The following is a 1,153,433-nucleotide window of genomic DNA, read 5'->3' on the forward strand; positions in this document are numbered from 1 at the left end:
ACACGAAGAATTCTACAGATGCTGGAAATTCTTGCAACACACATCAAAGTTGCTGGTGAACACAGCAGGCCAGGCAGCATCTCTAGGTAGAGGTACAGTCAACGTTTCAGGCTGAGACCCTTCGTCAGGACTAACTGAAGGAAGAGCTAGAATAAGGGAACAACATCCGCAACCCTCCAATCCTCCGGAGCCTCTCCTGTCTTCATTGATGATTCAAAGATCATCACCAGAGTCTCAGTAATCTCCTCCCTCACTTCCCACAGTAACCTGGGGTACATTCCGTCTGGTCCTGGTGTCTTATCCAACTTGATGCTTTCCAAAAGCTCCAGCACATCCTCTTTCTTAATATCTACATTCTCAAGCTTTTCAGTCCACTGTATGTCATCCCTACAATCGCCAAGATCCTTTTCCACCGTGAACACTGAAGCAAAGTATTCATTAAGTACCTCCACTATTTCCTCTGGTTCCATGCACACTTTCCCACTGTCACACTTGATAGGTCCTGTTCTCTCACATCTTATCCTTTTGCTCTTCACATACTTTTAGAATGCCTTGGGGTTTTCCTTAATCCTGTCCGCCAATGCCTTCTCATTGGCCCCTTCTGGCTCTCCTAATTTCATTCTTAAGCTCCTTCCTGCTAGCCTTATAATCTTATAGATTCCTATCATTACCTAGTTTTTTGAACCTTTCATAAGCTCTTCTTGTACCCTACCGTCCTTTCCCTGTCTCATTGGAACGTACCTATTCAGAACCCCACGCAAATATCCCCTGAACATTTGCCACATTTCTTCTGTACATTTCCCTGAGAACATCTGTTTCCACTTTATGCTTCCAAGTTCCTGCCTGATAGCCTCATATTTCCCCTTACTCTGATTAAACATTTCCCTAACTTGTCTGTTCCTATCCCTCTCCAATGCTATGGTAAAGGAGATAGAATTGTGATCACTATCTCCAAAATGCTCTCACACTGAGAGACCTGACACCTGACCAGGTTCATTTCCCAGTGGCTGATCAAGTACAGCCTCCCCTCCTGTAGTCTTATCTACATATTGTGTCAATAAACCTTCCTGACACACCTAGCAAACTCTACCCCATCTAAACCCCTCATTCTGGGGAGATGCCAATCAATATTTAGGAAATTAAAATCTCCCACCACAACAATCCTGTTATTGCTCCTTTCCAGAATCTGTCTCCCTATCTGCTCCTTGATGTCCCTGTTACTATTGGGCGGTCTATAAAAAAACACGCAGTAGAGTTATTGACCCCTTCCTATTCCTAACTTCCACCCATGGAGACTCCGTAGACAACCCCTCCATGACTTCCTCTTCTGCAGCTGTGACACTATCTCTAATCAACAGTGCCATGCCCCCACCTCTTTTGCCTCCCTCCCTATCCTTTCTGAAACATCTAAAGCCTGGCACTTGAAGTAGCCATTCCTGCCCCTGCGCCATCCAAGTCTCTGCAATGGCCACAACATCATAGCTCCAAATGCTGATCCACGCTCTAAGTTCATCTGCTTTATCCATGATACTCCTCACATTAAAAGTCAGATCTCAAACCATGGGACGAAGCGCATCCCTTCTCTATCACCTGCCTATCCTCCCTTTCGCACTGCCTCCAAACTTTCTCTATTTGTGAGCCAATCTCTGTTTCCTCCGTCGCTTCAGTTCGGTTCCCACCCACCCCTAGTATTTCTAGTTTAAACTCTCCCCAGTAGCCTTAGCAAATCCTCCCGCCAGGATATTGGTACCCCTCGGATTCAAGTGCAACCCGTCCTTTTTGTACAGGTCACACCTATCCCAGAAGAGGTCCCAATGATCCAGAAATCAAAATCCCTGCCCCTTGCTCAAATCCTTCAGCCATGCATTTATCCTCCACCTCATTCTATTCGTATTCTCACCGTCATGTGGCACAGGCAGTAATCCCGAGATTACTACCTTTGAGGTCCTGCTTCTCAACTTCTTTCCTAACTCCCTGTAGTCTGTTTTCAGGACCTTCTGCCTTTTCCTACCTATGTCATTGGTACCAATATGTACCATGACCTCTGGCTGTTCTCCTTCCCACTTCAAGATATCATGGACATGATCAGAACCATTTGCTTTTCTTTCCTACGTCCACAGAATCGCCTATCTGAACCCTAACTATAGAGTCCCCTATCACTGCTGCCATCCTCTTCCTTTCCCTAGCCTTCTGAGCCACAGGGCCAGACTCTGTGCCATAGGCACAACCACTGTTGCTTCCCCCCGGTAGGCTGTCCCCCCCCCAACAGTACTCAAGCAGGAATACTTATTGTTAAGGGGGATAGCCACTGGGGTACTCTCTAGTACCTGCTTCTTGCCCTCCCCTCTCCTGACTGTTACCCACTTCTCTGTCTCCTGTGGTCCCGGGGTGACTACCTGCCTATAGCTCCTCTCTATCACCTCCTCACTCTCCCTGACCAGACGCAGGTCATGGAGCTGCATCTCCAGTTCCTTAACGTGGTCACTAAGGAGTTGCAGCTTGACGCACCTGGTGCAGATGTGGTCGTCCGGGAGGCCAAGTGTCTCCAGGACCTCCGGCATCTGACACCAAGCACAGAAAACCGGCCTCACACACACAATTTCTGTCTTTAAACAGATAACCTACCTGGCTTCGACCCTTTATCGCCGAACCCCCGTTGAGCAAAAGCCTTCCTACTCTGACGCCTGCTCTGTAAATCTGTCTTCCTTTTAAACTCTTCCCGCTATTCTCACTGGCCGACCTCCACCACACGCTTGCACAGTCATGCCCCGTTCAAACCACTAGTACCATTTTTACTATTTCTACTCTTGGGAGAACAATTCTATCTACCTCATCTATGTCTCTCATAATCTTATCAACTTCTGTCAGGTATCCCCTCAGCCTCTGATGTTTCAGTGGAAACCATCAGTTTATCCAACGTCTCCTTATAGCACATTGCCCTGTAATCCAGCAAGTAAACCTCAAGTATCCTTTCTAAGGCTGCACATCTTTCCTAGAATGGGACAACCAGAATTTCAGAAAATACACTTAAGTTAAGCCTAACTAGAATCTTATATCAATGAAATAAATATATTTATCTGAAAATGATGTATGTAGTTTTTAAATTTAAAATGAGTAATTATTTTGGGAAGGTTCTAAGTGATCATGAGCTTTGAAAGCATAGAAATTCCTCAGAATTAAATTTCATGATCAAATGGAGGGAAAATCAAATTTAGTCCTATTAATTGATGACTTTAACTACTTCAACAAAAGGATTGATTCCCTGGCCTTTTTCAGAATGTTGCCTGCAATTATTGAAGCTCTATTTCAAAAAGTCTTTTGTTAAAAAGTAGGAATTTGGAAAAAGGTAATTCAATATGGAAATAGTCATACTTTCTGAAGATTCAAAGCCTTTGTTCTTCAGACTTTTGTTTTACCTTATTTTTAAACTTTTGAAAAGATATTAAACTGGGTGTCATAGAGGCACAAGTAGAACTGCCGTCTCATAGTAAAAATAATCTGGATTCCATACTGACCTCCAGAGCTGTCTGTGTGGAGTTCTGACTTCCTCCTGTAGCTGGATATCATCAATTGCTCCTGTTACATTTGTGAAGAGTAAAATGTTGAAGAGTTGATCGGAAAAAGAAGAGATTAAAATAGGATTAGTGTCAGATTAGTGCAAATGGGTACTTGATGATTATCATGGAGATGGAGGGCCAAAGGTTGCCTTCTGTGCTGTATGACTAGAAAGATGAACATGGGGGAAAAATGATTTGGAATAATCTTTAAATTACAAGGAGTATAGAAAAAGAAAGTGAGTAAGACTATCAGTCAAAGCACATCACAAAATAGGACTTGCACGTAACTTGATTAGCTGTGGGGTTATTTGATGCTCAAAGTATTATGAATGTTGAACTTAAGCAAGTAACCATGTCAGCCATTTTGCAATAATTCACATAAGGTTAATAGATTTTAGATGGTTGAGAATTCAGGCTAGGACATTCCCACTAAACATTCATGCCTCCAGGCTGGTTATAAGCTGAGGACAATTACTGTGCCTTTTCTCTAATGATGTCATGGGTCACATTTGGGTGAGTGCAAGCTTTATACACAAGTGATATCCTCAACCACCACAGCACAAGATGTTAAGCAGGGAACAGCAGCTAATTTTTATGGAGATGTCGGGTTTACATCAACCACTTGTTCAAAATGCACAGTACAGTGGGATTTGAATCCATAACTTCAATGACAGATACACTGAAGCTATAATTCTTTCATCACTATTATAATGGGATTTGACAAAGTAGGCCATAGTCAGTATGGTTTCCATAAAGGGAAAATCTCGCCTCACAAATCTGTTGGAATTCTTTGAAGAAATAATAATCAGGATAGACAATGGAGGATTGGCTGATGTTGTGTACTTTGATTTTCACAAGGTCTTTCACAAGTTGCCATACATGAGGCTGCTTATCAAGATGAGAGCCCATAGTATTACAGGAAAGATACTAATATGGATAGAGCATTGGCTGATTGGAAGGAGACAGTGTGGGAATAAAGAGACTTTTTCTGGTGACTAGTCTTGCACAGTCGTCTGTGTTGAGATTGCTTCTGTTTACGTTATGCGTCAATGCTATGGATGACGGAATTTGTGGCTTTGTGGCCGTGTTTGCAGATGATACAAAGATAGGTGGAGGGGAAGGTAGCGTTGAGGAAGCAGGCAATCTGCAGAAGAACTTAGACAGATTAGGAGAATGGGCAAAGAAGTAGCAAATGGAATATCGTGTTGGGAAGTGTATGGTCATGGACTTAGTAGAAGAAATGTGTAGGCTATTTACTAAATGGAGAGAAAATTTTAAAAAATCAGAGATACAAAGGGACTTGGGAGTGATCATTCAGCGTTCCCTGAAGGTTAGTTTGTAGGTAGAGTCGGTGGTCAGGAAGGCAAATAGAATATTATCATTCATTTTGAGAGGACTGGAATATGAAACATGGATGTAATGTTGAGGCTTTGCAAGGCACTGGTAAGGCTTCACTTCAAGTATTGTGAGCAGTTTTGGGCCGCTTATCTAAGAAAGGATGTGCTGACACTGGAGAGATTTCAAAGGAGGTTCATGGGAACGATTCTGGAAATGAAAGGGTTACCATATGAGGAACATTTGATGACTCTGGACCTGTACTCACTGGAATTCAGAAGAATTAGGGAGAATCTCATTGAAACCTATCAAATGTTGAAAGGCCCCGAAAGAATAGATGTGAAGAGGGTGTATCCTATCTTGGGGGAGTCTTGGACCAGAGGGCACTGCTTCAGAATAAAGGGATGTCCATTTAGAACAGAGATGATGAGAAATTTCTTTAGATAGTAATGAATTTGTGCAATTTGATACCACTGGTGGCTGTGGAGGCCAAGTCATTGGGTATATTTAAGGCAGAGTTTGATAGATTCTTGAGTAGTCATGGCATGAAGTGTTGCGGGGAGAAGTCAGGAGACTGGGGCTGAGAGTAAAATTGGATCAGCCGTGATGACATGGCAGAGCAGACTCGATGGGCCAAGTGGCCTAATTCTGCTCCTATATCTGATGGTCTTAGAGGGTCAATTGGTAAGAAGCAACAGTGAAGCGGACGGCTGACACAATCCAGCAGATTCTGCTCCTCACCCCAGTTCATATCCACAGTCTACTAATCAGGTCCCAATCGGGCAGGCGGAAAAGCACTTCTGCAGCAAGGGCATTGACTGTTTTTCTTCCCTACAACAGATTTCACAATCTGAAGTTGTTTTGCCCAATACTGAGTCAAGTTTATTCAGATGGAAGTTTCAAAAATCATGAGAAGCATAGTTAGTCTAACAGATGGCTGCCTGTTTATCTGTTATTTTTCCCCCCAGTGTGGAAATGTCTAATACTGGAGGGCATGCATTTCAGGTGAGAGGACGAAAATTCAAAAGAGACGGACGGGGCATTTTTTTTCTTTTTTTTGTTGCCGTTTGTTGCCCGGAATGGATCCAAGTCAGGTACACACACCATTTACAATATTTCCTGTGTTCCTAAGAAACATCACTAAGAATTTTGTTGAGTATAAGAGTTGAGATGTCATATTGCAATTGTACAAAATCTAAATTAAGGTGCACTTAGAATATTGTGTTCATTTCTTGTCAACAAGTTACAGGTCGGATGCAGTAACATTAAGAAGAGTGCAAAAGCTTCACCAGGATGTTGCCTGTAATGGAAGGCTTTATTCTGAAGGTGCGATTGGATGGGCTGGGTTTATTCCTACTGCAAAGTAGGCAGGTGAAGGGTGACCTTATTAAGATTTATGAAATTATGAGGGGTACATAAGATACCTCGGTGTTCTTTGACAGGAGTACCAGGGTGTGGGCCTATTGTGGGCAGATGGGATTAGCACAGATAGACATCAGTCAGCATAGAATAGTTAGAATGATGGGCCTGTTTCTGTGCTGTGTAACGCTATAAACATGCACAATGGTATGAAAATTTATAAATATGTTATTCTATAGAATTTTCACAAAATTTGTCATAGAGTCATGGAGGTGTACAGCAAAGAAATAGGGCCTTTGGCACATCACTTCCTTGCCAAGTGGATAAATATTTTCAGGTCTTAAAGAAAAGCCACTATTTCAAACAGGGCTTTGGCAAGAAGACTGGAAGACTGATTATATTCAATGGACATTCTCATTCCAGTGTTCCTCTGGTGCACTTGTTCCCTTTATCATGCACTAGCTTCAGAGATCCAGATCCAGGTCACTGTGAAAAGGAGCCAGGCATTCTAGCATTTTCCTCTTTTACTTGGCCTTTACGTCCAACAAGCATGTAGTTCTAAGATCACAAGGATGAGGGAAATTCGGCGTGTTTAATTTGGCACATTCTGAAGTGATGTTCCTCCATGAACTTGCAGTTCATGCATAGTTCAACTTGCCTGCAAGCAGCTCTTGCTCAGCGCTCTGGCCAGGAAAGATAGTCTTAATCTGTCTTGTAAATTGTGTTCTAGTCTTACACTGTACCCTTTGACACTCAATCAATGCCGGTGCTTGTTCTGCAACTAGAAAGACTGAAGCTAACATGAAGAAAATGTGACACACTATTGAAAATTTAACACCTAGCTCATAGGCTGCAATAGTCTACAATAGTTTGAAAATGTGTGTTTCACCTTCCATAAGACCATAAAATATATGAACAGAAGTAGGCCATTTGGCCCATCGAGTCTGGTCCGCATTCAATCATGGCTGATGCAATTCTACCAGTCATCCCCACTCCCCTGCCTTCTCCTGATACCCTTTGATGCCCTGACTTATCAAGAACGTATCTATCTCTGCTGTAAATGCACCCAATGACTTGTCCTCCACAGCCACTCATGGCAACAAATTCCACAGATTTACCACCCTCTAGCTAAAGTAATTTCTCCGCATTTCTGTTCTAAATGGACATCTTTTAATCCTGCAGTCGTGCTCTCTTGTCCTAGACTCCCATACCATGGGAAATAACTGTCATATATAATCTGTTCAGGTCTTTTAACATTCAGAATGTTTCAATGAGTTCCCCCCTCATTCTCCTGAACTCCAGGGAATACAGCCCAAGAGCTGCCAGACGTTCCTCATACAGTAACCCTGTCATTCCTGGAATCATTCTTGTGAAACTTCTCTGAACCCTCTCCAATGTCAGTATATCCTTTCTAAAATAAGGAGCCCTAAACTGTGCACAATACTCCAAGTGTGGTCTCACAAGTGCCTTATGGAGCCTCAAAATCACATTCCTGCTCTTATATTCTATACCTCTAGAAATGAACGCCAACATTGCATTCACCTTCTTCACCACCAACTCTACCTGAAGGTTAACCTTTAGGGTATCCTACACAAGGACTCCCAAGTCCCTTTGCATCTCTGCATTTTGAGTTCTCTCCCCATCTAAATAATAATCTGTCCATTTGTTTCTTCCACCAAAGTGCATGACCATACACTTTCCAACATTGTATTTCATTTGCCACTTCTTTGCCCATTCCCCTAAACTATCTAAGTCTCTCTGCAGGCTCTCTGTTTCCTCAACACTACCTGCTCCTCCACCTATCTTTGTATCATCGGCACAATTCCAACCACAATTCTTCAGATTCTTTGAATGAAGGCGCACAAGTTATTTGATAGAAGGGCTAAAGGGGAATTGAGAAAAGGTATTTCAAAGGAGGTCTAGAACTCACTGCCTGAAAGAATGATGGAGACAGAAACCCTTGCTATACTTAAGAAGTACCTGAATGTGCTCTTGAAGAGCCAGACCCAACTGTAGGGAAGTGAGATTACCTGAAAGCCCATTTCCAGATGACGTGGATACTGTAGTAGAACAAACTCTGATGCTGCAAACTTCTGTGATTCCACAGACCTAATGTTTCTTTGATTACACTGTAAGAGCCGTAGGTACCAAAACGATAAGAGGAACAGTAGCCGTTTGGCTCCATGAACCTGCTCCTTTATTCATCAAGATCATTGGCACCATGATAGAGCAGTGGTTAGCACAACACTATTAGAGCCTGGGGCATCGGAGTTTGGAGTTCAATTCGGGCACCATCGTCCTTCCCGTGGAATGCGCGTGTTTTCCCCAGGTGCTCAGGTCCCCTCGCACTGTCCAGAGGTGTACCGGGTAGGTTCACTGGGCATTGTAAATTATCCCATGATTAGGTTAGGGTTAATTGTGATTGTTGGGGTTTGTTGAGGGGGTGTGGCTTGAAGGGCTGGAAGGCCCTACTCAGTGCTGTATTGCTAAATAAAAATGAATTAAAGTAAAATGGTTCATTCTTAATTTTCCAGGATTATTGCACATCTTTTGGTTCCCTTAATATTCAACAATCTATCAGTCTCTAGCAAGGGTTCCTGACCTGGGATCCACGGACCCCTTGGTTAATGTTCACAGTCCATGGCTTAAAAATGGTTGGGAACCTCTGGTTCAGAGAAAACTCTAGAGGTAATTCCAGATATTCACTGAAAATCCACAGTGAGTTTGTAAACTTTAATCAACATTGATTTGTTCATTGAAAGCAGAGGATAGTGGTGTAGGGGTGCTTTTCTGAGTGGAAGTCAGTAACCATTGTTTTTCTACAACAATTAGTGCTTGGGCCTCTGTTGCTTGTAATATTTAATAATGATTTGAATAAAACTGTAGGTGGTCTGATTGATAAGTTTGCAGGTGACACAAAACTTGGTGGATTTCTTGGCTAATTGTCAAAGAATAGAGCATAATGTATCGGAAATCAGTTGGAAATTTGGATGGAGAAATGGCAGATGGAGTTTGATCTGAACAAAGTTCTAAGTAAATTTTATTACCAAAGTACATATATGTCACCATACACAACCCTAAGATTAACTTTCCTGTGGGCATACTTAGCAAGTCTATATATTAGTAACTATAAAAGGATCAATGAAAATTCGGCCAGAGGGCAGAAGACAACCAACCGTGCAAATGCAAATATAAATAAATAGCAAAAAATAATAAGAACATGAGATAATGACAATAAAGAATCCTTAAACTGAGATTATTGGTTTTAAGAACATTACAATGATGGGCAACTAAATGCCGTTCTCCCCTTTTATTCAAGAGCCTGATGGTTAAGGGGTAGTAACTGTTCTTGATCCTGGTAGTGCAATCCTGAGGCTCTTGTATCTTATACTTGATGACAGCAGTGTGAAGAGAGCATGGCACAGGGGGTGGGGATCTCTGTTGATGGATATTGCTTTGAAACAGTGTTTCAGGAAGATGGTTGGGAGGGCTTTGCCCTTGATGGATTGGTCAGATTCCACTACCTTTTGTAGGATTTTCCATTCATAGGCGTTGGTGGTTCCATACCATGCCATAATGCAGCCAGTCAATATACTCTCCACTGCACATCAACTAGATAGTGTCGCATTTTGGAAGGTCCAATACAAGGAGAAAAAATATAGTAGATGCCAGGACCAGAAGTTTTGAGTTGAAATCTTGGGATGCAAGTCCATAGCTTCTTGACAGTGATAACACAAGTGGATTGGTTGGTAAAGAGGGTATGCAACATGGCTGCACTTATCAGTGAGGACATTAAGTATAAAAGTTAGCAAGCCATGCTACAGCTGAATAGAACTTCGGTTAGACCACACTTGGAATATAGTGTGCAGTCCAGTTTGCCAGCCTGTAGAAAGATTGTTGAGTCTTTGGAGAGCGCACAGAAGAGGTTCATGACAATGACACCGGATTGGAGAGTATTAGTCCTAAGGAGAGGAGTGTCAACTATGGACTGTTTTCTCTGGAGCAGCAGAGACTATGGAGCAATCTGACAGAAGTATGTAAGATTATGAGATTTATAGACATACCAGATAGTTCTTTCCTCTAAGACAAATGTCAAATACCAGAAGGCATAGGTTTCCAGCGAGAGGAGGAAAACCTAGAGGAGATTTGGAAGACAAGTTTTTTTATACACAGGGAGTACATGGAATATCCCAGCCAACACACTTTTCGTCCCTCTTCCCTCAGGGAGAAGGCTCAGGAGCTTGAAGACTCGTACAGCCAGATTTTGGACCAGCTTCTTTCCAACTGTGATAAGACTGCTGAACGGATCCTGACCCAGATCTGGGCCATACCCTCCAAATATCCGGACCTGCCTCTCGGTTTTCTTGCACTACTTTACTTTCCCTTTTCTATTTTCTATTTATGATTTATAATTTAAATTTTGAATATTTACTATCGATTTGTCCTCCAGGGAGCGGGAAGCGCAGAATCAAATATTGCTGTGACGATTGTACGTTCTAGTACCAATTGTTTGATGACAATAAAGTATAAAGTACTGCTATCGGGTGTGACGGGGTAGGGGAGGATGTCTGGGATTGGTAGATGCAGATATAATACTAATGGTTAGGATGCTTTAAGACATACTCTACAACATGAAGAGACAGAGAATGGAGGGATACAGGCCATGTTCAGACAGACCCAGGTTCATTTGATTTGCCATCACAGTCAGCCCAGCCATGATTGGTCAAAGGGCTTGTTCCTGTCCTGTACTGTTTTGTTTCACTATGAAGGAATTTCTCCTCATCTCTGTCCTAAATTGCCTACTCTTCATTTTGAAACTGACCTCTGACTGTAGATTTCTCAACCAGGGGAAGCATCCTTTCTTCTTCCTGCACATTAAATTCCATGAGAACCTTCAAGTTTAGTGAGATCTCTCTCACTTTTCTAAGTTCTAGGGAATATGGTGTCAGTCTACTCAATCCCTCTGCATCTCTGTCATCCTTGGAGGCAGTCTGGTAAATCTTTACACTTTCTCTGTGGCAAGTACAGAGATAATCCTAATGATTCATTTACAACAAAATTATCATCTGCCTACAAATGTTTCAAAGTTCTGGCTCTTTATTGTGCTACTGAGGAGCATCAGTGTTGTGTTAATGAAAACGAACCAATGCTGAATCCAAGAACTCTCTCTGCAAAGCTGACAGGAGTGCTTGAGGGAGAATCAGGTCAATAACCAAGTCCTGAAGCCAGAGTTCATTGAAGGAGGTCCCAATTCTGCTTCCTTGGTCAGGAGGCTGTTTTTGATCTTGTGCAGTCCACAGATGCTCAGTCACCAATCCTTGTGCAATGTTTCACAATTGATAGAGTAGGTTGTCTCCCTTGTTTATCTGCTCAGAGACATGGCAAGGAACCAGTATCTCTGGGATGTGAGCTTTCAGAATTCCTTGCAGTTTCCCATTTCTGTGTGGGCTGTTGAGCCATTGTCAAATTCTGCAGTTGATGATCCACTGTTCCAGATCATGACCTTGTTGGGGAAAGGGGTGGTCTGCCTAAAGAGGTATTCACATGGCATGTAAGTAAGTCAATCATAAAATCTCTTGACAGAACAAATGTAGATTATACTTGAAAAATGTTTTTTTTTTAATAAGAGAGCAACACACAGAAAGCTGGAGGAACTCAGGCAAAATGGACAGTTGATATTTTGTGTTGAAGGGAAGACAGTGGAGAATGGAATAAAGGGAAGGAAGTGAAGAAGGGAACCAGTGCAAGGGAGGCGTGGTGATGGGCAGATCAAGAGGATGTGGGGGAGGGGTAGAAATGGCTGTTGGGAGCAGTGGGATAAGGAAAAAAGTGTACAAGGTGAGTGGTTACCGGAAGTTGGAGAAACTGATGCCCATGCTGTCAGGTTGGAGACCACCAAGCCAAAATATAAATGTAGGGGAGGGAGGAGGTGCAGGGGCAGATGTCACATTTAGCCTGGTGAAGGGATAATTGTTTGGAGTGGGATCAATAGGAGGGAGGATGAGCGGACAAGGGAGTCATGGAGAGAGTGATACCTGTGGAAGGTGGAGAGGTGAAGGTAGGGGAAGTTGTGTCTGGTAGTAGGTTCCTATTGGAGATGAGGGAATATTGAGTACAATGATATGTTGAATGAGTGGCATCGTGAGGAGCTCAGTAAAGACTCCGGGATTTCTATTCCTGTTTTGTTGGTGGGGGTGTTGGAGTGAGGCAGACATGTGGGAAATAGAAGAAATGTAGGTGGGAGCTGCATCAATAGTAGTGGAGGAAGTCCTGTATTCTGGAAAATAAGGACATTTCAGATGTCCTGGAATGGAAAGTCTCATCATGAGAACAGATATCGTGGAAATGGAGGAGCTAAAAAAAAAAAGGTAAGAGGTGTAGGCAAGATAACTGTGGGAGTCAGTGGGCTTGTAGAAGATGTCAGTGGCTAATCTGTCCTCTGGAGATGGAGGCAAATCAAGAAAGGGAAGAGAAGTGTCAGAGATGGACAAAGTGAATTTAAGGGCAGGATTGGTAGCAAAATTGATACCATTGACGTGCCCCTCATGGATGCAGGAAGCAGTACCAAAGGAGCCATCAATATAGTGAAGAAAGAGAGTAGGGGAGCATTTCTATTATAGGTTTGGAACATGGATTGTCCCACATAGCCAGCGAAAAGGCAGTCATGGGGCTGAATCAAGTTTCCATCACTACATCTTTGGTCTGGAGTAAGTGGAAGGAGCCAAAGAAAGATTGTTGCGAATGATACCAGTTCTGCCAAAGAGAAGTGGGTGGTAGTGGAGTAGAACTGGTTGGATCTGTTATCCAGAAAGAAGAGTCCTGGGGTCTTGCTGATGGGGATAGAAGTGTACAGGGACTGAACATCCATGGGAAAATGAGGTGGTTGGAGCCAAGGAACTGATAGTTGTTAAAGTGGTGGAGATCATACAAACTGTCATGGACGTAGGTGGGGAGATGGAGTCAAGATGCAAGGACACGAGTTCAGAAGGGGAGGAGCAAGCAGAAGCAATGGGCCTTATATGGTACTTTGGTTTTTGAATCTTGGGTAGGAGGTAGAAACAGGCAATGTGGGGTTGGGGATCAATGGGGTTGAAGGCTGTACAGGTAATGTGGATACTGGTGGTGCAGGAGACAGTGGCCTGATATTTCTCAGTGGGGTCTTGGTTCAGAGATATTGTAAATAAGAGGAAGTGTCCAAGACCAGGATCTACAGTCACTTATGTCTCCTTGTTAAATTACAGTTCTGAAAGCAGGATTTTTCCCATAATGTCCATGCAAAAACAGGGTTTTTAACTTTTGAATTAGATAAAGAGGTAGGATGAGTTATTATTTCCAGTGTTCATTGGTAAATTAAAATTCTAGGTGTTGAACATCTCTGCTGGCTTACATTATTGGTTTGTGATGGGCAAAGTACGAGAGGAAATCCTTTAATTAGGGGATAAAAGCAACAATTAATGTTGGACATACTGAAATGCAGGTATGGACATGGGAATCAAGATGAAAACACATTTACAGTAGTGCAGTAAAGTTCAAGGGGGAGGAAATACCGAGTAACGAGACAACATACTCTGAGGCTATAGTTACCTAATGCCTAGTCTTGTGTAGTTTGCATATTACTATGTTATTTAACATATAGGAAATTCTACATTTCACTGAAAATGTGATCATCCCAGTGCATCCATAGTCTTGTAAATGTCAAGGCTGAAATAAAGGAGGCCTTTTCTGGTTGACTGCCGGTGACTAGTGGTGTGCCACAGCAGGCTTTTCACATTTTATGTCAGTGATTTGGATGAAGGAGTTGATGGCTTTGTGGCCAAGTTTGCAGACAGTGCAAAGATAGGTGGAAGAGCAGGTAGTGTTGAGGAATCGGGGTGTCTGGGGGAATGGCAAAGAGTGACACTTGGAATATAATGTAGGTAAGTGAGTGATCATGCACTTTGGCAGAAAGAATAAAGGCATGGAGTATTCTAAATGGGAAGAAAGTTCAAAAATCAGAGGTGCGGAGAGACTCTGGAGTCATCATGCAGGATTCCCTAAAGGTTAACTTGCAGGTTGAGTTGGTGGTAAGGAAGGCAAATACAATGTTTGAATTCATTTCAAGAGGGCCAGAGTACAAAAGCCAGGATGTGATGCCACACATACCAAACTTGTGAGCAGTTTTGTGCCCCTTGTCTAAGAAAAGATGTGCTTGTATTGGAGAGGGTTTAGAGGAGGTACATGAGAATAACCCTGGGAATGAAAGGGTTAACAATGAGGAGGGTTAAATAATTCTGACCTTGTATTCATTGGAGTTTAGAAGAATGAGGGGGATCTCATTGAAACCTATTGAATATTGAAAAATTGAATAAAGTGGACATGGAGAGGATGCTTCCTACGATGGGAGAGTCTTGGACCAGGGGACACAGACTCAGAACTGAGGAATGTCCATTTAGAACAGAGATGAAAAAATACTTCTTTAGCCAGAAGGTGGTGAATCTAGAATTCATTGCCACAGACGGCTGTGCAGGTCAAGTCATTGGGTATATTTAAGACGGAGGCTGACAGTTCCTTGATTAGTCGGGGTGCCAAAGGTTATGGGGAGAAGGCAGGAGAATGGGGTTGAGAGGGATAATAAATCAGCCATAATGGAATAGACTCAATGGGTTGAATGGCCTAATTCTGCTCCAATGTCTTATAATCTTTTGGAAATGCCTTTCTCCACTCATCTGATATTCATTATGAGATAGATTTCACTATCTCAGAAAACAAACTTTAGCCAGATCAATTCACTCCAGATGATACTGATCATATAATGGCTGAGAGAGCTGATGTACCACAATGTTATGGGTCTCAGCAATTTTCAGACAGTTGTAATCCATCCAATTTATCCCCAATCTGCTATCAGTTATTATCAATTAGAAGGTATAATTGGGTCTCTTAAGAGACTTTTGGATAGGTACATGGAGCTTAGATAAATAGAGGGCTATAGATAAGCCTAGTAATTTCTAACGTAGGAACATGTTCGGCACAACTTTGTGGGCCAAAGGACCTGTATTGTGCTGTAGGTTTCTATGTTTCTATGTCCACAGACTTGATGGTTCTAGCTCAGTCCTGCTCACCTGACCTGGAACATCTAGCAGTTAAATATCACCCTTTATATCTGCTGAGGGATTTTCCTTCATCATCCTGGTGGTGGTGTGCATTCCAGCTCAGGCCAGCATCAGCCAGGCATCGAAGGAGCTAAGCTCCATAATCAGCAGGTGCAAAAATGCACACCCTGATGACGTTCCAATCATTGTGGGGGATTTCAACCTGGCCTGCTTGAAGAAGTCTCTGAACAACTATCATCAACATATCAACTAGAGGAGCCAGCACACTTGACCATTATTATACCAGCAACAAGAACACTTCCTGTGCCACCCCACACACACACACACTTTGGAAAGTTCAATCTGCTGGCTGTATCTCTACTCCTAACGTATAGGCAGAAACTAAAGACAGCATATCAAGAAGGTATGGTCAGAGGAGGTGGAGGAGCACTTATTCAACTGCCTTGAGTCAGTGGTCTGGACAATACTAGGAATTCATCATCAAGTCTGAATGACTATGACACAGTTATCACCGACTTCATCAGGACCTGTGTGGATGAGTGTGTGCCTTTGAGAGCATACCAGACATATGCGGTGGATGAACAAAGAGATTCATAGGCTGCCGAGAGCTAGATCTGTGACATTAAAGACCAGTGATCCAGAACTATATAAGAAGACATGGTATGATCTGTGGAAGACTATCTTAAGAGTGCACAAGCAATTCCAATTGAGGCTAGAGACTGAATCAGATGAACATCAGCTCTGGCACGGTTTACAGGCCATTACTTCCTACAAAGTGGAACCAAACATCATGAATGGTAGTGATATGTCACTCCCAGATGAGCTCAATGTCTTTTATGCACACTTTGAAAAGGAGAATAAAACCACAGCTATGCGAATCCCTGCAGCATCTGGTGACCCTGTGATCTCTGTCTCAGAAGCCGACGTCAGAACATCTTTCGAGAGGGTTAACCCTCACAACACATCAAGCCCTGATGGTGCATCTGGGTAGTGCTCTGAAAACCTGTGTCAACCAAGTGTTGAACGTGTTCAAGGACATCTTCAGTCTCTCATTCCAGCATTCAGAGTTTCCCACCTGCTTCAAAAGGGTGACCATCATACCAGCGCCCAAGATATAGCGGGGTGAACTGCCTCAACAATTTTCACCCAGTTGCACTCACATCTGCTGTGATGAAGTGCTTTGAGAAGTTGATCATGGCTCGAATCAACCCTGCCTCAGCAAGGACCTGGACCCACTGCAATTTGCCTGTCACCACAATAGGTCTGCAGCGAGTGCAATCTCACTCGGCCTTGCATCACCTTACATCGGGCTGCTGCTTACTTACTACAGCTCAACAATCAACGCAATCACACACTCGATTCTGAAAAAAAGCTCTAAAACGTTGGCCCTTGTACCTCCCTCTGCAACTGAATGATTCACTTCATCACCGAGAGACCATAGCCTGTGTGGATTGGAAATAACATCTCCTCCTTGCTGACAATCAACACAGGCATATCTCAAGTTTGCATGCTTAGCCTACTGCTCTACTCTCTCTACACCCAAGAAGTGTGGCTAGACACAGCTCAAATACCATTTATAAATTTGCCAATGGCACAACTATTGTTGACAAAATTTCAGATGGTGAGGAGGAAGCATACAGGAGAGAGATAGATCAGCTAGTTGAATGGTATCACAATAACAACCTTGCACATAATATCAGTAAGACCAGGGAACTGATTGTGGACTTCAGCAAGGGTAAGTTGAGGACACACACACCAGTCCTCATAGAGAGATCAGAAGTGGAAAGAGTGAGCAGTTTCAACATCTCTGAGGATCTATCTTGGGCTAAACATATTAATGCAGTTTACGTAAAAGCCATGACGGTAGCTATAATTCATTAGGAGTTTGTGGAGAATTAGTATGTCACCAAAGACACTCACAAATTTCTACGGGTTTTACTCTGAAGAGCATTCTATCTGGTTGCATCACTGTCTAGTATGGAGGGGCCACTGCACAGGATCAGAACTTGCTGCAGAAATTTGAAATCTTAACCAGCTCCGTCATAGTTGCTAGCCACCTGGCATCCAGGACTCCTTCAAACAGTGATGCCTCAAAAAGGCAGCATCTATTATATAGTCATAGTCATAGTCATAGTCATATTTTATTGATCCCGGGGGAAATTGGTTTTCATTACAGTTGCACCATAAATAATAAATAGTAATAGAACCATAAATAGTTAAATAGCAATATGTAAATTCTGCCATTAAATTATGAAATAAGTCCAGGACCAGCCTATTGGCTCAGGGTGTCTGACCCTCCAAGGAGGAGTTGTAAATTTTGATGGCCACAGGCAGGAATGACTTCCTATGACGCTCTGTGCTGCATCTTGGTGGAATGAGTCTCTGGCTGAATGTACTACTGTGCTCACCTGGTACATTATGTAGTGGATGGGAGACATTGACCAAGATGGCATGCAACTTGGACAGCATCCTCTTTTCAGACACCACCGTGAGAGAGTCCAGTTCCATCCCCACAACATCACTGGCCTTACGAATGAGTTTGTTGATTCTGTTGGTGTCTGCTACTCTCAGCCTGCTGCCCCAGCACACAACAGCAAACATGATAGCACTGGCCACCACAGACTCGTAGAACATCCTCAGCATCATCCGACAGATGTTAAAGGACCTCAGTCTCCTCAGGAAATAGAGACGGCTCTGACCCTCCTTGTAGACAGCCTCAGTGTTCTCTGTCACCTAGGACATGCTATGTTCTCATTTCTGCCATTAAGGAGAAGGTACAGGAGCCTGAAAAAGATGTGCAGGTTGGTAGAGTTACTGGCCACTTTAAGTTGCTTCAGCTGTGTATGTGTAGGATCTCGAGAAAGTTAATGGGAATGTGGAGAAAATAATATGGGATTAGAGTAAATGGATGTTTGATGGTTGGCTTGGACTTGTTGGGGAAAAAAGGTCCTATTTCCATGCTGAAAGGAAAAACAGCCTTGAAACCTATTTTTTAATGTTTAGTTAATGTTTTAGAGCAAAGATAAATATGCTGTAAGTGAGTTTTTTGAGTTGTAGTCCTGTCATAACATCACCATTCAATGTAATCAGACATTGAGTTAAAACAACACTGAGAACTCACGAATTTAAAATGTAGAAATGTGTAAGAAGCTGTTTTGTACCTGTGCACTAATCCATTTGAAAACATTGATAATAATTGGGTAACAACGCAAAGTTTCTTCATATGGTTCTGAAAGTGCACTCAGACCCAGATGGGTATAGGCTGTCACAATTCTCCTATTCAACATTCTTGAAATGCAAAGCCACTTTATCCCAGGCAATTTTAGTGTTTACATATGATGTTTAATCTGTTGTTACAGTTTAAATTAAAACTTCTTTAATTTACAAAATTGTGTTTGGTTTATTTAAGTATGTAGACCAACTTACCAAAATGAAATTGGATAGATAAGACTAACAAGAAAAAATTGAGAGCTATAGAAAAAATGCAGTGAATTGAAACTGATTGGATAGCTATTCCAAAGCACTGGCAGAGCCACAATTAACTGAATTGCATTTTATGAGCAAGGCACATTAATCTGTTTTCCTTTACCGAAAACTAGTTCAGTGATCATTGTTTGAGCCACTATATTCCATAATCACTCTCGCTGATCTTTTTTGTACCATCCCAATGTATTTATATCCTGTTTAGGGTAAACTGCCAAGAATTTCCACCATTTCAAAATACAAGATTGAAGCAACCTGTTATGACTTGTACATAATTGCCATTAAGATACATAGCAGTATGCAATAAACATTTCTTAGTATTCAGTGATAAGGTAATTACAACTACAGATATATAATACTCCTCAAATCCTGTTAGTTTTCCATAGTTTGTCAATGAAGACTTCCTTCTTCTCCTGTCCCATGGGCATTAGATCTAGAGAAGCAAACAGTGACCAAGGTGCAAATCAATCCGAATAATCTGCTGCAGTAACTGAACTCTTCGTGTGGGAGGAAAGGAATTGTTGATGTTTGCAGTCAAAACCGTGCATCAGGACTAAGTGAGGAGGGGCAGGATGATCAATATAAAGAGAAGAATTTAGAGTAGTAGGATCTTATCTTACTGCTCCACCTCTGTGGTCTCTCCTGCACTCTTCGACTTTCTCACCATTCACCTTCTCCTCTGAGATTAGATCACCCAGAGGCTGCTTGAACGTCAGCTCCAGTTTGGTAAGAGGACCTCTATATAAGAAGCTATTTTTATGTGTGCATTCATCACTGGAAAGTACTGGTAAGGATTTGTAGAGGCAGGGTACATTGCAGGGATAGGCTGCAACAAGTCTATAGTCAATAATGATGAATTAGCCCACTGTTTCGCCAGTCCTTTGCTGAAGCTGGTGACTGTGGCTGAGATAATGGGCTGCAATCTACTACCAGCCAAAAACCACCCATGATTGCCACTGACCTGTGTGGTAAATGGAACTTACATTTTGCAGCTCCACCAGTGTCAGCCGAATGTGCTAAAGGTGGCCTCATCCTCAACAGTAAGACCCTGTGCAGAGCCAGGTCTTGCACCAAACCATGTCATCATGTAGACCATAGGGCAGGCAGGGGAGGGGCTGGAGGGGACAAGATCAGAATAAGCCCCAGGACCAATTCTACTGAGAGGTCTTTGACAGCTGGCTATAAAAGGCTTTTTGCTTAACCAACAATCAAACTTATCAAAAAAATTATGAATGCTTCTGTATTTCTCTGACCATTCAAAGATCAAAACAATACATTTTTCATGAAAACACAGTGCATAAAATCTTTTAAGCAATTGTATTTATCTGAATTCATTTAATTCAACACAGAATGTATATTGACTCAATAATTTCCACATTCGCCGATGAGATTCTGCCACCAAGCAGATCATGCCCTCTCCTCCCACTACTACAAAGTTATAATTCACTTTGTGAATTCCTTGTCAACTTCCATTTCCACCAATCATTCTCTTCATGGCACTGACCCACACGGATGCAGGAGATACAATACCTACCATTTTTCCTCATGTATTCCCACCACGAAAGAAATTGATACTATTCTTCCAGCTGAAGCTGTGACTTATTTGCATTTCTCCAATCATTTAATGCTCCAGTTGTGTTCCCTTCTTCTTTGGAGAAAAACAGCCAGAGAATGGGAAGCCACCTTGTAGAATATCTTTGCTCAGCTCACGAAGGTGACCCTGAGCTTCTAGTTGTCCATCATGTTAATTCTACTTCTCACTTCAATGCTGGCATCTCCACCTTTGGCCTGTTATTATATCTACCTCATCATCTGTCTGGTCAAGTTCCAGCCCTTGTGACTCAATGTTGAAATTAACAATTTCAAATAACCAGGCTTTGATATTTGTGTTAGGTACTCATTGAGGTATAGAATAACAGAGTAATACAACACATAAAAGCCTCTCTCCTCCATAACCCTCCAAGCCCCTCTTCTCAATCTACCTATCCAAATGCCTCTTAAATATTGCAACCTGCCTTGGTCACTTCCTTTGGCAGCTCATTCCATATACTCACTACCCTCTGTTACCTCTCGGGTCTCTTTCAAATGCCTCCCCTCTTACCTTGTATCTGTGCCTTTTAATTTTGGATTTCCCAACACTGGGGATAAGAACATGAACATCATCCACTTCATGCATGCCCTTCATGATTTTATAAAATCCTTTGAAGTCACCCTTCATTCTCCTACACTTCAGGGAATAAAGATGCAGTGTGGCCTTCCTCCCCTTATAACTCAGGCCCTCAGAGCAAGGCAACATCCTCATAAATCTCTTCTGCACCTTCACCAGATGAACAATGTCTTTCCTGTAACAGGGTGATCATAAATGTGAACAATTCCCCAAGCACTGCCTCACCAGTGACTTACATAACTGCAACATAATGTCCCTACTCCTAAATGCCTGCTTCGCTGCCGCTGCTACTGTGTGGTAACCGGAATCTGCGGAGCTGAAGGCCCCGAAATCCTCGGCTTTGCGTGTTTTAGCGGCTGGGGAGATGTCAAAGGTGCTCAGCAGAGGATGGCGCTCGGGAGGCTGTATCAGAGAGGCTGGTTGGAAGCTCGGAGTTTTCAGACAGATGGACTCAGTGTCGGCTGCTTCCAAAGTATCGGCAAGTTGACGGTGCCTGGAGGTTTAAGGCAGGGAGTTTCTCCCTTTCACCGCCGCTATCAGGGACTCGGGAGTCGATCGACTCGGGGACCTTGAGACTTTTTTTTACCGTGCCCATGGTCTGTTCTTTATCAAATTATGGTATTGCTTTGCACTGCTGTAACTATATGTAATAATTATGTGGTTCTGTCAGTGTTAGTCTTTGGTTTGTCCTGTTTTTTGTGATTTCACTCCAGAGAAACATTGTATCATTTCTTAATGCATGTATGCATTTCCAAATGACAATAAAAGAGGACTGAGTGTTCTCATAATCTAAACTTGATACCCTGTCTGATTAAAGCCAGCATGCTAAACATCTTCACTGTTGTTCACTTCACTTGCGTGGCTGCTTTCGGTGTAGCTGTGCACTTGTACTCTCAAATTTCTCCGTCCCACATCACTCGTCACTGCCCTGCTACTCACTATTTAGGCCCCACCCTGGTGTGACTGTCTAAAATTTTTCACCTTATACTTATCAAAATTGAAATTCATTTGTCATTCTTCAGCCATCTCTCCACTGATCAATATCTCTTTGCAATTCATTGTAACCTGCTTCACTATCAACAAGACCCCCTAATTTAGGATCATCAACAGACTTGGTAATTGTTTCATGTACATTCACATCCAAATTATTCACATAAGATTTATGTGATAATTATTTACGTCATAAATAATGAGTAACAGAGGTCCTAACACTAATCCTGAAGTACCCCACTAGTTACATGGTTTCAACTGGAGAATTGATCTTCAACCAGCACCCTTTGCTTCCTAGCATTGAGCTCATTTTGAATCAATCCCAGTTGCTCCTCTTAAATCCTATGTGACCTATTAGTCTTCCATGGAAGACCTTGTTAAAGGGGGTGACCTAACAGAGGAAAGTCACAGTGATCAGGTCTCTGGCATTGAGCCTGCCTGTGTTATTCAGAAGGGAAGTGGGAGAAAAGGCATACTGTGGTGATAAGGGATTGATTAGTAGGGGAATGAACAGGAGTTTCTGTGGGCAAGAATGAGATTCCTGGATGGTATTTTGCCTCCCGGATGCCAAGGTCCGGGATTTCTTGGATTGAATCCTCAGTATTCTTAAGCGGGAGGGAAAACAGCCAGAAGTCGTGGTCCATGTATGTACCAATGACATGGGTAGGATGAGTCTCCAGGTTCTGCAGAGGGAGGTCGGGGAGTTAGGTGCTAAGTTAAAGGGCAGGACCTCCGGGGTTGTGATCTCAGGATAGCTACCCATGCTACGTGCTAGTGAGGCCAGAACTAGGAAGATTATACAGTTTAATATGTGGCTAAAGAATCATGCTAGTGAGGCCAGAACTAGGAAGATTATACAGTTTAATATGTGGCTAAGGAATTGGGGTAGGAGGGAGGGCATAAGTTTTTGGATCATTGAGCTCACTTCCAGGGAAGTTGGGACCTGTACAGAAGGGATGGTTTGCACTTGAACTGGAGAGAGACTAATATCCTAGCGGGAAGCTTTGTTAATGCTGTACTTTGGGGGTTTGAACTAGAGTTGCAGGCAGATGGGAACCAAAGTGCCAAAACAGTTAGTGGAGAGGTTGTGGAGGCAAATGTTGGTAAGATTTCTGAAAAAGTTAGGAATCAAAAGGTTGATCATGGTGCAGCTATTGTCCTGAGTTGCTTGTATTTCAATGCAAGAAGCATTGTAGGAGAGGTGAATAATAGTGCTGAAGATGAGGTAGCTGATTTAGAAACAGAGGCATGTGTAGTGAGGAGAGGCTGTTGAAAGGGCAAAATTGCAGTCAACAGGATGAGTTGCAATGGAAAAGGTGGACAAAATCGAAAAGGGTGAATACAGCACTGAAGACTTTGTATTTGAATGCGCGCAGTATACGGAATAAGGTAGATGAACGTGCAGCACAGTTACAGATTGGCAGTTATGATGTAAGCATCACTGAATCATGGTTGAAAGAAGATTGTAGCTGGAAGCTTATTGTCTAAGGATACACATTGTATCAAAAGGACAGCCAGGAAAGCAGAAGGGGGTGATGTTGCTCTGTTGGTAAAACACAAAATGAAATCATTAGAAGGAGGTGACATAGCGTCAGAATGTGTTGAATCATGATGGATGGAGCTAAGGGACTGAAAGGGTAAAAAGACTCTGTTGGGAGTTGTAATACAGACCCCCAAACAGTATAAGGATGTGGCCTACAAATTACAACGGGAGATAGAAAATGCATGCAATGTTACAATAGTCATGGGGAACTTCAAAATGCAGGTTGATCAGGAAAATTAGGTAGGTGCTGGATACCAAGAAGAGGAATTCCTGGAGTGCCTACAAAATGGCTTCTTAGAGCAGCTCATGGTTGCGCTCACTAGAGGATCAGCTAATCTCGATTGGGTGCTGTGCAATGAGCCAGAACTGATTAGAGAGCATAAGGTAAAAGAACCCTTAGGAGAAAGTGATCATAATATGATCGAATTCAGTCTGAAATTTGAAAAGGAGAAGCTAAATTCAAATGTATCAGTATTACAGTGGAATGAGGGGAACTACAGAGGCATGGGAAGGGAGTTGGACAGAATTGATTGGAAAAAAACCACTGGCAGATACGAAGGCAAAGCAGCAATGGCTGGAATTTCTGGAAGCAATTCACAAGGCATAGGATATATACATCCCAAAGAGGAACTATTCTGATGGAACGATAACACAATCATGGTTAACAAGAGAAGTTAAAGCTAACATAAAAGCCACAGAGAGGACATATAATAGAGCAAAAAATCATGGGAAGTTAGCTTTTAAGAACCAACAGAAGGCAACTAAAAAGTCATTAAGACAGTAAAAGTGGAATGCGAAAGTATACCAAGAGAGGATATCAAATGTTTCTTCAGTTACATAAAGTGTAAAAGAGATCCAAGAGGGGATATCAGACTGTTGGAAAGTGATGCTGGAGAGGTAGTAATTGGGGACAATGAAATAGCGGATTATCTGTCAGTCTTCACTGTGGAAGACACTGGCAGAATGGTGGAAGGTCCAGGTGTCAGGGTCATGAAGTGTGTGAAGTTACCATAACTAGAGAGAAGGTTCTTAGGAAACTGAAAGGTCTGAAGGTAAACAAGTCACCTGGACCAGATGGTGTACACCCCAGGGTTCTGAAAGAGATTGCTGAAGAGATTGTGGAGCAATTAGTAAGGATCTTTCAAGAATCACTAGACTCTGAAATAGTTCCAAAAGACTGGAAAATTGCAAATGTCACTCCACTCTTCAAGAAGAAAGTGAGGCAGAAGATTGCGGTTGGGAAGATATTGGAGTCGATCGTTACGAATGAGGTGTCAGGGTATTTGGAGGCACATGATAAAATAGGCTGCAGTCAGCATGGTTTCCTCAAGGGAGAATCTTGACTGACAAATCTGTTGGAATTCTTTGAAGAAATAACAAGCAGGATAGACAAAGGAGAATTGGTTGGTGGTATGTACTTGGATTTTCAGAAGGCCTTTGACAAGGTGTCACACATGAGGCTGCTTAACAAGCTATGATAGTATTACATAGAAGACTGCATAGATAAAAAAAATGGCTGATTGGCAGGAGTCAAAGAGTGGGAATAAAGATAGCCTTTTCTGGTTAGCTGCTGGTGACTAGTGGTGTTCCACAGAGGTCTGTATTGGGACAGGTTCTTTTTTGATTATATGTCAATGATTTGGATGATGGAATTGAAGGTTTTCTTGCAATGTTTTCAGACAATATGAAGATAGGTGGAGTGTCAGGTAGTCTTGAGGAAGTAGAGAGGCTACAGAAGGATTTTGACAGATTAAGAGAATGGGCAAAGAAATGGCAGATTGAATATTGTTGGTAACTTTCTGGTCATGCACTTTGGTAGAAGAAATAAAAGGTTGACTATTTTCTGAATTGGGAGAAAATACAAAAACTGAGGTGCAGTGCAAAGGGACTTGGGAGCCCTTGAAGAGGATTCCCTAAAGGTTAATTTGCAGGTTGAGTCTGTGGTAAGCAAGACAAATGCGATGTCAGCATTCACTTCAGGAGGACTAGTATATAAGAGCAAGGAATTAATGTTGAGAATTTATAAAGCATTTGTTTCACCTCATTTAGAGTATTGTGAGCAGTTTTGGGATCCTTATCTTAGAAAGGATGTACTGAAACTGGAGAGGATTCAAAGGAGGTTCATGAAAATGATTCAAGAATTGAATGTCTTGTCGTATGATGTGCATTTGATGGCTCCAGGCCTATATTCACTAGAATTCAGAAGAATCAGGGGTGACCTCATTGAAACACATCAGATGGTGAAAGGCCTTGATGGAGTGGATGTGGAGAGGATGTTTCCTATGGTGGGATTGTCTAGGACCACAGGGCATAGCCTCAGAATAGAGGGGTGTCCTTTTTGAACCGAGTTGAGGAAGCATTTCTTTAGCCAGAGAGTAGTGAATCTGTAGGATTATTTGCCACAGGCAGCTGTGGAGGCCAAGTCTTTATGTATATTTAAGGCAGAGGTTGATAGATTCTTTATTGGTCAGGGCCTGAAGGGATATGGGGAGAAGGCAGGAGATTGGGGCTGAGACGAAAATTGGATCAGCCATGATGAAATGGCAAAGCAGACATGATGAGCCAAATGGCCTAATTCTGCTCCTATATCTTATGGATTTATCTCAGAGTTCCAGCCCATTATTTTGATTTTTCCCAAACCCACCCCCCCACCCCCCTTTCTAACTTTCATTTGTTAACTAGACTGTACTGAAAGCATTTGCATTATTGGGACCCTATTTGTCTCCACATAATTGAAATTATTCCCTCAGACTTTTTCATCCTCTCCCTCCTTGCAAATTGAAAGCATCTTTGTTTTCTGAAACATTGGGATCAGTTTCTCAGTCTATTGATGCTGTCTGACCTGTTGAGTACCTCTAGCACTTTTTGTCTTACATTGCCTTATAAGTTTGTTTGGTCTCTAGCAGTCTTCCTTTCCACTGAAATTAATAGACAACTGTTCCTGCATTGAAGAATATTTCTCAGTGTAAATGCTGGACAATTCTCTAAGTTCTGTTCAGCTACTGAACTCCATGTTGCAGAGCAGCCAGGGAAAGGGAATAACAATTATGGCCTATCAATTTGGAAATAGTGTTTAGCCCTGGAACCATAAAGTTATTAGGACTAACATGAAGAAATGATAAACTTCTATGTGAAGAACAACCATTTTCCTGCAACAGCCTATTTCTTCTCATACACGTCGCATAGATACTGCTGTGGGTTTGTTCTTGCCAACAACAGCCATGCACCATCAGTCGACAGGACACAGGAACTTGGGCTATATATTTTTTTTGTGTGACTGTGTGTTTACAGCTATCTTATTTGTGCTATATGACCTTGTGCAGTGTATGACCGTTGATACTGAAGTTTGCACCTTGGCCCTGGAAGGACATTGTTTTGTTTAGTTGTATTCATGGGAATCCGTGTAAGGCTGAATGACAATGAAACTTGAAATTAAACTTGAGATATGTTAGCAAGCAAGACAAGATAACTCACTGGAGTACATTTCACTAGAAAGCTCAGTGATAACTTCAAACAGCACCACCTCTTGTAAGTGTCCAAGTATTGCCCTGTACATTGTATGTGGTCTCTGAGTAATTATCTGGGATTCAACAGTAATACTCTTAATTATCCTACATTCATGAAAATTAATGAGCACAATACACATAGAGGATCAAATCCATATATTTTTACATTGTGGGTTTTTGAGGTGAAGACTTTTCTCTCTGAAGCAGTTATGCTGATTTCCAATTATATTACCTGATTGTAATGTTACCATGACAACGGAAGTCAAGGAAGCAAACAGATTGAAAGGTCTGATAAAAACTCATGAAGTTGTATTTTATTTCTTGAGTTCTATACCATGATAACATATCACAGATGACTTGACTTGGTCCAACCAAGCAGAGTTCACTGTCAAGAAGGCCCAACAGCGCATTTACTTCCTGAGAAAACTAAAGAAATTTGGCCTGTCCCCTAAAACCCTCACTAATTTTTATAGATGCACCGTAGAAAGCATTCTTCTAGGGTGCATCACAACCTGGTATGGAAGTTGTCCTGTCCAAGACCGAAAGGAGCTGCAGAAGATCGTGAACACGGTGCAGCACATCACACAAACCAATCTTCCGTCCTTGGACTCACTTTATACTGCACGCTGTCGGAGCAGTGCTGCCAGGATAATCAAGGACACGACCCACCCAGCCAACACACTTTTTGTCCCTCTTCCCTCCGGGAGAAGGCTCAGGAGCTTGAAGACTCGTACGGCCAGATTTGGGAACAGCTTCTTTCCAACTGTGATAAGACTGCTGAATGGATCCTGACCCAGATCTGGGCCGTACCCTCCAAATATCCAGACCTGCCTCTCAGTATTTTTGCACTACCTTACTTTCCATTTTTCTATTTTCTATTTATGATTTATAATTCAAATTTTTAATATTTACTAATTTTACTATTTTAAATATTTTAATCTTTAATATTTGTAATCCAGGGAGCGGAAAGCGCAGAATCAAATATCGCTGTGATGATTGTACGTTCTAGTATCAATTGTTTGGCGACAATAACGTATAAAGTATAAAGTATGATGTGTTAGAGAGAACTAATTCACAAACATCAAAGTTCATGTGATAAAAAGTTAATTGGCTGAAACATTAACCTGATTCTCACTCCACAGATACTGATTGACCTGCTTATCTCCAACATTTATTGGCTTTAATCACAAACTTGAGACAATGGACAATTTCTTTGTAATTCAAGAACTTATTTATTATTTTCTTCTATATAATTTACAGAGTAACTTTAAAATAATCATATTTCTCAGTGTGATAGCACTTCTTCATTTTAATAGTATCCATAAACCTTTGTAAGCTCTTCTAGCCAGTACAAGGCAACTTTCTTTATATATCATGAACCTCAATACGAAGTTACATTGTTCTGATTTTAAAAAATTATTAAACTTAACTTTTGGAACAAATCAAATCCAAGCTGATGCCTGTCATTCCCTGTATGATTTTTGTAAGATGAGAATGTGTTTCTAAATGTGATTGTAGGCATTGGTAGACATCTTACAATTTGATGATTAGGTTGTCTATGGGATTTGAAGGATGCAGATATTATCAATGAGTGAACGGAAAGGAAACAAACCAGACTGTAGGAAGGACGGAAGTAAGTTCGTTCTATCTATAAATGACTAGAATGTTACTCAACTGAAGTCTTTGAATCTGAGACATCAAATGCTCAGAGTTCAATCTTGATTAACACTGTGAATTTTCACATGAATTGTCTCTATTTTGATTTTAACATCTAGTGGCAGTTCAAGACTCCAACATTGAAATCTGATTGAGAAACAATCCAAGAATGAATCCGTGAAGATGAATAAAGTTGATAAGTGATGAGAATTGGAATGCTATGTTCAATTTCTATGAGATGTTGGTGAGGCCTAAACTGGAGTATTGTGTGCATTTCTGGTCACCTACCTACAAGAAATGTTTCAATAAGATTAAAAAGAGTACAAAGGAAATTTACAAGGATTTTACCAGGACTTGAGGATTTGAGTTATAGGGAAGGGTTGAATATGTTGGACTACATTACATGCAGCATAGGAGAATGAAGAGAGTTTTTGAGTGGTATAAATAGGATTAATGAAGCTGGCTTTTTCACTGAGATTGGGTGAAACTAGAACTAGAGGTTATATGCTAAGGGTGAAGGTAAAATATTTCAGGGGAATTTGAGAGGAGGCTTCACTCAGAAACAGGTTGAATTTCAACATTTGAGACAAGTTTGGATGGGTACTTGGATGGGAGGGTTATGGAGGGCTATTATCCAGGTGTTGGTTGATGAGACTAAAAAGACCCTGATGGGAGTTATACATAGGCTTCCGAACAGTATCCAGGATGTAGGCTACAAATTACATTGGGAAATAGAAAATACATGTAAAAAAATTGCTGCAAAAATCATGTGGGATCTCAATATGCAGGTAGATTGGAAAAATCCAGTTGGTACTGGATCCCAAGAAAGGGAATTTGTAGAATACCTACAAGAAGGCTTTTTAGAGCAGCTTGTGATTGAGCAAACTAGGTGAATGGTGATTCTGGATTGGGTGTTATGTAATGACCCAGATTTGATTAGGGAGCTTAAGTTAAAGGAACCCTTAAGAGACAGTGATCATAACATGATAGAATTCCTCCTGCAGTTTGAGAAGGAGAAGCTAATATCAGATCTATCAGTACTACAGTGGAAGAAAGGGAATTACAGAGGCATGAGAGAGGAACTACCCAAAGTTGAATGGAAGCTTAAGTTTTGAGGAACAATTCATAAAGCACAGGATAGATACATCCCAACAAAGAAGCATTCTAAAGGCAGAATGACGCAATCGTGGATGACAAGGGAATTCAAAACCAACATAAAAGTGAAAGAGAGGAATTATAACAGAACAAAAATTAGTGGGAAGTTAGAATATTGGGAAGCTTTGAAAAGCCAACAGCAGACAACTAAAAAATGCCATGAGGGAAAAGATGAAATAGGGAAGGTAAGTTAGTCAATAACATAAAAAGGATACAAAATCATTTTTCAGATATATAAAGAGTAAAAGAAAGATAAGAGTTGATATTGGACCGCTGGAAAATGATGCTGTAGTAATGGGGGACAAAGAAATGACAAACAGAACAGGTATCAATCTTCACAGCAGAAAGCACTAGTGGAATGCCAGCAATGTGAGAGTGTCATGGGCAGAAGTGAGTGTTGTTACTAAGGAGAAGGCTTTTGGGCAGCCAAAAACTCTGAAGGTAGGTAAGTCCACTGGACCAGATGGAGTATCCCAGGGATATGAAGGAGGTAGCTGAAGAGATTGTACAGGCGTTAATAATGATCTTTCAAGAATTGCCATATTCTGCAATGGTTCCAGAGGTCTGAAAAACTGCAAATATCAACCCACTCTTTAAGAAGGGAGGGAAGGCTGAAGAAACAAAATTATAGGCCAGTCAGCCTGACTTCAGTGGTTGTGAAGATGTTGGAATTTTGCCTGACTAATTTGTTAGAATTCTTTGAGGAAATAACAGGCAGGATAGACAAAGGAGAGTCAGTGGACATTGTTTATTTGGATTTTCAGAAGGTTTTGAGAAGGTGCTGCAAATGAGGCTGCTTAACAAAATAAAAGCCTTTGGTTTTACAGGAAAGATGCTAGCATGGATAGAAAATTGGCTGACTTGCAGGAGGCAAAGAGTGGGAATAAAGGGTGCCTTTTCTGGTTGGCTACCAGTGACTAGTGGTGTTCCACATGGGTCGTTGTTGGAACTACTTCTTTTGACACTATATGTCAATGACTCTGATGAATGAATTGATGGCTTTGTGGCAGAGTTTGCAGACAATATGAAGTTAAGTGAAGGGGCAGGTAGTGTTAAGGAAGCAGGGAGTCTGCAAAACAGATTGAGAGAATAGGCAAAGTGTCAGATGGAATACAGTGTAGGAAAGTGCATGGTCATGCATGTTGGTTGAAGGAATAAAGTCATGGACTATTTTCTAAATGGGGAGGAATTTCAAAAACCAGAGCTGCACTGCGACTTGGGAGTCATTGCGCAGGATTCCTTAAGTTGATGGCGAGGAAGGCAAGTGCAATGTTGACATTCATTTTGGGTGAATTAGAATACAAAAGCATGGATATAATGCTGAGCTTTTATAAGGGATTGATCAGACTGCCTTGGAGTATTGTGAGCAGTTTTGGGCCCCTTACCTAAGAAAAGATGTGCTGACATTGAGGAGGTTCACGAGACTGATCCCAGGAGTGAAGGCATTAGCAAATGAGGAGTGTTTATCGACTCTAGGGCTGTAGATGAATGTTTAGATGAATGGGGAGGGGGGGAATCTCAATGAAACATTTCAAATATTGAAAGGCCTAGATAGAGCAGATATGGAGAGGGAGTTTCCTATAATGGGGGAGTCTAGGACCAGAGGGCACAGACTCAGAAATCAGGAACTTCCACTTAGAACAGAGATGAGGATGAGGAAAAATTTCCTTAGCCAGATGATGGTGAATCTGTGCAATTCATTGCCACAGATGGCTGGGCGTGCCAAGTCATATACTTAAGGCGGAGGGTGATAGCTTCGTGATTAATCAGGGTGTCAAAGGTTAAGGGGCAAAGGCAGGAGAATGGGGTGGAGAGGGATAATATATCAGCCATGATGGACAGACTCAATGGACTAAATTCTGCTCCTATGTCTTATGGATTAGGCAGAATAACAATTTAACATGGGCTAAGTGAGCAAAGGGTGTGTTTCTCTGCTGTAGTCCTCTATGACTCAATAACTCAAGTAGAATATTAAACCCTAAGGACTAAGGAAAACTAGCTTCTGTTGGACAAGGGAAGAGTTTTAAAAACCAGAATGTGGGAATCTGCCAAAGTCAAATTGACTCCTAAGAAGTCATAATCAACTGTACAATCGGATGAAAAACTTTTTTCCATGTTGTAGCTCTACTGAAGGAAACCAGCACTGAATAGCTACGGCAAATGGTCCAGAAAGGCAGACCACAGTCAAAATATTGCGAAGTTGCGAGGGAAAAGATGCAGGTCCACGCCACCACTGCTAAAGACCCAGGGCTGTTACTCGGTATTATTGTCAACAGATTGGGATCATCAGTACCAAACCACAAACCCAGACAATAGTCAATTTAAATCCAGCATTTTGCTCATTATATTGAGATTCAATTATTAAATAGAATTCCACCATTGCACCAAGGGTTACAATCACCCTGCAATGGCCTCTGAACAACGTTTGATGAAATCTGCAGAACAAAAATGTACTTGCCTGTAAACAAACTGATCTGTTCAACTAAAAAGCTTTTACTGTTACAACTGCATGTTTTGCTCATTATGCCTTTTAGATCCCAAGTGCTTAAAATCTTTTCATGTGTAAAACAGCAATGCAATAAATGGTTTTCCCCTTTGTTCTACATAATCTGCAGCAATACTTTGTGTATCTACACTGTAATGAGTGGGCTTAATTGAGCAAAAATATTTGTGGCACAAACTTTTTTTCTTAATTAATACCATGTCCCTTCTGACAGTTAAGTTTCAACTTGCATTTCTATGCGATACTAAATGCAACAAAAACATATAGTGGAATAACTACCTTCTCTTACAATGATGTATTATTGAGACCGCACAACACGGCTCGCTGTCACTTCTGAAACACCAGAACAAAATACTGTCCACATGCAATTAAAAAAGATAAAATAAAGAATATACAACAAATAACTGTACTAATTTACACTTTCATCATATATTAACAATAATCGTTTATAAAAGAAAAGAGGAAATATAATCCATTGTCAATTTAGTGCCTTTTCTATATTCAGCTCCATTGAGATAATGTTTGAAAAGTGCCATTAATTCATACTTGTATGTACAAAATTATGGTCATGAATACTGAAATACAGAAGGCCAAAGAAGGAAAATAATAATTAAAAAAATGTTTTGAATAGTTAAATATATACTATTATCTTCAATGCAGTTTGATCAGCATAATCCCATGTAAAACATTGTTGAAGACCTGGATTTTTGGCTGTTCAGAGGCGCAGAGTACTGGCTCACTCCCAGGCTCTGTCTCTGTGCACCAGGAGCACAGTTCATGTCTGTCCACAGTCTAAGCAGTTCAAATTCTCTTATCTGCATTGAACCATCAAAAAGTCTCCTATCTGGTTTGGCACCACATCCGTATCAAATCATGGGCGACAGCAGTGAGCAAAATGAAAGTGAAAATGTCCAGACTGTAAGAAAATATCTTTAAAGATAGTCAGAATAGGGACGGCTGTATTTCAGCTATTTGGAGCCGGCAAATGGGTTTCGGGCAGCTTGTAATATTAGAATGGAATTTATTTTTAAACAAAATTTTGTCAGAAGGATTTTGTTCTCTTTTCTGTAACAATTAAGATTTTTTTTTACAGGTATTCAGTGTTTGGATGACCAGGGTAGCCCAACTCTCCCACCTAAATACTGGCCATGCTCAAACTCAAAAATGTTGCTCATGCATTAGGGCAGGTTTTGTACAGTATTTGTTTTCTACAGGTATGTATCTGATGGCTGTGTTGAAAGTCGGGTGTATTTCCTACTAACTGGGGAGGCTGTAGTTGTTTATCTTATCTCACTGCTTGCTCCAGTCATTCACATTTACTGACATACATTTGCACTGCTTGACTCGCTGGATTTTCTTGTGTCTAAAGGGAGGCTGCAGGTCAGGGCAGTCCAGCTTGACAGTCAGGGTAGTAAATTTCTGTGGTTTACAGAAGGCACAGGACTGGAAAGATTCTTGATCCCTTTTAACATGCCTGGGGATATAGAAGGAGTTGCATTGTCCATAGCAGAATCTGTTGATGACAGTTTGGCTCAGACAACCATCCTCGTTAATGGTTTGCCTGAGGGGCTGGGTCTTACACCAGTCACTCTTCAGGTACTTGCGCTCTGTCACCACTAGCGCCTCTTGGCTGGACGCTAGGACGTCGGATCTCCTGCGCTTCTCTGAGCTGTTGGTATTTCCCTTGTAAAGGGGAGGAATGGCTCCGGGAGGCCGGTTTTTTTTCAATTCCACTGCCACCATTAATGTCCCAACAAGGAAGAGGAGGATGATGAACTTCTGATACATCCTACAGAAAAAAAAAACAGAGAGTGAAGTAATATTCTATACAGTTAAATACCGATTTCATTATCATTCCTTGACTTCTGACACAATAGGTGCATTACTGTCCTTACTTCAAAGGAAAATATAATTATTCCAATCAGACCTATCCAGTGCCAGAATCACTTTTAAATGTGATCGAGTGCAACTTATCTATGCCCTAGGTTTCAGAATCAGAGGGTGAAAGTTGGTGTTTTTTTCTGAGGTGGGACCACCCCAGACACCAGTTCCAGTTCTTCTACCTTACCTTGATGTTCCACATCTAAAGTAGGAGGTCACCTTGATTATGGAGCTAAAACATTGGCCAACTTGAACCTGAGCACCAGCAGTTCTGACTTTTCTCCATCTCTGACCTAACCTGCCCAGCACTGAACATATGCAGTATAATGCTTCTAAGCAGTCTAGGTACACTTATATGTAGTCTAAGTATACTATTCAGACTTGGTAATATTAGGCTGAATTGAGCCGGATAAAAGTATGTGCAAATGTATCATTAAAGCATCCAGTTTGATCAGAGCTCACTGGTTTTGGATCATGTTCAAATGATGAAAAAGAGAACTGAATAGATTGGGTAAGGGGTTTTACAATTTGAAACCTAGATTTAAATTTGATTACACTTTCAGGGGTACATTAAATATCTCCACAGATGCCCTTGTTCCTAATGTTATTGTGGAGGCCTATACCTCTCAAACTCATCCCCTTCACTAAATCCAACATCTGAACATGCTAATGCTTATTCTCTAGTTAACCATCTACCTTTCATTGGCAAAAGATCCCCTCAGCCATCCCTAATAGGACAACATGTGGAACATATAACCTTGAGAATTCAGGAGTCGAATTCAGGGACTGCTCTATCTACCAGTTTGCTGTCCTCATATAGCTACACCAGTCACAACTAATATGAGTCTTCTCACAAGCAGGAGATGGCTCTTTTGAGTCCCCTGCCTAATTTTCACCTTGACTGCAGCATTAAATTGATTTTATCTATTCACCTCTAGCCCCTCCACTAGATGGAGCACTGCACAGAGTTGAGAGTTTCCCCCTTGGGAAGGAAGGTTGACCTTGCTCCTATGATTATATTTTGGTGTCCACCCTTGACTTAATATTGTAAAGGTGAAATAGATGCCAGCCTTCTGCTGACATCTGTGGTATCAGATACCATTCAAGGGAGAAAAGTCAGACTTAAGAATTTTTTATCATCCTTTTGCAAAGTACGTGAATTGTATGTGGAGTCAAAGTTTGAAGATGTTATCCCTACCTATTGCAAATTGAACTTCATCATTAACTACAAATGGGCTCATTTTTTCCAATGAGCTGAAAGAAAATTAAAGAGAAATAAGGCAATGCATCTATTAGGTAGTTGAATTAATGAAAATTACTTTGTTTTAATATCAAAGCTACAAGACCAAGACCTTTATTGCAAACCCAGACAAAGCTAACAAATAAATAAGATGTAAAAAGGACATCATGTTCTTATTTTAAAAGGGGGCGGGTATTATGGAGGAAACTCAAATGCTGAAGATCTGAAATAAAAGTTTAGGTGAAGCACAGTGAAGGTTTGCTGTTAGCAAACAAAACTATAAATTACTGCATTAAATGGTCTTTTTTAATGGGTTTGATTGAGTTTCTTAGTTTTGTGGCTGAGTATAAGGAGTTGAATCTCAAGGCTGTATATTGTATACATACTTTGATAATAAACTTTGAACAGTAGGTCCAACGTCATCTGAGGAATGGGAAGCTCAGTTAACTAGGTTAAGGTTGACCATAATCTTTCATTAGAATTCTGCAAAAGGCCTTTTGCCTGCAAGGAGAGAGATAATTTTCACTCCACCGATGTTTCTTGGTATCTCTTTTTTCTTGTTTTGTTTTGTTCTTGCAGGTTAGATTCACATGAATAAGAAAGCAATGTGTGCAATAGTATGGGAAAAGTTCAGCTTAATAGTTTACGAAGAAAAGAGCAGGCTTAAAAAGTCATTCATCTAATGCTGTGGCTGGAATGGTCTTATCTTTTTAAACTCTATGCCCTTTATCCCAGTAAAACATTTCCTGGAATGCTATTTGCATGTCCATTAATGAGTGCTGGCCAGAGTCATAGATTTTACTAAACTGTTTACTAATGGTTTCTTAATAGCAACACTGAAAAGCAGCAGGACCACATTACAGTGACAGCTCCACACTATGGACTCACACAGAGATCTAGCTTGGGGAATGCTTTGTCCCAATCTTCCATCAAAGAATAATAAAGAGTCAACTATCTTTAACTTTATTTTTATTAGAAAAGATTCCTTCATGCCAGTTACACCACAGTTTAACTGGGTCAAAATTTCTATTGCTAGTACTATAAAGTGCCAAACTGAAGCTACAGTTATGGTTTATCCATGTTAAAACTCATCTACTGAAATCCTCATCCCTGCCTTTGTTACCTATAAATTCTACTATTCTATGATATTCCTGAGTAGTCCAACTGTATTCTAGTGTCCTAACTCATCCCATTATTCTATCTCCCCTCTTCCCGAGGACCAACATTGGTTTCAAGTTATGCAATGTCAAGTACCTTCTTGTACTTCTATCATCTTGTTCCTCCCAATTTCTGAATTAGTCTCCAGCTTTTTAACCTTTAGAGACTTCAGTACCCTCTTACTTTGACCTCTGCTGATCTATTCATCCCCAAGTTTCACTTTTCTACTGTTACGTTCAGGTGCTCTGAACCCAAGCTCTGAAACATCCTGCCTCAACATTCCTACCTTTCCTTCCCGCAAATTTCTACAGATGTACCATGGACAGCATTCTAACTGGACGTATCACTGTCTGGTGTATAGAAGGCACTGCACAGGATCGGGAAAAAACTGCAGAAAATTGTAAACTCAGCCAGTTCCATCGTGGGTACAAGTCTCCTTAGCGTGGAGGATACTGTAAAAAGGCGATGCCTCAAAAAGGCAGCATCTATCATTAAGGACCCCCATCACCCAGGATATGCTCTTTTCTCCTTGCTACCATCAAGGAGGAAGTAAAGGAGCCTGAAGGCATGCATTCAACATTTCTGGAACAGCTTCTTCACCTCCGCCATCAGATTTCTGAATAGCCCATAAATCCATGAAACCATGTACTCTGCCTCACTACTTTTTCTCCCTCTCTTTTTCCTCTACTTATTTAATTTTATATTTACATATACTTCTTACTCTAATTTACAGATTTTTAAATGATGTATTACAATGCACTGCTGCCAGAAAACACCAGATTTAATGACATATGCCAATGACATTAAAGTTGATTCTGATTCTCTCTGTTGAAGTACTCCCAAAATCTCATCTCTCTGAACAAGTCTTGTCTCACTTCTGCAAACATCTTTCTCTGCGTCTCATCTTCATTTATCTTTTGCCTGACAACTTGATACATCTAAGCGTTTTTTTCATCTGTTAAAGGTGCTATTTTAATTTGATGTCAATAGTACCTGATTCAGCAACAAGACCGTTCAGTGAATAATGAAGAGCATGAAGAATAATGAATAGCGAACATATTTGTTCTACCTTACTCTGTAGAGCATGTATGCTAACCATGTTCAATAAATAAAGGGGATAAAACCTTGTTGAGTGCAGATAATTCTAAATAAATCCAGCACATCTCTTCCACTTCACACATGTCTGCTCTCACCCCATCCTCCTGCCACCCCCCCAGGGATAGGTAGGGCTCCTCTTGTCCACACCTACCACCATACCAGCCTCTGCGTCCAGCACATAATTCTCTGTATCTTCTGCCATCTCCAACGGGATCCCACCACCAACCACATCTTTCCCTTCCCCCTACTTCCCACTTTCTGCAGGGATTGCTCTCAATGTGATTCGTTTGCCCATTGTCCTCCCCACTGACCTCCCTCCTGATACTTATCGTTGCAAGTGAAAGTGCCACTTGCCCCTACACCTGCTCCTTCACTACCATTCACGGCCCCAAAAAGTCTTTCCAGGTGTGATGACGCTTCACCTGTGAGTGTGTTGGGATAACCTCCTCACAGTATGGCCCGGTGTACTCCCGGTGTGGCCTTTTATATGTCAATGAGACGCAACATAGAATGGGAGACGGATTGGGCGATCTATAACGTTAATGAAATGAAATGCAGGAAAAGCCAATGAGAAGTGGAAAGTTGAGGCTGTGTATATATTGTGGGTTTTTTTTGCCAATTACATCATCCTTCAGGTTTTGGCAGATAGCTGAGGACCACCAGTTCACCACACAGCAGGCCTGCACCTACATGCATTTCCTCTATTTAGAAAAATTATAACCGTTAACTCAGGAAATTCAATACATTCTCATTATGAATAAAAAGCAATCTGGATAAAATTATTTTAACTGCATGCCACTGAGTTCATTGTTGCTGTTAAATGTAGATGTTATGTAGTTCAACAATATATTTAAATAAACATTGAGTGATTGGGTCTGATTCCAGAGACAAGCATTTAGGGTCCTGAGGAAGGTTATTTGTTTTATTTATGCATTTCTCAAGTCCTGGCCTAACATCCAGGCCCGAATTTATCCACATCTGTAATTGACAGTGAGGAACTTGACGGTGAGTTATCTTTTTCCGGTGAAAGTACTCCCACATTGCTATTCAGGAGGGAGCTCGAGGATTTAGACCCAAGGATAATGAGGGAACAACAGTATATTTTCAAGTCAGGATGGTGTACAGCTTAATGAGAAACATGCGGGAGTTCCCTGGCACCATCTGCCCTTGATCATCCAATTGACAGAGACATTGGCATTGGAGTAGCTCGGAGAAGTAATTTTCTATTTTGTAGACTATATACATTGCAGCCACAGCAGGTGGGATAGTTGCTTTGCCCTGCATCCTGCTGGCTTTCTTGTGTGTCATTGGAGAGTCCTTAAGGATAGTCCTGACTTGTGCCTTGTAGATAGTAGAATGCCCATGAGGCCTCAAGCGATGAGCTGCTCAATTGGGAATACTCATCTTTTAACTACAGTTTTGACTGGCTGGTCCAGTTTAGAAACATAGAAAACCTACAGCACAATACAGGCCCTTCGACCCACAATGCTGTGCCGAACATGTACTTAGTTAGAAATTACCTAGGGTTACCCATAGCCCTCTATTTTTCTAAGCTCCATGTACCAATAGTTTATTTATTTCCAGGTGGTAAATGCCAGGATATTAATGAGGGCTGGGTGGAGGTGCTCGGTACTGTTATGTCATTGAATGCCAAGGGTGGGTTGTTATTTATTTATTTATCTTCCAGCCCCTCAAACTGTGCCGCCCAGCAACACCTGATGTTCTTAATTTAACCCTAACCTAATCATGGGGCAATTTACAATGACCAATTAATCTACCCGGTGTGCCTTTGGCCTGTAGGAGGAAACCGGGGCATCCGGGGAAAACACATGCATTCCATGGGGAGGACTGACAGAAACTCCTTACAGAGGTCGCCAGAATCGAACTCCAAATTCCGATGCCATAAGTTTCAATAGCCTTGTGCTAACCACTATGCTACCGTGGTTCCCAAAAGCTCTCCTTGGAAGATAGAATTTTATGTGTCATTCATCAGCCCCTTTGTGAATGTTGTCTAGATGCATACAGGAATAAGCTGGTCCATTTGCTGAAGAACTGCAACTGTGATTGAACATTGTACGATCATCAATAAACATCCCATTGATTCTTTGATGGAAGTATTTTGCTGAAGCTAAAGATGCTTAAGCCTAGGACACTGTCCTAAGGATATCTTGGGGCTGAGAAGAATGTCATTCAATAACATGACTCAAATCATTGGATTGTTCTCCCCTGGAAGCTTGATGCCACAGTCAGCCAAATGCTGCCTTGATGTCCAGGGCCGTGCCCTTAACTCATCCCTGAAATTCAGCTCTTTGATCCATATTTGGATTACAGCTGAGTTGAGATCTGTAACTGAGTGGGGCTGGTAAAACTTAAACCGGGTACCTGTGAGTAGATTATTGTTGAGTAAGTACTGCATGATAGCACCGTGGATGACATTTTCCATCATTTTGCAGAAGTTTGAAGATACACTGACAGGGTTTCAACTGTTTTTTTTTTAAACAGGATGTACCTAGGCAATATTCCACATTATTGGGTAGATGCTAGTGTTGTAACTGGTTTAGCCTGCAAGAGACTTAGAGAATTTTGGAATCAGAATTAGTTTTATTATCACTGATATGACATGAAGCTTCCTGTTTTGCAGCAGTAGTACAGAAAAAATCAGAATAAAAATACAATAAGTTATAATTTTTAAATATTTAAACAGTGCAAAAAGAACACAAAGCGAGATAGTGTTCATAGGAACCATGGTGGATGTAGCGTCAATTTCAACATGTAAGAGAAATTTGGATAGGTACGTGGGTGGGAGGGGTATGGAGCGCTATGGTCCCAGTGCAAGTTGATGAGACGAGGCAGATTAATAGTTTAGAAAACTAGATGGGCTGAGGGACACGCATAAAATGCTGGAGGAACTCAGCAGGGCTGAGGGGCCTATTTCTGTGCTGTAGAAAAAAAAATAAATATAAGTGTTTGTTCTTAGTGTGTGAGTTTCTATCCAATGTGGATAAAAGGCAGACTGTGTTTGCACACTATTACATTATGGAAATAGTCCATGAAGATCATTAACTGAGAATGTTGTCACATATGGTTTACACTGTAGCCTACTTTGTGCTCAGCTGAAGGTATTCACCTATAATCTGACAGCATGATGATGACATACCCCTGAATTTACAATGATCTGAAAGTTATTTACAGACATCAACTTCCTCCCAAATTATTTCTACAATTGTGCCAATCGTATATCTGTGCTGTATCTCTCTCTGATCCTGTGAATCAATAATACAAAACCTGCACTTTTAATATACATAGCTCTGCATTGCAAAGTGCTTTGCAGGAATGTTATTGAACAGAATCTGACACTGACCACTTAAAAAGAGATTAGAATAGCTGGTGAAAAGATTGGCAATGGATTAGGTTCTATGAAGTGATTCTGAGGAGAAAAGAAAGTTTTAAAGAAGGGATGCCAGAGTTTAAGAGCCTAAACAATCAAAGTTTTGCATTTAATTATGCTCAATCTTTCTGGTGTTTATCTTTCTCCATGTTAATAGGTGATTTATGCAAGAATTAGTCTTTAACTATGTACAGTAAGTACATTGCTAGTGTTGGGATAGCACCTCCCATGCACCAACCATGAAATGACTGACATTAAGTACAGCATGTTAATGGGACATTTGGCCCATCATGCCCATGCTGACCTTTTGTGCCCATCTAACTAATCCCATTTGTCAACATTGGTACCATAACCTTCTATCCCTTGCATTTCGTTTTAAAGCTGAGCAGCGCCATCATTCCTACGTGCTTCAAGGCTGCCACCATCGTCCCTCTGCCAAAGAAGTCTTCAGTGTCCTGCCTCAACAACTACCGTCCCGTCGCACTCACATACATCGTCATGAAGTGTATCGACAGGCTCGTCATGAGGCACATCAAGACCCTGCTGCCCCCCTCACTGGACCCCCTGCAGTTCGCATACCATCCCAACTGTTCAACAGATGACGCCATTGCCATCACCCTCCACCTGGCCCTAACACACCTGGACAAAAAAGACACGTACGTTTGAATGCTGTTCATAGACTTCAGTTCAGCATTCAACACAATCATTCCTCAGAAACTGATTGGAAAGCTGAGCCTACTGGGCCTGAACACCTCCCTCTGCAACTGGATCCTAGACTTCCTGACTTGGAGACCTCAGTCAGTCCGGATTGGAAGCAGCATCTCCAACACCATCACACTGAGCATGGGGGCCCCCCAGGGCTGAGTGCTCAGTCCACTGCTGTTCACTCTGCTGACCCACGACTGTGTTGCAACACACAGCTCGAATCACATCATCAAGTTCGCCGATGATACGACCGTGGTGGGTCTCATCAGCAAGAACGATGAGTCAGCATACAGAGAGGAGGTGCAGCGGCTGACGGACTGGTGCAGAGCCAACAACCTGTCTCCGAATGTGAACAAAACAAAAGAGATGGTTGTTGACCTCAGGAGGACATGGAACGACCACTCTCTGCTGAACATCGACCACTCCTCCGTAGAGATCGTTAGGAGCACTAAATTTCTTGGTGTTCACCTGGCAGAGAATCTCACCTGGTCCCTCAACACCAGCTCCACAGCAAAGAAAGCCCAACAGCGTCTCTACTTTCTGCGAAGGCTGAGAAAAGTCCATCCCCCCCCCACCACCACCATCCTCACCACATTCTACAGAGGTTGTATTGAGAGCATCCTGAGCAGCTGCATCACTGCCTGGTTCGGAAATTGCACCATCTTGGATCGCAAGACCCTGCAGCGGATAGTGAGGTCAGCTGAGAAGATCATCGGGTCTCTCTTCCCACCATTAGTGACATTTACACCACACGCTGCATCCGTAAAGCAAACAGCATTATGAAGGACCCTACACACCTCTCATACAAACTCTTCTCCCTCCTGCCATCTGGGAAAAGGCACCGAAGCATTCGGGCTCTCATGACCAGACTATGTAACAGTTTCTTCCCCCAAACCATCAGACTCCTCAATACCCAGAGCCTGGACTGACACCAACCTACCGCCCTCTACTGTGCCTATTGTCTTGTGTATTATTTATGGTAATGCCTGCACTGTTTTGTGCACTTTATGAGGTCCTAGATAGGTCTAGTGTAGTTTTGTGTTGTTTTTTACGTAGTTCAGTGTAGTTTTTGTATTGTTCATGTAGCACCATGGTCCTGAAAAACATTGTCTCGTTTTTACTGTGTACTGTACCAGCAGTTATGGTCGAAATGACAATAAAAAGTGACTTGACTTGGCTTGACTTGACTTATGTTTCTGCCCTAACTAGTTATTTTCTTAGGTTATGAGAGGATTAGGCTTAGAGTTCCATGATCCTCTAAAGTATAAGAATGTTTATCAGCATTAACAGAACAGTTAAGGAAAGCACCTCTGCCTCATATTTGGAAACTACAGTATAATTTCCAATCATCCTTCTATCTTCCCAGCAAGCCCCAGCAAAATCTTATAACACTACAGTGTTTCATGTCTACAAGCTATTAATGATAATTCCGCTTATCTACCCTACTTAAGATCTTAAGATTATAAAAATCTATGGCCTGATTCTTTTTGGATTTTGAGAAAAAAGTTCATTTATTCTCCTGAAATTAATTTGTATTCCAATATATTCATGTAGGAATGTGCATCTGTTTGCTTAAACAGTCTAATGCAAATTATTTAGGTAAGCCAATTGAATTCTTGGTTTTCTGAGATTGTGCAAGGCAGGTTTATATATCTTGCTGTAGCTTTACCCCCTTGTAGTAATTCAGTCCATGAGTGAATGGATACAATTAGACCAAGCTGGTTTATTCACATTTAAAATATGCTTAACCCAATTCACAAGCCTCTGTAGAATGTTATTAGTTTGTTTTAGCATACTTGCACTGGTTTCAGCCTCCTGGGTTTCATCCTGTGCTATCAGTTCTGAAACAGGCCATCATATGGCAAACTGAGCTGTCTCCTGTGTGTGACAGAGCTGTCTAACTATGATGGACTCATGGACCTATGCCAGAGGATCTTGCAGCTCAGACTGAGAATACATGAGAGACATATCTGTAATGGAGATTATTTGCAATTTTTCATACTTCCTGATTTCTTAATTCTGCTCATTCCTTGACAAAATATCTTCAGCAGTATTTCAGGAGACCCAGATAACTCTGCACTGAATAAAACAGCAATGATGCTTAATTGGAGTAAAGTTCTTTAGGTATCATTATGCACTCAGGAGTTAGGAACATCCTTTCTTCTTTCTCAAGCCTTTACAATGTGAAGTAACTGAGCAAAAACCTAACTGCTAAGAAAACCCATGTGTAATGAATAATGCACTGGCCTGGAACAGAAATTTATTTAGGAGCTATTGGCTGTAGCGCTTCACTTATTGAGTAAGTAGACAAGAGCAAGCTAATTTCTTTGTTAAATCAAACACATTTGAAAGACAGCACTTGTTCATTAATTTATGTTGCCTGAAAGCTTACCACTATTAAAACTTAAGAGACTTGTTTTGCAATATGTCCTCCAACACTGATGCACAATGCCTGCAGTGAGTACAATCTGTAAAATTCACTGCAACAGCTCACCAAGGATCAACTGAAAGGAGCTCACACATCTACAGCATCCAAGGACTGAAAGGATCAGGACAGCAGGAGAGGCCCACCTGCAGCTTCCATCTCATTCACATGGTATCCTGACTTGGAAATATATTGCTGTCCCCTCTGGGCTTAAATCAAAGGATTTTCTTCAAACAGTCGTGTGGAAGCATCTTCACACAACAGATTGCAAAGATTCAAGGGGACCCATTGTTTTTTTGCAAGAGCAATTGGATTTGTGCACTAAATGTTGCCTTTGCGAGTCACAACTGCATCACGTAATAAAATTAAGAAAATACAGAGTGGTTACCTACATATATAGTTATCATTCTGGTTAGGCGCGGAAAAGAACAATAAACAATCACTGAGGTTGAATGCCAGTGTGCCTGGTTCTCTCCCTGAAAATGTATAATCAGTGTTCCTATTCAATGAATGGATAGCAAAATTAATTATTTACATTGGAAGTGAAAGACTACTAGACAGGTATATGGAGGAATTTAAGGTGGGGGGTTATATGGGAGGCAGGGTTTGAGGGTCGGCACAACATTGTGGGCCGAAGAGCCTGTGCTTTGCCACAGCTCCAACTTCCAGTTCCAGACACTGGAGGCTGTGGAGGCCAAGTTATTGGCAGAAGACTTGATGGGCCTGGCACACAATCTATGCTGTGAGGCAAAATGAGAAGAAAAAAGACTAAAATTTTAGTCTGGAATTTGAAGGGCAGCACAGAGGTTATTGTGCTGCCCCATACCTTCAGAGACCTGTGTCCCTGCTCTGAAATTCACTGTTGTGCTGTGCTTGCACATTCTACAGTACATTCTCTCCCTGTGTCTATATGGGTTTTCTCAGGGTGCCCTGGATTCTTCTAACGTCCTAAAGACATGCTCTTGTGCCTGCGTGTGTGCGAGTCTGTGTGTGCGTCTGCGTGCGCATTTGAGTGTGCGCGTCTGCGTGCGCATTTGAGTGTGCGCGTCTGCGTGCCTGTGCGTGCGTCCGTGATGATGGACTTTTCATTGCTTTTTTACAAGGCGTGGAGCGAGAAAGAGAGAGACTGTGTGGCGTGCCACTCCTCACACAGACACTTTTCGCGGTATTTTCTCTTTGTTTTACGAGGTCAAGTTGTGATCTCGACACTCACCCCGGCACAGATGGAAAGCATACTCGGGGACAGACCTGACTAGTTTCGAACTCGGGAACCTCCGCTCCCGGGTCAGGCGCCTATGTCATTGCGCTACCAGCCGGCCCCTAAAGACGCGCTCTTGTGTTATTAGATCAGAATAAAATACCTCTCAAGGGAGGGTTTCACAAAATCAATCAAAGGGGATGGATTGGCATGTGTGAGAGGGAGTAAATTGCAGAGATATGGGGAGAGTGTGAATGGTATGAATAGCATTGACTCCTTGGGAACTAGCATGGAAGCAATGGGCCGATAAGCTGCTGTGCTGTTTTAGGAAGGGAGAACATTGACTGTGTGAAAATGTATTTACAAATCTTTGTTTGTAGCCATCGAAAATCAAAATGTCATTTTCATCATAACAAAGTAACCTCCAGTGATGTTTTAATGAGACTTACTCTATTTCATTCTGTGTTTATTAAATCACTTCTTGAATAATGGCCAAACATTCCTGCCTTCTCATTCCAAGTAAAAAGTTTTACAATAAACATGGGCCAGAGAGTAACATCCAATTTCAATATAAAATTAAATTACAAAATAACTGGTGAAAGTGCCCTTCGCACTCGGAGAATTTGCTCGTCTGAGAGTCCAGGGTCAAGGACTGGAGGAAGACCCAGGAGTGCCCTGTCCTGTCCTGTCTGTGTGTGATGAGTTGGGTGGGTGGGAGGGAGGGAGGAAAAGGGGCTTGCTTTGCTGTTGTTTTGTTCTGTTCTTGTTGCTGCTGCTGCGGTTGTTCTTCTGAACGTTGTGGGCATGCTGTGTAGGCACTGTAATACCTGGTGACACCTGTGACTTTCCACAGCACGTCCTTAGGTTGTGTTCTTGTTGATGTAAATGATGGATTTCAACATATATTTGGATGCATGGTGCATGTCATAAATAAATCTGAATCTGAATTCTGTTCACTTCTGCTGAGCTCACCATAGAAAGGATGTGGAAGCTTTATAGAGGGTGCAGAGGAGGTTTACTGGGATGCTCATTGGATTGGAAGGAGGATGAGAGGTGACTTGATACAGGTGCAACGTGCTGTAAGGTTTCACTGCTAATGTAATGGCCTCTCTGTAATATTTCACTGCTAAGGTAATGGTTTCTCTGTAGCAGCAATGTTTGGGTTATGACTAGAGATAATGGGGGCTTTGGAATGTATGCTAACCAATGAGCGGGATGTTGTTCTTTCTTGTGGGTCTGGGAGCAGGGATTCTGCCAGGGAGAGATTAGGAGAGAAGATGTGAATGGGGAGAGTTGGTAGACGACTGGATGGAGTGGAGGAGGAGCGAGGGTCCGAGCGTTGGCTACGCTCAGAGGAGGTCAACGGGGAACAAATGAACGGAACCGTGAGCACGGTCACATTCAACGTTAGATTGTTTCATGAGAATAGGCCCTTTTCTTTTTTTTGTTTCTTATAGTCAAATTAAGAATTATAAAGCTTAATCATTTAATCGCATATTGTGTATTGTTTGTTATTTTGTGGTACTGATTTGTAACAGGGGACATATTGTGCAGCATCCACCCAAACAATATTTCTTATGTTTGGCTGGGCCGACGGCTGTCTTCCCCTAGATTAAGTCGCTAGCCAAACCAAGAATTACACAGGTGTACAAGATGATAAAAGACATAGATAGTGGGTAGCCAGAGACTACTTTTCCAGGACATAAATGGTTAATACAAGGAGGCATAACTTTACAGTTTTTGGAGGAAGGTATGGGGGGGGGGATATCAGAGATAGTTTTTCCACATAGAAAGAGGTGCGGCGAGGAATGCACTGCCAAGGCTGATGATAGAGGCAGGTGTATTTAAAGACTCTTACACGGATGAAAGAAAAGTGATAGGATATGTGGGAGGGGTTAGATTGATTTTGGAGTAGTCTAAAGGGTTAGCAAAACATTATGGGCTGAAGGCCTGGTACTGTGTTATATTCTAAGTTCTATTTTCTTATCTGGTTTACCTTGCAAGGCAAGCACTTTCCAAAGCAAAGTTCTGTAAAACTGCCTATCTTAACACTGTGTGCTTAGGAGCAGCCACCTGAATCACAGTGTGACCTTCAAGCCTTTCACACTCGAAACTAATCAGTCGAATTATGACTGAGTCTATGACACATTGGATGCTGGAATGCTGTGTGCAGTCTCTGGAAATTCTACGGAGGAAATTTGAAGCATGAGCTTTCAGGTGAACAAGAGAGAAATAAAAAATCACATGATATTGTAATCCAGGATCAACAGGTGACACTGAAATGATAGGTATTAACAGAATTGATTCCTGGGAAGCAAAGGGCCAATGAGTTACTGTGCTGTTATAAGAAGAGGGGGCGTTAACTGTGTGAAAATGTATTTACAAACTCTTGTTTGTATCAATTGAAAATCAGTATTTCTCAGGATACAAGCCCAATTTTCAGACGCATGATTCAGAATTACACTGATATACCAGACAAAAGTAAATCTGCATAAGAATCTACAAACCGTTTGTAAAATACGTTTGCTTCAGTCCAATTTTATTTCTTGTAATAACTCTACAGACTGTGCGTTAATGAAGCAAATGCAACCTCTGCTTTTGTTCAAGTCAATCTACTACCAATGGTTCAGAGAGGTGGATGCTAACCTCCCCTAACTAACATAACTATGAAACCATTTGTCATTATTTAGGCACATGACCAGATTACCAGTCACATCATATCTCCAATGCCCAACATGTTTTGCTCATGCCTTCCTGAAAGCTTCAAAATTCAGTAATATTACAATTGATGTCAAACCCTATAAGGAGAATGGTGATGTTGAATGTGATGTGTCACAATGCAAAATTCTGAAAAAGCACGGCAGAAGGGTAATGGTGAGGAGAAATCATACAGATTTGGTTACCAGTAATCATGCTTATCCTGCAAATTTAAGAAGTGGAATTTTGATTATGGTTGGTGTGCACCAGATAAAGTACTCATGAAAGTATTCAGGCTGCTGTAATCATTCTAGAGGCTTATTACTGACGTCTGAGCCACTGGCAGCCACAGTGATATGGTCTAAGTGTGCTTCCAGTTTTTACTGTACAATCTCTCCCTATTTGACCATGAAATGGCCCAACAAGTCAATCAACTGTTTGGACAATCTCTCTAAAATTCAAACCCATTGTCACCTCCCGTAGCAAATGAAAATGGTTAATAAATCCTTCTCTGCCAGACTCATCTGCACTCCAGTGCTAAATTAATTTAGGCTGTTCATAATTCATTGAGAATATGAAGTTGCTTTTTGTTCAATACTGAGACTTCTTGCAGTTTTGCAGATCGCACATTACAGTGCTTTAGCCCATATTGAATGCTTGGTTTCAGTCTGTGATGAGTTTCAATAAAGAAAAATCTGCTGATACGAATCATTCAAGAACCATGAAATAAACACAGTCAATGGAAACAAAGAACAGATAAACCATTTAATTGTATTGATCTTATCAATGTATCTAATCAATGTTGAGTAGCCATACTTTCCATTTGCACCGTACTACTGTACTACAACAAATAATTTTCTCAGATTTAGGAATAACGTGACATCCATATATTTCTTCCACCATCCCATCCCAAACTATTAATTCTAATTTTAGGTCAACTTTAATGAAGAAAAAATAACTTTGTTTCTATTATAAGATCATAAGACCTAGGCGTACAATTAGGTCATTCGGCCCATTGAATCTGCTCTACAATTCTATCTGTTTTATTTTCCCTCTGACCCCTTTCTCCCTGTAACCTTTGACACCCTTACTAATCAAGAAACTCTCAACCCCCACTTCAAATATACCCCATGAGTTGGCCTCCACAGCCATCTGTGTGCAATAAATTCCACAAATTCACCACCCTTTGGCTAAAGAAATTTCTCCTTATCTCAGTTCTAAAGGGATGTCCTTGTACTTTGAGGTTGTGCTTTCTGGTCCTAGACTCTCCCACTATAGGAAACATCCTATCACTGAAGGAGAAAGCATTCATGGATATATAGTTTTTATTGAAGGAAAATTGTGCCCATACACTGTGTACAGACCTGTTTGTAAAAGGAACTGGGAGGTATTTTAGACTGATAAAAATTCACTCAGTAGCTACAGATGTTTCTTGCTGTTTGCTTTAACATGGTATTGGGAGATTGCATATGTGGCTTCTAATTACCTTTTTGGTAGGACACTTTAGCATGTTACTGGATAACTTGTCAAACCATCAATAGTAAGCAATGAAAAGCACAGGGTTTATCAATTAGTGACAGTCCCAGGATTCCCTCATAATTAGGAGCTACTGCAACATGCAGAAAATGTTCAGTTTAGCCATTGCACCAATGCAGTGTCAGTGTACAGCACACACAGAAAGGTTTGGTTAGTGGGCATTAGGGAATTATGATACATGTGTCATGTCATTGACCGAAAGATTAGAACTTGAGAAACTCAAGACAATGGTGACTTCTGATACTAGGGAAGCTGCAAGCTAATGTAAGAAGATGGGAGTATTAACGCAACTGTATCCAAGATAATGAGTGTCTAAAACCTAGATGATGTTATTCAGACAATTTATTAGACTGGTAAGTTGTTTTATTATTGTCACATGTACTGAAATGCAGTGGAAAAACGTTGATTTGTGTGATATCCATGCAGATCATCTCATTACATTAGCACATCAAGATTCAAGGGAAAAGTAATAACAGGAGACAAAATAAAGTGTTAGAATTACAGACTGCCTGTAATTCTAACACTTTATTTTGTCTTCTGTTATTACTTTAATAAATGATAGCCAGACAATAAGTTACAAGGCCATGACAACATAGGCTACTTCATATTCCAGCATCTGCAGTGTCTTCTTATTCCAGACATAGCAGTAGATATTCTGGTTTTTATTCAACCCACCGCCCTCCCTAAACCTACCACTAGCATCATTCACCGACAACCAATTGTGGATTTGACTCCCAAAAGAGTTATCTAACAACTAAGTGTGAGTTAACAGACAATGCATTTGAAACTTTCTATAACGGGCTGCTCAATTAGTCCTATCACGGGCTGCTCAATTAGTCCTATCACAAGCTGTTCAATCCATGAGACAGAGAATGAGAGTTTGTGCTCTCATTTTAGTCATTGCTAATGAAAGATTTCACCTCGAAATGTCGACTGTTTATTCTCCTCCATAGATGCTGCCTGACCTGCTGAGTTTCTTCACCATTTTGTGTGTGTTGCTCTGGGTTTTCAGCATCCTTATAATGTCTTGTGTTTAAGATGAGAATTGTCTCTCTTGTTGATATTTCCCTGAATTTCTCTACCTCTCTCCTTCTGGATAAAGTTCCAAAACTGAGGAAGTGGGCATGGTCCCTGTCTGGCAAAATGCAAGAAACAGTGGTGCAACTTATAATTGAAGTATGTCTGTGGAAAGAAATGGGAAACTGACTAACTGGTTGCTAATTTCAATGTGATATGTGATCTGTTAGTATGAATCTTGTTAAGTGAGGGAAGGGGCAAAATGGAGCTCCTGTTCATGGTGACAACAGCTCAGTAAAGTAAAACAGCACTGACAACATCTCTGTTACCAGCAAGCATTGTGCTTTCCTGACATCCCTTTACTCACTGGTAAATCTCATTAAGATATCATTCAGTGGAACAAAATGATGGATGGGGTATTTTGTGGGGAAACTATGACATCAGCCCTGCCCTGCCCCACACCACTATCATTTGTCCAAGTTAACGTCAAGCTGTATGACAAGATATCACCAGTATTGTCTTTTGAAGGACTTCAGCAACGTTCAAGGTCAGCGCTTCACGCCCCTGGCTAAACTCAGAGGATCTGGGAAAATAGTTTCTAGTAAAGACCGGTGGTTAAAAAGATCACTGCAGTACATGGGGCAAGGCACTGACATTGCTAGTGAGGTGCAGTCAGATGTCTCCCTGCCACTTTGGTGTCTCTCTGCCGGACTCAGTCTGAGTTGAGATGCAAGGGCTGACTCTGTAAGTGAGACTGGGAATAGGTTGCTGGGAAGCAGCCCAGAGTTCAGTCCAAACTTGACATTAATAGGCTGGGCGACTGGTCCTAAGTGACTGCAGCTCAGTCTCACTTATCCCAGACAGTGCAGTACACTATTCATTACAATTTCAGGTGTTTTGTTTTTTTTAATATATCAAAATAAACTTAATTTTTAAAAAATACAATAAACCATGCAATGCCTTTTCATTCTTCTGTTCTTAGACAATGCATTATGGACTGTTTTATAACACTTTTCAAAACCAGTAGCAATGCTGTCACTCATGTGGCTCCCTGGGGCGGTACAACACTCTAATAATTGAGAGGCTTCCTCACCCCATCCATCCATGAGACCATTATACAGAGAGCAGAATATGGCCACTTGGTCCATCAAGTCTGCTCCACCATTCCATCATGGCTGATCTATTATCCCTCTTAACCCCATTCTCCCGCGTTCTCTCTGTAACCTTTTGATGCCTTTACTCATCAACAACCTAACAACCTTCACTTGCAATTCACAGCCGTCTGCGCAAATGAATTCCACAGATTCACCACCCTCTGGCTAAGTAAATTCCTCCTCATCTCTGTTCTAAAGAGACGTCCTTGTATTCTGCAACTGCGCTGTCTGGTATTAGACTCCCCCCACTAAAGGGAACATCCTCTCCACATCCACTCTTTTTAGGCCTTTCAATTTTTGATGGGGTTCAATGAGATCCTCCGGGCTTTGTCTCTCCGTCAGTCTGTAATGGAAGAATTCTATACTTTGGTCTAAGGTGCTTAGTGTGTTGTCACTGTTGTAGTGATGGAAATATGGTGACAATTCTTACTCAGCAATCTCCCACGTCATTGTCATAATAACCTGATATTAGACATTATTATATGAGACATGATACTCTGCAGTCTGGAACAGCCCACGTGCCCAGCAGCATCCGTGGCGGAAATCCCTTTCCCCACGGAGGCTGCTGGATCCTCCAGCAGACTGCTTGCTTTTTAACCTGATGATCAGTTTGTTGAGCAACTAATACTGGTCAAGGAGCCTGGTATCTTTTGCGATAAGCATCTGGAGTTAGCACCTCGGACAGTGCAGCTCTTCCTCGGTATTGCGCAGGGCCCTAAACCGGATTTTACAGAATAGTTGCGGCACCGTCAGGCGGTCGTTCGGTCGATTGAATCCATACAGGTCTTATTTAAGAGAGCGCCAGCTCGTTTCACTCTCAATCCCTTCCAAAGTCCTTCATTCCGCATACTTACCAAGCTCCCGTTTGTAGATACCTGTTGAATCCCCTTTCCCAGCACCGCTGTCAGTGCAGTGAACTGACCACGAACAAAGAAAAACAATTTTCTTATCACGTTTTGCTTCGTTTGGCAGTCGCTTCCACATATCTGAGCTTCAGGTCTTAGAATTCAGATACAACAGCGGCACTCTCTCGGCCACTTCCGTTACACTACTCATAACTTTGCTAAATTTCACCGTTAGCCTGAGATCCTCGGCTACCCATTCAGATCAATACCGCCCGCCAACCCTCCAGAGTACGAGCGAGCAGGAGGTCTAGTAGGTGAGGAGCGGAGACACTTCAGCACCAGCTGAGTCACCGAGTTCCTCCAGCGGCCCCCTAGCGGCTGCCTTGCGTGAGCAACTTCAATTTGCACCAACGGGCAACGCGGACTGTCAAAAACTGCGCAACAAGTATCCTGCCAACTCGCTGGATATGAGAGGGGGAACTCATTGCAAATCTTCCAGTATCACTTTTAAGTGTCTCTTTCCGCTCTTCGATCCAAATTTCCTCTGCGCCGCTATCCTGGGGCAGTAGCTACGACTTGCTATTTCCGTGCGTTTATGTGAAGAATGACGAGAAATTGGTGAGTTTCAACCCAGATCGGACAGCAATTGTGAATAACACTGAACCATAGAAATGATGGGCGGGCAGTACTTAACGTGTGTGTGTGTGTGTGTGTGTGTTTTTAAATTAGCTCGGAAATAAAACTAAAATCACTTGCACAGAAATGTCCCCTTTCCTTTGCTCGGCGCCGCACTCCCAATTCATCAACATTCCCCATCCGTTTTATTCCAACATGAGCTGACAGATATAATGGGAAACAATACTATTTAAAGACTCGTTTTCTAAATTATAGCCTTGTCTAAAAAAAACTTCCAATATCAACCAGGTTACATATAAAAAAAATCCACCAGGTTACTTAGTGGTTTCCATCCCTGTCCATGTGGGATGTCGCACGGGCTGGTAACCCATAATCAGATAACGATATACTTCCATTAATAATTGATACAAGATTAGGATGGAGAGACCGTCACTGTCACCTGGTCATTAGCTATGAGTTACTATATACATACACACACTCATACACACACACACACTCACACACACACACACACACACACACACACACACACACACAGGAGAGAACTGGATGTATACATATACATACATACAGAGCTGTATATATATATGTGTGTGTGTGTGTGTGTGTGTGTGTGTACATATCCAGCTCTCTCAGCCTGATCCCTAAGCCACTTGGGAGCTCTAATTTACTGATCCAATTTCAAGTTACTAAGATGCCACTTGAAAGAGCCAAGAAAGCGAGCCTGCGTGTGGGCGCATGTTAGAAGTGACCGACTCTTGTGTGGGGAAAAGTACACCACTCAGAGGTTAACCAGAGACGAACGCGTGGTCCATCCGTAGTGCACTGCGAGGATTACTGAACTGTATACAACAGAATGAGAGAAGTTTACGACACAGAAGGGAACCACTCAGCCCATTCAGTCTCCGCTGACTCAGTCATGTCAGTGTCAATGCCCACTCTGCTTTTGTAGACCTGTAAATAATTATCTCTCCAATGTCCCTATTTGCCTCGGTAAAGGCGCGAGGCAATTCTGCCTCTATCATCCTACAGCCTGAATTCAGATCCTAACTACCCTCTGAATATTTCTCTAATATTCCCCTTGTATCTTTTGCATAAAAATAAAATAAAATTTCCCCTGGTCCCTGAAACCCCACTATTTGCAGCAGGTTCCCTTTGATTTACTCCTAGTACGTAGAAAAAGCACACTCTCTCGAAAACGACGTGCTGCCCCAAAGGAATAACAATTGCAAGATCAGGCAACCTGCATGAAGAATCATCCACTTTTAATCTTGAAAACTCAGCGACGATCCGTATCAACCCGCAGGCTGGTTTGATACTGCATATTGTCGAGTCGCAAGTCCCTTGGCAATGTTTTATTGTCCTTACCTGGAGAAGAAATGCTGGCCGGCCGCAGATTTGGTATCTGGAATCGGGGGATGTTGATGTGCACTGAGATTGTCAGGAGTGAGCAGCGCTGTTGCCTGAAAGACTGAATCCCATATACGTACTCAAGACGAGGTGAAGAGAGCTTCAGACAGCTCTGGTTGTACAGCCAGCGCCGTTCAGTCTCACTTCTAGTTGATCAGAGAGTCTGCATGTGGATGTTATCAGAATGTGGGGCTCGGATTGGCTGTGATCAAACACTCAGCCAAAAAAACAAATCACACACTCCTCTGACTAATATTACACAAGCAACAGCCCACGGTGCCGGGGAGGGAAATTCCTTCGCCGCACTCTGCAGGGCACAAGCACGGTTACAGAGTACTCCGGCTGGCACATACCCACAACATGCCGCCGTATCTGTCAAACAAAGGACCTCACGCAAATGTTCCAGACTGGCAGGCGGTGTTCACAGTAACACTAAGGTCAGGGCACAGACACTCGTTTGAAGCACGATAAGCTCCAAGCTGGCGACAAACTCAAGGGGCACCGTGTCGGTCTTCTACATTCCCGGCTAAAATGGTAACAAGAAGTTCCCCCAAATTGAATAAAGTGGTGTCACACATTTATCACGCGATTCTTGACGGGGGTGGGGCCGTTGAATTTCATTTGCACACCGAGCCATTTTTGAAGGCTCTCTAAATGTTTGGACTATCAATGTTCGTGTACAAAGCCAGAGAGATATCAGTGGGATAAGCTCACTTTCTCTGTCATTGCAGCTAATAAGTACTTCAGATGCCTTAATTAGCTGCAGGATAACGCTCCTCTCCACTGTGCTTCCGAAACAAATTATTCTTCGTCTATTTAGTCGTTGTTTATGAATTGGCAATCAATTCGTTGAAAGGTGTTTCCCTCGAGATGGTGTGCCTAGATTCGGGGTTGACTGCCGCAGAGTAAGGGGTTCCTTTACCTTACTCTACATTCAAAGTAGCTACTCTCCAGATGAACGGGGAAGAATTGTGTTCACCCATAGGGTTGTGCTTTGAATTCCCTAACCAATAGGGCAGTGGAGGCACAGTCGCTAAGTGTATTCAAGACAGAGAACTGATAGATTTTGCGATGTTCAGGGGATTAAGGAATGTGGCGTAAGTGCGGGAAAGTTGCGCTACAATAGACGATCAGCCGCGCTCTTATTGCAGGATGGAGGCACCGGGTCAGATGTTCTAGCTCTTCATGTCCATGGACACTGTCAGATCACATGGGGTCGTGTTCCCTTGAGCCCGAGCCCGAGCCCACGCTAACGTGATGCCACAAGATAGCAGCAGAAAATAGGGTGGTCGGTCACGCGTGCTTGATTGGGAGGACTCGAGCCGGCACGGAGACTGTGCCGAGTATCCGCGTAACCAGCCACACTAGTGTACTTCTCAAAACTTCGGGGAGCTCGCTTGGATGGCACTAGGTCCAAACGGCGCATGTTTGCAACAAACTGCTCCTCGTCTCCAATCACATGCGTTTTGGGTTTGCGGTGTTAACTCTGAGGGAGCACGCTTCATATGCTTACCAGAACTTTCTGTTAGTGCAAAATAATTGCAAAACGTCCATTTGCAAACTTCTAAAATGCTTGGGGGGAAATGATGGAATATAAAACAGGAATGCTTTCCAACTAAATTTTTCATGAATGTATTCTTCTAACCACACTTACAGATGAAATGCAGGGGTGCTAGGACCGTCTTGCATTCTGGTCGCGTTTTAGTGTAAGTGCGCTAACGTTTAACACATCTTTCAACAGGGAGCAAGCCAGCGAATCCCGGCCATATTTTATGTACAGATCCTGCATCTTGTCAACGGCGACGCTACTAGAAGTTGGACAAGCTTCTGGCATGCAATTAATTCCTTAAACTTTTTACTTGTGAGGCAAGAAAGGGAGACAGCAAAATTTCTTTACAATATATATAGAAATGTGTTGGAAGTGATGCGTCCAGTCCCATCGGCTACTTGTCATTCTTGGCATGTTGCATTGGAAATTCCGATTCAGTGCGAAGAAGCGTCCGCCCCTTGCCAACAAACAACCAAACACTTTACGAAGTGCTGACAGAACCTGGGCTTGGTCTACGTACTTCTAATTCCCTTACTAAACCCTGTCCTGCCCTCGGTCAGTTCTGGTTCAAGTGGCCCAGGGGGTAACGTTTGTCAGTTTAAAACCACTTTCCGAGAGTTGCTGCATTAACCTTCAACGTGGGGAAGAATTCACTCCCAGAGCCCCAAGTGGATCTGATTCACATCTGTTGGGAGATCGCCTACAATTAAAATGTATCAACGCCAATTGGTATCTTTTGCAATCTGAAGAGATCCTCGGAGGAAAGAAGCTCTGATAATTGATTATAAATGACACCCAACTTTGTTTAGTGTTTATGATTGCGTTTCCAGTCCCCTCTTCTAACTGCTTTCCCCACGGGGACTGCGTCCTCGCTGTATGACACCTTCTACAGGACACTGCCCATATACCGTCACCCGCTGCTTTCCCAATATAACAGAGCTGTAGGAATCTTCTCCCACAGGACTTCTTTCTGCAACCCCGTCCTCTTCCATGATCTCCCCATTTCAATTTCTTCTTCGCCATTTCGTCCCACCCCACCAACTTCATACGTGCTCCACAATTGTACGTCTTGTTCTCGCCCGCGAGTGCTCATTCCTACTGCTGTCCCCGCAACTTGAGTCAATATGCCCGCTTTCTACTTGCATAGCTTTCCCCTACATAATTTCTTTCTCTCACTTGACCATTTCCCTTTTCAATACAACTCGTCTGCCCAATTACAATTGATGTGTGTGGTTGTTTACTCCGTAATTACTGCTCTCTTAATTTATAAGCGACCGGCTTCAGCGCCTTACAAATATAAACTTTTCGTATAAGTAATTGCTCCACGCTGCGTGATTGCGTTCTCCACCTAGATGCTGCCTTCTCCCGCTTTATACCCACCCCTCCTGGCTGCTGATGATCTTGTATTTCCCTCAGGTGGTTGTTTGTTCTTTTCCACATGCTCCCTACTTTGTTTTGCCAATTCTTCTTTTCAATGTGTGTTTTTGGATATTAGTCGAATACGGCTAGTGCAAGAAAGTGGAACTGAAGTCAAAGATCAACTATGTACTTCATTGAACGGAAGGATAACCGCCAGGGCCGAATGGCTTTCCGTGATTTTTTTTTTCATTCGTTCCTTCCCAAAGCACCACTTCCCCATGTATGCTTTTTGCCTAGCAGGATCCTAATGCATCTTCTCAACTCTTTCCTGATACAGTACCGACTGTGGCTGTTTTATATTGAAGTATTCAGCAACTTGTCTTTCTCCTTTATGTAATTGCTGCCACTTCACATGTGAGTGCTCTCGAAAAAGAACAGACCCGCCGGAAGGACTCAGCTGGCCAAACAGCATCCGTGGAGGCAAAACGAATATGCCGACGTTCCGGGTCGAGACCCCTGCATCGGGACTCCCAGAAATGTTTGCTGTCTCGCGTGTGGCACTTTGCACTTTTATAATCGCGCTTCCCTCCCATATGATTACTCCTTCCGCTGGGAGTTCGCTCCGATGCGTTTGCTTTACCTTCTCCGATCTGTCGCTCTGAAACGATTACTGTATCCTCCTTTCTAATGTGTTTTCCTCTCCAGAAAGAGTGTCTTGATCAAGGTGGTAGTGACAGTTCTTCCACCGCAACTATCTTTTCCCGTCGAAATACTATCTCTTGAGGTATAATATTTTCCGGAATTACAATCTTCTGTTGGACTCCTCGCTCTTGTTTTAGCTTCGCTTTTTCTAATTGTTCACTGTTAACCCATTGCCCTAGCTCATTTTATTCTGATTTGTTATGTTTATTACGTAAACGACAAATTTGACATCATACAGTATGACAGTGATAATAAGTCTGATGCTATTATTCTAGATGATCATTACTCTTTCCAGCTATCGCCGACCTTGTTCCGCTACTCAAACAATGACGTGTTTGCCTATTTCTCGGATGTCAATGTGGTGTTCTCCCAATCTTTCCTGTGATCGATTGCTTTGTTTCCTTGACCTATGTGCATTTTTCTAATTACAAATCCCTCCTACATTCTCATCATTTATTTTCCTGTCTATATTTCGACCCCACGTATTTTTCGTGCTCACCCCTGTCCCCGTCTCCTTCTCCCCCCTCCCTCCTTTTAATGAAGCTGGTCTTAGAATGACTTCCTTCTTTCAGAAGAGGCAGAAACATAAACTTAGCGACACTGTTGCACCTGGAGTTGTTACGGCCAATCATTCCCCTGGTCGGAAAGTTCTTTTGCAATTGGATCAACAACGGAATTAATCAAAGTGCTGGGAAAATTAATCTGATTCGCCGAGCGGATCCAAATGTTTGAAGTATAAAGGGAGAAACGATTTGGTGTGTGTGTGTGTGTGTGTGTGTGTGTGTGTGTGTGTGTGTGTGTGTGTGTGTGTGTGTGTGTGTGTGTGTGTGTGTGTGTGTGTGTGTGTGTGTGTTAATGAAGCGATTGCTACAGGCTCGCTTCGTTAATCTCAAATATTATCTGGAGCCCACAAGTTTTTTTTTCGGCTGATATTAATGCCGGCTGATGTGTTGATTCTTGGAAAGTGGCGCCTGGTTTCAGTTATTCTAAGTGACTGTATAAACACAAAAGTAAAGAAGACGCAAATTTACAATCTCGCTTCTTCCCAGACGAGGCCTTTCTCCAGATATTTATCTCTCACTTCAGTCTGTGTTTCTATTTCGGGTTTAAAACAAACCAAAGGAGTACTGACTGTCTGATTGCACTGATAACAATTTGTTCTGCTCTAGGGGGAGAGAAAGGTGAATTGGTCCGACCCACACACATTTCACTCACCCTTTCGGCTGGTGTATCACTTGTGATGGGAAGGTTTAATGCAGACGCGTGGGTCAGCGCCTACCTCCCACTGGGGAAGGGAAGGGGACGATTCTAACGGAGAGAGGGGTTGTGACAAGTCATGGTTTGAGTTGCTCTCAATCCGCTCTAAAAAATGCTGCCACTTGTCGGAATAAAGAAATGTGCCATTTACAGTAACCATAGTAAACCGGGCAGCATCAATCCCGCTATTTAGGCATCAGGACAATAAGCACCGTCGTGATATTGCAAAAAAAAAGGTGCCACTGTGAATTGATTCCCATGAGCGCCATTAAAGATCTGCGGTGTGCGCTGAATGCAGTCTAACTCTGGGATAATTCAAAGATCCGAAGTAAAAGGTTCATATTTAAAAGCGAGCCATTTTGGATCTATAGCCTTAGAAACATTTATTATGTTCTAAACACAGCAACATTCTCAGAGAGCAATGCAACAAAATCATTCCGGCGAGACTGCATCGACCATGGTCAAATACTAGATGTCACCTTAAACCAGGTGATGTTTTTTTCCCCTCGACCTTAGCCCTTCGCTAAAACTCCTGATTTTCTCTTACTGCATGCTCTTTCGAGTTCCATTCTCGAGTGGTTTCCCATCGGTCGTAGGATGCGCTGCCTCTGGTGTTTCGGCTTGTCCGGTATAATGAACAGTTTGAACTGTTTCAGGTGAAATGTTAATCAGACAGCGGCAGTGAAAGTCATGGCGTTTAGCAATTGCCATCCAGCGCCCTCTGCCGCCACATCCAATCAACTGCTTCAGACTTCAGTATTTACGCTGAGTTTTTTATTTTGATCTTGTATATTGCAACTTGAGAAAGAGATTGCGTATTTCATTAAACTAATCTCCCTGTTACTTAGTAAATGCCCCCAGCTATGAAATCTGAAAGATTTTGTTATTTAGCCATATATACTGTCATTGACGGCTGTGGTCCTGATGAGCCGCAAGCCGGAGATTGAGAACTCTTCCAAGATTTCTGAACTGGCTTCAACTTCCGAAGAAAGATAAACTAATTTAAACAACATCTGAGGAATATGTTATTATATATCCAGCATAAAAATAACAGTAGACAAGAACCAATCTATTGAAATAATGTTTACATTTATTGTCAATTCTTCTTTTAATCATAATCCCAATAGAGGTTTATTGCAAATATAAACCAACTTTTATCTTACATAAGGGAGCGATAACAACATTTACATTTATTTCCAAGTTCCTCTGGAAGCTATATCTGGAACAGCGACATGATGTAACTTCTACGACCTCTCTCACAATGGCTTTTCAGTGACGACAAATACTGTCCATACCCTCCCCATCAAATTAATTCACCATTTACCCAAAACATCTTATATGGAAGCAGACTTTGTGAAGCATGGCCAGATCAGTGTTTGACTGCTGCTGCTGGATCTACACCAGTATTTACCTTCTAGCCGCATATTGGAATTGGATTTGGTTTATTGTCACAGTGAAAAGCTTGCCTTGCATACTGTTCATACAGATCAAATTATTGTAGCGTGCATTGAGGTAGTCATAGAGTCATGGAGCACTAGGGTCATACAGCACAGAAACAAGCCCTTCGGCACGACCAGTCCTGTCTAATCTATTTCACTGCCTAGCCCCATCTATCTGCACCTGGACCATAGCCCTCCATAACCCTCTCATCCATTTACCTAAACCAAACTTCTCTTAAAGGCTGCAATTGAGCACCCTTCTTTCCACACTTGCACCACCATCTGAGTGAAGAAATTCCTCCTCAGGTTCCCCTAAAATATTGCAGTTTTCACCATAAACCTATGGCATGTAGTTTTAATCTCACCCAACCTCAGGTGAAAAAAGCCTGCATGTATTTATCCTATCTATACCCCTCATAATTTTGTGTGCCCTTATTCTCTTATACTACAGGGAATAAATTTCTAACCTATTCAATCTTCCCCTACAATTCAGGTCTTCAAGTCCTGGCAAAATCCTTGTAAATTTTATCTGCATTTTTAAAAAACTTATTGATACCTTTCCTGTAGGTATGTGATCAGACCTGCACAGAATTCTCCAAGGTCAGCCTCACAAATGTCTTAGACAAGTTCAGCAAAACATCCCAACTCCTGTGCTCAGTGCTCTGATTTATGAAGGTCAATGTGCCAGAAGCTCTCATTGTGACCCTATTTACCCGTCATGATGCTTTCAAGGAATGACAGGCCTTCTGCTCTCATCAGTGCCCTACCTTTCACTGTATAAGTCTTATTCTGGCTTGACCTTCCAAAGTGCAACATCTTACACTTGTCTGCATTAAATCCTATCTGCATGTTTCAGCCTGTTTTCCCAGATAGTCCAGATCATGCTATAAGGTTAACTAATAAAAATAAAGTGTAATAGCCATAGTGCATTGACAGTAAGGTGCAAGATCATAACAGGGCAGAAAGTGAGGTCAAGAGTCCATCTTTAGTTCAGCATTCAACACCTTCATACATTCAACTGGTGGTGAAACTGTCCTTGCTGCGTCTCAAAACCTCCCTCTGCAATTGGATACTGAGTTTCTTAACAGTAAGGCTATAGTCAGTCCGTGTGGGCAAAGTCTCTCATCCCATTACGCTGAGCACAGGTGCTCCCCAAGGCTGTGTGCTCAGCCCACTACTGTTCACACTGCTGACGCACGACTGTGTTGCAGGACCCAGCTCAATCCATGTTATCACATTTGCAGATGGTTGGCCTTATCAAGAATGATAACAAGATGGAGTATAGAGAGGAGGTGGAGTGGCTGGTGGGTTGGTGTGAGAAGAGCGACCTAAATATGAATATTGAGAAGACAAAGGAAGCCATTGTGGACTTCAGGAAAGTACAGACAAATGATCTCCCTCTGCGAGTACGTGGCTCCTCCGTAGAGAGAATTGAGTGCACCAAATTCCTGGGAGTTCATGGATGACTTAATCTGGTCCCCTAATATCACCTCCCTGAACAAGAAAGTACAGCAGTGCCTTCGCTTCCTAAGAAGATTGAGGCAAGTAAGGCTCTGTTCCCCGCCCCCACCCCGCCATCTTATACGTGTTTTACAGGTGCACCATTGAGAGCATCCTAACAAGCTGAACCACCATCTGTTATAGGGGCAGTGGAGCATCTGAACAGAAGTCCCTACAATGCTCTGTGAGAATGGTTGAGAGGACCATAGAACTCTCCTTACCATTCATCTCCATTTATCAGGAGCGCTGCGTATGTAGGGCCCTTAGTATTATTAAGGTTCCCACTGATATATTCAGCATCCTCCTTGACTTCCAATCATCAGGCAGCAGAAAACAATGCTTAAAAACAAGAACGGTCAGGATGAGAAACAGTTTCTTCCCCCAAGCCATTAGGTTTCTGAGCTCCTTGACACATCTTATTCAAAGTGTCACTGGTTAATCTGTTCCGTACCTTACAATATTTAATATTAATGCCCTTTAGTTTGTTATTTATGTGTGATTCATCTGTAGATTTTATCCTTACCTTCATAAGTTATCGTGTTATGCTTTACACCCTGGTTTGGGGAAATGTTGTCTTGTTTCTCTATACATTATATGGTTATATATGTTAAATACATATATGTAGTTAAATGATGATAAACTTCACTTGAATTATTGTACTAGGAACCATTTAGTAGAATTATAACAGCAGAGTAGAAGGTGTCTTGAGCCTGGTTACGTGCTTGTGCCCGATGTTGGGGATTGGGAGAAGAGAGAATATTCAGGGTGGGTGCGGTCTTTGATTACACTGGCTATTTTACTAAGGCAGCAAAGAGAATAGACAGACTCCATGTAGGGGAGGCTGGTTTCCGTGATGTACTAATTTGTGTCCACAACTCCACATCTTCTTGTGATCATATGCTAGCTAGCTTGTTACATGGAAGCAGGAAAATTCTTAAGTGGTTCTCTTAATCTTCAATTGGTTCTTCAGGTATTTCTCCAAAATCTTAAGAATCATCTACAACAACTTTTATTTCTGCAGACTCATGCCATTTGTGATCAGTTGATGAAGAATAGATCAGAAATGGCAGATACTTCCAAAGGAGAAGGAGAGTGATAAAATATTTCAACAGTTCACCCAAAGTCAAAGGTCAACATCCATCTTGAACATCAAGAATTGTGAACACTTTAGTATTATTTAAGTGAATACAGTAATAGACCACATCATTCCTGTTCTCTCTTAGATTCATGAAGTCATTGAGAAATACAGCATGGATGCTGGCCTTTTGGCCTAACAAGTCCATGCTGACCATTGTTCCCACTCATCTAGGCCCAATTTCTTGTGTTTGGTTCATATCTCTCTAACCCCACTGCCTCATCTACATATCCAAGTGCTTCTTGACTAATGCTATGTTAAGGCAGCTGGTTCTGTATTTGACTCTTAATAGCTAAATTCAAGACCTTAGGATCTAAAATGGCATATAGTGATCCTTCTTTCTTATGCACTGCTACCAACAAATTGGAAATTGGTTATTTACCAGTACTTAATGGTTACAGGTTTATTACCACATTTACTGAAATACAGTGAAAAACCTCGTTTACAGGCTATCTACACAGATCATTTCAACACATATCAAGAAGGGACAATAGAGGGAAGAGGCAATGGAGGACAGGTTAGTTTTCATGATGTGCTGAGCTGTGTCCACAATTTCTTGTAGTCTTGGTTAGAGCAGTTGCCATGGCAAGCTGTGATGCGTCTGGATAGGGATAGGATGCCCCTTGGGTAAGAGTGACCATAAATATGGTGGAATTCTTCATTAAGATGGAGAGTGACATAGTTAATTCAGAAACAAAGGTTCTGAACTTAAAGAGGGGTAACTTTGAAGGTATGAGACGTGAATTAGCTAAGATAGACTGGCAAATGACACTTAAAGGATTGACGGTGGATATGCAATGGCAAGCATTTAAAGGTTGCATGGATGAACTACAACAATTGTTCATCCCAGTTTGGCAAAAGAATAAATCAAGGAAGGTAGTGCACCCGTGGCTGACAAGAGAAATTAGGGATAGTATCAATTCCAAAGAAGAAGCATGCAAATTAGCCAGAGAAAGTGGCTCACCTGAGGACTGGGAGAAATTCAGAGTTCAGCAGAGGAGGACAAAGGGCTTAATTAGAAAGGGGAAAAAAGATTATGAGAGAAAACTGGCAGGGAACATAAAAACGGACTGTAAAAGCTTTTATAGATATGTAAAAAGGAAAATACTGGTAAAGACAAATGTAGGTCCCCTGCAGACAGAAACAGGTGAATTGATTATGGGGAGCAAGGACATGGCAGACCAATTGAATAATTACTTTGGTTCTGTCTTCACTAAGGAGGACATAAATAATCTTCCAGAAATAGTAGGGGACAGAGGGTCCAGTGAGATGGAGGAACTGAGCGAAATACATGTTAGTAGGCAAGTGGTGTTAGGTAAATTGAAGGGATTGAAGGCAGATAAATCCCCAGGGCCAGATGGTCTGCATCCTAGAGTGCTTAAGGAAGTAGCCCAAGAAATAGTGGATGCATTAGTGATAATTTTTCAAAACTTGTTAGATTCTGGACTAGTTCCTGAGGATTGGAGGGTGGCTAATGTAACTCCACTTTTTAAAAAAGGAGGGAGAGAGAAACTGGAGAATTATAGACCTGTTAGCCTAACGTCGGTGGTGGGGAAACTGCTGGAGTCAGTTATCAAGGATGCGGTAACAGCACATTTGGAAAGCGGTGAAATGATCGGACAAAGTCAGCATGGATTTGTGAAAGGAAAATCATGTCTGACGAATCTCATAGAATTTTTTGAGGATGTAACTAGTAGAGTGGATAGGGGAGAACCAGTGGATGTGGTATATTTGGATTTTCAAAAGGCTTTTGACAAGGTCCCACACAGGAGATTAGTGTGCAAACTTAAAGCACACGGTATTGGGGGTAAGGTATTGGTGTGGGTGGAGAATTGGTTAGCAGACAGGAAGCAAAGAGTGGGAATAAACGGGACCTTTTCAGAATGGCAGGCGGTGACTAGTGGGGTACCACAAGGCTCAGTGCTGGGACCCCAGTTGTTTACAATATATATTAATGACTTGGATGAGGGAATTAAATGCAGCATCTCCAAGTTTGCAGATGACACGAAGCTGGGTGGCAGTGTTAGCTGTGAGGAGGATGCTAAGAGGATGCAGGGTGACTTGGATAGGTTGGGTGAGTGGGCAAATTCATGGCAGATGCAATTTAATGTGGATAAATGTGAAGTTACCCACTTTGGTGGCAAAAATAGGAAAACAGATTATTATCTGAATGGTGGCCGATTAGGAAAAGGGGAGGTGCAACGAGACCTGGGTGTCATTATACACCAGTCATTGAAAGTGGGCATGCAGGTACAGCAGGTGGTGAAAAAGGCGAATGGTATGCTGGCATTTATAGCGAGAGGATTCGAGTACAGGAGCCTGGAGTATTGTGTGCCGTTTTGGTCCCCTAATCTGAGGAAAGACATCCTTGCCATAGAGGGAGTACAAAGAAGGTTCACCAGATTGATTCCTGGGATGGCAGGACTTTCATATGAAGAAAGACTGGATGAACTGGGCTTGTACTCGTTGGAATTTAGAAGATTGAGGGGGGATCTGATTGAAACATATAAGATCCTAAAGGGATTGGACAGGCTAGATGCAGGAAGATTGTTCCCAATGTTGGGGAAGTCCAGAACGAGGGGCCACAGTTTGAGGATAGAGGGGAAGCCTTTTAGGACCGAGATTAGGAAAAACTTCTTCACACAGAGAGTGATGAATCTGTGGAATTCTCTGCCACAGGAAACAGTTGAGGCCAGTTCATTGGCTATATTTAAGAGGGAGTTAGATATGGCCCTTGTGGCTACGGGGGTCAGGGGGTATGGAGGGAAGGCTGGGGCGGGGTTCTGAGTTGGATGATCAGCCATGATCATAATAAATGGCGGTGCAGGCTCGAAGGGCCGAATGGCCTACTCCTGCACCTATTTTCTATGTTTCTATGTTTCTATGATATACCTACAGGAATTGATGAGGGTCAGTGGGAACACGCTGAACTTCCTCAGACTTCTTAGGAAGACATGTGCCATTGTTACTAATGATGTTGATTGTCAAGATCATCCAGGATGCCCTTCTGCTTAACCCAAGCAATGACTTGCATTGAGCCTGCATTTTAGTTGAGCTTGAGTTGTAGATTCATGGAGTGTGGGAACAGGCCTAAGGTTCACCAGATTGATTCCTGGGATGGCAGGACTTTCATATGATGAAAGACTGGATGAACTAGGCTTATACTCATTGGAATTTAGAAGATTGAGGGGGGATCTTATTGAAACGTATAAAATCCTAAAGGGATTGGACAGGCTAGATGCAGGAAGATTGTTCCCGATGTTGGGGAAGTCCAGAACAAGGGGTCACAGTTTGAGGATAAAGGGGAAGCCTTTTAGGACTGAGATTAGGAAAAACTTCTTCACACAGAGAGTGGTGAATCTGTGGAATTCTCTGCCACAGGAAACAGTTGAGGCCAGTTCATTGGCTATATTTAAGAGGGAGTTAGATATGGCCCTTGTGGCTAAAGGGATCAGGGGGTATGGAGGGAAGGCTGGTACAGGGTTCCGAGTTGGATGATCAGCCATGATCATACTGAATGGCGGTGCAGGCTCGAAGGGCCGAATGGCCTACTCCTGCACCTATTTTCTATGTTTCTTTGTTTGTATGTAAACCACAATCTCTGTACCGACCATAATGCCAGTTTAAACTAATCTCATCTGCCTGCATGTGGTCTATGTCTTTCCATACGCTGCTATTTCTTGTGTGTCTCTCTAAATCCCTCTCATACTCAGGAATCTGCTTCCACACCTTCTCTGGTAGTGTGTTCCAGGTACCTAACACTCTCTGTGTAAAAATCTTGCCTCTTAAATCTTGCTTAAACTTTCACCTTAAAGCTATGCCCTCTGGTATTTCGTGTTTTCATTAACTTGTCCAACTGTGTTAGTAAACATAAGAATTAAATACTCCTTACTAAGCAACTTGTAGTCATTTATCAGCAGAGAATGTTCCATTAATTTCATCATTATTATTTGAAAATATATACACCTAAACAAGTCATTCCTACTAGCTTATATTATCAACAAGCTTACAATTTAATGTAGACTTACAATCAAAACATTGGCCTAAGATTTATTTCTGCCTATTTAAAGGGAAACCTGCCACAAGCTTTGAACCACAAAATTTAGTGATACTTTTACAAATTTATCAGTGTAGTTTGCATAATATTACACCATGTATTTAAAATCTCAGGTAGTTGCCTTGCTTATATTTTAGCATAAAATGCTTCTCTCATTCACATCAAATGCACTGAACTCCACAGACAATATATTTGAATTTACCCTGAGTGTGTAAGAGGGTGGGAAAAATTTGATGGGAATATGGAGAAAAAAAATTACAATGAAAATTAGTGGGGTACAGGCCAGCATAGACATGTTAGGCTGAAATAATCTCCTTCTACATTGTAAGGAAATAAATAAATAAAGGCATCCGTTAGTCTTGCGAGACTATGGACCTGCGCCTGGAAAGTCTTCACTTTCCAGGGTGCAGGCCTGGGCAACGTTGTGTGGAAGACCAGCAGTTGCCCATGCTGCAAGTCTCCCCTCTCCATGACACCAATGTTGTCCAAGGGAAGGGCATTAGGACCCATACAGCTTGGCACCTGTGTCATCGCAGAGCAATGTGTGATTAAGTGCCTTGCTCAAGGACACAACACGTTGCCACGGCTGGGGCTCGAAATCACAACCTTCAGGTCGCTAGTCCAATGCCTTAACCACTTGGCCACGTGTCCACTGTAAGGAAATATGGAAATATAAATGTTCTCAGTAATTCCTGGGTTTTATTCTCCCCATTATCCAGAATTTACAGTCGGTGGTGAAGTGATCTTGAAGAAAGATTTCAGATTTCTGGTGATCCCTGTGGCAAGATCTGCCCTCCCGTCAGGTGACAGTTCATGGTGACTAGCTATTGTAATAGCATTAAGCTGGTGCACATTGAGGAACCCTTATAGATAGCCTACCAGTGAGTTAAGATGAAAAATGGAGCTTGCACATCTGCCTATGGTGTGATCTGAAATATCAGAAGTAAATTCAAGATTCAAGATTGTTTAATGTCATTTCCAATACACGAGTGTAAAGGAGAACAAAATGATTGTTACTCCCGATCCAGGGCAGCACATAAACTACAAAAGATAAAGAACATGAAGATAATAAAGAAAACACAATAAGTATAAATACAGACGATAGTTTATATACATTGATTGTGTGTCAATAAAGTGATGCTAGGATGTACACAAGATGACTGACAGGAGATAATAAAATAGTGGTGGAGTTAGTGGGTGGAGGTGTTGATCAGCCTTACTGCTTGGGGAAAGTGATTGTTTTTGAGTCTGGTGTTCCTGCCGCTGGGTGATGGGGTGGAGAGACATCGCTACCAAAGGAGGTGTAAGGCACTCTCTTCCTCCTAGCCTACAGGTCACCCTTGGGCAAGGTGTAGCATCTGCTTTAACCCACCCGATCAGGGTCATATGAAGCTATGGGAGCAGGTAGTGGATGGTCAAAGAGGTTACTTGTTTGGCACCTTTATGTTGTTTTACCTTTAACCATGACATTTTACCTTTACAATCCTTTATGTTTAGTAGTTATGTGAAGGAACCACAATACTTGTGCACATACAGTCTGTAATATATATTTGCAAAGCAATAGCCATAGATTAATACCTTGCTAAAGACTAGATTAAAGCCTGACATTAGCATGACCAGTCCAAACTTGTTCTGAGGTCAACCGCTTACAACTGTCTTCCTAATCCAGCGTAAATGCCGTAAATCCAACAGGTTTAAACATGCTGTTCACATGCCTGTAATATCGAGCAAACTATCCTGGTTCTGGATAAAGTCAGCATGGCCTACACTGATCCAAGTGTGGATGTTTCTCAAGAACGTCCACCCACCCCACTATCGACCTGATTTATGTAAACAAGATGATCAGGCCGGGATTGGCAGGCCAGACTGTCATTTAGATCTCATGTAATAAAGCAGAGGATTATCAAAGTATTTTACAGCAGGGCTAGTTTGCAGCTAACTTAAAATCATAACAGCTCAAATGATTACACTTGTGGTCTGCGGTGGACTGCTGAATCACTAACTGCAGCTACTTAGCTTCCATATTAAACCACACACATGTGGAAATACCAAAGATACCCTCAGTTTCATTAAATACGGACAGTGATGGGTAAAACTTTCACTGGCATTTACGACCACAGACTCCCAGTATATAGCTACTTTATAGGGTCACAAATGTTATACAGAATAGTTTTGTAAATTTATTTACTACTTTTAAAAATTTCTGTAAGCTCGCTGCAATGTGCAAACTACACGAAAACTAGTAATAAACTGCTCAGACATCAGAGGAAGCTGATTTTATTTATTTTGCCATTAAAAGCCAAATTAACATTTCTGTAAATCTTCATAAAACCTGGATCATCTGTTTTGTTTCTTCTTCTATTCATCATCCCCTGTTCTATCATTTAATTTCTTATGATCTATACTAATTTTTACCTCATAGACCCAGTGTACAGCATGAGTAGATTTTGGCAATGAAACGTGAAGGGTTACTACATCTGAAGTGTCGTGTTACACCCCTGGAACTTATGGAAGGCCGGGGAGGAAATCACAGAGGCCCTTGTAGAAATATTTGTTTCTTCGTTAGCCACTGGTGAAGTTTCAGAAGATTAGAATGTGGCTAGTGCTGTTGAATTGTTCTAGAAGGTTGGCAAGGAACTGCCAGGCAACTACAGGCTGGTGAGTCTGCCTTCAGTTGCAGGGATGTTAATGGAGGGAATTCTGAGGGATAAGATCTACCATTGTTTGGATAGCCAAGGCCTAACCTGAAATAGATTATGTTTTGTGATCTTGTCAACCTTCTTTTGTGAGTGGGAGGTCATATTTAATGAATCTTTTGGAGTTTTTTTGACGAGGTAACTAAGAGGTTAGATGAAGGTAAGGGTAGTGAATGCTGTCTACATGGACTTTAGTAAGGCCTTCGACAAGGTCTCACATGGCAGGATGACCTGTAAGATTAGGTTGTATGGGATTTAGGAGGCCCAGTCAGACCTGCTTACTTGCTATAATACTCTGTGATTCTATGGCTTTATGACAGTGAAAAATTAAAGTTAACAGGATATAATATAAATATGTTTTCCATAATTTTAACTGTATAGGAAACTGCACTGAAGCAATTATTATTAACTCTTGTCTTTTGATTTTAATTGATTAGCAATGTTTGTAAGCTAGACATAAAATGGTAACAAAGCAAACATTACATTTTACACACAGATTAGACAATTAGGGCAAAGGGTTTGCTTAACATTGTAGATATGTTATTGCAGTTTAATAATCTAAAATGCTAAAGATCAAACTTTATATTTTCTTACTTGTGCCTAGGTATTCTGACCGGCTTTGGATTGTAATTAAGCTTGCTTTGGTTCAACATTTTGTGAGATCTTGTAGATCCTATTAAACATAACTTCTTAAAATTAATAGCAAATGTTAGAACATAACAAAAAATTAACAAGATGATCCCTGTTGGACCAAGACTACAGTATTTTGGCACAAACATTTACAACTGGAAAACTTCTGCATCTTTGAATTCATGGCTTCCTTTGAATTGTTGCAAAGGCATGCAGAGTAAAGGACACAGGTTATTGTTTCTCAATTTCTAGATGCAGATTCAGGACCCTACTATTACCTTGTTGGATATAAAGCACAGCTTTACATAAAAATAAAGCAGGCAGCAGTGTAGGTAGCAGTTAGCGTATCACTTTACAGTGCCAGTGATCACAATTTGGGGTTCAGTTCCTGCTGCTTGTAGGGGGTTCTCCCCATGACTGCTTGGGTGTTCCATTTCCCTCTCACATTTCAAAGATGTATGGTTAGGGTTAGTCAGCTGTGGCATTCTATGGTGGCGTTGGAAGTGTGGAGACATTTGCAGCCTGTGCAGCACCATCTTCGCTGATTTGATTTCATGCAAATGACACAGTTCACTCAATGGTTCGATGTTTTGATATGCATGTGATAAATAAACCTTCTCTTTATAGCTTCTTCTCATCGGGATGAAGACCAAGCCAGTTGAATGCCCTGTCATGTTAATACTTAGTGAGGTGAGTGGAATACATTAGGCATGAAGAAATGTGTGAAAACACAAGAGACTGGTGAATCTGGTGCACAAAATACTGAGGAACTCAACAGCACAGACAATATTTGTTGAGGGAAATGTACAGTTAATGCTTTGAGTCAAGACCTTTGAGACGGAAGAGTGAAGGGAGATAGCCTGTATAAAGAAGTGAGTAGAAGGTGTGGGGCAGGTGCCATGTGCTTTGGGGTGATTGACAGATGGGGAAGGGATAGGTGGAAAAAGTATCAGATATTTGAAGGTGAGGGTAGGTGGAGGCAACAACGGGCTGCCGATGATGCATTTGATAGGAGCATGAAGCAAAATAATGAAGGTTCTTACTCTTGAGGAATAACATCTTTCCTGATGGGGGGGGGGTCACTTGGGGGTGGGGTGGGGTGGGGGAGACTTGTCGTTGTGAAACAATCTCTGGTTCTGGGACCTCCTCCATGGTGGTTGTAGGTGTTGTTTCTGGGCTGCAGGAAGTGGTTCTGACAGCTCTGGATGCCTTTCTTCTCTTCTCTTCTTTCTTCTCCAAGATGCACTTCGCATCTTCTGGATGTGTTGGCATCCTAAGCAGTGCATGGCAAGCTGCTCGATCTGCTGATCTATCTCAGGCCACCAGACAAAGCTTTGAGCCAATGCTTCCATTTTGACCCATGTCTAGATGACTGGCATGTAGCTCCTGCAACCCTTTAGCTCTCTTCCTAGATGGTACAACAACTCTCAATCCCCACATAAGGCAACCCCTGTCAAGGCCAAGTTTATCCCAGTGTTTGAAAAAATAGTGGAAGTGGGATGTCTGCTGCACATTCCAGCCATGTAGATCTGAAACAGTGTGGAGTCTTTTCTGGATTCCCTTTGGATCATCTCTGCCGTAACAAGGAGACTTTCAATTTGTATTGGGGAGAAAACATGCTTTGAGAGGAGTGTCCTCTTCTATAAATGTTTCAGGTATTTCTTTTCTCAAGGGTAAGTAGGACAATTGATCAACATTTCCATGAATGTGGGACACCTTTCTGTGGATTGAAAATGGATACTAGTGGTTGATGGTCAGTAATGAGGTTAAACCCTAAACCGTACTCAGTGGTCGGGAACATGATACAAAGGCAATAGGGTGTTCACTTCCATCACTCGTAACGTGTGACATGACTGCACCTATACCATAAAAAGAGACGTCACAGGCAAATTTCACTAGATGGTGTGGATCATCAAGTGCGAGTACAGTGTCTGAAGTCACCATTGCCTTTACCTTTTGGAAAGCAACCTCACACTGCTTTGTCCGCTGTCATTTCTTTCCGATCTGTAGTAATGAGTTCAAGGGATGGAGCACAGTGGTGAGGTTTGGTAGGAACCTGCTATAGTAATTGACAAATCCTAAAAAGGACCAGAGCTGTAATACATCCTTTGGCCTTGGAACATCCACCACTGTTTGAATTTTCTCACACACTTGTATAATCCTTGTGCGTCGATGGTAAGACCGCAGTAAGTGATGATTAGTTTAAAGAATTCACACTTGTGGCGTCATGCATTGAGAACATAACTTTCTAATCTTTGTAACACTGTCTTGAAATTTTGGAGATGTTCCTTTCATCCTTACTGGTAACAATGATGCCATCCAGGTAACAATGAGTGCCTGAACAGCCTTGCAGTAACTGGTCCATACATTTCTGCCAGAGTGCCAGAGGCACAGAAGCTACTCCAAAAATAATCCTATTATAGTGATAAAGTCTTTTGTGAGTGTTTATAGTAAGAAACACTTCGGACTCTTCTTCCATCTCCATCTGTAGGTAGGCCAGAGCTAAGTCCACTCTGCTGAAATGCATCTCTCCAGACAGGTTTGCAAAGATATCTGGTATCCTGGGAAGATAATCTACTTGCAGTAGATGGTTACTTTAAAATCACCACAGATCCTGACAGATCCATTCTGTTTTGCTACTAGAACCACTAGCATTGCCCAAGGGCTCTACTCAAACTTGGAAAGAATTTCTTTAGCCTCCATGTGATCTAGCTCACTGGCTACTTGATTAAGGATAGGAAAAGGAACAGGACAGGCTTTGTAAAACTTGGCTGTGGCATTTTCCTTTAACACTATTTTACTCTTGATAAGTTTGACTTTTCCAGTGCCATCTTTGAACATTGCTGTGGCATCATCCAGTATCTTTTGTAATTTGATTTCAGTTGACTCTATTGCAGGGATGTGGCATGCAAATTGCGGATGGATCTCCAACTAAATTGTAGTTTTCTCAGCCACTCATGTCCCCACAATACTGGCCTTCCTGTTTTTACCAGATAGAAGCACAATGTGGCTTGTGAGTTGTATTTCACTATTACAAATCTCATTCCCACAGGACTTGTCTTTTCTTCAGTATAGATTCTTAGTTGGATACCTACAGGTTTCAGTTTAGTATCTTTGACCTGCCATTCAAACTTATTTTGTGGAATGCCTGAAATAGCCGAGCCAGTGTTCAATTCCATTTTAATTAATTGCCGTCCACTTCAACTAGGACAATTTTGCTTGTCTCCTGTTAGCTTTCACATTTTAAATTTCAAGGCTACTCAGCCTGTGTCACTCTCATCATTTCTCTTCCCTGTGCAGTCCGTTTATTTTTTGTTTGCCTGACATGTTGTTTGTATGTGTCCTACTTTGTTGCATTTTCTGCAAGTTTTGCCTCTAAATCTAATTGGTCTGGTATATGTGAGCTCCTGCCACAACAGTTTGTTCAGTTGGGCTGGTTTCTGCTTAGATGCTGCGATTTTGTTCATGCTCATTTTTGTTCCTGACTGCAACTCAATTGGATCTCTGTCTACTGTTTCTATTGATAGGCCTATTTCAACTGCTCTTTTAAATGTAAGTTGCATTTTAACTAGGAGCCATTTTTGAATGCTTTCTTGTAAGATTCCACAAACTAAATGATCTCTCAGTACATCATTAAATCCATTACTGAACTGACAATGCTCAGACATCTTCAATTCAGCCGCCTAAGCTGAAATGGACTCCTGTTCCTTTCGATTCTGCTGATGCAACCTAAGGCATTCTGCAATCAACAATGAGTCCTGAAGAAGAGTCTTGGCCTGAAACATCAACTGTTTATTCATTTACATAGATGTTACCTGTTCTGCTGAGTTCCTTCAGCATTTTGTGTGTATTGCTTTGGTTCTAAATGTTCTTGCATTACTTTCATTATATCAGCAAAGCTTATTCTGGCTGGTTTGGTTGGAGTAGTTAAACATCCAACAAAACTGTATGCTCTTCCACCAGGTACACTCAGCAAAACTGGTACTCACTTTGCATTGGCTATTTTATTTGATTTAAAATACTGCTCAGTTTGCTCAGTATACAGTATTCAGTTATTCATTGTGCAATCAAATGTGTCTATCTTTCCAATGTAGCCAGCCAATTCTGCTTTTTAAAATTTATGACTATTATCACCTGGTACTCACCATTTATGACCCTGTGAATTTGTCCATTTTCTGGCTGTTCTTTTAGCTCAATCATCTTTCCTATTCTGACAAAACTAGAGTTGCGCTGTTGTTTTTTACTCGACCCTTTCTTGCTGTGTTTTTTTTAACTTGAACATCTTGCTGTCCTTCAATAGGTAGGGCAGTCATCTCCAGTTCATTTAAAACTTCCTTATCACCACTGTTACCTTTTGTAACTTCAAAACATAAAACACTGAGCTGGGAAGTGTGTGTCTTAGTTTCGCTTTTACTTTTAGTGAGAAGTGCATATATGACATTGTGGCATAATGACATATGCCATTCATGTACTTTTACACACCGTATAACCTATAATGAACTATTGAAACAAAAAAAGAATGCTTAATCACAACGAAAACACGAGGAAATCTGCAGATGCTGGAGTTTCAAGCAACACACACAAAAAATGCTGGTGAACGCAGCAGGCCAGGCAGCATCTATAGGAAGAGGTACAGTCGACATTTCGGGCCGAGACCCTTCATCAGGACTAACTTCTTTCAGTTCCTCATCTACCTTTGTTTTATTTTTTCTTGTTTGGGTTTTATGTTGTAGAACCAGGTACTTAATTCCTTTGAAAGAACATAGAACATAGAACAGTACAGCACAAGAACAGGCCCTTCGTCTCATATGTTGTGCTGAACCAATTAAATTAGTAATCAAATGGCCAACAAAACTAATCCATTTTGCCTACACAATGTCCACAGCCTTCCATTTTTCTTACATTCATGTGCCTATCTAAGCATCTCTTAAAAGAGCCTAATGTATCTGCCTCTACCACCATCCTAGGCAGTGTAATCCAGGCACCCACCTCTCAATGTGTAAAGGAGTTTCTCCTCATATCTCCTTTGAAATTACCACCTCTCACCTTAAATGCATGCCTTCTGGTATTATATATTTCAACTCTGGGAGAAAGATACTATCTGTCTACTCTATCTATGCCTTTTATAATCTTATGAACTATCAGATCTCCTCTCAGACTCCACTATTCCAGAGAAAACAACCATGTTTGTCCAACCTTTTGTCATAGCAAATGCTCTCTAATCCAGGGAGCATCCTAGTAAACTTTTTCTGCACCCTCTCCAAAGCCTGAATATCCTTTCTATAATGGGGCAACCAGAACTGTATGTGATATTCCAGATGCAATCCAACTAGAGCTTTATAAATCTGTAATACAATTTCTTGATTTTTGAACTTAGTGCATTAACTAATAGAGGCAAGCATGCCATGTGCTTTCTTAACCACCATATCACCCTGTGCAGCCATTTTCAGGGAGCTATAAACTTAGACCCCAAGATCCCTCTGTTCCTCAACACTGTTCAGGATCTTTACCTTTGACCTACCAACGTGGAACACTTCACAGTTGGCTGGGTTAAACTCCAGCTGCCATTTCTCTGTCCACATCTGCAATGATTTATATCCCATTGTATTCTCTGCCAGTCTTCTACACTATCCATAACCAATTCCCAAATGTACTAACCCACTCATCTACATTTTCACCCTGGTCATTTATATACATCACAAAAACAGAAGTCCCAATACAGTCCCTGAGAAACACCACAAATCACAAACCTCCAGGTAGAGAATAAGTCCCTTTGAACACTATCCTTTATCTTCAATGGGCAAGCCAGTTCTGAATAAAAACAGCCAATCCACCATATATCCCATGCATCTTAAACTTCTGGATCAGTTTCCCATGAGGGACCTTGAGCAACAGCTTATTTAAATCCATGTAGATAACATCCACAGCTCTACCTTCAACAATCACCCTCATCTCCTCCTCAAAAAAAAATGAAGTTAGAAAGACTTGACTTGCCATGCACAAAGCCATGCTGGCTTTCTCTAATTAGGCCAAGAATCCTAACCCTAAGAATTCTCTCCAAACACTACCACTGATGTGAAACTGAGCAGTCTATAGTTTCCAGGATTATCGCTGTTTCTCTTCTCGAATAATGGTACAACATCAACTACTCACCAGCCATCCGGGTAAGGGTATGGTCAAGGCCCCAGCAATCTCATCTCTTGTCTCTCTCAGTAACTTCGATTATATTCTATCAGACCCTAGGGACTTATCCACCATAATGCTCTTTAAGAGACCCAACACTATGCCGTCCTTTGCAATTCCATAGCATATTAATACACTTGGCACCGATCTCCCTGTTGCCTATCTCCTTCTCCTTGGTAAACACTGATGTAAAGTGCTCATTAAGGACCACACTCACATCCTCTAAATCCAAGCAAATATTTCCCCCTTTATTCTTGAGTCGTCCTACCTGCTCCCTTGATTGCCTCTTGCTCTTGATGTATATATAGAATGCCTTGGGATCTCTTTAATCCTATTTGCCAAGAAAGGTAGATCGAGTGGATGACGTCAATCAAAAGAAAGGATTACTTCTTTTATAAATAACTCTGGCCTGAAGATAATAAAAAAGCAGCCAGATAGTGTCTAATGATTGGATGATTTATACATGAAACTTGCTTCATAGTCAAGAAGGGTATCTTACAAAATTTCCCTTATGCCATAAAAGTCTATTATAACTACTATAACTGTGTAACTTAAAACACAGAATACAAACAAGAATTATGATGGAATACTTCCAACTTACCCACATGAGTGTAATGTATAACTCAAAATTACCCTACGGACAAATGACAAATTACTCCTTAGTTGGCTATGAAGCCTGATCTGATAGTCTGTTCATGTTGGTTTAATATACTTAAGATGAGGAGAACTAATTAGAAAGTTAAAATTATGCCTTCTAGAAAACTAGTATTAATTAAAAAGTCAAGATAGAAAATAAGGATTGGGCATTCTAGTTAATACTGTGTCGATCCATGGAGAGGTAGGTGATCTATTTTGTGTCCCAAGAGATAAATCAGTGGAACCAGGAAATGAAACATCACAGAATTAAGAACAGATGATGGAAAAGTGAAAACAATTTACCAGAAATGAATTGTGGAGGAGGTCTCAGTGCATCACCCATCTGTGGGGAGAATATAATATGACTAGTATAAATGGGCGCTAGAGGTTAGCAGATATCTGAGGGCCAATGAGACTACTTCTGTGCTGATTGCATAACAGTGTGTTGTAACATAACAACCTATTCGAAAAGAGGCTGTAGTCAGGTGGATAAACAAGGTACTTTTGCTAGCTACCATCCAGCACAAGTTCATAAGCTTCATAAGTCCATGTGATCAAACAAAAATTTTAATATTGTATGGTTTCTAGATACAGTATTTGTAGTATTCATAGAAACATAGAAAACCTACAGCACAATACAGGCCCTTCGGCCCACAAAGCTGTGCCAAACATGTCCTTACCTTGCAAATTACCTAGGCTTTAATGTGATGAATCTCATCTTTATTCATATAACCATATAACAATTATAGCACAGAAACAGGCCATCTCGGTCCTTCTAGTCCGTGCCGAACTCTTACTCTCACCTAGTCCCACTGACCTGCACTCAGCCCATAACCCTCCATTCCTTTCCTGTTCATATAGCTGTCCAATTTAACTTTAAACGACAACATCGAACCTGCCTCAACCATTTCTGCTGGAAGCTCGTTCCTCACAGCTACCATTCTCTGAGTAAAGAAGTTCCCCCTCATGTTACCCCTAAACTTTTGCCCTTTAACTCTCAACTCATGTCCTCTTGTTTGAATCTCCCCTACTCTCAATGGAAAAAGAGTCAACTCTATCTATCCCCCTCATAATTTTAAACACCTCTATCAAGTGCCCCCTCAAACTTCTACGCTCCAAAGAATAAAGACTCAACTTGTTCAACCTTTCTCTGTAACTTAGGTGATGAAACCCAGGTAACATTCTCGTAAATCTTCTCTGTACTCTCTCTATTTTGATGACATTTTTCCTATAATTCGGTGACCAAAACAGTACTCCAGATTTGGCCTCACCAATGCCTTGTACAATTTCAACATTACATCCCAACTCCTATACTCAATGCTCTGATTTATATAGGCCAGCATACCAAAAGCCTTCTTCAGCACCCTATCCACATGAGATTCTACCTTCAGGGAACTATGCTCCATTATTCCTAGATCCCTCTGTTCTACAGCATTCGTCAATGCCCTACCATTTACCACATATGTCCTATTTTGATTAGTCCTACCAAGATGTAGCACCTCACATTTATCAGCATTAAACTCCATCTGCTATCTTTCAACCCACTCTTCTAACTGGCCTAAATCTCTGCAAACTTTGAAAACCTACTTCATTATTCACAACTCCAACTATCTTAGTATCATCTGCATACTTACTAATCCAATTTACCACCCCATTATTCAGATCATTAATGTACATGACAAATAACATTGGACCCAGTACAGATCCCTGAGGCACGCCACTAGTCACCGGCCTCCAATCCGACAAACAGTTATCCACCACCACTCTCTGGCGTCTCCCATCCAGTCACTGCTGAATCCATTTTACTACTTCAATATTAATATCTAATGATTGAACCTTCCTAACCAGCCTTCCGTGTGGGACCTTGTCGAAGGCCTTACTGAAGTCCATATGGACAACATCCACTGCTTTACCCTCGTCAACTTTCCAAATAACATCTTCAAAGAATTCAATAAGATTTGTCAAACATGACCTTCCACGCACAAATCCATGTTGACTGTTCCTAATCAGACCCTGTCTATCCAGATAATTATATATACCATCTCTAAGAATACTTTCCATCAATTTACCCACCACTGATGTCAAACTCACAGGCTGATAATTGCTAGGTTTACTCTTAGAACCATTTTTAAACAATAGAACAACATGAGTAATACACCAATCCTCCGGCACCATCCCCGTTTCTAATGACATTTGAAATATTTCTGTTAGAGCCCCTGCTATTTCCACACTAACTTCCCTCAAGGTCCTAGGGAATATCCTGTCAGCACCCGGAGACTTATCCACTTTTATATTCCTTAAAAGCTCCAGTTCTTCCTTTTCTTTAATCATCATAGTTTCCATAACTTCCCTTAGCATCAGCTTACTTCTGATGCATTGAAAACAAAATGACAAGAATCTTCCTGATAACCTGACGTCCACCCAGTCAATAACAGCCTTATGGGGTCCAAAACATCAAAACCATCCTGACACTCACCATAATTAACCTTTTTGAACAGATGCTTGGCCTCTCCACATGAATAAAATTCAGGAATAGTTTGATGACAAAGGGAAGTTTAAGGAAATCCAGAGCTAACTATTCACGAAGTTCTCTTAATCTGAGAGCTCCTGCACTCGGAAAAAGAAACATCCACTGTAAACTGTCCAATTGATTGGTGCATTGTAGATCCAGGGAGGCGTTGATGGGGATATGGGAAGGTTAAAGTGAGATCGCTATAGGACCAGAGTAGAAGGGTGCTTGATGATTTGTGCAGACCTGAGAGGCCAAAGGACTGCTTCCTTGCTCGGTGACTCTATGACTCTTTTGCCTCTCAGAAAATGGCACACCAATCACCTTGCTATTTAAGTTAGCCATCTCCTGCCTCTTGCATCTCACTTAGGGTGGTGTTGCTGATATGTGAGTTCCTGAGTTCCTGGGTGATGGTAGTGGAGGGACTGTTCTATCAATGTTGTTTTTGTCCATGAGGGTCCAAATATTTGAGGTCCCAAAGTTCATATGGAGAAGTGGCAGCTGCATGTAAGAGTCTTCCAATGGAGACTGACTTCTGTATTGACATTAACACACAGAGTGGGTTCAGACTCAGTCACCATTGATTCCATCTTTCTCCCCTCATCTAAATCCAACCCAGCTTCGACTTGACGTCTTTTACGCTCAGTCCTCCCCATTCCTGAATCTCCAAAGTCCTCCCACTCCTCTAACCTCCTCCTACCCACTCTCAGGCTCCCTCCTCCGGCCTCTGTAACCTTCCACCTCATTCCTCACCAGTAACCTCAACCTCTTTTCTTTCCTTCCGTTCATTGGTCTGTGTGGTAGCTGACGGCAGAACCATTGGCTCAGTAGCTGGGCGCTGTGAAAGGACCTGGTGTGTGGCTTGTGGGCATTGTGGGATGGGTATGAAACCAGATTGTCTGCTGAATCTCTCCAGCATTGTGTGGAGAGAAATATCAGTGTTACAACTGCTCCTGAGGAGATGCCTCCCATCCTCATCATTTAACTAGTCAAATACATCTCTGGTATTTCTTGTGCTATCTAGCTTTCCTTCAAAATTATCTGTGCTGCCATTTATCCCAACCATTCTGGATCGATGTACCTTCTGCCTTCTCACCACTCCCATCCCAAGGATTTTCCTCATTTCTTATTTTTTCTGAATGAACTCTTGAGAGAATAGGGGCTGTACCTACAGGGTCAGTGCTCTGTTCTGGGCGTCAGATGTGGGATTTCCGGGAGACTACCAGCCTCCCTGATGGCCACATCTGCGCCAGGTGCATAGAGATGCAGCTCCTTAGAGACCGTGTTAGGGAACTGGAGCTGCAGCTCGATGGCCTTCAGCTTGTTAGGGTAAGTGAAGCGGTGATAGACAGGAGCTACAGGGAGGTAATCACCCCAAGGCTACAGGAGACAGATAAATGGGTAACTGTCAGGAGAGGGAAGGCAGAACATCAGATATTGGATAGCGCCCCTGTGTCCATCCCCCTCAGCAATGAGTACTCCATTTTGACTGCAGTTGGGGGGGATGACCTACCTGGAGGAAGCAACAGCAGCCGTGCCTCTGGCCCTGTGGCTTAGAAGGGCAGGAAACTGAAGAGGATGGCAGCAGTAGTAGGGGACTCTATAGTTAGAGGGGCAGGTAGGCAATTCTGTGGACATGAAAGGGAAACATGAACGATAATTTGCCTCCTAGGTGCCAGGGTCTGCAATGTCTCTGTGAACGCATCTACAATATCCTGAAAAAGGAGGGTGAGCTGCTGGAAATTTTACCAAAGTGTAGTGAATCTGTGGAATGCTGTGCCACAGACTGTGGAGGAGGCAAAGTCCGTGGGTATATTGAGAGTAGAAGTAGATTGATCCCTGATTGGTTGGAGCATCAGGGGATGTGGTGAGAGGCCAGGTGTCTGGGGTTGAATGGGATCCAGGATCAGCCATGATGAAATGGTGGAGTGGGATCTATGCTTTATGAATTGATTGTAACATGGACAAGTCACTAACGTTCATTTACAGCATGCAGTCGTTCCTGAAATCTGAAGTCTGGCTGACAATTTCTTGAACATGTAATATAGATTTTTACCTCAGTACAGTACTGTGAGAGCACGACATTGTGTTGTCACTGAAAGGAATCTACTTGCTCTCTCCAGTGGAGTAGATGATGCTGTGCTGCTATTTTGAAAAAAAAACAAAGAAACTTTGTCCAGTCTCCTCGGCTAATAGCCAATCCTTCACCCCTAAAAGTCATCTTAAAACAGACCAGCAGAATTTTTCAAAAAGCAAATCTGCAGTTGGTCTAAATACAAAAAAAAACATTCAGTAGGGTATACAGTATCTTTAGGTCAGTTAACTTTTTAGTTCTGATTACAGATCATCTGAAGCAGTAACTTTGATTCTCTCAACAGATGCTGCCTTATCTGTCAAAAACGTCCAGTATTCCCTGCTTATATTAACTGAATATTTCTCATTCTGCTGTCTGCAAGATGTCATTTTGTGTGAATTGCTAGATAAGCTGGACTAAATAACAGTTCTGATTGTTCTTCAGAGACTGCAAAATGCTTTGGTGCATACTCTAGATGCAATCATTTTTATCCCTGATCCTTCTAGCAAGTATTAAGCTGTCTCATTCATTGAAGTTGTGCTCTGGACAGGTGTTGTTTGATTTGCAATCAAAATATTTTAGAACAGGTAGGAAAAGATAGGTTTAAAGCAGAGTTAAGGCATCATACATAAACATTGAAAATTAAATGTAAATGTGAATCAAATCTTCAAGAATAACTACGTAAATGAAAGACTTATCCAACAGTGTTCAACCAATTCCTAATATTTCTAAAATAACATAAAGATTGTGCAGGATTTATGTCTTATATGCTGTGGCTGATATTTGTTGCTGGCAGGGGGGGGGGTGCAGGGGTGGAGATTTATGATTAAGTGAGATAAACCTAGCAGAAGATCTAAACCACTACTGAACCAGCTGACATCATTGATAATCTGTCTGATCGTTGAAAGTCACAGGACACCAAATGACACCTCCTGAATGCAAATGTGAAAAGGTAGAAGGCCCAATCTTTGTACCACAGGCTCTTTAAGCAGCAACTTGTCCAGCAAGGGGTACAGCAGGAAACAGTGAACAAAAACAGATCGTGCACTGAAATCATTACACTCCTAACTCTTGCCGTTATCCTCAGGATAAATTCAGTAGCAGACTAAGCATACACTGCTGAGTATTAAAAAAAGTGAATAATTTGGGGAGCATGTTATGCTTGGAGTGGAATTCTGATTTGCATTTTGTATTTATGTGTTATGTCTGGGGAAGGAATTGTACCAAATTTGAGTGCATGGCTTGGCACGTTGGATCAAAATTGAGCTTTGATCTGAGGTACATTTATTTGAAGTTGACAGCACCGGCCTCCATTTATGTTTGTACTAAGTGAGCTCGCAGCTCCAGTGGTGGAACTACGATAATACGTTTTGAAGTCAACACTATTGTCAGATAGCTGCTGTCTCAGATACAGACAACTGGAAATTTTATAAGTACCATATGAAACAATATCGGTCATAAAGTCAGAGACAAAAGCAGTGTACTGATTCTCAAATTGTTCCTTCTGGGAATAATTTTGTCAAGGTTTCTAGACAGAAAAGAGAGAGCATGTTTGTTCCTGTGTCATGATAAATGTGCTAAATTTCATCTTTATTTAGTTTATTTCTGATGCATAGTACATGAAGACTTTAAAAAATCAGATACTGTATGTTAAATGCTATGTATATTGTCATTCAATGTTTAGATTTCAAATATTTAAGGGAAATAGCTGTAAAGCATCCAGTTAACAGTGAAGCAAAGACTTCATATGAACTGTTCTCCAGATAAAGTACTAAAACCAAAGTAGATAGCATTTCTTTGATGTAATCATTTCCTCTTACGTTCAAGGAGCCATTTTGAATTGCTGTTCATTTCTAATGATACTCATTAAACTGCTCCTGCTGATACACAATGCAGAAATCCAGGAATGCTTGGGCTACAAATGTTTATGTGCCTTAAATTAAAGTGTCCGTGGAATAAACCATAATCAGGATTTGAATAAGAGTGGAAAAGAAGGTCAGATAAACCTCAAGGCAAGGACTTGCTAGCATCTGAAATGGATGGATCTTCAATGGATCCCAGAGTAACTGGGACTCAACATATGAAAAGTTCTTGGAAGGGACTGTCATGGTCCGGTCCATGAAGTCCATATTCCAGTTCATGGTCCAGTCCATCGACCCTTGCTCCTTGTTTTCCTGTCTATCCTGTTCCTGTTCTTGTTGAGCTCTAATTGAGGCAGCTGATGCTCGTTGGGGCTGGCTGCATAAATACCTTCAGAGACCAGGGCATGGCTGCTTGATTGTTCTTGTCCTTACACCTTGTATCCCTTCACCTGCCTTCTGTTTCCTGGCTTGGAGCCCTGCCTTGTCTTGCTGGTAACTCTCGCCTCGCCTGAAGTTCTGTCTTGCCTTGCATTGCCTGAAGCCTTACCTTGTCTTGCTGTCTTGTCCTGGAGCCACCCTGTACCTAGCTCCCTTCCTGTCCCTTGCCTCTGCCAGGTAGCCAGGCCATATTGCCATTACCTACGGTTGGTTCTGTCCCTTCCTAACCCTTGCCTCTGTCGGGTAAGCCAGGCCGTCTTGCCGTTACCTGCGGTTGGTTCTGTCCCCTCCTAACCCTTGCCTCCGCCAGGTAAGTCAGGCCGTCTTGCCATTACCCTGTGGTTGGTTCTGTCCCTTCCTGTCCCTAGTCTCCGTCGGGTAGTCAGGCCGTATTGCTGTTACCTATGGTTGGTTCTGTCCCTTCCTAACCCTTGCCTCCGTCGGGTAAACCAGACCGTCTTGCCGTTACCTACGGTTGGCTCTGTCCCTTCCTGTCCCTTGCCTCCGTCGGGTAAGCCAGGCCGTCTTGCCGTTACCTGCAGTTGGTTCTGTCCCTTTCTGTCCCTTGCCTCCATCGGGTGGAGAACCACACCCTGCCCAGGAGGAGCCTCCAGCCTCCAGCCCCAAGCCTCGTCTCCAGCCTCCTGCCTAGTCTCAAGCCTGAAGACTCCAGTCTCCTGCCTAGCCTCAAGCCTGAAGACTCCAGTCTCCTGCCCCCTGCCTCACCTTGCCTCTAGTCTCTAGCCTCAAGCCTGAAGACTTCAGCCTCCTGTCTCCTGCCAAGGCTCACCCCTAGTCTCTAGCCTCAAGCCTCGTCTCCTGCCTCCTGCCAAGCCTTGCCTCAAGTCTCCTGCCTCCTGCCAAGCCTCACCTCAAGTCTCTAAGACTCCAGCCTCGTCCTGCCTATCAGCCAGGCCTCGTCCTTGCCTAGTTCTGGGGTCTGAGCCAGAGGAAAGACCCAGGTACTGGGTTCTTGTCCAGTCTCTGGCTTGGAGTCCAAGCCCGGGCTCCTAGCTGTCTTGTCCAGTCCTGTTCCGGGATCCCAGTTTTCGTGTCCATGTCCTTGCCTTCACCCTGTATCCTAGTCCTGTCCCTAGTCCTTCAGTGTCTGTGTCTTGCACTTGGGTCCGTTCCCAACCACCACCTTATGACAGGGATTTGGGGAAATAAACAATTTCAGAGTGAGAGGTGGTGATCTGGGACACAAGAGCTGCGATGTTAGTGTAAACAGAACTCTCCTTCACCATGATGCAACTAAAAGTTTGCAGAGAGTAGGGATTAGGTAAAAATTTTATTTTTTTCAATAAATAATATCCTGTCTGAGCTGTAGCACCACATTTGTATGAGAAATGGGTTAATCCTTAGAGTAGGCCATAATCAGCATGGTTCCTTAAGGGGAAATCTTACCTGACAAATCTCTTGGAATTCTATGAAGAAATAACAAGCAGAATAGACAAAGGAGAATCAGTAGATATTGTGTACTTGGATTTTCAGAAGGTCTTTGACAAGTTGCCACACATGAAACTGCTTAACAAGTTAAGAGCCCATGGTATTACAGGAAAGATACCAGCAAAGTTAAAGCATTGGCAGGAGGCAAAGAATAAAGGGAGGCTTTTCTGGTTGGCTGCCGGTGACTACTGGTGCTCCACAGGGGTCTGTGCTGGGAGCATTTCTTTTATTTTATATGTCAATGACTTGGATGATGGAATCAATGGCTTTGTGGCCAAGTTTGTGGACGATAAAAAGATAGGTGGAGGGGCAGGTAGTTTTGAGGAAGTAGAGAGGCTACTGAAGGTCTTAGAGAGATTAGGACAATGGGTAAAGAAGTGGTAGATGGAATACAATGTTGGGAAGTACGTGGTCATGCACTTCGGTAGAAGAAATAAAAAGGTAGGCTATTTTCTTAATGGAGAGAAAATTCAAAAGTCTAAGGTACAAAGGGACTTGGGAGAAAAAATGTGCTGACATTGCTGAGAAGGTTGAAAGGATGAAAATGATTTTGAATTAAATGGCTTGTCATATCAGGAGTGTTTGATGTCTCTGGGACTCTACTCACTAGAATTTAGAAGAATGAGGGGTGACCTCATTGAAATACAGTAAATTGAACATTGAAAGGCCTCAGTAAAATGGATGTGGAGAGGATGTTTTAGATGGTGGGGGAGTCTAAGACCAGAAGACACAGCCTCAGAATAGAAGGGTGTCCTTTTAGAAATGAGATGAAGAGGAATTTCCTTAGCCAGAGAATGGTGTATCTGTGGAATTCATTGCCACAAGTGAGTGTGGAAGCCAAGTGATTGGGTATTTTTAAGACAGGGCCTTAGATTCTTGTTTAGTCAGGGTATGAAGGGCACAGGTAGAAGGCAGAGAGGGAAAATGGATCAGCCATGATGAAATGACGGAGCAAACACAATGGGCCAAAATGGCCTAATTCTGCTCCTATAAATTATGGTCTTATGGTCTTTATTCAGTACAATTTTATGATGATTAGAGAAAGAAAAAGTGATAACAACCTCAACCAAAATCCATATTTGTCACCAACTCTGCCAGTTCTATAAGCAATGTTTGTTGTCTGTTGGAGGCGTGTGGCTGGAAGAGGGTGAGGGTTAAGTCTGCTGTCGAAAGTTAGTTTAAGATTAAATATTTCAGTGCAGTTTTTGTATCAGACTATATAAACAAACACTTGAAGAGTAGCTTTCCTGGGAATAAGTAGGGTTTGTGGCCCAGGAGGAGGGAGAGAAGATCCTCTCCAAACCCTTCCAAGATAAATTAGTTCCATGCTTATCAGGGGCAAAGTAATTGAAGTTCTTACCGGATTGCCTTCTCACAGCCACAAAGAACATCTGAATGAGCACTTGTATCACCAAGGCAGTGAAAACTAGGGACCAAAAGCTGGAAAATGGGCTTAATATATGTAGATTGGTATCTAATTTTTATCATGTATGTGATGGGCTGAATGGCTAGTTTCTGTGCTGGGTGACTAAAACACCATGGCTTGAAAATTTTCCTATCAATATACTCCACTGGTATACTGTCTTCTCTGGTTCTTTTGATTGGCCATGCTCCTACAATTGTGACAGCTGATTGACCATAAGACATAGGAGCAGAATTAGGCCATTTGACCTATTGACTCTGCTCTGCCATTCAATCATGCCTGATCCTTATTTTCTCCCCTTCTCAGTCCCACTCGCCAGCCTCCTCCCCGTAACCTTTGATGCTGTAGCCAATCAAGAACCTATTCATCTCCACCTTAAATACACCCACCGACCTGGCCTCCTCAGCTGCCTGTGGTAACAAATTCCACTAATTCACCACCCTCTGGCTAAAGAAATTTCTCTGCATCTCTCTTTTAAATGAATGCCCCGCTATCCTGAGTCTGTGAAATCTTAGACCAAAAGACACTGGAGCAGAATTAGGCTATTCAGTCCATCGATTCTACTCTGCCACTTCATCATGGCTGATCCCAGATCCCACTCGATCCCATAAGCTACCTCTCTTGCCGTATCCGTTGAAGCCCCGACTAATCAGGAATCTATCAACTTCTGCTTTATATATACCCATGGACTTCACCTCAACTGCAGTCTGTGGCAGAGCATTCCACAGATTCACCACTCTTTGGCTAAAACAAAATCCTCCTTAAACTCTGTTCTAAAAGGTCGCCCCTCAATTTTTAGGCTGTGCCTTCTAGTTCTGGATACCCCCACCAGAAGAAACATTCTCTCAACATCCATCTTTTCTAGTTCTTTTAACATTCAGTAGGTTTCAAAAAGATCCCCATGCATTCTTCTAATTTCCACTGAGTACAGGCCCAAAAGCTACCAAACGATCCTCATATATTAACCCCTCCATTCCTGGAATCAGCCTCGTGAACCTCCTCCAGACTCCCTCCAATGATAATACATCCTTTCTGAAATAAGGGGCACAAAACTGTTGACAATATTCCAAGTGAGGCCTGGCTAGTGTCTTATAAAGCTTCAGCATTATCTCATCATTTTTATATTCTATTCTCCTTGAAATAAATGCAAACATTGCATTTGCCTTCTTTACCACAGACTCAACCTGTGAATTAACCTTCTGGGAGTCTTGCATGAGGACTCCTAAGTCCCTCTGCACCTCTAATGTTTGAATCTTCTTCAAATTTATATAATAGTCTGCATTATTGTCCTTTTACCAAAATGCATTCTCATACATTTCCCAACACTGTATTCTATTCTGCCACTTTTTTCTCATTCTTTCAATTTGTCTACATCCTGGTGCAATCGCATTGCTTCCTCAGCACTACACACCCCCACCCATCTTTGTATCATCCACAAATTTTGCCACAAGGCCATCAATTCCTTTATCTAAATCATTGACAAAGAATGTGTAAAATGTCCCAATGACCCCTGAGGAATACCGCTAGTCACTGGCAGCTACCAAAAATGCACGCCTCATTCCCACTCGCTGCCTCCTGCCTGTCACCAATTCCTCTATCCATGCCAGTATATTTCCTGTAACACCATAGGATTTTATCTTGTTAAGCAGTCTCATTTGAGGCACCTTATCAAATGCCTTCTGAAAATCTAAGTAAATGACATCCACTACCTCTCCTTTGTCCATCTTGGTTTATCCACCACTGCCTCTCCTTTGTCCACCCTCTTGTCCTAGACTTTCCCAACATGGGAAACATTCTTTCCACATCTACTCTGTCTAGACCTTTCAACATTTGGAAGGTTTCAATGAAAATCCCACTCATTCTTCTAAATTTCAGTAAGTACAGGTGCCCAGAGCTATCAAACGTTCCTCATATGATAACCCTCTCATTCACTGAATCATTCTTGTGAACCTCCTCTGAATCCTCTCTAATGCCAGCACATCTTTTCTTAGATGAGAAGTTCAAAACTGTTCACAATACTCAAGGTGAGGCCTCATCATTGCCTTATAAAGCAAAGTATCACATCCCTGCTCTTATACTCCAGACCTCTTGAAATGAATGCTAACATTGCATTTGCCTTCCTCACCACTGACTCAACTTGCAAGTTAACCTTTAGGGTGTTTTGCACAAGGACTCTCAAATCCCTTTGCATCTCAGATTTTTGGATTTTCTCCCCATTTAGAAAATAGACTGCACATTTATTTCTACTACCAAAGTGCATGACCATACATTTTCCAACATTGTATTTCATTTACCACTCTCTCTCCCATTCTCCTAATCTGTCTAAGTCCTTCTGCACCCTACTTGTTTTCTCAACACTACTTGCCCTTCCATCAATATTTGTACAATCTGCAAACTTGGCAACTAAGCCATCTATTCCATCACCTAAATCATTGATATACAGCATAAAAAGAAGCAGTCCCAACACTAACCCCTGCGGAACACCACTAGTCACTGGCAGCCAACCAGAAAAGGATCCTTTTATCCCCACTCACTGCCTCCTACCAATCAGCCAATGCTCTAACCATGCTAGTAACTTTCCTGTAATACCATGAGCTCTTAACTTAGTAAGCGGCCTTATGTGTGACACCCCGTTAAAGGCTATCTGAAAATCCAAATATACGACATCCACTGCATCCCTTTTATCTATCCTACTTGTAATCTTTTCAAAGAATTCCAACAGGTTCATCAGGCAAGATTTTTCCTGAATGAAACCACGCTGACTTTGTACTATCTTGTCCTGTGTCATCAAGTACTCCATCTCCTCAACCTTAACAAATGACATCTTCCCAACCACTGAAGTCAGGCTAACTGGTCTATAATTTCCTTTATGCTGCTTTTCTCCTTTTTTAAAGAGTGGAGTAGTAATATTTGCAGTTTTCTAGTTCTCTGGCACCATGCCAGAGTCCAATGATTTTTGAAAGATCATTTCTAATGCCACCACAATCTCTAACACTACCTCTTTCAGAACTATATGGTGCTGTTCCTCTGGTCCAGGTCACTAGGTCTTTCAGCTTTTTGAGCAACTTCTCCCTTGTAATACAGTAGTAACTGTACTTATTTCTCTCCTTCACACACTTCAACACTTAGCAAACTGCTAGTGTCTTCCACAGTAAAGACTGATACAAATTAATCCTTTAGTTCATCTGCCATTTCCTTGTTCCCCGCTACTATTTCTCTGTCTTCATTTTCTAGTGCTCCTATATCCACTGTAATCTCTCTTTTTTTTAATCTTTGAAAAGGCTTTTTCTATCCACCTTGCTGGCTTGCTTTCATATTTCATCTTTTCCCTCCTAACTATTCATTTAGTTGCTTTCTGTAGGTTTTTAAAAGCTTCCCAATCCTTTCTCTTTCTGCTAATTTTTGCTTTGTTGTATGCCCTCTCTTTTGCTTTTACTTCCTTATCAGCCACAGTTGTCCTATTTTGTCATTTGAGTATTTCTCTTTTTTTGGAATACATCTATCCTGCTCTTTATCATTTTTCCCAGAAACTCAAGCGATTCCTGCTCTGCTGTCATTCCTGCCCCATCTCCTTCCAATTTACTTTGGCCATCTCTTCTCTGATACATTCACTCACTGAAGTACTGTAATTTTTATTGCTACATATCAAATTTCAAGTTGAACTCAATCATATTGTGATCACTGTCTCCTAAGGGTTCCTTTATCTTAAGTTCCCTAATCACCTCCAGTTCATTACATTACACCCAATCCAGTCTTGCTGATCCCCTAGTAGGCTCATCAACAAACTGCTCTAAACAGCTATCCTGTAAGCATTCAATAAATTCACTCTCTTGAGATCCATTACCAACCTGATTTTCCCAATCGACCTGCATGTTAAAGTCTCCCATGACTATCATAACATTGCCCTTTTGGACCTGTCTTTTCTATTTCCTTTTGTAATCTGTCATCCACATCCCAGCTACTGTTTGGAGGCTTGTATATGACTGCCATCAGGGTCCTTTTACCTTTGCAGTTTCTTAACTCAACCCACAAGGATTCAACATCTTCTGATCCTATGTCACATCTTTCTAATGATTTGATGCCATTCTTTACCAGCAGAGCCATGCCACCCCGTCTGTCTAACGTTCTATCACTCTGATACAATGTGTAACTTTGGATATTCAGCTCCCAACTGCAACCATCCTTCAGCTACGATTGGTGATGGCCACAACATTATACGCAACATTCTGTAGTAGTGCAACCAGATCATGCACCTTATTTCCTATTCTCCGGGCATTGAGATAAACACTTTGAGTACTGTATTTGCTACCCTTTTTGGTTCTGTATCACAAATGCACTGATACTCACCCTGCTGGCTGCAATTTTGTCCTATCATCTTCCGGCCTTTCTTGACAGTCTGTCTCTATGTTTTCTTTGTTTTTTACCATCCGTCCTATCCTGAGTCCCTTCACTCCTGTTCCCACTTCCCTTGCCAAATTAGTTTAAACTCTCCCCAACAGCTCTAACAAACTTGCCCATGAGAATATTTATCCCTCTCGGATTCAGGTGTAACCTCTTCCCTTTGTACATGTCATACCTCCCCCAGAAGAGATCCCAGTGATCCAGGAACCTGAGGCCCTGCCCCCTGCACCAGCTTCTCAGCCACGCATTTATCTGCCAAAACATCCTGATTCTACTTTCACTGGTGTGTGGCACAGGCAGCAATCCAGAAATTACTACCCTGGAGGTCCTGCTTCTCAGCTTTCTACTTTGGCTCTCTAATTCTCTCTTCAGGACGTCATTGCTTTTCTTTCCTATGTCACTGGTATCAAAGTGTACCAAGACATGTGGCTGCTCTCCCTCCCCTCTCCAAAATGCTGTGGATGCGATCCGAGACGTCCCTGACCCTGACACGTGGGAAGTAACATAACATTCGGGTGTCCCGTTCAAGTCCACAGAATCTCCTGCCTGTTCCTCTGACTATTGAGTCCCCTATCACTACCGCTCCCTTCTTCTCCCTCTTTCTCTTCTTCACCATGGACCTATGCTCAGTGCCAGTAATCTGGTCTCTGTGGCGTTCTCCGGTGTGGTTATTCCCCACTTCAGCATCCAAAACAGTATACTCAATATTGAGGGGACTGGTCACAGGGTGCTCTGCCTACTCACCTTCCCATTCCTTCTCCTGACAGTCACCCAGCTATCTGCCTCTTGTATTTTAGGGGCAACTACTTCCTTGTGACTCCAATCAATGATCTCCTCACTCTCCCGTACAAGCCTAAGGTTATTCAGCCGCTGTTCCAGATCCCTAACACGGTCTTCAAGGAGCTACAGCCGGATGCACTGCATGCAGATGTAGTTCCCCGGGAGACTTCGGGTCTCCCAGGACTCCCAACATCTGGTTTGAAGTGTACACAATGGCCATTTAAACTACACTAAATACCCCTGGCAGAGTAAGAAATAAAGGAAACTTATCATAAACTTACCTGGACAACTTACCCAGAGACAACACCTCTCCTAAGCTGAAAGGTCCTTTGAGCTGAAGCCTTCTCCCACTCTCACCACTGGCGTACTCCCAATAATGGCCACTTTGCTTGTCCCTTCTGTTTTTTATTTCCTTGTCTCTGCTCTGCTCCCACTGCTGATTGTGTTGTTGAATGAAACCGAGCGCCTGTGTAACTCTCCTTTTAAACAATTACTCCCAGTATTTGTCTGATCGCTCCCTGATCTCACACGACCTCCAATAACCATTTAACCTCTGGACCTCCCAGTGATCTGTTGTCTCACCACATTTTTCATGCCTCCAAATTTTCCCTTATCTTCACTCTGCTTTCTAACTAAAAGTTTATGTCATAGACCACTGCTGCTCCTTCCTCTTCTCATGATACCTGTCGAGCCTCAACAGGCGAAAAACCAGCTTAACATTATCCACATTTTCAGGTCCCCAAGTCACTTAAGCCTCACCACAACCCCTTTCAATAAGCATCACATATACTTATGGAGTCCTCTGCCTTACCAGGAGGGAAGAAACTAAAATGATGTGAAGTGATAATCGCAAAAGTTCTCAAATGTACAACAGGTTTGAACTAAGTATTATCTCCAAACTTACTTACTTATTGCCTGTTACACCACTGGCACTTAGGAGAGCAATGAAGATCCTCCTTCTCTATCCATAGCCACTCAGATGTCAAAGGATTCTTCATTGCTGTTTTTTTAACAGTTTTGTTTTACCAGTCAGGGTGGTTAGCCCTGAGGTAAACACCTGAGCCTGGGGGAATGGTGGACAACTCTTCGTCTGCCTTCTACCCTTTGACCTGTTTGGCATAGGTGACCCTACCAAGAGCCAAAGCATAAGGCCCTGACTCCAGTCAACGTAGCTGTCCGGGTCATTGAGGCACGCAAGCCTCCAAACCACGGCAAGGTTATGGTCCTCTTGGAGGTGTATCCCCAAAGCTTTCCCTCTTTTCCAAAGCCCAAGCTCTTAATATTAGGTGGCATGGTAGTGCAGTGGTTTGTGTAATGCTATTATATTGCCGGTGACACAATTCAATCATGCCACTGTGTGTAAGGAGTTTGTATGTTCTCTGCGTGACTATGTGCTGCTTGTGATACTGCTAGAGCCACCTTTCCATGCCAGAGATCTGTGTCCAATCCTGACCTTGGGAGCTGCCCGTGTGGAATTTGTACATGCTCTCTGTCTTTGTCCATGCATTTCCTCCAGATATTCTGGTTTCCTTTTGCATTCTAAAAGTTGAAAGTTTACTAAGCATTGTAAATTGCTCTTAGTGTGTAGTTGGGGGAGCTCATATGGTAGCATTGATGACCATGAGAGGAGAATTTTAATAAATACTTCAGGATTTGTGTAAATGGGTGGTGGATGATTGCATGTGACTTGTTGGGACCAAAGGTCTGTTTCCTTTCTGGATGACTCTATCTCTAAGGTACGAATCAGGAGCAGGAAAAAGACCTTCGGTCCTTCAAGACTGCTCCACAGTCTTCACAACAGTCCTGAAGAAGGGGCATGGCCCAAAACATCAACTGTCTATTCACTCCCATAGGTGCAGCCTGACCTGCTGAGCTCCTCCAGCATTTTGCATGGGTTGATTTGGATTTCCAGCATCTGCAGACTTTCTCATGTTTTTGCCTTACATTAAATAAGATTGTGGCTAATCTGAATGTAATGTCAACTCCTGGTTTTCACCTGCCCATTGTATCTTTTTACGCTCTTGTTTACTCAAAGACTCTGCTTCCAATACCCTTTGAGCAAGACAGTTCCAATGACTCATAACCCTGTCCAAGAAAATGCCACCTTATCTAAAATAGATATCTGCTTTTTTTTAATTGTGATCCTCACAAATTCATTGTTGATGATTTTTTTTTCTAAGAGATTCCCCTCCTTCCCTGCATGGGTGGTGTTTTTCCCCCTGCACCCTCAACATTATTCACTATTTGAACAGGCAGTTTATTTTTAAAAAATCAACAAAAAATAGACATCAAAGTTGGTCATAATTCTTTGTAACTGCTTTAGTTTAAAAGGGGTCTTGGTGGCGCTAATACTTTTTTAATGTAAACTGTCTTGGACCAACGCTCTCTATTTCTCGTATTATATTCCACCAACTTTTTTTGTCTTATGTCAGACGATCATTCAGTAAATATACCATTTGCCATTAACACTAGTTTTATTGTGATCTGTTTGACAGTATATTAAACAGTTGTCCCACAGCTCCCTGGTTAATGTCCATGTTTAATTAGAGTACACTGGCTCCTGTGTAAAAATGAGATGTTAAACTTCAATCTTAACACAGTTTGCATGGAAAAAAAGGGATAATATTTAGGCACAAAAAGATAGCCATGGAACAGTGATCATACCCAGGTCACTTGTGCATTCTCTTGTTCCCAGACGATGTGTTCGTTTCATACTGGCACCTCATTAAAATGAGTCCAGTGTGCAGACAGCTCCAATCAGACTGTTCACTGGCTGCTCTCCCCTTTGGAGAGGCTGGCTTTCAATGCCTAAAAAGGCAGCTAACCTTACCGGAGAGGTGTAGAAATGCTGGCTGTAGAAAAAAGAGGAATGCCTCAAGTTGTAAAACACCTTCAAGTGCTTGCCATTGGAAGAGGTCACAGAGGTTAATATCGCAGTGCCAAGTACTGTATATGGTTTTAATGCAGAAAAAAAATTCGAATCTTCAACAAGGTTGTGAAACTATGATGGCTGTTTTCTTAGTCTGTTTTTCACACCTTCACCACCACATCCTCGGTGCATGCAACACTTCTTTAGGTAATTCCTTTTAACTTCCTGGCAATTACTTCAAAAAATTTTACCCCATTTCTTTCCATTCCAACTAACACTCTCACTGCAATTTCTCACCATCTCTATTTTACAAATGGTGCAATAACATCTTCACTATCTGGCTCATTCCGGGCATAACTGTCAAGATGGTCCTCAACCTACCTGCACCGTGTTTTGTGCAAAGTAGTCATGTGTGACTTGAGACGAGAGGAGGCTGTGTTCCTCCACATGCCTCTAAGCATATCATAGTAAATTTCTCTGCTGATTAATTAATCTAAATGTTTTAAAATTGATATATTATTCTTCACTTTTTAAATAATGTTTTTTTAATTGCATTCCTAGTCTTTCTAAATATTTATGATCATCAGGGACCATCCAAATATATTGAAAGACCATCACTGTGATCTGTGGGTGGGGCCTCAGATTTTACCTCCTCAATTATCAGTGACCGACTACGCTGCTTCCCAACATAAACCTCCACAAATCTGTGAGTTGTGTGGGCACGGAAGACAAGTGCAGGAACCAGTAGAAAGGCCTAGGCCAAGTCAATGTCTGTCTGCCTCATTAACTCCATTTCCTTTTCCACAGAAGCTCTATGGATATGGGGATTCCCACTGTTCTTCATTGCCAGTTTGGATTTCTGGTAATTGTTCCATTTTAGCTTGGGACTATTTCATAATAAATTCTATTGCTGGAAGTTGACAACTCTCACAGTTAATTGTAACAGAAAAAGGAAATGCTGGAAATATTCATCAGGTACAGCGGCATCAGCTAAGTGAAATAATAATAGCAGAGAAATAAGATTTACTGTGTCAGAACAGTGGCCGTTCATCAGTTATAATCATTTTGTTCACTATGAAAGAGCAGAATATGGTTGATGTGTATAATTACAACGTGTTACAATGCTAAATTAATTCATAGTAGTAATCACAATGTGGACTATGTGAGGGATCCATCAGAAGGAACATCATCGAATAATGGTTCTTTAATTATAATTAATTGACTGAAATTGTTTTCTTTTTCTTTTCCTTATAAATTATGGAGCTAAACTTCAAAGAATATTCGGAATAAACACTTTTATAAATCGATGAGTTCTATTTCATATTTTAAAACTGGATACCTTAATGGGAGTTTTTTTGGCAAGTGAAAGCAATAATTTTTTACTATGTGACAGTCGTGAATTTTGTTTTTATAATAAAGAAAATTTCTCGACAGTTGTCAATATTTAAAATGACCAAGTAGATTAACATTGTTTAATCTTCACAATCATTTTAAGTTTTTGGAGATAAGCACCAGGTCTGTGATAACCAATGGATTATTTTTAAATACAACTGGGTAGTATAATATGCATATACTTCAAAACTCTTATCATTCAAGTATAAAGAATATGGTTATCAATCTATACTGCTATAAGTTAATCAGGAGGGAAATGTGTATAATAATCAGGTACATATGTAGTCACAATTGATCGGAGTTTAAAACAATTTAGAGAGTGCAAGTGTAGACCAATGGGACTAAAACATTTTTGTTTACTTTACACAAACATGAAAAATCTTCTAACTAATGCCATAACAATCACTGTCTTGGAATTTGCACATTCTAATGCTGTACAGTTAATTATTGCAGTAAACAGGTATTCACAGATTTTTTCACTACAAGGGAAATTTTACCCTATCCACTCACTGGCTACTCGAACACAGAGTTCAAAAGTACAATTATTGGAGTGCTGACAGTGCTGTCAGTTATTCCTGGAAAATGAAAGAAGAACACATTTAGATTTACTTGAAAATCTCAACATATGGCACATCTGTAACACAGCAGTCTGAATGAGGCCAGACAGATTGATAATGCAAGTGACAACATTGTTTGCTTCAGGGGCTTTGTGGTCTTTTTACCAACCTTAAAGCCTCATAATGACCCAAAATGGCTGCACATAAATGCATTTGCTGTGGTTCAGTTAACTGAATTATGTGAAGCTGTGAACTTGCAATGTGTGAAACAGAGTCTGCATAGATAAGATTGCTGCAGTACCATTGCTGTACATAGAACTACAAAGGTTGCATTAAACTGAAGGGATGTTTGGATAAATAGTAGGATCTAGGTGTACAAAAGTTTCCAAAATGATACATGAATGTTTGCAAACCTGCTGTAGGCAAAAGAACAGGTGACTTTTTACAACCCATTTGCTTGGAAATTTTTATCTTAATCCACTACAACCACAGAGACAATAAGTTTCTACATTTTATTATCATTCTATAAAGAGTAATCACAATTCCTAAAGAATTTGTAAGATATGAAAATTGTTCAGGCTCTCCATATATGTTCAATCAGTGAAGATTTAATTATAGTTCTGAGTTAATTATACTTTACATTTCTTGTAAGATGCCTTAATGACGAACACCCCTACTTCTACAAGTATAGTCTGTGACACAATTCATAAGAAAGTTGTGTTTTACGTAAACATTAAACAATTGTGAGCAACCGTAAAACAACTTGGCTTAAATATTTTACTCAGTTGTTATCATTAGTCCTGATGATCAGTATGCTTCAGAAAGAAAAAGAATGTGGATGCAAAGTGTCCTAATGAAAAGACATATCTCTATTGTCACAAATTTACTTCTAATTGAATTTGATGTCAAAATCAGACTCTAGGAAATATAATGTGGGATCTTAGCAGCAGAAAATCCATTCAAGATTGCATTCATCAAAATGGGTAATAATAGTTGACACTCTACTATTTACCAATCTAATGTACATATGTACATTAACAAACAATGATAGCTCGACATGAAAGGGATATTTCACACTTTATATCCACTTCCATGCCAACTGCTGCTGAGTTTGAGGAGGTGGAAGCCTTAGTACTTAGGTAATGCACTGTACTTTCAGAAAGCATGACTCTGTTTGGAAATCTTCTTACTGAAGTTGAAAACCGTGCCCAGTCCACTCCACCACTGAATGGTTGGCAGAATGAGTGTGACAGCTACTGCCAAGGTAGTATATGGTAATAAATTTACTTTGAACTTTGACCCTGGCTGAAGTAGACACCAGTGGACTGAATCACTTGACATCACCGTCTTGGTAAGAAGAAATAACTGAAAATAATAAAAATGAATTAAAACTGCTTTCAGTCAATCTGGATAGATTAAAATTTAACTAATTTGAACTCTGCATTTATTGTCAGGTGGTGTTTTAATCAACAAGTTGGAAAGAATAGAAGTTGAATTAGAACAACTGGAGTGACTGGCAGAATTATCAGACTGGCTTTCATTGATTGGCATTAGGTTGCTACTTTATTGAGCTTCTTGGAGCAGGCAGGCTTAAACACCTACCAGTGAGATGAAAATCATGTTCAAGGAATGTATTGCAGACAAATGCACAATGTTTTTGCTGAATTAAAAGTGATATTTGAGATTAGGGAGCTTCTGCAGGAATAAGTAAATTAGTCAGAAAGTAGGTCACATCTAAATGATTCCTGTGGTATCTGAGTTCTGCATGACGGTATGCTTCCAGATGCTGGCTATCAGCAGAATCTGTAAAACTAGACACTTATTTCCTTGTTTCAGTTGTTAAGTCCTACTGACAGCTAATAAAACCACAAACTCCATTTTCTTAGCTACATGGGCAGCCTACAGTCAGTACACCTGTGGCTGCAATCATTAATCTCTCTCACATCAGGTACAGTCCCATTAAAAAAGCTGCAGATCACCTGCTGCAAATACTTTTTCCTACCAACCATCCTCGCAGTGAGATAATCAAATGCTTTAAAATATTCCATTTGCCCTGGCATGATAAACCATGATGACTGTTGAACTTAATTTTAAATCCAAGGTTGACAAGGTACAGGGTGGAGGCATTAAGAAGCAATTTGATGATTCTGTGCTTACAGTAAGCATATTCTGGGCACGCTGCCCATTGGCATTACTCGCTTTCAAGTGAACAGATGGAAAATTATGTTTGCCTGCAATGTCCTGTGATGCATTTTCAGCAAGTGCCGAAAAGAACTTTTTCATCGCTTGGTATATTTTGGAGTCAAGCTGAAGTCCCAAAGGTGAAAAGATAATTAATGTATCATTATTCGCCATCTCTATTCAAATTGTAACACCTCTCTCCAATAACTGCCTTTTTAATATTAAATCAATGCTCCTGAAATCATTAGTTTAATAACCCATGCTAACTCAGCCAATGATGACTAATCTTTATTTGTGTTTTCAACTTTCTTGAAATGATCAGGTTAGTTGCAAAGCTCTGATGCATTTTGACACATAACTCTGATTAATTTCAATTACACTAATCCATCCTCTGACTGACAGAAAGAAAACCAATTCTTTTTAAAATGGATTATAACCCACTGACAGGGATTTTGAAGTTTTGTTGGTGTCATCAGCGTAAAGGTTGAGTCAACAGAGGGAAGGGAATATGAGTTAGGTTATTAAATCGAGATAAAATAACAGAAACAAGAGAATATAGTCTCAAATAGTGGGACAATATTTATCCCCAGTTTGCAGTATTATGACTTCAATTACATCTACATCTGGAAGGAAACGGCCTTGACATCAATGCAACATCACTTTGGATGAACAATGTGCATTCACTGCAAGTTATTGAGCACAGATATTAGGATTTCAAGGAGTATATTCCATAATAGTTTTTATTCAGAATAATATAGGAATATTAAGTGAATCCTGAGATCCAGTGTGTTAAGTTAATAGGTTGCATTGATCTGAAGAACTGCAGTGCATTTAGCAATGGAAGTCATATTTCCACCAGTGGTATAGACAAAGCCTTGGTCATCTTGCGGGGCTTTCTTCTTCAATGATTGCTCTCATGCCAGATCAATTTATTTTTAAAGACTATTTAACCTGCTCTTGTACTCGTCTTTATTGTTCCTCTGGTGGGGCATCTCATTATGAATGCCACATTGCTGTCCCTTCCTCAGCAAATAGTTACATGGCTCTTTCTTCAGGTTATCCTCATCCTATCCATTTTAATCAAGGCTACATCCCTCCATGACTTTCGTTGTTTAGTACTGGAGCGCCAGCTGGTTTATTTGGATATTTCTCCCAGGTGGAAACCGTTTATTTTATTCCTGAAAGTAGCTTACATTGGAACCTCTTATTTTATAGTCAGATTGGCATTTTGCTTCCTTGCTGATCACTCATGAACCTGGACTGAAGTACTGCAGAGACAAAGGAGGTTTTTCAAAATTTACTGCCTGCTGACAGTTTTTTGCCTATAGTTATTTGGATAACTTTTTGCATCTTTTTTTTTTGTTTTCAAAAATAAAAATGCCTGACTTGCAAATTGCTTACAGGAAAGGAGAGGAAGGATAGTAAGACTAAGGTCCTGAAAATATTAGGAATTGTAGTTATCACTTATAAAGGGGCTGCTGTACTTTAATCGCTCAGTGAAACAGATCTGCTCATTAGAAACACTCTCATACAGCATGGAAACAGGCCCTACATCCCAACTTGTCCATGCTGACTGTGAGCCCCCATCAAAGTGAACCACAGTTGCCTGCATTTGGCCCTTGTCCCTCTAAACCAGGGGTTTCCAACCTGGGGTCCATGGACCCCTTGATTAATGGTATTGGTCCATGGCATAAATGAGGTTGGGAACCCCTGGTCTAAACAGTTCATATCCATGTACCTGGTGAACTGTATTTAAAATCATATTGTACCTCCCTCTACCACTTCCTCTGGCAGCTCTTTTCATATACTGACCATGCTGTGTAAAAAAAGTTGCCCCTCACGTTCCTATAGGATTTCCCTTACAACAGGCTGATCCGAGATGTCCTTTCTTTTTAGTGAGTGAATTAGCAAATACATGTTAAAGCAAAAGTAAGATCCTTGAGATAAGCTAATATTCCTGCAAGAACTCTTCTCAGTGATTGTCACAACTTAGTTATTAAAATACATGCCTGCTTTTCAGCATTATCTGCAACAGACTTAAATTTTCTTACAAAGAAAATATTAAACAAACTCTGAACTACTTTAAACTCATTATATTTATTTTATTTTGACTTACCTAGTTATTAAGAAATAAACCTAAAATTTACAAAATATCTCTATGGTGCTAAGTGCTTTTCTTAATATTCTTCAAGCAAGATTGACTAGCCATTTGCAATATCATATAACTGCTTTGAAATTTTAAGAAATGAAACGAGCTGACTTAATTAACATGATGGCTCTCGTCTTATGAAACAATATCAAAACAATGAATAACTAACTTAAAAAAAATTTGGAAAATAAATGAACATGAAAAAATAAACAAAAAAAGACAAACTTTAATAAATCTGGAATAAATAGTGAATTGTATAAAAATAAGACACAAAAACACTGAAGTTGTAGCACAGATTATTTTCAGCAAGGATACTCTAATAAGCCTTGTAATAGAATCTTTCTGTGCTCATTGTATTTTGTGGTGCAACATATCGTTGGATTGTGGACAATAGCGTATGTACTATGTACATAATAATCCTTTCTAACATCTCGCTGTATGAATCATAAGCATTTAATGACTTTCTGAGTTAGTTTGGTGTATAAATCATATTCTGAGTTGGAGTTTTAATGTTATGATGAACATTAACTTATTATCAGTGGAGGTCAGCACGCATCGACTGGTTGATATGGCAATGGATGAAGTAAACGTAAAAGATTTGGGGAGCACTCGTCCCTCCCTTCCCACCCTCTCCTTATACAATATGTCTGCAATGTCTTTGTACACACGCAGAGGAAACAAAAGTCAGATCCTCATTCATGCAAAGAATGGTGTAATGTCTTTTGGGTTCAGGATACACAGTGAGTTATAGCTTTGAACAACTGATCAGACTTGCTCCTCAGCAGAAGGGTGAGTGAACTCATCAGTAAGACTGCACCAGGCTTGTCAACCGCTTCGAAGTAAGTGATTTTCCCTGTGCAAGAGAAGCAGAAGATTATTTTCTGGTTAGATCAATGGCTGTAACATCCACTTGCAGAAAATTAACTTCAAATCCAAATGAAGCAAAATTGCTATTGAATAGCTACAATAAACAGAAGATGAAACAAATCTATTAAACATTACCTATGACATACACTCATTGGCCACTTTATTAAGTACCACCTGTAGCTCATAATGTGGCCACTGAGTATACATTCATGGTCTTTTGCTGCTGTAGCCCATCCACTTGAAGATTCAATATGTTGTGCATTCAGAGATGCTTCCCGGCATGGTCCCACAACACATCCTGCACAATCAAGGAAGCTCATCAATGCCTCTACTTTCCGAGAGGGCTGAAGTGAGCTGGATCTTGCATCTCTGTACTCGCATTGTACTACAGATGCAGGATAGAGAGCATCCTAACAAGATGCAGCACTTCAGCATGCGGAAACTGCACTGTGGCAGACAGGAAGGGTCTACAGCAGGGAGGCAGAATTGTCCGATGCATCACTGGCACCAGCCTACCCGTCATCAGACATATAGACAGAAAGATGCCGGAAAAGGGCCAGTAACATCACAAAGGATCCCACTCAAGCTGATTATGGAGTGTTTGTCCCACTCCCACCAGGAAGGATACTACATAGCGTCCACACCAGGAGCACCAGGCTCAATTGCAGTTCCTTTCCCCAAACAGTAAGGCTGATCAACACCTCCACCCACTAACTCCAACTCTACTGTATTATTTCCCATCAGTCACCTTGTGTACAGCCTGGTGTCACTGTATTGACTTGCAATCAATGTATATAAACTATCTTATGTATTTATATTTACTCTTTTTTATTATTATTTTGTGTCTTCATCTTCTGTTTTTTCGTGCAGCGTCTGATCAGGAATAACAATTACTTTGTTCTCTTTTACACCTGTGTACAGGAAATGACATCATACAATCTTGATTCTTGAATCTACTGTTGTACAAAATACAAAATCCAAAGTTCAAAATAAAATTTATTATCAAAGTACATACATGTCACCACATACAACCCCGAGATTCTTTTTCTGCAGGCATATTTAGTAAATCTACTGGACAGTAACTGTAAACAGGACCAATGGAAAACAAACTATGCAAACACAAATTTAAATAATTAGCAATTAATAACAAGCATGAAATAACAAGATAAAAGAAAGCTTAAATGAGTGCAGTTATCTCCTTTTTAAGAGCCTAATGCTTGAGGGGTGGTAACTGAGGATCTTGTACCTTCTACATGTTGGCAGCAGCAAGAAAAGAGCATGGCTTGGGTGGTGAGGATCTTTGATGATGGCTGCGGGTTTACTACGGCAACATTTCATACCGACGCGCTCAATTGTTGGGAAGGTTTTACCTGTGACGTACTGCGCCAAATTCACTACATCTTGTAGGATTTTCCGCTCAAAAGTTTTGGTGTTCCCGTACCAGGCTGTAATGCAGCCAGTCAGTGCACTCTCCATCACACATCTATGGAAGTTTGTCAACGTTTTTGATGACATCTGCATCTCTGCAAACTCCTGAGGAAGTAGAGGCACTGTCGTGCTTCCTTTGCAATTATATTAACATGATGGGTACAGGACAGGTCCTCTGAGATAGTGACAGCCAGGAATTAAGGTTACTGACCTTCTCCAAATTATGTGTGGTTATTTGAGTTACTGCCACCTTTCTGTCAGCTTGAACCAGTCTGCCAATTCTCCTCTGACCTCTCGCATTAACAAGGCATTTTTACCCACAGAACTGCTGCTCACTAGATGTTTTTTTGTTTATTGCACCATCCTCTGTAAATTCTAGAGAGTGGTGTGTATGAAAATTCCAGGAGCTCAACAGTTTTTGAAATACTCAAAGTTCAATGTAAATTTATTACAAAATTACATATATCTCACCATATACAACCTGGAGATTCATTTTCTTGCAGGCATTCTCAGAAAATCCAAGAAACATAATGAAAGACCGCTCCCAACAGGATGGACAAACAACCAATGTGCAAAAGACAGAAAACCATGCCAAATACGAAAGAAAAAAAGAAATAATAGTAATAAATAAATAAGCAATAAATAACAAGAACATGAGATATAGAGCCCTCGAAAGTGAATCCAGTTCATTGAGAATAGTTAAGTTTTGGGGCGAATAAAGTTGAGTGAAGTTATCCACTCTGATTCAAGAGTCTGATGGTTGAGGGGTAATAACTGTTCCTGAACTTGGAGCTGTGGGTCCTGAAGCTCTTGTACCTTCCCCCGAAGGCAGCAGTGAGAAGAGTGCATCACCGGGGTGGTGGTTGTCCCTGATGATGGATGCTGCTTTCCTGTGAAAGCACTCTATATAGAAGTGCTGAATGGCAGGGAGAGCTTTACCCATGATGGACTAGGCTGTTTCCAGCACTTTTTGTAGGCTTTTTCATTCAAGGGAATTGATGTTTCCATACCAGGCCATGGTGCAATCAGTCAATATACTCTCTACCAGACATCTATAGATGTTTGTCAAAGTTTTATATGTCATGACAAATCTTTGCAAACTTCTAAAGTACAGGCATGCCATGCTTTCTTCACAATTGCACTTATGTGCTAGGTGCAGGACAGATCCTCTGAAATGATAACATTTAAAGTTGCTGACTCTCTCCACCTTTGATTCTCCTGATGAGTACTGGCTCATGGACCTCCAGTTTCCTCCTCCTGTGGTCAATAATCAGCTCCTTGGTCTTGCTGATATTGAGTGAGAGATTGCTGTTGTGGCATCACTCAGACAGATTTCAATGTCTCTCCTTTCTGCTGATACATCACCTCCTTTGATTTTGGCCAAACCTCCCTGTCTGGCACTATCAATCACTTCACCATCAAAGTCACTTAGATCACATTTCTTTCCCGTTCTGATGGTTGGTCTGAACAACAACTGAAAGTCTTAAACATGTCTTCACGCTTTTAAGCATTGAGTTGTTGCCACATGATTGTCTGATTAGATATTGCAATAATGAACAAGTGTACCTAATTTAGTGGCCACTGAGTGTATATGAAAGGCAGACATGATGACAGAATAATATTTGCACTTTGCATTTTCCAATTACTGTGTTGCATTAGACCTTCTTCCTCTAAAAAGTAAACAGTAATCTGATTTGACAATTGTAGTAACCAGCATCCCTGCATAATGAATGATATTTTCATTCTTAGAAGGTGAGTGTATTGCGTCTACAAAGTAGGGCGACTCCAAGTTAAATGAGAATAAAGTAGAGAAGCCGCAGGAGGAATGTAGCAGGTCAGCCAGCATCTATGGAAAGGAGTAAAGAGCTTATCAGGTTCCTCCAGAATTGTGTGTGTGTAACTCTGGATTGCCAACATCTGCTAAATCTCTTGTGTTGATAAAGTACAGATCCAGAAACAATGGGTAAGAAACTACTACTGTCTTCAAATTCTCCAGCCATACAGCATACTGATTTCTAGTTTATCGTCATAGGCATGCATACACAGGATATAATTGCAGCGGAAATTTGCTTATGCAGCAACAGCAGAGTATATTACAAATACAAGTTAACATAAATTATACATAATTTAAATGACAAAAATAAATCAAATACATATAATAATATTAATGCATCACTATAAAGTAATAAGACTAATTTTATTATTAATTCTAGTTCTCTCGTCATGAATCCTTTGTCCTCATGGTTATTAGAATGAATCAAATTGTGCCTGCCCTAACTTAATTTCTGGAGAACGTTGATAGGTGTGGGAGTTTGTTGGTTTCTTTTCTCTTAGGTGGGGCTGTGACTTAATTGCTAAAGAGACTAGTGGTATAATTTTGATCAGTGATTCAGTTTTTAATCAAACAAAAACTTTTAAAATATGCTAAAATCTGTTGAAATTCTACAAATTGGACACACTGCAGGGAATGAGTTAGGATCAGATGTTAAAGTGAATCCTGCAAAATATCTGAGTGCTTCCTGGTGCCGTCTAATGGGAAAAAATGTTTATTATTTTTGAACCTGCGGAACAGGGGCAACGGGCCAACCAAATACACATTCACGTGGTCGAAACGCTGCTCAGGGACGGTGAAAAGAGTTAAAGGAGCCGTGACGTGTCAATGCATCTTTGTGTGTTGACATGCCAAACAAGCACTAGTCCCATCCCTGACATCCTTCTTAAGCCCGTGCCACACAAACTTTTCTGTCACCAGTTTCCGCCCTCTGGCCCGAGTAAGAAAGCCCGTGGACTCGCCACAACCAGCCTGGGTCGCCTCATTGACACATCACACAGTAGTAACATGCCGCTGTCACTGAAAGTAACGTCCACTAATTTCAACCCCGTGTCTGTCGAATGCAGCGCCTGCATGCTCGTGTCCAAAACCTGGTCTGCTACCCTCTGAACGTAGTCCACGCCCAAATGGACAGCACCAGTGAAGGACCGGGAAAGGCAGTCAGCCACTAGGTTATGCTTCCCCGCAACATGCTGGACGCCCGTGGTGAACTCTGAAATGAAAGAAAGATGGCGCTGCTGTCGAACAGATCGAGGTTCAGAGACCCTAGCCGTGGCGAATATGAGGGGCTTATGATCCACAAAAGCCATAAATGGACGGGCCTCTAGGAGAAAACGAAAACACCACACTGCCAAGCACAGACCGAGAACCTCACAGTCAAATGTGCCGTATTTGCGCTCGCGCAGTTGAAGCTTACGGCTAAAAAAGGAGAGAGGCTGCCAAACGCCGTTGACCAACTGTGCCAAGGGGGTGCACCAGCAGTGTTGCATTAGCTAATGCCTGCTTAGTGTCCGAGAATGCCTTGAACCTTTCCTCCATGACGTGCTTGGCTGCTTTGCCCTTAAGGGCCTCTTAGAGGGGGCACATGAGCTGATCTACTTTGGGAACAAAATGGTGATAAAAGTTCACCATGCCCAAAAACTCCTTCAGGACCTTAATGGTGACTGGCCAAGGAAAACACTTAATGGCCTCAACTTTAGCCAGGAGGGGCCTGCCCCTGCTGCATTGAAGCGGTGTCCGAGGAAATTGACCACGGACAGTCTAAGCTGGCACTTCACCGGATTCACAATAAGACCATGCTGACTAAAGCATTTGAAAAGGGTTCTCAAGTGTAAGAGGTGTTCATCACTAGAAGGACTGCGACCAAAATGTCATCTGGGTAAACAAACAAGAATGGCAAATCCCTGAGAACACTGTCTATGAGGCACTGGAAGGTCTGGGCTGCGCTCTTCAGCCTGAATGGCATTCGAAGGAACTTAGACACACCAAACAGTGTAATAACAGCAGTTTTAGGAATGTCACTTGGGTGGACAGGGACCTGGTGATAACCGCGAATGAGGTCCACCTTTGAAAAAATAATTTTCCCTGCCGGGTGGGCAGAAGAATCCAGGATGCACAGGATCTGGAATCGGTCAGGGGTCGTGGCATTGTTGAGGCAGTGGTAATCCTCACATGGACCCCACCCACCATCCAGTTTTCGCATGATGTGGAGAGCGGAAGCCCATAAACTGCTCGACCGCCTGATGATGCCCAGGTGCTCCACAGCATCAAACTCAGCCTTGGTGACAGCTAGTTTCTCTGGATCAGGGTGCCTGGTGCAGTTGTGCACGGGCGAGCTGATGGTGAGGGTGTGGTGCTGCGCCCCGTGTTTAGCGGTAAAGGAGGAGAAGGTGGGCTTGGTCAGGTCCGGGAACTTAGTGAGGAGGCGGAGGAAGTCGTCGCAGGCGTAAAGGGCACTGGACAACTTTGAAGTGCCGGTGGTGCTGAGTGTGCCGGAGAGGGGGGAGGGGGTAGGAAGTCTCTGCGTTGACAAGGCCCCGGTTCTGGACATCAATGAGAAAGCTGTAGGCACAAAGGAAGTTGGTGCCCAGCAGGAGTGTAGACGCTGCTGCCAACACAAAATTCCAGCTGAACTTCTGCCCGCTGAAGCACAATGTCACCTTACGCTTAGCAAGAGTCTGAATGGTGCTGTCGTTCGCAGCCTTAAGAGACGGTCCATATTACCTAGTTTGTATGTCCAATTTAGATGTGGGTAGGACACTCATCTGAGAGCCCGTTTCACAGAGGAAATGGCGCCTGGAAACAGAGTCTGTAGTGAACAACAGACTGCCTGACCTGCCGACGCCCATAGCAGCTAACGGGCGCTGGCCGTCGTTTCCAGACTCCTTGAACTCGCAGGGTGGGCGGCACACCTTAGCTCTAGGCCCAAACCTCATGTGGTAGAAACACAGGGTAGGAAACCGTCGTTGAGCCGCGGAGATTGTTTCATGTTCAGGTGGCGGCAAGGCTGCGAAGTCATCCAGCCGCATAGTCGCACAGGCCCTCTTGGTGAAGGAAAACACTTTGTCAGCTTCTCTCGTTAGAGCCCGGAGGTCTTTGAGGGGAGAGCCAGCCAGAGCCAACTGCACCTAGCCCGGTAGTTGTTGCAGGAAAGGCTCTCTGAAGATGAAAAACAGCTGGTATCCGCTAAGGAGGGATAACAAGTGGTCCATCAACTCCGACGGCTTGGAGTCGCCTAAGTCGGGCAGTGAGAGGAGCCAGTGGGTGTGCTCAGACTCGGAAATTTTGGAAGTCTTGTACCTGCCAACTTCCGGGGGGTGCTGTAGGACACTCATCATCCTGGTTGCCGGAGAGCTGTCTAACGCTGCAATGACATAGTAATATTTCATATCGTCCTGCGAGATTCTCCGCACTGCAAACTGGGCCTCTGCCTAAGCAAACCAAACTGCGGCATGCTCTTGCCAGAATTCAGGGAGCTTGAGAGCAAAGGAGTTTGCAGTCATGATTGTAAAATGAGCGAATTCACTCCGGAATCATCTGGAGGAATGCTGGGGTCACCAATATAGGAGTGTTGACAAAAATTGACACAAGTGTAATTACTTCTAACGCACACTTTATTCCCTCAGCCAACAAATGTTCTTATCTTTCTGCTGCAGTCCCTTTTTGTTCACCCACAAGTGAAAAGGGGAGCAGGAAGAGACCAGCAGGTCCCCCCCAGTATGTCTCATCATTCAATATGATCATGGCTGAACTACTCCAGGCCTCAACTTCTGCTCTGTGTTGAATCCTCACAGCCCTCAATGGTCAATCTTACAAACATTTGTTAAATTCCACTTTAAGTACTTCTAAAGAACCGCAATCTACAACTTCCTGGGGTAGGGTCAACATTTACCATACAATAAGAGCATCTGCCATATGTTTTGTAAAGTTGTAACATAACATCCCAACTCTTATATTCTATGCCCCAGCCTATAAATACCGTAAGTCTTCTTCACCACCCAATCTAGCTATGTTGGCACTTTCAGGGAAATATGGATTTGAATCCTAGTGTCCTTCTGTTCATCAACATGCCTTGGTTACATTGGCATTCCCTGCAAACCATAGAGGCCTCTACAGGACTTGCTAGAACTGATAAGACTGAGTGCACGTTTTTGGGATCCTATACATATCTGTGATAATATGGTATGAACTGATGTTAAGTCAAATATAGCCACCAATTTCAAAGGATTCAAAGGGTTATTATCAAAGTATATAACTCTGAGGTTCTTCTTCCCCTTATAGCCGTGATACCAAGAATAAAAGAGAACTGTGACACAAGCATCAACCCCCTCCAAATCCCCCTCCCCTGCACACAAAAAGTGATTTAAAAAATGGACAAAAGCTCAGAATATAAAAAACTATAAGATTTAAAAAAAACTCATAGTCCATTGTCCAAAATCATATCCACATGCACAACGCAGAAAACCTCAGTAACATCCTCCAGGCCCACCAGCAGGCCACTGTCACTTGCATATTTTACTGAGAATTGCATATTAGAAAGAGAATGGCATTTGTCCTCAATAGAAGTTGTTTCTGCAAAGATTTGAACTCGTTTAAACATCAAGATTTGAACAAGCGAAATCGAATTTTCTTGGGTAAGAGCAGGCAAGCACTGTACATTGGCCACTATTGAAGATTATAAAATATTTAGACCTGTACAAGTTCCAACATAAGGTGATATTACGTATCTTGTATTCCATTTTGGAGGGTTCTCAGTGGGAGATCTGGCTACAACACTGCAAGTCTTACTCTTTAACTGGGGATCTTTGAGTATTAGAGTTTAAGGAAAGATTCAGTAGCCATCAGTCAATATAGGTTAAATGTTTTAGCAAGGAATTAGAGAAAGTACATCAGGATTGAATTGCATTAGCAGGCACATAGAAAAACAATGTTAACACTGAATATGAATGTTTAAAATCTGGATAGCAATTCTTGCGTCTGACATTCATTTGGGATTGGATCATTTTGCAGTTAAAATTTAGAATTTTATTACAGTATTTATGCAATTGTCAGACAATTTTACTGCTGGAATATTTGATAAAGCCATGGTGCTTAACTTCACAAAATATGTATTTCAGTAACATCTGACAAGATAACTTATAACTGCTGCAGGGAAGTTGGATCCAATTGCATATGTTTGTCATATGCAAATTTTTCTTGAAACTGGTGTCAGAGAATCATTTTGAGGTGAAATTGCACCTATTGGGAGGCTGGCGTGCCCATGTCAATACACAATTCACCTTAGCACAAATAAAACTTTATTACTGCCACTTGTACATTTAATGCTCCTGCAAGACATACATAGCTCATATCCACATTATATCAATGTTCTAGGATACAACCCAGGACCTCCATTGAGATAAGCAAAACAAGGAGGCAAATTACACAGGCATTTGCCACTGAGATATCAATTACCATGATATCAATATTTTTGCACTCAGTCGCTGATGCCTCAGTCTTCAGGATTTTGGAAACTGCAACAGTGGTGCTTCCTTCACACCTCAAAGCCTTTTTCATATCAGAGCTTCATTCTTAGGTCTCTATCCCCTGGATCAAATGAGTCAAGGTTACTCGCTGGCACGGGCAGTTGGTTGGACCAGATTTGGAGGAGGGAGGGTAAGTGAGGGGTAAATAAAATAAAATATCACATATCACTATGTCTCCCTTGCTCCTTATTTCCCTTGCCTCCATGGCAGCCTTTAATGCTGCTGTCCAGCAGTTGCCAAGGAAGGTGTTCCACTGAGATCTAGTGCTCTACCCAGTGACTATAGCTATAAAGTTATTATTCCGTATTCTGCTGGGAACTATGCAGCTCCTTTTTTGGAAGATGGTTTTGCAGGCAAACCTGCACAGTGTGGCATTTAATATATTCTTACAAAATGCAGAAGGAACTCAGCAGGTCAGGTACCATCTATGGGTCTCGGCATGAAATGTCAACTGCTACTCTTCTCTTCTTGTAGTTAGGGATGCTTTTGGAAAGAGTAATCACAGTATGATTGAGTTTCTCATACAAATGGAGGGTGCAATGTTTCAATTGAAAACCAGTGTATTATGCCCAAACAATGGAGACTACAATGGGATGAGGGAGGATTTGGCTAGTGTAGACTGGGAACACAGGCTTTATGTTGGGACGGTTGAGGAACAGTGGAAAACTTCCAAAGAAATTTTTCATGGTGCTCAACAGAAGTATATTCCAGTTAAAAGCAAGGGCAGTAAGGGTGGGGACAGCCAGCTTTGGATAACTAAGCAGATAAAAAAAGGCATCAAACTAAAAGCTCGTGTGTACAAAGTTGCCAAGAGTAGTGGGAAACTGGAAGATTGGGAAGTTTACAAAGCAACAAAGAACCAGTAAGCAAGTAATAAAGAAAGGGAGAAAGATTATGAAAATGAACTAGTACAAAATATAAAAATGGACAGTAAAAGCTTTATAATTATATAAAGCGGAAAAGGGTGGATAAAGTGAACAAAGTTCCCTTGGGGGACGGGAAGGAGGAATTAATATCGGGTAATGTGGAAATGGCCGAGGCTTTGCCATGACTATTTTGTGCTGGTCTTCATGGTGGAGGACACATCTAACATGACAAAGAGAGATGGTATGAATGTGATGGGAGGTGAGGACCTTTATACAATAGCTATCACTAAAGAGGTAGTCTTGAGTAAACTTGTGGGCCTAAAGATAGACAAGTCCCCTGGTCCTGATGGAATGCATCCCAGGGTACTGAAAGAAATGGCAGAGGTTATAGTAGAGGCTTTGGTGATAATTTACCAAAATTCTCTGGACTCTGGGCAGGTCCTGGCAGATTGGAAGATAGCAAATGTCATGCCACTGTTCAAAAAAGGATGTAGGCAAAAGGCAGGTAACTATAGGCCAGTTATTTTAACATCTGTAGTTGGGAAAATGCTAGAAGCTATTACTAAAGAAGAAATAGCAAGGCACCTGGAAAGAAATGGATCCATCAGGCAGACACAGCATGGTTTCAGCAAAGGCAGGTCCTGTTTGACAAACTTACTAGAGTTCTTTGAGGATGTAACGAGTGCAGTGGATAGAGGGGAACAGATGGACCTTATTTACTTGGATTTCCAGAAGGCATTCAATAAATTGCTGCATAAAAGACTTATCCTTAAGATAAAGATGCATAGAATTGGGAGTGATGTATCAGCATGGATAGAGGATTAGTTAACCAATAGAAAGCAGAGAGTTGGGATACATGGGTGTTTCTCTGGTTGGCTATCAGTGGTGAGCGGTGTGCTGCTGGGGTCGGTGCTGGGCTCGCAACTGTTCATGATATACATTAACAATCTGGAAGAGGGGACCAAGTGTAGTGTATCTAAGTTTGTTGATGATACTAAATTGAGTGGAAAAGCGAATTGTGTAGAAGATATGGAGAGTCCGCAGAGAGATATAGATAGGTTAAGTGAGTGGGCAAAGGTCTGTCAGATGGAGTACAATGTTGGTAAATGCTAGGTCATCCACTTTGGAAGGAAAAATGGAAGATCTGATTTTTATTTAAATGGTAAAAATTTGCAGTATGCTGCTGTTTTTCAGAGGGACTTAGGAGTCCTTGTGCATGAATCACAAAAGGTTGGTTTGCAGGTGCAGCAGGCTATCAAAAAGGCAAATGGGATGTTTGTTTTCATTGCGAGTGGGATTGAATTTAAGAGCAGGGAGGCTATGCTGCAACTGTACAAGGTACTGGTGAGGCTGCACCTGGAGTACTGCATGCAGATCTGGTCTCCTTACTTGAAGAAGGATATACTGGCTTTGGAGGTGGTGCAGAGGAGGTTCACCAGGTTGATTCCAGAGATGAGGGGGTTAGACTATGAGGAAAGATTGAGTTGCCTAGGACTGTACTCACTGGAATTCATAAGAATGAGTGGAGATCTTATAGAAACATATAAAATTAGGAAAGGGATAGATATGATAGAGGCAGGAAAGTTGTTTCCACTAGTTGGTGAGACTAGAATTGGAGGATATAGCCTCAAGATTTGGGGGAGTAGATTTAGGATGGAGATGAGGAGGAACTGCTTTTCCCAGAGGGTGGTGAATCTGTGGAATTCTCTGCCTAATGAAGCAGTGTGGGCTACATCAGTAAATATATTTAAGACAAGGTTGGATAGATTTTTGCATAGTAGGGGAATTAAGGGTTATGGGGAAAAGGCAGGTAAGTGGAGATCAGCCATGATCTTATGAATGGTGGAGCAGGCTTGACGGGCCAAATGGCCTACTCTTGCTCCTATTTCTTATATTCTTATGTTTCATAGATGCTCCCTGGCCTGCTGCATTCTTCCTGCATATTGGGTGTGTTGTTAGTATATACAGCGTCTGCAGATTTTCTTGTCTGATGAATGAATTCTTCCCTGGGGTTTCACTGGCTGTTAGCATTCCATCAAGCACACTTTAGTGGAATACATCAAAAATGGATGAAAGCCAAATAATGGGACAATAAAGACACAGGTCCTCATCCAACCTGTTCACACTACACCAGTTCCAACAATTATGATTCTTAGTGACACACTGCAAAATGTGGATCATATCATACGGAAGACAGACATGGACAGTGAAGTGCATCACTGACTTGCATGTGCCAACAATTGAGGAGTTGGGTATTTGAAGCTCTAGATAGTAGAGGTATCACAAAATATCAGTGTTCTCTTCTGGGACAACATGGGCTATGTTGGTGTGATTGTGTTATTTTCATGCCTGACACCAGACAATAAGACCATAAGATATAGGAACAGAAACAGGCCATTCGGCCCATCGAGTTTGCTCCGCCATTCAATCATGGCTGATCCAAATCTTCCAGTCATCACCACTCCCTTGCCTTCTCCCCATACCCTTTGAAGCCTTGGCTAATCAAGAACCTATCTATCTCTGCCTTAAATGCACCCAGTGACTTGGCCTCCACAGCCACTCATTGTAACAAATTCCACAGACTTACCATCCTATGAGTAAAGTAATTTCTCCACATCTCTATTCTAAATGGACGTCCTTCAATCCTGAAGACATGCTTAGTTGTCCTAGACTCCCTTACCATGGGAAATAACTTTGCAGTATCTAATCTGTTCAGGCCTTTTAGCATTCAGAATGTTTCTATGAGATCCCCCCTTCATTCTCCTGAACTCCAGGGAATGCAGCGCAAGAGCTGCCAGACGTTCCTCATATAGTAACCCTTTCATTCCTGGAATCATTCTCCTGAGTCTTTCCTGAACCCTCCCAATGTCAGTATATCCTTTCTAAAATAAGGAGCACAAAACTGCACACAGTACTCCAAGTGTGGTCTCACGAGTGCCTTATAGAGCCTCAACATCATATCCTTGGCTCTTATATCCTATACCTCTAGAAATGATTGCCAACATTACATTCGCCTTCTTCACCACTGACTCAACCTGGAGGTTAACCTTTAGGGTATCCTGCACAAGGACTCCCGAGTCCCTTTGAACATAGAACATAGAACAGTACAGCACAGTACAGGCCCTTCGGCCCACAATGTTGTGCCGACCCTTAAACCCTGCCTCCCATATAACCCTCCTCCTTAAATTCCTCCATATACCTGTCTAGTAGTCTCTTAAATTTCACTAGTGTATCTGCCTTCACCACTGACTCAGGCAGTGCATTCCACGCACCAACCACTCTCTCAGTGAAAAAACCTTCCTCTAATATCCCCCTTGAACTTCCCACCCCTTACTTTAAAGCCATGTCCTCTTGTATTGAGCAGCGGTGCCCTGGGGAAGAGGCGCTGGCTATCCACTCTATCTATTCCTCTTATTATCTTGTACACCTCTATCATGTCTCCTCTCATCCTCCTTCTCTCCAGAGAGTAAAGCCCTAGCTCCCTTAATCTCTGATCATAATCCATACTCTCTAAACCAGGCAGCATCCTGCTAAATCTCCTCTGAACCCTTTCCAATGCTTCCACATCCTTCCTATAGTGAGGCGACCAGAACTGGACACAGTACTCCAAATGTGGCCTAACCAGAGTTTTATAGAGCTGCATCATTACCTTGCGACTCTTAAGCTCTATCCCTCGACTTATGAAAGCAAACACCCCATAAGCTTTCTTAACTACCCTATCCACCTGTGAGGTAACTTTCAGGGATCTGTGGACATGTACCCCGAGATTCCTCTGCTCTCCACACTACCAAGTATCCTGCCATTTACTTTGTACTCTGCCTTGGAGTTTGTCCTTCCAAAGTGTACCACCTCACACTTCTCCGGGTTGAACGCCATCTGCCACTTCTCAGCCCACTTCTTCATCCTATCAATGTCTCTCTGCAATCTTCGACAATCCTCTACACCAGGGGTAGGCAACCTATGGCCCGTGGGCCAGACCTGGCCCGTGAAGGTAATTTGACTGGCCCGCAATCAAATATTGGGATCCTATGCTTCTCCAGCCCGTGAGCGATTTTTCCTTATTCTGAGTGTTTCACGTGACCACACTGATGGACATGCATGGCATCTTGTTACACTGGCCCCAGGTTCCGTTTTGTTCCAAACCACACACTGGTGTATACGAATGACGGGAAGGCAGACTTCCTTATTACTATGCATTAGATACTCTCCGTGCATGCGCAGGTTTTCAGATGGAATTGTTCAAATTTGTAAACATAAACAGCGCCACTGTGTTTTAACAAGAAATCCACGCTAAATATCCAGCTATTTACATGTGCTACGATACTTGTTGAATAACTCGCGTTTTGAAATAAAATCAAAGAAAAAAAAATCACTGGCAATGAATGCAAAACGCAGGAAGGTAGACGCCGAGTGCTGAAAAAGCAGTGAAAAGGAAGGAAATACATGTGCCAGCTATGAAGTCTCAAAACGCATTGCAGAAAAGATGAAGCCTTTTACAAATGGAGAGTTTGTCAAAGAATGTTTACTGGCAGTGGTGGATATTGTCTGTCCTGAAAAGAAATCTTTATTTGCATCTATCAGCCTGTCAGCAAGAACGATCGCACGACAAGTTGAAGAAATGTCAGCAGATGTTAAAAGTTGTTTAAGGGATGCCTGCAATGAATTGCATCTTTTTTCAATTGCACTTGATGAGAGTACAGACTTGAGAGACACTGCTCAAATTGCAGTGTTTGTGCAAGGAGTGACCTCAACTTTTCAAATTTTTGAATTGTTTATTCAATTAATTCCTATGAAGGACACGGTTACTGGAGCAGACATTTTTGAAGCTTTGCTGAAAATGATGTCAGAAATGAAACCTAATGTGTCGAAGCTAATTGGCATCACAACTGATGGGGCACCTGCAATGGTGGAACAGGAAAACTAAACTGAGTTCTTTGATTACTAAATGGCATCCTTGGTTAAGCACAAATGATTTTCTAGCATGTGTTATTCATTAATTTGAGGCAAAACATAACTAGATGTATTTAAATGGATAATTCCCATATTTCAAGATTTTTATGGCATTTATCTGGCCCACCATCTGCTCATTAATACCCGATCCGGCCCACAGAGGCAAAAAGGTTGCCGACCCCTGCTCTACACTATCCACAACATCACCAACCTTTGTGTTGTCTGCACACTTGCCAACCCACCTTTCTACCCCCACATCCAGGTCGTTAATAAAAATCACGAAAAGTAGAGGTCCCAGAACCAATCCTTGTGGGACACCACTAGTCACAACCCTCCAATCTGAATGTACTCCCTCCACCACGACCCTCTGCTTTCTGCTGGCAAGCCAATTCTGAATCCACCTGGCCAAACTTCCCTGGATCCCATGCCTTCTGACTTTCTGAATAAGCCTACTGTGTGGAACCTTGTCAAATGCCTTACTAAGATTCATGTAGGTCACATCCACTGCACTACCCTCATCTATATCCCTGGTCACCTCCTCAAAAAACTCTATCAGGTTTGTTAGACACAATCTGCCCTTCACAAAGCCACGCTGACTGTCCCTGATCAGACCATAATTCTCTAAATGCTCATAGATCCTATCTCTAAGAATATTTTCCAACAGCTTTCCCATCACAGAAGTAAGGCTCACTGGTCTATAATTATCTGCATCTCTGCATTTTGAATTCTCTCCCCATCTAAATAATAGTCTGCCTGTTTATATCTTTCACTAAAGTGCATGACCATACACTTTCCAACATTGTATTTCATTTGCCACTTCTTTGCCCATTCCCCTAAACTATCCCAGTCTCTCTGCAGGCCTTCTGTTTCCTCAACACTACCCACTCCTCCACCTATCTTTGTATCATTGGCAAATTTAGCCACAAATCCATTAATCCAATAGTCCAAATCATTGACATACATCGTAAAAAGCAGTGGTCCCAACACCGACCCCTGTGGAACACCACTGGTAGCTGGCAGCCAGCCAGAATAGGATCCCTTTATTCCCAATCTCTGTTTTGTGCTGATTAGCCAATGCTCCATCCATGCTAGTAACTTCCCTGTAATTCCATGGGCTCTTAACTTGCAAAGCAGCCTCAAGTGCGGCATCTTGTCAAAGGCCTTTTGAAATCCAAGTACACCACATCTACTGCATCTTCTTTGTCTACCCTGCTTGTAATTTCCTCAAAAAATTGCCGTAGGTTAGTCAGGCAGGATTTTTCTTTCAGACTCTCAAAACAGATATTTTAATCTAAGCTCCATCATGGGAAGAAATCATCAGGGGGATGGAGAAAAATCTATTGAAGCAACTGTTCAAAACATTCTTGAAAATATGAAACATGCTTAAGCAGTCCTGGGACTCTCCAGTCCTTAAGAAGGAGCATTTGCGATATCAGTGATTGGTCATATGGGTGTAATTGGATGGCACGAGGGCATTGAGCTGGAAGGACAGCTCATGATGCTGTATCTCTAAAAAGCTCCAATTTACAGGATTGATTGAGACTACAGAGGGTTGTAGACTCCGCTTGTTCCGACATGGCCACTAGCCTCCCCGTCATCAAGGACATCTTTAAAAGGAGGTGGCTCAAGAATACAGCTTCCATCATTAAAGGCTCCTCACCATCTGGGACAAGTCTTCTCATTGCCACCATCATGATGGAGGTGCAGGAGACTGAAGACAAACACTCAACAATTTAGGAACCGCTTCTTCCCATCTGCCCATCAGATTTCTGAACAGTTTGTGAACCCATGGACTTTAATTCACTATTCATCTTTATTTATTTATTTATTATTTATTTTATTTTTTATTATAATTTATGTCTTGCACTGTGCTGTTGTCACAAAACAACAGATTTCGTGACATACTGTATGCTAATGATAATAAGCCTGAGTGCCACTAATGCGTCCACAAATCCCTGAAATTCACTGGATGAGGAAACTAATGTTCTCTTCCCAACCTGCATTCCCACCTCTGAGACCTTGGTTACACTCAGAGAGATACATTGGGAAGCCATCTGAAAATGTTTTTTTTTCTCTTTAATAAGGAATTCTTTAGGCCAAGATTTAAAAAACAACTCTCCCAATAATGAACCTCACACATAGGGAGAAGATCCACCCCATAGGGCTTTTGGACCCTGAGATGAAAAGAAACGGTGAATATGGCCGTAATATGCATTCTCAGCAAACAAAGCCAGACGTTAATGCCAAAGTACTTTAGGATATTCTTTTTAATGCAGTACTGCGAAAGTTCTTTATTAAATTTGCTGTTTAGTGATAGCAGCATCACTGAATGCTGAAAAAGACTGCCATAATTTTATTGCTACCACACTGTTGTTTAAACAGCTGCAGAAGTACACTTGGTAGCCACTTTATTGGGTGCCTCCTGTAGTGTATGTTCGTGGTCTTCTGCTGCTGTAGCCCATTCACTTCAAAGTTTGATACGTTGTGCCTTCTGACATGTTCTTCTGCACACCACTGTTGTCAAACACGGTTAATTGAATTATCCATGATCCTCTCATATCCCCTTTGCCAATCACCTGTCCAGCTCTTGGCTCCATCCCTCCCCCTTCTGTCTTCTCCTATCATTTTGGATCCCCCCCCCTCCCCCTCCCACTTTCAAATCTCTTACTATCTCTTCTTTCAGTTAGTCCTGACGAAGGGTCTCGGCCTGAAATGTCGACTGTACCTCTTCCTAGAGATGCTGCCTGGCCTGTTGCGTTCACCAGCAACTTTGATGTGTGTTGCTTGTATTTCCAGTATCTGCAGAATTCCTGTTGTTTTAATTGAATTACTGTTGTCTGCCAGTCAGCTTGAACCAGTCTGGCCATTCTCCCCGACCGCTCTCATTAACAAGTTATTTTCTCTCCCACCGAAGTGCCTCTCACTGGATGTGGTTTTTTTGGGGCTTTTTTGCACTATTCTCTGTAAACTCTAGAGACTGTTTTGTGTGAGAATCCCAGGAGATCTGCAGTTTCTGAGATATTCAAAACAACCTGTGTGGCACCAACAATCATTCCATGGTCAAAGTCACTTAGGTCACATTTCTTCACAATTCGGATGTTTGGTCTGGACAACAACTGAACCTCTTGATTACTTATGCATGTTTTAATGCATTGAGTTGCTGCCACATGATTGGCTGATTAGATATTTGCATTAATGAGCAAGTGTACAGGTGTACTTAATGAACTGGTCACTGAATGTACATGCCAATGGAATAACAAAAGGGAAATTAGATTGATAAATTATGAATCTGATTTAATCACCAGCCAATATTATACATGGCATTTTAAATTCAAAGATGATTTTCTTTGCTTTTTTCCACTGTTCCAATACTTATCCTGTATCTCCAGTGTATTATTAAAGGCTTGTCAGGTGCAGACAAAACAGAACTTTGAACAAGTACCTTTTTTTTAGCCTGGAGCAGCTCCTGATAGGCACTGGAACGTATGAAACGAGGGTAGGAATCACTTTTCATCAGTTTGTAAATGTGCTCCTGAAACAACAAGATGTCAGCTGTAAACTTAAATAAGCTCATGTAGCACACCTATAGTGAAGTCTAACAGTGAGAACACATTGTAAGAATACAAGAAAATAGCACTCTGTTTGTCCCTCAAGCCTGTCCCACAATTCTCATTGATCTTGGCTGATCTGCCTCGATTTCATCTCCTCATATCATCAACTTTCTGGTATTTAAAGAGGTGTGGCACAGTACAGGCCCTTCAGTCCATGATGTCTTTATCTAACTTTGTTGTATACCCTCAGTCAAATAGCCTCCATAACCTGCAGGTGCTTCATTTTTCTTGAGTTGGCCACTGTAAATGACCCTCAGTATGTAGGGCATTAGAGTGAAAGATTTAAGAAGTACCTTTGTGGTAACTTCTTCAAGCAGAATGTGGTGTGCATATGGAGTGAGCTCCCAGAGAAGGTGGTTGAGGTAAGTAGGGTGGTTGATATGGGTGGCTCACTGGCATAGTGGTTAGTGTAACACTTTTCAGTGCCACCAATCGGAATGTTGAGGTTCAGTTCCTGCTGTTAACTGTAAGAAGTTTGTGTGTTCACCCCGTGACTGTGTGGGTTTTCTCTGAGTGCTCCCATTTCCAAGGACAAACACGTAGTCAGGCAAATATGAAAAAATCTTCAGCTGCTGCAAATCCAAAGCAAGACACACAAAATGCTGGGGAATTCGGCAGGCCAGGCAGCATCTATGGAGAAGAGTAAGCAGTTAGCGTTTTCGCCCGAGACCCTTCCTGATCCTGATGAAGGGTCTCGGCCCAAAACGTCAGCTGTTTAGTCTTTTCCTTGGACGCTGCCTGGCTTGGTGAGCTGCTCCAGCATCCTGTGTGTGTTACGTATAGTTAAAGTTAGGGTTAGCAAGTCGCAGCCAGAAGCAAGACAGCACTTGTGGGCTGCTCCCAGCATATTTTTACATTGTATTGATCATTGAGCAAATTCATTGTATGTTTCAATGTACGTGTAAAATATAAAGCTAATCTCGCTTTAAATTCCCTTCTCTTTAGAAGAACAACATTACAAAAAAAATTTGGATAAGTACGTGGGAGCACTTGGAGGAAACCCATGTTGTCGATCTCAGCAGAGACAAGACCCGAGGTTTCCACTGAACCGGGTTTAATAGATCCCTAAAGCAACATCTATACCAGCTGTTCCACTGTGTTGCCCCATTTGCATTCTGCTTCTTCTTAACCTTTGATTGATCATCCTCTCAGTTTTGGAGTACTTCATGGGTCAGGTGACACTCTGTAGGCAAAGGAGTAAATTGGCAATCTACTCATGGGCCCGTGAAATAGCCGCAGAAAGATCTCAGAAGAGACACTTATGGTGATTCGTCTTTTGATTGCTACAAAATGGGAAGATGGATGATGGCATTTTCTGACCCCACTCAAATAATCTATGCTCCACTATCACTTCCCTTCTTGTAGAAAATGTGCAGTTTCATAATGCAGACAACAAGAAGGTTATTTATAAGTTATGAGTAATCCAGTAATAGCCACATACCTTCATTCACTGCATGATGCCTATTTTCCCTGGACACACGCAGCTTACATCAATGTACATTTCCTGCAGCAATTCTAAAAATAATGAGCACTTTTTACCTCAGCGATGTAAATTGCTCACCTGAGCATCTTCAAATGCATATCTTCCTGGGTCTTTCACATTTTGTGTGGTCTTATCATAGCTTTTGGAATCTACATTTATGGCACTGGGGGCTCCTGGGGCTAAAAACTCCAGCCAGATTTCTTGAACACGAGACGGCACCTCACGAATGGGCCTTTTCTTCAGGTCCAGGACAGCTAACCAGAACCTGTTCAAATGTTAAACGATATTCTGTTATTACGGCTTGCATTGCTATGATTTAGCAGTTGTTAGCTAATGAGATAATGTGAGAAACCCGAGCAGGAGTAGGCCTTTCAGCCTTTCAAGTTAGAGTTATTGAGCACGACAGCCCAGAATCAGACCCCTCAGCTCATTTAGTCCGTGCTATACTATTATTCTGTCTTGTCTCATCGACATGAACCTGGACCATAGCCCTCCATACCCCTTTCATCCATGTACTTATCCAAACTTCTCTGAAGTGTTGAAATTGAACCCGCATCCACCATTTCTGCCGACAGCTCAATCCATACTCTCACCACCCTTTGAGTGAAGAAGTGCTCCCTTTAAGCATTTCACCTTTCACCCTTAACCCATGTCCTCTAGTTCTAGCTCCACACAATCCCTGGTTGATTATCCACCTCAGTACCTTGTTCCCGCCCTTTCCTCATATTGCCGGATCACTTCAGCACTAAGCAATAAATTTACTCACTTTAGCTTCCAGTGCCTTCTGTGGTGGGTAATTCCACAGGTGAGAAAAAACTTCTGATCTCAGCTCTAAGTCGTATCCTGATGCTGTCATGGATTCCCCACCTATTGGCACCATCCTCTTTGTGTTTAGTCTGCATTGTCCTGTAGGATTTTATATGTTTCTACAAGATTCCTTCTCACAAAAACCTACAAAATTCTAACAGGTCAAGCAGGATAGAACTCATTCACTCCTCCACACTGAAAATAAACCTAACAGACTCAGTTTTTCCTCAGACGTCATTCTGGCAAATGAAAAGAGAAACAGGTGGAGGTAATAAGCCTGATGGGATAATTCCCGTCAAGGCTTAGCTGAAAATGTACCTTTATGTAATTTCAGGCAAAAGCTAATGACACAGCCCATTACCTAACTGAGAAAGCATCAAGATGTCCTGAAATAGAACAAGAGACTAGGAGAAGGATCTCACTGATGGCCATAGGAAGCGAATACTTGTATAGTTTTGAGTTTATAATCCAGACTGTATAGTAATGTATAGTAATGAATACGGACTGAGATGGAGCAAGAGAGAAAGCATAAGTTAAAAGATAATCAGCAATATATTGTGAGGAAGTGACCACAGAACATAGGACCATTAAGACATAGGGGCAGAATTAAGCCATTTGGCCCATTGAGTCTGCACAGCAAACCGTCAGAATGGGTGCTGTCGGTATGTTTTTCAAGGAAAGTATCAACTCATCAGATAATTTTCTGATCAAGAGATGCTTCACCTGTGTACCAGTAGTTAGTTTGCAAATTATGCATATGTGATCAAGAATAAAATGTACTGAAAATGCTGCATAGCAGGGAAAGCATTGATTTGCCTCAACTTCCAGCTTGCCTAAACACATGTACTTCCCCTAGACGCATGCTCCTTTATTTCCTTTCAACTGCCTGCTCAGCTAAACTATTCTTAAACAACGATTTGGTACCTACTTAAATCATTAATTCTAGACATGTATTTTGTGGTTTTATAACCAACTGCTAAAGTCATTCTTCTGCTTCCTATCCAAGATAGTTCATGTTTAATATAGTATCCAATTGTATCTAACAGGTCAGCCTCCAATACGTAAGGCAAATTACTTAAATATTTTTGTAAAAAATGTCTAACTTGAAGGTATTGCAAAAAGTGTGTATATGAAAAAGAATATTTAGCAGTTAATTGTTCAAAGGACATCAATCTATCTTCTTTGAATAAATCCAAAAAAGAATTAATACCTTTATTTTTCCGAAGTAGAAAAATTGGATCACTCAAAGAAGGCTTAAAAAAGTAATTTCGGTAAATTAAACTACAAAGTTTAAATTTTGTAAGATTAAAAGAATTGTGGAATTGGAGCCAAATTTGTAAAGAATACTTAATCACAGGATATAAGTTTAAATTAACAACTTTACCTAATTGCATAGGTAAAGGAGCCCCCAATAATGAAGTTAAATAAAACTGTTTTACAACTTTTAGTTCCAGATCTACCCAAATTGGCCGATCAGTCTTATCAACCCGGTATAACCAAAAAGACATATATCGCAGATTAACAGCCCAATAATACATTCTAAAATTAGGCAAAACAAGACACTTCTCTCAAGTGATGCTATGTCTTAGTTTGGAGAAAATTAGAAGTTGAACCTTTGAACCTTTTCTCAAATGATTTTGACAAAAGATGGGGCTCATTTGCTCGTTATTATCATTTGAGTTAATTGATATAATTTTTCCACGATCTAATTGTAAACTCTTTTAGTATATTTTCTTTTCTTGCTGGCGGTTTGATGTTTATTTTTAGAAGCTTTTTGTATGACGCATGTCTCCGGGGTTGTACACCTAATGGGTTCTCTTTTTTTTTCTCACTTTTCTGCTCAGTAGGTTTCTTTTGTTATCACAAAATTTTGTTTTCAATCTTTAAGATGATGGGTTTTTTTTGAGGCACTGTAAGTGTTTTTTCTTTGATGTACTCATGTTATTTTTCCTATATATATATACAATAAAAAGATTTGAAAAGAAAAGAATATAGTATCCAATTTTTTGACCACATATATTTCACCTTCAAGGTAACAAAATTCTCCAAAGGACTTCACTGGAGTGAAATTAACCAAAAATGACTGGAAACAGTCTATTTCTGTGTCTACATTACTCTTTTTGCATTATTTAATATTTCTCTATTAAAAACAGTTTCTGTGGTTTCAGACTGGTATTAATGTTCTGTCTCGACGTGAAGAGGATTAGAGGTGACTTGACAGAGGTGTGTAAGTTGATAAGAGGCATAGATCAAGTGGACAGTAAACATTTTCATTATTTTGAAATTTACTTCTCAAAAAGCACAGTAAGTTTTCTGTAGCATCATTTGTTTCATGATACTCACATGCTCTTTTCTTAGCTCTTACTACTTTGTGGGAAGACTTTAGTCTAATTAACTCACTAGAACATAGAACAGTACAAACCCTTTTGCCCACGATGTTGTATCAACCATATAAACTACTCTAAGATCAATCTAACCTTTCCCTCCTATATAGTCCTCATTCTTATATCATCCTTTGCTTATCCAAATCCCCTAAAATATTTGCCTCTACAGCTACCCATGGCAGCATATACCATGCACCTATCACTGTGTAAAAAACTTAGCTCTCACGTCCCTCCTATACTTCCCTCCAATAATCTTAAAATTACGCTGTCTTGTATTAACCATTTCCACCCTGAGAAAAAAGTGTTGGCTTGATCTATGCTTCCTATCAAATCTCTTACCCATGCCAGCTCTACCAAATGACCAGTCATCCTCCTTCACTTTAAAGAGAAAAACCCTAGCACGCTCAACCTATCTTTCTTTATTTTTATTTAACAATACAGTGTGGAGTAGGCCCTGCTGGGAATATGATAACTGCCCCAGCAACCCCACAATGCTGATTAACCCTAACCTAATCATGGGGCAATTTACAATGACCAGTTAACCGACCCAGTTCAACTTTGAACTGTGGGAGGAAATGGGAGCAGCCTGGGGAAAACCTATGAATGCTGTGGCAAGGATGTACAGAAACTCCTTACAGAACGGTGCCAGAAATGAACTCAGAATTCTGGAATGCTCCGAGCTGTAATAGTGCTGTGTTGACCGCTACAGTAGCATGGTGCCCACGGTATATTATCCTCAGAGGACATGCTCTCAAACCAAGCAGTGTCCTGGTAAATCTCATCCACACCTTCTCTAACCCTTCCACATCTTTCCTATAATGAGATGATCAGAAATGAACACAATATTCCAAGTGTGTTCTCAGAAGAACTAATTCCTCTCTTTTGTTTATCTTAATATTTCTCACCGTTCTTTCAGTTGATTCTGGATTTATCATATTCCCAACCTTTTTGTCTTTTACAAACACTGGAACAACGAAAGTATTAACTCATCCATCTACCATCAATTCATTATTTTCCATTCTCTGGATCCAAATTCCCATTGAATAAACATATCTTTACTGCTGGTCCAGGCAGTCAATCCCAATGAAGAGACTGTGAAGTCAGAAGATTCATCCCTTTGGAGTAGTTGTGAACATGCAGGTACAAGGATTTTCTTTATTTCCTCATAAGAACTCTGGAGCTACAGCTGGTACAAGTAAAGTTCCAGAGGTTCTAATTTCAAACTACAGGGTGAAGGAGCCCAATAGATTCACGAAAATCCATTCCCAGCATTTCAACTCATGTAAGTAAATGTGATATTGAGAAAACGCTTGGCACTTGATTATCAGAATCAGAATCAGGTTTAATATCACCAGCATATTTCATGGAATTTGTTGACTTTGAGGCAGCTGTCAATGCAATACATAATAATAGAAAAAAATGAGAATTACAGTAAAAAAATATATAAAATAGATAAATAAGTAGTGCAAAAATGGAAATGAGGAAGTAGTGAGGCAGTGCTCATGGGTTCAAAGTCCATTCAGAAATAAGATGGCAGAGAGGAAGAATCTGTTCCTGAATCATTGAGTGTGTGCCTTCAGGCTCCTGTACCTCCTCCCCGATGGTAGCAATGAAAACAAGGCATGACCTGGGTGATTGGGGTCCCTAATGTTGGATGTCACCGTTTTGAGTCATCACTCCATCGATACTATGACGCCAGTGCCCGTGGTGAAGTTGACTTAAGTTTATATCTCTCTCCAGCTTATTTTGATCATAGATCCAGATTAGGCTAAATCGAACTTTGTGAAAAATGTGCACTAATACCATAATGTTGTTGAATATGCAGTCCATATCAGCATAGGATTTTCATCAGTACAACACAGTTACGAGCCATTCGGCCCATGATGCTGTGCTGAACTAAATAAACTAGTAATTAAATGCCCAACTAAACTGGCCTATTCTGTTTGTATATTATCACATCCTTCCATTTCATGTGCCCATCTAAGAATCTCTTAAATGTCTCTATCATATTTGCCTTCACCTCTACTGCTGGCAGTTCAGTCCAGGCACTCTTCGCTCTCTGTACAAAAAAAAAAGACTTGTTCGCCTCTCAACTTGAATGCATGCCCTCTCATATGAGATATTTTGAGCATAGGAAAGAAGACACCAACTCTCTATCAGCACCTCTCACAATATTAAACTTCTATCAGGTGTCCCCTCAGCCTCTGCCACTCTGGAGAAAACAACATAGGTTTGCCCAACTTAACCTTACAGCACACACGCTGTGATCCAGCAGCAGCCTGTAACTCTCATATGTGTCCCCCTCCAAAGTCTCGACATCCTTCCTATAATGGAATGACCAGAACTGAATGCATTACTTCAGATGCAGCCTAACCGGAGTTAAATTTTATTTCATTGCTTTTACTGAGATACCATGTGGAATTGGCTCTTCTGGCCCTTTGAGCCATGCCACGCAGTAATTCGCCAATTTGATCCCAGCCCAATCATGGGGCAATTTACAATGGTCGATTAACCTACCAACCGGTATGTCTTTGGACCGTGGAGGAAACTGGAGCACCAGCAGGAAGTTCACATGGTCACAGACAGAAAATACAAACTCCATACAGGCAGCACCGGGAATTGAACCTAGGCTGTATCCACTGTAAAGTGTTATGCTAACCACTACGTTACTGTGCCGCTACATAAAGCTGCAACACAGGTAATTCAGTGGCCCTTGAACTCACTGCCTTGATTAATAAAGGCAAGCATGCCATATGCATTCCTAACCATCCTATTAATGTGTGCAATCACTTTTGGGGAGGGTGGACGTGGACCCCAAGATCCCTCTGCATAGCAACACTGTTAAGGGCAGTGCCATCACTTTACATTTGATTATCCAAAGTGAACAGTTCACACTTGGCTTGATTAAACTTCTCCTGCCTTTTCTCTGCCCATATTTGTAACTGATCTATATCCCACAGTATCCTTTGGCAATTTTCCACACTATCCAAAACATCACCAGTCTTCGTATTCTCTGTGAATTTACTAACCCACCCATCCACATTTTCCGGCAGTTCATTTATGTGTAACCACAAACAGCAGAGTTTGCCGCATGGATCCCTGTGGAGCACCACTAGTCACTGACCTCCAGGCAGAATAAATCTCATTGACCACTTTAGTGGCAACTCAAACAAGCCAATGCCGCTTCTGGTCATAGAACACACAGGGTAATGGTTCTACATGGGTAGTTATCTTTATGTGACGCGCCCTCTGATCAATTCAATAATAATGTTCAAAAAAGTAGAAGAAATGTATTCGATCCTTTATTGGCAATGAGTAAAGCACACAATCTCGAAGCGACAAAAACTTATGGAACTAAAGCCAGCGATAATAAATGTACTTAAGCAATTTCAAATATAATTAAGCAAAGTTAGGCAGTCAACAAAAGATATGACAGCCAACTATCCCCAGATCTAAATTGCCCAGAAAAAAGAATGACTATGTAACTACCCTTCTCACCCACACCCACGTGACTAACTACTATAATGAACATAATAAACATGCAACACAGAACACAATGCAGATAGAAAACAGGTGCATGCCCACTACTCTCTATCTTCTATGACCAAGCCAGTTCTGAATTAAAATAGCCAATTCACCATGGGTCCTATGCATATTACTCTTCTCAGTGAGCCTACCATGAGGGGCCTTATCAAAATCCTTACTAAAATCTATATTGACAATATCCTTAGTTCTGTTGCAGCCTGTCTCATCTATAATCAAGTTAGTAAGATACGGCCTGCTCTGGACAAAACATTGCTGACTTTCCCTAATGGTTTTCCAAAGGCTCATAATTCCTTCCCTAAATATCCCTCCAATAGCTTTCCTACCACTGGTGTGAGACTCATTGTCTATAGTTTCCAGGATTTTCCCTATTTCCTTTTTGAATAACAAAAGAACATTAACTACTCACAAGTCCTCCGGGACCTCACCTATGGCTAGAAAGACACAAAGGTCATGATCAAGTTCCCAACAATCGCATCCTATGCTTCTCTCAATAATCAGAGTTATATACCATTAGGCCCTGGGGACTTAATGCAAGCTATGAGAGGATTTTACCAGGGATAGACAGTTTTGATATTAGTTTGACTACTTTCTCCTGGGAAGAATGATGTTGTACATACCGGAGGTTTTCAGAACTGAATTCAGACTCCACAAATTTAAGAAACTGCTCACGGCCAACAGGATCTTTTAGAACTTCATCAATACAGAAACCCCATCGCTTTACCCTCTGTCCGTATGGTTCCTTGCTGCAAATACAAGTAGTAAAGATTCTTAAGCGTTATTAACAACAGCAGCAAGTTGCACTTGTGCATTTGGGCTTCAAAAAACTACAAGCGTTAATAGGATCCTCAGTCAATGCACTACCGTGGAAACGATAAATGCTTCTATCACTAGCCTTTAACAAAAAAACATGGTGAAATGGATGATCTCATTCAGTTTCTTCCTTTTAAAAATTAATGATGATGGTGAAGTTGACCCAGACCTGAGAGGCCAACGTTGGGCATTTTCATGCCTTACAAGGCACAGTTCAAGAGACTGTGTGGGGCGCCACTCCTCACACAGACATTTCGCGGTATTACTTTACGAGGCCCAGTTGCGAGCTCGACATCAACCCGGCGTGGATGGAGAGCGCACATGGGGGCGATCTGTCACTGGATCGAACTCGGGAGCCTCTGTTCTCGAGCCTGGCGCTGATCTCACTGCACCACCAGCCGACCAGGGTGGGTGCTTTATACTTACTACCTGATTTTTTTAATCTGGGAAATCTGTACGTAGATGGATTGGATTTATAAATGTAATTTCAAACTGTTTCATGTTCCTTATATTGACAAAAAATCCCAGCATCTAGGAAAGATAGCCAATATACAATCACTTAATTTCATCCTTTTGCCTCTTTCTACACATGGGTAAATGTTTGATTTCCAAATATTTATCCATTTTACTTTTAAAATGCTTTTTGGAAACTGCTTCCTCCACTGCATCTACAATGATCAGCATTTCAGTGTGAGAAGAATTCTCTGATTTCTCCCTCTGGATTTGTCATGCTGATCCTTATTTTATGCCCTTTGGTTATGAACTCACTAACCAAATGGAGATATTTGTTTTCCCTTTTTTTCCCAAAACATTTTAACATTATGAATAACCTCTTGGATCTCCTCATAATCTTCAATGATGCGATGGAAGTTCATTCTGGCTGACAGTGTCAAGCAACATAAATTGGGTCAATGGAATTGAAAGCAGCATGCAGACACAATGGTACATCCTGTTTAGTCCTATAAAATCGGAATAGATTTCTAAGTGCCACACATTTTCCAGGCTCATCCAGGTACTTTGGATCTGGGAGAAGGGGGGAAAAGCGACCTGCTACAGACTGTGAAAACCAGTGTAGATTAATAATGCAGAACTCTGGTTCATCATGAGAGGAAGAAATCTGAAGGTTGATAACAGAACAACTTTCCCTGAACTCACCTATTCGTTTATATTGGCAAGATATTGGTGTTCATTCTCTTTAGCCTGTGGTAAATTGACACCAATTGAATGACAAGCATAGAAAATCAGGGAATTGGTAGAGAAAAAAAAATCATTACAAGGCTTCTTAACTGAAATCCTGTCATCAATTTTTCTCTGAGTTGTTCTCAATAGCAAATGTCTGCACAAACTGCAATGGCCGCATTACTAATGCATTTACCACAAGGATGAAACTACTCTTTCCATAAAAGGCTTCCATGGAAGTGAGGTAAAATTGTTGTGCACTCTCTTCTGTGGAAAGGATGTGTCCCCATTCAGTCCCATGACATGCAACATAAGTTTATCAAAGAAACAATTATCATAGTACAAAACGCCCTGAGTAACAAACAGGGTTCATTTTTACAGATTTCATCTATTAAATCAGAAAATTACTCAGAATGGTAACCATACTTCCACAATATTGTAATGAATGAAATTAAAAGCAGAAGATGGGTAATTACTAAATGTGGAGGGAGAGAGACAACTACTTCTGCCACTCGTAGGAACAAGCAAATATTCCTATGTCAGACTTTTGAATTTAATAATATAATGGGAGCTCGCTTGTACATAGGTGTATCAATAAGTTAGATTGTTATAAACTGGGGACAGTATTAAGGTGCATAATGTAGAGGTGCAGAGATCATTGTCACTGATGCTTGGGAAAAATGAGTCTGGCAGAGAATGTCGGCAAATTGTCATTTCCTTGTGGAACACTTTTAATTTGCATCTCTTTGCTGATTCCTTGTGGGGCTTACACCTTGATTTACTGCAAATGAAAAGTATAGGTCACAGGTTTGCACCTTTTCAATTCTGTTTGTAAAATGCTGAAGCGATGGCAATAAACTTCAATGCACATCTGATAGTGGGTGTACTTCAGAGGCAATAAGGTGAAGAGCATCCTGAACTGCGATTATTGTATGATGGTTGCTAATTGACCCAGACCGATCACTGGCACAATCTAATATGAATGAAACAGCCTTTACATGCAAATTATGTACTAAATGGGTTCACCTTCCAGGCAATTTTTAGAAAATAAATGAACCTGTTTGTATTTTGGTTCCTTTAAAGATTTATATATCAAAAAGCAAAACCTATTCATTAGATCTATTAAATTCAACAATCAACACTATTATGCTGATGATTAATAGGCAAAATAAATGGCATTCTAGCAGCAAAATATACTGTCTTAATTTAACATCCTGTTTCTTGATATAATATCCTTTAATGTACTTTAATAAAATGATGCTTTTAAAATATTCTGGTTGGAGGCATGATATAAGCTATGATTAAGGAACAATTGTTGTCCATTTAGTGTTGGAATGTTTAATTGAGGACTCAGAAATATTTAGAAAACTCTAACCAAGTTTTTAATGTATGGAGATATGACAGTGTAGGGATAGAGAGATACATGGAGGTAAACATATTTCTTCTCCTTTAAGGACCATTACGTTATCCTTTGTATTAAACTTCCTTAGGAAGTGTTCTAGGCAGCCTGATGTTCTCTGCACAAAAGACTGGCACAGACACTTTACCCTTTAAACAGTGCAGCTACGCAATAACATTCCTGTAGCTATTGGAAGCTTTCCCTGTTATCTCAGAATCCATTTGATATTAAAATAGCAAACTGAAGTATCTGAATTTTGGAACCTCGGTGTCTCAACTTATCTAAACACACATTCCACAGAGACACTTAGTGAGACAGTTCTGGATCTGAATCTGCCGTGGGTGTCTTTTTCATGATTAAGAGTTTCTGTTTTCCTTGAATTAAAAACTTTTTTACTTTCTTTTACAAATTTAGAGAAATTTAAGAAGATTTGATACATTTTCATCCTAATCTCTAACAAGATGTACTTAATAGAATTTAATATAGCAAAGAAAGTGGAGACTAAAGACTTTTCAGCTATAGCAGTATTACAAGTAGTAAGCAAAATAGAGTTTAGAAAATTCAGGGTCTGGGTCAATTAAACCAAACTGGCAACTTTTGATACATTTACTACTTAAGCTTCACTATAGTTTAACCAATACTGGAAGTTCTTCATTAGGGAAAGGAAAAGGAAAGTAACAAAAACTTTAGTTTTTAATGTCCCTGGTCTGAAGTAATCCACATGAAACAATTAGCTCAATGTGATACAGCTGTAATTTGGTAACTCAACTGGTGGTGGCATCTGTTCGTCTCGCGAGACCATGGCTCTGCACCTGGAAAGTCTTGCCTCAGTCTGTGTTGGTACAGCAGCGTCTGTTGTGGCTGTAGAGGTCCACACGGGAGTGACAGTCTCGGCTGCAGTGACTGCACTTGAAGGTGCTGTCCTCCAGTGTTGTCTTGGTGCTGTTTTCTCGGTGAGTGTGCTTTTCTTTAGCAGCAAGCCTCAGCTTCTCTTCTCCTCTTTTTAGACCTCTGCGTAGTTCCAGCCTCTAACAAGAGTGATCGTCTGCAATGTCCTCCCGCCTTTCGACGTTCATGTTCAGTGACTTAATGTCTCTCATGCAGACATCTCTGAAACGAAGATGGGGCCGCCCTTGTGCTCTCTTGCCGGAGGCCAAGGCCTCCAGCAATTCAACTGACTTTATAATATAAGACCTGTCAATATCCCTGTTAGATGTAAGCACACATGTTCCAGTGGAGGGCACAGGAGTGAGTATTTTTTAAAGTCAGATATGGAGGTCCATGCAATTGAACATTTACAGTTGGTTCCTACAGATTTCACACTAATTTAAGTCAATGGAAAACATTATTATGACTTGTTTGGAGAGTGAAATGGATCAATATCACTTGTAGTCAACTTATTGAACTATCAAACATTTTCAAATGACACACAATAAAGAAAACTTTAATGAATGGTAGTAAAAGTGCATAATTTACCACTTTGTATCTGTTCTTTTCTCTTGCTATCAGAAAGTATGAAATCCCAGCTCTAATGAGAACTGATATTTGAAGTAACTGAAAACATTTCAACGATTTCTATGTTGTTTAGAATGTGATACATGTGCAAAAATCTATCTAGTAAGTATTCTAATGTTCAAAGTTATCAGTGCTGTATAAAAATTGAAGTCTCTTCCCTGACTCTCTATGCCAGCAAGCTAAAGGAGTCAACACGGACTGTCTCTGCTGAGCAGCAGTTTACCTAGTCAACGTGCAATACAGGCAGTGACAAACAAACAAGCCATTGTGTTGGAAAAGAATACAGAAAGGCAAGGTATAATGTAAAACCAAAGGTTTCTTAAAATTTTGAATTACATACTTAACAACATTAAATTTATACGGCTCCTTTAAAACCTGATATATTCAAGGGTATACAGACTTTGGGCAACTCAGCTTATGTAATTTAAGGAATGCCTGCCATTTTTCAAGTGGAAGAAGCAAAGTAAAGACAGACCTTGCTTCCAGCTCCCAGAAGGAAATGTCATCAGACGTCCATGGGTTTGAAGGTTCAGGGCTTATGAGAAATGGATCAAATTCCATATACTGCTCTGTGTATCCTATCAGACTAAAATCAAAATAAACGCTCGTGAGATAAAAACATCCTGCATGTGTGATTATAGTACCAATTACTACAGTTTATAAATAAAGGGTTAATTGGTCTTCAAATATAGCAATAAGAAATTCAAATCAAGATGACCACTCCTGGAGTCTCTGTGAATATGACGGAAGAGACATTAAATCTTTTCTGCATGATCCAGTATATAGCACAATATGTCTATGATTTGTGAATATCTTATCCATCCAACTTCGATGTGTGCAGATTGGCAAGTGCGGATTGGGACAGGCTGTTTTCTAGACAAGGTGTACTTGGAAAGTGGGAGGCCTTCAAAAATGAGATTTTGAGAGAATAAAGTTTGTATGTGCCTGACACAATAAAAGATAAAGATAACAAGTGTATGGGACCTTGGTTTTCAAGAGATTTTGAGGCTCCTGTTAAGAGAAAAAAAGGAGGTGCCTGGCAGGTATAGGCAAGTCAGAATAAATGAGGTGCTTATGCAGTACAAGAAATGCAGGAGAACACTTAAGAAAGAAATCAGGAAGGCTAAAAGAAGGCATGAGGTTGCTCTAGCAGACAAGGTGAAGGAGAATCCTAAGGGATTCAACAGCTATGTTAAGAGCAAAAGGACTGAAAGGGACAAAATTGGTCCTCTGGAAGACCAGAATGGTAATCCATGTGTGGAGCCAAAACAGATGGAGGAGATTTTAAATGTGTTCTTTGCATCTGTATTTATTCAGGAGACAGATACAGAGTCTATAGAAGAGAAGAAAAGCAGCATCAACTTCATAGACCTGGTACAGATTACAGAGGAGGAGGCGTTTGCTCCCCTTAGGTAAATAAGGGCAGGTAAGTCCCCAGGACTTGGCAAGGTGTTCCGTCGGCCCCTACGGAAGGCAAGTACAGAAATTCCTGGAGCCTTAGCAGAGAGATTTAAAACATACTTAGTGGCAGGGGAAGTACCAGAGGATTGGAGGTTAGCCAATGTTGTTCTGCTGTTTAAAAAGTACTCTAAACAGAAGCCAGGAAATTATAGGTCAATGAGTCTGACATCAGTTGTGGGAAAGTTATTGGAAGTTATTCTAAGGGACCGGATATTTAATTATTTGGATAGACATGGACTGAGTAAGGATAGTCAGCATGACTTAGTATGCGGTAGGCCATGTCTAATCAACCTTAGAGAGTTCTTTGAGGAGGTTACTAGGAAGGTGGATGAAGGCAAAGCAAGGCAGTGGATATGGATTTTAGTAAGGCATCTGTCAGGGTCCTGCATGGGAGTCTTCTCATGAAGGTTCAGTCGCTTTGCGTTCAGGATAAGGTAGTAAATTGCACGACATTGGCTTTGTGAGAGAAGCCAGGGAGTGGTAGTAGATGGTTGCCTCTCTGACTGGAGGCCTGTGACTAGTGGTGTGCTGCAGGGACTGGTGCTGCGTCCACTGTTGGTTGTCATCTATATCAATGATCTGGATGATAATGTAGTTAACTCACACTACAGGCTGGAGGAACTCAGCAGGTCGGGCAGCATCCGTGGAAACGATCAGTCAACGTTTTGGGCCGGAACCCTTCATCAGGACTCCAGCCCCTTGGTATGAACATTGAATTCTCTAACTTCCGGTAATTCCTTCCCCCTCCCTTCCCCATCCCAGTTTCACACTGCCCCCTCCCCCAGCTGCCTACTACCTCCCTTATGGTTCCACCTCCTTCTACTACCCATTGTGTTTTCCCCTACTTCACCTTTCCTGCCTATCCCCTCCCCCACCCCTTTATCTTTCCCCTTACTGGTTTTTCACCTGGAACCTACCAGCCTTCTCCATCCCACCCTCCCCCCAGCTTCTTTATAGGGCCTCTGCCCCTTCTTTCTTCAGTCCTGATGAAGGGTTCTGGCCTGAAACGTTGACGGATCGTTTCCACGGATGCTGCCCAACCTGCTGAGTTCTTTCAGCTTGTAGTGAGTGTTGCTTTGACCCCAGCATCTGGAGAATATTTTGTATTTATGATAATGTAGTTAACTGGATCAGGAAATTTGTGAATGACACCAAGATTGGAGGTGTAGTGGACAGTGAGAAAGACCATCATGGCTTGCAGCAGGATCTGGATCAGCTGGAAAAATGGGCTGAAAAACATCAGACAAGTGCGAGGGTTTGCACTTCAGTAGGACCAAACAGGGTAGTTCTTATATAGTGAAGGTAGGAAACTGAGGAGTGTGGTAGAACAAGGGGACCTGGGAATAGAGGTACATAGTTCATTGAAAGTGGTGTCACAGGTAGACAGGGTCATGAATAGAGTTTTTGGCACATTGGCCTCCATAAATCCATGTATTGAGTATAGAAGATGGGACGTTATGTTGAAGTTGTATAAGACATTGGTGAGATTGTGTGCAGTTTTGGTCACCTATCTATAGGAAAGATGTAAGCAAAGGTGAAAGAGTGCAGAAAAATTTACAGTGGCATTGTCGGATCTGGAAGACCTGAGATATAAGGAAAGATCAAATCGGTTAGGACTGTATTCTTTAGAACCTAGAAGACTGAGAGGGAAGTTAATAGAGGTATACAAAATTATGAGGGGTATATATAGGGTAACTGCAAGAAGGCTTTTTTCACTGAGATTGGGTGGGACTATAACCAGAGGTCATAGGCTAAAGGTGAAAGGTGATAAGCTTAGGGGGAACATGAGGAGCAACAACTTCATTCAGAGGGTTGTGAGATTGTGGAGTGAGCTGCCAGCTTCATTTCAACATTTGAGAGAAGTTTGGATGTGGACATGTTAGTAAGTGTATGGAGGGCTATGGTCCTAGTGCAGGCTGATGGGAGAAGGCAGTTTAAATAGTTTCGGAATGGACCAGATGGGCCAAAGGGCCTGTTTCTGTGCTGTACTTCTCTATGACTCAATGGCTTATTCAAATGGGAAAAGAAAGAAGTCAAAGTACAACGTTTGTATTTGTTTCCTGAGGAGAAATCAAGATTGTCAGAACGTTCTGTTGATTTGGAATGAGTGGATGATGAAGAACACTCAAAATTCTGGAGAAACTCCGTGGATGAGGCAGCAACTCTGGAGGGAAATAGAACATTAACATTTGTGGGTCCTTCATCAGGATTGTTTCGTGAGAGGGGAGAGAGCCAGGAGAAAAAAGCAAATGGATGAAAATGGGTGAAACAAGTGTTGGCAGATGATTGGTGGATCCATCTGAGAGGGGCATGATAGGCAGGTGATTGGACAAGATCAGGAAAGATGTAAGAAGCTGGAAATTTATAGGTGAAAGTGACAAAGAACTGAAGTAGATTGACTGAAAGGAGAGGGGAGTGGACTGGACCATGGAATAAAGAGTAAGAGCTGAGATGGGGAATGGGAAGGAAGAATCTGCAGGCGATGGGCAGATTAAAGGGTGGGGAGGCGAAACAGAAGAGGTAATAAGGTTGGTGGGATAAAGGGAAATGTTGTATTTATATAGTATTTGATGGTATTTATATAGCAGTATTTACCCTGTAATAAGTCCCAAAAAGACTGTGCAGGACAAAGAGCAGAGCTATGAATAACCAGTCAATTGTCCTTTATCGTATATTACTAGATGTTGGCCATGATTTTGATGGAACTTACTTTTCTTTTTGAAACTGCAACCAGATCTATATTCTGATTAATACCTGATGCAAAAGGTGATTGATCTCACAATGCAACACTCCTTCACTAAAATTTCAGTCTAATTAATATATTTAAGGTCCAGATTTGGATTTGAATGCAAGGTATTCTAAGTACTACCAATTGATAATTGATAAAGAACCGGGGGTGAAGGTCTGATGTAAGTATTGGAAGTAATGGGCTAACATATGCAGGTACGAAGCATAATTAACTTATTATGCCTAGTATAGAGACGATGGGCAAAAAGCAAAGAAACATCTGAAAATTATGAAATGGAAAATAGAACCCTACCTTTCTGCAACTTTTGACATTTTTAACCGATGCCTGTCTAGCTGCATTTGCCAGAATTTTATCTGTAAAAGGAAAGTTCATCAAAATAAACTCACAAAATTGTACAACATTGCTCTTGTATAACTCACACCTGATCCATCCTACTCACCTGCTGATGTAGCTCTTCTACTGTCGGCTGCTTTGCTTCCGGCGCAGGGACATGAGTAGGACTGTGACTTCGGACATCATTTTGTAATCCATAGACAGACTAAACACAAGACGGAAATAAGAATAATTTGGAAGTGGAAGTCCCTGGCTTGCCTCATATCTAGCTGACTTTGGCTTTTAATACACATGGGGACTTAAAAAATAGAAGCAGGAACCCTCTACAAGAGAGTTCACCATTTAATAGGAGTTTTCTAGAGTCCTTTCATGGAGTTACAAAGTATTTGCTTAATTTATCCACCATTTACTGATTCACCTAATTTGACTAGTTTAAAGCAATTGGAAATTTAGAGTTACTTACAGCTAACTAGACAGGGATACTAGATGAAGTACAGTTTAAGAAGCTGTCAGAAAAATTCTAGGAAGTTTCACTGCCTTCCTTGATCCAAATAGATCAGCATTAAGGTCCAAGGCCTAAGAAGAAATCACATTTGGTGTCTGGCATAATTTATGTTTTGTGTATTGTTTTGCATCCATGCTCCAATGCACAGCAAGCAAGTTTTGCATTGCGCCTATCCCTCACTGTACAGTACTTGTACATATGACAGTAAACTGAACTTGACATGTGATTATGATCACTATGAAAACTATGCCTACTTTGGAATAAAATGGATTGCTTTATTAGTCATAATTATATATAATTTATGTTTAATTTATGCTTTTCTTATTAATGTTGCTTATATGATGTTATATGCCTGTGACGATGCTGTGAGTAAGTTTTTCATTTCGTCTGTACTTTTGCACTTGACAATAGAATCAACCTTGACTTTGACCACTCTTCATTTCCAACTGAATTACAGGCTTGTTGATCCTTCAGATAATTACTGCATGGAATGCTGGCATCAGAGAGGATCTTAATAGTATTATTATATTCTGCAAACAATGAGTAGTTTGGACTGCTGTTATGAGTCTCTCACTTTTCAATGACTCAGCAATTTATGCCATCATGGGTTCTAACATTACCAATTTTAACATAGCTGTTTGCAGTTTTATAAGATGTCTAATGTAATAAAATATTCCAATATCTTAAAATCAAAATCAGGTTTAATATCACTGTCATATGTTGTGAAATTTGCTGTCTTTGTAAAATGCAATTCATAATAATAGAGAAAAAAGTGCATGTGTATATATAATAGTTAAATTAAACAAGTAATGCAAAATAGAAGGAAGAGGTGGTGAGGTAGTGTCCATGAGTTCAATGTCCATTTAGGAATCGGATGTCAGAGGGGAAGAAGCTGTTCCTGAATCACTGAGTGTGTGCCTTCAGGCTTCTGTATTTCCTTCCTAATGGTAGAAATGAAAACATACCATTTCCCCTACTTCATCTATCTGGCAGATCCATAATTTGGAGCATTTTGATAAAAAGGTTTTTTATAACTTTTCTATAAGTTGTCTATCAAGAAAACTGGCCATGGTGGGGTATACTCTTTATTGTTTCTTATTTGTTTCCCAGGGTGTTAGGTTCTATATTGGATACAATGCTTTTCCAATGGATGAGTGATACATCCACTCAGCTCTACGTTGGTCTCTCAGTAAACTATGCCCTACAATATTCCGTCAACACATTTCCGCAATGAATTAGGCACCACTATATTCTACCAGTTCTTTAGGTTTCATGTTGTTCTGCCAATACATTTGATTGTACAATGCTCTGTCGATATATTGGATTTCTCAGTGTTCTGCCAATATTCCGAATCTACAATATTTTGTTTCAGTACTCTGCTTCACATTGGACCCTATATTGCTCTTGTCAGAATAGTAAGTTGAATAATCTTTTCTCAGGTGTTTTGAAAATATATTTTACCTTTCTTGTTTTGTGAGGATTTCTCATTCTGGATGATTTCTTTATGTCCACTTCTGTAGTATTTACACATCCTGGCTAAAAACAAGAAGCATCAAATTTTAAATTTATACTTATCATACTTTTCCACATCTACAGGTATCCGACATAAGGTACAACATGACAATTATCGGAAAATGTTGATCTTCTGTACATAAGGCATATGAATAAAGCAAAACTTTGTACTAATGCCCTGAGGTTTCAACTGTTCTTAAAATAGCCTAATTATATAGGAAAAAAATGAAGCACAGACTAATAAAATGACTTTACGTGCACTGGGACCCAAAAATACATTGCAACTCGCAGTATGGAACCGTACATCAGTATGCTACAGAATACCTGCTGGGCTTCTTTTGTGTAATATTCATCCAGCTCCTTTGTGTTGTAGAAATGATTTGACCCAAAGTAGATAATCAGTTAAAAAAGTACAGTGACGTCAGGTTTTCCCAGAGAAAATGCCCATTAGGCTCCCAATAGAGAAAAATGGTTAATGAAAATAAAAGAACTTAAAATGGTACAGTACTTCAAACACGTCAAGGCAATCTCACAGCCTAGGAATTCCACTGTGCACTATGATACACAATGGACCTTCAACAGGAGAACTGGCTGTACACTTATCACATTGATTTTGATGTTTGCAATTTTGCTCCCAAGTATAAAAACTAAATCTCAGGTTGCTTAGATATTTGATGGCATCCAACAGCATAAATTACATGAATTTCCCTTATGCAGGCACAGCAAGACAGAGGGGTCATGTAAGTGGATGCCAGCCTTCATAACAAGGCTAATGTTGCTGATATTTAAATGGAAGATGCCATGGAGGTCCCAGCCTGTGGTTCAGGGCCAGGAACTCATTTAAGGTAGGCTTCTGTTAAATTAAAACTGCAAGATTCAAGATTGCTTAATGTCATTTCCAGTATATATATATATATATACACACACACACACACATACACACACACATATATTTATATATATATATATAAAAATATAAATATATATAAATAAGATAGATTATATATACATAGATTGATTGTATATACAGTACATAAAGTGATGCCAGCTCTGTACATAAGATGACTATGAAAAAGTAGTACTGTTGGCGTGGGACAAACAATCCAAGAGCAGGGTGGGTTGGATCTTTCATGACGTTGCTGGCCATTTTCTGGCACACTTCTGTATATATGTCCTCATTGGTGCTGGTGATGCATCGGTCAATTTTGCCTACTGATTTGAGAGCCTTCCTATCTGCCGCAGTGCAGTTTCCATACCATACAGTGATGCAGCATGTTAGGATGCTCTCTGTTATACATCTGTAGAAGGTCGTGAGTATTGGCGTGCATAGTCCAGCTCTCTTCCGTCTCCTCATAAAGTAGGGCGTCGGTGTGCTCTCTTGATTGTGTGGGATGTGTTCTGGGACCATGAGGAGATGTTCACTCCGAGAAGTTTGGCAGTGCTCGCAGCTTCCACTGCTGTGCCGCTGATGTAAAGAAGGGTGTGAATGGTGCAAGTTCTCTTCAAGTCAATAACAATCTCCTTTGTCTTATTGACATTGAGGAAGGAGTTATTTGCCTGGCATCAGACACCTCCTCTCTGTTCCCCGTCTCATCATTGCCATCGGCAAACTTGACAATGTGATTACTCTGGTAGTTGGTCTTGCAATCGTGTGAGCAGAGTGTGCAGCAATGGGCTCAGCACACAGTCCCTGGGGGAACCGGTGTTGATGATGACGAGGAGGGAGGAGCATTGCACATCCCGACTACCTGAGGTTTGTTAGTTAGGAAGATTAACACGCCGTTACACAATGGTGTGTTTAGACTGACAAGCAGAAGTTTGTTCACCAGGTCTGTGGGATAATATTGTTGAATGCCGAATTGAAATCCTGAAACAATATTCTGACATAAGTGTCCTTGTTTTCTAGGTGTGTCAGGGCCAGTTGCTGACAGATGCTATGGCATCTGCCGTAGAGCAGTTTTGTCGATAAGCATATTGGTGAGTATCTGGTGTGGCAGGAATGGAGGTTTTTATGTGTACTATTACCACCTGTTCGAAGTACTTCACCCCTTATTGCAACATTCCCTCCCTCCTAACCTACTAATTCCCACGACACCATACCATAACTTCACTACACCCCGCTCTGTATCACAGCAGATAAAGACCACAAGAAGTGGTGTATCATGGAACACTACCAATTTCCTCATGCAAGTAGTGAGCCCCCACTCACTACTTCTCTGACCTCTTTCCACAGACCAAGTGTCTGGAGAAAGTCCTTTGGGTCAAGTACACAAAAGAATTATGCTGTTCTTGTACAAACCACCCAATGGTTCTGTTTATGTGCCTTTGTCATTCTGAAGTATTTCTAGGCGTGGATGCCAATTATCATCTGATGTAGACCCCATAAAAACTGAAGGAAATGCATTTCTTTAGGCAGCCTATTTAATAGTCCACACAGTTACAGAAAGTAGTTGTCTTTGCTCTGTACGTTTCTCTCTCTGAGCTTGTTTTCCAGAAAGAATCTGTGTTTAGCTGATAATTTATTTCCAAATGGCACACCTGCTCTGCCCAGTCAATACCTTCAGGTGGCAGTGTGGCCTCAGACCCAAGCACAGTGGGTCCTGAGACTGTTATCATGCTGATGGCAGTGATCAGTTGTAAAGTTTAGTTCATCAGCTAATCAGGTGGGGCTTTAGACATTTAGCATTAAATAATAAGCATGTTTAGTTCTGCGCCAGCTAGCAATCTCAAACAAAGCAGTGAGAAATTTGCCAAGACAAAAATATGAAGTGGGGCAACAGCATCATATTGAGGGAATGTTGCCAGTTCTGTCTGTGGAGAAGTTTCCAAGATGGCAGAGTTGTGACTTCCATTGAGGTCGTACCTCCGATTTAGTTGTTTTTTAGCTGGTTTTTAGGTTTGCAGGGATGGTTTTGGGGATAGAGAGGGGAGCTAGGGGTCTGGTTAGGGTTTAGGGACAGGAATGTTGCGGATTTAGAGGTCAGGCAGAAGTCTAAGTCTTCGCTCTGTGCTCAAAGGCTTGTAATGTGGACTTGGGACATTTGTGGATGAGAGCTGGTGGACCAACCCCACTACCATCCGGGTCAGCGAGTAGCTGGCAGTTTTCGGAGTTGGAGTTCTGTGCAGACAGGATGAATGAGGTCTGATGACCCCCTGAGTTTGTAAATCGGTGAGACCAGAGTTCAAGGTCTAATGCTTGTGGTCCTGTCTGCAAAGAGTCTGGAGTTTGTGGCCTAGTGAGAGTGTCCCTGAGGTTGATGCTGAGGACAGAGGCTTGAGGATTGAATCAGAAATCCAGAAGTCAAGGCCCGTTGGCCAGATCCCCAAGTCTGTGACTCTCTGCAATTGTGTTGGGGAAGTTAAGTCCCAATGTCCACAAGCCCCGAGTCCAAGTCCAAGTCCGCCAGAAGCTGAAGAAGATGACCCTTCCTGGCATTAGAGGACTGTGTATGTGTGGAAGTGAGGAATGGTACCTGTTTTGCTTTTGTTGCTTTGTATGTTCTGTTTGTCTTCCTTGTTCTGTTGAGCATTGTGGCATGCTAAATTGGTGCCAGAATCTGTGGCACCACTTGTAGTGGACCCCAGCATATCCTTAGTTGTGTTGGTTGTTAACCCAATCTATACATTTTGCTGCATATTTCAATGTGGTGGTTGGCATCCATCTATCTTGAAGGATCATGGGCAATCATCATCGTCAGCACAAGCCTGGGTGGAAGGGAAGATTGTGAAGCAATATGTTTGGCACCAGTTTGGCTGTAGAAGCTGCCAGAAGGATTATCAATGATGTCCAGCCACCTTAGGGGCTCCACTCCGGATCTGCTGGCTGGGTTTACTCCCGTAGTCTTTGTCTCTCCTGAGGCTGCCCACAAGGCAGTGGGGCTGGGGATTTCAATGCACATGTGACAAATAAACTTGAATCTTGAAATCTTGACTCTTTCCTGTGAAAGATTAAGGCAGAGGCTCCAACTGCTACCTCAGCTGGATGCTACAGATCTAATTGCAGTATTTTTTACCCTGTGAGAGATTACTTAGCAAGGCCATTGTTAAGCATATACATGGGAGGCTGGTACAGAAGGTTTAGTCACTTGGCATTCAGGATGAGGTAGTAAATTGGATTTGACATTGACTTCACGGAAGGAGCCAGAGAGTGGTAGTACATGGTTGTCTCACTGACTGGAGGCCCATGACTAGTGGTGTGCAACGGAAACTGGTGCTGAGCATGTTGTTATTTATCAATCAGATTAATGATTTGGATGATAATATGGTAAACTGGATCAACAAAGATATGGATGACACCAAGATTGAGAGGATAGTGGATAGTGAGGGGTCTGGACCAGCCGGAAAAATGGGCTGAAAAATGGCAGGTGGAATTCAATGTAGACAAATGTGAGGTGTTACACTTTGGGAGGTTCAACCAGGGTTGGACTTAAACAATGAAAATTAGGGGACAGAGAGATGCTATACAATAAAAAAAATCTGGGAATACAGACCCATAATTCCTTGAAAGTGGCATTACAGTAAATAGGGTTGTAAAAAAAACTTTTGGCACAATAGCCTTCATAAATCACAGTATTGGTACAGGTTCTGGGCTATTACGCTGAAGTTGTATAACACATTGGTAAGGCCAAATTCGGAGTATTGTGTGCAATTCTGGTCACCTACCTACAGGAAAAATGTCAATAAGACTGAAAGAGTGCAGAAAAAACTTACAAGGATGTGGCTGAGGACTTGAGCTACAGGGAAAGGGTGAATAGGTTAGGACTTTATTCCATGGAGCATAGGAAAATGAGGGGAGATTTGATAGAGGTACACAAAAATATAAGAGGTATGGAAAAAATACTCCGCTTCAGTAAATAAGGCACCTAAGTTCAACTATGAGCCTCCTCTTATGAAATGTGTCACTAGCCTCACCCAGGAAATCAGCCCAGGGGCTCACCGTTAAAATGAAACTTACCTTAATGTGGGAGCCAGCATGGTCCCAATTTCACACAGGATGAGCCAGTTAGAATATTCTGCATTTTGTCCTTTTTTCCCTTTTGTATTACCTTGATCTGTCTGGATGGCATGCAAGCATAAACTTTTCACTGTGCAATAATTAGCCAATTACCAAGCACTGCTGGGCCACCTTTAAAGTATTAATTTTGAGGAAAATCTTGACCCACTAACTTAACTCCAGTTGCAGCAAGTTGGTGAATCTAAGTTATGGTTTAAAAGAAATATGTTTGGAGAGAGAGGCAGCAGGGAATGGCCTCAGCTTGAATCTGTTCTTCCCTCCACAGATGCTGCCAGACCTGCTACTTCTTCCCAGCATTTCTGTTTTTATATTCTCTGTGGCTCCTCTGCACATGATTATCATGTCATAAAGCTCAAAGAATTACTGAAAACTCTGACAACTCACCCTTGATGACGCAGTTCCTGGATTAATAACTTGCCTCTACCACATAGTGCAATGCAGTGATTAGATTCTATTTCTAGAAATGCTAAATGAATGGCTGAGCATTGCTTCAATTATGCCCTGATCGTTTCATTAAAGCCAAAATACACAGCAGCTTGCAAATCCTTTGTTGGTGGAAAACTAAAATATGTAAAACTGCATAAGCTATAAAAGCTGTTTTTATTTGTTGTTATGATTAATAAGAGGTTAATCTATTGAAGATTATTCCTGTTTAATTTAAAATGTGAATTATTTAAGGTCAACCCAACAAAAACTGAGAAAAACAACCCAAAAAAATTGAAGACAATGTTCGGGTTTTTTTGTCATCAGACAAAATATAAAAACTAAAATTATATCTATTCACAAACATTTTGGCTTCCTCACTTTAAACTGTTAATCATTATGGAAGTTCTCTAATTAATCATAATTATTTTTGAAGAACTTGGTGAAATGACAGAAGTCAAGTATATACTGATTCCCTGGGCTCTTACTGATGGTGTGGCAGAAAATCAGACAACTTTCTCACAGCAGTTCTATATCTTTGAATATAGAACTGTCCTCCACTTTCTCCACACACTGCTCTCCAATTGCTCTGCACCAGCCCCAACCTTATCATCAGACTCGCAGACAGAAGGGGTGCTGTTGTAGTGTGGCAGACCAATCTTACCTTGCTGAGGCCAGGCAGCAACACTCAGACACCTCCTCTTATCTACCCTTTGAAAGGGACCCTCACTGGACCAGCAAAAAACTGTTTCCAACACCATTACTAACTTCATCAACTCTAGAGAACTCCCATCCACTGCCACCAGACTCATAGTTCCCTTACTCCACACTACTTGTTTCTACCTCCTACCTAAGATCCACAAACATGACAGTCCGGGTTGGCCCACTGTCTCTGCCTGCTCCTGCCCCACTGAACTCATATCCACAAACCTCGACTCCATTCTATTCCCCTTGATTCATTCCCCTCCAACCTATATCCTTGACACTTCATATGCTCTCTCGATCTCCACAACAGAATTCAGTTTCCTGGCCCTGACTTCCTCATTGTCACCATGGATGTCCAGTCCCTGTATACTTCTATCCCCCATTAAGGCGGCTTTGAAGCTCTCCATTTCTTTCTCAACAAAACCTAACATTTCCCACTGTAATCTTGAAAATACCACTTCCTGCCATCTCCTGTAAAAATGCTATTCGCTTTTCTCAGTTCCTTTGTCTTCATTACATCTGTTACCAGGATGAAGCTTTCCTTTCCAGGACGACAAGGATGCCCTCCTTCTTCAAAGAATGGGGTTTCCCTTCCTTCACCATTGATGCTGCCTTCGCCCACAGCGCCTCCATTTCCTGGACATCTGTGCTTACCAATTTTCTTCTCTGCCCCAATCTCCTGCCTTCCTCCATATCCCTTCATGCCCTGATCAATCAAGAATCTATTGACCTCTGCCTTAAATATACATAAAGACTTGGCCTCTGCAGCTGCCAGTGGTAATGAATTCCACATGTTCACCACCTTCTGGCTAAAGGAATTCTTCCCTACTTCTGTTCTAAAAGGACACCCTTCTATTTTGAGGCTGTGTTATCTGGTCTTAGGCACTCCCACCATAGAAAACATTCTCTCCACACCCACTCTGTCAAGGCCTTTCACCATTTGATAGGTTTCATTTGGTCACCCCTCGGTCTTCTAAATTTCAGTGAATGCAGGCCTTGAGCCATCAAATGCTCTTCATATGACTAGCCATTTTATCCTGGAATCATTTTCATGACGCTCTCCAGTTTTAGCACATACTTTCTAAGATAAGGGGCCTAAACCTGTTTAGAATACTCTAAGTGAGGCTTCAACAGTGCTTTATAAAGTCTCAACATACATCCTTGCTTTTACATTCTAGTTTTCTTGAAATTAATGCTAACATTGCACTTGCCTTCCTCAGCACAGACTCAACCTGCAAATTAACCTTTAGAGAATCCAGCACAAGGACTCCCAAGCCCCTTTGCACCTCAAATTTTTGTATTTTCTCCCCATTTAGAAAACAGTCAACACTTTCATTTCTTCCACCGAAGTGCATGACCATACATTTCCTGACACTGTCTTCCATCAGCCACTTCTTTGCCCAGTCTCCTAATCAGTCTAAGTCCTTCTGTCGCCTCCCTATTTCCTCAAAACTATCTGTCCCTCCACCTATCTTCATATTGTCTGCAGACCCTGCAACAAAGCCATCAGTTCTGTCATTCAAATGATTGACAAATAATGTAAAAGGCATCAGTCCCAACACAGAGCCCTGTGGAACACCACTAGTCACTGGCAATCAGCCAGAAAAGGCTCACTTTGTTCCTACTCTTTGCCTCCTATCAATCAGCCACTGCTTTATCCATGCTAGAATCTTTCCTGTAACACCATGGACTTGTTAAGCAGCCTTATAAGGGGCACTTTGTCAAAGGGCTTCTGAAAATCCAAGTACACAACAGCAACTGATTCTCCTTTGTCTATTCTGCTTGTTATTTTTCAAAGAATTTCAACAGATCTGTCAAGTAAGATTTTACTTTGAGGAAACCATGCTGACTACAGCCTATTTTATCACGTGTCTCCAAGTACCCCAAAACCACATCTTTAACAAATTACTCCAACATCTTCTGAAGTCAGACTAACTGGCCTATTGTTTCTTTTCTTCTGCCTCTCTCTCTTCTTGAAGAGTGCAGTGACATTTGCAATTTTCCAGCTGGTAAATTGGTATTCCCTCGGACCTTGAAGGAAACTAGTGTTGAAATTGCAGGGGCCCTGGCAGATATATTTAAAATGTTGGTGTCTATGGGTGAGGTGCTGGAGGATTGGAGAGTAGCTCACGTAGTTCCGTTGTTTAAAAAAGGATCGAAAAGTAATCTGGGAAATTATAGGCCGGTAAATTTGATGTCGGTAGTGGGTAAGTTATTGGAGGGAGTACTAAGAGACAGAATCTACAAGCATTTGGATAGACAGGGACTTATTAGGGAGAGTCAACAAGGCTTTATGCATGGTAGGTCATGTTTGACCAATCTATTGGAGTTTTTCGAGGAGGTTACCAGGAAAGTGGATGAAGGGAAGGCAGTGGACTTCAGTAAGGCCTTTGACAAAGTCCCACAAGGGAGGTTAGTTAGGAAAATTCAGTCGCTAGGTATACATGGAGAGGTGGTAAATTGGATTAGACATTGGCTCAATGGAAGAAGCCAAAGAATGGTAGTAGAGAATTGCTTCTCAGATTGGAGGCTTGTGACTAGTGGTGTGCCACAGGGATCAGTGCTGGGTCCATTATTATTTGTCATCTATATCAATGATCTGGATGATAATGTGGTAAATTGGATCAGCAAATTTGCTGACGATACAAAGATTGGAGGTGTAGTGGACAGCGAGGAAGGTTTTCAGAGCCTGGACAGGGACTTGGACCAGCTGGAAAAATGGGCTGAAAAATGGCAGATGGAGTTTAATACAGACAAGTGCGAGGTATTGCACTTTGGAAGGACAAACCAAGGTAGAACATACAGGGTAAATGGTAAGGCACTGAGGAGTGCAGTAGAACAGAGGGATCTGGGAATACAGATACAAAATTCCCTAAAAGTGGCGTCACAGGTAGATAGGGTCGTAAAGAGAGCTTTTGGTACATTGGCCTTTATTAATCAAAGTATTGAGTATAAGAGCTGGAATGTTATGATTGAGGTTGTATAGGGCATTGGTGAGGCCGAGTCCGGAGTATTGTAAACACGAGGAATTCTGCAGATGCTGGAAATTCAAGCAACATATATCAAAGTTGCTGGAGTATTGTGTTCAGTTTTGGTCACCAAATTACAGGAATGATATTAATAAGGTTGAAAGAGTGCAGAGAAGGCTTACAAGGATGTTGCCAGGACTTGAGAAACTCAGTTACAGAGAGAGATTGAATAGGTTAGGACTTTATTTCCTGGAGCGTAGAAGAATGAGGGGAGATTTGATAGAGTATATAAAATTATGATGGGTATAGATAGAGAGAATGCAAACAGGCTTTTTCCACTGAGGCAAGGGGAGAAAAAAACCAGAGGACATGGGTTAAGGGTGAGGGGGGAAAAGTTTAAAGCGAACATCATGGGGGGCTTCTTCATACAGAGAGTGGTGGGAGTATGGAATGAGCTGCCAGACGAGGTGGTAAATGCGGGTTCTTTTTTAACATTTAAGAATAAATTGGACAGATACATGGATGGGAGGTGTATGGAGGGATATGGTCCGTGTGCAGGTCAGTGGGACTAGGCAGAAAATAGTTCGGCACAGCCAAGAAGGGCCAAAAGGCCTGTTTCTGTGCTGTAGTTTTTCTATGGTTTCTTTTCTAACAACATCTGCCTTAAATATAAGATAGTGTCAAATCTGTCTAGCATCATGTATGATGTTGTAGAAATAAAAGATAGTGTCAAATTAAAAGCTCGTGTATACAATGTCACAAAGAGTAGTGGGAGACTGGAGGATTGGGAGAACTTTAAAAAGCAACAGAGAACAATTAAACAAGAAAAAAGGAAAGGAAAGATAGAGTATGAAAGTAAATTAGCACAAAATATAAAAACAGATAGCAAAAGTTTGTATAAATATATAAAGCGGATAAGTGTGGCTAAAGTCAACGTAGGTCCCCTGGAAGGCGAGAAGGGGAAATTGATATTGGGTGATAAGGAAATGGTTGAGGCACTGAATGACTATTTTGTGTCAGTCTTCACGGTGGAGGACACGCCTAATATGCCAAAGAAGGATGTTATGGACGAAATGGAAGGTGAGGAGCTCGATAAAATCACCGTCACTAAAGAGATAGTGATGAGCAAACTGGAGGGCCTGAAGGTAGATAAGTCCCCTGGTCCTGATGGGATACATCCCAGGGTGCTGAAGGGGTTGACGGAGGATATAGTAGACGTGTTGGTGATCATTTATCAAAACTCTCTAGACTCTGGGCAGGTCACGGCAGATTGGAAGACAGCAAATATCACGCCACTTTTTAAAAAAGGATGTAGGCAAAAGACGGGCAACTATAGGCCAGTTAGCTTAACATCTGCAGTCGGGAAAATGCTTGAAGCTGTCATTAAGGAAGAAATAGCAAAACATTTAGCAAGGGGTGGTTCCATTAGACAGACGCAGCATGGATTCAGAAAGGGCAGGTCCTGCTTGACAAACTTACTGGAGTTCTTTGAGGACATAATGAGTGCAGTGGATAGAGAGGAACAGGTGGATGTCGTATACTTGTATTTCCAGAAGGTGTTCGATAAGGTGCCGCACAAGAAACTAATAAATGAGATACGGATGCATAGAGTCGGAGGAAGTGTATTGGCATAGATAGTGGATTGGTTAACCAATAGAAGGCAGAGAGTTGGTATAAATGGGTGTTTCTCCAGTGGGCAGTCAGTGGTGAGTGGGGTGCTGCAAGGGTCGGTGCTGGACCCACAGCTGTTTATCATTTAAATTGATGATTTGGAAGAGGGGACTAAGCATAGTGTAGCAAAATTTGCTGATGACACTAAACTGAGTGGAAAAGCAAATTGTACAGAGGATGTGGAGAGTCTGCAGAGGGATATAGATAGGTTAAGTGAGTGGGCCAAGGTCTGGCAGATTGAATACAACGTTATTAAATGTGAGATCATCCACTTTGTAAAGAATAATAGAAGAGCAGATTATTATTTAAATAGTGAAAGATTGCAGCATGCTGTTGTGCAGAGGGACTTGGGTGTGCTCGTTCATGAACTGTAAAATGTTGGCTTGCAGGTACAACAGGTTATTAAGAAGGCAAATAGAATATTGGCCTTCATTGCTAGAGGGATTGAATTCAAGAGCAGGGAGGTCATGCTGCAACTATACAGGGTACTGGTGAGGCCGCACCGAGAGTACTCTGTGCATTTCTGGTCTCCATCCTTGAGGAAGGATATATTGGCTTTGGAGGCAGCGCAGAGGAGGTTCACCAGGTTGATTCCAGGGATGAAGGGGTTAACCTATGAGGAGAGATTGAGTCACCTGGGACTATACTCTCTGGAGTTCAGAAGAATGAGAGGGGATCTTCTAGAAACATACAAAATTTTGAAAGAGATAGATAAGATAGAAGTAGGAAAGTTGTTTCCATTGGTAGATGAGACTAGAACTATAGGACATTGCCTCAAGATTCAGGGGAGAAGATTTAGGAAGGAGATGAGGAGAAACTGTTTTTCCCAGAGAGTGGTGAATCTGTGGAATTCTCTGCCCAGGGAAGCAGTTGAGGCTTCCTCACTAAATATATTTAAGAAACAATTAGATAGGTTTTAACATAGTAGGGGAATTAAGGGTTATTGGGGAAAAGGCAGGTAGATGGAGCTGAGTTTACGGACAGATCAGCCATGATCTTATTGAATGGCGGGGCATGCTCGATGGGCCGGATGGCCTACTCCTGCTCCTATTTCTTATGTTCTTATATACCCACAGACTGGCATCTACTGCAGTCTATGGCAGAGCATTCCACAGATTTACTACTCTCTGGCTAAAAATAATCCTCCTTTCCTCTGTTCTAAAGAGTTGCTCCTCAATTTTGAGGCTGTGCCCTCTAGTTCTGGATACTTTCACCATAGGGAACATACTCTCCAAATCCACCTTTTCTAGTCCTTCCAACATTCGATAGGTTTCAATGGGATCCCCCCGCATTCATCTAAATTCCAGTGAGTACAGGCCCAAAGCTGCCAAACGCTCCTAATGATCTTGCCTCCAATGTCTTTAGGAGCAAAGAGCTCCAGAGATCCATTACCCTCTGAGAGAAGAAAGTTCTACATGTCTCAGTTTTTAATGATCAGTGCCTTATTTTGTAGCTATATCCTTTCTTTGTAATTCTCCCATGAGTGGAAACATATCTTACATGTTCAAATAGATCACTCTCTTTTTTTCTTCTAAACAAGGAATAAAAACCAAAACATCCGAGCCTCCCTTGATGTGACAACCATCTCATTCCTAGAATTAGCCTCATAAATACCCTTTGGATTGCTTCTAGTGCTATTATATCAGCTTTTCAGATGAAGGTCACCAAAACTGTTCACAGTATTTCAGATGCAGCCTCAACAACCCTCTTTACGACTGCAACATCACCTCCCTCTTCGTAAATTCCAACCTCCTTGAAATAAAGGCCAACTTGCTGTTTGCTTTCTTACCTACTGGTTGGGCCTGTTTGCTAAAGAAAAAGAAGCTGAGGGTGGTTGGATTAAGGACCCTGCCCTGTGGAACTCCTGCAATGAAATGACTGGGCCTGGTCAATTTACCTCCAACAAGCCCAACCACCTTCCTTTGTGTGATGCATAGAAGAAGAAGAAGAAAACCCTAAGCTCTGAGTGGAGTCATCCGGATGTCGCCATGATGGCATTTTTTTTAGCAGGCTTTCTTATTTTTACGAGGCCGAGTTGCTAGCTTGACGCTCAACCCAGCACGGATGGAAAGCGTGCAAGGGAGCCGGCTGGATTCCAACTCGGGAACCTTCATTCCAAAGTCCAGTGCTGATGCCACTACGCCACCAGCCAGCCTTTTGTATGAAGCATGGCACTGGGCTATTTCCTTTATGATTCTCCTTGATGCAACTCTTAGTCTAAAGTTGTCACTATCAAGATCAGGCAGTGTTACCTCACCAGTGGAAATTTAGCTCTTTGTTCCAATTTTAGGCAAAGCTTTGATGGTGTCTGTAGCTGAATGGTCTTGGCTAATCCCAAACTGGGAAGCAACACGTAGTGTGTTGGCTAGTAAATGCTGCACGCTGGCATCATCAACAACACTTTTTATCACTTTGTGATGTCTGAGAATTGAGTGATTGAAAGATAATTAATCGGATAGGATTTTTAATGCTTTTTGCGAACAGAATATATCTGGCCAAGTTTTCCACAATGACAGACAGATGCCGGTACAGTAATGTAATTGTACTGGAAAGCCTGGCTACAGATATGGCTACCTTTGGAAGACAGGTCTTCGGCATCACAGCTGGCATATTGTCTAGATCGGTCCCCTTTGTTGTAACTGGTGGCCTCAGTTATTTTTGTGCTGCTTGCTCAGACTCATTCATTCACCTGTCTTTGCCACTACTTTTTATTCTGGGGGAAGAGCTCAGAAGGACGACCCTTTAGAACGGAGAAGTGGAGGAATTTCTTTGGCCAGAGGGATGGTGAATCTGCGGAATTCATTGTCACTGATGGTAGTGGAGGCCAAGTTATTGAGTATATTTAAAGTGGAGGTTGATAGGTTATTGATTAATCAGGGAGTCAAAGGTTATGGGGAAAAGGTAGAAGAGTGGGGTTGAGAAGGAAAGTAAATCAGATATGATCAAAGGCAGAGCAGATTCTATAGACTGAATGGCCAAATTTATGTCTTATGGTTTTGCTTTGCTGTGGAATTTCAGGCAGACCTAACCCAGACTATTTTATATTTCGTACCTTAGTGATTCTTTAAAATTCCATCCCTCTGGCAACAAGTGGTGAAATGGCTGTCTGTTGGCTGCTAATGAGCACCTTTGGAAATAGAGATGGCTCCTTGCTTCCTTCTGCTGGGTTATGAGATGACCTCAGCAACTGTTATTTCTGCCATGAAGTGAATATGTGAGGACAGGTGTACTGTATATAACAAGGGCAGAATGCATAATATTTTCTGCTGGCAGGCTAGGTTTCCTCAGAGCTTGTGAACACCAGCACTTCCTGATGTCATATGGTAACACTGAAGATAAAGGTGTATTTGTAACAGCATTAGTAACACATTCCTTTAAGTGTACTTGAACTTACTGATGTAAGGCAAGTTATAGCACATGCTATTTGTGTCAAAATTTGCAGTTGGTTTGGAGCAGGTAATGTCAACAGTAAAGACAGGCTGCCGCCTGCAGCTTGCTGGTATTTTCTGGTATGACTTTCTCCAATGGGCTTTGTCATCTTCCACTCCCTCAATGGTTTGGACACGTTGACATCAATTCTCCACATTTGCTGCCTGACCTGCTGAGTATTTCAATATTGCCTCTTATTATCTCAGATTTCCAGCATCTGTAAGGACTACCTACATTTTTAGTGAGGATCCTAACCCCTTTCCCACGCACTTGGAAAACGCAGGAAACGAACGTAATGAGACCACACAAGTAAATGTCATTGAATAATACAGCATGGAAGTGGGGCCTTCAGCTCACCTTGTCCATGTCAACCTAATGCCCATCTATGCTAGTCTCACTTTTCTGTGTTTGGCCCATATCCCTTTAAATCTTTACTATTCGTATGCTTGTCCAAATGTCTTCTAATTATTGCTGTTGTACTTGCTTTAACCACTTCCTGTGGTAGCTTGTTCCATATATTTATGTATATATACCACCTTCTGCAAGAAGAAGTTGTCCCCTCAGGTGTCTTTTTAAAATTTTTCTCTTTCCCCTTATACTTGTGCTCTTTAGTTTTGATTCCCTTTCCCAGGGAAAATTCAGTGGCTGAAGTCCACCTGCTTTTCCTTGGCACAACTAATCAATAACAAGAATAACAAATGTCATTAGTGCAAGTGATAGGATTTAAGTTATGGTATAAATACATAATAGTGCAATACTATTAAGAGTGTGCATCAGGCATTTCATCCTAATCAACAATGCTATTTAAAAGCACGAAAGCTATAATTAAATCTGTCATTAAAAATCAAAGTGTGTCTATTTACTGTATCTCAGTTTTGCTTATAACCTGACTTGAATGTATTTTAAAATGCTTACAAAATTATCATCTAATTGGTATCATGAAAAATAGATTTAATTAATTAACCATTTAGATCCCGCTCTGTGAAAACTATTAAGCTAACAACAAACAACAGGAATTCTGCAGATGCTGGAAATTCAAGCAACACACATCAAAGTTGCTGGTGAACGCAGCAGGCCAGGCAGCATCTGTAGGAAGGTAACAACAACTTTAATTGTCTCTAATTTACGGACCAACTTTGATCATGTAGAAGATCAACTATTTTCCAAACCAATGATAATGAAATTTATAGGGGTTTGAACCAACTGATCAATGAATCAGAATCAGATTTAATATCCCTAACATATGTCATCAAGCTGTACTTCATTAAAGGAACTCTTTGTTGGTTCATTTCCAAACATGTTGCTAATAAACAACATGGTAATGACAATTCCTTAATTAATGAATTGTCTAAATTGTTCAGTAATCATTCTAACAATGCATATGTTGCTTCTTCTCAATGGATGCAAAAACAAATGGAGTGAAAGGAAATTACAGATGATATAAATCTGAAATGCAAAGAGAAAATGCTGAGAGCACTCAGCATCATCAGAGAGGAAAAAAGCAGGTGACACTTACAGAACATAATAACAGTACAGCACAGAAATAGGCCCTTCAGCCCACAATGACTGTGCTGAACATGATACCGAGTTAAATAAATTACTGGATATACTTAAAGTGGTGGTTGAATGGTTCATAATTAGTATGCACATCTAATGTTACAGGGAGAACGCAGCAGATTGGGGTTGAGAGGGACAAAAAAAAAATCAGCAATGACAGAATGGTAAGGCAGGCTTGATGGGCTGAATTGCCTAATTCTGCTTCAACGTCTTATAGTCTAAATGACTAAATTATTCCCCGCCCCTGCTGAGCTTGGAAAAAAATCTTTTGTTACGTATGAGTATACTATACAATATCTGAGATTGTCTGATTGGACATCTGTTCTGAACTTCCTGAAAGACTTGTAGCCACAACAGGTGTTGCTCATTGTCCAACAGTGAACTTGCCTGCCTTTTGACTGATTTCAGTGGATCAAGCCAACAGCACCATCCAATCCTTTCTTTTTCCTTCTCCTCTTCCTTTCCTGACGAAGGGTCTCGGCCCAAACCATCGACTATTTATTCTTTTTCATTAATGCTGCCTGGCCTGCTGAGAGTTCTAGTTATGCCATCACTTGCTATGACTGACATGAAACCCCTTAGTGATACTTCTCACTGTGTCATGCTTTGCAGTCACTTTGCAACCCCAAAGAAAAGACAAAACCGAGGTTCTGCATGCCACAGATTTCCAAGGAGACAGCTGGATTTCATAGCAGGAGAGAGAAAAGAAGCGAGCAGAGGAAGCTGGGACATTCTGTGCACCACACTTCCCAAGGAGTTGTTGGACTGTGCATAATGTGGCACTTGGAAAGGGAGAATAAAAAGTTAGGTTTAAACGGAGTGATCGTTGTGGGAGCGGGCCAGTTTTAGAATGTGCAGTTCAAGTATTGTTTAATAAAGGCTTCAGCAGGGATAGGCAAAGGCTGTAGGTACATTTTTTTTCTTTCTTTCTTATTGCACAGTTAGCGAAATGGGATGCCAGGCAGGATAGAAAGGAGAATGCTCCTCTCGTCGGATGTGGGAAGGCAGGAAGACCCTCAGTGTCCCTGACGACTACACCCACAAGAAGAGCATGCAGCTGCAGCTTCTTTCAGACCATGTTAAGGAATTTAAGCTGGAACTGGATGATCTCTGGATCATTCAGGAGGTTGGGGAGGGTGGGGGGGGGCATGTGGTTGATCGACAGGACATACAGGGAGGTAGTTACATTCAAGGTGGAGGACACAGGTAATTAGGTTCCTGTCAGGAGGGGGAAAGGGGATAGGCAGCCAGTGCAGAGTAGCCCTGTGGCTGTTCCCCTCAATAAAATGTATACCACTTTGGATACTTTGACTAAGCAGAAGAAAGCCAACACAATCAACTCATTGGTGCTGAGTATGACTCTGTGACTCAGCGAGGAAGGGGGAGAGTTGTAGTGAAAGGGAGTTCCTTGGTTAGGGAAACAGACGGGAAATATTGTGAACAAGAATGAAAAATCCTACGAAAAGTAGTGGATATGGCCCAGTCCATGACGGATACAGCCATCCCTACCATTGAGCACATCTACATGGAGTGTTGTCGTAGGAAAGCAGCATCCAACATCAGAGATGCCCACCACCCAGGACATGCCCTCTTCTCCCTGCTGCCACCAGGAAGAAGGTACAGGAGCCTAGGCCTCACCCATCAGGTTCAGGAACAGTTATTACCCCTCAACTATCAGGCTCTTCAACCAAAGGGGATAACTTCATTCCACTTCACTTGCCCCATCACTGAAATGCTCCCACAACCTATGGAAATAGTTTTGAGGACTCTCCATCTCAGCCTCTCAATACTTATTGCTTATTATTTATTATTTCCTTCTTTTTGTATTTGCACGGTTTGCTCTCTTTTGCACACTGGTTCAACACCCAAGTTGGTGCAGACTTTCATTGATACTATTATGGTTTTTATTCTATTATGGATTTATTGAGTATGCCCACAAGAAAATGAATGTCAGGGTGACATACATGTACACTGATATAAGTTTATTTTGAACTTTGAGAACGACATTCCTGGATGATAATCATATAAATGCAGGGATGTAATGCTGAGGCTTTATAAGGCATTTGTCAGACCACTCTTGGAGTTTTTTGGGCCCCTTATCTATGAAAAGATGTGCAATCATTGGAGAGGGTCCAGAAGTTCATGAGAATAATTCCACATATGAAAGGATCAACATATGAAGATCTTTTGATGGCTCTGGGCCTGTACTCACTAGAGTTTTGAAGAATGGGGGTGGGGGTGGGATTTCATTAAAACTTATTGAATATTGAAAGGCCTAGATAGAGTGGATGTAGAGAGGATGTTTCCTATAGTGGAGGAGTCTAGGACCAGAGGACACAGCCTCTGAATACAAGAACAGAGATGAGGGTGAATTTCTTTAGCCAGAGGTGATGAATCTGTGGAATTCATTGCAACAGATGTCTGTGGTGGCCAAGTCATTGGGTATATTTAAAGCGAAGTTTGATAGGTTTCTTATGAGTCAGAGCATTAAACAGCCCAGGGAGAAAGCAGGAGAATGGGGTTGAGAGGGATAATAAATCAAACATGATGAAATGGCAGAGCTGACTCCATGGACCAAATGGCTTAATTCTGCTCCCATGTCTTATGGTCTTATCATATATTGTCTCCCAGGTAGCAGGGCCAGGGACATCTTGGATCACAATCACAGCATTCTTAAATAGGAGGATGAAAATTCAGAGATCGTAGTCCATGTCTGTACCAATGACATGCGTGGGAATAATGATGAGGTACTGCTAAGTGAGTTAGGTACTAAGTTAAAGGCCAGGACTTCCAGGATTGAGATCTCAGGATGTGCTAGTCGAGCCAGAAATAGGAAGCCCATACAGTTTAACATTTGGCTAAGGAGATAGTACTGGAGGGAGGGCTTCAGATTTTTGGATCATTGGGTTCTCTTCCAGGGAAAGTGCGACCTGTACAGAAGGGAAGTTTTGAACCTGAACTGGAGGGGAAAGTAATAATCTTGTGGGTAAGTTTGCTAGAGCTGCATGGTGGGGCTTATACTAGTGTTGCGGCAGGATGGGAGAACCAAAGTGTCAGAGCAGATAGTGGAGTGTCTGTGGGGGAAGATGTTGTTAAACACACATACTGAGGTAGGAATCGAGCATGGTAGGACTAATGTTCCGAGTTGTGTGTACTTCAATGTAAGGAGGATTGTAGGAAAGGCAGATGAGCTTGGTGCATGGATCAGCACGTGGAATTATGACATTGTAGCTATTGATGAAACTTGGATGGAGGAGGGGCAGGCCTGGCAGCTCAATGTTCCATTGTTTTAGTCATGGTTGGGTGGTGTGGATTAAAGGGGAAGGTGGGAGGGGCTTTACCACTCTGGGAAAATTTCACAGCAGTGCTCAGACAGGGCAGACAGCTGAGCTTGTCTAGCGAGATTTTATGGGTGGAACTGAGGAATAAGAAAGGGATGACCATATTAATGAGATTATATTATGGACCATGTAACAGTCTGTGGGATTTAAAGGAGCAAATTTGTTCAACCATCCGTTTCCTTTAATGTGACAGATATGGAAGTCTGGCATCTTTTAGACACATAGAATTATGGAACACTACAATACAGAAACAAGTCCTGTGGCCCACCTAGGTCATGATGGACTATTAATCTGCCTAGCCCCATTTCCCTGCACCAGACCATAGCCCTACATACCCCTCCCATCCATTTACCTATCCAGATTTCTCTTACATGTTGACATCGAACCTGCATCCACCCACCTCCGGTGACAGCTCGTTCCACACTCTCACCACCCTCTGAGTGAAGAAGTTCCCCTTCAAATGCTCCCCTTAAACATTTCACCTTTCACCTATGACCTCTAGTTGTAGTCTTGCATACCTCCCAACAGGGACCATGGGTAAGAACCAGCAACTTCAGGAGGCACTATCAGTCTGTGGGTTAAACAATCTAGTACACTGTGCATGTAATAATCAAAGTAATATAATAATTAATTCTTTCATAAAGACCCTAAACTTCCTCGAGAAAAATATTTTTATTGTACTTAAAGGTGTTTATTTTATATCCCTGACCTTGTATTGGAGCTTAAAGTATTTTGCTTTCAAATGATTCAATAGAATCCTGAGATTGTGCATCAAAAGGGGATTAACTATCTTTGGCTATAGTTTGAAACTTTTAGCACCGATTATCATCCCTGCTTCGAAGTCTAAATTAGTCAATTCCTCCCATGGGTAGATAAATTGCTTGCAGGGACATTGTAATCAAGGCCTTTCTTACTGCTTTGAGACTAAACATTTCCATTGAATATATGTATATATGCTTCTCAGAATCGAGCAATATTGGTCCAAAAAAGGAACAAAGTTATTGGTTATAGGTCAGGACTCAGCTTGAGTGAAGTGACAAGTAAGGCAGAGGAGGTGTAAAAACTATTTTATGCTCAGTAAAAGGAATTTTTATTCATAAGAGAACTATTAATTTATGTTTTGGCAAGTTTGTGTAAGTGTTGAAAAAGATCAACAAGCTCAGTTATTTATCGCCAGCTTTTATTTTTAGATTGCTGGAACAACAAAATAATGATTCCTGTTTCTGCAGTCAGTTTCTGTGGTTCCAGTTATTAATAGTTTAATCTGTTTATAAAGTACCCTGGATGCTATTAAGCTATCTTTTTAAATAAAAGTAAATTGAACATGTAATTAAAGTAATGTTAATTATCATCACAAACTAGATACTTATCTCTTTTCAAATGGAAATAAAGAGTACAAGTCTTCTTGATAATGACTCAACACATCCTAGCAAACTACAGTGATCAAATGGGGAATGGTTGAAAAAACAACATCTGAATTCTCCCAGGACTAATTTTGTAATGTATTCGAGACTGATAAGATTAAAATCTCACTTCCATTCCAGATGAAGGTACTCAAATGGAGATTCAGCATGATCTGCCCAAATCCATGTGAGAAAGGCACATCGAACAAGACGACAGATAATCCTCCATTAACTATTGCTAAGCCAGCACTGGTAACTAGATTGATGTGGTTTATACTTCTCTCGTGAAGTGATTCTCTTTTAAGACTGGACATATGTATTGGCCATCTAGGTGAAAGTTATAATGCTAATATCATAACCCAAAAGAACTTCATATTATGCAATATCACCATTATATCTCCATTACATTGAGGGGGTGGCCATTGTGTGAGTGTTAGAGTGGAGAGGCTCAGGCTTCGTGAGAACAGGTTTGTGTGAGGTACATATCTGGTAAGTTTCTTCATCTTCTTCATCTGCTAATACATAGTCAGCGCAGCAAGGATGGCTCCAGGGGCTGTGTTGTGTTCATTGTGTGAGTTGTGGGAATTCTGCAACACCTCCAGCCTCTTGGATAACCACATCGACACCTGGTGTACTGAGCTGCAGTTCCTCAGAGAGAGAACGTGTTAAGGAACTGGAGCTGCAGCTCGATGACCTTTGGCTCATGTGGAAACTTAGGAGGTCATAGACAGGGGCAACAAGGAGGTGGTCTCCTCTAAGTTGCAGAAGGCGTGCATCTGGGTGACTGACAGGAGAGGGAAAAGAAATGGGCAGCCAGTGCAGAGTACCCCCGTGGCTGTTCCCCTCAATAATAAGTATTCAGTTTTGGATACTGTTGGGGGAGGGTTTCCACTTACTAGGGGGAAGCCACAGTGACCGTGTCAGGCACAGAGTCAGGTGCTGTGGCTCAGAAGGGAAGGAGGGAGGAGAGGACTGTAGTAGTGATAGGGGGTTCTATAGTTGTAGGAGTAGACACAAGATTCTGTGGACATGACAGAGATCCCCAATGGTGTGTTGCCTCATAGATGCCAGGGTCAGGGACATTTCAGGTTTGGTCCACAGCATTCTAAAGGGGAGGGTCAGCAGCCAACAGTCTTGGTACATATTGGCACCAATGACATAGGTAGGAAAAGGGAAGTTCTGAAGGGAGAATTTAGGGAGCTATGTAGAAAACTGAAATTACTACTCCAGGGTAGTAATCTCCAGATTTCTGCCTGTGCCATGCACTAGTGAGGTAAGAATAGGATAAATGTGTGACAGAGGAACTGATGTAGGGGGCAGGGTTTCAGATTTATGACCATTGGGATCTCTTCTGGGGATGGTATGACCTGTGCAAAATAGTTCTACCTGAAGGAGTAAAGGTAGGACCAATTAGAGATAAAGCTGGGAAGATGTGCCTGGAGGCTGTAGAAGTGAGCGAGGTCCTCAATGAATACTTCTCTTTGGTATTCACCAAGGAGAGGGAACTCGATGACGCTGAGGACAATATGAGTGAGGTTGATGTTCTGGAGCACGTTGATATTAAGGGAGAGGAGGTGTTGGAGTTGTTAAAATACATCAGGATGGATAAGTCCCCGGGGCCTGACGGAATATTTCCCAGGCTGCTTCATGAGGCAAGGGAAGAGATTGCTGAGCCTCTGGCTAGGATCTTTATGTCCTTGTTATCCACGGGAATGGTACCAGAAGATTGGAGGGAGGCGAATGTTGTCCCCTTGTTCAAAAAAGGTAGTAGGGATAGTCCGGGTAATTATAGACCAGTGAGCCTTACGCTTGTGGTGGGAAAGCTGTTGGAAAAGATTCTTAGAGATAGGATCTATGGGCATTTAGAGAATCATGGTCTGATCAGGGACAGTCGGCATGGCTTTGTGAAGGTCAGATCGTGTCTAACAAGCCTGATAGAGTTCTTTGAGGAGGTGACCAGGCATATAGATGAGGGTAGTGCAGTGGATGTGATCTACACGGATTTTAGTAAGGCATTTGACAAGGTTCTACACGGTAGGCTTATTCAGAAAGTCAGAAGGCATGGGATCCAGGGAAGTTTGGCCAGGTGGATTCAGAATTGGCTTGCCTGCAGAAGGCAGAGGGTCGTGGTGGGGGGAGTACATTCAGATTGGAGGGTTGTGAATAGTGGTGTCACACAAGGATCGGTTCTGGGACCTCTCCTTTTCGTGATTTTTATTAATGACCTGGATGTTGGGGTAGAAGGGTGGGTTGGCAAGTTTGCAGACAACACAAAGTTTGGTGGTGTTGTGGATAGTGTAGAGGATTGTCGAAGATTGCAGAGAGACATTGATAGGATGCAGAAGTGGGCTGAGAAGTGGCAGATGGAATTCAACCTGGAGAAGTGTGAGGTGGTATACTTTGGAAGGACAAACTCCAAGGCAGAGTACAAAGTAAATGGCAGGATACTTGGTAGTGTGGAGGAGCAGAGGGATCTGGGGGTACATGTCCACAGATCCCTGAAAGTTGCCTCACAGGTAGATAGGGCAGTTAAGAAGCTTATGAGGTGTTTCATAAGTCAGGGGATAGAGTTTAAGAGTTGCAGGGTAATGATGCAGCTCTATAAAACTCTGGTTAGGCCACACTTGGAGTACTGTGTCCAGTTCTGGTCATCTCACTGTAGGAAGGATGTGGAAGCATTGGAAAGGGTACAGAGGAGATTTACCAGGATGCTGCCTGGTTTAGAGAGTGTGCATTATGATCAGAGATTAAGGGAGCTAGGGCTTTACTCTTTGGAGAGAAGGAGGATGAGAGGAGACTTGATAGAGGTATACAAGATATTAAGAAGAATAGATAGAGTGGACAGCCAGCACCTCTTCCCAGGGCACCACTGCTCAATACAAGCGGACATGGCTTTAAGGTAAGGGGTGGGAAGTTCAAGGGGGATATTAGAGGAAGGTTTTTTTACTCAGAGAGTGGTTGGTGCTTGGAATGCACTGCCTGAGTCAGTGGTGGAGGCAGATACACTAGTGAAATTTAAGAGACTACTAGACAGGTATATGGAGGAATTTAAGGTGGGGGGTTATATGGGAGGCAGGGTTTAAGGGTCGGCACAACATTGTGGGCTGAAGGGCCTGTACTGCGCTGTACTGTTCTATGTTCTACATTCTATGAACCTGAGGGGGGCCACTATTCTTGCGGACAAGTTTTCAAGGACTGTTGGGGAGGGTTTAAACTAATTTGGCAGGGGGATACGAACCAGAGTAATAGGGCTGAGGATGGGGCAGTTGGGATACGAGCAGAGGCGGTGTTTAGCGAGATTATCAGGAAGGACAGGCAGATGATAGGGCAAAATTACAGACAGAGTTGCAATGTAACGGGGACAAAATCGAAAAGGGTGATGAATAAAGGATAAAATTGGTATACAGTATTTTAATACATGCAATATACAGAGTAAGGTAGGTGATCTCATCACACGGTTAGACAATAGCAGGTCTGACATTATGGGCATCACCGAGTCGTGGCCGAAAGAAGATTATAGTTGGGAGCTTAACAACCAGGGATACACATTGTATCGAAAGGACAGGCAGGTAGCAGAGAGGGTGGCTAGCTCTGTTGGTAAAAAATGAAATCAAATCTTTAGAAAGAGGTGACATAGGATTGGAAGATTTTGGGGGTAAAGTTAAGAAACTGCAAGGGTAGAAAGATCCTGATGGGAGTTATATACAGGCCTCTGAACAATAGCCAGGATGTGGGCTACAAATTACAACTAGAGATAGCAAATTCAGGTCAAAAGGGCAATGTTTTAAAAACCAACAGAATGCAACTAAATATCAGTAAGGAAGAAGAAGATGAAATATTAAAAGTGGGAATAAAGGGAGCCTTTTCTGAATGGCTGCCTGTGACTAGTGGTGTTCTGCAGGGGTCAGTGTCGGGACCGCTTCCTTTTATGTTGTATGCCAATGATTCAGATGACAGGATTGATGGCTTTGTGGCTAAGTATGCATATGATACAAAGATAGGTGGAGGGTCAAGTCGTGTTGAGGAGGTAGGAAAGCTGCAGAAAGACTAAGGCGTATTCGGAGAGTAGGTACAGAATTTGCATGGAATACAATGGGAAGTATATGGTTCTGTACTTTGGTAGAAGGATTGAAAGCATAGATTTTCTTCTAAACAAGGAAAAAATTCAAAAACCTGAGGTGCAAAGGGACTTGGGAGTCCTTGTGCAGGATTCCCGAAAGGGAGGAAGGCAAATGCAGTACTAGCATTCATTTCATGAGGACTAGAATGTAAATACAAGGATATAAAGCAGAGACTTTATAAGGCACTGGTGAGGCCCCACGTGGAGTATTGTGAGCAGTTTTGGGCCCCTTATCTTAGAAAGGATGTGCTGAAATTGGAGAGGATTCAATGGAGGTTCACAATAATGTTTCCTGGAATTAAAGGCTTACTGTATGAGGAGCATTAGATGACTCTGGGCCTATAGTCACTGAAATTTAGAAGAATGAGGGGATCTCATTGCAACCAGTCGAATGTTGAAAGGCCTAGATAGAATGGATATGGGGTGGATATTTCCTATGGTGGTGGAAACCAAGACCAGAAGACTTGGCCTCAGAACAGGAGATGTTCCGTTAGAATGGAGATGAAGTGGAATTTCTATTGCCAGAGGCTGGTGAATCAGTGGAATTCATTGCTCTGGTGGCCAAGTCATTGGGTGTATTTAAGGTGGGGGTTGATAGATTCTTGATAAGTCAGGGCATGAAAGGTTATGGGGGTGACAGGGAAATGGAACGGCCATGACAAAATGTGAAGCAGACTCACTGGGCCGCAAGGCCTAATTCTGCTCCTCTGTCTTAAGCTCTTATATAGAGTTGGTATATTTCAATTTACTGAATAGAACTGACCAACATAATAAATTGTTGCACCATAAATAGAAGAGCTCCTTCAGAAGCTGGAAATCTTGAGCTATGCACACAAAATGCTGGAGCAACTCAGCTGCAGGCTGCATCTATGGAGGGGAATGAACAGTCAATTTTGGCCGAGACACTTCATCAAGACTAGTGTTGCTCATTGAGTAGCTGTACTAAAGGCTCAACTCCCTTGATTTATTCTCTAAGCTTGAGTTTTTGCAAACCTCTGTGCCAACATCTTTCCACCACTGTAAAGCATCTTGAGGTAGTCAAATTTCATTTACCATCTAATGGAAAGGCAGAAATATGAAATGGGATTTCCACTTCCAACCTTATAATTGCAGCAACTAAACTCTGAAAGCCAACATTCCTGGTTGGAAAAGATTACTAAATATAAACTCGTAGATAGGCACTTAATAAATAACTTTCATCTCAAAGCTAATTATAAATAACACATAGTTAATTTTCCTGGAACGTAATAGTTCCCACGTTAAACTTTGACTTCTTGCCTCATAGACAACAAAAACATTGTGCATTCCAAGAGAAACTTCCTGCACACTAAAACACATTCCATTACAAAAGAATATTATTAACGTGAAAGCCTTGTTTGTTATGGACAAGAACTCTAAGGACCATTTCATGAAATGCTGATTCGCATTGGTGCATGGCAGACACACGCAAAGTGTACCTATCCCCTTTCTTCCTTCTGATCTCTTCTGCCGGAACACACTGGCTAAAGATTTACTCTTGAAGCAAACAACATTTGCTTGATCTGGGACTGATGGGGAATGATATTCACACAGATATGTTTTGATAGATAGATAGATATACTTTATTAATCCCGAGGGAAATTTGGTTTCGTTACAGCCGCACCAATCAAGAATAGAGCGTAAATATAACAATACAAAAACCACAACAATCAAACACCAAAATGCAAACTATGCCAGATAGAAAATAAGTCCAGGACCAGTCTATTGGCTCAGGGTGTCTGACCCTCCACGGGTGGAGCTGCACGTTTGATGGCCACAGGCAGGAACGACCTCCTGTGCCGCCAAGTGTTGTATCACGGTGGAATGTGGCCAAAGTCCAACAGTGAATGTGGAGCTTTTGAGTCAATGTGCACATCATTATATAGTTTTGGAAGCCATTCATAAAATACAATGTTTCATCATGGTCACAGCTCTCAAAGTTTCACTTCTCAGTTTCAAATACTATTGGAAGTACTGGGGGGATCCTAACTGGGCCTGCTATTGATAGATGAGTGGGCTGAGTTGCAGATCATGGCAAAAGAGGTGGACTTGCAGGGTAAGAATTAAGAACCTTGGTAAGAATTTGGGAAGACTTACCAGAAATTATAAGTAGATATCTGGTACATTGTTTGAACTGAGCCAAGGCCATTGATGTTATTTCTATAAACACCATCAATGATGGAGTAAAGGTTCTTGAAAGGCAGGGATTCCCAACCTTTCTTTTGCCACGGACCAATAGCATTAAGTAAAGGGTCTGTGCATCCCAGGTTGGGAAATTTTAGGGCACATTCTGGACTTCGGGTTTGTAGTAAAATCTTAACTTCAGCACCAGATCATTAGACCTGGAAGTAAATAGTAGATTAAATTTAAAATGCAGTTCCGGAAAATAGGTTCCTGGAGCTCAGAACAGCAGTTAATTGAAAAAAATTAGACAATACTGGTTTAACATTAATTTTGTGTGTTTGTAGTGTGGGTGTGAAACTTATATGTAATGTAAAGGAAGCATTGTAGATACAAGGGGTGATTGATAAGTTCATGGCCTAAGGTAGAAGGAGTCAATTTTAGAAAACCTAGCACATTTATTTTTCCTACACTTACACACTTAGTTCAGTGGTTGTGGAGCATATGGATCCCTTTTTTGTAGAAGTCGGCATCTTGGACATCCAGAAAGTTGTCCACAGCAGGGTGATTGATAAGTTTGTGGCCTAAGGTAGAAGGAGATGAGTTATTAACTTCAAACTTTCTGCATTTTCACTCAAAGAGTTGAACTGCATGTGCATGTAACAAAGGCTATATAACTCATCTCCTCTATCTTAGGCCACAAACTTATTAATCACCCCTGCTGTGGACCACCTGGAGGTCCAAGACGCTCTTGTTACATGCACGTGCAGTTCAACTCTTTGAGTGATAATGCAGAAAGTTTGAAGTTAATAACTCATCTCCTTCTAACTTAAGCCACAAACTTATCAATCACCCCTGCTGTGGACCACTTCTACAAAGGAGGGATCTGTATGTTCCATGACCGCTGGACTAAGTGTGTACATGTAGGAGGGGACTATGTTGAAAAATAAATGTGCTAGGTTTTGACTCCTTCTACCTTAGGCCACGAACTTATCAATCACCCTTCGTACTTTGAAAGTATGGAATTGCCCTTTGATCTTTAGCATATAAAATGTCATGTAATATTGGATCAAACCAGGCTTCTTCCTTCAGGGACTCTCTCATTCAGTCAAATAAAAGACTTTTATATTTATCTACCAGCTTCAGAGACTTTGTTCACATTACAACAGGAACCCCTGCTGTAAGGAGAGCTTGAGTTGGTCTGCTTTCTTCTTACTAGGGTCTGTTTTGTTGTTCAAGACCATATATCTGTGAACCAATGCTACAGCCACAATATTAAATGTATATTCCCTGACAAATGCTACTGACTTGAATCTTTTGTATTTTAGTGAGTTACATTTACAAAGGGTGTGATACAGTGTGACATAATGCCTTGTGCATGCAATTAATTCCAAACTAGATTCAATATTCAATTTTACATGTCAATTCAACTGTGTCGTGCACAAGCTACATCTTTTAAGCCATTAAATTTCTGGGCCTGTGTGTGTTACTGAGTAGAATAATTGGGCACCTCATACCTCCTTGATGATTTGTGCTATGGTTTGTTGTGCTAGATGGGAAGCATGTTATTATAACACAATCTCTTTGATCACCCTTAATCACCATTGTCTCATTATATTTTCATGGGATTCATAGAAGTGGACTGCAAATCTAATGTCAAATAACCAAACTTATTTCACATAATTACACTTAGCAAAGTGACCTTCAAGGCATTTTTGCCTATGAATCATGAATGCATAATGAAGCGTTGATATTGTTTAGTCACGATAATCCTCCTCTCCATCGCCAAATGCAGATATTTAAGATGGCAAGATAATCAGACGCAACTGCACACATTACAGCAATACAAATGTTTCATCTGTAAAGCTACACTCTTGGAGACTATTTGTCTCAAGTGAGTCTTCCTGGAGAAATGCATCAAACCACAAACATCATTATATGAATTATCCACGGCTCATTTTTTACATCCGGAGGTTACTTACCACGGGCCTGTGTACATCCCAGAATGCTCGTTCTTGACTATCAAGAATTTTTCTTTCAATCTTATCTCTTTTCTTATCAACTCTGAAAATTAAAGAAACAATACTTTAATTTATTTATCATTGATGTTTGAATGACTTCTTAAACAAAGAGTAAATGATATGTGGAACTTGCTCCCAGAGGAAGTGGTGGAGTCAGATGCAATTACTAATTTAGAGGACATTTTGACAGCCTTTTAAATAGGTAAGGCATAGAAGGATATTGAGCTAATACAGCAAATGGGATCAGTGTAGATGGGAAAAACTTTCAGCAGATGGGATTAGTATAGATGAGAAAAACTTTGACCAAAGGGCCCATTTCCTTTCTGTTCAATGCCATGCATGTATCACTTGCTTAAAATAATAGTTTAAAATGGAAAAGTGAATGGTAGGAATGAACTAATGTACTGATTTTTAGCTAACTTTTAAATGTAGAGAGTATGGAAAAGTGGTTTAGGAAGAGAATTCCTGAGGGTAGCTTTGTATTAGATCAAAGTTTATTATCTCAAGATGGGCAAGTGAACATACGTTAATCCAGATTAAGAGGACGAGGGTCTATATATGTGCTTGGACTTGAAGATCTTAGAGTGCCTTGACTAGGTGCCAGTTTAGAGAATATAAGGGCAATGGTGCAAAGACATTTGCTTGGGAATATACACATGATCACACGAGAAATTCTGCAGGTGCTGGAAATTCAAGCAACACACATCAAAGTTGCTGGTGAATGCAGCAGGCCAGGCAGCATCTCTAGGAAGAGGTACAGTCGACGTTTCGGGCCGAGACCCTTCGTCAGGACTTATATACACATGATGTAGGGACATGAATCGCATGAAAATTGGAAGCATGGAGCCAACAGGAAAGGGAAATTTACCTTCAAAGTACCAGAATTGCAGATGTGGTTCACAGTAATGGGGCAGGCTATGTTCTAGATGTGGAGGAAGGCAACTTTAGCTATAGGTCACCTGTGGAGCTGAACTCCCTACCTGGGTTGGAACTCAAAAGATTGCAGGACATTGAAACTGCGTCCAATGAAGTTTGTGAAGGAGGAGGCAGCCACGGTGGTGGCATAGTGGAGTAGCCAGTAGACCCGCTGCCTCAAAATGGCAGAGATCCATGTTCAATCCTGCCCTTCAATACTGTCCGTGTGGAGTTTACACATTCTGTAACTGTGCGGATTTCCTCTGGGTTCTCCAGTTTACTCCCACATCCCATGGACAAGTCACTTAGTAGGTTAATTGGCCATTGCAAGTTATCTCTGGAGTGCGGGTGAATGGTGGAAGTTAACAAAAATGTAAAGAGGATAAACATGGGATTAATGTAGTATTAAAGTAAATATGGTTGATGGTTGGTACAGATTTGGTGGATTGAAGGCCTGTTTATATGCCGTATCTCTTTAAGGCACTATAACCACTATATCAGTGATAATGATTAATATTTCAGTGCTGGTATCAACTATTTTCAAGCTCGTAATATTATGAAAAGAAACTGCCTCAGACTCACTTTGCTTGGGCTTCTGCTTGCATGAAGATAAATTCCCATTTTCGAGCAAATGCTCTTTGTAGACGAGCCAAACTCTCCTAGAAGTTGAACATTCTATATTACATTTGAACAGCCAACATCCATGACCATTAAAATATTGAAATAAGCACAGTTGCCTCTGTGTCAGCTCATGAGTTGGAGGAAGGCAAGGTTAATATCACGACTTGCTGAATACAGGATTTACTTTACAGCAAACTCTACTTACTTAACAGAATCCACTTCAACCAAATCTCTAGCAAAAAAAAACTCATGACAGAAATAGTACTGAAAGCGCCTGATAAATGTGGAAATATGACATCATTAAAACACAATGAATGGAAAACTATTATGTTATAAAAATAGATTACAACCCCAGTAAACTCCATTGACAATCTGACCAAAACTTGCTGTTAACCAAAATTTGAGGGTAGTCAAAACTATTGATTCAGTTCATTAATATAATGACAAAGTTTCAATAAAGCATAAATTGCCATGAATACAAATATTTTGCCTGCACAAAATGATGCCGTATACTTCCCCGTAAATTACATACATAATAAAATCCCAGTTTCTTCCAGAAGTACAGTGCCGAGACAAGACCAAAAGAAGAATTTGCCATTCATTCTAGCCAGATCGAGAAACATCTGTAAGCATATCTCAGCTAAGGGAATGTTCCTATCCATTCATATCTATAATCACTGTTTTTTACTGACTTCACATCCTGATAATGAACAAGGCTAGTCCTGTTGTATGGAGGTAGGAAGATGTTTGTATTGTAACAATTCTAACTACAGGTGGAGTTTTCTGTTTTTCACCAGAGGTTCTGGAAAGGATTACCAACCAGCTACAGTATTCCAAACTTCCACAACTCTGCACAGTACAGTGGAAGTACAGAAAAATATCATTGAATTGTTTCACAATACAGTAAAGGTAAAAGTCAGACACACTGCGATCTGGTCTGATCTTTTTCTTTACCTCTAGGCACAGCAGTGATTCCTGGGTGGCTTCTAACAGTAGCAAACTGAGGATCTGGATAAACATTGTATCTCATCCCTCAGTTTCATGCAATCTATTGTTTAAGTATCAAAGTTGACCCAATTAGTTAGTGTCACAAATTAACTATTTTAAAGTATTTCTAATGGTTAGAGCTATTTAGAAACTATGGGAAAGTGTTTGCCAGCAAAAGCAGTCAGAAGACCAGCACATCGGTGCAGGCAATGCAGGCTCCAGATAGATGGGCTGAGGCCCAGAGGCATCATTAGCTGAGTTTCTCCAGCATATTGGCCAAGACTGGATTTCCAGCATCTTCAGAATCATTTGTGTTAAAAAAAAAAGGTTATTCATTTTTTTTTCTAGCCTGCTGAGTGCGCATGTCTGCATAATCCTTCTGGAGATCAACTGAAATGGTATCTGCCAAATATCAAAAGAACCATGAACTCTGCTGGTTCGACAGAGAAGAACTGTCAACTATACGTATATATTAATTTCTATATGGACAAAACAGCATATTTTGTGTGAACACCTTTTGGAAGTTTTCTAAAAAAAAACAAGTTCGTTTTTACAAGGATAAATGTAATGTTTTGTTTAATTACTTCAAGTATTACAAACATAGTTAAGTTACCACATAGATCACCAACTTAGGTTAGTCGCCACTGTGTAGATTTAGTATTGCTTCTATCCTTCTTGCATTTAACCTCTTACTGTTTATTCACAAGCATCAAACCCTACTCACAATCACCAATCAGCCTTGTTTTGGCATGAGGGGTCTATATTCCACAGTTTTGATCATAAGCTTATGTCCAATTCCTTCCATGCGTCTCGAACTTCTCATATCTCCCCACCAACATGAGGCACCCCGGCATCTGCTGCTGCAGGGTAATTACTCAGAATTGTATTTTCAAATATCGTCTTTGATCTTATATTCACCACAAAACTTTCTGATCTGTTTATCTGCTGAAATCCTCTCATACCTTCAGATATAGTGCTCAGTAAAACCTTTTACTTTCTTTTCAGCCTGGATATCTCCCCTGATACAATGCCCAACTTGTCTTCCCAAAAGACTCAGAAATGAGCATTTCTGCCATATAACCACTTAAGCCACAATTCACCAGCCCTGACAGGATTTACAATGTGGTGCTGAGATTCAGTCTCCTCTCTTGAAATCACAAGCCGCTCCACACTCATCCCAGAGAGCCAATTTGGGTCCTGGATTTCCTTCATTACTTCTCTTCCTAAATGCTCACCCACCCATGATCTAATGTCACTGGAGAATGGCACAGTGGCATAGCTCGCAAAGCCGCTTCTTCACAACTCTAGTGTCTCGAGTTCAATTCTGACCTTTCAAGTGTCGGCTGTGTGGATCTAGCGCATTTTTGTCATGACTGTGCGGATTTTCTCTGGGCTCTTCCACGTTCTAACGACGTACAGGCTGATAGGTTTATTGGCCATTTTAAATTGTGCCTAGTGTGTAGGTAGGAGATAGAATCTGATAGAGTTCATGGGCATGGGGAAAATAAGATAGTATTAACAAATTGTTAATGCAATAATACATAACACTGGAAGGAAGAAATGTCAGGAGCCCCAGGACTTGCGCCACAAAGTTCGGGAACACTTACTACCCCTCAAGCAACAGGCTCTTGAACAAAAAGGGGATAACTTCACTCAACTTAATTTGCTCCATTATTGAAATGTTCCCACAACTAATGGACTCACTTTCAAGGACTCTTCATCTCATGCTCTCAACATTTATTGTTTATTTATTTATTTATTACTATTATGTCCTTCCATAAGAGACCATAAGATATAAGAGCAGAATAAGGCAATTTGTCCCATCAAGTCAGCTCTGCCATTTCATCATGGCCGATCCAATTTTCCTCTCCGCCCCAATCTCCTGCCTTCTCCCCATATCCCTTCATGCCCTGACCAATCAAGAATCTATCAACCTTTGCCTTAAATATGCGTAAAGACATGGCTTCCACAGCGGCCTGTGACAAATAATTCCACAAATTCATCACTTTCTGGTGAAAGAAATTCCTCCTCATCTCGTTTCTAAAAGACACTCCTGTATTCTGAGGTTGTGTCCTCTGGTCTTAGACTCTCCCACCATAGAAAATATCCTCTCCACATCTACTCTATCAAGGCATTTCTCCATTTGATTGGATTCAATGAGGTCACTTCTCATTCTTCTGAATTCTATCTGTCCTTTATTTGCCCATTCTCCTAATCTGTCTAAGTCCCTCTGTAGCCTCTCTACTTCCTTAAGGCTACCTGCTCCTCCACCTACCTACATATCACCTGCAAAGTTTGCAACAAAGACGTCAATTCCATCATCCAAATCATTGACATACAACGTAAAAAGAATTGGTCCCAACACAGACGCCTGTGGAACACCACTGGTCACTGACAGCCAATCAGAAAAGGCTCCCTTTATTCCCATTCTTTGCCTCCTGCTAATTAGCCACTGCTTTATCCATGCTAGAATGTTTCCTGTAATACCATGGGCTTGTAGCTTATTAAGCAGCCTCAAGTGTGGCACCTTGTCAAAGACCTTCTGAACATCCAAGTACACAACATCAACTAATTATTTTTTGTCTATCCTGCTTGTTAGTTCTTCAAAGAATTGAAACAGATTTGTCAGGCAAGATTTTCTCTTGAGGAAACCATACTGACTAATGCCTATTTTTTCATGTGCCTTCAAGTACCTCATTAAAAAAATGACCTCATTCTCCTAACCACTGAGATCAGACTAACTGGCCTATAGTTTCCTTTCTTCTGCCTCTCTCCCTTTTTGAAGAGTGGAGTGACATTTGCAATTTTCCAGTTTTACGGAACCATTCCAGAATCTCGTGATTCTTGAAAGATCATTACTAATGCCTTCACAATCTCTTCAGCCACTTATTTCAGAACCCTGGAGTGTACACCATCTGGTCCGGGTGACTTATCTACCTTCAGCCCTTTTAGGTTCCCAAGAACCTTCTCTCCAGTAATAGTTGCTTCACAAACTTCATGATCCCTGCCACCTGGAACTTCCAACTTACTGCTGGTGTCTTCCACAGTGTATTCATTTTGTATTTGCACAATTTGGTGTCTTCTGCACTCTAGTTGAATGTCCAATTCGGGTGGTCATTCATCGATTCTGTTATGGCTATTATTATATAGATTTATTGAGTATGTCAACAAGAAAATTAATCTCAGGGTTCTATATGGTAATATAATTGTACTTTAATAATAAATGTCCTATGAACTTAAATACAGTAGCTGTTTGAATGCTGACACAGATTCGGTCTAGACCTCTAGGAGATGAAAATTATACATTCAGCTATTTCTTTTCTTGCCTCTCAGTCCCCTTTACATCAAATTCTCCCTCATATTTCTTTCTTTTCCTTAATCCTGGAATAGTATCCTGGGTTTCATGTAGACCTTCCCTTATGCTGCCTTCAAACTCAACATCTAGAGTGACAGGAATGCTTAAATCCTTTGGCTTAAGTTAAGTGAGTTGGCTTTTGTCTCAGGTTGCTATTGATGTAGTTTTAAAGCCTGGCTTATAAATTTTTGGGGGGGGGGCATGATAGCTTAGTGGTAGGCACAACACTTCCAGTACCAGTGACCAGGGTTCAATTCCTGTCACTGCCTATGAGGGGTTTGTACGTTCTCCCCATGAATGCGTGCCTTTCCTTCAGGTGCTCTGGTTTCATCCCACCGTCTAAAGGTAGGTTAATTGGTCATTGTAAATTGTCTCATGATTAGGTTAGGATTAAAGTCAGAGGCTTGCTGGGCAGTGCGCCTTGAAGGGCCAGAAGGGCCTATTTCATGCTGTGGAATAGAAAAATATAGATGATGAATATGTCCCATTCCTTTTTAACTCAACTGTTACCTGAAAGAAAAATACAGCTGAAGAAAGATCATTGAACCATAAGTTCTGATGATGAGCAGATGTGTTTTCTGATGACTTAATGTTCTAGGAAAGATGCCATTAAGCTGGAAAGAGTGAAGAGCAGATTTAAAAAACTATTGCCAGCACTGGAGGGTCAAGAGCTGTGGAGAGAGACTAAACAGGTTGAGACATTTTTCATTGGAGTATTGGAAAATAAAGTGTGATTTTATTTTGATAAGGTACCCCATGCAAGGCTTATTGAGAAAGTAACGAGGCAGGGGATCCAAGGGGACATTGCTTTGTGGATCCACAACTGGCTTGCCACAGAAGGTAAAGAGTGGTTGCAGACAGGTCATATTCTGCATGGAGGTTGGTGACCAGTGGTGTGCCTCAGGGATCTGTTCTGGGACCCTTACTCTTCGTGATTTTTATAAATGACCTGGATGAGGAAGTGGAGGGATGGGTTAGTAAGTTTGCTGATGACACAAAGGTTGGAGGTGTTGTGGATAGTGTGGAGGGCTGTCAGAGGTTACAGCAGGACATTGATAGGATGCAAAACTGGGCTGAGAAGTGGCAGATGGAGTTCAAAGCATATAAGTGTGAAGTGGGACCCTGGTCAGATCCCACTTGGAGTTCTGTGCTCAGTTCTGGTCACCTCAGTACAGGAAGGATGTGGAAGCCATAGAAAGGGTGCAGAGGAGATTTATAAGGATGTTGTCTGGATTGGGGAGCATGCCTTATGAAACCAGGTTGGGTGAACTCAGCCTTTTCTCCTTGGAGTGATGGAGGATGAGAGGTGACCTGATAGAGGTGTATAAGATGATGAGAGGCATTGATTGTGTGGATAGTCAGAGGCTTTTCCCCAGGGCTGAAATGGTTGCCACAAGAGGACACAGGTTTAAGGTGCTTGGGAGTAGGTATAGAGGAGACGTCAGGGGTAAGTTTTTTTACTCAGAGAGTTGTGAGTGCGTGGAATGGGCTGCTGGCAACAGTGGTGGAGGCGGATATGATAGGATCTTTTAAGAGACTTTTGGATAGGTACATGAAGCTTAGAAAAATAGAGGGCTATGGGTAAGCCTAGTAATTTCTTAGGTTGGGACATGTTCAGCACAATGTTGTGGGCCGAAGGGCCTGTATTGTGCTGTAGGTTTTCTATGTTTCTATGATTTTGTAGAGATGCATAAAATTATGAGGGGCAGAGTTGCACAGTCTTTTTCCCCAGGGTTGGAGTATCAAGAACCAGAGGACATAGGTTTAAGGTGAGAGGAGTGAGATTTGATAGATACCTGAGGGACAACTTTTTCACCCAGAGGGAGTTCTGTATATGGGAATGAGATGTTAGAGGCAAGTAAATTATAAACCTTTAAAAACTACATGAACAGGTAAATGAATGAGGATTTTGAGGGCTATGAAAATTAAGATAAAAGTCAGCTTTATTTGTCAAATGTATATTGAAACAACAAAACCTACATTGAAATTTGTCATTTGCATGAATGCCCAACACACTCGGGATGTACAGGATGCAGCCCACAAGTGTTGCTATGCTTCTGGCACCAGTATACATGCCCAAAATGGAACGAGTGCAGGAGAACCTCTTTTACTTCATCCTTCCCCCATTGCAGAGACCCAAAGAGTCCTTCCAGGTGAAGTGGAGATCCAGGTGCGCATTTCTAGTCCGGTGTGTTTTGTGCCCACGATGTGGATTCTTCTACCTTGGAGAAATTAGGTTGTGACCACTTTCTAGAGCACCTTATTCAGTCGGCAGAAATGACCTTCCGCTTTCACTCATCAACACTTTAAATCTACGTCCCACTCCCACTCTGACCTATCCTGAATCATTCCAACAAGATGCTTAATTAACCTGAGGAATAAGGTGTGGAGTCATAGAGTCATAGAAAGGTACAGCACAGAAACAGGCCCTTCAGTCCATCTAGTACATGCCAAAACTATTTAAACTACCTCCTCCCAACGACCTGCATTGGGACATTAGCCCTCCATACCCCTACCATTCACGTACCTATCCAAACTTCACTTAAACATTGAAATTGAGCTCGCATGCACCATTTGGGCTGGCAGCTCGTTCCACACTCTCACAACCCTCTGAGTGAAGAAGCTTCCCCTCATGTTCCCCTTAAACTTTTCACCTTTCCTCCAGACCTTGGCAACATCCTTGTAAGTTTTCTCTCTACCCTTTCAAGCTATTTACATGCTTCCCGCGGGTAGGTGATCAAAACCGCACACAATATTCCAAATTGGGCTTCACCAATGTCTGATACAACTTGAACATAACACCCCATCTCTTGTACTTAAAACTGACGTGTTGCCTCAGCTTTTCCAGTTCTGAAGAACTGGCCTGAAAGGTTTTTTATTACTTTATTTCCCAAAGAGCCTTGCTGAGTGTCTTCAGCATTTTCTGTTTTTTTTAAATATTTCAGCTCACACATTGGGGCTTATAATTCAAAGCAGCGTAGTGATTTCTTTCACTATATGATTGTGATTTTAATTGTTAATTGAATCCTGTTCCCTGCTGGAAGTGCTTGACCACTGTTTTGACATCTCCTGTGGCTGGGTTACTATTTGTAAAAGTTTCAATTCTTTGTTTGTTGTTTCTTTTACTCAAATTATGGAACCCTGGATGAGAAACAACCCCCAATCATTTTGCTTGTGACTCATTTAACACGCGCTTCATAACGAGCATTTGTCAATCCATTACAATTTTTAATTCCAGTGGAAACTTTTTGAAGTGTGAGAGGCATTTTCTAAAAGTTGGCATTTTAAGTACCTGAAGATGATGATATTCATACATTTCATGAGTCACTCAGTGCTTATCCAAATAGTAAAATTTTGTCCTTCAGGATAAATGAATCAGAATGGTACTCACAGCTTCGTAATCTGCCAACTCCAACCGGGCTTTATTTTGCATTGTTCGCTTGCAGAGATAAACAGCTGGAAAAGGAAACAAAATAATTATTGCTGCCTTGCAAAAGCAAATAACTAAGAGGATCACAAGTTAAATACAGCAAACTGCCAATATCAGGTATGCAATACACATGCAAAATGCTGAAGAAGCTCAGCAGGTCAGGCAGCATCAATGGAAGGAAATAAATAATCAATATTTTGGGCCGTGCTCTTTCAACAGGACTTGGCCCAAAATGTCAACTGTTTATTCCCTTCCATAGATGTTGCCTGTCCTATGGGAGTTCCTTCAGTACTATGGATGGTTGCTCTGAATTTCCAGCATCTGCAGAATCTCATCTGTTTAAGATCAGGTATTGCTGTTCCTTTTTGCATCTTGTGACGCATTGGGTGGCATGTTTGCCATTTCCTTAGCATTTGTCTATTTTTTACAAGGCTGAGTTCCCAGCTCAATGGAAGGAAAATGTGTAAGGGGCCAGCCGGGTTCGAACCCAGGACCATTTGTCTCCAAGTCCAGTGTTGATGCCACTACATCACAGGGCATGCACTGCGTTAATGACACAACCGTGGCTAACAAGAGAAGTCAAAGCCAATATAAAACCCAAAGAGAAGGCATAAAGTAGAGCAAAAACTAGTGAGAAGTTAGAGGATTGGGAAGCTTTTAAAAACCAACAGAAGGCAACTAAAAACGTCATTAAGGTAAAGATAGAATATGAAAGTAAGCTAGCCAAAAATATTAAAGAGGATACCAAAACTATCTTCTGATACATAAAATGTAAAAGAGATATTGGACTACTGGAAAACGATGCTAAAGAGGTAGTAATGGGGGACAATGAAATGGTGGAAGAACTGAATAACTATTTTGCATCACTCTTCACTGTGGAAGACACCACCAGTATACTGGAAGTTGCAGGTGCCGGGGGCATGAAGTGTGTGAAGCTACCATAACTAGAGAGAAGGTTCTTGGAAAACTGTAAGGTCTGAAGGAGGGTAAGTTACCTGGACCAGAGTTCTGAATGAGGTGGCTGAGGAGATCATGGAGGCATTAGTAATGATCTTTCAAGAATCACTAGATACTGGAATGATTCCAGAAGAGTGGAAAATTGGAAATGTCACTCCACTCTTCAAGAAAGGAGAGAGGCAGAAGAAAGGAAACTGTAGGCTAGTTAGTCTGACCTCTGTGGTTGGGAAGATGTTGGAGACGATTATTAAGGGTGAGGTCTCAGAGAACTTGAAGGCATATGATTTCCTCAAGGGAAAATCTTGCCTTGTTGGAATTCTTTGAAGAAATAACAAGCAGGTTAGATGAAGGAGAATTGGTTGATGTTATGTACCTGGATTTTCCGTTGGCCTTTGACAAGGTGCCACACATGAGGCTGCTTAACAAGTTACATGCCCATAGAATTATAGGAAAGATTCTAGCATGGATAAAGCAATGGCTGATTGACAGGAGGCAAGAAGTGGCAATACAGGGAGCTTTTTCTGGTTGGTTGCCGGAGACTAGTGGTGTTCCAGAGGTGTCTGTGTTGGGACTGACTCTTTTTATGTTGTATGTCAATGATTTAGATGATGAAATTGATGTCTTTGTTGTGAAGTTTGCAGACGATATAAAGATACATGGAGGTGAAGGTAGTTTTGTGGAAGTAGAGAGGCTACAGGAGGACTTAGACGATTAAGAGAAAGGCCAAAGAAATTGTATATGGAATACAATGTTGGGAAGTGTATGGTCATGCACTTTGGCAGAAGAAGTGAAAGGATTGACTGTTTTTTAAGTGGTGAGAAAATACATAAATCTAAATTGCAAAGGGACTTGGGAGATCTTGTGCAGGATTCCCTAAAGGTTAATTTGCAAGCTGAGTCTGTGGTGAGGAAGGTAAATGCAATTTTAGTACACATTTCAAGAGGAATAGTATATTAAAAACAAGGATGTAATATTAGACTCCATAATGCACTTGTGAGGCCTTACTTGGAGTATTGTGAGCAGTTTTAGGCTCTTTATCTTAGATAGGGTGTGCTGAAACTGAAGAGAGTTCAAAGGAGGTTCACAAAAATGATTCCAGAATTGAATGGCTTGTCATATGAAGAGTGTCTGATGGCTAGAATTTAGAAGAATAAGAGGTGACCTCATTGAAACCTATTGACTGGTGAAAGGCCTTGATAGAATGGATGTGGGAAGAATGTTTTCTCTGGTGGGAGAGTCTAAGACCAGAGGACACAAGCTCAGAATAGAGATGTCCTTTTAGAATGCAGGGAAGGAGGAATTTCTTTAGCCAGTGAGTGGTGAATCTGTGGAATTCTTTGCCACAGGCAGCATGAGGCCAAGTCTTTATGTACAGTATATTTCAGGCAGAGATCAATAGATTCATGATTGGTCAGGGCATGAAGGGATACAGGGAGAAGACAAGAGATTGGTATTGAGAGAAAAATTGAATCAGCCTTGATGAAATGGCAGAACAGATGCAATGGGCCAAATGCCCTAATTTCTGCTCCTATATCTTATGGCTTTATGGTCTTAATAGTTTGTTTAAACAAGTTCAATGAAAATATTTTAGAGGAGAACTCTATCTGTATTTGCAGAGCTGTGGGAATGAAACAGAGTACGTAATGGAAATACTTAGTAATTTGCAATAGGGGCACGATGAACTTGGATATGTTGTTTAAAATTAACTTGATAATGAGCATTCTAAACTAGGCTGCACAATCATTGCAACCTTGCCCCACAGGAGCCAACTGGGTATATTTACAACAATCAAATGGGACTTTAAAGAAAGATAAGTGGTATAAATCTTTTTTTCTTCTTCTTTGGGATTTCAGTGCTTTGGCAGAAGACCTGGAATCATTTTAGATCGGTGATAGGGTTTGCCACTTATTGACAGATTACTATAGCTGAGCTGGGAATGGAATTCCTGACGAAGCTGCATTGTTGTGCAAGCTTTGCGCACTTGCTAGGTTGTGCAGAAGTTTGTGACTTTAGTTTTAGATGGAGAAATGGAAAAGAATAGCATTATGGAAACACTGCCTATATTTGGCCCATCAAACTCATTACCTGGTTCTTTCTCCACACGCCTGTGAATATTGCCACCTCCATTCCCAGATGAAAGCAGGAACTGAATCTGCTTCCAGGGCTTTCAGGCAGTGAATTTTCAATCTCATCTATATGCAGCATGACATGCCACACATCAACCCTGGCACTCTATCCTCAATCACCTTAAATCATAAGAATATAAAAAAAACACGAGCAGGGATTGACCATTCACCTCTTGACACAGCTCTGCCTTCAATAAGAATTTCTGCTTCAACTCAACACCATTCTGTCTGATTCCACTAATATCCAAAATTCCATCAATCTCATTTCAGAATGGATTCAATAAGCAATCCTCCGCAACACTCAGCATTCAAGAATTCCAATGATTTATTGCCCACTGAGTGAAGAACTTTCTCCTTAGTTCAGTTCTAACCGGCTTTCATGTTATTTTGAGATGATAACACTCAGCCTTGAATCCAGAATCAACATCTGAATCAGATACAGGTGACGGAGGAGCTAAGATGGTGCCAGAGGGCGGCGGCTTCAATCTCATCTGTGAAACAGCTTAAATTCCCTTCTTTAATGTCTCTTTTTCCCTTTTCAAGGTGGCTGGGATCCTGTTGGAGTCTCTGATCTATAGCTGCATTCGAACTGAATGGATTCCTGCTCCCAGAGCTCACTGACTGGCCGTTTTTGGTACCTCCAGGAGTGGTGTGGAAGATGTGCGGCCTCAGGCAGCTCATGTGGACCATATTACTTGCCACTGTTGCCAGCTGAAGTATTGTCGGTGATCAGGACATCGAGACAACAGATGTGACTGTCGGAGGCCTCTGCAATTGAGCGATCGCTCTCTCTCTAGATGGGGGGAGAATGTGCTATTTCTCGAGTTGGATGATCTCAAAGAAATGCCTCTTCAGACTGTAACATTGAAGCAGCGAGATGTTGGTCTCCCATCCTGCTGTGGAAGGGATGACACCTCCCTCTTCCTTGTTAGTGAGAGAAGAGAGCCTGTAGCATGTTGAGGTGCTGGATTATGGACTGAACTTTTTGATGGACCTAGATCATGGTCTCTTAGGGGGCTTTTGGAATTGCTTGCTTGGTGGGCGGTGGGAGCTGGTGCTTCCCCCTGGAACAAGTGGGGGAGGGTTGATGCTTTGCTGTTGCTTGTGTGTAAGAGGGGAAAGCAGGCTTTTGAGCTCTAATGTTTTTCTGTCATTCGTTCTTTGAGGTTTTCTTCTGTTTCATGGATGTTGGCAAGGAGTAAGAATTTCAGGTTATGTACTGTATACATTCTCTGATGCTAAATGGAACCATTGAATCAGAATGAGATTTATTGTCACTGACATAAATTCTGAAATTTGCTATTTTGTAGCAGCAGTACAGTGCAGGCATAACAAATTATCGTATGTCACAATAAAAAAATTTTAAAAAATACTGCAAATGATTCAGACTCAGGTTTAGTTCATTTATTTACCATATATGCATCAAAACACACAGTGAAGTTATGTCATTTCTATGAACAACCAAGATAATCTAATGATGTGCTGGGGCAACGTGCAAGTGTCACCACACATTATGGTGCCAACATGGCATTCCCACAGTGCTTGGCAAAACAACTCGGAGCACAACAAGCAACGTTCTGAAACTACCCTGCTGAGCCCTATTAAGAGTTTGTGTGTTCTTCTAAACTCCAGCAACAAGAAGCTTAGCCTGCTCAATCTCTCATTTCACCGACCTGGCATTCCAGGAACTAATTTGAGAATGCTCATTCTCTTGTTCTCATACTTTCCACCAATGGGGAAAAAGTTTCTTCCTATTCCTTTTATCTGGAACTGAATAACGTTGACAATTTGAAAACAAAGGAATCAAATTTCCATGAGTTCAATGCTGCAATTCAGTTGGCGTGCAGTTTAATCAGGTTACCTTTTTCTGTGGACTTGCCTTCCAGCAATACCTTGACCAGGCTCAAAGCCTGTGCCCCTCAGCTATGTGGAGTACTTCGCCATGTATTCAACCTGAGCCTGAGACTCCGGAGGGTTCCTGTATTGTGGAAGATGTCCTGCCTCGTCCCTGTGCCGAAGACGCCGCACCCCAGCGGCCTCAATGACTGCAGACCGGTGGCATTGACCTCCCACATCACGAAGACCCTGGAGAGACTTGTTCTGGAGCTGCTCCGGCCTATGGTCAGGCCACACTTAGATCCCCTCCAGTTCACCTACCAGCCCCGACTAGGAGTTGAGGATGCCATCGTCTTCCTGCAGAACCGTATCTACGCCCACCTGGACAAGCCAGCGAGCACTGTGAGGGTCATGTTTTTTGACTTCTCCAGTGTGTTCAACACCATCCGCCCTGCTCTGCTGGGGGAGAAGCTGACAGTGATGCAGGTGGATGCTTCCCTGGTATCATGGATTCTTGATTACCTGACTGGCAGACCAAAGTATGTGTGCTTGCAACACTGTGTGTCCGACAGAGTGATCAGCAGCACTGGGGTTCCACAGGGGACTGTCTTGTCTCCCTTTCTCTTCACCATTTACACCTCGGACCAACTACTGCACAGAATCTTGTCATCTTCAGAAGTTTTCGGATGACTCTGCCATAGTTGGATGCATCAGCAAGGGAGATGAGGCTGAGTACAGGGCTACGGTAGGAAACTTTGTCACATGGAGTGAACAGAATTATCTGCAGCTTAATGTGAAAAGGACAAAGGAGCTGGTGGTAGACCTGAGGAGAGCTAAGGTACCGGTGACCCCTGTTTCCATCCAGGGGGTCAGAGTGGACAGGGTGGAGGATTACAAATACCTGGGGATACGAATTGACAATACACTGGACTGGTCAAAGAACACTGAGGCTGTCTACGAGAAGGGCCAGAGCCATCTCCATTTCCTGAGGAGACTGAGGTCCTTTAACATCTGCTCGACGATGCTGAGGATGTTCTACAAGTCTGTGGTGGCCAGTGCGATCATGTTTGCTGTTGCGTGATGGGGCAGCAGGTTGAGGGTGGCAGACACCAACAGAATCAACAAACTCATTCGTAAGGCTAGTGATGTTGTGGGGATGGAACTGGACTCTCTCACAGTGGTGTCTGAAAAGAGGATGCTGTCTAAGTTGCACGCCATCTTGGTCAATGTCTCCCATCCACTACATAATGTACTGGGTGGGCACAGGAGTACTTTCAACCAGAGACTCATCCCACCCAGATGCAGCACTGAGCGTCATAGGAAGTCATTCCTGCCTGTGGCCATCAAACTTTACAACTGCTCCCTTGGAGGGTCAGACATCCTGAGCCAATAGGCTGGTCCTGGACTTATTTCATAAATTTACTGGCATAATTTACATATTACTATTTAACTATTTATGGTTCTATTACTATTTATTATTTTTGGAGCAACTGTAACGAAAACCAATTTCCCCCCGGGATTAATAAGGTATGACTATGACTGTGATGCTGGAGGGGCAGGCAGAACATGTGACGGAGATAGAGGGGGCGGGGCAGAGCTGTGGATTTCCCACTCACTATATCTGAATCCGTCAGTGTCAGGTGAGGGACCAATGATAGAAATGTTGGATACTTGAGGACATAGGCTTAAAGTGAATGGAGAAAGTTTAAAGAAGGTGTGTGAGGCAAACTTTTACCCACAGAATGGTGCGTACCAGCAATGTTGTGCCAGAGGAAAGTGATGGAAACAGGTATAATTACAATGTTTAAGATACATCTAGACAGACACATGAACGGGCAGTTAACAGAGGGATGCAGCCCATCTGCAGGAAGGTGGGATTAGTTGGATCAGCATCATGATGGGATGAAGGGCCTGTTCCTGTGTTGTACTGATTTACGTTTATGTTCTATCTTCTGTATACCAATGGATTCTGATGACTTTTTTTGCTTAATTACCAATAGAACTCTTATAACTTCTGACAGGAACGAATCCAAAAAAATCTTGCGGGAACATCCATTGGTAATATTCTAATGAGGTTCTAATATCCTAATTTTCTCTGCTGGAAGTGCCATTTATTGAATGAGATGTCAATTTGAGTCTCTGTCTACTTTGGTATTAATGTGTACTTTAGAGATGGGTACTGAAGGATGGATTTGTTAATGGCCTCTGTATTGTGGGAATGAGGCAAAACAAGAGGTTAAAATGTAATTCCCACAGCACCAAAGACAATCTGGACACAGGCCTTTTAGCCGACCAAGTCAATGCTCTCCAGTAAACACCCAGTAACGTCAATCCTAGTCTGTTATAATTATATTCGCATCAACTCCTTCTGAATTCTACCATGTACAGACACTATGGGAAATTTACAACAGCCAATTCATCTATCAAACTGCACATCTGATCTGAACTGAGGCTGAACCTGTGGGCCTGCTCCAGGCTTTGTGTTTGTGGGCTCTGCTATGTGCTGAAATGAGGCTGAGGCTCTGGGCTTCGTTTCCAAGGACTCACTTTTGTTCTAAATGCTATTTCCTTACTTTTATTGATTGCATCTCTTCTTTCTCTCTCCTCTCTCTCTCTCTCTAATGGTCTCAAGAAGAACAAACAAAGTCCACACAGGCAGCTTTGGAGGTCAGAAATGAACCCAGGTCCTTAGAGGTGGGAGGCAGCTGATATACCAGCTGTGCCACTGTGCCTCAATGCCACCCCTATTTCTTCACCCAGGCTGCCATCCAAAGTTTTCCAAAGTTATCTGCTAAGTTGCTGAGTGGTAATCTTTGATGTGCACAGCAATTCCTTAGGAAATCTCCTCTCCAAGGCAGTAGATTGGTTGTGAGGTACGCTGGGACCATTTTGGATCTGACAAGAGCTTTCTCGGAAGTTCTTACTTTGTTTTGAAAGGAAGTGCAATGGAGCTGCAATGCTTGGGACTATATATGTTCTATGGCTGCTACGCACCTGCCAAATTGGCAACACAATGTACAAGTGGCCTACTTTAAACATACAATCATGTTGTGGCGTCTGGAAATGACGTACTGGGGTGATAGTTGAAATGTGGCTGATTGAGGGCTGGCTAAGTTCTCCAATTCAATAGATGCCTTGTTTTCTTGAAACTCCTCCTATCATTACATTTAAAAATTGTTGTTTGCTACAGAGGAATCAGGATAACGAGGTCAAATCATATCAGTAAAGAATATCTTAATCCATAAAAGCCATCGAATCTTGGGTCAGAACAAATGCCCATCAGCACAACAATTGTGTCCCTGCTTTCACGGCCTGGCTCAGCTCCAAATTTTCTATGCATGTTTGCTCTAATTTCATTGTTACTAGGTTAAAATCCTGGAGGTCCCAAGGCCACTGCAGTGCGTGGGCACCCTCCTCAGAAGGACAGCTGTGGTTTGAAATGTTGACTCCCAACACCTCCCAAAGAACAATAATCGTTGAACACATCAACAATGCCCACATTGCAGGAAAGAATATTAAAAATAAACATTTGTTTAAATGTTGATAAGTGATCTAGCTCTGATATTTACAGTAATAACAAAAAATTAACCACATTTTTGAATTGAATTTACTTTGGAATATTGGCCAACTGTAATTACTACTAATTCTTTCCCATATTTAATGGCCTTCAGCCATTTTGTACATAAGAACTGAAAAGGCACAGTCTATGCAATGCGGGAAGAAGTTGGAGCACCTGGAGGAAACCCATGTGATTACAAGGAGAACATGCTGCAAAACAAGTGGCATAGTAGCACGGCAGTTAGCACAAGAATTTAAAGTGCCAGCAATCAGTGATTGGGGTTCAATTCCCACTGCTGTCTGTACATTCCCCACCCCCCCGTGACCGCGTGGGCTCCCTCCGAGTGCCCCAGTTTCCTCTGACATCCCAAAGGTGTACGGGTTAAGGATAGTAAGTCGAGATCATGCTATGTTGGCGATGGAAGCCTGGTGACACTTGTGGGCTGCCCCCAGCACATCTTTGGAAAAAGTGTTATTGCCCTACCATGCCCATATCAATCATCACACACCCATTCACACAAATCCCATCAGCTTCCTCTTGGATTCCATCATTCATCTATCTGCAAAGGGAGATTCCTGGTGGCCAGATAACCCACCAACCCATGCATCCTTGCGATGTGGAAGGAATCCAGAACAAGTAAAGGGGAACCACACAGTCACAGGAAGGACGTACCAATTCTACACAGGTAGATTAGCACTCAAATGCTCAGGTGTGTGAGGAGGTAATTATATGAGCTATACCACTGTGCTGCCTAGTGGAGGGGCCGACAGTGTCTCACTTGTTTCTGCCATCTGCATGGTGTCAACAGACTTCTGCTGAATCACAAAAGATTGTTTGGATTCTGAGTGGCTGGCACATGCAGAAAGCACCTCAATGTGATCGACAGTGTGTTCAGTCTCCATAGATCCAAGTTAGAAGAACAAGGCTTAAAGATGTCTAGATATGAGCAGCAATGTAGTGCTGAACATATTACAGCAAAAACACTGGCTCAGACTAGATGGATTCGACAGATCATTTTCAATGTGTGCTTTCCAAGGAGTTTACCACTGCAAGAGGAAACAAATAACTGCTTTACAACCAAACAAGTACAGTAATTAATTTGTCATAATTTTAATGTAGAAAATATGGTAATCAAAATTATTCACATTAAGATCTCACAAATAACAATGCAGTAAATGAAAGCATGAATCTTGGCCAAGACGCCTGCAGCCCTGAGACCAGTTAAGGCTTCAGAAATAGCCAAAGGGACAAATGCTTAATGTCCATCTACTATTGTCCATCAGTGCAACCTTAGATTAGATGTCTCCATGATGCAGAGATAAGGAAGTTAGGGTAAATATGTCATAGTTGTTTTTAAAAGCACCATGGTATATGTATTGGCCTACAGCTATAACATCTTGATAGGCAAACAATTGGCAGAGTTCTCAACCATGCCTGCATCATATCCTACACATCTGCCGTCATCCTAAGCAGAACAAGGATAGAAGTTCCTTTGTCCTCAGTTTGCATTCCACCAGCCTCCGCAGTTGATGCAATTACTGAAAATGATAAAAGGAGGCCACTACTTCCTCATCTTCTTCCTCTTCGCTAACACCACACCCTTCTGCAGCAGCATTCTGAAACACCTGGTCCTCCTGCAGAGCACAGCTTCACCCTATTAACAAGAATCTTCTCCTCACTCCATCTTCCCTTGTCATTTCCCTTTTGTCTCAACTCTTGCCACCCTCCAGACCAAAATTGTGCTTCCCAATGAAGCACTAATTCTAGTTTAGGCCACCTTTCATATTGTGTCCTCCTCTGCTCTTTTCAGTGGACTCTGAATTTCCAGAGTCTTTGCTTTAATCCCCACTCAGACTTCCACACTGCTTCAATGAAGTAAGTAAAGGCAAGTTGCTTACAGTAAACTGGGAACACTCAGCAGTAAGGCAGTATTTCTGAAAAGTGAAAGAGTTTTGGAAGCCGCATGGATCAGAAACAGTTCCACATGGAACAGAAACAGTTTACCTTTCAGGTCCAGAACCCCCTCGTAAGAAATTTCTGCAGATGCTGCCTGACCTGGTGAGTGATTACAGAATTTGCTTGCTTCTACCTCCTTCCCAAGATCCACAAACCTATTTGACCTGGTAGGTCCATTGTTTCTGCTTGCTCCTGAACTTGTATCCATGCCTACCCTACGGAACTGTCTGCTTTTATTTCAAATTTCAAGCTCTCCAGCGTTTTTCTTGTTCTTGCATTAATTTAATGAAGCCCAATATCAACTTAAAGAATGGCAACCTCACATAATATGGTTTTCAGGACTAGTAACAATAAGTACCACAATTTCAGATACTCCGCCATTCCAATTCGTATAGAAACTGGTGAATTCTAATGAAAGGTCATTAATCTGTAACATCAACTCTGCTTCCCTCTGATTGTAGGGGCTGCCTGATCTTCAGAATATGTATAGTATATTCTGTTATTTTTATTTCAGATTTCTAGCTTCTGTAGTTTTTGCATTTGGCACTTATCAGACCTTTAACAGAAGACATGTTATCAAGACAAAGGATGAGTGAAACTATTGCATCTGACAGCACTAGTTTGCACATGCTGGGTAGGTTTCCATGCAGATCTCAGCAGTAATCTGAATTTTTTTTATTGCAACTTCTATATCTTATCAATTCCATTTTAGCAGCAGGTATGAGGCAATCTTAACCTTTAATCTGTGTTAGGATATATTCATTTTTACATTTTAATATCAAGTTATCTCTTGAAAAAAATACAAGTTTTTTTTGGAATTATTATGTAACATCAGAAAACCGTGGTTGTGAAAGAATAGGCATAAACATCCATCGGAAACAAGTGAACTCATTTAAAAATTATCACACGGAAATATCCCTGCTGTCTCTTGTAAAAAGAACATCATGGGGTATAAAGGAAGCTACTTATGCTAATTTGGAGTATGAAAAATTAATTTTGTTTATCACTTTCAAGACAGACTCAGGAATTTTTCAGCATTTGTGCACTAACAAATTATTCCAAGTCAATTTGACAATTGATTTAATGTTAGAGGAAGAGGAGCTGAAACACTAATAATTCATTATGTTCAATATTTTTCATTTAAAAATGATAATATTACCTAGGAAATGCTTCAAGCTTCATTTCTGGCATTGAATTGAACTGAATTTTGCAAACTAATGCAGAAACTAAAATAAATAAAAAGAACTCGTATTCTAATGATGGTAACTGGTGGAGAATTTCTACACATGATTATTTCCCACACTTAGCCAGGAGAAACAAGCCAGTGGTTTCAAAGCTATGGTGTGAGTAGCTCTGGGTTATGCTGAGTACATGGATGATACTGTGTAACAGTGACTTTCATTTTCATCAACAGTTTGAGGACATGGATACCTACAGCTATGTCCCTATACCAGTGAAGGAACATCTCAGCCTCCCAACCAACTTGAACTTTGCCTCTTACTTTTCTTTGTTTCCTCCTGTTCTTCTTGTGCCCAGTGGCAGGGGCTGGGTGCTTGCTCTTCTGCTGATGTGCTTTTACCTGCAGCTCAATTCTCCCTGCAATCTATTCTTCCTGTATGATTACTGCTCTAATACCAGGTTTCATCAAGAATCAGAATGACAGAGCTGTTTAGATAGCTGCTATTCTTTCTTTTATTTGGGGGGAGGGCGCGTTGATCCAGGCATTGCTGAAAAGGTCAACATTAATTGCCCATTGCTAACCGCCCTTGAGAATATATTGATGAATCAGCTTAATGAATCACTGCAGCCTTATAGTGAACACGAGGAGTTCTGCGGATGCTGGAAATTCAAGCAACACACATCAAAGTTGCTGGTGAACGCAGCAGGCCAGGCTGCTGTAAAGATGAAGCCACACTTAGGTTAGATGAACAACACCTTATATTCCGTCTGGGTAGCCTCCAACTTGATGGCATGAACATTGACTTCTCTAACTTCCGCTAATGCCCCACCTCCCCCTCGTACCCCATCCATTATTTATTTATACACACACATTCTTTCTCACTCTCTCCTTTTTCTCCCTCTGTCCCTCTGACTATACCCCTTGCCCATCCTCTGGGTCCCCCCCCCCCACCACCCTTTCCTTCTCTCTGGGCCTCCTGTCCCATGATCCTCTCATATCCCTTTTGCCAATCACCTGTCCAGCTCTTGGCTCCATCCCTCCCCCTCCAGTCTTCTCCTATCATTTTGGATCTCCCTCTCCCCCTCCCACTTTCAAATCTCTTACTAACTCTTCCTTCAGTTAGTCCTGACAAAGGGTCTCAGCCCGAAATGTCGACTGTACCTCTTCCTAGAGATGCTGCCTGGCCTGCTGTATTCCACCAGTAACTTTAATGTGTGTAGCCTTATAGTGAAGTCATTCCACAGTGCTACGTAGAAATAAGATACAGAATTTAGAACTCGTGATGACAAGGGAACATTATTTCCAAGTTCAGATGATGGGTAATATGGAGTACAACTTGCAGATGTGCCTGCCTCCCTTGTCCTATTTCTCTGATGATTTCACTGATTTTTTTTTCTTGCTCTCTATTTTGAATGTGTTATTTATGTTTTGCACCTTGGCCTCAGAGGAACGCTGTCTCATTCGGCTGTATTCGTGTATGGTTGAACGATATTAAACTTGCGTTTGATTTGATTTGATGGTGATCTTAGTGGAAGTCAGACATAGCTCATCGATTCAATACCTCCAGTTGAATGTATTAGGCTTGCTTGTAGCTTTTACATGCTAGGTCACAATATCTATTGTAGAGATATTCTGTTTTTGGAAGGTGATCATAGAACATCTGGGGCAGGTTTAACAATCAATCAACAAGATTAAATTAGTTTCAACAATGTATTAAAGGGGTTAAGCTGCACAATGCATGCTAGTGGAACTACCCAAGGAACTGGTAAATCTAGAAAGACATTAAAAACAACTTAGGGCCTGTGAATCACCTTGATTGAATGGAGTTTGCTCATCATCACCTCCCTATGTGATGATTAGTTTACTTCAACCGTGAGACATAAATTAAAAGCAATTTCATTGCTGCATAATTTAAATGAGTCAAAACTGAGCTGTAAGGCATCATAGTTCATCTGCAAGTTGAAACTACCACACAAAATGCTGGAAACACTCAGGTCAGTTAACATCTCTGGAAAAAGAAACAATAAATTTTTGGATTTGAAACATTAACCCTGCTTCCCTTTTTGGGAGCACTGCCTGAATTACTGAGTGTTTCCAGAATTTTCTGCTTCTATTTCAGGTTTCTAGCATCTTTGGTTATTTTGATTTTCGGTGAATGGATGCTCTATGGTGGTAGGAGAGTTTGATTTTCATTAGCAGCCTGGTTGTGAGCTATTGCTTCCTTTCCAGACCAGAGTACCAAGAGAAGTAATGGGATTTTTAAAAAATGTCATGCTAAATTCACAATTAAAGGAGATATTTTAATATAAAATCTTTAATAATTAACCTTAAGAAAACCACAAAAAGTGATCTAATCTCCATCACTGAAATAGAACCATGCGATTGGTGTAACATTTTCAAGTAAACCAGCTACAATTGCATTTCTTATGCATACATTAAGGAATTATCTTACTCAAGGACTAACCATAGTCAGTATTTTCTGGCTCCCAACAGTTGGATGGCCAAAAGTATGGTGTCTGTAAAAAATGAAAAAAAACATGGAAGGTATGTTAGCAGATTATTGCTTCCCTTTGAAAATATCAATAAATGTTCGTTCTCATTTTTGAGTAATTTAAGATTTAACAAAACCTCGTTGAGCACAAACAGTAATTAAATGTTAAGCTTTGTAGGAATTTCATCCATATGTGCTGAGAACAACAGGTTTGTAATTTATCTGGGCCTATTTTGGGGAAACACGTAAGCCAGTGGGTGCATAACCCAACAATTCAAAGGCTTCCCTAAAATTGCCCCGGGCGTAACTTCAATGCTTTAGATCAGTTGTCTACATGTGTCGGCCAGACTACTGCTTTATCTCCTTGCAGGTATTTTGCCACTTGGCCGTGTTCCAGGATTTTGAAGCTCTAAGATTTCATATCTACCTGACAGGTATGGTGCTGATGAAGCTACTTCACTATGAGTTGTGAAAGGCTTCTGCATCTCTTCCCTTCCGAATACGATGATCCTCTCAGATACGCAGTCCTTTCATCCAACTGACCCATTCCATTCTTCACCTACAGTGGTAAATATACATTCATGACCCATAACTACATTTGGCAACAGAACTCTTGCTTCTCACTGATCTTTTTGCTCTGCCTCACAGAAGATACCAGGAGTATTTCCCATGCGAATCTTGGACTGTAACAGTCTGACTTGCTGTAGAATCAATGTCCACAAATGTTGCTCCATTCTCAATCAGTAATGTAGTCTGAGAGGTTGTGATCATGATTGCATAATGAGCAGTCAATACCATTCAGAAATTCCACCTCCTCATTATTCAATTCTGCCATATTACAGTAACTTGATCCGGCTGGTGGCGTAGTGGCATCAGTGCCGGACTTCGGGATGAAAGGTCCTGAGTTCGAATCCAGCCGGATCCCCTGCATGCTTTCCATCCGTGCCGGGTTACGAGCTGATGATCTCTTTGGAAACTCACCCGGCAGAAGGCAATGGCAAACCACTGCTGTAACTTGCCTCGTACGCAGTTCCCCACTACGTCAGAGAGGTGTGGAGGGAAATCGTCCACTAACCGGAGAAACCCCGGATGCGATGTACCTTTCCTACAGTAACTTAGTGGGCCTGTTTCATACCATTGCTCTCTTGCATCAGAGGCAAATGGAGACATCATTTGTGGGATATGGACTCTTACTATATGCAATTACAGACTATCTTAAATGGGTACTTCGAAGCCGTGTGAAAAGCATGTAGCCTAACCAGACCAACCACATAAATACCATGGGTACAAGATTAGGAGGAGTGACTTGCCTCCTGACAACCTGAAACTTTTCCATCGCCTATAAGGCACAGGTCAGGAGAGTGATGATAAACTTTCCATTTGCCGAGATGAGTGCAGTACAACTCTCATGAACCGCATAATGAACACCATTTACAAAATGCACTGCAGTTATTCGCTGCTCTAACAGGTCGCTCCAACAACATTTCCCAAACCCATGACTTCAAACACCATGAAAGGCAAGGTCAACAGATAAATACAAGGCATTCCCATTTCCGTTCTGACGTGTCGATCCATGGCCTCCTTTTGCACCAACATGAGGCCATGCTTAGGGTGGAAAAGCAACACTTAATATTCTATCTGGGTACCCTCCAACCTGATGGGATGAATATCGATTTCTCCTTCTGGTAAACAAACCTGCCCCCCTCCCCCCAACATCTATTCCCTGCACTGACCTTTCATTTCTTCTCACCTGCCAATGACTTCCACCTGGCTCTGCTCCCCCTTCTCTTTCTCCCATTGTCCACTCTCCTCTCCCATCAGACTCTTTGTTCTCCAGCCCTTGACTTTTCCCACACACCTGGTTTCACCCATCACCTTCCACCAAGCCACTTTTCCCCTCCCCCCCATTGTTTTATTCTGGCATCCTCCCACTTCCTTCTCAGTCCTCGGTCCGAAACATTGACTGTTCATTCATTTCCATAGATGCTGCCTGACCAGCTGAGTTCCTCCAGCACCTAATGTGAGTTGCTTTGGATTTCTCATGTCTGTGAACACTACCACCTGCAGTTCTCTCTCCAGTTGCATGTCATCTTGTCCTGGAAATGTATCACTATTCCTTCATCATCACTGGGTGCAAATCCTAGAGCTCCTAATGCAACATTAGGGAGAGTATATTCACCAGGAGAATTGCAACAAAATACTATCCAGTACTTTCTCAAGGACAATGGAGAATAGGCAATAAATGGTCTTTTCTGTGAATTCCAAATCCCAAAAGCAATTAAAAAAATTAAGTTGAATTAAATTTAAATGCTATTGTCTGTTTATTTTCTGTCCCTGTGTTTTAGTTTCCAGCCTTCACCACTTTTCATGTGGCTCAAAATCAAAGCAGTTCTTGAAGATACATTATTGAAATGAAATGAGTTCCAGATTGAGTTCAGATGAATGAGTGCAACATGCCATCCAACAGATCCCTGGTCATCGCTAAAGCAAAATGGAACAGTTACCCCAGAGTATATGATACTTTCAGAACTCCAACCCAGACTAGGCTATTGTAATGTTGGCTTAAGTGAAAGGAAGGAATTACAGATGAAGCAGTGAGCAAAGACTTTCACTGTCATAATTAGAGTGATGTCTGCAGAGTATTACTGATGATTTATTCACTGATGACAGAACATTTAGCCTGGTGACCAATTAAGAGCCATTTTTAAAGTTTCTTAGTGTGCAGGCAAAATGCAATTAACATCATTTAAAGTAATCTAAAATTAAAACAAATAGTATTTACATTACTGAGGGGCATTATTTGACCTATTACTCATTGCTTGTTAACTTTCTCTGACAATGGAGGACATTGCAGTCCCTCTGTTGCCCTGAAATTTTCCATGTGCCCCGGTGTTCTTTGGCTCCCACTTCTCAGCACAGCATAGGGTTGTCGCAGCATATTCTGTCTGTTGGACGATCAGTGAGAATCAAAATGGAAACTGCAGATGCTGAAACCTAAAACACACACAGAAAATGCCAAAAATTCTCAGCAGGTCAGGTTTCATCCATAGGAAGAGAAACAGATTCAACATTTTAGGTTGACTCTGTTTCAGATACCGCCTAACCTGCTGAGTATCTCTGGCATTTTCTGTTTTTACGCAGGACTCACAGGAAAGCTTTGATTACTGACGGGGGCCTGCAGCCCACCCTTCCCAACTCACCAAAACCAGACTCAGGAGCTGTCAAAACGGCTAGTGTATTTGGAGTCCTTGGAATGCTTGTGAATGCCAGTGGGAACAGACTCAGAGCCAGCTTTCCCAGAGTGGCACCAGTGCTGAAATCCAGAAATTCCACAGAGATATACAGATTAAAACCCAGCATCAGTACTGGCATCTGGGTGGGTAAGGATCATTCCCTGTGGTTTTATCAAAGGGAACCATTGTCCAGTCTTAATTAGCTGTTAATCACCTGAAACAGTAACTCTCTCCACAGATGCGGCCTGCCCAACTGAGTAATTTCAGCATTTTCTCTCTTATTTTCTCTGTTATTTATTTAAATTTGGATGTTCAATGTGATGTATGTTAAAACTAACTAAAAACAGTCACTAACAAAGCACCATAAGAGGAGCAGAATTAGGCTATTTGGCCAATCGAATTTGCTCCACCATCCCATTATGGCTAACTTATTATCCCTCTCAACATTTTCCTGTCTTCTCCCTGTAACCTTTCATACCCTTACTAATCAAGAACCAATTAACCTCCACTTTAAACACTTAAAGGGTGAGGAAAGAACTGCTGGAGATTAAGGGCTAATTTGATTGAGGCTTTTAGGATATTGAGAGGGGATTTTAGAATTTAGTTTTATTTGTTCATTTTTTTAAGGATCTGAGAATCATTAGCAAAGCCAGCATTTATTCCTACAGTTGTTCCTACAGTCAGTGAGGATGACCCACTGCCTTGAACTGCAGTAGTCATTCTGGTGAAAGTATTCTCACAATATTGTGTGGTACAGTCCCAGATTTTGTGACAGTGAAGGAGCAACAAAAAGAATGGGACTTAGAATGGCATCTGCTACCCTTGTCTTTCCTAACAGTCAAGGACTTAGACCCAGCATGATGGAGCACCACTGATACATTTCCAAATCAGATGATATGCAACCTGCTTGCAAAGATTTCCCCCTGCACACAATGCCTTTTCCTTTTTGGTGTGGAGGTCATGGGTTCAGGAGGTGTGGTTAGAATTACCTAGATGGTGACTGCAGTGCAGTTTGTGGTTAGGGTACGCTGCAATACTGGTCGTGAAGGGAATGAATATTTAGAAAAGTGAGTCAATCAAGTGGGCTTCTTTGTCCTGAATAGTGTTAGAAACATAGAAACATAGAAAATAGGTGCAGGAGTAGGCCATTCAGCCCTTCGAGCCTGCACCGCCATTCAGTACGATCATGGATGATTATCCAACTCAGAACCCTGTACCAGCCTTCCCCCCATACCCCCTGATCCCTTTAGCCACAAGGGCCATATCTAACTCCCTCTTAAATATAGCCAATGAACTGGCCTCAACTGTTTCCTGTGGCACAGAATTCCACAGATTCACCACTCTCTGTGTGAAGAAGTTTTTCCTAATCTCGCTCCTAAAAGGCTTCCCCTTTATCCTCAAACTGTGACCCCTCGTTCTGGACTCGTTAAGATTCTTATGAGTTGTTGCGCACATTCAGACATTTCTACCACCTATAAGGGAGTATCTGTCCCTTATAGGTGGTAGAAATGTTCTCTGGTATCAGGAGGTGAGTCAGTCACACAGGCTATACAGCCTCTGACCTACTCTTCATGGTGGAAGAGTATATGAGGTTTAGGATGCAAGGATCAGATGGGTCTATTGAGGAATATAGGGTAGCAAGAAAGGAGCTTAAGAAGGGGCTGAGAAGAGCAAGAAGGGAGCATGAGAAGGCCTTGGTGAGTAGGGTAAAGGAAAACCCCAAGGCATTCTTCGATTATGTGTAGAACGAAAGGATGACAGGAGTGAAGGTAGGACCGATTAGAGATAAAGGTGGGAAGATGTTCCTGCAGGGTGTGGAAGTGAGCAAGGTCCTCAATGAATACTTCTCTTCGGTATTCACCAAAGCAAGGGAACTTGATGATGGTGAGGACAATATGAGTGAGGTTGATGTTCTGGAGCATGTTGATATTAAGGGAGAGGAGGTGTTGGAGTTGTTAAAATACATTAGGATGGATAAGTCCCCGGGGCCTGACGGAATATTCCCCAGGCTGCTCCATGAGGCGAAGGAAGAGATTGCTCAGCCTCTGGCTAGGACCTTTATGTCCTTGTTGTCTACGGGAATGGTACTGGAGGATTGGAGGGAGGCGAATGTTGTCCCCTTGTTCAAAAAAGGTAGTAGGGATAGTCCTGATAATTATAGACCAGTGAGTCTTATATCTGTGGTGGGAAAGCTGTTGGAAAAGATTCTTAGAGATAGGATCTATGGGCATTTAGAGAATCATGGTCTGATCAGGGACAGTCAGCATGGCTTTGTGAAGGGCAGATCGTGTCTGACAAACCTGATAGAGTTCTTTGAGGAGGTGACCAGGCATATAGATGAGTGTAGTGCAGTTGATGTGATCTATATGGATTTTGGTAAGGCATTTGACAAGGTTCCACATGGTAGGCTTATTCAGAAAGTCAGAAGGCATGGGATCCAGGGAAGTTTGGCCAGGTGGATTCAGAATTGGCTTGCCTGCACAAGGCAGAGGGTCGTGGTGGAAGGAGTACATTCGGATTGGAGCGTTGTGACTAGTGGTGTCCCACAAGGATTGGTTCTGGGACCTCTACTTTTCATGATTTTTATTAATGACCTGGATGTGGCGGTAGAAGGGTGGGTTGGCAAGTTTGCAGATGACACAAAGGTTGGTGGTGTTGTAGATAGGGTAAAGGATTGTCGAAGATTGCAGAGAGACATTGATAGGATGCAGAAGTGGGCTGAGAAGTGGCAGATGGAGTTCAACCCGGAGAAGTGTGAGGTGGAAAACTTTGGAAGGACAAACTCCAAGGCAAAGTACAAAGTAAATGGCAGGATACTTGGTAGTGTGGAGGAGCAGAGGGATCTGGGGGTACATGTCCACAGATCCCTGAAAATTGCCTCATAGGTAGATAGGGTAACTAAGAAAGCTTATGGGGTGTTAACTTTCATAAGTCGAGGGATAGAGTTTAAAAGTCGCGAGGTAATGATGCAGCTCTATAAAACTCTATTTAGGCCACACTTGGAGTAATGTGTCCCGTTCCGGTTGCCTCACTATAGTAAGGATGTGGAAGCATTGGAAAAAGTACAGAGATTTACCAGGATGCTGCCTGGTTTAGAGAGTACGGATTATGATCAGAGATTAAGGGAGCTAGGGCTTTACTCTTTGGAGAGAAGAGGGATGAGAGGAGACATGATAGAGGTATACAAGATATTATGAGGAATAGATAGAATGGATAGCCAGTGCCTCTTCCCCAGGGCACCACTGCTCAATACAAGAGGACATGGCTTTAAGTTAAGGGGTGGGAAGTTCAAGGGGGATGTTAGAGGATAGTTTTTTACTCAGAGAGTGGTTGGTGCGTGGAATGCACTGCCTAAGTCAGTGGTGGAGGCAGATGCACAGTGAAATTTAAGAGACTACTAGGCAGGTATATGGAGGAATTTAAGGTGGGGAGTTATATGGATGCAGGGTTTGAGCGTCGGCACAACATTGTGGGCCAAAGGGCCTGTACTGTGCTGTACTATTCTATGATCTATGTTGTTCTATGTACTCTCATAGCTACAGTACATACATGGCTGGTCCAGATAGGTGGGCAAAGCTCTTCTTGCTGATGCGGATATCTTGGGCTTCTGTATTCTAAGTAGGCCATTCAAATGAGGAATTGGGAAAATATTCATACTGGAAAACATCTATAAACCCATTCCATTCAATTAATAATTTTGAAGATAGAATCAATTGCTTTTTAATAGCCAATGATACCAATGGATATAGAATTGAAGCAAGAAGTTAAGCAAGGATTGAAATTGGCTACGATCACATCAACTAGCATAAGAGTCTAGAGGGGCTGAATGGCCTACATCTATAACTAGGAGACTGACTCAGCAACTGATCTTTAACTTACGAGCTTTAGTTTGCCAATTTGAAACCTGGCTGTCAATTTGAGCGCATCCCAGTGCCTAGGTAGATTTTTGGAGGATCATTTTCAAACAGGATTAGAAGACAGCAGGTGAAGATTTGGCATTTTTGTATCCATGACAAATTCCATGTAATAGCAAACTGTGTGCTAATCCCATTTAGACATCATTGATGTAAAATTCTATTTTGCATATGATCTCTGTCTATTGCACAGACTTCAAACAGTGATGAAACCTCAGGGATCATATTATCTTCAATATTAGTTTAAGTACTAAGCCTTGTCTGCTGCTGGAGAGTCTGAATTCTATGTTTATTCTTTAACAGTTTTCTCCCAGACCTAATTGGATTTAGCAAAGGGACCAATTAAATCTGTGAATTGCAACCGCGTGACAAGTAGTGAAAGCCTTTGGAAAGCAGTCAAAAATTAACTCAATCCATTAGAATATGTCAATGTTAATGGAATAAAGGATTAAAATTTATGAAAGCTTTTGGTTCATTTACAGAATAGCTGGCATGGCGAGTAATTATTGCCTGTCCGTTACTGACTCAAAAGAATTTGGTGGTGAGCTACTTTCTTGAAACATTGAATTCCTTCTGGAGAAATCATTTTCACAATGTTGTTGGGTTGGAAGTTCCAAGCAGTAGACTCATTGGCGATGAAGGAACAACAATTCTGATTGGTGTGTTACCATAAAATACAAATTAACAGATCAATTAATCTTATTCAAGATACCCTGCTGTGCACAGCCATTGGTTCTACTTTGTTTTTAATTACAATAAAGGGAATCTATCCCTTCCTGATGATCTTATTATCCCATTGGTAAGAACCAAACATTGGTCTTTCGTTTCTCATATATACTCTATTCTCTTATCATTGGCTCTACTCACTTCCCTGACAACTTTCTGAACCTGAACCAGATTGTTCTCACTTTTGTGTCATATCTGATTCCAAATTATGCTTTGCAAAGTGGAGCTGAGGGAGAAGATCAGCCATAACTCTACTGAACAGTGGAACAGGCTTATCCTTATTTCTTATAGTCTTGGGAATACCTGCTCTTTGACTTCATCCTGTTCCTTTAATTCCTCCTCTGTGACTTCACCTTCCCCATCTGAACTATCTCCTGCTGAACCCCTTTTCCCACACATTTCTATCTCTAGACATGACATTTCAAAGCACTCCCTGGGTGACACCCCTCCCCTTCTGCACTCCATTGCTTCAAATCTGTTGCTCCTCCAAACAATTGCTCCTTAAAATTTGTCATTCAATTACCCTGTACTTGCTGATGGACCTGGTTTCCTGTTAAGTAACATTTCAATTTAAAAATACCTTTCTTTTCTTTCAAATTGCACAATCGTCTCAGTCCTGCATATCTCAATCTCCTCTAGCCCTAAACCCCGCAGGATATCTGTGTTATAACTCTGTCTGCCTGAACACCTCCAAATTGAATTGCATCATCATTAACCATTATGCCTTCACTTGTCAGAGCTTCAGAATCCACACTTTTAATATCTCTACCTCTCTACTTTTCTTTCTTCCTTTAAGATGCTTAATCTACTTTTTGGTCATCTATCAATATATTGGACGCACTTCCTAACCTTTCATTCTGGGATATTTCTGTAAAGTGGAAAGCACTTAATGGAAGTTGTTACTACAATTAAAAGTGCAGCAGATTTACCATAGATTATAAGCCAAGTTAACTAAAAAACATCTTAGTTTTGTACTTCAGCGATTGATTTGTATCAGCCCACCTGGAATCTGTAGAAAGTTCCATCATCTTTCAACGTCAGGACATGGTCTGAGATTGGGAAGAAATAGCCATGAGCTGCCATCAATGTTCCAAGGTGCAGTGCTTCCACTGTTCACAGAACAACATGAGAAGCATTGAGTTTTACCGAGACTAAATGTTCATTAATAGATAATTAACCTGCTTACTATTAAGTATATAATGCATATCATATTTCAGTAAGTCTTATCAAATTTCCTATAATGATATTGAATTGCAAACACAGAATGATTAGTTAATTTTTTAAGAAAATAATCACAAATATTTTTAAATAACAAGAGAGTGTTCCTTAAAGAGGCTCTGAGCATGAAGAGTGGGAGTAGAGGCAGCAATTACTGTAACATTCAATAAGGTTGGGTAAACTTAAGCAGGTTTTCTTCCATGGAGGTTGGGTGAGATTAGAACTAGAGGTCATGGGTTAAGGGTGGAAGGTGAAATATTTAAGAAGAACATGAGGGGCAACTTCTTCACTCAGAGGGTGGTGAGCGTGTGGAATGAGCTGCCTGCAGAAGTGGTGAATGTGGCTCAATTTCAACATTTAAGTGAAATTTGGATAAACACATGGATGGGAGGGGAATGGAGGGCTATGGTCCAGAATCAGGTCAATGGTACTAGGCAGAATTGTAGTTTGACATGGACTAGATGGGCTGAAGTGTCTGTTTTTGTGCTCTAGTATTCCATGACAATGACTCTATCAACAACTAATGTTCCTATTTCATATTGACATTAATGTGTTGGATGCCACAATGCAGAAGCTCATTTTACCAGTGCATCTCGTATTCTGGAGATTCAGGCGGCATTTTCTCCCATCTGTGACTTTGATCATTTGTCCAGTGACGTGAAGTTTATTGTAACTATACACATGTATACTGTCAAACGAGACAATCGTTCTCTGAACCATGGTGTAAAGTATAGTAGTGCACAGAACAAACCTATACACCACAATAACTTGGGAAAATAAGAATAAAATTTACAAATGAATTATGTATAAAAAACAAAACAAAGTGCAAAAATTAAATACTGTAGGGCGGTGAACAAATTAACCGGTGACACCTTGATTGCGAAGGGGCAATGAGTTCAGAAGCCTAATGGCCTGGGGAGAAACTTCTTCCATCTTGACTGTTCTTGTCTTTATGCATCAGTATCTCCTGTTAGATGGTAAAAAGTCAAAAAGGATGCTGGATGGATGGCTAGGATCCTTGAGAATGCTAAGGGCCTTGTGTACGCAGCGCTCCTGATAAATGTCCTCGATGGATGGTAGGGATATGGTAAAGGATTCACAGATCCTTTATTAAATTTACTGTCCCTGTGTACTGATTTATGTTGGCTTGCTATTTCCATTTGTTGATTATTCTGAAGTATTTCTGATTCCAAAGTATTTCTGATGCATGGACATAAAAGATTCATTAAGTATATAATTAAATTCAAAATCCAACAATACCATAAGCTGTAAGCCATTAGAAACAGGTTTGCTACATGTGGTGTTGATTTTTTTTAAGAACGGAAATTGACTATACTGAGGTGATAACCTATATTTTATATAATTACATTCTTATGATTGAGAAGATCATTTATCCCACTGAGTCTCTGTCAGCTCTCAGAGCAATTCCATTAGTAATCCCATTACCCTCTTAATTCCTTATAACCTATTCTCTCATACATGCCCATTAACACCACCACACATGAAATTTCCAACTATCCACTTTCACTGGGAGTAATTTACGGTAGTCATTTCAGCTAACAATCACTACCTCTTTGGGAAGTGGGAGGAAATGGAGCATGCGGAGGGAACCCATGCAGGGAGCTGCATTTGGGTGCCATCATTTCATACAACATTTCATAGGTTGAAGAGGGTTTGGTCTGACCACAGGAAAGAGACAACTGGCTTGCCATTGTTAGCTACCCAACGGCCAACTTATTGATAGACCAAGTTTTAAAATGGCACTGGTGAATCTCAGCAATTTCTGGCTGCTGGTCAATGAATCAAGGAACACAACCAAATACTTTGGTAATCACTCTTTTTCTGGTAAATGACCATCACAAACAATAGCCTGTAACTTCCCTTTGGACTTGGAGGCAATTTGATGCGGCAGATCCAAGGCAAGGCGAAGCAATGGGCCCATCGCCAACAGCGAGGAAGCACTGATGTTCGGTTGATTAAAATGTTGTGTTGAATCGGAAAGGTCGGGTGCAGGCTAAATCTCCAGTCTCCAGAGCATACCAAAGCATCTGAATCCGATATTTGGGTGATAATTTAAGTGCCAGGCCAAATCGAGGTGGCAGGGTCCAGGGCCCACAGCATATCAAATTGAAACCCAATGTTTAGATGATGATTTAAGAGCTGAGGCAGATTGAAAAGGTCAGGGTGTCGAGGCCTGAGGTGAAGGTCAGGCTCGTTCAGCTCACTGCTTCTAGAAGTTTACTTGGCTCTGTTCTGAACTAGCGGTCTGCGGATGGATTCTCTTTGTGGCCTTCAGTTCAGAACACTATTTCTTTGTATTTATTATTTGTATGATTTGTTTCTTTTTCTCTCTGCACCTCGGGTGTTTGACAGTCTTCTTATTTTTAATGGGTTCTGTTGGGTTTCTTTGTTTTGTAGCTGCCTGTTAGGAGATGAATCTTAAGACTGTTTCATGTATGCATACTTCGATAATAAATATACTTTGAGTTTTGAACTTTGAACTTTAAATGAAAGTAGTTGGCTTGTCACCTCAAAAGGAAATGGACATTCTTCATCAAATAAGAAATCCAACTTTCAGTCACTTGCCCTATTCCAGGGCATACAGTCTCTGCAACGTACTCCAAGGTAATCTTCTCCTGCCTTTTCTGAGTAACAGATCAGTGACATGGGTGTTCATTCCTTAGAGCTTCGAAGAATGAGGAGTGACCTTATTCAAACTAATAAGTTCCTAAGGGGCAACAGACAACCTGCTAGAGGAATTCAGTGGGTCGAGAAGTGTCTGTGGTGTAGTAAGCATGTTGGGAGAAGGAACTGATGCTGCTTTAGGTCAAAATCTGGCATTACATAAGAACAGAAGACATAAGAATTAGGAGCAGAAGGACATCATGCCTGTTGAGCCTGCTCCGCCATTCAATAAGATCATGGCTGACCTGGCCATGGACTCCTCTCCACCTACCTGCCTTTTCCTCATAACCTTTAATTCCCCTACTATGCAAAAATCTATCCTATCTTGTCTTAAATATACTTACTGAGGTAGCCTCCACTGTTTCATTGGGCAGAGAATTCAAGACAAGGTTTTGCAGGCACTTGTGTCTCAAAGATCCTGAAGGGGCTTGACAGAGCAGATGTTGAGTAAGTAAAGGCTGATGAGAGTGGAACTCATCACCATCATTATGTGCTGTGTCGTATGACGTGGGCAATCATGGTCTTCCATCTGCCTTTAAGACCCCTTTCATGCTGTTGTCCTTATTCTTTTCTCTATCCATGAGCAGAATTGTTCTTGGCAAATCTTTCCATACAGGCAGTTTGCCATTGCCTTCTTCTGGACAGTGTCTTTACAGGATGGGTTATAGAGATGAGAGGGTTATAGTGCAGGTGCAGGTGAATGGGGCAGAAGACCAGGCTGGCGTGGACTTGATGGACTGAGGATTTTGTTTCCATGCTGTAGTAACTCTATACTGAGATGTTTTTACTAATGGGACAGTAATGAACATGAGGACATAGCTGCAAAATAACAGCCGATCATTTAAAACTGCCATGATTAGAAATTTCTTCTCTCAGAGAGTAGTGAATCTCCAGAATTCCCTTTCCCTGAGGATGGGACAGAATAGATCATTATATATATAAGTTGGAGACAGATAAATATTTGAAAGATTGAGGAATCAAGGGTTATGGGTGACCAACATAAATCAGCAATGATTGCATTGAATGGTGAGACAGGGGAGCAAATGGCCGATTTTCTTGTGCTGTTGTGTTCTAGATTCAGCTCTCAATTCTGGATTTGATTATGTCATGCAGACAGTCGGCATGATTAATTAAGTTTTCCACATAAGAAAAGAAGAGCAACCTCCAGATGCTGACCCTTTTAGACATGGCTAGATATGTTGCTCATAGAGCTTCTGTGGTAGATGCCACTTATCAAATATTTTCAGATTACACCTTGAAAGCCCAAGATGGCTGGGGAGATTAACTCTTTGTTGCCATGGTGGTACTTGGTGCCAGATGTATCCGTCAAGCTGATTTATTCATGTAGACATATACAATTGATGCTTAGATGGGAAATACCCTAAATAAAACATTTGCAGAATTTCAAAGCCAATTAAACAAATCACATAAATAAACATGGTGAATGCAGGTGATGCCTCAAGAATAGAATCCCTTTCTGCAGTAAGTCTCACTGTAGTGAACTTACACATTTTCACTGGGGATCAGAAATGTTGCTCTCTGATGACAGCTGTTTTCTGCTGTATTCAGATATCCATAATTAATTGAGATTGGAACCGAGGTCAAAAATCATAACCTGGATAGAAAATTGCGCAATTTCTTCCTTAAGTGCCAGGTCAACATCTCCAGCCTTATGCCATCACAAATGTGATAGGGACACTCCAACCATTCTGCATCATTGTGCACATTTAACGTTCAACTTTCGATTACTTTACCCAGTGCTCATCAACCTCAAGTATTTCTTTCTAAAACTGTATAACTCCTAGATTTCTATTATTCCTTTGGCTTTATAACGTATTGTTCCAATCACATTTGGATTGCTGTAAGCAGTTTTGGGTTCCTTATCTAAGAAAGGATGTGTTGGCATTGGAGAGGGTCACAAAAGAAACACTTTCATCTTGAGAATGAAAGGGTTAATGTATGAAAGCGTCTGATGACTCTGGGCCTATATTTGCAGGAGTGTAGAACAATGAGGGGAGATCCTCTTGAAACTAATCAAATATTGAAAGACCCAGTTGGAGTGGATGTGGAGAGGATGTTTCCAATAGTGGGGGAGTCTGGGACCAGAGGGCACAGCCTCAGAAGGTTCCTGTTAATAAGTGCATCAATGGTTATGGAGAGAAGGCAGAAGAATGAGGTCGAGGATAATATATCAGCCTTGACTGAATTACAGAGCAGACTCGATGGGCCAAATGGCCCACTTTTACTCCTATGTTTTATGGTCAATTCTCGGATATTATTGAGGTTACGTTCTGTGTGTACCAATCATCCTTTTGCTTTGTCACTAAAAACACAAACCGTGTGGACAATAAGAGCAAGCAACACTTCCGTTCTGAATACTACTGCTTGCTTTTATTGTTTGCATGATTGGTGTTTTTTCTCTCTCTCTCTCTGCACATTGAGTGTTTGTTGGTCTTTTTTTTAATGTGTTCTTTTGGATTTCTTATTTTGTGGCTGCCTGTAAGTTGATAAATCTCAAGGTTGTATAATTTGTACATACTTTGATAAAAAGTGCACTTTGAACAATCCTATAAATTTAACAGTCAAAGCAAAACCAGTTTGATTGGATTAACTGTAACATAATCTGAACAACCATTCTATAGTTCAAGAACAGCTTCCTTGTTTGCTCTTTGGAGCTCAGGGGCGTTCCATGGCTAGACTATTCCATGCAGAATAATAAGATAACTATCGAACCGCATATTAAACATTGAATTATTTATTTAGTCATTTCCAAAATAAGAGAATAACATCCTATCATTAAAGACTGGATGTAATAGAACAAATACCAAATTGTGCTGCTGCAGTTCTAATCCACAAGTTTTGACAGTTATGCTTCTGCTGTATCTATTGATGCCTGAAATCTGTATTAGTCTGAATTAGTCGTCCCTGATATTCATCTCCTAAGTTACAGAGAAAGGTTGAACAAGTTGGGTCTTTATTCTTTGGAGCGTAGAAGGTTGAGGGAGGACGTGATAGAGGTGTTTAAACTTATGAGGGGGATAGATAGACTTGACGTGGATAGGCTTTTTCCATTGAGAGTGGGGGAGATTCAAACAAGAGGACATGAGTTGAGAGTTAAAGGGCAAAAGTTCAGGAGTAACATGAGGGGGAACTTCTTTACTCAGAAAGTGATAGCTGTGTGGAATGAGCTTCCAGCAGAAGTGGTTGAGGCAGGTTTGATGTTGTCGTTTAAAGTTAAATTGGATAGATATATGGACAGAAAAGGAATGGAGGGTTATGGGCTGAGTGCAGGTCAGTGGGACTAGGTGAGAGTAAGAGTTCAGCACGGACCAGAAGGGCTGAGATGGCCTGTTTCCATGCTGTAATTGTTATATGGTTATATGGTTTAGTGTATATTGTTATTTTAAGTAAAAAGTCGAGTACATGCAAATGTTTTTTTTTGGTGCCACCACTAACACTGAGCTTTTGGGAGAACACTGGCTATATGGTCGGCCAAGTAACTAAAATTACTTTTGAAACTGAGCTGCTGAAATTTCTTCATCCCCATTTTATGTTCCCATATTATAGTGGACTCTTGCAAATTCAGACTATTATTTCAGTAAGAGCAGCTAGATGTTCATAATTTCCACCAAAGTGCTTTGGCTGATGAATAGTAGACCTTTTTAAACATTCATCAATAATACAACTTTTCCATTTGAACATGTTTGGAGAAGCAAGATCTAAGGCCACAATGAAAATGGAAGGTAACACAGAAAAATTGAGACCATTTGTCCCATTCACTCCAAGGATGACCTCTGCTTGATCCAGATGAATGCACTATGCCATCAACAATAATGGATTTCATTCAGCTGTGAACTAATTTGTGTGATGGGAAGGTTGTTCCATGATCAGCAAACACTACTGCATGCGTCATGCTTTGGAGTAACTAATATGTTTTGACAGTAGAGATCTTATATTAACAGAAGAGATTCCGCAGGTGTTGGAAACCCTGACTGACACATAGAAAATACTCAGCAAGTCAGGCACCATCTGTACAGGGGCCAAACTTTCGGGCCAAGACACTTTATTAGGACTGGAAAGCAAGGGGGCAGAAGTAAGATTAAGAAGGAGGGGGAGGGGAGGAGTACAAGGCTGCAGTTGATAGGTGAAACCAAGTGATGGGGAAGGTGGATGAGTGGGGAAAGGGGGATGAACTAAGAAGCAGGGAGGTCCTGGGCATGGCAAACAGAGTCTTTCAAATATTTGGGCATCATTATGCCAAAAGATTTGTCAAAATTATCAGAATGCAGTTATCAGCCTATATATAAAAAAAATAAGGAAGATATAGCAAGATGGAACCTAATTCCTTCTTTTAGTCTCAGTTCAAGGACTGAATCTATTAAAGTGAATATATTGCCCAGACTATTATATCTCTTTCAGACCGTACTAATAGAGGTTAATCAGAATCAATTCAATGAATGGAACAAAATGTTAGCAAAATATATATGTCAAGGTAAAAGGCCTAGAGTTCATCTCAAAACTTTGCAATTAGCCAAGGAAAAGGGGAGATGGGGCCTACCTTCTCTTAGAGATTATTATTTTGCAGCACAGTTGAGAGCTGCGATATGCTGGTGCAACCCATCATATGACACTCAATGGAAAAACATTGAGAAGGGGATACTTTCCATCCCCATACAGGCAATTTTGGCTGATAACAACCTACAGAGTTACATAAATAGTATTGACAACCCGTGGGTGAAATGGACTCTTAAAATATGGAAAACTATTATAAAAGAATATAAATTAGAGAGAGACATTGCAATTCTTAAATGGTGTGCATATCATTCGGATTTTAAAAATGTAAACAACAGGAATTCTGCAGATGCTGGAAATTCAAGCAACACACATCAAAGTTGCTGGTGAACGCAACAGGCCAGACAGCACCTCTAGGAAGAGGTACAGTCAACGTTTCGGGCCGAAACCCTTCGTCAGGACTAACTGAAGGAAGAGCTAGTAAGAGAAAATCCACGTGGTCACACTAGTAAGTGTCTATCCACGGCCTCCTCTACTGTAAAGATGAAGCCACACTCAGGTTGGAGGAACAACACCTTATATTCCGTCTGGGTAGCCTCCAACCTGATGGCATGAACATGGACTTCTCTAACTTCCGCTAATGCCCCACCTCCTCCTTGTACCCCATCCGTTATTTATTTATATACACACATTCTTTCTCTCTCTCTCTCCTTTTTCTCCCTCTGTCCCTCTGACTATACCCTTGCCCATCCTCTGGGTTCCCCCCGCCCCTTTCCTTCTCCCTGGGACTCCTGTCCCATGATCCTCTCATATCCCTTTTGTCAATCTTGGCTCCATCCCTCCCCATCCTGACTTCTCCTATCATTTTGGATCTCCCCCTCCCCCTCCCACTTTCAAATCTCTTACTAGCTCTTCCTTCAGTTAGTCCTGACGAAGGGTCTCGGCCCAAAACGTTGACTGTACCTCTTCCTAGAGATGCTGCTTGGCCTGCTGCGTTCACCAGCAACTTTGATGTGTGTCACTCGGATTTTACGCTGAATAAGCAGGATGCTCGATTTAAGGACTGGACAGCTAAAGGAATAACAGTTGTTTGCAATATAATGAAAGAAGGAACACTGTTCAGTTTTGAAATGCTTAAACAGAAACACTTATTAGAAAAACAAGACTTTTATCAGTATCTACAGATGTGACAGTGTGTTAATAGGAGGGTTAGAAATGTAACCAAGGCAAGTACATGTTTGATAGAGCTATTTAGAAAAGCATATAATTCAGGTAACGGTAGTAGAATCATTTCAACCGTGTATAAGGGTTTGCCAAATCTTAAAACACATTCGACTTCAAACATTAAAACAAAATGGGAGAAGGAAGGAGGGATAATTATATCTGAGGAAGAAAGGACAATAATATGGAGGTGTCAATGGAAGTGTACCAGTTCACAGAAATGGAGGGAGTTTGGATGGAAAAACTTGATAAGATATTTTATTACACCCTCTCAGAAATCCCATTATGATAGTAACCTCCCTGTTTGCTGGAGAAATTGTGGAAATCAAAATGCAAACCATCATCATATTTTCTGGGATTGCCCCATTATCAAAGACTATTGGAGTGGGATACACAATGCCCTACAAGACATTTTTAAATGAGAAATACTCTTAGAAAGTAAAACCATATATTTTGGGTATGTACCTCAAGAATGGTTGAAAAGAGATAAATATTTAATGAATATATTGCTGGTGGCTGGTAAAAGACTCTTACCAGGAAATTGTTATCACAGGAGTGCCCAATTTTAAATGTATGGATGGAAATTACAGTGGACATTTACAAAATAGAGAAGATAACAGCATCTGTTAATCATAAGTTGGAACAATTTGGTTCATACTGGGAAAAATGGTTCAACTACATAACACCTCATAGGCCTGATTTTATTCTCACAAATCAATGAATATGTTGTAAAAAAAAATCACTCGCTACTTGTATATAGTTTTCTGCTTGCGCTTGTTCTTTCTTTCCTCTCTTTTCTATAGGTGTATACGTCAGATAAATATTATGTGGAGATTTGTGACAAATATGATTATATGATGTATATGTACAATATCGGAAATACATCTTATGGAAATGTTTGTTTGATGATGAACTTCAATAAAAAATAAATTACAAAAAAAAGAAGCGGGGAGGTGATAGGTGGAAGAGGTAAAGGGTTGAAGAAGAAAGAATTTGATAAGATGGGATAGTAGATCACAGAAGAAAGGGAAGGAGGAGGGGACCTGATATGTCAGTCCTCTAATGCCATGATAAGACCAAACTCAAGTTCGAGGAGCAATACTCCATTTAGGTAGCTCCAAGCAAATGGCATGAACATTGATTTCTCTAACTACCAGTAATTTCTTCCCCACTCTTCAGTCCTTCTTTCATTTTCCAATCATCATTCCGGTTACCTTCCAATACCCTTCTTTTGTACTTACCTGCCCTTTGCCTCCCTCTGATTCCCCTCGGCCTGAAATGTTGACTATTTGTTCTCCTCCATAGATGCTGCCTGACTCGCAGAATTCCTCCAGCATTTTGTGTGTGTGGCACAGGCCATACACTGCCTTTGTCCTCAATGACTCCCACCCCATGCCATCCAAAAACATGAACTGCAACTTTGTTTGCTGTGTGCCTTGTAATTTTGTCCTTTACAAGTTTAGCCCGTGGCCTGTTACTGATGATGCAAGCCTCCAGATTGATTCTGAATGTAGCTCTGCTCCTCACATCATCAAGATAAACCCCTAGGATGATGAATATTTTATGATTACTCAGATATTAACATCATTGGCAATTCGTTCTTATATATTGATCTTATTTTCTTCCTCAGAAAGCAGTCTGTAAATCATTTTTGTCACTGCAGAATGTACCTATCTCTGTTCCTACATAGCTATTTATAGGTACACCTTTTGACAGTTAACCAACACACCATTAGCTGGGCTCTAACCCCACTCTGTTCTGTGCAGGATGTGAAATGGGCCAGTGACTCCAGGATTATACAAACCACCAGACAAAGCATATTTTAACATCACACATGGAATGAAATTTTGAAGTTACCAGGACTTAAAAGCCTTCTGTCTAAAGAGGTAGGTATGGAGCTGGAAATTTATTTTTGGCTTGGTCTGGCAATTGTCCAAACTTAACAGGAAAATCTGACAACATTAGCGGCAGCAGCCAGAGGTGGAACCTATCAAACAGAACTGATGACAATTCTGAAGGAAAAGAATGAATAATAAATTGTCTATTGACAGCTGGTGGCACTGTGTCAGCACAGTGAAAAGTTCCATGAACACAAACCTGCTGAGATTTCCACTGCAGGGCAAACCTTGCTTCACAGCTGGTTCTGTTCCATGGTAACATGGAGGTGGAAAGGTTACTTGCTGCAACAAACCGAATGAAAGACAACTACGGGCCAGAACTGGCTGAAAAACAGGAACCTTCAATGCTGTGCAGCATGTGATGTTTAACAAGCCTTTTTCACTTCTTGACTACCAACGAGCAGCTTCCACTTTGGTAATCTAATCAGAAATATGCTAGATAGGAAAGCTGCTGCAACGATCACATATAAAACAGTTTATTTTGTGGCTGCATGTTTATCATCAATTACCCTGAAGCATGATATAATTAATGAAGTAAATTATTTTATTAACTGCCTTCATTTTAATGGTGTGCTACATTCATGTCGTATGATGCCCATCAAAATACAAACACAGGTATTAATGTTAATTTACATATCAGATGACTCTATGGCAGAGGAAGGTTTTTGATAATGAGTATTCAGTGGATGGAACTTGCATAGGGAGTCTCAGGGTAACGAATGGCTTCCACTTTTGCAGACATCCATAAGTTGATGTTGTTCATTTGTTGAAAAATACACAAAAACACACTCGCTATGTTACCATATCTCAGTGGTCTTGGAAAGAATGACATGAAAAGCAGATAGACTGATAAGAAAGAACAATTATTAAAAAGCATAGGAACAGGCCACTTTGCCTGCAATGTTGTGCAAAAGCAGCTAAGAAGCAAATCAAAGACACCCAAACACTATCCCTCCTACCTACGCTATGTCCATATCCCTCCATCTTCCTTACATGCATGTACCTATCCAAACATGTCTTAAAAGGCCCTAATGTATTTGCCTCTACACCATACCAGGCAACGCATTCCAGGAATCCACAACTCTCTGAGTAAATGACTTACCCTTCACATCCCCCTTGAAGCCACCCCTTCTCACCTTCAATGCACACCCTCTGGTATTAGACATTTCAACCCTGGAATACAGATACTCTCTGTCCACTCTATCTGTGCCTCTCATAATCTTGTAAACCTCCATCAGCTCTCCCTCCAGTCTCTTGCTCTCCAGAATAAAACATGATAGTGCATGCTGTCTAAACCAGGCAGCATTGTGGTAAACCTCTTCCGCACCCTTTCCAAATCCCCAACACCCCTCCTATCATGGAGTGACCAGAACTGTGTGTAACGTACTAATGGTTTAATTTAATATCAGAGAATGCATACAGTAAAATCCTGAAATTCTTACTTTTCACAGATATCCACAAAACAGAAAAAAAACCCAGAGTGAATGACAGAAAATATTTGAACCCCAAAGTCCCCCTCAACCCTCCCATACACAGCCAGCAACAAGAGTATCAACCCTCCCCCTACTCCCCATGGGAGTGAAAGAGAGAATAACCTAATTTTTCCATTTGAAAGAACAAACATACATATGCACATCAGCGTTTCGCATTTAGCAGTATTACGGGAGCTCACTTGTATGTAGAGATGTCCATAAATCTGATGTCTGTAGCCTGGGGTTGGCTTGGTATAGTGAGTAGTTCTGTAAATAGTAAGTGTATCACAGATGGAATTTGTAAACAGTGTCATATGTTGGCTTTGTGAACTGTGAGTGTATGAGGGATGGAGTCTGTCAATAGTTTGTGTGCAATGAGTGGATTCTGTAAAGTAGTCCGTGAAGTCTGTGACTAGTGAGTATCTAGCAGATTGCATCAGTCATCCAGTAAATAGGGTGTGTATTGTATATACTGAGTGTATATGACGTGGAAGTGTATACAGTGTTGGTCTCTGTAAGTAGTAAGTGATGAAGGATGGGGTCTGTAAAGAGTGAGTATGTGAAGTGTTGATTCTGCAAATAGCCAGTGGAGTCTGTACATACAGATTGTACAATGAGGGAGCCTGAATACATGTGTATAGTGGATAGGATCTGTAAATAGTGAACACATAGCAAATGGAGTTTGTAAATAGCAAGAATATAATGAGTGGACACTGTAAATAGTGACTGTGTAGCAGGTGGTGTCTGTAAATAGTGACTAGAAAGGAGGTAGGTCTGTTAATAACAAGTGTACAAAAGGTGGAGTCCATAAACGCTAAGTGCAATGTGAGTTGCGTCTGTAAATTTTGAAAGCAGAGGAAGTGTCTTTACATATTGTATCTTTACAATGTGTTGTCTATAATCCATTAGTGTATGGACTCTGTCTTGTGGGTTCAGTTGGCAAATATATTTTGAGTCCAGTTGGAAATGGAAATGTAGAAAGACAGAGTCTGCAAATAGCAGGAATTTTTCATTCGGCTTGGTCAAGCAACACAATCCGCCACGAAGTGTAGCAGATGAGTTACATAAGTGACAGGGTGTACTAACAGCATGCTACAGGTAGCAGAGATTTATAATTACTGAATGGATATCTAGAGGAACATGTTACAGGCAAAGTGTGAAGCCAGGGAGTTCTTTAGTTAGAGAGTGTATAGCAAGAAATATATTGTGGCAGGGTGTACTACAGGCAGGGTGTTAGTCATAGAGTTTTATGGCTAGAGAGTGTGCTCTGGGCTAGTGGAAGTATGCAAAGAAGCAGAAGCGTACTGTTAGAGAATGTATTGCTAGATACTGTAAGGAATGTATTATGGGCAGGGTTTATAAAGAGTTTGTTTAAAACAGTTGTTTTAATATGTCTGCCTTTAACTTTGGTTGAAAACAAATTTCTTTCCTTCTGTTTGTCTGTAAAGAACAAATTAAATCCCTTGTTGAAATACATCACACTTTCTCAGGGTGTTAGTAGGAAAAATACAACTTAACAAGAGCCCAAGTGATTCTCCAGTTTGGACAGGACAGTGACCTAATTATAAAATCCAAAAATGCTGATAAAATTTGAGACTTTCTAAAATCTTTCCTAACGTTGATAGTCATTGTGATAGATGTAAAACTGAGATAGCTACACTGACACATATGTTTTGGTCTTGTTCTATATTGGAACAGTTCTGGAAGTCGGTTTTCTCAACAATTTCTAAAGCACTTAAAATTAATTCACAACCTAATAAATTAACTGTGCTTTTTAGAATAGTTCCTCAAAATATTCATGGCATTTCTGTGTCTGATCAACATGTTATTGCATTTGTTACATTGATAGCTAGGAGGGCCATTTTGTTGAAGTGGAAGGACACATCAGCTCCCACTTTGTCACAATGGTTCTCCCAAGTGATGCTATATCTTAGTTTGGAGAAAATTAGAAGTCGAACCTTTGAACCTTTATTTGATCTTGAGAAAAGATGGGGCTCATTTGCTCGTTATTATTTGAGTTCATTGATATAATTTTTCTATGATCTAATTGTAAATTCTTGTAGTATATTTTCTTTTCTTGCTGGTGGTTTGATGTTTACTTTTAGAAGCTTTTTGTATGACGCATGGCTCCAGGGTTGTACACCTAATGGTTTCTCTTTTTTTCTCACTTTTCTACTTAGTAGGTTTTTTTTGTTATCACAAAATTTTGTTTTCAATCTTTAAGATGATGGTTTTTTTTTAGGCATTGTAAGAATTGTTACTTCGATGTACTCATGTTATTTTCCTATACATACAATAAAAAGATTTGAAAAGAAAAGAAATTTGTCATGCCAGGCACCATCTGTGGAAAGAGAAACAGCAAGCATTTTGGGTCTAGGACTTTGATCAGTTTTGACAAAGGATCTTATACCTAAAACATTAACTGTTTCTCTTTCCACAGATACTGCCAAACCTGTTGAGGGTTTCCAGCACTTTGAGTTTTCATTTCGGATTTCCAGTTTCTGAAGTTTTCTAACTTTCATTCACAGTTTGCTTTTTACTATCTCCCAATCTGTCCAAATCCTTCTGCAGACTTTCTGCTTCCTCAACACTATCCGCTCCTTCATCTATCTTCATATTATCCAAAGCTTGGCCACAAATCCATCAATTCCATCATCCAAATCATTGAAATATAAAGTGAAAAGAAGCAGTTACAATACCAACCCCTGCAGAACACCACTGGTCACTGGCAGCCAACCAGAAAGGCTTCCTCTATTCCTACTCTTTGCCTCCTGCCAGAGAGCCCATCGTAATCCCGTAATACCATGGCTCCTACCTTGCGAAGCAGCCTCATGTGCAACAACTTGTAAAAGGCCTTCTGAAAGTCCAAGTAAACAATATCTTCTGACTCCTTTGTCTCTTCTGCCTGTTATTTCCTCAAAGAATTCCAACAGATTTGTCAGGCAAGATTTCCCCTTAAGGAAATCTGACTTTTTGCCTACTTCATCATGTACCTCCAAGTACCCCAACACCTCATCCTTAATAATTGACTCCAATACTGATATCAGGCTAACTGGCTTATAAACTCCTTTCTTCTGCATCCCTCCAAGTGTAAAGATTGGAGTGATATTTTCAGTTTTCCAGTCCTCTGGAACTATTCCAGAATCTAGTGACTCTTGAAAGGTCATTACTAATACCTCCACAATTTCTTCAGCTACCTCTTTCAAAGTGCTTAGGTGAGGTCCATCTGGTTCAGGTAGCTTATCTACCATCTACCTTCAGACATTTCAGCTTCCCAAGCACCTTCTCCTAAGAAGAACATTCACTTCTGTCCGACACTCCAACTCTCTGGCATACTGCTAGTGTCTTCCAATGTGAAGACTGATAAAAATACTTATTGTGTTCATCTGCCATTTCTTTATCCCCCATTACTACCTCTCCAGTGTCATTTTCAACTGATCCAATAACCACGCTTATCCTTTTTTTTATTATTTATATATCTGAAATAACTTTTGGTATCCACTTTATATTATTGCCTAGCTTACATTCATATTTTTCTTTTCTCTCCTCATGGTTTTTTAATTGCTTTCTGTTATTTTTAAAAGCTTCAATTCCTCTAGAGTCCTTCTAAATTTTGCTATTTTATATGCCCTCTCTTTTGTTTTTATGCTGTATTGGATTTTCCTTGTCATTCATAGTTGCCTCATCCTCTCTTTAGAATACATTTTCAACTTTGTGATGTATCTATCCTGCACCTTCTGAATTGCTCCCAGAAACTCCAGCCACTGCTGTCCTGCCATCATCCCTGATAGTGTCCCCTTCTAATCAATTTTGGCCAGCTCTTCTCTCGTTCTCGTTAATTTCCTCTACTGAACTCTAATACTGATACATCTGACTTTAACTTCTCCCTCTCAAACTGCAGGGTGAATTCTAGTATAATATGGTCACTGACTCCTAACGGTTCCTTTACTTTAAGCTCCCTAATCAAATTTAATGCTATTGCATTAATTTAAAGAATTATCTGGAGTCAGTAGATAGGAGTTGTCATCGTATCTGCTCATCAAGTATCCAAAATGACTAATCAGTCACATATATTGCCCTTCTGTGCAGCAAAATTGTCCGTATCAGATAGATTATCAGATTTCCAAGTACGTCATTTGGGATTTTTACAGTTCCAATATCAAAGGCAGGCATACCATCTCAATGCCAAAGATGTAGTGCTTGCTTGTTTCTTATATTATCGGATCTGCTGTACATCCATTTCAACCTGTTCAATATCTTCCTGTCAGCTGCAAGCATCCTCTCTACAAATCACTCGGTCAGTCAGATCATTAGCATCATCTGCTTCTAATAAATTCAATAAACTGGTGAGAATGAGTACCTCAATGTGTCAGCATTATACTGAGCACTATGGAACATGCTCACTATGAAGGCTAGAAAAATCCACATCAAATTATAGTATTTAGTGTCGTTTCACTGAGTTTGGGAAAAGCACCCTCATTTTGGCTCTGAGGACCAGAAATTCTATTGCACTATACCTATTTCATTTGGCTCAAAGTGACTTACTAAGCTCACAATCTGGAGGCCGGAGGCTATAAGACCATATTGGAGGCAAATGTATCCTATACCATGAGAGGAAAAAATTAGAACTATTTTTTGATGTTCCGTAGCTACCTAATCACATTATTAAAGATATGTTTATCCTTCTACTTTTCTTTTAATTATCAATCTCCCTTTCCTGAATTGGGAACTTGAGTAGGATGTGATCTTCGAGGATGTTGGGCCTGAAGTTCAGTTTCAGTTTGGAATCTGTATATCCTTCTGGCATGAAAACATTGAAAATATTATTTTTTTTCTATATTATGTATTGCATTGAACTGCTGATGCTAAGTTAACAAGTTTCATGACACATGCCAATGATAATAAACCTGATTCTGATTCTGAAATAGAACACAGGATCAAGCTCTATGGCCCACGATATTTGTGTCAAATGTGATGCCAAATTGAACTAAATCTCTCTTCTGCCTTAATATGATCCATATCCATTGCTTGCAAATTCATATGTTTGTCTAAAACAGGGGTACCAACCTGGGGTCCATGGACCCCTTGGTTAATGGTGAGGCTCATTGGGGTAAAGGGAACTGCTAGAAATAACCGTGAACACCATAATGAGCCAGAGGATTGGAGTGTAGGTTTAGGTAAGGTTTTCTAAATAACCTGATGGTGGAAATGGTGAGGTGGGGTGGGGGGAGTGTAAATCATGTATTCACATCAGACTACCACGCTCCATTCAGCTGAATGCTGCCCAAACCATTGGCCACATTGGGGAATGCAGACTGGAGTGGAGTGGAGGAGGAGAAGATGGCGGCGTGACGCAGCTTGCGCGGCCACTCCGGTGAATGATATCTGTAATCTGTCAAGTAGGGTGCCGTGCACAATCCTGATTTGATGGAGACAGACGTGAGAGAATTGAAGAACGTCTGGAGAAACTTCTGAAATGCCTTTTTTGCTGCCGCTGCTACTGTGTGATCCGGAATCTCCGGAGGGGAAGGCTCCGAGTCCTCAGCTTTGCCTGTTGCTCGGCGGCCAGGACGGGGTCAAAGCGCTCGGCAGAGATGGTGCTCAGTGCTCGGTGTCGAAGGGCTGGTCAGAGGCTCGAAGTTTTCAGATGGACTCAGAGTCAGCTGTGGTCGGGTGCTTCCAATACAGCGACAGTTGTCGGTGCCTGGAGGTTTATGGCAGAGAGAGTTTCTCCCTTCTGCCGCCAGCTTTCAGGGGCTATCAGGAGTCAATCGGAACTTTGAGACTTTTTTTTTACCATTCCCATGATCTGCTCTTTATCAAATTATGGTATTGCTTTGCACTGCTGTAACTACATGTTATAATTATGTGGTCCTGTCAGTGTTAGTCTTTGGTTTGTCTTGTTTTTTTGTGATATCACTCTGGAGGAACATTGTATCATTTCTTATTGCATGCATGCATTTCTAAATGACCATAAATGAGGACTGGGTGTCCTCATAATCTAAAAAAACGGTCAGTTACTCTTGAGGGACTGCCGAAGAGATGATACTCTACCCATTGCATTTCACAGGTGGATGGGCGCTTGAAGCACAAGGCCATGACAGAAAGTGCAATGAAAGTGACAGTCTTGAAATTATCACATTGTGTCCAGGGGCCTGTTGACTGTGGGCTAAGCTGCAGTGGCAGGATTGCAGGAGTGGGTTTTGACAACGACTGGTGCTGAGGAGTTGCAGCCTTTGTGACAGGGAGTGTCTGGACGAGCACTTTTCAAGAAATCAGTGTGAGTAAATCAGAGGCAGACACAAAGAAATTAGATGTCATTTCTAAACAATGGCAATACATCTGTGCAACAGATGCAATTAGAAAGTAATTAAAGCAATAATGATTAACTCATATTATGAAGATCCACATGACTAACCAGATAAGTACACTATTTAGAGTTGCCAACTTTCTCACTCCCAAATAAGGGACAAAAGTAGCAGTCAAATATAGGACACTTGTGTTTACCCCGAGAAAGACTACCATGACCATGAAGCCTTGCGTGGGCACCTGTGTGCGCATGCGTGTACCTGCCGATTTTTTCTACAAATCGATTTTGGCTTAATCTTCCTGACTATACTGTACATACATTATTCCTACTTTATATAGGCTGTGTATTTATCATATCATTCCTGCTTTTACTATATGTTAGTGTTATTTTAGGTTTTATGTGTTATTTGGTATGATTTGATAGGTTATTTTCTGGGTCTGGGAACGCTCAAAAATTTTTCCCATATAGATTAATAGTAATTGCTTCTTCGCCTTACGCCATTTCGGCACGAAAGTTTTCATAGGAACGCTCTACCTTAGCGGGGGAAATATGGGACAAGGGCGGTTCTGTATGGGACAAACCAATTTAGCCCAATATCCCGGCTAATACGGGACAGTTGGCAACCCTAACACTATTACAGAAATAAAGGATCAAATACCATGGACTTGTGATGCTTCCGTGATTCAACAAGATTTGGCCGAGAGGAAACAGAGCCACACAGACTCAAAACATCACTCACTGAGGGGTCAGCTGTGGAAAGGCTCGACTGCTTCAAGTTCCTGATCGTCAACGTCTCAGAGGATCTATCCTGGGCTGAACACGTTGCTGCAGTCATGAAAAAGACATGCCAGCAACTCTACTTCATTAAGAGTGTAAGGAGATTTCGTATGCCACCAAAGAGCAAGGTAAGTTTTTACAGATATACAGTGGAGAGCATTCTCAATAATTGCATCAGCGTCTGGTACGGAGGTTCCAATGTGCAGGATTGACAGAGGCTGTGTCGGATTGTAGGCTCGGTCAGCTCTATCAAGGAGGCAACTTTCCCCACTGTTTAGGTCATCTTCAAGAAGCGGTGTGTCAAAAAGGTGCTATTCATAATTAAGGATCCTCACCATCAGAGCCAGTCCCTCTTCTCATTACTACCATAAAGGAGGCGATACAGTAAGTGAAAATCCACACCTATCATTTTAAGAATAGGTTCTTCTCCTCCTCTGCTATCAGATTTCCAAATGATAGATAACACATCAGCACTGTCTCACTATTCTTCTTTTGTACTACTATCTATTGTAACTTGCAGCAATTTTTGTCTTGCACTGTACTGCTGCAAAAAAACAACAAACTTCACGACATACTATACGTCAGTGATAATGAACCTGATTCTCATTGGACTGATCCCAATCCATATTGCCTGTCTCAGCTGGGGGAACTGGGAAAGTTAAAGAAGTTACACTCAGTCTACACTTTATTAGGTAAACATGTACACTAGTTTGCTAATGCAAAAACTATAGTCACCCAATCATGTGGCAGCATCTCAATGCATGTCAGCAACTCAATGCATGAAAGCATGCAGACATGGTCAAAAGGTTTAGTTGTTGTTCAGATCAAACATCAGAATGGGGAAGAAATGTGATCCAACTGACTTTGACCGTGGAATGATTGTTGGTGTCAGATGGGGTAGTTTGAGAATCTCCGAAACTACTGATTGCCTGGATCTTCATGCACAATAGTCTTTAGTTTACAGAGAATGGTTCATAAAAAAAAACAACAAACATCCAGTGAGCAGCAGTTCTGTGGGTGAAATTGCTTTGTTAATGAGAGAGGTCAGAGGAGAATGGCCAGACTGGTTCAAGTTGACAGGGAGGTGATAGTAACTCAAATAACAGTGTGTTACAACAGTGGTATGCAGAAGAGCATCTCTAAATGCACAACACATTGAAACTTGAAGGGGATGGGCTACAGCAACAGACGACCACACTGGATTCCACTCCTGTACCTAATAAAGTGGCCACCGAGTATATATATTATAATACTAATACCTATAATAATATAAATATATTAAAATTCAAATTAAAATATATTAAAAGCCTAAATATGTAACCACAATTTATTGGTTATTGAATGTAATTATGTTCATGTCCAGGTTTAAAGGCACCAGATTACATTTCCTGTTGCAAATCATGATAATGATCCCAAATCCTCCCAAACTATTGACCTAATCAGAAACTATAGAACTGAACAAAAACAAGTCATGCTCAAGGGAATGGTGAAGAGAAGATGCTCATTCCATGCAATACCTGTTTGGATCTACAGTAGAGAGAGTACTAAAGCACATCTATAGTTCCGTACTTTCAGGAAGAGTGAAATTCCAGGGACAGAGTGTTTACATTCTGACACAAGTGAGTTGTCTCATCTTCAATTTATACTTTTGCACTAACGTCTGTGTTCATTACTCTTTTCACCTCCTTCCCTGCTCCAGTATCCCAACGACCTCACTAACCTACCATTGATCCCTATCAATATACCAAGCCTTGTAATCCCCATGTTTGACCTCACCATCACAACAGCTAGGGCGATTGTACCAACTCTCGCCAAGCACCCACTGGCATTTTTTTTCAAATAAGGCTGGCTATTGATGCTACAGCATTAGAAGGTTTTCAGACAGAGTATCTTTAGTGCATCTCGTATGCATTGTTCCTCACTGAGGCTGAAGTAACATGTTATTAATCTTTAGAGATCCAATGGCTTCTCGGGTAAGAAGCCTGCTTCTCTTCTTCTCTTTCTGGCTCCTTGTCCTCCTCAACATGGCCACATCTCATTCTTGCAGTCATGCACATTTCCTGGTGGAAACCTCATAGGTTTGACCCACACTTTTCAGAAAATTCTCTTCATAGACAAAGATCCTTTCTCAGTACAAACCCAGTCACTCTCTGTGGACTACTTAAACTTTATCTTCTTATAACATCTTCCAAATCATGCGCACTGGTGCCAGGACCAGGGACAGATAATCTAGTAAATAATCATTAGTCGATCAACTCTTTAAATAATGTTGGTGGCTGGTGGACTGTAGAAATGGTGGCTGAAGAGAGTGAAATGTCAGGCTCCTTAATGTAGTATGTAGCTGAAGCAGGTTAACACAGAGTGTTGTCTGCATTTGGAATTGGCTGCACTGGTGTTAAATCAGATTACATACAGTTTCACGTCATTATCTAAAATAAAAACAGAAAATTTTGGAATTATTTAGTAGGTCAGGGCTTAACAGTGGGAAGTTCACTTCATGGAAATTCTTCAGAATAGAAACAGACCCTTCCACCTACAATGTCTATGCTGACCTTTGGACCTAGTTGTAGCAATCCCAGATCTCTCTACGCTCTGCTCATTCAAATACATGTCAAGATGCCTATTAAATATTTCTACTCCTCTTGCCTCTAACACCTCCTCTGGCAGCTCATTCCAAATTATCAACTGCTCCTTGTGTAAAATACTTACCGCCTTGATCCTCTTCAAACATCCTTCTTCTCATTTTAAATGATACCCTCTTGTTTCAGACACCCCTGCTATGGGAAACAGACACTGACTATCTACCTATTTATGCCCCTTATCATTTTGTACACCTTTATTATGTCACTCTAAGCCTCCTTCACTCCAGGTAAAAGAGACTGAGCCTCTCCAAACTATCCCGAGAATGCAAGACCTTCAATCTAGGCAGCATTCTTGTGAATCTTTTTCTGCACCATGTCCCTCAAGAGTGTAATAACTGCAACTGCACACAATATTCTGAACGCAACCTAACCAATACTTGGTACAACTTCATGTTCTGTTTGCCCTGTCTGCCACCAGCAATTATAAGGTCATATGTTCAAACCTCTTTATCAAAATGGCATGCTGAGCACCTCCTCTTGGAATTGTGTATGCAAATCATAAACTCAGGTTCCTAAACAATGGACTCAATACAATCTAGTTTACTGTTCACAATGTTTGATGGCAATCAAAGAACTTATTCTCTATATAGTCTCTTCATATTCTTGTTTCTGCCCACTTGCTTTCCAATCCTGGAGAAGGCTCTCAGCCTGAAACATTCACTGTTTATTTCTCTCTATTTCCTGTCTGACTTCCTAAGTTCCACCACCATTTTTTGCATGTGTTCTACATAGTATGTTGTTTTCCATTTGTATATTCAAACTGGGGAGGAGGGGTCTTCTGTAGGGTTTTTGCTGTATAGTCAGATTCAGCCTGCAATGTCTGATGATCAGGCAGACATGACCGTCAATAAAGTGCTGAAGAACAGTTGTAACAGTAGCACGAGAAGCACCCGGCTGACATTCCTGATGAACACATTATGCTTGCAACTGGAAGTCACCACTGGCTTCCAGCAGCAACTGCGTCCACAGAAGTGTGAAGTGAGTAATCCATTAATGGGTTTATGGGGTGCCAGGGAGGGGTAGCACCTCGGTGGGGGAACATGTTGCGTCCTTTTCAGGGCGGTTAGTCCACCTTTGGTCCCCACTTGGCACTCAGCTCTCACCTGTGGCTCCCCGTAGCTGTTTGCATGCGACAGTGGCCACACCCCGGGCAACGGCTTCGACAAGTCGGCTAAACCAGGTGAGGGTAGCCGACGGGTCTCAAACCCTCGGTGTGATAGGGAGTTGTCTATCCCAGCATGTGAAGACAGACTCCGGCAGATTGAGCGGACAAGACCTATGGAAAGTCCAACGGTCAAGAAGGCGGTCTCTGCAAGCGTCGTGGAACGTGTAGAGCAGGACAAGACACAGAAGACGTCCTGGTCATCCACTGCGCCTAGTCCCATCTCCAGCCGTCTAGACTCTGTCTTGCCACTGGATCCAGATGGGAATTGGGAAGAGAGAGTGAGGCTGACGCTGCGCAACTCTCCCTCACTTAAATCCAAATCACGCGCTAGTCTTGACACCATCATAATGGTGTCGAGGTCCTCATCGACGTCGACGATGGATGAACAACCAACCACCAATGTGCCAACATAGCCAGCATGCCTTTGGCACTGAAAGGTAATCACTTAAACAACTTGAGGAAGTTTTTTTACCTTTTTAGCAGATAAAGGCCTGTGTATCACTAAGGAGAAAATAATGGTGTGAATTACTTGGGAAAGGTATGCAGGTGCAGGCTTGAGAAATGTGGCAATCTCTGATCATTACTGGATGGATTTTATATAAAGTATGAGTTCAATCAATGGTTTGAAATAAAGGACAGAGGGTAGCCAGTTAATCAGTTGAGATTAACTGTTCTGGAAATTAGTCAAGATACAGGGTCATTGCTCAAGGCATAAATTAGATTGCACATTGCCGGGCTAATCGTAAGTCTCTGTCACCCAAGGAAGTGCAATTAAATGTTCATTACCATTCAATGTGGCAATGCTCAAGGTAAAATCTCACCATTACTCATGGAGACATGACTTTATGTTCAATAAATTGACTGGATTGGAAATTATGTATCTTTGAAATAGATGCTTGAACAGAGGTCCCAGACATGTTCTGCATCAGGAGTGCTGAAGATGAAAATTGTGCCATTGATGAGAAAGCACCTTACAGGACATTCTAAAGCCATGGTTTCAGACTGCCCTGATACTGATGGTTAGTCCTTGGATACATCCTGAGAGGAGCAGGTTGGGAAAGGCATGAAGTAATTGGGAGAAGGCTGACTTGGGACCTTTGCTGAGAGGGGAGGAGTGCCCTTGCTCCTCCTGATTCCTTGGAATGGTTTAAAAAAAACACACTAATTTCAACAAACTAACACTAGTTGGTGATTGTGTAGAATTCAGGAACTCAGCTCTGCTCCACTTAGGGCAGAGGTTTCCAATCTGGGGTCTACGGATTCCTTCAGTTAATGGTAAGGCTCATGCATAAAAAAGGTTGGGAATCCCTGACTTACAGAGACTGCAGATGGTGGAATCTGGACCTAGAAACAGAACAGTCTGCTGGAGGAACTCAGCAAGCAAGCAGTATCTGTGGAAGAAAAGGAATAATCAACATTACATGTTGAAACCCAGCATGTATCTGAACCGACCGAGTTACTCCAGCAGATTGTTTGTTGCTGTTCCACTCATTGCTGCTAAGTTTTCAAAAGGATTTCTGTGAACAAAAGAGCATAAGAAATGTGAACACAAGAGCCCTTTGAACCTACTCAGTGAGGTCATGGTTAACGTGATCTCCGCATCGCTACATCTCAGCATGTTCCCCATAACACATGGTTCCTTTATAGATCAAAAGTCTGTCTATCTCAGCTTTAAATAGATTCAAGAACCCAGTCTCCACTGTCCTTTGGGATAGTGAATTTCAAGAAGCTTTGCAAACTGGTAGAAGAAGATTTCCGCTCACCTTCAACTTAACTGGTTTTGGATCCCTAAAGTTCAGATTGGGTCATCTAAAAATAGGTTTTTCAGAATTCACAGTAATAGCAGCTAATTCCCACAACGACACCAGTGGGCTGTCTTCAGTGTATCCATCAATACTTGGAAAAGCAGAGCTGGTGCGTCCAGAATGCTCAAGGATATAGGCTTCCCTAAACTGGGGATTACCACAGCAATTACTGTGGACGGGGTTTACAACCAGCTCTGTGGGACTGACTGTCGTACAAAGGCAATATCTGCAGGTACATTTGATGGATGCATCCCTCTTTGATATTGACCTGAAGGAGCCAGGGATGATTGCAGTTGATCCACTGTCACAGTACAGACCAGAGGTTCCCGAGCAGGGGTCCATGGACCCCTCGCTTAATGGTATTGGTCCATGGTATACAAAAGGTTGGGATTCCCTGGTACAGACCTTTTCCTCCCATAATTTATGCTTTGACACATTATATGCTATACATGAATATTTCTGGCTGTTGGACTTCTAACTAAGTACATATTGCATCAACGCTAATTCTGCATTGATTAGTGTAGAAATAGATTCATGTAGAAATGGGGAAGGCATGAATATTGTCTTGAAATATATTGAAGTCAGAAGGAATAGAGCTAGTATTTATTTGCCCAAATGCAAATCTGCCTGAAATAAACTTCCGAAATGCTCAGTCTGCTTTTACCGTGTGTTCACTGACTGTATGATAAACTGATATGTTCACTTGAGTGATTTACTTCCAAATTGTGCCTAAAAGTAATGGTGCAACACAAGTGATTGTGAAAGATTCAAGTTAGATAAATCAGGAGGTGATGCAAAATGCCAATAGTACAAATTGGTGTTCCCACCAAATAGCAAAAATTAATGGGAAGCTGGACAATTAGGAAGCTTTTAAAAGCCGACAGAGGGCAACAAATAAAGCAAAAGGAGAGAAAAGATGAAATATGAAGGGAAGTGAGCCAATAAAAGATGAAACAAAAAGTTCTTGTTTTCAGATAAATAAAGAATAAAAGAAAGGCTAGAGTGGACAGTAGTCTGCTGAAAATGGAGAAGTAGTTATGGGGAACAAAGAAATGGAAGACAAACATAATAAATATTTGCATCAGTCTTCACTATGGAAAAATCCGGCAGCATACCAGAAATCTGAAAATATCCAAAAGCAGAAGTCCTTATCTGAAGATCGGAGGAGGAGAGGTTCCAGCGATTTCAAATTCCTTGGTGTTATCATTTCAGAGGACTTGACCTGGGCCCAGCACATAAATGCAGTTAAGAAAAATGAATGACAGTGCCTATTCTTCCTTAGAAGTTGTGAAGATTCACTATGACATATAACACTTTGAAAGTGGAGAGTATATTGACTGTCTGTATCACAGCCTGGTATGGAAGCACCAATATCCTCGAATGGAAAATCCTCCAGAAAATAGTGGATGTGGCCCAGGTGCCTCCGGACTCACAGCACCAGGTTCAGGAACCAGTGGGGATAACGTCACTCATCTTCACTTGCCCCATCGCTGAACTGTTCCCACAAACTACGGACTCACTTTCAAGCACTCTTCCCTACATATTTTTATATGCAGTGCTTATTAATTAATTAATAATAATTATATTATTATTGCCGTTTAACTGGCCTGGGTGCAAGATTAGATTGCTTTGGATACCAAGCTGATTTGAAGTGCTTGACAGCGGCTTTGGGCTGGGCAATGAACTCTGGGCTCATGGACCTCTGGTTTCCTTCTCCTGAAGTCAGTAATATGCTCATTGGTCTTGCTAACATTGAGTAAGATGTTGTTTTTATGGCAACACTCAGCCAGATTTTCAATCTCCCTCCTAAAAGCTGATTCATCACCACACTTGCTTCAGCCTGCAACAGTGGTGTTGTCAACAGACTTGAATATAGCAATGCCACTGTGCTTAGCCACATAGTCATAAGTGTAAAGCAAGTAGAGCAAGGGATTAAGCACTCAGCCTTGTATGTATGTTCTGCCTGATGAGAGAGAGATGAAAAGAGAATGTTCAGGGTGAGATTGTTGATTATACTGCTGCTCTACTAACGTGCAATAAGTACAGGCAAAGTCCACAGAGGGAAGGCTGGTTCCCATGATGTGTCCACAACATACTGCAGTTTTGTGCTGTCACAGGTGAAACATCACTATACCAAGCCGTACTGCATCCTGTTAAATTATGCTGGTTATGCTGGTGTGGGTCAAAGGGGACTTGCCAAATGTATTTAGCCTCTCGAGGAAGTAAAGACACTGGTGAGCTTTCTTGGCTGTGGTGTCAAAGTGGTTGAATCAAGACCGGCTCTTGGTGATGTTCACTCCAAGGAACTCGAAGCTCTCAACCCTCTCAAACCCAGCACCACCGACATAAACTGGAACAAGTGCACTACCCCACTTCCTGAAGTCAATGACCAGACCTTTTATTGCAGAGGTGACACTAAAGTAAACCGATGAGGTACAATTTTACTGAATGATGGAGCAGGCACAAGGAACAGAATGGTGTACTCTTGCTTCTACTTCCTGACTTTCATGAAAGGGATACCCAGAATGGGGATTCCCATTTTTCTGGTTTATTTAAGATCTAGAGTACAATTGGAAGCCAAATGAATCTTCTGAAGAATCAACAAGCAACAAGGAGGAAGCTTTGTAATCCATTGTGGCTGTCTACCTTTTTTCAAACAGCTGTCCATTTAGTCCCATGTCCCTCCTCATTTCCCTCAGCTCTGCACAGTACTTCTGTAAGTCCCTTGCATAAATTCCTGCTTAATCTGCTTCCACCAGTCTGTTGGGCAGGGCATTCCAAATCATATTAAATTAATCTTTAAAAAGTAACTCTCTCATCTCAACTCTGGCTCTTATGACAATAATTTCTTTTAATAACACAACACTATGATTTGGAATGTTTTGTTAACTCCCCCTTTAACCTCCTCTGCTGTCAGAGGAACAACTACAATCATTGTGGAGAAAAACTCACCTTACCCTAGGAGAAGAGAACTACATGGCTTGTCTCTATGTAGTTTAGGGGAGGAGTGCATATAACAAGGTATTTTTCATCAATTTCTCAAATTACTGTAAGAAATTTGAGAAATTGATGGGAAATTCTGTATGAGAATAGGCATAGCCTATCAAGTCAATGCCAACTCTCAAAGCAATCCCATCAATCTCATTTCCCCACTACCCTAGCCTATCTCAGATTCCAATCAACTCTTTCTGATTCTCTTGATGCACAACCACTGCAGGGCTAAATTGCAATAGCCACTTATCCTACCACATCCTTCAGGGATTCATTCAGGCTTTCACAAGATTTTTTAAAAGGAGCTACATCAACTCCATTATCATTATCAGGTTTAATATCACCAGCATATGTCACGAAATTTGTTGTCTTTGCAGCAGCAGTACAATGCAATGCATAATAATAGAAAAGAGAGAAAACTGAATTCCAGTAAGGATATATATATTAGATTGTTAAATTAAATACATTGTGCAAAAAAGAAATAAAAAATAAGTAGTGAGGTAGTGTTCATGGGTTCAATGTCCATTCAAAAATCATATGGCAGAGGGGAAGAAGCTGTTCCTGAATCGTTGTGTCTTCAAGCTCCTTTACCTCCTTCCTGATGGTAACAATGAGAAGACGGCATATCCTGGGTGATGGGGGTCCTTAATGATGGACAACGCCTTCTTGATGCATCGCTCCTTGAAGATGTCCTGGATACTAGGGAGACTAGAGTCCATGACTGAGCTGACTAAGTTTACAACTCTCTGCAGCTTACTTTGGATCCTGTGCAGTAGCCCCCAACCCATACCAGACGGTGATGCTACCAGTTAGAATGCTCTCCATGGTACATCTGTAGAAATTTCTGAGTGCTCTAGGTGACATAAGATATCTCCTCAAACTCCAAATGAAATATTATCACGGTTGTGCCTTCTTTGTAGCTGCATCAATATGTTGGGTTCCTTAGAGATACTAACACCCAGGTAGTTGAAATTGCTTATCTTTCCACTTTTGATCCCTCTGTGAGGATTGGTCTGTGTTCCCTTGCCTTACCCTTTCTAAACCACAATCATCTCTTTGGTCTTACTGATGTTGAATGCAAGGTTGTTGCTGTGACAGCACTCAACTAGTTGGTATATTTCAGCTTCTCGTCACCATCTGAGGTGCTGCCAACAATGGTTGTATCATAAGCAAATTTACAGATGGCAATAACAGGGGAAGGCAATAAGGGGTCCTGGGAAAGTGACCTGGGCTTTTGCCCATTCGTTACCACTCAACTGATGGAGGGCAGTTACCAGATTTCTCTGTTGCTTAGGGCAGACAACAAAATCACAGAAAGGCTAGACCATAGAAGCTTAGCCCACCAAATCCATGCAAGCTCTTTGCTAGAGTATTCAGCTAGTCCCACGCTGCTGTCTTATCTCTATAGCTCTGTAGTTTTTTCCTACCTTCAAGTACTTCTCTGACAGATATCCTTCTTTTGAGCCAGTGAAACCTGTTTTGGGAAGCTAAGTCTATTGAGATCAACTTTAGCATAACTTAACAGAGATAAGCATATCCATATCCAATACCATGGGGTTCACCATATCAATCTAGTTATTGATAGGATTCCTTATCTTATTTACTTACTTTTGCCATGCATCTTTTTCAAAATTCTCGTCACTAGATTCCAGCCTGACTGCAATCTGAACTCTGCACTATTGCCATTGACCACTCACAAACACGACCCACATATAAGATGATGAGAGGCATTGATCGTGTGGATAGTCAGAGGCTTTTTCCCAGGGCGGAAATGGCTGCCACAAGAGGGCACAGGTTTAAGGTGCTTGGGAGTAGATACAGAGGAGATGTCAGGGGTAAGTTTTTTACGCAGAGTGATGAGTGCGTGGAATGGGCTGTCAGCAACGGCGGTGGAGGCGGATACGATAGGGTCTTTTAAGAGACTTCTGGATAGGCACATGGAGCTTAGAAAAATAGAGGACTATGGGTAACCCTATGTAATTTCTAAGGTAGGGACATGTTCGGTACAACTTTGTGGGCCGAAGGGCCTGTATGGTGTTGTAGGTTTTCTATGTTTCTATGTTTCCCTCTCAGTGCTTTATAACCCTCTTCCAATTCCATGATCCAATCTTTGAGGTCCCAATCCACCATGTGACTGAGGTTCACTATTCCTCATTTGATCCCTGTTGCTTGATCTGTGACCTGAGCTCCCCCATTAGCTCTGCAATCCCTGATGTTTCTGTGCCTATTCCACATTGCCCTTACCAATGTAACATTTGGAACAGATCCCGCCACATCGGATGGCATTTCCAGAGCCTAAACAGCACTGGGAGCACCATTAACATATTCCCTGCATTTGAAATTTCCTCTCAAAATATTTTCAGTGACTGCTCTTTTGCTCTTGCTTTGAGATGTGCTTTCTAACTTTAATTAACATTCTGACCTTGCTCATTTACTTTTCTAGTAACCTGAAGCACAAAAGCAGGTTGAGTATTTTAAACATTGTTAAAAGCTGGGCTAGAATTTAGGAATCTTTAAATGAATCAAATTATGACCAAGGTACAATGTACATTTATTCTTTGTAAATTAAGGAAGCCTTCTCCCCTTTGTTTTTTCACATATGACATTAAAATCTGAACTTAGCATATAAATATCAGAGAAACTGGCACTAGCAGTGTCCTGAGGACACTGTACTGCTGGTAGATCTCACAGGAAAGAAATGCTCGTATATGATTCTCCTTCCACTATTATGCCTGAAACTTACTGTGGAACTGTTCTTCTGAAATGAATTGCTTCATCCCCATGTGCAGCAAGGTCAAGCCACTGAGGAGTACAGGACTGATTTTTGATTGTGTATACCTTGGCACATACTGTAACTTTCTGAACTGGAGAAAATGCTTAAGTAGATGGTCTCTGAATGAAACTATCTGTCTGAAATAATGATTCCTAAATTTATACCTTGGCTAACTGTCAAATGGATAAAGCTGTGATTTGTGATTTATATTAAAGAAGATTTCTGATTTCATAAGAGGTAGACCAAGGTCATTCCACGGGTGCCACCAGTAATTTGATATGACTTCTTTCAAAGCTCTCTGTGCAACAAGAAGCAGTGAAGGTTTGTATTATGAGGTAAAATAGAAATCCTGGTCCCAATTCAGTCAACAGGGAAACATACAGGTTAATCACAGCATATTGTTGCATCAGAGAGTCTTGCTGACACATCAACTTAGAAACTTTCATAAACATCAATACCTATTTATCTATGTGCTAGTAATCCAATCCAGATTATTATTCATGATATGACTGAAATAACATGATTTTTCTACAGTTTGATTTTCAATAGAACAAAACTTCTTGGAAAATTATGCACCCCAAAGCCCTGAAATTCTGAAGATAAACTTGGCTTGCTGTTGCAGTTCTCCATTCCAGTCTGTTCTGAGCCTTTGGCCTCTCATATTGTTCCCAGGAAGCTCCCATGCAACTCAAGGAATAGCATCCCCTTTTCTGATAGAGCACAAGGCTGCATTTACCTGAGGTAAGTAACCACAATACCAGTTGCAGCAAGTTCACTGCAAGGAGAGCACTGTGGATTATGGAATAAATGGAAGGTGGGTTGGGAGCAGAGGGAGTAACTTGTGGGTGTTGGGTAGATGGAGAGGATGGGGGAAAGTAAAATGATTGATTGATGGGAGCCAGTCAGATCAGAAAAAAAGGGAAGTGACAGAGATAACTGAAAGTTAACAATATCAATGTTCATGCTGTCAGATTGGACACTATCAAGGTGTAGTTTCTCTAATCTGCATCTCACCTAAACTAGGCAATGGAGGAGGCTGTGAACAGACATGTCAGTGTGGGAATGAGAAGTGGAATTAGACTGGTTGGCCACTGTGAGATTCTAGCTTTGTATGAGTATTCACTCCATGAAGATTTGGTTATACTTCTGCACTCCACACTTCAGATTTTTTAACTTAGTACAAGTAACATTTTCAGAGCTGTTTGAATGATATGATGCTGTATAAATGGTCAGAGTACCTACAATCAAATCTATTGTCAGAGTGAGTTTTAAGTTCCTTAAAAATATATGGCAAAAAAATTTTGAATCAGAATCAGGTTTAATATCACCAACATATATTATGAAATTTGTTGTCTTTGCAGCAGTGGTACAATTACAGAACACACACACACACACATATATATATCAAAACAGTTAAATTAAATAAGTAGTGCAAAAATAGAAATAAAAAAGAACTGTGAGGTAGTGTTCATGGATTCAATGTCCATTCAGAAATCAGATGGTAGAGGGGAAGAAACTGTTCCTGAATCGTTGAGTGTGTTCCTTCAGACTTCTATACCTCTCTTCTGATGGTAGCAATGTGAACAAGGCATGAGCTGGGTGATGGGGGTCCTTAATGATGGATGCCACTTTTTTGAGCTCCTTGAAGATGTCCTAGATACTACAGAGTCCAGTGCCTATGATGGAGCTGACTATGCTTACAAATCTGTAGCTTATTTCGATCCTCTACAGTAGACCACCATACTAGACAGTGATGCAGCCAGTTGGAATGCTCTCCACAGTACCTCTATAAAAATTTGTGAGTATCTTTGGTGACATACTCCAATCTCCTCCAACTCTTAATGAAATATAGCCACTGTTGTGCCTTTCTAGCTGTATCGATATGTTGGGTCCAGGATAAACCCTGAAAGATATTGACACCCAGGAAGATGAAAATGCTCATTTTTTTCCACTTCTGATGACTCTATGAAGACTCGTGCTTGTTCCCTCGTCTTACCCTATGAAGTCCACAATCTTTGGTCTTACTGATTTTGAGTGCGAGGCAGTATAACCAAAAACTTCCACTGGAAATAATTTCCAAAGGACTTCTTGTTCAAAGAGACAATGCAATTATACTTGGTGGCTCTCTGGTCACTTTTACATTTATGGTGAATGGGATTAAGATCGATCTAAAAGTATTAAGTTCCTTGGTGTAGTGGGTTACATTTTATTGCTGTTTTTATTCAACTGCTGTTATTTGATGATTTCCTGGAACAACATGGTAACAATAAGCCACTAACTAGTCAGGCTACATTCAATTCAGTACTTAATCAACCTGTCACTAAAGTAATGCATGTTATGAACAGAACTCGAATGTTGATCAGCACTATTAGATTGCTAAGGCAGCTAAGATGATTCTAATAATATTGCTATACTTGCATTTATAAATTGCCTTATCAGTTTGCAGTGCACTTTAGACTACATTATTTCTGAAGCACAGTGATTGCTGCTCTGTGGGTGGATAAACATGGCATGAATTTACACCAGGAATATCCCATACCTACTCATGAGTTCACACTCTAATTAGTGGCAAAAACAAAACCATTAAATAGTGCCATAATGTTACTAATGTCCCACACAAGTTTTAAAAGCAGCTACAACAAAAATGCTCACGGGGATTTTGATTTAATGTGTCGAGTGAGGAGTAACATTCCATTTTTTTCATCCGCTCAACAATCTTGCTTCAGTAAACAATGTTCAGCAGAGGGTAAATGTCCCAAAGCACAGCTACCAAAAATTTTACATTGAACTACATGGACATACTAGGGAAGGTAACCAAATTTCAATAAAGAGTCAAGAAAATGGACAGCCTGAAAGGAGGAAAGGAAAATAATTAAATCAGAAATTTAGAACTTAGACCATGGCAATTGTAGAAAGACTAAATCTAGACCCTCTACAAGCTTTAGCTGGTGGAGGGTGGTAGAATATATCTGTTACAAAGGAATGTCAATTTATAATGTAAGCTTTAAAGCCGACATGTGGCTCAATCACAAGCCTTCAGATCCACAAGGAGAAGGGAGTGTGGCCAACTCATAAGGTTAGACACGTGAATACACATGATAATGGGTATGGACTGTTGTCAGGAATTGCACCATCTGTCCCTCTTCCAGCAGCCGTGCAGTTGTGCTGGGAGCTGATCATTGTAAATCAGACGTGGAGCTAATCATTGTAAATCAGACGTGGAGCTAATCATTGTAAATCAGACGTTCAGCTAACATTACCCAAGGGCTAATTTGCTGAAAGTCTACTTTAAGCACGAGGAGTTGGGAATCAATAGCATGGGAAATCAGGAAACAGATTTCCTCGTTTCAATTAAAGACAGCCAGAACATGTGATGAAGGAAATGCATTAGGTCTGGAGACAAGAAGGTGTTTCAGAATGGTGGAAAGTGACTGCAAGGATCTTCAGAGAGTGAACCTGCATTTTGTTGGAAATTATGGCCCGGGAGTTTCTATTTCCCCTGCAAAAAATAACTTTGTACATCTTAGGAAAAGGACATAGAAAGGATTAAATTAAATAGCTTACCCATGTAATAGGGGAGAGAATAATGAGGGATAATGACTGGTAAATGGTGATGTGGATTGTACTACTGAGGTAACAGGGAACCGCAGACATGGAACGCAGCAGTGACAACACTCCAGCTTCAGGAACTTCACTAATTGTGTTATAGTGGGCACCATTGTGTAATAGAAAATTGGAAGCAATAGGGGAGAGAGTCAGAATATAGATTCCCTCATTTTAATTAAAGGCTGCCAGCACCCCTGATAAAGGAAATCACTGGAGAATTGGAGAATGAGGGGAGATTTGATAGAGGTATACAAAATTTAAGAGGTACAGATAGGCTAAATGCAAGTACGCTTTTTTTCACTGAGTTTGGGTGAGAATAGAACTAGAGATTATAGGTTAAGGGTGATATACTTAACGATATACTTAATAACATTAGGATGAAATACTTAATTGGGAGGGGAGGAGAAGATGGCGGAGCGACGCACCGCACGCGGCCGCTCCGAAATGATATCTATATTTATTAAGTAGATATGGGGCACAATCCTGATTTGATGGAGTCAGACGTGAGAAGCACGGAGGAACATCTGGAGAAACTTCTGAAATGCCCACTTCGCTGCCGCTGCTACTGTGCGATCGAGAATCTCCGGAGGGGAAGGCCCCAAATCCTTGGCTTTGCCTATTGTCTGTTGCCAGGGCCAGGGTCGAAGCGCCCAGCAGAGATGGTGCTCAGTGCTCGGTGTCGGAGGGCTGGTCGGAGGCTCGAAGTTTTCGGACGGACTCAAGAGTCGGCTGTGGTTGGGTGCTTCCAGGGTGCTGCATTGGCAAGTTTGCGGCACTGGAGGTTCATGGCAGGGAGAGTTTTTCTTCCTTCTACCGTCTGCGTGAGATGACGGGACTTTCGAGAGACTTTGAGACTTTTTTTTTACGTGCCCATGGTCTGTTCTTTATCAAATTACGGTATTGCTTTGCACTGTTGTAACTATATGTTATAGTTATGTGTTTTTTGTCAGTTTTTCAGTCTTGGTTTGTCTTGTGTTTTTGTGATATCACACTGGAGGAACATTGTATCATTTCTTAATGCATGCATTACTAAATGACAATAAAAGAGAACTGCGTGCCCTCATGATCTAATCTAATCTAATGAGAACCTGAGGGGGAATTTCTTCGCCCTGAGGGTGGAGTGAGTGTGGAACGAGCTTCCAGCTAAAGTGGAGGATATGGGTTTGATTTCAACATATAAAAGAAGTTTGGACAAGTGCATGAATGGGAGGGCCATGGAAGACAATGGTCCAGGTACAGGTCAGTGAGACTAGGCAGAATAATAGTTCAGCATGTACTAGATAGGCCAAATGGCCTACTTCTATGCTGTAGTGCTCTATAACTCTGACTCGAGAGCAGAGGAAGGCACAGAGGAATAAATAAGGCCTGTTGGCATTAGCTGGATATGTTGATATTTACAGCCGCCAAATGATCAAGATGCCAGATGTCAGAGCACATGATGCAACCCATGATGTCAGAGGTAACAAGAAGTCTATAACCTGGACAAAACCTAGTGTACTTCTGTCCTACACTGCCCATTCAACAAGGATGTGTTCCACTTGGCACTGTGCATCAATCGGCTTTCTAACAGAGGAAGTGTCAAGATGTTGCAGTTCATTTGCAGTACTGCTAGGGTAAAGATCAAGGACACAGTGACTCGAAAGGCATTGTTCTCTCTTAACAGAGGCTGTACCAGCTAAGTCAAGCTAAGTAAAATTTCAGGCGATATCAAATTCTACAAAATAATCAGCTTCAAATTATTTAAGTTACGTCATGCTTTTTGAAATAAATGCTTTGTTCTACTTATCGGATTGTGCATGGATTTACCAGTTTGAATCTCAGTAATTGTACCTTGATCTTCAATGTTCAGATTCTTCAATAGCCACTGGACAATATCTGCACCTGTTAAAGTAAAACAGGAAAGAATGCTTGAATTATTGTCAACCAACTTAATCATGTCTATAGGTTCCATTTGAAAATATGACGCAGTCATGCAGCAACTGTCTATCTTGCCTTTTTTTTTGCTTTGTTACATTAAAATATAACATCCAAGCCAGAATCTGTGTTTTTCTGTTCATCATTTCATACATAATAGATGGGTCAGAAGGCGTCTACTTGGGTCCGAACTTGGGAATGTAGTCTCAGGTTAAAGATCAGCCAGGAGAAATTTATTTACACAGGAAGGAGATAGCTTTTGAACTCTATCTTGAGGGCCATGGATGCTCAGTTGTGGAATGTATTTAAGATGGAGGCTGATGGGTTTTTGATCACTTTAAGCAATCAGAGGGCATTGGAAATGAAAAGGAAGATGGGCTCAGGCACAGCGTCAACTATGAGTCATCAGCCCATACCCCACTGCAGCTTCCGTTTCACACCTTCCGTCTGCTGTTTGACTGTGCAAGGATCGTGACCTCTAGTCAAAAGGCAAATGTTCAGACACAAAGATGCAAGGAACTAAATTCATCAGATATTTTAAAACTTTAATCTTTTGTTTGTTTATATCGTCAGAGAGTTATTAACATGGAGAAAGGCCTTTCGGCCCTTCATGTCCATGCCAATCGAGGAGTCTACCTGAGTTAGTCCCATTTGCCTCATATACCTCAAAACATTCCCTATCCATATTGTAATTGTACTTTACCACTTTTTAAATGCTGTAATTGTACCTGCCTCGACCACTTCAGCTGGTAGCTCTCTCCATATATCCATTACCCTTTGCACGAAAACTTCTCCTACAGGTTCCCTTTAAATCTTTTCCATTTTCCCTTAAAACTATACCCTATAGTTTTAGACTCTGAATCTATCTAACATAAACTCCCTAATCTGGGACCATTCACCTTAACTAAGCCCATCATGATTTTATAAAGTCACCCCTCAATCTCCTTTACTCCTCAGAAAACAGTCCCACCCTATGCAGTCTCTCCTTCTAATAAAAGCTCAGGTTCCAGCAAGATCCTTGAGATCTTTTCTGCCCCCCAATTCCTCAGCTTAATCATATCTTTTCTATACTGTACTTACCAGAATTCCACGCAAAACTCCAAAAGTGGTCCAACTAACATTTTGTACAGCTGTAACATATCCCATTTCTTGCATTCTGTGCTGACCAAACAATGAAAGTGTGCACTATACCATCTTCAACACTTTGTCTGCATATACCCTCACTTTCAGAGAACTCTGCACTTGTACCCCAAGGGCTATCTGTTGCACAACTTTACTCAGAGACCTGCTATTCACTGTGTATGTTCCTGCCTTAGTTTGAATTGACAAAATGAGCTAGTTCTCATCTGTCTAAGTTAAATGCCACCTACTATTTTCCTTTGTTCACTTTCCCAGTTAAATTAGCATAACCTTGGGCAAATTCCTTCACTGTCCACCAATTTTGTTGTCATCCACAAACTTACTAATCATGCACACCTGCATTCTCAAACAAATTGCTGATGTATATGACAAACAACACAAACCCAGCACCAATTCCTGTGGCACACCATGGGTCCCTGGATCTCCAATCTGAAAAACAACGCTCTGCTACTAGCTGCTTTCAGACCAGCCTACCATGTGGGATCTTGTCAAAGGCCTTGCTAAGGTCGATGCAGACCATGTCCTTGTCAATCCTCCTCGTCATCTAGCTTGTAATGAAGGCCTTCTTAAATAAAGACACATCATTAGCCACCCTCCAGTCCTCTGGTATTGCATCCACAGATAACGATACAAAGATTACACATGTCCAAATCTGTGACTATGTTTGTGAATTCCTAATTATTGACCACATGTTCTGGACCCCAGCACAAATTTCAAATGCAACCTTGGCTTCCTTTATAATTGTCTCCAGCTTCTTCCACCATCCAAATGACTTGGGCATTCTTTTTGTTTATTCAGTCATTTTTTGAGACAAGGATGCTGCTGGCAGGGTCAGCATTCATTGCCCAGCCCCAATTATCCATGAAAAGTGGTGGTGAGCCACTGCCGTTCAACTGGTAAAGCTGGGTAGGGAGCTCTAGGATTTGGACCATGGATTCCCAATATGGGGTCCATGGACCCCTCCATTAAAGGTAAGGCTCCATGGCATAAAAAAAAAGTTGGGAACCTCTGCCTTAAACCAAATTACATTAAAAGAATGGCAGCATATTTCTGGGAAAGAATCCTTTGCAACTTGGAGAGGAACCTGCTGCAAGTGGTGTTTCCATTCACCTCTTACCATTGCTCTTTAACCCCAGTACTTCTTGCAGATGGTAAACACTGTGGAGAGAATTAACATTCTGAGTGATGGATGGCATGGCAATAGATTGTATTTCTTTGTCTGGATGGTATTGAGCTTCCTGAGAGATACTGGAGGTACACTCATACAGGCAAGTCACCTGTTGCTGAATTTTGGTCACTGTTCTGTGCAGAGGTTTCAGTAGATGTAATGACCACCTTAGAATTTACACAGACAACTCCCACATAAATCAGAGACAGGTTAGTTCTGAGTTTAATCCCAGTTCAAGCACAGGCACATTCCTTTGTCTGTGTTCTTCTGCAGAAGGCACTACAGTTTGCCTTGTACTTCTAAGTGCAGATGGAGCAATGATTTATAGTTGTATGGTTTCCTTACTGTTTCAGTTTCATGTTGACCTTTTAATGCATCCCAACATCTGATCTGTTTTACTCACTGCCTCTGAGCCGTTGTGCAATTTAATGACGATCAGGGGACCAGATCTCTCTCCTTTTATGGATGCATTTTTCTGTCCACGGTTGCCCTGAAGGATGCCAGGTAGTGACACTCGTAAAAGTAAGGCTTCACACACATATATATTCTTCCAAAAGCTCAGTTTAGCTCAGAAGGTGACACATCAGTTTCAATAACCTCCCACCATTATTGCACAGCAATTGTATAAGAACTGTAAGTGTTCATTTTAAATAATAGGCTGATTACTAAAATCATCACAATATTCAGTTTGCTATCTCTTTCTTTCTGGCAGGTTTTTTATCACATATCCACACGGACTTTGTCATTCTTTTTTCTAATTAACACTAAATGATAAGCGCAGCTTTAAAACTGCAAGATTCAAAGGATTAACCTCAGAATATTTCATGTCCTGTAGTTTGCTCACCAGATTTGGTAACAAGATGAATTTATTCACTTGCCAAAGCTTTCAAATAAACCTATAATTACAACATTTGGAAATTACGTAGCCACTGTTAGCTTGTCTCCGCTCTGGGGCTCAAAATCATCAACCTGCTTTCTTCTTCCAAGAAAGGTCAGCTCAGCTGCAGGTTGTAAATTCTGTGTGTATATATATCCACACTGTTGGCAAAACCAGATGCCCTAAACGTGGAGACACAAAAGAATGCAGATGCTGGAATCTGGAGCAACAAGCAAGGTGGAGGGGGAACTCTGTGGGTCAGGCAGCATCTGTGGAGGGAAATGGGTGGTTGAAGTTTTGGATCGAGACCCTTCATCTGGAGTAAATGTGCTGTTTTATGATAATCCAGTACTTTTATGTTCATTATTACTAATCCTATCTTTTTATTAGAATATAGAACAGTACAGCACAGGAACAGGCTACTTGGCCCACAATATTGTGCCGTACCAGCTAAAAGGAAATCAAAAATGCCCAAACACCCATTCCTTCCACCTACACCATGTCCACGTCCATGTCTTTCCATCTTCCTTGCATCCATGTACCTACCCAAAGGTTTCTTAAAAGCCTCTAACGTATTTGCCACACCAAGCAGTGCATTCCAGGCATCCACAACTCTCTAATTAAAAAACTTAACCCTCACATCCCCCTCTTCACCTTCAATGCAGGCCCTCTGGCATTAGACATTTCAAACCTGGGAAACAGATACTTTCTGTCCATTCTAACTATGGCTCTCATAATCTTGTAAATCTCTGTCAGATCTCCCCTCAGCCTCCAGCACTCCAGAGAAAAACAACCCAAGTTTATCCAGCCTCTCGTGATAGCACATGCCTTCTAAATCAGGGAGCATCCTGGCGAACCTCCTCTGCACCCTCTCCAAAGCCTCAACATCCTTCCTATCGTGTGTATGCAATACTCCAGACGTGGCCTAACTGGAGTTTTATAAATTTGCAGCATAGCCTTCTGATTTTATTTTTTATTCAGAGAAATGGCACAGCAACAGGCCTTTCTGGGCCATTGGGCCCACGCTGCCCAATTACACACGTGCCCAATTACACACGTGACCAATTACACACGCTGCCCAATTACACATGCGACCAATTAACCTACTAGCCTATATATCTTTGGAATATGGGAGGATGCTGGAACATCTGGAGGAAATATATGTGGTCACAGGGAGAACATACAAACTCCTTATATGCCGAGGCGGGAAACAAACCTGAATTGCTGGCGCTGTAAAGCATTACGTTAACCGCTACACTACTGGCCAACCCTGCATTGGATTTATTGAATCTGAATTCCCCGCTTGCTGATTGGGATTCAGATTCACATTCCCAGACCTATAAAGTAGTCAGTTAATCAATATCTTACCATACACAGCTGATTGAGACTTTCAAAAATAATCTGTTTCAATAAGTATTTAATGCTAAATCATTCCCAGGTTGAGGGAAAAGGTGAAGGAACGGAAATGTCTAGATTGCTTGACAAAGAACTCTTTCTGTCTAGTCTATGATTCCAGTAGAAACTTAACACTATTATAAAATCAGTCATGAGAGAAAATCATCTGGATAAAGTGATTCCTTTTGAATATCAGGATATCAACAGAAGTTTACTGTCAAATTAAGGAACTGATATTGTGAAGACTGGTTGACATTTAACAAGCCAAACAAGATATTAAAATCAGTAGGATAAATTCTAAGCACAACATCAGAGTCAGCCAGAATCACTGGTAATGTCCCAGGCCCCACTTATGACCATGTTCCATGTTGCAGTTGCTGCAGTTAACATTGATATCCATGGCCAGTATGGTCTCATTTCTGTTCAGTTGTTGTGACTCCTGCTGAAAGACTAAATGTCTCCTGTGGGCAGAACTGCACCAGCTGTGATGATCTCTTAAATCTCATAGCTTGCTGGTATCACTTAATCTGGATGGATGAGGCAGTGCTTTTCAGATAGTGTTTTAAAAGAGCACTTTAAAAAAAAGTAATTCATTGAAATAAATGGCTGCAAACATTGATTAAGTAAAAAATGATCATGCAAATACTTCAGCCTAAGAAATATAAAAATACTTTACAAAAGCCTTAGGAATAAATAACTACCTTGAAACATAAAACTCAGTATTCAGATCAAAATATTGAAAACAGAACAGACACCATGGATTTTGTATTTCAATGGAAATTTCAGAGACTTGTTCTGGACTAAACTTTAGTTCTCACTACTACCATCGGGCAGGAGGTACAGAAGCCTTCGGCTCCACACCACCAGACTTAGGAACACTTATTACCCTATAGCCATTAGGCTCCTGAACTTGGGTAGATAACTTCATTCAGCTCTATTCTGAACTGATCAGATTCACTTTCAAAGATTCTTTATGACTTATGTTCTCAGTTTTATTATTTTTGTTTGCAGAGTTTGGCTTATTTTGCACATTAGCTGTTTGTTAGTCTTTGTCTATGTATAGTTTTTTTTCATAAAATTCTACTGTATTTCTTCAATTCCTGTAAATACTTGCAAGAAAATGAATTGCAAGGTAGTGCATGGTAACCTATGTATGTTGATAATAAATTTACTTCGAACTTTTTTGTGACCCTTATTTCACAGTCATTATCCTGACATAGAAGCTTCAATTTTGATCAGTGGTGGGGCAAGGATCCAGTATAAATGATATGGACAACAGACATGGTGTAAAGAGGTCTAGAGGGGTGGTCAGAGTTTCACCTGGAAATGATGGTTAACTCAATTTGCTAGGGGAAAATGGATCCTGCAGCACTGAGAAATAAACAAGGACTATGCAATCCAGTTTCGAGGCATCTGCACTTTGTAAAATATGGATAGTTAAAAACATTTTGACTTACTGATGTAGTTCTCCTGGTACATTTTGTTGGAATGAACAATTCTGCTAAAACTACAGTATTGTGTTCCTGCTTATACATTTTATCATAAGCAGGAACACAATACTGTAGTTTTAGCAGAATTGTATATGGAGCAGAATTGTATATAGAGCAGAATTGTATATAGAGCAGTTCTTATATATTTTTTAAATAAGTCGGTCTATAGGGAACCGTATTGTAAATTTCCAGATTGAATCCTTTAATGGCTCAGTTACACTGCTCTCCTTCACAGGCCTTGCTCCTGGTGGATTGACAGATTGCAAGATTAATGACTGTGATCTCATCACCACTGATTTATGCTGGAGCAGCTCTCAGTCCGTTGCCAGGAAACTCTATCATCAATGTACGATACTGTTCCAATGCAATACACACACAAAATGCTGGAAGAACTCAGCAGCTCAGGCAACATCTATAGAAATGACTAAACAGTTGATGTATAAGGCCGAGACCTTTCATCAGTCCTGATGAAGGGTCTTGGCCTAATATGTCGATTGGGTTTCTAGCATCAGCAGAATCTCTTGTGTTTATGATTTACTGTTTCAATGTGTTTCTTTTTTTTAAATTTTGGATGCTGCCAGGTAGACTTAACCCTGCCAGTCTTAACCCTCCCATCCTCCCATTTTTTTAAATTGCTCAAGCTTACTTAATTTGTTTTGTAAAATTAGCCAATGATATAACTGTAAAAGCCTGCGGCCTTTTTATATCCAGTTGATACTCCTTGTTAGCCTCCTGTTATAAAGTGTTAGTAATGCTTTGAATGTGAAATAATGTTTTCACTTGGCATAAGACCAGTTACAATTTCTAATTTTACAGATTTAATCACAACAGCAGATGCCTACCTCAGTTGGAAGCTTATTGAAACTTGACAACAGTTAATTACAATTCTTTGTTAAAAAAGCACATATTTAATTTTCACTTTCCCATTTGATTATGCACAAAGTGAATTAGTTTAATATAACATGTTTGCTTAACTCTTAACACTGATAGTCACAAGCTGTGACTGATTTTCACAGCAGACTTTGGTGTACAGATGAGCACCAGCCCTATTGTAATTGCCTGGCCAACATATGTAAATGTAAGTCCCCAATTTATTAGTGATCTTCATGTGTGAGAATTCATGTATCAAATTTCTGAGGAATGCTTGACTGTACAATAGGCATTAAAACCTTGAGCTTTAGTCAATTAACTTTTCATAGGATAGCTTAAAAACAGAATCAAGATTGTCTTAGGCACTAAGATGTTAATTTTGAACAGGTTGATGACTCTGTTGGAGTGAACATGGAGTGAAGTAAGTGTTTATTGCCTAATATGTTGTCCAGCAGGCAAGAAACCAACAGGAAAGTTGTAACATAATCTCACTACGATACTTCTACAGTTGACTGAGTACATTAATGAAAAAAATTGACAAACTAAAGCCAAGAACTGCAAGAGATTATCTGAAAGAAGTCTTTAATATTGTGAACGGCTATAAAAGAATTTTTTAAAAATCAACATAACCCTTTGCCAGACCCACAAATCTTAACCTCATGCCTGTAAAACTGGGCTTTCTGTGACAGCCTACTGCTGAATTAAACATGTATTTGTTTATTTCTGTAAACTCTTTCCACCAGCTGTTGGTCCTTTTCCAGTATTCGTCTTTCCAAACGACAAGTACATTTACCAGGTCAATTGCAAGTCATAAATGGTAGGCATTATATGAATGTACAACATGATAAATCTGAGTCTTGTAAGTTTTAGTGGGCTGCTGAGGGGCTTACACCGAGATTTACAGAACACATGCATAAGAGCAAGAGAAAAGAATGGATCAGGTCATCAGATGTCTGCCATGTCCTGGCCAGTTGAGGGAGGGAATGACTGATACCTCGAGACCTCTAGACCACCTATGAAGATAGGTCTCAAGGTTTCCAGTATCTGCGGAATCTCTTGTGTCAGCACCTATGCAACTCTGCTCAGTGAAATGGACATCTAGCCATAATGTAGAAAATTCTGCCTCCAAGTTATGTGAGGTCATCACAAATCAAACCACTTGCCTGTATGAATCTAACTCCAATGACAAACAAGGAACTTGGCAGTGTCTGGGAGAAAGCCTATGGCTTGATTGGCACCCAATCCATCACACTGTAACTACCGTGTGTCCTATCCACGTAATATACCACATTAACTTGCCAAGATTTGTTTTTGAATCTCTCCTGAAACAGTGACCTCTACAGTCTTAAAGGACCAGGGCAGACTCTTGTCTGTAAGTTCCTCTTCCAGCACCACTCAATCCAGGGTTGGAAATAAATCACCATTCCTTCATTTTACTGTGTCTAAATCCTGATGTTCTCTAGCCCAAAGCACTGTGGGACCACCTTCACCAGTAGGACTGCAGTAGTTCAAGAATACAACACATCTTCGCCTTTACAAGGGCAGATAAAGCTGAGCAATAAATACCAATCTTTTCACCAATACCACAGAAACAATGAAAAGAAATGTCCTGTGGAGTTAACTACATCATGGGAACCAACCACTCCTCAATTGTCTCTGGATATTCATCTCTCTGCCTTAGTAATGCAGCCAGCATAACCAATGATCCCAGACATTCTCTCTTCTCCGCTCTGCCATCAGGCGGAATGATACAAAAGCCTAAAAGCATATACTACCAGGCTCAATGACAGCTTCTATCCCTCTGTCATCAGACTCTTGTACAGACCTCTTGTATGATAAGTTGGATTCTGTACCTCATAATATACCTCATTATGATCTTGCACTTCACCATTTACCTTCATTAAACTTACTAGTAGCCCTTACACTTTATTCTGCATTTAGTTATTGTGTCACCTAGTTCTACCTCAATATATTCTGTTCTGTTCGAACAGAATGCAAGACAAACTTCTCACTGTATCTTGGTACACATGACAGTAACAAACCATTACCAATACCAATACTGAAGGTGTAGCAGGGCCCTTTGTGATGGTGGCTGAAAAAAGCTTAAACAGTCACTATTCTGGAGTTGGTTGCCATTTTGCCAATTATCATAGAAGGCCTGGATTGTGAAGACCCGGCAAGAAGATGAATCTCAAGGTTTATACAGTATGCAGTATATACTTTGATAGTAACTGTATTTTGAACTTTGACCTTTGCTGTTCTCTCTGAGTAAGATAACATGCTTGCCACCCTCACATTCCATCCCTCTTCCTGTGCATGTGACAGAGTCAGGAAGTCAACTGAGCCAGATAGCTGAGCCATTGCTGAAATTATGCAGGCCACAGCCAAGCCTTCAGGGTAGCTCTTCTCAAAATGGCCTGCTAAAGCCAATTTCAGGAGCCTTGACTGTATGCCTAAATTTGTAGTAGCTCTGAATTAATGAAGGCAGTAATTAATGCAAAGACTGGAGCTCTGCAACAAAGTGCATTTTTATTTCTATATTGATTTGATAATTGATATCCCATCAGGCACCAAAGTCCTGTCCCTTGTTTCTCTGCATTAGTATTGGTTAATTAGGCCACATAATATACTGTGACGTTTTGAGGTGGAGCGTGGTCGACGGCCCGCCCCTGCATTTCTAATGACCAGTACCGTTTATTGTTCTTGTGTTAAAATGCTTTTGCGAGGTTATGGTGGGAAGTTCCAGTTTGTTTATTCTTACATTTTAGCTTGGGTTACACGGTTATTTGCTTGTGTATTTGTGGGTCATCTTAACTGTAACCGGGATGTGTGACGGTCACCTCCTCCGTCTGTGTGAGACATTTGGGTTCACTCTCCGGGTCATGGTGCCTGGTCTGTTTTGTGTTTATCACAATAAAGTGGTTGTTGAGTTAAGGAGCTTCCTCGTCTGTCATTATAATGGACCAAATGCTCGCCACAATACTATATCCATGGCAACATCTTGAGATCTTGACAACGTTCACCAGAACAGATGAGCAATGCCTGATAGAAATAGAAAGTACAATGAAGATGATTTAACCAGAATATTCATTGATGATGAGAATTGCTGGTAGGTTTACAAGCATACTCAGTTCTTATTTCTCAATATCTCCCTTTATGGAGGTCTGCCACTGCAATTGACTACTTTGCAGCTAGAGTCACAAACGATTATGGAGAATCTGGAGCCTCCATTAGTATATTGTGACAAAATTATGCCTGCACATTCAGATGTTTCCAGTGGCCTTGCCCAGTCAGAGGCTTGGGTTTGGCTCTCATTGCCTTCACTTTGCATTTTAAAGCAGCTTTCTGACTCATATTGTATACTGGGTTGAAGAGAAGGGTGATTCAGGACTGGAGCTGGATAAAAACACCACTGTGAATACCAGAGCATTGTGCATAGATCTGTCTGTGTTCTACATCATTACTCACCAGCAGCTCTCTGACTGAATGGCAGTTCTGGCATCTACTGAACTTCAGTGCCTGCTCATCTGGACACGTCCTAACTACTGTCAGTGACTCTGCTTCCACCACTCACTCAAGCAGGGCATTCCAGGTACTCACTGCTCCCTGGGTGAAAAAAAACTCAGATCTTCTCTAAACGTCTTACCACTTACACTAAGTCTATGATCTCTTTACATCCTCTACTCCTGGAAAACTAATCTAGCCTTTTATTAAACTGGAATATCCTCTCCTTCTCCTCCAAAATGAAATACAACATCCTGGTGAATCTTCTCTGCATTCTCTCCAAACTGCCATATACTTCTCATAGTGTGTTGGCCAGAACTGCATGGAGTCTACCTCAGCTAAGGTCTGGCCAATGATTTATTAATGAGGAGCATACTGCCTTGCCCATTGTGCTCAAAGTCAGAGTCAAAGTAAAGTTTATTATCAAAGTACATATGTCACCATACACAACCCTGAGATTCATTTTCCCACAGGTGTACTCAGCTAATCTGTAGAATAGTAACTATAACAGGATCAATGACAGATCAACCAGAGTGCAGCAGGCAACAAACTGTGCTAATGAAAATATAAATAAATAGCAATAATAACAAGTACATGAGATAATGAGACAGAGTCCTTAAAGTGAGATCATTAGTTGTAGGAAACATCTCAATGATGGGGCGAGTGAGTGTAGTCATCCCCTCTTATTCAAGAGCCTGATGGTTGAGGAGTAGTGACTGTTCTTGAACCTGGTGGTGTGAATCCTGAGGCACTTGTACCTTCTACCTGATGGCAGTAGCAAGAAGAGAGCACGGCCTAGCTGGTGGGGATCTCTGATGAGGAATGCTGTTTTCCCACGACAGCATTTCATGTTGATGTGCTCAGTGGCTTTACCCATGATCTGCTGGGCTGAATCCATTATCTTTTGTATGATTTTACGTTCAAAGGCATTAGTGTTTCCATACCAGGCCATGATGCATCCAGTCAATATACTCTCCACTACACGCCTATTAAAAATGCCAAAGTTTCAGAAGTCACACCGAATCTCCACAGACTCCTAGGGAAGTAGAGACATTGCTGTGCTTTCTTCGCAATTGTACTTATGCGCTGGGTCCATGACAAATCCTCCAAAATAGTAACACTCAGGAATTTAAAATTGCTAAACCTCTGCACCTCCGATCCTCCAGTGAGGAGTGGGTCATGGGCCTCTGGTTTCCCACTCCTGAAGTCTACAGTCAGTTCCTTGGTCTTGCTGACATTCTGAGAGGTTACATTGTGAGTGATACACCAATCAGCCAAATTTTCAATCTCCCTCTTGTATTCTGATTCATCACTACCTTTGATTTGGCCTATGACAGTGGTATTGTCAACAAACTTGAATATGGCATTGGAGCTGTGCTAAGCCATATAGTCATAGCTGTAAAGCAAGGACAGCTGAGCTGTAATTGATAAAGAGCATCCTGATATACCGTATGCATCTTTGCTGTCCAGATGTTCCAGGGTTGAGTGAAGAGCCAACGAGATAGCATCCGCTGTGGACCTGTTGCTCTGGTAGGCGATTTCCTGACTAATGAAGTCCAGTATCCCATTTGCCTTTTTTTTTAGCCATGTTATCTATCTCCTCTGACAATTTCAAGGGCCTTTGGGCTTGACTTCAAGGTCCCTCTGTTCCTCAATACTCCCCATGATCTTATCTTTCATTGTGCATGTCTGAGCCTTATCTTTGTTCCCAAAATGCAACACCACATATTTAACAGGATTAAGTTCCATCTGTCATTTTGCTGCCCACTAACACACTGATACCATCCTGGAGCCTAAGACTGTCCTCTTAGTCTATGGGGAGTGAGTCGCCTACGCACATTCCTATTTGCAAGTTTTTGTGTTTATCTTCTTGTCTTAAAGTTGCAGGTTTCTGGATTCATTCCTCACAGTTGCCAATCTCAGACGGAACAGTAAACCTATGCAGCTGAAGCAAATATTACCCAGGGTAGATATTGTACCCTGCCATCAAAAAACAGAAGTTCATCTATCAATATCTGCTCATACGGCAGTATGGCAGTGGGTCGGTAGGGGAGCGGGGGGGAGCAGCTGCTGCATGATATGGGAATTACGGGATCAATGATAAAAAGATATCACTTGCAAGTATTTAAGTACAATTTATCCCAATGCATCGGCTGTTGAAAACTATTATGGAGCTGGAACTGTTATTTAACTACTCTTTGCTACATGATTCATTGTTAGGTGCCTTGTACTGTTGAATCAGGGATACAGCAAGTCATTTTAATATGTGTAAAATTATTAAGGATTATTATTTGATTACAGCTTCATTCTTTGGTATAAGTGAGCAAATTAAAGTCATCGAGGCAAAGCAATTTTCATTAATTTTGCGTCAATTCATTTTCAGCACCAGAAGGTGCTTCATAAGTTGAGGCTTAGAGAATGAGAGCTATTAAAGCCTTTATTTCTTCAACCACAGTATACAGTTTCTGACCACTGCTGCATATACATTGCAGGGCGAAATTGCTGCTTAATTAAAGTCCCTAAAGTTCAATTCATATTACAAAACTATTAAGTTAGTCAGTACCTAAGAGTTGAATTAAAGTGGTGTGCTGAGGAAGTTTTTATCCTGTGATTGTTAAACATCCTTCTCCTTATGCAGTCTCTCAGAACTCAGGATGGCTTGATTCCACTTAATCATGCTTCCTCCTGGTTCTCCTGTGACCCTTGAGCCCAATAAGGGAATCTCAAACTTTTCCAGAACTGGGGCGAGAGCATGTGTCAGGATGGGCAGGTGGGCAAGAAGGTGTGCTCTTTATGATGATTACACAGGGCTTATAATGTTTCAAAGCGTAGACTCAGGGTTCTCAATACGATATGTTCCAGCACAAGACTGCAATATCAACAAACAGCTTTGGCTAGCTATTTTGTTGAAATAGCTCATAGATGATTTTTATACGATGTGCTGATCAATACACAAGGATACGAGCCCCCAAATAACCTCAATGTGCCTAATTCCCAGCACATCAAATGGCTAGGTTAGGGCTGGAAAATTATACTTGCAAAGTCTTAAGGGACAAAGGTTGCTACAGTTATATTAGGTCATCGAGAGAGCATGCCTGGAGAACAGTGAATCATTTTTCTGTAATTACAAACGAAGATTAATTGCCATAGGTGGAGTGCAGTGTAGTTAAGATTCACCAGAGAATTTTCTGAAATTGCATGCTTGTCATATGAGGATACTATGGGTGTACTAAGTCACTTGGAAGGAGAGGAGACCTCATTGACAAGAATAGCAAAACCAAAAGGGCATAGTTTTGAAGTGAGTTTTAAATGGGATCTAATTTCATTGGTCCACATTAGCACTGAATCCTTCTAAGCCTTGTCTATTTAAATATTTATCACCAACTCCTGTGACAGTGAATTCCAGGTAACGATCACTGTCTGTGTAAAAATACCTGACATTCAGATTTGCATTTAAACCTATGGAGGAGCAATGCTTCATATTCCACTTGGGTAGCCTCCAACTTGACGGCATGAACATCGACTTCTATAACTTACAGTAATTTTTCTCTTTTTCTACTCCCCTTTCTGGATACCATCTCATCCTGTCTGTTCTCCTTACCTGCCCATCACATCCCTCTGGTGTCTCTGGTGTCCCTCCTCCTTCCCTTTTTCCCATGGTCCACTATCCACTCTGGTTAGACTCCTTTTTTTTTTAGCCCTTTAACTCATCCAGATATCACCTCTCAGCTTCTTACTTCATCCCCTCCCCTCTCCCCACCTTCTTTTTCAGGCTTCGGCTCCTTTTGTTTCAATAGACAATAGGTGCAGGAGTAGGCCATTTGGCCCTTCGAGCCAGCACCGCCATTCACTGTGATCATGGCTGATCATCCACTATCAGTATCCAGTTCCTGCCTTATTCCCATAACCTTTGATTCCACTATCTTTAAGAGCTCTATCCATCTCTTTTTTGAAAGCATCCGAAGATTTGGTCTCCACAGCTTTCTGGGGCAGAGCATTCCATATTCCACCACTCTCTGGGTGAAAAAGTTTTTCCTCAACTCCATTCTAAATGGCCTACCCCTAATTCTTAAACTGTGGCCTCTGGTTCTGGACTCACCCATCAGCGGGAACATGCTTCCTGCCTCCAGCAGGTCCAATCCCTTAATAATCTTATATGCTCAATAAGATCCCCTCTCAGCCTTCTAAATTCCAGAGTATACAAGCCCAGTCGCTCCAATCTTTCGACATATGACAGTCCCGTCATCCGGGGAATTAACTTTGTGAACCTACGCTGCACTTGCTCAATAGCAAGAATGTCTTTCCTCAAATTTGGAGACCAAAACTGCACACAGTACTCCAGGTGTGGTCTCATCAGGGCCCTGTACAGCTGCAGAAGGACCTCTTTGCTCTTATGCTCAATTCCCCTTGTTATGAAGGCCAGCATGCCATTAGCTTTTTTCACTGCCTGCTGTACTTGCATGCTTGCTTTCAGTGACTGATGTTTCCAGTCCATATAAAAAGCCTTGCTCCAAAACATTAACTGTGTATTCCCCTCCACAGATGCTGGCTGACCTAATGAGTTCCTCCAGCAATTTGTGCATGTTGCTGAACATTTCCAGCATTGGTAGAATATCATGTGTTTCAGGTTTGCACAATAGGTCCTTTGATGGGGTGTTGCATTTCCACCACTCACTCACTCACTCACTCTGAAGGGGGATTTTATTTCCTTGGTCAGAATCTTATAAAATCCCCTCCCTGAAATCCAATCTAATTCTGGCCAGCAAAATTTAACTTGAAACAGTAGAAAACATTTGGCAAGGGGAAAGCAACTTTCAAGTATTCTAGTCCTGCATATGCCAAGTATGATCAGGACTTTCAGCTTTTTGGCAGATGGTGATATTTTTCTAATATCGCTACCAGCGGAGGCACAGTAGAGTCGCGGTTAGTGCAATTACTATACAGTGCCAATGATCACCAGTCAGGGTTTTACTGTCTGTAAGTTCCCCTTATGACAGCATGGGTTTCCTCCAGGTGCTCCGGTTTTCTCCCAGATTCCAAAGATTAGGAATCTTTGGAATCTGGGAGAATCTGGGGTTAGGGAAAGTAAGTGGTTGCATGCTACGTTGGTGTGGAAAGAGTGGACCCACCATGGGCTGCTGGAGCACAATCCTCGCTGATTTGATTTGACACAAAATGTAGTATTTCACTATATGTTTCAATATAGTACAGTATATTTGACAAATACAGCTAATCTTTAATCTTCAATTTTAATAATTAATCTCATTTTCTTTTGTGTCTCCATTTTCCAATATTTTGTCTCTACCAGACATTACTTTAAATATTCATGAAATCTTCAAATGATTTCAGCATTTCCCATATTTCATGTGATTGGAATATGGAATTTGCTAAGACTGTAAGGCTAAAAAAAAATTACTTTCTAGTCATTATTGGCACCATAACACACATGCCTCAGAATGCAAATCTGCACACTGGTGCTAAGCATACTATTGTAGTTGAATTGGTTCACAGTAGTCTCCGAAATGTACTTAATGGGATACATTTTAGAAAGAGTCAAACACATTGTCGCTGCTATAATGTGCATGTGGCTCTGCAAATTGACTTGGCCCATGGTTTGCATTTTAACTATAGAAGGCAAAGTAATTGGGACAAGCAAATAATATCTCAATGGAGAGAAGATTCCTTGGTTGAAAACGTCTCTGTGCCTATTAATGAATAAAGTAGTCAAAAGTAAATTGATGTAACCGATGAGGAGGAGGTTAGCCTTTAGTCAGCAAGCCCTAAGCTTCACAATTCTCTCTCTGACTCTCTCCAATCAACCACCTCCATTTTCACCTTTACAATGACTCTAAAATCCACCTCATAGGATAACTGTTTGGTTGCCTGTACTGCCATCTGTGCTTGTGACTCAGTGTCAATTTTACCTTGACAGTGTTTTTCTGAGAGGTGATTTGATTCTTTATTGTTACTGTATCAAGCCACTGTATAATTGCAATGCTGTTGTCGCAGTGTTGTTCCACTGGCTTAATCCAATTAAAATCTTATCCCTTCTCAGCCTCCAGAGGTGCTTTCAACCCATAGCAGCAGAAAGAAGCAAAAAGTTTGGAATTTGGCAGAATTCAGTAATTGATGATTCAGATTCACATAACAGTATATTACTGTGCCAATCATAGTTTTACCGACTGGATCCCACAATATTTGCATTTGTAATTATTTCTAGCAGTGTACTAGAACATTGCAAAATGGTGTTTAGCATTCTCTTACTTGCAAGGTGTTTAAGCTGAGTGTATAATATGCTTTATTATTTCACTGTGATATTAATGGCCTGTGAGTAAGGTAAGTCACCCACTTAGTCATCAGTCCACCGACGAAAGTGCTCATATTGTACATTTACAAATTGGGCTGCAGGGAGCCTGGTTTCTAGCAGATAAGCCGCCTCTGTGCTTTTGCTACATGAGGAATGAAGGGGAAAATCCTCAGGAGTAGAAAGTGCTAAACCTGCTCTGATCGTAAAAGCAAAGCAGTCAACTTAAAGAGCTCAAGCTTGAAACTCTCATGAGCAATTTGCCATTGAATGATCCAACATACATCAAGACTCTCCCATGGGTTTCATTTACCTTGAGGCAGCAAGCTCTAGGAACTAAGTCTAGATGAAGACAAATAGGAGGTCTTAAAAGAACATTTTGAAATTTGAAACACGCTGGATTGACTGCTAACCACTCGGATGTTATGAGGGTACTTTGTACATCCAAATGTTTCTTTAAGCTAGGTTAAGTTTTTTTTTAATTGGTGAAGAAGGAACTCAGGGGATCAGAAATGTTGCAATGACATTCCTCAAGTTTCCAAAGGCAAAAGCCTCTAAAGCAAGGGTTAAAATTGTTTTTGTATTTCCCTTCTGGGTCAGTTTGAGCTTCTTGCATCTTTCGAATGCCATTGCCCACTCTAGAAGCTTGATCACAGCGGTAGGGGATATAGCTGAACACCTCTCAGATCTGCCGCTGCGTTCTGATTTCCTCCTGATTGAATTTAGTTACAAAGTTCCACACAAAAAGAGCCGACTGAAATTATGTTACAAAAATAGAAATGTGTGATTTAAAATACTGGGGTTTGAAGCCAATTTGTTGAAAGTAAAGGTTGGTATAATCAGTCCTTTTGGAGTCTTAGTGATTCTAACAATAGACATGGGTTACTCAGCAGGATTCAAAAACTTCAGAAGAAAGAGAATAAATTTAACATGGATGGTAAGTGGAGCCTCTGGCCAGGACTAACCTGACTGTCAATTTATATTCTCAGAGGGAGTCTGTCAGCAGTTGGAGTGATACTTTAAGATCACAAAGATAACAACAAGTGACTGTAATAGACCACTTGGAAAAGGTAATGAAATACATATGGAAATGGAGACAGAGACTGGATGAATGTAATTATGAAATGGTGAGTTGTACCTGAAAGTGTATTGGCTTTAAAAAAAAGAGTTGAAAAGAACTCTAAAAGGAGAGCTAAAATATGATTAGCATTGGAGCTGGACGTTTTGTCCCAACTATGGTTTTCAACGAGACACTACCTTACCTCTTACTCCAGATCATGTTCTGATGATCATTATCCAAGAACCTAAGGTTAGATTACATAAACACAATCTCTCTATCAGCTCCCTCAACAGTACACTGCCCGTGCCTGTTTGATGTCCAGAATGGGAGAGGTATTCTTTCTTCCTGTTAAACTTTGGCAAAGTGGCACAGATTCCATCCCATTGCTAAACATTGAACCAGGCTACTCACAATCTCTAAACAGGCTTTTACCCCCAAGTTGAATGAGACTAGATCTAGCAGTTATAGTTTAGGGCAAAAAGAAAAATATTTAAGGGGAATCTGACGGGGATCTTTTTCACTCACAGGGTGATGTGCGTGTTGAACAAGCTGCCAGTGTAAGTATTGGATGCAGGTTCATTGGATGTGGTCTAGTGTAGTTTTGTGTTGTTTCAGGTAGTCTAGTGTAGTTTTGTGTTGCTTCATGTAGCACCATGGTCCTGGAGGAACGTTGTTTCATTTTTACTGTGTACTGTACCAGTAGTTATGGTTGAAATGACAATAAAAGCGGCGACTTGACTTGACTTCATTAAGTGAAGGCTGGATAGGTACATGGGTGAGAGGGGCATGGAGGCTATGGTCCAGATGAGGATAGATCGGACCAAGCAGAAAACCAGACAGGCAAGGACTAGCTGGGCTGAAGGACCTGTTTCTGTGCTATAGTGCACAGTCTCAGAATAGTAGAACATCCCTTTCAGAAGGAAGAGCCTCAGAATAGAAGGACATCCCTTTAGAACAGGAAGAACTTCTTCAGTGAGAGGATGGTGCATCTGTGAATTCCGTTGACTCTGTCAGCTGCGGGGGTTGATAGGCTTTATATTACTACGGGCGTCAAAGTTACGGAGGGAAGACAGGAGTATGGGGTGAGAAGGAACATAAGTTGCCCATGATCGAATGGCTACTTCTGCTCCTACGTCTGTTGGTCTCTTGGTCTTCTGACTCCAAGCCTTGGAACAGAGCATCATACTCTTCTTCAAGGTGGCCTGTAATTTCAGCACTGTAATGCTACTTTCTCTGCCCGAGACCTCTCTTCTTGCTACCCACTCCCAAAATGACACATTTGAACTCTCTAGAGGCTATTCAAGTACCCACTTGGTTAACCTTCATCTTTCATAGGCTTCAAATATCGAAGACCTAATTGACCATATCCTTTGCTTTATTAAGAACAGTTCATCCTTCACTCTGTCCGCACTCATCTGCATTGCTTTTGTCCCCTAAACAGGTTAAAATGGTCATGCCTTGGACTTGTCTTAGTAACCTGCTCCTGCCTTGCAGTCAGTTAAGCACACTCTGATTAGTAACCTCATCCTACAATGTTCTCGGCTCTGGAAGTGCCTTAAAAAAAAAACTGCCGCTTATTGTCAGCTTAGTCTGCCTGCACTGAAGGGAAGTCATGGAAGCTCAGGGAGAGAATGTGGGCACAACCCTTCTCTTTAGCACTGGCAGTACAGACATTATACTGAATACTGCGTCTACATTTATAGAGTCATGCAGTATGGGAGCAGATAAGTTGGCCCAACTCATCCATGCTGACCCAGATGACCATCTGGGCCATATCCCTCTAACCAAGGTCTTCCCAACCTTTTTTATGCCATAGGCCCTGACCATTAAATGAGGGGACCATTGACTCCAGGTTGGAAACTGCCGCTCTGACCCTTTCCAAACATTCCCTAAACTAAGCCTATTCCAAACCTTCCCTAACTCTACATTTGAGACTTTAAAGGATGTGTTATGCACAGCAATGGCAGAATTTCAGCAGGGCCTGAAGAAGCAACCAGGCATGAGGAATAGTGTCAGGATAAAATTGACCGCAGTCATTTGGAAACACCTTCCCTTGTTTACCCCCTTTGGTTACATGTCACAACCTGAATGTCAGTGACACAGCATGTAAACACTGGCACAATAATTTGTCAGTTCCACACCTGCATTTCATTATTTCTTTTCCTTTAAATTTTGTTTGAGTTTAACAGTTGGCACCCATTGTTGTTGCACGCTGTGGCAAAAATTCTACCTGAAAAGGCTTCACCGTCCTGGGTCATTGTGTCACACAGATAAGATTGAGTACAGGAGATGTCACTCTGCAATCCTCCAAGAGTCAGAACGTGGCATCACTTGAGCTGCTGGTGGGCGTGCTACACCATGTTGTAGAAGGCAGTAAACGGATGCCCTGCATGTTGTCCAACTGAAGGCAGGACACATTTCAGCACATCATGGAAAGCTGCTTCCCCTCTATGGACTTTGCTTACACTACTCACTGTCTCAGCATAATCGAAGACCCTATCCAACCACCCTGACATTCTCTCCTTCGCTCTCTCTCACTGAACTGAGGATAAAAAAAACACCTGAAGGCACATAGCACCAGGCTCAAGAGCAGCTTCTGTTATCAGACTCATGGAGAGGCCTCTGGCATGATCAGGTAGAGCCTTCACCAAATAATGTATCTTATTATGATTTTGCATTTTATTTTTAACCTGCTCTGCATTTTCTCTGCAGCTGTTGCACATTATTCTGCACTGATAGTGTTTTACTTTGTTCTACCTCATGCACTGTGTAAGGATTCGATCTGCATGAACAATATACATGACTAGCTTTTCACTATACACTCACTTGCCACTTTATGAGGTACACCTGCATACCTGCTTGTTAATGCCAACAAGTAATCAGCCAATCATGTGGCAGTTCAATGCAAAAAAAAGCATGCAGATGTGGTCAAGAGGTTCAGTTGTTGTTCAGACTAAACACCAGAATGGGGAAGAAATATGATCGAAGTGACTTTGACCATGGAATGATAGTTGGTGCCAGATGGGGTGGTTTGAGTATCTCAGAAACTATTAATTTCCTGGCATTTTCATGCACAACAATCTCAAGTGTTTACAGAGAATGATGTGAAAAGCAAAAAAAAAAAATCCAGTGCAGTTGGGGAAAATGCCTTGTTAATGAGAGAGGCCATAGGAGAATAGCCAGATTGGTTCAAGTTGACAGGAATGCAACAGTAACCCAAATAACCACAATTTATGACAGTGGTGAAGAGCATCTTTGAATGCACAAAATGTTGAACTTTGAATTGGACATCAGCAGAAGACCACACTAGGTTCCACTCCTGTACCTAATAAAGTGGCCAGTGAGTGTATCTTAGTATTTAAGACAATAGCAAACCAATACCAATACCAAGAAGAGGATATATGGCAAATGTGTGATGGGCCAATAGCAAATGTAGTGTTCAACACACTGTTTTCTTTAGTGTGGAGGATCTGCTGTTGTCCTTACACTTCGTGTTTATATTCATGTACCACATTAGCAGAATTTAGGCTGTCTGTTACTGAGATCCTTCGATGTCTTTGATACTTCTCAAGATATTTTCACTATACCGGTTGAATAAGTCTGGTGAAAAGACACAACCTTGCTTGACTCCTCTCATGATATTCACATACTCACTCACTTCTCCTTCTATTCTGATGGATGCTGTCTGGTCCCAGTATAAGTTTCTTAGGAAATGTATATCTTTCCCATCTTTGTCAAGATCTTGAAGCATTTCCAGAAGATCTTGCCGTCTGACAGCAAAGGATTCACAATTGGAGGCCATAATATAAATAACATCAGATATGCTGATGACATCATACTAATAGCTGACTCAGAAACAAAATTTCAAGAATACTCATTATAGTGGCAGCAGAAAGTAATCCCAGAGGCCTCTCAATCAACACCAAGAAGACAGAAAGCATGGTCATCTCCAGAAAAACAAACATCCGACAATTTGTGATCAAGATCGGAAATACAAACATCAAACAAGTCAACAAATTCAAATATCTTGGCAGCCTAATAACAAGTAATGGCAGGTGCAACACAGATATCAAATACAGAATAGCAATGGCGGAAGAAGCTTTCCAAAAAATGAAGAACATATTAACAGACAGAAAGATGAGCACGTACACTAAAAACAGAATACTGCAGTGTTACATTTATTCTATCCTGATTTATGAAGTGAATGCTGGACCATTTCTCCAGCAATGGAAAAGAGACTAGAAGCAGCTGAATTATGGTTCTACAGGAGAATGTTAAAAATATCATGGACCACACACACATCAAATGAAGAAGTTCTCAGAAGAGCCCAAGCAGTTAGATCACTCATACCAACGATAAGAGAAAGACAACTCAGATTCCTAGGACACATCATGCGGAAAGATGAACTAGAAAAACTCATACTCTCTGGACAGATTGAGGGCAGCAAACCTAGAGGAAGACCTCGGCTTAGGTACATCAAAAGCATAGCCAGATGGCTACACATCGAGGAAATGGAAGTCATCCAAAAAATGAAGGATAGATCTATATGGAAAACCACGGTCACCAAAGTCCGCATCGGATATTGTACCTAGACGGACAGACAGTTACTGAGATGGAGTGTATGTCTGATGGTCACCACAAATAGACTGGCAACCACCAAGCACCAATAACTCTACATTACACTAATCTCACATTAATCTACTTTAATTCCCCTCCGGTTCCTATCATTGACATCAGATCCTGTCATTCATGCCAAGATCTACCACTCACCTACACATCAGGGGCAAGTTACAGTGGCCAGTTAACATACCAGCCCACATTTTCTGGGATGTGAGTGGAAATGAAACTACCCAGAGGAAGCACTTGCAGTCACAGGGAGAACATGCAGACTTCACATGGACAGTGCCCAAGGTCAGAACTGAACCAAGGTCACTGGAACTGTAAGGCTCAAGTTGTGTTATTGTGCCACATTTCAATTGCAGCAATGGAACTGAAATTGGGACCATGATCTAAAAGAGCCAGTTATGGTGTTTGTTCGGATCACAAAATTATCTTTTTTCATAAGTCATAAAGCTAGTTTTGAAAAGACACACATAAGACTGCCTTAGGATACTTCAATATAAAAGCTGAGAGATGGCAAACCACAGTTACTGAAGCGACACAGCAGTATCACACCTGGCAGATGGATTGAATGACTATGGGGCTGCTTGCCAAATACGTGGAATGCAAACAACTAATTGACTTTCATGGAAAATGTTGTTTCTGCCAGTTGAGAAGTCTAGAACCAGGGGAAGTCACAGTAACGGAATAAGAGGTTATTCAATTGACACTGAGATGAGGAGACGTTTATTCATTCAGAGGAATCTTTGGTATTCCCCAACCCTGAGGAACTGGAGTCTCAGTCACTGAGTTCATTAAACGCACTGAACCTCATCACTGAACTATTCCCACATCTCTGGACTTACTCTCAAGGACGCTTCATCTCATGTTCTCAATACTCATTGCTTATTTATTATTATCATAATTATTATTCTTATTACGGGGATACCTCTTTTTCCCTTATTAGGGAGAGAGAGAGCCTGTGGTATGCCAAATTACCTGGTGAACGAGTAGTCTTTGGGGTACTACAAGCCTGTGTCTTTATTGATACTCTGCTGCACACTTGAGTGCTCAGTAGAGAGTGCTGATGATTTTTTTGCTGGTGGGGGAGAGGGGGATCATTGCTTTGCTGCTGCTTATGCATGGGAGGGGGAGCTGGGGGGGGGCTTTGGGTTTCTAACATTTAACTGTCATTCATTCTTTAGGGCACTCCTCTGTTTTTGTGGATGGTTGCGAAGAAAAAGCATTTCAGGATGTACATAGTATACATTTCCCTGACATTAAATGTACCTTTGAAACCTTTGAGGCCTTTTATTTATTTTGTATTTTCACAGTTTGCTGCCATTTACACTTCGGTTGTTTGCCCATTCTGTTGGCTGCGGTCTTTCATTGATTCTATTATGGTTCTTGGATTAACTGAGTATGCCTGCAAAAAAACCATAAGACCATAACATAGCAGAATTAGGCCATTTAGCCCATTGAGTCTGCTCCAGCATTTCATCATGGCTGTTCCTTTTTTCCTCTAAGCCAAAATCTCCTGCATTCCCCACCCCCGTATCCCTTCATGCCCTGACCCATCAAAAATCCATCAACCTCTGCCTTAAATATACATAGATACTTGGCCTCCATAGCTGCCTGTGGCAACAAATTCCACAGATTCACCACTCTCTGGCTAAAGAAATTCCTCCTCATCTCCGTACTAAGACGACGCACCTCTATTTTGAGGCTGTGTCCTCTAGTCTTAAACTCTCCCTCCATAGCAAACATCTGCTCCACATCCACTCCATCAAGGCCTTTCACCATTTGACAGGTTTCAATTAGCTCACTCCTCATTCTACAAAATTTCACGCATAGAGTCATCAAACACTCTGCATATGTCAAAACATTCAATCCTGGAATCATTTTTGTGAACCTCCTTTGAACCCTCAACAGTTTCAGCTCATTTCTAAGATAAGGAACCCAAAACTGCACACAATACTCCAAGTGAGTCCTCACCGGTGCTCTATAAAGTCTCAACATTACATCGTTTTGAAATGAATGTTAACACCACATTTGCCTTCCTCAACACAGACACAATCTATAAAATAATCTTTAGGGAATCGGCACAAGGAGTCCCAAATCCCTTTGCACGTCAGAATTTTGTATTTTCCATCCATTTAGAAAATATTCAACCCTTTCATTTTTACTACCAAAGTGCATGACCACACACTTCCTGACATTGTATTCCATCTACTACTTTTTTGTCCATTCTTCTAATCTAAGACCTTCTGTAGCCTTCCTATTTCCTCAAAACTATCTGCCTCTCCGCCTATCTTTGCATTGTCTTCAAACTTTGCAACAAACCCATCAATTCAATTATCCAAATCATTGACATGTGTAACCCTCAGGTTCGGCCGGCAGCATTAGTCTAGGGGAAGACAGCCTCCGGCTCTCCAAACTTGTGAAATCTCGTTTGTGTGGATACTGCATGATGTTTTCCCCTGTTACAAATCAAGACCACGAAATAACAAACAGTACACCATTTTCAGTTAAACGATTTAACTTCATAATTCTTCATTTGACTAGAGGGTTAGTAAAGAAACAAAAAGGGCCCATTTTAATGCACACGTTGCAGCTCACGATTTTCCCATCCGTTCATCCTCCATCGATTTCCCCTGGGCGTCGTTGACTCCCGACCCCATATCAAGACCACTCCTTCCTGCAGTCTACAACCTCACCATTCTGGCATCTTTTCTCTCCATCTTCTGCCAAACAAAAGCCCGCAAATACCTCACACTCGGGCACACAAGGAAGAAAAACGCTCCCCTCATTGGACGCCGCACATTACCAAAGCCCCCGTTATCTCTAGTCATAATCCAAACATGGCTGCTACAGAGAAACCATTATTTTAGCAGTGAACCCTTTCCCAGGGTGTTACACATGTAACGTAAAAAGAATCGGTCCCATCACAGACAACCGTGGAACACCACTAGTCACTGGCAGCCAAACAGAAAAGGCTCACTTTATTTCCACACTTTGCCTCCTGCCAGTCAGCCACTGCTTTATTCATGCTAGAATCTTTCCTTTAATACCATGGGCTCATAGCTTGTTAAGCAGCCTCACGCATGTCACCTTGTCAAAGGTCTTCTGAAATTCCAAGTACACGACGTCGATCAATCCTCCTTTGTCTAATGCCTCCACAATATCTTCAGCCAGTTCTTCCAGATCGCCGGGGTATACACCATCTGGTCCCAGTGACTTACCTACCTTCAGACCTTTTAATTTCCCCAAAACCTTCTCTTTATTAATGGAAATTTCACGCACTTCATGAATCCTGACACCTGGAACTTCCAGTGTACTGCTACTGTCTTCCACAGTGAAGGCTGATGCAAAATACTTATTCAGTTCATCTGCCATTTCCTCCTAATTTTTGAGCTATAATGTGCTCTCTCTTCAGCTTTTACGGTAGCTTTGACTTCCCTTGTTAGCCATCGTTATGCCCTCTTGCCTGGTTGGCTCAGCCTCAAGCTGGTCTAAAAAGCCATCTCATAGGCATTCTAGAAATTACCCCTCTTGGAATTCTGCGCCAAACAATTTTCACAATCTACCTGCATATTGAAATCCCGCAAGACTATTGTAACGTTATCCTTTTGGCATGCCTTTTCTATCTCCCGTTGTAGCTTGTGGACCACATCCTCACTACTGTTTGTGGGTCTGCATTTAACGCCCATCAGGGTCTTTTTAACCTTGCAGTTCTTAGCTCTATCCACAACCATTCAACACTTTCCAACCTTATGTCACTTCTTTCTAATTATTTAATTTAATTGTTTACCAGCAGAGCTGCGCCATTCCCTCCGGCTTCTTTCCTTTCCTTTCAATACAATGTGCATCCTTGGACATTAAGTTCCCAGCTATAATTTTCTTTCATTCATGATTCAGTGATGCCGTCAACATCATAGTTGCCAATCTGTAACTATGCTCCACGTTCATCTACCTTATTTCGAATACTACTCCCATTCAAATATAACACCTTTAGTCCCCACTCATCATTCTTGATTTTGTCAGCCTTTTACATTACAACTCATCCTGTTGACTGCAATTTTGCCCTATCATCAGCCTCTCCTTGCCAGGAGTCTCACTACACATTGCCTCTGTAAACCAACTACTTCATCTTTAGCACTGTCACCCTGGTTCCCATCCCTCAGTCAGATTAGTTTAAACCCACCCGAGCAAATCTAGCCAACCTGCCCACAAGGATATTTGGCTCTCTTGAGTTCAGGTGTAACCGTTCCCTTTTATACAGGTCATACCTTCCCCCTAAGTGATCCCAATGATCCATAAATCTGAACCTGTGCCCCCTGCACCAGTTCCTCAGCCACACATTCACCTGCCAAATCACCCTATTCTTACCCTTAGAAGCAGATGGCACAGGCAGCAATCCAGAGTGCTACCCTGGAGGTTCTTTTTCTGAGCTTTCTACCGAGACCCCTAACACTTTTCTTCTGGCCCTCCTCATCTTGTCTACCTATATCATCGGTGCCAAAATGCATCAAGACTTCTGGCTGCTCATACTCACCCTTGAGACTGCCATGTACCCGATCTCAGACATTCCTGACCCTGGCACCAGGGAGGCAACATACCATCTGGATGTCTTTGTCACGCCCACAGAACCTCGTCTCTGTTCCTCTGACTAAGGAATCTCGCATCAACACTGCAGTCCTCTTTACCTCTCTACTCTTCTGAGCCACAGCACCAGACTCAGTGCCAGAGACCCAGTCACTGTGGCTCCCCCTTGGTAGGTCATCCCACTCAATAGCATCTAAAGTTATATTCTTATTATTGAGGAGATTGGCCACAGGTGAAGTCTGCATTGGCTGTGCATATCCCCTCTTTCTCTTGACAGTCACCCTGTTACCTATCTCCTGCAGCCTAGGGGTGACTACCTCCCTGTAGCTCCTGTCTATGACTTCCTCAATCTCCTGTATGAGGTGGATGTCAGCGAGCTGCAGTTCCAGTTCCTTAAGATGTTCTCAGTGCACCTGCTGCAGATGTGTTTATCTGCGAGACTGGATGTCTCTCAGACTTCCCACATCCCACATAACAAATCTCAGGTTGTGTACGGTGACAAATGCATAGATAATAAAATTTATTTATTTATTTATTTGAGATTCAGTAACTTCATTAGGTTCAGGAGATACCTCAAAAAGTGGCTATTGTGTATTCCAAGGAGTTTTTTGAGATTGGATTTATCACCAAAGACCCTAGTAAATTACTATAAATGTACTGTGGAGAACATTCTAACTTGCTACATTTCTATCTGGCGTGAAAGGGCACTGCACAGGATTGAAAAAAGCTGCAGGGAGTTGTAATCTCTGTCAGCTCCATCATGGGCACTAGCCTCCCCACCATTGAGAACATCTTCAAAGGACGATGACTCAAAAAGGCAGCATCCACCATTAGGAACCCCATCAGTCAGGAGATGCCCTTCTCTCATTGCTACCATCAGAGAGGAGGTACAGGAATCTGAAGACACACACTGAATTATTTAGGAACAGCTTTTTTCCCTCTACAATCACATTGCCTAATGGACAATGAACCCCTAAACACCTCAATCTTCTTGCTTTCCTTTTCCACTACTTAATTTGATTTGCAGTGCCTCTAAAATGTATTCACCCCCCCCCCCACCGGAAGTTTTCATGTTTTATTGTTTTACAACATTGAATCACAATGGATTTAATTTGGCTTTTTTGACACTGATCAATAGTAAAAGACTCACTTTTAGATCTTTACAAAATGATCTAAATTAATTACAAATAAAAATCTCAAAATAAATGATTGTATAACCATTCACCCATTTTAAGGTGACACACCAAATCATCATTGGTGCAGCCAATTGGTTTTAGAAGTCACTTAATTTATTAAAATGGAGATCTGTTTATGACCTGTGTGCAGTCAAGGTGCTTCAACTGATTGTAGTAAAAAGACACCTGTATCTGGAAGGTCTAAACGCTGGTGAATCACTTTCCTGGCAAAAACTACACAATGAAGACAAAAGAACACTCCAAGCACCTCTGCAAAAAGGTTATTGAAAAGCACGAGTCAGGAAGTGGATACAAGAAAATTTCCAAGTCACTGAATATCCCCTGGAGTACAGTTAAGTCACTTCTAAAGAAATGAAAAGAATATGGCACAGCTGTAAATCTGCCTAGAGCAGGCTGTCCTCAAAAAACTGAATGAGCGTGCAAGAAGGGGCCTAGTGAGGGAGACCACCAAGAGACCTATGACAAATCTGGAGGAGTTACACACTTCAGTAGCTGAGATGTGAGAGACTGCACATACAGCAACTGTTGCCTGTGTGCTTCACCAGTCGCAGCTTTATGGAAGAGCGGCAAAGAGAAAGCTACTGTTGAAAAAACTCACATGAAATCTCAGCTAGGGTTTCCCAGAAGGCATGTTGGAGACTCTGAAGTCAGCTGGAGGAACATTCTATGGCCCAATGAAACCAAAATTCAGCTTTTTGCCCATCAGACTAAATGCTATGTTTGGCGTAAGCCGAACACCGCAGGTCATCGAAAACACTCCATCCCTACTGTGAAGCATGGTGGTGGCTGCATCATGCTGTGGGGATGCTTCACTGCAGCAAGCCCTGGAAGGCTTGTGAAGGTAGAAGGTAAAATGAGTATAGCAAAATACAGGGAAATCCTGGAGGAAAACCTGATGCACCCTGCAAGAGGACTGTGACTTGGGAGAAGATTTGTTTTCCAGCAAGACAATGATCCCAAGCATAAAGCCAAGCTACACAGGAATGGCTTAAAAACAACAAAGTTAATGTCCTGGAATGGCCAAGTCAGAGCCCAGACCTCAATCCAATTGAGAATTTGTGGCTGGACTTGAAAAGGACTCTTCATTCATGATCCTCATGCAATCTGACAGAGCTGATGGGAAAAAAAATTGCAGAGTCCAGATGTGCAAAGCTGAGAGAGACCTATGCACACAGACACAAGACTGTAATTGCTGCCAAAGGTGCATCTACTAAGTACTGACTTGAAGGGTGAATACTTATGCAATCAATTATTTTCTGTTTTATGTTTGTAATGAATTTAGATCTCCTTGTAGAGATTTGTTTTCACGTCGACACAAAAGAATTGTTTTCGGTTGATCGGTGACAAAAAAAACAAATTAAATCCACTCTGATTCAATGTTGTAAAACAATAAAACATGAAAACTTCCTGGAGAGTTAATACTTTTTATAGGCAGTGTGTATACAGTGGATTCTGGTCAATTGGGCCATCAATTAATCAGAGCTGCTGCTTATTTGTTACAATGCTTAAAGAACAAAATCTAATTGAGAAAATAGCCAGGATTCCCTTTACTTATTTGGGACAGGAAACTGTTGCCAAATAGTTTCTAACTAGTATCAGTTGCGTGGCCATTAGACACAATACCATACTTAGAGCAAACAATTTTTAAATAGTATTAGTTGCATGGGTTTGTGTTGAAGACGCAGTGATTGTGTCACTGATAGTATCTGAGAAATAAGCAGTAAGACAATTCAGAACTCTTTTGCTCACTGTGTTTTCAAAAATTCAGGCTTGGAGATGCCAGAAGCAGCCTTGAATGGAAATGAGATGATTTCTGTACTTCAACAAGTTAGGAACTGCAAAGAATTTGAAGGCATCAACAATCATCTTGAACTTTGTAATTAAAAATAAGATTTGGAAGATTCATTCATCAAAATCATTGTATGAAGACAGTCCATCATCTGCATTAGGTGTCTGTGCTGACCTTGTTCATTTACAGTCAATCATAAGAACGTGGCAGCTGGATGAACTCCTTCGTCGTCAAGTATTAGGAACCAATACACTTTTTATAGTACTGTAGTTGCACTGGTAATGTTCTGATTTGTTTTCTGTTGCATTTAAATACATAATTCCTCATGCAGTTAAATGGTGGTTTGTCTTTTTTATAGCTTTTTAACTATTTCCATGAAACTTTGGCTAATTGGGACAGCTGCTTAATAGTGCTGAAATGTACAGGTCCTGATGAGTCACAATTAACTGGAATCCACTGTATTTCATATTTCTTATTATAATTTATAGTATATTTTATGTATTGAACTGTAATGTTGCTGCAAACAGACTTGAAAATAAACCTGATTCCGATTCTGGATAAATCAGCAGCTCTCATTTAACACTTGAAATGTATTTGAAATAAGTGATAAAGTTTCTATCTGCACTGGTCAAAACTCAGAAGCTAAGAATTAGGTAAAATGATCTCAACCCTCAAGGCAAGAATGGCTGTTGCTATAAATACTGAGTAAGTTAGTGAACATCTGAAGGGTTCAACATGTCAATATGGACTATATTAAATCTGCAAATGCTAATCCATCATTTATCATTTCTATTTTAGACGAGGGGACAAAAGCGGAGTCTGGCACTTCAGTACAATGCCGAGAATGTGCTGCCCTATCAGGAGGATGCAGGAAAAGGCAGTGTATAAGTAAGAATGTTGAGGAAGTTCTTTGAAGATTGAGCTAATATTGTTTGAAAGCCTACTCAAGTCAATCAAATCAAGTTTAATTATTATTCAAACCATACATGGGCATAGCCGACGAGACAGTGTTCTTCTGGTGCCAAGGTGTAAAAACATACATGTGTATTCAAGTGAGAGAGAAAAAATATATAGTCACATAAGAAAGCACATTTTTAGTCCAAGGCTCTGAATAACAATTCTCACAAGTTGATGGATCCTGGCAGTCCAGCCTGTTATTCCACTGATCCAGCGCTGGAGGCCTCCCCCAAATAAGCATGGACACCATGCTACATTGCTTCTGGCATCTCCTTACCTGGCCTGCAGCAGCAGGCAAGCCCCTGGTTTGAGGCCTAGTCCTCGCTACAACAGAGGCGACACCTCTGCCTCGCCTCCTGTCTCCCCACCAAAGAAGGGAAACAGGCTTGCTGCACTCAATGTCCAACAGGGTCTTGTGATCACAAAAGAAATGTCCAGGACAGTCACTCATGGTTTCACTGCACACCACCTTCGCTTACCAATTCCGGTGCCTTTGAGTAGCAGGCCGCAGCATGGTCTGAACCCAGGTCAACCCCTCTGAACCCAATCCAGCTCATCCCACAGCCCAGTGGCCCGACTCTCCTCCTGCGGCCTGGCAGCTGACCTCCCCTTCTCTGAACCACCTGCCGGCTCCTCTGACACTCCGGGCTGCTAAAACCGACCAATGAACCACTCACTGATTTGGTAGACCTGCTGTACTTGTAGTTATTGGAGTCAAGTATAGTCTTATGATATAAAAAACACATTTAACAGAAAAAAAGCCCCTTTGGTTGGCCCCTGGGAGGCTGCTGCATCTACATGCGCTGCCATCTTACTCTTGATTTTCCAATGAGATGTTAATGTTTGGTCCCACCTGTTTTCTCAGATGGACATAGAAGATTCTGCAGTACAAATTAAAGGTGTTCTACCCAATATTTTTATGTTGATTGGACTTGACTGTAAAACAGTATTTGGTCATTTGCACATTGCTATCTGTGGGATCTTGCTGTGTAACGAATGATGCATAATACACACCACTAACTCCCTTTTAAAACGTATTTCATTGATGGTAAAACATTCATTGATGCTAAAGCATTTGAAGGTGATGTGAAAGTCGCTATGTAGGCACAAACTTTTATTTCTCTTTCTGTGGAGATCATTAGCTTTCTCCTTTCGGTTGGAAAGATTCACCTCCCTCTCTCCCAACCTCACTCACCTCAAACAAAACTGAGGCAATTCTGACAAAAGGTCTTTGATCTGAAACATTAGCTGTCTTTCCCTTCCATCGACATGGCCTGACTGACTAAGTATTTCTAGAATTTTCTGTTTTTAATCTAGATTTCCAGCATTTATTAATAATTCATATGAAAAACTAGTTATGATCACATTAATAACAATGATCATTATCACTAATGATGGCAATTCTTCACAGATCAGACAGATTAACATTTCAAGTGTAACCATTTTAGCAGGATATTAACCAATTTCTCCATTTCAGATAATAATCAACATTCTGCATAATTTTCAATTTAACATCAACTTGTTTTTTTCTCCTTTTGAAATCATCTCAATTTATGGATGCACCCTTACATGTTCCCCTCATCTTCCTTTCATTATTGCTCTCAGAGGTTTAAGGAATATACTTTATTACACTACAGCAATCTTAAAGTTCTGTTCTTTACAACATCTCATGTCCTAAAGTTTCTTAAAACTTTTCATTTAAGGTGTGTCCATCACCGCCCTGTAAATCCCTTCTCAATTAATCCATTAACATATGTTCTGTTATGGTGAAGATTGTATAAATGTATCTGTTATGATGGCAGTGGCTGACTGCTGAAGAACAATACCGCAAAAGGGAGTGCTGATGATATATTGTGATAAACAGGAGTGATATGAAGTGGTTAATCTATGTTGGGCAAGTAAATTACACTTGCTTTAGATGTAACCTTCTTTTCTCCAATATCAAAAAACTGCAAACGGTGCTAAAGACTGAGATAGTGTTGAATTACGTAAGTGAAAGGCTATGAAAGTTAGACTCTGCATCAATGAGGCCTCTCTGCACTTAAATTGCAGCTAAAATTCCTTCAGAGTTTAGCAGAGGGCCACTCGGAAACCCATGGAATGCAGAGGAGGAAGGTAATTCTCTGACTCCTTGTGATCATTTTCAAACTTCCTCACCTTCTCCGACAGGCCCCTTGAGTCATCCTTGGATTTTAGACAGCGACCGCGGACGTCAGGGCCCCGAGCTCATAGCAGAAGAATACTGCTTTTCCTGTATCGCATGGTTTCCTTCTAAACTTTGTGAAGTTAAAAGCTCTCATTCCAGTCTCACTGCTTTTGTTATGTGCCTTCTTCATTTCCTGCTCATACACAACAGCTCATTCAATTTTACATGGAAGAAGATCAATAGATAATGACTAACACTCTTTTCTCTTCCGTAGCTAGAACCAGCATTTCCAAATTGTTCACTCTTGATTTTCTATTGTTATTTCTGCTTCCCAAATTAATTTGAGATATATAAGAAGAGGAAATATGCTAATATCAGATGGGCTTTTTAATGGAGGCTACCCACCAGTGGAGAAGCAGAAAGAGAGAAAATGGTATAGCTTATGTAGACCTCAGAATATTCAGGGGCCATTCATGCACAACTTGTCACAGAGTCAAAGAGAACAGAAACAGGCCTCTCAGTCCAACTCATCTATGCCGACAGTGATAACTATCCACAGATCCTATTTACCCTGATTAGGCCTGAATTCCACTATTTCTATTCCATCCAACTACCTGTCCAAATGCCTTTTAATTTTTCTAATTGTTTCTGTTTCTATCACCTTCTTGGGCAGCTCATTCCATGTAATCAATTCCTTTTGTGTGAAAAATTCACCCTCAGAATTCCTTTTAATTTCTCACCTCTAGTGTTAAAACCGTCCCCCTCTAGTTTTAGATTCCCCTACTCTGTGGGGTTTAGATACAGTATGTCTCTACCAAAGGAGGTGTAAGGTGCTCTTTGCCTCTGCTAGCCTGCAGGTTACCCTTGGGCAAGGTGTAGCACCTGCTTAGCCCCCCGATCAGGGTCACGTGAAGCCATGAGAGCAGGTGGTGGACAGCCATATGAGCAGTTGGTGCATATCACAAGTCCTTGTTATGCGACCCTGATGCCTGGCAGACAATCCCTGAAGAGTGTTGATAATAGCTGGGGTCACCCGTCTTGTAGGGACACTGCCTAGAAGAAAGCAATGGCAAGTCACTTCTGTAGAAAAATTCGCTAAGAACAACCATGGTCAAAGACCATGATCGCCACATGTCATATGACATGACACGTAAAGATGATGATGACCATGTGAGAATCACCATCTACCTTTCTATTGCACCTCATAATCTTATAAACCTTGATAATGTCTCTGTAATGGTTACCATCTCACACCATAACACTGAATTTATGTTTTATAATCATCTGCTTAACTTCCTCTGGTGTGCCCATTTCATTTTGAATAACTCTTTCATACCCAGCCCATAGAATCAGAATTGGAATCAGTATAATTATCTCTGAAGTGTGTCATGAAATTTGTTGTTTTAGTACAAGTCATAAAAATTACTATAACTCACAAAAAGTAAGTAAATTTTTTTTCTGTTTCTATTGATGCTCTTCATTCACAGTTAGCTACATCCTTCAGGTCCAATGTATCAGTGTTCTCACTGCTTTTCCTGCAGATTGAGGTCTGGTCAACACTTAGCCGGGACAGCATGTGTAAATTCCAAATGCAGTCAGCTTGCTGCTCGAGGGAGCAGATGATCCAGGCAACAGAGTGAAATCTCTAAGAACCTCAGTTGCATTGCATATCACAAACATATACGGTACGTCCATAATGTTCATATCTCCAGCTTTATTATTAAGATGCATATTTATGTTACTTTCTACATTGAGTGTCCACTTTATTAGGTACCTCCTGTACCCAGTAGAGAGGCACTGAGTGTATATTTGAGGTCTTTCGCTGCTGTACTCCATCCACTTCAAGGTTCATGTGTTGTGCATTCAAGTAACTCTTCTACAATGCATGGGTATTTGAATTACCGTCGCCTCCCTGTCAGTTTGAAACAGTATGGCCAATCTCCTCTGACCTCTCTCATTAACAAGGAATTTTTGCCCACAGAACAGCCGCTCACTGGATATTTATTTTTGCCACTTGCACCATTCTCTGTAAACTCTAGAGACTGATATGTACACAAATCTCAGGAGATCAGCAGTTTCTGAAATGCTCAAATCACCCACAATCATTCCACGGTCAAAATCACTTTGAAATCATATTTCTGCCCATTCTGATGTTTGGTATGAATCACAACAGAACCCCTTGACCATGCCTACACGCTTTTATGCATTGGAGTTTCTGCCACATGATTGGCTGATTAGAAATGTGCATTAATGAGCAGGGGTATTATCACTTTACCTAATCAAAATGGCCACTGTGTGTATTATAGTTTCTGGAGCTAGAACTGAAGTTTTCTGTTTACAGAAATAAATTACCTGTTAAAGACATAGTAAAGCACATTTTTCCCCCTTTGAGAGTGCTGTGAGTCACTGGATTCCTGCCAAAGAGTGGTGGAAACAGACTTCTTAAATATTTTAAGGAAAAGGTAGATAAGATCAGAGATAAGCAAGCAGAGCAGCGATAGGCAACAATGTGAAGCGAGATTATAGTCAAATCAACCAAGTTCTTATTGAGTAGTGATTCAGCTTTGAGTGGTCTGTTGACCTACTCCTGCGGCTAATTCCTGTTTGTATGTAACCTTTCTGGTTACTGGAATTGCTTTCTATTCTCTGACCTGTGCTCTTAATTTTTATTTGCTTATGACACAATTATTTCCATTAATTCCCTGCCTCCAGGAAGCAACATCCATCATAAAAAATCCACACCATTCGAACCATGAAACTTTTCTCACAGCTGCCATCGGGCAGGAGGTACAGAAGCCTTCAAGAACAACTACTTCCCTTCAATCACATTAACACTATAGATGCCAGCAATCTTGTGATACACACACACACAAAGTGCTGGAGAAACTCAGTAGGTCAGGCAGCATCTATGGAGGGAATAAGGAGTTGATTGATGCTTTAGATTGAGATCCATCCTAATCACCAGAGGTTAGCAACACAATGACTCAAACACGAGAAAATCTGCAGATGCTGGAAATCCAAGCAACAGAATGACTACTTTGTTCGCTTTGCATTAAAATGGACATTCTGTTCATTGTTTTTTGTAAAAGAATGTGCATAATTTATGTTTAAATTGAGTTTCTTTTTTGAACATAATGCTTGCATGATGCTATGTACCTGTGATGCTGCTGCAAGAAATTTTTCTTTGCACCTGAGTCAATGTGTAATTGTGCATATGACAAGATATGTCAAGGTGGCGTCAAATTATAACGTTCCCATGGTCGACATCTTCAAGATAGCTCAATGAAAATGTCTTTTTTTTACTTCTTTTACATCTGGTTTTCACTTTAAGAGTGTTTCCCAGACTGTTAGACTCTATGATGTACAGTTTGGAGATCATTTGAGTGATCCAGTACTCTGCTGCCTCTGAGAAGATTCCAGGAAGCAAGTGCATACTCGGACAGCCTCGATGTGAAGAAACTTCGAGACGGGGCGCGAGCTGATGTTCGACTCTATTTCGCCGAATAAAGTATCCAAAAATTGCTGATTAAAGCGTCGAGGAAAATTGAGACACCAAGGAGAATGTGGAAAGCGAGCGAGAGTTCAGTGCCGACTGCCTTCCTTTCGATTGCTGCCAGAGAAAGAATCTGTGAGTGGCCTATCACTGTGTGGCTCCCTGTGGCACGTAGGAAAGCCTCTCTGCCGCATATGGTGTCCGTCTTTTTTGATGAATATTAGTGATATCGTAGGATGGTATTGTGGCTCTGCATTTATGGATTGGACTATTACATTTATGGACTGTGAACTTTTTCAGACATGGTTTTTATATTCCGTATTTTCTATTGCCTGTTCCTTCTCCGTTTTGTTGTGCAAGGGGAAGGGGTTTGTGGGCTGATATTCTCTTGTGTTCTGCCAGTTTTTTTTTGGCAGGGCAGGAGGGTTTTTGTGGGTTGATGTTCCTGTTCTGTTTTGTGCAGAGGGTGGGTCTTGGGGGCTGATGATCGGGATGCCGTTCTTTTTTGTGCATGATGGGTGGTGGGTTAGATGTTTCTCTCTGAATGACCTTCATGTTCTTTCTTTGTTTTGTGGTTATCTGGAGAAGACAAATTTCAGATTTGCATATGGATATGTGCTTTGATAATAACCTTTGAAACTTTGAACTCGACCCTGACATTTGAAGATAGTAAACTCATGCACAAAACTGCACAGTATTGTGCGTTTCGTGGAAGAATTCGATCAGTTAGTGTGTCAACTCTAAGGGATCTTTAACAACGTCCTAAACTCTTCAGAGCATTAATTCAACATTTATCTAAAGTTTAGCATTGTAGTTAATGCAGCACCATTCAGTATTACACCACTGTCTCTGTATTGCTTATGCATCACAGATAGCCAAGTATATGGTTCCAACTCAGAGGTGGTGGTTCAAACAACTGAATACCAGAAAGACACGATGAAACTTAGTTCACTGCCTCCAGAAATCTCAAATATTTTTGTCATCTCAAACTCTGATATAATTAAACTGTCTGTGTTTGGAAACTCCTTAACAAAATCAAATAAACATGCGTATGTTGCGCTGGATTGCCTGTGGGCAACCAATGGAAGAAAATTTAATGGGGTGTGCATTCCCCTATAAAGGTAGATACTCCATCAAAGCTGCACAAGTAGAATTTTTCCAGTTGTACAGCAAATGAAAGCACTGAATTTACATGTTAGTTTCATAACTATGGCTGTAGCTTTTCAGCCCCATTAGTGACTGACATTGTGACTCCATTAGTCACACATTGGATTAACTTCATTATCTTTCAGCTAGATCTGTCATCTCCACATTTGATGATCAGAAGCAGAAGTAGAGGTGAAGTACTGTCTCAATTAGGATATTCTGAATAATTACAACAAAGCTGCAAATGAAGTTAAACAAAGATAGAGCTCAAGAACAGGAAAAGGAGGATGAAATGAATAAAGAACATTCTTTAAAAATTGTACTCTAATTTGGTGATTCCAAGTTAATGTTAAAGTTATAATTCTGTCTCCATTGTTTGAGCAAGATTATTACTGAACTAGTGGCATTATACTCAGGATCCTATATACTACCTGAAAGCAAACAAGGGAACAATCCATTCAGATGGGAGTTGATGGCGTGAAGCTTAACATTGTTTGACAGTGCTGTTTTACTGTCAATCATGAGAACATCTAGAGGCAAAATGCGCACTGGCAACTTTATAATATTACCTTGTTAAATCTTTCAAGCTGATAGTTATACATCAGGGATCCTGGATAAACTCAAAACCAATTCTTTTCACATAATTGGGTCCGAACAAAACATAACCTTTAAGGAACTTCAGACACAGCATGTTGACCTAATAACCTTTCGATTACTATCTTACTAAACTTTTCGATGATTTTAAGTTCCCTGGCCCCCACCGCTTTATTTTCACCATGGATGTCCAGTCCCTATATACTTCCATCCCCCATCAGGAAGGTCTCAAAGCTCTACGCTTCTTTTTGGACTCCAGACCTAATCAGTTCCCCTCTACCACCACTCTGCTCCGTCTAGCAGAATTAGTCCTTACTCTTAATAATTTCTCCTTTGGCTCCTCCCACTTCCTCCAAACTAAAGGTGTAGCTATGGGCACCCATATGGGTCCTAGCTATGCCTGCCTTTTTATTGGCTTTGTGGAACAATCTATGTTCTGTGCCTATTCTGGTATCTGTCCCCCACTTTTCCTTCGCTACATCGACGACTGCATTGGCGCTACCTCCTGCACACATGCAGAGCTCGTTGACTTTATTAACTTTGCCTCCAACTTTCACCCTGCCCTCAAGTTTACCTGGTCCATTTCCGACACCTCCCACCCCTTTCTAGATCTTTCTGTCTCTGTCTCTGGAGACAGCTTATCCACTGATGTCTACTATAAGCCTACTGACTCTCCCAGCTATCTGGACTATTCCTCTTCTCACCCTGTCTCTTGCAAAAACGCCATCCCCTTCTCGCAATTCCTCCGTCTCCGCCGCATCTGCTCTCAGGATGAGGCTTTTCATTCTAGGATGAGGGAAATGTCTTCCTTTTTTAAAGAAAGGGGCTTCCCTTCCTCCACTATCAACTCTGCTCTTAAACGCATCTCCCCCATTTCACGTACATCTGCTCTCACTCCATCCTCCCGCCACCCCACTAGGAATAGGGTTCCCCTGGTCCTCACCTACCACCCCACCAGCCGCCGGGTCCAACATATTATTCTCCGTAACTTCGGCCACCTCCAACGGGATCCCACCACTAAGCACATCTTTCCCTCCCCCCCCCCTGCATTCCGCAGGGATCGCTCCCTACACAACTCCCTTGTCCATTCGTCCCCCCCATCCCTCCCCACTGATCTCTCTCCTGGCATTTATCCGTGTAAGCGGAACAAGTGCTACATATGCCCTTACACTTCCTCCCTTACCACCATTCAGGGCCCCAAACAGTCCTTCCAGGTGAGGCAACACTTCACCTGTGAGTCGACTGGGGTGATATACTGCGTCCGGCGCTCCCGATGTGGCCTTTTATATATTGGCGAGACCCGACGCAGAATGGGAGACCGCTTTGCTGAACATCTACGCTCTGTCCGCCAGAGAAAGCAGGATCTCCCAGTGGCCACACATTTTAATTCCACATCCCCTTCCCATTCTGACATGTCTATCCACGGCCTCCTCTACTGTAAAGATGAAGCCACACTCAGGTTGGAGGAACAACACCTTATATTGCATCTGGGTAGCCTCCAACCTGATGGCATGAACATGGACTTCTCTAACTTCCGCTAATGCCCTACCTCCCCCCGTACCCCATCTGTTACTTATTTTTATACACACAATCTTTCTCTCACTCTCCTTTTTCTCCCTCTGTCCCTCTGAATATACCCCTTGCCCATTCTCTAGGTTCCCCCCCCCCTTGTCTTTCTTCACGGACCTCCTGTCCCATGATCCTCTGATATCCTTTTTGCCAATCACCTGTGCAGCTCTTGGCTCCATCCCTCCCCCTCCTGTCTTCTCCTATCATTTTGGATCTTCCCCTCCCCCTCTAACTTTCAAATCCCTTACTCATTCTTCCTTCAGTTAGTCCTGACGAAGGGTCTCGGCCTGAAATGTCGACTGCACCTCTTCCTAGAGATGCTGCCTGGCCTGCTGCGTTCACCAGCAACTTTTATGTGTGTTGCTTGAATTTCCAGCATCTGCAGAATTCCTGTTGTTTGCAATTGCTATCTACATTATTTTCATTACTATACTGTCCCTTTGTTTTGATAGATGATCCATGTAGCATGAATAGGTCATTGAGTTCCTATATTCTAGTCTAGCAGTACCCTTTCATCTCTTTATTACCAAGTAAGTTGGTAAAGCAGTTTATTAGTGTCACACGTATGAAGCTACAGTAAAAATCGTTGTATTGCGTGCCATTCATACAGATCAATTCAGAGCATGTACATTGACGCAGTACAAAGGGAAAGGGATTAACAAAATGCTGAAAGTAGTGCAATGCAGGAAGCCAATAATATACAAGGTCATAACAAGGTAGATTGAGAGATCAGTCATATGGGAGGTCAGTTCAAGGGTCTTAGAGCAGTGGAATAGAAGCTGTCATTGAGCCTGGTGGTACATATTTTCAAGTCTTTGCCTGATGGGAAATGATAGAAGAGGGAATAGTGGAATGGTTGGTGTCCTTGATTATGCTGGCTGTTTTCCCAAGGCTGCAAGAGGTGTAGACAAAATACATAGAGGGGAGTCTAGTTTCCATGTTGGGATGGGCTGTGTCTGTTGTGACTGTTATCAAAGTCACTGCAGAGACAATGAAGCTGGTGATATAGAAATCTTTATTCATCACATCAGGCAGGTATGCTCATGGAGACCTTCCTAGTAGAGGCTCACAAACCCAACACCTTAAGATCAAAGTTAACAGTAGGCGATTCAACAGTTTCAATGACATTGTTCACTTCTATATTTTGAGTTGACAATGCTTCTTTAGAATCATATATCTACAGTGCGAGTCAACTTTGAATGTTTATCACAATATTCATCAGAAAGTAATTCACGCAAATAGTCTACAAGCTTCTGAAGATAGAGAGCTAGACAGCTAAAATTAATGTTGTCAGGGCTGCTTCTGAGTACACAAAAAATTATTGATTGCCTATACCTTTGAACATGTTTGATATGCGAAGCAACAACATCAGTCTGATTTGCAAGCATGAACTCAAGTCACAACGGTGCAAATAACTTAGCCCCTGTTTTGGTTTGATGCAGGCCAATTAACACAACCCCATTGTCCTGATGTTTGGTTGATACATATGCAAACATCTCAGGGTCATCATTTTGCAAACCATATCTCCTAGTCTGTGGGCCACCCTGTTTATTTGCTAAGGTGCACTTTTAACTTCAAATTACAATCCACATTAAGAACTGAAGAGTGGTTCTTGTTTGAATCTGCTATATTCACATTCCTCCAGAATAATCCCTCACATATCTTCCCCTTGGCCCATGGGCAGAAATCTGTCCCAGCAAGGCCAAACATGAAGGAGGATCTAATTAAATAGGGCAGCAAAAATACGCTTCACTTAAGATCCTTACCCCAATGAGGAACATATGATGTCCCTGTATGCATCTACATCTACACTATCATCCTTAACTGGCTGTCTATAAGACTAAGCAGATTTGCTAATAAAATGTTCCAGAAATTTGATCACATCCTTTTCTTGGATACTTCAGTCCTCTCAATGTCAACCAGTCTGCCGCGTGGTTGTCCATGTACTTGTTGCCTCCTCTCCTGCTGGCCCATTATGCCCTTATCTTTGCTCCTTCAATATCTGATAGCTGAAACTCAGCAGTGGCTATCAGTAGTTAGTCTCACAGCAAGGTAACTTTGTTTCAGGTTCACAGGCAACAGTTCACATTCCATACCATGAAAAAAGATTGTCAGAATAATCTGGCAATAAGTCTCTCATGCCCTTAGGTCTATATACAGAAGACTTTGAGGTGGCCTCTATTTGAATGGCTCCAAGGACCTTGCCCCAGCACCACCTCCTCATCACTGGTTGGCCACTGAAAGGACTCAGCTCATTTGTGTCCATTTCCATTCCAGCCTGGGGTGGCTTCAGACACAGTATGCAATTTCTTCGCTTTCATGGTTGCCTTGCCATCATGTTTGTGGAATTTAATGTCTCTGCCATAACATGGGTTCTTTCCCATTTGTTTTCCCAAATACCTTTCTATCCTTATCTATAATAACTGATCAACTACTTCCAAAACCCACCATCGTTACAAATTATAGTTGCCATTATACTTTAACACACTGTTCATGGCTTGCTGACAAGCTCTCTCTATGTTTCCAGCATTTGCATTCCCATTGCATTTCATCTGCAGATCTGCTTCCATCAGGAGTGGCCAGATGTGAAGCAACAGGCTGGTGTTGAAAACCACTTCAATTCTCTGCAATGACATCGTTGCTGGGTGGATTCGACCCCTTGTTCTCTCTGTGAGGGCAACAAAAAGTTGAGTCATGCTGTTCAACCTGAATCCAACATTTCCACTGGCTGCCTTGCTGGGTCTGTACTCAGACACAGGTTTCATTTGTCAGAAGCACCACTTGTGGTCCTATCTCCTGTGAGTGAGCCTTGCTCCCTCACCATGATTTGGTCACCCAGCCGTGGAAGGACTACCTTCTCTCCCTCTGCCTCTCTTTGATCAGCAATATGCTGCTGTTGTTTCGCTTGATCCCTCAACACTTTAATCTGGTACAATAGTCCTTCACACTTCTGTATAACGTTGCCAAATTGACACCAGTAGTTTCTTTCTCTAGACTTTCAATTTCTGTTGTCTCATGTTCTTCTGTTGCTCTCTTTGCCCAATGTCATGCACACTCATTCTGTCTCTGCTCCTTACTTACTTCTGCTCCCCTTTCTTGTGTGTCTTTACTTTAATTGTTGTTACATAAGCAGGCAGCTGCAGTGCTTCGAACAATTGTTAATTGTGTTTGACGTTTGGGACCTCCTGACATGATTCCCACACATTGTGTGCTACCTCCCCTCCTTGCTTGGGACTGCCATCTTTCTGTGGACCATGTTGTCTACTCTGAGGATCACACACACATTTTTACTGACTCTGTCTTGTCCATGTTATCTCCCCCTTTTCTGAGTCTATGATATCACCTGCCTTACTTAGAGTGTCTATCCCAGGACAGTCCCCTTATTGGGCACACTAAGGATTTGCAGGAAGCTGCAGTCCCCCAATATCAGGTATGTGAGGCTCACTTCTCTCTGCCCTGGTAATGTACGTTGTTAAGTTTTGTAACTCCTAAAACTAATGGAAAGAAAAATGGGGGCAGGGCCCACTTTGTTTTTACATTACAGAGGTGCACACTTATGGCATGATGATGAATGCCAATCATATGCTTCATACATATAACCTGTGGTGAATTATGTAAACAACAACCAATGCTTAATCAAACAATATTAACTCAAATACTACTGAAATATTAAATATTTAAATAGTTCCATTCAGGCCTAAAAAGTTAATCATTGTGAAGGAATTCTTACTCTTGTGGGATAATATCTTTCCTGATGGGTGCTGCTGGCAGGTGAGACTTGTAGGTGTGAAAGAATCTCAGGTTCTGGGGCCTCCTCCGTGGTGGTTGTAGGAGTTGACTCTGGGACTGCAGGAAGCATTTCTGAGTGCTCTGGACAATTTTTTCTCTAACAATTGACTACTCCGTTCGTCTGATTGATGCGTAATCTCCATATGACCCCAGATGCAGTCTCCACTATGTAGGAGAGCAGGCCAGTTCTGTCCTTAATCATGCCAAGTTCCTACTTTTGATCAGCTCTGTAGTCCCTCGCCACAATTGCTTGTCTGGAAGTGAAACATCAAACCTCCCTGCTTGAGCAGCTCTCAATTTGTCTCAGCTATTTGTCCTACATAATCCTTCTGAGGTTGGGTTTGAGCAAATCCAGGTGGGAATGCAAGGGATGACCCAGGAACAACATAGCTGGTGAGTTGTTGGTTGTGGAGTGTGTTCCATTATGATACACAAGGAAAACCTCTGATTCAGTGTCAGCGTAGAGTGTTCTGCTGACGTTGGTTGCAGTGCATTCTTTAGACTCTGGACAAACCTTTTCACCAAGCTATTTGTAGTTCGGTGGTGCGGTGCAGTTGTAATATAATATTATTCCATTTATTTTCAGGAATAACTGAAACTGTGGTCCATTGTCACTGACTACGTATTCTGGAACGCCAATCCTAGAGAAGAGACTTCTCAGCACATTAATAGTGTGCAAGGCTGTTGGAATCACTTCTGGTCACATTGTAGCTGCATCCACTATCACCAAGAAAGTTGTGCCCATGAATGATCTGACAAAATCCACATAAATCTTGTGCCAGGACAATGCAGGACATTCCCAGGGAACGAGAGGCTCTGCTCTTGGCATGTTCCGGACGTGTTGGCACCCCAAACAGTGCATGGAAAGTTGGTTGATCTGCTGATTTATCCCAGGCCACCAGATGAGGCTTTGAGCCAAAGCTTTCATTTTGACCACACTTAGATGTAGCTCCTCCAACAACTCTCAATCCTCACACAAGACAACCTCTGTCAAGGGCAAGTTTGTCCTGGTGCTGATAACGATTAGGCAACGGGAATTTCTGCTGCACATTCCAACCATTTTGGGTGGCTATATAGACCTGAGAGAGTGTGGGATCTGTTCTGGTTTCCCTTTGTATCATCTCTGCCATAATAGGGAGACTTTGATTTGCATTAGAGAGAATATGTCAAGAGGAGTGTCCTCTTTTGTAAATTCTTCACGTGTTTCCTTTTCCAAAGGTAAACAGGACAATCCATCAGCATTTCTATGACAAGTTGTCCTCTAGAATTTCATCATGTAATTGTGTCTTCCAGGAAATAGAGCCATCTCTGAATTCATGATGCTAATGTTAGGGAAACATCCGTCTGTGGGTTGAAAATGGACACTAGTGATTGGTGATCAGTAATGAGGGTAAATTCTCTCCCATACAAGAACTGGTTGAAATGCTTTAACACATTGAACCAGACTCAAGGCTTCTGTCAATCTGTGCGTAATTTTTCTCAGCAGTGGTAAAGGAATGTGATGCAATGGTTATGGGGTGTTCACTTCCATCATTCTGACATGACTCCACCAATTCCATAAGGCAAAGTGTCACAGGAAGGCTTCACTGGAAAGTTTCACTGGATGATGTCGGAATACGAATGGATTGTCCCTCTACTTCATTAGGAGTTTTTGAAATTTGGCATGACATCTAAAACTTTGACAAACTTCTATGGATGTGCAGTGGAGAGTATAATGACTGGCAGCATCATGGCCTGGTACAGAGACACCAATGCCCTTGAATGAAAAACCCTACAAAAAGTCCATCACGGCCCAGTCCATCATGGTAAAGCCCTCCCAACCATTGAGCACATCGACATGCAATGCTGACGCAGAAAAGTAGTATCCATCATCAGGGACCTCTATCACCCAGGGCATGCTCTCCTCTAGCAGCTGTGAGCAATTTCAACTGCTCTTTTAAGTATGAGTTGTGCTTCAGTTAGGAGCCAGTTTTGAAAGCTTTCCTGTAAGATTCCACAAACTAAGTGATCTCTCAGTGCATCATTAAGCCCATTCCTGAACTGGCAATGCTCAGACAATTTCTTTCATCCAGCCCCATAAGCTGAAATGACTCCTCTGCATTTCAATTCTGCTTATGAAACCTAAAGCATTCTGCAATCAACAATGGTTTTGTTCCTAAATGTTCCTGCATTACTTTCACAATGCCAGCAAAGCTCATTTTGGCTGGTTTAGTTGGAGTAGTCAAACATTTAAGCAAACTGTATGCTCTTCCACCAATTACACTCAGAAAAACCAGCACTCATTGCTCAATGGCTAATCTATTTGTTTTAAAATACTGTTCAATTCGTTCAGTATATATAACCCAGTTATCATTTCTGCAATCAAATATGTTTAACTTCCTGACGCAGTCAGCCATTTCTGCTTTTCTAAATTTATGATTATCACTCTTCATTATTCTTTGTTTATGAACCCGTGAATTTCATCCATTTTCTTTCTTTTTTTTAAACTCAACCATCTCTCGCCCCTTGTAAAGAAAAAACAGGCTGCACTTTTTTAAAAGCTCAAACATCTATCTCTCCTTTTTCCGAAGAAAAACATGCTGGTTGTTTTTCAACTGAACTGTACTTATACAGGTTCTGTAAGTGGTCAGCTCAGGTTGGTCTTAATACTTTCTTGTCGCCACTGTTAGTTTTTGGAGATACAAAGCATAATTCGAAAAAACCTTAGGATGTGGGTATTGTGGATCTACTTTGTGTTTATTTTAGTGAGGTGCACACTTATGACCTGGTGGCCTAATAGTGTATGTTATTCACATACTTCGTATGTATAACCATAGTAATCTTTGGAAATAACAAATAATGCTTAATCAAACAATATAGTTACAATATTACTCAAATATTACTGAAATATTAAATGCACAAGGTACATCACCTCTCCAGTAGTGGGCAATGGTAGATCAATTATCCCTACTGATGACCGTGTGTCCACTAACATATCATATTACCCACCCCCAGTAAAGCCTTCGTGTACATTCATGGGTGATGACTAGCAGCAATGGAGGCTGTCGTCATCCATTTGTCTGACCAGGATCCTGTCCTCACTAGCTCTATAATCTGGTTGGCAGTCAAATTGAACAGAGGGTGCTTCTGTGGTTTCTGCCTACTTTGGTGGATAACTTGCACACCTTCTTCCCTGTTTAGGGAACTATGGCCCGATAGGCGACAGCTGTAACATATAATCTCCATTATTCTTCTATCTCTATTCTGGTGCTCACTTGCTGGCACAAAAAGCAAGTCCTCTATGACATCGCAGCAGCCACTTTCACTAAAGATGCTTTACAACTCCTCCTCTGGTCTACCTCTCCAGCTTATGATACTATCATGGGGTAAGTTGAACACACTGCTATCCCCAAATCTAAAATTTCCTGATGGGCTGAGCTCTGGCCTTTCTTCAAGCATTTTCAGGAAAACTGAATCATCCCTCCCTGGCTTGTTGCATAATCCATCAGCTCTCTGAACCACTGATATTATCATTCCCTGGTTACACTCACCACCTCCCAATCGCTGCCTCATTTCCCCCTTAAAGAATTGATAACCCTCTTCATTACTGGGATTCCCACTAGATACCCATGCACCATCCCACTCTCCCTGGACCGTTCTATCCCATACATTACCAACAAGCACAGATCTTTCTGGTCCATCTGGTGAATTTCAATCATATCTTTGATCTTGCACCGGAATTCTGAAATTCCACAAGCAACTTAGAGTGTGGGCAGCTCAGACAAAGTGACAGGGTGAGGGTGAAGGGCTTGTGAATGGTAGTAATCAGGGTCAAGGGTTGGCTTGAGTCATCAGGATTCTAAACTTGCCACTGTCTGACCTCAATAGGTGCCATCTCAAAAGATATATGTGGTTATAAATTTTCCCTCAAATATTTCCGCTCTAATTCCCATATTAACCAAAATATAACATGGATAAAAATTAAACAATACATACACTACTTAAAATCATAGTACGTAATTTTTCATTTATCTACTGCTGAGCTTATGATGCCTGTTGTATTCTTGTGGATCAGAAATAAATCTCCTCCTTGCTGAAATCAACACTGGCGCACCTCAAGTATGCATTCTTAGCCCAGTGTTCTCCTTCTTATACATGAATCAATAGTTACAATAGGCACAGCACAAACACTATCTATTAATTTACTGAAGACACAACCACTGCTAGCAGGATTTCAGATGGTGATGTGGAGGTGTACAGGAGTGAGATAGATCAGCTGGTTGAGTGGTGTCGCAGCAACAACCTTGCACTCAGTGTCAGGAAGACCAACGAATTGATCATGCTCTTCAGGAAGGGGAAATTGAGGGAACACACACCAGTACTCATCAAGAGATCAGTATACAGGTTTCCCCAGCCATCCGAAGGTAGAGCGTTCCTATGAAACGGTTTGTAAGCCAAAATGTCGTAAAGCAAAGAAGCAATTACCATTTATTTATATGGGAAAATTTTGTGAGCGTTCGCAGACCCAAAAATAACCTACCAAATCATGCCAAATAACACATAAAACCTAAAATAGCAGTAATACATAGTAAAAGCAGGAATGATATGATAAATACACAGCCTATATAAAGTAGAAATACTTTTCCATCATCATTACTGAACTGTTCTCCGGAGCGAAAATCTCACACAAGCGCTGTTGGCAAAAACACAGCGCACGCGCTCTCCAGTGACCTTTAAGCTATGAAGCTGCCAAATCATACCAAATAACACGTAAAATACACAGCTGATATAAAGTAGAAATAATGTATGTACAGTGTAGTACCACTTACTGGAATTGGGAAGACAGCGGCGAGCACACTGATGGTGGTGTGTAAAGCTGAGTCGGAGTTTGGGTGGTGCAGTGACCCCCACCCTCTGGGCCGCCAAGCGATATATTGCCGCGAGGCACGCAGGATCCAGCGTTAGCCAGGAGGCACACAGCACATCTTTAAGAAAATAGCCGAAGTAAACATGCTAATTAATTAGGTGCTGCCCGGCACGTAACTGTCGGCCCAGATCAATACTGATTGCCGATTGCATCGCCTTTGATCTGGGCCGATATTTACGTGTGGGGCGGCACCTAATTAGTTAGCATGTTTATTTCGGCTTTTTTCTTAAAGATGTGCTGTGTGTCTCCCGGCTACTGCTACATTCTCCGCGAATCGGTACAGTATCTGTCCGCGGCCCTGGTGTTGGGATGGTGGGACACCGGGGTGTCATCTCATCGTCTGTTTCCATTAGAGCAGGCAGCTCATCTTCTCCTATGACTGCCCGCCTTGATGTCAAAGGTCGAGGTTCGTCGTCTGCTGTGGCTGATGTGGAAGGCTTGCTTGACTGCTGAGCCTCGCGCATTTTTCTATCATACAGTTCTTTGTAAGGACTCAAACTATCTTGCAAATATCCCCTAAACCTATGTACCCTTACAAAATTAAAGTCGTACTTTATAATTGCAGCGAAAATCACACACAGTTGCTTCACGTTCAGTTCTCTACTGCATTCGGTTTTGATTGTTATCCTTTCCTCTTCCAATTGCATCAGCTCTTCATCTATCAGTTCTTGGTCAAGGGATGCCAAAACTTCTTCAACATCATCTTCGTCAGCTTCCACAAGCCAAGCTCGCTTAGTCCTTACTTCGTTCACCACGATCGAAACGCTTAATTATGTCTAGTTTTACGCTAAGTGTAACACCCCTACAAGCTCTTTCAGGCTTTTCCGATACCTTAGAACTCATCTCGCTAATGGCTGCTCACAGGCACGTGTTTAAGCAATACCGTTCCGAATCCGGGGGAGAGCGGCTGCTCAGGTCACGTGCTGCCTTTTATCGCGCGCTGAATTTTCTTCATAACAGTGAAAACACCTTCTGAAAGCGAAAACAGGGTACTAATGTAGGTCCTTCGTAACAGTAAGCTTTCGTAAAGCGAACGTTCGAAAAGCGGAGGACACCTGTATCCTTATTGTAATTTACAGTTTTTATGATTATATATTGCAATGTACTGCTGCCACAAAACAACAAATTGCATGCCAGTGATGTTAAACCTGCTTTTGGTTCTGATTCAGATTCCTTTCCATATAAAGTTCTGTTACCCTAAAGTTTTAAGTCTATTCTTAAAACACACAAACAAGTTACTATTCTACTGTTCCTCCAAACGAGTATACATGCCCTTCTCTTGCATCCCAAATGGTCAGTTGCCACCTTCTACAACTGGTGGCCCTGTCTCCCCAAGCTACACAATACTGTTTGATAGCTGGTTCCTCACACAAACACACAAGCACACAGAGCACATTTTTATATCTATCAGTTCAGCTCTCCATAGAGTCCTTGATACTTTATGATCTAACAGTCATTGGCCCAAACAGGTCTAAGCGTGGGCACAGATCTTAAAAATACTCACCCCCTTAAATGGTTAAGAAGAGGTTGGCCACACAATGAGTCATGAACAGATTCTGGACAAGCACCCAAATGTTGTGACTGTGATCGGAGTCACAGGAGAGACACTAAAGCTGGTGATATCGAAGTCTTTATTCAGCACAACAAGCAGGCGCCATTCTGGAGGCACTCTTGGTGGAAGATCACAAACCCAAAAGTACATCACATTTTCATACTCTCAACAGTAGCTAAGATTCAATACAATTTCAATAGTTACAATGGCATCATTCATTTCAATAGTTTGGGTTGAAGTTGCTTCCTTTGAATTACTGTGGGAGACACCTCTAAATATTCAAACACCTTTATCACAAAGTAATTCACTCAAATAGTCTACAAGCTTCGGAAGACAGAGAGCCAGACAGCTAAAATTAATGTTGTCAGCGTACATAAATATCCTGAGTACACGATTACTACTGATTGTCTGTACTTGTGACCATGTTTGATTTATTAAGCGACAACATCAGTCTGATGTGCCAGCTTGAACTCAAGTCATGTTACAATAGTGGTAATACCTTAGCCCATGTTGCCTGGTTTAATAGAGGCCAATTTCACAACCCTATTGTCTTAATGTTTGGTTGATGCATACGCAAACATCTCATGGTCACCATACCTCTTAGTCTGCGGGCCAACCAGTTTATTTGTACTTTTGCAATTCACAATCCACATTAAGAATTGAAGCACAAACAACAGGAATTCTGTAGATGCTGGAAATTCAAGCAACACACATCAAAGTTGCTGGTGAACGCAGCAGGCCAAGCAGCATCTCTAGGAAGAGGTGCAGTTGACGTTTCAGGCCGAGACCCTTCGTCAGGACTAACTGAAGGAAGAGTGAGTAAGGGGTATGAAAGTTGGAGGGAGAGGGGGAGATCCAAAATGATAGGAGAAGACAGGAGGGGAAGGGATAGAGCCAAGAGCTGGACAGGTGATAGGCAAAAGGGGATACGAGAGGATCATGGGACAGGAGGTCCGGGAAGAAAGACGGGGGGGGGGGGGGAACCCAGAGGATGGGCAAGAGGTATATTCAGAGGGACAGAGGGAGAAAAAGGAGAGTGAGAGAAAGAATGTGTGCATAAAAATAAGTAACAGATGGGGTACGAGGGGGAGGTGGGGCCTTAGCAGAAGTTAGAGAAGTCGATGTTCATGCCATCAGGTTGGAGGCTACCCAGACGGAATATAAGGTGTTGTTCCTCCAACCTGAGTGTGGCTTCATCTTTACAGTAGAGGAGGCCGTGGATAGACATGTCAGAATGGGAATGGGATGTGGAATTAAAATGTGTGGCCACTGGGAGATCCTCCTTTCTCTGGCGGACAGAGCGTAGATGTTCAGCAAAGCGGTCTCCCAGTCTGCGTCGGGTCTCGCCAATATATAAAAGGCCACATCGTGAGCACCGGACGCAGTATATCACCCCAGTCGACTCACAGGTGAAGTGTTGCCTCACCTGGAAGGACTGTTTGGGGCCCTGAATGGTGGTAAGGGAGGAAGTGTAAGGGCATGTGTAGCACTTGTTCCGCTTACACGGATAAGTGCCAGGAGGGAGATCAGTGGGGAGGGATGGGGGGGACGAATGGACAAGGGAGTTGTGTAGGGAGCGATCCCTGCGGAATGCAGAGAGAGGGGGGGAGGGAAAGATGTGCTTAGTGGTGGGATCCCGTTGGAGGTGGCCGAAGTTACGGAGAATAATATGTTGGATTCAGAGGCTGGTGGGGTGGTAGGTGAGGACCAGGGGAACCCTATTCCTAGTGGGGTGGCGGGAGGATGGAGTGAGAGCAGATGTACGTGAAATGGGGGAGGTGCGTTTAAGAGCAGAGTTGATAGTGGAGGAAGGGAAGCCCCTTTCTTTAAAAAATGAAGACATCTCCCTCGTCCTAGAATGAAAAGCCTCATCCTGAGAGCAGATGCGGCGGAGACGGAGGAATTGCGAGAAGGGGATGGTGTTTTTGCAAGAGACAGGGTGAGAAGAGGAATAGTCCAGATAGCTGTGAGAGTCAGTAGGCTTATAGTAGACATCAGTGGATAAGCTGTCTCCAGAGACAGAGACAGAAAGATCTAGAAAGGGGAGGGAGGTGTCGGAAATGGACCAGTAAACTTGAGGGCAGGGTGAAAGTTGGAGGCAAAGTTAATAAAGTCAACGAGTTCTGCATGTGTGCAGGAAGCAGCGCCAATGCAGTCGTCGATGTAGCGAAGGAAAAGTGGGGGACAGATACCAGAATAGGCACGGAACATAGATTGTTCCACAAACCCAACAAAAAGGCAGGCATAGCTAGGACCCATACAGGTGCCCATAGCTACACCTTTAGTTTGGAGGAAGTGGGAGGAGCCAAAGGAGAAATTATTAAGAGTAAGGACTAATTCCGCTAGACGGAGCAGAGTGGTGGTAGAGGGGAACTGATTGGGTCTGGAATCCAAAAAGAAGCGTAGAGCTTTGAGACCTTCCTGATGGGGGATGGAAGTATATAAGGACTGGACATCCATGGTGAAAATAAAGCGGTGGGGGCCAGGGAACTTAAAATCATCGAAAAGTTTAAGAGCGTGAGAAGTGTCACGAACATAGGTCGGAAGGGATTGAACAAGGGGTGATAAAACAGTGTCGAGGTATGCATAAATGAGTTCGGTGGGGCAGGAGCAAGCTGAGACAATAGGTCGGCCAGGACAGGCAGGTTTGTGGATCTTGGGTAGGAGGTAGAAACGGGAAGTGCGGGGTGTGGGAACTATAAGGTTGGTAGCAGTGGGTGGGAGATCCCCTGAGCGGATAAAGTCGGTGATGGTGTGGGAGACAATGGCCTGGTGCTCCTTAGTGGGGTCACGATCGAGGGGTAAATAAGAGGAGGTATCCGCGAGTTGTCGCTGTGCCTCGGCAAGGTAGAGGTCAGTACGCCAGACTACAACAGCACCCCCCTTACTTACTCTTCCTTCAGTTAGTCCTGACGAAGGGTCTCGGCCTGAAACGTCGACTGCACCTCTTCCTACAGATGCTGCTCGGCCTGCCGCGTTCACCAGCAACTTTGATGTGTGTTGTTTTAAGAATTGAAGACTAGTTCTTGTTTAAGTTAATATCTGCTATATTCACATAACTCTAGAGTACTCCCTAACAGTGTTCAGAACTCTCCGTAGTTTCTTATGGTACCATGCAGAACAGTTGCCATACCAACCTGTGATACATCCTGATAGGATGCTTTACATAGAGTAAATATTAGTGGGGGTGTATGGGGTGTCATGGAGGGGTAGAACAGGTTGCATCCTTTTCAAGGCGGTTAGTCCACCCTTGGTCCCCACCTGGCACTCAGCTCTCACCTGTGGCTCCTTGTAGCTGTTCGCATGCGACAGCGGCCACACCCCAAGCAACGGCTTCGACAAGTCGGCTAAACCAGGTGAGGGTAGCAGACGGTTCTCAAACCCTCGGTGAGATAGTGAGTTGTCTATCCCAGCATGTGAAGACAGACTCCGGCGGATTGAACGGAAGAGACCAATGGAAGGTCCAACGATCAAGAAGGCAGTCTCTGCATGCGTCGTGGAACGTGTAGAGCAGGACGAGACACAGAAGACATCCTGGTCATCCACTGCACCTAGTCCCGCCTCCAGCCATCTCGACTCTGTCTTGCCACTGGATCCAGATGGGAATTGGGAAGAGAGAGTGAGGCTGATGCTGCGCAACTCTCCCTCACTTAAATCCAAGCCATGCACTAGTCTGGACACCATGGTGTCGAGGTCTTCATCGATGACAACGATGGACGAACAAGAAATATTATTGAGAATCTTCGGAGACACGCCAGATTTCTCTAGCCTCCTGAGGAAATAGAGCTGCTGGTATCTTTCTTAGTCATAAGCATCTAATTGGTTGAATTAGGACAACCTATTGGTGATATTTACACTTAGGGACTATCTTCACCTTAGCACTACTGATTGAGACAGGGGAATACGCTTGTATGCTCCAACCCACTTCCTGAAGTCAATGGACAACAGAGCAGAGAAAGTTAAGAAGTGTCAAAACTGAGGTATAAAAGAGTATGACGGCTACAGGAATCTCTCGCCTTTCAGAGAAGATGGTTCCTTTTAAACTTTTCTTGTCAAAATGAACAATTTTACATCTTCCAAGTTGATATTCCATTTGTAAGATTTCTGTCACATATGTTCTCGCTGAAAAGTGCTATGAAACCTTGCATATTCCCCTTTTGCCTCCATATATCCTCTTCTCAAATTACTTTCCTTCCTCCTCTTGTATCATTATCAAATTAAGCAACTGCACATTTAGTTTGTATATGTCATTCATATAAGTTTCAATAAGTTGAGGTCTCAGCTTCAATCCTTGGACACACTTCGTTGCATCCTACCATCCAATTAAGACCACTTAATCCTCTTCCTTCTTTCCTGTTTACCAGCTAATCTTTTTTTATCCATACCAAAATGTTACCAATCATACTGTGGGCTTTTATCTTTTGCAATAATATTTGATGCAGCATAGTATCAGATCCCTTGCAGAAATTGATAACATGTCCACTGGTTCTTCTTAACACACTACACATGAATGTGCACAGTGCAGACAGTGAAGGTGCCTTGGGGATTCTGGTGGTTGCAGACTCGCAGTTTCATATTATCAAGGCTATCAGCCAAAGACCAAGTAGGACCTACTTTATTACCTGAATGGAGGTGCCTACTGTGTTTCAATGTTCAGCCTCTCCTCTGATCAACTGGATCCTCTTCCTCCATGAAGAAATTCCAGCCAATTTCCTTGATTATCATGAAAGCAGGAACTGAACACGTTGCTTCTAGTTTTTATTTTGGAAACGTTCAGCTGGGCTCAAAATGCAGATATTTATTTAATTTTAACTCTTATTCTTTTGGTTTGCAAATTTTCTTCCAGTTGTTTTTTTTTGCAAAACTGAGGGGTGAGGAATGGAGACAAAGGCGGGAAACAACGGTTAATTTTCTCTGCCTCACTGAGGCCAATTGTAATGATGCTTTAGATTTTTGGCTAAAATCAACAAACTTAGCACAGGATCAAGTTCCTAAACTGTCTCTGCCTTCTCAGGAGTTCTTTCAAAGAGTTTTAATATGATTTTAAAAAAAACAAATGCATCAGAGTTTGAACAGCAGGGATTTGGCAGAATGTGAATGGTAAATGTCAGAATCCATGTTTATCACCAACACAGACTCATGGAGCCTACTGCTGTCTGTTACTCCTGCTATAAGCTTACATTTAAAATAACAGGAACTTGCATCATTGTAATGCTGTAATGTGGTGCAAGGCTCCAATATACTTTTCAGGTGTGATTTTGAGTCATAGAACATTAAAGCACAGAAACAGTTCCTTTGGCCCATCTAGTTTGTGCAAAAACATTAATCTGCTTTGTCCCATCAGCCTGAATCCAGACCATAGCCCACTACACCCCTTCCATCCAGATACCTATCCAAATTTCTCTCTAATGTTTGAATCCGGAATAATTTCAGAAAACATTGAATTTGATTTAACTAAGACAGGGTTTGGCACAGGTGAAAATTCTTACCTCACACTACTTAAAGTATTAATCTACAGCAACATGTATTCATATGTGCATGAAAATTTAATTGCACAATGTTGTTTGCTTTCCCATTGGTATAAATTAAAAAGTACAAAAACGTGAAGAGCAATAATGATTGTTTCCAGGCAATGACACATCACTTAAGCTACATAGTGGGCACTTCTGTTGCACACTACATTGCAATCCAGACACAATTTCCTTATGCAGAGGAGTTGGGACTATTTTCTTGGAAATCCCATCATTAAGAAATCCACAAAATCTGGCTGAGTGGTGCCACAGCAACAACCTCCCACTCAATGTTTCCAAGACCAAGAAGCTTTGACTTCAGGAGGAGGACGTTGGAGTGAGTTTTTGGGTAGATGATTCATTTACACTTAAATGGCTGGCCACCAGTCTCCTATTTGACAAAGTACTGTGGATTGAGTTCACAACAATGCATTTCCTAAAAGCTGTGAATACCAGACGCTGCTAACGCCATAGTTTGACCAGATGTTGTAGTTTTGAAGACAGTATTATCTATACCTTATAAATATTAATTGTCCTGTATGTTAGCACGTAAAATACCAAATAAATGTATTGTGGATTTAGCTTGCATTCCTAAAGGCTGGGAGTACCAACCCAGACATATTGGTGTCAGGAGGAAAGGATGAAGTCAGAAGGTGTGATGTTTTTGTATGTAGCTTCAAAAGGAAGCATTGTCCATGCATTGTCTATAACTTTGTAAGTAGCAATTGCCTTTTGTGTTTAGCATATAAATATCGAGCCCACATTGGGCTAGCAGACCTTTCTATCGAAAGGGTCTGCGTATAATGCCTGCTGTACCTTGTTGTGTCGAATAAAGAAGCTGCTTTATATCTACCAGTAACTCTGTCTCTCCGGTGATTTCATCCACGCTACAACAGAGGAAACAGGAGGTCCATGAGCCAGACTTCATCATAAGATCAAATGTGTGGAGGGTCATGAACTTTAAATTCCTCGGTGTTATCATTTCAGAGGATCGGTCCTGGGCCCAGCATGCAAGTACAATTACGAAGAAAGCATGGCAGCAACTCTACCTCCTTTGAAGTTGGCAAAGAGTTGGCATGACAAACTTCTATAGATGTGTGGTGAAGAGTATATTGACCGCTTGTATCACAGTCTGGTATGGAAGCACCAATGCACTTAAATGGAAAACCCTACAAAAAGTAGTGGATACAGCCCAGACCATCACGTGGAACTTTCTTCCACCATTGACCACATCTACAAGGAGCTTAGTCGTGGAAAAGCAGCATCCAACATCAGGGCCCTCTTCCCATTGCTGCCATTAGAAAGAAGGTACTGGAGACTCTGAACTCATGCCACCAGGTTCAGGAACAATTATTGCCACAACCATCAGGCTCTTGATCCAGTGGGGATAACTTCACTCAATTTTACTTGCTCCATCATTGAAATGTTCCCACAATCTACGGACTCACTTTCAGGGACTCCTCCTCTCATGTTCTTCTTATTATTTATTTTATCTTTTATATTTGCGCAGTTTGTTGTCTTTTCCACATTGGCTGTTTGTCTGCCCTGTTGGGTGGGGTCTTTCACGATTCTAACATGGTTCTTGGATTTACTGAGTATGCCTGCAAGAAAATGAATCTCAGAGTTGTATATGGTGACATATATGTACTTTGATAATAAATTTACTTTGAACTTGATCTGATCTTTGAGTAAAGTCGCTATTACTGAGGAGAAGATGCTTGGGAAGCTGAAAAGGTCTGAAGGTAGATAAGTCACCTGGACCAGGGTCTTGAAAGGGACAGCTGAAGAGTATCTAGTATATTGATTGGTTGGATCACAGCCTGATAAGGAAACACCAATGGCTTTGAAAGGAAATTCCTACAAAAGGTAGAGGATATTGTTACGTTTTGCAACTCTAAATAAATTGAAATTCAAAAACAGTGGAATGGTGTCTTAGTTTAGTTTTTACTTTAGTGAGACGTGCACGTGTGACGTGCTGGTGTGATAGCATATGCCATTCACGTAGTTCTACATATATATAACCTGAAGTGAATCATGTAAACAACAAAGAATGCTTAATCAAATAATATTAAATATTATTACAATATTTTCCTGTTTATCTATAAACTCCAACATCTATAGCACAGTAAATTTTACATTGTCCCATTCAGGTCTAAAGTTATAATCTCTATGGAGGATTTTTTACTCTTGGGGTATAATGACCTTCTTGACAATTGGGGTGGGGAAGGGGGGGGTTGCTACTGCTTGGTAGGTGAGACTTGTGGTTGTGATACAATCTCAGGTTCTGGGGGCATCTTCCATGGTGCTTGTAGGAGTTGACTCTGGGACTACAGGAAGTAGCTCTGGATACCTTTCTTCTGGACATGGTGGCATCCTGAACAGTGCATGGCAAGATGCTCTGTGTGCTGATCTATCCCAGGCCACCAAGCAAAGCCTTGAGCAAACACTATAATTTTGATCGCACCTAGGTGACTGGCATGCAGCTTCTCCAGCACTTTAGCTCTCAGCTTGGATGGTGCGATAACTCTCAATCTCTACGTAAGGCAAACCCTGTCAAGGACAAGTTCAGATGGGGGAACTGACATCTCTACTGCACATCCAGCCATCTTAGGTGGTCATGTAGACCTGAAACAATGTGGGGTCTTTTCTGCTTTCCCTTTCAAGCATCTCTGCCATAATAGGGAGACTTCTAATTTGCGTTAGGGAGAATACGTCAAAAGGAGTGTTCTCTTTTGTAAAGTTTTTAGGTATTTCCTTTTCCAAGGGTAAATGAGACAATCCATCAGCATTTCTGTGATTAGTCATCCTCTTGAAGTCAATTTTGTAATTGTGTCCTCCAAGAAGTAGAGCCCATCTCTGCATTTGTGTTGCTGCTGTAAGTGGAACACCCCCCTGTGGATTGAAAATGGTCTCTAGCAGCTGATGATCAATATGAGAGTCAACTATCTCCCATACAGGTACTGGCTGAAACATTTTACACCCCAAACTAAACTCAAAGCCTCTCTGTTAATCTGTGCACAATTATTTTTTTTACAGCTGTAAGGGAAAGTGATGCAAAGACCAAGGGGTGCTCACTTCCATCAGTCGTAACATGTGACATGACTGCACATATACCATAAGGTGAGGCGTCACAAGCAAACTTCACTGGGTGATGTGGATCATAACATGTGAACACAGTATTGGACATCAGTATTTCCTTTACCTTTTGGAAAATCATCTCACGCTGCTTTATCCATTGCCATTTCTTTCTGATCTGTAATAATGAGTATCCAGGTTTGGCAGGAACCTGTTATGGTAATGTACAAATCCTAAAAAGGACCACAACTGTGACATGTTGTTTGGCTCTGGGACATCCACCACTGACTGAACTTTCTCAGCACAGTTGTGTAATCTTTGTGCCTCAATGGTGTGACCACAGTAAGTGAAGCTTGGTTTAAAAGATTTACATTTGTTGTGTCATGCTCGGAGCCCATAATATTCTGACCTTTCTAACACTGTCTTGAGATTTTGGAGATGTTCCCATCATCCTTACCAGTAACAGTGATGTCATCCAGGTAACACTGAGTGCCTGGACAGCCTTGCAGCACCTGGCCCATAGCTTTCTGCCAGAGTGCAGGTGCAGATGTCACTTCAAAAATAGGCCTATTATAGCGATAAAACCTTTTATAGTGAGATTTTATACTGAGAAACACTTTGAACTCTTCTTCCACCTCCATATGTAGTTAGGCCTCAGCTACATAAGTCCACTTTGCTGGAGCATTTCCCTCCAGAAAGGTTAGCAAGGATATCCCGTGCAGAGGGTATTGATTTACTTTCAGGACTGGGTTGATGGTGACCTTAAAATGATTACAGGTCCCGACAGACTCATTGTTCTTGGCTACAGGAACCACAGGCATTGCCAACTCAAATTTGGAAAAAATTCCAGCTTCTATGCATTCTAGCTCACTGGCTACTTTATCTCTGATGTTATAAGGAACCAGACAGATTTTGTAAAATTTGGGTATGGTGATTTCATTTAACAGTATTTTACTCTTGATATGTCTGAGTTTTCTAATTTCGTTTGAACACTGTTGTGGCATCATCCTGTACCTTTCTTAATTCACTTTCAGCTGATGCTATTGCAGGGAATGTGGCATGCAAATAGTGGATGGGTCTCCAATCAAGTTGTGGTTGCTTTAGCCAATCATAAGAAAGACTGATAAAGAAACTGAAAAGGAGAAAATAAGAGGCAGAAAGGAAGTGACAAACTGCATTTGACCTTCTAAAGTACAACACCTAGCACTTGTCCAGATTAAATCCCATCTGCCATTTCAAATGCATGGTTTTATGTGAAGAAGGTCATGTCTAATGAACTTGACGTATTTAAAGATCAGTTTGAAGCAGAATCATAAGTGCCACTATCCAGACGCTTCAGACACATTATTTTTAGACACTTTATTTTCTTTAAAGTATTTCCTGTCCTTAATTCCTATCCTGCAGAGTTTTTTTAACATATAAATTATGTTATTCATTTCATTATAAAGCACAATCCAAATTGTACTTTATATAAATTGTAATTTATTCAAAACTGTGGCTCGAGAGCTTAGTGGTTAGTGTAATGCTTTATACACCAATGATCATGACTGAGTTTTAATTCCCTCGTATATTTTTATGTTTTCCTCTGTGCTCTAGTTTCCCCTCACATTCCAAAGACTTACGGGTTAGAGTTCATAAGTTGTGGCACGCTATTTTAGAACCAGAAGCATGGTGACACTTCCAGACTGCCCTGCGACAATTCTCAGACTGGGTTGGTTCTTGATGCTAATGACACATTTATTTGTGTGTTCTGATATTTTGTGCGCATGTAACAAATAAAGCTGACCTTTAATCCTTAAATTTCTTTGAATACCTTACTCAAAGTTGACCGATGCTTAAATATTCAGCAAGATAGATGAACATATTGAGGAAATGCCATGAAATCCTAGCACATTAAACTAGAGTTGGCAACCCTAGCATCAATGGTTGTGAAGGAACTCATGGACGTGAAACAGGTCAGAACAGGAGCAGCACAGATGGTTGTGGGGATTGTGGAGTTTATGGAAACAACTCAGTGCAGGGTGTGATATGTAAAACTAATGCAAAGGTTAACCACAGGAACTAGACTGAAACAGTCACAAGTGTTAGAGTTTTGGTTAATTGCATCTTGGGTTAGTTCACTCCAATACAACACAAAGTTAAAAAAAAATTAATTAGGCATAATCACGCATCATAATTAATATGGCAAGTTGCTAAACATCAATCTAATTCTTTCTTTGCAATTAGCAATCAGTTTGGAAAATAATCATAAATCTCATTTCGTGAGTTTTCTGTGGTAATTTCCGATTGATTTGTTTGGTGCAAATGTCGCGATGTTTGCCGCGTGGTTCAATGTTGCTACATTGAATAATGTTTGTAATTAACACCTTTTCTTGCATTCATTTGTTAACTGACAAAATTGAGTTTTTTTAAGCTCTTCAATTCAGAGAATAGTGATGAGGGATTTTTCCTAAATTGCTGGATTTCCACAGTGGCGCTGGGTAGGTGAAACAGGTCTTTATAGGTTGCACCAATGGGTGTGAACCCCTGAGGAAGGCTTCAATTCCTTGTAAATGCAACCACAGATAAGGCACCAATTTAATCATAAAACTAGTCTCCTCATCATTGACATGATTGATACTTACCGATACCTCAAGAATGTAGCCAACATAGTCAAAGACCTCTCCCATCCTGGTCATTCTCTCTTCTCCCTTTTCCCATCAGGGAGAAGATATAAAATTCCAAAGCATGTGCCACCAGATTAAAGGAAAAGCTTCTGCGGGGTTAACAGACCAGCGAATGGACCTCATATATGCTAAAGACGAATTCTTGATCTCACAATGTACCCTGTTGTGACCTTAGACTTTACTTATTGATAACAAATAATCTGGTACAGGAGTTGGAATTTATGCTGAAGTTGTATAAGACTTTGATGAGGCCTAATTAGGAGTATTGTATGCAGTTTTGATCACCTACCAACAGGAAGAATACAAATAAGGTTGAAAGAGTACAGAGAAAGTGTATAAATATGTTGCCAGAACTGGAGGAAATGAGTTATAGGGAAAAAATGAATAGGTTAGGACTTTATTCCTTGGAATTTAGAAGGTGTAGAGAAGATTTGACAGTTATACAAAATTATGAGGGGTAAATTGAGGAAAGGCAAGCAGACTTTTCCACTGAGGTTGGGTGGGCTACAACTAGAGGGGTGAAAGGTGAAAAGTTTAAGGGGAACATAAGGGGAAACTTCTTCACTCAGATTAGATTAGATTAGATTAGATTAGGTTAGATTAGATTAGATTAGATTAGATTATGAAGACATGTAGTCCTCTTTTATTGTCATTTAGTAATGCATGCATTAAGAAATGATACAATATTTCCTCCGGTGTGATATCACAAAACACAGGACAGACCAAGACTGAAAAAACTGACAAAACCACATGATTATAACATATAGTTACAACAGTGCAATAATACCATAACTTGATGAAGTCCATGAGCACAGTAAAGTTCAAAGTCTCTCAAATGTCCCACATCTCACGCAGACGGGAGAAGGAAGAAAAACTCTCCCTGCCATGCCGACCACAGTCCGACTCTGAGTCATCCAAAAACTTCAAGCTCTGATCAGCTCTCTGACACCGATGTGTACTGAGAGCCATCTCTGTCTGAACGATTCAACCTCCTCTCGGTCGCCAAAAGCAGGCAAGGCCGGGGATTTTGAGGCCTACCCTCCGAAAGATTCCCGACCATGCAATAACAACAGCAGCCAATGAACGTTTCAGAAATTTCTCCAGTTGTTCCTCTGTGCTTTCTCGTCCGTCTCCATCAAATCAGAGTTGTCCACGGCCCCAATTTAACAGATACGATATCATTTTTCACTGGAGGGCCGCACACATGCAGGCGTGCTGCCATCTTCTCCTCCCACATAGTTGTGAGTGTGATTTCAAAGATTAAGAGAAGTTTGGATAGGTACATGGATAGTAGAGGCATGGAGGGCTATGGTCCTGGTGCAGGTCGATGGGAGTAGGCAGTTTAAATGGCTTGGCATAGACTAGATGGGCTGAAGAACCTGTTGCTATGCTGTACTTTTCTATAACTCTATGGTGGTGGAACTCTAATTGGACCACGTTCCAGGTCCTCTTGTGTATCTCCACTTTATTTGTTAATCTGCACTGCCATTTCTCTGTAGCTGCTTCACTATATTCTGCATTCTGGTTTACTTTTACTACCATAATATAATTATGCATGACATGATCTGTGTGGGTGGTACACACAAAGAAACATAGTTCACTGTCTCACACTACACATGGTAATAAAAAACTAATACCAATACCAAAATTGTGCTGGCTTATGTGTAGCGATTATGCTGTTAGCATTCGGCATCGGCCTGCAATCCCACTGCTACAGGCTGCCAGTAGAGTACGGAAGCCCGCATGACTGCTGACAGAAACTTGGATACATAGGTTGAGGAGATCTGCTGGGAGAATCATGCCCCAAAGGAGTATTGATGCAACAGACCTTTATAATTTCACAAAAATCGTCCTGACAGCTGTGGAAGCAGTTTGCAACACAGCCCCAAGCAGTTTTTCCTCTCTATAATATCTCCCTCCCCTCTCCACTCTCAGTCTTTATGGAGGACTTTGACTTGAAGGTTCCATGGTTCCTCTCCCTGCACTGCCCACACATGTTACCTGACTGATGGAGCTGATCCAGCAGATTGTTTGCTGTTCCAGGTTCCAACAATTGCAATCTGCGTGTTTCAGAATTCACTATAATTTCTTCAAAATACTTAGTTGTTGTACATTAAATGTGACAAGCATTGAATCGGTCAGAGGAAAGAGAATTAGGGAAAGGTCACAGAATAGTATGTAGGAATAATCCCTTCAACCCACAATATCTGCACCAAACACAAAGCTGAACTAATCTCCCCGGCACTACCCTAATCTCTGGACAGTAAAGACACCTCTATCAGACTTTTGTTTATTGATTACATCTCCACCTTTGCAGTTTGCATGTGACAGCGGCCACACCCCGGTACAGCACTTTGACAGATGGACTAAACCAGGGCAGGGTACCCCAGTGAGACAGGGACATCTGTCCTAGCATGTGAAGTCAGCTCCAGTGGACTGGACGGATGAGACCTACAAAGAGATCTGAAGGTCAGGAAGGCAATACTGAAATGCTCCATGGGGAACAATAGTCACAGTCATGGTCATACCTTATTGATCCCGGGGGAAATCGGTTTTCATTACAGTTGCACTATAAATAATAAATAGTAATAGAACCATAAATAGTTAAATAGTAATATGTAAATTATGCCAGTAAATTATGAAATAAGTCCAGGACCAGCCTATCGGCTCAGGGTGTCTGACCCTCCAAGAGAGGAGTTGTAAAGTTTGATGGCCACAGGCAGGAATGGCTTCCTATGACGCTCTGTGCTGCACCTCGGAGGAATGAGTCTCTGGTTGAATGTACTCCTGTGCCCAACCAGTACATTATGTAGTGGATGGGAGACATTGACCAAGATGGCATGCAACTTGGACAGCATCCTCTTTTCAGACACCACCGTGAGAGAGTCCAGTTCCATCCCCACAACATCACTGGCCTTACGAATGAGTTTGTTGATTCTGTTGGTGTCTGCTACCCTTAGCCTGCTGCCCCAGCACACAACAGCAAACATGATAGCACTGGCCACCACAGACTCGTAGAATATCCTCAGCATCGTCTGACAGTTGTTAAAGGACCTCAGTCTTCTCAGGAAATAGAGACGGCTCTGACCCTTCTTGTAGACAGCCTCAGTGTTCTTTGACCAGTCCAGTTTATAGTCAATTCATATCCCCAGGTATTTGTAATCCTCCACCATGTCCATGTCCACACTGACCCCCTGGATGGAAACAGGGGTCACCGGTACCTTAGCTCTCCTCAGGTCTACCACCAGCTCCTTAGTCTTTTTCACATTAAGCTGCAGATAATTCTGCTCAAAGGGCATGACAAGGTACAGAAGACTTCGTGATCGTCCACTGCAACTGCATCATCCAGTTTGGGACGCTTGCTTGCACTACTGGACCTGGATCTCCAAGGTCAAGAAAGTGGAACTGGCCCAGTGCCACAGCTTTTCCACTTCAAAATCTCTCCTGCACAGGTTTCCTGTCATCGTCGGACATAACAGACGATCGCCACAACTCCACCTTCAATACTATGTCAAGAAAACTCATTTCCAAGCTTCTAGACTTGGGGCTCAACACATCCCTTTGCAAATAGACCCTTGACTTCTTGACAAACTGACCGTAATCAGTAAGAATGGGTAGATACTTCTACACCATAATTATTGTCAACACAGGTGCCCCACAAGGGTGCGTCCTCAGCCCTCTACATATCACCGCAGACTGTTGCATCTCAAATAATGATGAATCAGAGAACAGGAAGGAAATAGAGAGCCTAGAGACTTGGTGTCATGACAACAACCTTTCCCTCAACGTTGGCATTGCATCAGCGGAGCTGAGGTAAGGAGGATTGACAGTTAAGTTCCTAGGTGTGAAGATCACCAACACCCTGTAATGGTTTAACCCAGATAAATGCCATGACCAGAAAATCTCACCAGGGCCTTTGTTCTTCAGGAGGCTAAAGAAATTTTACATGTCCCTTTGGACCATATCCAATTTATATCGATGTCCCATGGAAAGCATCCTAACAAGATGCACCACTGCTTGGTATGGCAACAAGAAACTGCGGAGAGTTGTGGACACAGCTCAGTGTCCACAACGCCAGGCTCCAGGACAGCTTCTATCCCACTGTTATGAGACTATTGAAAGGTTCCCTAGTTGGATAAGATGGGAACTCTTAACCTTGCAGTCTACACCATTATGGCTTTGCATTCATTTTCTATCAGCACTGCACCTTCTGTGTAACTGTAAGATATTCTGCACTCGGTTGTTTTGTTTTATCTTGTACTGCCTCAGTTCACTGTTGTAATGAATTGATCTGTATGGACATGATGCAAGACAAGTTTTTCAATGTACCTTAATACATGTGACAATAATTTACCAATTTACCAACTAAATCTCTATACATGATCTATATCTTGATCTCGTAATGTACCCGAACCATGGACTTTATTTATTTATAACAAATAATCTCGTACAGGAGATGGGATGTTATGTTGAAGTTTTATAAGATATTGGTGAGGCCTAGTTTGGAGTATTGTGTGCAGTTTTGATCACCTACCTTCAGGAAAGATGTAAATAAGGTTGAAAGAGTACAGAGAAAATTTACAAAGATGTTGCCAGGACTGGAGGACATGAGTTACAGAGAAAAATTGAATAGGTTGAAACTTCATTCCTTGGAACATAGAAGATTGAGGGGAGATTTGATAGAGTTCTTCAAAATTATGAGGGGTATAAATAGGGTAAAGGCAAGCAGGTTTTTTCCTCTGAGGTTGGGTGAGACTACAACTAGAGGACATAGGTTAAGGGTGAAAGGTGAAAAGTTTAAGGGGAACATGAGAGGTAACTTCTTCACTCAGAGAGTTGTGAGTGTGATTTCGAAGAATGAGAGAAGTTTGGATAGGTACGTGGATAGTAGAGGTATGGGGGGGCTATGGTCCCGGTGTAGGTTGATGGAATCAGGCAGTTTAAATGGCTTGGCATAGACTAGATAGGCTGAAGGGCCTGTTTCTGTGTTGTACTTTTCTATAACTCTATGGTGGTGGAATTCTAGATTGCTCCACATTCCAAGTCCTCTCGTGTATCTCCACTTCATTTGTTAATCTGCACTGCTGTCTCTCTGTAACTGCTAAACTATATTCTGCATTCTGTTTTACCTGAATACATGTGACAATAATTTGCCAATTTACCAACTAAATCCCTGTATATTATCCATATCCTTTCATATTTATGTGTTCATCTACCACCCTCTGTAATGCCTGTATTATAATGCATTCCATGCAACCAGCACACTCTTGTGTAAAAGACAGCACCTCACAGCTTTGAACTTTGCTTCTGCCACCTTAAATACATATCCTCTACACTTCCTACACTTGGAAAATGGTTTGTGCTGTCTATCCTATCTATGCCTCTCATAATGTTATAACCTTTGATAGGTCACCTCTCAATCTCCAGTGCCCCAGAGTAAACACCCCAGATATATCCAAATTCTCCTGTTTGTTCAATCTAGGCATCATCCTGCTAAAGCTCTCCTGCACCCTTTCCAAAGCCTTCACATGCTTCCTGTGAGAAAGAAACTTGGAAGTGCAGCTTCATGGATTAACATATTTAGGATGTCTCTAGATTTGTTCCAGAGATCCCACTGATGAGGAATATATTGAGATCGGCATGAATCCCATATTACACAGCATATCACATATTACCACATAGGCAGCACGTCCAATCAAACGAGAATAGTTCTCCACTTCTGAGTGATTTGCCAAAGGTACTGTGTTGTTAGGATGACACGGTGCAGAAGTGTGGCTGTCAGGACGCCAGGGATACGAGTGGATTTGATCCAGATGACAGTCAATCACAATATGTGACAGTGTGAGAGATTGTGATTGAGTGTGTAAGTGAAAGAACAACTAAATGTCAAGAGCAGATGGTATCCTTGTGAAGTGCTAAGATTTGGCAGGGAGGAACTTTAGTCTCAAATTCACAAACTCATCTTTCGTGTCCGGAAAGAGTAGAATGTGCCAAAGGCCTCAAAGATGCCGTCATCATGAACACATTCAAGAAAGGAGCCAAGTCCAATTGTGGTCATTGCAGAGAGAAACACCTCCTCAACTACATCCTGTCTCCTGTCCCCTGAACTGCAGACAGGATTCTGCCCATCTACAGAAAAAAGGCACATGGTTTTCACTGTACATCAACATCAAAGGGAATACAGGGAGAAGCCTTAACCACTGTGTTCACAAAAGATTTTGACTCCAGTCAAGAGGGTTTCTGGAGCCTCCTTCTCTGGTTTGGCTGCCCACAGAAAATGATCTTCATCTAATATCTGCTTCACGATAGTATGCAAGCCATGATCATAACCAGCAGATACAACCTCAATGCAGCCTGACATCAAGCAAGGCCACATTAACGCCCAACACTTTGCTCAGTCTTACTCACCACAATACTGAATTTCACCTCCAACAGCTTCCTGTCTGAGTGAGAAAATCTACAGGGCATATGTTCCACCTATATGTCTCTGCTCCAAAACTCCAATTTCAGTCAGGAAGTTGATGTAGGCAGAAGGCCAGGTATACAATTACCATCCTTTTGGTGGCAGAGTTCTAAGTTGTGAATGACTATTTCACTGAAATACAAGCGCTTTCCACTTAAACGTCTGCAAGCATCCTTTACTAACCTACCTTTTCTGGACAATACTGACCACCAATACTTTCCTATACAATACTAATCACCAACAATAAATGCATCATCCTGGAATTCCTGGACTGCTTTTCATATATTGAGATATATCTCTCTGCAAAAATAGATATCATTGATGAAATTCACTGTCACCTAATATGTGCCAACACAGCATTTGTTAGAGAAAAAAGCGAATCTTGATGTACAATTCATAGCTCACTGGAAGGAGCCACAGAAGGTGCTTGCCTTCTTCAACTGAGAGATGGAGTATTCTTGTGGAACTTCTGGAAAGGGTATAGAAAAGGTTTGCCAGGATGCTGCCTAGATCTAGGGTATCAGCTAAATGGGCTTTGATTGGAGTACTGAGCAGACGCAGTAGAAGCGTTCCCGCACAGGTCCAGCGAAGAGCTTTAAAAACCCAGTCCTCATAAAAGAGGGTTATCAGCTAGCAGAGCGGTCATCATGGGAGCGGTCTGAGCCAGAGTGGAAAGACTTTGGTGAGAACAGGCGGAGGCAAGGTAAGTAGGTAAGATCATTCCTTCTTTCTTACTTAACTCTTGAGGGAACAGTGGGTATGTCTACAGAGCCAGTGTTCTGTTCTGGGTGTCAGATGTGGGATTTTTGGGAGACTACCACCCTCCCTCATGGCCACATCTGCAACAGGTGCATCAAGATGCAGCTCCTTAGAAACCGTGTTAGGGAACTGGAGCTGCTGCTTGATGACCTTGGGCTTGTTAGGGAAAATGAAGAAGTAATAGACAGGAGCTACAGGGAGATAGCCACTGCAAGGCTATAGGAGACAGATAAATGGGTGACTGCCAGGAGCGGGAAAGTAGAACATCAGGTAGTGGAGAGCATCCCTGTGGCAATCCCCCTCAACAGTAAGTACTCCATTTTGAGTACTGTTGGGGGCGGGGGTGGACCTTCCTGGGAGGAAGCAACAGTGGCCATGCCTTTGGCACTGAGTCTGGCCCTATGGCTCAGAAGGGCAGGAAACTGAAGAGGATGGCAGCAAAAATAGGGGACTTTATAGTTTGGGGGACAGATAGGCAATTCTGTGGACACGAAACAGAAACACAGATGGTAGTTTGCCTCTTAGGTACCAGGGTCTGTGATGTTTCTGGACGTGTCCACAATATCCTGAAAAGGGAGGGTGAGCAGCTAGAAGTCACGGTTCACATTGGTACCAACGACATGGGTAGAAAAAGGGAGGAGGTCCTGAAAACAGAATACATTGAGTTAGGAAGGAAGCTGAGCAGCAGGACATCTTTGGTAGTAATCTTTGGATTGCTGCCTGTGCCACATGACAGTGAGGATAGGAATAGAACGAAGTGGCAGATAAATGCGTGGCTGAAGAAATGGAGCTGGGGGCAGTGATTCAGATTTCTGGATAATTGGGATCTCTTCTGGAGCACTTCAGTGGCTGAGATGGGAGAGAATGCACATGTAACAACTGTTGCCCGGGTGCTTCACCAGTCACAGCTTTATGGGAGAGTGCCAAAGAGAAAGCCAATGTTGAAAAAAACTCACATGAGGTCTATGCTAGAGTTTGCCAGAAGGCATGTGGGAAACTCTGAAGTCAGCTGGAAGAAGGTTCTACGGTCTGATGAAACGAAAATTGAGCTTTTTGGCCTTCAGACTAAACTCCATGTTTGGCATAAGCCAAACACCGCACATCATCAAAATCTCACCATCCCTACCATGAAGCATGATGGTGGCTATATCATGCCGTGAGGATGCTTCACTGCAGCAGGCCCTGGAAGGCCTGTGACAGTAGAGGATAAAATGAATGCAGCAAAATACAGGGAAATCCTGGAGGAAAACCTGATGCAGTCTTCAAGAGATCTGTGACTTGCAAAAAGATTTGTTTTCCAGCAAGACCATAGCCCCATGCATAAAGCCAAAGCTACACAAGAATGGCTTAAAGTTATTGTCCTAGAGTGGCCAAGTCAGAGTCCAGACCTCAATCCAATTGGGAAGAATTGCAGTGTTCAGATGTACAAAGCTGGTGCATAGCTTACCCAGAAAGACTCAAGGCTGTAATTTTCTGCCCAAGGTGCATATACTAAATACTGACTTGAAAGGGGTGAATACTTATGCAATCAATTATTTTATGCTTTATATTTGAAATTAAGTTCGATCACTTTGTAGAGATCTGTTTTCATTTTGACACAAAAGAGTCTTTTTCTGTTGATCAGTGTCAAAAAAAGCCAAATTAACTCCACTTGATTCAATGTTGTAAAATAATAAAACATGAAAACTTCTGGGGGGGGCTGAATACTTTTTATAGGCACAGTAATATGAATGTAAGGAAGGATAAGCCAATGATTGGGGTCAAATGAAGACAGAGCAAAGAGTTAAATTGTACCACAGAGGCAAAATTCAAAAGGACAAATAATGCAGGACTGAAGGTGCTGTATTTAAATGCACTTAGATTTCGCAATAAGGTGGATGAACTCATGGCACTATCAGAAATTGGTTGGTATGACATTGTGGGCATCATTGAGTCATGGCTGAAAGCAGGCAATAGCTGGGAGCTTAACATCGAAGGATAAGCAGGAAGGTGTAGGCAGTGGTGTGCCTCTATTGGTAAGAGTTGGAATTACATTTTTAGAAAGAGGTGACATAGGGTCAGAGAATGTCAAATCTTTGTGGGTGGAGTTAAGAAACTGCAAGGGTAAAAAAAACCATTATGGGAATCATAAATAGGCCTCCAAATACTACCAAAGATGTGGAGTAGAGATTGCAAAAGAAGCTGAAAAAGGCATGTAATAAGGGTAATGACTCAATTGTAATGCGTAACTTCAACATGCAAGGAGATTGAGAAAACCAGGTTAGCATCAGATCGCAAGAGAGGGAAATTGTTGAATGCCTATGAGATGGCATTTTAGAGCAGCTTGTCCTTGAGCCTTCCTGGGGCAATCTTAGATTGTGTGCTGTGTAATAACCCAGACCTTATTAGGGAACTTAATGTAAAGGAACCCTTAGAAGGCAGTGATCATAATATAAAGCAGGATATTTAAAGTTTTTTCCAGTTATATAAAGAGTAAAAGGAAAGTGAGGATCGATATTGGACCAGTGGAAAATGATTCTGGTGAGATAGTAATGGGGGACAAAGAAATGGCAGATGAACTTAATGAGTTCTTTGCATCAGTCTTCACTCTGGAAGACACCAGCACTGTGCCAGAGGTTTTTGAGTGTCAGGGAGCAGGAGTGAGTGCCTTTGCTGTTACAAAGGCAATGGCAAACTGAAAGATCTTACAGTGGATAAGTCACCTGGTCCAGATGGTCTACATCCCAGAGTCCTGAGAGACGTTGCTGAAAAGATAATGGACGCATATGTTGTGATCTTTCAAGAATCCCTTGAAGGAGGACTAGAAGTTTGCAAATGTGACTCTTTATGTTGAGAGGAAAGCAAAAGAAAGGAAATTATAGGCCACTTAGACTAACCTCAGTGGTTGGGAAAGTGTTGGAGTCTATTATTAAGGAAGAGGTTTCAAGGTACATGGAGACTAATGATAAAATAAGTCAAAGTCAGCATGGTTTCTGTAAAAGGAAATCTTGCCTGACAAATCTGTTAGAGTTCTTCAAGGAAGTAACCAGCAGAGTGGGCAGAAGAGAGGAAGTGGATGTCATTTACTTGGATTTTCAAAAGGTATTTGATAAGGTAACACACATGAGGCTGCTTATCAAAATACAGTTCTGTGGCATTACAAGAAAGATACTGGCATGAGGAATGGCTGACAGGCAGGAGGCAGCAAGTGGGAATAAAGGGGGCCTTTTCTGGTTGGCAGCCAGTGACTAGTGGTGTTCCTCAGGGGTCAGTATTGGGTCTGCTACTTTTCTCATTCTTTGCTAATGATTTGGATAGTGGAACTGATGGCTTTGTTTTGCGGATGATACAAAGATAGGTGGAGGGGTAGGTAGAACTGAGGAAGCAGTGTGATTGCAGCCGTAGACAAATTGGAAGAATGGGCAAAAAAGTGGCAGGTGGAATAGCGTTGAGAAATGTATGATAATGCATTTTGGTAAAATGAATAATAGTGTGGACTATTATCTAAATGGGGAGAAGGTTCAAACATCAGAGGTGCAGAGGGACTTATGAGTCCTCATGCAAGACTTCTGTAAGGTTAATTCCCAGGTTGAGTCTCTGGTAAAGAAGACAAATGCAACGTTGGCATTTATTTCAAGGGGAATAGAGTATAAAAGCAAGGAGATAATGCTGAGGCTTTATAAGACACTAGTCAGGCTGTACTTGGAGTATTGTCAACAGTTTTGGGCCCCATATCTCAGAACAGGTGTGCTGTCATTGTACAGAGTGCAGAGGAGATTCATGTGGATGATTCTGGGAATGAAGGGGGTTAACATATGAGGAGCTTTTGGCAGCTTTGGTCCTGTACTCACTGGAATTTAGAAGAATGCAGGGGGATGTCACTGAAATCTACAGAATGTTGAAAGGACTAGATCAGGTGGATGTGAGGAGGATGTTTACTATGGTGGGGGTATCGTGAACCAGAGGGCACAGCCTCAAAATTAAGGGGCAACCTTTTAGAACAGAGGTAAGGAGGAATTTTTTTAGCCAGGGAGTAGTGAATCTGTGGAATGCTCTGCCACCGACTGTGGTGGAAACCAAGCCTGTGGGTATATGTAAGGTGGAAATTGATCGTTTCCAGATCGGTCAGGGCATTAAAGGGTATGGCAAGAAGGAAGGTGCATGGTTTGAATGGGATCCGGGATCAGCCATGATGGAATGGCAGAGCAGACTTGATGGGCTGAATGGCTGATTTCTACCTCTATGTCTTATGGAGAGGTTGTTTTCTCTGGAGCTTCGGAGGTAAAGGAAGGACCCAATAGAAGCTCATAAAATTATGAGAGGCACTGTGAGGGTAGACTGTCAGGATCTTACTCTCAGGGTTGATACTAGTGGATATTCATTTAAGGTGAAGGGGGAGCTTTGAAAGTAGATGTGCCAGACAAGTTTTTTTAAATAGTAGGTGCCTGGTTTAGGGTTACAGGGGTAATGACAGCAAGAGAAATGATAAAGACATCAGGTGAGGTTTTGAAGTCAGACACATAAGTATGGAAGAATATGGGCTACATGCAGGCAAAAGAGCCTTAGTTTAATATGGCATTTTGATCAGCACTGACATCATGGGCCTATTCCTGTGCTTTTTTTTCTACGTTTTATAAAGAGAAAGATCTCAAAAAAAACAACAAGAAGTGCATAGCCTACGAGATAGCAGTGATCCCTGCTTATCTCTGTGTTTCAGAGATATAGACTGCTCAAGCAGGCAACTCAGAGCAATGGAAGACTACCACCACACTAGCTCCTCAAGATCCTCAAATCCACTCAGAATAAAGAATCCAGTAACAATTTTCTCCCTGGCCACCATTCCCAGCATACATGTCATTTGTTTGCCCACCTCAGACGAGATGCCCAATGAAGACATTCTGTCCCATGCCCTATCAGTATCATGGGAATAGATCACTAAGTAGAAAGAGGAAATGATTCAAAATTATTCAAAAATGTGCTCCAAATCTCCTTGAAGCAATGCAATGTCCTCATCACTCCCCATCCCATGGTACCTTCCCATACAACTGACGGAGATGCAAAGGAGTGCTGTTGCAGGAAAGTAGCATCCATTATCAAGGACCCACACCATCCAGGACACGCTCTATTCTTGCTGTTGCCATCAGGAAGAAAGTACAGCTGCCTCAGGACCTGCATGACCAGGTGCAGGAACAGTTATTAGCTCTCCATCATCAGGCTCTTGAACCAAAAGGAATAACTTCACTTAACTTGACTCGCTCCATCACTGAAATATCTGCACAATCCTTGGACTGACTTTCCATGACTCTTCATATCATCTTCCCCATATTTATTGCTTATTTATTGCTATTAATATTATTAATAATTTTTTTCTCCTTCTTTTTGTATTTGCACAGATTTTTATTTTTTTCCCACATTGGTTGTTTGTCCATCCTGTTGGATATAGTCTTTTATTGATTCTATTGTGTTTGTTATGTGTTTGCCCATAAGAAAATGAAACTCAGTGTTGTATATGGTCACCCATACACACAGTATTTACCTTGGTAATATCGTTGAAATTTGGACTTTGAACTTCGAACACCTGTCCATTCACCTCTTCCTTTCCCAGTTTCAGGGGCCAGAACAAACTTTCATTTACACTACATCGCTCTGGTGTCATGCATCGGGTGTTCTCAGTGTTGCCTGCTCCAAAATGGAGAAATCGGACACATTTTGGGTGATGACTTTGCAAAGCACCTTTGCTTAGTCTGCAGCAGTGACTCTGAGCTTCCTGTTCTGTGACTCTTTAATCCTCAAAGTTCCTTCTTTCTAAGCACTTTGTGGCTTAGTGAGGTGCAATGTAAACAAGAAGAAGACCTTGTCTTCAGTCTAGGATTTCTACAGCTTTCTGAACATTGAATTTTCCATCTTCAGGTAAGCTCCCTGTACCTACATCTCTTCCTCACCCCAACTTTTTTTAAAGTCTCATTGACAGTCAGTACTTCTGCTCTTTATCACCTGATCTGTCTTAACCTATGTCCATGTGGTACTTTATCATAAACCACACTCCTCAGCAGCTGTGCTTTGAAAACTGGAACCCCTTCACTTATCCCTCAGTTTTGAGGAGGAGTTGCTGATCAGAAACATTGACAGAGCAGTATTGCTTTTGTTCTATTAGTCTCTGATTTGAATGCCTTACTTATTTGAACCTCCACAACATTTTGCAACAGAGAGTTCCAAATATTCACTACCCTCTCGAGTTCAGAAAATTCCTCTCTTCGCTGGGCAACACACGCAAAATGCTGGAGAAATTCTGCAGATCAGATTGCATCTATGAAGAGGAATAAACAGTTGATATTTTGGGCAGAGACCCTTCATTAGGACTGGAAAGGATTGTGGAGGAAGCCCTAATCTCTGTCCTAATAGTCTTTCCTTACTCTGAAACTGGTGTCTGACTCCTTGACCAGGGAAAGCATCCTTCTTTTATCTACTAGATCAAGACCAATGAGAGTTTTGTAAGTTTCAATGAGATCACTTCTCATTGTTCTAAAATGCAGAGAACTCAGGCCTACTGAGTCTTTCACAGGGCAAACCCACTATCCTAGAAGTGATTAATGACTCTTCATTGTATTCCCATATCGACAAGTATGTCTTTTTTTAGGTAAGGAGGCTAAAACTGTGCACAATACTCCATTCCTATATAATTGTAGTAAATCATCTTTACTCCTGCACTCCAATTTTCTCGTAATAAAGGGAAACACTTGCCTTCCTGATTACTGGTGGCAGGTGTTTGTTGGTGTTCGGTTACTTGTGTACAAGGATACTTAGGCCCCTTTAAGTATCATCAGTTTGCAGTCTCCTAGCATCTTCTCTCCAGCTTTATATTTTCATACATCCATGCTATTGCCCCCACCCCTTACTTAGCTTCCCCATATCCTCTTTAAGCCCCTTTACATCTCCCTCCCTACTCCCAAAATCCATCTTTTTTGCGTTAGTGTGAAACTTGGAAATATGGATGTCGGGAGATGTCTGTACAGATTTCCATTTTCTTACTTGGATCACCATGCAGGCTTCAATGACCTGCAGTTCCATCTGCTCCCTGGACCCCCCTGTAATTTTCACTGATCACTATATTATCCAGATAAAACCCAGATTGGTCCGGGTGAAATCCAGATTACTCACAGGTGGGTAAGCATCTCCCAGAACATTTTGCTTCAAAGACTCCAATTGTCAAGCATTCGCTTGACTGATGCAGTATATCCACTTTCTCTCAATACTCATTGGCTCTTGGTTTTGGGGTCTGAATAATTTAACCCATTGCATGTTGGGGTTAGAGTGGGGACAAGGCTGGTGGGTGTGACTAGCGAATTACTATCCAACACAGGGTCAGATGAACCCAAACCTTTACAACAATGCTGATTAGTTTAAATTAGTGTGAACAGAGTACAGGGAGGAGATGGAGAGCCCAGTGACGTGGTGTCATGACAACAATTTTCCCCTCAATATCAACAAAATAAAAGAGTGGTCATTGACCTCAGGAAGGGGGATGATGCACTTGCTACATCAATCATTCTGAGGGCGAGCAGTTTGAGAATTTCAAGTTTCTTGGAGTGAGCATCACAAGCAGCCGGGACTGGCCCAGCCACATTGATGCCATGACCAAGAAAGCACACATCAAAATTCTACTTCCTCAAGAGGTTCAACAATTTGGCATGTCTCCTTTGACCTTCACCAATTTTTGTGGAAGCATCCTGTCCAGAAGCATCGCAGTGTGGTCTGATAACTACTCTGACTGTGACTGCAAGAACATGCAGAGCTGTAGATACAACCTAGCACATCACGGAAACCAGACTTTCCTCCACAGACTCTACCTGCACTTCTTGATGCCTTGGTAAAGTTGAAAGCAGTATCAAAGACTCCCAACCACATCAGACATTCTCTCTTCTCCCACCTCCCAGGCTGCTAAAGGTCTATTGTATGGTTCCCTAGTACAATAAGACTCTGCCTGGTTGTGACTCAGTTCCTTAGTGTCTACTTCTACTGCGCTATGTACTTATTCTGCATGCTGTTATTGTTTTATCTTGTACTACCTCAATGTTTCATTGCAATGAATTTGTTGGCCAAAAAAAAGTACAATCGACAAATCAGTGGACACAAATAAGGGCAGTGCAAACGGATAAAGCAGAAATCTTTGTTCTTGCTATGTGGTTGCAGGAAAGGAAACAGACATTTTGTGAGACTGCCTTTGCAGCTGCTACTGTGTGAACTGTTTGATGAACACATTCTTGCTCAGTAATAGCTTAAACAGAGCAACTGAATGTGGACACGAAGGATTTCTGCTAATGATCTGCCAAACCTGAGACCATTCTGAGATAGGAAGCTGTTTGTTATATAAAATGGCAGGCTTGAAGAAGGAACAGCCTGTCATCTCGTCATCTTGGCTCACTTGAAAAGAAAAGAAGAAATTATCTAGGGTATAAGGCCAAAGGGAGAGCCATAAGGCAATACTGCTTGTCACCTTGGGCTACATCCAGTGAAAAGCAAACACAGGTCAGTCAGAACAGCTTGACCCAATGAAATTGAAACGTCACAGATTGATCCGATAATGAAAAGAATAAGAGTGGACAATTTTGGGAGAACAGACAGCAGCATCTCTGTGGAGACCAACCATTACACAAGTGAATGACCCACAACAGAATCATGGTGATTACGTTGGGATCAAGAAGAACTTCTTTTCTCAGGCAATACCTTTTCTGTCTTTGCCCTTTCATTAAGGATCAGTGAACCCAGTGGGTGTGCGCACAGGTGCTTAGTTTTGTAAATTCATATGATTGCTAACTGAGCCAGTAAATACAGATTCTCTCTGTGCCTAACTGATCATTATTACTGAGGGTTAATACTTGTAACAAATTGATGTGAATGAATGGCTTGTAAGACCAGTGTTTCACTGTACCATAGTGTAAACTCATTTTCCAGTTTACCCAATCTTTTCTGTGATTGTATATTTCCATAACTTCTCCACTGTTGATGTTGAACTTGAATATGACTTGATCAATAAAACCAGTATCTTACCAGAAAATACACTGGGAATCTTTGACAAAAAACTTTTGACTGTGCGAATTGGAATCCCATTTTTCTCCTCTTGCATTCGTGCTATGACATCTTCCATCTGCAAAAAAAAATCAGACAGTATGTTCATTATATGGCTTTTTCCTCTATGCTTTCTTAAAATGAATTTTACGGTGGCATTTTTTTGCTATTCTTTAGAGTTGTGGTGAATTCGTTTGCCTTTTGCACATGATCTAACTTTGTATTTAACATAAGGCTGTCTTTTGTCTAAAGCAGGGGTTTCCAACTTGGAGTCCACAGTCCCCTTGCTTAATGGGATTGGTCCATGGCATAAAAAAAGTTTGGGACCCCTGGTCTAAAGGATTAGCAGGATAAACCATGGTATTGTTAATAAAAAGGTTTATTATCTACAATGAAAAACATTGAAAATTATAAAATAAATATAATTGATCCTTTCACAGCTTGGAATTGATTTAACAATGATTTTAAAAAGCCTTTCTAATTCCTCAGAATGTGCATCACTTTCAAAAACAATCCACTGAGTACGCTGGCTGTCACTTTGCTTTCTAAGTATCTTTATCGATGCACTTTGTGATGTAGCATATATTTATTTTCTGGTGGCCGGATCATATATTCCGGGAACAAATTCTGAAAGAGTATCCAGACAATGACAGAGCTGTCGGCAAGGAATCATGAGACCTAGGGAATTTAATGTCCATTATTTGTTTGAACTACAGTTTTGGGCCAGTTGCTTGCCAATGTTGGGCTTCTTCAAGTACAACACCAGGATTGACTGACATTCTGTTTGTTTGCTTTCAGAGTCTTTAATGGAAACCAGTTATGTAGGTCTTCAGCCTGTCTGGAGCCAGGTTTTGCAAGTTGCCATGGCAATCTGTCCTTTTGGTGTCTTTAATGATGTGTAATTCAACGGTTTTTCTTCATTCAGCCTGTCTGGAGCCGATTTTATTCTTTAATATAAAGTTTTTGTTTATCTTACCTATTTTTAAATCCATCTAGAATCTTTACTCTACAACTCTTTCCAAGACAAATCATGTGTTTATCGAAATTCGCAGATCATTTGTCCAACATCCAACATTGTATGAACAGAAAGGTCCTGCTACTAAATATTGAGAATACCAAAGCCATGGTCATCAACCCGACTATAAATTCCATTCCCTAACCATCGTCTCCAGACTTGTCTCTGATGAGTAGCAGAACCTAAATTAGTAATGTGGGTTTTAGTTAACCACAGAACAAAATTTAGATCCAGGCAACACTTACAACACGCTGGAGGAACTCAGCAGGTCGGGCAGCATCTGTGGAAACGATCAGTCAACGTTTCGGGCCGGAACCCTTCATCAGGACTGAAGAGGGAGGGGGCAGAGGCCCTATAAAGAAGGTGGGGGGAGGGTGGGAAGGAGAAGGCTGGTAGGTTCCAGGAGAAAAACCAGTAAGGGGAAAGATAAAGGGGTGGGGGATGGGAAGCAGCGAGTGATAGGCAGGAAAGGTGAAGAAGGAATAGGGGAAAACACAATGCTGCCTGACCTGCTGAGTTCCTCCAGCGTGTTGTGAGTGTTGCTCTGACCCCAGCATCTGCAGAGTATTTTGTGTTTAAAATTTAGATCCTAACACCAAGCCATCACAAAGCTGGCTTATTTCCATCTCACTAACTCACCTGAGCCTATCTGCTGTAAAAATCCTCAGTTAAGTCAACATTGCTCCCAGAACTTGACTACTCAAATCCATAACTTTCTCCCAGTGCTGATGGGTGTCTTAACCTTTTGCCTATATCCTAACTTGGACCAAGTCTAGTTCACCCATCAGTCCTGTGCATGTTAGCTTGCAATGATTCCTGGTTAAGCAACAGATTAACTTTAGAATTCTCATCCTGGTTTTCAATTCTTTCTCCAAGTCTCAATCCTCCTGAATGCTAATCTTGTTCAGCCCTATAGCTTAATAAGACACCAGGCCGCTTCCAACTCTGACTTCTTGCATATTCTTGAATTGCATTACTCTGCCAGTGGGGACCTGGCTTGCAGCCACTTCCTCTGTCACTGTTACACTTTACTCTGTTTTAGTTTGACCTTATTCTACCTCAATGCACTGTGTAATGATTTGGTCCATGTGAATAACATGCAACACCGGCATTTCACTGTATCATGGTACATATGACAATAATACACCAATTCCAATTGCACTAAGATCCAGTTCTGACAAAGGGTGCTGAATCTGAATAATTATTTTTTTTCTCTCTCTACAGTTGCTGGCCGATTTACTTAGAGTTCCCAGTATTTTGTGCTTTTATTCCTATGCTCTGGAATTTCCCAGCATTGCACTGGCATGAGGGAATTACCTGCAGCTGTAAGTACTCTTGGCTCCAGCAGTGAAAAACTGATTTCAGTTTTGTTTTCAGGCCAATATTTTTGCCAATGATTTTGGTCCTGAAATCTCCATGAGGGGTTGAATACTAACTTTGTCCAATGGCACCTACATGAAGAAATACTGAATGTTTAGTTATTTTGAAGGTACCTTATAAATCCAAGTTGCTGTTCTTATCCCCTACTTACAACATTTTGAACGATTCTTAATTTCTTTCTCCTGAAAAATCTAAGCTTTTTATTTATTTGGTTCTTTCATGAACACTCAAGGCTATATATTTCAGAATCTTCATGTTCTTTCACAATTCAGCAAAATAAAAATGCTATTTTAAACATTTATCAACAAACATGGTACAAAAGATTGGAAATATGAGCCCATTAATTAAGAAGGGAATTTAGATTGAATAATTTTGTCCTAAAAACAAACTGACCAGAAAAATACCAGAACATAGCGAAGGTCCTTTGCTTTCAGTATATGTTTTAGTACAGATTCTAACTGAGAAAAGGTTGATCCGGAGTCTCGCAGTACTCCCCAAGGTAAACAGCTAAACTTTGGCAACATTATGTAAGGAGAGCAGAGTCAACAATGCATTTACGTTTATGTGACGTTCTTCCAAACATTATTCCAAAATTACAACAACCTTTCCAAGTTGTGTTGAGGTAAGCGTGCCCTATCAGTAACAATTTATATCACATAATTATTGACAACAAAACTGACATCCATTTTCCCCTGCAAGAAATGACAGCAATTATGCACTTCTATTCACTGGGCATTATACCAGGGGTGATTGATAAATTCATGGCCTAAGGTAGAAGGAGTCAATTTTAGAAAACCTAGCACATTTATTTTTCCTACATTTACACACTTAGTCCAGCGGTCGTGGAGTATACAGATCCCTTCTTTGTAGAAGTCGGCATCTTGGACCTCCAGAAGTGGTCCACAGCAGGGGTGATTGATAAGTTTGTGGCCTAAGGTAGAAGGAGATGAGTTATTAACTTCAAACTTTCTGCATAATCACTCATAGAGTTGAACTGCACGTGCATGTAATGAGAGCTGTATAACTCCTTCTACCTTAGGCCACAAACTTATCAATTACCTCTGCTGTGGACCACCTGGAGGTCAAAGACGCTCTTGTTACATGCATGAGCAGTTCAACTCTTTGAGTGATAATGCAGAAAGTTTTAAGTTAATAACTCATCTCCTTCTAACTTAGGCCATGAACTTATCAATCACCCCTGTACAAAGAAGGGATCCGTTTGCTCCGCGACTGCTGGACTAAGTGTGTACATGTAGGAGGGGACTAAGTTGAAAAATAAATGTGCTAGGTTTTCTAAAATTGACTCCTTTCACTCAGGCCACGAACATATCAATCACCCCTTGTAATTGAACTTTAATACCAGTTGTTGGAAGAATTCATCCAATTTGCAATCTTCAAACACTTTAGGTTTTTTTATGCACTCGTTTGACTTCAGGAATGACTTGCTTTCACTTTGTGGCTTTGGGGTTTCTAAGGTAGCCGATGAGGGCAAAGCAGGAACAGCAGACTGTTCTAAAAATAAGGCAAGAGGTGTTTGAGAGAGTGAGCAGAATGGTGTGTCCCTTTCACAACTTATGTATGGTTACTATGTGTTCTGAGCACATGGATTAGAGGATTTCAGCATCATCCAAAATGTTCCCAATTAAAACATTTCTTTAAAGCAAATATCAATACTGTCATTACCCTGTCATTCTCATAAACAATTATATAACAGTGTAGAAAATAGATTTCCTCTTGTAGTATTACTCTGAGCACCATTTACAAGTTTCTTTTCAATACATTATTACAACGAGATAAAGATTCTGTTGTTATAATACAAATCAATAGGTTTGGGAAAGTTTCATTAGAGCAAAAGAATTGACAAAGCTTGAAAGTTTTTAGCATTGAACATTAAGGAATTTAATCATTAAGGTAGACAACAAGGGAAATATTTCTTTCAACAGAGGACCAGATTATTCATATCTTTTTCCATTGCTGTCTACCTCTCAATGGAGCTGCCTCAGACAGCAGCCAAAAGGAATAAGCTGTTCAAGTTTGCATCAATATTGTTCCCTGTCTGACAACAACAGCAACAACAACTTGTATTTATAGTGAAACTAGGTATTGTCCTGAAAATAGATTTGGCAAGAAGCATTTGGTTGTGCTGGCAATACATTTTATGTCAGCCATCACCCAGTTGCACTCTTGGTCTAGTTTACAAAATTCCCCTCCTGAGACTTCAGACCGAAATCTAGGCTGTCAGTTCAAGGGCTAAAATACTGGAGGTCGTCTGGAGGGATGTTGAATTAAATCTCTTCTACTTACTCAGATCTCATACCAATACTCTGAAGAGCACCTCCAATACTTCTCTTTAAGAAAAAAAGTTCCAAAATAGAATATTGTTCATCATTTGTTGGTTGTGGGTTAAAATGACTGCCATAGATTCTCCAGTTTCAGATATTTCAATGGTTGCAAAATACTCAGGGCTTTTCAGAGAAGCAAAATCTGATTAGGAGGCTCTGCTTCTCTCTTTAAGGAAAACTTAGTTGGGCCCAGAAGCAGAACGCTGGCATTATTTCACCGTAATGCAGTTTGTTTCCTGAGCACAAAGTTTTAGATAATCACAAATTGATTAATAATCTATCTACCATAGCATTCAAAAACACACTTTGAGTGGGGAAGAAAGTACTGGATGAAATCAATGAGAAAGGGAAAACAGCACTATAAACAGCTTTTTAGCTATACCCCATTACATGGTTGGAATACCCTCACCATGAGCACTGCAGTGGTTCAGAAAAAGACATTTGAACTGGAACATGCTCAGGAAAACTTTAGACCACTAGTTTCCAAACATTTTTGGGTTACCACCCGTTGGCTCCCAGACTTCATCCCCAGTGCCTTCCTCTCCCTTTCCAGTCATTACATAAAAAATATAAAGAATACTGATTTATAATGCACAGTGAAAGAAAATGGGAACTGCAAATTCAAAGCAGTGACAAATGATACAGAAAAATCAAATCTATTTAAAGCTACAAATAAAATTATTTCTTTCATTTTATTACAATAGAAAATAATTTTTATCAGCAATTTTAGAGTGTACATTAGTAATCCAACTATTCATCACCTAATTGCTTTTTCACCTTTCAATGAGATGGATAGGCTTGGTGCAGTGATAGCAGCTTTTCAACATCCGGTTGAAAGTTACTCCGAAGAAGTCTTAGGTCCCCATATTCAGTAATTTTCAGCTTGTTTCATAACTTTGAAACAAGTTGGGTGCTGAACACGTGCTCCACTAAATGAGATGTTGGAAAGGCAATAAAGAATCTCTTGACCTTTTTTCCATAGTGCAGAATAGTGTTCAGAAATTTCTTTCAGCAACCAAAAGTTTTGATGTGATTTTTGACCTTTGGCTTCAGCTGAAAGTCATTTTGTAGCAAGATCAGTTCTTCCTTCATCCTTCCTGTTAATTCCTTATTACAGGTATTCAGGAATGAATTGATTTGGATGGAGAGAAGATGCTGATATCTCTCTGCCATGTCTTTATATAGCTCACCCAGGTGGGCACAGTATACGTGAAAATCATTGTCTGGTATTCTTTCCTTGTCTTCCAACTGAGTGATACTTGGACATTGGAAAAGGTCACGGCAGCCAATGCTGCACTTGAATAGTGTTAACTTGGACAGAAATGTGAAGACATCAGATTTTGTCTAATGTCTGCCAGAAAGAGCACAGAAACGTCAGAATGGGGAGCAGGAGTAGGCCTTTTTGCTCTTTGCACTTGCTCTATCATTTGAGAAGGTCATAGCCTGTCTTCTACCTTAACTTCATTACCCAGCCCTCTTGTCTTCACCTTAAGAGGTTCTAATTAACTACAGTGCAGTGCAAAAATTTTAGGCACATATAAATCTAACTAGGATGCCTAAGATTTTCGCACAGTACTGTATTTGTTAAAGTGGAGCGGAGAGCAAGCTTGCAAAACAGGCAGGAGCAAAGGATGGCAGAGAACATAGAACATAGAATAGTACAGCACAGTACAGGCCCTTCGGCCCACAATGTTGTGCCGACCCTCAAACCCTGCCTCCCATATAAGCCCCCATCTTAAATTCCTCCATATACCTGTCCAGTAGTCTCTTAAACTTCACTAGTGTATCTGCCTCCACCACTGACTCAGGCAGTGCATTCCATGCACCAACCACTCTCTGAGTAAAAAACCTTCCTCTAATATCCCCCTTAAACTTCCCACCCCTTATCTTAAAGCCGGGTCCTCTCGCATTGATCAGTGGTGCCCTGGGAAAGAGGCGCTGGCTATCCACTCTAACTATTCCTCTTATTATCTTGTACACCTCTATCATGTCTCCTCTCATCCTCCTTCTCTCCAAAGAGTAAAGCCCTAGCTCCCTTAATCTCTGATCATAATGCATACTCTCTAAACCAGGCAGCATCCTGGTTAAATCTCCTCTGTACCCTTTCCAATGCTTCCACATCCTTCCTATAGTGAGGCGACTAGAACTGGACACAGTACTCCAAGTGTGGCCTAACCAGAGCTTTATAGAGCTGCATCATTACATCGCGTCTCTTAAACTCTATCCCTCGACTTACGAAAGTTAACACCCCATAAGCTTTCTTAACTACCCTATTTACCTGTGAGACAACTTTCAGGGATCTGTGGACATGTACCCCCAGATCCCTCTGCTCCTCCACACTACCAAGTATCCTGCCATTTACTTTGTACTCTGCCTTGGAGTTTGTCCTTCTAAAGTGTACCACCTCACATTTCTCCGAGTTGAACTCCATCTGCCATTTCTCAGCCCACTTCTGCATCCTATCAATGTCACTCTGCACTCTTTGACAATTCTCTACACTATCTACAACCCCACCAACTTTTGTGCCGTCTGCAAACTTGCCAACTCACCCTTCTATTCCCACATCCAGGTCGTTAATAAAAATCACGAAAAGTAGAGGTCCCAGAACAGATCCTTGTGGGACACCACTAGTCACAATTCTCCAATCTGAATGTACTCCCTCCACCACGATCCTTTACCTTCTGCTGGCAAGCCAATTCTGAATCCACCTGGCCAAACTTCCCTGGATCCCATGCCTTCTGACTTTCTGAATAACCCTACCGTGTGGAACCTTGTCAAATGCCTTACTAAAATGCATATAGATCACACCCACTGCACTACCCTCATCTATATGCCTGGTCACCTCCTCAAAGAACTCTATCAGGCTTGTTAGACATGATCTGCCCTTCACAAAGCCATGCTGACTGTCCCTGATCACACCATGATTCTCTAAATGCCCAGAGATCCTATCTCTAAGAATCTTTTCTAACAGCTTTCCCACCACAGATGTAAGGCTCACTGGTCTATAATTACCCAGACTATCCCTACTACCTTTTTTGAACAAGGGGACAACGTTCGCCTCCTTCCAATCCTCCGGTACCATTCCCATGGACAACGAGGACATAAAGATCCTAGCCAGAGGCTCAGCAATCTCTTCCCTTGCCTCGTGGAGCAGCCAGGGGAATATTCCGTCAGACCCCGGGGACTTATCTGTCCTAATGTATTTTAACAACTCCAACACCTCCTCTCCCTTAATATCAACATGCTCCAGAACATCAACCTCACTCATATTGTCCTCACCGTCATCAAGTTCCCTCTCATTGGTGAATACCGAAGAGAAGTATTCATTGAGGACCTTGCTCACTTCCACAGCCTCCAGGCACATCTTCCCACCTTTATCTCTAATCGGTCCTACCTTCACTCCTGTCATCCTTTGACTCATCTGTGGAGTAAGTTGACGACTGCTGTTCAAACACCAGGGAGCACTGAAGGAGGAAGGCCCGGCACTTCCCCAAATCTCCAGTGTAGTGCTCCGGCTCAGGGACGCGAGGCTGTCTGGGTAAGGATGTTGGTGGCATGCGGGTGGTTGCCGCTACAGGCTGTCTGGGCTGGCTAGGCTGGGTTCCAGGAGTGGGTTGAGTGCTATGAGTGGAGACTCGGTCCACCTGGTTACCGATCTGCGTGACGTGAGCCAAGGAGTGCCAGGGGCTTGAGTGTACAGTTGCAGACACGTCCAGCCCTGAGACACCAGGCAAGGTCATTTGATTCCAAAGAATTGATTTATTGATCATTACAGAATGTATCTCTGGTGCTTTCTGCTCTCTCGCCTCTCATTTCCTCTTTTCACAACCATGATTTCTCTCGTTCTGCCCCCTTCCCACTCTTGGTTCACAATAGAGACCCGTATCAGAATCAGGTTTATCATCACTCATATACATCATGAAATTTTTCCTGCAGCAGCAGTACAGCACAATACATAAAATTACTTCAGTAGTGTGCCTTAGCTTATGATAAGCAACTTAGGCACCCGAGCTGTATACTGTATATGTGCCTGAGACTGCTTTACCATATTGCAACTCGAGAAATCCATTTGCCACTCCTCGAACCACTTCCTTCACCGTTCAAAACCCCCCTGTGAATATGAACAACACCTTTTAATTTTGTGTCATCCATAATTTCCTGGTCAAGCCTTGTGCATTTGCATCCCAATTGTTTACTTAAATAACGAATAACAAGAGTCCGATACCAACACCTTCAGCACACCACTGTAGTTCAGAAAATCTCACACCATCAGTGTAGGGAACCTCACACAAGAAAATGCATCAACTGAGAGGTCTTAAGAAAGAGAAATCTGAAATTTATACAAAAGTCTAAAAGCGTCAGAAGAGAAACAAAACCATTAAAAGTTTCCTTTGCACAAAGGGAAAACCTTCACGTCAAAGCAAAGCAATAACAATCTCTGGGGCATGAATTTCCTTGCTTAATGTGAACTAAAAGGCATCTTCTAATGTCACATTTGATACATCCGATGTTGGAACAACAAAGGACTAAGAATTACTCCATTTTTAAATGCAATACAACCTTTAAATAAAATAAGGTTTTCCAAGAGTCAACTGGTTAAGAGGGCACACACCTCCTCGGAAACAGAATCAGATTTATTATCATTAAAATATGTTATCCTCCAAGAGGGCTACAAACGGCATAGGGTTTGGAGGCTTGGGTGCTGTCATGGTCCCGACCGTTAATTCCCTATTTTCTCCTAGTTCCCTTTGATGGCAGCACACCTGATTCTCATCAAGACCTGCAGCATAAAAACCCCGGCTTTGCATCCACTCGTTGCCAGATCGTTGTTTAGCCAGTGTGGTAATTAAAGTTTCTGGCCACTTAGGATTGTGTATTCTAAGTTTTACTTCAGCACTGAGGTTTACCTGTTCAACTCCATTTCTCCGGGTCAAGAAAAGTATTGTCTACCGCCTGCCTTTCTGTTTGCCGTTCAACTCCAGCAATGCTTCGTGTCAGGTTCCAGCTATGCTCACACCCTCGTCTGCAGCCTAACCCTATCTCTGTGTCAGTGTCCTGCGTTTGGGTTCGCCCCGTTCTTTGCAACAGAATGAGCTGGGCATCATGGACCCAGCAGAAAAAAACACCCTTCAACAAGCCCTCAACCAGCCAGGGTTCCCTACTGGGACAGCACGACCAACTCCTCTGGGAGGTCATGGAGAACCAGCGTTCCCTGTCTGCTCACGTCACGCAGATCGGTGACCAGTTGGACCGTGTCTTCACTCATATCACTCAACCCACTCCTGGAACCCAGCCTAGCCAGCCCAGACAGCCTGTAGCGGCAACCCCTCAAGTTTCACCAACACCCTGCCAAGAAAGCCTCGCGTCCCTGAGCCGGAGCACTACGCTGGAGATTTGAGGAAGTGCCGGGCCCTCCTCCTTCACTGCTCCCCTCCCTGGTGTTTGAACAGCAGTCGTCAACTTACTCCACAGATAAGTCAAAGATTGCTTATATCATGGGGTTGTTACGGGGAAGTGCATTAACATGGGCCACAGCAGTTTGGGACAACCAACTGGATATCTGCTCTTCTTTTGCCACTTGTATCGCGGAAATGAGAAAGATCTTTGTCCACCCTGTCCATGGTAAAGAAGCCGCCAAGCGTCTACTCATTCTCCACCAGGGCTCCCGCAGTGTTGCCGAACATTCCGTGGAGTTCCGGACATTAGTGGCCAACTCGGGGTGGAACGATGAGTCACTCTGGGGGTTTTTTGGAATGGACTCAGCAATCTGGTAAAGGACGTGTTGGCGGTAAGAGACGGCACCGACAGCCTGGATTCCCTGATCTCCCTAGCCACCAGGTTAGACAATCACCTCCGAGAATGCCATAAAGAAGGAATTGGTCGTCCACCACGTTTGGCCACTTCTCGGCATTCTTTACCACCTGTAGCAAGAACAAGCCTCTCTCCTCCTCCTGCACCCCGAGTAGCTCCCAGCCCTGCCGCTTCCACCGCCCCGGGAGAGGAGCCCAGTCAGCTGGGACAGAACCGCCTTTCTCCCGCTGAAGGACTCCGGAGAATGACAGCCGGTGAGTGTCTATATTGCGGCCAGACCGGTCACTTCTTGCCACCTGCCCCCTTCGGCCAAAAAGGGAAGGCTCGCCAGTAGCAGGGAGGACCCTGATGAGTCAGACAACATTTTCTTCTGTACCCCAACCCTGGATGCAGCTTCAAGCCACTTTGTGTTACAACCCACAGTCCTTGCCTCTGTTAGCACCAGTGGACTCTGGCGCAGAAGGGAAACTTTTTTGGATGAAAAATAGCCTTCCAAGCCGGAATTCCTCGTGAGCCTTTGTGTACCTCGTGGAAGCCTTGGCACTGGACGGTAGACTTCTGGCCCGAGTCACACATGGCACAGAACCCCTGCTTCTCCTTCTCTCCGGAAACCATCGGGAACAGGTATGATTCAATTTAATTTCCTCTCCTCAAGTCCCTATAGTTCTTGGCCACCCCTAGTTAAGCCGTCATAACCCACACATTGACTGGCCCACCGGGAAGATAGTCAGCTGGAGTTTGTTCTGCCATTCCACTTGTCTGAAATCAGCCCTTTCCCCAGTGGACGTCACTGTGACCTCATCTACCTCTGAGCCCCCTGACTTGTCCAAGGTTCCCGTAGAGTATCCTGATCTGGGAGAAGAGTTCAGCAAGCAACGGGCTCTTTCTCTGCCCCCACATCGCCCTTACGATTGCGCAATTGACCTTCTCCCCGGAGCCGCACTACCCACCAGTCAGCTGTACAACCTGTCCCGACCAGAAAGAGAAGCTATGGAGACGTACATAAATGACTCCCTCGCGGCTGGCATTATCTCACCCTCATCTTCCCCTTTTCTTTGTGGGAAGAAAGACGGCTCACTGCGTCCCTGCATCGATGACCATGGCCTTAACAACATCACCATAAAGAATAAGTATCCCTTGTCCTTTATGAACTCAGCATTTGAACCCATTCACGGAACAACAATTTTCTCTAAGTTGGACTTGCGGAATGCCTATCACCTGGTCAGAATAAGGGAGGGAGATGAATGGCAAACAGCTTTTAACACCCTCCTCAGTCATTTCAAATATCTGGTCATGCTATTCGGTCCCGCCAATGCCCTGCTGTCTTCCAAGCCCTCATAAACGACATCCTGGGGACATATTAACCCTTCTGTTTTCATTTATTTGGACAACATCCTAATCCTCTCCCGTAATCTTCAGGAGCACACCCACCATGTCTGTCAGGTCCTTCAGAGACTTTTGGAGAACAAGCTATTTGTTAAGGGAGAGAAGTGTGAGTTCTATGCCCGTTCTGTCAGTTTCCTGGGGTACATCATTGAGAGTGGGCAGGTGAGGGCGGATCCCGAAAAGATGCGAGCGGAGACTGAGTGTCCAAAACCCACGATGCTCAAACTCTAGCGATTTCTGGGGTTCGCATACTTCTACCATCGCTTCATTAGGGACTACAGCCGGGTGGCAGTGCCCTTACTCAGCTCACCTCTCCTGCGACCCCCTTCCACTGGACCCCCGAAGCAGACTCTGCCCTTCTCAGAACTGAAGAGGCGTTTCACCTCTGCTCCCATCCGGTCCAACCTGACCCTTTTGCCAATTTATTGTGGAAGTCGACGCCTCCGACTCTGGGGTGGGAGTGGTCCTCTCTCAATTCTTCGTCCAGAGCAAAAGCCTCTATCCCTGCGCCCTTCTTCTCTCGCTGCCTATCCCCTGCTGAATGGAACTACGATGGTGGAACCAGGAGTTGATGGGCGTCAAGCTCACCTTGGAGGAGTGGAGGCACTGGCTGGAGAGAGCAGAACATCCATTCGTCATCTGGACGGACCATAAGAACCTGGCATACATCCAAACAGCTAAATGCCTTAACTCCGCAAGCCCGTTGGGGCGCTATTTTTTGGCTGTTTCAAATTCACCCTCACCTACCGTCCTGGTTCCAAGAATGGGGAGCCAGATGCTCTCTCTTGTCAATACGTCTCCGAGGAGGGCTTTCCCAACCCTGAAACCATCCTTCCACCATCCTGTGCTGTGGCTGCCCTCATCTGGGAGATCAAATCCATAGTCAAAGAGGCTCAACGGACTCAGCCAATCCCAGGCGATTGCCCCCCCCCCCAATCATCTCTTCGTGCCTGACCTCTGTCTGTTCTCTGGTTCTTCAGTGGGGCATACTTCCCGGTTCACCTGCCATCCTGAATCGATCGAACTCTGTACCTTCTGAAGCGACATTTCTGGTGGCCCTCCATGGATGCTGACACTCGCTCCTTTGTCTCTGCCTGTACGGTGTGTGCCCACAGAAGAGCCTCCATCGGCCACCTGCTGGCTGTTTCATCCCCTACCTGTCCCTAGCCGCCCTTGTCCCACATGCTCTGGATTTCATTACTGGTCTACCCCCTTCACATGGTACACAGCTGTACTCACCATGGTGGACCGTTTCTCCAAAGCCGTGCACTTCATAGCCCTTCCCAAACTCCCTACAGCCTGTAAAACAGCCGACCTCCTTGTCCAACATGTCTTCTGCCTTCATGGAATTCCCTCTGATATTGTTTCTGACCAGGGCCCCAATTCATCCCTCAAGTCTGGAAATCCTTCTGTCAAGCCCTCAGAGCTTCAGCAAGTCTGTCTTCTGGTTTCCATCCACAGACTAACGGTCAGGCAGAGCGAGCAAATCAGGACTTGGAAGCAGCAATGCGTTGCATTTCCGCCAACAACCCGTCATCCTGGAGCACACAGCTCACTTGTTACCTCGGACCATTCAAAATTGAGAGCCTCATCAACCCCTCGGTGGTCAAACTCAAACTACCCAGATCCATGCACATTCATCCCACGTTCCACGTCTCCCAACGAAACCTGTGTCTGACAGCGCCCTTTGTGCCCTCCTGCTGAACCTCCTCCACCTGCCTGGGTCATTGACGACTACGCAACTTACACCGTCCGGCGAATACTGGATGTACGCCGCAGACACAGGGTCTCCAGTACCTGGTTGATTGGGAGGGATATGGTCCTGTGGAGCGCACCCTGGATTCCCCGCTCCTTCATCTTGGGCCCTTCCCTCATCCGAGATTACCATCGCGACAATCTGGACAAGCCTGGCCATTGTCTCGAGGCTCCCGTTGAGTGGCAGGATACTATCACGGTCCTGACCATTAATTCCCCATTTTCTCCTAATTCCCTTTGATGGCAGCACACCCGGTTCTCATCAAGACCTGCAGCATAAAATCATGGCTTTGCATCCACTCATTGCCAGATTGTTGTTTAGCCAGTGTGGTAATTAACGTTCCCGGCTGTTTAGGATTATGTATTCTAAGTTTTACTTCAGTACCGAGGTTTACCTGGATAACTCTGTCTCTCCGTTTCAAGATAGGTATTCTAAGTTTTATTTCAGCACCAAGGTTTACAATGTAACTCCGTCTCTCCAGGTCAAGAAAAGTATTGTCCACCGCTTGCCTTTCTACGCTCCATGTCAAGATAAGGGTTGCCTGCTCCTGCCTTTCTGTTTGCCGTTCAACTCCAGCAATGCTTTGTGTCAGGTTCCAGCTACGCTCACGCCCTTGTCTGCGTCCTAACCCTATCTACGTGCCAGTGTCCTGCGTTTGGGTTCGCCCTGTTCCTCGCAACAGGTGCATCAATGACCCATAGAGCTATGTTGGCTGGAGTCATATCCTTGTGCTTTGACCCTTGGTAAGGTCATTCATGTCCAACAGGTCAAAGGGTAGATGCCAGATTAAGAGTCCTTTAGGTCAGGTGTGCAGCGTAGGGCTAGCAACCCTGACTGGTCAAAATAAAATTGTTACAGATACAGTAGAGAAGCTGCCCTAAATGCCGGTGGTGTAAACAGCAGTAATTAAAGTATGTTGTGAAATCTGCTGTTTTACAGCAGCAAGACGTAAAAAATACTATAAACGACAAAGATACATAAATAAAGTCAAATCATGAGGTAATGCTCATGGGCCTCACTAGTTTCTTCCTTCATGGAAAACTTTTGGTTCAGTATAAATATTTTAAAAAGAGGATAAAATAGAAAGGTTATCAAACTATCTCATTTGGTAATCATTTCAAAATGTGCACTTTGTATTGAAATGAGTAGAATTCGTAACATATCATGCAAACACCTTCCTTGGTTTCAAATTCAATGACAGAATGCTCATTAAGGTGACCTCAATTAATTCCCAAATGCCCCCCTTATCATGCAGATGACTATTTATAAAGCTCTGTTTCAACTCAGTCTCTTAAATGATGGTGAATGTACCTGACACCTTCATTTACAATCGCAGAGCAACAGAGAGAAAATTTTGCCATGTGTTAAGGCAGCTCCCCAAGGTTTTCCTCAGCAAGAAATAATCCAGAATTCAAATTTAGTGCCTATTAATCGTAACAATGCTTTGGTGGGGGAAGATGATTGTTATCTTCTGAGAAATCTCAACTTGCTTACAGCCTTTAGATGCCCTGCCTCTGACTCTCTCATTAATCCAGACGGGACATCATCGTTACCAATACAGGGAGGGAGTCAAGTATAGTAAGTGATGAGTGGGTGTGGTTGGAAGGTTTGGGGTTATGTGGGTCCATAGGCAATATCAAGGTAACCAAGGAAATGGTCTCAAAGTAAGTGCTGGAGAAGGGAATGAATATGCTGGGGATTAGGTAGGGGGAGAGGAGGGAGGAAGGGGGGAGGAGGGAGGGGGACAGAGGGAGGGGGAGGGGGAGGGGGGAGGGGGGAGGGGGAGAGGGGAGGGAGAGAGAGGGAGGGAGAGGGGAGGAGGAGGTGGAGGGGGAGGTGGGGGGAGGGGGAGGGGGGAGGGGGGAGAGGGAGAGAACATGAGGAGTCATAAAACATGAAATGGTCAGATAACTCTGCTTCTGATGCTTCCAGGATCTTTACTGCCACTAGATTTCAAAAGTTTAACATAAATTTATTATTTAAGTACATATATGTCACATATACTACCCTGGAAATAATTTTCTTTCAGATATTCATGATAGAACAAAGAATTACAACCGGAGGCCTCATTTGATCAGGGTTGACTGTAAATTTTGCGTCCTAGCTGTCTAGATACTCAAGCCTGGGCAGTGCAGTATGGAGAGCAAACTGTTGCCCACGGGGCAAGCTCCCCCTCGCCATGCACCTGATGAACGCAAAGGAGCGGCAGAGACCGATACAGTTTGCAATACCAGCAGCATTGCAGGAGTTGACAATCCACATTGAACTCAATGTAGGACTGTCTTAGGGACTCCAGTTCCAGATACTTTACCCTTGAAGCCTTCCCCATGAGTGGACATAGCCATAGAGTAGCAGAGGCTTGAGACCAGTTTTCCTTCTCCTAGATCACCTGCCAACCATGGCCAATGAGCCTCATCTGCCTGAAGCAACTGGTTTTAAGGTGGCAATAACCTGCTTTGCCCCTTCTCCTGTCAGTAGAAATGGTTCTGCTGGGCTTAGTAGCTCAGCTACACTTGAAGGCCAGGAGCTGGACTTGGTTGTCAAGAGACTATTTGAGACACACACCTTTGGGAGCATCTAATAGGCAATAGGAGCTTGCCCCATTACCATCCCCAGCTGTGCAACAGAACCAATGAAAATCTACACACACAGCCTGATGGACAACCAATGTGCAAAAGGAGACAAACTGTGCAATACAAAAAAAAACAATAATAATAACAAATAAATAGTAAATCAATAAAACTGAGAACATGAGTTGAACAGTCCTTGAAAGTGAGTCTATGGGTTGTGGACTCAATTCAGAGTTGAGGTGAGTGAATTTATCCATTCTACTTCAGAAGTCTGATGGTTGGAGGGTAATAACTATTCCTCAACCTGCTGGAGTGGGGCCTAAGGTTCCTGTACTTCCTTCCCAATGGAAGCAACAAGAAGAGAGCATTGTGGGGGTTCCTTGATGGTGGATACTGATTTCTTGTGGCAGCATTCTTTGTAGATGTGCTCAATGGTGGGGAAGGATTTTCCTGTGATGGACTAGGCTATATCCACCACTTTTTGAGGCATTTTTAATTCTTTGACAATAGGGTTTTCATACCAGGCTGTGATGTATCCAGTCAGGATACTCTTCACAATGCGTCAATCAAAATTTATCAGTTTCAGATGCCATCTTCTACGAAAGTATAGGTGCTGCCAAGCCTCCTTTGTGATGGCACTTACATGCTGGTCCCAGAACAGATCCTCTGAAATGATAACACGAAGGAATTTAAAGTACCTGACCCTCTCCACATCTGATCCTCTGATGAGGACTGGTTCATGGACAACCAATGCCTCCTTATGTAGTCAATAATCAGTTCATTGGTTTTGCTAATGTTGTTGTTGTGGCACCATATGACCAGATTCTCAATCTTCCTCCTTTATGCTAAATCATCACCACCTTTGATTCGGCATAAAGCAGTGAATGTCATCAGTAAACTTGAATGTGGCATTGGAGCTGAGCTTAGCCCACAGTCATAAGTGTAAAGTGAGTAGAGCAGGGGACTAAGCTCAGAGCCCTGTTGTGCACCTGTGCTGATGGAGATTGTGGAGAGGTGGTGTTGTCAATCTGAAAGTGAGGAAATCGAAAATCCACTTACACAGTGTCTTGGAGGTTATTGATTAGTACTGAGGGGATGACTGTTGAATGCTGAGCTGTAGTCAATGAAGAGCATTCTGATATATGCATTTTCACTGTCCAGATGCTCCAGGGCTGAGTAAAGAGCCAATGAGATGGCATCTGCTGTTGACCTTTTGTGACAGTAGGCAAATCAGAGTCACTTTCCTTGAGGGCATCTTCTAGATTGCACAGCCATTACTTGATAATGCACTTATAGTGGCTTTCCTATTGGGATAGAGCTTCTACTTCTCCAATATGTTCCATGGCTAATTTCAGAACTGTTAAAGTAATAGTGGATCAGTGGGGAAAGGGATAAAGAGTAGCAGAAATGTTCTGGGAAGCTGACATGAAGCCACATTTTGTAACTTAATGCTTACAATGCCAATTATAGCAAGTAAACAATTGGTAATTTCAGTGTGGGAGGTAGGGCAGTTCTCATCAAATTTTTAGCAGCCCACCCTTCCCCACAACTTCACTACTGGAAAACAATTTAAATATGCAAAGGTTCAGCAGATGACACTGTTTCCTTTTCTGCTGTTTCTAATTTAGTGAGTTCTAAACTGCACAGAGTAATTTTCTTTGCATGTTGTCTAAACATGCATTAAGATTTTCATGGTGTTACCTAAAATAGTCAGCTATTTGCTTTAAGTGGTGGATTAAACAAAAGAGGCCTTTGCACTGATTGCTGCAGAGACACCAAGAGACTTGAAGGAGTTCAACACAGAGGTCACAATTTTAATTTCAACTCCAACAGTCCTACCTTAGTGATGTGTATGATTCAACTCTCAGTGGGTGTAACATATACAAGTGTGAGTGAACTTTAATACATTGTTATGTCAGACACTACTGTTTATTATGAGTAAGGCTGTCTTCAATAAAAGATGCTCTGTTGTCAGCTCTATCTAATCTAATTAATAGGGCCTGTAGCATAACTAAAGAAATGCATGGCCTTTGGATAGCATGAGATTGGCAGCCATGTTTCTTCTTGTTTATCAGTTGCCCTTGGAACTCTTTCCCCAACACTTGTCTGTTCTCTCAGTCTGTTCAGCATGTTCATACCTCGTATGAACATGCTGAACAGAAAGGATCTATATTCCTTGGTAGAGAAGTCGATAGAATTAAAGTAAGCAGGGGAGGCAAAGGAAGAAAGTGTTTATATCTAGAAGTAGATGGATGGAGATTAATATGTTGTAGCTCATTAATATGGATGAGGAAATGTGATATGAATTTTGCGACTTGTGGTGAGCGGTAGTTGTGTGTGCAAAAATGTTTTCTTAATGAGAGAGGTCAGAGGAGGTTGGCCAGACTGGTTCAAGTTGGCTGGCATGAACATGATGGGCCAAAAAGCCTCATTTACATTCAACAGTATACATCTTAGATCAGTATATATTTTGCTTCTGCCTATTTGCGCAATGCTTTGGGAGGTTTTCCTTGCTTTAAGGACTGAATGTAAATGCACAGTAGGCGTGAATTGTTAATGGATTCAAGTGTTATTATGGGCACTTCAGCTTTAAGACCGCTTCTGCCTCCTGTATTGCTGATAAATGCATATACTCAGCTATAGCTAATTGCCTCATACATGCTGTGGCATTAATGAGTAGAATGGCACCATGCCGTTGTCAAAACCATTAAAGCTGCATGACTCTCTGTCTCCTTTTATATATAAAAAAATCACAAGCGTGCCGGAAAATAATTAGCTGCCAAAGAGAGGAGGAACACAACAGTGGATCAATTGATCATGTATGTGCTAGCAAAACGGAAGAAATGGTGAACTTGTGTAAGAGCGCTGATTAAAGAGATCGGAGGTGCTACTTTCGACATGTCAGGTGTTACACACTTCAGGTAGTGCTGTAGCAACACCAGCAGCCAGATCCTGTTGAGATGTCGAGCATTAATTTTCAGTGCCAGCTAATTTTGTCCTGCCAGATGCAATCATTCTGATACCGCCTGACCACATAAAAAAAACGAAAATGGCCTGTGTAAATGAGATGTTTTGATGTCCCAGAGGTGGTTAGTGGAGACAATGAAAAACAGCCCCAACATTACACACAGCAGCAAGAAGGGAGCTTAGTGTAAAATTTCCTGTTACCCGGGCTGGAGCGCTGGGATTGTAACATCATCATCTTCATTCTCACTGAAGTCACCTTTGGCTGGCCTTGCCGGATTTGAGGAAAGCAGCCTAATTAATTATGCATCACAAACTCGCAGTCTGTATTGGTCCAGTCTCCAGGAGCTTCCTGACAACTCTACAAAGCTGCAACTGCTGTTTAAATAGGCAATTTAATTTTTCCTGGGCACAGACTTGGAAATGACTTGGTTGAGTGACAGAGCATCTTTATCTGGTAATGATTGTGTGAGGGAAATTAATGGAATACTGTGTACTGGGCTGGCTGCTCAACATGGGGCTCTGTCCAGACTGCTCAGGAGCTGGGCAAGGCAGAATCAATAGCCTGCTCAAAGTCAAATGGATGAGTGGGTGCAAATCAATGAAATTGTCATATTGAAGTCAGGAACTTTTCCAACGTGATGCATGCCACGAAGAATTTCTTCCTCCTCCACTTAACCCCAATTGAGCTTTTTAAAACTGTTCTTTGCAAATTTTACATATCTGCCCACAATGCAGCAATCTTTTAACAGTCACCAAAATGGGATCTATTTCCCTCTAGAAGTGGTAAACCTGCAAACCAGCTTTCCAGCACATTTTATTTGCAAGATAGGTATTGATGTTCCGCACAGACACTTTAGTTTCAATCTGATCTATGGATCCCCAGCACTTCAATAAATGCTTGTATGTAGGAGAAAGCAGTGATTCAGCGGAAAGCCAGAATTTAAAGGGAGTCGACTTGAAATGGCCATTTTCAACTCACAGAGACAGAAAACCACGAGGGACAGGGTCAGCTGAAGTCAGAGGTTCCCCCGAAACTTCACATCTAGCGTCAGTTTTATTTGTAACCTTTCTTTTCATGTTTATGGACATTCAAAGGGGTAAATTGTCTTTATCATGTTCTTGCTGTTATTATGATGCTCTGAGACAGTGGTACTCATTGCATTGAGCTCATTAGTACAGGAGCAGATAATACTGATGGAGAAAGAGCAGGAATGTATTCACACCACTTTTATTTGACTGTGGCTCTAACCCATCGATCTTCAGCAAATGTACCTGGCATTTAAAGAAGAGTGCTTCCAGGTCAACGATTCTTGATGCAGTTTGAGAGTAAAGAATTCTGCTAGAAAATCTACAACCCTACAGACAATCCCTGTGATGTCTACTGTGAACATCTAGGTTCAGAGAATCTGGGCCACTGAGGATGAATACAGTTGTTCATAATCCTCATACTAACGTTCATCAGATATCATTAACATTGTTGTAATGAACCAAATAAACAAATTTGAATCTACAGCCTGAACATGTTGAATATGTGGCAGGGGTACCTACTGCAGGTTCAGTGCGCCTTCCATTGGACACAATAGTTCATGTCTTATATCCCTTTCGTAATGAGATTGCAACCATTACCCTCAGAAGACTTTGTCAGATAAAGTCTTTAACCTGTGCAGCTATCACAAGCACAGCTCTAGAAAGCTGTCAATAATAGATGTAGGTGCAACTTATTTGCACATTTTCTTATGATATAGAAGGAAGCGATTAGTATGTCTACCTTTGCCAGTTGACAGAGTAATCGCTTCCCCTCCAACCACTAATTTTCTCAGGAATGTACCTCCCTATGTTATCATCAACTAGCCTCTTCCCAGATCCTACCACTCATCTGCACACTGTGGCAAATTCCATTAACCAGTTAATCTACTAACTTCATCTCTTTGGCATGTGGGGGGAAAAGAGAGTGAAACATGGATGAATCCCACATATCAAACCTGCAGAGTGCGGAATCAGACTGAGGTTTAGTACCACCAGCATAGGTCGTAAAATATATTGTTATGTGGAAGCAGTACATTGCAATACATAATAATAAAAACTGTAAATTACAGTAAGTATATGCATGTATACATTAAATAAGTAAAAAAAAGATTTAAAATAAGTAGTAAAGGAGTGTTCATGGGTTCAATGTCCATTCAGAAATCTGTTGATAAAGGGGAATTGGGAAAGAAAGACAACGTGCAAACTCCACACAAACACTGCCATGGTTTAGAATTTAACCCAGATTGCCAGAGCTGTAAAGCAGCAACCCTACCTGCTACATTATTGTACTGCCCTCACAGTCTGCAGATAACAGAAAGGTCCCATTAGCGATATAGTGGTTGTCTCCACACAACCTGAATTGCAAGTTTGTGCTTTATTTTTCTTAACTTGCTTTATGTGCGGTTGTGCAAATACGCATTCCACTGTACCATGAAGCCCTATGAGTTTCTTTGAGTCTCTTACAAGATATGGGCAAAGCCAGCCTTTATCAGCATCTAAATGATAAAAGAGGCAAAGCCAGCATCTTATCAGGCTGTCACCTCTGATTCTAGACACCCCATCCAGGGAAAATCGTCCTTATATCTAATCTATCAAACACTGCAAGAATCCTGTCTGCTTCAAATCGATCAACAAGGGATTCTGCACATGCTGGAAATCTAAGCAATGCATGCAAAATGCCGAGGGAACTGAACAAGTCAGGCAACTTCTATGGAAGGGAATTAACAGTTGATGTTTCAGGTCAAGAACCTTCATCTGAACTCGTCAGATCTCAGCCCAAATCATCAGCTGTTTATTTTATATGTGTTTCAAATAAATCCCCTCTTATTCTTCTAAACTCTTGAGTATTAGCCTGTCTGGTTAATCTCTCTTGTTAATCCATTCATTCCGGTAAAAAAATACTGAAATTTAATCTCTGATGGGAGACTATCATGGGAATCGCCAAGAAAATATTATGCAACAAATATTAATCAAAAATGTATGCCCTTAACAAATATAATGAAGCTCACCTATTCCAATATAACAGTTCTGCAAAACAGCTATTTTATTCTGACATAAATTAAATCAACCAGTTTTCGAGTATAAATGTGGGACTTTACAGTATCTTTTCAAGGTGCAGAACACAACACTATAACTGGTTTGAGAACATCCAATCCACAGCTTACTTCAGATCGAATTCAGAGTATAATTTAAATGAGACATATAATTCCATGTCCTAAGCATATTTTGACCACAGTGATCAGCCATGCAAATTTCCTGCAGAATTTCATGGCTTTAGGCTTAAGGTCCATCATAGATCACATTGAAATCCAACTCAGTTAGTCTGCTGAGTAATGTCTACAATGTTTAGAATACTAAAACCTCACTGTTTAAAAGTTAAGGGCCAAGGTAAGCATGGCAGACACAAGCTGTGCCCTCCTTGCAAGGCTTGTGATGAGGGACCAAGATAGAACAGCTTGACAACAGCCTCTCATGAAATAAATGTCAGTGTCAGAGAAGTGTTCAGCCAAGTACTGCAGTCGCCATTTTCTCCTGTACTGTCACCCAGGCAAAGAAATGAGAAGCAGAAGTAAACTGCACTGTGCTCCAAATCTGCTCTGACCTGGTGCCTAAAACCTATTTCCCTGTACAGTCCCCATTTCTTAGATTCGTCTGAGTTAATGAAAAGCTCAGAGGGATATGGCCTATATGCAAACAAGTGGGACTTGTTCAGGTTGACAGTTTGGTTGGGCATAGACAAACCGGCCTGTTTCCATGCTGTATAACTCAATGAGATGACTACATTAAAGGATGAGATTATCAAACATTTGAACTGCACTGGAGTCAAAGATGGGAAGATGTAATTGAAGACAACCAGATGTTGTTGAATGCTGGAACACATTCAAGGAGCTGGCTGGCCTCCTCCTGCTCTTTTTTCCTTATGTTCTTGGTAGCTAAACTTCCATTGCTCTCAACTTTAAACATACACCCTAATGCCAATAACGTGGTCACCGAATCAGAATGTAAGTTCATGGTCTTCTGCTGTTGTAGCCAATCACTTCGGGGTTCAACATGTTATACATTCAGAGATGCTCTTCTACACACCACTATTGCAATGTACGGTCATTTGCCTTCCTGTCAGTTTGAATCAGTCTGGCTTTTCTTCTTTAATCTCTCTCATTAATAAGGAGTTTTTGCCCACAGAAATGCCACTTATTGGATTTTTTTTGCATCATTCTCTGTAAACTCTAGATGCTCTTGTGCGTGAAAATCCCAGAATATCAGTATTTTCTGAGATATTCAAACCACCCTGTCTGGCACCAACAATCATTCCACAGTCAAAGTCATGGTTTAGATTAGATTTCTTCCCCATTCTGATGTTTAGTCTAAACAACAACTGAACCTCTTGACCATGTCTGCATGCTTTTATGCACTGAATTGCTGCCACGTGGTTGAGTAATTAGACACTTGCATTAACGAGGTGTATAGGTGTACCTAATAAAGTGGCTACTGAGTGTAGATAACAACTTGGTACCTACAGGTCTTTTCACAGAGCTTTCCAATGATTTAAAATGCTCTGTACAAACAATTTTCTTCTCACCTCATCCTAAATGGTTGATTTCGCACCCTGAGACTCTGGCCGTTAGTTCTGGACTCTCCAGTGGGTCCCCCACTCCCAGTTGTTCCCACTCACCCCTCTTTCTCAATTCCCTGATGTTTACCAGCATCTAAGACAGCCCCAACAAACTGCTCAAGATTGCAATGCAATTACCATTGTTTTGCAGGCACAGCAAACTGCAGATGCAGTAATAGGCAGTGAAAATAATCTGCTGGGGTGGGTCAGACAGTATTTGTGGAGGCAAAGGAATAGTTAAGTTTCAGGAGGTGACCATCTATTAGTATGACACAAGAGACTGTAGATGTTGTTGCCTGGAGCAGAAAGAAAAAAGGCAAACTGATATAGGGAATTGACTCAGTGGCCACTTTACTAGGTACACCTGTACACCTGCTCGTTAATGTAAATATCCAATCAGTCAATCAGGTGGCAGCAACTCAATGCATAAAAGCATTCAGGCATGGTCAAGAGGTTGAGTTGTTGTTCAGACCAAATATGTCAGAATGAGGAAGAAGTGTGATTTATGTGACCTTAACAGAGGAATGATTGTTGGTGCCAGATGGGGTGGTTTCAGGTGATCTCAGAAACTGCTGATCTCCTGAGATTTACACACACACACGCACCATTCTCTAGTGTTTACAGAGTATGGTGTGAAGAACAAAAAAAAATTTCCAGTAAGAGCAGTTCTGTGGTTACAAACACCTTGTTAATGAAGGAGGTCAAAGGAGAAAGTTCAGACTGGTTCAGCTGACAGGAACTTAAAAAAACATATGTTACGACAATGGTGTGCCGAAGTGCATCACTCAATGTACAACAGGCCGAGCCTTGATGTGGATAGGCTATAGCAACATAAAAATCATGAACATACAGAAATACAATAAGCAGCCACTTTATTTGTACCTAATAAAGTATCTACAGAGCATAAGCGGGTGAGGTGGGGGGGGGGGTCAGGTTCAAAAGATTGACTATCTCCTTGCCTCCACACATTCTGTCTGAACCACTAAATTCTTTCAGCAATACGTTTTATTATAACAAATTTTGGGCAGTTTGCTGTGCCCACTACAGTAAAACCAACCCTCCAGTAGCCTTGAGACTTGGGTGATGCCAGACCGGCAAATGTTCCAGATTATTGAATAGTACTCCCACTAATACTGCCCTGCCTCTGCCTGTAAGCAGATTGTACATTCTCCCCATGACCACGCGGGTTTCCTCCGGGTGCTCCAGTTTCCTCCCACAGTCCAAAGAAGTACTGGTTGAATACTGGGCATTGTAAATTGTCCCATGATTAGGCTAGGGTTAAATCGGGAGATTGTTGAGTGGCAGGGCTCGAAGGACAGACTATATATCAATCAATAAGTACCCTGACTCATGCTTTGCTTTCTCTTGTTTTAGTTGCAATACAATAGAATAAAGAGTAAGCATAAGCATTATAATGAAATGAACCAAGTGACTGTAAAGGAGGCTGGGAAGAAGCAGCAGGAGAGGTACCAGAATCTGAAAGATTACGATTTCCAAACAATGTGATAATGGATGATCAATTTACTGCACTGGAAAAGTATCCCCTCAGTAGGTAGAGATCAAACAAAAAGATCCCCACATGTTAACCAATAACAAGTAAGTATATTGTGATTGATTCCTTTAAACGAGGGGTTCACAACTTGGAGTCCGTGGACCCCTTGGTTATCGGTAAGGCTCTGTGGCATAAAAAGTTTAGGAACCCCTGCTTTAATCAGTGCTGAAGGATTGAGTAACACAAATAAAATGCTCGAGGAACTCAGTGGGTCAGGCAGCATCTATGAGGAGGAAGAAACAGTCAATGTTTGTTCTGTCTGAGGCCCTTCACCAGGACTGGAAAGGAAGGGTGGGTGGCGGGCAAAGAACCCAGAATAAGAACATAGGGGGAGGGGAAGGGGTGCAGACTGGCAGGTGATAGGTGAGACCAGATGATATACATGGAGCTTTGAAAAATAGAGGGCTATGCCTTAGGGAAATTCTAGGTAGTCTCTAGAGTGGGTTACATGGTCAGCACAACATTGTCAGCCAGAAGGCATGTCATGTGTTGTAAATTTCTATGTTCTATGATGGAGAAGGTGGGCGGGTGGTGGAGGGTGAGATGGGTCCCAGACCAGAATGTCATACTGTTCATTCACTTCTGCAGAGGAGACCAGGCCTGCTGAGTTCCTCCAGTACTTTGTATGTGCTGCTCTGGATTTTCAGCATCTGCAGAGTCTCTTGTGTTTCTGGCAAAGGATCCTTTGTTTCTGTTGGCACCATGAATTGCTGCACAGATTTAATCACACAGTGAGTGACATGCTGGGCCGTCCGATATCTGAACAGAGCAGCAGCATCTGATAGAGCAGGCAGCACATACCCAGCTTGAGGTGTCGAGTAGCATAATGGATCCCTAGGTCTATTTTAATACACTCAGTACTCACTAATTAAATCACTTCCAGCTTCCCCATTCTTCTATTAACACAAAAAAAAATCAGCTGATGTCTTTCTCATGGATAATAACTAAGATATGCTTTGAACTGCATGACTGATCCAGACGTATGTAGTGTTCTGGTTAACTTATTGAACCAGCAGCTAGAGTTCCGTTAACCCAATGACAGAGTTAGAATCCAACCCTAATGAGTGGAGAGTGCAAACGTGAGTAATTAAATAAATCTGGAATTTCAAAATTATCTATCTGAGATGAGGAGGAATTTCTTTAACCAGAGGATGGAGAATCTGTGGAATTCATTGCAACAGGTGGCTGTGGAGGACAAGTCATTGGGTATATTTAAATCAGCGGTTGATAGGGTCCTGATTAGCAAGGGTGTCAAAAAAAAAAAGGCATCCGTTAGTCTTGCGAGACCATGGATCTGCGCCTGGGAAGTCTTCACTCTCCAGGGCGCAGGCCTGGGCAAGGTTGTATGGAAGACCAGCAGTTGCCCATGCAGCAAGTCTCCCCTCTCCATGCCACCAATGTTGTCCAAGGGAAGGGCAAGGGCCGATAGAGCTTGGTACCAGTGTTGTCGCAGAGCACTGCGTGGTTAGGTGCCTTGCTCAAGGACACAACACATTGCCTCGGCTGGGGCTCGAACTCACGACCTTCAGATCACTAGTCGAATGCCTTATGCCACTTGGCCACGTGGGTTGGTGTCAAAAGTGATAGAAAAAGGCAGGAGAACGGGTTTGAGAGGGTAAAATAAGTCAGCCATGATCAAATGGCAGAGCAGACATGATGGACCAAATTCTTCTCCAATGTCCTATGATCCTATGGTCTAATCCTAGCTGTGTTACTCAGTCACCACCTAAAAACCATCTGCTTCAATAGTTCCTTCAGGCAAGAAAACCAGTTGACCTTCACGTGGCTTGAGACCATACTCCCTTTAACGTAGTTACCTGTCTCCCCAGCTGGGATGCAATATGTGCTGGTGTTGTTTGACATTTTTATTTTATTAATGCTTTTTATTCCCCTCACATGATTGTATTCTTTTACCATGGTTTTTCTCAGACCTTAACAAAAAAGGTGTATGGCAGAACACAATCTGGCTCTGAACCTGTTCCAGACAGCACCCTATAACACCCTGGGAGGCAAGGTCCAACTGGGCCACCGACATATATTTGCTTCTTCAGAATTATCTGATGCAAATAGTTGGTGTGGAAAATCAAAGTTGATAGGTGAACTCTTAGCTAATTATCCTGAGAATGATTTATGATTAAAAATGCTGCTTTCCTTAGCAATTAAATTCCTTGTCAAATCAGAACACACATACTGTATCTCAACTTTTCTGAAGCTGACAAAAGGCAAAGTAAACAACTAGTTTAAATTTAGATACTGCTTGATCTTGAATTTTATTATATAGCGAAAGCTAAAATTACATTCGCTGAAGTCTTGCTTTATGAACTATTGTGCTGCAAGGTCCCAGCAGTAAGTCAGATCCTCCTACTATCTTTTTTAATGTCAGAACAGGAAGTTACTGTGCTATTTGCACCCAGGAGCGATAATAAGCTGGGTCTGATTGCTACCACTGGGACATTCTTTAATTAGCTGTTTAAGTGACTGGCAAGCAGAGAAAATCAAACTGTGTTACCTGTTCGTGGTGGCATTGCGAATGTCGTGGCAGGCAGATACAAGGAAAGGAGCAAGATGGTCCATTTTATAATGTTACCCTTCTCCTGAACATTGGGACTTCCAAGCCATGAGCAATGAGAGGTTTGCAAGTTATTTGACTACCAACAGGCTTTTAGTCTCAAGACGAAACTGATGTAGCTTCACATGGCACCAAAGAATGGCATCAAGAAATTAGGGATGTAGGGCTTGGTAAGGGTCCTGATGACCTTTCAACAGTGTTTCAACCTGAAATGCTGTTAATTTCTTTTCTCCCACAGATACAGCTTGATATGCTGAGTCTCACCCAGCAAAGCCAGAAAGGTTGACAACAGGCTAGCAGTTTGCAAGATCAGAGCCAGTGAGGGTACCACTCTCTGTGTAAAAGAACTAACCCTGTCCTTTGCCCAGTTCTTTCCTCCATTCATCTTAAAGGATGTCCTCTGGGGAAAAAGCCGCTGGCTATCCACGTAGCTATGTCTCTTACAATCTTATACACTTCTATCAAGTCACCTCTCATTTTCCTCACCTCAAGGAAATGAATCCCAAACTTGCTCAACCTTTCCATGTCAGACACATTCTCTAATCTGAACAGCGTGCTAATACATCTTCTCTGCACTTTCCCCGAAGATAAAGATAAGGCGAGTTAAGAACACGTGAGTAAAATGAGAAATATAACATGGGTGCTTAATGGTGTGGGAGACAGAACAAGTTCAAGCTGAATTGTCATCCAACCATACACATGAATACAGCCAAACAAAACAGCATCCCTGAGGCCAATGTGCAAAACACAGAACCCCAGTTACACACAGCACATACTGTATAAGTAGGATAGTAGAAAACCAGACAGTTACAAAAAATGGATAATAATAATAATATAACTCATGGATGTTGCCTTGGAGCCTCATTTCTGTAAGAACAGCCCACAGCTGCGCAAATACAGTCGCAGACAAACACAACTCAGCTTGTCATACTGGGAGTAAACACTGGAGGCCAGCCCCAAACCCAGTACAGAATCCAGCACCATGCAGCCAGCTCTAGTGTTCCTCTTCCCTGGTGGCTGCAGCCAGAAATCTCCCGGTATGAGGGCCTGGTCCAAGCCACAACCGAGGCCCTGCAGCTACTCTGCCATCGGCTTCTCCAAGGAGCCAGTGAACCGGACTTGCAGTATTCTACATTACCAGTGTCCAACAGGGTCTTGCAATCACAATAAGAAAAAAACATCCGAACCAATTATTTCCACCGTTTGTTTGATCACGCACCACCTCTCATGCCTTCTTCCCTGGGGACTGAAGAAGGTTGCAACGTGATGCACAACAAATCCAGTTCCACTGCTGTTGAGTAGCTAGCTATTGGGGTAAACTTGTCTTACCTCATGTTCTTAATACCTAACAGTGACTTGCAATTGGAAAAAAAAAGACACAAAGGATGAACAATTTCACCTTTGCTTGGACCCAGAAAGGCAGTGGCCTCTCTGGGTCCAAGAGGGTTAGAGCAAGTTCTTGAATGACAAGGCAAATGCAAAGCTGAGAAAAACCTAAGGAATGTGAAGCTTCTCTCACTACACCAAACATCTCATCAAAAGCTAAGCACACAAAAATCCAAGATCATATGTGTTTATCTGTATTTACAAGTACCAGGAAGCAATGCCATTGGATTAAAAGTTAATGTCAACAATGAAACTGGTTGAAGAGCAAGGATACTTGAAAAAGTATTCAATCCTTACAACTATTTTCATATTCCTAATGTGAAAATAGTTGTAAGGATTGACTACTGTCTCATTTTCTAAATTTAAAATATATTGAAGTTAGTTTTTTTGAGCTAATCTACAAAACATTGTGCATCATGTCAAAGGAAAAATTGCGAAACATGTCACAACTTACTAAATATGAAAAACCATAATAGTGAGGCTGAAAATATATTCATCTCTTATGCTACCTTTCTTCAGTAGCTTATCACATAATGTGTTGATGTAGAAAATTGGAGGATCACCCTGCTTTCAATGAATTCATAAGAATACCCTCTCTCTCTGTAAGGTCCAACAGTATGGTTGATTTTCAAATGACCAAACCAAAATAAAGACAGAAGATCATTTAAGACAAGTCAAGGAAATGATAATAGGGAAGCACAGATCTGGGGGAGGGTACAAGACCATCTCAAAAGGCACTGAATATACCTCAGAGCTCAGTGCAGTCTATTGTTAAAAAATGGAAAAAAATGTGAAAGCACAGCCTATGTCAGGCCACCCCTCTACACTTAGTCGGCAGAGTAGAAGGGCACTTGTAAGAGAAGCTACTGAGATTCCAACAGTCACTCTGTGCATAAGCTGCTGGAGTCAGTGGCTGAAACTGGAGATGAAGTTTATTGCTCCACAATCTCTAAGGCCTTGCTCAAAAAGTGTATTTATGGAATAGTGGCAAGGAAGAAGCCCTGGCCAAAAAAAAAGCAAATTTTTTGCCAGTAAAGACTTTGTGAAGCATCACTTAGAAGGCACTGTAAATATGTGGAAGAAAGTCTTCTGGTCAGATGAGACTAAAGTGGAACTTATTGGCCTCAACACTGAGCAGTATGTGTGGTGTAAATCTAGTATGTGCATCAGCCAGGTAACACCATCCCTACTGTTAAGAATGGTGGAGGTAGCATCATGCTATGGGAGTGCTTTTCAGCAGCAGGAATTGAAAATCTGGTCAGCATTGATGGGAAGATGAATGCTGCTAGATACAGAGAGATCCTGGAATAAAATCAATTCTTCATCTGTTAGTGCATAGTTAGAACAGTAAGAATGGCTCCAGGGGTTGTGATGTATTCTTTGTGTGAGATGTGGGAATTCTGGGAAACCTCCAGCCACCAGGATAACCACATCTGCACCAGGTGCACTGAGCTGCAGTTCCTCAGAGAACATGTTAAGGAACTGGAACTGCAGCTCGATGACCTTCAGCTCATGGGAAACGGAGGAGTTGATAGATAGTATCGACAGGAAGGTAGTCACTCCTTTAGTTGCAGGAGGCAGGTAAATGGATGACTGTCGGGAGAGGGAAAGGAAATAGGCTGCAAGTGCAGAATATACCTTGTGGCTGTTCCTCTCAATGATAAGTTTACTGTTTTGGATACTGTTGAAGGGGATGACCTATGGGTGCAAGGAAGGGGTGGGTAGCTGCAGTGACCGGGTCTCTGGCATGAAGTCCGGTGCTGTGGTTCAGACGGGGGTGGGGGGTGGAGAGGAGAGCTGCAGTAGTGACAGGGGATTCAAGAGTTAGAGGAGGAGACACAAGATCCTGTGCACGCAATAGAGACACCATATGGTATGTTGGCTCCTAGGAGCCAGGATCAGGGATGTCTTATATCGGGTCCACAATATTCTAAAAGGGTAGGGTGAGCAGCCAGAAGTCTTGCTATATATTGGCACCAATGCAAGGAAAAGCAAGGAGGTCATTAATTTTTAGTTTCTCATGCTTTATAATTTTCCCTGTTTTTTGGGCTCTACTGAGAAAAAAGGAGCATATGATTCACAAATAAAAATCCTCAGTTAAATTGATCAAACCCCCTGTTGTAAAACTCATTTATGTGAACAAAGACTTGGGTGCTGAATACTTTTTCAAGGCACTGTAGATACTATCAGAATAACTTGAAATTTATTGTGTTTTCCTACTTCATTGTCCACATTTGAAAAGAGTTTTCAAAATAATATCTGCAGCAAGCGACAATAATCAGAGAAGTCAAACGAATTGAAGAAGATAGAGATACTTAAATAACTTAAATAGTGACTTAGAAAGAACTTTTACTTAAGGGGATAGCTGCACTGAGACACAAGTAATCTTCTTTGAAACTGACCACCTTGTATGAACCCTTTGGGAATCACTTTCAGAACCCACACAAATTCTCAACAAGAATGACGTTTGTTGGAATTAAAGAAGCTGAAATGGGCAGTTTCCTAAATTGTTCCAGCAGCACTCCTGTAACCTTAGACTGTTGTCAAGATGGCAAGAATGGGCAGAAGTATTACCCTCACCTCACCAGTACTGAGGTTGGGATGCAATACTCCCTAGACTTCAACTCAGGAGATGTGTCTTCTGCCAATGTTCCTGTTCCCTCAGGAGTAATCACTCTATTTCTCACCCTAGCCAGTTCACTATATATATTTTTCCTTGAAGTTATCTTTCTGAGGCAAGCCTGAGGTGAAGCTTTATTTTTTTCGAGACTGGTTCCAGCCATTTTACTTGCGATAAGAGGTAAGTTACCATTTGTGACAGCATTAACTGATTTTATCTGAACATTTCTGTCCCTTGAGCTACAGGCAGTTTTCAGAAAGAAAGCAAGGAGTGTAGTTGGCATGGTGATGAGTTTTACTTTCTTTAAGAGCTCAGAGACAAATGTGTTATAGCAATGTGCAACAATAGTCTGTGATGTTTATGGATTTAATACCATAAGACCATAAGACATAGGAGCAGAATTAGACCATTTCACCCATGGAGTCTGCTCTGCTATTCTATCATGGCCGATTTATTTTCCCTCTCAACCCCATATTTCTGTCTTCTCCCTGTAACCTTTAACACCCTTATTAATCAAGAACCTATTCATCATGTTAAATATACCCAATGACTTGGCCTTGACTGCCGCCTGTGGCAGTGAATTTCACAGACTCACCACCCTCTGGCTAAAAAAAATTCTTCCTCAACTCTGTTCTAAAGGGACATTCTTCTATTCTGAGACTGTGCCCTTTGGTTCTAGACTTCCCCAATGCAGGAAACACCTCCCCCCACTCTATTTAGGCCTTTCAATAGTCAACAGGTTTCAATGTGAACCCCATTAATTCTTCTTAATTCCAGTGAGTACAGGCTCAGAGCCATTAAATGCTCCTCATGTGTTAACCCTTTTATTCCCAGAATCACTCTTATGAACCTCCTTCGGACCCTCTCCAATGCTACCATATCTTTTCTTAGATCAGGGATTCTGCTCCCTTATTCAAGTGAAATACTCCAAATGAAATCTGACCAAAGCCTTATACAGCCTCTGCATTACATCCTTGCTTTTATATTCTAGTACTCTCAAAATGAATACTAGCATTCCATTTGCCTTTCTTACCAACAACTCAACCTGCAAGGTAACATTTAGAGAATCCTGTACTCTCAAGTCCCTGTGCACCTTTCATTTCTGAATTTTCTCCCCATTCTGAAAATAATCTATGCCTTTATTCCTTCTACCAAAGTACATGACCACACACTTCCCAAACACTATATTCCATCTGCCACTTCAGTGCCAATTCTACATGTTTTGGTCCTTCTGCAGGCACCCTGCTACTTCAATACTACTTGCCCCCTTCCACCTATCTGTGTATCATCCACAAACTTGACCACAAAGCCAACAGTTTCACCATCCAAATTATTGACATACAACATGAAAAGAAGTGATCCAAACACTGATCCCTCTGGAACACCTCTAGTAACCAGCAGCCAACCAGAAAATGCCCCATTTATTCCCACTTCTTGCCTCCTACTGGTCAGCCAACCTTTAGAGTAATATCCAACATATCCTCTAACTTTGAAAGCGATTTTGAGATTGCTCATATGCCTTTAATGCAGGTCCATTTGTAGCAATTCAGTAAATTGAGAAACATTTCACAATGACAAGAGAAGAACAGTTAGTGTCCATCAAAAAAAAATGGGGACAGGGCTAAACTTAATTAATGTCTAGATAGGAAATGACAAATTCAGACTGGAGTCAGTAACCCATAAAGCAGAAACATAAAGCTGCTACTCACGTGTCTCTGAAAAGCCTGTCCGCATCTGTATCACTGCTTCTCTTCAAATGACTTCGGTGCACAATGATTTATTGGAAAACAGACCATTCTATTGAAGTGACACAGACAATGTGTAAAACAGGTGGCTAAATCAATCCTATTGGTTCTTTGCAAGCTGGGTTCCACTTAACGTACCCCAGCACTTACAGGTGGAAAAGTACATTTTCAGGAATGAATTTCCATGTCAAAACTTTCATTTGGTTATCGGGACAGAAAATGATGGAGATACTAAAGTCAGGCAGCGCATGTGCTGAGAAAAACAGAGTCAATAACCTGCAGGGGGCTCAGTCACATTTCTTCTGATGAAACGTCAAAAACTTCAATTCTAGATCTGTTTCCATAATGCCATAAGATATAGGAGCAGATTTATGCTCTTATCTGCACTGCCATTCAATCATACCTAATTAATATCCATCGCAATCCCATTCTCCTGCTTTCAGCTCATAACCTTTAATAACCTTACTAATTAAGAACCTATCAACCTTCATTTTAAATATACCCAATGATTCAGACTCCACGGCCATCTCTGGCATTACAGATGTGCCTAGCATGTTGAGTATACCAGCAGTTTGAACTTTATTTCCGATTTAGAGCATCTACAAGTTTCTGCTTTTCTTTTAGTTGGTTACTGATTTTTAAACAAGTGATCTATTCTTGCTACATGAGGACAGGTAGAATGCAAAGATTGGAACCTGGAACAACACAGAATTGTTGGAGGAACTCAATGGGTCAGGCCCCATCTGTGGAGGGAAATGGAGAATTTATGTTTCAGGCTGAGACCCTTCATCTGTACTGAAAAGAAAGTGGAGAAGTAGCCAGTATAAAAAGGTAGAGGGAAGGTGGGGGGAAGCAAGACCTAGCAGGTGATAAGTGAACCAAATGAGGGAGGTGACAGGCAGATGTGAGTGGGAATTATGTCAAGAACTGGGAAGTGATTGGTGGAAGTGCAAAAGGGCTAAAGATGATGGAATATGATATGAGCATGGAATAACCAGAGGGTGGAGCATGTCAACATGATTTGCTGATGCTATCTCATCCAAAAAACAATGTGATTATGTAATTAATTATATTGTTGTGTTAATTCCATTTATATTCAACATCAAGTGCTAGTCATGCAATTCACTCCAAGACATTAGTCTCTAACTTAAATTTGCTTATAACTACTAAAGACTACTTACCTATCATTGCAAAAAAAATGCAAGAAATGGATACAGGAATAGAACCCTCAGCCCCTCCTTCACCTAAATCATGGTTAACCTATAGCCTTATTTCCACCTTGCTACTTTAACTCCATGTTCTTTGATTTAGTCAAAATCCTAGAACTGATCAGTCTCTGTCTTGCAGCAGCTAAATCTCTATGGCCCCTACTAGTGGAGTATCCAGAAAATTCATTATATCCTGTGTGAAAAAAAATATTTTTATCTTAGTCTGGAATGGTCAGTTGCTATTTCAAACTCCATTATTTCTGGAACTGCAACATTCTGAAATTTCTTTCTCCTTGTGTTGCTTCAGTGTACAGTACTGATGTGTTAAAATTATTTAAAACAAATTATTCTTGCTCCCTGTTTTCTGTGTGTTAATCACCCCAGGGTATGACCCACAATTCCAAGTGTTACAACTTTGCATAAAAACACATTTTGTGCCAGCTTGTTGAAGATCTTCTGATCCACCAAATATAATCACACCCATGTTTCAAAAAGCTCCAACAGATTTGTCAAACCTGATGTCCTTTTTATAAATCAACATTAATCAGCCCAATCCAATTTAATGTTTTCTATATCACTTGCTACCATTTCCTTATTAACATATTATGGCAATTTTCCTGCTATTGGCATCAAGCTAACTAGTCTGCCGCTCTCCACTATCTCTTTCCTTCCTTTCCTCAAAGTGTTACATTTGCTACCTTCTAATATGTGGAAAATAATGGACTTTTGGAAGGAGTCATCCAGTATATCCATGATCTCTACAACAGGCCTTTCAAAGATGGAGATGCAGTTTATTAGATCCTGCAGATTTATCAATCCCATTTATTTTTCCACTACTTTATGCAATGTTAATTTCCTTCATCTCCTCACTTGCTTAAGACTTGTTAATGCCCCCATTTTCAGGAAGACATTTTTGTCTTCTTTCATGAAGATCGACGCAAAATATATAATTTTAAATTTCTCCATTATTTCCATATTTCCCTATAATTTGCCCTTTCTTTACCTGCCAAGAACCCATATTAGCTTTTGCTTCTTTTTATTTAAAGTGCTTCATTTGGAATTGTCATCACGCCAACTAAGGAGGAATTATAGAAATATTAAGGCAGAGGAGAAGCCATTTGGCCCACTTTGTCTTTGGTGGGAGTGTGTTAATCATGGATTGTGATCTGGAGTTCATCAAAATTAGTGATCTCCCCTCTTGGAAGGTGTGCTTTGACACATTTTAATTTTGATAGTGTGCCAGTTCACAGGGTGATATTATATTGTTGTTCAATGTTAGTTAGGAAACATTTCATTGAGAGTACTGTTGTAAGCAAGCTATTGAAGAGGTTGCTACTCAAGGCAACGTACATTTCACGAAATGGTCCTTTTTCAAGATATGGAACAAACTAACATTTAGGATGTAAATTGGTGTTCTGCAATAATTCTTGCCATTATTAGAGATCATGTTGGAGGTAAGTCTCTATCTAATCCCAAAGTTAACTGATTTGGAGTGGTTAAATTGTATCCTCTTGGGATTATCTTTCATGAATAGCTTTTGATTAGCCTGACAACATAAACTCAAGAGTAAATACAAGAACAAATTAGTGATCCTGTTCACAATCTTATACACACGCCCTCCAAACTTTTGTACTGCATCCAGCCTTCTTGGCAACTATATCAAATATATTATAAAAGGTAATTCTGTTCCATTTCCCACAGATGCAGCCTCACTTCTGCGTATTTCTAGCGTTTACTGTTTTCTTAATCACATTTCCAACATATGCAGATTTTTTTTGCCCATTATAACCACTTTTGACCATCAATTGAACTGCTTTTCCCAAGAAGGATTACAGTGTATGCATGGACAATAAACACACAGACTGGTCGTTACTGGCGAAATTCAATAAACTCTCATTATTGAGTTCCAGCAATATAATTAATCAATGTTATCAACCTTCATGCTGAAATTTAATTGTTACAGCCTGGTTACACCACTGGGTGTCAGCGTGTCCAAATGACAAAGAACTAACTTCACAGTATATTAGTAATAATACACACACAATGCTGGAGGAATTCAAACCAACATGCTGGAGGAACCCATTACCATTTATTTGAGTTCCTCCAGCATTTTGTGTGTTATACTTTGATTTGCAGCATCTTCAGATTTTCTCTTGTTTGTGTTCACAATATATTAGTCACATTTACTGGACAGTGTTTCAAAGTGATGTGGCCTTAGTTGCTTTACATCCATGTAAAGAGATCGAAAGCAACACTCACAACACGCTGGAGGAACTCAGCAGGTCGGGCAGCATCCGTGGAAATGATCAGTCAACGTTTTGGGCCGGAATCCTTCGTCAGGACTGTAGGGGGAACGGGCAGAGGTCCTATAAAGAAGGTGGGGGCAGGGTGGGAAGGAGAAGGCTGGTAGGTGCCAGGTGAAAAACCAGTTAAGGGGAAAGATAAAGGGGTGGGGGAGGGGAAGCAGGGAGGTGATAGGCAGGAAAGGTGAAGAAAGAATAGGGGAAAACACAATGGGTAGTAGAAGGAGGTGGAACCAAGAGGGAGGTGATAGGCAGCTGGGAGAGGGGGCAGAGTGACATAGGGATAGGGGAAGAGAGGGGGAGGGAATTACCAGAAGTTGGAGAATTCTATGTTCATACCAAGGGGCTGGAGACTACCTAGACGGTATATGAGGTGTTGCTCCTCCAACCTGAGTTTAGCCTCATCATGGCAGTAGTGGAGACCACGTATGGACATATCTGAGTGAGAATGGGAAGCAGAGTTGAAGTGGTTGGCAACCGGGAGATCCTGTCTGTCGTGGCGGACGGAGCGAAGGTTCTCAACGAAGTGGTCCCCCAATCTGCGTCGGGTTTCACCGATGTAGAGGAGGCCGCACCGGATGCAATAGATGGCCCCAACAGACTCACAAATGAAGTGTTGCCTCACCTGGAAGGACTGTTTGGGGCACTGAATGGTGGCAAGAGAGGAGGTGTAGGGACAGGTGTAGCACTTATGCTTGCAGAAATCGAAAGAAATCAAAATGTTTCTACCTTTAGTAAGCCCTATAAATTCATAGGAGTTATAGATATGATAGCACAGGATCACTATAAAAACGCATGATAACGATTTCATGGTCATGTTGGCATAATTACCTGGTTAAACCAAAATTACTAGCCTAATTTCAAAAAAATATTTTGGTTCACTGATTAAACACACTTCAATAAAAACAAATCCACAGGCATCAACAATTTTAGTCTAACTTGAGGGATAAAGAATAAAGGAACATAAAATAGATTTATATGTCACCTTTCACAACCTCAGCTCATGTCATATCAACACAATAGTAAAGAAATCATGCAGTCATGGAACCACATGATAAGAGCCCTTTGCTTTACATTGCCCATGCCAGCTATTATGGACCCATCAACACTATCTTTATGTGTTGTGTCATGACGAGGGCGATCATGGTCTATGACCATGATATTTCTTGGCAAATCTTTCTTTAGAAATGGTTTGCCATTGCCTTCTTCTAGATAGTGTCTTTATAAGACGGGTGACCCCAGACAGTATCAAGACCCTTCAGCGATTGTCTGCCTGGTGTCAATGATTGCATAACCAGGACTTGTAATTTGCACCAGCTGCTCATATGACCATCCACCACCTGTCTCATGACTTTAACTCAACCTGATTGGTGGGGGGGGTGGTGGCTAAACAGGTGCTACAACTTGCCCAAGGGTGACCTGCAGATTAGTGAAGGGAAGGAGCGCTTTACACCTCTTTTGGTAGAGACGTGTTCACCCCACCACCCATATCTTGTACTCATCCATAATTAATTCCATTTTCCATCATTCAACCCATAACCTGTCATGTTTTTGGCTCTCTGAGCATCCAGGTACTTCCCCACCATTCAGTCAGGCAAGCATCTTTGAAGGGCTGGTGTCACAAACCCCATGATACTTGCAACTGTGGTTTAGAGAGAGACTGGACAAGGATCAAGGAGAAGTGATTAACCATCACTCACCAAATAAAGCTCACAGAACAGAAATTATTCCACTAGAAAATGAGAGTCAGAAAAGGCACGATCATTGTCTTTAAAATAGGATGATGCAAGCTGTGAGCCAGTCAACTTTGCCTGACATTACAAACGGTGAGTGAGATTCTCAAGACATATTGGGAGCATAGTGAGATTTGCTCAGTTAATGGAGAATATTTTCACTGATGCACATCAACCAGACAGAGAAAACCTAAAATGTACAACTGCATTTTAAGGCAGGCAGCAAGGAGGCAGGGATGACATCTGGCCTTGGAACTATTGTGTGGAAATTCAGTCAGTTCCCTGCTGGTGTTATAGCAGAGACCAAATCTCTATGGAATTTCAGGGCCTGGAACTTATAAATCAGAATTACATTTCATCCTATGGGAAGCTAAATGGATATGGATATTTACTGTCTTTTCTCTGCCTATGCCTCTTTCTAAAATTATGGAGACACAAGTTACTGTCAAAGGAACACTACTTTCAGAGTTAATTTATCTTCTCCCTGTTGTTTTCACCTTGGCAATGTCCTCCCCTTCAGCTAGTTTTTGACCATGAAAACAAATTATTTAACTTTATCTACAAGTACAGAACATCAAGCACAATTGCTGATTACTGATCCTCAGCAAGACTGGGGTTTATTATTCTAAATTCATGCTGTATTTGAGAAAAAAAATGTATTTACATTTTTCAAGGCATCAGTTTTCTTGCTGAGACAAATATGTGTTTACATGATAAACAAAAAGACATACAATTATAGAAGAATTCTGGAAAAGTCTGAGCATCCTGGAACAAGGACCAGAGGTTAGAGGACTGGAGGCGGCCTGCAATAGACAGGCATACCAGAATGAGAATGAGCAGTAGAACTAAAATGGGTGGCCACTAGAAAATCCTGCCTGTGCAGATGGAGCAAAGGTGCTCAACAAAGCAGCCCCCAATCTACATTGGGTCTCACCATTGTATAGGAAGCTGCACCATCCACAACAGGCAGAATTTCCAGGAGGCTACCCTTTTTAATCTACTTCCCATTCCCATTCCAATATGGTGGCCCATGATCTCCTCTACTGCCACAATGAGGCCACTGCCAAGTTGGAGGAGTAATATCTTATATTCCGTCTGAGTAACCTCTAACCTGACAGCATAAACATTGATTTCTCCTCAGTCCCCCTTCTTTCTTTTTCTATGCCCTATTCTGGTTCCCCTCTGAACCCATCTCCTTGCATCATTTACCCATCACCTCCTTCTGCTGCCTCTTCTCCTTCTCGTTCTCCCATGGTCCACCCTCCTCTCTGATTAGATTCCTTCTTCTTCATCCCTTTACCTTTTCCTCCTCTCACCTCCCAGCTGTTCACTTCATCCCTCTTCTCCCCTCATCCAGCTTCACCCATTACCTGCCAGCTTGTACTCTTCCTGAATAACACTGTGAGTCCTGATGAAGGGTTCCGGCCCGAAACGTTGACTGATCGTTTCCACGGATGCTGCCCGACCTGTTGAGTTCCTCCAGCGTGTTGTGAGTGTTGCCTTGTACTTTTCCCCCTGCCCACCTTCTTATTCTGGCTAACTCCCCCTTCCTTCCAGATCTGATGGAGGGAATTGGCCTGAAACATTGACTTTTTATTCCTCTCGATAAATGCTGCTTGACATGCTAAGTTTCTCCAGCATTCCCATCTCTCCCTCACTGACTAGCAGGCCAGTTTAAGCCATAGAATATGAACACAGAATTCTCCAACTTCCGGTAATTCCCTCCCCCTCCCTTCCCCTATCCCTATGTCACTCTGCCCCCTCCCCCAGCTGCCTACCACCTCCCTCTTGGTTCCGCCTCCTTCTACTACCCATTGTGTTTTCCCCTATTCTTTCTTCACCCTTCCTGCCTATCACCTCCCTGACTCCCCTCCCCCACCCCTTTATCTTTCCCCTTATTGGTTTTTCACCTGGAACCTACTAGCCTTCTCCTTCCCACCCTCCCCCCACCTTCTTTATAGGGCCTCTGCCCCTTCCCTCTACAGTACTGACGAAGGGTTCCGGCCCAAAACGTCGACCGATCTTTTTCACGGATGCTGCCCGACCTGCTGAGTTCCTCCAGCGTGTTGTGAGTGTTGCAGTTTAAGCCAGACATCTTTGCAGGTGCCACACTACCCCAGCCAGTATAGGCTTTTCCCAGTGTACGATTGATCCAATATTTCTTTGGAGGTCATTGAATTTGCAAACAGCAGGCCCACAATCAAAATAACCGTTGGCTTTCCACACGACACACTGATTAACAAGCTTCTTCAGACACCCATTAGTACTTAGGCCACACTGAACTAAATACTACACATGAATTCAGTCTTGCTTTTACTTAGATTATAAATACGTATACTCTTGTTAACTTCTCTCCCAATTTGCCTGCAGCAGATTGTGTCCAGTGTTGTTCAACACTGAATAACACTGAGTTTATTAATCACTTCACAATAGCTCTCAGCTACTCAGTCTCCTTCATCTATTACCCACTTGCCCACACAAGTGATTTTAAGGTAAATCATTCTCTGTGAAGTGCTTTGGGATGTTACTGAGACACACAATCAGATGCTAGAGGTGTATAAGTTTTATTTTTTTTTTTATAAACTTGCCTGTGAGCATACATTTCTACTCAGGCTCTGAAAGAAAGATTTTTGTGAAAATATGTGTTGTAGCATGCTCCAGCAGGGTGTAAAATAAACATGTTTAGAGAATCAAGACTGTCCCCTTCCAAAATTCTTCTGCTTTACAATCTCTAGAGTCTTAATTCTAAAAGAACCATGAGAGCTGGATAAGTATACACTCCTTCCCGACTGTTGCCAATGCCTTTCCTGATCAGTCTCCGTTACAAAATAAATGGAATGCAGATTTCGCATTGGCCTGTAAAGGAGCACCAAAGTAACAGCATGATGAAACAAGAATAACAAAAAAGCTGGGAAATAAAAGTAGGTCAAACAACCCCGCAAGCTTGCTCTGCCATGCAATAACACCGTAGCTTAATGAGTTCTTCAGGTTATCCAACCCCCAAGAACTTAGATTCACGGAGTCCCGAAGAGTATCACTCTCAGCCTTGAAATATTACCTCGTTCAGATAGAGAAAGCCAAAGATTAACAATGTTCTATATTAAGGAAATACTTCCTCACTTTGTTTTACTGTGACTAGTTCCCACCAGTTCTAGACGCAAATTTAAGGTTTACCCTTTCAGGTTTACCAAATAGAAAGAGGAGCTGAAATTTACACTCAGATTCAAAACTTTGTATTTAAAGACCTACACCATTCATTCTGTACAATAGATTGTGCAGCCACACCCACCATTCATGTAGTACAACAGAGACTGAGCTTCAAAAGTGCTATTCTGTAACTCGCTTTGAGAAGTCCTCAAATTTGAGTTTATTGTCATCTGACTGTGCATATATATATATAATCAAAACAAAACAACATACTTCTGGACCATGATGCATCCTCAAAACATATATCACACACAGCACATAAAACAAAATATTACCACAATTAAGTTAATAAAATATAATTCAAAATGCATAGCACAGTTAAACAGTAAACAGCTCTCTGTCCTAGTGACAGAGTATTCATTAGTCTCACAGCCTGAGGGAAGAAGCTGTTACTTAATCTTCCAGTCTTAGTCCTAGTGCCTCCTTCCTGATGGGAGTAGATCAAAAAGATTGTGGGAATGGTGGTACGGATACTCAACAATATTTCAGGCCCTTTCTATGCAACATTCCCAGTAAATGTCACAAATGATGGGGTGAGAGACTTCTAGTGATCTCCTCAGTGACTTTTACTATCCATTGTAGGGTCTTGCAGTCCATAACTTGCAGCTTCCGTACCACACAATGACGTGGCCAGATACGGTCTTGATTGTGCTCCTGTAGCAAGTCATTTGAATAGCGGTAGGGAGCTTTGAATGCTTCAATCTCCTCAGAAAAGTTTGAAGCTGCTGTGGTGAAGCCATGAGCACAGTTATTTCAAAGTAGACCTTTTTCTTATAAGCGGAATTTTCTTTAAGCTAAGATGGAGCATGTAAACATTTGGCATTTTTTCTAATAATACCTATTTTCTTAAACGGCAGTTTGAGAATGAACACAAAATACTGGAGGAACTCAGCAGGTCAGGCAGCCTCTATGGAAATAAACAGTCAATGTTTCAGGCCAAGACCCTTCTTCAGGACTGGAAACAAGGAGAGGGGGCGGAGGATGCTAGAATAAAAAGGTGGGGGGAGGGGAAGGAGGACTGGCTAGAAGTTGACAGGTGAATCCGAGTGGGCGGGAAAGGTAATGGGCTGGAGAAAAAGGAATCTGATAGGTGAGGAGAGTGGACTATGGGAGAATGGATAGACAGAAGGCACTGGGGGAGGTGATCATCATGTGAAGAGAAAAGGTAGGAGGCCAGAGTGGGGAAGAGCAGAAGAGGGAAGGGGGGGGGGGACAAAAAATAAGTTATGGGAAGTAGAAATTGATGTTCGTGCTGTCAGGTTGGAGCCTACCCAGGCGGAATATGAGGTTCCTCCACCACGAGAGTGGCTTCATCATGACAAAAGAGAAGGCCATGGATCAACATGTTGGAATAGGAATGAGGATCGGAAGTAAAATATTTGGCCACTGGGAAATTCCACCTTTAGCAGATGGAGCACAGGTGATCAAAAAAGCAGTCCCCCAATTTACATTGAGGCTCACCCATGTAGAGGAGACTGCCTCGGAAGCATTGGATACAATAAATGACCAAAAGAGATTCACAGGTGAAGTGCTGTCTCACCTGGAACGCTGTTTGGGGCTCTGAATGGAAGTAAAGGGGGAAGTGAATGGGTAAGTGTAGCATTTTTGTCACTTGCATTGGTATGTGCCAGGAGGGAAATTAGTCAGGAGGGATAAGTAGGCAAGGGAATCACAGAGGGAGTCATCCCTGTGTAAATCAAAGAGAGGGGGAGGTAAAGATGTGTTTGATGGCAGGATCCCATTGAAGATGGTGGAAGTTGTGGAGGATGATGTGTTGGATAGGGTGGTAGGTGAGGACAAGAGGAATTCAGTCCCAGTTAATTCAGTCCTACCAGGAAGATGGGGTGAGTGTGGATGTCTGGGAAAGGAGGGTGAGGGAAGCATCAATGGTGGAGAAAAGGAACCCCCATTCTTTGAGGAAGGAGGCCACCTCTGATGTCCTGAAATGGAAAACTTCATCCTGTGAACAGATGCGGTGGAGACAAAGGAACTGAGAAAAGAGAATCTTTATCGGTTTTACCAATCGAGTTCCCAGCTGTTTACTCCACCCCTCCTCCTCTCCCGGTTTCACCTACCACCTATAAGCTTGTGCTTCTTCCTTCCCTCTTCCCACCTTCTTACTTTGACTTCTCATCCTTCTTTTCTCAGTCCTGATGAAGGGTCTCGGCCCGAAACATTAATGGTTTACTCTTTTCTATAGATGCTGCCTGGCCCACTGAGTTCACTCAGCAGCTTGTATGTGTGGGTTTGATTTCCAGCAAATTTTGCAGATTTTCTTTTGTTTGAGAAAAGAGAATAGCATTTCTCAGGAGACAAGGTGGGAAGAAGTAGAGTCAAGATAGCCTGAGAACCTGAGTCTGAAAACTGTGATTTCACCAATGTAACTGACAATTGTTCATATCTTGGTCAAGGTGAATTAATATCTGAAGTTATGCATGTAATAAAGGATGAATCTAATCACCTGTGATTGGAATTACTGTTGACTCACAGTAGTCAATGAATATTAATTCATAAATTATTAACATTGCTGAATGAAATAAATAAGATCCAATACGGACTGAGCTCAACATGGAAACACAAGAGCTTCTATTCAATGAGTTATGACCCAATTACAATTGAAGCATCTGGTATCCTGTTTATGAATGCCACATGGTGTCTCTTTTGTATTTGTTGAGATCACTTCACATTAATTTTCTTTAATTTTTTTTATCCTTACTTGGTTTGACAAAACCTGCCATGGACAGTCACAAGCCCATCTGCGATAATATGAGAGCTAGCATTAAGCATCCCATCCCATTAAAGAAACAATGATATAGAAATGCCAACAGAAGCTCTGAAGACCTCATCCCTGGAAGAGGAAGGATCTTTGAAGATGAGCTACACCTGGGGACATCTTGAAAGAATGTCCCAGGACAGGGAACTCTGCAAGCTGCTGTTGCCGGTGCATGCCCCCCATAGGGTAATAAACCCTTGTAAGTAAGATAACTTGACAGATCCTAGAGTGATCTGGGAGTGTGCTCCTTGAGTGTTTGGACCACAGTCTCTCCTCTGGTGCTTTATTTCTGGCTGCTGTTATTGATTCTGAAAACATAACCAACACCTACTGATTAAGTGGCAGCAAAATTATAAGTCAGGGAAAGTATGTGTAGAAATTAGCATGGAAGGATAACAAAGTAATGGGTTCACACAATCAGAGCTCAAGGTGACTAAGCAGGCAAGGAAGTGTTTAGAGTACTAAGAAGTTGCAGGCAATTATGAAGTGATAATGATGAGGGATTCAGGTATCACAGGGGGAGCGTGGTTGAGTCAAGGACAATGAAAAAAGAACAAAATTATAAAAAGCTGACAGAGCCAATAAATGCAGCTTAACAAAATTTAGGAATAAGGAAACTATATAGTGTACTAATAGACATAAGAAAGTCTGCAGATGCTGGAAATCCAAAGCAGCACACACACAAAATGCTGGAGGAACTCAGCAGATCAGGCAGAATTCATGGAAATGAATAATCAGTTGCCGTATCTGACCGAGACCCTTCTTCAGGAATTACAACTATTCAACGACCTGGATGTGGGGGTAGAAGGGTGGGTTGGCAAGTTTGCAGATGACACAAAGGTTGGTGGTGTTGTAGATGGTGTAGGGGATTGCCAAAGATTGCATTGAGAGACATTGATAGGATGCAGAAGTGGGCTGAGAAGTGGCAGATGGAGGTCAACCCGGAGAAGTGTACGGTGGTACACTTTGGAGGGACAAACTCCAAGGCAGAGTGCAAAGTAAATGGCAGGATACTTGGTAGTATGGAGGAGCAGAGGGATCTGGAGGTACATGTCCACAGATCCCTGAAAGTTGCCTCACAGGTGGATAGAGTAGTTAAGAAAGCTTATGGGGTGTTAGCTTTCATAAGTCGAGGGATAGAGTTTAAGAGTCACGATGTAATGATGCAGCTCTATAAAACTCTGGTTAGGCCACACTTGGAGTACTATGTCAATTTCTGGTTGCCTCACTATAGGAAGGATGTGGAAGCATTAGAAAGGGTACAGAGGAGATTTACCAGGATACTACCTGGTTTAGAGAGTATGCATTATGATCAGAGATTAAGGGAGCTAGGGCTTTACTCTTTGGAGAGAAGGAGGATGAGAGGAGACATGATAGGGGTGTACAAGATAATAAGAGGAATAGATAGAGTGGATAGTCAGCGCCCCTTCCCCAGGGCACCACTGCTCAATACAAGAGGACATGGCTTTAAGGTAAGGGGTGGGAAGTTCAAGGGGGATATTAGAGGAAGGTTTTTTACCCAGAGAGTGGTTGGTGCATGGAATGCACTGCCTGAGTCAGTGGTGGAGGCAGATACACTAGTGAAGTTTAAGAGACTACCAGACAGGTATATGGAGGAATTTAAGGTGGGGGCTTATATGGGAGGCAGGGTTTGAGGGTCGGCACAACATTGTGGGCCGAAGGGCCTGTACTGTGCTGTACTATACTATGTTCTATGTTCAACATTTTCAATCATTCTTCTTATTAAAATGATTTAGTACTTAGTTTATAACAATGTATCAGGTACATACAGGGCAGTACTGTAACAAATTAAAATCTTCTGATAATGACAGTTCAGTTTAGTGTTCTTAAGGTTTGATGCCAGGCTATTCTCTAGCATTGGAGACAGACAGAATTGCAGATGCTGAAATGTGAAGCAACAATCAATTCAAGGAACTCAAGACGGGTGCAGGGTTTTGAACTGATACATCAACCATTCCTTTCCATCCACTATTGAAACTGCTCAATCAGCTGAGATCCTCCAGTGTATTCTCAAGCTTTCATTCACAGGACAGGGGAGAAATAAACAGCAATAACTATGAATCATCCACCTCAAAGTAGGAGATGGATCTCTATCTCCAAGCACTGAATTACACAAGGGATTACAGACAAGTTGTATTCCATGCAATATTGGAAGCGAAGGGCTGAGTTGATTTATATTTTAAAGGTACTGAGCAACTCAAGATAGATAAACAGAAACTTTTACCTGAGATTCAAGATAATTGACTCACAGGTGAAGTATAACAATCAGAGACAAGAGGAAAGTTTGTCAGAGCCTTCAATCTCCTTAAACTTCAAAAATACCAGAGTCAATGGACAGTAAAAAAAAAACATATGGCATGCTTCCTTCATTAGTTGAGGCATAGAGATCAAGAGTCAAGAAGTTTGTTGTACCTTTGCTAAACTCTGGTTAGGCTGCACCTGAGGACTATTTTGCCCCTTGATAGGAAAGACGTAGAGACTATGGAGAGAGTTCAGAAGAGGTTATCCAGGATTAAAGGGCATGTGCTATGAACAAACTTGGGCTGTTTTCTCAGGAGTGGCAGAAGCTGAAGGGAGATAGAAGTTTATAAAACTATGAGAGGCGTAGATAGAGAACTGATATTGTTTTCAGAGGGTGAACACATACAATACTAGAGGGTATGAGACAAGCTGAGAAGGTGTAATCTCAAGGAGATATGCAGTGCATGGTGTGTGTCTGAAATGCACTGCCAGGAGTGGTAATTGAGGCAGATATGATGAAGATGTTTACAGTGCTTTTAGCTAGGCCTATGAATATGCAGAGAATGATGGGATATTGATCATGTGCAAACAAACAGGATTCAAAGTACAAAGAAAATTTATTATCAAATTTATTATCAAAGTATGTATATATTATCATATATACATATATAACCCTGAGATTCATTTTCTTGTGGGCATGCTCAATACATCCATAAAATAATAATCATAATAGAATCTACAAAAGACCAAACCAACTTGTGTGTTCAACCACTGTGCAAAAGACAACAAACTATGAAAATACAAAACAAAACAAACAAACAAACAAATAAATAAATAAATATTGAGTGCATGAAATGAAGAGTCCTTGAAAGAGAGTCTATAGGTTGTGGGAACATTTCAGGTGATGGGGCAAGTGAAATTAAGTGAATTTGGTTCAAGAACCTGATGATTGAGCGGTAATAACTGTTCTTGAACCTGGTGTTGTGAATCCTGAAGCTCTTGTACCTTCTTCCTGAAGGAACACGTGAGAAGACAGCATGACCTGAGTGGTGGGGGTCCCTGATGATGGATACTTCCCATTTCACCACTAGCCCTTGCCACTTTATATACTCTGGACTTTGACTTAATATTTTACTTACCCTCCTTTGTTAAACACACATGATTCATCTTTTTCATGTGATTCCCATTTCTAATCGAGTTAAATTTCTGCTGTGTTATGAACTAGATGCCTAAGTATCTTCCAGTTCTCATCACAGACCATTCCATTCATCTAATTACCCATACTAGGCAACTCTATAGTCAAGTTCTACCATGTTCTGTTAAATATTCCCTCATAAATCCTTACTCACAACACCTTTACTAGTCTACCACAATGTGTTATATTAATCTTACTGGAGTTAAAATGACCCAGAATTGAGGGATGTGAACTTATGTATGCAGATCAGTTGTCCAAACCTTTGGAAGAATTTCAGTAAAATAAGCACCATGCTATCTGCCTATGGGGTATAGATTCTGTGGCCACTTTATTAGGTACCTCCTGTACAACGGTTATAACACGTGGTTATTTGAGTTACTGTTGCCTTCCTGTCAGTTGTTTTTTCTTTTGCTTTTCTGCACCATTCTCTGTAAAGTCTAAAGAGTTGTACATGAAAATCCTAGGAGATCAGCAGTTTCTGAAATACTCAAACTACCTTGTCTGACACCAACAATCATTCCATGGTCAAAGGCACTTAGATCACATTTGATCCCCATTCTGATGTTTGGTCTGAACAACAACTGAAACTCTTGACCATGTTTGCATGCTTTTATGTGCACTGAGTTGCAGCCACGTGATTGGCTGGTTAGAAATTTACATTAACAGAGCAGGATACAGGTGTACCTAATAAAGTGCCCTCTCAGTGTAGATTAGCAATATTTCTGTTCCTCTAATGAGAAAGGTTGATGGTAGTGATAAGAAGATAGCAGCGGTAAAACATTACCCATCAGTATTTTTAGAAAATTTTGAAGAACAGCATGATATATGCTCCATTATTGCATCAGGTTCTTGCTACTGACATCACCCTCAGGAAGAGCACATCATCCACACAGGAAGAGTTCATTACTGATAATGAGACTGAATACACTTAGTGTCCTTTGCTATAGCGACAGTGAGTGGGGAAACACAACATGAGTCATGTCTGTTTCACAACGGCATATTGTTGCTTTCACTTGGCTTCATTACAAGGCTTTTTAAGGACTCTGTCATCTTTTGTGTCGTGAGCATTGCCTATTATTGACTGATCTAAGTGAAAAAGCAGCCACGAGCTGGTTAAGCACCATTGTTTCAAAGAGGTAGTGAGGAAATTATGTTTAGCTAATAAATACATGCCATGTTGTGCTCCGTGCTGACTAGCACAGGTGCCAATCTTAAACCAATTTACCAATTTATTCCATCCATTTTCTGTTATTCCATCATTGAATTTGGGGAGTGTGGATGGCAATAGAAATAGCTAGATATATAATACTCACAACCCTGAAAGGGTGATGAAAGTAAATGGTTGAAATTGAATAGAAATTGAATCAATTAGATCTCTAATGTGTGTTGAAATTGCTGTGATATTTTAAGAGCGAAATCTCTTTATAACGTCTAAGACTTCCCATACATTCATTTTCAATTAAATGAGTGGCTGTGCTTTCAAAAGAGGCTAAACAGAATTTGTCTGCATTCATTGGTTTCTGGAAGAATGGTAGGTGATCTCTTCGAAACATATTGGATCCTAAAGGGCAAGACATGAGAGGTGTTGAAGAGTTTTCAGTATTGAGAGAATCTCAAATGAGGGAACACAACTTCAGTGTGAGGAGCCAGTTATTTAAAACTGAGGTATATAGAAATTTCTTCTCACAAGGGTTGATGCATTCCTTGAATTCTCTGCCTCAGGTATTTGTGGAAGCTTTCTTAGTCAAAAAAATTAAAGTGGAGGTGGATAATTTTCTGAAAGATCAAGTAATTGACAACTTTGGGAGATTTGGCATACAAAAGGAGGCCTGGGATAATGATCGTATAGCATGACTGGTAGACTTGAAGGGCCAAGTCGCCAACTCCTATTCCAGCATAGAAGATTATTAGTAGAGAGAGCAAGTAGGATTAAATTAGGTTTGAAGGGAATGTAAGTTCTGTGGGGATCACATGAGGGACCACTTCAATTCTGTGCACTGATCAAGTTGTTAACATGAAGTGAATATGTCCAAGTTATATCAAAGTAAGATATACAATTAGTTATATAGAAGACCTTAGGAAGTTCTAAAGAATCAAAATTACTATCAAAGGTCTATATGCAGTGAAATTTATTGCCTTGCAGCAGCAGTAAAGCACAAAGAAAACAAATTATTATAAATCACAAAAATAAATAAACAGTGCAAAAACAAAGAATGAAGAGTAGTATTCATGAATGGTTTATGGACCATTCAGAACGGGCGTTCCCAACCTTTTGAATGCATGGACCAATACTATTAAGCTAGGGGTTGATGACCCCAAGTTGGGAACCCCCGGTTTAAAGAGGTGATTTTGGAGAGGAAGATGCTGTCCCTGAAGGATCAAGGTGGATTGTTAAGATGATGAATGGGTAGAAGAGGAGGGAGATGTGATTAAATCTTGATGGCACAGTGCATATTCCCAGTAAATTGAAGATCAAGTCAAAGAGCCAGGGATTGGGATTAAATGGGAAAGTTCTGGGACAAAAGGAGGGAGAATCCTAATGACACAGGAACCAGCTGTGTTTGAATCAGAGAGTACATCAGTAACGAAGAACTTCTGCAAGGTCAAATAAATTCCAGGCTACCCAGCAACAACTCCTGACCTATGGCATACTTAATGGAAAGAAACTCATTCTGCTGTTCTGGAAAAAAGAGGAATCTCCATCACTCAGGCTGGCTGCATTAATGGATACTCTGCATCTTGAGAGGATAAGATACGTTATCAAGGACAGACTCAAGGAACTTGAAACAATCTGGCAACCATTACTGTTGTATTTAGAAGAGACCGACAGCTGAACTAAGTGTGGGGGGTGGTAGGACCTAAACAGCACATATGGGAGGGGTGAGGGGAGGGCTGGGAAGGGGAAAGGAGATGGGATGGTAGGGTTTCCTTTGCTTTTTGCTTGTTTACTAAACATACATTCATTTGACTTTCATTACGTTGTTATAAGAAAGAAAAGAAAAAAGAAGCATTGTACTTTAGGTCATTGTCAGTTGTGGTTAAGTTGATGTTGCTTCACAATAAAAACATTTGGAAACATCAGTAATGAAGAAAATGGGCAAGAATAGATATTAGTCAATGTGCTTACAATTATGACTAAATCTTCAAGTGAAATAACAGGATCTATGTGCTTCTTTGAATCTACAACATTTCTTCCGTTATTCACATTGATTGCTACTCCAGCTGTAGGCTTATTTTTTGATTAATCACGTTTATGCAAATAATATCCAAAACTTACTAACAGCTTTTGGTCAGCCATTTCTAATATGCTGACAACTGTGCAGTAATCCTAACATGCCTTATTGACAAAGGAATAAATAATGTTCATACAATGTTATTCTCCATCTTCTTCACAGCCATGGTGTAAAGCCAACATTACCAATCCTATCCTTATTTTGACATGTGGCCCAGTTTAGAATTACAACCTGAAATTTATTCATGTGGACCTACTCTACCAATGTGCAAAATTTCTGATCCCATTCTAAACTGAGTGGAATTAGTGACATCAAAGTGAAACTTGTACTGGTTGAGGAATTAGAAAATAGAACAATATAGAATAGTACAGCAGGAACAGACCCTTCAGATCACCAACCATGATATGAACTATATGCACATAGTCTGTAACTCTTTTTTCCCTGTCTGTCAAAATACCATATTGCTACCACATCCCACGGCTGTGCCTTCCAGGCACCTATGACTTTCTGTTAAAACTTAGTTTACAAATTTCCTTTCTCATCTTAAACTTACCCACTCCACTCTGTAACATGTCCATTCTGGGAAAAAGACTGACCGTCTAACTCTATCTATTCTTCTTGTAATTTTACATGTTTCTATCAAGTTGCCCTTTAGGTTCAAATGCTCCACAGAAAATAACCCAAGTTTGTCTAAACACCCTTTATAACTAATAACTTCCAATCTAAGCAACATCCTGATGATTCTCTTTGCACCCTGTACGAGGTCTCCACATCCTTAGAGTATGATAACCAGAACTGCACACAATACTCCAAATGTTACCTATACAACAACATGCCTTATGGACTTTTATAGTTTGCACCTTGAATCCTAGAAGCAAGAATGCTCTTTGTCTTCTTACAACACTATCTACAGGTAATGCCACTTTTGGGAAACTATGGACTTGCATTCCACTGCATACTTTTCTCTTGCAATTGACTCTCCAGAGTGTTTCAGCTCACACTTCTTGGGATAAAATTCCATCTGCCCAGCTTTCCATCTGATCTATATAATACTGTAGCTTTAGACAACCTTCTTCTCTATCTAGAACATCACCAACTTGCAAGCCATCATCATATTTACCAATCATACCACCTACATTCACATCTACCACATCACACTCATCAAGGTTCCCACCACCACCCAGTCCTGGAGGAGGATACCACTAGACTTCCAATCAGAAAATCATCTTTCTTTGACTACTTTCTGCCTCCTAGCACCAAGCCAATTTTGGATCTAATTTACCAATTCTACATGTATCCCATTTGCTGTAATCTTCAGGAGCACCAGCCTGCCAGGAGGGACCCTGTCAAATAATTTTGGAAGTCTATGTAGAATAGATAACATCCACCACCCTAGCCTCAGCAATCAACCTTCACTGCATTCTCAAAAAGTTCATCAAATTTGTGAGACAGGGTCACCTCCACACAAAGCTAAAGTGATTACAATTGAGACATATTGAGAGGAGAGGAAAACCCATTTACCTAAAATTTAGGAAGTGCTGATCTTGTAAAACAATGTTCATTAAAGGGGATTGAGAAGACATGTGATGGGACAAAATTTCATTTGGATGTCTAATCTTAAACCAGGAGACACAGCTATCAGCTATTTTGGAATGAAATGTGGAAACATTTCTTCACCTGAAGAGCTGTGAGTTCATTGGTTTGATGCTCAATAATTGACGGTGGTCAAGATGCAAATCAACAGGTTTTTGGAAATTGAGGAACTGTGTAGGAAAGTGGAATTACATGTAAAATTAGCCCATAAGCTAACTACATGGTAGAGAAGTCTGATGTCCCAATGGTCCACTCCTAATCATAATTAAAATGTTCTGACTTATAGTTTGCAATCTTAGCACTGGTGTGAAACCATTTCACTAGGTTAAACCTATGGTAAATTTACTAGGACATATCAATTTGCTTAAATTTTAACCTCAAGGTGAGAAGCTGCACAGCAATTCATGCCAGACTTGATTCAATTTGTGTGCTTCTCAAGGTAATAACATGATAGAAGCTATATCCAAACCATTCATACTTAACTATGCTCCCACATCAACTCATGATGTTAGTAGATTCAAGGGTGTGACAAGCATGAACAGGTTGAGAGAAAAAATAGCTGAAGAAAAAGCTATATAAAACAACTAGCAGATGTTTAACAGCTGTTATAGTTTCATAATTTTCTTTCCTAATGTTTTTTATTTCAAGATAAAGCTATGCCAAACAGAGCTCTTTCTGGATCTAGAATAGGGAGGAAGGCAAAAGAAAGGAAATTATAGACTAGTTAGCCTAACCTCAGCGGTTGGGAAAGTTTTGAAGGCTATTATTAAGGATGAGGTTTTGAGGTACTTGGAGGCTAATGATAAAGTAAGTCAAAGTCGGCATGGTTTCCGTAAAAGGAAATCTTACCTGACAAATCTGTTTGAGTTCTTCGAGGAAGTTACAAGTAGGATGGACAAAGGAGAGGCAATGGATGTCATTTACTTGGAATTTCAGAAGGCATTTGATATGGTGCCACAAGAGGCTGCTTAACAAGATAAAATCCTATGGTGTTACAGGAAAGATACTGGAATGGATAGTGGAATGGCTGACAGGCAGGAGGCAGTGAACGGGAATAAAGGGGGCCTTCTCAGGTTGGCTGCTGGTGACTAGTGGTGTTCCTCAGGGGTCAGTAATGGGACCGTTACTTTTCACATTGTTTGTCAGTGATTTAGACAATGGAATTGATGGCTTTGTGGCAAAGATGGTGGATGATACGAAGATAAGTGGAGGGGTAGGTACTACCGAGCAAGCAATGCGATTGCAGCAGGACTTAGACAGATTGGAAGAATAGGCAAAATAGTGGAGATGGAACACAGTGTTGGGAAATGTATGGTAAGATATTTATTTCAAGGGGAAAAGATTATAAAAGCAAGGAGATAATGCTGAGCCTTTATAAGACACGAGACAGGACGCACTTAGAGCATTATCAACAGTTTTAGGCCCTATACCTCAGGAAGGATGTGTTGTCATTGGACAGAGTCCGGAAGAGATTCACGAGGATGATTTTGGGAATGAAGGGGTTAACATATGAGGAACACTTGGCAGCTTTAGGCCTGTACTCATTGGAATTTAGAAGAATGGCGGGGTGGGGGGGGGGTAGATCTCATTGAGACCTACCAAATGTTGAAAGGACTAGATAGGGTGGAAATTTCCTATGGTGGGGGTATAAGACCATAAGACCATAAGACAAAGGAGCAGAAGTCGGCCATTTGGCCCATCGAGTCTGCTCTGCCATTTTATCATGAGCCATTCTCCCATTTAGTCCCACTCCCCCGCCTTCTCACCATAACCTTTGATGCCCTGGCTACTCAGATACCTATCAATCTCTGCCTTAAATACACCCAATGACTTGGCCTCCACTGCTGCCTGTGGCAACAAATTCCAAAGATTCACCACCCTCTGACTAAAAAAATTTCTTTGTACTTCTGTTCTGAATGGGTATCTGGAACTTGAGGGCACAGTCTCAAAATTGAGGGGTGACCCTTTAGAACAGAGATAAGGAGAAATTTTGAGCAACACACTCAAAATGCTGGAGGAACTCAGCAGGTGAGGCAGCAACTAGGAAAAGAGTACATTTGACATTTCGGGCTGAAACCCTTAAGCAGGCCCTTTGGCCTGAAACATCGACCGTACTCTTCCCCATAGATGCTGCCTGGACCACTGAGCTCCTCCAGAATTTTGTGTGTGTTGCTCAGATTTCCAGCATCTGCAGATTTTCTCCTGTTTGTGAGCAGGAGGAATTTTTTTAGCCAGAGAGTAGTAAATCTGTGGCATGCTCTGCCACAGACTGCGGAGGAGGCCAAGTCCGTGCATATATTTAAGGCAGAAGTTAGTTGTTTCCTGGTCGATCAGGGCATCAAAGGGTATAGCGAGCAGGCAGATATATGGGTTCGAGTGGGATCTGGGATCAGCCATGATGGAATGGCAGAGCAGACTCGATCGGCCGAATGGCCTAATTCTGCTCCTCTGTCTAATGGTCTTCTGGTCTTAGTAAATGTGACCATAAAGCTGTCAAAGTGAAGAAATACCAGTCATTAATACCCTGCAGTAAGAAACTCTATACACATATGGCATAGTATATTAAATCCAGGCAATGAACAGAGTGTGAATTTCAGACACAAAGAATATCCCATACTGTGAATCATCTTGAAATACATTGACAAGTTGACACATGGACAGCTATTTTGCACTGGCAGTAATGACAAAACTATTCAGTTATCTCTGGTGCTATTTCTGGTGCTGTTGAAGCACTTACAGTCCCAACAGTCTGTTAGCCCTGCTTTGTTTCTGAAAAAGTATTTGAGTGAAAACTTGGAACCATCCATAATCAGTGGCGTAGACCATATCCCAAATTATTATCAACCTCTGGTGCTTCGGGGCATTAAACCCTTCCATCCTTGTATGTCGCTGGTAAATCTTTCAATGTACAAACTTGTGCCCCTAGTTTTCAACCTGTTTTCCATGCCTCAGTGGCACCATCTTTTCAGAAACCCTATTTTTGTCAGAATTTTAGTGCACGGTTTATTGTTACTCCAGTGATGGGAGCAGCTTCCATCTGTCCATGTAAAGCTGCTGGTAATAACAGTGTTCATATCTTCTACACTAAATAGATAGGTCTTGGTTTGAGAGTGCTTTGGACCAAAAGATTAGAAGGATTTTTCTGATACGGATTATAGGAAATGGAAAAGCTCTAATGAAATACTCTATCATTCCCCAGTATTCTACACTAGAAGGAAGTTTTGAAAAGCATGTAACAAATTGAAAAGGGTATAGTTTTTATCCTAAGGAGTATGAAGTTTAGAAGGTATGAAAGGATGATTCTTTTCACCTGCAGGTGATTGGAGTTTAGAATGCACTGCCTGAGATATAGTGGAGGCAGGTACACTCACAGCATTTAAGAATCTGGGAGAGCAATTGAATTGCTGAATTGTAGAAGACTACACAGCACAGAAGAGTACACATCAAGTGCTGGTGAATGGGATAACTATTGGTGGTCTGCATGGCTATGATGGCTGAAAGGCCTATTTCTGTGACGCTATCTGTCTACTTTGAGGTTGAGTTCAGTGATGTATGCTGATGATTCCCCCGAAACTATACTTGGCTTTGCTGCCTCCACTCTGGGTGTCTTGGGTTGGGTCCACTATCCTGACTATGTAAAAGGTTATTATTCAGGAAACACATGATCCTCTTGGTTATGCTGGTGGTAGTGAGGTGATGTTAAAGGTTGGCATTAACCTTCTGTCTATTTTGCCAGCTGAATGCTCTGGGTTCGGTGTGTTTTCCTGTATATGTGTACATAATAAGAGGGTGAAGGCAAAAATCAAGGTCTCCAAGGAGTGAGGAAGGTGTGCATTTTATAGATGTTTCTGTTGTACATAGTATTGTAATATTAAAGACAGCTGTAGATGTGACACACTGTGATACACTTCTGTTTTGACTTGAAAATCGATCAACACAGTATTTAAATTTGGAGCAGAATCTTTTCATAATGTTGATTACATGGCAAGAGACTCCATCTGCAGACAGAACATGCAGCAAGCCAGTTTTACAAATTTTGCCAAAAGCCTTGCCAAAGTCTATGTGATTTACATAATGCTACCATTCATATTCTGAGCATTGATCTTTGGCTTCTCCGAGGAAAGATCCACTCAGTGAAACCTTGGGTGTTTCCAAAAGCTAGGTTTCTCACTTTGAGAAGAGCTATCAACTTTCTCTGTATAGCGTAGTAGACTATAAACTTAAATAATGCCTGCGCTGCGGGCATTGAGCTCTGATATACAATCATGTGGTGCGCCTTTCTTAGACAATTTCATTTTAACCTCATGGGTCCACTCATTTTCTCTTCCCCAGACCAATACAAATAAAAAGTCTTGGACAGATTCTGTTAACAGGATTTATCTGGAAAAATTCAGCCCTCAGGTTGTTCTATCTGGGATCTTTTTCTTTCATTCTTTGTTCATTGCAGGCAGTAATAGCCATTGCTTCTGTTGCCCGGTTATCAAGGCAGTGTTGTCTGTCTAACAAGGTCTCTGAACCCCCTATGTACCTTGCTGTTCTGTTGTGATATTTTCCTATAAACACTGCAATTTTCTTTTTAAGCTCATTTTCTTCTGAGATCCCATGGTTTCTATGATTTTCCAGCCATTGAATGTGATTCCATTCTCCCTTTTTTTTTAGCTTACCTGTAGCCCAAACGGGCTTCAATTTTCCATTTATTGATAGTTGCAGCTTTGATCCACTTCTTTATGACCTCCTAATATGCCTCTATCTCATTCATCTTCAAGCATGTAAACATGTACTTTCACTGCAGAGTGAAAGATTTCTGTATTTAGTGGGACTTCTGCATGCCTGCATGTGACGTGTTTGAACTTTACTAATAAAACTACACTTCTAGTAATGGGGGCTGCATAAGGTTCTGGCAGCCAACAACATCTGCTCCCCTTCTCAGTTTTACATTGTATGGAATGAAGGCACCAATGCACAGAATCGTGAGAGGTTTCAAAGGTTGTAGACTCAGCCATCTCCATCATGGACACAACCATCTCCACCTTCAAGGTCACCTTCAAAAGGCATCCAGCATTAAGAACACTCACCATCTGGGACATACCCACTTCTCATTACTACCAACAAAGAGATATTGAAGCCTGAAGAACCACACTCAGTGTCTTGGGAACAGCTTCTTTCTCTTTATCATCAGGTTTCTGATTGCTCCATGAACCCATGAACACAATGTCGCTATTCCTTGTTTGCACTATTTATTTATTTGTTTGTTTGTTTTCTTTATCTTATACCTGTGTACTGCTACCAAAATCAAAACATTTCATAAGTATGGTCAGTGACATTAACCCTGATTCTGAGTCTGGAATTAATCTTTATACAGTCAGTCTGGTCTTACCTCTTCTATTTGGAAATCGCTATGTTAGTCTGATAATTCCACAAAATTAAAATATTTTCCTGGTAACAAGATTATTCACATTGCTAAGATTACCAAGCCTCTCTCTACTTTTAATCATGATGATCCAGCTATGTTTTCCAGTTTTTTTTGTTATCTCTGTTGTCCCTACTCATTACTTGTTTTTACTTACTTAGCATTCAAGTTTTAAGTTAGGATGAGATTTCTACTCAAATATGGATCATTCCATTCACTTATTCAAAAGGATGGTGTCATCCTCTGGTTTCATCCATTATCTTGTCCAAAACAGAGTTTCTGCTATTTATCTTCCAGGTCCTGTCATCGACTCTTCTCTGATGCCCAAGCTACACAAACTGTTGTCTTATTTCTGATGTAACCTGGAAAGGCTTTCCTGTACTGTGCATTGTTGGTATTGATTGCACCTCCGAAGATTCAGCATACTCTAAATGAAGGCATTTCTCCTCTTCTCCGTCCTAAAAGGGCCTAATCCCTTTTCTGATATTCTAAACCTAACTGGTAGGCTCCTTAGCCAGGGAAATTCATGCACCCAGCATCCAACCTATTGAACTCTGGAGGAAATCCAGAGCCTTATAAGGAAATATATACTGTTACTGCTAGATGTCGGCTTCCATAATCCACCCTTTATCAATCTGAAGCAAAAATCTACTGTCAGGTTCTAATTCAGAACAAGTCCAATTTGCTCAACCACATGTAACTATGCCTCAATTTTAAAATTAATATCTTATGTCCAAATTTCCACGGGACCTCTGTATCTCTTAGAAATCAGCACTCACTTGGTGCTGTACCCTTGCTCAGATTGGTACGTGTGGTTCAAACACAAGTATGAATCTGAGCAAGAACCACACTCAGTGCCTGAACTCCACCATTGGTAGTTATGTCTTCATTTGGTAAGACATAAAACTTTGAAACTGCCTCACTAAGCTTCTCTAACTCTTACCCCCAAATAAAACAATGATAGGCAGGTTCCATATAACCTATGGTGAAGTTATTTGATCATCACACACCTTTGGTGGCTCAGTGTCAAAATTTCCCTTACATTTTATACAAAGATGATTTTCTCTATTAAATATGAATAAAAAACTGCTGTGGCTGTTGCAAGAAGTTGAATAAAGTAAGCAGCAATGCTTTCCCACAGTGGTTCTGTTCCTATATAAGGCAGTTCCTTCAAATCAGAGATAATAATGAGTATCCCAACAATTCTGGAAGGGAACCATGGACAGACAAAATATGCACTCACTTGCCTTCCCACCAATTATGATTCATAGCTTTCAATGTATTTTTCACAGGATTTGTTAATTATGAACAAATCTTGCCTTAGCAATCTCTGCTTCCTTTTACTTCTCTAACGGTTCTGTTTTGCTTTTCTACTTTTTCCACATTTGCCTTTATATTCCAAATGTCTGCACACCTTTCCCTCCTTGTTTGAATTACTTTATTTCAATTTAACTTCTCCTGGATTTCATATTTCACTCCTCTCAGACAGTAATCCTCAGTTTTTTTATGGCTAGTCTTTTTACTGAAACCAAACAAATATCAAATGACATCAACAACCATTTCACTGCAGCTGACATCGACTGTCATCTTCCTACAATAACATACAAGATCTGTCATTACTCATGCCGTGATACTCCAAATCTAATTAAACGTGTAGACAAAGTAAAACACAGCCCTTTTAGGCCATGAGTAAAACAATAACATTTCTCTTTCTATTGTGTTTGGTGAATCGTGTTTAACTCAATTTGAGTCCTTTGATGAAGTAGGTGATGATGGCAGTCTGGTTGATGCTCAGTGTACTGCCTTTCAAAAGGTGCTTGTCAGTGTAACATATAATAGAATTATTAGGGAAACTTAAGCCCATGGGATGAAAAGCTGCAAGGGATTTAAAATTGGTTAAGCTGCAGAAAATAGAGTGCTAGTGCATGCTTGCTTCTGAGATAGGAAGAAATTGTACAGTCATGTCCCCAGGTTGCAATATAACTGCTCTTTGTGCAATGATGACTTGGATTTGGGTCTGCAGGGCTTTATTTTAAAGTGTGCTGATGACGCAGAACTACGAAAGATTGAAATGCTGTAACAGAGATGAGGCTAGTCACAATTTTCAGAGGAAGTGGTTTAAAAGGACAGATAAGTGATTAAACTGATGTAAAAAAGGGATGTAATTTATTTTATTGGGCAGTGCGAGGAGAAGCTAATATAAATGCAATTATACAACTTTCCAAAGATGCCCGGACTTTACATACACAAGACTTGGAAGGCAGTTGAATGTTCAAAGTTCAAAGTAAGTTTATTATCGAAGTACACCTATGTCACTATATACAACCCTGAGATTCGTTTTCTTGCAGGCATACTCAATAAATCCACAATAGGATAACAACCATAATAGATTCAATGAAAGACTGCACCAACTTGGGCATTCAACCAGTGTACAAAAGTCAACAAACTGTGTAAAATACAAAAAAAAATCCTATATATAAGCAATAAGCAATATGAGATGAAGAGTCTTGAAATTGAGTCCATAGTTTCTGGGAACATTTCAGTGATGGGAATATGCTGAAAAACTGCAAGAAAATTAATCTCAGGGTAGTATATGGTGACACATATATCCTTTGATAATAAATTTACTTTGAACACTGAAAAGGCAAAGCGGATCATTAGCTTTATGAAGAAATCTATGCAGCACAAAAGTGCATGTTATGCTAATTATTGCTGGAAATGAGATTCAATCACAAGTTCACAACCTTGCCTCCCACGTCTGAAAAACATGTCAGGAGACAACAAAGATTTACAAATTGTGATCATCTTCAAAAGAGGAGACATCCAAATTCAGTAACTAAGATGTGTCCCTCATCTGCGGCAGGGAAACATCATTAGTAGATTCCTCCTCAATTGCCTCATCCCATTGACTGAAGCAGATGAATTCCAGTAGATATATATGTGGCTATTCATGAACTCAGAGGAACCTTTGGTTCTACCAATCTAAGCATCTGCAAGACATCCTTTAAATATTTGTCTGCTTGCTAAAATTCACCTCCACTATTTGTATGCTTCATGATAGACAGATAGATATTGATCCCAAAGGAAATCACAGTGTCACAGTAGCATTACAAATGCACAGATATAAATATTAGAAGAGAAGTAGAAAAAAAGTTACCACAGTCTAAAAGGAGGGGGTTATCACTTCCCCAGCTATAGGTTGACTCATTATAGAGCCTAATGCCAAGGGTAAGAATGACCTCATATAGTGCTCTTTGGAACAGTGCAGTTGTCTTTGTCTATTACTAAAAGTGCTCCTCTGTTCAGCCAAGGTGGCATGCAGAGGGTGAGAAAGATTGTGTATAACTGCCAGAATTTTCCATTGGGTCCTTTTTTCTACTACAGCCTCCAGTGTGTTGAGTTTGACTTCTATAACAGAGTCAGCCTTTCTAATTAGTTTATTGAGCTTGTTGGCATCACCCATGTTGATGCCACTGCCCCAGTGCACCACCACATAGCATGGATGATATGACGTTAACCAAATTGTCTGTACTAGACTGACATTACACCTAGTTGCATTACTGTCCCAACACTTCTTTGAGTCTTTCTCACTGCAATTTTGCATCTCTCCTTTAATAAATGTACTGCTAGAGTGCAGCTACTTTACAGGACAGTCTAAAAGTAACTAACTTCAGTCATCTGACAGCAGTACTGGGGAACCAAGTGTTTAATGGCAGTGAAGAACTTAAATAATTTGTGACACTAAAGAGAACGCACTGGATTCGTAACAGGGACTAAATGACACCAGACGTCCTTGACCTCCGAGTCAAGAAGTAGCACCTTCTGTTATAAAGGGCAAGCAAGCAGTTTGCCTATGAGGTGGTGTGCTCCCTGTGGTACCTTCTGTGTACTCACAAAGCATGGCCACAGGGTGCTCAATACTACCCAGAATGTTCCAGCATCCACAGGGCCCAAGAAGCTTGAGATCACCCAGAGCAAAGCAGCCTGTTTGATTAGTACCCCCTAAACTGCCCCAGAACATTATCCTCTCCGCTCTTGGCACATAGTGGCTGCAGTCTGAGGAGGAGGAGAAGATGGTGACGTGACACAGCGCGCGCGGCCACTCCGATGGTGATGTCAGTTATTTGTCAAGTAGGGGACCATGCACAATTCTGATTTGATGGAGACAGATGTGAGAGTATGGAGGAACATCTGGAGAAACTTCTGAAATGCCCACTTCGCTGCCACTGTTACTGTGTGGTCCGGAATCTCTGGAGAAGGCCCCGAATCCTCGGCTTTGCTTGCTTCAGTGGCCAGGCAAGATCAAAGATGCTCGGCAGAGGATGGCGCTCGGGAGGCTGTATCGGAGGGGCTGGTCGGAGGCTGGCAGTTATCGGACGGTCGGACTCAGTGTCGGCTGTGGTCGGGTGCTTCCAATGCATCGGCAGTTGTTGGCGCCTGGAGGTTTATGGCAGGGAGTTTCTCCCTTTGCTGCCTGCTATCGGGGAATTGGGAGTCGATCAACTTGGGACTTTGAGACTTTTTTTTTACCATGCCCATGATCTGTTCTTTATCAAATTATGGTATTACTTTGCACTACTGTAACTATATGTTATAATTATGTGGTTCTGTCAGTGTTAGTCTTTGGTTTGTCCTGTGATATCACTCTGGTGGAACATTGTATCATTTCTTAATGCATGCATGCATTTCTGAATGACAATAAACGAGGACTAAGTGTTCTCATAATCTAATCTAATTCATAACATGCCTAGGCTCTTCTTACAGCACCTCCCAAACATGTGAGGTCTACCACAGAGGAGAACAAGAGCTTCAGGCACTGGGTTCAAATTTGGCCTGTCCCCTAAAATCCTTACTAATTTTTATAGATGCACCATAGAAAGCATTCTTCTAGGGTGCATCACAACCTGGTATGGGAGTTGTCCTGTCCAAGACCGAAAGAACCTGCAGAAGATCGTGAACACAGCGCAGCACAGCACACAAACCAATCTTCCATCCGTGGACTCACTTTACACCGCACGCTGTCAGAGCAGTGCTGCCAGGATAATCAAGGACACAACCCACCCAGCCAACAGACTTTTTGTCCCTCTTCCCTCCGGGGGAAGGTTCAGGAGCTTGAAGACTCGTATGGCCAGATTTGGGAACAGCTTCTTTTCAACTGTGATAAGACTGCTGAACGGATCCTGACCCGGATCTGGGCCGTACCCTCCAAATATCCAGACCTGCTTCTCAGTTTTTTTGCACTACCTTACTTCCCATTTTTCTATTTTCTATTTATGATTTATAATTTAAATTTTTAATATTCACTAATTTTAACTATTTTTAATATCTTTACTATTTAATATTTGTAATCCAGGGAGTGTGAAGTGCAGAATCAAATACCGCTGTGATGGTTGTATGTTCTAGTACCAATTGTTTGGTGACGATAAAATATAAAGTATAAATTTCCCCCGGGATCAATAAAGTATGACTATGACTATGACTATAAAGTATAAATTCTGGAGCTTCCTACTCATTAGTTATGGGAGCATTTTCGCTGAAAGTTTCATGGTAGTTCACTATCACTTTCCCAAAAGCAATTAGGCATGAGCAATAGTTCAAAGTAAATTGTGAAATTTTAAATGTGCAAAAGAGGACACCTCATGCAAATAATAAAAAAAATAAACAAACAATATTGGGCCCATCAGCTGCAGAGTCACCAAAAATAAGTGCAAAGGCTGTGGAATCAGTTCAGCACTGGGATGAGTGAAGCCATCCACACTGGTCCAGGAGCCCGATATTTGTAGGGCAACAATTGTTTCTGAACTTAGTGGTGTGGGACCTAAGACTCCAGTACCTCCCGCCCAACAGTAGTAGTGAGAAAAGAGGGAATTGAGTCAAACACCATCAGATGAGACGTCACTGCTATCCCTCAAAAAATATAAAAAGATAAGTGCCAGTGTGTTTTGAAATATTCAGAATTTTACTCTTCTATGTCCCTGGAGTGAGCTTGGAAAGGTGATTCTACGTCTCAAGATTGGGATCCCTTTCTGTCTCCACATGTGATAGTGTGCGTGGCAATAACAGAGTCATAAGTTCATGGAAGGACTTACATTGAAACAGCTCATTTCCAAACCTCTAGCCACAGATATTCAGACTCTTTCCCACAGCAAAATGTCTCTAATGTACCGAAGTGTTCATACTAGAATTGTGCTAAAGTACCAGACTGAAGCCTGCAACCTTTTACTTCAGAGATGATTAAGGACAGAGCCACTAAGAATGACATTCAGCTGTCAGTAGTCACAGGTGGCCAGAATAATTGGAGAGAGATAAGCAGAAACAGAGATTGAGAAAAAGGAGTATCAGAGGTCCACTGAACCCCTGCAGCAAGCTAATACACTTCCTCTACACCCACGGAACCTGCTCGCAAGCAAATGTAACCAATTTATTTACATGTTGGATACATGCCAAATTAATCTAGCAACGCTCCGACAGTGAACACTAGATTAAATTATTGCACCAAATTTGATTTGAACCTTGTTCTATGCATTTGTTTTCCCATCATTTGCAAAAGGACTGTTAACTGCCACAACCACTGGCAATGGAAGGAAATCTGTGAAGGAAAAGACAGAGACACACCGATACGCTTTGGAAACTTAAGGACAATGTTTATTTTTATTAGAAGGCTCCTTAAATGCCAGTCCGACTGCATTGCTGATTTTGTCACACATTCCCTATCACTATATTCTTGCTTCCCATTTTGATATCCACTCTCCCATCTCTGTAATCTTCACCAGTCCAATAATCTTTCATTTCTTTTGGTACTTCTCCCTTATCCACCCATTTCCCTTCACCAGCCAGAGGCTATTTGCTTTGTTCTTTGTGCCGTTTATTCTAGATTTCCCACACAAAAACTCCTCACCTCAGTGCCCCTCAGCACAAGCTCCTGTTAAATCGTGCTCATTTAACAAAACTTTGAGTCACCCCACTGAACACCATTTCTAGGAGTTTTAATAAGTTTTGTAATTTTATCTGCATTAAACTTAGTTCTAAACTGGAAGAAAATTGCTTTTCAAAATGATGGTTACCAAGCCCTCTCGAATTCTTGGAGACTTGTGCTGTTCTCCTCAAGATACAAGGTCCTCCTGATATAAAGCACTGGTGAGGCCTCACTTGGAATATTGTGAGCATTTCTGGGCCCTTTAGGATGTGCCGAAGCTGGAGAGGGTTCACAGGAGGTTCATGAAGATGATTCCAGGATTGAATGGCTTGTCATATGAAGAGTATTTGATGGCTCTGGGACTGTATTCACTAGAATTCAAAAGAATGAGGAGCAACCTCAGACATCCCACCCTGCAAAAACTCATTTCAGGGAGGTATCACCGCCATTTCAGGGAGGTAGCAACCCCGCCCATCGACCTCCAAGGGTGTACGTAATACTTTGTTTAGTGATTTTGTCTAATTTGTAAACCAAGTTGAGTATATGCAGCAAATGTGACATTAAAATATGTACTTATATTATCATGTTTATTCTATTACAACTTTAAGCAAGTCTACAGGGAGTTTGGCCTCATCACGTAGGACATCAATAGCGTAGCTCCTGAGCAGCTAGCCAGCTAGTTTAAATAACGTTAGCTAAGCTGTAATGACACCTGTTAAACTCACCTCAACATGTCTTTTACATTTTAACACACCATGGGCAATAGAAAAGTCACTGTTGCAAACAGAGCAGCGAGCAACACTGTCGTTATTTTTGAGGTCGACTGTAAAGCCCACCCACAGAGAAAACTGATAGGTCTACTTAGCAGGGGTCCCCAACATTTTCTGCACCTCAGACCGGTTTAATATTGACAATATTCTTGTGGACCGGCCGACCGGTGGGGTGGGGGGTGTTAATCACGACTGGAATATAGGTGATAAGTCAATAGCATCGTAACATTTTAAGTAACGTTTGGATATTAAACACACAGCGCATATCTTCCCCGTATGAACATATAAAATCATTGCAACACACCAATATCGCTGAATCAGTGGGAGCCCTGGGCTTGTTGCCCTGAAACAAGACGGTCCTATCGAGGAGTGGTGGGAGACAACCATACTCGAAGGGGGTTCCTTATGTCCAGTCTATTCCGCAATTTAGTTTTCGTTGCATTCATTGCAGAAAACTCCGCTTCGCAGCGATATGATGTTGGAAATGGAAGCAACGGTTTCAGTGCTTTCGTGGCTATCTCAGGATATTTAGCCTTGACTTTGATCCAGAATGCCGGCAGAGATGTTATGTCAAACAAACTTTCAGCCCGCCATCATTTACAAGCCCGAGGAGTTGATCTCCTTCCCGCGCTGACACGGATGACGCGCGTGTAATGACCTCGCATGCGTTCAAGTTCAACAGTGCGTGACAGGGAATGAGGAAAAGTGCAAATGACTCATATCGCCAAATCATATTGTTTCCTCACGGCCCGGTGGTTGGGGACCACTCTTAGCACGAAGGGAGACCAATCAGGATGCTCGCTCTCCCTCTCCCTCTCAAAAAAATCTATTTCCGGGATATTGTATATAATTTCCGGACGTCAGGGAGCCACTATCGACATACGGGAGACTCCCGGATCTTCCGGGAGAGGTGGGATGTCTGCCTCATTGAAACCTATGGAATGGTGAAAGGCCTTGATAGAGTGGATGTAGGGAGGATGTTTCTTAAGGTGGGAGAGTCTAAGACCAGAGGACGCAGCCTCAGAATAAAGAGGTGTCCTTTTAGAATGAAGATGAGGAGGAGTTTCTTTAGCTAGAAAGTGGTGAATCTGTGGAATTTGTTGCCACAGGCAACTGTGAAGGCCAAGTCTTAATGTATATTTAAGGCAGAGGTTGATAGATTCTTCATTGGTCAGGCCAGGAAGGGATATAGGGGAAGGCAGGAGGAAAAATGATGAAATGGTGGAGCAGACTTGATAGGCTATTTTTGAACAAGGACTAACAGTTAGTACCTCATTACTTCTGCAGTGCAGTGCGCACCTGCTTAATGTGTGGCTGATTTGATTACAACAGCTGCAGTTTAGGAGTTCCACCCATCAGCTACAGTCAGTGAACCCCAGCTACAAGATTAATCCTTCCAGGTTCACCTTCCCTTTCAAATAGGTCACCCATTGCTGATTTTGTTGATCTAACAACTCAGAATTCTATGGGCCCATACCTCAGTGGTTGCCAGTTCTGGAAAATATATCCAGTGTTTTTATTTGCTGCTGGGCGAGGAGGAGTTGTATCGGATTTTAGCACATTTGCAGAAATTCAGTGACAAAGATCACAGCACAAGGTGATGGAACAAAGCCTAACTTGACTAATGGCACAATGATAAGATTTCTCTCATTGCTGGCTTGCAGACAGAGAAACTATACAGCAGGGCTCCAATTCTAAAAAGCAGCTGTCATTCAAATTTGGCAAGTCATGCTTACTTCAAGAAACGTACATTACTACTCAGTACCAAGACAGATAGTATTAGAATGCCAGCATTACCTTCAGAAATGTATCATTATAAAATATATTTTGGGAACTTCTAGTAAGTGTATAGATATAGCAGATAAAACCCATTTTTTTGGTAAATTATCAGATTGCCATTATTGTTTATTGGGCTAATATCTATCTTCCGTTGTTTACAGAAGCTGTAAGTTTCATCCTACTTTTTGTTTCTGGGTATTAGTATATTATAACAGTGAGGTGTTAAAGATTTAAAGATTCTTCGTATGATGGCGGGAAAAATTTATGTCCAAGCACAGGTCAAATAGGAGAAATAGGAGGGCTGAAATGGCTAGCATGAGAGGGCACCGTTTTAAGGTGCTTGGAAGTAGGTACAGAGGAAATGTCAGGGGTAAGTTTTTTACACAGAGAGTGGTGAGTGCGTGGAATGGGCTGCCGGCAATGGTGGTGGAGGCGGATACAATACGGTCTTTTAAGAAATGGCTTTGGGTCTTAACCTGAAAGATCAACTATCCATTTGCTTCCAGATGAGCTTGACGAGACCAGTACTTAGACATAATTTTGACTATAATTTTCCAATAGATTTTGTCTGGAGATGCAATGCCAAAAATCTGAAATGTTGTGGGTGCCTATAAATGGAGAAAAAGTAACTACAAGACGGTCAGACTGACATCAGCAATGAGCAAACTGCTCTGAGAGAGGACTTATATTAACATTTAGAGAAACATAGATTAATGAACGCTAAGTCAGTATGGATTTGCTCAGAAAGGATTATGTGCAACTAACTTAAGTTTTGGAGTTGGTAGCAATGAGTACAGATCAGGCCAGCATTTAGTGTGATATACATGCATTTTACCAAGACATTTGTCAAAATCACACTCGATTAACCAAGAGAGCAAAAAAAAACATGAAACACAGGGGAAAGAGACAAATTGTATCAATAACTAGCTCAAGGGTAGAAATGTTTTTATTTTTTTGCAAATTTAATGGCTCATGGGTATAAATAATGGAGTTTTATACACGCAATGCTCACTTTAATAGGTATACTTGTACATTAATACAAATATCTAATCAGCCAGTCATGTGGCAGCAACTCAGTGCATAAAAGCATGGAAAAATGGTCGTGAAATACAATTATTGTTCAGATCAAATATCAGAATGGGGAAGAAATGTGATCTGAGTGACTTTGATCATGGAATGATTGTTGGTGCCAGATCGGGTGGCTTGAGTAGCTCAGAAACTGCTGATCTCCTGAGATTTTCATGTATAACAGTCTTTGGAGCTTACAGAAAATAGTGCGGGAAAGAAAAAAAAAACATCCAGTGAGCAGCAGTTCTGTGGCTGAAAACATCTTATTATTGAGAAAAGGTCCTAGGAGAATGGCCAGTCTGGTTCAATCTGACAGGAAGTTGACAAGTAACTTAAGTAACCACACCTTATAACAGTGGTGTGTAGAACAGCATCTCTGAACACACCACATGTCAAACCTTAAAGTGGAAGTGGAGGTACCTAATAAAGTGGCCACTGAGTGTAATTCAGGACTAGGTGCTTTGTTTTTTTTGTGTGATATACATAAATGATTTTGTCTCAAATGTAGGAGTTTACATAGAACATAGAACATTGAAACCTACAGCACAACACAGGCCCTTCGGCCCACAATGCTGCGCCAATCGTGTATTTACCTGAGTTTGCTGATGGTATTAAAATTGTCAGTGTGGTTACCAGTAAGAAGCAGAGTTCCAGATTACAGGGTGAAAGCAATGGGCTGGTGACTGGTTAAGCGAGAACAAAAATGACAAATGGATTTCAATCTGGAGAAAGGTGCTGTTTGAGAAGAGCAAGCAAAGCTAAGGAATAGATAATGTATGGAGGAACAGTGGGATCTTGCAGTGCATTTTCATTTGCCAAGTTGCCATGGATAATTCTGATATTTTCCCTTAGAGCTTACTTCTGAAGCCTTCCCCATGAGTGGGTACAGCCACAAGGCAGCAGAGGTTTGAGTCCGACACAAAAGGATGTCGCTAGGGCTATTGAATCATTCTTATGGATACTGTGTCAGGGTTGATTTCAGAATAATGGGAATTGAGGGGTGTTTGAATTGAGGTGCATAAATTTAAGGGAATAACCAGAAAGGACCTGTTTTCCTTACAGAGAGGTCAGAGGAACTGAAGATTTAACTTTATTTCTCTAGGTTTGGGGTTTTGCAACAAACCGATCAGATGGATATTGTGAAAGAAAAATGTCACATTTCAGTGAATGGTGTGGGACTGCAACTCACTGCCCGAATGGATGGCTCAAAGTCTCACCAAGTCTGATGAGTACTTGAAGAGCCATAAGCTGCAGTACCACAGAATAATTCAGGAAATCCGGGAGTCCAGTTTTACTCAGCATGGGTAGAATGGACTGAGTGGCTTGTCCTCACCTGCCATCCCTTGAGCCTCCGAATCCAATATATCAATCTCTGCAACTTCCACAGCCTCCAACAGGACCCAAACAGGCAACACATCTCCACCTTCCACACGGATCATTTCCTCTGTAATTCCCTTGTCCATTTGTCCCTCCGCACTAATTTCCTTCCGAACACTTATCCCAGCAAGCAGACACCTGCCCATTTACCTCCTCCTGCACTACCAATCAAGGCCCCAAGCAGTCCTTCCAGGTGAGACAACATTTCACATGCAAATCTGTTGGGGTCCTCTCCTGTATCTGGTGCTCCTGGTGTGCCCTCCTCTACATTAGCAACATCTGACATAGATTGAGAGTTTGCTTTGTCCAATACCTCAGCTCTATCCACAGAAAACAGAATTTCCTGGTAGCCAACCATTTCAATTCCTATCACTCTCCAACATGTCGGCCCATGGCCTCCTCTTCTATCGCGATGAGACAACTCTTAGACTGGAGGTGCAACAGCTCATATTCCACCTGGGCAGCCTCCAACCTGATGGCACGAACATCGATTTCTTCAACCCCCAGTCATTTTTTACCCTCCCCCTTCCCTCTTCTTCATTTTCCCATTCTGGCCTCTAACCTCCTCCCCTCTCACCTGCCTGTGACATCCCCTTGTCCCCCTGCTCCTTCCCTTTCTTCCATTATCCACATTCCTCTCCTATCAGATTCCTTCTTCTCCAACCCTTTGCCTTTTCCACATCATCTCCCAGTTTCTCACTTCATCCCCCCCTCCTGCAGCCACCTGGCTTCACCTATCATTTTCTACCTTGTCCTCCTACTCCTCCTTCTATCTTCTTATTCTGACTTCTTCCACCTGCTTTTCCAGTCCTGATGAAGGGTATTGACCCAAAAACTTTGACTGTTTATTCATTTCCATAGACGCTGCCTGACCTGCTGAGTTCCGCCAGCATTTTGTGTGTGTTCCTTTGGACTGAGCGGCTTCCCGCTGTGTCAGAATTGTCTATGATGATAATCTCTTGAAGTTATGAAGATGAATACATTTATTAATGATCCTCTAATTTTGCATAGCCGGCTGGGGGCGTAATGGCATCAGCACCGGACTTCGGAGCGAAGGCTCCCGAGTTCGAACCCAGCCGGCTCCCCAGGCATGCTTTCCATCCGTGCTGGGTTGAGCATCGAGCTAGGAACGTGACCTCGTAAAAAAGAAATTGCCTGTTACAGAAACATCGACAGCAAGAAGTTGATGGCCCATACTCCCCGTGAGTTTAAAAGGCAATTTCCTTCCTAATTTTGCATATTATTAATGAATTTTGATTGTGAAACCTGGCTGAGTTTACACTGGTCAGTGTGTTTCATGGGTAAAAGAACTGAGCATTGTCACTGACTGTGGGGGCACTTAGTCATGTCAAAAGTGAGTGGACACATTTCAGAGATTCACTTTATGTTAAGAGGTAACACATTTTAAGCATAGATGATGATAAATTCATAACCTGATCTTTACTCTGATAGAATATAACACATCTAATGAAATCAAAATGAAAATGTCCCCATGTATCAGAAAACAGGCATGTTCAAAAAGCAGTACCTTGAGAAGGCAACATCCATTATCAAGGATCCACACCTTTTGGGACATAGTACTATCAGAAAGGAGGTACAGGAGCCTGAAGACACACACTCAAAGCTTTAGCTCCTCTGCCATCAGATTTCTGAACTGTCCCTGAATCCATAAACACTACCACATCATTCCCTTTTTCCACTGTTTGTTCATTTTTTTATTGTAACTTATAATAAGTTTTTTTGTCTTGCATGGTATTTCTGCAACAAAACAACAAACTTCATGACATATGTCAGTGATAATAAACCTGATTCTGAATCCCTGCAGCCTGCTCTGCTTTTATCTATCTATTTGGTAGCAAATGGCATACACTGTTTGTGTAATCATCGTTGAGTATGCAGTATCTTTCTACTCCCAGTCTGCTGCCCAAGATTGAGCCAAAAGCGTAGGATTAACCTCAGTGACCCTCCCCACGCTGACATCTGTGAAGGCAACATTCCTTGAATGAATATATTAAATAAGTCTGGAAATTGGACCTCAGGTAGAATCATTTAAACAGTACCTGCTCCCCCACCCTCCATCTCCCACTCTTTCCCCAGGAGGTTTTGATAGGACAAGCTTGGAAATAAGCTACATCTTCTGTAAATTCTCAAGTATCTCTGGAATTCAGAGATGTAACAAGACTCAAAATTAATATTAACTCAATTTTTTAACAGTCATGAAACATTTTAAAAAATGATTAAGAAAGCCCTAAAATATTTCAAAGACATTAAAATATTCACTGAAAATGTAGAATAACTTAAAGCAAATATAGCCACCCTATTCAACTCCACAGCAGACTGATGTGAGGGCAGAGAGGTTACTCCACAGGGTGTCACAACCACGGATTCTGCAGTGCAGTAGATACGACAATTGCACTTGTGAATTTGTACATGTCAGGTAATTATTATTTAATCGTGATAGTATTTAACTCTATACTTGTCGCAGTGCTTGTCGATACTTGGACAGAGCACAGCAATGCTTCGCTGCCTGTTTGCTCTTGGCCTTCTGTGAGAAATTGGACTTTCAAGTCAACTGATTCTGAAGACTACGGTATTCATTTAATGTCTAGATCTTCTTTGTGTGGTTGAGACTTGCTGTTAGCCGGTTCAGATATGGCCCAAGTGCAGAGTGAGAGACACTGAAGCAGGTTGATAGTTCACAAACTTTAATATGAACAATGTTAAAGGGAAAATAAACAATAAACACTAGGCCAAATAGGGCCGCTAACTAAAAGTCTCAAATGGGAAATGAAGCCTACACTGCAGCTGGAAAGAAAATCTAAACATTAAACGAATACTGCTAGTCTTCAGAATCAGTTGACTCGAAAGTCCAATTTCTCAGGGAAGGCCGAAAGCAAACAGGCAGCGAAGCGTTGCTGTGCTCTATCCAAGTCTCAACAAGCACTACGATGACAAGTATGGAGTTAAATACTATCACGATTAAATAATAATTACCTGACACATGCAAATTCACAAGCGGAATTGCTGTATCTACCGTGCTGCTGAATCTGTGGTTGCAACACATTGATATTCCCAATGTGACTGGTTCAGTCATAACACAAGAGACTGCAGATACTGGCATCCAGAGCAACAGACAATCTGCCGTTGGAACTCAATGTGCGATGTGGCATATTTGGGGGAAATGGAATTTTCAATGTTTCAGATTGAAATCCTGCATCAGCCTTCCGCCCTTGGAATCCACATGGATTCCAAAGACAGAACATAGTAAAGGATGGGGAGGCAAGAGTCAGTCAGTAAGTCCATGAGTTACAGAATGTCTAAGTAGATCTGGGACTACCACACTGTCAATCATTATGCACCATCAGCAAGAGATTCATCTCTTGGTGTTGAAATCCACCAGTGTGTATATTGAGTTGAGATAAGTTTCGCTACTTTTGAGTTAAAAACTTAACTTTATTTTAAGATTCCCTCTATGGCAATCCAAATAAAAGACATTATATACTTATTTCTAATTTTAAATAATTACCATACTAATTAAAGTCTCCAAATTTGAAGTCCAACAGTGCTTAACAATAGATACACAAATAAACTACTTGTAGTTATACAACAGTAAAGATTATTACCTGCTTGCCTATCTGAAGAACAAATTACAGAAGATGCAAGACTTAGTACCTTTAAAATATCTTACTGAAATCATCTGTGGCAGCCCTGGAAAGCTGAAAACCAAGTTAACTTCCTGGTCATTTGATTTTAATGGTGGTAGTTCTTTGCAAAGTTTCCAAACACTGTCATAGTAATTTATTGAAAAGTGGCTGGATAAGATTCCAGTTAGTATCTAAAAATGCAAATTATCACATTATCTCTGGAAAGTGGAGAAAGAACCAAGACAGCCTATCATTACAATTGAAAAAGCAAAGCTTTGAAAGGAAAATAAATGCTAGTCTTCTATTCAATCTAGAAGGAAAATGTTGGAACACCTTTTCTGATGTACTTATCTGCCTACTGTGTAGTCTAATCACTTAACCATTCTATAAAGAAGCTATGTTATTTCTTTGGTTTATAATTTTAATACTGATAGTTAGAACCCAGAATTTTCTGTCTAAACATTTTTGCTTCTTTACATAGATTTTCCCTTTTAAGATACCTCTTTAAAACCTACTTTTTATTTTTCTGTCCTAATACCAGTGCCTAAGAAGAATAATGTGAGCTGCATTACTGACTATTGCCCTGTAGCACTCACATCGACAGTGATGAAATGTTTTGAGAGGTTGGTCATGACTAGACTGAGCTCCTGCTTCAGCAAGGACCTGGACCCATTACAATTTGCCTATCGCCACAATAGGTCAACGGCAGACGCAATCTCAATGCCTCTTCTCATGGCTTTAGATCACCTGAACAACACAAACACCGGTGTCAGGCTGCTGTTCATCAACTATAGCTCAGCATTTAACACCATCATTCCCACAATCCTGATTGAGAAGTTACAGAACCTGGGCCTCTGTACCTCCCCCTGCAATTGGATCCTTGACTTCCTAACCGGAAGACCACAGTCTGTGTAGATTGGTGATAACATCTCCTCCTCGCTGAAGATCAACACTGGTGCACCTCGGGTGTGTGCTGAGCCCATTGCTTTACTCTCTCTATACACATGACTGTGTGGCTAGGCATAGCTCAAATACCATCTATAAATTTGCTGGTGATACAACCATTGTTGGTAGAATCTCAGGTGGTGACGAGAGGGCATACAGGAGCGAGTTATGCCAACTAGTGGAGTGTTGTCACAGCAACAACCTGGCACTCAACATCGGTAAGTTAAAAGAGCTAATTGTGGATTTCAGGAAGGATAAGACGGAGGAACACATACCAATCCTCATAGAGGGATCAGAAGTGGAGAGAGTGAGCAGTTTCAAGTTGCTGGGTGTCAAGATGCACGAGGATCTAATCTGGTCCCAACATATCGATATAGTTATAAAGAAGGCAAGACAGCAGCTATACTTCATTAGGAGTTTGAAGAGATTTGGTATGTCAATGAACACAGTCAAAAACTTCTATAGATGTATCGTGGAGAGCAATCTGACAGCCTGCATCACTCTCTGGTATGGGGGGTGGGGGGGGGGGGGTCTACTGCACAGGACCGAAAGAAGCTGCAGAGGGTTGTAAATTTTGTTGGCTCCATCTTGGGTACTAGCCTACAAAGTACCCAGAACATCTTCAAGGAGCAGTGTCTCAAAAAGGCAGCATTGGAAGGAGAAGATGGCAGCGTGACGCAGCGTGCGTGGCCTCTCCGGTGAAATATCGTATTTGATAATTAGGGGCCGTGCACAATTCTGATTTGATGGAGACAGACGTGAGAAGCATGGAGGAACAACTGGAGAAACTTCTGAAATGCCGGGTTTGGTGCCGCTGCTACTGTACGATCGAGAATCTCCAGAGGGGAAGACCCCAAATCCTCGGCTTTGCCTGTTGCTGGCGGCTGGGACTGGGGTCGAAGTGCTCGGCAGAGATGGTGCTTGGTGCTCAGTGTCGGAGGGCTGGTCGGAGGCTCAAAGTTCTCGGACGACTCAGAGTCGGACTGTGGTCGGGTGTTTCCAGGATGCTGCATCAGCAAGCTTGCGGCGCTGGAAGCTCATGGCAGGGACAGTTTTCTTCCTTCTCCCATCTGTGTGAGATGATGGGAATTCCGAGAGACTTTGAACTTTTTTTACCGTGCCCATGGTCTGTTCTTCGTTAAGTTACGGTATTGCTTGCACTGTTGTAACTATATGTTATAATTATGTCGTTTTTGTCAGTTTTTCAGTCTTGGTCCGTCTTGTGTTTCTGTGATATCACACCGCAGGAATATTATATCATTTCTTAATGCATGCATTACTAAATGACAATAAAAGAGGACTGAGTGTCCTCATTATCTAATCTAATCTAATCATTATTCAGGACGTCCAGCACCCAAGGCATGCCCTTTTCTCACTGTTACCATCAGGTAGGAGGTACAGAAGCCTGAAGGCACACACTCAACGATTCAGAAACAGCTTCTTCCCCCCCCGTCATCCGATTCATAAATGGCAATTGAACCCTTGAACATTACCTCACTTTTTAAAATATATATTAATTTGGTTTTTTGCATGATTTTTAATCTATTCAGCATACATATACTGTAATTTATTTATTTATTTATTTCTATTTTTTTCTTCTATATTATGTATTGCATTGAACTGCTGCTGCTAAGTTAAAAAATTTCACGGCACGTGCTGATAATAATAAACCTGATTCTGATACACATTTATATAGTTCAAAACCATATGATAAGACTTAAGAGCAGAATTAGGATACTCAGCCCATCAAATCTGCTCTGCCATTCCATCATGGCTGATTTATTTTCCCTCTAATCCTCATTCTCCTACTTTCTCCCCATTACCTTTGGCGTCCATATTAATTAAGTACCTATCAACTTCCGCTTTAAATAAACCCAATAACTTGGCTTCCACAGCCATCTGTGGCAATAAGTTTTACATATTCACCACCATCTGGCTAAAGAAAATCCTCCCCATCTCTGTCCTAAAGGGATGTCATTCTAGTTGAAGAAAATTAAAGCTATAATTAATATCTGGCTAAAGAAAATCCTCCCCATCTCTGTCCTAAGGGGATGTCATTCTAGTTGAAGGCTGTGCCCGCTGATCCTAGACTCTCCTGCTATAGGAAACATCCTCTCCACATCCACTCTATCTAGAGCTTTCACCATTCAACAGATTTCAATGAGATCCACCCCACCCCCCACCAGCTCATTCTTCTAAACTCCAGCAAGTACAGGCTCAGAGCCATCAAACATTCTTTGTATATTAACTCCTTCATTCCCAGAATCATTCTCATGTACCTCCTGTGAACTCTCACCAATGCCAGTACATATTTTCTTAGAAAAGAGAACTAAAAAGTCAAAATTTGTTTGATGTTGCTGGAGTGAAGCATTCATTGCGGACAATGTACAGATATTAGCGGAAGCTTGTGTTAATATACAACCTGTGATGTATCTGTAGACATACAAATATGATGCTGAATATTCTACTAACCATGGTTTACCACATAACTCACATCCTTGGTTTCAATTCTGTGCATGACCTTTCCCTTCCCTAGCTCTGTAGTTCCCTCCAGATCCACCACACTCTGTGGTTTCTGTCCTCCTTCATTTCAGCATCTTTGCACATTCTAAATTTCCTCAGATCATCCATTAATGACAAATCCTTCGTATCTCCAAGATCCAAGATCTGAAATTGTTTCTCTAAAGCTCTACACCTCTATCCTTCACTCTCATTAAGAGAATACATTGGCCTATTTTTTGGCAATTATCTGCCCTACCATTTCTACCTGTGTCTCAGTATTAAATTTGGTGTTAAAACGCCCTTGGAGACACTTGAATTATTTTAATGCATTATGTTTCCTCTATGATTTCGTCATAAAATACGTCCTTACAAAGGCCTAGCAGTGAACAAGAAATGATACCCACTGTTCAACTGTACCTGAATTACGTCACTAGAAACAACATGTCTCCTTAGGCTGAACTATCACTGTGGGATAACATACTTATACAATCATGACCATTTACAGCTACTCATGCTGAATACAATTAATTTGGATAATATTAATTATAGCTTTAATAGATTAGTGCTGGCTAGCAATAATTTGTAAATTGGCTTCAATTCATTAAGCCAGATTATTATTTTCTATTTTTGTGAAGGTGTTAAGATTTGGCAGGGCAAAAGTCTTTCATTACACATGTTCAATGTTATCCTTTCACAGAGATAAATCAATCCATGTTATTGCATTAACTATATTAAGCCATCAATGATATTTCAAAATTAATTATTACAATATTGATGCACATATTTGAAAATGCACTCAATGTGAATTTTTGCACAAAGCAACTCTTAGGGAAGATCATTGCCTTCATCCATGCTACATTTTAAACATGTACATTAAGAAAGTAAGTAACTGAAATAATCAGGTCAGGACATTAATTTATTTGCATGGCCTTTCTCGTGAAAAGTTTGACAGGCAACTTGCATGTTGCTCCTGAGGAAGATAAATCACTGTGGGGTTTATTGCTGTTTATAAAATTTTCATTTAAAAATAAAATTTAAAAAAACTTAAATTGATGTGAAATAGAAGTCTGTTTCATCCCCAACCTATTGTAATTAAGGGTGACAAATAATTTTTCTTGCCTTAGTTATTAACTTTTAAAACATTTTACCTGACCCCTCTCCACAATCTGTTGCCATCTTTATTCTATCGCCAGCATTCTGCAACTTCTCTGCTATCTAGCTGCCTAGTCCTGCCACCCAGCACCTTTCCCTCTGTTTGACTATTCTTCCCCATTTGTGACACAAATCTATTAGCCTTCTGAGACCTGTTTTCCAAACCTGTGTCTTTACTCCCACAATCGAAACAAAAATGGAAACAGCAGAAGGCCATAACGCCATTTGCTGCCCCCCCTCACTTCCCCTGCCTTTGCTGTTTTGCCATTTTGTAAAAGTGGGTTGATCTGTTTCCTCAGCACAGTGCTGCAGTTTAGTAGAGCCACTGCCTGTCAAAAGCAGAGACCCAGGTTCAATGTGATCTGTGGTGCTGTCCTTGTGGAGCTTGTATGATCTCCTTGTGATCCACTGTCCTCCCACATCCCAGGACGTGCAGGTTGATAGGTTAACTGGTCACATTAAATACCCACTGACGTATTTGTGTATGTCAGAACCCAAGAGAAATTGAAGACATCTACAGTGTCTTCAATCATCTATTACCATCTACAATGGTTGAAGACCACCGTTGAACATAGCTACATGAAATGCTGTTGCAGGGAAACAGTATCCATCATCAGGGACCCCCCACAACCCAGGGCATGCTCTTTTCTCACTGTTGCCATCAGAAAGAAGGTAAAGGAGACTCAAGATTCACACCACCAGATTCAGGGATAGTTATTACCCCTCAACCATCAGGAGAGGAGATAACTTCATTCAACTTCACTTCCCCATCACTGAATTGTTCCCACAACCGATGGACTCATGTTCAAGGACTCTTCATCGTATGTTCTCGATATTTATTTTTTATTTATTTGTTATTATTATTTCATTCTTTTCGTATTTGCACCTTTTTCTTAGACTTCTACACTCTGGTTGAACGTCCAATTTGGGCAGTTTTTTATTGTTTCTGTTATTATTCTATAGATTTATTGAGTATACTTAGCAGAAAATAAATTTCAGGGTTGTATCTGGTGATATATATGTTATTTAATAATAACATTTACTTTGAACTTTAGAAGGTAGGGAGAATAATATTGCGATTAATGTAGGATTAGTGCAAGTGGCTGGTTACCGGTCAGTGTGGACTGGGTGGGGTGGTGTTGGGGTGGAGGTCGGGCAAGTGAATACATACTATGTTTCCATGCTGTATCTCCCCTTGACTCTATGACTCTCCTCACCTTCCTGCACCAAATCCTGTGATTCCTCTAATATCCCAAAAGATATTGATCTGTTTTTAATATCCTAAGTGAGATAGCTTCCAAAGCCCTCTTGGAAGAGAATTCCAAAGATTAATTGGTTGCATGGGTGTAATTGGCTGGTGCAAGCTCATTGGGCCAGATTAATTTTCTTGCAGGCATTTACAGGGAGGTGGTAAATTGGATTAGACATTGGCTCAAAGGAAGAAGCCAAAGAGTGTTGGTAGAGAATTGCTTCTCTGAGTGGAGGCCTGTGACTAGTGGTGTGCCACAGGGATCAGTGCTGGGTCCATTGTTATTTGTCATCTATATCAATGATCTGGATGATAATGTGGTAAATTGGATCAGCAAATTTGCTGATGATACAAAGATTGGAGGTGTAGTAGACAGTGAGGAAGGACAAACCAAGGTAGAACATACAGGGTTAATGGTAAGGCACTGAGGAGTGCAGTAGAACAGAGGGATCTGGGAATACAGATACAAAATTCCCTAAATGTGGCATCACAAGTAGATAGGGTCGTAAAGAGAGCTTTTGGTACATTGGCCTTTATTAATCAAAGTATTGAGTATAAGAGCTGGAATGTTATGATGAGGTTGTATAAGGCATTGGCGAGGCTGAATCTGGAGTATTATGTTCAGTTTTGGTCACCAAATTACAGGAAGGATATAAATAAGGTTGAAAGAGTGCAGAGAAGGTTTACAAGGATGTTGCCAGGACTTGAGAAACTCAGTTACAGAGAAAGGTTGAATAGATTAGGACTTTATTCCCTGGAGCGTAGAAGAATGAGGGGAGATTTGATAGAGGTATATAAAATTATGATGGGTATAGATAGAGTAAATGCAAGCAGGCTTTTTCCACTGAGGCAAGGGGAGAAAAAAAACAGAGGACATGGGTTAAGGGTGAGGGGGGAAACATTTAAAGGGAACATTAGGGAGGGCTTCTTCACACAGAGAGTGGTGGGAGTATGGAATGAGCTGCCAGATGAGGTGGTAAATGCGGGTTCTTTATTAACATTTAAGAATAAATTGGACAGATACATGGATGGGAGGTGTATGGAGGAATATGGTCCATGTGCAGGTCAGTGGGACTAGGCAGAAAATGGTTCGGCACAGCCAAGAAGGGCCAAAAGGCCTGTTTCTGTACTGTAGTTTCTATGGTTTCTATGGTTTCTATAGAAATACAATGAAATTTTATGAAAGACGGTACATAAACAAAGACTGACAAATAACCAATGTCAAAAACAGAAAATCTTTACAAATAAAAATAATACTTACAACATAAATCGTAGAGTCAGGGATTGTTATTGTCAATATTTTCTTTTCTGTGGAGGAGGGCGGATTTTTATGGTCTGCAAGTTTTATTTCTTTTCTTTCTCATGCCGGAGGGAAGTTGATGTCTTTTCTTTCATCAACACTCCTGGTTGTCCTGTATTTAATGGCTATCTGGAGTAGACAAATATCAGAGTTGTCTTGTACATGCACTCTTTGACAATAAGAAGAACCTTTGAACCTCTGAGTCCTTGAAAATAAGTCCGTTATTCATAAAATCAGTTCAGAGTAATGATGAATGAAATTATCCACACTGGTGCAGGTGACTGATGGTTGTAGGATAATATCTGTTCCTGAAACCGATGGTGTGGAGCCCAAGGCTTCTGCACTTCAGCCCTTTAGTAATAGTGAGAAGAGGGCATGGCCAGGAAGGCTGGGGGTCCTTGATGATGGATGCTGCTTTCCTGTGGTAGTGCTCCATGTGGGTGTACTCAATGGTGGAGAGGGCTTTGTGATACCCTGGACCGCCACCACCACTTATTCCATTCCAGGCCATGATGCAACCAGTTATAAACCTCTCCACTGTGCACCTAGAGAAATTTCTCAAAGGGTTTGCTGACATGCCAAATATTCAAAGCTTCCAAGAAACTAGGTGCGCTGTCACACTTTTGATGTGATGACACTAATGTGCTGGTCCCAGGACATATCCGCTGATATTTTATCATCAAAAAATTTAAAGCCTCTGTTCCTCTAATGAAGAATGGCTCATAAAGGCTCCACCTACTTCCTCCTGCAGTTGATAATCAACTCTTTGGTTTTGCTGACATGCTGTTGTGGTACCATTCAACCAGATTTTCAATCTCCTTCCTATACACCAAGGTTTAAAGAACCATTGATTTCCTTCACAAAATCTTTCCATTCAAGCAAGTTCTCATTAGCTTTGGCTCAAAATTTATTTCTTATTTGTTGGTAAATGGCCTCCCCCAGTGCACTAGATTAAGTTTCCTTTAGTAGCAAATAAGCAAATTTCCATTCTCACTAATGACAATACTACCAAATCTGGAATCTTCTGCAAATTTCTCAATTATAGACTTCAAATTTTAAGTCTAAATTATTAACATACATTGTAAAAGTACTGGATTGAGGCCTGATCCTCAGGAAACCACTCTACGCAGTCCTTCAGTCAATAAAACTATCATTCTTGACCTTTTACATTTAAATTTAATTTTGATGCCTTTAAGAACCATAATTAAAAACCACATCTTCTGAGAAAACAACAGAAATAAGCAGAAAATAAATTAAAAGGTGGGAGTAATAATTTGATTTTTGAACAGCTACCTTTTAAATATTTTTGATAGATAATTGGACAAACACAGTGTAATACAAATCAAATGTATATAAAAAGAAATTACAATATGTGAAAAATTTGCATGGTTTTGATAGCAGACAACAGAATAATAGTCAATTTCAGAACTTTTCAGGTCACTTGACACAATAATTAAAATAACTCAACTAATTATTCTAGTCTACAATGCAATTATGTTCAGGACAATTTAAATAGGCCTTTGCCCTGCAGGTAAGTAGACTGACTACCAGGATTTTTTCTTTGTGTTAACAAAACAAGCTTCTACTGAAACAAAGACAAATCAATTAAACAAAAAAAAAACAGAATAAAGTACCACGAGAAGAGTAACAATCTCATTTGCTCGTACCTTTTAATTCATTATCAGGTAATTGCTTCTCACCAAAGTGTATAGGTTTCCACAAGACATGTTCTGGTCCGCTCCATTGCTATCAGCCCTCACCTGCATCTCCTCCATTTCCCGCACTTTTGTCCAATACGCAGAACAACCCCCCCCCCCAACCAGTGATAGAGTTGCCCTTATCCCCATCTAGCACCCAAGAGACTCCACCCTCCAACATATCATTTTCTACAACTTCTACCTTCTCCAATGAGATCCCACAACTGGTCACATCTTCTCCTCTCCCCAAACAAGAGGAATTCTGCAGATGCTAGAAATTCAAGCAACACACATCAAAGTTGCTGGTGAACGCAGCAGGCCAGGCAGCATCTCTAGGAAGAGGTGCAGTCGACGTTTCAGGCCGAGACCCTTCGTCAGGACTAACTGAAGGAAGAGTGAGTAAGAGATTTGAAAGTAGGAGGGGGAGGGGGGAGATCCAAAATGATAGGAGAAGACAGGAGGGGGAGGGATGGAGCCAGGAGCTGGACAGGTGATTGGCAAAAGGGATACAAGAGGATCATGGGACAGGAGGTCCGGGAAGAAAGACAAGGTGGGGGGAGACCCAGAGGATGGGCAAGGGGTATATTCAGAGGGACAGAGGGAGAAAAAGGAGAGTGAGAGAAAGAATGTGTGTATAAAAATAAGTAACAGATGGGGTACGAGGGGGAGGTGGGGCATTAGTGGAAGTTAGAGAAGTCCATGTTCATGCCATCAGGTTGGAGGCTACCCAGACGGAATATAAGGTGTTGTTCCTCCAACCTGAGTGTTCCTCCTCTACTGTAAAGATGAAGCCACAGATTCTTTCTCTCACTCTCCGTTTTCTCCCTCTGTTCCAGCACTTGGCTCCATCCCTCCCCCTCCTGTCTTCTCCTATCATTTTGGATCTCCCCCTCCCCCTCCTACTTTCAAATCTCTTACTCACTCTTCCTTCAATTAGTCCTGACGAAGGGTTTCGGCCTGAAACGTCGACTGCACCTCTTTCTAGAGGTGCTGCCTGGCCTACTGCGTTCACCAGCAACTTTGATGTGTCTTCTCCTCCCCCCTCAACTTTCCCAGGGATTGCTCTCTCCGTTATTCGTTTGTCAACTTGTTGCTCCCCACCAACCCCTCCAGGCACTTATCCTTTCAAACATCTGCAGACATTTGCAGATGTCAGGCTGTCCTGGGTCATTGGGACACTGGATAGGATAAGTAGGAGACATGAGGGTTGATTATCTTACCACAATGTGATACTCACACGAGGTAAATCCACTTTTACTACCCAGAATATGTTTAGCTTGGATTACAGTGGGCAGTGGATGGTTTACAACCTATCAGGGACAAAGTTAAAGCAAAGAGACAAAAAAAATGTTGGAGAGCTCAAATCCCTTTTGAGTGGTGCTTATTTAATTAAGAATTTTACCAGATTCAGCAAACAAAAGGACAATCAGCAGATGGCAAACATCTTATTCAAAGGAGTACATGATTGAGCATTGATTTCCCAAATAAAACACAATCACAGATGCATTATCCAGGCCACTACATGCAGGTTCTAACAAGGGAAGTAAAAGGACAATTTTCACCTGACAACTAGTGAATGATAAGTTTCCAGTCATGCTACAGAAACATTAGAAACAATACTTCTGAACTAAGTTTACAAACACGTTTTCATACATTGTAACAATTCAAGGTAAACTTGCAAATTTAAACATCCAACTATTTTATAACAGAAGAGTCAAATTGTTCACTGATTAAGCAGGTAAAAATGGGAATATTGCTGTTATCACCAAAAATCCTGAGAGGATGATTCTTAAATCAAAGGTATACAGAGTTGACTGGTATTGTGGTTGTGAAAGCTATTGATGGTAGCTTCATATACATGAATTGATAGAAACGCTTTAATATTTTAGAGGATAGAGCACTACAGAACAGAAACAGGCCCTTCAACCCATCTAGTCAATGCTAACCTATTATGCTGCCTAGTCCCATTGACCTGCACCTGGACCATGGACTACCATACCCCTCCCATTTATGTACCAATCAAAATTACTCTTAAATGTTGAAATTGAACCCATACACAACTGCCAGTAGCAGTTCAGTCTACGCTCTCATCATTCTTTAAGTGAAGAAGCTCTTCCTCACATGCACGACACCTATAGCTAAGGATATTTCAAATAACCATATAAAAATTACAGCACAGAAACAGGCCATCTCGGCCCTTCTAGTCCATGCCGAACTCTTACTTTTACCTAGTTCCACCGACCTGCACTCAGCCCATAATCCTCCATTCCTTTCCTGTCCATATAGCTGTGTAATTTAACTTTAAACGACGACATCGAACTTGCCTCAACCACTTCTGCTGGAAGCTCGTTCCACACAGTTACCACTCTCTGAGTAAAGAAGTTCCCCCTCATGTTACCCCTAAACTTTTGCCCTTTAACTCTCAACTCATGTCCTCTTGTTTGAATCTCCCCCACTCTCAATGGAAAAAGCCTATCTCCGTCAACCCTATCTATCCCCATCATAATTTTAAATACCTCTATCAAGTCCCCTCTCAACCTTCTATGTTCCAAAGAATAAAGACCCGACTTGTTCAACCTTTCTCTGTAACTTAGGTGATGAAACCCAGGTAACATTCTAGCAAATCTTCTCTGTACCCTCTCTATTTTGTTGGCATCTTTCCTATAATTCGGTGACCAAAACTGTACACAATACTCCAAATTTGGCCTCACCAATGCCTTGTACAATTTCAACATTACATCCCAACTCCTATAGGCCAGCGTACCAAAAACTTTCTTCACCACCCTATCCACATGAGATTCCACCTTCAGGGAACTATGCACCATTATTCCTAGATCCCTCTGTTCTACTGCATTCTTCAGTGCCCTACCATTTACCATGTATGTCCTATTTTGATTAGTCCTACCAAAATGTAGCACCTCACATTTATCAGCATTAAACTCCAACTGCCATCTTTCAGCCCACTCTTCTAACTGGCCTAAATCTCTCTGCAAGCTTTGAAAACCTACTTCATTATCCACAACTCCACCTATCTTCGTATCACATGCATAATTACTCATCCAATTTACCACCCCTTCATCCAGATCATTAATGTATATGACAAAGAACGTTGGACTCAGTACAGATCCCTGAGGTACACCACTAGTCACCGGCCTCCAATCTGACAAACAGTGATCCACCACCACTCTCTGGCATCTCCCATCCAGCCACTGCTGAATCCATTTTATTACTTCAGTATTAATACCTAATGACTGAATCTTCCTAACTAACCTTCCGTGTGGAACCTTGTCAAAGGCCTTACTGAAGTCCATATAGACAACATCCACTGCTTTACCCTCGTCAACTTTCCTAGTAACCTCTTCAAAAAATCAGTAAAATTTGTCAAACATGACCTTCCACGCACAAATCCACGTTGACTGTTCCTAATCAGACCCTGTCTATCCAGATATTTATGTATACCATCTCTAAGAATACTTTCCACCAATTTACCCACCACTGTCGTCAAACTCATAGGCTGATAATTGCTAGGTTTACTTTTAGAACCCTTTTTAAACAATGGAACAACATGAGCAATACGCCAATCCTCTGGCACCATCCCCATTTCTAATAACATTTGAAATATTTCTGTCAGAGCCCCTGCTATTTCCACACTAACTTCTCTCAAGGTCCTTGGGAATATCCTGTCAGGACCCGGAGACATATCCACTTTTATATTCCTTAAAAGTGCCAATACTTACTCTTCTTTAATCATCATAGTTTCCATAACTCCCCTACCTGTTTCCCTTATCTTACACAATTCAATATCCTTCTCCTTAGTGAATACCGAAGAAAAGAAATTGTTCAGAATCTCCCCCATCTCTTTTGGCTCCACACATAGCTGTCCACTCTGATTCTCTAAGGGACCAATTTTATCCCTCACTATCCTTTTGCTATTAATATAACTGTAGAAACCCTTGGGATTTATTTTCACCTTTCTTGCCAAAACAACCTCATATCTTCTTTTAGCTTTTCTAATTTCTTTCTCAAGATTCTTTTGACATTCTTTATTCCTCTAGCATCTTATTTACTCCATGCTGCCTATATTTATTGTAGATACCTCTCTTTTCCTGAACCAAATTTCCAATATCCCTTGAAAACCATGGCTCTCTCAAACTTTTAATCTTTCCTTTCAACCTAACAGGAACATAAAGATTCTGTACTCTCAAAATTCCACCTTTAAATGACCTCCATTTCTCTATTACATTCTTCCCATAAAACAAATTGTACCAATCCACTCCTTCTAAATCCTTTCGCATCTCCTCAAAGCTAGTCTTTCTCCAATCAAAAATCTCAACCCTGGGTCCAGACCTATCCTTCTCCATAATTATCTGCTTTACTATTTTCTTTTTCTTCCTTCTCCCCTACATCTGTTCCTACACTCTGGTTCCCCCCCCCCCCACCGTATCTAGTTTAAATCCACCGGAGCCTCTCTAGCAAACCTACCTGCAAGAATATTTGTCCCCCTCCAGTTCAGATGTAAACCGTCCCACCGGAACAGATCCTACCTTTCCTGGAAAACTGCCCAATTATTTATAAATCTGAAGCCCTCCCTCCTGCACCATGTCTTCATCCACGTGTTGATCTGCGCTATCTTACTATTTCTAAACCCGCCTGCACGTGGCACTGGCAGCAATCCTGAGATTGCTATCCTGGAGGTCCTGTCCTTTAACTTGGCACCTACCTCCCTAAACTCACCTTTCAGGACCTCCTCACTCTTCCTACCCACTACATGGACCACGACATCCAGCTGCTCACCCTCCCTCTTGAGAATACCGAGAACTCGATCTGAGATATCGCGGGCCTTGGCGCCAGAGAGGCAACAGACCATCCGGGATTCTTGCTCTCTTCCACAGAACCTCTTATCTGTCCCCTTAACTATCGAATCCCCTATCACTATTGCTCTCCTCTTTTCCCTCCTTCCCTTCTGAGTTGAGGGTCCCATCTCGGTGGCAGAGATGCAGCCACTGCAACTTGTCCCTGGTAGGTTGTCCCCACCAACAGTATCCAAAACGATGTACTTATTATTGGTGGGAACAGCCACAGGGGTGCTCTGCTCATTCTGTCTATTCCTCTTCTCTCCCCTGACAGTCACCCAGCTACCTGTCTCCTGACTCTTAGGGGTGTCTATCTCCCTGTAACTCCTGTTTATTTATGCCTCTGCCTCCTGAATAATTCGAAGTTCATCCAGCTCCAGCTCCAGTACCCTAACTCGGTTTGTCAGGAGCTGCAGCTGGATGCACCTTTTGCAGTTGTAGTCATCAGGGACTATTGTGTTTGCCCTGACTTCCCACATACTGCAAACGGAGCATTGATCTGCCCGAACTGCTAAGGTACTCTTAAGGTAATTAGATTTATTAAAGGAACTTACCCAGCCTTACCTTACTTGGAGTGAAGCTTTTCCTCAGCCTCTGCTCGCCGAAGCCTTTCGAGCCAAAGCCTTCCTACTCTGTCTCCCTCTACTCCGTCACCCGCTCCGTTAATCTTCTCTCTTTTAAACACTCCCATTGCCTCATGGTCCGACTTATACACAGTTGTGCAGTCGTGCCCTGTTCAACTGCCGAAGAAATGACCTTTATAGAGAAATGTCCTAAATACTTCTTCTGTAATTTTTGCACTAGACTCCCATAAGGTCTGGGGGATCCCCTTATCAGGTCCCAGGGATTTATCCATCCTAATGTGCCTCAATACAGCAAGAACCTCCTTTGCTGTAATCTGTATACAGAACATGACCTCACTGTTGCTTTGCCTTACTTTTATAGACACTGTGTCCATCTTCTGAGTAAATACAGATGCAGAAAATCCATTTATGTAATGTGAGCATTATTAAAAGTAAGTTAATACTAATTAGGATAATGGGGGGGTTTTACTTCCATTCTTTTTACTTCCGGTGCTCTGTATTTAGCGTTCCTGCGATGCCGTATGGGTTGTGAAAGCCTCTGTATATACATATCATTTTTGACATTCGAGATGAAGTGGTTTCTTTGGGCATGAAGTAGTCGAGTGTGCCTTTTTCAAAGTGGAAGTTACCATATAAAGTATCTCCCATCTCTCTTGGTTCTGTGCATAGATGAATACTCTGATCTTCAAGAGGATCAATTTTGTCCCTAGCTATCCTTTTGGCCTTAACATACCTGGAGAATCCCTTTGGATTCTCCTTCACCTTGTCTGTTAGAGCAACCTCATGACTTTTTAAGTCCTCCTGAGTTCTTCAAGTGTTCTCTTGCTTTCCTTAAATTCTTCAAGTACTTCATTTGTTCTTGCCTGCCGATACCTGTTATGCAGTTCTTCTTAATTAGAGCCTTACTATCTCTCAAAAACCAAGGTTCTCTAAACCTGTTATCCTTGGGTTTTATTCTGACAGAAACAAACTCTCTACTCTCAAAATTTTATTTTTGAAGGCCTCCCACTTACCAAGCATGCCTTTGCTAGAACACAATCTGTCCTAGTCCACACTTGTGAGATGCTTTCCAATACCATCAATATTGGCCTTTCTCCAATTTATCGTCTCAACTGGAGGACAAGATCTGTCCTTTTTCATAATTAGCTTGAAAGTAATACCTGTACAGGATCCTGTGACAAAAAAAAAAGGCTCGGTTCTCCTTGTTGAGTAGATAGGAAATACAGCAGAAACTCAACCACTTTGCTGTTCTGTTAGAAGATGGTGATTCATGCTGAGAAATAGTAAAACATTAGTGAGTTGCTTAAGAAAGGAGATCTTAAGCTGCGTGTGCTTTCAGAAATGATGCAACAATTGATGGCAAAAGGGAATATATAATATGATAAATCACTCATAATTATTGCTAAATTGTTTTTTATTTGTTGCATAATGTATCATAATTGTACTTGCCCTTTTCAATTTAGTTCAAGATTGTTGAAACAGTTTTAACACTGCTTGTCTTGATTTGAACAATAACCTCAAGATTAGCCTATGAAAGAGAATACAAGCTACGAGATTCTGAAAGTATGGTTATTTAGGATAAATTATAAATGCAGTACATAAATTAGCATATTTCAACATGAAAATAGGAATAATGAATTCATCTGCCCTTCATTATTACAGATTTTATGGATGCTCATTTCACTATTTAAGGTATAGTCTATGGCATAAGAAATTATCCTTACCTTTTGATCTTTTTTTGCTAATATTAAGACTGAAATGAAATGCACCAGGTCCAAAGAAGAAAGTAGATTTGAAATTCAGCTGCTTTCTGACAAACTTTGCCTGTTGTAGAGAAACAACTACCGATTGTCATAGTTAAATGCAGTCTCCACACTCCTGTCATCTCAGATAGAATTGTTTAAAATATATAGACCAGTGACAGAACCACAATGGTCTGTGCTGACATTCATGACTCTCCTTCACCGTCGTACTAGATAGTCCCCAGCTTCCCCTTAACTGCATCAGTGCAATTTGCCTCAACTACTTTCATTCACATTCTTACAATTTTCTGAGTAAAGGATACCTTGTCAGGTAATATAAAGAAGGTAATACAGACATTTACACTGACACAGTTTGCATCACATAATAACCAGGATCTAAAGGTAATATTTAACTCTCAGCTCTATCCTTTCCTTTGATGAATGCAGCTCTCAATCAGCATCACTACAGCAGCGTTATTTAATCGATCTTTCAATCATTGGCTCATAATAAGGCACATCTGTTGGACAATGGCACATAGAGAGACATGAAATCCTGCAGATGCTTAAAACCTGGAGCAGCACACACAAAATGCTGGCGGAACTCAGCAGATCGAGAAGCATCTAAAGAAGGGAATAAACGGTTGACATTTTGGACCAAGACTCTCTATCAAGATCCTTCATCAGAAATGCTGAATGTTTATTTCCCTCCGTAGATGCTGGCTGACCTGCTGAGTTTGTCCAGCATTTCAAGCATGTTACTGCAGATCAATGTTGTTGTCCTTGCGCTGACATCAGTAAATTATTATATAAATCACTTCAAACTATTTCAGCTGATGGAAGATGGTGACAATAGTTCCCAATTCCCAACATCATTACTGCCACCCCTTCCCCACTAAAAATTACACTGGGTCCAAGGCCTCATACAACTGAATAAGTATCATACATTTTCTTGCTTGGCTGACTGGTGCCCAAGACCTGATCTGAGAGTATGGGGAAGCCATTAACCTTAGATCTGTTCAGGCCAATGGTGTTTGTCCTGGGTCGTGGAATTATTGATGTCTAGACAGTGAAGTGGTAGAAGGAGGTAATGTGCAGAGATGGGAGGATCTAGTGCTTTGAGTGGGGGAGTGGTAGACAGCGAGTGCACCAAGGATCTGGCCATGGATGAAGGAAGTGGCAGGGAGATGGAGTGTTCCAGTAAGGTTCACAGGGAATTGAGGGACAGGGGCCTGGGCTCAGGGAATTAAAGGATTGGAAGAATGAGGTTGAAATGAGCCGGATTGGCGGATGTTGGATGTGTGTTGTCACAGGTGGAAGTGGTTCTAAAAGATGAACATGGAATAAGACAGATGCCTGAGTTCCTGATGAGGGGTGTGCTGAGACGAGGGTCACTCTCAGTTTGATGTGGTCCAAGTTTTCTCAAAATGTCACAGAAGCATCTCTGTATCTTGCTATATGTGACAATAATAAACCAATCACAATGAACATTGCACAGGGAATGATGTCACCCCAAGCATCCCAACTCAAGTACCTGAGGGAACAAAGATGACTTGCACTGGAAGCTCCTAGTTGAATTTCTGTAATGTTCTGAAAGATACCACCAGTGGCTGACTATAATCAAGCGCTTGAGATACTACATTATGCCATCACCAAACAAGAAACAGTCCACCCTGATGCATTTAACATTAGAGTTGGAGACTTCAGTCAGGCTTGTTTGAGGAAATTCTTCCCCTGTTATCATCCACAGGTAACCTGTAGCCCCAGAGGTCCCAACATACTTGACTACTGCGATAGTAGGATAATGAATACCTACCATTCCATGCCCAGACTGCATTTTGGGAAATATGATCACTTGGCTGTCCTTATCCTATCTGCAAACAGGCAGAGGCTAAAGGGCAAGGCTCCAGGATGAAGGCAACAAAGAGATGATTGCGGGAGGCAGAGGAGAGGATAAAGGATTGCTTCAAGTTGATAGACTAGGCCGTGTTCAAGGGCTCATTGTGCATCTGAATGAATACACCATGGTTGTCACAGACTTTATAAAAACAGTTGTAGACGAACATGCACCCACAAAATTATTCAGTCTTCCTGAAACCAAAGCACAGGATGAACCAGGAGATCTGCAGTCTGCTGAGGGTTAGACCAGGGGCCTTTGGGTCGAGTGACCAATAAAGATACTACTGGTCCAGGTACGATCTCTGGAAAGCCATCTCAATGGCAAAGTGGCAATTTTGGACTATACTTGAGTCAAGGAACGATGCTCGACATTGTGTCAGGCCTTGAATGCTACCCCCTCTTACAAAGTGAAATGTTGTGACATAGGTAACAACAGAGCTTCACTTCCTTATGAGCCCAATGCCTTCTAAGCTCATTTTGGCTATCAAAACATGGAGGAACCACCATGAACTCCCACAGCCCCTGAGGCCGAAGTGAGAGTATCCTCCAGGAGTGTGAACCTACGGAAAGCATTCATCCCAGATGGGGTACCTGGTCGAGTACTGATCAGCTGAGACCTATAACCTCTCACTTCAGCAGCATGAGGTACCCACCTGCTTCAAGAAGGCTTAAATTAAACCAGTGCCTAAGAAGAATATGATAACCTGCCTCAGTGATTATCATCCAGTAGCACTTACCGTTACAGTTTTTCACTTTATTATTCAGAATAACAATGAATTTCTCATACCATTTTACACATGCCTTCCCGTTGTTCTTCAGCCTTCCCCACGCCCTATTCCCAATACCACAAATGTCACTCCTACACACACATAGTCTACCATTTCTTCTCAACTTAATTGATTTTATAGTCTATCATTCCATTGCTTCATATTCTCTTCTTCTATGCGATTAGGCAATGGATGTTGGGAGAACTAGATGAACACTGGAGGCATCTCAGCCAGTCCTATTTTCATTCTACAAAAGATTTCAATCAAGACGAGCAATTTTGTTTATGTTTTCCCATCCACCTCAACTGCGGTCAACACCCTATTCCCCAGCACTACCACTTCCTAGCTGAGGAGCTCTCTTCCAAAAAAAAACTCATTGTGGAACTTTCTTGTCTCTTTTGTATTGACAGCCGCTTTGTCTCAGAGCTATCATTAGCTATAATTATAGATTTTACAATGGAAATTATAAACTTACTTCTTAAACAACAAGCTGCTTTCATGCCTGTAAGAGAAAACCAAGCCAGATTTTTAACAGCAAAATTGCCAACTTTCACCATCATTATGCCATGAAACTGACAGAAACATTGAGACTTTCATACATCATCTAAGGTGGTAATCCCAAAATGCATTGTTAGTAATTCAGTCCACCTCCACAGTCTGTTGCATGCCTCCTTCTCCCCTGTAATAAAGGGGTTACTATAACTGACGTGAGTTTAAGCTGCTTATCAACTGCTTTACTGTACAATACCCTGAAAATTTGTGCTATTTGCATGAAATCTATGAGATTTGACTGGTGTACAAAGCCATTATTACCACAAGGCAAACTATCAGGCAATAAAACACATATTTTAGAAATATATAGTAACTTCTACATGAAAGTTTCTCAGAATATAAATAAATTTACAATAAAAGATTGACTGAGTGGGTTGAGGAACCTCCTATATCAAAATAAAATATAAATATTTAAAAAGCATAATTAATTTAAGGAAAACTACTATTAACAAAAATAAAGCAATTGAGTTAAAACCCTCAATTATCCTTTTTAGTAAAGATCAGCTCTTCTTGTTCAGTTCTACAGGTGGGTAAGGACAGAACTTGCTGATGCATGGACTCCAACCAACCAATGTTTATCTGCTGAACTGCCCGCTGAAGTGGAACATGATCTGGCCCAATGTCGCAAAGAGTGGTTTCTGTAGCAGATAACTGTATGAAAGGATATCAGAACAAGTAATCTCAGGGCAGTAAATTCTGTCACAATTAAGCATGAAATAATTTCACTATTATGATCCTATCTTTGGGGGGGGGGGGGCGACACCTTAAATGGACACGGTGTTTTCCTCACTCTACCAAATGGAAGGTTAAATTTCCTGAAGTCTTGCAGGTGGTAAAGGCCACACCATTTCATTCTGTCTCCCAGTTCTGTCTGGGGTACTGCCTACAAGAGAGGTATCTATGAAAACTGGCTCTCCATTCTACTGAATCCATCATGGGTAAAGCCCTCCCCACCATTGAGTACACCTACATGGAACATCAGGGGCCCCCACCAACCAGGACATACTCTCACTGCTGCCATCGGGAAGAAGGTACAGGAGCCTCAATGCTCACACCACCAGGTTCAGGAACAGTTATTACCCTTCAACCATCAGGTTCTTGAACTAGAGGGGTAACTTCGCTTCACTTGCCCCATCATTGAAAAGTACCCACAATCTATGGACTCACTTTCAAGGACCCTTCCTCTCATGCTCTCGATATTTATTGCTTATGTATTATTATTATTCCATTCTGTTTGCATTTAAACACTTTACTTTCTTTTGCACACTGGATGAATGCACAAGTTTGTGTGGTCTTCAATTGATTCTATGATGGTTATTATTTTATTGTGGATTTACTGAGTATGGCAGCAAAAACAGGTTGTATTCGAGACATATATGTATTTTGATAATAAGTTTACTTTGAACTCTGAATTTAGCACACTCAGTTATATACTCAGGAATAAGGGTAATTTTGACCCAGTTGGAAATGAAGAACATTTCATGAAATGGGTTTTCAAATCCTGTCTTTATATTGAAGTTATGCCTGGAAGTCCATAAACTAATCTGCCTTGCTAACTTTCTACAATACTGGTGAATCCTTCTAATTGTAGAAAATTAGCAAGGCAGATGATTTTTTGGATGAGGAACTGACACAGGGCACAAGGATGAATGTTCTTGGACTATTGGGACATCTTCTGGGATTGCGGCAGCCTATACAAGAGACACACTTGAACCAGAGAGGGACCAAAATCTTTGCAGGGAAATCTGCTAGTGCCACATAGGAGGGTTTAAACTAAATTAGCTAGGGGGAGAGAGGTACGTGTCTCTGAGCAGGAACATGTAATGGGATAAAACAGTACCACTACCAAGCAAAAGCAAGTTTGGTAATCAGGATAGTCAGATGCTCATTAAAGGGAGGGAAAGGAATACTCTGTAAAAACAAAAGTTGGAGGAACTCAGCAGCTCAGGCAGCATCTATGGAGCGAAATTGGTGGTTGCCTTTTCAAGCTAAAACCCTTCATCAGGACTGAAAAGCAAGAGAGCAGAGGCCAGGAGAAAAGGGTTGGGGAGGATCAGGAGCACAAGCTGTCAAATGATAAGTGAATTTAGATGAAAGGGAGAAAGTAGGAAGGTGGAGGAGCCAGGAAAGTGTGAATGATGTGAGAAGCTGGGAGGTGACACATGGAAGAGGACAAGGATTTAAAACAAAGAATCTGATAGGAGACGAGAGTAGACCATGGAATAAAGATGTTGTTAAGCCTACATACAAAGTCAGGAATAGAAAGGTTGAGCATGGTAGGACTAATGTTGAGTTGAGTATATTTCAATTCAAGGAGTATTATAGGAAATTTGGATGAGCTTAGGGCATGGATCTGCACATGGAATTTTGAAATAGTAGCCATTACTGAGACTTGGTTGCAAGCAGGATAGGACTGGCAGCTCAGTGTTCCCAGTTTCCATTGTGTTAGATATGATAAAACTGAAGAGACTAAAGGGGGCATTACTAGTCAGGGAAAATGTCACAGCAGTGCTCAGACAGGACAGGCTGGAAAGCTTGTCTGCTGGGGCTATATGTGTGGAACTGAGAAGAAAAGGAGGCCAATATTAATGGGATTATATTGCAGAGCACCCAATAGTCTGCTGGATTTAGAGGAGCAAATTTGTAGAGAAATCGCAGACTGTTGCAAGAAACATAAAGTTGTTATAATACGTAGGTGACTTTAACTTCCCACATACAGACTGGGACTCCCATACTGTAAAAGGGCTGGATGGGATAGAGTTTGTCAAGTGTGTTCAGGAAAGTTTCCTTAATCAAATATGTAGAGGTCTCAGGTAGAGAGAGTACAAAACTAGATCTCCTGTTAGGGAATGAGACAGGGCAGGTGACAGATGTTTGTGTAGGGAAATACTTTGCATCTGGTGACCAGAGTGCCATAGGTTTCAAGGTACTTATGGAGAAGGAAGGATCTCATCTTTAGGTTGAGATTATAAATTGAAAAAGCCCAACTTTGATGGTATCAGAAAGGATCTGGTAAGAGTGGATTAGAAAAACAGAGGAGTAGGTGTTTGCTGTCTTGAGGTAAATTAGGGTGGATAAGTCCCCAGGGCCTGACAAGGTGTCCCCTCGGGCCCTGTGGGAGGTTAGTGCAGGAATTGCAGGAGCCCTAGAAGAGATATTAAAAATGTTCTTAGCCACAGGTGAGGTGCCAGAGGATTAGAGGATAGCTAATCTTTTCTATTGTTTAAGGAAGGCTCTCGGAATAAACTGGGAAATTACAGACTGAAGAGTCTGACATCCGCAGTTGGTAAGTTATTGGACGGTATTTTAAAGGACAAGATATATAAGAATTTGGATAAACAGGGATAGTCAACATGGCTTTGTGCATGGTAGGTCATGTCTAACCGATGTTATAGAGTTTTTCAAGCAAGTTACCATGGACTTTAGCAAAGCCTTTGACAAAATCTTGCATGAGAGGTTGGTCAAGAAGGTACTTGTAGTAAATTGGATTAGACATTGGTTTCGTGGAAGAAGCCAGAGAGTGGTAATGGGTGGTTGCCCCTCTGACTGAAGGCCTGTGATTACTGGTGTGCCCCAGGGACTGGTGCTGGATCCACTGTTGTTTGACATCTATATCAATGATCTGCATGATAATATGGTAAATGGGATAAGAAATCTGCAGATATTACACCAAGGTGTAGTGGACAGTGAGGAAGACTATTAGAGCTTGTATTTTGATCTGGGCCAACTGAAGAAATGGTAGATGGAATTTAATGCAGACAAGTGTGAAGTATTGCACTTTGAGAGGACCAATTGGCATAGGACTTGTTTGGTGAGCTGTCGGGTACTGAGGAGTGTGGTAGGACAGGCATACTTGGGAATACAGGTTTATAATTCCTTGAAAGTGGTGTCAGAGGTAGATAGGGTCATAAAGAAAGCTTTTGGCACATTGGCCTTCATATATTAATGTACTGAGTACAGAAGTTGGGACATTATGTTGAAGTTGTATAAGATAATGGTGAGGCCTAATTTGGAGTATTGTGTGCAGCTTTGGTCACCTACCTACAGGAAAGATGTAAATAAAGTTGAAAGAGCACAGAGAAAATTTACAAGGATGGTGCCGGGACTAGAGGGCCAGAGCGTAAGGTTATGACTCTATTCCGTATACCGTAGAAAATTGAGGGGAGATTTGACAGATATATACTAAATCATGAGGAGAATAGATAGGGCAAGTAGGCTTTTTCCACTGAGGTTGAGCAAGACTAGAACTGGAGGTCACAGGTTAAGGAAAAAGGGCAAACAAAGGTTGTAGTGAAATCGATGCTTATGCAATCTGGTTGGAGACTGCCCAGATAAAATATGAAGGGTTGCTCCTCCAAGCTGTGTCTGGCCTCAAAATGGCAGTAGAAGAAGCTGAGGACAGACAAGTCCTTGTAGGAATGGAAAGTGGAATAAAAAATATCTAAAGTAAAGGTTAAAAAGATTATTCATTTTAACTGCATTTATTTGAAAGCAGAAGGACAAACTCAGAGCATGAACTGGCTCAGATGGGGACATTTGAGCCATAACAGAACATGGCTGAGAGAAGGAAGATAAAGATTGGTATCTCATTTTCCAGGATAAGATATTTCAGACATGACAGAGTTATGTGTAACTGAGGAGTGTGCATTTCCTTCTTGATAAGAGAGGACATAAGAGCAGTACTTAGATAATGATATTCTTGGGGTTTCATCCAGGAACATAGAATAAACAAAGGGAGATTCACTCCAGTAGGGCAGTATTAGAGACACCCCTACCCCGTCAATTGTCAGTGGAAACCTGAGAAGCTGGCATACAGAGAACTTACTGATAGTGGTTAGAATAGTGGGGAATTTTGATTTCCCTAGTACTGATTGGACCATCCAGGGTGTAAAGGACTTGGATTGGGTGGAATTGTGAAATGTATACAGGGAAGTTTCTTAAGTCAGTGTATAGAGGGCCCTACTTGTGAGGATGCAATACTGGACCTCAGGGAATGAAGCAGGACTAGTAAAAGAGGTGTCAGTCAGGAAGCACTTTAGCACTAGTGGTCAAAAGTCTATTAGTTTTAAGATTGCAATGAAAAAGGATAGGAAAAGTGGTGGATACGATTTCAATTTCATGTACGAGAGAGATTTGGATAGGTACATGGATGGGAAGGGTACGGTTCAGGTGCAGGTCAACGGGACTAAGCAGTTTAAATGGTTTGGCATGGACTAGATGGGCCAACAGACCTATTTTTGTGCTGTAGTTTTCTACGACTCTATGACAGGTCCACAGGTAAGGGTGCTAAACTGGAGAAGGACTAACTTTGAGGGAAATTAGGCTAGAAATTCTTAACAGAGCAGGTCATAACAATGGAAAGACAAGCATAGTTCCGAGGGAGGGTGTGCTATTTAAAAGGTTGGCTAGGTTTCTCTTCCCACAGACACGGCCTGACCTACAGAGTATTTCCAGAATTTTCTGTTTTTTATTTAAATTCTAAGCATCTGCAATTGTTTTACAAGCTTCATTACACAATAAGTCATATGGATTGGAAATGAATTGCTGGGTAGAGTATAGTTGCCTTCAAAAGGTAATTAGGGTCCATAAGACCATGAGACAGGAGTAGAATTAGGCCATTTAGCTCTTCGAGTCTGCTCCATCATTTAATCATGGCTGATCCTTTTTTTCCCCTTCTCAGCCCCACTCTCAGGCTTTTCATTGAGTTATAGAGCACCATTGCATAGAAACAGGCCCTTGGGCCCATCTAGTCCATGCTGAATTATTAATCTGCCTAGTCCCATTGACCTGCACCCAGACCATAGCCCTCCATACACCTCCCATCTATGTACCTATCCAAATTTCTCTTAAACTTCTTAAGCTTCTTCCCTTCTGCCACCTGATTTCTAAATGGATATTGAACCACGAATGCTTCTTCAGTACTTTTTTATTTCCGTTTCTTTGCAATACCTATTTTTAACTGAACTATTTAATAGACATATATATATATATATATATATATATATATACTTAATGCAACTCATTTTTTCTCCATGTTTATTTATCATGTATGTAATTGTACTGCTGAGGTAAAGTTAATAAATGTCACGACGTATGCCAATGACATTAAATCTGATTCTGAAATGTTGAAATCGAAACCACATCTACGACTTTCACTGACCTTCATCATCCCGAGTGAAGGAATTGCCCATCATGTTCCCCTTAAACATTTCACCTTTTACCCTTAACCCATGACTTCTAGTTCTAGTCCTACCCAACCTCAATGGAAAAAGCCTGCTTGCATTTACCTTATCTATACCACTCATAATTTAGTATACCTCTATCATATCTCCCCTCATTCTCCTACACGCCAGGGAATATAGTCCGAACCTGTTCAATCTTTCCAAAAACACAGGGAAATTAGATAAATATTTGAAGGAGAAAACCTTCCAGGAAAATAAAATGGTTTGAAAAAGCCAGCGGGGGCTCAAGGGGCTGGATAACTTCTTGTTTTGTATTATTGTATATGTGGACAGATTCAGAAAGCAAACAATATCAGATCAAACATTTTTATTCAGAATCAACAGAACTATCAAGTCTAAAACCTTGAAGTAGGATCTTCAAGAAATTGCTTGGAAGTTCTCGTGCCCTGTCAACAGACTCAAAAAGATAAACAGCAGTAATCTGTTCTTGTTTCTGTTGGTAACCAGTCAGGTAGTATTTCACCAGGAAAATTATATTTTTTTCCCCAGTGAGGAAACAAAATCAGCATGGATAAATTGTTGAGCAAGCTAGTCAACTTAATTTTAATGAATTTGTTTAACGAACCCATGTCATAATTTATATGGGATTTAAATTTCTAAAGAAATTACAAAATATTAAATGAAATAACTACTGAACTTGGGTTAGAATATTAATTTCAAATGAAAAATAGCAACAAATATTCAAAAAGGCATACTCCAAATTCTATGCCATTTACTTGTGGACAGATGCATGATCAACTTTGCAAAGAATTCTTCGAAGCTTAGAAGTCCCTTTCCCAGTCTACACTGAATTTCCTGATCTCAGATAGTGTTGATATAATAGACAAAGAAAACAGTTGCACTTATACAGCACTTTTCATAACCTCCAAAATTGCTGAGGCACTGCAGCCAATGAATCTCATTTTGCCGCGTGATTGCTATTTTAATGGAAACAACCAGCCAACAATCTGCATCTGCATCCTGCAAGTTTCTGAAAACATTGTTGAGAAGACTGAGAAAAACTCCCCAGCTTTTATTGTGCCATAAAATCATTAACATCTCAGAGGGTCATTTTTAATGCCTCATCCAATAGTGCTACTTTCCAGAGTGTACCACTCCTTCAGTGCTATGCTTGCAGCCTGTGTTCAGAACAGCCACTAACTCCTGACTCTGAGGCAAGTATGCTTCCTCATCAGGGCTAACGTGTGAGCAATTTGTTTAGTAATTCTTGTCTGGAGGAACAAGACAAGGATAATAACCTCCATCTGCTTTCCAAAAATCTCCTCTACAAAATATATGTTATTTTGCACTGAGTGTTAACAGCAAGGCCGGGTGTATTCTTACCTACAATCGAATAGACTGATGAAATGTAATCAAATCCAAAAAGCGCACAAGAAATTGAATCTGTTTTTAAAATCCAAAGCAGATAAACTACTATACCCTCTGTCATTCTCAAAATGTTACAGCATTTCTTTGACAGTTTTCATGACAACAAACTTGAGAACACAAACTGAATTAGATGAAAGAGTTTACACTGCAGTGAATGATCCAATGTAGTTGTAACTATGTTTTCTACGATTAAAGAGTTCACTGAAACAGTAAGTCTGAATTTTTCCATTGGAGTACAGGGAGTTATTTTATAATAGACATTTTCAAGGAATTGAGCAAAAATAAAGACTCCACTTTTGTACACAAGGTTACATGAATGCAGAACCTCAAAGAAATTAATTAAAATATAGCTGATAATTTACACATAAACATACAAATAGGGAGCAGCATTAGGTATTTGGCCCCTCAATTCTGCTCTGATATTTAATAAGGTGATGGTTGGTCTGATTATTATCTCAACTTGTCATTTACATCTACTCTGTGATTAAGTTTTGCCATCTTGCTCGTCAAGAACATGCCTTAAAAGTATTTAAAGGCTCTGCTTCCAGCAGCCTTTGAGGAGAATTCCAAAGGGCCATAAAGCTTTGAAAGAAAAATAATTGCATCACCTCTGTGATCAATATGTAGCCCTTTGTTTTCAAACAGTCAGCTATAGTTTTTGATTCTCCCACAAGAGGAATCAGTTTGAACTAGTGAGGCCTCAGCTTGAGTACCTCAATCCTTCCAAGAACTGCCTGGGTTATATATGTTTTCACCAAGCCTCTCCTTACTCTTTTACAGTCAAACCTAGCCTGTTCAAGGTGTTAGTTGGTGAATCTTCTCCAAACTGTCTCCAATACATTAACCTCCTTTCATAGATGAGACTTAAATTGTTCATTATATCTCAGATGTGATCTGATCAATACCCCATATCAATATAGCATAATCTTCCTTCTTTCCTTTCAGTTCCTTAGTACTTGACACTAAAGGACCTGTAGATGAAGTCTACCCAGACCAGGGAGACTTGACAGCAACAATACAAGAGTTGGAACATCAAGTTATAACCATTCAGGACATTGGTGAGGCCACACTTGGAATGTTGTGTGCAGTTCTGGTCATCCAACTATAGGAAAGACGTCTTGCAACCAGATTTCTCAGCTTCAAATCTAAGCAAAGATTCTTTGATGTGCGTTCCTTTGTAGTGTTTTAAAAGTTAACTTTTATAGTGAAGTATCTTCTTTATACTCCCAAGTTTCTGGCCCTGCAGTAGCATTCCTACCTTTGGGGCATAAAATACTTACTAGGGTGTTACCTTGACTGGAGGGCTTGGGTTATATGGAGAGAATAGATAGGAAAGGATTAGAGGGAGTAGAGGGATATGGGCCAAAACACATGCAAAAAAAGAATAGTTCAGGTGGGCATCTTGTCGGCATGAACAAGTTCGGCCAAAGAGACTGTTCACATGCTGTATGGTTCCATGACTTAATGACACCGCTCCAACACTTTGTTCACTACAACTTCCTGATGATGATGATAATTTTCCGGGGTTCTATCCTCCCTTCCAAAAGCTCAGCTGTTTCTGAAATGCTACTTGTCTCCTGTCTCGTGACAAAGGATGTAAAATACATGTTTAATTATATTACAAAATAAATGTGAAATACAATGTTGGAAAATGCATGGCCATGCATTTTGGTAGTGGAAATTAATGTACTATTTTCTAAGTGGGGAGAAAATCCAAAAATCTGACATACAAAGGGACCTGGGAGTCCTTGTGCAGAACACCATAAAGGTTAACTTGCAGGTTGAGCCGGCGGTGAGGAAGGCAAATGCCATGTAGCATTCATTTCAAGCGGTCTAGAATACAATAGCAAGGTTGTGATGCTGAGGCTTTATAAGGCACTTGTGAGGCCTCAGCTTGAGTACGATAACCAGTTTTGGGCCTCTCATCTTAAAAAAGTTGTGCTGGCATTGGAGAGGGTCCAGAGGATGTTCACAAGGATGATTCCAGGAATGAAAGGGTTATCCTACGAGGAATGTTTGATGGCCCTGGGTCTGTACTCGCTGGAATTCAGAAGGATGAGGAGGATCTCATTGAAACCTTTCGAATGTTGAAAGGCCTAGACAGAGTAGATGTGGAAAGGATGTTTCCCATGGTGGAAGAGTCTATGACAAGAGGGAACAGCCTCAGGATAGAAGAGTGTCCATTTAAAACAGAGATGCGGAGAAATTTCTGAAGCCAAAGGGTGCTGAAGTTGTGGAATTTGTTGCCATATACAGCTGTGGAGGTCAGGTTGTTGGGTGTATTTAAAGCAGAGATTGATAAGTTCTTGATTGGATGTGGCTTCAAAGGTTACAGGGAGAAGGCTGGGAACTGGGGTTGGGGAGGAGAAAAAAATGATCAGCCATGATTGAATGGCGGAGCAGACTTGGTGGGCCAGATGGCCTATTTCTGCTCCTATGTCTTATGTTCTTATGGTCTTAATTCAAATATCATCTCCTTATTTTCCACCATTACATCCCTCGCCACACTTTCCAAAGGACCAACACTTATTTTGTTAATTATTTTTTTCCCAAATAGCTACAAAATCTCTTAGTATGTTTTTTTATATCTCCAGCAAGTTTTAACTCACATTATAGATCTTACGTCTTTGTTATTTTAAATTCTGGCCAATTTTCTGACAATCTCTCCCACTCCCCCCACAACCGCCACCTGCTGCCTTTCTCATTATTATATAATTATTGCTACTTTCCCTTCCTTCCTATATAATTTATCCTGGATAAAATAAAAGTCAGACGTATTTCCTTTCTGCCTGGACAGTAATGTCTTGTCAGTGGTTGTCACTTAATATGAATCATTACCACAGATTTCAATATCTACCCTGTCAACAATAAAAAAACTGCTACCAGTCACATAATCTTCAAGATAAGATCATGACGAGCAAAGGTACCAAGAGCTAAATAGGTGGGGATGGGTAATGGCGGATGAAAAGAGGCTTGTACGCTCTGAACAATGGCAAGAATTTCATTTTAGTATTGTAGAACTTAGAACATAGAACAGTACAGCACAGAAACAGGCCATTCAGCCCACAATGTTATGCTGAAACAACTAAAAAGCAAATGAAAAACACCCAAACGCTAATCCCTCCTACCTACCCCATGCCCACATCCTTCCATCCTCCTTACATTACGTGCCTATCCAAACGTCTCTTAAAAGCCCTTAATGTATTTGCCTCTACCACCATATCAGGTAGCCCATTCCAGGCATCCATGGCTCTCCGAGCTAAAAACTTGCCCTCACATCCCCCTCGAACCTACCCCTTCTCACCAATGATGCATGCCTTCTGATATTGGACAGTGGGAAACAGATATTCTCTATCCACTCTATCTATGCCTCTCATAATCTTATAAACCTCTAACAGATCTCCCCTCAGCCTCTTGAGGAAACAACCCAAGTTTATTCAGCCTCTTGTGATAGCACCTACCCTGTAAACCAGGCAGCATCTTGGTAAACCTCTACTGCACCCTCTCCAAAGCCGGTGTATGGTTTTAGGAAGCCTCTGCCATTGCAAGGATCAATGAGAAATATGTTCTGAGATAACATCTCCCACAGGATTAAAGAATGAAAAACAAGCAGCTAAAGGAACTCAGCGTCTATGGAGGCAGATAGATAGTCAAAGTCTCAGGCAGAGACTCTGCCTTAGAAACTGAGTGCAGTTGATATAAGATTTAATGATTTAAGAAGTTTTTGTTCCAGGTTCAAGGTTCTGCAGTCTCTTGTATCTCCCTCAAGTTCTTCTCCGAGTCACAGGTCACCGTGACTTTGACACACATTCTCTTTAGTCGTATTGGGTCAATCTCCTGTGGTTGCTCAAATCTGTGATCACCTCCTTCATAAGGACAACAGCAGGTCATGCAGATGACCCATTGACCACTTTCTCTGAAGCACTATTTGCAAAGGAGGATCAGAATCTGGTTTAATATGATCGATGTGTCATGAAATTTGCTGAATTTGCAGCAGTAGTACAGTGCAGTACATCATAATATGGGGGTAGAAGGGTGGGTTGGCAAGTTTGCAGACGACACAAAGGTTGGTGGTGTTGTAGATCGTGTAGAGGATTGTCGAAGATTGCAGAGAGACATTGATAGGTGGCAGAAGTGGGCTGAGAAGTGACAGATGGAGTTCAACCCGGAGAAGTGTGAGGTGGTACACTTTGGAAGGACAAACTCCAAGGCAGAGTACAAAGTAAATGGCAGGATACTTAGTAGTGCGGAGGAGCAGAGGGATCTAGGGGCACATGTCCACAGATTCCTGAAAGTTGCCTCACGGGTAGATAGGGTAGTTAAGAAAGTTAATGGGGTGTTAGCTTTCATAAGTTGAGGGATAGAGTTTAAGAGTCACGAGGTAATGATGCAGCTCTATAAAACTCTGGTTAGGCCACACTTGGAGGACTGTGTCTAGTTCTGGTCGCCTCACTAGAGGAAGGATGTGGAAGCATTGGAAAGGGTACAGAGGAGATTTACCAGGATGTTGCCTGGTTTAGAGAGTATGCATTATGATCAGAGATTAAGGGAGCTAGGGCTTTACTCTTTGGAGAGGAGGATGAGAGGAGACATGATAGAGGTATACAAGATATTAAAAGGATTAGATAGAGTGGATAGCCAGTGCCTCTTCCCCAGGGCACCACTGCTCAATACAAGGGGACATGGCTTTAAGGTAAGGGGTGGGAAGTTCAAAGGGGATATAAGAGGAAGGCTTTTTACTCAGAGAGTGGTTGGTGCGTGGAATGCACTGCCTGAATCAGTGGTGGAGGCAGATACACTAGCGAAATTTAAGCAACTACTAGACAGGTATATGGAGGAATTTAAGGTAGGGAGTTATATGGCAGGCAGGGCTTGAGGGTCGGCACAACAATGTGGGCCGAAGGGCCTGTACTGTGCTGTACTATTTTATGTTCTATGTTCTATATAATAACAAAAACAGGAATTATATAAAATATATATATTAAATGGTTAAATTAAATAAGTAGTACAAAAATAGAAATAAAAAAAAAACTAGTGAGGTAGTTTTCATGGGTTCAATGTCCATTTTGAAATTGGATGGCAGGGAGGAAGAAGCTGCTCCTGAATCGTTGTGTGTGCCTTCAGGTTTCTGGCCCCACTTCCTGATGTTAGCAAAAAGAACAAGGCATAACCCGGGTGATGAGGGTCCTTAACAATGGATGCCGCCTTTTTGAGGCATCGCTCCTTGAAGATGTCCTGGATACTGTGGAGGTTAGTGTTGACTAAGTTTACAACTCCCTGCAGCTTACTTCAATCTTGTTTAGTAGGCCTCCCCACCGCCACCTCCCATCCCCACATAACAGATGGTAATGCAGCCAGTTAAAATGCTCTCCCACGGTAGCTCCGTAGAAATTTGTGGGTGTCTTTGGTGATGTACCAAATCACTCAAACTCTTAATTAAATATTGCCGCTGTTGTAGCTGCATCAATATGTTGGGTCCAGCATAGATCTTCAGAGATATTGAGACCCAGGAACCTGAAATTGCTCACTCTTTCCACTTCTGTGGAAAGCATGTGACTTTGTCGATATTGGTCACACTAAGCGACAAACCCTAAAGATATGATTTGAGTTAGACACACCAGGCACTCGGTAGGGTTTGAACTAAATTAGTCAAAACCAAGCAATTCAGTGCCACTCAGTGACAGTAAATATTCTACTCTGTAGCAGTTCAAATCTTCTGAAAATCGTTACCATCAGTCAATGACAAGGATGGCTTGCTCAGCCAACAGTGCTCCCAAATGTGGTTCAGTCAGTTTGCTGTGGTGGGCAGTGGGGTTCTAATCCGTCAATCATTTACAAGGCACATCAGAAGAGTGTAGAAACTGAATGTTTGGCGGATGAACAGAAGGGAACTAATAATTCAACAATTTCCCGAGGGAGAATAAGGCGAGAGAGCAAATTACGTGTTTATCAGATCAGTGAATTAAGTATCAAAGACTAAAGTGATCCCACTTCCTTAGATATTTATGGATGTGGGAGAAGGTCAATGAGACTGTTCTAAGTGATGCAGCTGGCTTTCACTATTGCTGACATTTTTGAAAGCTGCATGCAACTGAGAATAAAGTAGTTCTGCTCCAGTTGTTACCTGAATCAATTGAACAAATCCTAGACCTAGCCAAGCTCTTCCCTAATGAGGGAAACAACAGCATAGCACATGGTGCTAACAGTCACATTTGTCATATCTTTAAGAACTGTGACAAGTCTGAGGAAGACTGTTACTCATTCTTCTGCGGCTGAGAAAATGAGTAGCAATCACAAGCAAATTGATCTTACAGCACTGATCTTCAGGATAGCGCACAGAATTTACAGTGCAGAAATGAGCCATTCTGCTAAATACTTTTTGATGTAGAGTATCTAAAACCCTCCCACAATGATTCAAATTCTCATAACTTTCTTTTGCCCTTTTTTCACTGACAGAAAAGGGGCCATTCAACCCATCAAGTCCATTCTAGCACTGGGAGCAATTCCATCTCTCCATGCATTTCCTAGCAATGTATTCCCTTTCACAGTCCCGTCAAATACATGCTGATTCACTACCTACTCTTGGAGTAATTTACAATAGCCAATTAACCCACTGCGAACCATGCCAATGGAATATGTGAGAACTGAGGGGGAGACATGCATGTCATTACGATCTCAACCTTTCACCATAATCTGCTAGTTATTTCTTATTCCATTGTTCTTTTTCAGCCATAAATACATCTATGTTATTCAGCCACACATCCATTTCTTCACAAGCATGGAACGGGATGGTGAAATGGGAGGTCGTTTAGTCCATCTGGTTCAGGCTAAGCAAAATAATAAGGTATTCTCAAATCCTAGATCACAGAAATCATCGGCTAAAACTCCAAGTTTCATCTCACAAGTGCTCTTTCAACGTGATGGGAGTTTAGGACCATAAGATATAGAAGCAGAATTAGGCCATTTGGCCCATGAAATCTGCTTTGTCATTTCATCACGTCTGATCCAATTTTCCTCTCAGCACCAATCTCCTGCCTTCTCCCCGTATCCCTTCATGCCCTGACCAATCAAGAATCTATCAACCTCTGCCTTAAATATACATAAAGACTTGACATCAAGATGCCTGTGACAAAGAATTCCACAGATTCACCACTCTCTGGCTAAAGAAATTCCATTTTAAAAGGACACCCCTCTGTTCTGAGGCTGTGCCCTTGGGTCGTAGACTCTCCCATCGTAGGAAACATCCTCTCCACATCCACTCTATAAAGGCCTTTCATCATTCAACAGTTTTCAATTAGGTCAAGCTGCAGCTGGATGCACCTCTCGCAGTTGTAGACGTCAGGAACACTGGAGGTCTCCCTGCCTTCTCACATGCCACAGGAAGAGCATTCTACTATCCTGTCTGGTATCTCTACTGTCCTAGCTGAGCAGATAGAAAGAAGGGAAGGAAAAAAAAACTTGATCTTGAGTTTTTCTTTCCTTTGCTTTCTCTGAAGCCTTGAAGATCTAAAGCCTCAAGATCACCACTATGAATGACCCTGTCCATTCAGACGATGGTCGCAGCACTTGACTCTGCCTTCCTTTAATTTTCTCTTGCTAATCAGTCCCGAACACCTGCAGGAAACATGTTCCAGTGCCCCGGCAGTCTTCCGCGATAAATGTTCCTTTAAATCCCTTCTAGTCCATTACCTTAAGACCCTCAGAAAAAGAATTAGATTATTTTTGTTCACCTTGTCAAAGCTTCTCATAAGCTTATACTACTCAGTTAAATCTCCACTCATAGAAAATAGAATTAGAAGAGTACAGCAAAGGAACAAAATCTTTATCCCATCATGACAATGAAGTCTTTGATCTGGAGAGAACAATCATGTCTTATCCAGCCCTTCATTATAACTATAGCTCTCAAGCCCTGGCAGTTTCCTTGTAAACCTTTACATCATGTTATAATGTCCTCCACATAGTGAGGTGACCAGAGCTGTATTTAGGACTCCTGCTATGGCCTAACTAATGTTTTTGACAATTATAACATAATTCCCCCTTGTTTTTCCCACAAGTGGAAACATCTCTGCGCTTGCTCACTGAACCCTTTCAAAATTCGAGAAATCTCAGTCAGGTCAGTCTCCCTTTTCTAGAGATATAACTCTGCAGCTCACTCAGTCTTTCCTACAACCTCTCAGTTCCTGAGGTAGATTGAGAAGTTGCAAACTATCTCCATATCTTAGGGATCTTGACGGTCAATAAGATTAGTTGTTAAAAAATGCAGCTAGGACTAATCTGCAGAATAATATTTATCATTGTATATTATAGTGGTCCTGTCCTTATAAAATGGTACAGAATATTATTATCCTGTGAGCGATAGCATCATAGATGTATTGGCTATGCAGAAAATAGCACAGCTAAGAGCTGGACTATGAATCTCTCAAGAGATATACTTCAGATCGGAAATACGACGAATTACAGGAGCAGTTGAACAGGTGGGTCTTTAGTCTTCACCAGCTGTCCACTGCTACCTTTGAAACACATTTAAACATTTCCATTGAATTCATGCCTAGTGCAAGATGTGACCACTGAAATTCACCGGTTGGAAATTTGAGCACATCCTAAAGATTCAGGGGCAGAGTACAGAGCAGAACAGCAACATTTGTCAAAAGGACATGGGGAGATAGCACTGTCATGTCTATAATTTTTTGTTGAGTACAGTATACAGGAGCAGAGGTGTGCGTATAGATTTAATAGTTACGCAGTCAAGGTACTTCAACGTAGAGAGTAGAGTTGGAGAAAAGATTGGGGAGTTTTGGAGATATCAAATGGGGTGATGGGATGCAATTTACTTAGTTTAATGACCTCCCATTCTAACTAGCCCTGAGATCAGATTTTGTGACTGCAAATGATGGAAGCCCCAGGTAACATGACCAAAGTTATATGGTTCAAAGGGAAGCGGACCAGGAATGAGAACATCCTGACAGATTATAAGCTAATGATGACTGATGTCAGCAAGTGTCGGAACAGATTTCCTGAATGGTGTGACACAACCCAGAATTGGTCACAAAGGCAATGTGTACCTGGTAAAGACAACTGTCAACTCCAAACTAATGTCAGGAGCCCATGGAATCTAATTTCTGGGCTCATGTGGTGGCAATCATAGACCTCACATTCTTTTCATAAAATTTGTTTCATGCTTTCCACTCAGGTAGTTGTTTATGTTGGTGGCTATTGGGACAAGAAAATGACAAAACCCAGGCTAGGACTCATAGCTAGATGGAAATCTGTGCAGGAACAGGGAATCAGCCTTCATTCCCACTCAAGAACCGGCTTTAAAAATAACCTTAATCACTTCAATTCTCAGTCATTGCCTGACAGTTCAGTTTCCTCACAGAAGCAGCATCTATCAATGTCTTCCTTTGTTTTTCCCTGTAAAGCTGTGCAATGTCATAATTTGATCAGATACAAACTCCGGAGTTGCTGTTGACTCTAAGTGGCAGCTGTTAGAGATGAATGGCTCTGATTTATCAGAGCACTGTGCAAGCTGAATTCATTCTTTCAAGTGCCGAATGTCTAATTATTGTTTTTGTTTCATTTTTGGGGGTTTGTTTGTCATAATATTTAAAATGCAATAGACTACCAACCCTCACTCTGCAAACTTGGTAAAGATGGATTCTTTGATAAGATTATCTGCAGAAAATAATTTCTAAATAGTTAAATAACTGAAAAGAATCATTTAACCTATAAAAAAGGATTTCTTTCCCGCCCATGTCTACTTTCCACAATTCTTACTTTGCAGAATCTCTTATAGTTAATTGACATTAGGTCAGTTGGTAAACAAGTTTATTACTGTCACATGTACTGAGGTACAGTGAAAATCTTGTCTGGCGTACCTTTCATACATTTACTGAGGTCATACATCATCATCATCATGTGCTGTGTCGTATGACATAGGTGATCATGGTCTATGACCACAATTGTTCTTGGCAAATTTTTCTGCAAAAGTGGTTTGCCATTGCCGCCTTCTGGGCAATGTCTTTACAAGGTAGTCCATGGTAAAATAATAACAGAATGCAAAATAAAGTGTTACAGTTACAGAGGAAGTGCAGTGCAGGCAGATGATAAGATGCAAGATCATAACAAGGTAGATTATGAGATCGGGAGTCCATATTAACATGATAGGGAACCGTTCAACAGTCCTATAACAATAGGGTGGAAACTGTCCTTAAGCCTGATGCTACCATTTTCAGTTTTTGTAACTTCTGCCCAATGAAGCTGTTTGGGTCTCCTTTCTTCATGCTGTATTTTCAGTACAACAGTGCAATTCTGCTGCAAACAAGTTTTTCATTGTAACTGTAGCTCAAAAGCTTGTGCAGATGACAATAAGCTCAACTTGACTGGACATGAATGTTATGATATTCACCCAACTGCGCCAGCTTCTGGGGTTCAGACACTCTAACTCGCCAGAATAGGGATAGCTGGCACGGACCCTTTCAGGATTCACCAATTGGCGGGCATGTTTTGGCACCAGGATTCAATATTTAAGGGGCATCTGAATGAAGATTCAGTGCTCAATCATCAGATCTATTTGAATGATCGCATAGCATCTGGCTTAGTATTCTGTTCTCATTTCATTGTGTCTCAATTCCCGCCTTCGATACTCCAGTTCTTGGGTCCATCCATCCTCACCAAGTTCTCTTGTCACATTGAATGTTGGCTGTGTAGAAATAATCAGAGTTTAGCAGTCATACAGTATTTGGGCTCTATTTTCACAACAAGGCTGTTGAAGTCGCTGGAGTTCCACCTCAGAGAAGCATAGGAATAGGGAAACTAGTAAATCCTTGAATAGAATGAAGACGGATGGTGAATCATTCATACAGCAAGATCATTACTCTGACAAAAATATGGGGTAATAAATTCTGAAAGGGCAAACAAAGCAGGGAGTACATAATTATTAGGTACAAGGAAGTGTGGAAGGAGAGAGGATTTCAATACGCCTCTGCACAAATTCTTGAAGGTAGGAAGGAAGTGGTTAAGATACAGACACCAAGACAGAATACAATAGCGGAGAGGTCAGATTGGAACTGCATTAAACATTGCTTAAGCCATATCTAGCCTTCTATGGACAGTCCTGCTAATCACACTACAAGATGTGGTCGAAGGGAATACATTAATCCATTATACAGATGACTTTGCTGGTACTGTATTGTAGGAACCTCCAGCGCATTCAGGTCACCAGAAACCTTCATTTCACACCCAGCAGTGTGCTCTATTTTGCTCTTCAAGATCCTATAAATCTTATTGATCAGGTATGTGCAATTACAACTCCGCCATGGATAGTCCCAAGCCCAACTACAAAAGAAGGAGGTTGGGTATCGGTCTAGCAACCCCGTCCCATAAAAACTCAGTGCTACAGAAATGCCAACAGAAGCTCCAAAGACTTTATCCCAGTGAGAGGAAGGATACACCAAGATGATGGGCTACACTTGGAGACTATATGAAAGATTGCCCCAGGACAGAGGGCTCTGACGAGCTCTGTAGGTGGCCTATGCTCCGGTAAAGGTAATGGGCTTAAGTCAGTAGTATGTGGAATTATACAGCTGCCATTAAATATAGGTATTCCTCATCCTCTTCTGAAATTAAATTATCAAGGAACATTAAACAAAATCCTGAAATACTTCATGGACACAACAAAGGGTTGGGATGGGAATGGAACTGTTAAGTGACATGCAATGGTAAGCCACAGGTAACAACAGGGAGATGAAAGAAATATATAATCAAGGGTCTCGGCCTGAAACATCGACTGTACCTCGTCCTAGAGACGCTGCCTGGCCTGCTGCGTTCACCAGCAACTTTGATGTGTGTTGCTTGAATTTCCAGCATCTGCAGAATTCCTCTTGTTTGTAATCATTCATTTGTTTTAGTATTCAACAAGTAAGTAGAACAAGATGGATGAGTAAGGAGATGGATGCATGTAATTCAGAAAAAGGGCATTTATAAGGTAAATTAATCCAACAGAAAGAAGAGAAAACTCCTGGGTTGCAGCCATGCAGTTTAAAAGATAGCAGAGAGATTATTTTTGTCTAATTTGTTGGCGAAAGTGTCAGTGCCAAAGGACTAATGGATAGCTATTAAAATATCTGTTCATAAGACGGATATGAGCATATTCAGGAAATTATCCACCACACATCTTGAACATGACAGTAGAAAAAAATAGAGGAATCGCAATTGAAGAAGACAACTCAAGGTGACCTAGAAATTAAAAGTATGATAACAAATAGTCAGCATGGATTTCAAAATGAAAATCTTGCTAGATAAACCTTTTTCTTTGAAGAGGTAACAGGGAAAACACACAATAGTCATGCAATTTATCCAGGTTTTCCAAAGGCCTTTGAAGATAGACGCAATGAAAGCATGACTCAGAAATTCGTTGGTGGAGTTGTTGTGGATAGCAAGGAAGGTGGTGTAAGACTGTAGTGTAATATAGTTCAGAGAGAAAATAAAGCAAGTGTTGTCAGATGGAATCTAATCCCAACAAGTGTAAAATAAAGCATTTTGGGAAGTTAAAATGCTGTGGCACAGTAAATAAGGAACATTGATGTCCAGAGTTCTCTGAAAGAATGTAATGCTGAGGTTTTGTAAGGCATGATTGAGGCCTCATGTGGAGTATTATGAACAGTTTTGGGCACCTTAATTAAGAAAGGATGTGTTGACATTGTAGAAGTTTTAGAGGAAGTTCACGGCAATGATTCCCGGAAAAATAGGCTTATCGTATGAGGACCGATTGATGGCTCTGAGCCTGTACTCAATGGAATTTAGAAGAACAAGGGGAGATTTAATCTCTTTCAATATTTTTATTAGTTTCTACATAAAAGAATACAGAGTACACAAAGATATATATTATAAATAAAAAAGATAAAATAATACCAAATACATTATATTAGAATCACACTTGCAATCACATTATCCTATATTCATGAAAATTAAATTAAATTGTAATATTGAAATGTAATAATTTTATTATACAGAAAAAAAATCTAAACCCACTACCCAGATTAAAGCTGTTTGGTAAAGAAAGAAAAAAGGAAAAAAAAATCCTTATCATAAAGTGAAATATGTTATTAGCCACCAAATGTGCTTTAACAGCAAGTTAAAGGTTTTGAAAATAGTTCAAAAATGGTCCCCACAATGTTTGAAAGTCTTGACTAGATTCAGAAATTGAACAACAGATCTTCTCTAAAAGGGGATTTCATCGAAACCTATCAAACGTTGAAATGATGAGATAAAGCGGATGTGGAGAGGATGTTTTCTATGGTGGGACTGTCTAAGGACAGAGGGCACAACCTCAGACTAGAGGCACATCTATTTATAATGGAGATGAGGTGGAATTTCTTTAACCAGAGAGTGATGAATCTTGGGAATTCATTGCCACAGGCGGCTGTGGAGGCCAGGTCTTTGGGTGTATTTAAGGCGGAGGTTGATAGGTTCTTGATCAGTCAGGCTGTGAAAGGATATGGAGAGAATGGGGTTGAGAGGGAAATGGATCAGCCATGATGAAATGGCAGAGCATACTTGATGGGCTGAATGGCCTAATTTTGCTCCTATGTCTTATAGTCTTATGGAGGGGTGAAGAAAGTATATGGCATGATTCTCCAGTCCAGACGAAGGGCCTCAACTTCCTATGTCCTGACCTGCTGAGTTTCTCCAGTGCTTTTGTGTGCTCCTCCAAAGTCCCAGCACCTGCTGTCTCTTGTCTATCCACATAATGCTTACCTCACCAGACTGGTGCATAGGCATAGAACATAAAAATGAGAACATTATGCTGCAACATTATGAAACAAAGCTTAGGCCACACGGAGTGCAGTGTGCAATTCTGGTCACTATACAGTAGAAAGTATATAGCTGCATCAGTGAAACTGCATAAGAGATTCACCAAGATATTGGCTGGGCTGCAGGACTCCATTGGAGGGAGGGATTGGACAGGCAGGAATTGTTTTCTCTGCAGCGAAGGAGGTTGAAGGGTGATCTGATAGAGGTATACAAAATTATAGAGGCATGGACAGGGTAGGTAGTCACAACTATTTTCCCATGGTAGGGTTAATCATAAATAAGATAGCATAAGTAGCTTTAGGATGAAAAGAAGGAATTTTAAAGAGGATAACAGGTGCACAATTTTGGTTGATATTGAAAATGCACTGCCAGAGGAGATAGTGGAACCAGATATAATCAGTCCGCTTAAGAGACATTTTTACAGACATTGCAAATGGGATTGGTTTATTATTGCCATATGTACCAAGATTCAGTGTAAAACTTCATACAGAGCAAATCTTCACTCAGTGCATTGAGGTAGTCCAAGGTAAAACAGTGACAGAGTGCAGAATGAAGTGTTACAGTTGCAGAGAAAGTGCAGTGCAGTCAAATAATAAAGTGCAAGATCATAAAGAGGTCAATGCGGTCAAAAGTTACCTTTATTGCACGAGGGAAACTATATGGAGGTCCTATAATAGTGGGGTAAAAACTGTCCTTGAGCCTGGTGACACGTGCTTTCAGGCTTTTCTATCTTCTACCCAATGGAAGCCAGGAGAAGAGAGAATGTCTGGGGTGAGTGGGGTCTTTAATTATGCTGGCTGCTTTACCGAGGCACTGGGAAGTATAATCAGAATTCATGGAGACGAGGGGAGGCACATGAATCATCAATACACAGAAGGATACAGACCTAACGCCTAATGTGGGCCAGTGAGATTAGTGTAGATTGGTAAAATTTTCAGCATAGATGTTGGCTGAAAGGCTTGGTTCTGTGCTACCTTATCTTGAATGTTAATTTAACTTTGTCAAAGGGCTTGCTAAGGTCCATGGTGGTAACATCCAATGCCTTGCTTTCATCAACTTTCCTGGTAATTTTCTTGAAGAACTCTAAGTTTGCTTAGACACAATTTACATGCACAAAGCCACATTGAATATCCCTAATCAGTATCTGCCTACCCAAATATTCATTGATCTGGTTCCTTAGAATACCTTCCAATAACTTTCTCCCTATTGATGTTAGGCTCACCGGTGTATAACCAGTGTATACTCCTCATGTATGTGAAGGATGTAAGAAATAAAGTCAATTCAACTCAATTCAATTTCCTGGCTTATTCTTAGTGCCTTTCTTAAATAATGGAATAACATTAGTAATCCTCCAATCCTCAGGATCCTCACACAAGGCAAGGGTGTTTTAACTATCTCTGCTAGGGGCTCAGCGATTTCTGCACTAACCTCCCATAGGGTCCAAGGAACACCTTGTCTGGCACTGGGGAGTTATCCACCATAATTTGCCTCTAGACAGCAAAGACCTCCTCCTCTATAATCTGTATAGGGTCCATGACCTCGCTGCTGCATTGCCCCTCATCTATGGACTCTGTGTCCATCTCCCGAATAAATACAGATGCAAAAAATCCATTTAAGATCTTCACTATCTCTTTCAGTTCCACTCACAGATTACCATTCTGATCTTCCAGAGGACCAATTTTGTTTCTTGTAATCCTTTTGCTCTTAATATATCTGTGGAAGCCCTTAGGATTCTCCTTCATCTCGTCTACTAGAGCAACCTCATGTCTTCTTTAGCCCTCCTGAGTTCTCTCTTAAGTGTCCTCAAGTGCCTCTTTTGTTTCTGCCTCCCTATACCTGCTATGAACCTCCCTTTTCTTAACCAGGGCCTCAATATCTCTTGAAAGCCAAGGTTCCATAATCCTGTTTTCGCTGGCTTTTATTTTGACACGCACATACAGACCCTGTATGCTCAAAATTTCACTTTTAAAGATCTCCCACTTACCAAGTGCACCTTTGCTAGAAAACAACCCATCCCAATCCACTCTTGCCACAGAGAATGGCTAAAACAAATGCTATTGATGCATTTAAGAGGAGGGTGGACAAAGTCAGTGGGGATGGGGGATTAGAATAGAATGTAAGCTGATAATTTTTGATGAATAATGGCTCAGGTAATGGTATAAATGCTGGTATGAACAGGATATAATTAGAAAATAATAATATGATTGAGCAGTGTCAATTCATGAAAGACAAGTCATGTTTGATTAATCTATTGTTGTTCTTTAAGGGTGTATCTCAGAAAAGAAATCCGTAGACAAGATAAATTTAGATTTTCACAAGATTTTCAAGAAGGTACTGCATGGGAGTTGGTCAGTTAGTTTTCAGAACCTGGAAATAAAGATAATATACAATTGTGGACTTACAGTTTGTTACTAGGTAGACAACAACGAGTTTGAATAAATGGCTTCTTCTCTGGTTGGTAGGATATAACAGGAATTGATAGTTGGGCTCCATCTATTCATTATCTAGATCCTAACTCGGCTGGGGGAACAAATGTAGTATTTATGAGTTTGTTGATGACATAAAACTAAGGAGACACGTGATTAGTGATGAGGATACAAAGAGGCTTCAATGAGATAAGTGAATCGGCAACAACATGGCAGATGGAAGCAATGTGGAAAAGTATGATGTTATCTATTTTGTTGGGAAAAACAGAAATTCTGGGTATCTTTGGTGATGAGAGATTGATGTTCAAGGGTGCCTGGGAAGCAGAGGTAATTGAAAACTGGAATGCAGATGCTGCAAGTGGTTGGACATTGGTGTAGGAGGATATGAAAACAAAAGTTAAGATGCATCATTCCAATGACAGAGAGGCCTGATGAGACAATGATTGAGGTTCTTGAGATATGTGTACAGGTGTAGTCCATTTCCCTTTAAAAAATGCCTGCTGTAAAGGAAGCACAGCAAAGACAGGAGTAATGGGTTTGCTGTATGAGGACTGGCTAAGTATACTGAGCCTCAATTTTCCTAACATTAGAAGAATGAGTGGCACTTCATTAAAACATACTAAATACTTGTACAACTCAACTGGTTGGTTGCAGAGATGATATTTCCCCAAGCTAAGGTGTTTAGAAATAAGAGCCAGTCTCAAAACTTAGGCTCGTCCAGTTGAGAATGAAATGAGGAGAAACATTGTCATAGAAAACCATAGAAGGAAAACCATAGAAGAAAAACCATAGAAAACTACAGCACAGAAACAGGCCTTTTGGCCCTTCTTGACTGGGCCGAACCATTTTCTGCCTAGTCCCACTGACCTGCACACGGACCATATCCCTCCATACACCTCCCATCCATGTATCTATCCAATTTATTCTTAAATGTTAAAAAAGAACCCGCATTTACCAGCTCATTCCATACTCCCACCACTCTCTGTGTGAAGAAGCCCTCCCTAATGTTCCCTTTAAACTTTTCCCCCCTCACCCTTAACCCATGTCCTCTGTTTTTTTTCTCCCCTTGCCTCAGTGGAAAAAGCCTGCTTGCATTCACTCTATCTATACCCATCATAATTTTATATACCTCTATCAAATCTCCCCTCATTCTTCTACGCTCCAGGGAATAAAGTCCTAACCTATTCAACCTTTCTCTGTAACTGAGTTTCTCAAGTCCTGGCAACATCCTTGTAAACCTTCTCTGCACTCTTTCAACCTTATTTATATCCTTCCTGTACTTTGGTGACCAAAACTGAACACAATACTCCAGATTTGGCCTCACCAATGCCTTATACAACCTCATCATAACATTTCCAGCTCTTATACTCAATACTTTGATTAATAAAGGCCAATGTACCAAAAGCTCTCTTTATGACCCTATCTACCTGTGACGCCACTTTTAGGGAATTTTGTATCTGTATTCCCAGATCCCTCTGTTCTACTGCACTCCTCAGTGCCTTACCATTAACCCTGTATGTTCTACCTTGGTTTGTCCTTCCAACGTGCAATACCTCACACTTGTCTGTATTAAACTCCATCTGCCATTTTTCAGCCCATTTTTCCAGCTGGTCCAAGTCCCTCTGAAGGCTCTGAAAACCTTCCTCACTGTCTATTACACCTCCAATCTTTGTATCATCAGCAAATTTGCTGATCCAATTTACCACATTATCATCCAGATCATTGATATAGATGACAAATAACAATGGACCCAGCACTGATCCCTGTGGCACACCACTAGTCACAGACCTCCACTCAGAGAAACAATTCTCTACTACCACTCTTTGGCTTCTTCTATTGAGCCAATGTCTAATCCAATTTACCACCTCTCCATGTATACCTAGCGACTGAATTTTCCTAACTAACCTCCCATGCGGGACCTTGTCAAAGGCCTTAATGAAGTCCATGTAGACAATATCCACTGCCTTCCCGTCATCCACTTTCCTGGTAACCTCCTCGAAAAACTCCAGTAGATTGATCAAACATGACCTACCACGCACAAAGCCATGTTGACTCTCCCTAATAAGTCCCTGTCTATCCAAATGCTTGTAGATTCTGTCTCTTAGTACTCCCTCCAATAACTTACCTACTACCGACGTTAAACTTACCGGCCTATAATTTCCCGGATTACTTTTCAATCCTTTTTTAAACAACGGAGCAACATGAGCCACTCTCCAATCCTCCGGCACCTCACCTGTAGACAGCGACATTTTAAATATTTCTGCCAGAGCCCCTGCAATTTCAACACTAGTCTCCTTCAAGGTCCGAGGAAACACCCTGTCAGGTCCCAGGGATTTATCCACTTTAATTTTCCTCAAGACAGCAAGCACCTCCTCCTTTTCAATCTGTACAGTTTCCATGATCTCACTACTTGTTTCCCTTAATTTCATAGACTTCATGCCAGTTTCCTTTGTAAATACAGACGCAAAAAACCTATTTAAGATCTCCCCAATCTCCTGTCATTCTAAAGTTTCAAACACTTTTGAAGTGTTAAAAATTAATTGATTATAAAGAATTCATTTGAAATTATTTCCCAAAAATAGATGCAATGATTAAGTTGTATTCCAAACAGAGATTAGTGAATGTTTGGACATTGGAGGGATCAAAAGGTATGGAGCTCAAGCAGGAAAATGGTGCTGAGGTAGATGATGAGCCATGAGCCGCTTGAGTGTCAAATATGAATGGCCTACTTCTGTGGTTATTTTTTTCTGTTCTTATCTCTTGTTCTTAATAGCCTGCTTCTGTGCTGTGTATCCTATGTAATCCAATGTAAAATGTAGGTAGTGTCCAGGCTGGACAAAGGAAATAAGTGTAGAATCTGCTGCGCAGACAAAGTTACATCTTGTATTGTTATGAATTCTAGGGAGTAATTTAGCTCTAAGTACCATTGCTGTGCCAAAATCGTCAATGACATTTTGCAGGTTAGATTCCATGAAATGATAAACTTTCTTTCTCCATCTGTGTGTTAGATTTTGCTGTCAGACTGCAAGCACCAGCTGGCCATGTAGGCAACGTTCTTGAAGAGTGGCAGGTGAGTGATGCCTTGAAGTTTTGCTACCAATCAAGTCAGAGTCTCCTTTCCCAGCTCCTCTGACCACCAATGTTTTACTATTCAGCACAGAAATCGAGAAGAAATAAAAAACAAGGTTAAATATTATCTCTACATACAAAGCAGCATTAAATAAATAAACGGTATGCCTGAATTGTATTGGGCAGGAAAGAGTGAGTAATTAGAGGTTTTCTGCTGCCATCTGCCATGTTCAGTCCTGACTGGCAAAGAACAAACGTAAACAAAAGCTTTATTTAGGCAGCCTTTGATTTAACATGACACTGCTCAGAAAGGAAAAAGAAAGCAATCTGTTGCATAGTCACTTCAGTGAAAATCAGTTGGAATCATCTCCACTCTAAGATATAAACTTGTCATTGGAACTGAAGAGGTCCTAAAACGAAAAGTCAGAATGCTGGAAATACTTAGCAAGTCAGACAGCTTCCAAGGACAAGGAAACAATGTAATCCTTTCAAGTCAAAGTTCTTTCTTAAAAAAAAATTGTGGGAAAATCATTGTCTAGAAACACTGGACTGGAACCTACCAAATAAAACCTCACCATTTAAACAAAAATACTGTTTGTCTAAGATGTTCGATACCTGGTGATACGGAGTATCTGTCAATTCCAAGATGAGTCCAGCAATGGAGCCCAGTATTGTGGTAGCTCCCAAAAAATTATATTGGGTGCTTAGATCTTGGATCAGGTTAGTACCGGCACAGAGCTAGATTTGTCATTGACTGCAATAAGCGAAGTAGTAATTGCTGATTAGGAGTCAACAGGAAAGGTAATTTCCAATTCTGTTGTTAATAATTTACCTTAGTTTAGTATTTAATTAGTTATAAATATTAAAGTTAGTTTTATTTTAATTTTTCAATAACATTTGCATACTTTTACATGTCCTCACCAACTTGACAACAGTTAGAGGTGGAGGCAAACTTTGTAAGCTCCCAGATCCTCTATAGTGTCTCAGGGGCTGGTCATTTAAAACCAGATGCATGGAGATAGTTTGCTGAGAGTGGTGAATCTCTGGAGATCTCTTGCCCAGAGAGTTGTAGACAGTAGCTTGTTAGAAGTATTATAAATGGAGGTACATATATCTTTGAATGATCAGAGAAATTGAGGGTTATAGGGATCTGGCAGAGAGGAGAAGTTGAGGCCTGAGGAAGATCAGCCATGATTAATGGGCTGGTGCCCGACTCCTGTGCCTATGTTCTTCTGTCTATTTGTTATTATATGCACTGCCAGTGACCACAACACTGGATTTTTCCGGACCTCTGAATGTGGATAAAGTAAGTGTTTGCATGGGGAGAAAGCAGGCTCTAATTCTTGACAAAGAAGTTGGCCAGCAAGCTTTGGTCAACGACTCTGTTTCTCTCCACACAGGTACAACCTGATTTTCTGAATATTTCTAACATTTCCTCTTTTCATATTGAATTTTTAGCATCGGCTATCACTCTGTTCTTAATTGCTATTTCCAGGTTATTCATGGTTCTAAGAAGTATTCTAACTGTCAACATGAAGTCATGTTTGAAACTTTCCCTATTTTCCATGCTTTCAAGAATATTTCTCCTGTTTTTCCTGTACTATGTCCATAATCTGTCTCTGCAATTTTTCTGTCGGTCTATTTACAGTGACAGAACTGCAGCCATTTACTTTGACTGTTAATTTTTTTTGACAACTGCATTTTTCCTGTGAGCTTTTCCTCCATGGAGAATGGATGCCTTTCAGTAATCTCTGCAACATATTCCGTGAAAAAGAATCAAATATGGTTCGTATTTAGCATAAATGATTATTTGTTTAATTTCAGCAAACAACAGACATAGAATGTTTATAGAGAAGGTGAAAATGATTGGAAATTTTGAACTATGACTTGCAAATTAGAACAATTATATTTACGAGGGGTGATTGATAAGTTCGTGGCCTAAGGTAGAAGGAGTCAATTTTAGAAAACCTAGCACATTTATTTTTCAACATAGTCCCCTCCTACACTTACATACTTAGTCCAGCGGTCGTGGAGCATCCAGATCTTGGACCTCCAACAAGTGTCCACAGCAGAGGTCCTTTATAAGTTCGTGGCCTAAAGTAGAAGGAGATGAGTTATACAGCTCTCGTTACATGTACATGCAGTTCAACTTTTTGAGTGATAATGCAGAAAGTTTGAAATTAATAACTCATCTCCTTCTACCTTAGGCCACAATCTTATCAATCACCCCTCGTATATGTTGGTTGTTGAGCTCAGGAAGCTGAAACCTTGACAATCTACATCCTCTTCATCCTGAAAAAGTTGATATTTCTATCGGGCTGCATTGCTTTTGATTGGAAAACAGAAGGGATCAGAATACAGGAAACATCATAATAGAAAGGTATGGCAGCTAGCAAGTAATGTGTTATGTTCCATCTGATTTTAGCTGTAAATCAGTACCTTCAGGTAAACATCCTGGCTGAGATGGGGAAAGACACAAAATCACAAAACAACAGTCCAGATGAAGGGTCTTTGCCCGAAAAGTCTACTGTTCACTCTTTTTCATAGATGCAGCCTGGCCTCTTGAGTTTCTCTAGCACTTTGTGTGTGTTGCTTGGATTTCCAGCAGCTGCAGATTGTCTCTTGTTTGGGATGGGGAAAGAGTAAGGACAGACATTGAATAGATGCCCTGCAAAGAGCTGAATAATTCCTTCTCAACTAAATTGATTCTCTGATTCAATTTAAATAGAAATTGTGATAAATTTATAAACCAGTGAAAGTGGTATTTTCTAAAAGCCAATGCAGGGCTTTCATCAGCAGCTTAAAAAGCAGAGACAAAATGAAGAGCAATACTTTCAGTGCAATAGGAAAATAACCTGCACCTGTAAAGAAAGATTGCAAACAGAGTAAAGGAACATAAGAAGATCAGCATGAAAATACAGACATGGTTGGCAAATGGCTCAGAGATATAAAAGAGAGAAGGCAAAGGTTTTCAAATATGAACCGCAAAATGCAGATAGATTTAATGGAGGCAAGGACACTGCAGGTGCTAGATTTCTGGCAACAAACAGTCTGCTAAAGATATTCAGTCAGGCAGTATCTGTAGGAGAAAAGGAATTGTTGACACTCCCAAGATTGCAGTCTTGATGTAGGGCGGTAATCTGAAATGTCATCAATTACTTTCCTCCCACAGATGTAGCTTGACCACTGAGCTCCTCCAGCAAATTGTTTGGAGCTCTATTGTGTTACCTTCACTCCAGCAATTAAACCTGCATCTCCTTCCTTTGTGCCATCAACTCATGGCAGCAGTTTCTCTTTGTTCACCTTATTTAAAAATGCCATAATCTTGCTCACCTCCAGCAAATCTCCTGTCAACCTCCTTTACTTCAAAGAACTTGATGGAATTGTATAACATGGTAAGAGGCACAGAGTGGACAGTCAGCACCTTTTTCCCCAGGGTGACAATAGCTAATTCAAGAGGGCATAACTTTCAGGTGATTAGAGAAAGGTACAGGGGGAATGTCAGAGGTAGGGCTTTTTACTCAGCGGGTGGATGGTGGCTGCAGGCAGAAACACAGGGACATTTATGACACTCTTAGGCACTTAAATGAAAGAAATATGGAGGGCTATGTGTAAGAGAAGGGTTAGATTGATATTGGAATAGGTTAAAAAGTCAGCACAATCTCACAAGCCAAGTGGCCTGTATTGTTCTGCATTTTATGTTCTATGCTCTATGTTCGACTGAAGCTTCCCTAAGCTAACCTCGATTTGCTCATCACCAGTACTCACAACCTCTCACTCATTCTCAGAATCTGGCCCTTGATGCAATCTCAGTAATTTCTGTTTTAACTCCCATTTAATCCTGTTAGTATTAGAAATTGAGGTCTAAGGTTCCACCTTTTGAAATCCTGGCTGCTGAATACTGAGGGGGCTGGCTAACACTGCTGCCAGAATGAAGCAGTGAACTATTTCACTCAGCTGTGCTCTTTGGGATTTTGTTTTCTAGTCAGCTCAGTACAACCTTTCGAATCTAGGACAAGGTGAAATGTTGCAGAGCAAATTACTGCTTTGTTCCAATTCTTCCTCTGCTGTTCAGTCCCAGGTCAAAAATAAGAAGAGCATTATCTTTCTTAAAGTAGAGCAAATAAACTGATAGTATAATTTTATTAAAGTTCATCCTTTTAAACTACTAATCTAATTTAAAGTAAATAGAACTTTTTTTAATTGTTGTCTTCAGAATGTGCAGCCAGACTGCAGTTATAATGTGTCATTCGTTCGAATCAGAATCAGGTTTAATATCACTGACCTATGCCATGATATTTGTTAACTTTACGGCAGCAGTACAACGAAATACATGATAAATAAATACAGGGGAAAAACTGAATTACTGTAAGTATATTAGATAGTTAAGTTAAAATAAGCAGTGCAATATCTGAAACATATCTTTATGTGAGGTGGTGTTCATGGGTTCAATGTCTATTTAGAAATCAGATGGCAGAAAGGGAGAAGCTGTTCCGGAATCGCTAAGTGTGCACCTTCAGGGTTCTGTACCTCCTTCCTGATGGTAACACTGAGAAGAGGGCATGTTCTTGGTGGTCCTAATCTTAATTTAAAGTAAATATAACTTCTTAAAAAATTGTTGCCCTCTGATATTCCTAATTGGACTTTTCTGTTCATTGCCATGTCATCTGCAGGACAGTCATGTGGAATTTGTGTCAGATGTAATGGAAGAGGTCAGCTGGACTTCCCTTTGAGGCTGACAAAATCAAGTGGAACCTACAGTGTGATCAATGTACAGATCAGTATTGATTACAGATGGTGGGTGGATGATAGTGACTCCTCTCACTGACTACTTCCAACTAAGACCACATGTGCTGAGTGCTTTTCTGAATCTTCACCTTTGGGTTGCTTTTTTGTCTGTGACATGAGACAGGTAGCAGCTGTTGGTGCGATCGAGGCAGAAGTTGCTGCAAAAGCACCAGGAATGTCAATAAATTATTAAGCAGGAAGTAAGTGCCACCAATGGCCACCAAGGTTCAGATATCCTTGAGACTAACACCTAAATATTTGTGATATGCTTTGGAGAGATTTCAGGAGATCCCTGCTGTCGTTTGTCAGAAGAAGCGTTGCCCAAGTTTACGTGCATTCTTTAAGACTTGGACAATCCTCTTATTCCTTATCTGGGTTAGATTAGAATGGTGCACAGCATAAAAATAATTTAAAGATTTAAAAATGTTCTACATGGCACTGGTGTTAAAAACAGGAAATAGCCATTTTAATGTAACTAGTTCCTCCACCACATTTGTTTTCTGGTTAAATCACTTTACTATACCAGTTTTATTTAAAGCAAGAATGTCAATTATTATTACAGCACTGGTCAAGGATACTTCAGCAAATTGAAATCAATGTAATAAAAAAGCTATCAAAGCTTCTGAGCTAAATATAAAGCATGTTCATCAACAAACCTCAGAGACAGATGATTTGGTCTTACAGCAGCTGCCGTGAAGAAAGAATACTGATCAAGAAACAGATCAAATGAAAGCTTATCACACAGACGGTGGAGGTTATCTGCAACCAGCTGCCAGGGACGTTGGTAGAGGCAGATACAATTACAGGTTTTCTAAAGCAACTAAATGTACTAAATAGGAAAGGTTTTGAGGGACATGGACGCACTACAACTTTCCTATTGCCACAATAGGTCAATGGCAGATGCAATCTCAATGGTTCTTCACATGGCCCTAGGTCACCTGGATAATACAAACTCCTATGTCAGGATGCAGTTTATTGTCTATAGTTCAGCATTTAACACCATCATTCCCACAGGCCTAATCAATAAGCTACAGAATCTGGATCTGTGTATCTCCCTCCGCAATTAGATCCACGACCTCCTAATTGGAAGACCACAATCTGTGTGAATTGGCGATAATATCTCTGACTCGCAGACAATTACACCTCTGTGCCATGGGCTCAGCCCACTGCCCTATTCTCTCCATACCCTGTGTGGCTAGGCATAACTCAGATGATATCTATAAATTTACTGATGATACAACCACTGTTGGTAGAATCTCAGTTGGAGATGAGAGGGTGTACAGGAGCGAAGTATACCAGCTAGTTGAGTGGTGCCACAGCAACAACCTTGTATTCAATGTCAGTACAACCAAAGAGCAGATTGTGGACCTCAGGAAGGGAAAAATGAGGGAACACAAGCCATCCCTCATAGAGGGACCAGAAGTGGAGGGAGTGAGCAACTCCAAGTTCTTGGGTGTCAAGATGTCTATGGATTTAACCTGGTCCCAACATATTGATGCAGCTATAAAGAAGGCAAGACAGCAGCTATATTTCATTAGGAGTTTGAGGAGATTTGGTTTGTCACCTAAAACACTCAAAAACTTCTACAGATGCACTGTGGAAAGCATTGTGACAGGTTGCATCACTGTCTGATATGGGGAGTGCTATTGCATAGGATCGAAAGAAGCTACAGAAAGTTATAAGATCAGTCAGCTCCATCTTGGGTACTAATCTCTGTAGTATCCAAGATATCTTCAAGGATCAGTGCCTCAGAAAGGCAACATTCATTATTAACGACCCCCATCACCCAGGACATGCCCTCTCCTCATTGTTCCCGTCAAGAAGGAGGTACACAAGCCAGAAGGTGCAAACTCAACAATTCAGATCAGGAACAGCTTCTTCCCCTCTGCCATACAATTCCTAAATGGACATTGAACCCATGAATACTACCTCACTAGTTCTTTTTTAATATGTATTGTTTCCATTTTTGCACTATTTTTAATCTATTTAATATGCACATTTATATATATATATATATATATATATATATATACTTACTGTAACTGATTTACTTCTTATCTTTCTTTCTCTATTATCATGTATTGCATCATACTGCTGCTGCTAAGTTAACAAATTTCACGACACATGCTGGTGATAATAAACCTGATTCTGATTCTAAAGCAGGGAAATGGCACTGGCAAAGATCAACATCACAGTTGGCATGGATGAGATGGGCACAAAGGGACCATTGTGAGCTTTTCCATGATTCTGTGAAATGTGTCAAAATAATATCAGAGAAATAATTAAACTTAAATATAAAGCAATAAAGCATATTGTATTAACATCTATGAAGCCTAATATCCATCCCAGCTTAATGGTTATGATTGACAATGATAACATCTCAGTACCCAGCTGTCTATTGTAATCCTTCTTTCTGAACCGGTCAAAGATTTTCACCTGAAAATGGGGTGAATTACCGGACAGCCACACTGCACTCCAGTTTCGTTCAGTATCTGGATCTTTTTTCAGACCCGATATTGGCAAGAGACCAATGAATTAAAAAGTATTTTACATGTTCATCTCAATCTCAAGAAAACAAACAGGTGAATGAATTGCAAGTACCTAAAAAGTCCATGTCAGTCTGAAACAAGAATAAAATAAAAAATAAAATGTAAACAAGTTACTCTGAAAACTAAACAATGAAGAAGAGGAGTTGCAGAAACATCTATAGAGGATTTTCATCGAATTTATTTCTTATTTAGGCAAACAGTGCAGTTAGGACCTTCTGGCCCCTTGAGCCAAACCGCTCCAGCAAACCCCGACAACCCCAATTTAACCCTAAACTAATCTCAGGAGAATGTACAATGACTAATTAACCTACCTGGTACATCTTTGGACTGAGGGAGTAAACTGGAACACACTGGGAAAACTCACACAGGGAGAATATACAGAGACTCCTTGCAGAAGATGCCAGAATTGAACTCCAAACTTTCAATGCCCCAAGCTGTAATGGCGTTTACTAACCATCGCACTACTGCAGCACCCAATTTATTTAATATTATTTATTTAATTCTGCTGCTTTAAAATCAACCTGCACATTATGAGAACTGAAATGTGAGTTCTTTGTACTATCTCATATCAGAAGAAACAATGGCCGGCTCTTCATTTTCATCGTTTGACATTTACATGTGCAGATACATAAGGATTTGCTTTCCACTGTGCCAAGGTAGTGATAATGAACTGTCTGTATTCAGACAGCACTTCAGGCTTGAGGGCATTTATTGTTCAATTTAATTGCTTCCATCTGCTCTTGAAATATAAAGTATACTTGCACATACATCAGAAACAACATCAAATGCCTACTGGCAGTTCGTCTTTGTCAACAAAACACATCAGTTTTAGAGGAAAAACAAAAACTGGCATATACTGTATATGATTTCAACATGCAAAGCAAAACTGATTTGGTGGATTTCTTGCCACTTCTTTTTGTAGTTCTCTTTAGAAATATGAACTTTCTTCCAGACTTCTGAGACCAAGGAGTATTTTTAATTTGTTCTTGTGGCTGGTAGATGCAGTAGGGGGGAGTGCACATGGACTGAAATCCATGGTTGCCTAGTGAAAACGGAGTTGAGCCTTTTCCTTAGGTGCTGCAGTCACCCATGCACACCCTCTCAGCAGTGGATATTCAAGTCAGGATCAGGCTGGATCTACCAAAGACCCATGCACGGACCAAGCCCTTGTGAGCAGCTTTGCTTCCTCCAGCATGCTTGGGGTCCAACATCCACCCACCCATGGATCAGTGTAGCAGATCCCACTGATCCATGAAATGGGGCTTTTCCAGCTACAGGCGACCAGCTCATTGGCAAAAGGCGAGCTTGACAGCACCAAACCAATTTTTACCAACAGATCATCCAACTTTCAGGTTAAGGTGCTGTCTGTACAGGATTCCCATGTTCTCCTGGTAACAGGTTGGTTTTAATTTCGGGTTTAATTACACATCCTAAAGATGGATTGACAAGCTAATTTTCAGCTGTAACCTGTGTGCCAGAGTGTCAAGACAATAAAAGGGGAATTGACAGGCATGTGAAAGAGGTTAAATTGACACCTCATTATCAATGAGAGATAAGAGCACAAACTTCCAGTAGATATGTTAGACAGCCATTGAAGCAAGTTATTAGGATGGCAATTGGCATTTGGACATTTTTGCAAGAGTTTAGTAAAAGGGAAGTACAATTAAGATTGTTCAGGGTATGCAGGAGGCCACAATGGGAGTATGAGACCATAAGACACACTCAGGCCATCAAGTCTGTTCCTCTCAACCCCATTCTCCTTCCTGCTTCTTGTAACCTTTGACACCCTGACTAATAGTCATAGTCATAGCAGTCATAGTCATACTTCATTGATCCCGGGGGAAATTGGTTTTCATTACAGTTGCACCATAAATAATTAAATAGTAATAAAACAAGAAATAATTAAATAGTAATATGTAAATTGTGCCAGGAAATAAGTCCAGGACCAGCCCATTGGCTCAGGGTGTCTGACCCTCCAAGGGAGGAGTTGCAAAGTTTGATGGCCACAGGCAGGAATGACTTTCTACGACGCTCTGTGTTGCATCTCGGTGGAATGAGTCCCTGGCTGAATGTACTCCTGTGCCCACCCAGTACGTTATGATGAGAGTTGATATTGGACCATCAATCTGTCACCCAAATCATTGACATTTAATCTGAAAAGAAGCGGTCACAATCCTGATCCCTGTGGAACACCACTAATCACTAGCAGCCATGAGAAAAGGCCCCCTTTATTCCCACTCTTTTCCTCTTGCCAGAGAATCTTTTATTCATGCTAGTATTTTTCCTGTAACACGTGTATTGTGCACAACTTTTCTACATTTATTTAAGAAAGAACTTAATGATATTAAAGGCAGTCAAACAGAGCTTCACTACAATTACTGGGATGAGAGGGGTGTCCTATCCTGAGCACCGGAAGAAAATAGATCTACATTCTTCAAAGAATGAAAGTAGATTTATTGAAACATATAATATCCCGAGGGGATGCAACAGTGTAGCTGTCAAAATGTTTTCACTAGTGTAAGAATTTCAAATGAAGGAATGAAGAGATTGGGGACAGCTATTTTAAACCAAGGTACTTGGGAACTTCCCACAAAAGCTGATGAATCTCTGGAAGTCTCTACCCCTGAGGACAGTCGGGACTGGATTATTGGCTGTGGTTAGGGAACATGTATCTAGATGGTTGGACGCATAGGGCTGAGGAGCCAGTGATGCGCAGTGAAGAGTATCTTAGCCGGTTGCATCATGGCCTGGTATGGAAACACCAATGCCCAGGAGCAGAAAATCATGCAGAAATGGTGGATACAACCCATTCCATCATGGGAAAAGCTGTTCCCACCATTGAGTACATTTACATGGTGTGCTGCCACAAGAAAAGACCATCCATCATCAAAGTCCCCCACCAACATGCACTCTTCTCTTTACTGTCAATGGCGGGATGCATCAGGTCCCACATCAGCAGGTTCAGGACCTATTATTTCCTACAACCATCAGGCTCCTGAACTGAATAACTTCAATCACCACTACTCTGAACTGATTCTACAACCTACAGGAGACAGACATCAGGCAGAGCTGTGGTAGTAGGGGACTCCATAGTGAGAGGTACAGAAAGGGGTTTCTGTAGCAACAGGCAAGATTTAAGGATGGTGTGTTGCCTCCCTGGTGCCAGGATCCAGGACGTCATGGACCGGGTGCAGGGAATCCTCAAGAGTGAAGGTGAACATCTGGAAGTGGTGGTGCATGTCGGCACAAATGATGTGGGGAAGATGAGGAAAGACATTCTACAGCGCGACTTCAGAGAACTCGGAAGAAGGCTGAAAAGCAGGACTTCCAGGGTGGTTATCTCCAGTTTGCTTCCAGTTCCTCATGCTGGAGTGGTCAAGAACAGGGAGATAATGGATCTGAATGTGTGGCTGAGGAACTGGTGCAGGAATCAAGGATTTACATTCTTGGACCACTGGGGTATGTTTCGGGGTAAGGAGGAATTGTACAAAAGGGACGGGTTGCACCTTAATAATCGGGGCACCAGCATTCTGGCAGCCAGGTTTGCCTCTGCAACACGGGTGTGTTTAAACTAAGTTGTGGGGTGGAGGGGATGAACTGGAAACATAAGGATGGAGATAAAAGGAAAGTGAGAATAAGAAAAGTTAAGAATGACAGCAGAATCAACAGAGCAGAAAGCTCAAGAAGGGATCGTACAGTATGGCCAAGTGATATAGGAACTGATATGGGAGGTGAGGGGAGTAATGAATTAAAAGTATTGTATATGAATGCACGGAGTATAAGAAATAAAGTGGATGAGCTTGAGGCACAGTTGGAAATTGGTAAGTATGATGTTGTGGGAATAACAGAGACATGGCTTCAAGTGGACAGGGCCTGGTAAATGAATATTCAAGGGTATACGTCCTATCAAAAGGACAGACTGATGGGCGGGGGGGTGGCTCTGTTGGTGAGGAATGATATTCAGTCCCTTGCAAGGGGGGACATAGAATCAGGAGACATAGAGTCAGTATGGATAGAACTGAGAAATTCTAAGGGTAGAAAGACCCTAATAAGAGTTATCTATAGGCCCCCAAACAGTAGTCCAGATGTAGGGTGTAAGTTGAATCAAGAGTTAAAATTGGCATGTCGCAAAGATAATGCTACAGTTGTTATGGGGGACTTCAACATGCAGGTAGACTGGAGGAATCAGGTTGGTGCTGGACCCCAAGAAAGGGAGTTTGTGGAGTCCCTCCGAGATGGATCCTTAGAACAGCTTGTACTGGAGCCTACCAGAGAGAACACAATTCTAGATTTAGTGTTGTTCAATGAACCGGATTTGATCAGGGACCTTGAGGTAAAGGAGCCATTAGGAGGTAGTGACCATAATATGATAAGTTTTAATCCACAATTTGAGAGGGAGAAGGGAAACTCGGAAGTGTCGGTATTACAGTTGAACAAAGGGAACTATGGTGCTATGAGGAAGGAGCTGGCCAAAGTTCAATGGAACAATACCCTAGCAGGGATGACAGTGGAAAAGCAATGGCAAGTGTTTCTGGGAATAACGCGGAAGGTGCAGGATCAGTTCATTCCAAAGAGGAAGAAAGATCCTAAGGGGAGGCAGTGGCTGACAAGGGAAGTAATGGACAGTATAAAAATAAAAGAGAAGAGGTATAACATAGCAAAGATGAGTGGGAAGCCGGAGGATTGGGAAACTTTTAAAGAGCAACAGAAGGTAACTAAAAAGGCAATACGTGGAGAAAAAAAATGAGGTACGAAGGTAGACTAGCCAAGAATATAAAGGAGGATAGTAAAAGCTTCTTGAGGTATGTGAAAAGGAAAAAAATAGTTAAGACCAAAATTAGGCCCTAGAAGACAGAAGCGGGTGAATTTATTATGGGGAACAAGGAAATGGCAGATGAGTTGAACAGGTACTTTGGATCTGTCTTCACTAGGGAAGACACAAACAATCTCCCGGATGTAATAGTGGCAAAAAGACGTAGGGTAATGGATGAATTGAATGAAATTTATATTAGGCAGGAAATAGTGTTGGATAGGCTGTTGGGTCTGAAGGCTGATAATAGTCATAGTCATAGTCATACTTTATTGATCCCGGGGGAAATTGGTTTTCTTTACAGTTGCACCATAAATAATAAATAGTAATAGAACCATAAATAGTTAAATAGTAATATGTAAATTATGTCAGTAAATTATGAAATAAGTCCAGGACTAGCCTATCGGCTGAGGGTGTCTGACCCTCCAAGGGAGGAGTTGTAAAGTTTGATGGCCACAGGCAGGAATGACTTCCTATGACGCTCTGTGCTGCATCTCGGAGGAATGAGTCTCTGGCTGAATGTACTCCTGTGCCTACCCAGTACATTATGTAGTGGATGGGAGACATTGACCAAGATGGCATGCAACTTAGACAGCATCCTCTTTTCAGACACCATCGTGAGAGAGTCCAGTTCCTTCCCCACAACATCACTGGCCTTACGAATGAGCTTGCATCCCAGGGTACTTAAGGAGGTGGCTTTAGAAATCGTGGACGCATTGGTAATCATTTTCCAATGTTCTATAGATTCAGGATCAGTTCCTGTGGATGGGAGGGTGGCTAATGTTGTCCCTCTCTTCAAGAAGGGAGGAAGAGAGAAAACAGGGAATTATAGACCGGTTAGCCTGACGTCGGTGGTGGGAAAGATGCTGGAGTCAATTGTAAAAGATGAAATTACGACACATCTGGATAGTAGTAACAGGATTGGTCCGAGTCAGCATGGATTTACGAAGGGGAAATCGTGCTTGACTAATCTTCTGGAATTTTTTGAGGATGTAACTATGAAAATGGACGAGGGAGAGCCAGTGGATGTAGTGTACCTGGACTTTCAGAAAGCCTTTGATAAAGTCCCACATAGGAGATTAGTGGGCAAAATTAGGGCACATGGTATTGGGGGCAGAGTACTGACATGAACTGAAAATTGGCTGGCTGACAGAAAACAAAGAGTAGCAACTAACGGCTCCCTTTCGGAATGGCAGGCGGTGACCAGTGGGGTACCGCAGGGTTCAGTGCTGGGACCGCAGCTGTTTACAATATATATTAATGATTTAGGTGAGGGAATTAAAAGTAACATTGGCAAATTTGCCGATGACACAAAGCTGGGAGGCAGTGTGAAATGTGAGGAGGATGTTATGAGAATGCAGGGTGACTTGGACAGGCTGGGTGAGTGGGCAGATGCATGGCAGATGCAGTTTAATGTGGATAAATGTGAGATTATCCACTTTGGTGGTAACAACGGGAAGGCAGATTATTATCTAAATGGAGTCAAGTTAGGAAAAGGGGAAGCACAACGAGATCTAGGTGTTCTTGTACATCAGTCACTGAAAGTAAGCATGCAAGTACAGCAGGCAGTGAAGAAAGCTAATGGCATGCTGGCCTTGATAACAAGGGGAATTGAGTATAAGAGCAAAGAGGTCCTTCTGCAGCTGTACAGGGCCCTGGTGAGACTACACCTGGAGTACTGTGTGCAGTTTTGGTCTCCAAATTTGAGGAAGGACATTCTTGCTATTGAGGGAGTGCAGCATAGGTTCACAAGGTTAATTCCCGGGATGGCGGGACTGTCATATGTTGAAAGATTGGAGCGACTGGGATTGTATACTCTGGAATGTAGAAGGCTGAGAGGGGATCTTACTGAAACATATAAGATTATTAAGGGATTGGACATGCTGCAGGCCGGAAGCATGTTCCCGCTGATGGGTGAGTCCAGAACCAGAGGCCACAGTTTAAGAATTAGGGGTAGGCCATTTAGAACGGAGTTGAGGAAACACTGTTTTCACCCAGGGAGTGGTGGATATGTGGAATTCTCTGCCCCAGAAGGCTGTGGAGGCCAAGTCTCTGGGTGCTTTCAAAAAAGAGATGGATAGAGATCTTAAAGATAGTGGAATCAAAGGTTATGGGGATAAGGCAGGAACTTGATACTGATGGTGGATGATCAGCCATGATCACAGTGAATGGCGGTGCTGGCTCGAAGGGCAAAATGGCCTACTCCTGCACCTATTGTCTATTGTCTACAGACTCAATTCCAAGGACTCTCTACAGCTCGTGCTCTTACAACTGCTTTTTCATTTTAACAGCTTGCCTTCTTTTGCACATTGTCACTCTTTGTCTGTTTATGTACAGTTTTTCATGAAAATCTGCTGTAGTTTTTTCCTGTAAATGTCTGCAAGAAAATTAATTTCAAGGTAGTACATTGTAATGTATAAATACATTGATGATACATTACGATAACAAAAAAAATGTTGACACCAAAATGACTCTCTTTTGTACCTCAAATAAAGATATGCTTTATTGAACTCTAAGGTTCTTAAAATGTTAACACACATTAATGTACATTAATAAACACATTAAATTGTTTAGAAGACTTTCATCTTAGCAAACTAACTACTTGAACGTACTGAAATTTAGACAAAGGGAATGATCTTAAACAGACAAGTTACAGTTTCTTTTATTTATTAAAGGGATTTGGTCTTCATAGGTTGAGCCAGCACTTAAGGACCCATCCCTAATTGGATTGGGAAAGTTGGTGGGTTAGTAACCTACTTGAATCTCTGCAGTGCTCTCAGGTCAAGGCAGTAGTCACGCTCACTCATAGCCTCATCAGGTAGCGCTGCTGCCTCACTGCTCCATTGACCTGGGTCCAGTCCGAGCAGAGTAGTTGTCCATGGGGTACTTATCAAATGGACTGCTTTGTCCTGTATGGTATCAAGCTTCAAGAGTGTAAATGAAGCTGTACTCATCCAGCCAATTAATTCTATCACACTGTGGACCTGAGGCTTGTAGATGGTAGACTCGCTTTGAGAATTAGGAGAATGAACAATAAACAGAATGCAGAATACAATGTTACAGAAACAGAGAAAATAGAGTGAAGGTGACAAATAAAATACAAGGGCCATGATCGACTAGATCATCTTTATTATACAGGTTTCCCCCACCATCCGAAGGTAGAGCGTTCCTATGAAACAGTTTGTAAGCTGAAATGTCGTAAAGCGAAGAAGCAATTACCACTTATTTATATGGGAAAATTTTGTGAGCGTTCGCAGACCCAAAAATAACCTACCAAGTCCTGCCAAATAACACATAAAAACTAAAATAACAGTAACATATAGTAAAAGCAGGAATGATATGATAAATACACAGCCTATATAAAGTAGAAATAACGTATGTACAGTGTAGTATCACTTACGGGAATCTGGAAGACAGCGAGCACACTGATGATGGTGTGTTAGACTGAGTTGTTGCAGGTTGGGTGGTGCAGTGGCCCCCACCCTCCAGGTCGCTGAGCGATACATTGCCGCGAAGAACACAGGGGTCCAGCGGTAGCCGGGAGGTACACAGCACACCTTTAAGAAAAAAGCCGAAACAAACATGCTAATTAATTAGGTGCCACCCGTAATAGTTGGCCCAGATCAGTGCCGATTTCCGATTGCATCACGTGTCGGCAGCACCTAATTAATTAGCATGTTTATTTCAGCTTTTTTCTTAAAGATGTGCTGTGTGCCTCCCGGCTACCTTTGCATTCTCCGCGAATCAGTATCTGTCCGTGGCCTGAGGGTTGGGGTGGTGGGACACTGGGGTGTCACCTCGTCGCCTATTTCCATTAGACCAGGCAGCTCATCTTCTTCTATCTCTGCCTTCCTCGATGTCGAAGGTCGAGGTTCGTCGTCTGCTGTGGCTGATGTGGAAGGCTTGCTTGACTGCTGAGCCTCGCGTATTTTTCTATCACACAGTTCTTTGTAAGGACTCAAACCATGCTGCAAATATCTCCTAAACTGACGTACTCTTTCAAAATTAAAGTCGTACTTTGTCATTACTCATTCGGTTTCGATTGTTATCCTTTTTTCTTCCAATTGCATCAGCTCTTCATCTGTCAGTTCTTGGTGATGGGATGCCAAAACCTCTTCAACATCATGTTCATCAGCTTCCACAAGCCAAACTCAAGTTGTCCTTGCTTCATTCACCATGATCAAAACACTTAAATATGTCTAGTTTTACCGTAAGTGTAACACCCTTACGAGCTCTTTTAGGATACCATAGAACTCATCTTGCAAAAGGCTGCTCACAGGCACGTGTTAAAGCAAAGCAATTCCTAATCCGGGGGAGAGTGGCTGCTCGGGGTGCGCTGCCTTTTATCGCGCGCTGAATTTTTTTTTCATAACAGTGAAAACACCTTCTGAAAGCGAAAACAGGTTACTAATGTAGGTCTTTTGTAACAGTGAGGTTTTGTAAAGCCAACGTTCGAAAAGTGGGGGACACCTGTATCAGAGATCCAATCATGAGCCTGATAACTACAGGATGGATACTGTTCTAGAGCCTTTTAACACAAGTTCTTGAGCTTCTGTATATACCACTTAGTGGAAGGTGGGGATGAGAGAGAAGAGAAAATGACCAGGTTGGGAGGATCCTTTGTTATGTTAACTGCTCTCCCAAGGCTGTGGGACATAAATCAGAATTAGTGGAAATTGTTAACACTCTGTAACTCCAAAAAATCATGGGGAACCCGGGGGATAAATATGTCTACTTCATTACTTTAGAGTGGTGCACACTGATGACTTGGTGGAGTGATAACATATGCCATTTGCATACTTTTACACATAACCCATAATGAATTATGTAAACAAAGAATGTTTAACCAAACAATCTATTTACAATACTACTCAAATATTATTGAAATATTAAATGCACAGCAGAAGTGGAACGAATGGTAACGCTTTGAGAGCTGGCATCGATTTAATGGGTCAAATGATATTCTACTATGCTGAAATAAAATATGAAATTCTCCTGTTTGTTTTTGATGTATTACATTCACAGATAAATAGAAGACTACAATCTTTCTATCCAGGCCCTGATGTTCCAGGATATGGATTCTAAAGGCGTTTACAGAGGTTAACGAGGAGATGATGTTGCCTTTTTGATAAAGACCATAATACATATGATCAGAATTAGGCTATTCAGCTCATCGAGTCTACTCTGCCCTTCCATCATGGCAGATTTATTATCCCTCTCAACCCCATTCTCCTGTCTTCTTCCCATAACTTTTGAAGCCCTGACTAATCAAGAACCTATGAACCTCTACTTTAAATACACTCAGTGACTTGGCCTCCACAGCCATGTACAGCAATGAATTATACAGATTCACTGTCCTCTGGCTAAAGAAATTACTCTTCATCTCTGTTCTAAATAGATGTCCCTCTCATCTCAGATTATGTCCTCTGATCCTAGACTCACACACAAAAGGAAAGATCCTCCCTACATTCATTCTATCCAGACCTTTCAGTTTTTGACATGTTTCAATGAGATCCCCCTCATTCTTCTAAACCCCAGTGAGTATAGGCCAAGAGCTATCAAGTGCTCTTCACATACTAACCTTCTCATTTCCAAAATCGTTCTAGTGAACCTCATCTGCACTCTCTCCAATGCCTGCATATCTTTTCTTAGATAACACCATTGTTCTTTAATGGAAAATCTTACAAAAAGTGATGGATATGGCCCATTCCATCAAGGGTAAAGCCCTCTCCACCTTTGGCAACATTTACAAAGAGCATTGTTGCAGGAAAGCGGCCTCCACAAACCAGGCCATAATCTCTTTTCGCAGCTGCTATCAGGAAGGAGGTACAGAAACCTCAGGACCCACACCACTAAGTTCAGGAATGGTCATTACCCCTCAACCATCAGGGTCTTGAACCAGTGGGGATAATTTCACTGAACTTCACTCACTCCATCATTGAACTGTTCCCACAACTATTTTCTCACTTTCAAGGACTCTTCATCTCATGTTCTCAATATTTATCACATTTATTTATTATTATTATTTCTTTTTTCTTCTTCTGTATTTGCACAGTTAGATGCCCTTTGCACATTGGTTGTTGCCCATCCTTTTGGGTGTGTTTTCATTGATTCTGTTACGTTTCTTGAATTTACTGAGTATGCTCGCAAGAAACTGAATCTCAAGGTTGTATATGGTGACATATATGTACTTTGATAATAAATTTACTTTGAACTTTGATCTTAAAAGCTGCTCACAATACTCCAAGTGTGGTCTGACCAATGCTTTATAAAGCATTAAATTCTCACCCTTATATTCTAGTTTTCTCAAAATGAATGCTAACATTTTATTTGCCTTCCTTACCACCAACTCAACCTGTAAGTTAACCTTTAGGGAATTCTGCACAAAGACACTCATGTCCCTTTACATCTCTGATTTTTGAATTTTCTCCCCTTTTAGAAAATAGTCCGGTCCTTTATTCCTTCTAACACAGTGCATGACCATACACTTCCCTACATTATATTCAATCTGTCATTTCTATGCCCAGTATCCTGATCTGTCTAAGTCCGTCTGCAGATTCCCTGCTTTCTCAACACTACTTGCCCTTCCACCTATCTTCGCATTGTGGGCAAAGCCACCATCTGAATCATTGACATATAACATGATCCCAACAGCAACCCCTGTGGAACACCACTAGTCACTGGCAACCAACCAGAGAAGGCCCCCCTTTATTCCCACACTGTGCCTCCTGCCAGTCAGCCAATCTTCTATCCATACTAGTAGCTTTCTTGTAATACCACGGGCTCTTATCTTGGTAAGCAACCTCATGTGCAGCACTTTAGTAAAAGCCTTCTGAAAATCCAAGTAAACAATATCTGCTGACTCTCACTTGTTTATCTTGCCTGTTATTTCCTCAAATAATTCCAACAGATTTGTCAGGCAGGTTTCCCCTTCAGGAAGCTATGCAGACTTTGGCATTTTTTATCGTTCCAGTTGCTTAACTCTATCTACAATAATTCTACATCTTTCAATCCTATGTCACCTCTTTCTAAGGATTTGAGTTTACTTTTTACCCACACAGTCTCCCCATCCCTTCTGTCCACCTGCCTGTCCTTCCGAATCAACCTGTATCCTTGGATGTTAAGCTCCCAACTTTGATCTTCATTCAGCCTCGACTCAGTGATGCCCACAATTACATACCTGCCAATCAACCTCTCACTGTGCTGTTTGGTCATCTACTTTATTCTGTATTCTGTGTGCATTCAAATATAACAACTTCAATCCTGTATTTCCTCAACCCTTTACAATTTTGCCCCCATGTTACATTTCAGCTAATCACACTGACTGCAATTATATCTTATCAACTGCCTGTCCTTCCTGACAGTCTCATTGCACACTGCATCTACTTGGATACTAACTGTCCCATCCTCAGCCATATCATTTCAGTTCCCAGTTGCCTGCATTCAGCCCATAACTCTCCAAGCCCTTCTCCTCCATGTACCGACCTAAATGCCTCCCAGTGACTATAATTCTATTAGTTTTAAGATAGTGGTGGAAAACGATGCAGCAGCTCCACAGTATAGCAGCAAGGCTAATTTTGATGGAATTAGGCAGGATCAAGCAGAGGTCAATTGGGAGGGCCCGTCTGAAGGGAATGGAGTAAATGGCAAGCAAGAGAGAAACCTTTAAGAGAGATGTCAAGAATTCAGGGTCCTCTTAGGATGAAGGGTAGACCTGGCAAGTTGAGGAAACCCCAGCTGATAAAAGAAAATAAAAGAAAAAGAAGGAGGCGCGCATTGTTCTTAGGAGATTCAGTAAGTCGCCAGACTCCTGAGAACTTCTGTAGATGCCTGACAGAGAGTTCATCACCACATGGTATGTAGACCACAATGCACAGAATCAAAGGAAGCTACAGAGGGTTGTCGAGTCAGCCTACTCCATTAAAGCACAGTCCTCCTACCATCGAGGACACCTAACAGAGGCGGTAGCTCCGAAATGCTGCATCCATTATTAAGGTCCCTCACCATCCAGGACATGCCCTCTTCTCATTACTACCATCAGGTAGGAGGTACAGGAGCCTGAATACCCAGACTCAATATTTTAGGAAGTTTCTTGCCCTCTGCCATTAGATTTCTGAACAGCTCATAGACCAATGAACATAGTCTCATTATTCCTTAAACACTAGATTAGATTAGATTAGATTATGAGGACATGCAATCCTCTTTTATTGTCATCTAGCAATGCATGCATTAAGAAATGATACAATTTGTTCCTCCAGAATGATATCACAGAAACACAAGACAAACCAAGACTGAAAAAAACTGACAAAAACCACATAATTATAACATATAGTTACAACAGTGCAAAGCAATATCGTAATTTGATGAAGAACAGACCATGGGCACGGTAAAAAAAAAGTCTCAAAGTCTCTTGAAAGTCCCATTATCTCACACAGACGGTTGAAGGGAGAAACTCTCCCTGCCATGAGCTTCCAGCGCCGCAAACTTGCCAATGCAGCATCCTGGAAGCACCCGACCACAGTCCAACTCTGAGTCGTCCGAAAACTTCGAGCCTCCGACCAGCCCCCCCACACCAAGCACCATCTCTGCCGAGCGCTTCGACCCCAGCCCCGGCAACAGGCAATAGGAAAAGCCAAAGATTTGGGGCCTTCCCCTCCAGAAGTTCTCGATCGCACTATTGATCGATTCTCGATCTATATATATAATTTGTATATAGTATTTATACAAATATAAATACTATATATTTATATTTGTAATTTATAGCAATTTTCCTTTCTCACACTGTACTGCTGTTGCAAAACAAAAAATTTCTTGACATATGTCATTGATTGTAGACTTGATTTTCATTCTGATTCTGATATAACTTTTTAGCTACCTCTTCAAAGAACTCCAATAGATTTGGCAAACATGACCTCCCACACACAAAGCTATGCTGGCTCGATTACTGGCACACTTACCATGTTCCTCAAGCATTGCTTCCGATGACCACTTCCCTGAGTAGCTGTAGCAGACTGCAGCGTGGAACGCGGGTCCATTGACCTATTCTAATGATCCAAGTATCACTGAAGAAGCTCTTGTTGAATAACTCTGACACGGATAAATAGGTGCCCTCAAACATTTGTCTGTCATGTGATAATATGACATTGAGACTTTCAGATCACGTTGATCATCATACAAGACATCGGCCAGGCCTCACTTGGAGTACTGTAAGTTGCATTAACTAGGATTTTATCCCCTAGAATTCAGGGGTAACCTGATGGTAGTATATAAGATCAAGAGGGGCATCAACAGAGTGAAAGCATGTCTTTTTATTTCCTATCGAGAGGGTGCTAAGAACAAGAGCGGCACAGGTTTCAGATCAGAGGAGGGAAATTTAATAGGGTCATCAGCAACAGCTTCTTCTCACAAAGGGCTTCTTCTTACAATAAGCTGTCAGAAATAGTAGTTGAGGCAGGGACATTCGCAAATTTTAAACACCATCTGGATAAATATATGGAATAGTAGAGGTTTAGAGGTGAGGGCCAAGTACTAGCTTACTGGACAACACAGGTGACATGGATGAATTGCGCCAAAAGGCTTGTTCTTTGACTCTATAAAAACTCCTAGCAGTTACAACAGCAATTGCTAGGCCTTCTGCATAACTACTCCAACACATGGCTAGTCACTGGTGATGGTGTTTTGATGAAGTAGCTACTTTTGTCCCCCATTGTACCCCATTTTCATCAGGATAACAATGTAGCACTTGCCAAGGTTCAACTTCACAGTAACTGGAATCTATTTGCTGATTTCCAACAACTAGAGATGCAATCAACAAAAGCAAGTACTCATGGGCCTCTGCTCATTCTGCTTATGATTCTTAGAATTGTTGGAATTATTTCACTTTCTAGCGATTTTATTCAGTTACTGAAGGCATCTTGAGAACATAACAAAATTTGCCCTGGAGAAAAGCTTCATTGTCTCTACTCTTAACAATGGGATTTATTAACAGTATGAAACCCAACTGAGTGGAAATGATGATGCAAAGAACAGATAAGAAAACAAGTTAAGTGTATTTTGCTGAAGTGGCCCAACAATGAAATCCTGCACATCTTGATTCATGGAGTAGTAGCCAATAACTTTTGGAACATGACACAGTTAATTTCAGAATGTATAGATTCTTTAAGAACCCTCACCCTGATGACCCTATTAGTATATATATAAAACCTATCCCAGGTTCACCAATGATATTGATGGGGCGGCAGAAGGTGAGGATGAATTGGCCTGCCTTGTGAGTCATCTGGACAATACATTTATTAGATATGGCATGGAAATCTGTGCAGAGAAAACCAAGCTGATGAGAAATGGTGTGGAGCCAATCATGACAAAAATACACTCAGTGGACAAGAGCTGGAGTCTGCCCAAACGGTTCAAGTATTTTGGTGCCATCATCAACCAAGAAGAATCAAAGCCTGAAGTCCTTGCAAGGACGGCCCAAACAACAGCAATGCTGACTAAACTAAAACCTATCTACAGAGACGATAACAATGTTCTCATTTCCAAGTTGAAATTCCTGCATGCACTTGTGCTCACCATCTTCTTGTATGCATGCCAATCATGGACTTTAACAGCAGAACTGCAAAAGAAGATCCAGGCTGTAGAAATGAGATTTTTCAGAAGGCTCCTCGGCATCTCCTATACGGACTATGTCACAAACAGTGAAGTGAATAGACACTACAAAGATCTACTGTCCACAGAAAAGAAGAGGAAACTGAGATAGTATGGCCACATAACAAAATCCAGTGAACTCTGAAAGACTATCCTTCAGGGAACGGTGCAGGGGAAAAGAAAAAAGGGACAGACAAAGGAAGAAATGGGCAGACAACATTGCAGAATTGAATTGAATTGACTTTATTACTTACATCCTTCATATACATGAAGAATAAAAATCTTTACATTACGTCTCCGTCTAAATATGCAATATGTAATTTATAGTAATTTATACTAAATAGTATGTACCACAGGATAGTCAACGTAACACAGTTGTGTCAGCATGAGTTAAGCAGTCTGATGGCCTGGTGGAAGAAGCCATCCCAGATCCTGTTGGTCCTGGCTTTTATGCTGCAGTACCATTTTCCAGATGGTAGCAGCTGGAACAGATTGTGGTTGGGGTGACTCAGGTCCCCAATGATCCTTCAGGCCCTTTTTACACACCTGTCTATGTAAATGTCCTGAATAGGGGGAAGTTCACATCTACAGATGTGCTGGACTGTCTGTACCACTCTCTGCAGAGTCCTGCAATTGAGTGGGGTACAGTTCCCATACCAGGCAGTGATTCAGCCAGTCAGGATGCTCTCAGTTGTGCACCTATTGAAAGTTGTTAGAATTTGAGGGCCCATACCAAACTTTTTCAACCATCCGTGGTGAAAGAGACGCTCTTGTGCCTTTTTCACCACCCTGCCGGTATGTACAGACCACGTGAGATCCTCGATGATGTTTATGCCGAGGAACTTAAAGCTGTTCACCCTCTCAACCCCAGATCCATTGATGTCAACAGGGGCTAGCCTGTAGTGGCTCGGAGAGAGGCTTGCCGCAACCCAGGCACTCGCCACAATTGCGAGAGCTGAAGGCAACTGGTGCAGTGTTCGTCTGTACAGCACCCCTATGAGCCAGGCAGGTTGCTGTAACCATAACTGTAACATACCTGTAGTTTCAATAGTCCCTTTCCTCAATCAATGTAAAGATTTATAAAGCAATAAAATACTTTAAGAATTGGGTTTAGTGTCACACAGTGCAGGCATAGGCCCTTTGGTCGATAAAGACTGAACTGACTCATTTGCCTAATCCCATGTTTCTTCTCTCTGAATTGCCATTAACTCCTAGCAGATTGTACCACACACTCTTGCCTTAGAGACAATTTATACTAATCAATTAACCCACCTACAAATCTGACGCATGAACAAATTGCTGGAGAAACTCAGGACAAGCAGCATTTGTGAAGAGAAAGGGACAGCCAACATTTTGGGTCGATCCATCCAGATGAAGAATTTTGACCTGTACATTGACAATTCATTTCTCTCCATAGATGCTGTATGCCCTGTTCTTCCAGAAGCCTGGTTTTTTTTTGCACCAAGTTACTACATCTGCAATTTCTTGTGTCTTTAACCTGAAAATCTCCATGTCTTTGGGATGTGGGCAGATACTGGATCAAGCCTGCAAACAATCAAAGTGAAAAGGTGCAAACTCCACATACAGAGGGCATCAGGAGTCAAGATTGCCACCAGGTCACTGGAACTGTAGGCCAGCAGCACCACCAGCTGCGCACCGGTGAAAGGCACATGTTCTACCTCAGGATGTGAGAAGGAAGACTACACTTTCCAAAGAGGCGGTGCAGTGTCGATAAGTTCCTGAAATGACAGGAGAGAATTCTCAACAATTAGAAATTTGCGTAATTACCTTCCTCAGAAGAACGAATGTTCTGTCACTGAATTTATTCAAGACTGAGATCAGGAGAAATTAAGATATAGGAATTGGTCAAGCAGGGAAACAACCATGGTCATATTTAATGAAGAAGCAGGTACATATCGCTCTAAGTACAGTAGATTCCTACTTAAACTTCCCATATTCTGCAAAGAATTAGCAATGAAGGAAATGATGAAAATGTTATATCATCTATATTTACATCTGTCATTCACATCTACTACCAGGTACATCTTTACCTTGTGTTGGTTGTTAACATAAATGATGCATTTCACTGCATGTTTTGATGTAAATAAATGAACCTGAATTTGGGTTAAAATTCTCCGCCCAGTTGAGAGAAAACAGCAAAGAGAAATGAACAAACTTGTATTTTTGTGGCTTTTACATTAAGCAGCACACCACAGTGGCTATGACAGCCAACAGAGCAGAGTGATGGACGTCATGGCTACAAATTAAGAGTGAGCAGGCTGCAACTGCAAGATAAGACATTGAGGTGATGACGGGAGAAATAACAAGCAAAAAATATTCACAGTTTGCCAATTCGTCTTGTACCCAACCAAAGCACAAGTTCAAACAGGTTAAAGATGTACATAAGTTAGCAAACCTCACTTGTACAAACAAGGTGTGGCAATGGTTTCTTTCCACAGGAACAAGTGGACCATCAACTTGCTGCTTACCAGCATTAGCTCCAAAGACTACAAGAAGAAATATATATTAAAAAATTGGCATATCTTTCATGCAAGGAGGCTATTAAATCCGCAGTGAACAGATATTGCAAAATGCTTAACTAAGTCATCTGAACAAACTGAAAACATCATGCCCTTCAATACTGTTGATTAATTGCTCTTCCGTGCCAGGAAAGTGAATCATCCTATTTATTAAATCAGAGCATACAACGTGAAGAGAACATTACACCCCATCTGGTTGGGCCCAAAGTTCAAGCTGTGTCATATTCTCATCATTCTTAATCGCTTTCTCTGCCAAACTTCCATCCAATTCCTTCTGTAATTTGTCAATATTGTCCACTCTCATCATATTTATAAATAGTCTGTTTACAATTGCATGTTCTGCTCTGAAAGGCAGTTCAAAGTACACTCTATTCCTTCTAAATTTGGGATCTTGTTCCTGCTCACTCACCCTTAACTCTCCGCCCTAGCTGACATTGAGGCGAGGTGGAGGAGAGATGAGATGTTTAGTTCATCAATAACACACAAAATTCTGGCTCCTGCTCCCTCGCCTTATAGTCCTGATGAAGGGCCTGAAATGTCAACTGTTTATTTCCCTCCTAAGATGCTGCCTGGCTTAATGAATTTCTCCAGCATCTTATGTGTGCTGTTCAAGATTTTACTCCCACAACATGAGGGAGTAAAAATCTTTGCATTATGACTCAGTTGCAATGTACAGACATGTGAATTTATAAGTCTAATGGCTTGTAGAAAGAAGCTGTCCTGTAGATTGTTGGTTTTGGCTTTAATGCTACGGTACCATTTGCCAGACGCAAGCAGCTGAAACAGTTTCCGGTTGGGATGACTGGTGTTCCCAATGATCTTCCAGGCCTTCTTTCTGCACCTGCTGCTGTAAATGTCCTCAATGGGGGGAGGTTCACGTTTACAGATACGCTGGGCTGTCTGTACCACTCTCTGCATTGCCCAGTAATCAAGGTTGGTGCAGTTCTCGTACCAGGTGGTGATACAGCCAGTCAGGATGCACTCAATGGTGCCCATGTAGAAGGTCTTGAGGAATTGGGGGCTCATGCTGAACTTCTTCAGTCTCCTTAAGTGGAAAAGATATTGATGTGCTTTTTTAGGCCCCACAGTCCAGGTGAGGTTTTCGGTGATGTGTATACACATGTGTATTCGGTGATGTGTATACACTTGCAACTACTCACTCTCTTGCCTATAGGCCCATTGATGCTGATTGGGCCGAGCCTGTCTCCCTTCCTCCTGTAATCCACAATCAGCTCTTTTGTTTTTTGGACATTGAGGGAGAGTTTGTTATCCTGGCACCACTCTATCAAGGTATCAACCTCTCTTCTACAGGCTGTCTCATCACCGCTAGAAATAAGGCCAATCAAAGTCATGTCATCTGTGAATTTGATCAGCAGATTGGAACTGTGTGTGGCAGCACCGTCATGGGTGCAAAGGGAGTAGAGGAAAGGATTCCAGACATAACCGTGTTGGCACCTGTGTTCAGGGTCAGAGGGATAGATGTGAGGGAACCGATCCTTAGCACCTGTCAGTGATCCAATAGGAAGTCTAGGATCCAGCTGCACAAGATAGAGTGCAGGCTGAGGTTTTTGAGCTTCCTGTCACGTCTGGAGGGAATTACAGTGCTGAATGCTGAACTGTAGTCCAGGAACAGCATTCTAACGTATGCATCCCTCTTCTCCAGGTGTGTGAGGACAGTGTGTAGTGCTGTGACTATGGCATCATCAGTAGATTGGTTGTGTCAGTAGGTTAATTGTAGGGGGTTCAGTGTAGATGGTAGCATGCTGCAGATGTAGTCCTTGACCAGCCTCTCAAAGCATTTGTTTATAATTGCGATGAGTGCGACAGGGCGCCAATCATTCAGGCATGCTACCTTGGTTTTCTTAGGTACAGGGACAATGATGGACGATTTGAAACAGGAGGGCACCACACACCAGGAGAGAGAGATTAAAAATGTTCAATAAACAAACCAGCCAGCTGTTCCACACACTCTTTGAGGAAACACCCTGGGATGCTGTCTGGCCCCGCTGTCGCGCAGCTGTTGACATGTTGGAAAGTTCTATGTTACTCAGCCTCAGAGATGACCAAGGTGCAGGTCTCGTCGGCAGCTCTCCTTGAGGGTTCAGTCCTATCAACCTCGAATCGAGTGTAAAAAACATCTAGCTCTTCCAGGAGTGAGGCGGCAATGTTGGCTTTTGAAGTCTGCGATGGTGTGCAGTCCATGTTGGGGAACAATGTCTTCAATACACTTCCGAATGAAGCTTGTGACCATTTCCGTATATTCAGAGATGTTCTCAGCTCGAAATACCTCCCAGGTGACTCTACCAAAGCAGTCCTGTAACATTGAGTCTGAATGGTGGGACCAGTAGTGGATGGTTTTCACTATGGCTGCTTCCTGTTTCAGTTTCTGCCTGTAGGCAGGCAGGAGCAAGATGGAGGAATGGCCAGATGTTCCAAACAGAGAGCAGAGAAGTGCTTTGTAGGTGTTATGGAAAGGAGATTAGCAGTGGTTAAGTATTCTTTCTTCCCGTGTGTTCACCTTGATGCGTTGGCAGAACTTTGGGTAAGCTCTGGTCTGTGACGCTTGGTTAAAGTCTCCAGCGATGATGAAAGCAGCCTCTGGGTGTGTGGTTTCATGGATATTAATGATTTCATACAGTTCATTGAGAGTCAGGTTGGTATTGGCCTGTGGTGGGATGTACTCAGTTGTGATAATAACAGACGTGAGTTCTCCAGGCAGCCAGGAAGGTTGACATAGCGGCATAAGGTACTCCAGATCTAGGGAGCATAATGATTTGAGGGTGTGCACGCTACCTAGGCCGCACAAACTATTGTTCACCATGAAACATACTCCTCCCTCCACCCCCATTTACTTTTCCCGGAGAGGTCTTTCAACCTGAACACACAGAGAACCCAGTGGGTTCGACGGTATCTCCTCCTACAGCCATTTCGATAAAGCATAAGGTGTTTCAGTGCTTTGTTTCCCATTGGTAGGAGATTCCGGCTCTCAGATCACACAGCTTGTTGTCCAGGGACTGTACGTTGGTCAGGTGTGCGCCAGAGAGTGGCAGCTGGTTTGCGCACCGTCTTCACCTAACCAAGATGTCAGCAATTCTTCCAGCGATGCTTCCTCGGTAATGCCAGTGTGGTGAATGAACCTCCCGTGGTTTGTGCGATCAGGGGGGTTTCAGTGGTAGAAAGGCAGCAGAATATCTCATGTTCAGATCTTCCTCGGCACTGTAAAGCTGACTTGGTGGTGTGCCGCAGGCCACGGCTGTGTTTTTTTTTTCCAAGAATCTGCCTTGGTGTGGTCTTGCCTTGGTCTCATAGCACATAAAGCAATGTTGCAATGTCATGAAAATCCCCAGCCAAGACTTCTTACCATGCTTTTCCCAGACACATTCTTCAGTTGAGACAGGGAATTTGGACTCGGGACTGACAGTATTCATTACACCTAATTTTCCCTCCCTTTTTAACTACCTCCGTGCCAATTCAAATGACATATAGAAAGGAAAATCCAATCATAATTGTCTGCTCCATTTTATAGTTTGTGAACATTCTCCTAAATATTACTGAAGTTCATATATTGAGAATCGAGACTATCACCGCTTACAGATTGTGAATCCAAGGTATTAATTTAACTGTCCTTATCTTAACTACCTTTAGTGTCCTATAATCTCACTGCAATGGGTTATTGCAGCACAAGGGACGTTACTGACTCTAAGAGTTTCTTAGCATGCATTTTCTGTGGCACTGGCTACCCCAGCCATTCAGCCCATCATTCTCACTGGCATCTTGTGTGACTTTATCTTTTCCTTCTATAACAGAATGACTCTGTCAAATAGCCTCTACAGAAACTATCATTGATTCATATAGCATTTACCATATTTAGATCTACTGATATGCGCGTGGCCTATTACCAGCATCAACAGAGCTTTACCAAGAGGGATTTCTCGCAGGTCGGTGGCGGTTATTTAAAAAGGGAGCTTTGAGAGTGTTTGTCCATCATCTGGACAGGGAAAGTGAGGAGGTGATAGAGAGGAGCTATTGGCAAGTAGTCACACCGGGGACTCGGGAGACAGATAAGTGGGTAACAGTCAGGAGAGGGAAGGGCAAGAGTTAGATATGAGAGAGTACACCTGTGGCTGTCCTCCTTAATAATAAGTACTCCTGTTTGAGTACTGTTGGGGGGGGACGGCCTACCTGGGGGAAGCAACAATGGTTGTGCCTCTGGCACAGAGTCTGGCCCTATGGCTCAGAAGGGAAGGGAAAGGAAGAAGGCAGCAGTAATAGGGGGCTCTATAGTTAGGGGGTCAGACAGGCGATTCTGTGGACACAGGAAAGAAAAGCGGATGGTAGTTTGCCTCCCAGGTGCCAGGGTCCAGGATGCTTCTGATCGTATCCACGATATCCTGAAGTGGGAAAGTGAACAGCCAGAGGTCGTGGTACATATTGGTACCAATGACATAGGCAGGAAAAGGGAGGAGGTCCTGAAGCAGATTACAGGGCGTTAGGAATGAAGTTGAGAAGCAGGACTGCAAAGATAGTAATCTTGGGATTACCGCCTGTGCCATGCGATAGTGAGTATAGGAATAGGTTGAGGTGGAGGATAAATTCATGGCTGAGGGTTTGGAGCAGGGGACAAGGATTCAGATTTCTGTATCATTGGGACCTCTTTTGGGGCAGGCGTGACCTGTACAAAAAGGACGGGTTGCGCTTGAATCCAAGGGAGGACCAACATCCTGGCGGGGAGATTTGCTAAGGCTACTGGGGAGAGTTTAAAGTAGATTTGCCAGCAGTTGGGAACCAAACTGAAGAGACAGAGGAAGGGGCAGTTGGCTCACATATAGAGGAAGCTTGGAGACAGTGCGAGAGGGAGGATAGGCAGGTGATAGAGAAGGGAGACGCTCAGACCGGTGGTTCGAGATGTGTCTATTTGAATGCAAGAAGCATCATGAACAAAGTGGGTGAGTTTAGAGTGTGGATCAGTACTAGGAGCTATGATGTTGTAGCCATTACAGAGACTTGGATGGCTCATGGGCAGGAAGGGTCACTTAGAGTGCCAGGCTTTAGATGTTTCAGAAAGGACAGGGAGGGAGGCAAAAGAGGTGGGGGCGTGGCACTTCTGATCAGAGGTAGTGTCACGGCTGCAGAAAAGGAGAAAGTCATGGAGGGATTGTTTACTGAGTTTCTGTGGGTGGAAGTTAGAAACAGGAAGGGGTCAATATCTCTACTGGGTATTGTGTTGGGAGATTTAAATTTCCCAGATATCAACTGGCATCTCCCTAGAGCAAGGGGATTAGATGGGGTGGAGTTTGTTTGGTGTGTTCAGGAAGGTTTCCTGACACAATATGTAGATAAGCCTCCAAGAGGAGAGTCTATACTTGATTTGGTATTGGAAAATGAACCTGGTCAGGTGCCAGGTGTCTCAGTGGGAGAGTATTTTGGAGATAGTGATCACTATCCTGTATCCTTTACCATAGCATTGTTGAGGGATAGGAATGGACAAGTTAGGAAAGCGTTTAATTGGAGTAAGGGGAAATATGAAGCTATCAGGCAGAAACTTGGAAGCATAAATTGGGAATAGTTGTTCTCAGGGAAATATATGGCAGAAATATGGAAAATGTTCAGGGGATATCTGCGTGGCATTCTGCATAGGCACGTTCCAATGAGACAGGGAAAGGATGGTGGGGTACAGAAACCGGGGTGTACAAAGGCTGCTGGAAATCTAGTGATAAAGAAAAGCTTACGAAAGGTTCAAAAAACTAGGAAATGATGGAGATCTAGAAGGTTCTTCTTCTTCTTCAGGAAGGAGCTTAAGAATGAAATTAGGAGAGCCAGAAGGGGCCATGAGAAGGCCTTGGCGAGCAGGATTAAAGAAAACCCCAAGGCATTCTACAATTATGTGAAGAGCAAGAGGATAAGATGTGAGAGAATAGGACCAATCAAGTGTGACAGTGGAAAAGTGTGTATGGAACCAGAGGAGATAGCAGAGGTACTTAATGAATACTTTGCTTCAGTATTCACTACGGAAAAGGATCTTGGTGATTGTAGGGATGACTTACAGAGGATTGAAAATCTTGAGCATATAGACATTAAGAAAGAAGATACACTGGAGGTTTTGGAAAGCATCAAGTTGGATAAGTCTCTGGGACCAGACGAGATGTACCCCAGGCTACTGTGGGAGGTGAGGGAGGAGATTGTTGAGTGTTTGGCAATGATCTTTCCATCACCAATGGGGACAGGGGAGGTTCCGGAGGATTGGAGGGTTTCAGATGTTGTTCCCTTATTCAAGAAGGATTGTAGAGATAGCCCGGGAAATTATAAACCAGTGAGTCTTATTTCAGTGGTTGGTAAGTTGATGGAAAAGATCCTGAGAGGCATAATATGATTAGGAATAGTCAGCATGACTTTGTCAAAGGTAGGTCATGCCTTACAAACCTGATTGAAATTTTTGAGGATGTGACTAAACACATTGATGAAGGTACAGCAGTAGATTTAGTGCATGTGGATTTCAGCAAGGCATTTGATAAGCCTTAGTGAGAAAGTAAGGAGGCATGGGATCCAAGGGAACCTTGCTTTGTGGATCCAGCGTTGGCTTGCCCACGGAAGGCAAAGAGTGGTTGTAGATGGGTTATATTCTGCACGGAGGTCAGTGACCAGTGGTGTGCCTCAGGGATCTGTTTTGGGATCCTTTCTCTTTGTGATTTTTATAAATGACCTGGATAAGGAAGTGGAGGGATGGGTTAGTAAATTTGCTGATGACACAAAGGTTGGGGGTGTTGTGGGTAGTGTGGAGGGCAGTCAGAGGTTACAGTGGGATATTGACAGGATGCAAAACTGGGCTGAGAAGTGGCAAATGGAGTTTAACCCAGATAAATGTGAGGTGGTTCATTCTGGCAGGTCAAGTATGATGGCAGAATATAGTATTAAAGGTAAGACTGTTGGCAGTGTGGAGAATCAGAGGGATCTTGTGGTCTGAGTCCATAGGACACTCAAAGCTGCTATGCAGGTTGACTCTGTGGTTAATAAAGCATATGGTACATTGGCCTTCATCAATCATGGGGTTGAATTTAAGAGCTGAGAGGTAATGTTACAGCTATATAGGACCCTGTTCAGACCCCACTTGGAGTACTCTGCTCATTTCTGGTCACCCCACTACAGGAAGGATGTGGAAACTATAGAAAGGGTGCAAAGGAGATTTACAAGGATGTTAGCTGGGTTGGGGAGCATGCCTTATGAGAATAGGTTGAGTGAACTTGGCCTTTTCTCCTTGGAACAACAGAGGATGACAGGTGACCTGATAGAAGTGTACAAGATGATGAAGGCATTGATCGTGTGAAGAGTCAGAGGCTTTTTCCTAGGATTGAAATGGCTAGTATGAGAGGGCACAGTTTTAAGGTGCTTGGAAGTAGGTACAGAGGAGATGTTAGTGATAAGTTTTTTACGCAGTGAGTGGTCAGTGTGTGGAATGGGCTGCGGGCGACGGTGGTGGAGGTGGATACAAGAGGGTCTTTTAAGAGACTCCTGGATAGGTACATGGAGTTTAAAAAAATAGAGGGCTATGGGTAACTGTAAGTAATTTCTAAAGTAAGTACATGTTCGGCACAGCATTGTGGGCCAAAGGGCCAGTATTATGCTGTAGTTTTTCTATGTTTATATGATATTCTTTTAAGGTAATATTTATTACAGTCTTCTTTCACTTGATGGCACACTGCATTGTAAACATATCCAGTTGTACTTAGTTGAATTTTGAAAAGCAAATACATTTTCCTGCCAAATGATGGGATGCGAAAATCATTGTGAACATATGTTTATGAAGGCCATATCATTCAGATCCAATTCATTACTAAGATAGTAGCTGCTGGATCAAATGAACAATATAGGCTTTTGTTCTACTGGCTTGCCCCAATTTATATCCCATATTATTGAGCAAAATCAAATTCTTTAAAGCCTAGACTTTTAAGGTTTTGTCATTAGCTTCAGGCTAAGCGTGCAGGAACTTCAAATCAGCACAATACTGAATGAAAACCATGCAATATGTTCACTGCCAAGCCTCTAATTCACAATGAAACTTCCAGTGTTAGATTAGAACCAGGATCAGAATCAAAGTCAGGTTTAACATCTCCAGCATACAGTATGTTGTGAAAGTTGTTGTCTTTGCAGCAGCTGTACAATAACAATAGAAAAAAAAACTGAATTCCAGTAAGTACATACAGTATATAAGATAGTCAAATTAAATACGTAGTGCAAAAAATAGAAATAAAAAAGTAGTGAGGTGGTGTTCATGGGTTTAATATCCATTCAGAAATTAGATGGCAGAGGGGAAGAAGTTGTTCCTGAATTGGTGAGTGTGTGGCTTCAGGCTCCTGTACCTCATTCCTGATAGCAATGAGTACAGGGCATGACCTGGGCGATGGGGGTAATGATGGATGCCACTTTTTTGAGGTATCTCTCCTTGAAGATGACCTGGATATTATGGAAGCTAGTGCCCAAGATGGAACGGACTAAGTTTACAACTCTCTGCAGCTTACTTTGATCCTGTGCAGTACCCCCGCCGCATAGCAGACAATTAGAATGCCCTCTACGGTACATCTGCAGGTATTTGTGCGTGTCTTTGGTGACGTACCAAATCTCTTTAAACTCCTAATGAAATATAGCTGCTGTGGAACCTTCTTTGTAGATGCATCAATATGTTGGGTTCCGATGAAGGGTCTCAGCCTGAAACATCAACTGTTCACTCCCTTTCATAGATGCTGCCTGGGCTGCTGAGTTCCTCCAGTACTTTGTGTGTGTTGCTCAACATGTTGGGTCTGGGTTAGATCCTCAGAGATATTGACACCCAAGAACTTGATATTGCTCACTTTCCACTTCTGATCCCTCTATAAGAATTGGTGTGTGTTCTTTCGTCTTACCCTTTCTGATGTCCACTATCTTTGGTCTTACTGAAGTTGAGTGTTGCGACACCACTCAACTAACTGCTATATCTCGCTCCTGTATGCCCTTTCATCACCAGCTGAAATTTTGCCAACGATAGTTGTGTTGTCAGCAAATTTATAGATGGCATCTCAACCGTGCCCAGTAACAAAGTCATTAGTGTAGAGAGAGTAGAGCAGTGGGCTAAGCACACATCACTGAAGTGCGTCAGGGTTGATTATCAGTGAGGTGGAGATGCTATTTCTGATTTGCACAGATTGTGGTCTTCTGGATAAGAAGTTGAGAATCCAGTCACATTGAACCAATGAGTCTTTATTGCACTCCCAAAATCTATTCCTAGTTAAGGGGACCAGATCATCATTCAGACTTCCAGGTGCATTCTCTCCAGAAGCTTCAGTAATTTCAGCGAGACATTGTTACTCTTGTTCGCAAAACTTTTTACAATACAAGCCAATATTTGCATTCAAAGCTTTTGTTTAATTTACCAGATATTTTTAATATGTTCTTATTTAGATTTTTGCCTTTTTCTTTTCTTTTTTTGTAAGGATTGATTAACCAGAGATTTTAAAAGCTTTTTTTTGGTGTTTCAGTTGCATTAATGTGATTTCGGTAACTTTGACATGTAGCAGTTTGAGGCTAAACCACCGAGCCTTCAGTCATCTTTACCCAAAATATTCCCCTTGAGGGATCGTACAATGGTAAGAGTGGACTTAATTTATAAAAGAGTGTGGCTTTCTACTATTTGAAAATCCCAAAGAAAATACTGCAAATTCCCACATTGCCGCGTTAGGAAAACAAAACCTTTCCAGGAATTTGAGGTTTGAAAATAACTAACTGTTTTGAAGACTTCAGCTTTTGGTGCATGTGCAGCTCCATGAGTCTTCAATTTTTCTCAATGCCATTTAAACAGCATCTTACTTTGGAGGTATGGGGGTGGTCAATTAATGAGGTGAACGACAATTTCTCACAGAGGGTATCAAATCACTGGAATTCTTTACCCTAGAGAGTGGTGGAGACTACCTCATTGGGAGTATTTAATGAAGCAGATATTGTAAGTTTTACAATGATCAGAGAATTAAAGGAAACAGCACAGAAGAGAAGAGGAGGTTGAGCATATCTGTTGTGATTACATTGAATGTAAAGCTTAAGATGCTGAGTGACCTATTCCTGCTCCCATTTCTTATGGTTTTATGTTGACCTTGAAATGCTTATCTCAAAATAAACCTGATCTTTGAACCAGCACTGACAGTGACATTGCAATATTGTATACAAAGTAGGTAAGATACAACATTTATTCCCACTGCTGTAATGCCTGCTAGAACCTACTGTTATTCTGAGCAGTCAAGTTTCAAAGATAAATGGCCTTGCAATGAGTGCTTGAAAACTTTGAGAAAATCAGAAAATACTGGAAAACTGGATTAAACATGGAGAAATTTGGAACTGTGCATCAGACTGTCAATATGCTTGGATCTAAACAAGCTATATACACCTTAAATTCTTGCATTTTGTGTTTCACAGAAAAGTCTTATTAAAACATCCAGATGATAGGTTCTATTAAATTGTGTACCTCTCACCGCATATTGATTTACTTGCTCAGTGTGTACTTTCAGATATTCCAAGATGCTAATTTAAATCTGTATTTATTGATTATCTGTGGAGCTTTGAGACATACTTGATGAATCTGCCCAGATAGAACTAAAGTTGCTGTAGAATTTCATTTCCTCCTCATGTGATATTTCATTTCCTCCTCATTTCATTTTCTCCTACATGCAATATATTGTTCAAGATCCCTACAGTGATATGACCAGTCAGCTACTAGCTTTTATTATAAAGTCAGCTGTGGTAAGAAAGGAATAAAATTTAAACTTGATATAATTTCTATTCACTTGGTTGCTTTTATTCTTAGACGTCTTTTTCGCTTTTACTTGAGGGCAGGAGTGTGGTTATGTCCAGAAAGAACATTTATTTACACTCAGTGGCCACTTTGTTAGGTACAGGAGTGGAATTCAGTGTGGCTCTCTGCTGCTGTAGCCTATCCACTTCGAAGTTCAATGTGTTGTGCATTCAGAAATGCTCTTCTGCACACCAGTGTTGTAAAGCATAGCTATTTGTGTTACAGTTGCCTTCCTGTTAGCTTGAACGAGTCTGGTCATCCTCTTCGGACCGCTCCAATTAACAAAGTGTTTTTGTCCCTAGAACTGCCGCTCACTGTATTTTTTTTTGTACCATTCTCTGTAAACTTTAAGAGATGCAGATGCTTCCAATGAGTGGACAGTCATGAGGCTGAGGGACCGGACGGCATCCCAGGCCGAGTACTCAGGATGTGCGCAGCACAACTGGCAGGTATGTTTACTGACACTTTCAATCTCTCCCTCTCCCAGTGTAGAGAGTCCCCCTGCTTTAAATTGTCCACCATTGTCCCTGTACCAATAAAGACCAAGGTAACATGCCTGAACGAATAGCGTACTGTCGCACTCACCTCAATAATAAGCAGATGCTTTCAGAGGCTGGTCAAGGATTACTGCTGCAACTTGCTACCACCAAAAATGGACCCGGATTGAGAGGGTAAACAGCTTTAAGTTCCTCAGCATCCACATCACCGAGGACCTCACGTGATCTGTACACACCAGCTGTGTGGTGAAAAAGGCACAACAGCACCTCTTTTACCTCAGACCGTCGAGGAAGTTTGGTATGTGCCCCCAAATCCTAAGAACTTTCTACAGGGGCACAACTGAGAGCATCCTGACTGGCTGCATCACTGACTGGTATGGGAACTGTACCTCCGTTAATCACAGGACTCTGCAGAGAGTGGTGCAGACAGCCCAGCGCATCTGTAGCTGTGAACTTCCCACGATTCAGGACACTTACAAAGACAGGTGTGAAAAAAAGGCCCAAAGGATCATTGGGGACCCGAGTCACCTCAACCACAATCTACTCCAGCTGCTACCATCTGGGAAACGGTACCGCAGCATAAAAGCCAGGACCAACAGGCTCCAGGACAGCTTCCGCCACCAGGCCATCAGACTGATGAACTCACACTGATTTGAGTGTATTTCTATGTAACATTGACTGTTCTATTTATTATAAATTACTATGATTGCATATTGCACATTTAGACGGAGATGGAATGTAAAGATTTTTACTCAAGTATGTGAAGGATGTAAGAAATAAAATCAACCATCTCTGCATCCTTTTATGCATTGAGTTGCCACCACATGATTGGCTGATTAGATATTTGCATTAATGAGCAGGTATACAGGTGTACCTAATAAAGCGCCCACTCAATGTATATAGTCTCATTATTCTTTCATTATTTCATTATTATGGTCTTCCCCATGTCCCGTAAATACCCACTGTCTACATACCTGATACTTTTATAAACCTCTACAAGTTCACTTCTCAGCCTCTTGCACTTCACTGAGAACAATCCCAACATATCTAGTCTCTCTTTGTTGTTAAAGATCTTCCATTCCAGGCAATATCTTTGTAAATTTCATCTGCATTCTTTCTAGTGTTACCATATTGTGGGGACAACCACCAAGGTTATGCTCTCTTCTCGCTGCTTCTATCAGGGTTTACGCCACCAGGTTCAGGAACAGTTATTACCCCTCAACCACTAGGCTCTTGAACCAATGGAGATAACTTCACCTCAACTTCACTTGCCCTATCACTGGAATATTCTGACAAACTATGGACTTACTGTCAAGGACTCTTCATCACATGCTCTCAATATTTATTGCTTATTTATTTATTATTATTATTATTTCTTTCTTTTTGTATTTGCAGAGTTAGTTGTCTTTTGCATACTGGCTATCTGCCCAGGAGGTGCAACCTTTCATTTATGGTTTTATGGCTACCATTCTATTGTGGATTTATTGAGTATTCCTCCAAGAAAATGAATCTCCGGGTTGTACATGGTGCCTTATGAGGAAATTCAATAATAAATTTACCTTGAATTTTTTTTAAAACTTTGAACCAGAAATGCACACTATGTTCTAGACATTGCCTGAAAACACATGCACAAAATGCTGGACAAACACACTGGGTCAGGGAGTATCTATTGAAAAAAATGGACGCTTGATGTTTCAGGTCGTGGCCCTTTATCTGAACTGGAATGAAAGAGGGGAGATAGCCAGTATTTAAATAAGGGGAAATAAGTAGAGCAAGAGCATAAATTTCAGAATGGCAGGCGGTGACTAGTGGGGTACCGCAAGGCTCAGTGCTGGGACCCCAGTTGTTTACAATATATATTAATGACTTGGATGAGGGAATTAAATGCAGCATCTCCAAGTTTGCAGATGACACGAAGCTGGGTGGCAGTGTTAGCTGTGAGGAGGATGCTAAGAGGATGCAGGGTGACTTGGATAGGTTGGGTGAGTGGGCAAGTTCATGGCAGATGCAATTTAATGTGGATAAATGTGAAGTTATCCACTTTGGTGGCAAAAATAGGAAAACAGATTATTATTTGAATGGTGGCCGATTAGGAAAAGGGAGGTGCAACAAGACCTGGGTGTCATTATACACCAGTCATTGAAAGTGGGCATGCAGGTACAGCAGGCGGTGAAAAAGACGAATGGTATGCTGGCATTTATAGCGAGAGGATTCGAGTACAGGAGCAGGGAGGTACTACTGCAGTTGTACAAGGCCTTGGTGAGACCACACCTGGAGTATTGTGTGCAGTTTTGGTCCCCTAATCTGAGGAAAGACATCCTTGCCATAGAGGGAGTACAAAGAAGGTTCACCAGGTTGATTCCTGGGATGGCAGGACTTTCATATGAAGAAAGACTGGATGAACTGAGCTTGTACTCGTTGGAATTTAGAAGATTGAGGGGGGATCTGATTGAAACGTATAAGATCCTAAAGGGATTGGACAGGCTAGATGTAGGAAGATTGTTCCCGATGTTGGGGAAGTCCAGAACGAGGGGCCACAGTTTGAGGATAGAGGGGAAGCCTTTTAGGACCGAGATTAGGAAAAACTTCTTCACACAGAGAGTGGTGAATCTGTGGAATTCTCTGCCACAGGAAACAGTTGAGGCCAGTTCATTGGCTATATTTAAGAGGGAGTTAGATATGGCCCTTGTGGCTACGGGGGTCAGGGGGTATGGAGGGAGGGCTGGGGCGGGGTTCTGGGTTGGATATCAGCCATGATCATAATAAATGGCGGTGCAGGCTCGAAGGGCCGAATGGCCTACTCCTGCACCTATTTTCTATGTTTCTATGTTTCTATAAAAGTTAATGCTTATTTTAAAAATCATGAAATTATTTGCATTCTTTCTTCCACATATATAACGTTTTTTTTCCCCGAGGACAGGGAGGTTGCTCAGCAATAATTATAATGTTGGATGCAGTGATATGCCAAACTAGATGACTAGATTAGTGTTTGGAGTTGGGCTTTGAGATGAATGAAAATGGTGCAGAAATAGGTAAAGTTTACACCAGTTCTTTGACTTTGTGTGTAATTATGCTTCTGAAAGCAATAGTGTTACATAATATAGAGCATCAGTGTGGTAGTGCAGCAGGAAATTTTGTATTTCAAGATTTACACTTTATTTGCATACTCTAAAACTCAGTCAAAGCACCAGTTTCTGACCACACTCTGTGAAGTGGTAGGATATCGTCATTATTTTTCTATTAAAGTTGAGATTTTAAAGACCTTCTGACAAACTGCATTTAAATGTTTTATCTTGCTTTGGAAATCTGTTCATTCTCAACAATTGAGTTTGGTGACCTTCCCGTCAAGATGGCACTGAACTACAGTCTCTTACAAAGTTATGGCTCAGTCTTAGCTTTTCCATATGCTTATAGGGATGTTTTTGGGGACAGAGAGGGGAGTTTGGATCTGGGGACAGGGATGTGGGGGAGTTAAATATCAGAACAGAGTCTAGGTCTCCATTCTGTGCACTGTGATCGAAAGCTAGCGAAATGGATGTGTGACAAAGGACATCTTTAGACAGATGTCAGGATGGCAAGTACTGTAGATGAAGAGCAGAAAGGATGATGGCAGCAGTTCCTGGGATCAAAGCTCTGAGTGGGCATGAGGATCAGTGACCAACTAGGTACATGAGTGAGTCTAGACTTTGAGCCTAGAGTTCAGGATAATTTCAACAGCAGGTCCTGGGTTCAATAACAGAGATCAAAGCCTGAAGTTTGATTGGAAGTCCGGAAGTTGAGTCCTGATGATCAAATCTTTGGGTCAGTGAGTTTGTGAATCCACTGAGGAAAAAGTCAGGGGCTCAATGTCTGTAAGTCCACTAGAGGATGAAGGCCCGGAAGCAATCTGTCCTGGGATTGAAGGACATTCTGTGTGTTAGTGGGTGGCTAGAGGGGAGGTAGGAAATGGGCTTGGTTTGCTGCTGTTGTTTTGTTGTTATTGTTCTGTTGAACACTGTGGGCATGCTATGTTGGTGCTGGAAGTGTGGCCACACTTGCGTTGGTTGTTAACGTAAATGATGCATGTCACTGTTTCAATGCCTGTGATAAATAAATGAATCTGAAAAATTACACATTGAGAACTTTTTAAAGTACTGGACTGTGTACTGTTATTTAGGTAAAAGTATTAGCACCATGGAAGCCTCTTTGCAGAAGCAGCCTGTAAGAAAAGAATATGTGCTCTCATCCATTCATTTCTATTAAATAAGCAGCAGGAACTTGATCATCAGCAATTTGAGCCTGTGTTAGGGGGATGAAATGTGAAGAGATTTACTGACCTTTCACTCTGCCACTGTCAATTCAATTCTACATTTATTCACACCTTCAAATCAATATTTGCCCTGCCTGAATTTTCTTCTCCTGATCTATGCTTCTCCTCCAAGCTACTAAGACATTGTTCTATATCATTGTTCATTCCATTCTCGATGCATCAAGACTGGAGATTGGATGTTTATTGTCCTCTCAGGTTTGCTTTCCCCTCTATATTAAGCTTTTCACAAGCTACTGAATTGTTTACCACGTCCTCTCTTTCCTATAACCCTTGATTCCACACAAGTTAAAAGTTACTATAGTTATTTGCTAATACAATTACAGCTTCTGTTTTGGATAAAGTTTAATAATGAAATTACAGGGAAAGATAGAGATATTGATCAAAAATGATAGCTTCAACCACTGGTTGGCACAGTCCCAATCACTTGAGTTTAGCAATACAATGCCCACTTTTGTTCACTATGCACTGAAAAGGACTTGGGATATTTTTTGTTCTAATTATATTCTTTCTTGTAAAAAATGTGGTTTACTTATGTCTGGTATATTTTTACATGCGTACTCTGCTTATAGGATGCTACTTGCTTGTAATGCTGTGGCAAGTAAGGGTTCCATTGTACACGTACTTACTTGTGCATAGGACAATAAACTCAACTTTGACTTTGTCTTTTAAAATAGAGCCATTTTAGTTGTATAAAAGTTAGAGATTTAGGCATCCCTGAATTTTTGTGACAAACTGGCAAATGTCATCAAAACTATCACCTACAGCAGCAATATATGACGCACGGAAGGTTAAAATGGATTGTGTCCTTGCTCATTTAAACACCCCAGTCATCTTCACATCACGTAACCAGAGTGAAGAGAATACAATGTGACTTTAAACAGTACGGAAATATAGGATATGGTTCTTAAAGGCTGACAACTATATAGTGTATAACAATTATATACATGATGAATCTGTATGATCTTTATACATATGTACTCAGATGATGTGTGGTAAGATGAATGAATAACATATTGCATATGCTTGCACCCTGTATCTCTTCAAATTTCTCTGTGTGGTATGGGTTTGAAGTCAGAGACTAACTTGCATTTTTATCCAAGTTTTTGAATGGTTTCTCTACCTGATTTGCTGTGATTTTCCAGCATTCTTTTCTTTTATTAATATCAAGGATGCAAGCATATGTTGTACACTGCAGATTGGTGGTGAGGATAGAACGTCAGTCAACAACGAAGAAAAAAATGCAAAGTATTTGAGTGCATTGCCAAACATATCTGAACAGTGCGGAGGGATTAGTCCAAGTCCATAGCAAATGCTACTTCATGAGAAACAGTTATAATCAGGTTACTATCTCAACAGAAGGAACATAATAGTCCTTGAGCAAAAACTTTGTCACCATAAGAGAAAGAAAAAGGCAAAGTAGCTGCTCAGACTTTAAGTTGGTTACAATGGAAAGCTTGGTGTATATGATTGGCTGAATATCAATCTATGCCTGGAACACCTGGCAGTGTTTCTTGAAAGAAAACAGAATATTCAAAATTGAAAGCAGTTGTGAGAATGTGTCTTCATAAAGTATTGCAACCAGATGCAAAAAAACTGAAATTAATTCCAAAGATGGTAACTTCCTAAAGATTTCTGGTAAGATCGCGATGCGCTTGCTCGCAGTAGCCTCACTGGGTGCAACGAGTGTGTAATTATTCATTCATTACATCTTTCTAATGATGGTAAGACTCTGCTGGAGATTGAGGAAGGACAGGCAGATGGCAGGCTAAAATTGCTGTCAGTAGGATGAGGTGAAACCCATATTGGATGAGGGATCCCAGTGGGATGAGATAATATGGGACAAAGTCAAAAAGGGTGGATAATACAGGATTGAAGGTGTCATATTTGAATGCACACAGTATACGGAATAAGGTAGATGATGTTGTAGCAGAATTTGAGATTAGTAGGTATGAAGTTTTGGGCATCACTAAGCTATAGCTGGAAGAAGATCATAGCTGGAATCTTAACATCCAATGATACATCCTGTATCAAAAGGCCATCTTGATAGATGAAGTGGACAGGGTGGCTCTGTTGGAAAAAAAACATGAAGTCAAATCCGAAGAAAGAGGTGAATAGGATCAGAAGATGTACAATTGCTGTGGGTAGAGTTTAGAAATTACAAGGGTAAAAAGACTATGATGGGAATTATATACAGGCCTCCAAACAGTAGCTAGGAGGTGGAATATAAATGTCAGTAGCAAACAGAAAACACATATAATAAGGGCAATGGTATGCTGGTCATAGGGGATTTCAAAATTTAGGAAGATCGGGTAAACCAGGTTGGTGGTGGATCCTAAGAGAGGGAATTTCAAAAATGCCTACAAGATGCCTTTTTAGAGCAGCTTGTGGTTGAGCCCAGTAGGTGAAAGTCAATTTTGGATTGGGTGTGTGTAATAAACCAGATTTGATTAGGGAGCTTAAGATAAGGGGACCCTTGGGAGACAGTGATCATAAGATGATAGAATTCTCCCTGTAGTTTGAAAGGGAGAAGACAAAGTCAGATGTATCAGTATTGCAGTGGAGTAAAGAGAATTGCTGAGGCATGAGAGAGGAGCTGGTCAAAGCTGATTGGAAGGTTTCCTTATCAGGGATGATTGCAGAATAGCAATGGCTGGAGTTTCTGTGGGCAATTCAGAAGGCGCATAATAGATACATCGCAAAGAGGCAAGGAATGACAAGATAAGTCAAAGTCAACAGAAAAGCAGAAGAGAGAGCATGTAATATATTAAAAAATAGTAGGAAGTGAAAGGACTGGGAAGCTTTTAAAAACTAACAGAAGGCAACTAAAAACCATAAGGAGAGAAAGGATGTCATACAGAAGGTAAGCTACCCAAAAATATCAAAGAGGATACCAACAGTTTTTTTGGCTATATAAGAGAGGTGAGAGTTTGAATATTGGACTGCTGAAAAATGACACTGTAGAGACAGTAGTGCAGGATACTGGAAATCTGAGAGTATCAGAGGCCAGAAGCGAGTGTTATTGTGATTTCCAAGGATAAGGTGCTTGGGAACATGAAAGGTCTGCAGGTAGATAAAATCACCTGGACCAGATGGTCTACACCCTAGAGTTCTAAAAGTGGCAGCTGAAGAGATTATGGAAGCATTATTATTGACCTTTCAATAATTACAATTCTGGAAAAGTTCCGGAGGACTGGAAAGTTGAAAATGTCACTCCACATTTTAACAAGGGAGGGAGGCAGTTGAAAGGAAATCATAGACCAGTTAGCCTAACTTTTAGTGGTTGGAGTCCATTATTAAGTATGAGATTTTGTGGTACCTGGATGCAAATGATAAAGTAGACCAAAGGTAACATGGTTTCTTTAAGGGGACATCTTGCCAGACAAATCTGTTGGAATTCTTTGAGGAAATAACAGGCAGGATAGATAAAGGAGTGTCAGTGGATTTTGTTTACCTGGATTTTCAGAAAGCCTTTGACAAGGTGCCGCATGTGAGGCTAGTTAATATGATAAGAGACCATGGTATTACAGGAAATATACTAGCATTGTTAGAAGATTGGCTGATTGGCAGGAGAAAAAGTCTCAGAATAAAGGGGGTCTATTCTGGTGGGCTGCTGATGACGTGGTCTTCCGCAGCAGTTGGTAAAGACAGTATGTCAATGACTTGAATGATAGAATAGATGGCTTTGTGATCAGGTTTGCAGATGACACAAAGATAGATGGAGGGGCGTGTAGTGTTGAGGAAGCAGGGAGACTGCAGAAGGACTTGGATAGATTGAGAGAGTGGGAAAAGTAATGGCAGATGGAATACAGTGCAGGGAAATGTATGGTCATGCACTATGGTAGAAGGAATAAAGGTGTAGACTATTTTCTGAATGGGGAGAAAATTCAAAAAAAAAATCAGAGATGCAAAGGGGCTTGAGAGTCCTTGTGTTGGCATTGGAGAGTATCCAGTAAAGGTTCATGAGAATGATTCTGGGAATGAAAAGGTTATCCTGTGAGCTTTTTATGGCTCTGGGCCTGTACTTGGAGTTTTTTAGAATGAGAGGGATCTCTTTGAAACCTATCAAATATTAAAAGGCATAGATAGAGCGGATGTGGGGAGGATGTCTCCGGTAGTGGGTGAGTCCTGGACCAGAGGACACAGCCTCAGAATACAGGGACGTCCGTTTAGAACAGCAATGAGAAGGTGGTGAATTCATTCCATAGAATTCATTGCCACAGTTTATTTAAAGCAAAGGTTCTTGGTTAGTTAGGGCATCCAAGGTTACAGGGAGAAGTCAGGAGAACAGGGTTGAGAAGGATAATGAATCAGTCATAATGGAATGGCAAAACAGAGTGGCCTAATCTGTATGTCTCATAGTTTTATGGTTTAACGTCAATAGTGAAGGTCTACCTCACTAGATAGCAGTGGAGCTGATGCACAGCATGAGCTTGCTGAGTACTGTGCAGCCATCCAGGGAAGACATTGGAGGCAGTGCATGGAGTAGCTGAGTGGCCCAACTAATGCTTGAAATGGTTTTCTTGTACATTTTTTTCGTAATCGCAGGACTTTGTTGGATATTGGTAATGTAGAATACAGCAAGTCTGGTCCATCGGTTCAGTGGAGACACCAGTGACGGGGTAGCTGGGTGCCCTCAGCTGTTGTGCGGACCAGGCCCTTATGCCGCAGCGTCACCCGTTGCTACACAGGGGAGGAGGCACGTAAGTTGGTGTGGGAAAGAGCAGCACTGTGGGAGGTGCAGTGGAGTCTGTGCTAGGTCAGGGGCAGTCCCAGCCCATCAATGCTGCCCTCCAGTGTTCACTCAGTGAAAGACAAGCTGAATTGCGTTCATCTACATCTGCACGAGTGCATGATGGGGAACTGCAGCGTGCTGGATCTTGCAGAAACGAGGCTGAAGGACAACATCTCATGTACCATCAATCTTCACTCAGGGACTTGGGCTAATAATATCTTTTTGTGACTGTATATGCTATCATAACTACAGTATATGTGCTATGTGCCGTGTACTCTGTGTGGCTGTATGTATTGTGTTTTGCATGTTGGCCCTTGAGGAACGCTGTTTTGTTTAGCTATACATTATGCAGTATGTGTGCGATTGAATGACGATTAAATGAACTTGAACAAAATATACACTGTGTGTGCAAATGAACAGTTAAATATATTTTGTTAAATAAAGTGATACAAAAATAGAGCAGTAAAGCATAGTACAGGCCCAATATACTGTGCCAATTTATGATAAATGTACTCCACAAACAATGTAACCTTTCATCTCTCAACAGCCCATAACCCTCCAGTTTTCATACATCCCTGTGCCTATTTAAAAATTTCTTAAATGTCCCGTCCCTATTAGTTCAGCCTCTACCATCATCCTTCAGTGGTTATGCCAGGCACCTACTGCTCTCTGTGGATAAAACCTACCTCTGACATCTCCCCTAAATTTTCCTCCCCTCACCTTAAGGAGGTGTCCTCTGGAATTGTCATCTAAAACAAACGGAACGAGGCAGCATGAAAAATTTGCTGCAAAGTTAGTTACAGGATTTTCAATGCCAAATCTCAGAAACTACGTGCTTGTAAGTAGGAATCAGGTTAGATAAAATATTCCATAGATATGCTATTTCCCTGAAGGACTTGTAGAGCCACCATAACTGACATCCTATGGGAAACTCAAATACCAGCTGTAGACAAAAAAGAAACTATTAACATATACATATCAATTCAACATGGCAGATTTGTTAACTAGTCAGAATAATATGGGACATATAATCACTACTGGATGATCGTCATCGAGGTAGTTCACCCCATATATAGGCATATAGGCATCTGTTAGTCTCATGAGACTATGGATTTGCGCCTTGGAAGGTTTCCAGGGTGCAGGCCTGGCCAAGGTTGTATGGAAGACCAGCAGCTGCCCATGCTGCAAGTCTCCCCTCTCCACGCCACCTATGTTGTCCAAGGGAAGGGCATTAGGACCCATACAGCTTGGCACTGGTGTCGTCGCAGAGCAATGTGTGGCCAAGTAGTTAAGGCGTTCGTCTAGTGATTCAAAGGTCGCTAGTTCGAGCCTTGGCTGAGGCAGCGTGTATGTCCTTGAGCAAGGCACTTTGCCACTTTCTTTTTAGGCATTGGTATAATTGAAGCCTGCTAGAAGTAGTTGGGTACCTCAGATTGCTGAAGTGAGAGGTTAAAGATCTCATTCAACACTCCAGTCACTTGGTTGGTACAGTTCTTTCGTATTTGGCCAGGTACCCCGTCTGGGCCAGATGCTTTTCATGGGTTCACCCTCCTGAAGGATGCTTGCACTTCAGTCTCAGGAACTGAAATCACAGGATCATCGGCATCAGTTTGTGATATTTCCTCCATGGTAGATAGACAGCCAATGCAACCCTAATAATATGTTTCATAACATGATGCCAATGTGATCATGATGCCAAGTGTGATGCCAAGTGATGCCAACATGATGCCAAGTGTGAATCAATGAGTTCAGCATTCTGCCATTGGCAGCTGAATGATTTGAGACAAATGTCTGCTTAACCTGCCAGTGCATCTATCCAGCAACATATTGCCTGGTTTTGGGGAAGCAGAAGGATCTCACTACGTTCATCTAAATACCACCGATAAAGGGCACAGTGAATTATATTCAAATCAAGTACTATAAACTTAAAGCCACAAGAAATGCTTACAGCATATGAGAGTCAGCTAACACACCTGCCCATGGTTGTAGCTTGTCCAATTAATTGATCAACAATGAAAAGCAAGGATTGGCTCAGAATATTAATACCATAATGGCAATACTATAAATTTACAGTTAGATATACAATTGGAAAATGTGCAGAAATATTCCAGGGTATTACAGTTTATGGTAACTACACCAATACCAAGTCAGATCAAAGTCAACAACCTTGACCAATGCTTTAGCCACAGAAGGTGCAGATGGAGGAAGAGTTAGATAAAATAGAAAGCCACTATGACTAAACAGGATGACCAAGGTGCCACCTGAAGCAGACAGGGCTGATCAACTATGTAGTGGTAACAAAGCAATGATCTTTGCTTCACAGGATTTATACACAGAGCTGGCAAAATCCAAAATTTAACCTAGCTAGACTTTTTTCATTTCAACACAATACAATGAAATGTTCAAAACAGAAAGTGCACATTTGTATAGAAAATTTAATTAATCTTGAGCTAAAAGCAGATGAAATGTATTACAGCTAGTGAAAGAAAAAATGTAGATAAGGAAACGAAAAGACATTGCAGAATTGATCCATTCCTACACATGGCACAGCACAATGCCATGCATTAGCAACATCTTATAACAGTACTGACATTACCTCAGATCAATGCTGGGATAAAGAACCACAAGTGATACCAGATTTCTGTGAGAAGAGTAAGGAAAGTTTGTGGAGTGTTTTTCTTTATTAATTAACCGAGTTATAGTGCATATGCTGAAGTATACAACATACATCAAACTATCGATTAGGAGTAGCAGTCTGTCATAGAATGAATAATGGTCAAGATTAGCATTGGAAAGGGTACAGAGGAGATTTACCAGGATGCTGCCCGGTTTAGAGAGTATGCATTATGATCAGAGATTAAGGGAGCTAGGGCTGTACTCTTTGGAGAGAAGGAGGATGAGAGGAGACATGATAGAGGTGTACAAGATATTAAGAGGAATAGATAGAGTGGATAGCCAGCACCTCTTCCCCAGGGCACCACTGCTCAATACAAGAGGACATGGCTTTAAGGTAAGGGGTGGGAAGTTCAAGGGGGATATTAGAGGAAGGTTTTTTACTCAGAGAGTGGTTGGTGCGTGGAATTCACTGCCTGAGTCAGTGGTGGAGGCAGGTACACTAGTGAAGTTTAAGAGACTACTAGACAGGTATATGGAGGAATTTAAGGTGGGGCCTTATATGGGAGACAGGGTTTGAGGGTCGGCACAACATTGTGGGCTGAAGGGCCTGTACTGTGCTGTACTATTCTATGTTTTATGTTTTATTAATCACATGTTGAAACATGCAGTGAAATGCATCATTTGGGTCAATGATGAACACAGTCAGAGTTAGGCTGGGGCAGCTCATTGTGTTGCCATACTTCCAGTATCAACACAGCCTACCCATAATTTACTAAGCTTAACCCATATATCATTTGGAATGTGGGAGGAAACTGGAGCACCCTGAGGTAAACCACATGGTCATTGGAGAACATACAAACTCTGTAACAGAGGCTGGAATTGAACCCTGACCTTACAGCTGTTGCAAAGTGTTACCCTGACCATTAGACTAGAGTGCAAAAACAAATGTGTCTACAACAGGTACACTGACAAAGAGTAAGAGAAATAATACTCACATTGAGAAAGAGACATAGAAGTATTACAGTACAGAGCATTAAGGACTACTTTCATTGGAAGAGTTAGAAAAATGGAAATAGAATAAAGTTTGAGAAAACACAAGCCGCAGTCACTAATGGTGAGCTTCTGTTATCATTGCTTGCTCCTATATTGGCATGTTGGCAATATTGAGAACTAAATGTGCTGAGGGTACAAATGTAGGTCATTCACCCATCTAAGTGTGATTACACAAATCCAATATAGGAGTCAAAAATAAAATGATATTGCTAATTCAAGAGACTGCAGATACTGCAATCTGGAGACAAAGCAAGTTACCTGCTCTGAGACAAATAATATACAGACTGCTAGGGTGTAAAAAGAAAACCGTAAACAATGACCTTTTTTTTCCTATTTCAGCAATGAAAACAGCCAAGAAAGCAGAAAAAAGCTATCACTCTGAAATGAGTGAAGAAAGTAAAACCTTAAAAATGATGGAGTGAAGCAGACAAATATCCAGATGAAGAGCTGAGACCATTCTATAAGTGATGATAGTAAGCTTTCTTCAGTGCATACTTGTATTAAGTACATTAAAGAGCTGTTATATACCAAATGTATTGAAAAGTAACAGGTTTTAGAAAGCATCACACTGTTCATTTTGGCATTAGACCTTTGACCTCACAATCTACCTCGCCGTGGTCTTACACTCGATTGTGTGACTACCCTGCACTTTCACTGTAACTGTAACACTTTATTCTACATCTTGTTATTGTGTTTCCCTTGTACTACCTTGATGTAGTGATTCAAAACAAAATTTCCACCGTACCTCAGCACATGTGAAAATAATAACCCAATTTAGCATTGTGAACAAGGAAGAAATTACCAAGTGTCTTGTTTATTGGCCAGGAGAAGATAAAGGTCTTGAAGGGTTGGTAGATATAGAACATAGAATATTACTACGCAATACTGGCCCTCTGACCAATGATGTTGTACCAATCTTTTAATCTACTCTAAGAATAAACTAATTCTTCTCTTCTACATAGCCAAGAGAACATCTGCAGATGCTGGAAGTCCAAGAAACACACACGAAATGCTGGAGAAGCTCAGCAGGTCAAGCAGCATCTATGGAAAAGAGTACAGTCAGCGTTTCGAGCTGAAACCCTTCAACTGTGTTTCTTCTACATAACCCTACATTTTGCTATCATCTTTGTACCTATCTAAGAGTTTTTAAATGCCCCCAATGTATCCACTCTACCACTATCCCCGGCAGAGTGTTCTAAGCACTACCATTTCCTGTGTAAAGAATTTACCTCTGACATCTCCCCCAGTACTTTCATCCGATCACTTTAAAGTATGTTCCCTTGTATTCACCCGAGGAAAATATCTCTGGCTACCTGCTCTACCTATGGTTCTTATCATCAAGTTACCTATTATCCTCTTTCATTGCAGAGAGAAAAGCCCTAGTTCACTTACCTTGTCTACATAAGTCATACTGTCTACTTGGCAGCATCCTGGTAAATTTTCTCTGCCCCCTCTCTATGAGTGCTATACGTGTGCTTCCATATGGACTTGGACATAACCTTTCCATCTGATAAAGATCACCATGATAAAGGATTGTAACTTCTTAGTACACAAAGATAATCATTTAAAGAAGATCATTGTGGCAACAAGCCCAGATGGAAGTGGTCAGGGCAGCCAGAGCTAGTTTTGCCCGCTGGTCCCAGTGGAGTACCCTACAAAGTGTAACAGCACTTACCCTAGGTTCCTCTAGCTACTTTTAAAATTATTTAGGGTTCTCTGGTGTAGAGGAAAGGTTGTGGATCAGTTCAGGTGTGCATAGGGAGTCGGAATCTCCAAAGAAAAGAACTCCAATCTCTTATTACCTCTTCCTTCAGTTAGTCCTGACGAAGGGTCTCAGCCTGAAACGTCAACTGTACCTCTTCCTAGAGATGCTGCCTGGCCTGCTGCGTTCACCAGCAACATTGATGTGTGTTCCAAGGACTTAGAGCAGCTTAGGTCCATCTCACTGCTCAGTGTGGAAGGGAAGAGCCTGGGGAAGGTCTTTGACTACAGATTATGAGATATCACTGCCATCCAGAAGACCACCAAGGAGTTATAAGTCTGGCTCACCAGTGTGGACAAGTCGGACCTACCTGGCAAGTTCAAGGCCTGGATCCACCAGCATGGCATCCTCCCCCAAATCCTCTGGCCAGTGCTTTGTGTGAGGTACCCATGTCAACAGCTGAAGATGACTTTGAAGATCGCTGTGCTTCCCACATAATCCAAGTAACATTGTTCTGTACCAAATGAGAAATAAATCGTAGCTTCCCTTCAGTAGCCTGAACACGGAGTTTATTGTTCTCCGTACAAGAAAATTGCTGCTGTACAGAGTTTCCAGTGACACCAAAGTCTCAGCATCAGGCATTGAGGTCCAGACAGGCAGGAAGTGAAAAGCCCAGGACACAGTGTAGATGGCTGAGGCACATGGATCTGGTAGGGATAGTGACGTCTGGTCAAGTAGGGCTGGGCAGCTTCCCTTCAAACCACTTTGACAGGACTCAGGGCAGACACAAAAGTAAAATGGTCCAGGAAGAGGTCTGAGCAGCTTTCGAGGAAGTGCTTACCATGAGGATCATAGGAATGGGGCAGTTGGGATTTCTTAAAAGTTGGAATGTGCGCTGAAGCAGAAGATCTCTTGGTCCAACGTCTGGCAGACAGAACCCCAAGTTCATGATCCAGGCTGTGTATCATGTCCAGTCTAATCCACTGAAACTTTTTATTTGGGGCAAAGGTGAGGTACCATTATGTCTTCTCTGCCCTGGCAGAGGGACACTGGATAACATCTTCAGCAGCTCTTCAAAAGCCCTGGGAAAAGCCATTACGACTGGCACCATGACTAGATGCTGAAGGCAGAGGGAGAAAATATCTCCTTGGCCATTAACAATAGTAAGCACTTCCGCCAGTCCAGAGAGCCCATAGCCTTTGTCAAAGCTGGAGAGCAACCACAGCCTCAGCCCAGATCACCAGCAGGGTTACTCGCCACAGCATGTGACTGGCAACTGACAGTCTAACTTGGGAAGCAATTAAAGTTCTCTGACTTCGGTGTATCACCATCACTGAGGCCTGAGATGGTCGTTCTGTCAGAAACCATGAAGCAAGTGGACATGGTAGAACGACAGTGTCTTGGGAAGACTGGATTGAGGAGATGTTCAAGTGCAAGAAGCCCAGATACCAGGATATGGCACAGCAATGCCAGAGACAGTGCTGGAAGGCATGATGCAAGCCCATGGATGTGAAGTGTAGAAAATTCTCTGTCTGTTTGCCTCCAAATAGCTATGGATCAAGGTATGAGACCATAGCCCAATGGTGCCAGGACACAAGCTGGGGCCTGATCAACCCTGGCTGGGTCGCCAGGGTGAGAGTGTCTGATATTGAAAGACTTGAAACACCCAATCATCCCAGGTTACATCACTGATGATGTATCTCAGCACCAAGGTGAAACATTTGGATACATACAAAACAGCAGAAATTACCACTGAATTTAGACCCATTTCTCATGTTGTGGCTTACAGGTAAAACTAGCTCTGGATAACAGTGTAAGAGAGGACGCTGAGTCGGAAACAAATTTATAAAGCCATAGAGCATTGAAATTCAAGACATGGAAAGCAGTTGTAAGCCCACAGGATCCATGCTAACCACCAATTATCTTATCCCTAAATATTTTATTCTTCTTTTAGGCCATCAGCAACCCGCATTGTCTACCATTCATCAGGACAGTTCGCTGGATCTCTGTGGTGTCCTGATTATGGTTTTGACCTGAAACATCGACAGATCCTTTTCCCCAGTAGATGCTGCTTGACCCACCAAGTAACTCCAAAAGATGGCACATTGAACAACATTCTCTTCTCAGTGCTTAAATCATTACCGAACAGTACAATTGTGTCTACTATTCACTGGATCTGGAGGGTGTGGAGTGCAGGGCAGGAGTTGTTATGAAGGAAATCGTACGTTAGAACATAGAAGCCTACAGCACACTATGGACCCTTTGGCACACAATGTTGTGCCCACCATGTAACCTACTCTAGAAGCTGCCTAGAATTTCCCTGGCACATAATCCTCTATTTTCCTGAGCTCCAGGTACCCATCTAAGAGGCTCTTAGAGGACCCTATTGTATCTGTTTCCACCACCGCTGTCGGCAGTGTTTTCTTTGCACCCATAAAAAACTTACCACTAATATCCTCTCGGTACCTATTTCTAAGCGCCTTAAAACTATGCCCCCTCATGTTAGCCATTTCAGCCCTGGGAAAATGCCTCTGGCTACCCACTGATCAATGCCCCTCATCATCTTATACACCTCTATCAGGTCACCTCTCATCCTCTGGCCAAATTGACTCAACCTATTCTCATAGGGTACACACTCCAATCCAGGCAACATCCTTGTAAATCTCCTCTGCACTTTCTCTATAGTATCCACATTCTTCCTGTACTGAGGTGACCAGAACTGAACACAGTACTCCAAGTGGAGACTGACCAATGTCCTATATAGCTGTAGCATTACCTCATGGCTCTTGAACTCAATCCCACTTTTGATGAATGCCAACACACTATACACCTTCTTAACAACACTGTCAACCTGTGCAGCAGCTTTGAGTGTCCTAGGGACACGGACCCCAAGATCTCTCAGATCCTCCACATTGCCAAGACTTTTACCATTAATATTATATTCTGTCTTCAAATTTGACTTGGCAAAATGAACCACTTCACGCTTATCTGAGAAGTCCATCTGCCACTTCTCAGCCCGGTTTTGCATCCTTCTGATGTCCTGCTGTAACCTCTGACAACTCTCCAGACTACACACAACACCCCCAACCTTTGTGTCATCAGCAAACTTACTAACCCACCCCTCTATTTCTTCATCCAGGTCATTTGTAAAAATCATGAAGAGGAGGGGTCTCAGAACAGATCCCTGCAGAACACCACTGGTCACCAACCACCATGCAGAATACAAACCATCTACAACCACCCTTTGCCTTCTGTGGGCAAGCCAATTCTAGATCCTCAAAGCAAGGTGTCCTTGGATCCCATGCCTCCTTACTTTCTCTAGGAGCCTTGTATGGGGAACCTTATCAAATGCCTTACTGAAATCCATATACACTACATCCACTGCTCTACCTTCTTCAATGTGTTTTGTTATAGTTTCAAAGAATTCAGTCAGGCTCATAAGGCATGACCTGCCCTTAACAAAGCCATGTCGACTATCCCTAATCATATTATGTCTCTCTAAATGCTCATAAATCCTTGCCCACCACTGAAGTCAGACTCACTGTTCTATAATTCCATGGGCTATCTCTACTCCCTTTCCTGAACAAGGGAACAATATTTGCAAACCACCAATCCTCCGGTACTTCTCCCGTTCCTGTTTATGATACAAAGCTCACTGCAAGAAACTCAGCAATCACCTCCCTCACTTCCCACAGTAGCCTGGGGTATATCTCATTTGGTCCTGTTGATTTATCTAACAATACTTTTCAAAAGCTCCAGCACACCCTCTTTCTTAATGTCTATATGCTCGTGTTTCAGTCCACTGTAAGTCATCCCCATAATTGCCAAGGTTTTTTTCCCTGGTGAATAGTGAAGCAAAGTATTCATTAAGTACCTCTGCTACCTCCTCCGACTCCATACACACATCTCCACTATCACACCTGATTGGTCCTACTCTCACACAGCTCATTCTCTTGCTCTTCACATACTTGTAGAATGCCTTGGGGATTTCCTTCATTCTGCTCACCAAAGCCTTCTCATGGCCCCTTCTGCCTCTCCTAATTCTATCCTTAAGCTCCTTCCTAGCAACCTTGCAATTTTCTAAATCTCTAACAGTATCTAGTTCCTTGAAACTTTTGTAAGCTTTTCTTTTCTTCTTAACTAGATTTTCTACATCCTTTGTACACCATGGTTCTCTAACCCCACCATCATTTCCCTGCCTCAATGGAATATATCTATGCAGAACTCCATGCAAATGTTCCCAGAACATTTGCCACCCTTCTGCCGTGCATTTCCCTGAGAACATCAGCTCCCAATTTATGCTCCCAAGTTCCTCCCTACATTATATTTCCCCTACCCCAATTAAATGTTTTCCCAAATTGTCTGCTCCTATCCCTCTCCAGCACTATGGTGAAGGAGATAGAGCTGTGGTCACTACCTCCGAAATGCTCTCCCATCGAGAGATCTGACAGCTGACCAGGTTCATTCCCCGAGACCAGATTAAGTACAAACTCCACCCCTTCTAAACCCCTTGCATTAAGGAGTTGTGAATCAATATTGGGAAGGTTAAAATCTCCCATCACAACAACCCTATTATTATTGCACCATTCCAGAATCTGCCTCCCTAACTGCTCCTTGATATCCCTGTTGGGGGGTCTACAAAAAACACCAGGTAGAGTTATTGCCCCTTTCCTGTCTCTGACTTCCACCCACACTGACTCAGTAGACAATCCCTCCATGACTTCCTCCTTTTCAGCAGTCATGACACTATATCTGATTAGCAAAGCCACGCCCCCATCTCCTTTTGCCTCCCTCTGTGTTCTTTCTGAAACACCTAAATCCTGGCACACACAGCAGCTATTCCTGCTCCTGAGACATCCAAGTTTCTGTAATGGCCACAACATCATAGCTCCACGTATTGATCCACGCTGTAAGTTCATCCACCTTGTTTATGATACTCCTTGTGTTAAAATAGACACATCTTAAACTATCAGGCTGAGTGCATCTTTGCTCTAACATCTGCCTATCCTTCCTCATGAACTTCCTACAAGCTGTCACTACTTGTGCTCCAACCTCCCCATCCTCTGCCTCTTCACTCTGGTTCCCATCCCCTTGCAAATCTACTTTAAACCCTCCCCAACAGCATTAGCAAAACTTCCCGCCAGGATATTGGTTCCCCTTAGATTCAACTGCAACCCATCCTTTTGGTACAGGTCACACCTGCATCAGAAGACATCTCAATGATCCAAAAATCTGAATCCCTGCCCCGTCTCCAATCCTTCAGCCACGCAATTATCCTCCACTTCATTCTATTCCTATACTCAAAGTCACGTGGCACAGGCAGCAATTCTGAGATTAAGGTCCTGCTTCTCTGCTTCTTCCTTAACTCCCTGTATTCTGCTTTCAGCACCTCCACGCTTTTTCTACCTATGCCATTGGTACCAATAGGTACCATGACCTCTGACAGCCCATCCTCCCATTTCAGGATATTGTGGATGTGCTCAGAAACATCATGAGCCCTGGCACCTGGGAGGCAAGATACCATCCTTGTTTCTTTTTCGCATCCACAGAATCACCTATCTGTCCCCCTAACTATAGATTCCTCTATTACCACTGGCATCCTTTTCCTTTCCTTACCCTTCTGCGCCACAGGATCAGACTCAGTACCAGAGGCATAGCCACTGTTGCTTCCCCCAAGTAGGTTCCTTCCCCCCCACAGCACTCAAAATGGAGTACTTATTGTTATAGGGGCAGCCACAGGGGTGCTCTTCACCTCCTGACGCCCTGCCTTCCCTCTCCTGATGGTCACTCACATGTTGCATACATTTATACGTATATTTTAAATAAAAACCAGTAAATGCTAGAAACACTCAGCCAGTCAGGCAGCATCTGTGGAAAGAGAATCAGAGTTAAAGACTGAGTCTGAGATCCTTGATCAGAATTTGTACTGAAGTTTTTTTTAAATACTTGTGGTGCGAGGTGGAAGTATAGTTAAAATATTTATTTTATATCTATTTTTCTTGAGGACATAAATATTAGCCACCTACGATGCAAAGAACAGAATAACATGTTGTCCAAAACATAATAAATAAGGGTATTGTATATCTCCTGGTTTCGTTTCAGCTTTTGACTAACTTCCTTATTTTAAATGAGAAATTTTATTTATAACTAGGCATGCAAAATGCCTATTAGGTGCAAGATGTACTGTAGGAAAACAAAGGAAGTTAGACTGGAGGTGGAATAATATGAGGAAATTAACAACTTTATTGCAAACTACTACATTGCTAAAGAATGCAGAAAAATAATACTTGCCCATAGTAAAGTGAATTGTGGAAAAATAATGACCAAAAAATGCCAGATACCAATGAGTTCATGCAGATGCAAAGTCACTATTACACAGTGATTTGGACCAGAGAATGGCAGTAATTCTTTACAATAAAAACAGAACATACTGGAGATACTGAGCAGGTCCAATAATATCTGTAGAAGGAAAAACAGAGTTAATGTTTCAAGTTGTAGGTCCTTCCACCAGACTAGTAAAAAGAGATTTAAAACAATTTAAAGCAGTAGAGAAGATACCCATGTAGCCATTCCCCTCAATAATAACCATACCACTTTGAATATGACTGTGGGAGATGGCCTACCAGGGCTAAGTTGCAGTAACCAGGTCTCTGGCACGAGGTGTGGCTCTGTGGCTCATGAGGGAAGGTTGGAAAAGAGGACTGCAGTAGTAAAAGAGGATTGTATAGGTAGAGGAGCAGACAGGAGATCCTGTGGCTCTGAAGGAGACACCCGGATGATATGTTGCCTCCCAGGTGCCAGTTTCAGGGGTTTCTCAGATTGGGTCCACAGCATTCTAAAGCAGGAGACTGAGCAGCCAGGTACAGATTGGTACCAATGACATAGGTAGGAAAAGGGAGTAGGTCCTTAAGACAGGATATAGAGAGTTAGGTAGAAAGATGAGGGGCAGGACACTCCTGGGTGTTTACTTAGATTTTCAGAAAACCCTTGACAAGATGCCTCACATGAGGCTACTTAATAAGATATGGTATTTCAGGGAAGATACTAGCATGGATAAAAGCAATACACATGGATATATGGAAATATACATGGAAATATAGAAATAGTCATTGTTTTGGGCTGAGAATCTTCACCAGACTAAAACGGTTGGGGGAAGGGAAGGAAAATAGCTCGAAAGTGCTAGGTGAAGCCAGATGGGTATGAAAGGTAAAGGGCCGGAGAGGGGAAGGAATCAGAATAACAAAGAGAGTGGACCATAGGGGAAAGGGAAGAAGGAGGGACACCATTGGGAGGTGAGTAGAAGTAAGTGGCCAGAATGGGGAATAGAAGAAGGGAAGTGGAGGGAAAAATTCTTGACTAGAAGGAAAAATCAATATTCATGCCATCAGAGAGGAGGCTACGCAGACAGAATATTCTGGCATTTTCCCACTTTGTTTCCAGTCGTGGAAAAGAGTCTCAGCCTGAAACAACAACTGTTTCTATATTTCCATATATGCAGCTTTACATGTTGGGTTCTTCCAGCATTTTGTCTGTTGCTGCAGATGGAATATAGTGCAGGGAAGTGTATGGTCATGCACTTCGGTAAAAGGAATAAAGATGTAGACTATTTTCTAAATACGGAGAAAATTCAGAAATCAGAGGTGCAAAAGGGACTTGGACGTTCTCGTGCAAGATTCTCTAAAGATTAACTTGCAGGATGAGTTGGTGGTGAGGAAGGCAAATGTAACGTTAGCGTTCATTTCGATGGGACTAGAACATAAAAATAAGGATGTAATGCTGAGGCTTTATAAGGCATTGATCAGACCTCACTTGGAATATTGACAGCAGTTTTGGGCCCTTCATGTATGAAAAGATGTCCTGTCATTAGAGAGGGTCCAGAGGAGGTTTATGGGAATGACAGTGGAAATGAAAGAGTTAATCTATGAGAATGAAAGACTCCTGGATGAAAGATTCTGACTATCTATTCTGCCTATCAGAATTTCATAAACATCAGAAACAGGTTTAATATCACCAGCATAATGTCATTAAATTTGTTGTCTTTGCGGCCGCAGTAAAATGCAATATATAATAATAGAGAAAAATACCTGTGAATTACAGTATATATAATAGTTAAATAAGTAGTGCAAAAATATATTTTTTTAAGAGGTAGTGAGGTAGTGTTCATGGGCTTAAAGCCCATTCAGAGGGGAAGAAGTTGTTCTTGAATCATTGAGTGTGTGCCTTCAGGCTTCTGTACGTCCTTCCTGATGGTAGCAATGTAAACAGGGCATGACCTGGGTAATGGGGATCCTTAATAATGGATGTTAGCTTTTTGAGGCATCACTCCTTGAAGATGTCCTGGATACCACGGAGGATTGTGCATATGATTGAGCTTAATAAGCTTACAACTCTCTGCAACTTACTTCTATCCTGTGTAGTAGCACCCCCCCCCCCCCATACCAAATGATGATGCAGCCAGTTAGAATGCTCTCCAAACCAGAAACCCTGGGTCAACAGTTTGGTGCGCGCTGCACTCACTGCATGAGACACAGCTTTCACCGCCGGTAAGCACCAGGAACTCAAGAAACACAGCTACGGTCTACACAAAGTCATCAAGGCAGCGAAACAATACAGGGACAAGATCCAGACACAATTCTCCACCAACAATACACACGGCTTATGGCAAGGTCTGCACACCATTGCAGACTTCAAAGCTAAATGCAGCGGTGCTGCCAACATCACTGCCTCTCTCCCAGATGAGCTAAATCTTTTTTACGCTCAGTTCGATGTTGCCAACACTGAGCCCCCGAGGAGAGCTGCCGATGCAACCTGCACCAGAGTCATCTCTGAGGCTGAAGTACAGTACGCAGGTGTTTCCAACAAGTGGACAGCCACAAGGCTGTGGGACCGGAGGCGGCACAACTTGCTGATGTGTTTTTAATCTCTCCCTCTCCCAGTGTAGAGTATCCTCCTGCTTCAAATCATCCACCATTGTCCCTGTACCTAAAAAGACCAAGGTAAGATGTCTGAACAACTGGCATCCTGTCGCACTCACCTCAATAATAAGCAAATGCTTTGAGAGGCTGGTCAAGGACTACATCTGCTGCATGCTACCACCCAAACTGGACCCCCTACAATTCACCTACTGACAGAACCAATCGATAGATGACGCAATAGCCACAGCTCCACACACCATCCTTACACACCTGGAGAAGAGGGATGCTTATGTGAGAATGCTGTTCTTGGACTACAGTTCAGCATTCAATACCACAAATCCCTCCAGACTTGGTAAGAAGCACAGAGACCTTGGCCTTCACCCTGCCTTGTGCAGCTGGATCCTGGACTTTCTGTCAGATAGCAGGCAGGTGGCAAGATGGGGCTCCCTCACCTCTACCCCTCTGACCCTCAACACAGCAGCTCCCAGGGCTGTCCTGAGCCTTCTAATTTACTCTCTGTATACCCACGACTGTGTCACAACCCACAGCTCCAATCTGCTAATTAAATTTGCAGATGAAACATTGATTGGCCTCATCTCAAATAATAATGAGGCAGCCAACAGAGAATTATCACCCTGACAGTGATGTCTTGAAAACAACCCCTCCCTCAATGTCGCAAAAACAAAGGAGTTGGTTGTGGACTACAGGAGGAACGGAGACAGGCTCTCCCCTATTGACATCAATGAACCTGGGGTTGAGAGGGTGAACAGCTTCAAGTTACTCAGTGCACACATCACCGAGGACCTCACTTGGTTTGTAAGTACCGGCTGTGTGGTGCCACTTTCACTTCAGGCGGTTGAAGAAGTTCGGCACAAGTCCCCAAATCCTGAGGATTTTCAACAGGGGCACAATTGAGAGCATTCTGATTGGCTGTATTGCTGCCTGGTATGGGAACTCAATCGCAGGCCTCTGCAGAGAGTGCTGTGGACAGCCCAGCGCATCTGTAAATGTGAACTTCCCACTATTCAGGACATTTACGGTGACAAGTGCGTAAAACGGACCCGGAGGATCACTGGGGACCCGAGTCATCCCAGCCATAAACTGTTCCAGCTGCTACCATCCGGGAAATGGTACTGCAGCATTAAAGCCAGGACCAACGGACCCGGGACAGCTTCTTTCACCAGGCCATCAGACTGATTAATTCACGATGACACAATTGTATTCCTCAGCTATATTGACCGTTCTGTTGTAAATCTTACTGTACATACTATTTATTACAAATTACTATAATTTGCACATTCAGACGGAGATGTAATGTAAAGACTTTTACTCCTCGGGTATGTGAAGGATGTAAGAAATAAAGTCAATTCAATTCAATTATTCATGGTACACCTGTAGAAATTTGCGAGTGTCTTTGGTGACATTAATCAGGCCCCCTCAAAACCTCCTACCTTGAAACCTTCAGAGAAAACAACCCAAGTGTGAATTATGCTTTATTTATGCTTTTTGTCAGTGTTAAATGTTACCAATACATTCTCTGCAGGTCTGTGTGTACTAATGAAGAGAGAGAAACCAATATCACAGATTGATGATTCATGGTAGAGGTGGCCAGTTCTGTTAGAACAAAAAATTGGAGAATTTAATTTTATGTCCAGAGGCTGCCATAAGTACAGATGAAAGATGAAATGATGTTACACAAGAACATGAGGAAATAAGTGCAGGAATAGGCCCTTAAAGCCAGCTCACAATTCAACAAGATTAGAACTTATCTGCTCCAGGCCTCATCTCCTCTTCTGCATCAATTCTATCAATCTCCAGTCTTTCAAAATGTAACTTCTTCCTACAAATCTAATTCAGGTAAACAGAATTAATGTAGAAATGTACTACGGATGCCATGGATATGCTGAGCTGAAGGACCTGTTTCTGTTGTGTATGACTCTAATGACACCTCAAATGTCCAGCCAAGCTTGCATTGAGCTTTGTTATAACAATGCAGGAGGTCCCAAGTAGATAGTTCAGAGTGGAACTGTGATGGAGAACGAAATGGAGAATTGCCACTGAATTTCTTCAGTGTAGATGAAATCACATTGTGAACACTGAATGCATTACACAGGCTGGAAAAGTACCAGTGAATCACTGCTTCTTCTGGGGGAAAAAAAAGTTGCTCCGGGGGGGGGGGGGGTGTTTGGGGTTGAAAAAGAAGAGGTGAAAATACATTTAAATATAGTTTTTACATGTGAATATTTGAAAAACTAATCACAAGGCAACTTGCAAAATTATTCATTTTCATCATATTCCTATTTTTAACACATTTCCCAGTGGAATAACCACTTGCTTGTGGCTCTGTCACTCCACTCATAAGCAGAAATTTTATAAGTAAGAACATAGCATCTGTCCCCTGCATATACTAAATGCGAGATGTAATAACTTTTTGTACTTCTATAGTAATATTCTGAACTCACTGGAGAATTTCAGAAGAGAGTTCAAACTGCATACTTTATTTCAGAGCAACACACACACACGGTGTGGTCAGGCAGAATCTATGGAAAAGAATAAACAGTCGATGTTTTGGGCCAAGACCCTTCTTCAGGACTGTATTTTCAGTACTTTATTTTCAGTTAATGCATACAATAGTGGATTTACTTTTGCCCTCAATGTTTACAAATTCCCCCCTGTGTTTTTCTTGTTTAAATCATTGACACTGATGTCTATGTTTAGCAAGGGTGGCCCTATATTTGCTAGGTAGGAACTCGAGTGAAACAATTGACTGTGATTTTAGTTCTCTGACACCATTTAAGTCCAATGAGCCTGTAGCTCAATTAAATAACCTTGTCAAATTTACCTTTTGATTTCAAGACTAATTAGTATTCTGGCACCCCTTAACAAGCCAGGGACAAGGAAATGTGCCCATCAGATAATAAATATTCCATTGGATGTCAGCTCTCATCTCCACTCATAAGGACTGTCCAAACTAGAGCAAGCATCAAACCCTACTCTGTCAGCCCACACTCCATGTGCATGGAGGTTTCTGGTGAAATTATCCAATTAGCTAAATTGCTATCGACTACCTCAGATGTCATGCTTGCCTCCTGCTTATACTCTCACCAGATGTTCCTCTCATAACCTAAGCCAACATCTACTTATGTAAGCAGGCCACTGTTCATTACAAGCCGGAATGTGACTTCATAAAGTCAGGAACTGATAATGGAGTCAGTGACCTGATACATCTTTTCAGTCCCCTCTACATTGCTATTGTTTCCAGTGTTCTGGCAATACTGCACCAATCGCCAGAAACCTTAGTGACTGCAATGATTCATTGAATTTCGATGTGTCCTCTTAGCAATGGTCCCCTATGATGTGTACCTTTTGCTACTAGCACACAAAGGAACTTAAACTGCACACAAAAGGTTGTCACCATCTACTTCATTGGCACGTTAAGTATATTTCATGTATCACATTTGCTTTTCCAGTTTCTGATGCGGTTGGTGTCGACAACGTGAAGTTTGCATTGATGTGTCTGCAGATTTTAGAACTGCCTTATTTATACTGTTCTTGTTGAAAAGGATATTCAGTGCACATATGTTGCTGTCACTGCACAAAAAAAATTGCACAGCACAAGATTTTTGTGCACACTGGTTAATACAAATTAGAAGGAATATTGCCTCTTAGTGTTTGGATTGTAAAAGACTAAACAAACCACTCAGTTTAGGCCACAAACTGCTAATCAGCTTCATTAAGCATAAAGACTTAGTTGCCCAAAATATGGCAGATATTGTTTGGTCACAGAACTTCAAAGGGGCTTCTCTGCAAAGAAAAGCTAAAAATATGAAGAAAGACAATGTGTACTTAATTATCGATCTTATTTTGCTTGGACCATCATCTGTAATACAAAATATATACAACTGGTTATACTTCCAAGCACCACTTCTGTAGAGTCCAATCATTCATAATTCATCAGGGATGCTTTCACTTACTGACAGCAGTTAGTCTTGTTACCTGGTATAAAAAATCCCATTCATGTATTATCAAATCTCATTATACTGTTAAGTAGCATTCTAGTGTAATTCAGTTTTAATTGGATTGTCCCTGACGTTCATTACAGTGCTTAGTTTCTTTTTGTTGTTGGGTTTAAAAATTTGAAGGCCAGATTAAAATGCTCACCGGATTACAATGGGGAAAATTGGGGCAAGGGTGGGACACATGCCAGATTCAAGATGTGTGAGAAACTCAGGTTACCGGCAGCATCGAGGAGAGGTTAATCTTAATGGTCGGACCTTACATTTTACAGATCATTCAGAATGTTACCTGAGACATGCAAAAGCCACTAGATATCCTATGACCAAGAGTTTTATTGAGCTACAAGTGAGATCGACAAGAATCAATTCAAGGGCAGGCTGAGATCAGGGCATAGCAGAAGAAGATAAGGATTACTGTATTCAGGATCTGTGAGTTAAAATCAGAACTGTCAGATAAACTGTAGACAATTAGAGTGGGTGGGCATGCCTTTAAGCATTTTGAAAGTAATCACCTCAACCCCAAATCACCTACTTGCAGTTTTAAAAGGCAGTAGATCTGGAATTGTGAAGCCAACATGTTCAGCAGTTGAGGGCTGTCATTTTAATAATGAGGCTGTGAGCCTTAAACTTTAACCATAATTTTTAATTCTTGGGGCTCAAGAAAGTTGTCATTTGGAGGGAAATTTAATTGGCAAATGCAGCATGAAAGGGAGTTCTCTGCTGCTTATAGGATTGAAACAGCTGGACTACATCAACACATCACCCAAACATCCATAACATATCCCTTCAATTAGCCAACCCATTATCAGTGCTCCCTCAATCCAGTCTCCTTTGGATCTCAGATCCAAATTCATAGACTCATGGGGTCATAGCGCTCAGTTTCTTTGGCCCAACAGATTCAGTCATCTTTCCTACACAAGTTACATTTCATTCTTTGCAAATTCCCATTAACTCCTATCACTGATCTACACATTTGGGGTGACTTACTTTGGGCGATTAATTTACCAAAATGAATGTCATTGGAATGTAGGAGGAAACCGTACCACTGAAGGGAAACCTATCTGGTTAGAAGCAGAACTTCAAACTCTTCACAGACAACACTGAATGTTAGAATCAAATTTAAGTTATTGGAAATGTGAGGCAACATCTTCAACATGGAGCTATTACACATAGAGTGCTGAAAAAAGTATTCACCCACCTTGGCTTTTTCAACACTTATCAACAGAAAAGACTCTTTCATGTCAAATTAAAAACAACTTTTGACAAATTTCTCTAAATTTATTACAATTATTAAACACAAAATAATGGATTCATAACTACTCACCCCATTCAAGCCAGTATTTAGTAGATGCACCTTTAGCAGTAATTACAGGCTTGTGTCTGTCTCCAGCACCTTTACATCTGCACTCTGCAATTTTTCCCCACTCTTATTTACAAAACTACTCAACCTCTGTCAGATTGCATGGGGATTGTGAGTGAACAGCCCTTTTCAAGTCCAGCCACAAATTCTCAATTGGATTGAGGTCTGGACTCAGACTTGGCCACTGCATGACATTAACTTTGTTGTTTTTAAGCCATTCATGTGTAGCTTTGGCTTTATGCTTGGAGTCTTGCTGGAAAACAAATCTTCTCCCAAGCTGCAGTTCTCTTGCAGATTGCATCAGGTTTTCCTTCAGGATCTCCTTGTATTTTGCTGCATTCATTTTATCCTCTACCTTCACAAGCCTTCTAGGGCCTGCAGCAGTAAAGCAATCCCACAGCATGATGCACCCACCACCTTGCTTCACAGTGGGGATAGTGAGTTTTTGATGATGTGCTTGGCTTATGCCAAATATAACATGTAGTCTGCTGGCCAAAAAACTCAATTTTGGTTTCATCAGACCATAGAACTTTTTTCCAGCTGACTTCAGAGTCTCCCACATGCCTCCTGGCAAACTATAGCAGAGATCTCATGTAAGTTTTATTCAACAGTGGCTTTCACTTTGCCACTCTGTCATAAAGCTGTGACTGGTGAAGCACCTGAGCAACAGCTGTTGTATGTAGTCTCTCCCATCTCAGCCACTGAAAGCTTAGAACTCCTCCAGAGTTTTCATAGGTCTCTTGCTGGCCTCCCTCTCTAGTTCCCTTCTTGCACGGTCACTCAGTTTTTGAGGACAGACTGATCTAGGCAGACTTACCATATCCTTTCTATTTCTTGTTGAGTGACTTAATTGTATTCCAAGGGATATTCAGCGACTTGGAAATTTTCTTGTAACCATTTCCTGACTGGTGCTTTTCAATGACCTTTTTATGTTATTGATTGGAGTGTTCTTTAGTCTTCATGGTGTAGTTTTTGCCAGGATACTGACACACCAGCAGTTGGACCTTCCAGATATAGGTGTATTTTTGCAACCATCAACTGACACACCTTGACAGTACACTAGTGATCACCACTTAACTAATTATGTGATCTCTAAAACCAACTGTCTGCAGCAGTGATGACTTGAGGTGTCATATTAAAGGGGAATCAATTATCAATTATCAATCAATTGCAATCAATTATTTTGTGGTTTATATTTGTAATTAATTTAGATCACTTTGCAGTGATCTGTTTTCACCTTGACATGAAGGAGTTTTTTTTCTTGATTAGTATCAAAAAAAGGCAGACTAAATCCACTGTGATTCAATGTTGTAGAACAACAAAACATGAAAACTTCCATGGGTTTGAATACTTTTTATAGGCAGTGTATATGCCCATCCTGCCTTTCCTATCACTCCTTCCCTTCAGAATGTTTTACAGCTTTGCACATTTCCATTTCCCCACTGGAGCCTCGCTGTGCAAACCTGGCATGTGGCAGTGAATCAGTCACTTAATTCAGCAGCCAAGATACAAGCTATAAAATTTGGAATCTGATGTATTTCTGAAAGTTTATGAATGCTTGCTAAAATTTACCTGAAAATCAACTAGAAAATAACTTGCTGAGGACAATGTTCTATATTAACAGTTCAACAAGATTACTTTTGTAATTCAGATTATAATATTCCAGAATAACAATTAAATTCATGTAGATGCACTAAACTCAGTTTATTCTTTTAAAAAAATATTTGAAGTGTATATATTCCATTAAAAGTTGATTTGTTGTATTATTCTACTTAAACCTAAAGTAGTCTCAAATTACTATAGCTTGCAAATTTATGGAAGTATTCAGTAAATAATCAATATTTGTCCAAACTCTCTTGCACATACACAGCAAGAATAGCTCCACCAAAGCCTTTCATTAATTTTGTCACATGCTGTGGCCTAACAGATGTTAGCACAGATTTTTCATATCTGAATGCTAAAAGCAGACAATTAGGTGATTATGAATACCAATTTATTCATTTAGTTTTTGACCTTTTAGGAGAATTATTTTAATTAAAACAGGAAGGTGCAATTAATTTAAAATAAACTTTGCTTTTCACGTACTGTTCAAACATGCTATGTGAGGATGGATGCAAGGTTACTACAACTTTGAAGGGTTTAGGCATTTTAGTAAATAAACCAGTCCCAATGAACATGTGGCATAACCAATCTAATTCTCAAATGGATAATTCCCCAGGATTCGACTGCCTTCAGAAAGAAAGATTTTCTTCCTGTAATGAGCTGCTCATACTAAGCTCCAACACACAAAATTTCCTTATAAGATCTGCAGAGGAGATCCCATACCAAAATGATGAGACTTCATGCCACAGCGAATAAAGACGTGCTCAAGATATTGTGAAAAACTTTGGTAGCTGACAAAATTACATCCCAGGCTTAACCGGCTGTCAAATTTGTCTTCAACATCGATGCTTCTCACATTCAGAAACATTCATTAACTATTAAAAAATGTCAAAAAGGCTGTCACATTTCTTACATTAAAAGAAAGGCTGCACTTAAGATTTTTTCGTTGACTGTAAAGAGCTATTGAGTATCTTGAAAGGGCTATCTAAACACGAAACATTAATTTCATTATCACAATATCAATTTGAATAATATTGTACTTTACTTGCTGTACATTTTACCATCATTGCTAATTTTCAGAACGCTGCCATTAATGAAGTAAGGTTATAATGATTTACTTGGAAAGGTAATTATTACTGGTATCTTTATATTACATAGAAACACAGAAAACCTACAGCACAATACAGGCCCTTCGGTCCACAATACTGTGCTCAACATGTACTTACTTTAGAAATTACCTCAGATTACCCATAGCCCTCTGTTTTTCTAAGCTCCATGTACGTACCCAGGAGTCTCTTAAAAGACCCTATCATATGCGCCCCCACCACTGTCACCGGCAGCTCATTCCATGCACTCACCACTCTCTGCAGAAAAAACTTACCCCTGACATCTCCTCTGTACTTACTTTCAAGCACCTTAAAACTGTGCCGTCTTGTGCTAGCCATTTCAGCCCTGGGGAAATGACTCTGACTATCCACACGATCAATGCCTCTTATACACCTCTATCAGGTCACCGCTCATCCTCCGCCACTCCAGGAAGAAAAGGCTGAGTTCACTCAACCTATTCTCATAAGGCATGCTCCCCAATCCAGGCAACATCTTTGTAAATCTCCTATGCACCCATTCTATGGCTTCCACATCCTTCCTATAGTGAGATGACCAGAACTGAGCACAGTACTCCAACTGGCATCTGACCAAGGTTCTATAGCTATAACATTACCTCTCGGCTCTTAAATTCAAACCCATGGTTGATGAAGGCTAATGCACCCAATGCCTTCTTAACCACAGAGTTAACCTGCGCAGCAGCTTTGAGTGTCCTATGGACTCGGACCCCAAGATCCCTCTGATCCTCCACACTGCCAAGAGTATTACCATTAATACTATATTCTGCCATCATATTTGACCTACTAAAATGAACCACCTCACACTTACCTGGGTTGAACTCCATCTGCCACTTCTTAGCCCAGTCTTGCATCGTATCGGTGGACAGCTGTAACATCTGACAGTCCTCCACACTATCCACAACACTCCCAACCTTTGTGTCATCAGAAAATTTATTAACCATCCCTCTGCTTCCTGATCCAGGTCATTTACAACAATCACAAAGAGAAGGGGTCCCAGAACAGATCCTTGAGGCACACCACCGGTCACTGACCTCCATGCAGAATATAACCCGTCTACAACCACCCTTTGCCTTCTGTGGGCAAGCCAATTCTGGATCACAAAGCAAGGATCCCATGCCTCCTTATTTTCTCAATAAGCCTTGCATGGAGTATATTATCAAATGCTTTGCCGAAATCAATATACACTACACCTACTACTCTACCTTCATCAATGTGTTTAGTCACATCCTCAAAAAATTCAATCAGACTCGTAAGGCACAACCTCCCTTTGACAAAGCCATGCTAACTATTCTTAATCATATTATGCTTCTCCAAATGTTCATAAATCTTGCCTCCCCAGCTCTTTTCCATCAATTTACCAACCACTGAAGTAAGACTCACTGGTCTATAATTTCCTGGGCTATCTCTACTCCCTTTCTTGAATAAGGAAACAACATCTGCAACCCTCCGCTCCTCTGGAACCTCTCCCGTCCCCATTGATGATGTAAATATCATTGCCAGAGGCTCAGCAATCTCCTCCCTCGCCTCCCACTGTAGCCTGGGGTATATCTCATCCAGTCCCAGAGACTTATCTAACTTGGTGCTTTCCAAAAGCTCCAGCACATCCTCTTTCTTAATATCTATTTGCTCAAGTTTTTCAATCTGCTGTAAATCATCCCTATAATCACCAAGATCCTTTTCCATAGTGAATACTGAAGCAAAGTATTCATAAACTACCTCTGCTATCTCCTCTGGTTTCATACACACTTTTCCACTGTCACACTTGATTGGTTCTATTCTCTCACGTCTTATCCTCTTGCTCTTCATGTACTTGTAGAATGCCTTAGGGTTTTCCTTAATCCTGTTCGCCAAGGTCTTCTCATGGACCCTTCTGGCTCTCCTAATTTCTTTCTTAAGCTCCTTCCTGCTAGCCTTATAATCTTCTAGATCTCTACCATTACCTAGTTTTTTGAACCTTTTGTAAGCTCTTTTTTTCTTCTTGACTAGATTTACAACAGCCTTTGTACACCACGGTTCCTGTACCCTCCCATCCTTTCCTGTCTCATTGGAACGTACCTATGTCGAACGCCATGCAAGTATCCACTGAACGTTTGGCACATTTCAGCTGTACAATTCCCTGAGAACATCTGTTTCCATTTTATGCTTCCAAGTTCCTGCCTGATAGTTTCATATTTCCTCTTACTCCAACTAAATGCTTTCCTAACTCGTGAGACCACACTTGGAGTATAGTGTGCAGATTTGGGCTGCTTATTTTAGACAGGATATACTGATATTGGAGAGGGTTCAGAGAAGATTCACAAGAATGATTTCAGAAATGAAAAGGTTACCGTATGAGGAACGTTGGGCAGCTCTTGGGCTGTATTCCCTGGAGTTCAGGAGAATGAGGGGGGATCTCATGGAAACATTCTGAATGTTAAAAGGCCTGAACAGATTAGATATGGCAAAGTTATTTCCCATGGTAGGGCACGACTTCAGGATTGAAGGACGTCCATTCAGAACTGAGATGTGGAGAAATTACTTTAGTCAGAGGGTGGTAAATCTGTGGAATTTGTTGCCACATGTGGCTATGGAGGCCAAGTCACTGGGTGTATTTAAGGCAGAGATAGATAGGTTCTTGATTAGCCAAGGCATCAAAGGGTATGGGGTGAAAACAGGGGAGTGGGAAAGATTGGAAGAACTGGATCAGCCCATGATTGAATGGCGGAGCAGACTCAATGGGCCGAATGGCCTACTTCTGCTCCTATATCTTATGGTCTAACTTGTCTATTCCTATCCCTCTCCAATGCTGTGGTAAAGGAGATAGAATTGAGATTACTATCTCCAAAATGCTCTCCCACTGAGGGACCTGACACCTGACCAGGTTCATTTCCCAATACCAGATCAAGTACAGCCTCTCCTCTTATAGGCTTATATACATATTGTGTCAGGAAACCTTCCTGAACACACCTAACAAACTCCACCCCATTTCAACCCCTTGTTCCAGGGAGATGCCGATCAATATCTGGGAAATTAAAATCTCCCACCACAACAACTCTGTTATTATTACACCTTTCCAGAATCTGTCTCCCTATCATCTCCTCAATGTCCCTGTTACTACTGAGTGGTCTATAAAAAACACCCAGTAGAGTTATTGACCCCTTCCTGTTCCTAACTTCCACCCACAGAGACTCAGTAGATAATCCCGCCATTACTTCCTCCTTTTCTACAGCCGTGACACCATCTCTGATCAGCAGTGCCACGCCCCCACCTCTTTTGCCTCCCTCCCTGTTCTTTCTGAAACGTCTAAAGCCTGGCACTCGAAGTAGCCATTCCTGCCTTTGAGCCATCCAAGTCTCTGTAATGGCCACAACATCATAGCTCCAAGTATTGATCCACGCTCTAAGCTCATCTGCTTTGTTCGTGATGCTTCTTGCGTTAAAATAGATGCAAATCATTGGTCTGGGCTTATCCCTTCTCTATCACCTGCCTGTCTTCCCTCTCGCACTGTCTCCAAGCTTCCTCTATTTGTGAGCCAATGCACCCTTCTTCCGTCTCTTCAGTTCAGTTCCCAACACCCAGGGATTCTAGTTTAAACTCTCCCCAATTGCCTTAGCAAACCTTCCTGCCAGGATATTGGTCCCCCTGGGATTCAAGTGCAACCCGACCTCTTTGTACAGGTTACGCCTGCCCCAAAAAAGGTCTCAATGATCCAGAAATTGGAATCCCTGCCCCCTGCTCCAATCCCTCAGCCATGTATTTATCCTCCACCTCACTCTATTCCTATACTCACTGTCATGTGGCACAGGCAGTAATGCCGAGATTACTACCTTTGACATCCTGTTTCTTAACTTCCTTCCAAACTCCCTGTAGTTTGTTTTCAGGACCTCCTCCCTTTTCCTACCTATGTCGTTGGTACCAATATGTACCACGAACTCTGGCTGTTCGCCTTCCCACTTCAGGATATTGTGGACGTGACCAGAAACATCCCGGACCCTGGCACCTGAGAGGCAAACTACCATCCACGTTTCTTTCCTGCATACACAGAATCGCCTGTCTGACCCCTTAACTATAGAGTCTCCTATCACCGCTGCCTTCTTCCTTTCCCTACCCTTCTGAGCCACAGGGCCAGACTCTGTGCCAGAGGCTTCCCCATTGTTCCCCATTCTCTCATTGTTGCTTCCCCAGGTAGGCTGCCCCTCGCAACAGTACTCAAACAGGAGTACTCATTGTTAAAGGGAACAGCCATAGCGGTACTCTCTTGTATCTGACTGTTACCCACTTATCTGTCTCCCGAGTCCCCGGTGTGACTACTTGCCAATAGCTCCTCTCTATCACCTCCTCACTCTTCCTGACCAGACGAAAGTTCCCTAACGTGGTCCCTAAGGAGCTGCAGCTTGACATGCCTGGTGCAGATGTGGCCGTCTGGGAGGCTGGAAGTCTCCCAGACTTCCCACATCTGACACCCAGTACAGAACACCTGCCTCACAGACGTACTTCCTGTTTCTATTCCACCTGGATAACTTACCTCGCCTCGACCCATTATCGCCAAAGCCCAAATGAGCCAAAGCCCTACCACTCTACCTCAGAGCACTCCATCAATGACCATTCCTCTGATGACCTCTCTGCTAGGCAGTATCTCCCTTTTTATGCCTGAACCTTCTCTGCTACCTAACTCATGACTGGTGCTCCAGTTATAGCCACTGATAGGCCACATACAATGGACAAATGCTCTCAAAGCTCCCTTTTTAAATATAGTTTTCCTTATTTCAGGTCCATTTTTGTTACGACAGGTTATCAAGTACAGAGAGCATTGTTACCTTGGATCATATGGAGTTTGTGCTTAATACTACGAAATTGCTACAAATTAGACTGGTGTTAGCTCGAATGGATAACAATGCGGTGTCAAAGATCCTTGTCATCACTTCACAAATACTGTACCTGGATAGACTGGAACACACCTTGAATTATCTGGGACCATCTATATAGAAATGAAGCATCTTTTTTCAGGTTTTATTTGAGTCTTCAACAACATTGATCTGTTGACAGGCATCTTATCACAAATACTCACGAGCTAAACCTTCCAAAACAAGTGGCCATAGAAGATCATCAGAATATGCTGGCCAAGAAGATTTTCAAAACCGAGAACCAAAAATTACATTAGATCATGGATATTAAACCTATTAGCCAACACATAAGGGAGGAATTGGAGGTGGTTTGGATGTGTATATTAACACCAATAGTCACACTACCCTGAATTGTCCCATGGTGGACACCAGACAGAAACCATGAAACCACATAGGAAATGTGTTGAAGAGCAACAAATAGATGTCTTCCCAGATATGAGGCATCATTAAACAGACAGACCACAGAGCAACAACATTGAATCTCCCTCATGAAATTGTGAGATGCAAAGATTACTGAATGAATGAATGATGTCCATATTCTAAAGTAAATATATTAAGTGTTTTTCCAATTTCTAAATCACCTGTTGAAATCGATGCCGTGACTGCTTAGAAGACAATGACACCCAGCACGACAACTAGGATCAGCTTAATTATAATAAAGACTGTGTGAGCCTCGGTCTATGAGGGTACCGAGCTGTTATCAGAGAAAAAGAAATTTGCAGAATGTCAGAATGCAAACATTTAAAGCAAAGAATATTGACAATTAATCTTAATTTTTTTTCACTCATCTGCTTCTTACTTGGACAGTCCCATTAACAATATAATTGTTATAAGCAGCCAGCTCGTTTATTATGAAAAGAAAAATGCAGGTTAAGTTTAAGTGCTAAATGCTAACTCCCATACTTAAGTAAATCCAATAACAAGGTGAAAAAGAACTTAAAAATTACCCAAATGTTAATTTTTGTACCTTGAAGATATATTGTTCTATGGAACTGGACTCTGTTCTTTGACGTCGCTGCTGGGGAGATGGGTGTGTAAGGTGGTAAAAAGACTGACTTTTGTACATTCAACATTCAGTATTTAGTACTCTAAGCATCACTTCATGCTGCCTGCATAATCTTGTTTGCTCATATTTTATTAAGCTTCATTTAAAATAAAAAAAATTCTATAACATATTACAACAGCCTGCACTGTGGCCAATAGATGTTAATCTCAGTCAGAATCAGAATCAGGTTTATTATCATCAGCATTTGTCATGAAATTTGTTAACTTAGCAGAGGCAGCTCAATGCAATACATAATATAGAAGAAAAAATAATAAAAATAGTAATAAATAAATAAGTAAATCAATTACAGTATATGTATATTGAATAGATGAAAAATCATGCAAAAAATAGAAATAATATATATTTAAAAAGTGAGGTAGTGTTTAAGGGTTCAATGTCCATTTAGGAATCGGATGACAAAGGGGAAGAAGTTGTTTCTGAATTGCTGAGTGTGTGCCTTCAGACTTCTGTACCTCCTACCTGATGGTAACAGTGAGAAAAGGGCATGCCCTGGGTGCTGGAGGTCCCTAATAATGGACGCTGCTTTTCTGAGACACCGCTTTTTGAAAATGTCCTGGGTCCTTTGTAGGCTAGTCCCAAGATGAAGCTGACTAAATTTACAACTCTTTGCAGCTTCTTTCGGTCCTGTGCAATAGCCCCCGCCCCCATACCAGACAGTGATGCAGCCTGTCAGAGTGCTCTCCACGGTACATCTATAGAAGTTTTTGAGTGTATTTGTTGACATGCTGAATCGCTTAAAACTCCCAATAAAGTATAGTCACTTGTCTTGCCTTCTTGATAACTGTATCGATATGTTGGGGCCTGGTTAGGTCCTCAGAGATCTTGACACCCAGGAACCTGAAACTGCTCACTCTCTCTACTTCTGTGCCATCTATGAGGGTTGGTATGTGTTCCTTCATCTTATCCTTCCTGAAGCCCACAATCAGCTCTTTCGTTTTACTGATGTTGAGTGCCAGGTTGTTGCTGCAACACCACTCCACTAGTTCGCATATCTCACTCCTCTACGCCCTCTCGTCACTATCTGAGATTCTACCAACAATGATTGTACTGTCAGCAAATTTATAGATGGTATTTGAGCTATGCCTTGCAACACAGTGATGCGTATATAGAGAGTAGAACAGTGAGCTAAGTACACACCCCTGAGGTGCACCAGTGTTGATCATCAGCGAGGAGGAGATATTTTCACAAATCCACACAAACTGTGGTCTTCCGGTTGGAAAGTCAAGGATGCAGTTGCAGAGGGATGTACAGAGGCCCAGGTCCAGTAATCAGGAAAGCTATGCTAACCTGTCCTAGAAATGATTGATTACATTCTCTGCTGTGGCACAGTAGTGCAGCTGGTAGAGCCAATACCTGACAGACAGCACCAGAGACCTGGATTTAAATCTGGTGCTGTCTTTGTGGAGTCTTACATTCTCCCTGTGACCGTGTGGGTTTCCTCTGGATGCTCATTCCCAAAGAGGTGTGGTTTGGTAGTTTAAAGTTTTCTCTCGTGTATGGGTGAGTGGTAGAATCTTAGAAGGTGGAATAAAGTGGATGAGAATAATGTAAAATTGGTGTAAGTGGTCGGATGATAGTCAACATAGACTAAGTGGGCAGAAAGCCCTTCTTCATGCTGCATCTCTCATTAATTAAGAAACTTGATTTTATTTTCATTACTGACGTTAAGTTCACAGTGGAAGCTAATTGATGTAAATGCATTTTAATCCCAAGAAAATATATCCTTGTAAACCAAGACTCCCCCCCCAAAAATAGAAGCAGTTAAAACTGTACTTATTGACAATTGAGTAACCTAAAGCTAGAACTACCATTAGCAATTTTGAAATTCTTTTAACAAGTTATACAGTATCCTTATCCTGCTCATTTACTGCAGCTTCCCCTGTCATCTGTTGTGGAGGAATTCAAGGTGGCAAAATGCAGAGCCTTATTAAGCTTGACAGATTCCAATGACATCTTGGTAAAGCAAGCAGGCGTTACAACCAGATCTGGGCGCAAGTGGGCAGCCAACGCAGCTGTGGAGGAGGCAGTGTGTTTTCTGAAGCTGTGAGTTATCATCAGCAATCCCTGCGTCAGGCGGCAAGGCCTCAGCTCGGTTCACTTCCAGAAGTGGGGAAACGCAAGCATAAGGAACAGGCGAGACATGGTACAGACAGAAGTACGGATCCATGAGGAAGAGAAGCGGATTTCAAAGGCAGTGGAACAAGAGTCCCAGGGTGCCTGGACAAAATGGGATCTGCCTAAGCGCAAGATCTCATGGGCAGAGTTATGCAGACTGGAACCCTTCCGTATTTCCTTCCTCTTGCGATCAGTGTATGACACCCTTCCTTCACCATTACATCTGTACACATGGGGGATGAGAGAGGACCTGAACTGTAAGCTCTGTGGTCAAAAGGGGACACTGGCTTATATACTGTCTGGGTGTAAAACAGCTCTAACTCGAGGACGGTATAGGTGGTGCCATGATAAGGTGCTTCTGGCTCTTGCTGATACACTAGAGCGGGAGAGATGCAAGAAGAGGACGGCTGGCACAGATCTGAGGAAGGCCATCACCTTCATCAAAAAGGGAGCTAGGCTTTTCGTAACCAAACAACCAAAGCCCAATCTGCTGCTAACGGCCAGGTCCTGGGAGATGAGGATCAATGTGGGAAGGAGGTTGCAGTTCCCGGATGTGGTGCACATAACCCTATGCCCAGACATTGTACTGTGGTCAACCGAAGACAAGAACATAATTCTGGTTGAGTTGACTGTGCCGTGGGAGGAGGGATGGGAAGAGACCCATGAGAGAAAGGCCTTGAAGTACCAGTCCTTAGTGCAGGAGAATAAAGACAAGGGATGGCAGGCATGGTTGTTCCCTGTGGAGACTGGCTGCAGAGGTTTCCCAGCCAAATCAGCATGGTGGTTGTTGTCAGATCTGGGCCTGGACAAAAGGAGCAAAAAACAAGCAGCTCATAGGATGGGGGAAGAGGCAGAACAAGCCTCTTGTTGGATTTGGAGTAGGCAAGAGGAGGGAATCTGGAAGCCAGGAGTAGATGGGCAGTGATTTGGCCACCACTGCCGGCCCACCAACTGGAGAATGCACCCTAACAGGTGTATGTAACAAGATTCAGGTGATAACTATTTAAATATAATTTAACAAAGTTATTAATGCATTCTTGTAGTGAGTTGCTTTTCATTGCTGTATTAACCATTTCCTACCATCTGGTGTTAGCTGGAAACCAATGCCTTGAACAGAAAATCCATGGATATGACCCAACCCATCATGGGTAAAGCGCTCCCTACTACTTGAGCACATCTACGTGAAGCGATGTCGCAGGAAAGCAGCATCCATCATCAGGGACATGCCAGGCCATGCTCTCTTCTCACTGTCGTCATCAGGAAGAAGGTATAGGAGCTTCAAGACTCACACTACTAGGTTCAGGAATAGTTATTATCGTTCAACCATCAGGCTCTTGAACCAAAAGGGATAATTTCATGTAAGTTCACTTCATCATTGAAATGTTCCCAAAACCTATGGACTCACTTTCAAGGATTCTTCAACTCATGTTTTCAATATTATTGTTTATGAATGTATTATTTTATTTTATTTTTGTATTTACACAGTTCATAGTCTTTTGCACAATGGTTGAATGCCCAAGTTGGTGCGGTCTTTCATTGATTATATTACGGTTATTATTCTATTATGGATTTATCCAGTATGCCCACAAAAAATCTCAGGGTTGCTTCTGGTGACATACAGTATATATGCTTTGATAATAAATTCACTTAGAACTTTGAACTTTAACCAGAAATTCTGAAATAAACGCTTGGGTTCCAGATTCCAAAAATACTGTGTAAATTGTAAACCTGGCACTGATCACCTGGAATTATTTCCTCCCCTATTTTCCCGGAATCATCCTGGCCAATCATGAGAAACCATAGCTTCATTAAACAGTCAATGTAAGGACATGGAAATAAAGACCATGCTTTAAAAATCTCCTGGGCTTCATACTCCCAGTGTGGCAAATGCACATCTGATTTTCACCCCAAAGTTTAAATTAAGTGATTAAGAATGCATCCAGATCCACTAACGGAGTGAACTGAAAAGCTTTCAATTATTTCCACTCTCATGATTTCCTTCATACTTAAATTTTCTCATCCATTATTGGTATCATGGTTATCCCCAGCTTGAAAGGAAGGTTAGAAACAGTAGCAGAAGGATGCCATTCTCTAGGCAGGTCCACATCACAACATCTTCAGGAAAGATTCTCTCCACTAACTTTAGTTTGCTGCCTGTTACCCCTAACCTTGTTTCGCTTGATCTCCATAATCTGTCTTTCTCTACCTTGGAGATAATCAATGACTGTGCCTCATCTATGGGGTAAAGTTCACCAAAGATTTTCAATCCTTTGAGAGAAGAAATTCCTTCTCATCTCTAATATAAATTAATCAAACCCTTGTGGCCTACTGCTGCTCCCATTTCTTATTAATCCTTCTCAGAATTTTATTTTCCCTACCAATTGGCGTTTTTGATTTTTTTTTGTAATCAGATCACATTTCAGTGATCCTGACATACAAAGCTTCATACATGCAACACACATCAAAGTTGCTGGTGAACGCAGCAGGCCAGGCAGCATCTGTAGGAAGAGGTGCAGGCCTGACAAAGGGTCTCGGCCTGAAACGTCGACTGCACCTCTTCCTACAGATGCTGCCTGGCCTGCTGCGTTCACCAGCAACTTTGATGTGTGTTGCTTGAATTTCCAGCATCTGCAGAATTCCTGTTGTTAGAGCTTCATACATATAGACTTTCCTAGTCCTCCATCACCTGCCCTTAGATCTTCACCCTATATAATAATTAAATTTATCCTTTTACAATGTCATCACTCTTAACTCCTTTCTCCTTAGTCCCAACCATTCATTTTCCTATTAATGCACCTTTGTAATTTCATGAGAGATCAAGTCGGTGAAATTGTCAAGGAAGTGTGAGATTTTTTCACTGTCACAGAAAAAGAACAGACACTGTGTTGTGAGCATATGAGGATTGAAGGGGATTTCCAGAACTAAAAACTTCCCTGTGGTTATGACCTATTTTTTTTTCAGCATTGATCAGTGGAAAAGAGCTGTTCTGTGAGGTGTTATGACAGTTTAGAAGAGTAAGAGGTGATCTGGATTCTGAAAGACTTTACCTGGATAGACGGTGAGGAACTGAGAGATGGTGGACTAAATACCTGTAACTATAAAAATCAGGAGTCAGGGTGACCATTTGATCTCTCAATCTTATGCTACCATTTATTAAGATCATGGATGATCATGTAGGGACTACTTAATTTCATGAGGCAGAATTCACCCAGACCATTAAGGGTTAAGTTTGCTGTATATGTTATAGAACATAGAATAGTACAGCATAGTACAGGCCCTTTGGCTCATATTGTTGTGCCGATCCTCAAACCCTGCCTCTGATATCACCCCCCCACCTTAAATTCCTCCATATACCTGTCTAGTAGTCTCTTAAACTTCACTAGTGTATCTGCCTCCACCACTGACTCAGGCAGTGTATTCCACGCACCAACCACTCTCTGAGTAAAAAGCCTTCCTCTAATATCCCCCTTGAACTTCCCACCCCTTACCTTAAAGCCATGTCCTCTTGTATTGAGCAGTGGTGCTCTGGGGAAGAGGCTCCGCCTATCAACTCTGTCTATTCCTATTAATACCTTGTATATCTCTATCATGTCTCCTCTCATCCTACTTCTCTCCAAAGAGTAAAGCCCTAGCTCCCTTAATCTCTGATCATAATCCATACTCTCTAAACCAGGCAGCATCTTGGTAAATCTCCTCTGTACCCTTTCCAATGCTTCCACATCCTTCCTATAGTGAGGCGACCAGAAATGGACACAGTACTCCAAGTGTAGCCTAACCAGAGTTTTATAGAACTGCATCTTACCTCGCGACTCTTAAACTCTATCCCTCAACTTATGAAAGCTAACACCCCATAAGCTTTCTTAACTACCCTATCTACCTGTGAGGCAACTATCAGGGATCTGTGGACATGTACCCCCAGATCCCTCTGCTCCTCCACACTACCAAGTATCCTGCCATTTATTTTGTACTCTGCCTTGGAGTTTGTCCTTCCAAAGTGTACCACCTGACACTTCTCCGGGTTGAACTCCATCTGCCACTTCTCAGCCCACTTCTGCAACCTATCAATATCTCTCTGCAATCTTCGACAATCCTCTACACTATCCACAATACCATCAACCTTTGTGTCATCTGCAAACTTGCCAACCCACCCTTCTACCCCAACATCCAGGTCGTTAATAAAAAATCACGAAAAGTAGAGGTCCCAGAACAGATCCTTGTGGGACACCACTAGTCACAATCCTCCAATCTGAATATACTCCCTTCACCATGACCCTCTGCCTTCTGCAGGCAAGCCAATTTTGAATCCACCTGGCCAAACTTCCCTCGATCCCATGCCTTCTGACTTTCTGAATAAGCCTACTGTATGGAACCTTGTCAAATGTCTTACTAAAATCCATATAGATCACATCCACTGCACTACCCTCATCTATATGCGTGGTCACCTCCTCAAAGAACTCTGCCAGGCTTGTTAGAAATGATCTACCCTTCACAAAGCCATGCTGACTGTCCCTGATCAGACCATGATTCTCCAAATGCCCATAGATCCTATCTCTAAGAATCTTTTTCAACAGCTTTCCCACCACAGACGTAAGACTCACTGGTCTATAATTACTCAGACTATCCCTACTACCTTTTTTGAACAAGGGGACAACATTCGCCTTCTTCCAGTCCTCCGGTACCATTCCCGTAGACAACGAGGCCATAAAGATCCTAGCCAGAGGCTCAGCAATCTCTTCCCTCGCCTCGTGGAGCAGCCTGAGGAATATTCCGTCAGGCCCTGGGAACTTATCCATTCTAATGTATTTTAATAACTCCAACACCTCCTCTCCTTTAATATCAACATGCTCCAGAAAGTCGACCTCACTCATATTGTCCTCACCGACATCAAGTTCCCTCTCATTGGTGAATACCGAAGAGAAGTATTCATTGGGGACCTCGCCCACTTCCACAGCCTCTAGGCACATCTTCCCACCTTTATCTCTAATCGGTCCTACCTTCACTCCTGTCATTCTTTTGTTCTTCACATAATTGAAGAATGCCTTGGGGTTTTCCTTTACCCTGCTCGCCAAGGCCTTCATTGTACGTTACTACGTTTTGGGGTCAATTTTTTTCTGATATATATACACGAGGTCGCCATTTGTTTGCGGGGAAAATAAAGTGTATTTTAGAAGTAATTACACTCGTGTCTATTTTTGTCAACACCCCTACAATCTGACCATAACCTCAACACTGCATGTCCATACAACCCCATTAACCTTAAACAATGTAGGGATGTATCCAATATTTATCTGCTTCTGTCTTACAAATACTCAAAGACAGCTCCCACTATTGAAGAAGAGACACAAAAATTTCCTCATGTTTGCCCAAAAATTCATGACCATCTGAGAGAAAAAATGTCAGCTCAGCTCTGTCTTAAATGAGTGACCCTTTATTTTTCAAGCGTAAGCTGTTGTTTAGATTCTCCCACGAAAGGAAATAACATCTACCCTGTCAAGATCACTTTGGAACTTAGACTTAAATCAAGTCTATTCTCAATTTCTCAATAACCAATGAATACATGTCCATATTTCTTAAGAACGATAACTATCCCAATCTACAATGGGTGGATTATCATTATCAGGAAATGTTGGATGGTAAATTTTCAATGCATTGAATGCTTACGTAATAATGAAAAAACAACAGTTTTCCTTTTGGATTGTCGTCATGCATATTGGCCTGTCTGAGGGGTTACAGATCTCAGAGCACTGCAATCTCTCATAATTGAGATAATGTGCTGTTTTTCTGTTCTTTCTTCCAAAATGGACAATTTCACATTTCCCCCCAGTATCTTCCATCTGTCAGGCCTTGTCCACTCACTTAGTTTCCTTATAAATATTTGTAGCCTCCTTATAGAATCACATAGCAGGTAAACAGGTCCTTCAGCCCAAATGATCCATGCAGATCAAGATTCTATCTAAGATAACACACACAAAATGCTGGAGGAACTCAGCAGGTCAGGTAGCACCCATGGAAATGAATAAACAGTCAACATTTCAGGACAAGACCCTTTATTAGGAGTGGAAAGGAAGGGGAAGGGGCCAGAATAAAAAGGTGTGGGGGAGGGGAAGGATGATAGCTAGAAGGGTGATAGGTGAAGCCAGGTGGGCTGGAAAAATAAAGATCTGGAGAAGAAAGAATCTGATAGGAGAGGAGCGTGGAGAAAGGGAAGGAGGAGGGGCACCAGGGGAGGGTGATAGGTATGCGAGAAGAGGTACGAGGTCAGAGTGGGGAACTGAAGAAGAGGGAAGGCGGAGAGATTTTCTTTACAGGAAGGAGAAATTGATATTCAGGCCATCAAGTTGGAGGCTAACCAGACGGAATGTAAGGTGCTGCTCCTCCACCACGAGGGTGACCTCATCTTAGCACAAGAGGAGGCTATGGACTGGCATGTCGGAACTGGAATGGGAATTGGAGTTAAATACAAAAAAACCCCCAGAAAATCTGCAGATGCTGGAAATCCAAAGCAACACATACAAAGTGCTGGAAGAACTCAGCAGGTCAGGCAACATCTATGAGAAAGAATGAACAGTCGACGTTTCAGGCAGGGACTCTTCACTGGGACTCAGGAATTAAAATGGTTGGCCACCGGGAAGTTCTGCTTTTGGTGGATTGAGTAGTGCCATTTTTCACATTTGGTCCATATCTTTGTTACCCATGTATCTGCTTCAGTGTTTTTAATTTTTTTTTTGTGTATCTTCCTCAACCATTTCTTCTGGAAGCTCATTCCATATAAGGATCAGTAAAAGGTGGAAAGTGTTGCCCCTCAGGTTCCTATTAAACCTCTCTTTTCTCACCCTAAACCTACTGCTCTTTCCCTCATACTTCATTCCTCAATTCTGGGAAAAAAGATGATGTGCACTAAGCAGAACATGATTTTATACACCTCCGTAATATCAACCCTCATTCTCCTCCGTTCGAACAAAGAATTATGTTCTCTCCAAAGCTTACTGTCTACCTGTCTTTGGCTTATCAGCAAATTTAGCAAGTGTAGCTTGGTGCCTTCATTGGATAGATTTGTATAAATTATATGAAGTGAAGCTTCATCACTGATCCCTGTGGCACACCATCCATTATGCTGTATCTTGCCAACAGAAAAAGACATATTTACGCCCACTCTTTGTTTCCTGTTAGCCTAGCATTTCCCTAAATGTTCAGGCCTCTTTCTGTCACAAATGATTTAATTTCTTTTCACTGAGGGCTGACTAAATGCTCACAACATAACACCACAGATTTTAACTGAAATATTATACACCAGACATGGTGTCAATCCTCCAACGCATATGGGTGTGCTATAGTAATCCTGCATTGTCTATACTTAACTCTTGCATATTAGTTACCATCAGCGGCAGACTTACTTCTTTCCCTTACCATCTATGAATACAGAAGCTGTATCGAAAATGTTGAAAAACTAAAGGCCCAATTCAGAAAAACAAGAAGAATTTTTGTAATTCTTATACCATCAAACAGACATAGGTGCTTACCAAGAATAATTATCATGCAAAATCTGTCAGAGCAAGATAATAGGATGAATGACCCAAAATTCCTTCCAAGGAGGGAAACATTTCTAGAGTTTGCAGCTGAAAATTTGGTTGGTAACGTTAAAGCAATCAATACAGAGGAGCATGAAGCTCTCAGAAACTTGAAGAGCTGGAGGGGATTACTGAGAAAAAGGAGACAAGACTATGAAATTAAAAAAAAAACAATACTGTATTAAAGGAATGCAGGGTTACTGGTATCCAAAAATGTTTGCACTTCATTTTGGATCTATTGCTAAATATCGCTCCCTACGCGACTCCCTTGTCTACTCGTCCCTCTCCACTGATCTCTTCCGGCTACTGTGCTACACCTGCCCCTGCACCTTTTCCCTCACTACCATTCAGGGCCACAAACAGTCCTTCCAGGTGAGGGGACACTTCACCTGTGAAACTGTTGGGGTTACTTACTGTATCCGGTGCTCCTGGCATGGCCACCGGTTTATCAGTGGGAGCCGATGTAGATTGGGAGACCACTTCGTCAAACGCCTATGCTCCGTCCACCAGAAAAAGTGGGATCTCCCAGTAGCCACTCATTTCAATTCTACTTCCCATTCCCATTCCGACATGTTCTCCTCTATTGCTGCAATGAGGCTACACTCAGGTTGGAGAAGTAATACCTTATATTCCTTTAGGGTAGCCTCCAGCCTGATGGCATGAACATCGATTTCTTGAACTTCTGGTAATTGCTCCCCCTTTCCTTCACCATCCCCCATTCTCATTTCCCTCTCTCACATATCTCCTAACCTGCCCATCACCTCCTCTGGTGCTCCTCCCCTTTTTCTTTCTTCCATGGCTTTCTGTCCTCTCCTATCAGATTCCCCCTTCTCCAGCCCTTTATTTACTTCAGCAATCAACTTCCCAGCTCTTCATTTCAACCCTTCCCCTCTCCCTATTCAACTATCACATATGATCTTCTACTTCTTCCTCCCCTCCTCCCACCTTCTTACTTGACCTCTCATCTCTTTTCTCCAGTCCTGATGAAGGATCTTGGCCCAAAGCATCGACTTTTTATTGCTTTCCACAATATGCTTCCTGGCTTGCTGAGTTCCTCCATAATTTTGTGTGTGTGTCCTTGCTAAAGATAATCTCAGTGCCCCATCCTGTGACCATTAAAATAAAAAAAACAAACTTATCAAAAGCAACCTTCCTTTCTTGATATCAAAAAATTGCAGATGCTGGAAGTCTAAAAGCAGAACATGCAGGAAATATTCAACAGATGGAGCAGCGACTATGAAGAGTGAAACTTTCTCTGCAACCTAAAATATAACTGCTATTTTATTTTTCTTTAACTTCCCATCCCACTCCCACTCTGACCTCCCTGCCATTGTCTCCATCAGCCCCCAGTAATACAGCAGGGAAAACAGGCCTTTCAGCCCAAATGATCCATGCTGACTAAGATTCCATCTGAGGTGGTGCCATTTGCCACATTTGGTCCATATCCCTCTAAACCTTTGCTATCCATGCACCTGTCCAAATGCTTTCTAAATGAGTTCAATTTTGGAGGGAAGATCAAAAAAAATGCAGCATATTTTCTAAATGGTGAAAAATTTCAGTGTTCTGAGATCTTGAATCTCTCAGAAATGCCAAACTCAAAGCACTCTATATCTCTCAAAGCTCTCTCACTCTCTCTCAATGTTCTCACACTCTCTCCCTCTCAAATTTCTCATCCTCTTTTCCTCTCTCCCTCTCTCTCTTGTCATTTACTCATTTATAGAGGACCTAATGTCTGCCTGATGCATTGAGCTAATGTGACTGCTAATAGCTGAAGTGTCTTATCACCCTTTCCAAAGAAATGAACTGCATTAGCTGCCCTGTCACACAATCCAGAGAGCTGTTAGAGAAGGGCAAGGAACTCAGAAACGACCTACGCTAACTCCTTGAGGATCATCAGGTAACCTTCACTGATCTTATCCATTTAAACTCTCCCTACTGCACATCATGGAGCTATCTAGATGAAGAAATGGATGACCACATGTCCCAAAGCAAAACACTGTCATTTCAGAGTAAAGCTCTGAAAGTGATGAAGCATCCCAGCTGGAGCAAAAATATATAAAGAGATTTAAACATTAAGATGAGAAATTTCCTTGAGTGGTATGGGATACCATTTGGACCCTGACAGCTCTGCGCAAAACAGCAACGACTCAACAGTTTCCTGCACCTCATCTGGAGGACCAATTTTAACACCATCAAGTTAACAGAAGAGGGATGGAAGACTAGTTAAAATGCCAGTTTCACCATGTCAGTCCATTGCAAAGTATTCCTGCCTGTAACTGAATCGATGGTGTTTTTTTTTGTCTGCAACAGTGCATTCAATAGAAGCATACTGATGGCAGGCTACTTACAGAATGGTGAGGTTGGTGTTGTGGTTCTCTAGATCCCATAAGGAAACATTAGATTTTCTCTGCCACTTCTCAATTCCAAATTGTACTCTGCTCTGAAAAACCTCTTTCTATCTGCATTACCACCCATCTCTATTCTGGGAAATATTACCTTTCAATCACAATGGTATTTGTTGACCTGTCATCGGTGGGAGCACATCACCTGACCTATCTATCAGCATAAACTTCACCACTAGTGTTGAAGTACAGAGTGATCGATTAGTTCAGGCCAGATTTAACAGTATAAATAAGATCATTGTAGCAAGCTGCTTTGTGGACAAAACCGCAAGACAAAGGAACAAAATTAGGGCATTCAGCCCATCAAGTCTGCTCCGCAATTCTATCGTGGCTGAGTTACCTCACTCAACTCCATTCTCCTGCTTTTTATCTGTACACTTTGACATATTTATTGATCAAGAACCTATCAACTTCTGCTTTAAATACTGTATATCCACTAACCTAACCTGAGGCTGTACGTGACAATGAATTCCACAGATTCACCACCATCTGGCTAATGAAATTCCTCCTCATCTTTGCTCTAAAGGGGCCTCCTTGGAGTCATACACTCATACAACACTACCACACAGAAACAGTGAAGTTCCTCCTCATGTTCCACTTAAACATTTCACCTTTCACCCTTAACCCATGATCCTAGTTGTAGTCTCACCCAAGCTCAATGGAAAAAAGCTTGTTTACTTTATCTATACCCCTTATAATTTTGTATTCCTCAATCAAATCTCCCCTCATTCTTCTATGTTCGAAGGAATAAAGTCCTAACCTATTCAACCATTTGTAATGAGAGAGATATGGATGGTGATGAACCCAAGTCGAGAATAAGGTCAAGAATTAACTCAGACTCAGACTCAAAATAAACAAGACGCCACAGATGAAATCCAAAGGTGAAATCACAAACAGTAATACTAGAAATGGAACTCCTACAATTGAGCACTGAGGGGAATGGCCAGATGAGATCCTTGTCCTCACTGCTTACTCCTCTTACTTTTCCTGGTGGTCACCCATCTACTATCTGAAGAATGCACTCTGGGTGTGACCATCTCAGTAAAAGTTTCATCAGTGAGGTTTACAATCTCTCAGACAGTCCTAAGTACCTTTAGTTCCAGCTCTGCTTCCTTGATCTTGTCAGGTAAAAGCTGTAGTTGGATACAGTTCCCACAGATCTTGTCATCATGGAGATAAATGCAATCCTACATCTCACAGGAGGAGCATTCCATTGCCTCAACTACCATCCTGCCTACATTTGTTATACCTCTACTTTCTCAAGCTAATTTCTAGCCTGCACCTGTTCTTACCGAAGCCTGACCACTCTAACACTGGGGATCTCCAAAAATGGCCACTCTACTGACACTATGCTTCTTTTTAGTGGCCCCAGCTAAGCACCTAAGAGTTGTTATGATTGCAGCCCCCTGAGTAGTTCAAATGGCTGAGCGCTTTTTAAACCTTCCACTGCCTCACCAACTAACGATTGTTTGCAATGATTGTAGTCCACCAATACAGGAAGAAGGCAGGAGATTAAATTTGAAAAAAAAAACAGCCATGACTGAATAACAGAACTAACTAACTTGATGGCCCAATTCAGCACCTACACTCCATCTGCCAGAAGAAGCGGGATCTTAATTCCACTTTCTATTCTCATTCTGCTATGGAGGGAAGAATGAAAAAAAAAAGGCAGCATATTATCTAAATGGTTCTGCTGCAATTGTACAGGGTACTGGTGAGGTCACACCTGGAGTATTGTGTGCAGTTCCGGTCTCCTTACTTGAGGAAGGATATACTGGCTTTGGAGGCGGTGCAGAGGAGGTTCACCAGGTTGATTCCAGAGATGAGGGGGTTAGACGATGAGGAGAGATTGAGTCGCCTGGGCTGTACTTGTTGGAATTCAGAAGAATGAGAGGAGATCTTATAGAAACATATATTATGATAGGGGTAGATAAGATAGAGGCAGGAAAGTTGTTTCACTGATAGGTGAGCCTAGAACTACGGGACATAGCATCAAGATTCGGGGGAGTAGATTTAGGGTGGAGATGAGGAGGAACTGCTTTTCCCAGAGAGTGGCGAATCTGTGGAATTCTCTGCCCAATGAAGCAGTGGAGGCTACCTCAGTCAATATATTTAAGAAAAGGATGGATAGATTTTTGCATAGTCGGGGAATTAAGGGTTATGGGGAAAAGGCAGGTAGGTGGAGATGAGTCCATGATCTTATTGAATGGCAGAGCAGGCTCGATGGGCTGGATGGCCTACTCCTGCTCCTACTTCTTATGTTCTTATGTTAGCATGGTAACAGGCCCTTCTAGTCCAACAAACCCATACCACCCAATTATATACATGCGACCAATTTACATACTAAACTGTGCCTTATTGGAATGTGGGAAGAAACCCAAGCTCCCCTCCAGTAAACACATGTGGTCACAGGGAGAAGATATAATCTGCTTACTGTAGGAATTAAACCTGGGTCCATTTAATTTGGATCTTGATTTCAACAGAAATCAGTTGACATGGAATAAATTGTGTAAATGGGATTTCTTTTTTTATTCCCTTTCGAGAACAATGAATATGGAGAATCAACCTGTATGAACAGGAGTTAATATTTTCTATATAATGTTTGAGCAAAAAGCTGGTAGTCGACCAGTTAAGAACATCATGAAGAACAGGCAAATGTGAATGATTAAGTCAATTATGGAACATTTTGGCCACGGTGATGCTTGAAGCATTGAAAAATAATCAGGAAAATATAGTTTAAATTTAATAAAGTCAATTAATAAAACTGGATTAATATTTTACAGTTCAGTGTGAATAAATTTGAGGTAAAGCTACACAAGCATTTCTTGAGAGATATCCTTGGTAGAATGCTACTTTTGCAAGGAAATTGAAGAGATTGTAGCAACACACACAAAATACTGGAGGAACTCAGCAAATCAGACAGCACCCTTCCCTTTCCCAAACTTCTTATTGACTTCTGTCCCCTTCCTTTCCAGTCCAGATGAAGAGACTCATCCAAAATGTCCACTGTTTGTTCTTCTCCATAGATGTTGCCTGACTTGCTGTGTTCCTCCATCATTTTGAGTGTGTTGCTCTAGATTTCCAGCATCTACAGAATCTCTTGTGTTTAAGAATGGATTGTAGAGTCTGTGATTATAAAATGTTACTAATGAATTTTACACTGATGCCTGCTTTCTACAAAACTTTGTGAAAGGGTGTTAAGCCACCCTGCGGATTAGTTCATTTACAATGCTGCAATGACCAGCTCTATCATATCTCCTCTTATTCAAATAACTCTCTTTGTGCAGCAGCCAGACCCTGAGGAGAAAGCATAATTGTTGCTTCAGTTATTTTACCCTCACATTAATGAGCTGTGATCCTTCTTACACTGATGTTCTTCCAAGATCTGAACAGGAAAAATCCAGGTAAAAACATCAATGTGCTGCACTACTGAAGGAGCCCCTCTTTAGGTAAGAAGTTGAACTTTAGTCTCAGGTAGCTGCACATGGCTCTTTCTTCAATTATATTGAAAACAAGCAACATGAGTTATGTCCAGTACCTTGACTTTACCTTGTTATCAGAATTTTAAAAATTACTGGGTAATTATCAACTTTCTCTGTGAAGGAGGTTGTTCTGCAGAAAATGATTACTGCATTTCCAACAATATAATATAGACGAACCACTTGGGTCATCTAAAACTGTGGATGGTGCTTTATAATTACAGAAGCTTCTGTCCAACTTTAGCATGGAGGAAGTATCGCAGATGTAAGACAGCCATAGGAATTACGTTGATGAGTAATCCAGTGTCGGGAGTTTTTACATTGTTACATACCTCAAGGAGATCTTGTGAGAATGATGTAATGGTCTTTTGGAGGTCACCTGATGTAGTTTTCCCGCCGATGTGAGGTCACGTGAGGACATGTTCACCACGAGTATATAAGGTAAGACCTCAGATGATGCAGTTAGTTTTAGTTTTTTTGTTTTCAAGCTAGAACGTTAGTCTGTCTCTGTTTCTGTTGCGTATTTATTTTATGACAGTTTCATTTTTAAAATGGAGTGTTACGTTCTGTTGCAAGGTACAATAGTGCTGGACTGGCAACTTTTGCTAGATGTGTTCATGTACCTTTTTCCAGCAGTATTGGAGAGTGAAGACTTCATCGAAGTACAGGATATGAAGGATTAAAATAAGTCAGGAATGTTCGGCAGTTTAATAAAGGATCCACCTTATTGAGTCTTCGTTAAAGAAGTAGCGACCTGCATCGAGAATAACTCTTGCCAAAAGAGAAAGGAAGTTCATGCGGGATTTGCTCTCTAGAAACTAAGGTCAGTTGTTTTAAGCTGTTTATTTCCTTCATCGTGAATCCTTTGGACACAGCCAGCAGGAAAGTCACGTCTATGAAGAAATCCTTCTCCAGAGAAGTCTCTCCCAATTGAACATATAAATCTGTTGGACTTTCAAATTTACCATTTTAAGAACTGTGTCTGACTGTACCACTTTAAGAACTGTTTTCACATTTAACGCTTTAAGAACCAGTGCCGAGTGACGATTTGTTGTAGGGCTGCATAGTGGTTAACTTCCGGTTAAGGTTTTTGTTTGTTTTTTTTATTATTTATCCATCTTTAATAAATGTTTGGTTGTTTTTATATAACCTGTCTTGATTGATATTCACTGTTGCCGGTTACGTAACAGCATTCAGTAATTGCTGCCAGTTCTAGGCACATACCCGGCTGCAGTATTAGATCTAGATACAGTGTGGAGAGGATGAAGTCTCGGCTTCCCAGGCACCAGCCCAAAGGTTCAAAGGTTCATTTTTTTGTCATTACAATACAAGATATTTGCCTTCTCCAGATAGTCATGAAAATCAGAAAGACCATGGGGGTTGGTGAAAGAAAAGACATTAACTCACCCCTCCTGGCATGAAAAAGAAAAGAAACAAAACTTGTAGACCCCCTTCAGGTGCATGCATTGAAGCACCCAAGAAATAATTATATTTATAAATCAGATTCTCCCTCTCCTGCCTAAATTGGCCCTGCAAGCTAATAGCTGCATTAGTTTATACTAAGTCACAGTGCAGTAATGGTGGAGGGCTGATCATTGAGTCCAGCTCTCAACATGTCCAATGCTATATGGCATGATCTATTGGACTGAAAAAGTGGGAAAAGAAACATTGACTGTTTATTTCCCTCCACGGGTGTTCCCTGACCTGTTGACTTCCTCTAGCATTTTGTGACAGGTGCACAGTATTCACTTGAAGGAGAGAAGCTACAGTAAATCTCAAGTAGCCCTGTAATCTAGATCACAGTAAATAACATTGAACATCCAGGCTTCGAAACTCAACTCTCCACTGTTACTGCACTGCGACTTAGTACTATAAGCTCATGCAGTTATTGGTTTGCATGGCCATTTTTGGCAGGGCAACTGATTTATAAGCATAATTAATATAATTAATTATAATTAATATTTATAAGTATAATTAGTCCTGCTGAAGGGTCTTGGCCCGAAATGTCAACTGTAGTCTTTTCCATTGGTGCTGCTTGGCCTGCTGAGTTCCTCCAGCATTTTTGTGAGTGTTACGTTAATTAATTCTTAGCTAGCTTGATCACTGATATGTTGATAGAATGGTTGCTATGGTTTTACCTGTACTGCAGTTCAAATAATAGAAAAATAATTTTAAGGCTATTTATGTGATAGATATTTTATAAAGGCCCTTGGCATGTGATTCATATTATGTGAGTGGTCTGGCTTCTCATATAATGAGTAGTTATGGTCCAGGTTATATGTAACTATAAATCATATTCCACTATTCTTCATATTTTTGTATGTTTTTGCCCGGTGTTACAAATTAATCAGTTAAGCTCTTGGGTGAATAAATAAAAAAAGATCAATTTAATGGTACACTGACTTCTTTTGATGATTTGTTGCATTGAACCTGGAGGCAAGGTGAATGCTAATTAGTCTGTTGTCATGCGAGATGAGATCTATGGATATGTTTACACATATGTTTTCAAACGGTACCTATAAGTTACATTCAAAGGAAAAATAGATCCAACAATTAGTTAGTAGTTAGTCATATTTTGTTGAGATAACATCATACAGTCAGCTAGGTCCCATGATGATCAGTAATGAATGCTGATTACATTTTCTCTAACTGAAAGGCAGAAAAGGTGGCAAAAAATGGATGATATAGTTTACCAGTGTTATAATTAATGTCCTAAAGCTTTCAAAAGGCCTCAAGAATAGCTTTGGCTCAGAAGCACCTGCTCAAAAACTGCATGTTACTTCTGAAGCATAACCTCAAATATTGAATAAGATGGTAGGCTCTTTAACCAAAGCCCAAATAAGCCCCAACCCACTTTCCTGTTCTCATCTTCATAGCCTGAAATCATCGGAACCAAGTTGGAAATACTAGGGAACTTCAGTTAAGAGAAGGAACGGTTTACTCATATGTGATATCTAGAAATTCTCAGTAACTTTAGTAGCCTTGACTACTTTTCACCGAATCACAGAAATCTACAGCACATTATAGACTCTTTGGCTCACAATGTTGTGCCGACCATGTAAGCTGCTCTAGAGACTGCTTAGAATTTCCCTACCGCAGAGCCCTCTATTTTTCTAAGCTCCATGTATCTACCCAAGAGTCTTTCAGAAGCAACAGGAATTCTGCAGATGCTGGAAATTCAAGCAACACACATCAAAGTTGCTGGTGAACGCAGCAGGCCAGGCAGCACCTCTAGGAAGAGGTACAGTCGACGTTTCAGGCCGAGACCCTTCGTCAGGACTAACTGAAGGAAGAGTGAGTAAGGGATTTGAAAGTTGAAGGGGGAGGGGGAGATCCAAAATGATAGGAGAAGACAGGAGGGGGAGGGATGGAGCCAAGAGCTGGACAGGTGATTGGCAAAAGGGGATACGAGAGGATCATGAGACAGGAGGTCCGGGAAGAAAGACAAGGGGGGGGGGGGACCCAGAGGATGGGCAAGAGGTATATTCAGAGGGACAGAGGGAGAAAAAGGAGAGTGAGAGAAAGAATGTGTGTATAAAAATAAGTAACAGATGGGGTACGAGGGGGAGGTGGGGCATTAGCGGAAGTTAGAGAAGTCAATGTTCATGCCATCAGGTTGGAGGCTACCCGGACGGAATATAAGCTGTTGTTCCTCCAACCTGAGTGTGGTTTCATCTTTACAGTAGAGTATACCCCTTGCCCATCCTCTGGGTCCCCCCCCCCCGTCTTTCTTCCCGGACCTCCTGTCCCATGATCCTCTTCTATCTCTTTTGCCTATCACCTGTTCAGCTCTTGACTCCATCCCTCCCCCTCCTGTCTTCACCTATCATTTTGGATCTCCCCCCTCCCCCTCCAACTTTCAAATCCCTTACTCACTCTTCCTTCAGTTAGTCCTGACGAAGGGTCTCGGCCTGAAACGTCGACTGCACCTCTTCCTAGAGATGCTGCTTGGCCTGCTGCATTCACCAGCAACTTTTATGTGTGTTGCTTGAATTTCCAGCATCTGCAGAATTCCTGTTGTCTGCATCCTATGGATGTCCCGCTGTAACCTTTGACAATCCACACTATCCACAACACCCCCAACTTGTCATTAGCAAACTTACTAGCCCACCCTTGTATTTCCTCATCCAGGTCATTTCTAAAAATCATGAAGAGGAGGGGTCCTAGAACAGATACCTGCAGTACACCACTGGTCACCATCTTCCATGCAGAATACCAACCATCTACAACCACCCTTTGCCTTCTGTGGTCAAGCCAGTTTTGGATCCACAAAGCAAGGTCTCCTTGGATCCCATGCCTCATTACTATCTGAATGAGACTGGCATGGGGAACTTTATCAAATGCCTTACTGAAATCTATATACACACTACATCCACTGCTCTAGCTTCATCAATGTCATTTGTTACCTCCTCAAAGAATGCAATTAGGCTTGTAAGGCATGACCTGCCCTTGACAAGCCATGTTGACTATTCGTAATCAGATTATGCCTCTCCAAATGTGCATAAATCCTACCTCTCAGGATCCTCTCCAACAACTTGCCCACCACTGAAGTCAGACTCACTGGTCTATAATTTCATGGGTTACCTCTACTCCCTTTCTTGCACAGCGAACAACATTTGCAACCCTCCAATCCTCTGGTACATCTCCTGTCCCTATTGATGATGCAAAGATCATCGCCAGAGGCTCAGCAGTCTCTTCCCTTGCTTCCCACAGTAGCCTGGGGTATATTTCGCCTGGTCCCGGTGACTTATCTAACTTAATACCTTTCAAAAGCTCCAGCACATACTCTTTCTTAATGTTTATACACTCAAGCATTTCAGTCCACTGTAAGCCATCCCCACAATTGCCAAGGTCCTTTTGTACTGGTGAATACTGAAGCAAAGTATTTATTTAGTACCTCCGCCACCTCCTCCGGCTCCATGCCCATGTTTCCACTTTTGCACCTGATTGATCCTATTCTCACACGGCTCATCGTCTTGCTCTTCCCTTACTTGTAGAATGTCTTGGGGTTTTTCTTAAACCTGCCCACCAAGGCCTTCTAATGACCCCTTCTAGCTCTCCTAATTTCATTCTTGAGCTCCTTCCTGGTACCCTTGTAATTTTCTAGAGCTCTAACAGTACCTAGTTTCATAAACCTTTCGTAAGCTTTTCTTCTCTCCTTAACTAGATTTTCTATATCCTTTGTACACCATGGTTCTCTTACCCTACCATATTTTCTCAGCCTCAACGGAATATACCTGTGTAGAATGCCATGCAAATATTCCTTGAACATTTGCCGCATTTCTGCCATGCATTTTCCTGAGAACATCTGCTCACAATTTATGTTCCCAAGTCCCTGTCTAATAGCATCATATTTCCCCAATCCCAATTAAATGTTTTCCTAAATTGTCTGCTCCTATCCCTCTCCAGCGCTATGGTAAAGGAGGTAGATTTGTGATCTCTACCTCCAAAATGCTCTCCCACTGAGAGCTCTGACATCTAACCAGGTTCATTTCTCAATACCAGATCCTTGCTGATCTCCTCAAGCATTTTGCGAGTGTTGCTCATAACAGGTCAGGCAAGCATCTATGAAAATGAATAAACAGTCAGTATTTCAGTCCAAGACCCTTCGTGAGGACTCCTATATCATGAATTCAAGTCTAGGTCCAGAAATTTGAGCACAAGATCCAGGCTAATGCCTAAATCCAGCTTTTGGTGTCTGAGGTGCCATGTTTTGAAACCTCTTGAGCACTTGCCTGTGTTACTAAGTTTCAAACAAAAAGGAAAATCTTCTTCAATACCCATCGCTTAATCAATATCACTTGAACAATCTAACTGGTTCTTATGGTATTGCTGCTCACAAAATGGCCACTGTCTTTCTCTACATTATAACATTGTTTTGCATTTCAAAATACTTAACTGGCTTAAAGTACTCAAAGTGAAACCTGAGGTCACAAAGGTATTTTAAAAATGCAAGCTCCTTTTTATCATTATAAAACATGCATTTAGAAAGCAATTTATTGCTTTGTAACACAATCCATTAAATATTTATGTTTTTGGAACAAGGTAATAGATCACCTTCATGCTCATGTCAATTGTACATGACCCAAAAGGTGTAAATGTGATCTAATTCACAGGAGCTTTTCATACGGAACTATCTACTGGTGTCCTTGATAGAAATAGTGCTGGAGCTTTGTTTTATTACTTAGATATTAAATTTGATCATTTAATCCGTTTTATGACAGCTCATCATTCTGTAGAGTTCCAAAGTTGCCTAATTGAATTATTCTTTCGCTGGCTCATTTTCCTTTTTCCATCTACCCAATGGTGACTTGTGTTTACACAAAGAGCAGCTGTGCCACATAGAGAATTCAGGCTCAATTCTCAGACTGATGAAAGTAACTGGGCCATTAAACAAGATCCCTGGACTTGAATGGGAAATATCAGGCAAGGAACCATACCCAATTGTATTCCCGCAGGAAGCATATCCATGGCGATCAGATGAGGATGGAATCAGGTCAGTGCAACTCAAAACTCTGCGGGCACTCAATATCATGGTATGAAGGTATTAGGGATTGTGAACAAATGAAGCGGTTAAAATCAGCAAGACAAAAATAGTAAGTCCAAATGGTTCATTAACATCCTTTCAACTCCAAAAACAGTATGCCTGTCTACTTTTTGTCCATATAAAACATAAAGGACAGAATTTTACTGAATAAATATTTCTCATGCACCAATATTTATGATTGTACCACAAGATAGAGAAATATGAACAAAGGAATTTAGAAGAACTGTACTAATATTTATCTGCATTGATGTGAAGCTAGTATGTATTTAAGATGTCATATCCAAATAATAATTCATTGGCATTGACAGGAGGTTAAGAAAATGTCAGTGTATATTGACAAAATACTCCAGAATAATATTATTAACTTTCAGCTTACCATCAACAGTAATATTTATTTCTTACCAGTGGTAGGTACTGTTCATCCAAATGGAAAACTTGGATCCAGTTAATGACAAATACAATTTAATAAAAATATATAATTTGGAAATTGCCATACCTCTATCAAAACGATTATGCCCAAAAGTTATTCATTACTAAGCAATCTTTCTTTTGACAAAGATAAAGAAAGACTAACAGTCATTCTTTACAGATTTAATTCTGCTCCAATGTCTTATGGTCTAGCAATAAACATAATAAAGTACCTACCGCCAGTTATTGAAAATGTGTACACAACAGGATAAATATCGCTCCATATATTCAAATAATGGAAAGCAACACTAGTGGCACAAGATTAGTATAGTGATTTTCAATGTTTAGTCAAAGCAGAAACCAAAAGTCATTATCAGGACTTAGGATCTATTGATGGAAATGCTCCACTTTCATAACATACCAACTGATTTCCTCTGGTCATTGACATGGTGTGAGGCTCACAGTTTTTTTTAGTTGGAATGGGATTGTAGTGAGAACAAAATTGTAGCTGATCTCACTAGCGTCCCATTCCTTACCAAAGGCCTGCTCACTGGTACTTTTGAGTAACCTTGAGGCAACCATTATTGAACTAGCACCCTCTCAAGCCCACCACAAACAGAACAAAAAGCCCTAGGTCTTACTGGAATTAACTAGATAAAACCATGGAAATGCCAGATTTCTCTACTGGCACTGGTCTAATCTAGCTGTGTCGTCTTCCAACCAGCCCCTGGGATCTGTGGCTGTCTTTCTGTTATGGCCAACAGGTCATGGATGGGAAGCCTATTTCCCTCCATTTTGTTTTGAATGGACTATCTGGCAGATGTTCAAGCAGGCCACCACATACACAGAGAACACAGATACACAGACCTTGAGGAATATGTGTCACTGTCATTGCCTCCATCATTAAGTGTGTAGACATTGTTGATACCTCAAGAACAGTCATTTTATAGCCCAACCAGAAACCCTGGCAGAATATTGAAACTCGCTCCCTACTAAAAGCCCAGGATGTTGCCTTCATGTCTGGTGACAGAACAGCTCTCAGAGCAGCAAAGAGAAACCTCATCACAGGTATCAAGGGGGCAAAGGTCACCTACGTACAAACAAATTCAGGAACATCTGTCTGATAACAATCCCCAGCGTATGTAGCTGGATATCAAGGGTGTTACTGACTAGGCAAGGAAAAACAGTATTGACTGTACCAGTGATGCCGCCCTCCCTGATGCTCTAAACAACTTTTATGCACAATTCACGTCATGCAACAAAACATTGTCCATGAAAGCTACTCCTTTCCCAGGTGAGCAGACAACATTCCAGGCTGACTATTCAGGGTGAGTGTACACCCTGGTGTGTTCACGGACATCTTCAACACTTCACTCATCCAGGCTGCTGTCTCCACATGGTTCAAATCAGCCACCATAACCCCTTTACCAAAGCACTCTTCACCTTCAGAACTAAACAACTACTGTAACCAATGCTTTGAATGGCTGGTAATGGCACTATCAAAAACTCCATTCCTACCACATTGGACACTCACCAATATGTTTACAACAGAACTGCTCTACAACAAATACTTTAGCCTGTGTCATGCACCTGGCCCTGTCACACCTTGAAAACAGGACACTTATGTCAAATACTGATCCTGCATTTCAACACCATTGTCCATGGTACAGGAATTTAGTACAAGGGGGCATGGTAGGGGATTCTAGGCCAAGAGGGCACAACTTTAGGATTGACGGACATCCTTTTAGAACTGAGATGCGGAGACATTACCTTAATCAGAGGTTGGTAAATCTGTGGAATTTGTTGCCTCGAGCAGCTGTGGAGGCCAAGTCATTGGATGTATTTAAGGCAGAGATAGATAGGTTCTTGATTAGCTAGGGCATCAAAGGATATGGGGTGAAATCAGGGGAGTGGGAATGATTGGAGAAATTGGATCAGCCCATGATTGAATGGCAGAGCAGACTTGCTGGGCCGAATGGCCTACTTTTGCTTCTATATCTTATGGTCATATGGTCTTATGGTCCCACAGACTTTGGTGAACAAACTCCTACTCCTCAGTCTAAATACACCACTGTTGAACTGGGTGTTGGACTTCCTAACCACAGAGAGTCAGGATGTACAACCACTCCCCCCCGACCATCGTCCTCAACATGAGTTCCCCCAGAGCTCTCTGCTCACATGTGACTGCATGGCCAAACACCCAAAGAATCACATCGTCAAGTTCACCGATGATATGACAGTGGTGGGGCTCATCACCAACAACGATGAGATGGCCACAGAGAGGAGGTGGAAGAGCTTGAGGCCTGGTGCCAGACAAATAAATGCTTTCTAAGTGTCAACAAGACAAAGGAGATGGCTATCGACTTTAGAAAACCTTTCATCACCAACACCCCACTTTACATTGGCAGCACAGCAGTGGAAATGGTGAGTAACAATTCAGTGTTATGTAGCATACTGTATATCAGGTCCTTTGACCCAGCTTGTACATGTCTAAAACAATGCCACTTGTCTGCGTCTGCCCATGTCCCTCTACATCTTTCCCACTCCTGTACATGCCCAAGTATTTTTTAAACATTGTAATTGTGCCCACCTCAACCATTACCTCTGGCAGCTCATTCCATCCACTGTGTGAAAAAAATGCCCCTCTGATTCCTCTTAAATGTCTCTGCTCTCACCTTAATCCAGTGCCCTCTAGTTCTAGGCACCAATGCTCTGGGGAAGAAGACTAACTCAAGTCCTTCAGTCCAGGCAATATTCCTGTGAATTTTTTTGTGTCCTCTCTGGCACAATCACATCCTTCCTATAGTGTGGCCACCAGAACTGCACCAGATGCTCCAACTGTGGCCAAACCAAAGTCTTGGACAAGTGTAACATGATCTCCCAACTCTTGCACTCAATGCCATGGCAAGTGTTCCATGAGCCTTGTCTCTGTGTTGACATTTTCAGGAACCCTCAGTACTGTGCAAAAGTCTTAGGCACTTACAGTATATATCCCTGTGTGTGTAAGACTTTTGCACAGTAATGTCCTTGTCAACATGGAATGGACTGCGAGTTTGTAAATCTTGCACGAGCAAAGGACGTTGGGAATGGCAAGGATGGAGAGCCACATGAGGGGCATGGGACAGGTGGCAGAGGAGTGCTGGTGAGGGGGATGGGGGTGCAGACATACCCAGGCCTGAGACACCAGGCAAGGTCACTTAATTCCAAACAATTGGTTTATTAATCATTACAGAATGTCCCTCTGCTGTTTCCCACCCCTTATTCTCTCCCTTCCCCTTTTCTCAAGCATGATTCTCCTCTCCCTGCCCCTTTCCCACTCTCAGTCCATAGTAGAGACCCACGTCAGAATCAGGTTTACATATGTCATGATTTTATTTTGCAGCAGCAGCACTACAGTGTAATTCATAAAATTACCACACTCCCCAGGGCTCTGTCAGTCATTGTGTATGTGCTGAACTGGTTTGACTTCCCAGAATGAATCATTTCCCACATGTCCGAGTTAACTTCCAATAGCTGTTCCTTTGCTTACTTTCCCAGCTGATCAGCATCCTGTCATAACTTTAGTCAACTTTCTTCACATCCACAATCCCAGCAATTGTAGTGTCAGCTGAAAATCTCCTAATCACACCACCTACATTCTCATCCAAATCACCTCATTAATGCAGCCAAGGACTTTCAGTCATTATATTTAATTCATTAAAGCTATATAAGACCTTAGTTAGACCCCAACTGGAGTACTGTGTTCAGTTCTGGTGACCTCACTACAGGAAGGATGTGGATACTATACATAGAGTGCAGAGGAGATTTACAAGGATGCTGCCTGGATTGGAGAGCATGCCTTATGAGAATAGGTTGAGTGAGCTTGGACTTTTCTCCTTGGAGTGACAGAGGATGAGAGGTGACCTGATAGAGGTGTATAAGATGATGAGAGGCATTGATTGTGTGGATAGCCAGAGGCTTTTCCCCGGGGCAGAAATGGATAACACGAGGGGGCAGAGATTTAAGGCGCTTGGAAGTAGGTACAAGGGGGATGTCAGAGGTAAGTTTTTCACACAGTGGTGGATGTGTGGAATGTACTGCCAGCGACAGTGGTAGAGATGGATACAATAGGGTCTTCTAAGAGACTCTTAGATAGGAACATAGAATTCGGAAAAATTGAGGGCTATCTAGTAGGGCAACTCGAGGTAGTTTCTAGAGTAGGTTACATGGTCGGCACAACATTGTGGGCTGAAGGGCCTGTAATGTGCTGTAGATTTCTATGATTCTCCTCCAATGTTTCAATTACGGTTGTCATGTTTTTACAGAGTAATATTTCTGTTCACATTTGCATACCTGGAGAATAATGGTACACTCATTTTAACCTTCTCATAAAACTAACCAGTCAGTGTTAGTCATTGTGATCATTGTCAATAAACTAAAGTATCAAATCAAGGAATCATGATTTCACCAGTAGAATGAAGGCTATTTATGGATGAATTATGTGCATAAATTAATCTTAGTCATTTACAGTCTGCTGACGAGCCATATTGACAGGCAGCATTGTCCAATCATCTCCACTGTAGCCACTGTACCAATGTAACTAAATTCAACCTTATATCCTATGCAAGACAGCTGCCACATTATTATGCAAACTAGCTCTTCAACATGCCTTTATTGCTGAGAAACAGGAATTATGCTTATACTTGTACTTGCCTGCTCAAATTTCTGATTTAACATAGGATTGTCGTACATGACTTAACAAGAATTGAATTGAATTGACTTTATTACTTACATCTTTCACATACATGAGGAGTAAAAATCTTTGTTACGTCTCCATCTAAATGTGCCATGTGCAATCGTACTGATTTATAATAATTTATAATAAATAGAACAGTCAATGTAAAATAGAGTACACTCAAATCAGTGTGAGTTCATCAGTCTGATGGTCTGGTGGAAGAAGCTGTCCCGGAGCCTATTGGTCCTGGCTTTTATGTTGCAGTACCATTTCCCGGATGGTAACAGTTGGAATAGATTGTGGTTGGGATGACTTGGGTCCCCAATGATGCTACGGGCCCTTTTAACATACCTGTCCTTGTAAATGCCCTGAATCATGGGAAGTTCACAACTACAGATGTGCTGGGCTGTCCACACCACTCTCTGCAGAGTCCTGCAATTAAGGGAGGTGCAGTTCCCATACTAGGCAGTGATGCAGCCAGTCAGGATACTCTCAATTGTGCCCCTGTAGAAATATCTTAGGATTTGGGGGCCCATGCCAAACTTCCTCGACTGTCTGAGGTGAAAGAGGCGCTGTTGTGCCTTTTTTACCACACAGCTGGTGTGTACAGACCACGTGAGATCCTAGGTGATGTGGATGTCGAGGAACTTGAAGCTGTTTACCCTCTCAACCCCAGGTCCATTGATGTCTATAGGGGTTAGCCTATCTCCATTCCTCCTGCAATCCACAACCAGCTCCACTGTTTTTGCGACATTGAGGGAGAGGTTGTTTCCTTGACACCACTGTGTCAGACAGATCACTTCTTCCCTGTAGGCCACCTCGTTATATAAAGACATGCCCTACAAGATTACAGCCTCATCATTGCCTATTCAAAATTGTCTGTGACCCAGAAGCTGATATTCATCCTTTTGCTTGAGAAGATTTAACTATATATGCTATGGTGATCAAAATTATCCAAACAGAAATGAGGAAAATTCTTTAACTGTTTACATTTTAAGAGGATTAGGTCTGTGCTTATCTGACTGCAAAATGTGACGTCCTATGCTGATTCATTCATATTATTTTAATAGCTATCCTTTGTTTTTAAATTTCAATGCTGATTTCAGTTGGCACAGAGGATGGTGATTGACACAGATATGAAGATTTGTCATGAATGAGACTTCTTTTATTTGTGAGCCACAAGTGTGTGCAGGACATAGGTCTTGTACATTTGATTCTAAGTTAAGTTAGCAAGTGTATCCAAGTATGAATGTACTCCCTCATGTGCATATTATGAAACAAAGACTATTTTTCTCCTACAGGAACATTCAGCAGAGGTGATCAAGAAAGCTCACCAATGTCTTTACTTCCTCAGGAGGCTAAAGCAATTTGGCATGTCCCCATAAAACCCTTGCTAATTTTTATCGATACACCAGAGAGAACATCCTATCTGGAATGGCAACTGTTTCGCCAATGGCCATAAGAAACTGCAGAAAGTTATGGGCACAGTTTAGCCCATCACAGAAACCAGCCTTCCTCCCAGTGATTCTATAATTTTCACCAACTCAGTAATGCAGCCATCATAATCAAAGTCCCCACTCACCCCAGACATTCTCTCTTCTCTCCTCCCCCATTGGGCAGAAGATGCAAAAGCCTATAAGCGCCAACAGCTTGGCTCAAGGACAGTTTCTACCTCACTGTTATGAATATTGAATGGTTCCCTAGTATACATCACAATCTACCTTGTTATATTCTTGATACTTATCATTTATCTATGCTACACTTTCTCATCATTTTTTTTTATTCATATGCCTATCTAAAAGTATCATAAATGTTGCTAATGTGTTTGCCTCTGTCGCCATCCTGGCAGTCCATTCCATGCACTTGTCACTCTGTGCAAAAAACCTACCTCTGACATCCCCCCCTATACTTCCACTAATCACCTTAGAATTATATTCTTTTTGAAATGAGCTGTTGTGATCCTGGGAAAAAAAGATACTAGCTGCCTACTCTATGCCCTTTATTGTTTAACTTTATGTAAATTTCCCATAAAACATATAGCTTCTCACCATTAGTTATCTTTCTCTATAAAATACATGAACTTAGTGGCCACTATAGTAGCCTCCACCTATACCTAATACAGGGCCACTGAGTGTATGTTCATGGTCTTCTACTGCTTGTTCGAGGTCTGGTGGGTTGTACGTTCAGAGATGCTCGTCTGCACACCACTGTTGTGACATGTGATTATTTGAGTTACTGTCGCCTTCTTGTCTGTTTGAACTAGTTCGGCTATTCTCCTCTGACCGCTCTCATTAATGAGGCATGTTTGCCATCAGAACTGCCACTGTGGCGCAAAAAAAAATCAGGTGAGTGGCAGTTCTGTGGGCGAAAATATCTCTTTTCACCTACAGAACTGACAGGAAGGTGCCAGTAACCATGTGTTGCAACAGTGGTGTGCAGAAGAGCATCTCTGAAAGCACAACACATTGAACCTTGAAGTGGATAGGGTACAGCTGCAGAAAACCATGAAAGTACACTCAGTGGCCACGTTATTAGATACAGGACATACCCAGTGGCCACTGAATGTTTATTCTAATATTATGAAATTCTGAGCTGCTGTGCCAATAGTTACTTAGATCTTGGTTGTTTATCATGAAGCAGAATAATCAATTTCCTCCAGCACTTTGGCTTGCTTATTGGATTCAGGAATCGATATTAAACTGCTAATTGCCAGTGGTTGGCTAACAGCTCTGTAGTGACAGTTGATTCCTCAGTAACATATGCAAAATGCTGGAGGAACTCAGCAGGCCAGGCAGTATCTATGGAAAAGAGTACAGTTGATGTTTTGGGCCAAGACCCTTCATCAGGACTGGAGAAAAAAAGATGGGGAGTCAGATTAGAAGGTGGAGGGAGTGGAGGAAGAAACACAACGTGATAGGTGGAACCATGTGTTTCTTCCTCCCCTCCCCCACATGCTAACTCCTCATCTTTTTTTCTCTAGTCCTGATGAAGGGTCTTGGCCCAAAATGTTGACTGTACTTCTTTTCCTAGATGCTCCCTGGCCTTCTGAGTTCCTCCAGCATCTTGTGTGTGTTGCTTGGATTTTCAGCATCCATAGATTTTCTCTTGTTTGTGATTCCTATGTTTTGTCTCACATGAAGTTACAATATTGGTGCAAGAGCAGTCTTGTAAATTAGGTTGAAAATTTAAAACACTTAATCTTAACTGTTATGTCAATAAGGTAAATCTTTAAAATCTGTGTATCCACAAATGCTTCAGATAAATTGGCAACAATAAAGGGCACAGGATTTTCATCATGTTTCCGGGTTCCTTTCTAATTTGGTATGCTGAGCAAGACTGCAGGGTCGAGTCATGTGAAATGAACCTGAGCAGATTAGTGAAGCAAGCAGAGAAGTCTTCACTGTGCAATAATATACAAAGTAATGACTGAGAGTGAGATAAGTGGTATAAAGGCCACAGTAATTGATTGGAGAAAAGTCAACCATGAGGCATCTGTTGTATTCTGTAGCCACAGGAGTAACAAAGGGAGAAATGAGATTAGGCAACGAGCACAAAGGGAAGAGGGAGTTAAGCACATATGTTCTGATAGTGAATTTTCAGAATACTGAACATATACATCCCCTTACCTTGCACCAAAATGCCTCACAAAAGAAACATCAATAGTAAAAGCTGTCAAGAGGAATATTGTAACAATTAAATATTAAAATCTTCTAGAGGCAGCAGAACAGTTATGTGTTCTTTTGCAATTACTGGATTATCGCCAACCACTACTCCCCATCCTTCACCTTCCAATCCCTTTCACCTATGCCAAACTCATACCTCCACAACCGCCATCCCCCAATCACTTTTTCCTATCCCAACTCGTTACTCCTTCCTAAACCCCATCCCTGTTTACATTTCCCTATACCCAACCCCTTACCTCCCCACTCCCAGCATGTTTCCTCGACACTCCACCAACCCTATTTCCCTCATTCCCTAGTGCCTCTGCAGCACATGCACCACCAGGAGATACAGCTTCTAGGCAACCGAATTGAAACCAAATCGCATGGTTTTACTGTCAACAACTGAAAAAGAAACCGGGTAATCAGACACAAAAGCAATTCTCTATTAGTGCAACATAATGGTTGCACTTGTCAATTTTAACCATTGTCAACTTCCTGCCTCTGAAGCATTCAGCACAGATGTCATTCATTGGTCTGTATTGGTTTATTCAGAAAGTCAGAAGGCATGGGATCCAGGGAAGTTTGGCCAGGTGGATTCAGAATTGGCTTGCCTGCAGAAGGCAGAGGGTGGTAGTGGAGGGAGTACATTCAGATTGGAGGATTGTGACTAGTGGTGTCCCACAAGGATCTGTTCTGGGACCTCTACTTTTCGTGATTTTTATTAACGACCTGGATGTGGGGGTAGAAGGGTGGGTTGGCAAGTTTGCAGACAACACAAAGGTTGGTGATGTTGTAGATAGTGTAGAGGATTGTCAAAGATTGCAGAGAGACATTGATACGATGCAGAAGTGGGCTGAGAAGTGGCAGATGGAGTTCAACCTGGAGAAGTGTCAGGTGGTACACTTTGGAAGGACAAACTCCAAGGCAGAGTACAAAGTAAATGGCAGGATACTTGGTAGTGTGGAGGAGCACAGGGATCTGGGGATACATGTCCACAGATCCCTGAAAGTTGCCTCACAGGTGGATAGGGTAGTTAAGAAAGCTTATGGAGTGTTAGCTTTCACAAGTCAAGGGATAGAGTTTAAGAGTCGCGATGTAATGATGTAGCTCTATTAAACTCTGGTTAGGCCACACTTGGAGTACTGTGTCTTGTTCTGGTCACCTCACTATAGGAAGGATGTGGAAGCATTGGAAAGGGTACAGAGGAGATTTACCAGGATGCTGCCTGGTTTAGAGAGTATGCATTATGATCAGAGATTAAGGGAGCTAGGGCTTTACTCTTTGGAGAGAAGGAGGATGAGAGGAGACATGATAGAGGTGTACAAGATAATAAGAGGAATAGATAGAGTGGATAGCCAGCGCCTCTTCCCCAGGGGACCACTGCTCAACACAAGAGGACGTAGCTTTAAGGTAAGGGGTGGGAAGTTCAAGGGGGATATTAGAGGAAGGTTTTTTACTCAGAGATTGATTGGTGTGTGGAATGCACTGCCTGAGTCAGTGGTGGAGGCAGATACACTAGTGAAATTTAAGAGACTACCAGACAGGTATATGGAGGAATTTAAGGTGGGAGCTTATATGGGAGGCAGGGTTTGAGGGTCGGCACAACATTGTGGGCCGAAGGGCCTGTACTGTGCTGTACTATTCTATGTTCTATGTATTTGTCAGAGAGCAGGGGCTGACGGTGGGGAAGCTGCATAGCCTCTGTGTTTCCCTTAAGGCATTTATTTGACTTTGTTGGGTCTACGCTTTAAATGATTTGTTTGTAACTATTTTCTAGTTAAAGTTAAAAGTTGATAATAAAGTTACAGTATAACAAAGGTAAATTCATTGTCCATGGTATATTGCGGCATGTGATGATGTCACCTCCGGTTTCACCGCGTCTTATGTGTAACCTCTGGTTCGGGAAGGTGTAACGGCAGGTGCCATGCGTGCAGCATGATCGTGAAGAGTTCCGTGTCTACCCACAAAGAAACATTATAGAAGCAACACCGTAAGTTCCTAAAGTAAAAATATTAATGCAGTTTCTGTTAAGGAAGTGGCAGTTCGGGTGGCGCACGTGTCGGCTTTTCAATTTGAAACGCGGGGTGGGCTTGGGCCCGGCGGCATGTTGACGCGACCCCCTCGCTCCCTACTCGGGGCGGCTGGAGACACTCGCTAAAAGAAGAGAGAGCGTGTGGTCTCCAGAATGAAACAGACGCTGTATATGTTTGTATTTTTTTTCAACAGTTTTCACCATACGATGTTAATGTGGAAGAGTGAACAGTAAATGGTTAACCTTACTACGACTCTGTCTTCATTGGCTCCGGTTTAACTTGGTGTTTAGTCAGAGTTTCAACACACTGCACGAGAACACTACCGCCTGGGTCATTGTGAGGACCAGGCCCCAAACTGTGATGTCACCTGCTTACAGCAGCCAAAAGAGAGGTGTTGAAGCTGGTGTGCTCCATTGGGAATGGTGTGACGTGGTGCCCAGGCTGGCCCACTCAGTGTTCGCTCATTCGAAGACAAGCTGTATTGTGGTTGACTGCAGATTTCTGCGACATTCATGAATCGGGTCTGGAGAGTTTTTATTTGCATGGCTGTACCTTACTGATGTCTTTATGTGCTTGCTATCTTGTATGTGGTATGTGTGTTTTGTGCACTGTGACTGGTACTGTCATGGTCCGGTCTGTGAAGTCTGCATTCCGGTTCACGGTCCAGTCCATGGACTCAGAACTCTGGGTGTTCCAGCTGTCCCTTGTTTTGGTTGAGTTAATCATAGGCACCTGATTCCCATCTTGGGGCTTGGAATATAAGTAGCCTTGGGGACGACTGTGGGTGGCTGGTTTGTCTTGGCAAGATCCCCTGGGAGCAACCTGCTGGTGGAAGGCTAGAGTGGCCACTTGCCATCTTTGGGCCGTGTTGGGGAACCATCCCCTCATGAAGCCTTGCTGTCAGTAGTTGGAGCTGTCTTTGCGGTATGGATTCGGCTGTTCCCCGGGCCAGCTGAGTGGCTGTCAGCCACTCCAAGCTACGTAGGGATCCAGCTGTTTCCGTAGCCAGCCGAGGTCGCTGGCCGTGACTGTGACTCGGAGCAACCCCGAAGCAGAGATGGAACTGTCTGTCGTTCTTCGATGTTTGTCTCTTCATGTCCTCATCTCCGTGGGGTAAGTCAGGCTGTTCTACCATTGCCCTGCGGGGGGATCTGTCTTGTCCTTGCCTCTGTGGGGTAAGTCAGGCTGTTCTGTCGTTGCCCTGCAGGGGAATCTGTCTTGTCTTGTCCTCGCCTCTGTGGGGTAAGTCAGGCCGTTCTGCCGTTGCCCTGCAGGGGAATCTGTCTTGTCTTGTCCTTGCCTCCGTGGGGTAAGTCAGGCCGTTCTGCCATTGCCCTGCAGGGGGATCTGTCTTGTCTTGCCTTTGCCTCTGTTGGGTAACTCCGGCCGTTCTGCCGTTACCCAACGGATGGTCCTGTCCCACCCTGGTGTAGAGATAAAGTTGAGTCCCGGCTTTTCGAAGGATAAGTCCCGGCTCTATGTTGATGTTCAGTTCCCAGTCTGTCTCTGAGCTCTAGCCTCCGAGTTATCAGCCTCCGCATTTCAAGACCCAAGACCCAAGCCTCAAGACTCAAGACCCAAGCCACGTCCTGTCCTGTAGTCATGTCATGCCCTTGCCTGGTTCTGGGGCCCGACCCCGAGGCAAGACCCAGGTTCTGGGTCCTTGTCCAGTCTCTGGCTCGGAGCCCAAGCCCAAGCTTCTAGAGCATAGTTCCTTATCCGGGTTCCCTGTCTTGTCCATGTCCTAGCCCAAGTCTGCGTTCTTGTCCCTGCTTCTTGTCGGTATCCTGTCACATCCATACTCTAGTCTATTCCTTGTACTTCAGTGTCTGTGTCTTGCATTTGGGTCCGTTCCCAATGCCCCTCATTGTGACAGGTACTGTGTTCAGAATCAGAATCAGGTTTATTATCACCGGCATGTGTCGTGAAATTTGTTAACTTAGCAGCAGCAGTTCAATGCAATACACAATATAGAAGAAAATCAATCAATCGATTATAGTATATGTATATTAAATAGATTAAAAATCATACAAAAACAGAAATAATATATATTAAAAATGTGAGGTAGTGTCCAAAGCTTCAATGTCCATTTAGGAATCGGATGGCAGAGGGGAAGAAGCTGTTCCTGAGTCGCTGAGTGTGTGCCTTCAGGTTTCTGTACCTCCTAACTGATGGTAACAGTGAGAAAAGGGCATGACCTGGGTGCTGGGGGTCCTTAATAATGGACACTGCCTTTCTGAGACACCGCTCCTTGAAACGCAATGCAACATTGTATTTCTGTCTTGTTTGGCTGTATTCATGGATATTCATGTATGGTTGAATGATAATTAAACTTGAATTGAATTGAATTAATTTGAATTTCACAAAGCAATCCTCTTGTAAAAAGACTCTGTTTAGGCACCTGAATTGTAACTGATTTTGCTGACATGCACTTGCATTGACTGGCACAGTTGCAGAGTTCTAGGGTCTCCCTCACAGCACGATCAATCCAGGTTCAGAACTGACTTGCAGTGCTGACAGCGTGGAGCTTGCCTGTTCTCCCCTGCACCATGTGGGTTTCCTTGAGGTGACCTTGCTTCCTTCCAAATCCAATATGTGTGAGTTTGTAGGTTAAATCTCCCTTAGGTTGAAGATGAATAATCTGTGGGGTACATCGATAGTAGAGTGTAGGGAAACTAGAATGGGTTACAGTAGGATTAGTGAAAAAAAGGGGCTTGATGGTCAACATGGATTTGATGGGCTGAAAGGCCCATTTCTGTGCTGCTACTATACAGAACCAAAGAGAACTATCAGAGCCCTACAACGTGATCACAAACACTGGTAAACAAGTCCAATGACTGGATGAGAGGGATTCCTTCCTGAAGCCTTTCCCTCCTAAAAACAGACAAATAATTTTAACGGTAATTTTTTTTAGCTACTGCTATTAACTTCTTGTTGATGGTGTTGTGGCTTTTCCTCACGGAGAGTTCTCTCATTGAGCCTGTCAGTACTGCCAAAGCAATAGAAGCCAGATGGTCTAACATTTGGAGATCTGCTCAGGAATAATAAGGAAACCTGACACTAACCCATTTCGTACGCAAGTATTTTGAATTTTTTCTCAGCCCGATCCATTATTACCATGAAGATAACAATTTGGAACACGCTATTAACCTGCTTTAGGAGAAGAGGGCAAAAACTGATCAAGAACAGAGAACACATTGCATAACACTAAACAAATTACCCTGACTTGGCAGAAGTTCCAGGCAGCCACAGCACATATTGACCCAGACCAAACATAAATCTTTGAGCTCAAAACATATGGTCTGGTCCCATTGGGTTCAGATCAGGGAAGCAGGCTCTGGTAACACTTTCAATGCGGTTGGATTAGATTCATATCATGTCATCCATCATTACATGTGATGGTTGAAATCCCCATCAAAAACTGTTTGAAACGCATCCCTGTTGCAATCTAATTTAAATAATGCCTAAGAAAGCAAGGCACTGCAGTTGGTAGATAGAAGAAGAAGAAGAAGAAGAAAGCCCTTAACTCCGAGTGGAGTCATCAGGACACCGTCATGACGGCATTTTTTAGCAGGCTTTCTTATTTTTACGAGGCCTAGTTGCTAGCTCGACGCTCAATCCAGCACAGCTGGAAAGTGTGCAAGGGAGCCGGCTGGATTCAAACTTGGCAGCCTTCGCTCCGAAGTCCAGCGCTGATGCCACTATGCCACCAGCCAGCCAGTTGGTAGATAGCTCTGTGAAAATGTCATCCATTAATATTGCTTCTCCCCACCAAGCAATAGCTGAGTTCTTATTGCTAATTGTAACTCCAATCTTAATGCAAACAATCAACTTTCCAGCTCTTAGCTTCATCCCTTCCCCTCCTGTCTTCTCCTATCATTTCGGATCTCCCCCTCCTCCTCCCACTTTCAAATCTCTTACTATCTTTTCTTTCAGCTAGTCCTGACGAAGGGTCCCGGATCAAAACGTCGACTGTGCTTCTTCCTATGGATGCTGCCTGGCCTGCTGCGTTCACCAGCGTTTTTTGAGTGTGTTGCTTGAATTTCCAGCATCTGCAGATTTCCTCGTGTCAAGACTTTTGGAATGTTTACTTTTATTAGTCAAGGCATTGAGTTCAAAAGTCAAGAGGTTTAGTTGCAACTTTATAAAATTCTGGTGAGGCCACATCTGGAGTATTGTGTACAGTACTGGTTGCCCCACACTAGTGGAAGGATGTTGAGGCTTTGCAGAGGGTGCAGAAGAAGTTGACCAGGATGCTGCCTGGTTTAGAGGGCATGCAGTATCATGAGAGGCTGGATAAGCTTGGATTGTGTCCTCGGAGGCTCAGGGGAGATCTGATCGAGGTTAACAAAATTATGAGTGGGAGAGATAGAGTGGACAAGGTAAAAATATCTAATACGAAAGGGCGTGCTTTGAAGGTGAGAAGGGATAGGTTCAAAGGGGATGTGTGGGGCAAGTTTTTTACTTAGAAAGTGGTGGATGCCTGGAATGTGCTGCTTGGTGTGGCAAACACATTAGAGGCTTTTAAGAGATGTTTAGATAGGCACAAATGTGAGGAAGGTGGAGGAATTTGGACATTGTGTTGGTAGGAGGGACAAGCATTTAGATGTTCTTGATTTGCTTTTTAACTGGCATGGCACAGTATTGTTGGCTGAATGGCTGGTTCTCGTGCTGTACTGTTCTATATTCTATGTATCATAAATCACTTACCCACGTGTAAACAAGTGGAAATGGGAAAATCAATTTTCAAAATACTTGCAAAATTCCCACAACCTGACTGAATGAAAACAGATTTGAGTTTTTTCCGTCACCAAAACTCAGTGCAAATTCTTATAATTCAAATAGAACTATACGTAATTCATGAAGAAAAAATGGTTTTGGAAATAAAGTATTAATAATTTAAAAGTTCAATTTAGTGCTTTTTGTATGGTTCTGATTTATACTAATGGCTGCATAATTTTCATGCTTTCTTCATTGGCTCCCCAATTGCTTCTGAATTCTGGTTTCTGTTATGGTTCTACTTTCTTTTTGTCATTTCAGGCATAAAGCAGCATGTCTACTCTTACCAGCATGACCTATTTTGAAAGTTTAATTAGTGTTATACTAAGTAATTTGATTTAACTAGGAACCACTCTAAAATGAGTTAGAAAACGCAAAACATTAGCAGGAATTCACTTAATTGACAACAAGTTTTTGAAATGAAGGAAGATTTATGCAGACACTGAATGCCTTAGGAAACAGCCACTAAAGTGATTCATTGTCATTGTAGTTTGAAGAGAAATGTAGAAAAACTCACCCTGGAACAATTGTATCACTCTACTAGAAGAGTTAACACTGACAAAATGGAACAACTCCTTTCCATCTTGTTGCAAAATGTGGCTGTAACACACAAAACACTTCAGTTCTGTCTGCACTGTTGCATGGAGTACCAACTGAACGATTAACTACTTCTTATCTGATGTAATTTTCCCGGAATTGGGCCCACATGCTCCTTCAGCCCAAGCACATGCGCTTTCATTTTCACATTGTTGCTGACATGAATTACAAACCACAGAGTAAAAAGTCATCTGAAATATACAACCTTCCTCAAGCATGCTGCCTAGAGGTAGACACCTCAACCAATAGGCATCTTTCACAACTTCAGGATATATTAAAATGGGTTTCCATCAGCTGAGTGCTTCTGAGGAGCAGCCACTGTCGTTAACACAGGCAGCCAATTTGCAAATAGTACCTAGCTCAACAGTAATCTAATAATTGATCAGGTAATTTGTTCTATGTGCTTGTCAAGCAAACAATTTTTCCTAGGGAGAGACCCCCGGACTTCTTTAATTGACTCCATGACATCTTTTACATCAATTTGAAAGGAAGCTTGGCTCGCTCTTATGTCCACAAAATGTCTCTGCCAAAAGTGAAGAGCTCATTCAGCATCATAATTAAATTTAATCCAGAATATATTGCTTTTGCATTCATGACCCCTTTTCTCACACTGACTGACTCCTGAACTGAGACAAGAAAGTTACTGTATGCTTAACGAGAAGAGTTTCCTTAAAAACCAAAAGTTAGAGAATTGGAATACTTCACATTTAAATGCTATGATCGTATACCACTAAAACAACAAATACTGATTGTAGTGGTTAAATTGTAACAAATCAAAGTTATCTTGTGACAAATACATCATACAAAAATCAAATCAAGCTAAACAATGCAACAACACTTTTGTGTCACAAAAATATTGAATGATTTAACTGTGTTACTTAATGACTATCAGGAGCTTCAATAAGACCTTAAGACCATAAGACATAGGAAGAGAATTGTCCCATTCAGCACATCAAGACTGCTCTGCAACTCTGTCATGACTGATTTATTATCTCTCGGAACCCCATTCTCCTGTGTTTTCTTACAGATACACACACTCTGTTATCGTTAAATACTATTCTATATATGGTCCTTTACTCCTTACTATTTGGAAGTCCAGCCCAAGTGTTCAGAGTGTGTGAATTTTTGCAAGCATGGTAAACTTGTTCATACAAATTCAGTTTTCTCTCACTATTCTGTCCATCAAAGCACATAATATTACCTACTGGCCTTGGCACTGAAACTGAAAGAAATTGAAGGAAACAAAAGCAAGAAGATATTGAAGTTGATTTTAATTCATTTTAAAAGTTTGAGGAACAAATAACAATTTCCGATGAGATTCCAACCCCCTCGAGGGAATTTCACAGTGATAGATTCAGGCTACGTCCACACTACGCTGGATAACTTTGAAAACGCCAGTTTCGAGTAAAAATGACAGGCGTCCATACCAAGCGTTTTTCAAAATATCTCCGTTCACATTAGAACGGATATTTGGGTGAATCACCTCCTACAGGGCATGCACAGGGCACATAGAAAACAAGCGAAGAGGAAATGGTATACTTGGTGCGCATTTGTCCAGTTACAGACTAGAAAAACTTTAAAGGAATTGCTGTTGGCTCTCGCGCTGGAGGACTTAAAACTAAAAAACAACAAATACTGGAGGGTATGGAGGCAACTGACAGGGAGTTCACGGACACTATGACCCAGCTGATGACGAACATTGAAAAACTGAGTAACCCTGTTGCATTAATAAAGCACCTTGTTAAATGTATAAAACACATCTGCATCAGTGTTATCTTGTATTTCCATACAACGTTACATTAGGCTGTTACACATCTATTGTCAGAGAAGTACTTGCAAAAATAGGTTGTGACAAGAATACACATAGATTAAGATGTAGCTGTCCTGTGCTGGCACCAGTGGAATCAGCAATTGGTCTGCCACCTGTCTTCAGGAGAGAGAGAGAGAGAGAGAGAGAGAGAGAGAGATAAGGAAAACAATGGAGCAGCATTTGGAGATGTGTAATGAAGGGATGGGAGAGAGAGTAACAGAAAGAGAGCTGTCAAGAGCGGCTCCCCCTTTGAACCTTGAACTGTTTGAAGTGATGGACAGGCGATACCCCAGCAGGGGGATAAAAAGGGACAGGTTCGCTAAGGCAGGACACACACACGACACCCGAGGTAACAAGACCCTGGAAGCAGCGCGTCTCTCACAAGTCGGTGGGAAGTACCGGGCCATAAACGCACAGGGTGGAAAGGCACGATCGGCGGGAACCTGGTGTGTGTCCACCCTTGCCTGGGTGCCAGGTTCAGCACAGGGAGACGATCGTATCTGGAAACGGAGGGGTCACGGTCGGTGACCTCAGATGACATCACAAAGGACTCGTCCGAAAGCTGACTGCGAAGGTCTGTGTCTGAAAGCCCTGGATATTCATTCGTTTTTGCTCTCTCTCTCCTTCCCCCCCCCCCCACTGTCCATCGCCACGGCAGCGATTACTGTGAACTGAACTGAACTAACTTGAACTGAACTTTGCGTTACTTTGAAACTGGTCATTTACCCTTAGATAACGATAGAGCTTGATTAATCCTGTTATCTTAATTCTGTGTACGTGTATGTTTATCATTGCTGAACTGTTGCATTCATTATCCTTTTTATTAGAGTACTGTGTTGCTTGTTTCTTTAATAAGACTTTCTTAGTTCTAGTAATCCAGACTACAACTGAGTGATCCATTTCTGCTGGTTTGGCAACCCAGTTACAGGGTACGTAACAAGGTAAACCACCTTCATACAAGCAAGGACAGAAAACAGGGCAAAGTGGGTATACTTATTTATTCAGTAAGCGATGGGTCAAAGTATTTGGTGAGTATATTTCTAACTCTTTTGGCTTCAGTCTCGTTGCCGTCTGTTCTGAAATTGTTAGGTTGTGTGGGGGTGTTGCGTTCAAGAAAACAATGAAATGCCACACTGCCGCCATCTGTTCCGGCACGTCATGACAGCGTTTTTAAAGAGTCAAAAAAGCTCACTTTACGATTTAACTCTCACGCCGTTCACACTGACTGTGTGTTATAACAGCCGTACGGCAGTGCTTGCGCAGTACCAAGCAGCAGCAGGAAAAGCATTGCTGTTGTGGTGTTGTCATGACAGCGTTTTTAAATATCTCCATTTACCCCGTCTACACTACAACGCACAACAATCGTTTTCAAATTTACACACTCTGGAGAGTGTTTTAGAAAAGCTCCATTTTCGGGGGATGAAAATGCTGTTTCAATGTGGACGGAGGGTCCAAACAAAGAGAAAAAACTCCGTTTTCAAAATTATTCGGCGTAGTGTGGACGTAGCCTCAGAATTGATCTCAGAAGTGAGCAGCCTCCCTAGCAAAGATGCAGTATAGGATTAATATGCATGCAACAGCAAAAATAACATTCCAAAGAACTGAGTTCAGAGCCAGCTGAACACCATGGCGAGTCTAACCACCTGTTGTCAGCATTCAATGCCATTACCATGGCGAGTCTGCACTACCGGCATCACTGGGGTCACTTTTGACCAGAAGCTCTGCTGCTGGACTAGCCACGCTATCACCACAATGCTCCAACATGTGCCTTCCACAAACTGTACTGCATTCACTCACTTAAAGCTGTTGTAACAGTGCCTCCATCGTTTGCAACCTCAAGAAGACCAAAAGCGACAGGCACATGGGAACACCACCACACACAGGTCCAAGTCAAGTACAAGAGGACTGTTGCTGATGGCCTAGTAAGACAATTTCTATCCTCCAAGACTGTTCTGAATGGACTAACTGGCAGATGTTCCAGGAGGCCACCACAAATGGAGAAGATACAGACTTCAAGGAACTTGCCTCATCTGTCATCGACTACATCAGAAGAGGATGTCGGTATCTTAAGAACGGTCATCTGATGGCCCAACCTGAAGTCCTGGCTGAACACAGAGGTGTGCTCCTTATCAAAAGCCCAGAGTACCGCCAGCAAGCCCAGTGACAGGAAAGCTCTCAGAGGTGCCAGCAGGAACCTCATCTTAGATATTAAGAAGCAAAGGATACCTACGCACAAAAAATGCAGGAACATTTATCCGATAGCTATCCCCGGCGTATGTGGCTGGTTATCAAGGGCATAACAGGAAAAACAGTGTCGGCTGTACTAGTGACACCTCCCTCCCTGATACTCCAAACAAATTTTATGCATGTATCGAGGCACTCAACATAACACCAGGCATGAAATCCCAGGTGAGCAGCCACTGTCTGTAACAGCAGCAGACGTGAGAGTCAACCCCCTTAAGGTGGCTGAGTCAGACAATATCCTAGTCCGAGTACATAGGGAGTGTGGACATGAGCTCATTGACATCTTCAACACTTCACTCACAAAGGCTGCTGTCCTCACATGCTTCAACTCAGCCCTGTCATCCCTGTACAAAAGAACTCCACATCTTCAGACCTAAATGACTACCACCAGGTGGCACTGACAACAATCATCATGAAATGCTTTGCAAGGCTGATAAAACTCCATTCCTCACTTCATACTTACGGATGTGAGTCTAAGTCCAGCTCCAAAGCCATATTTAAGTTGCTGTCAACACCACTATTGTGGCCCAACTCAAAGGTGGTGACAAATCAGCATGTAGGAGGGAGATTGAAAATCTGGTTGAGAGATGCCACACAACCACCTCCCACTCAACGTCAGCAAAACCAAAGAGGTGCTTTTTACTACAGGAGGGGGAACCCAGAGGTTCATGAGCCAGTCCTCATCAGGGGATCAAGGGTCAGCAATTTAAATCCCTCAGCATTAAGAGTACCTTCTCAGTGGCATTAAGGGATGAACAATAACTGAGATAGCCTCATTTTGAGAAACACTTTTTAAAAATCCAATTTTCAGTTCAAAGTTTTATAAATCCTTTTGTAAAGCACTGCATGACAAATAAGAAAAATAAATCAAATGACTCACAGTGTGAAATTCATCAGTCCCCACTGGCCTAAGTGCTCAGGAAGAGATTCCTACATAAAGGAAGGCCGTTTCATTCAGTGGAGCCAATGCCAATTTACAGAATAATACCACTCCCCTGCCAGTTTTCCCTGTGAACCATTCTACCCACACATTCATCAGTTTCCCCTCAGACTCTACAACTCGCCCGTATTCTAAAGGCAATTTATTGTGGTAAATTAATCAACTTACTTATACAGCGTCAGCATGTAGAAGGAAATTAAATCATCTGGGGAACCCCTTAAGGGTACAAAGGGAACATGCAAACTCCACTAGAGAGCACTGGAGGTAAGGACCAAACCCAGGCATTGAAACTGTAAGGCAACCACTCTGTTAGCTGTACCAATATGCTGATCCTTACTTATATAAAACAATGCCATATAAGACCATAAGACCATAAATCACAGGAGCAGAATTAGGCCATTCAGTCCATCGAGCCTGCTCCACCATTTCATCATGACTGCTCTATTTCCCTCTCAACCCCACTCTTATGCCTTCTACCCATATCCTTTCATGCCCTGACTAATCAAAAACCTATCAACCTTTGCCTTAAACACACCCGATGATTTGGCCTCCACAGCCGCCTGTGGCAATGAATTCCACAGATTCACCAGCCTCTGGCTAAAGAAATTCCTCCTGATCTCCTTTCTAAATGGATATCCCTCTATTCTGAGGCTGTGCCCTCTGGTCCTAGACTCTCGTATTATAGGAAGCATCATTTCCACATCCAATCTATCTGTGCCTTTCAACATTTAATAGGTTTCAACAAGATCCCCCTTCATTCTTCTAAATTCTAGTGAGTAAAGGGCCAGAACCATCAATTGCTCCATATACGATAAGCCTTTCATTCCCAAAATTGCTTTTATGAACCTCCTCTGAACCCTCTCCAATGTCAGCACATCCTTTCTTAAATAAAGGGCCCAGAACTGCTCACAGACTGCACATGAGGCCTCACCAGTGCCTTAGAAAGCCTCAGCATTATGTCCTTGCTTTTATATTTCAGGAAGTTATCAGGAAAATGAAGGGAATTTGTAATAATGTTAGTCCAGGGACTGAGATAAAAGTTCAAAGGGTAAAAGTTATTGAATGATGAAGCAGACACAAAGGGCGAAATTGTCACAGCTTGCTCCTAGTTCTTGTCACGTGAACAGTAAACCTATATTTGATTGACTGATGGAAATATGGGAAAATTGGACCAGTGGACTCACTTAGGCAGCTGCTGCAAATAAGTAAAAATGACTAATTACACTGATGTTCCAAACTTTTACTCATCCTCCTGTGCTGCTTTGACAAGGCACAATAGTCATGTCAGTATTTTTGAAGGACCTGCAATTATTAAACATCTGGACAATTGTGAGGTGTTGCATTTTGCAATTTTAAATGCAGTAGAAAAGTATTCAGGAAATAGCAGGATCCTGAGGAGCTTCCATGTACAAGGGAGCTTGAGGTTTAAAGCTGTAGCTCCCTGACGGTGTCAACACTAAAAGATGGAATGGTAAAGAAGGCACGGAGCATGCTTGCCTTCATCAGCCAGGGCATTGTGGGTAAGAGTCAGATGGTCACTTTGCAGCTGTCTAAAACTTTGATCAGGCCACATTTGTGGTAGTGTGTGGAGTTCGGACACCTATGTTGCAGAAAGGATGTGGAGGATTTGGAGAGGGTGCACAAGAGGTTGACCAGAAAAGTTGCCTCTCATTTGTCTATATTAGTAATAAAGAGAGAATGGAAAACCTTAAATTGCTTTCACTGGTATTTCAATGACAGTGGGTGTGATTTAATCAAAGTTTATAAAATTATGAGAGGGATAGATAGCGTAGGTAGTCAGAATCTTTACCCTAGAGTCATAACATCAAATACCAGAGGGCATTGGTTAAAATGAGATGGGAAAGCTTAAGAAGGGTTGTGTTTCGGAGAGGCAAGTTTTTATTTTATGCAACAGTAGGTGCTTGGGATGCATTGCCGGGAGAGATGGTTGATGGAATACAGTGTTGGGAAATGTAGGATAATGCACTTTGGTAAAAGGAACAATAGTGCGTACTATCAGCTAAATGGGAGAAGATTCAAACATCAGAGGTGCAGAGGGACTTAGGAGTCCTCGAGCAAGACTCCCAGAAGGTTGAGTCTGTGGTAAAGAAGGCAAATGCAATGTTGGTATTTATTTCAAGGGGAATAGAAAATAAAAGCAAGAAGATAGTGCTGAGCCTTTATCAGACACTAGTCAGGCAACACTTGGAGTATTGTCAACAGTTTTGGGTCCCATATCTCAGAAAGGATGTATTGTCATTAGAGAGAGTCTAGAGGAGGTTCATGAGGATGATTCAAGGAATAAAGTGGTTAACATATGTGGTGCATTTGGCAGCTTTGGGCCTGTACTCACTGGAATTAGAAGTATGTGGGAGGATCTCATTGAAACCTACCGAATATTAAACCTACTTACTAGATAAGGTGGACGTGGGGAGGATGTTTCCTATGGTGGAGGTATCCAGAACTAAAGGGCAAACCTCAAAATTGAGGGGTGACCCTTTAGAACAGAGGAAAGGAGGTATTTTCTTAGCTAGAGAGCAGTGAATCTGTGGAATGCTCTGCCACAGACTGCGGTGGAGACCAAGTCCATGTGAATATTTAAGGTAGAAGTAGATCATTTCCTGATCTAGCAATATTTATGGGCTATTAGGCATAAACATGAATATCCAGGGACAGACCATGTACAAGTACATGAGCTTAGTTTGGCATTATGAACAGTGCAGACTTGATAGGCCGAAGGGCCTGTTCCTAGGCTGCACAGTTTTAAGTTCCATGGAAACTAAATTCTTGTAAAATATTTAAGAGCTAGCTGTATATTTTAATAAATAAAATGATAACCCAAGTAGGAAAGCAGCATCCATCATCAAAAATGAGTCACCATCAAAGGACCTTTCAAAAGGCCTTCGATAACGTGCCGCATAAGAGGCTGCTTAATAAGATGAGAGCCCGTGGAATTACAGGAAAGATATTGGAACGTGTGGAGTATTGGCTGATAGGCAGAAAACAAAGGGATCCTATTCTGATTGGTTGCCGGTTACTAGTGGTGTTCCGCAGGGGTCGGTGTTGGGGTCGCTTCTTTTTACAACATATATCGATTATTTAGATTATGGATTAAATGGTTTTGTGGAGAAGTTTGTGGATGACGCCAAGATAAGTGGAGGAACAGGAAGTGTTGAAGAAATGGAAAGGTTGCAGAGAAACTTGGTCAGTTTAGGAGATGAAATGGCAATGTTGAGAAATGTACGGTTGTACATTTTGGAAGAAGAAATTATGGGGCAGATTATTATTTAAATGGGAAGAAAATTCAAAAATCCGAAGTGCAAGGGGACTTGGAGGTCCTCGTACAGGATACCCTAAAGGTTAACCACCAGGTTCGATCAGCAATAAGGAAAACAAATGCTTTGTTGGCATTCATTTCAAGAGGAATAGTGTATAAGAGTAAGGAGGTGTTGATGAGGCTCTATGGGACACTGGTGAGACCTCATTTGGAATACTGTATGCAGTTTTGGGCCCCCTATCTTAGAAGGGATGTACTGATGTTGGAGAGAATTCAGAGAAGATTTATGAGGATGATTCCTGAAATGCAGGGGCTAATGTATGAGGAGCGTTTGTCAGCTCTTGGACTGTATTCATTAGAGTATAGAAGAATGAGAGGGGATCCATGGAAACATTTCGAATGTTGAAAGAGTTGAACAGAGTAGATGTGGAAAGGCTGTTTCCCTTGGTGGGTGAGTCCAGGACAAGAGGCCATAGTCTTAGAATTAGAGGGTACCCATTTAAGACAGAGATGAGGAGAAATTTTTTTAGCCAGAGGGTTGTGGATCTATGGAGGCCCGATCATTGAGGGTGTTTAAGGAGGAGATTGATAGGTATCTAATTAGTCAAGGTATCAAGGGATATGGGGAAAAAGCGGGAAATTGGAACCAGATGGGAGAATAGTTTAACTCATGGGTGGAGTGGCGGAGCTGACTCAATGGGCCGAATGGCCTACTTCTGCTCCTTTGTCTTGTGATCTTGTGATCTTGAAGATCCTGCTGTAGTAGGAAAGCAGCATCCATCATCAGAGATCCTCACCACCCAGGCCATGCTGTCTTCTCACTGCTGCCATCAGGTAGAAGATACAAGCGTCTCAGGACTCACACCACCAGGTTCAAAATCTGCTACTACCCCTTGAACAAAAGGGGTAACTACACTCCCACAACCAATGGCCTCTCTTTAAGGACTCTCTATCTTGTTGTTTCATGGTCTTGTTACTTATTGCTATTTATTTATGTTTGCATTTGCACAGTTTGTTGTCTTCTGCACTCTACTTGACATTTCATCGATCCTGTTAAAACTACTGTTCTATAGATTTGCTGAGTATGCCTGCAGGAAAAGAATTGCAGGAGTGTATGCTGTGACATATATGTACTCCGATAATAAAATTTACTTTGAACTTTGAAGTTTGAAACATTTCCAGCAATTTGGCAGCATCATCACTAAGGAGCCTCACCATATAGGATGTGCCCTCTCATTGCTACAACTGGCAGAAGCCTGAAGACTTACAATCGTTGACACAGAAAGAGCATCTTTTCCTCCACTATCTGGTTTCTGAACAGTCCATAAATCCAAGAAGATTCTCACGTTATTCCTTTATCTTCAGCACTATTTACATATTTTAAAAGTGTTTTAGCAATTATGTTTTTGCACCATACTGCAGCTGCAAAATAACAAATTTCACATCACAAAAGTCCATAAGACCATAAGACATTGGTGCAGAATTAGGCCATTTGGCCCATCAAGTCTGCTCCACCTTTCCATCATGGCTGATTCATTGTCTTTCTCAATACCATCCTCTTGCCTTCTGTCCATAATTCTACAGATTCATCATCCTCTGGATAAAAATATTCCTCCTCATCTCTGTTCTAAAGAGATGCTCTTCTATTTTGAGGCTGTGTTCTCTGGTCCTAGACTACCCCATTATGGGAAACACCTTCTCCATGTCAATTCTATGTACAGTGATAACAAATCTGAATCTGTTTTTGATTCAGATAAAAGTGAAAGGTAAGTTAGTTGCTTATAAAATACCTTAACAGATTTATTCATCATGAAGTCATCCCTTTTAATTGGGTTTAGCATTTATGTTTTTGAGCAGACAACAACATTGTAAAAATAAATCTAAATTTTGAGTGCAGACAGACAGTATATTGGCAAATATATGAACCTCCTCAGATGTTTTGGAGCGGAGTTTCTTGAGAACAGTATGTTCTGCACTTAAAACCCTAGAGAGACATATCTTGTCATCTATCCAGTAGTCATCAACACAGAAAAAAAGCTACAGGTAATGAAATGATAAAAATGATACTATTATATATAATAGAATTACAATTCATTATTACAATGCAATATATCCCCATCATGGTATTCAGAATCCTAACATAATAATAATCATCATGCACAAGACAAAGGATTAAAGCACCATAATTAAGGGTTTACTTCAACATTGAAGAATCAGTGTCCTAGGGCAGAAAGACAAAATACAATTCATTTCACAGTATTGAGATTACTATCATATTAAGACACTTTTAAAAAGAATTACAGCATTGTCTAAAAATTATACAGTGATGTCCCCATTAGCCTTTCTTTTCAAAGAGTGAACTACATCACTTAATGTTCTATCTGGCAGAGCTCTTTACTTCTGTAATTTCTCCCTTTAGAAAACTGGGGTTGTAAGTGAATGTCACTGCTGTTAGCAGGTAAATGTAACACGTCCATTGGGAATTCCTCTTTTTGTCATTTTAATGATGGCATTAATCCGTTCATTAGCTTTCAGTCACTCATGCCACACACAATAATTTCTACTCACCCTCCTTTACTTACAAATACTTTTTTTTTCCCAAAAATACTTTATTCAGAAATATTACAAAATAAAAATAATTACATACAGGAAAAGAAAACCATTCGTTGACTGTGAGTCCTTATTTAATACAGTTATTAACAATAAAATTTTGCGTTGACTCTGTTCATTTACAAATGAAAGATGTTTAAAGTAAATCATGCGTTTACTCTCAACCCTTGGTCAAGAGTTAAGACTTAATCACAATCAAAATTTTCAACAATAAAGGCAGGAAATGGCTCTAATACTTTCCCAAATTAACAATTCCACCCACTCCTTGGGCACCATGTTGATTATCTGTCCACACCGCTGATGAGGGTAGGTCTCCTCCCCACCCAACCTCTCCCCCTCCTACGGGTGATGAACGTTAAACTGTGGTCCTTCCCCACCGGGCCTTCGCGGTGGCTGCACCAAGTTTGAGTGCATCCCTCAGAACGTACTCCTGCAGACGAGAGTGTGCCAGTCGGCAGCATTCAGTCACGGACATCTCCGTCAGCTGGCAGACCATCAAGTTTCGGGCCGACCAAAGAGCGTCTTTCACCGAATTGATGATCTGCCAGCAGCACCGGATGTTGGTCTCCGTGTGCGTCCCCGGGAACAGCCCGTAGATCACGGAGTCCTCGGTAACGCAGCTGCTGGGCATGAATCTTAGTACTGTCCCTTCCATTCTCTTCCACACCTTCTTTGCGAACCCACAGTGTGCAAAGAGGTGAGCCACCGACTCCACCCTATTACAGTCCTCCCGTGGGCAGTGGGGTGTGGAGGAACTGTTCCGGGCGTACAGGAGGGATCTGACTGGGAGGGCCCCCCTCACCGCCAGCCAGGCGAGGTCTTTGTGCCTGTTGGTGAGATCTGGCGATGAGGCATTTTGCCAGATGAACTGGACGGTCTGCTCAGGGAACCACCCCACTGTGTCCATCACGTCCTTCTCCTGCAGTGCCTGCAGGACATTACGTGCCGACCACTGCCTGATGGCCCTGTGGTCAAATGCGTTGGTCTTGAAGAATTTTTCTACGAAGGACAGGTAAGGGGGCAACGACCAGCTGACGGGGGTGTTGCGCGGGAGTGGGGCCAGACCCATCCTTCGTAGCCAGGGCGACAGGTAGAACCTGGGCACATAGTAGTACTTTGTGCCCACGTATCTGGGATCCACGCACAACCTGATGCAGCCACACACGAAGCTGGCCATCAGGGTGAGGACGACATTGGGGACGTTCTTGCCCCCATTGTCCAGGGACTTGTGCATGGCGGTCCGTCTCACCCGCTCCATCTTGGATCCCCAGACGAATCTGAAGACAGCCCGGGTGATTTCCGAGCTGTAGGAGCGGGGGACGGGCCAGACCTGCGCCAAGTACAGCAGCCCTGAGAGCACCTCACACCTGATGACCTTTATTAGTATTTAGTACCGTGCATGTTTTAAGATTCCAATGAAGGGCTTCAGCCCGAAACATCAACTGTTTCCATAGCTGCAGCCTGACCTGCTGAGTTCCTCCTGCATTTTGTGAGTGTTGCTTTGGATTTCCAGCATCTGCAGACTTTCTTGCATTTATGATTAGGCACATATGTACAGCAGGGGTGCATAGGACTTTTGCTCAGTACTGTATTTGACAACATGGAGCAGAGAGCAAGTTTGTAAAACTGGCGGGAGCAAAGGATGTTGGGAAAGGCGAGGGTGGTGTGCCATGGCAGGGGTGTGGGTAAGGTGGCAGAGAAGGAGTGTCAGGGTGCCAGGAGCAGGGGGTGGTGCAGGCGCAGACACATCCAGCCCTGAGGCACCAGGCAAGGTCATTTGATTCCAAACAATTGGTTTAATTGATCATTACAAAATATCTCCGTAGTGCTTCCCCTCCCGTCTCCCTTCCTCTTTTCCCAACCATGATTCCCCTCTCCCTGCCCTCTCCGCACTCTCAGACCACAAGACAGACACATATCAGAATCAGGTTTATCATCACATGTATGTCATGAAATTCACTTATTTTTACCCCAGCAGTACAGTGAAATAGATAAAATTACTACAGTACTGTGCACAAGTAAGCTGCCACTCTGCTTACACTTGGAAAGTAGTTCTCTGACTGTAAATTCAAGTCCTTCCTTCCTTTAACCTGAGATTAACTTGATCCTGTTCTATTAATTATGCAGAGTTTGCCTCTCTTTAAAATTTTGGAAGCTAAGTTAGTCCAAGCAACAGCTGTTGAATTCCTTGCTACTGGCTGGAATTAAAACTGGAAAAGTATTTGGTGAGTGACGTTACAGTTTATTGAAAATACATGGACACCAAGATGAGGGTACTTTTAAAGGACAAAAGTAAGGGCCATGATCTGAGCAGAGGCTTGTTTGCCTTGTTTTGCATACTGTATGCAATCGGTTGAAGTAATGATAGTTTATCCCCTGATTAAAGGAGCACTTTCATAAATTGCAAGATTCTGCAGTCCTTGATTACATCAGCTACTGGAAAGGTCAGGTTTAAGGTGTCTCATTAGCTGTGTGATGATGATTGAACAATGAATTTAAGACTAATGTTATCAAAGCATGGACTGATCACAAGCACTTCTGACATTTCCAACAACAGTACAATGTCAAAATGGAGTAAAAAACAACAACCAATGTTTTAACTTTGTAAGTCATTGGTTACAACATTAGGACAATTAGAACATTATTATCAATATTTGGTTTCTTACCGCAAGAATGACTTCAGGGTGACAAGGTATTGATTAGTATTACAAAACAGAATAGTGACATAATAACAGAGCATCTTCTCTGAAGATGAGGCGAAGTTTGTCATTGAAACATCGATTATAATTGATATCTATACCCAGCTGCAAGCCCAAGGAGAGTTTATTCGTAGAATAATAACGGTTATAAATGAGACTGAAAAAGCTAGTGCTTAAATATTGGGTTCACTTTTTTTTAATGTAGCAGACAAGTACTGTGTATGGTGCTAAACCTTATCAATTCCTCTGCAAATATTCATAAAATTGTACAAAAACATGTATTAAAAGCAATCCTATCGCAGTTTGCACAGTTTATATCTGTTAACAAAACCTGTATGGTTCTTGTCCTGAGATGCACGAAGATAGATATTGTTCCTTTATTTAAGCTAGATAATTATAGGATGGTGAAGCATAAATCAGTTGTAGAGAAATTACTGGATCTTGAGGGATATCATTTATGTATATTTGGGAAAGTAGGGGCTTATCAGGATTAATAGTAAAAATGATTTTGTCTGGGGCAAATCCTGGCTCATGAATTTGAAAAGATAACTAAAAGGAGGAATCAAGGCAGGTTGGTAGATGTTGCCTATTTGGATTTCAATAAAGTATTTGACCAAGTCCCAGATGGTAGGCTGGTCCAGAAGGGATCCAAGGCAGCTGGAGAGTTGGATTGCAAAATTGGTCTGGTGATAGAAGATAGTGGTGAAAAGATACTTTGCAATTGGAAGATGGTGACCGGCAGTGTACTACAGGGGTCAGAGTTGAAACCCTTTTTATTTGTGATATACTGTATATGTGTAAATATAGGAGCTATGACTTGCAGATTTATAAATGATGAAAAAATTGTTGGAATTGTAGATAGCAAGGAAGCAGGTTGTCTAAGGCTGCAGCAGAATATCTTCAGGTGGAAAGTTGGATGGAGCATTGGCAGATGGAATTTAATCCCAACATAGACAAGGTGACACATTTTGAGAAGTCAGACTGGAGGAGGATATAACCAACAAATGGTACAATGCAAGGAAATGGTGATGAACAAAGAGACATTGAGTTTCAGATTTACCATTCTCTGAAACTGACAACACAGATAGATAGAGGCATGAAGTAGGGATATGACATGCATATCTTTATAGGGCAGTGTCGAATATAAAAATTCAGACATTGTGTTGAATTTCAAAAATAATGGTTAGGCCTCACTTGGAGAATTTTGTGCATTTCTGGTCACCACAAAATAGAAAGGATGTAGTTGTGCTCAAGGGAGTGCAGGGAAGATTTGTCAGGGTTTTGCCGAATTGAAGGACTTTAGCTATGAGAAGAAATTTGTTAAGGTGAGTTTTTTTTTAAATTCTGGGTGTGAAAGATGCTGAGCTATCCTAATAGAGGTATACCAAATAATATGAAGCATAGACAGTGGAGATAGTCAGAATTTTCTTCCCTCTCTAGGAGTATCAAAGATAAATAATCATAGATTTAAGGTGAGAGGAAAGAGTTTTAAAGGGAATTTGAGATGTAAGTTTTTTGCATACAGCATGGTTTATATTTGGAACTCATTGTCATTTGAGCTGGTAGAGTCAGATACAATCACTACTAAGAAACATTTAAGCAGGCACAAAAAATACGGACTTGAGTGTAGATGGACAAAAAAATGCTGCGGTGGGCTAAAAGTTGTACAACTCTATGACAAAGATTTCTCAACAGCTGTGTCACACTGGCTGCAAGTCAGCCCTTAATGAGCACACCCCGCCCCCAAGGCGGTCACATTACAGCTGCAGGAAAGGTAACCATGGAGGTGAGGGAAACCTGTGTGATTGGATGCACCACCTCTTTCCAATCCTGATGTAATCATCTGGCCTTAATGACAACTGCATTGCAAGTGTTCTCAAGTTACTGCAGGCTGCTGCATGATCAAGAGGGATAGCAAGATGGAGTTCAAAACTGAGTTAGGAAACACTGCAGTGATTAGTACGGGGCAAACTGCTATTTGTACTAAGAAAACACAGTATTGTCAGGCAATCTTCCCAGTGGCTGTGATTCCAAATAGATTGCTTGTATGATTAACGCTGCATAAAATCACGTTAGTTTATTATTTGTCCAAAGGCGCCCAATTTCTCAGGGTCCATAACATTCAAAAAAATGATTGAGATTAAGATGTACAAAATATGTACGCATTATGATAAAGCAAGTGAAGAAGAATTATCTACTAAAGTCAGTGATTTTCAAACTAGAAGATGTACTGTATGTTTAAAATTCTCATCATAGGGTTAAAGTGCATTGTGGTTCCTTTCACATAAGTAGATGGATCTGGAAATTCCCACTATAACCAGCAATATTTTATAAGTTTTGAAAGGGAAGAATATAACCATTTGAGAAAGAGAAGTTTGAAAAAGATCTGATGAGTCTCTTTCAGATATGAGACTTTCTCTTCATTATTGTGATTCTAAAGACAATGAAAATTAAAAAAATGGAAAGCATGTGCTGCTGTAGATACCATGTCTCTACAACAGAAACCTTCCTTCAGAAATCAACATGATTGCTTCCGATGCCACTTTGCAGACAGTAAACTTCAACCTCTATATCCTCACCAATCTTAAATAAATGATCTCTTAATTGTTTTGGATGACACACAAACAAGGGTTTAACACTGTGTTTATATGTACGTAATTTAAATGAATCAAGGCAAAACAAATCCTAACTCCACACTTAATAAAGTAAAAATGTCTCTAATAATGGTGTTTTTCAGACTTTTCCAAGTATAAGCAAAATCTTATCACCATCTTCATCATTGATATGTTTGCCTTGACATTTCCTCTGATTTCAAATGAAGCTCGTGGATTTAATACTTAAACAACATTAGTAGAATTTAAGTTCCTTGTTCCCTTGAACATATTTTTTTTTAACATTCTGGCTTCCTACTAAAGATTAATTCAATATAAGGATTTACTACCATTGGCAATCTTAAGGGTATTCTTCAAGCATGCATTTCAGATCACTGGTTGATTTACTAGCTCTGCCAACCCCATTCTTCTGCCTTCTCCTCATAACCTTTGATTCCCTTGAGTAATCAAGAACCTATCACTTCAACTATTCCCAATGACTTGACCCCCACAGCCATCTGTGGCGATGAATCCACAGATTCACCACCCTCTGACTAAATAAATTCCTCCTCATCTCTGTTCTAAAGCACATCCTTCTATTCTGAGGCTGTGCCCTGTGGTTCTAGAATTCCCCAATATTGGAAATATCCTCTCCACGTCCACTCTATCTTGGCATTTCATTCAAAACCTATCTATTCAAAGGGTCTCAATGAGATCTCCCCTCATTTTTCTGAATTACAACAGGTAAAGGTCCAAAGCCATCAAACACTCCAGAGTTGAAGCAAAGTAGAGCTAAGTATATAACAAAGTATATTACAAACTATATAACAAAGCAGAAACCCATTTTGTCCCATCGAGTCTATGTCAGCTTATCAGAGTGACCTATTTTCCATCATTAGTTTCCTTCTATTCTATTCTTCTAATGTCCCTATTGATTCCCCACAAAATTCTTCCTAGTCACCCATGCATAATTGGCAACTTATAGTGGCCAGTTCAACCTACCAACTAGCACCCAAGAGAAACTCACATGGTGACAGGGAAAACCCCACCAAGGTAAGGACTGAACTCAGGCTGTTGGAGCCAGAAGCAGAGGCTCTTTTGGATGTTTTATTGCATCACCCCAGAGATGAATGTCTATATCAGTCAACTGATTGTAGAAATTCATCCTTCGAGGCATGCATCAAACAGATGAAATAGCAGTTTGCTCTGCTTCTGACACTTAGATCAATTAGTTTCAGCGAAACAAATTTTGGAAGCAAAGGACAATGTACATGCAATAATATATTACACGTTTGGAACTTGTGACCATGAACATACCATTCTTTCATCTTTAAACTCTGAGGGCCACAATCTTTTACATTTTTCCCACTTTAACCAAAGCTCTCCTGGATGAAGTTTCTTATGAATTCCTTATATTTACAAATTTGAACTTTACACTTTCCTTCCCTCCCTGCATCATTCACGGGGTGTGTGTGCTACCTAGTCAGATCAAAGACTGAGAAGAAAGTATCAAAATTCAAGGTTTGGTTAGCTGCAGAAAGAGAACTAGCAAATCAATTCTAAAACTCATACCATAACAAATAAAATTCCCCACGTTACTTCACATTAATTGAGGCTGCAGAAGGAATTAGACAGATTAGGGGAATGGACAAAGAAGTGGCACATGGAACACAATGTAGGGAAGCATCTGGTCTTGCACTTTGGTAGAAGGAATAAAAGCATCGACTATTTTGTAAATGGACAGAAAATTCAAAAATCCGAGTTGCAAAGGGAATTGGGAATTCGTTGCCAAAGTTGGCTGTGGAGGCCAGGTCATTGGGTGCCTTTAAACTGGAGGTTGATAGATTCTTGATATGTCAGGGTGTGCGAGGTTATGGGGAGAAGGCAGGAGAATAGGGTCGAGAGGGAAATGGATCAGCCATGATGAAATGGCATTGCAGACTCGATGGGCCCAGTGGTCTTATTCTGCTCCTAAGACTTATGGTCTTCATTCCCTTTAACCAGAATATATGACACTTAACTCAGCAGAAAATGATTTAGACTTGATACGACTCAATTTCTGCAGCAATATTAATTTATATTGTGCAATTACCAAGCATTCACACCATTTAATGCCAGAAACCATTTTTATGAAGCGAACACAACAAATTTCCAATTTCTACACTTAATTGCATCTCTATCCTCGCATGAATTTGCAATGGCATTTGCTCATTAATAATGCCAAGCACTCTTAACTTCATCATTACTTTGACAGCAGTTTAATACTATCATTGTGTTGTGTGTCATGGGGTGGAATTTACACTCAGAGTTTGAAGTCACTACATACCGGACTATCTGAGCTGTTTCCTGATTAATTTAAAACAGAGCTTGTGTAAATAAATGTATTTTTATAACAAACCAACACTTGCAAATCATCAAGCTGCTCTTGATCAGTCACAAGTGCCATTTCTTGACATCAGAGTACACTATTCATGAATAAACAGGTGCCTACAACATGTTTCAGCAACTGGTTTCCATGGCAATATTTCGTCAATCAATGCAAAGTAATTTTTAAGCTTTTCCTAAAATAAATTTATAATTCATTTTCTGGATAAAATATAAAATGTTGTTCATAGAGGGGAGATGTTGGAAAGAATAAACTATGGACATGTAGAATTAGACTTTTCCACGCACTGTTGACACAAGTACATACAAGCAAGCTAATCCGATGAAAGACTTTTAGTCTGGCTAGGACACACTTGTGGCTGGAATTGATGAGTTTGCTTCTATCATCACTCAGTCTTTCAACTCCCTTGTGGAAGAGTTCAGGAAATCGAACAACTGGAAATTGAAGTTTTGCCACCCTTCATTCAATTGGAACAACATGGATCTTAATTTCAGATTGGCAATGAACACTCTTGCCCATAAATAAAACATCTTTTAAAATGAAAAACACTTCAATGGTTATTTTGCAGTGGTAATACTACAATAGTTCAGTGGTTGTTACCAGAGTTAGAGTCTGGTTTGACTCCCACCATGCCAATTAGGAAAACTAAATTTAACTAACAAAATACATTTAGAATAAAGAACTGGTGTCAGTAGTGGCTAAAAAAAATTCCTCCTCAGCTCATTCTAAAGACAACACCATCTAAAGGTCGACTGTTTATTCCTCTCCATAGATGCTGCCTGACTTGCTGGTTCCTCCAGCATTTTGTGTGTGTTACTCCAGCATATTCAAAATCTCTTGTGCTTTTGTGTGCAGTTTGCGCGGCCACTCTCTTTGATTATGACAGGAAGATGTTCTTGAAATTCTGAGATTTATCTCAATATTGGACTGTAGTTTATATCGCACCCCTTCAGTTTCCTGTTTTTTCTTTCTTGCTGCCGATTGGCAGGTTGGGGTTCTGATGGTTGATATGTTAGTTTTTGAGAGAGAGAGGGGTTGGGAATTTGGGTCTGACGTTCTTGTTGGTTTTTCGGTGTGGGTTATCTGTTAGTTTTTGTGTATGAGAGAGGTGTTTGGGGATTTGATGCTATTGTCACTGTTCTCTTTTATAAGGGGGTGTTGGGGTTTGATGTTATGGTTACTGTTTTTTTGTGACAGAGGGGTTGTGGGGGTCTGGAGTTTGATGTTCTAGTTGCTGTTTTCTGTGTGGGCAATCTGTTAGTTTTTTGTGTGAGGGAGGGGGTAGGGGGTTTTGGGTTTATGAGTTTTGTTTCTTTTTCCTTTTTGTGTTGGGAGAGGGGTTGATATCTTTTCTTTCAATGACTCTCGTGGTTTTTCTGTAATTAATGGCTATCTGGAGATGGACATTCAACTCTGGAATGGTCCCGCTTGCAAATAAGTTAGATAGATAGATACTTTATTGATCCCAAAGGAAATTACATTGTCACAGTAGCATTACAAGTGCACAGATATAACGATTAGAGGAGAAGTGGAAAGAATAAAAAATAAGTTACCACAAGCAGTCTAACAGGAGGGGGGTCATCACTTTCCTGGCTACAGGTTGACTCATTATAGAACCTAATGGCCAAAGGTAGGACCTCATATAGCGCTCTTTGGAGCAGCACAGTTGTCTTAGTCTATTACCAAAAGTGTTTCTCTGTTCAGCAGAGTGTGAGAAACATTGTCCAGAATTGCCAGAATTTTCCATAGAGTCTTTTGTTCTACCACAGCCTCCAGAGTTTCAAGTTTGATCAGCCTTTCTAATCAGTTTATTGAGCCTATTGGCATCACCCATGTTGATGCCATTGCCCCAGCATACCATCGCATAGAAGATTGTACTGGTGACAACAGATTGGTTAAACATGTGAGGAAGAGGCCTGCATACTGAAAGGACCTCAGTCTCCTCAGGAAGTAGAGGCAACTCTGGCCCTTCTTGCACACAGCCTCTGTGTTGGTGCTTCACTCAAGTCTGTCATCCAGGTACCTGTAGGTCCTCACCATCAATAGTAACAGGGAGCAGTGCAGGAAGTGATAACCCCCTCGTATTTGCAAGCTGGACCATTCCAGAGTTGAAGGTCCATCTCCATCTCCAGATAGCCATTAAATGCAGAAAAACCACAAGAGTCGTTGAAGTCATTGAGTCGTTGAAAGTCCATCACCATCTCCTTTGTCTTACTAATGTTGAGCTGCAAGTGATTCAGCTTGTACCATTTGGCAAAGTTCATGAACAATTAGGAACAGGCAATAAATTCTAGCCTATATCCTTATAACAGAGGGCTCTGAAACTGGTCTTGGGCAGCACTGCAGTAATTGTACAACCTCAACTAACACACAAGGCACATACAGGGAATAACAGTTAAACTTATTATTACATAAATGTAAATGATCTTTTAATGGTTACAAAATGTTTTGATTCATGCCCAACCATCAACATGTTATGTCCGGTGGTCACCCAGGTCCCAGTGAAAGCTGGTTTTCAGGTGCTGCCAGACTTGTGCGAGGGCAGAACTGAGGGGCCTAGTAAATCACGTCAGGACAACATTTAAAGAAGCAATTGAGTTCTCCTGTTCCTGATATTGAGGTACTGGGGTTAAATGTCAGTGAATGGTGGTTGCCTGGTAATATTGCTGCTTTGAAAGCTGTCAATACATCTCAGAAACTGTTATTTAATAAGGCATGGGGGGAGAGGCCAAGAGTTACCATTGTGAGGAAGAATAGGCAGTAGAGAACGTGAAAGGGGGTAATGATGGAATCGATAAGTGTTGGGTTGTCCCAATACAAAGAGGACCATTGGTGTTACATGTAGCTCACACCATTCCATGGGAAGGTCACCTAGCATGCCAGAAAACATACACGTTCACTGAACATACTGTATATTTTCACATTTTGGGACTTTGTGTGGAAAACTGGGAGCATTTAACAAAACCCCTGAACCTGCTATTGCAGTGGAGTCAGTTTTTTTTTCAATAGGATCTCAGGATTGCTACCAATGCCACGTGCCAGTGAGGCTGGAAATAGGAGGATAATGCAGCTAAATACGTGGCTAAGGAGTTGGTGCAGGAGGGAGGGCTTCATCTTTCTGGACAATTGGGCCCTGTTCCAGGGAAGGTGGGACCTCTTCCGACGGGACGGGTTGCACCTGAACTGGAGGGGGACTAACATCCTTGCAGGACGGTTTGCTAGTGCTGCTCTGGGGGGGTTTAAAATAGATTTGCAGAGGGAGGGGAACCAGAGTGTTAGAGCAGTGAGTGAGGTGGAGGAGGATAAAGGTCATGCGAAAACTGCAAGTATAGCGCATGGAGTAAAGCCAGATCTAACACATAAAGAGGCTTTGAGGAAAGAGAAGCAGAATAAAGAGTGTAAAGGTAGTAAGGTAGAAGGGCTAAAGTGCGTGTACTTCAATGCAAGAAGCATCAGGAACAAAGGTGATGAACTGAGAGCTTGGATACATACATGGAATTATGATGTAGTGGCCATAACAGAGACCTGGCTGGCACCAGAGCAGGAATGGATTCACAATATTCCTGGATTTCAGTGCTTTAAAAGGGATAGAGAGGGAGGAAAAGGGGAGGAGGGGTGGCATTACTGGTCAGGGATACTATTACAGCTACAGAAAGGGTGTGTAATGTAGCAGGATCCTCTTTTGAGTCAGTATGGGTAGAAGTCAGGAACAGGAAGGGAGCAGTTACTCTATTGGGAGTATTCTATAGGCCCCCTGGTAGGAGCAGAGATACTGAGGAGCAGATTGGGAGGCAGATTTTGGAAAGGTGCAAAAATAACAGGGTTGTTATCATGGGTGACTTTAACTTCCCTAATATTGACTGGCACCTGATAAGTTCCAATGGTTTAGACGGGGCAGAGTTTGTTAAGTGTGCCCAGGACAGATTACTGTCACAATATGTTGACAGGCCGAATGGGGGAATGCCATATTAGATCTAGTATTAGGTAATGAACCGGGTCAGGTCACAGATCTCTCATTGGGTGAGTATCTGGGGAACAGTGACCACCACTCCCTGGCCTTTAGCATTATCATGGAAAAGGATAGAATCAGAGAGGACAGGAAAATTTTTAATTGGGGAAAGGCAAATTATGAGGCTATAAGGCTTGAACTTGCAGGTGTGAATTGGGATGATGTTTTTGCAGGGAAATGTACTATGGACATGTGGTCAATTTTAGGGATCTCTTGCTGGATGTTAGGGATAAATTTGTCCCGATAAAGAATGGTAGGGTGAAGGAACCATGGGTGACTAGTGAGGTGGAAAATCTAGTCAGGTGGAAGAAGGCAGCATACATGAGGTTTAGGAAGCAAGGATCAGAGGGGTCTATTGAGGAATACAGGGTAGCAAGAAAAGAGTTTAAGAAGAGGCTGAGGAGAGCAAGAAGGGGGCATGAGAAGGCCTTGGCAAGTAGGGTAAAGGAAAACCCCAAGGCATTCTTCAATTATGTAAAGTACAAAATGATGACAGGAGTGAAGGTAGGACCAATTAGAGACAAAGGCAGGAAGATGTGCCTGGAGGCTGTAGAAATGAGCAAGGTCCTCAATGAATACTTCTCTTCGGTATTCACCAATGAGAGGGAACTTGATGACGGTGAGGACAATATGAGTGAGGTTGATGTTCTGGAGCATGTTGATATTAAGGGAGAGGAGATGTTGGAGTTGTTAAAATACATTAGGACGGATAAGTTCCCGGGGCCTGACGGAATATTCCCCAGGCTGCTCCACGAGGCGAGAGAAGAGATTGCTGAGCCTCTGGCTAGGATCTTCATGTCCTCATTGTCCATGGGAATGGTACCGGAGGATTGGAGGGAGGCGAATGTTGTTCCTTTGTTCAAAAAAGGTAGTAGGGATAGTCCGGGTAATTATAGACCAGTGAGCCTTATGTCTGTGGTGGGAAAGCTGTTGGAAAAGATTCTTAGAGATAGGATCTATGGGCATTTAAAGAATCATGGTCTGATCAGGGACAGTCAGCATGGCTTTGTGAAGGACAGATTGTGTTTACCAAGCCTGACAGAGTTCTTTGAGGAGGTGACCAGGCATATAGATGAGGGTAGTGCAGTGGATGTGATCTATATGGATTTTAGTAAGGCATTTGACAAGGTTGCACATGGTAGGCTTATTCAGAAAGTCAGAAGGCATGGGATCCAGGGAAGTTTGGCCAGGTGGATTCAGAATTGGCTTGCCTGCAGAAGCCAGAGGGTCGTGGTGGAGGGAGTACATTCAGATTGGAGGATTGTGACTAGTGGTGTCCCACAAGGATCTGTTCTGGGACCTCTACTTTTCCTGATTTTTATTAACGACCTGGATGTGGGGGTAGAAGGATGGGTTGGCAAGTTTGCAGATGACACAAAGGTTGGTAGTGTTGTGGATAGTGTAGAAGGTTGTCGAGGATTGCGGAGGGACATTGATAGGATGCAGAAGTGGGCTGAGAAGTGGCAGATGAATTTCAACTCGGAGAAGTGTGAGGTGGTACACTTTGGAAGGACAAACTCCAAGGCAGAATACAAAGTAAATGGCAGGATACTTGGTAGTGTGGAGGAGCAGAGGGATCTGGGAGTACATGTCCATAGATCCTTGAAAGTTGCCTCACAGGTAGATAGGGTAGTTAAAAAAGCTTATGGGGTGTTAGCTTTCATAAGTCGAGGGATAGAGTTTAAGAGTCGCGGGGTAATGATGCAGCTCTATAAAGCTCTGGTTAGGCCACACTTGGAGTACTGTGTCCAGTTCTGATTGCCTCACTATAGGAAGGGTGTGGAAGCATTGAAAAGGGTACAGAGGAGATTTACCAGGATGCTGCCTGGTTTAGAGAGTATGCATTATGATCAGAGATTAAGGGAGCTAGGGCTTTACTCTTTGGAGAGAAGGAGGATGAGAGTAGACATGATAGAGATATACAAGATATCAAGAGAAACAGATAGAGTGGACAGCCAGCGCCTCTTCCCCAGGGCACCACTGCTCAGTACAAGAGGATATGGCTTTAAGATAATAGGTGGGAAGTTCAAGGGGGATATTAGAGGAAGGTTTTTCACTCAGAGAGTGGCTGGTGCGTGGAATGCACTGCCTGAGTCAGTGGTGGAGGCGGATACACTAGTGAAGTTTAAGACTGCTAGACAGGAATATGGAGGAACTTAAGGTGGGGGTTTATATGGGATGTAGGGTTTAAGGGTCTGCACAACATTGTGGGCCAAAGGGCCTGTACTGTGCTGTACTATTCTATCTTCTATGTTCTATAGTCATAGAACCCATACAATGCCTCTACACTATAGCTATGAACAAGAAATATTAGAAATATTAGAATAATACATGTGTTATCCTTTAAGTCCTTATTTTAGTAACCTGAACTTAATGGAGCTATGGATAAAGATCTCATAACAGCTAAGCAGCTTTACACTTTGTTGTAAAGTTTACTTCAGTAACAATATGTGAATTAAGTAGTCGGTGGCACCCTTGGGGGTTACTATAGATATTTGATTAAATATTCACCTTATGACCAAAATACTTGGTGACATGAGCTCAGTTATGCTCATGCTTGCAAAGAATTCATTAGTAAAAATATGCATGGAAAAGAAATCACTCCCCAGTTCTACATATTCAAATATTAGTATTTCAGATATGAATCTTCCATAGAGGATTCCCTTAAAGCAAAGGAACGCACTTTGCAATGCAGCACAAAATCAGGCTGATCACAGTATCAAAAGATGAGTTCCTGGGATGACTGATTTCAGAGTTTTTGCCTTTAATCTTGCTGGATTAAGCCATGTTAAAAGATCAACCAGTCGCTTTTGACCTTGAATCAGACATCAGGCCGCCATTGGTCACTAAGGACACTTACTTTTTGGAGAGAGAAAGATTATTTTATAATCATTTAATACATGAGAAAATCGTATAAATTTTGCACTGGCTTAGTCTTCTGCATCCATCAACAACCTCTACTTCTCTTCTGACTGGAGCTACAGCACGGGTCATTAGCCCCTCCTTCCCAGCTATCCAGGACCCCCAACACTCCTTCTCAATGAAGCAGAGAAGTTCTTGAGCTGCTTCCAATTTTAAAACGCTGCACTCACTGTTCACAGTACAGTTACCACTAGTTTGAAGAAATAAAACATACTATGAGCTAGTGCTTTTCCAGAACATGTGGCTCACATGAAAAAAATCATAAACTTTCATCACTCCAACAGACAAAACAGAACTGAATCCATCTTCATAGTTCTGATTCTAACAACACACTGTGTGATGAAGATATTCCTCATGTTATTTTACTTTCTTATGCCACTCATCTTCATTGTTTTCTACATGTTTTCACCAGTGAAAACAGTTGCCCTTGATCTTTTTTAAATACTCCAGGGTTTTATATCCTGCTAGATGCCCTCACAATCTTTTCTGTTTCAAGGAGAACAAATCCCAGCTTTTTCAGTCCACACCCCCCCCAATTTTACTAAAGTCCTGCCATCATTCTAATAAATTTCTTCAGTAAACTATGTTAAGACCTTTACATTTTTCTTCAATTGTGTTGCCCATAACTGAGAACAGTACTCAAACTATCTGAATCAGTGTTTTATAAAAGTTCACCATAAATTTCCTGCGCCTGTACATGCAGTAGCATGTCTACCAATGTTCATACCATTCTGGATAAACAATGAGAATATCTATGCTATAACAATATACCAATTGATAATCCCCTACACTGGCTCCCTGACCTTCAGCTTACTGCCATTTTTAGTTTTCTTTTTCCCAATTGTCTTTGGAAATAATACAGATAGTGTAAACTCAGGTTTTTTTTGTGTTACAATATTGCTGAAAATCAAATATTTGTTCTCACAAAAAGAAGTGGAATAAAAATGCGGGGGTGGGGGAAATAGCGTTATACATAACAATGCTGTCTAATGTGTTATGAAGCAGGCAAAAATAATTAATTGGGATTCCAAGTATAATTAATTGTACATTTGATTCAAAAACAAAAAAGGAAAAATAGGTGTGATCCTTGAACGTGCCATCACCCTGCTCATACACCTATAGCTGTTTAAAACCTATGGTGCTTGCTAGGAGTATGATAGGACAGCAAGTGAAGTAGGACACAGTGAATGGTTTGACTCTGGAATTCACTGCCTGAGTTCATAAGGCCATAAGACGTAGGAGCAGAATTCGGCTACTTGGCCCATTGAGACTACTCTGCCATTCCATCATGGCTATCCAATATTCCTCTTAGCCCCAAACTCCTGCCCTTTCCCCACACTCCTTCATGCCCTGACCAACCAAGAATCTTTCAATCTCTGCCTTAAATATACATAAATACTTTGTATCCACAGCTGCCTCTGGCAGAGAATTCCACAGATTTACCACTCTCTAGCTAAAGAAATTTCTCCTCACCTCCATCCTAAAAGGACACCCCTCTATTCTGGGGCTGTGTCCTCTGGTCTTAGACACTCCCACCACAGGAAACATCCTCTCCACATTCGCACTATCAGCGCCATTCACCATTTGATAGGTTTCAGTGAGGTCACCCCTCCTTCTTCTGAATTCCAGTGAATACACGCCCAGAAACATTACACACTCTTCATATCATAAGTCATTCAATCCTGGAATCATTTCTGTGAACCTCTTTTGAATCATCTCCAATTTCAGCACATTCTTTTTAAGATAAGGAGCCCAAACCTGCTCACAATATTTCAAGTGAGGCCTCACCACTGCTTTATAAAGTCTCAACATTACATCCTTGCTTTTATATTCTGGTCCTCATGAAATGAATGCTAACATTGAATTTGGCTTCCTCACCATAGACTCAACTGATTCTCCTTTGTCTATCCTGCTTGTTATTTCTTCAAAGAATTCCAACTGATTTGTCAGGCACGATTTTCCCTTGAGGAAACTATGCTGACTACGGCCTATTTTACCATGTGCCTCCAAGAACCCTGAGACCTCATCTTTAATAATCAACTCCAACATCTTCCTGACCACTGAGGTTAGACTAACTGGCCTATAGTTTCCTTTCTTCTGCTTCTCTCCCTTCTTGAAGAGTGGAGTGACTTTTGCAATTTTCAAGTCTTCTGGAACTATTCCTGAATCTAATGACTCTTGAAAGATCATTAGTAATGCCTTTGTGATCTCTTCAGCCACCTCTTTCAGAACACTGGGGTGTGCACCATCAGGTCCAGGTGACTTACGTACCTTGACTTTTCAATTTCTCAAGAACCTTCTCTCTAGTTATGGTAACTTCATACACTTCATGACCCCTGACACCTGAAACTTTCACCCATACTACTGGTGTCTTCCACAGTAAAGACTGATGTAAAATACTTATTCAGTTCTTCCGCAATTTTGTTTTCTCCCATTATTACCTCTCCAGCATTGTTTTCCAGCAGTCCGATATCCACTCTCACCTCTCTTTTACACCTTATGTAGCTGAAGAAACTTTTGGTATCCTCTTTAATATTACTGGCTAGCTTGCTTTTATACTCCATCTTTACCTTCTTAATGACTATTTTAGTTGCCTTCTGTTGGTTTTTAAAAGCTTCCCAATCCTCTGACTTCCCACTATTTTTTGCTCTATTATATGCCCTCTCTTTGGCTTTTATATTGGCTTTGACTCCTCTTGTTAGCCACAGTTGTGTCATCTTTCCTTCAGAATACTTCTTTCTCTTTTGGATGTATATACCCTGTGCCTTCCACATTGCTTCCAGAAATTCCAGCCATTGCTGCTCAACTCTTCTCTCATGCCTTTACTAATACATCTGACTTTAGCTTCTCCTTCTCAAATTTCAGGGTGAATTTGATCATACTATGATCACTTTCCCCTAAGGGTTTTTCACCTTAAGCTCTCTAATCAATTCTGTTTCATTGCACAACACCCAATCCAGAACAGCTGATCCCCTATAGGCTCAACCACGTTGCCCTAAAAAGCCATCTTGTAGGCACTTGAGAAATTCTCCCTCCTGGAATCCAGCAACAAACTTGGTTTCCCCAATCTACCTGCATATTGAACTCCCCCATAACGATTGTAACATTGCCTTTTTGGCATGCATCTTCTTCTCTTTTTGTAATTTGTAGGCCACACCTTTAGTACCGATTAGGGGTTTGTATACAACTCCCATCAGGATTTTTTTTTTACACTTGCTGTTCCTTAGCTCTATCCACAATGACCCTATATCACCTCCTTCTAAGGACTTGATTTCATTTATTACCAACAGAGCGACACCACCCCCTCTGCCTTTCTGTCTGTCCTTTCGATACAATGTGTATCCTTGAACATTAAGCTCACAGTTTAATCTTCTTTCAGCTATGATTCAGTGATGTTTACAACATTATCTGTAACTGTGCTGCAAGTTCATCTCCCTTATTCCACACATTGTGTGCATTCAAATATAATAACTTCAGTCCTGTATTCATCCTTTTCAATTTTGTCTGCCTTTTACATTTCAACTCATCTTGTTGACTGCAAATTCGCCCTATCAGCAGCCTCTCCTCACCACACATTGTCTCTGTTTGTAAACCAGCTATCTCATCTTCAGCACTATTATCCACCTTTCCTATGATACTTCTTTCAATGAAATGTTTCCTAACTTTGTCTGAGGTTTTACCAACATCTGCCTCCACAACCTCTCCACTAACTGTTCTGGGAACCTGTTTCCCATCCCACTGCAACTCTAATTTAAATGCCACTGTGCAGCATTGACAGACATTTCCGCTAAGATTAGTCCCCCCTCAGTTCTGGTACAAACCATCCCTTCTGTACAGGTCCCATCTTCCCGGAAGAGAGCCCAATGATCTAAAAATCTTATGCGCTCCCCCACACCAACTCCTTAGCCACGTATTAAATTGTATAAACTTCCTAGTTCTGGCCTCACTAGTATATGACATGGGTAGCAATCTTGAGATCACAAACCTGAGGGTCCCGTCCTTTAACTTTACACCTAACTCTCTGAAGTCTCTTTGCAGAACCTCATCACTTGCCCTACCCATATCATTGGTACCTACATGGACTCAGCTTCTGGCTGTTCACCCTCCCACTAAAGAATGTTGAGGACTTGATCTGAGATATCCCGGACCTTGGCACCCAGGAGACAATATACCATATGGGAATCTTGTTCTTGTCCACAGATCCTCCTGTCTGTTTCCCTAACTCATGAGTCCCCTAGCAACACAGCGTACCTCATCTCCCCTTTCCCTTCTGGGTCACAGAGGCAGACTCAGTGCCAGAGACCCGACCATTGTGATTTTCCTCTGTCAGGTCATTCCCCCAACTCCCACGGCATCCAAAGTGATATATCTGTTGTTGTGGAGGATGGCCGCAGGGGCTCCTTAATTTGGCTCCTTAACCCTTTTCTGCTTGCTGACTGTCACCCAATTTCCTCTGTCCTGCATCTTGGGTGTAACTACCTCTGAATATGTCCTATCTATCTCCCCTCAGCCTCCTGAATGTTCCGGAGTTCATCCAGTTCCAGCTCCAACTCCTTAACTTGGATTATTTGAAGCTGCAACTGGATGCACTTCTCACTTTGTAGTCATCAGGGACTCTGAAGGTCTCCATGCTTTTCCACATCCTGCAAGAAGAGCATTCAACTATCCTGTCTGCATGGCATCTCTAATGGCCTAGCTGATATTGAGGGCAGGTAGAAATGTTCAATATAAACACAGAGAAGCTTCTGAAAGCAAAGTACCTGTAGGGGTATGGGAAGAGTTTCCTTTCATGGGGGAGTCTGGAGAAGCCAGACAAGCGGGCAGTCACTGTATGGCCCAATGAGGCAATCTCTATGCTTCAGGACTGTTTTAAATAGACCAACTGGCAGATGCTCAAGGAGGTTGCCACAACATAAGTAGACGCAGACATTGAGGAATTTGGCTCATCTGTCAATAAGTATGTGGATGGCATCGGTATCCACATTTCATGGCCCAGCCAGAAGTCCTAGCTGAACACTGAGGTGTACTCTCTAGTAAAAGCCTGGGACGCTGCCTTCAAGTCTGGTGACAGAACAGTTGTCAAAGCAGCCAGGAGAAATGTCACCTTAGGCATCAGGAGAGCAAAGACCACCTGTGCACAAAGTACAGTACTCAGGAACACCTACCTGATAATCATCTCCACCGTGTGTGGTTGGGCATTAAGGGCATTACTGACTAATCAAGGAAAAACAGTTCAGAACAGCTTCTGGTGCTCTAAACTATTTTTATGCACACTTTGAGGCATGCAACCCAATGTTGGCCATGAAACCTACCCCTCTCCCAGGTGAGCAGCCACTGTCTCTAACATCAGCAGACTTGACAATAACTGCAGAAAGTTAACCTTCATAAGGTGGCCGAGTCAGACAATATCCCAGGCTGAGTAGTCAGGGGATTGTGCACACCAGCTCACTGACAACTTCATGGACATCTTCAACACTTCATTGATCCAGGCTGCGGTCTCCACATACTTCAAATCAGCCACCATCATCCCAGTGCAAAGGAACTGTACAGCTTCAGAACTAAGTGACTACTACCTAGTGGCACTGACAGTGATCATCATCAACGTGCTTTGTATGGTTGGTAATGGCACCAACCAAAAACTCCATTCCTGCAACATTGGACACTCACCTATATGCTTACGGACAGAACCGCTCTACAACAGATGCTATAGCCTAGCCCTGACACAAGGGCACTTACATCAACATGCTGTTTCTGGATTTCAGTTCAGCATTCAGCACCATCATCTCACAGACCTCGGTGATCAAACCCTTATTCTTCAGTCTAAATGAACAGACCTCGGATAATCAGGATGCACCACCGCTCGCCCCTCCCCATCATCCTCAACAGTGGTGCCCCCCCAGGGCAGTATACTGAGCCCATTGCTGTACACTCTGCTCACCCCTGACTGCATGGCTAAATACTTGTGTAATGACATCATCAAGTTCGCTGATGACACGACAGTTTCAGGCCCCTTATCTAAGAAAAGATGTACTAGCATTGGAGATGGTCTGGAGGAAGTTCCCAAGAATGATTCTGGGAATGAAAGGGTTAACATACGAGGAGTTTTTAATGACTCTGGCCTGCACTCCTAACAAGCTGCAACACTACTTGGTAACAGAAACCGCACTGTGGCAGACAGGAAGGCTCTACAATGGGTAATCAAAATTGCCCAACACAATTATATGTAAAGATAAATATTCTTTATATACGTAAAGATAGAAAGGTGCCAGAAAACACCATGAAGGATCCCGTAGGCCCTGACCATGGACTATTTTTCCCACTTCCATCAAGAAAGAGTCTATGTAGCATCCATGCCAGGACCAGAGTCAAAAACAGTTACTTACCCCAAGCAGTAAGACTGATCAACACCACCACCCACTAACTCCACCACCCGTTCATTATTTCCGTCAGCCACCTTGTGTACAGCCCAGCATCACTTTATCCATAAAATCAAACTATGTATATAAGCTGTTTATGCATTTATATTTATTGTGTGTGTATTTTTAGTATTTTTGTGTTCTTTATCTTTTATGGATTTTTTGAGCTCCATCGGATCTGGGGTGGCAACTAGTAAATTCTCCTTACACATGCACAGGAAATGACATTAAACAATACTAATCTTAGTCTTAATCTTTATTTTACAACCAGTATTCTGTAATCTTCAGAATACAGGAATATCTTTTTTAGAGCAGAGATGAGGAGCTATTTCTTTAGCCAGGGGGTGGTGAATCTGTGGACTTCATTGCCAGAGACAGCTGTGGAGGCCAAATCATTGGGCATACTTAAAGTAGAGTTTGATAAATTATTGATTATTAATGGTGTCAAAGGTTACAGGAAGAAGGCAGAGGAGTGGGGTTGAGAGAGATGATAAATCAGCAATCAGGCTCAATGGGCCAAAATTTCTGCTCCTGTGCCTTATGTTCTAAGAGGGGAGAGATGGATGAGATCAATAGGATTCCTCTTACAAAGACCAATACAGCTTTGAAGAGACTAGCAGCCTCCTTCCATGCTGTGTTTGGACTGTAAGTCCACGATTCTCTGTGCATGTATTCATTTTATCATTGTGAACACAGTATTTGTCTGGGCATTACTTCCTATCTATTAAGTGTTGTACAACATGGCAGAAAATACTAGACTATAGCAATGTTATGCAGTGAGTGTAACAATCATGTTAGTCAGCCTGACCAGTCCTGTTGACTGCTCCAAGAAGTGACAGGCCTTTCTTGCCTGGGCCTATAGAGCACACTCCATTAATAACCTCTTAACTACAACTTGCCGCTCTTCAGCAAAAGCTGGAAGATATACTGGCTGATACATTCATTCCTGTATTACAAACTTCAGCGTGAAACAGAAAAGCTGCACCATTATTTCACTGTGAATGGTGACAAACTTTGATTAAGTAATTAATAATATGAAGTATATTATTTTCCATTCTAAAGGGCAGAATCTCAACCAAAATCGGTGCTCGTGCTAAATTGTCCATCTGTAATTAATGACAACACTGATGTAGAACAGAGGACCAATCAGGTAATAGAAATACATTTATGCTCCTACCTAATTTTAAAGACAAATTAAAGTTGACAAGGTGTATCACCATGCCCACATCACTAAGTTTCAATTTTCTTTCTTGATTTGCACATTAGATAAAATACTAAGGATTTGGTTGGAGCCTGATGTTTCTTAAGTCAACCATCAATGGCAATAAAAGATTAAATGGCTAAAAAAAAAAGCTATGAATTTTGATTGAATGGAAATGCTGTGTTAAGTTGCTTGCTTTGCTTCTAATTTCCAGGGAGACCTGATGAAACTTTGATGTTGAGAAGGGCTCAAAATGAGCTTAGCAGATGGTGCCTTATTCACAATGGGAAGATAGAAAAAAAAGGAACAGAAGTATTGACAGAACTTCTGGCTGCTGGACTGTTTGCAAGACAAATGGACAAAGAAACCCTGGATAACATCTAGTCAATCAAGCTGCTGTCATGTGCACATGTACAGTGAGGTACAGGTACAATGAAAAAAAATAGTTGCAGGAAGATATAACAAATACAATATAAACTATACCTAATTTATTTACTTAGAGATACAGTGCACGGCACCATGAGTCACCTCATCCATCAGCCCACTTATTTAACACTAGCTTAATCACAGGACAATTTACAATGACCAATTAACCTACTAACCAGTACGTCTTTGGACTGTCAGAGAAAATCTGAACACGCAGAGGAAAGCCACACAGTTTGTGGGGAGAATGTAGAAATTCCTTATGGATAGTACCAAAATTGAACTCTGAACTCCGAACACTGCAAGTTATAATAGCTTCACACTAGCTGCTATGCTACCATGGCACATACATAACACTGGAAGTTTCATAGCACCTCATTAACTACCAACCAACTACACCATCATGAATCCTCGGTCCCACCTATGGAATAGTCCTATGTTGTCCTAATTACCCTTTCCAGAACCCCCAGCACCAGGAACAAAGGAAGGCATCCTTGAACTTAAAGAGGAAAGGACCTAAGTGACTGATTAAGTCTTGCATCATTGGGGGAAGGCGCCCCCTAGTGGTCACTGTGAGATGTGTCAAATATAACAGCATTCTTGGTGACACGTGCAAAACTCTAAACTGCTAACAAAAAGTAGAGCGGTGAGCTAAGTGCACACCCCTGTGGTGTGCCAGTGTTGATAGTCAGTGAAGGGATGATGTTATTTCCAATCGGCAAATATTGTGGTCTCCTGGTTAGGAAGTCAAGGATACAGTTTCAGAGGGAGAACGAGAGGCCTAGGTTCTGTAGCTTTTTAATCATGACTGTAGGAATGATGGTATTAAATGCTAAGTTATAGCCAATAAACAGCATCCTGACAAAGGTATTTGCATTGTCCTGGAGATCCAAGGCCATGTAGAGAGCCATTGAGATTGTGTCTGCTGTAGACCTATTGTAGCAATAGGCAAATTGCAGCGGGTCCAGGTCTTCCTTGAGCCAGGTGTTGATTTTAGCCATGACTGGTCTCTCAAAGCATTTCATCACCGTAGATGTTAGTGCTTCTGGATGATAGTCGTTAAAGCAGGTCACGCTGCTCTTCTTGGGCACTGGGATAATTATTCCCCTTTTGAAACAGAGGGGAACTTCTGACCATAGCAATGAGAGATTGAAGATGTCTTTGAATATCCCCATCAGTTGGTTGGCATAGGTTTTCAGAGCCATACCAGGTACTCCATCTACAAGGAGGTGAACTTGCACAATAAATTGTAGACATTATGTTAAATCTACTTTATTAATTGTGAACAGATATGTTTTCCTCTTATTATTAATGCATCCCTCTTTTTACTGCACAAGTAAGCCGATTTGAGTCAATCTCCATTAACTGCTCTCCTGCTCAGATGGACATGAACCCATAGCCGATAACTGAGGGTGTTTAAGGAGGAGATTGATAGGTATCTAATTATTCAGGGTATCAAGGGATATGGGGAAAAAGACGGAAATTAGAACTAGATGGGAGAATAGTTTAGCTCATGATGGAGTGGTGGAGCAGACTTGATGGGCCAAATGGCCTACTTCTGCTCCTTTGTCTTGTGATCTTGTGACCTTGTGATAGCATCAATACACTTCGCATACACAGAAATCACCAAACACTGCACAGTACACCTAAACTTAGGTAGTTTAAAACGGGCCTGAGAGGAAAAAATGGATCAGTCATGATGAATTGGCAGAACAGGCTCGATGGGCCAAACAGCCTAATTCTGTTCCTATGTCTTATGGTCTTATGAATTGTCACCTTTTACACATCAGTTGACAAACTCTAAAAAAGATCACATTTAAGTGAGGATGCTTAAGCATAAGGCGTTGATTTAGGAATTGGTTTAGTTTCAGGGATACAGTATTAAACTATAACACCTACTTTTGACAGGTTCATGCACAATCAAAGCGGTATACATGTCAGATAATGCTGAACGTTTGAAGGATCAAGACAAAGAAGAGACCGTGAAACTGAATGCTAATTGTTCACTAAGGTAACACCAAGTCTCAGATATTTCAAAGGAACGTCAAGGATGTGTAATCCTCCATGACATATTGAAGTTGGATGGATGTTCCTGCAGATGTTTAATTTATTAATGAATCAGTATATATAAAGATACCCTTTCACAAACATGATGGCTACTTTGGAATCTATCTCAAAGCCAAAAATATGAAATGTAGCAAAAAAAGAAGAAAATGAAATTTGTTAAGAAATTCACATGAAGATGATCACATATTATTTTCTACTCCATTGCTACTTGTTAAAGAAAAACTTTTCATTGTCTTGGAAATGAGAAAAACAATATTTTTAGGCTTAAACATCCTCATGTAAAATAATTTTTAAAACATTTTGTCAATGGATGTGCAAACTGTGGCTGTCCATAACTACCTAAAACAATTTAGATATGCTGGACAGTGGAAAGAGACTCCTGTGTGCAAAGTGTATCGATGCTATGAGCTCATATCCTTAAGACAACAAGACATAGGACTAGAATAAGGCCACTTGGTCCATCAAATCTGCTCTATCACTCCATCAAGGTTTATTTATTATCCTCTCAACCCCATTTTTCTGCCTTCTCCCTGCAACCATGACATCCTGACTAATCAAGAACCTATCAACCTCTGAATCTACTAAACGATTTGTCTTCTACAGATTCACCACCTTCTGGCTTAAGAAATTCGACCTCATCTCTCCTCTAAAGGAGCGTCCTTAGAGTCGTAGAACACTACAGCACAGAAAAGGGCCTTTCAAGCCATCTAGCCCATGCTGAACAATTAGCCTCCCTAGCCCCATTGACCTGCACCCATAGCCCTTTGTACCAGTCCCATCCATGTACCTATCCAAATTTCTCTTACATGTTGAAATTGAACCTGTGTCCACCACTACCGCTGGCAGTTCACTTCACACACTCAGACCCATCTGAATGAAGAAGTTCCCCCTCATATTCCCCTTAAACATTGCACCTTTCACCCTTAACCCATGATCTCCAGATGTAGTCCCACCCAATCTCAGTAGTATCTATCACTGCTCATTTATTATCCCTCTCAACCTCCTCTCTTCTCCCTGTAGTCTTTGATACCCTGACTAATCAACAACTTATCACTCACCACTTTAGATATACTCTGCCACCACAGCCATCCGTGGCGATGAATTTCACAGATTCTCCACCCTCTGGCTAAAGAAATTTCTCCTTATCCCTGTTCTAAATGCATGTCTCTCTAGTCTGAGACTGTGTACTCTAGTCCTGGATTCACCCACTATGGGAAACATGTCCACATTCACTCTCAATATTCGATAGGTTTCAATGCGAACCCCACATTCTTCTAAACTCCAGCAAGTACAAGCCCAGAGCCATTAAACTCTCTTCATGAGTTAACCTTTTCATTCCCAGAATCATTTTCGTGAACCTCCTCCGGATCCTCTCCAATGCCAACACCTCCTTTCTTAGATAAGGATCCCAAAATTGCTCCTTTATTTGTCCTTTAAGAGCCCTTTACTCCACTGTAATACTGGTATACCTCACTTTATCTTCTCCCTCTCAAACATCCAACTGATCAGGAAAGTGGTTAACTGAGATTAGTTCAAATAGACTTACTTGTCCAGTGAAAAAAAAGGAATGAATTAATAATAAGAGGAAAATATAATTTTTAATGAGGATTGTGCTCCTAATATACTAGTACTCATTGTTAATAAAGTAGCTTTAACTGAATGTCTACTAGTTAAATTATTCTGATCGTGCAGTATAGACCTTCATCGAGGTCAATCATTATATTGATGAATGGAAGTTCATATTCTGTTCCTCCCATTCACTACAGTGATTGAACTCTGCAGCGAAGGCCAAATGTCTGCTCAGATAATGGCACTCATTGAAAATGCTTTGTGTAAGAATGAGGAGGATTCGATTGGGTGCCACAATAATGTAATAGTTAACACCTCACTATTACGGAAGAATGCAAGGGGATCACATAACAATCGGAGCTTGGAATTCAATACTGGCATTGTCTGTAAGGAGACTGTATGCCCCACCTGTGGAATCGGTGGGTTTCCTCCCACAGTCCAAGGACTTACCAGGTAGGAGGCTAATTGGTCATTGTAAATTGTCCCGTGTTTAGGTTAGGGTTAAATCAGGTGTTTCGGGGGTTGCTGGATGGCACGGCTCGCGCTGTGTCTCTAAATGAGTAAATAAATAAAGGATGGAGATGCATCTGGCTCCTTTTGGAAACCCCAACGTGAATTCCACCAGTGGCCCTGAAAGGACTCCTGTTGGAAAGCCCAACACAGCTGTGCAATAAAACTGAACGTGATATAGATTTGTGTTGGGCACGTGGCCAAGTGGTTAAGGCATTCGTCTAGTGATCTGAAGGTCGCCAGTTCGAGCCTTAGCTGAGGCAGTGTGTTGTGTCCTTGAGCAAGGCACTTAATCACACATTACTCTATGTCTGTGTGAGGAGTGGCACGCCACACAGTCTTTCATTCCACGCCTTGTAAGGCATGAAAATGCCCGACGCTGGCCTCTTAGGCCTGAGTCGACGATCCCTGATATATATTCACTAAGGACACCAAATGAATCTTGAACTCCTTACCTCAGAACTGCTGGGGTTTTGTCAGCCTAGGAATAGAAATTAATTTATTGCTAAGTTTGGTTCACTGAACTGATCTTGATTCTATTAGTATTTACACGACAGGTCTCCCAAAAGGATTTGCAAAAGCTACAAAATAACTGAATTAACTTTTCCTTGCAATTATCAAATCATCTGACAACAAAATTATGAGTTGCAAAGTCTTTATCATCAAATCATAGTTGTATAGTCTTAACTATTGAATATGCAAGTATTTAGTAGCTGGGGTAAATAAGTGATATTAGTAACAATGCCATAGTGACATTCTACTTGCAATGCAGAAATTCAGTAGTGCCTCATTGCTGACTATAAATTTACAAGCAAGGTCAACGTAGGAGATTAACATAAAAATTAATTTATGTTCAGTCTCCTTGGATTGTTACTCATTACAGAGCCTGAATATCACACATGTTGTAATATGCTGTCTAACCTATATGTCCACACACATCCTTATCACCGCTCTCCTGCTGTGGGTGAACACTTTGCCATTTAGCTAGGCTTCTACAGACAGAATGATTTATCTTTCCGAGATGTCAGCATGATCATTAGTAGGAGCACTATGCAAGATTCTGGAGGAACTCAATTGGTCAGGCAGCATCTGTGAAGGGAAATGGACTGTATTGATGGTAACATCACCCTCTTAGCCAGAACGTGCACCAGGATTAGATGGTTTAAACCTCAAACACACAAGGGATTCTGAGATGTTGGAAATTCAGAGTAGCACATACAAAATGCTGGGGAAACTCAGCAGGTCAGGCAGCATCTATGAAAAGGAATAAATAGGCAATGTTTTGGTCCGAGACTATTCATCAGGACTCATTGTTTAAATCTCACCTCCCTAAGAAAACTTCATGGAAGTAACACATTTACAGTTGGCCTTAATTTTTGCAAACTTTCTCATTCAAGTGGAATGTACTTTTACTTTTAGATTTTACGGCCAACCTACCAAATACTCCTATGGCTTCCTGTACAAAATGAACTTTACAAAGTGTTAAAAGAAATGGCAGTTAGAGAAAGAACTAAAGACTGATAACTAAGGTCTGAATATTTTTCTTAAAACCTTACCTTGTTTGTCAAATAAATGTATACACTTCTATGGACCAACCCAAATGAAATGTATTGAGCTTTCTGTCATTGTTACATTAGACAGACTCCAAATGAATCATACAACTATGCTAAGAAATAGAAAATCACCAGTTTACTGCCTACCCTGTCAGGTCTTTGAACACAAAGTGCTTGCAGTGTAGATCACCTAAGTTGAAGTTCAAAGTTCAAACTATATTTATTACCTAAGCATGTATGCCACATTGAAATTTATTTTCTTGCAGGCATTTACAGGAAGAAATACAACAGAATTTTATGAAATCCTACACATAAACAGACAAAGACAGACAAACATGAATGTGCAAAAGAAGATAAACAATGCAAGTAAAAATAATACTGAGAGCTTATCAATGAAACGTCAAAGAAGGAGGGTGCCCACCTGATGACCCCGATGATGTACCTACCCTCCCTCCTTGTCACCACTCCAAACCCACTGCCAACATCAAGAGTGCCAATTTACCAAAGGGATTGAAACATCAAGTCCTAGTAGCTCTACTGAGCTGCAAAGAGTCCTTGAAAATGAGTCTGTGGGTCGTGGAATCAGTTCAGAGTGGTGGTGAATGATGTAATCCATGCCGATTCAGGAGTCTGATGGTTGTAAGGTAATACTGTTCCTGAACCTGGTGGTATGGGACCTAAGAGTTCTCTACCTCCTGCCTGATGCTAGTATTGAGAGGAGGGTTATGTCCCTATCAACATGCCACATTTGAACCTATAGTGGTGATAGTTTATTTTCCATTGCTGACTAGAAATACCTGTCATTCAGTTAGCATTGTTCCTTTCTTTTCAATACTGTCAAATTGAACACAAATTCTAATTTGAGTACATAGCTAAGACTATCCTAAGGGAACACCTCCCACAATTTTTTATAGGATGTCCCAGGAAAGATTTCAATGCTAATTTATTTGTTTCTCACCTTTATGAGAAGGGAGAGAATTACAAGAGCCATGTCATTATCTCGGGACTTGAATGCACATTCAAGATGTTATATTACTGATAACAAAGAACATTTTGCAAAATGATGGAAGAATATTGAAACTCTCTCTAACATTCATAGTTTCTTTCTACGCACTTGCACTTAATTCCAAATTGTTATACTGAATATGATGTACTATTAAATTTAAACATTATTCAGGAAATAGTTTACGGGAAACTGATGGAAAATAATTGCTTCAAATTCCAATATATCAGTAATAATTCTCCCTCATTATATGTGCTTTCATCGTATAATGCAGGGATGTATTTGAAAAAAAATACTCTAACAGCAAATGAATTATCATATGTGGCCATCTCACCAATACAATTTGTCGGTCATGGAAATGCATTCATTTGATTCAGTTGACAATAACATTGCCAGGTTGCCATCTGCTGGGACCTCTATGGCCCCAGCACTAAAGTGGGCTTTCTATGTACCTTATTCAAGTGCAGTTCGTGAGGTTCCATGCAAAGTACAGCTGGATTAGCAAAGGGCAACCAATTAAGAAGCTTTCAGGTGCTTGAGCAGTGTTACATTTGAATCACTTCTTTCCTAATGTTGCCACATGTGATATCAGGTTTATAAAAAAACATTGTTAAGAAATTTGTAAGGACACATCTATTTTACTTGGCAGACATAAAATTCTGCAAAAGAAGTGTCAATAGTGATTTCTTTTCAAAAGAAGAAAATAACTCTCTTGTTCCTCTCTACTAATGTAAACATTTGGTTCACATCAATGACTGACAGTCAACACACCTACAAGTGATTCACCTGGTATTCAGAGCAGTGATAGTGGGTTTTATCATATTGATTGAAGATTGAAATATAGCTTCTGTACGGTGGAATGTCAGTCTGTAGATTTTTTTCTGGTAAATTGTTGGTGTAAACAGTCACATATTAAGGCAGAAGCACTTTAAATGCAAATCATCCCATGCAATATTCTTTTGAAGATTAGGCATAATATAAACATTTAATCTTTTTTTTTAATCTTCTTAATAATGAACAGAGTGTCTACATTAAAAAAAAACTGAACTACAGGCAATAGTATGCTGAAAGGAATCAGATATATGAGGGATTATTTGAAACTAGGCTACAGAAAAATAAGACAGAATCTAATACATTTTGAAAGATAGCCTGGGAAAAAGAACCTGAAAAGATACCATGAAGTCAGCAGAAAAAAAGGCAGAAACAGGTATCAAATTGGCAGAAATGCAAACCATATGGAGAGAAATGAAGGAGAATGAAAGATTAATCACATTAATAGGGATGAGGTCTAACAATGGAATGGAGGGGAATAAGAAACCAATCAATATGTGCAGGATTCCTTTCCAACCCATTCTGTAAGATTTCCAGCAATAGTAAAATTATCACCGGATCCAATGATGAGGAACATAATAGAAGTAGAAGTAATACCTCATCAAGGAGAAAATCATAGAAGATGGAAATCTGAAATTTAAACTAAAAATATTAGAAATGCTCATCCAGCCAGGCTCAATTCCAAGGAGATGGAAGTAGAGGTAATATTACAAGTCTATGACTTTTCACCAATACTGGGGAAAGGTATAAAATGAACATGTTGCAAGGTGCAAAGAGAAGTACGGAACACAATAGGAATGGATGTGATAGGCTATGCCGCAAGGGGAAGTGAATGCTTCTATTGACATCACTGCAACTGGACGCAGTGTCTGTGAACAAAGAATGGTGTGTTGCAGCCCTGAGGTTCCCAACAATGAAATGAACAACCTCAGATACCCTGAGTTTCCAGTTTGTATCGGAAGCACCCAATTCCAGTGGAATGTCATCAGCCGTACCATTAACTCAATTTTTCTCTCTTTCCAGAAGCTGCCGATCTGCTGAGTATTTCTCAAATGATCTTACATTCTATTTCCAGTAACTGTGGCATTTGTTTCTTCTTTCCACTCCCTGTCCTTATTCATTTCCCTCCATTTTGATCACCTACAGATAGATCAGCTGCAAATAACAAGCCTTCACGATCCTCTGTAAGCAGCAACTGCACCACTTGTATCATTCACTTTCCTTTGCTCTCCCCATTCCCTTTCATCTCTCCTGGACTTCTCTGCAACTTCAAAGATGGTTGATTGCGAACAACCATCTGAAGCATCGTCATAATCAACCTGAAGCATTGTCATTGTTCCTCTCCTTACAGACGATGTTTGATCCGATGAACATTTTTTTCCGTATATCAAGGCAATTGTAGCTTACAATATTAAGTAAAAATGACAAAAGTAAGGCAGAAGTATTAGACTGTAGGAATATTCCATGGAAAATTGCTGGTTATCTGCGTTCTGCAGCTCAGCAAGTCTCACATTTTTAGGGACAAGTCGCAAGTATAAATGTTTGCGATGACCTGGAGGTCGGGTGTTGTGCTTCCAGGCTAAATACCGGACTCAGTACTGCATCTAGTGATGGAACACTGATGTACAGAGACAAGCCACACACATTGTATCCAGTCCTCAATTTTACACTAGGGCTGCCTGGTATAAACTATCCACCAACATGTCTTTGGGGTGTGGGAGCAAAGCAGATCATCTTTCAGAAACCCACTTGGTCAGGGGAGAAAACGCAAATGTCACAATGTCAGCACCTGAGTTTATGGCCAAAGAACAATTTGTAGATGGGCTGAGTAGCTTTATCCTGAATTGAGAAGTAGGTACTGTAACTTTCTGCATTGGAATGGAAGTACACTTAGAGCACAGCCTTTTCCTTAGTGTCGGGTTTTTGATTTTGTTTTGTAAGTTTTTAGTTTGTTCTTCTTTTACCATGATATATTTTTCTGGTTTTGATCCTGAACCCATGCGTTGACTGCATGGAGTTTAATACATATCCCCTGTTATGGTGTGGGTTTATGAAAGGCGCTTCAATTTCCCCCGACCTATTAAAATGGCATAAGTCAGGATCACACCTTGATCCATGAAGCTGTGAGAAAGCAGCACTAGCTGCTGTATCGCCATGCCAAAAGACAAGCATGATAAGAGAGAATGCAGAGAGATTAGATGAGGTTAAAATAAAGGCTTTGGGATAACAAAAATGGACCACAAAATTAAACTGTCAAGGTACAGAGAACAACAATAATATTGTATTTGAATAACAAAGCAAAATCCTAATGGTATAAAACAAGGAAGTGATAGAGTAAGAGAAGAAATACTAAATAAATATTTTGGTTCAGTGTTCACCACTGAGACAGGTTAGAAGAATTTATCAGAGGACGGGATTTAAAATTAAGAAGAGCAATCCTAAATAAATTAATCTAGCTCAAAGAACGATATAAAACATAGGACCTGGAAAATAGAACAGTACAGCGGAGGAACCAGTGATGACTCTGATGACCATAATGCCAGAACAGAAGATAAAAACCATAGCTCTAAGGAAATAAATTTCACTTCATATAAAAATCAAGGAACAATTCAACAGAAACACTATTACACATTATTAATACTTTGTTAGGCAATGGTACAATGCCAGAAAAATCAGTAAATAGATCACCCCTGCTTTAAGTAAAACAGTAGAACATGTCCAGGAAACTAAAGGGCCATCATTATAACATTACTGGGGAAATAATGAAACTTCTATTAAAAATTTAATAGGTAAGATAGTCAGGAACCGAGATACAATACTGAATAATTGGTATATATTTTAGCAGGAAAATGTGGGTTGATCAACCTCATAGATATCTCAGAAGCAATATCAGTAAGAGTACATACAGGTAGTGCAGTAGGCGGCATTCTCCCAGAACTCAAATATGTCTACGGAACAGATAAATAAATACGAATGTGTGCAGCATCGGGTATCTATTCAAAAAATTGATATGTAGCCACTTTCAAAATAGAAAAGAGGAAAGAGAAAAATGATATCATTTTAAAGTTATAAAAGTTGAGTTTTGTGGTTCCCCCATGAGACTACTACTGTTCATAAATTACATTTTTTTAAAAACTAAATGATGAAATCAGAGGCAAAATTTCTGAAGTTGTGAATGATTTTAGTAGTGAATTTGGCAAAATGGAGTATTAAATAATGACAAAGATTAAAGCAAATCATAAAATGGCATAAATAAATTTGTAGAAAGGGATAAAATTAGCAAGTAAACCTTGTAAGCAAGGGTGCAAGGAAGCCTTGTAAGCAGGGATGGAATGGTAACATAGTGGTTAGCATAATACTATTACTGCACCAGCATCCCGGGGTTCAATTCCCACCACTGAATGTAGGGAGTTTGGATGTTCTCCCGATGACTGTGTGGTTTCCATCTGGGTGCTCCGATTTGCTCCCACATTCCAAAGATGTACGGTTTAGTAGGTTAATTGGTCACATGGGTGTGACCGGGCAGTATGGTCTCATTTGGCCAGAAGGACCTGTTATGATCTCTAAATAAAGAAAAATAAAATAAATAAACCTAAAACACTTGGTAGGAAAATTAAAGTGGTCATAAATTAATTAATAGTGAAAAATGGGTAGGTGAAGGCATTAAACTGTACTCTTTCTGCAGGGGCACCCTAAACATAAATGTATATTAGTATAAATGTACAGACCTCTACTGTGCTTATTTATTATTCGGTGGTCAGATAAAAATATAAGAATTACAAGCTGGGGTGGGGCATTCAGCCCTCGTATCTGCTCTCTCATGGAACAAGATAATCTTTCACCTCAGCACCACATGTCTGCGTTAATCCATATTTCTCAGTTTCCTTAACATAGAAGAAAACTCTACATTGCTCTCTATGTGAGATGCTTCTACTTACCCCAGTTCTGAATGCCTGACCCCGTATTTTGAGACCATAACCCAAGTTTCTTGAGACACATCATCTACCCTGTAAAAATTACTGTACAGTGTATGTGTTTCAGTGAGATCACCTCTCATTCTGAATTTCTGAGTGTATGGGAACTTTCAAATTAATCTCTTCTTGTAAAACAATCCTCCCACCCCAGGAATCACTCTACTGAATTTTTTTGGAGACCTTCTATCACAAGTATATTCTTAGATAGAGAAGACAGGCCTGCATAAAATATTCGCCATGCAACTTGCCTTACGTTCTTTCAATATGATTGAAAGGGCTGCAAATGATTGGCATTCCTAAATCTTTCTGTACCTGCATGTTCCCTCTGTTCATTCCAAGTGAAAGGCCAACTAATATGCCCATGTCTGAGATCAGCTGATTCCTAAAATATCGATGTAGTCAGGTACCAGCCAAATCACTCCCTGCAGATTGTAGCAAACTAAAAGCGCCAAAGATATGTGCAAAAATCCAATGGAAATCCAATGCAAGCTATCTGAAACTGGATGGTGATCTGCGTAAACAGCGGTGTCTGCCACTGCTGATGGAACACACATTAACTATACAGATTAGGAAAGGTTAATGACCTAAACACGCAAGCTCAGAATGGCAATGCAGGTTTCAACAGACTTGTGCTACACATGATTCTGCATATACAGTTTGTGCCACTTTTAAACCAATTCCACTTCCGCTGCACCTAGAATCGCCCATTACAAAAATGGGACAGCTATTCCAGAGGATATCAGCATTGCATTGGTACCGAGAGAACATATAGTGAGTGTTGAGAACGTGGGCACTGCTGCCAGTGGAACGCTTGAGACAAACAGGATATGTTGATTGGAGAAATGGCTGAATAATAAAAGAAACGGGATTTTGCTGATTGAGAGAGATAAGGAAAGGCAGGCATGGGCTAATGCAGAGAATATTTATTCTAGGTACTTCTGTGCATGGACTAATTCAAAAGCAAAACAATAAATACTGTTGATTGTAACTCATTTTATATAGAAATGCTAGGCACAGGACAAGTTTTCCATAGTTACAAATGCTTGTTTTCTATTATCTATTGAAGAGTATCAACATAAGTCATAATGACTGTAATGTTAATCATGTTGAAACTTAGAAGTTAAAACAACATTTTTCAAGACCAAAACTTAGTTAACATTTCAGGCTGATGAAACAGTCTTCTGAAAAATCAGGTACCGAAAACATTAACTCTATTTCTCTCTCCATGCATGCTGCCTAACCTGCTGAGTATTCAGGTATTTTCTATTTTAGTTTAGATCAGGGATCCCTCCCATTATCTGAGGAGCCCAGGGTGGGAACCCCTGGTTTAGATCATACTATTTGTGCTCCTCCCACTAATCATGATGAACTTAGAAAGGACGTCGCATCCCCTAGACAGGTAATATCACTCTCCAGGCTGCCTGTTCTCAGCATGTTGCCAAACAAGCTTTGCAGAATTGGAGTTTGTGTTACCATTGTGAAGTGCCCATGCATGCAAACAGAAATCCAATTACTAGGTAATATACCCAGTGTGGTAAAAGTCCTTATTTACCACTTACATTGCAACCAAGCAGCGGCTGATTTTTCAACAAATGTCAGAACTTCTTTGGCCTGTTATATTTTACTTTGAGTTCAAAACCTTGGACTTTTAATCTTTCCTTCTGAATTACGTTGTTTCCTTGCACTCAATCTCTCTGTACTCCTCTTACTGCATAAGACCTGTTACGTAAATACAACTTGCTAAAATTAAGGTTCAGAACATTTGCTTTATATGAAATTTAAACAATACTTAATATAATTCAAAAATATTTAAGTTAGTAAATGACATCGCACTCAGGTGCAAAGATGCATTGGTTTAAATTATGTAACTGGGAAGAATATCTTCCACTCAAGACAATGATAAAAGTATGTTTACATAGCCTAAGCTGTAAGCCTATGTAAGCAAAACGGTGCTCTAAACATCACATCAGGTTATGTAATTCATGAAGCGCACACACAGAAGTCTCCTTTTGTCGCGACCACATTATTCTGCGGCGGTAACACTCGGACAACAACCTCACTCCTCGAATAGCCAAGTTACACACCGGCCGGTTTACCGGCATATGGCGAGATGAAGAGTTGTGCCAGGTCTGACGAGAGTTGCTCTGCAACCTGGCCACCTGTCAATCTAGCACTGTCGCCGGAGAGCCGGCGAACCCAGCTCCGGGAGATTTCCAGCTCCTTCAATAAGCTATCTCCAGCCCAGGCTTCACTGCGGGGCACACCACAGCATACTTTAAAATCGCTCTTTAAAGAAATAGTGTTTTTATTTCGTCAACTGCCTATAGCAGAAATTAACGGCACGACGCTCAAATCGATCCACAGGCGGCTGGAAATCCAATAGTCTGACTTCCCTCGCTCCTCTACTGGGATTCCAGCCACCTACCCGGCTGACGGATAGGAGACACAAAAACTCCAGAAACCCAAACAATGCTGTGGCTTCAGCAAGCCGTTATATCTTCTAACACATCTCTCTCTCTCTCTCTCTCTCTCTCTCACACACACACACACACACACACACACACACACACACACACACACACACACACACACACACACACACACACGCGCACGCGCGCACACACACACACACTCCACTCACTCACTCACTCCACTCACTCACTTGCCTACCTTTCTGTACACCAGCATGTTGGGCGATTCGTCCGCCGTTCCGTTGTTACTCGCATTCTGCCCATAATTATTTCCTTGCGCCATAGCAAGATGTGCCTTGGGATTCCTGAATTCTCACCAGGGGGAGAAAATAAAAAATGGATCTTGTTTAAAATTTTCATTTATACATACATATTAAAAGATGCTGACAAACGTCAAGTGGAGATTGTAATAAATGAAAGAGCAGCAAGATGTCAAGTGCGGTCACGGCAAAGGGCACTGCAACGCGGGACAGAGGCGGGGGGGACAGGCCACCTGAGGTAAACTTAGATCCTAAAATGTCAATGATTTTGTGGGGGGGGGTGGATTTAGCGGACAACAGTACTCCTGCTGTAAACGCGACCCTCACCCCAATTCATGACAGTAAAGGTAATGCTGGCTGAAAGAAATGGAAAGCGCGAAGGGACAAACCAAATGAGTGTTCTCTAATGCAGCAGATCGCAAAATATATCATCGAAATTGCACTGTTCATTCGCGGCATGCTGCCCATGTTTCATCGCCGCCTTTATTTGCAAATTTCTAGTCCTGCTGTTCACATCGCGAGTGCATGCGGCAGGGTGCATTGGTCCAGCGGGTTGTTTCGCGCTGGATAACCAGGCAGTACATTGAGGCTGTTCCCCCAACAGCGAAAGACAGTTGGGTTCCTTCGCGCAGTGAGCCCGAGTCAGGCAGCGCCTTCAGCACCACAGACAGCGACCAAAATATGCAAGAAAGCAAGCCGTATAAGAGGGAAAATAAATGCAAACAAATCCAGCATCAAGGGTTGCTGCCAAAGGCTTCGATTCCCTTTACCTCTCCCTTTTTTCCCAAGATTTGGATATAGAGCCGCTTGTATTTACCTCAAGCACAGCAGACTGCACGATAACAGTCAAAAGTCCTGATCTCTGCAACGCTTGCACCCGATCCCGGCCTCAGACAATTCATTTGCGATTTGCAGCGAGGCTCCGAGAGGGCAAGGCTTTTTTTTCTCCTTTCTCTCCCTCCCTCTGTCAGCCTTATTTCTGGAGATGTGTTGCAGCCCGCGCTCCCTGCTGGGCACGAGCTCCCCCCACCTTCCGCTCGCGTTCCCGGGACGCACGGGCGCGCGGAATGCGAGCCTCGCTGCTGACAATTGGCTCGCGCTCCGGGGTACCGGTTTCGGCAGCGTTGGCGGCTCCGGACAGAGCTACAGCAAAGATCTTGTCTCGTCCCCTACCCGAATTACTTTCTTAAAACTACAGACACATGACTGGAAGTGAAGGATGATGTTTAGTTAGGACTGCAAGCTGCGGATGTAAAGCCTCTATATCTTCCTCAAGCCGTGCATCGCTCCAAGTTATTTGTTTTTTTTTTACATCCATTTGTGGCCCCTTGATCAACCTTACAAAGGATGTGCAACTGTAACCTGCTGAATATTCCCAGTAATTGTTTTCGATGAACCTGAGTATCACTGAACTAACAGCTAGAAATACCAGTTAATATGATCCATAAAATAACTATTACAGGACATTGTAAGAGTTCCTTCACCAAACCATCCCCTCTCAATTTTTTAGCTCTCCTTAAGACCTACCACTCTGACAAGACCAATGTACTCCTGTATCTCCTAAATTGAGTGAAATTCGGGGGGGAGGGGGTCTAAGTATTCCTTTGCATCAATCACAAAAAGTTGGCAGGCAGAGCTACAAGCAGTTGATCTTCGTTGCAAAGTTTTAAGAATGGAGAGGTTATGTTACAGTTGTATTAGGCCAAGCCTGGATTACTAAGCACAGTTATGATCCTCTTCCATAAAAACAAGTCAAGTCACACTGGAAGCACTCCAACAGAGATTCAGCAGGTTTACTCCTGGGATGGGAGTCTCCTTTGATCAAAAGAGGTTAGACAGTTTTTGTTTATTTGTTGGAGTTGGGAAGAATATTTTTTTTTAAAAAATATAATCATAAAGGGCCTGACAGGGTAAATGTTGAGTGGTTTTCACTTGTTGGACTGACAGGTAAAGGGTAGGTCATTTAAAATCAAGGTGCAAAGAAATTTCTTCTCTCAGAGGGTGGTGAATCTCTGGAATTCTTGTCCCCAAGAGCACTGGAGACAAGTTAATTAGATACAGTATATATAGGGTGGAATCATACTGTGGAATTAAGGCCTGCATAGACTAATCATAATCATTTTGAATGGCAAGGCAGGCATGACAGGCTTGCTGTCCTGTCTTTGGATCTATCCTTCTTATTCTATCCTTTCTGTGTGCCTGTGCTCTTATCTACCACATACCATTGTTAGTTTAATAGTACCACTGTGAAAAACCAGGTTATGTTTCACAAACAAGAGAAAATCTGCAGATGCTGGAAATCTAAGCAACACACACGAAATGCTGGAGGAACTCAGCAGGCCAGGCAGCATCTATGGAAAAGAGTGCAGTCAACATTTTGGACCGAGACCCTTCAGTAGGACTGCTTCAGCCCAAAATGCCTACTGCACTCTTTTCAATAGATGCTGCCTGGCCTGCTGAGTTCCTCCAGCATTTTATGCATGTTGCTTATATTTTACAATGCTTCATAAATACTAGTTATTTTCTGGAATGATTTTGAGTGGTGTTTCTCAGTGTAAATTAAGTGATACTCAAATTTCTCATATTTATTTAAAGATATCACAGATATAGGGAATATCTAGCAGGTTAAGAGTATCTTTAAGAGACTCCTGGATAGGTACATGGAGCTTAGAAAAACAGAGCACTATTGTAATACTCTGGATCGGGTTCCCTTTAAATTTACTTTGCCTGTGTTACGATCTGGACTGTTGACTCCCTGTTTCCCTTTGGTTCCCTGTTTTCCCGTGTCCCTCGAGCTTGGTGATTGGAGACAACTTACTCTCAGCTGAACCGGCAGTTTATAAGTCTCTGGCTCTCAGCCGTACAGGGCAAGAGCGTTAACAAAGTCACTGAAGGTTCTGTAAGCCAATGTGATCTGGCCGGAGCAAGCCTTGTCTTCTCCCGGAACAAGTGCCAGCTAGCTGCCTTCCCTTGTCAGTACGGGTCAGTCAAAGTTAACCCGCTGTGGTGAGTCAAGAGCTTGCCGCGGCTTGGAGCATACTTGAGCCCAGTTATAGTTCTGTCCATTGTTGTGTCGTCTCCGTATCCATGTCATGCATCTAAGAGGGGTCCCGGCACTGTACCCTGGAAGGGTCCTGACCCTGTGTCAAGAAGAGTCCGGACTCCGTCCTGTGTCTAAGGAGGATTCCCGGCTCAGTGTTTTGTGTCCTGTGTCTGAGTCTGTCCTGTGAATAAGAAGAGTTCCTGGCCCCGGAGGCTTCCAGTATCACATCCTGGCCCCGGAGGCTTCCAGTATCACGTCCTGGCCCCAGAGGTCCATGATTCCGAGTCCTAGCCCAGACCCTTAGTCCCAGCCTAATCCAAGGCCTGAATCTTTGTCCAGTATGCTATTCCTGCCTCTGCTTTGCTTTCCTTGTAACCAGCAATAAACTTAATTTAAATTAAGCTCACAAGATGTGTTTGTCTTGCATTTGGGTCCACCCTTGCTCCCACCACCCCACTTTGTGACAACTATAGGGAAGCCAAGGTACTTCTAAGGTAAGGATGTTTGGCACAGCTTTGTGGGCTGAAGGGCCTGTATTGTGCTGTAGGTTTTCTATGTTTCTATCTGTAGAGAAACACAGTGATTATTGCTCAGAAATGGCAAGAGTTAGTTAGATGTGTAATGAATCTGAAGTGAAGTTATATTGGCAGTGAAGGGCTTAAGGAAAGAAAAAAGTGGTGATGTGTTGCAACAATTCATTGGGTCAAGCAGCATCTGTAGCAGGAAAGGAACAGTCAACATTTCTGGTCAAATCCCTACAAAAGGACTTGATGATCTAGCAGGAAGTGGTGCAGTAAAGGAAAACTTGAGCCCAGGAAGACAAAATGCAATTAAGTCAGAGATACTCTGGCCAATGCCTCCACAATTCAAAATTCCCCTTTTTGTACTCACTCATTGGTAAGAAAAAAACCTGGGAAAAGAGGCAGTAGATGGAGTTTAATCTGGGAATGTGTGAAGTGTTGTGTTTGGAAGGTCAATCTTGAAGGCAGAGTACAATATCAACAGCAGGATTCTTAGCATTGTAGAGGAACAAAGGGATCTTGTGGTCTATGAAAGTAGAACCCTCAAAGTTGCCATGTAATTTGATTGCATGGTTAAGAAGATGTATGGTGCGTTGGCCTTTATTAGTCAGAGGATTGAGGTCAAGAGCTGCAATAGATGTGTATAGTGTATAAGAGATGAATAGATAGGGAGGATAGCCAGTTCCTTTCTCCCAGAGCAGCAACGGCTAATGCAAGAGGGCATGCTTTTAAGGTAATTGGAGTAAATTATCGTAGGGTTGTCACAGGCCGTTTTTTTTATTGGATAGAGTGGAAGTTGCAGGGAAGGCACTGCTGGGAATGGTGGTAGAGGAGGTGCTCCTGGTTACATGAAGGATATGTTCCAGTCAACCAGTTTCATTTTTCATTGCGAAGCTGGTACTGACCTAGTTCTCTGAACCACTGATGTTCCCATTATCAAGTACTCCCACAAAACTGTTAGGGAGTGTGTTCCATAGTTTAGGCCCAATAGTGATGAAAGAATGTTGATACAGTGAGATGGAGGAACTGAGCGAAATACATGTTAGTAGGGAAGTGGTGTTAGGTAAATTGAAGGGATTGAAGGCAGATAAATCCCCAGGGCCAGATGGTCTGCATCCTAGAGTGCTTAAGGAAGTAGCCCAAGAAATAGTGGATGCATTAGTGATAATTTTTCAAAACTCGTTAGATTCTGGACTAGTTCCTGAGGATTGGAGGGTGGCTAATGTAACCCCACTTTTTAAAAAAGGAGGGAGAGAGAAACCGGGGAATTATAGACCGGTTAGCCTAACGTCGGTGGTGGGGAAACTGCTGGAGTCAGTTATCAAGGATGTGATAACAGCACATTTGGAAAGCGGTGAAATCATCGGACAAAGTCAGCATGGATTTGTGAAAGGAAAATCATGTCTGACGAATCTCATAGAATTTTTTGAGGATGTAACTAGTAGAGTGGATAGGGGAGAACCAGTGGATGTGGTATATTTGGATTTTCAAAAGGCTTTTGACAAGATCCCACACAGGAGATTAGTGTGCAAACTTAAAGCACACGGTATTGGGGGTAAGGTATTGGTGTGGGTGGAGAATTGGTTAGCAGACAGGAAGCAAAGAGTGGGAATAAACGGGACCTTTTCAGAATGGTAGGCGGTGACTAGTGGGGTACCGCAAGGCTCAGTGCTGGGACCCCAGTTGTTTACAATATATATTAATGACTTGGATGAGGGAATTAAATGCAGCATCTCCAAGTTTGCGGATGACACGAAGCTGGGCGGCAGTGTTAGCTGTGAGGAGGATGCTAAGAGGATGCAGGGTGACTTGGATAGGTTGGGTGAGTGGGCAAATTCATGGCAGATGCAATTTAATGTGGATAAATGTGAAGTTATCCACTTTGGTGGCAAAAATAGGAAAACAGATTATTATCTGAATGGTGGCCGATTAGGAAAAGGGAAGGTGCAACGAGACCTGGGTGTCATTATACACCAGTCATTGAAAGTGGGCATGCAGGTACAGCAGGCAGTGAAAAAGGTGAATGGTATGCTAGCATTTATAGCGAGAGGGTTCGAGTACAGGAGCAGGGAGGTACTACTGCAGTTGTACAAGGCCTTGGTGAGACCACACCTGGAGTATTGTGTGCAGTTTTGGTCCCCTAATCTGAGGAAAGACATCCTTGCCATAGAGGGAGTACAAAGAAGGTTCACCAGATTGATTCCTGGGATGGCAGGACTTTCATATGAAGAAAGACTGGATGAACTGGGCTTGTACTCGTGGAATTTAGAAGATTGAGGGGGGATCTGATTGAAACGTATAAAATCCTAAAGGGATTGGACAGGCTAGATGCAGGAAGATTGTTCCCGATGTTGGGGAAGTCCAGAACGAGGGGCCACAGTTTGAGGATAGAGGGGAAGCCTTTTAGGACTGAGATTAGGAAAAACTTCTTCACACAGAGAGTGGTGAATCTGTGGAATTCTCTGCCACAGGAAACAGTTGAGGCCAGTTCATTGGCTATATTTAAGAGGGAGTTAGATATGGCCCTTGTGGCTACGGGGGTCAGGGGGTATGGAGGGAAGGCTGGGGCGGGGTTCTGAGTTGGATGATCAGCCATGATCATAATAAATGGCGGTGCAGGCTCAAAGGGCCGAATGGCCTTCTCCTGCACCTATTTTCTATGTTTCTATGTTGATACATTTTCAAGTCAGGACAAGGTGCTGGTGGGAGAACCTGCAGGTAGTGATGCACCTATGCATTGAAGCTCTTGTATTTTATTTTCTGATAGATAAGATTAGGAGTCATTTATTTAAATCTCTGATGCATAGGAGTTTCATCTTGCAGAGGATGGTGAATCTCTGGAATTCTCCATTCTATGGGGCTGGAAAAATAAATCACTGGGGGCATTTAAAGAGGAGCTCAATATGTTTTTGGAAGATCAAGGAATTGAGGACAATGGGAAACTGACATAAGAGGAATTGGGGCTTGGCATATCACCCATGATCATGTTCAATGACAGGTCAGTCTTGAGGACTGCTCCTGAACTTTTCTTGTGATAGAGACAGCATTACCCTTTCCAGGTTACTACAAATGGGACACAGTATACCGCAGTGCACCATTGATAGAAAGAGTTGCCTTTGTTGGTGCTGGCTGGGTTGTCAATGAATTAAGCTGCTTTGATCTGCATGAGTAACACACACAGTCCTGATGTCAAGGTTAGCAGTTGTAGTTCGAGTCTCTAAATATATATGAAAGTCTGGAATGCTAATCAATTTGCTCAACACAGTAAATGCCATAGGTGCTGGTGATGTTAAGCACAGTGGAATTGGAGCTTCATTTATGGTAAAGAATGCAACTGTTTTGCCAATTTAAGTGACATTTAACTTTGAAAATATAAAGTAGTATTGGTAATACTTGAGTAAATGCTCATGTGTTGAAACATTTATTGATGGGAGAATCATAATGCTGAAAAATGACTGCTCAGTGGAAACCATAACTGCTTCTAACAAAGCATATATTGTAATATTCAATCTGCAGTACTTCTGGCTTTCAAAGGATGAGAATATGATAGGGATTCTAATGTAATTAAAAAGGTTATTTATGAAATATTCATGGCACTAGCAGAACTCCACTGGCATAGCTTATGGGTGGAAACCTAAGACACTTGAACTTGATAATTCTGAGTGGAAATCAGGCAAGTAGAAGATGTTTTAATTGCATTGCTGGGATATTTTAAAGGCTAGTTTCCTTTCAAATAAAAGTTGGATAAATTTAAAGTCAATCAAGAATAGTGTTAAACTAGCTGTTGAAGATCGACTGGCAAAGATCAATGTCACTGTCCTGGTCTTGGTTCCTTTTGGCTTAATAAATGTACAGATGGATTTATGTAATGGGAGTAGGAATCATCACTTGGCCTCCCAAGCCTGTTGCACAATTAGACAGCTCCTCTTTGTATTTGACCAATGTTGCAATGACATCAGAAGGTGAAAGATCTTAGCAGCGATTTCTGAATGAGCTAGGATAAGACAATTCATCAAAATCCAGTTCCCATAAAAGCATGGAACGCCTGCACTGAGTAGGCAAGTAGCCTTGAACTACATAAACATATATTCATGGCAGAACAGAGGAGATTTTTAATTGTAATTTGCTCTGACGCTCTCTTAGACGTCAAGAGTGAACTGAAGTAGCCTTAGAAGAATATGACGGAGAGACACAGGGAAATGACAAAAGTATTAAATTATTTTACCAATTGCAGGCTTATTCAGGATAGGAGAGTTTGTTCAGTCCATTATGTACTGTATGTCCCAGCCCTTTGAAAGAGCTAGCAGATTATTCAAAACCAGCATCGGGTTTATTACCACCGGTATGTGTCATGAAATTTGTTAACTTAGCAGCAGCAGTTCAATGCAATGCATAATATAGAAGAAGAAAAAAATAATAATAACTAAATAAATAAATCACAGTATTTGTATATTGAATAGATAAAAAATTGTGTAAACTCCAGAAATAACATATATTAAAAAATGAGGTAGTGTTCACGGGTTCAATGTCCATTTAGGAACTGGATGGCAGAAGGGAAGAAGCTGTTCCTAAATCACTGAGTGTGTGCCTTCAGGCTTCTGTACCCTTTACCTGATGGTAACAGTGAGAAAAGGGCATGCCCTGGGTGCTGGAGATCCTTAAAAATAAATGCTGCCTTTCTGAGACACCGCTCCTTGAAAATGTTCTGGGTACTTTGTAGGCTAGTATCCAAGATGGAGCCGACTAAATTTACAACCCTCTGCAGCTTCTTTCAGTCCTGTACCCACCCCCATACCAGACAGTGATGCAGCCTGTCAGAATGCTCTGCACGGTACATCTATAGAAGTTTTTGAGTGTATTTGTTGACATACCAAATGTCTTCAAATTCCTAATGAAGTATAACTGCTGTCTTGCGTTCTTTCTAACTGCATCAATATGTTGGGAACAGGTTAGGTCCTCAGAGATCTTGACACCCAGGAATTTGCTCACTCTCTCCACTTCTGATCCCTCTCTGAGGATTGGTATGTGTTCCTTTGTCTTACCCTTCCTGCAGTCAACAATCAGCTCTTTCATCTTACTGACACCGAGTGCCTGGTTGTCGCTGCAACATCACTCTGCTAGTTGGTATATTTCACTCCTGTACACCCCCTCGTCACCATCTGAGATTCTATCATCAATGGTTGTATCATCAGCAAATTTATAGATGGTATTTGATCTATGTCTAACCACACAGTTATGGGTATTCTCTCATTCATTCCACTATGCTGAAAAAGTCCTCCTATTCAAATATAAATCCAATTGATTTGATTGCATCTAATTTTGTCATAAAACATCAAATGATGTTTTCCAATTACTTTGTCCACTTGAAAAATATGTGATGTGGGTATCTTTTGTTAAGAAATTAATTAATGGTGCACTCGTTTTAAAGCAGTTAAAATGCCATCCTACTGCAACATTTCATCAGGACTAATGAAGGGTCTCAGCCCAAAGCATTGACTGTTTACCCTTTCCATAGATGCTGCCTGGCCTGCTGAGTTCCTTTACTCTTTTGTGTGTGTTGCTCTGATTTCCAGTATCTGCAGACTTTCTCATCTTTGTGCTGCTGTAACATTTGCAAGTTTGCTTGTTTTCACCCCTTTAAGGATTATGTCACGTGACTAAATGCCCTCTGGCCTACAAAAAGATGTATTAAAAGAAATATGTATTAGAGACAGATTAGTGAAATTTTACGTTGTTGAACTCTTCGTGTCTCATATATATCTTTCTGTACACATTGACGGGAGCTTTACAGAGGCTGAGAACTCACTGTACGTCACACCAACTATCCAATATGGCTAGTTGTTCATAGGGAGAGATTCCCCACCATATAAGCAGATAAGTTTCTACATCTGAAACATATGTAAATAGGCAACCAAAAATACTGGGATTGCATTGAGATTACCCATTTTTCTTAACGACGTTCCCTATATTTTCTTTTACAGCTGCTCAGAGCAGAATATTTTTACATGGCGTACAAACTACTGTTCACCTTAATATTATCATTATATAAAATAATATTACATCTGTGTGGCAACACGGACTATGTGCATTGGAGTATTTCAGCTACTGCACAGCCGCACACCTGTGCGACATGGAGGGAAAAGTGCTTCTCAGCATGCTGTGAGATCTGGGGCAACTTAATACTTCAAAGAAGGGAGCTCAGAGAGAAACTGAAAGCTGCCTTTGTGTTTCTTTTTAACGAGAATCATGAAGCATCAATCATAACATTGGGCTACTTTGGACACTGCCAACTGAATGAGACAGACAAAGTGGTCAGTCGGTTTGCAACCGAACGTAGAACATCTGTAATCAAAATCATTGATAAGGGTTCTGAAAGACACCTGGGGGGGAAAATTGGAAGCAGGATAGGATGTGGATGAATATGACAGGAAAATGTAGCTGTTCTGATTGAGGAGAAGAGCGATTAGTGCCAACTCATTTTTGTATTTGGATTTACAGTATGTTATGATTCATATGCAGAGAACACAACATTGAAATCTGATAGCAGAAAGGAGGAGGAAAGACTTTATAAAGCTACAGACAGGCTTCTAGAAAAGATAGACAAAAATTAATGTGAGTATCTTTGAGATATATTGAAAGGACTAATAAGAAGAATGATGTTCAGTTAATGGAAAATAGCTGAAAAATATGATGGACCAATGAGACAGACATTGAAATACACAGGATAGATTTTGTCTTTAGCAGTTTGGCAGAACACAATATCCATTCTTTGGCGAAATGATCTTTTATTGATTTCAGTTTAAATGCAGGTCAATAAAGCCATGAAAAGGGCAACAGTGTGTTGATTATTACAGACTCGAACATAGTTTCAAAAATGAACAAAATAAATTGTTAAAAAACTGAAATTTGTAAGCTATACTATTTTTACTCACGCCATAGAACGGGATGGAAGTTCAAAAGATATTTTTAAACACATTTATGGGATTTATTCTATGATTAGGGCAAGACCAGCTGATTGGGAAAAGACACATTTAGAAAACATGCTTTTACAAGAATTATTGCCAATAGTGAACATAGCATGTGATGTTTTTCACTGAGTGTTCATAAGAGTCTTCATGCCTAATTGTTTCACTGAACTGAGTGATATGTCTTTAAAGTAATTGGACTTTAGTTTCCAGTTATACTAAAGAGCAAAGTAAGATGAACTGGTCCATCCCTCACCCATTGTCTGCATTTGTGATCCATACATATTATTCACCATTACTGAAACACCACATCATTGAATACATGGTGTAGAAGTTTATTCATTTCATGTTGAACTGTAATCTTACTAATCTTACATGACACCTGTTTTGCATGGATACAGACATTTTTAAGTTGTTTATGTAAATCTGTTTTGAAGGGTACCATTAATATCCATCATCCCATCAGGTAGGGCATTACAGACAGGCCAACCATTACAACTATTTAGGCTTGGAAATTCACTAAACGTAGAGAATATTGGATTTGCTTCCAAAATTCATGGGACCATAAGACAAAAGAGCAGAATTAAACCATTCAGCCCATCAAGTCAGCTCCGTCATTCCATCATGGCTACCGTCTCAACCCCATTCTCCTACCTTGTTCCCTGTAACCTTTGATGCCCTGACTAATCAAGAACTTACCAACCTAAAGAGTTGGCCTCCACAGCCATCTGTGGCACTGATTTCATGTTGACAGTCATTTGCAAAATGTGGTATGATGTGCAAAAATTGGGTTACTAATGGCAATCTCTTACAGTATGTTGTATGTAAAAGGCAGATACCAGTGATGCTGAGGATGCATTAAAATTACCCATCTTTCTCATGCTGTAAGATCTGGAGCAATTTAACACTCTTGGCAATGGAACCCAGGAAGAACCCAAAAGCTGCTTTTGTGTTAATTTTTCAAAGTGCATAAATTTTGTGTCTTTTCTTACGGTTTTTTAAATCGATGTTCCGGTCCCATTGTGGGTGCCTGTAAGGTAGGTACTGTTTGTTTTTTTCTTGAGAAAATGCTTCTTCTGCTTCTCTCCTGACTCATTGGATACTTCATACTGAAAGGAAGTGCTTGGAGAATGGGAATAGATTGTTTATATTTGATTAGCTGTTTTCTATTTTATTCCTTTTTTATCAATTTTATTTGGAGCACAAAAAGCAGGATAGAGCAATTTAAATTGACATGAAAGTAGATCATCAGGAAATTGACAAAATAATTGCAAATCGCTGTCAGCTCTGAGCATTAGGTATACTTTAGATGTCAATATTTCTTGTATTGAAAGGTTTCTACTGCCATTCTTGTTATTTGCGCACCAGAGGAGGAATTCACCGTTGAATTGAGTCCAACATAAGTTGCAGCAAATATGGTAAGTTCCCAGCATTTAAAACAAAGCATCAGAGACCTTTCTGTCACCAGATGAGGGGTGGGTGAGTGAGTCTGTCATTCAATGCCACTTCATGAAAAATCTGCCCTGCACCTTTCACTCCCTACCCACCACATCACGGCACCTGATTGCATTATGAATGATTCCGAAGCAATTACTACCTAAACAATGTAATTGCCTATAGAATGGATGTTACTGTTCTATCCATAATGGGTCATTGGTGTGCATTTGACCTCCTTAAACAATTGCAGGTTAATCTTGTGACTTGGTACAGTAAAAATAATGTATCTCATTGTTCAATCCATGAAGGGTCTTCAGAATCAGAATCAGAATCGGGTTTAATATCACCGGCATATGTTGTGAATTTTGTTGACTTTGCGGCAGTATTACAAGGCAATACACAATAATAGAAAAAACTGCGAATTACAGTAAATATATATATATATATAATTCAATTAAATAAGTCATTCAAAGATAGAAATAAAAAGAAATGAGGTAGTGGTCATGGGTTCAATGCCCATTCAGAAATCTGATGGCAGAGGGGAAGAAGCTATTCCTGAATCATTGAATGTGCACCTTCTGTACCTCCTTCGTGATGAAAGCAATGAGAGCAAGGCATGACCTGGGTGATGGGGGTCCTTAATGATGGATGTCACCTCTTTGAAGCATCGCTCCTTGAAGATGTCTTGGATACTACGGAGGCTAGTGCCCATGATGAAGCTTATTCAACCTCCTGCAGCTTGCTACAGTAAAGTATTGATAATGTGGGACTACTGGCAGTTTTCCTGCAATTTGAAATGAGCAGAGGAATGAAATTCTGCAGAGTTTAAGGGGAAGATAGGACCAGAACCAGGTGAAGCACGAAATTGGAAAGTGGGCTAATGGTCTTTTACAGCACTGTTACTTTTTCTGACTCACGTTTGTGCTTGCCATTTCCTTTCTGGTCTAACTTGAGCCGGTGCTCTGAGTCATTTTTATTTTTGTGCAGTTTGTCATATTATCACATTAGCCTCTTGTCATTCTCATGATCAAAGTGTTCTATTTTTTTTTTCAAACTGTTTTCACCATCTGTTTCTCCAACACCAGAGATCAGTGCTCACTGCACTTTTTCAGTGTCTGGGAAGTTTCTTTATACCTCTCTAACTTGCCCATTTCAGCTTCCATAATTTTTAGTGTGGGATTTAACTGAGATCATATTGAAATGTTCTCTTTCTGGGACTTGACCCAAAAAGTTGGCTCTTTATTCCTCTCCATAATGCTGCCTGATCTGTTGAGTTCCTCCAGCATTTTGTGTGTGTTAGTCTGGACGTCCAGCATCAGCAGAATCTCTTGTCATTCTGTTTCTTTTGCTGGATGTTGGTGAACAGCAATCTGATTTGGTGGAGGACCACAGAGCATGCATAAATCTAGGGAATCAATCTGCATGATTGTCTCAATCAGATTCTGGTTGGCACTTCCCCTACTATCATCATTCAGTGCTAGCTTATAGTGTCAATGCTCATGCATTAAAGATGCATCCCTCCTTTATGATAACTTCATGTGGTTGGACTGCAATGGCAGTATCCAAGAGTTTACTCTTTCACAGGTAAGTAGGTTCTAGACCTTCAGAGGCCTCCTGTTGGCCTGGGTAAGTTTAATTACAAACACAGAAGTAGGATTGGAATTCCTAATCACTTAAATAGGGTCTCCAACCTGAAAATTAAAAGGCTAACATTAAATAACATTTTTAAACTGGTGACCAGAAGGTTAGAGTTCTTTGAAGAAGTAACATGCAGTGTGGACAAAGGAGAGACAATGGATGTCATTTACTTAGACTTTCAGAAGGCATTTGATAAGATGTCACACATGAGCCTGCTTAACAAGATAAAATTCTGTGACGTTACAGAGGGATACTGGCATGGATAGAGCAATGGCTGATAGGCAGGAGGCAGTGAGTGGGAATAAAGGAGGCCTTTCTGGTTGGCTGCCAGTGACTAGTGGTGTTTCTTGGGTGTCAGTATTGGGAACTGAACTTTTCACATTGTGCTTCAATGATCTGGATAATGGAATTGAAGGTTTTGTAGCAAAGTTTGAGCATGATACGAAGTTAGGTGGAGGAGTAGGAAGTGGTGAGATTGCAGCAGGACTTAGACAAATTAGAAGAACAGACAAAAAAGTCGCGGATGTAATACAGGGAAATGTATGACAATGCATTTTGGTAAACTGGGAGAGAATTCAAACATCAGAGTTGTGGAGGGACTTTGGAATCCTGATGCAAGACTCCCAGAAGGTTAATTTACAGGTTTTCTCAGTGGTAAAGAAGGCAAATGCAATGTTAGCACTTATTTCAAGGGGAATAGAATATAAACGCAAGGAGATAGTGCTAAGCCTTTATAAGACCGCATCTGGCGTGTTGTCAACATTTTTGGGCCCCATATGTTTTCCCATTGGAGAGAGTCCAGAGGAGATTCACGAGTATGATTCCAGGAATGAAGGGTTAACATATGAGGAGCATTTGGCAGCTTTGGGCCTGTACTCACTGGAATTTAGAAGAATACGGGGGAGGATCCCATTGAAACCTACCATATGTTGCAAGGACTAGATAAGGCAGATGTGAAAAGGATGTTTCCTATGGTGTGGGTGTCCACAACTAGAGGTCACAGCCTTAAAATTAAGGGGCGACCTTTTAGAACAGAGGTAATGAAGAATTTTTTTTAGCCAGAGAGTAGAGAATCTGTAGAATGCTCTGCCATAGACTGCGGTGGAGGCCAAACCCATGGATATATTTAAAGCAGGAGTTGATAGTTTCTTGACTGGTCAGGGCATCAAAGGATATGGCAAGAAAGCAGGTGGATGGGGTTGAGTGGTATCCAGAATCAGCCACGATAGAATGGTGGAGCAGACTCGATGGGCTGAATGACTTATGTAGTAGTGTATTTGTAGAATGTGACATATTTTAAGATGATCTCACTGTCATTTATTCTCACTTCTCAAATCATACCCAGGTCCTCCAATAGCTCAAGGTTACTTATGAATAAGAATATCTAAATAACAAAAAAAACAGTTCTTGATAAACTTTTTAATTCAGTAAATTCTGGAACACACAACTAAAACAACCGGAATGATGCAAATCTATAAGGAGAAAGCCAGCTTCTGGCATTAAAGTGCAAATGTAAGAAAAAGAAACACGAATCAATGAGATAATCAGCCAAGAATATATTCTATTTGTTTATACAATAACTGCTAAGACAATTTAACAATGATGGTGAGACTCTTACCATTATTTATTCATGAAGCACATTGTCCTTTACTTTGTATGTAAGATGCATGAAAGTGAAAGCTTGTTTCTGTGCGTAAAGCTGTTGGCAGATGGAATAAATAACATTCATTTTTGACAGTGAAATGTGGGTGCACCTTGGAATTAACAACTACATTTTGATTTTAAGGGTGGATGACTAGTACATTGCAAAATGATTGGCAATTTATTCAAATGTGTCTAGGAAGGCCAGGCGGGAAATAAACTGGACTGTCTTTCCCCAAAAATAATCGCCTTGGATCAGATTGACATAGATTTGACTTCTTGGCCTCATCATATTAAAGTCAATATTATGAGAAGCGTAAATGGGCAAAAATGGAAAAGGTCTAATTCCTTTTCTAGAGAGGTCAGTAAATAAAATGCAGAGAACTGAACTAATTGATGGAAAATTTAGAGGGTGAAACAGAAAAAAATTATTTCTGTGAACAGTTATCGAGAATCCTGAACTCACTGCCTTGTTGCATTAAAAAGAACTTTGATCACTTGAAGATTTATGACTTGTACGACAGTTATCCAAATGCTGGGAACCAGGTTTAATCCAATGTCCATTTTTGATCAATGTGGATACAATGGGCCAAATGCTTTTGTTTTTTTTTCATAACGTTCTGTAATATTACTTAATTTCTTCTGATTATAGCAACAATGCAAATAATACATTATGATCTACTTCTGATCTGTTAGAATTATTGGTAAAATCTTATATGAGACAATAAGATATAGGATTAGAATTAGACCACTTGGCCCATTGAATCTGCTCTGCTGTTTAATCATTGCTGATATTTTTTTTCTCAACCCCATTCACCATTTTCTCCCCATAACTCCCTTACCAATCATGAAACTATATCACTCACTGCCTTAAATATACCCAGTGACTGGGGTGGCACAGTAGCATAGCGTAGCACAATACGATACTGTACACGCGACCTGGGTTCAATTCCTACTGCTGCCTGCAAAGAGTTTGTATGTTATCCCTGTGGCCACGTGAGTTTCCTCCAGGTTCTCCAGTTTCCTTCCACAATCCAAAGGTGTACTGATTTGTAGGTTAATTGGTCATTGTAAATTGTTGCATGATTAGGTGAGGATTAAATCGGGAGATTGCTCAAAGGGCTGGAAGGGCCTATTCTGTGTTGTATCAATAAATAAATGAAAGGAAATTCATTTATTCTGAGGCTGCTTACCTATTAAAAATACAATTATTTGTCATTGTGCAGATATTCATTCCATGTAATTTTGCAGTAGTTTACAATGACCAAAGCCCTTACTTTCATCTGCAATAGAATTTTATTTACTTTAAACTTTTAGATGAGCTGATAACTCAATTGTAATGTAAAAGGAATTAATTTTTCCACATTGGTGAGTGAAGTGAATCTCTGTATCTAATTTACTGAGGAGAGAAAAATGATAAAGTGACAGGTTCGGAGGATAAATAGAATCTTATAGAGGGCAAACCAAAATTATTTTTCATTCATCTTAAAAAAAATATGGATTGTCAAAAGATAGTGTCAAAAAGTAGACAAGAGATGTGCCAAAGCTTGGCAATAATCTCATACAAAACTGAATCAAACTAAGGCGGTAAGGATCATATTATCACACTTCACCGCTAAGAAAGTAATGTCTATTATAGGTTGAAAATGTACCAGCTCAACAGCGTAGTCTCCTCTAATTGGAATGGTAGCAATATTTAATATAATATTGTAAATACATGAGAGGGAGAATCATAAGTCACATGTATTGCATATTGCAATGGAATAAAAGGAATTACAGAGGCCTGAGAGAGGAGCTTGCCCAGGTGGATTGGAGGAGGATACTGGTGGGGATGATGGCAGAGTAGAGGTGGATGAAGTTTCCGGGAATAGTTCACAAGGCACAGGATAGATGTGTCACACTGAGGAGAAAGTTCTCAAATGACAGGGGTAGATAACCGTGGCTGACAACGGAAGTTAAGGACAGCATAAAAGTCAAGGAAAGAGCATGTAAGGTAGCAAAAGTGAGTGAGAAGTTGGATTATTGGGAAGCTTTTAAAATCCCACAAAAGGCAACTAAAAAATCTATTAGAGGGGAAGAGATGAAATATGAGGGTAGACTAGCCAATAATATAAAGCAGGATACGAAAATTGTGTTTTAATTATATAAAGAGTAAAAGGCAGGTGAGAGTTGATATTGGACCACTGGAAAATGATGCTGGTGAGTTAGTAATAGGGGACAAAGAAATGGCAGATGAACTTAATGAGTACTTTACATCAGTATTCACTATGGAAAAAACTAGCAGTATGCCAAAGTTCTGCGAGGGTCAGGGAGTGAGAGTGAGTTCCATTGTTATTGCAAAGTAAAAAGTGCTAGGCAAACTCAGAGGTCTTAAGGTGGATAAGACACCTGAGCCAGATAGACTACATTGCAGAGTCCTGAGAGAGGTTGCTGAAAAGATAACGGGTGCTGTGGTCATGATCTTTCAAGAATCACTTGATTCTGGCATGGTCCTAGAGGACTGGAAGATTGCAAATGTCACTCCACTCTTAAAAAAGGGAAGAAGGCAAAAGAAAGTAAATTAAGAGACCATAAGATATAGGAGCAGAAGTAGGCCATGCGGCTCATCAAGTCTGCTCTGCCATTCAATCATGGGCTGATCCAATTCTTCCAGTCATTCTCACTCCCCTGCCTTCTCCCCATACCCTTTGTTGCCCAGGCCAATCTAGAACCTATCTATCTCTGCCTTAAATACACCCAATGACTTGGCCTCCACTGCTGCTCATGGCAACAATTTCCACAGATTTACCATCCTCTGACTAATGTAATTTCTCCCCATCTCTGTTCTAAATGGATGTCCATCAATCCTGAAGCCATGCCTGCTTGTCTTAGACTCCCCGACTATGGGAAATAACTTTGCCATATCTAATCTGTTCAGGCCTTTTAACATACGGAATGTTTCTATGAGATGCCCCCCTCATTCTCCTGAACTCCAGAGAATACAGCCCAGAAGCTGCCAGTCGTTCCTCGTATAGTAACCATTTCATTCCTGGAATCATTCACATGAAATTTCTCTGAACCCTCTCCAATGTTAGTACATCCTTTCTAAAATAAGGAGCCCAAAACTGCACACATTACTCCAAGTGTGGTCTCATAAGTGCCTTATAGAGCCTCAACATCATGTCTCTGCTTTTATATTCTATACATCTAGAAATGAAGGCCAACATTGCATTTGCCTTCTTCACCACCAACTCAACCTGGAGGTTAACCTTTAGAGTATACTGCATGAGGAATCCCAAGTACCTTTGCATCTCTGCATTTTGAATTCTCTCCCCATCTAAATAATAGTCTACTCATTTATTTTTTCCACCAAAAAGCATGACCATACACTTTCCAACATTGTAGTTCATTTGCCACTTCTTTGCCCAATCCCTTAAACTATCTAAGTCTCTCTGTTTCCTCAACACTACCCAGTCCTCCGCCTATCTTTGTATCATCGGCAAATTTAGCCACAAATCCATTAATTCCAAATCATTGACATACATCATAAAAAGCAGCGGTCCCAACATTGACCCCTGTGGAACTCCACCGGTAACCGGCAGTCAGCCAGAATAGGATTCCTTTATTCCCACTTTGTTTTCTGCCAATCAGCCAATGCTCCACCCATGCTAGTAACTTCCCTGTAATTCCATGGGCTTTTATCTTGCAAAGCAGCCTCAAGTGTGGCACCTTGTCAAAGGCCTTCTGAAAATCCAAGTACACCACATCTACTGCATCTCCTTTGTCTACACTGCTTGTAATTTCCTCAAGAAATTGCAGTAGGTTTGTTAGGAAGGAAATTGTAGGTCAGTTAGCCTAACCTTAGTGATTGGGAAAGTGTTGAAGTCTATTATTAAGGATGAAGTTTCGAGGTACTTGGAGACTAATGATAAAATAAGTCAAAGTCAGCATGGTTTCTGTAAAAGGAAATTGTGCCTGTTAAATCTGTTGGAGTTCTTTATGGAAGTAACAAGCAGAGTGGACAAAGGATAGTCAAAGGATGTCATTTACTTAGATTTTCAGAAGGTGTTTGATAAGGTGCCACACATGAGGCTGCTTAACAAGATAAAATCCTATGGCATTATAGGAAAGATACTGGCATGAATAGTGGAATAGCTGACAGTCAAGAGGCAGTGAGTGGGAATAAAGGGGACCTTTTCTGGTTGGCTTCCAGTGACTAGTGGTGTTCCTCAGGGGTCAATGTTGGGACAACTGCTTTTCACATTGTTTGTCAATAATTTAGATAATGGAATTGATGGCTTTTTGGCAAAGTTTGTGGATGATATGAAGATAGGTAGAGGGGTAGGTAGTGCTGAGGAAGTACCATGATTGCTGCAGGACTTAGACAAATTGGAAGAGTGGGCAAAAAAGTGGCAGATGGAATTCAGTGTTGGGAAACGTATGATGATGCATTTTGGTAAAAGGGACAATATGGGCTATTGTCTAATGGGGACAATCTAATGGGGTTCAAACTTCAGAGGTGCAGAGGATCTGTGGTAACTGCAAGGTCTGTGTCTTTGCTATCGCTTAGCACACGCTTGGGCTTGGTGATTGTCTCGATGTGCATTTATTTTTGCCGATGGGGGGGGGTCGTTTCTGGCTGCCACTTACATACGGGAGGGGGAAGCTGGGGGGGGACTTTGGGGTTCTCATGTTTAGCTGTCGTTCATTCTTTGGGGCACTTCTGTTTTTGTTAATGTTTTGTGAAGAAAAAGCATTTCAGGATGTATATTGTATCATTTCTCTGACATTAAACTTGACCTTTGAACCTTTGAACTTAGGAGTCCTCATGCAAAACTCCCAGAAGATTAATTGAGTCTGTGGTAAAGAAGGTAAATGCAATGTTGGCATTTATTTCAAAGGGAATAGAATATAAAAGCAAGGAGATAATATTCAGCCTTTATAAGATGTAAGTCAGTCAACAGTTTTGGAGAGAGTCCAGAGGAGGTTCACAAGGATGATTCTGTGAAGGAAGGGGTTAACATATGAGAAGCATTTGGCAGCTTTGGGCCTGTACTCACTGGAATTTAGAAGAATGCAGGGGATCTCATTGAAACCTACCAAATGTTGAGTGGTAAGACGAGGAATTCTGCAGATGCTGGAAATTAAAGCAACACACATCAAAGTTGCTGGTGAACTCAGCAGGCCAGGCAGCATCTCAAGGAAGAGGTACAGTCGACATTTCGGACCGAAGCATCGACTGTACCTCTTCCTAGAGGTGCTGCCTGGCCTGCTGCGTTCACCAGCAACTTTGATGAAATGTTGAACGGACTAGGATAGGGTGGATACGCAGAGAATGCTTCTTATGGGTGAAAGTATATAGAACTAGAGGGGACAGCCTCAGAATTGAGAAGCAACCTTTTAGAACAGAGGTAAGAGGAATTTTTTTTTAGCCAGACAGTAGTAAATCCATGGAATACTTTGTCATAGACTGCGGTGGAGGCCAAGTCCGTGGGTGTATTTAAGGTAAAGGTTGATTGTTTCCTGATCCGTCAGGGCATTAAAGGATATAGCAAGAAGACAAGTATATGGGGTTGACTGGGATCTGGGATCAGCCATGATGGAATTGTGGAGCAGACCCGATGGGTTGAATAACCTAATTCTGCTTACATGTTTTATAGTCTAATGGTCTTATGGTCTTGTATGGGTGTAATGCCTTTTATACTTGTTTACCTCTATTTTAAATTAATGCATGACACTGGATCTTACTATGTAAAAGTCAAAAATTGTTATTGATCTGACATTGATGTAAAAAGAATTTCCTGCAACTTTTAAACTTCATAAATATCTATGAAAATACATAACATTTCACTTGTCATGACATATTTCTCTATTTTCTTTATACTTTGCATTGCAATGAAAGTTCTGTCCATTATGGTTTATTAATTTCAATGGGTATTTTTACTTGGTCATGGTAGAATAGTTAAATTAATTATACAGAGATCTGGAATAAAATCCCATTTTAATAGTTGTGGATTTTAAATATGGAGAGAATGTTTCCTATGGGTGGGGGTATCCAGAACTAGAGGGCACAGCCTCAAAATTGAGGAGCAACCCTTTAGAACAGAGATAAAAGGATTTTTTTTAGCCAGAGAGTAGTAAATCTGTGGAATGCTCTGCCATAGGCTGTGGTGCAGGCCATGTTGGGGAGCATGCCCATTGGGAAGCATGCCTATTGGGGAGTATGCCTTACAAGATTAGGCGGGTGCCATCATTAAGGACCCTCACCATCCACGATCGGCTCTCTTCACATTACTGCCAACAGGGAAGAGGTACAACAGCCTAAAGACACAAACTCAACATTTTAGGAGCAGTTTATTCCCCTTTTTAATCAGATTTGTGAACATCCATGTACCCATGAACATTACCTCACTATTTATCTCTCTGTTCGGACTACTTATTTAACTTTTTAAAAATATATTCCTTATTGTAATGTAGAGAAATTTGTCTGTATTATAATGTACTGCTGCCACAAAACAACAAATTTTATGAAGTACATCAGTGATAATAAGCCTGATTCTGATTCTCTTTTCTTTATTATCATTATGTTTGTTCAGAATAAAGACAACCTGAGCATAGGTTTACATTAGAACATTTTATTACTGAACTGCTGCTCAACCCTGTGCATGCACAATCAGTTTACCATCATAGCTTCTGGTTCCAGGTTTGCATTGCCCACTGGGAACTGAAGTTCTTTATTATGCACACCTTATAACAAATCTTCCCCCTTGAAAGAAAACAAACACAATACTGTGTCCTTATAAACATGCAAGGAACAATAATCCTTTCCAACAAATATATCTACATTTCCTAGCTGGTCTCTTTTCTTGTTTTTGTTTTAAATTTTCAACTGTTCAACATTTCAACTTCAATTGCAATGAGCAACTACAGTCCCTTATTCAATCATCAACTTTCAATCAGTCTCTAGGATGGTTTAATGGTCCTTTTTGGTCTGCTATTTGTTTCTGCAGGTGTATTGCTTGCACTTACTGATTAATGTTTGTGTCTTTCTGAGAGCTCTAATCAATATGTTAATTTTTTACATATGCTGGCCCCTTTGATAGACAGATAATGCATCACAGCTATGGGTTGGAGTTAGTGGTTGTAGATTTATGTGGTTCCTTCTTTTGGTGTCCCTCAGTCTGTCTGGATCTGGTAGGAATGTGAAGCTACTTATTCCATATATCAATCCATGGAACGTGCCAGGATCATGATCTTGGATTTGCACTTAATCTCCAGGCTTCAGGACTGGTAGGCTTCTCGCAGTCTTGTTTTGATGCTGTTTCTGTTTTGTGTTTGTGTTAAAACACTGACATAGTATTGTGTTTCTGTCACTGAAGTCAATTTGACCTTGTGCGCTCTTTTAGGTGTCAACAGATTTTCATGCATTGGAAGGTTAATTACTATGCATTAACTCATCAGCATTTGGACTGGTGAATGGTCATGCTGCAATGGTGCACTTCTGTAAATGATCAAACTTTTGTGGAAATTCTCATCCATCTTGCACCTTCTTGAGGCCGTTCACTACCTTAACAGAATTCTCTGCTAGTACATTAGATTTTGGATGATGTGAGCTTGAAGTTATATGTCGAAACCCCCCAAACATTGGCAAAGAACTCAAATTCACAGCTTGAAAATAGTGAACCATTGTCTGATACTAATTCACATGGAACTCCACGCCTCGCAAACACAGTTTTCTGGAAGGCAATGGCTCCTTTGCTGGATATTGATTGCAGTGTTGCAACCTCTGAGTAATTGGAAAAGTAGTCTGTTACAACAATATGATTCTTCCCATTATATTCAAACAAATCCATTTAATCTTTGAAGTACAGACTCTCTAGTATAGAGTGGGATGCATCAGCCGAGATCCTAGTACACCTTTTCAGATCATAAAACTTCAGCATAGGCTCTTCAGTTGTGACTCTTTTCAGCGTCTGCGAACATTCTTCTTCCTCATGAGACCAAATCCACTGATTTTGCTGACATTCGAGGGATGAACCAGGTAAGTCACCATCCCTGAGAAATGTCTTACCACCTCTTTGTTTAGGAGCCTCTCCATGTTTTTAATGGCTGACATCTATCAGGCTTCACTCCCTCTTCTGATATGACATCTCCCTTAAAAGTCAGTGTTTTAACACCAAACTCACATTTCTCTTTAATTTCAAATTGACATTCCGTGTCACAACAAGCACCTGTCTCAGCTGTGTATCATGTTCATCCTTGTTTGAACACCAGATGATAATGTCATCCTTCATGGTCTAGGCACCAGGTATGCCCTCAAGGATCATGTAGATGGTTTATGGTAAACTTCTGGTGTGGACAGAATCCCATATGGTAGCTGAAGAAAGTGATAACTTCCCTGTGGTGTGTTAAAAGTGCACAATGGCGAGCTTGCCTCATCAAGCTTCATCTACCAAAACCCAGATGACACGTGAGATGGCTAAACTGCTTGGCACCTGCAAACCAGGACACAATCATCTCCTATGCTGGCAATTTAAAATGATTTCCCTTGATGGCTTTATTGAGATCTCTTGGGTCTAGGCATACCTGTAATGCTCCATTTGCACAATGACCAGTGAGCTCGTCCAATCAGCTGGTTCTTCCATTTTCTATATGAGATTTATCCGTTCCATGCATGCTAGTTCTTGTTTAAGTTTGTCTCTGAGTGCAAACAGAATTTTCCTGCATGCATGGACAACAGGAGTCATTGTCTCATCTATATGAATTTTGTATACACCAGGTGAACATCCAAGCATTTCAAAAACATCTGCATACTTTTTCATAAGAGTTGTGTGGTTATCTTTGGTCTGTGAAGTCACTACGAAAACTCATTTCAGCAGATTGAGCTTTTCACATGCACTCAGACCTAATATTGGTTGTATTTTATTTTCTACAATCATTAGCTGTGCTTTTAGGGGCTGCCCTTTGTGCTTGAGGGTCACTCTATAGCCCTCTTTTACTGGTATGTTCTCTCCAGTGCAGTCTGTCACTTTTAACTTCACTGGGTAAATCTTGCTCTTTACTTTGAGAGTCTGAAAGTCATCCATGGAAAATAGATTCACCTGTGCTCTGGTGTTGAGCTTGAACAGAATTACTGTGTCTCAGTCACTGTTTTACAAGCACCAGCAGTCTGTAAAGAATCTACAAAGAATTCCTCCATTTCCTCGGCAACAATGTGCACCCTTCTCTGGGTAGCCCCAGTTTTGCAGCAATTTGCAAAATGATTCTTCTTCACACAATTATTGCAGGCAGAACTTACCATAAGCAGAACACACCTTTGGAATGTGACTACCTTCACATTTGCTACATTTGCTGTTTGAGTCTTCCTCTTTACTTTGCTGTTGCTTTGGGAAACATCTTGTGCACTGTTCATCTATGCATGACCTGTGCAGTTCCTTAGCGTGTACTCATGTGGTCTCCACTGCCTTACACATATTCACAGCCTATTCCAGCGTAAAGTATTTTTCATGCAGCGGTCTTTCTCTGAGTCCATTACCTGGAATTCCCCCAACTGTTCTGTCTCTAACTAGAGAGTCTGTCATAGCTCTAAATTCACAGGACTTATTCAGTGTGTATTGCTGAAGCTAACACCTTGTTTCTGGTCACAGGGGGAAAAAAACTATCAAACATGATGTTTTTACTTGGGACAAAACACTCCTCAAATTTTGTTATCAGGGTGTCCAATGTAAAAATTGTCTCATCAATTTGAAATTGGTTATATGCGTCCAAAGTATCTTCACCAATTAAGTGCAGAAAAATAGATGCTTTCAATTTTTCATCAGTTCCTCCTGCTCCACTGGCAACTAAATATCTATTGAATTGCTGTTTGAAGTATTTCCAGTTATCAGTTAGCTTGTCCTGTTGAAGGGTCTCACTTCTAGATGTTGACTGTTTACCCTTTCTATAGGTACTGCCTGGCCTGCCGAGTTCCTCCAACAATTTGTGTAGCTTTACGTTAGAACATATTATTACTGAAATGCTGCTCAACCCTGTGCACTTGCAACCAGGTCACCAACATAGCTTCTGGTTCTGTCGAACCCTCACATTGCCCACTGGGAACTGAAGTTCTTTATTAAGCACACATAATAACAAAATTAACATCATGCCTGAAGAAGCACACTCAATGCTTTGGAAACAGCTTTTTCTACACCATTATATTTCCAAACAGTCCATGAAATCCTGAACACTGCTTTACCATTCCTCTTTTGCACTAACTATTGATTTATTGTAATTTATAGTTATTTTTATGTCTTGCATGATACTGCTGCAGGGGAAGATATCAACTTTATTTTATCTTGGATCTGATATGGACTCCAGATTTAATATGGTTATTTTGGATGAACAATAAATGCAAGCCTTTCCCAAATCACAAATCCTAACAAAATGAAGTTTTCATTCTCATGATTTCATGATCTTAACCTGACAAAACCAGCTAGTTAAGAAAAGTTTTTAAAATTGACATATATTCTTTAGCATTCAGAGGCACCAAGCTTCTATTGTATTCTTACAATTTTTGGAGTTAATAAAACTGGAGGGAAGGAGTTCAATAATAAACTCCTGCTGATGTTGATGTTATATATTGTAGGATAGTACAATAACTAGACCTGACAATATAGTACATGGAAGAGGAACAATCAATGGAGGATTGGCATAAGGGGTTTCAATAAAAGCAGGAAAAGTGAAAGCAGAGTGATAGAGATTAGGCCTGTGTCTTGTGCAGAAATACAGAGTTGAAAGAGTCTTCCAATAAATGGAAGTAATATTTAAAACAGTAAGTAATAAATAGTAACATAAATACTATACCTCAACACCACCAGCGCCTCTACCTATCTTTGTATAGAGTGGAGTGCAAATGTCTCTCCACTCTTTAAGAAAGGACGGGGCGGGGTAGAAGAGAGGAAATTATAGGCCGGTTAGCCAGACTTCAGTGCTGGGGAAGATGTTGAAGTCCATTATTAAAAATAAGGTTTTGGGGTACCTGGAGGCACATGATAATATAAGTCAAAGTTAGCATAATTTCCTTCAGGCGAAATCTTACCTGACAAATTTGTTGGAATTCTGTTTGGAAATAACAGGCAATAAAAGATGTGATGGCTTTGGAGAAGTTCCAGTGGAGGCTCAGAAGAATGATTCTGGGAATGACGGGGTTAACATATGAGGAGTATTTGATGGCTCAGGGCCTGTACTCGCTGGAGTTAATTAGAATGAGGGGGATCTCATTGGAACCTATTGAATATGGATGTTGTTTACTTGGATTTCCAGAAGGCATTTGACAAGGTGCTGAACATTAGGCTGTTTCACAAGTTAAGAACCATTTGTATTGCAGGAAAGATACAGGTGTCTGCAGAAGGGCTTAGACAGATTGGGGGAATGGGCAAAGAACTGGCAGATGGAATACAGTGTAGGAATGTGCATAGTCATTCACTTTGGCAGAAGGTATAAAGACATGGACTATTTTCAAAATGGGAAGAAATTCAAAAATCAGAGGTGCAAATGGACTTGGGAGTCCTCATGTTGGATTACCTGAAGGGTAACTTGCAGGTTGAGTCAGTGTAAGAAAGGAAAATGCAATGTAAGCATACATTTTACAAGGACTAGAATATAAAAGCAAGGATGTAATGCTGAGGCTTTGTATTATAAGGCACTGGCCAAACCACACTTGGAGTATTGTGAGTGGTTTTGGGCCCCTTGTCTAAGAAAAGATGTGCTGACATTAGGGAGGGTCTTGAGGAACTTAATGAGAATGATTCAGGGAGTGACAGGGTTAACATATAAGGAATGTTTGATGGCTCTGAGCCTCTGGACATGACAAGAATAAGGAGGATCTCATTGAAAGCCGTCAAATATTGAAAGGACTAGATAGAGTTGATGTGGAGAGGATGTTTCCTATAATGGATGAGACTTAGACCAGAGGGAAAAGACTCAGAATAGAGGGACATCCATGTAAAACAGAGGTCAGAAGGTATTTCTTTAGTCAGGGTGTGGTGAATCTGTTGAATTTGCTGCCACAGATGGCTGTGGAGGCCAAGTCATTAGGTATTTTTAAAGCGGAGGTTGATAGGTTTTGATTAGCCATGGTGTCAAACGTTACAGGGAGAAGGCAGGAGAATGAGATTGAGAGAGATGATAAATCAGCTATAATGAATGGTGGAACAGACTCAATAGGCCGATTGGTCAAATTCTGCTCCTATATCTCACGGTCTAATAGCTTGCAAAATTAATCTTAAAAAAAAACATCCTAATAAATGCAACGTCACAGTACAGATGAAAACACCATTAGTACTTTGTTTCCTTCGATGTTATCAATTTTATCATAACAGAGAAGCACATTATAAGGATCTGTTTAGTTAACAATCAATAATTAATACATGGAGCAATTTTTATCACTGAGCAAGTGAATGTCAGTGAGTTTTTCATATGTAAAATGTAAGTCTGATTCTTAACTCTGAAATGACTTTATGTCTTAATAGATTGGAGCTGATGTAAACTCAAAGCTTTAATTTTTTGGACGCTTGTTTGGTTTAGCTAAATCTGATTTCTTCTCAGTTCTCTCAATAGATGTATGATATTGAAATCTTTATTTTCAGAGATACACAAAATAGATTGGAAACCTCATCAATGTGCAGATTTAGTCACTGTTCTGTTGACTGTAACAGATGTCCAAAGAGGATATTCCTGCTGATTCTTTCTCAACTTAATTAAAATCAGTGCCAAGACACAAAGCTGAAATGTTACTTGTGGCTGGAGGATGAAGGTGATTTTCACGCAGAGTCTGAAAATTGACGAACCTTGGTAGAGAAACTGATTGAGGTGTTCTGTGATATTGCCCACCTACGGCTAGAAAATGATTTAGGAATAGTAGATCAGACTTAATGTTCAGGTGGGAGTCCCTTCAGCAGAACTTTGAGCTGAAATGTTAACTCCTTCTTTTTCCATGGATGCTGCCTCTCCCACTGAATGATTCCAGATTTTCCATTTTTATTTCAGATTTCCAGCATTTAGTTTATTTTTATTTTCATTTATAAGAGTAACGTTCTTATTCTTTTAATGTATGTTATTTACAATAGGAACATAAGGTATAGGAGCAGAATTAGACCAATCAGCCCATCGAGTCTGTTCCTCCATTCCATCATGACTGATTTATTATTCCTCTCAACCCCATTCTCCTGTCTTCTCCCTGTAACACTTGACGCCCTGACTAATCAAGAACCTGTCAACCTGTGCTTTAAAAATACCCAATGACTTGGCCTCCTCAGCTATCTATAGCAATGAATTCCCAGAATCACCACCTTCTGGCGAAAGAAATTCCTCTTCACCTCTGTTCTAAAAGGACGTCCTTCTATTCTGAAGCTGTGCCCTCCGGGGTATATTTAACAATGCTCCCATTTCCAGGAATGGTCTTCAAACCATACATTCCTGCACATGCTGCTCTTCATAATTTGCTGATTGCATAGGTGCTTTGCTGATATCACCTGGCCTTTCAAAGTACAAAACACAAACTACGTGAACTCCTTACTCACCTAGAATTTGAAACTGCAGTTGGGAATCTGGTGCAGTAGTTCCATTGTTCACAGTTTGGAGATAAAGCCTCCAACGTGTAGACTAGCTGCGGTTAAGCTGAATGGCAGTATAGTCTTACGTGGCCTAGAGGGCTATCCCTACTCCCTTATCGCTGTGTTCTTATGGTTATGTGGGTGGACTGAGGAATTGTACATGAAATTTGAAATGAGCATAATTTGTAACAAAAATCAAACCTGATGAATACAGCAAATTGAAGAGTTTACTATTGAAACGTGTCATCATGCTGGATTTGCTGTCTGGATTAGAGAGCATGTCTTTTGGAGATAGGTTGAGTGAGCTAGGGCTTTTCTCTTTGGAACAAAGGAGGATGAGAGCTGACTTGAGTGGTGTGTATAAGATGATAAGAGGCAAAGATGGAATGGATAACCAGAGACATTTTCCCCGGGTGGAAATAGCTAACACCAGAGTGCATCATTTTAAGGCAATTGGAGGAAAATACAACGGGGATGTCAGAGGTTCAAAGGATCATTTATTATCAAAGTGTGTATTCATATACAACTCTGAAATTTGCATTGCTCCAAATAGCCACGAAACAAAGAAAGAACATGAAAGCTGTTCAGAGGGAAACATCAAACCCCCCACCCCCCCCTTTAAAAATCGGCCCTCACCCCATCCTCCTACAACCACAACAGGGACAGAGTTCTCCCTTTCCTTACTTACCACCCCACCAGCCTCTGGATCCAGCACATTATCCTCCACAACTTCCGCCACCTTCAACAGGACCCCACCACTAAGCACATCTTTCCCTCTCCACCCCTCTCCGCTTTCTGCAGGGATCGGTCCCTCAGCGACTCCCTTATCCACACGTCCATCCCCACTGATCTTCCACCCGGCACTTATCCCTGTAAGCGTAAGTGCTATACCTGTCCCTACACCTCATCTCTTGCAACCATTCGGGGCCCCAAACAGTCCTTCCAGGTGAGACAACACTTCACTTGTGAGTCTGTTGGGGTATCTATTGCATCCGGTGCTCCCAGTGCGGCCTCCTCTACATCGGTGAAACCCGACACAGATTGGGGGACCACTTCGTTGAGCACCTCCACTCTGTCTGCCACAACAGACAGGATCTCCCAGTAGCCACCCACTTCAACTCAGTAGCTTCCCATTCCCATTCAGATATGTCCATACATGGCCTCTTCTATTGCCATGATGAGGCTAAACTCAGGTTGGAGGAGCAACACCTCAAATACCGTCTAGATAGTCTCCAGCCCCTTGGTATGAACATAGAATTCTCCAACTTCTGGTAATTCCCTCCCCCTCCCTTCCTCTATCCCTATTTCACTCTACCCCCTCCCCCAGCTCCCTCATGGTTCCACCTCCTCCTTCTACCACCCATTGTTTTCAGAGCTATGACGTCAATGCTTCCCCTCCCCCACCCCTTCCTCTTTCAAATTACTGGTCTTCTCGGAGCCAGTAAATCACTGGATCTCTCAAACAGTCTCCAAAGTGTAAATCACAGGCTCTAACAGTCCCAGAAACATATTTAAGGTGAAAAAAAAACAGATGTAAAGAAGTAAAAAAGCCATAAAGTAAAAAAAGTAAAAAAGGTGAGGCCTAATTTGAAGCATTCTGTGCAGTCCTGGTCACATACCTAGAGGAGATCTATCGATAAGATTGAAAGAGTGCAGAGAGAATTTACCAGCATGTTGCCGGGTCTTGAGAACCTGAGTTATAGGGAAAGATTGAATAGGTTAGGATTTTATTCCCTAGTGCGTAGAAGAATGAGGGAAGATTTGATGGGGGTATACAAATTTATGAGCAGTATAGACAGGGTAAGTGCAAGGAGGCTTTTTCCACTGAAGTTGACTGAGAACTAGAGGTCATGGGTTAAGAGCGAAAGGTGAAATGCTTAAAGGGAACATGAGGGGGAACTTCTTCATTCAGGGGCTGGTGAGAATGTGCCAGCAGAAGTGGTGGATGTGGGTTTAAGAGAAATTTGGATAAGTATATAGATAGACAGGGCATGCAGGGTGATGGGCTGGATACAAATCGATGGGATTAGGCAGAATACTAATTCAACATGGACTAGATGACTAGAAGGGCCTGTTCCTGTTCTGTAGACCTCTATAACTCTAGTTAAGTTATTTTTGTTACAGACAGTGGTGGGTGTGTGGAGGCAGATACATTAGGAACACTTGAGAAACTCTTAGTTAGGTGCATGGATGGAATAACAGTGGAGGCCTATGTGGGACGGAAGGGTCAGATTGAACTTAGAGTAGGTTAATAGGTCAGTACAGCATTGTGGTATGAGGAGCCTGGAGTATTCTGTGCTCTATACCAGAATTTATCCAGGTAAGTATCAGTAAACCTATAACTCCTCTTCTTAGCTCAGAGCTGAAATTTGACACATCAAGAGCTAATGCCACCCACTCAGACTGATGTGCAAATCATGCTTATCAATTCAAAACCTGCATCTTCCACCTCCATTGCTTCACTAGCGACTCTTATATTGAACTGCCATGAATGTCAAATTGGATTTGGGCTCATTAGTAGAGCATACCAGTATCTGGCTTTAGGAGACTACATAAGAACAAGAGTAAAATTTTGCTGTGTTTACTTTCCAGTCGATGAATGCATTGTGGAGTAAATTCAAAATTCATTTTTATGAGAAGCTCAGAATATCCAGTTTATTAAAAGCAGAGTCAGTAACTCAGTTTGTATGTACAGTAATTATACTCCACATTTCTACAGTAATACCTAAGTCAGTTAATATTTTATTGCTGCCCATTTTCTGGCAATCCCAAACATAGCCAATTCTGCAGATGCTGGAAATCCAAAGCAACACACACAAAATGCTGGAAGAACACAGCAGGTCAGGCAGCATCCATAGGAATGAGCAAACAGTTGACGTTTCAGGCTGAGACCCTTCTTCAGGACTGGAAAGGAAAGGGGGAAGGTGCAAGCATACTAAAGTGGGAGGAGAGGAAGGAGGACAGCTAGGTGATAGGTGAAGCCAGGTGGGTGGGAAAGATAAAGGGCTGGAGATAAAGGAATCTGATAGAAGAGGAGAGTGGACCACTGGAGAAAGGGAAGGAGGAGGGGCATCAAGGGAGCTGATTGGCAGGTAGAGGAAAGGTGAGAGTCCAGAGTGGGGAACTGACATATCAGAACGGGAATGGGAATTGGAATTGAAATGTTGGGTCACTGGGAAGTTCCACTTTTGGAGGATGGAGAGGAAATGCTCAACAAAGCAGTCCCCCCAATTTACAACGGGTTTCACCAGTGTAAAAGAGGCCACATTGGGAGCTCTGGATACAATAGAAGACCCCAGCAGATTCACAAGGGAAGTGTTGCCTCAGCTGGAAGGACTGTTTGAGGCACTGAATAGAGGTGATGGAGGAGGTGAATGGGCTGATGTAGCACTTTGACTGCTTGCAGTGATAAGTGTTAGGGGAAACGAATGGACAAGGGAATCATGGAAGAAGAAACCCCCATGGAAAGTGGAGAATGGATGTCAGGGGAATTAAAGGTGTACTTGGTGGTAGGATCCCTTTGGAGATGGTGGACATTGTGGAGAATGGCGTGTTGAACGCAGAGTCTCATGGGGTGATAGGTAAGGACAAGAGGAAATCTATCACTGTTAAGTGGGCAGGAAGGTGGTGTGAGCACGAATTTCTGGGAAATGGAGGAGATTCGGGTGAGGGCAGCATCATTGGTAGAGGAAGAGAAACACTTTACTGTGAAAAAGGAGGACATCTCTGATGCCCTGGAAAGGAAAATTTCATCCTAGGAACAGATACAGCAGAGATAAAGAACTAAGAAAAGGGAATTGTATTTTTACAGGAGACAGGATAAGAAGAGGTATAGTCAAGACAGCTGTGGGAATAGGTAGGTTTATAAAGGATGTCCGTTGACAGTTTGTCTCCAGAGATGGAGAAAGTGGAGGGAGGTGTCAGAAATGGAGTAAGTGAATTTAAGGGCCAGGTGGAAGTAGGAGGCAAAGTTGGTGAAATTGACTAGGTCAGCAAGGGTGCATGAAGCAGCACCAATGCAATTGTTAATATGGCAGAGGAGGAGTTGGGGAGCTTTTCTGGGGAAGGCTGTGTACGTGGACTGTTTCACGTAGCCAGCAAAAAGGCAGGCATAGCTGGGGCTGATGCAGGTGCCTGTGGCCACCCCTTGAGTCTGGAGAAAGTGGGAAGAGATGAAGGAGAAATTGTTGAGGATGAGGACTTGTTCTGCCAGGTGGAGGGGAACTGAATGGTTCTTTTATTGAGAAAGAAGCAAAGAGCTATAAGGGTTTCTTGATGGGGGATAGAAGTATATAGGGACTGAACATCCATGGTGAAAATGAGGTGGTCAGGGCAATGGAATTGAACGTTTGTGCGGAGACCGAGAGCTTGAGAAGCGTCAGGGATGTAGGTGGAAAGGGACTGAACTAAGGGGGATAGAATGGAGTTGAGAAATGAGGACTTGCGCTCAGTGAGGCAGGAGCAGGCAGAGCTCGTAATCCCAGTTTGGTTTTGGATTGTAAAGTTATGATCACAGACACTGGGATGGAAACATATACAGTGAATGGATTGTAGTTTGAAATTTCATTCGCAGTAATAGAAAAAGGCATAAGATTCTTTGTTCACTGAGAACATTCAGTTAATGTGAATTAGTTATCAAGGGTATTTCATCGTGAATTGAAAGATCATTTTAATCGCATACTGATTGCTGAGGCCACATCTGGAATCGTTTGTGCAATATTGCTTTCAAGGAGGTATTGAATATTCAGAAAAGGATAATAAGGATGATCCTTGGCTTATATGTGTACATTATAAAGAGAGTCTTGTGAACCTGGATAAAAATATGATGAAATTCATAGCAGAGAAAAATATGATTAATATAGATCTAAATATTTTATTTAAGACAGTGAGTGCAAATTGAAGCGCTTGAACAGCAAGTTAAATAACCCTGGAGATTTACAGATAAATTTCAATGCCTTAAATAAAGTAAAGATTTATACAGTACAACATCCCCGAAACCAAGCGGTTCACTTGAATCAGTGCAGTTAGTATACAATATATCTTCTAACAGAAACAATTGTCCTGATCCTCACTCTGGCCAGATATTGACTAGACAATTAGGTGTACAGATCCATGATATCATATTTTACTAATAAAAAATATTTAGTCCTATGCAGGTTGTGTTGATTATAGTTGTTTAATTAATTTCCATATATCCTGGGCTACAATGCGCTTTGTTCACACAACTTCTCTGTGGTTCTGCTTGTCCAGATATTACAGGTACATGCATTTTATCTTAATCTTACCTAGCTTGAAAACTCCTTCCATTAATTGGTCCATCCGTACTGCACAGAAATACTCCTCTTGGCTATGGCGACTATAGAACAGTGAACAACACACTATCTGCTCCAAACAATTGTAACTTACTTACCACAGGTATCCACTTATCATTTCCAATCACCTTTATAAACTTTCAGAGGTAGAAGGCAATACATTTACATGGCTATTAAACATATTTAGCAAACCAGATGCTGATGAATTTCAAGGCAATAAACTTTTTAACTGATTCTCATAAAGCATGATCAATCCAAAACATTAATTCTCAACATAAAGGTGGCTTAACCAGCTGAACATTTCTAACAAATTCCTTCATTCTAGGTTTCCATCAATTCCATTAAATTTCGTATTTCCTTGCAACGTAAAAGGAGGCCATTCTGCCCATCATCCATATTGGCTCTTCTGCAATTTGGAGGACTAGATTTATGAGAAGAGACTGGATAGACTGGAGCTGTTTACCTTGGAGTGAAGTTGGATGAGAGGTGAGTGTTTGGAGGCTCATAAAATCATTAGAGTCATAAACAAGCTGAATTGTCACAGGTTTTTAAAATCCCCGAGAGAGAAGGTTGTAACTAGAGGGTATAGCTTTAAGGTGATAGGGAAACTGAAGGGTAATATTTTCAAACAGAAGTTGGCGTGTATATGGAATGAGCTGCTAGAGGTATAATTGCAATGTTAAAAGGCATTTAGTCAGCTGCGTTGATAGGATATGTTCAGAAGGATAAGGGCCAAACAAAGGCAAGTGTATTGCCTGTAACTTGGTTGGAGTAGACACGTTGGGCCTAAGGGCCTGCTTCCATGCTGTATAACTGTATGACCCTATCTTGTAAATACATACAAAATACATATAGCTCTTAACATGAGAGAATCTGGAAATCTGAGCAACAAACACAAGATGCTGGAGGAAATCAGCCAGTCAGACAACATTAATGGAGAGGAATAAACTTCTGAATTCTGGGCCAAGACCTTTCATCAGGACTGTAAGGGAAGGGGGAAAGAAGCCAGAATAATAAGGTGTGGGAAGGAGTACAATGAAGAGTCTTGGTCCAAAACATTGACTGTTTATTCCCCTCTATAGATGCTATCTGACTGGCTGATTTCCTGCAGCGTTTTGTGCGTGTTGTTCAATATAGTCCTTTCCTGTTCCTGGGCAAGAATCTACGATAAGAATGCCACTAGAGGTTTGGTTCAGCAAAAATCCGCATAATCTTACAACTTGTTTTTCTTTTCATTGTTTGTCTGGATCTATGTTGCCTTAAGCTGCAACAAACAAAATGTCTTAAGAGTCATACAGAACAGAAAGGGGTCCTTGCTGACCAAGATTTTCATCTGTTAGTCATATTTGCCTCTGTTTGGTCCATATCCTTCTAAACATTTCTTATCTATGTATCTATGTTAAGGTACTTCCCTCAACCACTTCCTTAGGCAGTTCATTCTGTATACTGACCACCTTCTGTGTGTTTTCCTCCCTCCACCTCTTTTTCTATTCCCCACTCTAGCCTCTTACCTCTTCTAGCTGGCCTATCACCTCCTCCTGGATTCTCTCCTCTCTCTCTCTCTCTTTCTCCTATGGGCCACTCTTCTCTCCAAATAGAATACAATTCATTATCTTGGAGAAATTGGGATATCATAGACATATCAAGGTCTGCAGATGCTGGAAATCCAAAGCAACACACACAGAATGCTGGTGGAACTCAGCAGGCCCTGCAGCATCGATGGAAATGAATCAACAGTTGTCATTTCATTCCAAGACTCTTCTTCAGGACTGGAAAGGAAGGAGGAAGATGCCAGAATAAAAAGGTGGAGGGAGGGGAAGAAGGATAACTAGAAGGTGATAGGTGAAGCCAGGCTATTAAGAAGGATAAAGGAAGGAATTTGATAGAGAGGAGAGTGGACCATTGAAGAAAGGGAAGTTGGAGGAGATCCAGGAGGAGGTAATAGGCTGGTGAGAAAAGGTAAGAGGCCAGAGTGCTGAATAGAAGAAGAGAGGAGGGGAGGGATTTTTTTAATTGAAGAAATCAATATTCATTCCATCAAGTTGGAGGCTACCCAGCGAGAATACATGAGGGAGGCATCATATTGGCGCAAGAGGAGGCCATGGACCTACATGTCAGAACGGGAATGGGAATTGGGATATATATAGGGATTTATTTTCCTTCCCTTACTTGTTACTTCCTTTGGAGCTAAATCAAACTTTTCTTGGATTTCAACCTTAGGATGTCCCAGAGTATATAATCCATATAAGCTGGCTATTTAATCAATGGGATCCAGCTTCTGTTATTTATGATACATATATTTGGACAAAATACAGGTGGATGGATTAGTAAGTTTTCAGATGACACAAAAATTGTCAGAGTTTTGGATGATAAGGATCGTTGTCAAAGGATATAGAGCAGTTGGAAATATGGGCAGAGAACAGGCAGATCTTGGTGTTCAAAACAATGACTCCCAAATAATGGCAACACAAGCAGATAGGGAGGTAATGAAGACATGCACATATCTGGTAAGGTCATTAAGTATAAAAGTCGGGAAGTCATGCTGAAATTTTACAAAACTTTGATTACATTGTATTTAGAGCTATGTGCAGCTTTGGTTGCCACATCAGAATCAGAATCAGGTTTATTATCACCGGCATGTGACGTGAAATTTGTTAACTTAGCAGCAGCAGTTCAATGCAATACATAATCTAGCAGAGAGAGAAAAAAATAATATAACAATAAATATAATAAAACATAATAAGCAAGTAATTCAATTGAATAGATTTTTAAAAATGTGCAAAAGCAGAAATACTGTATATTTTTTAAAAAGTGAGTTAGTATCCAAGGCTTCAATGTCCATTAAGGAATTGGATGACAGAGGGGAAGAAACTGTTCCTGAATCACTGAGTGCGTGCCTTCAGGCTTCTGTATCTCCTACCTGATGGTAACAGTAAGAAAAGGGCATGCCCTGGGTGCTGGACAGGAAAGATATGGAAGAAAGATATTTAAGAAAAGGTTGGATAAACTTGCATTGTGTTCTCTGGAGCATTAGAGGCTAGGGGGCGGGGGGTGGGCGGCATGGAATGACTTGACAGAGATACATAAATTATAGATCAGGTAGATAGAGCCTTTTTTTCTGGGTGAAAGTATCAAATGCTGGAGCATGTCACTTTAAGATGGGAAAGGGAATGCTTAGAGGTGATTTATGAGGCAGGTTCTTTGCTTTTACACAGAGACTGGTAGGTGCCTGGAACATATTGCCAGCAGAAATAATGTCTGCAGATACAGCAATATTTCAGAGGTATTTGGACAGCCACACGAAGATGCAGGGAGCAGAGGGATCAGGATTATGTGCAGGCAAATATTCAATCCACTTTGCTAATCATTGTATGTCAATTCATGATCAAACACAAAAATACACAGAGAAAGAATTTTAAAATTGCCTGTGCACATTATTGTAGGTGCACATTCAGAAATGACTATTGACACAGCTGTAAAATGCCTGTGGATGTGTACAAAATGCCAGATATGTCTGTAGAAATGCTTACATGTATACCTGTAGATATGCCTGTGAAAATGCCTTTTGGTATGTCTAAAATTGCAAAAGACCCTGTAAAAATATGTGAGCATAGAACATAGAACATGGAGCAGTACAGAACAGTACAGACCCAGGGATGACGATGTTGTGCTAGCCTTTTACCCTATTCCAAGATCAATCTAACTCCTTCCTCCCACATAGCCCTCCATTTTTCTTTTATCAACATTCCTAATGCATCTCTTTACCACCACCCCTGGCAGTACATTGCATGCAATTATTGCTGTCTATAAAAATCCTACCACTGGCATCTCACTCCAATTACCTTAATTTTATGTGCTCTTGCATTAACCATTACCACCCAGGGAAAAAGGCCATGACTGTCCACTCTGTCTATGCCTCTTATCATCTGATACATCTCTATCATCACCTCTCTTCCTCCTTCCCTCCAGGAAGAAATGTCTTAGTTCACTCAACTTTTCTCATAAAACATGCTTTTTAATTCAGGCAGCAATCTGTAATCTCTAATCTGTAAAACATCTGCACTCACACCTCTGCAAATACTTGTAGTACCTACAGTTACTCTATGTCCTTATAACATACAAATCTCATTGAATGAAATGGTTTGCTTATTTGGCAACAATAGTGAGATTTCATGTCGCTCACTTTGTTCGAAATTGCTTTTTATCTTGGAAGTAGAGAGATTACTGGTCAGGCAAATATCATTTGACCTGTGGACTAATTCTGGAGTTAATAATTTTGTATGCAATCTTTATTAGAAGCTGATAAATGACCTTCTGGAAAACAAGCCATTTTATGATCGCTGAGCTTGCAAGTTTTGCAGCGTAATTATTGGCAGTGTTACAACTGTTTGGAATATAATCTCTTCTGGTTGATGTACTGTTTGTTAACCAAGTAATATTCTGCTTTTGGCATACATAGGTACTTAATCAACAACTTTGGAGTTCTTCATGTGCCCTTTGATCATGAACTATCTGACCATTATGTAAATGTTAACTCTCATGTCTGATGATTTCCATAATTAGAATTCCAATGACATCAGGGCTGCATCCACTGAGCAAGTATTTTGAGTATTAAAGATACTTGTTTAGTTTCAAAATCGCAGCTTGTAAATTGGGTCAGATGCATTGGTGTCAGTGAGCATTTGTAAAGATGACAGAGATCTTTCACCTACACTGACTTTGCATTTTGTTCGATACATGGGGCAGAGAATCAGTGAATCTATCCAAGATCTGTCAGTATTGGTCTCCATTCCCTATCAACATTTTAGCCATTGCAAAAAAGGAAATAAGGGCAAGAGACACATAGAAGAATCTTTTGTTGTAAATGGCTATAAAATGACTTCATTCATGCCTCAAGATAACAAGACTGTGAAGTGGAAACTTAATTCAGAAATAAAGGCAAAAGGTTAGAAAAGTTAACAGCCTCTGTGAAAGGAGATACAGTTAATATTTAACATTGAAGACCCTTCATCAGAACTTTCGGAGGTCAGGCTGGCTGGAGTCCAGGCCTCCACATGATGCTTGAAGGTCAGGGACATGGATGGGTGATGAAGGATATCTGAAGTTTAGGCCTTCACTCTACACTTGAAGGTCACCAATGTGGACATGGGATGAAGGACATCCGGAATGCTGGCCTCCCCGCTGCGCTTGAAGTGATGAAGGACATCTCTGAGCTTGAAGTTATAAAGGACATCAGAGTCTAGGCTTCTGTTCCACGCACGAATGCCAGCAACATGGACGTGTGACAAAGGACATTTATGCTTGTCAGGCTGTCTCAGGATTGACTGTCTGTGTTAGCAGGAATCACAAGGGCCAGTGAGATGGCAAACCTGGATTTCGAGTCTGGAGCCTGGCCATTCCAGGGTCGATACCGAAGATCAAAGTCCAAAATTTGGTTGAGAGTCCAGAAGCCAAAGACTAATGGTCAAAGCCTTGAGACTAGAGAACTGGAGGTCCATCCTGTCCTGAGGTTGGAGGAGTGTGTCATGGTCCCGATTGGTTATTCCCTGGTTCCCGTTAAATTTCCTTTGTGTCACGATCAGGACCGTTGACTCCTTGTTTTTTTAATTCATTGTTTCTCCATGTTTCTTGGGCTCTGTATTTGAAGGCACTTGATTCTCAGCTGCACGGTCAGTATATAGTGTCCGGCTTATAGCCGCTGGGTGCTAGACCATCACTGGACGTCACCTTATGTCACCGAAGCAAGTGCGAGCAAGTCACGTTGCCGGAGCGAGCCAAGTCACATCGCCGGAGTGAGTCACATCTCCCCGAAGCGAGTGCCAGTAAGTCGCCTCTCCTCTCCAGAGCCAGCCCGTTAAGTTACCTCGCCTGACTGAGCCACTAAGCTACCTCACCGGAGTGGGTCCGTCAAGTTAACCCGCTGGAGTGAGTCAAGAGCCAGAAAAATGGTTCAGCACAGCCAAGAAGGGCCAAAAGGCCTGTTTCTGTGCTGTAATGTTCTATGGTTCTAAGAGCCGCTGTCAGTAGTTCCGGGAAGAGTCGAGAGCTTGCCGCTACTTGGAGTCACTTCATGCCGATATAAGGAACTGTCAATCGTTGTGTGGTTTTGTCTCTTCATGTTCTCATCTCCGCTGGGCAGGTCTGGCCGTTTGCCGCTACCTTGAGTTGGGAACTGTCTCTTTGTGTCCTCGCCTCCGCTGGGTAGGTCCAGCCGTTTGCCACTACCCTGAGTTGGGAACTGTCTCTTCATGTCCTCGTCTCCACTGGGTAGGTCCGGCCGTTTGCCACTACACTGAGTGGAGAACTGTCTCTTTGTGTTCTGTGTCCTGTGTCCAAGGAAGAGTCCCAGCTCTGTGTCCTGTATCCAAGAGACCCGGCTCTGTGTTTCGATGTTCCGAGTTCCAAGTCCCAGTTCGAGCCCAAGTTCGGTCCTGAATTCCGAGTTCCCAGGCCAAGCCCAAGTCCAAGTCTGGGTCCCGAGTTCCCAGACCAAGCCCAGGTCCTGAGTCCCAGTCTAAGTCCAGGGTCCGAGCTCAACTCCAGCCACGCATATTCCTGCTTCCGCTTCATTCACTCCTTGATGTCTCTCTGTACAATCCTTGCTTCCCTGCTTTCCTAGTAACTATTAATAAACTCTATTTTTGTTAACACCACAAAACGTGTTTGTGTCCTGCATTTGGGTCCACCTGTGCACTGCACTTGTGAGTGAGTGTGTGTGTGTGGTGTTACTTGTGGGCTGCCCCAGCATATCTTTAGGTATGTTGGTTGTTAACACAAGTGACACATTTCACTACAAGTTTTATTGAACACATGATAAATAAGTGAATCAGATCTGATCTTTTTTTCAATTTCAAAAATAAACTTTATTCACAATCGTCATCATCATCATCATTATGTGCTGCGTCATATGACATAGGCGATCATGGTCTTTCCATGACCATGATTGTTTTGGCAAAAATTTCTACAGAAGTGGTTTACCATTGCCTTCAAGGCAGTGCCTTTACAAGATGGGTGACCCCAGCCATTATCAATACTCTTCAGAAATTGTCTGCCTTGGGTCAGTGGTCGCATAACAAGGGCTTGTGATATGCACTAACTGCTCATACGAACATCCACCACCTGCCTTATGTGACCCTGACTGGGGGAATAAGCAGGTGCTACACCTTGCTGAAAGGAAATCTGCAGGCCAGCAGAGGGAAGGAATGCCTTACACCTCCTTTGTTAGATATGTATCTCCACCCTGCCACCCTTTATTCATAATAGAAAATAGAACAAAGGAAGAAACAGTGCAAGAAACCTTTACATTCGTCGTCATTACGTTTGGTGTGGTAAACTATATTACTAAAGAAAAAGACAAACATAGCACCATACCACTCCTGTGGTCTCCTGCAATGATCCCTCTATTTCATTGTTTATTGTTTGAGGGGCTTCCCCACCCAGTTCCATCCCTCCATGTGCAGAAGGAGCCTACACTGCACTCCTGCCCCACACGGACTTAGCACATTGGTTGTGCTGAGTTTCAGTGCACCCCTCAGCACATACTCCTCCAGCCTGAACTAATGCAGCATTCCCTTACAGACGTCTTGCTGTTCTGGAAGACCAACACATATCGGGCAGGACCAAAGGTGCCTTTCACTGAGTCGATAACTTCCCACCTGCACTTGGTTTCTGTTTAAGTGTGTGTCCCTGGGAATAGTATGTAGATCAGAGAGTCCTCTGTTATGCCACTGCTGGCAAATTAACTAGGACACAGGCCGTTGCATCCATCTGCATATCATCTCTGCAATACACAGCCTGCAAAGAGATGGGTGATCATTTCTTCCTCACGACAGTGTGCATTAAGGGTGTTAAGTTTTCTGTCCAGGAAGGCTCTGAAGGGAAACACCCCCTCACCGCCACCCATAACGGACTTGTTACTTGTTGCTTGTTGGTGAGATCTGCTGATGAGGCATTCTGCCAAATGGTCTGGACTACATGCTCAGGGAACCACCCTATTATGTCCCTATTATTCCTGTCCTGCCGAGTCTGTAGGATGTTTTGTGCACACCACTGCCTGATGGACTTGTGGTCAAAGGTGTTTATTTGGAAGAACTCTTCTATAAAGGACAGGTATTGCGGCAACATGTAGCTGACTGAGAATTTGTGAGGTAACTGGACTAGAGCTATCTTAGCATTCAGTGATACTTGGAACCCACATATAGTGAGTCCACACTCCAGCTGATAGAGACATACACAAAGGTGATCATTTGGATGAGGACAACATTGTGTGCATTTTTGCTTCTTTTCTCTGGGATTTGTGCATGGTGACCTATCAGACTTGACACCCATATAAAGCAGAAGACATTTTGGGTAAGTACCAAGGCAAAGCAGTGGGGATCAGACCATATTTGCACAGTGTAAAGCAGCCCTGAGGGCATATTGCATCTGATAACCAAGTTCTTTCCATCTATTGACAGAACTCACCATTTCCACAGACCTAATCTTTGTTTCACACTTCCAGTTTGCTCCAGCCAATTCTTGTTATATGTCTCACCCCTTTGAAGCAGGTCCCCAGCACTTTTAGGTAGTCAGACCAGACAGTGATGGGGACGTGGATGGATTGAAGAGCATTGACTCAAACAAGCCTGATGGACTTTTTTCAGGGAAGTGACAAAATAGGTTGATGAAGGTACAGCAGTCTATATGGATTTTGGTAAAGTGTATGACAAGGTTCATTCATAAAGGCTTGAGGTATTGTAAACAGGAAGACTTATCTGCATGGATTCGGAATTGGCTTGCCCACAGGAAGCAGGAGGGTGGTAGTAGATGAAATGTATGTTGTCTGGTGGTGTATACCGATGTTCCACAGGGATCTCTGTGCTTTGTGACCTTTATAAATGATTTGGATGAGGAAGTGGAAGAGTGGGTTAGTAAGTTTGCAGATGACATGAAGGTTGATGGAGTAGTGGATAGTGTAGCAGATTGTCGCTATGATACTGACAGGATGCATAGCTCAGCTGAAAATTAGCAAATGGAATTCAATCTGGAAAAGTGTGAAGTGATTCACTTTGGAGGTTGAACGTGAAAGAATACAGAGTTAATGCCAGGCTTCTTGGCAGTATGAGGAACAGAGGGATCTTGGTATCCAAGTCCATAGATCCCACAAAGTTGCCAGGCAAGTTAATACGTAGTTAAGAAGGCATATTGTGTGTTGGCTTTCTTTAGTCAGGGATTGAGTTCAAGGACCATGAAGTTATATTGAGTTCTCTGAAACCCTGGTTAGAACACACTTGGAATATTGTGTTCAGTTCTGGTCAGCCTATTATAGGAAAGATCTGGAAGCACTAGAGAGGATACAGATGAGAGGACGCTGCCTGGATTGGAGAATATGTCTTATGAGGAAAAGTTGAGCAAGCTAGGACTTTTCTCTTTAGATCAAAGGAGGATGAGAGGTGACACTATAGGTGTATAAGATGAATGAAGACATAGATAGAGTGGACAACCATTGCTTTTTTCCCAGGATAGCAATGGCAAATACAAGAGGACTTCCTACCAATGTGATTGGACACAAGTACAAGGATGATGTCAAAGGTTTTTTTTTTACACAAAATGTGCTAAGTGTAATGAGTGCACTGCTGGTGTGTTGGTAGAAGTAGATACGTTAAGGACATTTTTGAGATTCTTAGCTAGGTATAGGGATGACAGAGAAATGGAAGGCTCTTTGGGACAGAAGGGGTGGGTTGACCATGGAGTAGGATAACAATTTGGCACAACATCATAAGCCGAAGGGTCTGTACTGTTTTATGTTCTTCTTGTGGTTGACTCTGGCCTACTGTGTTAACTCAGACTGGTTCCAGATGCTGATCTATTTGTGACTGACTCTGGATCTGAGCATAAGACAATGATATTGTTCATGTACAGGGGGGTTTTGACTTGTGTGCCTCCACTGTCAGGCAATGTCAACCTCTTATGCTCTCATCCTGATGTATTTGGCAAAGGGTTTTATGCATGACATAAATAAAGCAGGGGCGAGTGGACTGGAAAAGACGGGATGCAAGGTACTTTCGGTAAAAAGAAGATGGGGGAGGGGTGACAATAATTGGTGGGCAAAGTGAGTATCTGTAATTGGGCGAAATGGCACAGTCTATGAATGGACAGCTAAGCTCTGTTGTCTGATGTATTGCAAATACTGTAGTTCTGGGTAATAATGCGTGCTCTGGACGACTTTGTACAGAAATATCTCCACTGGTCTTCAAAGGAGCATCACGGTGCTTTCACACCAATATGAAATGCTGCATCAGTTTGAAACTGGATTTAAAGAGTGGCATCTGAAACAGAGCACCATTCCCTCAGTGGTACATTGGACTGACAACCTGGCCTTTTGAACCAAAGCCTCTGGGTTGACACTTTGTGACTCTGAATAGAGTGGGTTAACAACTAACCCACAGCCAGAATTATGTACCTAACAATTACATATTGCCTGCAAAAGAACAGGAGCAATCACTCTGGTAGATAAACCACTGTGGTATGCAGGACAATGAAGACTAAAGGTTTGTAAAATCAACATTATCTTCAGGCCAATATCCACAGAACATTTTTAACTCCTTTGGTTTTCTGTGCTCAGCGCGGTGTTACACGGAACATGATTGATTTTAACAGCAAGGACAACTTTGTTGTTAATATTTATTACAGAGTACAGGAGCCCAATTTGTCTGATAAATTGCTTCCATTTAAATGTGCTGCTGTGTACATGCGCAAAACTGCAATGAGAAAAGCTACAATAATCACAGGTGATCAACACAATCAAATGAATGTGCATTAGAAATAATACCTAGTCTCATGGGTTATCAGTGGAGATACTATTAAATCTATCCCCAGGCAATGTCATAGGCCTTACTGCCATTTGTTCTTCATAAACATCTTCCACTGCAATGGAATCAATGTCTGCACAATTTCTTCAGTGAATGAATATTCTGAATGAAGGCAGGGTTCCAGTAATGCACTTAACTGCTTGTTCAATATTATAATTATGTACAGAGTAAGGATTTAAAATATAACTCTTTTTATGTCATAATGGAGCCTAAAATAACCACTTTTATTTTTAGTTTTGATGAAATGTTGTATGTCCTAACCCAGTCATCCTTAATATTATTAAACCCTTGTTTTGATCTGAGGCACACAGTTATCTCAATCTCCTCCCACTTGAATATTAAGCAGAAAATAAACTCTATGCATCTATCAATTAGTGTTGTGAGCATGCTTTATATAATTTTAAATAGCACAATTCAATCTACATAAAAACACATTCAGCTGTCAGGAAGTGGTTACCCAACGGCTTTGAGTGACTATTAGTGATAGATGAACTATATACACAGAGTCACCACTTCATTAGGCACCGCTTGTACCCAATAAAATGCTACTGAATGTATGGTTATGGTCTTCCGCTGCTGTGGTCCGTACACGTCAATGTTCAACGTGTTGTGCATTCAGAGATGCTCTTCTGCATACCATTGTTGTAACTGGTGGTTATTTGAGTAATTGTCATCTTCCTGTCAGTTTGAACCAGTCTGGCGATTCTCCTCTGATCTCTCTCATTAACAAAGCATTCTTGCTCACAGAACTGCTGCTCACTGGATGTTTTTTTTTGTTTTTCACACCATTCTCTGTAAAATCCAGAGAACGATGTATGTAAATATCAGGAGATCAGCAATTTCTGAGATACTCAAGCCTCCCCTTCTGGCATCAGCAATCATTCAAAGTTCAACTATTGAAGTAAATTTATTATCAAAGTAATCTGTATCACTATATACAACCTTGAATTCATTTTCTTGCTGGCATACTCAATAAATCCATTAACCATAATAGAATCAATGAACGGCTGCACCAACAGAGTTGACACCCAGTGTGCAAAAGACAACAAATCAAGCAAATATAAAAAAGGAATAAATAAATAAATAAGCAATATATGTCAACAACATAGATGAAGAGTCCTTGAAGATGAGCCCATATGTAGTGGGACCAGTTCAGTGATGGAGCTAGCAATGTTGAGTGAAGTTATCCCCTCTGGTTCCAAAGCCTGATGGTCGAGGGTAAGAACTGTTCCTAAACCTGGTGGTGTGAGTTCTGAGGTACCTGTACCTTTTTCCTGATGCCAGCAGTGAGAAGAGAGCATTACCTGGGTGGTGGGGGGTCCCAGATGGTGGATGCTGCTCTCCTGCAACAATGCTTAGTGTAGATGTGCTCTGTGGTGGTGGTGGGGGGCTTTACCTGTACTGGACTGGGATGTACCCACGACTCTTTGAAGAATTTTCCATTCAATGCCATTGATGCTTCAATACCAGGCTGTGATGCAGCCAGTCAATTTACTTTCCACCACACATCTATAGAAGTTTGTCGAAGTTTAAGATTTCATACTGAATCTTCTCGAACTTATGAGGAAGTAGAGGCATTGCTATGCTTTCTTCATAATATTTGCTTATGTGTTGGTCCTCTGAAATGATAACACTAAGGAATTTAAATTTTATGTCCATCTGCACCTCTGATTCCTTGGTGAGGTCTCACTCATGGATCTCCTTTTCCTCCTCCTGCAATTAATATTCAGCTCCTTGTTCTTGCTGACATTGAGTAAGAGGTTGTCACACCACTCAGCCAGATTTTCAACTTCCCTCCTATATGCTGATTCATCACCACCTTTGATTTGGCCAACAACAGTGGTGGCATTGGCAAATTTAAGTACAGCATTGGAGCTGTGCTTAGCCACACAGTCATAAGTGTAAAGCGAGTAGAGCAGGGGATAAGCACACAGCCTTTTGGCTTCCACAGTCAAAGGCATTTTGATCACATTAGTTTGCCATTCTGATGTCTGGCCTGTACAACAACTGAACATCTTGACCATGTCTACATGCTCTTATACATTGAGTTACTGCCACATGATTGGCTGATTAAATATTTGCATCTACAGGCTCATTTGCATTGGGTACAGGTCCATCTAATAAAGTGGCCACTGAGTGCATATAGGACTTGTATTTTTCATAAACCAGAAACACATTTGACAATGAATAGATTATTTACTATTTATGTTTCAATGACATGTCTTGCTAAAAGGCAGTATTATTTTGATTACATGTTTTGAAAGAATAAAATTGGGAAAATAAGATCTATAAAAATGCTTGTCCATCTGTGGCCTTTAGAAAGTAGGACTGGTTTTACAAACAACATTAAAGGTGAAGTGTTGTGTGCAAAACAATTTATCACGGCAAGGGAAATCTGAGAATTGTATAAATTCACTCAAATTCTCTGTTTCATATTTTTTTGCAATGTAGAGTGCAATAAAAACGTAAACAGCGATAGTAATAAGTAATGGAAATTAATTTGAATTACACGATTCCACAGAAAGTTCATTTTTGCTCACCAATATCCAGGCAATAGTATTCCATGAAAGCTTATGCATTATTTAAAGTACTCAAGTTTTGTGTGTGGCAAAGTGAAAATAGACCATAAGGTAAACATCATTCATCAGATTTCTGGAATATTCCCCAGTAAAATTCTGAAGCAAAGTAAACAATAAATTCTGTGCACACACTGTGATTCTGCATTTGCAGAGTGACCATATACTAAACTTGCAACAGATCTGGAAAACCATTTAACAATAAAGCTGCCAAAAATAGAATACTGCTTGTTTCAATAATAATTTAGTTGAAAAGCATTCCCATGTACAGTAAGATCCTGCTAAATTGCACACTCAGGACTTCTGTGATGCTGGATTAACAGATTTTCTAGATTATTGGATACATTAGCCAAATACATGTCAGCTTCACTATTTTTAATGCACGAACAATGAAGTTTCAAGTGAACCTGGCGAGTTTAAAAGATGGTGGTGGTGGTTGTGGGGGTGGAGGGGAGGGAATATAAATGTCTCTATTTGGACTACTTGGTTGGCTCCAGCTGCAAAGTGACTTGACAATAAACGTGACTTGATAAACTTTTAAAAGTTGCTGGTGAACGCAGCAGGCCAGGCAGCATCTGCCTGCTGCGTTCACCAGCAACTTTTATGTGTGTTGCTTGAATTTCCAGCATCTGCAGAATTCCTGTTGTTTGATAAACTTTTCATTTTTTATCAGCAACTATGATGTTTACACAAATGATATTAAGTTTATTAAAATGTTTTCAGGAAGCATTATCTAAATTTTATCTCAATCGTGTAACTTATGTTCAAAAATATGTTATCTAAACACCTGAAGAAAATGATATATGTTGGGAATTCCCATTACTTGCCATTGACATTTCAAAATCAATTTGACCAAAATTGGCCTGGTGAGGAATTTCAGCTGCAAATTACAAATGTACATTAGACCTGGATTCAGAGTTCTTGTAATTCTTTGGCACTAGTTTGATAAATACTGCACAGGGCACTGTATAACCAGGTTTGCTGAGGATAAAATGAACCGTTAAGAAGGGTTTCTGCAAATTACTCCTTTTTACCAGTGTATGAAGAAATGTTTTTATTAAATCTGAGAATCTGAATACCAATGTAATGTGAAAATAGGTTTGTAGAGTTCTCTTTAAGAGTCAATTTCAATTAGTGAAATAATATTATCCACTGGCAGGGAGCTGATTATAATTGCTTATTTTTTATGAACCTATTTATGCTATCTTAATAAAGCAGCTTTAGATCATTAAACCCAATCTTAAAAAAATAAATTAATGATTCTACTAAAACCCTGTCCACATACCAGTTTGTGGAAAGTGTCACACTGAGTATAAGCAAAAGCAAATTACTCACTTTGCAACATGCAGTTTTGACCTTGACTTGACAATTGTCCAAAGTGGAATCACCGCATTACTTAACTCTTATTTTACTTAACCATCATTCTGCTGGAGATCTGAGTGTTTTATTGTTTTAGTCGAGTACTCCACAAAACATTAATTAGAGTTATAGTGTACAAATTGATGCAGTTTAAATCCTTAGCTAATCCCCTTGTGGTGATGTGGCATGCAGGAGATACATTCCAAAGCAGGTAGAAGGCTCTCCTCTCCTCCAGTAGCCTGCAGGTCACCCATGGGCAAAGTGTAGCACCTGCTTAGGCCACTGACTGGGGTCTGTGAAGCCGTGGGAGCAGCTGGTGCAAATCACAAGGGCTGGTTATGCAACCACTGACACCAGACACAAAAACCCTGAAGAGAGATTGTGGCTGGGATCACTCATCTTGTAAAGATGCTACCCTGAGGAAGGCAACGGAAAACCACTTCTGTAGAAAAATTTGCCAAGAACAATCACGGACATGGAAAGACCATGATCTTCTCCGTCATACGACATGGCACATAACGAACCAAGGAACAAAATCCACTTGTGCTTTTATCCAGGGTTAATTTGCATTTGGATTCAACTACTTACTTATTGCTCACAAGGAACTTTAATCAGAAACATGCTTACCAGCTTTGAGTTACCTTAATTATACATTCAGTTATCAGAAAATGAATCTCAATGTTGTATATGGTGATATATATATACTTGAATAATAAACTTACTTTGAACTTCAAACTATTTCTACCCTATATGTTGTGTATTAGGATTCAGCTGGATCATAGAGTTTAGTTTATTTTTAATTTGTCTGAATTGATATAAAATATTGACGCATAATTTTCTTCAAAAATGTTAATTTTACAAGTTGTTTTAAAGTACCACCTCTGCAAGATTTTACATATTCAACCTGAAGATTTTGGGTAGATTGTTCATATTGTTAATTGCTGGTGCAAAATGCACAGCAACCACTAACATTATCTAAACTGCACTCAGGTGCAGCTAATAAAAGCTCTCACAGGTTCTCAGTGGTAGCACTACAGAAGTCTCAAAAACCAATGGACGCAGTTACCTGCTCCAGGTAATGTATGAGGACTGAACAAGCTTCCCATTCTAGCCACCATTTGGGGATACCTGTCGATGACTATATTTCTTTGCTGGCCCTTTACTACAAGAAGGCTAGTAAAGCATCTATTAAATATGCTGTATCATTCTGTCTCAAATGCTTATCTACATATCCCTTAGGGTGAAATAGACTCCAGCTACACTTTGATAAATATCATTCCTTACTTCAGTGAGGAAATGCAAAATAAATTCTCAATCTTGTGAGGTGGAGAGGGGATGTTAAGAAGGGATTAGGAGAGGGAAGGGAAAAAGGGTGGAGAGAGGGTTGGAGATTAGAGGAAGTGTGGCAGTGGATTGGGGAGGGATAGAAAAAGGATGAGGGAATTGGTGGGGGGGAATAAGGGCTTGGGAGGAGCAGGGGAGTGAGAGGAGGAGGAGGTAGGGAAAGTGGGGGAAAAGAAGCAGGGACAGGGTAAGAGGGAGGAGGTGGGCAGGAACAGAATGGGAATCAAGGGGAGGGGGAGGAGGAGGAGGAGTGGGTAGAGGAAGAAGAGAGGTTGAAACGTAGAGGTGGATTGCAAGGAGGGAAAGAAGAAATAATAAATTTTGACAATTATATCGTGGGCTGGCATTTGAATTGCAATTGTGGAAAAATATTCAACACTTGAGAACTTAAATTAATAGTGTCATAATTGTACATCACTGAATTAACACCAAAGCAGCTCAAAATTACATTAAATATTTTGAATTATTTATTCACTATACTGCAGAAAATTACAGTATCGCACCATTGCTGAGTCATTTCAGCAATATCATGCAGGTTCCAGGTTTAATTCTGTGATTAATGACACCTTTGCAAATCAAGTTAATGTGAAGCTGAATAATTCAAAAATATTAATGATGCAGTCTTCAACAGCTCTCAAACCTGTGCTAAATAGAGCCACTTCTAGGTGAATTAATAGTATAATCATGGCAAATCAATTTAAATTAATTTATTCTCTACCTTACCCCTGCAAGACCACAGGATAAAGGATAACAATAGTGCTGCATTATTGGTTGGGCCACCATATGGAAGATGTGACCACGGCACCAGACATAGTACTGGTCTGTCAACACAACCTACTTGGTCAAGAAAGCACAGCAACATCTCCATTTCCTGAGGATATTGAGGCCAGTCAGGCCCGGCATCTCCCATTTTAACCAGTTTTTACAGGACTGTCTTGACCAGATGCATCACCTTTTGGTATGGGAATTGCAAGGCATCTGACTGCAAATCCCTACAAAAGATTGCGAGCACAAACAACGGAAAATCTGCAGATGCTGGAAATCCGAGCAACACATGCAAAATGCTGAAGGACCTCAGCAGGCCAGGCAGCATCTATGGAAACGAGAAGAGAACATCTGCAGATGCTGGAGATCCGAGCAACACAAGAAGGGTCCTTCTGAAGGGTTTCAGCCCGAAATGTCCACTGTATTCTTTTCCTATATGCTGCCTAGCTTACTGAGTTCCTCCAGCATTTTGTGTGTGTTGCAGAAAATTGCGAGGACTACTGAGACGGTCGTTGGGGTCTTTATCAGGACCTTTGCACACGCAGGGCCCTTAGCATTGTCAATGATCCCTCCCACTCGTCCAGCAATCTCTTTGACCCCCTACCAACAGGCAGTTGGTACTGTAGCGTTAGGACAAGAGCTGATAGGATGGGAAATAGCTTCTTCCCCCAAGACGTAAGATGACTGAACTCACTGCCACCACCCAGGTCTCATCACATAAGAAGCACCAGTAGTATTATATTGTTTACTTTAGAACTTCTATTGTGTATACACCTTTATTATTTGTGGTAGAATTATTTATATGCACCTGTGTGGTGCACTTTGGTCTGAAGGGTAGTTGTGTTTGGTGGAATACATGTGTATGGTTGAATGATAACAACCTGAACTTAAACTTGATGAGGTCCCACTCCCTTTTGGCCAGTGGGAGAGGGGTCCCTCATGTTACAACAATATTTACATATCAATTCATACAATAAAGGTGCTGACTGCATTAAATAACCAGAAGTGTTCATAAATCTTACCCAAAAGTAAACGTTAAATTCCACAATGTTTTACCAAATTACAGATACAATCTCCTAATAAAACCATCTTCTCTACATTAATGATACTAAAATGATCAACTAGTAGTTTTGGAAATTATTCACCTTTTATGGAAGAGTAAGAAATCAATTTCTCTTAAAAATAATTAAATTTAAAAAAAACAGGTTGAGTGAACTCAGCCTTTTCTCCTTGGAGCAACGGAGGATGAGAGGTGACCTGATAGAGGTGTACAAGATGATGAGAGGCATTGATCGTGTGGCTAGTCAGAGGCTTCTTCCCAGGGCTGAAGTGATTGCCACAAGAGGACACAGGTTTAAGGTGCTGGGGAGTAGGTACATTGGAGATGTCAGGGGTAAGTTTTTTTACTCAGAGAGCGGTGAGTGCGTGGAATGGGCTGCCGGCAGTGGTGGTGGAGGCGGATACAATAGGGTCTTTTAAGAGACTTTTGGATAGGTACACGAAGCTTAGAAAAATAGAGGGCTATGGGTAAATCTGGTAATTTCTAAGGTAGGGACCTGTTCGGCACAACTTTGTGGGCCGAAGGGCCTGTATTGTGTCGTAGATTTTCTATGTTTCTAATTACATACATAAAAGTCTGCTAGATATTCCTATGTGAAAATCTGGATGTCAAAGATCTTGTACAGTAGACATTGAGTGAATGAGTTGCTCATGAATTGCACTAAATTTACGTTTTAGTGGAATGCTCCTCTTGCAGGATGTGGGAAGGCAGGGAGACCTCCAGTCTCACTGACCACTGCAAATATGAGAAGTGCATCCAGCTGCAGCTTTTAACAAACCACATTAAGGAGTTGGAGCTGGAACTGGGTGAACTCCAGATCATTTGGGAGGCTGATAGGACATATAGAGAGGTAGTTACACCCAAGGTGCAGGATACAGGAAACTGTGTGACAATCAGGAAGGAGAAAAGGGATAAGGACCCAGTGCAGAATACCTCTGTTGCCATCCCCCACAATAAGAGTTATATCACTTTGGATACTCTTGGGGGGGGGGGCGGGGTATGACTTAACAGAAGAAAGTCACCATGGGCGAGTCTCTGGCACCTAATAAAGAGGCATCCCTTTGGAACAGAGAGGAGGAATTTCCTTAGCCAGTGAGTGGCAAATCTGTGGAAATTTCTGCCCAATGAAGCAGTGGAGGCTACCTAAGTAAATATATTTAATACAAGGTTGGATAAATTTTTGCATAGGGGAAAAGGCAGGTAAGTGGAGATGAGTCCATGGCCAGATCAGCCATGATTTTATTGAATGGCAGAGCAGGCTCGATGGGCCAGATGGCCTACTCCTGCTCCTATTTCTTATATTCTTAAGGCAGAGGTTGATAGGTTATTGATTGGTCAGTGCATGAAGGATACAGGAAGAAGGCAAGAGATTCAAGCTGAGAGGAAAATTGGATCAGCCATGATGAAATGGCAGAGCAGACTCAATGGGCCAAATTGCCTAATTCTACTTCTATATCTTATGGTCTTACTATTTTAGGACCTGCAATAACTGCACTCTGTAAAAGTATATTAATTAAAAGCTTATGTTCTGCAAGAATATGACAGCATTATATTGAGGTGATGCAAGGATGCAGAACATGTAGCACTAGCACAAGATGCTGTGTGTTAGGACACTGGATCGCACCAGGAATTTTATCAACATGCTGAATTCTGTATTACAAGCTCTGCATTTTAAAGTGGGAAAATACAGTGTTAGGCTCTAAGATGTTCAGCTATTTACTAATAGCTAAAAAAAATAATGTTTGAAAACCAAATGTCACTCTTGGTTATGGAACAGGGATATAAGAGTACCCTATGGAGTACATTACTGTACAAATGTCTCAAGCACATACTGTATACATGGCTAGGGGGCCTAAGACATTTGCACAGTACTGCAGTAATTTTACATTTGCACTGTACTGCTGCCACAAAAATAAACTTATTTCATAACATTCACAAGGAATGATAAACCTGGTTCTGATATGGGTTTCTATTGTAGTCTGGGAGTGGGAAGCGGGCAGGAAGAGCAGAATAATTCTTGGAAAAAGGGGAAGGGGGAAAGGAGGAAGTGGGAAGCACCAGAGAGACATTGTGCAATGGTCAATACCCAACTGTTTGGAATCAAATGACCTTGCCTGGTGTCTCAGGGTTGGGTGTGTCTGCACCCATGCCAACCTCCACTACTTCTCTGCCACCTGTCCCACAGCCTCTCCTGCAGCACTCCACCCTCACGATCCTTTGCTCCCACCAGATTTACAAACTCGCTCTCTGCTCCACATTGACAAATACAGTACTGTGCAAAAGTTTTAGTCACCCTAGTTATATATATGTGCCTAAGACTATTGCATAGTACAGTATAATTATTAACACTCACAATGGGTCATTTATTTGACTTTATTTCTCAAAATACAACAGATCATAGCTATCATACTGTTTGCAAATAATGAGTACATTGCTTAGGTGTTTGTATTTCTTACCTAGTTACATTTCCAGAAAATATATTTGACAGTTACTTCCAATAGTCAAAGAAATAATTATTTTTAATAAATGCCCCTAGTTTTCATCCATAAGTTACATTATTTGTAGTACATCTCCTAGGCCCTGGTACTTCCCATTACACTTGGTTGAGTGACACTCCATCCTCTAGGATGCAAAATTATCACCTCACAGAACAATAGAGACCACAAGGTCCATGAAATATGGACGAATAGCACAATGCTAGGCTGTGATAAGCGAACAGGTCAAGCCAGACGCTAAGGAATATTATACGGCATTCCGAACCATTAAGTAATTTGGCATCCCAAGTTTAGAATGAATACGTGTGATTGCTAAAAATATTCTGATGTGGCAGCCAAATAAAAGTCACAATGTGTCGTTGCTGTGATGTTGAGAATGCAAACATAAGGTTGGGCTGGGAAAGAGGCAGCAGAGCAGGATAGCAACCATCAGAAACCACTGTATGAGGGGTGATTGATAAGTTCATGGCCTAAGATAGGAGATGACTTATACAGCTCTCGTTACATGCACATGCAGCTCAACTCAGTGATTATGCAGGAAGTTTGAAGTTAATAACTCATCTCCTACCGTAGGCCACAAACTTATCAATCACCCCTGACGAGCTAACTTCAAACTTTCTGCATAATCACTCAGAGTTGAACTGCATGTGCATGTAACGAGAACTGTATAACTCATCTCCTTCTACCCTAGGCTACAGAGTTATCAATCACCCCTGCTGTGGACACTTTCTGGAGGTCCAAGATCGATATGCTCCACGACCACTGGACTAAGTGTGTAAATGTCGGAGGGGACTATGTTGAAAAATATATGTGCTAGGTTTTCTAAAATGGACTCCTTCTATCTTAGGCTACAAACTTATCAATCACTCCTCGTAGTTTGTAAGGGATGGAGCTAAAGAGATCAAAAATCACTAGAAACTTCGTGGCACAAGAGCAAGGATCAACTGATTGTCTAATGGATTCCCAAAGATGGGGTACGAGTAGGGAATTGAACCTACTGGACCGGTATCAGACAGCTGTTTGAAGGACACTGGGTTCTTGTTCCATAGAATATTTCAGGATGGTGTTTATTTTATAAGCATTGTTTGTGATTGTTATTATCCCCAGTTGAAAGGGAAAAAACATCAGAAATTTGGTTGTTTCTTTTTGGAGATACTTCTCTACCAAAGGGGTTGTAAGGCACTCTTTCCCTCTGCTAGCCTGCAGCTTACCCTGGGGAGAGGTGTAGCACCAGCTTAGCTCCCCACCCCTGATCAGAGTCACATGAAGCCATGGCAGCAGATGGTAGATGCTCGTATGACCAGCTGGTGCACATCATAAGTCCTGGTTATGCGACAACTGACGGCAGGCAGACTATCTCTGAATAGGATTGATGATGGCTGGGGTCACTCGTCTTGTAAAGTCACTGCCCAGAAGGCGACAATGGCAAACCACTTCTGTAGAAAAATTTGGCAAGAACAATCATGGTCGAAGACCATGATTACACACATCGTATGACATGGCACATAATGACGATTGTCATCACCTTTGTTTTTTTTTTTAAAATAGAGGAAATACAATACCTATTGGAACAGTTATAAGAATGAAAAAAGCACATGTTAGATGCAACTACATGGGATGTTCAATTCTGCGTGTACTTCCCCACCTCCCTCACAATGCATCTGCTAAGACTATTAGGACCACAGGTGCGACACCACTTGTCCCGCTTTTATAGTTAGGCCACTAGTATGCAGGTCCAAAGAGAAACTCAAAACTATTTTAATTTGCTGACTTTGGATGGCTTGAACAAATTCTTTACAAGCAGACGAATTGGGCACGGCAGATCCATATCTCTTCGTTATCTGTGAGTCTTGAAGATTCTTGTCAGGTCAGAAGTATGCATTATCAGCTTGGTAAGAGTAACTCAGGGGTTGAAATTTGGTACAAAAATTCAGTTCCCTTGTAGACCATGAAAGTAATTTCAGAAGCAGAGTTCATCATATTCACTGCAGGCATTGGACAAGCTGGCTGTTATGAAATGCAGTTCATGAGGTAGAAGACCCAGCTCCAGATGGATTTCTTCAATTAGCAGCATTGACTACAGAAGTCAAAATATTGAATATTTCAAGTTCTGTTTCTGCTCTTTACCATGCATTCATTTCTAAAATAGCACACTCACTATAATATTTTCTATGCTAAATTACAAAGATTGCACAGGAGAACAGCAATTAAAAGTTTTGCAAAACATTTATTTCCCAGTATTATGAAACATTTGGAGCCGAAATACTGGTAAAAATTACTTAGGGCCCAGCATTTCCTGTGGTTTAACCCACTTATCAAACTCTTCTGCTGTAAGGAATCCTAACTTGACTGCCATTTCTTTTAACGTTGTGCCTTCCTTGTGGGCTGCTTTGGCGATCTTCGCTGCTTTATCATAACCTGTTTACAACAAGAAGTTAAAACCATCATTCTTTGTTTTCGAGAAATCCAGACTATCAACAATTCCCTAGCAAGATATGCACTACAAAACAATCCACATCAATGTGCTTCATTTATAGTTTTCTGTACATGATACTTGCTAAAACAGTGATGAAAGATTTGCCAGTCAAAAATGTACTCTCAGTTTTGTGGAAGCAATCTATCTTTCTGACCTACTGCTCAGGAATTGTACAGAGCAAAACCAGTGGACTACAATGTGGAAAAAAAAGCAAAACCATCTCAGTCAACCTCACAAGCATGTACAGACTAGTGTCAGAGTTGAGAGAGCCAATCTACAGAGTAAGCCAGCTTTGTCATAATTAGGTAATGATACATCATTAACCCTATTTATATATGCCCCATCAGAGGTACAAGCAGGGTAATGGGAAGGAAATTACCTCAGAATTTCTCAGTATTAGTTCCATACCCCATGAATTATACATGTGCAAGGAGAACTACCACAGGATACCGTCCACCCAATCTCCCACCGCTGATTGATCAGCATTCTCCATGTTGAGATTCACCTGGTGGTGATACTGAGGGTATGAGAGGCACAATAAAAGCTCAAGAATGGGGAACTTCAACATCCATCATTCGATAACTTCATGTTAGAAACTGAGCAATGGTTAAAGCCAAATGACAGATTGGATTTGGCTGGGGGGGGGGGGGGGGGGGGCGGTGCCTGTGAGACAACCAAAGCAATGGAATAGCAAGTGGATATCACTCTCACCAATTGGTTAGCCATACTGGAGTCTCCCCACATAAGCAATGTGAAGTGCCCTTGCCATTAGAGTCATAGAGCATGACGGCACAAGAGGCTCTTCACCCATTTAGTATGTACTGAACTATTGTTCCGTCTAGTTCCATTGATCCGCACCTGGACCATAGCCCTCCATACCTCTACCAACCATGAACTCGCTATCTCTCCCTAACCAGTTGGCCCAGTGCTATCCTCAATCCTTCAGAGGTAGAAAGGTTCATGGTGCCCTCTCGAACCGGTTGGCGAGGCGCCTCCCTCACTCCTCCAGCAGCAGAAAGGCTGCTTGCCATCTCTCTCTAGCTGGCTTAACACTGCCTTCACACCTCCAGTTGTGTAAAATCGGTTGAGCAATGATGAGCATTGTCAACCTAAATGTAGCTTCGGCCAGTTGGTGGACAATTACTCCAGAAGAATAATTTCAGGAATAGCAAGAACGATTCCAGGAATGAAAGGGTTACCGAATGAGGAACGTCTGGCAGCTGTTGGGCTGTATTCCCTGGAGTTCAGGAGAATGAGGGGGGATCTCACAGAAACATTCTGAATGTTAAAAGACCTGAACAGATTAGGTATGGCAAAGTTATTTCCCATGGTAGGGGAGTCTAGGACAAGAGGGCACAACTTCAAGTTTGAAGGACGTCCATTCAGAACAGAGATGCAGAGGAATTACTTTAGTCAGAGGGTGGAAAATCTGTGAAATTTGTTGCGGCTGTGGAGGCCAAGTCATCGGGTGCATTTAAGGCAGAGATAGATAGGTTCTTGATTAGCCAGGGCATCAAAGGGTATGGAGAGAAAAAAGAGGAGAATTGGTTGGAAGAATTGGATCAGCCCATGACTGAAAGGCGGCGAAGACTCGATGGGCCGAATAGCACACTTCTGCTCTATATCTTATGGTCTAATTAAGAAACTAGGATGAAGAGGGACATGAACATCCCCACTGACAGCAAGTGAATGTAAGGGATACCTGACTGTGCGGCTGGATTCTGTTCTAACTCCATCTGCACGTTTGTAGACGATACTACTCCAGTGAGCCATTGTCTCACTGGAGTTGTAGCACAGGAAGCAGGTAGAGAGTTTACTGACATAGTGTCATGACAACAACCTCAATGTCATCAAAAGAGCTGATCACTGACTTCAGGAAGGGGGTGGGCAGTGCATGTGCTCCTGTCTATATCATTGGTGCTGAGGCTGAGAGGATTGAGTGTTTCATGATCCTTGGAGTGAACAATAACCTGACCTGGTCCAACCAAACAGACGCTATGAATAAGGAGGCTCACCAACACCTCTACTTCCTATGGTGGCTGAATAACTTTTGCATGTTGCCATCAACCAGCAATCTAGTACATCCCAAAAATTAATAGGTTACATGCTGAACATCCTATGCATTATCCTATTTCTTAAAACACTACAGCACAATACAGGTCCTTCAGCCCACAATGTTGTGTCAACCTTATAACCTATTCTAAGATCAATTTAATCCTTCCCTCCTACATAGCCCTTAATTTTTCTATCATCCATATGTCTAATAGTTTATTAAATTACCCTAACTTATCTGCTTCTACCACCACCCCTGACAGTGCGTTTCATGCACTTACCACTCTCTGTGAAAGAGAAAGCTCATCTCTGATATCTCCCTATAGCTTTCTCCAATCACCTTGAAAGATCTGGCCATTTATATCTTGAGAAAAAGTTTGTGACTGTCCATTTGATTTATGCCTCTTATCATCTTGTACACCACTATCAAGTCACCTCTCATCCCCCTTTGCTCCAAAGAAAAAAGCATAAACTCACTCAACCTATCCTCACCATCTAGTTCAGACAGTATCCTGGTAAATCTTCTCTGCACCCTCTCTAAAGCTTCCACATCATAAGACAATTAGAACTAAATACACTAGTCCAAGGATGGACCAACCATGATTTTGTAAGCTGCAACATCACCTCACGGCTCTTGAGCCCAGTCCCGACTACTGAAGGCCAACACACCATACGCCTTCTTAACAACCCTATAAACTGGCATGGCAATTTTGAGGAACTGATGGAAGTGCACCCCAAGATCCTCCACACTGCTAAGGATCCTGCCATTAACCATGTTTTCATACAAAACCAAAGTAGACTATAGTACTAATGGTACAGAAGGCAATTATGAAGGGCATAGAGGGGATAAATGCAAGCAGTTTTTTTTTTCCATTGAGGTTGGGTGGGACTACAACCAGAGGTCATGGGCTTAAGGGTGAAAGGTGATAAGTTTAAGGGGCATATGGGGGTCAAACTTCTTCACTCAGAGGGTGGTGAGAGTGTGGAATGAGCTAACAGCACAAGTGGTGCATGCGACCTCAATTTCAACCTTTAAGAGAAGTTTAGATAGGTATATTGATGGTAGGGATATGGAGACCTGTAGTCCTGGTGCAGGTCAATGGGAGTAGGCAGTTTAGGTGGTTCAGCCTGGACTAGATGGACTAAATGATTCTAATCCTTTCCAATCTATACTTCTCCCTATGACAATGAAGTCGCAATTTCCAAGACTCAATTTTCAGTTAACAAAGTGTTAACTGAAACAAGTCCAAATTAGCTGGGATACTATCTTCAGACCTCTTTCAAGGCAACAGCCTGTTATCTTACACTATTGCGTACGACAACAGACCCAAAATGCTTAGAATTTCCATCCCTGAAAGTATTGTTTATTTTTAAGACCACAATGCTATTCAAGAACTACTGGAAACCTTTCACTTCACCTTCTGATTCAAGTCAAAAGAGATTCTTTTCTGTGAAGGTCACGGCCTTCTTTCAAAGATAAGAGATGATTTTGTTTTGTCTTTTATTCTGACCCAGCATTACATGGTGACATGCTAGTTTTCTGGTACAAAGAGTAAACAAATAACATTTGAAAATCAGTCCTGGAGTCATGTACCATGTGGCGACAGTCAATCACAGCAGGAGTATTGATCTCAAACACTTCACTCTGATTCTAACTCACACTCAGCAGTTTCCCCAAAACGAAGACAAAAAGAAATAACATCAACCTGTTTTCTTACCAATATGTGGGTTAAGTGCTGTCACCAGCATTAGTGACTCATTCATTAACTTGTTAATCCTTTCAGTGTTGGCCTCAATTCCAACCACACAATTGTCTGTGAAGGAGACACAGGAATCTCCAATCAATTGTGCTGAATTCAGCACATTTTTAATCTGGAAGAAAAAAGCAAAATATATCAAATCATCTTGGAGATTAGAACATACAGTTAATACGAAAAGCTGAACATTAGTCAGGCTTTGTGGCCATAATGAGGCATAATAGTTCTCCACTGTTCCACTTTATCTCTCAAACCAATGATGATACACATTAAGACAGAAATTTATCCCCATTTGAAGAGTTTTTTTTTTAAAGAATCACCCTCTCAATCCAAGGACCCGGTTCAATGCTCTTTACCAGGCTTGATTTTCAAATTTCATGGATTTCTGTAGTTCTTTATCAAAACTATAATTCATTCCAGAAACTGGTAAAATTGTAGAATATGTTATCACATGGAATAGTTGAGAGTGCGAGGAAAATGGGCAAGATAAGAGAAAAACAATATAATAATTATAGCAGAGACCAAGTAAACAGAAAGGGTGAGGCTTCTGCAGACAGAATTGCTAGCACTTGCCAAATGGATGTTTCTAAACTACAAAGGCTAACAATTTAAATGGTTATTTCTCAAGGCTGGAAAACAGCTGTGCAAAGGATAATATTGTGGCGACCCACTTTCCAACACACTCGAACAGGCTCACGAAACAGCGCACGTCAGCAGAGAGGCCGGCCCCAAAAAGGGCGCCAGGCCATCTTCACCAGCAGGGGGAAAATCCCGCGCACAGGAAGGGTCTGCAAATATGCATTCCCCACGGCAGTTCTGCCCGTGGAGGGCAGGAACGGGAAGGTTTTAAAGGAGGCCGCGAAGTTTGAATAAATCTCTTTTATCACAACTCCAACTCACCGACTGCGTGTCGTTATTCTAACGCTGTGTGTAGCACACTGCTACAATTGGTGACCCCGATGGCCCAAACGATATTTGGACCAGAGATGACCGACGCCGCATCTGTTCATGCAGTTTCATTAAAACTGCCAAGCTTCTGGATGCTGCGACCCCGCTTATGGTTCGAACAAGCAGAAGCCCAATTCCACATTCGGCAGATAACCTCCGATTCCACTCGTTACTACTACGTGCTGAGCTCCCTCGACCAGGAGACAGCTGCACAAGTTGAGGAGTTTATACAGTCGCCCCCGGAGGACGGCAAATACACAGCATTCAAAGCCCTGCTCATAAGGACTTTTGGACTCTCATGGCACGAGCAAGCTGCCCGCTTACTGCACCTGGATGGTTTGGGCCATCGGCATTAATGAACGAAATGCTGGCCCTGGCTGAAGGACACAAACCCTGCCTCATGTTTGAGCAGGCATTCCTAGAGCAACTGCCCGAGGACATATGCCTGCTGCTGTCCGACGCAGATTTCAGCGACCCCCGGGAGGTGGCGGCCCAGGCAGATGTGCTGTGGAATACAAGGAAGGAAGGGCGTCTGTCGCACAGATCACCAAGCCGCGTGCCCAACGACAGACCAGACCAAGCCCGGTAGCAGAGTCTACAAAACCCAGCGAGAGGAGTGAGGAGCCCAACGAACAGTGGTGCTTCTACCACCAGTCTACTGCTGTAGACTGCCCTGCAAATTCCCGGGAAACGTCAGGGCCAGCTGCCGCCGATCGCTACGGTGGCTGGCCATCAGGACAGCCTCCTGTATGTTTGGGACAAGCAGTCGGGACGCCGCTTTTTGGTCGACACTGGAGCGGAGATCAGCGTCTTACCTCCAACGAGTTATGACACCCGCAACAGAGAACCGGGACCCACCCTGAGGGCCGCAAATGGCAGCACAATACGGACCTATGGCACCCGCACAGTGCAGCTACAGTTCGGCGCCAGCCGGTTCACGTGGGACTTCACACTGGCCGCCATGGCCCAACCACTCCTGGGGGCGGATTTTCTGCAAGCTGACAGCCTGCTGGTCGACCTGCAAGGGAAGCGACTAGTCCACGCCAAGACTTTTCAAACGTTCTCCCTGGGTGAAGCAAAGTTGCCAGCCCCACACCTGGACTCCATCACGCTGTCCGACGACGAATTCAGCAGGGTCCTGGTGGATTTCCCATCAGTTCTGACACCGCAGTTCATGGCAGCCGTGCCCAGACATGGAGTACAGCACCACATCCCGACCCAGGGACCACCCCTTCACAAGCTCCAACTGGTGAAGGAGGAGTTCTAGAAGATGGAGGAATTGGAGATCATACGACGGTCTGACAGCCCACGGGCCTCCCCCCTGCACATGGTGCCCAAGGCAACTGGGGGCTGGAGACCATGCGGCGACTACCGCTGGCTGAACGAGGCTACAACGCCAGACCGCTACCCTGTGCCGCACATTCAAGACTTTGCAGCAAACCTACACGGCGCAAGGATCTTTTCCAAGGTAGACCTCGTCCGGGGATACCATCAAATCCTGGTACATCTGGACGACATCCCCAAAACAGCACTCATCACCCCGTTCAGCCTTTTCGAATTCCTCCAAATGCCATTCAGCCTAAAGAATGCCGCACAGACGTTCCAGCGGCTAATGGACATGGTGGGACGCGACCTGGACTTTGCATTCATCTATTTGGACAACATCCTCATAGCCAGCAGCAGTCGCCAGGAGCATCTGTCCCACCTCCGTCAACTCTACGCCCGCCTGAGCGAATTCGGCTTGACAATCATCCCGGCCAAATGCCAGTTCGGACTCGATGCCGTCGACTTCCTGGGCCACAGGATTACTAAAGACGGGGCAAACCTCTGCCCGCCAAGGTAGACGTGGTCTGCCACTTCCCGCGACCCAATACAACCAAAGGCCTGCAGGAATTCATGGGTATGGTGAACTTCTACCACCGCTTCCTCCCTTCAGCAGCCCGAATCATGCGCCCCCTGTTCACCCTGATGTCAGGTAAGGGCAAGGACATTACCTGGGATGAAGAGACCGCGGCTGCTTTCGTTAAAACCAAAGAAGCCTTGGCAAATGCCGCGATGCTAATGCACCCCAGAACGGACGTTCCTACTGCCCTCACGGTGGGCGCATCCAACACAGCAGTCGGTGGAGCGCTGGAACAACTCATCGAGGGTCGCTGGCAACCCCTGGCATTCTTCAGTAAACACCTTCGACCACCCGAACTCAAATACAGTGCTTTCGACCGGGAGGTATTGGCACTATACCTGGCAATCCAGCATTTCAGATACTTCTTAGAAGGTAGGCCCTTCACCGCATTCACGGACCACAAACCGCTTACTTTTGCGTTCACTAAGGTGTCCGACCCCTGGTCGTCCCGCCAGCAGCGACATCTGTACTACATCTCCGAATACACAACGGACATCCGGCATGTCTCTGGAAAGGACAACGTCGTGGCAGACGCAATATCCAGACCTACCATACAGGCCCCGTTCCAGGGGGTGGACTAGCGTTGGTGGAGGCACAGCAGGCAGACGATGAGATCCCTAGTTACAGAACTGCGGTCTCCGGTTTGCAGCTCCAAGACCTCCCTGTAGGCCCAGGTGAGAGGACCCTACTGTGTGACGTCGCTACCGGCCAACCCCACCCCGTCGTCTCGGCAGCGGCGAGTTTTCGACTCCATTCACAACTTAGCGCACCCCTCCGTCAGGACAACCGTCTGGCTGGTCTCCAACAGGATCGTGTGGCATGGACTTCGTAAACAGGTCAGTGAATGGGCCAAAACGTGCATGCAATGCCAAACGGCCAAGGTGCAGCGGCACACCAAGGCTCTGCTGCAGCAGTTCGAACCCACCCGCTGGAGGTTCGACCACATCCATGTGGATATCGTGGGGCCTCTGCCAGTGTCACGAGGAGCATGGTACCTCCTAACTATGATAGACCGGTTCACGAGATGGCCAGAGGCAGTCCCGCTTACCGACACCACCGCCGATTCCTGCGCCCGAGCACTGATTGCAACCTGGGTAGCACGCTTCGGGATACCAGCCCACATTACCTCCAACAGAGGCGCCCAGTTCACCTCCAGCCTGTGGTTAGCTATGGCCAGCCTTTTAGGAACACAGCTACACCACCACAACTACCTACCACCACAGTCGAACGGACTAGTGGAGCATTTCCACCGTCACCTGAAGTCAGCTCTCATGGCCCGCCTGGAGGGGCCTAACTGGGTGGACGAGCTTCCCTGGGTTCTGCTCGGAATCCTCACAGCGCCCAAGGAAGATCTGCACACATCGTCAGCCGAGTTGGTGTACGGCGCACCCCTGGTCGTCCCAGGAGAGTTCATACCGGCCCCAAGGGGGCAAGAGGAAGAACCCGCAGCAGTCCTGGACAGACTACGTGAGAGGCTCGGTAACCTGGCCCCCATCCCCACTTCACAGCACGGACAGAGCCCGACCTGCGTACCCAAAGACCTGCAGAACGGTAAGTTTCTTTTTGTACGACAGGGCAGACACCGGGCACCGCTACAACGGCCCTACGAGGGGCCGTTTAAGGTGATCAGGAACAACGGGTCCACATTCGTGCTGGACACTGGGGGGAGAGAGGAGGTTTTCACGGTGGACCGACTCAAACCGGCCCATGTGGACTTGGCGCAGCCGGTCCGGGCTCAGGCACCGCAGCGCAGAGGCAGACCTCCCAAACAGAGGCCGATCCAGACTGTGGACATTGGAGGATGTATCGCCGGTTCCGGGGGTGGGGGGGTTATGTGGCGACCCACTTTCCAACACACTCGAACCGGCTCACGAAACAGCGCACGCCGGCAGAGAGGCCAGCCCCAAAAAGGGCGCCAGGCCATCTTCACCAGCAGGGGGAAAATCCCGCGCATGGAAAGGGTCTGCAAATATGCATTCCCCACAGCAGTCCCGCCTGGGGAGGGCGGGAACGGGAAGGCTTTAAAGGAGGTCACGAAGTTTGAATAAATCTCTTTTATCACAACTCCAACTCACCGACTGCGTGTTGTTATTCTAGCGCTGTGTGTAGCACACCGCTACAATATATTCAAGCATCAACAAACTCAAGAGAACATACCAACCCCTTAAAAAACTTCCTTCAATATGAACACAGTGGGTAGGGGAGAAAAAAATATAAGTGAAGGAAGAACTTGCATATACGGTCTCTCGACATTATAGGAGCGAAGTGGCTCTTCTGAGACGAAGTGACTATTGAATTGAACAGAGATACAACTAATCACACAAACAGGTTCACCACATTATCACATCACTGGTTCCTTTTGCACGGGGATTCTATCTCCCGCACTATCTTAAAGTCAGCAATACTTTACACTATATAGTTTCAGGAGATGAAGCAAAATTCATGTTGATATATAACAAGTAAAAAGGACCCGACATGTTGGAAAGAGCTGCGGCAAACAGGAGCAGCAAAGATTTACCCCAGTAACCTGTTTGCCACAGTTATATCAAACATGTTGGGCCCTTATTGCTTGTTATATATCAGCATGAATGTTGCTTCATCTCCAAAAATTATATAGTGTAAAGTATTGCTAACTTCAAGTTGGTATAAAATAGCGAAAATTATCAATTTTTTTGGGTGGGGTGGCATTCATTTCAACATATCTGAAAGATGGACGAGTGGATGTGACAGGAGAAGCAGCTATGTAGCATTATTACAAAAGCACAGTGCAGCAATAATTTGAACTTTCTCTTTGAGAACGTGGTTTCTTCCTCCTCTTCATAAAACTCAATTTCCCTAGTCCTGCACCATATGAAAATCAGCCATACCTTGCAGTCTTTAGTTCTGGGATACAAGACAAAATTCACAGTGCTATATAACAGGCAGTAAACTTAGGGGACTAATTTAAAATTTAACCGTATACAAACATATGCACAAACACAAAGATACATGCATCAAACACACTGCAGTTAGAAGACAAACAACCAGTATTACATAGACACAGTATGTGCCTTTATTGCTTTGTACCATTGAAAAGGACTCATGTTATGATGAATCAGAAATTCCTTCAAACAAAAACAAAAACTGCCTTCTTTATTCTTACCATCATGGGCTTAAACACATTCAACTCAAAGTGGCCATTACTTCCACCAACAGTGACAGCGACGTGATTTCCCATGACCTGTGCAGCTACCATGGTAACAGCTTCACATTGAGTAGGGTTCACCTTACCTTACAAGGGATAGAAAATACTTTGTGAAAATTAAAGTTAGACATTAACAGAAACTTGAGGTTTTATATAAACCATTGTTTTATTTTTGAATTGTAAAATCACAGCAGTCAAAAAAGAAATATAGCAGCAAAACGAGGTGACATTGCCTCATATGAATATGCGCACCATCCAAATAGACTATTCTTAGGCTTCCAGCCAGGTACAGGTATCAACTATAACCAATGTTTCAATGACAAACTCTGCCATCTTCATCAGGGATGATGCCTGGGTATGTCTAGTCTGGTGTTAATCCCATTGTCCGTCCCTCCTGATTGGTTAGTCCTCACCCAATCAGATTTCCACTCTCCCACCGTGTTTACAATTAAATTCCAATACTTATTTATAGCAAGACCTTCATCTTTGTTAAAATTCTTTTCCTCTATTTTTATTTCAATGGCGTCCTTTACCAGGCGATCCCAAAAGCCATTGGCGCAGCACAGTAGTTTTGTGCTATCAAAGTCAATCCTATGGCCATTGTGAATGCAGTATTGCGCTACCGCTGATTTCTCTGGGTAACCCGAAAGGCAATATCTCCTGTGTTCCCTGAAAGTGTGCTTCCACTGTGCGTGGAAATATAGGGAAGACTGGTGGGAGTGATAGGCTCCTCCTTGCTGCTAGGTTTCCTGATTTTTCTGTCGACACTTGTAAGGGGCTAATCGATTTCCTTCTCTTTGTAACCATTCTGTAGAAGTGTCGTGCATAATTGTCTCATTTGCTCGGGGAGACTCTTTGGGTCTGAAATAGTTTTTGCATGGTTAGTCAAAGTCAAAAGAACCACTCTACGTTGGGAGGCATGATGGTGGCTGTTATTGTTGAATCATAAGTCCGTTTGAATGGGTTTCCAATAGACACCACATCCGAGACTACTGTCCGGTTTGCGTTGTACTAGAATGTTCAGGATCAGGAGGCAAACGTTTTCCTCCATCTCCATTGTAAATTGAATGGCTATAAGATGAAGGAAATCAAATGGGCCCTTAAAAATGGTTGAGGCAAAAACTAGGAAACCTAACAACAAGGAGGAACCTGTCGCTTGTCGAAGGACTGCTTGGATCCTGAAGAAATATTGGATTAATCCCATCCAGAAACCTGTAAGGAAGCTTAAAACACAGCTTATGCAGGTCAAGGATGACCTGGGACTGAGGTCGGCTGGGGTTTACAAGATTCCCTGTGAATGCCGAGCAGCATATATCGGCCAGACGGGACACATGATGGAAACCCACATCAAGCAGCACGGGAGGTGTATCCATTTGGGTTACCTGAGAAATTTGCGTAGTAGAACATTGCATTGAAATAAGACTAGAAGAAAAGAATTTTAACAAAGATGAAGGTCTTACTCTAAGTAAGAATTGGAATTCAATTGTAAACAAGGTGGGAGAGTGAAAACCTGATTGGATGAGGACTAACCAATCAGGAGGGACTGATATGGGGGTATAAATACCACTGAAATAGACATGCCCAGGCATCATCCCTGATGATGATGGAAGAGTCGTCATCGAAACGTCAGTTATAATTGATACTTGTACCCATCTGGAAGCCCGAAAAGACTTTATTCGTCATATGCGCTGGGAAAGCACTAGATCCTTTTTCATATGCCTTATCCTCTTTTGTCCCAGCTTCTACTGTGGCTCTCTAAAGCCCAGTTTTGCATAAACTCAATAGGTTCAAATTCCATATGGCCATGGAACACTGGAATTGAAGTCTCAGTGTTTCCAGACTAATGGAATTAAAAAATTATTAAATATTTTGTCACAAGAACCACACAGAATGCTGATGATTGGACAATTCTTCTCAAGCTCTTCAGTGCAGAACCAGGGCTGATTTCACATTGACATCAATGTGAATTTCTTGGCTTTGGTACATAGAACAAGAACAGGCCCTTTGGGCAATAATGTTGTATCTAATTAAACCAGTAATTTAACGCCTACCTAAATTAATCAGAATCTGGTTTAATATCACTGGCATATGTCCTAAAATTCGTTAACTTCGTGGCAGCAGTGCAATGCAATACTGAGATAAATATAGAAAAAAAAATTAAATTACAGTAAATATATTGTATATTAAAGTTAAATTAAAAATAGTGGAATAACAGAAATAATAAAAAAGTGAGGTGGTGTTCATGAGTTCAGTGTCCATTTAGAAATCGTACGGCAGAGGGGATGAAGCTGTTCCTGAACTGCTGAGTGTGTGCCTTCAGGCTTCTGTACGTCCTTCCTGATAGTAACAATGAGAAGAGGGCATGCCCTGGGTGATGGGGGTCCTTAATGATGGACGCCACCTTTCTGAGGCACTATTCCTTAAAAATATCTTGGATATTTAATACTCTAATACTCATGATGGAGCTGACTAATTATACAACTTGCTGTAGCATCTTTCGATCCTGTGTAGAACCACCCCCCGAATATCAAATGGTAATGCAGCCTGTCAGAATGCTCTCCACAGTACAAATCCCTTCTGCCTACTTTATTCTCCACCTATTCATGTGCCAACCTATGAGCCTCTTAGATGCTTCTTTCATCTTTGATCCACTACGAGCCCTAGCAGCACTTTCCGAACACCCACCACTCTGTATAAACAACTTGCCCGGCCTGGCAGGTTCCTTTAAACTTAACTCCTCTCATCTTAAATGCATTTCTCTAGAGTTGAGACACTTGGACCCTGGGAAAAAGATAACAGCAGTCTACTTGTTCTGCTGAAGTCCATGAATCAATTGTGATCTATTGCAGTCCTAAGTTTGGTCCCTAAAGATAGGAATTGGCTGTTTTGCATCACCTTGGAAAACAAAGTTTGTTGCAATCAAGATGTAAATTTTTCATCCTATGTACCTATACCTTAAAAAAACAAAGTACAATGTGTGAAGTGGCAACTATAGCCAGGCACTCTGCCGCAGAATACAAACTGTAGAATTACCAGGCATAATGCTGCTCCCTGGCTCGTTCTCAGGCAGAATAAGCTCCCCCAAACCAGAGCGAGGTCCAGATCCCAGAAAACGAATATCGTTGGCTACCTTCATCAGACTGCAGGCAACAACGTTCATGGCACCACTCAGTTCGACCAAAGCATCGTGTGCAGCAAGTGCCTCAAACTTATTGGGCGCAGTGACAAATGGCAAACCTGAAAACAAAGGCCGCATTATTTTCAGTGGTCATTTGCTGCAATTCAGTGCTTAGCAATGGAAGTATAAACACATGATCCAGCATGTGCCAAATGCTAGCCACTGCTAGTTAGTGTAAGTGCAGGAAAGCACACGTCTCTCTACAAAATGTCTTTCCCAGCATTTAACGGTTTCACCCCTCCACAGAGACTAATCAGAGAGGATGATTTTCTTTTACTGCGAGTACAACCATTTTCATTTTATTGCAAGACGGAATTTTTAAAAAGAAGCAAATAGAAGGAAAAGGAATATTTAAATATGCAAAAAATATGCCATGTCTGGTGCATATATTAACAAAAATAAGAGCACTTTCCTTACTTTGGTAAACTCCATTATTTCAAACTAATTTCACTGAACTGGTTTGGCAGGGTGTGCCCAATAACTAATTACATTAGAACAGATTGCTAATATACCATACGCACTGTACAACAAAGAGGAGTCCTTATTGTGGGTGGATTTAAGAAACTACAAGAGCAAAATAAAACCCTGATGGGAGTTACATACAGCCTCCCGAACAGTAGCCAAGATAAGGAATATAAATTTCAATGGGAAAAAGAAAAGGCATATAAAAAGGGCAATGTTATGATAATCATGGGATATTTCAATATGCAGGTAGGTTGGGAAAATCAGGTTAGTCCTGGATAGGATACTAAGAGAAGGAATTTGTAGAATGCCTACGAGTTGGCTTTTTAGTGTCGCTTGTGGTTGAACACACTCAGGGAAAGGCAATTCTGAAATGGGTATTGTGTAATGAACCAGATTTGATTAGGGACCTCAAGGTAAAGGTAGAGACAGTGATCATAACAGAATTCACCCTGCAATTTGAGAGAGAGAAGATAAAGTCAGATGTATCAGTATTACGGTGGAGTAAAGGGAAAAATAGAGGCATGAGAGAGGAGCTGGCCATAGTTGATTGGAAGGGGACACTAGCAGGGATGACAGCAGAACAGCAATGGCTGGAGTTTCTGGAGGGAATTCGGAAGGTGCAGGATAGATACATGCCAAAAATAAAGAAGTATTCTAAAGGGTGGTTAAGGCAACTGTGCCCGAGAAGGGAAGTTAAAGACAATGTAAGAGCAAAAGAGAGGGCATGTAATATAGCAAAAATTAGCAGGAAGTTAGATTGGGAATCTTTTAAAAACCAACAGAGGGCAACTAAAAGAAATCATAAGGAGAGAAAAAAATAAAATATAAAGCTGATCTGGCCAATAATATCAAAAGAGGATACCAAAAAAAATTTTTTTTTCCAGATATATAGAGTAAAAGAGAGATGTGAGTGGATATTGGACCCTGGAAAACTATGCTGGAGAGGTAGTAATGGGAACAAAGAAATGGCATACAAACTTATTAAGTATTTCCTGTCAATCTTCAGTGTGGAAGACACTAGCAGATTGCCAGGAACTTGAGTGTGTCAGGGGGCAGAAATGAGTGCAGTTGCTATCCTAAGGAGGAGCTGCTTGGGAAGCTGAAAGATCTGAAGGTAGATAAGTCACCTGGACCAGATGGACTACACCCCAAGGCTCAAATAGGTAGCTGAAAAGATTGTGAAGGCATTAGTAATGATCTTTCAAGAATAAATTGATTCTGGCATAATTCTAGAGGAATGGAAAATTGCAAATGTCACTCTACTCTTTAAGTTGTAAGAGAGGCAGATGAAAGGAAACTATAGGCCAATTAGCCTGACTTCAGTGGTTGGGAAGATGTTGAAGTCCATTATTAAGGATGAGGTTTAGGAGTATTCAGAAATGCATGATAACGTAGGCAAAGTCAGCATGGTTTTCTTAAGGAACAATCTTCCCTGACAAATCTGTTGGAATTCTATGAAGAAATAACAGGCAGGATAGGCAAAGGAAAGTCAGTGGATGTTGCTTATTTGGATTTTCAGAGAGCCTTTAACAAGGTGTTATACGTGAGGCTGCTTAATAAGAGTCCATGGTATTACAGGGAAGATACTAGCATGTTTGGCTGATTGGCTGACTGGCAGGAGGCAGAGAGAGAGAATAAAAGGGGGTCTATTCTGGTTGGCTGTTAGTGACAAGTGCTGTTCCACAGGGGGTCAGTATAGGAATCTCATCTTTTCATGTTACATGTCAACGGATTAGATGATGGAATTTATGGCTTTGTGCCCAAGTTTGTAAATGGTACAAAGATTGTGGAGGGGAAGGTAGTATTGAGTAAGTAGGGAGTCTGCAGAAGGACTTGAACAGATTGGGAGAAGGGGCAAAGAAACGGCAGATGGAAAATAGTGTAGGGAAGTATGCGGTCACGCACTTCGGTAGACAGAATAAAAGCACAGACCATTTTCTAAAGGGGAAAAAAAATTCAAAAATCAGAAGTGCAAAGGGATTTTGGAGCCCTTGTGCAGGATTCCCTACAGGTTAATTTGCAGATGGAACTGGTAGTTGGGAAACCAAATGCAATGTTTAGCATTCCTTTCAAAAGGACTAGAATATAAGAGCAAGGATGTGTTGCTAATGTACATCTCCTCTTTCCCTTTCTCCCATGCTTCACTCTCCTCTCCTATCAGATTCTTTCTTCTTCAGCCCCTTACCATTTCAACCTGTCATCACCCAGCTTCCAACTTTATTCCCCCTCTCCCACCCACCTGGCTTCACTTATCACTTGCCAGTGTGTAATCCTACCCCCCACCCCATCTTCTTATTCTGGCCTCCGACTCCCCCTTCCTTTCCAATCCTCATGAATGGTTTGGCCTGAAACTTCAACTCTTTATTCCCATCCATAGATGCTGCCTGACCTCCTGAATTCCTGCAGCATTTTGTGTTATTCAGTATTGGATCATCAGGATTTGTGAGGCCTCCCCCCAGCTCTGTGCAATGACCATTACTGGATTTATTCCTTACAAGGCTGTGTTTGCATGTGAGACATTTGAACATTATATTTAAAAACTAAATTATTATTAATAGTTAAAGCACAGATACAGTTTTGCACAATGTCTGACCTGTGAATTCTGAAACTTTGGCAGCCACCTTCTCTGCAAATCCTATCCGCGTGTTCAATCCAGTTCCCACGGCAGTTCCACCAGCCGCTAATTGATAGATCCTTGGCATTGCAGCCTTAATCCGTTCCATACCATATTTTATCTGCTGTACGTAGGCACTAAATTCCTAAATTGAATGAACACCAAAAGCTGTGAAATCCAAGCAATAATTTTAAAAGGTAACTGAGGCAGCCTGAATGAATATCATGCAGCAAGATATCACAGTCACAGTAATCTGAATAGGACACTTTTATGGAGACTATATTAGCAAGTTAACCTTTTATATTAGAGACATGTTCCAAAACAACCTAAATTTCTGGCATGAAGGCTTCCTTTCGCTTAGCCAATCTCAATTCATTTTCTAATATGGGACTCAGCAGAAAGCCAGCAATGATTTTCCACAAATAAAAAAAGTTTCACTCAAAGGAGATGTGTTATTGCTGATGGACTTTGCTTGGAGAAGGGAAGAAGGCAGTAGGGAGGCTTGTGGAAGAATGGGGGTGAAATAAAATTTACCACAGCTACGTTGGAACTCAATGCAAGCCAGATCAAAGAAGTTTTGTATCCGATTATGCGCACATTCAAGTATTTGATTAAAACCCCTTGTCTGAACTGAGAAGTATTTGATTCCCTTTGGATGCTCTACTATACCCAATGAACACAAGGTTTTCAAGTACCTTCTTCTTTCATCATTTATTATACCTAAATGAAGCTCATCTATTGGACTTACCTAGCTGGACTCTACAATTTAACCCAAAAAAAGTCTGCTGCCTTAACTGGATCTGTAATTCAACTGACATCCAGGTATGATGTTAGAATTCTCAAAATCTTTTTCAAGTTCTTCCAAGGCCTAGCCCCTCCTTTTACCTGGAGGCTTCTCCAGACCTACAATGCACTGAGATCTTTCCACACCTCCAGTCCTTGTACACCTCCAATATCAATCAATACCTTCGGCTGCCAAGATCACAGGCTCAGGTAGTCCTTTCTTAAAGGTTTCTGCTTTGTTGTCCTTTAAACAATGACTACATTCAGTGGCCATTTTGTAAGGTACACCCATACATCTGCTCGTTAATGTAAATATCTTATCAGCCAATCATGTGGAAGCAACTCAATGCATAAAAGCACATAGACATGGTCAAGAGATACAGTTGTTGTTCAGATCAAACATCAGAATGGGGAAGAAATGTGATCTAAGTGACTTTGACTGTGGAATGATTGCTGATGTCAGATAGGGTAGTCTGAATTATCTCAGAAATTACTGATCTCCTGGGATTTTCATGCACAAATCTCTCAAGATTACAGAGGATGGTGCAAAAAAAAACATCCAGTGAGTGGCAATTCTGTGGGCGAAAATGCCTCGTTAATGAGAGGTTAGAGGAGAATGGTCAGACTGGTCTAAGCTGACTTGGAAGGCAACAGTAACTTAAATAATCATGTTATTTGGATGACAGGATTGATAACTTTGTGGCCAGGTTTGCAGACAATATAAAGATAAGTGGAGGGGTAGATAGTGTTGAGGAAGCAGGGAGTCTAGGACCTAGACAGACTGGGAGAATAGGCAAAGAACTTGCAGAATGGAATATAGCATAGTGAAATGTATGGTCATGCATTTTGGTTCCATTCTTTAAATGGAAAAGAAACTTTCTGAAATCAGGATCCAAGCGATTTGGAAGACCTCATGCAGGATTCCCTAAGGGTTAACTTGCAGGTTGAAGCAGTGGTAAGGAAGACAAATGTAATGCCAGCACTTATCAGAATCAGGTTTAATATCATTGGAGTATGTCGTGAAATTTGTTGACTTTGCAGCTGCATACAATGAAATACATGATAATACAAAAAAACATGAATTACACTATGTATACATAAAATAGTTAAATTTAATAAGTAATGCAAAAATTAAAATAAAAAAGTGAGGTAATGTTCATGGGTTCAATGCCCATTCAGAAATTGGATAGCAGGAGGGAAGATGATGTTCCTGAATTGTTGACTGTGTGGATTCAGGCTTTTGTACCTCCTTCCTGATGGCAGCAATGAGAATAAGGCATGATGCGGGTATGTGCAAGAGGTATCTAATAAAGTGGCCATTGAGGGTATGTTTACCTCTGCTGTCCAAGCTTTTGGGTAAATATCTCAATAACAGCTGATAGAGCCTTTTGTCAAATTTATTTTAATAATGCTCTTTCATATCACCTTACAATATTAAAGATTTTACATTAATACAATTTATTAGTGTTGTTCCCAACTCATATTTATGTACTTTCTTTGCATACCAATCTCAAGTCATTTCTCTATGTCAGATATAGAATGAAAGTGGGTCCCAATAGCCATGGTCCTCAAACATAAAGCGCTTTTAACTAATTAGGAATCCAGATATAAAAAAAATACATTGATTATTAATTAAATAGAGGAGAAACTCCTGCTGGATGTAATTTAAACACAACGAAATAATGTCTATACAATTAATCTTACTGCTCTCTAAGGTGAAAGCAAGATGACTTACCCCACCGCCGCCCCAGTTTCCTTTTCGCAGGAGAACTGAAGCAGTGTTTGTTTATCCTATCCTGACCTGTACAGTTTCACATTCCTGGGATCAATCTCCTAAATCCTTTCTGCACCCTTTCCAATATTTGATATCTATTTTATAAAGTAGTGACCAAACCAGCGTGTAGTATTTCAGTTATTATATGACTGAAGTTCAATACAGGTCTATTGAACCTGTACTGCTTCCACCTGTTGTATTCAAACCCGCTGAAATGAAACCCGAGCATTTGGTTTGCCTTTCGAATAGTGTTGTTAATCTGAACAGACACCCTAATGGACAAAATCTACAGACTACAGGGGAATTGTGTGTGATTTCCAATATTCCTGTCTCAGTTCGAAACCTTGGTGAAAGTGATCTTTAGTGTATTGGGATCCTATGTCCATTCAACTTACATCACATCTTTGTCCAGTAAATAATACACCTAAGGATCTGTTCTCAGCATGAAGCATTTGATATGATTGCTACAAACGGACAGTTTTTTTTTTTACCATCGTATCTGACGAGCTCCCTTTCTCAGCTGTGCTATCCAGTTTCTGAGAGATTCAGTCTTTTTATTTATTTTTGCTTTCTTTGTCAAATAACTGTGAGATTTCATAGAACAAAACCCACCTGCCCTAAAGACAGAGGTACTGCATCTTGTGTATGTGTACGGCCAATCTTGATGATGTCTGCAAATTCCTTGGCCTTAGCATCAAGGGCATCATGGAGCCTCTGCAAACCGGGCAGGAGCACCTCATGAACCTCCTTTGCAGCAGCAATATGCATGGCAGTTGGGAATGTATCATTGGAACTCTGCAACAAAGGGAAAGAAAGGAATTGGAAAATCAAGACTAATTCAACATTTGACATTAACAAACATAAAATAAGATATAGGTGCAGAATTAGGCCATTTGGCCCACTGAGTCTGCTCAAATTTATTTTAATAGTGTTTCTACACATCACCTTGCAACATTAAAGATTTTACACTAATGAAATTTGTTAGTGTTGTTTCCAACTCATATTTATGAACTTTCTACGAACACCCCCACATCAAACCATTTCCCTGTGACAGTAGGTCCCAATAGCCATGGTCCTCAAGCATTAACCACATTTAACTAATTGGGAATTTGGAAAAAAAATATCAAGATATTAAAATTATTCAAATGAAACCTTCATATGGTAGAAATATGAAATTAAAAACTAGAAAATAGCAGACACATGCAACAGGTCAGGAAGCATCTATGAAAAAAGAAGCTTAGCATTTCAGATCTGATTTCCTGTAACATTAAACCTGTTGCTTTCTCCATAAATACTGCCTGACTTGCAGAGTGTTTCCAGAAGCATTTGTAATAAAACTATTTCCTACTATATACATTTTACAGACCATTTAAAAAAAACAAAGTTTCAAAGGGCTAGGGCTGTGGCCTCAATCAGTACCTGGCTCTTGTTCACATGATCATTGGGATGGACGGGATCTTTGCTGCCCAGTTTACCTCCGAGAATCTCAATTGCCCTGTTGCTGATAACTTCATTCACATTCATATTGGTTTGTGTTCCAGAGCCAGTCTGCCATACGACCAGAGGAAAGTGATCATCCAGTTTTCCAGCAATCACCTGCAATGACATAAAATACCTCATTTTAAGTTTCTTGTACCTTTTATTCAGTCGTAGTAACAAAGAATAGCAGCAAATAATCAAATTGCTCTTAACGTCATAATACAATGCTCAGAACAAAAACAGGATCCTCAGAACTAACTTCAGCTGGTTCTGGAACAGGTATTACCTCACAACCATCAGGTTCTTGAAGCAGAGGGGATAACTTCACTCAACTTCACTTGGCCCATTATTGAAATGTTCCCACAACCAATGGGCTCACTTACATGTTCTCAATATTTACTACTTGTCTATTTATTGTTATTTCTTCTTCATGTATTCACACACTCTGTTATTGCCTTCTGTAATCTGGTTGAACGCCCTAGTTGGGCAGTCTTTCATTGATTCTGTACGGTGATTATTTCACAGAGTTATTGAGTACATCCACAAGAAAATGAATCTCAGGGTGTATATGGTGACATATATGTACTTTAATAATAAAATGTACCTTGAACTTAAGGATGTTGTGCAAGTTCCAATACTATGTGTATGTGATCCTGTTGCAGGTGAGGCTTTCATTGCACCTGTGCATGCATACATACATGTACAGGTGTACAACACAATAAGCTTGACTTCGACTTTGAGAATACAAGGACTAGACTTTGAAGCCCATCCATCCAGATCTATCATCACATCCAGTCCTGAAACATGTTAATTTTCTTGCCCAATCCATTTGTCTTTTAAGTAATTTTCTACTGTGCTGTAATATCTAATAGTATAATCCATTGTACAAATCAAACTTCTATATTAAACCAAGCTGTGGATTTTCTATCTCATTGCATCGTCCTACTATATGACTAAAAATTGCCACCCACTGGCCAGACCATAGCATGGCAACGTTAATGATCAGAAGTAAAGAACAAAGAAATAAAAGTATAAGTAATCACATTTACCTTTAATATTTTTTCCCTTATATATTATATATTCTGCATTTATGCTATCGTGAACAAATTACTAACTTCTCCCGTAGCATTTCTCCTGATTAACACAGGCACCCTGAGGTGGTCACATGAATTGTATTTTAAGACTAAGGCACTCTGGACTGGTGACTTGGGCTCATCATCAGCAGTTTCTGTATTCGCAACATGCTTAGTGTCTAACCTTCAACTACATACAATCCCAAACCACAAACACCTCCTATATGAACTGATCCTTGCCAAAAATGTACGAATCCTCCTTGGGTTACAAACACCTGACTCGTATACAGTCTGTGCACACAAACACGCATCCGGGAGGTTGGCAACAAGCTATGCGGCTGCAAGCATCTTCTGCTAGGGGAAACTTGGTCTGAAGGAACACCATTTCATCCTGCAGAGAAAACTGAATGGTTAAGTTAAATGCTCTGGTTTAACTACACATTAGCCTTCATTGGCCAGTTTTTAAAATTTAAATATATTGCTGGGTGGCCTCATTTCTGACTTACTAACTGGGCTACAAACAGTTCTCAGAAACAGAATCCTGTTGTACCTGGGAAGGACCTGTAATTTGTTTAACTTAGTAATGAGAAATTATTGATCTGCATATCATTCAAATGATTTAAAGCCACAAAATGGAAACATACGAATCAGGCCACAAAATTGAAATGTATGAATACATTTCAATTTTACAGGGCTATTGCTGAGTATTTAATTATTTCAGTAATATTTGAGTAATGTTGTAAATATATATTGTTTGATTAACCATTTGCTGTTTATTTGCATAGTTCATTACAGGTTGTATGTAAAAGTATGCGAATTGCATGGGTCATTACACCACGTCATATGTGAGTGCCTCACTAAAGTAAAACGAAGTAGACATGTTATCTTTCCTTTTTATTAATTCCCGGAGTTACGAGCCACAATAGCTACGAATCAAGGTGCTCTGTGAAGCAGACACAAAATGATGAAGTCTTCAAGTGATGCCCATTTCCAATTTCACGGCAAATTAAGGTATTTAAATGCTACATAACTTCCAAAGCCTTGTATGCATTGATATAATTTTTTACTCATAATGCTTGGTATTTAACAATTGGTTTAACAGAATGCTTAGAGCTCTGGAGTGGCCGTACAGTTGAATCAAACTGCTCTGAGTTAATATGAAGCTATGCAAATTGAGAAAGGAAAATCAGTGTGGAGTAATTGCCAGGCATGATAAAGATTGCAGAAGGCAAAGCAGTAACTTGTCTTTCCTTTCAATCCACTTTCACAATGTTTTGTTCCTTACCAGTCTTTCTGGAGCTCCTGCAATACCACTACAGGTCTCCACTGTTCACTGACCATGACCTGTTCTAACTAAAATGGTTGCTTCCTTTCAGCCCCACTAGATTTGGCCATCATTTCTCCAGTCTAGCAATTCAGCTCAGATGGCTATCTTCCTTCCAAAATCCATGAAGATTCCACAATGTATTTTATACACCATCACACTACCTCATCTGCTGCTTTCATAATACTGTGTGCAATCTTTGGGTCCAAGCCGTAGTCCATATTCACTTCTGCGGCAGCTCTTTTCAAAATCCCAAATGCTTTTATCACTTGGATCTGTGAACAGAAGCCATGGAAGTAATGTCAAATATCACACTTTATTTTCCCTCTACTCACCAACAGAGAGGTTTCGTTAAAATACTGTATCTGGAAAGTGTGTAAGGACTGAATCAGAAAGAATGCAATTTCCTTATGTATTTATACATTTCTGACAGATTGTATAATCTATTTTGCTATCAGAGAATTGCAAGCAAGACCTGCTGATGTTGAACCGGACAACATTCTAATTACACTGCATCGTAGTAGGGCAAGTCAGGTCCATTCACTCTTCCTGAAATATACACAAAATCCTGCTTGCTGGATTCCAACAGTTAAAAATCTCTCAATGCCACAGTCCCCGTAATCAGAATTCTATTTAAATGAAGACAAATGAAAAACAAAATTAAATGTTCTTTCAGTGCAAGAGTGAATATATCTTGTATTAATTGTAAGTAATTTTGTGAAAACAAACATGGCATATAGTAAACAGTTATTCTTCTTGCAGGGAGTGGAATTCAGATTCACTATTCTGGTTTCTGGGATGGATTTGAGATATGAGGACAGAGTATATTAGCCTGCATTCTAGAGTTTAGGAGAATAAGGGAAAATCTCATCAATACTTCCAAAATTCTAGGCTGATTGCAGGAAAAAACATTTCCCTGGGCTGAGGAGTCAAGATCAGGGGGACAGGTTCAGTTTTAGGAATGATATCAAAAGAATGGTGGATGGTGAATCTTTGGAATCCCTTGTCCTGAAGACTCTGCCATTGTATTAATTCCAAACAGATGGATATTAATGTGAGCAGGAGATACGGGGATAGTTTGGAAAATTCCAGGTGAGGCTCATCAGCCATGTTCTTGATGAGGACAGAGCAGATTTTAAGGGCTTAGTGACCTACTCCTGATTAGATCATAAGATACAGGCACAGAATTAGGCCATTCAGCCTATTGAGTCTCCTCCATGATCCAATCATGGCAGATTTATATGACCTTTCAATCCCATTCGGCCTTCTCACTGTAACCATTGATAGCCTTATTAGTCAAGAACGTATCAACCTCCATCTTAAATCTCCCACTTACCCAATAATTCTTGTTTTTCATGTAAATGGGAGACAAACTGGTGCTAACTCTTTTTAAAGCTGTCACAAAATTTCTAAAATTGGGGTTTAAAAGCTTTTAATTGCATAATGCAATTGGAAATATTCTCTCAGGAAGATGAGTTTCAATCTGCGAAAATTCTTTTCCAAGTCAATTTCTGCCAATATTCTGACATTTTACATAAGAACATAAGAAATAGGAGCAGGAGTAGGCAATCTGGCCCGTCAAGCCTGCTCTGCCATTCAATAAGATCATTGCTGATCTGGCCATGGACTCATCTCCACTTACCTGCCTTTTGCCTGTAACCCTTAATTCTCCTACTATGCAAAAACCTGTCCATCCTTGTCTTAAATATATTTACTGGGTTAGTTTCCACTGCTTCAGTGGGCAGAGTTCCACAGATTCACCACCCTCTGGGAAAAGCAGTTCCTCTTCATCTCCATCTTAAATCTACTCCCCTGAATCTTGAGGCTATGTCTCATAGTTCTAGTCTCACCTATCAGAGGAAACAACTTTCCTGTCTCTATCTGATCTATCCCTTTCATAATTTTATCTGTTTCTATAAGATCTCCTCTCATTCTTCTGAATTCTAGCGACTCAATCTCTCCTCATATTCTAACCCCCTCATCTCTGGAATCAACCTAGTGAACCTCTTCTGCACTGCCTCCAAAGCCAGTATATCCTCCTTCAAGTAAGGAGACTAGAACTGTACACAGTACTCCAGGTTCAACCTCACCAATACCCTGTAGAGTTGCAGCATAACCTACTTGCTCTGAAATTCAATCCCTCTAGCAATGAAGGCCAACATTCCATTTGCCTTCTTAATAGCCTGCTGCATATGCAAACCAACCTTTTGTGATTCATGTACAAGCACTCCCAAGTCCCTCTGAACATCAGCATGTTGCAATCTTTTACCATTTAAATAATAATCTGCTCTTCCATTTTTCCTTCCAAAGTGGATGACCTCGCATTTACCAACATTGTATTCCACCTGCCAGACCCTTGCCCACTCACTTAACCCATCAATCTCTGCAGACTCCCCGTATCTTCTGAGTTTGCTTTTCCACTCAATTTAGTATCATTCGTAAACGTAGATACACTACACTCGGTCCCCTCTTCCAGATCGTTAATGTATATCATGAACAGTCACGAGCCCAGCACCGGCCCCTGTGGCACACCGCTCACCACTGATTGCCAACTAGAGAAACACCCATGTACCCCAATTCCCTGCTTTCTATTAGTTAATCGATCCTCTATCCACGCTGATACATCTCCCCCAACTCTATGCATACTTATCTTATGGATAAGTCTTTAATGCTGCACCTTATGGAACACTTTCTGGAAATCCATGTAAATAACATCGATCTGTTCCCCTCTATGGACTGCGCTCATTATATCTTCAGAGAACTCCTGTAAGCTTGTCAAACTGGACCAGCATTTGCTGAATCCATGCTGCGTCTGCCTGATGGATCCATTTCATTCCAGATGCCTTGCTATTTTGTCTTTAATGATAGCTTCAAGCATTTTCTCAACTAGATGTTAAACTAACCTGCTTTTTGCCTACATCCTTTTTTGAACAGTGGTGTGATATTTGCCATCTTCCAATCAATTAAAAATCATTTAATTAAAAATTAAAGGTAATTATCTTTACATTTGTTATAATTCTGTGTGATTTTTCATTGGCCAGAGGCTTGCAAAATATAGGCACATTGCTAAACTTTTGACCAAACGAATTGGGGAAATAACACAATATTCCTGAAGTAGAACAATGGGCAAATTACGGTGAAGTGTCTGATGTTTTAAAGGATAAGAAAGTTCCTTTAAATAACTGTCCCATTACTTACTGGCATTCTCTCGGATGTCCCTCCAATTTTAAAATTCATCATTGATCTCACTGTCTGAGCTCCATAATATCGATCATTTGGCACCTTCAGTTCACCAAAGGTATCATACTCGATTCTGTATCCATCAGAACTTGCCTGCAAAAATCAAAAGGTCAAATGTATTGATTTCTTCAGTAATCACATAAATGTGGTTGTGTAATTTTCAAATTAAATCTCAAAGTCCATTAGACACAAAGCAGTTCAAAACTTTAGAGGTCACGGGCAAAATTTCAGAAACGACAGGAGGCTATTCAGATAATCAAATTCATATACAAGTTTATTTATCATTCAACCACACATGAATACAGCCGAACAAAACAGTGTTCTTTTGTGGCCAAGGTACTAACATACAACGAGCGCTATATATATATATATATATATATATATATATATATATATATATATATATAATGTATAGAGCTAGGCTACCAAAGAATTTTGCACAGTACCGTTGTAATTTTATGCAAAAAAAAAATCATGACACAAAGTGATTGACGATAAACCTGACTTTGATATGAGTCTCAGTTGTGGACTGAGGGTGGAAAGGGGGCAGGCAGAGGGGAATCATGTTTTGGAAAAGGGAAGAGAGTGGGAAGCACCAGAGAGACATTCAGTAGTGATCAATAAACCAATGGCTTGGAATCAAATAACCTTGCTGAGTGTCTCAGCGCCGTATGTGTCTGCACCCACACGACCCCGTCTTCTCGGTCACATGTCCCACACCCCTCCCATGGTGCTCCACCCTCACTACTCCCAACATCCTTTGCTCCCACCAGATTTATAAACTCACTCTCCGCTCATTGACAAATCCATTACTGTGCAAAAGTCTTTGACATGCCTAAGTCTTACTCACTCCTAAGACTTTTGCATAGTACTGTACTTATTCAATTTCTGTGTGAATTTGGAAATATCTATCATCTTTATAGATTAATTGTAAAAAGGTTGTCTGCTTGAGGCCCCTTAATACAAACAACTATTTTATTTGACAAAATTAAATTTGTAAGATATTCCAAGACATTTTTACGGAAACATAGCTTGACGCAGACCTCACGACCAACAACTTGGTCAGAAGCTGCGGAGTCAGGTACAATTCGGCCACAATATCACTGGGGATGTTTCCTCACTCAAGAGATGACATACCTCTGTCTTCCCGGGTATATTTTGAAAGGTATTATACAGGAGATAATGGAGACACAAAACAAAGATTACGCAAGGGAGAGGTTTCCAGTGCAGAACCATCAATAAATTAAGTACATCATTATAAACAGTGTCCAGTCAGCACGTTACCCAATGAGTTACAATGAGGATGAAGCATGGTCAATCTACAATATTATTTGGATCAGAGAATACTATCTATTTAAATAAACAAGAGTTTACAATAGAAACACTCAGCAAAATGAAAGTATGAATTCTCCTGAAAGAGTGTTCTGATTAGAGGATAACCTTGTAAGCAGTCTTGACTGACCGGTGAATTACCCAATCATCTCCACCCTGGCTGGAAATGTCAGTAGTCAATCTTAAAGTAATCCTGGACAATCATTCCTCTCTTGAAAATCTTTAATTATTTCTTGTATATCATTTTCTAAGATCAATTTTTTCCCTTACTAACTGGATCTTTACTAATTCAACATTGAAATTGAAAGTGGACCTGATTGAGGTATACAAAATGAATGGAGGGCACACATAGCACAGAGCACAATAAACTATTCCCGCAACATTTTGATTACACTGAAATACTTTTCTGATTGTGTTCCTTCTTGTAAAATGTGAAAAGTTGCAGTTTATGTTTAATTTATGGTTTTCACGTGCACGCTATGTATAGGTTGCTATGTGCCAGTGCAAACATGAGTCATGAAATCACAAATGAACCAGATTATCACCAACTTCTACGTCATAAAACTTGTTATGCTGCAGCAACTGTACAAAGATAAAACACTAATATTGCTGTTTGAACAACAAAGTGCTGATGTATTATACAAAGAGATCACCGCTTCTGAGATGGTGCAAACTGTAGCATTAATTTGATTAGATCCATGTTAAATAATTGCAAAGTCCACTGGACACAATAAAGGTTAAGAGGCCCTTTAAACTGCCAGGAGGGATGAGACTTACTGCCAAAGCTAACGGCTCAGCTTTCGAAGCTATTTTAGTCAGCTCTGACACTGGATATCGGTGTCCCAGCAGAAGCAGCTGGGCTTTGCTTTCCTTTCTTCAGAACCAAGTGCTAGAGATGATCCACACCATTAGTCAGAAATAGCCCTAAATTATATCACTTTTAGTTTCCTAAAGGGAAATAATCTCATTTGTCCCAGATGTCATAATAGATTCCAAAAAAGGTTAATGCTTTTTAAGTTTGAGTTGGATTAATTTCAAACCCTTGAACACAAGTTAATCTTACAGTTACAATAAAGTGTTGAGAATTAACACCTCTATGGCTGTTAAGAGAAACAGCATAGAATCCATTGTCAAGTTTTCTATTGGTTGGAAAGTTATACATCTTGAAAAACTAAAATGAAATAGTTTTTTTCTTAAACAAGAGAAAATCTGCAGATACTGGAAGGCCAAGCAACACACACACAAAATGCTGAAGGAACTCAGCAGGTCAGGCAGCATCTATGGAAAAGAGTGGTCGACGTTTTAGGCCAAATCTCTTCAGCAGGACTGGAACATTTTTTTTCCACTTTTTCTTTTGTTACTTCCCTGTATTTCATTAATTTAACTTAGTTGTTTAAAACCAAAACCTATTTCCTAAAGTGGATGTCGAAGGTAAGCTCATAACTGTGGAGAAAGCAATGAAATCCATTCAGAACTAGAAATGAGATACTAGTTGATTTGAATGTAAAAGGACCTGTATAAAAACAAGCAGCACACACAAAAATGCTGGTGGAACACAGCAAACCAGGCTATATAGGACAGTTAGTACAGTTGACGTTTCGGGACAAGACCCTTCGTCGGGTCCTGATGAAGTGTCTCGGCCCAAGAGATCGACTGTACCTCTTCCTATACATGCTGCCTGGCCTGCTGCATTCACGAGCAATTTTTATGTGTGTTGCTTGAAATTCCAGCATCTGCAGATTTCCTCGTGTTTGAGATAGATTAGATAGATACTTTATTGATTCCAAAGGACAAGCATTGTAGGGAACCCCTTCACCTCCGTATTGCATATCTGACTTTGCAGTGTCACTAGTTGCCCATCATTTCCTGTACAGAAACGGGATCCCCTAACCAACAACACTATGGGAGTAATTGTAACAGTTGCACGGTAGTGTTCAAGGCAGTGAGTAGCTAAGCCCAGGGTAGGTAGTACAAACAATAATTGCCAGGCCCGGCAGTGTCATTTCATAAATGATACACCCACACTAAATCAACAGAATGGCTCTCCAACAGCAATGGCCGAGGCAATCTTCAATAACTTTAAAAAGATAAATTTTCTGTTGTGGAATTTTTTATAGTTAAACAATCTGAGTGGAGAGAGAGATTTTGTCGATGATAGCCAAAAGCATCTTCAAATAGCACATGCACTTAGATATGCGGGTCTGCGACAGAAGTTCAAACAAGCCACTGAATAACCACCAATGGTTGTACAGACATTCACCAATGATACTGCCGCCGAGAGAGATTCCAACCTACTTGAAAAGAAAGATGTCTGCCCTCTGCATTTTCTACATGAACTCTTCCTCCGCTTTCAAATGAGGATTTTGTGAAAACGGAAGCAAAATTGCAACCATTTGTTTAATTGTCGGAAGGAAATGGGCACACAGCAGCAGGCGACCTGTGTCTCTTGCCTTTCACGATTCTTATTTCGACAGAGTTTGGGCGCAGCACGGGCCTGCTGGGTTTCCCCGATTTGTGTGTTTTAACAGCAAAACATCAAAGCCGAATAGAATTTTTTTTCGTTTAGGAAACGTTCATTAAAAAGGAACTGGTAGCATGAGAAGTGGCACAGTGCAGCTGCCTGCCCTCAACGTCACCAGCCGGAGTGGCTCTGTTGCCGGGCTCCAGGTGACCCTTGCGCGACTGGGACGTGGGGAAACACGGGCAATCCCGGGGCTGCAGGCGCCCGACTGACCCGAGAGTCCCGACACGGCAACAGAAGGACCGCAAGCACCGAAAGGGCAAGGATTTAACCGCAACACTGTTCGGGGTGATAGCAAGGGGAGCTGCAGTCCCCTAGTCCCCTGTATCGCAGTAAAGGCCGCACGGCTTGTGCGTCCCTGTCTGCTTTGGTTCCCAGGTTTATTTGGCATAACCGCACTCACCATCCTTTTACTGATTGCAACAGCCGCGGCCGGGAGCGAGTTCTTTGCAAATAGTTGACAGCCTTGTATTACTCGGAGTTTGCCTTGGACGCACTGGAGATTTCGGACGAAGCGGAACATGTTGTAAAGGAGGGCGGGGAGGAACCAAGGACGGGGTGGAAAAGGGCCGCCAGGGGGAGGTGTAGAACGGGGGCAAAAGCATGAGTCCGTTGCAATCAGATATCTCATTTTACATCCGGAGTTAGTTCAGTACTGCTTAGTATCCCTAAAATATGCGTTTTATCACGCTTTAAACTCTTTTTAGGTATCTAAATTTTGAAAATGCTGTAAAGGTTCAGAAATTTGAACTTTGATGTGTTGCTTAACTATTGACAAAACTCCATGGTAAATTTACAGAAGCTCAGAGTTGATGACATCCAGAGCAAGAATTATATTGATAAGAGATGTGCAGATAATATTTTTCCTCCCAAAGAGAATCATATGCGTCACGTTTACACGACACCTAACAGCCTAGCAGATGCAAGACCAGTAGCCATTTAAGTAAAAACTGCAGCTGTTGTGAATCTGAAGACAAAAACATACTGGAAATTGCAGCAAATCAAAAGTGTAGCAATGGGAACCAATACAGCTCCAAATCAATGTTGCGACCACCACATTTGTAAGATTTTCACTTCTGAGTGGATGGGAAATGAATGGGCACAAAAACTTGGGTTGTTTAATACAGAATATGGTCCCAGTGTACTATCTGTTACTCCTTCATGGTTTTTTAAAGCTCCAAATCAAAGGAGTAGCGATGGGAACCAATGTACACTTGCTACATTTCTTGAACAATAGCACAGCATTAGCCTCCCTCCAGTCTTCTGGAACTTCACCAGTGACTAACGAAAAAGCAAACATATTTATCAGGGCCTCCACAATTTTCTTCCCTAGCCTCCCATGTGGTCTGTGGTGTACTTGGGCCCTGAGAATTTGCCTGCCTTAACGCATTTCAAGGCTGCAAATAGTTCTTTCCTCATAATAAGCACATGTTCCAAGACACCACTATTTATTATTCTCACTTTTATGACATCTATGAGATTCTCCTTAGTAAACACCAAGGAGAAATAGACATTAAAAATCTCGCCCATCTGCGGCTCTATACAGTATATAGGAGGCCCTAAAGGTCTCATTTAGAGGAAAGCTGAGGAAGATTTTTTTCACTCAGAGAATAGATGCAATATGGCACACACTGTCTGAGAAGGTGGTTGAGGAAGGGACTCTCATAAAATTTGGATGAGCACTTGAATTACCAAGGGATAGTAGGCTCTGAACGAAGTGGTGATAAATGAAATTGGTATTCTCACAGCTACCTGGACTATTCCTCTTCCCACCCTATTACTTGTAAAAATGCCATCCCCTCCTCTTGTTTCCTTCCTCTCTGCCGCATCTGCTCTCTGGATGAGGCTTTTTATTCCAGAATCGAAGAGATGTCCTCCTTCTTCAAAGAAAGGACCTTCCCCTCTTCCATCAATGCCACCCTTACCCGTATCTCTTCCATTACCCCACAAGGGATAGGGTTCCTCTTGTCCTAACCTACCACCCCACCAGCCTCTGCACCCAGCTCATAATTCTTTGTAACTTCAACCGTCTCTAACAGGATCCCACCACTAAGCACATCTTTCACTCCCCCTATTTTCTGCTATCCACAGGGATTGCTCCCCAGGTAACTCCCTTATCCATTCATCCCTCCCCACTGATCTCCCTCCTGACACTTATCCTTGCAAGTGGAACAAGTGCTACACCTGCCCCTACACCTCCTCCCTCACCACCATTCAGGGCCCCAAACAGTTCTTCCAGCTGAGTCGACACTTCACCTGTGAGTCTATTTGGTCATCTACTGTGTCCGGTGCTCCTGATGTGGCTTCCTGTATATCGGTGAGACCTGACATAGATTGGGAGACCCCTTTGCCGAGCGCCTACACTCTGTCCACCAGAAAAAGAAGGATCTCCCAGTGGCCACCCATTTTAATTCCACTCTCCATTCCGACATGGCAGTCCATGCCTCCTCCACTGTCGTGAGGAGGCCACATTCAGGTTGGAGGAGCAGCACCTTATATTCTGTCTGGGTAGCCTCCAAGCTGATGGCATGAACATTGACTTCTCAAACTTCCAGTAATGCCCCCTCCCCCTCTCCTTCACCATTTCCCATTCCCCTCTCTCACTTTATCTCCTTACCTGCACACCACCTCCCTCTGGTGCACCTCCTACTTTTCATTCTTCTCTATCAGCTTCCCCCTTCTCCAGCCCTTTATCTCTTTCACCAATCGACCTCCCAGCTCTTTACTTCAGCTGCCCCCTCTCCTGGTTTCACCTATCTCCTACCACCTTGTACTTCTCCCTCCCCTCCCCTCACACCTTCTTACTGACCTCTCATCATTTTTTTCCTCCAGTCCTGATGAAGGGTCTCAGCCTGAAGTGTTGACTGTTTGCATTTTTCCCCATACATACTGTCTGGTCTGCTGAGTTCCTCCAGCATTTTGTGTGTGTGTTGCTTGGATTTCCAGCATCTGCAGATATTCTCTTGCTTGTATGGACACAATGGGCCCTAGGAGTCTTTTTCTGTGCTCTGTGAGTCTATATTGCAGTGATGTGGAAACAGAACTGTAAGAAACTACGTCCAGCAGTAGGAATTTTCTGCCGTTGTTTTATGTTCAGAGGTATCTACTTTTGTTGTCATTTCTGTTTTGTATCACGGGTCTGCTGATAACTTACGCGATAGCAGGTTTGTTAAATTTCCAAAATTCGGTTTTAGTTGGTCGTGGTAGGAGGATCAGGTAACAGCAAGACCTCTCGGCTTGGAAATGGTAGAGGGAAGCAGTTGGTGTTCAATGCAATATTGCACTTACGTTGATCGCCGCCAGTTGGCGCCCTCCAGTTGAAATACTCGTCTGGGAGAATTAACTTCCAGCCAATGAAGTTTGGACTCCGAGATTACATGGTCTCTTCGACGGAGCTGAAACCAGACAGGTTATCAACAGCACTCAATGTGGGTGTCGGTTCAGTGCCATCTGTGCGATTGATGAGAAGGAGGTAGCGACTTCTTCTGTCTGTAAGATGTCGTCACGATCAAGTTCCCAAAACTACGAGAGTGTGAAAACAAAGAAAGTCGTGATTGTTGGAGGTGGCTTGGTAAGGTTCAGACAGAGTTAAAAATCGTTGCAATTTTATACCAGGAAGAAGCCCTTGCTCGCAAAGCATAGAAATCGAGTTCGAGTCGCATCCTATATATAAAAAAAATGCAAAATGGTTTTAGAGAGAACCGAATTTTATAATTCATGCCTATAATTCGATAAAACCTAATGTGAAATGTCAGGGCAGCTTTAAGTAACTGAGAATAGGTTTTAGAGATGAGAGTTCTAAATCGTTATTGTAAAACTGCATTGTGAAATGTTTATCCTTTGGGAATTATTTTAGAAAAGTTAGTAATCATTACATTATACTACAAGGCAGGGACGGGTATCAATCAAATACCGAATGACAATTTTACACGGAGTAGAATTTGAATCTGCTCTGACGTGAATTTGACGTCAATCTAAATTTCTTGTCAGTGGACTAAACAACAGTCTTGAGTCATTGGGAGTCCAAAAACTTGCGGATGCTGTAAATTGACATACAAACAGAAAATGGTAGAAACACTCGGCAGATTAGGTTTTACCTGTGGAAGGAGACCCGGAGCTAACGTTTCAACACAAAGAGCTTGTCGGAATGGGGTGCTGGGAACGGACCCAAATGCGAGACACAGACACTGAAGTACAAGGAACAGGACTTGACTAGAGTAGGGACATTATAGGATTCAGAACAGGAGCAGGGACAAGAATGCAGACTTGGGCTAGGGAAAGTGGGACCAGGACTGGAAACCATGGACTAGGAGACAAGGCTTGGACTCCGAGCCTGGACAAGGACCCAGAACCTGGGTCTTGCCTGGGGTCTTGGGTCCTGAGGCTTGGCGGGAGGATGGGGCCTGGGGTCTTGGGTCCTGAGGCTTGGTGGGAGGCTGGGGTCTTGGGTCCTGAGTCCTGAGGCTTGGCGGGAGGCTGGGGTTCTTGGAACTCAGAGAGACTGGGAACTAAACATCAACATAGAGCCAGGACTTATCCTTCGACAAGCCGGGACTCATCTTTAACACGACACTAACAGGAGACAGGACAGAACATAGACATAGAGCCGGGACTTATCCTAAGACAAGCCAGGACTCAACTTCTCCACACCAAGGTGGGACAGGTCCATCTGTTGGGTAACAGCAGGACAGCCAGACTTACCCAACAGAGGCAAAAACAAGACGTGTCCCCCCCCCCCCAGCAGGTTAACAGCAAGACAGCCTGTCTTAACCCACAGAGGTGAGGACAAGAAGAGACAAACACCAAAGAACAACATCTCTGCTCCAGGGTATGATGGGTACATAAATTATGACGGGTATAGATAGAGTGAATGCAAGCAGGCCTTTTCCACTGAGGCAAGGGGAGAAAAAAAAACCAGAGGACATGGGTTAAGGTTGAGGGGGGAAAAGTTTAAAGGGAACATTAGGGGGGGCTTCTTCACACAGTGGTGGGAGTATGGAATGAGCTGCCAGACGAGGTGGTAAATGCGGCTTTTTTAATATTTAAGATTAAATTGGACAGATACATGGATGGGAGGTGTATGGAGGGATATGGTCCGTGTGCAGGTCAGTGGGACTAGGCAGAAAATGGTTTGGCACAGCCAAGAAGGGCCAAAAGGCCTGTTTCTGTGCTGTAGTTTCTATGGTTCTATGGGTAACTGCAAGTCTCAGTTCCGCCAGCAACCTCAGCTGGCTATGGAAACAGCCAGATCCCTACCTAGCTTGGAGTGGCTAGCAGCCACTCTGGCCCAGGAAACAGCCAAATCCATACCACAAAGACAGCTCCAACTTCTGACAGCAAGTCTCCATGAGGGGATGGTTCCCCAACACAGCCTAAAGATGGCAATTGGCTGCTCTAGCCTTCTACCAGCAGGTTGCTCTAAGGGGGACTGATAAGACAGACCAGCAACCCACACTTAATCCCAAGGCTACTTATATTACAAGCCCAAAGATGGGAATCAGGTGCCAATGATTAACTCAAACAAGGGACAGCTGGAAGACCCGAAGTCCTAACTCCACGGAACGGACTGTGAAACGGAATGCGGTCTTCACGGACCGGACCATGACAGAGCTTCGGCAGGAGGGAATAATGAAAACAGGCTCATTTTAAATTGCAGAATTTAAGACTGGAATGAACAGAACAGAGGGAATGTCTTAGATTTTTGAGAGAACCATGACTTTCAGATCTGCATTTATATTTCCTTGTGTTCTTGCTGTCTCATTGCTTTCACTTTATTACATTTATGTTCCTTTGATCGGATTCTCTTTCCCTCTCTAACTGTCCTCCAGTATATTATGGCACAAAGTACATTGCTTGCAGATGATCTCAATCATGGTGAACTGCTGAAGGACTAGACGATAGCTAATGTTTGGTTGTTAAGAGGGGCTGTAAGAATAAACTGGAAAATTATAGGCTGGTGAGCCTGTAGTTAGTATTGTGAGTTAAGTGATGGGGTTTGTGGCCAAGTTTGCAGCAGACAATATGAAGTTAGCTGGAGGGGTAGGTAGTTTTGAGGAAGCGGAGAGGCTACAGAAGGACCTCGACAGATTAGGAAAATGGCTGACGGAATACAGTGTCCAGAAGTGTACGGTCACTTTGTTAGAGTAAATAAAAGCATGGACTACAGTGAGATAAGTCAAAAATCCGAGGTGTAAAGGGACTTGGAAGTCCTGGTGGAGGATTCCCTAAAGGTTAATTTGCAGGATGAGTTGGTGGTAAGAAAGACAAATGTGATGTTAGCATTCATTTTGAGAGGAATAGAATATTCAAAGTACATTTATTATCAAACAATGTATTAATTATACAACTTTCAGACTTGTCTGCTTATAGGCAGTCACAAAACAAGAAACCTGAAAGAATCCATTTTTCAAAAAAGCAACCATCACCCAATGCACAGAGAAAGGAGGGGTTGAAAAACCAAAAATCATGCGAACAATAAAAGCAAACAATGGCATGGTCCTTAGATCCAGAGTCCAGAGCAGCTGGAGGAGGGTTGTTGCCTTGGCCTCAGTTCATCAATTCACCATGAAGCTCGCAGATACGAAGTGCGTAACAGCTGGAGCAGTCTCACGTCTCCGCGCTGCAGAGACAGAAGTAAACATTGTGAGTGGAATTGGCCCAATCCTCTCCTAATCTGCCTAGGCCCTTCTGTAGCCTCTCTGCTTCTTCAAAACTACTTCCCCCTCCCCCTATCTTTGTTTTGTTGGCAAACTTGGCCACAAAGCCAAAGGTTTCAATAATTAAGCCACAAGTGTTGTCAGGCTCACCAGCCTATAATTTTCCAGGTTATTTATTCTTAGCACTCTTCTTAACAGTGGAACATTAGCTATAAAAGCAAGGATGTAATGTTGAGGCTTTATAAGACACTGGGGAGGCATCACTTGGAGTATGGTGAGCAGTTTTGAGCCCCTTGTCTAAGAAAGGATGTGCTGACACTGGAGAGGCTTCAAAGGAGATTCACAAAAGTATTCTGGTATTGAAAGGGTTATCACATGAGTGTTTGATGGCTCTGGGCCTGTACTCACTGGAATTCAGAAGAATGAGGAGGTCCTTATTGAAACCTGTTGAATGTTGAAAGGCCAGATAGAGTGAATCTGGAGAAGATATTTCCTAAGGTGGGGGAGTCTAAGACCAGAGGACAGGGCCTCGGAATAGAGTGATGTCTATTAGAATGAAGATGAAGAGGAATTTCTTTTGCCAGAGTGGTGAATCTGTGGAACTTGTTGCTGTAGGCTGCTGTGGAGGTCAAGCCATTGGGTATATTTAAGGTAGAGATTGATAGATTTTTGATTAGTCAGGGCATGAAGGGATATGAGGAGAAGGCAGGAGAATGTTGAGAGGGAAATGGATTAGCCATGATGAAATAGCAGAGCAGACTTGATGGGCCAAATGGGCAAATTCTGTTTTTATATCTTATGGTCATGTGGTATTGAGAGGGATCAGACATGTAATAGTTTGGAAAGTTGGTCTGAATATGGATAGTCGTTATGGATTTGTGCATGTCTGGATTCAGGAGAGAAAATTTAGGACAGAGATGAGGAGAAACTGTTTTTCCCTGAGAGTGGTGAATCTATGGAATTCTCTGCCCAGGCAAGCATTTGAGGCTTCTTCACTAAGTATATTTAAGATACAGTTAGATAGATTTTTACATAGTAAGGGAACTAAGGGTAATGGGGAAAAGGCAGGTAGATGGAGCTGAGCTTATGGACAGATCAGCCATGATCTTATTGAATGGCGGGGCAGGCTTGATGGGCCAGATGGCCTCCTCCTGCTCCTATTTCTTATGTTCTTGTGTCTAACCAATCTTAAAGGTTCTTTTTTGTAGAAGTTCCCAAGAAAATGATGAAGAAAAGGTGGTGGCCACCTTTTATTCTCAAGGCCATTGACAAAGTACTGCATGGAATGTTAGTCCTGAATGTTAAATTACTTGGCATTCAAAATGAAGTAGTCAATTGGATTTCACATTGGCCTGGCTGGAGAAGCCAGAGCGTGATGGTAGATGGTTGTCATTTGACTGGAGCCTAATGATTAGTGGTCCGTTGCAGGTATTGGTGTTGGGTCTATCATTGTTTAATATATAGATGATTAATCTGACAATGTGGTAAACTAGATCAGGAAATTTGTGGAAAATAAGATTTGGGGTGTAGTGGACAGCAAGGAAGTCTATTAAATCTTGCATTGGGATCCAGACCAGCTGGGAAAATGGGCTGAAAAATGGCAGATAAAACTTAATGCAGACAAGTGAGGTGTAAACAGGAGGAATTCTGCAGATGCTGGAATTTCAAGCAACACACATAAAAGTTGCAGGTGAATGCAGCAGGCCAGGCAGCATCTCTAGGAAGAGGTACAGTCGATGTTTCGGGCCAAGACCCTTCGTCAGGACTAACTGAAAGATGAGATAGTAAGAGATTTGAAAGTGGGAGGGGGAGATCCAAAATGATAGGAGAAGACAAGAGGGGGAGGGATGGAGCCAAGAGCTGGACAGGTGATTGGCAAAAGGGATATGAGAGGATCATGGGACAGGAGGCCCAGGGAGAAAGAAAGGGGGAGAGGGGAATCCCAGAGGATGGGCAAGGGGTATAGTCAGAGGGACAGAGGGAGAAAAAGAATGTGTGTATATAAATAAATAATGGATGGGGTACGAGAGGGAGGGGGGACATTAGCGGAAGTTTGAGAAGTCAATGTTCATGCCATCAGGTTGGAGGCTATCCAGACAGAATATAAAGTGTTGTTCCTCCAACTTGAGTGTGGCTTCATCTTTACAGTAGAGGAGGCTGTGGATAGACATATCAGAATGTGAATGGGACGTTGAATTAAAATCTCCACTGGGAGATCCTGCTTTCTCTGGCGGACAGAGCGTGTTTCATTTTAGGAGGACAAACCGGAGTAAGACTTACAGAGTGAAGGGTAGAGTATTGGGGTGTGTGGCAGAACAAAGAGGCCTGGAAATAGAAATCCATAAATTCCATGAAAATGGCATCACAAATACATAGCATCGTAAAGAGAGCTTCTGGCACATTGGCTTTCATAAATCAAGGAACCAAGTACAAGAGAGGTAATGTTATATTGAAGTTGTATAAGACATTGTGTGCAGTTCTGGAAAGATGTTGATAAGCTTGACTGAGTGAAGAGAAAATGTAGATGGATGTTGATGGGACTTAAGGTGGGGACGTTGTAAGCGGTGTGCGAGGAAGCGGAAGCGAGGCAAGGGGGCAGGAATTCGTGCCAGGCAACAAGCAATCCCTAGCCGGCTGGCTCCCCCGACCAGTCTGCTCTCCAATGTCCGCTCCCTGGACAATAAATTGGACTACATCCGACTCCAATGAAATACTTAGCGGGAGTACAGAGTCTGCTGTGCGTATGTTTTCACCGAAACGTGGCTCACCGATGGAATCCGAGACGCCGCCATTCGGCTGAATGGGCTCATCTTGTTTCGAGCAGACAGGGATGCAGCTCCTTCTGGTAAGATTCGCGGTGATGGCTTGTATGTTTACATCAATACGGAATGGTGCAAGAACTTTGTGCTGGTTTCCAGATACTGCTCATCGCTAGTGGAGTTTGTGGCTGTTAGATGCAAGCCATTTTATTTGCCACTGGAATTCACCACTGTCCTTATAGTCAGTGTCTACATTCCCCCCAGCGCTAATGCTAAGGGGTCGCTCTGTGAACTGTATGATGCTATTAGCGAACTGCAGAACGCACGCCCTGATCGACAGCTATCTTTGAAGACAGCTTATCTACAGATGTCTACTATAAACCTACTGACTGGCAGAGTGCTTAGAGGATGTGCAGACCAGCTAGCTGAGATTCTCACTGACATCTTCGACATCTCCCTGAGCAACGCCATCGTTCCTACGTGCTTCAGGGCCGCCACCATCGTCCCTGTGCCAAAGAAGTCTTCAGTGTCCTGCCTCAACAACTACCGTCCCGTTGCACTCACATCCATCATCATGAAGTGTTTCGAGAGGCTCGTCATGAGGCACATCAAGACCCTGCTGCCCCCTCACTGGACCCCCTGCAGTTCGCATACCGTCCCAACCGTTCAACAGACGACGCCGTTGCCATCACCCTCCATCTGGCTCTAACCCACCTGGACAAAAAAGACACATACGTTCGAATGCTGTTCATAGACTTCAGTTCAGCATTCAAAACAATCATTCCTCAGAAACTGATTGGAAAGCTGAGCCTACTGGGCCTGAACACCTCCCACTGCAACTGGATCCTAGACTTCCTGACTTGGAGACCTGAGTCAGTCCATATTGGAACCTGCATCTCCAACACCATCACACTGAGCACGGAGGCCCCCCGGGGCTGAGTGCTCAGTCCACTGCTGTTCACTCTGCTGACCCATGTCTGTGCTGCAACACACAGCTTGAACCACATCATCAAGTTCGCCAATGACACGACCGTGCTGGGTCTCATCAGCAAGAGTGATGAATCAGCATACAGAGAGGAGGTGCAGCAGCTGACGGACTGGTGCAGAGCCAACAACCTGTCTCTGAATGTGAACAAAACAAAAGAAATGGTTGTTGACCTCAGGAGGACATGGAGGAACCACTCTCCGCTGAACATCGACAACTCCGTTGACTTCCATAAGAGCACCAAATTTCTTGGTGTTCACCTGACGGAGAATCCCACCTAGTCCCTCAACACGAGCTCCATATCAAAGAAAGCCCAGCAGCGTCTCTAATTTCTGTGAAGGCTGAGAAAAGTCCATCTCCCCCCGCCCCCCCATCCTCACCACATTCTACAGAGGTTGTATTGAGAGCATCCTGAGCAGCTGCATCACTGCCTGGTTCGGAAATTGCGCCATCTCGGATCGCAAGACCCTGCAGCAGATAGTGAGGTCAGCTGAGAAGAACATCGGGGCCTCTCTTCCTGCCATTACAGACACTTACACCATACACTGCACCCGTAAAGCAAACAACATTATGAAGGACCCCAGGCACCCCTCGTACAAACTTTTCTCCCTCCTGCCATCTGGCAAAAGGCACCGAAGCATTCGGGCTCTCACGACCGGACTATGTTATAGTTTCTTCCCCCAAACTGTCAGACTCCTTAATACCCAGAGCCTGGACTGACACCAACCTACTGCCCTCTACTGTGCCTATTGTCCTGTTTATTGTTTATGGTAATGCCTGCACTGTTTTGTGCACTTTATGCAGTCCTGGGTAGGTCTGTAGTCTAGTGTAGTTTTTGTGTTGTTTTACGTAGTTCAGTGTAGTTTTTGTATTGTTTCATGTAGCACCATGGTCCTGAGAAACATTCTCATTTTTATTGTGTACTGTACCAGCAGTTATGGTCGAAATGACAATAAAAAGTGACTTGACTTGAAGAATCTGAGTTGCAGGAAAAGGCCCTGTAACCTTATTCACTTGAGCACAAGAGAATGAGGAGAGATCTTGCAGAAGTATACAAAACTGAGGGATACAGATAGGATGAATACCTGCAGGCTTTTTCTCCCCCAGGTTGGTTAAGACTAGAATGAGAGTCCATAAGTTTAGGGTAAAAGACAATGATTGAGTGATGTCTTCACTCAGGATGGTGTGAATGTGGACTGAGTTGCCAGTGGAAATGGATGATGTGAGTTCAATTGTAACATTTATTTATTTTGCAATACAGCGTGGAGTAGGCCTTTCCAGCCCTATGAGCCGAACCGCCCCAGCAATCCCACAACCCCAATTAACCCTAACATAGTCACTGGACAATCTGCACTGACCAGTTAGCTTACCCAGTATGTCTTTAGACTGTGGGAGGTAACCAGAAGACAAGTATGGGCGGTTATGGTCTGGGTACAAGGAGATGGCACTAGGTAGGAGACTAGGCCAACAAGGACTAAATTGACTGAAGAGCACTACAGCACAGAACAAGGCCCCATATCAAAGACAACACTGTTCTTATCAGAGATATACCCTTTGCCCTGCCTATTCCACCCCCACCGTATGCAATTCAAAATCAACTTGTTTTCTTTCCTAGTTCCAAGGTTTTTGAACTGAAAAGTTATCTGTTTATCTTTCTGCGAATACTGTCAGATCTGAGTTTTGTCCAGCATTTTCTGTTGCTGAACAGTCTGTGAGCCCATACACTACCTCATTGTTCCTCTTTTCATGACATATGTCAGTGATAATAAACCTGATTCTCATAAAGTGACTGGTAGTATTTAATCCTAGAAAGACTGAAAAACAAATGATTTTTATATCAGTTTGTGTCCATTGAAGGTAATATTATTAGTACAACACTTGTGTTGTCTTTCCATATACTTGGCAAACCATTTCTCCCGAAGTTCAACATCTGCAGTCAGTATCTATTCGTGGCCACTAGATATTGGCTTAGGAATCACTGCTACCTCACCATCCTCCTCTTTTTGTTCTTTGAACAAGTGCATTAAGTATGTAATAGTAATAACTTGGTTTGTAGAATGAAAAATAACCTGTATTTTGGGTAGATTTTATGATTGACGCACTGTTTTTAGGAGATGAAGGAATAGATCAGAGAGACTGGGAACTAAACATCAACATAGAACCAGGACTTATCCTTCGACAAGCCGGGACTCATCCTTCGACGAGCCGGGACTCAACTTCTCCACACCAAGGTGGGACAGGTCCATCTGTTGGGTAACAGCAGGACAGCCAGACTTACCCAACAGAGGCAAAGACATCTCCCCCTTCAGGGTAACAGCAAGACAGCCTGTCTTACCCCACAGAGGCAAGGACAAAAAGAGACAAACACCAAAGAACAACACAGTTCCAGCTCTGCTCCAGAGTAGCTCCAAGTCGCAGTTCAGCCAGCAACCTCAGCTGGCTACAGAAACAGCCAGTTCCCTACCTAACTTGGAGTGGCTGGCAGCCACTCAGCTGGCCCAGGAAACAGCCCAATCCATACCACAAAGACAGCTCCAACTTCTGACAGTAAAGCTCCATGAGGGGATGGTTCCCCAACACAGCCTAAAAATGGCAACTGGCTGCTGTAGTCTTCTACCAGCAGATTGCTCTAAGGGGGACTGATAAGACAGACCAGCAACCCACACTCAATCCGAAGGCTACTTATATTGCAAGCCTAAAGATGGGAATCAGGTGCCAATGATTAACTCAAACAAGGGACAGCTGGAAGACCCGGAGTCCTGTCTCCACGGAACGGACTGTGAAACGGAATCCAGTCTTCACGGACCGGACCATGACAGAGCTTCGGCAGGAGGGAATAATGAAAACAGGCTCATTTTAAATTGCAGAATTTAAGACTGGAATGAACAGAACAGAGGGAGTGTCTTAGATTTTTGAGAGAACCATGACTTTCAGATCTGCATTTATATTTCCTTGTGTTCTTGCTGTCTCATTGCTTTCACTTTATTACATTTATGTTCCTTTGATCGGATTCTCTTACCCTCTCTAACTGTCCCCCAGTATATTATGGCACAAAGTGCATTGCTTGCAGATTATCTCAATCATGGTGAACTGCTGGAGGACTAGACGATAGCTGATGTTTGGTTGTTAAGAGGGGCTGTAAGAATAAACTGGAAAATTATAGGCTGGTGAGCCTATAATTAGTATTGTGGGTTAAGTGATGGGGTTTGTGGCCAAGTTTGCAGCAGACAATATGAAGATAGCTGGAGGGGTAGGTAGTTTTGAGGAAGCGGAGAGGCTACAGAAGGACCTCGACAGATTAGCAAAATGGCTGACGAAATACAGTGTCCGGAAGTGTACGGTCACTTTGGTAGAATAAATAAAAGCATAGACTACAGTGAGATAAGTCAAAAATCCGAGGTGTAAATGGACTTGGAAGTCCTGGTGGAGGATTCCCTAAAGGTTAATCTGCAAGATGAGTTTGTGGTGAGAAAGACAAATGTGATGTTAGCATTCATTTTGAGAGGAATAGAATATTCGAAGTACATTTATTATCAAACAATGTATTAATTATACAACTTTCAGACTTGTCTGCTTATAGGCAGTCACAAAACAAGACACCTGAACGAATCCATTTTTCAAAAAAGCAACCATCACCCAATGCGCAGAGAAAGGAGGGGTTGAAAAACCAAAAATCATGCGAACAATAAAAGCAAACAACGGCATGGTCCATCGATCCAGACTCCAGAGCAGCTGGAGGAGGGTTATTGCCTTGGCCTCAGTTCATCAACTCACCATGAAGCTCGCAGATACGAAGTGCGTAACAGCTGGAGCAGTCTCACGTCTCCGCGCTGCAGAGACAGAAGTAAACATTGTGAGTGGAATTGGCCCAATCCTCTCCTAATCTGCCTAGGCCCTTCTGTAGCCTCTCTGCTTCTTCAAAACTACTTCCCCCTCCCCCTATCTTTGTTTTGTTGGCAAACTTGGCCACAAAGCCAAAGGTTCCAATAATTAATCCACAAGTGTTGTCAAGCTCACCAGCCTATAATTTTCCAGGTTATTTATTCTTAGCACTCTTCTTAACAGTGGAACATTAGCTATAAAAGCAAGGATGTAATGTTGAGGCTTTATAAGACACTGGGGAGGCATCACTTGGAGTATGGTGAGCAGTTTTGAGCCCCTTGTCTAAGAAAGGATGTGCTGACACTGGAGAGGCTTCAAAGGAGATTCACAAAAATATTCTGGTATTGAAAGGGTTATCATACAAGTGTTTGATGGCTCTGGGCCTGTACTCACTGGAATTCAGAAGAATGAGGAGGTCCTTATTGAAACCTGTCGAATGTTGAAAGGCCAGATAGAGTGAATCTGGAGAAGATATTTCCTAAGGTGGGGGAGTCTAAGATCAGAGGACAGGGCCTCGGAATAGAGTGATGTCTATTAGAATGAAGATGAAGAGGAATTTCTTTTGCCAGAGTGGTGAATCTGTGGAACTTGTTGCTGTAGGCTGCTGTGGAGGTCAAGCCATTGGGTATATTTAAGGTAGAGATTGATAGATTTTTGATTAGTCAGGGCATGAAGGGATATGAGGAGAAGGCAGGAGAGTGTTGAGAGGGAAATGGATTAGCCATGATGAAATAGCAGAGCAGACTTGATGGGCCAAATGGGCAAATTCTGTTTTTATATCTTATGGTCATGTGGTATTGAGAGGGATCAGGCATGTAATAATTTGGAAAGTTGGTCTGAATATGGATAGTTGTTATGGATTTGTGCATGGCAGGTCATGTCTAGATTCAGGAGAGAAGATTTAGGACGGAGATGAAGAGAAACTGTTTTTCCCTGAGAGTGGTGAATCTATGGAATTCTCTGCCCAGGCAAGCATTTGAGGCTTCTTCACTAAATATATTTAAGGTACAGTTAGATAGATTTTTACATAGTAAGGGAACTAAGGGCAATGGGGAAAAGGCAGGTAGATGGAGCTGAGCTTATGGACAGATCAGCCATGATCTTATTGAATGGCGGGGCAGGCTCGATGGGCCGGATGGCCTCCTCCTGCTCCTATTTCTTACGTTCTTGTGTCTAACCAATCTTAGAGGTTTTTTTTGTAGAAGTTCCCAAGAAGATGATGAAGAAAAGGTGGTGGCCACCTTTTATTCTCAAGGCCATTGACAAAGTACTACATGGAATGTTAGTCCTGAATGTTAAATTGCTTGGCATTCAAAATGAAGTAGTCAATTGGATTTCACATTGGCCTGGCTGGAGAAGCCAGAACGTGATAGTAGATGGTTGTCATTTGACTGGAGCCTAATGATTAGTGGTCCGTTGCAGGTATTGGTGTTGGGTCTGTCATTGTTTAATATATAGATGATTAAGCTGATAATGTGGTAAACTAGATCAGGAAATTTGTGGAAAATAAGATTTGGGGTGTAGTGGACAGCAAGGAAGTCTATTAAATCTTGCATTGGGATCCAGACCAGCTGGAAAAATGGGCTGAAAAATGGCAGATAAAACTTAATGCAGACAAGTGAGGTGTAAACAGGAGGAAGTCTGCAGATGCTGGAATTTCAAGCAACACACATAAACGTTGCTGGTGAATACAGCAGGCCAGGCAGCATCTCTAGGAAGAGGTACAGTCGACGTTTTGGGCCGAGACCCTTCGTCAGGACTAACTGAAAGAAGAGATAGTAAGAGATTTGAAAGTGGGAAGGGGAGGGGGAGATCCGAAATGATAGGAGGGGGAGGGATGGAGCCAAGAGCTGGACAGGTGATTGGCAAAAGCGATATGAGAGGATCATGGGACAGGAGGCCCAGGGAGAAAGAAAGGTGGAGGGGGGAAGCCCAGGGGATGGGCAAGGGGTATAGTCAGAGGGACAGAGGGAGAAAAAGGAGAGAGAGAAAAAGAATGTGTGTATATAAATACATAATGGATGGGGTACGGGGGGGGGAGGGGGGCATTAGCGGAAGTTAGAGAAGTCAATGTTCATGCCATCAGGTTGGAGGCTACCCAGACGGAATATGAGGTGTTGTTCCTCCAACTTGAGTGTGGCTTCATCTTTACAGTAGAGGAGGCTGTGGATAGACATATCAGAATGTGAATGGGACGTTGAATTAAAATCTCCACTGGGAGATCCTGCTTTCTCTGGCGGACAGAGCGTGTTTCATTTTAGGAGGACAAACCAGAGTAAGACTTACACAGTGAATGGTAGAGTATTTGGGTTTGTGGCAGAGCAAAGAGGCCTGGGAATACAGATCCATAAATTCCATGAAAATGGCGTCACAAATACATAGCATCTTAAGAGAGCTTTTGGCGCATTGGCTTTCATAAATCAAGGAACCAAGTACAAGAGAGGCAATGTTATATTGAAGTTGTATAAGACATTGTGCGCAGTTCTGGAAAGATATTGATAAGCTTGAATGAGTGGAGAGAAAATGTAGATGGATGTTGATGGGACTTAAGGTGGGGACGTTGTAAGCGGTGTGCGAGGAAGCGGAAGCGAGGCAAGGGGGCAGGAGTCCATGCCAGGCAAAAAAGCAAACCCTAGCCGGCTGGCTCCCCCGACCAGTCTGCTCTCCAATGTCCGCTCCCTGGAAAATAAATTGGACTACATCCGACTCCAACGAAATACTCGGCGGGAGTACAGAGTCTGCAGTGCATATGTTTTCACCGAAACGTGGCTCACCGATGGAATCCCGGACGCCGCCATTCAGCTGGACGGGCTCATCTTGTTTCGAGCAGACAGGGATGCAGCTCCTTCTGGTAAGACTCACGGTGATGGCTTGTATGTTTATATCAATACGGAATGGTGCAAGAACTTTGTGCTGGTTTCCAGATACTGCTCATTGCTAGTGGAGTTTGTGACTTAGATGCAAGCCATTTTATTTGCCACTGGAATTCACCACTGTCCTTATAGTCAGTGTCTACATTCCCCCCAGCGCTAATGCTAAGGGGTCGCTCTGTGAACTGTATGATGCTATTAGCGAACTGCAGAACGCACACCCTGATAGACAGATATCTTTGGAGACAGCTTATCTACAGATGTCTACTATAAACCTACTGACTGGCAGAGTGCTTAGAGGATGTGCAGACCAGCTAGCTGAGATTCTCACTGACATCTTCGACATCTCCCTGAGCAACGCCATTGTTCCTATGTGCTTCAAGGCCACCACCATTGTCCCTGTGCCGATGAAGCCTTCAGTGTCCTGCCTCAACGACTACCGTCCCGTTGCACTCACATCCATCATCATGAAGTGTTTCGAGAGGCTCGTCATGAGGCACATCAAGACCCTGCTGCCCCCTCACTGGACCCCCTGCAGTTCGCATACCGTCCCAACCGTTCAACAGACGACGCCGTTGCCATCACCCTCCACCTGGCCCTAACCCATCTGGACAAAAAAGACACGTATGTTCGAATGCTGTTCATAGACTTCAGTTCAGCATTCAAAACAATTATTCCTCAGAAACTGATTGGAAAGCTGAGCCTACTGGGCCTGAACACCTCCCTCTGCAACTGGATCCTAGACTTCCTGACTGGGAGACCTCAGTCAGTCCGGATCGGAAGCAGCATCTCCAACACCATCACACTGAGCACGGGGGCCCCCCAGGGCTGGGTGCTCAGTCCACTGCTGTTAACTCTGCTGACCCACGTCTGTGCTGCAACACACAGCTCGAACCACATCACCAAGTTCGCCAATGACACGACCGTGGTGGGTCTCATCAGCAAGAACGATGAGTCAGCATGCAGAGAGGAGGTGCAGCAGCTGACGGACTGGTGCAGAGCCAACAACCTGTCTCTGAATGTGAACAAAAGAGATGGTTGTTGACTTCAGGAGGACACGGAGCGACCACTCTCCGCTGAACATCGACAACTACTCCGTTGAGTTCAATAAGAGCACCAAATTTCTTGGTGTTCACCTGGTGGAGAATCCCACCTGGTCCCTCAACACCAGCTCCATATCAAAGAAAGCCCAGCAGCATCTCTACTTTCTGCGAAGGCTGAAAAAAGTCCATCTCCCACCCCCCATCCTCACCACATTTTACAGAGGTTGTATTGAGAGCATCCTGAGCAGCTGCATCACCGCCTGGTTCGGAAATTGCACCATCTCGGATCGCAAGACCCTGCAGCGGATAGTGAGGTCAGCTGAGAAGATCATCGGGGTCTCTCTTCCTGCCATTACAGACATTTACACCACATGCTGCATCCGTAAATCAAACAGCATTATGAAGGACACCACGCACCCCTCATACAAACTCTTCTCCCTCCTGCCATCTGGCAAAAGGCACCGAAGCATTCGGGCTCTCACGACCGGACTATGTAACAGTTTCTTCCCCCAAACCATCAGACTCCTCAATACCCAGAGCCTGGACTGACACCAACCTACTGCCCTCTACTGTGCCTATTGTCTTGTTTATTGTTTATGGTAATACCTGCACTGTTTTGTGCACTTTATGCAGTCCTGGATAGGTCTGTAATCTAGTGTAGTTTTTGTGTTGTTTTACATAGTTCAGTGTGGTTTTTGTATTGTTTCATGTAGCACCATGGTCCTGAAAAACATTGTCTCATTTTTACTGTGTACTGTACCAGCAGTTATGGTCGAAATGACAATAAAAAGTGACTTGACTTGACTTGAAGAATCTGAGTTGCAGGAAAAGGCCCTGTAACCTTATTCACTTGAGCACAAGAGAATGAGGAGAGATCTTGCAGAAGTATACAAAACTGAGGGGTACAGTTGGATGAATACTTGCAGGCTTTTTCCCCCCTCAGGTTGGTTAAGACTAGAACGAGTGTCCATAAGTTTAGGGTAAAAGACAATGTTTGAGTGATGTCTTCACTCAGGATGGTGTGAATGTGGACTGAGTTGCCAGTGGAAATGGATGATGTGAGTTCAATTGTAACATTTATTTATTTTGCAATACAGCGTGGAGTAGGCCTTTCCAGCCCTATGAGCCGAACCGCCCCAGCAATCCCACAACCCCAATTAACCCTAACAAGTCACTGGACAATCTGCACTGACCAGTTAGCTTACCCAGTATGTCTTTAGACTGTGGGAGGTAACCAGAAGACAAGTATGGGTGGTTATGGTCTGGGTACAGGGAGATGGCACTAGGTAGGAGACTAGGCCAACAAGGACTAAATTGACTGAAGAGCACTACAGCACAGAACAAGGCCCCATATCAAAGACAACACTGTTCTTATCAGAGATATACCCTTTGCACTGTCCATTTCACCCCCACCTTCTGCAATTCAAAATCAACTTGTTTTCTTTCCTAGTTTCAAGGTTTTTGAACTGAAAAGTTATCTCTGTTTATCTTTCTGCGAATGCAGTCGGATCTGAGTTTTGCCCAGCCTTTTCTGTTGCTGAACAGTCCGTGAGCCCATACACTACCTCATTGTTCCTCTTTTCATGACATATGTCAGTGATAATAAACCTGATTCTCATAAAGTGACTGGTAGTAGTTAATCCTAGAAAGACTGAAAAACAAATGATTTTTATACCAGTTTGTGTCCATTGAAAGTAATATTATTAGTACAATACTCGTGTTGTCTTTCCATATACTTGGCAAACCATTTTTCCCGAAGTTCAACATCTGCAGTCAGTACCTATTTGTGGCCACTAGATATTGGCTTAGAAATCATTGCTACCTCACCATCCTCCTCCTTTTGTTCTTTGAACAAGTGCATTAAGTATGTAATAGTAATAACTTGGTTTGTAGAATTAAAAATAACCTGTATTTTGGGTAGATTTTATGATTGACACACAGTTTTTTGGAGATGAAGGAACAGATCTTATTAGTCAATCTTGTCATGTGTAGAAATTGCAGGCAATTAGGTTGTATTAATTAGGTGGGGTTTGCAGTCATTCGTCAGACATTGATTTGTCAATGTGCAGTAGAATTTACTGTACAACTTGTGATCATGGTCAGCACGATTACAAATTAACCAGTTTACTTTCTAATCCTGATATTTTTTTTCCATTCTTCACTCTCCTTCCACACTTCAACCATACACTGACTGTACGTGCAGATGAGGTGCCTGGCTTTGGCCAGTAGCATTACACTGTGGCAGTTAGATAGCTGTTATTTCATGCTTGCATCAATGTTGTCATCTGTGGAAGCCAAATTAGCTGACATATGACATGAATTTTATTCTTTTATGACATAAAAATCTATAAATTAGAAGAATCAATATTGTGGGGGGGGCAAACAAGGTAGTTTTCAAGGGTTCTTGAACTAACAGGCTGGAGTATGCAAGGACATCTTCAGCTCTCACTGGTCATCATACAAATGACCCGAAGAGCAGTGTGACCTGCGACAATGACTATTGCATGCTAGCACTCACATATACATAATAAAATGCTTTGACAGGTTGGTTATGGCTAGAATTAACTCAGAATCAGAATTCAGGTTTATTATCACTGGCATATGTTGTGAGACTTGCATAAGAATATAAGAAATAGCAGCAGGAGTAGGCCACTGGCCTGTTGAGCCTGCTCCACCATTCAATATGATCATGGCTGATCTGGCCATGGACTCCTCTCCAGCTACCTGCCTTTTCCCAACAACCCTTAATTCCCATACTATGTAAAAAATCTATCCAACCTTCTCTTAAATATATTTACTGAGGTAGCCTCCACTGCTTCATTGGGCGGAGAATTCCACAGATTCACCACTCTCTGAGAAAAGCAGTTCCTCTTCATCTTCGTCCTAAATCTACTCCCCCAAATCTTGAGGCAATGCCCGCTAGTTCTTCTCTCACTGACTGGTGAAAACAACATTCCTACTTCTATCTTATCTATCCTCTTTCATAACTTTATGTTTCTATAAGATCTCCTCTCATTCGTCTGAATTCCAATGATTACAGTCCCTGGTGACTCAATCTTGCCTCATAGTGTAACCCCCTCATCTCTGGAATCAACCTGGAGAACCTCCTCTGCACCGCCTCCAAAGCCAGTATATCCTGCTTCAAGTAAGGAGACCAGAACTGCACGCAGTACTCCAGGTGCGGCCTTACTAGTACCCTGTACAGTTGCAACATAACCTCCCTGCTCTGAAATTCAATCCCTCTAGTAATGAAGGCCAACATTCCATTTGCCTTCTTGATAGCTTGCTGCACCTGCAAACCAACCCTTTCTGATACTACGGAGACTAGTGCTCATGATGGAACTGACTAAGTTTACAACACTGCAGCTTATCGTGCTCCTATGCAGTAATCACCCCGACCCCCCCCCCCCACTATACCAGACAGTGATGCAGCAGTTAGAATGCTCTCAATGGTACATCTGCAGAAATTTTCAAGTGTATTTGGTGACATACCAAATCTTCTCAGAGCCCTAATGAAGGGTAGCCACTGTCATGCCTTCTTTGTAGCTGTATTGATATGTTTGATCTAGGTTAGGTCCTCAGAGATAATGACACCCAAGAACTTGAAGTTGCTCACTCTCTCCACTTTTGATCCCTCTGAGGATTAGTGTGTGTTCCCTCTTCTTACCCTTCTCTGAAGTCCACAGTCAGTTTTTTGGTCTTGTTTAGTGCAAATTTGTTGCAGGAACACCACTTAACTAGCTAATATATCTCACTCCTGTATGTCCTCTTGTCACCATCTGAAATTCTGTCAACAGTGGTTGTATCATCAGCAAATTTATAGATGGCATTTGAGCAGTGCCTAGCCACACAGTCATGGGTGTAGAGAAAGTAGAGTAGTGGACTAAGCCCCCACCCCTTTGCCAGTGTTGGTTTCTCTGGTCCACACAGATTCTGGTTTTCCAGTTAGGAAGTCAAGGATCCAGTTGCAGAGGAAGGACAGAGACCCAAGTTCTGGAGCTGTTGATCGGAACTGTATGAATGGTTGTGTTAAACGCTGAGCTGTAGTCATAAGTATTTGTATTGTCTAGGTGATCCAAGGTTGTGTGAAGAGCCAAAGAGCTCGTATCCACCATAGACCTATTGTGGCGTTAGGCAAATTGCAGTGGGTCCAGGTCCACGCTGAGACAGGAGTTAATTCGAGCCATAGTCAACCCCTCAAAGTGCTCCATCACCTGACGATGGTCTTGAACACACTGCAATTTGTCGATCGCCACAATGAATACAATGTCACTCTCTCTCTGCTTTGGAATACCGAGACAACCGCAGGGTATATCGTTAGGCTGCTGTAAATCAATTACAGCTTGGTATTTCACATCATCATTTCCTCAATACTAATAACCAAGCTTCAAAACTGGGGCCTCTGTACCTCCCTCTGCAACCGGATCCTCAGCTTCCTCATCACAAGACCACAGTTGATGCGGGTGGTTAACAACTTCTCACTGTCAATCAACACACGTATACCTCATGGATGCATGTTTATCCCACTGTTCTACTTTCTCTACACGCATAACTGTGTGACTAAGCACAACTGAATCACCATTTATAAATTTGCTGATGATGCCACTTTTGCTGGTAGACTGTCAGATGGTGATGAGGAGGCTTACAAGACGGCGATAGATCAGCTGGTTGAGTGGTGGCGAAACAACATCCTTGAGCTCAGTGCTAGCAAGATTGAGAGACTGATTGTGGACTTCAGTTGGGAGAAGTTGAGAGAACATACAGTACATCAGTCTTCATTGATGGGTCACTGATGGGTGCAAAAGGTGAGAAGCTTTAAATTTCTGGGAGTCAGCATTTCAGAGGATCAATTCTGGGTCCAACACATTGATGTAATCATGGAGAAGGTGCATTAGCAGTTCTACCTACTTAGACATTTGAGGAGATTTGGTATGTCATCAAAGGCTCTTACAAATTTCTAGATGTATAATGATGCATTCTGGCAGGCTGCATCACAGGAGGCTCGAATGCACAGGATTGCAAGTGGCGACAGAAGGTTATTGACTCAGCCAGTTAAATCAGGGGCATAACCCTTCCCACCATCAACGGCATCTTTAAGAGGTAATGCATCAGAAAGGCAGCATCCATCATTAAGGATTGTCACTGTTTGAGATTTGTTCTCTTGTCATTACCACCATTAAGGAGGAGGAGTCTGAAGACCCACGCTCAACAATTTTGGAACATTTTTTTTTTCTCCTGTGCCAATAGATTTCTCATGTCAATGCAACCAGGTAAAAATGTACCCAGTTGACAAGAAGGCAGCCAAAATGAAGGTCTGTTGTCATCCACAAGTGAATTATTGTTCTCATTTCTCTCCAAATTTATTTCTTCTTCAGAAATGAATGCTGTTGAAAGCCATTGCCCTCACAAATGGTGGTGCAATTGTTAATGTGCTCTTTATCTGCAGAGAAACAAATAGTATTTTCTTTCCCCAGGTTGGCGCTTTAAATGCATGTTTTTTTGCAAAGCGAGGCTTTCAGGTGGAAGTTTATGAAGCACGGAAAGGTAGGTCTCACTATGTATTCTATTTCGCTGTATTTTAACACATCCCAGATTTGCTCTGTTGTCTTCTTTATAGATCAGAAGTATCCATCAAATATATAGTTGTTAAATAATCTAAGGCCTGATTATTTATGGCTATTATATTAAAAATAGTGCAAACTGCAATTCCTATCTACATCCCATTCTTCCAGTGTAATGATTTTGAAATCATTATTTATGTCAATGTTTAACATCTTTAACTAGAGAATCCCATCCAGATAGTCATTCATTTCTTTAGTCATACTCTGAATCAATAAAATAATTTGAAATTGATATCTTTATTGAAAGACTTTTTTTTATTTTAAGGGGCAGAAATTCACCTTTGGTTGCTTATACTGAGTTATTGGCAATAACTTTCTTTTATATTCCACTTTTACCATCTAGTTCAGTTAAAATCAGTCCAATCATGTCTTTGGGCTAAGTGCAATTTATAAATTGATGGGGCGAGGGGTTGGGAACAGATTCTGGATGTGAGCATGAAAGGAAGATAAAAGATGCCTTAGAAGGTGATCTGGCTAAGATGCGAGTTGTATAATTGAGCCAAGTGACTACAGTAAGTAAGCTTGGAAGGGATACTCAGTGTGATTATATCACAATCTAGAGGAGGATAGAAGGAAACAACACCAGAGTTATTTGTGCCTTTGAGCAGAAGTGACTTGGCTAGAAATCTGGTTGAAAAGATTCAGGAATGGAACCCTGCTACTCCATTAAAAGGCAAAAGGAATGAAAATGCCTTTGAGCTATCCTGACCTAGAAATGATCTACTGAATGGAAATTTTTAGTTCTGTTTTACTAGTAAATTTTACTAGTTGAAATGTCTCCAGAATATCTCTTAAAATCGTTAACTTCCCACCTCTTTTGCTTTGAAGTGGTACTAATCTGATGGCTGGCTCCATAACTAGTATCAATGCATAACTAATAGGGATGGAAGGGCTAATCATTGTTAAAAATACTTTGGATTTAGTTTAATACAATATATAGGTATTAAATCCTTTTCAGTCTGATGATTAAATAATGCAAGAATGACAGTTTTGTTACCTGTTTACAAAATTGGCACAAAGCAGAAGATTTCCAGCTTCTAAACTAATTGGCTATTAACTTCTGAAAGCTGGTAATTTGGATGGCACTACTATGACGTTTTGTGATAAGGTGCAGAAAAATTATCCTTGATTGTCGATTACAACAGTGGCCCCTTCTTCATAGTGCATGCTTGGGAATAAGGATGAAGTTAGTCTTTGTAATGACTGCCACAGCAGAAGGACCCAACAAAGTTCATCAAATGAGATCAAAGATGGAGAATTGCTCTTCTCTGCAGCCTTGCACACTTTCCTATTTCAATTTTATGTCAGATTTCAGATTTTTGAAAGTTATTATTGTTACACAGTTGTTCAGACAGTGAATGTCAGAGTATTTCCTGGGGATTCTACAATTCAGGGTAGCTAATGGACAGTGATGTGTTTAAGAGAGGAGTGCCTTGACATCTCCCATTCCCTTTATGACAGATATTCGAACTGCTAAAGATATACGGGGAAGAAGTATCAATCTTGCCTTATCTTACAGAGGTCGGCAGGCTTTGAAAGCTGTTGGAATGGAAGACCAGGTATGGTGAAAGTAGATTTTCTTATGAAGTTGATGGAATGGAGTAGTGTGAAGACAATTTTTTTTCTTTATTTTAAAGGAGGATTAATTTATCTATGCAATTTGGTGAGCCAGAATTAAGTTAATGGATTCTGCCAGTGTGGAAGCAAGGTGTTTTAAGCTGGTGAATTCCACAGATTTAGCCCTCAGCAGACTGCAAATCTCCTTGCTCACCCAAAGCTTCTGGTTTGGGAAAACTCAATCTGTTCTCGAAGGCCCACACTGATCCACACAGATTTTGATGAAGATCGTGACTGTTGTAGCATTTTCATTCAGAACCAAAGATGAATGCCCAAATATGGTTCACATCAAAATATTTAATGTCCAGAATCAGGCCTATAATAAAGAACAATTGCTGATGATACTATTCATTATACAGTGGACTTCCCATGGCATTTTGTATCATTGTTAGTCCTCCTAAGTGCCCTGCTTCACACTCCCTGTCACTGAATATCCATCAACCATTGTTCTCTTTATTTCAATATCCTGAAACCTGTAACTATCTTCATCGCAATCTATTACTTATTTAGAAATACAGTGCAGAATAGACCCTTGCAGCCCTTCGAGCTCAGCTGCCCCAGCATCCTCCGACAACCCTGACTTAAGTCTAACCTAATCATGGGAAAATTTACAATGACGAATTAACTTACCTGCTACGTCTTTAGATTGTGGGAAGAAACCGGAGCACCCGGAGAAAATGGTGCATTCCACAGGGAGGACGAACAGGGACTTCTTACAGAGGGCGCTGGGATTGAATTCTGATAACCCAAGCTGCACACTATCATGGCACCCAAAGCCACGGTGTATTAAGTTTTTAATTATATGGAATCTTTTTTAACTGCTTCTCTGCAGGGCCCTTTATGGGTCATTTGATAAAGTTGGAAACAAAAGGAAATGGACCCAAAACTGGCTCTTGTGGATCTCCACTGTCAGGCACAAAAGCATGAAAAATATCATGAGAGTCTAATCTCCCTACCAATCTCTTCCACGCCACTTTATTCTTTTTTTAAGACTTGTTATGCAGCACTTTGTTCAGTGGTTTCCAAAAATCCTCACACTCTACCTCCATATGAGCTTACACCTTATTGTTTACCTGCACTGTTCTCTGTAGCTGTTCCACTTTATTTTGCATAGTTATTGTTTTACCTTATTCTACCTCAATGAACTGTATAAATGATCTGATCTGTACACACAGTATGCAGGATAAGCTTTACACTGTATTTTAGTACATGTGACAATAATAAACCAACACCAAGGTTAAGGGCCTAACACTGGCCAATGACATGGGGCATCTTGATCAGCATGGACTATTTGAGCCAATGGGCCTGCTTCTGTACTGAATAACTCGATGCACTCTCGGAACAGAGTTTCATATCCTTGGATGCAGTGATAGGTAAGTATTTAACATCTTCAGCTATGAAGAGTGTTGCCTGAGGCTAAGGTTGAGGAGATGAGTCCATGGTTGCAGATGCTTCTAGGACAGTGCGATCCCATTTGGCCTCAGTGTTCCACAATGAGCGTGGCTGGAAGTCAGAGGCCTGGCGTCTACGAGTCAGTTTAGGACTGGAGGTTGGAGGACTATCTATGTGTGCGAGTAGGTTGTTTTGTTGCTGTTGTGTTGTTATTCCCTGTGTTGCTCTGCTGAACACTGAGAGCATGTTGTGTTGGAAGGTGTGGTGGCACTTGCAGACTGCTCTTGGCACATTGTAGGTTGTGTTGGTTTTTAATGCAAATGTATGTTTCGATGACAATGTGATAAATAAATTAATCTGTTATGTAGAGACTGACCTCACAAATGCACATCAGATGTAAAAAAAAATACATCCTTCTTAGGCAACTCTTGGAATGAGGATGACTTACTTTGACTCCAGTTTTTGGATCTAAGATTGCTGATGAGGCTAGACTCTGCTACAACAGGGAGAGTGGGTATGGAGCAGGAGTGTCGGGGGGGTTCATAGATGGAAAGTGTCAGGGAGGTTCATCGATGGAAAGTGTCTGCAAGGTAGTGTAGACTCAGCCAGCGCCAGTACAAGCACAAGCCTTCCAACCAACATGGACATCTTTAAAAGGTGGTGCCCAGAAGGCAACATCCATCGTTACGAATCCTCACCATCTAAGACATGCCCTTTTCTCGTTACTGCCACCATGATGGAAATACAGGAGCCTGAAGAGACACACTCAATATTATAGGAGCAGCGTCTTTGCCTCCACCGTCAGATTTCTGAATAGTCTATGAACACAACTTTAACTATTCTGTTTTGCAGTATTTTAGTATTTTATTTCTTATTGTAGCATATAATAACTTTTAATGTCTTTCCACAAAACCACGAGTTTCACAACATGTCAATTATGATACGTCAAGTTGGATTTATGACCCTGATTTTTGCTCAATTCATTCCTGAACCCTCATTCTCCTCATTCTGAACGAGCTGGTGATTCCCACTAGTTGGTGAAGATTTTTATTTCTTCTGTTTTATTTTAATCCCTCATCCTTTCAAAATCCTTGGATTGTTCAATCCACTTGGTAATCTCGGGTTTAGACAGCTCAGAAGAGGCTGTCTGTTTTGTGGGAGTTTAGTGTCGGCATGTGAGCAATGTGGCCTGCCCATTGGAACTGACAGAGTGTAATTCAACCCTTAATGTTGGGATTATTGACCTGGGAAGGGACACTGATATTGGCCCATTGATCCTGCCAAAGGATTTGGAGGATTTTGTGGAGGCAGTGTTGGTGATGTTTGTCCAAGACTTTGAAGTGCCCACTTTGGGAAGTTAATGGGAGAGAAGGGATCTCTCATGGTCCTTCACCTCGGTCTGAGTTTAATCCTGTTGTTCAAACACTTTTGCATAAGATGACCGGAGAATCTGCTGTCACACTGGAAGCAGTACTTGTTATAAAACAGATTCTGCAGATGCTGGAAATCCAGACCAAGACACACAAAATGCTGGAGGAATTCAGCAGGCCAGGAATGGAAAGGAATAAACAGTCGGTGTTTCTGGCTGAGGTCTGTTCAATTAAGACCCTTCATCAGAGCAGTGTTCTTTATTTGCTTTCCAACCCTAACTGTTAGAACATCTCCAGAAGATTTAAATAATTAAATGTAAATTGTTTTAAATTAAAAGTTTTAATACTTTAAAAAAGACATTTAGATTAAATATTGCTTTTTAAAAAAAACTCCATTGCTTGTATTTCTCAATCTACGTTAGCAATTCCAGCCAAATGATTGGGGCTGTGGTGCATTCCCCACTGGTATAAAGCTGAGGGGCCAGATACAAAGTGCATCCTGTACCCCTCATCCATTTCCTAGCACCACTCCCAACCCCGCTGTCATGTAACAGCTCAGTATGTTTGTGCTCAGTACCTGAAGTCCGTTCAGAAGTGCAGCAATATGGCAGCTCTGTCAGCATCTGATCTGGATGCATCGGCCTTTTTTCCTTGGGGCAACGGGGGATGGGAGGTGACCTGATAGAGGTGTATAAGATGATTAGAGGCATTGATCGTGTGGATAGTCAGAGGCTTTTTCCCAGGGCTGAAGTAGCTAGCACAAGTGGGCACAGTTTTAAGGTGCTTGGAAGTTGGTACAGAGGAGATGTCAGGGGTAAGTTTTTTATGCAGAGAGTGGTGAGTGCGTGGAATGGGCTGCCGGCGACAATAGTGGAGGCGGATACGATAGGGTCTTTTAAGAGACGCCTGGAGAGGTACATGGAGCTCTGAAAAATAGAGGACTATGGGTAACCCTAAGTAATTTCTAAGATAAGGACATATTCAGCACAGCTTTGTGGGCCGAAGGGCCTGTATTGTGCTGTAGGTTTTCTACGTTTCTATGCAGCTGATTCCTGACTTGGTGCATTGTACTGTGTGAATGAGCTGCAGTTAGAAGACTGCAGGATAGCTTGATCCAGCCATCGTAAGAACTTTTTTGATGTAAGTATTAGTTTGGTCGTGTATCCACTAGTGACCTCAACATTCTTGAAGAGTCATCTTAAATTGATATATTTAATGATATGTAGACCACAATCGGGGAATGTCAGTGTTACTGGTGAAAGCTGGAAAGTTGTCAGCCTGTATCATTATCTTATTTCTCTTGCCAGAGATGCTGCTGAATATTTCTGGCTTTTTCGTATTATTAATAAAATCTTTTTTTTGTTTACAGTGTTGCAAATCTCACATGTCTTAACTTCCTCAAATGTACTTCCCCTAAGGTCGTTTCCAAGGGTATTCCCATGAATGCCAGGATGATCCATTCTCTTTCGGGCAAGAGGTCCTCGCTTCCTTATGGGAAAAAAGGCCAGGTGAATCATGTGTCTTGGAAGTCTGTTTCAATGCTGGGGAGGTTCTTGAATACTTTTGTGTTTTTTAATGTACTCAGCTGAGGGAAAACCAATGTGATATTTCTAAGAACAGCTGCATGACCCAATATAATTACTTGTACCAAATACTACATGAAGGAGATTCATTCCAGGGAAAAAATTAACTTCAGAGCAGAAAACATGGAGGAATACAGAACAGTTAGTGAGAAGTAAATGGTAGAAACTCTGGATGGACAACTGCCAACCACCTTCAGTTGCTGGGGTCTTGGCTGTGTGGCATCTTCGAAGGGAGATGCTTTCTGAGCATCAACAATTCATAGAGTCTTCTCTAAACCAAGGGTTCCCAACCTGGTGTCCATGGTATAAAAAAAGGTTGGCAGACATCCCACCCTGCAAAAACTCAATTTGCAGGAGACTTCCGGGAGAAGTGGGATGATTGCAATAGAGAAGCTCCTTAGCAGCTAGCCAGCTAGTTTAAATAATGTTAGCTATGCTAATGAACGAATGACACCTGTTAAACTCACCTCAACATCTCTTTTACAGTCTTAACCCACCATGGGCAATAGAAAAGTCACTGTTGCAAACAGTGCAGCGAGCAACACTGTCATTATCTTTGACCCCTATTAGGCAGGGGTACACTTTATATTTTCTTTGGAACACTCTGCCACTCTGACTTTTTTTGGAACTCTCTTGCTCTTGCTCTTGCTCTCTCTCTATCGTGCGCGCGTTCTCTTGCTCATGGTTGCTCTCACTCGCGCTTGCTTTCTCGCTGTTGCTCTCGCTCTCTGGCGCGCGCGCTCTCTCTCGCGCTCTCTCGTCGCTCTCACTCGCACTCGCTGTCTCGCACTTGCTTTCTTGCTCTCGCTCTCTCATACTTGCTTTCTCGCTCTCTCGCACTTGCTTTCTCGCTCTCTCGTGGTCGCTCTCACTCGCGCTCGCTTTCTTGCTCTTGCTCTCGCTCTCTCACCCTCTCTCGCACGTTCCCTCACGCTTGCTCTCAAAAAAATAAATTTCCAGGACATTGTATATAATTTGCAGGCATCAGGGAGCCACTATTAATTTGCGGGAGACTCCCGGAACTTCTGGGAGAGGTGGGATGTCTGGGTTGGAAACTCCCGGATTTAAACTGATCACTGACCATGTCTACAGTGGTAATTGCAGTTGTCAATCGTGCATCAAAAGTGATAGCATAACAATTATCTAGAAATAGGACAGGGATTGCTTAAGATTTGAGAATTTTTTGTATTATTTCATATTTTCAACATCTGCAGTAGTTTTATTTTTGCAATGATGTTGAAATCCCAGGCTCAGCCATTGTATTGGGATACTATATCCTGATGCAGGATGCTATGATCATACAGTGGCTTGACAAACCATCTCTTAGACAGATGGCCGTTCACATTCAAAATATCAGGCAGAAGAGAGAAAGGAGCTGATACAAATTGTGAATTATTCAAGTGACCCATGAAGAACTAGAAAATGAGCTTCTGATCCAAGGCCACATGGGAATTTCTCAGACACCCAGCTCCTTCACCCACATCTCTATTTACAAAGTTCAAAGTAAATTTTATTATCATCGTACATATATGTCACCATATACAACCCTGAGGGCATATTCAGCAGCTCTATATAATAGTAACTGTAACAGTAATAATGAAAGATCAACCATAGAACAGAAGACAACAAACTGTACAAATGCAAATATAAATAAATAGTAATAAATAATAAGATAAAGAGTCCTTCAAGTGAGATTGTGCCAGCCGGTGATGTAGTGGCATCAGCACTGGACCTTGAAGCGGATAGTCCTGAGTTCGAATCCCAACCTGGCCAGCAGTAGCATCTGTGTGGAAGAATGGCCTGGCAATCTACTTCTGTATATTGCCATGGAATCCCTATGGACAACTATACAATCCATAGGGTCGCCATGACAACGACGAGTCGACAGCACTCAATAACAACAACAAAGTGAGATCATAGGTTGTGCGAACATCCTGGTGGATGGGTGGGTGAGTGTGGTTAACCCCTTTGTTCAAGGGCCTGATGGTTTTGGCACCAGGTTTATAAATGAGTAACAGATCCTCACCATTTGTGCCATGAAAGGGTAGCAGTGAGTTGGGAACTTGCACACACTTAGAAATTTAAAATTTCTGTTCTAGGTGGAGTTATTTTTTGTTTGACCCCTCAGTGGTTTGAACTGCATGTGCAGGAAAGATGGGGAAATGAATTGACAGAGGTCTACCGAGGTATAAAATTACAACCCAACCAAACCTAAGCACAGTCTTTCTGTTTGTAATATTCTCCCAACCCAACCTGATGTACAGTGTTGATACCAAAAGATATAGGAGAGAATTTGTCCATTTGGCCCAAAGAGTCTGCTCCCCTTTTCATCATGGCTGATCCAATTTTCCTGTCAGCTCCAGCCTCCTACCTTCCCCCGTATCCCTTCATGCCCGGACCAGCCAAGAATCTATCAACCTCTGCCTTAAATATGCATAAAGACTAGGCCTCTACAGCTGCCTGTGGCAAAGAATTCCACAGATTCACCACTCTCTGGCTAAAGAAATTCCTCCTCATCTCTATTCTAAAAGGACGCCCCTCTGTTCTGAGGCTGAGTCCTCTGGTCTTAGACTCTCCCACCATAGTGAACATCCTCTCCACATCTACTCTATCAAGGCCTTTCACCATTCGATAGGTTTCAATGAGGGCAGCCCTCATTCTTTTAAATTCTAGTGAATACAGGCCCAGAGCCATCGAACGTTCTTCATATGTCAAGCCAATCAATCCTGGAATCAATTTCTTAAACCCCCTTTCAATGTTCTCTGGTGTAAGCACATCCTTTCTAAGATAAGGGGCCCAAAGCTGCTCTCAGTACTCAAAGTGAGGCCTCACCGAAGTCTCAAAATTACATATTTGCTTTTATATTCTAGTGCTTTTGAAATTAATACTCACATCACATTTGCCTTTCTTACCACAGACTCTACCTGCAAATTAATCTTTAGGGAATCCTGCACAAGGCCTTCCAAGTCTCTTTGCACCTCACTGCTGTGTATTTTTTCTCCATTTGAACATAGTTAACTTTTTCATTTCTTCTACCAAGGTACAAGATTATACACTACTATATTCCATCTGCAATTTCTTTGCCTATTCTCCTAATCTGCTTGTCCTTCTGTAGCCTCTCTACTTCCTCAACCTACCTAACCCTCCACCTATCTTCATATTGTCTGCAAACTCTGCAATAAAGCCATCAATTCCATCATCCAAATTATTAACATTTAACGTAAAAAGAATCAGTCCCAACACAGACCCCTGTGGAACACCACTAGTCATTGGCAGCAAGTCAGAAAAGGCTCCCTTTATTCCCATTCTTTGACTCCTGCCAATTAGACACTGCTTTATCCATGCTAGAATCTTTCCTGTAATACCATGGGGTTGAAACCTATTAGGAAGCCTCATTTGTGGCATCTTGCAAAAAGCCTTTGGAAAATCTAAGTGCACAACATCAACTGATTCTCTTTTGTCTATCCTGCTTGTTATTTCTGCAAAGAATTCCAACAGATTTGTCAGGTTGATTTTCCCTTGAGGAAACCATGCTGACTATGATCTATTTTATCATTTGTCTCCAAATAGGCTGAGACTGCATCCTTGATAATCAACTCCAACATCTTCCCAACTATTGAGTTCAGACTAACTGGCCTGTAGTTTCCTTTCTTCTGCCTCTCTCCCTTCTTGAAGACTGTAGTGACATTTGCAATTTTCCGGTCTTTCAGAACCATTCCAGAAACTAGAAGATCATTACTAATGCCTCCACAATCTTTTCAGCCACCTCTTTCAGAACCCTGGGCTGTAGTCCGTCTGGTCCAGGTGACTTCCCCACCTTCAGACCTTTCAGTTTCCCAAGAACATTCTCTGTTGTAATAGTAACTTCACACACCTCATGACCTCTGACACTTGCAACTTCCACCATGCTACTAGTGTCTTCCACAGTGAAGACTGATACAAAATACTTATTTAGTTTGTCTGTCATTTTCTTGTCCCCATTACTCCCTCTCTGTCATTGTTTTCCAGTGGTCTGATTCTCTTTTACGTTTAACGTATCTGAAGAAACTTTTGGTATCCTCTTTAATATTATTGGCTAGCTTACTTTCGTATTCCATCTTGACCTTAATGACTTTTTAGTTGCTTTCTGTTGGTTTTTAAAAGCTTCCCAATCCTCTGACTTCCCTGCAATTTTTGTTTGATTATATGCCCTCTCTTTGGCTTTAATGCTGGCTTTGACTTCTGTTGTTAGCTACTGTTATGTCACTTTTTCTTTAGAATTCTACTTCCTCTTTAGGATGTACATAACTTGTGCCTTCTGAATTGCTTCTAGAAATTCCAGCCATTGCTGCTCTGCCATCATCCCTGCCAGTGTTCTTTTCCAATCAATTCTGGCCAACTCCTTTCTCATGCCTCTGTAATTCCCTTTACTCCACCATAATACTAATACATCTAGCTTTAGCTCCTCCTTCTCAAATTTCAGGGTAAATTTGATCATGATATGATCACTTCCCCTCAGGGTTCTTTTACTTTAAGCTCTCTAATTAATTCTGGTTCATTGCATAACAACGAATCCAGAATAGCTTATCCTCTAGTAGGCTAATCATGCTCTGCTCTAAAAAGCTATCGCATAGCACTCTAGAAATTCTCCCTCCTGGAATCGGCACTAACCTGATTTTCCTGATCTACCTGCATATTGAAATCCCCCATGACCATTGTAATATTGTCCTTTTGGCATGCATTTTCTGTCTCCCATTGTAATTTGTAGATCACATCTTTACTACTGTTTGGGGGTCTTTATATGACTCCCCCTGCCAGTTCCTTAGCTCTATCTACAAAGATTCAACATCTTCTGACCCTCTTTCTAATGTTTTTTTTTTACCAACAGAGCAAAGTCGCCCCTTCTGCCTTCCTGTCTGTCCTTTCTTACGATGTATATCCTTGGATATTAAGCTTCCAGCCATAATCTTTCAGCCACAATTCAGTGATGCCTATATCATATCTGCAGCTTTGCTACAATTTCAACTACCTTATTCCATATACTGTGTGCATTCAAATATAACACTTTGCTTATTCATTTTCTTTTGATTTTGTCTGCCTTTTACATTGTAATTCATCCTGTTGACTGCAATTTTGCCCTATCTACAGTCTCTCTTCCCTACACATTGCCTCTGTTTGTAAACCAGTTTCCTCATCTTCTGCAGTATTGTCCACCTTTCCTACGATAGCTCTTGCATTGAAATATACGCCGCTTAGGACACAAGTCACACCTTTTGATTCCTAACTGTGAGGTCTTGCCAACATCTGTCTCCACAATTTTTCCACTAACTGTTCTGGCATTCTGGTTCCCATCCCCCTGCAACCCTAGTTTAAACCCCACTCTGCAGGACTGACAAACCTACCCACTAGGATATTAGTCCCCTTCCCGTTCAGGTGCAAACAGTCCCTTCTGTACAGATTACACCTTCCCTGGGAGAGAGCCCAATAATCCAAAAATCATATGCTTTCCCTGCTCCACCAACTCCTTAACCACATATTAAACTGTATAACCTTCCTAGCTCTGGCCTCACTAGCATGTGGCATGGGTAGCAATCCTGAGATCATAAACCTGAAGGTTCTGCCTTTTAACTTAGCACCTAAATCTCGGAAGTCTCTTTGCAGAACCTTATCACTCATCCTACCCATGTCATCAGTACCCTACATGGACTATGACTTCTGGCTGTTCACCCTCCCTCTTAAGAATGCTGAGAACTCAATCCGAGATATCCCAGACCCTGGCACCCAGGAGGCAACGTAGCATCCGGGAATCTCGTTCTTGCCCACAGAACTTCCTGTCTTGTCCCCAACTAACTAATCTCCTATCACCACAGTGTGTTTTTTCTCCCCTTTTCCCCCCGAGTCAGGGGTAAACTCAGTGTCAGAGACCTCACCTCTATTAGGTCATCTCACCCGACAGTATCCACAGTGGTATACCTTTTGTTACAGGGGTTGACACAGGGGTACTCTGCTCTGGCTCCTTAATTCCTTTCCACTTCCTGACTGTCACCCAGTTTCCTGTGTCCTGCACCTTGGGTGTAACTACCTCTATATGTCTTATCCATCACCCTCTCTTCCTCCCGAATGATCCGGAGTTCATCCAGTTCCAGTTCCAGCTCCTTAACGCGGTTTGTTAGAAGCTGCAGCCGGATGTACTTCTCACATTTGAAGTTGTCATAGACACTGAACATCTCCCTGCTTCCCCCATCCTGAAAGAGGAGCATTGCACTATCCTGCCTGACACCTCTATTGTCATTGTTGAGCAGATAAAAGGGAAAGAAAAAAACTTAACCGATAGCTTTTCTTTTGCTTTCTCTGCCTGAAGCCTCTCTTCACTGAAGCTTCAAGCTGACCACTCTGACTCTGTCCACTCAAACGATGGCCGCTGCACGTGCCACTGCCTTTCTTAAATTTGCTCTTGCTAATCAATCCCAGATGCCGATTGGTGACTGGTCAAAGCTCTTTTTCATAAATTGCCGTGAAACTTTGCCTTTAATATCTCAAATCCATCCTGATCAGAAGGTGGTGCTCCAATGAACTCCATGCCGTGGATTAGGCACAGCAATCTAAAACATGCTGGCAAAACTAAGTTGAATAAAGTTCTCACCCAGACCTTAGTGACATTGTCCAAGCTTAAACATTTTCATCAATATGAGCACCTGATCCCTACAGGGCACTCATAATTGAATCCCATTAGTTCTGTGTCTGGTAGGCAGGGTCTAATGTCGGGGTGTAGAAGCAATACACTGAGAACATGATGGAGTATTGATTCTACCGAATGTAAAATCAACTGGCTCACTTTACTGAGTACCAGTGATTCCTGCAAACACAAAATACTCTGCAGATGCTGGGGTCATAGCAACACTCACAACACGCTGGAGGAAATTGGCAGGTCATGCAGCATCCGTGGAAATGATCAGTCAACGTTTCGGGCCGGAACCCTTCGTCAGGACTATAGGGGGAAGGGGCAGAGGCCCTATAAAGAAGGTGGGCGGAGGGTGGGAAGGAGAAGGCTGGTAGGTTCCAGGTGAAAAACCAGTAAGGGGAAAGATAAAGGGGTGGGGGGGGGGGAATCAGGGAGGGGATAGGCAGGAAAGGTGAAGAAGGAATAGAAGAAAACACAATGGGTAGTAGAAGGAGGCGGAAAGTAGAAGGAGGTGTAAGCGTAAGTGCTACACCTGCTCTCTTGCCACCATTCAGGGCCCCAAACAGTCCTTCCAGGTGAGGCAACATTTCACTTAATGAGTCTATCGGGGTCATCTATTGCATCCGGTGCTCCCAGTGCGGCCTCCTCTACATCAGTGAAACCCGACGCAGATTGGGGGACCGCTTTGTCAAGCGCCTCCGCTCCGTCCGCCACAACAGACAGGATCTCCCAGTAGCCACCCACTTCAACTTTGCTTCCCACTCCCATTCAGATATGTCCATACATGGCCTCCTCTACTGCCATGATGAGGCTAAACTCAGGTTGGAGGAGCAACACCTCATATACCATCTGGGTAGTCTCCAGCCCCTTGGTATGAACATAGAATTCTCCAGCTTCCGGTAATTCCCTCCCCCTCCCTTCTTCCATCCCAGTTTCACTCTGCCCCCTCCCCCAGCTGCCTATCACCTCCCTCTTGGTTCCGCCTCCTCCTACTACCCATTGTGCTTTCCCCTATTCCTTCTTCACCTTTCCTGCCTATCACCTCCCTGCTTCCCCTCCCCCACCCCTTTATCTTTCCCCTTACTGGTTTTTCACCTGGAACCTACCAGCCTTCTCCTTCCCACCCTCCACCCACCTTCTTTATAGGGCCTCTGCCCCTTCCCCCTACAGTCCTGACGAAGGGTTCCGGCCCGAAACGTTGACTGCTCGACCTGCTGAGTTCCTCCAGCGTGTTGTGAGTGATTCCTGCAAAATAGCTGTTTGGATTACAGATCGCAGATCTGACAAGTCACTACCTAGCAATTTGACAAGCATAATAATTTATTTTTATTTAGAGAGTAAGATATCCTTCAGGCTGAACATGGCAGTACTGTCCAATTACACCCATGTGACCAATTAATCTACAAACCCACACATTATTGCAATGTGGGAGGAAACCAGAGCACCCGGATTAAACCCATGCAGACTCAAGGAGATTGTACAAACTCCTTGCAGACAGGGGAATGAGTTGCTGATGCTGTAGAAGCATTACGTTAACCACTATACTACCGCACCACCCCATATTTCCACATTTGCTGTTGTGGAATTTGAGGGAGGAGGGGTTGGAAAAAAAGTAAACAAACACACAGTCAACTTATTTACAACCTGCATTTATTGCTGTGTTCAGAAAATAATGATGCAGCCATTTCCCCCAACCACCCCTCCTCCTCCACCCTGCAAACTTGCAACTCTTCTCACCCCATTTGGTCTTGTGATTTGTGGCAAAGTGCAAAACCAACATTTTTAATATGTAAGCATTTTTAACCTGGCAGTTATTCTCAATAGTAACCTTGCTAAACACAGAAGTGAATTTCTTTGGCAACCACATTTGTGCTGTTGCTGTACATGAGTGTTAAATTTAAATCTGTCCCTTTGTTTTCAGTATATCCTTTCAGTGGACAGAGCAAACTTAAACCGGGAGCTATTATTTGGTGAGTTAGTACTTCCAGATTTCTTACAAAATTGCTTTGTTCCATTTCTGGTGTCCTGCTGAAGAGCACTTAATATGTTTGATTTTCCAGCTGCTAGCCAGTACCCAAATGTTAAGTTAAACTTCGAAGAGAAGTTGCAACACTACAGTGTGGAGAAGGGGTTGCTGACATTTATCAGGTAACTTTTCTTTGCAGTTCATGTGCATTTTGAAAATAAAAATTTAAAACCCTGACCTGTTTACTCTTCAGTGCGAGATAAGACAGATACGTAGATTGCAGCACCACTAAGCACAGAACCGAATTAAGTGTTGACAAGGGCAGTGAAGGACTTACAAAATATGGGAAAGCAAAGGTTTTCCTTTTTCTATGCTTCAGTTTGGCTCAATCTAAGTAATTGCTTTTTTTCCCTTAGGAGTTCCGATAAAACTGTTGCTGGTGAGGATGATTGTGCATCCGCTGTGCATGTTTAGTTATGGGGTATTTGTGTATAAACATGTCTATGTGCCTGTAAACAAATGTCAGTCTGTAATTGCACCATCAATGCTACAAACTCTACTTCATAGATGTGTATCTTTAAATTGGAGTACGTGCCTGCAGCCATCAAATTTCAGCGTAAGCCATTTCTGACAGTCTCTTTGCAAAATGATTTCTACTGCTCTCCTCTGCACTGTCTTTTGCTACTCAGTTTCCACCTACTTGTAATCTTATAATGTGGTCTTGATGCCCTGTATTGCTATTCACTGGAGAAGTTAAAGTAACATTTTGGAATGGTCCGGGGAAGATAAGTATGAAGATTGCTGTGAGCTCATGCAGAGGTTAACTACGGATGGAGCTTGGAGAATGTTTTGGATAGCTTTGAAATTGTTTCTGATTACCTTTTTGCAATGTAAGATCATTGATAGATTTTGATCACACCTTGCTAGTGGTTTTTCAGGGCTATTTATTACTCTGACCACATTTTTATAATTATAATATTTTACTATACCTAGTTTGATATAAAAAGGTTGATTTCAACTTTCATTGTCAGACAAAAAGAACCGAATAACAGCCTGTGTTGCACCTTTTGTAACTTTTCCAGTAGTCAGTCTGAGATGAGGTGCTGACTATTTGAAATGATGACCATGGGCTGCAGGAATAGAGCAATTTTGACCAAAATACTGGGCATTCAGATAATGTGGATCAATGTAAGAGCACTCATCGCAACCTGTAATTGCAGCTTAAATTATTAGTAACCTGCACTGGTGGGAACCTCCATACGTGACAGGTTGCACTGGTGCTGACTAACATTGCTAATGGAGTCTTATGCCTTCATCTGAATGTTATGTTTTGCAGTAGCTGAAATGCTTCCTGTGTTCATTAGTGGTTGCTTCCACCTGTTGTCAATTAAATTCAGCACACAACAGAAAATGCTTTGCCTATTCATGTTATTTTTAAAAATAAGGACTTCAAAATCCTTTCACACACTGCCTACGAGTTTATTTTAGTTTTAGTAATTGTATGTGACATGCCTTTTAAAATGATGATTTTGCTGCTGCAATTAATCATTTAATTTGCTCGTAGTTTGGAATGATTCATGTGGTTTACACTCTTGCTATCTCTACATTGACAAATGAAATGAAGATCAGAAAAAACCATGTTAGTGCCGGCCACTCTTCTCATTAATTTGTTAATTTACCTTCTCATTCTTTACACAGTGGTAGCTGGAACTTAACCTTGGTTCAATAGCATGGTGAGGATCTTGCTAAGAACACGGGATGCTGCTTTTAAATCTGGGGATCTACAGGCCTATGGGCAGGCAAAAAGAGTCCGGAAAAGCGACATCAGAGAGGCCAAGCGCAGATATTAACAGCGTATAGAGGAGCACTTTACCAATAACAACTCCAGATGTATGTAGCAGGGGATAAAGACTCTTACTGGCTACAAGGACAGCTATACAGTCACAAACTCCTCAGATAGGACACTGCCAGACACTCTGAACCAGTTCTTTTCTCGCTTTGACAGCCAGAATGGAGAAGTTGGCATCCAGTCAGCACTAATAGAGAAGGGTGACCCTATACAATTACACCAACACCAGGTCAGATCTGCCCTGCACGGAGTCAATGTGAGGAAAGCAGCGGGCCCAGATGGAGACACTGGAAGGATTCTTAAGGACCATGCAGATCAACTAGCGGGAGTATTTACTACCATCTTCAACCTCTCGCTACCACAGTCTGTAGTCCCCACCTGCCTTAAGTCAGCCACAATAATACCCATACCAAAGAAAAGTACAGTGAACTGCCTTAATGACTATCGCCCAGTTGCTCTAACTCCTATCATCATGAAATGTTTTGAGGGACTCATATTGTCTTATATTAAGTCTGCCATACCTGCTGACCTTGATAAATACCAGTTTGCGTATCGTGCAAACAGATCGACAGAGGATGCAGTCATCACAGCTCTCCACACAGCCGTTACAAACCTGGATCAGGATAACACCTACGTAAGAAAGCTGTTTGTGGACTACAGCTCGGCTTTTAATACAGTCATCCCCTACAACCTGGTGCAGAAATTGAGCAACCTGGGCCTTGGCAGTTCACTGTGCTCATGGATACTGGATTTTCTGAGTAACAGACCCCAAAGTGTCAGGATGGGAGAACACACATCATCTACTCTCATCCTGAACACCGGTACACCACAGGGGTGTGTTCTCAGCCCCATTCTCTATTCTCTTTTCACCCATGACTGCTCTACCATTCACTCCACCAACACCATTGTCAAATTTGCTGACGATACCACCCTAATAGGTATCATATCAGACTGTGATGAGACAGCTTATAGGCAGGAGGTACAGCATTTGACAGAATGGTGTTGTCATAATAACCTGGACTTGAACATCACAAAAACCAAGGAGCTGATAGTAGACTTCAGGAAATCAAAGCGCGTTGAGCACTCTGCTCTGCACATATACGGGAAAGAGGTGGAGAGAGTAGAGAGTTTCAAGTTCCTCGGCGTCTACATCTCGGCTGACCTCACCTGGACTGCACATATCTCTTATCAGGTGGGGAAGGCCCAGCAGAGGCTCTACTTCCTAAGGAAGCTAAAGCACGCTCTCCTCCCTCATCACCTGCTGATCAACTTCTATCGGACAACTATAGAGAGCCTCCTGACGTATTGCTGTGCAGTGTGGTTTGCCAGCTGCACAGAACAGAACAGGAAGGACTTGCAGCAGGTGGTGAGGGTAGCAGAGTGGGTTATTGGCACAACATTACCCTCCCTCAGAGACATTTATACTGGCAGACTTCAAAAGAAGGCTACTTGTATTTCAAAGGATCCCACTCATCCTGGACATCACCTGTTTTCCCCTCTACCTTCGGAGAAGAGATACAGAGCATTAAGGATGAAAACAAAGAGACTGCTTAACAGCTTCTACCCACAAGCAGTGAAATGTATAACACCCGCTTCCCTTCTTCTGCCCCCCTCCTAAGACAGCGGCAGCTAAATGCATCACACTCCCAGGAATGGCAGGTGTGCAATAGTCCTACCTCCCCCCCCCCCATCCATATATTATTAATTTTGGACTGCACTCCCGAGGTTTTTGAGTTTATTTTAGGTATATATTCTTTGTTATGCTGCAAAACGTTGAGCTGCTAAACTGTGTTTCATTGCTCCATAACAATGACAATAAAGATATTCTTCTTCTTCTTCTTCTTTGTTAGTTAGGAAGATTTTCCATTGTAAGTTGAGGAACATTTAGAATTGATATCACCCAGGCTTACTTAACCTACAGAAAATGATTCATTTTGTGTTCATGCCAGACCTGATAACTCCACCTTTGAAGTTTCACATGATCTTGTTGTTGGATGTGATGGAGCTTTTTCAACTGTAAGGAAACAGTTCATGCGGCAAACCAGATTTGATTACAGCCATGTTTACATCCCTCATGGTTACATGGAGCTTACAATGCCTCCTAAAAATGATGATGTAAGGATTAGTCTTAATACATTTATTTTTTTGTTTTTCTTTAAAGTTTCTTCTTACTTATTTTTGTCATCGTCTGAAAATGTTAACATCAAAAATTGGAATGCTTTTTTTCTAGTTTGTGATGGAACCCAATTTCCTTCATATATGGCCCAGAAACACCTTCATGATGATTGCTTTGCCTAACTTGGTGAGTACTACACACCCTTTTATCAGAGTGTTCTGCTGGATCATAGTCTTTCTTGGCGGGGGTCCTGTTTGGATTTTGGAGGATTTGAGCTCAGACTGGGTCTCTTTGGGGTTCTGAAGTTGTGTTGGACTTCTGTCAGTCTCCTAGAGTAGCTGGAATAAAATGATCACTCTTTTGCATAAAAGTGTGATAACCAGATGATTAAACTAGAGATGTGTTTGAGATCCACCTTAACACTGGGAGAATTTCAATGCAAGAAATTAAATAAAACTGACTTAGAAAAGAAAATCTAGTGATCACCGTGAACAAACATTTGAATTGTTGTAAACACCCATCCAGTTCACAACTGAGGGGGAAATTTGTCTTCCTTATCCATTCTGATTTTCATGTGATTCACCATTAATTACTTTCCAAAATGGACCAATAAATGATTGGGTCTGAAAGGTAGCTAATGGTGGGGACTAAATGCTGAATCACTATAAAGCTCCATATCATAAAAATAAATGGAATAAAGATGTATTTCTTGCTATTGGTGTTAAACTAGATTTCTGTTGGCTGTGTGCATTGAAATTCTCTGAATGTGTCAGATAACTTTGAAAAACCAAGAAATAAGGTTGAAAAATATCAAGTTATACCGTATAGACCAGGGTTCTGCTTTAACCCACTAAATTTACAGTCATATTTTGGAGGATCTTCGAAATATTTGGGATTTCTCTTCGTCTGTGATTGCAGGCTAACAAGGTAATTGCATTGGGCGTATTTTCTATTTTTTTAAACCTCGTTTAAGCCTGTTGCATCATGTCTCAAATGGATCAAGGGCTTGGAAGGTGGAATTCAAAGAGTTCCTGTTCTACCTCGAGTTCCTCCTGTTTTTCTGTGTTTACTTTATGTCAGATGGCCTTGATTTTCTGTATCGTTCCTGTCATTGTAATGAATTATTCATAGCTGGACAACCAGAATATATTCAAGATGTGCACTAGGTAGAGCATGATAAAGGATCTCACTCTGATATAGGGTGTTGTCCACACCTGAAGTGTAATTCTGATTATTGATGAAGGCAAAGGTAGATCTCATTTTCCACCTGTAACAGGCATTAGGACTTGCTTTTATAATAATTGAATTGACTTTATATCTTACATCCTTCACATACATGAGGAGTAAAAATATCTAATGTTATAGAACATAGAATAGTACAGCACAGTACAGACCCTTTGGCCCACAATGTTGTGCCGACCCTTAAACCCTGCCTCCCATATCACCCCTCCACCTTAAATTCCTCCATATATCCTTCATCTGAATGTGCAAATTATAGTAATTTGTAATAAATAGTATGTACATAAGATATATAATAGAACATTCAATATAGCTTAGAAATATGATTGTGTCAGCATGAATTAATTAGTCTGATAACCTGGTGGAAGAAGCTGTCCCAGAGCCTGTTGATCCTGGCTTTTGTGCTGCGGTACCATTTCCTGAATGGTAGCAGTTGGAACAGTTTGTGGTTGGGGTGATTCTGGTCCCCAATGATTCTTTGGGCCCTTTTTACACACCTTTCTTTGTAAACATCCTGAAAAGTAGAAAGTTCACATCTACAGATGCGCTGAGCTGTCTGCACAACCGCAGTCTCATGTGTCCTTTGCAGACTGGGTCTTTCACAAATGTAGCTGATGTGCACATTAACCCTAGTTTAGATTTTTTTGTGTGCCTGTTCTCTGTAGTAGATATTTGTGCAAATTCTTTTGCATCACTTGAAGGGATCTTCTGTTGGAATATGATCTTAAGTTCTATTACGAAGCAAGTATTAAAGTTTTAATTTTGTGTTAATGTCGGCAATGGTTTTCTTGACTATGAATAAAGTCACTGTATCATCCTTGGAGGCAGAAAGTTACAATTTCATAACTCATCAGAAAATTATAAGCTAATAATGGTGAAGTGGCACCATCTTCAGTGATTATTGGAGGTGGTGACTACAAACAACTGAACTTTTGAATTTAATCCTACAGTAGCCTACAAGATGTTTTGTTGATTGCACCATCTGTATGGTAAGATTTATAAGCTTGGATAGAGAGGTCAGACACATCACCATCAAAGAAAAGAGAACTGGATAGAAAGTTCTGCACTCCCTTGCATCTAGCTTGAGAGGTATTAGAAACATGTATTCATTGTTTTATCCCAAAGTGCAGTGTATTTTTAAATTGCAATTATCATTTTCTTTGTTGCCTGGACAGGACAAGTCGTTCACTTGCACTCTCTTCATGCCTTTTGAAGAATTTGAGAAGCTCACGACAGGAGATGAAGTGCTTCAGTTTTTCAAGAAATATTTTCCAGATTCCATACCTCTGATAGGAGTGTAAGGACTTTTTAATCAAGATAATTGCTTATCAGTTTCTTACCCCCTCGGTTAGCATGGGACCACAGAATGGTTCCAACACAGAAGGAAGTTCTTTGGCCTGTTAAGATTATAACATCCCTTTGTGAGAGCAATCATGTTGTCCAACATGCCTGCAAATATTTTCAGTTTAGACTCTTATCTGGCTCCTGATTGAATGCTACAGATGAATCTGCCTCCACTGTTAACACCTTGCAGTACAAGGATGTCGAGGCTTTGGAAAGGGTGTGAAAGAGATTTACCAGGATGTTGCCTGGATTAGAGGGTATGAGCTATAAGGGAGGTTGGATAAACTTGGATTGTTTTCCCTGGATCTTCAGAGGCTAAGGGGAGACCTGACAGAAAATCTAAAATGCTTCATAAAAGTGATAGGAACAGAAGTCATGTATGGAATTCCAATTCTAGATACTTCAGCGACCATTGATGTGTAAGAGAAACCTGGGGTGGTATGCCCTCAGTTTTTGGTTGATTAAACTCTTCCTTATCCAGAATTCACATTTTTTAAAATGTCGTATACATCCAGGGTGCAATAAAGTTCCTTGTTTACGTGAAGGTCACAGAGTAAACAGTATACATGGTAATTATTACCACAACAATAAATATAGACACCAACACCAAAGAACAGAATGGAGCAAAGATTGTAGTGTAATCTAAAATAGTGCAGAAGGAAATATTAAAGTGAATATAATTGAGAGAGGCTGAATTATGAGTGCAAAAACATGGTAGCACCTCTAGGAAGGGTATGTAAGAGATGTGAATGATTCAAACTTTTTCAATATATTCTACTAACTTTTTCCCATCAATTCACTTTCAACAAAATGACAAATATTTTAAAATTATTTGCAACTTTCAATTTTTTTTACACCTCAAAGTCCAGTTCATTGTCATATGCACAAGTACCTGTGCGCATCGGTGCAATGACAAACTTGCAGCAGCATCACAGGCATACAAGTCAAACAACATTCACAATAAAACATAACTTAAACATTAAATTATACACTATTTTTGCAAAACACCAAGATATACATTTTAGTATAGAAAATGGTTGAATGATGCACCTGTTTTTGAACCTAGTGGTGTGGGACTTCAGGCTCTTGCCTCCTGCCTGATGACATCTACAAAAAGATGGCATGGCCTGGATGTTGAGGATATTGCCACCATGAGGCATCACTTCCTGTAAAGTCTACCAGTGATGGGGGAATGTGACCATGATATATTACAGTGGTCCCCAACCTCCGGGCTGCGGACCGATACCGGGCCGCGAAGCATGCAGGGGTGCAGCGGTAGCCAGAACGCACCCAGCATATCTTTAAGGAAAAAGCCGAAATAAACAAGCTAATTAATTAGGTGCCGCCCGACATGTAAATGTCGGCCCAGCTAATTAATTAGCTTGTTAATTTTGGCTTTTATCTTAAAGATGTGCCGGGTGCGTTCTGGCTACCGCTGCGCCCCTGCATGCTTCGCGACCCGGAGGTTGGGGACCACTGATGTATTCAACAAGTTTGCTACTGTCTGCAGCTCCTTTTGTCCCTGTGTATTCAAACTGCAGTACCAGACCATGACACAGAATACTTTCAGTCAGGATACTTTCAACAGTGTACTTGTAGAAGTTTGTTAAAGTGTTCGATGATATGCCAAACCTCTTAATATCCTAAAAAACTAAAAATGACAGTGCACTTTCCTTATAATTGAATCTAAGCACTGGGCCCGAGACATTCATCTGACATTAACATCCAGTAATCCACCACCGATTTCACCGATGAATGCTGATGCATGTTTGCCTTCTTCCCCTGCCTGAGTCAAAAACCAGCTGTTTTGTTTTGCTGACGTCAATCAAGAGGTTGTTTTAGTGGCTTCTGTCTGTCTGTCTAGGTACCATATCTGATGCGGACTTTGGTGACCATGGTTTTCCATATAGATCTATCCTTCGTTTTTTGGATGACTTCCATTTCCTCGATGTGTAGCCACCTGGCTATGCTTTTGATGTACATAAGCCGAGGTCTTCCTCTAGGTTTACTCCCCTCAATCTTTCCTGAGCGTATGAGTTTTTCTAGTTCATCCTTCCGCATGATGTGCCCTAGGAATCTGAGTTGTCTTTCTCTTATTGTTGGTATGAGTGATTGAACTGCTTGGGCTCTTCTGAGAACTTCTTCATTTGATGTGTGTGTGGTCCTTGTGGTTAGTGGCTTCACTCGGGTGAATTATTTTGCTCTGGTCAGCAGACTCATTACCAACATTAGATGAATCACAGGTGGCAATGTTGGCTTCACCGGGCACCAACTTAAAATTTGGGTTGGGTACTAAATTATCGGGGATGCTGCTATGATAATATGCAGTTGTCTTTTTTCATTGAAGTAAAGAGAACACATGGATACATAATACAATTTGATTACTTTATGGAGAGGGAACCATCTGGGGGATGAGATGGAAAGGTGGAGGGAATCAAAAGAAAAACAGGTGCATGCAAGAATAATTATGTATTTGCCTGACCTCAATGTTCAGTATTGTGAAGAGTTGTGGATGACAAATGTGACCTTGTTTTGCAGTGAGGCACTGAAGCGGGATTATTTTCATTTGCCAGCCCAAGCAATGATCTCTGTGAAGTGTTCCTCCTATCATATTGGAACCAAGTGTGTGCTAATGGGAGATGCAGCTCATGCAGTAGTTCCTTTTTATGGGCAAGGCATGAATGCTGTAAGTGCTGAGTATCCAAAGCCTTCTGATCATCCATTATGTAGACTGCAACTGGGCTAAAATCTGAATATTCATCTGTCTTTCTTAAATTCTTTCAATTACTTCTGTTTAAGATTTTGATGATATGAAAAGTTTTGTAAACGTAAGTATTTTATCAAACTTTTCACTACATGCAGCTTCAGGTGTGATCAAGTAAGTTTTCAATGAAAACACTGGTTAGGCTACAGATTGAACTTAATGCCATGTTTTGTTTGTCATATTTTAAGAAGCTTGTAGAAGCCCCAGAATGTGTGCAGAAAAAATTTACCAGCCTTGAATAGCCTCCTTAAATTACCTGTCCCTCTGTGAAAGCTAATTTTTTATTATATTGTACCTTCCGCTAATTATCTGCACATTGTTTCATTATTTCATTTGGGATAATTCTATCCGAAGGTGACCATTGAAATTTTATTCTACTTATGGCAGTGAAATGTGGTGGATTCTATTAATTGGGACACATCGGGACCAGTACATTTTAGCCCAAAACGGCTGTCCCAATGAGCTGAAGTCTTATGAGAATAGTTAAAGGTATAAAAAAGACAAACTAAAATTCAACTGAGTAACATTGAAGTATTTAAATGAAATACAGAACAAATTGGGCTACTACTAAAGTACTATAAAACTCTATTAGTTCTCAATAGTTAAAAAAAGTGTATTTCATCCAGTGTATGCTGCCGTATTTTTTGATTGACTGTAAATGAACAAAGTCAGTGCAGACACCTAGTGCAGATAATGGACTGCCTTCCTACAATGCTTTTGATGACTACAGCCTCTAAATCTTCCCTTTCATTGTAACATTCAAGGTAATTGTCGACACCTTCAAATTCTTCGTAGTTCCTAACCGGAAGTAGTGAAATCATTTCATTCTCACTTTCAGCCATTTCTCGCATCTCCAAGCCTAAATAATGCTTGAAACTGCAGAGAGCAAAACAGCTCTGAATTGTCTTGCTGCTTATTTCTCGTAACTATCGGTGACATAAAGTACTGCTTTTTGATATGCACAACTGACGCTGTTTAAAAACTGTTTGCTGTAAGCATGGCATAGCGTCTAACAGCCACACAAGTGCACACAACTGACACATGTTAGAAACTGTTCGGTGGCAGTCTTTATCCTGATTAATTGGCTTAGTGACTTAATGAGTTCAGAGAAGGGCGACTGGACTCACTCCAGATCTGCAGGGTATGAGCTATGAAGAAAGACTGAAAGAAGTAAATCTTTTTAGCTTAAGTAGATATAGAATGAGAGGAGACATGAGAGAAGCATTCAAGCTCTTTGAGGGTATAAGTAAGGTGGATGCCAGGTGTTACTTCAAAATTAACCCATCATGAAGGACACAGGGCCATAGGTGGAGCCTGGTTAAGGGGAGATTTCAAACTAGCATTTCTTCACACAGCGAGTTGGACAAGCTACCTACTTGTGTGGTTGAGAGTAGTACCTGATGGATTTTCAAATCTAAACTTAGTTATTTCAACACACTATGCGAACAGGAATTTGGCAAGCTTTCTTGGGCCGAATGGCCTGTTTCTTTTCAAGAGCTTTCTAATGTTCTAAGTAAAAAGAATCCTGGTGATTTTCTCAATTAGCTTTTGTTCTTTAAGAGCTGTCCCAAATAAGTGGCTGTCCTGAATAACTTACTAATTTCTTAGAATAAATTGTATTTCTGATTTCTGAGACCATTATTCGGATTGCTACATTAGTCCATTTTTCTGTTTGTGGCTGGCACTATGTGAGGTATCGTTCAGCATGGTGCTTTAAACTTTAACTCCTTGGCCAATACTAGGAGGACTTCTTATCTTTCGTGCCAAGCAACAGAAATGATTAATCACAAGAGCAGTTTGAAGGAAAAATCTTGGCATGAAAAGGTTAGATTCATGTTGATCCCTTTTTTTATAAGAAAGGTCTGTGAGAATAATTTAATAAATGTCTGATGTTCTGCATACAAGTGGTGTGAGTAAAGCTATATTTTTCTGAAGATATCTTCAGTTACTAGTTTGAGCTAGAAAGTAAAATAATTGTTTAGTTATGAGTGCATGCACCTTTAGACACTCCATTTGATGTAGGAAATTACAAATAATGGTGTATTGAACATAGAATGAGAAGATTCAAATATACGTTGGAGCTAATCCATTTTCATGGTGAGCATGTGAAGAGGGAAATCTGCTTCTGTTATTGAAGTTTCAATTGCTTTTATTTTCTTCCTTTTTCTCAAGGGCTTTGAAGACTGCATTGTCTTCGATGAATTAATGGACCAGTTTAACAATGACCTGTGTAAGTCTATAGATCTTGTGGACATTCCAATGTTGCAATATTATCATCTTTCTCCCATAACATCATTAGTATGCACATTGTAGGTTTCGCTATGGTCCCCATCTGATGAACTTGCAATAGTTTCACGTGATGTACCCTGGAATTTCATTCGGTAAGAGTAGACTTCCATCTCAGTGCACTGCAGAGGTCCCAGTCTGTTAAAATCAGCAGCTGGAAAAACTTTGAGAGAGCACTTTTCCAAAACTAAATACCCAAAATATCCACCTGTAACCTGTGAGACTAGAAATATAAGTATTACAATGTTGATACAGCTACTTTAATTCAAATGTGCACATCTGTGCTTTAATAACCTATCCGAATTCAAACTTAACGCATTCCTAATGGTATATTTTCAAATACTTGGAAATCATTTACATGTACCGAGATGAAGTGAAAAGCTTTCATTGCATACTGTTCATGCATTTCAAATCATTACATAGTCCATCAAGGTAGAACAAGGTAAAACAATAACTAAATGCAGAATAAAATGTAACAGCTCCAGAAAAAGGCCCAGTACATAGAGGTAGATTATGAGAACAAGAGTCCATTTTGTTGTACAAGAGAACCATTCAATAGTCTTAAAATGGTGAGGTAGAAGCTGTACTTGAGCCTGGTGTTTTCAAGCTTTTGTATTTTCCCTCCCCTCCCTTCCTCTATTCCCCAACCTGGCCTTTTGCCTCTTCTCACCGCCTATCACATTCCCAGGTCCCCTCCCTTCCCTTTCTCCTTCAGTACATTCTCCTCTTCTATCAGATTCCTTCTCCTGCAGCCCTTAACCCTTCCCATTCACATGGCTTCACCTATCACCTTTTTTGAAATGTGTTTTGTTCTGCATTGCAGCTAAGTGTCTTCCTGAGTTTTCAAGGCTGCGTGTGCCCGATGATCATGCAATAAGTGATCTGGCTATGTACAACTACGTGGAGGTAGGGTACACAGGTTCAAGAATTCTACCTGTAATAAGCATGTAATAACTTGATGACAGGATTTCGAGTCTGGATTCTTTTGCTTTCTGAACTTTGCATCTTCAGATCACATGGACGGACCATTGTGCAATACTGATTGTTTGGAATGGTAGTTGATTAAAGCAAGGTCTGTTCAAGAGCAACTTAATTCTAGTTTGTGCTTATGAGGGTCTGTTTGTGCGTCTGTGAAGGCTGGGATAATGTAGCTTCTGAATAATATCGGATCATTTCTAAGGGAGCATGGATAGAGAATGGATTTTATTCAGTATCAGATTTGTCTCAGCTACAAACCCTTGAGGCCAAGAAATATATTTTAGCATGAGGCCCTTAGTCTTCAATAAATCAGGGAGGCAGCATTGTAGTTGGTAGAGCTAATGGCTTACAGCTCCAGTGACCAGGCTGTAATCTAGACCTCTGATGCTAACTGGGTGGATTTTGCATGTTCTCCCAGTGACCGTGTGGGCTTGTTCGGGATTTCCTCCCACATTTTTAAGATTTGTGGGTTGATAGGTTAATTGGCCACTGTAAATTGCCCCTAGTAAAGTGTGGGTGGTAGAAGTTACTGGAATTTGGGGAGGAAAGGTTTTGGGGGGAAATGAAAGGGGGATGGGATTGCTCAGTGAACTTGCTTTGACTTGAAAGCTCTTTCTTGTTGTATGGAGACATGATGTTACTAACCGGACACCACCCGGACAAACTCTGCAGGTCACTGGTTGTGAAAGGGCCAGAAAACAGCCACTTCCAATCCAAGAAATTGTGAAGGACTTGCAGAGGAGAGGGTGAAACCAGGAGGAACACTCCTTCTGTGCTATCACAATTCCCCTCTCCTCTCTTTTCCACCCCCCCCCCCACCTCCCCACCCCCCTGGACATGACAATGAAATACTAAATGATGCAGCTCTATAAAACTCTGGGTAGGCCACACTTGGAGTACTGTGTCCAGTTCTGGTCACCTCACTATAGGAAGGATGTGGAAGCATTGGAAAGGGTACAGAGGAGATTTACCAGGATGCTGCCTGGTTTAGAGAGTATGAATTATGATCAGAGATTAAGGGAGCTAGGACTTTACTCTTTGGAGAGAAGGAGGATGACAGGAGACACGATAGAGGTGTACAAGATAATAAGAGGAATAGATAGAGTGGATAGCCAGTGCCTCTTCCCCAGGGCACCACTGCTCAATACAAGAGGACATGGCTTTAAGGTAAGGGGTGGGAAGTTCAAGGAGGATATTAGAGGAAGGTTTTTTACTCAGAGAGTGGTTGGTGCGTGGAATGCACTGCCTAAGTCAGTGGTGGAGGCAGATATACTAGTGAAGTTTAAGAGAATACTAGACAGGTATATGGAGGAATTTAAAGTGGGGTGTTATATGGGAGACAGGGTTTGAGGGTCGGCACAACATGGGCTGAAGGGCCTGTAATGTGCTGTACTATTCTATGTCCTAAATATCTCCAAAACCACTTTCTAACTGGTGCTCAGCTAACATTACATTCATGTGGAAGATATTTTTGCATCACGTATTCACGCTTCAGTTTTTGGTTAACATTGTAAAATGATTTTGAATGTGTTTTCTGTCTGTTTGCTTTTAGATGCGTAAGCACGTGAACTCAAAGTGGTTTATTTTCCGTAAATACGTAGATAACTTCCTCCACTTCTGTTTGCCGAACACCATTGTGCCATTATACACCATGGTGAGATAAGTTTCAGTTTCTAAACTCTGTGTATTATACAAGATGAAGCAATCACATCAGCTTCCATTCTTTTTATTGCTCTTTCGTTTTAGGTGACTTTTAGCAGAATACGTTACAATGAGGTGATAAAACGCAATCAGTGGCAGCGCAAGGTATCAAGTTTTAACATTTTATATTCTAATTTGTAAAAAAAACTGACTCATTCTGAAAATCTGAAGATAATATAATAATAAGTAAGGATTCCATTTTCCAGTTAAAATTCTGTACAAATCTCATGCATAGGCAGGAGTGTATGGTCACTGTGTTGGTGATTCCAAAAGCAACAGTGTACTGAATAAAACTTCACTAAATACTGTGCTTCACTTACCAGTTTCACATTGGTGAGGGCAGGTAGACATAGTTAGGTTACCTTCATTTCAAATTACATCATGATAGTGGAAAATCACATGACATCATGACATCATGATAGTGGAAAATCACATGACATCATGACATCATGATAGTGGAATCATGATTGTTGACTAGCCCACAAAAGTCAAATCCAACCCAGCCAACTACCAGCCCATTTGTGTGGTATTGGTTTATCATAATGAGGTACAGTGAAAAGGTTTTCTTCCATACTGCTTATACAGATCAAATCAGTCAGGATGCATTGAGGTAGATCAAAGTTAAAGAAAATAACACAATGCAGAATAAAGTGTAACATCTACAGAGTAAGTGCAGTGCAGGTAGACAACAATGTGCAAGATCATAATGTAGATTGTGTGCTTATGAGTCCAACTTATCATAGTCTTACACAATGGATAGAAGCTGTCCTTGAGCTCGGTGGTACATGGATGGTCAGGGTATGGTATCTACTGCATAAAGGAAGAGGGGATGAATTTGGTTTTTGATTATGCTGGCTGCTTTACTGAGGCAATGAGAAGTGTAGACAATCTATGGAGGGGAAGCTGGTTTATGTCCGTGACTCTGCAATTTCTTGCGGTCAGGTGCAGTGCAGTTCCTGTACTAAGCCATGATGCTTCCGGAGAGGATGCTTTCTATAGTGCATTGATAAACATTGCTAAGTGTCAATGGGGACGTGAGCATCAGCAAAGTAACAGAAGGGGTTATCAAGCAACACTCAGCAACAACACACTAAACTCACTTAGGCTTATGCCAAAGTCTCTTGGCTCTGGACCTCATTATAGCCTCTGTCCAAATATTGGCAATAGAACTGAATTCTAGAGGAAGCGAGAGAATAACTGCTCTTGATATCAAAAAGCAATTGATGGCATTTAGCATCAAGGAGTCTTGGCTAAAATGGATTCAATATGAATGGAGGGGAAAGCTAGTTGGAATCATACCTAGTACAAATGATGATGGTTGAGGTGATTTGTACATCAATCGTCTCCACTACAGGACATCTCTGCTGGCATTCCTCAGGTTGGTGGCCTAGGCCCAACTGTCTTCAGTTTGTTGGTGATCTCACATTCTTCAGTATCATTCACAATATCTCTGTTAAGAAAGGGCAATCCAAATCCAGCAGGACCTGTCTGAGCTGATAGGTGGCAGGTAACAGCCACACCATAAAAATGTCTGTCAGTGATAGCCGATGAGACAAAATCAGCAATCACCTGCTAATATTGAATGGCATTACCATTACTGAATCCCCAGCTATTAATATACTGCAGTTACCATTAGCCAGAAACTCAACTTCAATAGCCATATAGCTTTCAGCAGCACCCAATCAGACATCAGAAGCCTGAGAAGATGTGGTTCACACAGGGTGGCCGATTGAATAGAAAAGGCAGTGATTCATAGCAGTTTGACGCTTTGAGCAGCACCCAATCAGCATTCAGGATTGATTGACAAGAACAAATTAAAGTAAGGCAGGGGCAAGTGGAGTGGACAGATTTTTGAGGCTTCTACGAGGAGAGGCTTCAGTCAGAGAAGACAAAAATAAAATAGTAGGTAGGCCAGGCACGATAGTGGAATGCTTGGAAGTGTCATGATCTTCCAGTGTTCTTGAAGACTTCATGTGCAGGAAGTGCATCCAACTGCAGCTTCTAACAATCCATGTTAAGGAGGTGGAGCTGGAACTCTATGAACTTTGCATCGTTTGGGAGGCTGCGGAGGTGATGGATAGGCCATAGAGAGGTAGTTACACCCAAGGTGCAGACACAGGAAACTCAGGAAGCAGAAAGGGGTTAAGCAGCCAATCAACAATAGGTATATCACATTGGGTGCTGTTGGGGGGGGATGACAGCAGTCAGGTCTCTAGCACTGAGAGTGGCTCAGCAACTCAGAAGGGAAGTGGGGAGAAGAGGCGAGCTGTGGTGACAAGGGATTCATTAGTTGAGAGAACAGAAAGGAGGTTCTGTGAACAAGAATGAGATTTCCAGATGGTGTGTTGCCTCGGAGGTACCAGAGCCTGGGACATCTTGGCTTGAGTCCTCAGCAAGTGGGAAGGTTTGCTAGTGCTGCATGGTGGGGGTGGGGGTGGGATTTAAACTAGAGTTGCAGAGTGATGGAAACCAAAGTGCCAGAGCAGATAGTCGAGCGACTGTGGAGACAGATTTTAAGACCTCAGACAAAATTCCTCAAGACCTTCTACGGGGATACCATTGAGAGCATCGTGACTGGCTGTATCACTACCTGGTACGGGAACTGCACCACTCTCGGTCACTGGGCACTGCAGAGTGTGGTACGGACAGCTCAGCACATTGGTGGGTGTGAAATTCCCTCCATTGAGGATATTTATAGCAGCAGGTACATAAAGAAGGGCTGGAAGATCATCAGGGACACCAATCACCCCAACCAGCTGCTTCTGTCTGGCAAATGCTACCGCAGTATTAAAGCCAGGACCAACAGGCTATGGGACAGCTTCTTTCTTCAAGCCATCAGACTTATAAACTCCCATGTCTGTACATTGCAACAGAGTCATAATGCAAGGATTTTTACTCCCTCGTGTTGTGGGATGGATGTAAGATTTAAATAAATTCAATTAAATGAAGCTTTTGGCACATTGGTCTTCATTGATCAAAGTACTGAATACAGGAGATGGGGTAAATGCAAGCAGGCTTTTTCCACTGAGGTTGGGTGAGACTAGAACCGGAGATCATGGGTTAAGGGTGAAAGGTGAAAAGTTTAAGAAGAACATGAGGGGAATCGTCTTCATTCAGAGGCTCATGAGAGTGTGAAACGAGTTGCCAGTGTAAGATTTGAATGTTTCAGAGGTTTTGACAGGTACATGGATGGTAGGGGTTTGGAGGGCTATGGTCACGGTACAGGTTGATGGGAGTAGGCAGTTTAAATGCTTCAGCATAGACTGGATCGGCCAAAGGGCCTGTTTCTGTGAATTGAATTGAATTGAAAAAACTTTATTTCTTATACCCTTCACGTACATGGGGAGTAAAAATCTTTATGTCTTTGTCTAAGTGTGCAATTTATAGTAATTTGTAATAAATAGTGTGTACAACAAGACAGTCAATATAGCATAGAAATACAATTGTATCAGTGTGATTTAATCAGTCTGATGGCCTGGTGTACTTCTCTATGACTCTATACACAATGCGGCTACAAGAATAGGTCTTAGACAAGGAATCCAATAACAATTAATTCTCCTTCTGACTCTCAAAGTGTATCTGCCATCTGTGAAGCGCAGGTCAGGGGTGTGGTCGAATTTTCTCCACTTAAGAGCAAAAGAACATGAGAAATAAGCGCAGGAGTAAGCAATCTGGCCCATCGAGCCTGCCTCGCCATTCAATAAGATCATGGCTGATCTGTCTATAAACTCAGCTCCATCTACCTGCCTTTTCCCCTAACCCTTAATTCCCTTACTATGTAAAAACCTATCTAACTGTTTCTTAAGTATGTTTAGTGAGGAAGCCTCAACTGCTTCCCTGGGCAGAGAATTCCATAGATTCACCACTCCCTGGGAAAAACAGTTTCTCCTCATCTCCGTCCTAAATCTTCTCCCCTGAATCTTGAGGCAATGTCCCCTAGTTCTAGTCTCACCTGCCATTGAAAACAACTTTCCTATTTATATCTTATCTATCCCTTTCAGAATTTTGTATGTTTCTATAAGATCCCCACTCATTCTTCTGAACTCCAGAGAGTATAGTCCCAGGTGACTCAATCTCGTCTCATAGGTTAACCCCTTCATCCCTGGAATCAACCTGGTGAACCTTCTCTGCACTGCCTCCAAAGCCTGAATATCCTTCCTCAAGTATGGAGACCAGAACTGCACACAGTACTCCAGTACTGCGGCCTCACCAGTACCCTATATAGTTGCAGCATGACCTCCCTGCTCTTGAATTCAATCCCTCCAGCAATGAAGGCCAACATTCTGTGTGTCTTCTTAATAACCTGTTGTACCTGCAAGCCAACTTTTTGCGATTCATGGACAAGCACTCTCAAGTCCCTCTGCATAACAGCATGCTGCAATCTTTCACAATTTAAATAATAATCTGCTCTTCTATTATTCCTTCCAAAGTGGATGATCCCGCATTTACCAACATTGTATTCCATCTGCCAGACCTTGGCCCACTCACTTAACCTATCTATATCCCTCTGCAGACTCTCCACATCCTCCGTACAATTTGCTTTTCCACTCAGTTTAATGTCATCAGCAAATTTTGCTACACTACACTCAGTCCCCTCTTCCAAATCATCAATGTAAATGGTAAACAGCTGCCGGTCCAGCACCGACCCTTGCGGCACCCCACTCACTACTGACTTGCCAACCGGAGAAACACCCATTTATACCAACTCTCTGCCTTCTATTGGTTAACCAATCCACTATCCATGCTAATATACTTCTTTCGACCCCATGCATCTGTATCTTATTTATAAGTCTCTTGTGTGGCACCTTATCGAACGCCTTCTGGAAATCCAAGTATACGACATCCACCTGTTCCTCTCTATCCACTGAACTCATTATGTCCTCAAACAGGACCTGCCCTTTCTGAATCCATGCTGCATCTGTCTAATGGAACCACTGCTTTCTAAATGTTTCGCTATTTCTTCCTTAATGACAGCTTCAAGCATTTTCCCGACTGCAGACGTTAAGCTAACCGGCGTATAATTGCCTGTCTTTTGCCTACATCCTTTTTTAAAAAGTGGCATGACATTTGCCGTATTCCACTCCGCCGGGACCTGCCCAGAGTCCAGAGAGTTTTGATAAATGATTACCAATGCATCTACTATAACCTCTGTCAAATCCTTCAGCACCCTGGGATGCGTCCCATCAGGACCAGGGGACTTATCTACCTTCAGGCCCTCTAGTTTGCTCATCATTATCTCTTTAGTGACCTTGATTTTATCGAGGTCCTCACCTCCCATTTCGTCCGTAACATATTGGCATATTAGATGTGTCCTCCACCGTGAAGACCGACACAAAATAGTCGTTCAATGCCTCAGCCATTTCCTTATCATCCAATATCAATTTCCCCTTCTCATCTTCCAAGGGACCTACGTTGACTTTAGCCACACTCTTCCGCTTTATATATTTATAAAAACTTTTGCTATCTGTTTTCATATTTTGTGCTAAATTTACTTTCATACTCTCTCTTCCCTTTCCTTATTTCTTGTTTAGTTGTTCTCTGTTCCTTTTTAAAGTTTTCCTCATCCTCCAGTCTCCCACTACTCTTTGTGACTTTGTACATGAGCTTTTAATTTGATACTATCTTTTATTTCCTTAGTTATCCAAGGCTGACTCTCCCCACACTTACTGTCCTTACTTTTGACTGGAATATACTTTTGTTAAGCACTGTGAAAAATCTCTTTGAAAGTATTCCACTGTTCCTCAACTGTCCTACCAAATAGCCTGTGCTCGCAATCCACATTAGCCAACTCCTCCCTCATCCCGTTGTAGTCTCCTTTGTTCAAGAATAATACACTAGTTTTAGATCTATTTCATCCTCCATCTGAATGCGAAATTCAATCATACTGTGATCACTCTTTCCAAGAGGATCCCTGACTACACGATCGCTAATCTTACCTGTCTCATTGCACAGGATTAGATCTAAGATAGTATTTTCCCTTGTAGGTTCACTAACATGCTGCTCAAGAAAGCCATCACGGATGCATTCTATGAAGTCCTCCTCAAGACTTCCTTGACCAACCTGATTCATCCAATCTATGTGGAAGTTAAAATCCCCCATGACAACTGCCATTCCGTTCTTACAAGTTTCAGTAGTTTCTTGGTTAATCGCCTCTGCAATTGCAATATTTTTATTAGGTGGCCGATAGACAACACCCACCAGTGATTTTTTTTTCCTTTACTATTTTTAATCTCTACCCAGATGGACTCAACATTCTGCTCCGTAGATCAAATATCGTCTCTCACAATTGCCCTGATCTCACCTCTAATCAAGATCACCACCCCACCTCCTCTGCCTTCCCGCCTATCTTTCCGTATTACCTGATGCCCTTGGATATTTAATTCCCAGTCATCTCTACCTTGCAACCAGGCTTCTGTAATGGCCACTAAATCATATGCGTTGGTACTGATCTGTGTGACAGGTTCACTAACCTTTTTTCTAATACTACGGGCATTTAGATAAAGTGCCCTTATACTTATTGTCCTTTTAGAATCTAGTGACCTATGCAATTTTTGCTTTTTACTTTTATGCACTCTGCTCTTACTTTTTTCCTCACTAACTCTAGCTTTGGTCTCTGCATCACTTCTCTCTTTTCTGTGTGGGTTCCCCTCCCCCTGCCATATTAGTTTAAAGCCTCCCCAACAGCACTAGCAAACACTCTCCCTAGGACATTGATCCCGGCCCTGCCCAGATGTAGACCATCCGGATGGTACTGGTCCCACCTCCCCCAGAAGCAGTTCCAATGCCCCAAGAATCTGAAACCCTCCCTCATGCACCACTGCTCAAGCCACATATTCATTCTAGCTATCCTGCTATTCCAACTCTGGCTAGCATGTGGCACCAGTAATAGTCCTGAAATGATTACCTTTGGGGTCCGACTCTTTAATTTATTTCCTAGCTCCCTAAATTCAGCTTGTCCCGCTTTCTTCCTGTATCATTTGTACCTACACACACCACAGCAGCTGACTGCTCACTCTCCCCTTTCAGAATGCCCTGCAGCCTCTCCGAGACATCTCTGACTCTTGCACCCAGGAGGCAACACACGCACACGGGAGTCCTGTTTGTGGCCACAGAAGCTCCTCTCTATTCCCCTTGCCATGGAATCCCCTCCAACAACAGCTCCGCCACTCTCCTTCTTGCCCTCATGCTCAGCAGAGCCACCAATGGTGCTATTATCCTGGCTACTGCTGCCTTCACCTGATGAGCCATCTCCCCCAACAGACTCCAAAGCGGTATATCTGTTTTGGAGGGAGTTGACCGCAGGAGACTCCTGTACTACCTTCCTGCTACTACTCTTCCTGTTGGTCACCCATTCCCTATCCTTAAACTGCAGTGTGACCAGCTCACTAAATGTGCTATCCACAACATCTTCAGCATCTCAGATGCTCCAAAGTCAGTCCACGCGCAGCTCCAGTGCCGCCATGCCATCTGTCAGGAGTTGCAGCTGGACACACTTCCTGCACACATAGTCTTCAGGGACACTGTCAGCCTTCCTGAGTTCCCACATGTTACAGGAGGAGCATGGCACGGGTCTGAGCTCACCTGCCATGACAGAGCAATGGATGTTAGTGGAAGAGGACCGCGGGAGAAAGGGAAGAGCCCGCTGGGGAAGTCGAAGACTGTTATCTGTGGGTGTCTGAGGATGAGTCCTTTGCCTTGACCCTGCTTCGCCGAAGCTCCGTTTGAGCTACAGTCTTGCTCCGCTGCCGGCTGTGTATGGCGGTCTTCTTTTTAAACTCTTCCCGCTCTCTACTGGCTGACATCACACACCTGCGCAGTCTTTCCTCTCTTTACCCAGAGTAGTAAAATGCCTTCTCTCTGAAAATCCCTTCCGACATTCCACTCATGGCCTTCTTGCTTCGAATCTGGATGAGTGTAACTTCAATAGCATTTGAGAAGTTCAAGCCCATACAGGACATAACAGCTTGTTTGATAGGCACCCAATCCATGGTCATTCATACACTTCACTATCAATGCACAATAGCAGCAGTTTGTACCATCTGCAAGATACACTGTAGCAATTCTGCAAGACCCCTTAACAACACCTTCCAAACCCATAACATCTACTAGCTAGAGTAAGGCAGCAAAACTGTAGGAACATCACCAATTGGAAATTGCCTTTAAGCCCACATGTCATCCTCACTCTCACTGTTCCTTAGTCATTGCTGGGACAAAATCCTACATTTCTGCCCCTATCAGCATTGTGTGTATTTTTATTTATTCATTTATAGGATGTGGGCTCACCAGCTCAGCCAGCATTTATTGCCCATCTCTAGTTGCCCTTAAGAAGGTGGCAATGAGCTACCTTGGACAGCTGAAGTCTCTGAGGTGTAAGTACACCCACAGGGCTTTTGGGGATGGAATTCCATGATTTTGACCCAGTGAAGGAACGGCTACATATTTCCAAGTTAGGATGCTGAGCAACTTGGAGGGGAATTTCTAAGTGGTGGTGTTCCCAGGTATGTGCTAGTCTCGTCCTTCCAGATGGTAGTAATTGTGGGTCTGGAAGATGCTGCCTTAGGAACTTCGGTGTGTTGCTGCAGTGCATCTTGTAGATGGTACACACTGCTGCAACTGTTCATTGATGGTGGAGTAACTGGTTGCTTGTGGAAGGGGTACCAATCAAGTGGGCTGCCTTGTACTGGATGGTGTCAAGCTTCTTGAGTGTTGATGGAGCTGCACTCATCCAGGCGAGTGGCAAATATTCCATTACACTCCTGACCTGGTGGATAGGCTTTGGGGAGTCAGGAGACGAGTTACACACTACAGGATTTCTAGCCTTTGACCTGCTCTGATAGCCACTGTGTTTATAAGGCTAGACCAGCTCAGTTTTCTGTCAATGGTAACCAGGATGTTGATCGTATAGGATTCAGTGATAGTGATGCCACTGAATGTCAAGGGACAATGGTTAGAGCCTCTTTTGTTGGAAATGGTCATTGCCTGGCACATAGCTGGCTCGAATGTTACTTGCCACGTGTCAGCCCAAGCCTGGATATTGTCCAGGTCCTGTTGCATTTGGGTATGAACTGCTTCACTATCTGAGAAGTCGCAGTTATCTGTGAACATCTCCACTTTTGAACTTATGACAGAAGGAAGGTCATTGATGAAGCACCTAAAGATTGTTGGTCCTAGGACACTTCCCTGAGGAACTCCTGCAGTGATGTCCTGAGGATGAGATGATTGACCTCCAACCACCACAACCATCTTCCTTTGTGTCAGGTATAATTCCAACCAGCGGAGGGTTTTCATTGGCTCCATCTTAGCTAGGGCACTTTGATGCCATACTCAGTCAAATGTCGCCTTGATGTCGAGGGCTATCACGCTCACCTCATCTGTGGTATTTAGCTGTTTGGTCCATGTTTGAACCAGGGAGGTGATAAGGTCAGGAGCTGAGTGGCCTTGATGGAACTCAAAACTGGGTATCTGTAAGTAGGTTATTGCTGAGTAGGTGCTGCATGATAGCACTTTTGATGATCCCTCCATTTCTTTGCTGATAATTGAAAGTAGGCTGATAGGGCAGTAACTGGCTGGGTTGAACTTGTCCTGTTTCTTGTATACTGGACATACCCGGGCAATTTTCCACTTTGCCAGGTTGATGTCAGTGCTGTAGCTGTATACCCGTACCTTTCTTAAGTACTGCAGCAGTTCACCACCGCCTTTGCAAAGGCAATTAGGGATGAGCAACTAAATGCTGACTCAGTCTGTGAAGCCCACGTTCCCTGAATCTGGACTTAAAAGAGAGATGAGGAGGAATTTGTTAAGCCAGATAAGTCTGTGGTATTCATTGCCAAATATATTGAGTATATATGGCCCCATTGCCAATATTTTGAGTATATTTAAAGCAGATAAGTCTTCAGCAATGCCACTCAGACTTGTGCAATTATTTTCTGACTGTTATTGTAACTACATGCATTGTGTTGACGGCATGTACTGTGTTTTTTTACATTGAACTTAGAGGAACACTTTTGTTTGGATGTATCCATGCATATGGTTGAGTGAGAATTAAACTTGACAGGTTCTTGATTAGTGAGGGCATCAAAGGTTACAAGGAGGAGGCAGGGAATTGGGGTTGAGAGGGATAATAAATCAGCCACAATTGAATGGCGGAGCAAACTTGATGGGCCAAATGGCTCAATTCTGCTCCTACATCTTATGAAATGACAAACTCTACACACACTTGATGTCCATCAAGTTGATCTCATGACAATTTGAGTCCTGCCACTGTCAATTTCTCTATTAACTCTGAAAGAGATGTTGCTGGTAGCCTGATTCTTGCCAAAGTGTTAAGCTATAGTATAACCGCGTGGCTATGCTGATAGTAAAATCCCTTATTTTCCTTTCAGGTAATCAATTCCATGTTACTGGTTATCGGAGTAATCACTACAATAACAGGAACAGTGATTCTCTTCAAATACTTGCCCAAATCACTTCACACCATGGAGCTGCCGAACTGGAACTTTGGTTTTAAATAATCAAATGACAAGGAAAGTCTTTCTGGTTTTGAAACAGAAAAAAAAAGAGATTACCATTTCAATTTTCCTCAGTACAGAAAGTAAAGATCTGATAGAAAATATGCACTACTCACAGGATTTTAGCACTGCCTGTAATAAGTACTTTCTAAAAATCATTACACTAGCCTTGTTCTGCCTTTCTCACGGAATCAGACTTAGTGCTTGCCAGGAGAGTGGGTCAGTTTATTGGGTAGCTCCTGCTGAGCATTTACTGTCATTTACTTATCATCATGTCCTGTGTCAAGAAACCATGTTCCTTCAACAAACTAGATAGGATCCTTAAGGTCTGAAAGGTGAGGTCCTCTGATACAGGTAGAATGCCACTGCTCATCTCCTTCAAAATCATGGAAGCTGGCATAGCTGCCAAATTAGAGTGCTACAAAATGGTTTACCTGCATTCTATAACCACACCAGCAATAATGCTTAAAACAAAGAGAAATACCAGTTAACCAAAGTAAATATGATTGAAAAATAAAGCCTACAGTTAAATCCTTGGAACATGTTTGGTCACTTTTACTACACAAATGCCACTACTGATCAACTGAAGTACCTTGGATAGATAGACATAACAAATTCTACCTCACATATATACTTCAAACTCCCACAATAAAAATGGACAGACGCTCTGGAATGTCAGTACAGTGAATCACTAATAAAAAGGGAAAGGTTAAGCCATGAATGGATTTAAAAACAAGGCTGATGTTTTACATTGGCTGCAGATTCCACTTTATCTCCGAGGCAGACCAGCGGCGAGATTAGTAGGTTTGGTGAGTTCTGGATAGGGTGGGAAAGTTCCGGATGAGCTTTATAGAGGGAGCAAGATGTGAGGTTATGGTAAATTAGAACTGTCTTAAGGTCTGAAAGATCTGGTTGGGAGGTACAACATTCATCATGCCAACCTGGTTAATGGTAGTGGAGAGTTACTCAGCACAGTTTTGTGGTGGGAGCAAACTAACTGGATGGATTAAATTGTGAATTTTTCACAACTAAGTATTGGATAAGTAGTCTGACAAGGCAAGTACCGTGGAAAAATTAAAATTGTACTTGGAGTGATGGAGATTATCCCAAATTCCTTTTGGAGTCTTTGTGTTGCATATCTGATCCTCAATTAGAAAGCTGAATCAACAGTGGTGTCTGTTATGTTTGGTAGTTCAGAAACATTGGAGGATTTATTACCCTTGTGGGATAATGTCTTTCCTGACAAGGGGTGCACTCTGCTTGGCAGGAGAGAGTTGCGGTTGTGAAACAGTCTCTGGTTCTGGGCCCTCCTCCGCGATGGTTGCATGAGTTAACTCTAGAACTGCAGGAAGGGATTCAGACCGTTGTAGTCACACTTCTGGATGTGTTGGTGTCCTGAACAGTCAATGGCAAGTTTCATTGGACAATGTGGATAATAATGTGTGAATATAGTACATCACACTGCTTTGTCCATATGCCATTTCTTTCTGATCTGTATTAATCAGTTCAGGGGGTGGAGCACAGTAGCCAGATTTGGCTAGAACCTGCTATAGTAATTGACAAATCCTAAAATGGACTGAACCTGTGACATGTCTTTGTCCTTGGGACATCCACCACTGCTTGATTTTCTCAGCACACTTGTACAATCCTCGTGCGTCAATGATACGGCCATAGTAAGTGATGCTTGATTTAAAGAATTCATACATTGTGTTGAGCTCTGAGCCCATAATCTTCTAATCTTTTTTAACACCGTCTTGAGAATTTGGAGATGTTCCTTGTCATCCAGGTAACACTGAGTGCCTGGGCAGCCTTTCAGCACCTGGTCCATAGCTTTCTGCCAGAGTGCAGGTACAGATGCTACCCCAAAAATAAGCCTATTGTAGTGATAAAGCCTTGTGAGTGTTTATGGTGAAAAACTTTATGGACTCTTCTTCCATCTCTGTGTAGGTAGGCCTCAGCTAAATCCACGTTGCTGAAGTGTTTCCCTCCAGAAAGGTTTGCAAAGATATCCTCCATCCTAGACAGAGGATATTGATCTACTTTCAATACTGGGTTAATTGTGACCTTAAAATCACCACACATCCTGACAGACCCATTCTTCTTGGTTACCGGGGCCACTGGTGTTGCCCATGGACTCCACTCAACTTTGGAAAGATTTCTTTGGCCTCCCTGCGATCTAGCTCACAAGCTACTTTATCGCAGATAAGAAGATAAGAAACAGGAACAGGAGTAGGCCACCCAGCCCATCGAGCCTGCCCCACCATTCAATAAGATCATGGCTGATCTGTCCATAAACTCAGCTCCATCTACCCGCCTTTTCCCCATGATCCTTAATTCCCCTACTATGTAAAAATCTATCTAACTGTATCTTAATATACTTAGTGAAGAAGCTTCAACTACTTCCCTGGGCAGAGAATTCCACAGATTCAAACCCCAGAACACCCAGGCAGTCTTTACAGCCTTGGACCATGAGGATGACCATCGAGGAGAACGAACAAAATCATCTCAACCAGCATCCTGTCTTTTCAGTCTATCTGGGCTGGCGTTTAAATTGACCCAACAATGGAACAGTGAAAGGCTCCATACCCTGGGCTGGCATTTAAATTGTCTAAACAGCACATTGTACCTCCCACCAGCACTCAGGCACTGCTGCTGCGAAATGCCCTGGGCCTAGACCACGCCACCCAGCAACTCATTCCAGGCCCAGATTTTGTTGCTCAGCCCGAATCTGCTCTCAAGCTCTTCAGATCATCTCAGTACCCTGAGCTATCCAGCTTCACTCTCAGGCCAGCTGAACAAGCATCAGAACTTCTCTGCCTGGGCCTCCACTTCTCCTCCTTTTGGCACCCAGATTTACATACAACACAACACATCTCCCTCTCTCCCTCATACATACGGTCATTTGACTACAGGAACCTCATCGCACTTCCATGTACTAGCTGACAAAATGTGAATCCGAAACATCCTTCATTTTGCTTTTCCTTGCATAACTTCCTCTCTGTCCACAATACCAGCACACCTATTACATCCTGCAACACACATCAAAGTTGCTGGTGAACGCAGCAGGCCAGGCAGCATCTCTAGGAAGAGGTACAGTTGACGTTTCAGGCCAAGACCCTTCGTCAGGACTAACTGAAGGAAGAGTTAGTAAGAGATTTGAAAGTGGGAGGGAGAGGGGGAGATCCAAAATGATAGGAGAAGACAGGAGGGGGAGGGATGGAGCCAAGAGCTGGACAGGTGATGGGCAAAGGGGATATGAGAGGATCATGGGACAGGAGGCCCAGGGAGAAAGACAAGGGGGTGGAGGGAAGCAACTTCACCAGCAACTTTGATGTGTGTTGCTTGAATTTCCAGCATCTGCAGAATTCCTGATGTATTACATTCTGCAGTTAATATTGTTATGCAATGAATGCTCCAACAATTCTAACTGTACCCAGTAAGGACAGGCAACAACACCTCCACCACAATAATGCTCAACAATAGTCCCCTACTCCACTGTCTGTACACGCTCGACTGTGTGGCCACGTTCTGCTCCAACTCTATCTGCAGATGATGTTATCGTAGTGGACAATGTCTCAAATGATGAGGCAGAGTACAGGGAGGAGATGGCGAGCTTAGTAACATGGTGCCATGATAACTTTTCCCTCTACGTCAGCAACACAAAAATGCTGGACATTAATTTCAGGAAGTCAGGGGTGGAGTTGGTGTTGTGCACATGCTCCTGTTAACATCAGCAGTGCTGAGGTTGAGGGCTGAAAGGGTCACTTTCCTCGAAGTGAACACCATCAATAGTGGCCATGTTCTGACCACGTTCACACCAGTGCCGAGGACACTCACCAGTATCATTACTTCCTCGGGAGGCTAAAGAAATGTGGCCTTCTCCTTTGACCCTCACTAATTTCATCACTGCAGTTTTATCAATACAATCCAGACACATCGTGCCTTGGTATGGCAACTGATCTGCCCAAGACCACAAGCAGCTTCAGAGAGATGTGGACATGCGCCAATACATCACAGACACCAGCTTTCTCACCCTAGACTGTCCACAATTTTCACTGTCTTGGTTAAGCAGCCAACATAATCAAAGCTGTACCCATGCCAGGCGTTCACTCTTCAACCCCCTCCCGCTGGGCAGAAGATACAAAAACACTTCTCACTGGGCTCAAGGCCAGCTTCTACCCCACTGTTAGAAGTGAACCATCCCCTAATATGACAAGGTGGATTCTCAACCTCTCAACCAATCTCTCATTACGGCCTTACAACTTATTGTTTGTCCACACTGCACTTTACCTATGATTTTAACACTTCATTCTGCATTCTCTCATTACTGTCCCTGGTACTACCTCAATGCACTGTTGTGGAGAAATGATCCATAGGATGACATGCAAAACAAAGTTTTTCCACTCCACCTTGGTACCTGTAACAATAATAAACCAATTTACCAAACCAGTAGTGCATTCATTCAAAAAGGATGGGAGTCTCTGACAAAAGGGCAATTTCATGCTAACATAACAGAGTGCTCAGCACCTCCTGTGCTAGCCAGGTGTGTGTGTGTTTTTTTTTTTTGAGTAGGAATATGTACAGGAATTGGAAGTCCTGGCTTTTGCTCAGTAACTGCCTATGTCTTTCACCTTAACCTCATGTTGCAAGTATCTTTTTAAAGCAGGCTTAGGGGGAGAGGGGGCAGGGGAGTCCTCTGTTTGATTCCTTGAAGCTGCCATCAAGAAGTTGTGCATTTTCCAGTGCTAGTGTGTCACCTCATGTTGCTGAAAGATCAGACAAAGGTTGCTAACAATGTGGTTATTAGCCTTGTTCAAATTAATATAGGAACATTTTAGTTTTCATTAATTGTGAACCTTTGAAACTGGTAGAAGTTTATGAAAGTATGAATGATATAGACATAGAAACATAGAAAACCTACAGCGCAGTACAGGCCCTTTGGCCCACGAAGCTGTGCCGAACATGTCCTTACCTTAGAAATTACCTAGGGTTACCCGTAGCCATCTATCTTTCTAAGCTCCATGTACCTATCCGGGAGTTTCTTAAAAGTCCCTATCATATTCGCCTCCAGTAGCGTCACCGACAGCCCATTCCACGCACTCACCACTCTCTGCATAAAAAAAACTTACCCCTGACATCTCCTCTGTACCTACTTCCAAGCACCTTAAACCTGTGCCTTCTTGTGCTAGCCGTTTCAGCCCTGGGAAAAAGCCTCTGACTACCCACATAACCAATGCCTCTCATCACCTTACGCCTCTATCAGGTCACCTCTCATCCTCCATCACTCTAGACAGCTAGAAACTTTTACTCAGAACTGTCATGGCGATAGAAAGTGAATGGGGGAGGGGGGTTTTGTTTATGCAGAGTGTGGTGGGTAGCTAGAATACACTCCCAGGATGGTAGTGAAAGCAGATATGATAGTGGCGTTGAAGTGGCTTTTAGATATGCACATCAGTGTGCAGGGATATGGATTAAAGTAGATTAATTTGGGATCATGCTCAGCACAGATACTGTATTGTTTTGAGCTGCACATTGGGTGTTGACAAATGTGAAAAATGTTTCTGTTGTTCCTCTAGTATCCCTTCTTGCTCAACTGTTAGGGGGAGAAATCTAGACTCCAAGCCTCCTCTCCGGTCTGCATCCAATGCTAGATTCACCTAGCAGACGTTAAAGACAATCCAATCACATTAGTTGATTGGAGAATGCATATTGAAAGAGTATGTTGAATTTTCCAGAGACTATATATAATGTCAGGCTCAAAATGCTTAAAGAATGTGCAAGACTTGTTTGGAGTTTAAACTGTCTCCCCTCCCACCACCCACATGTCAAGTATGGCATGAAATTATGAAAAATAAATATTACTTTCCTCAATTGTTCCCATCTTTTAAGTACATTAAAAAATAAATCACATTCCAAAATGTGGGCGTGACTTTAAATTAATGTAATATTTAAAAACTTACAGGCTTCTGCTTTCATAAACTCCAATAAATACAAAATTTGCTTCATAAAAGTAAACAATAAATGTCCATATTCTTTATCTGCTATTTGCCTTAAATTTTTGGCTGGGTTTTTATTGAGAAAGAGATTGCCAGCAGGAAGTTTAGGAGAAAGCTGTAAAAATACTAATATTCTCCACTAACATGTATGTATTCTCCAAAAAAAAATAATTGAGCATAAAGTTAGATTACAATAAGCATGATTAAGATATAAATAATTGGAATTACGCAAATGATTTCCTTTGTTCAAGAAAGAGTGTAGGGATAATCCTGGGAATTAAAGACCAGTGAGTTTTTCTTCAGTGGTGGGAAAAAGATTGGAGTGGATTCTTACAGACAGGATTTGAGGATTTGGAGAAACATAGTCTGATTAGGTACAGTGTTGTAGGGGAAAGATTAGTGAGGACAAATAATTAGTAAATAGGGATGTAGATTGTGCTAATGTGGTAAGAAAGAATCACAGGCAAAAGTAGAGATATGGAACGCAGCAGCAACAGCCCCCAAGTTTAAGGAATCTCTGATTATGTTATAGCATGTACACATTGTTGTAATAGAAAATTGGATCTGCTGTTCAATTTGTCTCCAAGAGAACCACAACCTTGTCGTGGTTTGGAGGCACGTGTGCCTCAATGACCTAGGAATTTATTTTGGTTGGAGTTAGGACTTTCTGCTTTGGTGTTTGATTGGGTCACCCATGACAAACAGGTCAAGGATAGTCTAAGAGTGGCACACTGTTTCTCCAGGGTCAGAGGGTTCTGCTCAGGGCTAACAACTCTGACCAGTAAAACAAAATTGTTATGGAAACAGCAACGAAGAATTCTTCAGATTGGATCCGCAGCATTCTAAAAGGGAAGAGTGAACAGCCAGAAGTCCTGGTGCATGAAGGTGAGGAGGTCCTGAAAAGAAATTTTAGTGAGCTAGGTAGAATGCTGAAAAACAGGACCTCCAAGGTAATAACCTCTGAATTGCTTCCTGTGCCACACACATGAAGGTAAAAATAGGATGATTTGGCAGGTGAATGTGTGGCTGAGAAACTGATGCAGGGGGCAGAGGTTCAGATTTATCGATCATTGGGATCACTTCTAGGGAAGGTATGACCTGTACAAAAGGGATTGGTTAAACTTGAACCCAAAGGGAACCAATATCCTTGCAGGAAGGTTTGCTAGAGCTGTTCCAGGAGGATTCAAGCTAATTTAGGAGGGGGATATGAACCAGAGCGATTGTGCTGAGAATGAGGCAATGTGTAGTGAGACTCCTCACATGGAGAGGCTGATGATAGGGGAAAATTGCAGTCAAAAGGATGAGTTGCAATGTAAAAGGCAGACAAAAATTGAAAAAGGTGAATACAGGACTGAAGGTGTTATATTTGAAGATGCGCAGTATACAGAATAAAGAAGATGAATTTGTAGCACAGTTACAGATTTGCACGTATGACATTGTGGGTGTCACTGAATAGTGGCTGAAGGAATATTACAGTTGGGAGCATAACATCCAAAGATACACATTGTATCAAAAGGACAGGCAGGTAGGTAGAGGGGTGGTGGGGTTTTGTTGGTAAGAAAATGAAATCAAACCATTAGAAAGTGACATAGGATCAGAAGGTGTTGAATCATCATGGGTACAGCTAAGGAACTACAAAAGGTATAAAGACCCTGATGGGAGTTGTATACAGACTTCCCAGACAATAGTAAAGACGTGGTCAACAGATTACAATGAGAGATAGAAAATGCATGTCAAAAGGGAAATGTTACGATAGTCATGGGGAATTTCAAATGCAGATGGATAGGGAAAATCAGGTTGGTGCTGGATTCCAAGAGGGAAATTTCTAGAATGCCTATGAGATGGCTTTTTAAGAGCAACTCGTGGTTAAGCCCGGACCAACATACAAAATACTGCAGGAACTCAGCAGACTTGGCAGCATCTGTGGAAAAAGAGTACAATTGACATTTCGACTGTACTTTTTTCCATAGATGCTGCCTGGCCTACTGAGTCCCTCCAGCATTCCATGTGTGTTGCTTGGATTTCCAGCATCTGCAGATTTTCTCTTATTCATGGTTGAGCCCACGAGGGGATCTGCTATACTGGATTGGGTGTTGTGCAATGAACTGGAATTGATTAGAGAGCTTAAGGTAAAGGGAGTGATGATAAAACGATTGAATTTACCCTGCAATTTGAGAAGGGGAAGTCAAGTCAGATTACAGTGGAGTAAAGGCGGTTACAGAGACATGAGAGAGGAGCTGGCCAAAATTACTTGGAAAGGAACTCTAGCAGGGATGATGGCAGAGCAGCAATGGCTGGAATTTCTGGGAGCAATTTGGAAGATGCTGGATATATACATCCCAAAGAGGGAGTAGTCTTCTAAAGGCAGGATGAAACAACTGTAGCTGACAAGTCAAAGCCAACGTAAGAGCCAAAGTGAGGGCATATAAGAGGCAAAAATTAGTGGGAAGCTAGAGGATTGGGAAGCTTTTAAAAACCAACAGATGGCAACTATAAAGTCATAAAGAGGCAAAAGTGGATATTGGACTACAGGAAAATAATGGTGTAGAGGTAGTAATGAGGGACACAGAAATGGCAAACGAACTGAAAAGTACTTTGCATCAGTCTTCACTGTGGAAGACACTAGCAGAATGCTGGAAGTTGGAGAGTGTCAGGGGGGCAGAGTGTGTAAATTTATCATTACCTGGAAGGTGGTTCTTGGGAAATTGAAATGTCTGATACTAGGCAAGTTACCTGGATCAGATGGTATACACCCCAGGGCTTCGAAAGAGGTGGCTGAAGAGTTTGGGAGGCATTAGTGATGAACTTTCAAGAATCACTTGATTCTGGCATGGTTCCAGAGGAATCAAAAATTTCAAATGTCACTCTACTCTTCAAGAAGGGAGAGAGGCAGAAGAAAGGAAATTATAGGCCCAATAGTCTGACCTCAGAGGTTGGAACATCTTGGAGTTGATTGTTAAGAATGTGGTTTGGGGACACTTGGTGTCACATGGTAAAATAGACCAGAATGGTTTCCTCAAGGGAAAATCTTGCCTGACAAATCTGTTGTAATTCTTTGAAGAATTAACAAGCAGGATATCCTGTTGTACATAATATTTATTATAAATTACTATAATTGCATATTTGAACAGAGATGTAAAGAGTTTTACTCATGTATTTGAAGGATGTAAGTAATAAAGTCAATTCAATGGAGAATCAGTGGATGTTGTGTACTTGGAATTTCAGGAGGCTTTTACAAGTTGCCACTCATGAGGCTGTTTAACAAGTTAAAACCCCACGGTATTACAAGAAAGATACTAGCATGGATAGAGCATTGGCTGATTGGAAGGATGCAGAGTGGGAATAAATAGCCTTTTCTAGTCAGCTGCTGGTGACTAGTAGTATTCCACAGGGGTCTATGTTGGGACCACTTCTTTTTACATTATATGTCAATGATTTGAATGACAGAATTGATGGCTTTGTGGCCAAATTTGCAGATGATACAAAGATAGGTGGAGGAGCAGGTAGTTTTGAGGTCAGAGGCTACAGAAGGATTTAGACAGATTAGGAGAATGGGCAAAGAAATTGAAATTGGAATACAGTGTCGGGAAGTGTACGATCGTGCACTTTGGTAGAAGATAAAACCATAGATTATATTCTAAATGGAGAGAAGATTCAAAATCTGAAGCCCAAAGGGACTTGAAAGTCCTCATGCAGGATTTCCTAAAAGTTAATTTGCAGGCTGAGTCTGTGGTGAGGAAGGTAAGTGAAATGTTAGCATTTACTTTGAGAGGACTAGAATAATAAAGCAAGGATGTAATGGGAAGGCTTTATAAAACACCGGTGAGGTTTCACTTGGAGTATTGAGAGCAGTTTTGGGCTTTTTAAAAATCGAAGAAAGAATTTGCCAACTTTGGCAAGGGTTCAAAGGTTGTTTACAGAAATGATTCCAGAATTGAAAGGCTTGGGACACGAAGAGATTTTGCTGGCTCTGGGCCTCTACTCATTGGAATTAAGAAGAATGAGGGGTTACTTCATTGACACCTATCCAATGTTGAATGGCCTCGGTAGAATGGATGTGGAGAGAATGTTTCCGGTGGTGGGGGAGTCCAAGACTGGAGGACACAGCCCAGAATAGAGGGGTGTCCTTTCAGATTGGAGACTAGTAGGAATTTCTTTACCCAGAGTGGTGTGTTGGCATTCATGAGTTGGGGGGATTGCGATCAAGAGTGGTGAAATAATATTGCAGCTCTGTAAAACCATGGTTAGACAACACTTGGAATATTTTGTTCCGTTCTGCTTGTGTCATTACAGCAATGGTGTGGAAGCTTTAGAGAGAGTGCTTATAAGATTTGCCAGGATGCTGCCCGGACTAAAGGACACATGAAGATGGTTGAGCAAGCTAGGACTTCTCTTTGGAGCAAAGGATGATGAGAGGTGACTGATAGAGATATACAGCATCATAAGAGATGTAGATAGAGTGAACAGCCAGAGACTTTTTCCCAGGGTAGAAATAGTTAATACAAGGGGGCATCATTTTAAGGTGCTTAGAAGAAAGTTTGGGGGACGAATAGTGTCAGAGGTGTGTTCTTTACCGAGTGGTGGGTGAATGGAACGCACTGCCAGGGGTGGTGATCGAGGCAGTTACATTAGGGGCACTTAAACTTTGGCACAGGGATGATTAAAAAAATGGTAGGGTTAAGTAGGAGATAAAGGTTAGATTGATTCTAGGGTCGGTTAAAATGTCAACACAACCTCATGGGCCTAAATGCATGTGCTTCCTATAATGTACCATGTCCTGTATAAGTACATAATCTGGGAGGATTTAAACATACTGTAATTTGCTGTTTGCTTTGTGCTAAGTGGAAACTTTTCTCCTGTTCAAAGTGCACCAAGTTTAGTTTACATAAAAGTTAAGTACTGAATAGTTAAGCACACAACACTTCAGCACTGCTAAGTGCGTCTGATAAACTCCTGGGCAGTTACAGAGCACGTTGAAAGCTCCATAGGCTGAAGTTCCCAGTTCTGCAGTAACCCCTGTCTGCTTATCTGTTGATAGCGCTAGTAGCCTAACAGAAACTGATGCATTAGTCAGTTCTACTGATCTTGTGTAGATATTGACATTTTTTTCTGCATGCTTTCATCATGATTCAACAACTAAGCTTCTTAAAAGCTGTAACCCTCAGGTTCAGTAGCATGCTAGGGGAAGACAGCCACCGGCCCAGCCAGACTGAGAAATCTCGTTTGTGTGGATGCTGCGTGATGTGTTGCCCAGTTACAAATCCGTACCGCAAAATATCAGACAGTAATCATATGCAATTAAACAATTGAGCTTTATAATTCTTAATCTGACTATAGGGTTAGTAAAAGAAAATAAAAAGCAAAAGGGTGCATTCTAATGAAAGAGTCTACTGTGCACGTTAGAGCTCACAGTTGTCCGTCCATTCATTCCCCATCGACCTCCAAGCACTGTTGACTCATGGGCACTCACTCCAAGTCCACACCATCCTGTGGTCTACCGACTCTCTCCACTCGCGTCTTCTCCCTTTATCCCTCGCCAACAAAAAGCTCCTGAATATCTTCTCTCAGACACACAAGGAACAACAAGCCTCTCATTAGATGATGCACATTCCAAAGCCCCCCATTATCCCTAGTCATAACTGCTGCTGCAGAGAAATCCTTATATTAGCAGTGAAACATTACAGAGAGACCATGACATTACCAGTGAAATGCAGTTACAAAGCAGTGCTTAGCAACTTGCAATTAACCTGTAAAAAGTTAAAAAAAATTCTTAACAGGACCTTTAATTTCATTGTACAGCTTCTGTAAGGGCAATCACCCCCATGTCCTATTACAAATTCTCCATTTTAATCTCTGGGACTGAACTTTTGATTAATACTTACTTCAAGACAGCGGCTATATCTCATTAGGAGTTTGAGATTTGGATTGTCAACTAAAACACTAGAGTTTCTACAAGTGTACCGGCGAGAGCATTCTGACTGGCTGTATCACCATCTGGTATGGCGGTGGGGGGGGGGGGGGGGGAGGGATTGCTACAGCACAGGATCAAAATAAGTTGCAGAAACCTGTAATCAGTTCTATCATGGGTACTAGCTTCCATAGTACCCAAGACATCTTCAAGGAACGGTGCCTTAGGAAGGCAGTGTCTATCATTAAGGATCCCCACCACCCAGGACACACCCTCTTCACACTGCTATCATCAGGAAGGAGGGACCAAAGCCTGAAGCCACACACTCAGCAATTGAGGGACAGCCTCTTCCCCTCTGCCTTCTGATTTCTAAATGGATATTGAACCCATGAACACTACTTTATTTCTGTTTTTGCACTATGTACTTTAACTTAACGGTTTAAAAGACATACATATACTTAATGCCACTCAATTTTTCTCTATTTATCATGTATTTCATTGTACTGCTGCTGTAAAGTTAGCAAATTTCACAATATGTGCCAGTGATATTAAATCTGATTCTAAATGTTCTGTAAGATTTAAAATATGACACTGGATGTTTAGAAAATAAAACACAAAACGCTAAAATTTTGAATAACAGTTTAATATCACTTTTCCTCAAGGCTCAAGTGCAAAGTGCTGCAGGAATCATGGTGGTGCAATGTCTCAGTCTAATAGGAACCATGGCATGAACAACTCTCCCATATCATGGCAACATACAGTTTTCCTCTTCATGCTCTTTCTGATCTCAAAGGCCTCACCTGAACAACATTTGGGTTTGTAGCATTGAGTTCAGCAGTGCTACCAATATCCTGAGTTTCATCATTTGCTATGATGAAGATTATCGAAGATGAACTAAAAGTCACTCTCTTTTTTGGCCTGTCCACAACCTTTTCAGAAATGACAATGGGTTTGATTGGCTTTTCACTTCTGACTCTAACAGTGCGATCTTTAATTGCCCACTTGATCCTCATAATACGAGAGCAGAGGAGCTGCATTAGGCACCATCGATACTGTTGAAATGATCACAGAAATACCAGTTTTACTTTGTCATTCATTAATAGTTAATACAAGAACATTTTGTCAAGATTACTTGTTTGGAAATTCAAACATATGGACTAATACCACCCAACTGACAGGAAAGTTACACTCAGTTAATGAGGCACATTTAGACCGGATCATTATACTCAGATGGTTTACTATTCTGGTCTGACTTGGCCCAAACGCAACAGAGCAACAAGTGAGACACTGCAGTTTGTGCTGCTTCCTCATAGCTCCAGGTACCAAGGTTTGACCATGACCTTGGGTGCTAACTGCACATTCAAACCATGGCCAAGGATGCTTTGATTTCTTCCTACATCCCAAAAAGTGTTGTTGGTAAGTTAGTTGGCCACTGGAAATGACCTCAATGTATGCAAGTAGCAAGGATTAAAGGGACAGTTGATGAGGGAATAAGTGGGACTGCTCTGCTGGGAGCAAGAATGGACCCAGTGGATTGATGGCCTCCTGTGTAAACAATCAAGCTCCACTTTTAATGTCCTCCTGTACTGTCCTAGTAAGCTATCAGAGCTGAAGTGCAGTTAGGGTACATGCTAAACTAGCCATCAACACCCACACTCACTGACTTTGGGAAACAAGATTTTGCTCTGCACAGGACATGTTTAAATGAGGGCCAGGCATACTTGTATATGGCAAGCCAGTTCAATGGGTGGAAATCCAACAGAAATCCCATTATTAATGATTTTCTAGAAAATGCCATTGGGAATGTAACACGTATGGACCTCACTCAAAGAAAAACTTACCTATAATTCTGTTTGAACTTCTTACTAACCTCCAAGGCCAAATAAATAGAATCTGAACTGTTTTCAGCCGTACACCAGGAGGGGCTTAATTGGAGAGGTGGGGCAGAGGACAGGGAAGTACAAGGACATCAATTCCTTAACTTATCTCTCCAGTTAAAAACAGCTAGGTCAAAGAGGAGGAACCTCCACATCAATATCACAAATATTTACAGCCTTGCCAAATTCAGGGAATGCAAGATTACATGTTACTTCTATAAAAGATGTGATAAGTATTACAACATACCTTTCTGCTCATGAAGGTATAAATGATGGGATTAGATGTTGTGCTCGATTTGGCAAGAAGTGAAACTATGATGGTTACAGAGGGGGTAATAACATCAGTGTAACCATAAACCACCATAAAGGACGTCACAGCATATGGCAGCAAACAAGAGAAGGCCACAGAGATCATGAAGAAGCACATCTTTGACATATTCTTCTCATATGTTAAGATCCTTGCAAATCGGGCCATCTGAAGGTCTTGAATGTTTCGAAGCTGCATAAACATGAAAGACAAGTCATAAATTTAAAAGGTCAGTCAGGCAATTATGCTTCCTTGGATTTGCTTCTGCTTATCAGGAAGGTCCCGACTCATGCCAAAGTCCAATTCACTAGGCTCTTCATAAGCTATCAAGTCCCACTATAGAACCTGACCCTGGATTTTATTGTGCGCTCGTACTGGGATCATTACTGGACATGGCCACAAAAGAGACAAGAGAAAGAAAAAAGTTAATCAAATTGCGCAACTGCTGGCCAATTCCTCTTTCCCTGATATAAAATTACAGAGAGGCATTCTGGAGTCAATTCCAGTTGAGTGACCCCAAATTAAATCAGAATGCAAATCAATCATGGGCAAAACAGCTCAGTTTCACAGAGGGAATCCCCCTGCACCTGATGCCCACCTACCAAAGGAGAACCGCTAACTAGGGATGTTTTTATTAACCGTCCAAATCGTTCCCATTTCAAGGAAGTGCCTGCAGAGAAACTTTCACAGTGATTACACAAGTAGTTAATACATGTAGACAAGCTGACAATATACCTACCTTCATTAAAATCTAATAATAACTTATTTATAGATCACGTTTCATACAAACGATGTGATAAAGTGTAAATTTAAAAATAAAAGACAAAATGTTACTTTAAAAACAAGGTTAAATTAATAGCTTTTGAGCTGGAGTTGAAAAGCGTCAACTGAGTCTATGTTCCTCATAGAATTAGGTAATATTTCCACTGTTTAGGGGTGTAGTTTAAAAAGCTGACCTGACAATTTTCTTTTTAGTGAGGGTAATTAATTTTAAGAGACTGACGGAAGACCTGAAAGCTCAAGCAGGATTTTTAAAAGTGTTGCATTTTGAAAAACATCTGGGCAGTTGAAATGTTTGTAAATCATAATTTATAATCTCTCCTTAAACCTGTCCACCACCGATTTGTCAAAACAGAAGCTATACTGCTAGAAGAGACAGTGGCTCAAAATACTGTTTTTTGGTTTAACTACAGAGCTAATAACAGATTGGATACTTGTTAATCATAAACACAGGAGATTCTGCAGATAGTGGAAATCAAGAGCAACACATACAAAATGCTAGAGGAGCTCCCAGCTTCTCACTTCATCCTCCTTCCCTCACCTAGCTTCACATCTGTCACCTTCTAGCTTGTACTCATTCCTTTCCCTGACCTTATTCTTGCTTTTCCCTCCTTTTCCAGTTCTGATGAAGGGTCTCAGCCTGAAAAGTCAACTGTTTATTTCCCACCATAGATGCTGCCTGATCTTCTCCAGCAGTGTGCATGTTTTACTTCGAATACTTGTAGTGGCTTTAAACTGGTCCAGCCAGTTTGTGCTGCAACATTACACACTGTCAGAGAAACAGATCCTTCTCAACAAACAGGGTGCAAAGGATAGAAAGAGTAGGGTGGGGGGGGGGCGGTGAACATTGGTTTTATATAAATATTCCAGAATACAGATTGACAAGTTACAGACAGGAAATCCAAGTCTTTTCTCTTAAACAAGATGCATTGTTATTTTTTTTTAATACAAAAGGTAGACAAGAATCACAGAGGGAAGACAACCCAATTGGCAGGCTCAAGTATGGAGAACAGAAGTCTATAGATGTTGGTTAGGAGGACTCATTTGCATGAGCTGCCTGCTTTACATACCCTGCAAGGCCAAGATTAAAATTGCAGATGTGTTAAATTTAAAACCACCAGCCTCAATATTTAAGTAGCAACCTACATTCTAGGCCCTGGTCAAATGTTTCCTTCTCAACTCAGATTGGGTGAGAGGGGTGGGGGAATAATTAATGTTCCACTCATTTTGGGTGTTTATAACGTTCTCCCCATGGATAATTTGCAAAGTTAATTTCATAAATATTAAAAGGGAAACATGAAAATCAAATAAATGATAGCAACCTTGAAACTATGCATATTACACAAACGAGATGGAAGGAAAGCAGGGTAGGATTTTTGACTATAATTTTACAATGGATCATGAGGAGAATCATGTAGGCATTTCAGACGCCAAGATGTGAAGTGTTAGGAAAGCAGTAATTCTGAATCAACCCAGTAATGATTTATACAGTGCAGATATATTTGGAATCTTCTGATTAAGGTGAGAATCCAAAACAAGATGATTGAGAGCAGATGATATGAGGAAGGATGAAAGGGATGGTCAAATGTCCCATCTGGAGAAGTCATAAAAGGCCTTAGTTTTGGACACAGCTTTCTAGGCACCAAGTATCTTTATAAAGTCCAAAGTTAGCAGGTAAGAAATATGTTCATAACTCTAGCTGGGAATGCATCAACTTTCACAGAAGGGTAAAAGGCCTCTTCTCCCCATACTTGATATCAGGCACTGTATCGTGAGGTAATGTTTGTGATGTTCCCATAAAACATATTTTCTTCAGGGCAGAAGACTGTTAAAGCTGGTTGAAACTGTGTTCAGACAATTTACAGAGTTCACACGGTGTGTCCCCTTACTTTGTACTGTTTGGAAACCACTTATAGTAATACTTCTTACAAGATATGTATTTTCTAAACAAACTCATTTTCACACTCACTGGCAGAAAGCGGTATAGCAGCTAAACTAAGTTTTTCACCTTCCTCATTTTTCATTGGTCAAGTATTAGCACATTACCCACATGATGTAAAATCATTTTAATTATATACCCTATTAACTAATATATCACTATCCAAGGAACTTTTTTTAATCTTATCTATAAGAAATTTTTCAGAAACATCATCTTTATTCCTTCGTCTTACATCCCTTAGCATTGCTTCTCAACTCTTTACTTTGCTTAGTATTTGTATGTTTGTACTCCAAAATAAACTGAAATCTTGAAATTAAGACTGCTTGTCATTCCTGACTCCCTAAGCTTCAGAAATTAAACAGATCCAACAGTACTTTGGCCTTAAGTTCTACTTACCATTCTTACAGTATACAAAATATTCCCATAACAGTAAGTTATGACACCTAGAGGGACAAGCAGGCATCCCAGGAATAAAAAGAGGATAAACGAGGTGTCACTGGGGTTTCTCGCGTCCCAGTTCACTGAGCAGCCTAGTCTATGCACCTCCAGAGTATATCTGTTCCAGCCAATTAGTGGCGCTCCGCTCCAGACCAGTGAGTAAAGCCAGATGTAGGTGATGGCTCGCCAAGCCCAGGAGAAATCAATTGCCGTCGCATTCACCATTCGGAGGTAACGCTCATATGCCAAGACAGTCAGCGATATTATTGATGAAATTCCTGTCAAGTTTAATGAAATGGATACATTAAGTTCTTTTCACAGGAGATAAACTTAACAGTAACTAACATCTCTTCTCAATTGTTATTTCCACTGTGGGACTTCTGAGTCTTGGAGGATCTAGTGTTTTCCCAGTGTAAATGACGAATAAGCTCTTCTGACTTCCTGCTGGGTACAGGTATCGATTTTAACCAATATTTCGATGACAAACTCTTCCTTCTTCATCACGGATAAGGTCTTGGCACGTCTAGTCCAGTGGTATACTCTATATACCCCTGTGGTCCATCCTTCCTGATTGGAAAAGGACTAACCAATCAGGTTTCCACTGTCCCACCTGGTTTACAATCACATTCCAGTTCTTACTTGGAATGAGACCTTCATCTTTGTTAAAGTTCTTTTTCTTTAGTTTTATTTCAATGGCTTTCTTCACCAAGCAGTCCCAAAACCTACTGACGCAGACAGTAATTTTTGCCTTTGGAGTCAAAGCTATAGCCATTGAGAAATCAATTTTCTGCTACTGCTGATTTCTCCAGGAACCCAAACTGATAAACCAGGAAACCTAACAACGATGAGGAACCCATCGCTACTGCCCATCTTCCCTATATTTCCATGGTTTCTGGAAGGATTGCCAGGATCCTGAAGAAATACCGGATTGATACCATCCACAAACCCGTAAGCTCAAATCCAAGCTTTTGCAAGTGAAAGATTACCTGGGATACAGGTTGGCTGGTGTTTACAGGCTTCCCTGTGAATGTGGAGCAGCATTTATCGGCCAGACGGGATATGGAGTGGAAACCTGAATCAAGGAGCACAGGTGGTGTTTCTTTTTGGGTCACCCGGAGAAATCATCAGCAGCAGAACACTGCATTTGCAATGGCCATAGATGGAACAAAAATACTGTGCCGTGCCAATGGTTTTTGGGACTGCCTGGTGAAGGAAGCCATTGAAATAAAACTAGAGAAAAAGAATTTTAACAAAGATGAAGATCTCACTTCAAGTAAGAACTGGAATTCAATTATGAACAAGGTGGGACAGCGGAAACTGATTGGTTAGTCCTCAACCAGTCAGGAGGGACGGACAATAGGGGAAATATATACAACTGGACGAGATGTGTCAAGGCATCATCCCTGATGAAGATTGTCATTGAAGCATCAGTTAAGATTGACACTGGGAAGAGTTCATTCAACTTGAGTCTTTTTTGCAATAACAGGAATAATAGACTTATATTAAAATTGTAAATCGTATCTTGGAACTACCATTCCAGGAACACACAGCCACCTTCTGCTTAGAATAGTAATCAAATCGACAGTTCCTAGAAAATTCATCATGGATGCAAAGGCATTCAAGTTAGATGATGATAGAAAAGTCAAATTGTGTAACCCAGGGGACAGATACACAATGTTTGGCTTTAATTTAATATCTCGAAACTAGGCCTTAGGTTCTGGGGTAGGGATTTGCCATGCTGGAATATTTAGTCAGTATTTGAGTCAGTTCCCCTTACAAAGGTTATTGAATATGGATATGGTTGATTACTAAAAGCAGAATTGAGCAAAAAGCCCCAAAGTTCATGAAAGTGAGCTCAGATCGTTTGCTGCACATTGCTGTTCCCTCTTCATCTACCTTCTCACTGCATTACTTAATTTGAGTAGGAGATGCTGGGCAGCTTTCTATAACCACAGCTACTTTGGAACTGTTCTTTGTCTTGTTACCGTATACAGCTGCCTCTGAGGCAGTTCAATACAAGACCACAAGTGAGTGAGGTACAGAGTGATTTTGGTGTTCTTATGCATGAAATACTGAAGTTAGCAGGCAGATACAGCAAGTAGTTAAGAGGGCAAAAAGCACATCAACTTTTATTGCAAACGTGTCTGACTTTAGAAATAGGAATATTCCATTACAATTGCACCAGGGTTAGGGCTTTAATGCTTTGGCAACAGGGGGCTCTGGATAACCTAGCCCCTGGGGCTCGCTTGTGGCTATGCATGGAGTCCAACTCTGTTGTCAATTCCTCCTTGCCAGCCATACTGTTCTCTAAGTTAGAGAGGCCTGGGACTTCAAAAAGTTTGAGTTTTGCTTTGAAAAATTCCATCAAATTCTAAATCAGATTAGGAGCGTTCTGAATTTACCAGAGACCTCTGTACAGACACCACTCTGTTTCAATCACTCCTTTCTACCCTCATGATCAGATAAAACCTACCATGCTTGGAGGGAGAAGGGACTAGTTTCTATTGAAGACCTGTACATAGAGGGACGGTTTGCAACATCTAGTCTGCTGATAGAGAAATTTGAGCTGCCTCGTTTGCACTTTTTTCATTACTGTATTTGCAAATTTGACAGTACATTCAATCTAAGATTTGTAACTTTGAAATCTTTCTAGGGGAACATATGTTTTTTGATATCTTAAAGAACTGTCCTGACTCCAGGCATCTCATTTCTAAGTTTGTACGTTTGTTTTATAATTGCACTGTAGCATCTGCTGTGAAGATTAGAGATGCCTGGAGAGAGGAGTTGGGCATTGAATTATCTGAAGCTGCCTGCGATAAGTGTTTGTCTATGATACAGGCTTGCTCTGTTAACAGCAGGCACCAACTAATCCAGTTTAAAGTTGTCCATCGTCTCCATTACTCTAAACTCAGATTGCACAGGATTTACCCTTCAGTCTCGCCAATGTGTGATAGATGCCAAGGGACGGAAGCCACGTTGTCACACACCTTTTGGTTTTGCCCATTACTGACTGGATCTTGGTCCAAGATATTCACCTGGTACCCAAAGGCCTATAAAAGATCCTTCTCCTTGGAAGCTGGTCTCGCTATATTTGGCTGCTCGCAATCTACTATTTGTTTCCCTGCAGCCATACAACAGTCTCTGATGCTGAGGATGATTGTTGCCAAAAGACTTATCTTGATGGAATGGAAATCACCCTCTCCCCCTTCCTTTTGGAGATGGATGGCTGATATGATCTCAGTCATACAGATGGAGAAACTTAGGATCTTGAGAACCAATTCAATTAAAAAATTTTCGGCTATCTGGGATCCATTTCTTGCCTACCTGGACGAGGCCGGGGGCGGATGAGCAATTTCACCCCAGCTGATTTCTCACGGCCCTCATTTGAGATTTAATGTTTAGTATTCCTGAGCACTTTGTACAATAGGCAACCCCCTAATATTATATCTTTTTTTTGCTTATTTCTTTTTTATACATGTCTGAGCTGGTATGTTTTTGTTGATCTTTTTTTTTTGAAAATTTTTTAAAGAAAAATAAAAGAAACAATTGCACCAGGGTACTATGCAAAGTTTTGATTCCCCTACCAAGGATCTAGAAGCAAAATTCAAAGTAGATTTATTATCAAACTAGGTACATGTTACAATGCACTACATTGAGATTCATTTTATTGTTGATAGTTGCATGAAAATAAAAATACAATAATGATAAACAAAGATCAACGAACATCCAATGTCCACAAAACAGACTGTGTAAATAAAAACACTGAGAAACACGAGTTACACTGGAGACGCACCAGGCCCATCTCTGGGATGTGAAGATTGCCTAACAAGTGGCTAAGTAGGTTAAGTCTGTACTGTCTAAAATTTAGAACAATGAAGGATGATCGTATTGAAACCTAGAGGGTATGACTAGGTAGATAGAGATTCTTTTTCCCCCATGGAACTCAAGTAGACACTTAAGGCAGCATTCATTTCACCTGGAAGGTGGTGAGTCTCTGGACTGCTCTGCTTCACAGAATTGTGGCTAGTAGATGTAGATTAACTCTGAGAGATTGAAGGCTATTGGGATCTAACACAGAGAAATTGAGGCATGGCCCAGCTGAATGACAGGCAGGCTTGTGGGGTTGGGTAGCCTACTCCAGCTCCTTGTGTAGAGGGAGATCAATTTCAAGCAAGTTATTGGATCTGAATTCCTTACACGTTCATCCATCTACTTTATAAAAAGTAAAATAACAGTCCAGCCCAAGAGGGCAGAACACTTCAAGGTTGAAGTACCAGAAAGCCATCAGGGATCGCTGTGTACTTTGCTTCCTGGAAACATCACTCACTCCCACCATTTCTGACACAGTGCTACCGCCAGATAACTACACTATTCACCATAAAGATAGGGCAGCCCAGTCTTTTAAAAGGTAGAGAAGGCAGAAAGCTTTATGGTTAACTTATGGCAATGCACAGATGTGGTGGGTCTGTCTCAATCCTGCTCACCTGACCTGGAACTTTTAACAGTTAAAAGTCATTCATTTTATCTGCAGAGTGACTTTTCTGCCATCATCCTGGTAGCAGTGTACATTCCATTTCGGGCCAATGTCAGGCAAGCATAGAAGATCAGCAGTCATGAAACAGCACACCCTGATGGACAACAGCAGTACCTTCACTGGGCCGCTGCTTATTGATTACAGCCCAATGTACAGCACAATCATACCCTCAGTTTGAATCAGCAAGCTTCAAAATCTGGGTCTCTGAATCTCCCTTTGCAATTTCTTTGCCACAGTCAGTGCAGATCGGAAGTAGAATCTCCACCTTGCCATCAATCAGCACTGGCGCACCTCAAGGATGTGTGCTTAACCCACTGCTCTGCAGCAAGGTACAGCTCAAACACCATTGAGAAATTTGCCAATGACTGTTGGCTGAATTTCAGATGGAGACAAGGAGATGTACAGGAGTAATATAGACAAACTGGTTGAGTGGTGTTGCAAGAACAAATTATAGGTCAGTTAACCTAACATTACTGGTTGGGAAAATGCTGAGTCTATTATTAAGGATGAGGTTTCAGAGTACTTGGAGACTAATGATAAAATAAGTCAAAGTCTGTGTGGGCACATGGCCAATTGGTTAAGGCATTGGACTAGCTACCTGAAGGTCGTGAGTTCGAGCCCCAGCCGAAGAAACGTGTTGCATCCTTGAGCAAAGCTCTTAATCACACATTGCTCTGCGACGACACTGGTGCCAAGCTGTATGGGTCCTAATGCCCTTCCCTTGGACAACATTGGTGTCGTGGAGAGGGGAGACTTACAGCATGAGCAACTGCTAGTCTTCCATACAACCTTGCCCAGGCCTGCACCCTGGAGAGTGAAGACTTTCCAGGCGCACACCCATAGTCTCGCAAGACTAACGGATGCCTTAAAAAAAAAGTCAAAGTCAGCATGGCTTCTCTACAGGGAAATCTTGCCTGACAAATATGTTGGATTTCTTTGAGGAAGTAACAAGCAGGGTGGATAAAGGAGAGATGGTGGATGTCATTTACATGGATTTTCAGAAGGGGAAAAATAAAATCAAAATAGCAGTTATGACGGGTAGGATAGTTTGAAGTGTGTATATTTTAATGCTAGGAGTATTATTGGCAAGGGTGATGAACTTAGGGCATGGATCAGTACATGGAATTATAATGTTGTAGCTATTACTGAAACCTTGTTGACAGAGGGATAGAAATGGGTGATTACTATACCAGGCTTTCAAAGTTTCAGAAAAGATAGAGGTGTGTGGGTGTCCCTAATCAGGGACAACATCACAGTTGCACTCAGAGGACACATAATGGAGGGGTCAGACACCGAGTCCATTTGGGTAGAACTCAGGAATAGGAAATATGCAATTACACTGCTGGGATTGTACCACAGACACAGAGGAACAAATAGGAATGAGGTGATAGCTTGATAGGGTAGGTGATAGGGCAGTTGTGGAGATAGTGCAGGGCACAAGGTTTCAAGTTCTTGGATCAGTGGAATCTTTTCTGGGGAAGGGATGACCTGTACAAGATCTGTACCCATTCTCAGCCATTGAGAAACATATGTAATCAACTCAAAGAAATGCATAAAAATAATAGAGTTGTTGTCATGGGGGATTTCAAATTCCCTAATATAACCTGGGACCTTCTTAGTGTAAGAGGTTTTGATGGGACTGACTTTTGTATTCAAGAAGGTTTCTTAAGTCAATATGTGGATGGTCCAACCAGAAGAAGGGGCAGTACTGAACTTGTTGTTGGGTAATGAGCTGGGCCAGGTGACTGCATTTTCAGTGGGTGAACAGTTAAGGAACAGTGCCACAACTCCTTAGCTTTCAGCATAGCTATCGTCAAGCGTAGGTATGGTCCTTGTGGGAGAGCTTTAAATTAGAGGAGGGCATTAGGCAGGAACTAACCATTAATTGGGAACGCTTTCTTCTGGCAAGTCCACATCAGACATTTGGAGGATGTTTAAAGATTGTTTTCATATCAGCAGTACAGTGCATAGGGCACAAGAAAGGTATATTCCTGTTAGAAGGAAGGATGTGGGTGGAAAGACGAGAGAACATTGGATGTCCAGCGAGGTGATGAATTTGGTCAAGGAAAAGGAGAAGTATGTAAAGCTTTAGAAGTCAGGATCAAATGAAGCACATGAGGAGTACAAAGAAGCCAGAAAAGAACTAAAGGAGGGAATTAGGAAAACCAGGGAGGGCCATGAAAAGTTCTTGCCAAGTAGTATTAAGGCGAATCCCATGGCATTCTCTGCATACCTCAAGAGTAGAAGGATAACTAGGGAGAGGGTGGTACCACACAAGGATAAAGGGGATAACATTTGCTTGGATGCAGAGAATGTGAGAGAAGTACTTACTGAGTACTTTGCGTCAGTATTTACTAAGGAAAAGAGTATGAAGGTCGAGGAGCTTAGCTGTGACTGTATAAATATGTTAGGGCATTTAGAGGTCGAGGAGGAAGCGTTGGGCCTCCTAATGAACATTAAGGTGGATAAGTTCCCAGGACCTGATGGGATTTACCCCAGGTTATTGGAGGAGGAAAGAGATGAGATTGCAGCGGCCTTGACCAGTATCTCATGTCCTCTCTAGCCACAAGTGATGTCCCAGAGGACTGCTGAGTAGCTAATGTTGTACCTCTATTTAAGAAGAAACAAGGGAAGGTACTGGGAACTATAGATGGGTGAGTCTCACGTCACTGGCAGGGAAGCAGCTGCAGAAAGTTCTTAAGGATAGGATGTATGAAAATTTGGAAATCCATGGCCTTCGGAGTTGGAAGCAGAGTTAAGATGGTGCTAAACGGCAACTCCTTTGCTTGTGTCTTCTGAAACACCTCTATTTCCATCTTTAATATCTTTATTTTTCCCTTTCAGGGTTCTTTTGAAGACTCTGACCTGGAGTTACATACAGACTTTGGTTCTTTGTGGGAATAGGACCCATTCTTGGGGTTTTAGGACTGGTTGTTGTTCGGCACGCCAAGGGTTCGGCCTGAGAGACGGCCTAGTGTTTGGAAGCCTAAGATCTCGGGGCTCTGGAGATGGGCGGATTGAGGGTCAGTGTCACAGCCAGAGACTCGTGTGTCGCGGGGAGGCCGGAAAATGTTTTGCTGTGAGCCCAAAGACCCAAGATCTTTGCGATCTTCAGGCACAGAGCTCATAAAAAGCGATGAAATGGACTTTTTAACATTGTAAACCAGTGGGTTGTTGTTATGTCTCCCGCTTGCTGTGAAAATGGGGGACACCTCCCTCTCCCTTACTAGGGAGAGAGAGAACCTATGGTTTGTCAAATGCCGGATGAATTGCGATGGACTTTGGGGTAACTGCAAGGTCTGTGTCGTTGCTGTCGCTTAGCTCACACTTGTGCTCAGTAGCAGGTGAGTTTTTTTTGCCGGGGGGAGGTATTGTTACCTTGGTGCTGCTTACTCATGGGAGGGGGGAGCTGAGGTGGGGGGGACTTTGGGGTTCTCATGTTTAACTGTCGTTCATTCTTTGGGGCACTTCTCTGCTTTCACGGATGTTTTGCAAAGAAAAAGCATTTCAGGATGCATATTGTACACATTTCTCTGACATTAAATTGAACCTTTGAACCTTTTAATTAGGGAGAGGCAGCATTGCTTTGTGCGTGCCTGGTTGTGCCTTACCAAGTTGATTGAGCTTTTTTTTGATAAGGTGACAAGAGAAATCGATGAGGGTAGGGCAGTGGATGTTGTTTACATGTATTTCAGTAAGATATTAGACAAAGTCTCTCATGGGAGGGTAATCCAGAAGATTAAGACGCATGGGATCTCCGGTGAATTGACTGTTAGGATTCAGCACTGGCTCACACATGGAAGACAGAGGGTGTTGGTTATAGGGACTTACTGAGATTGAGCAGAGGTCTGTAATAAGAGGAGTTCTGCAGGGATCTGTGCTGAGACCTCTGTTGTTTGTGTTGTACATAAATGAAGTGGATGAAAAAGTAGATGGGTGGATTTGTAAATTTGCAGATGATACCAAGATTGGTAGAATTGAGGATATTGTAGAAGACTGGCAAAAGATACAGCATGATGTAGACCAGTTGCAGATATGGGCTGAGAAATGGCAATGGAGTTTAACCCAGAGAATGTGAAGTGTTGTACGTCAGTAGGGCAAATGCAAGGAGACAGCACACTGCTAAGGGCAAGATCCTTAAGTACTGCTGAGCCAAGCGATCTTGGTTCATAGCTCTTTGAAAGTGGCTACACAGGTGGTTAAGGCGGCTTATGGAACACTTGCTTTTGTTAGTCGAAACACTGAGTTCAAAAGTCAGGAGGTTAGGTTGCAAATTTATAATATTCTGGTTAGATCACATTTGGGGTATTGTGTACAGTTCTGGTCGGCCCACTATAGGAAGGATGTTGAGGCTTTGGAGACAGTGAAGAGTTTTACCAGGATGCTGACTGGTTTAGAGGGCATGTGCTATCTCAAGAGGATGGATAGACTTAGTTTCCTCTGGAGCATCAGAGCCTGAGGGGAGATCTGACAGGTTTACAAGATTATGAGAGGCATATATAGTCGACCGAGTATCTCTCACAAAATGCTGGAGGAATTTTCCAGCTCTACTTCACCCCCTCCTTCACCCATCACCTACCACCTTGTACTTCTTCCTCCCCTCCTCCCACCTTCTTACTTTGACTTCTCATCTTTTTCCCCCCAGTCCTGATAAAGGGTCTCAGCCCAAAACGTCAACTGTTTACTCTTTTCCATGGAGGCTGCCTGACCAGCTGAGTTCCTCTAGCATTGTGTGTGTTGCTTTGGATCTCTAGCATCTACAGATTTCCTCGTGTTTTTGGATAATCTGTTTCCCAGGGTGCAAAGGTCGAATACCAGAAGGCATGCATTAAAGGTGAGAGGGGGTAGGTTCAAATGGGATGTGAGGGGCAAGTTTTATTTAAAACTCAGAGTGGAGGATGCCTGGAATGCACTGCCTGGTATGGTGATAGTCGCAAATACATTAGAGGCTTTAAGACATGTTTAGGTAGGCACAGATGTAAAGGATATGGACACTGTGCAGGTAGGAGAGATTAGTGTTAAGTGTTTTTGATTTGCTTTTTAGCAGGTTCAGCACACCATCATAGGTTCTATGTTCTAAATTAATATGTACTGCAATTCACACAAAATGCTGGTGGAACACAGCAGGCCAGGCAGCATCTATACGAAGAGGTACAGTTGACGTTTCAGGCCGAGACCCTTCGTCAGGACTAACTGAAAGAAGAGCTAGTAAGAGATTTGAAAGTGGGAGGGGGAGGGGGAGATCTGAAATGATAGGAGAAGACAGGAGGGTGAGGGATGGAGCTAAGAGCTGGAAAGTTGAATGGCAAAAGGGATACAAGACTGGAGAAGGGAGAGGAGCATGGGACGGGAGGCCTAGGGAGAAAGAAAGGGGGAGGGGAGCACCAGAGGAAGATGGAGAGCAGACAAGGAGTTATTGTGAAAGGGACAGAGAGAAAAAAAAAGCAAAAAAAGAGAAAAAATAATAAATAAATAAGGGATGGGGTAAGAATGGGGAGGAGGGGCATTAACGTGAGTTAGAGAAGTCAATGTTCATGCCATCAGGTTGAAGGCTACCCAGACGGAATACAAGATGTTGTTCCTCCAAACTGAGTGTGGCTTCATCTTGACAGTAGAGGAGGCAGTGGATAGACATGTCAGAATGGGAATGGGTCGTGGAATTAAAATGTGTGGCCACTGGGAGATCCTGCTTTCTCTGGCAGACAGAGTGTAGGTGTTAAGTGAAATGGTCTCCCAGTCTGCGTCGGGTCTCACCAATATATAGAAGGCCGCACTGGGAGCACCGTCTCACCAATATATAGACGGCCTCCAATCCGATGGCATGAAACACCTTATATTCTGTCTGGGTAGCCTCCAACCTGATGGCATGAACATTGACTTCTCAAACTTCCATTAATGCCCCTCCTCCCCATTCTTACCCCATCCCTTATTTATTTATTATTTTCCCCTTTTTTTCCTCTTGCTCTTTTTTCTCCCTCTGTCCCTCCAACTAAAACTCCTTGCCCGCTCTCCATCTTCCTCTGGTGCTCCCCTCCCCCTCTCTTTCTCCCTAGGCCTCCCGTCCCATGATCCTCTCCCTTCTCCAGCCTTGTATCCCTTTTGCCAATCAACTTTCCGGCTCTTAGCTCCATCCCTCCCCCTCCTGTCTTCTCCCATCATTTCAGATCTCCCCCTCTGATGCACTATCAATTATTCCAAAAGACTGGAACTAGAGTAAATACTGAAAGGCTTTTATTAATGTAAATAGACCAATGTCCATGCTGAGTATCTGTCCTGGACTGAGGAAGGAGCAGTGACACAATCGCCTTTATTCAGGGGTCTGCGCTACGTAGATCACAGCGACGGACTCGACTGCCTGATAGACTTGAATACTTGTTTTAAATATTGTCAGTCACTTCACCCTGTGGGACTCATTTTTTTTCTAAAAAGGAGGGGTGAATGCGGTAAACTATATATGGTTTACCACACCCTCCTCCTCTCAAATCTCTTACTAGCTCTTCTTTCAGTTAGTCCTGATGAAGGGTCTCAGCCCGAAACGTTGACTGTGCTTCTTCCTATAGATGCAGTCTGGCCTGCTGCGTTCCACCAGCATTTTGTGCGTGTTGCTTGAATTTCCAGCATCTGCAGATTTCCTCGTGTACTGCAATTGATTGCTGCCACAAAACAACAAATTTCATTAAATAATGCCAGTGATATTAAATCTGATTCTGATAGTCTGGCTTCCTTCTTGAGGTTGTGCTCATTAATTTTATAATATGAAAAGACAAATCCCAGTCAAACTAAGACCATGAGAAAGGGAAGCAGAATTAGGATATTTGGCTCAATTGAGTCTGCTCTGCCGTCTGATCATGGCTGATTTATTTTTCTCGTAGCCCCATTCTCCTGCTTTCTCCCTGTTAGTTTTGAGGTTTAAAATATATCCAACCTTACAATATTTCCAACAACTTGGCCTCCACTGCCATCTGTTGCAATGATTTCCACCAATTCACCATCCTCTGGATTGAATGGAGAGGTAAATGACAACTAGGCTGGAAAATCTGGATGGGGGGGTGGGGGGGCGGTGTTAATTTCTTCCCGGGATTCAAGGATATTACCATCTCAGGATACGGGCCAAATTTTTGAAGCTAACTAGATGAGAAGCTATTTTAATAAGCAGTTTGTCAACCTGTGGAATTCTGTATGACAGAGCAATGAAAGCTAAATTGTCAAATTTAAATTGATAGATCTCTAGTACAAAAGCCATCAAGGGAAATGAGAATAGGTATCAATACAGAGACAGGATTAGCTACAGTTGTACTGAATGATAGAGCTGAAAGGATCCATGTTCTAGATTTAAACAGCAAAAATCAGCACCAAAATCTGCTGTCCAAGAGCAATAGTGATGATTAGAAATTGCTGAATTTTTGTGGAAGCTATTAAGCACTTCACAACTTTCAAGGTGTCCTCATTACAAATACAGCAAGATCAGCACCCCTGCCCCTGACTTTGAAGAAATTCATTACACCAAATCATTTCTCCAGTTCTGTAAGGTCAGAAATCTCAATTACCTTATTTAATCCATACAGATGTAGTTCGACCAGCAGAGCATTTTCAATGGCTTCTGCTTACATTTGTAATATATTCTGTTTGTATCATTAATCCAAATACTAATTCTCCATGAAAACTCCATACACAAAGTTTTGGTCACCCAATAATACGAAGAATATCAAGGCTTTGGAGAGCGTGCAGAAGAGTATGAGGGTGTTGCCTGGATTAGAGATTGGACAAACTTTGGTCTTCTCTAGCATGGCAGAGGCTGAGGGAGATCTGGTAGAGGTGTACAAGAATATCAGAGGCATAGATAGAGTAGACAGACAGCATCTCTCCACCTCCCCTCCCCCCCCCCACACCCGACCCCATGGTTGAAATGTCTAATACCAGAGGGTATGAATTTAAGGTGAGCAGGGGTAATTTCAAAAGAGATTGAGGGGCAAGTTTATTTTTATATACACAGAGAGAGGTGGGTGCCTGCAGTGCACTGCCTGGGGTGGTGGTAGAGGCAGAAACATCAGATTTTCAAAAAGACATTTAGATAGGCACATGAATGTGAGGAAAATCGAAGGATACATAGAATATAGAATAGAACAGCACAGTACAGACATTGCGTAGGCACAAAAAATTGGTTAGCCATTTAATTACCAACTTAATTGGCTTGGCACAAGTGTGGGCTGAACAGTCTGTTCCTGTGCTGTACTGTTCTATGTACTGTGTTAGATTTGTTCACACAGCTAAAAATCTTTTAATGTTCTCTGCATCATTTTATGGGTGCAGCAAGTTAAGCATAGCATTGGAAATTTGAAAATTTTGAAGTGTTTCACAAGGTTCAAACACTCTCTGGAAGGTGCACAGAGGGAAAAAGTTTTGAATGTGTACCTCCAGCAATTACAACCATACAAATTTGGTGCAACAGCTCCCCCTAGCATCTCAGACAAGAATACATCAGCAGTTCAGTCGTTACTGACTCTTCAGGTCATCAGCTTCAAGGGAAAGGAAACTTCCTCTAAAGTTTAAAAAAAGGAAAGCACCTTCTCTCATCTTTTCATGTAAAGAATGTTTAAATTAAAACTGGTGAATGCAGGTTTTAAATTAAAACCTACATTCCAGAAGCCCAACACAGCACTAAATTGACTGCAGACATAGAACATAGAATAGTACAGCACAGTACTTCCAAAGCGTACCACCTCACACTTCTCCGGGTTGAACTCCGTCTGCCGCTTCTCAGACCACTTCTGCAACCTATCAATGTCTCTGCAATTTTCAATAATCCTCTACAGTATCTACAACACCATCAACCTTTGTGTTGTCTGCAAACTTGCCAACCCACCCTTCTACCTCCACATCCAGGTCGTTAATGAAAAAATCATGGAAAGTAGAGGTCCCAGAACTGATCCTTGTGGGACACCACTAGTCACAATCCTCCAATCCGAATGTACTCCCTCCACCACCACCCTCTGCCCTCTGCAGGCAATGAATAACTTTTCATAGATGTACAATGGAGTAACAGCAACCCAAAGATAGGCAGCAGAGCAAGAGGAACCTTGCACCAAATGCTGACTAATCCTGCAAGGTCCCCCCATGGACACAATTATATATTTCTGCCAAGTTTATTCCAAAGATGTGCAAACATGCTCTCCTTCCACATGCAAGTGAAACATCTTCACCAGTGCTGTCTTAAGCGGATATATAGCTAGGGTGCCCAAGACTTCTGCGCAGTACACATTTGTCAACGTGAAGCAAGAGCAAGTTTAAGTCTGGCGGGAGCAAAAGATGCTGGGAATGGCAAGGGTAGAGCATTGTGGAAGGGGTGTGGAACAGCTGGCAGAGGAGTGCTGGGGTGGGGTTTGGCACGGTGCAGATACACCCAGCCCTGAGACACCAGGGAAGGTCATCTGATTCCAAACAATTGGTTTATTGATCATTACAGAATGTCTGATTCTTCCTGCTCCCTCCCCTCTCCCTTCCCTTTCTCCCCCAACCACGATTCCTTTCTCCCTTCCTGACCAGTCCACGATAGAGATCCAGCAGAATAAAGTTTATCACTTGTACGTCACGAAATTTGTTTTTGTGTCAGCAGTACAGAAAACGACCACAGTACTGTGCAAAGGTCTTAGGTACCCTAGCTTTATATACAGTATGTGCCTCAAACCTTTGCACAGTACTGTAGCTCCAAATCCTTCCAGTATGCCTCATTAAATTTAACTCTCTAAAGGATGCCTTGGTAGAATCAAAGTCAGTGATTCATAAAGAAAGAAAAGCACAAAGAATAAATGGATGACAGATGAAATCAAAAATCTAATGGAAGAAAGGAGACGGAAGAAAGCAAATCCTATAGAATACAAGTCCTTCAACAAAAAAGTTAAAAGCTTATGTCAAAAAGCCAAAGAAGAATGGTTAAACCAGCAATGTGAGCAAATAGAAAGAATCCCTATTACTGATCCAAAAAGGGTACATCAACAAATCATGAATATCACTGGTAAAAAGCTCCTCTGTTCTTAAGGTGGATGTTTGAAAGCAAAGGACGGTACCATTATCATGGAAAAAGATGAGATTATGAACAGATGGACTGAGTATATTCAGGAATTGTTTGAAGACGATCGAGGCGAAAAAACAGAAATTAAGAACATTGAAGGTCAAAGTATTTTAAAATCTGAAGTTTGTAATGCAATAAATAAGATGAAGAAAAGGAAAGGCAGCAGGTCCTGATGAATTAGTAATAGAACAAATTATCACCCTTGAAGATCATGGAATTGAAAAACTTACTGATTTAATCAATGACATTTATGAGACTGGAATAATACCAGAAGAGAAGAAAAAAAACCCCAGTATTTATCACTCTTTCTAAGAAACCTGGAGCAAAAGAATGTGAATTACATAGGACCACTAGTTTAATGAGTCATATCACCAAGATACTTCTAAGAATTTTGATGACAAGAGCCAAAAGTAAGATACAAGCTGAAATAGGTAAAGAACATTGTGGTTTTGTGAAAGACGAAAGGTACAAGAAACACAATATTAGTGTTAAGTATACCACCAGAATGAGCTATTCAAGTGCAAAATAATTTGTTTGTTTGTTTTATCGACTACACAAAAGCAGTTGATAAAGTGAGGCACAATAAGTTATTTGAAATATTACAGAAAACTCTAGATCCGAAAGACCTCCACCTAATCAGAAATCTGTACTGGGAACAAACTGCCACTGTAAGAATAGATGGAGAAGTGAGTCAGTTTACGAAAATCAAGAGAGGCGTTAGACAAGGGTGTGTTTGCTCCCCTGATTTATTTAACGTGTACAGTGAAACGATATTACAAAAAATAAGAGACATCTTGGGAATCAAAGTTGGTGGTGAAAACATCAATAATTTCAGATATGCAGATGATACTGTGTTAATTGCAAGTACAGAGGAAGAACTATAAAACTTAATTGATATAATTGTTGAAGAAAGTGCAAAAATGGATCTTTCTATCGATTGCAAAAAGAGAATATATGGCGATATCCAAAAAGAAGGAGAATCCTATCTGCAGGCTGTAAATAAATGGGGAAGACAGATCTTTTGCTACTTAGGAAGCTGGGTGACATCAGATGGCAGGTGCGACATGGACATCAAAAGAAGAATAGGGATGGCAAAAGACACCTTTACGAGAATGGAGAGTATACTGACTAATACTAAACTAGGCATGACAACCTGCCTCAGAGTACTGAAATGTTATGTTTATCCCATTATGTTATATGGCTCAGAATGCTGGACAATATCTAGTAACATGAGGAAATGAATTGTAGCAGCAGAGATGTGTTTTTTGAGGAGGACGCAAAGAATATCATGGATGAAATGAATATCTAATGAGGACGTCATGAACAGAGCAAACACAAAGAGAAATAATGTATGAGATCATGAAAAGGCAACATAACTTCATTGGACATGTGATTAGGAAAGAGGAGTTAGAATGCACAGTAATTATGGGAAAGATTGAAGGGAAGAAAGCAAGAGGAAGACAAAGACAAATGATGATGGAGACAGCAGCCAGAGAACTGGAAATGAATACCAATGAATTGATCCACTTGACCCGAAACAGGAGTGTGTGGACCATGGCAGTCAAAGCTCAAACTGGGCACGGCACCTGATGATGATGATGCCTCATTAAATAGAGAAGCCCTAACATTTAACACGGCAAACATTCATTGAATAACAAGGGTTATGCAATTTTATCACCCTCAAGCAACATAAACAAAGACTTCCACACTAGCAGTTTTACCAGAGTCTTAGATAACACACTGGCCTGCATTCAAATTGAAAGTGATAATTATTATGCAAAAAGAAAAAAAATTCAAGCTCTCAGAAGTACATTTAGTCTGGTGGAAAATCTGTGCCAGTCACTGCACTAACTGAGAGCTGCCACTGCATCATTTCATACAACCTTCCCATCAGATTCCAACTGGATGATGAGAGTAGATTTCATTCATCCACCAGAATCAAACAAAGAATTTTGTCTAGACGAAGCTCGGAATCACTGGGTGGTGTTGTGTTCTTTATATTTATACATACCAGGGGTTACTAATAATGAATCATATTCTGGAAGACATAGAACTTTTATTTACAGCAACAACCAAACCACATTTCTTACAGTACCATATTCTAAATCATTCTATCATTTCTGCACATGCTCAGAACTCTCTCCAATCATGTTCTTACACATCATATCACCACATCTTCCTTTCTTTAAAAAGAAAAACAATTAGCAACATTGACCAGAGCAAATGCATAATTTAACATGTCTCGATCAGTCTCTCTGGGGGCTTACGAACACGAGTAGACCTTCTAAATGGTACACACAGTTCTTCTGTTTCATTGTTATTTCCATGTTTTGTCTGGTCTGCATCAGTTAAATGAAGCTCTGAAGTTGGCCCTTTCTTAAGGTCTGTGTGATTTCTTCTTAACACTGTTCCTTCTTCTGTTTGGACCATGTATGATCTGGGTTGTACTTCAGGTACTGTAGCTTTCTGGGTCCATGTGTTCATCTTGTCTTGTATCATTACTTCATCTCCTTGGTGCAGTTCAGGTAATGGACGAGAACATCTGTCAAAGTATGTTTTCTGCTTTGCTTTGTGTTCATCTTCCCACTTGTTCACCTTCCTCTTTTCTCAGAAGGCTCTCACCTATTGGCAGATTGGATCTCAAATGGCATCCCATCAAGAGCTGAGCAGGTGAAAATGCACATTCAAGTGGAGTACTACGATAGGCTAACAAAGCTTTATAAAAATCATCTCCACTATCTTTTGCTTTGTGCATCAGTTTCTTGATAATTCCTACTGACTTCTCAACTAATCCATTGGACTGGGGGAAAAATGGACTAGATGTTGTAGGAACAAAGCAAAATGTCTTATGCATTCACCATTGAATTGTGGACCATTGTCTGTGAAAATTTCATCAGGTACACCATGTCTGAAAAAAACTGATTCCATGCATGTAATTACATTCTCTGCAGTTGTTCTGCTCAGATCACACACTTCAGGATACAATAAGTAGTAATCTGTTATTAATAGATAATCTAGAATGTGGATGCAGTGGCTCCTTAGGGTTGCTAGGTTGGTATTTAAGGCATATTTGACAAGAAGACACCAATTCTGCAATTTCTTGATTCATCCTGGGCCAAAACATCACTTCTTGCACCCTTCTCTTACATTTTTCAATACCTAGGTAGCCTTCATGAATTTTCCCAAGCATTTATTTTCGGAGACTTTTAAGAATCACAATTCTACGACCTTTGTACAATATCCCATCCCAGAAAGTTCTGATCTGTGGTTCCAATATTCTTGTACTTCTGAGGTACAGTCATGCCTATTATCTGGCCATCCATCCATCACCACTTGTATTACCTGACTGAGAATTTTGTCCTCTGTCTCAAGACGCAGCAGTTTCAACTTTTCAGCAGAAACAGATACAGTCTCTATGATCATATCAACAAATGCCTGAACATCAACAGCTTCCCTGTGACTGTCTTTTGTTGTTGGATCCACAGCTCTGGAAAGTGTGTCAGCCGTGTACATGAATTTTCCAGGTGTGTATGACACATTCAATGCATATCTTTGCGATTTGATCATCATTCACTGAATTCGCAAAGGACAGTCGCTTGAAGGTTTGCAAAACAATGCAATCAGGGGCTTATGATCAGTTTCAACATCAATAGATTGCCCTGACACAAACTGATGAAATTTCTCGCAAGCAAACATAATGCTGAGCAATTCTTTTTCAATTTGGGCATACCTTGTTTCTGGATCAGATAATGAACAAGATGCACATGTCACTGGTAGCCATACCTTATCATGTTGCTGGAGTAATACTGCCCCTAAGCCTGCTTGAGATGCATCACATGAGATTTTGATGGGTCTCAGCATCATAGAATTTCCACACAGGTTCTTTAGTAAGCACTTTCTTGAGATTTTGTCATGCCTTCTCCTGTTCATGATTCCAGCTCCATTCATTTCTCTTTTCTGTTAGCTGCCTCAATGGAGCAAGATGTTCCAAAAGATTGGGCATGAATTTTCTCATGTAGTTAATCACCCCATAAACCTTTGAACATCCTTTTTACATTGCTGTCTTGGCATGTTCTCAATAGCAGAAATCTTCAATGGATCAGGACGCACACCCTCTTTGCTGATGATATCACCCACAAAGGTAAGTTCAGTCACTCCTAGCTGACATCTGTCTTTATTCAACTTCAGGTTTGCCTTGCGTGTTACCTCAAAGACTTGTCGGAGTCTGGCATGATGCTCTTGTTTAGATGATCCCCAAACAATAATCTCGTCAATGGAATTATCCAAACCATCAACGTGCTGATAGAGCATGTGAATGGTGTTATGGTACACTTCAGGAGCTGATGTTATTCCAAAAGGGAGCCTAAAAATACAGTATCTGGCAAAAAGAGTGTAAAGGTATACAACTTTGAACTCGGTTCATCTAGTTCAAGTTGCCAGAATCCAGAGGATGCATCTAGTTTACTAAAATACTTTGCATTAGCAAACTGTGACATAATTTCTTCATGAGTAGGCAATTTGAAATGCTCTCATTTAATGGCTCGATTCAAGTCTCTTGGATCTAAGCAAATCCTCAGTTTTCCATTTTCCTTATCAACACTGACAGGTGAATTGATCCATTCAGTCGGTTCATCAATTTTTTTCTAATGACTCCTAGCTGTTTCATTCTGTCAAGCTGTTTTCAATTGATGACGTAATGCAAAAGGTACTTTTCTACATGGATGTACTATGGGTGGCACTGTGTTGTCAATTTTAATCGTGCGCTCTCCTGGAAGACAACCAAGCCCTTTGAACAAGTCTTCATACTCTTTCATCAAGTCACTGTATTCTGACTATGTCACTGTCCAGGACTAAGACTCTTTTCACCAAATTCAGTCAGGCAGATAAACCTAGTATTGACTGTACATTCTTTGGCACCACCACAAATGAAAGAGTGTACACAATATTTTTGTGTGATACTTTTGCCACACATGTTCCTTTGACTGGAATGTCTGTACCTGAATACCCAGTCACTTTTATATTTGTCTTATGTAACTTTGGTCTTGGCTTTAATGCATTAAACTCAGATTCTGCAAGAACATTTACTTGTGCTCCAGTATTAAGTTTAAACAGAATATTGTTTTGGTTCACTTGCAATGGTCCAGTCATTCTTACTTTGTTTGTTTTCACAAAGCACAGCTATATAAAACTCAACTTCATTTCAAGCACTGCATTTACTTGTTTTATTTTCTTCCCACTTCTGCAACAGCGTGAAAAATGATTACTCTTACCACAGTCATTGCACATTTTCCCATACGCTGGACACTGCTTTGGCCGATTCTGCCGCCCACAGCAATCACATAGCTTTTTTCCCCCCTCAGATGACGTCTTGCTCTCTATTGGTTTTGTTGTCATTTTATTATTTTTTCTAATATGTTTGCACTCTCTTTATAGCGTCTACGTTGCAGCTCTCAATGAAAAGTTCTTTAGCCTGTGACATCATGCTTCTGAAGCTTTGCAGAACATCAAACCTTTTTTCAAGTCTAAGTCTTGTTCTTTTAACAGTCTCTCTCAGACCATTATCCCAAATGCCACAAACAATTCTGTCTTTAGTGAGAGAGTCTGTTAGTTCTCCAAACTCGCATGTTTTACTCCAGTGTCTCAACTCAGTAACGTATTGATCAATAGTTTCACCAGCTCTCTGCGCACATGTAAAAAATTTATGCCTTTCATACATCACATTACGCTTCAGTATACAAAATGTTTCAAATTTGTCCATTATCGATTCCAACTTTAAATTATCTCCATTTTCAAAAATAAAATGATTATATACCTCAATTGTGTCGTCATCTATTACGTGGAGTAGAAGCGCAGCTTTTGTTTTTTTCCAGTTTTTTATCCACTTCGATCGCCGATAAATACAGTTCAAAATGTTGCTTGAATCTTTTCCAGTTCTCAGCTACGTTCCTAGACAATTGAAGTGTTGGTGGAGGCTGCAAACCTTCCATTTGTAAAACTGTTAGCAAACACCAGAACAGTTTGAACTCTGTTTTTATCTTCAATTCTCCCGTGTTAGGAACGTATTTTTCTTCCAGACTGACTTCCGACACCATGTTGTGTTCTTTATATTTATACATTGTGACGGGGTCCTGAATTACCCCTAGGAACTGTACTTTTGGGGAGATGGGGGGGGGGAAAGAGATGCCCAACATAAACACCTTGTTAAAAAAAAGAGAAAGAAAGAGAGAGAGGCAAAGACTGCTCATAGCATGTTTATACTTTCTACAAGGACACTGCCTGCTTGGAAATTCTTACAGACAGGGAAGGGAGGAGCTGTTTGAGAGACAGTTGGTATTCAGCAGGGGGAAATAAATAGAAGGTCAGATGATAGACACATGATTTTGGACACTGAATGAGATTTGTTGTGCCCACAGAAAATGTAGGTTTTGGAGGATTGATTAGGCGGATCAATCAGTGGCTCTCGCAGTGTGAAAAGGGCGTGACCGGTGGGGAGTTATTTGTGTGTGCAACCCTCGCCTGGGTTGATAATTCCACCACAGAAGAATGGTCTCCTTTGTTGTGGTCACAGTCGATGACTTCTAAAGGATTTCAGAGGACAACGGGAAGACCGACGGTGTCAGCTCATCTGAAGACTCAAAACTCTCCCTGTCTCTCTCTCTCTCCATCACTACTCAACTCAATACTACGAACTGAACTGAACCTTACTCATCATCATAAGACTATCTATTTACCCCTAGACTGGAAGGAGCTTGATTTTTATATTATATATCATTGCTAACCTGTTTTATATATCTGATTTTATATTACTGTATTGCGTAGTTACTAATAAATAATATTAGTTAATAGCAATACTGGACTCCAAAGTGTTTTCCATTTCTGCTGCTTCTTTAACCCTTCACGGGGTACATGAAATCGTATCGTAGGTTACTAATAAAGAATTATATTCTGGAAGACACAGAACTTTTATTTACGGCAACAACCAAACCACGTTTCTTACAGCACCATGTTCTAGATCATTCTATAATTTCTGCACATGCTCAGAGCTCTCTCCAATCACATTCTTACACATCATATCACTACAGGTGGTATTGCTGTTTTCCTGTAAATGCATTGTCCAAAATATTTCACAGTCAAGTTAAATTATTGCCAGATGAAAGGTTGGAAGGTGCTTTTGAAAACAAGGCTGGCAATAAGGCTTGTGTATGGCATTTAGAAATAGGGAAGATAGAATATATTCAAAGGTGAAATTGCAAGTGTGATGAAAAATAACTACAGCAGCACAGGTACACAGCATTAGAGATAACATTCACGGGAACAAATTAAGCAAATAGAACTAAATCAAAGGAAGTCCATTGTCGTTCAAAATGGTCATAGTGTTGATATACTGTGGTAGTAATAGAGTTAGCAGCTTGGTACAATAACTAATGTTTGAAGGGAAGCAGCTTTTCTTGACCCGTGCTGAGAAACTTCAGGCTTCTGTACCTCCAGCTACGAGATGACATGGCCCAGATGGACCGGATATTTGATAATGGATGTTCCATTCTCGAGACAGTATTTCATGTAGATACTACTATTGTTCAGGAGGGATATGCCAGCAAAGTACCGGCCAAACTCCACTACTCTCCGCAGCTTCTTGCAAACCTACACATATGTATTGATATTCTAGAGCACGATGAAACCAGTACATGTACAAATGCTGGAGAATTCAGTGACATGCCAAGCCTTCTGAGAAAGTGAGGATGCTTGTGCACTTTCCTGGTAATTAGATCTGTGCGATGGGCTCAGAACTGGCCACCCAATATATTAACACCAGGAACCTAAAGCTGTAACCCTCTCCACCTCTCATCCTCAAATTTGCACTGTTGCATACTAATCTTCCTCCCATACCTGAAGTCAACAGTTCTTCAATCTGACATTGAACAAGAAATCGTTTACCAGCCCCACTCTATGCTGACTCATTATCAGCTCTGGTTCATCCAGTGGTGTCACTGGCAAATTTGTAAATGGCATTGGAGTTGTGCTCAGCCACAGTCGTGTATACAAGGAATGGAGCTGGAGGTCAGGCATGCAAACCTGAGGAGCACTTGAGTTGATAGGCAACAAAGGGATGTTACTGATTGATGTCTGCAGATGAACAAGGATCCAACTGTAGAGGGAGGGAAAAGGCCCAAGCCTCAAAAGTTGATGAATGTGGATGGGTTGATTGTGTTGAACACTGAGCTGTAGCCAATGAACAGCAGCCTGACGTACGAGTTTGTGTTGCAGATATGTTCCCGTAACAGATAGCAGACATTGAGCAACACTATTTGGTCACACTAGAACTCCATTTTCCTCAGCATAGGACAGAAGAAACTTCAACTCATCCCAGCATGAAGAACTTTTGAAAATAGCTACTGCAACCTTGAGATCAACAAGGTAATATTTAAGTGAAGTATTGACTTCTGATGACGAGGGTTGCTTTCGGTACCATTACATAAAATGATTCAATTCTCTTTGGGAAGATAATAAATATAGCAATGCTAAGGAGAAACAACAACTTGAAATGCCAGATACGAGTGCTAGCATAGCAGTTACGTTACTGGACTAGTTATCCAGAAGTGTGGACCTACAATCCAAAAAAAAAAAAAAGAGCTTACTTCTCACACAGAAGCAATGGAATTCAAATTCAGTGGAAAAAATCTGGTATAACTATCAGGGAAGATGATGATTGGAACTAGAAAAGAAGGATTTTAGGTAGATAGAAACTGTGGAGGGCAGGGAAGGGGAGAAGATAGACGACTAAATAGATTAAGTGCGTGGATAATGGGCAGGTGGAACTTGATATGAAGGGGAAAGAAAGTGGATAACAAAAGGTTGGAGTTGGAAGAGGGTGTGTACGAGAACCTGGATGGATCTGATGAAGACAATGGAATATAAGGGATACAGGTTACTCGAAAATGGGAATTCAATATTCATGCTGTCAGGATGTAGACAACCCAAAGTACGAGGTGCTGTTCTTCTAGTTTGTGTTTAACCCAACCTGGCATTGGGGAGGACAGCACAGATATGTCTCTGTGGGTCCTCCTCAAATTTGTCAGTGGTAATTCATGTTGAACTAACAATCAACAATGATATGCAGAAACAGTATTGGAACATGGGACCAGAATGTACTCTGCCTTCAAACATGGGCTGATAGTACTGTCATTGACTAAGCTGGCTGACTCCTGTCTGCCAGATTGGCAGGTGGTGAGGAATAAACATACTTCACCAACTGTGATATCCACCCACTGGTAAAAGTGGCCAAATTTCCAGAGGGGAAACCGTCCCACTTACATGCAAGGGCACCAACATGGTGCAGTACAAAATAATAATCAAAAGAGATAGACTAGCCACAGATTTGGCAGTTCAAAACTGGGCATCAATAGACCATGAACAGCAGGATAAGGGTACATTACTGTAATTTGTAATCTTACGGCCCACACATTTCTCACTCCCACAAAAAACAATTGTCTTTAATTTAGTAATGACTACTGCATAATTACTGGGAAATGTGGTAGGTTGGCATCACCTCTGAAAAGGAGATGCCAACCTACTGAAGCTTACAGGCAGGCTTAACAGCAGCATGCAACAAAGAAAGCCAAGCAATCCCACAGATGATGGATCAGATCAATGTTCTGCAGTGCCATCGGATCAAATCATAAACTATAGTGGAGCAAGAGGCTGCAAGAACAGTTCCATCATCCACATATACATGCAAAAAGACTGAAGCATTCAGATCATGCTCAGCCAGAAGAACAGATGGATGAACCATCTTAGCTTCCCCTCATCTCATCCCTACAATCCTCACCATCACAGAATCATGTCATCATGTCAAGCTGATTCACCATGTGAAGCAGCTTGCTTCAATAGATACAAAGGCTCCTGGACCAGACAGCATTCCGGTTGTAGTACTGAAATTCAGTACTACATTGGAAAGCTGCCCAAATAAGTCTCATTTACAAGAGACAGGACAATTCCAATCCAGATAATTACCACACTAATCAGTCTGCTTATAATCAAAATGATGGACATACCATCAATAGCACTACCTAGTGGTAATTGTTGAATAAATAACCTGCTTGATGATATCCATTGAATGTTTACTCAGAACCACTCAGCTCCAGATTTCGCAACATTGCTCCAGGCAGACTGAAGCCGAGTTTCAGAAGCAAAGCTGAATTTGATAGTGTAGCATGAAGGAACCTTGGAAAATGGCAAAGATCAATAAGTATCAAGGAAACAACACTCCATTGGTTAAAATAATACCAAGCACAGAAAGATTGTTGTGGATTTCAAAGGTTAATCATCCAGTCATAGGATATCCTCGGGGGAGTGTGCAGTTAACTTCAACTCCATATCATCAGGATGCTCATTGATAATTGCATAATGATGGATTTCATTCACATCTTCGCAAACGAATAGCTTCATGTCTACACACAGCAAGAACAGGGCATCATTCAGACATGGGCCAAGATGTGTCAAGTGACATGGAAGCCAAAGTAGTGGCAAGTAATGACCACCTCCACGGAGGAAGTCTGACCACCTCCACTTGATATTCAATGACTTCTCATCACTGATGGAAACAGTGGCCATCAATTCAGAAACTATCACACAACTATATACATACTGTGTCTGGATCAGAAGGTCAGAGGCTGGGCAAATCTCATTCTACATTCTAAATCCTTTCCACCTTTCACAAGGCACAAGCCTGCTGCAATGGAATATTTTCCACTTGCCTCAACAAGTGCAGCAGCAACACCAATCCTAACCTAACTTCATAAAATAGACTGCATTCTGCTTCCTAAACATTAATTCCCTCTGCCACTGGCACACAATAACTACAAGCAGGATATACATGGGAGTACCATCACCCAAATGTTCCTCCTCATGTCACATACCATTCCAGCATGGAAATAGATCAGTTGACCTTTGCTGTGTCAGTTTTCACAATGGTTCAAAGTGAGGACTCACCGGCATCCTCAAGGTCAATTTACTGTGGAAGAAATGTGGTTCTATTATGGTTATCAACTCCCCTACAACAGTGAATGAAATGGAATTACAGTATAGATGTTTAACTGTTTGCAAAACTAAATATACTAGTGTGGCGACCCACTTTCTGGCACACACGAACCGGCTCACAACAGCGCGCGCAGGCAGAGGGCCGGCCCCAAAAAGGGCGCCAGGCCATCTTCACCAGCAGGGGGAAAATCCCACGCGCGGAAAGGGTCTGAGAATATGCATTCCCCGCAGCAGTCCCACCCCAGGGAGGGCGGGAACGGGAAGGCTTTAAAGCAGGCCGCGAAGTCTGAATAAACCTCTTTCATCACAACTCCATCTCACCGACTCCGTGTGGTTATTCTAGCGCTGTGTGTAGCACACCGCTACACTAGGACAAATAGATACTCTAAAGAGTCCCATTCCATAAACATCATAGTATTTGGCCATATTCATGTGGTCATTATTGCATCTAGAAAGTATGACCCAGTATTAGAGGATACGCATGCAATGTTCCCTCTAATTCGTAATGACCTGTGTGTGCAAAAATTATGCTGTGCAATTTTTTGCCCAGTGGCAACATGTGCACACTGAATATTTTTTTCAATAAAAACAGTACAAATAAACCAGTTCTGAAAATCTGCAGACAAATCATTGCAAAATTCATGTTGTCAAAACACTCCACATCAGAAACTGGAAAAGGAAGTGTGATTGTGTACGATTGTGAAATATACTTAACATGCAAACGAGGTAGAGGGTGACAGCTTTTTGTGCACAGTTTAACTTCCTTTCTGCCCTAGTAGCAAAAGATGTGTGTGTACGCATGCACCTTAGAGGGAGCATTGTACACATGACATACAACTAATGAGCACATCTACTGCAAGAAATTCAGAGCACAAGATACATGGAATTCACTACTAAATTCAGGCTGGAACAGGGAGATGTTGGATTAAGTATCAAATGATAAAATGCTATTCTTACCACAGTATCACAAGACATAGAATAATTAGGCCATTCAGCCCATTGTGTCTGCTCCACCATTCCATCATAGCTGATATACTATCCCTCTCAACTCCATTGTCCTCACCTCTCCATGCAACCTTTGATACCCTGACAAATAAATAGCCCATCAACTACAACTTTAAATATACCCAATGAATTGTCCTCCACAGTCATTTATTGCAATAAATTCCGCAGATTCACCACCCTCTGACTAAAGAACTTCCTCCTCATCTCTGTTCTGAATGGATGTCCCTTTATTCTGAGGGTGTGTCCTCTGGTCGTAGACTCCACGACAACAGGAAACATCCTCTACGTTCACTCAATCAAGGCCTTTCAATATTTGATAAGGTTCAATGAGCTCACCCACCTCATATTCTTCCAATCTGCAGCAAGTACAGGCCAGAGCCATCAATTGCTCTCTATACATAATCCTCTCATTCCTGGAATCATTCTCATGAACTTCCTCTGGACCCTCTCCAATGCCAGCACACATTTTCTTAGATAAGGAGCCCAGGACTGCTCACAGTACTCACCAAATGCAGCCTGACCAGTGTCTTATAAAGGGTCAGTAACAATAAAGTTTTGCATTTTTCTTCTTCTTTGATCAATACTTGTCAACTTCTGAACATGCCGTTTCTTCCATAATAATTCTGGGTCTCATCTTCCGCTGGGATACCAGTGCTCAGTGCGGTATAAAGGTGGCCTTTATACCTAGCAACTGGTCTTTAGACTGTGGAAAGAAACCAGAGTACCCGGAGGAAATCCACATGGTTATGGAGAGACCACAAACTCCTTAAAGACAGCAGAGAGAATTGAATCCGGGTTACCATTACGAGTTAACCACTACACTACCCTACCGCCCTATTTATCCCAGCCATGAACCTTAGCAGCCTCTATCTTCAACACAATTTACATTTTTAGATTAGATTAGATTCAACTGTATTGTCATTGTGCCAAGTATAGATACAAAGCCAATGAAATGCATTTAGCATCTGACCAGAAGTGCAAAGAATAGTGTTATTTACAAATAACTGCGAATAAAAAAAGTGCTACAGCACACAAATATAAAAGTACTGAGACAGTGCAATACGGATGCAATACTGCTTAGCGTTGTGATGAGAGGTTCAGTAGTGTCACAGCCTCAGGGAAGAAGCTCTTCCTGTGCCTGCTGGTGCGGGAGTGGAGTAAAAAGCCCATGGTTAGGGTGAGATGCATACCTGATAATGCGTTTCACCCTGCCCAGGCAACGTTTATGGTAGATGTTCTCATTGGAGGGCAATTGGGTGCCGATAATCCGCTGGGCAGTTTTCACCACATGCTGGAATGCTTTGTGGTCCGATACGGGACCCATCATTGTGTAATCAGACTTCCAAACTGTGCCTTGTAAGGCGTGAAAATGCCTGACGCAGGCCTCTCATGTTCTGAGTCGACGCTCCCTCCCCTGTGTAATCAAGTGCAATAACCATCTTTTATGTCTCCATCCAAGTCTCCATACAAATTGCAAAAAATAAAAGGCTCCGCTGATCTCTGTGGTACACCACAAATTCATTAATCTTAAGCAGAAAAAGACACTTTTGTCTACTCTGCTTCCTGAGAACCAGCCATATTTCTACCCATGACAATGTTACCTTCTACAACTAGAGATATCATTTTCCACAACTCCTGATACAACAATTATCCAATTCTCTTCTGGAGATCCATGTATGGAACAACCATTGGTTTTCCTTATCCACAACAATTTTCTTCCACAAAGAATTCCAATATTGATTAAATACAATTTACTTTCACAAGGGAATGTTAATTTTGCCTAATTACCATCTTGTTGCCACAGCATGTTTAATATCAGTTTCTAGCATTTTCCCTCATGATGGATTCATGAGGCATGACTGCCACTGGTGGACCAACGAACATGGGGAATAATTAGGGCTAGGAGTGGGAGAGTGCAAATAAATGATGCCTGGAAGAGGTTAGAACGTAGGCAGCTGCAGGGCTGCACTGGGCAGGGACAACTTGAATAGAAAGGTTAAGGAAAATGTAAGGTGTTGCTTATCCATTCAATGCTTGCTTGCTGATGTCATCAGCTCGAGAGGGAATGGCTGTTATTTAATAACTCAGTTAAGCATGCACAAGATTTAGTCATTTAGATTTGAGCCGGGGTTCCCAAGGTGAAGCCCAAGTGTGCTGATTTAGCAATGGAGTCCTCATTCATTTGGTCTTAGACCCAAGGGCTGGATCTCAAAGGAAATTGCAGTATCACAGTAGCATTACAAGTGCACATATATACAAATACAGTATTAGAGAAGCAAAGAAGAATAAAAGAAAAAAGTTACCTCAGACAGTCTAACGGGGGGGGGGGGGGGGGTAATCACTTCCCCGGCTATAGGTTGACTCATCATAGAGCCTAATGGCAGCGGGTAAGAATGACCTCATATAGCGCTCTTTGGAGCAGCACAGTTGTCTTAGACTATCACTAAAAGTGCTCCGTTGTTCAGCCAAGGTGGCATGCAGAGGTTCAGAAACATTGTCCAAAATTGGCAGGATTTTCTGTAGGGTCCTTTGTTCTACCACAGCCTCCTGTCTGACCAGTTTGACTCCTATAACAGAGCCAGTCATTCGAATCAGTTTATTGAGCCTGTTGGCATCACCCATGTTGATGCCATTGCCCCAGCACTCCACTGCATAGAAGATTGTATTGGCGACAACAGACGGGTAGAACATGTGAAGGAGATGCCTGCATACTTCAAAGGACTTCAGTCTCCTCAGGAAGCAGAGGTGACTCTGGCCCTTCTTATACACAGCCTGTGTTGGTACTCAACTCAAGTCTGTCATCCAGGTACTCGTAGGTCCTCACTACATACATAGCCTCACCATCAATAGTAACAGGGAGCAGTGCAGGTTTAGTCTTCCTAAAGTCCATCACCATCTCCTTTGTCTTACTGAGCACAGTAGTTCCTCGCATCCAGAACTTCTCAGGATGCCAGGAACTGACCCAAATTAATGAGCTGTTAAATACACTTGCCAGATCATCCTTCCAACTGCTTACTATCTTTTTAACCAGCTGTGTTTGATCAAGAGCAGGAGGTAGCTGTCAGCATTGCCCATTAATCAGCATTGCAGGTTGTTTGCTGTATTTTTTTTGTTGTACTGTGCATGCGTTTCTGTTTGTTACATTCTTTCCCAAGACAATTCACCTTAAAAGTGCATCAAATGTCATTTTAACTGCAGTGGCTCATATGGCATACTACAGACACAGACCATGTCTGGTTAGACTTGTAAATATCCAAGACAAATCAACAGCTTCTGTTTATCACTTCAGTGATGGAAGTAATATGCTCAAAATAAAGAATAATTGTGACAATGAAAAGGGATTATATGTAATCTTGACATAGAATAGAATTGTACAGTGAACACTGATCAGGGCAATTTGATTAGATGGCTAAGAGTACAAGGAATAACAAAATCCTTACTTTGTCCTATTCTACCAACATGCCTGTTCCTAAATTGTTTAAAAATACTCTTTGTCTAGCCCAGAGGTTCCCCAACCATCATTATGCCATACACCAATACTATTGAGCAAGAATTCCTTGGACCCCAGGTTGGCCACCTCTGATCAATCCCATTGATCTTCTCCTAACACTAGGGTGCCTACAACTGCTCTGCTGGCATTACATTCCCAACCACACATAGGTTCGGGGTATCATTTATGTACCAAAGTACATTTTATAGCTCTTCCCCATTTTATGGTGATCCACTTCGTTTTCTTTGACTGTATCCCATTCTGAAGACCAATCCCAGGGGAATTTTTCCACCACATCATGCAATCCTCTGCCCTTCAGGACTTTATGTGCTTTCAATCTTCGTAATTGTCAGTGATCTGTGCAATCTTTGCTTTACAATTCAAGCATTGAATTTAACCCTGGATTCTTTGACGGAGAACATAGAACATAGAACATAGAAATCTATAACACATTTCAGGCTACTTGGCCCACAATGTTCGACCATGCAACTCTAGAGACTGCCTAGAATTTCCTTATCGCATAGTCCTCTATTTTTTGAAGCTCCATGTACCTATCTAGGAGGCTCTTAAAAAAAAGCCCTATTTATTCACTTCCACCACTGCCACTGGAAGTGCATTCCACGCACCCAGCACTCTCTATATAAAAAAAACTTACCCCTGATATTCCCGTGGTACCCATTTTCAAGCACCTTAAAACTATGCCCCCTCGTGTTAGCCATTGCAGCCCTGTGAAAAAACTTTTGGCTATCAACACGATCAATGCCCCTCATCATCTTATTCACCTCTCATCCTCTGTTTCTCCAAGGAGAAAAGACCAAGTTCACTCAACTTATTCTCATTAATTACGTCCTCCAATATAGGCAACATCCTTGCAAATCTCCTCTGCACTCTCTATTTATGATGTCTCCTCAATTTCCTGCTTACTATCATTACATGCACATCCAGGCTTTCATCACTGGTTTTCCTTGCATCATGTACATTTTGAAGACCATGCTGGACTCCTCCTCCTCCTATCCCTCCAACTACCCCATTGTCCCGGATGCATATATAGCTCAAATAAGCCGACATCACCCTCCGAATGGCAAAGTGATTCCGTCCTTTCAATTCAAATCTCTCTTCAATCGTCTCATCCTGAATACTTGCAGGGCTTTTGGGAAGAGTTGAGTGGAGAAAAGTAGCTTTAAACTCATTCCCATTCAACCTACCCTCACCTGTACTAATGTGCATTCTGCAACAAGATCAAACTATTGCTATTGCAGCCTACATTTCCCTCTAGTTTAGCAGAATTGGTCATCTGTGAATGTCCTGCCATTTCACCATCCTTCTACGATTGCATCATCATGAATTTGATGGACACCTACCGAAGGTGTGATAGTATCTCCAATCCCCGAGCCCCAATCCCTTCTTCAAATTAAGCTACCCTATCTGGCTACATATACAATTATAATTTGATATTTCCACTGATTCCAAAGTACTTTCTTCTTCTTGAACTTCTCAATGTTCCACACCTCTCATGGTTAAAATCCTCACCCTCTCCCGTCCAAGAACTATAAAAATTGATTCCCCAAGATATTTCTTTTTCATTGTTGCTCTGTTACAGGAGCAAGCTGAGTATTCCTATCAATGACTGTTCAGTGTTCAAGAGATCAAGAGTAATGTGTCTGAAAAGAGTACATTTCTAGTCTAAAATGTGCCCGACTCCATATTGCTTCCTTTGGCAAACTGCTATTCTGGTTCAGCAGTTAGAAAGTATCAATTCCTCCCCACTAGTGACATGGGAAGTGCGTGACACTTTGGAAGGAGGGATAGGACACAATTACCAGCCCAAATTTCATTTAAACTTCATTTAGATCTTCCCCCCTACCCCCACAATTATTCTTGACACCAAGTAACTTCAACTTTTGTCACCATGTTACATTTTATTTCACTGCCAACCTATTATTCCACGATCCTTCCCCAGAAACTTAACCAGGATTGCACTAACCCACAGTTACCTGTAACAGAACACCATCTTCAATTATTTCCTTGTACAATTTTACAAGCATATTCTCTCTGAAGCAAAACCACAACTCCATCCAGGTTCAATTAAAGCTAGACTTTCAAAATACCAGCTGTCTGGTCTTTAGCCATCCATCCATCACAGTTCTGCAGCGATCATTCTACTTAGCCATGCCCTCCCTCCACATCTCTGAAGCTCCAATCCCATTACCCATGCCATTGCCCCAGCCTTGGCAGAATCATTATTCCAGTTCACCGGTTCAAAAGATGCAGATGAATGGATTCAGCAGCATAATTGTTTTAACTATTTACTATTACACTACTTCTTGAACATCGCAATGTTCCAAACCTCTCATGGTTAAAATCCTCACCCTCCTCTGTCCAGGGACTATTGTAATTAATTCACCAAGATATCTTCACTTCATTGGTGCTGTAATAGGAGTAAGCACTGGGCTGATATCTGAATCATAATCAAATTTTGTTCTAATGGCAGACTATTCCAGAATCATCCTGAATTACAAATGTTACTCCTAGATTTTTTTCCCTTACTGGAAATACCCTCAAATGTCTGTCACAGCTCTCTTCAGACCTCAAATCCAATAGAAAGAACCAGTACATTATGTCACTGAAGACTTGAAGCACTAGCAGCTTTGGGAACACTAAACTTACTTGGCTCTCCACACTCTTTCATCCAGGCTCCAAAGTAACCTTCTTAAATTCCTTCCCCATCTAAAATTCAGCTCATGCTGAAATCCCCCTTCTTCTTAGTCCTCTCCCAAAACAAAAATTATAATCATCCACTTTTCCTCCTGTAGTCTTTATGGGAGCTTACATTGTTAATGGTTCTCTCTCCTTCCAGAAATAACAGTTGACGTCAGAGCTCTGTACAAACCATTGATCTATTTACAAAATGCCTTGCCATCTCCAAGCTCAATTTTCTCCCCTTAGGCATATATCACCTCTTGAGATCCATAACCGGTCATTCTTGCAGACATGTTTAAATACCTTCAGTCAGGATTATTCCCAGTTACAGCACTGAAATTTAATCATAAATCATTGAGACTATAAAAGGACAATCCCTCCCATCTCCTCTCCTGGCCTGCTACAGTACGTAATACCATTGACAACACTACTCTTCAAAGTGACCTCAGGATCCAATTTTACGAGTTGGACACAGTTTGTTTCCAGTTCTGGCTACATTCCCACCTGTAATTGCTTCTTTTCTAGGTGCAAATGTAGTTGAGGAAAAAACATACATTGGGCTTTATTACAACACACCCAAAATGCTGGAGGAACTCAGCAGGCCAGGCAGCATCTATGGAAAAGAGTACAGTCAATGTTTCAGGCTGAAACCCTTTATTACAAAGGTTTTGATGTTTAAGAATAGAGTTTTTGTGTAGGGTGTCAGTGAGCGTACGAGGAATGCTGTGCTGAGTTATGGTCCCCTAAACAAAAATGCAGAAATCATTAAGCCAATCTAAAGGAGGCTTGGGAATAAGACTGCACTATGAAGAGAGGCCAGTCTGTGTGAGATGGTATTCTTTAGGGGTTAAAAGAATAAGGGGTGACCTTTTTGAAACACTCAAATTCCTAATGGATCTTGACACGGCAGATTGAGATGTTTTCACTTGGGGGAGAATCACAAACAAAGGTGGTTAAAGTTGGTCACTTAAAACAGAAGAGCAGAAATTTTGCTCTGAGGGTAGTGATTGCCTGGAATTTTCTCCCTCACTGGATGCTGGAGGACCAATATTCAAGGTGGAAATAGATAAATGTTTCAAACGATCAAAGAATAGAGTGTTATGGGGAACTTGTACAGACAAGGAGTTGACACCAGCAGATATCTACCATAATCTTATAGAATGCTGGATGCCTGGAGGCCTAGGCCTGCTCCCAGTTTGTGTTTGTTGAGCATGGTTAACCTTAATAATTTTAACATTGCAGGAGTGCCTTCATTTGCCAATTTCCTCCTTCAAGTCATGCCACAAAATTTGCCTCTATTTTCATCTCTCACTTGTCTCATGTCAACAAGGATTCTGTCAAATGCCACAAGTTGCCTTACAATGCTAAAGTTGCTTCAGGAGTCATAGTTAAATATAACATAAAAACAGGCTCTCCAGCTCAATTCATCCATACCAAACATATTACTCATCAAATTAATCCCATTTGCTGCATTTGGGCTATATCACTCTTATCCATGTATTTACTCAATATTTTATTAGCAACATATCCGCCTTTGCCATTTTCTCTGGCAACTCTTCACAAATAGGTACACACCACCACTTCTGTGAAATTGCTGCCCCACAGGTCCCTCCTGAATCTTTCACCTTAAACCTATGTCTTCTAGTTTTTCATTCCTTACTTATGAAGTTGGGAATAAAAAAAAACGTGTCCATACAGTATTAAGTTTGATGTATCTCTGACCATCGGGAGATGAACCATAATTTAAGCAGATGTCCCAAAAAAGCAAGGTGCACAGAATGGTTTCCTAGTAATGGAAGGTGACAGACCCCAGTTCCTCTCTCTATAGATGCCAGCTGATCCACAGGGAGTTTCTGTTGCTAACCCAGGTCTTCTGCTGCACACAATCGGCGACACCACCGCAGCTTTTCTGAAAATGTCCCCTGAATAAGAGGGTCGTCTCCAATGGACTTCCTACCACCGTGGAGGGGATGGAAAGGGGATAAACGCACTCACCAAACAGACTGTTGCTGAAGCCATCCCAGACGCAAGCACCGTTATCCCAAATCCATCGCTCTTTTACACAGGAGATCAAGGTAAAGAAAACTCCGAAGATCGACAGCAGCAAGTCACTGATGCTGATGTTCACGAGGAAGAGGTTGGAGGGGCTCCTGAGCCTCTGAAATTTGCAATAAAGCACCAGCATCAGGAGGTTGTTACAGAAGCCCACGGCACCTATCGTGCCCACAATGACCGCCAACAATTTGTAAGTGCCGGAGCTGAAGAGCTTTCCCTCCTGTGCGTCAGTGTTGTTCGCCGAATTCATCGCTGCCTGATGTCTGACTGCGACATGCTGTGTGCTCGATGTGCAGGCAACCTCTAAAAAGATTCAGGAAGTGAGCTGTATGATATGTAATCTGAACTACAGACAACGACGAGCCAGTCGTGTGCTGTTGGAACCACTTCATTTAAATTCGGGCTGGTAATTTTGCCCAATCTCTCCTTCCTAAGAGTCATGCACTTTCCACGTCACCAGTGAAAAGGGAGTGGAGATGATTCTGATTGCTGAGCCAGAATAGCAGTTTGCCAAAGGAAGGAATATCGACTGGGTCATGTTTCAGACTACTTTTCAGTTATGTTATCCTTAATTTTATTCACACGGTGACTGTATGTAACGAGAATGTTCCGTGCCTATTGTCTTAACAGAGAAACGCAATGATCGAGTGATACTAATCAGTTAATAACTGGTAATTACACCCAATGGGACATAATTGACGATTAAATTCTCTATCGTCAATATATTATTTCAAAAGCCAATGAAAATATAGAGCAGTAATTGTGCCTTTTATTATTTTATACATATGAGGAGCATCGGGATCTTGGGGTCCGAGTCCATAGGATGCTCGAAGACGTTGCGTAGGTTGAGTCTATGGTTAAGAAAGCATACGGTGCATTGGCCTTCATCAACCGTGGGATTGAGTTTAGGAACCGAGAGGTAATTTTGCAGCTATACAGGACCCTGGTCAGACCCCATTTGGAGTACTGTGCTCAGTTCTGGTCACCTCGCTGCCTGAAGGATGTGGAAACTGTAGAAAAGGTGCAGAAGAGATTTACAAGGATGTTGCCTGGATTGGGGAGCATGCCTTATGAGCATAGGCTGAGTGAACTCGGCCTTTTCTTCTTGGAGCGACGGAGGATGAGAAGTGACCTGATAGAGGTATATAAGACGATGAGAGGCATTGATCGTGTGAATAGTCAGAGGCTTTTCCCCAGGGCTGAAATGGCTAACATGAGAGGACACAATTTTAAGGTGCTTGGAAGTAGGTACAGAGGATATGTCAGGGGTAAGTTTTTTTACGCAGAGTGTGGGGAATGGGCTGCCGGCGACGGTGGTGGAGGCAGATATGGTAGGGTATTTTAAGAGATTCCTAGGCAGGTACATGGAGCTTAGAAAAATAGAGGGCTATGGGTAACCCTAAGTAATTTCTAAAGTAAGTACATGTTCGGCCCAGGCTTGTGGGCCGAAGGGCCTGTATTGTGCTGTAGGTTTTCTATGTTTCTAGAACGTGTCCGGCATACCTGTGTCTACCTCACTTCCGATTTTACTTGAAAATTGTCATGATCAGTCTTTCCCTTCAATGGCTAATCAGATTGGCGAAAAAAGGGATGGCGCCAATTCACTGTAGGAACGTAAACTTCCCATTAAAACGTATGCAAAAACTTCCAGTTAAGACTAAGTGGGCGAAGGTTTCCATTAATATAAAAGTACAAAGTAAATTTATTATCAAAACATATGTTACCATATACAACCCTGAGATTAATTTTCTTGTGGGCACACTTAATGAATCTATAATAACCATAACAGAATCATTGAAAGGCCACACCGACTTGAGTGTTAAACTGATGTGCAAAAGATAATGAACTGAGAGCTTACAAAAAGAAATAATATATACATATATTGGGAATATGAGATGAGTTCTTGAAAGTGAGTCCATAGGTCTTGGAAACAATTCATTGATGGGGCAAGTGAAGTTGAATGAAGTGTGAGTCCTGAGGTTCCTATACTGTCTATAGAAGTTGTGTCAAAGTTTTAGAAGTCATACTGAATCCTCGCAAGATCCTAAGGAAGTCGAGGTGCTGCTGTGCTTTCTTCATAATTGGCACCTGCACGCTGGACCCAGGAGAGGTCCTCTGAAATAACAAGGCTGAGGAGTATACAGTTGCTGACTGTCTTCACCTTACATCATTCAATGACTGGCTCATGGACCGCTGGATTCCTTCTCATGAAGTCAATAATGAGCTTCTTGGTCTTGTGGACATTGAGTGAGAGGTTGTTGTGGCACCACTCAGCCAGATTTTCAGTCTCCCTCCAATATGCTGATTCATCACCACCTTTGATTTGGCCTATGGCAGTGGTGTTGTCAGTTACCTTGAATATGGCATTGGAGTTGTGATTAGCCACACAGTCATAGGTGTAAAACCAGTAGAGTGGGGGGGGGGCTAAGCACACAGCTTGTGGTGCACCTGTGCTGATGGTGATCATGGAGATGTTGCCAATTCAAAATGACTGGAGTCTACAGATGTGAAAATCCAGGATCCAATTCCTCAAGGAAGTATTGATGCCAATGTCTTGGAGCTTATTGATTAGTTTTGAGGGGATGATTGTATTGAATGGTGAGCTGTAGTCGATAAAGAGCATCCTAAAGTATGCATCCTTGCTGTCCAGATGATCTAAGGTTGTGTGAAGAGCCAGTGATATGGCATCTGCTGTGGACCTGTTTTCTCTGGTAGGGAAATTGGCTACTGGAGCTACTCCTAACCCTAACCTTCACACCCTCTCTCCAGCCTCTCGGTTTCATCCCCCAACCCTACCCCTATCCATAACTTCCACAGCCCTCTCTTCCCCAGTCTCTCACCACCATCCCATCCCTACCCCTATCCCTAAAGTCCACACCCCTCTGCTGGCCCATAACCCCACAAACTTGAACACTCATTCCTACAATCCACCCCAAACTCCAACTATAAGCAATAGCCCTACTAACCTTAACCATGAATCCCACAAATCCTTAGCACATTCATACCCTAAACTTAATAAGGAAGATACTAGAAGAAGGAAGCTTGTAATAAAGGCAAATAGGTTAATGAAGGCATGGGCCAGATCAAAGTGTCAGGGTCAAGTGACACTGAGTCTCCATTAACAAGAGCAAGAAACACGAGGGATAAATATTGTTAAAATTTTATTCTGGGGCAGCATGGTAACGTAATGGTTAGCACATCACTTCACAGTGCCAGCTTATGGAATTCAATTCATGTCACTGCCTGTAAGGAGTTTGTATGTTCTCCCCATGAATGCATGGGTTTCCTCCTGGTGCTTTGGTTTCCTCCCACATTCTAAAGACACAGGTTAGTTGGTTAATTGGTCACAGGGGTTTGTTGGTTAATTGGTCACATGGGTGTAATCACCCATAAACCTAAAACCTGAAAATGAATAGAAAACGATCATTGTGTAAAGTATTTTGTCACCATTGAAAAAAATCTTTAAATGAAATCAATTTTGAGGTACAGCTTGGCAACAGGTCCCACCAGCCCAATGAGCCTGCACTGCTCAATTACACCATGTGAGCAATTAACTTATTAACGCATAGGTCTCCGGAATGTGGGAGAAAAACTACGATTGCTGGCACAGTTGGAATGTTATCATTAAATATGAAATAAATTGTTATTGAGTAAGACTGGTTATGTGGGAAAATAAATTACAACTTGTTTATATGTATCAACTCCCAAATGACACCAAAACTCCCCAACGGTCATTCTTAAATTACATTGTGTGGGCTGCAGAACTTCAGCAGTCTAGGATGCACGATGTCACTGTGTCATTTTCATAACTTGCTCCTGGTCTGATCCAGAGACTTTGGAAAGAAAAGAAACACAGATGTACTTACTAATAATGAAGTGACAATTTCCGAACACAAAGCGATACTATAGAAGTGCTTTATTTGATATCATTATGTGTTGTTAGTTTCTTTAACAATGTCTCTTATTTGATTACTCTCTCCTGAGATAGCTAATTTAGAAATACAGCAGGGTAACGGGACCTTTAAGCCCAAAGAGCCCCTGCTGCCCAATTACACCCATAATGTTGAGTAAAATAACAGCTGAAAAGCAAGCAACACACATCAAAGTTGCTGGTGAACGCAGCAGGCCAGGCAGCATCTGTAGGAAGCGGTGCAGTCGACGTTTCAGGCCGAGACCCTTCGTCAGGACTAACTGAAGGAAGAGTGAGTAAGGGATTTGAAAGTTGGAGGGGGAGGGGGAGATCCAAAATGATAGGAGAAGACAGGAGGGGGAGGGATGGAGCCAAGAGCTGGACAGGTGATTGGCAAAAGGGGATACGAGAGGATCATGGGACAGGAGGTCCGGGAAGAAAGACAAGGGGGGGGGGGACCCAGAGGATGGGCAAGAGGTATATTCAGAGGGACAGAGGGAGAAAAAGAAGAGTGAGAGAAAGAATGTGTGCATAAAAATGAGTAACAGATGGGATACGAGGGGGAGGTGGGGCCTTAGCAGAAGTTAGAGAAGTCGATGTTCATGCCATCAGGTTGGACGCTACCCAGACGGAATATAAGGTGTTGTTCCTCCAACCTGAGTGTGGTTTCATCTTTACAGTAAAGGAGGCCGTGGATGGACATGTCAGAATGGGAATGGGATGTGGAATTAAAATGTATGGCCACTGGGAGATCCTGCTTTCTCTGGCGGACAGAGCGTAGATGTTCAGCAAAGCGGTCTCCCAGTCTGCGTCGGGTCTCGCCAATATATAAAAGGCCACATCGGGAGCACCGGACGCAGTATATCACCCCAGTCGATTCACAGGTGAAGTGTTGCCTCACCTGGAAGGACTGTTTGGGGCCCTGAATGGTGGTAAGGGAGGAAGTGTAAGGGCATGTGTAGCACTTGTTCCGCTTACACGGATAAGTGCCAGGAGGGAGATCAGTGGGGAGGGATGGGGCGGACGAATGGACAAGGGAGTTGTGTAGGGAGCGATCCCTGTGGAATGCAGGGGGGGGGAGGGAAAGATGTGCTTAGTGGTGGGATCCCGTTGGAGGTGGCGGAAGTTACGGAGAATAATATGTTGGACCCGGAGGCTGGTGGGGTGGTAGGTGAGGACCAGGGGAACCCTATTCCTAGTGGGGTGGCGAGAGGATGGAGTGAGAGCAGATGTACGTGAAATGGGGGAGATGCGTTTAAGAGCAGAGTTGATAGTGGAGGAAGGGAAGCCCATTTCTTTAAAAAAGGAAGACATCTCCCTTGTCCTAGAATGAAAAGCCTCATCCTGAGAGCAGATGCGGTGGAGACGGAGGAATTGCGAGAAGGGGATGGCGTTTTTGCAAGAGACAGGGTGAGAAGAGGAATAGTCCAGATAGCTGTGAGAGTCAGTAGGCTTATAGTAGACATCAGTGGATAAGCTGTCTCCAGAGACAGAGACAGAAAGATCTAGAAAGGGGAGGGAAGCTGAAAAGCAACTAGTGATTTGGCTTTCAAAAGGCGAGCTGTTTGCTGACTGATATAGAATGGGCTTTTTCTCTCCCACTTTTCAAGGATAATTCATTCACATCTTATCAAAGTGATAATATTGTCAACAACACTGGCATTTTCAAATGTGTTCCTTGTGTACAAGTTAGAAAACTTTATATTAGAATGAAAAGTTTTGTCTTACACTTTCTTGTTGTATCTTGGGGTAGCGAAATTGTTAATTTATGGATGGGCCACTTGATCTTGTAAATTGATCCAGAGAGAGGAGTTTGACTCACAGCATGTGAGTTTACTAGAATAAGATGTTCAGTGTAACATTTTGATATGTCAAGATCAGCAATTACACTGAATTGTAGATTGGACACAGTGGTCTGAATAAAGGAGAAGACATTCTTATTGTGGACTTCAGGAGGGTAAGATGGGGGACACACACCAATCCTCACAGAGGGATCAGAAGTGGAGAGAGTGACCAATTACAAGTTCCTAGGTGTCAATATCTCTGAGGACTTAACCTGGTTCCAACATGTCAATGCAGCTACAAGGAAGGCAAGACAATGACTATACTTTTTTAGGAGTTTGAGGAGATTTGGTATGTCAAAAATTCCTACAGATGTTCTGTGGAGAGCATTCTGACAGGCTGCATCACTGTTTAGTATGGGTGATATGGGGTGGGTGGGGGGAGTACGGGGCTACTGCACAGAATCATAGCAGGCTGCAAAGAGTTGTAAAGTTAGTCAGCTCTATCATGGGCACTAACCTCTGTAGTATCCAAGACGTCTTCAAGGAGCAGTGTCTCAGAAGGTGGCGTCATCATTAAGGACCCAACCACCCAAGACATACCTTCTCATTGTTACCATCAGGAAGCCTGAAGGCACATAGTCACTGATTCAGGAACAGCTTCTTCCCCTCTGCCATCTGATTTCTGAATAGACATTGAACCAATGAAAACTACCTCTGTCCCTCTCACTATACCCCTTGCCCATCCTCTGGGCTTCCCCCCCTCCCCCTTTTTCTTTCTCCCTAGGCCTCCTGTCCCATGATCCTCTTGTATCCCCTTTTGCCAATCACCTGTCCAGCTCTTGGCTCCATCCCTCCCCCTCCTGTCTTCTCCTATCATTTCGGATCTCCCCCTCCCCCTCTCACCTTCAAATCTCTTACTAGCTCTTCCTTTGGTTAGTCCTGATGAAGGGTCTCGGCCCGAAACATCGACTGTACCTCTTCCTAGAAATGCTGCCTGGCCTGCTGCGTTCACCAGCAATTTTTATGTGTTTTGCTTGACACAACAATCTTCAGGTTATGGGCATTGTAGCACAGCTAGCATTTATTGCCTATCCCTAATTGTCCTTGATAAGATTATGGTCTGCCTCCTACTTGCACTATTTTATTTAGAATGTACTCACATAATGCTGTTCTAGGATTTGGATCACACAGTAATGATGAAATGACCGTAATATGATTCACCACATCTTGGTGGATAAACATTTGTATTACTTCTGTGTGACTACTGTCCTCATATACAGCAGAGATCCTGAGTCTCTAAAGTGCTGTTAAAATTTTTATTAAGGAGTAATTCCCAATACCAGCACTTATGCAAACAACTCTCAGTGGTAACATGCATAATAGATTTTAGTGTAACTTTTATTCCAGGAAAGAGAAGAACTGTGGCATGATCGTCAACCCACAAATCCCTCCTCCCTGCACAAAAAGGTGAACAAAAATGGAACAGGTGTATTGACCTACAAATTCAACCCCTCCCCCCCCCAACACACACAATTAAAAACAAGAAAGATCAGATGAAAAACATAGAATATAAAAAAAAACTTAAGGACTGAAGAAACTCCATAGTCCAAGTCCATATCCAAAACACAGAAAACCTGGATAACATTCTCGAGGCACGGCAGCAGGCCTCTCCCTCTCTGCCAGCAGAGCGATCCCACCAGCAGTCAAAAGGCGGTCTCCCCTCCCTCTCCAGGAGCAGTTCAATCCCACCAGCAGTCGAAAGGTGGTCTCCCCTCTCTCTCCAGGAGTAGTTCGATCCCACCAGCAGTCAAAAGGCAGTCTCCCCTCTCCCTCCAGGAGCAGTCCGATCCCACCAGCAATCAGATTCTGAGACTACTGGAAATTCCTAGATGGGAATTATGATGAAATTCCTAGATGAAATTATGATGGGTATAGATAGAGTGAATGCAAGCAGGCTTCTTCCACTGAGGCAAGGGGAGAAAAAAACCAGAGGACATGGGTTAAGGATGAAGGGGGAAAAGTTTAAAGGGAACATTAGTTGGGGCTTCTTCACACAGAGGGTGGTGGTAGTGTGGAATGAGCTGCCAGATGAGATGGTAAATGCAGATTCTTTTCTAACATTTAAGAATTGGATGGATACATGGATGGGAGGTGTATGGAGGGATATGGTCTGTGTGCAGGTCAGCGGGACTAGGCAGAAAATGGTTCAGCACAGCCAAGAAGGGCCAAAAGGCCTGTTTCTGTGCTGTAGTTTTTCTATGGTTTCTATGGGATTTGAACACACTTCCACAAGCAGAGTTGTTGGAAGTGTGGTGGGTTACTTGCAAACTTCTGTGCTCAATCCATCTCCTATGCTTTTTTTTTCCATTTTGAATGGTTAAGGGCAGGGATTTCCATGTTAATTTTTTTTTCAAGGTAGCTCTGAGAATATCCTTGAGTTTTCTTTGTCCTTGAAGTCTCTTGCTATGGAGCTTGGAGTAAACTACCAGCTTCAGGAGTCAGGTGTCAGGAACCAAGCTGATGTTGTCTGCCCATCACAGAAAGGCAGATATAGTTAGAGTCTCGATGCTGAAAGGAGTGTCCTGAGTTAGGAGAATTCTGTGTGAACAATTTTGGCACTTTCCCTCGTGTGCTTTAAGGTGCTTGCTGTCAGCTAGTTCATGTGGCAGAAGCACAGAAGAGAAAGGCCAGCAGACTATGAGTTTAGTACCAGGTTTGTGGCCTTAAGCTTCAAACACTCTTTCTTAGATGGTGAGTAGTTTGCAGATGATTAATTTTGTCATCAGTGCCTTTCTTCACTGAAATGTGGTTCCTGAGATATGGAACCAATCTATTTTCCACAGTCTCATTGTGGGCTTTAGTTGCTGTGAGGTGCAGGGTGTGGTGTTGTGCAGTGAGACAGGTTGCTAGGAGACCATTGTATAATGAATATGACACCACTCTCTTGCATACATCCATGAATAATGACTTGGGACTCCAACCATGCATAAAGGCAAACATTATGTGTATACTGCACTGTAATAATTAGTTTGTAATCAGATTGTTTCGAGAGTGGAGGCTATAAAGGCTGAACAGTTTCTTATTCATCCTGTAGATCAGATGCATTCCAATGGGATGCTTGTTGGAAAAGAGGGAGGTTGACAAGCATACTGGAGGTATAAAATATTCTTGCCTGATTCCAATGTGTATTAGGACTTGGTCAGCAGTGGACACACAAGACTGACTATGCTCCATATTATTGTGATAAAGATAAAACCTTCTCAAATCCCACAGATTTGAATGCATTTGTGAGTTCTAAAAGGCCACATAAAGTGCTTGATGTTACACCCTGTATTTTTCTTGGAGTTGTTACATGGTGAAAATCATGTCCCTTCTAACCTTGATGGATGGAATCTACACTACAACTTGGAATAGCTCTTCAACAAATGGGGGTGGGGTGAGGAGGAGTTGAGAAATACCTTGCAATGATTTGCATTTGCGTTTGGAAGTTACAGAGGCCCAACTGTAAATAGCTCAGTTGAATTTGTGTTCTTTCTGTCTTCAAGTTTCTAGAGTGTCTCTGAAGGACCTTGAAATCTCACCAAGACCTTTATTTCCTCAGGAGGCTGATGAAGTTTAGTGCTCTTACTAAATTTTATCAATGTAACATCGCACTTCTTGGTATGTCAACTGCTATGCATATGATCACAAGACACTGCACAGAGTTGAGGACACAGCATAGCACATTACAGAAATCAGTCTTCTCTTTATGGACACTATTATTTCACACGGCATCAATAAAGAAGCCAGCATAATCAAAGACCCCACCCACCCTGAATATTCTCTCTTCCCTCTTCTGTTGGATCAGAAAATACAAAAGCCAGCATACAGGCTCAAGGACAGTGCTACACTGTTGTTGAATATTTCCCTAATATGTTAAATTGGACTTCACAATTGACCTCATTATGATCTTGCACCCGGTTGTTTACCTGCACTACACCTCCTCTGTAGCTATTATGCTTTATCCAGCACTGTTACTGTTTTACTTTGTTCCACTTCAGTACACTGTGTTAAGATTTGATCTGTTTGGACAGTACACAAGAAATGTTTTTCACTGTATCTCCATACACGTGATGATAATAAACCAGTTCCAATTCCAACTCCTTGTCATGCTCCCTCTTTCCCAGTCGACGGAGGTAAAACTGTGATAACGGTGCTATTTCTTCAGTGTTCAGCAGGAATATCCAATCCTCCAAAAGCCTTGTTGTTTCTCAGTTGATGTGGGATCTTTATAACTTCTTGCCAGATTGTGTTAATGATAAAGCTGCACCAGTGCAGTTTTGTGCTTTGGCTGTGCTGTGGAATAAAGTTAAGAACAAATGCACCACCCTACAGATTCCTATTTGGGCTCCTATGCTCCTTCCTATTTGGTTTTGACAAGCTCTTCCTTCCTGATATTGGGATAGGCCTTTGAAACTTGGCCAAGGTAGTCTCAAATGCACTGAAAAAATATGCACGTCATGGATACTAGTGAGTTATTGGATCTTCTGCATCTTTTTCATTTCACCATCTATTCTGCAACTGTCAAGTATTTTTGTTGGACCTGGATTTTCAGGTGCCAATAGAATATTGAACATTACTGCACAATGTTGGTCCTTTGGCCCAGAATGTTGTGCTAATCTTTTAACTTACTTCTAACCTTTCCCCCTGACATATCCCAGAACTCTCCATTTTTCTTTTATCTGTATACCTGTCTGAGTCTCTTAAATATGCCTAATGTAACTGCCTCTGCAGTGGATATCTGGGTACATACCTCTCCCTCTGTAACTTCTGGCATCTCCCTCAACTCACCTTAAATGGGTGTCCTCTGATATCAGCCATTGCCACGCTGGGGTAAAGTGCTAGATGTCCACAGTCTCCTCACAGGTTCAATACCATACAGGGTATGGTAGTATAGTGGTTAAGTTATCAGATTTGCATACAGGGTCTTCATTGTTCCAGAATAAGAGTTCATATATCACTACAGAAACTGGTGGATTTAAATTCATGTTAAAACCAATACATAAATAAACACATAAGTAAGAGTCTTGGTGGTGGAACTCATAGAACTGGTTTCATCTGGCTCACTTATATCCTTACCCCCTCTGGCCCGTACATAGAAACATAGAAAATAGGTGCAGGAGTAGGCCATTTGGCCCTTTGAGCCTGCACCGCCATTCAGTATGATCATGGCTGATCATCCAACTCAAAACCCTGTACCAGCCTTCCCTCCATACCCCCTGATCCGTTTAGCCACAAGGGCCATATCTAAATCCCTCTTAAATATAGCCAATGAACTGGCCTCAACTGTTTCCTGTGGCAGAGAATTCCACAGATTCACCACTCTCTGTGTGAAGAAGTTTTTCCTCATTTCGGTCCTAAAAGGCTTCCCCTTTATCCTCAAACTGTGACCCCTCGTTCTGGACTTCCCCAACATCGGGAACAATCTTCCTGCATCTAGCCTGTCCAATCCCTTTAGGATTTTATACGTTTCAATAAGATCCCCCCTCAATCTTTTAACTTTCAACGAGTATAAGCCTAGTTGATCCAGTCTTTCATCATATGAAAGTCCTGCCATCCCAGGAATCAATCTGGTGAACCTTCTTTGTACTCCCTCTATGGCAAGGATGTCTCTCCTCAGATTAGGGGACCAAAACTGCACACAATACTCCAGGTGTGGTCTCACCAAGGCCTTGTGCAACTGCAGTAGTACCTCCCTGCTCCTGTACTCAAATCCTCTTGCTATGAATGCCAGCATACCATTCGCCTTTTTCACTGCCTGCTGTACCTGCATGCCCACTTTCAATGACTGGTGTATAATGACACCCAGGTCTTGTTGCGCCTCCCCTTTTCCTAATCATGACAATGATAGATCACAAAATTGACTGACTCTTAACTGGTTACTCAGCTGAAAGGCAATTAGGGATGAACAGTAAATACTGGTATTGCCAGTAACATCTTCACCCTGCGAATGAATCAATGGAATGTTCTAATGGTGGACATCAGGGCAGTCTAAGTCTCATTCCCTTCCTGTGACTGACTCATGCAACCTCTTGTTATCTTTGGGTTGCTAGGTTGTTTTGGAAAATAGCTTCCTTTATGGGTGTTTAAGGCATTCAATTTTCTTCTGGCAACTTCTCTGTTGTAATTGTTTTATAGGAGCCAACCACTTGAAAATGGATAAGGTGCCAAGTTGGTGAAGCAGACATTATTGCGTGGTCTCTTTCTGATATGATAATGCAATCTAATGAGAGCTACTGCTTGGATAAAGGTGCTGCTACAATCTCCAGTTCCTGTCTTCCTGATGAAGGAAGATATGGTTATGATACTACGATGTTCCAAACGTTTCTTCAGGAACAGAGCTCTGGCAGAGTTAGCTCTCCACATTCCTTTCTTGCTAACTTTGAACATCTTCCCTTTTCAGTTCCAATCAGCCCTCACCATGCCATCACAAAGAATATTCCTGCAAAGCTGAAGGATCAGTTGAAAGTTTTAAATTCAATCAAATATAGACATGACAGACAAGAAAAAGAGTTCAATGAATAAACCATATTTGACAAAAGCATTACATTTTTGTCACATATTGTTTGATAACATTCCAGCATGCCTGTCACTTAGAATTCTGATTAAGCAGTTATTATTCAGCTGAGATTTTGAGATTTAAAATACATTTTAATTCAATACTTGATTTATTTTTGATCTGTAGAGAAATAGATAAAATATTAAATGAAAAATAACTGGTTTGAAACTTTAAAGAAGCTTAAAAAGATTTGTTTCCTAAAATGTCCACATCTTTCAGTTTATATTGTAAATAAAATTGATTTAAAACTAATTAAGATAGATGATCCCAGAATTGCTGAGGGTTTGTAATAGTTTTTGATATCCTTCAATGGCTTAGTGCAGTTGAAAAAAAAAGTCATTGTTAAAAATCAAATGGCTTGGGTTACTACAGAATTTACAGAAGAGTTATGTTTGGCTGCAACCTACAGGACTACATCTTCAATCCATAAGAACACATTCCTGAGGTAATTTTAGGAACATGCAATGTAAATCTTCGTGGACTGATGTAGTTCAAAGCAAACCCCAAGTTCTAAATTTTCTTCCCAGTGCTGTTAGCCTGGATTCAGCTAAATCCTGCTAGCAATTAACAATGAATCCCTACATCAGGTATGAGCTTTGAGCCAAGTCAGTCCTGATGAAGAGTCTTGGCCTGAAAAGTCAACTCTTTATCCTCTCCATAGATGATGCCTGATCTGATAATTCCCTCCACTATTTTTTGTGTGTCACTCTGGATTTCCAACATCTGAAAAATCTCGTGTTTCTAGTTGGTCCTTCTAATAAGCTTTTTTTTTAATCAATGTCTTCAGTTCTTCACCTTTCTACTTTCTGCATAGAAAATGTCAGTGTTCTGCCTTTAATATAAGTGTCTATTTGAACAAATTTTGTATTAGGTCACCATGCAGAGCCAGGAACTGTAGACTGGAACAGGATATGGAAAGCCCATAGTTAGGAGGAAGTAGTTTCCAGGAGGATTAAAACAGAAATAAGTGAAATCACCGAGTTCCTGCTGGGAAATAGAATGGGATGAAACTAGAAATCAAGACTTTAGCAAAGAATAAACTAGTGAAAGACCCAAAAAAAAGCACTTAAATCAATAAAAATGAACCTCAACAAAGAAAATTTAGAGAAATTCAAGGTGCTGGCCTTGCCTGACCCCTCCTTTCCATCTACTTGCTGTTCTATGATCATTTCAGCAAACTTTATCACCAGTTTTTACATCTCAACAGACTATAATCTTCAAGGTCAAAACCACTTGTTTCACAGTTGCTGATAGAAATGTATACAAATATCTTGCCTTTATTACAAACTATCCATCTTCTTTGAATCCAAATATCTTGAGGATAATGTGCTACAAATGGAAGGCCATTCAGGGGTATTCCTTGCCTACCCCCCACCTCCTTATACTGGCAGCTTCCCCCTTCCTTTCCAGTCTTACTGAAGAGCTTTGGCAGGAAACGTCGACTGTTTATTCCTTTCTGTTGATGCTGCCTGACCTGCTGAGTTCCTGATCAAGATGGCACCAATAAGTGGTGACTCTGCAGGCGGCTCTGATGGGAGTCATCAAATATTCCCAATTAGGACTACTACTTCTGAAATCCGCAGTCACAGAAATGGGTACTTCTGTAAGCAACATTGTTTTAATAAGTTTTCAAAAATCTATTGATACTCAAACCTAGCTAGCAATACTGCTGGATCCCTGACTGCAGCTGCTTGAGAAATGTAGGATCTAACATACAAAAGGAATTAGGAAAGCAACAAAGCACTATGAAATATCATTGGCAGACATGACATCCTACAAATGTATTAAAAGCTACAGGTAGCTAGGGAATGAATGAATCTACTTGGAGACGAAAGGGCTAATCTGTATGTAGAGTCAAGCAATGTGGGTGATGTAATTTACCAGGACCTTCTAATCTGCATTCACAAAGGACAGAATGTGGAAGACACTCAGTTCAGGGAGTTGGGGATAATAGTTTGGAGTATATCTTTATTAAAAAGGTAGAGATTTTAGATATCTTAGAATTCATGAAGATGGATAAATTCCCAGGGCTGGATGAGATCTATCCCAAGATGCAGTGTAAAGCAAGGGAAGGGGTAATTGGGCATTTGATGGATAGTTTTCCATCTTTGTTAGCCATAGGTAGGATGCCAAAGGGCTGGAGGATAGCTAGTTTAAGAAAGGCAGCAGGGATAAGCCAGAAAACTACAGACTAGTAAACCTTGTGTCAGTGGTAGGAAATTTATTGGAAAAATATCCTAAGGGACAGGCTTTATGTACATTGGAAAGATGAGCTGATCGTGGATAGTCAGCATGGCTTTGTGCAATAGAAATCTTGCCTCTCTAATTTTTTCATGGAGGTAACTAAGAAATATGAGGAAAACAGAGCATTTAATGTTGTCTATGTGAAATTTATTAGGGCATTTGATAAGATTCTGCAAGGTATGGTTGTTCAGAAGATTAAGGCATGTGAAGTTCAAGGTGACTTGGCTAACCAGATTGACTTGTGCAGAAGGCAGAGGGTGGAGGTGATGGAAAGATACTTCACTGATAGTAAGTCGATGATCTGTGGTATAACACAAGGGTCAGTACTGGGACCTTGGGTGTTTGTGATATATATTGTTAACAACTTGGTTAGAAATGTAGAAAAATTGGCGGTGGTGCATAGTGGAGAAGAATGTCTAAGGCTACAATAGGAATGTTAGACCAAATGGGAATGTTAAAAGGTGGAACGTTGGCCTGAATAGTGCACAGTCAGTAAGGGTAGGACATGCACAGTAAATGGCAGTGTAGCAAGGAATATTAATAAATAAAGGAATATTAATAGATCTTATGTTCAAGTCTCCTGTTCATGGCATCACAGATAGTGGTGAAGAAATTTTGCATGCTTGTCTTCATTAATACAGGGTGTACAGGAGAAAGGTATACCAGCTAGTTGAGTGGAGTCACAACAACAACCTTGCACTCAACATCAGTAAAACTAAAGAACTGATTATGGACTTCAGAAAGGGGAGGACGAGGGAACACGAACCAATCCTCGTAGAGGGTTCAGAAGTGCAGAGTGTGAGCAATTTCAAGTTCCTGGGTGTCAAGATCACTGAGTATCTAAGTTGGTCCCACCATATTGACGCAGCTATAAAAAAGGCTGTATTTCATTAGAAGTTGGAGAAGATTTGGTTTGTTACCTAAAACACTTGAAAACTTCTACAGATATACCCTACAGAGCATTCTGATTGGCTCTATGACTGTCTGGTATGAGGGGGGCTATTGCACAGGATCAAAAGGAGCAACAGAAAGTTGTACAATTAGTCAGCTAATTGTACAACTGTACTAATTGTTGGATTTGAGCCTCCATAGTATCCAAGACACCTTCAAGGAGCGGTGCCTCAGAAAGGCGGCATTCATTATTAAGGACCCCATCACTCAGGGCATGACCTCTTCTCATTGTAACTGTCAGGAAGTAGGTACAGAAGCCTAAAGGCACTCATTCAGCAATTCAGGAACAGCTTCTTCCCCTCTGCCATCCAACTCCTAAATGGTCTTTGAACCCATGAACACTATTTCACTTTTTCATATTATTTGTTTTTTCACTATTTTTAATTTAACTATTTAATATACATATATATCCTTACTGTAATGGACTTATTTTATTTTCCTATATTATCATGTATTGGATTGTACTGCTGCTGTAAAGTTAACAAAAGTCACAACATATGCCAGTGATAGTAAACCTGATTCTGATTTTGATGTATTGGGTGAAGTCCACTAGTCCTGGATTCTTGTGCATTTTAATTGCTGTACTAGAACATGATGTAACCAGTCAGGATACTTTCAACAGTATATTTGTGGAACATGTTAGTGTTTAATGATAAACCAAACCTCCTTATCCACCTGTGAAATTAAAGATGCTGATACACTTATGATTGTATCTAGGTGCTGGGTCCAGGACATGTTAGCAGCCAGGGATTTAAAGGTGCTGGCACTCCCCACTGCCGATTGCTCCATAGTAGAGCTTCAGGTTCTGAGGCGTGAAGATCAGTCCTTTCCAGTCCATACGAGTTGATGGCAGTCTAAAGTGATAAATTTAGAGAGAGGTGCCGAGGGGGTGATGAGGATAATGTAGATGGACGGTGAGAGTTGAAGGAAAGAGTTTGCAGTTTGCCTTTCCTACAATCGACATAAGAGAAGTGGGGAGTGTATGTATGATGACCATTTCAAAAGGGTGGCCATGAATATGGAAGAAGGGTATCACAAACAATTTTATTATCACTGACATTTGCTTTTTGGCAGCACTACAATACAAGGCATAAAATTACCAGAAGTTACAAGAAAATAGTGTAAAAGAGGAATGAAAATAGTGTAAAAGAGGAATAATGAAGTAGTGTTCATGGACTGTTCAGTAAAGCTGTTGGTGGAAGGGAAGAAGCTGTTCCCAAAGCATAGAACATGGGTCTTCAGGCTCCTATCTCTCCTCCCTAATGGTAGTAATGAGAAGAAGCCATACACTGCATGTTGAAATTTCTCAATGATGGATGCCACCTCATTGAGACACTGTCTCTTGAGAATGTCCTTGAATGTGGGGAGGGTTGTAGCCATGATGGTGCTGCCAGAGTCTACGGACCTCTGCAGCTTCTTGTGACACTGTGTATTGGAGCCTCCACACCAGGCTGTCATACAACCAGTCCAAAGGCTCTCCACTGTACATCGGCGGATATTTACTAGAGACTTTGGTGACAAACCAAATCTCTTCACACTCCTCATGATGTATCACTGCTGGTGTGCCTTCATGATTGCATCAGATGTTTTTGAAAACTTCAAGGAGTGATCCATTGGAATTAGGTGGCAGAGGACAAGTTGGGAAGAGTTTGAAATCAGAATTATCTGCAGTGCAAAATGGATCTCAGTGTTGTATATGGTGACATGTATGTACTTCGATAATAAAGATGAGATATGTTGCAGATGCTGGAAATCTAAGCACCACACACAAAATGCTGGAGGAACTCAGCTGCCAGGCAGCACCTATGAAAAACTATAAATAGTCGATGTTTTGGGTTGAGACCCTTCATTAGGACTGCTGATTTCCTCCCGCATTTGTGTGTGTTACTTACTTTGAACTTTGCACTTTGGAATGAGAAAGCTCAGAGTCTGCTATAGAACTCCTGTAAATATGTGAAGTTTTCAGACAAACAAAACTATTTTCAAATTGGGCCCTTTGATCTATCCTTTTGAATTTAATATTCTAGTAAAGATTATAACCTACAAAAAATCTGTGGTCTCTAATATCAAATTGGTGTCTCATAGTTCAGTTCTTTTATTACATATTTGCCTATCAGTACAACTGTTGAACCAATTGAATTGACCATGGAAGCTACTCAGAAAACATCCAGTTTTGTTTCCCCAAATAAGATCTTGTGGAGCAGGATGAATAATTAAACAATAATTGTGCCAACTCCCACCAGTTATTTTCTAATTAACCTGTATTTACAAAGCAGTGTAAATAGAGTTAACAATGCCCTACAAGGTGCAACTGGTACAAAGAGTATATTATATCTGTATGCATACATGTGGGAGTTGTTTCATGTGTATATACTGACAGGTAAAAGATCTCTCTGCCAACATTATTTATATTATCTATCATCAAAAGCCATTCATTTCTGGTTTCATGTAGACAAATGGTTTAAATTGAAGGAAGCTCATTATGTTTTATCTTTTATTGTGTAGTGCCATTTACTGACTGTTCTCCAGGAACAATATTGATGTTAGGCTTTAATGATAGCAGAGCTTTCCACATTTTGTTGTTAAGTTTTTTTTTCTTGTACGCCACAACGGGTTCCACCATTTTTATGCCATTTAGATGATAATAGATAATTGATTGGAGGCTTGTATCAATTTTAACCTTGTTGTCAATAACAACTAGAATAAAGAACAAATAACCACGTCTTTCCACTCAGTGCTCTCTGCAGGCGTGGTGTGGAATAGTGTTACCAGTCGGAGCTAAGAATTTTGTGCATTGCAGCAGACCTCATTTGTTCAGTAATGGGAATGCAGATATTACCACAATGAGTGAGGGGTGGTTGGGGTTTGTTGTTCTTGCTGTTGTTTGTGCAATTTGTTTATTTTTGCACATGAGGGGAGTTTGGAGTATGGGGTTTGATGTTCCTTTTGCTGTTTGTGCAAATTTTTTTGAGTGAGAGGTGTTTGGGGTTCCTGCTGCTGTTTACACAATGTGTTTGTTTTTTTTTGCATGCAAGGAGGGTTTAGGATTTGTTCTTTTTGCCATTTTTTTTTTGTGTGAGGAAGGTTTGGGGCTTGGTGTTCTTGTTGCAGTCTGCATGATTTGTTCTTTGCACATGGGGAGGGGGGGTTGATGTTCTTGTTGTTTGTGTGATTTGTGGGGTTTTTTGCACATGAGAGGGTGGGGTGATGTTTCTCTTTGGCTCTGGAAAAATTTGTTTTGTGGCTGCCTGGAAAAGACGAATCTCAGAGTTGTATACTACATACACATTTTGATAATAAAGGCAACTTGAACTTTGATTTACTACAGTACTTTATATCATTGAAAATAAATTGTTATTATGCTTCAGAGGCTACGTTTTCTACAGTGTCCATAAACTCCCATCCCCATTCCTCACAGGATTTTTGTTAACCACATACATACTAGTAGCCATAAATCTATTTATCTTCATCTGGGAGCAAACTAAGAATCACAGGGAGGCTGTGTAAACTTCATGTTAACAGAACTGAAGGTCAGGAGTGTACCCAGGCAAAAGAAATTTACAAGCATGGTGAGCAAATCCATTAAACCAGGACAGGATTTCACAGTTACTTAAGTTCAAAATACAAAATAAATTTGTTATCAAAGTACATATTTGTCACCATATACAAACCTGAGATTCATTTTTCTTGCAGGCATACACGGGAAATCTGATCACCATAATAGAATCAGTGAAACACTGTACCAACAGGGTGGACAACCAGTGTGCAAAAGACAACAGACTGTGCTAATACAATAGAAAAAGAAATGATAATAAATAAATAATAGATATCAAGAGCATGAGATAAACACCCCTTGAAAGTGAGTCCATAGGATGTGGGAACAGTTCAGTGATGGGGCAAGTGAAGTTATCCTCCTTTCGTTCAAGAGTCTGATGTTTGAAGGGTGGTAGCTGTTCCTGAACATGGTGGTGTGAGTACTGAGTCTCCTGCACCAACTTCCTGATGGCAGCAGCGAAAAGAGAACAGCATTCATCATCGGGGGGGCATGAGCATGCTGCTGCTTTTCTGCTACAACTTTCCGTGTAGATATGCTCGCTGGTGAGGAGGGCTTTACCAGTGATGGACTGGGCCATCACTTTTTGTAGGATTTTCCATTCATAAGGCTTTGGTATTTCCATACCAGGCAATACACTTAACTCTCCACCACAGATCCATAGAAGTTTGTCAAAGTTTTAGATGTCATGCCGAATCTTCACAGACTTCGAAGGAAGTAGAGGCACTGCCGTGCCTTCTTTGTAATTACAACTACATGCTGGGCCCAGGACATGTCCTCTGAAATGAAAACACCAAGGAATTTAAAGTTTCTGACCCTCTCCACCTCTGGTCCCCTGATGAGGACTAGATCATGGACCTCTGGTTTCCTCCTCCTGAAATCAATATTCAGCTCCTTGGTCTTGCTGACATTGAGTAAGAGGTTGTTTTGCACCACTCAGCCTGATTTTCAATCACCACCTTTGATTTGGCCAACGACGGGCGTCATCAGCAAACTTGAATATGGCATTGGAGCTGTGCTTAGCCACAATCATAAGCATAAAAATGAGTAGAATAGGGAGCTAAGCAGACAGCCTTGTGGTTCACCTGTGCTGATAGAGATCGTACAGGAGTTGCTGTTGGCAACCTGAACTGACTGGGGTTTTTTGTGAGGAAATCAAGTATCCAATTGTACAAGGAGATATTGAGGCCAAGGTCTTGGAGCTTATTGGTTAGCTTTGAGGGCATGTTGGTATTGAATACTGAGCTGTAGTTGATAAAGTGCAACCTGATGTATGTATGTACGAGGGGTGATTGATAAGTTCGTGGCCTAAGATAGAAGGAGTCTATTTTAGAAAACCTAGCACATTTATTTTTCGCACATTTACACACTTAGTCCAGCGGTTATGGAGCATACAGATCCCTTCTTTGTAGAAGCCGGCATCTTGGACCTCCAGAAGTGGTCCACAGCAGGAGTGATTGATAAGTTTGTGGCCTAAGGTAGAAGGAGATGAGTTATTAACTTCAAACTTTCTGCATAATCGCTCAGAGTTGAACTGCACGAGTATGTAATGACAGCTGTAAAACTCATCTCCTTCTACCTAAGGCCACAAACTTAACAATCACCCCTGCTGTGGACCACCTGGAGGTCCAAGATGCTCTCGTTACATGCACGTGCAGTTCAACTCTTTTGGGTGATAATGCAGAAAGTCTGAAGTTAATAACTATCTCCTACCTTAGGCCATGAACTTATCAATAACCCCTGCTGTGGACCAGTTCTACAAAGAAGGGATCTGTATGCTCCATAACCGCTGGACTAAGTATGTACATGTAGGAGGGGAGTATGTTGAAAAATAAACGTGCTAGGTTTTCTAAAATTGACAGTCTACCTTGGGCCATGAAATTACCAATCACCCCTCGTATCTTTGCTGTCCAGATGTTCCATGCTTGACTGAAGAACTAACAAAATGGCTTCTGCTGTGGACTCGATGTGATGGTAGGCAAATTGGAGTGGATTCAAGTTATTTCTCAGGCAGCAGTTGATATGTTTCATCTCCAGTCTATGAAAACACTTCATGGTAAATGCCTGAATCACAAACACAGAAAATCTGCAGATGCTGGAAGTCCAAGGCAAAACTCACAAAATGCTGGAGGAACTCAATGGGCTTCATGTCTATAGATGCTGCCTGACCTGCTGTGCTCCTCCAGCATTTTGTGTATTTTATCATGGTAAGTGCCACTGGACAATAGTCATTGAGGCAGTCTACCACGTTTTTCTCAGGCACCGGTATAATTGAAGCCTACTTGAAGCTGGTGGATACCCCAGACGGCTGAAATAAGAGGTTAACGATCTCAGTGAACATTGCCGCACAGATTTTTAGTACTCAGCCAGGTACCCCATCTGAGCGGGATGCTATTTGTGTGTTCATCCTCATGAAGGATGCTCTCACATCAGCCTCGGAGAATGAAATCATAAGGTCACCAGGGGCTGTGGGGGTTTATGAAGATGCCTCTGTGCTTTGACAGTCAAACTGAACATAGAGGACATTGATTTCATCTGGAAACAAAACTCTGTTATCACCAGTGTTGCCTGATTTAACTTGATAAGAGGCAATAGCACTCAAGCCCTGAAACAACTGTCGAGCATCCTTCATTGATTCAAGTTTAGTCCCTTCACCCATGAGATGGCTTTCCGGAGATCGTACCTGGATCTCTTGCAACTTGGTCACCAGACTTGAGTGCCCCTGATTTGGCCTTCAGCAGATTATAGATCTCATGGTTCATTCCGGGCTTCTGATTGGTGAAGAATCTGAATGATTTCGTGGAGACACACTCATCTACGAACTTTTATGAACTTTTCCTGCGCTCTGCCAGTGTTCAAAATAAGTTTAATTTCTGCTCATCTTTAGCAAATCAAATACATTTCTATATCATTTTGTTTTAATGGCAGGACTTCCTTCTTAGCTATACTTAAAATGTACTCACAGAATACAACATTTTATGCAAGCCTATGATTTTGAGATCTTTTCTGTGTATTGTAGTGTAACTATAACATAGATCATAGCTACCATGTTATCTGTGCCATCAATTATGTTTATTCTATGTTATCTCCAATCATTCTTCCTACCAAAATGTATCACTTCTCACTTCTCCACAGTACATTTCATCTGCCATGCGTCCATCTTTTCGACTTCCTGTCTATATGTTACTGCAGTCTATTGCCAATATACATTCAGTTTGTGTCAGCCGCAGACTGTGGTTTGCACTCTGAATCAAGTTCATTTATATAGATTTAAAACAGCAATGCAGACAGCCCAGTGCATCTGTAGATGTGAACTTCCCAGTATTCAGGACATTTACGGAGACTGATGTGCAAAAAGGGCCTGAAGGAGCACTGGGGACCCAAGTCACCCCAAACCATAAACTGTTCCAGCTGCTACCATCCGAGAAATGGTACCACAGCACAAAAGCCAGGATCAACAGGCTCTGGGACAGCTTCTTCCACCAGGCCTTCAGACTGCTTAATTCATGCTGACAAATCTGTATTTCTATGTTATATTGACTATCTTGTTGTACTGTTTATTGCAAATTACGATAAATTGCACATTTAGACGGAGACGTAATGTAAAGAATTTTACTCCTCGTGTATATAAAGGATATAAGTAATAAGGTCAACTTAATTCAACGCTCATAGCTGGGAAACACCACTGTTCATCTTCCAGTCAGAGAGACATTCAATCGTCATGGCCTGTTGACTGGTGCTTCGCTAACTTTGTTGCCATGTTATCAATGTCCTTTTATGGCCATGTGGTCAGTTTTGTTGATGAGACTGTTACGTGACAGGCTATGCCTTCTGGAAGACTGTGCACACCACATCAACAGCATTATCTTCATCAACTCTCAAAATGGTTTAACATGATTTACCCTTAATACAACTGTTCTGGGTTAACTTACTTAACTCATTTTCCTTTAGGTACCTAATAATTCTTTCACAGATCAATAATTCTAAAATCTTTCCTTTCTTCTTTTGTCTCTGTTCTCTGACACCAGCCTCATATCCAAAGAAAATTGGAAGATTATAATCTGCAACACACATCAAAGTTGCTGGTGAATGCAACAGGCCAGGCAGCATCTCTAGGAAGAGGTACAGTCGATGTTTCAGGCCGAGACCCTTCGTCAGGACTAACTGAAGGAAGAGTTAGTAAGAGATCGCTCCCTACGTGACTCCCTTGTCCATTCGTCCCCCCCATCCCTCCCCACTGATCTCCCTCCTGGCACTTATCCTTGTAAGCGGAACAAGTGTTACACATGCCCTTACACTTCCTCCCTTACCACCATTCAGGGCCCCAGACAGTCCTTCCAGGTGAGGCAACACTTCACCTGTGAGTCGGCTGGGGTGATATACTGCGTCCGGTTCTCCCGATGTGGCCTTCTATATATTGGCGAGACCCGACGCAGACTGGGGGACCACTTTGCTGAACACCTACACTCTGTCCGCCAGAGAAAGCAGGATCTCCCAGTGGCCACACATTTTAATTCCACATCCCATTCCCATTCTGACATGTCTGTCCACAGCCTCCTCTACTGTAAAGATGAAGCCACACTCAGGTTGGAGGAACAACACCTTATATTCCGTCTGGGTAGCCTCCAACCTGATGGCATGAACATTGACTTCTCTAACTTCCGCTAATGCCCCACCTCCCCCTCGTACCCCATCCATTATTTATTTATATACATACATTCTTTCTCTCTCTCTCCTTTTTCTCCCTCTGTCCCTCTGACTATACCCCTTGCCCATCCTCTGGGTTCACCCCCCCTTTGTCTCTCTCCCTGGACTTTCTGTTCCATGATCCTCTCATATCCCCTTTGTCAATCACCTGTCCAGCTCTTGGCTCCATCCCTCCCCCTCCTGTCTTCTCCTATCATTTTGGATCTCCCCCTCCCCCTCCCACTTTCAAATCTCTTACTCACTCTTCCTTCAGTTAGTCCTGACGAAGGGTCTCGGCCCGAAACATCGACTGTACCACTTCCTAGAGATGCTGCCTGGCCTGCTGCGTTCACCAGCAACTTTGATGTGTGTTGCTTGAATTTCCAGCATCTGCAGAATTCCTGTTGTTTGCAGATTATAATCTGCACCAGTTTCCTCTTATACTTCCCTCAAAAACCCAGGTGACCTGCAAACTTTAAGTTTAGTCACATGTCTGTACTTAATCCCCCTTCAGCATGCGTGCTTCATGGTATTCATTTCTCCTTGCATTCTGAATTGCCCCGTGAGGCATTATGGTTTGTTCAGATGATGATGCATCGGTATAACCTGATTTTTCTGGTTCTGGGAAGTACCATTGCCTTGTAAGCTATCATTTGGGTGATGAGGATACATTTCTGTGTGCACTAATGCAAGCTGTCTATTCTCCACTATTCTTGAAAGTAATGACATTAATGTATACAATTATTTTGTGCAGAGCATCAAGCTATTAACGATGCCCCCTCTGTGAATCAGTGAGAGTATGAATTTGAAATGCATATCCCTTTCACAACTTGTTTTCCATCATCTCTTTTTTGTATACAGTACTGTGTAATAGCCTTAGGCACATATATACTGCTCGAGTGCCCAGTACTGTATTTGTCAATGCAGAGCAGAGAGTAAGTTTGTAAATCTGGCAGAAGCAATGGATATTGGGAATGGCGCGGGTGGAGTGCCACGGGAGGGGTGTGGGGCAGGTGGCAGAGAACAGGACCCAAGGGTGAGGAGTGGTGTGGGTGCAGACGGACCCAGCCCTGAGACATCAGACAAGGTCATTTGATTCCAAACAATCGGTTTGTTGATCATTACAGATTGTCTCTCTGGTGCTTCCTGCCCCCTCTCCTCTCCCTTCCCCTTTTCTCAACCACGATTCCTCTCTCCCTCCTCTCTTCCCACTCTCAGTCCACATATCAGAATCGGGTTTATTATCACTCACATGCAGTAAGTCTGTGGCAGCAGTACAGTGCAATACATAAAATTACTGCAGTACTGTGCAAAAGTCTCGTGTTCTGAAGGAAGTAGCTGTGGAGATTGCAGAGGCATTAGCAATGATCTTTCAAAAGTCAATAGATTCTGGCATGGTTCCGGAAGACTGGAAGATTGCAAATGTCACTCCGCTATTTAAGAAGGGGGCAAGGAATCAAAAAGGAAATTATATACCTGTTAGCTTAACATCGGTGGTTGGGAAGTTGTTGGAGTCGATTGTCAAGGATGAGGTTACGGAGTACCTGGAGGCATATGACAAGATAGGCAGAACTCTGCATGGATTCCTTAAAGGAAAATCCTGCCTGACAAACCTATTACAATTTTTTGAGGAAATTACAAGTAGGCTAGACAAGGGAGATGCAGTGGATGTTGTATATTTGGATTTTCAGAAGGCCTTTGACAAGGTGCCACACATGAGGCTACTTAACAAGATAAGAGCCCATGGAATTATGGGAAAGTTACATACGTGGATAGAGCATTGGTTGATTGGCAGGAAACAGAGAGTGGGAATAAAGGGATCCTATTCTGGTTGGCTGCCGGTTACCAGTGGTTTTCCACAGGGGTCAGTGTTGGGGCCGCTTCTTTTTACATTGTACATCAACGATTTGGATTATGGAATAGATGGCTTTGTGGCTAAGTTTGCTGACAATACAAAGATAGGTGGAGGGCCGGTAGTGCTGAGGAAACGGAGAGTCTGCAGAGAGACTTGGATAGATTGGAAGAATGGGCAGAGAAGTGGCAAATGAAGTACAATGTCGGAAAGTGTATGGTTATGCACTTTGGCAGAAAAAATAAACGGGCGGACTATTGTTTAAATGGGGAAAGAATTCAAAGTTCTGAGATGCAACGGGACTTGGGAGTCCTCGTACAGGATACCCTTAAAGTTAACCTCCAGGTTGAGTCTGTAGTGAAGAAAGCGAATGTAATGTTGGCATTCATTTCTAAAGGAATAGAGTATAGGAGCAGGGATGTGATGTCGAGGCTGTATAAGGCGCTGGTGAGACCTCACTTGCAGTACTGTGGGAAGTTTTGGTCTCCTTATTTAAGAAAGGATGTGCTGACGTTGGAGAGGGTACAGAGAAGATTCACTAGAATGATTCCGGGAATGAGAAGGTTAACATATGAGGAACGTTTGTCCGCTCTTGGACTGTATTCCTTGGAGTTTAGAAGAATGAGGGGAGACCTCATAGAAACATTTCGAATGTTGAAAGGCATGGACAGAGTGGATGTGGCAAAGTTGTTTCCCATGATGGGGGAGTCTAGTACAAGAGGGCACGACTTAAGGATTGACGGGCACCCATTCAGAACAGAAATGCGAAGAAATTTTTTTAGTCGGAGGGTGGTGAATCTATGGAATTTGTTGCCACGGGCAGCAGTGGAGGCCAAGTCATTGGGTGTATTTAAGGCAGAGATTGATAGGTATCTGAGTAGCCAGGGCATCAAAGGTTATGGTGAGAAGGCGGGGGAGTGGGACTAAATAGGAGAATGGATCAGCTCATGATAAAATGGTGGAGCAAACTCGTTGGGCCGAATGGCCGACTTCTGCTCCTTTGTCTTATGGTCTGATGGTCTTATGGTCTATATATATATATATATATATATATATATATATATACACACACATACATAAGACTTTTGCACAGTACTGTAGTTCAGCATTCTTTGTTCCAAGTTTGTTGTAGTTTCACTGATGACAGAGCACAGCATGAATTATTTTGTAGGTCTCCATACGTTCTATGTTTTGATTTGCGCAGTAGGATCCATTCTGCAAGGTCCTTGTGATGCCAGGCGAGCTCCCTATATTATCAGCCCAGTGCAGCTAGTATAAGAGCAGAGAATACAATCACTGCAAACAGAAGCAGGCCTGGCAGTTTCTATGTGAAAAGTTGTCCAATCATTTCTAAACTCTTGCTCCTTCCCACAGACAAGACAATTATTTATAAGTACACATCCAAATCTATTTTAAGGTTGAATATGCCAGAAACTCACTGAATTTGCCATTTCTTTTTGATGATTATTTTAAATCTATGTCCTGCAGCTGCCAGTGGAAACACTTCTACTATTTTTCTTTATCAAAATCCATTATAACTGTAAATGGTTCCTTTTCCCACCTCTGGCCCAACAGCAAATGATCCCTGTTTCTAGAATCTAACATCCGGTAATATAATTCCACATCTGCATCTGTGCAAGGCTAAAAATGGATTTCCGATTATATGTTTTTGCCATGGTGTAATCAAAGCGATTTTGAAGAGTGTAAGCAGCAAGCAAAATGAAGAAAGCCTCTGAGTTACAATTCCTTATTATTTCTGTAGCTATGTTCAAGATGTGATGCTGTTTCATGTTTGTATTGTTAGAAACAGTTGATGGACCGCCCTTGCATTCTCAAAAGGTTGCATTATTTGTCATGCCTGCAATTAACCCTTGCAAACAGATACTGCCTTGTCATTTTGATTTTCCTTGGTGGCTTTTAAAAAATGTGCTCAATAGTAATGGTGATGATCAAATGACAAGCTGTTTGTCCAGGAACAGAAAATGTGTATGACAGATTGGTTCTGCTTAGCTACTGATTTTCTGAGTAAAACTTCCAAATTGTGCCCACAAATGTGAATAAAGAATTTGTGTATCAATAGCTAGACTGTATGCATAAAGTGAGATGGACAAACGCTAAGGTTCCTTCAGAAAGGAAATACCTGTGCACACAAATTATATTTATTGAGATGATGAAATTGACAACAGTTTTTCCAACAATTTGCAAAGTCAAAAAGCAAAACTAGTTGGAAAGCAAAAGCAATAAAAGCATTGAATACCTAAAAATAGTAAGAGCATCTGAGGAAACATTGACAATGTACAAAGCTCAAAACAATATTTGAAGCTAAATGGATAAGAAATAATTTCCAAAAAACATGGCATAAATTCAAAAGGAAAAGTATCAGAAGTAGGCCCTCATGCTATCTCTTCCTACCAATAAGATTATTTCAGTACTACGTGCATTTCAGAAAAGAAAGAGCTGGCCACTTAGAACAGAGATGAGAAAAAAATTTTGCATTTAGGAAGTATTACATCTACGGCGATGAAGTGTTTTCAGAGGTTAGTGATGAAGCATATCAACTCATACATGAGTAGCAACTTGGATTCACTGCAGTTCGCCCACCAGCACAACAGATCCAAGATAAATGCCATGTCATTGGCTCTTCACTCAACCCTGGAACATCTGAACAGTAGAGATGCATATATCAGGATGCTCTTTATCAACTACAGCTCAGAATTCAACTATCATCACCTCCCAACCTAATCAATAAGCTCCAAGAAATTGGCCTCAATACCTCCTTGTGTAATTGGATCCTCAATTTCTTCATTAGCAGACCCTAGTCAGTCCAGATTGGCAACAACATTTCCTCCGCGATCTTCAGCATGGAAGCACCATGAAGGTGTGAGCGTAGCTCCCTGCTCTACTTTCTTTACATTTATGACTGCGTGGCTAAGCAGAGTTCCAATGCCATATTTAAGTTTGCTGATGACAGCACTATTGTTGGCCGAGTCAAAAGAGGTGATGAGTCAGCATGTAGGAGGGGGACTGAAAATCTGGCTGGGTTGTGTCGTAACAACCACCTCTCACTCAATGTCAGCAAGACCAGGAAGCTGATAATTGACTTCAGGAGGAAGAAACCAGAGGTCCATGAGCCAATGCTCATTGGGGGATCAGTGGTGGAGAGGGTCAGCAACTTTAAATTCCTCATTGTTATTACTTCAGAGGGTCCGTACTGGGCTCAGCACACTTATGAAGAAAGCACAGCAGCACCTCTACTTCCTTGGAAGATTCCCAGGATTCAGCATGAATTCTAAAACTTCGACAAACTTCTATAGGTGTGTGGTGGAGAGTGTATTGACCGGCTGCATCACAGTCTGGTACGGAAACAGCAATACGCTTGAACAGAACATCCTATATAAAGTAATGTGTATATATGCCAGTCCATCACATATAAACTTTGGCTCCTTAAGGTTGATATAGCCAGGGCTAGTAATAGGGACAAGCTCCCACTACCTATTAAATGCTCTCACACAATTTGTTGTCTTTTGCCAACATGTGGCACGAGGCCAAGTGGTTAAGGCATCGGACTAGTGACCTGAAGGTCATGAGTTCGAGCCCCAGCCAAGGGAATGCGTTGTTTCCTTGAGCAAGGCACTTAATCACACATTGCTCTGCGTCGACACTGGTGCCAAGCTGTATGGGTCCTAATGCCCTTCCCTTGGACAACATTGGTGTCGTGGAGAGGGGAGACTTGCAGCATGGGCAACTGCTGGTCTTCCATACAACCTTGCCCAGGCCTGTGCCCTGGAGAGTGAAGACTTTCCAGGCGCAGATCCATGGTCTCACGAGACTAACGGATGCCTTTATTATGTCCAACTTGATTCTATTATGGTTATTGGATTGACTGAGTATGCCTGCAAGAAAACGAATCTCAGGGTTGTACATGGTGACATATAGGTACTTTGATAGTAAATTTATTTTGAGCTCTGAACCTTGACCCATGTGGGAGCAGATGACCCAGACAAGGTGAAGGAGGAAGTTCAAATGAAGAATATGAGCATGACTGATCCAAGGTCAAAGAGAAACACGGTAGTAATTATTTCTAGATTGTAATCATAGGTGCGTAAAAATTCTCATTGGGTCAACAGAACTGAATTTGTGGCTCAAGTTGCTGTATCTTAATCCCAGTCCCCAGATCATCAGTTCCAAGCTGAATTTCTTTGAGTTGCAGAGGTTTACAGTAGAATTGATTGCATGGATCTCAATAGTTTCCATCAGTTCTCACATACGTCTGGTGCAGCACAGCAACTGTCCTGGCATGCATACTGTATGTTGTTGCTTAATTCTGTTCCTGCCCCTCTTTCTTTACCAAGATCCCTTAGCAATGGCTACACTCTGTTAATTTTCACTCAGAGATTGGAAAATTGACACAATCCTTTACCAATGATTCATGTTACATCTGATTTATTTAACCCACGATGTAAATGATAAGATGTTGATTTGCACTTTTTTAAAAAGAACTGTATCACCAGTTCATTATGAGCTGGATCATAACCATGTGTATAGAGGTTTGTGAAAGGTGGGTAGAGCATCTGACTCCCCTCCTTCAAAATGAAAAGCAAAGCGGGTAAGATTTGGGAAATTATGAATACAATGGATATTAAAATCTACTTTCCATTTTTATAACATAATACTCCTGAATCAGGTACCTTTCCACATATGATCCACTCTCTGTTAGATGACAGTAAAAGCTCATTCAACAGGTTTCAAGAGGTACATTTAATGTCAGAGAGATGTCTAAAATATACATCCTGAAATTCTTTTTCGGATGGGCCTTGTCATTTTTATTGTCTTGTTTTGCAATGGAAAGAGCAACTAAAATAATTTGACATCTGATTAATGAATTCCAAAACTTAAGGACTGCACTCTAGATTGCAATCATAAAATGATATATACCAGAAGTGGCATTTCTCAAGGATGCCATAAAACATTTGCTGTGTAACAATAGTAATGGTAAGCTGAAGCTTATCCAAGTTAAATAACCAAGTTAAACAGAACTGATTTTCATTGATCTGTTAGAACATTTCTCATTTCTATTCCAGAACTTCAGATTCAGAATTATTTATGATATGTACTTGAAACATGCAGTGAAATGTATCATTTGCGTTGACAACCTGAGTACCCATGGATGTACAGCCTGCAAATGTTGCCACACATTCTGCCAACATAGCATGCATGTCCCACATAACAAACAAGCAACAACAAAATGAGATTAAAATAAACCCCTTTTCCATCCTTCCTAATGTTTCCTTTCTCTAACTTTTTCTAATAAATACCTCTATTTAGAAAAACCAGAATGCCACAAAACACTTAAAGAATTTCAGAAGGGCTGCCACTATTTTAATTTGACAGCAAATTTCCGGCAAGTCAAATGAAGAGTTAATCAAAAAATGACTTCAAATTCTTAGTTTATTTTAAGTGTTTGGAGTAGAAGGTAGACCTCTAAATTTAGAGTCAACAGACTGGAAAAGTAAATACAAAGATACAACTATGTTTTGATTTAGTATTTTTTAATCTGAAATAATTATTATATTTCTAATAGTTTCAACACAGTTCAAATTTAGTACAATAGAAATTATAAAATGCTGGAAATATCAGTTCAGAATAAAAGTTCAGAATGAGCTAATAATTATTGTTTCAGTTTGACGACCTTTCATAGGAACTGTCTAATTAAAAAGGCTGAATTAAACAATATATTGAAAATTTAAATTACTGGATCCAATGACATTTTGTGGTCATTTTTCATAAAATATTACTTACAGAAACACCATATACTTATATATCCTGACAAAAGTATAAAGAATATTTAGATCTAAACAAAATAATGATGCACTCATGAAACAATATATACCAGAAATTATGAACTATAAACCTCATTTTATAAATCCTAAAGGCATTTTATGGTTGTTATGTGTCAGGTGGTTAAATAACTTGTCTATAAAATCTATATCGTCAGCAATGCAGGGTTCTGATGCTGCAACAAAATGATCAGCCTGGATTAAACGCTCAAGCCACCAATATAGATTTAAGATCTGGGTTTAGCCACAGACCCTGATTAGATGCCACTCAGATGAAATGTAACTGCAATAGAGGAGCAAAGCTTAGATATCAATCAATGGTGATCTTTATCAGTAAAGCTCTGCTTTGAAATACAGGCAACACACATCAAAGTTGCTGGTGAACGCAGCAGGCCAGACAGCATCTGTAGGAAGAGGTGCAGTTGATGTTTCAGGCCGAGACCCTTCGTCAGGACTAACTGAAGGAAGAGTGAGTAAGGGATTTGAAAGTTGGAGGGGGAGATCCAAAATGATAGGAGAAGACAGGAGGGGGAGGGATGGAGCCAAGAGCTGGACAGGTGATAGGCAAAAGGGGATACGAGAGGATCATGGGACAGGAGGTCCGGGAAGAAAGACAAGGGGGGGGGGGACCCAGAGGGTGGGCAAGAGGTATATTCAGAGGGACAGAGGGAGAAAAAGGAGAGTGAGAGAAAGAATGTGTATAAAAATAAGTAACAGATGGGGTATGAGGGGGAGGTGGGGCCTTAGTGGAAGTTAGAGAAGTCGATGTTCATCCCTTACTCACTCTTCCTTCAGTTAGTCCTGACGAAGGGTCTCGGCCTGAAATGTCGACTACACCTCTTCCTACAGATGCTGCCTGGCCTGCTGCATTCACCAGCAACTTTGATGTGTGTTGCTTGAATTTCCAGCATCTGCAGAATACCTGTTGTTTGCTTTGAAATACAGGCTGTGAGGAAGAGCAGAAAACAAAGCAAATACCATGATCATACTGTGTCTATCTTTTCAAATGTTTCAGCATCTCATCTACTGGCAGAATGGAGCGTTTGAAGTTTCATCATGAATCGATTTGTACCACATAGTATGAATGATTTATTTTAATCTCAGAATTTTCCAGCTTGACCACTAGTAATTAGCTGTTTCTTTCAGTGAAATATTCTTTCATGAGTTTACAATATCTTAATTCTATTAACTGATTTTACTACTGAGTTGGAGGTGACATTTTCAACCACAATGATTATTATTCCAGGTACTCAGCTTTAGAAAATGTTGTACAAGATAATAAACTCTTCATTGTTTTATACCAGAATTATTATAACATGATCTCTTTAAATATTAAGTATTACAATACCTTATTTTCATTATTTTGGAAGTTTGGTGTAAATCTGCATTTTGGAGAAACATTTGCTTATGATAGCAGAATATTTGCTTTATGGTCACTGCCACATTGTTGACTGTTTATCAATGGACGAGGCTAGGCAATTCACTATGCAAATCTTAATTAATTAACTCTTGTCTCTGCACTAACGATGACGTAACTATGTTGACCCCAGGCCAACAACTTAAAACATGGGTTCTACTGTTCCCTCTGTGCTACTAGTCACTCAGACAACTGCTCCAATTTATAACACCAAAATAGAGATCTCCCATTGACCAGACCGTCAATCCTTTCTTCTCACAGCCCCTGGCATGGGGGTTCTTCCTTGTGATATTTAGTCTTCAGAGTTTTTTCCCCTTTGCATTTGAAGCTCCTTAATTTTAAACACTTTTTATCAGTTCAAATGTTGCGCTTCAATTTTGTTGGCTTGAGGTCATCTGACTGACCTGTCAGATCCTCATTGGATGGAGTCCAAGGGCAACACAATCCCATGCCCGAGGTGGCTTCTTCTGTCCTATTGAACACTGGTTCAAACCATTCAAACCAGGTCACCCAGACACTGGGAGATAATGCGATTACTTCTGCAAACTTGCCATTGTACACAATGCAGAGCTTATCTGAGAAGGATCTTAGCTTTAAGAAGTCAATAGCAGAAATTCCTTGCATCCCCATTCAATTGCTCTGATTGAGTTATCCCAGAACAAGAATCAGCTCATCAAATAGTTCCACAAAATTGAGGTTACAGAGAAGCTTCACAAAATGGCAGCTTCCATTCCTTTATGCACATGCAAGAAGAAAAACAGTTGGTTTGTCTGCTTCCATTGCTCTTGACCTATTTGAGTTCGGTGATCACTTGCATATTTTAATGCCTTCATGGTCAACATTTAGGAGAGTGGGGGAAAATTTAGGGGAGATTTCAGAGGTAGATTTTTTACATGAGACTGGTGATACAGGTGGTTACATTAGGGATATTTAAGAGACGCTTTGATGAGCTCATGGATGAAAGAAAAATGGAGGATAATGGGCTAGATTGATCACAGAGTAGATTAAAAGGCCAGTACAACATCTTCACTATGTAGACTGTGTTGGGCTTCTGCATTAGACACAATATTAAGGATGAGAGTCTTTTTAAGGGGGCAATGATGATGAGCATCCACCAAGCTAGCCTCAGCCTTCGATTCCTCACCTATCGACACCACGTCACAATGGCACTGACGTCATTGCTGGTGCTGATGTGACAATTGACAGGACAAGTTGCCCTGTAATTGGTTGCCGGGGAAACAGCATAGCCTTAACCTGGTCATGGCTGTCCCCAGATCTTCGGCATCCTAAATTCCATTTCTCAACATTGCATTTAGCCCACGTGGAGGGCAGGGAAATTGCTGAAATCTTACAGTTTCAGGACTTTTTTTTAAAGGCAAAGTGTATTTGAAACTTTCAGGTACAATGTCGGTGGAGAGATTTACAAGTCAGGATCTGGAAGACCCATTCATTTTGCCCATATTCAAGGAACGAGTGGACAGCTTCTATCAAATGATGGTGGTGATGGTGCAGAATATAAAAGACAGTGAAAACATTAAAAAGATGGCAGATTTTGGTGAGCATTTCTACACAGCCACAATGTAATGAAGGCCTTTTGATCAGATTGAAGCAAACTTAGCTGTTTATTTATTGTCACTGAAAATTTATATTTTGTACAAATAAATGCTGAAGTCAACTTTTTGGGATTTAATTGCTGATTTTGTAGATTATCTTCAGTGTTGCTGAGTTGATGTATTTCATGTCTCTTTGCAAAGTGTAGCCATGTCTTAGGCAATTTTTGTTTTGGCTGAGGTCACCTTTTCCCCAAGGTGTAAGTCCACCAGCTACAGTATGTGACATCCAACAAAATGGAGAATGTTGCATGTCTCGCCTGGTAATAGGGTGGGAGCACACAGAATTGATATGATCTGATCTTTAAATGGTGAAGGGAAGTCCTCAGTTTATAACAGGTAATTCATTGGCTGTAGTCTGCTGTGGTGTGTCTCAAAAGGGGCAAGAATCTTTTTGTGTCTTTATGACTTAGCTATTCCCTGGCCTTTACTATTCTTCACCAGCAATTCCAGGGAAAAAGTTGACATTTTAAAGATTTTTTTAATTCTGTATATTTCTCATTTATTTGTTCAAATGAACTCCATCATTAAATTCACATAATTTAAGAATGAGACCAAATAAACAATAAATGGTTTGCAACACAGTCACATGAAGCACCTGAAATTGATGACTTTCATTTACAGCTATAAGAAATAATATAATGTTAATAATATTTTGATTATCATGGCATTTTGAAATAGACAATGATGCTTTGTTAAAGTGAAATTGTACTGTCCAATACTGAAGTGAGTCACAGAGTCATATAACACAGTCATATAATCTATTCTTGCCAGTGACCCTCTTTAGATCTGATGTCTTCAGTGCTGATATCTATTAGCCCCTAGCCCCTTAAGGGATTGAGTTAAATTCAGGCCAATTAATTCCTCTCATGAAGTGAAGTTTAACCTGGCCAAACATGAGATGACCTTGGTAGGTCAAACGTAAAGAGACAGTACACTGTTAAATATAAGAAACTTAACAGTGTTGATGAACGGGGATTTTGAGGTCCAAGTTCATAGCTCCCTGAAAATGTCTACACAGGTTAAGAAGGCAAATGGCATACTAGCCTTTCTTAGTTGAGAAATTGAGTTCAAAAGTCAGGAAGTTTATATTGAAACTGCTCAGAGAGTGAGCAGTTTCCAGTTCCTGGGTATGAAGACCTCTGAGGACCTAACCTGGTCCCAACATATCGATACAGTTATAAAGAAGCCAAGACAGCAACTATACTTCATCAGGAGTTTGAAGAGATTTTGTATGTCAACAAATACACTTAAAAACTTCTATAGATATACTTTGGAGAGCATTCTGACAGGCTGCATCACTGTCTGGTATGAGGGGCTACTGCACAGGACCAAAAGAAGCCACAGAGGGTTGTAAATTTAGTCAGCTTCATCTTGGGTACTAGCCTATAAAGTACCCAGGACATCTTCAAGGAGTGGCACAATGTTGTGGGACGAAGGACCTGTTCCTGTGCTGAGGTTTTCAATGTTCTCTCCCTCCCTGTAACCTGACTAATCAAGAACCTATAAACCTCCGCTTTAAATATACTTCATGATTTGGCTTCCACAGCCATCCATGGCAATAAATTCCACAGATTCACCATCTTCTGCCTGGAAAAAAAATTGTCCTTATCTTTGTTCCAAAAGGACATCCTTAGAGTTATAGAGTCATAGGACACGACAGTAAGGAAACAGGTCCTTTATCCCATCTTGTCAATGTCGAAATATTAATCTGCACCTGGACCATATCCCTCCATATTCTTCTGATCCATGTACCTATCCAAATTTTGCTTAAGCATTGAAATCAAACCTGCATCTACCACTTCAACTGGCAGTTCATTCCACACTTTCATCACCCTTGGAACAAGTTCACTCTCATGTTCCCCTTAAACATATCACCTTTCACCCTTAACCCATGACCTCTAGTTCTAGTCTCACCCAATCTCGGTGCAAAAAAGCTGGCTTGCATTTATACTCGCTCATAATTTTGTATACCTCTATCTCCCCTCATTCTCCTACTCTAGGGAGTAAAATCCTAAACTATTCAACCTTTCCCTATAACTCAGGCCCTCAAGTCCTGGTCAGACCCTTGTAAATTTTCTCTGCACTCTTTAAATCTGATTGCCATTTTTTCTGTAGGTAGGTGACTAAAACTGGACACAATACTCCAAATTAAGTCTCACCAATGTCTTGTACAACTTTAACATGGCATTGTAACTCTATGAAGGCCAATATGGCAAAAGGTTTCTTTACAACCATATCTACCTGTAACATCACTTTCAAAGAACTGTGGATCTGTATTCCCAGATCATTTGTTCTTCTGCACTTCTCAGTGCCCTACCTTGGTTTTCCTTCCCAAAGTACAGCACATCACACTCTATCTGCCTATTAATTTCCATTTGCCTTTTTTCAGACCTTTTTTCCAAATGGTCCATATCCCACTGCAAGCTTTGATAGCCTTCCTCACTGTCCACTACACCCCCAATCTTGGTGTCATCCGCAAATTTGCTGATCTAGTTTACTACGTTATCATCCAGATCATTCGTACAGATGACAAACACCAACAAATGCAGCAATGATCCCTGCAGCATGCCATTGGATACCTCTAGTCAGAGAGGCACCCATTTACAACCACTCTCCAGCTTCTCCTGCAAAGCTAATGTCCAATCCAATTTACTACCTCATGTTGAATGCCAGCTTAACAAATTTAATTTCCTAAAATAATTTTGTAAATATCTTTGAAAAATAAAATTGCACCGTATCAAAGGTGAACAGGGTGACAGGCTGATAAACGATTTGGATAATAGTTGCAGACACCCCACTCCCACACCAGCCTGTTGCCTTCTACTTCCTGTACTGCCAGGGTGAAGCCACTGCAAATCAGGTGAACTGCATCTTCATATTCCATATGGGTAGTCTACAACCTGACAAGATAAGCACTGAATTCTCTAATTTTGGTAACCTGCACCCCCACCCTTTCTGTTCCATTCTTTTTCCTTCTGATCCATGTTAATCTTCTCACACGTACAGTTCTTTCCATCCGCTCCCCCATTGCTCAGTATCTTTCTCCTCCTCCACCTAGTTAAATGTGATTAATAACCACACAGTCAACCCACTCTATCTCCTGTCCTCTGCCCCTACTTTTCCCATCTGTTACCATCCATCTCTTACCTGGTTCCACTCAATGTCTTCCTTTATTATCGGATTCCATTGTCTGCAACCCTTCATTGGCTCCACTAATCACATCTGGCCTCTTGTCTCTGCTTCCAATCTCCCCTCTTTGTCCTTGCTCCATCTGCCCACCATCTATCTCTTCACCTCTCTATCTCCCCGCTACACTAATGTAGGGTCTTGACTCATAATGTTATCGCACACTTTGCCTCCACAGCTGCTGCATCACCTGCTGAGTTCCTTATGAGTTTGCTTCTTTGTTCATGAATACAGCAGTTTATCATTGTTCTTCAGTCTGTTCTGTCACCCATCAGTTTTACTGCATCCTAAAGTTGTACATTATGTGCCGTGTCGTAAGACGTAGGTGATCATGGTCTTTCCACGACCATGATTATTCTTGGCAAATTTTTCCACAGAAGTGGTTTTCCATTGCCTTCTTTAGATCAGTGTCTTTACAAGACGGGTGACCCCAGCTGTTATCAATACACTTCAGAGTGTGTCTGGGGTCTGCCTGGCGTCAGTGGTAGCATAAGCAGGATTTGAGATATGCACCAGCTGCCTAAAGTATCTTATGCTTTAAACTTTCCCTTTCTAATGAATCTTAATAAATCTGACCTCTGTTTTATTCCACAGTTCCTGCATGACCTGCTGAATATTTCTGATGTTTTCTGTACTTCTATATCAAGCATACAAAATCATTCATGTGAAATATATTTATGTATGAATATACATTTCAGCGTACTTATTTATTTTTCTTACTAGACCCTATGACATATGATCAGTTTTATGATGCAGTTCAACATCTCTTCAATGATGAATTGAAAAGTGAATATATAAAGGCTGTTTTTAAGAAGATTAATAGCCATTTGGATGCATTTGTTGATTGGACCGAAGTAAGTTTTATGACAATATTTTTTGTAATGAAGGACATTTTTATTTTTATGCTGTTATGCAAGTGTATATTTTGTTTCATTGCATTAGGGTAATTATACTTAACCTCAAAATGTCAGGTTCAGCTGTCTTAGAAACATAGAAAACCTACAGCACAATACAGGCCCTTCAGCCCACAAGGCTGTGCCGAACATGTCCTTACTTTAGAAATTACCTAGGGTTACCATAGCCCTCTATTTTTCTAAACTCCATGTACCTATCCAGGAGTCTCGTAAAAGACCCTATCATATCTCGATGAAGATTACTAAATGAAAAGGATGGACACTGATATTTAAATAATGCAAAATTGGCATAATTCAGATTTTGTAGCTATGTTAATGTGTGCACCATATAGACATCTAATGTAAGATCTTTGGAAAAGCATGGAGTAAATGTACAAACCAAAGGATAGAAAGAGATACTCACTTGTCCAATGAGAACATACAATGTTGACTCCAGTGTCAACTGGGCTTGGGCTGAAGCTCAGTTAATATCAAGCAGTTATTTATTGTGTTATTTATAATTTGCTCCAGCTATCATTAAAGTTGTATGTGATTGTCCATCTCTGTTTTGAACTTGAAATATTTACAGTTGAAGTCAGAAGTTTACATACACCTTAGCCAAATACATTTAAACTCAGTTTTTCACAATTCCTGGTATTTAATCCTAGAAAACATTCCCTGTCTTAGGTCAGTTAGGATCGCTATTTTATTTTAAGAATGTGAAATGTCAGAATAATAGTAGAGAGAATGATTTATTTCAGCTTTTATTTCTTTCATCACTTTCCCAGTGGGTCAGAAGTTTACATACACTTTGTTAGTATTTGGTTGCATTGCCTTTAAATTGTTTAACTTGGGTCAAACATTTCGGGTAGCCTTCCATAAGCTCCTCACAGTAAGTTGCTGGAATATTGTTCCATTCCTCCAGACAGAACTGGTGTAACTGGGATCAGGTTTGTAGGCCTCCTTGCTCGCACAGGCTTTTTCAGTTCTGCCCACAAATTTTCTAGTGGATTGAGGTCAGAAAATTATGTCAAGTCTGGTTCATCCTTGGGAGCAATTTCCAAATGTCTGAAGGTACCACGTTCATCTGTACAGACAATAGTACGCAAGTATAAACACCATGGGACCACGCAGCCGTCATACCGCTCAGGAAGGAGACACATTCTGTCTCCTAGAGATGAACGTACTTTGGCGCAAAAAGTGCAAATCAATCCCAGAACAACAGCAAAGGACCTTGTGAAGATGCTGGAGGAAACAGGTAGACAAGTATCCATATCCACAGTAAAACGAGTCCTATATCGACATAACCTGAAAGACTGCTCAGCAAGGAAGAAGCCACAGCTCCAAAACCTCCATAAAAAAAGCCAGACTACAGTTTGCAAGTGCACATGGGGACAAAGATCTTACTTTTTGGAGAAATGTCCTCTGGTCTGATGAAACAAAAATTGAACTGTTTGGCCTTAATGACCATTGTTATGTTTGGAGGAAAAAGGGTGAAGCTTGCAAGCTGAAGAACACCATCCCAACCGTGAAGCATGCAGGTGGGAGCATCATGTTGTGGGGGTGCTTTGCTGCAGGAGGGACTGATGCACTTCACAAAATAGATGGCATCATGAGGAAGGAAAATTATGTGGATATATTGAAGCAACATCTCAAGACATCAGCCAGGAAGTTAAAGGTCAGTCACAAATAGGTCTTCCAAATGGACAATGACCCCAAGCATACCTCTGAAGTAGTGGCAAAATTGCTTAAGGACAACAAAGTCAAGATATTGGAGTGGCCATCACAAAGACCTGACCTCAATCCGATAGAAAATTTGTGGCCAGAACTGAAAAAGTGTGTGTGAGCAAGGAGGCCTACAAACCTGACTCAGTTACACCAGTTCTGTCGGGAGGAATGGAACAAAATTCCAGCAACTTACTGTGAGAAGCTTGTGGAAGGCTACCCAAAACGTTTGACCCAAGTTAAACAACTTAAAGGCAATGCTACCAAATACTATCAAAGTGTATGTAAACCTCTGACCCACTGGGAAAGTGATGAAAGAAATAAAAGCTGAAATAAATCATTCTCTCTACTATTATTCTGACATTTCACATCCGTAAAATAAAGGGACAGGGAATGTTTTCTGGGATTAAATGTGAGGAATTGTGAAAATTGAGTTTAAATGTATTTGGCTAAGGTGTATGTAAACTTTTGACTTCAACTGTATATGAAATAAAGATTTCATAATAAACTTCATTTTATTTTAGACTGCTGATTATTAATATTTGTGGATTTAATATTCTATTAACATTTTTTTCATTATTGTCTGCAATAGATTTACTTTGAAATTTTCCCACAGCAAGTAACTTAGATATAATTAAACAGTGTGTCTCTTTTAATGATTCTGTTTTTTTTTCATTCGTTTCACTGGGTGGATTCATTTTTCACTTCAAGAATTTTATTTTGCAATTAAAAGAACTGCTTAGTAATTTCCTAATGATTCAGTGGTAAACATCTTCTGTCCTTTTTTTTAAAAAGGGGAAGGTGTTGTTTTGTCACTGGCTACAATGTTCAAACCAACCTCTGGAACAAAGACAGCCTATTTATTCTGAAGTCAATAAGACTATAAAACAATAAGATATAAGAGCGGAATTTGGCTATTTGGCCCATCGACTCAACTCCACTATTCCACCATGACTGATTTATTATCCCTCTCACCCCTATTCTCCTGCCTTCTTCCCATAACTTTTGACATCCTTACTAATCAAGAACCTGTCAACCTTCACTTTAAATACTGTATATCAATTGACTTGGTCTCCACTGCCATTTGTGGCAATGAATACCGCAGATTCAACACTCTTTGGCTGAAGAAATTCCACCTCATCTCTTCTCTAAAGAACGTCCTTCTATTCTCATGGTGTGTTCTCTGGTGCTAGACTCACTGAATATGGGACATATCCTCTCTATCTAGGTCTTTCAATATTTGATAAAATTCTATGAGATCCTCCTATTATCCTCTGGTGAGTACAAGCCCAGGGCCGTTTAAATGCTCCTCATACGTTAACCCTTGCATTCCCATGACCAGTCTTGTGAACCTCCTCTGGAACCTGTCCAATGCCAACACATCCTTTCTTAGATAAGGAACCAGAAGCTGCTCGTAATGTTACAAGTGAGTCTGACCAATGCCTTATAAGACCTCTGCATTACATCCTTGCTTTTATATTCTAGTCATCTTGAAACGAATGCTAACATTGCAATTACCTTCCTTAACACTGACTCAACTTGTAAGTTACCATTTAGGGAATCCTGCAAAAGGACTTCCAATTCCCTTTTCACCTCTGACTTCATCAAATTTGCCTGCAACTTCCAGCCTGTTCTCAAATTTATGTGGTTCATTTCCAACACCTCTCTCCTCTTTCTCCATCTCTCTGTCTCTCGAGACAACTTGTCCACTGATATCTTTTATAAACCTGATTCTCTCAGCAACCTGGAGGGTAAACATCTTCCCACCCTATCACTTGTAAAATGTCATCCCCTTCTCTCAGTTCCTCCATCTCTGCCGCATCGACTCTCAAAATGAGGCTTTTCGTTCCAGAACTAATGAAGGAGGACCATCTCAAAGAAACGGGCTTTCCTTCCTCGACAATCAGTGCTGCCCTCACTCACATCTCTTCCATTTTGTGCACATCTGCCCTCACCCCATCCTCTTATCATCGCACCTGGTATAAGGTTCCTCTTTTCCTCACCTACCACTCCACTAGTCTCCGCATCCAGCACATAATTCTCTGTAACTTCTGCCATCTCCAACAGGATCCCACCACCAAGCACATCTTTCCCTTTATCCCCACTTTCTGCTTTCTGCAGGGATCGCTCCCTATGCAACTTCCTTGTCAATTCGTCCCTCCCCACTGACCTCCCTCCCGGTACTTATCCTTGCAAGCGGAACAGGTGCTACACCTGTCCCTACACACCCTCCCTCACCACCATTCAGGACCCCAAATGTCCTTCCAGGTGAGGCGACGCTTCACCTGTAAGTCTGTGGGGTCATCTGGAGTATCCAGTACTCCTGGTGGATCCTCCTGCATATTGGCGAGATTGGGAGACTGCTTCACTGAGCACCTATGCTCCATCTGCCAGAAAAAGCGGGATCTCCTGGTGGCCACCCATTTCAATTCTACTTTTCATACTTCTGATAATGGTTCCCGCCCCCCCCCTTTATCATTCCTCCGTTCCCACTTCCCTCTCTCATCTTATCTCCTCACTTGCCCATCACCTCCCTCTGTGCTCTGTCCCCTTCCCTTTCTCACATGGCCTTTGTCCTCTCCTATCAGATTCCCCCTTCTCCAGATCTTTATCTCTTTCACCAATCAGCTTCCCTGTTCTTTACTTTTCCAGGTTTCACCTATTACCTACCACCTTGTACTTCTTCCTCCCCTCTCCCTATCATCTTTGCTCTGACTTCTCATCTTTTCTCCAGTCCAGCTGAAGGGACTCAGCCTGAAATATTGACTGTTTACTCTTTTCCATAGATACTGCCTGCCCTCCTGACTTCCTCCAGCATTTTGTGTGTGTCACTTTATTCCTACTCTTTGCCAATCAGCCAATCATCTATCCATCCTGGTATCCTTCCTGTAATATGGGTTTTTATCTTAACTGCCTCACGTGCGGCATCTTGTCAAAGGCCTTCTGAAAATCCAAGTAAACAACGTTCTGTGATTCTCCTTTGTCTATCCTGACTTTTAGTTCCTCAAAGAAATCCAACAATTTTGATAAGCAAGATTTCCCCTTAAGAAAACCGATTTTGACCAATTTCATCATGTGCCTCCAAGTACCCTGAAACCTCATCCTTAATAATTGACTGCAACAACTTCCTAACCATTGAAGTCAGGCTAACTGGCCTATAATTGCCTGATTTTTGCATCCTACCCTGATTAAGGAGTGCAGTGACAGTTACAATTTCCTATCCTTGGGAACCATTCCAGAATCTAGTGATTTTTGAAAGATCACTGCCAATGCGTCAACAATCTCTTCAGCTACTGCTTTCCTTTCAGAACCCTGGGCTGTAGTCCATCTGTTCCAGGTGACGTATCTACCTTCAGAACTTTCAGCTTTCCAAGCACCTTCTCCTTAATGGCAAATACATTCCCTTCTGCCCCCTAGCAATCTCAAATTGCTGGCATATTGCTGGTGTCTTCCTCAGTGAAGAATAATGCAAAATATATTAAGTTCATTGGTCATTTCTTTGTCTCCCATTACTGCATCTCTAGCATCATTTTCCAGTAGTCCAATATCCACTCTCACCTCTCTTTTAGTCTTTATGTATCTGATAAAACTTTTGATATCCTCTTTTATATTATTGGCTAGTTACTTTCATATTTCATCTTTTCTCTCATTATTTTTTTTAATTGCCTTCTGTTGGTTTATGAAAGCTTCTAAATCCTCGAAGTTCCCACTAAGCCATGGTGATTAATGGATGGGAATGAATTTTGTGTGCTGTCTGATCCTGATGAATACATGCAGGTTAAGCATTTTCATTACTGAAAAATAGGTTCAGATATAATGTGCAATTTAGCACCCATCTCTCCATAATAACCTTCTGATTATAGTTGCAGCTAGTACAGCTATGAGTAACATTGACTCTCGATAATGCAGAGAAAGTTTATTGAATATTGTTAAGATTGAACAGAATTAGGATTTAGAGGACTTGCTGTTTTGTTAGAGATAAAATGTAATAATTAAATTATAACAGTAATGAAATTTATAAGAAAATGTATTATCTGTATTGATTTTTTGCAGCTTTTTGGTTATTTTCCGTCTGAAGGACAGGATATCATGAAAGAAACACCAGTATTTTTGCTTTCAAAGCGACAATGTGTTAAACTGAGAGAAGGTAATGCAAAGGATTTCCACATAATTCTTAGTTATTAGTTATCTGGTAGCTAACTATTTAAAGTATGTAATCATTGTTGACAAATAATGCTATGCAACTTTGCACTTTGCCTTCCAGGTGGTAGAATATGTTAGTACAGTGGATTCCAGTTAATTTGACCATTGGTTAATTGGGGCAGCTACCGATTTGGGACAATTTAAAAGAACAAAAAAAAATCAATAAAATAGCTGGCATTCTCTTTGTCTATTTGGGACATTATGTTGCTTACTTGGGACAGGAAACTGTTGCCGAACAGCTTCTAACTAGTGCCAGTTAGGTGGATGTGTGGCCATTGGATACTACACCGCACTTAGAGTGAACAGTTCTCAAATAGCTTCAGTTGCGTGTGTTTGTGTACAAAAAGTGTGATTTTTCTCACTGATAGTTGGTGAGTAGTAAGACAATACAGAATTTTTCTGCTCTCTGCATTTTCAAGCATTCAGGTTTGGAGATTCCAGAAATGGCAGGAAATGAAAAAAAGAAACAATTTCACTACTTCCATAAGTTAGGAGCCATGAAGAATTAGAAAGTATTGACAATCAACTTGAAAATGAAGATTTGGAGCATGCAATAGCTGGAAACTTTGTATGAAGGCAGTCCATTATTGTGCTGATTTTGTTCATTTACATTCAATCAAAAGAACATGACACCGTGCACTGGATGAATTCCTCCCTCGATAACGATTAGGAACTATTGCACAGTTTTATAGTACTGTATTTGCATAATAATGTTCTAATTTGTTCTGTATTTCATTTAAATATATAACTTGTTGCTCAGTTAAATGGTACTATGTCTTTTTTAATACAGTACCTTTTTAATTATTTTCATGCAAATTTGTTTAGTTGGGGCAGACACTTAATTGGGCTGAATTGTATTGGTCCTGATATGTCTCTATTAACCAGAATCCACTTTATTTAGATAATAGTGAGGTATCAATAGTGAGCTTTGTGTTACATTGTATACAACAATCAAATTCTCAAAATAAGCTTGGAGAGAGTCCTATAGAAAGGGTGGAACGTCAATTCTGGTTAGGTGAACCTCTTTAATGTAGCAGACTTAACTCTGGCATGCTATTGAAGCATCCGTTCCAGATTTCCTCACCAATTAAGAAAAGCAGTCATGAAGCTGGCGAACTCTCAGCAATACCAATGGTGCACATTCAATGGGTTTGTTGCTAAGGGATATTTCAGTATTGCCAATGAAAGAGGAATGTGAGCAGTAGGCATGCCAAGCTTTTCCTTCCTGTCTGGATGACATTGTGGAGGACTTGGAGTGATGGGAAGAATAAGCCTACAGTTGTTTGGCCTGGCTGTAGGAGGCAGCAATAAGAACTGTTCTTTCATTTCTGGATTGGGAACTGCAAGCTGCCTAATGGCCTTACTAGATCAGTTGTGTGGTCTGTGATTTGTATACACTCATGACATATGTGGAGCATGTACAGGTGATGTGCAATGCTACTGTGAAATTGATTCATGGATATGCAATTAACACCATGGAAAGCAGATCTTAAAACAGATTGAAACTGTGCAGCTGCACAATACAAAGGATTATCAATAATTTGTAGCATTTTGTGGGGATTACCTGTATGGGAGCTCATTGCATTCACTGAAGACAAAGACTGCAGTTGGAGGAATTGGGTCAATCCGCATCTTGGTGTATTTGCCTTGCTGTTTGAGAGAGGAGATTAGCTGATGATTGCACAAAGTGGGAATAGCAATAACCAACAAGGAAAAACCCAGCTATTGCTGCCTGACATTCAATGTCATTACCATCACTGAATCCTCCATTATCAATATCCTATAGGTTACCATTTAGCAGACATTGAACTGGAATGGCCATACGGAAAATCCTGGCAATTCTGGGCAATGTTTTTCACTCTCGGCATGTCACCTTGTCCAAGCAAAGGACCTTAGTAATTGACTAAGACAATTGTGCTGATCCAAAGAGTGCTATATGAGGTCCCTCTTAACCTTGACTATTTGGCTTTATAATGAGTCAACCTACAGAAAGTGGAGTGATGATCCCCTTCTGTTAGACTGTTTGAGATAACTTTTTTTATTTGTTTTTACTTCTCTTCTCATATTTGTATATTTTTATATTCGTGCACTTGTAATGCTACTGTGACACTGCAGTTTTATAGAAACATAGAAAACCTACAGCACAATACAGGCCCTTCAGCCCACAAAGCTGTTCCAAACATGTCCTTACCTGAGAAATTACCTAGGGTTACCCATAGCCCTCTATTTTTCTGAGCTCCATATACCTGTCCAGGAGTCTCTTAAAAGACCCTATCGTATCCAACTCCACCACTGCTGCCGGCAGCCCACTCCACGAACTCACCACCCTCTGCGTAAAAAAAACTTACCTCTGATATCTCATTTGTACCTACTTCCAAGCACCTTAAAACTGTGCCCTCTCATGCCAGCCATTTCCGCCCTGGGAAAAAGCCTGTGACGATCCACATGATCAATGCCTCTCATCATCTTATACACCTCTATCAGGTCACCTCTCATCCTCTGTTGCTCAAAGGAAAAAAGGCCGAGTTCACTTAACCTATTCTCAAAAGGCATGCTCCCTAATCCAGGCAACATCCTTGTAAATCTCCTCTGGACCCTTTCTATAGTTTCCACATCCTTCCTGTAGTGAGGCGACCAGAAATGAGCACAGTACTCCAAGTGGGGTCTGACCAGGGTCCTATATAGCTGCAACATTACCTCTCGGCTCTTAAACTCAATCCCACGATTGATGAAGGCCAATGCCCCGTGTGCTTTCTTAACCACTGAGTCAACCTGCGCAGCAGCCTTGAGTGTCCTATGGACTCAGACCCCAAGATCCTTCTGATCCTCCACACTGCCAAGAGTCTTACCATTAATACTATATTCTGTCATCATATTTGACCTACCAAAATGAACCACCTCACACTTACATGGGTTGAACTCTATCTGCCACTTTGCAGACCAGTTTTGCATCCTATCAATGTCCCACTGTAACTTCTGACAGCCCTCTAACAACACACAACACCTCCAACACTTGCGTCATCAGCAAATTTACTAACCCATCCCTTCACTTCTTCATCCAGGTCATCTATAGAAATAATGAAGAATAGGGGTGCCAGAACAGATCCCTGAGGCACACCACTGGTGACCGACCTTCATGCAGAATATGACTCGTCTACAACCACTCTTTGCCTTCTGTGGGCAAGCCAGTTATGGATTCACAAAGCAATTTCCCCTTGGATCCCATACCTCTTTATTTTCTCAATAAGCCTTGCATGGGGTACCTTGTCAAATGTCTTGCTGAAATCCATATACACTACACCTACTGCTCTACCATCGTCAATGTGTTTAGCCACATCCTCAAAAAATTCAGTCAGGCTTGTAAGGCATGACCCGCCTTTCACAAATCCGTGCTGACTATTCCTAATCATATTATGCCTCTCTAAATGTTCATAAATCTTGCTTCTCAGGATCTTCTCCATCAACTTAGCGACCTCTGAAATAAGACTCACTGGGTCTACAATTTCCTGGCCTATCTCTACTCCCTTTCTTGAATAATGGAACAGCATTCGCAGCCCTCCAATCCTCCAGAACCTCTCCTGTCCCCAATGATGATGCAAAGATCATCGCCAGAGGCTCAGCAGTCTCTTCCCTCACCTCCCACAGTTGTCAGGAGTACACCTCATCTGGTCCCGGTGACTTATCCAACTTGATGCTTTCCAAAAGCTCCTGCACATCCTCTTTCTTAATATTTACATGCTCAAGATTTTCAGCCTGCTGTAAGACATCCCTACAATTGCCAAGATACTTTTCCACAATGAATACTGAAGCACAGTACACATTAATTACCTCAGCTATCTCCTCTGGTGCCATACACACTTTTCCACTGTCACACTTGATTGGTCGTATTCTCTCACATCTTATCCCCTTGCTCTTTACATACTTGTAGAATGCCTTGGGGTTTTCCTTAATCCTGTCTGCTAAAGCCTTCTCATGGCCCCTTCTGGCTCTCCTAATTTCTTTCTTGAGCTTCTTCCTGCTAGCCTTATCTTCTAGCTCTCCATCATTATCTAGCTTTTTGAACCTTTCATAAGCTCTTCTTTTCTCCTTGACTAGATTTACAACAGCCTTTGTACACCATGGTTCCTGTACCCTACCATCCTTTCCCTGTCTCATTGGAATGTACCTATGCGAACTCCACACAAATATCCCGTGAATATTGGCCACATTCCTTCTGTACATTTCCCTGAGAACATCTGTTTCCAATTTATGCTTCCAGGTTCTTGCCTAATAGCCTTACTCCAATTAAACGTTTCCCTAACTTGTCTGTTCCTATCCCTCTCTAATGCTGTAGTAAAGGAGATATAGTTGTGATCACTATCTCCAAAATGCTCTCCCACTGAAAGATCTGACACCTGACCAGGTTCATTTCCCAATACCAGAACAAGTACAGTCTTTTCTCTTTAGGCTTTTCTACATATTGTGTCAAGAAACCTTCTTGAACACACCAAGCAGACTCCACCCCATCTAAACCCCTCACTCTGGGGACATGCCAATCGATATTTGGGAAATTAAAATCTCCCACCAAGACAACCCTGTTATTATTACACCTTTCCAGAATCTGTCTCCCTATCTGCTCCTTGATGTCCCTGTTACTATTGGGTGGCCTATAAAAAAATACCCAGTAAAGTTATTGACCCCTTCCTATTCCTAACTCCACCCACACAGACAATCCCTCCAAGTCTTCCTCCTTTTCTATGGCCACGCCACTGTCTCTGATCAATAGTGTCACACCCTCATTTCCTTGGGGATCAATAAAATATCTATCAATTTATCTATCTATATATACAATGTGGCTATAATAGCAAGTCAGATTCTAGGAATCCTGCAGTGAGTAACTCAAATCCTCTAGCCCAATTGATAGGCACCCCTATTCATAACTATTCACCCACGGCACATATTAACAGCAATGTTTACCATCTACAATGTGTGCTGCAGAAACTCACCAAGACTCCTTAGACAACAACTTCCAAATCCACAGCTTCCACCAGATAGAAGGATAAGGGTAGCAAAAGTATGGGAATGCATAGCTCCTTGCAGCTCAGTCTGCATGGCCCTCAATCTTGAATAAACTAAAAAAAATAACGTGTGCTATAATCACAGGTTCAGCAGAAACAGGACAGAGGTGTTGCTTACTCTTCAATCACAAACAAGAGAAAAACTGTAGATGCTGGAGATCCAAGCAACATACTCAAAAAGTCGACTGCACTCTGTTCCGTAAATGCTGCCCGACCTGCTCTTCCTCCAGAAGAGCTTGTGTTGCTTGTGTACTGTTCAGCTAGGCCTTTGAATATACAGTAGCAAACTATGACAAATTCAGAGTGGATCAAATTATAAGTGCGTTTATTTCTTGGAAGGGATGGTCTACCTCCATATGTTAAGTCAATAGGCAGCTTTAATCTTGCAGCACAAAACAAAACATTTTTATACTTTTACAGAGACCAGTAATACATCATCTTCATGTCTTTGAGGTCATTTCATCCCATAGTAGTATTCCTTCCTTATCTGCATCTGTCACATCTTATAACAATTATAGCAGAAGAAAAAAAAATGATCATATGTCTAATCAATTCACTTATCTTGTGAGCATGTTTTTTTTTATCTGTTGTCAAACTATTCCCTGCCATAAACATACACACCCTTCTCGTAAGTCTCCATCCAAACCAACAAAGCACTCTGGGATCAAACAGGTTCCGTTTTGTCACATCATATTTTACAAAAATTATGAATTCGCAAAGACTTCAGGGTTACTTATACATTTCCATGGAGGCCAAAGGCTTTTCTTTGGCTTCTGGGGTCCTATGACACTAAAAAGGATGGGATCTTAAATTTTTACTGGTTGTAAACTGACAGCTGCTGCTGTCCTACAGATAACTGGTTGTAGCTTATCAGATTCTGATTCATTTGGTTATCACATATACATCAAAATGCACAAAGAGGTGTGTGGTTTGTGTTAACAACCAACACAATCTAAGGATGCAACATCTATTTACACATCCATCTCTAACACAAATTTCTTGTATTTCAGCAGGATTACTGTGACATAATAATCTAGAGTGCACTGGAGAAAAAGGTTGTTGAATTAGTGTTTTATTAATATTATTTCATTAGAAATCTTTAGAAGATTACTGAAAAATAAATGGCACTGATGTATCAGACAATCATAGATAATGTTGGAAAATAGTGATTTTTTAAAAGAATATTATTTTTACTGAAACCATTGATTTTGTTGTAACAGAAGAAAGAAGAAAACATGATCATATTCAATGCATCATTAATGTGCCCCAGCTTGATCAAATAATAGCAGCTACTCAAAAAGGAATGATTTTGCTTTATAACAACCAAGTAAGTCCAGAAGCAACTTCCCTCTTTATAGTTATCAGAAAAAAATTAAAAATCTGAAGATATCGGGCTAAACTTTAAACTTTATTGAGCCAGTTATTCAGAAGTCTTAATGGATAAAGTTAGTGGTCCTTCATTATAAGGGTAATGTGAACGCAATGTGCCAAGAAACTTGTTTTCAATCCCTGTTTGGGAGCCAAAGTGTCTACTGCTTTTAGCCATAAGCTCTATCAGAGAACCCACAGAATATGACTAAAGTGGTGAAATTTACCTTTTTAAAAACTGATACAGTTTAGAATTCTTAGCTTTTCTCCCAATTATTGTGAGCTGAGCCCCGACCTACATAACCTGCAATAGTTGCTGTTCTCCACGACATTGACAGTCCCGATTATTAAAAACATTGCTCAGCCTTAAAGCACATTCTCCATGACAACTACTGAACCTTTATCCTGCCGAAGGGTCTCGGCCCGAAACGTCGACTGTACCTCTTCCAATAGATGCTGCCTGGCCTGCTGCGTTCCACCAGCATTTTGTGTGTTGCTTTATTTTATTTATTCAGTTTGGGAATTTAGCTGTTATTGATAAGGCCAGCACATAATTGTCTAAGTATAATAAGCTACAATCTTGAGGTTCTGATTAAAGCAGCTCACAGTGGCTAGGGAGTTCCAAGATCTAGACCAAGTGATGGTAAAAGAAATAGGTGGTGTGTAAGGTGTAAACAAATCAGCAGTTGTCAGTGCTTCCCACCTTCTGGAATTGAGTGCGGAGGATGCGGATCTGGGAGTTTAGGTAAACATTCATTATCATCATTATGTCCTGCGTCATATGATGCAGGGGATCATGGTCTATGACCACGATTGTTCGTGGCAAATTTTTCAACAGAAGTAGTTTGCCATTGCCTTCTTCTGGACAGTGTCTTTACAAGAAGGATGATCCCAGCCATTATCATTACTCTTCAGAGATTGTCTGCCTGGCATCAGTGGTTGCATAACCAGGGCTTATGATATGTGCCAGCAGCTCATATGACCAACCACCAGCTGTTCCCATGGCTTCACGTGACCTTGATCAGGGGGCTAAGTGGGTGCCACACCTTGCCTGAGGATGACCCGCAGGCTAGCAGAGGGAAGGTGTGCCTTACCCTCCTTTGGTAGAGACGTGTCTCCATGCCTCCACACTCCGTTGCATTAGCTTAAATTAATATTTGTAGTGGATTTTGCAGATGTTCCAATCTGCAGCCACAGCTCACTGATAATAAAGGCTTTAATGAGTGGTTGTGTTAGTGGATGATGGGGTGTCATTCAAGCTTCAAGCTAGATGTTTTGTCTTGGATAGTATCAAGCTTCTTGAGTGCTGCTGGATGCATCCTCATGCCATTAAGTGGAAAGTATGCCATCTTATGTATGATGAAAAGACATTGGAATGTTAGGAGTTGAGTTACTCATCACAGGATATGGGCATTGGAGAACTAAGAAGTTGCAAGAAGGGGTGGGGATGTGCCTTTTACCTGCCATCATGCACTCATGGTCACACATCTGGTCCCATGTTCCAAGTGACACAAGTTACGACAAAGCCCATAATGCAGGAAGAGATCAGAGCAATTTTTTTTTTGCAGTGAAAAGCAGTGGCAGGTAGTCAAGTACTGAATACATTAGCTTCACAAACAGCAATAATCCATGCACCTTATGGGTGAACAGCATTAATATCCCAGAGAGGAGATTATTGAATAGTGAAATATGGTTATTTATTAATGAAGAAATTGATCATAAGACATAGGAGAAGAATTAGCCCATTTGGCCCATCGAGTCTGCTCTGCCATTCCATCATGGCTGATCGATTTTTTTTCCTCCTCAGCCCCACTCCGGCCTTCTCCCCATATCGTTTGATGCAGTGTCCAATCAAGAACTTATCACGCTCTGCCTTAAGTATAGCCAATGACCTGGCCTCCACAGCTGTCTGTGGTAATAAATTCCACAAATTCACCAATCTCTGTTTAAAGAAATTTCTCTGTATCTCTGATTTTAATGGATGCCCCTCTATCCTGAAGCTGTGCCCTCTTGTCCTAGACTCCCCCACCATGGGAAACATCCTTTCCACATCTACTCTGTCTAAGCCTTTTAACATTTGAAAGGTTTTCATGAGTACTGACCCAGAGCTATCAAATGTTCTTCATGTGATAACTCTTTATTCCTGGAATCATCCTTGTGAATCTCCACTGAACCCTCTCCAATGCCAGCACATTTCTTCTCAGATGTGGAGCCCAAAACTGTTCACAATACTCAAGGTGAGGCCTTACCAGTACCTTATAAAGCCTCAACATCACATTCCTGCTCTTGTATTCTAGACCTCCTGAAAAGAATGCTAACATTGCATTTGCCTTCCTCACCACCGACACAACCTGCAAGTTAACTGTTAGGGGGTTCTGCACAAGGATTCCCAAGTCCCTTTGCATCTCAGATTTTTGGAATTTCTCCCATTTAGAAAATAGTCTGCACATTTATTTCTATTACCAAAGTGCATGACAGTGCATTTTCCAACATTGTATTTCTTTTGCTACTTTCTTGCACTTTCTCCTAATATGTCTAAGTCCTTCTGAAGCCTCCCTGTTTCCACAACACTACCTAACCCTCCACCAATCTTTATATCAGCTGCAAACTTGGCAACAAGGCCATCTATTCTATCATCTCAATCATAAAAAATCCTTTTATTCTCACTTGTAGCCTCCTACCAATCAGCCAATGCTACTAGCTTTCCTGTAATGCCATGGGCCCTTAACTTGGTAAGAAGCCTCATGTGTAGCACCTTGTCAAAAGCCTTCTGAAAGTCCAAATATTTCATAATTTAGAACATTTATTAACGTTTCATAATTCGATGGCATCAACAATGCGTGAACGCTGATTGGAAAGTGACATTTCTACCAAAGTTAATTGGCCCTAGAAATGCCCAATCCAATTAGCCAATTATATGATGGATGGAACTTCAGGTAAAATCTGTCTCTATCTATCTGTCTATATATAATATAAAGAAAATCCTTAAGATAACTGTTTTCTAATCATTGATTGTCAAGGTATACTGTATATTTTCTTAAGTCCTCTCTTTCTTTCTGTAATGGCCGCTTTATAATCTTGCATGCAGATTGGGATCATGACATTGCTCCTGAGAAATCAGGAGTTTTGTGTTTTCTTTTCACTTCTGCAGTCTGGGAACACAGGGGAAGACTACCAGAAAATAAAAGCATTGCACCTACTTGTGGGTTAGCTAACTGGGGTTCTTACTTGCCAACATAATTTTGTTTGATGGGTGATTGTAATTGCTGGAGAGATTATAAAAAATCATATTGTTTTGTAATCTTTTGATCAGTTAATGTTATGGTGGGAAATGGACTTGGTGGGGGTGGGATGGGGGGGATGGAATCTCTTCCAAATGTAGATGGTTTCATTTTGTGCTGCTTTATCCAACCTGTTTGTATGTGGGCAGTGGAATACATAGGAGGAAATTCTCAAGGAATAGCTGAAACATTCCTATTAATAATTGGGACTAGAACTTCCTGTTGGCCAGGCTCCCACTTGATGGCAATGTAATCATGCTTCTAACATGGGCTCATCCACTTCCATGATGGTTTGTCTCCAGAGTTTTTGCCTCTCCTTCACCTGATATCCTCCATTTTTAGTCTCATGGTCTGAGTCGACATTCCCCACCCTTCCACCCTCCCCCACCCTTCCCCCCCTTATTAGTCTGAACTAACATTTTTTACTGTTGTTGGTTCTGGCTTATCCAATTAGCCTGTGTTGACTTTCAATTGGATCTGGCCCAAGGCTTCAGGCAGCATTGCCTCCTTACTCTTCCATCAAACAAGTATTTGTGTCTAATGTCACTTCAATAGTTTGTTCCAAACCCAAGCCAGTTCAAGCCAGTTCAAACCAGTTCCAGGCGGCTCAGGACTCTTGTCAGGCCACATACCTCAGTTCATAGTTTGCTGTCGACATAAGTCTGCAGTTTTTGGCCAATACTGCCGTTGTTGCATTTGGGATATATTGGGTAGAGTGTACACTACCAAGAGGTTACATTGTTGTACTTCCTTGCAAATCTAAAACAACATCATCCAAATTGTCCAACCTTTTGTAATCTACCATCTAACAGACAAGAATAGAAGTTCATGGCAAAATCTGAACTGCACTCTATTCTAAAATTGATAAATATCATATTCTTTGTGGTGTCTGGGTCATAAGGCTGAAATGGTGTGGGAATATCTTCATTAAATAGACAACTGTGGATAATGGAGATGAGCCCAGTTTACAATCTGCAGGACAGCAACTAATGGTTCATAAATCTGACCTCACCAACATGACCTATATCATGAGAAAGAATATCAATATAACAGTGAGTTCATAACATGATTGCATATGCAAGATTATAATGTACAGTCATAGTGATCTTTGAAGTAAAAATTTTAACAAAAGTTTCAGCTTCCTGTAATTTAGGGAGCAATGGGGTTGCGTGGGTAATAAATCAGCCGTGATGGACTGACAGAGCAGATTCGATGAGCTGAATGGCCTAATTCTGTGCCTATGTCTTATGGAGTCTTTCAATGTTTCATTGGAGCAATCAGTCATTATTAATCTGATTATCTGTTGTCAGTTTCTGCAGACCAAAGAGTATATGTAAAGAGGAAAAAAACTTTTCATATACTATTGCCGATGGGTTAAAATAATGTCTGTTTGTATTTGTTTATAATTTAGCTCATCACTGACAACATGTTCCTGCAAAAGTCACTGGAACGATGATATGTTGCAAGACTTAATGAGCTATGTGGAACTTCTCACTGATAAGCTGTTTCGCATTCTGAGAGAGCTGCATATACTGTTGTCAATGTGACACCTGTATTTACACTCAAGCATATTTAATGACTTCTTTCCCATTAACATTCTAATCAAAATGTTATTGGATCACAGATTTTATAAGTTGATAATAAACCATCTGTCAAAGTTAATTTCATTTCATTTCTGAATCTGACTTAACAAATTTTCATTTTTGTAAAATACATTAATCACTTCCAAGGTGTTCCAATCTGTCACAGGAAATATAATGAAATTTTAATATCTTGATCACTAATAGAGAATTTTCTATAAATCTGGAGTACCTGAGGCTCTCTTTTGGTGGTGTTGACCATGGATATTGTGTCCTATCTGTCTACATGATGTGCAAGCCAGGGTACTGTGATATGGAGAAGATGCTGTTGCCCATACAGAGGCTTGCTCTCTACACCCAGCTTAAGAATCTAAGGAATAGCAGAGATCAGTACGATGTGGCACCAGCACCATTACAAGAGTTGCCAGTCAGTGTTGAACTCAACTTAGCACTGTCTTGGGAACTCCAGCACTAGATTTTTCTTTGCAGTTTACTCCAAAGCCTTCCCCATGAGTGGGCAACAGAAGCTTGAAATCAGAGTTTTCCTTCTAGATGTGCTGTTAACCATACCTGATAAGTCCCATTTGCCTGAAGCAACACATATCAAAGTTGCTGGTGAACGCAGCAGGCCAGGCAGTATCTGTAGGAAGAGGTGCAGTCGACGTTTCAGGCCGAGACCCTTCGTCAGGACTAACTGAAGGAAGAGTGAGTAAGGGATTTGAAAGTTGGAGGGGGAGGGGGAGATCCAAAATGATAGGAGAAGACAGGAGGGGGAGGGATGGAGCCAAGAGCTGGACAGGTGATTGGCAAAAGGGGATACGAGAGGATTATGGGACAGGAGGTCCGGGAAGAAAGACGGGGGGGGGGAACCCAGAGGATGGGCAAGAGGTATATTCAGAGGGACAGAGGGAGAAAAAGGAGAGTGAGAGAAAGAATGTGTGCATAAAAATAAGTAACAGATGGGGTACAAGGGGGAGGTGGGGCCTTAGCGGAAGTTAGAGAAGTCGATGTTCATGCCATCAGGTTGGAGGCTACCCAGACGGAATATAAGGTGTTGTTCCTCCAACCTGAGTGTGGCTTCATCTTTACAGTAGGGGAGGCCGTGGATAAACATGTCAGAATGTGAATGGGATGTGGAATTAAAATGTGTGGTCACTGGGAGATCCTGCTTTCTCTGGCGGACAGAGCGTAGATGTTCAGCAAAGCGGTCTCCCAGTCTGCGTCGGGTCTCGCCAATATATAAAAGGCCACATCGGGAGCACCGGACGCAGTATATCACCCCAGTCGACTCACAGGTGAAGTGTTGCCTCACCTGGAAGGACTGTTTGGGGCCCTGAATGGTGGTAAGGGAGGAAGTGTAAGGGCATGTGTAACACTTGTTCCGCTTACAAGGATAAGTGCCAGGAGAGAGATCAGTGGAGAGGGATGGGGGGGAAGAATGGACAAGGGAGTTGTGTAGGGAGCGATCCCTGCGGAAAGCAGACTGAGGAGGGGAGGGAAAGAGGTGTTTAGTGGTGGGATCCCGTTGGAGGTGGCAGAAGTTACGGAGAATAATATGTTGGACCCGGAGGCTGGTGGGGTGGTAGGTGAGGACCAGGGGAACCCTATTCCTAGTGGGGTGGCGGGAGGATGGAGTGAGAGCAGATGTATGTGAAATGGGGGAGTGGCCACACATTTTAATTCCACATCCCATTTCCATTCTGACATGTCTATCCACGGCCTCCTCTACTGTAAAGATGAAGCCACACTCAGGTTGGAGGAACAACACCTTATATTCCATCTGGGTAGCCTCCAACCTGATGGCATGAAAATCGACTTCTCTAACTTCCGCTAAGGCCCCACCTCCCCCTCGTACCCCATCTGATACTTATTTTTATGCACACATTCTTTCTCTCACTCTCCTTTTTCTCCCTCTGTCCCTCTGAATATACCTCTTGCCCATCCTCTGGGTGCCCCCCCCCTTGTCTTTCTTCCCGGACCTCCTGTCCCATGATCCTCTCGTATCCCCTTTTGCCTATCACCTGTCCAGCTCTTGGCTCTATCCTTCCCCCTCCTGTCTTCTCCTATCATTTTGGATCTCCCCCTCCCCCTCCAACTTTCAAATCCCTTACTCACTCTTCCTTCAGTTAGTCCTGACGAAGGGTCTCGGCCTGAAATGTCGACTGCACCTCTTCCTACAGATGCTGCCTGGCCTGCTGCGTTCACCAGCAACTTTGATGTGTGTTGCTTGAATTTCCAGCATCTGCAGAATTCCTGTTTTTTGCCTGAAGCAACTGGTTTTAAAGCACCAGTGACCTGCCTTTGACCCTACTCCTGTCAGTAGAAATGGTTCCACTAGGCCCAGTAGCTAAGCCACAGGTGAAGGCCAAGACAAACAAGAGAATATCTGCAAATGCAGGAAATCCAGGCAATATGCACAAAGTGCTGGAGGAACTCAGCAGACCAGGCAGCATCTATGGAAAAAAGTAAACAGTCAATGTTTCAGGCTGACACCCTTCATCAGGACTGGAGAAAAAAAGCTGAGAGGTCAGAGTAAAAAGTTGCGGGGAGGGCAAGAAGAAATACCAGATAGTGGGTGATAGGTGAAACTGGGAGAGGGGGAGGAGTGAAGTAAAGAGCTTGGAAGTTGACTGGTGAAAGAGATTAAGAACTGGAGAAGGGAGTATCTGATAGGAGAGGACATTAAAGAAAAGGAAGGAAGAGCACCAGTGGGAGGTGATGGGCAAGTAAGGAGATAAGGTATGAGAGGGAAATGGAAATAGGGAATGATGAAGGGGGGCTGCAGTTTCCAGAAATTTGAGAAATCGATGTTCATCCCTTCAGGTTGGAGGCTACGCAGACGGAATATAAGGTTTTGTTCCTCCAACCTGGGTGTGGCCTCATCGTGACAGTAGAGGAGCCCATGGACTAACATGTCGGAATGGGAAGTAGAATTAAAATGGATGGCTACTGGGAGATCTTGCCTTTTCTGGTGGACGGAGCAGTCTCCCAATCTATGTCTGGCCTCACCGATATACAGGAGGCCACACTCAGGAGTGCTGGATACAGTAGATGACCCCAACAGACCCATAGGTGTAGTGTCGCCTCACCTGGAAGGACTGTATGGGGCCCTGAATGGTAGTGAGGGAGGAGGTGTAGGGCAGATGTAGCACTTGTTCGGCTTGCAAAAATAAGTTCCAAGAGGGAGATAAGTGGGGTGGGACAAATGGACAAGGGAATCGTGTTGGGAGTGACCACAGTGGAAAGCAGATAGTAGGGGTGGGGAGGGAGAGGAAAAATGTGTTTAGAGGTTGGATCCCGTTGGAGATGGCAAAAGTTACAGAGAAGTATATGCTGGACATGAGTGCTGGTGGGGTGGTTGGTGAAGGTCAGGAGCTGAATTTTGTTGTCAGAGGCCATTTGAGATGAATGCCATTGGCAGCATTTAACAGTTCGTGGGAATTTATCTGCAATACCTCCCCTATCTATGATAACTGAAAGAAATCAGTTTAGAATATGATCATATAATCTGGAGTATTATAATATCTAAATTGAAGAAATTCACAATTACTGTCAAAATCTGTCAAAGTTCATAGCCTAATTTTGTTCATTTTTATGTATTCATTTATGGATATGGAATCACATATTTATTTCCTAACCTCAATTTTACCTGAGACGATAGTGATGAGCTGCGTTGTTGATGTTTCATGGGTATTGTGATGTTACTGCTAAGATGTTAACGGGTAGTGTTCTGGAGTTTAAACCCATCAATGATAAAGGAGCAATAATATTTATCAAGTCATGAAGGGAATATGCTTTGAGATGTTTCATTGTTTCAATTCCTGTTGTCCTTTTTGATTAGAGAGATCATATTCAAAGATTGTGCATTTTGTGGATGGGGCTTATTTTCTGACACATGAATCAAACTTTAACCTAACCAATACAAATACAGTGAAAGTCAACAGAAAAAATTTGACAATATACCAGAATTCTGAATGAAAAAAATATGAAAGATGTGTAATTCAATGACCGCATTGTGAAGGAGTCATTGGTAACTGCAAGTACGTTTGTAGATTGAAAATACATCTGCATGGTGTCCATAATCCAAAAGAAAAATAAAACTGACTTGAATGACTAGAATGCTATTGGTTAATTTTCCATACAATATCCTGCAAATATTGCACATCTGGAAATAAATTAAAAATGCTGCAAGCATCCATAAGGCCTTAAGATATAGGAACAGAATTAGGCCACTTGGCCCATTAAGTCTGCTCTGCTATTTCATCTTGGCTGATCCATTTTCCTTCTCAACCCCATTCTCCTGCATTCTCCCCATAACTTTTGAAGCCCTAACTAATAAAGAACCTATCAACTTCTGCCTTAAATGTATTCAATAACTTGGCCTCCACAGCTGCCGGTGGCAATGAATTTCACAGATTCACCACCCTCCAGCTGAAGAAATTCCTCCTCATCTGTGTTTTAAACGGGCGTCTCTCAATTCCGAGGCTGTGCCTTCTGGTCCTAGACTCCCCCACTATAGGAAACATCCTCTCCACATCCACTCTATCTAGGTCTTTCAACAATTGATAGGTTTCAATGAGATCCCCCTCATTCATCTTAATTCCAGCAAATACCAGTCGAAAGCCATCAAACGCTCCTCAAACGATAACCATATCCTTTCCAGAATCTTTCTTGTAAACCTCCTCTGAACCCTCTCCAATGTCAGCGCATCATTTCTTAGATATGGTGACCAAAACTACTCGCACTATTTCAAATGAGGCTTCACTAGTACTATATAAAGCATTACGTTCTTGCTCTTACATTTTAGTCCTCTCAAAATGAATGCTATAGTTGCATTTGCCTTTCTCACTACCAACTCAGCCTGCAAGTTAATGATAGGGAATCCTGCCTGAGTACTCCCAAATCCCTTTGTACCCCAGATTTTTGAATTTTCTGCCTGTTTAGAAAATAATATGTGCTTTTGTTCCTTCTACCAATGCTCATGACCATACACTTCTGGACATTGTATTCCATCTGCCACTTCCTTGCCCATTTTTCTAATCTGTCTACGTCCCTCTGCAGCCTCCCTGCTTCCTTTACACTACCTGCGTCTCCCCCTTTCTTTGTATGATCTGCAAACTGGGCCATGAAGCCATCAATTTTGTCATCCAAATCATTGACGTACAACAAGAAAAGAAGCAGTCCAAACAGCGATGGCTGTGAAACATCACTAGGCACCAGCAGCCAACCACATAGTCCTCCCTTTATTCCCGCCCTTTGTCTCCTGCCATTCAGCCAGTGCTCTATCCATGTTAGTATCTTTCCTGTAATAACATGAGCCCTTAACTTGTTAAGCAGTCTCCTGTGTTGCACCTTATCAAAGGTTTTCTGATAATCAAAGTACACAGCATCAACCAATTCTCCTTTGTCTATTCTGCTTTTTATTTCTTTAAAGAATTGAAACAGATTTGTCAGGCAAGATTTTCACTTGAGGAAACTATGCTGTCTGCAGCCAATTTTATCATGTGCCTCCAAGTACCCTGAGGCCTGATCGTTAACAAGTAACTCCAAAATTTTTCTGACTACTGAAGTCAGACTAACTGGCCTATAATTTCCTTTCTTCTGCCTCTCTCCCTTCTTGAAGAGTGGGGTGACATTCACAATTTTCCAGTCTTCCTCAAGGGAAAATCTTGCCTAATAAATCTGTTGGAATTCTTTGAAGAAATAACAATCAGGATAGACAAAGGAGAATTGTTTAATGTTGTGTATTTGGATTTTCGGAAGATCTTTAACAAGGAGCTACACATGAGGCTGCATAACAAGCTATGAGCTCGTGGTATTAACAGGAAAGATTCTAGCATGGAAAACGCAGAGGCTTATTGGCAGGAGGCAAAGAATGGGAATAAAGGGAGCCTTTTCTGTCTGGCTGCCAGTGACTAGTGGTGTTCCACACGGGTCTGTATTGGGACCGATTATTTTTACGTTACATGTCAATGGTTTAGATGACGGAATTGATGGCTTTGCTGCAAAGTTTGCAGACAATAGCAAGATAGGTGGAGTGGCAGATAGTTTTGAGGAAGTTGAGAGGCTACAGAAGGACTTAGACAGATTAGGAGAATGGGCAGATACACTGGAGATGGAATACAATGTTGGGAAGTGTATGGTCATGCACTTTGGTAGAAGAAATGAAAGGGTTGAATATTTTTTAAGTGGAGAGAAAATACAAAAACCTGAGGTGCAAATAGACTTTGGAATCTTTGTTCACGATTCTTTAAATGTTAATTTATAGGCTGAGTCTGTGGTGAGGAAGGCAAATACAATGTTAGCATTCATTTCAAGAGGACTAGAATATAAAAGCAAGGATGCAATGTTGAGACTTTGTAAAGCACTGGTAAGGCCTCACTTGGAGTATTGTGAACAGTTTTTGACCCCTTAGAAAGGATGTGCGGAAACTGGAGAGGGTTCAAAGGAGATTCGCGAAAATGATTCCAGGATTGAATGGCTTGTCATATGAAGAACATTTGATAGCTTTGGGCCTGTATTCACTGGAATGCAGAAGAAGGAGGGGTGACCTAATTGAAACCTATCGAATATGTTTGACCTTGGTAGAGTGGATGTGCAGAGAATGTTTCCTTTGATGGAAAAGTCTAAGAACAGAGGACACTGCCTCAGAACATAGGGGCATCCTTTCAGAATGGAGTTAAGGAGGAATTTCTTTAGTCAGAGAGTGATGAATCTGTGGAATTCTTTGCCACAGGCAGCTGTGGAGGCCAAGTCTTTATGTATATTTAAGGCAGAGGTTGATAGATTCTTGATTGGTCATGCATAAAGGGATACGGGGAGAAGGCAGAAGATTGGGGCTGAGAGGAAAATTGGATCAGGCATGATGAAAAGGGGACCAGACTCGATGGTCTAAATGGTCTAATTCTGCTCCTACATCTTACGGTCTTAAGGTCTTACCTGGAAACTGCAGCATTGGATGGATGTGGCTTCATCATCAATAACCCTCCAATGGAACCTTCAACTGAGTCAAAGGACCCAGACTTGAGCAGTTAGGATGCAAGTTTAGGGAAAGTTGAAGAACAAGCTTAGAAGATTGATGGGGAGAATGTTCAGACTGGTAGTTTGGGTGGTGTTATGGACAGTTTGAGGGTGAGGTAGGTGTTGTAATAAGGCAGAATTATTAAACTGGCAGAATGAATTATGTTCAGGTTATGATGTGTTTCTGGTTTCAGGACACCCCTTTTTTTGTTGCTATTTTTGTGTGATTTTGATCGGTGCAGACCAGCCCTAGGGCCTGTCGATAACAAAGACACAGCAGTGGGTTAGGTTGAACTGAATATGCCTGGATTCTTTTGATAACTGCGGTTTGGTGTTTTTATAGTCTGTGATTTTTGCTCTTTTTTGCCGTTTGGACGATTTGTTCATTTTTTCAATGCATTGGGAGTTTGATTTTTTTTTTTGAACCAGCTTCACGATTTTCTTTGTTTCATGGCAGTCTATGGGAAGACGAATCACAGGGCTGTATACTGCGTAATACTTAGATAATAAATATACTCTGAATCTTTGAATCTTAGAAATACGGGATCAGGTCATGTCTTGAAACTAGAGAAATTATAGGGAAGAAGACTGGCATGTCTATGCTCATGACTTGGGCTATTAGGTGTCAGGGGTTCAGAAGTGAGTGTGGGTGAGTGGCGGCTGTCACTGGAAGTTGGGAGGAAAGAGAGGTATCACACACTGACCTGTCAAGCATCCAAATCTGTCACTGCACTTGGTTGAACCTGTTGTCAGGACCCACTTGAGACATCATCCCCTGAAGGAACTTTTCATGGGGAATGATAGTGGGAGAAATCTAGTTTAGGTGCAAGGGTGACTGACGCATAAAACTGCCCGGATGAATTTCACTTGCATAACACTGATGTTTGGCTGAAACATAATCTGGTGTGTTCTAGAGAAGGTGGATGTACAGAGATTGCTTCTTGGTGTGGGAGAATCTAAAACTAGAGGTGCTCATTTAAAAATAAGGATCGTCCACTTAAAAAAGAAAAAAAGGTGACATATTTTGATTTTCTCTGAGAATTGTAATTCTGACCATTGAGTAGTGGCGCATCCAGACTTAAGGCAATGGAGCTTTCTTGATCAGCAAACAAGGAAAGCATTTCCACAGATAAATTGAATTGTGGAGTTGAGATCACAATAATATCAAATACTTGAAAGGCAGAATGCAGTAAGTACTCACATAACAAAGTTTATCAGAAAGAAAAAAATATATACTGAATGGTTTTCTGGTAGAAGTGAAGATAAGACTGTCTCTGTTCACCATTTCAACAAGTGATGTGGACTCCCTGGACTCAGAAACTCTATACAAAGCAACACACACAAAATGCTAGAGGAACTCAGCAGGTCAGGCAACATCTATGAAAATGAATAAACAGTTGATATTTTGAGCCGAGACCCTTCTTCAGGACTGATGTTGAAGGGGGATGACACCAGGATAAAAAGGTGGAGGAAGGGAAGGAGAACAGCTAGAAGGTAATAGGTGAAGCCAGGTTGGTAGGAAAGATGAAGCGCTGGAGAGGAAGGAATCTAATAGGAGAAAGGGAAGGAGGAAGGGATCCAGGGGGAAGTAGCAGGCAGGTGAGAAGCCGTAAAAGGCCAGATTGGGGAATAGAAGGAGGGGGAAACTGGAAAGAGAAATTGATACTCATGCCATCAGGTTGGAGAATATAACATGTTGCTCCTCCACCCTAAAGGCGGCCTCATCTTGGCACAAGAGACCATGGACCAACATGTCAGAATGGGAAAAGGAATCAGAATTAAAAGGTTTGGCCACCAGAAAGTTCTGCTTTTGTCAAATGGAGAGGAGGTGCCCAACGAAGCGGTTCCCCCAATTTATGATGGGTCTCTCCAGTGTAGAGGAGGCCACATCAAGTGCACCAGACACAATAGATGACCCCAGCACGTTCACAGGTGAAGTGTTACCTCACCTGGAAGGACCGTTTGGGGCCCTGAATGGAGGTGAGGGAGATTGGGAATGGGCAGGTGTAGCATTTAGGCTGCTTGTAGGGATAAGTGCAGAAAGGGAGATTAGTGGGGAGGGACGAATGGAAAAAGGAATCATCAAGCAAGCAATCTCTGGAGAAGGCGGGGGAGGTAAAGATATGTTTAGTGGTAGTATCCCTACAAGCAGGCATTATAAGAAAATGCAAAGCAGTTATACCTCCCTATACTGCCAGTTGGGATGGGCAATTGAACATGTGGGGAATGGACAATATAGATACACCATGAAGAGTGCTAAATTAGTTAAGGATGCAGTCTGCTAATGATGTCAAAAATAGCTTGAGACACATTCTGGCAGCAGCCCTTTAATTGATGTGTTCAGTGAGATAGGAATCCCCAAACTTCAAACATTTTAAAGTTTAAATTATTAATTCCTCATCCTGGCCTCTGCAGCATTTTCTGGTTTTCTAATTCTCTCTGGTTTCTTTGGGGACACTATTTCCATTATGTTCAACACAGAAACAACGCCTGCATTACTTCATATGTTACTAATGTAGGAAGATGTTAGCTTTTTTTTTAAGATCTATTGGATTACAAGCGTCGGAAAGTTCTTGCAAAATGACTTACGGATAACCAATAATTAAAATTTTAAATGTGGCAATCTGGAAATCATTTTGATTGCAGTTTCCAATTTCGTTTACAGATGAATCTTCAAACATATACCAGAACTGGTGTGAGTATCCCATTCTCCCAAATAGGTGAAATGTGACAGCTATGAGTGTAGTAAAGGTATATTGAGGACCTAAGTACAAATTCTTGAAAAAGAGAAAATTCAGGAGTACTAATAAAAGGAATGATCTCAATAACTTGCTGGATACGAGGGAATGCATCACTTCTGCTGGCAGCTCATTCCATAATCTCATGAAGAAGTTTCCCCTCATGTTTCCCCTAAACTTTCTACCTTTCACCCTTAACCCATGAGCTCCACTTGTAGTCCTGCTCATCCTCAGTGGAAAAAGCCTGCTTGCGCTTAGCCTATCTATACCCCCATAATTTTGTATACCTCTATTAAATCTACTCTCAATCTTCTACATTCCAAGGAATGAAGTCCTATCGTATTCAATCTTTCCATATAATTCAGGTCCTCCAGACCCAGGTTATGAGGAAATATTGAATTAGTTAGAACTTTATTCCTTGGAATGTAGAATTTGGAAGACTGAGTTCAAGAGCCACAGGTAATGTTATAAAGTTCAAAAGTTCAAAGTAAATTTATTATCAAAGTACATATATATCACTTTCTTATGAACATGCTCAGTAAATACAAAGATACAATAATAATAAATGAATAAATAAGCAATAGATATCGAGAACATGAAATGAAGAATTCTTGAATTCTTGAATTGAAGTCCATAGGTTGTGGGAACAGTTCAGTGATGGAGTGATTGAAGTTGAGAGAAGTGATCCCCTCTGGTTCAAGAGCCTGATGGTTGAAGGGTAATAACTGTTCCAAAACTTGCTCCTGTGGGTCCTCATGCTCCTGTATCTCCTTCCTGATGGCAGCAGTGAGAAGAGAGCATGGCCTAGATGGTGGGGTTTCTTGATGATGATTGTAGATGTGCTCAATGGTGGGGAGGGCTAGACCCATGATGGACTGGGCTGTATCTATTACTTTTTGTATGATAGATATATATATAGAGAGAGAGAGAGGTTCGTTAAAGTTTCTGTTGACATGCTAATTCTTTGCATTCTTCTGAGGAAGTAGAGGTGCTGTGTGCTTCCTTGTAATGGCACTTACGTGCTGAACACAGGACAAACCCTCTGAAATGATAATGCCAAGGTATTTAAAGTTACTGACCCCCTCCATCTCTGATTCTCCAATGAGGACAGGCTCATGAACCTCCAGTTTCCTCCTCCTGTAGTCAATAATCAGCTCCTTGGTCTTGCTGATATTGAGTTGTTGTGGCACCACTCGGCCAGAATTTCAGTCTCCCTCCTATATGCTGATTCATCACCGGCTTTCATTCAGCTGATGATGGTGGTGTCATCAGCAAACTTAAATATGGCATTGGGCCTGTGGTTTGCCTCACAGTTATAAGTATAAAGTAAGTCGAGCATGGGGCTAAGCACACAGCCATGTGGTACACCTGTGATGATGGTGATCGTGGAGGTGATATTGTTGACAATCCAAATTGACTGGGATCTGCAAGTGAGGAAATCAAGGATCCAGTTGCACAAAGGTATTCAGGCCTAGGTGTTGGAGCTTATTGATTAGTTTTGAGGGAATTATAGTATTGAATGCCAAGCTGTAGTTAATGAAGTGCATCCTGATATATGCATCTTCACTGCTCAGATGTTCTGGAGTTGAATGAAGAATCAATGAAGTGGCATCTGCTGGCGACCTGTAATGACAATAGGCAACTTGGAGCAGATCTAAGTCACTCCTCAGACAGGAATTGATATGTTTCATCACCAACCTTTCAAAGCACTTCATCACAGTGGGTGTAAGTGCCTCTGGATGGTACTCATTGAGTTTGATAAAACGCTGGTTAGACCGCACTTGGAGTATTGTGTTTAGTTCTGCTTGCCTCATTGTAAGAAGATTATGAAAGCTTGGTTGAGGGTGCAGAGGAGATTTACCAGGATGCTCCCTGGACTGGCGAATACATCTTATGAGGAAAGGTTGTGCAAGCTAGGGCTTTTCTCTTTGGAGAGAAGGAAATTGAAAAGCAATAAATAAAGGAATGTAAAATTATGAAAGCCAAAGACAGAGTGTGGAACCAGTGCTTCTTTTCATTGGACAGCAATGGTGAACACCATTTAGAGGAGGTTTTGGAAGTAGATTTTTTACACAGAGAGTGATAGGTTGCTGGATTGCACTGCCAGGGAGAGAGATAGAAACTGATAGCACTATATCAGGAGCTGTTAGAGACACTTAGATATTCATGAGGATGAATAAAGTGGAGGGTAATTGGCAGCTTAAGAGGGAAGGGTTGGATTGATTGGGAAGTAGTTTTTTACAGGACAATACAACGTCATGGGCCGAAGGGGTCTGTATTACGCAGTCCTCTTCTATGTTCACAGGAGTGACAAACATTATGCAAAATCTTGTTAATCATTGTTTATAGTTGTGTTAATTAACTATTACTTTTACCTAGGATACTTCCCCAGTGTCCGGCTGTGATTACCTTAGCCAGTTAAAACGAATCGTAACAGTCACTGAAAAGAGTGTTATTGTCTGGGATCATAAACCAAAGAGTAAAAATCAGGTAAGCCTGCTTATCTTGCCCTCTGGAAATTAGATACTGGAAATGTTCTCGGAAATTACAGCTCTTCATGGTATTGTGAAAACTTCATTAAACAAAGATGTGATTTATCCAAATATTCTTGCATTTATGCTAACTGCAATCACAATCATTCATTCCATCATCTGACGACTTCTTCCTGATCTTTTCCCAGTATTTTAGATTTTTCTTTTGAAAAGTTTGTCCCTTTTTCACACTAGTTGAGAGTCCTTAGAGATAAAGTGTACAGGATGATTCTCAATATTCTAAAAGCAAAAAAGAATAGATATTGGAAATGTAAACTGATAATATGAGTTTAAAATATTGTCTTTTTCCTTCTCTGTGCACCACTTTTATTTCATATTGTCATTATTTTGGGAAAAATGTGTAAACATAAGAACAAGCCAGCTCTTAGATTTCTTATCTTCAGCTAACAGCGAGGAAAAACGGGAACCTGTTGAACTGATGGCAGGAAAGTTTAATAGGCTTGCAAATCATAAAGGTATAATGCAATTTCTGCAATTATAGAATCATAAAGTGCAAAAGCAGAGGATCAGGCACTTCAGCCCATCTAGTCCTGATCTTCTGACCTGATATTCTGCCAAGTCCATTTACTGCACCTAGACCATATCCATAAGACTATAGGACAGAGGAGAAGAATTAGGCCACTTGGCCGATTGAGGCTGCTCCAGCATTGCATCATGACTGATTTATTATCCCAATTCTCTTGCCTTCTCCCCATCACCTTTGATGCATTGACTAATCAAGAACCTATCAACCTCTGCTTTAAATATGCTCAAAGACTTGGTCTCCACAGTAACTGTGGCAATGCGTTCCACAGATTCATCACCATCTGGCTGAAGAAATTCCTTCTCATCTCTGTCCTAAATGGATATCCCTCTATTCGGAGGAAGTGCATCTGGTCCGAGATTCCCCACTACAGGAAGTATTCTCTCCAGATCCACTCTTCATAGGCCTTTCAATATTTGATAGGTTTCAACGAGATCCTCCTTCAATCTTCTAAACTCCAGCAAGTACAGGCCTAGAGTCATCAAATACTCTTTATACATTAAACAGTTCATTCCTGGAACCGTTCTCATGAACCTCTTCTGGACCCTCTCCAATGCCATCACATCTTTTCTTAGATAAGGGGCCCAAAACTACTCACAACACTTCAAGTGTGGTCTGACCAATGCCTCATAAAGCCTCAGCATCACATCCTTGCTCTTGTATTCTAGTACAGCTTTCCCCCGCCGTCCGAAGGTAGAGCGTTCCTATGAAACGGTTCATAAGCCGGAATGTCGTAAAGCGAAGAAGCAGTTACCATTTATTTATATGGGAAAATTTTGTGAGCATTCGCAGACCCAAAAATAACCTACCAAATCATGCCAAATAACACATAAAATCTAAAATAACAGTAACATATAGTAAAAGCAGGAATGATATGATAAATACACTGCCTATATAAAGTAGAAATACTTTTCCACAATCATTACTGAACTGCTCTCCGTAGCAAAAATCTCACGCAAGCGCTGTTGGCAAAAACACTCTCTCCAGTAACCTTTAAACTATGAGGCTGCCAAATCATACCAAATAACACGTAAAAATACACAGCTGATATAAAGTAGAAATAATGTATGTACAGTGTAGTATCACTTACAGGAATCGGGAAGACAGCTTGCCGAGCACATTGATGATGATGTGTGAGACTGAGTCGTCGGAGTTTGGGTGGTGCAGTGGCCCCCACCCTCCGGGCAGCGAACTGATACCAATCCGCGAAGCATGCAATGGCACAGCGGTAGCAGGGAGGCACACAGCACATCTTTAAGGAAAAAGCAGAAACAAATATGCTAATTAATTAGCTGCCACCCGGCATGTAATTGTCGGTCCAGATCAGAGGCGATTGCTGATTGCATCGCCTCTGATCTGGGCCGACAATTACGTCCTGGGCGGCATCTAATTAATTAGCAAGTTTATTTCAGCTTTTTCCTTAAAGACGTGCTGAGTGCCTCCCGGCTACTGCTGCACTCTCCGCGAATCAGCATCTGTCCGCGGCCTGGGGGTTGGGGTGGTGGGACACTGGGGTGTCATTTCATCGTCGATCAGGGCAGGCAGCTCATCTTCTCCTATGACTGCCCGCCTTGATGTTGAAGGTTGAGGTTCGTCATCTGCTGTGGCTGATATGCTGTGGCTTGACTGCTGAGCCTCGCGCACTTTTCTATCATATAGTTCTTTGTAAGCCATCTTGCAAATATGCCCTAAAGCTACGTACTCTTTCAAAATTAAAGTTGTACTTTATCATTACTCACTCGGTTTCAACTGTTATCCTTTCCTCTTCCAATTGCATCAGCTCTTCATCTATCAGTTCTTGATGATGGGATGCCAAAACCTCTTCAACATCATCTTTGTCAACTTCCACAAGCCAAACTCACTTTGTCCTTACTTCGTTCACCACGATCAAAACGCTTAATTATGTCTAGTTTTACGCTAAGTGTAACACCTTTACGAGCTCTTTTAGGCTTTTCCGATACCTTAGAACTCATCTTGCAAATGGCTGCTCACAGGCATGTGTTTAAGCAATGCCGGCTAGAATGCAGTTCCGAATCCGGGGGAGAACGGCTGCTCAGGGCGTGCGCTGATTTTTTTCTGCGCACTGCCTTTCTTCATAACAGTGAAAACACCTTCTGTTAGCGAAAACAGGGAGCTAATGTAGGTCTTTCGTAACAGTGAGGTTTCGTAAAGCGAACGTTCGAAAAGTGGGGGACACCTGTATTCTTGAAATGAAAACCATAAAAGCATGAGAGATAGGAGTAGAATTAGTCCATTTGGCCCATAGACTCTGCTCCCTTTTTCATCATGGCTGATCCAGTTTTCCTCTCAGCCCCAATCTCCTGCCTTCTCGCCGTATCCCTTCATGCCCTGAACAATCAAGAATCTATCAACCTCTGCCTTAAATATACATCCAAACTTGGCCTCCACAGCTGCCTGTGGCAAAGAATTCCACAGGTTCACCACTCTCTGGCTAAAGAAATCCTTCCTCATCTCCAGTCTAAAAGGACACCCTCTGTTCTGAGGCTGTGTCCTCTGGTCTTACACTCTCCCACCACAGGAATTACCCTCTTCACATCCACTCTTTCAAGGCCTTTCACCACTCGATAGGTTTCAACTAGGTCACCTCTCCTTCTTCAGAAATTTGAGTGAATACAGGTCCAGAGCCATCAAATGATTTGAAAAGCCATTCCTTTGAAAACTCTCCAGTTTCAGCATGTCTGTTCTAAGATAAGGGGCCAAAAACTGCCCAGAATACTCCAAGTGAGGCCTCACCAGTGCTTTATATCGTCTCAAAATTGCATCCTCACTTTTACATTCTATTCCTCTTGAAATGAATGGTAACATTGTGGCGACCCACTTTCTGGCACACACGAACCGGCTCACAACAGCGCGCGCAGGCAGAGGCAAAAAAGGCGCCAGGCCATCTTCACCAGCAGGGGAAAAATCCCGCGCGCAGAAAGGGTCTGGGAATATGCATTCCCCACAGCAGTCCCGCCCCAGGGAGGGCGGGAACAGGAAGGCTTTAAAGCGGGCCGTGAAGTTTGAATAAATCTCTTTCATCGCAACTCTAACTCACCAACTCCGTGTGGTTATTCTAGCGCTGTGTGTAGCACACCGCTACAATTGGTGACCCCGACGGCCCAAACGATATTTGGACCAGAGATGACCGACGCTGCATCTGTTCACGCAGTTTTGTTAAAACTGCCAAGCTTCTGGACGCTGCGATCCCAATTATGGTTCGAACAAGCAGAAGCACAATTCCACATTCGGCAGATAACCTCGGAGTCCACTCGCTACTACTACGTGCTGAGCTCACTCGACCAGGAGACAGCTGCACAAGTTGAGGAGTTTATACAGTCGCCCCCGGAGGACGGCAAATACACAGCATTCAAAGCCCTGCTCATAAGGACTTTCGGACTCTCACGGCGTGAACGAGCACACCGCTTAATGCACCTGGATGGTTTGGGAGACAGGCCGTCATCAGCATTAATGAATGAGATGCTAGCCCTGGCTGAAGGACACAAACCCTGCCTCATGTTTGAGCAGACGTTCCTAGAGCAACTGCCCGAGGACATATGCTTGCTGCTGTCCGACGCAGATTTCAGCAACCCCCGGGAGGTGGCGGCCCGAGCAGATGTGCTGTGGAATGCAAGGAAGGAGAGAGGGGCGTCCGTCGCACAGATCACCAAGCCATGTGCCCAACGACAGACCAGACCAGGCCCGGCAGCAGAGCCTACAAAACCCAGCGACGGGAGTGAGGAGCCCAACGAACAGTGGTGTTTCTACCACCAGCGGTGGGGCGCAGAGGCCCGCCACTGCAGACCACCCTGCAAATTCCCGAGAAACGCCAGGGCCAGCCGCCGCTGATGGCTACGGCGGCTGGCCATCAGGACAGCCTCCTGTACGTCTGGGACAAGCAGTCGGGACGCTGCTTTTTGGTTGATACCGGAGCGGAGATCAGCGTCTTACCTCCAACGAGTTACGACACCCGCAACAGAGAACCGGGACCCACCCTGAGGACCGCAAATGGCAGCACAATACGAACCTACAGCACCCGCACGGTGTGGCTACAGTTCAGCTCCAGCCGATTCACGTGGGACTTCACACTGGCCGCCGTGGCCCAACCACTCCTGGGGGTGGATTTTCTACGAGCCCACAGCCTGCTGGTCGACCTGCAAGGGAAGCGATTAGTTCACACCAAGACTTTTCAAACGTTCTCCCTGGGTGAAGCACAGTTGCCAGCCCCACACCTGGACTCCATCACGCTGTCCGACAGCAAATTCACCAGGATTCACAAACTGTAGCATGTGAACATAAACGTAACAGCAGTATTGTGGAATGCTAATGTAATATGCTTCCATGTGACTTGCTGTCACAGCATTTGTGAGCAAAAAATGCAAGTCCTTGAAAAAACAATATTACCTTGAATAGGAAAGAAATGAGAAGTGAGGACTACAGCAGCAATTATGGGCCATCATAGAAATATTACCCTTTTCTTCTTTGCAACATTTATATGGCCTCCATATACATAATGAATTGGCCAATTGGCCTCTGTGTGTGTGTGTGTGTGTATGTGTGTGTGTGTGTGTTTTATATGTAAAACAAACAAACACACACACACACACACACACACACACACACACACACACACACACAGAGGCCATATTTAATTGGGTATATTTAAAGTGGAAATTGATTGGTTGATTGGTTCTTGATTAGCCAAGGTATAGTAGGTATGGGGAGAAAGCAAGAGAACAGGATTAAGAGGATAATAAATCAGCCATGACGGAATGGCAGAGCAGATCCAATAGACTGTATTGCCTAATTCTGCTCCAAAGCCTTAAGGTCTTGTATAAAAAAAATCCAAAGCAACTTTAACTGAAATTGGCATTCTTTTGACAGACTAATTTCATTACCATTAAACCCATGCAAAATATTATGCTTTGCATCTGTGCGGTGATCCAGCCTGAGAACACAGGTGAAGATTACATGTTGATTGGTGATGATGCTGGTTTTGTGAGCCTATTAATTCTGGGAAATGAAGATCTCCAGAAATCCAAGGAGGGTAACGCCTTGCAATCCCAGGTTCTGGAACCACGACTTCTCCGTCGGTAGGTTGTCATGAGAGTTTTAATGGTTTTGTTTCTCTTTGGAAAAGTAGTGGGTTAATAATGGTTTAGTCTGACAACTGCTAAAGTTAAGAACACTGTGGGAAGCTAGAGAAGAGACTGCCAGAGTCCTAGCTGATAAATGTGCATCATCATTAACCACAGGTTGAAGTGCCAGAAGATATTAGAGTGGTTGATGCTGTGCCTTTGTTTTAAAAATGGGTGTAAAACAAAAACCTGGGAGATATAGACCAGTAAGCTAACATTTCTGATAGGTAAGTTACTGGAGAAGTTTCTCAGAGTGAGTGAGAGAGAGAGAGATATTAAAGAAATTAGCTTTATTAGTCACATGCATATGAATACATACAGAGAAGTGCGTCATTTGTGTCAAATTAGATCAGCAAGAATTGTGCTGGAGGCAGCCTGCAAGTTGTTAAGACCATAAGATATAAGATCAGAATTGGGCCATTTGACCCATCGAGCCTGCTCTGCCATTTCATCATAGCTGATTCATTTCCCCCTCAGTCACAAGCTCCTGTCATCTCCTCGTATCCCTTCATGCCCTGACTAATCAAGAACCTATCAACCTCTGCCTTAAGTCTACCCCATGACTTGGCCTCCACAATGATCTGTGGCAACAAATCCCACGGATTGACCACCATGCTATGTTGCCAAGCTTCCTGTGCCAACATAACATGCCCACAACTTACTAACCATAACCGTACATCTTTGGAATGTGGGAATAAACCGGAATACCAGGAGAAACCCCATGCTGTCACAGGGAGTATGTACAAACTCCTTACAGTGGCGGCAATTGAACCACAATTGATGATTGCTGGGGCTGTAAAGCAATTGTGCTAACCACTATGTTACCATGCTATACTAGCATTTGGAACGATGGGATCTGATTAGGGATAGTCAACACTGCTTTGCACATGTCTTTATGGCCTGGGAAATGACAATAGAGTTTAACTTGGATAGGTGAAAAATTGTAACCTTTTTTTGGAAGATAAATCCCAGTAGGACTTAACACAGTAAATTGTAGGGCCTTCAGGAGTGTTAGAGAACAAAAGGACCTAAGTGTACAAGTACATAGCCTTTTAAAAGTGGTATCACAAGTAGGTTGGTTGTGTGGTGAAGAAGACTTTTGGCATGCTAGACCTGATTAGCCAGGGTATTGTGTAGAGAAGTTATGTTGCAGTAACATTGGTAATAATATCTCCTCCTCACTGACAATCTACAGTGGCGTACCTCAGGGATGTGTGTTTGGTCCACTGCTCTACTTCGCTATACCTATGACTGTGTGGCTAGGCACAGCTCAAATGCCATCTATAAGTTTGCTGATGATACAACAATTGTTGGCAAAATCTCAGATGGTGACGAAAGTGTATACAGCAAGATATACCACCTAGTTGAATGGCTTTGCAGCAACAAGCTTACACTCAATGCCAGTAAGTCCATTTAAGCCGGAAAGAGTGCGGAAAAGATTTACAAGGAAGTTGCTACAATTCAAGGGACAGAGTTAAGGGGAGACATTGTGCAGTTTGGGACTTAATTCATTGGAGTGCTGGTCACAGGTAGAGTGGATGCACACAGTCACTTTCTTAGGTTAGGGAATCAAGAACTGGACGGTGTAGGTTTAAGTAAGAGAGCAGAAATTTAATAGGAACCTAGGGGGTAGCTTTTTCATGCAGAGGGTGATATGGTATAATCTGCGAGAGAAAGTTGTAGAGGTAGGCACATTAATAACATTTAAAAAGCACTTGGGCAGGTACATACAGTATGTAGGAAAGGTTGAGACTGATATTGGCCAAATGCAGGCAAGTAGAAACAGTTTAGGTGGGCATCTTGGTTGGCGTGGACCAGGGGGTGTGGAATGGCTTTTTTTCTGACTGTATAACTTTATGACTATTATTGATTAAATCAAATATTGATCAGTAATTAATACCATGATTTGGAATTTACCAACCCCTTCTGTCAAATGTCACCAATAAAGTTAAATAATTTCTAAGTTTGTTGAGAGCATCTCATGGAGTCAGTAAGTTAATGGTTCAGGTCAAAGACCATTTGGCAGAAGTCAACAGGTCTTAACAAGAACTCGTCACATCACAATACAGCACTCCCGTGGCGCTGGAGTGTCAGTCAGGAATTTGGAAATGCACGTGAACCCACATTCTTCTAACCTTGATCCATGTTCAGCATAATACGCCATCATTGATAAGACACAGAATATCATTTTCTATTGTTTATTTTTTCAGTCCTATTTTACGACGGAAACTGCATCATGAGTGGGTATTGAGGGTGAAATATTTTCCACATTTGAACTCTTTTGTGAGCTGCTCTTCGGACAGTGTAAACTCAGTGGTGCTGGATGACATACGCAAGTTAGGAGACTGTCAGTAAGTTACATATGTTATATGAACAAAGCTGTACATTTGTTCCATTAAATTCTTCTTTATTTTTCTGTTGTGTCTTCCCTCTCTTTCTCCTGCAGCTGTTCTGGGAAATTATGTGTGCACAACAATATTCAGTGACCAATCACAAAAAAACATTTGAACTATTTATAGGCCTTTATTAGTCAAAATTGATAAAATTATTATTTTGTTATTTTATGTTGTAACAACACATTTGCATCCATATGTTAAACCTTTCAGAGGATTTGTTTTTGCTCCTCAGTCTATATTTAATCCTTTATTCTGTACTCAAGTGTCTTTCAAAACTGGAAACGATCCGGGCAAGCTTTAAGCAGGCATAAACACAAGAGAGTCTGCAAATGCTGGAAATACAGAGTAACACGTGCAAAATGCTGGAGGAACTCAGCAGGTCAGGCAGCATCTATGGATAGGAAAAACAGATGACGTTTTAGGCCGAAACCCTTTCTCAAGTCCAGCATTTTGTATGTGTTACTTTAAACAGAGAGTTGGTAAAACATAGTAATATTGAGGCCTAGTTGCCCTCATCATATGATTTTCAGCTTGTGAGAAGAACATGCTATGATAGCTATATCTACTGCAGACTAGAGTGTGTCTGTTTGCAGACTGAGGGCTAGAGGACCTTGCACAGGCCTTCTAATTCCTTTGCATTGGTAACTATGGGCCAGAACAATGAAGAGACCTTGGATCCCAGACAGCCACAGTCTTTATATTTAAAAAATATAAAACACGTTGTCTTTCAAATGAAGTGAACCTGGTTACTCAACTCAGTTTATCAGACACCCTCCTTCCTGACCTGATTGACATTGAGGTCAGAAGAAAGCTGATCTGTACACTACATCCTGCAGATAGTTCTCAGTGGAACTACTGGCTAGCAAAGCTGATCGAGTCCATCAGCTCCTTTGAGCCGTCACTAGTCCATGTTTTGTGAGATCAGCTTTCAGTGGCCCATGTTATGTGCATGTTCGTTGTTGCAGCTCCTCAGTCAGCCTCACTGCCAGTCCCAAAAAAGTTCCTTTCCTTTCCCGTACTCTCTCATTGGTAACAGCAGAAACAAAAAAGTTAGGATGGGCTAAGTTGGTTTTGGTGGGAACTTAAACCACAGGAGAAAGAGAGAGTGAAAGAATTAAAGGATGAAGGAGGAAATTCCAAAACCAACAGTTTAAGTTACTGAGGCACTAGGGACTTTGTGGGTGTGAAGTTAAACAGGGATTTGCAAATGGTTAGAATAGAATAGTGCTATGAATACTTTGGGCATTGGTGGGACTAGGAGGTTACCAAATGGTAGAAGGAAGTGACTCCCAGTGGCCATCCATTTTAATTCTACTTCCCATTCCCATTCTGATATGTCTATCCATGCCCCCTCCACTGTCGTGATGAGGCCACACTTAGTTTGGAGGAACAACACCTTACATTCTGTTTGGGTAGCCTCCAACCTGATGGCATGAACATTAATTTCTCAAACTTCTGGTAATGCCCCCCACCCCTCCTTCACCATTTCCTTTCCCCTTTCCCCTCTCTCACTTTATCTCTTTGCCCACCCATCACCTCCCCGGTGCTCCTCCCCTCCCCCTTTCCTTTCTTCCATGGCCTTCTTTCTCTTTCACCAATCAACTTCCCACCTCTTTACTTCATCCTTCCCCCTCTAGGTTTCACCTATGACTTTGTGTTTCTCTCTCCTCTCTACCACAACCTTTTAAACCTACTCCTCAGCTTTTTTTTTTCTCCAGTTCTGCCGAAGGGTTTCAGCCTGAAACGTCAACTGTACTTTTTTCCTAGATGTTGCCTGACCTGCTGAGTTCTTCCACCATTTTGTGTGTGTTGCTCAGATTTCCAGCATCTACAGACTTTCTGCTGTTTGTGATAGGAAATGACTTTGCCAGATGAAACAGTAAGAAACCTGTCAGCAAGACAGAAATGTATCCTATGGAATATTGACAGTAGCCTGTCAATGGCATTGTGGAATATTGACAGCAGGCTCTGTTGCAGTTCTGAATAGCTGGCCAAAGTGAGGATTTATGAAAATCTGAAGTACGACTATAAGCCACATTCAAGATAACAGATACAGAACTTGGATGACATAAAGATTGAGTGTACATTTATGAACTGATGAATTCCCTCAACTGCAAGCATGATTCTACTAAGATTTTACTATTGCTTTGCATGTCTTGTGTAACATATTCTTGCATTGACCTATTCCTTATCTTCAAATGTAGGCCAATTAGAACGCTGTCCGTTCCACGAGGTGTTAATGCGTTTGATTATTGCGTGAAAGCAAATACATTTGTTACTGGCGGTATGTCACAAAATTGGAATACTTGGAATATTTCAGAATTTCTATCTTGTTTCAACAGTATGTTGGTGAATAGATAAATTGTGTTTGATCAAAGGGTATGCGCACAATTAACTACATAATCAGTTAATTTCGGCTTGAAATGTGTGACAAAAATTGCAGTCCTAATTTGCAAACTGTTTCCAACTATAAGTAGTACTAATCATGTAAATTGCTCCTTTTGAGTCATATTATAAGCCTGCAAGTTCTTTACTATTGTCAGTTTAGTTGTACGTGATTAGGGTTAAGGAATGATGATAATGCTCATAACACTAAAAATAGAAATGCTTCACTCTTGTTCCAAAGCATTCTGTTACCCACTGTGATTTGCTGTTTCTCCATGGCATTCTAATGACCTGTCAGCTTGGGAGTTAAGTAGAGGATTGTTGAAGAATGAATGACTGAGGTTATGGCTGCTGGTATTAAACCAAGATAGGGAAGAAAGGCAAAAAGGGACTCTTCCTCACCTTCTTAATGTACACTTGTAACCAAGCCAATCCCATGAACATTTTGCAGTACTTTGTAAGCCATTGAAAATCATGACTGCACTGTCAGATTCCGAGTGATGGGATGACTTTCATTTCATTCCTGATTCTCACATGAGCTGTGTAAGTATGCAGGTAGAGAAAATAATTAGACAGGCAATAAAAATGTTTTCCTTTTTAAGGAGATGGAATACACAAGTAAGGAATTTTATAAATCTCTGGTGAGATGATAACTGGAACACAAGAGTTCAGTATTAGTCTATGTATCAAAGCAATTGATCATTGAGACACAAAAGACTGCAGGTGCTGAAACCTAGAGCAACAAACACTCTGCTGGAGGAACTCAATGCATCAAGCAACATCTGTGGGAGGAAAGGAATTGTTGATGTTTCAGTTTGAAACCCTGCATCAGGTTATACTTGGAATTTTTGTGGGGTAAATTCATTAGATAGATTTTTTGGATGAGCAATTTCCTAGTGAGGTGATATTATGTTATACTGCAGCAGTGTGGAGGAAGGTGATCTACTGACTGTCAAAGGTAGATGTTCAGAAGCTGCTTCTTCAGGCTGAGAAACTCAGAACTAGGAGTCACGGCCCTAAATCTGAGATGAGGATAAACTTGAAAATGCAGATGGTTAGAACTTCTTAAGTCTCAATCACAGAGTCCAGAGGCTACCCAATCATTTCAATATTTTCAAGGCTGGTATCTTTGTGCATTGAGCAGTATGGGATATAGTAGGCCAGTGGACTTGAAGTTCAGGATCATGAAAGCCATGTTCTAATTGGAAGGCGTTGGAGTTCAGAATTTATCATTCCATGCAGCATGAGAATGGTGACATCCTGCTCCAAAATGTAGAAGTCTGGTCTATATGTTGAAATGTTGTGTGCAGGTTTCAGTTTCATCTACAGTGGAGAAAATACAGCAAGAGTTCAACATGTTGATTCTGAGAAAGAAGAGATATTAAGTAGACTAAGCTGTTACTCTTGAGATTAAAAGAATGAGAGGCTATCAGATTGAAATGTACGATATTCTTAGGAGAGTGGTAGATTTGATGAATCCCGGCTTTGTTGTCTAGAATCAAGGATCATGGTCTCACCAGAGGGATTGTTCACTGAGATGAGCAGACATTTCTTCACAAAAAAGGTATCAATCTTTTTGTAATTCTCAACCCAGGAGAGCTTTCAAGGCGGGTATGAAGTTAAAGAATTTGGGTTTAGTGCAGGGAAGTACAGTTGAAATAAAAAAATAAGCTATAATCTCGTTGAAAGGCAAAGCAGGCTGGAGAGGTCACATGAGGATAGCAGAGTAACATTATAAGGCTGTGAGCCCCAGTACCTGGGTTACTCATTTAAGTTCTTACGTTGTTCAGCAACTGTCATCTGTACTTCTAGTCTGGAACATTGTACTTGAACTCCAAGGACACCCATATCACTCAAAAAAATGAGATTGCTTTATTGATTAAGAAGAGCACTTCTGTGCTTAAAAGTTCAGCTTTGATTGTGAGCTTAGGTATTTGTTAGTAAAACAAATTTAGCGAGTTTTTGTTTCATGCGCACACAACATGCTAGAGGAAATCAGCAAGTCAGGCAGCATCTATGAAAATAAATAGTGAATGTTTCTGCCCGAGAGCCTTCATTAGGACTAGAATGTAAGGGGAAGATGGCAGAATAAAAAGTTGAGGGGAGGGGAAGGAGGGAAAACTAGAAGAAGAAATCTGATAGGAGAGGAGAGTGGACCATGGGAGACAGGGAAGGAGGAGGAAGAGGAGGTGGCAGGCAATTGAGGAGAAGAGACAAGAGGCCAGTGTGGGGAATAGAAGAGGGAAGGGAGAGGGGAAAATGAAAGGAGACAATAATATTACTGTAAGGAGAAATCTATGTTCATGCCATCAGGGTGGAGGCTGCTGAGATGGAATAAAAGGTTTTGCTCCTCCTCCCTGAGAGAAGTCTTATCATAGAAAAAGAAGAAGAAGAGGCCATGGTTCAAAATGTCAGAATGGGAATTGGGATAAGAATTAAAATGGTTGACCACCAGGAAATTCCGCTTTTGGTGGATGTGTGAAAGTGTTCAACAAAAATACAAACTGCATGTATTAACTTTATTTGAAATGTTAACTTCCCGAATACTTTAAAAAATAAATAATAATATATAATATTTTTTTAAAAAATACAATTTTTATCTGTTAAATATTTCATGTGCTGTATGTGACATATGTATTCTGTTTTGCACCTTGGTCCCTGAGCTATATGCACGTATCCAGTTGAATGACAATCAATTTGAACTTGTACTTAAAATAAGGAGTAGGACACTCATTTACCGATGTGGAATTGGGAACTCAACATCAAGAGTGCTCTGCTGTACCATCCCAGACCTCTAGTTTCAAGTTTCTGTGATCAGAATTTCCCTTTAGGGTCTTGGCAGGAAGGATTTACACTCAAATGTGAAATATTCCAGAAATTAACCATCTCTTATTTCATGTCCAGGAGAAGATAAAATTGTTCGACTTTGGAACCCTAATATGTTCTCCAAGCCAAAGGCATTGTTGATTGGCCACAACTGTATCATTACTGAGGTTGCAATTAATGAAGCAGATCAACACATCATTAGCCTCTCAACTGAAGGGGTAAGTGATGGTTGCATGGTATTTCCTTTTCCAAAGTTTACCATCCATTCTCTCAGTCAGTACACAAGTAGAACAAATGAATGTCTGTCACTGATAGTGGGCCGTTCTCTTTCATTGTGTCAGCAATGCCTCGCTAAATAGCATACTTGTCTCTGAGTCATACAGCAATAAGTCAAGACCCTCCCAGATACATGCAGCCGATATTTTGTTGCCGTGTTGAAGGAACGTGGAACTGTACAATTCTCAGATAGACTAATTGAGAGTCTTTTGCATCTGGTCAGTGTTTATTTTCAAAGAAAGCAAGCTAGCAGCTATAATTCATTAGGAATTTGAGGAAATTTGGTTTGTCACCCAAAACACTCAAAAACTTCTATAGATGTACAATGGAGAGCATTCTGACAGGCTGCATCACTGTCTGGTATGGAAGGGCTACTGCACAGCACCGAAAGAAGCTACAGAAAGTTGTAAAATTAGTCAGCTCCATCTTGGGTACCAGCCTCCATCGTATCCAAGACATCTTCAAGGAGTGGTGTCTCAGAAAGGCAACATTCTTAAGGACCCCCATCACCCAGGGCATTCCCTCTTCTCATTGTACTGTTAGGAAGGAGGTAGTTCATCCATCGTCGCCGATGAAGACCTTGACACCAGTAGTCACTTTGAAACTGGATGCTGTGTGTCCGAAGGTGACTGGTCAGGCCAACTCGGGCATGGAATGTCCTGGCACATGTTGGGCAGACATGCGTAGGCACTGCAGTTGTTGCACTGGTGGCTCTGGACTTGCGCAGCTCGCGCTTATGTTGTGCTTCAGAAATGCACCTTGCTTCGTAAGCTTGACAGCCCTTGTGGATGAGGCCGCGCCAGGTAGGGCGGTTTTGTGCGAGCATTTCCCAGGGGGTCGTGTCTATGTCAAATGACTTCAGGGAGGCTTTTAGTGTGTCTTTGTAACGTTTCTTCTGTCCTCCATGTGAGCGTCTTCCAGCAGAGAGTTCCCCAAAAGGGAGCTGCTTGGGTATGCGCTCGTCCGGCATGCGGATGACATGACCTGCCCAGCAGTGTGTGGACTGATGGTGAACTTGCTCTAGAGAGAACTTCAGTGTCTGGTACTTTGTCTCGCCATCTGATGCTTAATATTCTGCGAAGACAAGTCATGTGGAAATGGTTGAGCTGTCTTGCATGCCTTTGACACACAGTCCACGTTTCACAGGCATACAGGAGGGTAGTGAGTACCACGGCTCTGTAGACCTTCAGTTTTGTTGCTGGGCTGATTCCTCGACGTTCCCATACAGTGGAGCGCAGTCTACCGAAAGCAGAACTTGCCTTTGCTATTCTGCAGTTAACTTATGTATCAATAGTCACTGCTTGGGAGAGGGTGCTGCCAAGGTAAGTAAACTGCCTGTAGTTTCTGTCCTTTGACTGTGATTTTGGGTTCTGTGTACGGTGCACGAGGGGCAGGCTGTGCATGACTTCGGTCTTTTTGATGTTGATGGTGAGTCCAAAGTTGTGACAAGCCGTGGAGAATTTGTCCGTATGGACTTGTATCTCTGGCTCTGAGCCAGCATACAGGGCGCAGTCATCGGCAAAGAGGAGGTCTCTCAGAACAGTCTCCTTCATTTCGTAATAGCTTGAAGTCTCCTCAGGTTGAAGAGCTTCCTATCCACTCTGTACTTGAGGCTGACTCTAGCATCACTGTCCTGGCAGGCATCATTCAGCAATGCAGAAAACACCATGCTGAACTGTGTGGGTGCGAGCACACAGCCCTGTTTGATGCCATTGGTGACTGGGAACGCCTCAGAGGATTCTCCACCATCCGGCACTCTGGCCATCATGGAACTGGCGTACTATCTGAATGACTTTGGCGGGGCAGCTGAACTTTGACATGATCCTCCACAGGCCTTGTCAGCAGAGAGCATCGAAGGCTTTTGTGAGGTCGACAGAAGTTGTGTAGAGTTCGCGATTCTGCTCCTGACACTTCTCCTGAAGTTGACGTGCGGCAAAAATCATTTCAATAGTCCCACGACCTTTGCGAAAGCCACACTGTGACTCTGGCAGCAGGCCCAGCTCCAGATGAGTGACCAGACGATTTAGCAGGACTCTTGCAAGGGCTTTTCCTGCAATGGAGAGCAGCGAGATTCCTCAGCGGTTGTCGCATACTTGTCGATTGCCCTTCCTCTTGTAGAGGTGTACGGTGGATGCATCTTTGAGTTCCTGAGGAATGGATCTTTGCTTCAAAAAAGACTGGAACAACTCAGTGAGCTTCTCTATAAGTACAGGACCACCGCCTTTGTAGATCTCTGCAGGTATGGCATCTGCCCCTGGGGCTTTGCCACTGGATAGCTGGCTGACAGCTTCCGTGACTTCGGCTGCTACTGGTGGGTCATCCATGGCGCTGTTGATGTCGACCTGGGGAATCCTGTCTATCGCCTCATCGTTAATAGATGACGGTCGGTTGAGGACGGCTTCAAAGTGTTCAGCCCATCTCTGCAGGATCTGAGCCTTCTCTGTAATGAGAGTTGTACCATCTATGCTCAGGAGGGGGGAGCTCCCAAGAGACTGAAGTCCGTAGAGAGTGTTGAGGGCTTCATAGAATCGTTTCAAGTCATTTCTGTCAGAGTATCCCTGTATTTCATCTCCCTTGGCACTCAGCCAGGCATCTTGCATTTTATGCAGTTTATTCTGGACTGTCCTGCGAGCACTGGTAAAGGCGTTTTTCTTGGCAGCTGATGATGGGTCGTTCTGATGGGCACGATGAAGGCAGTGCTTTTCAACAAGTAGAGTTTATATCTCCTCATCATTCTCAACTGCTGCTTGCGGGTAGAGAGCCCAAGCATCTTCAGTGCAGATGAATGGAATGATCCCAGTCGTCCACAGCACTGTCTGCAAGGTGTAGGTCAGCAAGCTTGGTTTCTAAATCTTCAGCCATTGCTGAAGCAATGCTGGAGTTCTTCAGCCTGGCCACATTGGTTCTTTTCATAGCCTTACTTCCTTGTGGTCGCCTCTTGGGTCTGATGTGGAGCTTCATTTTGGAGACAATGAGCCTATGATCTGTCCAGCAGACTAGCAAGTTTCCAAACAAGGTGACTCCTGATGGTGAATCCAACTCCAGCATCACGACGATCATCGCTGCCGCGACTGCTCCAGAAAAAAGTGTATTTGCCTCCAGTTTCAGTCAGCTGACCTATGTTGGCAAGACGAGTCTCACTCGGGGCTGATATGTCAATGTTGTATCTTGCAAGCTCTCTGGCAACTAAGGCTGTTCTTCTCTCTGGTCTGTTTGCTGTAGGGTTGTTCAATAGTGTGTACACATTCCAAGTGCCAATGGTGAGCAGTGTCACTTTGCGTTTTGTTGTGTTTGATTGACCGCCAAGATAGGATCCCCACCAGCCACGGTAAACTGGTCAGGGTGTAATGAAGCAGGCAATGTTTAGGGCACCTTTTCTAGCCTCTTCCTCATGCTACGGAGGTGATCAGTGCGTTCCTAAAGAGGGCTGCTCAGTCGCCCAGGTAGGTGCTGAGTTTCACTGCTGCTTCGGTCAATGAAAAGCGACCATTAGACCTGAGCCGCCTGTGTGCAGGTCCGTGACTACAACTTCCAGTGCATCCACACCTGCTGCTTCGCCACTCGCCCATCGCCACAGGAATTCAAAGGTTGAGGGTGATGATGATGATGATGATGGGGTCGAGACTAGTGCGTGATTTGGATTTAAGTGAGGGAGAGTTGCGCAGCGTCAGCCTCACTCTCTCTTCCCAATGGGACTAGACGCAGTGGATGACCAAGACATCTTCTGTGTCTTGTCGTGCTCTACACGTTCCACGACGCTTGCAGAGACTGCCTTCTTGACCGTTGGACCTACCATTGGTCTTGTCCGCTCAATCCGCCGGAGTCTGTCTTCACATGCTGGGGTAGACAACTCCCTATCTCACCGAGGGTTTGAGACCCATCGGCTACCCTCACCTGGTTTAGCCGGCTTGTCAAAACCGTTGCCCGGGGTGTAGACGCTGTTGCATGCAAACAGCTACGGGGAGCCACAGGTGAGAGCTGAGTTCCAAGTGGGGACCAAAGGTGGACAAACCGCCTTGAAGAGGACGTGACATGTTCCCCCACCAGAGGTGCTACCCCTCCTTGGCGCCCCATCCAGCCCAGGAAGGAGGTACAGAAGCCTGAAGGCACACACTCAGTGATTCAGGTACGGCTCCTTACCCTCTGCATGGCAAATTTCAGTATTTTGAGTTAAGATTACAACTTCGAGAGGCTTTCCTCACCTCAGTGCTGACCTGGATCCATGGCTGTGTCCTGCAGCCATCAGGCTTCTTGACAGGTTGCAGCACTGACCTGATTTGTTTACCATTTTTGTTCACACGAATTGTTCTTTTCGCACATTGAATGTTTAATGGTCTTTGTTGAGTGGGTTTTTGTAGTGGCATTTATTACGTCTCATGTTTATTATGTCTTGTGGCTGCCTGCAAGAAGATTAATTTCAAGGTTGTATATAGTATACATTTTTCAATTGTTCATTATGTGCTGTGTTGTATGGCGTGGACGATCATGGTCTTTCCATGACCATGATTGCTCTTGGCAAGTTTTTCTAGAGAAGTGGTTTGCCATTTCTTTTTCTGGGCAGTGACCCCAGCCACTATCAATACTCTCCAGAGATTGTATGCCTGGTGTCAGTGGCTGCAAAACCAGGACTTGTGATATGCACCAGTTGCTCATACGAGCATCCACCAGTTGCTCATACGAGCATCCACCAGTTGCTCACAAGATCATCCACCACCTGCTCTCAAGGCTTCATGTGACCCTGATTGGGGTTGGGGGGGGGAGGAGGGCTAAGCAAGTGCTACACTTAGCCCAAGGGTGATCTGCAGGCTGGGAGAGGGAAGGAGTGCCTTGCATTTCCTTTGGTAGAGACATATCTCTACCAGCTTTAAGGTTTGAACATTAGGATGCGTTTCATTGACTACAGTCCAGCATTCAATACCTTCATCCCATCAAAACTAATCAATAACCTGCAGGACCTAGTTCTCAAAACCTCCTCCTGCAACTGAATCCTCGAGTTCCTTACTTGCAGACCCCAGCCAGTTTGGATTCGAAACAACATCTCCTTCACAAATATCATCAGCACAGCTGCACCACAATTCTGTGTGCTTAGCCCCCTGCTCTACTCACTTTATACTTATGACTGTGAGGCTAAACACAGCTCCAGCGCCATATTTAAGTTTGTTGATGTTGTTGGGCCAGTCAAAGGTGGCGCTGAATCAGCATATAGGAGGGAGATTGAAAATCTGACAGAGTGGTGCCACAGCAAAACCTCTCACTCAATGTTAGCAAGACCCAAGAGCTGGTTATTGCCTACAGGCGGAGAAAAGTGGAGGGGATCAGTGGCGGAATGTCATACCAGGAGAAAGATGAGAAATTTTATCATTTCAGAGGATCTTTCCTGGGTCCTGCAAATAAGTGCTATTACAAAGAAAGCACGGCAGTGTCTCTACTCTCTTATAAGTTTGCCAAGATTTGGCATGTTATTGAAAACTTTGACAAACTTCTATAGTTGTGTGGTGGAGACTATATTGACTGGTAGGCAATAAAATGAATCTCAGGGTTGTATGTACTGTATATGGTGACATATATGCACTTTGATGATAAATTTACTGTGAACTTCTGAATTTTGAACTTTGCATCATGACCTGTGCTCTTGAATGGGAAAGCATACAGGAAGTAGTGAATACAGCCTCGTCTATCAGGGATAAATCCTTTCCCACCATTGAGCACATCTACATGGGGTGCTTTCGCAGGAAATCAGCATCCAGCATCAAAGACCTGCACCATCTAGGCTATGCTTCTTTCTTGCTGCTGTCATAGGGGAAGAGGTACAGGAGCCTCAAGACCTACACCACCAGGTTCAGGAACAGCTATCTATCTTGAACCAGAGGGGATGACTTCACTTAGCTTCACTTATCCTATCCCTGAACTGTTCCCAACACCTCTGGACTCACTTTCAAGAACTGTTCCTCTCATGTTCTTACAGTTTGCTGTCATTTGCACCTTGGTGTTTGTCTGTCTTGTTGGGTGCTGCTTTTCATTGATTCTATTGAGATTCTTTGTATTTACTGTGAATTCCCACAAGAAAATGAATCTCAAGGTTGTATGTATATGGTGACATATATGTACTTTGATAATAAATTTACTTTGAACTTTGAGTTGACTAAGGTACTAACTGATTGCTTATTTTCTGACATTAAATATCAAATATATTTCAAACTATGATGTATTTTGGAATGTCACACCAGGAGAGAGATGAGATAAATGAAAGCTGCTCTTCCAATATTCATTTTACTGTTCAAGAATGTCTAATTATCTCTGTTTTATTATAATAAGAGCCTAAGAAATGAGAATCTTTTCTCTTCAAAGTGTTGACTGTTCTACATATATATATATTTTCTGTGGTATTACTCATCAACTTGAATATATATTATAGTACTCAATAGTAATATAAATAATACAAACTCTCTAGTGTCATGTTCAGGTCCTATATTGATTTTGGGGAAGAAGCTTGTAATAACTATACACTGTGCTATAACAGTAAGCTAAGTAGTGGTTAGAAAGGAATCTTAAATACATCTTTTAGATAGTCAAAATGGATGTTAATGACTGGTAATTCCTGACAAGGCCAATATCTTCAAATCCACCCACAAAATACTTTTTTTTCTCTGAGCAAACTCTGCAAACAATTGGAATTGGAGATTGTAAAATAAAAATAATGGCCTGGAACTTTATGGAACTTATGCCCCTTTTATTGAGAATTGCTTCCTCATCATTTCGATTCAAAACACTTTTCTCCTGTAAGTTGCTGCAGATGAGAACTGAAGATAACAAAGCAAAGGCAAAAAGTCATTTGTTGAATGAGATAAAACTAAGGATGAAGAAAGCAACAGAGAATGATAAACAAGCAAAGAAACTGAGATTTGGTGCATCAAGAGAAATAATGAGAGTAAACAATTGAACTGAGAGAAAGAAATTAAAAATGTTAGAAGAGGAGTTAAAAAAAAAGTTAAATATTTTAATCTCACTGTAAATGGTAGAGATTCTGCAGATGCTGGAAATCCAGAGCAACACCAGCATTTTGTGTGTTGCTCTTAATCTCACGATTTAATTTGTTCCGATCCTGGCTAGAGATGTTAAGTTGCTTTGCAGGAGCCAGAATATAAATTGTTCAAATGTCATTTGGATGGTTAATTCACAAGGCTAATTTTCTATGACATATTTTTAATGGAAGTTCTTGGAAATGTTTAATGGAAGCAATTTCATGAACATCATGGGAAGATGAAGGTGAGCCGCTGAGTTCATAATACTGAATGCAAGATCATCCTTCAGCTTTGGCAATTCAAACTACACAGTATATCACTTGCTGAGTGATATGAAATTCAGGGTAGCAGACATCATTAAGTTCTGCATTGATGTAGCAGAATATTTGACAATGATCTTGACTTGGAATCTTCAACTTTTACTTCACATGATTTGATGCTATTGGATATTGATCAATGGCACATACATGATATGGAACTAATTCTTCCTCAAGACAGGTATGGCATTGAAGAAGGAAGTGCTGTATTAACACCAAACACATTCATCTGCACACTGAGCATTCAAATGGACTGTTAAAATCCAGGACTACTTTGTGTTTTACATGGAGAATAATGCATTGGAAAGTTTGAGTATGAATGGCATCTGTGTACTATAGATTGGTGCTTAACCAATTACCTCCTGCGTTTGTGTAGTAAGGTCTTACTGGCTACTGCTGAAGTGATTTGCAGGTCAGCATGAATGAGCATATCTTGTGGTGATGGTTTCTTAGGGAAGTACATTCCTGACACAGAAGGATGATTATTTCTGCCCAGATAATATACAGAAAAATGCATGAAATTTTGTTCTATAGATAGATATACTTTATTGATTCCGAGGGAAATTGGGTTTCGTTACAGCTGCACTAACCAAGAATAGAGTATAAATATAACAATACAAAAACCACAAACAATCAAACAACAAAATGCAAACTATGCCAGATGGAAATAAGTCCAGGACCAGCCTATTGGCTCAGGGTGTCTGACCCTCCATGGGAGGAGCTGCAAAGTTCGATGGCCACAGGCAGGAACAACCTCCCATGACACCCAGTGTTGTATCTTGGTGGAATACGGCCGGAGTCCAACAGCAAAAAGTTCAATATCCGGTCTACAAACACGTTCCTCGATCATAATATGACCCGGATTGCACCATCCGTTGTTAACCAGAACAGTAAGCCCCCAACTCCTTTATGCTTACCGCTCTCAGTGCACTTCTGGTCAGCTCGAACAGTCTGGAAGCCGTCCATGGAAAAGTTTTGATAGGGTATGTCTGATCAAAATTACTGGTATAACTCCAGTAATTACTCAAGCTTCGTCAGCCTGCAGACTCCAGAACAAAGCCATTCTGCTTGTCTCACCTACAGCTAGTAAGAAGCACATTTCAATGCTTATGAACTGTACAGCAATAACAACTTCCACTGGATCTGTTCTGGGACCTCTACTTTTCGTGATTTTTATTAACGACCTGGATGTTGGGGCAGAAGGGTGGGTTGGCAAGTTTGCAGATGACACCAAGGTTGGTGGTGTTGTAGATAGTGTAGAGGATTGATAAGAGCTCAACCAATCAGCGACTTCCAAATCGATCTGCGTCATTTATTAATTCCTTTTTGATCGATTTTGGGTTGATTGATTTGTGGAGATATCTTCATCCCGACAATAGAGAATATTCTTTCTTCTCACATGTTTATAAAAAATATTCGAGGATCGATTGTATTATAATCGATCCTCACTTCTTGCCTAGTGTTAAAACCTGCGAATATGACGCTATTGCTATATCTGATCATGCGCCTCTGAGTTTGTCTTTTGAATTTGATGAAGTCACTCTTGCCCGCCCACCTTGGCGCATGTCTCAGACATTATTGCAAAACTCTGACTTTGTCACTTTCATTGAAACCCAGATAAAGGAATTTTTTCTTTTTAATGATATAGGAGGTATGTCTAAATTAGTTATATGGGATACATTTAAAGCATTTTTACGTGGTCAGATTATTTCTTATTCAGCTAAACTTAAAAAACAAACTAAAGCAGAATTAGATAGAATTTCAAAACAAATTAAAGATTTAGATAATATCTATGCAATTTCCCCCAATACTGATTTATTTAAACAAAGAGTGGAACTTCAATCACAATATAACCTGTTATTAACTCATCCCATTGAAGGTTATTTGCTTAAGTTAAAGAGCCAATTTTATATGTCTGGAGATAAAAATAATAAACTGCTTGTATCTCAATTAAAATGGCTACAGCCAAAAGGCAAATTATGAAAATTCGTAGGAAAGATGGTACCTTAGCTCAGGAATATGAGGAAATTAATAAGATTTTTCAAGACTTTTATGCTGAGCTATATAAATCTCAATGTCCGTTAGATTCCTCTAAAATGAATGCTTTTTTATGAAAGATTGTTTATCCTAAAATCTCGGCTGAGGATCAAAAGATTCTCGATGCTCAAATTACTGAAGCCGAAATTCATAAAGCTATTTTTTCAATGCAATCTGATAAGTCCCCAGGACTTGATGGCTATCCCATAGAATTTTATAAAAAATTTGGAAAGTTGCTCTTTCTGTATATGTTGGAAATGTTTAAGGATTCTTTTGTGAAAGGTGACTTACCCTCTACTTATTATGAGGCCTCTATTTCTTTAATTCTTAAAAAAGATAAAGATCCCACTGACTGCGCTTCATATAGACCTATTTCATTACTGAATGTTGATGCTAAGATCTTGTCAAAGATAATGGCCAATTGGTTGGAGAATATTTTGGGTAAAATTATTTGTTAAGATCAAACAGGCTTTATAAAGGGTCGTTATTCCTTTTCAAATGTTCGGAGACTACTTAATATTATATATTCATCCTCTTCTAAAATTCCACAATGTGTTGTATCTTTGGATGCTGAAAAAGCATTTGACCAAGTCAAATGGAAATATTTATTCAATGTTTTAGAGAAATTTGGCTTTGGTGTTAATTTTAATAATTGGATTAAAATGATATATAAAGCCCCTATTGCTACTGTTGTCACTAACAATTGTAGGTCTCCTTTTTTTCAGCTTTCACGGGGAACAAGGCAAGGCTGTCCATTACGTCCTTTGTTGTTTAATTTAATATTAGAACCCCTTGCTATTGCTCTTCGTGAGGCTAAAAATATCCATGGGATATTTGTGAATGAGACCATGCATAAGTTCTCTCTTTATGCTGATGATTTATTGGTTTATATATCTAACCCTGACGAGTCCACTCCTGCCCTGTTAAAATTATTTAATGAATTCGGAGGTTTTTCAGGATATAAAATTAATTTTAGTAAAAGTGAATTATTTCCTTTAAATGATTCTGTTTCTATATATGATAATACTTTCAAAGTTTCAGACTCTTTTAGTTATTTAGGTATTATAATTACTAAAAAAAAATAAGGATCTTTATAAAGCTAATTTTTTTCCCTCTATGAAGTATTTATTTAGTAGATGGAGTCCACTTACATTTTCACTTGTTGGTCGTATTCATATAGTTAAAACGATGATTCTACCGAAATTTTTATATTTATTTCAGAATATTCCTGTTTTTTTGACTAGGAAGTTTTTTGATCGGATTGATTCTATTATTTTATCTTTTATTTGGAATAATAAAAGACCAAGAATTAGTAAATGTCATTTACAAAAATTGAAAAAGGATGGAGGTCTTGTTTTGCCTAATTTTAGAATGTATTATTGGGCTGTTAATCTGCGATATATGTCTTCTTGGTTATATTGGGTTGATAAGACTGATCGGCCAATTTGGGTAGATCTGGAACTAAAAGTTGTAAAACAGTTTTATTTAACTTCGCTATTGGGGGCTCCTTTACCTATGCAATAAGGTAAAGTTGTTAATTTAAACTTATATCCTGTGATTAAGTATTCTTTACAAATTTGGCTCCAGTTCCGCAATTCTTTTAATCTTACAAAATTTAAACTTTGTAGTTTAATTTACCGAATTTACTTTTTTAAGCCAGCTTTGAGTAATCCAATTTTTCTGCCTTGGAAAAATAGAGGTACTAATTCTTTTTTTAATTTATTTAAAGAAGATAGATTGATGTCCTTTGAACAATTAACTGATAAATATTCTCTTTCATATTCACACTTTTTGCAATACCTTCAAGTTAGACATTTTTTACAAACATATTTAAGTAACTTCCCTTATGTATTGGAGGCTGACCTGTTAGATACTATTGTGAGTATGAATCCTTTGATTAAGGGTTCTATTGGAAGAATTTATAATTTATTATTACAATGGGATAAGTGTCCTTTGTCTAAGATTGAACAGGATTGGGAAAAGGAATTTAATTTGACTTTTATGACGGAGGATTGGATGCAGATATTGAAGTTGGTTAACTCTTCTTCAATTTGCGCTAGCCATTCATTGATTCAATTTAAAATTGTACATCGTTATCATTTGACAAAGGAGAGACTTTCTAAAATTTTTCCTAATGTTGATAGTCATTGTGATAGATGTAAAACTGAGATAGCTACACTGACACATATGTTTTGGTGTTGTTCTATATTGGAACAGTTCTGGAAGGCAGTTTTCTCAACAATTTCTAAAGCACTTAAAATTAATTTACAACCTAATAAATTAATTGTGCTTTTTGGAATAGTTCCTCAAAATATTCATGGTATTTCTGTGTCTGACCAACATGTTATTGCACTTATTACATTGATAGCTAGGAGGGCCATTTTGTTGAAGTCACAATAGTTCTCTCAAGTGATGCTATGTCTTAGTTTGGAGAAAATTAGAAGTCGAACCTTTGAACCTTTATTTGATTTTGAGAAAAGATGGGGCTCATTTGCTCGTTATTATCATTTGAGTTAATTGATATAATTTTTCCACGATCTAATTGTAAACTCTTTTAGTATATTTTCTTTTCTTGCTGGCGGTTTGATGTTTATTTTTAGAAGCTTTTTGTATGACGTATGAGATTTGATAGAGGTATATAAAATTATAATGGGTATAGATAGAGTGAATGCAAGCAGGCTTTTTCCACTGAGGCAAGGGGAGAAAAAAACCAGGGGACATGGGTTAAGGGTGAGGAGGGGAAAGTTTAAAGGGAACATTGGGGGGGGCTTCTTCACACAGAGAAAGGTGGGAGTGTGGAATGAGCTGCCAGAGGAGGTGGTAAATGCGGGTTCTTTTTTTAACATTTAAGAATAAATTGGACAGATACATGGATGGGAGGTGTATGGAGGGATATGGTCCATGTGCAGGTCAGTGGGACTAGGCAGAAAATGGTTCAGCACAGCCAAGAACGGCCAAAAGGCCTGTTTCTGTGCTGTAGTTTTTCTATAGTTTCTATGGAAAACAACAGAGAATATAAAACATCTAACCACAAAGTTATCAAAACAGTCCAGGAATGTTCACACGAGGAAAGCTGCAGATGCTGGAAATTCAAGCAACACACACAAAATGCTGGTGGAACGCAGCAGGCCAGGCAGCATCTATAGGAAGAAGTACAGTCGACGTTTTGGGCCGAGACCCTTTCTGTCCGCTCATGTCCTCATTGATTTAGCCAGTGAGATCATCAAGAAATGGAGTACATCACCGGCTTGCGCCCTTTCTCCACACTTCTTGGCCTCCAGGTCGCACACTTCACTTGAAACCTCACCTAAAGCCCTTGGAGACAGCAGAGCACCAAATCGCTCAATTGGCCTGAAAACACACAATTAAAATGTAGATCCCAGGCTCCAATAGTAGCAGAATCATACTGGAAAGAATAAGTAAAGGAAGTAAAGGATGAAAAGGAAGTAGTTTCGTGAACTGTCTGAAGAATGTCACCTTTGGTTGCTTTGTTTGCTGGTGCTATCTTCTCATGGAGGTGGAATTTTTTCATCTCCAGTACTTTTCTCTCTTCTAATTTATCCACAGCATTGATAGAGAGGTGAAAGATTGTTATTTTCAATAGTTTCATAGAGCAGTACAGCACAGATACAAGCAATTCAGCCCAACTAGTTCATGCTAACCATGGTGCCCACTCAGCAAGACCCGATGTCCTGTGTTGGGCACTTATCACTCTAAGCCTTCTTCCCTCCATGTACATGTCCAAGTGCTTTTTAAATGACACTATTGTAGCTGGAAAAACTACTTCCTCTGGCAGCTTTTTTCCATCTACTCAGCACCCTCTGAGTGAAGAAGTTGATCCTCAGGGCCTTTCTGAATCCTTTTCTTGTTCTTAATCTATGCTCCCTAGTCTTCTCCTATCCTGAGGAAAAGAATGTTACCCATCTGTTAGGGTTTGTAACTTCAAAACATAAAAATCTAATTGAAAGGGAAACAAAGGTGCCAGGAATAAATGTCTAACTTAGTTTTTACCTTAATCAAGGTGTGTACCTATGACATGGTGACGTAATGACGTTTGCCATTTACGTACTTTTATTTTTAACCCACAATGCATTATGTAAAAAGAATGTTTAATCAAGCATCGTATTGACAATATTATACAAATATTACTGTAATATTAAATATACAATACAATCCACCTTATCTATTCCTCTAATAATTTTAAACATTTCTATATGGTCAGCCCTCATTCTCCTACATTCCAGGGAATAACAATCTGGCCTGGTCATCCTCTCTCTATATCTCATGCTCTCTAGTCCAGGCAACATCCTCAAATCTGTTCTGCACTCTTTCCAGTTTATCACATCCTTCCTACAACAAAACTAAAGATAGTACTCCAAGTGTGGCCTTGCCAACAACTTATGCAATTGCAATATAATGTCCCAACTCCTATATTCACTGCCCTGATGGAGGATGCATGCTAATGTGTTTTTCCATCACACTGCCTACCCTTGAAGCCCCTTAAAATGACTATGCAGTCGTACTCCGAGGTCCCTCTGTTCCATTATATTTCCTTGTAACATTCACAGTATAAATAGTAGACTAGTTTGAATTTCAACGTACGTCCCTTATTTTTGACAAAAATCTTCTTTTGCATTTGCTTTTAGAGAAAGAAGCTGAAGACCTGGTTTTAAAAAAAAAGCAACGTAATGCTTGCAGGTTTTAAACTCAGAATGAACAGAATTACTGACTCGGGGTGGCATTATGCTGATATTACCTCTGTTTCTCATAATGGCTTTTGCTGTTTTAATAATTTTTTAAAATTAGTTTTCATAGATTAGAGTTGCTTTTCCTGGTGTTGTTTATTTCAGTTTGTATTTGTATGTTTAAAACTAACTGTGAAGTTAATGGAAATGTTACTAATGTTGTCTTAAATTTAAACTTCTATTTTCCTTTTGGAAGATGTTCAGAGTCTGGGATGTTCAGACAATTGCTGTCCTGCAGGTCTTCATCTTGGGTGAACGTCAAGTAGATCGGCACTTCAACACAATGGTGTTTGACAATAAAAATAAGAGATTAATTGCTGGTAGGTTAGTAAGCTATGAAAAATTCAATTATAGGTTCTCAGGTCGAGGTAAAATAGAAAATAGGTTCTGTATTGTAGTAATAGTGCTGAGGCTGGATTAATAGTCCAGGAAAATCAATCCCACCACCATTTCAGATGGGAATTTTAATTCACTAAATTAAATAAATTGTAATTGAGCACAAAAGTTGATGTGATGGTGGCTATCAAGCTATTGGACTGTTAGGAACAACCAATTGGTTTATTATTGTCTGCTACAAGAAAGAAAATCAAGAACACTGCACATGATGGCAGTCTAAGGTAAAAACAGAACATGCTGCAAAAACTCAAGTCAGGCTGCTTTGGTGGAAAAAGGAACAAATCTAATGTTTTGGGTTTGTAAAGCACTTAACAGTTTTAGATTTCATGACCTTAATAATTAGCTTTAAATTGTTTTATTTTGCCAGCCTTTTCTTTGAGTACTTTGAAGATCGTTTTTCTTTTTCTCCACCTGTTCTGATTCAACAATTTCTATAATGCTCTTTTTAATTGTTTGTTTTCTTTTTTCCTGAGCCTCAATGCAAAATCTCATTATCCTGATTACTACTTTCCTTTGTATGTTTTTGACTTATCCCTTCACTGGTAACCTGTCTTAGTCTCATCACAGTTTCAGGTCAACCAGTACTGCACTCTAAAAATCATGTGTTTGGACAGAATTATTAACTATAGACAACTCTGCACTTCTGTGAGATCTCATTTCATTAAGAATTACCTAATATCTGCAAATTAGAAGAGGTTTTTAATAAAGGTAAAAAAAAAATCCCACTGTTAGTTTTACAGGTTGAGGGAAATTCATATTCATTGTGTACATTTACTTGTGCAGGATCCACTTCAATCGAACTTGTACCCCTAACATCAGTGGTGCAGGACAATCTGGAGATACCTCGTTCCCATGAACGATCCATCAATGTTCTTGTCCTCAACAAAATTAGTGGCAAGGTTGTCTCCATTTGTAGTAAATCTGTAATTAAGGTAAGTGTTTATCTGAAAAACAGCAAATGGGTCATTAAAAATTGATACTGGGTTTCATAATGAAGGAAAGCATATATAAAGTGAGAACAGTTTCTAAACATAAGTTAAAAAAAAAAGCAAAAACTTACCGGCACTGGGAACTGTTCAGGTTTCTTCCATCACTTGTGTATACGTACATAAGGGCACATGCACTTCAGAGGGGCTTAAAAATAATAGTTTCATTATTTGTGGATGTCATCTGGGCAGAACTGTAGACGTATCAGCTGAAATTTTCTTGCACAAGTTCATTTCATGTTTACACCTTTTGAAAGCGAGATGAGCATTAAATCCAACCAGAGCTGGAATTCATTATGTAGCCTGAAAGAAGAGTAGTGAAAGTTAGCAGTCCTTTTCATTGACATGGGCTTCCATAGCCAAGTGTAACGCAAGATCATGATGAGTGAAAACCTTCCAAAAAGCCCTGGAAGACGTCAAGAGCGAAAAGGAATCTGTACCTGTATTAGAAGGTAACTAGAAAAACATATGGCCAAAGTAAATTCCCTGGTATCAAAAGTGTTTAGTGGAGCCAACAACAAATTTGATCAAGTAATAAATTACATTTTAACACTCAGAAATTCAATATGCAAACTTGTATCAGTATATTTCAACCTTGGTAAGCAAAATCAAAACAGATTACCTTGATTTCCCCCCTCTTTTACAGGAGGAGGGTGCATTCACTTGCAACGCAGTGGCAGATGGAACGTGGTTCTCAAAGTAGTCACTGGCTCTGTTGCTGTGAGTAGCATGTGTTGGCTACCATGGGTAAGATGACCACAAAATCCATGAGTGGTAGGGGAGTACAGATCATCAAAGATGAAGTTAGTCTTGTGTAGGATTCCCTTTTCAGCACTCGACTTGTTCATCTCTTCACCATTTTGCTGGGAAATGACCTTCACATGGTTTAAATTGATGCATCTCATCAATTTCTTTTCCCTCACTATGACCATGTACATATGGCTTCCTCATTTCACATACATCATTAATACGTCATATCTCTGGAGTTTTCTATTCAGAAAGAGTCAATTATCTGATGGTTGCACAATGAGTTCAGATCCAGGTTCTTCATAGACTATAATGGAGAGTTTAGAGGCTTAGTCAAACATCATGGGTGACTACGCAGAGATAAGCTACAATGATATCTGGAGGAAAGGGTAGCTTATGGGTCAGCTCTCTGCAGAAGGAGTTGATCAAATATTTCTACTTGCAGGCACAAGGATAAAGACAGTACTGGGCAGCTTGCAATCAAGAGCTGATGAGTCTGCACACAGAGATGCTTAAGACATTGCCTGGCTTGACCTGTGTGTGAGGTGTTGGAGAACTTGATGTAGACCAACTCAATTCTTACTAAATGACTGGGGCTTATCTACTCCTCAGCACTTCACTCTTGTGTAATAGGAGAGATCCCATCTTCTGTTGCAGCATGTCTTGAAAGCATTCAGATATTCAGTTCGAATAAAAGGGAGTGGTTTGTTTTTGTTGATTTGTTGCCAAAGTTTCTCCAAGCAGATTTTATTTAAGAATGCGTGTTTTTTTTATCATGTATGTGGGAGTGACAGAAAGATACACATTTTCAGTGTCACCAGTCCTGGAACAACAAAGGAGCATTTCCACTTGTCTTTCAATGTAATTATATTTGAACAGAGAATACATGAACAAAAATACTAGGACAAGAGAGAACAACAAATGCCTGATAGACAGTTTTATTCCCATCTATATTCTTTCTTTCAATATAGGATAACAAAGTGAAATGTTTAAATATACATTTGAAACTGACAACTGCAATGTTCATTGCAGTGGATTTTATTGCTTCAAAGTCATGGAGTCATAGACGCTACAGCACAGAAGACAGGCCCTTCTGCCCATCTAGTCCATGCCAGACTATCTACCTGTCTGTTGATTGATTGAGGCACGGTATGGAGTAGGCCTTTCCTGCCCTTTTAACCACGCTACCCAGCATACCCCAGTTTAATCTGAGCCTAATCATGGGACAATGTACAATGACCAATTAACCTACGAACTAGAAGGCCTTTGGACTGTGGGAGGAGGCCAGAACACCTGGAGGAAACCCATGTGATCACAGAGAGAACGTAAAAGCTCCTTACAGGCAGCAGCGGGAATTGAACCCAGGTCGCCTATATTATACCCATCCAAATTTCTCTTAAATATTGAAATCAAGCCTGCAACCATCACTAATGATACTTTGTTGTGGTTTTTTGCGAAAGACATTTGCTCTTGTTTTCAGTAACAATAAGAATGCACATTTGGATTTTCTGCAGGTCTGGAAACTGCTAAGTGGAAAACAGCTCTATCAAATTGCACACCCTCATGGACGCGCGATAGAGGTGACAGCAGCAGCAGTGGATGAACATGGACTCCATCTGATTACAGGGGCGATTGACGGTGAGTCACTCTTAGACCATTTTTGAGTGTGAACACACGTGGACGCCAGGAAAATTCTTCTTTTTATGCACCACATATTCAAAAGTAGATTTCACCTGAAATATATTGTGTGATTTTCAGGTGAAATCGCAAAGTTGTAGTGGGAACTTAGGTTTTCAATCCTCATTAGTATACAGTACATGACAATTTTTTGGCTTCAGGCACACGCCTAGTGTTGTTATTGGCATAATGCATATTTTTGCTCAGAATGATGTTAAATGGAACTCAAACCTTCATGCCTTAATTAATAGAATTTGAAGCACATAGCACAATGTTATTCTATGGTATTTCTTGAGTAGTCCATCATGAAAAAATGGGAAAAATATGAAACTGCAGTCCACACTGCCCAGTTCAGGCTGCACAGATGCCCATGACAGCCTTAATTGTTGAGTGTTCATATCAGTGCTGATCCGATTGCCATCCAATGGGGAATCACACAGGTCACAGTTTAGTCCTTGTTCCTGAGTGCAACCCACCCTATGATGCCTTAATTCGGCGATCCTTCCAGAAACTATGGAAATTTAGGGAAGACGGGTGTTAGCGACAGGTTCCTCCTTATTGTTTGGTTTCTTTGTTTTTCCATCGGCCCTTTTAAGGGCTTGATTGATTTCCTTTACCTTGTATTCATTCTATAGGAGTGTCGTGCGTAATCGTATTATTTCCTCAGGGCGATCATGCATTCGCAATGGCCACAAGACTGACTTCGGCAGCACAAAACTACTGTGCTGTACCAACGACCTTTTGGACTGCCTGGTAAAAGAAGTCATTGAAGTCAAACTAGAGGAAAAGAATGTTAACAAACGCAGAGGTCTCACTCTAAGTAAGAACTGGAGTTTGATTGTAAACAAGGTGGGAGAACAGAAGCATGATAGAATGAGCACTAACCAATCAGGAGGGACAGATGATGGGGGTATCAATACCACTGGACTAGGTGTGCTCAGGAATCATCCCTGAAGAACATTGCAGAATTTGTCATTGAAACATTAGTTATAATTGATATTTGTACCTGGCTGAATGCCCAAGTTTATTCATTTTCTGTTAGAGTTCAGTGTTATCAATTTCAAGTTTGGAAAATTCATATTTGACTCTTCATCCTTGAAAGGGATCTGTCTGTTTAAATCTCTCTGGAAATGTTTTGTGTCACTTTCCTTCAATAACGGAGTTACATTGTTCTTGAAGAACAACTAAACTTGGAAAATTATGATTGTGGAGAAGCATCTTATGTAGTAGGATTTATGTAGGACCAACAAAACCAAGTGCCTTTTATCAGTGATAAGGACTATGTGTTTTTCAGTTCACTTAATGCATTTGTCATTCTCTTTAAATGCAGGCTCATTAATAAGTTGGGAGTTATACACAGGAGAGCAAGTTAGAAGCTTACCTCCAGTTACAGAAAGCAATGAAGAAGATAAACGGGTCTCGCAACTGTTCTTTTTGAACCCCGCTGAACCAAATTTAATCCTTGTTATGGGCTGGAATAATACCATCAAAGTTATTCAGGTTTCTAAGACTTACTATTTAATTGTTCAGTTTTCTCATGTGATATGAAGATGTCTGCAGAGCAGGAAGATTTTATGCATAACTTTCTAGCTTCTTGCATCTTGGTGAGATACAGAGGCTAGAATCATTCTCAGGACAAGAGGTAGAAGATAAAATGTGATGGAGATGTTCAAAATAATTAGGGCTATGACGGAAAGTTTGGCAAACTGTTTACATCGACTAAAAGGTCGGTAACCAGAAGTCATAGGTTTAAAATAATTGGCCATAAATACTATGTGATCTTCTGCTGACCCAGAAAGATGATATCAAGAATTCAACAACAACTCCTGGGGGACTTCAGACTGTAAATGCTGAACATTGAGCCTATAATATTTTGGCTGCTAACACTGAAAAATGGGTTCTAGGATGTCATCCACTATATCAAATTTCACCCGGTACCAATTGCTGAGCTAGATAAAGATGGGGGTTGTGAATTTGATCTATACCTAACACTGATGAGCACTAGCATTACGGTCTGCAGCTCAGCACTCCAGCACAAGTACCCTCCGAATTTATGCAACTGAATTTTCATCAATATCGAGAAGTGCCCAAACATGCACTTTCAGGTCAGTTTCAGCTGATTGTTGCACTGATTCCCCAAGCTCTTAGAGCTTTCTTGAGTTTTTCCTAAACTACAGAGGTTTACAGGATATGATTGCTGCTAGTTCTGGGCACAGTGCTGAATGGGAGAAAAGAACACTCAAGCTACTAAAGGTGGGAAAGCTGGAAGATGGAACACTTATTAGCAGCCTCTTGTGCGCAGGATATTCATGGAGCTTTTTTGCTACTAGATACAGAATAGGCTTGATGGTGTGAGGCAGAGGGTGATAATGGAGAGAACTTCCCAGTGTCCAAGCATTTTAATTCTGATTCCCATTCCCATCCCAACATGTCGGTCCATGGCCTTCCCTTTTGGCAAGATGAGGCCACCCTCAGGGTGGAGGAGCAATACCTTTTATTTTTAGTCTAGGTAGCCTCCAACCCAATGGCATAAATATCAATTTCTCCTTCCGGTTTAAAAAGAAATCCCTCCCCCTCCTCTCCTCCTATTCCCCACTCTGCTCTGGCCTCTTACCTCTTCTCACCTGCCAATCACCTTTCCCCTGGGTCCTCTCCTCCTTTTCTTTCACCTGTGGTCCTCTTTCCTTTCCTATTAGATTTCTTCCTCTCCAGCCCTTTATGATTCCTACCCACCTGGCTTCACCAATCACCATCCAGCTATCCTCCTTCCCATCCCCCCGGCCACTTTTGTATTCTGGTTATGATTTTAACACCCTGGTTATAATTTTTACTGCTCTGCTGAAAGTAATTCATTTTAGCAGATCTGTAAGAGCAGTCTGTTCTGCTTTTAGCATGTTTGGGTTTGAGCTAAAGATAAGGGGCTATGTTATTCAATTTAGGAATGTTGTGTCAACCAATCAGGATGATGGAATTGGGAGAACTTGCTAGAGAACGCCAGGCAGAGAGGTTTTTTTGACAGACACTGGTGTGGGTCAAGGTCTTTTTGGTGGGAGCTGGGAGAAGACATGAGGGAAGATGGCTGAAGATGCCATCCCAGTTGCACAAAGTGCTTTGTGCAGATGAATGGTTTCAAGGAGGAAGGACCAATATTCCCAGGGGGGAGCCCCTTTGTTCAAGATAGATTTTGAGCGACATTCCGAAGGTGGCGTGTGCCTTCATTCAGACCATGGGTCTAGTACATGAGTAAAGGACTACTTCGAGATGAACTTTTGTGCAGGTTTGGACTGTGTTAACTATAATGGGCGCTTTTTGTTTTCTTTTCATCTTCCTTCTAACTGTTCAATAAAGCTGAAATTAATCAATACAGTTTCTTTACAATTGTATGCAGTGTGCAATCTGTTACTTCATGCCGGCAGCTAATTGCACGGAGGCACTATTTACATGGTATTCACACAGACTGGGCTTCAGGTGGTCAAAACATCCCAATTTCCTGGTGTGGCAGAACCCAAGTCACACCCGCCCTAGATGTACAGAGCTTGAGAAGGTTAACAAACGCTCAGTAAAAACAAATTTCATTGTGAGGGATTTGTTCCCTTAATACCGTTGATTTGTAGTAAGGATTGATTAAGTGGTTTGTGTGTTCAAGCCTGTGTTTAAACTAGTGTCTGGGAAAGTGATTAAGGTACTTGGTTATGGATGCTGCAGAGATTAAGATTTGTTGTGATGCAAAGAGATTATCCACAACTAATACTTGTGTTCTGAGTGGGGTGGATATCTGCAGCCCAGACAAAATTGTTGATTAGGGTTTTAAGTACCGTTACGGTATTAGGGAATGTTACCCTCGTTGAATGGCACTTTGATCAATTAGCTGGTAAGGATGTTGTGTTAGTCTAGACTAGCAAGGACTGAATGGGAGTGGATCTGCCTGCTGTGATTGGCGAAGTGGGGCCATGGGCTGTCCATACATATAGAGATGAGGGGAGGGCAGGCGAGTGTACATTGGGGCAGTATCTACACAGCATTTGTTCAGGTGGTAGAGACATCCCAACTTCCTGGGCTGGTGGGACTCAAATCATACCGACTCTAGACATAAGGAGCTTGAGAAATGTGCTTTTCTCACTACTGAGTCTAGTGGCTGTTAGCGAGGGCTAATGAGCTGTGTCTCTAAAGGCGCTCAGTAAACTTCTGAAATGCCTGTTTCGCTGCTGCTGCTACTGTGCAATCCAGAATCTCTGGAGGGGAAGGCCCCAAATCCTCGGCTTTGCCTGTTGCTTGGTGGCCAGGGCCGGGGTCGAAGCGCTCGGCAGAGGTGATGCTCAGTGCCCGGTGTTGGAGGGCTGGTCAGAGGCTCGAGGTTTTTTGGATGGACTCAGAGTCGGCTGTGGTCGGGTGATTCCAGGGTGCTGCATCGGCAAGTTTGCGGTGCTGGAGGTTCATGGCAGGGAGAGTTTTTCTTCCTACTACTGTCTGCGTGAGATGATGGGGCCATCAGGACTTTGAGACTTTATTTTACCGTGCCCATGGTCTGCTCTTTATTAAATTATGGTATTGCTTTGCACTGTTGTAACTATACGTTATAATTATGTAGTTTTAATCTTGGTCTGTCTTGTGTTTCTGTGGTATCATACTGGAGGTACATTGTATCATTTCTTAATGCAAGCATTACTAAATGACAATAAACGAGGACTGAGTGTCCTCATAATCTAATCTAAATAGGGGCTTCATGTTCTTCTCAATCCACTGATTTGCATTAGTTTTGAGGATGAACTAGTGGTGAAAGAGACACTTAATTGTTGGACAGGTTGTCAGTGGAATAGAAAAATGTGAATTTTCCATCAATTTACTTTCCCTTTGGATACTTGCTCAAAGTTCAAGTTTAAATTTATTATCAAAGTTGTGGTAAACCGTGTATATATGTTGTAACTCGGTTACCTGTCTGGACACACCCCTCTGCTGACTGCCCCTGTGGCTCCTCCCACAGAGTCCTGTATAACGGTGTCGCCTTGCCCCTCCCCGTCAGTCCGGGGGCAGACACTCACTGTGGAGGTCGTATTGTACAGCGAATAAAAGCCTTTCAGTATTTTACCAAACCTCAGTCTTTTGGAGTAATTGAAGGTGCTTCAAAAGTACAACCCTGAGATCCTTCTACTGCGGTCATACTTAGCAAATCTATAAAACAGTAACTGTAAACAGGATCAATGGACAGCAAACTGTGCAAGGATAAATAAATAGCATATATTTATTTATAAATAAATAGTTATTTATTTGCTGACTTGAATAGAGAAGCATAGAACTGATGTCATTAACAGTGCTCCCTTTCTGATGCAGTTATGTTCTTGGTGCAATTCATGAGCACAATGGCCTACTCTTACTCTGAATACTAGAATTCTAGGTTGAATGAAGAGAATTTTATTGAATGTTTTTTCCCTTTGTAATTTTATGAATTTTGCGAGTAACTCTCTGATACCTTTTCAGTCAGACACTGAGTTCAAACACAAAGTGAACTATAGATTTCTGAATATTACTGAAAATGGGAAAAAACAAAAGTACAGGAAATTGAAACTGAAATAAAGGTCATCTACTATCATGATAAATGCACAGCAGCTCAAAGCCAAATTGTCTGCTGGTTCTATTAATTCCTGTGTTCCAAAACCTGAGAGGTTCCACAGAGATGATGCCGTGAAATTATCCTTTACAACTTTATCTCTTGTAACCAGAAACATCGACTAAATTATCTGCCAGTATTTCACCTACTTAATTAATTGCCTTACTGGAATATATCTCAATCCTGTTGGTAGTAACAAAGATCACTATTGCATTGCAATAATTTATCTTCCAATATATGGATAATCCAACTGTGGTTCTCTTTAGGATTAAAGAGTAAAGACAGAAGTTGTCAAAAATTATGTTTTTGTCCATGGATGTTTCATTCATCTCTTGGCAAAGTAGTGCCTAGAAGCCTACAAATGGTGGATTAACTCCCGTGAGTCACAACATGTACTACACTGCCATTTGCATGGAACACCATTGAACACCAGGACAGGATGAATTACATTGGTAGTAACAATGGGTTTCATTGGCTTTTAGGGATGGTGGTGGTTATGAATATTTGTGTGCAGACTCATGAGAATCCCATGCAACTTCTCTGATGGTGCTCAATGCCTGACTACTCTCTAGCATGCCCTCAATTCTTGAGCGGCTTGTAGAAATTTCATGATTTTCTAATAATAGGGGAGAAAGCAAGATGTAACTCCTTTTCTAACAGACTGAATAGTAGCAATTCACATGGAAATTCCATGTGGGTCAAACCCAACTCTCTCCCATCTACTCTGATAACAAATATCATAGGTCACAGTGAAAGCTATGATAATTCAGCACTATTCCACACAAGCGAGCTAGGTGGAGTGTTTGCTGACATCTTCAACTGCTCCTTGCTTCTGTCTAAGATCCCCTCATGTTTTAAGAAGGCAACGATAATCCCAGTGCCGAAGAAGAGCAAGGTGGCATGCCTGAATGACTATCGACCTGTGGCTCTGACATCAATTGCTATGAAGTGCTTCGAAAGATTGGTTATGGCACACATCAACCACAGCCTACCGGTCAACCTCGACGCTTTGCAATTCGCCTACCGGAGCAACAGGTCAACAGCAGATGCCATCTCTCTGGCCCTACATTCCTCCTTAGAACACCTGGAGAATAAAGACGCATACGTAAGGCTCCTTTTCATTGACTACAGCTCTGCTTCTAATACCATCATTCCAAATAAACTGATTCCTAAGCTCCGGAACCTGGGCCTTAGCACTCAGATCTGCAGCTGGATCTTCAACGTCCTCACAGACAGGACCCAGGCTGTAAAAATAGGGGACAAGCTCTTCTCTACAATCACTCTGAGCACTGGTGCCCCACAAGGCTGTGTACTCAGCTCCCTGCTGTACTCACTGTACACCCATGATTGTGCAGCCAAGTTTCCATCAAACTCAATATATAAGTTTGCTGATGACACAACAATTGTAGGCCGTATCTCGGGTAATGATGAGTTTGAGTACAGCGAGGAAATTAAGAACCTGGTGGCATGGTGCAAAGACAATAACCTATCCCTCAACGTCAGCAAGACGAAGGAATTGGTTGTTGACTTCAGAAGGAGTGGCGGACCGCAAGACTCCATTTACATCGGTGGTGCGCAAGTGGAACAGGTCAAAAGCTTTAAGTTCCTCGGGGTCAATATCACAAATGACCTGACTTGGTCCAACCAAGCAGAGTTCACTGCCAAGAAGGCCCACCAGCATCTTTACTGCCTGAGAAAACTAAAGAAATTTGGCCTGTCCCCTAAAACCCTCACTAATTTTTATCAATGCACCGTAGAAAGCATTCTTCTGGGGTGCATCACAACCTGGTATGGAAGTTGTCCTGTCCAAGACTAGAAGAAGCTGCAGAAGATCGTGAACATGGCGCAGCACATCACACAAACCAATCTTCCGTCCGTGGACTCACTTTACACCGCACACTGTCGGAGCGGTGCTGCCAGGATAATCAAGGACACGACCCACCCAGCCAACACACTTTTCATCCCTCTTCCCTCCGGGAGAAGGTTCAGGATCTTGAAGACTCATACGACCGGATTTGGGAACAGCTTCTTTCCAACTGTGATAAGACTGCTGAATGGATCCTGACCCAGATCTGGGCCGTACCCTCCAAATATCTGGACCTGTCTCTCGTCTTTTTTGCACTACCTTACTTTCCATTTTTCTATTTTCTATTTATGATTTATAATTTAATTTTTAAATATTTACTAACTTTAATTATTTTTAATATTCTTAATATTTAATATTTGTAATCCAGGGAGTGTGAAGCGCAGAATCAAATATCGCTGTGATGATTGTACATTCTAGTACCAATTGTCTGGCAACAATAAAGTATAAAGAATTTTAAATATTTACAATTTTAGAAAATGTTCGGACAGAAGAAATTTACTGTTTCATATCTGCCAACCAACTTGGAATTTGTTGCAAATGATTTTCTGGCCAACACTTTCCTATTGTTTGTAATTTCCCGTGTTCATAGTCCAGTTTCTGATGCATTTCACATGGTCAAGGCTCCTTAATGAAGTTAGACCATTACTTCAAATTTTGCTTTCAACACAAATAGTGTAATGTTAACCTTGCAAGCTTGTTGAGGAGGAATATATGCATGATTAATGTCTATAATAATCTGAATGGCTTCCTTTAACAATGATTTTGTTTTGATGACACATTGTCTCCAGGTCCCCTTTCCACAGCAATCACTTGCAATATGTGTTCTTAATTCTGGTGTATCAAGAGATTACTTTTGTGTGATAAAAATTTGAATGAAACCTAATAGAAATTTCTATTTTAATTGCAACAATATGGACTTAATTCGTATTATAACCCAGTTCATGCTGGAGCAGATTGAAATTTCACTAAAGGAACCTTAAATTAAATGTATTCAATTTTGGATTATTCTTCCCAAAGGATGGACCAGATGAATCTTCTTTCACGATTCTCGGAACATTTCCAAACCTGCTCAATACAATATACAGCAGTAGTTTATTCCCATTGAAACAATTTCAAAGCACCAGTGGACAGTCTGATACTGTGAAGCAGGTAAATACCTTTTTTTTAAATTCAATAGTTTACCAATATTTTGAGACATTTTATGATACCTTAGTAAGTGGGAATTGAGAATCATAAGATGTTCCCAGTATAGAATTATGGTTCTTCTTGTTATTTTGCCTTGTGGCAAAAGTATGCAGATCATCCCTAATGTTATTTAATAGAAATTAGTTTGCCTTTGATCCATGGTATGAATCTTCACTGTGTCCCTGAAACTCATGTACTGGAGAATTTTCTAAATTGGTCGAGTTCTTTCATTAGATTGCAGCTGGTGTTGTGTGAGCACTGGTTTTGCCCAGGAGTCAATGTACCAGTTCTGGCAAGGATGAAAGTCAACAATGGGGAATGACAGTATTAGACAATAGTAAACCTTGGAGAGATGGGAGAGGATTAGGAACATTCAGTTAAGACGTGTAGGACTTGTGATATCAACATGGGCATTAAAAGGGCCATACTGCTACATAGAATATAGCAAACCTACAGCACAATACAGGCTCTTCTGCCCACAAAGCTGTGCTGAACATGTCCTTACCTTAGAAATTACCTAGGGTTACCCATAGCTCTCTATTTTTCTGAGCTCCATGTACCTATCCAGGAATCTCTTAAAAGACCCTATCATATCCGCCTCCAGCACCGTCGCCAGCAGCCCATTCCACGTACTCATCACTCTCTGCGTAAAAAACTTACCCCTGACATCTCCTCTGTACCTACTTCCAAGCACCTTAAAACTGTATCCTTTCGTGCTAGCCATTTCAGCCCTGGGAAATAGCCTCTGACTATCTACACGATCAATGCCTCTCAACATCTTATACACCTCTATCAGGTCACCTCTCATCCTCCGTCGCTCCAAGGAGAAAAGGTCGAGTTCACTCAACCTATTCTCATAAGGCATGCTCCCCAATCCAGGCAACATCCTTGTAAATCTCCTCTGCACCATTTCTATGGTATCCACATCCCTCCTGTAGTGAGACGACCAGAACTGAGCACAGTACTGCAAGTGGGGTCTGACCAGGGTCCTATATAGCTGCAACATTACCTCTTGGCTCCTAAACTCAATCCCACGATTGAAGAAGGCTAATGCACCGTATGCTTTCTTAACCACAGAGTCAACCTGAGCACCGGTTTGAGTGTCCTATGGACTCGGATCCCAAGGTTCCTCTGATCCTCCACACTGCCAAGAGTCTTACCATTAATACTATATTCTACAATCATATTTGACCTACCAAAATGAACCACCTCACACTTATCTGGGTTGAACTCCATCTGCCACTTCTCAGCCCAGTTTTGTATCCTATTAATGTCCCGCTGTAACCTCTGACAGCCCTCCACACTATCCACTACACCCCCAACCTTTGTGTCATCATCAGATTTACTAACCCATCCCTCCACTTCCTCATCCAGATCATTTATAAAAATCATGAAGAGTAGGGGTCCCAGAACAAATCTCCCAGGCACACCTCCGTTCACCGACCTCCATGCAGAATATTACCCGTCTATAACCACTTTTTGCCTTCTGTGGGCAAGCCAATTCTGGATCCACAAAGCAATGTCCCCTTGGATCCCATGCCTCCTTGCTTTCTCAATAAACCTTGCATGGGGTACCTTGTCAAATGCCTTGCTGAAATCCATACACTACATCTACTGCTCTACCTTCAGTCAGGGTCGTAAGGCATGACCTGCCTTTCACAAAGCCTTGCTGACTATTCCTAATCATATTATGACATCATAGTATTCCATCTTAAGAACCACTCGTTTGTTCATCAAGGTTCAGGATAGGCACTTGAAATAGGCACAGGACAACCGGTAGTTCTCTAGCCAGTATGGCAAACTGTACATTTCCTATTGATTCCGGTCTCTTTATCTTGGCACAATGAAATTTCATGTCATTTTCCAGTTTTATACATCCATTTAGCAATCTACTTCTTTTCCACACTGCTTATTTGTTAAGTATTGTGTATTAGAGGGAGCCAATGAATAAAATATCAATTTACCTAATTATAATTATGTGCTTTCAATTGCCTTAGGGTCATCTGGATGATAAGGGATTATGTGGCATTGATATATTCACCTGCAATGCTGAAACCTTATTAGCAATGGGATGGTATAACTTGATCATAATATGGAATTTTGATACAGCACACATCTTGCAAATGTAAGCAAAAATGTAAGCTGCTAAATATTGAAACTTTAAACCCCAATTTTTAAAAAATGTTCTTCAGTGGAATTGTCATTTTTTTAAATAAAGTTTTCTTGATAAAAATTTTATTCTAGTTGAATAAAAGACACCATAAAGATGTGAATAAATATTTATAGACCCCCACTCAATGATTCAAAAACAGCTTCTTTCCTTCCACATAGAACAGTAACTGTAAACAATATCAGTGGGTAACAAACTGTGCAAATGAAAATATAAATAAATAGCAATAAATAACAAGTATGAAATAACATGTAATGAAAGAGCATGAAATAACAAGATAAAGAGTCCTTAAAGTGAAACCATCGGTTGTGGGAACACCAGAAATAGAATGAGATTAGTTATTCTCTTTTCTTCAAGAGCCTGATGGTTCAGGAGTAGTAACTGTTCCTGAACCTGGTGGTGCAAGTCCTGAGGCATGTAGTCCTTCTACCTGATGGCAGCAACACACACAAAATGCTGGAGGAGCTCAGCAGGCCAGGCAGCATCTATGGAAAAGAGTACAGTCGATGTTTCGGGCCAAAATCCTTCAGCGGTCTGCTTCTCTACGGCAACATTTCATGTAAATGTACTCATTGGTTAGGAGGGCTTTATCCATCTTGTACTGGGCCGAATCCACTGCCTTTTGAAGGATTTTCTGCTCAAAGGCATTGGTGTTCCCAAGCCAGGCTGTAATGCAGCCAGTCAGCACACTTTCCACACACATCTGTAGAAGTTTGCCAGCGTTTCTGATGAAATGCTGAATCTCTGCAGACTCCTGAGGAAGTAGAGGCGCTGTCGTGCTTTATTTGCAATTATATTTATACGATGGGTCCAGGACAGGTCCTCTGAGATCGTGACACCCAGGAATTTAAATGTACCGACCCTCTCCATCTCTGATCCTCTGATGAGTACTGGTTTCTTTCTTCTGGTTTACAATCAGTTCCTTGGTCTTATTGATATTGAGTGAGAAGTTGTTATTACACCACTCAGCCAAATTTTCAGCCTCCCTCCTGTATCCTGATTCATCCCCACCTTTGATACAGCCCACAACAGTGGTGTCATCAGCAAACTTGTATATGGTGTTGGAGCTGTACTTAGCCACACAGTCATAGGTGTAAAGCGAATGGAGCAGGGGGCTGAGCACACATCCCCCACCACCTGAAATTATGCCAGCAATAGTTGTGTCATTGGCAAATTTATAAATGGCATTTGAGTTGTGCCTAGCCACACAATCATGGGTGCAGCAGTGGGCTAAGCACACATCCTTGAGGTGCGCCAGTATTAATCGTCAGTGAGGAGGAGATGTTATTTCTGATCTGCACATACTGTGGTCTCCCAGTTTGTAAGTCAAAGATCCAGTTGTAGAGGGAGGTACAGAGGCCCAGGTTTTGGAGCTTGTTGATTCGAACTGAGGGTATGATTGTGTTGGACACTGAGCTATTGTCCTGACTATTGTCCAGGTGATCCGAGGCTGAGTGGGCAATAACCATTGAGGCAGCTTGCCCTGCCCTTCTTGGGTACTGGTATGATTGTCGTCCTTTTGAAACAGGTAGGAACCTCTGCCTGCAGCAGTGAGAGATTGAAGGTGTCTTTGAACACTCTCACCATTAGGACCTGACACATTGCAAGGGCTCATCCTCTTTCAAAGCAGTTCTGACATCAGATTCCGAGGTAGACATCACAAGGTCACAAGATGCTGCAGGGATTCGCAATGGTGTAGTTTTATTTTCCTTTTCAATGCATGCATTGAGCTCGCCCTGGGTGTGATGCATCATAGCCATTCATGATACTTTGCTTTGTAGGAAGAAATGGCCTGCAAACCCTGCCAGAGCTGACATGCATCCAATTAAATCTCTAACCTCAACTGGAATTGATTTTGCACTCTTAAAATAGCCTTCTGTAGGTCGTACCTGGACTTTTTGTATAGTTCTAGATCACCGGTCTTGAATGCCACAGATCTAGACCTCAGCAGACTATGAATATCCTGATTCATCCATGACTTTTGGTCTGGGTATGTCTGGGGTGTTCTTGAAGGCACACACTCATCCATACAGTTCTTAATGAAGTTGGTGCCAACTCTACTGGATTTATTCAGATTCAAAGATGAATCTCTGAATATTGTCCTGTTTATCAACGCAAAACAGTCCTGTAAGTGCTCCTCGCCTCCCTTGATTCCTTCTTGGTCCTTAGCACTGGTGCTGCAGTCTTTAGTGTCTGCCTATGCACTGGGAGTAGAAGTACCACCAGGTGACTGGACTTCCCAATGTGTGGGCTTGGGATGGCATGGTAGGCATTCTTGATGGTGGCATAACATTGAATCAAGTGTGTTGACTTCTCTGGTTCCACAGGTGATTTGTTGGTGGTAGCTATTCAGAGACCTCATGTTTGCCTGGTTAAATTCCCATTATGATAAAGAAGGGTGCATTGTTTAGTCACAAACAGAAGAAAATCTGCAGATGCTGGAAGTCCAAGAAACACACGCAAAACCCTGAAGGAACTCAGAAGGCCAGGCGACATCTATGGAAAAGAGTACAGTCAACTTTTTTCCATAAATGCCACCTGGCCTGCTGAGTTCCTCCAACATTTTGTGTGTGGTGCATTGTTTAGTGCCTACTGATTACAGTGATCGGTTCCTCCAACACCTGCCAGTGTTGGCCTGAGGTGAAATGTACGCTGCTACGAGGATGACAGTGGAAAACTCCCTTGACTGCTAGACCACCACAGTGAGTTAATTATAAAGCATCCTCTACCTTCAAAAGACTGAGGTGACCTGTCTTTCTGGAGAATGGTGAAGCCTTCGGGCTGCAGCACTATGTTCAAAATGGCAGGTATCAGCCATGTTTCCCAGAAGTCCCCGATGTCCCTCTGGTACAGAAATCTTGCTCTGTGGTTTTCAATTTTATTTTCCAGAGCTTGTGCATTCACCAACAGGATAGTCAGGAGTGAGAGTCTAAGTGCTTGGCAATTTAATCGTGCCTGCAGACCTGCGTGCAGTCCCTACTTCTGTTTTCCTAAAAAGGAACTGTACTCGTGACCAAAGTCTGCCACCTGGAGTTTGTTGATTTTGAGTATTGATAGATTTTTTAAATGTCTTAAAATGATGCAGCTTACTGAAGTCCCCAGTGGCTGTCAGCTGTAGTAGTCCTAAATGGGAATGTGATTCCAGCAGATTTCCAAGAGAAGACCAGTTAATGAAGAGTTCCAGTTAGAGTTTCAGCTAATGGAAGTATTCACAATAGTGCGCCGCATTACAGGATCTGTTCTGACTGGAATAATTGTGCTACGTGTTTGTGGGACAAGCTCTATGAAAGCTGCTTGAGGAGATGTTGTTTGAAGGAAAGTAAATCCCTAGTATGGTGTGGCTGGTTCATTCTTTGTGAAGTAATGTGAGGCATGCTGCCGTGTGTCTGAGTGTTGCAGAAAGCCATCGGCCTGCAGAAGGTGTCACAGAGCAGGAAGGTGCCTTTGGCTGCCAAATACAAGAACAGTGCACGGTGTATCCCCGACAACCAGATGACAGCAATATGTAGCGTGTGCCTTTTGTGAAATCAACAGTAGTCAGCACTGAAAGAATGTTTTGTCTAGTGTCTATTGCTAATTATAGAAGAGGATAAGGATGGAGTTGGTGGGATCACATTGTGCTCAGGTAGGAAGCTTGGCAAGCATTAGAGCATGTTGGATCACCAAGGTTAATTTTTCTAATTGTATAAATTTGGGGTGAGATGCCGGTGCAAAGCAGACAAAAAGCTGGAAGAACTTAGCAGTCAGGTATTATGTATGGAGAGAAATAAGCTGTAGCCATTTCAGGCCGAGGCCCTTCATTAGTCATGATGGGGTGCCAATCATGGACTGTAGAATCATCAATCTTATTCACTGTTGCATCTGCACCCATTCATGTGAATGGATATATTATCACATTCTGCATTTGTGCCTTTAAAGAAGAAGAAAGTATACAATTTTCCATTGAATACCTGGTCTCTGGTAGCCATGCCGTTGATGTGGCTGACCCTCATTGATGGAATTGTTTCTCCAAGGATTTTTAGAGGTTCTATGATTGGGATGATGCTATTGATTTGCCTCAATTGTTAATTGCCATTCATCCTCATTGATATGAATATTGTCTATTTCTTGCTGCATTAGGCTATCTTTCCTTATCTGTAGACTTATAAATATGCAAAACTTGAAATCAGACCCACTTTTTACTTTATGGGAATAGAAAAGTCACCCATGAAGAAATCGAAGATGGTTGCATTGAGGTACTCCTGCAGCAAGGTACTGAAGTGAAGATGTTTGGCTGCGAAGTGTAATTATCTTCTATATTCAGTTTGACTCCAGATAGAGGAGAGCCATTCCCTGTACCATGTATGGAATTTGTATCTAGGTCCTCAGTTAAGTATTTGTATTAAAGTATAAAGGACAATGGTTCATTTTGAAATCATTTAGATTTTCATCTATTGAGATGTTCCCACAACCAATGATCTCACTTTAAGGACTTTTTATCTTGATATTTCATGGTCTTGTTATTTATTGCTATTTATTTATATTTGCATCTGCACAGTTTGTTGTCTTCTTGCTCTTTCACTGATCATATTTATAGTTACTATTCTACAGATTTGCTGGGTATGCCCACATGAACGCAATCTTAGAGTTGTATGTGGTAACGTATATGCACTCTGATAATAAATTTTACTTTGAACTTTGAAGTCTGAACCACACCTGCTGGATTACTGTATCCATTAGTATATACAAAGATATACTCACAGTTTTGGATGGGCATGTTGTCCTTAAATCTACATTCAGCAGCTGTTGTCTGTTTTGCATTCCAGATTTAATGGAGATCGAGTTTTGGAAGCCACAGATGGAGGTGAACAGAATAATGTAACTCCAGATATGGAGTCATCCAGGGTTCAAGTTGTCAAATTTATTGGCCTTAGAAGTAAAGTGATTGAACTGCAGGCTCCTGAGTAAGTGATCCAATTGGATAATAAGATTTTGTTTGCATTCTTGTATACTCATAGCATGTAAAAGTGCATAAAGATAGCTGACAGGACTTTTTTCCCCATTGTAAGTTGTTGATAAATTGCAATTTCTCTCAATTAAAGTGATACTTGCTTGATTGATTTTGCCATTTATTGTCTCAATCCTGGTATCTCATTGCAGGTTTCTATGAAAGGGTGTCCAAAATGAATGAAAGGATTTGTTATTTATTATACCAAAATTTTCAATAACCAGCATCCTTGGGATGTTGGTTGTGTTGAACTGACAAATTTTCTATACTATAAGAGATCATTCCTGTTAGTACCCCAACATACATTTTATTCAACCTTTTCAAGATGTTGCACTGTAGTATTATAAATTTTCTGGTGAATGAATTAAGATTAAGGGGAGTGTAAGAAACAGGGTCCCGCTTAGGATGAAATGGGTGCAGGAAATGCAGTCCTAAACTGCTTTTAGGCAAGAATATGAACAGGGCCACAGGTCCATTTAAAAGGAGCATAGGAAGAGGAACATGGTGTTTGAAAACAAAAACTTGGGGATTTAAAGAATCCATGTGTAGTGTGCTTAAAGGAATTATGGAAAATAGAACCCCTATGTTCTGGATACTGAAAAGTTCTGATTATTAACAGATACAACTGTGGATTATTGGAGTTTACTTTAATTGAAGTTACAGATTTTGTGCATTATAAAACATATTGTAAAACTGAACAGAACTGGTACATAAGAACATAAGAAATAGGAACGGGAGTAGCCCATCTAGCCTGTTCTGCCATTCAATAAGATCCTGGCTGATCTGGCCATGGACTCAGCTCCACCCATCACCTTCTTCCTCATAACCCTTAGTTCCCCAACTGTACAAAAATCTACCCAACTTTGTCTTCACTGAGTTAGCCTCCACTGCTTCATTGGGCAGAGAATTCCACAGATTCACCACTTGCATGGAAAAGCAGTTTCTCCTCATCTCCGTCCTAAATCTACTCCTCTGAATCTTGAGGCTATATCTCCTAGTTCTGGTCTCACCAAGCTGATTTACAGTTTGATTATCACATGTAACAATGGATGGTGAAAAGTGTGTCTTGTGTACTGTTCATACTGATCAAATCACAACAACACTGCATTGAGATAGTACATGGTAAAACTAACAGAGTGCAGAATAGTGTTACTGATACTGAGAAAGTACAGTGCAGGAGACAAGAGGTTGAAAGGTTATAATGTGGTAGATTGTGAAGTCGAGTCCAGTTTGATCATATTAGGGAACTGTTCAATGGTCTCATAACGGTGGGATAGAAGCTCTCGTTGAGCCTGGTGGTACATGCTTTCAGGCTTTTTTATCTTTTGCCGATGGGAGGAGGAAGAAGAGACTGTCCAGGGTGGGTAGGGTATTGATTATGCTGGATTGGATACTTTCCCGAAGAAGCAAAACATGTAGACAGAGTCTCTGGAGGGGGGCTGGTCTCTGTGATGTGCTGAGCTGTGTCTACAACCCTCTGTAGTTTCTTGCAGTCACGGACGGAGCAGTTGCCATGCCATGCTTTGATGTCGCTGAATAGGATGGATTGATAAAAATTGGTAACTTCTACTTTGGAAAAAGTCACACACTCGACAACTTCATGCCAAGGAAGCAACTTTATCTCGAACTTCAAAACCGATATGTATATACAGAGGCTTTCACAACCCTTATGGCATGGCAGGAACACTATATACAAAGCACACCAGAAGTAAAAAGAACGGAAGTAACCCCCCCCCCCCATTATCCTAATTAGTATTAACTTACTTTTAATAATGCTTATATTACAACACTTCTTCCCCTTTAAAATCCAACATCCCCCAAATGTAAAAACTAGGAAATAAGAACAGTGGTGTTATTAACTTGCCTACCCCTGAAAACTTATACTCGTATCTCAGCAACAGTTTCTCAATACAAAACATCTGGAAAATGTGACAGATTCAACATTAAATCTAACAACAACAAAAGAAAACTGTCCCTTCAAAGATTCAGTCTGTCAGGAGGTTTACGAGTGCGCTGTGATCTGCGCACTACCCCCAGTGACTCCGCGGGCACCGCTGATGATGGTGTTTTGGGTGGATCTGGTGTTGGGGGCATGAGAGGGGTCTGTGTGTCTGTGTGAGAATGTCCATCCTCTTCGGGCGACCCCGACCCCTCTGCCAGCATCTCGCCCTCTGGCAAAGTCACTGGTGGACATGCTTCCGCAGTAGTCTGTCTCACAAATGGAAACTCCGTGGAACTGTCTGCCTCTGAGCCGGTATCATGACGCAGGCACACATGGTCCTGATGTCTGCGGAAAACACGTCCATCAGTCAGCTTAACAACATAGGAGACGGGACCACTCTGCTTAAGAATAACCCCAGGCAGCCATTGCTGATTGTTTCTCACAAAGACATTGTCATCCAGATTTAACTGTCTCTCTCACGCATGTTGATCATGTCCCTCCTTCTGCTTTTCCTGCTTTCTCTCCACTTTCGCCTTCATGTTCGGGCGCAGTAGGTCCAATCTTGACTTGGGCCTACGCCCCATCAGCAACTCTGCTGGAGTGCGGGCAGTTGTAGTCTGTGGCGTGAGGTGGTATTTAAACAGGAAACGTGAAAGCTGCATGCTAAGAGAGTCCCCTGTCATCCGCTTCAGGTCTTCCTTCACTATCTGAACAGCCCGCTCAGCCAAACCATTGGAGACTGGGTGGAAAGGGGCCATCTGAATGTGATGAATGCCATTCTGCTGCATGAACTCACTGAACAGCTCACTGGTGAACGTCGGGCCATTATCAGTGACCAGAGTGTCAGGCACCCCGTGGACTGCACTTTCCTGAGTTTGTCTATGGTTGAGGGGACTGTGATGTTGCTCATGATGTGAGCTTCGATCCATTTAGAATGCACATCTACCATTACAAGAAACATCTGCCCCATAAAAAGGCCAGCAAAGTCCAAATGTAGCCTAGACCAGGGGTGGTCTGGCCACTCCCATGGATGCAAAGGAGCTGGTGGTGACATATTCTGATTAGTCTGACACTGCGTGCATGATCTTACCTTGTTCTCCAGATCCTGATCCATTCTTGGTCACCGAACATAGGATCTTGCAAGGCTTTTCATCTGAGACACTCCTGGATGGGTCTCATGAATTTCCTCCACAATCTGTGAATGGCCAGCGGGAGACACGATGACCCTCGCCCCCCCAGAAAATGCAGCCATCCTGCAGACTGAGTTCTGTCTTGCGTTTGGCATAAGGCCTCAGTTCCTCTCCTTCCACGACTCTGGGCCAACCTTGTATAAGAAAAGTCTTGACTTGGGACAGGACTGGGTCCCTCTCTGTCCATCTCCTGATCTGGGTCGCCTTTACAGCCTCTCCAATGAAAACACAGTCTCTGGAGGCACATATGCAGTAACAGGCGTCTCAGGTAAAGGTAGTCAACTCAGTGCATCAGCATTTGCATTATCCCCACCCGCTCTGTACACTATAGTGTACTGGTAGGCTGACAATGTAAGAGCCCAACGCTGTATCCTGGCTGAGGCTAGCGGTGGGATGCATCTAGTCTCACTAAACAGGCTCATCAATGGTTTATAGTCCATATAAATTGTAAATACGCGTCCATAAAGGTACTGATGAAAGCGTTTGACCACTAAAACAATGGCCAGAGCTTCTTCGTCTTCTTTGTCTAGCAACAAATATCCCTTCTCAGCAGCTGTCAGGGTACGTGAAGCAAAACCAATAGGCTTCTCTGAACAGTCCTCCATTACATGTGGGAGAACTGCCCCGACTCCATAGGGCGAGGCATCGCATGCAAGGGTGATCTCCTTGTCTGGGTCATGATGAACATGCTGCTTCACTGAGTGGAGTAGTTCTTTCTCTTCCTTGAAAGCTTTCTCCTGCTCTTCACTCCACTGCCACTTAGTGTCATTGTGAAGCAGCTTATACAGTGGGGTCAAAACCCTTGAGAGGTCAGGAAGAAACTTGCCATAATAATTCACCACGCCCAAAAATGATCTGAGTTCCATGACGGGCTTGAGGCTTGCAGCCTCCTTAATAGATCTCAGTTTGTCCTCCACAGGGCAAAGCCCCTCAGCTGTGATCTTGTGTCCCAGGTAAGTCATACTGGATGCCAGGAACACACATTTTCTGCGTTTCAAAGGCAGCCCTGCGTCTGAGAGCCTCTTCAGCACCCGTTCTAAATTAGCCAGATGCTCCACCTCCGTAGCCCCCGTGATCAAAATATTATCAAGGTACACTGCTACGTGCAGAATCCCCTGCAGCAAAGTGTCCATTGTCATTTGGAAAATGGCAGGGCTGGATGCCACTCCAAACACCAGGTGATTGTACTTGAATAATCCCTTGTGCGTATTAATTGTGACACACTCCTTTGAATCCTCGTTGAGCAGCAGCTGTTGGTAGGCGTGATTCATGTCCAGGTTTGTGAACAGCTTACCCCCTGACAGGTCATCCACCCGTGGCAATGGGTACTCCTCCAGCCTAGAGACCTGATTCACTGTAAGTTTATAATCCCCACATATCCTCACCGTTTTGTCTGCCTTCAAAACTGGAACAATGGGAGCCGCCCACCTTGAAAACTGGACGGGCTCAATAATGCCCAGCCTCTGTAAACGTTCCAGCTCCTCCTCGACTTTGCCTTTCAAGGCACAGGGCACCGACCTGGGCTTAAAAAAACGAGGTGTAGCCTCAGGGTCGACATGGAGTTTCACTGTCACACCCTTCAGTGTTCCTAGCTCGTCCCTGAAAACGTCACTGTACCGCTGCAGAATGTCCTCTGTTGTGTGCGCATACTTAATTTCATGCCAGTTTAGCCAGATTTTGCAAAGCCAATCGTGACCCAAAAGACTGGCCCCCCTGCTCTTAGTTATCACTAGCCTAGCTTCAGCCTTCTGACCCCCAGCTGAAATGTCCACATATAACACCCCTAAATGAGGTATGGGCTGCCCCATATAGGTCCTAAGTTTGAGCTTTGATGGTCTAATGGGAGGCAGGTTGGACCCCCATGTCCTCCTGCAGGTCTCCTCACTGATGACCGATGCAGTAGCCCCTGAATCAATCTCAAACTTAATGTCCTTTCCCCTGACAGTGACTGTGGCAGAATATGGTTCAGGTGGTTCCTCATCTGTTTCCATTCCAAACATGTTGTGGGCACGCACTGCCTCTCCATCTGCTTCTTCTAGATGGTGTGTGGTTGCCTGAGCCTGTTGAACTTTCCCCCGCCCAGGCTTAATCTTACCCTTTGAACTTCTGCACTTTTGAGCTAAATGTCCCTTTTTGCTACAAGCATGGCTGACAGTGTCTTTGAATTTGCAATCACTTGTATAGTGTGTCCCTCCACACTGGAAACATTCCACCCGCTTTGCCTGTTTACCAGTCTCCCTCCCGACTTGGTGCACTGCCACCGACTGTGACCCCCCATGTCCTTTCTGGATATCTTTGACATTATTAGCAGCCACCTCCATGCCTTGGGCAATCCCTAAGGCATTCTTGAAAGTCAGTGGTGGGGTTTCCCCTAACAGGTGGTGTTGTATGTTGTCATTATTAATGCTGCATACCAATCTATCACGGAGCATGTCTTCCAACACTGCTCCGAAATCACAATGCTCCGACAGCTGCCGAAGCTCGGCCACAAAATTGGCCACAGACTGACCTGGCTTCCTGAAACGGCTGTGAAACTTACACCATTGGACTATCACAGAAGATTTCAGATTGTAGTGGTTCCCCACAAGCCTGACCAGTTCGTCATATGGAATGCCACCCAGTTTCCGCTGTGTGGCTAAATTCCTTATTAGCTTGTCAGTCTTTTCCCCCCACACATGCAAGAGAATAGAGTGCTTCTTAACCTCCTCAGTAATTCCATTAGCACAGAAAATGTGCTCCAACCTTTCCTCATACTCTGGCCAGTCCTCGTTTCCTTTCAGAAATTCACCAATAATTCCAAATGTCACCATCTGAAACACAAAGCTCCCATTCGAAAAACGTGCCAATACATTCACAAAACTAGTTCACCTTGTCGCCAAAAATATGTAGTAACTTCTACTTTGAAAAAGGCACACTCAACAACTTCATACCAAAGAAACAACTTTATCTTGAACTTCAAAACTGTTATGTATATACAGAGGCTTTCACCAACCCGTACGGCATGGCAGGCACACTATATACAAAGCCCACTGGAAGTAAAAAGAACGGAAGCAAACCCCCTCATTATCCTAATTAGTATTAACTTACTTTTGATAATGCTCACATTACAACAGGTACTATGCTAGTTTCTTTAGCTTCCTGAGGAAGTAAAGATGCCGATGAGCTTTCTTGGATGAGGCATCAATACTGTTTGACCAGGACAGGCTACTATGGTGATGCTCATTCCCAGGAACTTGAGCACCATTGATGTTTTTGTTGTGTATTTTCTTATTTCAGTAGTTCAGTAGTGATATTGTTTGGTTAAGCATTTTTGCTCATTTAAATAATTCGTTATGGTTATATGTACGAAATACGTGAACTGCATATGTCATGACACTACCACATGATTTGTGCTTGCATCACTTAATGTAAACAAACTAAAACTCACATTTTGGACTCCTTTGTTTTCCTTTGAATTACTTCAATGTTTTGAAGTTTCAAATAAATCATGACAGTTTTAATAAATCACGACAGCATTTATTGTAACTATCCAAGAGCAGAAGAAACAATATGCAAAGATATCACTGAAAAATATCAAAGCAGTTCAGTTCTGTCATATTCATATTATTGTGATCATCTGAGGAGACAGCATAATTTAAGTTTATCAAATCTGAATCCGATTTACATCCATTTATTTTAAACAAAACATTTGTTAAAGCAAAGCCAAGCATGTAGTGGAGTCAAAACTCTACACCATGTGTGAAAATTGAATTTCAAGTGTTCTCAATAGAAGCTCCATTCATCTATTCAGCTGCACAGTCTGCATTTCTTGAAGTTTGGTCTCAAGTTCTGAAAGTTACTATAGCATGCAATTAGTGATTCATGGTTTGATACTCTGATGTTCTGAAATTACATCGTGTTATTTCCATTGTAAATGCTGAAGCAGTAATGAAGAGCTGATATGGTCAGTAGAAATCTGGTTGACTGCTTTGTCTCATGCCATGATTGCTTGTTCCACAGGATAGTTGCTGATGATCTGTCACAGGATTCAAACTTAATTATAAATAACTTGTCAAAAGCCAGCTCATTGTTTAAGGTGGGTCTTTATAATTTTGCATATTTTGCTAATTTGTGATATGTAGTCTCTTTTCCAAATGATCTTTGTGAGGAAGGAGATGGGGGAGTAGCAGTTAGCAAAATGCTATTACAGTGCCAGAGATCCGGTTTCGAAACGGGCCGCTGTCTGTGAGGAGTTTGTACATTCTCCACATGACTGCATGGCTTTCCCCCAGTGCTCCGGTTCCCTCCCACATTTTAAACGGTTAGTAAGCTGTGAGTCTGCAACGTTGGCAGCGGGAGCATGCCGACACTTTTCGACTGCATCCGGCACATTTTCGAACTATGCTGGCTCTTGACGCAAATGACGCCTTTCACTATGTGTTTCAATGTTTTGACGTACGTGTGACAAATAAAGCTAATCTAATCTTTATTGTTCTGAATCAATCATCCCCTGGGGAAAGCATTTCACCTTATCCCCAGCTTTAATCTTCAGATTCCCCAGCCATTCATTCATTCATTCCTGGTAGTTTGTGAGCTGCCCCCAGCACAATGAGACTGTGTTGATCATTGACACAAAGTGTTTCTTTGTATATTTTAATGTAAATGTAACAAACAAAGCTAATTTTTGCTTTTTACCTTTTTTTCCTTGCGTATTCATGCACCTATGCAAAGAGCTTCTTGAACACCACTATCGTGTTTGCCTCCACTATCAGCCCTGGCAGCTAATATTGTGTGTGTCTGTTTAAAAGAACACACATATCTGCATATCTCCTTATCTCATTTGAACTTATGCTCACCTCTGGCATTGGACATTTCAACCTTGGAAGAAAGGTACTAACTGCCTGCTTTGTCTTTGCCTCACATAAACTTACAATCCTCTATCAGATCTCCCTTCTGCCTCCACCACTCCAGAGAAAACTATCCCAAGTTTGTTCAACCTCTCATTGAAGCACATACCCTCTAATTGGGTCTGCAACCTCTCTAAAGCATTGCCATTCTTCTTATAATGGATGACCAGAAATGAATGTGATACTCCAGATGCAGCCTAACTAGAGTTTTAGAAAGCTCAACATAACTTCCTGACTCTTGAACTCATTTCAAGGAAGAGAAGACAGTGGCGCGACGCAGCACACGCGGCCACTCCAGTGAATGATATCTCTTATGTGTCAAGTAGGGTACCGTGCACAATTCTGATTTGACGGAGACAGACGTGAGAGCACAGAGGAATATCTGGAGAAACTTCTGAAATGCCCGCTTCACTGCCGCTGTTACTGTATGATCCAGAATCTCCGGAGAAGGCCTCGAATCCTTGTCTTTGCTTGTTTCGATGGCTGGGGCGAGGTCGAAGGCACATGGCAGAGGATGGCACTCGGGAGACTGTAGCGGAGGGGCTGGTCGGAGACTCGAAGTTTTCAGACGGATGGACTCAGTGTCGACTGTGGTCGGGTGCTTCCAATGCATCAACAGTTGTCGGTGCCTGGAGGTTTATGGCAGGGGGTTTCTCCCTTTTGTCGCCTGCCATCGGGGACTATCGGGAGTTGATCAGGACCTTGAGACTTTTTTTTACCGTGCCCATGGTCTGCTGTTTATCAAATTACAGTATTGGTTTGCACGGCTGTAACTATATATTATAATTATGTGGTTCTGTCAGTGTCAGTCTTTGGTTTGTCCTGTTTTTCTGTGATATCACTCTGGAGGAACATTGTATCATTTCTTAATGCATGCCTGCATTTCAAAATGACAATAAATGAGGATTGAATATCCTCATAATCTAATCTAAAATTCCTTAACTAATTAAAGGGCAAGCATGCCATATGTCTTTGTTACCATTTCAAAAACCTGTGTAGCCATTTTAAGGGAGCAATGGACTTGGACTCCAATATGCCTTTGCACATCATCACAATTAAGTGTTTTTCCATTAACAGTGTACTGTCCTTTCCAGCTTGACCTAAATTAAAATCTGTCTGCCATTTCTGCACTGATATCTGTAGATGATCTGCATTCAAGATTCAAGGTCGTATAGTGCCATTTCCAATACATAAGTGTCAAAGAGAACAAAATAATCGGATCCAGCCCAGACACAAGAAGATAAAGAACACAATAAATATAACTATATAAGATAGCTTATATACATAGGTTGATTGTCTGTAATATGATAATAGGCATAGGAGTGTCTATACCCTGCTGTATCCTTTGGCAGCCTTCTACATGTCCACAACACCATCAGTCTTAATATCATTTGCGAGCTAATCTTCTCCATCATAAGGACCTTTTGAATTCACAATCAAGATAAATGAGAGCTGGCCTTTAAGCCTGCTCTGTGATTCAAAATAGTCATAGTTGATCTGCCCAGCCCTTAACTCCTTTTCTGTGCCAGTTCCAAAGAGTGATTATTTCCCCAATTTTTCAAAAATGAATCTGCCTCCTCAAATATCTCCACTGAATATCCTCCACAAACTTCTGGGATAGTGAATTCCCAGAATTCATCACTTTCTGAAAGATGATATATTTCTGTACCAGGGTTTTAAATGACTGGCTGCTTATCTTGAAACTTTGTCCCCTTGTTTGATATTCTCCCACAAGTAAAAATGTTTCTATATCTGCCCTACCATGCACCCTCAGTTGTTTTATTAAACTCCAAACAGCATAGATTAATGCAACACACATCAAAGTTGCTGGTGAACGCAGCAGGCCAGGCAGCATCTCTAGGAAGAGGTACAGCCGACGTTTCAGGCATAGATTAACATTTTTTTAAATATTTATGGTTGGAGAGCCATCACATCCCAGGAATTAGCTTGCTTCGTCTCTTTTGGACTACCTCAAATTACATTTTTGACTTAAAATATTATCCTGAATGAATTCATCCCTCTCAGGGATTCCCAGTTTCAAATTGGGATAACTAAAGCTGAATGTTGTGAAACAGCTGCTTCATTTTCTGTTACTGTTCATTACAGACCTTTCCTTTAGCCTATTATCCCAGTCCATTCGAGGTAATTCTTGCTTTGTCCCCTCGTAATTGCCCTTATTTAGGTTTTAGATCTGAGGTGTTCACCCTCATCTTGTATCAGGAATTCTTCCCTTCATTTTCCTGCTTCCTCATTTCTTCAATTATTGTGCATTCCATCACTTGGAACTTCCAACACAAAACCATAATTTCATACAATGATATTTGTTGATTCAGGTGATCCACAGTAGCTTCCATGATATGCAGTCTCACCATACACAAACCGCGATCTGTACATTTTGTCAGCAAGGGGGATTCTGAACCCAGCGCAAAGCATTTGTGCACTTCTCATTTCAAACGTCCTTTTTGTTACTTGGTAGCATCTGGGAATGTAAATTGACAGAAGCCATTAGCGCAACAGGGACTTGCTGTGTTCTACAAATCTTCTCCAAGGAATGCCGCCTTGTGCTGCATAGGATTGTGAGTTCATATGATCCTGAGACAGGTACCATCTTGTGCTTAGCCATCTGGCGCTGAGCTCCTGGTAGGGTCACCCTTAGTGGTAAGTTCAAGGGGAGATTCCAGACAACAAGCGATCCAACTAAGATCTCAATGGTGGAGCTGGTGGAAGGTGATGACACATCACAAAGGCCGTGAAGGTGGAGAAAGGCTGCAACATTGTAGGGTTTCCAGTTGTCTTGCAATCCCTGCCTCTAGATCCCTACCTCAATCTGTCCACACATCAGCCTCACCAGATTAAACAAAGACTTTCCCAGGCGTTCTTCATGAAGGGAATCAAACCACCACCCCTACCCCCCTCCAACCATTCCACTATTCTACAAATAGTCTATTGTGAACATTGGTTGGCCAATACTCTAGAGAGGATCATACTGTTATGATTTTAATACAGATCAGTAATAAACTAATGTTTAGTAATTTACTGATTATTTGAGCTGCTTCATCTATGAACTGAATTTAACCTGGAGCAAATCTCATAACTTTGTCAGTATTATAATTTCTAAAGATTTGTGTGACTCATAAATATTTAACAATTATTTTAATCTTGACAAATATTCATCAACATGATTATGTTAATTTGGTAGTTATTTTTGGTGCCTCTTATTCTGGGGAATCTGACATTTCTCTAATCTTAGAGCAATAAAATCAGTCATATAGCTTTTTTGTAAATGATAAATTCTAAAATTATTTTATAATTTGTTTTATTTCATGCAGTATGCTGAGACCTTTTCAGTTTCTGAATATAGTCAAGCAGGTAGGTATTGTTGAGAGTCAATTGATTTGTTAATTTGTGAATTGTTAATGTCTACATACACCATTATTTCTCTATGCCTATAATGCTATATTCTACATTCAGTTATTGTTTTCCTTCTTACTACTCAATGTACTTTTGATGGCATTTTCACTTAGGGGTTCCTAGCCTGGGGTTCATGGATCTCTCGGTTAATGGTAGGCATCAATGGCATAACAAAGGTTGGGAGCCCCTGTTTTCATTGTATCTTCGTAAATGTGACCATAATAAATCAATTACACATAAGTGCAGGGTTTGTGAGAAACGTTGGCCCATTCCATGTATTGTAGCTGCTACAAGTTGGAGGAGTTATTGCCTTTGATAGCTGTGCTCTCTTTTTGGACTTTGCATGGAGTCCAGTGGGATATGTGAAGTTACATTGCAGAATATCCTTAAATCCACCTACATCACATGGACAGCTTCTGCATTGATTTCAGTGAAATGGCTGAGTGACTGAGGCAAGTTATTTCAGGTTTGTTGTTTATACTCTATGTGGAATATGGAGACCATGGCAGGGTGTACAATAACTGAATCTCTAAAGTTCTCCAGAAGTGAATTGCAGAGCTTTTAAAAGTTGCCTTATGAGTATATTTTGCTATTTTAGTGATGTGTATATTTTTGCCTCTTTATATATGTAACTTACTGTAATTTATTGTATCTTTTTATGTATTGCACAGCACTGCTGCTGCAAAACAACAAATTTCATCGCATAATATGTCAGTGATATTAAATCTGATTTGGATTGTGAAGTTATTGCTGTCAAAGTTAGACTATTGTTTCTATGCAATAAGCAGCTGCCTTATTCTTCCCACTAGATCTGTATTGTCAACTATATTCCTACTGCATACGTTCACTCTGCAGACTCACTAATTTACCCTTTTTTATGCAAAGTTTTAGTTTTTCTTATTATGAACCATCACCCCCAACAGTGTTAACCAGAAATTTTGAAACTGATGTCTGATTCCTATTTTACTAGGTACTAGACACTAGACACTAGAATACTACAGCACAGTACTGGCCCTTTGGCCCTCGATGTTGTGCTGACTCATATATTCCTTAAAAAAAGTACTAAACCCACACTACCCCAGAACCCTCTATTTTTCTTTCATCCCTGTGCCTGTCCAAGAGGCTCTTCAATACCCCTAAGGTTTTCGCCTCCACCACCATACCTGGCAAGTTATTCCAGGCACCCACAACCCTCTGTGTAAAAAAAACGTACCCCTAATTTCTCCCCTAAACTTCTCTCCCTTAGCTTTGTACATATGCCCTCTGGTGTTTGCTATTTGTGCCCTGGGAAACAGGTACTGGCTATCCACCCTATCTATGCCTCTCATAATCTTGTAGACCTCTATCAAGTCTCCTCTCATCCTTCTACACTCCAAAGAGAAAAGTCCCAGCTCTGTTAACCTTGCCTCATAAAACTTGTTTTCCAATCCAGGCAACATCCTGGTAAATCTCCTCTTCACCCTCTCCATAGCTTCCACATCCTTCCTATAATGAGGTGACCAGAACTGAACACAATACTCTAAGTGTGGTCTCACCAGAGATTTGTAGAGTTGCCACATGACCTCTCTACTCTTGAACTCAATCCCCCTATTAATGAAGCCTAGCATCCCATAGGCCTTCTTAACTATTCTATCAACCTGTGCAGCGACCTTGAGGGAAGTATGGATTTGAACCCCAAGGTCCCTCTGTTCATCTACACTCTTAAGTAACCAACCATTAACCCTGTACTCAGCCTTCTGGTTTGTCCTTCCAAAATGCATCACCTCACAATTATCCGGATTGAACTCTATCTGCCACTTTTCTGCCCAACACTGCATCCTGTCTATATCCTCTTGTAACCTTCGACAACCTACAGCTCCATCCACAAATCCTCCAATCTTCGTGTCATCCGCAAACTTACTCACCCATCCTTCCATCTCTTCAACCAGGTCATTTATAAAAATCACAAAGAGCAGGGATCCCAGGACAGATCCTTGCGACACTCCACTAGTCACCGACCCCCAGGCAGAATACTTTCCTTCCACTACTACCCCCTGGTTTTTTTCTGTAAGCCAATTTTTTATCCAAACAGCCAAGGTTCCACTGATCCCATGCCTCATGACTTTCTGGATGAGTCTCTCGTGGGGGACCCTGTCAAATGCCTTGCTAAAATCCATGCAGACCACATCTACCGCCCTACCCTCATCAATTTCTTTTGTTACCTCTTCAAAAAACTCAATTAGGTTCGTGAGGCACGACCTTCCCTTCACAAAGCCATGTTGACTATCTTTGAGTAGACTGTACTTCTGCATGTGCTCGTAGATCCTATCCTTAAGAATCCTTTCCAATAGTTTGCAGACCACCGACGTAAGACTCACCGGTCTATAGTTCCCAGGATTCTCCCTATTACCTTTTTTAAACAAGAGAACTACATTTGCTATTCTCCAGTCCTCTGGCACCTCCCCTGCAGCCAAAAGAAGATTCAAAGATCATAGCTACTGCTCCAGCGATCTCTTCTCTCACTTCCCACAGCAACCTGGGGTATATCACATCCAACTTATCAATCTTCTTGTTTTTAAGAAGATCCAACACTACTTCTTCCTTAATCTCCACATTGTCCAGCACACAGGCCTATTCTATTTCAACCTCACCCTGATCAAGGTCCTTTTCACTTGTGAATACTGAAGCAAAGTATTCATTTAGGACCTCCCCAACAACCTCCACCTCCAGGAACATGTTGCCTTCTTTACTCTTTAGCGGCCCACCTTCATTCTTGTCATCCTTCTGTTTTTCACATATGCATAGAATGCCTTGGGGTTCTCCTTAATCCTACATGCCAAGGCCTTCTCATGCCCCCTTCGAGCCCTCCTAAGTCCTTCTTAAGCTCCTTCCTGGCTACCTTATATTTCTCATGAGCCCCTCCTGCTTCCTGCTTCTTATATCTAACATATGCTTCCTTCTTCCTCTTGACAAGTTGCCTCGTGTTTCGTCAGCCACAGTTCCCTTTTCCTACCATTTTTTCCTTGTCTCAGTGGGACAAACCTATCCTGAACCCAGCACAAGTGGTCCCTAAACTTCCTCCACATTACCTCTGTGCTTTCACCCTTGAACATCTGTTTCCAATTTACTCTCGCTAGTTCCTGCCTCATCGTTAGCCCTTCCCCAGTTAAGCACTTTCCCATTTCGTCTGTTTTCATCCTTTTCCATAGCTATGCTGAAGCTAAGGGAGTTGTGGTCACTCTCACCAAAATGTTCCCCCACCAAGAGGTCTGCCACCTGACCAGGTTCATTACCCAGAACTAGATCCAGTATGGCCTCTCCTCTCGTCGGCCGGTCCACATACTGTGTCAGGAATCCTTCTTGAACACACCTGACAAATTCAGTCCCAACTATTCCCCTTGCAGTCAGGAGGTGCCAGTCAATATGAGGGAAGTTGAAATCACCCATAACTACAACCCTGTATTTCCTGCACCATTCTAAAATCTGCCTGTTTATCTGCTCCTCGGTGTCCCGAGGGCTATTTGGGGGCCGATAGACTACTCCCGGCACAGTGATTGATCCCTTCCTATTTCTGACTTCCACCCACACCAACTCAGTTGACACTCCCTCTGCAGCATCCTCCCTCTCTATAGCCGTGATACTACCCCTGACCAGTAATGCTACTCCCTCCACTTTTCTACCTCCCATCCTATTCCTTTTAAAACTCCTAAACCCCGGTACTTGCATCAGCCAATCCTCCCCTTCCTCCAGCCAAGTTTCAGTAATGGCCACAACATCGTAGTTCCATGTACTGATCCATGCTCTAAGCTCATCCCCTTTATTCCTAATACTAGTAGTGTTGAAATAGACACATTTCAACCCCTCTAACTGGCTACATTTATGTTTTGTCCCCTGCCTGTTTCCTCACCAACTCAGAACACATAACATCATACCCTTGTTCTTCTACCCTAACCTCTGCACTCATATTCCGATTCCCACCCCTCCTGCCAAACTAGTTTAAACCCTCCCCAACAGCTCTAGCAAACCTGCCCGCCAGGATATTGGTCCCTTTCCAGTTCAGGTGCAGCCTGTCCTTTTTGTACAGGTCAGACCTTCCCCAGAAGAGATCCCAACGATCCAGAAATCTGAACCCCTGCCCCCTGCACCAACTCTTCAGCCACGCATTCATCTGCCATAACTTCCTGTTCCTACCCTCTCTGTCTCGTGGCATAGGCTGCAATCCTGAGATTACCATCCTTGAGGTCCTGCTTTTTAACTTCTTTCCTAACTCCCATATTCCTTCTTCAGGACCTCATCCCTACTCCTATCTATGTCATTGGTCCCCACGTGGACCATGACATCTAGCTGCTCACCCTCTCTCCTGAGAATACCGAGAACTCGATCCGAGATATCGTGGACTCTGGCACCAGAGAATCAACAGACCATCTGGGATTCTCGATCTCTTCCACAGAACCTCTTATCTGTCTCCCTAACTATTGAATCCCCTATCACTACTGCTCCTCTTTTTCCTCCTTCCCTTCTGAGCTGAGGGTCCAGTCTTGGTGCCAGAGACGCAACCACTACAACTTGTCCCTGGGCGATTGTCCCCACCAACAGTATCCAAAACAGTATACTTATTGTTGATGAGAATGGCCACAGGGGTGCTTTGCTCTTTCTGTCTATTCCCCTTCCCTCTCTTGACCCAGCTACCTGCCTCCTGACTTTTAGGTGTGACCGTCTCCCTGAAACTCTGATCTAGTACTGCCTCTGCCTTCTGAATGATCTGAAGTTCATCCAGCTCCAGCTCCAGTTCCCTAACTCAGTTTAACAGGAGCTGCAGCTGGATGCACCTTTTGCAGGTGTAGTCATCAGAGACAATTGTGCTGTCCCTGACTTCCCACATCTTACAATCGGAGCACTGGACTGCCCTATCTACTGCCTCCATTACCAACTCCTAAGTTAATTAAATTAATTAAAGAAACTTACCCGGCCTTAACTCAGTGGGAGCAAGCTCGTCCTCAGCCTCTGCTTGTCGCAGTCTCTCGAGCCAAAGCCTCAATGCTCCACCTCTTCACTAGCCCGCTCACTCATTGTTTTGTTTATTATATATTATGATCAGCTGTGATCTTCCTATTACCTCTTGTAAGCAAGATTTCTGGTATTCATTTAGATGTGTTATCCATGGTAGCTTGAATCGTGGTGTGAATATTCATTGGGGTGTTGATTTCACATCATTGGGCAAGGATAAAGTTAATAGACAATAGACAATAGGTGCAGGAGTAGGTCATTCAGCCCTTCGAGCCAGCACCACCATTCACTGTGATCATGGCTGATCATCCACAATCAGTACCCTTTTCCTGTCTTCTCCCCACATCCCTTCACTCCGTTATCTTTAAGAGCTCTATCTAACTCTTTCTTCAAAGAATCCAGAGAATTTGCCTCTACTGCCTTCTGAGGCAGAGCATTCCACAGAACCACAACCCTCTGTGTGAAAAAGTTTTTCCTCAACTCCATTCTAAATTGTCTACCCTTTATTCTTAAACTATGGCCTCTGGTTCTGGACTCCCCCAACATCAGGAAAATGTTTCCTGCCTCTACCCTGTCCAATCCCTTAATACTCTTATATGTTTCAATCAGATCCCCTCTCATCCTTGTAAATTACAGTGTATACAACCCCAGTCGCTCCAATCTTTCAACATATGACAGTCCCGCCATCCCAGGAATTAACCTCACGAACCTATGCTGCACTCCCTCAATAGCTAGAATGTCCTTCCTCAAATTTGGAGACCAAAACTGTACACAATACTCCAGGTGTGGTCTCACCTGGGCCCTGTACAACTGCAGAAGGACCTCTTTACTCCTATACTCAACTCCCCTTGTTATGAAGGCCAGCATGTCATTAGCTTTCTTCACTGCCTGCTGTACCTTTATGCTTACTTTCAGTGACTGATGAACAAGGACACCTAGATCTCATTGTACTTCCCCTTTTCCTAATTTGATACCATTCAGATAGTAATCTGCCTTCCTATTCTTGCCACCAAAGTGGATAACCTCACATTTATCCACATTAAACTGCATCTGCCATGCATCTGCCCACTCACCCAACCTGTCCAATGACAACCACAAAGATGCTCCATGGGGCTAATTATATGATATAGGTGGAAGGATGAATACAAGAAGCATTAGATACAATCATAACTGCCCTTTCTTGTCATCTCATTAACTTCTCTAAATACTAGATACTCCATATAGTAGAGCTGCAATGTGAAGCCATTTAAAAGGAATTTCAGACCTTCCTATTTTGCTACTAATGAAATTCACTTTTCAAGACCGCCACTGTTGGTTTGTGATGTTATCATCAGCACAGACTTGAAAATATACTTTTCAAACTTTTACCCTGCAAAAGATCTGATCTATATCTGTTTCAGGTGTGAATATGTGCTGCAGTATCAGCTTTTTCTATATACTGTGCCAGAAATAGATAATCTTAGTAAACATATTGCTTTTTGTTTCCTTACTAGAGCTCAGCTCACCAATGCCTTTTTTCAATGATGAACCTGCACTGACAACATTGCCTGAACGAGAGTCTAACCCCATTCTGCTAACTGCTCATCAGGATGGTTCTATTCAGTTTTGGAGTGTAGAGGTAAAATAGGAATTGATTCCGGGATATTATTATTAATTGAATTAGAAATCTGAGGATAAACATTTAAGCACTTGCTTTTCTTGTATGCAAGAATCTTTATAAATGCACACTACTGGAGTGTAATTTTGCTTGCAACAAATACTTTAGTTTTGCAAATAATTTCTCCCTGACTACCAACAGCCCATCTGATCTGATAGAAACATAGAAAATAGGTGCAGGAATAGGCCATTTGGCCCTTTGAGCCTGCACCACCATTCAGTATGATCATGGCTGATCATCCAACTCAGAACCCTGTACCTGTCTTCTCTCCATACCCCCGATCCCTTTAGCCACAAGGGCCATATCTAACTTCCTCTTAAATATGATCATACCCTCTGGCGTTCCTGCTTTCCACCTTTTCCAGTGCCAATTGATCATAACCATCCCCCTTCCCTGCACAAATTACTTCATGCCTAAACCACTCCATTCCCTTCCCAGACCTTCTAGGATATAGGCTTTTGATTTCATCTCATTTACTTTACTTTATACTTTATTGTCGCCAAACAGTTGATACTAGAACGTACAATCATCACAGCGATATTTGATTCTGCGTTTCCTGCTCCCTGGATACAAATATTAAATATTAAAAATAATAAAAATTAGTAAGTATTAAAAATTTAAATTATAAATCATAAAGAGAAAATAGAAAAATGGGAAGTAAGGTAGTGCAAAAAAACTGAGAGTCAGGTCCGGATATTTGGAGGGTACAGCCCAGATCCGGGTCAGGATCCGTTCAGCAGTCTTATCACAGTTGGAAAGAAGCTGTTCCCAAATCTGGCCGTATGAGTCTTCAAGCTCCTGGGCCTTCTTCCGGAGGGAAGAAGGACGAAAAATGTGTTGGCTGGGTGGGTCGTGTCCTTGATTATCCTGGCAGCACTGATCTGACAGCGTGCGGTGTAAAGTGAGTCCACGGATGGAAGATTGGTTTGTGTGATGTGCTGCGCCATGTTCACGATCTTCTGCAGCTTCTTTTGGTCTTGGGCAGGACAACTTCCATACCAGGTGTGGTACACCCTAGAAGAATGCTTTCTACAGTTCATCTATAAAAATTACTGAGGGTTTTAGGGGACAGGCCAAATTTCTTCAGTTTTCTCAGGAAGTAAAGGTGCTGGTGGGCCTTCTTGGCAGTGGACTCTGCTTGGTTGGACCAAGTCAGGTCATTGGTGATATTGACCCCGAGGAACTTAAAGCTTTTGCATACTTCACAGTAGCTGAGCTCCAAAGGAAATCCCTCTATTATTTTTCTTCACTTGGGCTGCATGTAGTCTCAGATTTTCTGATGGAAGGCACCCATTTCTGTAGTTACTTAACCTGCCTTGGAGTCACCAAGGACATTCTTTGTCGTGATCTTCCAATAGCTTAGTAAGTGACTGATTTACATCTCCTTCTGTTTTCTGGAAGTTGTTCACATTTATTAAATCACCTCTGTTGTTCTATATTTAGTCATTTTGTGAGCTTTAAGATTGAACTTTAGAAATATTTATAGACAGGGTTATAGTAAAACTGTCACTCTCGTTTTGAAGCACAAGAACCAACTTCCTTTTTTTCGATCAAAGTCAAGATCCAACTCATTAATGTCATCTCAGTGTTGTAACCTTTAAAGCAATCCTTTCTTAACTGTTGGGAATCAGGAAATATGCAGGCGACCTTTTCCTCTGCCTGATTTTTTTCCCCTGCAGACCATTTGCCAACAATCAATTTTGCTTGAGTCGTTGCCTCTGTAAAATTGAATGGGCTGGAATCCAGGGATATAACCTTGTCAGACAAGGAGCTATGAGATGAATAAAATTGCAGCGCATTGTAAGGCAATAGTTATTGTCACAAGTTCACCATTAAGTTGGATCTTTGAAGGTTGGTTCAATAAATTAATTCTCCCCTAACAGGCATAATTTATTCTGGAGTTCTCTATCAATGACTCATAATGTGAATGGTAACTCTAAATGTTCTTAGCTATACCAGAAGATTTCCCACAGTATTGTCCAGCTCTTCTGTGAACCAGTGATTTATAATGAGCAGAAAGTGACAAGATTAGGTCAAAGATTTTTTTTCTAGGCTGGAGGAGTTTGAGATTTGGTGGTAAGAGAAGGTAAAAATCAGAATTGGGTGAATATGATAACTTTGGCCCAACATTCATATCAGAAGTGTCAGCATCCTCACTGTTAACACTGGCAATAAGGATAACATCAATTTAAAAGGTATAATTTGTATTTTTCAGCTAATGACCCAGATCGTCAATGGAAATCACGGTCTAATGATGTAATATTGATGTGATTATGATGTTAGTGATGGAGTTTCTGACTTATACAATTCAACCAACTTGTTTTTCAATAGCAGCTTTATAATTCCCCATTGGTGCAATGATCTTTATTGAGTAGTAAATGATTTGTTTTACAATAGCACCATCTGTAGTCTTACAATAACATTTCTATTTATGTCCTCACTGTAACCACTCAAGTGTGCATTTTATGTTATAGAAACATAGAAAATAGGTGCAGGATTAGGCCATTCGGCCCTTCGAGCCTGCACCGTCATTTATTATGATCATGGCTGATCATCCAACTCAGAGCCCCGCCCCAGCCTTCCCTCCATACCCCCTGACCCCCGTAGCCACAAGGGCCATATCTAACTCCCTCTTAAATATAGCCAATGAACTGGCCTCAACTGTTTCCTGTGGCAGAGAATTCCACAGATTCACCACTCTCTGTGTGAAGAAGTTTTTCCTAATCTCGGTCCTAAAAGGTATCCCCTCTATCCTCAAACTGTGGCCCCTCGTTCTGGACTTCCCCAACATCGGGAACAATCTTCCTGCATCTAGCCTGTCCAATCCCTTTAGGATCTTATACGTTTCAATCAGATCCCCCCTCAATCTTCTAAATTCCAACGAGTACAAGCCCAGTTCATCCAGTCTTTCTTCATATGAAAGTCTTGCCATCCCAGGAATCAATCTGGTGAACCTTCTTTGTACTCCCTCTATGGCAAGGATGTCTTTCCTCAGGTTAGGGGACCAAAACTGCACATAGTCCTGATTGGCCAAGGCTGGACAGTGCAGGCAAAATGTTTATTATTGAAAATTGGAATACATATTTAGAGATGCTCCTGAGGCATTGTACTCCCTTTGTTTTGTGTAATACAAACCATCGTTTCTTCTCTCATTCTTCAACAGGGTGTAAAACTGGATAAAATTTTGCCCACCATTCAGTTTTGCAGTCCTATCACAGCAATCTCGGTTGGTCAAAGGGTTCCTTGTCTCTTAGCTGGAAATCAGAGTAAGTCAATTATGCCAAAACAGCTCTCTTTATGGACAAACAGGTCTATAATTGTTTTGTTCAGCTCAATAACTAGTTTTAAAATTGGTTGAATCACCAGAAATGATGGTGTCTAGTAATATCAATGGAATGAAGTGAGGCTTCTAGGCTGTATGATTAAAAAGTCAAAGCTTAGGTAGTGAGTCAACAGCAATAAAAGAGGAGTGAAAGTTGACTGCAATAAATTGATGCTTCTATAGCACTCGTCGTATGCCATTCATGCCCTGAGTTTATCCCTTTTCACACCTCCAAGCATCTAGAAGAAACCTGTTATCACCCTTTTTCTGATTGTAATATTAATAGCACAATGACTGGCCTCCTGTGCCATCCTCGTCCCAATCTCTGTCTCTGATTTTCAAGGTTGTCACTTTACGCTTACCATATACACTTTCCAAGACGCAGCTGCTCCCTCTTCACTAATTGTGCCTTCAATCTCTGCTCTCTTTATCACCCCACCTTGAAGCCTCCTATCTCCATCAATTTTGTCCTGAGCTTATGGAAGCATAAAACTTGAAACCAAATTGGATATCAAGACAAACAAGAGAAAATCTCCCAGCTTTTTGTGGCTGTTGCTTAGATATCAAGACATACTTCTTTCCAAAGTTATTAACTGCCTTTTCATGCACAGGTAATGTAGTTCCTAACTCTGGTTAATATAATGATCAGTTGCAGAGGTAATGGAAATCTTCATTTCTGTGGACCCTAGATCTTTCTTGATATTAGCCTTGGGCTTACTATGTTCTTGGTGTACCTGGTTGTGTGCAAAGATGAGCAAGAATGATGTATGGAGCAGTCTCAACGGTCCATGGTGTCTTTCCATCATGTTTGCATTTTGGAGTGTATTACAGGATTTAGACAAACCATAAGAAAAAATACAGGCCAAGCACTTAGAAGAATTAACCATTCAACACACTTTATGTAGACATCAGGAGGCACCTTGAAGTGGGTCAGCACCTGTGTTAAGCAGCCAGTCATGGTTCAATAGTCATGTTTATTAACTCACTACTTGTGAGTCGAGCTCCAGGGTTTCAGCGTGGTCAGAGGCACAAGGATGGTTGGTAAAGGCAAGGAAAGTAGTCAGGGATTAGTACAGACCATTTCAAAGTCCAGAACTGAGTGGTCCCAGGAAAAAATGCCCACAGACTCGGCATTAGTTTGCAGATTACTTGTTGAGTAAGTGGACCTTTACACCACTGTACCATTTTGCTTGCCACATTCCTGAGGAGACATCAGATTATGTAGAGCAGCGGTCCCCAACCGCCGGGCTGCGGACCGGTACCGGGCCGCAAAGCATGTGCTACCGGGCCGCGAGGAAACGACATGAGTCAGCTGCACCTTTCCTCATTCCCTGTCCCGCATTGTTGAACTTGAACATAGGGTTGCCAACTGTCCTGTATTTGCCGTATATTGGGCTTAATTGGTTTGTCCCATACGGGACTGCCCTTGTCCCGTATTTCCCCTGATAGGGTAGAGTGTTCCTATGAAACCTTTTGTGCTGAAATGGTGTGAAGTGAAGAAGCAATTACCATTAATTTATACGGGAAAAATCTTTGAGCGTTCCCAGACCCAGAAAATAACCTATCAAATCATATCAAATAACACATAAAACCTAAAATAACTCTAACATATAGTAAAAGCATTAATGATATGATAAATACACAGCCTATATCAAGTAGAAATAATGCATGTGCAGTGTAGTTGGGAAGATTAAGCCAAGACCAATTTGTGGAAAAAAAAATCGGCACATACGCGCATGTGTATGTCACATGTGCACGTCACTCATGCGCACACAGGTTCCCGCACAAGGCTTCATGGTCATGGTAGTCTTTCTCGGGGTAAACACAAGTGTCCCGTCAACACACACAAAATGCTGGTGAACGCAGCAGGCCAGGCTTCTATAGGGAGAGGTACAGTCGACGTTTCGGGCCGGAACCCTTCGTCAGGATTTCACTGCTACTTTTGTCCCTTATTTGGGAGTGAGAAAGTTGGCAACCCTAACTGCAAAAGACTTGTTGAGGTGAGTTTAACCCTACTTGAACACCCCCCCCCCACAGTCGGCTGGTCCACAAGAATATTGTCAATATTAAACCGGTCCATGGTGCAAAAAAGGTTGGGAACCGTGGTGTAGAGGGAGAGACAGTTTAAAAGAAGCGAGCAAGCAGTTGGTTCATTTTGCACACCACAGTCTCAAAGAGACGACTTTCTCTGTCACAGGTGTCACATTACTGTCAGTGACATGATCTTCACTGGGAGGTAAGTCCAGTGGCTGTAATGTGTCCATCTTGCTGGATGCAGTAGACTCAGGTGTGTTCTTCGGTTGAGCATCCAGTACCTGGTCTACATGATGTCTCCTTGATGATCTCCAATATTCACTGAGTACATCAGTGGTCCAGTTCCTGTAGCTATCTTATCGGGTATCCACTTGTCTTCTTGGTAATCATGTGCTAGGGCTTCCTGTCCAACCTCGAAGCCTCTTGCTGATTCACTTGGAAACTGGCTGAACTGTTTATTCTGCACTTCCCTCTGTAGATCTGGATTCAGGAGGTCTGTGTGAGATCTCAGATTCCTGTTCATGAACGGCATTGCAGGTGTTTGATTTGTCATCGTGTTGGCCAGAAAAAAATGACAGTCTACAAATCAGTGAACTCAAACGAATTAAGGGCAATGGAAGTAGACAGACTAATTGTCTTTGTTCTTGCTGCGTGCTTGAGGATGGAGACTGCCATTTTGTGACGACACTTTGTTTCCATTCTGTGAGATTGACATGCTGGGCTTGATCAATGTTTTAAAGAAGATACAATGATACTTCAGGTAATCTGCTGGACTGGGGATCATTTCCAGATAAGAAGTTATTTGTGAGATGTTCTTTGGTTGGATATACTGTAATGTGCAGGTTTGTGAATGTTGGAGTTGGTGCCTCCCTGGAGTGGTTCGAGTTCGTTGCTGATTGAGAACAAAGAGCCATGAATTATCGACTGTCACTAAATGGATGCTGGCTTGGAGCAGAGCCAATAACAAGGTGTTAAAGATCAGGCACATGAGGTGCAGTCAATGATACTGGAATGCAATATTTGAATTGTAAGGAATTGATATAAAAGTAGATGCTTTGTGCGTGCTGGTAGTGGTAACTGAAGAATAATCATCACAGATACAAGTGTGAGCAACCCTGTGTGAAACACATGGTGAGTGAATCAGGACTACAAGGAATGCCTGGCCAACATAGACTCCTTTGCCCGGGTAATACCTTTGCTATTCTTTGACTATTTGGGAGAGTCAGGGGTACTTAGCAGATGTGCACACAAAGTATTTAGTGTATAGAACATAGAACATAGAATAGTACAGCACAGTACAGGCCCTTCGGCCCACAATGTTGTGCCGACCCTTAAACCCCACCTCCCATATAACCCCCCACCTTAAATTCCTCCATATACCTGTCTAGTAGTCTCTTAAACTTCACTAGTGTATCTGCCTCCACCACTGACTCAGGCAGTGCATTCCATGCACCAAGCACACTCTGAATAAAAAACCTTCCTCTAATATCCCCCTTGAACTTCCCACCCCTTACCTTAAAGCCATGTCTTCTTGTATTGAGCAGTGGTGTCCTGGGGAAGAGGCGCTGGTTAGCCACTCTATCTACTCCTCTTATTATCTTGTACACCTCTATCATGTCTCCTCTCATCCTCCTTCTCTCCAAAGTGTAAAGCCCTAGCCCCCTTAACCTCTGATCATAATCCATACTCTCTAAACCAGGCAGCATCCTGATAAATCTCCACTGTACCCTTTCCAATGCTTCCACATCCTTCCTATAGTGAGGTGACCGGAACTGGACACAGTACTCCAAGTGTGGCCTAACCAGAGTATTATAGAGCTGCATCATTACATCGCAACTCTTAAGCTCTGTCCCTCGACTTATGAAAGCTAACACCCCATAAGCTTTCTTAACTACCCTATCCACCTGTGAGGCAACTTTCAGGGATCTGTGGACATGGACCCCGAGATCCCTCTGCTCGTCCACACTACCAAGTATCCTGCCATTTACTTTGTACTCTGCCTTGGAGTTTGTCCTTCCAAAGTGTACCACCTCACACTTCTCTGGGTTGAACTCCATCTGCCACTTCTCAGCCCACTTCTGCATCCTATCAATGTCTCTCTGCAATCTTTGACAATCCTCTACACTATCTACAACACCGCCAACCTTTGTGTCATCTGCAAACTTGCCAAACCACCCTTCTACCCCATTATCCAGGTCGTTAATAAAAATCACGAAAAGTAGAGGTCCCAGAACAGATTCTTGTGGGACACCACTAGTCAGAATCCTCCAATTTGAATGTACTCCCTCCACCACCACCCTCTGCCTTCTGCAGGCAAGCCAAATTTGAATCCACCTGGCCAAACTTCCCTGGATCCCATGCCTTCTGCTTTTCTGAACAAGCCTACCATGTGGAACCTTGTCAAATGCCCTACTAAAATCCATATAGATCACATCCACTGCACTACCCTCATCTATATGCCTGGTCACCTCCTCAAAGAACTCTATCAGGCTTGTTAGACACAATTTGCCCTTCAGAAAGCCATGTTGACTGTCCCTGATCAGACCATGACTCTCTAAATGCCCAGAGATCCTATCTCTAAGAACCTTTTCCAACAGCTTTCCCACCACCGTGTTTTTGCCAACAGCCCTTGTATGAGATTTTCGCTACGGAGAACAGTGCAGTAATAATTGTGGAAAAGTATTTCTACTTTATATAGGCTGTGTATTTATCATATCATTCCTGCTTTTACTGTATGTTACTGTTATTTTAGATTTTATGTGTTATTTGGCATAATTTGGTAGGTTATTTTTGGGTCTGCGAATGCTCTCAAAATTTTCCCATATAGATAAATGGTAATTGCTTCTTCGCTTTACGACATTTCAGCTTATGAACCATTTCATAGGAATGCTCTACCTTCGGATGGCGGGGGAAACCTGTACTATACTGTGTAAAATTTTGTACATTTTAGCACTCAGTAAGTTAAGAATCATGGTGGCTTTCTTTTCCTCATCCACGTTGTTCATATTACAATACAGTTCAACCCTCGCAAAATATGATTCCCAGTCCTCATTGGCACTATCAAATTCATCAACTTTCCTGACTAAGGCCATCGTCACATTATTTTCACTTTAATTTTGCTAGTTGTGCGTCTTTCGCTATGTACTAAGCAGTTACTCACGCGTTCTTTTGTTAGCATCCATGGTCTGTACTGTTTAATTCATTCCTTTCGCTGTCTCTCTCCCATAACTGTCTGTGCAGTTGGCAATATTTGCTAACTTTCAGGTTCGTATTTGTCACTAATTTGTTGTGACTGTAGAACTACATATCAATTAAAATAAAAACACACATGAAGGAGATGGCTTTAACCAGTCTATTCACATTGCAGCGAGAGAGAGAGAGAGAGAGATAGACCACAGATCAATGTGCATAGGTAAATTATCAGTCTATCAGTAGTGCTAAGGGGAGTTATTGCTCTAAAAGAAATATATCCATACATTGCAGATATTGTGTCTGCAGAAGTGAGGCAATGCAGCTGCAAGGTCATGGACCCTATAGAGATTACAGAGGAGGTGATGTTTGGGGTCTTGAGGCAAATTAGGGTGAATAAATTCCCAGGGTCTGACAAGCTGTTCCCTTAGGTCCTGTGGGAGGCAAGTGCAGAAGTTGCAGAAGCCATAGCAGAGATACTAAAACATCCTTAGTCACAGATGAGGTGCCGGAGGATTGGAGGATAGCTAATGTTGTTCCGTTGTTTAAGAAAGGCTCTAAGAATAAGCCTGGAAATTATAGGCCAGGAGCCTGACATCAGTAATGGTGAAAGTTATTGGAAGATATTCTAAGGGACATGATATATAAGGATTTGGATAGATAGGGATTTGCTGAGGGATAGTCAACATGGTTTTGTGTGTAGTAGGCTGTGTCTAACCAACCTTATGGAGTTTTTCAAAGAAGTTACCAGGAGAGTTGGTGAAAGCAAGGCAGGAGACATTGTCTGCATGGACCTTAGCAAGGTTGATCAAGAAGTTTCAGACACTTGGAATTCAAGGTGAGGTAGTAAATTGAATGAGACAGAGGTTCAAATTATCAATGTATATAGACTACAATTCTGAGATTCATTTTCTCCAGATTAGCATGAAATACAGAAAAAACATGGATCATTGAAAGACAAAACATCAACCTCCAGGCTGCATGAAAAAGAAAAAGAAACAAAAACTCACAAACCTCCAAACCCCAACCCCTCCCTCACACAGAAACTGACAGATTGCCTCATGAAAAAACACCAAGACCATTAGACCCCCAAATCTCCAACCCCTCCCTCGCACAAAAATTAACATGTTGCCCTCCCGAAAAATAGCAACAAGAAAGAAAACACAGAAAACTGAAGGAAACCAACATAAAACACAGCCCACACCAATAATTACATCAGTCTCAGAATTTCAAAAACTGTCAGCATTGATGAAAGTGTCACCCCAAACTCAGTCCTTCCATGGGGAGCAACTTCCGGCCCAATGCAGCCTCCTGACCTCTGGCATGACATGGCCCACCATGACCACTGGCCTGATGTGGTCCCTGACCTCTGGCCCGATGACGCCTCCTAATCGATGACCCATTGGGGCCTCCTGAATGCCAGCCCGACGGGGCCTCCTGAATGCTGTCCTGATGTGGCCTTCATGGACAGTTTCCACTGACCTGGTCTCCTCTGCATTCGCCTTGATGTTTCAATCGTTTTTGATGCTTTGATCGGTGAGAAATGGAGTCGGTCATGGCCCCGCATCCCATCTCTGGTCTACTGCTTGAGGCAGCTGGTGCTCATGATCCTCTCCTGGAATTTCCCTGGGACAACAGAGCTCTAGATCACTCGATTGAACTCCAAGCTCTAAGTCACAGGCTCCAACAGTTTCCGAAACACAATTAAGATAAAGAGAATAAGTTGAAGATGTAGAAAATGTGAAATAATTGAAATAATTGACTATCTGGAAGATGTCACCGGAGGAATCGTTGTTCACTGGCACCATCTTGGTTTGGGTTGGTTTCTGACATTGGTTTTGTGGAAGAAGCCAGAGAGTGGGAGTAGATAGTTCCCTCTCTGACTGGAGGCCTGTGGCTAGTGGTGTGCAGCAGGAATCGATGAAGGGTCCATTGTTATTTGTCATTTACGTATATGAATGATCTGGATGATAATGTAGTAAACATGGTCAGAAAATTTGCGAATGACACGGAAATTGAGGTTGTAGTGGAGAGCGAGGAAGACTATTATAGATTGCAGCAGCATTTGCACCAGCAGGGAAAATTGGCTGAAAACTGGCAGCTGGAATTTAATACAGGCGAGTGTGAGTTGTTGTACTTTGGGAGGACCAATGAGGGTGAGCAGTAGAACACTGAAGTGTGTAGAAGAAGAGAGGGATCTGGGAAAGCAGGTTCATAATTCATCGAAAGTAGCATCGCAGGTTGATAGGGTTGATAAAACAGTTTCTGGCAAATTGGCCTTCATAAATCAATGCATTGAATATTGAGTTGGGATGCTATGTGTAAATTGTATAAGATATTGGCGAGGCCTAATTTAAGACCATAAGATATAGGAGCAGAGTTAGGCCATTTGGTCCATCGAATCGTCTTCGCCATTTCATCATGGCTGATCCATTTTTCCTCTCACCCGGATTTCTTTCCTTCTTCCCGTATCCCTTCATGACCTGACTAATCAAGAATCTATCAATCACTGCCTTAAATATACCTAAAGACTTGGCCTCTACAGGCAACTGTGGAAATTAATTCAATGGACTTACCACTCTCTGGCTGAAGAAATTCCTCCTCATCTTCATTCTAAAAGAATGCCTCCCTATTCTGAGGTTGCATCCTCTGGTCTTCGACTCCTACAATAATTGACTATCTGGAAGATGTCATCCGAACAATCGTTATTCACTAGCACCATCTTGGTTCGGGTTGGTTTCAGACATTGGTTTTGTGGAAGAAGCCAGAGGGTGGTAGTAGATAGTTGCCTCCCTGTCTGGAGGGCTCTCCACATTCACTCTATCTAGGTCTTTCAACATTTGATAGGTTTCAATTAGGTCAGCCCGCATTTTTCTGAATTCCAGTCAGTATAGGCCCAGAGTGATCAAATGCACTTCATATAAAAAGCCTTTCATTCCTGGGGTGATTTTAGTGAATTTTCTTTGAACCCTCTCCAGTGTCAGCACATCCTTTCTTAGACATGGGGCCCAAAACTGGTCACAATGCTCCAAGTGAGGTCTCACCAGTGCTTTATAAAGCTTCAAAATTACATCCTTGCTTTTATATTCTAGTCCTCTTAAAATGAGCATCGCATTTCTCTTCCTCACCATCGACTCAACCTGCAAATTAACCTTTAAAGAATCCTGAATAAGGACTCCCAGTCCCTTTGCACATTGGATTTTTAAATTTTCTCTCCATTTAGAAATTAGCCTACTCTTTTACTGTATATCTTTTACCAAATTACATGACCATGCACTTCTCAACACTGTATTCTATCTGCCACACCTTTGCCCATTCTCTTAATTCCTTTTGCAGCCTATCTGCTTCCTCAAAAGAACCTGCCCCTCCAGCTATCGTCGTATTGTAAACAAACATTGCAACAAAGACATCCAAGTCATTGACATATAATGTAAAAAGATGGTCCCAACACAGATACCTGTGGAACACCACTAATCACTGGCAGGCAATCAGAAAAGTCTCCATTTATTCCCACTTTATAACTCCTGTTAATCAGCGACTGCTTTATCTATGCTAATATCTTTCCTGTAATACCATAGGCTCTTAACTTATTAAGCAGCCTCATGTGCGGCACCTTGTCAAGGGCCTACTGAAAATCCATATACACAACATCCACTGATGCTCCTTTGTCTATCCTGCTTGTTATTTCTTCAAACAATTCCAATAGATTTATCAGCCATAACCACTCAGGCCAGATTAACTGGCCTATAATTTCCTTTCTTCTGCCTCTCTCCATTCTTGAAGAGTAGAGTGACATTTGCAATTTTCCAGAACCATTCCAGAATCTAGTGATACTTGAAAGATCATTACTAATGTACCCACAATCTCTTCAGCCACCTCTTTCAGAACCCTGGGTGTACACCATCTAGTCCAGATGACTCATTTACCTTCAGACCTTTCAGTTTCCTAAGAACCTTCTCTCCAGTAATGACAACTTCACACACTTCTGACCCCTGACATTCTTGAACTTCCAGCATACTGCTGCTGTCTTCCACAGTGGACCATTGCAAAATACTTATTCAGTTCATCTGCCATTTCTTTATCACCCATTATGACCTCTCCCACATCATTTCCCAGTGGTCCAGTATACATTCTCATCTCTCTTTCACATTTTATGTATCTGAAGAAACTTCTGGTATCCTCTTTAATATTTTTGGTGAGCTTACTTTAGTATTTCATCTTTTCCTTCTTAATGACTTTTTTAGTTGCCTTCTGTTGGTTTTTAGAAGCTTCCCAATCTTCCAACTTCCCACTTCCCACTAACTTTTGCTCCATTATATGCCCTCACTTTAGTTTTTATGTTGGCTTTGACTTCTCTTGTTAGCCATGGTTGTGTCATCTATCCTTTAGAATACTTTTTCTTCTATGTGTATATCCTGTGCCATCCAAATTGCTTCCAGAAATTCCGGCCATTGCTGCTCTGCCATCAGCCCAGCCGGTGCTCTTTTCCAATCAGTTCTGGCCAACTCCTCTCTCATGTCTCTGTAATTCCCTTTACTCCTCTGTAATACTGATATATCTAACTTTTGCTTCTCCTTCTCAGATTTCAAGGTGAATTTGATCATATTATTATCATTTGCTCCAAAGGGTTCTTTTACCTTAAGCCTGCTAATCAATTCTGGATCATTGTACAACACCCAATCCAGAATAGCTGGTCCCCTAGTGGGCTTAACCATGAGCTGCTCTAAAAAGCCATCTCATGTGCATTCTAGAAATTCCCCATCTTGGGACCTAGCCCCATCCTAATTTTCCCAATCTAACTGCATATCGAAATCTCCCATGACTATTGTAACATTGCCCTCTTTGGCATACATTTTCTATCTCACATTGTAGTTTGTAGACCACGTCCTTACTACTGTTTGGGGTCTGTATATAATTCCCATCAGGGTCTTTTTACCCTTGCAGTTCATTTGCTTTACCCACACTGATTCAGCACCTTCTATGTCACCTCTTTCTAATGATTTGATTTCATTTTTTTACCAACAGAGCTGTGCCATCTCTCTGCCTACCTGCCTGTCCTTTTGATGCAATGTTTATCCTTGGATGTTAAGATCCCAGCTATAATCTTCTTTCAGCCACAATTCAGTGATGCCAACAACATCATACATGCCAGTCTGTGACTACACTATAAAGTTCATTTACCTTGTTCTGTTTTTGGAGAATTGTGTCCAAGTTTGGCCACCTACCTACAGAAAATATATAAATAAGATTGAAAGGCTGTGGACAAAATTTACAAGGATATTAGTGGGACTTGACGTTCTGAGTTATAGTGAAAGGTTGAATAGGTTATGACTTCATTCTCTGTTACGTAGAAGGTTGAGGTGAGATTTGATAGAGGTATACAGAAAATGAAGGTTAAAGATAGGGTAAATGCAAATGAGTGAGACTACAACTAGAGGTCATGGGTTAAGAGTGAAAGGTGAGATGCTGAAGGGGAATGTGAGGGGGAACTTCTTCACTTCTTCACTTAGAGGATGGTGAGGGTGTGAAATGAGCTGCCAGTGCAAATGGTGGATGCAGGGTCGATTTCAACACTTAAAATAATTTTGGATAGGTTCATGAGTGGGAGGGGTATAGAGGCATGGACTAGATGGGCCGAAGAGACTGTTTCTTGGCTGTGGTGTGCTATGACTATGACACTGTTGACATTACCTTCCATCATTTATTTGGAAATTATCCCTGTTACACTTTTCCTGGTTTTGTGTCCACTGTGTATCAGGACATATTTTTACAGTGGTGCGTAAAAATAGAACAGCTTGGTAAGAAGCACAAGTTTTCTGAACTACAGCTGGTGTGCTCACTGGTCTTTTCCTTTTCCAATGTTCTCAACTGTTTCTTCCATCATGCGGGATTGAATTGAACTGGCTGAAAATTTGCCCATGTGCTTGTGAGAATCGCGGATCATACATCGGTTCATTTGGTCACACGTGATTGTCAATGTTAGAGCACTTAGGTGCTGGGTCTCGCTATTGTTGAGTAAAGGTTCTCCTTTGATTGTGACAGGTTTCTGTTCTTGAGCAGTGTTCAAGAGAGTTGTTTCTGCAGCCCTTTTTTCCTGTTTAATTGTCTCACAACATCCATAACTGAGTGTGGCAGGGCCGCAGAGCACCGATCTGATCTTTTGGTTATGGCATTGCTTAGTTCTGTCTTATGCTCATGGCTTATTTTCTGCCTGCTGTATAATCCCATGTTTTAGCCTCTGCAGTTTAGCATTTAAGTTTTCCTGGTACTGATCTTCCTATTTTCTGCTGCCCTCCTCATCACACCAGAGTTACTCCCTTGGTTTATTGTGATTTTAGAGCAAGGAGCATGTTGCTTGCCAATGATAAATGGACTAGGAGAATCAGTATGACTTTTGTAGTTGGCAAAGCATTGAGCATTCTCTGTGTGCCAAGAAAAAACTTGGTACAAATGTCCTTTAAATTTTTTCCCCTCACCTTCAGGCTATGCCCCCTAGTATTTGACATTTCAAACTGGGGGGTGGGGGGAAGAAGTGGAGGGATTTTGGAAAGCTTTGACTATCTACTTTAGCTATCGCTCTCATAATTTGAGTGAAGGCTTGAAAATGTCCATATTGATAGTGTCCACTGCTCTGCCCTCATGAGTCATCTACATCTCCTCCTCAAAAACAATTCATTCAAGATCATACCCTGCACAAAGTCTTGCTGACTATTCCTAATGTCCATGCTTTTCCAAATACAATAAATTTTCAATCCCTGAGAATATTCTCTGGTAATTTCTCTGTTATTGATGAAAGGCAGAGCTTTATAGATGGCCTTATTATTCAAAAGATTCACTTTTGATGTAAGCCAAGTATCAGAATTTTCATCTGTTTCACTCTGAGGAGTTGCTATTTGGAATATGATGAGAATTTCAAAAAATACTTCTGCCTTAAAAATTAACTTTTGTATGTTTTCATACAGGAGGATACATAATAATTTGGGATATTGAAGCATTGATCAGTGATCCATATGCAGCAAATAAGGTATGTTTCCTTTCTTAACTCAACTAAGATTTAAGAACTTATTAATTATTGAATGATATCACAGAACTATTGAATGGTTATGAAAGGATTAGTTCTGTGATCATTCTCAGACTCTGAGGATTACAGAAGTTTTCACTTTGGACCTCTGCCAGAGCAACTCACTAGTTCTGCCCTCCACTATTTTACCATTTCATTGCAAATTTTTCGTCACTGGATATTGATCCAATTTTCTCCACAATGTATCCTCCCTCCACTATATCTACACAAAATGTAGTCCAGATTGTAACCATGTACCACATTGTAATAATTTCTCCCTCATGCCTCTCTTAATTCTCTTTCTTTTACTCTATACCTGTGATCTTTGGTCTTGACTCCTCCACCTATGGGTACAGAACCCTCATTATTTTATATATTTCCACCAAGTGTTCCCTCACCTTCTCTAAAAAAAAGTTCAGGCTTCTCTAATCCGTCCTTGTAACTAGTCCTTCACCCCAGGAGCCACTCACTTAAATCTTTAATGCCTTATACATATTCAGTTATGAAGTGATCAGTCTTTTGTAAAGTTTCAACATAGCATTCCTACTTTTAAACTTAATGACATTTTGATAAAGCCTAAAATTATGTATGCATTAACAGTGTTGTCCTTAACTGGCCTGAACAATTTCAGTGGCTTAGACACACATACCTTCGTACCACTCTGCTGCACACCCCTTTCAAAATTGTTTGCTTTGCTTGATATTGTCTCCCTTCATTATCCTTCCCAAAATGTATCCCTTCACATTTCTCCACATTTGCACAATTATTTTCATTTTACAGTAGCTGTCTGTAAGGAGTTTGTACATTCTTGTGTCACCACATGGTGCTCCGATTTCCTCCCATATTCTGAAAACGTGCGGGTTAGTAGGTGGATCGGTCACATGGGTGTACTTGGCGTGGGCTCATGGGTCAAAGAGTCGATCACTGTGCTCTAACTCAAAATAAATAATATTCAACCAGCCTGTCTATTTCCTGCTGCAATCTATCACCACCCTTCTTGCAGTTCAGAATACTGTGTAGATTTGTGTTAGCCACAAATTTAAGGATTGTGGTGTGCACTCCCAAATCTAAATGGGAAAAGTAATAAACAACAATGAAATCTGGAGAACATCACTCTCCATCTTCCTCAACCAAAAACCAATTGTTCACTACAACCCTCTGTTCCTTTTGTGCCACATGCTTCAACTATGCTGACAAGCTGCATGTGGCTTCTTACCATATGCCCTTTGAAGTCCTCATACCCCACTTTATTACTTTGCCAGCATCAACTCATGAAAAAGAAGCTACCCAATTGGTTGAAAATGATTCTCTGGTCAAGATGATGCTAAAGAACGATTCCTTGGGTGACATCTTCCAGATAGAAAATCTATCAAATTATTTCACTTTTTTCTACACTTTCTGCTTGTTCTTTTTGTCTTGTTCGTGTTACGAATACTTTTGGGGCCTGTGATGTACAGTTTGGAACTTGATTGAAGGATCCAGCGGCGTGCAGCGTCGGGAGAGCTGCCTTGTGGAGGTCAGAGACCGGGAGCCTAAAAGGTCTGAAGACACATGCTGACTCATGGAAAAGACCAGAGATGAGTCGCAGGGTCAATAACGACTCCATCTCGAAGCAGTGAGGAAGACTGAAGCATCGAGGTGAATGCGGAGGGGGCCAGCGATGGTTCCCAACAGAGACTGTCAGCAGCAGGTTTGGTGTGTTCGGACCCAGGTTGCTGGCGTTCAGGCCTGGATTGGCAGTGTTAGGACCCGGGTCGTCACTCACTCTTTACTGAAAGGCTGAATTTGTGTGGCTGCTCTCCTCATATGCCGACAAAAAGATGTTTTCCATATTCTGATCTTTGCTGGGGAGGGGGATTTTGGGGTCTGCGAGTTTTGTTTCTTTTCTTTTTTGTGTTGGGGGGAGTTGATGTCTTTTCTTTCATCAACTCTCATGGCCTTTCTATATTTCATGGATATCTGAAGGAGACAAATATTGGAGTTGTATTGTACATCCATACTTTGACAATAAAATGAACATCTGAAGTTTTGGAAGCTTTGAATACCTGAACATATCTGTACTGATCTGCTTTAATTATTCCACATTCCTACAGTTGAGTATTAATTTTGTCCCAGAGCAATGTTCCCAAAACTTTTCATGCCACCAAATTTAAATTGACAGTATTTGTAAAAATGCAAACACGGGGAAATCTGCAGATGCTGGAAATTCAAGTAACACACCTAAGAAATGCTGGTGAATGCAGCAGGCCAGGCAGCATCTATAGGAAGAGGTACAGTCGACGTTTCGGGGGAAGGGTCTCGGCCCGAAACGTCAACTGTACCTCTTCCTATAGGTGCTGCCTGGTTTGCTGCGTTCACCAGCATTTTTTATGTGTGTCGCTCGACTGTATTTGTTGAGCTTTATCCTTTGACTGGAGGAACAGCATTTAATACTCACCTGTTCTCTGGCACAAAATCTCCATATCTAAAGAGCATTGATAGATTACAGTCAGCCCCTCTACGAATGCCTCCCATACTTCCTTCAAATCCATGGATGCATCTCACCCCTGCTGACTTGTGTATATTTTTGGTCAACTTTTCTAAAATCTGCATACTATCAACTTTAAAGAACCTGGTGTCCTAACCATCTCCTCTTTCACAGTTACTTGTGCAATACCCTCACACTTGATGAAGACAGCATTTATTTAATACCCTAGCTATCCTGTCAGAATCCAAGTGCACTTTTTTTTTATTTTTGGCCTTAATAGCTTCCACTCTTCCATGTGTTATCCCTTTTTAATAATTATATGCTTTTAAAACACAAGGGAGAATATCATTTAGCAGATAAAGTACAGTTTAAATTCCAATTCAGACTCATTTTCCAGGGGAAAATAATAACCATACATAATTCTACCAAGAAGTTAATAATTTTGAGATTTTTTTCAACAGAAGAATCTATTTTTATGGATTAGGAATTGCATTCCGCACCATTCCATCCTGAACACTTGTGCTTGCCAGTGACAAATAGCCGACAGATCACATATCCCTGTTGTAAGTGGCAAATAAGCAATGTCCAACTTAAATATCAATGTATTTAAAATCAAGATGAATGCTCTTGAATTTTGTACCTCCCCGCTTGGAACATCGATCAGAAAATTAAATAATTGTTCGGCTTGGTTTGAAAATAGACACTTCCCATACATAATATTTCCCACTAGGAACAAAAAAAATTCCGAAAACTTTTCCTGAAAATGTTCATAGTCATACTCATACTTTATTGATCCCGAGGGAAATTTGTTTTCGTTACAGTTGCACCATAAGTAATTAAGTAGTAATAAAACCATAAATAATTAAATAGTAATATGTAAATTATGCCAGAAAATAAGTCCAGAACCAGCCTATTGGGTGTCTGACCCTCCAAGGGAGGAGTTGTAAAGCTTGATGACCACAGGCAGGAATGACTTCCTATGACGCTCAGTGTTGCATCTTGGTGGAATGAGTCTCTTGCTGAATGTCCATGCTTATAAATAATCCTTCATTTCTACATATTTCCTCCCTTTGAATCTTTTCCTTGGGTTAACTTCCGTTGGCTTTGGCTCTACACTCAGTAGTCACTTTATTAGGTATCTCCTGTACCTAATAGTGAGGCCACTGAATGTATGTGTGTGGTCTCCCGATGATGTAGCCCACCCACTTCAAGATTCGTTGAGTTGTGCATTCAGTGATGCTCTTCTGCACGCCACTGTTGTAACACAGGGTTATTTGTGTTTACTGTTACCTTCCTGTCAGCTTGAACCAGTCTGACCACTCTCCTCTGACCTTTCTCATTAATAAGGTGTTTTCACCCACTGGAGCTACTCACTGGATAGTTTTTTTTTTTGGCATCTTTCTCAGGGAACTCCAGAGACTTTCGTCTGTGAAACTCCCAGGAGATCAGCAGTTTCTAAGAAACTTAAACCACCCTGTCTGACACCAATAATCATTCCATGTTCAAAGTCACTTAGGTCACATTTCTTTCCCGTTCTGATATTTGGGCTGAACAACTATAGGTGTATAAGGTGATGAGAGTCATTGATCGTGTGGATAGTCAGAGGCTTTTTCGCGGGCCTTAAATGGCTAACATGAAGGGGCATAGTTTTAAAGGGCTTGGAAGTAGGTACAAGGGGGATGTCGGGGGTAAGTTTTATACACAGAGAGAGGTGGGTGTGTAGAATACACTGCCAGTGACAATGGTGGAGGCGGATGCAATAGGGTCTTTTAAGAGAGTCTTAGCAGGTACATGGAGCTTAGAAAAACAGAGAGCTATGTGGTAGGGAAATTCTAGGCCATTTCTAGAGTAGGTTGCATGGCCAGCACAACATTGTGGGCCGAAGGGCCTGTAATGAGTTGTTGATTTCTATGTTCTATGAGCCTGCTGAACATATCTGCATGTGATTTATGCATTGAGTTGCTGCCACATAAGTGGCTGATTAGATATTTGCATTAATAAGTGGATATACAGGTGTATCTAATAAAGAAGCCACTGAGTGTATGTGTTTCATTCTGATTTTCTCCCATGTTGATGGTACTATTTGAAATTGGAGATATCACAGCCAGGACAGATCTTCCTTCATTTGCTTTTCATATATGGATAAGTCTGAAGAGGAAGTGCTAAATTTTTGTAAATATTGAACACTTTTCTTGGAACCAGAATGATGAACAGCAATCATTGAAACAAAGTCTCCTACAAACTGATCCTTTAAGGTATACAAATTCATAGATTATCCAGGCAATTTGTTTCCCTGCTCAACATCTGAAAATATGTTCATTTTGTAATCATTAGCACATATTGTAGCAATTGCTGCTCTTTCATCAATGCCATGCGGAGTTATGATGTCATACAAATTAGGAGCAGCAGTAGGGCATCTGGCCTTGCAAACCTACTCTCTCATTCATAGCGAATCTCGTTATAATCTCAACTCTACCAATGTAGGGGTGTGACCAGAAACACGACCATCCTTCTGCATCCACTGATCCTGCTTTATCCATTCAGTTCTTCCTGGATTTTTGTTTTTTGTTTGTGAATTTAGTCATGTTGATTGGATAAAATAACTCTTTCTCCTGGATAACACTAGATATTCATTTATTGTGTCATGAAGTGCAAGGATCTGAATAATTAGTGTATACCTGGGATGCTCAAGTTTTTTGCAGAATCTACTATTTCCACGTAATAAAATGTACCATTTTTAAAGGAAAGGAAATAATGAAAATGCTATTTGAATCAATACAATAAATCGGAAGCTAAACTGACTTGAAAACAAAAGTATTGTAAGAATACTTTTATCAACACAGGAAAAGCTGCAGATGCTGAAAATCTTGAGCAACACACACTAAAACTTGAAGGAACTCATCAAGTCAGGCAGCATCCATGCAGGGAAATAATGTCTTAACACCTGATGAAGGGCCTTGGCCCGGAAAGTTGACTATCTATTTCCCGTTATAGATTCTGCCTGACTCACCGAGTTCATCCAGCATTTTGTGTGTGCTGTGGGAATAGGTTTCTGCAAGAATTTTTTTCCCGGTGCAAAAAATGCAGCAACGACATAGGAAGCATTTTGCACTACAAAGATATTGTAGGAACACACATCAAAGTTGCTGCCTGGTCTGCTGCGTTCACCAGCAACTTTGATGTGTGTTGCTTAAATTTCCAGCATCTGCAGAATTCCTCGTGTTTGAGGTATTGTAGGAGCAACTTAATATTGCAAATCAAATTCCTCAATCACAGAAACATGATAAATATTGTGATATAAATAACATATGAGAAGTAAATACTGTACATACAATAATAAAATCATAGAGTATAATACTGATTTTCTGGCATGCTTGGCAGTTTGGTGCCACATTGGCAAATTTTCTAGTTTCTTGGATGTTATTTCAACAGCCTAACATTCTTCTAATTGACCTTCGAGTTTATTTCATTAATTTTCCAGTGAACTTGGTGAGTAGAAAGGGGAGCAAACAACATTACCAGTGTGGATTCGCTGGGATTTCCAAATGATCACAAACTGGATAATTACCTTGTTTTTTTTACCCATTTGAAAGAAGAAAAACTGGAAGCAATGGCACTAATTGTTGGGAAATTGGTTTATTTTTGTCACATATACTGAGGTACAGAGAAAAATTTTCTTTCCGATGCCATCTATACAGACCATTTCACTAGAACAGTGCACTGAGGTGGTGTAAGTGAAAAGTAGCAGTATGCAGAATGCAGTTAGACTGGAAGTGCAGGGCATACAGACAATAAGGTGGAATGTCATGAGGAGGTAGATTATGAGGCCAAGTATCCATTTTAGCATACAAGGGATCTTGCAGCAGTGGGATTAGTCAATCTTTGCATAATTTCTGTATAAAGTCCAAAGGACTGGAGTCTCATCAGATCATCCCTATTATGTCTTTGCAGGAGCCTATAAATCGTATAATTAGCTGGAGAGCTCACACTCTGCAAGTAATCAGCATCTTCTTGGTGGAGGAAGCTGCTGTTGTTATTTCTGCATCTGTGGATTGTTCTGTCAGGTGTGTAATAGGATTGACATTAAACATGGGATTTTGTTGACATTTTTGCTAAGGACTAGCTTTCATATTAATGCGTATTTTTTCCATAATGTATTTAATACTGAATGATTTAAACTGCTGGCTTAAGCAAGGTGTGTTTCATGGTATGGATTTTGTTCTTCTGTAACATTGGACATTGCTAAACCAGTTAAAATATTACAGAAATACAACATCCATGTGCCACTTTTACTGATGCATAAGTTTTATTTCTAAATATTGGATGTAAATTTGTATTCCTGAACCAAAATGACAGGATTTAAGCTCAACATATCAATTTGTCATCAGTTGTTTGAATGAAATACTTATACAATAGGGGTTAAGTACTTCACCAAGCCTCTGAAATGCTATTGCCATATGCACTTTCTTCTATTTATGGATGTGTAGCCTAGACTTAACTGTATTCTCAAATTACTATTGCATGCCTGTTGATTACTTATCTAATATTATAAATACCATGCCTTCTGCTGTGATATTGCGGTCTTGTCAGGTGTTAGTCCATGTTTCCAGAATCAATCCTCATTCCCACATTTATCATGGAAACTGCCTCGGTCAACTTATCACGGTGTATATACATTCTCCTACTAATATTGGCTTTGTAGCAGCTCATTTTTCACATTAATTATCTCAATGCTCAAAGCTAAGCCAGTAAATGCATATTTTAAAATGTTATTGAAAATTCCAACATATTTGTCCATCGTGCATAAGACATACATAACCACTAATGTGCAATTAAGTTCTCCAAGCGTTGCTTGCCTTATTTTGCCCGGAGAGAAATGCCCCACCCTTTTATCAGGCTACTTTCTCATCGGTGGCAATCAATATAAAGTATGGTAATGGGGATCACTGAATACAGGAGGTGGAGAAGTAGAATCAGCAGGGTAGGCTGCCAGTGCAGCTCAAAGGAAGATCTGGACAGAGCTACAAACAGACTTTGGCTGAGTGAGGACAGACCATTAAGAAGCAAAGAAGATGAGGTCTTTTGATCTCTTGATACATAATCTGTTGTTTCAGCTCTATGTTCTGGATTCTCACCTGTCCACCAGACTCTCCTGCTTCTAGCGTACTGTGTTACTTTTATACTCTGTCACCTTTACCTAAACAACTTGTTTCTTTCCTTGAAACTGTAGGTGGGTTTAGTGAGTTGGTTTTGGGAGAACCATGAAATATATCGGTCCTTTTATTTTGGCACATGAATTTGAGCGTAGAAATATTTCTGGACCTTAGTTTCCCTGTACCCATATACCTGGTCTTTTATTTTTGAAAGAAAAATGTTCAATGATTAACTGTTTTATTGCTTTTCAGAGTTTGGTATGCATTAAATGGCCATTACATTGGATACTTCGGACAACACAGTGCGCTGCTTTTAATGAATCCCAGTGAGTTTGTTTTACCCAGTGACATAACCGAAGGACCTGTGGAGGGTAAGTCAAAGCAATCCAACAAGGCGGACCATTTGGACTACCCCTTGATGTTGGACTTGGAAAGGTGAGACGATAAATAATAAAGTTGATTGCAACATCCTGTAGTTTGTGACCTTATAGTAAGTGCACCTTTCAACCAGAAATAGAAATATTATTTTATGCTTTGCCCATATCATTCCTGATTTTTAAAGTCACGGGGTATGTGCATTATGGGCACTTGCATTTGTTGCCCATCCTTAGTTGGCCCCAATGTACGTACATATTGGGTTCCTGGAGTCAAATTTGAATTGATAACTTTGTGATCCCGAAGCAATAGTGTTACTCACTGAGCTACAGCTGCTGAAATACTGTATGTGAAATATGATATATGATGCCTCCAATGGAAATCTAAGATTTTAGGATTGCTAGAAACTTTGTCTGGTTTGTGCATCATCTTGAATAGTTTTTGAATGTTTCAAAAGTATTCAAAATTCCCCCAACAGTGTTGACTGCCAGCAATGTCTGGGGTTACTGCTGCTTTTTTACTGCTATTTTGTGCTATTCTGATTGGGGCACTTTGACGTGGACCAAACCTGCGGTCTGCAGTCAAGAATGAAACAGCACTAAGTCAAACTGAACTGAACCACACTGAACATTCCTAGACTGTTTCAAGGACTATGCAGTTTGATGTTTAATATTCTGTGCGGTATTCGCTCATTTTTTGCTGTTTGTGTGATTTGTTCACATTTTTTGTGCATGGGTGTTTGATGCTTTCTTTGAACAGGTTCCATGGTTTTCTTTGTTTCATGGCTGTCTGTGGGAAGATGAATCTTAGGGTTGTATACTGCATACATACTTCGATGTTAAATCTACTTTGAATTATCTATCAAAGAAATATTGTGGCTCTAGTTTGAATAGAACTTGTCCTGCTCCTCCCACTGCTCGTACCATTTTGGATCGGAGAGGCTCCGAATGCATGTCCTGCCCAATTCTGATCCAGATTGTTCACTAGTTACTGTCAAATTCCTTATTATTGGAAACAAAATTCACAATGATCGTGTGGATAGTCAGAGGCTTTTTCCCAGGGCTGAAATGGCTAACACGAGAGGGCACAGTTTTCAGGTGCTTGGAAGTAGGTACAGAGGAGATGTCAGGGGTAAGTTTTTACACAGAGAGTGGTGAGTGTGTGGAATGGGCTGCCGGCGACGGTGGTGGAGGCGGATACGATAGGGTCTTTCAAGAGACTCCTGGATAAGTTCATGGAGCTTAGAAAAATAGAGGGCTATGGGTAACCCTAGGTAATTTCTAAAGTAAGTACATGTTCAGCACAGCATTGTGGGCCTGTATTGTGCTGTAGGTTTCTTATGTTTCTAATTAATTTATTCTCCAGAAAGTGTCTCTTTCCTGGATTCAGATTTGCTCTGTGCTCCAGGGTAGGCAGTGGGTGGTGTGTTGTTCACTTGAACCCATTTGTGCATCACACTTTACCTCTACTTTATCAGCTGATGATAAGCAGTTTATAGATCTAAGTTTTCTCCATCTCTATTGCTCAATGTGTTTGACTGCAGTTAAAATAATAATCATTTAACTGTACCAAATACAAGTAATTTAACTTAACTCATATCTTGAAAGGTAAGCAAATTTACTTTTACGGCTTTTTGATTTAGATGGAAGCCATTTGATCGGGAAGGTTACTTAATGAAGATGAAGCAACAACGGAAAGTTCTTGATGTTGATCAAGACAAAAAATTATTTAAATCAGTGACTATTCCAAGGGTAGGAATAGAACTTTCTTCGATTTTAATGAACTGATGTGAAATAAATGTTTCTCTAGTACCTATCATATGAGGCAAGATTACCTCCCTCCCCTGTCACCACAGCCTCCCTTCCCAACCCCTACATTTGGTAGTGTTTTCTCCTCAGCTTTACTATCACACACATTTTCAAATTAGCCATCATCAGCTCTCTCTCCGAAAGTTCAAGCTTGACCCTCCTAAACTAACAATACTGTCAAAGAGTCATAAAAAATTGGGATTGGAGTCATCCCCATTCTGTCACAGAGTCATAGAGAAACAGGATTGGAGTCATCCCCATTCTGTCACAGAGTGACAGAGAAATGGGATTGGAGTCATCTCCATTCTGTCACAGGGTGACAGAGAAATGGTATGGAGTCATTACCATTCTGTCACAGAGTGACAGAGAAACGGGACTGGAGTCATCCCCATTCTGTCACAGAGTGACAGAGAAACGGGATTGGAGCCATCTCCATTCTGTCACAGAGTGATAGAGAAATGGGATTGGAGCCATCTCCATTCTGTCACAGAGTGATAGAGAAATGGTATGGAGTCATTACCATTCTGTCACAGAGTGACAGAGAAACGGGATTGGAGTCATCCCCATTCTATCACAGAGTGATAGAGAAACAGGATTGGAGTCATTACCATTCTGTCACAGAGTGATAGAGAAATGGGATTGGAGTCATTCGCATTCTGTCAGAGCCATAGAGAAGTACAGTGCAGAAACAGGCCAAAACTATCAGACTGTCCCTTTGTTTGTATCTAACATTGGTTCCCACAGTCAGGGAATTAATTTTACATTTATTATTCTTGCTTTAATATCCCTAGTCCCTAATCTTCAAGGTATCTGTGCTCTTCTGGCCTTGGTTTCTTGAGCATCTACTTTGTTATCTGCTTCGTATTTTGGAGCTCTGCCTTCAAATACCAAGGCCATGATTTTGGAATTCCCTCCCAAAAGTATTTTCATTCCTTTCTTTGTCTTCCTTTCTTTTACATGGTCATCTGCCATAATGCTGCTTTCTGAGATTCAGTCTCAAACTTCGTTTGATGCATTGCCTTGGGCAACTCTGCTATATTAAGGGTATCGTTATAAATGGTGGAGGATCAGCTTCACAAACCCATATGAATTAATCTATTGTGTTCAGGTCAAGTTAGCAGACATTTCACAGAGTCCTTCTCAATTAATGCAGGAATGCCTAAATTCTCAGATATTGGTCTGTGATGAAGTTAGAAAGTTTAGGAGAATAGTACAAGTTTGATTATTGCTGAAATTCCTTTTGGTTCCGTAATGAACTATAAAGCACTGATTCCTTAAGTTCACATGCATACAGTTTGGCTTAAGTAAATGTGTGGTAAATTTAGTGGAAATATCGATTCTCATCACCAAATGGGAATGGTGAGACTGGGCAACCTTTGCTTAAGAAAGTAAAAGAATGATTTGGGACCTTTGTGGGGCATTGAGATATCAGCTTTACACTCACAGCACTGCTGACTAGGACTAGAACAGTGAAGGCCTGGGTATGCTGACCTACTGGTTAGCATTGCGAACGTGATCCCCTTTATGACAGTCACCAGCTGGGTTGGAGTTGCTGGGGAAGTGGAAGGGAATTGTTTGGATAGGATATTATTGGGGTAAAAGCAAGGTCTGAGCATTTTCCCAATAAATCAGACAGATTTCACAACTTTCACTGTGATGTGAAAATCCAAAAAAACAAATGCTGGAAATCCTAAACGTAAACAGAAATCCTGGAAACTCTCAGCAAGTTAGGCAGTAACTGTGAAAAGTTCAAGTTTAATTGTCATTCAACCATATGCATGTATGTAGCTAAATGAAACAATGCTCCTCCAGGACAATGATACAAAGCACAGAGCATTGCAGTCACAAATAACACACAGCATATATAGTTATGATAGCATGTGCAGTCACAAAAATAATATTAGCTCTACTTCCTGAGTGGCGCACTCAAATAATTATAAAGTGAAACAGTCATGATTTAGGTCTGTGGCCTTTCATCAGAGCCTCTTTCCACTTGCTGCTTAACTTGCTGTGATTTTTCAATCATATTATTATTGTACGTGCAAAATACGATGCAGAAATAATATCAAAATTACAGTAAATCATGCCAGTAAATGCCTGACCCAATTTCCTGATGATTGCCATTTCACTGGAAAACATGTATAAATATCATAAAACCTGGACAAAATTGTGCTCCATATGCTGTTAATAAGTGCCAATGGATTTTTCTAATTTACTTTCTGGGTAAGCACTCAAAATCTACATTTTGTTAAAACTACTAATTGTAGACTAAATCTAATCTATGGGCCTCTTTCTATTTTATATTTTACTTTTAAGTTTAAAAATTTGTCCTATAGAACATTTTTGATGTCGGAGCTGTTAAAATTGCATGATTCCTCACTAAAACTGTCACCTTTGCTGATAAAATGGAAGTTCGTTCATACAAAAATAACAGCTGCTCCCCTCATGTTTGTAAATCCCCCAGTAACAGTCTTGAAAACCACAGAGCTGATCTGTAGATAGCCAGGTAAATGGCAAAATTTGCCTTTGTCAAAGTGTATTTTTTCCTGTCAGTAATTCAGGACTTGCAGCTTATTTAAAGCTTTAGAAAGCTTTATATACTAATATTGTAATCCGTCCTCCAACAGGGGTTGCAAGCTCTGGGATATTGCTGTAGATCCTTTTGAATGTCACTGTTTCCAATATTTATCCACTTTGCCATCATTTGTGTATGTTTTAAGTTCAACAAATAATACTAATTGAGAGCACATTGATTTTTTTTTTTTTGCATCTTTATTCCAAACAGCTAAAATGTAAACCAGTGGAAAATTCTGTGTCTGGGAAAAGAGCAATGGGGGCAGTGTTTCGGGCTCTTCCTGTATACAAAGTAAGATCATTTACAAAGGTAAATGTCAAATGACGTCCAGTAAATAAAACCTCAATGTTATATATCACCTAATATCCAATTGCAAAACTGTTTTCTCTAGTGTTTCCCAGTGAAGTGTTTTAATCATTTCAGGGTAGTTTTGCATCACTCTCAAAACTCAGTTGGGTGCTTCTGGGTATGGAGTCCAGCAGTGGTCTTGCAGGACCTCTCCAGCATAATGCTGGGAAACTGCCTTTGGGATCTGCATGGGATTGGACCTGGCACAGGATCCAGATTCAGATTTGAATTTATTTATCACATGTACTGTACATCACAACAAACAGTGAAATGTGCCACTTGTGCTAACAATCAATGTACCGAAGGGGGTGTGGGCACCCTGCAAGTGTTGCCAATGGGGAATATAGGTCCATGGCATATTAGGCAAAGGGAAAGGTACTGTATTATGCTTTGTAAGAAAATTTGTGGTTATTTTATAGTAAAAATATCAATATAGTAAAAATAGCCAGTCTTAATAGATTTTAATAGCATTTTAAATGTGTTTCATTTTTTACATTATCTACTTCAGTTAGAAAATTGGAAATATTTCAAATTTATCGAAAACATTTTCATTTTTATGGCTGGTTTAACTAGGAATGTTTTCTGCCTGTGGCTTCCTTACTGTACCAGCAGATGCTGACCATATTGTTGGAGTCCTGGCTGGGTGCAATAAGGACAGTCTGACTGGTTTTCTGCATCAGGATTCGGCGAATGTGGGATATTGGAAGTTGACCAGCAAGATCTGAACCATAAGGCAACAGGGTGATTGAACTTGAGCAATTTAAAGGATAAATATTTGACGCAAAATAGAGAACAGAGCACTAGGATTAGTTTTTGATGTCTTTGGCAAAGAAACTGGTTCAGTTGTGGTGCTGTGTGCTGTAAACTCTCACTCTGTGTGACTGCAGGTCTGGCTTCTGATGCTGCATTGTCTAATCATATTGCCTGATTTGTGCAACTGAACAATTGTCATTTGAACTTACCCCATGCGGGAAGATATACTGTAGATTCCAAACTTTACCAACTTCATATCTCAAGTTATTAATTGTCTTTCAAGAGAATTGGGAGCAAATCTGATGCAGAAATTACCTTTTCAGGTTTACTGACCACACAGCATCAATGGCACGTCAGGACCTAATCCACAGTGTTCATTGGTTCAGGAGGATATTGTTGGATGGTGATTCTTAGTTAGATTTCTATAGTTTAGTCAATGCACTCATCAACTTTACTTAAGTTATGTGTTTTTGAATGCAATTTGTCTATGTATAGAAGTTTGAATTAGCTCAATATATACTCGGTGGCCACTTTATTCCGTACAGCAATACCCCTGCTTGTTAATGCAAATATCTAATCAGCCAAGCATGTGGCAGCAACTCAATGCTTAACAGGATGCGGACTCAGTTAAGAGGTTCAGTTGCTGTTCGGAACAAACATCAGAAAAGGGAAGAAATGACTTTCTACTAGACATAGTGACTTTCACTATGGAATGATTTTTGATGCCAGACGGGATGAGTTGAGTATCTGAGAAACTACTGACCTCCTGGGATTTTCACACACAATAGTCTCTAGAGTTTACAGAGAGTGGTGCAAATAACTTTAAAAAACTTCCAGTGAGGAGCAGTTCTGTGGGCAAAAATGCCTTGTTAGTGAGAGAGTTCAGAGGAGAATAGCCAGACTGGTTCAAACTGACAGGAAGGTGACCGTAGCTCAAATAACCGTGTGTCACAACAGTGGTGTACAGAAGGTCATCACTGAACACACAGCACATTGAACCTGGACATGAATGGGCTACAGCAGTAAAAGACCACGAACATGGCAACTGTCCTGTATCCAGTAAAGTGGCCACTGAGTGCCATTTAGTTTTGATGTCTTCAGGAAGCATTCTGTTAGTTTATTCAATTTTCAGAATATGGCCTTAACTGCCAAGAATGGAGAATATGTGCTGGTATAATTTTGTTTGAGAATTTCTTTGTGAGCTGCCACTTTGAACCAAAGCTGTCGTTCTGTTTCTGTTAGTGAGGAGGAGGACTTGGACCCTACAATGAAGGGAACGTGATAGTGCCGTTATCAAGAGGAAAGATGTATAAATTGGAGGGGAATATGCGGGTGGTAATGTTCCTTTGCATAAACAGAACAAAGTATGTCATGGAATAAATATTTTAGACCTATATGTTATAAAAGGGAATGATACACAACTTATTATGGATTTTATGGAGCAATATAAAACAAATACAGAATAGATAGACCATTTCAAAGGCTGTCCTAATTCAACCTATCCAAGGAATAAGACAGGAAATTGCACTTCATTTAGTTTTTTGATGTCTTCTCTTTTTCACAGATTGATCCTTTATTCCGAATGGACACAGTTAAGGACGTATCATTTTCTGAGGGAGGTGGTCATGACTCCTTCCATAACTTTTTTACAGGAAAAAAGAAAATCCCTATTCCAAGCAGTAAAAAAGTAAGTTGCATAGAATTTTAACTCAAGAATAATGTAAACATTAGCCTGCAGGGGTGTGCTGGTGTCCGCACTTTGGTTGGGAACTAGCCCTTCCTGTTGATGCTGATCTCCGGTGTTTACTCAGGGCTGCCCTCCAGTGTTTACTCAGGGCTGCCCTCCAGTGTTCACTCGGTGGAAAAACAAGCTGAACCAGGACAACTTACCGTAAATTCTACAGTCATGCCACTCATGGACTTAGGCTATATATTTTCACTTTATGACTATGCTTATTTTTAAAACTGCAACCATATGTGCTATTTGTGCTATGTGCTTTGTACAGTGCGCTGTTGGTAATGTGTTTTGCACCCTGGGCCCAGAAGAATGCCCTTTTGTTTGGCCATATTCATATATGATTCAATGATAATTAAACTTGAACTTTAACTTTAATTTACCATGGCAGCCATTTTCAATCTTTTTGAATCTTTTCTGTCCTATAAGAGAAGCAATCTAGAAAAAGATAAAAGAAAATTCAGGCAACATTGCTTGAAAGTTCACCTCTAGCATCGATGTGCTAAGAACAGCATGAGCTGCCCTAATGAGTATCATCCAGTAGCATTCACACATATGGTGATGAAATGCTTTGAGAGGTTGGTCATGGCTAGAATCGTCTGGCTCAGAAAGGACCTGGACCCACTGAAATTTACCTAACACCACAATATGTCTACTGCAGACGCTATCTCAAAGACTCTCCACGCGATCTTGGATCGCCTGGACGATGCAAATACCTCCGTCAGGGTGCTGTTTATTGACTATAGCTCAGCATTTAGCATCATCATTCCTGCAGTTCTGATCAAAAAGCTGTGAAACCTGGGCCTCTGTACCTCCCTCTGCAACTGGATCCTTGACTTCCTAACCGGAAGGTCACAATCACCTCACTGACAATCGACACTGCTACACCACCGGGATGTGTGCTTAGCCCACTGTGTACTCTCTCTACACCAACGGCTGTGTGACTAGACACGTCTCAAGTGCCATCTATAAATTTGCTGATGATGGCAGAATTTCAGAGGGTGAGGAGAGAGTGTACAGGAGCGAGACCGGTTAGTTGAGTTGTGTTGTAGCAACTACCTGGAACTCAATGTGAGCAAGACCAAAGAGCTGATTGTGGACTTCAGGAAGGGAAAGACGAGGGAACACAAACTAATCCTCATAGAGGGATCAGAAGTGGAGAAAGTGAGAAATTTCAAGTTTCTGGCCGTTATTATCTCCGAGGGCCTAACCTGGACGCAACATATTGATGCAGTTATAAAGAAGGCAAGACAGTACCTATCTTTTATTAGGAGTATGAGGAGATTTGGTTTGTCAATTAAAACACTCAAACTTCTGTAAAGGTACAGTGCAGAGCATTCTGACAGCTGCATTGCTGTCTGGTATCGGGTGGGGGGGGTGCTACTCTACAAGATCAAATAAGTTGCCGAAACTTGTAAAATTAGTCAGTTTCATCATGGTACAAGCCTCCATAGTATCCAAGACATCTTCAAGGAGTGGTGCCCTAGGAAGGCAGCATCCATCATAAAGGATCCCCACCAACCAGGGCATGCCCCCTTCTCACTGTTACTTTCAGGAAGTAGGTACGGAAGCCTAAAGGCACACAGTCAGTGATTCAGGAACAGCTCCTTCCCCTCTGCCATCCAGTTTCTAAATGCACATTGAACTCATAAACACTAACTCACTAATTTTTTTTCTCTTTTGTACTACTTATTTTAAATTAACTATTTAATAGGCACAAAGATACTTAATGTAACTCAGTTTTTTATATATTTATTGATCATGTATTTCATTGTATTGCTCCCATAAATTTAACAAATTTCATAACATATGCTGGTGATATTAATTCTGATTCAAAATAATTTAACTTCTAGTACTGTTTTAAATGTGAAGCATAAATTACGGGAAAAAAGGCCTCATTTAAATTTGTCCGATATAAGACTGCCTGTAGACAAAAATATTTTGCATTTTTACAGACTTTTTTCCTTAAGTACTTAATAACCAATTGAATACTTCTGAACTGCAGACATCCCACCCTGCAAAAACTCATTTCAGGGAGGTATCACCACCATTTCAGGGAGGTAGCACCCCACTGCCCCTTGCAACACAATATCTCCTCCCCCCCCCCATCGACCTCCAAGGGTGTATGTAATACTTTGTTTACTGATTTTGTCTAATCTGTAAACAAAGTTGGGTCTATGCAGAAAATGTGACATTAAAATAAGTACTTTTATTATATATTATCATGTTTATTCTATTACAACTTTAAGCAAGTCTACAGGGAGTTTGGCCTCATCCCGTAGGACATCAATAGCGTAGCTCCGGAGCAGCCAGCTAGCTAGTTTAAATAACGTTAGCTATGCTAATGAACGAATGACACCTGTTAAACTCACCTCAACATGTCTTTTACATTTTAACCCACCATGGGCAATAGAAAAGTCACTGTTGCAAACAGTGCAGCGAGCAACACTGTCATTATTTTTGAGGTCGACTGTAAAGCCCGCCCACAGAGAAAACTGATAGGTCTACTTAGCAGGGGTCTCCAACCTTTTTTGCACCACAGACCGGTTTAATATTGACAATATTCTTGCGGACTAGCCAACCGGAGGCGGGGGTGTTAATAACGACCGGAATATAGGTGATAAGTCAATTATAAGTCAATAGCATTATAACATTTAAGTAACGTTTGGATATTAAACACAGCGCATATTTTCCTTGTATGGACATATAAGATCATTGCAACACATCAATATCGCTGAATCAGAGGGAGCCCTGGGCTTGTTTTCCTGCAACAAGACGGTCCCATCGAGGGGTGATTGGAGACAGCGATACTCAAAGGGGGTTCCTTATGTCCAGTCTATTCCGCAATTTAGTTTTCGTTGCATTCATTGCAGAAAACTCCGCTTCGCAGTGATATGATGTTGGAAATGGAAGCAACGTTTTCAGTGCTTCCGTGGCTGTCTCAGAATATTCAGCCTTGACTTTGATCCAGAATGCCGGCAGAGATGTTATGTCAAACATACTTTTCAGCCCTTCGTCATTTGCAAGTCGAGGAGTTGATCTTTTTCTCACGCTGACATGGAAGATTCACCGGAAACATTCACAAATGAGTCATGGACCCATTACTTTGCACGTCTTGGGTCACTGATAACCTTGTGTGAGTTAAAATTCAACAGTGCGTGACAGGGAATGAGGAAAGGTGCAGCTGACTCATATCATTTCATATCACCAAATCATATTGTTTCCTCACGGCCTGGTGGTTGGGGACCACTCTTAGCACGAAGAGAGACCAACCAGGATGCTTGCTCTCCCTCTCAAAAAAATCTATTTCCGGGATATTGTATATAATTTCCGGGCGTCAGGGAGCCACTATCAATATGCGGGAGTCTCCCGGAACTTCTGGGAGAGGTGGGATGTCTGAATCATGGTTGTAAAAAAAATGCAGCCAGACTGCACGTGATAGTATTCTATATTCAATAATTAAATTCTGAACAGATAATAAGTTTTTTTGATTTTTTTTTGTGATAGACCCAGAGTACTTACTTCGTTTTTTTGATGTTTATAAATCATACCTCCTTGGTAACATACAGACTAAACAGGACATTCAGACAATAGACAGATTGTGTTGAGCATAACCTATCACCAATAGTCATTGTCTAGAGCAACAAACCTCCTGCCCCCACTCACCTACCGCATTTACCTCCCTGTCCAAATTCACCTAATGGGACACACCAGCTTGATCTTGGTGATCCTCTGCACTCTGAACATGAGCACTAAGATCTCAGTTGTGACAACCCTCAGGTCATGATGCTGAACGTGGAATGTTCTAATCAGACTTTGACTAAAGGCAAGTAGTGGCAGAATAAATGTTTGCAAGGAAAGGATCTCGGGTAGTATATGGTAACATACACTGTATGTACTTGAACAATAAATGTACTTTGAACTTTGAATTTAGAGAACCACACCAATACCTGAACAACAACCCAACCTCTTGACCATGTATGCATGCTTTTATGCATTGAGATGCTGTCAGATGATTGGCTAACTAAATATTTGAATTAATAAGCAGGTGTACTTAATAAAGTGGCCACCCACTGAGTATGTATCTCCTGCCAATGTTTTCTGACATCTATTGTTTCTTAGCTCTATCCATGTTAATTCCAGATCTTGTTTCACTGATTTAAGATTCTTTCTCACTAGTTCCTTCATTCCATTCACTAACATGGAGCTACCTTTTCTATTTTGTCTGTATTATTTTAAGTTAACCATGCTGAAAAATTGAATTTAACTCATCTTGGTCATTTTCCAACCATATATCTGTAATGGCTGTTGGATCATAAACATTAATTTATATTTATGCCAATGATTCACTAACCTCGTTAAGAAAGCTCACTCATTTTGATAAAGAGCCTTCATTGTTTTCCTTCTTCCCAATTCCCCCATCTCTGATTAATCAGAGACATGATGCACACATGTTCTGTCCCTGCCTGACCCAACTCTGGTTATTGCTGTCAAAACTTTGTCCTTCCTTTTTAATATTTGCCCTCGCCAGCATCTGCCCCACAGCAGACAATTTCTCTTAAAGCTTTATTTACATCTATAGCTAATCAAACTGCCAAGGTGCTGAATTCAAGGTGCTCAATTCAAAGGAAGCCTAGTCTGATAGAAGATCTCCTTCTTTCCCGGTACTGGTTCCAGTGCTTCACATGACATGGGGTTTAGGTTATAGCTGGGGTTAGGGCCACTAACTGGTGAAGTAAGTTTATAGAGCTGCATGGTCTATTCGTGCTCTCCTTTCTCACATTCTCACTGAAGAAGAGTAATCTTGTTTGTATTGCAGAATGTTAAGGGCTCGACTCTCCACCATGTTCAGACCTGCACTGTTTTCAATGTTTCTGCTACCCCACCTCCCTACGCTATGCTTTGAACATAAGAAAAGCTGCAGCCACTGACACGATTCATCTCAAATCAGTGACCTCTGGATCTTAAAGAACGCAAACTGATAACTGTGTAAGACAAAAGGACTACCTAGTTTGATTAATTGGAAACGTTTTGTTCAGTTGAATTAAAGTACCTGCACCATATGGCTTCTGTATTATGTCATTTGCAAATGTACTCTTCCAAAGATAGTATTGAAAAAATCTGCAGTTAAGAAGAGGTGAAGATCAAATAGTTTAACATCTTAACGCCTGTCTCTTCATTGTGAATCACACCAGTTTTATTCGACTGATAACAGCATTTTAAAAAAATAGTTTAACAATGCAATAGGAATTAATTGTATTAGATGAATCAATTGTATTAGCTGAATCATATCAATGTAAATAGATTAGTTGCTGCCTAACCAAGCTTGAGCAGCAAGAGTTCTATAATGGACATTCTATTATCAAACACAACGACCTTTTGAAGTCATGTGACTCTTGTACTTGAAGTAAGAATTGGGTGTTAACCATCAAAGCAAAATGTTGACAGACATATTTGAAATTTCTTTTGTTATAAAGCTAATGTGCATATCCTAGAGATATGCAGACTGAATGGATAAACATGGATAATTTGCAGAGAATTGTTGCTTCTTTCCAACTGTGACAGGCATGATACCCTCATGTAAATTGTGTCACATTATCAGGAATGTCCTGGGGAAAATAAGTGATCAAATCAAACACAGAGGTCAACACCGTTGAGCATCGGTTCACTTAGGGATTAGATTGAAATATCGTCATAAAAGAAATAGCAACTATAGTATATCCATTTTTAAATAAATGCAAGAAAATGTTAAAAAAAATCAACAAGTCACACTGCACTTGTGGAAAGGAGAGTTTTCAACCTGCAACATCTGTTTTATTTTCCTGTCTGCAGGTGCAGTCTGATCTTTTGAATACTTTAGCATTTTCTGGTCTTATTTTAGATTCCTCGCATCTGAATTTTTTTGGTGCCAAAATAAATATATAACAGTCAAATAAATAAAACCCCTTCTTTTCAAACACAATTACTGTCTGTCAATCCTGACAACATTTATTTTCAATATGAAAGAAAATTTCCTTTGCCTTATAATTTTCTGTAGGAGGAAGCTTTCTTTTTGTTTTGCAGTCTCGGCCTCTGCGTTATCATCATCGTTAGGCCTTTTATGTCCCCTACCACTCCTTCCAAAGAAAATCTCGAGCGACGTTTGTTTTTTCACTCATCGAGAAGTTGTAGGTTAATGACCGACTGATGACCTCGCGTGTGTTCAAGTTCAACAGTGGACGTGTCAGGGAATGAGGAAAGGAGCAGCTGACTCATATCGCCAAATCATATAAGTTCTTCGCGGCCCAGTAGCGCATGCTTTGCAGCCCGGTGGTTGGGGACCACTGCCTTATATAGTAAGGGACCAAAATTAATAGTTCTGCGAACAATTAAGTGCAGAGTGCTTTTTAGCAGCTAAACAGCTGTACGTACTTATCAAGAACCTGTTGGAATTGTGTCCTGTTTTTGTGACAGAAGATCTAAATGGGTGTGAATACTAAAGTCCAACCCACAAACCTCAAGTTTACGTTACCCTTCATGCATTCCAAATGAAGACTTGTCTAGTCATGCTGATGCAGTTGATCTGCATTATTTTGTTTTTCAAAGCTCTGAGAAGTTTACATTTTGACTGCTGATGGTGTAATTTATTATGTAAATTGCAAATGTTTTAAATGACCAAAAACTGTTAAATGTTGTGGATATTTTTTTGACCATAAATACTACCTGTTGATGGTAGTGGCTTAGTGATTTTGTTCAGACTGGCCTTGTTAAAATCTCCCAAAACGATGGTGAAGGTGTTAGGGTGTGCTGTTTTGTGCATGTTGATCCCATTGCTCAGATCATCTAAAGCCTGATTGACATTGGCCTGAGGTGGAATGTAGACTGCGACCAAAACGACCCGAGAGAACTCCTGTGGTAAGTAAAAAGGACGGCACTTAATGAATAAAGTATTCATTAAGAGGTACTTAATGAATACTTTACTTCAGTATTCACTATGGAAAAGGATCTTGGTGATTGTAGTGATGACTTACAGCAGACTGAAAAGCTGTAAATATTAAGAAAGATGATGTGTTGGACCTTTTGGAAAGCATCAAGTTGGAAAAGTTGCCGGGACTGGATGAGATGTACCCCAGGCTACTGTGGGAGGTGAGGGAGGAGATTGCTGAGCCTCTGGCGATGATCTTTGCATCATCAATGGGGACGGGAGTGGTTCAGAGGATTGGAGGGTTGCAGATGCTGTCCCTTTATTCAAGAAAAGGAGTAGAGATAGCTCAGGAAATTATAGACCAGTGAGTCTTACCTCAGTGGTTGGTAAGTTGATGGAGAAGATCCTGAGAGGCAGGATTTATGAACAATTGGAGAGGTATAATATGATTAGGAGTAGTCAGCATGGCTTTGTCAAGGGTAGGTCATGCCTTACGAGCCTGATTGAATTTTTTGAGAAAGTGACTAAACACATTGATGAAGGAAGAACAGTAGATGTAGTGTATATGGATTTCAGAAAGGCATTTGATAAGATACCCCATGCAAGGCTTATTGAAAAATTAAGGAGGCATGGGATCCAACCGGACATTGCTTTGTGGATCCAGAACTAGATTGCCCACAGAAGGCAAAGAGTAGTTGTGGATGGGTCATATTCTGCATGGAAGTTGGTCACCAGTGGAGTGCCTCAGGGATCTGTTCTGTGACTCTTACTCATCGTGAATTTTATAAATGACCTGGATGAGGAAGTGGAGGGATGGGTTAGTAAGTTTGCTGATGACACAAAGGTTGGAGGTGTTGTGGATAATGTGGAGAGCTGTCAGAGGTTACAGCGGGACCTTGATAGGATGCAAAGCTGGGCTGAGAGTGGCAGATGGAGTTCAACCCAGATAAGTATAAAATGGTTCATTTTGGTAGGTCAAATATGATGGCAGAATATAGTATTAATGGTAAGACTCTTGGCAGTGTGAAGGATCAGAGGGATCTTGGGGTCCAAGTCCATAGGACACTCAAAACAGCTGCACAGGTTGACTCTGTCGTTAAGAAGGCGTACTGTGTATTGGCCTTCATCAATCATGGAATTGAATTTAGGAGCTGAGAAGTAATGTTGTAGCTATATAGGACCCTGGTCAGACCCCACTTGGAGTACTGTGCTCAGTTCTGGTTGCCTCACTACAGGAAGGATGTGGAAACCATAGAAAGAGTGCAGAGGAGATTTACAAGGATGTTGCCTGGATTGGGGAGCATGCCTTATGAGAACAGGTTGAGTGAAGTTGGCCTTTTCTCCTTGGAGCGACGGAGGATGAGAGGTGACCTGATAGAGGTGTATAAGATGATGAGAGGCATTGATCGTGTGGATAGTCAGAGGCTTTTCCCCAGGGCTGAAATGGTTGCCACAACTGGACACAGGTTTAAGGTGCTGGGGAGTAGATCCAGAGGAGATGTCAGGGGTAAGTTTTTCACACAGAGAGTGGTGAGTGCGTGGAATGGGCTGCCAGCAATGGTGGTGGAGGCGGATACGATAGGATCTTTTAAGAGACTTTTGGATAGGTACATGGAGCTTAGTAAAATAGAGGGCTATAGGCAAGCCTAGTAATACACATACACACATACCTAAACCTTTTGCACAGTAATATATTTAAATACAGTACCAAATTACACTGAAATATTAAATGCTTATTTACTTCCTATGAAAATACATGATAAAGTAATCAGCTGAGGGAGGGTTAAGAGGCCCTGTTGACGTAGTAATATCCTAGTAGCTAGGATACTGGAAGCATATTTTTTCACCCGAAAGTTATCTGTCACTGTTAGCTAACCTTCCCTTCTTTACCCCTTCACTCCATGAAAACAAAAGTTTGTCTATCAAGCAAAAATAAAACATCCACTGAATAAATTTTCTGACACAATGAGAGCCTTCTAACAGTTTTTCTGATGACCATTAATATTCCTTCAGCTTCAGCTGATAACAATGAAGCATTTAATTCAGAAGTTTTGTTTTGAGTAAAAATAAAAATTTGGACTAGAAAGGAAGCTAACTGATTTTATTCCTTCCAACACATAGAAATCTCTTTGTAGTCATTTTCTGAGATGCATTGTTATATGCAAAGAGAATAGCTTTATTGAATAATGTGGGGAAAGAGATGTCATTTCAGGGGATATTTAATTGACAGGTAACAAAAGAACTGATAATAAGAAGGTTGCCAACAGCTGCTGCCCATCCTAAAATGGATTGTCCTAGTCATCTATTTCCCTAGCACTTGCTTGTGTGCACTGATCCAATTAAGCCAGACCTCAATTTAGATTATTTCAGATCCTCCACAGTTTTTGCCCTGCCTTTCTCTTGCATCACAGAGGTATCTCCCTCTAATCAGGGGTTCGCAACCTGGGGTCCACGGTTGTGAACTCCTGTTCTAAGTAACAACCAGCTACTCTAATAAAAGGAAACATCCTCCCCACATTCACCCTTTCCAGAGGTCTATTGATGACAGTTGAAGCTTGCGTGCTTTGAACAGAATTATCAGATACAAAACAACTCTGTTTCATCAGTGAGAAGATTTCCAGTCTTACTCTTTCTTCCCTCTTCCTCCTTCAGATGATAAGGATTCATTTGTTAAAGAATATCAAAAACTGAAACTTAAAACCATGGAAGTGAGCAATACTGGCATTTAAAAAAACATAGAACATAGAAATCTACAGCACATTACAGGCCCTTCGGCCCACCATGTTGTGCTGACCATATTACCTACTCTAGAGACTGCCTAGAATTTCCCTAGCACAGAGTTCTCTTTTTTTCTAAGCTCCATGTACCTATCTAAGAGGCTCTTAAAAGACCCTATTGTATCTGCCTCCACCACCATCACCAGCAGTGCATTCCATGCACCCACCACTCTTTGTGTAAATAACTTACCCCTGACATCCCCTGTCTACCTACTTCCAAGCATCTTAAAACTATGCCCCCTCATGTTAGCCATTTCAGCCCCGGGAAAAAGCCTCTGGCTATCCATATGATCAATAAGGGATGCTCCCCAATCCAGGCAACATACTTGGAAATCTCCTCTGCGTTCTCTCTATAGTATCCATATCCTTCTTGTAGTGTGGTGACCAGAAATGAACACTGTACTCCAAACGGGGTCTGACCAAGGTCTTATATAGATGTAATATTACCTCATGTCTCTTGAACTCAATCCCATGGTTGATGAATGCCAATACACTATACACCTTCTTAACGACACTGTCAACCTGCACAGCGCTTTCAGCGTCCTATGGACACAGACCCCAAGATCCTTCTGATCCTCCACACTGCCAAGAGTCTTACCATTAATACTATATTCTGCCATCATATTTGACCGACCAAAATGAACCACTTCACACTTATCTGGGTTGAACTCCAACAGGCACTGCATTACCTCTTTGATCAGAATTATTTTTGAGGATTGACCAGTTTATCGTGTCCATTGCATTTGTGTTACTTTAGTGACCAGTTGCTCAAACCACCATTTATGAAACATTTAAACCATTATGATCCTACTTTTGCAGGGAATGATGCCATACTCAGTAAAGCCAGTGTTTTTTTTTTCAAAAATTTAAAGGGTGATAAGTTTGAATCTTAATTATCCTTGAATCAGTTACTGCTCATGCACATAGATGATGTCAGATTCTACATGATGAAGGCCAGAATCGAGAAAAATGCTGTCTTTCACATGTTAATTATTGACTGTAATCTTTGTTGTCATGTCTGAGCAGGTTAAATCAGCAATGAGTTCATTTATCAAAAAGGACAGTCCTAATTGTGAAATTGCTATTGTTCCCACCTGCATGGAGTTGATTTGCATCTTAAAAGATATTTCATAATAACATGATTGTAAATAACTTCCAACAGGATAATTGTAACAAGATCTGCTGTACAAAGTGACTGTGTGTTTGATTCCTTTAAAGAAAGACCTAATTGATCAATATTACATAATTAAAGTTATATAGGTGTTGTACTTGATCATGAGATGTACTCCCTGTAATTTCTTCAGGAGTCCTCATGGTCCACAGGAAGTACCTTTGGAGAAACCTATATCTTCTTTTAAAGTTTTCTCCGGGGTTTAGATTGAAAGAGGGACAATGGGACGACCCAGTTGAAACTTTTCTAAACATAGGAAATATGAGGAGTCAACATTTCAGTGCCCTGCTCCTTCTCTGCCATTCAATATGGTCACAGGTAACCATGCAAGTTCAATACTACGATCTTGATTTCTCTCTATTTCTCCTGATCCCTTTAGCTCTCAGGAATTAATCTATTCTTGAATACATTCAATAATTTAGTTTCAACTACTTTTGGTGATCGAGAACTCCACAGAATCAGTTCTCTCTGATTGAAGGCATTTCTTCTCATCTCTACCCTGCATGACTTATCGCATATCCTTAAACCATGACGTGCAGATCTTGCTGCATCTCCCCTTTCCTATTCTATCATCCATCAGATAATAACCTGCCTTTCATGCCTTTGCTGCAAAATTGAATACTTCACATTTATTCACATTATACAAAGCAGCTGATCAATTCCCCAACTGTCTGTATCCTCACAGCTCAGGCTCCCACACTGTTTTGTGGCAACTGTAAGCTTGAATTAACTTGTATATGGAGAAGTTTAATTCCCGATGCAAAACTTTAGTATGGTGACTGCCAGGGCCTGGGGATACGAGACAGATGGCAGCCTTCTTTTTGATGTTATAATAGTTGAGTTTACTTATTTAAGTGCATGTCAAGTGTGATAATGTGCCCTACAGTGGAACTTAAGTATCACAGTTTTTGGAGTTAACTTCAGCAAGATTTCCATGTTAGAATTGGTATCTTGATTTTGGTTGTGCAGACACTCTCTTGATGGCATAGCACTAAGAGTGTTATCAACCAAGAAAATCTTAGAATAGGTGACCAAAAATTGGTCAAAATGGTAGTTGTTAAGGGTATTGTACAGGAAGATGGAAGTTGAGCAAAAGTATTGTGGCTAATGTCAGACTCTACATAATGAGAGCCAACATCAAGAATATTGACGTCATAAATGTATCCATTATTGACCGAAATATGTGTTGGCATGTTTGAGTAGGTTAAAATAACTCAATCAAATAAACCAATTCTAATTGTTAAATAATGGTTCCCTTGTGCATCGAATTCATTGATGACTTTTTTAGATATTTCAGAAAAACATGATTGTCAATCATTTTCAATTGAATAATTGTAATAAGATTTTATGTATAAAGTAATTCACATACTAATGCTTTTGGCATACACCTGTTTGTTTTCTGGTAAACCAAGGATTGAGCCTTGTGCAAAAACAACAAACTGTATTTGCACAGTGGTTGAATGCCCGGTTGGTGCGGTCTTTCATTGATTCTGTTTCGATTATTATTCTTTATGGATTTATTGAGTATGCCACAAAAAACTGAATTTCAGGGTTGTATTGTTCTTTCGTTATGTGCCTCGTTATATGACATGAGCAATCATGCTCTTTCCACGCCCCTGATTGTTCTTGGCAAATTTTTTCACAGAAGCAGTTTTCCATTGCCTTCTTCTGGGCAGTGTCTTTACAAGTCAGGTGACCCCAGCTGTTATCAATACTCTTTAGAGATTGTCTGCCTGGTGTCAGTAGTCAGACTTATGATATGCACCAGCTGCTCATATGATCTTCCATCACCTGCTCCCATAACTTCAGATGACCATGACTGGGGGGGCTAAGCAAGTGCTACACCTTGCCCAAGGGTGACCTACAGGCTAGTGGAGTGAAGGAGTGCTTTACACCTCCTTTGCTAAAGATGTACCTCCAACCTGCCACCCCCCAGGGTTGTACATGGTGACATATATGCACTTTGATAATAAATTCATTTTGAACTTTATCAAGCTGGCAAAGATGTGAATTAATGTGTCCCTGCAGGGATATCAATGTTTTGGCTACATATGCTTATGTGCTGTAACTTGGTGATCACTGGCACGATGATAATTCCAAACTTCATAGTGAGACCAGTAAGAGCACAGAGACCATGATACCTGAACACAGTGTGGCTGAATGTCTATAGACATCGCATAGAAACAGAGAAAACCCACAGCACAATACAGGCCCTTTGGCCCACAGAGTTGTGCCGAGCATGTACCTACCTTGGAAATTACTAGGCTTACCTATAGCCCTCTATTTTACTAAGCTTCATGTACCTATCCAAAAGTGTCATAAAAGACCCTATTGTATCCACCTCCACCACCGTTGCCAGCAGCCCATTCCATGTACTCACCACTCTCTGAGTAAAAAACTTAACGCTAACATCTCCTCTGTACCTACTCCCCAGCACCTTAAACCTGTGCCCTCTTGTGGCAACCATTTCAGCCCTGGGAAAAAGCCTCTATCCACACGATTGATGCCTCTCATCATCTTATACACCTCTATTAGGTCACCTCTCATCTTCCATTGCTCCAAGGAGAAAAGGCCGAGTTCACTCAACCAGGGGGGCAGGTTTCTAGATTTTTGGATCATTGAGATCTCTTCTGGGGAAGGGGGAGCCTGTACAGATTGGATGGGTTGCACCCGAACTCGAGGGGAAGCGATATCCTTGCAGGTACGTTTACTAGTATGGTTCGGGAGGTTTAAACTAATTTGCAAGGTGGATGGGACCCGGAGCAATAGAGCAGTGAAAGAAGTGCATGGAGTAAAGCCAGATCTAACATATAGAGAGGCTTTGAGGAAAGAGGAGCAGAATAAAGGGTGTAAAGGTAGTAAGGTAGAAGGGCTAAAGTGTGTGTACTTCAGTGCAAGAAGCATCAGCAACAAAGGTGATGAACTGAGAGCTTGGATACATACATCGAATTATGATGTAGTGGCCATTACAGAGACTTGGCTGGCACCAGGGCAGGAATGGATTCTCAATATTCCTGGATTTCAGTGCTTTAAAAGGGATGGGGGGGTGGAGGGGAGGACTGTGGAGGAGCAGAGGGATCTGGGGCTAAATGTCCACAGATCCCTGAAAGTTGCCTCACAGGTAGATAGGGTAGTTAAGAAAGCTTATAGGGTGTTAGCTTTCATAAGTCGAGGGATAGAGTTTAAGAGTCACGAGGTAATGATGCAGCTCTGTAAAACTGTGGTTAGGCCACACTTGGAGTACTGTGTCCAGTTCTGGTCAGCTCACTATAGGAAGGATGTGGATGCATTGGAAAGGGTACAGAGGAGATTTACCAGAATGCTGCCTGGTTTAGAGAGTATGGATTATGATCAGAGATTAAGGGAGCTAGGGCTTTACTCTTTGGAGAGAAGGAGGATGAGAGGATACATGATAGAGGTATACAAGATATTAAGAGGAATAGATAGAGTGGATAGCCAGTGCCTCTTCCCCAGGGCACCACTGCTCAATACAAGAGGACATGGCTTTACGGTAAGGGGTGGGAAGTTCAAGGGCGATGTTAGAGGAAGGTTTTTTACTCAGAGAGCAGTTGGTGCATGGAATGCACTGCCTGAGTTAATGGTGGAGGCAGATACACTGGTGAAATTTAAGAGACTACTGGACAGGTATATGGAGGAATTTAAGGTGGGAGGCAGGGTTTGAGGGTCGGCACAACATTGTGGGCCAAAGGGCCTGTACTGTGCTGTACTGTTCTATGTTCTATTCTCATAAGGCATGCTCCCCAATCCAGGCAACATCCTTGTAAATCTCCTCTGCACCCTTTCTATGGCTTCCACATCCTTCCTGTAGTGAGGCGACTGGAACTGAGCACAGTACTCCAAGTGTGGTCTGACCAGGGTCTTATATAGTTGCAACATTACCTCTTGGCTCCTAAATTCAATTCCATGATTGATGAAGACCAATACACCGTACAACTTCTTAACCACAGAGTCAACCTGCGCAGCTGTTTTGAGTGTCCTATGGACTTGGACCCCAAGATCCCTCTGATCCACATTGCCAAGAGTCTTACCAATAATACTATATTCTGCCATCATATTTGACCTACCAAAATGAACCACTTCACACTTACCTGGGTTGAAATCCATCTGCCATTTCTCAGCCCAGTTTGGCAAACTATCAATGTCCCACTGTAACATCTGACAGCCCTCCGCACTATCCACAACACCTCCAACCTTTGTGTCATCATCAAACTTCCTAACCCATCCCTCCACTTCCTCATCCAGGTCATTTATAAAAATCACAAAGAGTAAGGGTTCCAGAACAGATCCCTGAGGCACACCACTGGTAACTACCGCCATGCAGGATATGACCCATCTACAACCACTCTTTGCCTTCTGTGGGCAAGCAAGTTCTGGATCTACAAAGCAATATTCCCTTGGATCCCATGCCTCCTTACTTTCTCTATAAGCCTTGCATGGTGTACCTTATCAAATGCCTTGCTGAAATCATATACACTAGTTGGATAAGTCGCTGGGTCCAGATGAGATGTACCGTAGGCTAATGTGGGAGGCAGGGGAGGAGATTGCTGAGCCTCTGGCAATGATCTTTGCATCATCAATGGGGACGGGAGAGTTTCTAGAGGATTGGAGGGTTGCAGATGTTGTTCCTTTATTCAAGAAAGGGAGTAAAAATAGCCCAGGAAATTATAGAGCAGTGAGTCTTACCTCAGTGGTTGGTAAGTTGATGGAGAAGATCCTGAGAGGCAGGATTTATGAAAATTTGGGGAGGCATAATATGATTAGGAGTAGTCAGCATGGCTTTGTCAAGGGCAGGTCGTGCTTTGCCAGCCTGATTGAATTTTTTGAGGATGTGACTAAACACATTGACATTGCAGAGCACACGTTCTTCCTCCTCACCCTTCCCTCATCTCCATGGTAACCTTTATGTTGCTGTGCTTGTGGTAGCTACTGAAAATTTAAGGATCCGACTCACTTCCTAGCAGAGCGTGTGGGATTGACGCAGCAGGCGGGAAACCTGCCAGTAGTGTTTTAATGAATGAATTTGGTTACCAAGCTGCTCGAAGTTGAGACAAGCTCTCCAATAATTTTGGCAGAGTTTGACTGGGTGCCAAACTGTTCAGAGTGTGTGAATTCCAATTTCTAGACATTTGGGAAAAAAAACTGCAGATGCTGGAAATCTGAAATAAAAACAGGAAATGCTGGAAAACACAACAAGTCCAAGAGCATCTGCCGGAAGAGAAACAGGTCATCAGAACTGAGAAAGGTAGAAAGCACATTAATCTTAGTGGTAGAGATGGTGGGAAAGGCAAATTGGTGTCACAAAGGAAATGTCTGTAATAGGCATTTGAATTGTTGGTGCCATTCTCTGATGAAACAGATTGTGTGGTATATTTATTAAAGGAGACGCCTCCCCTAATGATCAGGACGCACACGTTACCGTGAAGGTCTCTGGTGTGGTTCTGTCAATTTGATGATTTAAGGTATTTAAACCGACTAGATTATTTTAATAATGCAATTCTATCTAAGGCCATGGGATATCTGTGTGTGCCAAGCCCAGTCTGACTCTGAAATGCTTTCTGACATATCGGGGAAGCCAGTTAAGGACGGGCGCTAGATGCATCCAAATGTCAAGTTCACGTGTATCGTCACACGTATTGTGTGTTAGACGGAAATAAGGGATACCTTTATCGATAATAGAATCCTGACGTGAACAAGATGTTCCAGTGTACCGGCGTGGAATGTCAGTGGGACGTGAACTCTCCGTGGCAGCGATGCGCGAGGCTTTTTGGCTGAGTGGCGCCGGTACCAACTCATTTGCAGCTGCCATCTGCCAAGTCATATTTTACCTTTTGTTGCATCACTCTAACCATGCTTAATTTCACGGACCATTTCACAGTTTTGTAATTATAATTTGTCGTGACGTCTTCTGGTAATCACTTTAGGTTTTTTTTCTCTCCCTCATTTTTAAAAAAAATTTTGGTCGTTCCTCCTTGCTGTTTGCTATTTGGTCGGTGCTCTGCGTTATGCTGTCTCTCCATCCGCCGCTGCCCCGGTGGAAGTGACAGGAGGTTGTGGAGGCAGACTGGGGTGGTGGGAGGAGGGCGAGCCGCGAGAGCGCGCAGCGCGCATCCGCCGCCACTGGCAGCAGTACAGCAGATGCTGGGAAGTGCAGCTTGTCCGCCTTCGGCGCTGGTGTTTGTCATGACCGGCTTCAATGCGTCTCCCTGAAGCTGCGCCGAAAACAGCACAGGGAGGCAAAGGAGGAGGGAAGGTTGCCCGACGAAATCCAGATCCAGGAGGCTGCGCTGGAGAGGCTGCACCGTCGCAAATTTCGCTGCGAAAATGCACTGGCCAGATTTCACCCCCGCGTGTGTGCAGGATTTAAATTAACAAGATTCGGGAGTTCGCTTGGGGTAGACTACTCTAGCAGGTCTGTTTCTTTTTATCATGTGCAACAACTCGCCTTCCAGCCAGGATAACCAAAGACAATGCAAATTTCTGTCATACATGTTCTACCAGGCAGTCAGGGACCGTAAGCCAGTGTGGATGCTGGAGGAAATGAGGACGATGGAATCATTTTACTGGGAAGAGAACACCAAACTCCGCACTTACACCCCTTCGGAAGCCCTCCTGTACGCAGTGGTGCACAATCACCTCCCCTATGCCCAGTACTTGCTGTCCCGTTACGCGGACGAGGCTCTGGAAATGCCCGGGGATCGGTTCTGTTGCTGCCCTTCATCCGCCCCTCATCTCACCATGGCTGTCAGGTACGACCGCAAAGACATCCTGGGCCTGATCCTGAAGATCGCCAGCCAGCTGCCCGGCTTCAAGTCGTACGTTAACAGGAAGGGCTGTTTTCACGTCGAGGACGGGAAAACTCCACTCCACTTGGCCTGCGAGCTTCTGCGAGCAGAAAGCGTTCTAATGCTGCTGGGGAGCGGGGCTTCGCCGAAGATTGTCGACAGCAAAGGGCTCACCCCGCTGGATGTGATTCTGGAACAGCTCCAGGTCTCCAAGATCAACGTAGAGTCCAAAAAGTTGTGTATCGATCACCTGCTGCTCTTCACCTCAAACCTACAATTCAAGATGAAGAGGGATTTGAAAGACAACCCAGCTGAATGGAACAGACTTCTGGGGGAAGACAAATACAACTACCTGTCTGGGAAAACGCCCGCCACTTTATTCCTCATTTCTATGCAAGGCGTCTTAAAATGCCTTCCACCGTCAAATTTCCCAGCCAGTGTGAAGGAATTGCCCATACCGCAATCCTTAAAACCTCTGCCTTCGGAAAGATTGACATTGCGTTCTGTCGACGTACAGTAGCCCTAATTTACCTTAAAAGGGATTTTTTGTGACCATGAATGAATTGTTGCTACAGGAATGCCAACATTGTCCTCTAAAGAAAAAGCATGGTATGCTTTCCTTTTATAGCTTATTATCTTTCGACCTGTTTATAAGTGCTGATATAAAATAAAGATTAAAATCCTTGCAAAATTAACTGATCGATTAGTTCGTGAGACATGTGACCTTTTAATATCACTGTTGGGTAGAGAATGCGAAACAGAATTGTGAGTCTTACTGTACTGGGCTACTTAAATGACAATTTTTCACCAGCTCAGAATGTAAAAGAAACTGCAATTCCTGATAGCATGTGTTACAGAATAAATAGACCACAGCAGCTGGAAGCAAGCTCTTTAGCTCTGCCTATACAGCGAATGGACTCTGGTTACAGATCCATATTGTATTTCTGTGATTGCCCAGGCCGCGAGTTCATTAGACTTTGTGAGTACGTTATAAGACAGTAATAATACGTTAGGATTAATTTCCGTGCTGAACGATAGGTAATATATCCATATATTTAATTTTAAAAGAATATTAATATACTTCCATATTTTAAACAATCTTTTCTTGTAGACGTCTCTTTCAGTCCTCGAATACGCCCTGTTGTACAGAGCATGTATATTCGTGTATGATAAGAAAGAGCAAGGTTGACTTCGAGAATAAGATCCCTGTGAAGATAAAGAGGCCAATAAATAATATTAAAATTCCAGGATATTAGTCCTAGTTCACAAAATATTAAAACATTGCATGTTTACTGTAAACTATAATAAATTTAAGTTAAATATTTAAGGAATTGTATGTGCCAAAGGCAATCTATTTATATATCAAGGAATTTTTCATGTCTGTATAATATCCATTATTCAGGATCCTAAGGACATGCTGCGTTTAATAAAGAGTTTTTTTTTATTTTATAAAACTTATAATCATATATATCTGTTTATTAAATTTTTAAAAATTACATTTAAATATTTATTATAGCAATGCTATTGCATATATTAGTTCCCAGCAAGTTATAGTTCATTTCAAATCCAGAATTGGCGAATTGTATCTCTGATTTGTAAATGGATACTTTTTTTAACCCAGTGGAGTTGTCTGGATGACTGTGCAGCCTTTCTGTGCATTTGTTGATGAGAAGAAAATGAGAGTACCTAAGTTTTACATTGATCATTTTGGCTGCTTTACTGTCTGGTTACCAAATGGTCGTCAGTGTTTATATTGTAAATATTGACATGGAAAAGAATATTTGTACAGAGATAGACACATTTTCTATTGATGTAAAAATCATCTGAAGTAGTAAAGTTGGTCAGCGATTTTAGTTGAAGCAACTGCAGTAAAATCTCTAGGTAGTTAAATATATGTAAAAGTGGAAGCATGATTGGGCATATTTTGTATTATTAATATGCATGTATGTAGAATGGATTTCTATCAAAAAAGTAATAAATACGCAAAAGTTTGCCAAATGACTAGGTTGGTCATTTCTAATTCAGATGGAAGTAACAAATTCAGCAGTGAAGTGATATTTTGTGTTTTTGTGTGCTTGGGATGGATTGTTGCCATTCATGTGGTAAAATCTAAATAAGTATATTTCCTGTACATGTAATAGTTTAACTATCTGTACACCTTTAAGCTCGAGATCAAAATTAGAATAGATGTGTGAGATCGCTCATGTTTCATTGTTTCTAGAGCGTGCAACAATTTTAAAAGTCTCTTTAAACTCACTTGAAAATATTCAATATTAAGTAATATGGACATTTTTCTTAACCTCTGAATTAAACAATCAAGGCTTTGTACTCTTTCTTCATATCTCAGATGCCGTAAGTTGTCAATCTCTGCTTTGCTTCCAGTAACTGTACATTTCTGCTGTATTATAGTGATGGAAACATTTCAGCAAGTTCTGTACTTAACATGGCATATTATAGCAACCACTGGAGACTAAAAGTAATTTCTTCAAACTTGAACACTACTTTAACTTAGGTTTCTTCATTGCCATCACATATCGTGATGTTGGCTTTGCCAAGCTCTATCTTCCATGGCTGTTAGAAGCTCCTGGTTGCAGACCATAATAATTCCCCATTCTATTCTCACACCCTGTCTGTCCTCTGGTTCTTCCACTGCCAGGGTCAGTCCAATGTAATCTAAAAGAGCAGCGACTCATATTCTTCCTGGGTAGTTCTATTACAATTTTGTTTAGAGTAACTGGCTTGTGTGGACCAATGAGTCCACACTGCCCAAATGCATTCACGTGACCAAGCCTGTCTTTAGAATGAAGGAGGAAACCTGTCGCAAGTACAGTACTCTTCTTTCCAAGTGTGAGGCAAGGGTAACTTCACTCGCCTCAACACTGAACTGATTCCACAAGGCATGGACTCACTTTCAAGGATTCTACAAGTCGCGTTCTCAGTGTTTATTTATTTATTTGTTTGTTTTTTATCATTATTTTTATTGCATTTTCACAGTTTATCTTCTTTTGCATGTTGGTTATCTTTTCAGTCTTTGTGTTTTGCATTGATTCTATTGTATTTCTTTGTTCTACTGTGAATGCCTGCAAGGGAATGAATCTCAGGGTAGTAAATGGTGACATCGTTTTGTTAATATTTTACTTTGAACTTTGAAGTCAACTCGACCAGCCCATCACCCAGTTTTCCTCCCCTCCTCCACCTTCTCAATCTGCACATCACCCACAACTTCCACTGTGTCCACTCCGCCCACTAGTTCCACCTTTCCACCATACCACTCTTATTTGGTTTCTCTTCACCTTCCTTTCTTATCAAATTTCATAACACTTTGTCGCCTCCGCCTCTCAACTCCTAGCCTCTATCACTATTCCCACCAGTTCATCTCCTACCTGACTTCATCTGCCAATTAATTCCTCACTTTCATTCACTTATTACTTGTCAGGTCTTGCCTCGTCCCTCATTGATGACTCCTCCTGTCTTAAGCCCTCCTCCTCCTCATGGACAGCCTGGTCTGTCCTTCTGCCTGCTCTGAATTTTTTCATCTCCTAATTGCTGACAGGATATTAGCCATCTCGACTTCACCATTTCCCTCACCTATTTCAATTTCAACCCCTCTAAATGTTCTGCTGTCCACTCTCCACACTGATCCTAACTCAGTGTCAAACCCATAGACAAGGTGGTGCTGTTGTAGTCTGGCAGACTGACCTCTACCCTGCTGAGGCCAGGCAGCAGCTCTCTTGGACATATTGTTTTATTTAACCAGAACCCCACTGTCTCCTACACCACTGTTGACCTAATCACCTTTGCAGATCTCTGCTCTAACTACAAACTCATGTTCCTCAAACCTGCTCTGCATGTTTCTACCTCCTACCCAAGATCCACAAACTAAACTGCCCTGGTAGGCCCATTGTTTCCACCTGCTCCTGCTCTACTGAACTTGTGGCTTCATATCTCGACTCCATTTTGTCCCTCTTAGGCTGGTGCCTTCCTATCTCTATCCATGACATTTAAAATGCTCTCCACCACGTCAATAACTCTCAGCTCTCCCGATCCTGACTGCCTCATTTTCACCATGGACATCCGGTCCCTGTACACCTCCATCTTCCATCAGGAATTCCTCAAGGCTCTCTGCTTATTTCTCGATAACAGTCCCAGCCAGTCTCCCTCCAATACCATTCTCCTCTATTTGGCCGAACTTACCCTTAACATCTCTTCTGGCTCCTTCCACTTACTCCAGACAAAGGTGTAGTGATGGGCATTTGCATGGGCTCTAAGTACAGAATGCCTACCTTTCTGTTGGCAATGTGGAACTATCCATGTCCCAAACCTATGCTGGTAACCCTGTCCGACTCTTTCTCCATTCGTTCGATGACCGTATTAGTGCTGCTTCCTGCAGGCATGCGGAGATCATCACTTTAATCAAATTCGCCACCAACTTCTACACTGCTATCAAATTTACTTGGTCCATCTCTGATCGCCTTTCTCCCCTTTCTTCAGCTGTCTGTCTCCAACTCCAGAGTCATATTATCTATCAACATCTTTTACAGACCCACTGACTCCTACAATTATCCTGACTACAACACTTCCCACCGTGTCACATGCAAGGATGCTATTCCCTTCTCTCAGTTCCTCCATCTCTGCCATGATTAATCCCCAGGGCCTGACAAGGGGTTCCCTCAGACCTTGTTGGAGGCCATTACATTCATTGCAGGGGTCTTAGCAGACATGTTGAGGTTTTAGCCACAGGTGAGGTGCCAGGGGACTGGAGGATAGCTAATGTTATTCTGTTATTTAGGAAATTCTCTAAGAATAAGCCTGGCATGAATAGTGGGTAAGCTATTAGAAATTATTCTGAGGGACCCGATATATAAGTATAGTGGATTCCGGTTAATTGGGACACATCGGGATCAATACATTTTGGCCCAATTAGTCGGAGTTTCATGAAAAAGGTTAAACAGGTGTAACCGTCAGGTTTGGCTGGCGGCTTAATCTAGGGGAAGACAGCCTCCGGCCCGGCCAAACTTAAGAAATCTTATTTGGGTGGATGCTGTGAGATGTGTTCCCCTGTTACAAATCAGTACCACAAAATAACAGATGGTACACAATATGCAATTAAATGATTGAGCTTTATAATTATTACTTTGTATGTAGGTTCCATGGTCTCACAAGACTAATGGATGCCTTTACTTAGTAAAGAAAACAAAAAAGGAAAAGGACCCATTCTCATGACACAGTCTAATGTGTAATGTTGGAGCTCACGGTTTTCTTGTCGGTTCACTCTCCATCGATTTTCTCCCCGGGTGTTGACACCCCACCCCATTCCAAGTCCACTCCGTCCTGCAGTCTATGACTTCCCCGTTCTGGCATTTTCTCTCTCCATCTTCCGCCAAACAAAAGACCGCGAAACCTTCGCTCAAGCACACAAGGAAGAAAATCATTTCCCCTCATTGGCCAGTGCACATTCCACAGCCCCCATTATCTCCAGTCATAACTCTACATTACATTCACAGGGAAGCCTTTCCCAGGTCATTACACAGGTACAAAGCAACTATTGTTTAACTGAGTAATGAATTATGTGTTTAAATGAAATACAGAACAAATTAGACCACTGTCAATGCTACTACAGTACTATAAAACTGTTCCTATTAGTTTTTGTTGAAGGAATTCATCCAGTGTATAGGGTCTCCAGGGAGGGATAGCACCTCTGGTGAAAGGGCTTTTCGTGTCCATTCTGAAGCAGCTCACTCACCTTTGGTCCCCACCAGATACTCAGCTCTCACCTGTGGCTCCAAGTAGCTGTTTGTATGAGACAATGGCCACATCCCTGTACACCACTTTGACAGGTGGGCTAAAGCGGGTGACGGTACATGGTGGGTCTCATACCCCAGTGAAATAGGGACATGCCTGTCCTAACATGTGATCAGCTCCAGTAGACTGGGCAGATGAGATTAACAGTGAGATCTAATGGCCAAGAAGGTGCTTAGGCAATGCCTCGTAGAGTGCAAAGGCGTGATAAGGCACGGAAGTCATGTTTACCCACTGTAACCAAGGAAGACCACAGTTTATGACAACTATGGCACCATTATATCTGAACTACTGAAGTCAAGAGAGTGGATCTGCCCTAGTCGAAAGGCTTTACCACTGTAAAAGCTCACCCACACAGCTTTCACCATAATTGTCGGATACGATGGACAACCAACATGCTGCCATGTTCTTTTGATCGACTGTAAATGAACAAAATTGCAGGCATCTAGTGCAGATATTGGATTGCATTCATACAATAATTTCAATGATTGCGTACTCCAATTCTTCATTTTCATTGTAACATTCAAGATGATTGTCAATATTTTCAAATTCTTCTTAATTCCTAACTCATCGAAGTAATAAAATCATTTCATTTTCACTCCCAGCTGTTTCTGGCATCCCTAAGCCTGAAGGCTTGAAACAACAGTGAACAAAACAATTCTAAATGGTCTTATTGCTTATGTCTCGCCAACTATCAATGACAAAATTCACTGCTTTTTGAATATAACCACACACAATGCTATTTAAAAACTCCTTGCTCTGATCATGGTATACTGTCTAACGGCCACACAAGTTCACTTGACTGACGCTAGTAAGAAGCTGTTTGGCAGCTATCTCCTGTGTCAATTACGTGGTATAATGACCAAAATAATTGAAGGGAATCCCAGCTATTTTCTTGAAGAGTTTTCTTCTTTAGGAGTTGTCCCAAATAAGTGGCTGACTCAATTAACAGCTGGACCAGTTAACTAGAATCTACTGTATTCGGATAGACAGCATATTAGAGATAGTCAACATAGCTTTGTGCATGTTTAACCATTGTTACTAAGCTTTTTAAGAAGATACCAGGAAAGTTGATAAAAGAAAAGGCAATGAATATCATCTACATGGACTTTAGCAAGGCCTTTGAGAAGGTCCCACGTGAGAAGTTGGTCAAGAATGTTAGATAAGGTAGTAAATTTCATTCAACATTGTCTTTGTGGGAGAAGCCAGAGAGTGGTGGTAGAGGGTTGCCTCTCAGAATGGAGGCCTGTGACTTGTGTGTTATGGGGATCGGTGCTGGGACTGTTGTTGTTTGTTACCTATGTCAATGATCTGGATGATAATGTGGTAAAATGGATCAGAAAATTTGCAGATGACACCAAAATTGGGGGGTTAGTGGACAACAAGGAATGCTACCAAAGTTTGCAGCGGCATCGAAACCAGCTAGAAAAGTGGAATTTAATGCAGACAGGTGTGAGGTATTGCACTGTAGGAGGGCAGACCAGGGTAGGACTTGCACAATGAATGGCAGAGCAGTGAGGGAGGCAGTAGGACAAAGTGATCTGGGAATACTTCAGTCCCCCATCAGGAGGCCCTCAAGACTACACTTGTTTAGTCTGCACTCATCCCATCTCCCTGACCAACATAACAAGGACTGGGTTTCCCCTTATTCTCGCCAAGAACGTCATGAACCTCCAAATCCAAAACAACATTTGACATCACTTCTGCCATTTTCAAAGGAAATCCACCAATGTTCAAAGTACATTTATTACCAAATAATGTATACATTATACAACCCTGAAAGTTGTCTCCTAACAGGCAGCCACAAAACAAACAAATCCAAAAGAACAAATAAGAAAGACCATCAAATATCCAATGTGCAAAAAAAAAACAAATCATGCAAACAATAAATGCAAGCGAATAGCAGTTTGAACTGAAGTCAACAGCGAGTCCGTCCCAGACTCATACATGGGGTGATTGATTAGCTCATGTCCTAAGGTAGAAGGAGTCAATTTTAGGAAACCTAGCACATTTATTTTTCAACATAGTCCCCTCCTACATTTACTCACCTAGTCCAGCAGTCGTGGAGCATACGGATCTTGGACCTCCAGAAAGCATCCATGGCAGGGGTGATTGATAAGTCCGTGGCCTAAGGTAGAAGGAGGTGAGTTATTAACTTAAAACTTTCTGCATAATCACTCAAAGAGTTGACCTGCATGTGCATGTAACGAGAGCAGTATAACTTATCTCCTTCTACCTTAGGCCACAAACGTATCAATCACCCCTGCTGTGAACACTTTCTGGAGGTCCAAGATCCCTATGCTCCACGACTGCTGGACTAAGTGTGTAAATGTAGGAGGGGACTATGTTGAAAAATAAATGTGCTAGGTTTTCTAAAATTCACTCCTTCTAACTTAGGCCACAAACTTATCAATCACCCCTCGTAGTTCAGCGCAGAGCCGAGCAACGAGCTGAACTGGCCCATCCCTCACCTCAGGCCCCAATATCCTGTCCTTTTCAATCTGGTCCAGCGCCTAAATTATTGTTCAAACATTGGGTTCAGTTTCTTCGATACGTTCTGGGGCCTGGACCCCTATGCCTCGTTTCAGCCTATACCTGACCTTTCCAACTCAGCTCAGCACTTAAACCATTTGAACCTCGGTGACGAGCCCACTGCCTTGCCTTGCCTCAGTTCTGTCACATCAAATTGCCTCCAAGTCCAAAGAGAAATTACAGACCATTGCTTGTGATGCTTTACCAGAAAAAGAGTAATTAACAAAGTGTTTGATTGTTTTTCCTGTTTCATCGGCCACCAGCCACAAATCGCTGAAATTCACCAGCACCATCTTAAATCTGTGTTTAAGACACTAGGCACATCTTCCCTCCCCTTCCCTCTCCAGTTTCCAAAGGGATCACTCTTTCTGTGACTCACTTGTCTGGTCATTCCATCCCACCAGGTATTTATCCCTTCAACCATGCTAAGTGTTAAACCTGCCCCTATACCTCCTTCCCCCAGCACCATTCAGAGCCCTATACGGTCATTCCAGGTGAGGCAATGTTTCATATGTGATCCATCACTGTCATTTATTGCATCCTGTGCTCCCAATGCAGAAAGAGAGATTGCTTTATTGAGCTCCCTAGCCAGCCATTTTTATTCTACTTTCCAATCCCACACTGACAAGTCTGACCACAGTCCCCTCTACTGCCAAATTGAAGCTTGAAGCAGATTTAGATTAGATTATTAGATTAGATTAGATTAGATTATGAGGACATGCGGTCCTCTTTTATTGTCATTTAGTAATGCATGCATTAAGAAATGATACAATATTCCTCCGGTGCAATATCACAGAAACACAAGACAAACCAAGACTGAAAAACTGACAAAAACCACATAATTATAACATATAGTTACAACAGTGCAAAGCAATACCGTAATTTGATAAAGAACAGGCCATGGGCACGGTAAAGAAGTCTCAAAGTCTCTCAAAAGTTCCATCATCTCACACAGATGGTAGAAGGAAGAAAAACTCTCCCTGCCATGAGCTTCCAGCTCTGCAAACTTGCCGATCCAGCACTCTGGAAGCCCCCAACCACAGCCAACTCTTGAGTCTGTCCAAAAACTTCGAGCGTCCGACCAGCTCTCCGACACCGAGCACTGAGTACCATCTCTGCTGAGTGCTTCGACCCCGGCCCGAGCAACAGGCAATAGGCAAAGCCGAGGTTTTGTGGCCTTCCCCTCCGGAGATTCTTGATCGCACAGTAGCAGCGGCAGCGAAGCGAGCATTTCAGAAGTTTCTCCAGATGTTCCTCTGTGCTTCTCACGGCTGTCTCCATCAAATCAGGATTGTGCACGGTACCTACTTCACCGTTACCTCCTTTCCCCAGCACCATTCAGAGCCCTATACAGTCATTCCAGGTGAGGCAATGTTTCATATGTAATCCATCATTGTCATTTATTGCATCCCATGCTCCCAACGCAGAATGGGAGATTGCTGCGTCATGCCGCCATCTTCTCCTCCCCTCCATGCCCCAAATTTGAGGAACAACACATCGTAATCTAATTTTGGTAGTCTCCAACCTGATGGCATCAACATTAATTAAACTAATTTCTGGAAACCACTCCTGATTATTCTCACTTTTCCCCCCTCATTCATCTGGTTTCTTCACCCCTTTTCTTTAACCTCCCATGCCCTTACATCTTCCTCCATCTTGTTCACCAATTCCCACATCTTCCTCCCTCTTTTTCCCCCACCTCCTTCCATTTATTCCATGGTCTACTGTCATCTCCTATCAGATTCCATCTTGGTCAGCCCTTTGCCTCTTCTACTTATTACCTCCAAGTTTCCCTGCTCATTTCCACTTCCTTCATCCACCCTCCACCCACCTTCCCCCTCTGACTTGGATTCACCTGTGACACACTAGCCAGCTCATGCTCCTCCTCCTCCCCCCTTTCTTTCCAGTCCTGATAGAGGGTCTCAGCTTGAAACGTCAACTGTTCATTTCCCTCCATTGATGCCGCCTGACCTGCTGAGTTCCTCCAGCATTTGTGTATGTGTGTCGCTCTACCGCTCCTCATCACCTGACTATCTTCCAGCTGCTCTTTCAGTCCAGATGAAGAGTTTCTACAGCAGCCATTTTTTTCACCAATAACTAATATTTTTGGTGGCCCATAGACTAATACCGAATGATCTCTCTACATGGATATCCCGGATAGCTTGTGCACTGCAATCTGAATTCCTTGGAATAACACACTATTTTAAAAATGTTTTAATCATTTTGTCTCTGGAATTTGTAGGGGTTATCATTTGTTCCAATAACATAATACTGCTAGGTGTGTTGCCTCCCAGGTACTGGGGCTAAGGTTGCCTCAGAGTGGCTGAAAAAGATTCTTAAGATGGGGGTGAGTAGCCAGAGGTCATGCACATTGTCACCAATGACATATGTAGAAAGGATGAAAGAGGTCTTGCACGGAGAGTATGGGGAGTGAGGATAAGCAGGAGTTTGAAGGTAGTAATCTCTGGATTACGTCCCGTGCAATTTACTAGTCAGAGTAAGAATAGGCAGATAGAAGAAATATCTGAAGAATTGTTGCAGGGGGCAGGGTTTCAGGTTTCTGAATCTTCGGGGGCAGAGGTGAATTGTACAAGAGGTACGGTTGCACCTTAACTGGATATCCTGGTTGGGAGATTCATTAATACTACTTGGGAGACAGAGCACCAGGTCAGAAAGTGGAGGTATTGAGATGGCATGTTCAATAAGAACAGGCAGGAGTAAGGTAGTAGACATAATGGGATGGACTGGTTGAGGTGTGTGTATTTTAATGCTAAGTACATTATGAATAAGGTTGATGAACTTAAAACATGGAATTATGATGTTGTGAGGATAACAGAGACTTGATTAAGAGAGGTACAGGAAAAGGTGCTTCATTCTCCAGAGATTCAATGTTTTAGAAAGGACATGGACCCGTTGGAGAGGATTCCGGAGAGTTTTACCAGCATGCTATCTGGATTAGGGGATGTATGCTATAAGGAGAAATTGAAAAAACTTAGTTTGTTTTCCCTGAAGTGGCAGAGTCTGAGGAGAGCTGTGACGGAGGTTTTGTCAGATAATAAGAGGCAAGTATTTAAGGTGAGAGGGTTTAAGTTCAAAGGAGTTGTGCAGGACAATTATTTTACAAAGAGAGTGGTGGATATCTAGAATCTGCTTCCTGGAGTGGTGCTGAAGGCGAATATAATAGGGGATTTCAGAGGCTCTTAGACTGGTACATGAATATGCAGTAAAAGGAAGGGTATGGACATTGTATAGACTGAAAAGATTAGTTTAGTTAGGAATCTGATTACAAAATTATTTACTTCAGCACACCATTGTTGACTGTAAAGCCTGTTCCTGTACTGGCCTGTTGTATCTTCTATGTTATATAAAATTTCATATTGTTTGCTTTTGGTTACATAGCAACTTCCCCTTATTTTTGTTATCATCATAAACATAAATTTACTGCTTCTGTCCAATCTAGCTTCCACTGCTTAGCTACCAAATATCAATCATGGTCAGTTGGTGCCCCTCTTGTCTCTGCAGCAGAAAGTTGTGTATTCATTCCTGCAAAGATTCGAGCTCTAAGTTCCAGTCTGATGCACCAGTGCAGAACAGAGAACATGCTAGATTACTCTCTTTCAAAAGCAATGTTAAACCAAGATATTACCACTCCCTTGCACAGATGTAGAAGATCCCTTTGTACTGATCAGAATGAGAGCAACAATATAATTCCCTATATCCTGAACAATGGCTATTTATTATTTAACATCACTGTAGCCAATGACCTAGTCACAAACACATTGCGGTCCATGGAAATTTAGTCTGTACAAACTAATCACTGCACTAATCACTGCCAAGTCTTCATTGGCTCTAATGCACTTTGAATACATCCTGAAATCAAGAAAGGTACTACATAAATGAAAATCTTCATTTTTCTCTAAGGACTCCAATATCATGTTATTTATATATCTTGGTACAACTTATAACATCACTGAAAACATTTGGATGAAATGATTACAGAAATACATTTATTCTCCCATTTTAAAAAAAGCAACGAATAAAGATTGACTTGTGCAATACAATTTGGTGAATGAAATGATTTTCAGTTGTCAGGGCTTGGTGAGTTCTGTTAAAGAACACTACGCAGTTAAAGCCATGATCTGAGCTGTAATAAAAGTTGCTGTTTTATGAGGGACTAGTAACTATTGCATCTGCATGATATCGCTGTGTACAACATTTCAGAAGAGGCTTATCAGGTCCAGGGTTCTGTTGTTTTTGATGTGATAGAGTGGAAGGGATTAAATGGGGTGGGGGAGGGATGGCGTTACAGGTCAGGGAATATGTCACAGCAGTGCTCAGTCAGGACAGACTGGAGGGCTCATCCGGTGAGGCTATATGGGTAGAACTGAGGAATACGTAAGGTTTGACCACATTATCGGAATTCTATTATAGACCAACCAAAATTCTGCTGAATTTAGAGGAGCAAATTTGTAGAGAGATTGCAGACTGTTAAAAGGAAAATAAGATTGTGATTCTGCAAATTGACTGAGACGCCATACTGTAAAAGTGCTGGATGGGAACATGCTTGTCAAATGTATTCAGGTAAGTTCTCCTAATCAGTACATAGAAGTCCCAACTAGAGAGAGTGTGGTACTAGATCTCCTTTTAGGGAATGAGACAGGGCAGGGGACAGAAATCTCTGTAAGGGAACACTTTGCATCTCGTGATCATAATATAGAAACAGAAACATAGAAAACCTACAGCACAATACTGGCCCTTCGGCCCACAGACTTGTGCCGAACATGTCCCTACCTTAGAAATTACTAGGGTTACCTATAGCCCTCTATTTTACTAAGCTCCATGTACCTATCTAAAAGTCTCTTAAAAGACCCTATCATATCCACCTCCACCACCGTTGCTGGCAGCCTATTCCACGCACTCACTGCTCTCTGAGTAAAAATCTTACCCCTGACATCTCCTTTGTACCTACTCCCCAGCACCTTAAACCTGTGTCCTCTTGTGGCAACCATTTCAGCCCTGGGAAAAAGCCTCTGACTATCCACACGATCAATGCTTCTCATCACCTTATACACCTCTATCAGGTCACTTCTCATCCTCCATCGCTCGAAGGAGTAAAGGCTGAGCTCACTCAACCTATTCTCATAAGGCATGCTCTCCAATCCAGGCAACATCCTTGTAAATCTCCCCTGCACCCTTTAGAAACATAGAAACATAGAAAATAGGTGCAGGAGTAGGCCATTCGGCCCTTCGAGCCTGCACCGCCATTTATTATGATCATGGCTGATCATCCAACTCAGAACCCTGCCCTAGCCTTCCCTCCATACCCCCTGACCCCCGTAGCCACAAGGGCCATATCTAACTCCCTCTTAAATATAGCCAATGAACTGGCCTCAACTGTTTCCTGTGGCAGAGAATTCCACAGATTCACCACTCTCTGTATGAAGAAGTTTTTCCTAATCTCGGTCCTAAAAGGCTTCCCCTCTATCCTCAAACTGTGACCCCTTGTTCTGGACTTCCCCAACATCGGGAACAATCTTCCTGCATCTAGCCTGTCCAATCCCTTTAGGATCTTATACGTTTCAATCAGATCCCCCCTCAATCTTCTAAATTCCAACGAGTACAAGCCCAGTTCATCCAGTCTTTCTTCATATGAAAGTCCTGCCATCCCAGGAATCAATCTGGTGAACCTTCTCTGTACTCCCTCTATGGCAAGGATGTCTTTCCTCAGATTAGGGGACCAAAACTGCACACAATACTCCAGGTGAGGTCTCACCAAGGCCTTGTACAACTGCAGTAGTACCTCCCTGCTCCTGTACTCGAATCCTCTCGCTATAAATGCCAGCATACCATTCGCCTTTTTCACCGCCTGCTGTACCTGCATGCCCACTTTCAATGACTGGTGTATAATGACACCCAGGTCTCGTTGCACCTCCCCTTTTCCTAATCGGCCACCATTCAGATAATAATCTGTTTTCCTTTCTATGGCTTCCACATCTTTCCTGTAGTGAGGCAGCCAGAACTGAGCACAGTGTGGTCTGATCAGTGTCCTATATAGCTGCAACATTATCTCTCGGCTCCTAAATTCAATTCCACGATTGATGAAGGCCAATACACCATTCGCCTTCTTAACCACAGAGTCAACCTGCACAGCTGCTTTCAATGTCCTATGGACTCGGGCTCCAAGATCCCTCTGATCCTCCACACTGCCAAGAATCTTACCATTAATATTATATTCTGCCATCATATTTGACCTACAAAAAGGAACCACTTCCCACTTATCTGGGTTGAACTCCATCTGCCACTTTTCAGCCCAGTTTTGCATCCTATCGATGTCCCGCTGTAATTTCTGACAGCCCTCCACACTATCTACAACACCTCCAACCTTTGTGTCATCAGCAAACTTACTAACCCGTCCCTCCACTTCCTCATCCAGGTCTGCTCCTAATCATATTATACCTCTCCAAATGTTCATAAATCCTGCCTCTCAGGATCTTCAACAACTTACCAACCACTGAGGTATGACTCACTGGTCTATAATTTCCTGGGCTGTCTCTACTCCCTTTCTTGAATAAAGGAACAACATCCGCAACCTCCAATCCTCTGAAACCTCTCCCGTCCCCATTGATGATGCAAAGGTCATCACCAGAGGCTCAGCAATCTCCTTCCTCGACTCCCACAATAGCCTGGGGTACATCTCATCTGGTCCCGGCAACTTATTCAACTTGATGCTTTCCAAAAGCTCCAGCACATCCTCTTAATATCTACATGCTCAAGCTTTTCAGCTGCAAGTTATCACTACAATCACCAAGATCCTTTTCCATAGTGAATACTGAAGCAAAGAATTCATTAAGTACCTCTGCTGTTTCCTCTGGTTCCATACACACTTTTCCACTGTCACACTTGATAGGTCCTATTCTTTGACGTCTTATCCTCTTGCTCTTCACATACTTGTAGAATGCCTTAGGGTTTTCCTTGATCCTTCCCACCAAGCCCTTCTCATGGCCCCTTCTGGCTCTCCTAATTTCCTTCTTAAGTTCCTTCCTACTAGCCTTATAACCTTCTAGGTCTCTAACATTACGTAGCTCTCTGAACCTTTGTAAGCTTTTCTTTTCTTCTTGATTAGATTTACTACAGCCTTTGTACACCACGGTTCCTGTACCCTACCATAACTTCCCTGTCTCATTGGAACGTACCTATGCAGAACTACACACAGATATCCCCTGAACATTTGCCACATTTCTTCTGTACTTTTCCCTGAGAACATCTGTTTCCAATTTAAGCTTCCAATTTCCTGCCTGATAGACTCATAATTCCCCTTACTCCAATTAAACGCTTTTCTAACTTGTCTGTTTCTCTCTCTCACCAATGCTATTGTAAAGGAGATAGAATTATAATCACTATCTCCAAAATGCTCTCCCACTGAGAGATCTGACACCTGACCAGGTTAATTTCCCAATACCAAATCAAGTACAGCCTCTCCTCTTGTAGGCTTATCTACGTATTGTGTGAAGAAACCTTCCTGAACACACCTTACAAACTCCACCCCATCTAAACCCCTTGCTCTAGGGAGATGCCAATTGATATTTGGGAAATTAAAATCTCCCATCACGACAACTCTGTTACTATTACACCTTTCCAGGATCTGTTTCCCTACCTGCTCCTCGATAACCCTGTTACTATTGGGCAGTCCATAAAAAATACCCAGAAAAGTTATTGACCACTTCTTGTTCCTAACCTCCAGCCACAGAGATTCCATAGGCAATCCCTCTATGGTGTCCACAGGTGCTCGAGGAATGCACGCTATCCTCGTCATATGCATCTTCAGACAATGCGGATTCACAGTTATGTGAGGAACCTATTTTTACCAACATCTTGTTATATACGTCCAAAACTCACAGTTATGCAAGGAGCGCCATTTTCCCGCCAATACAAGTCACGTGTGCACACCTCGCTGTCTCACTGTTGGGACGAGAGGCACCGCTTTCCCGCCAATACAAGTCAGGTGTGCGCACCTCACAATCTCACTCCCGCCAGTCTCGCATTGGTTTTGGCAAGGTGTGGATGCGCGATCTTAAACTTTCGTTGGTTTTACCTACGGTGCAGTGATTCTGTGCTTGAAATATTTAACTATGCCTCCTAAGTGTCCCATGTCATGTCTTGGGCTGTCAGCCGAATGGCAGAGAACGGCTTTAACATTTCAAAAAAAGTTGGAAGTTATAAACAGCACGGCGTCAGCTAAAGGTAACACAGCTCTGGGACGCTACTGCTGGGAACAGAGTCTTGCCTTTAAAGTTCTTTTGTTGCTTGACAATGCGCCAGCCCATCCTAAACGTTTGGACAGCATTCATCCTAACATAACAGTGCGTTTCTTGCTGCTTAATACAACATCGCTGGTTCAACCACTCAACCAAGGTGTGATCCACATTCAAGGTGTACGTATTTCTTTTACCGCAAACTATCTCTCAGATGCTGCAAGCAACAGACGATTTTGAAAATCTCGGCAGTTTACCAACGGTGAGGGAATGGTGGAAGTTGGAACACTTGGCACAAATGGCGATGGACATGGACCCAAGTTTAGAACGGAGTCAGTATTTCAGTCAACCCTATCCCCGCCGTCAACCCTTCTTCCCTACAAGCAAATTTATGCTGAAAAACAAAATGCTGCCAAGCAAACAACCCTCACTTTATTCAAATCAGTATCACCTTCTGCTGCCAGCAGTTCTAAGAGTTCTGTGAGTCTTGTTCTGTGCATGCTTGATATGATCCTGACGAGCACAACCATTCACCTTATCCATGTAAAGCTGCCTGACACCACAACAACTACTCATCTCCCAGAGCGAACACACCTGCCACTGTTGGTGAGTACTGTACACCCTAGGTAGGGAAGTTATGAAAACTATGAAGATTAAAGAAGAGGAGGTACTAGAGCTTTTAAGGAATATAAAAGTGGATAAGTCTCCGGGTCCTGACAGGATATTCCCTAGGACCTTGAGGGAAGTTAGTGTGGAAATAGCAGGGGCTCTGACAGAAATATTTCAAATGTCATTAGAAACAGGGATGGTGTTGGAGGATTAGCGTATTGCTCAAGTTGTTCCATTGTTTAAAAAGGGTTCTAAGAGTAAACCTAGTAATTATCAGCCAGTGAGTTTGACATCAATGGTGGGTAAATTGATGGAAAGTATTCTTAGAGATGGTATATATAATTATCTGGATAGACAGGGTCTGATTAGAAACAGTCAACATGGATTTATGCGTGGAAGGTCATGTTTGACAAATCTTATTGAATTTTTTGAAGCGATTACTGGGAAAGTTGCTGAGGGTAAAGTGGTGGATGTTGTCTACATGGACTTCAGTAAGGCCTTTGACAAAGTTCCAAATGGAAGGTTAGTCAGGAAGATTCGATTGTTAGGTATTAATATTGAAGTAGTAAAATGGATTCAGCAGTGGTTGGATGGGAGATGCCAGAGAGTAGTGGTGGATAACTGTCAGATTGGAGGCCGGTGACTACTGATGTGCCTCAGGGATCTGTACTGAGTTTAATGTTGTTTGTCATATATATTAATGATCTGGATGATGGGGTGGTAAATTGGATTAGTAAGTATGCAGATGATACTAAAATGGGTGGAGTTGTGGATAATGAGGTAGGTTTTCAAAGCTTGCAGAGAGATTTAGGCCAGTTAGAAGATTGGGCTGAAAGATGGCAGATGGAGTTTAATGCTGATAAATGTGAGGTGCTACATTTTGGTAGGACTAATCAAAATAGGACATACACGGTAAATGGTAGGACATTGAAGAATGCAGTAGAACAGAGGGATCTAGGAATAATGGTGCATAGTTCCCTGAAGATGGAATCTCATGTGGATAGGGTGGTGAAGAAAGCTTTTAGCATGCTAACCTTTATAAATCAGAGCATTGAGTATAGGAGTTGGGATGTAATGCTGAAATTGTACAAGGCATTGGTAAGGCCAAATTTGGAGTATTGTGTACGGTTCTGGTCATGGAATTATAGGAAAGATGTCAACAAAATTGAGAGAGTACAGAGAAAATTTACTAGAATGTTACCTGGGTTTCATCTCCTAAGTTACACAGTAAAGTTGAACAAGTTGGGTCTTCTTTGGAGCATAGAAGGCTGAGGGGGGACTTGATAGAGGTATTTAAAATTATGAGGGGGATAGATAGAGTTGATGTGGATAGGCTTTTTCCATTGAGAGTGGGGGAGATTCAAACAAGAGGACATGAGTTGAGAGTTAAAGGGCAAAAGTTTAGGGGTAACATGAGGGGGAACTTCTTTACTCAGAGAGTGGTAGCTGTGTGGAACGAGCTTCCAGCAGAAGTGGTTGAGGCAGGTTCGATGTTGTCATTTAAAATTAAATTGGACAGCTATATGGACAGGAAAGGAATGGAGGGTTATGGGCTGATTGCAGGTCGGTGGGACTAGGTGAAAGTAAAAGTTTGGCATGGACTAGAAGGACCGAGATGGTCTGTTTCCGTGCTGCAATTGTTATATGGTTATATGGTGACACTATCTCTGATCAACAGTGCCACGCCCCCACCTCTTTTGCCTCCTTCCCTGTCCTTTCTGAAATATCTAAAACCCGGCACTTGAAGTAACCATTCCTGTCCCTGAGCCATCCAAGTCTCTGTAATGGCCACCACATCATATCTCCTAGTACTGATCGATGCTCTAAGCTCATCCGCTTTGTTCACAACATGCCTTGCCTTAAAATAGACACATCTCAAACCTTTGGTCTGAGCACGTCCCTTCTCTATCACCTGCCTATCTTCCCTCTCGCACTGTCTACAAGTTTTCTCTATTTGTGAGCCAGCCTCCTCTTCCCCAGTTTCTTCAGTTCAGTTTCCAACCCCCAACAATTCTAGTTTAAACTCTCCACAGTAGCCTTAGCAACCCCCCCCCCCCCCACCGTGATATTGGTCCCCCTGGGATTCAAGTGCAAACCTTTTTTGTACAGGTCACATCTGCCTCAAAAGAGGTCCCAATAATCCAGAAATCTTTATCCCTGCCCTCTGCTCCAATCTCTCAGCCACACATTTATCCTCTACCTCATTCTATTCCTATTCTCACTGTTGCATGGCACAGGCAATAATCACGAGATTACTAGCTTTGTGGTCCTGCTTCTGAACTTCCTTCCTAACTCCCTGTAGTCTTTTTTCAGGACCTCTTCCCTTTTCCTACCTATGTCATTGGTACCAATATGTACCACGACCTCTGGCAGTTCTCCCTTCCACTGCAGGGTATCTTGGAAGTGATCTGTAACATCCCAGACCCTGGTATCTGGGAGGCAAACTACCATCCGAGTTTCTTTCCTGCATCCACAGAATCGCCCGTCTGACCCCCTAACTATGGGGTCCCCTATCACTGCAGCCATCCTCTTCCTTTCCCTACCCTTCTGAGCCACAGGGCCAGACTCTGTGCCAGAGGCACGGCCACTGTCGCTTCCCCCAGGAAGGCTGTTCCCCCCCGCCAACAGTACTCAAACAGGAGTACTTATTGTCAAGGGGAACAGCCACAGGGGTACCTGACTCTTCCCCTTCCCCCTCCTGACTGTGACCCACTTGTCTGTCTCCCGTGTCCCCGGTGTGACCACCTGCCTATAACTCCTTTCTATCACCTGCTCGTTCTCCCTGACCAAGCCAAGATCATCCAGCTGCATCGCCAGTTCCCTAACTCGGTCCCTTAGGAGCTGCAGCTCGACACACTGGGTGCAGTTATGCCTGTCCGGGAGGCTGAGAGACTCCAGGACTTCCCACATCTGACACCGAGCACAGAAAACCGGCCTCATACACATACCTCCTCCTTTCCGCTTGTTAATGCATCTTGATAATGCCATTAGTTTCAAGGTAGTTATGGAAGATGGTAGGTCTGACCTTCGGGTTAAGATTTAAAATTGTAGAGAGGCCAAGTTTTGATGGTAGCAGAAAGAATCTGACAAGTGTGGATTGAGACAGGTTGTTTTGTGGCAAGTGTATACTTGGTAAATGGGACACCTCCAAAAGTGAAATCTTGAGAATTCAGCATTTGTATGTTTCTGTCAAAATAAAAAAACCGAGGATAACAGGTTTAGGGAACCTTGTTTTCAAGGTGTATTGAGGCCCTGGTTAAGAAAAGGAAGGAGGTGCATAGCAGGTATAGGCAGATAAAAACAAATGGGTACTTGAGGAGTATAAGAAATGCAAGAGAACGTTTAAGAAGGATATCAGCAGGGCGAAAAGAAAGCATGAGCTTGCTCTAGCAGACAGGGTGAAGGAGAATCTTAAAAGGATTCTACTGATACATTAAGAGCAAATGGATTACAAGGGACAAAATAGGTCCTCTGGAAGATCAGAATGATAATATATGAATGGAACCAAAAGAGATGGGGGAGATCTTAAAAGGATTTTTTGCATCTCTATTTACTCAGGAAGTGTCTATATATGTGAGGCAATGCAGCAATGAGGTCATGACCCCCATGACCCTAACATAAAATGGTGAAAATCCCCTCTACTATATTAATAATGGAAGCTGGTGAAGGTGGTTGGAGTATTGACTCTGCCCCTGGGATCTCCTGCAGTGGCATGATTTCCATCCTCTAGACCATCACTTCCTTGCTCTCTTGTTGCCAAGACTAATTATCCTCTTAAACCTGATTCCATCTGTCTATCAATGCACAGAAACATTCATTTCACGTCGCGGTCTAGTGGGTCTCTTCCTTGGTTCGCCTTTCTTATCCCCTTCTTCTCCCCCTCCCCCAATCTCTTCTTCTCCCTCTTCCATCCCTTCAATTCCATCCGCTTGTTATCACTCTCTTATCTGGTCCCACTTATCAAAAGTAAGTCTTTCCACCATTCCCTACCCTGCATGTCCAAAATCCCCTCCACCCTTATCTGTTTCTACCTATCGCCTACGAACTCTGTCTCAACAATCCCGCCTCCCTCCACCACTGGTTCCATCTCCCTTTTCCTTTCCCTCTTGAGCACCAACATATATTGGTTTGTTATTGTCACCATACCAAAGTACCAAAGTGTCAAATGGTTGTTGTGTCTCATCTAGTGTGGTAGTGATGTGGTAGTGCTTGTCACTCTCACTTTCAGCTTCCACTGCTGAATAGCAGCCTCACAAAAAGGAGAGATGAATGTATACGTTTCTCCCTGCCAATACATAGCTTGTCCAACAACAAGCCTCATGTAGTGGCAAAACATGGAAACTGAATTCCTTTTCAGACTCAGGCTGAACTATGGAGGATGGGGAGGAGTCCCCAAAGTGGTTGGACATCATTGAACATCCTTCCTGAAGCTCCTGCAGCCAAGCTGGTGCCAAATGTATTGCTACATAAGCTTTCCTTTGGACTACACTGGGGAGGATGATTCCGCATCCAATATCTTCCATACCTTCTGCCCACGCTTGTGATGATAATGATGATCACCCACTGTCCTTCTAGACAGACAGATGCCAACCAACCAGCCTACCAAGGTACAGCGAAAGACTTGTCTTGCCCGCTCTTCATACAGATCAGGTCATTACACAATGAACCAAGGTAGAACAAGGTAAAACAATAACAGTGCAGACTAAAGTGTAAAAGCTACAGAGAAAGTGCAGTGCAGATAAAGTTTAAGATCGTGATTGTTATGATTTGTAACTCCAAAACATAAACACTAATTGAATGGAAAATAAGACAGCCAGGAATGTGAGTCTAAATTCATCTTCACTTTAAGCAGGGTGCGCATGTATCATGTGGAAGAGACAAGATGTATGCAATTCACTTAGTTTTACTTGTAATCAGTAATGAATTATTTAAATGAACAATGCTTAATTAAACAATATAGTTACAATATTATTCAAATACCATTGAAATATTAAGTACGCAACAATCCTCCCTACTTAGCTATAAACTAAAACTCAATAGAGAATACGTTTCAACTATATACATAGTATACAGTAATACTACTGAACCAACATCCACAGCAAAGTAAATTTTTAAATTGTCCATTTCAAGCCTAAAGATTTAGGCCTGTGGAGGCTTTCTTACTCTTGTGGGATAACATTTTTCCTGACAAGGGAGATCATTCTGCTTAGCGGGTGAGACTTGTGGCTGTAAAACAATCTCAGGTTCTTCGGCCCTTCTCCGTGGTGGTTGTAGGAATTGATCTGTCGTTCTGCCAGGTCTGGCCACCTTTATTCTTTAATAATTATCTCTGCTCTTCTCAAATGATTGATGTATCATCTCCAGATGATATCAGATGCAATTTTTGCACTGTCTAGGAGAGTGGTCAAATTCTCTCCTTCTTCTTTATATACCCTCTTTTGATCATTTCTGTAGTCTTTCGCCAGGACTGCTTGTCCAGGAGTGAAACATCAAACCTTCTTGTTTGAGGAGTCCTCAATGAACCTCAACTGGTTGACCAGCATGCTCCTTCTGAGATTGGGTTTGAGGAGATACAAGGAACATCATAGCTGGTGAGTTGTTGGTTGTAGATTGTACCGCATTGCAATATGCAAAGAGGAAATTGGCGAACTTCTGGTTCAGTGTCAATATAGTGTGTTCTGCTGACATTGCTTCCAGTGCATTCTTTAGAATCTGGACAAACCTAGCTGGATTGTACGGTGCAGATACGTGGTACAATATGTCTATTCCATTCTTTTTAAGGAATGCCTGAAATTGTTCTGCCACAAACTGTGGTCCATTGTCATTTACTAAGTATTCTGGGACACCAGTCCTTGTGAAGAGGTTTCTCAACACATTAACAGTGTGTGAGGCTGTAGGGGAGGCTATTGGGAACACTTCCGTGGATTGAAAGTGGACATTATCGGTTGATGATCAGTAACGAGTGTAAACTCTCTCCCAAACCAGATGCAAGGCCTCTCTGTCAATCTGTACATAATTTTTCTCTGCAGCAGTGAGGGGAATGTGATGCAAAGACTAAGGGGCGTTGACGTCCATCACTCATAACATATGACATGACTGCACCTATACCAAAAGGTAAGGCATCAGAGGAAAACTTCACTGGATGATGTGGATCATAATGTATGAGTACAGTGTCTGATGTCACCATTTCCTTTGCCTTTTTGAAAGCCACCTCACACCAATTTGTCTGTTGCCATTTCTTCTTGATCTGTAGTAATGAGTTCAAGAGGTGGAGCACAGTAGCCAGGTTTGGCAGGAAAGTGTTATAGTATTTGACAAATCCTAAAAATGACTGCAACTATCGTATATCCATTGGCTTTGGGGCATCCAGCACTGCCTGAATTTTCTCAACACACTTGTGTAACCCAGGTTTATTAAACCCAAAGTTGTAATGTTAGAGCTCCACTTAGTGGAGGGATGACTCCAAGACTTACAGGATTGCAAAGAGAACCTGGGAAAAAAATAGCTGTGCGAGAACAAGGTGCAGATTACACAGGCATGGACAAGTGATAGGAACGCAGTAAACTATAGAAACTAACAAAAGATATAAACTGTTAAAAGTGGAATTAGTAATTAGTATCTCTACCTTACTTACCAGAAATCCTCAGAGTAAAAACCCTGGAGGAGAGATGATATAGATAAAAGATTTATTGAAGCTGCAGCTGTAAGGAGCACCAGCTATAGCGAGATGATATCAGCTGAGACTGGGGTCCAAGACCTTTACCATGTAATCAGGAATTAGTTCTGCTAATCATACTAAGGGATTGGTCAGGTTTTTTTTTGTGTAAGTATTGTGAATCGACCTTCTGTGGATGACCTACCATTTCATCCAACGAACCAAGAAACAAGATAGAGAAAAACTGATTATTTTTGCCAGGGCTTTGATAAGTAACTGAATGGGATTTACTTTATTTAGAAGTTGTGATGTTGTTGAATTTGTCATGAAAGGAGTTAAGCTATATATACACTTTTTTGGGGGGAGGGATTGAATTTGAATTTGTAGATATACTGATCTGAAACTGAAACTGAGGTTAACCATAAGACTTAAAAATAGGAATTCAATTAGTTTCCTAATGAACTAGGGATAAATAAAAAGGCAAATGTTAGTCTGTAAACCTTTAAATAGGAAATAACACTAGATCCAATTAATTAGAGAAATCAGAGTAATAAAGGTCACTCTAATGAATCTCACTAAAAGGGAATTCGGTTTTCATTTGGAACTTAAAACAGAATGTTGGAATTTTGAAATTTTTTACTCATGTAAATATTTTGTATATATTGCTATTTTTAATAAAGAAATCTTACCTCCAGAAGTGTGTGTTTTGTATTCACTACCTCCTTTCAAAACCTACAGCTTCTGATTGGCCACAAGCGCCTAGTGTAGAGTTAGGTAATTGAAATGTTCTCATAAAGAATGTGGCGACCAGTCACACAAAATAAGACAAGCTCTACACAGGTGTTACATAAAACTTGGCGAGCCAGCCAGGAGTCAGATTATAAGATAAACACTGACACACCGGTTAGTATAAAAAGCACTAAAAGAATCTTATTGTTCAAACTCACTTTTTCAATTAAAACTTACAGTGAAAGAAAATGGATGCCATGGAGGACAATGGCATCAAAATCCCAAATGCTGCTTTAGTCAATGACATAACAAGAACAGAAAAATACTAGAATTTCTATAAGAATATGGTTCAGTTACCAGTTATTCCTCTAATTGACCCTGGTGCAGAGCCTCCTAAGCACCTTACAAGTACAATTTTGACTCTGCAATGCAAGATCTCCAGCCCTTGCTACCATACACTGAATAGTCAAACAGTGACCAAAAAGTTTCCCACCATGTAGTTACTTTAGCCATTGATTACACTCAGAAAGTTGTAAAAGAAACCACACAAGCTTACCTTGGTGAGTTGAAAACCTTAGCGAAATGCAGTGGGAAAGATTATGATGAAATCCTGAAAGAGATTTTAATACAGATCAGTGAAATCTTTACTATCGAGAATATGGAAACAGTCACTGTTGAAACTGCTGAAGAGGTATGTAACAAGACCACAGCTCCTCATTTCAGATAAAACTCTCCTGATACCAACAAGCTTGAAGCAGCTCCAGCTGCTCTGTAGAATAAATCAGTCCCCTGTAATACAAACTAATGCAGTAAAGCCATCCCTCTCTCCCAATAACACACAGAAAATGCTGGAGGAACTCAACAGGACAGGTAGCATCTGTAGAAAAGAGTACCATCGATGTTTCAGGCCAAGACCCTTCAGCAGGACTGGAGAAAAAAAGATGAGGAATAGATTTAAAAGGTGGAGGGGGAGGGGAGAGAGAAACATGAGGTGATAGGTGAAACCTAAACGGGGAGGGATGAAGTAAAGAGCTGGGAAATTGACTGGTGAAAGAGATACAGGGCTGGAGAAAGGGGAGTCTAATAGAAGAGGACAGAAGGCCATGAAAGAAAGAAAAGGGGGAGAAGCACCAGAGGGAGGTGATGTGCAGGAAAGGAGATAAGGTGAGAGAGGGAAAAGGGGATGGAGAATGGTGTAGGTGGGGGGCATTACTGTAAGTTTGAGAAATCGATGTTCATGCCATCAGGTTGGAGGCTACCCAGATGGAATATAAGGTATTGTTCCTCCAACCGGAGTGTGGCCTCATCATGACAGTGGAGACAGACATGGATAGACATATCAGAATGGGACTGGGAAGTGGAATTAAAATGGGTGGCCGCTGGGAGACTGCGCTTTTTCTGGTGGAAAGAGTGTAGGTGCTCGGCGAAGCGGTCTCCCAATCTACGATATGTAGAAGGCCACACTGCGAGCATTGAACACAGTATATAACCCCAACAGACTCTCCCAGTGATTGTAACCCTCCAGAAATTCAATGAGCTATAGTGGAGCACATTGTACGCAGTAATGACTTGACGTCTCATGGCCGTCCACCAGTGAGGCTCTGAAATTTTTCTGGTAGAACCCCTCTTCCACCTAATGAGGCAGATGATGAGACTTGGTGTGCTTGTGCTGAACTGCCCTTGCAAGACCCAAGTGTGTCTGATCTTCATAGAACACAGAAAATATGTGAAAGTACTCTTCCACCAGCTTCTGACATCATCAAGTCAATAAGCCCTGGAGCTTTGCCCACTATTTATGTACAACTCCTATATTCAACTTTTGCTACCATGGAAGATAGTGATTAATTATTTGCCAAATTCATGAACACAGTACAGAACAAGGTTGAAAAACCGTCTGTCTACCTACAACGGTTACAATTAGGAGTTGACTCTGACTGTAAAGCGAGGTGGAGTTACCAAAACTGAGGCTAATAAGCATCTCTTAAAGCAGTTTTGTAGGGAATGTTGGGACTGCTCTCTGATCTTAAAGCTGCAGCTGGAACAGAAAACATTAAACCTACCATTGTTTACTGAGCTATTGACAGTTCTATACACCAAGGAAGACAAGCATGCTTCCAGATCCGTGCGCATGAAACAGACTGTATAACATCACGTCAAACAACATGCTGTTATACAGTCTCAGACTGCAGGTGCCTGTAAAGTAGGCAGCTAACTTCAGTTACGTCTCAACTGGCTAAACAAATCGCTGAGCTTCAAAGTCAACTAGCTACTCTAAGCACAAGACAGAAGAAGGTAAAAGCCAGCTCTAAGTCAGCAAGTGATAAGCCACTAAAAGGAAAGGCTGACACAAAAGATAAACACGAGTCCACAACCACTGACAAACAGCCAAGTGTCAAACCATAACCATGGTACAGTTTTAAATGTGGTGAAAATGGGCACATAGCCAGCTCTTGCTGCTACGAAACCAGTCCTGCAATAATAGCAGAAAAGAGAAGACAGTTCAAAAAGAGACAGAGTGAATCGGAGTCACGTTATGGTACTCGTAAACCTCATTTAAACTAGAAGTGGTTCCTGTTGCAGGACAAACAGGGACTGATGTTAGCAAAGCATGTCCCAATAGCTCCAAGACTTGGTGAAACAAAGACCAGAAGACCTACCTAAGAGATTAGTCAGCACAAATACACCTAGCAGAAAGAAAATGCAATTATTTACTAAATACAGGATCACGGGTCATAACCATCTCTAAATCCTACTCTTGTCACAACTTGTCAGACCTGCCAGTTCATTCTCTCAACAGCTTGTTGGAAGTTGAGGGTGCGAACCGACAAGCTGCTCCCTATCGTCTGAGCTGAAAGAGGTGCTTTTGTGCCTTTTTCACCACACAGCCAGCATGTACAGAGTACTTGAGATCTTCAGTGAGGTTTATGCTGAGGAACTTCATGCTGTTCACCCTCTCAACCCCAGATCCATTGATATCAATAGGGGTTAGCCTATAGTCAACAACCAGCTCCTTTGTTTTTGCAACATTGAGGGAGAAGTTGTTTTCTTGACACCACTGTGTCAGGGTGATGACTTCTTCTCTGTAGGCTGCCTCATTATTATTTGGGATTAGGCCAATCAGGGTGGCGTCGTCAGCAAATTTAATTAGCAGATTGGAGCTGTGGGTGGCGACACAGTCATGGGTATTCAGAGGGTAAAGGAGGACACAGCTCTGGGGGCTCCTGCATTGTGGGTCAGAGGGTCAGAGGTGAGGGAGCCCACTCTTACCACCTGCCGGTGATCTGACAGGAAGTCCAGGATCCAGCTACACAAGGCAGAGTGAAGGTTGAGGTCTCTGTGCTGCTTGTCAAGCCTGGAGGGAATTATGGTGTTGAATGCTGAACTGTAGTCCAAGAACAGCATTCTCACATAAGCATCCCTCTTCTCCAGACTTGCCTGATTACTTTGGAAAACAAGAAACATGGTTACTTACCTGTAGTGATCTCCAATATAACAACACATGATGTCAGAATTCCTCCCAGGTGTGTTATAGCTAAACTAAATTCAGTGCAAGCCTCACCAAATCACCAATAATCACCAGGTAAAACTTCCAGTGAGTCTGAATCCATTCAAGCCTCAAACCCGGAGTTTGACTTTGGTGATTCTCCTGTCCCCACTGAGTGGAAGGCAATACTTACTCAGAAATTACAAAGCAACTTTTATGTTTTCCCCCATCATCACTTTGATCTCAGATGCACCAACAAAGTGAAACATTGAATCAACCTTATTGACGAAACACCGTTCAAACACCAACCTCAGCCTATAAACCCAGAAGACAGAGAAGCTGTTCGGAAGCATCTCTAAGAACTTCTAAACGCAGGAGTGATCAGAGAGCCTGAACCTCCTTTTCCTTTCTCCAGTTGTTGTGGTGAGAAAAGAATGGGGATGTCTGTTTCTCTATAGATTATCCGAAGTTAAATCAACAGACAATTAAAGTCGTCTATGCACTCCCGAAGCTCGAAGACACTTTTATGGCTTTGACCGGCTCCAAGTGGTTTTCAGTCCTTGACCTAAAACTTGGTGACTACCAGATAGCAGTTGAAGAAGCTGAACTGCCTAAAACCACCTTCGTGTGTACTCTTGGATTTTATGAATTCAATCCGATGCCACAGGGAATTACAAATGCATCAAGCACATTTCAGCAACACATGGAGAAATGCATGGCTGTTATAAACCTGAGAGAAGTTCCCTGTCTTCATCAATGACACTGTTGTGTTCACTAAAGACTTGGATGATAATGAGGATAGACTTCTGAGTGTCCTAAATTGACTCAGATAGTATGGTTTTAAGCTAGTTCCAGAAAATTGTGTTTTTGCAGTCAAATACTTCAGACATATAGTGTCTCATCAAGGAGTTCAAACTGACTCTGACAAGATAGCTGTGGTCAAAACCTGGCCAGAAAACTGAAGGAATTGAAGTCCTTCCTTGGACTAATCTGATATTACCGTTGATTTATCAAGGATTTTTCTCCAAAAGTTAAGCCACTCAATGATTTGACATCGGTGTACCCACCTATCAGAAAGAACTCCAAGGTGAAGAATGATAGCCAGTATCATAATCCAAAAGACCCTTTAGAGGCAGGTGGACTACCGCATGTCAAGAAACATTCAACCCAATCATAAAGGAACTTACATTTGCTCCAGTGTTTCCATTAGTTAGCCCTCAGCTGCCATTCATTTTACACACAGATGCTAGCACTACTAACTTAGGGGACATCCTCTACCAAGACAGGGGTCTTTCCATAATAAAAAAATAAGGAATCCTGCCCATAAATTAGAGTTCCTAGTTCTAAAACGGGTAGGCAGTGAAAAATTTCATAATTGTCTTTATGGTAGTTCATTTATTGCAGTAATGGACAGTAACCCCCTGACTTACATGCATTCCACTGCTAGACTAGATGCAACCTGTTACAGATGGCTAGCTGGTCTATCAGCCTACAATTTTAGGTTGGGGAAGTTAAACAATGATGCTGATGGGTTGTCCCAACGACCACATGAATGACTATCAGGTGATCTCTCATTCCAGAAAGGATGAGAACGGATCTTGAAGATAATTGAAAGTCATCTGGTGAATTCGGGTGATGCGGGTGAAGTTAGCGCTGACGTTATGCAAGCTGTATGTGAGAGTCGTCTTATCCAACAGACAGAGCCTGCTGCAGCTGTCACCATTGCATTTGTTGGAAATTTGTTATAGCAAGTGCTATACCGGACAGTTATACACAAAGAAATCAGTGTGGGAGATTACCAGTCATTTCTCATCTCTCTGATGCTGATGTTACAAATTTCCAGTTAGTTGATCCTGTATAAGGGGAGTCATCAAGCAGATGGAAAATGGAGAAAAATCAATCCCTTCAGTGAGAAATTCAATTGGCAAGCTACCTTAACTTCTCAGAGAATGGAATTGCTAAGAACTAAAAGACAGAATTCTCTACAGAAAAAGATTAACCAGAGATAAAAACAACTTACCAGATTGTTTTACCTGAAAAGTTTCCATCTGATGTACTTAAGAGTCTTCACGATGATGTTGGTCACTTGGGTATAGATCGTACTTTGGATTTAGTCAGAAGCCAATTTTATTGACCCAAGATGGCTGTTGATGTGGAACAAAAGATTAAAACCTGCTGTCGATGTGTAAGAAGAATGACCTTGCCTGAGAAAGCTGCTCCACTAGTGAATTTTGTGACTTCTCAACCCTTGCAGCTGGTCTGCATGGACTTACTTACATTGGAACCCAATCAAAGTAACACAAAAGATGTGTTAGCAATAACTGATCATATGCTTTGGCTATTCCTACACCTGATCAAAAAGCCATGACAGTTGTGAAGTGCCTATGGGAGCATTTCATCTCTCATGGTTATCCCAAGCGCCTACACAGCGATAGAGGCCTGACTTCGAATCCCATTTGATTAAAGAACCATGTGAGATAGCTGGAACTCAAAAAGTTAGAACTACCGCATATTGTTCCAGAGGAAACCCTGTCGGGAGGTTTGACAGGACACTCATAAATATGCTAGGAACCCTGGAGATGAAAGTCACTGGCGAGAATTGTGAAATCCCTGGTCCATGCTTATGATTGTACTAGGAATGAGACAACTGATTTCAGTCCGTGTGAATTGATGTTTGGATGACAACCCAGACTCCCAGTTGATCTAGCTTTCAGACTACCCTTGAAAGACAAACATGGTACATCACGCTCTCAGTATGCACAAAATTTAAATCTCACCTTGTGGAAAGCTTCAAGATAGAAATGAGGAACTTACAGAAAAGGGCAGACCCAAAACAAGACCAGATATGACAAACATGTGGCCACTTCAGAGTGGAAAGAAGGAGACCGAGTGCTAGTAAAGAATATGCACCTAAAAAGCAAAAACAAACTTGCCAATAAAGGGGAAGAAATAGTCTATGTAGTGATGAGCCAAGCTGGTGATCTGCCTGTCTACACGGTGTGTCCTGAGAACCAGTCTGAGCCCATACAAACATTACATAGGGATCTATTGCTCCCTTGTGGATTTCTTCCTTCTGAAGAAGATGAACAACTTTCTCCAGTCCCTGTTCGCAAGTACAGAATCGCAGGAGTACTAAAAATGAACAGTTGGTTGAAGAGGAAGGATATCCAATTGATTCTGAAGAGGGCACGGATGAGGTTTATTACCTCAGAACAAGGCTTGACATTGTAGATTAGCCTACTAAGAGTCGAGAAACCTGTGAAAAGCTACACAAAAGAAATGTGGCTCCAACCCAAGTCCAACTCAGCCACTTAAAACCACTCCGATTGAAGACCCAGTGCTGGATCCCCAAAGAAATTAAAGTAACTTACCTGTCAGCCCTGAAGAAAAGCCTGTGGAAGAAACAACACATGAGGAAATGCAATATCAGAGTATCCTACCTGATGAAAGAAGTTTGAAATCTTCATCAATCTCAGATGAGTCTGAGATTAGATTAGAAAAAATGACACACAGTGAAATGTTGACTAGAAAAGACACGACAAATAAAAATTCTCACAAAGACGATCCTAAACAAAGGAGGTCCTCTAGACACAGAGAAAAACCTAGAACTCTAACATAACCTCAACTAGGAAATCCTTTAGTGACAATAGTTCAGTCCCTTTTCCATGGTCTGAGTTCAGCTATTGTAGAGACTCTTCCAGATTTCCCAAATTTCACATATGTTGAACTCCTCAAACCCATTAGAGTATAACCTGTAGCCATAGGCTAAAGGTCTTGCATCAATTCAAAGAGGAGTGTGTAACTCAGGTCAATTAAACCCAAAGATGTAATATTCACTACTGAAAAGGATCTTGGTGATTGTAGGGATGACTTGCAGTGGACTGAAAAGCTTGAGAATGTAGATATTAAGAAAGAGGATGTGCTGGAGCTCTTGGAAAGCATCAAGTTGGATAAGTCACCGGGACTGGACGAGATGTACCCCAGGCTATTGTGGGAGGTGAGGGAGGAGATTGCTGAGCCTTTGGTGATGATCTTTGCATCAACAATGGGGACAGGAGGGGTTCTGGAGGATTGGAGGGTTGCAGATATTGTTCCCTTATTCAAGAAAGGGATCAGAGATAGCCCAGGAAATTATAGACCAGTGAGTTCTACTTGAGTGGTTGGTAAGTTGTTGGAGAAGACCCTGAGAGGCAGAATTTATGAACATTTGGAGAGGCAAAATGTGATTGTCAGCATGGCTTTGTGAAAGGCAGGTCGTAAGGATGTGACTAAGCACATTGATGAAGGTAGAGCCGTAGATGCAGTGTATATGAATTTCAGCAAAGCATTTGATAAGGTACCCCATGCAAGGCTTATCGAGAAAGTAAGGAGGCATGGGATCCAAGGGGACATTGCTTTATGGATCCAGAACTGGCTTGCCCACAGAAGGCAAAGAGTGGTTGTAGACAGGTCATATTCTGCATGGAGGCCAGTGACCAGTGGTGTGCCTCAGAGAGCTGTTCTGAGACCCCTACTCTTTGTGATTTTTACAAATGACCTGGATGAGGAAGTTGAGGAATGGGTTAGGGTTAGTAAATTTGCTGATGACACAAAGGTTGGAGGTGTTGTGGATAGTGTGGAGGGCTGTCAGAGGTTACAGCGGGATATTGATAGGATGCAAAACTAGGCTGAGAAGTAGTAGATGAAGTTTAACCCAGATAAGTGTGAGGTGGTTCAATTTGGTGGGTCAAATATGATGGCAGAATATAGTATTAATGGTAAAACTCTCGGCAATGTGGAGGATCAGAGGGATCTTGGGGTCCGAGTCCATAGGATACTCAAAGCTACTGCACAGTTTGACTCTGTGGTTAAGAAGGCATACAGTGCATTGGCCTTCATCAATCATGGGATTGAGTTTAAGAGCTGAGAGGCAATGTTGTAGCTATTAGGACCCTGGTCAGATCCCACTTGGAGTACTGTGCTCAATTCTGGTCGCCTCACTATAGGAAGGATGTGAAAACCATAGAAAGGGTGCAGAGGAGACTTACAAGGATGTTTCCTGGATTGGGGAGCATGCCTTTTGAGAATAGGTTGAGTGAACTCGGCCTTTTCTCCTTGGAGTGACGGAGGATGAGAGGTGACTTGATAGAGGTGTACAAGATGATGAGAGGCATTGATCATGTGGATAGTCAGAGGCTTTTCCTCAGGGCTGAAATGGCTAGCATGAGAGGGCACAGTTTTAAGGTGCTTGGAAGTAGGCACAGAGGAGGTGTCAGGGGTAAGTTTTTTTTACGCAGAGAGTGGTGAATGTGTGGAATGCGCTGCCTGCAGTGGTGGTGGAGGAGGAAGCAATAAGGTCTTTAAGAGATGCCTGGATAGCTACACGGAGCTTAGAAAAATAGAGGGCTATGGGTAAAGCCTAGGTAGTTCTAAGGTAGGACAAGTTCGGCACAGCTTTATGGGCTGAAGGGCCTGTATTGTGCTGTATGTTTTCTATGTTTCTATGTTAGATCTCCACTTAGTGGAGCAATAACCATGAGATTTACAGGTCTGCAAAGGGAGCTTCGAGAAAATAGCAATGCGAGAACAAGACGTAGCTGACTTGGGCGAGGACAAGCAATAGAAACAAACTTAAGATATAAATGGTTAAAAGTGGAATCAGTAGTGAGTATCTCTACCCTACTTCTCTCAGGATGAAGCCCCTGGAGGAAGGACGACATTGATAAAAGCACCAGCGAGACGATATCATCAGAGACTAGGTTCCAAGACTTCTACCATGTAACCAGGAATTAGTTCTGCTAATCTACCAAGGGATTTAGTCAGGGATTTTTTTGTGTAAGTATTGTGAATTGACTTTCTGTAGATGACCCACCATTTCATCCAACGAACCAAGAAACAAAATGGCGAGCCACCAAATATCGAAGGACTGGCACGGGAATGGAATTCTTCAATATATAGGGGATTTAACATGGTCAAATGTATAATTTTATTTTCCATTCAAAGGATCTGAATTTGATTTTCTGGAAGAACTGATTATTCTTGCTTGGACTTTGATGTGACTGAATGGGATTTAGCTCATTTAAAAGTTGTGACGCTGGTGAATTTGTCACGAAAGGAGTTAAGCTGTATATATATTATATTTTTGTTTAGCGGTGGGAGGGTTGAATTTGAAGATATACTGACCTGAAACTGAAACTGAGGTTAACCATAAGACTTAAAAACAGAAATTCAATTAGTTTCCTAACTATCTAGGGATAAATAAAAAGGCAAATGTTAGTCTGTAAACCTTTACATAGGGAATAACACTAGATCTAATTAGTTAGAGATATTGGAGTAATAAAGGTTATTCTAATGAATTTCACTGATTCTAACTAAAAAGGAAATTGGTTTTGTTTCATATTCGAGATTTGGAACCTAAAACAGAATGTTGGAATTATGAATTGTTCTTACTCATGCAATTATTTTGTATATATTGTTTTTTTTTATTAAACAAAACTTACCAATGATGCGCATTGTTTTCTATTTGCTGCCTCCTTCTGATTGGCCACCAGCACTTGGTGCTGTACTAGGCAATTAGACCTTTCTCATAAAGATTGCAGTGACCACTCACACGAGATAAGACCAGCACTACACAGGTGTTACACTTGTCTAATTCTTGGACGTCAATGCTGTGACCACAGTAAGTGATACTTGGTTTGAAGAATTCACACGTGTTGCATTGTGCTCTGTGCCCATAATCTTCTAAACTTTTTAATGTTGTCTTGCGATTTTGGAGATGTTCCTTTTCATCCTTACTGGTAACAATGTCATCCAGGTAACACTGAGTGCCTGAACAGCCTTACAGCACCTGATCCATAGCTTTCTGACAGAGTGCAGGTTCAGGAGCTACGCCAAAAATAGGCCTATTATAGTCATAATCCCCTTTAGAGTCATAGAGTCATAGAGAGGTACAGCACAGAAACAGGCCCTTTGGCCCATCTACCCCAAGCCAAAACCATTTAAATTGCCTACTCCCATCAACCTCCGCCGGGACCATAGTCCGCCATACCTCTACCATCCATGTAGCTATCCAAAGTTCTCTTATACTTTGATATAGAGCTTGCATGCTACACTTTTGTTGGCAGTACATTTTGCACTCTCACGACCCTCTAAGTGAAGAAGTTTTCCCTCATGTTTCCTCACCTTTCACCCTTAGCACACAACCTCAGTGGAAATGCCTGCTTGCATTTGCCCTACCTATACAATTTATAATTTTGTACAGCTCTATCAACTCCTCTCTCTATCTTCTACATTCTAAGGAATAAGTCCGAACCTATTGGATCCTTCCTTATAACTCAGGTTCTCCAGACCCGGCAACATTCTTGTAAATTTCCTCTGCACTCTTTCAACCTTGTTTACATCTTTCTTGTAGGTAGGTGACCAAAACTGCATACTACCCAATAGAGGGCATCTATATTGTGAAGATGGGACTATTCACAAGGGCTCTGTGCAGCTGACCATCACCTAAGACTATAAGACATAGGAACAGAATTAGGCCATTCAGCCCATTGAGTCTGCTCTGCCATTCAATCATGGGTGAACCCGGATCCCACTCAATCCCATACACTTGCCTTCCCACCATATCCTTTAATGTCCTGACCGATCAGGAAACAATCAACTTCCGCCTTAAATATACCCACGGACCTGGCCTCCACTGCAGTCTGTGCAGAGCATTCCATAGATTCACTACTCTATGGCTTAAAAAAAATTCCTCCTGAACTCTGTTCTAAAAGGTCACCCCTCAATTTTGAGGCTGTGCCCTCTGGTTCAGGATACCCTCACCATGGGAAACATCCTCTCCGCATCCACCCTACATAGTCCTTTCGACATTCAATAGGTTTCAGTGAGATCCCACACATTCTTCTAAATTCCAGTGAGTACAGGCCCAAAGCTGCCAAACATTCCTCAACTGTTAACCTTGTCATTCCAGGGATTATCCACGAGAACCTCATCTGGACTCTCTCCAATTTCAATGCATCTTTTCTGAGATATGGGGCCCAAAACTATTAACAATACTCTAAGTGCAGCCTAAATTGTGTCTTATAAAGGCTCAGCATTATCTCCTTGCTTTTATATTCTATTCCCCTTGAAATAAATGCCAATATTGCAGTTGTCTTTTTTTTAACCACAGACTCAACCTCTAAATTAACCTTTTGGGAATCTTGCTTGACAACTATCAAGTCCCTCTGCACCTCTGATGTTTTAAACTTCTCCCCATTTAGATAACAGCCTGTGCTATTGTTCCTTTTACCAAAATGCATTATTATACATTTCCCAACACTGTATGGAAGAGCTTCAACAAAAGTGGGTGATCAGGGTTCCCTTGCCTAACTTTGATCTAATGCCATGGAACTTCATGGCATATGGAGTTAATGCTGGTATCCAGTGGTTACTCCTTCCCATTTGTATGCTGTTCTGCTGGCCTTTCTTGTAGGCCTGAGCTTCTGGTAGGATAGGACACACCCAGCAATTGAGATGGAGGAGTCTGGCACATTGTAAGGTATGATACTGTGAAAATCACCGTGAGGATGTTGTTTAACTAGTCTTTTGAATGGATACAGACACTGGTCCCTTGAATAGAAAATCCTCAAACAGTAATGGATATGACCCAGTCCATCACAAGTAAACATGTCCCCCTGGGTCCCAACGAAGGGTTCCAGCCCGAAACGTCGACCGATCTTTTCCATGGATGCTGCCCGGCCTGCTGAGTTCCTCCAGCGTGTTGTGAGTGTTTCCATCACAAGTAAAGCCCTCCCCTCCATTGAGCACATCTACACTGAGTGCTGTCGTATGAAAGCAACATTCATTATCAGGGTCCCCCAGCATCCAGGTCATGCTCTCTTCTCACTGCTGCCATTAGGAAGAAAGTACAGGAGCCTCAGGACCCACACCACCAGGTTCAGAGACAGTTATTACCCCTCAGCCGTCAGGCTCTTAAACCAAGGAGGATGACTTCAGTCCCCTTAACTTGCCCCATCACTGAACTGGTCCTACAATCTATGGACTCACCTTCAAGGACTCTTCATCTCATGTATTGATATTTATTGCCCATTTATTTACTTACTTTTTTTTTGCATTTGCAGTTTGTTGTCTTTTGCACATTGATTGTTTGTCCACCCCGTTGGGTACGGTCTTTCATTGATTCCATTATGGTTCTTGGATTTACTGAGTATACTCACAAATAAACAAATCTCAGGGTTGTAGATGGTAACATATATGTACTTCGATAAATTTTTAAATCAAATGTACTGTGCACTTTGATCTGATGAATTATGGTACATCTGGGTGGCTTGCTGGCTTATTTTGAGATCCAGTTAAATATCAATGACATTGGTGAGTCTGCAGTCATTTACTGAGGAGACTTACAAAGAGTCATAGAGTACTCCAGCACAAAAACAGGCCTTTGGCCCACCTAGAACATGACAAACTGTTATTCTGCCTAGTCTCATCCACCCACACCTGCACTATACTCCCCCCATTCAATTACTTATCCAAACTTCTCTTAAATGTTGCAATCAAACCTACCTCCACTGGCAGCATGTTCCACACTTGCACTGTCCTCTGAGTGAAGGCATTTCCCTTCATATTCCCCTTAAATATTTCACCTTTCACCATTAACCTATGACCTCTAGTTCTAGTCTCACCCAACCTCATTAAGGATGGGGGGCTTTATCCTCTGAAGGATCTCCAGATGGTTAGCCTCCTTCTGCGCTCTATCATCCTATGATTTTAAAGGAGAAAGCAGTCACAACCCCATTCTACTCCAAAGCACGCTTCCTCAACCGAACACCTTCATTTCTTATTTCAAACATTTGCTCTTGGCAAAAATTCTATCCTTTCATACTATTGATTTTTATTTCTCCTTTGTTTTTTTTTCACTAGAAAATTATCAATCAGAAGGTTGAGTAATTTCTGTTCTTCTTCCATATTTAAACAATGAATACCTTTTTGTTTTTGTGGTACAGAATGAATTTTTTTTTTGGATTTTATCCTGTCTCTTTTTTTGTTTCTGTGTTCTGCATATCTTTAACAAGTTTTTCAAATTCTTGTTTTTATCCTGGAGTGATGGGTCTGGAGTGTGTTGGTGGAGTGGAGCCATTGAATGATGCCTTGAAGAATAGAGGTAACACCAAGCAGTGCAGGAACTTCAGGGTTCTAGATAAAAACTGATAACTTAAGTGAACCACATAATCATTAGTAGCACTTAAAGAACAATAAATACAGTATTATTTTGTTACCATTAAGCTATATTAGTAGTGTTCTAAGAACATTGAGTGGATTTCTTCTAACTAATATTGGATCAGGTGTACATGGAACGGAGAACAGTACAGTATAGGATCAGACCCTTTGGCCTACAAGGGTTGTGCTGAACCAATTAAATTAGTAATCAAGTTTCAAGATTCAAGTACATTCATTATCAAAGAATGTATAAATTATACCATCTTCAAATTTGTTTGCTCACTAGTGGCCACAAAGCTTGAAACCCAAAAAAAAAATAATTAAAGAAAAAAATAGACCAACACTGGATACTCATGGAAAGAAAAAAATATAGATCATGCAAACAATTGAAGCGAACAACAAAATTCAGAACCAAAAATGAGTCCTCAGGTCCAAACCCCAGAGCAGCCTGAATAGGCCCAAAGCCTTGTTTATCAGTTCATCATATTAGTGGAAACCTCTTCTGCCCACAGCATTCCAGTACCCAGCTATCTCTGCGTAAAAAGACAAACTTATCCCTCATGTCTCTATTGAAGTTACCCCCTCTCATTCTGGTGTTAGATATCTCAACCCTTGGAAAAAGATATTGTCTGTCTCCTCCAGGGTTTCTCAACCGGAACTCCCTAGAACGCTAGGGTCCTGTGAGAGGTCGCTATTGGTTCCGCAAGAGATCATGATTGAAAGAAATATTGTTTTTTGAACTTCGTGCATTGCGCAATGCTAACAATGCTAACCAGTGGTGGGTGGTGACCAAACAGTTCTGTTAGCAATCTTGGTAGAGGTCTCTCAGCCCAGTATGGCAGCGTGCAGCAGGACCGTGCTTATTTGGTTGAGTCCATGCTCAGCTTTTGATGTGAGGCCACTGATAATTGTTGAGCGCTGTATTTCATGGAAGGGAGGGTGGTACGCTGCTAATTGTTGAGCACTGTATTGCACGGAGAGGAGAATGGTACACTGATAATTGTTGGGCGCTGTATTTCATGGAAGGGAGGGTGGTACGCTGATAATTGTTGAGCGCTGTATTGCATGGAGGGGAGGATGGTAGACTGATAATTGTTGGGCGCTGTATTGCATGGAGGGGAGGATGGTACACTGATAATTATTGGGCGCTGTATTTCACGGAAGGGAGGATGGTATGCTGATAATTGTTGGGTGCTCTATTTCACGGAAGGGAGGATGGTACGCTGATAATTGGTGGGTGCTGTATAGCATGGAGGGCAGGATGGTACGCTGATAATTGTTGGGCGCTGTATTGCACGGAGAGGAGAATGGTACACTGATAATTGTTGGGCGCTGTATTGCACGGAGAGGAGGATGGTACGCTGATAATTGTTGAGCACTGTATTGCACAGAAGGGAGGATGGTACACTGATAATTGGTGGGCACTGTATTGCACAGAGAGGAGGATGGTACACTGATAATTGGTGGGCACTGTATTTCACGGAAGAGAGGATGGTACACTGATAATTGTTGGGCGCTGTATTGCACGGAGGGGAGGATGGTACACTGATAATTGTTGGGCGCTGTATTTCACAGAAGAGAGGATGGTACACTGATAATTGTTGAGCGCTGTATTGCACGGAGGGGAGGACGGCAGTCTGATTAGGAGTGTGAAGTGCGTTTTTTGAGCACTGAATGGACTCGCTCAACTTGGGCTGTGACATTAGCCTCTCCCTTCTGATCTACCTCCGCCAACTTCCCTTTATGCACCACCGATTGACGTACAGGAGCAAGCAAACTCCACTGGTTTAGTAGAAAATTGGAGGGAAATTTTCATTCCAAAGAAGGAATTCCTACACGCTGTTACTCAGCTGTAGGTCTGCCCCTTTGCTGGTGTTGTAAATATTACAAATGGTGGATTGTATTGTGAAGTTTTCATATCTTTTGCAGTTTTGTCATTTAGTTATTTATCATGTCGTTTTATTATGTTAAAATGGACACAAAAAAAGTCCGTCTTTGCAATGAAAGCGACATATCAATGTGTTTTACATGGACTAGTGAGCCAAGTTGACCTATTCCATTGGGCCTAGTCTGTGGCAAACAACTTACAAATGTAGCAATGGCTCCAGCAAAACTGCAAAGACACTTAACTACAAATCGCAGATAAATGATGCGTAGAAGTGCTGATTATTTTAAACGGCTATTGGAAACTTAAAACAAACAAATTAAAGCTTTTGTTAATAAAGTCACAGTAAAAAGAATCAAGAAGCAAGTTAGTTAGTAGCAGAAGTTATTAGCCAGAAAAGGAAAAGTCACACAGTTGGTGAGAACCTAATGATGCCAGCATGTAAAATTATAGTGGGTAAAATGCTTGGACAAGGTGCTATATGAGAAATTGAAAACATTTCACTTTCAAACAGTATGATAAGTCGATGTGTTGATAACATATCACATGCTGCTGAAGAGGTTTTGTGTGATAAATTGAAAAACAACAGCTTCTCTATCCAGATTGATGAGTCAACAGATTTCACCAATAAATCTCATGTTGTAACATTTGAAAGATTTGTAAATGATGGTGAAATTCAAGAATTTTTTTTTCTGTTGCAAAGAGCTGCCTGAAACAAGCAAAGGCCAAGATATATTTAATATTTTGTCTTCATATCTGGGAAAAAAGGTCTGTCTTTGAGGAACTGTATTGGCATTTGTACTGATGATGTCCCATTAATATTTGGCTCCATGAGAGGTTTTGGTTCTCTTTTAAAACAAAATTCTGACGTTGTTACAACACACTGCTTCAACATTGTCAATAAATTTTCATGTTGTAAATAGCATTAATTAACATCAATTACAACATTTACTTAAATGTCATCTGCCAAGCCTACCTTTAGAAAAATTAAATCCCATTTTGGCTTAATGCAGTCATTTCACAGAAATTTATAATATTTGCCTTATGAGTTTTTAAATTTATGAAAAGGAAAGAAAGAGATTAATTTCAAGAAAAGTAAGCTAAGCTTAACTAGCCATTTTTTCAAGAAATGTTGACTGAACATTTATTCTCTACTCTAAAGAGCATTGACAATTATTTTTGGATTATTATATCTACAATTTACTGATCACTGATCATTCTAATGCACCATGTGCTGAAACGTAGAAACATAGAAAACCTACAGCACAATACAGGCCCTTTGGCCCACAATGCTGTGCTGAACATGTACTTACTTGAGAAATTACCTCGGGTTACCCATCGCCCTCTATTTTATCTAAGCTCCACGTACCTATCCAGAAGTCTCTTAAAAGACCCAATTGCATCTGCCTCCACCACCATTGCCGGCTGCCCATTCCATGCACTGACCACTCTCTGTGTAAAAAAACTTACCCCTGATATCTCCTCTGTACCTACTTCCAAGCAGCTTAAAACTGTGTTCTCTTGTGTTAGCCATTTCAGCCCTGCGAAAAAGCCTCTGACTAGCCACATGATCAATGTCTCTTATCATCTTATACATGTCTATCAGGTCACCTCTCATCCTCTGTCGCTCCAAGAAGAAAAGGCCGAGTTCACTCAACTTATTCGCATAAGGCATGCCCATATATCCAGGCAATATCCTTGTAAATATCCTCTGCACACTTTCTATAGTTTCCACATCCTTCCTGTAATGAGGTGACAAGAACTGAGTACAGTACTCCAAGAGGGGTCTGACCAGGGTCCTGTATAGCTGTGATATTACTTCTCAGTTCTTGAACCCAATCCCACAGTTGATGAAGGCCAATACACCGTACGCCTTCTTAACTACTGGGTCAACCTGCACAGCAGCTTTGAGCGTCCTATGGACTCGGACCCCAAGATCCCTCTGATCCTCCACACTGCCAAGAGTCTTACCATTAATACTATATTCTACCATCATATTTGACCTACCAAAATGAACCACCTCACACTTATCTGGGCTGAACTCCATCTGCCACTTCTCAGCCCAGTTTATCATCCTACTGATTTCCGCTGTAATATCTGACAGCCCTCCACACTATCCACAACACCTCGAACTTCTCCATCAACTTACCAACCACTGAAGTAAGACTTACTGGTCTATAATTTCCTGGGCTTTCCCTACTCCCCTTCTTGAATAAGGGAACAACATCTGCAACCCTCCAATCCTCTGGAACCTCTCCCGTCCCCATTGATGATGTGAAGATTATCGCCAAGGCTCAGCAATCTCCTCCCTCGCTTCCCACAGTAACCTGGGGAATATCTTGTCTGTGCCTGGTGACTTATCCAACTTGATGCTTTCCAAAAGCTCCAGCACACCCTCTTTCTTAATCTCTATATGTTCAAGCTTTTCAGTCCTCTGTAAGTCATCCCTACAATTGCCAAGATCCTTTTCTGTAGAAAATACTGAAGCAAAGTATTCATTAAGTACCTGTGCTACCTCCTCCGGTTCCATACGCACTTTTTCACTGTCACACTTGATTGGTCCTATTCTCTCATGTCTTATCCTTTTGCTCTTCACATACTTGTAGAATGTCTTGGGGTTTTCCTTAACCCTGCTTGCCAAGGCCTTCTCATGGCCCCTTCTGGCTCTCCTAATTTCATTCTTAAGCTCCTCCCTGTTGGCCTTATAATCTTCTAGATCTTACTCCAATTAAATACTTTCCTAATTTGTCTGTTCCTATCCCTCCCCAATGCTATGGTAAAGGAGATAGAATTGTGATCACTATCTTCAAAATGCTCTCCCACTGAGATACCTGACACCGGACTAGGTTCATTTCCTAATACCAGATCAAGTACAGCCTCTCCTCCTGTAGGCTTATCTACATACTGTGTCAAGAAACCTTCCTGAACACACATAACTAACACCACCCCATGTAAATTCCTCGCTCTACAGAGATGCCAATCAATATTGGGGAAATTAAAATCCCCCATTACGACAACCCTGTTATTATGCACCATTCCAGAATATGTCTCCTTATCTGCCCCTCGATGTCCCTGTTACTATTGGGTGGTCTATAAAAACACCCAGTAGAGTTATTGACCCCTTTCTGTTTCTAACTTCCACCCACCGAGATTCAGTAGACAATCCCTCCATGACTTGCTGCAGCCGTGACACTATCTCTGATCAGCAGTGCCACGCCCCCACCTCTTTTGCCTCCCTCCCTGTCCTTTCTGAAACATCTAAAGCCTGGCACTCTAAGTCACCATTCCTGCCCCTGAGCCATCCAAATCTCTGTAATGGCCACAACATCATAGCCTCAAGTACTGATCCACGCTCTAAGCTCACCCACTTTGTTCATGATGCTTCTTGCATTAAAATAGACACACCTCAAACCATCAGCCTGAGTGCATCCCTTCTCTATCACCTGCCTATCCTCCCTCTCACACTGTCTTCGAGCTTTCTCTATTTCTGAGCCAACCGCTCCTTCCTCCGTCTCTTCAGTTCACTTCCCACCCCCCAGAAATTCTAGTTTAAACTCTCCCCAATAGCCTTAGCAAACCTCCCTGCTAGAATATCAGAGGGCGGATATGTTAAAAATATCAGCAGTTTTTGATAAAAATTATAAACATATATCTCAGTTAATTGCAGGCAAGTGGAGTTATCTGCTTTAATATAAATCATTGGGATGGATCAAATTCAATTTTACCTGCCCCTTCTGCAGGCAAAAATCCCCTTATAAATCTACTCATGATTGCCTCAATGTCCTTTTAAAGTGCCCTTTAAATATCTCTGAACAAAGGATTTCAAAGGGTTAAAATAATTAAATCTAACTTTATTTATTTAACTGTTCATGTACAATATGCTAATTAAAATAGTAATACTAAGTACAATAAAGAACCTATGCAACTACCCAGGACTTCCTTCTCAATTCAGCTCAGTGACTTCATTCAGATTAAGAGGTGTTTCCGTCTCCCAGCCATACCTGACGTAAAGATGAACAACAACATCTGTAGGGTGTATGCCCACGCTGCTCAGCATATCTGGGCTCTGCCTCCAGCCTTGCTACTGAGTCCATAGATGTGAGAGACTTCAGCTACATCTGCTATTCCCACGTCAGCCATTCTAGTCAGCTATTATGCAGATGAAGTCTGAATGGATGGGTCCAAATGAAGGGTCTCGATCTGAAACTTTGATAGTCAATTTCCCTCCATAGATGCTGCCTGACCTGATGAGATCCCCCAGTGCTTTGTGTGTTGAAGATTCCAGCATCAGCAGTCTCTTCTGTCTCCCCTAGGCAGCCATTGGCTCTAGTTTATTATAGTCTTGGTCATTGTAGAAGCTATGGTGTACTTTCATAGTTTTGAGGTAATGGAAAAAATATAGCAATATTATAAAGAAAACAACAGAGAAAGAAAAAAATAGAAAATGTTTTATTATATATTGAAACCACTGCTGAGAAGTTCCCCAGGTCTCCATTGATGAAAGCTTCATATCAAGTTGGACTTCGAATCATCATTAGATGGAAAATCAGATTTTCAGGTTTATTGTCACTGGAATAAGTCACAAAATTTGTTGTTTTGTGACAGCAGTACAGTACAGGCATAACAAATTATTATAAGCTATAACAAACACATAAGAAGTGCAAACAAGTAATAACAAAATTATGTTGACGGTTCACAGATGATGGCAGAGGGGAAAATACTGTTCCTAAAACATTGAGTATGCATTTTCAGGCTCCTTTACTAGTCCTTGCTGCTACCCATGAGAAGAGGGCCTGTCTGGATGCGGAGGGTTCTTCGTGATGGATGCTGCTTCTTGAGGCATCCTCTTTTGAAGGTGTCCTCGATGGTGGGGCACTTGGGCTGGTGATGGGGCTGGCTGAGCCTACGTCCCTCTGAAGCCTGTGAATTGGCTCCTCCATACCAGAAGACGATCCAATCAGTTAGAATGCTCTCTCAGTTAGAAATAGAACATAGAAATCTACAGCACATTACAGGCCCCTTGGCCCACAAAATATTCACCCCCCCCCCACCCAGATGTTTTAATGTTTTATTGTTTTAAAACATTGAACCACAGTGGACTAAATTTGACGTTTTTGACACTGATCATCAAGAAATATCCCTTCGCGTCAAAGTGAAAACAAATTTCTACAAATTGTTCTGAATTTATTACAATTATTAAACACAAAGTAATTGATTGCATAATTACTCTCCCCCTTCAAGTCAGTATTTAGTAGATGCTCTTTTGGTAGCACTAATAGCCTCGAGTCTGTGTGCATAGGTCTCGATCAGCTTTACACATTTGGACACTACAATTTTACCCATTCTTCTTTACAAAATAGCTTAAGCTCTGTCAGATTGGAAAAGGATCATGAGTGAACAACCCTTTTCAAGTCCAGCCACAAATTCTCAATTGGATTGAGATCTGGACTCTGACTTGGCCACTCCAGGACATTTAACTTTGCTGTGTAGCTTTGGCTTTATGCTAGGGGTCATTGTCTTGCTGGAAAACAAATTTTCCCCCATGTCACAGTTCTCTTGCAGGCTGCATCAGGTTTCCTCCAGGATTTCCCTGTATTTTGCAGCATTCATTTTGCCCTCTACCTTCACAAGCCTTCCAGTGAAGCAACCCTACAGTATGATGCAGCCACCACCATGCTCTCTGGTGAAATGATATCGTATTTGTTAAATAGGGGCCATGCACAATCCGGATTTGATGGAGATGGATGCGAGAAGCACAGAGGAACATCTGGAGAAACTTCTGAAATGCCCGTTTTGCTGCCGCTGCTACTGTGCAATCGAGAGTCTCCGGAGGGAAGGCCCCAAATCCTTGGCTTTGCCTGTTGCTGACGGCCAGGGTTGGGGTCAAAGTGCTTGGCAGAGACGGTGCTCGGTGTTCAGTGTCGGAGGCTCGAAGTTTTCGGACGGACTGTGGTCGGGTGCTTCCAGGATGCTGCATCGGCAAGTTTGTGGCTCTGGAAGCTCAGGGCAGGGAGAATTTTCTTCCTTCTACCATCTGCGTGAGACGTTGGGACTTTCAAGAGACTTTTTTTTACCGTGCCCATGGTCTGTTCTTCTATCAAATTACGGTATTGCTTGCACTGTTGTAACTATATGTTATAATTATGTGGTTTTTGTCAGTTTTTCAGTCTTGGTCTGTCTTGTGTTTCTGTGATATCACACTGGAGGAACATTGTATCATTTCTTAATGCATGTGTTACTAAATGACAATAAAAGAGGACTGCGTGTCCTCATAATCTAATCTAATCTGCGGTGTTTGGTTTACACCAAACAGTGTTTAGTCTGATGGCCAAAAAGCTCAGTTTTGGTTTCATGAGACCACAGAAGCTTCTTCCAGCTGACTTCAGAGTCTCCCACATTCTGGCAAACACTAGCTGAGATTTCATATGAGATTTTTTTCAACAGTGGCTTTCTCTTTGTCACTCTTGCATAAAGCTGCAAATGGTGAAGCACCCAGGGAACAGTTCTTGTATGTGCAGTCTCTCCCATCTCAGCCACTGAAGCTTGTAACTCCTCCAAAGTTGTCATAGGTCTCTTGGTGGCCTCCCTCACTAATCCCCTTCTTGCATAGTCACTCAGTTTTTGAGGACGGCCTGCTCTAGGCAGTTTTACAGCTCTGTCATATTCTTTCCATTTCTTGATGATTGACTTAATTGTACTCCAAGGAATATTCAGTGACTTGGAAATTTTCTTGCATCCATCTCCCAACTTGTGCTTTTCAATAAACTTTTCACAGAGTTGCTGGAGTATTCTTTTGTCTTCATGGTGTAGTTTATGCTAGGATAGTGCCTCACCAGACACAGGTGTATTTTTACTACAATCAATTGAAACACCTTGACTGCACACATTTAACTAATTATGTGACTTCTAAAACCAATTGGCTGCACAAGTGATGATTTGGGGTGCCATATTAAAGGGGATGAATACTTATGCAATCAATTATTTTGTGCTTTATATTTGTAATTAATTTAGATCATTTTGTAGAGATCTGTTTTCACTTTGACATGAAAGAGTATTTTTCTGTTGATTAGTGTCAAAATAAGCCAAATTAAATCCAGTGTTCAATGGTGCAAATGGGGTGGGGGAGGGGGAGGTGAATACCTTTTACAGGCACTGTATAGAGTCATAGAACACTACAGCCCATTAACAGGACCTTTGGCCCATCTAGTCCATTGCGAACCATTAATCAGCCATTGCCATTGACCTGCACCCAGAACATAGCCCTCCACAACTATTTAAAAACTGTTCACACTAATCAGGATGTGGTACCAAATGGCCACAGCAGGTGCATGTGGTTAACACTGTTTGGCAAAAGTCTCCTGCGTACCAAATAAATGAAAGGAACCTGACCAGTTTTTCAATTAGATTTTGTTCTTTAAGAGTTGTCCCAAATAAGCGGTTGTCCTGGTTAACAAATAGCCCAATTAATCAAAATCTGCTATATTTATTTTCATGAAAAAATACACTTTAATCACATTAAGAAAAAATCATTATTTTGAAGAAGGAAAATTAAAATAGAAATTCATACTGACATTCCCCGGACAACTAATTTTTTCACTTTAATTACTCCACAAAATATTGCTATTTGTCATTGTAATCCATCCCTGCATCTCCTGAAGCTCTTGAGTAGTGAATTCACCTGTGATGATGGGCTGCAGTTGTAATTCTTTTCTTAAATTTGCAGGTTTTAGATAACCCAACAGCCTCATACATTACTCATGAATTTCCTGGAGACATACTGCCATGAGTTTTCTTTTACCTTTGTAACGCTTAGGGCTATCGACTCACGTTTGTCTGAGGGAAACCCCGTCCGCCCGCAAAATGGGGCTCACGTTTGCGTGGATGCTGTGTAATGCAACCCGGTACAAACTCACACGTAAGATATCTGACAGCACACAGGGTACGAATAACTGATTACACTTTATAAATCTTAATGTGACTATGTGGTTAATAGAGATACAAATATAAAAGGAAAAGAAAAAGGCGCCAAGCTTATCAGAGTTCAACCAATTCGTGCAGAACCGTTGGAGCTCAATTAATGAAGTCTTCTCTCCACCATTCGATCTCCTCCGAACCCCTCGCCCCTCCGACTGGGACCAACCATGGTGGTCTACCGGAGCACGTCCAGCACGTCCTTCCTCTTCGTTCTTCTTCACTGAAAAAAACCCTCAAGCCCGCGTAAACTAACAGCTTTCACACAGACAGAAAGAATAACATCAGTTCTATTGGTTAGCAAATGAATACAAGTCCCAATTATAACCCAAACATGCTGCAACAGAGAACCTTCCCGCATCAGTTAACATTACAGAGAAGCCAGTTCATTTTAACACTACCGAGAAGCCATTTCATTATTAGCAGTTAGCAGTTAATATTACTGAGAACCCTACACTTTGAATAGGAATTTGCTCTGGCCTTGCAATGTTGACAGTAGATAATTCTGGTGTGCTGATTTGCACCCAAGTGAAGATGTGCGTTACTTCATATTGGCATTATCGGCCTCTTTCTTTCCTTCCGATATTGAGTAAGTAAAATCTGTGCAGAACAATGATTAGCAAGGCCAGCAGAATGTAAGACTACATCATCAAAAGTAGAAGGCAGTTCAATAGCAATCAAGCTTTATATTCCCCTACAACATACACTAAATGCTGAAGGAACTCAGCAGGTCAGGCAGCATTCCCAATCATACAAACTGTTTGGTCAATCAAGAAACAAATAATGTGTATGTGTAGAAGCAGCATGTCGAGGTCATGAGTCTGACTTCCAGTGTCAAGATCCTGAGGAATGACAAAAGACCATTAATCAGATTTACAAGCCTTGACCTCAGATTCCATGCTATTTCTGCCACATTTTGTTCTGTAGGTGTTGTCACAGTTTAGTTGTTGAGTCTCTGAGACTCTCTTTAAAGGTAACTTAAACTGGAAGACCTTAAAGAAGAAAAGAAAATGAAAAGTTTGATTAAATCTAAGACTGATAGTTAACCTGGGTCAAGGAAAATCTGCCCATTCCACCAACAATGGCTTTTTGAAGATTTTATCCAGCCACACTTTGCATGTGGAATACACTCAGTGACAACTTCAATAGCCTCAACTGTACACCTGCTCGTTAATACAAATATCTAATCGACCAATCATGTGGCAGCAACTCAAAGCATAAAAGCACGCAGACGTAGTCAAGAGGTTCAGTTGTTGCTCAGACCAAACATCAGAATGGGGAAGAAATGTGGCCAAAGTGACTTTGACTGTGGAATGACTGTTGGTGCCAGACGAGGTGATTTGACTATGGTAAAAAGTGCTGATCTCTTGGGATTTTCATGCGCAGCAATCTCTAGAGTTTACAGAAAATGGTGCAAAAATCAAAAAGAAAAATCCAGGGAGTGGCAGCTCTCTGGGCAAAAATGCCTTGCTAATGAGAGAAGTCAGAAAAAATATGGCCACACTGGTTCATGCTGACACATTACGACAGTGGTGTGCAGAAAAGCACCTCTGAACTCACAACATGTTGAACCGTGAACTGATTGGGCTACAGCAGCACAAGACCACAGAAGTACCTAATAAAGAGGCCACTGAGTGTATGTAGCACTGCTAGATGAGTAGATAGTGTGGAAGAACTATAAATAAAGGGATAAGGTAACTCTAGAATATTATCTATATTATATAATAAATGCATCTTAGTCAGTAAAATTGAATTAAGTGGAGCTGCACCATTGTGTTAACTGAATGAGAGGATGAAAAAAGAATTAGTTCAAACATTTTTAGAAATTCATTTATGGAGTATGGGCATCACCAGGCAGGCTATTATTTATTTCCCACTTCTGTTTCTAACCACAGCTAGCTTAGATGATCGAGGCTCATAAATCTACCTTATGGAGAGGATTCCAACAACCAGGCAATAATGAGAAAATGTCTCTGCCAAACAAAGATGGAGATGAAGCAAGCAAGAGAACTTTGCAGATGCTGGAAATCCAAGCGACACACACTGAATGTTGGAGGAAATCAGCAGGCCAGGCGGCAAATATGAAAAAGAGTATAGTAGACATATTGGACCGAAACCCTTCATCAGGACTGGAGAAAACAAGATGATGAGTCAGAGTTAGAAGGTGGGGGGGGAGGTGTAAGGAAGAAACAAAAAGTGAAAAAAGTGATAGGTGAAACTGGGAGGGGCGGCGGGGTGAAGTGAAGAACTGGGAAGTTGACTGGTAAAAGAGATACAAGGCTGGAGAAGGGTGAATCTGACAGGAGAGGACAGAAGGCCATGGAAGAAATGGAAGGGGGAGGAGACCCAGAGGGAGGTGAGAGGCAGCTAAGGAGATAAGATGAGAGAGGGAAAAGGGAATGCGGGATGGTGGGGGAGGGGGGTTAACCAGAAGTTCAAGAAATTGATGTTCATCCCATCAGATTGGAGGCTACGCAGAAGAAATATAAGGTGTTGCTCCTCCACACTGTGTGAGGCCTCATTGCGATGGAAGAGGAGGACATGGACTGACATGTCAGTCTGGGAATGGGAAGTGGAATTAAATTGGGTGGCCACTGGGAGATCTCGCTTTTTCTGGAGGATGCAGCATCAGTGTACATTGAAGTGGTCTCCCAATCTACATCGGGTCTCACCAATCTACAGGAGGCCACACCAGGAGCATCGCTGAAGTATCGCCTCACCTGGAAGGACTGATTAGGGTCCTGAATGGTAGCAGGGGCAGACGTAGCACTTGTTTGACTTGCAAGGAGAACTGCCAGGAGGGAGATCAGTGAGGAGGGATGAATGGACAAGGGAGTCGCATAGGGAGCGAACCCTGCAGAAAGCAGAAAGTGGGGGAGTGATGTTGAGGGGGTAGGAAAGATATTCTTGGTGGTGGGATCCTGTTGGAGATGGTGAAAGTTATGGAGAATTACGTTGCTTGGAGATGAAGCAACAAGTATCTCAGTGAAAACAAGACATCAACTGCAGTTAAACTGATAAATCTGATTATACCATTGGTACTAGGAATTACATCCAGGAACATGTCAGCATAGCTTTGTCAAAGGCAGATCATGCCTTACGAGCCTGATTGAATTTTTTGAGGATATTGATGAAAGAAGAGCAGTAGATGTAGTGTATATGGATTTCAGCAAGATATTCAATAAGGTACCCCATGCAAGGCTTATTGAGAAAGTAAGGAGGCATGGGATCCAAGGGGACATTGCTTTGTGGATCCAGAACTGGCTTGCCCACAGAAGGCAAAGAGTGGTTGTAGATGGATCATATTCTGCATGGAGGCCGGTGACCAGTGATGTGCCTCAGGGATCTGTTCTGGAACCCCTACTCTTCTTGATTTTTATGAATGACCTGGATGAGGAAGTGGAGGGATGGGTTAGTAAATTTGCTGATGGCACAAAGGTTGGGGGTGTTGTGGCTAGTGTGGACGGCTGTCAGAGGTTACAGCGGGACATTGATAGGATGCAAAACTGGGCTGAGAAGTGGCAGATAGAGTTCAACCCAGATAAGTGTGAGGTGGTTCATTTTGGTAGGTCAAATATGATGGCAGAATATAATATTAATGGTAAGACTCTTGGCAGTGTGGAGAATCAGAGGGATCTTGGTACAGAGGGGATGTCAGGAGTAATTTTTATTATGCAGTGAGTGGTGAGAACATGGAATGGGCTGCCAGCGACAGTGGTGGAGGTGGAAACAATAGGTATCTCTCCCATTTCACGTACATCTGCTCTCACTCCATCCTCCCGCCACCCCACTAGGAATAGGGTTCCCCTGGTCCTCACCTACCACCCCACCAGCCTCCGGGTCCAACATATTATTCTCCGTAACTTCCGCCACCTCCAACGGGATCCCACCACTAAGCACATCTTTCCCTCCCCCCGTCTCTCTGCATTCCGCAGGGATTGCTCCCTACGCAACTCCCTTGTCCATTCGTCCCCCCCATCCGTCCCCACTGATCTCCCTCCTGGCACTTATCCGTGTAAGCGGAACAAGTGCTACACATGCCCTTACACTTCCTCTCTTACCACCATTCAGGGCCCCAAACAGTCCTTCCAGGTGAGGCAACACTTCACCTGTGAGTCGACTGGGGTGATATACTGCGTCCGGTGCTCCCGATGTGGCCTTTTATATATTGGCGAGACCCAACGCAGACTGGGAGACCGCTTTGCTGAACATCTACGCTCTGTCCGCCAGAGAAAGCAGGATCTCCCAGTGGCCACACATTTTAATTCCACATCCCATTCCCATTCTGACATGTCTATCCATGGCCTCCTCTACTGTAAAGATGAAGCCACACTCAGGTTGGAGGAACAACACCTTGTATTCCGTCTGGGTAGCCTCCAACCTGATGGCATGAACATCGACTTCTCTAACTTCCGCTAAGGCCCCACCTCCCCCTCGTACCCCATCTGTTACTTATTTTTATGCACACATTCTTTCTCTCACTCTCCTTTTTCTCCCTCTGTCCCTCTGAATATACCTCTTGCCTATCCTCTGGGTTCCCCCCCCCCCGTGTCTTTCTTCCCGGACCTCCTGTCCCATGATCCTCTTGTATCCCCTTTTGCCTATCACCTGTCCAGCTCTTGGATCTATCCCTCCCCCTCCTGTCTTCTCCTATCATTTTGGATCTCCCCTTGCCCCTCCAACTTTCAAATTCCTTACTCACTCTTCCTTCAGTTAGTCCTGACGAAGGGCCTCGGCCTGAAACGTCGACTGTACCTCTTTCTACAGATGCTGCCTGGCCTGCTGCATTCACCAGCAACTTTGATGTGTGTTGCTTGGGTCTTTTAAGAGACTCCTGGATAGGTACATGGAGCTTAGAAAAATAGAGGGCTATGGGTAACCCTAGGTAATTTCTTTTTTTTTACAGATGGGCTGCTAAAGTTTATTACAAGATGTTAAAAAGTCATTAATCCACAAAAACCTCAATTATATTTTGATTGCATTACAAGTTTAAACTAAAGCAGCTTTTAAAATTTAGTTAGGAACACCTAAAATTCCTAGCATCTTCTTCAGGAAGTCAGTCATTAAGATGAAGCTTTGCTGGGCTCACTGGCATGCCTCTTCCTCACCATTTCTTGAGGCAAGATGCAGTTTATCTTCCCACTCTCTGATGACTCAGTGAGAGTTGTCATCACTGGATGGTTCTGTGTTTTTCCAAAGAAAAAACTGATCCACCATTGGCCCAATGCAGACTTTGGTAATCCTGGGTGGTGTGGAATCACTTCCCCAATATGCTCAGAGCTGCCACAGGAGCTGAACCAAGCTGAACCAAGGCATCTCCGGTAATAATCATGGGTTGCTGCAAGTGATCCAGTTGATGGAATGGATGCCATTAGGTCTTTCCAATTAAGTTTCCAGATGATAACCTTAGATGCGTCCCACACCAAACAGAAATCCGAGAGCTTTAGCTGAAGAAAGGCAAACGCTAGGCTATAGGGCCCATTTGAACAGTTAGCGGCACAAAGCGATCTAACAGTCACAAGTTTTCTCTCTTTTGTACCAACCCTAGGTAATTTCTAAGGTAAGGACATAGCTTTGTGGGCCAAAGGGCCTGTATTGTGCTGTAGGTTTCCTATGTTCTATTTTCTATGTTGCAAATAGTTAAGCAAAGAGTTGAATCTAGTTGGTCTATTTCTGTGCCATACATGAATGATAATGTGAAAAATAAACTATTTGCAATTTTGGTGAAAATCACTAGAGGTCACCATTGTCCTTTGAAATATCTGCTTAAAGCCTGGTTAGAATCTGAGTTGTCTCTCATTTCACAATATATTTGAAATAATTAAGGAATAAAAGTGTCCCTGTCTGCATGATAAATGCACCTATGTTTTATCATTTCAGTGCACCATCTAAGCTTCTTACAGAGTCATGACCTGATGCCTTAATTTCATTCCACTATTATTCAATGGGTGAGCATCCTTCCTTTCTAATGTCAGTGTGCTTACTGTTGCCTTTTCTTTCACTTATTCAGGATTCTCTGACAGGATGATAAGTGTCACAAATACCCAACAGTAACCAACCATCTCTGTCATGTTCTTGTTCAGTCTGCACAATTCTTTTTTTCTTTTTTTATATCTTAATTTTTGAAAACTGGCCACTGCTGTCAGGCCAGCATATATTGCTCATGGCTTTGTGACCTTCGCAAGGCGAGCTAACTTTTTGACCATTGCAATCCTTCTAGTGGAGCTACTCTGATGAATGTTGCGTACGCAGTTCCAGGACTTGAATCCAATGACGATGAACGGCTAACAATACAATCGTATGTATATTGGAATGGAACTCTACATGTCTTTTTCTCATGGATTTGCTGCTCTTAGGTGGTAGAGGTCCTGGTTTGAGAGGACTATTGGAGTAGCCTTGACAAATGACTACAGTATATGTTGTGGAACCTTCAACTCTACACTATGTGCTGATAGGGATGAATGCCCAGGGTGTTTAATGGGCTGCCAATCAAATAAGATAGTGACTCATTGCCTCTGAGTTGCTATCACCGAGGTGGGAACTAAATTATCTTGATGAAACCCAAACTGGTCATTAGTAAACAGTTATTGGGGAGTCAGTTGCACTCTCCTGATGAGTGAGGGTAGATTGATTGGGTAGAAGTGAGCTAGATTAGATTTCTCCCAAATTTTGTCAATGGGGCATCACTGGGTAATATTCCATATTATTGACTAGTTGCCAGTGTTAGGGCATAATCCAGAGCTATGAAATATAGCAAATATTAATTTCAACACCATCCAGTCTTCAGATCTGAATGTGGATTGTAGATTGAGTTAAAATGCAGCTCGGAACAATAGTGTTCTTGGAGCTGCAGGTCAAGGTCGACAAAGAACCTTGTGGAAAGCGGCCAGTGAGTGAGTGGGCCCGTGAAGGAGTGGAGCTTTGAGGCTTTGACTCCAGAGGCTTCAACGAGAAGAGGCAGAGGACAAGCTTGCTCGCAGTTAGTCTTTACAATGCCTCCTGAGATGGTGATGTGCCTCTCATGTGAGATGTGGCAGTCTTGGGGGAATGCCCCTCTCCCGCAGAGTCACATCTGCCAGAAGTGCATATGGCTGGGCGATCTGGAAGACCACGCAAGGAATCTGGAGCAGCAGCTGGATGACCTTTGACTTATAAAGGAGAATGAGGCAGTCCAAGATGAGAGCTACAGGGAGGTAGTCACACCTAGGATGTCAGAAGCAGGTCATTGGGTGACAGTCAGAGGGGGGAAGGCGAAAGTGAGCAGACAGGTAGTGCAGAGCACCCCTGTATCCATTCCCCTGAATAATAAGTTTACCGTCCTGGATACTGTTGGCAGGGATGACCGAACAGGTGTGAGCCACAATGGCAGGGCCTCTGGCACTGAGTCTGACCTGGTGGTGCAGAAGGGTGGGACGGAGAAGAGGAGAGCTGTCGTCATTGGAGACTCTATGATCAGGGGAGCAGACAGGAGATTTTGTGGACGTGAGAAGGACACCCGCATGATTTGTCGCGTCCTGGGTGCCAGGGTCCGGGATATCTCTGACCGGGTGCATGACATCCTGGTACGAGAGGGAAAACAGCCAGAAGTTGTGATATATGTTGGTACCAATGACATAGGAAGGAAGAGGGATGAGGTCCTGAAGTGTGAGTTTTGGGACCTAGGCAGAAGGCTGAAGAACAAGACCTCAAGGGTGGCGTTCTCAGGATTGCTGCCAGTGCTACGTGACAGTGATGGTAAGAATTGGAGGAGATGGCAGTTGAATGCGTAGCTGAGGAGTTCGTGCAGGGAGCAGGGTTTTAGATTTTTGGATCATTGGGATCTCTTCTGGGGAAGGTGGGACCTGTACGGATTAGATGGGTTGCACCTGAACTCAAGGGGGAGCAATATCCTTGCAGGTAGGTTTGCTAGCATGGTTTGGGAGGGTTTAAACTAATTTGCAAGGGGGATGGGACCCGGAGCAATAGAACAGTGAAAGAAGTGCATGGAGTAAAGCCAGATCTAACATATAGAGAGGCTTTGAGGAAAGAGACGCAGAATAAACGGTGTAAAGACAGTAAGGTAGAAGGGCTGAAATGTGTGTACCTCAATGCAAGAAGCATCAGGAACAAAGGTGATGAACTGAGAGCTTGGATACATACATGGAATTATGATGTAGTGCCGATTACAGAGACTTGGCTGGCACAAGGGCAGGAATGGATTCTCAATATTTCTGGATTTCAGTGCTTTAAAAGGGATAGAGAGGGGGGGAAAGGGAGGAGGGGTGGCATTATTGGTCAGGGATACTATTACAGCTACAGAAAGGGTGGGTAATGTAGCAGGATCCTCTTTTGTGTCAGTATGGGTGGAAGTCAGGAACAGGAAGGGAGCAGTTACTCTATTGGGGGTATTCTATAGGCCCTCTGGTAGCAGCAGAGATACAGAGGAGCAGATTGGGAGGCAGATTTTGGAAAGGTGCAAAAATAACAGAGTTGTTATCATGGGTGACTTTAACTTCCCTAATATTGATTGGCACCTGATTAGTTCTAAGGGTTTAGACGGGGCAGAGTTTGTTAAGTGTGTCCAGGACAGATTCCTGTCACAGTATGTGGACTGGCCGACTAGGGGGAATGCCATACTAGATCTAGTACTAGGTAATGAACTGGGTCAGATCACAGATCTCTCAGTGGGTGAGCATCTGGGGGACAGTGACCACTGCTCCCTGGCTTTTAGCATTATCATGGAAAAGGATAGAATCAGAGAGGACAGGAGAATTTTTAATTGGGAAAGGGCAAATTATGAGGCTGTAAGGCTAGAACTTGCGGGTGTGAATTGGGATGATGTTTTTGCAGGCAAATGTACTATGGACATGTGGTCGATGTTTAGGGATCTCTTGCAGGATGTTAGGGATAAATTTGTCCCGGTGAGGAAGATAAAGAATGGTAGGGTGAAGGAACCATGGGTGACAAGTGAGGTGGAAAATCTAGTCAGGTGGAAGAAGGCAGCATAAATGAGATTTAGGAAGCAAGGATCAGATGGGTCTTTTGAGGAATATAGGGAAGCAGGAAAGGAACTTAAGAAGGGGCTGAGAAGAGCAATAAGGGGGCATGAGAAGACCTTGGCGAGTAGGGTAAAGGAAAACCCCAAGGCATTCTTCAATTATGTGAAGAACAAAAGGATGACAGGAGTGAAGGTAGGACAGATTAGAGATAAAGGTGGGAAAATGTGCCTGGAGGCTGTGGAAGTGAGCGAGGTCCTCAATGAATACTCCTCTTCGGTATTCACCAATGAGAGGGAACTTGATGATGGTAAGGACAATATGAGTGAGGTTGATGTTCTGGAGCATGTTGATATTAAGGAAGAGGAGGTGTTGAAGTTGTTAAAATACATTAGGACGGATAGTTCCCGGGGCCTGATGGAATATTCCCCAGGCTGCTCCACAATGTGAGGAAAGAGATTGCTGAGCCTCTGGCTAGGATCTTTATGTCCTTGTTGTCCACAGGCATGGTACCGGAGGATTGGAGGGAGGTCAATGTTGTCCCCTTGTTCAAAAAAGGTAGTAGGGATAGTCCGAGTAATTATAGACCAGTGAACCTTACGTCTGTGGTGGGAAGGATGTTGGAAAAGATTCTTAGAGATAGGATCTACGGGCATTTAGAGAATCATGGTCTGATCAGGTACAGTCAGCATGGCTTTGTGAAGGGCAGATCGTGTCTAACAAGCCTGATAGAGTTCTTTGAGGAGGTGACCAGGCATATAGATGAGGGTAGTGCAGTGGATGTGATCTATATGGATTTTAGTAAGGCATTTGACAAGGTTCCACACGGTAGACTTATTCAGAAAGTCAGAAGGCGTGGAATCCAGGGAAGTTTGGCCAGGTGGATTCAGAATTGGCTTGCCTGCAGAAGGCAGAGGGTGGTGGTGGAGGGAGTACATTCAGATTGGAGGATTGTGACTGGTGGTGTCCCACAACTATCTGTTCTGGAACCTCTACTTTTCGTGATTTTTATTAACAACCTGGAAGTGGGGGTAGAGGGGTGGGTTGACAAGTTTGCAGATGACACAAAGGTTGGTGGTGTGGTAGATAGTGTAGAGGATTGTCAAAGATTGCAGAGAGACATTGATAGGATGCAGAAGTGGGCTGAGAAGTGGCAGATGGAGTTCAACCCAGAGAAGTGCGAGGTGGTACACTTTGGAAAGACAAACTCCAAGGCAGAGTACAAAGTAAATAGCAAGATACTTGGTAGTGTGGAGGAGCAGAGGGATCTGGGGGTACATGTCCACAGATCCCTGAAAGTTGCCTCACAGGTGGATAGGGTAGTTAAGAAAGCTTATGCGGTGTTAGCTTTCATAAGTCGAGGGATAGAGTTTAAGAATCGCGATGTAATGATGCAGCTCTATAAAACTCTGTTTAGGCCACACTTGGAGTACTGTGTCCAGTTCTGTTCGCCCTGCTATAGGAAGGATGTGGAAGCATTGGAAAGGGTACAGAGGAGATTTACCAGGATGCTACCTGGTTTAGAGAGTATGCATTATGATCAGAGATTAAGGGAGCTAGGGCTTTACTCTTTGGAGAGAAAAAGGATGACAGGAGACATGATAGAGGTGTACAAGGTAATAAGAGGAATAGATAGAGTGGATAGCTTGCGCCTCTTCCCCAGTGCACCTCTGCTCAATACAAGAGGACATGGCTTTAAGGTAAGGGGTGGGAAGTTCAAGGGGGATATTAGAGGAAGGTTTTTTACTCAGAGAGTGGTTGGTGCATGGAATGCACTGCCTGAGTGGAGGCAGATACACTCGTGAAGTTTAAGAGACTACTAGACAGGTATATGGAGGAATTTAAGGTGGGGGCTTATATGGGAGGCAGGGTTTGAGGATCGGCACAACATTGTGGGCCGAAGGACCTGTAATGTGCTGTACTATTCTATGTTCTATGTTCTATTAAAACCAGGAAACATCCCTTTGACCTGAAATGCCTGCATATGCATGAACACAGGCCAGAGACAGGGGTGATTAACATTAGTTTTGGATGTCTGCAGTGTTGGTGTGGAGATCTAGGTATTTGAAAATTATCTGTAATTCAATGGAAGCATTGTGAATACATTGTAACTACAGAATTGTCCTGCGGTAGTTTTGATTTTCCTCATATAAAAATGTCATGCAATGTTGGGTGAAGGAAGCCTCTTCTTCCTAGATTGTCTCCAGTATGATGCCTGCTTGTTTTGCTGAATAAATTCTTCCATATCTATCAGCTCAGTGCCTCTCTCATGACTTCATTCTCAGTCACAGCAGCCAGTACTATAATTGTACTGGAAGAGCTTAGCTGGAGGTACAACTGGTTCTGGGGTGTCTTCAAGACTAAAGTTGCACTGTTGGCTTTGTTGAGTTGCAATGTTCTCGGCGGTTTACTGATGTCAAGTGGAATAAGACCATAAGATACAGGAACAGAATTAGGCCATCTGGCCCATCATGTCTCCTCTACTATTTCATTATGACTGACCCAATCTTCTGCCTTCTCCTCATATATATGAATGAATGAATGAATGAAATTTATTTCAGTCAGTACAGACATAACAAAATGCATCATTTTCAATGATGATTTCATAACGATTATGTCATAGGACAAAAATACAACAAAAAAACATAGATATTCTTTAAAACAGACCGAAAGGGTGTAGGCTGAAGCTACAGCTTATTACGCCTACCCCTCTTACTTATACAACAACATGGAAAAAAAAGGAAATTGCCTTTAAACTCACGAGAGAGCATAGGCCATCAACTTTTTGCAGGTAATTTCTTTTTTACGAGGTCGAGTTGCTAGCTCGACACTCAACCCAGCACGGATGGAAAGTAGGCCTGGGGATAGAATAACATACCTGGCGTCAATCATCACATCAAAACAAAAAAATTCATAACCTTTTAACACAAAATCCAATTCCAAGTATCATTTATTTACATTACTCCCATTCATTTTAAATCATGTTTTTTATATTTATTTATTAAATTATTTTTAAATAATTTTTTAAACTTGTTAAGTGTGGTGCATGTTTTGAAATTCTCACTACAACTGTCCCATAGATTCACCCCTCTGACTGAAATACAATGATTTTTTATATTTGTTCTCATCCTTTGTTTTTGAAGTGTACATTTTCCTCTCAAATCATGTTGACTTTCTCTCATTTTAAACAACCTTTGGATACTTTGTGGTAGCTGTCCATTTTTTACTTTATACATAATTTGTATTATTTTAAAATCTATGAAATCTCTTAATTTTGAAGTGTTTAGTTGAATAAATAGTGGATTGGTTGGCTCATAATGACTTGTCTTATTTACAATTTGTATGACTTTCTTTTGTAGAAAAATTGAGTTTATATTTGTTTTGTATGTACTTCCCCATACATCTACACAGTAAGTCATGTATGGGACTATAAGTGAACAGTATAATGTATACAAAGATTCCTGATTTAAGAAATCTTGCGCTTTGTATAGTATTGCAATAGATTTCGACATTTTTGCTTTGACATAATTTATATGTGGTTTCCAGCTTAATTTATTATCTATTACCACTCCTAAAAATATTGTTTCAAATACCTTATCAATTTCAACATCACTTATTCAAGTTTTCTATATGAGTTTGGTACACGGTTTCCAAATATTATGAATTTAGTTCTACTTAGGTCCAGTGATAATTTGTTAGTTCAGCCATCTCTTTATAATTCTTAGTTCTTTCTCCACTGTATCCAAAAGTTGTTTCAGATGTTCCCCACTACAAAATATAGTTCTATCATCAGCAAATAATATGCATTTTAATGTCTGAGAGACCATACGTATATCATTTATATACAAAATGAACAGCAATGGGCCAAGCACTGAACCTTGTGGAACCCCACAAGTTACCTTTTCGTGCCCTGACCAATCAAGAACCTATCAATCTCTGCCTTAATTAGACATAAAGACTTGACAAAGAATCCCCCTGATTCACCATTCTCTGGCTAAAGAAAGTCCTCCTCATCTCTATTCTCAAAGGACGCTCCTCTATTCTGAGGTTGTGTCCTCTCTACATTCACTCTATCAAGATCTTTCACCATTCAATAGGTTTCAATGAGGCCACTCCTCATTCTTCTGAATTCTAGTGTATACAGGTCCAGAGCAGCAAAAGGTTCTTCATATGGCGATACATTCAATACATTCATGAATCTCCTTTGAACCTTCTCCAGATTCAATACATCCTTTCTCAGGTAAGTAGCCCAAACCTGCTCACAATGCTCCAAGTGAGTACTCACCAGTGCTTTATAAAGTTTCAACTTTACATCCTTGCTTTTATATTCTAGTCCTCTTGAATTGCATGGTAACGTCGTATTTGCCTTACTCACCGCGGACACAAGCTGCAAATTAACCTTTAGGGAATCCTGCACAAGGACTCCCACGTCCCTTTGCACCTTAGTTATTTGTACTTTCTCTCCATTTAGAAAATAGTCAATCTTTTCATTTCTTCTACCAAATTGAATGACAGTCACTTTCCAACACTATATTCCATCTGCTATTTCTTTGCCCTTTCTCTTAATCTGTAGCACAAAACTACATCCCCTCCACCTATCTTCATATCATTTGCAAATATTGCAACAAAGACATCAATTCCATCATCCAAATCACTGACAAGTAACCTATGAATAATTGGTCCCAAAACAGACCCCTGTGGAACACCAGTAGTCTCCGGCAGCCAGCCAGAAAAGGCTCCCTTTTATTCCCACTTTTTGTCTCCTAGAATCTTTCCAGTAATACCATGAGCTCATAGCTTGTTAAGCAGTCTCATGTGTGGCACCTTGTCAAAGGCCTTCTGAAGATCCAAGCTGGATCTTCAACTTCCTCACAGACAGGACCCAGGCTGTAAAAATAGGGGACAAGCTCTCCTCTACAATCACTCTGAGCACCGGTGCCCCACAAGGCTGTGTACTCAGCCCCCTGCTGTACTCACTGTACACCCATGATTGTGTAGCCAAGTTTCCATCAAACTCAATATATAAGTTTGCTGATGACACAACAATTGTAGGCCGTATCTCGGGTAATGATGAGTTTGAGTACAGAGAGGAAATTAAGAACCTGGTGGCATGGTGCGAAGACAATAACCTATCCCTCAACATCAACAAGACGAAGGAATTGGTTGTTGACTTCAGAAGGAGTAGCGGACCACAAGACCCAATTTACATTGGTGGTGCGCAAGTGGAACAGGTCAAAAGCTTTAAGTTCCTCGGGGTCAATATCACAAATGACCTGACTTGGTCCAACCAAGCAGAGCTCACTGCCAAGAAGGCCCACCATTGCCTTTACTTCCTGAGAAGACTAAAGAAATTTGGCCTGCCCCCTAAAATCTCACTAATTTTTATAGATGCACCGTAGAAAGCAGTCTTCTAGGGTGCATCACAACCTGGTATGGAAGTTGTCCTGTCCAAGACCGAAAGAATCTGCAGAAGATCGTGAACACGGTGCAGCACATCACAGAAACCAATCTTCCATCCTTGGACTCACTTTACACCGCACGCTGTCGGAGCAGTGCTGCCAGGATAATCAAGGACATGACCCACCCAGCCAACACACTTTTTGTCCCACTTCCCTCCGGGAGAAGGCTCAGGAGCTTGAAGGCTCGTACGGCCAGATTTGGGAACAGCTTCTTTCCAACTGTGATATGACTGCTGAATGGATCCTGACCCAGATCTGGGCCGTACCCTCCAAATATCCGGACCTGCCTCTCAGTTTTTTTTTTGCACTACCTTACTTTCCACTTTTCCATTTTCTATTTAGGATTTATAACTTAAATTTTTAATATTTACTAACTTTTACTATTTTTAGTATTTTCAATATTTAATATTTGTAATCCAGGGAGTTGGAAGTGCAGAATCAAATATCGCTGTGATGATTGTACGTTCTAGTATCAATTGTTTGGCAACAATAAAGTATAAAGTACACAACATCAGCCGATTCTCCTTTGTTTATCCTGTTTGTTATTTCTTCAAAGAATTTCAACAAGTTTGTCAGGCAAGATTTTCCCTGTTCTCTAGGACCTTATCCTTAATAATTGACTCCAACATCTTCCCAACTAGTGAGGTCAGACTAACTGGCCCATAATTTTCTTTCTCCTGCCTCTCTCCATTCTTGAAAAGTGGAGTGACATTTGCAATTTTCCAGTCTTCTTGAATCATTCCAGAATCAAGTGATATTTCAAAGATCATTACTAATCCTTCCACAATTTCTTCAGCCATCTCTTTTAGAACCCTGATACACACTCTTGTCTCCCTTTTACACTTTATGTATCTGAAGAAACTTCTGGCATCCTCTTTCATATTATTGGCAAGCTTACTTTTGTATTCTATCTTTACATTCTTAATGATGTTTTTTGTTGCCTTCTGTTGGTATTGAAAAGCTTCCCAATCCTTCAACTTTCACTAATGTTTGCTCTATTATATGCCTTTTCTTTGGCTTTTATGTTGGTTTTGACTTCTTTTGTTAACCACTGTTGTGTCATCTTTCCTTTAGAATGCTTCTTCTTCTTTGTGATATATATATCCTGTGCCTTCTACATTACTTCCTGAAATTCCAGCCCTTGCTGCTCTGCTGTCATCCCCGCTGGTGTTCTTTTCCAATCAATTCTGGCCCACTCCTTTCCCTTATGCCACTGTAATTCCCTTTATTCCATTGTAATACTGATATATCTGACTTTAGCTTCTTGCTCTCAAAACTTCAGGGTGAATTTGATCATATTATGATCACTTGCCCCTAAGGATTCTTTTACCACCAGGTCTCTAATCAATTTTGGATCATTGTTCAACACCCAATCCACAATAACTGATCCTCTAGTGGGCACTGCCATGATCTGCTCTAAAACCCTATCTCAAAGGCATTCTAGGAATTCCCCTCTTGGAATCCAGCAACCAGATTTCCCCAATCTATCTGCCTATTGAAATCCACTATGGCATGGTAACATTGCCCTTTTGCCATGGATTTTTGAGATCACATCCTTACTGCTGTTTGGGGGTCTGCATATAGCTCCCATCAGTGTCTTTTTACCCTTGCAGTTCCTTAGCTCTATCCACAGTGATTCAAGACCTTCTTTCTAATGATTTTACCTCATTTTTTACCAACAGAGCACAGCCTCCCCCTCTCACTTCCTGCCTGCCCTTTGATACAAGGTGTATTCTTGGACATTAAGCTCTCAGCTATAATCTTCTTTCAGCCACGATTCAGTGATGCCTATATCATGTATTCCAATCTGTAACTGTGCTACAAGTTCATCTACCTTATGCTGTATACTTTGCACGTTTAAATACAACACCTTCAGTCCTGTATTCACCCTTTTTGATTTTGTCCACCTTTTACATTGTATCTCATCCTGTTGGCTGCAATTTTGCCCCATCATCAGCCTCTCCCTGCTAGGAGTCTCACTACACATTGCCTCTGTTTGTAAACCAACTACATCATCTTTAGCACTGTCACTCCCATCCCCCTACTAAAGGAGTTTAAACCCACCCAGACAACTCTAGCCAACATGCCCACAAGGATATTGGATGCACTTGGGTTCGTGTGTAAACTGTCCTTTTTTAACAGGTCATACCTTCTCCAGAAGAGATCCCAATGATCCATAAGTCTGAACCCCTGCCCCCTTCACCACGATTCACCTGCCAAATCATTCAGTGTCTCTCACTGACACGTGGCACAGACAGCAATCCAGAGGTTACTGCCCCAGAGGTCCTGTTTCTCAGCTTACTACCTAGCTCCCTAAAATCTCTCTCCAGGACCTCCTGACCTTCTCTACTTATGTCACTGTTGCCAATATGCACCAGGATTTCTGGTTGATCACTCTCGCTGTTGAGAATGCCATGGACATGATATGAGACATCCCTGATCCTGGCACCAGGGAGGCAACATCCCATCTGTATGTCTCTATTGCGCAAACAGAACCTCATTTCTGCTCCTCTGACTCTATCTCCTCAGGCTAGGATTAAATCAGGGGATAGCTGGCCAGCATGGCTTGAAGTTCAGACGGGCCTACCCTATGCCGTATCTCAAAATAAATGTGAAGTTATCCACTTTGGTGGCAAAAATAGGAAAACAGATTATTATCTGAATGGTGGCTGATTAGGAAAAGGGGAGGTGCAACGAGACCTGGGTGTCATTATACACCAGTCATTGAAAGTGGGCATGCAGGTACAGCAGGCGGTGAAAAAGGCGAATGGTATGCTGGCATTTATAGCGAGAGGATTTGAGTACAGGAGCAGGGAGGTACTACTGCAGTTGTACAAGGCCTTGGTGAGACCACACCTGGAGTATTGTGTGCAGTTTTGGTCCCCTAATCTGAGGAAAGACATCCTTGCCATAGAGGGAGTACAGAGAAGGTTCACCAGATTGATTCCTGGGATGGCAGGACTTTCATATGAAGAAAGACTGGATGAACTGGGCTTGTACTCATTGGAATTTAGAAGATTGAGGGGGGATCTGATTGAAACGTATAAGATCCTAAAGGGATTGGACAGGCTAGATGCAGGAAGATTGTTCCCGATGTTGGGGAAGTCCAGAACGAGGGGTCACAGTTTGAGGATAGAGGGGAAGCCTTTTAGGACCGAGATTAGGAAAAACTTCTTCACACAGAGAGTGGTGAATCTGTGGAATTCTCTGCCACAGGAAACAGTTGAGGCCAGTTCATTGGCTATATTTAAGAGGGAGTTAGATATGGCCCTTGTGGCTACGGGGGTCAGGGGGTATGGAGGGAAGGCTGGGGCGGTGTTCTGAGTTGGATGATCAGCCATGATCATAATAAATGGCGGTGCAGGCTCGAAGGGCCGAATGGCCTACTCCTGCACCTATTTTCTATGTTTCTATGTTTCTATGTTTCTAAATGGAATGTGTGATGAGAGGTTGTAATGGGCGGAGGAGCGTTAACCTTCTTGCTTCAAGTCTGCGCTCGTTATTGCCTCAGTTCCAAGAGGGCGATCACAATCACAAGCACCAGCACCCAACACTCAACAATGGCTCTTTCCATCACTGAGGAATTCCAGGGAGATCAAAGATACAGAAATGCACCGTATGAGGCGGAACGATAGTGTAGTGGTCAGCACAATCGCTTTATAGTGCCAGCGATCAAAAGATCGATGTTCGATTCTCGCTACCCTCTGTAAGAAGTTTGTATGTTCTCGCCATGACCGTGTGGTTTTCCTCTGGCTGCTGTAGTTCCCTCCCACACTCCAAAGATAGGTTTAGGGTTAGTGTGTTGTGGGCACATTATGTTGGCGCAGGAAGTGTGGCGACCCTTCCCAGCTGCCCTGCAGCACAGTTCTCAAACTGTATTTGTCCTTGACGCAATAAAATAGAGGTATATAAAATTATGATGGGTATAGATAGAATGAATGCAAGCAGGCTTTTTCCACTGAGGAAAGGGGAGAAAAAAATCCAGAGGGCATGAGTTAAGGGTGAAGGGGGAAAAGTTTAAAGGGAACATTAGGGGGGGCTTCTTCACACAGAGAGTGGTGGGAGTGTAGAATGAGCTGCCAGACGAGGTGGTAAATGCGGGTTCTTTTTTAACATTTAAGAATAAATTGGACAGATACATGGATGGGAGGTGTATGGAGGGATATGGTCCGTGTGCAGGTCAGTGGGACTAGGCAGAAAATGGTTCAGCACAGCCAAGAAGGGCCAAAAGGCCTGTTTCTGTGCTGTAGTTTTTTTCTATGGTTTTCTATGGTTTAAAGCAACACACTTCACTATATGTTTTGATATACATGTGACAAATAAAGATAATCTATATCTTTTCCCATGCTGTTAATTACTGCTCACCCTGGTTGTGTGAGCTAACATGCAGGGGGAGCAAGGGAGGACTGTCTCTTAAAGTTGAGCATTAAATATGGGTGCAGTGGCCCACTTGGCTGAATAGCTGCCAGGATATCAAGCTTTTGGAATGAGACCTCAATACCTGGCCCAGAATAAATGTGAGACAATATGGGGGAGCATGTAAGTGACGGATATGAGCCCTGATTAATGGAGCAGGTTAGCTGGTGAGCGACGGGGTGCAATGAATCAAGCAGTCTGGGACTAGTGGTGCAATTAGTTAGAATCTGAAGCAGGTGTATTTTCACTGTCTTATATGAAGTGAAACTTATTGGTTTGTGGCAGCAGTGTGGAACAAAGTTACTATTATAAATAATAAATTAATAAATAGTGCAAGAAACAAAGAAGTATTTGTTATGTACTCATGAACCTGTCAGAAACCTGATGATGGTGGGAAGAGGTTGGTCCTAAATTGTTAGATGCAACTCAATGACATTTACCAGTTACACCTAATCAATTAATTTCTTTTTTTCACTTCATCCAGGAAGTGGAGCTCACACTCCTGGGAATGAACATTGCTTTTGCTTCTCTTTGTTTGCTGAACACCAGCCTTGAGGACTTCTGGTCCCCTTGAGAATGGAGGCTCTCTCTCTTTTTTCCTTTCCTCCTGTTCAGTGTAATTCGCATAACCCATGGTGCAGTCTCTCCCAATGGGAGCCGTTGCTTGTTCTTCAGCAGTGCGAAGGGCTACACAATCAGCAGCCACGGCAAGTCACCCCAGTAAGGAGTGCAGGCTTCCTTATTCAACAGAGTTTTAACAAAATAAACTTTATTCACAATAAAAAAAATTACAAGGAGTTACAAAAGTTCAATGCCTTTTCTTTCTTTGCATTCGTAGTCAAAGCGTTTAGTACTGCAGCATTACATTCATACATATCAATAGCAATACAGCCACTCTAGTGGAATAAATGAGGGGCTTTCTCTCCCAATCCAGCTCCTTCCTCTCCAGCAGCAGAAGATCCTACACTGTCTGTACAAGGCCCTTCCCCACTGAGCGTCCCTCAGGATGTCCTCCTGTAGCCTGGAATGCTCCAGTCGGCAGCATTTGTCTATGGGCTAGCAGACCAACGAGCTTTGGGAAGACCAAAGGACATCGTCACCCAGCTGATGACCTGCCAGCAGAACTTGATGTTGGTCTCCGTGTGTGCCCCTGGGAACAGCCCGTAGATTTCTGTTGTGTTAATGCTTGGGTTGAACCTCTGCATAGGCCCTTCCATCTCTCTCCACACTCTCTTCACAAACCCACAGTCCACAAAGACGTGAGCTACCGTCTCATCCCCACTATAGTCATGCTGTGGGCAGCATGTAGTGGGAGTGGAGCTCTGGGCACACAGGAAAGTTCTTACTAGGAGAGCCCCTCTCACAAAGGTTTTGGTGCCTGTTCATGAGCCTGACAATGAAGTATTCTGCCAGATCATCTTGACAGTCTGCTCTGGGAACCACCCACTGCGTCCATTGAGTCCTTCTCCTGCAGTGTCCATAAAACCATAAGACATATGAGCAGAATCAGGCCATTTGGCCCATCAAGTCTGTTCAACTATTCCATCACAGCTGATTTACTATCCCAACCCCATTCTCCTACCATCTCCCTGCATCCTTTGACGTCCTGACTAATCAAGCACATAAACCTCCGCTTTAAATATACCCAATGACATGACATCCACAGCCGTCTGTGGCAATTAATTCCATAGATTCAATGCGCTTTAGCTAAAGAAATTCCTCCCTCTCTCCGTCCGTTCTAAAGGAACATCCTTCTACTGAGCCTGTGCACTCTGGTCCTAGACTTTCTGGTATAGGAAACATCCTCTCCACATCCACTCTATCTACGAGTTTCAATATTTGATAGGTTTCAATGAGATCTCCCCACCCCCAGCCATTCTAATAAACTCCGGTGAGTACAGGCTCAGAGCCATCAAACACTCTTCATACGTTAACCCTTTCATTCCTGGAATCTTTCTTGTGAACATCCTTTGGACTCTCTCCAATGCCATCTCATCCTTTAAGGGGACAAAATGGCACATGATACTCTGTGTTGCCTGACTAATGCCTTATTAAAGCCTCAGCATCACAATTTTGTTCCAGGTTTCTAGCATCTGCTGTCACCCATTTAAAAAGGGTTAAGGTGATTTTTGTTCCCCTCTCGAGGGTGGTGAGCTTTTGGGGTGCTGTGGGATTAGTATAGGTAAGTACGATGGTTAGTATAGACATGCTGGGCCAAAGGGCCACTTTCAATATTGTAGAACTCCATGACTTTCCCCTCCTTCACCAGTGATACCTAGTGTGTTGAACATCTGCCTTCCTGTAATTTATTTTTACAATCCTTCTTTAAAAAGTACCCCCCTCCCAACATAACCCAACCTGTGCACAAAGAGAGCAATTACATGTCCATGAGTCAACATGGTCCCTGGGGCAAACTCACTTTCTGCAGGACATTCCATGCTGACAAAAGGTGTTGGTCTGGAAGAACTTTTCCACAAAAGACAGGCCATGCGGCAACGTCCAGCTAACAGAGATGTTGCTCGGCAACGGGGCCTGACCCATCCTTTGCAACACCAGGAACAGATAGATCTTTGGCACTTAGTGGTACTTGGTGCCCACGTATTTAGGTTCCATGCATAGCCTGAAGTAGCCACACATGTCGGCGAGGGTGGCATTGGGTATGTTTTTGAACCCGTTGTCCAGGAACTTGTGCGTTGTGACCTATCTGACCGCTCCATCCTGGATGAACCTGAAGATAGCTCGGGTGATTCCCAAGCTGAAAGAGTGGAGGATGGGCCACACCGACACCAAGTATGGCAGCCCTGGGAGCACCTCACACCCGATGACCAGGTTCTTCCAGGTTATTAATAGAGAGCACCTCCTCACAGTACCGATTTCTGTTTTGCCTCCTCAATCTGCTCCAGCCAACTCCTGCTGAATGCCTCCGCCCCTCCAAATCAGATCCCCAGCAACCTTCACACAATTGGACCTGATGGTGAAGGGGGCACTGGATCGCTCGGACCATTTGCCGAAGAGCATGGTCTAGGTCTTTGTACAGTTAGTTCTGGCTCCTGCCGCCAACTCAAGCTGGTCACGGATGCTGATCAATCTGCAAACTGACCTAGGATCCAAGCAGAAAACAGTGACGCTGTCCATATACAGGGAGGTTTTGACTTGGGTCCCTCCACTGCCCAGCAATGTCACCCCACTTGTGTCCTCATCTTTCCTGATGGCTTCAGTAAAGGATTACTTAATCAATTGGGCCCCCTGATGGTCTGCTCAGGGAGTGCAGGCTTCCTGCAGGATTCTTTGAAATATGTAGTTAGCACAAAAACTGCTCTTCACAATTCCTGCTCTTTTTTAGGTTTATCCAAATTAATCCCTCTCCATTTTTTAGTGTGACTTCAGTTTAAATATAAAGTTTGCATTGCTTTGACAAAGAAATATTCTGAGAACTTCCTTTTACCAATAACATTTCAAATTAACCAGAAGTGAGCCTATGATCACAGGGCAATTTACGAAGTTCAGCTTCAGTGAAAGTTAATTACCTGAAAGCATGCCTTTGAACATACGGGAATGCCTTATTTAAACTCGACTGAACCAAAGTGACAAGAAAATTACTGCCAGCCAATCAGGTTGGGAAAGCTGACGAAACCACTTACTATTCTGCCAATTGCAATGTCCATGGTTAATACTTCCAGTGGATTGCTTTGGCTGACCTGTCACAGCTAAGCCCTGATCTCTCTCTACCATCTTGCTTCTCATTGCATTTGAGTCCCCCTGCCAACACTTATCAGCTTATTCAAACCAGTTTGTCAACATAAACGAATGCTGCTTCACTGTTCTGTGTGCTTAATGCAGGAGGTTTATCAAAAACACATTGATAGAGTTAAACCCAATGCTTTGTGTGTTCTTCTAGAATTATAAGATAGAGTGGCTGGTAAAAGTCTTTTATGGATATTAAATTTTAAATGAGTTAGGGTAGCTGTTAGTTGAGAAGGGATATTCTACATTCCTCTGGCTGAAGACTCCCTTTTATCTGTGCAGTTAACGAGCATGTACAATTACACACACTCCTCCCCACACAACTGCACCTTCACACACACTCGCTCACATACACACAAACTAGTTTACTCATATACACGACCTAACACTTTTCTTCTTTTTCTTCAGCAGTCCGCCGGAATGGACAATGACTTACTTCCACTCCAGTTTTGTAAGTTCTGAGGTGGCTGATGAGGCCAGGGTAGAAACCACAGTGCTGCCCTCAGTTGGGCCAGGATAGGTGGCGTCACACATACACAGAGAAAAAAATGACAGTGGAGTAGTAGCACTAAAAGTTTTTACTGAGTCATGATGGTAACGCTATATGCTGGACAATTTACAGTGCGGGATTAACAAATTGAGACTGCCAAAATGGAAACCCTGCACGCTTAAAAGCCCATGCCTCTTGCACGCAGGAGGCCCTATAGAATCACCACGCGATCAATCAGCCACATGCTGACTTGCCACATCCAATACGGTTCAAGTTATCCGGTGGTCTATGAGGTAGTCCTCCTTTCACTCTCATGCAGACGTTCGGCGTGCTCCTGATGAATGGCACCAAGCTTCCCAAATGATCCTTCTGTAATCTGAGTGATCATGGCCCAAAGTTTCCCAGGAGTCATTTGGGAAGATCTGCACCTCCTTAAGAAGACTTCTATCAGATTTTTGATTTTTTGTTTTGTTTCTTTTTCCTAGACATTTCCTTCTTGGACTGGAGTGCCTGTGTTGGGTGTAAATTGTTGGGCATATGAATGACATGTCCAATCCATAATAGTCACACAAGGACACGAGGACACACAGAGTGTATATATTCTCAGACGTACCCAAGAACTGAGAGAACCACGGCAACGAGATTCTTAATAGATTTAAGATGCCTCACAGTGTGAGTGTAGTATTGATTCTTATGATTGAATGTCAGGTTTTCAGAACTCTGTGGCCAGAGTGAACTAATAGGAGACATCCTTTGTGGTGGCATTGATGTTCTGCAGACTTCACCTATGGAGGACAGAAAATAAATCGTGGATACCTGACAGTCATTCAACATGAGGAGTCTACCATCTCTCACCAAATCTGGCCTATGTGAACTGTTCTTCCATGATAGCTACTGAAGCTTACCCTGAATCAACAGGCACACCTGTAGTACTACACTGTATGGTGTCTGAGGGCCTGGGCTCAGCAGGATAGCTTGAACTTCTTGCAACAGAAGCGGCACTTGTCCTAATGCCCACAAGACCACGATAGACATGAGACACGGTAAAGCTTTGTCATGAACTCTTCAGTATACTGGTCACACAAAGCACAAACTTGATAGAGCAATCTTCAAATCCTGCTTTCCTATCAGCCACAGACTGTGAAGCACTGACTTTCCCATCAGTGCTGAGCACATCCATGTCTTCATTATTCAAATCCCCCACGGGCTCTGCCTTTCAGCAGGATCTTGTCAGCTCCTGTGCTCCCTTGAGCATCCATCTCCAGGCTACTGAGAGAAGCAGTGTGAACAAGTAATGAATTACATGGGCCTTTGCCAGCTCAGGCAGGAATGGAGAGGACAGCCTGCAGCAATCTTCCCTGGGGTTTAGCAAAGAGACAGTCAAAGCCATAGAGCAGCAGGAGTTGACGGAATCCCACCTGAGATTTGGAAGCACGGCAGCCCAGCGTTACACATCAAACTCCAAGAGTTCTTTGTCTGCTGCTTGTAACAAGGTAAACCACCACAGGGCCTCCATGATGCAGTCATCATTGCCCTGTATAAGAACTAGGGGAAAAAGCCAACTGCTCCAACTACCTGGGGATAACTCTTCTCTCTATCGCAGGAAAAATCCTCGCAAGAGTACTCCCGAACAGATTGGTGCCTATCATTGCTGAAGAACACCTCCCAGAGAGCCAGTGTGGCTTCAGAGCAAACAGGAGCACCACCGACATGGTATTTGTTCTCAGGCAGCTCCAAGAGAAATGTAGGGAACAGAACAAGGGATTGTACGTGACGTTTGTCGACCTTACCAAAGCGTTCAACACCGTGAGCAGGGAAGGTCTGTGGCAAATCATGGAACGAGTGGGATGCCCCCCAAAGTTCCTCAGAATGGTCATCCAGCTACATGAAGATCAGAGTGGCCAAGTCAGACACAACAACGACCTCTCAGAACCCTTCCTAATAGGCAACGGGGTAAAGCAAGGCTGCGTCCTTGTGCTGACTCTCTTCACCATCTTCTTCAGCATGATGCTTGAAAGGGCCACAGAAGATCTCGATGACGAGGACAGTGTCTACTCCAATACCATACGGATGGCAGCCTGTTCAACCTGAGGCGACTACAGTCCCACACCAAGACACTGGAGCAACTCATCCGAGAGCTACTCTTCGCAGACAGTGCTGCCCTTGTTGCTCACACAGAGACAGCCCTGCAGCGTATAACATCCTGCTTCGCAGAGGCTACCAAGCTCTTCGGACTGGAAGCCAGTTTGAAGAAGACAGAAGTTCTCCAACAGCCCGCACCTCAGGAAGATTATCACCCTCCCCGCATCACCATCGGTGAGGTAGAACTGAAGACAGTCCACCAATTCAGCTACCTGGGGTGCACCATCTTGTCAGATGCCAAGATTGACAAAGAGAGTGACAACAGACTGGCAAAGGCATACAGCGCTTTTGGCAGGCTGTACAAAAGAGACTGGAACAAGAAGCATTTGAAGAAAGGCACAAAGATCAGCGTGTACAGAACCTTTACTGACCACCCTCCTGTACGGCTCCGAGTCGTGGGTCACCTACCGTCACCACCTACGGCTCCTTGAGTGTTTCCACCAGTGCTGCCTCCACACCATTCTCAACATCCACTGGGGTGACTTCGTCACCAACATCGAAGTCCTCGAACAGGCAGAGGTCACCAGCATCGAGACCATGCTGTTGAAGACGCAGCTGCTCTGGGCAGGGCACATCTCCAGGATGGAGGATCATCGCCTGCCCAAGACTGTGCTATATGGCGAACTCTCCACTGGCCACCGTGACAGAGGGGTACCGAAGAAGAGGTACAAGGACTCTCTGAAGAAATCCCTTGGTGCCTGTCACATCGACCATCGCCAGTGATCTAATCTAGCCTCTGATCGCGAGGCCTGGCGACACACCGTTCACCAGTCTGTCTCCTCCTTCAAGAACGCATGCAGGGCTGGCATTGAGGACAAAAGGAGAAGGAGGAAGAACCGTGACACAACAGCACTAAACTCAGAACAGAATTTCCCTTGCAGCCGCTGTGGCCGGACCTGCCTGTTCCAAACTAGCCTCATCAGCCACGAGCGAGCCTGCAGCAGACATAGGCTGCCCCCTTCCTAAATCTTCGTTTGTGAAGCCTAGCCATGATGATGATGATGTTGTTTAAATAGGTGATCAGTTACCCTGTAGATAGATTATAGGCAAAGTGGTACAAGATGAAGAGAATGAAGACCATATTTTGGTTTGTCCCAGTTTGGCAATGATATTGTTGCCCTGAGTGAGGCAGTTTCCCAGTTCAAGTCCCACTCAAGAGGGGTAAGTATCCATAATATTGGTTTGCAATTCAGCTTAACGTTGAAATCCTCTTCTAACCCTACCCCCTCCTGCATACACACACATTCAATTTTCTAGGTTCTTCCTGTTTACCTGTTAGTGAGAAGCATAATTGTATAGAATGAAAATGATTAAAGCCAAACATTTGGGGATTTGGTCCATCGGTAGGACAATGGTGGAGCAGGATTGAATTGCAGGATCAGAGCCCATCAGCAATTCAAGAATGTTGTAATGTGGAAAGACAGACAGATGCTTCCTGTTTATGTTTCCTTCATCGCTGCCTGTCCAAGTCATCTGGCTGGCAACAGGCTACTCTGATACTTTGAAAATCAAAGGTAGTAAATAATAGAAATCTGAAATAAACTCAAAAAAATTGCTGGAAACACTCAGCAGGTCAGACAGCATCTGTGGAGAGGGAGCGAGAGATACAGTTAATATTTTAGTTCTGACGAATGATCTCCTATGTGAAATGTTACTTTTGTTTCTCCTTACACAAATACTTAGTTTTTCCAGCATTTTCAGATTTGGCGGTTTGCCAGAATGTGTAAAATAAATAAGGGATGGTTTTCATCTTCATCTGATTGTGTAGTGTACGCTGTTATAGAATCCAAGCAAGCTTTATCATTGCTAAGTGGATAGAAGATACAAAGGAGGGAGGGAAAAGGGGACGTGGGATAAAAAGCAAAGATGTGAGAAGTGATGGGATGGAGCTGGAAAGGAAACAGTGAGATGGCATTGGACTCACTAGGCACAAAACCCTTAACTCAAAAGGAGATTTTAAGCCCTTTTTGATATAGATATCCATGGGGTACCCGCATCCTTGAGTGGTTATGCTGTTTCAATCTACTCGTCAAAAACTAGCTTACTTTCCTGCCCAGTCTTTGCGACAAGGTCTAACTGCCATTACCCACTATTTGAGTGGTGGATTCCTTCTCCCTACAAAGGAAGAGATATTTCCAGCTAACAATGTAGGTTAAACATTTTTAACGATACATGTTTAAGTTTAGATTAATAGTTCTTAAAGCACATTTAACACCCACAGATGATTTTTGATTTATAAAATATTTCTGAATTCCAAACTAAAAGAACATATTAACAAGTTGCAGTTGAATGAGTGTCCTTCACAGAAATCGAAGATTGAGGAATGAGTTCCAGTACTTCATCCCTTCTTTCTTCACTTTCCTTGCCATTCCTAACAATCTCCAATGTGTTCTAACATTTATACTGTTTTGCTACTAGTTGACATGATCTGCAGGTGATGCTTTTCGGATACCTTTGCTGGGACAAAGTAATTCACACAGATGGACTAAAAGCTTCTGGGACAGAGATGCCAGACACCCAAAATAAATACTGTGAGGGCTGTCTCTTTGAATACACAACTATCCCAACTATTGATTGATCTACTAGTGCGCCTGTGACCATGTCTGATGTGCTAAGTGTCAAAAGTCTGATCTGCAAGCTTCCTTGAACTCAGCCACAATGGTGTAAATACCTTAGCCAGTGCAGCCTGGTTTGATGCAAGCCAATTAACATATCCCCATTGTTTACATTGATTAAACATGGACTAACAAGACCCCACTGCTTACTTGCTTTCAAAAAATTGTTGATCAAGGAATTTTGGTTTGAAGTTTAACTTTATCAAAAACAACTCTGACCCTTTGTAAGGGCCATGGTGCTGTGCTAAAATACTGACGTCAGCAATAAGCATCTTGGGTCCGGGACAGTGCCCAAAGAGAAAGTGTCCATCACAAAGGGAAGGGATCATAAGGGAGCTCGGCCACATTCAATCCAGGTCCATGGAAGGACAGTTCCATCCAGAACCACTGGCTGATGGCAGTGAAGTTGTCTGGACTCCTATGTCAGCACATCGCAGGACATGCTGGAGGTCAGATGGTAGTACTTTTGTGCTCTTCCTTCTCTGTTGGATTCAGCATAGGGTCAAAGGATATTTCCTAATTCAAGGAGCAGAAGGGCTGGGTGTTCTTCCTCTCTGGCACCTTGGCTTAAAGCCAGCATTATCTGATGCAGCTCAACACATTTGGATGGGAACCTTCAAGAAATAAGGTAAATAAAGCTAAATGGTTTGGCACTTCACATTATTTTAAATATTAAATTAATGTTTTAATGAATTTCTGTTAAATGCTATATCGTATTATTTCATTGTTATTAGATTAAAAAATAAAGTTACTTTGCTTCTTCAATTTGGTTTTAAGTGTTTTTGATTACTAGGGATATGTAGAAAACACCAGCAGTTCTGCTTCCACATTACTTATGGCAGTGAATTCCACACCACTTCAGCTGTCCACATCACTGAGCATCGGATGCTCTTCTCTCAGAAATGACAATGGTGAGCTTTACCCATAGGTCTGCTGAAAGGATCGGCTCCCATGCTGACTGATGAATATGCAAGGCAGGCATCAGCGGGCAGGAACATGCTGACCTCTTGAACTGCCGCGCCATCCTCCTCCTGGTTCAGCTTATCTCTGTGCCTCGGTGTTTGAGATGGGTGAGTCAAAGGGGAAATGCAGGTTATGTGCTGCTACATCCAGGCTCCGGTTCTGGCACTGCTTTCAGGGCAAAGAACCATGAGCTGAGTGGCCATATGAACTTTATACACAATCCTTCGGGGTGAAGCCAGTTACAGATGGTATAAAGGGTGCAACCCCCTCCGTATCAGATGGTTTCTCCACCATGATTACAAGAGTAAGCAAGCATAAGTAAAAGCTGGAGTAGATTTCTGTTTGGTCTTTTTGTGAACATAACTTCTAATTGTCTAGGGCTGAATTTAACTGAATAATAACTTTTAATTAATCAAATATATTATAAATGCATAATTATCAGAGACATACGAAAAAATAATTGGGAGCAGGACTTCAAGATTCATCATATGGTGCTTCCTCTCTGCTTAAAGTTCAACTGTGCTTGGTGATTGGTCAGTATCTCAGATCTGTGAAGAGAAGGGCAGACAGAGGAAGAGCATAGTCAAATAGTCAAACACACCCTTTGGCGCAAACTTTCTAGCCTACATTCATACTAATTCATACTAAATCTCCCACATTCACTACCACCAGCCTCTGCACTAGGGGTATTTTACAGTGATCAAATACCCTATCAACCCACACATGTTTGGGTGTGGGAGAAAACTCAACCACCCAGGGGAAACTCCACACAGAAAGTGGGATTGAACCAGGGAGGCAGGAATTCTGAGGTGAGTACAAGTTTTATATCACTCAATTAGAGGAAATTAACAGGGGTATGGAAACGCTTTGAGAGCTAGCACCGAGAGCCCAGGTTATGGAAAGTTCAGCAGGATCATTTCAAAGGTAGGTACGAGTAAGTCCTCACTTAATACTGTCGCTTTGATAATGGTGTTGTTATTATATTGTAAACTATTAGTGACTTAAGACTCATTGTTGCTGGAACTCACTGCTACATCATTGTTTGCCTCACACTTCACAGTGTATAGCTATTCAGTCATTGTTCTGAACCACCAGTACACCTCCAGTTCGTGTTCTGCACGGATTTCATTATAGACTCATTGTCCTCTGACTCCCAGGTCTCTGACTCCCACCCACTTAACTGGCTACTGACCTTGGCTTTGACCTATGAAATATTGTGGGTCTAGGAACAATAAGTTTGGTGTAGAGGGTATTGAGCTACTATCAGGAGGGACATGAATAAAGTTGTTAAAACCAGACCCATTTTCTCCCTTGAAAGATAAAAAATAGACACTGTACACACAACATTTTCCTCTGATTTTGTTTCAGTCAGTTCACCAGAAAAACCTATCAAGACCTTAAATATTCCATTGTCGGGTTTCCTCTCAAAGTTCTCTATATCATTTTCATGTGCAGACTGACCCTTCTGTCAATTATGTATGAGGTAGGTACAACTGAGTTAGCAGCTTTTAAAATCTCTTCAAATAATAATGTGGAAAGAACAATTTTCTAAACTATCCAATAATTTTTATTCATTTATTCATGGACATGATGGAGCAGCATAAAATTATGTTGAGCATTTTGCTGCAGTGAGATAATTTTTATCTTCTTCTTGCCAAATGCAACAAGACCATATTCTAATGCCTTCTTTATCAGATTTATTTCCTTTTGGTGTTCAGCTGAGTTCCCATTCAATACACTGGATGGCAGTGTATTCCACAAATTGAAAACTTCAAGTGTATCATTTCGTAATGTAAGTAGATTCCTCTTCAGACTGGATAGAAGATTGACATCTTTTCATGATTTCAATCAAAGATCTGGACTGTTTACACCAAGACAGATTGCGTGGACTCTGAAACTCCAAGGGATGAGCTGGGGTAGGGAAGGAGTGAAAGGTTGCAATAAAAGTAGGTCACTGATGGGCAATGGCTCTTTTGTTTACTTTGTTCACAGCCAGCTTTGGGAATAAGGCTGGAGGATGTTGATCTATCTAGTGCTTCCTGTTTGGAAGCCAGGGAAACTAGCAATGTTGGAGAAACAAATGCACTAAACCAGATGTACTGGCTTAAATCCTCCTACTCTGTATCTCCATAGAAAATAAATATATTCCCTTGCACATTCATTTTCAGTCCCTGAAGGATCTGGAGGTATTTAAAAATAAGGAAGAAAAATGGAACTGTCAGATGACGATCAGAAGCAAATGATTATTCAGGAAAGTTACATTAAATGTAGAGGAAGACTTAGGAGCCAATGGGCCTGCTCCTGTTCTAGTTTTCTTGTGTTCTCATTGTCTTCAACATACCAGTCAGTTGTCAATCTTCCACTGAACATAGGGGGATAACATCACTTTCTTGCCTCACAAGATGCCCAAATATTAAAATACTTCAGTTGTCAGAATAAGGAGAGCATACAGTTAACTTCCTTCTGGACATAGTGCTGAATCCTGCACCTCAACTCTACCTGCTACTAAACTATCCAATAGAGAACCATTTAGGATTCAATCATCAAATTGCCCTCTAGACCTCATTAATGTCATGACAGAGCTGCTCGATTGACCTTGGTGCCTTAAAGTGGAAAAAATGCAAGGGCCTGCTTCGATGGCTATCCATAAATCTTTGCATAGGCCATTAAAGAGAACCCACTTACAGGGTCAGGTGGGAAAATGCTGAGTTGTCGCACTGTAGTCGGCTGCAAATTTTAATAACTTTAGTAACTGCTTGAAAAAAAATGTCACCGAGATTTACTATCCTATCTCATTAGATAAACATTGAAGGATTGAAGTCATATACTTTCCATTTCTGTTATCTTTGGCAGCCTTACATTTTTATTACAACTCACCTTAGCCTGCTGACTATTTTATTGTAAATTAATTAATTTATTATTTCAGAACTACCAATTGTTTGTGTCCTTGCAGCTTGGATTATGTTTGGAATAGGGCAAATGATATTTGTGAAATTATGTTCGTGCTAGTGATCAAACTGTTAAATGACAGAACAAAAACAAAAAAGCCTTGCTGAAACCATGCAGGCCACCACTAGAGTACAGAGAGTAGTGTTGTCTCTACATAACGAAGAATGTCTTTGGCTAGGAAGCAAGTTAACTAAGTTCTTTCCTTGGTTGAGGAAGGGTTCTGAGGGGAAATATTGTGTAGGATGAGCCTATATTCCTTAGGATGAATGAGAGGTAATCCCATAAAACAGGGACATTGGAGGGTTTACCAGGGTGGATGGTGAGAAGTTGTTTCCTCTGCTGGGAGAGAACCACAGGACATAATCTCATGACTAAAGACCAAAGAGCTGATTGTGGACTTCAAGGAGGGTAAGATGTGGGAGCACAAACCAATCCTCATTGAGAGTGAGCAATTACAAGTTCCTGGGTGTCAATATCTCTGAGAAGTTAACCAGGGCATAACATATTGATGAAGCAAGACAGTGGCTATATATCATTAGAAGTTTAAAGAGATTTGGTTTGTCAACTAAAACACTCAAAAACTTCTACAAATGTACTGTGGAGAGCATTCGGACTGGCTGCATCACCATCTGGTATGGGGAGGCATGGGAGGCTACTGCACAGGATTGAAGCAAGTTGCAGAAACTTGTGAAAGTAGTCAGCTCCATCATGGGTGCTCGCCTCCATAGTATCGAAGACATCTTCAAGGAGCTGTGCCTTAGGAAGGCAGCATCCATCATCAAGGATCCCCACTATGCAGGACATGCCCTCCTTCCACTGTTACCATTGGGAAGGAGGTACAGAAGCCTAAATGCACACTCTCAGCGATTCAGGAACAGCTCCTTTGCCTCTGCCATCTGATTTCGAAATGAACAATGAACCTACGAATATCAACTCATTAATTTATGCCAGGATAATCAAGGACACGACCCACCCAGCCAACACACTTTTCGTCCCTCTTCCCTCCAGGAGAAGGCTCAGGAGCTTGAAGACTCATATGGCCAGATTTGGGAACAGCTTCTTTCCAACTGTGATGAGACTGCTGAACAGATCTGGGCCATACCCTCCAAATATCCGGACCTGCCTCTCGGTTCTTTTTGCACTACCTTACTTTCCATTTTTCTATTTTCTATTTATGATTTATAATTTAAATTTTTAATATTTACTATCGATTTGTAATCCAGGGAGTGGGAAGCGCAGAATCAAATATCGCTGTGATGATTGTACGCTCTAGTATCAATTGTTTGACGACTATAAAGTATAAAATATCAAAGTATTACTTCTGAGGGGTATTTGCACTACTTACTTTAACTGAAATATTTAATAGACTTATTTACCATAATTCATTTTTTCTCTATATTAATTTATTATGTATTTCATTTGTAAGTTAACAAATTTCTCAACATATGTCGGTGGAGAAGCTTCTTAACTCGATGACTGTGAACTAATGAATATTTGGATCAAGTGGATGTGATTCAGGTATATTCCCACTAAACAGTAGAGAACCTCAAAGGACCACTTAGCTCTGATTTTGTTGTGATATAAAAGTTGAAAAAAATCAATTTTGATTTACAAGAGCAGATATTATGTAAATCTGATGCCACAATAAATATTCCGAGATTACTAAATTTTTGAAGCACTCAGACATAAATCTCAAAGTTGTGTAGATGGTTCAATCATTATTTGCCAAGTTCAAAAAATAGTTCATGTTTAACTTTTTATGTGTAAAACAAATATTCCCTAATGCACCATTCATTGCTGATCTCAGCTATAGGTTACACAGTGGCTGGATAAAATGAATCAGTACCAAAATATTAAAACTGCTTTGGGCAACAGCACAGAGATAATTCTTTGAAGAATCTTTCTTGTTGCAGCAAGTCTAACTGTTGTAAAAATAAACCAAGGTACAAATGATGATTAACAATGTGAAATTCAATTTTAAAACCCAAAATTACAATGAAATTCAGCTTTGGAAAATTTACTTACATATCCTGGTATATGTTCTGGGGGGGGGGCAGGGGGGGAGACCATAAACAAAACTCACAGAAACTCAAAGCAGAATGATAATTAAGGGAAAAACTATCATGGGAGGAAGTGCAATATTGCACCTTGGAAGCTTATTCAGGCCCACAGAACCCTGCAATGACGTCTATTAAACTGCAAATGCGTAAGCATTTGCAAAAGAGAGAAAAAAAAACTACTGGAGTCATAATGCATTGGGGATTAATAGCAGATCTGAAGTAGTGTTTGCATTTCACATATTCTTATATTTGTCTGTCAATTATTTGATTCTGTACATTTTTTAAATAACTAAAATGCCAGGTTAGAAATTAGGTTCTCATTACAAGTGCTAAACGTGAGATGGAGTCATGGAGACACACAGAATTCTGCTTCCATTGAAGTAAATGGTAAGCTACTGGAGTCAATGAATTAAATATCAGAAGCAGAGCTCAATCTATAATTTTCACAACTTCCCATGTTTAGCACATACAGCAGAGTAATTTTTATCCTGTGGATTCTTATTTGAGTTGTTTTGTTATTTTTCATGTTTCTATCATCTTTTGGCTGTGAAATTCAAAACTCAACATTGTTTAACGTCATTTCAACCTCACAATGTAAAGGAGAATGAAATAATTGTTATTCCAGATATGATGCAGCACTAAAAAAGAATAAATAATAATATATTAGAATATTGCAGCTTATGTAGATATATTGATTATATGTCCATAAAGTGACGCTAGGCACAAGAGTGTCTATAGATACCTAAGGGGACTCCGACAGGAAATAATAAAGTGGTGGTAGTGGGAAGTGTAGAGGGATGTTAGTGAGTGAGGGTATTGATCAGCCTTACTGCTTGGGGAAAGTAACTGTTTTAGATTCTGGTGGTCCTGGCATGGATACTATTTAGCCTCCTCCCAGATTGGAGTTGGCCAAATAGTCCATGAGCAGGGTAGGTGGGATTCTCACAATGTTAATTGCTGTTTGCCTGCATTTTTCTGTACATATGTCCTTAATGGTGGGTAGGCTGGTGCCAGTGATGCACTGGGCAGTTTGACTACCTACCCATTGTATAGACTGCCTGACTGCCACAGTGCAGTTTCCATGCCATGCAGTTAGGATGCAGCATGTTAGGATGCTCTCTACTGTGCATCTGTAGAAGGTCATGAGCATATATGTGTATGGTCCAGGGCTCTTCAACCTCCTCATAAAATAGAGGCATTCTTGAGCTTTCCTGATTGTGTAGGAGGTATTCTGAGACCATGTGAGGTTTTGTGAGATGTGCACTCCCAGGAGTTTGAAACGGCTCAGTTTCTACTGCTGTGCCACTGATACAAAGAAGGGTGTAAGTGGTATGACTGTTCCTGAAGTCAGTAACAATCTCCCATGCTTTGTTGACATTGCGGAAGAGGTTATTTGCCTGGCACCAGGGCTCATGCTCTTCCACCTCCTCTCTGTAAGCTGTCGCATCGTTGTTGGTGATGAGCCCCACCACTGTCATGCCACCAACAAACTTGACCACGTGATCGCTAGGGTGTTTGGCCGTGCAGTCATGTGTGAGCGGAGTGCTCCTCAATGGGCTCAGCACACAGCCCTGGGGAACACCTGTGTTGAGGATGACTGGGAAGGAAGAGCAGTTGTGCATCCTCGCCATCTAATGTCTGTTGGTTAGGACCGAGGAGTAAGAGTTTGTTCGCCAAGGTCGGTGGGACAATAGTGTTGAATGCTGAACTAAAATCCAGGAACAACATTCTGACAGAAGTGTCCTTGTTTTCCAGGTGTGTCAGGGACAGATGCATGACAGATTCTACGGCATCTACATACTACTAAAACTCTCATGCTCTGTTTGTCTGTTTGTGACCTCCAATTAGCGCGAACAGTGCATTACAGTGGTACTATTTTTGGCTAAATTGACTTAAAATGCACTAACTTACAGAATGCAGGCAAAGTTCAGGGTTATAGATTTGTATAAAATTGCCCACTCGCTAAAATCAATAGCCCCGCTTTCACCCGAGAGCCGATGTCAGCCATGATGGAAAATGCGACGTGACACCACAACACATGCGCACAGCCAGCCTCAGCAGCGACTCATGATGCTCACAGCATCAACACCAACTGGAACAAAAGGGCAGGACAGCTCTATTTTGAGCGGTCACATTCTGCTAATCACTATCAGCATGTGCAGGATTGGGAGAGATCAAACTGAGACCCATCAATAAGAGATAATTAAATCTTATTGTAATGACGTACTTCAAGACACCCACCAAACCCTTTGCTGCAGTCAAAGAACAGCAGTGACTATATCACATCCACTTAGGAGAGCGCCAACCACATCATCAAGAATAATCAGCATCCTGGAGGCTTTGGTGTTACTGCTTCATACCTTCTATCCAGTATTAGGGTAAAAAAAAATGGTCAGCCTAATTATGCCGCATGGAAAGAGAAGAGGGACCTTATGGTCAAGAGATGATGCCAAACGTCATCGAGAAGCGGCAAGGAGAGGGTGAGAACAAGGATCAGATGAGGCCAGGGCCACACGATTCCAGGATCAAAGAGTCAGGACAAAAAAGATGAGAGAAGAGACAGAGGAGGAGAGACATGCACGTCTCCAAAATGAGAACAACTGGCATTGAAGGAGGAGAGAGGAGGAGACAAAGGAGCTGAGAAATGCACATCTCCAAGATCAGAGACAAAGAATGAATAGCAAAAGAGATGAAGAGATGGCAGATGAAAGAACTGCATGTCTCCAGAATGACAACAAGAGGTACAAGGGTGTCAGATCAACCAGAAGTGATACCATCAAAAGTGTCCTTCATTAAACGAGGAGGAGCTATATTTACCTTGCTATGCATTGTTCTTCTTTAATAAACTGAGGTTTTCTTCTTCAATTTCCAAAGCAAAGCGATACCAATAGCATTCAGGAAAATTTAATGTTCATTCTGGTCACATCAGACTGCACTACCCTTCTCTTAAAGGGTGCCCCAACGGGTCACCCTGTTGTCTAGTCTATCATAAAGTTATTCTGTCAGTAAGTGTCCAGAGTGGCAGGATTGGAGTTTTTGATAAGTGCTATTACCAGCCATTCAAAGCACTTCATGATGATGGGTGTCAGTGCCACTGGGCTGCAATTGTTTAGTTCTGAAATGAAGAGTTCTTTGGTACAGAGATGATGGTGGCTGATTTGAAGCATGTGGAGTCAGTGGCCTGGATGAGTGGAGTGTTGAAGATGTCCGTGAGCTGGTGTGCACTCTCCCTGAGAACTCGGTATGGGATGTTGTCAGCACTGGCTGCCTTATAGGGGTTGACTCATGGCAGAGACCTTCTCATGTCTGCTGCTGTTACAGACAGTGGCTGCTGGCTTGGGAGGGGATAACTTTGATGGCTGTATGTTTCGAAGTGTGCAGAGAAATTGATTAGAGCATCAGAAAGGGGAGGTGTCACTGACACAGATGCTGCTGTTTTACCTTGTGTAGTCACTAATGCCCTGATGCCCATCCACATACAACACATACAAGAATACAGGTAAAATTAATAATGGAAGCATATGAATTTAGATGGGACAAAATATATAAAAGAGATATTTTTCCCTCAGTGTATGGATTATCTTGGTTACTTAATGACTGTATTTCTCAAAAAGGAAGATTTTAAGGTGCTTATCATATATTTACATAAGGTTCCCTCAGGTTGTTTTAGTCAGGGCTGGTATTAGGGACAAGCTGCCACTACCTATTAAATACTCCCAGTGGTGTGCACCTCAAATAGCCTCTGACAACCTAGTCCAGCTCCTGGCCTTCACATGTGCTTTAGTTACTAAGCCCAGCAGGGGATAGGAGAAGGAGCAAAGGTGGGTTCCTGGCACCTTAAAACCAGTTGCTTCGGGCAGATGGGGCTCGTCAGCCATGGTTGGCAGGCCATCTAGGAAAAGAAAAACTCCGATCTCATACTTCAGTTGACTTGATGCTGTACATATTCTTGGGGAAGGATTCGGGAGTGAACCCCGAGGGAAAAGTCTGGAGCTGGAATTCCTAAGGCAGTCCTACATTGAGTTCAATACTGACTGGCAACTACTGCAGTGCTGCTGGTACCAAACTGTATCAGTCTCTGTCGCTCCTTTGGGTTCATTAGATGCATGGAGGGGGTTGGGGGGGCTTGTACATGGACAGCAGCTTGCTTTCTGTATCGTACTGCCCAGGCACATATATCTAGTCATCTAGGATGCAATATCCATGATCAACTCTGACCGACGGAGGCCCTCACCTCACCTCCCCTCACATGAGGTAAGCTTTTGTTCAATTATCCATGAAATTTGGTCTAATATATTATCTATACTTATAGAAAAGTCAAACGCCTTGCTTTGGTAGTATTTGATGGCCTGTGATGACAAAGGCTGGGAAATTGTATTGGAAATAATGCTGAGGTTGTCAGGACTCACACTTGTAACGGAGTAGACGTGACAACAAATGTCTACATCAATGAAATAAAAAGTAAAACTCCAGAAGTCATTGCCAGTTCTCTATTATTTCATATTCCATCCAGAGTAACCCATGGAAATCAGATTCGCTATTTAGGAACATTTCCATTGTAAAGAAAAACTTTCAAAATGTCACACATTGGTGCCTTTGGTGTAACTCTGCAAGTAATGCTGTGCAACACCGAAGTAATTACTTGTAGGCTTGCAATCACTCATATAAATATTTCACAATTTCATTCCTTATTAAAATAATATTTTCATTTAACCTTTAACTTTCATTACAGAAACCTACCCCTCCTCTCTGGACTTTGCCTAAACTTCTCTCTGCCTCAGTAAAGAAGCCAATATAATCAAAGACCCCATTCACCCAAGACATGCTCTATTCTCCCTTCTTCCGTTAGGCAGCGGATACAAAAGCCTGAAAGCATGTACCACTATGCTCATTGACAGCCACTATCCTGCTGTTATAAGATTCTTAACTGGACTTCTTGTATGATAAGGTAGATTCTTGACCTCACAATCTACCTTGTTTGCTTGTTACATACACCTGTTAGGGTGCATTCTCCAGGTACCTTATAAGGTAACCGTAGCCTTCAGCCAGGAGCAGATGTCATCAGGTGGTTCCCAAGCTTCACCGAGTGTTTTGACCCTTAACCATGACACTCTCCAGTTGGTGGGCCGGCAGTGGTGGCCAAATCACTGCCCATCCGCTCCTGGCTTCCAGCTCCCTTCCTCTTGCCTACTCCAAATCCAACAAGAGGCTCGTTCTGCCTCTTCCCCCATCCTACGAGCTGCATGTTTTCTGCTCCTTTCGTCCAGGTCCAGATCTGACAACAACCGCCATGCTGATTTGGCTGGGAAACCTCTGCAGCCGATCTCCACAGGGAACAACCATGCCTGCCATCCCTTGTCTTTACACTCCTGCACTAAGGGCTGGTACTTCAAGGCCTTTCTCTCGTGGGCCTCTTCCCATCGCTTCTCCCACGGCACAGTCAACTCAACCAGAATTATTTTCTTGTCTTCCGTTGACCATAGTACAATGTCTGGGTGTAGGGTTGTATGCACCACATCCAGGAACTGCAACCTCCTTCCCATATCGACCTTCATCTCCCAGGACCTGGCCATTAGCAGCAGATTGGGTTTTGGTTGTTTGGTTACGAAAGGCCTAGCTCCCTCTTTGATGAAGGTGATGGCCTTCCTCAAATCTGTGCCAGCCGTCCTCTTCTTGCATCTCCCCCGCTCTAGTGTATCAGCAAGAGCCAGAAGCACCTTATCGTGGCGCCACCTATACCGTCCTTGAGTTAGAGCTATTTTACACCCGGACAGTAGTTGAGCCAGTGTCCCCTTTTGACCACAGAGATTACAGTTCAGGTCCTCTCTCATCCCCCATGTGTACAGATGTAATGGTGAAGGAAGGGTGTCATACACGGATGGCAAGAGGAAGGAAATACGGAAGGGCTCCAGTCTCCGTAACTCTGCCCATGAGATCTTGCGCTTAGGTAGATCCCATTTTGTCCAGGCACCCTGGGACCCTTGTTCCACTGCCTTTGACATCCGCTTCTCTTTCTCACGGATCCATACTTCTGCCTGTACCATGTCTCGCCTGTTCCTTATGCTTGCGTTTCCCCCCTGCGGGAAGTGAATGGAGCCGAGGCCTTGCCGCCCGACGCAGGGATTGCCGATGATATCTTGCAGCTTCAGAGAACACACTGCCTCCTCCACAGCTGCACTGGCTGCCCACATGTGCCCAGATCTATTTGTAACTCCTGCTTGGTTTACCAAGATGTCATTGGAATCTCTCAAGCTTAATGAGGCTCTGCATTTTGCCACCTTGAATTCCTCCACAACAGATGACAGAGGAAGCTGCAGTTGCCCAGAACAAATGTAGAGGCCCACTGAAGAGAAGCTTGGGGGAACTCCCAATCATCTCCGCAGGTGCTTGTTGGTTTTCCTCTCGATGCCATCTACGGCGGTCATGGGGAAGCCTGGGCAGAATGCCGTATTGGTACAGCTAGGTCTTGAATTTCCCAGTAAGTCCGGATTTGTCATTCTTCTTTAGCCATTCGTCTGTCTGCTTCACAGCATTGGTGACATTGGCCCCATCTGTCAGTGACACATTAAATCACTTCCCCAAGCATTTTATTGAGTTATCTGTGATGGAAGAGATGGCCTCACCCTGAACTTGGAGGCTAAACTTGCTAGTAACTTTTCCCTTTCTGATCACCATGAACCTGGACCTTGGCCTTGAAGGACATCGTCGCCCAAGTGGCTACATTACCCAGGGTTTTCAATACCTATCTTGTTATAGTGATGTCGTCCATGAACCCTTGTAGAGCTGGCTGAACAATGCCTGACTCCAGCGTCGGGCCGTGGGTTACATCTTCTGCTGCTGATAATAGGAGGTTCATTCCCATAATAAATAGGGTGGTGGAGATGGTGCACCCTGTTGGAATCCCCTCCTGGAGGTCCTGCCAACTAGTTGTGAAATGGGCTGTTGTAAATCTGAGTTTGAATCCTCCTAGGTAGCTGGTGATCTTGTCTCGAATAGCCACTGGGATGTAGTAGTGGTCAAGTCCTTCTAGGATGAGGTCATGTGGAATAGACCTGTAGGCGTTCGCGAGGTCTAACCAGACAACTGTTAAGTCGCCTTTTTTCTGCTTGGCCTCATGGATCAAGTGACAAATCATTGAGGTGTGTTCCAGACACCCCGAAAAGCCTGGAATACCACCTTTCTGGATGGATATGTTGATATCGCGGTTCTGCATCATTTAAGAAGTCAGCCTTCTTGCGATCACAGGAAAGAAAATCTTACATTCCACATCCACGAGAGAAATTGTCCTAAGCTGGGCAATTGTGGAAGAAACCTCTTCCTTTGGAAAAAAGCATCCCTCTGCCAATTTTCAACTTGATGGAATAGTACCTTTAGCCCAGATCTTTCTCATGACCTTCCACGGCCTCCGATGAAGTTTTGGGCATTTCTTATACACCTTACAAGGTATGCCGCTTGGGCCTGGGGCAGCTGATGCTTTAGCTTTCTGGATGATGTCCTGGATTTCCTGCCATGTAGGCTCCTTCACATTCAGCTCAACTGATGGATTTTTTGGTCTACGCACAGCCCGATTGGTTCCTAGTCCCTGACCCCTCCGTGGGTCGCTGTGTGCCTCCCGCAGGAACTCCTCCACCTCTGGCTTCGAGCTGGATCGTATACCAGATCTTTGTTGGCCGAGAAGAGTCCTGGTGAAGCTGAATGGATCTCTCACAAACTGCGCTCGCCTTTTCTCTTTCTTCCTTCTTTGCTGTTGCAGATGTTCCACCCTCTGGATTTTGCACAGCTTTTCCCGCAGCATACCGGTTAAGTCCTTGATGCCTTCCTTTTTGGTCTGTGAGCTGGTTTTAAACCTCTTGTTGAGTGCCTTTAATTTGCCCCTCAAGCAACGAATCTCCGTTTCCGTCCTATTTGGTTGCCACGGTACCTTGGGCTTGTTTCTCCGCTCCATTGGGCCAAATCGTTCCTTAGCTAGATCGTTGTGAGTGAGTCAATCTTTCCGTGTACTGGACTTGCTAAGGTAACTTCCAGGATGACGTCTAGATCATCATCGAACTGCATCCAGGCGATGTCTTCTGACCATCTGGGCCATTTGATCCTGTCTTTCCTTGACGGATGGATTGGGGTAACTGAAGAGGAACTCACTTGGTCTGTTCTTTGGTGCTGAGGCAACTCAAGTGTGGAGAGTTCTTCAGCTCTGTGGGGTGCTTCCTGGCTGGAATTCTCCTTCGTCTCACCGGACACTAAGTCCGTGCGCTGCACTTGGGTCACATCTAGACCTGCTCTGGTGTATCTTGAGCTCTCTGATGGAGTTTTTGCAGACTTTCCCGCAATGACACCTTACTGTGAATTCCTCTCCGGTCAATGTTGTTTGCTTTAGCTTCCTTGTAGTTGTGTTTCCTGTCCTGGCCGTTGTCGCTATGACCGTCCTGTTGAGTCTCTCATCCTCCCCACCTCTCGGGAGACTCTGGGGGTATTGCTCTTCGTGTTCAGTCGTAGCTTGAGTGATGCCCTCTTGTGAGTGCTGCCCACAAGGTTGCTAGCCTTGTGAGCCCACGCCAGTCTTTCCTGGAGGTCAGCTGTCTCTCCAGCGCAACCGACCTTCTTCGGTTGCCATCCAGTCTTTCCTGGAAGCTACTGGTACAAACCAGAGATGACTATAATCTTGCACTTTATTGTTTCCCTGCACTGCACTTTCTCTGTAGCTTTTACACTTTATTCCACATTGTTATTGTTTTGCTTTATTCTACCTCAATTCACCGTGTAATGACATGATCTGTATGAACACAAAACAAGATTAGTTTTTCACTGATTTTCAAATCAAATCAAGTTTCGTTATCATTCAAACCATGCATGGAAACAGCTGAATGAGATAGCTTTCCTCTGGGCCCAATATGCAAGAATGTAAATGCACATTCAAAATAGTGAGAAAAAAAAACATTGGCACGAAAGAAAAAGCATATTTTAGTTGAAGACCCTGAGCGACAATTCCCACAAATGGATGGTTCCCGCCAATCCAATTTGTCATTCCACTAATCAAACACTGGAGGGCAGCACCAACGGGAGAGGCCACCTCCAACTGAGCATGGATGCCATGCTACACCGGCCTCCAGCGTCTCCTCACCTGGACTGCATCAGCTGGCAAACCCACGGGGCTTAGTCCTCGCTACAACCAAGCTTATGCTGCTGCCTCTCTGCCTACCACCCCACCAAACAGGGGAATCAGGTCTGTGGCAATCAATGTTCAAAAGGCCTAGCAATGACAAGAGAAACGTCCAAGACATTCACTCATGGCTCCACTGCATGCTGCCTTCACACACCAACTCTGGTGCTTTCAAGTAGCAGGCAGTAGCATGGTCTGCATCCAGGTCAGCTCCTCTGAACCCTGACCGGCCTGTGCTCTCCTCCAGTGGTTCAATGGTTGACCAGGTGCTGAAACTTCCTTTAGCTTAGTCTAACAACTTTTGGAAGTCATTACTGCTAACTTCTCTCTCGACTTCTTCGGTGAAGGTGGCACTGCCATTATGTGTTTCAACCTCTCATACCTCAGTAGGTTAGAGAGTAGCTGTCAATGACCCTTCATCAGAAGTCCACACCTCTGGATGACACAGCAGGCTGGTAGAATGTTTGCAAATACCAGGGGACTTGAAGTTTTGAAAATTTCTTGCTCTCGCTGGACAACATCTTTCTTGACACTTTGTTTCAGGAGCCCTCAATTTGTCTCTGCTGTCTACTCCTTCTGAAATGGGATTTGAGGAAATCCAAGCGTGAGCACAAGGGATGGCCCAGGAACAGTATAGTTGGTGAATTGTTGGCTGTGGAGTGTGCTGTATTATGAAATACAAGGAGGAGATTGGTGAGCTTCTGACAGTGTTAGTATAGAGTGTTCTGCTGACATTGCTCGTGGTATATTCTTTTGACTCTGGACAAACCTTTCCACCAAGCCATTTGTAGCTGGGTGGCATGGTGCAGATGTAATATGTTTTATTCCATTAATTTTCAGGAATGACTGAAGTTGTCTGGCAACAAACTGTGGTCCTTGTGACAGGAACAGCAGTCCTTGTGAAGTGGCTTCATAACACATTAACAGTGTGCTGGATTGCAATAAACATTATTGGTAACTCTTCTGGCTGCTTTGTATCTGATTGCAGTACTATCGAGAAATCTGAGCCCATGAATGGTCTGGCAAAATCCACATGAACCCTGTGCCAGGGCAACGCAGGCCATTCCCAGGGATGGAAAGGCACTGTCCTTGGCATCTTCTGGACATGTTGGCATCCTGAACAATACATGGAAAGCTACTCGATCTGCTGAACTCTCACAGACCACCAAGAAGAGCTTTGAGCCAATGCTTTCATTTTGACCATTCCTAGATGACTGGCATGTAGCTCCTTCAACACTTCAGCTCTCAGCATGTTTGGTACGACTCTCAAACCCCACCTAAGGCAACCCCCATCAAGGAACTGGAAATTCTGCTGCACAGTCCAACAATTTTGAGTTGCCATGTAGACTTGAGACAGTGTGGGATCTTTTCTCACTTCCCTTTGGATCATCTCTGCCATAATAGGGACACTTTTGCTTTGTGTTAGGAAAACTACATCAAGAGGAGTGTCCTCTTTTGTAAATATTTCAGGGTATTTCCTTTTCCAAGAGTAAACGAGATAATTCATTAGCATTTCTGTGATTAGTTGTCCTCTTGAACTCGATCTTGTAATTGTGTCCTCCTAGAAACAGAGCCCATCTCTGCATTCATGCTGGTGCTGTCAGTGGGACACCCTTCTGTGGATTGAAAATGGACTTTACATTATTACTTTATTGTCACCAAACAATTGATACTAGAGCATACATTCAGCACAGCGATATTTGATTCTGTGCTTCACGCTCCCTGGAGTACAAATCAATAGTAAATATAATAAAAATTTAAATTATAAATCATAAATAGAAAATAGAAAAGGGAATGTAAAGCAGCGCAGAAAAAAACGAGAGACAGGTCCAGATATTTGGAGGGTATGGCCCAGATCCGGGTCAGGATCCATTCAGCAATCTTATCACAGTTGGAAAGAAGCTGTTCCCAAATCTGGCCATACGAGTCTTCAAGCTCCTGAGCCTTCTCCTGGTGGGAACAGGGACGAAAAATGTGTTGGCTGGGTGGATCATGTCCTTGATTATCCTGGCAGCACTGCTCCGACAGCGTGCAGTGTAAAGTGAGTCCACGGACGGAAGATGGGTTTGTGTGATGTGCTGCGCTGTGTTCACAATCTTCTGCAGCTTCTTCCGTTCTTGGACAGGCAACTTCCAACCGCTCTGTCAATTTGCCCATAATTTATCTCTGCAGTGGTCAGGGAATGTGAGACTAAAACTATGGGAGTATTCATTTCCATCACTCATTAGGGTGTGACATGACTGCATCTATATCATAAAGCAAGGCATTACAAGTTAGCTTCACTGGACAGTATGGATCATAATCTATGAGTGCAGTGTCCGGCGTCACAATTTCTATTGTCTTTTGGAAAGCCACCTCACACTATTTTGTCCATGCCATTTTTTCCCGATCTGTTGATATGAGTTCAAGGTGTGAAGCACAGTATCCAAGTTTGGCAGGAGCCTGCTATAGTCAAGTCCAGTCAAGTCAAGTCACTTTTTTTATTGTCATTTCGACCATAACTGCTGGTACAGTATACAGTAAAAATGAGACAACGTTTTTCAGGACCATGGTGCTACATGAAACAATATAAAGATGACACTGAACTACGTAAAAACAACACAAAGACTACACTAGACTACACTAGACTACAGACCTACCCAGGGCTGCATGAAGTGCACAAAACAGTGCAGGCATTACAATAAATAATAAACAAGACAATAGGCACAGTAGAGGGCAGTAGGTTGGTGTCAGTCCAAGCTCTGGGTATTGAGGAGTCTGATGGCTTGGGGGAAGAAACTGTTACATCGTCTGGTCATGAGAGCCCGAATGCTTTGGTGCCTTTTTCCAGATGGCAGGAGGGAGAAGAATTTGTATGAGGGGTGCGTGGGGTCCTTCATAATGCTGTTTGCTTTACGGATGCAGCATGTGGTGTAAATGTCTGTAATGGCGGGAAGAGAGACCCCGATGATCTTCTCAGCTGACCTCACTATCCGCTGCAGGGTCTTGCGATTCAAGATAGTGCAATTTCCAAACCAGGCAGTGATGCAGCTGCTCAGGATGCTCTCAATACAACCTCTGTAGAATGTGGTAAAGATGGGGAGTGGGAGGTGGACTTTTCTCAGCCTTCGCAGGAAGTGGAGACGCTGCTGGGCTTTCTTTGTTATGGAGCTGGTGTTGAGGGACTAGGTGAGATTCTCTGCCAGGTGAACACCAAGAAATGGGGTGCTCTTAATGATCTCTATGGAGGAGTCGTGGATGTTCAGCGGAGAGTGGTCACTCCGTGTCCTCCTGAAGTCAACAACCATCTCTTTTGTTTTGTTCACATTCAGAGACAGGTTGTTGGCTCTGCACCAGTCCGTTAGCCACTGCACCTCCTCTCTGTATGCTGACTCATCGTTCTTGCTGATGAGACCCACCACGGTCATGTCATTGGTGAACTTGATGATGTGGTTCGAGCTGTGTGTTGCAGCACAGACATGGGTCAGCAGAGTGAACAGCAGTGGACTGAGCACTCAGCCCTGGAGGGCCCCATGCTCAGTCTGATGCTGTTGGAGATGCTGCTTCCGATCCGGACTGACTGAGGTCTCCCAGTCAGGAAGTCTAGGATCCAGTTGCAGAGGGAGGTGTTCAGACCCAGTAGGCTCAGCTTTCCAATCAGTTTCTGAGGAATGATTGTGTTGAATGCTGAACTGAAGTCTATGAACAGCATTCGAACAGCATTCTGTAGTAATTGACAAACCCTAAAAAGGAACACAACTGTGACACATCCTTTGGCCCTGGAGCATCCACCACTGCTTGACTTTCCTCAGAGTTTAAAGAATTGACACTTATGGTGTCATGAAGTGAGCCCATAATCTGTTAATCTTTTTAACACCACCTTGATATTTTGAAGATGTTTCGTGTCATCTTTACCGGTAACACTGATGTTATCCAGGTAACACAAAGTTCCAGGACAGCCTTGCAGCACCTGATCCAAAGCATTCTGCCAGAGTGCAGGTGCAGGTGCTACTCCAGAAATAAGCCTATTATAGTGATAAAGCCCTTTGTGCATGCTAATGGTGTGAAACACTTGGGATTCTTCTTCCATCTCCATCTGTAGGTAGGCCTCAGCTAGGTGTATTTTGCTGAAGTGTTTCCCCCCCAGAAAGGTTTTCATAGATATGCTCTATCCTGGGCAGAGGGTATTGATCTACTTTCAGTACTGGATAGGCGGTGACCTCAAAAGACCTAGGTAATGGTCTTTGCACCACTGACCACCCCCCCCCCCCCGTTGCCTAGGGTGAATAGCCGTCAACCCCGCCAAAGAGTGCAATTGCTTTGGTGCAGATAAGGTATCAGTTGCCCAATGATCAACCATGATACAAATATGAAATAATATACAAAGTGCAAGTAAAGAATTATACTTTATAGCAAATTTTTGGTGATGGGTTAGTAGAAACAACTACAAGAAAACGTGCCACATAAGTAACATCAGTCTTGTGCACATAATATTTTAATACGTTGGAACTCGCCCCTCCAATTCCATCCACAACGTCCTTCCGAGACTCCGGCCACCCTCCGAGCCCCTGAGGTCCGGTGTCCACCACCCTGGAACCGCTGTCCATTCCTCACATGTCCGTCCTCTCTGCTCGCCTCCTGAAAAAGCCCACGCTCCTCAACTCAGCACACATATGCAAGATAACAGAACATGACTTCCACTGGCTAACAAATAAATACAATTTCCATTATCACACTGTATAACCCAAACGTTGCAATTACAGAGAACCCCTTGCTCAGCAGTTAACATTACGAGAAGCCATTTTAATATAACACTTCAGAGAAGCCATTTTGCTAATAAGCGATTGACAGTTAACAATCAATCTAGTATACTGAGAGCCCTACATCACCATAAATTCTAATAGACCCATGCTTCTTGGCTTCTGGGGCAAATGGCATTGCCCATGGGCTCCACTAGCCCTTGGAAAGAATTCCTTCTGCCTCCATGTGACCTAGCACTCTGGCTACTTTATCACGGGTGGAATAAGGAACTGGACTGGCTTTGTACAGCTTGGGTGTGGCATTTTCATTTAACATAATTTTACCCTTGATACAGCATGTTTGAGTTTTCCAGTGACATCAGATGAGCACTCTGACATCATCCAGTACATTTCTTAATTCACTATCTCCAACTATGTTGTAGCTGTCAAATGCTGGCCTTCCTGTTTTTGCCACGTACAAGCCCAACGTAACTTGCTGGTTGTGTTTTACTGTTACAAATGTCATTCCCATAGAGGTTATCTTTTCTCCAGTTCAAAATTGTCTCTTCGCCCTTGAAATAGCCCTCCGCAAGTCATACCTGGTTTTCTGGTACAGACCTGGGTCACCAGCCTTGAATGCCACATATCTAGCCTTCAGCAGAGGATGTACCTCCTGGTTCATCCAAGTTCTCAACCAGGCAGTGTACGATATGCTTCCAAGCCCATCAAACCTGCACATATGGGGCAAGGCAGAGTCATCAGAGTCACTGTGCTCCAAGAGAGGAACCCTGGAGCACATCCTGAGCGGCTGCACAAGGGCACTTGGTGAGGGACGGTACAGATGGAAGCATGATCAGATCCTGAAGACCATCGCTGAAGCCATCAGCGCAGGAGTTGAGTGGGCGAAGTGGTCCCGACCCTCCAAGCAGACCATTGCCTTTGTCAGAGCTGGGGAGCAGCCAATACCCGCCAAAAGAACATCTGCAGGCATTCTGACCTCTGCAAGGGACTGGTAGCTGTTGGTGGACCTCGAAGAGCAGCTGAAGTTCCCCAACCATATCGCAGCCACCACCCTGTGACCAGACATTGTCCTAGTGTCTGAGTCTACTAAGCAAATGGTGCTGCTGGAGCTGACAGTTCCATGGGAAGACAGCTTGGAAGAGGCCTTTGAAAGAAAGCTCTCCAAGTACGCAGGACTGGTCAGCAACTGTCAGCAGACTGGATGGAGAGCGAGGTGTCTCTCAGTGGAGGTTGGTTGTAGGAGATTCGCAGCCCGTTCCTTAGTTAGAGCCTTCAGCATTTTGGGCATCCAGGGAGAGAGGAAGAGGAGAGCCATCCACAGTACCACCGATGCGGCAGAGAGGGCCTCAAAATGGCTGTGGCTCAAAAGAGAGGAGCCATGGAATCATAAGTAGCTAGCCATCTGGACACAAGCTGGGGTCTGATCAGCCCCGGCTGGGTCACCTGGAGGAGGGTGTATGATGTTGAAAGACCCGAAACACCCGATGATTCCAGGAACATCACTGAAGATGTGTTCAGAAACATCAGTAGATGTATGTACACAGCATCCATGGCTTTTAATTTGGGAATGTACAGTAAGTTTTTGTAGGCACACACTCATCCACACAGGTTTTAATGAAGTCGGTAACAACTGCAGCATGCTCATCCAGATTCGAAGATGAATCCCTGAATACAGTCCAGTCCACCAATTCAAAGCAGGCCTATAAGTCCTCCTGTATATACCTTCTTGGTCCTCACTGCTGGTGCTGCAGTCTTCAGTCCCTGCCTATACTCAGGGAGTAGAAGTACAGCCAGGTGATCAAACATCCCGAAGTGAGGGCGTGGAATAGCAAGGTAAGGATTCTTGATAGTGGTGTAACAATGGTCCAGTGTGCTGTTTCCTCTAGTATAGCAAGTGATCTGTTGATGGTAATTGCTTGATGATTTTTTTCAGGCTGGCCTGATTAAAGTCCCCAAAACAATGGTGAAGGCGTTAGGGTGCGCTGTTTCATGCAAGTAGATCCCATTGTTCAGATCATCTACAGCCTGATTGACATTGGCCTGAGATGGAATGTATACTGCTACCAAAATGATCAAGGAAATCTCCCGTGGTAGGTAACTGCTAGATATTCCAGGTCTGGTAAGCAGAATTGGGACAGCACTGATATATTTGTGCACCAAGAAGAGTTGATCATGAGGCATACTCCTCCACCTCTACTCTTCAGAGACCCTATAGATCTGTTCTGACGGTGTATAGAAAACCCGTCGCTCTGTATCGCTGCATCTGGTACGCAAGGGATTAACCAGGAATCCATGGAACAAAGGACACTGCGATCCTAACGTCCCTTTGATTCAGCGCCCTGGCTCTGAGATCATCAATTTTATTCACCAGAGACTGCATATTTGCCAGCAAGATGGTCAGTATTCCCATGTCCTTAAACACACTTGTATCCCTGACCCGCAGCCATGTTTCCTACATGGAATCCAGCGAGGAGTACATCCACAATCAACATTGCTCTTGTCCGTTCAATAGGGTTCAATGCGGTCACCCCTCACACTTCTGAATTCTAGTGAATACAGGCCCAGAGCCATCAGACCATCTTCATATGACAAGCCATTCAATTCTGGAATAATTTTCGTGAACTTCCTTTGAAGCCTCTCCAGTTTCAGCACATCCTTTCTAAGGTGAGCGGCCCAAAACTGCTCACAATACTCCAAGTGAGGCTTTACCAGTGCTTTATAAAGACTCAACATTGCATTTTTGCTTTTATATTCTGGTCCTCTTGAAATGAATGCTAACATTGCACTTACTCTCATCGCCACAGACTCACCCAGCAAATTAACCTTTAGGGAATCCTGCGCAAGGACTCCCAAGTCCCTCTGCACCTCAGCTTTTTTGTATTTTCCCTCCACTTAGAAAATAGTCAACCTTTTTATTTCTTCTATCAAAGTGAATGACTATACATTTCTTGACACTATATTCCACCTGCCATTTCTTTGCTCATTCCCCTAATCTGTCTAAGTCCTTCTGTAGCCTCTCTACTTCCTCAGAACTACATGCCCCTCCACCCATCTTCATATTGTTTGCAAACTTTGCAACAAAACCATCAATTCCACCATCCAAATCATTGACATATAACGTAAAAAGAATTGGTCTCAACATAGATCCAGTGGAGCACCACTAGTCACTGGCAGTCAGTCAGAAAATGCTCCCTTTTCCCCATTCTTTCTCTTCTGCCAATCAGCCACTGCTTTATCCATGCTAGAATCCTTCTTGTAATACCATGGGCTCATAGCTTGTTAAGCAGCCTCATGTCAAAGGCCTTTTAAAAAGCCAAATATACAACATCAACCAAATCTACTTTGCCTATCCTGCTTGTTCTTTCTTCAATGAATTCCAAGAAATGTCAGGCAAGATTTTCCCTCGAGGAAACTATGCTGATGATGGCCTATTCCAAGTACCCTGAGACCTCATCCTTAATAGTCAACTCCAACATCTTCCCAAAAACTGACGTCAGACTAACTGGGCTATAGTTTCATTTTTTTTTTCTGTCTCTCTCCCTTCTTGAATGGTGAAATGACTTTTGCAATTTTCCAGTCTTTAGGAACCATTCCAGAATCTAGTGATTCTTGGAAGATTATTACTAATGCCTCCATGATCTCTTTAGCCACCTCATTCAGTACACTGGGCTGTACAACATCTGGCCCAAGTGATTTATCTACCTTCAGACCTTTCACTTTCCCAAGAAACTTCTCTCTAGTTATGGTAACTTCTCACAATTCACGCCCCAGCACGTAGAACTTCCACCACACTGCTAGTGTCTTCTTCACTGACAACTGATGCAAGATATTTAATTAGTTCGTCTGCTGTTCCATTGTCCCCCATTACAACCTCTCCAGCATCGTTTTCCAGCGGTCCAATATCCACTCTCACCACTCTTTTACACTTCATGTATCTGATGAACCTTTTGGTATCAAATGCATTCTTGTAAGATTCCACAAACTAAACGATCTCTCATGCGTCATTAACCCCATCACTGAACTGACGATGCTCGGACAACCTCTTCAATTCAATAAAATAAGCTGTAATGGACTCAGCTTCCCCTTGATTCTGCTTATAAACCTAAAGCATTCTGCAATCAACAATTGTTTCAATTTTAAATGTCGTTGCATTATTTTCATGAGCAAAGTTCACTTCAGTTGGTTTGGTTAGAGCAGTTGAACTTCCAAGCAAACTGTATGCTCTTCCACCAATTACACTCAGCAAAACCAGCATTCGCTTCTCATTTGCTATTTCATTTGCTTCAAAGTACTGCTCTATTCATTCAGTATACATCACCCAGTTATCTGTTGTGCAATCAAAAACGTCTATCTTTTTGATGTATCCAATTTTTTAAATTTATGATTATTATCACCCAGTACTCACTATTTATGAACCCATGAATTTTGTCCATTTTCTTCCCTTTTTAACTCAAATGTCTTTATCTCCCTCTTCTGAAGAAAAGAATGCACTCTTCTTTTTTATAACTTGAATGTTTATTTTCCTGAATAAAAAAAAATATTCTGTGCTTTTTTAAACTTGAACGTTTCACTGCCCTTCAACAGGCAGGTAATTCACTGAGCAGCAAATTTTTTCAAAAGTGTTCCTTCCTCAAAATTTTTTTTGTTTATGATAGACTGCTTGAATATGAACACAAATATAATTTCAGACTACTTGTATCATGTAGGAATTTGGAGAAACAACAAATTAACTTTTATTGAATATAATGTGTTTAATTGCATAATGGTGCTGATGCTTTGCAATAGTTCAACTAAGTTAAAAATATTCTGTTAATAATTTTCATTTGTACTCAGTGTCTGAGGCTTCTCGCTAAAGTGTCCAGCAATAATTTGCCAGCATTGCTGGATTCCAGTTGCCCTGGTATCTTTTCTCCATGACCGCAATGCCCTGGTATCTTTTCTCCATGTCCGCAAACCTTTCACCATGCTCGTCACTAACAGCACCAAGATTTGCAGGGAAGAAGTCTAAATGGGAATTCAGAAAATGAATCTTTAGTGACATTTTGTATTTCATGGTTTTATATGCTTGAAGCTTGCTTTCAACCAGCTGCATGTAGATTGGTGCTCCATACATGCCGAGAAAAATTTCAACAACTTCCTTGAATGCCTTCCATGTGATTTTCTCCAGTCCCACTAGAAATTCTTCAAATTGCCTGTCATTAATGACCTGATTGATCTGTGGACAAAAAAACTGCTTTCCTTAATCTTGGTATCAGTTATTCTGGGAAGCATCTGTCTCAAATATCAAAATCCTGCATAGAAATTTTTGTACCTGGTGATAGCAAATTCGATCCTTACACTCCTGAACCCAATAATTATTACTAAACCCTGTCCTGCCATGCAGCACCCAAACTGCCTAAGCATGCCCAAGCAAACTTACCAGCTTACATTGTAGGCAACATTTTGATTGACTTGAATTATGAATTGAAATAATAAACATAAGTTTATTTTTAAAAAATGGTACGTGATAGAGAAATTTCATGCTGATTTTCATGATCAGTAGCCCAAAATTCATAAGATACACCTAAAGGTATTCAGGAAGCAAAATCTTTGTTGTCCAATTATAATCGTTTTAAAACTTACTCGTCACCGCTGTTATAGAACATAGAACATAGAACAGTACAGCACATTACAGGCCCTTCGGCCCACAATGTTGTGCCGACCCTCAAGCCCTGCCTCCCATATAACCCCCCACCTTAAATTCCTCCATATACCTGCCTAGTAGTCTCTTAAACTTCACTAGTGTATCTGCCTCCACCACTGACTCAGGCAGCACATTCCACGCACCAACCACTCTCTGGGCAAAAAACCTTCCTCTAATATCCCCCTCGAACTTCCCACCCCTTACCTTAAAGCCATGTCCTCTTGAATTGAGCAGTGGTGCCCTGGGGAAGAGGCGCTGGCTATCCACTCTATCTATTCCTCTTATTATCTTGTACACCTCTATCATGTCTCCTCTCATCCTCCTTCTCTCCGAAGAGTAAAGCCCTAGCTCCCTTAATCTCTGATCATAATGCATACTCTCTAAACCAGGTAGCATCCTGGTAAATCTCCTCTGTAGCCTTTCCAATGCTTCCACATCCTTCCTATAGTGAGGTGACCAGAACTGGACACAGTACTCCAAGTGTGGCCTAATCAGAGTTTTATAGAGCTGCATCATTACATCGCGACCCTTAAACTCTATCCTTCGACTTACGAAATCTAACACCCCATAAGCTTTCTTATCTACCCTATCTACCTGTGAGGCAACTTTCAGGGCTCTGTGGACATGTACCCCCAGATCCCTCTGCTCCTCCACACTACCAAGTATCCTGCCATTTACTTTGTACTCTGCCTTGGGGTTTGTCCTTCCAAAGTGTACCACCTCACACTTCTCTGGGTTGAACTCCATCTGCCACTTCTGAGCCCACTTCTGCATCCTATCAATGTCTCTCTGCAATCTTCGACAATCCTCTACACATCTACAACACCACCATCCTTTGTGTCGTCTGCAAACTTGCCAGCCCACCCTTCTACCCCACGCATCCAGGTCGTTAATAAAAATCACGAAAAGTAGAGGTCCAAAACGTAACTCCAAAATGTAAAACTAATTGAAAGAAAACCATGGGAGCTGGGAAAGCCTATGTGTTAGGTGTTACTTGGGTGGAGCTACGGTTGTGCTAGAGTGGCTCCTCTGAGAGTTCATCCACGGAAACAGCTTAATTTCTACCTTTTCAGTCTCTTTTGAAGGTGGATGACATTCTGTTGAAGTCTCTGACTGACAGCTGTACTCAAACCTTTGTTCTTTACGGTGATGGCTCCCACTCCTGGGGCGCATCAACCAGCCATTTCTCGATATCCCAAGGATGTGGCATAGAGACGAGAGTGCCCTCTGTGTGCTGAGTCTCTGCAGCCCTGGGGACAAGTCGATTCTATGCCGGTGTCGCTGAAGTGTTGCGGGAGAAAATGGGATATCATGAACAGTGATCAGCTGTCAGAGCTCTCTGTACTCAGCAAATTACTGTCTCTCTCTCTCTTTCTCTTATTGGTGGGGGAGAGTTTATTGCTGATTCTCGAGTTGAAGAACTTGGTGGGGGGGAAGCAACACAGCAGACTTTAATATTGTAATCAGTGGTGGTTTTTTTTGTCTTGTTAGTCTCCCCTCTCACTGCATGCCACCTCTCTACCCCTTTATCAGGAGAGAAGGAGGGCCTGTGGTATGTTGAATTGTCAGGAGTACAATAAAATTTTTGTTGTGCTGCTGATCATGGTCTTTCTCGGGGTCTTTGCTGTTGCTTGCTTGGTGGGTGGAGGTTGCTGATGCCTTTTGTAAGTGGGGGAGGGGAGAGTCATTGCTTAGCTGCTGCTTGTGCATGGGAGGGGGTATGTGGGGGGGCTTTGCTGTCACTCATTCTTTGAAGTACCCTTCTGTTATCTTGGGTATCTGCAAAGAACAAGAATTTCTGGTTGTATATAATATACAACCAAAATATACATGCAGATATTTCTGTAAGAAGAATAAGAAGAAATATACATTCTCTGTTAGTAAATGGAACTACTGAACTATTAAACTTCAGTGAGGCATGCACATATGATGTGACGCTGTAATGACGTATGTCATTCATGTGCTTTTATATATAACCTGTAATGAATTATATAAACAACAAAATGTTTAATCAACCAATATATTCACAAAATTACTCAAATATTACTGAAATATTAAATGCACAACACTTTTTAATTGCCTTAATGAGCATCTATACAATAAAAGACTTGCAGATGCCACATTGGCATTGAGCCTGAGATATTGTGTGAGAGCAAGTAACAGGCATGAGGTAAAAGTGAACTGGGTTCTCAAGTCAAGGGGTGGGAGGTAGTAAATGTATTGATCAGTTCGACAATAATGAGAGGTTTCAGCTGCTTGCTCTCAGTTAATATCATCAAAGACCCAGGGAGTATGAAGTAAAGTGACGATTTGTGAGATGAGGAAGGCAAATCTACTGCAAGTAGAATTGAACTTGTGCAATATAACAGCATGTTTATTCGTTCCATGGATCACAGGGAGGATATTCTATTAATTTTGTAAGATGCTTTAATCCAAAATTTTAACAAGCACATGGTGAGAAGCTGTCCTCTTTAGTGAACAAGTCAAGGATTAGGGTTATTAAATAACATGGAAGAGCATTAATTGTGACGTGAGGGAAAACCTTTTTATGCAGTGTGTAGACAAAATCCAGAAAGCAGAACCTGCAAGTGCAGTAGAGGCACGTTCCTTTGAATACTTCGAGGCATTTGAATAAATATACAGTGCAGAAAAAATTTCAAAGCTATACAGAAAGAAACAGACCATGCAACTAGAGAGTTACTCTGGTTGACAAATAACATAGATGTGACACTTCTTCGTGTGGCAACAGCTACAACCATTGAGGACATCTTCAAAAGGCGGTGACGCAAGAAGGTAGCATCCTTCATTAAGGACACTTCACCAGCCAGGGCATGCCCTGTTCTTATTAGTACCATCAGGGATGAGATACAGGAGCCTGAAGATTCACACTTAATGTTTTAGGAACAGCTTCTTGCCCTCTGCTGTCAGATTTCTGAATGGTCCATGAACTCATGAACACTAACTCATTATCCTGCTCTTTTTGCACGATTTAGAACACAGAACAATTCAGGTCCTTCAGCCCATGCTGTTGTGTCTTTTAACCTACTCTAAGTACAATCTTACCCCTCCCTCCCCGACAGCCCTCCTTTTTTTCATCCATACGCTCCTTATACAAAAAAAGAATAATTATTTATTTATTAGCAAGAGAAAACCTGCAGATGCTGGAAATCCAAGCAACATGCACAAAATGTTGGAGGTACTCAGCAGGCCAGGCAGTATCTATGGAAAAGTGTACAGTGGATGTTTCGGACCGCGACCCGTCAGCAGGACTCGGTGCAGAATGTCGACTGTACTCTTCTCCATAGATACAGCCTGTCCTGCTGAGTTCCTCCAGCATTTTGTGTGTGTGTGTGTGTGTGTGTGTGTCTTATTTATTTATTTATTATATTTCTTGTTGTATTCTATAGTAAGGGTTTATGTATTGCACTGTACTGCTGCCACAAAAAATAATTTTGTTTGTATATGTCAATGATAATAGACCTGATCCTGATTCTCAATGAAATGGACATGAAAAATCTTTACAACGATTGGCATTTTGTTCTGCATTGTTTTGTCAAAGTAGGTGTGCTTATCAGTAAATCATTTATAATTAAATATGGCCAAATGGTTCAATGTTGAGAGGTTTTCAATAGAACTCTGCCAGCTGATGGCACAGTGGCATCAGCGCCGGACTTCGGAGCGAAGGCTCCCGAGTTCGAATCCAAGTCGGGCCACCTCCCGGGCACGCTTTCCATCCGTGCCAGGTTGACAGTCGAGCTAGCCACTCGGCCTCGTAAAATACAAGGGTCGAGTCAGGAACGTTCATATCGTGACCCGGTTAATCCGAAAGGAGACCAATCCTGACACTACGCGCCAGACAAGAATGGCTGACTGTCTGGTGCAACACACTAGGAAGAATAGAACTCTTAAGGGATGCTGAAGAGAGCTGGAGGTCAAACACAATGCAGACTAGTGATTACCTTAAAGCACACATCCAGTTGGGCTATCAGAGTTACAGTGAGCTTCCAATAACCTCGATTTGTGGAAAGGTTCTCCATGGAAGCAGGTCTCTCAGCCTCCCAAGTTTACATTATCAACCACAAATTTACATTAAACCTATATTAGTCACACATTTTTAATTTTCCCGTCACACACCTATCAACTCTAAGTAGAATTTACCACTCAACTATACAGCGGCCAATTAACCTACCAAACTGCCCATGTGGGAGTATACTGGAGCACCTAGCAGAAACTCAAGCAGTCACAGGGAGAAAGTGCAGTCTCCACGTAGACAGTGCCCAAGGTCAGGATTGAACCCAGTTCTCTGGGGACTGTGAGGCAGTGAATCTACCAGCTGAGACAATGTGCTGCCTCACTTGCCAGTTTGATTTTCCATCTCACCCTGATCATCCTGTCTCTTAATGAGCTCCAGTGAATTGAGTCAGGGACCCATCTTACACCACATCCGATCTTCCTTTCCATTGAGATCAAGGATGAAAGGTTGAATCAGTTCATTTTCCCTCACCAATTTTACCCCTGCTTGATTTTATTTCACAAACTGCCACCCAGTTGAGCAAACATTTATTTATAGAATTATTAAATTCTGTAAGAAGTGTTGCAAAATAGAAAAATATGTATAAAACCAGGGCAGCAGATAATCAGAGGATTCAGATCTTTCCCTCCATTTCTCAATTCATCAAACTGCTTCTCTCACCAGCAGAAGTAAGTTGTTAATGAAATCCTTAAAAGTTTTATGAAGCTCATTAAAACAGATAGTAATTGAAAGACGACCACTATCCTATATGAGTGTATTTTTAAATATTGATTCAGAATTTTTAATATTTTTTATAAGCCTCAGAAATGGTCTGGCTTTAGATCAAGAAAATAAGGTGCTAGTGCTTAGAAACTTTTCTCGCTTTTATATACTAAACGTGTGTAAAACCCATTCAACCTCCTGAAGAGAACTGCAAGGGCAGCACAGTAGTAATGTTTTACAGTACAGGCGACCTGGGTTCAATTCTCGCCACTACCTGTAAGGAGTTTGTACATTATGTGGGTTTCCTCCAGGTGCTCCAATTTCCTTCCACAGTCCAAAGGTGAATCGAGTGATAGGTTAATCAGTATTATAGATTGTCCTGTGATTAGGCCAGGATTAAATCAGGGGTTTGCTGGGTAGCATGGCTGGAAGGGCCTATTCCATGCTGTATGAATAAATTAACTAAAATTTGTCAAATACCCATTGAAGAGTGATGGATTATTTTACAGACAGCATCATGTACTAAAATGGGACGTGTGCTGGGAAGTAATTCAGCAATTAAATGCATCTACCTGAGTGTAACCGCAGTAGAGCTGAAGACGAGGATGCCCAGGAGACAAAGGAAAATTTGGAGCAAAACACAAAAGCCAGGAGGAACTCAAATGGGACAGGCAGTACCAACGGAGGGAAATGGGCAGTCAACATTTTGAGTCCAGAACCTTCAACTAGACTGAAAAAACAGAGGGGAGGTAGGAAGTATGTAAAGTGGGTGGAAAGGGTAGGCTAAGTGCTGGCACGTGATAGGTGGATCCAGATGAGATGAGGATGATAGGCAGATGGGTAGGGGAGATTGGGAATAATGCCAGTGGGTAGGAGGTGACAAAAGAGGTGCTGATGCAGTAGGATAGGAGAGGGAGATGGAACATAGAATAAAGAGAGGGAGATGGGGTGAGGCAGTTGGGAGTAGTGTGGGATAAGAACCAGCAGGAAAAATTTGTGGGCAATGGGCAGATGGAGCAGTGAAGAAATCTGTAGTTTTGTATCCCGATTTTGCTATTCCATTGTGCGTCTGCAGTCTTTGGTATCTCCGAAGGGAAATATGAAGTGGGTGGGTGATACTGCACTCTCTTTGTCTCTGGATACCTATCATGTGATTGGTTGGACAAATTGACTCCCATCCTGTGAATGCTTCCAAGTCACAGTGAATTGTGGGCAGAACAAAGGGTGAAGGTCAAAGAGGTCATGGACAATGAAGGGAGCACCAACGAGTCACTTTACATAATGTTGTCCATTGAAGAATGACACTGGCAGATGCTGAGTGTATCTTTTAATTACCGGCTCATCTCCAGTCCCTGGGTGACGTATTCCAGTACTTCTGTGAGTGAGCAGGAAAGGTTGCAGGTCACATGCCTTGTTTTCCATCTTGGCCAGCAATGGGGGTGGTGTTCCTGTGTGATCTATGACACCATTAGGTGCAATGCTAATACTTGGAAAATGCCAGGACAATAACGATGAATTGCATGCAGAAGTTCCAAGGATAATTTCCCAGTGGTGATGCCATTACCCATTGATGATCTCTATAGTGGCACTTTCTGTGGGTGCAGTCACTACTGTGCATGAGTTATAGGTTGAAAGATGAAAACAGGACATTGAATCCACTCAGTCTGTACCAACCATCAGATATCCTTTTACACTAATTCTACATGATGTATTAGTATGGATTGAGGATTGATGTATTAGCATGAATAGAGGATTGGTTAACCAATAAAAAGTAGGGAGTTGGGATACATGGGTGTTTCTCTGGTTGGCAGTCAGTGGTGAGTGGTGTGCTGCAGGGGTCGGTGCTGGGCTCACAACTGTTCATGATATACATTAACGATCTGGAGGAGGGGACTGAGTGTAAAGTATCTAAGCTTGTTGAGGACACTTTGTTGAGTGGAAAAGCAAATTGTGCAGAAGATACGGAGAGTCTGCAGAGGTATATAGATATGTTAAGTCAATGGGCAAGGGTCTGGCAGATGGAGTGCAATGTGAGGTCATCTACCTTGGAAGATCAGATTATTATTTAAGTGGTAAAAGGTTGCAGCATGCTGCTGTGCAGAAGGACTTGGGAGCACTTGTGCATGAATCGCAAAAGGTTGGTTTGCAGGTGCAGCAGGCTATCACGAAGTCAAATGGAATGTTGGCCTTCATTGTTACAGGACTGAATTTAAGAGCAGGAAGGTTTTGCTGCAACTGTACAAGGTACTGGTGAGGCTACACCTGAATTACTGCGTGCAGTTCGGGTGTCCTTACTTGGGAAAGGATACACTGGCTTTGGAGGCGAATCAGAGGAGGTTCATCAGGTTAATCCCAAGATGAGGGGTTTAGACTATGAGGAGAGACTGAATCACCTGGGACTGTACTCACTGAAATTCAGAAGAATGAGAGATCTTATAGAAACATATACTATTATGAAAGGGATAGATAAAATAGAGGTAGGAAAGTTGTTTTCACTGGTAGGTGAGGCTATATCAAGGGGACATGGCCTCAAGATTCAGGGGAGTAAATTTAGATGGAGATGAGGAGGAAATGCTTTTCCCTGAGAGTGGTGAATCTGTGGAATTCTTTGCTCAATGAAGCAGTGGTAGCTACCTCAGTAAATATGTTTAAGAGTTGGGATACATGGGTGTTCATACATGGGATATATCAGTCCTGACGAAGGGTCTCGGCCCAAAACGTCGACTGTACCTCTTCCTATAGATGCTGCCTGGCCTGCTGCGTTCACCAGCATTTTTTGTGTGTGTTGCTTGAATTTTCAGCATCTGCAGATTTCCTCGTGCTTGCGTTTATGGGTGTTACTCCGGTTGGCAGTCATGGGTGAGCGGTGTGCCGCAAGGGCTGGTGCTGGGCCCACAACCATTCATGATATACACTCATGATCCACGAGGAGTCCAAGTACAGTGTATCTAAGTTTGCTGATAGTAGAGGATTTAAGGGTTAAGGGGAAAAGGCAGGTAGGTGGAGATGAGTCCATGGTGAGATCAGCCATGATCTTATTGAATGGCGGAGCAGGCTTGATGGGCCTACTCCTGCTCCTATTTCTTATGCTCTTATGTACATTAAACCTGTTGTCTCTATTCTTCCCACAATTGCAACCCTCCTACCCAAGATTCTGTGACCCAGATACACATTGAGGTGGGTGGCACAATTTACAGCAGCCAATTAGCCTTCCACCCACATACCTTTGGGACGTGGGAGAAAATTGGAGCATCTGGAGGAAACCTGTGAAGACAGGGAAAATGTGTCCATGCAATCAGGATTGAACCTCAGTCTCTGGTGGTGTGCTTCCCAGTCACAGTAAAAATGAACTTTTTTGATGCACCATTTAAAACTTCGAATTCCAAGCTTACTCTGCCCAATGTAACAATTTTCCTTCCAAGTTATTATGATGTTGTCAATCTAATTTTTCTTAATTGATCCATCCATAATCCTGTAATTTATTCCTCTCGGCTGCCTGTGAGTCATGCAGTTACCTTGCAAAGAGGGCATGCTCTTGGCCTGCTCCCAGCTGGTGGTTAAGAAAACTCTTCTCTTTTTCTTCCTGCAGTGAAAAAGGTGAAGTCTAAAAATTCATACCAGCCCTTAAGCTTGCCATGTGGTTACATCAGCAAGCTGTACTCTGACCCTGCATTGAGTCTATTGTCTTCAGCTGGGTACATTTCTGAGGCAGAGCACGATCCAGTGTTGCTGCTGTATAGGATGTTTGGTGTTAAGAGAGGAGTATTTATTTCCATGCACTTGTGCCTCTGTTCATAATTCACCTCAAGGTGGGTTCTTTGATGCAAGGATCATTTGAAGAAGAAGGTTACCTTTGTCAGTCATGGTAAACAAACTCCAGAGTACCAGCTGCTGCCTGTACTCACCTCCATACATTAGTTTCAATTGACATACCATTAATGTGCAACATTTGTAAGTTTTTTAAAAAATGTTCATAGTGGAATATGAAGAGATGCTGCAGGTGCTGGAAATCTTGAGTAGCACACCTAAAATGCTGGAGGAACTCAGCAAGTCAAAGCCGTATTTTATGGAGGGGAATAAGCAGTCAACGCTTCTGGCAGAACCCTTCATCAGGACTGGAAAGGAATGGGGCAGAAGGTGGGGAGAGGTGAAGGTGTACGAGCTGGCGGGTGGTAGGTGAAACCAGGTGAGGGAGAAGGTGATTGGGGGCAGTGTTCATAGTATGTGCATGTTGCTAGCAAGTCAGGGATTCAGGGTCTATCCTGAATTACTCCTGAACTGAGGAAACAGTGACTTCAGCAGGTGTGTAAAAAAGGCCCAAAGGACCATCAAGGGCTCCAGCTACCCCAGCCACAAACTGCTTCTGCTGCTTCCATCCAGCAAATGGTACCGCAGCATTAAGCCAAGGCCATGGGCTCCAGGACAGCCTCTTTCACCAGGCCGTCAGATTTATCAATCCACGTTGATCTGATTGCACATGTGACTGTATATTGTATCTGACTGTACATACATGTGTACAAAACAATTATGTATACAATCTTAGTGTCTGGGCAATATCCTCCCACATTTCCCTTCCTTATTGCTTCTACAATGTGACGGAAACGCAACATAAAGATTTTTACTCCTTCATGTTGTGAGATGGATGGAAGAAATAAGATAAATTCTAAATTTGAAGGGTCAACAATGGCACAACTTGAAATTGGAATACTAGATTAATATAATCACCTGTTCAGCTCTTGCCAAGGACGAACTGCATCAAATGATATCAACGTGCACCTTTCCTCCCACAAATGGTGCTACACGCATTGAGTTTCTCCAGCAGATCATTTGTGGTGATCCAGCAGTTTCTAGTGTCTGCACCAAATTTCATCAACTCCCCTTGGCATTTGATGCCATGAACATTGCCCGGAACTGTTCCAATTGATAACTTGTCCTCAGAGCTATCTGAACTGGACTTTCAGTTGTTGTGAAGTAAAAGTTAGAATCAGTAACAGTGACCATATTGTTGTCCAATTACATTTGATTTACTGGTGTCTTTGAGGGAAGAAAATATGCACCTTTAATCTGACAGTCTACTGTGACTCCAGATCACCAAGGAGATGGATTCTTATCTGCTTCCTGGGGGCAGGATTAATTAGACGTGACCACTGAATGCTCTCCTTGCTTGTCACACAGGGGTATTGCCACATTGTTCTCTGCTCTTAAAATTCATTCGATTGAATTACAGGTGAGAGCACAAAGTACTGTGGCAAGTTTAAGGGTAAGCAACAGAAAATTAATTTCTAGATTAAATGATTTTCCACAGCAAAGTATAAGACTCTCCCTAAACTGTGATATATGCCCTCTGTGGAGTCCAGAGTGTGTACGAACCTGCTATTTCTTACGGTGGTTACATGGTGCACTGGTGGTGATTGTAACTCACCATCAGTAAGACCAGTGAGATTCGGAGGGGTTAGCCCTTCTCTCCAAAGGTCTGTTCATATAGTATATGAGATATGGCCAAGGAATCCCCTGATGTTGAAGACATTGTGTGAGCTTCTTGGGTGCAAGCTTTGACCATGAATGTTAGTGACACCACAGCATCACAATTTTCATGAGGTGTTAGCCTTGCATAGACAGATAGATTCATAGAGTTATACAGCATGGCAACAGGCTGGCCCTTCAGCTCAGCTCATTCATACCATTCAGGGTGCCTGTGTATACTAATTCTATTTTCTTGTGTTTCGCCCACATCCTTCTTAAACCATTCCCTTCCACGTCCCTGTCTAAACGAATTTTAAACAGTGTGATTGTACTCTCCTCCAACGCTTTATCTGGCAGTTACTTCCCGAGACCCAATTATCCCTCAGCAACCCTTTAAAGATATCCCCTCATACCTTAAACCTATGCCTTCTTATTTTAGACTCCCCTACCCTGAGGAAAAAGACTGTGGCCATCTATCCCATCAGCCTCTTGCGCTCCAGGCAAAGCATTCCCAGCCTATCCATTCTCTCCTTATAACTCAAGTCCTCCAGTCTTGACAACACTCCTGTTAATCTTTTCTGCAATCTCTGTTTACATTTCGCAATTGATTTTACAGCTGCAATTAAGCAGGGCATAAAATTGGTGCTTCATCCATGGAGCTGGTTTGTGTCCAGTGGAGCAAAAATGGGGTGCAGTCATGTAAAGATGGCAATGATCTTTCCCCAGTTCAGTTCCCTTACATCTGAAAATCACATAATGATATTGAGTGCCTCCTGCTGGAGTGACTATGTTGACTGAGAAGCTTTTCTTGATGAACTATGTCAAGCTAATTCTCTGCAATTCATCCCTCGTTTTCAGATCTGTCCACAGCCTCCCCTCTCAACTGACAAGAGCTCAACCACCATTCCATTTCTGTAAAATATTCTGAATGCTGTTGGTAATATATTTTTCCTTGCAGGGTATCATAATTGTGTGCTTTTAATGTTGTTTATAGTTGAACAAGGTACAAAGCCACAAGGTATTTCCTCTTAGTTATAGCTATCATCTGTAAAAGGTGAAATATTTACTGATGCATTTTTGGCCTAAAAATATTTGTGTTCTTAAAAAACCAACATTGCATTGATGTTATTAGCATCTGGATGCAGTGAAAATACTTCAAATAAAATCAGATAAAATAATATACTGAACAGTCATACACGATGCAAATTTTTTTATTAAGTGCTCAATATATTTTCGATTGTGAACCTAATTTAATAGGAAATGGGATAAAAATGGGATTTGTAAACTGGAGAGAATATGTTAATCTTTTGTGTGCTTGTTCACAAGGTCAGATGAAAAGTGAAAGTTCAGCAAAAAAATACTGTGAATCTAAGATAGCTTGACAGACATTAATCAGGAACCTGGATACTTCAATAGCACTGCAGTGTAGTCAGCCTCCTCATTAATTCATGGAACTTCGTGTGAATATAATATCATAAGCACATTAGAGCTGTCACTAACTATCTTTGGTTGACTACAGTAATCGTAGATGACTGTGATTTTTCTAAAGAATGCATGATGTATCTGACAATTTGGAATGCTGGTTTACTGTGACCTAGACTGACCCAAATCCATCACCGATAAAATCTGTTTCTTTTTGAAAATCAGTAATAAGTAGACACGTAGCTGTAACTAAATTTAATATCAAAACCCTATACATGAAATATAGGGTTTTAATCAGAACATGGCATTGATGGTGGAGACTGAAAGCCTACCGTTGCTTGTTGCTGTTGAACAGCTGATTCGGGTATTTTCCTGATGCTGCTGTGCTGCTTTTCTTACCCTGCACACATTATATTTTCATTATATTAATGGTATGTAATAATCTTTACTGTTAAGTACATATGTGTGATGAACAAGACAAAGACTGCTTATCAGTAGCACAAAAATTCAGAATCAGAAATTATGGCACTCCCAAGCTATCTTGTTATATATTCCAGACTCCAAAATCTGAAACACTTCTGGCCCCAAGCATTTCGGATAAGGAGTACTCAACCTGTAAAACAAGTCTTTTTTTCTTGTATGCACTCAAACCCAGCTTAACGCTGAAGATGTGTTCCTCGGAGGTGGAGGGCTACGTAAATCAGCGCTATGCAGGGTCACTATAACATTACGTAAATGGACGTGTGCCTGATTTTTAAAAAATCAAACCCAAGATATATGATATTTTATTTTATATACACACAGTAATTTGTGGAATAACAGACACGCAAACAGGCCTAACCTGTACGTCAGTGGAGTAGCAACACATGGCAGCAGCAGCAGCAGAGGAAAGCAGGTGGTGATTACATTTTTGAGGAGGGACCAGGCTAACTTTGGCTTCTTCTTCAAGTAGGTGTCGAGACTTCACTGCCTTTTCTTAAGCTTCTCTTCATGAAGCAGCTCTCGGTAGCAGGAAATCATGTTGAGAACATTTCTTTGCCTTACCTCTTAGCTCCCAGTCAGGGTCATTGTCGATGAACTGGTCCAAGACTTGGGTGATTGTGGTGGTGCTAGTGCTGAGAAATTTTACGGTGAGGTTTCTTGCTGGTGTTTCCCCTTCTCCATCAATGTCCTCAGATTAACCCAGGATGCATTGCTCTGCCAGTTCCCGCAGCTCTTCATTACTAAGGCTCTCATCATGAGAATGCAATAACCCTTCAACATCGCCATCATTAACATCCTCTAATCCCTCTTCACTGGCCAGTTCGATGATGCTTTGGATGAATGGTTCCACCCAAAATCCTCGGATGTTGCTGCATGCTTCTGGTCATAGCTTCGTGCATACTCTGTTCATGCAAGTTTGAAGTTACTTCATCCCAGGGTACTCTGATATTGTCTACAGCTTACATGACATTGTAGTTTTTCCAAAATTGCCTGATGGATTGTTTGTCTTGACCTTTTGTTTCCTTTACAAGTTACCCGAATGTATAGCAATGGTAGTAGGCTTTAAAAGTCCATATTCCTCTTTGATCCATTGGTTGGAGTAATGAAGCGGTGTTGGGGGGGGAAGGCAAACCACTTCTACAGGAATACAGGTGCGAAGCATGTTAAGGTTCCCAGGGTGGCTTGCAGCCTTATCAAACACGAACAATGCCTTAGGTTTAAGGTCATGCTCCTCACAATACTGTTGCACTGATGGACAAAAATTTGAAACAAACCAATTTTGGAAAATATCAATCGTCGCCCAGGCTTTCTTGTTTGATTTCCAAGTCACTGGCAGACTTGTCTTTAAAGTGCTTTCGTTGCTCTTGGTGTTTCAGAGTGATACATAATCATAGACTTTAACTTAAAGTCACCTTTAGCATTGTCTCCTAGCAAGAGAGTTAACTGGTCCTGTGCAGCTTTGAACCCAGATGCATGTTTCTATTCTTGGAATATGTAAGTACGAGAAGGCGTTCTTTTCCAAAGTGGGCCTGTTTCATCCACATTGAAGACAAGCTCAGGAGGATAATCGTCCTTTTCGATTATGACCTTCAGTGTTGCCGGAAAATGCTGGGCTGCCTTGCTGTCTGCACTAGCTGCTTCTCCAGAGATATGTATGTTATGGAGGTCACTGTATTGTTTAAATCTATCAAACCAACCTCTGCTGGCTATGAATATTACCAATGTATCTTCTTCCTCTTTCTGAATATGATTGAAGGTGCTTCTTGCCTTTTCCATTATCATCAGCTGACCTAGGGGTATGGTCATCCACCCATACATCACTGGACAACAAAGATTTTGCTTTCTGATTACCTTTAGGTGTATCTTATGAATTTTGGGCTACTGATCATGAAAATCACCATGAAATTTTCCTACCACGCATCATTTTTTTAAAAAATAAACTTACGTTTATTATTTCAATTCATAATTCAAGTGAATTAAAATGTTGCCTACAATGTAAGCTGGAAAGTTTCCTATCTTGTCCAGGCATGCTTGGGCAAGCTTAGGCGAAATGGCTGCTGCATGGCAGGACAGGTTTTAGTAATAATTATTGGGTTCTGGACTGTAAGGATGGAATTTGCTATCACCAGGCATAAAGATTTCTATGAAGGATTTTGATATTTGGGACAGATGCTTCCCAGAATAACTGATGCCAAGATTAAGGAAAGCATTTTTGACCAAATCAAACAGGTCATCAATGACAGGCAATTTGAAGAATTTCTAGTGGGACTGGAGAAAATCACATGGAAGGCATTCAAGGAAGTTGTTGAAATTTATCCTGGGCATGTACAGAGCACCAAACTACATGCAGCTGGTTGGAGGCATGCTTCATGCATATAAAACCATGAAATGCAAAGATTCATTTTCTGCATTCCCATTTAGACTTCTTCCCTGCAAATCTTGGTGCTGTTAGTGATGAGCATGGTGAAAGCATGATGGCGGTCATGGAGAAAAGATACCAGGGCAACTGGAATCCAGCAATGCTGGCAAATTATTGTTGGACACTTTAGCGAGAAGCCTCAGACACTGAGAACAAATGAAAATCATTTAAAAAAATATTTTTAACTTAGTTGAACTATTGCAAAGCATCTGCACCATTATGCAATTAAACACATTATATTCAATAACATTTAATTTGTTGTTTCTTCAAATTCCTACGTGATACAAGTAGTCTGAAATTATATTTGTGTTCATCTTCAAGCAGTATATCATAAACAAAAAAATTCTGAGGAAGCAACACTTTTGAAAAAATTTGTTGTCCAGTGTATTTCGTCTATTTTCCATTCTTTCAAGCAAATGGCTCCTTGAACGAGCCACCCTTGTTGATGATAACTCTGAGATTATCATTGAAGCTTTTTCCTTCTGCATTTTTGTTATTGTTCTGATTGGCAATGCAGCCAATTTCAAAGAGGTGCCCACATCAACCTGACGCTCACCAGCTTCCACATGCCGCATCACTTGCAGTTTCACATCCATGCTAATGCTTTTCCTAGCCATCTTAGATGTATTACATTCACTGGAAGTTGCAGGCCATTTTCCAAACATTATGGGTGAAAAAACTGGAATAAATTTGAGAGGGAGCAAGAGCATTTACACACACGGGGGAGGCAGAGCATGAACTGATACGTGATTGGCTGTGAGTAGCTCAGGGTGTATGTAAAGCGCTCTCATTGGCTGATGGATTGTTTACTGTAATTGCTGCCACTCTTGAGAAGTTTTAAGTGCTGTTGAGAATGAATTTTTGTCATTTGAAATTTTTTTCACTAAAGAATTGAATAACTGTGTTGTAATGAATCAGCGCTATGCAGTGTAGGATTATGCGGGGTCTGAGTGTATATTCAAGGAAGCCTGTCAAAATAGCTGGAAGCTCAGAAAACTCCCTTTGCCAAGTAGGTTTTGAGATGTGGACATGAACCACAAGGCCAACTATTATTGTCCATCCTTCATTGCCTCTGCCTCTGAAGAAGATGGCCCTTTTGTTGGCCTGGAGTCCCATAACAGGTCTATCAAGATAAAGGAGGCATATTTACACTACTGAACAGCATTAGTGAAGCAGATGGGTTTCTATGAAAACCCATTTATCATTTTGTAAGGCCAGTTATCCTACTTACTTGAACTGAAAGTTCACAGCTGTCATAATGAAATTTGAATTCGTATCTCTGGATTTTTTTTTCTCAGATTGTTTGTTACTGGTACAATTAACTTTAAGTTGATGATCTTGCCCTTGAATATGTAGACCACTTTTCCTACCTTGCAGCATTCTCTCCTCAAAAGCTGGCACTGTCTCAGATACCAAAGTTGCCTGTGTAGTGCTTGTGGAGCCTACGCAAGATTAAGGAAAAGAGTCTTTGAAGACCATGACCTGCAGCTCCACGCAAAATGTTTAGTCTATAGAGCAGTTGTCCTTCCGATATTACTGTATATAAATGATTGTGGACCACTTTGGTAGAAAATACACCAAAGATCCTTGCGAAACACTTTGAGGATCAGCCAGGTGGACAGATGCACTAACACCACTGAACTGGAGGAGGCCAACATCAACAGCATGTCCATCATGATAAAGCAATACCAACTTTGGTGGATAGGACATGCCATCCAGATGCCGAACTCAGAGATCCCCAAACAGGTCCTTTACTCCTAGTTGAAGGGAGGTCAGGAAGCCCCTGGTGGGCAAAAGAAACACTTTAAAAATAACATCAAAATCAGCCTAAAGACATCTAAAAACTGGAAAGACATTACACTCAATAAATACACCTGGAAGAAATCTGTGATTCATGAGAGTGATCTCCACTGTGCCGCGAGGAACAACGGCAACTGCAAAAGGAGAAACTGAAACAACTGAAAGACCCAACCACTAACCGTGGCCACCATTTCCTCTTGCCCATACTGCGCCAGAATCTGGATCTAAATCGGCCTCTACTGGCACCTGAGGGTTTACCAATTAATAACCCCTTAGGAGAACGTCATACTTGACTTGAGCGATTGCATTACTACAACCAACACAGCACATTAAACACTGAATTAGAACCAGCCCACCTAAACCAGACACATTGTACACCTTGGTGATTTTATAAGTCGTTCTTTAATATCATCTGAACCTTAAAAGCTGTCACATTTTTGAAGTACACTCACAATATGTTACCATATGAAACTTTGCAGATGGAGTTCATTGATGGGTTTTCACTCACATTTAATGCACTTTTAGTTTCAATGCATGATGGGTCAACATACCCAGAGGTTTGTTAATGCAAATTAATTACCTGTTCCTACTGGGTTTTACAGAAGAGATTAGATAAATCAAGGAGTGTATAAGATAATGCCTCATTACACAAAGTAGATGTAAAAGCACACTACTATTAGAATTTCTGTTAGAACTGTGTGGAATTTTCTGTTCCAAATAAATGATTTCTCACTCTATATCAACTCCCAGCAGCAAACTCACATGTTACAAGAATATTAAATCAAGACATCACCAAGAACTATAAAGTAGGGTTCAGCTTACATGCTCAGTGGCTTTAGTATTGAGACCAGAAGTTCCAACAACAAACACTCAGCAAGTCTTCCGATCAGAAGTGTTATTGCTGATTCTATTTCCACAAATGGCTTGGAGGCTTGCGTGCCTCAGTAACCCAGAGAGCTATGCGGGCCGGAGTCAGAGCTTCATGCTTTGGCCCTGGGTAGGGTCACCCTTGCCAAATAGCTCAAAGGGTAGAGGCCAGAGTAAGAGCAGTCCAACTCTCCCCCAGGTTCAGGGGTACAGCTCAGAGCTAGCAACCCTGACTGGTAAAACAAAACTGCTACGAAAACAGTTATGAAGAATCCTTCTACATCTGAGTGTGACAGTATTCCTGACTCTCTTCTTGGATCTTGCACGACTGACAGTAGCGAAAACCAAACCACTGACATGATGAAGGAAGTCCTGAACATCGCTGGAGATGGAGGACTTTCATTGCTGCCTCAAACGCCAGCAACGTAACGAAAAATAGGTAGTTGATCTTTCCACAAATGCTGCCTGAACTGTTGGGTGTTTTCAACATTTTCTGTTCTTTGTTTCAAATTTCCAGAATCTTAGTGCTTTTACAGTCTAAGAGTTAGTTGGTTAAGGAGTGGCATCAAACAGTTGTGAAAGGGAAGCTCACATGTTGAATTAACTTCTGTAAACAGAAATTAAGACACCATTTCTGCTTCCCTTTCACAACAGGAGAGAGGTAGCTGATATTGAGTGATCCACCAGTTGACCTCTTCCAATTATTTAGAGTTTGCAATATAGGACCGGGCCTCATGTCAAGTAATATGCCAGCAGCTAATTGTCCTAGTCTAAATTCCCCACCTTGTTCCAACTCTCATTATCATTTTTGTCTTTGTCATATAGTTCGTTAATAATCAAGATTGATTTAGTATCCACCTCTAGAAATTTAACAGTTAATCCTTCATATCTATTCTTTTCCATTGCCCGTAACCATTTGCTTTCTTTTTGTTCTGTTTTGACTCTTTCTCATACTCTCACAGTTTTAAACAATTTCAATATATTACTCACTCAACAGTCAGTTTTACTCCATTCATAAGGCCTAATTTTTCGTTCTTTCCTCATATTGCTATCTCCTTTTGTGAGGTACATGCCTAATGATCTGAATATCTCTAAAGCTTTTATATCTTGCTGTAATTAGGGTCCCAGTACTACACACGTTTCTTTGTCAGAAGTCGTATTCAGGTTTTGTATCAACTCATTATTTCTGCTTGACTTTCATATCCTTTGCCTTTTTGATCTGCCTATTCTATATTAGTATAATCTGAAGATGTTGGCATTACTCTCTTAGGGTCAATCGAAACCATTGATATGCTGATAGACCTGGAATAGGCCCAGAACTGAAGCCTATGGACTATCACTGCCTATTTCCAACTCTCTCTGCTTCATTCCCTTTTTTCACTCTCAGTTATAACCAAATTTAGTCTAGTTTTCTGCTCTCTTCAATTCCATATATCTTAGTGCTTGCCTGTAATTTCCTGGTGCTGCTGTTGGGGAGGGCATAACGTTTCCCATCTCTGCCTGTAAGGAGTTTGTAGATTCTCCCCATGACCACGAGCTTCCTCCCACACTCCAAAGGTGTACAGGTTGGTAGGCGAATTGGTCATTGCGCATTGTCTCATGATTAGGTGAGGATTAAGCTGGAGGATTGCTGAACGGTGTGGCTCAAAGGGTCAGAAGGGCTAATTCTGCACTGTATCTCAATAAATAAACACATTAATTAGCAGGGGAACGGGAACTGGAGTGACAGGGGTGAGGATGGGCAGCTCGTATATAAATCAATGTAGTACGTAGTGAGACTGTGAGGAAGGACAAGCAGATATTAAGGCAAAATTGTTGTCAGTGGGATGAGTTGAAGTGCAACATGGGGGGTAAAATCAAAAAAAGGTAGTGAATACAGAACTGAAGGTATTAATATTTAAATGGATGCAGTATATGGAATAAGGTACTGTCGATGATCTTGTAGTGCAGTTAGAGATTGGCAGGTATGACATTGTGAGCATCACTAAGTTGTGGCTGAAAGAAGATCGTAGTAAGGATCTTAGCATCCAAGGATACACCTTGTATTATAAAGACAGGCAGCTAGGCATGGTGGGGGATGTGGTTTGGCTTTGTTCATAAAAAGTCAAATCAAATCCTTAGAATGATTTTGCCTGGATTGGGGAGCATGCCTTATGAGAATAGGTTGAGTGAACTTGGCCTTTTCTCCTTGGAGCGATGGAGGATGAAAGGTGACCTGATAGTAAGATGATGAGGGGCATTGATTGTGTGAATAGTCAGAGGCTTTTTCCCAGGCCTGAGATAGCTAGCACAAGAGGACACAGTTTTAAGGTGCTTGGAGTAGGTACAGAGGGGATGTCAGGGGTAAGTTTTTTTATGCAGAGAGTGGTGAGTGCATGAAATGGGCTGCTGGCGACTGTGGTGGAGATGAATGCAAAAGGGTCTTTTAAGAGGCTCCTGGATAGGTACATGGAGTTTAGAAAAATAGAGGGCAATGGGTAACCCTAGGTAATTGCTAAAGTAAGTACATGTTCAGCACAGCATTGTGGGCCGAAGGGCCTGTATTGTGTTGTAGGTTTTCTATGTTTCTGTTTCTAAGAGGTGACATAGGATCAGAAGATGTAGAATCCTTGTGGTTAGAGTTAAAAAACTGCAAGGACAAAAAGACCCTTATGGGAGTTATATATAAGCCCCTGAACAGTAGCCAGCATGTGGGATACAAATTACAATAGGAGATAGAAAGGGCATGTAACAAGGCCAATGTTATGATAGTAATGGGGGATTTCAATATGCAGGTAGATTGGAAAAATTAGGTTGGTGCTCGATCCCAAGAGAGGGAATTTGTAGAATGTAAAAAGATAGCTTCATAGAGCAGCTAGTGGTTGAGCCCACTAGGGGAATGGTAATTCTGGATTCGGTGTTGTGTATTGAACCAGATTTGATTAGGGAGTTTAAGGAAAAGAAATCCTCAGAAGGCAGAAGATAAAGTCAGATATGTCAGTATTACAGTGAAGTTATGAGAATTACAGAGGCATGAGAGAGGAGCTGGTCAAAGTTGATTGGAAAGGAACACTAGCAGGGATTATGAAAGAAGAACAACAGGTGGAGTTTTTGGGGACAATTTGGAAGGTGCAGAATAGATACATCCCAAAAATGAAGAAGTATTCTAAAGAGAGGATGAAGCAACCGTGGCTGACAAGGGAAATCAAAGACAGCATAAAAGAAAAAAAAGAGAGCATATAATACAGCAAAAATTAGTGTGAACTTAGCGGATTGGGAACCTTTTAAAACCCACTAAAGGCAGCTAAAAAACATAAGGAGATAAAAGATGAAATATGAATGTAAGCTTGTAAATAATATAAAAGAGGATACCAAAAGCTGTTTTTTTTTCAAATATATAAAGAGTAAAAGAGAAGTGTGGGTGTTTATTAGATTTCTGGAAAGCAATACTAGGGAGATAGTAATGTGAGACAAAGAAATGAAGGACAAACTTGTTAAGTATTTTGTGTCAGTCTTCACTGTGGAAGATACTAGCAGTATGTCATAAATTTGAGAGTATCAAGGAGCAGAAATGAGTGTGGTTGCTTGCTATTACTAAGGAGAAGGTGTTTGGGAAGCTGAAAGGTCTAAAGGTAGAAAAGTCATGTGGACCAGATGGACTACACCCCAGGTTTCTGAAACAGGTGGATGAAGAGATTGTGGAGGCATTAGGAATTATCTTTCAAAAACCACTAGATTCTAGAATGTTTCCAAAGTACTGGAAAATTTAAATGCCACTCCACTCTTTTAGAAGGAAGGGAGGAAGCAGAAGGAAATTATAGGCCAGTTTTCCTGATTTGAGTGGCAGGGAAGATGTTGGAGTCCATTTTTAAGGATGAGTTATCTGGTACTTGGAGGCACATGATAAATAGACTATGGTTTCCTTAAGGAGAAATTTTGCCTGGAAAATCTCTTGGAATTATTTGAGAAAATTCTTTGAGATAAGCAGGATAGACAAAGGGGAGTCAGTGGATGTTGTTTACTTGTAGTTTTTGAAGGCAGTTGACAAGGTGCCAAACATGAGGCTATTGTAGTATATAGGAGAGGCCCATGGTTTTACAGGAAAGATTTTAGCATGGATGGGTTTGGCTGATTGCAAGAAGTAAAGAGTGGGGATAAAGGGGGTCTTTTCTATTTTTCTGATCACAGTGCTCAGCTCTTCCAGTGCCTGCCTGATATTGGCCTGAGTTGGAACATACACCACTAGAAGGATGACAGTGGACAACTCCCTCAGCAGATAAAATGGATGACTTTTGACTGCTAGATGTTCCAGGTTGGGTGAGCAGGACTGAGACAGAACCACCATGTTTGTACATCCACGATGAGTTAATCATAAAAAATACTCCACCTCCTCTGCCTTTAAGAGACTGAGCTGTCCTGTCTTTGTTGAAGACCTTGAAGCCATCAGGTTACAGTACTGCATCCGAAATTGCTGGTGTGAGCCACGTTTCTGTAAAGCAGAGTATGCCATCACACATCCACAGAGAAGAACAATCATCTCAATGTTCTCCTTAATAACGAATATGTGTATTGTTGATGATCAGCTGGTGGCTGATGTCCAGTCCAAAAACTTTAATCTATTTTATCTTACCAACCAATAGTTGTGAATAAAATTCTCAGATGTTTTAACTGTGATTGCTCTACATATCCTAGCATACGGCCTTAGTTATGGTGCATTTGGAACAAATGTCTTAGCACTTCACGGTCTTTGAATTTTTAAAGCTAACTATTCAGTTGCTAGAATTATATCTCATTTTTCTCTGTTGAACCTCCTCCCACAGGGGTAGCCTTCTGCCCTTTCCAAATCTCAACACCACAAAAGTTTTGAAGTTCTTAAGAAGAAAAAAAAAATCATCTGTTTTATTCCATCACTTAATCTAGTGTAGATGGTTTCATTTGTCAGTCCTGTGCTTTGAGTGTAAGGATGTTTGCATGGGAGACTGCTTATTATGTACAAGATTTTAATTCAGTTGGACCATTAAAGTCACCAGTTATAAGAGGTATATGAAGTTAAGTGGAAAACTAGAATTGGTGGAATACAGAATATCCCAAAACTTTCAGCAAAGTAGTCGAGCTACAGTAGTAAGATCGAGTGAAGAATCAACTGGTAAAACTCCTTGATATATTTTTATATGTAGATGGAATTGGGATTAGTTTATTGTTGTCACATGAAACAAGATACAATGAACAGCTTGTCCTGCATACGGTTCATACAGATCAACTTATTAAAAAGGGCGTTGAGACAGAGAAAGGCAAAACAATAACAATTTAGAATAAGCTGCAGCAGCTTCAGAGAAAGTGCAGGGCAGGTAAATGATAAAATGCAAGATCATAATGAGTTATATTGTGAGGATATTGGAAGTCCATCTTATTGTACTAGGGAACCATTTAATAGTGTTATAACAGCTGGCTGGACCTTGAGCCAGGATGTACGTGCTTTCAGGCTTTTGTATCTTCTGTCCAATATGGAAAGGAACCATTTGGAGCTGACAGCAGGAGCGACCTGTGGCAGTGTAAACCATGGTGCTACTAGTTGGATTGTTTCTCTCCATCTATTTCACACCAGGATTAATTTCCTTTGAAGAAATTGAGGATGAAAAGAGAATGTTTACAGTGAGCACCATGCACCCTGCTGTCCCTTTCTTCTACTGCTTACGGTAATTTTCTCCCCTTCCTTTCCGTATCTTCTGTGGCTGAATGGAAGAATGGCTGCGAATGGCTGAATCGGTGGTCCAGGGATCACCAATGCTGACAAGGGAAGTAAACCATGAAGGAAAGTTGTGAATGCCAACTCATTGCTGCATGGTGCACAACATATCTAAATCATAGGCTACTAGAATTAACTTCCATTTAGAATTTTCTGCTGACAGCATTAAAGAGGAATGGGCTTTACAACTATAGATTTGGCCAATTGGCAATTTCACAGATTTTACATGGTCACCTGATAAAATATATATTCTAATTTATATGGTTCTTCTGCTAGTAGCTCGCAAGAGGGTGGACGAGTCTTCAGATATGAATAACCTTTAATTCCCTAAAGACATAGTGCTATGAGAAACTACGAAAGACTATGTCTCTTAAAGGTGGATAGAAATGTTATAAAACCAGAAGTTTCTAAAGACAAATGAAGATAATTTGTATTAAATGGATAGATATTTGGAAGAATTTTGAAGCTGTAAAAGGAAGGAAGATGTACATTAAAACAGCATTTTTCATGATCGCAACTGATCCCAAAACACTTTACAACTTATCAGGTACTTTTTTGGTGTGTAATTGTTATTGAACTGCGGAAAGCAAGTACTCACTCCGTACATGATTTCACAGAGAAATGGGAAAAGAAGCTGTAAATTCATTCTTTTATGCAATATTGATTGACAAATAAATATTTGTCAGGACACTGAGGATGATTCCCCTGGTTTTCTTTACAGTGCTCTTAAAAGGTCAGACAGTGCTTTGGTTTAACATTTCATCTGAGAGAAGAAATCTTTGGCAGTTCAGGATTCCCTCAGCATTCAGCTGATGTGTCAGCCTGGAATTATTTTTTTGTACTCAACCCGGTAGGTCAGAACGTTGACCTTCTGACTCAAAGGTCAGGATGCTGCTGATGATGATACCGAGACAAGAATAATGTTTGGTTCTCAAAACGCAATGACAAATAAAATATACGTGGCAGTAGGAAATGTAGTCTGTGCATGCAGCTGGAAAGGTAACAGCCATCTCAGTATGATGTCATGATCAAGGAACCTCAGCAAATTGCTCCTTATTGAGAACAATTTTAAATCATTAGCATCCCCTTTAAGGCAGACATTTCATCTGTGCATTTTTTTTGCTCCAATGGGGACTTGATACCCCATTAGGTTCTAAACTTTCTGCTCTGTCAAAAGTCTGCTCCATTCTTGCTGAACTCAATTTAATAATGCCAGTGTGCTCCTAATGAGGAGCTTGATATTTGATGGTGAAAGTTTGCAAAGTTTGAAAGTCTGTAAGACTTAACGATCTTCAGCAGTGTAAAAAGGCTCACAGGAAGATGAGCCCGACAGAAATCAGCTGCTATTTTATACACTCTAGTTGTTATTTCTAAAGACATCACACTCTGGTTCTTCTGTTAAAATACTCTTGAATGTTAATAGTCTTGATCTAAGAGACAATTTGCAAAGAAAAGCTGTACAGCATTGGTGATGGATCAATGGATGAAATAATTCTCTTTTCAAAGTTCAAAGTAAATTTATTACCAAAGTAGAATGATATCAACGATATAGGTAAAAAACGGGATGAGGTCCTACAAAGTGAATTTAGGGAATTAGGAGATAAACTAAAAAGTAGGACCACAAAGGTAATAATCTCTGGGTTACTACCAGTGCCACGTGCTGGTCAGAGTAGAAATAGGAGGATATATCAGATGAATATGTGGCTTGAAAAATGGTGCAAAGGGGAGGGATTCAAATTTCTGGGGCATTGGAACCAGTTCTGGGGGAGGTGGGACCGGTACAAACAGGACAGTCTGCACCTGGGCTGGACTGGAACCAATGTCCTCGGGGGAGCGTTTGCTACTGTTGTTCGGGAGGATTTAAACTAACGTGGCAGGGGGATGGGAACAAGTGCAGAGAGACAGAGGGGTGTAAAATGAGGGTAGAAGCAAAAAGTAGTAAGGTGAAAAGTAAAAGAGGCAGGCAGGCAAATCAAGGGCAAAAATCAAAAAGGGCCACTTTTCAACATAATTGTATAAGGGCTAAGAGTGTTGTAAAAACAAGCCTGGAGGTTTTGTGTGTCAATGCAAGGAGCATTCGTAACAAGGTGGATGAATTGAAAGTGCAGATAGTTATTAATGAATATGATATAGTTGGGATCACAGATACATGGCTCCAGGGTGACCAAGGATGAGAGCTCAACATCCAGGGATATTCAATATTCAGGAGGGATAGACATGAAAGAAAAGGAGGTGGGGTAGCGTTGCTGGTTAGAGAGGGGATTAACGCAATAGAAAGGAAGGACATTAGCGTGGAGGATGTGGAATCGATATGAGTAGAGCTGCATAACACTATGGGGCAGAAAACGCTGGTGGAAGTTGTGTACAGGCCACCTAACAGTAGTAGTGAGGTTGGGGATGGCATTAAACAGGAAATTAGAAATGCGTGCAATAAAGGAACAACAGTTATAATGGGTGACTTCAATCTACATATAGATTGGGCAAACCAAATTGGTAAGGGTGCTGAGGAAGAGGATTTCTTGGAATGTATGCGGGATGGTTTTTTGAACCAACATGTCGAGGAACCAACTAGAGAGCAGGCTATTCTAGACTGGGTATTGAGCAATGAGGAAGGGCTAATTAGCAACCTTGTCGTGAGAGGCCCCTTGGGTAAGAGTGACCATAATATGGTGGAATTCTTCATTAAGATGAAGAGTGACATAGTTAATTCAGAAACAAAGGTTCTGAACTTAAAGAAGGGTAACTTTGAAGGTATGAGACGTGAATTAGCTAAGATAGACTGGCAAGTGATACTTAAAGGGTTGACAGTAGATATGCAATGTCAAGCATTTAAAGATCGCATGGATGAACTACAACAATTGTTCATCCCAGTTTGGCAGAAGAATAAACCAGGGAAGGTAGTGCACCCGTGGCTGACAAGGGAAATTAGGGATAGTATCAATTCCAAAGAAGAAACATACAAATTAGCCAGAAAAAGCCGCACACCTGAGAACTGGGAGAAATTCAGAGTCCAGCAGAGGAGGGCAAAGGGCTTAATTAGGAAAGGGAAAAAAGATTATGAGAGAAAGCTGGCAGGGAACATAAAAACTGACTGTTAAAGTTTTTATAGATATGTGAAAAGAAAAAGATTGGTTAAGACAAATGTAGGTCCCTTACAGTCAGAAACAAGTGAATTGATCATGGGGAACAAGGACATGGCAGACCAATTGAATAACTACTTTGGTTCTGTCTTCACTAAGAAGGACATAAATAATCTTCTGGAAATAGTAGGGGACCAAGGGTCCAGTGAGATAGTGAGATGGAGGAACTGAGGGAAATACATGTTAGTAGGGAAGTGGTGTTAGGTAAATTGAAGGGACTAAAGGCAGACAAATCCCTAAGGCCAGATGGTCTGCATCCCAGAGTGCTTAAGGAAGTAGCCCAAGAAATAGTGGATGCATTAGTGATAATTTTTCAAAACTCTTTAGATTCTGGATTAGTTCCTGAGGATTGGAGGGTGGCTAATGTAACCCCACTTTTTAAAAAAGGAGGGAGAGAGAAACTGGGGAATTATAGACCGGTGAGCCTGACATCGGTGGTGGGGAAACTGCTAGAGTCAGTTATCAAAGATGTGATAACAGCACATTTGGAAAACAGTGAAATCATTGGACAAAGTCAGCATGGATTTGTGAAAGGAAAATCATGTCTGACAAATCTCATAGAATTTTTTGAGGATGTAACTAGTAGAGTGGATGGGGGGAACCAGTGGATGTGGTATATTTGGATTTTCAAAAGCCTTTTGACAAGGTCCCACACAGGAGATTAGTGTGCAAACTTAAAGGACACGGTATTGGGGGTATGGTATTGATTTGGATAGAGAATTGGTTGGCAGACAGGAAGCAAAGAGTGGGAATAAACGGGACCTTTTCAGAATGGCAGGCAGTGAATAGTGGGGTATCGCAAGGCTCAGTGCTGGAACCCCAGTTGTTTACAATATATATTAATGACTTAGACGAGGGAATTAAATGCAGCATCTCCAAGTTTGCAGATGACACGAAGCTGGGCGGCAGTGTTAGCTGTGAGGAGGATGCTAAGAGGATGCATGGTGACTTGGATAGATTGGGTGAGTGGGGAAATTCATGGCAGATGCAACTTAATGTGGATAAATGTGAGGATATCCACTTTGGTGGCAAGAACAGGAAAACGGATTATTATCTGAATGGTGGCCGATTAGGAAAAGGGGAGGTGCAATGAGACCTGGGTATCATTGTACACCATTATTGAAAGTGAGCATGCAGGTACAGCAGGCGGTGAAAAAGGTGAATGGCATGTTGGCTTTCATAGCAAGAGGATTCGAGTACAGGAGCAGGGAGGTTCTACTGCAGTTGTACAAGGCCTTGGTGAGACCACACCTGGAGTATTGTGTGCAGTTTTGGTCCCCTAATCTGAGGAAAGGCATTCTTGCCATAGAGGGAGTACAATGAAGGTTCACCAGATTGATTCCTGGGACGGCAGGACTTTTATATGAAGAAAGACTGGATCAACTAGGCTTATACTCGCTGGAACTTAGAAGATTAAGGGGTGATCTTATTGAAACGTATAAAATTCTAAAGGGATTGGACAGGCTAGATGCAGGAAGATTGTTCCCAATGTTGGGGAAGTCCAGAACGAGGGGTCACAGTTTAAGGATAAAGGGGAAGCCTTTAGGACCGAGATTAGGAAAAACTTCTTCACACAGAGAGTGGTGAATCTGTGGAATTCTCTGCCACAGGAAACAGTTGAGGCCAGTTCATTGGCTATATTTAAGAGGGAGTTAGATATGGCCCTTGTGGCTAAAAGGATCGGGGGTATGGAGAGAAAGCAGGTACAGGGTTCTGAGTTGGATGATCAGCCATGATCATACTGAATGGCGGTGCAGGCTCGAAGGGCTGAATGGCCTACTCCTGCATCTATTTTCTATGTTTCTATGTGTCAACGCATATGCCTCCATATGCAACCCTGAGATTCATTTTCTTGTGGGCATGCTTAATAAATCATTAATAGAATAATAACCATAATAAAATCAATGAAAGACCGCACCAGCTTGGCTGTTCAACCACTGTGCAGAAGACAAGAAATGGTGCAAATACAAAAAGAAATAATATTAAAAATAAATACGTAATAAATACCAAGAACTTGCAATAAAGAGTCCATGAAAGTAATCTATAGGTTGTGGGAACATCTCAAAGTTGGAGCAAGTGAAGTTATCGCTGTGAAGCAACCGCTGTGAATATATCTTCAGCTGCCAGACCTCTACGAATAGGGGCAAAGACATTTTGGAAGTGCAGAGTAAAACAATCCTTGTGAATTTATCTCCAACTGTCTGACCTCATTCTCTTGCAATTATATGCAATCACTTCGCAATTATTGTAGGATGAACATAAAAGTTGCCATACTGCTTGTGATCTTTATCAGAAATTACGATCACAAACAAGAGAAAATCTGCAGATGCTGGAAATCCAAGCAACACACACAAAATGCTGGAGGAACTCAGTAGGTAGGCAGCATCTATGGAAAAGAGTACGGTCAATGTTTCAGGTCGAATCCTTCAGCAGGACTGGAGAAAAAACGATGAGGATTAGATTTTAAAAAATTACCTAGTCCATTTCCAACACTAACCTCCCCTTTCTCAGTGTGCTTGGTGGTGGGATCCTACTGGAGATGACAGAAATTCTGGAGAATTACGCGCTGGATACGGAGGTAGGTGGGGTGATAGGTGAGGAGAAGAGGAACCCTATCCCTGGTAGGATGGTGGGATGATGGAGTGAGAGCAGATGTACGTGAAATGAAAGAGATACAGTTGATGGTAGTGTTGATGGTGAAGGAAGGGAAGCCCTTTTTAAGACACCTCTTTTGTTCTGGAATGAAAAGCATCATCCTGAGAGCAGATTCTGAGGAGACAGAGGAATTGAGAGAACGGGGTGGCATTTTTACAAGTAATGGATGGGAAGAGGTATAGATCAGATAGCTGTGAGAGTCAGTGGGTTTATAATAGACATCAGTACATAAGCTGTCTCAGAGATAGAGTCAAAGAGATCAAGAAAGGGGAGGGAGGTGTCAAAAATGGACCAGGTAAATTTGAGGGCAGGGTGGAAGTTGGAGGCAACGTTGATGAAGTTAGTGAGCTGCACGAGTGCAGGAAGCCCACCAATGCAATCTTCAAAGCAACATATGAAAAGTGTAGGCTTGGAACAGAGAATGTTCATCTTTCCCTCCCTTTTAAATCTAATCCGCATTGTTTTTTCTCCAGTCCTGCTGAAGGGTCTCGGCCCGAAATGTCGATTGTACTCTTTTCTATAGATGCCACCTGGCCTGTTGAGTTCCTCCAGCATTTTGTGTGTGTTGCTCAGAAATTACAATGCAGGGTCTTTGGCCCGACTCAGCTTCTCACTTCACAGATGCTGCCTGACCTGCTGAGTAGTTCCAATATCCGCAGCTCTTTTTTCAGATTTTCAGCATCTGCTTTATTTCCCCTCTTAATGATCAACAGCAATGATTACTCCCTGGTTGAAAATCTTGTAAATCCTGATGTGAATAGCTCAAACAAAATCACTAATCAGTAAACAAGAGTATCAACTCCATTATTTGTGGCCTTCATGTGGTTTATTTTGATTTATAGGCTCCATTTGTGATGCTTGCTATCTACTTACTTGGTTCCTGAATTCATATAATTCTTCTCTTTTATTTCTGAGGAAGTTCAGACAAGATTTATTTGCATGAATATATATTTGGAGTCCAGATTGTTTTGTAAAATGGAATGGTTCAGGTATTCTTTAATGGAATACTGGGTAATTATTTGATTAAAGGTGTGATATGCAGGAATAGGAGGAGAGAGGAGCAAGTGTTATTAGTTCTTGGTGGTTACAGCAAAAGATGTCACAGACACAGAAGACCGATTGGCTACTTCCCATAAAATGTTCCCTTTCAACTTCACCACAGAGTTTACTGGTTGATTAACTCCATGTTCTAGAAGCTGTTTTTAAAAAAATCTTGTAATAGAAACTGTATTCTGCCTGTTGCCTTTTTTCCTCTGAGTACCCTTCTTGCTTCAGTTCCTGTATTGTAGGATATACCATCCACATACTAATACAACATACTTCTATGTTCTTACATTTTTCTGTCAGTTTCAGGTCAAGGGGCATAAACTCCACATGAATTCTGTTCCAGGAAATATTCTTCTATGAATGAATTGCTTTGTATAAGTATGTCTGGAACTTAGCCAAATCTTCATCTCTAATTCATAATCTCCTTGTCTTGATCCAAACCCCTCTCACCTAAAGTCAGAGTATAAGTGACTTGACTCTGAATAATTATGAAGAAAGCTGATAAATATAGTATTTTTCTAAGAATAATAATGTATTTATCAGTACAAAAGCAACTTTGAACCATTGTTTTAATTAAATTAACAAATCTCTCTTTTTATCCTTCTTTAGAAAATCTATGACTAAAATGTTACTTTTATTGTAATTTAATACGATAAGGTCATAAGAAATGGGAACAGGAATAGACCGCTTAGACCTCAGCTTGCTTCAGTCATTAGTAAGATCATGGGTGATCTTCCTTTGCTTGTGTCCATTTTCTTCCCTCTCACTTAACACTTGATACCTTTACTGATTAAAAATCCATCTCAATTTTAAATATATTCAGGAATTCAGCCTCCATAACCTGCTGGAGCAACATACATAACCAGTTGAGAAAATACATTCTTGCTCAACTTAGTTATATGGTGCACCCACTACTATACCACCCCCAGCTACCCAGTTGTGAAAATTCTTCCAGCATTTAGCCTGTCCAGATCTCCAAAATCTGATGTTTCAGTAAACCTCCTCTCATTCTTCTAAACTCATGAAGAATACAGCTTCAATCCATTCAACAAGACAATCCTTCAATACTTGGGATCATCCTAGTGAAACCTCCCTAAGATACCTCCAAAGACAATAACTCTTTCTTTTAATTAGAGGACTAACCTACACGTAGTACTCTTTGTAGTCTTGCTAGTGCCTTGTACATTTCTAGAAAGGTTTCCCTACCTTTATATTCTAATCTCCTCAAACTAAAGGCCTGTGTCTCATTCCCCTTCCTTATTATATCCTGAAGTCATGCTGATGTTTTTTCATGCTTCATATAAGGATCCCTAAATCCCATTACACTGCAGCTTTCAACAGTCTCTCTCAACTTAAATAATCTACTTTGTCAGTCGTACTTACAAAATTAACAAATTGTCATTTTCCCATCTTGTGCTCCAATTCCCAACACTTTGCCGACTCACTTAATCTTTTAATACCTTTCAGTAAACTGTCTGTATCCTCCTCAAAGCCTGCCTTTGGAACTACTTGTACATCATTTGGCTATTGGGTGTTTACAGTTGCTCCTATAACACATTAATGTATATTGTAAACAGCTGCGGCATCCCGCTGTTCACAGAATGCCAACCTAAAAGTGATCACTTATCCCTACTTTGTGTTCACTGTTTGTCAGTCCTCTAACTAAGCTAACATATTATCTCCAAAATCATGAGCTCTTAATTTGCAAAGTAACAGTTTTTTTTTGGCAATTTGTTAAGGCCTGTTTGAAGATTCAGATGTATTACAACTGTGAGTTTATCTATTCAAGCTGATACATCCTCAAAGAACTCTAATAACTTTTGTCAGACATGATTTCTTCTTTATGGAGCAATGATGTCTTTGCTTAATCAGATTATAACTTCCCAAAATGTTCTGCTTTAACACATTCAATTTTATCCTACTGCAACAAAACAAGATATTTCATGACACACAGTAGGTAAGTGATAATACCTGTTTCTTATTCTGACTATGATATTAGGTGCTAAGCTACCCAATTCAATAGTTAACTGTTTTTTGCTTCTTCCCAAAGCTTTTCTGAACAAAAGTATCACATTATTAGCTTTCTAATATTCCATTTATTTCTCCAGAAACTAATGACATTTGGAAAAATACAATCAGTGTGCCAATATCCTTTGAATTACTTGAAATGGACAACACCAAAATGAGTTTGATGTCTATCCATGCTAATCTCATTTGCACACATTGGGCCCTGATCTGATCCCTCTATGCCTTCCCTATCCAATAACCTGCTCAGATGCTTCTCAAATACTGTAATTACTTATCTTTCCATCATCACCGCAGACAGATTGATCCAGAAATTCGCCACCCACTGAGGAAAAATGTATCCTTCAAACCTCAAGTAGCACATACAAAATGCTGGAGGAGTTCAGCTGATCAGCAGTATCTATGGAAATGAATAAACAGTCCAAGTTTTGGGCTGAGACCATTCATCAGGACTGGAAAAGAAGAGGGAAGATACAAGAATAAAAAGGTGGGTGGAGGGGAGGGAGTACAAACTAGAAAGTGATAGGTGAAGCTAAGTGGATGAGGTGATAGGTGAAAAAAGGTAAAGGGATGTAAATGAAGGATTTTAAATACCCTTGCATGGAATTTAACCATCAGCTTGACTTATACCCTCATAATTTTATAAAACTCTAGATGGTCACCCCTCAGACTCCTACTTTCTTGAGAGTTTAAACCCAGCATAACTAAACATTCTTGATAACTACTGTATAGGCCTCCATTCAAGACAACATTCTGGTGAATTTCTTCTGCACTCTCTCTCAATGGCTACCACCTCCTCAGCAAGGAAATTACACGACTGCAATCTAACCAATGCCTTCTGCATCCTGATATCTCATGAATTATTACCTTAAGCATCTGCACTGCAATCTAACCAATGCCTTCTGCAACATGATATCTCATGGATTATTGCCTTAAGCATCTGCTACTCTACTGCTTGTCTTAGCTTTTGATCTTTTTTGATTTGTCCAACCTTGGCAACTTCTCCTTGTTAGCTCACAATTTCTCCTGATTTAAATATAACACAGTTTGTCAAGCCCAAACACGAGCAAAGCTGCAGATGCTGGAAATCCAAGCAATACACACAAAATGCTGGAGGAATTCAGCAGGCCAGGCAACATCTTTGGAAAAGCCCCGATGAGACCAGATGAAGGGTCTTGGCCTGAAACGTCAACTGCTTATTCTTTTCCATAAATGTTGCCGGGCCTGCTCAATTCTTCAAGCCAAAAGTTTCTTCACCTCAAAATGAATACTAAATTCTGTCATACTAAGATTACTGTTTCCTGAGGGATCTTTTAATTTGGGATTATTCATCATATTAGCTCATTACATATTATCAGATCCAAATTAGGCCCTTTCATAGTTGCTCTTTAAAATATTCCTCTTGGAAGCATACCCAAAGGCACTCCATGAATTCATTCTTGTGGCTACCATTTCCAATTTGATTAACACAGTTTCCATAAAGATTCAAGCCATTGGTGAGTAATGCTCTGAAGACATGCTGCAATCTGAAATAAAAAGTAGAATGGTGGATGAACTCGATGGACAAAGCAGCATCTGTAGAGGCAAAAGGTGCAAGCTAACATTTTGAACAAGAGATTCTGCATATGCTGGAAATCCAAAGCAAAACACAAAAAATAAAATGCTGGAGGAACTCAACAGGTCAAACAGCATCAAAGGAAATGAATAAGCTGTCCTGAGTTCATCAAAACAACAATTTGTGAGTGTCACTTTGAATAGCAACTCTGCAACTGGATGTAATTAATGTAGGGTTTCAATACACATCACCCTTATTTTTGAAACTGAGTGTGGCTACTAATTACAGACCCATACTACTACCACAGCCTTTTCCTTACCCCCACTTAAATGGACCACAATCCTCTAAATTAAGCTAATCTCTTGATATTTATTTATTTCACTTTTTCATCAGAGCTGCTCTACTCATGTTTTCCAGTTTGCCTTTCCTTAAAGACAAATATCCTTGAACATTAAGTTCCCAGTTCAGATCTCCATGTAACTGTGTCTCTATGTGGCAAGTAGTTGATACCCATTATGCTATCAGTTTACGCAACACACATCAAAGTTGCTGGTGGAACGCAGCAGGCCAGGCAGCATCTCTAGGAAGAGGTACAGTCGACGTTTCAGGCCGAGACCCTTCGTCAGGACTAACTGAAGGAAGAGTTAGTAAGAGATTTGAAAGTAGGAGGGGGAGGGGGAGATCCAAAATGATAGGAGAAGACAGGAGGGGGAGGGATGGAGCCAAGAGCTGGACAGGTGATTGGCAAAGGGGATATGAGAGGATCATGGGACAGGAGGTCCGGGGGGAAAGACGGGGGGGGGGAAATCAGAGGATGGGCAAGGGGTATAGTCAGAGGGACAGAGGGAGAAAAAGGAGAGTGAGAGAAAGAATGTGTGTATAAAAATAAATAACGGATGGGATACGAGGGGGAGGTGGGACATTAGCGGAAGTTAGCCTGAAATGTCGACTGTACCTCTTCCTAGACTTTCTCCCCGGACCTCCTGTCCCATGATCCTCTCATATCCCCTTTGCCAATCACCTGTCCAGCTCTTGGCTCCATCCCTCCCCCTCCTGTCTTCTCCTATCATTTTGGATCTCCCCCTCCCCCTCCTACTTTCAAATCTCTTACTAGCTCTTCCTTCAGTTAGTCCTGATGAAGGGTCTCGGCCTGAAACATCGACTGTACCTCTTCCTAGAGATGATGCCTGGCCTGCTGCGTTCACCAGCAACTTTGATGTGTGTTGCTTGGATTTCCAGCATCTGCAGAATTCCTGTCGTATGCTATCAGTTTGTTGATTTTCTTTTGGATATTAAATATATTTAGATGCTTAGGTATTATTTTCTCTTCTTTAACCACCTTTCCTTACATTAAAGCAGGCTATAGTGACTACTATTTGTTTCGCTCCTTTCTTTCCCATCTTCCTTTGCTGCTCCCTACTTTCCTGTAACTATAGATCGAATTTTGTTTGCCCATATTTACTTTCATAACTTTTTGATATCACTACAACAACATTTCTGGTTATCAGTATTCGATCTGTTGGTATGTACTGTGTCTGACGTACGAGGAGTGATTAATAAGTTCATAGCCTAAGGTAGAAGGAGTCAATTTTAGAAAACTTAGTACATTTATATTTCAACATGGTCCCCTCCTACATGTACACACCTAGTCCAGCGGTCGTGGAGCAAACGGATCCATTCTTTGTAGAAGTGGTCCACAGCACGGGAGATCGATAAGTTCGCGGCCCAAGGTAGAAGGAGATGAGTTATTAACTTCAAGCTTTCTGCATTTTCACTCAAAGAGTTGAACTGCACATGCATGTAACAAGAGCATCTTGGACCTCCAGGTGGTCCATAGCAGGGGTGATTGATAAGTTTGTGGCCTAGGGTAGAAGGAGATGAGTTATACTGCTTTCGTTGCATGCACGTGCAGTTCAACTCTTTGAGTGAAAATGCAGAAAGTTTTAAGTTAATAACTCATCTCATTCTACCTTAGGCCACAAACTTATCAATCACCCCTGCTTTAGACCACTTCTGGAGGTCCAAGATGCCGACTCGTTTGTACAAGGAAGGGATCCGTATGCTCCACGACGGCTGGACTAAGTGTGTAAATGTAGGAAAAATAAAGGTATTAGGTTTTCTAAAATTGATTCGTATGCTGCACGACGGCTGGACTAAGTGTGTAAATGTAGGAAAAATAAAGGTATTAGGTTTTCTAAAATTGATTCCTTCTACCTTAGGCCACGAACGTATCAATCACCCCTCGTATTATCCATCACTGCAGAGTCTCCTTACAAATGTTATTAACCCTTGTGAATATTTCTGCTAAATTCCCCAGGGTCAGAAGCAGTTCTAAAAGTCGTGCCCATCGACTTGTGTTTTTGATGTAGTGTTGAAAAATTTTCTCAGATTTCAAGGTTCAAAGTAAATTTATTATCAAAGTATGCTACCTTGAGGTTCATTTTCTTGGAGGCATTCACAAGAAAACAAATAAATTCAATAGAATAAATGAAAAAGATACCCTTAAACAAAGACTGACAAACAACCAATGTGCAAAAGACAAACTGTGCAAGTCATAAATAAATAATGAGTTGCAGAGTCCTTGAAAGTGAGTCCATAGGTTGTGGAGTCAGTTCTGAGCTGAGGTGAATGAAGTTATCTACACTGATTCAGGAGCCTGATGGTTGGAGGGTAATAACTGTTCCTGATACTGGTGGTGTAGGACCCAAGGCTCCTCCTGTACCTCCTGCCTGATGCCAAAGTGAAAAGAGAGCATGGCCTAGGTGGTGGGTGGTTGCTTTCTAATGTAGTGTTCTGAAGTTATTTCTTTGTACTGAGGACCACTGAGCACATTGCTTTCAATAATTCACCCCGGCCACCACCTCTGATTTGACGTGAATCATGTTTACACTGAGAGCTTTGTTCACTTTGAAGGCATCATCAAGGAATTTCTCTGTTGCAACTTTGTCGAAGAGACCATGTCTACAAGACCCGTCCTATCAACAATGAAATTGTGATTAGTTGCTAAAGTAGTTAGAGCAAGCAGTGTGCAAAAACATATAAAGAATTAATCTGTGGATGCATGCTGCAACCTCCATTTCACATAAATATTACATCTCGATTAACAAATTCTGATAAGTGCTTCAGTACTGTAACATTTACATGACACAAGCTTTGTGAAGGTACCAGAGACAACACCAGTCAAAAACTGAGTCCTAGGCCAGTCACCTGTGGCAAGGCTGATGTGCAATAATAGTCCACAAAATGAAGTCAATTTCGATCACCAACAGCAGCACATCCCTTCCCGATGAGTTTAGTGTATGCTGTGTGCATTTTCAGCAGAAGGGGGTTTGGAATATCATCACCCACCTCGAAAGCCTCCTGTGAACTTGTACCCACAGTCACTGTTGCAGATCATTTTTCTGGCGAGTGAACCCTCGGAAGGGATCTGCTCCAGATAGAATCCCCGCCCACATCTTTAGACCATGCACAGGTCAGACTGCAGAACCACTTGCAGACGTTTTTAAACTTACTTCAACCTGAAGTTGGGTAGCAGACACCAACAGAATCAACAAACGCATTCGTAAGGCCAGTGATGTTGTGGGGATGGAACTGGACTCTCTGACGATGGTGTCTGAAAAGAGCATGCTGTCCAAGTTGCATGCCATCTTGGACAATGTCTTCCATCCACTACATAGTGTACTGGTTGGGCACAGGAGTACATTCAGCCAGAGACTCATTCCACCGAGATGCAACACTGAGTGTCATAGGAAGTCATTCCTGCCTGTGGCCATCAAACCTTACAACTCCTCCCTTGGAGGGTCAGACACCCTAAGCCAATAGGCTGGTCCTGGACTTATTTCCTGGCATAATTTACATATTACTATTTAATTATTTATGGTTTTATATTGCTATATTTATACTCTATTCTTGGTTGGTGCAACTGTAACGAAAACCAATTTCCCTCGGGATAAATAAAGTATGACTATGACTATGACTAGTTCCCATCTGCTTTAAGAAGACCACTACCTTCCCGGGGCCAAAGAAAAATGAGCTGAAGTGCCTTAATGATACAACCTGGTGATGCAGACAACCTTATTCATAAAGTGCTTTGAAAGGCTAGTCATGGGGCACATTATACCCATTGCAATTTGCCTACCACGTAAACAGGTCCATCCCCGGCCCTACATTCATTTTTGCAGCCGCTGAATAATAACAACACCTATATCAGCTTACTATTTATTGATTACAATAACATAACTCCAAGAAAACTCATCTCCAAACACTCAGACCTGCATCTCAATACCTCCCTCTCAACTGGGTTCTTCACTTTATGACCAACAGACCACAATCAGTAAAGACTGCCAGCAACATTTCCACCATGCTAATCCTCTACAATGGTACCCCTCAAGGCTGATCCTCTGCTCCCTACTCTACTGACAACTGCGTGGCCAGATTCAGATTTGACTCCATCACAAGTTTGCAGATGATACCAACGAAGTGGGATGAATCTTAAATAATGATGAGATGGAGCACAGGAAGGAGATAGCTTAGTGACATGGTGTCGTCTCTTTCAATGTCATCAAAACAAAAGGACTGGTCATTGTCTTCCAGAATTGGGATGGTGCGCAGTATGTCAGTCAAGGGAAGTTGAGAGATTCAATTTCTTTTGAGTCAATAACACCAGTAGCCCGTCCAGGTCCAATCACGTGGACTCCACGGCCAATAAAGCCCACCATTTCCTCTACTTGCTCAGGAAACTAAAGGAAGTTGGCACTTTTCATATTGAGCCTCATCAATTTTTAACAGATACACTATAGAGAGCATCCTATCTGGATGATTCATGGTTTGATATGGCAACTGCTCTGCCTATGACCACAAGAAACTGCAGAGCTCAGCGTATCACAGAAAAAACAGTCCCCCTTCTCACCACTTCTCACTTCTATACTTCTCACCACCTTGGTAAAGCAGCCAACATAATCACAGACCCTACCCACTCTGGACATTCCCTCTTCTCTCCTTGCCATCAGGCAGAAGATTCAAAAGTCTGAAAACATGTACCATTAGGCACAAGGACAGCTTCTATCATGCTTTTATGAGACTATTCAATGGTTTCCTAGTGTGATAAGATGAACTCCTGAACCCCACAATTCATCTTGATGTGGTCTTGCGCTATGCTCTCTCCGTAAGTAATTTCCCCTTTCCTAACTGAACACCAACTATCTCTCTACTGCCTAGGTGTTTAGGACAGGAATGAAGATCCTTTATATGTGGTGGTGTTCAGGGCTTCCTTCATCGTGTCAGTAGCTCGGTTTTCATGACTGTCAGTCATACAAGTTCCAGGCAGCGATTCAGGAATTCCATCACACTCAGGTATAGAAGGATTTTTCATTCTTGTTTCTGTAACAGTTTTGTTTTACCAATCAGGGTTGTTAGCTCTGAACTGAACCCTTGAACCTGGAGGACTGCTGGACCATTCTTAGTCTGGCCTCTACACTTTGACCTGTTTGCTATGGGTGACCCTACCAAAAGCCAAAGCATAAAGCCCTGACTCCGGCCAACATAGCTGCCTGGGTCATTGAGGCACGCAAGCCTCCATACCACGACAAGCTTGTGGTCCTCTTGGAGGAACATCTACTGTATACCCAGTTAAATCTCTTTGAGTCAGACTATGTTTGAGCAAGATCTGGTGGTCTGCTCCCTGAGGTGCGGCTTGCTCATTGTGCTACCTCATTGTTTTTAAAACATTACTGAAATCACAGACATTTAATTACAATTGAAATTGATTTAAGTAATAAAAAATAATGAACAATCTTTCTTTAATTTAAAAACTCATTAAACTACTATTGATCTGCTGCGTTCACCAGCAACTTTGATGTGTGTTGCTTGAATTTCCAGCATCTGCAGAATTCCTGTTGTTTGAGTTCTAGAGGGAATCTTTCTGATGGTATGGACAATGCACCAATGGTGAAGTGTCCAAATGGGTTGCCAATGAAGTAACACACAAATACTGGAAGAATTCAATGGGTCAGGCAGCAGCAACAGTGAGCCAGTGATCTGCATCCTGACTTGTAGTGAAGTTGACCAAATTTCAATGATGTTGTCGGTGCAGTATTCATGTTGCAAGCAGAGAGTATTCCAGTACCATCCCGCCTCATTCAGTGCAAATGGGGAAAAGCTGCTGATCTGTCCTTGTGCCCAGAGTGTTTCCTGGACCGATGCTTCCTGGTAGAGGTCACGAGTCTCAGAGGTACAATTGAAGAAATCTATGTGACAAGCTGCGGCGTATTTTGTGGATGGCAGTCGCAGTGTACTGATGGAGCAAAAGAATGTTTAGATAGGTGGTTGGAATGCCAAACAAATCGGCTGCTGTGTCCTGCAGGATTTCGACTTTCTGTTAAGCTTGTGTGTTGGAACTGCTTAAATTCAGAGAAGCAGAGCACATTTCTCATAAGCCCGTAACTGGTGTGTTTTAGATGTCAGAAATAATTTAGAGCCTTTTACCAGTCATTGTACTCAAAACATTTAATGTGCCTGCTCCAGGTAGGTTTCTTCTCAGTGAGAACCATGAGGAAATTGATGGTGAAGGATTTTACACTGGAAATGACACTGATTGTCAAGGGGAGATAGTTAGACATTCTTGTGCAAATTGTTATTGTTGTGCATTTATATGCTGCAAATATTATCAGCTACTTAGTAGTCTGTGCTTGACTATAGTCTAGATCTAAATAATGTACTTGCTCATAATAACACAGAAGGTCATTTGACTCATCAAGTCTGTGCCAAACCAAGAAAAACAATTCCATCAGTCTCATTACCCCTGTTATTTCCCCGTAACCTTCTCTTACCCACATGCCCACTGACTTGTCCCAATTTTCCTGTCAGCCTCCTGTATGTAACCGATTCACCCAACAGCAAATCTTTTGGGAAGTGGAAGGAACCAGGAGTACTGAGAAAAAGCCCATGTCAAGAATCAGAACGAGAACCAGGTTTATTATCACCCGTATATGTCGTGAAATTTGTTGACTTTTAAGCAGCAGCACAATGCAATACATAATAATAGGGAAAAAAACTCTGAATTACAGTAAGTATATAGATGAAATAGAAACATAGAAAACCTACAGCACAATACAGGCCCTTCGGCCCTCAAAGCTGTGCCGAACATGTCCTTACCTGAGAAATTACCTAGGGTTATCTATTTTTCTGAGCTCCATATACCTGTCCAGGAGTCTCTTAAAAGACCCTATCGTATCCACCTCCACCACCATCGCCAGCAGCCCATTCCACACATTCATCACTCCCCGCATAAAAAAAGTTACCCCTAATATCTCCTCTGTACCTTCTTCCAAGCACCTTAAAACTGTGTCCTCTCATGCTAGCCATTTCAGCCCTGGGAAAAAGCTTCTGACTATCCACACGATCAATGCCTCTCATCATCTTACACACCTCTATCAGGTCACCTCTCATCCTCCATCGTTCCAAGGAAAACGGGTCGAGTTCACTCAACCTATTCTCATAGCGCATGCTCCCCAATCCAGGCAACATCCTTGTAAATCTCCTCTGCATCCTTCCAATGGGTTCCACATCCTTCCTATAGTGAGGTGACCAGAAATGAGCACAGTACTCCAAGTGGGGTCTGACCAGGGTCCTATATAGCTGCAACATTTTCTCTCAGCTCCTAAACTCAATCCCACAATTGATGAAGGCCAATGTACCATATGATTTCTTAACCACAGAGCAAGCTGCACAGCAGCCCTGAGTGTCGTGTGGACTCTTTTGGATTGGGACAACAGGCCGGGGTGTACCTCCACTCTGCTCCGTCTAGCGGAATTAGTCCTTACTCTTAATAATTTCTCCTTTGGCTCCTCCAACTTCCTCCAAACTAAAGGTGTAGCTATGGGCACCCGTATGGGTCCTAGCTATGCCTGCCTTTTTGTTGGCTTTGTGGAACAATCTATGTTCCATGCCTATTCTGGTATCTGTTCCCCACTTTTCCTTCGCTACATCGACGACTGCATTGGCGTTGCTTCCTGCACGCATGCTGAGCTCGTTGACTTTATTAACTTTGCTTCCAACTTTCACCCTGCCCTCAAGTTTACCTGGTCCATTTCCGACACCTCCCTCCCCTTTCTAGATCTTTCTGTCTCTGTCTCTGGAGACAGCTTATCCACTGGTGTCTACTATAAGCTCATATAGTAGACACCATATAGTAGCTCATATAGTGACTCTCACAGCTATCTGGACTATTCCTCTTCTCACCCTGTCTCTTGCAAAAATGCCATCCCCTTCTCACAATTCCTCCGTCTCCACTGCATCTGCTCTCAGGATGAGGCTTTTCATTCCAGGACGAGGGAGATATCCTCCTTTTTTAAAGAAAGGGGCTTCCCTTCCTCCACTATCAACTCTGCTCTCAAACGCATCTCCCCCATTTCACGTACATCTGCTCTCACTCCATCCTCCCGCCACCCCACTAGAAATAGGGTTCCCCTGGTCCTCACCTACCACCTCACCAGCCTCTGGGTCCAACATATTATTCTCCATAACTTCCGCCACCTCCAATGGGATCCCACCACTAAGCACATCTTTTCCTCCCCCCCCCCACTTTCCGCAGGGATCGCTCCCTACGCAACTCCCTTGTCCATTCGTCCCTCCCATCCCTCCCCACTGATCTCCCTCCTGGCACTTATCCTTGTAAGCGGAACAAGTGCTACACATGCCCTTACACTTCCTCCCTTGCCACCATTCAGGGCCCCAAACAGTCCTTCCAGGTGAGGCGACACTTCACCTGTGAGCCGGCTGGGGTGATATACTGCGTCTGGTGCTCACGATGTGGCCTTCTATATATTGACGAGACCCGACGCGGACTGGGAGACCGCTTTGCTGAACACCTACTCTCTGTCTGCCAGAGAAAGCTGGATCTCCCAGTGGCCACACATTTTAATTCCACATCCCATTCTGACATGTCTATCCATGGCCTCCTCTACTGTAAAGATGAAGCCACACTCAGGTTGGAGGAACAACTCCTTATATTCCGTCTGGGTAGCCTCCAACCTGATGGCATGAACATTGACTTCTCTAACTTCTGCTAATGCCCCACCTCCCCCTCGTACCCCATCCATTATTTATTTTTACACACACATTCTTTCTCTCACTCTCCTTGTTCTCCCTCTGTCCCTCTGAATATACCTCTTGCCCATCCTCTGGGTCCCCCCCCTTGTCTTTCTGCCAGACCTCCTGTCCCATAATCCTCTCGTATCCCTTTTGCCTATCACCTGTCCAGGTCTTGGCTCTATCCCTCCCCCTCCTGTCTTCTCCTATCATTTTGGATCTCCCCCTCCCCCTCCCACTCCCACTTTCAAATCTCTTACTAACGTCGACTGTACCTCTTCCTAGAGTTGCTGCCTGGTCTGCTGCGTTCACCAGCAACTTTGATGTGTGTTGTCTGAAGGAAGGCAGTTTTTTTAAAAACTTCTTTGAGTGCAAGAATGACGAGACTGCGCAGGCGTGTGACATAACAGTACAGCGCAGAGCGTTTAAAAAGGAGACCACCCTATACAGCGGGTAGCTGTCGGAGTGGTCAGTGGATTGAGTGGTAGCAGAGTGTAGGGTTTTGCCTTCAACAGGCTTCGGCAGTAAACGGGAAGAGGCAAGAGCGAAGCACCAACTCTCTTTTTTCCCCCTTGGCGAATCGGCCCAGACAGACAGGAACAGCAGGGCTCTCACAGCTAATGGTACGAGCTAACGGTTTAAAAAGTTTGTCTGTTTGGCGAGGTAAGTGGGTGAGTAGACTTATTTTTCCTGTTTCATTCCTGTAGAATTAGATAGCATGCCTGCAGGGTTAGTGCTTTGTTCAGGGTGTCAGATGTGGGAATCCTGGGAGACCTCCAGCCTCCCTGATGGCCACATCTACACCAGGTGCACCGAGTTGCAGCTCCTCAGAGACTGTGTTAGGGATCTGGAGCTGCAGCTTGATGACCTAGTGCTTATCAGGGAAAGTGAAGAGGTGATAGACAGGAGCTACAGGGAGGTAGTCATCCCTAGGCTACAGGGGTCAGAAAATTGGGGGACTGTCAGGAGAGGGAAGGAAAATGCCCGGATAGTGGAGAGCACACCTGTGGCTGTCCCCCTTGGCAACAAATATCTTGTTCTGGATGTTGTTGAAGTGGATGACCCGACAGGGGATGCCCATGGTGACCGGGTCTCTGGCACTGAGCCTGGCGCTGTTGTGCAGGAGGGAAGGAGGGAGAAGAGGAATGCGGTAGTCATAGGGGTTTCCATAGTCAGGGGAATGGACAGGAGATTCTGTGAGCCTGATAGAGATACAGGTGTCCCCCGCTTTTCGAACGTTCACTTTACGAAACCTCACTGTTATGAAAGACCTACATTAGTACCCTGTTTTCGCTTTCGGAAGATGTTTTAACTGTTACGAAAAAACGCAGCGCGCGATGAAAAATTCAGCGCGCGAAAAAAAATCAGCGCGCGATGAAAGGCAGCGCGCGCCCCGAGCAGCCGTTAGCAAGATGAGTTCTAAGACGTCGGAAAAGCCTGAAAGAGTAAGGGTGTTACACTTAGCGTAAAACTAGACGTAATTAAGCGTTTCGATCGTGGTGAACGAAGCAAGGACAAAGTGAGTTTGGCTTGTGGAAGTTGACGAAGATGATGTTGAAGAGGTTTTGGAATCCCATCACCAAGAACTGATAGATGAAGAGCTGATGCAATTGGAAGAGGAAAGGATAACAATCGGAACCGAATGCTGTAGCGAAATGAACGTGAAGCAACTGCGTGAGATTTTTGCTGCAATGATAAGTACGACTTTAATTTTGAAAGGTTACCTAGGTTTAGGAGATATTTGCAGCATGGTTTGAGTCCTTACAAAGAATTGTGTGATAGAAAAATACGCGAGGCTCAGCAGTCAAGCAAGCCTTCCACATCAGCCACAGCAGACAACGAACCTCGACCTTTGACATTGAGGCGGGCAGTCATAGGAGAAGATGAGCTGCCTGCTCTAATGGAAATAGTCGACGAGATGACACCCCAGTGTCCCACCACCCCAACCCCCAGGCCGCGGACAGACACTGTACCAATTCGAGGAGAATGTAGCAGTAGCTGGGAGGCACACAGCACATCTTTAAGAAAAAAGCCGAAATAAACACGCTAATTAATTAGGTGCCGCCCCACACTTAAATGTCGGCCCAGATCAAAGGCAATGCAAAACCGGGCAGAACGTAATTAATTAGTATGTTTATTTCAGCTTTTTTCTTAATGGTGTGCTGGATGCCTCCCGGCTACCACTGGACCCCTGCATGCTTCGCAGTTCGGTATCTGTCGGTGGCCTGGTGGGTGGGGGCCACTGCACCAGCCAACCTGCGACGACTCAGCCTAACACACCATCATCAGTGTGCTCGGTGCTGTCCCAATTCCAGTAAGTGATACTACACTGTACATACATTATTTCTACTTTATATCGGCTGTGTATTTTTACGTGTTATTTGGTATGATTTAGCAGCTTCATAGTTTAAAGGTCACTGGAGAGAGTGTTTCTGCCGAGAGCGCTTGCGTGAGATTTTCTGCCGACGGCGCTTGCGTGAGATTTTCGCTACGGAGAACAATTCAGTAATGATTGTGGGAAAGTATTTCTACTTTATATAGGCTGTGTATTTATCATATCATTCCTGCTTTTACTATGTGTTACTGTTATTTTAGGTTTTATATGTTATTTGGCATGATTTGGTAGGTTATTTTTGGGTCTGCGAACGCTCACAAAATTTTCCCATATAAATAAATGGTAATTGCTTCTTCACTTTACGACATTTCGGTTTACAAACCGTTTCATAGAAACGCTCTACCTTCGGATGGCAGGGGAAACCTGTACCCACATGGTGTGCTGCCTCCCAGGTGCCAGGGTACAGGATGTCTCAGATTGGGTCCTGAATATTCTGAAGGGGGAGGGCAAGCAGCCAGTTGTCTTGGTACATGTTGGTACCAATGACATAGATAGGACAAAGGAGGAGGTCCTGAAGAGAGATTTCCAGGAGTTAGGAAGGAAGCTGAGAAGCAGGACCTCCAGGGTAGTAATCTCGGGATTGCTACCTGTGCCAAGTGCTAGCGAGGGCAAGAATTGTAGATCAGGCAGATGAATGCGTGGCTGAGAGACTGGTGCAGGAGGCAGGGCTTCAGATTCTTGGATCATTGGGATCGCTTCTGGGGGAAGTATGACCTGTTCAAAATGGACAGGTTACATCTGAACCCGAAGGGGACCAATATCCTGGGTGGGAAGGTTTAATAGAGCTGTTAGGGAGGGTTTAAGCTAATTTGGCAGGGGGATGGGAACCGGAATGATAAAGCGGAGGAAGGGGAAAACAGAATTAAATCTAAGATAGTGAGCAGTAAAGATGTCAGGAAAGACAGGCAGGTGATGGGGCAAATTTGTAGCCATTGGGATGAGTTGCAGTGCAATAAAGTTGCAGTGAAATCAAAGCGAAAAGTAGCAAATACTGGTCTTAAAGTGTTATACTTAAATGCATGCAGCATAAGGAATAAGGTGGATGATCTTGTCGTACAGCTACAGATTGGCAGGTATGATATTGTGGCCATCACTGAGACGTGGCTAAAGGATGCGTGTCTCTGGGAGCTGAACGTCCAAGGATACACGGTGTATCGGAAGGATAGGAAGGTAGGCAGAGAGGCAGGCGTGGCTTCATTGGTAAGAAATGATATTAAATCATTTGAAAGAGGTGATATAGGATCGGAAGGTGCAGAATCTTTATGGGTTAAGCTAAGAAATCGCAGGGGTAAAAGGACCCTCTTGGCAGTTATTTATAGGCCTCCAAACAGCTGCAGGGATGTGGACTACAAATTACAACAGGAAATAGAAAAGGCTTGTCAGAAGGGCAGTGTTATGATAATTGTGGGGGATTTTAACATGCGTGTGCATTGGGAAAATCAGGTCGGCACTGGATCTCAAGAGAGAGAATTTGTAGAATGTCTGCGAGATGGCTTTTTAGAACAGCTTGTTGTTGAGCCCACTAGGGGATCAGCTGTACTGGATTGGGTATTGTGTAATGAACCGGAGGTGATTAGAGAGATCGAGGTGAAGGAACCCTTAGGAGGCAGTGATCATAACATGATTGAGTTCACTGTGAAATTTGAAAAAGAGAAGCGGAAATCTGATGTGTCGGTATTTCAGTGGAGTAAAGGAACTTATAGTGGCATGAGAGAGGAACTGGGCGAAGTTGATTGGAAAGGGACACTGGCAGGAAGGATGGCAGAGCAGCAGTGGCTGGAGTTTATGTGAGAAGTGAGGAAGGTGCAAGACAGGTATATTCCAAAAAAGAAGAAATTTTAGAATGGAATGGAAAAAGGATGCAACCGTGGTTGACAAGAGAAGTCAAAGCCAAAGTTAAAGCAAAGGAGAGGGGATACAAGGAAGCAAAAATTAGTGGGAAGACAGAGGATTGGGAAGTTTTTAAAAGCTTATAAAAGGAAACTAAGGTCATTAAGAGCAAAAAGATTAACTATGAAATGAAGCTAGCAAATAATATCAGAGAGGATACTAAAAGCTTTTTCAAGTATATAAAGAGTAAAAGACAGGTGAGAGTAGATATAGGACCAATAGAAAATGATGCTGGAGAAATTGTAATGGGAAATAAAGAGATGGCGGAGGAACTGAACAAGTATTTTGCATCAGTCTTCACTGAGGAAGACATCAGCAGTATACCGGACACTCAAGAGTGGCAGGGAAGAGAAGTGTGCGCAGTCACAATTACGACAGAGAAAGTACTCAGGAAGCTGAATAGTCTAAAGGTAGATAAATCTCCCGGAGCAGATGGAATGCACCCTCGTGTTCTGAAGGAAGTAGCTGTGGAGATTGCGGAGGCATTAGCAATGATCTTTCAAAAGTCGATAGATTCTGGCATGGTTCCGGAGGACTGGAAGATTGCACCTGTCACTCCGCTATTTAAGAAGGGGGCAAGGAAGCAAAAAGGAAATTATAGACCTGTTAGCTTGACATCGGTGGTTGGGAAGTTGTTGGAGTTGATTGTCAAGGATGAGGTCACAGAATACCTGGAGGCATATGACAAGATAGGCAGAACTCAGCATGGATTCCTTAAAGGAAAATCCAGCCTGACAAACCTATTACTATTTTTTGAGGAAATTACCAGTAGGCTAGACAACAGAGATGCAGTGGATGTTGTATATTTGGATTTTCAGAAGGCCTTTGACAAGGTGGCACACATGAGGCTACTTAACAAGATAAGAGCCCATGGAATTACGGGAAAGTTACATACGTGGATAGAGCGTTGGCTGATTGGCAGAAAACAGAGAGAGGGAATAAAGGGATCCTATTCTGGTTGGTTGCCGGTTACCAGTGGTGCTCCACAGGGATCAGTGTTGGGGCCGCTTCTTTTTACATTGTACATCAACGATTTGGATTATGGAATAGATGGCTTTGTGGCTAAGTTTGCTGATGATACAAAGATAGGTGGAGGGGCCGGTAGTGCTGAGGAAACGGAGAGTCTGCAGAGAGACTTGGATAGATTGGAAGAATGGGCAGAGAAGTGGCAAATGAAATACAATGTTGGAAAGTGTATGGTTATGCACTTTGACAGAAGAAATAAACGGGCAGACTATTATTTAAATGGGGAGAGAATTCAAAATTCTGAGATGCAACGGGACTTGAAAGTCCTCGTACAGGATAACCTTAAGATTAACCTCCAGGTTGAGTCGGTGGTGAAGAAGGCAAATGCAATGTTGGTATAGGAGCAGGGATGTGATGTTAGGCTCTATAAGGCGCTGGTGAGACCTCACTTGGAGTACTGTGGGCAGTTTTGGGTTCCTTATTTAAGAACGGGTGTGCTGATGTTGGAGAGGGTACAGAGAAGATTCACTAGAATGATTCCGGGAATGAGAGGGTTAACATATGAGGAATGTTTATTCGCTCTTGGACTGTATTCCTTGGAGTTTAGAAGAATGAGGGGAGACCTCATAGAAACATTTCGAATGTTGAAAGGCATAGACAGAGTGGATGTGGCAAAGTTGTTTCCCATGATGGGGGAATCTAGTACAAGAGGGCATGACTTAAGTATTGAAGGGCGCCCATTCAGAACAGAAATGCGAAGAAATTTTTTTAGCCAGAGGGTGGTGAATCTATGGAATTTGTTGCCATGTGCGGTAGTGGAGGCCAAGTCATTGGGTGTATTTAAGGCAGAGATTGATAGGTATCTGAGTAGCCAGGGCATCAAAGGTTATGGTGAGAAGGCGGGGGAGTGGGACTAAATGGGAGAATGGATCAGCTCATGATAAAATGGCGGAGCAGACTCAATGGGCCAAATGGCCGACTTCTGCTCCTTTGTCTAATGGTCTTATGGACTCGGACCCCAAGATCCCTCTGATCCTCCACACTGCCAAGAGTCTTACCATTAGTTACCAATAGTTAAAATAAATAAGTAGTTCAAAAGTAGAAATTTAAAAAGTAGTGAGGTAGTGTTCATGGGTTCAATGTCCATTCAGAAATCAGATGGCAGAGTTGAAGAAGCTGTTCCAGAATCATTGAGTGTGTGCCTTCAGGTTCTTGTACCTCCTTCCTGATGGTAGCAATGAGAACAAGGCATGTCCTGGATGATGGTGCTCCATAATGATGATGGACACTTTTTTCAGGCATCACTCCTTGAAGATGTCCTGGATACTATGGAGTCTAGTGCTTATGATGGAGATAACTCTGCAGCTTACTTCGATCCCGTGCAGCAGCACCACCCCCACCCCCCATACCAGACAGTAATGTGGCCAATAAGAACGTTCTCCATAGTACTTTTGTAGTAATTTGCCAGTGGTTTTGGAGACATACCAAATCCTCTCAAACTCCTGATGAAATATAGCCGCTGTCATGTATTCTTTGTCAATATGTTAGGTCCAAGTTAGATCCTCAGAGATATTGACAGCCAGGAACTTGGAATTGCTCACTCTTTGCACATCTGATCCCTCTATAAGGATTGGTGTGTCTTCTCTCATCTTACCCTTTCTGAAGTCCACAATCAGTTCTTTGATCTTACTGACATTGAGTGCAAGGTTGTAGCTATAACACCACTCAACTAGCTGATATATTTCACTCCTGCACGCCCTCTAGTCGCCGTCTGAAATTTTGCCAACAATGGCTATATCGTCAGCAGATTTATAGACAGCATATGAACTGTGACTTACCACACAGTCAAGTGTATAGAGAGAATAGAGCAGTGAGCTAAGCACACACCCCTGAGATGCACCAGTGTTGATTATCAGCAAGGTGGAGACATTATTTCTGATCTGTACAGATTACGGTCTTCTTGTTAGGAAGTCAAGAATCCAGCTCAGAGGGAGGTACAGAAACCCATGCTCTGGAGCTTTTTGATCAGAACTGTAGAAATGATTGTGTTAAATGCCAAGCTGTAGTCAATAAACAGCATCCTGACATAGGTACTTGTATTGTCCAGCTGATCCAAAGCCCCATGAAGAGCCAATGAGGTTGTGTCTGCCATAGACCTATAGTGACAATAGGCAAATTCTAGTGGGTCCAGGTCCTTGTTGAGATTGGAGTTAATTCTAACCATAGCCAACCTCTCAAAGCACTTCATCACCATAGATGTAAGTGCTACTGGATGATAGTCATTAAGGCACCTCACCCTGCTCTTCTTGGATAGTGGTATAATTATTGGCATTTATGCAAGGATACAACATCGAGGTCAGAGTGGGTGATTTCAGCTGTGAGTTGTGTATAGATTGGTTCATTATCTTCAGAGTTGTGAATGAAAATTTACAGATTGCTGTCATCAGCAAATAACTCAGACTTTAAAATGGAGGCAAGGTCTGAGCCTCAGATAGAAAAGTGATGAAACCTTGCAGTGATGTCTAAAGATTAGGGAGATAGAAATTCCAGTAATTACAATCACTTTTATTTTTTCTGAGTATAATTCCAGCTGGAGGAAAGCTTTTTCCTGATTCTCATTGACTTCAACTTTACCAGGATTCCCAGTTCAGCACTCAATTAAAGGATGTCTTTAAGTCATGGGTAATCACTCTCACTTCCCCTCTGAAATTTAGTTCTGATATGCATCTTTGGACCAAGGGCATAGCAAGATATGGAGTGGAGTGGTCCTCATACAATCCAACATTAGCATCAGTGAGCTGGTTGCTTGTGATGAAGTGCTATTTGATAGTACTCTTATTAACACTTTACATTACTTAGCTGATGATTCAAAGTAAGCTGATGTGGTGGTGGTTGGGTTGGATTGGCTAATTTCATGATCAGTGAAATGTCACAATCTGGAAGCTTTGCCAATTGAATTATATAAAATTCTCACTTATTCATTCTCAGGTAAAATACTGAGATTAGCCTCTAAGTGTGCCTGAAATGTGAACATATTTGAATATAATTTTGTCAGCCTTTGATCTTCTTTAGTAGAGAAAACTTGAAACCAAATAACGTAGAGCAGCTGAGTAATAGAGCCGTTGAGTTGTATGGCACAGAAACAGGCTCTTCAACCCACAATTTGCATGCTAGCTTTTATGTTTCTCTGCGGTAACCCCATTTGCCTGCACTATGCCTATATTCTTATCTACCTTGCTTATGCAAGTACTTGTCTGAACATCTCTTAAATATAGTGATTATATCTGATTCTACCATCTCCTTGGCAGTGTGTTTAAAATATCAACCACTTTATATGCAAGAAAAATCTTTTACCTTACATCCCTTTAAAAACCCTTCTCTTACCTGAAATTGATGTCTTATTGTTTTTGTTATTTCTACCATGGGGAAAAACTACTATCTCCCCTATCTATTCATCTCTTAACTTTCAGAAACTTCTTTGAGATCACCACTCAGTTTTCTTCGCTCTAGGTAAAAACACCCTTTTCTATCCAATCTTTCCCCAGCCCCAATCCAGACAACATCCCCAGTGAAAACACACCCTTCCTACAGAACAGTGGCCGGAATAGAATCCAATGCTCCAGATGTGACCTAACCAGTATTTTGTAAAGTTGCAATGTGACATACTTACTTTTTATACTCTATGTTTCAGGATATGAAGGCAAGCATCAAAATAGTTTCTTCATCACCCTGCCCGACTGTGATGTCGCTTTCAGGGAACTGTGGATTTGAACCCCCAGGATCTCTCTGTTTGTTATCACTCTACCATCTACTGTATATGTCCAACCCCTAAATGACTTCCCAACAGGTATCACCTCACATTTGTCAGGATAATTTCCATCTGCCAACAATCCGCCCAACTTTCCATCTAATCTTCATCCTGTTGTAGCCTTCCTCGATATCCACATAACCACCATGGCATCCACAAACTTACCATTCACACCACCCTAATTTTACATCGAAGATTCTAGTATACATCACAACCAATAAGTGTTCCTACGCAGATCCCTACAGTATACCACTGGTCATTGACTTCTAGTCAGAAGAACATCCTACAACTACAATCCTCCGCCTCCTATCACCAAGCTAACTCACCTTGCATTCCATGTGCCCTAACCATTTGGATTAGCCTGTCATGTTGTGCCTCATGAAATGCCAAACTGAAGTTTATATCAATAATACTTGCTTTCTAGTTTATCAATCTTAGTTATTAGCTAAAAGAAAATCAAGTGCATCAGTGATAAACGTAAGAGATTCTGCAGATCCTGGGCATTTTGTGAAACACACACACACACACACACACACACACACACACACACACACACACACACACAGTGATGGAGGAGATGAAGGATCTCAACCCAAAATGTTGACTGTTTATTTCTCTCCATAGGTGTTGCCTGACCTACTGAGTTCTTCCAGCTCTTTGTGTGTGTTCAACGAATTAGTGATTCAGGATTTCTGCTGCACAAAGCCATCTGACTACTACTGTTGAACCGCTGACTTTCCACCTTCATGTGGAACACATCTACTACCTCTGACATAAGATTCCACAGGCTAAAATTATCTATTTATCCCTATCTGTTCATTCATTTGTTATGTGCCATGTTGTATGACATGGACTATCATGGTCTTTCCATGACCAGTTTGGTCTATAGAACATAGAATAGAATATAGAATAGTACAGCACAGTACAGGCCCTTCGGCCCACAAAGTTGTGCCGACCCTTAAACCCTGCCTCCCATATAACCCCCCCCACCTTAAATTCCTCCATATACCTGTCTAGTAGTCTCTTAAGTTTCACTAGTGTATCTGCTTCCACCACTGACTCAGGCAGTGCATTCCACACACCAACCACTCTCTGAGTAAAAAACCTTCCGCTAATATCCCCATTGAACTTCCCACCCCTTACCTTAAAGCCATGTCCTCTTGTATTGAGCAGTAGTGCCCTGGGGAAGAGGCAATGGCTATCCACTCTATCTATTCCTCTTAATATCTTATATACCTCTATCATGTATCCTCTCATCCTCCTTCTCTCCAAAGAGTAAAGCCCTAGATCCCTTAATCTCTGATCATAATGCATACTCTCTAAACCAGGCAGCATGCTGGTAAATCTCCTCTGTACCGTTTCACGTCCTTCCTATAGAGAGGTGAGCAGAACTGGACACAGTACTCCAATTGTGGCCTAACCAGAGTTTTATAGAGCTGCAAAATTTTGCCTCACGACTCTTAAACTCTATCCCTTGACTTATAAAGGCTAACAACTCATAAACTTTCTTAACTACCCTATCCACCTGTGAGGCAACTTTCAGGGATCTGTGGACATGTACCTCCAGATCCCTCTGCTCCTCCACACTACCAAGTATCCTGCCATTTACTTTGTACTCTGCCTTGGAGTTTGTCCTTCCAAAGTGTACCACCTCACACTTCTCCGGGTTGAACTCCATCTACCACTTCTCAGCCCACTTCTGCATTCTATCAATGTCTCTCTGCTATCTTCGACAATCTGCTACACTACCTACAACACCACCAACCTTTGTGTCGTCTGCAAACTTGCCAACCCACCCTTCTACCCCCACTCCAGGTCATTATAAATATCATGAAAAGTAGAGGTCCCAGAACCAATCCTTCTGGGACACCACTAGTCACAACCTTCCAATCCGAATGTACTCCCTCCACCACGACCCTCTGACTTCTGCAGGCAAGCCAATTCTGAATCCACCTGGCCAAACTTCCCTGGATCCCATGCCTTCTGACTTTCTGAATAAGCCTACCATGTGGAACCTTGTCAAATGCCTTACTAAAATCCATGTAGATCACATCCACTGCACTACCCTCATCTACATGCTTGATCACCTCCTCAAAGAACTCTATCAGGCTTGTTAGACATGATCTGCCCTTCACAAAGTCATGCTGACTGTTCCTGATCAGACCATGATTCTCTAAATGCCCATAGATCCTATCTATAAGAATCTTTCCCAACAGCTTTCCCACCACAGATGCAAGGCTCACTGGTCTATAATTACCCGGACTAGCCCTACTACCTTTTTTGACAAACTTTTCTACAGAAGGGGTTTATCATTGCATTCTTCTGGGCAGTGTCTTTACAAGATGGTTGATCCCTATCCATTACCAATACTCTTCAGAGATTGCCCGGTGTCAGTGGTTGCATAACCAGGACTTGTGATATGAACCAGCTGCTTATACGACCATCCACCACTTGCTCCTGTGGTTTCACATGTCCCTGATTGGGAGGATAAGCAGGTGCTACACCTTTCCCAAGGGTGACCTGTAGGCTAACAGAGGGAAGAAGTGCCTTACACCTCCTTCGGCAGAGATGTATCTCCACCCCATACCCATTTATCCCTATTGCCCTTCTTAAATAAAGGAACAATGTTGAGTATCCTCCAGCCTTCTGGCACCTCACTTGGATTTGACAAAGACACACAAATCTCCATCAGGGGCCCAGATGTCTATTTCCTTGCTTCCTATTGTAATCTGGGATGGATCTCAGCAGGGCTTGGGGACTTACCAACTCGTATGTATCTCATGACATTGAACACTTCCTCTTTCTTAATAATAACCTGCTATGGATTACATATATATCTCTCTCTATGCCCTTCTCCTTGGCGAATACAGGTGAGAAGTATTCTTTCTGAACCTTGCCCAATGTTACCTGGCTCTACACAATCACAGTAGATTATCTTGTTCACACATAATTTCACCTACAGTACGTGTCAACTGTTTGCCTTTGATTGGCTTCTTGGCTTTGAACCTTTGGCTGTGAAATGCTTCTGTTCACAATAAGCTTTCCACTTCCGAACGCAAAGATTCTTTCTTCCTGACATTTACCACAGTATTTATCATCTATTTTAGGAACGTGTGAGAATTTATGCTCCTTCTTTGGTACTTAGTTCTTCTAGCTGTCAGTTCTCTGTATTAAAAATGTCAGTGCAAAGCCTCAATGTTAGCTTTGATTCCACCAACTCCTTTGCTACGTATGTCAGAATTAAAGGACTTCACATCAGTATATGGAGTTCACCAGGGTCACCCAGCAAAGAGGTCAATCGTATTCTGGTCATAGGAAGTACCTAACAAAATTTCACCTTGGCTCTGAGCTAACTCAACTTTGTGACTGTTCATAAACTTCTTCCCCTACCATGGTGCTCTCAGCAGGAACTTGTCTTACTGCTGGTTCCTCGTCCCTCTGTGGGATTTATCTTGAGTTGGAATCTCATTATTATGAGAACACAGAGGGAGATTATTTGGTGTATCATGTCAGTTCTTTGTAGCTTTGCAAATTATTTTCTCTTAGGGGTTTATCCAATTCCCTCTTCAAAGGCCTGTCTGAGTCTGTTTCTTTCATCTTCGCAGGCAATGAATGCCAGTTTCAAACTATTCTCTGATGCCAACGATTTTCTTCACTTGCCCTTTGTATTATTTGCCCAGAGTATTAAATCTGGGCTTTATGATTCATGAATCATGCTCTAATGGGAACAATTTCCTATTATTTAGTCTGTGCGAGTCCATCATGATCTTGTACATCTCATCAATCCATCTTTCAGTTTTCTTTGCTCCAAGGATCTCCGGTGCCCTCTATATTAGTGATGATCTTTCAAGATGTGGAAACCACAGAAAGGAGATTTACAAGGATGTTACCTGGATTGGGAAGTATGCCTTAGAGAATAGGTTGAGTGAACTCAGCCTTTTCTCTTTGGAGTGACGGAGGATGAGAGGTGACCTGATAGAGGTGTACAAGATAATGAGAGGCATTGATCGTGTGGATAGTCAGAGGCTTTTTCCCAGGGTTGAAATCACTAGCACGAGAGGGCATAGTTTTAAGGTGCTTGGAAGTAGGTACAGAGGAGATGTCGGGGTAAGTTTTTTAAGCAGAGAGTGGTGGGTGCGTGAAATGGGCTGCCGGCGGCGGTGGTGGAGGCGGAAATGATAGAGTCTTTTAAGAGGCTCCTGGACAAGTACATGGAGCTTAGAAAAATAGAGGGCTATGGGTAAGCCTAGGTAGTTCTAAGATAAGGACATCTTTGGCACAGGTTTGTGGGCCGAAGATCCTGTATTGATCTGTAGGTTTTCTATGTTCTATAATAAACTTCCCGTAAAACTGTGAAGACAACTTTAGGCCCAACTTGAATACTCTTTCTCCCTTCTTCCATTAACAGCCCCAACACATACACACTACCTCCCTGAAAAATACATTAAGATCTGAGACAAAAGGTTCTGCAAATGCTGGAAAACTTAAGCAACACACACGCTGGATGAACTCAGCCAGATGATGTTTCCACATGCCCCTTAATTAGACTCCTGGTCTGAAATATTAACTGCATATTTCCCTTCGAAGATGCTGTCTGGCTCTTTAAGTTCCTCCAGCACCTTGTGTGTGTTGCTCAAGTTTAGAGAACTATGCCACTCATTACCTTCTTGCTAACTTTGTGCTCTTTAACCTGTTCTGACAAAGGGTTACAGGCACCGACTGTTTCTCTTTCCACAAACACTACCTGACCTGTTGAGTTTTTCCAGCATTTTTCTCTTTTTGTTCATGCAATTTCAACTATCACATTTTAGTTGGTACATTAACCTTTAACCAGCCAAGCAACATTGGTATGCAGCTTTAGGGTTGGCTGTATGAATGAGAAGACTGTAGAGGAAGTCTCAACCAATGTGTAGCTCCCTTGCACCCTTTCCCCTGTCTTTCACAAACATTAGATAGATTTGGTAAAGTTCTATGCTGTACAATTGACAATAAAAAAATCCTTCTGTTCAATAATGGATTGATTATTTAACATCAGCAACAACCATTTATGAGACTTTGTCTAACCTGTTACTTTATTATATACCTTGCTTTTCCCTAGTAATTTTCAACTCTGCTGTAACCTTTACAATGCGTATTGACCTTTCAGCTAAATATGTCAATTATGAAAAAGACCCAATCTTGACTGCACATGAAATAACAGTGCAATTAATTGTGTTAATAATTTAGGTATGTAACATATCATCCTGACAGAACTGTTATTTTTAATCCAAATTTTGTTTTAAAGCTACATGTATCAAAGCCATAAATATAAATAATGTACAAGAAGCAGTTGAAAGCAGTGATTACCAGAGGGAGTGAAAGGATCACACAGGTGTAGTATTTGCATAGCATCTGTGGAGCTACTGTGTTTGAATGCTTGTAATTCATTCAGTGATCATTAGTCATAAGTGGCTGAGATGGCAATATATTCCATAGGGGCATAGCCCAAGTCACAAGACAGCTTCTATGATGGACAGTTTGCTTGTATGCCTGGTTCAAATGAAATATGTACGCTCTTGTTATCTATTGTGTTAACCTGCCAAGTGCATTCATTTGGGAGGTACACTTTCAAGCAGAAACAATAGTGCTGTCCCCACTAATCATCCAGTAAAAAATGAAATCATACCAGAGTGTTGAAATCAGAAAATAATTGCAAATGTTTTGGTTTTCTTGTGGCAATTTTTATGTAAGTTTTATCTTTAGTCCAATTTGGCTGTGTTGTCAGAATGACTGATTAGCAAAATGTGGCATTTATTTTAAAATGCTTCATTCAATTTTAACAATTTTTGCTTCTTTATAAGTAATTGAAACTAGATCAATAAGGACATAACGTTATTATAACATCCAGTTGTAACATTGGAGTTGATTAACTTCAGTTCATCAACTTCCACCCTGCCCTCAGATTCATTTGGTCTATTCTCAACACCCCTCTCCCGTTTCTTAATCTCTCAGACTTCATCTCAGGAGACAAATCATCCACTGATATCTTCTACAAACCCACATTTACTTCCACAACTCCTGTTTCCACCCCGTCATCTACAAAGATGCATTTTCCTTTACCTGGTCCCCTTGTCTCTGCTGCATCTGTTCTCGTGATGAGGCTTTCCATCTGAGACCTTCTCCACATTCTGAAAACAGGCTTTCACCCCACTGCTATCAATGCAGCCCTCACCCATCTCTCTCTTATTTCCTGTACATCTGCCCTCACCCCACCTCTCCCCCAAAGACTGTTCTCCTCGTCCTCCCCTACGAGCCTACGGGCCTGCAATTTCTGCCATCTCCAACAGGATGCCACCACCAGGCACATCTTCCACTCTCCACCCTTCTCTGCTTTTCACAGGAATTGCTCTCTCAGTGTCTCCTTTGTCCAATTGTCCTTCCCCATTAATTCCTCCCCAGACACTTATCCCTGAAATTCTGCTAGGTGCTACAACTTCCCCCACACCTCCTCCCTCACCAAAATTAAAGCCCCTAAACGGTCTTTCCAGGTGAGGCAGTCCTTCACCTGTAAATCCTTTAGTGTCATTTATCACACCAGGTGCTCCTGGTGCGTCTTCCCCTACATCATTGAAGCCCTTTGCAGATTGGAGGATTGCTTGTTCACGATAGCCAGGATCTCCCAGTGGCCAGCTATTTTAATGCTACTTCTCAAACACATACATGTGCCTGTCCATGGCCTTCTCTACTACCAAGATGAGACGAAGCACAGATTAAAGGAACAAGACCTCATATTCCATCTTGGTAGTCTCCAACCTGATGGCATCAACACTGATTTTTCTAAGTTCTGGTAACCATTTCCCCTCTGTCCTTTCTTTTTTATCCTTTTCCCATGGACACCCATTATTATCTCTTCCCCATCACCCCCCCCCCACCTGCTCAACACTGACTCTTTCATACTATTGGTTCCTTTCCCACCTCTTTCCCATTATTCCATGGTCCGCTGCCCTCTCCGATCAGATTCCTTCCTCTGCATCCATTTGTCATTCCACCTATCAACTGCCAGCCTTACAACAACTCTCACTATTTTATATTGGCTTTCTACCCTCTTCCTTTCCAATCACAATGAAGGCTCTTGATCTAAAACATCAACTGTACATTTCTCTCCATTACACATAGGTCTATATAGCTGCCTGACCCACTGAATCCCAACAGAACTTTGTGTGTTGTTCCATTTGGAATGCTTTTTGTTTTTCTCTACTTTGTTGTCTGCATTTTTAATATTCCAAGAAGTTTCCTTCATTGCATACTGTTCTCCCAAATCTAACCCAAAATTTCATTTATTTAGTGATACAGTGCTGAGTTGACCCTTCTGGCTTTCCACGCCAGCAACCCCTGACAAACCCGATTAATCCTAAACAAATCACAGGACAATTTGCAATAACCAATGCAGCCCTCACGCAGTGTCTTTGGGAGGAAATAGGAGAAACTGGAGAAAACTCACTCAATCCACGGGGAAGACGTACAGAGACTCCTTTCAGAATGGCACCTAATTTGAACTCTGACCTCTGGAGCGCCTCAAGCTGTAATAGAAAAGAGAAATTCTAAGGGTAGAAAGACCCTAATGGGAGTTATCTACAGGCTCCCAAAAAGTAGTCTGGGTGTAGGGTATAAGATGAATTGTGTTAAAATTGGCATGTCGCAAAGGTAATGCTACAGTTGTTATGGGGGATTTCAACATGCAGGTGGACTGGAGGAATCAGGTTGGTACTGGACCCCAAGAAAGGGAGTTTGTGGAGTCCCTCCGAGATGGATTCTTAGAACAGCTTGTACTGGAGCCTACCGGAGAGAACGCAATTCTAGATTTAGTGTTGTGCAATGAACCGGATTTGGTCAGGGACTTCGAGGTAAAGGAGCCATTAGGAGGTAGTGACCATAATATGATAAGTTTTAATCTACAATTTGAGAGGGAGAAGGGAAACTCAGAAGTGTCAGTATTACAGTTGAACAAAGGGAACTATGAGGGAGGAGCTGGCCAAAGTTCAATGGAATAATACCCTAGCAGGGGTGACAGTGGAACAGCAATTTGGCAAGTGTTTCTGGGAATAATGCGGAAGGTGCAGGATCAGTTCATTCCAAAGAGGAAGAAAGATCCTGAGGGGAGTAAGGGGAGGCCGTGGCTGACAAGGGAAGTAATGGACAGTATAAAAATAAAAGAGAAGTATAACATAGCAAAGACGAGGGGGAAGCCGAAGGATTGGGAAACTTTTAAAGAGCAACAGAAGGTAACTAAAAAGGCAATACATGGAGAAGAAATGAGGTACAAAGGTAAACTAGCCAAGAATATAAAGGAAGATAATAAAAGTTTCTTTAGGTATGTGAAAAGGAAAAAAATAGTTAAGACCAAAATTGGGCCCTTGAAGACAGAAACGGGTGAATTTATTATGGGGAACAAAGAAATGGCGGACGAGTTGAACAGGTACTTTTGAGCTGTCTTCACTAGGGAAGACACAAACAATCTCCCAGATATAATAGTCGCCAAAGGAACTAGGGTAATGGATGAACTGAAGGAAATTTATATTAGGCAGGAAATGGTGTTGGATAGACTGTTGGGTCTGAAGGCTGATAAGTCCCTAGGACCTGATGGTCTGCATTCCAGGGTACTTAAGGAGGTGTCTTTAGAAATTGTGGACGCATTGGTAATCATTTTCCAATGTTCTATAGATTCAGGATCAGTCCCTGTAGATTGGAGGGTGGCTAATGTTGTCCCTCTCTTCAAGAAGGAAGAGAGAAAACAGGGAATTATAGACCAGTTAGCCTGACGTCGGTGGTGGGAAAGACGCTGGAATCAATTATAAAAATGAAATTACGACACATCTGGATAACAGTAACAGGATCGGTCTGAGTCAGCATGGATTTACGAAGGGGAAATCATGCTTGACTAATCTTCTGGAATTTTTTGAGGATGTAACTATGAAAATTGACAAGGGAGAGCCAGTGGATGTAGTGTACCTGGACTTTCAGAAAGCCTTTGATAAAGTCCCACATAGGAAATTAGTGGGCAAAATTAGGGCACATGGTATTGGGGGCAGAGTACTGGCATGGATTGAAAATTGGCTGGCTGACAGAAAACAAAGAGTAGCGATTAACGGGTCCCTTTCGGAATGGCAGGCGGTGACCAGTGGGGTACCGCTGGGTTCAGTGCTGGGACCACAGCTGTTTACAATATATATTAATGATTTAGATGAGGGAATTAAAAGTAACATTAGCAAATTTGCCGATGACACAAAGTTGGGTGGCAGTGTGAAATCTGAGGAGGATGTTATGAGAATGCAGGGTGACTTGGACAGGTTGGGTGAGTGGGCAGATGCAGTTTACTGTGGATAAATGTGAGGTTATCCACTTTGGTGGTAAGAACAGGAAGGCAGAATATTATCTAAATGGAGTCAAGTTAGGAAAAGGGGAAGTACAACAAGATCTAGGTGTTCTTGTACATCAGTCACTGAAAGCAAGCATGCAAGTACAGCAGGCAGTGAAGAAAACTAATGGCATGCTGGCCTTCATAACAAGGAGAATTGAGTACAAGAGCAAAGAGGTCATTCTGCAGCTGTACAGGGCCCTGGTGAGACCACACCTGGAGCACTGTGTGCAGTTTTGGTCTCCAAATTTGAGGAAGGACATTCTTGCTATTGAGGGAGTGCAGCATAGGTTCACAAGGTTAATTCCCGGGATGGCGGGACTGTCATATGTTGAAAGATTGGAGCGACTGGGTTTGTATACTCTGGAATTTAGAAGGCTGAGAGGGGATCTTATTGAAACATATAAGATCATTAAGGGATTGGACTCGCTGGAGGCAGGAAGCATGTTCCCGCTGATGGGTGAGTCCAGAACCAGAGGCCACAGTTTAAGAATAAGGGGTAGGCCATTTAGAATGGAGTTGAGGGAAAACTTTTTCACCCAGAGAGTGGTGGATGTATGGAATGCTCTGCCCCAGAAGGCTGTGGAGGCCAAATCTCTGGATGCTTTCAAGAAAGAGATGGATAGAGCTCTTAAAGATAGCGGAATCAAAGGTTATGGGGATAAGGCAGGAACTGGAAACTGATTGTGGATGATCAGCCATGATCACAGTGAAAGGCAGTGCTGGCTCGAAGGGCCGAATGGCCTACTCCTGTGCCTATTGTCCATTGTAATAGCGTCACGCTAACCGCTACACTACCTTGGCGCTCCAAAAGCTGCCGGATCACTAGCGTACCTGTGTGGGCCCCATCATAACTTTGCCTAGCATATTTCCATAGTGCATCCACAATCGAATGTAATTTGTTAGTTGTCTGTACACCATCCCCATCCTTTCAAAGTCAACAGTGTTGAAGCAAAATGCATATTTAAGAATATTTAAAATATTGCCCACACATTGTTTTATCAGGGTTTTAAGTCTTGTTTTAAGCAAATAAAATCAAAAGGTTCAAGCCCTGAAATTGGGATCATGGTGTTACCATTGCAGCAATGTAAGAAATACAGGAATAAATCTGGACTAAGTAATATTCCATAAAAGGCAAAGAAAAATAATGTTTAGATTATCAGTGGTTGCAAAGGGAAAAGCATTGTTCAGAGTGCCAGGAAAATTCTTCTTTGAAGAATGAAGTTGGATCATTTATGTTCTGGGACAGCTAACTGGGCAATGGTTTAACATTTTATCTTGAAGGTGTAACCCTCCAGCAGCAAAACGCTCCCTCAGTTACGTCTTGTGGAGACAACCTAAAATATGTGCTCCAATTGATTAAATCCATATCTGTTAGAGGTGTCAGAATTCCCTTAGGAACCATTCTAATTGATAACAGCCAGCTAAGAAATATTGGTTCAAAACTGTAAGAAATATTGCAGTGGGTTCAAAACTGTGAAATGTGAATGGATGATGCATTGGAATTGTCTTTAGATCTGAATAGTACTTGCAAAGTCTCATACATTCATTATGATTATTGCACTAAAGTGTCTGGTATTGTAGCAGTATTGTAATTGCACAATAAACCTTGCTTCAGTGAATTGTCAGCACCAAGATTTCAGAACTCCTGAAATGTGACACAGATTGAAACATTACTAAAATTGTGTAAGGAAATAATGACTTTCAGGAAATTAGTTCACTTTAGCTTTTAAATGTATCTTCAATTGAAAATAAAAATTCAATGTAATCAAATAAAAATGGAGAAAACAAAATGGGTTTTTGGAACTAAGGAACCCAGGATGAGGGCTGACCCATCTTCAAAAAAAAAAAATGGTTTGGCGTTAGAATGGAAGTTACATTGTTTAAAGTCTCCAGATGGCCTCAATCCACCTCCTATAATGGAGCTAGCTTAATGAAAGAGCAGCCAATTTTATTGGGAGATGAAGTAGTCCATTTTTGAGTCTGATAGCCTCTGGTTTCATTTCCATTGTGTATTTAACACTGAGTCCCTGATGCCTTCGAAAAGTGTAAGTTGAAAGGAAGGTGAAGAAATCCTCTCCATATCCCCATACCACTTCTTCCCCTATACAATACTCTCCTGAATCAGGTTCAGACCCAGACTTGTGGTCCCACCAGTGACGAGTCAGCATTTCTCCAAAATTTATTGCACTCACTGAAAACTAAACCCATCGAAGAGGGTGAACTTCCAGGAAGGGTACCTGTCAAAGCAACATGAACTGAATCAGGATCATTATTAATATCAACGGCATATGCCATGAATTTGTTGTTTTACCGCAGCTGTACATTGCAATACAAAATAATAAAAATAACCAAAATAATAAAGGAATATAAAAGAATGAATCAAATAAGTGGTGCAAATACGAGAGAGATAAAAGTACTAAGGAAGTGTCCAGGGGTTCATTGTTCACTCAGAAATCTAGTGGTGGAGAGAAAGAAACTGCTCCTAAAACATTGAGCGCATGTCTTTATGCTCTTGTACCTCCTCCTTGATGGCAATGTTCTAGATGATGGGAATCCTTACTGATGGATGCCGCCTTTTTGAGGCATCGACTTTTGAAGGTGTCCTTGTTGCTGAGGAGACTAGTTCCCAAGATGGAGCTGGCTCAGCTTACACATTTCTACAGCTCTTTCTGATCCAGTGCAGTGGTGCCTCCATACCAGATGCTGAAGCCACCGATTAGAAAGATCTTCACTGTACATCTGTAGCAATTTGTGATTGTCTTTCATGACATACCAATACTCCACAAACTCCAAATGAAATGTAGCCACTATTGTGCCTTCTTTGTTATGGCATCAATACATTGGGCCCAGGATGGATTCTCAGAGATGTTGGCAGCCAGGAACTTGAAATTGTTCACCCTTTCCACTTCTGATTCATCAATGAGGCTTGGTGTGTGTTCCCTCACCTTTCCCTTCCTGAAGTCCACAATCAATTCCTTGGGCTTACTGATGTTGAATGCAAGGTTGTTGCTGTGACAGTACTCAACCAGGAGACTATGTCCATCCAGCAAGCCTCCTCTTCCCCATCCGAAATTCTGCCAACAATAGTTGTGTTGTTGGCAAATTTATAGATGGCATTTGTAGGTGTAGAGAGAATCGAGCCATAGGCTAAACGTGCATCATTAAGGTGCACCAGTGTTGATTTTCAGTGAGAGGGAGATGTTATTTCTGACCTACGTGGACTGTGGTCTCTTGATGAGAAGGTCAAAGATCCAGTTGCAGAGGGAGGTACAGAGGCCCATGTTTTGGAGCTTGTTGATTAGAATTGAGGGCACAATTGTGTTGAACGCTGAGCTGTAGTCAACGAACAGACATAGGCTAGAGGGCAAAATCCATGGCAAGGCTGGAAACAAAAGCCTTCAGGTTTCCTAGCAGAAACTTCACCTCCGGTATGCCCAGCTCATCCATGTGCAAATCATTTTCATCCTTTGATAAAATGATATATTATAGTTTGATACTGATCCAGTGCCTTATCACCTCTGTGGACAGGGAGTGAAATGTGTAGGACCTCTTTTGAAAACTATTTTAAGAAGACTGAAGACACAAGAGATGGCAGATACTGGAATATGGAGCAAACACAAACTGCTGGAAGAACTCAGCAGGTGGGGCAGTATATGTGAAGGCAAAGGGATGGTTCAATGGTCCCATTCAATATCAGAGAATGTATACAGTATAAAAACCTAAAATTCCTACTCTTCACAAATATCCACAAAGCATAAGAAAACCCCAAAGACCAAATGACAGAAAACTTATTAGAACCCCAAAGGAGTAGTCAATAGTTTGAGTTGTGAATGTACATACATAGTAACAATAACAAGACATGTTTAATGCTGCAAATACTCCACAGGCTAAGCAGCATTTGAAACAGGCAACACAGTGTTAAAATTCAAGTCCATAATCACCTCTTCAAGTGATTTTTTGTTATTCCTTTTCATGCATTGTGGCACTTTGGTTGGCAACTTTGCTGTTTCTTTAACATTTTTGTCTGTTTTTTTTATGAGGCCGAGTTGCTAGCTTGATGCTCAGCCCAGTATGGATGGAAAGCATGAAAGGAGCCAGCTGGATACTCACCTCGAAGGTGCCACTATGCCACTGGCTGGCTATATTTAAATGACACCTCTAGATTTATGTATGCATTGACTAGTGTCCTCCTCAAAGAAATTCGAGTAAGAACAATGAATGACATCTAAACACTGGGAAAAAAAATGCCTATTAACAGATGCTTCAGACATTGTGGTAGAAAGTGGCATTTTCACCTTGTTGGAGGAAGAGGTTCAAAGACATCACAGTTTTCTTTCACTGCTAATATCCCTCTGGCACTTTTCCCTGCAAGTGGCCAAAGTGTTACACCTGCCCATTGACTTCCTCCCTCACTTCCATTCAGGGACCCAAAAATAGTCCTTACGGATGAGGCAACGCTTCACCTGCAAATCTGCTGGAGTCATCTATTGTGTCCAGTGCCTCCTGATGCAGCCTCCTCTACTTTGGAGAGACCCATTGTAAATTGGGGAACGGTTCATCAAGCAGCTCCATTCCATTTACCAAAAATGGAACTTCCTGGTGCGCAAACATTTTAATTCCAATTCCCATTCCCGTTCTGACGTGTCAGTCCATGGCCTCTTCTTGTGCCATGATGAGACTACCCTCAGGGTGGAGGAACAACACTCTATATTCCATTTGGGTAGCCTCCAACCTGATGGCACGAATACCGATTTCTCCTTCTGATAAAAAATAATCCCCTCTCCCTCCTCTTCTTCTATCCCCCACTCTGGCCTCTTACCTCTCCTCACCTGCCTATCACCTCTCCTTGGGCCACCTCCTCCTTTACTCCATTCTCCTCACCTATCAGATTCCACTGTCTTCAGTCCTTTTACCTTCCAGCTATCCTCCTTCCCCTACCCCTCCCCACCTTTTTATTCTGGCATCTTCCCACATCCTTTTCAGTCCTGAAGAAGGATCTCGGCCTGAAATGTTGACTGTTTATTTATTTCCATAGATACTGACTGATCAGCAGATTTCCTCCAGCATTCTGTGTGTGTTGTTTTAGATTTCCAGCATCTGCAGAATTTTTTATGTGTACAGTTTTTTTCTATTGTGGGTATTGTACCCATTTGTCAATAATGCAAGAAAAACCATGTGGCTAGACCACTAGACCCCGCAGACCTTCCCCATTCATTCAATATGGTCACATTCCTCAACTCCTCCTGTACTAATTTCTCAATCTTAAATTCCTCAATCATTCAAATAGTTATCTATCTCCACTTTAAATATATCTATCAATCTCATTTTCACCACCTTCTGACCAAAGAACTCCAGTGATTCACACCAAAGAATTCCAGTGATTCTCTTCCTTCTGAGAGAAGAATTTTCTACACACTACAGTTTTAAATGATTGGCCACTCACTGCCTCATCAAGTTTGTTAAACATACGTAGAAAAGCTTCTTGTTGGCTGTTTGATTCTATTTGAAGTTGGTCAAAATCTTCTTGACAGCTTGTGGCCTTAATCTCCTGGTGTGCACCTGGTTTAAAGGAAGAAATGTAAAGGATTTCAGATGTGCCTTAGTTGTGACCATCACCAAAGTACAAGATAACCCCAGAGAAGTCCTCTTGATATCTGCTCCTGGAGAAGTCATTGCCAGGGTCCTCCTATACTGCTTTCTCCCAGTGACTCAAGAGCTGCTCCTGAATCATGATTTGAAATCTGTCCATCAAGTATAATGGGCATAATCTTCACCATACATCAACTCCAAGAGAAATACAGGCTACCGCATCAATTGAGACACAAGAGCTTCTGAAAATGCTGGCAGTCTTGAGTAACACATGCAAAATGCTGGAAAGTCTCATCAAATCAGGCAGCATCTGCGGAAGGAAATAACAGTCGATGTTTTGGGCTGAGATCCTTTATCAGGACTAGAAAGGAAGTGGTCAGAAGCCAGAATCTATCCTATTTATTTGGCCATTATTGACCTAATAAAAACCTTTGAACAAGAGAATCTTCAAATATGGCTGTTTTCAAAAAATCGTTTCCTATATGCACCTGCAAATGATGGCAAGCCAGTTGTAATTAGAACTAATTACATTTCAGACAGTTTTGAGGCAAGACTCAGTTATCACTTCAAGCCTGCTGTCAACATTTCTCAGTTTTTCTGCAGCTCACCCACCAGCAGGCTCCCCACTGTAATCTACAGGCTGAATGGAAAACAATGCAAACTCCAAAGCTATTCTGCTCTCAGTCATCTAGCTGTAGTACATAGAGAACCCTTGAATAAGCTCAGGTTTGGAGACTATATACTCTAAGGCATCTTCTCATGGGCTGAGTCATGAGAAGGAATGCGCCTTCCATTAATCATTCACAAATCAGCAGTCATCTATCAACCTGGCCATGCTGTACAGCACTGTTACCTGACAGTAAAGAGACGTTCCCAGAAAATGTGATCTGGATTCCATAGCTCAGGTAGAACTTCTCAGTGAAGACTGTTATCAATGACAAAATATTCTGTTGACTCCTGCATCCTGTCACAGTCCTTGGTTGTCTGAGGAAAAGAATAATAAATAAAGGCATCCGTTAGTCTTGCGAGACTATGGATCTGCGCCTGGAAAGTCTTAACTCTGCAGGGCGCAGGCCTGGGCAAGGTTGTATGGGAGACCAGCAGTTGCCCATGCTGCAAGTCTCCCCTCTCCACAACACCAATGTTGTCCAAGGGAAGGGCATTAGGACCCATACAGCTTGGCACCAGTGTTGTCGCAGAGCACTGTGTGATTAAGTGCCTTGCTCAAGGACACAACATGCTGCCTCGGCTGGGGCTCGAACACATGACCTTCAGATCGCTAGTCGAACGCCTTAACCTCTTGGCCACTTTCCCACATCGAAAAGAATAAATGATGATATCAAGATCTGACTCTAAGCTATGCCATATCAACATCACAGTATTAGGGTCCTACTCACACTTAGGTCAGCCACAGTGTTTGCATGCAAGTTATTACTACCTCCTGTCCCAACTGTGGCAGCACCCATCAGCCTCAAACCTGTCTCCTCAGTCATCTCTGAGGCAACAGAACTTAAGTGGAAGCCAGCCAGCCTCAATACCAAGGTTACAGAAGAAAAGGGGGAGGGGCGGGGGTGGGGAATACATGGAAGTTCTGAAGGATTGACAGAGGCTTGGATGTGCCTGCACTCTTTTGAGTTTTGCAAAATGAGAAGCGATCTCACAGAAGCACACAGACATAATTTGATGGATTAGATGCAGAATTGATGTTTCCCCTAGTTCAGGTGCTGAGAACCAAGAGTCACAAACTCAAAATAGGAGATTGGCCACTCAGACAGAGACGAACGAGAAACTACCCTCTCAATGCCTAGTGAATCTCTGGACTTCTTTACCCAAACGGGCTGTAAAGTCTGTGCTGATTGTATTCAAGGCAGAGATTGAGAGGTTTTTAGATACTGCTAGGATGAAGTGATAAGAAGTTAGTACCCAAAAATGGATTTGAGGGAAGATGTGATCTTATTCAATGGCAGAGCAAGCACAGGGGGCCAAATGGGTGACTCCTGCTTATTTCTTATGTTCTTTTATCCTTTTAGTCCGTCCATGCTGTATCATGATGATAGGAAAATTGACCTATTCACAGTTAGCATATTCACACTATGTTAACTGCAAGCCATTATGAGCTTGCATTACTTGGCTTGAAGTGTTCTTTTAGTCAAGGAAATGAAGTTTAAAGAGGGAGCTTACAACAGCCTGCATCACGTTTAATGGGACAAGTGCAGACAATTGAGTAAAGAAATGTTACTCAGATCTCTTCAGTTCTGTGTTCACATTCTGCAAAGTGGTTTCATTCAACCAGTGAGTAAGAATTGTGACTGGATGAGTTACGCCCACTTAATGAAGTTTGACTGTGTGAGAGGAGGAAGTGTTGCAGCACATGAGGCTGTGGGAGACAGGGAAGTGGGAGGAAAAGTGCCAAAAATAGGCTGATGAAAGCAGGCCAGAGATTATTAGGCTGCAAGGTAATAATTACTTGACTGGATGGATTTGGGCTGAATTATATCTTGCCAATGTACTGAGGGGTCGAGGATGGCAGTTTTGGGAGTGCATAGGAAAGTTAGTACAAGAAAAATGTAAGCTTTTTAAACCAGACATTGCATTAATATATTACTTCCACATTTTCTGGCCAGTGAGAAGGTTTAGTAATGATTCACAAGTCAATCTTAGCTTCACTGTGAAACAAAACACTGTTGCTACCACAGAGAGCATTTTTAACACAGGGTGCATCTCAACTAAGTTAGTGCTTTACAAGTTCCTTTTTTGGGGATAGGATTGCCCTTGACAAGATGTGCTGACTCACCTTCAACCACAGCAGCCTTTCAGATGACGCCACTCACTCAGCGTTTTTGGCGGGAATTCCAGAGTTTAGAACTAGCAGCAATGAAAATCCAGCAATATATATTTTTAAATCAGGATTGTGTGAAAGGGAACCTGCAGATGGTAGTGTTCTCATATATCTGCTCTCTTTGTCCTTCTCAGTGATAGTGATTGCAGATTGGGAGGTGCTATTGGAGAGTGAATTTTGTAATTGGTACACATTTCAGCTGCTGTTAATCATTGGTGTAGGATTAAATGTTTGAAGTGGTTACCAATCCCTTCCCCTATTCTCCACTCAAACCTTTTACTTCTTTGTACCTTCCTATTACTTCCCCTCCTCCTTCCCTTTCTCCCATGGTCCACTCTCCTCTCCTATCAGATTCCTTCCTCTCCAGCTCTTTACCTTTTCCAACCACCTTGGCTTCATCTATCACCTTCCAGCTAAACTGTTTTCCCTTCCCCCACCTTTTTATTCTGGCAACTATCCCCTTCCTTCTCAGTCCTGAAGAAGGGTCTCGGCCTGAAGTGTTGACTGTTTACTCTTTTCCATAGATGGTGCCTGACCTGCTGAGTTCCTCCAGCATTTTGTATGAGTTGAAGTGGGGAGAGTATTCCATCACACTCTTGGCTTGTGCCTAAAACATGGAACTGAGTAATCTACTACTGATTACTACTTAGTTAGCCTTTGACCTGATGATATAAGAACACTAACATGGATCATTCAAGTTGTTTCTAGTCAATGATGGCTCCTAGAAAGCTGAGGTGAGGTAATTGAAAATGTAATGTCATTGAATGTCTACGATTTTAATGTATCAAAGAGCAGAGTAGTAGAACAGGAGCTATATTGGTAAGGTGTTTATATTTTGCAGTTACTAAGCATAAGACACACCACTTAATAAAAAAAAGTCAACAATACTTTGGAAGTCAGTCTCCAAACATATAGATATCCAAGTGTCATCTACACAGCTCCCCAAATGAAAGTTGTAGTCTTGGAAGTTGTAGTGTTATAGATTTTCACAAATAAAACCACGTGAGGCATTTTATGCTTAAGAAAAACCATAACAACTTATTTATTGTAATCAAAGCACTAAGCAGAAAACACAGCAACAGTACTTCAGGTAATTACGTCATCACATCAGACCAGTCTCTTTAAGTAATCCCCAACACAATGCCAGTGGTTGTGAATTATGTGCGTTTCCACCAATTAAATTACTCTACAGTATCAGTGGATGAACAAGTTACCGTAAATAAGTTCCACTCTAGTGGGATGTTTCTGAGTGAGTTGTAATATTTCTGGGAGAAAGATTCAGACAAGCATTGAAACAATGGAGCATTTTGATTGACAGAGTGATCTGCACTGCGATTGGGCTTATGGTGAACACATTGGTTAAAGTCACATCGCAGATGTAAGCAAAGAAACTTTTGCAGGCAGCCAAATCTGAGAAAGATGCATCACAGTTATGTGTGATTGGAATTTATATGTGAGGTCAGTGAAGACCATACATACTTGTTGATGCTGTCCCCTAAAGTTTATATGTAGTGAAGATCATATCCATTGTGCCTCGAGCCAGATGCGGAAGCAGCTCTTTGGCTATCAGCAAGGATGGCTTCGGAGGACCCTGGTAATAACTTTCCCGGTGATAGACAGCAGGGAGACATCTCTGTGGTTATTGGAATTGGATATTTCTCTTCTCTTAAAGGTTGTCAGGACTGTGATGTCTCTGAAGTCCTGTGCTTTTCACATCCACCATCTGTTCTTTTTGTCACAGGTTTTCTGCTTAACCACAGCTTTCAGCTGTTTTTTTCCTGTATGCATTTATTCTACACATACACACAGGCAGGCACCCAAACATGGTTATTAATCTAAGATCCAAATTTGACTACATTTTAGTTGAAATAGTTAATATTCTTTTCCATAGCCACTCTAAATCTTATGATATTATTGTTCACTGTTTCTTCGATGTTCCCACCTACCCTTCTGATACTTGCTCTCCTTGATCCTGTTCATACTTCAGAAACAACTTCAACCGCACCACTTTCTTCCTTGTGCCAGAACTTTATCAAGGAAGTTCTTCTGAAAGTTCATCAGAAACCTCAACATGCCCTCTCCCACCACACTCAATGCCTTGGGTTGAACTCATTTATAGGAATCCTGTAACTTTATTGGATTGCAGTTTAGTTTGTTTCGTAGCTTTAATTGGGATGCTTAAAAATTAGTACACCACCTGGAAGAGTATCAAAAACCACCTTGAACTTACAAGCAATGGCCAGACACTTAAGGTTCCTCAAAAAGGTTCACAGGCAAAATAAAATTACAGCTATCATTTGCTCCATTTCTACAGAAAACATTGCACTATTTAATAAAGTGGGTATCAAATTTTTATCTATCAGTTGGTGTAACTTCTCTATGAGGTTATTGAGAGCACAGCAGTTAAGAGACTAACCAAAAGTTCTAATGCATGGATTGCTCCCGATAGGTCATTGCCCGGAATTATTAACCTGCTTCTCTATCCACAGATGCTCCCTAGTCTGCTGAGTATTCTCAGTACAGTCTGTTTTTATTCTTAGTACAACCATCTCGGTCTTGGCTTCAGACACTGGAAAGCAATGTTACCAATGTTGCCAGAATTGAAGTTCCTCTGATCTCTTACTTCCATATCTTCCTGTCCTTTCCAACACAGGAGGAGAGGAATTCTCATTGGAAAATTCCATTTCCCAATCCAAAATTTATCTTTTCTGGTATAAGCAGATAATAATTCAGAGGGGATGGAATATACCTCAAAACAAAAGTACACATCCAGTCAAAGAAAGATTCAAATTTGTCACCAGTGATGGCCTCTGTAACATATCTGGTATACATA

The 1,153,433-nt window shown here is 41.8% G+C and overlaps 8 protein-coding genes across 10 annotated transcripts; 3 read left to right on the forward strand and 5 right to left on the reverse strand.

Moving 5' to 3' along the window:
* Nucleotides 1-28,262: 28,262 nt before the first annotated feature.
* grem2b (gremlin 2, DAN family BMP antagonist b) lies at nt 28,263-54,921 on the reverse strand. Its single transcript, XM_072264912.1, has 2 exons — nt 54,690-54,921; nt 28,263-34,132 (listed from the first exon to the last, which is right to left on the reverse strand). Exon 2 carries the CDS (start codon nt 34,129-34,131, stop codon nt 33,634-33,636), a length of 498 nt encoding a protein of 165 aa, XP_072121013.1. The 5' UTR covers nt 34,132; nt 54,690-54,921; the 3' UTR covers nt 28,263-33,633.
* A 54,291-nt stretch (nt 54,922-109,212) lies between these two features.
* Nucleotides 109,213-595,927, reverse strand: LOC140201990 (regulator of G-protein signaling 7). The gene is made up of 16 exons (XM_072266857.1): nt 595,844-595,927; nt 315,436-315,532; nt 237,703-237,753; nt 201,800-201,906; nt 192,898-192,949; nt 178,781-178,845; nt 171,009-171,085; nt 169,473-169,554; nt 140,669-140,743; nt 138,809-138,907; nt 138,661-138,722; nt 134,635-134,745; nt 129,874-129,999; nt 122,598-122,784; nt 120,868-120,957; nt 109,213-109,515 (listed from the first exon to the last, which is right to left on the reverse strand). The coding sequence occupies exons 1-16, from the start codon at nt 595,925-595,927 to the stop codon at nt 109,213-109,215; spliced, it is 1,668 nt and encodes a 555-aa protein (XP_072122958.1).
* A 56,761-nt stretch (nt 595,928-652,688) lies between these two features.
* Nucleotides 652,689-683,148, reverse strand: fh (fumarate hydratase). Its single transcript, XM_072264913.1, has 10 exons — nt 682,988-683,148; nt 678,690-678,824; nt 675,656-675,766; nt 673,035-673,211; nt 672,228-672,410; nt 669,038-669,203; nt 665,835-666,038; nt 662,760-662,887; nt 656,728-656,881; nt 652,689-652,899 (listed from the first exon to the last, which is right to left on the reverse strand). The coding sequence occupies exons 1-10, from the start codon at nt 683,105-683,107 to the stop codon at nt 652,757-652,759; spliced, it is 1,521 nt and encodes a 506-aa protein (XP_072121014.1). The 5' UTR covers nt 683,108-683,148; the 3' UTR covers nt 652,689-652,756.
* Nucleotides 683,149-685,926: 2,778 nt separating this feature from the next.
* On the forward strand, nt 685,927-746,314 carry kmo (kynurenine 3-monooxygenase). Of its 2 annotated transcripts, XM_072267031.1 has the most exons (15): nt 685,927-686,155; nt 706,254-706,323; nt 707,862-707,959; nt 712,198-712,287; nt 720,945-720,993; nt 721,084-721,171; nt 724,788-724,953; nt 725,069-725,140; nt 727,369-727,490; nt 730,076-730,223; nt 732,474-732,531; nt 733,411-733,493; nt 735,118-735,219; nt 735,312-735,371; nt 745,649-746,314. In XM_072267031.1, exons 1-15 carry the CDS (start codon nt 686,081-686,083, stop codon nt 745,775-745,777), a joined length of 1,410 nt encoding a protein of 469 aa, XP_072123132.1. In that variant the 5' UTR covers nt 685,927-686,080; the 3' UTR covers nt 745,778-746,314. The 2 variants fall into 2 exon arrangements, with proteins under 2 accessions (XP_072123132.1, XP_072123133.1); XM_072267032.1 differs by lacking the exons at nt 727,369-727,490; nt 730,076-730,223.
* Nucleotides 746,315-758,339: 12,025 nt separating this feature from the next.
* On the reverse strand, nt 758,340-798,196 carry opn3 (opsin 3). Of its 2 annotated transcripts, none has more exons than XM_072267034.1 (4): nt 797,850-798,196; nt 763,125-763,297; nt 759,803-760,054; nt 758,340-758,730 (listed from the first exon to the last, which is right to left on the reverse strand). In XM_072267034.1, the coding sequence occupies exons 1-4, from the start codon at nt 798,157-798,159 to the stop codon at nt 758,449-758,451; spliced, it is 1,017 nt and encodes a 338-aa protein (XP_072123135.1). In that variant the 5' UTR covers nt 798,160-798,196; the 3' UTR covers nt 758,340-758,448. The 2 variants fall into 2 exon arrangements, with proteins under 2 accessions (XP_072123135.1, XP_072123134.1); XM_072267033.1 differs by having other exon boundaries at nt 762,978-763,297.
* A 33,949-nt stretch (nt 798,197-832,145) lies between these two features.
* Nucleotides 832,146-959,094, forward strand: LOC140201991 (WD repeat-containing protein 64-like). The gene is made up of 26 exons (XM_072266858.1): nt 832,146-832,296; nt 836,264-836,394; nt 842,212-842,305; nt 848,639-848,745; nt 865,785-865,895; nt 871,365-871,573; nt 873,829-873,969; nt 876,219-876,298; nt 879,304-879,443; nt 893,819-893,942; nt 894,802-894,950; nt 897,266-897,389; nt 898,096-898,248; nt 898,959-899,032; nt 905,918-906,049; nt 908,083-908,210; nt 913,061-913,198; nt 920,374-920,449; nt 924,590-924,629; nt 931,151-931,275; nt 934,478-934,580; nt 946,822-946,883; nt 953,338-953,450; nt 954,792-954,974; nt 956,557-956,665; nt 959,059-959,094. Exons 1-26 carry the CDS (start codon nt 832,146-832,148, stop codon nt 959,092-959,094), a joined length of 3,033 nt encoding a protein of 1,010 aa, XP_072122959.1.
* Nucleotides 959,095-979,115: 20,021 nt separating this feature from the next.
* Nucleotides 979,116-981,847, forward strand: LOC140202162 (ankyrin repeat domain-containing protein 9). The gene has a single exon (XM_072267035.1). It carries the CDS (start codon nt 979,433-979,435, stop codon nt 980,306-980,308), a length of 876 nt encoding a protein of 291 aa, XP_072123136.1. The 5' UTR covers nt 979,116-979,432; the 3' UTR covers nt 980,309-981,847.
* Nucleotides 981,848-1,032,818: 50,971 nt separating this feature from the next.
* On the reverse strand, nt 1,032,819-1,033,399 carry LOC140202163 (pancreatic progenitor cell differentiation and proliferation factor-like). The gene has a single exon (XM_072267036.1). It carries the CDS (start codon nt 1,033,271-1,033,273, stop codon nt 1,032,965-1,032,967), a length of 309 nt encoding a protein of 102 aa, XP_072123137.1. The 5' UTR covers nt 1,033,274-1,033,399; the 3' UTR covers nt 1,032,819-1,032,964.
* Between the last annotated feature and the right edge of the window lie 120,034 nt (nt 1,033,400-1,153,433).

Source organism: Mobula birostris, chromosome 8, assembly GCF_030028105.1.
Source record: "Mobula birostris isolate sMobBir1 chromosome 8, sMobBir1.hap1, whole genome shotgun sequence".
NCBI classification, from domain to species: domain Eukaryota; kingdom Metazoa; phylum Chordata; class Chondrichthyes; order Myliobatiformes; family Myliobatidae; genus Mobula; species Mobula birostris.

Bases quoted from the DNA above. Each gene is read 5' to 3' on its own strand.
- grem2b (XM_072264912.1), bottom strand. From the start codon at position 34,131: ATGTATCAGAAGTTCATCATCCTCCTCTTCCTTGTTGGGACATTAATG.
- LOC140201990 (XM_072266857.1), bottom strand. From the start codon at position 595,927: ATGGCGCAAGGAAATAATTATGGGCAGAATGCGAGTAACAACGGAACG. The intron at 201,907-237,702 runs GTACAATTACTG...TTCTGTGAACAG, and splicing joins TCTGAACATTGAAGATCAAG to TGGAAGCACTGCACCTTGGA. The intron at 140,744-169,472 runs GTAAGTAACCTC...TCTTGTTTTTAG, and splicing joins GGGATGTACACAGGCCCGTG to CCAGGATGTGTAAATACTAC.
- fh (XM_072264913.1), bottom strand. From the start codon at position 683,107: ATGTTCCGCTTCGTCCGAAATCTCCAGTGCGTCCAAGGCAAACTCCGA. The intron at 675,767-678,689 runs GTAAGTAATGGG...TTCTGTTCACAG, and splicing joins GGACATCCGAGAGAATGCCA to ATCCAAGTGATAAAAGCATT. The intron at 652,900-656,727 runs GTAAGAAAACAG...TGTTGTAAACAG, and splicing joins AGCACTTAACCCACATATTG to GTTATGATAAAGCAGCGAAG.
- kmo (XM_072267031.1), top strand. From the start codon at position 686,081: ATGTCGTCACGATCAAGTTCCCAAAACTACGAGAGTGTGAAAACAAAG. The intron at 707,960-712,197 runs GTATGGTGAAAG...ACTTCCCCTAAG, and splicing joins CTGTTGGAATGGAAGACCAG to GTCGTTTCCAAGGGTATTCC. The intron at 721,172-724,787 runs GTAACTTTTCTT...TGTTCATGCCAG, and splicing joins GGGTTGCTGACATTTATCAG to ACCTGATAACTCCACCTTTG.
- opn3 (XM_072267033.1), bottom strand. From the start codon at position 798,159: ATGAATTCGGCGAACAACACTGACGCACAGGAGGGAAAGCTCTTCAGC. The intron at 763,298-797,849 runs GTGAGTGCGTTT...TAAACTTGACAG, and splicing joins CTTCAGCAACAGTCTGTTTG to GAATTTCATCAATAATATCG. The intron at 758,731-759,802 runs GTATGTTGTAAT...TCATTTCAACAG, and splicing joins ATACCTTCATGAGCAGAAAG to TATCGATGGTGCCTAATGCA.
- LOC140201991 (XM_072266858.1), top strand. From the start codon at position 832,146: ATGTCGGTGGAGAGATTTACAAGTCAGGATCTGGAAGACCCATTCATT. The intron at 842,306-848,638 runs GTAATGCAAAGG...TTGTTGTAACAG, and splicing joins ATGTGTTAAACTGAGAGAAG to AAGAAAGAAGAAAACATGAT. The intron at 899,033-905,917 runs GTGAGATACAGA...TTCTTCCCAAAG, and splicing joins TTCTAGCTTCTTGCATCTTG to GATGGACCAGATGAATCTTC.
- LOC140202162 (XM_072267035.1), top strand. From the start codon at position 979,433: ATGTGCAACAACTCGCCTTCCAGCCAGGATAACCAAAGACAATGCAAA.
- LOC140202163 (XM_072267036.1), bottom strand. From the start codon at position 1,033,273: ATGGCATCCATTCCATCAACTGGATCACTTGCAGCAACCCATGATTAT.